Below are 1,153,433 nucleotides of genomic sequence, written 5' to 3'. Positions count from 1 at the left end.
GAGATATGAATATGTGTGTTGACCCCACTATCCCCACGTATAATAGATTCCAGCCCTTGAGTGGGCTTGACTGTAACGACTGACTGGTATCCCCTATGGTAGACCCAGGCATTGTGGATATGACCCTGGGCGAGGGGAGATGTAGTGCGGTCCCAGTGGCTTCAGATTCAGTGGAGGCCATAGTTACAAGTGGTCCCAGTGTTTATAACACTGATGTAACAGTCGATTGTGGAAATGTAAGATCGATCCTTGGGGCTTCAGAATCAGGGGAGGCCATTGGTATAAGTGGATCCAGGGTTAACTCTATGGATACACCAATCGCCAGTGGAATTGTAAGTCCGACCACTGGCGATGGGGATGGGGTAGTATCTTTTAAACCCACTGCATCAGTTAATTGGGACCGGTGTTCTATTGCCAGCTGGAATGTTGCTGGCCTTTCACAAAAGGATGCTTGTTTAGGATGGTTAGATTTTATTAATAAGTTTAAAATCATTTGTTTTCAGGAAACTTGGAGTATGGACCCCATTAATTATTCGGGTTATGTTTCTTACCAACTGCCGGCGGTGGCCTCCACCTCGGGCAGAGCTAAGGGTGGGCTTTTGATTCTGATTTCTGTGGATGCACCACTTATTGTTAAGAAATATGTACCCATTGGGGCCCATTCCCAGATCCTATGGCTTTACCAGGAGCTGCGTAGAAATATCCTTTTAATTAATTTTTATAATAATGTTTTTGACAATACTAGGCAGCAGGTAGTGTTTGCTTTAGAGTCTGCTCTGGCTGACATAGTAACGGGTAACAATATTGTGTTTGATTTCATATGGTTAGGGGATTTTAATATTGCTGTGTGCCCATTATCTGCACATAGGGTTTGTGGTTTTGTAAATTGTTGGGGGGAAGGCATCTCTCATTTTCCCCATAACCCATACGGAGATTCATTAAACAAAATCTTGATGACCTACGACATTGAATTGTTGGAGAATCTGAAAGGTGCCTCTGGGGAAACTGTCCCTACTTTTACGGGCCGAAATGCAAATACGGTGATTGATTTTATATGCATTTCAACAAGCCTCAACCCTTGGTGTACTGCCCCTTTGGTAGTTGATAATCTCACTAGTGATCACAACTGCCTAACCATGGAGGCCATTCTTTGGATGGCGACACAAGGCCCCTATCCTAACACTATAGCAAATATCAAACCTCACCGTCCAAATGGAACTAGAATTAGGTGGAAGGGAGATAAAGCTGATATTCTGTCCAACTCCATTATTTTATTATTTTATTTTTTTGAAACCTTTATTACAGAAGTCAAAAGAGTTACAAAAATGGGCCTACAACCTTCGGGCCGGCCGCTAGCAAACAATAAGAGCATAGAATACAAATGGGAAACACACGCTGCAGCGTGAGAGAGATCACAGGAGTTGGAAAGAAAAAACATTGGCGGCCACACCGTCCGGACCCCCCAGATGGCGGTTCCATTTTTATGTAAGAAATAACAAACAAATCCACAAGGCAGCAAGAAATCGAAGCAGCAGTATGCGCTCCCCTGGGGAGGACCCTACCGATACACAGGAAAAGCGGGGGAGGACAGGCCAGAGCGGAGACAAAGTGGACTCCGTACCCAGAACCAAGGAGACAAGGAGACTAGGGAGACGGGGCCAGTGCCAGTTCAGGCGTCAGCGGCGGGGTACAAATTCCGCCACGGTAGGAGTTCCAGGGGCCCCACACTTTCACCCATTTCCCAGGCTTACCTCTCGCGACATACTCCACTTTTTCCCGAAACATACACCAATCCATGTTGTCCTTCCATGCCGAGACCGTTGGCGACCTCTGGGAGCCCCACAGTTGCGCTATGTCACGCTTTGCCACCATATAGCCCAGAGTCACCCACCACGTCTGCAGCACTGAGTAATCAGTCGGCTCCCACACATTTAGCAGACACCTCCTCGCCTCAGGAAGCAGCGGCACATGTGTGACCGCCCGCAACACCGCATGCACACCACGCCAGAATCGCGCCACCTCCGGACATTCCCACAAAATATGGACGAAGGTCCCTAATGAACCACACCCACGCTTACACAACCCATCCACGGAATATCCCATACGCATCAGACCCGGCCCCGTAACATAGACCCTATGGAGTATTTTGAGCTGGACGAAGCGAAGGCGGGCCGGTATGGCCACCTCTTTCGGGGAGGCCACCGCAGACACCCAGTCCTCGTCATCCAGCTCCAATCCATCGGCGACCCACGCCTCACGAAGGCTGGTCAACAGTCCCGAGCGATCGTTGATGAGCTTTTTGTAAATCAAGGAAATCGTGCCATCCGGCACATGCCCATCTAGCACTCTATCTTCCAGAGGGGAGTACTCCGGGATGGAGGCAACATCCGGGAATACGGAGACCAGCGCGTGACGGACCTGTAGATATCGAAAGTACTCCCTGTCCTGCAACTGGAATTCCGTCTGCAGCACATCGAATGTTTTGAATCCCCCCCTCGTCCAGAGATCGCCCACCCTGCTGATGCCTATCATGTCCCACTTCTCAAAGCCCTTCGAGGTCCACAGGGAGCCCAGCCGCTCAGAGGCATACAGTGGCATCGCCCGGGTCAATCGATCCTTCCACTCCATCGCCAAGTTTGCCGCGTGCCACACCCGTACCATGACCCGCGTAGGGCCCGTCAGACGTGCGTCGAGCGATCGAGAATAAAGCGCCCGATTGTAGTCACCACCCGGCAGTAATAGTTTATCCATCTCAAAGGCCGGGTTTAGAGCGGGCCCGTAAAGGCCGTGGTTTATCGCGGCCAGCTGGGAGGCCCAGTAGTACCGTTTGATGTCTGGGAGGGCGACCCCCCCGTCATACCACGGGAGTGTCAGCTTCGCAAGGGCGATACGCGGTCTCCCATCCCAGAATAGTTGGCGCTGCAAACTCTCTACCTCGCGAAAGTAGCGCGCCGGGACAACATCCATCGTGTTCTGTAAAGCATATAGGAAACGTGGCAGCGACATCATCTTAAACAATGCCGCACGGCCAAGCGACGAGAGCGGCAAGCGCCTCCAAGGCGCCACGTCCTCCTTCAGGCGCTGGAGGGGGGGGAGCAAATTTTGTTTATATCGAGCCTCAGCATCCAGGGTAATAAAGATACCCAGGTACTTAAATCCCTGCGGAGCGACCTGGATAGGGCAGCCCCGCGGTAGGATAGGAGTCTCCCCGGAGAGGACATACACACAGGATTTAGCCCAGTTGATGACTAGACCAGAATTACGGCCAAAGGAATGCAAAACATCCACTAATACAATCAGCGATTTACGCGGGGAAGCAAGGTATAAAAGGATATCATCTGCGTAAAAAGATACGCGATCCTCATACTCAGGGGTCCAACGGAGACCACGAATGGAAGGCTCCCACCGCAGCCACTCCGCCAGGGGCTCCAAGGCAAGCGCGAAGAGGAGCGGCGACAGCGGGCGGCCCTGCCGCGTACCCCTGCCCAGCTCAAACGGAGCCGACACTCTACCGTTCACCACCACCTGCGCCAGAGGTCCGGAGTATAACAGTTTCACCCAGCCAATGAATCCCGGGCCAAAACCAAACTTCGCCAGCATCGCCCAAATATATGGCCACTCAAGCGTGTCGAACGCCATAGTGGCGTCCAGGGACGCCAAAATGGCTGGCTCTCGCATGAACGGGACCCGCGCGAGCACCCCGTGCAGACGCCGCAGATTAAGCGCGGTGTTGCGATGAGGGATAAAGCCGGACTGGTCCTGGTGAATCAGATCGCACACCACGCCAACCAGCCGATTAGCCAGCACCTTGGCGAGAATTTTGGGCTCCGCATTCAACAGAGAAATGGGCCTGTAGGATGTGACCCGATCCCGCGGCCTCCCCTCCTTATGAATAACCACGATAGTGGCCAGACGCTGGTCCAGCGGGAGGGAGCCCGCCGAACGGGCCGCGAGGAACATAGCGCGGAGATGTGGCGCCAGCGTATCCGGTCGCAGCTTGTACAATTCGATGGGAAGGCCATTAGGACCCATGGCCTTGCCGGAAGCGACCGAACGTATGGCGAGGGCAATCTCCTCAGATGTAGGGGCGGCATCCAACGACACTTTATCCTCTTCCGAAAGGGAAGGCAGCGCAATGTCCCTGAGCAGAGCATGGGAATCCTCATCCGAGCTGGAAGATACCGGGGAATACACCCCACGGAAATAGTCTGCGAAGCAATCAACAATTTCACCCGGATCAGTGACACACACACCATCCAATTTCTCAATCGACGGGACAACTCGACTCGCTCTCTCCTTTTTATCCAGCCACGCAAGCAATTTACCAGCCTTATCACCCACATCATACAGTCTCCCATGCTGCTCTCTACTGAGGCCCCTGGCTGCCTCCGTGACGAGGGCCTTATAATCCGCTTGCTTGAGTCGGAGAGCATGTAATTTGCCATCCGTCACCCCACATTCCAGATCACCCTCCAATTCAGTTATCTCAGTTTCAATACGGGTCACCTCCTCCCGCCCGCGCCTCCGGGAATGGGAAATGAGGGACAGGGCCTCCCCCCGGATTACCGTCTTAAACGCCTTCCACAGAGAGACCGCAGACGATACAGACCCCACATTATCTTCAAAATACCGCTCCAGAGATTTAACCAAATCTGCGCGAATTGTGGGGTCACGCAGATACCAGGGATTGACCGGGACCACCCTCCCCTCCCCCCTCGGGACAATGTCGAAGTGCAGCAGGAGCGGGGAGTGGTCCGAAATACCCCGCGCCAAATGTCGTACCTCCCCAACCCTCCCCGCCTGTGCCGCTGGCATCAGAACATAATCAAGCCTTGAAAGACTGCCATGAGCCCCGGAATGAAAGGTGTACTGTATCTGCGTAGGGTGTTTCAGCCGCCAACAATCCACCAGCCCCAATGTATCCAAGAGGCCGGACAGCCACGCTTGGGCACGGGGGAGAGCCCTAGGAGGGTGACGGTCCTCAGTACCGGAAACTACAGCGTTAAAATCCCCCCCAACCACTAGAATCCCCTCCGGAAGGCCAAGGAGGAGGCGTCCCAGATCAGCGAAAGTAGTTGTTTGCAACCCTGGCGGTACATAAACAGAAACTAAAACAATGACTCTACCCTCCAATCTACCCACCAGAGCCGTGTATCGTCCCCTGTCATCGTGGAACACCTCATCCATTTCAAACGGGAGCGAAGTTTTACCCATAATTCCCACGCCCCTCGAACCAGAGGTGAAGCCCGAGTGGGCTATAAGGCGATAGCCCCGTCTATTCATAGCACGAAAGGAGTTTCCAATGAGGTGCGTTTCCTGCAGAAATACTATATCGGGAGAGATACGTTTTAAAAACTGCAGGACCACACCCCGTTTTATCCTGTCCCCCAGTCCATTGACATTCCAGGACAAAAGACTCAGTCCCCTACCCCCCATCATAGCCGAAATCGAGCCATCTCCCCCCAGGGAGCACTGTAGAAGTAGCACAACAATACATCTGCCTTGTGGTACAAATAAACAATACCCAACCCCAACCCAACAGCCCCAACAAAACTCCCCCCTCCCTGCACCCCTGCATGAGCCCAAACAGCCCCCCCAACTTGCAGTGTGCCTGTCGCCCCTATGTAAATGGAACTACTAAGACCCCCTAGAGGAGGAGGGAGAACCCCCTCGAGACCCAGCACAACCTCCCATGGAGGGGAAACAAGGCACAATAGGCAAAAGACCCTAAGCATGGCCAAAAGTGGCATCATCCGGGGGTGAGCCACGGTGTCAATACCTCAGACCCGGTCCGGTGAGCGCTCACCTCCCGTCGCCCCCCCCCCATCCCGACCATGTCCCCCAGTCAAAGTGTCCAACCAGTCCCCGGCCATGTCAGGACGGTCAAAAAAGTGAGTGCGACCATCCGCCTCCACCCGCAGCCTGGCCGGGAAGAGCATGGCATATTTTAGGTTCATGTCCCGAAGCCGCCGCTTGACACCCAGGAAACTCAATCTCTGCTTCTGGACCGCCTGCGTGAAGTCAGGATAAAAGTTCACCTCCATGTTTTCCAGCTTAATCGGCCCTTGCAGTCTGGAAGCTTGCAGAATCGCATTCCTGTCCCGAAAGTTAAAAATACGGGCAATAAGAGGCCGCGGAGGGGCTCCGACCTTCGGCCTGCCTCCGGGAACTCTATGGGCCCTCTCCACCGCAAAGAATTTACTCAGCCCCTTAGGCTGGAGATGGGTAGAGATCAGGTCCTCCACAAAAAGATCCGCCGCCGACTCCTCCCGTCCCTCGGGCACTCCAATAATGGGGGCATGGTGATGGGTGGTGGTGGTTAGGGATGTGTGTGTGAGGGTGAAAGTGAGGGTGGGTTGGTGTTGGTTTTGCTGGCTGTATGTGTGTGTGATTTTGGGTGAGGTGCTGATGGTGTGTGAGTTGTGTGATGGGTGAGTTGTGAGTGTGTCTGTGGTTGCTGTGTAATGGTGTTTGCTGCTGGCTGTGTCTCCTGTTTGCAAGGGATCATGGCAGTGATTGTAGTCCTTTATATATTTGGAGTTCCGGGTGTGTCTTTGTCCCAGGTTTTTTTTTATTTGATATTTATTGGCTTTGTCATTGGTTGTTTGGTCCTTTTTTTGTCTTTTTTCCTTTGGGTTTTGTAGGCATGAAGGAGACGTTCATCTGACGGAAACGGACGCTGATGTTGTCTCGTGCGGGCTTCTCTGCCTGATTCACGCTGACTATCTTCTGTGTTTCATACGCGTCGGTCGCGGAATCTCCATTACTTGTGGGCCCGGTTTTCTGTGCGTGTCGGTCGTGCGTCTTGGTCTCCGCACGAGTCGTTCTGGGTTTCCACGCATTGCATCGTACTGCGTGGATCGGACATCGCGGGTATGGGTCGGTCGGGTTAATTATGGGTTTGTGTCGGTCGGTGAAAATCGCGTCGGTTTTCCGGCCGGTTCACTATTTTCCCTACGGCTTCGTCATACGGCTTGTATTCCGTACGTGTCGGTTGTAATTCACATGCATTGCATCGTACTGCATGGGTCGTACGGCGCTGGTCCGTGTCAGTCGGTATCCGGTCCGTGTCCGAGTCGGTACCATTTGCGACCGGTATCAGAATCGGCCCCTATGATGCAAGTTAATCTTCTTAAACATTACATCCAGAAATTATCTGCAACATAAATAAACTCCCCAAAAATGTAATATTTGATCACAAAACGAATTCTAACAAAATGTGCCCTTATTTATTTCTGTTACAGATACCTAATCTACTTCAGGTGGAATGGTACAAAAGATGAAGTAAGACAAAAGAATAACTTGTCAGAGAAAAACGTTGGGGTTAATTCACAGAAGCATTTATAAGTGAGGATAGTAGTCGGGGTGGGCTCTTGGATGTTGTGACTGGTGCCACGCAGGGGGTGCTGACTTTGGATAGGGGCACCATGTTTTCAAGTATATAATGATTTTTAAAGCACCTGCTGCTATGTTCCTTTCCTCCAGCAATTTTCAGGCAAAAATAAAAATGTTGAGATAACTACTGTCATAAATGTTCTTGCTGGAGGGAGATAGGAGTTTTGTCTATTGTAAGTTTTGACTCATCGTAAGGTAGCACATAGGGTTAATATGCCTGCTGCAAAGGATGTGGCTGATGCAGATCGCAAAGTGCATAGTATGTAAATAGGTCAGTGGTTACTGCTTTTGTCAGAGAGTTCCTTTGCTGCTTGCAGTTTATAAGGCACAATCCTAACATAGAACAGTGAGCTATTAATTGTCAAAGAGCTACATGCAAATTGCATAGCATAGATTACAATGTCATGATTTTTTCCTATCTTTCATTATCTGAATGTTGCAAAAAGGGGTCATTTGGGTTGAAATCATTTTGTATTATTAAAAAGAACCTCCAACCATGGTGTTACATTTTAAATTCTGAGTTTGTGCTTCTCCAGACCAAGCACTGTTAAACTATACTGTCTATCAGAATGGATGACATGTGACTCTTACAACTTCCAGTCCTCTGTCTTATGTAACATTTCATATACACTGATTTACACCCATATGACTGATTGTCTCTGTGTAATGTGTGTGTGATGTAAAGTGCTCTGACACCCTACACTGGTATGAGAAGTGCTATAAAACTATTAAATTGCATCTGAAAGAGAGAGATGTTATGGAGACTTGATGGACACTGTTAAAGGGTGCTAGTGAGGGAATTCATGGCAGAGGTGGTCATTGGGCAGTGGTAACACACATTTTTGCACTGAGCACCACCAGTGCTAAAGCCAGCCATTAAAGTAGTCATACCAAGTTACTCTCTTATATACTCTTACAAGCCATTGCGAATCAGCCCAAATTATCCAACTCCCAATTAGTAAATGTGTGAAGAGGACAGAGTCTGTTCTATTTGTTCTAATTGTATTTGGTTAATTCCTGAATAATTCCATTTTACTCCCGGTTTTGATGGTTTGGGGCCAATTCACTACTGTATGAATGCGCAAAAGAATTGTACAGGAATACTTTTTTACATACACCACAATGTTGTTGTCAATTGACCCACAATTAGATGGAACTTATTTACTATATTGTAAAATAAAACATGAATGTTTTTTTTGAAATGCAAAGAATATGTAACCATTCAAGTAATGAATATTTCTTGCATATTATTATTATTCTGTACTTTATTACTTCACAATCAAGGATTTTTTTTATTTTTTATATCTGGGCTACACATATTCCCAAGAAAATACTATAATGAAAGAGTGCACCTCAAGTTAACCAAGTAATATTTCAATGGATACTATGGAAGAGAAGCTACAGTTAATAACTCAATAGAATACAGAGGGAATCACAACCACCAACTACCAATAGCAGAAATGAAATTGAAAGGAACAGTTGGTGATTAAAAAGCAAATTTATCGACCCGTATTTCACCCACTAGCATTATATAATTAGCCTATGCTCTATCACGATCAGCTAGCTTGACAACTGCCTCCGAACTCAGATATCAGAACACTAAACATCAGCATAAACCAACGACAGCACTCTGACTGTATGACCAGAATGAAACCTTCCACCCCTAATAATAAACCATAAAAATAACCCCTCATACTATATATCACAAATAACAATGGAAAAAGCATGATCATTTTTATTATACAAAAACACACTCTAAAGTAATCACCAACACATTTAAATCATGTACCCCATCCCTAATTAAATATACACAATATAGGGGCAATATCTAAACAACCGCGTTCCACTAAACTATGACTTTCTGCTCAATAAAAAATCTTCCACATACAATGAGGTAATTAAAGTTATTAATAAGAAAGTACTCACCACAAAAAGGTTAATTGGCCTTGATTTTTAAATTGCAGTGGTTAATAGAAACCATAAAATGTTCTTACAGGGCCAAGAACATGGATGTGGTACCTCCATCTTAACCCAGATACATGGCAAAACATTCAAAACTCCCTTATAACCAAGGATTTCTCTACCAACAGCAAGTCTGAATATGAAGTAAAAAAAAAACAAATCACTCTTGCTTTTGACTTGCCTTTGCAGTCTAAGCATTGATTCCACCGCCCACAAAAATAATGGTGGAAAACCCTAACAAATCTTAATTTACTTTTTAGCTACCTAGGTGGGTCATATAGATCAGTCCGGCCACAGACAAACACGCAGGTTCCGTATACCATGGTGGAATATCTACAACATCACAAACAAAGACCTTCAACCGAATAATGCTATTGAAGGGTGACACAACTCCTTCTATGGGACTTTAAGGAAAGCTCACTACATCCTACCAATTCCTCATGATGCTACAAAAAGAGCAGAACTACCAATAACTTCAACAAAAACCAGTCCCAAGCAAAAACTCTGAAACCTAAAATCTCTAAAAAAAATTAAAAAAAATGTATTCCAGACTTTCTGAAAAAGTTCTCTTATTTGAGAATATTTAAGTAATTGACTGACTTGCATCAATAGTTTATGCCCTACTCTAAAAGAGACCAGTAAGGGGGGCGTGGCCTGACCAGTGACCGTAATGGCCGCTTGGAGCTGAAGCTCTGTGAGAACCCTGCACATCATCAATAAAAGGCAGACTTGAAACATCATTGCCTGAAGAAATCTGCAGACCAGGGCGCGGAATGGACACTGCGACCTGTGATCCCATTTATATGCCTCAAACAAGTGTCGGAAGCTGCCGAAAGCTAAGCGTGACCTGCCGTGGCTGCAGCCAGAATAGCGCCAGAGCTCCTATGAGATTCACGCTGGGCTGGTGACTGTGGTATCAGTGAAGCCCAGCCACGGTAAGACCACCACTTGCACTGCACGCTGGGAGGTTGAGAGGGAGGAGCAGCCTGTACCCATAACAGAAAGTGTGGCACATGAGCCCCTGCAAGCGCGATTCACCTGAAAGCCCGATAATGACGAGGTGAGCCAGTGGAATTGCTGTCTAACGGGCTGCTGCCTGTCTACCTGCACTCACAAGGGCCAGGAGGAAGGTAGTAGGCGCTGATTCTACGCGCCCCATCGCCTGATAATGAGCGAGCACACTGGGACACTCAGAGGGCATTCGGAGTGGAGGAGAGGGGGCAGGAGAGGCGGCCATACAACTGTGGGATAGAGCTGCGACACCGGACATGCAGTGTTGGTGAATGTGGAGATCCCACATTATAATGTGAGATGCATGCGGACCCCTCCTCCACTAGTTTGTACCCGCTGATCTGAATGAGACGTATGAAGGGAAACAACATTACAAGCAGCGGCTAATGCGGGGAAGACCTGAACACTTAGCAACATGCCCATACAGGACAGCCTAGCTGCACTCTTACACGGAGAGTAGACATTGCATCGAAGTGGCTACCTAACGAGAGTGCAAATTACACGCACATGACAATAATAAAGGCCCGAGCTGCGTGGTGGCACATGCCTAAAGGGAATGACACACAGTGATGCTAAACAACGAAAGTTGCCATTCAACGCACTTAAGAATCAAGAAATTGTGCAAACCAGCACCATGGCAGAGGGGCTATTTACTGGAACATTAGAGAAAAGTGGTACGCCAGATGCCAGCACGCTGGTGCTTGAGCTGAGATCTGGCTTTAAAGCTCCGAAAGCCGATTTGACGCCTTCGATAAAGGACTTGACGGATTGTGTGAGCGCGTAGATCAGCATGAACCTCGGCTAGACAGGGCAGAGGGTCGAATCTCAGAGCTCGAGGATGGTGCAGCCCAAACAGTCAAGAGAATGGAACGGCTGGAGAGGGTCATGAAAACGATTGCCACAAAAAATGAAGATTTAGAAGCGAGAAGCCAAAGAAACAATGTGCGAATAATGGGGGTGCGAGAATCCACTAATACAGGGAGAATGGACCAGTTTGTTGAGCAGCTACTGACGGACCTAATTGAAACTGAACATTTTACGTCTAAGTTTGTTGTGGAGCAGGCGCATAGAATGCTAGGACTACGACCAAACCCTGGATGCCCGCAAGATTACTAAACTTTGGAGACCAGGACACCATTTTGCGATTAGCCCATGAAACTGGTGGGCTATCATGGCAAGGATAACCGATATCCATATACCTGGACTTTACCATGGTTGTGCAGGAGGCTAGGCGCAAATTCACAGGAATGAAAGTGACACTACGAAACCTTGGACTGAGCTATGGAATGTTGTACCCAGCGTGACTCAAGGTTGATGTGAATGGCAAATCAAGGGTGTTTGATAACCCCATGGACATCCAGAACTTTTGCAGACAATACTCCGGAGGTAAGGCCGTGTCAGGAGGGGCATCCCTGGGTAGAGCAGCACCGGACAATCACTCAGGCGCAAGCGTGGACATCTTTACACCCAGCTGAGGCTAAGGCCCACACTGCTGGGTTTTTTGGGACACAACTGTTGATGTTAATTGATGACTGACCGCTCCCATGGTAAGCTGATTTAGGGCTGGTAATTAGTAAGTTACCTCTGGATGCGGCTAAGTAAGGCCTGATTTGAATAATATATTGATGTAGTGTTTGACGGCCCCCCTGTGATATCACAAAGGAAATTGAATTGAAGTTATCTGCCACGTAAGCTTTGCAAAAATGTAAAGTTGAATGATGGGATCATGGGGTGGGAACCTGGTAGACAGCTACTAGGTTTGGTTGGGGGAGGGGGATGGGCAAAGAAGGATTTAGATTGTCTGTAGTTATTGTTCAGGTTTGTTGGTCTACAATCACACTTACTGAAAAAGGCATGCAAATGCACCATTACCTAACTAAGCATAAATAATGGTACGCCGGGTAGCAATCCGTCGCTGCATACATATATACCCGTGTTGACGTGGAATGTGCGGGGACCTAATAACCAGAGAAAGTGTAGGCAGGTACTCCAATACATACGGCAACATAAGGTTGACATTGTATACCTACAGGAGACGTACTTACCACCTGATAACCCATCCAGATTTGCCACTGCTTGGAGACCACACAGATGTTTCTCAAACTCCCTGGGAGTATCCATTCTGATTAATAAAGTGTTACCATTCAAGCTCGTTTCCACAGTTGCTGATGTTGAATGCATGTCCTGTTGGTGTTAGGCTGCCTAGCAGTGCAGAATGTCCTTTTTGATAATGTGTACTCCTGAACATAGATGATCCTCCCTTTTACCAGCGATTACAGTCACAGAAAGACCTAGTGGACACAGACCATATATTTCTAGGAGGAGACCTCGATATCCTGCTAGACCCCATGCTTGACACACCACTGCAGCCCCTATCAACAAGCCCGATCACTCACGATGTTGAAGGATGTAAGATTGATGTGGATAATGTAATGGCTGACACTTGCTTCTGGGTGGGGTGGGGGAGGGCTTCATCTTGCTGATGCTGTGGGACAAGGGGGCCTGGTGGGAGTTGTAGTGCTGTCTGTCTGTACACATGCCCCCATTGTAATCTTGATAGCTACGTTTGGGGTGAATGGGAGTGGGTGAATGTTGGATATGTGAGACATGTTTTTGTGAGTGTGTGATGCAGATGGATGGGATTTGTCCTAGGTGGTGTAGCTTTGTAGTTGTGCAAGGCAGTACATATTGGTGTGGTGGTAGTGATTTGTTTGTACTTACCAGCCTCTACTCCCCCGGCTACTCCTGTGAGACTCTCTGGATGCAGTATGGCAAGCACCTTCTCCCATAGTGTGAATGGTTTTGGTGGAATGGGAGGGCCACCGCCAGTCCTCTGAGCCAGCTCACAGTTCTTGCTTCTCCTCTCTTTGACAACCCTCTTCAGATCATGCCACCGCTTCATGATCTCCTTTTTGGATCTTGGGTTGGTCTCTACTGCATTGATCCTTTGGACTATCCTTGGCCCCATTTGTGTCCTTGTGGCTAATGGTGTCTGTTGGACCAGGCTACCAAACTCTGACTATCTTATTTACCATGACTGTCAGCTCACTCTCTGTGAATGTGGGCATTTTCTGTGTTGCCATAGTATGTGGTGTGCAAAGTGGTTGTGGGTGCAGGGGTGTGAGTGGTGGGTGTGGTTGCGGTGCGAATGGTGTGTGCTGTGCAGGGGGTTAGTGGTGCAGGTGTGGTAGTGGTGAGGGTGCTGTGTGTGGTGTGGCTAGTGATGTTGTGTTCTTTGCCTCTCCTTTAAGCTGTGGTGTGTGTCCCTTCTCTCCTGGAGTATTGCAATGGATTGTGGTCAGGGAAGGGGCTAGTTTTATACTCAGCTATGTGGGTGTGTCCAAATGGGGTATTGCTGTCAGGTGCGGTGTGTGTGTTGTCCTGGTAAATATATTTTACTTTTTGTCATGTGGTTGTGTCATTGGGGTGTGTTTTGTGTGTTGGGGGGGCATGGCTAGTTTGCTGTGTGCACTTTTTAGTCTTATTGTGGGTTTTTGCTTTGTCCGCCATATCTTTCATGGATCGTCCGCAGCGGTGGCTGTGCTGCAGCTCTGCCGCTGGCTCTCCCATTCATCCCAGTGTGCAACCGTGGCGGTCGGAAACAGCGGTACGTACCACGGGACCGTCAGGGATATCCTAATTTCCCGTGCGGTGTCTCCGCTATGATTGCGGCGGGTTGGTGTTTTTCTGCCGCATATCTGACCGCCGTGGACGGATTTTGCCAATCACTGCCCGCTACGGGCGTTTTTTCTTTGCCCAGTTTGACCGCGGTCGGTGTTTTTTGGCAGATGATCCTAATTTGGCTGCCAGTTTTTCCACGGTGCCGGCGGGTGGTTGTTTTCCGCTCCCATGGCGGTCGGGTTGGTTGTCCAGCCACCATCATAATAGGCCCCTTAGCACTCAAACCTGCCACAGTCCATGAAAGTACCCGCGATTGAGAGCAACGGAGAACCACCTGGGATGAGACAGTGCCCAAAACAAGTGGGTAATTGCATTGATTACTGGTAGAATTACTTGCTAATACGCCCACCATTTTGCTCATATCATATTCTAACCATGACTGGGTATTTTTATTCCTGCAGACATCAGATTTCAGTCTGTAGTCCTTTCAGCCCGGATACACGTCTAATTTGTTGAAATTTCATTGCTGAATTCTGTGTCCTCAATGATGAAACTCAGAAGAATATAATAGGGATGTATGTTTCACAAGCATACCAGTTCTTTTAAAGAGTCATCCTCGGGTTTAATGAGTAGAATAAATATTGTACTGCAGAGTTTAATGAGCTAAGATATTTGGAATGTCGCTGGCTATTCATAGTTATGCCCCATAAAAGTCTGCAAGAATAAATGAAGCAATCTAAATTGATGTTTAAGTTTCCATGGACGCTCATTAGAAAAGTAAAAAATACATACAATGCAGCAATGCTGAAAAGTTAGAAATCCCCAAAGACAGATATAGAATACTATAAGCGATGGAAACCTAAAGGTAAGATTATTAAAATACAATGCTCAAGTTAAGAAAACCCCAATATGTCTTTTTTATGCCTTAGGAGGATGGTGACATAGTAATGACTCCATAGACACTAGCATCGCTCCAGAACAGTGTCTCATTGTATAAAGGACATAGGGCCTCATATATAGAGTTTGGTGGGCAAGATACTCTGTCAAAAATGTGGCGGAAATCCCATCCCCTGTATTAAAAGTGCTACAGGCTATAATGCACTTCTAATACAGTGGGCGGGATATCCTCCGTGTTTGTGGCCGGGTATCTCATCTGTCTACCTCTAAATAAGTTTCTTAATATTGTTAGTGATACTGTTAACATCTGCAATGTACCCAGATAATTGCATCCTTATGTTTGGTAGTCACTGTGCTGGTGGCATAATATGTGTGTACATTTGCATACTCCTATGTACTAGTTTATCAATCTGTTACACTATCTGCGTATGATATGAGCAACCGCATATTTTCTCTGGAACAGGAAAAACGTGCTAGAAATTGTGAAATTAAGGGCCCAATTAATATTTTGGGGATGCTTATGGACAGTCGAAAATTATGTCCCTTCTGCCTGCAGTTCAAGCTGTCCTCCCGCCTTACTTCTATGAACGTGGTTTGACGGATGAAACTCCGTGCATTCTCCTTTTTCGGCACATGCAGACTACTCCGTTGAGGTAGTACCTGGTGAAATGTGTCTGAGGGTGGTGTGTCAGCCACAACTCCGCCTACCCAATCAGGAAGTTGTTTAATGCCGGTGTAACCCTTGAGCTTGCAGTTTTCAACTATGAAAGGGGTGTACAGACACTACCTACCTTTCCAAACCCACTATTCACCATGAATGTACTGTTGGAAGGTGTTGCTTACTTTCTGCTCGCTGTGGATGACAAGGTACCAGGCTGCCGCCATAATCAGTGATATGTTTTTAAATCCGCCACATAGACTTTAGTCATTTTATTTTATCGATTCCCAATTCTAACGTTGTATCTCATTAATTTAGTACATCTACATTGCTATATTTGCCCACGCTCACATAAAGTAACGTGTCCAATACATGGTATTGTGTAATTGATAGTTTTAAATGTTACAATAAAATGTAGTTTTTACAAACTTACTGAATACGTTGTCATATAATAGTCACTATACAGTGTACATGTGTTGGGCGCTTTCATCATCATGACAGAACTCCACAAAATACATATGCAATGTATATGTCATCAGTGGGACCAGTGAAATTGGAAATATTTTTTCAACAACATGTAACTTTATTTCTCTTACATATATAAGTGTATGTCAAAGTTACCTTGTATTGCCTTTGACATTCTATATCATATATCAAAATGGTTCAAATGCAACGTAACTATCCGAAGAAATACTGTGTTAAAGTTAATAACTAACAAATCTCCATAACTTGAGACACATTTTTAATGACTGTAACACCTCTCAACCTTTGTTGGTGTTTATATAAATTGTTTTCTATTTACCTCTTTTTAATTGAATTTTGTTACTAAAGGATTAAGATCCAATATAACCCTTGGATAGCTCTCCAATTTAGCTATTTTGACTTGTTGGTCAGAGATTGAAAAAAAATCCAACTGGACTAATTTATTATGAGGGGCCGAATAAAAGGTAAATCCTGGATCCGCTGATCTACACTTGTACCAGCTATCGAGCAGACCCTGTTCTCTCACCAAACCCTGCAGGACTTTAAAGACTCTTACTTTCCTACCCTGACATCAGCATTTATATTAAAATTGCTATCTAAGTGAATATTAAAATGTCAACAAAGAATCAGGGTCCATGGCCAAAGGGCAAGTTCAATACATAGATAATTCAATACATCAGGATCCTCTAAATTAGAACCATAAATAGTGCAGATTGTAATAGAGTCGTTATTACCCGGAAATTTGTTTTCCACCATGGCCAATCGCCCCAGTTTATCTTCCTTAACTCTCTTGCACAGACCCAAACCATATCTTGCCAAGATAGTGACCCCCTTGCTATTGTCTCCTGCCGAGTGCATGCCAACACATTTAAACCTAAGTCCCTTAGCCACCATCGCTTGCTCCATGGTATGTGAGTCTCCTGAAGACAGACTACGTCAATCTGCATATAGCGAAGGCTCTTAGCCAGCATGTCCTTTTTATATAATTGAAGCCACAGATATTTAGTGAGCAAATGCAAATTTTACCCATCATCTTTATGTTGGCAATCAATAACAAATCTTTCCATCAAGTACATTAAATTACATTTAATCATAGAATTCATTTAAATCTTTCTTAAACATGTAGAAACATCATGACATATATTTTAAAAAAAGAAGCTTAACCTTTGCTGAACCCCCTACCCCTTTTTTTGCCCCTTCCCCTTGACCCATCCCCCCTGATACTGTCCCTCCTCCCCTCTCCCCTTGATCCCCACCACCCTTCACTAACAGCTAGACCTAACAGGTCCAGTGATGGAGAGGGAGCCCTCTCGTGTTCCCACCCGGCCAAAAAAAAAGAAAAAAACGACTATTGCCCATAATAACCAAGAAAGCAAAAAAGAGGAAACACCACAAATATATGGTAAGAATAAGAAAGATGAGAAAAAAAACCAAGAAAAAAACAGAAACACAGTTAATTCCCTTCCACCTACATAGAGTTTTACTCAAGGGATTGCAAAAATTCCTGTAGCTAGAATCTCCGATGAGAAAAAATGAAGGATTTCCCTGCAGATTACTTTAAGTTTTGCCAGATTCAATAAAAACACCTGAACTCTCTTGTTTGGAAACGGTTGAATCAGCTGGTGAAGTCACCAGCGGCATTCTACTGTTGAGTGGCAATAGTCAGGCCTCACAAAGAAAGTATGACCACTAAAAGATCGTTGTCGGTCCAGGCAGGCTAGATCATAAATTGCTTGGCGAAGAAGGAAGTTCCCTACGTAGATCAAGATAGCACAAGGTTTATTCCCTGTTGATGTTGAAGATTTCCTCTGCTTGAATGGGAACCTATGAGCACGCTGTATTTCTTGAGCCCATTCCCAATTCCCCAGCTCAGGGAGTGCCCCTTTCAAAAGATCAACAGTAATCTTTAAAACATTGCCCTCTCAACTCCCTCTGGAATGCCCAAGATCCTCAAGTCAATGCGTCTCATACAATTTTCAAATTCCTCCAGTTTCCAGCAAGTGTCCGATATTTGATCCTCCAGTGATACTGTTCTCTCTTTATGGGTTGAGGCTTCATTTCCCAGCACATTGACTCTGCTTCCTTCCTCATCCATTCTTCCCAGAAACTCGGAGCAAGTCTTTGAGATCTTCTGAATGGCCCCCTGCATCTTCCTACACGCTGTCTGGACCCTCCGACTTTCAATGTGCATTTCATCTCAATGGGCCATGATGCTTTGGTATATAGAGTCCAGAGAGGCGGGCTCAGCTTCACCTGTATAGCTTCCAGCTGTAGCAATGTTGCCTTCTAAGTCTGGGGAGACAGAGTAGTTCCATAGAAGACCCCGAGTTTTCTTTTCCTTTTTACTAACCCTGTCATGAGGATTCCTCCCCTTAACTGTGTCGACAGCGGCCAAGGTTTCGTCTTGCCCCCTGTTCGAATTACTGGAGTCCAATATCTGACCCTGGCTGTCTGAGTCAGACCAGTCCAAGATATCAGATAGGCAAACAAACTTATCAACTGCTTCTGCCTCCCCCCCTTGATTAGTAGCAATTTCCCCCTTTGTTCCATCCTGTTTAGCATTGAGATCAACTCATTGAAATATTTCATTTCCTGCCATTGAAGTCTCCTTGGCCGGTGCAACCAGGGTGCAAAGGTCCTGTACCTTTGAAAGAAAACTCTTGGGTGCTTTGATATTAACAGAGGTTCATCCTCTGATACTATGGTGTGGGATACTTTTAAGGCGGGGATCCGAGGTGAGACCTTGAGCTTCTTCATATCCTGACAGAAAGCTCAGCAGAAGGAAATTGGGAAATGGTTCGAGCAGTTAGAAATCGCGGAGCTTGATCTTATGGGGAAAGTAAGTAAGGGGCTTAATATCGAGGAGTCCCAACAGGGAATTTCAATTATTAAATCTAAAATACTTCAACATTTTGGCTCAGAGATGGCAGTTAAATATGTACATGGCTGAATTATAGGAGTTGGGGGAAAATACCGGGTGGGTCCTGGCAATATGCCTCCAATAACGAGAGTGTCAGGGAATGCGCAGCGGAGTACGGCGGTAGGCAGCCGCGTACTTCCGTGTGTGTGTGTTTTCGGACTTCTGACACGATTTCACACAGCGGAGTATGGCGGTATTCAAAGCCGCGTATTGCCGTGTGTGTTCTAGGAAGTACTTGTAAACTTTTGGACCCATCGGAATACGGTGGTGAAACTAACCACGTATTACCGTGTGGAAGCGGATTATCAAAGCTGAGTTTGCTGGCAATGTTGTAAGGCGGTGAGGAGTAACCGCTATTGACGAGAGTACTGCTATTGAACAGTTTCTCTTTCTTCCTTTTCCCTGGATGACTACAGTTTTCTTTATTGCTGAACATTCGAATCTAACACTCATTTGGGAAATACTTTGTTCTAGTTTGGAGAGGTGAAGCTAACCTCGAGGGCCTATGTCGTTTCTTGCGTCTTGGCAATGCACCAGAAAAGGGGAACCCTGTCACTGTTGGATGCACAATGGTATTGAAATACAATTGCTAGGATTATTCATGAAATGAGGTCCTGCGGAGATCAATAGCTCATAGAGAATGCAATCTTTGGGGTATGTATGAGTGAGCACATTGAATGTGGAGAATCGCATGAATGCGATGGCTGGATATAACACTTCTGATTATCTTCCTTTCCTTTAGCTCTATATCAGGCGTTCAGAAAAGATGTTATGATATACAATGGAAGTGTCATCAGCTGTAGCTAGATTCATGTATGCAGTAAGATACCCAGAGAGAAATTTCTGAGAGTAGATTGTTTGTTGGTATCAATTATTTGCATTTCTTGTTACAGGTTCTTTTCCCACGCTGTCCCTTCCCTTCTCCTTTCCCTCACCCGATCATTTGAGCACCCGGTGCATATCCTCTATCTGGGTGCTGGTAAGATCAGGAGGTGGACCTTCCTTTCTACTGCGACTGGATCCTGCGGAGCTGGGCCTGACAGAGAGGTGACAAACAGAATTGTTAAAAATAAAGATCATTAGACCAATTTAGACCAAATTCAGGAGTCCCAATAGAAGTATCGAATGTTTTTAAAAATCATTATGAGCAATTGTATACTGAGGGAGGGACCTCACCAGATGGGGGATCCATATCAGGCTTTTTGAAGGACCTAGAAACGATGGCGGTCTCATATGCAAAAAATGAAATCCTCTTGTCCCCGATTACTGGGGAAGGACTAGAAACAGCTCTAACCTCTTTAGCCCTTGGTAAGGCTACTGGCCCGATGGTATTCGCCTGGAGTTGTATAGGGTATTTTCAAAATCAATCCAGCAAGAGATGCTGCAAATTCTCCAACTGGCCCAAAGTGGTTATGTCTCCAGCTCATGTCAGAAGACAGCTATAGTTGTGTTTAAAAAAAAGGGGAAACCTGATTGGATGCCAGAATTGTTTTGACCCATATCACTTATAAATTGTGATAGTAAAATCTATTCTAAAATACTCGCAACTAGACTAGGCAAGGTCATCACCCCTCTGGTATCACTCCGTCAGCATGGCTTCAGCCCCAGCAGGGAAACAACAGATCATGTCCACCGGGTTATAGCACTCCTCGATTGGGCCCAGGCCATGGAATCACCGCTGGGGGTAATCCTGTTGGATGCCTAGAAAGCGTTTGACAGGGTCTCCTGGGGGTATCTGTGGCCTGTCCTGCAGTGGAAGGGATTTCATGGGGAATTTATTCAGGCGATCAGGGCATTATATTTCTCGCCAAACATGGTAATTCGCATTTCAGGGCAGGACTCAAAGGAGCTTAATATTAGTAGAGGCACAAGGCAGGGCTGCTCATGCTCTCCTCTGCTGTTCACCCTCTATATTGACCCTTTTTTAGGAAAACTAGAGCTGGACATTAACATCAAGGCGGTGAGGGTCAATGATATTGACTATAGAGCATTGGTGTATGCAGACAACATTGTGGTGTTAACTACAGATGTTGTCTTAGCAATCCCAGAGTTAAAGCTCTTAGCTAAACAGTTTGGAACCCTGTCAGGCTATAAGTTGAAAATTTAGAAAACACAAATTCTCTGCTCTGGAACAGTTCAAACTGCAGATCTCCCGATCGTCCAAGAGGCAATATACCCGGGGGTTAGGATTACAGCTGTTATAGACAACATCTCTGATATGAATATTATCCCAATAATGGAAAATGTGAGCCAAAAATTGGAAAGGCTAGATCATCTGCACCTCTCCTTATGTGGTCGAAGTAATGTTATCAAAATGAAGGTTCTCCCGAAGTTTTATTTACATTTTTAGGACAGTTCCTCTAGAACTCTCCTTGTCCTCCTTAGCAAGGATCGATAGGATCTGTCAGAGATCCTTATGGGGGTACTGTAAACCAAGAAGGGTGGCTAAATAGATGACCCTTTCAAAACAACGGGGGCTGGGCAATCCCCAATTTTTTTCTCTATTATTGGGCATCTATTCTACAACATATAGGTATCCTATTAGTCGGGCACAATGCCGAAATTCCAGAGGAGGCCAGACCAACAATATATGAAATAGGGTTGGGGACTGAACATAAGGGCTGTCTGGTCAGGATGCTTGAACCCAGTTATTATTAAAAAAAATAAAAAAAATATTGAAAGCAGCTTACAGGGTTTGGAGACAGGTACGGAGGAAATTGAAAGATTTCAAATCTGAATGCATATGCTCCACTTTTCGCTCCAGGTTTGCTTCCACCAATCTTTCAGGACCAAGTTACTATTAGATGGGGGAGAAAAGGAATTAGTTCCTTGGCTCATCTGTATAGGGAAGTTCAGCTCTTGCCATTTATGAATCTGCAGGAAAAGTTAGGGGTGGATAAAAGCGACTATTTTAAGTATCTACAGGTACGGAGCTTTCTTGGTCGTAGTGAGAATAGGATAAATGTGATATCAGAAAGGATTCCCTTGATGGAGTTAGTGAAGAGTAAGTCTAGGGTTGGGAACTCTAATTCAGACTTCCCCGGACGATATAGAAGCCCAGAATGTGAAATAGGAAAATGGCTTAGAAGGGAGGCAATCTATATTGAGGACTCACTGGAGTTGGCAAACCAGGTGATCTTAACTGGGGCTCTTAGAAGTCAAAATTTTATGTCCATTTTTGATCTGTATCACACGCCAGCAAAAGTTGCTAAATGGGCTGAAGGGAGAGGAGGGAAGTGCAATAGATGTGGTTTAGTTGCACATGTTTTATTCTTGCCCAAAAATGGACATATTCGTGCAGGACCTTGAGGCCTTTCTAACTAAGGTCTTAGCGTCTCCTGTACCAATCACCCCAACTCTTCTTATTCTGGGGCTATCAGATAGCACAGAGTTAAACAAAAGAACTAGGTCAGAGATAGGTTTTCTGTCCATTGCAATGGCTATTGCTCGCACATGCGTTACTTCTCAGTGGATAAGCCCTGACCCTCCTACTTTTTCCAAATGGCAGTCTAGAATGCTGACTATTTATAATGTAGAATCTTCAGTGCACAAGTTAAGAGGTCAACGCAAAAGGATGTTTGGGCAAAAAGTATGGGCCCCAATTAGAAGCTTGGTTAATTAGCTCCCCTTTTTTTTAACTAGAAGTTTGCAATTATCAACCTATTTATTGCACAGGCACTTTTCCTATACTATCAAATGTAGCCAAAAAGGTGAATTGAACTGCTATTCTCTGATATATCTGTGAATAAAATCTGTTTTGTATCTCTTTTATCTCCATGTATTTGATGTGTTATATATTATGTATCTAGAAAATGTCATGACGTATTAATCTGTCCTCTTTTGTTTTATTGCACATGAGAAATCCAATAAAAAAAATAATTTAATGTTGTAAATTATTTTGATTCACGTCTCTGAAGACTTAACCACATATAACCATTGGTAAATGGCATTTGCTTTCAGCTGTAAACCTCTTAAAAATATTTGGCTACAAATTGCTATCTAATGTATATATCCTATGTATTTGTAGTTTGCTATAAAAACTTTACAGCATGTACCCAAATCCTTAAAAGTCAATGCTTATTGTTGAACAACATTCTTTATTGTGGCACCCACTTACATAGCACATATAAATATGTAATATGTCTGCCATCCTTTTTGCATTTGTAAGAATGTATTTGTCATGTTCACAATAAAACAATTTCCATTGCTAAGGAAATAACTGATGTGGATGTATGATGGACCCACACAAGCCATTACCACACATGGGTTTACAATGCGGTCATTACAATAACCGGGACATTAGCATGAAATTTGTGTTGTTAAAGCATGTGTAGTAACAGCTTATATGTGGTAAAAACTTACCAGGTAAGTATAACCACAAATAAAAATAAAATAAAAAAAGGAAAACAAACACCGACGCAACCGAAGGAGGCGGGGAAGGCGGAAACTCAGAAAAACCAAAGCAAATTAACAAAAGAAGAGGCAATTGGAGAAAGAAATGAAGAATTATACCAAGACTATTATAAACTTGAGCACAATGGATCTCACTGAAGTGGAAAAACAGCTCCTCACGTTGGGCCTCACCTTTTGCCCTGAAAGCTCATTTGATTACAGCAACACCCGGATTGACGTCTTCAAATTCATTAGAAAATTAAAATTGATTACATTTTTCAGACTCAAACAAAGCAATGCCACCGCTATCGACACGGCACCTGATGGTCAAACAGTTGAGCAACCACTCACGGTGGCGGACATCCCGACATTGCGCATCTTGAGTGAACTAGAAGTGCCTTGTACACCGAGGCCTATTCAACAACTTCTACATGATGAGGGTATTGAAAGTTCATGCCGAATCCCTAGCCCTTTCAAGCCGCACTCCACCTTTACCCCAATGATGCCGGGGGTGCGATTGACATATACAGTGATGTCATCATTGATGAGCTCAAGGCGCTCCACCTCAAAACCAGGAGGCGTTCTACCGGAAAACGCATGCAGAGTCTCAAATACAATGAACTTATGAAAAAACTACAAAGCAATAATGAAGTCATCATCAACAAGGCGGATAAAGGAGGGAACATTATGCTGTGGCCACGCAATTTGTATCTGGAAGAAGCTAACAGACATCTGAGCGATAACCTTTGCTACAGGCTCTCTAACCACAATGAAATGGCTAGCGGTAATAAGGAACTCAGGAAACACCTCAACGAGTTCAGATCTCAGGGCCAGTTGAGCAAAGAAGAATGTGCATTCCTTAACATTGAGACTCCAGTCCTCCCTATCCTTTACTTTCTGCAGAAAGTGCACAAAAACGTGAACCCCATTCCTGGTCGACCCATCATCTCGGCCAGAAAAAGCATCTGCGAAAATATTTCCAAGTATGTGGATTTTTTTCTCAAAGATCTTGTATCCAGCCAGACAACCTACCTCAGAGACACCAGTTACTTCTTGCTCAAAGTAAAAGGCATTCCATGACACGAGGACTATTTGCGAATTTCCATGGACATTACATCGCTGTATACCAGCATACGTCACCATGATGGTCTAGCTGCATGCAAATACTTCTTGGGTAAAAGACCCATCAATTGTCACAAACACAACAAACTCATTTTGTTTCTAATTGACTGGTGTCTCACACATAATTTTTTCATGTTCATTAGGAAGGTATACCAGCAACTCAGGGGCGTGGCCATGGGAGCCTGCTTCTCGCCCAGCTACACATGTTTACATGTTGGCTGGTGGGAGGAGCGGGTTCTCATGGTCAAGCACCAGACAGCTTTCAATAACAACATTGTGTCTTGGCTGCGTTACATAGACGACGTCTTTTTGATTTGACGAGGTGATGTTAACAGTGCTAGAATTTTCATTAGTGAGATCAATGACAATGATCTTAACTTGGAATTCAATGCCAACATTAGTGCCACCTCTACCGAATTCTTGGACGACAATCTGTACATCGCCAAATGGCGTTTTGGATTCCAAGCTTCACCGTAAGCTTACCACAGGAAACTACCCACTGCACACCTTCAGCTTTCACCCGAGCCACCTCATAACCAGCATTCCCTATGGGGAGATGTTACGATTGGCCAGAATTTGCAGTACCCATGAAGATCTCCTTGAGTGCCAGGGTGAAACAGCCAAAAGATTCAAGGCACGCGGTTACTCAGCGGCTGTCATACGCAAAGCCATTGTCAGAGCCAATGCCATCCCTAGGGAGGAAATGTTAGTGGTCCCATCCACCCCTGAGGTCACCAGTGCGACCAACATACTAAGTGAGCCAAATAGCCTAGTGACCCCGAGATTGATTATAACGCACAACACTGAGGAAAGAGCTATCAGAGCAGTAATCAACAAGCATTGGGGTATCATTAAATCAGACCCCGCACTAGGACTTGTAGTAGCCCACAAACCTGAAATCACATACAGAAGAGATTTTTCTATGAGGGATGCACTAGTCAGAAACAGTCCGGAGATCGCCACATCACAGAATTGGCTAGCAGACAGAAAGGGTTTTGTTAAATGCCAGAGTTGCAGGGCATGCAGGTTTGGTAAGAACATCACGAAGGTAGGCTCAGCCTTTAGACACGTGCCACTTACCATCAGACATAGACTCACGTGCAGAACGGAATTTGCGGTGTACATGCTTGAATGTAACTGCAGGCTGCGTTACATCGGGAGCACTAAATTGCAAGTGCACCTGCGAATTCTCCAGCACCTCAGAGCGATAGTCAAAAATGACCCAGCCTACCCCGTAGCCAGGCATTTTAAGGAGATGCATAATAACAATCTAGAGCACCTCCGATATTCAGTCATTGATTGCGTCCCACCACTTAGACGGGGTGGCAACAGGGAGAAGCTTTTGAGGCAATTGGAGAATAGATATATTCTGCAATTTAACACCAAGGCGCCCGCTGGTCTCAACACTACTGAGGATCTGCACCATTTCCTGTAACATAGCATTGCATTCACACCCTTAGTGATAATACCATCGCATTGTAACTGTATATTAATGTTATCACTTGTATATATTTCACTGTTTATATCAGGCTCTACCTGTGCACTCTCAGTATTCATATAGAGTTGGGTTTCCTGTCATCAGGCTATGTGCAACCACGAAGAGAATACCCAGTATTCATACTGTCATTTTGGTTGTCTATAGTCGGTCTTTAAGCATAGGCACTACAGGCTTGTAACCAATGCTGTGGCAGGAATGGCAACACATGTATTTAGACAATGTTTGATTATGATTATGAATTAGAATGTCACTTTTTCACAATACGCTATGCTATACACCCATTGCTTCATTACAAGGGATACTTTGAACAAGCACTGGCAGACTCTAGAATATTTCCTGCGCTTTCACACATTTTTTATTAGTACATTCTATGCATTTTTATGTCACTCAAATGCTCTTGAGGAGGTACAAACACCACACTTATATATTTTGGCCTATATGCGCAATCACGCCTTCCTCAACATGCATATACACACCTATGTGCACATTTCACCCTCACTCACAGTTTCAACTTTTGTTGTATTAAGTGGCAGCTTTGTTTTGCATTTATGCCGTTATTTAGTTTGTTTGGATTTTTAATGTACCGGGGCTAGACACGCACATCTTATCACTAGCCTTTGTTCACATGCAGCGCTTTCACTTTGTGCTTCATGAGACGCGCCGAGAGCAGGGAGTTACGGACACACACACTGTTGTGCTAGGTCTCGCGTTTCTAGTTGTGAGCAATCGGTAACACTAACATGATTGCTTACGAGGGGCATGATTTCTGTCTTAATATGTACTTACACGATAGGTTGGCTGCATCTGGGGATGCCATATGCTCTTGTATCAGCTTCCACGATGCTTGTGTTGGAGGACTGAGGCAATCACCAGCTTCAGCAGATAGTTGACAGTTTTATAGTCTATTTACACTGGTACTACTAACTGTAGTAAAACATGATGTCACACATGTGCTTTACTGTGTCTTGTCCACAGTCACACGTTGCAAAACTACTCAGTCATTGCAATGAACATAGTAAAAACACTGCCACTCACACATATATATAAATACCACTCATTCACCAGTACAGCGCTATGTGATCAAGGCCGCATGTCTGGCGGCCTAAACGCGTCATTTGGACACTTGATGCTTGAATAAATCATCATTTAACTCTCAACTTTGCCTTTGGAGTCTGTTTCCTGGTGTTGCGCCTTTCTTTGGATGGTGGTACCCCTGGGATCCTGCTGTGGAATATATATACAATAAAACTTTGTACATTCTCCTGGTGTGCCGTTCCTCTGCTTTATCACCTTCGGTGGAAGGGCGATTGAAGCTATTCTTGGGACATGTTTCGGTTGCTGTAACAGCTGAATCGGCACCAACATCGTGGGACTGGTGAGCCGCTAAGCACAGCAGTTTTGGACATATATATATATATATATATATATATATATATATATATATATATATATATATATATATATATATATATATATATATATATATATATATATATATATATATTACCTACTGGCGGTCGCCAGTAGGTAGTTATAGTTCGGACCCCTTTTCCATAGGAAATCCGCAACATTCTATTTTGAATAACTTTGGCGCCGGTCGACGAATCCTCGCGAATTTCTCAAAATAGGTGGGGCGCTACGCTCCGCTCCTACCCTGAAAGTCTCGGGGGGATTCGTCAAGCGGGGGCTGAGATAAAAGGGGGGTCCCAAAACGCGTTTTTCCCATGCATTTTTCCATAGGACCTTTAGACAGGGCTACAGCCCGAACGGCTGAACAGAATTACTAGAAATTTGGCAGAGAGGTAGTCCTCAGGTCAAGGAAGTGCCTTTTGTAGGTTTGGTGTAAATCTGTTCAGTAGATTCTGAGAAAATAGCCTTTAAATCAATATATATATCTGAGCCAGCTTACGGTACGCTTACCGTAAGCTTACCGTACGCGTACGGTGGTGTGCGCGAGCGCGATTCTGATTGGCTTTTAGATCTTAGTAAACATTCGAAACAGCCGAAACCAGGAAGCGGCGGCCGCCATTTTCTCTCTCGCACTGAGAGCTAGGTTGTTAAATAAAACCAATAAACATATAAAGGGGCTGTTTAGACAGCTCCCATACACATAGCCATGTTGAGGGAGTCCCCAAAGACCCCCCAAGGCCAAAAATGCAATTTTTATTTTTTCGCTAATTTCGCCGATTACGCTTACCGTACGCGTACGGTAAAAAATGTAAAAAATAAAAACACTATCCACACTCTCCCCACCCCCTGTTGTTTTGGTGGCCGCAGGCCACCAAATGTGCAGGGCTTATTGGAGGTGTGAAAAACCACAATATTTTAAACAAAAATAATATAAGAAAAAATTAACAACACTCTCTCCACCCCGTGTGCAAATGGAGCCCGAAGGGCACCATTTGTGCATGGCTTATAAAAATTACGAAAAATTAAAATATTACCTTTCAAAACGAAGTGCATCATATGTCCTCCATGTGCGCACGGTGCGCGAAGCGCATCGTGCGTACATGGCGCATCTAGCGTAACGTGGGCACGCGGTGTGCGTAGTGCACCGCGTGCCCACCGTGCGTGCACGGCACTAACTGCGTAAAGTGGGTGCGCGGTGCGCGAAGCGCACCGCGTGCTTACTGTGCGCGCACGGTGCGCAAAGCGCACCGTGCGCGCACGGAACGAACTGCGTTAAGTGGGCGCGCACGCCACGAATGGCGTAAAGTAACTTAGCATTTAAAAAACCGTACAAATTCACTGAAAAAACCATAGGTTTCACACACGTTATAGTTAGGAATTAGCATTTAAAAAACCTTGCAAATTCACTGAAAAAACCATAGGTTTCACACATGTTATAGTTAGCGGAAATTTTACTGATAAAAAACCAGTGAAATTCCCCCGTTATAGTTAGTGTAGGCAACTATAACTCACGCGACCGCAATCTTCTGCTTTTTTTTCGCCGATTACGCTTACCGTACGCGTACGGTTAAAATTATTTTAAAAAAAACTTCCCCCACCCCGTGTGCAAATAGTGCCTCAAGGGTACCATTTGTGCATGGCATATGGTATCCAAGGAAACTAAAAATGAATACCTTTTACAACGAAGCACATAATATGTCCCCCATGTGCGCCGGGTGCGCGAAGCGCAACGTGCGTACATGGCCAATCCCGCGTAACGTGGGCACGCGGTGCGTGCAGCGCACCGCGTGACCACCGTGCGTGCACGGCACTAACTGCGTAAAATCGCCGATTGCGCTTACCGTACGCGTACGGTTACAATTATTAAAAAACTAAAAATTAACCACACTTACCCCACCCCGTGTGCAAATGGTGCCCGAAGGGCACCATTTGTGAATGGCATATATTTTTCAAGGAAACTAAAAATGAATACCTTTCACAACGAAGCACATAATATGTCCCCCATGTGCGCACGGTGCGAGAAGCGCATCGTGCGTACATGGCCCATCCCGCGTAACGTGGGCACGCGGTGCGCGCACGGAACGAACTGCGTTAACTGGGCGCGCACGCCACGAATGGCGTAAAGTAACTTAGCATTTAAAAAACCGTACAAATTCACTGAAAAAACCATAGGTTTCACACACGTTATAGTTAGGAATTAGCATTTAAAAAACCTTGCAAATTCACTGAAAAAACCATAGGTTTCACACAAGTTATAGTTAGCTGTACATTTCACTCGTAAAAAACCAATGAAATTCCCCCGTTATAGTTAGTGCAGGCAACTATAACTCATGCGACCGCAATCCTCTGCTGATGACATATGTGTCTTTATGAAAAAAAAATATTTGTAATATATGTATAGCTAAAATTTAATGGAAGAAGACATGGGCAAATAAGTGTCTAAATACAGTATTAGCATCAGCAGAGGATTGCGGTCGCGTGAGTTATAGTTGCCTGCACTAACTATAACGGGGGAATTTCATTGGTTTTTTACGAGTGTTGTATTCAATTTTAGATCCCTAGTATGAGTAGAGGAAGTGATTGTGCAATTAATCAGTCATGCATCAAAAAGAAATCATGGTATAGTACTCGATCCCAGTTTATTATATGCTGATGAGGATAAAGAAGATTTTTTTTTTGTATATATCTGTGTATTATTAAATACTAATGAGACTAACAAAGACAGTGAAATAAGTGGTATAGTACCAAGCGATCAATGTATTCAATAATTATATTACTGTTCATGGTCTCAAGATGATATAATTTTGAATGTTAATCAAATAATGGATTTATAACGCTAATAATAAATAATGGGAGTGATGTTGTAGAGACGACTGTTCAACTTGACCTTACTGAATCTCATGTGCTCTTAACCATAAATCAGTGGCTAATATTCTCGCATTATCAATCTGTCAGAATAAAGAAATACAACAATAGAGTCAAGATTTATAGCATATGACCTATATATATAATTTCCATCAACATATCAATTAGTGATTCACTGTATAACACATACATAATCCTCATATTGCAGTTATATAACAAATATTCCATCTACTCTTGTGAATATTCAAGAGGGAAAGATAAAGAAGAGAACTTGAACAACACACAGGTGAAATATGTGAATTAAAATGTATTATTCATATAGAATAATATAAACCAGAAACTCCTGAGTTGACATTATTCATGCCTGTTGGAAACATACTACCGGCAAGCAAGATCAGCCTTGACTCGAGGCAACTTAAAGCTTGGATTCGGTTTCCTCCTCTGGGATGTTTGGGGATAGTTGCTAGACCAATATATCTACCTTTGGTCCAATCGCCCTCATGTGCCTCATTGAAGTGTCTCGATGTGCTGTAGCTCAGGTCACAGTTAGTGATGGCCCGCCAGTGTTCAAGAATGTTTTTATTTTTTAACTGGAAACGTGGTTGACCCCACATACCATTTATCACACGGGCATACAATGGCATAGACTACAAATTCAGTGCCACAGGAGATGGATTTACTGATCTTCCATTTCTTTTTAGACCTACGCAGTGTGACTTCCCTTACATTCACACTATGGCTGCAGGCTATGCATTTACTGCATGCATGGAAGCCACTCCTCTGTTCTAGCCAGGATTTTTTATTGTCAGTCAGTAGATGACTATTTACTAGTCTGTCTTTGAGTGATAAGGTCTTCCTGTATGTTATAGCTGGTGACCGTCCTAGCTTCACTTCAAGAAGGGGATCTTGTGTGAGAATGTGCCATCTTTTTTTCATGATTTTCCTAAGCTCACCTGCCTGTGTGCTAAAATCAGTGATAAATTTGACTGGTGTGTCAGTATTGTCTCTTCTGTTAGATGATTTAGGAGGCGAGAAGAGAGCATCATTGTGGCTGATTGAATCTGCCTTTTTGGCACCTCTCTGTAGCATCTTGCTAGGGTATCCCCTATTCTTGAATCTAATCATCATGCTATGTTTATTTTTTTCATATAGTGCTTCTGAGCTGCAATTTCTTTTGGCTCTCAGAAACTCACTATATGGCACACTCCATCTGAAATTTGGGCGGGTGGCAACTAGCTGAATGGAGAATGGAATTGCCTGCCGTCTTTTTTCTGTACAGGTCTGTGGTCAATTTGCCCTCTTCTATTGTCAGCCTGATATCAAGAAAGTCAATACTCCGTTGACTGTATTGCATGGTAAATTTCAAATTCATGGTGTTGCAATTCAAATGATTCACAAATTCAAGGAGATCACATTCATTGCCTTCCCACACAAAGAATATGTCATCTATGAATCTGAGCCATAGTCCGATGTTCTTTGACCACGGCTCAGTATCTTCGCTCCAGAGTACCTGCTTCTCCCACAATATTGGCGTAGCTTGGGGCGAAGCAGGTACCCATGGAAGTACCTTGCAGTTGCTTATACCATCTCCCGTTGAACATGAATACATTTTCAGTAAGGCAGATCTCAATCATTTGTAAAAGCATACTCGTGTGTTTCAAGAATTCGATATTTCTGGCTTTTAAGAAATATTGGCATGCTTTCAGACCATCTGTGTGTTTAATGCTTGTATATAAACTTTCTACGTCTAGGCAGACCATCCAGTATTTGTTCTCCCAGTGTAGGTTTTGGATTTTTTGTAAGAAATCTTTAGTGTCTCTTAAATATGAGTTGAGATCTTTAACAAAAGGAAACAGAAAATGGTCAATATACTCAGATGTTTTCTCTAGTAAACTATTCTTTGAGGACACAATAGGATGACCAGGGGGATTAACAGAGTCCTTGTGTACCTTGGGCAGCAGATAAGAGGTGGGCGTGGTAGGAGTCTCATTTAATAGGTACTTTCGTTCAATACAAATTCAAAAGTTTCTGATCAAACTAGTCATTAAGGTAGCTATGATACCTATTCTGTAGGGTATCTAGATATGATTTATCTACCCTCTCATAGCATACAGGATTATTCAATTGTCTCAGGGCCTCTTGTATATATTTTTCCCTGTCCATCACCACGATATTTCCACCCATGTCTGATGACTTAATCACTATGGTGTTATCTTTCTGTAGGTTGAAAACTGCTTCCCAGTGTTCTTTACTCAAATTAGTTGGTCTGGGATTTGTATCGATAATTTTAAGCAAATCCTGGCTGACCGTCTCATGAAATAGGTCAATGTTGTCCTTAGGTGTCTGGGGTACATATTTAGATGGAGCTCTGAATTTGGTCAGACCTGGTGCACCTATTTCAATTCCTAATGTTTGTAAAGTGATGTCATTACTGCTAGGGTCTGATGGATTTTGGTGGTGGTGATGTTTTGGTCCTGTAAATCCTGCATGGTCATAAGAGCTGGAATGTCAGCTACAGTTCATGCTTGAACAGTATTTGTGTAAGATTCATGTGAATTAATACTGTTATTACCACGTAGTGCATGCAGTTTAAACAATTTTATTTTGCGTACAAACTGATAAAGATCGATTCTGGTTTGGGCATAATCTATATGGTTATCAGGACAAAAGGACAACCCCAATTTTAAGACCTATGCTTAAGTAACTGTTATTGGTCTAATTGAAAGATTCATTACCGTTAGTTGTTGAGCGGTATCTTCCATTATTTCTTCTTGTTGTCCTGGCTTCTTGTCCCCATACCAGTATTGCTGTTCCTTTGTTCTCCTGCACCGTCTTTTCTTGCTCTTGTGCTGGCGCCTCTTCCTCTTCCCCCCGGTTTTCCTCTGTAGGACTGTTCGTGGTTCCTCTGTATGAGGCGCATTTCCTCGGAAAAAGACGATAATTCCCCCTGGTTAGATGCACCACTGTCAATAGATTCTTGGTCAGAACTTAAATCTGCTGTTGAACCATCTGTACCTTTGTCAATTATTCCCAATGCTTTGTCTTTTGCCATATCTGCTCTCATTTTATTGAATTTTCTTGCGAAAGTTAATATTCGACGGGTTCTATAGTCTCTTTCATCACGTTGGAATTTTCTTTCTTTTCTTTCTATCACTCCTTTTTCAAATGATTTGATTCTTTCATCAACTGATTTAAGGACATTTTTAACCTCATTACGGTCTGGATTCTTTTCTAATTCATCCATCAGTATTTGAATTTGTTGTGTCAATTCTTTATGTTCCTCCCATGGATTTTTTATTAACATGTGTAACATATTTTTTGAGCAAGTGTTTGTGTCCAGTCTTTAAGCAGTTGTGGCTTTGGGTGATTTAGTGTGGGAATAATGAACATTCTCAAGCCTCTTGGGATTCTATTGACTTCTATGTAATTCTGTAGAGAGGTGGCCTCCCACCATCTACTTGTTTCCTTTTTGTGCAATCTCTCAAGCTGATTGCCCAATTGCTTAATCGTTGATGCCTCAGGTAGCACTGTCCCCTGCGTGCTGGTGTTGTCCCCAGTTTCAGCATTTTTTCTTTTGAAGATTAGATTAGCGGACGCTTCCCGCCCTTTTAACCATTCTGCTGCCATTCAAACTCCGCTGTAAATCCGGTCACATGGACCATAAGAGAACAATACAGAACTGCGCTTATGTGATTAAGTGCACTCACGGACTCTGGCATAACCTACTAGCCATTCGTAACTGATACTCTCGTACGAACGGGCAGATGACAACCGGGATGTCCTTTGAAGAACGAGCAGATATCCGGCAATTCAGGGAAGATCGCTTGATCTTTTACTCCTCTCACCTGTTCATTCGCTCGCTTTTTGTCGGCTCCCGGTGTTCAGACGTTGAAGTTCCGATCTGCTGCTCTTTGATGATGAATGCCTCTGGTTACGCCGGCGGGCGTGTTATCTCAGGTTCCAAAAGTCAGGTTGACGGTAACAAACACTGCCCTTCCTGGCGAGTCGGGGCTCGTTGAGCGGACGCCGCTGCTGAATATGCAAATAGAAATCCTGCATATATATATACATGAAATCCAGTGATTCATTATCTCACAAGAAAGGACTTGCACACCACGGTCAATGTAAGCTTGGCTTGGATAAAGTTCCAATGAAGTGAAGCGCGCACAAAGGTGACAACCAGATGGAGTTGCACAAAGGGGATTTATTTTCTCATAAACCCCGTGTTACGCGTTTCGGCCGTGGAATGGCCTTGATCACACACCGAGTGAGAGAAGCATGTCAGTTACATATACACGTATACATGGCAATAGACAAAGGACTTTACAGACGAATGACATGGTAACACAGTTATGGTGGCCATCTTATAACATATAATCATGAATTTGGCTCTGACGGCCATTTTAGCACTGTCAAATGCTCCCGGTTGCATGAACTCGTCATCATGGCAATAACAAACAACATTTCCCTAATGTAGGTGGCAATGCTATAATGTGACAAACGGGTACATGCACAGATATTCTCATGGCGTCATAGTGCCTGAAATTTTCTTAGGTAAGGCAATAGGTGCCAGCGTCCACAGTTGGGAAAATAATGAGATAAAGTTGCAACAGTGCGTGGCTGAATAGTAATGCCCTCTGGGAATGGACCTCATGTGTTGGTTATCCAACATTGCATGACGGCATAGTGCCTGGAAGGTCCCAGCACCGTCTAGGACCTGTGTAGTCTAACTAGACATATCTAATAAAGTGATATTTAGAAGTGAAGTGAACCTAAGTACTCCTAGGAGATCGGGCAGAAACTCCTGTCTATAAACAAAGTGCAAAATTGAAACAAAATAGTGAAATGAAGACATAGTAGGAGTTGCTTATTTGGACCAGTTTGGACGTCTGGTGGATGCACTCATGAAGAAAAGGGTAGGGAACCCCACAGTGAACAGGAACTATCCAACGGGTCCCTTCCTTTCCTCCTACAAAAGAGACAAATATAAACAGTGAGAGCTGGAAGGAGAAACACCTGTTACAAATATATGCTAACACATGACTTCTAACTGGTTGGAAAAGATAACACCTACTACATATTGAATGCACTGGAGTCATACATATCACTAAACAGTCACAGTCACAGTCAAGTACAAGGATCGCAGCAATTATTAAATATGTAAAAACTATGACCGAACTCTTTAGAAGTACCCTAATATCTATGTGTAGATACTGAACTTAGTTATCATGTAAAAGTATGGACATTTCTTCGTCCTTATTTAATCCACCCGGGTACCTGGTTCCTAGATTGATAATGTGCCTGGATTCTCGTTTTCTGAGAAGCAGAACTTTGTTGCCTCCTGTGCTATTCGAAGTGATCTGTTCAATAGCAAAGTATCTCAGTTTGGAACTGTCAGCGAAGTGGTGTGTTTCGAAGTGTCTAGCATTCGAGTAGTGTATGCCCTTGTTGGTGATGGCCCTCATGTGTTCCAATACTCACTTTTTGGCCATGTGTGTTACTGCCCACAAACCTTAAGTTACATGGGCATTCCAGTATGTACACAACAAAGGTGGAGCTACACGTGAGGAACTTATTAATGATGATACTTGTGCTGGTGGTAGGATTGTGTTATTCCTTTTTCATCTGGCCATTGCGGCAGGCCCGCAATGGCTGCATGGAAGATTCCCAGTAAGTTAATGCCCCTGCTAGGGTTGTTGGCAGTAATGTGACTGTGGACCATATACTTATATATAAAATCGATCTCTGCTTCCTATTTTGCATATTACCTACTGGCGGTCGCCAGTAGGGAGTTATAGTTACAACCTAGTTTCCATAGGAAAAGCATTTTTTGATTTGCTAATAGCTAAAAATTCTCCCCAAAAAAAGCCTATCCATGTCAGCTCCTATCCTGAAAGTTTGGGGGTGATTCGTCAAGCAGGGGCTGAGAAAAAAGGGGGGTCCCAAAACATGTTTTCCCCATGTTAATTTCCATAGAAAATTTTGCGACGAGCTACAGCCCGAACTGCTGAACGGAATTACCCCAAATTTGGCGGAAAGGTAGAGCTTGGTTCAGAAAGCGACCTTTTCTTTAAATGGTGTAAATCCATTCAGTAGTTTTTGAGAAATTCAAAGAATAAGAGTCAAATAATCAATTTCCCATAGGAAACTTTGTGCACGGCTAGAGCCGAAACTACTGAACGGAATTACCCCAAATTTGGCAAAAAGGTAGTGCTTGGACCAGAAAGCGACCTATTTTTCAAATGGTGTAAATCCATTCAGTAGTTGCTGAGAGATTAGAAAAAAAAAGTTTCGATATCTGGGCGGAGCCTAAGTCCCGTGCACGAGCTTCACTGTGATTGGCAGTCAACACTCCAAACCAGGAAGTGTTGGCAGCCATCTTGTGACTCGGTAGAAGCGAGTCACCAGAAAACAGAGAAACAAAGGTATAAAGCAAGAGAAGGGGGCAGGGTAGAAACACTCTGACCCGCTAGGCCTGCTCAGGGGGTCCCAGAAGGACCCTCAGGGCCAAAGAAAGCATTTAGAAAAAATATATATATATCTGCGCAATTCGCGCTGGGGTTTTAATGAGACCCTGGGGTGGGCTAGGTCCCGGGGGCATTTCGTAAAAAATAATAGCAGGGGCTCCCTGGGGCTGCGGGGGCCCGCTGGGGTCCCCGCAGACCCGGGGCGTCACTCATGTTCGGATGGGGGTTGGGCGGCCCCCCTCCTGGAGTCCTCCATGTGCTTATTTATAACTTTGGCGTCGTTTGACGAATCTTCACTAAATTTTCCAAAAAGTTTCTCTTTTTCAATCAGCTCCTATCTTGAAAGTTTAGGGGTGTATTGAGGACGTACAAGGTTGGTTGTTGATTGAAAGCAAGTTTATCGTAAGATATTTGCACCCACGACCGGAGCCATCCGGCTGCGAAGACATATTACAGGATGATTGGTCAAGGGGGGGCTGATAAAAAAGGGGGATCCAAAAAAGTGTTTTCTCAATGCTTTTTCCATAGGAAATTTTAGACAAGGCTACAGGGCAAACTGCTGAATGGAATTATGCCAAATTTGGCAGGAAGAAAGGTCTTGGTCCAGAAAGCGCACTTTTGTTGAAATGGTGAAAATCTGTTCAGTAGTTTTTGAGATATTAAAGGAAAAAAAGATATATATATCTGGACGGTGCCTAACTCCCGAGCACGAGCTTGCCTCTGATTGGCTGTTAACACTTCAAACCAAGAAGTATTCTTTGATTTGCTGCTAACACTTCAAACCAGGAAGTGTTAGCAGCCATCTTGTGCCTCGCAGCGAGTGAAAATATAAAAGAAAGGTCCCGGGGGCAATTTAATATACCGGAGCTCTGTCTGTGTGAGATACCCCTTTCACGCTGTGTCTACCTACATCAGCCAGCAGGTAACACACCCTTTTCCCCCATCAACAGCATACCTCCAACAACATTCTTGGGCCCGTAAGTCTCCCTCTGCGAACCACTTGTCGGCTCACAGCTCTTCGGGTGGAAGTTCTCGGGCCCGCAGTTGTATCTGTGAAGCCAAGACTGGAAATATATCCCAGGTCTCTCTCTGCGAGATACGCTCTTCACGGTCCCTCTCCCTACATCACTGTTGAAGCAGCTATCCCTTTGGAAGCAGATGGCCCACACCTTTCCCTATACCAGTCGGCCCGCAGGTGTTCCTCTGCGAGGTGGCCCGCAGCTCTCCCTCTGCGAACTGACGGGCCGCAGTTCTGCATCTATGAGCCTGCCAGTCGGCTCGCAGCTCTTCATCTACGAGCCAGCCCGCCGGCTTGTCAGTCTCTGAAAACAGATGCAATGGAGGCAATGATCATGCAGGTCGGACACTCAACACTGCTCCGACATCCCCAAGAAGAAGCTCCTTGTCCGCCAACCCCCCTCGCCCCCAAACCCACAAACAAATGTGACAGTCACGTTAGGGAATCTGTAACGTAAAAAATTGGGGAATGTTGTTTAATTATTAATAAGAAGATGCTTGTGAGGTTGGACAAATAAGAATCTTAGTCATGTATGGATTTACATTTAAAACATTTTATTAAACACTGGAGAAAATCTTGACAGCTCACCTTTGTGGCCACCGGTGTGTCTCCAACCATGTGACGGGACATAGTGCACCCTCAAGTTTAGTCATCTGAAAGATAGTATAGAATTAGTAATTGCAGAGTACATACAACTGCACACGCCTAATTCTCTGTTTCGCCAATGTGCACTCAGGCTGCTACAGCCCATCCACTCCCACTGCTCGGAGGTGTCTGTGCGCTCTTGTGCGCCCAGGCTGCTGCACACTATCCACTCCCACCGCCCAGAGGTGACTGCCCGCTGCTGTGGAAAGAAGCCTCTTTGCTCACCTTCCACCACCCACATGTGTGTAAGAGGGTCCACCATGTGCCGAAGCAACTTTCTCAGGCATTGTCAGGATGGCCACGCATCATCGCAGGTTCTACACGCGTTTAGCTGTGGTGGTGTTGGTGGGGGGACGTTGACTCATGAATCACAGCCTGTTAGATTAAAAGCAAGATAAGATTGTGCATCATGCATCCATCAAAGGAGAGAGAAGAGAGAGAGAGAGAGAGAAAGAGAGAGAGAGAGAGAGAGAGAGAGAGAGAAAGAAAGAAAGAGTGAGAGGAAGACAGAGAGAAAAAGAAAGAGTGAGAGGAAGACAGGGAGAAAGAGAGAAACAGTGGGAGTGAGAGGAAGAGAGAGAGAGAAAGAGTGAGAGTGAGGGAGAGAGAGAGAAAGAGTGAGAGAAAGGAAGACAGAGAAAGAGTGATATACAAGGAAGAGAGAAAGAGAGAAACAGTGCAATAGAGGAAGAGAGAGAGAAACAGTGTGAGAGAGAGGAAGAGAGAGAAAGAAAGAATGAGAGAGAGAGGAAGAGACAGAGAGAAAGTGTGAGAGAGAGAAAGGAAGAGATGGAGAGGGAGAGTGAGTGTTGACACTGGAGAAAATCCTCGCAGCTCACCTTTCTGCCACCGGTGTTTCTCCAACCACGTACTGGGACATAGTGCATGGTTGGTCCAGACGGGTCGCACTGGTAGCAATGTCTTGTGTCTAATGATTTCTGCCTTAATAAGGCCACGTGGCGTTGACTTGTGGTGCACTGAGTTAGTGGTACCTCTGGCGCTCAGCGTGTATGCAACCTGCAATGATGCGTGGTCCGGGCGAGCCGTACTGGGAGCAATGTGTCTTGCCTACTGGACTGCGTCATCTGCAATCGCGACTCCATCTGAATTGTGAGTCCTGCTGTCCGTAGTGTAGATCGAAGGCAGAGGTGTGTACAGACGTAACTCTGCGGTGCTGTGCCGCTCTGTTCGCAGGGGGCCTGTGTCGAGGAGGCCCACGGTCATGGCGGCAGCCACATGGCAGGGTGAGGGCCGCTGCTCTGGCAAACGCGTTGGCCTTCACACAAGTGAACCACGCCCAGAGCCCCGGCCTATTTATTCACACTTCTACACTGGAGTGGCGTACGTTGGACCAGCCCACTGCGCTTCCACTTACAGGGGATGACGACACAGGTACATGACCGAGATCTTCCCCACTGCCTGAGGTAACATGGTTGCGTCAACTGTCCACAACACTACAAGCACCAGCAGTATATGTACACATGGAGCGGTTTATGCTCTGCATAGTGAGGTCTGCCCAGCATATCACCGCTACACTTGGTATTGTGTGCATTATTATTGGTGGGTGACTTGCGTCCTTCACACATGTTTGGTTGCCACATCTCACAACATTCAGCTATTGTGAGGCTGAGGGGCCATGCCGTTTTTGGAAGGTTTGCTCTCCTGTTGTCCGCTGCCTCGGTGGTAGTAAGGGGGTTCGGTCCGGGGGGGAGGTCCTGAGGGTGGTGGCAGTGGGTTTTGCGGCCTTATTGTGTGTGCAAGGTGCATGATCAGTAGCTCTATGACATGAGTTGGTCTTCAGATGTGATTCTGGGCTGGTCTCCCTTTCACACTGTAGGTAGTCATCCTACTTTTCACCAGTAAAAGGCAGATGTTACATTCCTGCTGCTAACGCAGCTTATTGCCTGTTTTATTATGATTATTAGTGTTAGTTGTTGCTCTCATTTGTGGCTATTTTTTTTTTTTGCAGAAGCTATTGCTGGAAAACTGGTAATATTGGCTGTTTTCACCAGGTTGAGAATGGAATGATAAATTGAAATCACTGAAAAAAACATAGGTTTAATGAACATTATAATTAGAAATTAGCATTTAAAAAACCTTTGAAATTCACTAAAACATCCATAGGTTTCAGGGACGTTATAGTTACAAATTATCATTTTGAAAACCTTTGAAATTCACTGAAAAAAACATAGGTTTCAGGGACGTTATAGTTAGTTGCACATTTCACTCGTACAAAACCATGGAAATTTGCCCGTTATAGTTAGTTGAGCTAACTATAACTCACGCCCCCGCAATGTACTGCTGATGATGTCACATATTACATCATTCATGACATGGATAGTGACATCACTGATGACATCACTGATGATATCTTAAATGACATCACTAAGCACTCATTAATATGAAGTCCCTGCCCCAGTGGGCGTGGCTACTCCTGCAGCCTCATGGTCTTAGTAGTGCACCATTCAATATTCCTCATGTGAATAGGCGTATGTGCCGTACTTAAAGTAAATAAAACTATTTTCATCGTACAGAAGCCACCCACTGGGAAGTTTTATTTTATCGTCCATCCGGTACCTATACACTCATTTAATTACTGAGGCAATACTTTTGCACAAATATAATCTCCCCAGCAGTACATCCAATCTCTCACGCTTTAACAATGGAGTCATGCAATCACTCAGACACCAGTCATGCACTCATCTAATCAGCCAGGCACTACTGATGCACACATTGAATTATTCATGCACTACCCATGTGGTTATCTAAATACCAAGGCACAACCTGTTCACTGAAACAAAAACACATGGGCAGCAGCCATGTAGTTATCCAATCACTGAAACACTACTCATGTACTCTTCCAATCTGCTAGGTGCTACGGATCTACATAAACAATCACGTGTGCACTATCCATGAACTCTATAAATCACCTATATACTATCTATGCATGCCTGCAGTCATCCAGGCACTTGAGTTGCACTCATTTAATCATCCAACCACTATCTATGCCTAAATGCATGTATTGAATTATTGAGCCATTAGTCATGCTCGTATCTAATCATTTAGGCACTACTCGTGCACTCATCCAAATGCCCAGATAGTAGCAATATACTCATGCAAGCACGCAGGCAGAGACTATGCTGTTATGGAACGACCCATGGAGCTCTCATATGCTGCAATTATCCAGCCACTACCTGTATCCTCAGAGAATCACCTAGACACTACCTGTGCACCAATTCAATCATTCAGGGAGTATTAATGTATTCAACCACAAACCCATGTATTTACAAGTTTTAGTGAAGTATATATAGTCTTTTAGAACCATCTGGTGAATTACATATGCAAGCTGTGACACACTCTTTGCATGTACTTAGAAGAATTAGTGAGCTATATTCTTTGATAAAGATTAATGTGCAGATTGTTATATGTACCATTTCCCAAAATTTAAATCGGATACATTTAAATAGATAAGTACTGAGATACTAAATACACCAGTGACACAGTGGTAGAGAGGCACGCAAATAGCTCTTATGTTGTGTTTTCGGATTTACAGTGTTGAGACACTGTATGTACTTCTACACTTGAAGCCATAAAACCTTTGGTGCAGGGTCTTGTTATCAGTCAACTGGATTATGGGAATGCTCTGCTTTCTAAGCTTCAAATTCTCCAGAACACTGCCGCCACTCATTCTCAATCTTCTGTCCAGATAGCCTTTCGCGCCTAATCTTAAAACTCTCCATTGGCTTCCTATGCGGCTCGGAAGCTATTTCAAAATCCTGTGTCTTACACACAGGTTAATGTATGACACCGGCCCTAGATGTTTAGCTAAAAAACTTCAATGGTACACACCAGGCAGATCTTTAAGGTCTGGTACCAAATCGTACCTTGTTCAACCTCGCATTCGAACTTCTCGAAATGGCGGACAATCTTTTTCCTACTTGGCCCCTATGCTCTGGAATAAGCTACCACCACACCTCCCGTCCATAGTTGATCATCGACTCTTTCGTAGAGAACTGAAAACCTGGCTTTTCCCCCAGTAAGTCCGTTTTACTGCCCTTGTTGTTGCAGTCCTTTTTGCTATTGTTGTTGCCTAGCGCCATGAAACTTCCCTGGTGATATGTGGCGCTTAACAAGAACATTTGACACTGACATTGACATATCAACAGGCACCATGGTGCAAGGGTGCCTGGTTTGCCGGGATGATTGTTTTGGTGCAGGAAGGGACACCTTCCTGCACAAAAACAGTCACAAGAGGCATTCTCTTCTTTCTATGTGTGCTTCAGAATGCAGCACGCACAGAAAGAAGAAAAAAGGTGGAGAAATAAAAGTATTTCCCCTCATTGAGCCTTCCTACACCTCCCCTTGGGCCACATAGGATTCTGACGTATTCCCAAGTTTACAAACTGTTGTAAATTTGGGATTGCAGCCAAATTCATGGGTGTTGCATGGGAACACCCTCAGCAACACCCATGGCATGTTTCTTTCATGCAAAGTGCTGCATGAAAAGGGCACGTAGTTACAAGGCCATGAAAAGCCAGGCAGAGAGGCTTTACATGCCCTTGTAAATACGTAGCACCGCATTTTGCCACCGGTGTTAAAAATTTGACACAACAACGGCGCATTGGGCTTGTAAATATGCCCCATTGGCTTAATGTTCATTTTAAAATTTACAACAGAAAGGATAAACAGTTTTTTCACCATGTACAGGGTGCTAAAATTTCAAAAGGTAACTAATAAATAAAGTGTTGTGTTTCGCTTTGGGTTTGTTATATTGAAGTAAGTGCATGTAGTAATATAGCTAGGTTCATCTGTAGATTAAAATCTGCAACATCACATGAAAACTGTTTTTGTATTATGTGTAAGTCAGTAGTAAAGTAGTGGGTATGTTGGCTAGGGTAAAAATTAAAATGTACTTTTGTTTTACAGAACAATATCTACATAACTACACATAGGATGCCTACAAAAGCTTGGACGAAAAAGCAACAGAAGCAACTACAGTATCTCTGCTGAAAAAAGTTACAAAAGGGGCAAAATGAAGAAAACATGGTGAAAGACCTACTGGTAAGAGGGCAAAAGTCATTTCTTAAAAATATATGTGAACATTTGCAAAGATTACAAAATAAAGAAAATTAAATTATGATCATTAGAAACAATAGGAGTGGCCAAAGTGTACTTTGCACGAACAGAAAATATTGTATCAAAGATGAACACACCTTAACCAGGAGACAGAAGCAGTTTAAGGAAATCAGAGCCAGGATGTTTCGTTGTAGAGGGGTTGTAAATCTACTGAGAAATGTAAAGAATTATAGAAGAAGGAGAGATGCACTGAAACAGAAAGAACATGTTGAGAGAGTAGTTGATATGGTCTTTGCTTTGAAGAGGAAGCTTTTCATTTTGATTATAAATAGAATGAAGACTCTTGACAAAATGGTGTGCATGAGGAGAAAAAACCAGAAGAAAAGTGAATAGAGTAACTTTTGTACAGGTTTTAGTGGAGAATGGATGCATACTTCTAGTACAGAGCCTTTCTTTAATGAAGAAAGCTATCTCCAGGATAACTGATTAGTTCATGCTACTGATGAAAGAGGACGATGTTATGAAAACAAGAATGGCAGTCCTAGGGGATGTACAGCCCATTCCTTGGTCGGATCATGCAGCAATACATTTTAAAGTAAAAATAAACTCATCTACTAATGGCCGAAGGGATCGTCCTCTGTTATCTAAAGCTCGCCCCTGGAAACGCATACAGAGAGAAGAACTAATAACAATCTTGACAAATAGATCCCTCCCCATGGAAGATAGCAATGGTGGGGCAAATCATTTTGATTTATGGATCAGCCAGGCGGTAAACGAGTTGGCCCCCAAGGAAAGCAAGCAACCTAGGAGAAGACTATGGTATTCAGCAGAGATCAGGTTATTTAAAATTAAATGCCAGCGCCAGGAGCGGATCTGGAGATCAGACTATAGTACAAAGCATAGGAAGGAATACAATAGAAACTTGGAGGAATATAAAACGTTAATAAAACAGGCCAAATGGCGTATATTACCAAAAAAATCCAAGAGGCCATTAAATCCACTAAGGAACAATTTAAAACAGTATCAATTTTAACTAAGTGTCCACGTGACACAACGTTTGCCCCAGGTCAAAATTTTGTTGACAAACTGGCTCTGTTTTTTCAGCAAAAGGTCCAAGCAGTTTATAATGAACTCCAGAACCTGCCTGAAAACAGGGGAAAAGTCAGCAGGGAACTAATTGAGACCTCTCCAACTTTGAATTGCTTGTCCCAAATTTCTTTCCTTAATGAAAAACAGGTTACTAACCTGCTAATTCAAACTAAGTCAGGTTCACCCCTTGACCAATGTCCCCCCTGCATACTCCATCTGGCCCCTGAAGAGATGAGTGCTTTCCTGACTCCTCTCTTTAACGAGACTATGAGATCCGGAGTCTTTCCTCGGAGATGGAAAAAGGCCTGTATAAGACCTATTTTGAAGAAAGACTCACTGGACCCTCAGGATACTAAGCACTATCGCCCTATATCTTGTCTCCCTTTGCCATCTAAAATATTAGAGAAAGCCATGAATCAGGAGCTAAGGGAGTTTGTGGATTTTAATAATATCCTGGACTCCTATCAGCATGGCTTTAGATCACGACATTCTACTGAATCTGCTCTAATAATGACAACTGAGGAGATTCGTAGGGCCATGGATGAAGGTGGCAGAGCTGTCCTAATTCTGCTTGATTTAACGGCAGCTTTTGACACTGTAAATCATGTGGTCCTACTACAAAGGCTCAAAGCCTTGGGTATCAGGGATTCTGCTCTAACCTTGCTCAGGTCCTTCCTGGACTCCAGAGTACAACAAATCTACTGGGACGGAATACAGTCTGAAGAGTTCTTCCTCCCATGTGGAGTCCCTCAAGGATCAGCGTTATCCCCCACACTGTTTAATCTGTATGTGACCCCATTGGCAAAACTGATAAAAGATCAAGGTCTGAAACTGGTGTCATACGCTGAAGGGACACAGTTAGTGGTGTCACTTACACAGAGTGTCGAAGTCACAGCTGAACGATTCCGAAATTGCCTCACAAGTGTTATGAGCTGGATGAATACTAATTTTCTAAACCTCAACACAGAGAAAACTGAGGTGATAGAATTTGGTCAAAACACTCAATTTGGAATCATTTATGGTGGTCCCCAGAAGCTGGCATTTGTCCCGTCCCGGTACAAAAGGCTAAGAACCTAGGTTTCCTGATTGACAAGGATTTAACACTCACTTCTCAAGTCAATCAGGTTACCTCAGCCTGTTTCTTTACGATTAAGGTCCTCTGAAAAATACTGCCATTTATACCTTTTGCATTGAGGAAGACAGTAGTAGGAGCCTTGGTCTTATTGCGTGTCGATTACTGCAATGCACTGTATGTTGGAACTGGAGAAAGACAGCTCTCCAAACTTCAGTCATTGCAAAATGCTGCTGTAAGAGTGCTGCTTGATCTTCCCAAACACCACCGACGGCTAATGGCATAAGGCAACTACATTGGCTGCCTGTACGACGAAGGGTGCAGTTCAAGGCATTATGCCTAGTGCACAAAGCTGTAAATGGAGGAGGTGCAGCGGACATGAAACCTCTTTTTCCACGTTTTTTACCGTCCTGCACACTAAGATCTGGCAGTCTAGGTCTGGTCTGCCTTCCTAAGGTAAAGAGAGCCCGATGGGGAGGCATGGCTTTCTCATTTCAGGCGGCAAAGTTATGGAAATCCCTGCCTACAGAGCTACGCTTGCAAACAAATAAAATCTTGTTTAGAAAGGCATTAAAAACCTGGCTATTCACTAAATATTAGACTGGAAGCTGCCAATCCTAATCCTCACTCGGCGCCAAGATGCCGCGGCAATAGTCCGCTCAATAAATAATTCAGTCAGTCAGTCCTATAGCAAAAGAGATGATGGCAAGTAGAAATGTAGAAAAGGTTATTGCAGAAGAGGTACAAGGAAGGCATAGTCAGGCCCCTGTATACAAATGGAACTGTAGTAGTGTTTGTAGTATAAGACAGCAATCCATTGATATATTAAGAAAATTCCTACATATATTTCCAAGATAAAATTTAAAACACAAAATAAGTACTTTACAAGGTTTAGATCCTTGCAAGCTGAGAAAGCATACAAATTTGCAAGGACACTCACTAGCTTGTTTATCAAAGAAAGTCCGCCAAAGCCCCTTTCATCATTTTAGGATGTTTGTTGTACACCACACAACAATGCAAATTGAGTTAGGAGGCTGTCCTACAATGAATAGGGCACTTTTGCATGGTACTGTGGCAGAGGTAGAAAACGTTTGTGATGATGTGCAGTTTCGTTTGTTTTGTCCAGAACAAGACTGTATGGATATTGAAGCGTTGACAACAGCTGGAGTTGCGGAACAAGACACAGGTACTACAGTTGATTGTTTTGAAGAAGAGATTACAAAATTTAAAAAGTATGTTCCGAAAAACCAGAGTATATTTGTATATGTTGTAGATGCAGTCACTACAGGAAGCAAACGCATACTGTTGACATATTTAAACAGTGAAAAAGAGAATAATGATAACTGGTAAAAGTTTACTCTGTACTTATTTGTAGAAGAACGCTTTCACTTGTACACATGACAAGAAGGCCTGGGCGAAAATTCCGTTCCGCTCGCGGAAATTGCGATAATTTGACATTTTCGCGTTCCGCGGAGAGCGCGAAAATGTCACAATTTCGGAATTACCGGAATTTTTTTTCTTGCTCGCGCTGTAAAAAAATACATTCTCGCGTGCGCACGATCGCCTTACCTGAATCCCCGCGTTCGCCGACAAGTTTTCCCGATCCGGTCACGTTCTCCACGAGATGTTGGATTGTTGGTAGCCATTTGCGCTGTTTCGAGACAGTTTGCGCCCGCATTGACGTCATTCGTCACGCGATCACGTCATTTGTCGCGCGATCACATCTTTCTTCTCGAGATCATGCACCGCGAGACAAGTGAAAACAAGATGGCCGCGCCCATGAGCAACCACATGGGTAAGTTGGCGAGCCGCGATCACGCAGAAAATACCGCGAACGGGCGGGAAAAAACTTCCGCGTCTTCGCGATATTTCCGCGTGTTTGCAGAGATTTTTAACATTTTCGCGATAGTTTGCGAAAGTGAATTTCGCAAATTCCGCCCACCTCTAATGACAAGTTATATGTACGTAATGCTACAATAAATTAGAGGATAATAAAATGTCTGCTAGAGCTGTGCATAGCAAGTTGGAACTGGTTCCCATTCCAGAAGCACTTCAAGGTTTAAATTTTTATGAGTCCATTCTTATCCAAACAGGCAAGTTACCCCCAACATAGCTGCAGAAAGGTTTAAAAGGTAGAGTAGTGTATTTAGCATTAAATGTCAAGAAAAATATTGAAACTGTTGGGGTAGCTAGTGATTTAGAGGAAGGACTTGTAATTCTTGTAAATGGTGTGCCTACCAGGAACAAGAAGATATGGCAGGAGTTAGTAGATGTTACCAAAGTTAAAAAAGCAACTTTATATCTGGTAAAAAACAATGTTTACTATAGAAATGTGGAAATCATGCAAGATATCACCCAAATGGAGGATCAGACAATTCCATCAACAAGTCAGATTGAGGAGGTGGATCAGTCCAGAACAGAAGAAATGTATGAACAATACAGCATCCCCCCTTTGCATTCTAAAGAGGTTATTGGCGATGCCATTAAGCTGTTTAAAATGAAGGAGACAAAAGGAGCTCCATTAAGTATATAGGAAAAAAGTTTAGAAGCTTGGTGTTTCCCACATCTTTTTCCTACTTGAGTAGGTGGCAGGTATGACAAGCGGCCTGTGCAAATACCTGCAGCTGAGTATAGATGTAGCAGACTTTATTCAGAAGACCCTAGATTTCATCAGTGTATTCCAAATATATTTCACCTATTATTTGAGAGTTACTTGTCTGGCCTCTCAAATGCTGTGAATTATATTCTAAAAACAGGAGTTAATTTGCATATTTTCAGCAAGAGAACTTTTGGAGAAAGTTCAAGGAAAAATGAGCACTTGGAATACAAGTTATTAACCTAATGGTATGTCAACGTAGGACTAATGAATATTGGTATTGGCATCATGGTGAACTCAAGCACATGGTGAGGAGCCTTGGAGGGAGCACCTACTTGGTTCATGATGCTGAGTTGTGATGAGTATACATGGGATAACCTGCTAGAATTCTTGTAGGAGGCAAATTCATTAAAAAAAATATATTTTTTTTTATTAGGTTTTCAAGCTTTCATTTTTACATGGCACAAACAGAATAAGCATGTTTGTTGTACAATCAAGACAGTAATAAACAGAAGCAATAAACAACAGAAACAAAGAATGAAGAAATCACTTCCCATTTTGTGTTGGTTATCCACCACAGAATACTGTGTATTACTATACTACCTAGCATTGTTTCCCAAACCCCGCTAGTAAATTATTAACATAAACATGACATCCTTCAAAGAAAATAATTCAGCACAGATAAGCAGATACGGGCACCCTAGCCTCCTTACCACCTTATCATACAGCCTGCTCAAAATTTACTGTACCCAATCCGTGACAGGAGCCCAAATTTTACAGCCCAAGGCCCTTTTTCTTCTCCCTTTATTTTTATAGATTGAGATTCCTAAATTATATATAGCTAGTAATCTCGACCGCCAATTAATAAAGGTGGGTGGATCGGGGCTAATCCATTCATTGGTGATACATGAACGGACCAAGGCCATAGTGATAAACAATAAGCCAATCATAGACCTTGGCCTTGAATTACCCTCCCTATCAAATCCCACACCCAAAATTACCGATTCCCCGGTAATTTTTATCGGTGTCCCAAATAACATGCCCCAAAAATTCTTAATCTCTTGCAGAAAAATCCCTAATCTAGGGCAGGAGAAAAACATATGGACCGAGTCTGCAGCCTGTAGTCCACACCTATTACATTTATCCCCCTTCGATGCCCCCCATTTAGCAATCTTTCCTGGGGTGTAATATAAATCAATAAGAGACATCAGATGCTGACTCCTTAGTCTACCGGTCATTTAAATCTGGTTCGCCAAACCTAAAGATTCTTCTACATTTATACCGGCAATCCCCAGCGTATTCTCCCATTTAAGATTCCACTTATCAAGGTCATCCGGAAATGTTTCCAATATCTGTCGATATACCTGTCCTATTGAAGTTTTTTTCCTCACTATTTCAATCAGGGGAATTCTAACCAGCTGTAGCTCTGCTCTTGACCCGGGTCGACCTAGGAAACTTCGAATTTGAATATATTTAAAAAAGTCATGTGTTACTAGGCCGAACTTCTCCTGTAAATTTGAGAAGGACAAAAATTGCCCCCCATCAAATAGATCGCCCAAACAGCTAAGATCTTTCAAACGCCATCTAAATGTGACTTGGTCCCGAAAAATAGTAGGGAGCAGACGTGAAGCGTTAAAAGGGGTATACACAGTAAGATTTGGGATATTCAGCTTTCGCCTAATCGGCTTCCAAACTTGAAATGCAGCCTTGAGTATCTTAAACTAGTTTTTTTTAATAATAACTGGGCTTCAATATCCTAACCAAACAGCTATTGGCCTCATCCCCTAACCCCAAAACATAAATGGAAAGTATGTTGAAAACTGGGATTTCCGCCTTTGCCCCAACTAAAAGAGGGCCCATATGCTGTAGCATGGATGCCCAATAATACACCAAAAATGTGGGATACCCCATCCTCCCCAATCTTTCGGTAGAATCATTCTTTTAAATGCCCTTCGCGATCTGTAATAACTCCAAAGAAATCTAGAACAAATCCGGTCAAGCTTGGTAAAACAAGGGACAAAAAACTCAAGGGGAATTGTTCGAAACATATAAAGGAACTTAGGAATAACCAACATTTTTAAAACATTACAGCGCCCATGAAGAGAGAGATGTAGGTGATCTAATCTTTCCAGAATTTTATTAACTTTATCCATCACTGGTGTAATATTCAGATCTGGTATCTGGTCCACTACCGATGTAATTTTAATTCCCAAATATGTTGCTGAAGAAACTAACGGTAGATTTTCTGGAGCCTTTGTGCATGATTGAAGCATCTGAGTTTTATCTATATTTAATATATAACCAGAAAATCTACCAAACTGCTAGGCCAAAATCTTTATAGGGAATGCCGAGGTGATGTCACTAGTGAGAACTACAATATCATCAGCATACGTCAATGCTCTATATTCAGTATGGTGAGCTCTAACCGGTTTGATATTAGCACTCAAATTAAGTTTGTTAAGAAATAAATCAATATAAAGTGCAAAAAGCAAGGGGGAGCATGGGCACCCCTGCCTAGTGTTTCTGCTAAGAGTAAATGGGCTTGACTCCTGCCCAGAGATCCGTATGACCGCCACTGGATTGATATATAAAGCTTTTACTGCTTGTATAAATTCCAAGCTAAAGCCTTTCCAGTGCATAACATCCCACAAGAACCGCCAAGAGACCCTGTCGAACGCCTTTTCGCCGACCAACAGGATCACTTCCAGCAGAGACTCTGTAGCGTGAGCCCAGTCTAACAGTGCTATTACACATCTCACGGAGTCGGCTGTATCCCTTCCGGGAATGAACCCATGCTGATAATCAAAACTAAAGAAGTAATAATCTTCCCCAACCGACAAGCTGGAATTTTTGAAAAATGTTGCTGTTAGAATTAATCAAAGAAATAGGTCGGTATGAAGAAGGGTGCAGCTCTGGTTTATCTATTTTTTTAAAAACAATAATAGTAGTTTATCGCCAGGAATCCGGAACTGAACCCCGTTGAGCAGCTTGGAATAGTAACATAAGTTCTGGTCGCAGCACCTGCCGAAACGTCTTTAAAAATTCAAGGGGGATACCATCCAGCCCTACCACTTTCCCAGTAGCTAAAGGAGGCAAATTCAAATTTAAAAAACATTAATCTGAAAACACCAGGAGAACTGTGTTGACTAGACCCTGCAAATGTTTGCAGATATTTGTATCCCAGATTTCAAGCAATTATGTCTTTTATCTTGAACAAAGCAAGACCTCCTCTTGGTGAAGAGATTGATTACTTTTAGCGTAAAGAGTATGAAGCCAGAGGTGCTCACCATATTCACATGCTTTTATGGGTAAAAGATGCCCCAAAGTTTGGAACAGACAGTGATGAGGCTGTGTTGCCTTTTATTGAGCAATATGTAACTTGCTCCATCCCAAGGAGAGTAGTGACACCATATTAAGAGAACAAGTTCTATGATTCTGAAATCATAAATGCGGAAAATACAGTCTAATCGAAAATATGAAGCAAAAGGGAAATTTTATACAAGATGTAATTTCGGATTCCGACGACCTGTGATCTCACATGGAAGAGTCAACAGCTTTTTGTCTGTAGTCAGACATACACTTATAAAAAAATTATTGGAAAAAACATACAACCTAAGAAGAACAGAGGCCTACAAGTACATTAATGACTACAACCCTGTGATTCTGAGGTGTTGAATGCAAACATGGATGTAGAGTTTGTTGCACACAACTCAATTGTTGTTGCTTGGTACGTTGCTTCATATGTAACTGTTCTGCTTGGGTTTTCGGATCAGATAGAATCCGCTCAGCAGAGCCTCTCTAACCCAAACCAGAACGTTACCCCCTCCCTAGGGCCTATTCACACCTAAATAACCACATATATGTACCACCTAAGGACAGGGAATTCCTAATATATATACCAAGACCTACAAGTCACAGCCTCGCGGTCCCAAACGGACCCAGGACTTCCTGCCCAGACGGCAGCCACAGACTTCCTGCCCAGACGGCAGTCACAGCCTCGCGGTCCCAAATGGACCCAGGACTTCCTGCCCAGACGGCAGCCACAGCCTCGCGGTCCCAAATGGACCCAGGACTTCCTGCCCAGATGGCAGCCACAGCCTCGCGGTCCCAAACGGACCCAGGACTTCCTGCCCAGACGGCAGCCACAGCCTCGCGGTCCCAAACGGACCCAGGACTTCCTGCCCAGACGGCAGCCACAGCCTCGCGGTCCCAAACGGACCCAGGACTTCCTGCCCAGACGGCAGCCTTAGACAAGTCACAGCCTCGCGGTCCCAAACGGACCCAGGACTTCCTGCCCAGACGGCAGCCACAGACTTCCTGCCCAGACGGCAGTCACAGCCTCGCGGTCCCAAACGGACCCAGGACTTCCTGCCCAGACGGCAGCCTTAACACGAGTTCATCCTATACTTACCACGACATACAACAAGGGAATCAGTGTTACTATATATCAGATCACACAAAGACAGCTAGTTGAGCACAACTTGTTCCCCAGTTCGAAGGGCTCTTTTCTCCCTTATTCAGTTACCACCTACCTGATCAGGATTAACATCTGTCCATGTCAAGTCACAGCTGACTAGAAGAATAGGTTACCCTCTTACACAAGAACACGTAGCACATATTGCTTTACTACTTTATTTAGTTATTACATACACACTCACGGAACATAATACATATCACATAACCTGCAAAGAAAAGTGAAAGATTGAGTTGTACACTCTAATAGTAAGGGGTTGACATCACCTTGGTCGTATGTAGCCTGCACTCAATGGTCATCTAGGTTCCCTTCTCGTCTGCGCCTCGGCTTCGCCTGGAAGTCACACCTCCGCAATCACGGGTTTACTCCCGTCTCCCTCTCCGAGTCACTGGGACCTCTTCCTCATCGGCTACTCTCTTCTCTTTGGAATATCTATTTCTCGGTTTTTCTCCACCTCCAAGTTTGTCATCTGTCTTCCCTGGAATAAGTAGCAGCTTTACTACTAACGGCCAGGTGCCGCCCATGGACTAGAAGCAAGTGCCAGTATCTGCCTCAAACTTTTACTAATATAGACGTGCATTTCCTCATGGAAAATTCCAGCCCGTAACCTGCCGCCCACCAAATTCTTGTACCTCCCCGTGCCAAGGACACGTTCCCAGCCGGCCGGCCTGATGTAGTGTCTTCGGCATGAAGAAAAATACAATCCTTCGATAAGGGCCGGCCTGAACCGGTTCTCTCCAAGCGAATAACACCTCCTAACTAAAACACTGCCTATGACCTAGAAACATCCCGAGCTGCCAGAGCAGGAGGAAAGATGGAGTCTCTCCCGTTTAAGGCCTACCAGGCCTGAATTCAGCACGGCTCCATGAAATACCCTCACTACAGAACAGATTACCCCTAATGCTAACGAATCTATCCCCTAGGATGTATATGCAAACCCTGATCTATGGGGAAGAACACAGGATCATGTCGAAGTGCCTAATAAATAGGCTCTATACACTACTCTAACCCTTAGACTTGAATGGGAAGAGACTGAAGTCACCTAAATCACCCTTCAACACAATAAGACCGGAAAAATCGAGCAGTACATTTCACCCTTGACTTCAGTCTATTATACATTCATTAAATGGAGCTAACATCTGTGGAAGAATAATATGAAACAAAGCTAACTGATCTATGTCTAGTACCAAGTGTGCAGAATTGAAATAATGAAGGAATACACTGAATAAAGCAACAGATAGAAATCAAAACAACAACAGCAATCAAAATACCACCTAATATTTGGCGTAGCACGCGTATATCAGGTAACCAATTAAAGAGCCAGTCAAACCAGCCCTGGTCAATGTGTTTTCTAACTTCTTCTGTTAAGTCACGCAACTTGTCGATGTGAGCACGAATGGATTGTGTATGGTCAGACAAGTTAAAACAACAGAGACCTTCGAAGTCCGAGCAATCATGTCCATGTTTAAGCAAAAGATAATCAATAGCTGCTCTATTTTGCAAAATGGCCCTACGTTCACCCTGGGCGTCTAATAGCATGTCAGACAAAATTGTAGAAGTATGATTAATAGATTTCACCATCCAGCAGGCCATTTTCCCAATAGATTTGGCATTATAAACCGCCAAAGCAGGAACACCAATAATTGAAACAGCTAAGCTAAGGTATTCAGACTTGGAATATAAATGCAAAGATGGGTCACAATCCTCCTGTAACATTACAGTATCTCGAAGCACACGAGAGTTGGCATTCGGATGCGATGCGAACATCAACAAACTGAGTCTCGTAATGGCACAAGGGCCTCCGGAAATGTTTGCAGGGACAAATGGCCAGGAAGTATTACCACATGAGAAAAGCCATCCGGCAGGTAGTAACATCGTGCGATAGTGACTGGGGGTAACTACCAAACTATTACAAGTCATATTGTTCTGAACTGAAACACATGTGGTCGGTGTCCTTTGAAGGCACAAAGTCCGTTCATGAGCGGTAAATGAAGTGGCGCCTTTTAGTTTGAGGCGTAGACATTCAGAGATCGCACTAGGATTACACGTAAGAAAGAAGCACAAATCACCTTGTGTGATATTATAAGTAAGTATTTGGAACTGGATGGGGGGTTGCTCGTTCGGCAATTCAATACATAGGGGGCAATATACATGGGTAGCAAAATCACCCACGAGAATATTGGGACGGGCCTTCGAGACATTAAAAATATGAGTTAAAGTTTCCAATGAGGCGGGGACAGCAACCAGGCAGGTCGCCAGAATATCATGTACAGATCTCATCGGTGTCAAACAGAAGTGAGGGGCGTCAGTCACCCTCTTAGCAAGTGCGGTCCAAAAGTTCGATGATGAATCCCATGCGGCGAAGGAACGCAACACTCGGGTTCCCAGTTCATCCCGGGTTGATAGGATCCCTCCTTTCTCGTCGTACCAGTCCGAAAACAGTCCGGCTCCGACACATCCTGCAGCAACAATCCAAAGAATGATCTGAAAGAGAACCAAATACAGGCATTAATCATTCTCGTAAATAACATTTATCAGCCGGGACCGCTTCCCAGCTATCTTTCCCTGGTCTCATAACCAAAATGGTATTATCCTGACCGGTGGCAATGACCTCTGCTTGTTCAGGGGGATTCTTAGGCGACTGCACCCAAACTCTGGCCCCAGGATTATCCGTGGAGCCAAAACCTTTCTGGCCACGTACAGTTAGCAACGTTGGAGCAGTGCCTTTCATTAATACACCACTGAAAACAGGCATTATGAGTAATTGAGCCACTCGGTCAGTGCGATGTATCAGTAAGTCAACCTCACTGCTATTCAGCAGGAGCACCTTAATCTCTCCCTGATAATCACTGTCGATAATTCCTCCAAGCACCTGAATGCCTTTTACAGCCAGCCCCGATCTAGGGGCGATCAATCCGAAATTTCCAGGTGGTATCTGAACACCAACACCTGTCTCTATGATGACTCGATCTCTACTTTTTATAACAATGTCATCCATAGCATGCAAGTCTAAACCTGCCGACCCTGGGGTCGCTCTACATGGAGCCAAAGCTCCGGGAGTAATTTCCCAATACATCACAGTTTCTCTGATTTCATTAGGCATAGCCTCAGCATTCGGGGGAAACAAACGCATGAGTGGAGATTCAGCATTTAAAAAAGGACGATTATTCAAAATCAATAGTGCTTGGGGCAAAAAGTCTCGCCAATTTTTATACTTGTCATCCGTTAACTTACGCAGCTGGTCCTTTAGCAGGCCATTCAATCTCTCCACCAGGCCCGAGGCCTGTGGGTAGTAGGGGATATGGAATATCCATTCAATATTGTTTTCCGCACAGAACTCCTGTACCAATCTTCCACGAAAATGGGATGCATTATCAGATTGAATTTGGAATGGCACACCATAGTACATCATAATTAATTCTAATGTTTTAATGGTATTCAATTGGGTAGCTTGCTTACAGGGAAGGGCTACCAGCAGGCCACTGTATGTATCAATAATAGTGCAAACATATTGACAATTCCTACTCATGGGAAGTAGACCAATGTAATCGATCTGCCAAATTTGAGCGGGCAATTTGCCGCGATGTAAATGACCTTTAACAATTTGGGGCACCTTACGCCGTCTGATATGCTGACAAACGGGGCAGTGTAAAATAACATTTTTGATTAAATCTAAGGGAATATAAATTCCTCGATCAGCAGCCCACCTGCTAGTGGCCTTCTCTCCAAAATGTCCTGCCTTCTGGTGTGCCCATTTCGCCAATCCCGCAATATCAGAATCTTGCCTGTCCACCACTGCCTCAGCAATTTTAGACTTCTCATCTGCAATGTTATGAAAAAATTTGTCAAGAGAATCTATCGGGGTGTGAGCGTCCACATGGAAGATTGTAACAGTACTCTGTGGGAGCATCTCCCAAATTTCTTGCCATAACTCTTTTCCCCATAATTCTTTGGAATGTAACTTCCAATTATGGGAATGCCAAGTTGGCAACCAAACAGCCAGTCCATTGGCAGTAGACCAAGAATCAGTGAAAATATGACATGTACCAGGTAACTCTTGTTTCAAAACTTGGTAAACAGCGTAAAGCTCGGCAAATTGGCTGCTTTTACCTTCACCAGTTGTGCTCAACAATTTCTGTGTGATCGGATTATAGGACACCGCCTTCCAGTGCCGTGTCATCCCTATAAACCTCGCTGAACCATCAGTGAACCAAACATGGTTTCTTTCCGCTGCGGACAAATCATCAAAAGGCTTACCCCACTTGACAGGAGACTCCTGTGCTAAAGGTACGGAACATTCACTCTCAGTCTCAGTCGATGGCACTCGCGCCACCTGCTCATGTAAAGAAGCAACTCCTTTCGGGCCCACACGTGCCCTGTCTTGTATGTACCATTTCCATTTAATCACACTCGCCTCTTGAGCGTGTCCAATTCGGTGAGTTTTCGGCGAACTCAGAACCCACTGCATGATAGGAATTTCCGGACGCAGAACTATATCATGTTCCAAAGTCAATTGCTCGGTATCCACCAGAGCCCAATAACAAGCAAGTAACTGTTTCTCAAAGGGTGTGTAACGTTCACCAGCATCAGGTAACTTTTTGGTCCAAAAACCTAACGGTACTTTACTCCTGCCTTGTTTCTGCCACAAACTCCAATTTGCATAAAGGCCCTGTACAGACACATTCAAATCCACGTCACCATCACGTACAGGCCATAAATCCAGAGCATGTTGAATTGCCTCTTTTGCCAGACTAAACGCATCTTGCTGTGGTTTATCCCATTCAAATGCATTCTTTTTACGCGTGACCCGGTACAAGGGGGCCAATATTTGACTCAAATGAGGAATATGCTGGCGCCAAAAGCCAAACAGACCAATGAAGCTCTGGGCTTCTTTCCTATTTCTAGGAACTGCAAAATCAAGAATCTTCTGTTTAACCTGAGGGATCACTTCACGGTGCCATTCATGCCAATTAATACCCAAAAATTTTACAGCCTGGGACGGACCTTGCAATTTATCTGGGTTGATTTCCCAACCTTTCTCACGCAGGCACTCAATGACTCTATCTAATTGGGTCTGAACTTCCTCTTGTGTTTCGCCTTGGATCAAAACATCATCAATATAATGACATATCTGAATTTGGGGATGAACCGGTACCTCAGCCAAATGCTCTGCCACCAGCCGGTGACATATCGTAGGACTATGCACATAGCCCTGGGGAAGACTTCTAAACGTCATCTGACGCCCGTTCCACGTAAAACTGAATTGTTCCTGACACTCTGGGGCAATCGGAATTGAAAAGAAAGCATTAGCAATATCAATGGACGCGTACCATGTACCTGGATGCTTTTGGATTCTCTCAATAAGTGTAATAACATCCGGTACTGCAACAGTCAAAGAGGGTGTGTGCTTGTTCAATTCTCGATAATCAACGGTCATGCGCCAAGAGTTATCACTCTTACGCACCGGCCAAACAGGATTATTCCAAGCAGAAGTAACTGGGGTTATGACTCCTGCATCCACTAACTCCTGAATAGTGGTACTAATCTCCTCATGACCACCTGGAATACGATACTGCTTCTGACAAACCACTTTTGTCGCATGGGGAACTTGTATGGGGGGCATTCTTAAACGACCAACCCGTATAGGTCTGGACGATATATAATGCGTTGTTCCAAATTGGTAACATCCGTCATCTAGATGCAAAGTCATTCCTCTCAAAATATCAATCCCAATTATGAATTCTAGAAGTGGCACTACTAGTACAGAATACTCTTTTCTGGGAATTCTACCTATTCTCATTTCAAGCAAAGTTTGAACTGCAGGGGTTTCTTTTCCACCTAATCCGGTAATAGTAAAAGGCTGACCTGTAAACTTCTTTGATTTTCCATGAATAAGAGTGGCCTCCGCTCCTGTATCTACCAATGCTCGGGCCCTTTGGATATTACGATGTCTCCAATAAATATCAATATCTACATAGGGTCTATTATCTCTGTGAGCCCATCTGTGTATCGGAGCTTGACCTATTTCCTAGTCATTCTTACTGCATTCTGTGTACCAGGATAAATCAGGATAAAGACTCTCACGTTTCTTAGGTATCGGTACCTCCTGTTCATATCCATTCTGTTAGACCTGTCAGCCCTTTGGGTGGTCCCTCCTCATCATCATTTATTTCGTCCTACTTTTGCCTCAAACCCTGTTTGAATTTTTCCTTTTTGGGAACCACCAGACTTTTTAGTGTTGCTGCAGATTCAGGGAGCCATTTTACCTACCCCTGAAACTTCTGTCTGAGGGCCTGAAGCACAAAATGGTGGCCACCTGTGACATCACCAGCATCCACTGGAACCTACCAGCACCTTCCAGAACATTCCAGAACCCTGTGACAGTTGGAGGCGGTTTAGAATGTTGGGGAGTTAAGAGAGAGAGTTGGCAGTTGGAGCTGGCAGTTGGCACCTGACTGGTGAGGAGTGAGCAGCAAAAACGTGAAGGAGGAAGGAGTGAAGCAGCAGGGGTGGAAACTTGTGCCTGGAGTGGGGTCCATAAACCCACCCTTGATACTAGTCCCTACTGACGGAGCCCAGCCTAGAGCCCTGTGTGGGAAGAAGTCAGAAAAACCATCCTGAGGACCTGGACAGCAGGAACAGGCCTTAGAAACAAGAGAACAGCAAGATCCTGACCTGGAAGCTGGTTTCCCTGAAGTCCGACGTCGAGTAGCCTAAGACCTGGAGCCCGAGGTGGAGAAGCGGCGCTGACTGGAAAAGCAGACGTCGTACCCGGAGCCGCCAGAGGTCGAGAGAGGGCGCCGTCAGAGGTCGTGAGGAATACCAGAGGTCGAGGAGGAAGTCACCCGAGGTCGAGTGAGCGGCGTCATCGGAGAAGTGAAGTCCGCCCTCCGGAGTCGTCGGAGACCGAGGTGAAGGGTAACGGAGGTCGGGAGTGAGGATCGCACTCCGGAGTCGCCGGAACCTGTGAGAATCATGCCGGAGGTCGGGAGTGGAGGACGCACTCCGGAGTCGCCGGAAACCTGTGAGGAGCACCGGAGGTCGGGAGTGAGGATCGCACTCCGGATCTGCCGGAAGTCGACATCGAGGCAAGGCCGGCCGACGTCATCGAAGCCGAGGTCGCCATCGGACCGGAGCCGCCCGAAGTCGACATCGAGTAAGACTGCCCGACGCCATCGAATCGGAGGTCGAGATCGAACCGAGGCCGCTGACATCGAGACCGGAGCCGCCTGCCGGCGTCGTCAAAGAACTGACATTGTGCCGAGGCCGCCGACATCGAACCGGAACCGCCTCACGGCATCGATACGACTCCAGCGGCGTCGGAGCATCAGAAAAAGGGCAGTAAGTGGAGTAGAGGGCGCCTAAGGCCCTGTGGAGACCTGAGAGACTGCTCTAAGGGGCTAGGGAGGTGCTGGAACCAACCTGACTGTGCCAGGGGTGAACTGGGACTAATCTAGAGAAGTTGTGTGGAGAGAGAGAGCCAGGTCTCTGGTATTTTCCCCCTTTATCTACCTCAGTTTAGGCCTCAGCCTTGACCAAGCCAGGGAGTAGACACCCCCAAGCCTTCCACATCCCCACAAGCTGTGCCTGGGCCAAATCAGCCCTTAGGAATCAAAAGTGATCTGATTCCATGAGTGTCACTGTCAGCTTTTAAGTATTTATTAGGGGCACTGTATTTATTGTATTTAACCTATTTATTGTTTCACTGTATTTATTGGTCCACAGTATTTATTGATGCACAATATTTATTGGTTTACAATATTTATTGCCTCAGAATATTTAATTGCCTGTATGTATTGCACTTTTATTTATGCCTTCAGTATTTATGATCACCCCTATTTATTGAATCATTAAGCCAGTATTTATTTGACCTGCACTATCTAAAAAGTTTGTATATTGTGATTGTTATTTATTTTATCCAATCAGCAACTAAGAGAAAAAGAAGATAAAGAAAGATATTTTCATAATTTTTACGGTGTAGAGTCGTTTTTGGAACGGATGCACGCATGGTTATTGTTTGGGTATGTTGTATGCTTAGCACGGAGCCTGATTCCTGACCACTCGAGCCAAGCTACCACAGTGTGTCCGGAAGACCACCACCACCCTTTCAGAGTGGGAGTGTGGTTTTCCAACATAAATTGGTGTCCAGTGGTGGGATAGAGCTGTGCCTACGCATACTCAACAATAACTGTGGGTAGTCCATAGGCCTACACCGGGAGTTTTCTCAAGAGCGGCCTTCCTAATTGTGGGTTTTTGTTTTTTCCAAATTTACTCTGGTGGTGGGAGGAGGTATTATTAAAGGTACCCCCCTGCATAGTTACTGCACAAAAACCTGTCCTCTAACCTGAGTGGGCAAGATGGAGTTTGTACTAGAAAATCTAGAAACGTACACTGTGGCCCAACTCAGGGAGTTTTGCCAGCGGGAGGGGGTGTACTGTCCCCCAGGAGCAAAGAAGGGTGCACTCCAAACCAGCTTAAGGGCTTGGGGGGAGGCACGCCGAGAAAGCAAGGCTGAGGAGGAAGACAGGGATGGAGAGCCTGACCCCGAGGGGGCTGAGATGTACCAACCTGAGGTGGGGAACCTGTCAGCAGGGCCCAGAACCATTTCTAGGAAGGGCAGCAGTGCCTCTAGCGGTGGCTTGTCTGAAGTGGAGCTAACAGACCGGAGGGAGAAAAGACAGCTCACATGGGACTTAGCAAGGCTGGAGAAGGAGAAGGAGGAGCAGAGGATGGCCCATGAATTGCGACTGAAAGAAATAGATCTTCAGATCTTGAGAATCGGGGCACAACCTGTTCCTAATGGTGGCAGCCAAACCCAAGGGATCACCAGGGAACCTAAACCATACCTGCCAAAGGACATAGTAGCTAGCTATGGAGTGGGCGACGACATCGCCAAGTGGCTAGCGGCCTATGAGGTCTCGTTGAGGGCCCATGGGGTTCCAGAGAAGTACTGGGGAGGGGGATTGTACAAGTACATGCCTCCAGCTGGTAGGGATGCTTTATTGGCCCTCGAGGAGGATGAGCAGACCCACTACCCCACCATGAAACTGGCGCTCATCAGAAAGTTTGGACTAACACCTGAAAAGTACAGACAGAAGTTCAGGGGTAGTCACAAACTGGGCACGCAGAATTGGGTGGACTTCCTGGACTATGCAAAGAAGGCAATGGAAGGTTGGATTCAGGGCAGTGAAGTGAGGAACTACGAGGGGCTGTTTGACCTAGTACTGAAGGAACACCTGCTCGAGAAATGTTTCCCTGAACTGCGGCAACACCTGGTGGATAGCAAGCTGACCAGTCCCCGGAAGCTTGCTGAGGAGGCGGACATTTGGGCTAGTACCCGGGTGTCCACAAGGGGGACTGGAGGGGATACTCAAAAGGCCGGACAGGGCGCCCCCCAGAAGAAAGAGGGAGGGGAAAAGAAAAAGGAGTTCTCCAAAGGCCCCCAAAATAACTTCCAAGGGAAGGGAACAGGATTCACCCCTAAGGCTAACCCGCCCAGAAACCTTAATCCTGGCCAGAGTCAGCAGCCAAGGGTTGTCCATTGCTATGAGTGCGGTGGCGTTGGACACTATAAAGGAGATCCGAAGTGCTTGAAACGACCACCCCCTCCCATTGGAGGAAAGACCCCCGGAGTAGCTAGTGCAGTGCTCGGGGAGGAGATGCCCTTAGCTAAGGGAAGGGAGTGGGCGGGTGTCACTTTAGTGTCCCTGGGAGAACGGGAGATGGTTCCTAAGATCCAGGTGCCCGCAAATACCGCAAAGTATGGGCAGTGGGTCACCATCAACGGCCAAAGAGGGGAGGCTCTGAGAGACACAGGAGCCAGTATGACTATGGTGCGTAGCCAACTGGTGTCTCCAGAGCAGGTAATTCCCGATGTACTCCACCCAGCCGCGATGGCTGACGGCAGAACAGGCCACTATCCCGTGGCCGAGGTTCCCTTTGAATGGGGGGGGGTTGCAGGTTCACTTCGAGTTGCCGTAAGCCCTGCCGTGCCAGTCGATTGTCTGCTGGGGAATGACATGGAGCACAACGCTTGGAAGGAGGTGGAATACCGGACTCACACCGAGATGCTGGGTACACCTGACTGGGCCTGTGTTAGCACAAGGTCCACGACTACCCGAAGAGGGAGTTCATTTCGGCTGGAGCCTGGAACAAAGGCCCAGCCAGCTGCCAGTCAAGGGAAGAACCGAGGACAGGAGGATCCTGCCTCGGCGTCCCCACCCCGTAGGACGGATAGGCCACCGGAGGTGGTGGACCAGAAGTCTGCGGTGGGGGACGTTACCAACCTGGAGGACCTACCCATCCCGGCCGAGTGGCACGTGGAGGGAGGCCCGTCCAGGGAGGAATTCTGCCAGGGCCAGAGGGAGTGCCCTACCCTTGAGGGGCTGAGGCGACAGGCCGAAGCCCAGGCAGCAGGGAACGTTGAAGGGAACTACAGTGTTTACTGGGAGGATGGCCTCCTCTACAGTGAACCCAAGGCACCCCTACATGGATCGTCACAAGCCTTGGTAGTCCCTCAACGTTATCGAGCCTTCCTTCTGGAGTTGGCTCACGAGATACCATTGGCAGGACACCTGGGGCAAGACAAGACCTTCGCCCGTCTTGTCCCACACTTTTATTGGCCTCAGATGAAAGTGTCGTCCGATACCTACTGCCGGACATGTGTGTCTTGCCAAGCCAGTGGGAAAACAGGGGTGAAGCTGAAAGCTCCCCTGGAACCACTTCCTGTCGTTAGCACCCCCTTTGAAAGGGTGGGCATCGACATTGTGGGTCCGTTAGATCCACCGACTACAGCTGGTCACAGGTTTATCCTGGTTCTGGTGGATCATGCCACACGGTACCCAGAGGCAATACCTCTGAGGACCATAACAGCACCTGTTGTGGCTAGGGCCCTGATGGGAATCTTTACCCGAGTGGGTTTTCCCAAGGAAGTTGTGTCCGACAGGGGGACCAACTTCATGTCAGCGTACATGCGGGCCATGTGGAAGGAGTGTGGAGTGACATACCGGTTCACCACTCCTTACCACCCCCAGACAAATGGTCTGGTGGAGAGGTTTAACAAAACCTTGAAGGGCATGATCAGAAGTCTGCCTGAAAGCCTGCGGAGGAAATGGGACGTCCTCCTACCCTGTTTACTTTTTTCCTACAGGGAAGTGCCACAGAAGGGAGTGGGCTTCAGCCCCTTCGAGCTTCTGTATGGGCATCCTGTACGTGGACCTCTCAACCTGGTGAGAGACGGATGGGAAAGAACTCCCAGAAAGCTTCCCCAGGATGTGGTGAGCTACATGCTGGCCTTCCGGAGCCAAATGGCTAAGTTGTGGAAGCAAGCTTCTGACAACTTGGAAGCCAGCCAAGCAGTGATGAAGGCGTGGTATGACCACAATGCTCACCCGGTGGAGTTGGAGCCTGGCCAGAAGGTGTGGGTGATCGAACCCGGAGAGCTTAGTGCCCTCCAGGATCGCTGGTCAGGACCCTTTGAGGTGTTGGAGAAGAAGGGTAAGGCTACCTACTTGGTGGACCTGAAGACCCCTCGTCAGCCCCTGCGGGTGCTGCATGCCAACCGCCTCAAACCCCACCATGAGAGGCCCGAAGTCATCTTGATGATGGTGACTGACGGAGGAGAGGACGTGGAAAGCGAGCCTCTCCCTGATCTGTTTGCGTCTCAAGAGAAGGATGGGTCGGTGGAGGGAGTGATTCTCTCCCCATCTCTAACTCCTGAACAGCAGGAGGACTGTCGCCAGGTCCTGGGGCAGTACTCCTCGTTGTTCTCCCTTGTCCCGGGTAGGACTCACCTGTGCGTCCATGACGTGGACACAGGAGACAGCCCACCTGTGAAGTCCAAGATCTACCGGATGTCAGACAAGGTGAAGGCCAGCATTCACAGTGAAGTCACTAAGATGCTGGAGCTAGGAGTGATCGAACCTTCTAGCAGCCCCTGGTCCAGTCCGGTGGTGTTAGTACCAAAAGCTGCACCACCGGGTGCCCAACCAGAACTGAGGTTCTGTGTGGACTATCGGGGACTGAATTCAGTGACCAAAACTGATGCTCATCCGATCCCTAGGGCGGATGAATTGATTGACCGGCTGGGAGCTGCCCAATATCTAAGTACCTTTGACCTTACTTCAGGGTACTGGCAGATCTCTTTGACTGATGGAGCAAGGGAAAGGTCAGCCTTCTCCACGCCCAATGGCCACTACCAGTTCTGTGTGATGCCCTTTGGGCTCAAGAACGCACCTGCCACGTTTCAGCGCCTGGTAAACCAGATCCTCACCGGAATGGAGAGTTTCTCTGCTGCTTATCTGGATGACATAGCCGTCTTCAGTAACAGCTGGGAGGATCACTTGCGTCACCTGCAAGCTGTTCTCCAGGCCCTGAGACAAGCTGGATTGACGATCAAGGCCAGCAAGTGCCAGATCGGGCAGGGGTCGGTAGTGTACCTTGGACACTTGGTGGGTAGGGGAGCGGTGCAACCCCTCCAGGCGAAGATCGAGGCCATCATGGCCTGGGAACCCCCCAAGACACAGACTGAGGTCCGAGCATTTTTGGGCCTCACGGGATACTACCGCCGCTTCGTGAAGGGGTACGGTACCATCGTAGCCCCCCTCACGGAGCTCACGTCCAAGAAACAACCTCGACGGGTAGTCTGGACGGAGGCTTGTCAGCAAGCCTTTGAGAGATTGAAGAAAGCCATGTGCGAGGCCCCGGTCTTAAGGGCCCCAGACTTTTCCAAGGAGTTCATTGTCCAGACAGATGCATCAGAACATGGCATTGGGGCAGTGTTATCGCAACTCAACGAAGAGGGTCTGGATCAACCCGTGGTCTTCCTATCCCGGAGACTACTTCCCAGGGAACAGAAGTGGAGTGCAATAGAGCGTGAAGCCTTTGCAGTGGTATGGGCTCTGAAGAAGTTGCGGCCATACCTGTTTGGCTCGCACTTCCTAGTTCAGACCGACCACAGACCCCTTCGTTGGCTGATGCAAATGAAGGGGGAGAATCCCAAGTTGTTGAGGTGGTCTATTTCCCTACAGGGGATGGACTTTCAGGTGGAACATCGGCCTGGAGTGGACCACGCCAATGCAGACGGTCTCTCAAGGTATTTCCGCCTTAGTGATGAGAACTCCCAAGGGGTTGGGTAGCTCTCCCCACTTTCAGCTGGGGGGGACGCGTGTTAGACCTGTCAGCCCTTTGGGTGGTCCCTCCTCATCATTATTTATTTTGTCCCACTTTTGCCTCAAACCCTGTTTGAATTTTTCCTTTTTGGGAACCACCAGACTTTTTAGTGTTGCTGCAGATTCAGGGAGCCATTTTACCTACCCCTGAAACTTCTGTCTGAGGGCCTGAAGCACAAAATGGTGGCCACCTGTGACATCACCAGCATCCACTGGAACCTACCAGCACCTTCCAGAACATTCCAGAACCCTGTGACAGTTGGAGGCGGTTTAGAATGTTGGGGAGTTAAGAGAGAGAGTTGGCAGTTGGAGCTGGCAGTTGGCACCTGACTGGTGAGGAGTGAGCAGCAAAAACGTGAAGGAGGAAGGAGTGAAGCAGCAGGGGTGGAAACTTGTGCCTGGAGTGGGGTCCATAAACCCACCCTTGATACTAGTCCCTACTGACGGAGCCCAGCCTAGAGCCCTGTGTGGGAAGAAGTCAGAAAAACCATCCTGAGGACCTGGACAGCAGGAACAGGCCTTAGAAACAAGAGAACAGCAAGATCCTGACCTGGAAGCTGGTTTCCCTGAAGTCCGACGTCGAGTAGCCTAAGACCTGGAGCCCGAGGTGGAGAAGCGGCGCTGACTGGAAAAGCAGACGTCGTACCCGGAGCCGCCAGAGGTCGAGAGAGGGCGCCGTCAGAGGTCGTGAGGAATACCAGAGGTCGAGGAGGAAGTCACCCGAGGTCGAGTGAGCGGCGTCATCGGAGAAGTGAAGTCCGCCCTCCGGAGTCGTCGGAGACCGAGGTGAAGGGTAACGGAGGTCTGGAGTGAGGATCGCACTCCGGAGTCGCCGGAACCTGTGAGAATCGTGCCGGAGGTCGGGAGTGGAGGACGCACTCCGGAGTCGCCGGAAACCTGTGAGGAGCACCGGAGGTCGGGAGTGAGGATCGCACTCCGGAGCCGCCGGAAGTCGACATCGAGGCAAGGCCGGCCGACGTCATCGAAGCCGAGGTCGCCATCGGACCGGAGCCGCCCGAAGTCGACATCGAGTAAGACTGCCCGACGCCATCGAATCGGAGGTCGAGATCGAACCGAGGCCGCTGACATCGAGACCGGAGCCGCCTGCCGGCGTCGTCAAAGAACTGACATTGTGCCGAGGCCGCCGACATCGAACCGGAACCGCCTCACGGCATCGATACGACTCCAGCGGCGTCGGAGCATCAGAAAAAGGGCAGTAAGTGGAGTAGAGGGCGCCTAAGGCCCTGTGGAGACCTGAGAGACTGCTCTAAGGGGCTAGGGAGGTGCTGGAACCAACCTGACTGTGCCAGGGGTGAACTGGGACTAATCTAGAGAAGTTGTGTGGAGAGAGAGAGCCAGGTCTCTGGTATTTTCCCCCTTTATCTACCTCAGTTTAGGCCTCAGCCTTGACCAAGCCAGGGAGTAGGCACCCCCAAGCCTTCCACATCCCCACAAGCTGTGCCTGGGCCAAATCAGCCCTTAGGAATCAAAAGTGATCTGATTCCATGAGTGTCACTGTCAGCTTTTAAGTATTTATTAGGGGCACTGTATTTATTGTATTTAACCTATTTATTGTTTCACTGTATTTATTGGTCCACAGTATTTATTGATGCACAATATTTATTGGTTTACAATATTTATTGCCTCAGAATATTTAATTGCCTGTATGTATTGCACTTTTATTTATGCCTTCAGTATTTATGATCACCCCTATTTATTGAATCATTAAGCCAGTATTTATTTGACCTGCACTATCTAAAAAGTTTGTATATTGTGATTGTTATTTATTTTATCCAATCAGCAACTAAGAGAAAAAGAAGATAAAGAAAGATATTTTCATAATTTTTACGGTGTAGAGTCGTTTTTGGAACGGATGCACGCATGGTTATTGTTTGGGTATGTTGTATGCTTAGCACGGAGCCTGATTCCTGACCACTCGAGCCAAGCTACCACAGTGTGTCCGGAAGACCACCACCACCCTTTCAGAGTGGGAGTGTGGTTTTCCAACACATTCCCAGTACGGAACGGATTCGTATCTTCTGCATTGTACTGCGGGTTACGATCGACCAAACTGTGACGATCCTCTCTCCTCCTCACCTCAGGGGATTGATCCCTATCATCTCTACGTCTGCTGTAAACATAGTCAGTTCTCCCTCTTTCTCTTTCCCCCTCTCTCTCCCTGTCTCTCTCTCGACGGGGGGACACATCACGTGCAGAACGTCGATCATCACGACGAACAGAGCGCCCACGGCGGTCGTCATCACCGCTACCGTCAGAACCACCACGATCACACTCAGTGGTCCGAACACGCCGGGCACCCTCCTTTCGATCCAAGCCACGTTTGCGAAACAACTCCCACAAACGAGCGGTAGTCTCACCATCAATGTCCTCCCTCCGCACACCATCAGCCAGAAGACCAGAAAAAATATCACGTCTAGTAAGTTTATTTTCACCAGGAGTACGAGTGTCAGGCCGGGACTGACGTTCAGGTTTAAACCACTCACCCAACTCACCGAGTTGGCACACCGATTCCAAAACCGTAGATAATACGTTAGCAGTCTGATTAATCAATAAAGTCATCATGACCTGCTTATAGGCAACAGGGGAAGATCGAATGATACGGTTCCGCACAGAAGATGTCAATGAACCATCAAGCAACCTGTCAGCAGTACCCAGAAAAATTGCCGTTTTCATCACCTCCTCTTTGAGACGTTGAGCAGCATCACGCAAAGTATACCACGGCTTGTCATTCACAGGCCAGTCAGATTCAGTAGGATATTTTAGATTACAACCCTCAGTCGCCAATTGGAGTAAAGAAATCTGACCAACACCATTATAGTTACGAAAATGATCCTGCACAGTAGAATCCAAACTCAAGGAACAGAACTTTAAACAATCGCCAGTATCCAACATAATACCAGCAGCGCCCAGTTCATAAAGGCGCACCATCCATGTGAGCAAGGACTCACCAGCTCGCTGCCGAAATCGCTGCAAAATATCACTAATTTCCTGCTGAGTAAAGTCTTCTAAACAGTCCAAAGAAATACCCTGCGGAGCATTGGGAGACTGCTGCAACTTCCGACGGAAAACTGGATGCGCAGAAACCGCGGGACGAGCATCACAAGGAGCCTGATCAGTACTCGTAGAGGGACAATCAGTGTAAGAAGCATTGATCCCACTCGAAGAACGAGCGTAATCACGGGGTGCACCATCAAAGGTGCGAGAAGCAGACTCACAATCATGGCGGGAGCGAGAAGACTCGCGCTTGGCAGACTCCTCACCCGAGGAACAAGAATCAGTCGAGTTCCAGATATTACCATCCCATTCATCAGGATTCCAATCCAGCCCGGCTGTCGCCACGACCAGACGCACCTTTCGCGTCGAAACCCGACCGCGCCTGTTCTTGTATTTATAACGAGCAATTCGCACAGCCGCCCGTTCGGCAATAGTTTGGTAAGTCTCAAGTTTATCAGCAAGCAACTTATTTTGACACCGCAACAAAGTATGAGAATTCTGAATCTCAACAAAGTGCGCTTCCACATCTTTAAGAGATATCTGTAGCTTCAACAGTCTCTCATGCAGAATCCTGTATGCAGACAAAAGAATCCAACCTCTGCGCCCCAAAATGGGAATCTCCTCACCCTTCGATACGGGTGCCATCTGCAAACAAGCAATCACATCAGCCGGCTCTGCCAGCTCCAAAGAAGAATTCCAATTCTCACTCAAACCAGTAGAATCAGCCCACTCACGGGCCAAGGCTTCATAAGGCGTTGAATCCCATCCGGGAATATCAACGGGCAACTTAAAAGTAGATTTAGACCTTCTAGAAAACATCGTGAAAAAGGAAAAAGAAGAAAAGAAGAGAAAGAAAAGAAGGAAGAAAAATAAAACCTATCCACACAAATATACAAAAATAAAATGCAAACAAAACCACGCACGCGCCGAAAGCAAACACAAGACAACCACAACGCACACAGGTTTCGTAAACGGTTCGTGACGCCAAATGTTCTGCTTGGGTTTTCGGATCAGATAGAACCCGCTCAGCAGAGCCTCTCTAACCCAAACCAGAACGTTACCCCCTCCCTAGGGCCTATTCACACCTAAATAACCACATATATGTACCACCTAAGGACAGGGAATTCCTAATATATATACCAAGACCTACAAGTCACAGCCTCGCGGTCCCAAACGGACCCAGGACTTCCTGCCCAGACGGCAGCCACAGACTTCCTGCCCAGACGGCAGTCACAGCCTCGCGGTCCCAAATGGACCCTGGACTTCCTGCCCAGACGGCAGCCACAGCCTCGCGGTCCCAAATGGACCCAGGACTTCCTGCCCAGACGGCAGCCACAGCCTCGCGGTCCCAAACGGACCCAGGACTTCCTGCCCAGACGGCAGCCACAGCCTCGCGGTCCCAAACGGACCCAGGACTTCCTGCCCAGACGGCAGCCACAGCCTCGCGGTCCCAAACGGACCCAGGACTTCCTGCCCAGACGGCAGCCTTAGACAAGTCACAGCCTCGCGGTCCCAAACGGACCCAGGACTTCCTGCCCAGACGGCAGCCACAGACTTCCTGCCCAGACGGCAGTCACAGCCTCGCGGTCCCAAACGGACCCAGGACTTCCTGACCAGACGGCAGCCTTAACACGAGTTCATCCTATACTTACCACGACATACAACAAGGGAATCAGTGTTACTATATATCAGATCACACAAAGACAGCTAGTTGAGCACAACTTGTTCCCCAGTTCGAAGGGCTCCTTTCTCCCTTATTCAGTTACCACCTACCTGATCAGGATTAACATCTGTCCATGTCAAGTCACAGCTGACTAGAAGAATAGGTTACCCTCTTACACAAGAACACGTAGCACATATTGCTTTACTACTTTATTTAGTTATTACATACACACTCACGGAACATAATACATATCACATAACCTGCAAAGAAAAGTGAAAGATTGAGTTGTACACTCTAATAGTAAGGGGTTGACATCACCTTGGTCGTATGTAGCCTGCACTCAATGGTCATCTAGGTTCCCTTCTCGTCTGCGCCTCGGCTTCGCCTGGAAGTCACACCTCCGCAATCACGGGTTTACTCCCGTCTCCCTCTCCGAGTCACTGGGACCTCTTCCTCATCGGCTACTCTCTTCTCTTTGGAATATCTATTTCTCGGTTTTTCTCCACCTCCAAGTTTGTCATCTGTCTTCCCTGGAATAAGTAGCAGCTTTACTACTAACGGCCAGGTGCCGCCCATGGACTAGAAGCAAGTGCCAGTATCTGCCTCAAACTTTTACTAATATAGACGTGCATTTCCTCATGGAAAATTCCAGCCCGTAACCTGCCGCCCACCAAATTCTTGTACCTCCCCGTGCCAAGGACACGTTCCCAGCCGGCCGGCCTGATGTAGTGTCTTCGGCATGAAGAAAAATACAATCCTTCGATAAGGGCCGGCCTGAACCGGTTCTCTCCAAGCGAATAACACCTCCTAACTAAAACACTGCCTATGACCTAGAAACATCCCGAGCTGCCAGAGCAGGAGGAAAGATGGAGTCTCTCCCGTTTAAGGCCTACCAGGCCTGAATTCAGCACGGCTCCATGAAATACCCTCACTACAGAACAGATTACCCCTAATGCTAACGAATCTATCCCCTAGGATGTATATGCAAACCCTGATCTATGGGGAAGAACACAGGATCATGTCGAAGTGCCTAATAAATAGGCTCTATACACTACTCTAACCCTTAGACTTGAATGGGAAGAGACTGAAGTCACCTAAATCACCCTTCAACACAATAAGACCGGAAAAATCGAGCAGTACAGTAACAAAGTCAGAGAAAACTGAGATGAAGGAGATTTGGGAGGAGATTTCCAGAGAAAAGAGTCTTACAAAGAAATTGTACAGTTTCAGTTTAAAGAAGCTTTCTCACAGACAGATAAGTTCCTATGAATGTGTAGACCGGTTAAGCTCAGCTAGTTTATTTTCTAAATGTAGTTGAGTTCTATGGGTGAGTTTAGGGCTTGCTAATACTCATAACACAGTACTGAAGTATTTTCTTGAAATTCAATATCATGCAAAATTTGAGTCTCACAGTCCAGATGTTCTGAAGAGTAACATGCTAGATACGTACTATCCAAGAAGAAAAGGAGAAGTCCTCATTTGGAAAGGATGTATCTCTATCAAATACTTAAACATTATACTTTCAGAAGTAATGTTAGAGAAAACGTAGATGACGGTAAAAGTGCTGTGGCTGGATATGAAGGATGTTTGGGGAGACATGACAAAGGAAATGTTATCAACCATCGAAAGTTAAGTTGCCAAAATGCAGATAAAAAAAGGGTATTTCTATTTACCCTTGTTGCAGTTGTTTAAGCCATGGGGAACTGAAAGTGAGCTACTTGGAGATTTTGACTGTTATGAAGACTCATTCAACGCTGTGAAGTAGCATTGAGTGCTCTGTGTTTCTAGTGTATCTTCAAATGTTGAGAAAGGAGATCGAAGAAGAAGAAACAATTGCTGCTGAGATAGAGTTCTCAGAGTAGCAAAAGTTCAGCACCTGAAAGCCAATCATTAAAGATGAAGCTGCAATAGCTATGAATAAGGTGGATAATGAAATGCAGCAAGTAAGACAGGAAACGGGATCTAGTACTACTAATACAGCAATTGAATGCAGATCAGAAAGACATTTTTGGAGAGGTAAAAGGTAAAGTAGAATATGGATTTCCGAATGAGAAAAAAGTGGGCATGTTGTCCGGGAAACAACCTTTACAACGCAGTCATTACATCGCACTACATTTACATAGCAGTCATTACATCGCAACATCCTGCACATTGCATGTCATTACAACGCATTTCACTACAACGCATGTCATTACAACACATGTCACTACAACGCAGGCATTACATCGCAAGTCATTACAACGCATACCGTTACAACACATAGTACCCTTACACTATCCAACACTTACCCTACTGTTGCACTCACTGGAGTTAGAATTGTAATTTTTACCCCTACACTATCCAACACTTACCCTACTGTTGCACTCACTGGAGTTAGAATAGTAATTGTGACCCCTGCACTATTCAACACTTACCCTACTGTTACATTCACTGGAATTAGAATAGTGATTATTACCCCTATACTATTCAACACTTCTCTTAAATGCGATGTAATGGTATGCATTGTAATGGTATGCGCTGTAATGGTATAATGCGATGTAATGGAATGCATTGTAAAGGTAGTTTAAAAAAATGCGATGTAATGGCATGCGATGTAAAAGAATGCGTTGTAAAGGATGTTGCGATGTAAAAACTGCATTGTAAATGCATACGTTGTAAATGTATGCATTGTAACGTCATACATTCTGTTGTACATATAAACCAGTTCTATTGTACATCATTGGTCAAGCTGGAACTGAAAAAGCTTCTTGATTAAATTACTGACAAGTTACCTACAGAAAACAACAGATTACAATTTGTGATTTGTAGTCACAGCACCAACGGGCTTAGCTGCTCATAATGTTAAAAGATTTACCCTTCATCGATTAATAATGCTGCCTGTTGAACATGACACCAAATTACAATACAACTAATTAGCTGATGATGATTGTTTTGAAGTGGCAAGAGTATTTAAGAAATTAAAGCTACTAATTATTGATGAAGTCAACATGTTGTCTAACCTAATGCTAGCTTTTATACTTTTAAGAATGCGGCAAATATTAAAAACTGACTATGATGTACTTTTTGGAGGAAAACACTTACTAGTCTTTAGAGACTTGCTACAACTAACTTCCATAAAAGGACAACCTGTATTCAAGAAACTACTATATAATGAAACAAGGAATTCACTAGGAAGTATTGAAAATGTAAACAGTGGGGAAAACTTTCAATAAAAGAGTTAATCCAAAATATGCACAGAATATCAGATATGCATTATGTAGATGTACTAAAGGACATAAGAGTGGGAGTCCTCACAGAAGAGGAAAAGACAGTATTACAAACCTGTCTCATCAAATATTTGTTTCCAAGTTATGTTTTAGCTGAAGAAGTAAGGCATAATTTTGTTAAGGAAGAGAAGTCTATTGTGTGTTTGATGCCAACTCTTGAGGAGTGCAATAAATTCAATGAACAATTATTGCAACTAGAAAAAGAAGAGATCATCGAAATCATAGCAGATGATAAAATGGAACATCAAGGAGTTACAGTGGTACTAACAGAAAAAACTGCAATAAAAATTGGATAGTTTAGAAAAGTCTGTTTCAAAAACTGCATGAGTAGAAAAACAGATATATATCTGTAAGAATTGTTGTGTAATCTTACGTCGTAATCTAAAAAGGGCTAGTGAATGGCACAATGAGTAAATTTATGAAATGTATTAATTATCCAAACAGAAAAGATGTGGAATACTTAGCCATAAAATTTGATGATATTGCTGAAGTTAAGCAGGTTGGTAGATATGTTGCACGTTTCCTACTTGTGAAAGACTTACATGTCCAGCGAAAGCAGTTCCCAGTGTCTTTAGCGTATGCATATAACTATTCCCAAATCACATGGTTTAAGTGTAGATACAGGTCTTGTTAATATTGGTAGTAGTGTATTCAATTAGAACATTCGTTTATTTCTGATTGATTTTGATGAGAAGAAAGTAAGTGCTGATGGGAGCTGTGTAAGGGAGTATAATCGGTTCAGAGCTCAATATGCTCCTCATTCAGGCCAGTATCCTATGCTTCAAGAAGTAATACTGTGTCCAAAGTGAAAAATATCAAAGCAGTCTATCAGAGTTGAACAGAAAAATGAACAAAAAGACAAACATCAAGGAGGAAAGAAAAGAAAACTACAGCACAATGAGGAAATAGAAGGGTATCATTTTGATAATAAATCTGGAGTCAACTGTTCTGCTAATGTAGTGTTAAATGCAGTATACCATTTGCCTCATTTCACAAATTCTATTGACGAAAACGTAGATAACAGAATGTCTTCACAACTGTGTAGTTTACTTGAAGAATTAAGAAGTGACAGAAATATACATTATGCTACTGGAATAAGAAAACTCACCAATGACTGTACTAGATAAGTAGTGTTCTCTAAAAATCTTCAGCAAGATGCTCAAGAATTTCTAATGGTAATGCTAGGACTATTAGACAAAGAAGATGTGAATATCAATGAATTATTTGGTGTAACGTATACATGGTCCCATAACTGTGAAGATTGTGAATTTACATCTAGCACTAAAATCAATTCAGAACTATTCCTCTACTTGACATTACATGATTGTAAAGCTGTGCCCTTTGAAAATTTAACTACAAACGCCCATCAAGATATGGCCTGTCCAAATTGCAGATCAGAACTCAGGTCAACATTGTTTCTACAAAGGTGTGGCAAATATATCTTAGTCATTCTACTACAATGCAAAATGGATGGTACTAAATTAGGAACTGAAATTACAAACTTTAAAGCTACACAAATATCTTTCTCAAAAACAAATTTCATTACTATAGCAATCACATTTCATGAATGAGTCAATATAACCTCTGGACACTACACAATATATTTAAGATGTCAAACAGGATGGACAGAGTGCAATGACATAAAAGAGCCATTCAAATCAAGACTACCTAAAAAGTTACCAAACTCATATCTGCTATTACTAGAACCGAAGTTTTAAGGGCAAGTTAAGACAAGAAAATGTGGTATTGTGTTTATATATATATGGATTATGTGTTTCTGAGACATTATTCGGCCTATTGGTGGTATTGTCTACAGCAAGTTGTTAGAAATTAAAGTCTCTTTTTAACTGCAGAAAAAGAAATTAATAAAACATTTGAGGACTACATTCTGTTACTATATATAAAAAGGAAATGGAGGTACAATACTACCAGTAGCCTTAAATTGCATGTGAAAAGTCGCTTTACCACTAAATAAAAGTCACCTTTTGTTTCTGATGCAGCAACTTCTACTTAGTACTATGTGTTATGTTTTTTGTACATTGACTAAGAACATTTTAGACATCATTTGGCCTAACAGGGATGATGTTTACAAAAGGATATCCAAAAATGAAGACTGCTTCATAATTGTTGGACATTTTGTACCATATTAAAAATATCAGCAACAGTTTTAACATATAGTTGCTTTCATTAAGGTAGTAACCTATCAGCTAGGCAGTATTATAAAACTTGGAGTGAGTGCAATGAACAGTATGCCATAGTTGTAATGATGTACTGTGCACATGTGGTCTTTGTTTCAATCCATTGATTGCTTATTCCCACTGTTTAATAAAGAAGCTTCATACAAAGCACAATTGAAAGTGAAGAAGTGTGAAAGCTGGAAACAGTATGAAAGAGTAAAACATTTTCCTATGTTGATATAAAGTTTTGGTTCAAAATTATTGTATCTTGTTTGGTTGCCTAATGTTCAAAATTAAATTTTAATACATTTTTGTCTGGTTATATTTTTTCACAATGGTTGGTGATCAGGATATATTACGTGTGTCAAATCACTAATCTTGTGATGGATCAAGTCACTACTAAAATAGTCATCCCATTTCCCAGGTACTACAGTTCCACTCATCCAATAATCCAGTAATTACTGAGGCAGTAATCTAATCCCTCAGGTACTGCATTTGGGAATTCATCGAATCTCCCAGCCACTACTCAGGCACTCATCCAATCTACCAGGCAGTACGTAATGTGTTCACTCAGTCACTACTAATACAGTTATGAAATCACGAAGGCACTACACTTACAGTCTTTCTTTTATGCAGGCACTCCACTTACACTCATTCTTTTACCGAGGGAGTACACTTGAAGTCATCCAATCACCCAGACACTACTCATGCAGTCATTCATTCACTCAGGCCCTACCTATGCCTTCATCAGTTCACTCAGGCACTACCCATACACTCATACATTCACTCAGGCACTACCCATGCCCTTACCCAATGACCCAGATACTATCATGGCACTAATCAATTCACTCAGACACTCCTCATGTACTCATCAATCCACTCAGGTACTACCCATGCACTCATCATTCACTCAGAGATTACCCATGCACTCATCCATTTACTCAGGCACTACTTATGCACTCAACCAATCACCCAGCCACTACCCATACAGTTATGCATTCACTCAGGCACTACTCATGCTATGATCCATTCACTCTGGCACTACCCAGGTACTTATCCAATGACCCAGGCAGTACCCGTGCACTCATCCATTTACTGATGCACTACCCATGCACTCATAAATCACCCAGGCACTACTCATGCACAAATCAATTCACACAGACACTACCCATGTACTCATCCATTCACATAGGCACTAGCCATACACTCATCCATTCACTCAGACACTACTCATGAGCTCATCGAATCACCCAGCCACTGCCCATACAGGCATCCATTCACTCAGGCACTACTCATGCAGTGATCCATAAACTCAGGCATTACCCATGCGCTCAACCAATTACCCTGGCCCCTACCCATGCACTCATCCAATCACCCAGGCACTACCCATGCACTCATGCAATTAACCAGGCATTACTCATGCACCTATTCAATCACCCAGACATTACCCTTGCATGAATATATTCACTCAGGTGCTACCCAAGCACTCATCCCTTTACTCAGGCACTACTCATGCAGTGATCCATTCACTCATGCACTACCTATGCACTCATCCAATCACCCAGGCACAACCCATGCACTCATTCAATCACCCAGGCACAACCCATGCACTCATCCAATTGCCCAGGCACAACCCATGCACTCATTCAATCACCCAGGTACTACTCATGCACTCATGCAACTAACCAGGCACTACCCAAACACACATCTAATTACCCAGGCACTACCCATGCACTCAGGCACTACCCATGCACTCAGGCAATCACCAATGCACTACTCGTGCACTCAAACAATCACCTAGGCACTACCCATTCGGTCATGTATTTCACTCTGGTACTACCCTTGCACTCATCCATTCACTCAGGCACTACGCATGCAGTCAGGCAATCACCCAGACACTATGCATGCACTCATCCATCCAATCACCCAGGCACTATCCATGACCTCATGCAATCACCATTGCACTACTTGTGCACTCATAGAATCACCAAGGCACTACCTAATCACGCATCCAATCACTGAGGCATTACCCATGCACTCATGCAATCACTCAGGCACTACCCTTGCACTCATCCATTCACTCTGGCACCACCCATGCACTCATACAATCAACCAGGAACTACCCATGCACTCATCTAATCACCCAGACAGTACCCAAGCACTCATCTAATCACTCAGACATTTCCCATGCCCATCATCCAATCATACAGGCACTACCCTTGCACTCATGCAGTCAATCAGACACTACCAATATACTCATCCAGTCATCCCAGCACTATCCATGTTCTCATACATTCACCCAGGAACTACTCATGCACTCATCTATTCACCCAGGCACTACCCATGCACTCATTCAATCACTGAGGCACTACCCATGCACTCATTCTTTCACCCAGCATTATCCATGCACTCATCCATTCACTCAGGCACAACCCTTGCACTCATCCATTCACTCAGGCACTACCCATATACTCTTCCACTCACCCAGGCATTACCCATGCACACATTGAATCACCCAGTCAGTACCTTTCCACTCATCCTTTCACTAATGCACTCATCCATTCACTCAGGCACTAGGTTTGCACTCACCCAATCACCCAAGCACTATTTATGCACTCACCCGAGCAGTACCCATGCACTCATTCAATCACTCAGCCACTGCTTATGCACTCATAGATTCACTCAGGCAACACCACTGCACTCATTGTAACATCCATGCACCAGTTATGCACTCATTCAATCATCCATACACCCGTCAATACATACTTTATCTGTTTTTTAACTGTAAAAGGTGGTCTAACAGAAAGCTTTTTTTGTTTTGACCATGCCTTTTTAGGTATTGGGTCACATAGGGGCAGGAGGGAGAGTGCTGGTATTACTGAAGTGATGGGCAAAGATGGAACACTACTACTTGTGGATGGTCTGTGTTGGGGGCCTCTGAATCAGAAGAAGTTCTGGCCTTCTCGCTAGCCCATCACCCTCCATGCCGCTGGGTTCCTTGGTTTCAGTGTAACTAGCTTCCAACTCCAAGCGGATGTCCGGATCACCTCCATCTTCCCTGTCTCTTTCACCAGCTCCAGAGGATGCTTCTTAAAAACATAATAAACTGTAATATTTGAGGGACTACCTTACAGCCTCTGTTTTAGACCTTTTTTAATTAATTTTTCCTGGTCCATCAAGTCCTCTTATCTGCCTTTGAGGTCATCCGAGGGCAGACCTCCTCCACGTATGGAGCCCGCTGCTCTTTGCAGAGTTCTGAAATATACACACCCTGTTGCTTCTGGGGTCCTGTTGGATGCTGTAGGGGGTTTCAATAATTGGATTTCGAGAGCAGTGGAACATTTTTCCACACCTCTGGTCCACAAGAGAGCAAGAAACACCCCGTCCCAACCCTGGTTTTCCAACGAACTTAATGAACATAAAAAATCATGCAAAAAGCTTGAAAGTAGTTGGAGACAAGCTTATTTCCCGCTGGCCAAAATAGCACTTAGGAAGTGTCAGAACAGCTACTATGCCGCCATCAAGAACGCCAAAGGCCATTTTTCTGCGGAGCCCATTATGCAATCTAAAAATAACTCCAAGGAAATCTTTGCAATTGTCCAGAGTTTCCTGAAGCCATGTGCAGAACGTATGGACGCTCCCGCCTCTAATTCCTGGTGCGAGCAGTTATGTTTTTTTCATAGATACAATACAAACAATCCAGGATAGTTTTGGGCCTGCTCTCCATGTGCAGGCGGAATATCTGCTCCAGGCAGCCTCAGAGTTAAATCCAGCCCGCACTCTCCTGACAGTGTTTACTCCTATTCCTCTGCCAGACACTGTAGCCATTCTTAAATCTCTTAAATCAGGGTTCCCAGCCAATCCCTGCCTAGCCAGGCAGCTGGCAGCAGTGGCGGAGGTAGTCAATCCTGAAGTAAACAATATCATTAATCTGTCACTTCAAACCGCCACGGTTCCAACAGAATGGAAACAGGCAAAACTCCACCCCCTGCTAGAAATTCCTCATTAAACCCCGCCACTCTGGCAAGCTATCGACCGATCTCACTCCTCCTGGCTGTGGCAAAGGTGTGTCAGAAGGCAGCCTACAAACAGCTCTCTGCGTTTGTTGAGACGTCTGGCGCACTCCACCCAGCCCAGTCTGGCTTCAGGGCCTCATATAGTACTGAGACGGCACTGGTTGAGATGGCGGAGGCTATTAGGAAATGCCTTGACTCAGGCGGCAGAGCAGCCCTGGTTTTATTGGACCTCTCTGCCACGTTCGACACGGTACCACATCGCCAACTCCTAGCCTGCTTGTCCAATATCGGAATCTCTGGCCGGATGTGGGACTGGATCGAATCCTTCTTGGCAAATAGAACACAGCAAGTGTGGCTGCCGCCTTTTTCTTCCACATCGAGAAGCATGACCACGGGCGTCCCTCAGGGCTCAACCCTGAGCCCCCTCCTTTTTAACATCTATGTGATGTCGCTAATCTATCTGGCGGAAGGGCTGGGTTCTAAAATCATAGCATATGCTGATGATACCCAGCTTCTCTTCAAGGGAAGAAAAATGATTTATCCCCTGATTTAGCTAAAAACTGCCTGACTGAAATTTTTAAATGGTTAGCGCTGGCCCAACTCAAATGCAATGAGGATAAGTCTGAGGTACTCCTCTATGGGTCTTTCCCGCTGCATTTTAGTGATGACCTGTGGCCCGAGGGTTACCCCATGCCGAAGTCTATGGGAAGCCCAGTTAAAAACTTGGGGGTCTGGTTCAGTGAGGATTCCTACCGCAGATTCATAAACTGGCGGGAGTGTGCTTCAGCACACTGAACCTCCTCAAGAAATTTTTGCCACTACTGCCTAAAGTTGCAAAAGAAGTCGTGACCCGCACTCTCATTCTCTCGCGGTTAGACTATGCCAATTCCCTTTACATCGGTCTTCCTAGCTACCAGCTAAAAAAGCTACTGACCATCCAGAATGCGGCCGCTAGAATGCTACTGGGTATTCCGGGTAGGTCCAGCACTATGCAACTTCTCTGAGATTTGCACTGGCTTCCAGTTGACCTGCGTGTTCTGTTTAAGGCTCTTACCATTGCTCACAGTGCCCTTTACAAATCAGGGCCCATGTATCTCAGGAGATGCTTTAACTTCTATGTACCACCAAGACACCTTCGCTCCACGGGACAATGCCTTGTTGTTATTCCTCGTTACCGCCTCGTTAGAACGGGAGGTAGCTCCCTCTCTGTCAGGGCGGCTAAGTCCTGGAACAGCCTGCCCTTTGAGCTTAGGAATAACCATGACCTTAGGCTGTTTAAAAAGCAGTTAAAAACCTTGCTTTTTAATTAATCATCCAGCCGTGGCAAACGACACCCTGTCTCCTCCGAATTGACATTTGCGCCGGGACACTTCCGAGTATCCATGCGTGCTACAAATGGCGGATAACATAACATAACAAAGCCTTGTAGGATTGGCAAAGTGAAGTTTCTCAGATTTCACTGTGACAATTTTAGGGCACCACAGTATCAAAACCATATGCCTCATGGTAGGCGTAAGGGTGATGCAGTGCCATAGGGATAGGCTGGCCCCATGCATGGCTGGAGTTGCGTCATGCTTGCAACACAACTGCAGCAATGAATGACTTTAGCAGTGCCAGATACGTCCAGATTCAAGACGTATCTGTCATTGATTTGAACATGGAGCGCCGTACATTGAATATGGCGCAACAATGGTGTTGCAAGGAGGGCACTATGAAAATTGTAGCAATACTGTCTTGTCGCAGCGATGCAACAATTTTCATTGCTGGGGCCCAGGAATGCACCCTATCTTATTGATAGGGTCCATCCCTGTTCTTTTGTTGTGGTGCGGGGCAGCGCAGCAATGTTCCTTGCAGGCCTGTCCAGGAACGCAAACATCTAATGTGTAGACCTAAATGTTTGCACCAATTTCAAGACCTGCTGTTTTCCGGTCTTAAAAAACTGCCTCTAACTACACTTAGCATCAATTTTGTGGAGTTATCGACGATTGGGAATTTCATTGTAAATATCGCGAAGTGAGGTTAGCGGCAGTCTTTGAACGGCAACGCTCACCTGGCATCTCACTTTCGTTATGTCACTCTAACAGAAGTGGCGATCTAAAAAAATCTCGTTTAAGCTGGGAAAGTGCCGCTAACTGCTCTTAGCGGCACTTTGTAAATAAGGCAATAAAAAAAGCTGCTGTAACATCAAAAAACTGACGCTATGGCGGCATTAAGTACTTGTACATATGCCCCTGTGACACAAAAGGAAACAGACAGGCCTTTAATCGTGTATGCTCATATTAATAAACTAAAAAAAAGTGGGCGTGAGAAGAAAACAATGGAGAAACACAATGTACAAAACTGCTTTCTTGACAGTGTCATTAAAAGAAATCCTTGACCAAGAAAAATAGCATCATGCTCTAACGCCACTCATATAACGCCCACATGATAGGTGAAGAATCATGCAATGACTCACTGGTTCTAACTTTAGTAATGAAACCGCAAGTTAACTCAGATACAAGTAGAAACTAAACAATGTAAAAAGAAAGCAAGAATGTATTCCAGAGATCAGAATGGAACGTGCCTGCAAGCTGGCAAAAATTGAAAAAAATGCTTACCTCTCAAAAGATCGAGAAGACTTGCTCAGCCACCATGGAACAAACAGTCAGCTATGGCTTGACGAAACATAACTGATTCTCGAAAGTTATGGAGAATCTCTGGCTATAAAGAAATATAGACTTGCTCCATCAAAAACTATAAAAGCCACTAAATACTGAATGAGACCTGACTCAGCCCGAACATTTAGACCCCTTATGCCAAAGACGACCACATACTCCGGAGCATTTCCTGCTAGAATATCTGAAATACAAGATGCTCGAGACAGCTGTCCGTATAAAGCCACCACGTGATGACGGCGTCTTCCGTGTTAGAAGTTGAAATAGTACACTGCACACGTCATCCAGACCTATGACACTATGGCGGGCCATGATGGTGTTGGCAAACTAGTAGAAACTTACTGAAAGTCATGTCGCTTCCAAAGCACGTTCCATGTAAACTATAACCAAATGAATACATCTCTCCCAAATGAAAGATCCGTGATAAAAAACAAACAAATCAGACATGAAAGAACAACTATAGGGAAAGACCAAAGTGTTAGGACTGCAGGTAACTACATGCACCTCAACGGCACTCTGACGTGCTATGATGGAGTTGGCAAACAAGTTAAAACTTACTGAAAGTCATAACTCTTCTTGAGCACGTTAAATGTAAATTTTTAACAAATGAATACATCTCTCCCAAATTAAAGATCCTTCTTAAAAATGAACAAATCATGCACAAAAGAACAATCATAGGGAAAGACCCAAGTGCTAGTAGACTACAGGTGCATACATGCACCTCTATTGTTACTTGAATAAACATATGAACACATAAAAATCAAAACAAACAGCAGACATTCCAATGACAGGGATGATACAAAGTGTTAAAATAGAAACATAAAAATATATATCCATATGCAACATTTTACAGTGCTCTGAATGTGAAGTTTCCAAATGTGTACCACTTGTGTGTAAATAAAGCAATGCTTTCAATGGTATGTGAAATGTATCAATGTGACAAAGATTTGATTAGAGGAAACAACTAATGTCTATTTTGCCTTTTAAGCCTATGGGGTCACAGTGTCAAAATGTTTGATTTACCATGCTTCTCTCCTACAAAAGCATTTTTGAATTGTTGAGTTCTGGAATAATGGTAAGCATTTCTGTGATTAGAAAGCTTAACTAAGCTATAGTGTGCTTGCATTTTACCCAATGTAAAGCTAGATTGTAATTCACATTTTTTTTGCTAATGATGCTCTTGTGTTCTGTGATTCGAGTTTTTGTTTTCTAGTCCGTTTTTACAATATACATGAACCAACCTGGGCATTTGAGGCTGTATATCACGTTGCTAGAGATGCAATTAGCCGAATGGTTTAGGGTAACTACTCCTGTTCTGGGGTGCATGATGATGTTTTCTGTGACCACATTAATACAGTGAATTCAGCTATGGCACTTTTTTCAGGCATTCAGCTCTCTTTTTAGGGATGTTCTAGGTGACAACAACATTTCTTTGAGATTTTTAGATCTGGTGTAATTGTGTAACGGTTTGTGTGAAAACAATCAGTGAATATCTGGCTCATGCTGCAGTAATTCCTAATGTTTGTTGATAGTTTTCCTAATAGCAGTTGAACTCCTCGAGAACCTCGATACAAAAACTATTGTTCTAACCTGGAGTGGCACCTTTTGTGTGGTGTTTTTTCTGTTTTACTTTTTGAAGTGTTACACATATGTTGTACACATTGCCTCTTAAGTTAAGCATGACTGCTCTGTTCCAAGCTACCAGAGATAGATAGATAGCTATTTTTATTGTGCGGTTAACTAAAACCATTACAAAAAGATCATTTAAAAACAAAGAAAAAAAAAAAAGGAAAAAAAAAAGCTTATTACATCTTTAGTGCCCATCGTGAGATAAGGATGGCTGTGTGTTTAAAAACTGCATTCAAAGTTTAAGAGACCTAAAATCAGTTCCAGCGCTGGGGGAGTACAAAGCGTGCCGAGCTAATGCAGTTCTTGCGTATCCTGTACGCTTTTCAGGCTTGACCTGGTTGGTATTACACTGGTAGGGTTCAGATTGTGTTGTATCGGTCCGTAATGACAGTATTACGAGGGGGTGTTCTCCACACGTTATTATGTTCTATGCTAATTTGGTAGTCTCACAGCTCCATAGTGGTCCTTAATGACCAAATTTTGTTTTACCACTGAGGGGTCGGATGTAGAGCTGATTTCCTTTTGTGTATTTTCCTTTTATCTTCAGGATTATGCCTACTCCTTTCTTGGAGATTTGCAGGCTTAGGTATGTTGTAGGACCTGATTACAGTTTTTTTTGGTGTTCTTCCGTTTTGAATCTGATTTCTGCAATTTCCAGGAATTTTACAAGACGGCAACTCAGTTGGACATTGTCGCCCGAGAAGCATGCCAAGACAGCTTGCCTACAAGTTCTTATTCGTTGTTCATTAAAAATTGGCTTTAGAATTGTTCGGTGCTCTTGTAGCAGGACCTTGCAGTTGGTGATAAGATGTAAGATATTTTCTGCACCGTTGCCACAAAGGCGACACTTTGCTGGAAGGGCAGGGCGTAGCCATGGCGCTATGTGGTCTGCTGACGGCAGTAAACATAAACGAGATTTTAAAAACTTTTCTTTTATTCTTTTGGTGAAACAGGATTGCAGGTATTTTTGTGGTCTAAGGCTAGTGTATGTTTGTATGGTTAACCAGCCATGCGCTCGTTCCGCCAGTTGAATCTTGTCCTGCAAGAGTGATTCCTTTTTAACGATGTTATTTACCGCTTTTTTGAGGCCCGCCACTGGTCCTCGTAGATTCCATAGTTGGTGCAGCCCCAGTGATTCTAATGCGTCCTCCAAAAAAAGCCTTGCTGGACAATTTTCTCTGTTTTGCAATTCCTTCCATAGAAGAGTGTTTAGTGTGTTTTCTTCTCCCTTGAACATTTTGTACCAGATTTTTAGATATGCTCCTTTACGAGCCAGATCTTCCCTGGTAAGAACAAATTCAAGCCTAATTTGCGCTGGTGATGTATACCTTGGTAAGCTGAAGATCATACGCATTGCTTTAGTTACTGTTCCATCAAAAACCTCTGCATCCCTTCCTCTCATAGCTTCACTGCCGTAGGTGATAGATGGTATCAGTTTTGCCTGTATCACCTTTAGTAGAGGAGAGAGGGTTGGTTCAGTGATCTTATTTTTGAGGTTTCTTAGGGATACTGCTGTCATTAGACCTTTTTTTTTTATTTCTTCGCGCTAAGGTATAAAGCTTCCCTTGGCGTCTATGATGACCCCCAAGTATCTGTATTTGGTGGTAATATCCAATTTTTTTTAATCCATAAACCAGTTGTTTGTTATTTTCCTTGTTTGTTTAGTAATACACATAACTTTGTTTTTTTCGTAGTTAATTTTGAGTTTGTTTGTGATAGAATACTGAGATGTTATGTTTAATAGTCGCTGTAGGCCTATCGGAGTCTGACTAATTAGCACCAGATCATCCGCATAGAGTAAGTTTGACATCTGTGTCCCTCCCAATTTTGGCGCGTGAGAGTTGCTTTTGTTCAGCAAGTTTGATAATTCGGCCAAAAAGAGATTAAATAACATCGGTGCTAGGACACATCCTTGTTTTACTCCGATGCTCGTGGGAATTTTTTTAGACAGAAGGTCTCCTTCACCTAGTTTGACCTGTACCCAGGTGTTACTATGCATAAGGATTAGTTGGTTCAGTAGCAGTGAGGGGATTCTCATTTTCTTTAGTTTTTGCCAGAGGATGTTCCTGTTTACATGATCGAAAGCTGAACTATAATCGATGAAGCACAGAAATAGTGGTTGTTTTGTGATGAGTGCATGGTCAATCAGAAGTGATAAAGAAAGTATGTTTGTGGTCGTGCCCATACTTTTACAAAAGCCAGTTTGATTGAATGGAATTGCTTTTGTGTCGCCCACCCATGCTGTTAGTTCCTCGAGTAAAAGGCCTGCATAATATTTTGCCTCGTTATCGAGCAGGGCTATGAGGCGATAACTTCCTGGGTTGCTCCTATCTCCTTTTTTGAAAATTGGGGAGATTATTGCTCCCCTCCAAGACTCTGGAATTGTTGATGTCTGCAGGATTTTATCAAATATTTGCATAAGGACCTTAGCCCAATATTCAGGGTCTTCTTTGAAAACCATAGGGGGAATGCCGTTGGGACCTGGTGCACCTTCGCGTCTCCCTTTAGAGATTCTTTTACGGAGCTGTAAGTTGTTTATCACAATTCCTTCGTTTTGTGCAGAGGCGTCATTATGTAGTAGTGCCCATTCTTTTATGTCCTTTTTAGGGGTGTGTGGTCCTTTCCACCCTTCCTGGTCTTCATTTAGGTGTTTGCCAAGAAAGTTTGCCCAAGCTTCTTCTGTAGGGCAAGATTCAATCCCGTTGTTTTGCTCACCAATCCTGGTATTGATCTTTTGCCAGAATTGTACATTGTTATTTGTTTTGGCACCATAGAGGAGTTTTCCCCAAAAGGTTTTGTCTGCTTCTTTTCTTAGTCGCCAGATTAGTTTTCTGCGGATTTCTTTTTGCTGTTTTTAGCTCGTAAGTACCAAGTGGAGTGCCAATGCTGCACAAGGCTTTTGCCTGCTCTTATTTTAACTGTGAGTTGAATTAAACAATCACATAGTGGACTCCTTTTTCAGTCAGATTTAATCAAAGAGGTAACTCAATTACATCATATTTTTCTTTTTAGATTTTTAACAATTCATGATCTCTTCATAAAAAAACCACACCGTGTTTTGAACAATAATTTTGTGACACAATATATATACAAATTTATAAGATTTCGACACCTTCCTAAATACAATTTTAAACAAAACGGCATTCAACTCTTCAACATTCATACCCATACACACCCATTCATATTCTTCAATAAATATCCAAAACTAAGTGAGCACTGTGTCAACTGACACGTGAAGGCCATCCAGAAAGGTTTTTTTGAACTTTCGTTGCCTATACTCTTTCTTTTTTGAAAAAAAGTTTTTAAGATGATCGATTGGCCTTTGTTCGTAAGGTCTACGCGTTTCGGAACCCGTATCTTGCTGGGAACCTCATCAGGACCAATGTACTGAAATAAATGAACAGAAAATTGTTTTACCCAATGTCCTATCTCTTAAAAACTGGGGTGGTTGCGCTATATTTAAAATTCTCACCTGCAACTTCGATGCAATCAATGCCTCACAGGGGATGTGTTTGCCTCGAACTGTTGAGCCCGAATTTATTCTGTCAAACCAAATAATAAACAAGATGTAATCCAATCTGGCCTACCTTAGCATGATACAACTGATAAAACTCTCTCTACAAGTCAGAAGTCAGTCAGTCTGATAGTGTAGCGCTTACTTGAAGTGTGCGTCAAGGTGCCAAATCTCGGGGGTCTTTGTTCGTTTTTATCCGACTTTTCGGTGTGACTGGTAGTCTAGATGCCGGCCGTTTGTTTACAAAAATGGCTCCAAAGTTTGCCGGTTGTATTCGTCCCACTGTGTCAAAAAGAAAGTGGGACTCATAAGCATTAAGTCTTGGTAGTTGTTTGTATATGCAGCCGTGCAGGTGGTTCAGAATCTCACCTTAATGTGACGAATTTCCCGCGTCTCGTTGGGGTTCTATGACTTCGCTGCTCTGCTCGGTTTCCATTCCCGTAAAGGAGTGTTCTTTAATGATTGACGCGTTACGTAAAGTCGTAACGTCTGTCTGAGTGCCTCTGGGAAATGTAGTTCTTAAGAGTTAGTAGCCTCTTTTTATGAACAACAAAGCTTTATTTAGTTCAACACACGGGGACGCTGATTGTTTGTATGGATCGCTGTAGAATTCTTTATTGTAAATTGCCAAATCTCAATAAGATTCCACTTGTTGTGACAGGTCGATTATTGATTTTAGAGGAGATTGAAGTATTATATTTGCCAGGTGGAGGATCATGGCGCCTCTGGGCTGTGGCCAATCAGGTCCGAAGCTGTGGCAGGTTACCTCACAGTTCTTTGAGTTCCGTTTGTCATTACCTTCCTAAACTCTGATTTTATAAGTTGAAAATTTCGGAGAGTTCGTTTAGTCCGTCAACTGACGTGTTAAATTTAATAATCAACATTGCTTCACGTCTTAATAATTTTGAGTCCAGGTCCCCACCTCTTGCATCCTTTTCGACTTTGGAAATGATGGTCCATCTCAGCTCTCTTTCTGTGTGGTTTTTTGAGGCCCAATGATTAACGAGTGGTGCATTCACAATATGTTTGCGAATTCTTGATTTGTGTTGTTGGATCCTCTGTCTGATTTCTTGATTGGTCTTCCCAATGTACAACTTCATGCAGGGGCATAGTATTCCATATACCACGAATTTTGATTTGCAATTTGAAAACGTTTCATGTTTCCAGTTGATACCATTGTGTGAGAAAAAATCACCCTCGATGGTTGACTCGCAGCATGTGCAGGTGCCACATTTGTGGTGCCCTTGTATGGGAGGTAAGCTGAGGAAGCTTCTGATTGTAGCATTTTTGGTTTTTGGCATGGCTGCCCGTACAATTTGGTTGGCGATACTTTTGTCCTTTTTGAAGGCGAATAGAGGAGTCTCTTTTAGCAACGGGTCCAGCTGTCTGACTAAGTGCCAGTTTTGATTGATTGTTTTTTTCAGCCAGTTTGATGTTGGGCCGAATGTGGTCACGCAGACTATCCTGTTGATCGTTGCTGGTGTTTGCTTTTCTAGCAGTGTCTCACGCGGGGTCCACCACGCTCTTTTTATGGCTCTTTTTAGGAGTTTCTTAGGGTAACCTCGTAACAAAAGGTTATTCTTTAGGGCTTCTGAGTGGAAAAAGTATTCATCTTTGAAAGTGCAATTGCGACGGATGCGCAAAAATTGCCCATAGGGTAGATTTTCCTTGAGGCTTCGTGGATGATTACTAGAGAAATGTAGAGCCTTGTTCCTGTCGGTCTTTTTTTTGAAGAGTGTCGTGGCTAAATAGCCGTCCGTGACGTAGATTTCTACGTCTAGGAATGACATTTTGCATTTTGAATGGTTCATGCTGAATTTTATGTCCTCTGTGCGGTTATTGAGCCACAGAAAAAAGGAATGTAGTTGTTCTTCTTCCCCAGTCCAAATCATAAAGATGTCATCTATGTAACGGACCCAGCTTCCAATATACTCTGTAAAGGGATTGTTATGGTAAATAAAAGTTTCTTCATACTTAGACATGAATAAAACCGCTAATTCCGGGGCAAAGGGACAGCCCATGGCCACGCCTTTTATTTGGTAGAAGAACTCATCTTTGAAGCTGAAATAGTTGTTTTTCAGTGCAAATGTTGCTAGTTCCATTATGAATTGGGAAGGATCTTTCTCTGGTTTTGATCGTGTGTTGAGAAAGCTATCCAGTACTGCTAGGCCCTCATCCTGCGGTATCTCTGTGTATAAGGATACTACGTCTAGTGTCACTAGGAAATTGGTGCCTTCCACAAATGTCATCTGGTCCAATTTTTTAAGAAAGTCTGTGGTGTCTCGGAGGTAAGATTTAACTTCCTCCATAAATGGTTTTAGGAAATAATCCACAAACTTTGAGATTGGTTCTAGCAGTGATTCACAGCCCGATACAATTGGTCTGCCTGGGGGGCAAGATAAATCCTTGTGGACTTTAGGTAAAACGTAGAATACTGGAATGCGTGGGTGTTTGTTTTTCAAGAATTCATATTCACGTTTTCCTAGAAAACCTTGTTCAAAGCCTTTTTGGAGTATGTTGAAAAGTTTTCCTTGTAATTCAAAAGTTGGGTCATATGATATCTTTTTATAACAACGTTCGTTGTTAAGTTGTCTGTTCACCTCTGCCGTGTAGCGATCTGTACCCCATACCACAATTGAACCACCCTTGTCTGCTTGCTTTATTGTTATTGATGGATCATTTTTTAATTCAATTAGGGCATCTCTTTGAGTTTTGGTGATGTTTGCTTTTGTGTGTCGTTTCCTTTTTTGTTCGACATCTGTTATGGCAGATAATACGACTTTCTCAAACAAGATGACCTCTTTAGGAATCTTTCCTGGGGGAGGGCAGAATGTGGATTTTTTCTTTAAACCTGTCGTTTCGACGTTTGTGATCGTCGGGTTATCTTTAAAGAAGGTAGTCAGACGGATTTTTCTGCAGAATTCGATGAATTCAGTTTTAATTTGGATGAAGTTGGTGTCTCTAGAGGGGACAAAGGTCAAGCCTTTTTCCAGCACGCTCAATTCCGCATGTGTTAAGATTTTATCTGATAAATTGTAGATCAGTGATTTGTCTAATTTTTGTAGTTGTGTCTTCTCGTTGACATTTCCCATGGTTGGTTGCTGTATCGCATCCTGCCTCGTGGTTTTTGGCGGCCCCTTCCTAAAAAAGACGGTTGTTGTTGGAAATTTTGCTGGTAGAAAAATCTTTAAACTCCAAGATTTCTTTGTCCACTTTTTCCAGGAGCGTTTTTGGAAAAAGTGGACAAAGAAATCTTGGAGTTTAAAGATTTTTCTATCAATCAAAAGGGAGCAAAGTTCGAAAAAGACAGAAACTATTTTTCAATGGAGAAAACTTATCCCTATCTTCAATCAGATTTCTATTCGAGACCGGAATCACGCAGGTTCCTACCTGAATTTCAAGGGAGATCAAGGAATAATTTTATTACCTTTTCTGACACAACATCATCCAGTGGAAGTGAGGCAGAAACCCCGAATAACCGCCAAGAGTTTAACAGACGAGGAAACTACCAGCAAAATTTCCAACAACAACCGTCTTTTTTAGGAAGGGGCCGCCAAAAACCACGAGGCAGGATGCGATACAGCAACCAACCATGGGAAATGTCAACGAGAAGACACAACTACAAAAATTAGACAAATCACTGATCTACAATTTATCAGATAAAATCTTAACACATGCGGAATTGAGCGTGCTGGAAAAAGGCTTGACCTTTGTCCCCTCTAGAGACACCAACTTCATCCAAATTAAAACTGAATTCATCGAATTCTGCAGAAAAATCCGTCTGACTACCTTCTTTAAAGATAACCCGACGATCACAAACGTCGAAACGACAGGTTTAAAGAAAAAATCCACATTCTGCCCTCCCCCAGGAAAGATTCCTAAAGAGGTCATCTTGTTTGAGAAAGTCGTATTATCTGCCATAACAGATGTCGAACAAAAAAGGAAACGACACACAAAAGCAAACATCACCAAAACTCAAAGAGATGCCCTAATTGAATTAAAAAATGATCCATCAATAACAATAAAGCAAGCAGACAAGGGTGGTTCAATTGTGGTATGGGGTACAGATCGCTACACGGCAGAGGTGAACAGACAACTTAACAACGAACGTTGTTATAAAAAGATATCATATGACCCAACTTTTGAATTACAAGGAAAACTTTTCAACATACTCCAAAAAGGCTTTGAACAAGGTTTTCTAGGAAAACGTGAATATGAATTCTTGAAAAACAAACACCCACGCATTCCAGTATTCTACGTTTTACCTAAAGTCCACAAGGATTTATCTTGCCCCCCAGGCAGACCAATTGTATCGGGCTGTGAATCACTGCTAGAACCAATCTCAAAGTTTGTGGATTATTTCCTAAAACCATTTATGGAGGAAGTTAAATCTTACCTCCGAGACACCACAGACTTTCTTAAAAAATTGGACCAGATGACATTTGTGGAAGGCACCAATTTCCTAGTGACACTAGACGTAGTATCCTTATACACAGAGATACCGCAGGATGAGGGCCTAGCAGTACTGGATAGCTTTCTCAACACACGATCAAAACCAGAGAAAGATCCTTCCCAATTCATAATGGAACTAGCAACATTTGCACTGAAAAACAACTATTTCAGCTTCAAAGATGAGTTCTTCTACCAAATAAAAGGCGTGGCCATGGGCTGTCCCTTTGCCCCGGAATTAGCGGTTTTATTCATGTCTAAGTATGAAGAAACTTTTATTTACCATAACAATCCCTTTACAGAGTATATTGGAAGCTGGGTCCGTTACATAGATGACATCTTTATGATTTGGACTGGGGAAGAAGAACAACTACATTCCTTTTTTCTGTGGCTCAATAACCGCACAGAGGACATAAAATTCAGCATGAACCATTCAAAATGCAAAATGTCATTCCTAGACGTAGAAATCTACGTCACGGACGGCTATTTAGCCACGACACTCTTCAAAAAAAAGACCGACAGGAACAAGGCTCTACATTTCTCTAGTAATCATCCACGAAGCCTCAAGGAAAATCTACCCTATGGGCAATTTTTGCGCATCCGTCGCAATTGCACTTTCAAAGATGAATACTTTTTCCACTCAGAAGCCCTAAAGAATAACCTTTTGTTACGAGGTTACCCTAAGAAACTCCTAAAAAGAGCCATAAAAAGAGCGTGGTGGACCCCGCGTGAGACACTGCTAGAAAAGCAAACACCAGCAACGATCAACAGGATAGTCTGCGTGACCACATTCGGCCCAACATCAAACTGGCTGAAAAAAACAATCAATCAAAACTGGCACTTAGTCAGACAGCTGGACCCGTTGCTAAAAGAGACTCCTCTATTCGCCTTCAAAAAGGACAAAAGTATCGCCAACCAAATTGTACGGGCAGCCATGCCAAAAACCAAAAATGCTACAATCAGAAGCTTCCTCAGCTTACCTCCCATACAAGGGCACCACAAATGTGGCACCTGCACATGCTGCGAGTCAACCATCGAGGGTGATTTTTTCTCACACAATGGTATCAACTGGAAACATGAAACGTTTTCAAATTGCAAATCAAAATTCGTGGTATATGGAATACTATGCCCCTGCATGAAGTTGTACATTGGGAAGACCAATCAAGAAATCAGACAGAGGATCCAACAACACAAATCAAGAATTCGCAAACATATTGTGAATGCACCACTCGTTAATCATTGGGCCTCAAAAAACCACACAGAAAGAGAGCTGAGATGGACCATCATTTCCAAAGTCGAAAAGGATGCAAGAGGTGGGGACCTGGACTCAAAATTATTAAGACGTGAAGCAATGTTGATTATTAAATTTAACACGTCAGTTGACGGACTAAACGAACTCTCCGAAATTTTCAACTTATAAAATCAGAGTTTAGGAAGGTAATGACAAACGGAACTCAAAGAACTGTGAGGTAACCTGCCACAGCTTCGGACCTGATTGGCCACAGCCCAGAGGCGCCATGATCCTCCACCTGGCAAATATAATACTTCAATCTCCTCTAAAATCAATAATCGACCTGTCACAACAAGTGGAATCTTATTGAGATTTGGCAATTTACAATAAAGAATTCTACAGCGATCCATACAAACAATCAGCGTCCCCGTGTGTTGAACTAAATAAAGCTTTGTTGTTCATAAAAAGAGGCTACTAACTCTTAAGAACTACATTTCCCAGAGGCACTCAGACAGACGTTACGACTTTACGTAATGCGTCAATCATTAAAGAACACTCCTTTACGGGAATGGAAACCGAGCAGAGCAGCGAAGTCATAGAACCCCAACGAGACGCGGGAAATTCGTCACATTAAAGTGAGATTCTGAACCACCTGCACGGCTGCATATACAAACAACTACCAAGACTTAATGCTTATGAGTCCCACTTTCTTTTTGACACAGTGGGACGAATACAACCGGCAAACTTTGGAGCCATTTTTGTAAACAAACGGCCGGCATCTAGACTACCAGTCACACCGAGGAGTCGGATAAAAACGAACAAAGACCCCCGAGATTTGGCACCTTGACGCACACTTCAAGTAAGCGCTACACTATCAGACTGACTGACTTCTGACTTGTAGAGAGAGTTTTATCAGTTGTATCATGCTAAGGTAGGCCAGATTGGATTACATCTTGTTTATTATTTGGTTTGACAGAATAAATTCGGGCTCAACAGTTCGAGGCAAACACATCCCCTGTGAGGCATTGATTGCATCGAAGTTGCAGGTGAGAATTTTAAATATAGCGCAACCACCCCAGTTTTTAAGAGATAGGACATTGGGTAAAACAATTTTCTGTTCATTTATTTCAGTACATTGGTCCTGATGAGGTTCCCAGCAAGATACGGGTTCCGAAACGCGTAGACCTTACGAACAAAGGCCAATCGATCATCTTAAAAACTTTTTTTCAAAAAAGAAAGAGTATAGGCAACGAAAGTTCAAAAAAACCTTTCTGGATGGCCTTCACGTGTCAGTTGACACAGTGCTCACTTAGTTTTGGATATTTATTGAAGAATATGAATGGGTGTGTATGGGTATGAATGTTGAAGAGTTGAATGCCGTTTTGTTTAAAATTGTATTTAGGAAGGTGTCGAAATCTTATAAATTTGTATATATATTGTGTCACAAAATTATTGTTCAAAACACGGTGTGGTTTTTTTATGAAGAGATCATGAATTGTTAAAAATCTAAAAAGAAAAATATGATGTAATTGAGTTACCTCTTTGATTAAATCTGACTGAAAAAGGAGTCCACTATGTGATTGTTTAATTCAACTCACAGTTAAAATAAGAGCAGGCAAAAGCCTTGTGCAGCATTGGCACTCCACTTGGTACTTACTTATCGACTCGGCCTTGCTGCCATTAAGTCAAACCCAGAACTGTTCTTCCAGTTTTTAGCTCGTGGCATGCGGTGGGTACCGTCCTCACTTTACGTAGGAGGTGGTTAATCTTACGCTTTAGGGTTTTAACCTGGATGTTGTTACTAAAGTTATAATCGTTCTTATTTCTTGGTATATTAATCTTGCATTTTTTCCGAGCATTTTTATCTATTCCGGCTCTTCCGCATAATGTTTTCGTGAACCGGACCCACCTCTCAATTGGATCTATGCATGCTATTTGTGCCTCTTCAAATGCTTGTTTTGCTTGCATTTGGAGTTTTGAGGATTTATGGATTTACATTTTATCCTTCTGTCATTGAGGGTGTATTCTGAGCCAAATTTGTTGACGGCTGATGGTTTTAATTTCGCTGGGATCCCAATGGTGATTTTCTGGGGGAGGTGGTCACTATAATCCATCGTGCCGATTCGATAATCACTCACCATTTGGTACCTGTTCCGAGAGAGGAATGTGAAGTCTATTGTAAAACTGACCTTCGAATTATGAAATGTGGCCACTTGTGGGCGGTCTCCTGGAAATCTGCCATTGAGGGCACGTAAGCCCAGCTCTTCTAGTTTTTCCAATAGTCTTCCCGCTATTTTGGAGATGCTGCCGCCAGAGGCGTTGTCTTGTTCACATGGTTCCCATGCAAAGGTGTCCCCACATACTGTAGCCACTGCAGCTGGGTTATTAAGCATGTTTAAATTAAAGTCCCCACTGACGATAAGGTTGTTGGAGTTTTCAGTTTCCAGTAGTTTTGTTAATTCTTCCCTCAGTTGCTGTGCTCCCTTATTTTTCTCCTTAGGGTGTAAATAGAGATTTGTTAGGAGTATGTTTTCATTTTTTTGTTCACGGATTGTCAGAAGCAAAGTCAGTATTGCATTTGGGGGAGGTAAGTTGTATTCCAGAGGTACTGCTGCAAAGAAGGTCTTAAGCGAGCAGTATATTGCAAGGCCTCCCTTCTTGTGGCCGAACGGTGAGCTCTGTGTGGCGGGCAGGAAGTTTAAATTATATCCAGGAATGGTCGGGGGCGAATCTGTCCATGTTTCTTGTAATATAATAATATCGAATTTGTGCAAGTATGTTGTTAGTTCTGCATCCAGGAATTTGCCGCCTATGCCGTTAATGTTCCAGGAACACAGATTGAGGTTGTCGTGTTTGTTCCCCTCTATTGCATTATTGTGTCATTGGTTTTTAACGTTAAGGGAGTTGGAAAGCCAGCTCCAATTTTGCAAAGTTGGGCTGTTAGTAAAGATTTGTTTTTTTTTTGGGCTGGTCTTGATGGATTAAGTTCTCAGGGGATTTGCTCCAAGCTCCTCGAAGTACTGAGATCGTCAAGGGATATTCGTTAGTTTTGTTTTGTAAACTGTCAAGGATCAGGGGGTCCGGGTTGAATTTTACTTCTTCTTTTATCAATCTTTCGGGAAATTTGGAAGTTGCCCATATTATTTTTGTTGCTTCTACCCCTGGAGTTTCTAATGATTCTATGAACTCAACTGACTCCAAATCGCTGGAGCGGATGTCTTTTAAGCAATCAATGGTTTTAAGCAAACTGAGAATATTTCCCCTGTTTAGGGTGTCGGTTGTGCCCCTTGATTTGTACTCCGGGTAGAAGACTAGCATGGAGCTGCCTATTACCTCATCCGCTTCAAGTGGGTTATTATGCTGGAGGTTTGGTTCATCTCCTGAGCCGTCGATTTCTTCTTTTCCTCCAGCTTGTGTGAGAGTACTCATTTCTGTATTTCTCTTTTTTCTCGTTGTTGCTAATCCTGTGGGGCTAGGTGTTTTTATTGTGGTTCGGGTGCTTTGGGTACCCCGTTGGCAGTTTGTTTTCGTTGCTTTCTCTGTTGGGAGGGGTTTTCTTAAGGGGTCTCTTTCTGGAGGTTCTTTTCCTTCGTGTTTTTTTCCTCCATCCTAAATACCCCTTTCTTGGGGGTTGTGTCCCTCTTCCGATTCTTCTTCCAGTTTGATCTGGGTGGCTTGCAGTGCGGGAGGTGAAGTTTTCATGCTGTTGTTGCTCTTTCCCCAGGCTAGTGCGATTATATTCTTTTTTTGGTTTCTACCTTTTCTTTTCTGCTTCCTCCCATGTTTCCCAGATAGAGTGTCCTCCATAGCAGGTTCTCTTTGTGGGTTTTTTCCTGGCGGCAAAGATGTTAGGGTTAAGGGTGGTTGAACTCCCTGGTTTTGATGGCTTCTGCTCGGCGCTATGTTTTTCTCATCCGTGCATGGATCGGAATCATGGAGCAGTTTTTTGCTTTCATTTATTAGGTGCTGGGGTTCCAATAACGGAGGGATACGTACTTCTGCTCCCGTGTTTGCCAAAGTATCTGGACAGTTGTTTTTTACAACCAGCTTAATATCTGAGAGAAGATGATCCATAGCCGTTGGGAGTGTTGCCAGTTTGTCTACTATTGTTGCGCAGGAACAGTTGAGTTGTGAAAATTGGGTCTCGGTTTGAGCCCCATTTGACGAGGTTGTTTAGTTCAGCTAACTTGCCGTCGATGTTAGATACGAATATTGACAATGAGTTAAGGACAGAGAGTTGAAGGTCCATTTTGTCTGACTGGTATTGAATGGCATTTACAGATAGTTGCATTGTGTGTAAGAGTGAGGACCAAATGTCTTCTTTTGTTTCGGTTGATTCCCTTCTGGAGGTTCCCATATTAGAGAGACTGACCCCTCTTGACGGGTCCTCCGGCTTAGGGACCGAATATGAAACTACAAGCTCTTCCCATTCCTCAGGGGTGAGATATGAGGCTTCTGGGCCACTGTTCAATCTTGACTTTGCCGGTGTACTAATTGAGGGACGTGGACTCGAAGGGACTGAGTTGGTGTCTTTTTGTTTTCTTCGCGCTACTATTTCCTCAAGCCGGAGGACGTCTGTGTTAGGTGATTTCTCTCCCCATCCGTTGTCATCTTGGTTGGGTGAGAGGTTTGGGTACTTCGAGTCTACATTTTCTGTTTGTTTTCCGGTTATTCCTAGACTCTTCTGTCTCTTTACTTCTGGAGGCCCTAGCAAAGACTCCTCTGTCATTAATGTGTGTTGACGGGCGGCTGATTCTATTTGCGTTGGTGGAACTTCGCAGTGCAAGTGTTCACCATTAAACATGTTGCCCTTGTTCTTGCCTTTAATGTTGCCTTCACACTTTTGAGGGTGGTGCCAAGGTGGAGTTGTCATATTGCCCTCCGTTCTTTCATGTCTTTTTAGTACTCTATTTACTTTTTGGCCACACTCTGCGGTTCCACAGAGATCGGAGAATTCAGCGTCTGAGGAATCTTTGTCTGTATTTATATGATGTCCACTCAAGGGTTTCTTTGAGTTTTTTGTCGTTATACTCAGATTTTGAGTTTTTGTCACTTCATGGTCCACCGCTCTATTCTCCTCTTGGTGTTTGGGGTCTCCCCCTTGTGATTTGGTGTTCTGGCTTACAGGTGAGTTCTTCTGGCTGCAACCTTGTTCCTGGGCCAAACCCATGGCCTGCGTGTTTTGATTCCCAGAGCCTCTCCTTCCAGTGCCCTTACTCGAATCTTCTCTCCTAGCAACTTTACTTGTGAGAGTTGCGTCATCGCCTGATCCTTCCCATGGTGGTTGTAGCAGGGAAGCATCAGTACTTGCCCTGCTTGGTTGCAATGGAGTTGGTAAGTCGCTCATACTAGAGCTTTTAAAGCAGAGAATGGATCCGGGATCTTTAATAAATGAGAATTTCGTATAGATTTTAGGCTGAAGGCTGGATTTGGTCACAGAAAGTGTGCTTGTGGCTCCTTTTCTCTTGGAGTTTGGGGAGCTTATGGGGCTTGTAAACAGGGGTGATATCAGTGAGAATTTCCCATCTACTGCGTTCCTCCTCCCCTCTAATGTCCCATCTCCCTCGCCGCCAACCTTCATTAAGTCGCCGTTTTGATTTTTTTCCCTTTCCTTGTTCTCCTCAGGCGATCGGCGGGTGCCGTATAACTCCGTTTATTCCCGGATCTCATTGCACAGCTTTTGATCTCCTTCCTTCCGTTCCTTTCTTTCGCTTCTCACTTGGTGTCCTTCTGGAGTGCGCCTTTTTCGTTTTCCTTTTTCCTTTTTCCCTTTGTCTTTTCCTTATCTTTTCCTTCTTTTTTCCTTCTTTTCACCTTCCTCTCCTTCCTTTACTTTTAGGGGAGGGCAGTAGGTTTTTTGTTTTATGTTTTTATTTTGTTTTGATGGGTTTATTTTTGACGGAGATGAAAAATATGGAAAAACAGACGGAATAGGGGGTGGGGGATTTTCGGCAGCACCCCGGCATCCCGTCCCTGTTGCTTGAGCTCCCTAGTTTTCTCCTGGGTAAGTCCTCTCAGTAAGGAATTACAGTGAATTACAGTGAGCGTACAAATGAGGTCCATGCTCTCAGTGTTCCCAGCACCAGGTTTTTTTAGACGCCTTTATGAGACCTCCGTACAGTCCAGGGCAAGGCAGGTCCGAACCAGGGCAGACCGAGATCAAGTTCAAGACCGGGACAAGGATTTTCCTCCTGGTCTCATCCAATTCCCAGTTCCTAGCTCCTGTGTGCATGCGTTGCCTCTGGATGCTGGGGGCGGGCTGGGCGCTAGAGACTTTCCTCTGTTTTTAGCATGCTGACCCAACAGCTCAGGTGGACTGCTACCTGCTGCCGGCAGCCCTTGCCGGGCTCAGCTGATCGGACCTTCTCCTGAAGGCAGGCAAGGTGTTAATGCCCTAGGGCGACACTTCGGGGGGAGCTGCAGAGAGTCACGAACAGAGGGGTGTAAAACTGGCAGACAGGAGGCAGCAGGGAGGCCCGGTGGCCAGGACCGCAGTTGAACGTTGTGTTTAAAGGCAGTGACGCGGGTAAGAGCCGGGCACAGAGGGTAAAGCGCCGACCGGCAGGCTGGCTTTTTAGAAAGGCGAGCGAGGAAGGCAAGCGGAAAGCGTCGACCCCCTGCCTCCGTCCCGCCACCAAGATCTCACCTTACTCTCGCCTCGCCTCGCTCGTTGTTCCTAGCTCCGCTCCGTGTCTGGCTCCGTCTGGCCCCCGGGTCTGTCACGGCTGACGCTCCACGCAGCACCTCACAGCTGCACGAACTGCACGGACTGAACGGACTGATCGCACACAGTTAAGACAGTTGTCATGTAAGAGGTACCTCATAAATATATCTATTTGCATTACAGGCCACTAAAGAACATAATTTGTTTCCGTAACTGACAAATGCGCAAACATCGTCATCACCTCTTATATACCAGTTAGGGGCAGATGTTGTACAGCACCATGCTTGTGTAACACATTTATACCTATGTTGATCCAATGTTGTATTATACAAATTACAGGTTGTTTCTATAACTAACACATATCCTACAGACATAGTAGAGCTTATTTGAGTGACAATGTTTTAGAGTTGGCTATCTCTGCAGGGTCACCCCCAAACATTTCTCCTTCACCCTCCCTCGTGTCTAACCAGTGTTAAAGCACTTGTGCTCTCGCTTTCAAACATGTTAAAATTGGCTTACACACAATTTTTACATTTCATTTACATATAAGTCCCTGAAAAGGGTTGCAATTCATGCTCAGGGCCTTTAAATTAAATGCCACAAGTGGGCCTTCAGCACTTATTGCGACCCCCCACTTAAGTGGGACTTTAAAACATGTCTCAAGCCTGCCATTGCAACCTGTAGTCTAGTTTGAAGTTGACAATTCGAGTGGGAAAAAGAAACATTTTGCTAGGGCTAAGCCCCCTTCTTTAATACATCTAAGTAACCCCTAGGGTACGCCCTTAACAGCCCACAGGGCAGTGTGCATTGCATTTAAAAGCTTTGACTTGTATTTTTAAGTTTTACATGTCCTGGCAGTGGAAAAATCATAAAACTGTAATCTCTAATGTGAGGTCTACCTCTCCCATGGGATAACATTGGTTACATTATTACCTTCAATAAGTGAAAACATTTGATTGGGAGCCAGCATAAATCTCCCGTTTGAAAGCATATGAACTTTAATTTAAAATGCCCTACCTAGCTTTTCAGTATCATCACAACAGACAAGATACTTCTGTAGTGTGATTTCTTTACCACACTCTTCAAATTCCTTCCTGGGATTCCTCAGGCACCTCCTGTACCTGTACTCTTAGACAACATATAAACAAAAAACACTGACTCTAGGTTAACCCCTTCAGTGCCCGCCCCTTTCCCCGCCCTGTGCCGCGCTTTGTATTAGCGGGCGGGGTTCATGACGAGCTGGTCTCGTCATGGGCACAGCGCAACCGCGGCCCATGACGAGACCAGCTCGTCATGGGCACTGAAGGGGTTAAAATCATATAACGAGTATTCAGTAACTATTACCTAATTAATCAATATTGAACCATCGCTCTGCTACCAAGAAACTGATCTAGCGCAGACCCAATAATTTGGACGGGGACGAACATTCAATTATTCTATGTACTGTGGCCCATACACATACACCCAATGTCCCTGTTGCACTGGTGGTCAAGTTTGCGATTTCCTTATTAAATCATATAACCCTAATTCAATAGTTATGGATTTCCACAAATTCACATATAATCACCAAGGATCAATTCTTCATCTACTTAATCGATGGATCAATTAGTTGAATAATTGAAGGTAAATAGTCCTTTCAAATCGTTGACAGATGTAAATAACCACAAACTTTTTGTAAGTTATTAAAATGTATCTAACACAATGCATTTTTTCGGAAAAACACCTTATGATAGAGAATACAATCTAATAATCATCCAGCAAATACTCAATCTCAACAAATACATTTGTCACAAGGAGGGGATAGACGAAGAGCCATCATACAATATATAGGCATCAAATTAATTACTCATTTCAGAAAAATAGATTATGAGACAAAGCACAAAATAAATTTTCGAGTTATCTAAGATACCAGGAAAACCACCACCCTGGCCTTTGTAGGGGCAAGGGACCTCCGATCAGAGTGTCAGGGATCAAAGACTTAAGATCAGGATAAAGATAGGACTGGATCGACTAGGCCTCTCTGCAACCCGAAAATCAGCGGCACACCCTCACTCTCTCGCTCAAAGATCTCGCAGCAGTAACTCGACCCCACCCCTAAATCATCTATTCTTTATACCGTTTTCGTACATGTCCGTCCCACTAAAGTTGCTAATGCCTCCTATTCTAGCTACGGGATTGGCCAAAAATGAGGAGTGGATGGTCATTCGACATTAGATCATGCTTTCTTTAACTACCCCATTGTTCATTTTCGTTTCCCACCTATTCCATATACATCCCTACTCTCTCATGAGGAAAAAGTATCATGTTAAGGACAAAGTTTATACAGTTTATAAATTTGCAGACTTTCACACGGAAGCCCAGAAGTTGGCCGCTCGTCAAGTGCCGTGTCCTTCACCGCATCACAAACTGTCAGCTGGCTCAGCAAAGTTATCCACAGTATCATGTGGTTTGTGTGAGCTGCAAGTTTCACTCATCACAGTTTGGTCAAGTTAAAAACATGGCGACTTGTCCATTTACTAAAAGAACTGAAAGCAGCATTTATTAATAATGTGGTAATGAAACGTTCACTGTTAACCACCCTCCTTTATGCAGATCCAAGTTAGTAGTTATTCTAGCAAAGCATAAGTAAAAGCCACGTTAATTAACATTTCTTAAGCTTCACACAGCATGCCTTCTATTATACTATGCTCACAATATGCAGTGTAAGCTATTCTCGACACATTCTACTCACCATAGTATTACACCTTCAGTTATTCACGTTTGGTTAAGATTAATTTCATGCACTTTGCGAAGCGGTTTACCCTCATGTAATGTATAGGTGCACATTAGTATTCTATCTACTTAACATTAATATATGTTACGGGGGTACTCAACAAGAGGGGGTTTCTTTTTTGAATCCCTGCTTCATCAGGAGTAACCTGCCCACTTAAGAGGCAGATGGGACTGGAGTCTTGGATGAGTGAGACGCTAATAATTATAGTCCATAATGGAAATAGAAGGTGAATGGTTTCATTGAGTAGTTTAGAGGTAAGGGGATCGTTGAAGCGGTTGGAGTATTTCAGGGAGGTAAATAGTTTTAAAATGTTGTTTTCTTTGAAGGGTTTGAAGATAGACCAGGTGGTGTTGTTTTTAGGAATGAGGGGAGGGTTTCCTGAGTATTCTTCCTGATCAGGTGGGGTTGGGTGTATGGGGGATCACATGGTTGGAGTTTCATAGTGTTATGTTTATCAGTGGTGGAAGCATGGGTTTATTAGCAAAGAAGGAGGCAAAGGATTTGTAGTTCGGTAGTGTTTTGTTGTCTGAGGATGGGAGACTGCTATTGTGGTTCATCTGTTTTTAACAATTTCAAACACTTTTTTTGGTTGATTGATTGCTGTGTCGAGTTGATTTTGGAAGTATGCTGCTTTGCAGTTCCTTATGTGCGTTTGTAGGTGCACTTTCTTTGTCGTAGAAGTTTGAGGTTCGATATAAAGGGGGTATGTCTCCATGCTCTTTCTGCAATACTGAGGTATCGGCGTTTCTCATTAAGGTTGCTATTGATCCAGGTTTGAAATATTTTAGATGGGATCCTCTTTAGTTGTTTGGGGCGGGGGTGTCCAAGATTTTTTACATGGAGTTGATATAGTGCTTAGTAAGGTCATGAGCATCATACATACTCAAAACCGACAATGTGAATGGGTTAATGTTGCGGGTGTCTTGGACCCAATGTTAAGCTTTCACAAGTTGGCCCTTATGACTATAGTTGCCCTTTCTGAGATGAGGAAGGTGATGCAATGGTGGTCAGTCCAGTCACAAGCTAGGATGGATTTCATTTGTCTGGTGTTCTCTCTTGCGATGATTACATCTAAGGTGGCCTCTTTGTTATTGGTTGTGCTGTTGCATGCTTTGGCAAGGTTGAGGTCCTGAAGGAAGGATTTAAAACTGCTCATGAGACAGTCACTTGAATTGTTCCAATGCATGTTGAAATTCCAAGAAAAATCTGGTTGTTATGTTCTTCATTTTTATAGGAGATAATTGATGAACATGTGGTTGTCTCCGGGAGCATGATAAAAAGTATGAAGAGAGCACATTGAGTTGTTATTGGTAGCAATGTTGATCCTACGTCATTTGCACGAGGGTAGTGACAACAGAATGGGAAAAACAGATGACGGATTGTTGTTTTTGCAGGGCAGCAACAACATTGTTGCTGGTGGAGGAGAAGTGTTGGTTTGCAGGGCTGCAGTGGCGAGGATAAATGGGTATCTGCAAGTGGCGAGAGTTGGGAAGAGGGATAAGAGAGGTAGGAGAGATGGAGTTGTCAGATGATGACGAGTCAGGGGGAAGTTGCTGTGTGCAGGCAGGGGAGTGGCTGTGTCTAATTTGTTCTTGAGGCAGGAGAAGGGATTGATGAAGAGTTCCAGATTGTGATCTGTTGACAGAATGATCACAGTGTCGTTGTTGTAGATGAAGATGATGGCAGCTGCATTGTACAGTGTAGAGAGCGCTATAGTAAGTTTATGGCTATGTGGAAATTTCTTGGTGATGGTGGAGTGAGGAAGATAGGACTTTCCTCAATTGAGCACATCGGTTGGTAGAGAAGATAAGGTAATTCAGTAGGGTCCCCTTGTTTGAAGCAGAAGTAGGGGTCAGTGATGAGAATTTCTTTATTAAGGTTGAGGATTTTATGTTTGAGATTTCTCATGGTTTTTTTGGTTAAGTTAGGAGGATAATTTAAGTATGGGTCATTTCCTGCACAGGATAGTGGTGCATTCCGCTTCAAGGGAATCCATGTTGAGTAATGTACGCAGGGGAGAGGTGAGGAGAGCAGATGAGGCCTCTTCAAGATGCATGCCCTTTTGAGAGCACGCTACTGAATTGATAAGCAGGGAGCATACTTATCCTTATCTAATACCGAGACCTATTTGATGTGGCCTTGAAACCCCTCCAGTAGGTGTCACAAAGTAAGTAACAGAGTGATCGTGAAAGTGCTGGGATAGAGCAGCAAAGTGGATTGAAATAAGAAAGATACAATATAGGTGTAGAATACAATTACGGGTGAGACACTCCTCACGACAAGGCCAACAGCAAATGTTTGGGGTAAGCATCACAGAGGAGTGGGAGAGTCAAGCAGGTCCCAGTCTAAGAACGATCCAGACCCATGGACCCCATTGACATCGTGTGGCATGGTCTCGAAGGTGGGGCATCGGGCCGAGCACGTTTGAGTGGGAGGATGCAGAAGTCATGTGGTTGTCCACCTCTCTACAAATACAGGCAGGAGACCACACATCAGCAGTTACTGAGGCTGACTGATATCGTGTTAGAGAGCAGAGGCAAAAAACCATATGGCAAGAGGAGCAAAAGCTAGAAAAACTGCCTACAGCAATATTGTTGGCTCACTTGACTGTACGCATGTCACCTTCATCTTCATTGAAGTGAATGAGGGGCCATTATTAATCCTAGTTTACAGTTAGAGCTGGGCAGAGGAATAGACAGTCATTCATCAGCAGAAGCGTACACAGAGCTTATAAAGAGCAGTTGATGTCAAATCACAGCTGACATCTTTTCCTATTGATAGAAGAGAACATATTGCATGCAGTGAGGGTTTTCTTTTTAATTATTGACCAAAACACACTACAGAACTTCCTACCCTCTCACTGGCAAACAATTTACACCAAAGAAATAGGTTGATATCCATCTGCTGCTTCACAATCATTGATTGTCCCTTCTTTGCTCTTGAACTTGATAATCCTTCTCACTGGCTTTCCACGTTGGAATCCGCCTGGTATTTTCCTTCTCCACACATCTTTCATTCTCATCACTTGCCACTATTGACTCCTTGAGCCCCTGCCTCAGATTGATTACAATAACATCACTGCAGTAAAAAGTGGTGGTGCGGCGGCGGCACCATTTAGAACCTGGCAGGCTGGACTGAGAGGCAGTGATCAAGGATCAGGTATAGGGTGATCGGGCCCCCGCATCCAATCAAACCAAGATGGAGAGTTCTTTCCTCCACCAATGATTGGCCCAGAACATGTACGAATAAGGGAGGGAGGAGGCCAAAATTGCATCAATGGTCTAGCAGGAGATTGGGAGCAGAGCTGTAGTCGGCGGATGATCGGCACTTCGAGAAAATGGAGGGGTCCTATCTTAGAAAGCTGGTCAGCCCTGAACTCGAGTGAGCAGGGTGGCAGAATAAGAGGGGCGGTAGTGACGCAGCGGGAAAAGTGATATCAGTGCTGCATGGATTCAGCTGAGATTGGAGCCAGTTCGAATAGGGGTGACAAGTAGGATCCAGTGTTGGGTGAGGGATGGTCAGACTCCCTCAAGAAGAAAAGCTCCTGCTTCCAGAGCCCATTGGCTCCGGGACTCGGTCTAGCCGGAGGGTGCATAGAGTCACCAGTGACAATGTAGCCAACCCCACCAGACTGTTGGTCACAGAAATAGCAAAAGTGGGTGAGAACTGCGTGCTGTTACAGGGATCCGCGTTGGACCCTTACCTCAAGTGCTGCTTGAGTGGGAGTTAGTGTAATGAAGGAGACCAATCCCAGAGCACGGACACTAGGCTGCTCAGAAGATTGCAGAGAGGCAAGTGGAAATATTACTGCCATGGTAGGGCATTGAAGCCGGCTTCTGCAGGCATTTACACTGAAAAGTGATCCCAAGCCCGGCAGACTCTTCGAGGCTCAACCTTCCGGTGTCCATCTTGTTTCTTACCTATGATTGCATGCAAACAGTAACACCTATAGTTCTCTTATGACCTACAATCTTATCATTCTTCAAACTATGTAGGACTTTAAAAATAATCAAAATCAAAGATTAGCTGCCAATATGATATGGTAGAATTGTTTAAATTACATATATACACAGAACTATTTTAACTCACATACTTGGCCTTTGCTACAATAAATATCATTATCGGTGAGCAGTCTAAATATCGATAATTTAATTTCGACCTACCATAATATCGAGTCTAGAATATCGTAGGGACAGAATATCGATGTCAAGAATATCGATGGACAGAATATCGACCCTAAGGTAAGTAATATCGATTTTTGTTATATCGATGATAGTAATATCGAAGTTAGTAATATCGATATGAAATATATCGATGTTACTAATATCCATGTCACTAATATCGATATTTATAATATTGTTATGTATTTTATTATGTATTTAATATGTATGTGTTAATTATTTTTTGTTAAGTGTTCTACTGTTTTTAAAATATATGTATACAATTTATATATGTTAATAATGGTTTTTTTAGGTTAATTTTGCGTTTTAGTACCGTAGCGAGTTGTGGGTTTATAGGGGAATAGGGTGGGAAGTAATTTAATTATATGAATTTAATTATAAATTTTTGGGAATTATAAATTAATTTTAAATATTTTTTGCATTTAAATTCTGTAGCGGGTTGTGGGTTTATAGGGGATTAGGGTGGGAAGTAATTTAATAATATGAAATTAATTATACATTTTTAGGAATTATACATTTTTTTTAAATAATTTTTGCGTTTAAATTCTGTAGCGGGTTGTGGGTTTATAGGGGAAGAGGGTGGGAAGTAATTTAAATGTAATTAAGTAATATTTATATTTATTTATTGGTATTGATAATTATATTATTGTTAATTAAGTATTAATTGGTAATTAATTTTTATTAATTGGTAATTAGTTTTGAATAATTGATTAATTGTTAATTATATTATTGTTAATTAAGTATTAATTGGTAATTACGTTTTTATTAATTGGTAATTAGTTTTGAATAATTGATTAATTGATAATTATGTTAACTGTATTATTTTAATATTTGAGTGTTTCGTGCGTTTATAGGGGAATAGTGTTGGAAAAAATTGAAATCTAATTAAGTAATTATGAAATTTGTAGTTGGGTATTGATAATGAATTAATTGTAGATTAATTATTAATTGGTAAATATTTAAAATAATACTTTTTTGGTTATGAAAAATAATTTATTGTTGATTAATAATCAATTGGTAATTAAATATGTTTAAATATTATTTAGTGATATTTCTAATTAATATATTAATAAGATATTATTAATTGGTAATTAATGTATAATAATTATTATTTTGTGTTAAAAAAATATGTAATTGTTTAAGATTTTTTAATTGGTAATTAATGTTTGATAATTAATTTTTGGTATACAAAATTTAATTGTTCAATAATTTTTACATTGGTAATTAATATTCCTTAATTATTATTTATTGGTATTTATTAATAATTTTTTGCTAATGAATTATTTATTGGTAGTTATGTTTTTAATAAATATGTATTGGTATTTGTAAGTAATTCTGAGTTATTTAATAATTAAATTATTAATTATTTTAAATAATTATTTTATTTAAAAGTATGTTATTTTTAACTTCTAAGCTATCCAACACTTTCTCTACTGTTGCACTCTCTGGAGTTAGAATAGTAATTTTTACCCCTGCGCAATCCAACACTTTCCCTACTGTTGCACTCTCTGGAGTTGGAGTAGTAATTTGTACCCCTACGCTATCCAACACTTTCCCTACAGTTGCACTCTCTGGAGTTGGAATAGTAATTGTTACCCCTACGCTATCCAAAACTTTCCCTACTGTTGCACTCTCTGGAGTTGGAATAGTGATTGTTAGTCCTACGCTATCCAACACTTTCCCTACTGTTGCACTCTCTGGAGTTGGAGTACTAATTTTTACCCCTACGCTATCCAACACTTTCCCTACTGTTGCACTCTCTGGAGTTGGAATAGTAATTTGTACCCCTACGCTATCCAACACTTTTCCTACTGTTGCACTCTCTGGAGTTGGAATAGTAATTTTTAACCCTACGCTATTCAACACTTTCCCTACTGTTGCATTCTCTGGAGTTGGAATAGTAATTTTTATCCCTACGCTATCCAACACTTTCCCTACTGTTGCACTCTCTGGAGTTGGAATAGTAATTTTTACCCCTACGCTATCCAACACTTTCCCTACTGTTGCACTCTCTGGAGTTGGAATAGTGATTTTTACCCCTACGCTATCCAACACTTTCCATACTGTTGCACTCTCTGGAGTTAGAATAGTAATTGTTACCCCTACGCTATCCAACACTTTCTCTACTGTTGCACCCTCTGGAGTTGGAATAGTAATTTTTACCCCTACGCTATCCAACACTTTCCCTACTGTTGCACTCTGTGGAGTTGGAATAGTAATTTTTAGCCCTACGCTATCCAACACTTTCCCTACTGTTGCACTCTTTGGAGTTGGAATAGTAATAGTTACCCCTACGCTATCCAACACTTTCCCTACTGTTGCAGTCTCTGGAGTTGGAATATTAATTTTTACCCCTACGCTATCCAACACTTTCCCTACTGTTGCACTGTCTGGAGTGGGAATTTTAATTTTTACCTCTACGCTCTCCAACACTTTCCCTACTGTTGCACTCTCTGGAGCAGGAATAGTAATTTTTACACCTACGCTATCCAACACTTTCCCTACTGTTGAACTCTCTAGAGTTGGAATAGTGATTTTTACCCCTACGCTATCCAACACTTTCCCTACTGTTGCACTCTGTGGAGTTGGAATAGTAATTGTTACCCCTACGCTATCCAACAATTTCCCTACTGTTGCACTCTTTGGAGTTGGAATAGTAATTGTTACCCCTACGCTATCCAACACTTTCCCTACTGTTGCAGTCTCTGGAGTTGGAATATTAATTTTTACCCCTACGCTATCCAACACTTTCCCTACTGTTGCACTGTCTGGAGTGGGAATTTTAATTTTTACCCCTACGCTATCCAACACTTTCCCTACTGTTGCACTCTCTGGAGTTGGAATAGTAATTTTTACCCCTACGCTATCCAACACTTTCCCTACTGTTGCACTCTCTGGAGTTGGAGTACTAATTTTTACCCCTACGCTATCCAACACTTTCCCTACTGTTGCACTCTCTGGATTTGGAATAGTAATTTTTACCCCTATGCTATCCAACACTTTTCCTACTGTTGCACTCTCTGGACTTCGAATAGTAATTTTTAACCCTACGCTATCCAACACTTTCCCTACTGTTGCACTCTCTGGAGTTGGAATAGTAATTTTTACCCCTACGCTATCCAACACTTTTTCTACTGTTGCACTGTCTGGAGTGGGAATCTTAATTTTTACCCCTACGCTATACAACACTTTCCCTACTGTTGCACTCTTTGGAGTTGGAGTACTAATTTTTACCCATACGCTATCCAACACTTTCCCTACTGTTGCACTCTCTGGAGTTGGAATAGTAATTTGTACCCCTACGCTATCCAACACTTTTCCTACTGTTGCACTCTCTGGAGTTGGAATAGTAATTTTTAACCCTACGCTATCCAACACTTTCCCTACTGTTGCATTCTCTGGAGTTGGAATAGTAATTTTTATCCCTACGCTATCCAACACTTTTCCTACTGTTGCACTCTCTGGATTTGGAATAGTTATTTTTACCCCTTCGCTATCCAACACTTTCCTTACTGTTGCACTCCCTGGAGTCGGAATAGTAATTTATACCTCTACGTTATGCAACACTTTCCCTACTGTTAGTAATTTTTAGCCCTGCGCTATCCAAAAATTTCCTTTATGTTGTTTTTTTGGGAGCTGGAGTAGTAGTTTTATTGTCTCTGCTATTTAATATTTATTTTTATTATTTTAGCTAATGTAGTATATAATTAATTTTAACAATCTTTAAATTAAATGTAATTTTGTAAATGTGTTATACATAATAATTTAATATTTATTTATGTTATTGTTTTATGTGTGTAATGTGTTTGCAATTTTTAATATTTTTAAATAATTTATAATTTATTACAATAATTATAAAAACATTATTAAGTAAGTATATATATTATATATTATATGTATATGTTTAATTCATTTTTTATTAAATTATATTGATTAATTATTAATTTTTAACATTATTAAATATATTTAATTATGTTTATTTTATTTATAAGTATTATTATGTTTATTTAACATATTTATTGTTACAAAAAAAAACAATATTTTTAAAAACGAAATTTTTGACATCTATATATTTTTTTCGATATTTTTGCACTTACCATGTTGTAGATAGGATGTCGATATTCTTGACATCGATATTTGTGTTGCGATATTTTTGTAGGTCGATTTTCTGACCTTCGAAATTTTGTCAGAGATCCATCATTATCATGTGTAAAATGTAAAAAAACATGTGAATCTAATTGTGTACTTGTTGCTCAGGTGAGCCATCTAACTGGCTGTACTGGAACTGGACCTAATTTGTCAGAATTTCTAACTCCTCTGGAGTGAAATTTGGTGCCCTGTTTCCAGGATTCTCTGCTCATGGTAGCTTGCTGAGTTAGGGGAGTAGCAATGGTGGAGGAGGTCTGAACTGTACCAAGGTTAGGAGGCAACTGAAAAGCCGTTAGAGTATTTGTTAGATCGTGGTGATATTACACCTAACTGACTGTATGCCTAGATATGCCATTGGAATGTGTGTTATCCATCACACCATGTAAACCTGTGGTTGTGTATGTCATTGACATGGAAGACACACAATAAAAGTAAAATGTCCCATTTCTGTGATGGACGAGGCACGCAGGTGCTATTTCAGATACAACCACGTGTCGATACAACCATGGTAGCAATGTAGACCTAAAATGGAGGTGTATGTGTCTGAAATTGGTATTTTAAATGAAAAGTCATACCATTGAATCATTATATCATTATACCTTCAAATACAGGAGTGTAGTTACTGGCTATATTGTCCACAGGTTAAATGAACCTCTGTTGATGGATTTTAAAAAGAAAGCAAAAAAAAATTATAATAACACAATAAGATACATATGTTATGATGGTTCCTGGTGCATGTGTGATGCAATTTACCATTGGATCTATCATTATAGCATTCTGGGAGTTATATCGCTTTAGGTTTATTTCACTTTCTGAGATTGGAACCCTTTTGGACTACGACTGCTGGGGACCGTGAGTCCCACAATCCCTTGCTGGGCTACACCTGAGGACCATCAGTGCTACTTAAGGGAGAGCGAGTCTCTCTGCATTGGACGCGCACGTGCTGGGCTCTGGGGACTGTCAGCAACAGGAAGAGGCAGGGCAGGGCCACTCCCCCATGGCTCTGAGCACAGGACTAAGGCCCAAGCCAGGTAAGTTTATTGTTTACTTATCTTATCTTCCAGATTCTTTACTCCCCCTCAAAGTGGTTTAACTGGTGACCAAAACTAAACTGCTCTGACTCACTCTTACCCTTTCTCCGTTCCACCTAGAAACTCCTCTCCTATGTTTTACATCTTTTATTATCTATGGGGAAGCGTAAGACTACAGCAGCACCCCAGGAGTGTGCTATTATTTTTAAAGCAGGTTATTGTAGTCCTCTCAAAGAAAAAGAAGTTTGCAGAATGCCGCTTGTATTCCTCCACACCAGTTAAACCTCACCTGCCCCCCACTTTGACCATACTGGTCATACAAAATAGCGATACAAACAACAGACCTATCCCCTTAGAGGACAAACTAAGCCCTGAGCCATTAGAAGCTGCACTTCTCAGTACTTCCGCCTCTATAATGCCCTTGAGTAAGGCATCTAACTCACAAATGGGATCTAGGGCAATTCAGGATCAAACGGGAAAAAGGAAAAGGCTGGCAGCATGTACAAAATGCAAAAGGCCCCGTATCAGCACCCCATATAATGCCCCATAGAAGGAGCTGGTAGAAATGGGCGCCCATCTTGGGCACTGAACCTATTTAAGCCCTCCTAGAAGTTATCAAACTTGAATTAAATAATGTGACCCCCCCCCCCTTATATCCTATTGCACCAAACTGAAGCATCATCTAACCCTGTTTGCTTGGAGGCAAATCCTAGGGCACCTCCACCTGTAACTGAAAACTGCCAAGCCCTGAAACTGGTGCCCCCTAGACTCTCTCCACCAACTTCCCCGCACTCCTGCTCAAGAGTTACACATTAGATCCAGAAGGGTACAGGATCTCCAGAGAAGCCGGATACAGATGCACCTGCCAGAAATGGCCCATTAAAGGGTGGCTTTAAACCCTGTAGAACATGCAGATATATATCCACAAATTCCACCTGAATGAACCCCTTACGTCTTGGTATTAAATAAAATTCCAACTATCACTATGGCCCTAAAAAACAAAACTAATCACTGGCTTGAAAGCAAGGTGGGATGGATGCTAGATTTACCTCCTGAAATCTTGACGTTCAGGAGAACACCCTGGCTAGGTGCTGCAATAAAGAGTCAAACGGGGATTGTGTGATAGTTCATTTTAGGGGTGGGCGGTGAGCTCTGCTTCACCAGTGGAGTTAGTAGAATTTTGGCACTCTGCGCTCTGCTTGGAGTGTGGAGTTCAGCAAAACCTCTGCAACCACTGTGTAACGGACTTTACTGGTGCCCACCCACCCTCTCTCTGCCGCCAGGTGCTGTTCCATGTGCTCTATGAAAATGTGGCTTGCTACGCTCTCTTCGCAGTGTCTGAGGTAGAGGAGATCAGCATGCTGCTGCAGTGCTGCCTCAGGTATGCACCCCCTCCTCTCCCTCATTATTATTAATTTGGCCTGGAGCCCATGGTAGTGAATGCCAGGAACAATGGACCAACAGTTCTAGGCCCCGCTGTGTACAGTCTTGTGGATGGAAGCAGGATGCTAGTAAACATGGATGAAGTCATGCTGCTGTGCACAGTGCTTCAGAGTTTGAATAGAACGAAAGTGAGGCACACAGCCAACAGCTCCAGAATGCGTACAGCATGTATCCCAGCTTTGTGTGCTGAAAGAGCCCCAAACTAAATATGGAGGCGGTGTTAGGGAAAAACGGGGTGGTTGGCCAGGGTGCATTGCTTTAGATCCATACATACATTTTCAAAATATCCACAGAAAATGTAATTCATTGGTTGGAATTGAAATGTCTGTTTCCCCAAAAAATGCAATAAAAGTGACGGCATCAAGGACACGTCATGGTGCATCTTCTCGGGAATTGGTATGGAGCTTTGTGTCAGTGCATGGCCTTTCATTTCACAGTGTTCATCGAAGATATAAACATGGGACTAGCAGCAATTCCGGTGCAATGTTTTAAAAGAGGGAAGCACTGGGATGTGTTCACATGTTAAAATCTCCAAGCACTATAATATTTTCACAGCCACGGATATAGAAGTCTTCTGGCTTTCTGGGTTCATCAGGGGACAGTTGGGAAGGGTCATTTTTAGAAGGAGCAAGTAGGACATCTCTTCTCTAAGAAGGAAAGTATTCTTTTCCATTCTTACCATACCCTATTCTTTAAAAAAAAATTAAATCCCAAATCTAGTATTCTGGCAGGTGATTTCATGATGAGTCAGTGAGTTAGATGTTTGTTATACAAACACATGGGATCTGCAGAATCTGAATTTGAATCCAGGCAAGACCTGCTCCAATGAAAATCATTGCAAGATTGATATATTGCATTTTACTAAACTGGTAATAACAATACTTATTATTTACAGTGTCGTTGTTTGTACTGTGGCATTTCTCTGAAACCACAGAGTTATAACAGTGATGATTAAGAAACAAACAAGCAGCAAGCCAGGAGTCGAAAGAGGGAGGTCGAGATTACCTGAGCAGGGGCTTGGTGATGCCAAAGTAATTATCATTTATTTAAATAAATATGATAGTTCCATATGTCTGTCTAAGTTCAGACTGGCCATGTTTGAAGATTAAAGAAAATGTGTTTACCCGCTTCCTTCACTTCTTTGTACCTTTAATATTTGATAACATGAACTGTGGGAACCGCCACCTGTTAACACTATGTATTGCTGCAGTGTCTAGAAAATTATAAGTTTTCACAGAAAATTGCTCTTCGACATTTTTCCCTCATGAAACATAACTGAGCCCTGTTGCCACGAATGCAGGGAGCAAAGCTTGGGCTGGAGCTCCCCTTTGGAGTGATGTAATGCCCTGCCCTTCCCCCCAGATCTTTACCAGAGTTACAGACCCTGGCCTGGAGTCTCTAGTGCTCACTTCCGAGTCAGACCCAGTACTTTGCAAACAATTAAAGTGTCCCGTTCCTGTTCTGATAGTGACACAAACTTCCTCAAGTGCAGGGCTTCCTTTTCCTACAGCCCTCTACAGTGGGGGAGAGCATGTCTACAGGGGATCGGGAGACAGTCTCTCCTTCAGGTGAGTGGACCTTGACTGCATGTGACTCCTGTTATAACAGTAGCATGGAATCTCTTAGAGTGAATAGCCTTTATTGGGGTCAATTCCGATCCAGGTCAGACAGCTCTCCAAGAGCTGTCCGTAGCCTTACCTTGTACCCGGAGCCGGTCCGTCCGGGCAATGAAGTATGATGCGCATAACTGACACAAATCCGACCGACACGTAGGCTGTGATTCAAGCTTCATTCTCCATCCGAGCCGTACCTCTGAACGCCGAACCGAGTCGCCTGGAAGCAGTATCCACAGCAGTTTCCAGCCAGACAAGTACGATGCGCAAATCATGCGCGCCGGACGGGTCACCACGTACACCACGTCACAGCATCTGGAAAAGAAGAATATCAGGTACGATTCGTGCCAGAACACAATTCAAGGCTACGAGGCGGACCAGCTAGCAACGGGTACGAGACGGAGCAGCAAGCAGCATGTATGAGACGAACACATCATGAATCCCATTGTGCAGGTCATACCAGTACTGTACATCTATGACCGGATCAGGAACAGACGCGGACGGCGCAGACGGTAAGTCAGACACCCACCACACAAACAAACAACACGTATCCGCCAAATGTCACACACACCCAGGGGATCCATATCCTGTCCACCAGCTACAGGCCACCATAGGGGTTGCATGGCCAGCACCACTATCACCCCCACCCCCACCCATAGGGCTTATGTTGCCCATCACCACTGCCACCCCCACTCACAGGGCTTCTGTTGCCCCTCACTACTGCCACCCCCACCCATAGGGCTTATGTTGCCCATCACCACTACCACTCCCACTCATAGCCCTCATGTTGCCCATCACTGCTGCCACCCCCACCCATAGGGGACCTGTTGCCCATCACTACTGCCACCCCCACCCATAGAGGAACTGTTGTCCATCACTACTGCTACCCCCACTCTTAGGGCTTATGTTGCCCATCACTACTGCCACCCCCACTCATAGGGGACCTGTTGCCCATCACTACTGCCACCCCCACCCATAGGGCTTATGCTGCCCATCACTCCTGCCACCCCCACTCATAGGGCTTATGTTGTCCATCACTCCTGCCACCCTCACCCATAGGGTACCTGTTGCCCATCACTACTGCCACCCCCACCCATAGGGGACCTGTTGCCCATCACTACTGCCACCCCCACTCATAGGGCTTATGTTGCCCATCACTACTGCCACCACCACTCATAGGGGACCTGTTGCCCATCACTACTGCCACCCCCACCCATAGGGCTTATGTTGCCACTCACTCCTGCCACCCCCACTCATAGAGCTTATGTTGCCCGTCACTCTTGCCACCCCCACCCATAGGGGACCTGTTGCCCATCACTACTGCCACCCCCACCCATAGGGGACCTGTTGCCCATCACTACTGCCACCCCCACTCATAGGGCTTATGTTGCCCATCACTACTGCCACCACCACTCATAGGGGACCTGTTGCCCATCACTACTGTCACCCCCACTCATAGGGCTTATGTTGCCCATCACTCCTGCCACCCCCACCCATAGGGGACCTGTTGCCCATCACCACTGCCACCCCCACCCATAGAGCTTATGTTGCCAATCACTCCTGCCACCCCCACCCATAGGGGACCTGTTGCCCATCACTCCTGCCACCCACCCCCATAGGGGACCTATTGTCCATCACTACTGCCACCCCCACTCATAGAGCTTATGTTGCCCATCACCACTGCCATCCCCACCCATAGGGCTTGTGTTGTCCATCACTCCTGCCACCCCCACCCATAGGGGACCTGTTGCCCATCACTACTGCCACCCCCATTCATAGGGCTTATGTTGCCCAGCACTCCTGCCATCCCCACTCATAGGGAACCTGTTGCCCATCACTCCTGCCACCCCCACCCATAGGGGACCTGTTGCCCATCACTCCTGCCACCCCCACCCATAGGGGACCTGTTGCCCATCACTACTGCCACCCCCACTCATAGGGCTTATGTTGCCCATCACCCCTGCCACCCCCAGCCATAGTATGGGTGATGCGCCACACATCCATCACACACCAACGTTAGGGATGCCAGCAAAATACATCCCCCCTAACATCATGACAACAGTGTGTAGTCTGTGACAAATGCCCACAACAGTGATTATGACTTCGAACATACAATGTAACTACCATCACATGTGTGACAAAAAACTGAGTGTGGCCTACACAAGGCAAGCATCACTATAGCACTGTGTCAATGTAAAACTAACACCCCCTCACTGTGTAGAACAAAAGTTAAGTGTGTGGTTCCAATCTGCAGCAAATGTTGAGCATTGTGGTAATGGGGGCCAAAACCCCCCTCATTACAGTGACCAAAAGGTAAGTGTCATCATGATCAAAGCTGCAAATGCCAAACAGCATGTATGATTCCTGGTCCCAACACATGAAACACTTTTGGGGCAAAGTAGTGGTTGTGTCCCATACCCACAGAGATGTGGCGAGGCTAACAGTGCTGTGAAACCCTAACATACTCTCGGCCATGTGCAGACAAGCACCACCCATGGGGGCTGACAATGCATACAGTGGACAATGACACAAAAGCAGAAGTGACCATCACAAAGCATACACACATCTCGAAAATAGACACACAAATCAAAACATCCTGTGTAGACTGTAGGTGTCAGGTCACAAACTCCCATTCCATGCAAGCAATGGGACCTAACAACCAGGATGAATGTGCAGAATGATATGATATGACTCACAGGGACAGCAGAGTAAATCACAAAAACAACATCCAGACAATGGCTCACAACAGCAATACCAATGCATTGGTACAGATGCACAATCACAAACAGGCAACCTCACACTGCACATCTAACACAACATGTGCGTGTCTCGGTATCCCCAGGCAACTACACAACACATGAGGGGGGCTGAACCACAGTGAGACAGATGTGGACACAGTGCCATACAAAAGTAACCCATCAAAGGGTCTCCCTTAGTGGGCAATCGGTCATTGTGAGATGAGAGGGAGCACAACAGACATATGTGACACAAACTGGAATGAACAGCGACTAACACAGCAAGAGACTGACACACAACAGCGCTACCCCCAGGGACCAGACATTAGGGTGACACAAGCATGCATGATACGTCCACTGTGATGACAAAGGTAGATGTCGTACAAACTGTGAAACCCAGACATGTGTCCTGTGCCACAAACGTACATCACACCTACACAAACACATATCACTCAGCATGGCCTGTCATCCATGGACAAACGGGAGCTAGGGGCCCATCCATGCAAACATTTACATCAGTCCACCCTCAACACCACACACCCTGAACTGCACCAATGTGCATCTGTGAAGCCCACATGGACAGGTGACATTGCACATGCACCCATGACAAACACAGTAATGTTGGGAGTAACTAAGGTGCACAGACTCACACAAGGACAGTCTACAACCCTGGTGAATGACAGACATACTGCACAGTATGCGGTACATGGTCATGATGTCAAAGCTCCCGTAACCTTCGGAATATCTGCCACAGTCCCAGGACAATGCAGAAGCCAAGGAGAACCACAAGGCACACATGCTGACACCTGCCAACATTGCAGCCCTGAACCTGACAAGTGGGAGCAGTCCCACACACATACACATGTCTCAATCCCTGAAAGATACCACCTAGGGACAACTACATGATATTGCGAACAAAGAAGTGCCTTGGGGACCCCTGACTGTGTCCCATCTGCATCTGACCACATCATCACCGCTCAGAACTGACAAATCCCAATGATGAAACACCAATTAACAGTAGTGTGTCATGCACCCACACATTTGGTAGCCCATGGCAAAGATGTGGGATGAACACAGTACAACTCAGCAAGCATCAACAACAGGAACATATCAAGGAAACACTGCCTGTGTATGAAAAGGGATGTGGACACACACACACATGCTCACACAACACACACCATGGGCCCAGGCAGTGTCACGGAACAACACACTTAATTGAGGGGACTCAACTCCTGTGGAAGCTCAGCTGTACCAAACATAGTCCCAGCAGGTCTCAGTCATGTCAGCAGAACACTTGGTCAGTCAGCCATCAGTTACCACCCAATGAAGGCTCTGGTCACAACAGCCTGGGTACGGGAGTGTCCCTTAAGTCATCTGCACATACTCAATATATATGTCCAGCAAGTTGCACAGAGGACCCAGTTGCTCCTACACCAATGATGCCCACACCTACATGTCCAGTGGAGATGCACCCACAGTCAGGGAAATAGACAAATTGGACAATGGGAAGCACATCATATGTGCATGTGTGCAAGCCACAGATGTGACCATGCAAATGAAATGTTTACAGAGATGTTCACAAATTGTTAATCATGACACACCCAGTTAGCTGGCAAAGGATGACACGGATACCGACCAGAATAGGATACATATCTCATGGACCACATGGAGTACCTCACATCAACACCTCAGTATTCAACATTGGAAATCCAGCATTACAACTGCAAGTTCATGCCAAACATCATCAACATAATGTACAGCTAAATCAAATTCACAAGGATAAAGAGAAATGCTTTATTCAGCAATTTGTAAATGCAAAGTCCTTTCAAAACAAAGGCCAATGGCCAGTCCATATCCAAATGTCAGAAAGTTTACTTGAGTGACAACTGTCACACGTTGCTTGCCTGTACTGGTAAGGACAGGGGACATCCCCTCGGAGGGGCATACATGGGGGCAGGCCAGGCACCGCAGGGACAGGATCAGGGCTCAGCAGAAGGAGGCAGTGAAGGGGTGTTGGATGCAGGAGAGTCACTGGCAACTGCAGTGGAGCTGACTGAAGTAGTGGGTGCAGTCACAACTGTGGGGCACAAGTCAGATGGGGTGGGTGCTGGCACAACTGCAGTGGGCAGGTCAGATGGAGTGGACTGGGTCCCCACTGCAGTGCCCAAGTAAGACGGGGTGGTCGTGGACTTCACTGCAGTGCCCAACTCAATGGGAGCGGAATAGGGTTCAGGTGAGGTCGGCAGGACAGAGGGGGGACATGGTCCCCACATCAGTAGCACAAACTGTCTGACCGGGGGAGGTGGGGGTGGAAGAGCAAGAGGTGGGGGGAGGGCCTGAGCATTTTGGGGATGGGTGGGGGAACCTGGGGCAGGGTGTGGCGGGAGAACCTGTGGAGGGGTGGCCTGGGGGATGGAGGACGGAGACTTCATCGTGGAGCTGCGGGGCGGTGGTGGGGTCTTTTTCTTCCGGCTCCGGGTGGACTTGCGGGTGGGGGCCTCAGTCTGACTGCGCCTGGGGGAGGGTGTCCGGGTGTGAGGGGCACTCCCCTCTGTGTGTGGGGACTTCCTCTTCCCCTTGTAAGCTGGATCTGCTGGGTCGGTGAGGAAGAGGCCAAGGTCACAGAGGAAGAGCTTCTGGGGAGATGGGGTTGCAGGTGAGGCAAGGGAAGGGGGCTGGGAGGGAGAGGTATCGGAGGACTGCAGAGTGGTTGTGGATGCCTGTGTGCGTGTTTGCAAACCATCCCCTGTGAGTGTGGTATCAGTCCCCTGAGATTGCTTGTGTGCACTTCTAGCCCTTGGTTTGGGTGTTTGTGTGCTGCCCGTGTCTGTGGGTTTGGGTGAATGTGCTGAGGTGTGTGTGCTTGGGACAGGTAGGGTGCTAGGAATTGTGGATGGGGCAGGGGTAGGAGGGGTGAGGGACTGTTGGAGGAGGGACACTGCTGTTGTCAGGGAGGAGGCCATGGACTGATTGGTCCTCTGTAGGGCAGACATGCCCGATGAAATGCCCTCCATGAACGACACCAGTTGTGGCAACAGACTGGTGTGTGCATGAAGGACACTCAGCATTGATGTCTGCCCTACATGGATCTGTCGAAGCAAGTCCACAGACTCCACACTCAGGGCAGCAGAGGACACAGGGGCAGGGGGTGTGGTGCCTGGCACAAAGGAGACATGCTTCCGAACACGGGAGCCTCCACGGACCTCAGGGATGGAGCCAATGGGAGGGTGGTGATGGTGGTGGTGGTGGTGGTGGCGGTGGCGGGGACAACCTCACTAGCTGGGGTTTGGTGGCTGCTGACACCTGCATCCACAAGGGAGTCATCCTCCAAGCTGCAGTGGCCCTCAGCTGGGATGGATGGTGCTGAGGACTCCTCGGTGTGGCTCCACTCGGTCTCCGTGCCACTGGGTCCCTCCAACTCCTCGCCTTCTGTCCCAGTCAGTCTCTGTGGCTCCTCCTGGTCCGTGGAGCTGTCTCCTCCTGTGGCCGTGGATGTATCTGTATAGAATTAGGAAAAAAAGAACAACATCAGTCACCTGCACTGACCGCACACACCACAGTGAGTACAGCACATCACAGGGCAAGCCCTGACATCATTAGCTGAACACTGCTCAAAGTGCTCACACTGTTTAGAATAAGCCAATTGTCCGTCTCACCATCAACCATGGCACTCCTATCACTTCTGGACTTGCACACATATGTCTGTTGCATGTTGGATGCTAATACCCCAATGTGCAGACATGCACCACCTACACTTTTGTTGGACTTGCAAGTGGACATGTAGGAGTATGTCACTATACACACATCACATCTCTTGCCACTGACTCAGTACAGCTGTCAGGATGAAGGGATGACCAGAGTTTCATTTCACATGCTTGTGATGCATACCAGCAACACACAATATGATGTTCTCATGTCCTGATAGTCAATGCCAAAATGGGGAGCATGGAGCACATCTGAGCCCATTGCAGGATCACTCATAGCAAGTTAAATGCCATGGCACTGGCATGCCTGGAAAGTCAGTCATCACTGTCTCCTGTCACCGGGGCAGGGCATCCAGACAGCAACATTATGCACTGTGTCACAATCATAGGTCATGGGTAAAGCAAACTCTGCAGCTGACAAGTGCACTTGTCCATCCCCTGCAAACGACATATCCCGGACACAGATGACCCCACATCATACAAAACAGACATATGAGTCTCTGTGAACACAACTCCCTGTACATAAGCACATCACAGTCTGCTGTGCATGAAACACAGCTGCCTGAATTTCACAGTTGCATACACCATTGTGCACTGTCAAGTGATCACACACCTCTATGTCACACAGGTCTTGTCTCTTATAGTCACATCTCAGATGTCCTGCTGACCCTCAAACTCATGAACACCCCAGTTGTCCTGAAAAGGAAGCCACACCACAATGACACAGAGGCAGACACCTGAAGGCACATGTCACTAGGCACAACCTGCAAGTTGATACACAGGAGTGGGATTACAGAGTGTTTCTAAATGCCCTTGAGTAGTCATGACTGCCCAGGTCTACATGAAACAGTGTATAGCCCTGGACTGTAGTCAGGTGGCTAAGCAAGTGTGACACACTTGATATACATACTCCTGAGGCCCACAATTTGGAGTCCCCTGCTGCATGGGTGTGTTTGAAATATCCCAGGCACATGTGGTGAGTCAGCCCACCAATTGGAACACATATCAAGGGCACACACAGATCACATGTCAGATCTCAGGCATTGTGCAAACAATTGACCCACCCATGAAACACACAACAGAGTCACGGTAACAGATGCTGTCCGGAACCTGAAGCATAGCTGACTGCTGGGACACAGTGCCCTAGTGACAAGCCACAGACTGTAGGGGCCACATCTGTGGATCAGATGAGGAGGGTGCATCACACAATTGAGGGACATGAGTCCTGGACTACAAGACCTACGTAATGTGGAAGTGTGCCCAGGACACAAGACTGGAAATAGCATGTCAGACATAGTACACAGATTAGGCATGGACTTACCCCCTCCTTGCTGCTGTCTGGCCTTCAGCTGCCCATCCATGTCCGGGAAGACCACCGCCAGTATCCGGAGCATGTGGGGGGTCAGGGTCTGGTGTCTGCCCCTCCTGCAAGGAGGCGACAGCTTCAGCTGGACCCTTGCGGTCTCCTGGTCCAGCCATGAAGGTCCTGCCACCTCTTCTGGCAGTTGCGGATCCGGAGCTTGTAGACCCCCACTGATCGAACTGCCCGGGCGATGGTCAGTCAGATCTCCTGCTTCTGGTGGGCATCAACCTGTGAGGATGACAAAGTTAAAAGTCCATTAACACACATGCCCCATATTTTTTCTGCACACAGTTGGATATACATGTCGTCATCACACAGGGAAATGAGTTACACAGGTAGTGCACCCATGGAAATGGACAAATGCCTTGCATGTCTGACATGTTAACCTTGCCTGGGAAATTGAAGCTTGCACAAATGCACATTTGCTGCAGAACACCTGTTAATTACATGTACCTACACACTTTGATGGATGAAAGTACTCAGTGAGTACACTTGCCACTGGTTTACACACTGCTAGTACTGCTAGTCAGACAACATGCACAATTAGGAAGACAGAGGACTGCACACTCACTTACTCCCCTGGTTTCCCATACAGCTTGCTGTAATGTGGAAGGAGCCCGTCCAGCAGGGCCTGGTTCTCCTCCTCAGTGAAGGCTGGGGCCCTCTCCAGAGCACGTGCCATAGCAGTAGCCAGAGGATGCAGAGACAGCAGCAGTGGTATCAGAGATGTGGCCCAGTACCATGTAGTGCAGACAAGTGAGCTACCTGGGGGCCAGCAAGCCTTATATCTGTACTGCAGAGGCAGAATCTACGCCATGTGTCCCAAGTGATAGGTCCAACACGGTTGCATTCTATGAATCTGGTCAATCCATGGAATTGTACGACTCGTACACGTCTACCACATCGTTCAAATCTTCACCTTCATAAAACACTAGAAATTGCAACGTTGTAGGCATCCAACTGAATTTCCAGTGCACAACTCGTACAAGTTTTGAATCCGCATCCGTCTCATGACAGTCAAGAGCCAATGGGTGCGTACGGCTCGGTCAACTGACTGTACAACGCGCATTTTGAAAATACACACGCACCCGTCTCCATACGATTCAATAGCCAAGGTGTACGCACGGCTCGGTCCCTGCCTGCACGACGCGTACGCATGATAGTCACCCACATCGGTTCTCGTTGCAGTCAATGGCTAAGCGTACGCACGGCCCGGTCCCTGCCTGCACGATGCGTACGCATGATAGTCACCCGCATCGGTTCTCATTGCAGTCAATGGCTAAGCGTACGCACAGCTCGGTCCCTGCCTGCACGACACGTACGCATGATAGTACCCCCATCGGTTCTCATTGCAGTCAATGGCTTAGCGTACGCACGGCTCGGTCCTGAACTGCGTAATGTGTACGCATGATAGTCACCCGCGTCGGTTCTCATTGCAGTCAATGGCTAAGCGTATGCACGGCTCGGTCCGGAACTGTGCAATGCGTCTCTGTAGAAGTCGGCCACGTCGGTTGACATTGGTGTGAATTGTTGATGTTTTCCACACACAATTGCTTGCCAGGGACTCAGGTGCACACCTACCACACTACAGCATGTGCCACACTGTGTCCCATGGCATGTAAGGCTGCGTTACGTGTGTATTTTGGGGGGGCAACATTTTGTTTGTTGTGTGGCACTTTTGTGCAGCCACTCCCAGGCTGTGCACGTGTTCATGGGGAGAGAATCTTTTGTGTGTTGTGCACATTACCACTGTGATGTGCAACTGTACAGTTATGGGCATGAGTCATGGACACAGTTGCAGGTTGGATATGTTTAGGACATGTCACATACACCCTGAGTCCTGGGTGGGATGGTATGCACGTCACAGTGAGACCTATAGCCACAATTCTGATGTACACCCACAGGCTGTGTGCATCTTGTGTCTCAGATGTGGCTGATCAAATGTGCCCAATGGGAGACAGTCTCCACATCCACGTGGTTTTTGCATCAACATTGATGTTGTGTGTGTGTCTAAGAGACATCCATGTAGGGCCTGCAGAGACAACAGTGGCCACTACCTGTGGGACTCACGGTTGTTTTGTGGCGTGTACATGATACGCCATGTCATGCCAGTGTCCATGTGGCAATACAGGGACCCTAGGTATCTGCATGTCAAAGAGCTGTGATGCCTGGGAGACATCAGGCCTCACTTGTCACTGTGGTGTGTGGTTGTAACGTGACAGCAGTACATAGGTACTGTGACACAGCCCAATGATTGGCCATTGCACTACATGGAACTTATGTAGACATGTGGACTTGAGATGTGAGATGATGGGCATGTAGGTGACATATGTGTCCATACCCAACAGCACACACCTCAGTACATTGTGTATTGTCATGATGTATCATGTGATATTTTGCTTGGTCATAGCCACATGGGTGGATGGATCGACAATCTTCCTTTGTTCATCTCTGTACTGCAGGGCACCAGCTGTCCATAGACCGTTCCCAGACCTTGAAACCATGCAGGAACGTGACAGCATCCGACGGTACCGCTTCACCAGGCCACTGATTGAGGAGTTGGCGGAGCAGTTGGTGCCACACCTGCTCCCTGGCTGGACATACCATACAGCACTGACCCCAGAGGTGAAGGTGATGGCAGCCCTGCACTTCTTTCCTACTGGTACCTTCCAGTACACTGTGACTACTGCTGGTGGTATGTTGCAAACTATGTTCAGTCATGTGCTACGCGATGTCTTGGAGGGAATGTTGCATTTCCTTGACCTGTACATCAAGTTTCCTAGCCCAGGTCAACTCACTGACATAAAGGATGCTTTTTATACACTGGGGAGGATGCCGAACATCATCGTATCTATTGATGGGACACATGTGGCCCTGGTACCACCACGGGCACATGAGCAGGCATACCGGAACAGGAAACATTTCCATTCCATCAATGCTCTGGTGGTATGTCTTGCAGACATGTGTATCACACATGTGTGTGCACGTTTCCCCGGTTCTGCGCACGATGCCTACATCATGAGGAGTAGTCGCATTGCAACGCTGATGTCACAGATGCCAGACCAGCGTGCCTGGCTTGTCGGTGTGTACTGACTGTTTACCATTGTGTGTGTTTGGCAATGTTGTATTCCACCCTCTTTCCAAACTCTGCTAATTCTTCAATTGTTTGTATGTAGGTGACTCCGGATACCCCAACATGCCGTGGTTGCTGACACCCCTCAGGAACCCTGTGACACCAGTCAAGATGCGCTACAATGAGGCACATGGTCAGACCAGGAGGGTGATTGAGAAGACCTTTGGTCTCCTGAAAAGCCGCTTCCGCTGCCTGGACAAGACCGGAGGGGCCCTCTCATATGACCCTGCAAAGGTGTGCAAAATTATCCTTGTATGCTGCATGCTACACAACATGGCAGTGCGGAAGAAGTTACCTCTCATCCAGGATGACGATGACCTACCTCCGCCACCTGTGGAGGATCCAGGCCTGGGCCACGATGCCAGTGATGATGATGATGAGGGTGACGTATGCACACAGCTCATCAACAACTTCTTCACCTGAATGTGAGTTTACAGGGTTGTTATGTCAGTGTATTGAGTTAGCCTGAAATGTGTTGGGGCTGCTCTGTTGCTGTTTGAGTGTGTCTGTGTGCTGTGATGTGTCCTTTCAGGTGGTCTGTACTCCACAATAGTGTTGAACTGCTAACTTGTTTCTGTGTAGGTTTATTTTGACATTTCTTGGGCATGTGTATTGCATTTCTCTCCTGTTCTGCTGTGCTTTTGACTGTGTCTTGTGTCTGTCCTTCCCAGGGTACTTTGCCTGTTGTTTGGTCAACATTGGCTTACCTCACCTGTGGGCTTGTTACCACTGACTGTGGATAGGTGTGGTGTCTGTGCATTCCAATGTATTTCAGGTCAACATCATTGTGTGGGATGAGGTACATGGCCATGGTGAGTATGTGTTGTGGTGCCATAGTGGTGTGTCTCCCTCACATGTGTCACATCACGCATGCACTGTGTTGTTTAGCAGATCAACATCTCCATGACACATGACAAGTTGTAATCACAACAGAGGCAAGTATAGTGCACTGGTGAGTTTATTTACAAACATGTGTGAGGATAGTGCACAGGATGGTGGGTGTTGTACATTGGGTTTTGAATCCAAAGTTCACGGTAGTGTTGGAAGTGTTGGTAGCTGAAATGTCCAGAGTAAAGTCCACAGTCATCTCCATTGGTCCAACATGAACCCTCCATGTCATGTAGGCGAGTTGTGTTAGTTACGACAAGGTGAACAGTTTGCGCACAAAAAACATTGTCCAGAACAGGTTTAGAGGCCCTGGGGGATGTGCATGGACATCTGCGTCTCACTTGTCCTTCTTCGGATGACCCCTCTTCTTCGGGGGGGATTCTCAGGTGCAGGCGTCTGTGGTGCAGAGGACTCTCCGCCAGAGTCATCCTCCCTCCCTATGGCACTGGCAGATTGTGCGGCAACAGATGCTGTGGCCACACACGGAGGTGTGGACATGTTGGTGCTTATCTGGCAGAGGCATTGGAGTATGTCCCGATGCACCGCAGTAAGTGCATCCCGCTTTGCCTTCATGCGGGCATGATGGGCAGCCTGCTCCTGTTGAATGTCCTTGAGGATCCCCACTACCTGGCCGAATCCTCTGGTGCTATCCTGGTATGCATCTATGACGCGTGCCAGTTGGGGGTCATCATGCAGTCCAGACCCCTCTGCAAGGCGCGCCCTCTGCCTACTACCCCTCCCAGCATGCCTAACCACACGGGCAGGACCTGCGGTGGCACGCACAGGTGACACTGGGCCCCCTTGGGTGTTGTTGCTGGTGGTGTTGTCCATAGCTTCCTGGGGATCCTGTGTCCCTGTGCTGTTGGTATTCTGTGGCCTTGGTCTGTCCGTGTTGGCAGGGGTGCCCTGTCTGTTGCCAGATGCTGGAGGCGTGGGTACAGGGGGTGCAGATGTTGGTACTGCTGGTGCTGCATGATGACTCACACCGGAGGTGCCAGGTTGTTTGTCGTCATCCGAAGAGGACAGAGACGGATCAACACCAGAGAGCTGAGGGTCCACCAGAGCCTGGGACAGGGACTCCTCTTCATTTGCTGCTGTGTCCCCAGCACCACCTGTGTTTGGAAGAGACACACAATGTAAGTTATGTTTCTATAGGCATCAATGGTTCACATACATTACATTTTCTACTGTACGTCAGGATGTGTGCCTGTACACTGCTTTGTCCAAAGTTGTCACGGACAGAGATTGATATTGTTGTGGCACATTGCCCAGCCAAAATGAAACATTTCAATGTGCATGTCGAAGTGTGTGCATGCCCAGCTCATGTATAGATTTGTCTGTACATGACCATTACTACTCAAGGGCCATCATGTTGCTGACACAGGTGTGTCATCCTGTACACATTTGACCTTTAACAAGGACATATGTGCAATTCCACTGAGGATATGTTGTAAGATTGGGGCATGTGTGTTAGCAGATTTTGCTAGTCTTTGTGTGTCACATTGGTGTATTGGTACGACATGGTCACAGTCCGGTATGCCTGTGATCTCTTGGGAGAAAGTGTTTTTTTACAGTGTTCCTAGTTCCCATCTCATTTCATACAAGTGATGATGTCACCATCGTTAATGAGTCTGGTGCTGAGTTTTGTACGTGCATATGTGATTTGACTTGTCAATGTTCTCCATGGTGACATGGATTGGACAAGGAAGCACTTTGGTTTTTCAATGCTCATGACAGTGAGAGCCGGTGGTGTGTGTGTTGCGGTTTGGCTGCTGTGAGTAGCATGTCACCTCCAATGCAGTCCAGGTTAGACCTTTTGTCTACAGTGTCTATGTCAGTGAGTGGTGTGTTGTGTGAAGGATGCATATGTTGCAGCACGATGTAGGAGTGGAATGCACCGCAAAACAGCCTTGAGTGTGAATGAGACCATGCTACGGTGTCGGCTATATTGGTGTGCTCATTCCATTCACTGTCAGATGTCCCCTGTGAATGATGTATATTGTGCAATGTACTATATATGGCTCTCCACACTTGTCATCTGCAATACACACCTCCACAGCCAGGCCAGGGGGCACCCCTGGACACTGCATCCCCAGACAGTGACTTTGAACATACGGTTGCAATGGCTGTGTGTGCGACTGTGTTTGGGTTGGCCAGTGCATATGTGTGATTTTCAGCCACATCATTTATCAGGCCCATGTGTCAGACATCTTGGCCAGGCCTTATCTTTGTGAGGGACTGGTACCACATGTGCAATGTGTTTTAGCATGGAAGGTGTGTGTATGGCCAGCATCAGTGTTATTTGTTTTCAAGTCAGGACCTCCTTCTCCCCCAGGCCAGTTATCCCATCATGAAGCGTGCCACCATTGCAGTAGGTGCAGGTTAACTTTCAGGATGTCAGTCAGTGCAGTCCTGGTGTTTGTTGTTTCCCAGTTCCCAGCAGGGCCTTGTGCTCCCCACAACAGAGCCCAGTGTCAGACATCTTGTCAGTCCATTCCCGCTCCCTGTGAGGCGAACATGGTTCAGTGTGAGCTTGCTGGGCCATGTGGGTGGGTGGGGAATGTCTGTGACTGCAACTTCCATCATGCTTTTGGCTACACCCCCCTTCCCAGCATGCCCATACTTCCTTCCTTTTGACTATGCTTCTCTGTGAGAGGGTGTGACAGCAATGGCAAGATGGCTGACTGTGCAGTCCTGGTGTTTGTTGGTGCCCAGTTCCCAGCATGGCCTTGTGCTCCCCACAACAGAGCCCAGTGTCAGACATCTTGTCAGTCCATTCCCACTCCCTGTGAGGCGAACATGGTTCAGTGTGAGCTTGCTGGGCCATATGGGTGGGTGGGGAATATCTGTGACTTCAATTCCCATCATGCTTTTGGCTACACCCCCTCCCCAGCATGCCCACATTCCTTCCTTTTGACTCTGCTTTCCTGTGAGGGGGTGTGACAGCAATGGCAAGATGGCTGACTGTCCAGTCCTAGTGTTTGTTGGTGCCCAGTTCCCATCATGGCCTTGTGCTCCCCACAACAGAGCCCAGTGTCAGAAATCTGGTCAGTCCATTCTCACTCCCTGTGAGGCGAACATGGTTCAGTGTGAGCTTGCTGGGCCATGTGGGCAGGTGGGGAATGTCTGTGATTGCAACTCCCATCATGCTTTTGGCTACACCCCCCTTCCTATCATGCCCATACTTCCTTCCTTTTGACTCTGCTTCCCTGTGAGGGGGTGTGACAGCAATGGCAAGATGGCTGACTGTGCAGTCATGGTGTTTGTTGGGGCTTAGTTCCCAGCATGGCCTTGTGCTCCCCACAACAGAGCCCAGTGTCAGACATCTTGTCAGTCCATTCCCGCTCCCTGTGAGGCGAACATGGTTCAGTGTGAGCTTGCTGGCCCATGTGGGTGAGTGGGGAATGTCTGTGACTGCAACTCCCATCATGCGTTTGGCTACACCCCCCTCCCCAGCATGCTCATACTTCCTTCCTTTTGACTCTGCTTTCCTGTGAAGGGGTGTGACAGCAATGGCAAGATGGCTGACTGTGCAGTCCTGGTGTTTGTTGGTGCCCAGTTCCCAGCATAGCCTTGTGCTCCCAGAACAGAGCCCAGTGTCAGACATCTTGTCAGTCCATTCCCACTCCCTGTGAGGCAAACATGGTTCAGTGTGAGCTTGCTGGGCCATGTGGGTGGGTGGGGAATGTCTGTGACTGCAACTCCCATCATGCTTTTGGCTACCCCCCCTTCCCAGCATGCCCATACTTCCTTCCTTTTGACTCTGCTTCCCTGTGAGGGGGTATGACAGCAATGGCAAGATGGTTGACTGTCCAGTCCTAGTGTTTGTTGGTGCCCAGTTCCCAGCATGGCCTTGTGCTCCCCACAACAGAGCCCAGTATCACAAATCTTGTCAGTCCATTCTCACTCCCTGTGAGGCGAACATGGTTCAGTGTGAGCTTGCTGGGCCATGTAGGTGGGTGGGGAATGTCTGTGACTGCAACTCCCATCATGCTTTTGGCTTCACCCCCTTTCCCAGCATGCCCATACTTCCTTCCTTTTGACTCTGCTTCCCTGTGAGGGGGTGTAACAGCAATAGCAAGATGGCTGACTGTGCAGTCATGGTGTTTGTTGGTGCTTAGTTCCCAGCATGGCCTTGTGCTCCCCACAACAGAGCCCAATGTCAGACATCTTGTCAGTCCATTCCCACTCCCTGTGAGGCGAACATGGTTCAGTGTGAACTTGCTGGGCCATGTGGGTGGGTGGGGAATGTCTGTGACTGCAACTCCCATCATGCTTTTGGCTACACCCCCCTTCCCAGCATGCCCATACTTCCTTCCTTATGACTCTGCTTCCCTGTGAGGGAGTGTGACAGCAATGGCAAGATGGCTGACTGTGAAGTCCTAGTGTTTGTTTGGCTACAAGTCCAAAGAGAGCCCCTGTGCTTCACACAGCAGCATCCAGTGCGGTGTATCTTTGGGTGATATTTCACTACAGTGTGAGTCAATGCATTCTACCCGGTGAGTTGTGTGGAGTTTGTGTTGGGGGGTGTGTGTGTCTCCACATGCTGGTAAGTATGGTCAGAGCTGTCAGTCCTCCTTCCCACCCGGCCAGACATCCCACCATGAAATGTGCTTCCATAGGAGGGCGTGCAAGTTGTCTTTCAGGATGTCAGGCAGTGGTGTCCTGCTTCTGATTTGCGCACAACCCCTACCTGGGCCTTGTGCTCCCCACAGCAGGACCCAGTGTCAGCCATCTTGTCAGTCATTTTCCACTCCCTGTGACGTGGGCATGGTTCATTGAGGTCTTGATGGGCCAATTGGGAGGGGCAGCATTATCTGTGACTACAAACCCCATCATGCTTTTGGATACACTCACTTCACCTGCATACCTACTATTGCTTCCTGTCAGTCAGCTGCACTGTGAGGTAGTGTGTTTGTGGTGGCAAACTGTCTGACGGTGTTTATTTAGCTTTGTGCCACTGCCTTGCTCTATTTGTTGGTTGGTTTGTACATGTCATGACACAGTTACAAGTCACTATGAGATGGCAGGTATTGTGTTTGTCTGGCTGGCATATTGAGTATGTTGGTTGTGTACTCACCAGACTCTGGTGTGTCTGCTAGACCATGGACGCTCACTGATGGTAGGATGTCCTGCACCTTCTCCTCCCAGGACCTGAAGTATGCTGGTTTGGCAGGAGGGCCACCGCCAGTGCGCTGACTCAAGACGTGATCTTTCTCGATGAGTTTTTTTACCCTCCTGCGCACATCATACCACCTGTTCTGGATATCATCCTTTGTGCGCAACGTTGGTGCTTGTGCGTTCACCTTGTCCACAATCCTCACCCACATCTTTGTTTTCTGTGACATGGGGGTCCTTTGGACCAATGTACCAAACAAATGTGGCTCTACTCTGATGATCTCGTCTAACAGCACTTCTAACTCACTATCTGTGAACTTTGGATTCTTCTTTGGGGGCATGGTGATGGGTGGTGTTGGTGAGTGATGTGTGTGTGAGGGTGCAAGTGAGGGTGGGTGAGTGCTAGTTTTGCTAGGTGTATGTATGAGTGTTTTTGGTGAGGTGCTAATGGTGTGAAAGTTGTGTGATGGGTGAGTTGTGAGTGTGTCTGTGGTTGCTGTGTGATGGTGTTCTCTGCTGGCTGTTGTATTCAATTTGCAAAGGATCATGGTAGTCATTGGTGTCCTTTATATAAGTGCAGTTGTGGGTGTGTCTTTGTTCAGAGATTTGTTTTTGGATATTTATTGACTTTGTCATTACTTGTTTGGTCCTTTTTTTGTATTTTTTCCTTTGGGTTTTCTAGGCATGAAGGAGACGTTCTTCTGACCGAGACGGATGCTGATGTTGGTTTGTGCGGTCTTCTCAGGATCTTTCAAGCTGACTTTCTTCTGTGTTTCATACGCGTCGGTCGCGGTGATCTCTACTGCTTGAGGTCCCTGTTTTCTGTGCCTGCCGGTCATTCGGCTTGGGCTCCGTGCGAGTCCGTCTGGTTTTACACGCATTACATCGTACTGCGCGTATCGGACATCGCGGGTACATGTCGGTCGGGTTCATTCCTGGTGTGTGTCGGTCGGTGCGAATCGCGTCCATTTTTCAGGCAACTCACTGTTTTCCCTACGGCTCGGTCGTACGGCTTGTATTCTGTACATGTCGGTTGTAATTCACACGCGTTGCAACCTTAATAGGGAATCAAGTGGGAACCACAATAGACTACATCCTTCTGTAAACTGAGTTAACACCTCACCAAATTGATTGTGTGGTATCTCCTAGCTGTGTGAGTGATCACAACCCTTTCTCTATTAAATTGGAATATCTCATTAAAAAGCCAAATCCTAAGGGACCCAACAAAATTGAGTGCATCAGGAATACACTTTTAAAATTAAAATGCGAGAAGGTTAACCCTGCAGTATTTAACAAAACTATTATTGAAGATTATAGGGTGTCCATCATGACTAGTCTACCTAAAGATCTACAGCCTGCTGTGATCCAATCAGAATTTGTTAAAATGGACAGGTCTATTTCTATGAATCTCACACCCTCCATCTCTCCACGAGAGAAACCACCTTTCCGTTGGTTTAATGCAACATGTTCAGCTACTCCTAGGCACTTGTAGGTTGTACTGAAAAAGCACCCACGAGTAGCTTGTGAGGTTAAGAAGGCTAGGGAAAACTATAAACACGTCCTTAAAAAAGGAAATCAGAAATAAGAGATAATGGTTGGGACGATTTGAAATTGCCTGGTCGAATCGAGGGACAGTTCAAAATTCTGGGAAGTGGCTAACAGGCCTATTTGTAGGGAGCCGGATGCTCCTAGCATCGACTCCATAATCCTGATGGAAGAATGGGTATCACATTTCACTAAATTCTTCTTACCAGAATACTTGCCCATATCATCAGAGTGCGACTGTACCCTGGCTTTTGAGACCCTTTGTGATCTTCATAATCCTTTTCAAGTACATGAAGCAATTAGTGAATCCCATAAAAAGGCTCCAGGCTCTGATAGGGTCCCAGCAGACATATTTTAATCATATATTAATCTATGGGCCCCATTACTTACAAATGTGTTCGGATCAATAGTCAAAGGGTCCTTCCCTGAGTCCTGGAAGACTGCCACTCTAGTACATGTATTTAAAAAAGGGACCGCTCCCAGCCGACTTATTATCGGCTGATCTCCTTTATTGATTCCAGCAACAAGATTTTGGGTAGAGTCTTATTGTCCCACGTCGAAGAATGAACCCTAGCAAAGAATGTCCTTTCAGAAGTCCAATTTGGCTTCAGATGCAGTGTAGGGACAATTGATCAATGTCTAAATCTCTATTATAGCATAACACTAGTATAGCAAGGCAAAAAAGGTTTCAGTGCACTTGTCGTTTATCGACTTATCAAGTGCCTTTGACCTTGCAAACCACTCCAAGCTGTGGGAATTGATGGATAACATGGGAGTGGAGTCTGAACTGCTAATACTTATCAGATGACTCCATCAAGATAAGAGTAAGTTATGGCCCCCAGGGAGAGTGCTCTCCCTATATTAGTTCCTTAAGGGGTGTTAGTAGGCAGGGATGTATCCGGCCCGTCCTCTTTCCACTCTATATCAATTGGATTAGCAAATTCCTGGTGGAAAGAGGAAAGGACATGTCACGTATAGGAAATAAGTCCATTCTCATTTTATTATACATAGACGATGCAGTACTGATTGATTGTACTGCAAATAGCCTTCAGACCCTTTTAGACCTATCTCTTACATACATGAAGGATCTAGATCTTCAAGCAAACTACTCCAAAGCTTATATTTTGAGATGTGGATGCCCAAGCACTAATACAAGACTTTTTTTTTTCCAATCATCTTTTTATTAGAAAATAACAGATACTAGTATTGGCATTTACCTAGGATGACACTTTCCAAAAGCCAAATCATTACATAAAAGTGACACAGTTGCTCTTCAGACAGGGAAGTACGGTACTTGGCTCCTTGCATTCCCAGCACCTACCTGCTTAATCAGAAGCATAAAAGCATTTAAAACCCCATCTGAACCACTCTCCCCCGTACACTCACCCAACTAAAAAAAAGAGGGTCGGAGAAAAAAAGGATGTGAAAGAATAAGGAATAAACTGGATGGCAATACAGAGGTGCTATTGTGGAGTATTATGAGAAGGTGTTATTGTGAGAACTATTTATTGTTGGTAACACTTTGGATGTCAAGGGAGTGATTTAAAACTGGAAGAGATGCAGGGGTCTAGTAGTGGAAGTGCACACCATAAGTGGAAGACCTCGGGAGATATATGACACCAATGGACCCCATCTGTATCCAAAATGCTTATTATAATCATCTCTAAAGATGTCTGCCATTCTATCCATTATGAGCACCCTCTAGAGGCAGGCATGCCACTGAGCCATTGCGGGAACGTCTTCCTTCTTCCAAGCGGTTGCAATAGCCATTTTAGCCGCCCGAGACAGGTGCATCCACATAAATGTGCAGGGGGTGTATTCCAGGTTACCCCTGCTGCCCGCTACTGCAGCCTCACGGGGCCGCGATGTTGAAATCAAATGAAACTGCCCTCTGCCTCCTGCTCTACCTCGGGGTGTGACAGATTCAGCCAGAAGCTCCTTGCTCATTTGTTCCCAGGCACCCGTGTTCAAGTCGGGACTTCCTGCCGCCACCTCACGGACCCCGTGGCATTGAGTCATCGCTTCCCCGAGGCCACGGGCAAGGTCACTCTCACCCCGTCGGTGAGTGCAATCTCCGGTAAGTCACCTCCTCCTATGGTGCTCAATTCTGCTTCTGGGGTCCATTACAGGACTGGGATTGCTGGAACCGCCGCAGTGTGCCCAGGGGCCATCACCTAGCAGAGTCATGCACAGGAGTTGCCATCTTGGTTAGCGCCGGACTAGCCCTCCATCGTCTGCCATCCGCCATGCTTCCCTGCCATCAGGGGCTGAAAGCGCCCTCAGACCACAATCCAAGGCAAGCGGTCACCTCTGTTGTTTGCTTCAGTAGCTTCGTAAACAAGCATTTGCAATGCAATAGGTCTCGCATTTATAAGAGTTTGAGCTATTAGCATTGTAAAATTACAATGCCTTTTATTTATGTTTTGGTTTTAAAACAAGTAAAAGGCATTGTAATTTACAATGTCAGTAGCATAAACTCGCATAAAAGCTGTGTGTGTGGAGTGCAGCAGTGTGCGGCGTGCAGCAGTGTGCGGCGTGCAGCAGTATGCGGCGTGCAGCAGTGTGCGGCGTGCAGCAGTGTGTGGTGTGCAGCAGTGTGAGGCGTGCAGCAGTGTGAGGCGTGCAGCAGTGTATGGCGTGCAGCAGTGTGCGGCGTGCAGCAGTGTGCGGCGTGCAGCAGTGTGTGGCGTGCAGCAGTGTGTGGCGTGCAGCAGTGTGCGGCGTGCAGCAGTGTGTGGTGTGCAGCAGTGTTTCGTGTAGCAGTGTGAGGCATGCAGCACTGTATGGCATGCAGCGGCATGCAGCAGTGTGCGGCATGCAGCAGTGTGTGGCGTGCAGCAGTGTGCGGCGTGCAGCAGTATGCTGCATGCAGCAGTGTCGTGCAGCATGCAGCAGTGAGTAATGCAGCAGTGTGCAGCAGTGTGTGGCATGCAGCAGTGTGTGGTGTGCAGCAGTGTGTGGCGTGCAGCAGTGTGTGGCGTGCAGCAGTGTTTCGTGCAGCAGTGTGCGGTGTGCAGCAGTGTGCGGTGTGCAGCAGTGTGCGGCGTGCAGCAGTGTGCTGCATGCAGCAGTGTGCGGCGTGCAGCAGTGTGTGGAGTGCAGCAGTGTGTGGCGTGCAGCGGCATGCAGCAGTGTGTGGCATGCAGCAGTGTGTGGCGTGCAGCAGTGTGTGGCGTGTAGCAGTGTCAGGCGTGCAGCAGTGTGAGGCGTGCAGCAGTGTGCGGCGTGCAGCAGTGTGAGGCGTGCAGCAGTGTGTGGCGTGCAGCAGTGTGTGGCGTGCAGCCGTGTGTGGCGAGGTTTGTAAACAACAAGAAAAGCGGAAATCAAAGGAAGGGTGGGAGGGAACGAGCATGGGGTGTGAGTTATAACGAAAGTTAATTATTGTAAGAGGAGATGCAGGAAGAGAGGCCGAGCGCGCGCTGGCGAAAGCAGTCTACTGCTTTCAAGTCCGATGCCAGATGCCAGCTTCGCGCTTGAGTGCCTCACATGCACTGGCCATAAACCGCATTCCTAAAGTCTTGTGCCCCTTACTAAATCTCTCTGAATGCGTGAGGCGGCTCACGAGCAGGAAGTAGCTGGTGGCAAATGAAATGCGCGTGGTTGTGCGCGTAACCGCCACCCGATCCGCCTGGGAAGCCTTTGGGAGCATTTTCTGAAGCCGCTACAAAAGTCTCGCTGGGCGATCGCTTACGCGATAGCCAGGCGAGACATAAAAAGGCAACATGGAGGCAGAGCCGATGTGGATCATGTCCACCTGGGCATCTTTCCTGGCCATGCCTTCAAACTTTTTGCAGGAATACTGGGGCTATGTTTAGATTTGCTCATGATTTCAAAAATAAACACATCGCAGACATGTTGAGCCTGTATCACAGTGGGAGCCTATAGCTCAGACCTTTGGGGATATAACAACGTTGGCATCCTCCAATGAGCAGAAAATCAGTTTATGTGTATACTGTGTCAGTCCCTTGAGGCACGGCTACCTTAATTTGTCATGAAGAACTCGGAATGCTATATTTGGAAGACCAGAACGTGTTAGAACCTTTATTACTTTGGATCAGAATATGGGGTACACCCGAAGGTGGTCTATCCAGAACTTGCATCCCAACTTCCTGTCACTTGATGGGGCTGATCAAATCCCTTGGCTCTTATACTTGAAGGACTCGTTCAATAGCTTAGGACTCTTGGACCTATATGAAAATCAGGCCAGATTCTAAATCTCATATCCAAGAATATGAAATGGAACGCTGTATGAACAAGAACCTAGAACTGGCCCAGGGAAACGAAACAATTGTTAATTATGCCCAAGCATCAATAACTTTTGGTATGGAACCATATGTACAGTGGATAACAAACCGTGCATATAGCCATTGGCTCATCCTTTTTAGGCTACGCACAGTGCACTTTAAACTTGCTTTCCTTACGCCTGGGGTTTGGAAGCAGAAAATACCACTCTGCGGGTGTGACAAGAATTCAACACAAAGCGCTAGCCACCTTACCTTGTTTTCCACTCTCTACTCAGGTCCGAGCAACTCCTTCTTAACCCCGCTATTGCCGAAATCGAAACTGAGACACTACAAGAATGGGCTAATATTCCTGCAGTCATTAGGGTCCCAAGAAATATGTTATGTTATGCAATGTTAAATTTGATGATCAGATCAGCTTTTCATATTCGAAAAACGTGTGGGATTTCTGGATGCCTTTATGTGCACAATATGCCTAAAAAATGTTTCTTTTATAATTCCATCGCATGAACTCGGATGATAGTATTTTTAAATGGATGCTTGTATTTAACACATACGTAATTTTGATATTTGCTTTTGCTTCCCCTGTTTATAAAATGGAATTTAGTTTTTTAGCTCTTTTTGTGCTATAATATTCTCAGTCTACGTACCTGAGTATCTAAAAGTATACTCTGTTCTATTTGCACCGTATTTACTGTAGTATGCCTTTCTTGATCTTTGTGCTTTTGTGGCTTCCACCGAATAATGGTAATATGACTGACTGACTGATTTAATTATAAAATGTCACTACAGCTAACAGATTGTAATATATGACACATGTTATGGAAAATGACATCACACATGGAGTTCAACAACCTGGCATGTATGTATGTTGATGATAAAAATAATTGTTAAAAAATATGTGTAACAAATGTGTTGTATATATTTTAATTTGTTATATGTGAAACACATTTTCACTAAGTGAATTTATACAAAAATTATTACAAAGTTTAAAAGTTAAAAATGTATTTTTCCTTTATAGGTACATTCATTCCCCATACACCACACATGGGGCCAGCAAGAGGGAGAAAACACCAGCTCTGTGTCCATTTCCTGACCTGGCCACCATGCAGCAAAGGGATATCATACGGAAATGCAGACTAAGCCTGCAAACCATAATGGATTTGTCTAATCAAATGGAACCTCAACTACAGCCTCTAAATCAAAACCCAACAGCATTAACACCAATTGTGAAAATGATGGCTGTACTCTATTTTGCTTCAACTGGTTCTTTTCAATATACCATAGGAGACAGCAATTGGATGTCTCAAGCTACCTTCAGTGGTGTACTATAGCAATTTGTGTCAGTCATGATGACCTGGAGAAACAGTTTTATCCAATTCCCTATGAATGATGCAGATATCAACAATATAAAGGCTGAAATCTATTGTTTGTGTGGAATACCACTTGGTATTGGCTCCACTGATGGAACACACAATGCTTTGGTTCCACTATACAACCGAAAATAAGTGTACCACAACAGGAAAATCTTTCATTCCATCATTGTGCAAGTAGTTACTTCACTAGTGTGTGTGCTGGATTGCCGGGTCCCACCCATTATTCTTTTGTGCTGCGCAATAGAAGCAAATGGTTCAAGTTGCCAATATAAGTCCCTGGCTTGTTGGTAAGCAGTGTTACAAAAGTTGATAATGGAATGAAATCGTTTTCTGGATTCCTATTATTTTTTTAATCATGATTATTCTGCTTATCCTACCCAACTGTGGTTGTTACCACCCTTGAGGAGTCCAACAATGCCAGGTGGAGTCTACTTTAGTGAGGCACGTGGTAGAACTAGGAGTACTGTGGAGTGGTCTTTTTGGTTCCTGAAAGCAAGAGTTTCCTGCCTTGATAAATCTAGAGAATCCCTCCTTTACTCAGATAATGTGTGTCAAATCATAAAGTTATGTTGTATGATGCACAACATTGCCCGGCACAGGAACATCCCTTTCATTCCTCATGATGATTACAACAAGGAGGTCCATGGTGATGTTGCAGATTTGGCAAATTAAGATGACAGTGGTGATGAAGAACGGAATGATATATGCCCTGAATAGCTCTCACACACAGGAAGGTCCGCGGGGATTAGTAAAACCTAGCTCTGGATGGAGGAACAGAGAGGGTACCTGGACTTGACTGATGTTCTGCTTTCCCCCCTCCCGGTCATACACTGACCACAAGGTGCAGAAGCCATAGACAGTCCGTGAGGATTCGGTACTAGTGAAGTAACGAGCTGGACGGGGGAAAGAGGGCTCTTCCCCTGAAAGGCCCCGGTGGGGGGGGGGGGAGCGAAAAAGATAAAACTGGAAGGAGAACAAGGAGTATTAATCCTGGACACAATGGTTAGTCTTTGCCAAAAGTCCACAACCCGATAAGACCCAAAGACATCTTCATACACAGATACCTTAACATTAGGAAACAGAGAAACACTTGTTGGGGGATGGCTCTCATCAGGCGGAGCTGAGTCTAACCTGAAAAACACTGCAACCAAAACCCTCAACCAGGGACACCGAGACATGCTTGATGTAGGGCCCAGGGAAAAGCTCCTGAGACTCTGCCTCTTGTCCTGTAGCCTGCCTGCTGCCTCCCCCCACCCCAGTGGTTACTAAACTCAACTCAGTCAACATGGCAAAAGAAAGAGATCCAACCCACCCAAACTAGGAAAAATTAACAGATAAACGAAAATGCTACCTCCCCCAGTCAAACAGGAGGAAACATCTCAACCTATGGCTGACAGCACAGAACTCCTCCAGCCCATATGTGCATCTAGGGAAGCCCTGGAAGGGAGGATAGAAGCGGTGAGATCAGAAGTCACCCTTCTCCGCCAGGACCTCTGGAAGGTAACCCAAGTAGAACACAGAATATATAAAGTAGAGGGCACAACCCACAATCTCCACAAAGAAGTCCGGGACCTATGCGCTGTCCTGAAAGAAGTTTCACGGAGGATAGATGATGCCAAAAACTGCACTAGAAGGAATAATTTGTGCTTTGTGGGCTTTCTGGAGGAAGTGGAGGGCTCAAATATGAGGACATTCCTTAGAAAGTGGTCGGAAGACTCCCTCCCCAAGGCCCAATTCTAGTCATGCTTTTTAACAGAGGGAGCACAAAGAGCCCTCATGGCTAAACCACAGCCTGTGGTGCCCCCCCAGAATGGTGATCACATGTTTCTTGAATTATCAAGATTGGGATGTGATATTAAGAGAGGTACGACAAATGGGCAAGATCCGATATGAACATACCAAAATCATGATTTTCCCTGATTACTCTCATGATGTGCAAAAGCAGAGGAAGACATTTGACTCAATCAAACCAGAACTCTAGGCTCTTCACCTACAATACATGCTACTATTCCCTGCAAAACTCAAAGTCCTCTATGAAGGTAAAGCACACTTCTTTCAAACGCCTGAAGAAGCGAGGAAAGGACAGCTTACACAGTGCCTTTCAGGAGGCAGCGAGACCCAAAACCCAGAGAATGAGAAGGGGGCACCGTGGCAGAACCATGATCAACAAACACCCTGGGATGGCCTTTCCTGCCAGACAGTTAACCATGAGGTCCGGACACTCTTCAGACTCCGAAGGGGAACGAACCTGGATTACAAAACAGACCAAAATCTATAAATCACAGAGAGTCAACACTCTGGACCTTTCAGATCATGATCGTTCTACCGACTCAGAGAGATCACACTCTAATGAGGGAGGTAGCTGAGAGAGACATTCCAGCTAGACTTTCCTGAGATCCTGGAGCAGATGCTGCACAAGAAGAACAAAATAATTGAAACAACGGATTGGCCGAGCTCAGAGACGGAGAATGTGAAAATTCCTGCTGCCCCCCAGACAGACCTTCGGTTGAACTTGAAAGGGTGTTCCTATCTAATTTTTTGTTTCTTTTCCCACAGGCTTGGGATTCCTTGATCAATAAGCACTTTGGGTATTTGACTTAAGAGTGGGCGTTTAACTCTGGAGAGGGTGGGCTACAGACCTCTTAGGCCTTACCGGCGACACTGTTGTCACATTGACGAGTGGAGAATGACCTTGGGAGGCAAGAGAGGGCAGGAGTTGTTATTAAAAATCGGTAGTTGGTCTGGGGGGTGAGTTATCTGAAAATATGGAGTGATACAGTGAGATGGGTAGATACTGAGTTGGAGATGACCATATATGTCGGTCAGACTTCTATCACGTAACATAGATGAGCGGGACTGACACCCATGATGACCATGGATGCTCTATATTGATGTGGAATGTAAATGGATTAGGGGATAAGGTCAAGAGAGGGTTAATGGCCACATACCTGAGACAACTCCAGCCAGATGTGGTCCTACTACAAGAAACACACTTACAAGGCTCCCCATGTAAATATCTTTGTAGGGGGGCTTACAAAACATTGGTACATGCAGGTTTTATAACTGGATCCCAAGGAGTGGCTTTACCGATAAGGAAAACACCCCCCTTTTGTGGCTGTTACTTCTTGAATAGACCCTGGGGAACACAGGGGTCAAGTGGATGTGGGGATGGGAAAATGCAACCCTGATCAGTGTCTATGCCCTTCATAACTACAGAAAAACACTCCGGATAGAATAGCCGAAATAATGTTGGAGGCAGGTTCCTCCATGCTTATTATAGGTGGAGACTTCAATGATGTGCTTAGCTCAAGTCTTGATCGCTCTGGCTCTGTCCCAGCTCAACAGAGGGAAACAGCATTGGTAATGTTTGTGAACACCTTGGGTCTCTCAGACCTTTGTCACCACTGATATCTGGGGGGCAGAAAGTACCCCTACTTCACAGGTACTCACATGATATTCTCCAGGCCTGACTAAAATTTTGCCTCAGCGGGAGAAATAGGTGAGGTAGAAAGAGCAGAATAATTGGCTAGGGGGATGATAGACCATTCCCTACTCTGGCTGATACACACACACTCTTAAATTGAGGGTGGGTTGGAAACTTAATGCCTTGGAATTAAGGGATGAGACGATGGCACATGAACTTGAAGTAGACACTGAAATATACTCCTAACGAGAAGAAGGGTTTAGTGCCATTAGCGGTCCCGCTGTGGTAGGCCTACAAAACTGTGCTGTGAGATAGGGTGCAAAACACCATAGCATATAAAAAAAAGAGAAAGGTGAAGAAAATTGAATCACTGGGGAGAAAGTTATAAGGAACTCAAGGGACAATCCGGAGCGGAGAAAGCTCCTACCATTATGCGGCAGATAGCAATTGCCCAACAAGAATACCATTCCCTGGTTCACCACAAAGTGAATACTCAGATCCTAGCCATGCAACACCACTTATTTGATGCAGGAAGTGAAGAAAGGTGATTGCTGGCTTGGCTGGCCAGACAAGAGGCAGAGGCGTGTTGGATACACACCAACAGTGTGCAAATAATGAGTCCTACTCCAAACCTCAAAAGATAGCAATGAAATTGCACAATAGTAGGCATACTTCTAGAGGGTTCGCCCTTTGGATGACACACCCCAAATAGTAAACTACTTGGAGGGAATGACACCCCCACCCTGTAGATGGAAGATCATTGGGCCCGAGCGAAGGTCTCTTTCTGAGGTATTGGCGCCATCAACAAACAAAAAACTGGGAAAACCCCAGGCCCCAAGGAATCCCAGCAGAGTTTTTTAAGAGAAATGCAGGGATGCTAGGCCCCCATTTAATTAAAATATATACTGAGTCATAGGAAGAAGGGATCCTTCAGAAAGATCTCAGCAGCACCACACTGGTGGTGATTCATAAATTCGGGAAGCCTGCAACAGATAGTTGTCCTTACCAACAAATATCACTTTTGAATATCCTAGCAACAATACTAGCCACATGGTTACTACCAGTGATCACATCCCTAATCCACAAAGACCAATCAGGCTTTGTGCCTCAGAGGTCGACCAGATTTAACCTTTACAGGCTCTATAATTGGCTAGAAACAACACATTCCAAGGATGAGCCTCATATATTTTTGTCTCTCAATGCTGAAAAGGCACTCAATGCCGTCCACTTTCTCTTTTTAACACAAACCCTTAACAGGTTTTAGTTTGGACCCAAATGTTTGGCATGGGTAGAACTGCTGTGCTGTACAATAATACCGTAGCTAAGGTACGGGTAAATGTGGTGACACCAGGGGAATTCACAATAGAGAGGAGAACAAGACAGGATTGTCCCCTATCCCCCTTAATGTTTGCCCTCACTCTAGAGCTGCTGACATGTGTGGTTCAGACACATCCAAATGCCCCGGGCTTCCGTATTGTGGAAGATGAGATTGAGGATGAATGGATAACATTATACACAGATAATATCCTATCATATGTCACTCGCCCCAATGTAGCCATTCCGAGCAAATTCAGGACATTAGAGAATTATAGCCCACATGCCAGCTACAAGATAAACTGGGATAAGTCTAGCTTATACTCACTGGGGGGGGGGGGGGGGGTGACCTTGAGGCACAAGAGTTTCCTAGGCGTCTATGCATTGACTGGCAGGGTTTTCAATACCTGGGACCTTATGTGACCTCAGATAGGGAAATGGACCCCCACAGGAATATTCAGAGAGTACTGACAGACTTCCACACAAATGTGGAATGATGGAGTTCTTTTCCCCTAACATTACTTTCAGAGGGCTGCTATGTACAAAATGATAACTCTTCCCAAATTCCTCTACAATCTACAATCTCCAAAATACATATCATGCGATATCAGAAGAGGTATTCATTAAAAATAGGGGGTTCTGCGGATGCTACAGCATAATCAATATAATGAGGGAATAGAACCCCAGACATACGGGCATATAATTGGGCACCTCACTTAATAGCAATTGTCAACTGAGGATAAGCACCAAGGGCCCATCCCACCTATGTGCGAGAAAGATCAAAATTGCAGCCTGGCTTGTATTAACAGTGTATGGAGGGAAGGGCTCCAAAAAGTTGCTGCCAGAGGCTGAGAGGACCATAGAAGCCTGGAAAAGGGGGGGAGAGGTGTATTGGATGGGAGGCAAATGTTTCTGCGAGACCCCATGTAGGTATGAACATGCTTGAAGTTGAAAGGGTTCAGAAAATGGGATACCATCAGGCTCTCCAAGTTGGGGGATCTACTGGAGGAAGGAATCCTGACTACCTGTAGCCCCCTCTAGCAGCAATACAACTGAGTAAGACACAAGACTTTCAATGCATACGATTTAAGCACACTTAGGGGGCCGAGCATCTAGTCACAACAGACATCCCTGAATATGCATCCCTGGAAGCAAGACTGCTTCAGGGTGAGACAGAGGAAAAAGCGGTTTCCAGGACTTACAAAAAAATTAACAATCATATGTCTGAGTCCTTTACAATGCTGAGAGGTAGAAAGAACTGTGAGATGGGGGACTTGAATGACATATATTGGCAGGCAGCATTAATCCACCCAAAAGAAGTCACTATTAGGTCTGGGTTAAGATTGATTCCATTCAAAATACTACATAGGATATATTATGACAAGGCCCGTCTACATACATTTGGCCGGGCAGAGTCTCCACAGTGCTTACGATGCGGAAAGAAAGGAGGTCGTTCCTACATACCTTATGGGACTGTCCCTGGATACAACCATATTGGACCACTACATTAGAAGAGCTGACTGTGATACTGGGGGAAACCATCCTGATAGACCTGAAATATGTCCTGTTAGGTTTACCAATTGAGATAGATGTTCTGAGAGATAAACTCCTCTTCAGTAATCTGGGCCTTGTAGTGGTCAAAAGGGACATGCCCAAATACTGGGGAGTCACCGAATTGCCAACCTTCCAGGAGTGGAGAACAGGAATGAACCTTTACATGGGTGCTGAAAAGGTCACCTATAAGGCCAGGGGGTGCCCTAAAAATTCTACAAGATTTGGGATCATTGGTATGCATTTTGGAGACAATGAGACAGCATCACATTCAATGCTGTCCCAGTGACTCATGATAGATGACTATTCTGCATGCTGTGTTGTTTAATGAATACCTACTGTGTATAAATTGATAATGTGGTATATTATGATAGAATTTAAACAACTGTACCTTTGCTCCAATATATAAGTGATTTCTGTGTGCTCAGTGCTGTTGAGCACTATGTATTGTTTGCAATGAAACCAAAACCAATAAAAATATTTTTTTAAACCAATTATGTGTCTAAATTTGAGGATTCCTCAGTGGCTACAGCTTCTTGCCATGTCCTGCTGAAAGCCATGGGGCTCCAAAAACTAGACTTAGTGCCTTATTTAGAGTTTAGTGGGCAGGGTATTCTGTCACAAATGTGGTGGAGTACCCTGCCCGCTTGTGTCCTCCTACTTCATTTAGAGACCAGTAGACCATACATTTTCTGTCAACCTAGCCTTGTTTGGAAAACTTCCTTCAATGGCATGATGGAGATGAGGCCATGCACCAAATGTGAAAGGAATCACGATAGCAGAGGCTCCCGTTAACAAACTGAGATGACTGCTAGGCCGCTGATATCTTTAAATTTGATGAATAGTCTGTCAGAATGACAGAGGTAATGTCCTCCCCCATTCTGACAGATAGGGTACCATCTGTCAACCTCTCTATTAGGCCCTAAGTGGGAAAATAAAAACTTTGACCATTGTAACCTGCTTGGTCTAACCAACCACCATTCCAACACTTTCAGCCTGAAATCACTCCTTGGTTCTAAGTAGTCATGAACTGTAACCTCTGACTAGTGCTTTGTATTCTCCAGACTCTTTTTGCCTTGAAGACTTTATATTTACAGTTCCCCTTTCTAATTTTGATCATTGTTGTGTCTTAATGCTTATTCAATTTTTCTGGATTGGTTTGAGAATTTTAGTGTGCTGTTTTTTGGGCTGTAAAATTATTAGATACTAGAACAGTTTTCGTAAATTATGCTAACACTAATTATTATTTTTGTTAGACCTGGTATCTTTGTCTTGTTGATCCTCTGTAATTTTTGCTTCTGACCTTTTTTTGACTGTGCTGCATTTTGTTTTTGCTGGTTTTAGAACTCTGGACACTTTACCACTGCTGGCCAGTGCTAAAGTGCGAGTGCTTCCTGTATAATTTGTGATTGTGATTGGTTATTCATAATTGGCATATTGGATTTACTGGTAAAACCCTAGTAAAGTACACTGTGTGTGGCCAGATCCTGTAATTCAAATAGTACTAGTGGGCCTACAGCACTGATTGTGCCAACCACATGAATAGCCCTGCAACCATGTCTCAGACCTACCACTTCAGTGTCTGTGTGTGCAGTTTTAAACTGCCATGTCGACCTGGCAATTGCATGCACTTGTTAGGCCCTAACCTTACCTTTTACTACATGTAAAGCTCCCCTAAGATAGGCCCACGGTAGTGCCATGGGCAGGGTGAAGTGTACCTGAGAGGTAGGACATGTACTTGTGTGTTGCACATGTCCTGATAGTGAAATACTACCAATTTCATTTTTCACTATTGCAAGGACTATTTTTCCCATAGGTTATAATTGGAGCTGCCTTGTAACCTCTTACAAGTGTAACTTCCAATTGAGTTGAGATGGAGATTTGGAGTTTGGGGTCACTTAACTCACTATTAAAAAAGACATCTTTTAGTGAAGTTGGTTTTTAAATTGTGTGTTTTAAAATGCCACTTTTAGAAAGTGAGCATTTTCTTGCTTTACCATTCTGTGCCTCTGCCATGCCCGTGGAATCCACGTCTGGTTTGGACTGCCAGGTCGGCTGTTTGTGCATTCACTTTATACAGTCACACAAAGAGAGCTGAGGTGTGTCTTACATATCCAAATGAGCCATCACTAGGCTGATGAGCCTTCCTGAGCTAGCTTGGTGGGAGGAGTGGTCACTGATACCTGAATTGGGCTGGGCCTGTCCTCACACAAAGCTGTCTCTACCCCCTTGTAGTGTGTCTGTAGCCAGGTCACAGTAAAGCAGGACCTTGTGCACAACAAAGACTTCCCATTGAAGGTTGCCTACTTCAAAAGTAGAAACTGGTACAAGTACTGGAGCTGTGACAACATAACTTCAGAACACTTCTGGACTAAGAGGAGATTCTTCCAAAGAGAGGAGCTGTAGAAGCTGTAGGAGGGAAACTGCCACTCTGTTTGTTGCTGTGTTGGGCTGGCCTGCTGCTTGCTGCTTCTGTCTTGGGCAGTGAAATGACTGGACTTTGCTTTCTACATCCTGCTTTCCAAGTTTCTCCAAGTTCTTGAGTTGAGCTTGCCTCTTGTTCGAAGTCTCAGGGATATCAAAGACTTCATCCACATCTTGCTGCCAGCACTGGGGCTCATCTGCTGTGAGTCCTGCATTGCCAAGTGGTGTTACAACCAGTCCTGGGCCCTTGGAACTGAGTGGTTGTGCTGTAAGCTCCAGAAAAGTAAACCTGATGCCGTCCACAAGGTGGCTGTCTGCACTGAAGCCGTGGTCACAGCTCATGAGGAGCACGACACGCAGACTGCAATGACATCACAGCCTCTTGCCTCACTGATGATTTCACTTCTTGCTGTCATCATCACCACTGCCAGCTCTAAAGCTGACAGCACAGCTCGTGAAGAGCACAATGCATTGCCTGGATGACATTGCAGCCCCTTGTGTAATCGTCTCTGACTGGTCTCTGACACTGCTGTCTGCACCATGGCTGAGTGTGCTGCTCATGAAGAGCATGACTCAGTGCTCTATCTCACATTGCAACCCCGGGTCTGCCGACAACAGCACTCAACACCGATGCTGCGCTGCTGCCTGTACCAAAGCTGTGGTCACCGCTCGTGAAGAGCATGATACTTCGACCATGATGACATGGTAATATCGACCCCACCGACGCCAGCTCTCCTCACCTTAACATCGTGGAGCTCGATCCCCAGCGCGTGTAACGTCAAGGTCTCAATGACTTCTGTCTGACTTTTGGAACTGATGCATGCCGGCGACTCCTTATCTTCAGATTTCATCACAAGGTCCCTGAGGCCTCTTCACTTATAAAGGTACTATTTTGCAGGGCTGTCTGACACCGTATCAGTGAACTGTTGGATTTTTGTTGTTCATTATGCCGTGATAGCTCCAGTTGGCACTTTCGACTTCAAGGAACTGTATTTTTAAGTCTATTCTTGCAAAAATGTTATCTTTATCTGTATATGTTGCATTTGTATCGAATTTGTCTTGTTTTATTCAGATAAATATTGGCTGTTTTTTCTAAACTGGTGTGAAATCCTTTTTTAGTGATTTCACTATGTTACTGTATGTGTGTGTGTGTGTGTGTGTGTGTGTGTGTACAAATTCTTTACACATTGCCTCTGAGATAAGCCTGACTGCTTGTGCCAAACTGCCAAAGAGGTGTGCAGGTGTTATCTTGGGTGTGTAATCTCCTTACCATGGCCAGAATAAGGTTTCCTACTTGGACAGAGAGCAAACCACTGCCAACTGAGACCCCCATTTCTAACAATTTTTATTAAAGGATTGTTAGAAAGTGAATTATTAGTTGGGATGATTGTGAGACCTCACCAAGTAATAATGTCACTATTCGGTATCAGGTCTAGTTAGTTTTTTTTTTAAAATCCATTCTTATCTAAGGCCTGGGTAGCTGTGGCACAGAGCAGTAAGGCTTAAACTAACAAAAAAGACAAGTGTCAAGCATTTATCAGTATGAAAGCTGTCAATATGTAAAAAACACAACACAATAAAAATCCCACTCTAATTTATCAAAAATAGTAATATTTGTATAATTAAATAGATACCAAAATTGCAAAAATCTGATAAAGGGAACTGGGTTATGATTGTTGCAAAGTTTTCATAAATCATTGCGGTGACTTGAACATGAGGGTTGGGCGCCAAGTCATAATCTCTGCGATAGAGCTCAGGGTCAGATGCTGGCACAAGATTGGCCACGATCAAGATTCTACCTCCACACTTAGAAACTTTTCTGGTTATTTTTATTGACAAGAGGCTCATTGACCAGGTTCCCTACAGTTTGAGTCAGGTGTTGGGTTCAACATCAGAGGACAGGCAAAGTTTAGAGGTCCACTGAGAACCTTGGTTCTCAACAACTTTTGTGGCTACCTACGAATCGGCAAATAGCGGTAGTCTATGAGTCGGAGACTTTGTGCCCAAAATTTTGTATCTTTTGCTTTAGGCTCACAAGTTGCAGTTCTCTGGAAAGAAGTAGGGTACTCTAGTACCAGCCCAGGGCCCAGGACCTGGAGGCAGCTTTTGGGGGCAGGATTCCACTACAGGTGCAGTGTTTATTTAGCTTTTGTGTTCCTGAAGCTTAACAGGAGGCTAGCTAAATAGCCCTTGGAGTCCACTCATTGGCTCCTGGCACACGTGAAGTCTGGTTCAGTTCCTGAGGTCTCTTGCCATGGGTTCAACAGCAGGTGCAGTCTTTCTTGGTGCAGCCTTTCTTTCTGAGGTCCACAGGTTCACCAGCTGCAGTCCCCTTTCTGTTCTTTCTGAGTCCAGCAGTATTCTAAGCCTGGTAGCACAGGTGCCACTTGCATGCCAATTACCAGTTTGTGGCTGGGGAGGACTCCTTGACCAATGAAGGCAAAATTCCCTGAAGGCAAGCATACCCACTATTTTCTGTGGGATTGGCACTAAAGAATCTCACAGTGCGTCTCTCTACCCAAATCTAAAATGTTGGTAGCAGTCTTCCCAGGGTCAGAGCTATTGCCACACCACTAAGGTGGGCCCCTTATAATGAGCCACCCCTCCTCAATTAAAGGTTTAGGAATGGGTTTTTCCTCTGTAGAAGAAATGCCAGACTGTCTATCTGCACAAAGGAGCTGGCAAGCTATGATTTGACTTGTATCTGCCTAACAGAGGCAGTAGCCCCATAGAAGCGGGACCATCTGCGACCACAGCCCCCTGTTCATGCTGTCGGGAGGAGGCCACAATGACTCACTCCAGTAGATCTGTTGTTCCCTTTCCCTGTGAGCCATTCACACCTGTTAGCAGGTAGGCAGCAGGCTGTCTCAGGTGATACCTTCTGTAGTAAATCAGAAATGGCTACTAAAACTTTGAGGTAAGAGAGTTGCGACTTTCTAAAGTGACCTTTATATTAACAGTTACTTTCAATCTGACTTCAACAATAAGTCGGGTTTAATGTAACAATTAATTTGATATCTTGAAGTATCATATTTGGTGGTCCCAAATGAAATTTAGCATTTAGAGCTTGGACTGGTGAAACACCATGTTAGCCAGTGACATTACCAGTCGTGCTATGCTGAAATGACAAATGCGAGTTTTCACTGTCAGGATATGTAAAAGTTAAAAGAAACGTTCTTTTTAATATCTGAAACCCCACCTTATGGGCTGCTAAAGCCTTCCCCATGGTGACTTATAAATATTAAAAACTAAGGTTTACTTGGCAAAAGGGCTTATATTGCCATGTCAGGTTGGAAGTTTGAAAGCTACCGGACTAGGCTGCATTGGGAGACTAGGAGTCATGTTTTCACTTTGCCACTGCAGTGGTGGCAAAATAAGTGCTGCAGTCCACTAGTGACCTTTAACTTACTAACCCTGTGTACTTGTGGTATCATATACTACGTACTTATAGCTAAATTAAATATGCCAATCCGAGATTAGCCAATAGCACATACACTTTGAGGGGTCAGAGCACATGCCTGGTCAGTAGGGCCCTGTGCACTTCAGAGTAAAAAAACATTAGCATCAGTCCAAGGTTTTGAGGTGGGTGTGATCATCTAAAAAAGTCCTTTCCCTTTAAAAAATAGTAAACATTTAACAAAGGTACTTTGACATTCCTTTTAGTTTTTAGGAAATAAAGTTTCTGTTTGCTAGATGTTTATATGTAGTGTTCCAATTACTAGAGGTTGCTTTAGTCTCTCACTATGGCACCCACACATATTGCCAATGCCAAGCATGGGTATTAACAAATGTAATTTTGTCTGGCAAGACTTATTTTAGTGCATGCATTAATTAGTTTATGTATATGAGATTTGCGTAGATTGAACCTAGCCAAATGGCATCAGAGCACACTACAGGGTCAAAGTCAAAGAAAACGTAGCTCATGATTGTAGCTGTTGCTGTTTTCTGAGAGCAGAAATGGACTTTAACTGTGTTATGATATAACATTATCTAAATAGGTGCATCTTAAGCACTTTCCTAAATTGAAGCAGAGTTTGTGGAAATCCTGATTAATACAGATTTACTTTTCTAGATCATGGTACATAGATGCCATGTTTTTTCTTTTTTATACATTTTTACCTGCAGTCTGATGGTGTCCTGGATGTGGGTGTGCCAGGAGCCAACATAGATGGTTATCTCATTAGCCAGATATGCACGAGTACTGGTTTTGATGGCTTTGTAAATTATGCATCTGGTTTTGAAGATGGTGCTAGCCTGCAATGGGAGTTACATTTGCTTGGAATGATGTGGTCATATTACGTCTTGCCCTGGATGAGATTTGTGTGGCATGTTATATGTTCTTAAATACTGCTAGTTGAGTCTGGGAGGCTCAGGGGCAGAACATCACCACTGAGAAAGAAAAGTATAATATCTTGAACAGTATTCTGAAGTCGCTTTCTGAGAACAGTTTCATTTTCCTTAGAGATAGAACTGGTACTCGGAAATAATAGTTTTCTTGGTAATGTGATCCTTGAAAGTGAGGTTGTGTTCCAAGATACATCCAAGTGGCTTGTCGTTGAGTGAAGGTTAGGGCTTGAATCTCAAAGCCCATGACATTTAGCCAGGGTTGCACTAGTTGCTGCTTGTTGGTCATGGGAAATAACAGGAATGCTGTATTGATGGGTTTGAGCTTATCATAGGTGTTGGACATTCAGCTCTGGGCGAAGTGTAGGTAGTGTTTTAGGTAGAGTATGGCTGGAGAGAAGGAGGAGATTTCAAGAAAAGTTGTGTATCAACTGCATACTGGGGAATTGTTATCAGTTAGTGGAGTCCTAAGGGCCCCATGCAGTGGTTGAAGATGACACAGGGAAAGGTGGATCCCTGCAGGACTATGCAGCAAATTGGGATCTTGCGGGGTTTGAAGGTGCCTCTCTAGGCAAAGTATTGTTGGTTGGAAAGGTAGTAAGAGACCCCGTGAAAGACGTTGCCAGTAAATCTCAACCAAGACTTCAGAATGACAATGGGAATGGGATGGGCTTTGTCATTGATTTGTAATGTAGCCGTCTCTGTGCTACAGCATGATCTGCAGCCATATTGGCAGTCATGCAGGAGATTGTTGGCATTGATGTGTCCTAGAGGTAAGTGTGGTTTGTTTTTTCAATGATCTCACCAACGTTGGGCAGGTGAGTGATGCACTGAGTACCGGTGAGATCATTAATATTTAGTATGGGCTTCTGTTAGGCCTGGTGTCCTTGGCGTGGGTTTCCCCTGTATTTTTGCCTCTTCCTCCTGTGTTTTGCTGTGTGCTGGACTCATTTTTTGCTGGTCTAGATGCTTTGGGCACTTTGCCACTGCTGATCAGTGCCTAAGTGCAAGTGCTCCTTCTGTAAATTGTGACTATGGATTGGTGTTTCCATGATTGGCTTGTTTGACTTACTACTAAGTCCCTAGTACAGTGTACTATGTGTGCCCAGGGCCTGTAAGTCAAATGCTGCTGGTGGGCCTGCAGCACTGATTGTGCCAGCCACACATGCAGCCTTGCAAAAGGTTATCAGACCTGCCACTGCAGTGTCCGTGAAAGGTAGGTCATGTTTTGAGGTGTGTAACATGTCCTGATAGTGAACTACAGGGAATTTCAATTTTCACTATTGAAAGGCTATCTGTCCCACAGGATAGAATGGGAGTTTTTTTATAACATCTTATAAATATACCTTTCCGTTGGGACAAGATAGGTTGGTAAAGTTAAGAATGCCTCAACTTATAATATAAAGATGCATCTTTTAGTAAGTATGATTTTTACATTCTGTGTTTGAAAATACCACTTTTAGAAAGTGGGTATTTTAATGATTAGCCATGCTGTGTGTCTCTACTGGTTTGTGAATTGGTTGTCTGACTTTGGAGGGACAGGGCCTGGAGATGTGCATTCACTGTAGACAGCCACCAGGGGGGGGGGGGGTTGGATTGAGATGTTTACTGCCTTTCCTGTATGAATCAGGGCGGGGCTGAATAGACCTGGGCTGCATTTAGAGTAGGGGAAGGAGATTTCCTTTCACCTGAATGGGCCTGGTCTGCCTTACACAATGTTGTCTCCACCTCCTGCCGGGAAACTGCACCAGAGGGGACAGAACTGGTTTGGACTGAGAATGGAGCCTCTCCGACACCAGACAACAAAGAGAAATGGACTATAAATGTTGATGCCCAGACCCCAGAACTTTAGATTACTTCTGGAATTCAAGAGGAATCTCTGCCAAGGAGAAGAACTGGGAAAACTGAAGGAGAAATACTGCCCCTTTGCTATGTGCTGTCTGAGGTTGGCCTGCAGAAGCTGTTTCTGCCAAGGAGAGAATAAAGACTTTGCTATGTGTCCTGCTTGAAGAAGATCTCCAAGGGCTTGAAGTAGAGCTTGCCTCATGTTTTGAAGTCTCAGGGACACAAAGACTTCACCACCAGCTCTCCTGAACTTCCTTGCTAGAAGTTCTGACCTGCCAAGAGGTGCCTGTTGCTGAGTTGGTCCTCTGGAGGCTGTTCCTGCTTCTAGGAGCTAGAAAAAAGATGCAACTATGAGAATTCGCACCTGTTTCCGACGCATCGCTGAAGAAACCGACAGAGTGCCTGCCCGCAGCTGGAGAAATCGCTGCACCCCAAATCCCGTGCACCAATCTCTGAAGTCCGAGATCTCCGCACCGATTCCAACACAGGCCCTGCTGTTCAGCTGCAAGAAAAAACACATTGTGGGACCGTGGTTGGAGAGACCAATGCAGTGCTGTTGTCGCCACTGCCTCAACAAGAACTGCAGCATCCCGATTCTTACGCATCGCACCAGGGCACCAAGTCTACACAACTCCGGGCTGCAGTAAGAAATGGACGCATCACCTCCCCGCACAGTAAGAAACCGACATTTCACCTCCACCTCAGTAAGGAATCGACGAATCACCTCCCATGGGCATAAGGAACCACCATATCACCTTCCCTGCAGCTGTTTTGTTTGTGACTGTGACGCATCCAAGATACTTTGTGTTGAAAGTGTCGCATTTATAGTTTGCTACGGACAGAACTGTTTCTACCTTTTAAAAGTCATATTTTGATTACTGGATTGTGGATTTTTGTCATTTTGGTCTTGTTTGGTTTAGATAAAGATTGGTTATTTTTCTAAACTGGTGTGTTGTCCATTTGTAGTGTTTTCACTGTATTACTGTATGTGTACACAAATGATTTACACACTGCCTCTGAGATAAACCTGTCTGCTCGAGCCAAGCGAACAAGGGGGTGAGCAGCGGTTATTTTAGAAGTGTATCCTCCTTACCCTGACTAGGAATAAGGGTCCCTATTTGGGCAAAGGTGCAAACCATAGCCAGCTAGAGACCCCCATTTCTAACAACTTCTTTAAGAGTGGAAGGATCTGACCTGTCCCAAGAGCTTTGGGGAAGAGGTCATGAATCACATGGAATTGATAGTTTTGAATAGGGGTAACATATCATCATTACATCAAGTGGCTGTGAAGAGGTTGAGCATGTGGGTGAGATCTCCAAGAGATAAGGCTTTGAATGAACACCATTGCGGGATGCTACAAGAAGGGTGAGTCTAAGACGAGAAGCTTGGGTTTTTGGAGGCTCTTGAATCTTCCTTGTTTTTCACGTAAGTAGAGGTTGAGGCCAATGCACTTGTCTGTGGAGTATGGGATAGGAGGTTTAGAGAAACTTTCCTGTAGTGATTTGTTATCTTAACAAGTCTTATTTAGTTGTCAGCCTAATTGATGCTGTTGGTATAGGACTGTGCTTGGGCTGTGTGATGGGCTGAGTGACTTCCTCATTATAAGCTCATCAGTGATTTTGTTTTCCTTCCATTTTTTTCCCTGTCTGCAGGTAGAGTGTGTATTGTTGGGAAAGTCTTTGTGATAACATGGTACTGAAGGCTTCAGGTTGCAGAAGTTTGTGATAGCTGGAGTGTGCATGTTCATGTGTTTTTTAGTAAAGTGTTAAAGGTGTTTAGAAGGGTGGTGATATCAGAAATGGAGTTGCCAGGGCGAGAGATGAATTGGAGTTCTAAGTTGTTGATGGAGAAGTCTTTAAAATCTCTGAAAGATTGTTGTTCTCTTTCTGGTTGACCTCAGGGTGCTGGTTGGATGCTAAGTAAGGAGATGAGGATGGTGAGGTGGTTGGTACAGTCCAGGCATAAGGGGCATTTGCATTGGATGGTCGAGAAGATGATTTTGAATATGTGTTCTTTGAGTATGTTTAATACGTGGCATGTTGTACCATATTGTGTTTGTCGATGAGGATCATAAGGGTGTTTCTGTTTCTGTGTTTGTGTTGTCTGAGAAGGTGAAGTCCTCTTGGAGGGATATATTTGCCGAGTGGCTGAAGTTGTGAGGAGCTCATAGAATCTCTTTGCATGCACTATGACACTTTAGTTAAAATGAGTATTCTAAATCTTCATTTGGTTTATTAAAATTCACAGGTGTTCTGTTCTTTATAACTTTTGCCATGTATGATAATTATTATAAATGAATTGTAAGAGTAATTGTGATATTTTTGTTTTATCAAATACACATTTTTATATTTGTTGCTCTGAAGGCATTCCTCTGGTATTAGTGAAGGATGTTTACTGAATTAATCCCAGAAGCATTGTAATAAGAGCTATAAAAGATATTCATGAATTGATCAAGTTTGACCAATATCTAGAACAATTTCTTTTGGTGTACATATGATTGACTTTGTTGATTTGTCAAAGTTCTTCTCTTAGTTCACTTATGAACGAATTACTGCAGAGTAAGAGATAATTAACTTCCCTTTGAATACATGTGGTCCATCTGTTTTGATATTTATTTCTAGGTCAACACATCCGTTTCTTGCTATAGTTAATCAAAACTTTCTTATGTGTGTACTCTTTGAAGAATGTTTTTGATGTTTTTTTAAATGTTTTTGATGTAAGCTGAAGATGTTTTGGAATAGTTTAGAGTATCAATGTTTAATCCCTTACTCTCTGAACACAAACCTCAGAATATGTGTTACTTCTCACTAAAATTGTATTTGTAATGCTCTTTACTTCTCAATGCCATGTATTTTTCTTTATTTACAAAAAGATATTTCATCATTTAAAATGTTGGGTATTTTAACAGATTAAGTCTGGTTCTCATGCACTTTGTGGGGGCATTCACATGGTTGTCATTGCTTGTGGAAATTTCCTTAGTAGTAGTTGTGTATCCATGGGTTTATGTGGCAGGTAGCAGCTGTGTTTTACTGTGTTTGAAGAGTAGGATTCTGTGATGTTAGATGTGTGCTCTTGAATGACAGCTAGTGCAATATCTCAGAGCATTTCCTCAGGCTGACTTAGTCACATGTGCATTTAGGTGCAGAATAATTTTGAGGTTGTGGCATACAGTGACTATATGGCCAGCACTACACTTATCTGGCATGACTTGGTTGAGTTGTGCTCAAGCTATTGATGATGATGCCTCTGGCTTTTAGGTGTGCTGGAGTTTGTCCTATGTTGAGTGTGGAATGCCCGTAAGCATATTTCATGCTTAGAAGATGAGATGTTCTGATTAGGCCAAGACTTAGAATGCACAAGTGAGTTAGGTAAACATTCTAAAAAGGAAAGCTGAAGTGATTGTCAGATTATATGCATATGTGGAATGAGATCATATTTAGATGTGGCATCTTATGGGTGCAATTTGTGATAGTCTGTATACACGCCTGCACAAGGGTGGGTCCAGTGCATAAATGGTCGTGTCAGTTAGCACATTTCCACAGTATAGAAATCCATCCCAGAAAAAATACAGAGCATCAAAGAGTTGAGCTGTGGGTTTGAACGTTTTTGGAAGGGTTTCACCTTGTAGTCAAAGAGTATATCCTACCAATGGCTGGTAGCAGAAATGGAATTAGAAACCGAATGTATTGTGGTACAAGTCCATTTGCTATGTACTTTATTGGTATGATCATGTCCACATCAAAGTATCTATTTGTTGGTGGCATATTTGAGCCTGCCGGTCACTTCTTTCATCTTGCTGCTTCTCAGTGCATGCGTCTTATTTTGGTTCATTAGGTTCCTGGGCCATGTATGTGCCTTATCTAGGTTGAAGTTCTAGAACGGTAAAATCTTTGAAAGATATCCATATACCTTAATATAGGGAGATTTCTGATCTGGTGCCGGTGATCTACCTATGTCAAAATATAGGATAGGTTAAAAAGTTTATAACAGTTGGTAAAGGTTTTTAAAAATAGTGTAATGGTAAATAATAAAATACATTATTATCCTATCAATGTAAAACAAAATAAAAATGTTACAGTAATAATAACTTAATTTACATTTAAAATATAGTTATTTGAATATGCAAAATTAAATTAAAATTATGCTTCAAAAGTTTCAATAAAAAATCTCCCACATAAAGTAATTTAAAAATTGTTTATTCATTCTTAATAATTTTTAAAAGTGATGTATAGAATCAATTAACCATATTTAATTATAGTTGATTAAACCATAATGTTATATTTTAAATTAAAAAAATGTTATTAAAATATGCTAAAATAAAATTAAAAATATGTTTTAATTTCATATTTTTTAACATACAATTATAATTTTTTATATGTTCAACTATTTGAAATAATTTATTTTAATCTAGCATAATTTGCTATAGAGTTTATTTTTAAGACTCTGCCTCCATTAATTTCTATGGGAGGTTTTACAGTACATTTGAATGGCCATGTGTGGTGCTGGTCTTACAGTAGTAAATATTGAAGTGCAGTTTGTGGATAGGGGTCTTACTCTCTTGTGAGTAAGAAAACCTCCATCCATAAATTCATCTGTAACATTCCCTTAATGCCTCCTCACTACTCACTTGAACCCTACCTTTTAGTAGTAAGTATTCTCCATTTTTCAGCCGCTCCTCCCTGTTCCTCCCACATTTATTACTAAAATGTATACTTATGGAGAGAACACTGACTGTCTTATAGTAAGCCAATCAGCCCAGCACTCCAGGTATATGACGCCAAAGTGGTGAGCTCTGTGTCGTATGGAGCAGAGCTATGGGGCCTGGAATATGAAGAGGAGCTTAGCTCCTTAGACTCTGAATACCTAAGAGGTCTAGAAATGATACCACAGAGAACCCCCCTTCTTCCCCTCCTGCTAGATTTGGGCAGACATTCACTGACCGCCAAATTGAGGCTACGTCCCTTGTTATTCTGGCTCAAGATTAAGACAACCCCTGCATTATTGCCGTATGCAAATGCTATGGAGGATGTAAAGTGTAAGGACACATCCGGTTAAATAAGTTGGCTGAGAGGAATTAAAAAATTGCTTATAGCAATCGGGCTGGCCAAGGTATGGGAAGTTAATGACCCCACCTTGCTTCGCCGGAAATGTGACCTCAAGAATGCTTATTGGGGATGGGTGCTCCAAGAGGAACTGAGCAGGGGTCAGGGGAAGCTTACGCTAGACTTCCTGCCTCATAAACCCATTCCCCGGAATGATACGTCGATTTTATAGAACATCCGGGAGACAGGAAATTATACACCCAGTTTAGGCTTGGCACATTGCCCTTGTATGTTTTACTAGCAATTGGGTATGCAGGAACAAAGCCACCCTTAGCTGCCCAGGTTGTAATAACCATCACGAAACTCTACCCCACGTAAAGTTTGCATGCCCACGCTACACAACGTCAAGGAAAAAATTGGCTTATCCCGATCTGCAAGATATTAGGAACAAACAATTATCGGATCACATTGAGGATACTGAAGACAGATGCTAGGCCTCTATTTGCCTGCGCAGTGGCAAAATTCTTGGGTCAAATGTGGGTCATTAGAGGGCGGGCCCAAAGGTTGGCTAAATAAGTGATACTTTATAAAGCTTTAATAGTGCTAATATTCCCTTATAGATGGTGCCCCCTCGGGATAGTTAAGGTAGCACTTTGTACACTGGTAAATTGATGTTATCCTTTGGATCCTCCATAGTTTTCTTGTATTTGATGAATTTTAAATATGATCCATTTTCATTATTGTTTTGTCGTTCCTGATTTAATACTAGGGCTGCCTTTAAATAGTTTTCCTTGAGTGTTACTGGTTTTTAAAGAGCAGACATGGATAATTGCTGCCCTTTATTTTTAATAACGATTGTATTTAATTGTAAATATTTTATCCTTTGATTGTGAATTTTTTTTGCAGTGCCATTAACTTAGGGTTTTACTTATTTTTGCCGTGTTTTAAGGTTGATGTACATAATTTTATGGATTGTAAGATTGTCAAGAGCCACTTTACCAATGGCAGAATCCTCGCTACCACTGATGCACCTTTGCTTGTTTAGCTAGGCTTAGTCTAAGATCTGCATTCTACTGTACAATCTTAATAACATCATTGTACTGTATGTGAACTTTTATGACTCAAAGTCGAAATAAAGGATTTATGATGATGATGATGATGTATACTTATGTGTGCGGAGACTCCGCAGTCGGGTTGGAGATCTCCATAGACAAAAAGATAGAGGAGGTGGAACCTTCGCATGTAGGCTTACGAATAGCAAATTTATATTAAATTAGTAGTTCTATTGTACTACTATTAAATGTACTACAAAACGTAGTTGGTGAATAGGCCCAAAAATATTGAACATGTTATTACTTGTGTAATATCTGAGCAACTTTAAAAGCTCATTCATCTAAGTGATGGCTTATGCCCACTCCCCCATTAAAACTCACCTTTCTAGGTAAATTCCTTGAAATTACTTTTTACCTGTAGATTCAAGTAAACACATTCTGATCATGGAGGTTTCAATTAGTAGGTTGACAGACCAACCTCAGAACCTGTGATGACCTTCTCCACCACTTGCAGACCCTTGTTTTCAACAAGGTAGAGTACATACATTCAACGACCAGACTTAAAACCTGTAATGATCTTCTTGATAACTTGCAGACTATTGTTTTAAACAATATATTTAACAAAACATGATTGGCACATGCATACAGTTTGCTTCAAACAGCTGAATAACAACTGCTATTAAGCACTGGCCTCACTTGTGCGATTTTTGAAACAGGCGTTTTTATTTCTGCGCAAATATTTTTGTTAATGGAATCTCCATGAATACTGATGGTCATTTTGGCTTCGTCATGGTTACAAAAGGTTTACTAGATGACATTATCTCCAAAATCAGATGATAATGCAGATACTTTTAGGGCTGTAGCTCTGAGTAATGTAATGATTGGTAAATTTATTTTTGACGAATCTGAACCACACAAGTGCAACTGTCTAACGATCTCAAAAGAAATAGAAATCAACAGATCTATTTTAATGATTTTGCAAATTTATTTGAAAAATAATTTCGTTTAGATTTCCCGCAATCTTCTAATTCAAGATATGTTAAAAAATATATCCTTCACTAAAACTTGAAATAAGGCAACTGTTTACCATGCAAGAAAACTAGAGTCATTCAACTTGTACATTGTTGATTTACGTGCCCTGATCTTAATATATATTTAAATGAATCATGTCTGATCTCGTCTATTGCTCCCAGCAGATTCATTATTTCAGAATTAATATCTGCATTGCCGCTCATCATGTGAAGCATTTGAAAGCACTTTATCTGCGGATGACATTTGAGGGTACTTTTTCCCTTGTTATTCCCAGTTCAATCTTCCAATTATTTTTCTTGTCTTAAAAATAGCTGTGTTCATTAAAATGCACTCCTGTGGGGACACATAACAAACAATCAACTTGCTGGAAGTTAATGCATTATTTACAGAAAATGAACTAGTGTTTCTGACATGATAAGCCACAAGGTGCAATGCTGCTGTCTGACCAATATTTATAAATGAAAGCTCTGACTCACTCCACATGGTAAAGGTGATTCCTCCATTACACTCTTTCTGCTATTAAAAGGGACGGATAGGCGTTTGGGAACTGAACGGCGAGATAATTGCTAGTATTCAACATTATTAGCATTTTATTCATGAAACATGGCAAACTGCATGGTTCAAAAGGACAGTGACAGCAAAGGTAAAATTTAAGAAATTGAAAAGAGTACACATAACGGCCTCATTAAAGACTTGTAGTGAACCGAAAATTCTCATATTTCTGGAGGAAAAATTAAATATGGTGTAGAGTCCACTGGATAAATTTCCTCTGCCTTAAGAATAGCACTGTGGAGGAAATTTAAACACAGGATCTTGCTTCTTATTTAGATTTTCCTTTAATAATTGGAGAATTGTCAGTTTAAGCTCTAAATCAAACACACATTTCGGGGTAATTATAGAGCTCTAAAAAAAAAGACTGACAAAAAAAACCGTTGCAAAACACTTGCATGACAAACTGTGAAAATGAATATGGCATGAATTATGTTTTTCAATGATAGAGATGGGACAAATAGCTTTTGCAATGTTGGAAAAAGTTACCCGCCTGGACCATGTCTTACTCAGGAGAACTGACCTGTCCCGCCTACTTAAGGGAGTTTATTTTTTTGTTCAATGAGACAAATCATATCAAGTCAAGTTTTTTTGTTAAAATGAAAAACTAATAACCCGTTAGCAGTACTGGGGGTTGACATTTTGGATGTCAGTCTCAATTGGCAGGTAATACAATAATATCCCCGCATTTATTTACTTTGCATTTCTCTATAGCTTTAAAAACACAGTACGGGTGACATATTGCTTTACATGAGTGCTCATCGTTATGTGCCATCAAACTTAAAGTAACTGTACATCCACATATTTGCGACCTACCCTATGAATATTCTAATATTGTCTGAGTTAGAGAACACGGGCGTTAATTACAACCATTTTCATTCTGAATAGTACATTTATTTGCACATTATTACCATTCATATGCAACTCCATCAATGTCATGAAAAAAGTGAAAGTGTTGTCATATTTTAGAAAAGAGGCCAAGGCGGGAAAGCACTTTCCGTCTGAGTGGCAGGAGATCTGTAGCGGCAGTATTTTACTCCTCCCTGTGCTTCAAAATTAGTTGCAATCGCTCCTGGACTAAATATTTAGATTCATATCTTAACCCACCCGAGAATGCTGTGTGCAGATCTAATAAAAAAATATTTCATACCTTCATTCTGAAGCCCAGCCAAACACTGGATCCAACATCTGTTGACCTAACCAGAAATTATGGCTGCCTACTTCACTAACAATATCCAACAACCCTGAAATATCGCTTAGGAACATATGGGCATTCTATCCGATTTGTTATCTTTCTCCACTGACCTTGGGCTGCATCATGGACAGCTGAACTGGCTCAGTGCAGAGCCGAGTGCTTGTTTTCTTGTGTTTGCAATTTCTAAGGAGCAAGCAATTCACTCAGAATGTCTCTGCGTTAATGCATGCACTGAAGAAGCTGAGAAACAGATAGAAGCTATCACTTCTCATTGTTCTGGGCTAAGACAATGATCCAACACAGACTTCTAAAAGAGAGTCCCTTGTGATCCAAGATCTGAGACCAAACCCCTTCTTAAAGATCTTACATGGGAAGTAGAGAAGTCTTGTTTCTGAACAGTAACTAACACAATTTCTTCAATAAAAGTCAGCATGCACCCCAAGGATCCAGAAAAACACTGAACACCCCCCAGGCCATCCCATTAATTCCAGCTGTGGCTCTATTCTTTAACCCAGTTGGCAAATGTATTGCGTTATCATTGATGTCACATCATCCCGTTTACAAAATTATTGTCCAATTGGATTATTTATAATAATTTATACCCCTTGCGAAGAAATTATTGTATTCTTCGGACATACTAATTCTGTCAGATGACATTCATTTTTACATAATTCTGACATACAACTGCAATCTTATGATCAGGGATCGAAACTCATCTAATAGGCTAAACTATTTATTTATTTGACACATCAATTACAGATCAATTATTTGACACATCAGTTATAGGTCAATTTTAGATTTTTGTGGATTATTTATAGAAAGTTCTCACTCATGTTTAGCTGTGGTTAACGTCGTCCCTCACCCATCACAAGAGATGAGAAAGAGCGCGTGCCTTGCAGCAGAGAAGTAAAAGTCCTGTTAAGATGTCAACATGGTTTTAAGCACCACAAACTGATACTACAGGTGACGCACAGGTTAACTTTAAACCTTTATTTGCGGAAATATATGCTAGTAGGTTCATCGCACATATGGATTACCAAATCAAACGCCTTATTTGATTTAAGCATTACTTCATCACAACTACTATTCTCATATTAAAATGATTTTAAGTCGAAACATTTGTAATTAAGAAAAACAGATGTTAACCTCAATTAATTGCTAGCAAATAAATAAAAAATAATCCAACACACCATAATCCCAAATAAGAGAGGGAAAAGAAAATATCAGGAAATTAGCCCTTGTTCGTCTTAACAATAGATTTAACATCATTTTATGGTACAATATACTAGTGTAATGTTTGAAAATAAAGAAATATTGTGATGTTTTGCAGTAAAGGAATTACTAAACAGCAATTTTACTGTGAATCATAGTAGAGCAGTGACAGCTTCAAAAGGAATGGTGCCTCTGAATTTATGATTTTCAATACCAAATTATCATGAAGGTATGATTATATAAATAAGCATAGATTTAATATTTATAGCTCTTCATCCACATACCTTGACGATAAATAATATGCTCAACTTCACCGATTCTGGTGCCGGAGTTTTGAATGTGTCCTAATTATAGGGCCTGATTTAGAGGTCGGTAGATGGGTTACTCCATCACAAACATGACGGATATCAAATCCGCTGTATTAGAGGTGCCATTTGATATAAAAGAATTGTAATACGGTCAACGGAATATCCATCTCGCTTGTAACAACATAGCCCCGTCTGTCAAATCAAAATTAGGCCCTTAGTCCAGTGCATTTGAACATTGATGCATTGCAGGCTGTACCACTATGGTTCGGTGAAGTGCCAAGGTTCTCTTTCCAACTGTAAGAAATTGAGTTACTGGTTGAGGAGAGTGAAACCCTACTCAATCAGCAACCTCACTCTTGTCAGGGTGAGGCACAAACAAACCCCAAATAAACCTGGGCTCAACCCTCTTGTAGCTTGGAACAGAGCAGTTAGGCTTAACTTAGAGGCAATGTGTAGAGTATTGATGCAGTGTTTAAACAGTAAGAAAGTGAACACAACACAAGAAAAATCCAACATCAATTTAGAAAAATAGAGCAAAATGTGATACATAAATCAAGGTTATAATGACAGAAATCCAATCAGCAGAATATGAGATATGCAACTGTAAAGGTTTAAGTGAAAAGAGAGCCAAAAAGTCCAAAGCGTCCCACACGGTTATTGGGTCGTATGAGACCAGGAGAAAGTCACTCGTTCAGGCCAACTGAGATGGAACGCAGGTCAGGAAAAAGGACCAGGTGAATCCAGCTGGGAAGTTACCCTTTCAGTCCACTGCAAACAGCCCCGTTCATGCTGGAGCAGGCACGAGGAGCAGACAAGTGTTGCAGACAGTCGTCAATGTAGTGTGAAGAGCAGGCCTGGCATCTCTGATGGTCATGTCTGTAACATGAAGATCCTGCTGTCGTCACAAGTGGGTGGGCCAGAGAATTGCAGTGTCGGTCCCTGTGAGCAGTCGATGCTGTAGCATAAAGAGTCAGGTTGATGGAACTTCACGTTGGGGGTTGTACTATAGACAAAGTTTCTGTGTAGAAAAGCCCATTTGTGGTAGTGAAGAGAAAAAACTTAACATCAGCCTCTGTGAGGAAATATCAAGGTTCTAGGATCTGAGGGGCAACACTTGGGGGTCAAGAGCTTGCTCCAGCTGGATCTGGGTGCTCGTTCAGGTGGTTGTGAGCCTGTTATGTCCCTGTGGCTCTGCACATGAGGCCAGCAGACTAGCCCTTGTAGTCACTCTGGGAGTACTGGGTTCAGGTGCAGGCCCAATGACGCAGACTCAGGCATAGGAGCAGCAATGCAGCAAGGCAGCAGTCTAGCACGACAGTAATCCAGCAGGGTTCCAGTCCAACAGAGCGGCAGTTTGTTTAGCAGCATAGCAGTCCTTTTTCCTGGCAGAGTCTCCACACTTCCAGAAGTCTACTGAAGAGTTGGTGTCTGACCTCGAATATTTATACCAGGAGCCTCTTTTAAAATGGGAAAAGCTTCTAAAGGTTGCCCTTTTGAAGTGCACAGGTTGTCTTGCTCCCCTTTCCTGGCTCTAGACTAACAACAGGGGGTATGCAGCCCTTTGTGTCAAGGCAGGAGACAGATTATTCAAGTGTAAGTAGGGCTGTGTCCAGTTCCGCCCTCCCATCCTGCCAGTGATGTCCAATCTAGGCAGATCTAAGCCCTCTATTGTGTGTGGAATACACAAAGCCCAATTTTCAACTATAGCCACTCATGTGACCCAGTGACAGGCTGCAGGCATTGAATGGCTAAGGCAAGAAAATGCTAATGTTCTAAAAGTGGTATTTTCAAACTTGCAATTTACAGTCCGACTTTACCATTTCCAAAGACACCAAATATAAACTGACTACCTGCTCCCATTTACAGCTTAATAAATGCAATAAGGTTAATCTAATGTTATCCTATGGAAGAGGTAGGTCTTGCAGTGGTGAAAAATTAATGTATATTTTCCACTACCAGGACATGTCAAACTTAAAAGTACATGTCTGACTTTTCAAATACACTGAACTCTTCCCTCTTGGCTGTCCACTTGTACTGGTGACTTATACACGTTAGAAGGGAAGGCTTGGGCCTTGCCAGGTCAAATTGGCGGTTTAAAACTGCACACAGTTACTGCAATGGCAGACCTAAGACATGTTTAAAGGGCTACTTAATTGGATGACACAATCAGTGCTGGAGAACCATAAAGTAGCATTTACAGGTCCTGGGCACAGGCAGTGCCTATTTACTAGGGACTCACAAGTACATTAAATATACCAATTACAAATTAGGTATACACCAATTTTATCATTTTCTTATGGAGAGATCACAAGTATGTTAGCACTGGTTAGCAGTAGTAACATGCACAGAGTCCTAAAGCCATCAAAAACAAAGTTAGCAAAACAGCAGGTGGGAAGGCACAGTTAGGAGTAAAACCACACCAAGGATGCCATGTCTAACATCAGCATCACAAGAAATTGATGAAGATCTCATTTATCTGACCTTTAAGAATGAACAGTCTACCGTTACACCTGCTAAGTACTCTAGCTGGTACTGTGAATCTAATACTTTGCCATTACTTGATTTGACAACTTCAGCTGATTCATATATGGCTGCTTTTATTCAGTTAGGTTGGTTAATATTGGATAAATTGATAAGCGCAGTTACCCACACCATATTTCTCAACATCTAAATTTACCATTCTTTATTGTCCATAGTTCAGCATATGATTTTTTGGGTATCCCACACATTTGTAACCGATATCAGTGGTGCTGCTTTTTAGGTTTTACCACAGAAGGTTTGTTGAAGACCTATTTTGTACAATACAATACACATTCTTGATTATGATTTATGGCTTTATTGGCTTTCTCAATTCCCTGCTGCTTCATCAATTCTTTCCTCTCTAGCCCTGTGTTTGTCCTACACACCTGGAGCATTTTGTCTTTACATTTAATCTCATTTTATGGTTTATATCCTCCCAGAGCAGAATTCACTTTTTTTTTTAATTTTCCATTAGGCACTCCATGGAAGCATGTCTTCTTTCCTTGTTCTCTCCCATCTGCTTCTTCTCCAAACCATCTACGTCTCCCCACATTCCCTTCTTGGATGCCTCTTAGGAAATTGCCAGGGGTTAAAGATGTGACCCTTAGCTTAGATCACGCGACCCTTGAGTTTCTGTGACCTCTTGCATAGTACTTACATCAGCACAAACAACATCTTTGAGCAATGTTTAATTTGTTGAGAGGAAACAAACATGTATCTTGGCCGCAGAGCTGTATGCCTTAAATTCATACTTGAAATATTCAATGGTTAAGAAGAGATAGGAACTTTCGGGTTTGAAGATCACTAATTAGCTTAATTACATCATCACCAGACATAATACCTCATGTATTTTGGCCTGATTGTGAAATAACAGGAAATCATGCCACATTAAATGATATTCTAATTAGAAGACAAGCATTTGTGGATGGTGCCCCTGAAGGCCTAACGTGAAACGCAAGGAATGCCCTGAATACGTTTCTTTTGAGAAACCTTCGGCTCACATATCTCATCATATATGAAGTGTAATGCAGTGATGCCAGTTCCAGAAACAAACTTAGATAGATTAGTCTGTCAACACACTTCCTACAGGATTCTCTTACAAATTAATAGTTGAAGTGCATTTAGAAAATTCATGAAAGTAGGAAAGTATACAAAAGCAAGACTACATAGTCATCAAAGTGCTTCTTCCAGTAGAATCAACCAAGGGCCAAATATCAACTCCTGTATTTTGGTTTGAAAAGATGCTTGGTTCATTTAATTTTTCATTTTCAAAGAAAAAATAACATCTTCCAGGATCACTCCAGAGCCCACTAACTGTATGTGACCACCTCTCACAAAGTGCTGGGAGTGCCACTGTAATCTCCCTTCATGTGCATAAACTTCACTTTCTCATGTATCCTGTACAGACAGTATGTCTCCCCAGCATATACAGAACTGAACTCTGTCTATAAATCAGAATTTCCCTCCTGATCCCTGGAGAAGAGGATTTCCTATTGTCGGGTTTTGGGCTCCCAAGAGCTCTGCGTGTGTGTGTAGGCTAGACAAACAGACAGTGAGAACAGACTCTGGTATTTACTGAACAAACCATGCTCTCCAAGATCCAGGCCAGAGAAAGCACCAAAATCTATAAAAATAAGTCAAAATCAGGCTCAGTCCCCAGTAATGGAAGACATACTTTATTGAAAGGCATCTTGCCTCGTTCTGACTACTCCTCCACTCCTCAACAAAGGTAGGATGAACCTGATAAATCAGTAAGGGATAGGTATGAGAAAGTAGTTTATTAGTTGGGTGGATTGGTATCCAGCACAAGTATTAAAGTTACTACCTTGTTAGGTCTACTCATAAGTTTCAGTCATTTAAACCTGAGTGCAACCCCTGGTAGTTATGGTATAGAGCAGATGGGCTTAATGGAACAAAATGTGGAAATCACACACCAAATGTATTAAAATAGAGATAACATAATAAACAATATGACACCAAATTGACAAAAATCCAATTAGATGAACCAGATCTATGATGTTTTGGAAAAGTAATTGAAAGCAGCATTGAAAAGTTCAAAGTTCCAATGGTGGTCATTGATTGGGGTAGACTGGAAGCTAGGCACGATTTGAGGCAAATCGATATAGACCACAAGTCATATACCCCAAGCATACTGGCCCTGCTAAGGCCTGGAAGTAGAGAATTTTGAAAAGGTATCTGAAAAGGGAACTTTTTCTAAGGAAAAAATCTTCACCATGTAGTACAAACATGAAATTCAATCTGACTCTCTGAAACTGCAGGTTTTATACAGTTTGCAATCGGTTGTCTTGAAGCTCTAAAGCAAAAGGTTTTAAAAAGTTTCCCACACTTCTTTGTGTGCCCAAACAACCATAGTAGAACAATGACATGCCCCAGCAGGATCTTGGGTGGGATGCTTAGAAACTCTTAGGATGTCAGACAGAGGGCAGCAGCAAAGTCCAGGCTAGATTCAGTTGCCACTGGTCAGCTGGTATTCTTCACAAAAATGTCCTCATCAATTTGTTTCTGTTCCTTGAGCCATCCAGGGTACCAGCCTAATTTCACGTGTAAGGGGGACCAACCTCCTCAGGTCCTTCTCACAAGTGACAGATGCCAAGAACAAAAGGTTGAGTCTGACTGATAACTTTTCACAAGCCCAGTAGTGTTTTAATGAAGGATGGGTGAGGGTCCAGCTTTATAAAGGTCACCAGCCTGTGGATGGGGGACACATTAAGACACTCTCAGTTCCTCTCTGGCCAATGGAGCAGAGGTTCCCAGGCCCCTACCTGCCTAAATTTGCTGTAGTTTCTGTTTGCTTTACTTCAAACAGGCCAAAAATGCAATGTGTCAGGACATTTTCAAGATGAACAAAGTCTTTGGCCAGACTAAACTTGGGGTCTCTGAGCTTGGGGAGTGTGTGAGGAGTGTACTATGATTATCCTGGTGTCCTACATCAGCTACCACTAAACACCAGTTTGAAGTAGGCACTGCCCCTAAAACAAATCCAGAGACCAAAGTGTTATAAAGCTAAAGCAGAGTCCTTTCTTTAGCAATCAGACAGATAATATGCAAGAATCATCCTAGTATCCTGTTTGCTACCTTTGGAGGATGCAAAATCTTTACATGTGCTTCAGACATACCTTTCATGCAGGATTAAAAATAGTGGTTTCATTGTATTTCTAGCTGGTTCCTTACCTGAGTTAGCAGTGTTAGAAATTTAACTAGTGCACTGGTTTTGTACATAGGGCAGCTAGGCCTACAATATTGACAATAGTTTTCTAGGTCTTGTCACTGTAGTTACATACATTTTCTACATGCCCCATGTTTAAATATTCTACACCCTAGCTTGTAGTCTACAAGGCCTACATAGGTAAACTTAACTTTGTGATATATAAAAGGGAATAAAGCTCACCTCCAACAGAAGCCCTCCCACCCCAGGAGTTGCTCAATGCAGGTTGTAGCACAGCACCTCCACTGGCACGCCAAAAGCAAGCCTGCCTGTGACTATACGTGCTTGGACCGCCCCCATTGAAATTACACCATTGCAACGCTCTACACCCTTGACCGCGGATGCCCGAAGAAACATTACCACTGCACCGACCCATGCTCCATGTGAAGACCTTTCACCAGCACCCACTGCCACTTCACCTGCCACACAGCATACACACCAGTCCACTGACCAGCCCCACCCCAAACATACCACAGGCATAACCTAAACAAAAACACCAACTCGCACGTGCCCTTCTCAACACATGATCACTATGCAAACATTTTACAGAGATTTAGAACCTCATCTCTACCCTCACACCAACATCCTCTTCCTCACTGAGACCTGGCTCAACCCCACTTCTACACCTGATATAACCACTGCAATACCCAAAGGATACAAGATCACCCGCTGCAACCACACCAACAAGCTTAGCTATGGGATTACTATCATACACAAGGGATCCATCCAATGCACCACCACAAATGACAAAATCACCCCAGTCATGGAACACCTCAACTTACAACTTCAAACAGACAGCAAAACCACCTGCATGGGCACCCTTGCCTACTCTCTTGTAGGATGACGTCCAGCGTTCCGCAACTTCTTCGCCCCTCTTGCCAGAGACTCCAACAACATTTTCTTCAGTGACCTCAACTTCCATCTTGACAACCACAATGGCATCAACACTATCAACCTCCTTAACAGCATGAACAACATTGGACTCATCCAACTCATCCACGACCCCACACACTCCACAGGCAATGAGCTGGACCCCATCTTCACCTCCAGTAATACCTCATCTTCACCTTCAGTGATCACATCTGGTACAGAAACACCACGTAACTCACCTAGACCAATCACTCCATCATCTACTTAAACATCACCAGCTCACGGACCTTTGCCCTCAGTGTGCCCAATGCCTCCCTCTGCAGCTAGAACTCAATCTCATGGTTCAATGCCCTCAACATCACTCACCCTATCTCCTCCAATAACATAGACCAAAACATCAGAAACATCAACACTTGGATCACCGACTGCACCAACAGCGCCGCTCCCATTGGCAACAACACTCACAGAAGGTCCACCAAGCAGGCTAGCTGGTACACTGAAGTCCTCAGAACTGCTAAACGACACTGTAGACAACTGGAAAGGAGATGATCACCAGCAAGGACAAGACCAACGAGATCGCCTTCAAGACAGCCCTCAACCTCTACCACAGACAGTTGAGAGAATTGAAGAAACACACCTTGGCCTCACACATCGAATAAGGCTCCAATAACAGCAAAGAACTCTACAAAATTGTTAAAGAATTCTCCAACCCCTCAGCTGCAGCAAATAACATCGCTCGCTCACAGGAACTCTGCGACAAACTTGAAAACTTCTTCCACGACAACATTGCCAACATCTACAGAAACTTCTAACCTCATCCCAGGACTACTGACTTCTTCACGCAAAACAACAACCCTACTACCACCACAGGCATCCGACTAATCGGATGGAGCCGGCGTGGCCCACAGGACACTGCCTCCATCATTAACTTTGTCCACTCAGGGGCCGTAACTGACCCATGCACTCACCATATCTTCAACCTAGGTGGTCCAGAATCAGCCATGTATTCACCACCTTGTTTAACACCTCAATTGCCACCTCTACCTTCCACAAGGACTGGAAACATGCACAAGTCCACGCCCTAATAAAGAAATCATCGGCAAACCCCAGCGAACTCAACAACTACTGACCGATCTCCCTGCTCCTGTTCCTGGCCAATGTATTAGAAAAAGCCATCAACCAACAACTCTCCTCACATCTGGAATAGAACTTCCTACTAGACTCACCCCAATCTGAATTCTGCAGAAATCACTGCACCAATACAGCCCTCATGGAGGCTACCAATGACATCCGAGCCCTACTCAACCGAGGAGAGACTGTGGCTCTGATCCTCCTAGACCTCTTGGCAGCCTTCCATACCGACTCCCACCACACACTCATCTCAAGGCTGCACAACATAGGCATCCAAGGAGCCGCTATCAGATGGATCACCTCTCTCCTCAACAGAAGAAAGCAAAAAGCCCACCTTCTCCTCTTCACCTTGAAACCATGGAGTCCCCCAAGCATGCTCCCTCAGCCCCATGCTCTTCAACACTTATATGACACTTCTGGCCAGCATCGCCAAATCCACTGACTAAACCTCATATCCTACGCTAATGACACACAGCTCCTCCTTCTATTCCTCCTCTCTGAAGACACCACCAAGACCAACTTCCACAACTGCAGGACAGATGTCGCCAACTGGGTGAAGGAAAACTGCCGGAAGCTCAACACTGACAATACAAAGGTACTGATTTTCAGAACAAAAAAGCCCCCATGGGATGCATTGTGGTGGTCCTCAGAACTCGGACCTACTCCTACCCCCACTGACCATGCTAGGAACCTAGGCATCATTTTGGACATCAAGATAACAATGACAAATCAGGTCAACTCCATCCCCTCCTCCTTCTTCTTCACCCTCCACATGCTTCATAAGTTATTCTAATGGCTACCCCAAAGTTCGAGACGCACCATCACCCAGGTGCTCATCTCCAGCCGACTGGACTATAGCAACGCACAATAGGCAGGGATTGCAGCTCTCCTCCTCCAACGACTACAGACCATACAGAATGTCACAGGCAGACTTTTCCTTGATCTCCCTAGACAAACCCACATCACCCCCTGCCTCAGGGAACTCCACTGGATTCTTGTACAAAAAAGATGCAAGTTCAAGTTCCTAACCCATCCATACAAGGCCCTACACAACTGCGGACCCACCTACTTGAACTATCGCCTGAACTTCCATCAGCCCACTAGACACCTCTGCTCTGCATCCCTTTCTCTAACCCCCCACTCCATCCCATGTAGCAGATGCGGAGGTTGCTCCTCTTCTTACCTTGCAGTGAAGACATGGACCTCCCTATCTATCCAGAGTTTCAGAAGTCCCTGAAGCCTTGGCTAGTTGGCGATTTAACTGGACTGTCGTAGCGCTTGGATACCATCATGAAATGAAATGAAAAATTATATTTATATAGCGCGTAACTACCCGGGGGCCTCGCAGCGCTTCAACTGATTACCGTGGCGAGCTACAGGGTAAGTTAACACGTTTTTGCGAACAGATGGGTTTTCAAAGCTTTCCTGAATGCTAGCCGATTATTATTCTCTCTAAGGACTAAGGGAAGAGAATTCCAAAGTCTAGCGGCGGTGTGGGAAAAGGAACGGCCGCCCCAACGGGCTTTGTTGATTTTTGTTGTGGTTGCTAGTTGCAGTGAACCAGAGCGGAGGGCTCTAGACGGAACGTAGGGCACGACTAAGGGGAACAGGATGGCAGGGCCTGTTCGATGGAAAGATTTGTGCACAATGCACATAGCTTTGAACTGTGCTCTAGCAGTGACTGGGAGCCAATGCAGTTCCTTTAGAGCTTTCTTGGCTGACTGCCAACGGGGAATGTTAAACAGTAATCGTGCGGCACAGTTTTGCGTGACTTGGAGCTTGTTGATCACTGCTGCCGGGGCACCTAGGTAAAGAGCATTTCCATAGTCCAGGCGGGAGAGTATCAGGGCCTGAACCATGATTCTCCTCGCCTGGAAAGGAAGCAGAGGGAGGACTTTACAGAGCATTTTCATTAGCCCAACACACGTGGAGGCAGTTTTGGTAGCCTGGACCGAGAAGTCCAGCGTTTTATCGAGCCAAATTCCAAGGCTCTTTATCTGAGGTTTAGGGGGGGGAGAAGCGCCGAGACGTGTAGGCCAAATGGAGGCCAGAGTGGTCGGTGGAGAGTTGCACAATAGCATAATCTCTGTCTTCTCCCCGTCAAGTTTAAGACAGGAGAATTGCATCCACTGAGCGACGGCCTCTAGACACGGGCCCAAGGTGTTGGACGACCCCTCAGTGTGGTCCAGAGAGACCACCAGTTGGGTGTCGTCCGCGTAGGTGACAATACGCACACCGAAGGGCTGGACTATCTCTGCTAGAGGTCGCATATAGACGTTAAATCGTGTGGGGCTCAGGGACGAGCCCTGAGGAACCCCACAGCTAAGTGGTTGCTTAGGGGAGACTACCTCGCCCTCAAACACCTGGAAAAAACGCTCATCCAGGAAGGAGGTCAGCCATTCCAGGGCCGCGCCCGACACGCCCATACCATTCAAACGATGTAATAGTGTGGCATGGTTAACAGTGTCGAACGCGGCACTGAGGTCGAGTAGTATGATGGCTGCTTTTCCTCCCTGGTCCAGTACAGCTCTAGTTTCTTCCGTCACTGCTAGGAGAGCAGTTTCCGTTCCGTGATGAGGGCGGAAACCCGTCTGAGAGGCACAAAGCAGGTTATTCGATTCTAAATAATCTACTAAGATGTTATTGATGTGCCTCTCAAGCAGTTTGCTCATCCAGGGAAGTAGGGAGATAGGGCGAAAGTTGGCCAAGTTGTTCTGATCTAAGGTGGGCTTTTTCAGAAGGGCCCTAACCCTCGCACACTTCCAAGGAACCGGGACGGAGTTAGAGATGATGGAAGCATTAAGGACATTCAGGATGACTGGGCGGATGGCATCAATGACCTTGATGAGGGTCTGCGGAGGTGCTGGGTCGTTGGGAGAGCCCGAGGTGACTTTAGGGATCATTCTATCTAATGTGATGGAGTCTAGAAGAGGGAAATTGTCCAGCGAGCTGGGGACCGTTTTGGTGGTGAGCTCGATGTCACCACTACCAGTGGAGAAAGAGGAATAAATGACCTGGATCTTCTGAGCGAAGAAGGTGGCTAATTTGTTACAACGAGTTTGCGCGCCGTCAGGTGACAGACGCTCAGAGGGGGGGGGTGAATTAGAGATTTGGCTATTTTAAAGATTTCTTTAGGAGAATTTACAGCTAGGTTAATTTTGGATTCATAAAATTTGGCTTGTACAGATTTTATTTCATTTTTATAGAGCTTTATTGCGGCTACATACTCAGCTTTCTTCGGTTGTGAGTATTCTTGTCTCCAGGCTCTCTCTAGTTTGCGACAAGATTGTTTCATAGTTCTGAGGGCAGGGGAGTACCAGGGAGCGACTTTGGATCTGTTTATTGAGTGCAAGGATTCCTTCGGGAGGACTAGATCAAGGGTATTGGAAATCCAGTTGTCAAAGTTGACAGTGGCTGTGTTGGGGTTAGTCACCTTCGGAGGTGGATGTTCGGTGAGAGCCAGTTTCCACTTAGAGAGTGGGAGCGAGGCCCATTTTCTTCCCCAGTGCTTATTGTGGTTTTGTAAAGTGGGGAGGCTGCATGTGGACCATATAAAGGGTACTAAAAAGTGATCGGTCCAGGGTAGTGGTATAGGCGCTTCGACGGTTAGGCTATCTAGATTACTATAGATATGATCTAGGAGATGCCCCTTGACGTGCGTTGATTGAAAACCTATCTGGAGCAGGTCGATGGCCTGAAGGTTTGATCGAAGACTGTTGGCTGTTGAGTCAAGCGGATCATCTAGATGCAAATTCAGGTCACCCAGCAAGGTGAAATTTGCCGAAGTAAGCACTAAGTTAGCAACTGTATCCGTCATATTAGTGACGAAGTTGCTAAGAGTACCAGGTGGTCGATAGACTAACATACCGGAGAAAGTGGTGGAGGGGGAGAATTGGAGAGTGAAATGTAAGTTCTCACAGTCTGGCGTAGTAGAGGGAGTGACGCGGCATCTAAAGTTGTCTCTATAGATAATGGCCAACCCTCCGCCTCTGCCTGTCTTGCGGTCCAGTCGTTTGAGGGTATAGCCTTGGGGGGTTGCCCATACGGTTGCAGGATCGCTTTCTAGCTGAAGCCATGTCACGGCAATTGAGGAGGAACATCCTCCATTTATGCATTGGGGGATGTTTCCCTGTGTTTGGGGTAGATATATACCAATCACAGATTTTACAGCGGGCCTTCGAATTTATAGGGAGGACCGAGTGTAGGCATAGTGGTTTGGAGGTAGGTCGTAATGCGTGCAAGCAGGAAGCACTGTATGAAAGGCGGATTCCTACCATGGTGACGGCTGCGGCCAGGAGCTGAAAGCGTCTGGACGCGGACTGGTGTAGACTGGCTTCTCTTTGGCGCCTCTTCGGCGCATCTACGGCGCTACCGCTGCGCGTTACAATAAGTGTTTATATAGATTGGGCTCGAGTAAGACTGGAGCGTCAACCCACTAAGATGGCCGCCAAGTAATGGCACTACCAGGAAGTAAGAGCGTTCTGTTCTCCCTCCACAACAATCAGCCTAAATCGCTGCGGTGGACCGGGGAGTCAGTGCACAATTATCATTAGCAACAGCAGTATTTGAAAGCATAACAACGGTTTTCCTTTTTTTTAAAAACACATACAGCAATACACTAAACGATGCTGTCACCTAGAGCGCTAGCGCAGGAGTAATCAATTTCAATATTTTCATCCGTGCGCGTCGGCGCTGGGAGCCTAAATAGTCAGGGCTCGAGGAAGACTGGAGCGTCAACCCACTAAGATGGCTGCCAAATAATGGCACTACCAGGAAGTAAGAGCGTTCTGTTCTCCCTCCACAACAATCAGCCTAAATCGCTGCGGTGGACCGGGGAGTCAGTGCACAATTATCATTAGCAACAGCAGTATTTGAAAGCGTAAAAACGATTTTCCTTTTTTTTAAAAACACATACAGCAATACACAAAACGATGCTGTCACCTAGAGCGCTAGCGCAGGAGTAATCAATTTCAAGATTTTCACTCGTGCGCGTCGGCGCTGGGAGCCTAAATAGTCAGGGCTCGAGGAAGACTGGAGCGTCAACCCACTAAGATGGCCGCCAAGTATTGGCACTACCAGGAAGTAAGAGCGTTCTGTTCTCCCTCCACAACAATCAGCCTAAATCGCTGCGGTGGACCGGGGAGTCAGTGCACAATTATCATTAGCAACAGCAGTATTTGAAAGCATAAAAACGATTTTCCTTTTTTTTTAAAACACATACAGCAATACACAAAACGATGCTGTCACCTAGAGCGCTAGCGCAGGAGTAATCAATTTCAAGATTTTCATGAGTGGCAAGTAGGGCTCTGCAAATCTACTGATTGATTGAAGATTTTACCTGCTAGAATGTATGACTTTAACAGGTCACTCTGCAGGTTTATCCTGCAGTAGGCTACAATGGTAGGTCTGAAGCCATGTTTGCCTTGTCATGCTAGTGAATGGCACAATATATGCTGCAGTCAACTAGTAACTTTTATCTTTCAATGACATGATTGCGGTTTCTACAGCATATACTATGGGTTAATAGGACAGTTAAATATATATATACCAATGTACTATATACAAATATAGCCCATTCCTACATGTTTTAGAGGCAAGAGGACATACACTGGGCACTAGACAGCAGTACCCCAAAGAGCAAAGTCTAAAAACAGCAATAGAATTCAGTAAATAATTAGAGGGGCACTGAAAAAGGGCATGGTCTCACAGTAGGGCTGCCAGAAAAGTAGTAGCCTAATGCATAATTTGGAAGAGTTGGCAAATATGCTTTAAAGCACTTAATAATGCTACAGCAAAACACACTAAGGGTTAGCCAGATTTTTCTTATTTCTAATGCCACACTTTTATTCTGAGAGTGTTTTCAGTTTGCAAAAATCTGTGATATGATGGATCAAAAGTTCAAGCAGGAAAAAATGAACCTGACAAGCCGGCACCACAGAGAAGAGTTTCATTGTGTGTTTAGCACAAGATGAAATATGATTACCTCTGCCCAGTTTCTAAGCAGCTGCAAAACTTGATCACTGAGACCATGGAGATGTGTGTGCTTCAATATGAGGGAAGCTGACCGAGGCGTAGATGGTTGCAACGTTATTATCTGTGATTGTCTGTGTGTGCCAATGCCAGGAGCTAACCTGAGATGTAATATTGCCTGCTAAGCTCTTCCACCAATTTAAGAACAGTCGTTAAGTATGCCTTAGCTACAGCCTCACTGCAAATCTGAGCCAGTGACAGAAAAAGACAAACCGGAGTTCAAGCAGGGAAGTGAAAGAACTGTTTTGGCTTATTTTTAGAAACATTTAATTTAAATGTATGTTTTTGTGTACAATTTTTCAGTGGGACCAGAAGCACGAGGGGTATGTGTGATTGCAAATTCTCCAAAACAGTCAAATACAGATTTTCTATAACACAGCATAGTAACATGGATTTAGAAATAATGATCAAATTGCATTTGGAAGAGGCATGTTAGAAGCTTCCGTTCCAAATTGCAATTTCTAAACCTATGTACTAATAGTATGCAGCCATAATTCTGAATACAAATCATTGATCAGTTACCGACTCCCAAGTTACAGTGTCAACTGATTTGTAAAGGGGACGGAATTCCTTTGGACCCATTTCTCTTTGGTGATAGGGTTGGCAACCTCAGGGAAAGAAAGTAGAGGTTCAGGGGACCACTGCCTTATCTCACAGACGTTTTCCAAACAAAATATTTTTTTTCTTAATGGAGCCTTGGAATCTTTCCCAAACCTGGGCTGCTCATGAAAAGGATTTTCAATTTGAAATATGTGAGCATGCAACCCCGTCTTAAACGATCATGACAATGGCGAGCCAAAGGCTTGGACCAGGAGCGTTGGTACAGACTTTGGTGCTCCCCGCTTGGACCTGTAACCAATACATTTATGGTTTAAATTTCTTTATTGAATAACCAATACATTTAGAACAAGTTCAGTATTCAGGACTGAACATTCACCATAAGAATGACAGGCACAGGGTATAATTCTGAAGGTGTATATATGGAATGAATAGGCAAATTACATAAGACATACCATTGATGAGTTCGGCAATGGAAAAGGAAGCATGGGTGGCTCATTTTATGAAAATATTTGGGGCAGCATATGAAGTGGTGGTCTCCCCAAAAAGTGTTAGGCAGGTAGAACCTAAAGGTAGGTTGGTTTTCGAACGGGCAGAGGTAAGGCATGGGAAGGTCCGATGTAGTACAACAAAGGCCCCCAGCCTGAATGGGGTTCCCATAGATTTATTTTTAGAACACTTTTGACCAATATTTTTAATGTCATAGGGAAGACGGTCTTCAAGACACTTGGGAAAAAACAATAATAATACCCTTTTACAAAAAAATTGACAAGGCTTTGCCCAAAATTATAGGGCAATGCCTTTGATAGATGGCACAGCCAAACTGAAAGGGGCACCTTTTATTGAACAGGTTAGAGGATTTGGCCAGTGAGAGAATGCCCTGGTAGCTACACAGTATGGATTCAAAAAGGGACCATAAATCAATGCCTCAATTTGAGCCTGATAATTAATAAATATACGGTGGCCAAGAATGGCCAAATAAATATGCCCTTTATGGATCTCTCGGCTGCCTTCGATTGTGTCACCCATTCGAAATTATGGACAATTATGGAAGACAAGGGCATAGCTGAACCTAATATAGTATTCAAATGTCAGATGCATTCACAGGCCTCAACCCGATTTCGGTATGGAAAGGATGGGGAGTGTACGATGCCCTTTGAGATTCAGAGGGGCGTTAGGGAAGGATGCGACATAGACCCTTTTTTGTTTTCAATTTATATTAATGGGGTGGAGGCCGCTCTGTCTTGATCTACTAAAGATGTGCTTTATTTTAACTCAGTCCCCTTATCAATTTTTCTTCACGCTGATGACGCTGTGCTAACAGTGAGAACTGGTCAAGTGCTTCAGAAACTCATATAGGCTTACATGAGTACCATGAAAAGTTTAGATCTTCATTTAAATGTGGCGAAATCCTTTGTATTGGTTGCAGGGGACCATCCTAGAAATCTCCCCTTTTTCCATTTCGATACACAGAGGGGTATCTTCACAAGAACGTGTGCTAAACATCACCAAAAACTGTTAACGCAACTTTACACATCGCAGCCTATCACGGGAAAATAACCCTGTGTCAACATGGAATTCACAACATGGCAGCTCCATGCGATAGTTTGACGAAACCACGGCCAATGCCTGCGATACAAGGTAAAAACACAAACCCCAACATGAAAAAAACATGCGATGGGCCAAAGGGCGATGAGGAAATCAGCGATAAGCAGTGCCAGGCCTGCAACACACACCTGGCAGGTGGGAAAAATCACCATAAAGGTAGAAAAAACACCCAAACACAAACTGACCAACACCCAAGCACCATTGACGCAGCCGGAGCAGGCGCAGAGGACGAGCGCAACCCCACAAGCACCCCGAATGATCAACCCAGGACCTCGGGGACAGGGAAGGGCATGGACAAGAAGAAGAGGAAGACGAAGTTCAGTCCGCAGGCGAACAGGATCCTAGTCACGGAGGTGATTGAACACCATCAACAACTGTTCGTCACCTCCAACGTGTCATAGGGGCATCAAAACTGGAATATGGCGGGACATCGTGGACAAGGTGAATGCCGTCGGAGTGCACAAGAGGTCAATGGACGAGGTCAAGAGGCGATGGAATGACATCAAGCAAAAGACCAAGGAGAAGCTCTCAGCCAACCAGAAGGCAGCAATGCAGACTGGAGGTGGGGGCCCAGCGCCACAGATCATGCTGGATGACATGGAGGAGCTGGTGTCGACAGTCATCAGCGTGGATACTGTGGCCGGAGTTGGGGGAACGGACACTGCTCGACAGGACACAACACAACCGCAACAGGGTGAGTGACCACCTGGTACTGGGGGAACAGGTGGAGATGGTCATGAAGGCACACATGCACAATCAAGCAGAGCACAGTGCACACCCTCAATGATTTTGGGTCATCGCCCAGATCTATAGACTGTCACAATGCCATACTGTCTGAATGTCTACATACATGTGGACACATTGCAATACACCATCTCCCCTTAATATTGCAGGTCCACCGTCAACACCCCCTGCAGAGCAGTCCCAGCAACTCTTCACTGATGAAGAGGAGGACAACCCCAGCATCGACGCAGAAGCCCTCATTGACATCATTGAGATCATCCACGACTCACACCCAGGATCAGGGCTGCCCAGCTGCATCGAGGAGTCCACACCCACCACCCAAACCACCCAGAAGGAGGCACCCACGGCCCGGCAGTCTCCCAAAACCCCCAGGAACAACACATGGCCTTCCAATGCCGTGTGCTGGAGGGCCAGAGGGAGATGGCTGAGCAGGTGCGGGTGGGGTTCGACCTCATGGCTACCAAACTGGACACCATCCATGGGTGTCTAGGCCCGCTCCATGGTGTCCAACGAGCCCTGACTGACATTGCTGGAGTCATGACGCAGAGAGAAGAACACCTGTCCACTCAGAGGGGCTCCAGCGATACCAGCAGTGAGCTGGCACACATGCGGAGGCTCATGGAGGACCTGGTGCGGATGGAGGTGGAAAGAATGGCAGCCACCGCTGCACACCAGCGAAATGTAGCCGGTATCTACCATGCCCTTCAGATCCTCATCATGGCATTGGTGCCACAAGGTGTGGCGATGATGAATGCTGCTGCCCCCACATCATCCACATCTCTGCCCCCTGGTGAACCATTGCCTCACAGTGCAGCAGACTTATCCACTCCGGCACTTGATGTGTCGGTGGAACACAGTGCCTCAGCCGATACTTCAACACCCACAGGTGGGGCAGAGCACACATCCGGGGACGAGGACGTGGATGGGTTTGTGACCAGGAGGCACTAGCATTCATTTCCGCCACCTGGCCTGTTTCTGCTTGGTGCCGCACATTCCACTGACCCCCGATGCACTCACCTTGGACAGTAGCATGGACTGCCATATCCTGAGTGATGACCAATGACACAGCGACTAGACTGCAGACTGTACCCTTCCTCTTCCGCAGTACTTGTCATCCCCGGATGGACTCTGGCTTGCCCTCCACGGGCCCATATTGTGAAGTGTGCTTGGCATTGCCTTGTACCGCTCCAGCTGCAAATTGCACTGGATGTGCAATAAACATACAGTAACGCACTGCTGTGTTATGTCTTTCATTATTCATGTATGAATGTGTGGATGAATGTAGGGACAGTGATTTCCCTTGCGTCAATGATGCTCATCCTGTGGGATGCCAGTCAGAGGGTGCTGCATTGCATATTGTGTTCCGGGTGCCGTGGACACTACAACAGGGACACATGCATCAGTCACTTCCATGCTCGGACATGGACTGAACCACACCCAGAGCCCACGAGTCATTGTTGCAAGCCCTGCGCTGGTCCAGCGTACGGCAGGCCAAACCACTCTGCTTATGCTCTGAGGGGGGCCCTCATTGCTACGTGTTAGACCTGGCACCATTGGCGTAGGTCTCCCTTCCATTTTTGTTGTTTTTGTCTCCTTCATGGTTGCTGACTTTAGATATTCTGGGCGCTGTGCCACTGCCATTCAGTGACACAGCGCGAATGCTCTTTATTATAAAATAACTGATGAACTGTTGTAGTCCTAGTAGTACCAAGGAACATGTTAGGGAAGTCGAATTTGGTATGCTTCCGCTCCAAATATTAAAGTGCATCTGCTAGTAGTGATTGTCTTTATATTCTGCATGTGCAACTGCCACTTTTGGAAAGTAGGTATCTTTTTGTCTAAGTCTTTCTGTGTGTGTTCACTGGTATTTGTATTGGTCATCTGGTTTAGAGGGCCAGGGCAGGCTGGGGCTGACCTGGGTCGAACGGAGCAATCTGCTGTTGAAGTATGGGGAGGGGTGACCCCTTTGATCTGAGCAGGGTTGCTGGGTGTCTGATGGTGGGCCCCCTCTCCCTGAAAGGGAGGATGCAGCCTCGTAAATAAAGTGACCCAAGTCGACACCAAATTGGTTCTGGCCGGGTCGAGTGATTTGTGACTTTCTCAAAAACAAAGACTTTGGGGGTATAAAGATCTGAGCTGAAACCCCTTCGTGGTGTGTAACTTCGGGATGCAAAGACGAACCTCTGGCTGTGGAAACCAGAGGGAAAGGAATTTGAAACTTTCATCCATCCACTGAAGCAACTACCCAAGGGCCTGAATTGAGCTTGCCTCTTGCCGAAGTCTCAGGGACATTAGACTTCATTCATCAGCAACCCGGATTCCTATCATGAGATCCTACTCAAAGGTGAGGCCTCTGTCGAGAAATCCAAGGCCTCTGGATCTACTGCAGCTGAGGAGCTGTGCCGCTGAGTGCCCGCATTTGCCTTGTGTACGGAAACTATTGCTATCACCATTGTGGGCCGCTGCAGCTGAGAAGCTGTGCCGCTGAGTGCCCGCATTTGCCTTGTCTACGGAAACTATTGCTATCGCCATTGTGGGCCGCTGCAGCTGAGGAGCTGTGCCGCTGAGTGCCCGCATTTGCCTTATCTACGGAAACTATTGCTATCGCCATTATGGGCCATTGCAGCCGAGGAGCTGTGCCGCTGAGTGCCTACCTTGGCCTTGCTACGAAAAACCTTGTTGTCGCTATTGTGGGCCGCTGCTGCTGAGAAGCTGTGCCGCCGGGTGCCCGCATTTGCCCTACTACGAGAATCAGTACCACTGCCACTGTGGGCCGCTGCAGCCGAGGAGCTGTGTCACTGCAGGCGCGCATTGGCTTTGCTACGAGAGTCCTTACTATCACTGTTTTGGGCCGCCGCCATTGAGAAGCTGTGCCGCTGAGTGCACATCCCTACTTTGGCACAAGAATCATCGCTATCGTGGGCTACTGCAGCTGAAGAGCTATTCCACTGAGTGCCCACATTTGCCTTGCCTACGGTAGCTATTGCTATCGCCATTGTGGGCCGCTTTAGCCGAGGAGCTGTGTCGCTGAGTGCCTGCATATGCCTTGTCTACGGAAACTATTGTTATCGCCATTGTGGGCTGCTGCAGCTGAGGAGCTGTGCTGCTGAGTGCCCCCATTTTCCTTATCTACGGAAACTATTGCTATTGCTATTGTGGGCCGCTGCAGCTAAGGAGCTGTGCCGCTGAGTGCCCGCATTTGCGGTGTCTACGGAAACTATTGCTATCGCCATTGTGGGCCACTGCAGCCGAGGAGCTGTGCCACTGAGTGCCCGCATAGGCCTTGCTACGAGATCCATTGTTGACGTCATTGTGGGCCACCGCAGACGATGAGCTGTGCCGCTGAGTGCCTACCTTGGCCTTACTACGAAAAACCTTGTTGTCACTATTGTGGGCCGCTGCGAAGCTGTGCCGCTGGGTGCCCGCATTTGCCCTACTACGAGAATCAGTACCACTGCCACTGTGGGCCGCTGCAGCCGAGGAGCTGTGTCACTGCAGGCCCGCATTGGCTTTGCTGCGAGAGTCCTTACTATCACTGTTTTGGGCTGCCGCCATTGAGAAGTTGTGCTGCTGAGTGCCCATCCCTACTTTGCCACAAGAATCATCGCTATCGCTATCGTGGGCCGCTGCAGCTGAAGAGCTGCGCCAGTGACTGCCCACGCTAGCCCCACATAGGGAGCCTTGTCAACTCCCGCGTGCGCCGCTGGGTGCCGCTTTTACCCATCCCAGGATTATCATGAGTGCACGCTGTGGATCGCCACCACCCTGGAACTGTGGCCGCTGGGGGTCCGCCTGCCGTCCGGCACCTTCCCTGAGGAGCTGTGCCCCATGCCCCTTTACATCCTAAGCACCTTGTACATTGTGCCTCACCGGGTCGCAGAGATCCCGGCCCGAACTAAGTTCGTTCCACCCGCACGCACAAGTGCTTTCCTCGCTCTTGAGACGAATCTGTAATTACGTGCATTGTGGTTCTTTGAGCATTTCTCAGTTTCGTGTTTAATCTATATAAAGATAACTATTAACTGCTTGTGGTGTCTATTTTGTAGCGTCTTTCCTGCGTTTTTGTGTACGGTCCTAAATGCTTCACACACTGCCTCTGAGATAGGCCTGTCTGCTCGTGCTACGTTACCACAGGGTTGAGCAGGGGTTATCAAAGGGGGTAGCCCCCTTACTCTGACTTAGGAAGAAGGGTCGCTATTCGACATCGGTATCAGCCACTGTCGACTAGAGACCCCCATTTCTAACATTGGTGGCCAGCGGTGAGGATCAGGACTTGCATTTATGATCCACATACAATAACCAGTGTACGCTACTAGTGAGGGTAAACCACGTTCGGTTTGATTTTGGTTCTATTGCTGACTGTGATTGCCAGCCACGTATTTTTTGTTGTTGTTCTGTGCTGACTGTGATTGCCAGCCAGGTGATTTTGGTTCTATTGCTGACTGTGATTGCCAGCCAAGTATTTTTTGTTGTTCTGTGCTGACTGTGATTGCCAGCCAGGTGATTTTGGTTCTATTTCTGACTGTGATTGCCAGCCATGTATGTTTTGTTGTTCTGTGCTGACTGTGATTGCCAGCCAGGTGACTGGTTCTATCACTGACTGTGATTGCCAGCCAAGTGTTTCTTTTTCCTCGCTGTTCTTGTACGGACTGTGATTGTCAACCAGGTATTTTGTTTTGGTTCTGTTCTATTGTTGACTGTAGTTACCAGTCATGTCTACACTGGGTAAGCCAACCTCCAATGCTTCGGAGGATCTCCTCTTTGAGGAAGATAGGTTAGAAAGTCTTTTTGCAAGCGATTCATCGTCCCTGATGCGGGCCTCTCTAGGAAGGAGGAATATCAGAAGGCCCTTAAGGCCTGGATGGAACAGTGGAACCTTCTAATGACCAGCACCTAACCTAATATCACCCTCTCAATATTCTCCCTTTCAGTTTTAATAGGGATTTGCGTGCACACTGAATAGCACCCACTGCCACAGTGCCTATTCCCTCGGGAATCCAACAGTATAAAATCAAAGCACAGGTGCACCACAGGAGGAAATTACAGTTCACAATCATAAGATTATCTCCAACAACGCAGATTCTTCAAGGTTATTTTCTTTTATTCCATTTTCATAAGATGTAGAAAAGACAGACTTCGATTCTTGGAAGTCAACAGAACAGCCGACGCGTTTCGTCCTGATACAGGACTTCTTCAGGGCTTTGGAAGATCCAAAATCAATATTCACGTAAGTAATGATATCACTGCATAAAAACCAATTAAGGCCAAGCCCAAGGCATTCTTACCACCGGGTACCCGGCGTGCTGCCTGGCCTCTGCTCCTAGACGGTGTAATGCTGCAGCCGAGTCCCGCGTGTTCCTGCAGGAGAACTCTTTATAGAACTTTAGACATTGGCTTTCATACATTTCTACACAAGAGCATGGTTCTGAGCATATGCACCAAGAAGAGACAAGCAAGAAGAAACATTTTACTGCAGAATATATTCAAGAATTCTATCATAGTATTATTTATATTGAATTTAGTCACTCTCACAGTTTATTCAAACGTGTCAGTTGATACATTGTACGATAGCCTGGGACAGTTGGAATGTCCTTGGCTAGGTACAGCACTGGCAGACGTTTCTGGGAATGTTCTCCATTTATTGGTGTAAAGTTTGAAAATCATGGTAGTCGTCACTTGGTGTGTTAAGACTTCAATTCAAGATGGAGGCCAGTGTAAAGACCGCTCATATTAATGTAAGTTCAGTTTTTTTAATGTATTTAAAGTGAACAAAATGAAAAACAGCTCTAACAGCGGATTTCTAATCCTCACTTTCTCTTTATGACAGAACATCATTCATTAACTTTAGGTTCTTCAGCTTTGATTCTCCCAAGTCCTTCAGGGTGTTGAGAAATCACTTTGCATCCCTTCAACCTTTAAGTCTAGTCTCTTTCTTTTTGAAACTCTCATAGCTGACAACCTCTTACACCTACAGTCCATACCATTGCCTGATTACATTTTCTTGAAAAATGTTAATAAAATAAGAAGACATGCAATGCCAATTAGTATAACCAAAAGAGGAATTAGAAGCAAAACCTCTTCCAATAGATCCGAATACAGAACCTATTCCCTCCCATACTCCTGACTTTTCCAGCTCACTTAGGGCCATATGTAGGTAAATTTTATTTACCGATTCATAAATACCGTACCGATTCGGTATTTATGAATCGGTAAGTTATATGTAGGTAAACATTCGGTAATCATTACCGATTCGGTAATATTCGGTAATCATGAATCGGAATTTACCGATTCGGTAAATACCGAAGTGGTATTTACCGAATCGGTAAATACCGAATCGGTATTTACCGAATCGGAAATTCAAATACACATGACTTGATGAATCAGCCAATCCTGTGCAAACTAAACCCCACCCAACCAGGAAGTGGCCACACCCAGGCAGGTGCACACAATCAACAGACTCTGGAGAGGCTGGGAGTGCAGAGGAGAGGAACAGAGCAACTGCCTGATTCAGCACAGGAAACTGCAACAATGGCCAGCCAGGACACAGAGAGGGATGGAGGGGAGAGGAAGAGAAAGCTGAAATTCAGCCAAAAGGAACTGCAGGTACTGGTGGAGGAGGTGGTAAAGCAGCACCAGAAGCTTTTTGGGAAACAGTCACTGCAAGTGCCTGAATCAGAGAAACGTAAAATCTGGCTGGGAATCCAGGCGCAGGTGAATTCCATGGGAGTGACCCCCCGGGACATTGATGTCCTCAAGAAGCGGTGGTACGACATCCGTATCATCACAAAGAGGAAGATGGCAGAATTGAAAAAAGAGGCCAGCCAGACAGGAGGTGGACGCAACAGGGCACCAGCCCTGACAGAACTGGAGGAGCTTGTGGAGACCACAATTGAGCAAGAAAGCATCGTAGGGATAGAGGATGCTGACAGCTCCGGCAGAGCCACCACCAAACAAGGTAAGACGCTTGCACAGCAATGTGGCCCCCCCTACCCCTATCCCAACTCCCCAAATGGGCAATGAGAATCCCACTCCAGTACAGGTGTTAGTGCATACTAGCAATGCATCATGGGAGATGTAGTCCCTGAAACCCCAAACATGATACGAATAGCACAGAATAACAAGGCATGTTACACACAGTAGCGAGAAGCAGGCAGAGGACAATGAGATACTGTTTCAGAAATGTATTGTGATGCCAGCAATTCTATGCTTCAGGTACACTTAGCTCATGTTGCATTTCTGTCCACAGGCACTACTGCGCACAGAACTGCACATGAGAAGGGAGAGAGGGCACACCACAAGGACAGCGCGGAGAAGGCCACCACCAGTTCTGGCCAGGGAACGGCACCACAGGCAGCCTCACCACCACAGCCAGCATCGCCACTCCTGCTGGAGTCACCACCATCATCACCACCTGCATTGCACAGGTCGAGGAGGCGTGCTGTTGCCAGGTTGTATGTATCAGATCATCATCTGAAGACTCGAGGGGGGCGTAAACTTCCACTGTGCCCCTGGATGTTACCCATGCCAGTGTGCCCTCCGCCTCTGAGGGAGCAGACACAGGTGGCAGACGGCGCCGCAGGGCTCGGCTGCAAAGTCCACCTCCCCAAGGGAGGGCCATGGAGTCTCCTCAGGGCTTGAGGCCACCATGGTAAAAATTCAACGCATACAGGCAATGGCAATGATGTCCGTACAGCGCCAAATGCGTGGCCTCAATGACACATTTGTTAACATTGACAGGGGCATCAGCGCCATGGCAGAGGGAATGGTTGAGATGGCTGCGGGCATGCGGGACATGTCCCAGTCCGTCATGCTGCTGTGCTCGAAGTTTGATGAGGACAGGGCAGCACGGCGCCGGGTACATCAGAGGAAAGACCAGAACACAAGGGCAGTGAACCGGCTGGCAACTGCCACTTCGCTGCTCTGCAGGCGCTCGGTGGCAATGCAGGAGGGCCTTGCGCACTGCAGCACAGACGTGTCAAGGGGGATGGTGAGGGTCACCAGTGCACTCGAAGTGCTGCTCACCAGCCAGTCTGCCACAACTGGCGCTGTGGATGCTGGGGACAGCGAAGATACGACCAGCAGGAGCAGCATAACCCCCCCTGTCCCAGACACATGGAGGAGCAGCAGGCGGCAAGGTGCTGCCACTGGTCCCACAGCCAGTGAGGACGCTCACTCAATGCCATCCCGCACTGGAGCGCGTGGGCACAAACACTAATGCGTCACGAAATACCATGACACTATTGGGTGAAGTAACCCTTGACTCACAAATGTTTATTACACAATATTGATGGGACAGGTTTTCCTTTGTGTTGTGGCGTAGTGCCTCATGATTAAACTACGTTATGGCATCCAACTACTGGCTGTGTCCCCTTACTCACTCAGAAATAGTTGCATGTGATCTCTGCCCGTCTCACTCTCCCATCTGTTGCTGTTTCCACTCCTGCTGCGTTGGCCTCTGGCTGTGCAGAATCATCATCATTGTCCTCAAAATATGTCATTTCGACCTCTGTACCTCTCTTCGTGGCAAGGTTGTGCAGCATTGCACAAGTGGCAATGATCTTGCAGCAGATGATGGGTGTGTACTGGCGTGCACCTCCGCTTTTATGGAGGCAGCGGAACCTGCTTTTCAAAAGTCCAAACGTGCGCTCCACCACATTGCGTGTAGATTTGTGTGCCACATTATATCGTCTCTCACTCAGGGTTGATGGGTGTAGGTAGGGAGTGAGGATGAATGACCGCACGGCATATGCACTGTCACCTAGGTGAGTAAGAGGGAACCATCAGTCACATGCCTCAATACACTATAAGTTGCACTTAGTATTAGGGAACATCACTGTTACTTACCTAGCAGGTATCCTTCTCCAAATTCTCCGGCAAGCAGTCGTGTGTAGATCCCACTGTTCTGGAAGATGAAGGAGTCGTGGGTGCTCCCAGGAAACTTCGCTACGATATCAGAGATGATGTTCCCTGCATCGCAGATTACCTGCACATTGATGGAGTGGGTGGACTTTCTGTTCCTGTAGATGTGCTCAGTGGCTGCTGGTGGGCAGATTGGAATGTGTGTGCCATCAATACAGCCTATGACATGTGGGAACTGTGCCATGTGGTAAAAGTCTGTCTTGGTCTTCTGCAGTTCAGCCTGTGTGTTTGGGAAGCTGATATAGTGGTGCATTCTCTGCATCATGGCATCCAGGAACTTCCTGAAGAAACGGGACAGGCAACTCTGGGATACACCGCCCACCGCAGCTATCACCCCCTGGTAACTGCCAGATGCAAGTAGATGTAGGCTGCAGAGCACCTTCACATGTGGTGGTATGGCATGCGCCCTTCTTGTTGGCTGGTCCAGGAGTGGGTGCAGGTCCCTTATCAGGTCCATGATGGTTTGTGGGTGTAGCCTGTACCTTTCATGTATCTCAGCCTCAGTCTGTTGAAAGAGTGTGATGCGCTGTCTGTAAATGCGTTCCTCACGTCTCCAAATCCTCAGACCTGCTGCCTGTAGACGTAGGCGCCTTGCAATCACATACAGAGCGGCCATGGTGTCCACGCTGTTGCATTTTGGGATTGCTTATATGCACTGTTGATGCTTACCACCTGCTTTCAATCTGTGTTAATTACCGACTCTTAATTACCGAATTTCATGGATTTCTTAAATACCGAATTTACCTACATCTCTTTTCTCTTTTTACCACTTCATATTTACCGATTCGGAAAATATGTATTCGGTAAATATGAATCGGTAATTTTGAATTCGGTAATTATGAATCGGTATTTACCGATTCATATTTACCGAAAACTTCTTTTTGGCCTCCTACATCTCAATTGACTAAATACCGGTCGGTAACAGGATATTTACCGAATTTCAGCCGTTACCGACCGGTATTTAGCTACCTACATATGGCCCTTAGTTTGAGCATTATGTTTGTAATATTAGTAATGCAGCTGTGAAGCTTCTTATCTACAAGCGGTATATACGGAGAGCATTCCAGAGCATTAATTACTTTGCAAACTCAGTCCTCCTTTGCAACGAGCAAATCCAACGCAAAGCAATTTTGCATAATCACACATCTCATAGCAAGTAATTCTTTATTAATGCTCCTGCATTGTTAATAGCAAGCCGATCTACTAAAGTTGCTATCCTTCTAATCTTAACATTGTTTAAAGCAATTCCCATTGGAGGTATAAGTGCTTTAAAAATATCACAAAGGATCTGCATGAAACTGCGCTTACTTTGATTTATATAGTGCTCAAGAAGAAAATCTAGTTTGTTATTGTGATAGATTCTAGGGAAGACTAGGGCAGCGTAAACTCTCCCTACCCAGTTGCATGGTAACTGGAAATAAGCTGACATACCACATACATAATAAATGCTTTTAATATTTACTTCAAATTCAAAAGTTCTGCCTTTAAATAAATAATTATGCTCATATTGTCTCCATCCCCTTTTCTCAACAGTGTCATTTCCCTCTTGCTTCCGTATTATACATAGGGATCCCCTTTTAGCAATGCCAGCGCTTAATCTTGGGGGTAGGTATTTTAAAGCCTCCTTGCCCTTTTCAATAATGTGTTCTGCACCAATTTCCTATTTCCGTTTTCCTTCATTTATTCTTATCCATTCAATTAGCTTGTCTACAAATACTTTTTCATCTGTACTAATTCTACAGGTTAGATTTAGCCCTTGATGGAACTCGCAGAGTTTTGCTCCGCGGAATTCCGTGGGGATCCAAAAAAACAGTGCAAGATTCCACAGAACTCTGCAAACAGATGGAAGAATTTTAGTCCACCCGTGAACGCTGCTTTTTCAGGCCAGTAGTGCAATCACAACGCACAGCACCACGCTGTCCACATGGGCATGGCCATTTTGTTTTGCCTGCTTTTGTCTTTCCATGCTGGCTGCCTTTTGTTTTCTCTATCCTAATCCATCGAACCCCATCTTCTCTTTTCTATTCCTCCATCCCAACCTTTTTTTACTTTTTTATTCTCTCAATGTCCCGGTGTTTATTTTAGCGTTTATTTTATATTTTCACAACTTTTTTGTGCTTTAATCCTTTCCTGGCCTATCCTGTCCGTCCTCCTCTTGTTTTTTGCTCAAGTCCCATTCCTTCCTAAGTTATTTCCAGTTCCTTAGACCTAGTGCCGCTCTTATCTATTCTATGGCAGAAGCAGGCAACATGGGCACCACTGCATACCATGCAGGTGTCAAAGAGGGGGAGGGGTGTGGCGCCCCCTATCTTTGGTGAGGAGGAGGTGGCAGCACAAAGTTTTTGGGTGCAGTGCCACCTCTACCATATGCTAGCAGCTGGCAGCAAACTCTGCAAGGGTTATGCCCTATGTCATGCACTCACCTGGTCCCAACTGCAGAGACAACACTGGAGCCAATTCTGGGCCTCCTATCCCAGCCAAGAATAAGAAGTTCTATGAGCCAAAACTAGACTGTCCACACTTTCCTCCTGGGGGGAGGGGGGTTGAAATAGAGTAAGAAAAATAAGAAAAGAAAGACTGGCTGCACTGGATCTGCTCAGTGGCTGTGCAACACTGCATAACAGAAGTGGTCACTTCTGAGACCTTCTACATTTATAAGGCAGATGTGCACTGGACTAGAACCTCTGGCACTGCGATAACGCAATGCACTGGAAATAACAAAAGGAGACAGTTACCATCAGTACACTAACAAGTCTTTACATATAATGAACATGCATTAACTTTAGTAACAAAAACTTACGAGTTTCATCAGCAGCTCGGCATATGAGCTAAAATATCAAAATCATAGATTGCAGTATGCCACTCCTAAGAATCAACTTTAAAGACAGTTTAGAGTTACTTGCAATCCCCAGAAAACACTTGGAGCAATGGTTGGAGTACTTGCACTACTAGGGATATGCTCAGCGCAAAGGTTGGAGTTACTTGCACTTCTGGGAATAAAATCAGAACACATGGTGGGGTACAAGGTTGATGCATATATCAAAATTTGTAGGCAGAGGATGTGGCCTAGCGGCTAGGGCGGTCGACCTCAAATCTTGGGATCTGGGTTTGAGTCTCAGCAACGACGCTCAACATCCTGTAGGTCTGGCCAAATCACTTAATATCCCTTCGTCTAACAAAAATGAATGTGTCCTCATGTAACGCAACTGGTGCTCACGTAAAGCGCTCTTATACCTTCGGGTCAAGTTCGCACTATATAAAACTCTGGAAAAAAAAGCCTCTGCACTACTTTCTCTTGGCACTACTCGTCATCAGAGAACACAGAACCAAAGTCTTTAATCCTTGTGCGGTGACAGATCTAAGATCAAGGTTGTAGGATGGGTCCATTTACTACTGTAGTAGGTTTAGTGCACACCAACTGATAGCAAGTGCTTAGCCTAGTTCTCAAACTTGTCTGAAGTTTGAAGAAGATGTTGAAGCCTTGATTCAGAGAGTAGTGGAGCAGCTGTGCAAGAGGGAGGGAGGAGGAAGACGTTCAGGGAGCTGGTGCCACGGGAGCCACTGGTTTGGGCGGACTTGAAGGAGAATGGGTTCCAGCAGGATTCTTCAGGTGAGTGGGATGGGTGAAGCTTGTTCTGTCGGAAGCGAGGCCAAGACAAGATTCATGTGTCAGTGGGGATTATCACGTGGGGCATATGGCCCTTATGAAGGTTCTCAAAACTTGGGGAAAACACATGCTAGTACATTCCTGTGAGAGGTGTGCTCAGTACATGATGTACACTTATGTAAGTGGACACCTTACACTGATCCAGACAACCCTTATGCTGATTTTAGTAGTCTTAGACTTAGACTTAGAATGCTCTCTAAGTGGTAGCTGTGGAGAGCAGCCTTCAGGCTTAGTCCAGAAGGAGTGTAAAGCAGCTTGTTTTACGAGAACATAATCTTATGAGTGTAATGTAAGTAAAAAAACACACAGTGCATTTTAAAAATATATCTTTATTACACGACACTCACTAAAAAATACAGATATCTCTTAGATGGAGATATACACAGTGCACACAATACTTTGCAATAGAAATAGGTAAGTAGCACAGAATACACAGTGGTGCCAAGGGGGAGACCAAACCAAATACTAAAATAGTGGTATACGAACCACGCCTTGAGTCAAGACAATACTCAGAGGACATAGAAGTGCCAGGGACCCAAGGAACCACTCAAGGTGAGTATCTAGGAGCCCCACTGAGGTCGTGTGCAGTGTAGGAACTCAACCGCGTTCTCCATTCCAAACAACATGTAAGTTGTGGTTGCAATTTTAAAGAAAGAGGACGCTTCCAAGTGAACCCTGAAGAAACCACGTGGAATAGAAGAGGTTGGAGAGCCACCCACCCGTGGATACCCTTGGAACCAGGTTACCTGCACCAGGGAAGCAGGGTGTGTTAGGTTTGAAACACCCCATTCTCATTATATATTTGTTTCGTGCCATATTAGGTTAGCAGTGTGCGGCTAAATTAGATCTAATTTGTATTCACGTTATGCAACCCACTGAGTTATCCTTGTAATGCGCAAGCTTCAGTTAGCGAGTGTGACTCCATTTTGTATTTCACAATCCCCAACAGGCTGTGTCTGAACTAGGCCCGTTATTCATTTTGCTTGCCTCAGCTGAACACTGTATTTAGTTATTATTTTCTCTTCTGTTCAAGTTTGCCTTCTGACTTACTAATGAATAGGCCTTTCCGCCTACCTATCCATGTATGTAGCTCTGCTCCCACGTTAGGAGACGCTGAGACCCGGCACGGCAATCTTGAAACTGTGACAGTGTGTACCCATCTAGCAGGTGGTAGCCCATCCTTCTGTGCCTCCTTTGTTCACGCTCGGCCTAAGCCGGTAACTTTCCACTGGGGGTGTGGTTGGGGGTTCCTGGAGGAATGGATATTCATTGCAGACTGTTGGGGTGCCAGTCCCTCGGCAGACATCTTAAGGTGCAGGTCAGATTGGACTCCTCTGCAGAGTATTGCTAATAAATGCTTGTTTGTATTCTCTACTGTCTAACTGACTCTTTATTACTTGGGAAGGCATAGTAGGTGGTTTTCAGTAACCCGGGTGACTCTTTCGGGTCACTTCCTCCAGTTGCGCCCGAACAGGGACCCCGCAAGGTGACCCGACTCGCCTGTAATTGGGTTGTGAGGTCGGGGTTGTGTCCGGTCGGGCGGGTGGATTGGGGATCCCCACATGATAAGAGCCCGGTTCTCTTGGCGGCCCCGCCTGTCTGATTGGGTGACTCCTCGTCTAGTGGTCTTTGGCTGGGGTCCTGAGAAGGCGAAACCTTGGATTTGACCGTTTGGTCTGAAGAGTCGGCACTGGAGAATAACCTTGCACCAGGTGAGTGATTTGATTCTTGGAAAAATGGCACCATTCTTGAATGGCACGAGCCTACTGGCTGTGTCTTGGTACGGTCTTCGGAATGTCTTGGTTTGAACTTGGTGGGTTTGCGGACCCTTAAAAGACACAGAGTGTTTGCGAACAATCTGCCAGGCCAACTGGAAATTCGGCTTACTCTTGAAAAGGTCTGGGGCTTAAGCCTGTCTTCTTGAACTTGGTGCAGTCTCCGGACTGTAGGGTGCGGTCTTCAGACCATTTTGGTTTGGTTCTCGAGCATTTTTATTGGTTGGTGTTATATTTGTCCGTTGGGGACAGCGCATGTGTCTTATATTAAGATGCCTTGTCTGAGTAAAGTGGGGTGTTTTGGATGTCGATGTTGTTCTACTGAGGCTCGACTAGAAGAGAGCCAGCCTGCGCCTCCGGAGGGTACCCAAATTTTGATTTATACGTCAAGCATGGAATTGGCCCTATTATGTTTAGCACGTTGTGGAATAGATATATGAGGGACAAAGCTGATTTACAGTGGGCGCTCACTGGTACATTTGATGAACAAAAATTGAATTTCTTGCGGGACAAATTGTTCGCCAAAAAGAGCAGGCAGTCAATGTTTGATTCTTTAAGAGTATGGCAGAAGGAAGCAAAGCAACGGCGGATGACAGCAGAGAAGGAGGTCCGGAAGAGAAAGACGCAAACAATAACACAGAAGACAGGGAAAAGATAGAGAAAGGCATAGAATGTGCAGATAGGAAGTTTCCATTGCAGAATTATAAATTGTATGTTACTAGAGAGGTGGGTGATGTTTTTCTTGAGGAGTTATTAGATTCTCGATCCCCACCTCATTATGCCCCTGAGCGGATATGTACAACAGTTCCGACATCTCAGTCCCCAGCCGCTGGTGCCGCTATCCCTAGTATTTCTGCCTCTAGCCCAACTGCTTCGGCCCCGGCCCCGCCTGCTTCTTCTTTACTTACGCAAGTCACAGGGGCGGGAGCCGTTGGCTCTCCTATTCCGTCTACTGGCTCCATATCTGCTGCTATGCCCCCTTTTACTCCTACAACACAGTCTCCATTCACTATAGTACCTGTCTCTACATCTGCTCTTTCCCCCTTAAGTACGACACGTCAAACACTGTGCGTGGGATGCATGAAGCGAAATGGGCAGCAGCGCAAGACCGCATGGAGAAAGTGTTGGTACGCTCTGCTGTGGGTGATGAGGAAAAGCAAATGGTGGCAAATCAGGCGGCTCAGTGGGCTTTGAACTGAATCTGTAGTTTGGAAGATGTGTGGAGTGTGATGAAAGATTATGAGCCCTTCATACAGCAGCATGCTCTTAAGCATATGTCGGCTGGATACGCTGATAGGACTGTGGGAGCAGTGTTTTCAGGGCGTTGCACAGTAGATCATCTATGACATATGGGACAGGGTATATGCTACAGGTATGGCCCCCAATGAGGTTTTTAGTAATGTAACGATCTTGGTGGGTTATCAGGGCAGATTGCTCCAAAAGGTTCCGATGACAGTGACACAGTGTCCCAGTGTCCCATGAGGGAGGTCCATCCCATTTACCATCCTGAAATACCAGAACTGCGCGATGCAGTGAATACTGTAATTAGGCCACGAGTCGATGCTCAGTTTCAGGAACAGTGGATCTATACTCCTTGGAAGAGGAGTGAGGTAAAATCCCTTAAAGCTCTGATGCCGGACCCTCGAAAAAACTGCATACTAGAAAGAGTTGACAGAGGCGGCCTCCTCCACTATGATGACGTTGAGTTGTTCTTTGGCCTGTTGGTACCGGTAGACATATGGAGGCAAGTGCATACACAGGATCATGTAGTGGAATTGGGTGGAACATGGGATCAGATTAGGACGTGGGATAAGGAACTCAAGTCCGGCGAGAAGCCGAAGGCAGAGTTATTAGCCTTGCCGGGTCTCATTATCACTTATATGCATTCCCTTATGCCGCCGATACAAGTGGATTGGGAGAAGTTGACTGCATGTCGTCAGAAGAAGGATGAGAGTGTGTCTGATTTCTTTACTAGGTTTGAAGGGGTGTTTCTAGACTTTAGTGGTCAGGATCTGTCGTTGGAGGGTGGTGTCTGGTTGTTTGTCAGTAGGTTTGTTAATAACTTGCTTCTCGAACTTGCGGCTAGGTTGCAGGCTTCGAAAAGTACTTGGAGCACCTCCTACCCCTCAGTAATATTGAGTATGGTACAGTATTACGAGCATAGGAAGAATGAGGAGAAAGAGAAGGTGGAGAAAAAATCACAGGAGTTGAAGACAAGGGTGTTTATGCTGCAAGTAGCAAGGGGAAGTGGAAGAGGCAGAGGTTCGAGTCTGGCACAGCGGCTACCCCGGTCTAACGGGGTGGTGCTTTGGGTGCGCCTATTGGGCTCAAGCAATGTGTGTATTGTAAGCAGGAGGGACATTGGCGGAATGAGTGTCCGGAGTTATTGCAGAAAGGTGAGGCCCGAGAGGTCGGGTTTTAGAGGACATGGAAGAGGAGGAGGAGGCCGAGGGGAGATGCAGTCAAAGAATACATCGTATACTCGACAAACCGGGAACTATTTTGACGACCCCCGAGGAAGGCAGTTTTATCATGATGACTATGACATGGACGAAGTGACGGGGATGTCCCACAGCTAGGATAGCCAGGGACAGGGCAAGGGACCAGTTTCGGTGCCTGTAGATCCACACCGACCCTATGTCACTGTGAATCTACAAGGCATGGCTAAGACATTTTTAATTGACGTGGGTGCTTTGAATAGCTCCGTTTCTCGTTCACTGGTCCCAGGGTCAGCTCTGTCTGGCCAAAATAATGTGTCAGTAGGTTTTTCAGGCATGCCGGATGTTAGCCTCATTTCCAAACCTCTTGCTTTGACTATTGGCCCTTTTACAGTTGATTCGCCATTTTTGTCAACGTTAAATTGTGGGGAGAATTTGATGGGATTGGATTTGTTAAAAAGGTTACATGCGACAATTTTTTGTTCTTCAGATGGCGTGTACATGACTATTGGGCCACAGGTGGCCCGTGCAAAACAATGTTTCACAAAAGATGCCCACCTCCCCGCTGAGTTAAAAGATGTGCCACGCACATTGTGGGCTACAGGAGACACGGATGTGGGGTTACTCCAGATCGCACCGGTCTCTATCCAGATCAAAGACAATGCCGTATTGCCACGTATTCCCAGTACAAGATATCACTGGAAGGAGAAAAGACCTTATTTCAAATAATACATGATCTGATTAAGTATGGTGTGGTTGAGGAGACAGTGGCGAATGTGTACAACAGCCCCATTCTTCCTATTCTTAAAAAGACACCCTTGGATTTTTCGGATGCTCATCCTGATGTTAACGCTTCGTAATTGACCTTAGAGAGGTTAACAAAATAGTAGTTCCCCAGTATCCTGTAGTTCCAGACATTATCACGATCTTGACAATGATTCCACCATCAGCAAAATTATTTTCTGTGATCGATTTGAAGAATGCTTTCTTTAGCATTCCAGTCCATACAGATAGCAGATATCTGTTTGGATTTGCCATAGCCGGCAGGAGCTTTAGAATCTGTTGTTCTCCACAAGGCTATATCTATAGCCAAGCTTTAAAAACTAAATTGGATTCTTTGGAACTTCCCCTTGGTAATGTGCTGTTGCAGCACGTTGACAACTTCCTTGTGGCTTCTGATACTGAGGATGGTTGTAAAGATGCCACCGTTAAATTGCTGTTGCATTTAGCACACCATGGACACAAGGTGTCTCTTTCAAAATTTCAATATTGTCGACAGGAGGTCACCTATTTAGGTTGCCTACTGTCGAGGGAGGGTCACAGACTATCACCTGAACGCATAGCCACTATCACTAATATGCCTGCTCCTAAGACCCAAAGGGAAGATCGCACGTTTATCGGCATTACCTTGTATTGTCACCAATGGATCCCCAATTATTCCCTACTAACAAAACCCCTCCTTTACCTGACCACCAAAGAAGTGCATGAACCCTTGCCTTGGACATCTCCATGCCAGCACGGCTTTGAGCAATTAAAGGTTGCGTTTTGCTCTGCTCCTGTGATTGGTACTCCTGATTACCAGAAGCCTTTTGTGCTTTAAATATACGAGGCGGGTGGTTGCGCACTCTCTGTTCTAACACAGGGTTTCGGTGGTAAGCAGAGACCCTGCGATTATTTCTATGCTATTCTTGATAACGTCGCCAGAGCCCTCCCAAGCTGCCTAAGAGCTGCCGCGGCGGTGACAGTTTCTATCAGACAATCGGCAGTGCTCGTCCTTGATACTGATCTTACAGCAATGGTACCTCATGCTGTGGATACGCTTTTGAATAATACAAAGTAGTGCACGTTTGACTGGATATGAATTGACCTTGTTTCCTCCGCACATTACCATCAAATGATGTGCTACTCTTTACCCAGCCACTTTACTACCCCTCCTTTTGGAAGAAAAGGACTATGATGTCCATGATTGTTTTATTTCGGACTGAAGAAGAAACGAAGGGACGGGTAGACCTGACTGATGTTCCCTTACCTGACCCCCAAGGGGAACTCTATGTCGATGGCTCTTGTTTCAAACTACCAGATGGCACTACCACTGCAGCGTACGCATTCACAAAGTTACAAACTGTAGTTGAAACATCCCGTATCCTATACCAATCGGCCAAAGCTGCAGAGTTGGTAGCCCTTCTTCGGACTTGTGAGTTGAGTGAGGGACTGACTGTCAATGTCTATACAAACAGCCAGTATGCCTTTGGGGTGGCCAATAATTTTAGGCGCCTCTGGGCGGAGAGGGGGTTCTTCACCCCACATGGATTGTGAATACAGAATGGCCCCTTGATATATAGACTGTTGTCAGCATTTACACTTCCTGATAAGTTGGCAATAATCAAACGTAGCACCCCCAAAGCAATAACAGATTATGTTGGAAGGGGAAATGCGTTTGCAGATCAGACAGCTAAGGAGACAGCTAGATCGAAGATGACAAAGATGTTTGTGGCAGGTCCCGCTAGGTGGGTCCCAGACAATGGAATGCTTGAGGACACATTAGAGAATGTCAGGGAAATACAGGGTGAGGTGACTCTAGAAGAATTGGCGATATGGCAGGAGAGTACAGGGCGTCTGGATGGGGATGGGTGTTGGACTGAGCTGTCCGGAAAACAGAGATGGTTGCTGCCTAACTCCTATGTACTCCCTGTGGTTACTGTGGCCCACGGCCCAGCACACATTAGTGCCAGAGGAATAGGTAAGCTGCTGGCCCCAGTATGGCAGAACGATAATATCTCTAAGGTAGCCACGCATCTAGTGAAACACTGCATTATTTGTATGAGACATCATCCTGGGAAAGGCACTACTACACCCTCAGGTAACTTTACACCGCCTTCCTTCCCTTTTGATGTCCTCCAGATGGATTTCATCGAAATGGAAAGAGTGAACAATTTGAAGTACGTGCTGGTCGTGATTTGCACATTCAGTAAATGGATTGAAGCTTACCCAACTAAGGAGAACACAGCTGTGACGACGACAAAGACACTCCTAAAAGAGTTCTTCCCGCGCTTCAGATTGCCACATTTGATTTGGAGTGACAACGGAAGTCACTTTAATTCAAAGGTCATCAAATTAGTGTGTGAGGGTCTGCACATTAAACAGAAGTTCCATGTAGCTAACCTTCCCCAGTCAGCGGGTCTCATTGAGAAATACAACGGAACCCTCAAACTGAAGTTAGCAAAGATACAAGAAAGTACAGGTTTGTGGTGGCCAGATGCTCTACCTTTGGCTTTGTTATTTAATAGAGCGACAGCACATTCTAGAACAGGGTTGTCTCTGTACGAAGAGGTCTTCGGTCGCCCTGCCAATGTCTGGGGCATTCCAAGACCCAAGCGCTTCTCCGAGATAGAGTACCCTCTGCTTGTGGATTATCTGTATGAATTGACTAAAGATCTTCGTTCTATCCATCAACAGATTCAAGACACGATGCGGCCCATACCAGAGGGGCCCAGGCATCAGCTACAGCCCGGTGACTACGTACTTGTAAAAAACTTTCAGAGAAAGAGCTGCCTGGAGCCTCGTTGGAAAGGGCCACTGTTGGTCCTCCTTGCCACTCACACTGCGGTGAAGCTCAACAGCCGGAAGCACTGGGTGCATGGGACACACGTCAATAAGGTCCCACTCCAACTTCCCTATGACCAGTGGGTCCTCGACGGCATTGCTGACCAGGAGGGGGAGCGGGTGCCCCATTTCTCTCACTTCTCTGATGCCAGATTGAGGTGGGCGCAGACAGACAAAGAAAGTGACGCAGCCTTGCTTGTGGCGGTCCCCCCAGAGATAAGGGCCGCCCCAGATACTCCCACTTCTGATGCACAAGAATCTGAGTCTCAATGCCCTTGACCCTGAGTTTCACCCCCTTTTTGTTGACGAGACAGTGCCTGGAGCCACCAGGTATGATCTGCGCCCTCGGTGGTGGGACAGTGCATCAGAGAGACAGTCTAGGTGCTAGGGAAGGACTTGTGACCAAGTTGTAGGTACCAGCGATAGAGTAGGGAAAAGAGATTGGTGCACTGGCCTGGACACTGGACAGGATTAGTTGAGGGTGTCTTCCCAGGAGGTAGGGTGCCCTATCCCGAAAGAAAAGGATTTGTTTTTCACCAAGGGCTGAAATCGTGCAGTTCCCAAGAGGGAGTGCTTCATAGCACCGTTGTTGATGAACAATAGGAGTCTACCAATGAGGCTCTGAAGGACACTGGGTAACTTGTGCCCCTCTGGTTCTGTTGTAGTATTAGTGGCTCCAGGTCGTGATTTTTCCTCTGATAAATATAAGTTGCTCCTGAGATTTTATAAATGTATGCATTTGGTCATGCCGTTATGGAAGAAGAACAGCCCCTAGCGTCCCCACCACTAGGGCAAAGTAGTCCTGGTTGGTTTAGCTGGTCCACTACGAGTAAGATAGCAATAGTGATTTTCTTTCTCATACTCTTGATCACAATGTTCGGGGTCGTATGGTATTTAGAAGAACACCATCCAGCATACACTCTGATAGGGACTACTCTGGTTCCAACTGAGCATCTGTTTGGTACATTGGCTCCGCACAAGGAGAGACATAGACAGGCATACTTTGAGAATGCGTTTGTGCAAATGCTTTGTCAGGTACACAACATGACCAATGCCACAAATTGCTGGTTGTGTGGGTTACTCCTCTCTGTCGTACTCAAGAATGATTTACTGGTGTCTTTACCCTTTTCGTACCTAGGTAGTTGTGAGGCATGGTTCCAGCTGCTTTCTTTGGTGTATATTAATTATCATGCTGACGCTATGGATATGATGGAGTCTGATTATCAAGCAGCATTAGAGTATGTAGTGGTACACTAGGGTTATAATCCCGGAATAGGAGGAAATGAGGGTACTTTACGCCCAGATGCTTGCATGAACGTCTTCGAGAATAAAAGAAATGTCACATGGCTGCAAGATGAAATGCTGGACTTCCAGGGATTCATTTCACTGAATACTTTAAATGTTTCCATGCACGAAATGTCACTGAAAATGAAATTATGCCTGTACCTGTCATCCATACCGCAGCTAGTTTCTGTGTTGAAGGTTCTGGGAAAAATCCAGTGGGATTCAGCATCTGTAATGACACATATAAATTAAACAACACTAGTAGCCCACCTTTGCTCACACCCCCTAATGTATGCTTTTTTTGTGGAGCACATGCTTATACCTGGCTCCTTAGACGATGTTCTGGCCAGTGTTATCTCTCTTTTCTTTTACCTCCCGTTTACATTGCACCGTCTAACTATCACAGAGATCATAGACTGCAGCGAAGGAGTGCTCACTTGTCCCGAGTAAGGAGAGTTATCAACACAGCGCACATTGATCAGACTGATACTTCTTTACAGCAATTCGCGGATGTCATGAAGGGTATTCTGCCTTTCTGGGGACCTATGCATAACAGTCTTAGCCTTTGTCGCTTCACCAGATTTATGGAAGGGGTTATCAACACTACAGCAGGAATACTCACTAACATTACAGCTGTGCTCCAGGCTACCAGACTCGTTGCTCTTCAAAATCAGATGGTATTAGATGTTATCCTTGCAGACAGGGGTGGAGCTTGTTGTGTCATCTATAGGAGATGCTGGGTTTACATCCCTGACCACGCCCCTAATTTATATTCTGCTATCCAGAAGCTACATAGGCTTGCATCTGATATTCATCAAGACAATGGTTCATGGTCCTTGACAGGGTGGTTCTGGGGTCTGATATCATCCTGGGATTGGAAGATACTTCTTTCTCTAGTAGCTATAGCAGGTGTCATCTTTAAGTGCTGTCTCTGTGTCAACTGCCTCCCAGCATGCTGTACCTAATGTGAGAGCAAGCTCACCCCTACCCCTAAATTACCAGAATGAGATAATAAAGTCTCCACTATGATGATGCAGGACATACAAGATTGGATAACGCCAATAAAGCATTTTAGCTGCACTGCTAAAAGGAGGGTCTGCTAGGTTTGAAAAACCCCATTCTCATTATATACTTGTTTCGTGCCATAGTAGGTTAGCACTGTGCGGCTAAATTAGATCTCATTTGTATTCACGTTATGCAACCCACTGAGTTATATGACTTGGGAATGCATTGTAGGTGGTTTTCAGAAACCCTGGTGACTCTTTCAGGTCACTTCCTTCAGTTGCATAGGTGTGAATTGGCATCAGAAACCGTAGTTGAACTCAATGGGGGACTTCAGAAAGATGCCGCTGCAGGAGAAGGTGGAAGTGTCTGGTGGAACCCAAAGGTGGATTCAAGATGTGAAGAACCTGCAAGCAGAGGGGGCAGAGTCTATACCACTCAGGAGTGAGACCAGGCAGCACGGAAGACGAATGCCCACCGATATTGGGTGTTGCAGGAGAGCTGACTGTGACCTTGAAACTGCAGCTGTGTGGACCAGGCGACGTTGTGGAAGACCAGGAGCCGTACACGAGCTGTCCCATGTCGGATGTCGATAGTTGAGGGGTCTGCGTCCGGCGAGAGCACCACAAGCCTTGGCAACTGCAACCAATGTAGAAGTTGAAAAAGGTGCAATGCTGGGGCCAGCAAGGTCCAGGAGACTCACCATAAGTATGAGAGTCAGAGCAGACTCCGAGCAATCAGGGGAGCCCAAAGAATTCAAAGGTGACCCTTAACAGGACCCACATGTTGGAGGCACTGGAGTTGCAAGAGGACCTCAAGCGGCTTACAAAAGAAGAAAGGCCCACAGTGCAAGCAATGCGGTGTGGTTGAAGATTCTGATCACTGGAGATGCTTGAGGTTGGGGCTACTTTGAGCCCAAAGATCTTGATGGAAGGAAGCCAACAAGCCTTTGCAACAGCAAGTCAACACTGTGCACAGGGGTTCAATTCCTGCGGCTCCGACGAGGGATACTGGCCTCCAACTTAGTGAGAGGATAGGGCAGGGCTTGGGGGATGTGGAGAACCACCACCTGTGTTGCTGAGCCTTTTGTAGTTTGTGGGAGCCCAGGATCAGCAAACCAGTCAGCTTAGTTGCTGTGCCTGCAGATGCAGGGAATTGACTCATTTACTTCAAGGGAGATTCCTTCAGGTGTCTTGGATGCCCACAGGCCTTGGAAGGTTTCCTGTATAGAGCACAGGCACAGATGTTGCAGCAGACGAGCAGGGCGAAGAGATCAGGAGCAGCAGGAGTTTTCCTGGTTGCAGCCTTTATGCCCAGAGCGAAGTCCAGAGTGCCCAGACGGTCGAAGTTGAAGTGGTGTTTGAATTGAATAGTGTGCCATGACAAATCTAGGGACCCACCCTCAGGTAAGCCCTTAAGTACCCTAAGGAAAGGGTTGGGAGGATTCAGGGTTCCCTCCTAGGGGAGGGGATGGACAGTGGGAAGGATACTCCCATGTCCTTTGTCCAGTTTTGTACCAGAGCGGGAGCCAACGGCTCCCTGAGCTGGTTTTAACTGGACTATGCAAGGAGGGCACCAAATGTGCCCTTCAAGCAGACTGAGTAGTGCTGGCATGCGCTCCCAACCAGCCCCAATACACTAAACCCTGTCTGGGAAGTGATCACACCTCCCTGTGACTGGATATCTATTGTTCTGCCTTCCCCTGCTTGAGCTTGGCTCAGCAGCAGGAGGGCAGACTCGTATCTCTGGTCGGCAGCAGCCATGTTGTGCTGTTCGGGTCTAGAATACTGATACCGGGAGCACTGAGAGACTCATGGTGGGCCTTTACAGTAATTGGAATCATACCCCCACACCGTTTATGGTGTGGGGGTATGATTCCAACATGTTTGATACCAAACATGATAGGGTTTGTTACAGCCAGTTTCGAGATGATCATCACGTAATGATGCGGTGCCCCTCTATATGTGATATGGCTCTCTCACTTTTAACCCGGGAGAATAGACTCCGAAGGCTGTAGGGGTGTCCTGCTCATGCAGCAGTACCTCACACTTAGAACCGAGCACCCTACCTTCAGGATTGGAAATGCCTGCTGTAAGGGTGACTTATTGGTTTTAAGTGCAGTGACCCTAGATATACGGAAACCTATATGAATGAATTAACAATTTATATAGCACAAACATATACCCAAAGGCGTCAAGGTGCGAAAGCAGTCACAGCTCAAATTTCCAAGGTAAGAAGCCAGGTCTTCAAGGCCTTGCGAAAAGTAAGATGTGGCTCTAAGCCGGATACAATAAGTGGTGCTAGCACCAACTTACACAGACTGCAATGGTAGTCCTGTAGTTACAAATTGAGTGGTCCCTCATGGTTGGCATAATACATTCTTCAGTCCATGGGGAACCCCTGTTGTACCTATACCCTTGGTACCTTAGTACCATACACTAGAGACTGATAAGGGTACATCAGTGTCTAATCTGGGATGTACCTAAGTACTGACGTTAACAATTTTGGGGAGAAAGCAGAGACTGGGGTCCTGATTAGCAGGATCCAAGTCAGACTAGTCAGAAACAGCACAGCACCAGGCAAAAAGTGGGGGTAACCATAAAAGCAAATCCTATTTTCCTACAATTCTCTTTGACCTTACAGAATAGACAGGTGCAACTTGTTGATCTGAACCAAATAACAGGAAAGAAATATGCTGTTTTTGCTCAAACATGCATAATGGAAAAGAACATCAAGACCCCAGTAACAGCAAGAGCAAGGCTTGCCATTGGCCCACAGGATTCTAGGGGAAGCTTGCAAAGATTTAATGGAAAACCATACCAAGGCTCTAGGAAAAAAAGCAGTCAATCCATTGGTTCACTGGATGTGGGGAATGCCTGCAGGTATTCAAGCGCAATGGATTTACGAGTGCTAGGGAAGCATCAGTCATGAGGATGCTGGGGAAGCATCAGTCATGAGGGTGCCAGGGGAAAATTAGTTATGAGGGATTCTGAGGGCATCAGTTATGAGGGAGCAGGGGGAACATCAGTTGTGAGAGATGCTGCAGGCGCATCTGTCATGCAAGATCTTGGCATAGGCCTCATAGCCCCCATACTTCGACTGAAACTGATTTTATAATGACTACGAGCTTGGTATACTCTCGAGCTGGGACACTACAGGGAATCGTAAAAATGGTTACTTTTATGGTTTATGTCTGAAATAAAGTATTTTAAATGTGCAAAAAAGTCCTGAGGGAGCCGGGGGAACACCAGTCATGAGGGAACTGGGGGAACATCAGTTATGAGGGATGCTAGTGGCGCATCAGTCATGGGGTGCTGGGGAAACATCGGTCATGAGGGATGCTGGGTAAACATCAATCAAGGGGATGTTCGGGGAACATTAATCATGAGGGATGCTGGGGAAACATCAGTCATGAGGGTGTTGGTAGAATATAAGTCATGATTTCTTAGTGTGCAGGGGGTGCTATAGGGTAAAGCAACAAGGGCCTGTGCGCAAGTCCACTATGCAGAGGACACAAGACAGGTTTACGACAGAGAGGGAGCAGGAGGGGATTGGGACAGTTTTGCCCGCAAGGAGTGACCTACAGGTTGTGATTCATATGGGTGACGGGCATGGAAGGAGCAAACCACGTCAGGGGCATGAACATTGCTGGCTGGTTCCCAAAACTGTTCTTCTGGTTCAAACCCTTTCCAAGCAATTAAGTAAAACAAGCGTTTGTTCTTATGCTTAGAATTAAGGGATCTCCGTACCTTGAATTCCAAATGACCATCCAGTGTTATAGGGGAACAGGACAATTCTGGCCACAATAGGGCTTCAGTAGGGACACAGAAAACGCTGGATGAATAGGTAAATCTTCTGGCAACTGTAATTTCACTGCTACGAAATTAACGACTTCATAATTAGAAAAGGGACCCATATGTCTGGGTGGTTACTTATGTGCCTCTGTAATCACAGGTGTTTAGTGGACAGACAAACTTTTTCTTTCAAATTTGTGGTCTGGCTGTTATTGTCTATGTACATTAACATTTTTTACTGTATTCAAACTTGTCTGATGTAAGTGTGACAGCACCTGCTGTTGTGTATCAGCCATATGTTTTACAAAGTCTTGTGTGTCAGGTACATTTTCAGAGTGCATTAGAAACTTTTCGGGCTACATACGAGAATGCACATCAGTTAAACAATAAGAGAGGGAAATCGCAGTGGCTGCATGCTGTGAGTTATTGTAAACAAAGCCAGCGAAGGATTCCCAAACATTTAGAGTAGAGGTCAATAGCCATCGCAGCATCTGTTTCAAAACCTGGTGTACCCACTCCATCTGCCCAGCAGTTTGTGCCTGATAGTTAGCTCAGAGTCGAGCATCAATGTCTAATGATGTGCATAGGCGACACTAAAATTGTGAAATGGATTGCGGGTCCCTAACAGAAATGATGACTGAGGGGAGTCAGCGGAAACCACAAGATTTGTTGAATAAACAACATTGCGAGTGTCTTTGTGTAAAATCAGGACCTGTTTGTAGAATCCCCGATTTTGACTACTAGGGGCTGGTTTTCTAACTCTGATTGTGCCCTGGGCTCTGCTAACCATACCCAGGGCCTGTGCTTTGATTAAAAGTACAAGGTTAATAATAATGATAATTGGCAATGACAGACCCCTGAAAGCCCCTAGTATATAATAAGGCAAAGAGGATTCAAACTACCTATAAGTCTCTGGTATATAATAGGGCAGAAAGGTTTAGAGGCCCTGTAGATTTCCTGCACCAGAGTGTGCACTGCTCTGTTGCCTACTGTGATTATAAAAGCCACCCCTGCGTTGCAGGCCGCTTTTAAATTTTAGTTATTTGCAAATTCAACTTTGAAATTAAAGGTATGTCTGAACTCTCAAACTACCTTACTTTACATACATGCCACCCATAATGTCTCCCCTAGGTGCCCCAGGGGTAGGGTGCCTTATAAATATAAGCAGTGACATTATAAAGGATGTTTTATAAGCCCCGGGGAGGGAAAAACTGCCCAAACTGTTTTTCCACATTGTAGTGAAGGGCTCCATAGGCTAACATTGAGATATTTTATTTAAGTAAATATATTGACAAGAGGAACCTAAAAATATACTTCAATGTTTTTCATTTATAGTTAAGATAAATCCAATAACTCGTCACTGTTATATTTGTTATTAACTATTACAGATAAGAAGTTATTAAACTGTCTTTTCTGTGAGCCAAAATCCAGCTTTCCAGCTGCCCTTTCCTAATTGGCCAGACTTTTCCAGGCTGAGTCAGAGCTGCTTGATGAGGTGTTAAGTGTCTTGTCAGAGTAGAACATGCATTTCCTGTGGCTGGGGAAATTTAGCTGCAGAAGCTAATAGGCAGAAATAGGGTAGAGGGCCCAAACTGGTTTTCGATTGGAGAATGACATTTTGGGACCAGCACAGACTGACCCCCACATCTTGCACCAATCAAGCAATCAATCAAGCAATCAAGGAGACCGTTTGAATGAAGATCCAGAACTTTGGTGAAATTTGGGAACTTTTTGTCAAAAAGGTTCATAAGGTGAACAACCCGACATCAAGAGTAAAGATGGCCACCTTACCAACCACCACCATTCCCTGCACCACCATTATACTACGCCCCCCCACAATACCAACCACAACCATACCCTTATTGGGAAACAGGCCCACAGCAAGATCACACAGGATCATCGGTTCCTTTTTTAGGAAGAGGAAAAGTCATACAAAGAGGAAAAACCAAGAGAAGACAACAGGTGCAATGGGCACAACCCCTGGAACAAATGATGATGAACACGAGGAGTATGGGCCCACCGAACTATCCGACAACCAGCAACAAACCAGTCTAGTAGTAAATCTATCGGGAACTACCCTGTTAACAACACAACTGATGGTCCTAGAAAAAGGAAAGTACCTACACTGACTTTAGATAAGTTCTTGATCAGCTGTGAGCTGAATTAATTCATAAGGAAAATTAAGCTACAGGTGTTTTTTTAAAGCAAACAAACTATGGAAATTCAAAGAGGTGATACTGGCTTATATCCAAAATCTATATTTACACCGCCATCAATTTCACTAACAGTAGGACTATTAGCCTTTGAAAAGGCGGTTCTAAAAGAAGTAGGAGAGATGGATCCAAGAACCATAAAATCATTTCATAATACTACCAAGAAGGAACAAGAAGCCATCAAGGAATTGGCCAACAACGGGGACATCACAATAAAACCTGCTGATAAAGGCGGTGGCATCGTCCTACAAAGCACAGAAGCACACCAAAGTGAATGCCTGAGGCTCCTGTCAGACAAAAGAAATTATGAACGCATCAAAAAAGACCCCACAGAACAATTATGAATTGAGATTACCAGCATGATTGAAGAAGCATTAACACATGATTGTGTTACTACGAAAGAATGAGAATTCATGACCAATACCCAACCAGTCGTGCCCTATTTCTACACTATCCCAAAAATTCATAAGTCATTTGAAAACCCTCCAGGACATCCCATTGTATCTGGTATCAGATCCATCCTAGAGCCACTTTCAAAATTTGCAGATGCCTTTCTACGCCCCGATACAAAAAAAACAGTATATATTCAAAGGATACGAAAGCAATACTTTGTCTACTCAAGGATCTCAACTTTGACCCTGCACACAACGTCCTCATTGGCTTAGATGTAGAGATTGGGTTAAAGAGGAAGATTCCCTTTGGATAGGAAACAAATTCAACCGTTCACACTTCTATCACTGATCATCCACACAAATTCTGAAAACTCGCGAGTGAAGTACTTATAAATCAACTAATAAGTTTAGTAAAAATATTCCTCTGGTTTATTTAATAAAAACTTTTCACAAATCCATCTTTTACATACATTACACAAAATTACTTCATGACATTAAAAACAATTTAAAAACAATTTTGAAAAGGAGAAACTACAAAGACAGTACACTGTGTCTTTCCTGTGTTAATTAGGCTAAATCTGTAGTCAGCATAAAGCACGGGTCTAAATTTCCTGTCTATAGTTTGATGCTGACTCCTGCCTAATTTAACACCACTTGATCATTAGGCGTCGACGCGTTTCAGTGGCACATTCATATTAAAGCCACCTTCTTCAGGACATTAATTTGGTTCTCCTTATATGATTACACATAAAATCATAAATCTGTTAAATTTTAGACCTATAAATAAAACAATAAACAAATAAGTCCACACATAAACACTTTCAAATCTTATACATCAATTCAATAATACAACTAAATTATTTTCCTCACTTTGTGCATTCTATACTTAACTCTAAAACTACATTATTGCACATTTATATTCAATCCAATCTTTTAGTCATTGCTTATATATTAAACCATTTATAAGTGGTCAACCCTCAATGCCCAAAAATGGACCACAATTCACTCCAAGTACCCATACATACACATTCCGCTTTGTTTTACCAACTATCTTATAGAACACACTCACCGGTGCCAAACTGCACTCAGATGTTGTATTTTAAACTATTTGTAATAGTGGTTGAGGGTTTAAAGATGATCCTCGTGAATTCTAAAATAATAAAAGATATACATTACTTATATAAATCTTTTCCATTTTTAACCACATCAGGATTCTAGCTGACTGCAAATACCTTTCAAGTCTTTATGTTAGCGACTATTCTGCTGATTAGCCGACTTCAGTGGTCTTCCACATTTCTTTTATCTGAAAGATATATTTAACAGTTCCACTTACTGTGTGTTAACTGTTACCTATAGTTTAAACCACCTTCTATTTTATTTTGCGGGCCTATTCAAAAGCCCGTCTCACCTGAAAAATGATCCAAATCTTTATCCCAATCCAGCGGCGTATTATTATAGCTCCATCCACATCTTTTGTCTTTTATTTAAGAACTTTATTAACAGGTGATGATTTTTTTCATACTATTCAAACCGTCAGGTACCTTATTCGTGACTGCAAGAAATAAATAACTACGTGTTACCCATTACTTAAGGCACTCAGCAATATTGTCCGTATTTTGTTTAACCATTGTATTAGGACATTTTGTTCATTCTATACAACATACCAGTGCCACCTTTGAACGTGTTTCATAACACGGCAAACTATAACAAAAATTATATAAATATGATTACACTTTCCCCAGCCGGAATTAAACCCAGGCATTCCTAAATTTTCTCCATTCTCTATTATGTTTGTCCCAAGTACGGTGGGTTTCCAAAACATATTTTCTCATCCATACCTGCCCGATATCATTACTTCAATCTCCTCACGCTATACTGCACGTTGTCAATACTAACATTATAACCCGTTTCCAGCCCATGACTGCCGCGCTTGGCTTCACTGCACATTGTTAACACTACCCTTTTGCCGCGCACTCTACCGCACGTAGCAGAAATGTTACATTTCACTCCCTTTCTCACCTTTTTACTCCAACGGATAAAGCGTCCCCCTGGATCCCGTCTCAACCGCAGCTTGACCTCGTCTGTGCTTCTACTCTATTTAAGCTCTGAATCTCTCCATACGTCAAGCTCAGGTTACGTTGTTAACGTCCCTTCCTGCTATGACGTATTTGTTTGTTGAAGACGGACCAGGTTTTTTTGACAAAACTTTATTGATATGGGTTTACGTATTGCCCCTTACTTGCTCTCACTAATTCGTATATTATTATTATTAATTCGATACAGTGTTATTTACCGTTTTTGGTGTCATGAATCACTCTAATGTTTTCATTTATATTTCCTATGTATTATCTTCTTAGTTGTTAACATTATTATGTCAGTATATGACTAAAATTTTTTGTCATACTGCTTATCTTACTTAAGCGCTGGAGTCAGATGTCAACTCTTGTAATTGACACTCAAGGATATAAACCCTAGAGCTTCCTTTGTTCAATTTATTGATTTTATCAATACAATAATATCTTAGATATAGCCCATAGTAATTCGTATTATCATCCAGAAGATTGTATATTTTTATTTTTATTTTTAGGAGCCTAAATCTGTTACTCCGTCTTGGTTTTAATTTTTTAAAATATGTGACCTTATCTCGAGGTTCCTATTCCTATTTACGTATTTGAATCCTGACTATTGCCTTTACCCTATTCTGTCACCAAAAACTAGTTGTTCTCATGCAAGTACTCAAAACAGCTCCCTGAATAATTTCTATATCTAATTCAGGCTACAATACGCATCCAATCCTCCTTAGTGTTCAATCCTCTTTCTATTGTATCTAATGTTAAAATGTACCACTGTTCCCTATTCTTTCTCTTTTTTTCTGGGTTGCCACCTCTTCTACCCACAGTTATTTTTTCAGCTATAAACCATTCAAACTCAGAGTGTCCGTGCTTCAGGTCTCAATAGAGGTCAACAAGAGGGGCATTTTGTTTTCCGGTTTTTAGGGCCGATCTATGTTCTAACAGTCGGAGTCTAAGTTCTCGCCCTGTTTCCCCTACATAGGCCAAGCCGCAAGGGCAGCGTAAAATGTAAACCACATTGCTGCTCCTCCTGTTATTCAGACTTTTTGATTGAATCGTGTAGCCATTGTCAGTAAAGGTTTTTGCCACAATGCAGTTATTGCATATTGAACAACTACTGCATTTGTTGTTCCCTAAAGCTCTCTCCCCATTTAGGGTGGTTTGTTTCAGGGCACTTGGCTCTCTATATGTTTGGACTATATTTTTGCGTATGTTATCATTACGTTTGAACGCAAATAGAGGTTTTGGTAATTACATATCCTTGCCCTCATTCAAGATACTCCAACTCGAGTTGATGGCATTTTTCAACTTATTGGTTATGTTGGAGAATTGGCTTACAAATACTAACTTATTTTTAGTGGCTTCTTATCTTTTTTGTTTCTCACTATAGTCTGGATTCAGCACACTTTCCCTGTTAAAATAACGGGCACGTTTGAATAAGTGTTTAATAAGCTTTTTGGGATAGCCTCTCTCTGATAGTTTCTTTTTCAAGGCTTCTGAATGTTTGTAAAAATCATCAATATCTGAACAGTTTCTTCGCAACCTAAGAAACTGTCCAAATGGTATATTGTCTCTTTGGGGGTGATAACTCCTATAGTGAAGTAGTGTATTCCTAGCAGTAGGCTTTGTAAATAGCTCTACTGCAAGAGAACCCTTCACATTCTTGATTGTAATATCCCAAAAATTCACCGCGTAGTTGTTATACACTGCGGTGAATTTTAAATTCGGATCTCCTAAATTCAACCACTCCAAAAACTGTTTGAGGATAGATTCCTCCCCTTCCCAAATGAAAAAAATGTCATCAATGAAGCGACGCAACAACAAGATGTTCTCAAAAAAGGGCGCCGCTTCATTGAACACGTCTCTCCTCAAAATTCCCTACATACAGACATGCCAGGCTGGGAGCACAGGTTGCTCCCATGCTGGTCCCTTTACACTGCAGATAAAGACCTTCCAAAAACAGAAACATGTTGTTTTTTAACACTAGAGTGATGCAATCCATCACAAACTCTTTATTGGCCCCTCTTAGATCATCATCATTCAGTATTTCCCTGACGACTTTGATAGTATCTCCTTGGGGTATGTTCGTATATAATGCCTCTATGTCGAAGGTCACCAGTATATGGAACTGATCGTTAAACTTGACTCCCGCGATCATAGACATTATATGCGCCGAGTCCCGAACATATGATCTCTGTTTTTGAACTAGAGGCTTTAGAAAGGTGTAGGCATATTGGCTGAGAGGTTCCAAACTGGACCCTATACAGCTGACAATAGGCCTCATGGGTGGATTTGATACATCCTTGTGTATCTTCAGAAGGCCATATATTGCTGGAGGAATGGCACTCTGATTATTTTAAAAATTGTATTGACCCTCACATATCCAGCCTCTTTCTAATGCTTTACTAATGGTTGTTTTTACCTCATTCTCAAGTTTCTCTAGCTTTATATGTGGGACTCTTACATAATGTTCCTTTACTTCCAATAGAGTTAACATTCTTCAATTATAATCCTCAGTGTCTAGGACCACCAATCCTCCGCCCTTGTCTGCAGGTTTTATCGTCAGACTCAAGTCATTCTTTAATGTTGTCATTGCCTTTGTTTGATAATAGGACATATTATTCATGTCTGGACGTGCTTCTCTGATGATTTTTCTTACAATACTATCTACCAAATGCTCAAATATCTCTACGTTTTTACAAACGTGAGCGATCGCTGGGGTGAATGTTGATTTCTCTTTCAACCCTGACACGTTTTCTAGACCAGTGTATTCTTTCCCCTCAAAGAATCTTGTTAATGTAACCTTAGCTGTGGGTGCAAATATAAGTCCTTTCTCTAAAACTTCTATCTCTAATTTAGTCAATATCCGTGTGGACAAATTGATTATGGGGAATTTGTTACCTCACATCTCTTCTACCTCCAATTTTTCTTGTTCCTCGTATTGAGGTACTCCTGGGGTTGGGGTCGTTGATATTGACCTCTGCCCTGATTCTGATGTGGATTTTGATTTGTCCTTATCCCTCTCATTGGGCGCTGGTCTAAAAAATCATTATACATACCACTGTGGCATGATTCTGCTTGCTCACTATTGGGGTGGGTTTTGTCCTCACTACTTGACCCCGATGTATCTGAAAAGGTGACTCCTTTCCTCCCTCCCTGTGAGTATATGGGCCTTTGCTCATATATTCTCTCTGTTCTTTGTTGAAAATAATCTTTGGTGGTGTAAGAATAGACTATTTCCAAATTAAACGTATTGATATCTTTTTTTTCAATTTAATTGTTTTTTTGTTTATCAAATATTCTTTATACCCATCATAGATGTAGAGAGCCTATACACGAGCTTACCACACAAAGAAAAACTAGATATCCTAGAGGAAACCCTATATGGAGCAGAATGGCCCTACCAACAGCACAACATATAGTCCTTGATTGCTGCAAATTGGCTTTGACTGAGAATTTTTTTCGTTTTGAGGACATCCTGTTCCGACAATGACATGGACCAGAAATGGGAGTACCATTGCTCTAAGTGTGGTGGGATTGTACGTTTACCACTTAGAAGAACACAAGATTTTGTCAGACAACAACCCACAAAAATACTGGAATGGAAGAGGTACATTGACGATGTCCTTATGGTATGGAAAGGCGACGAATCTGAAGCAAACAAGTTCCTCCAATGGCTCAATCTACAGGACCCATTCCTAAAATTCACACACACTATGAGAAGATCAGAATTGGTGTTCCTAGATATCAACATCTATGCGGCATAAGGGATAAGGGACTCTTAAGACTACCACTCACTTTAAACCCATTGCCAAGAACTGCCTACTACTTTATGACAGTTTTCACCCTCGCCACCTGAACGAAAACCTCCCTTTTGGCCAATTTCTCCGACTCAGGAGAAATTGCTCAGAAATAAAGGATTATGAAATACAGGCAAAAGACCTATTCGAAAAACTTCGGAAGGGAAAATACCCTGCTAAGAACATCAATAAAGCAAAGAAAAGAGCAGCCAACAATCCCAGGGACGCTCTTCTGGAAACATATGAAAAAGAGGACAGAGAAAAAGTCAAAAAAACCATCTGTATAACAACATTTAACAAAGCATCGGACAAAGTCTCTAAGATAGTAAGAAAGCACTGGTGCATCCTCAACAGTGGGAAACTAAATATCCCACTACCCATGTTCTCACATAGAAGAGGCAAGAACCTCAGGGACATCTTAGTACACACTAGCCCAAAATCCCAACTCAAGAACAGCCAACAGGTAATCAGTATGTTACCCACAGGCCATCACCCATGTGGCAACTGCAGTGTGTACCACCTAACTGCTACCACGAAGAAGGAGACTTTCAACACAGGAACAACTTGGGTATTAAGAAAGTTCACCACATGCAACAGCTCAGGGGTGATATACATGATCACATGTAGCTGTAATCTACACTATGTAGGCATGACTACTAGAAAGGTCAGCACGAGAATATTTGAGCACAGTAGCAACATCAGGTGCCACAGGGCAAGCACGAGGATGACGGCGCACTTTAATGAAAAGAAACACACCCCAAGTGACATGCGATGGGTAGTGTTAGAACATATGACACACTGTGACAATTTAGAACAGAAGCTGCTGGAAAAAGAACAAAGATGGGTGTTCAAATTGCACAAAGATACGACAGGTCTGAATGATAATATCCCAAGGGGAAAGTTCACAAGATGAACTACACCTTGGTTACATTGGAGATACAGATATAATAATCCCAATACCACTCCGGGACTGTTTTATTTACATCACAGATGAGAAGACCGGACGGTACTCAAATCACCTCCAAGGAAAGGTCCCACGAACAGACCCCCACGTGAGACCCAAAATTGCTTTTGTAACTCCACTGGCATGATGCAATGGACCTTGCAATTACTGAACGACCGCATCCACAACCACACAAAAGCAACAGTCTAAATCTTACTGCCTCGCTATCAAACATAGGCTTTAGAGTGTTTTCTCCTCTCAGGTTGACACCACACTAACAACACCTCAATTGATAATCTTTTAACTAAATATTGGAGGTGGACCGATTCAGGTCTCTACTTCCAATATGGTGCTCGAACCTTGCCAATAATGAAATGGCCATTAACCTTGGTTCATAGTCTTTTTTTCATGTTTCCCTTTTTTGTCATAGTCTTTTTTCAGTTGCGGTAATCACCTCAAAAAATGCTGACAAAAAAATATTATTTACTCATCCCCCAGTTTTACAATGCAACTAATTTAATGTAAAAAAATTCCAACTCTGAAAATGATCCTCCCAAAATGGACAAAGTTCCGAAACTAGGCAGCCATTTTCTTACAAGCGCGGACTAGTCTTTACTCACATATGAGCATGACTGGGCTTTTCCTGCTAGTATTTAAACAACATCGGGCTGAAGACACGCTAATATGCGGTCCGCCCGGGTACAAGTAGGTGTCATTGACAGAGGATTGCTGAGCCAAGTAAGATCTTTTCTTCCCTAACAGGAACCCAGGATCCCTTATAAACGCTTGTTTTTTCCTCCAGGCCATGCTATGGGGAATAACTAACCAGTATTTTGCATCTATCCATGGCCCTTTCCTTTACTCAAATATTTTATATACCATCTTCTAGGGTTACTACAAGCCCCTCCACCCTGGCAGTCTATGAGGCACAGCGTTGCCAAAACAGAAGTATGTTCTTACAAATTGTGAACAGTATGTTTATGTGTTTGTTTTGTCTTGTAAGGTTTGCTCACAAGTGTTTCTTTCTTTTTACCAATGTTTTTAACAATTAACCATGCTTTCTCACAATAGAGTAGTACGATGTGTTCCAAGGTGTCACATTGGATACTACCACTAATTAAATATTTTTTTACTACTAAGGGCACCGACAGAAACTATAGACGAACGCATTGATTTAAGCACTGCATATGGTTTGGACCTGCCCACGTGAGAGGTGGGCAGGCAATATGTACCAATCTCTTTGTCACTTTATCTCCTTGAACAGATACTACGAATCTGATTTCAACCGTATGTATTTAACTTTGGTGCTTACACATTAGGTGTGCATCTGTTCTTTATTATATTATTTCTTTAGTATAGGATTGTTTTTCTCACGGAGTGGTACGCATGTGGCTGGTCCCCATGTGGTCCCGAAGAAGAGGTTTAGGAGACACCTCGAAACATGTCGACCAAATACTAGGGATAGTATACACATAACAGATACACTTCCTCCCTACTATTAACCCCTTTTTATCCATACCAACTAGGAGCATGAATAAATTAATCGCTCAATAGTTAAGTATTTTTAACATCACCACTCCCCCAAACACTGCACTACACATTTTTCACAAAAAGTGCTCCTACGTAGTTCCGCAAGTTGCAGCACGCATGGCCCCAATGATGAAACATGTCACCTAGGGGCAACCCTTGGTGAGTGAGGGGACTCAAGAAGAGAATTTTCTCTTCTTAGATTTGGGGGGTTGTTTCGCACATTTAGCGGAAGCCCTTCCCTTTGGTTAGGTCCTCTGATCTGTCATTTACAGATTTGTTAATAACTACCTTCAGAAGTGACCCAGTCTAGATTTCAGGTTTGTCTCGCTGAAAGCTCCGGAGTTCCAGACTTCCAGGATTTGACCGTCACCTTGCGGAAAAGCAACCTGATGATATTGCAAGATCGGCCTGTTGGAGGAGACCGCTCGAGGTTGAGAAGAAAATCCTCGACAAAAGTTTCAAACTCCCAAAGTGGCGCTACAGCTTTTTAAGCACTAGAAAGTGTTCTTTCTTAAAAAAATCATATCTCTGGTTCCCTACATTGATTTTTTAATTACTGTATGTTGGTCTTTTATCGTTTTGGTCTTGTTTGCACAGATAAATATTGGTTATTTTTCTAAAACTGGTGTGGTGTCCATTTGTAGTGTTTTTACTGTATTACTGTATGATATGTGCAAATGCTTTACACACTGCTTCTGAGATAAGCCTGACTACTTATGCCAAGCTACGGAGGGGATGAGCAGGGGTTATTACAGTAAAGTATCCCGCTTATCCTGACTAGAATGAAGGGTCTCAATTTGGACAAAGGTGCAAACCATTGTCAATTAGAGACCCCCATTTCTAACTGCTGCTTTGCGTAAAGCTGTCACCCTCTTCTTTCTTGTCACCTCCCACCGTGATTGAAGCTGATTCTCCTCTATCAACACCACCCCCACCTGCAGCAATTTCTTTAAGGTGCCCCTTCTACCGGATTGTGATGTTTTTTCATATGGGTCGTTTGGCCTCCAGTACCATAGTGTGAACCAGGCTTACCTCAATGAATACTCGAGTGGCAAATGGAGCATATTGTATTGTTACCCTCCTGCATTCCAATCGTAAAGACATCCCAAACTGGGGTGGAGACATCTTTTAGTGTGCCACTGGTGCCAATGCGAGTGCCCAAAGAACTGGAGGCAGGTGGGTGTGTCGACGATTATCTCTCTTTAGTGCGTACTTCAACTGAGGTAGTGGTGGATGCAGGTCTCAGCGGGGGCCTAACAAATATGGAGTCTGGCGGTGGTGGTGCCAGTGCCACATCCCTCGGAGCAGGTTGAAAGGAGGGGTAATGTCGGTTTCCTCTGAGCCAGCTTCCATGACTATGACTGACTTGTCCTCCACATTCCCTTCCATAATTGTAAGGCTTTCAGGAACTTTACTTTTCCATAGTCTCTCATGATGGATCTCAGACTCAGCCGTGTCCAATCTATGTCCATATAGTCAGAAGGGGAGCTTAGAGAAGATGGTGTAGTACTTTTCCTTTTTCTTGTGGAGATCAGGAAGCCAATGGATCAAGAAAAGGTACATCTTGCTCCGCAGGAAGCACAACCTCATGTTCTGCTCCTACTTCAGGAAGATCTTCTGTTGCTGGCTGTTGCTCCTGTTGCTCACTTTGCTCAGTTTACTGCAATGATTGGGTACTAGTTTGCAGCTAAGACAAATCCAATTCAGACTCACTGCTCGTCGCCATGACTGCAGTGGCGGCCTTGCTGAGAGACATGGCCTTTGTCTTAGGTTGGATTGGTGCCCTTGATGAGGGAGTGCTGTTCCCAGCTTGTTGCCCCAGAGGACGGTGCGGCAGGCACACATCTCCTGAAAAAGGTTTGGGGCAGCATGCCAGTGGTGAAAATCTGCTTCATCGTCTCCACCTCACTGGCCTCTTTCTTGGCAGCATCTTTCTTTGCGGCCATCTTCAAGCTCTGCCAGTTGGCAGTGGCACATAGCCACACACGCAGACGAGATCAAAGGACTCACGTGTTGTGGTCACTTTGTGCTGGCATTCTGTCTGGCAGAACTGTAGTTGATATCGCTGTGCACCTAAAAGCAAACAAGCAAGAAAACATTTGGTGGCATTTTTGCAGTTTGAATTATTTACAGTACAGACAATAAAATTTAGCGTGGTTATTAACAACAGCGTGAGTTTCCAGGGTTTGCAGGTATGTCTGGATTTGTGGAGCGCGGGAGTGAACCAGCTGGCTTTCTTGGAGTGTTGCTTGCCTAGTACCTTTTTGAGGGGTGCCAGACTGTCAGGGCAGTTGGAGATCTGTTGTTGAGACTATTGGCGTCTGTTGATGTCGGTGGTGTGGTAGTGCTGAGGAGAGCAATGAGTTGTTCTTTGGTGGCCTTGTTCCAGCTACAACAGGGGGTGAGGATGATGGTAAATGGTAGGAGTGGCGAAGGTGAAGTGCACGCAGTTGTGGTCGATCCAGAGGAGTTTGGTGGTGTGGCTGTAGCTGATGTTCCTGCTGGCAGAGAAGACTGGGGCGAGCGTGTATCTGGTTGTATGGGTCGGAGCAGTAACTAGCTGCTTGAGTCTGATGTTGCCGAGGTTCTCCAGAAGGGATGCGGTGTTCTGGTCAGTGGGGTTGTCCAGGTGGAAGTTGAGGTCACCGAGTAGGATGAAATTAGTGGATGAGAGAGCCTGGGGTGCGATGAGGTTTGCAATGGCATCAGTGAAGGGCGGGTGGGGGCCGGAATGCCTGCAGAAGAGGGTGCTGTGATGCAGGTGTTGGGGTTGGTCTAGATCTAGTAAAGTGGACAGGGGGAGGGTGTTCTTGTGGACGATGGCAATTCCTCCTTCTGGTTAGTTGCCATGGTCCTTGCGGATGATTTTGTAGCCTTCGGTGATGGCGATGGCAATGTTAGAACCAGAGCAGGGGTTGGTCCAAGTTTCCATGAAGAAGGCAATGTCGGGAGAGGTGGCGTCAAGGAAGTCTCAGATTTCTGTGGCATGTTCGTTGAGGCGGTTGGGTGTGCTGTTGGTCGGCTGGTCAGCGAGAGGAGCTGGCTTATTGGCATGGGTGAAGGCATGGCTGCAGTTCTGGCCAGAGAATAGCCCTTGGATGTCCTTGGGTGATGCAAGGTGGAAGGCAGTGTGGTGTCCTATGTTGAGCGTGAGGAGGGTGCTGATGTTGTGTAGGTGGAAGGTCTAAGAACCAGGGTCCAAGGCACTAGGTGCGGTCCAGGCACACACATGTGCAGACGGGCTTGCCTTTGGCACGCCAGTGGCACGGCCGCTCAACGGCTGCCATTAAGTAGTGTGCGGCGGCACTAGACAGCTGGGAGGTGGGAAATGCAGGAGTGGGAGAAGTCACTGGAGGGGGGCGGGCCTGCAGGGGATTGCAGGGGCAAGGGCGTCGAAGCAAGAGAGTGAAGAAGGTGCAAAAGGGACAGAAAAATGCAAAAAGGCAAAAGCAAAGAAAAAGCCAAAAGCTAAAAAAAGAGAGAGACAGAAGGCCAGCTCTGCAGTAGGGCAGAGACGCTCTGCCACTAGACCACCAGGGATGAGGTGCAGGCAGGAGCCTGAGGGTGGAAGAGAGCCTCAAACTCCTGATCAGACGGTCACCAGCACCAGCAGGGACAGCAGCTACTTGGCGGAGCTGGGCGAGGGAAGGGAGCAGTTCAGTATAAAGTTATTACATCTTAGGGTAACATGGGGTGCTTTCAAAGCTTTTATCTGAGGGATTCTGTGCAGTCAGGCACATTTAAAGTATAAGGCGGAAAGGGTGTAATTGGCCAGAATGAAGCAAGAAGTTGGGGTTCTTGGAGACCACCCTGCAGATGCAGAACATGGGGTTGGATTGGAAAAGGCATTAAAACTGTTGTAGGAGGTGCAGTTCAATTATAAAAACCAAGCTTAATACGAAGCACAGGAAATGGTGGCATACTGCATGCAAGAGATAGTTTGAGTATGGGGAGCAAGGTGGTATGTTACTGGCATGAAAGGCAAGGGTTGAGATATGTAGGAATACCATTAAGGCACGGGTTGTTCATCCCCAGGGCAATGTCTCAAATAAGGGTTAGGACATGTAGGGACACCTGGTTTCTTTATTTTCTACACTATACATGGAAGAGGTCTTCCTAGATCTGGACAGGCTTAGAGAGAGGTTGGGGGTCATTGACTTACCCAGGATTATGGAGAAGTGTAAAGAGTGTTTGGAGGCCCAGATTACTCAGGAGGAAATTAGGAAGCACATGTAAAATATTGAGAATGGAAAGGCGACTGGCTCTGATGCCATCCCCTCAGAGCTTTAATAAGTTTTTAAAGCAGGAGATTGTACCAGTGTGGGAGACACTATTTAATTCAGTATATCGGGTGAATGTGTAGATCCCTGATTCATGCAATGAAACTATGATCGCATTGATATTGGACCCTGCCAAAGGTTAGGGAGGCTTATTCTTATCAGCAAGTCTCCCTACTGAATGCGGATTGCAAGGTCTGTACGAGCATTTTGGGCAGGAGATTGGCCAAGCTAGCCCCCAATTTAATACAATCCAGATCAGAAGGGCTTTGTGCCAAAGTGGCAAATCCACAAGCTTACTCTGCAGCTGGTTGGATCTATAGATTTAGCCACAGCGCGGTCGATTCCCTTAGCAGTGGTCACAATAGATGCTATCAAGGTGTTAAACTGAGCTTGTTGTGCTTACTTGTGGGAGGTTCTGGTAGTATTGGGTTTCAGCCCCTGCTTTATTTTAATGCTTTTGAGGGTATATGAGAATTTGTTGGCCGCAATTTTGCTTACAGGATCATTGACCAGGAGTTTTGTTATTTATAGAGGCACTCTGCAGGGTCACCTATGGCTCCTCTTCTGTTTGATATTTACATTGAGCCGTTCACCCAGTTACTTAGAAGAGATGTTCACGTAATTCCTTTCTGCTACTCCCATTTTAGTAATAAAATCGCTCTATATGCGGACGACCTAGTCATCTACACATCAGATCCCTTTCAGACTACCCTTAGGGTAGAAAGGTTGGCATAGGAATTGGGGGCTTTATCAGGATATCTAGAAAACAAGTCTAAGTCAGAGGTGACGTGTTGGAATGTAGTAGTTGGGACAGGTGAGGCACGGATGGAGATTAAGTACCTGGGTATTGTTATTGTTAATCTCTTGGAGGTAATGCCACAGCACAATCTGGAGAGGGTGATGAAGAAGGTGGATTTATTACTCGCTAGATGGAAGAATTTTCCATTGGCAATTTATAGGCAGGTGAACTTGATTAAGATGTCAATTCTCCCCAAGCTTACAATATTTTTATTTGTATCCCTCTAACATTTCCAAGAGCAGTGTTTGACAAGTTTCAGGGGAAAATAAAAAGCTTTATGTGGGCCTTGTTTAGGGCAAGGCTAGAGTGAACAAATTTGAGGTGCAGGCTTGACAAGGGTGGGCGAGACATGCTAGACCTGAGTTTAAAAACTGTAGCATGCTTTTGGGTAAGCCAGATGGTTCAACCTGGGTGGTGTTCCTGCAGGGAGTCAGGATCCACGGGGTCCCTATATAAGTTTGGTACCCCGAAATTCTTTTTAAAAATTGCTAAAGATTTTAAAGGTGGTACTGAGGTTATGGTTTAGAGTCAGGAAGAATTTGAATATTAGCTATTATTCTAACTTTACTCTGATTTGGGATTTCCCTAGCACCCCAGAGTGCTTGAGGGATGGGTTGAGTCTCCCACTAAGGAGGGCTGGAATAGTCACCTTGGGGGAGCTGTTAGCAGAGCAGGGGATATTACCCTGGGAAGTTCTAAGTGCAAAGACTGGGGGATCCATATCAAGGTTCAAGTATCTGTAGTTGTCTTCCAGGCTCATGAGAGATGGGGGAGCTTGGGAAATTAAGTCAATACCACAGGATGTGAGACCTAAAAGTAAGGAGGTTGCCATTTGGTATTGGAAGTGCTTGGATGCTGTGGATAGGAAAATGAAGGTGCCATACTCAGCATGGGAAGGAATCATCCAGGAGACTGAATTGCAACTTACATGGCACAACTTGTTGAAGCTATTGTTCTCTGTGGTTAAACCAGCTAATCTCAAGTAAAATAATTATTTTACCATCAACAGATTATACTGGACCTCCCAAAAGATTGCAATGTTTCCACAGGAGCAGATGAAGAAGGTGCGTTTTGTTAACATCCAACGATGAACATGTTTTTTTCACTTGTTCTGGGATCAAGGGTTTTTGGGAGGACGTTGAAAACGTTGTAAAGGATATCATAGGAGTCAATATCATGTTAAGCCTTGTTATGGTTCCAATGGGGGTAGATATGGCCTCATGTAGTCTGCTGAGTAGACTGAGGAGAGGCCTTCTGTTCTATCTCATGCTTTTATCCAGGAGAGAGATCTGTAAGCTTGGTACTGATCCAACTCCCTCATGTGGAACAGATTGGCTCAAAGCAGTACACTGTATTTGCCGTATGGACACTGAGGGTAAGCCTGGTGGGAGGAGTAAGATATGGGTTGATTTTGCCAGGTGGAGGAGTATGTTGACTGCAGAATCAATAGAAAGAGTGGTCCTATGATTACACTGAGGCGTGCCTTGGGTGACAGGCCTGTTAGCTTGGTTGGTTCAGTGGGGGCCAATGCGAGTGCAGCAGGCTGAAGGCTGGATAGTAATCACTAAAAGGCCTGAGTTTGCAGATGCTATTGTCATATGAGGGAAAATAAAGCAAAGGCTGGAAAGTAAGAACACACATAACAATTTTCTACTAGCATACCTTTCACATTTTCAACCAACATCTGGAAAGCAACATTTTAACTATAAACACTCTCGTGCTGTGGAATGTGTGAAACCTTTTTTTGTGTACTGGGTTACTGATAATGAGCCTAATTGTAGTGTTCACTGGAGTATTGGGAATATCACCTCCTAGAAGCTAAACGTCTAACAGCCATCCAATCATAGAAACAGAAATGGCAATTGCGAAAGCTATAAGCAAGAATTTGCAATGTTGCAGTGCCATGTTAGCTCAAGTCATATCAAGGATATCTCAGATTGTGGCAGTTAGTGGTATAAGCTTGTTAATAATGAAAAAGTCGATGTTAATATGAAAAACGATACATTCACGTATGAGAAGGAAATTGCATCTTTATTAATAAATCCCCCCCGTTGTGAACTCCACATCAACCCCAACTCGAAAATACATAGTCAGGCAGGCTCTGAGACCTAGGCTCGAGGTCACTGATTGATAGGTCACAGGTGGGGTGACACATAGCCAGCAGATAAGCGCATGAACAGGAAGACCTAGATTAATCCCAGAGAAATAGTTTTATTCTTTTCTGCTGCCCATTTGATTTAGTAGCTTTTATCACTCTATTTGATGTTTTGCATGAAATTCTGCTTGATGTGCTGCGGCTTCCTGTAATGACATCCAATCCCAGGGATTGGATGTCATTACGGGAGCCCACAGCACGTCAAGCAGAACATAAAATGGATGAAACAGTGGCCGTAATTGAAATGAAGGTCATGTTGGGTAGGAAGCCTCAAGTAATTTCCCTGATGAAGTCCCTATAATGGATGAAGCATGTTGGCTGGGTCTGGCAAAGTAAAATGATGTTTTTGAATTGTATAAAGGATTTTAAAGATAACGTATGGCGTTGAATGATTTACCTTAAAGTAAATATAAGAGGTTTGGGATACAGAATTGGAAAAAAAAGTAATTACAGCTACTACATTGAAGGGCCAGCAGAAAAGAATAAGATCACATTGCTGCCCTTCTACTTATGCTTTTGTACAGGATTGAGTTCTGGGAGCAGTGAGAACTCTAGGAGTGGGCACATCATTTAGAGATAGAGTGGAGCTTTGGCCTGTGCACTCCAAGAATCACTACTGCCACCTTTCTGAAAATATAATCCCACAGATAGGCAGAGCAACACTATAATGGTACAGGTAGATTGTCCCCAATACATCACATATGGCTGGAGGAGTATGCACACTCCCAAAATACCATAAAGTCAGCTGCTACATGAATTAGAAACACCATAATGTCAGATGCCACATGAGTTAGGAACATATAGCCAATCAGCATACAACACACTGAGTGAACACGCGCTCCCCATGACCGACACTTGGACACGTTACCCACTGGCCACAATGTGTCCATGAAGGCCCATGCGTACTTTCCATTAGACAATTAATATATGACTCCAAAGACAGCAACTTACACTCCTTACCATACAGGGACCTCAGGAAACATTTTTATTGTCTACTAACTCTGTATTAAAAGAGGCCACAAGCTGTTTGTAAATTTAGACAATCCTTTGACCCCACATCTGTAACTGTTCTCCTCGCTGCTCTATTTAATTATGCAAACTATTCCTGTTTTGTTAAATGTCTCTTGTCTTTTTCTTTTCACAATATTTCATGTTCATGCAACAAGCTTTGTCCTAAAGTCACTACTCTATATCACAAAAACTACCAGGATTTAGTTTTCTGCATCGGATGGAAGCCTAAGACTCTAACATCCTTTGACCATTAGCCTAACTTTCTAATCGTCCCTTTCAAATGTTGTCAGCTATTGACATAGATGCTCTCTTTGCATAACTGCTATTGGTCTCAGGGAGGCTTGTCAATGTCAGTTAGGCAAACATTAGACTTGAAGTTGATTTTAGCAAGGTATGGCCATTCAGGGCCTGAATAAGATTGATTGATCTTTCTCTCTCTTTTGGGTCACTTGGAAGTAGTCAAGTAAGTGCTGTTATCTACAATGTCAGGTTAATCAGCTTGTTATGGTTTTTCTAACTCACTAACTTCCCTTATTTTCTTCAGTCTTTTCCTAGTTTTCAATAGCATCTTTTGAGTTGTCATACTCTTGGGCCAACCTTCCTCATCCTCCTTCCTTGAAGGTGCTTGAGATTTCTGCTTCTGATAAAACGGATTCTCTCTCAGAGGTGGAACTTCCTTGAACCGTGCTGTCCTCTGACTCCTGCAATCTTGGCTTTAGAAGGTTTGTTTAGGCTTTCCATGAGTTTTCACTATCTTGATGATGAATATGTATTCTCAATCCAGTGGTCGGTATTACAGCAGTTCCAGGAATGATAAAGCCTTCACCTGATTCCTGTTTTGAATGATGCTTTACTGGTGGAGACTGTGCCTTTAGACAAGTCCCTTCTTCTTTCAAACCCTCAAAAACTTCAAATGTAGGGTGACTTAAGGAGTTAGTGGATGTTGGCTCTGCTTCTATCACTTCTCTCCTTACCCTTTTGGTGTATGAGGCATGTATGCAGTTCAGCAGACCAGCACACTTGACAGCGGTGTCAGTGAATAGGATCACCTGATAAGGGTCTCTCCAGTGCTCCTCCAGACAGGACTTGCAAATGTGTTTCTTTATGTGAACCCATCATGTCTTGGGGATTCTTGAACAGCTGGAGTGGCAGCAGTAACCTGATGGGAGATAGAATGCACCACATCAGCAAGCCCTTGCAGGACTCAAGAACCCGGTCATCTGTGATATTTACAAGGGCAACTGCAGGAACAGATGGAATTTGCATGGCTCTTCCTATCAACACCTCATGAGGAGGCAAGCCTGCTCGGTTACATGGTACAAATGCTCATCAGCATCAAGGGATTAGTGTTGGGCACTATAAGAGACGTAGAGGCACAGGCCTTGGTCATCTTAACTTTGATTGCCCCATTCAAACTCTCTTCAGTGCCTGAAGGCTCAGGTCTATAACTACAATGGAATTTCTGATCAATTCCTAATGCAGTTCACACCAACTGCTTCACCTCATGTTTGATGTGAGTTCCTTGATCTGATTCAAGATGAATTAGCATCCAGAATCACATTACTAACTCCTTCAGTACTAGTTTAGCCACTGACAGGTGGGATATGCCTCAACCCATCATGAAAATAAACACACAATAACGAGGATATACTTCAATTGATTACACCAAGGCATCTCCACAAAATCAATCTGGAAATGGTTGAATAGACTTCCCAATGTGGCTTATAGTCACCACACCCCTATTGTCAACATTTTGTTTCTGACAGATAGCACAACCTTGATGCAGACTTTCTGCACTGATTGAAAATTAGGATTGTACCAGTGCAACTTTAATGTGGACAAATGTCACTGGCCTCTTTCACATATCTCATGTTTTCCCTCATAGACCTTTCTGCTTCAGGGGCATTATGTTGCAATTCTATCAGCTCATTGAAGGTATGTATAATAATCAGTAGCATACTGGAAATAGTCTCTCCCTCTGCTTTACATGGCTTACCCATGTGCAAGGTGCTGGACTAAAGAACACAATATCGGGCAATTTCATTTGCATAATGATTGCCTCTGGTGGCAAAATCACTGCCACTTTTGTGTGCAGTACACTTCACTACAGCGATTTCCTTCAGCAATTATAAAGCATTCAACGAATGGGAGAACAAACAGAGGCCATGAAAGCTCATTGTGACCACAACTGCCCAACGTTTTGCGTGACTCTGCACCCATGATGGAGGCCAGTTTAAATGGTAACTTCTGAACCTTCAGATGTGCAACAGGCTCTAGTAAAGGTAATCAATTCAGCTACTTGTGTGGACGTTAAACGACACAGGTAGGATGATTCCACCACCCCACTCATTATATATACAGCATAGGCAACTCCTAAAATACCAAGATGATCTCTCAGGCAAGATCCATCAACAAAGAGGATATGGTCAGGTTCAAGAGGAGGCACATCCAGTGTGTTTGTTTTTACATTTGTGCCCAATTCAGTAACAATATCACAGTCATGATCAACATCAACTTAATTTCCTTACTCTGGAGTTGGCAACAAAGAAGCTGGGTTTAGTTTGTTACATCTCCTGATGAAAAAAATTTTGTCTGTCAAAATGATTCTCTCATAGCTGGTTAAGCAGCTGTTTACAATCAATCAAGTGGATTTATGGAGCGCGGCTAATCACCTAAGAGGCAATCCAGGTGCTTGGAGATCATGATGCTTCAGGTGACTCAGTCGAACAGCCAGGTCTTGAGTGCGCTCTGGACTTCCAGTAGAGAAGTGGAGGTCCTTAGCTGCAGAGGAAGGTCATTCCAGGGTTTTGCCACGAGGTAGGAGAAGGAGAGTCCTCCGCTGTTGTTTAGGAGGATGTGGCGAATGTGGGCGATTGAGAGGGAGGTAGGACATAGTTGTCGGTTTAGGGGGTAGAAGTTCAGGCAATGGTTGATGTAGGCTAGTCCTTAATTGTGCAGTGCTTTGCAGGCATGAATCATCAGCTTGAGTTGGCATCTCTTCTGTATAGAAAGCCAATGGATTTTTCTGAGGTGAGGGGTGATGTGGGTCTGTCTGGGGAGGTTGAGGATGAGTCTGACAGTGGAGTTCTGTATGATCTTGAGTTTCTACAGAAGGTGTGCAGTGATCCCAGCAGAGAGTGCATTGCTCAAGTCAAATCGTCCCGAGTGACGGTATGGTTGGTGTTCAGGGGGAGCCATTTGAAGGCTTTTAATAGCATGCGAACTGTGGGAAAGAAGGCAGAGATGCCAGTCCAGGGTTATGTCGAGGTTTCTGGCATGGTCAGTCAGTTTGGATGATGGTCCTAGTTCTGAGGGCCACCATGAGTACTTCCAAGGGGTGGTATTTTTGCTGAAGATTAGCACTTCCATTTTGTTCGGGTTAAGCTTCAGGCAAATGTCCTTCACCCAGTTGTCGACACTCATCATTCACCTTTGGAAGTTGGTTCTTGTGCCAGTGAGTTCTTTTGAGAGCGAGAGGATGAGCTGGGTGTTGTCTGCGTAGAATATGATGTTTAGCCCATAGCATCTTATGATGTTGGCCAAGGGGGTCATGTTGGTGTTGAAGAGGGAGGGTTTGAGGGGTTTATCACCAGCTCAGGGGGAAACGCAGGGCTGCACTGTATTGTTGTATATACGGTGCAGGTGTGCGTTTCAGTAGTGGTGCAGTGCGGTGTTAGGCCAAGAAGGCTAATGCTGTGCTCCGTCACATCTTTGTAAATATCCCCCACGGTGTCAAAGACTGCTGAGAGGTCAAGGAGGATTAGAGCTGTTGTTTCTCCCCGGTCAAGGACGGCTCTGATGTCATTGGTGGCTGCAATCAAGGCACTCTCTGTGCTATGGTTGGTGTGGAGTCCAAATTTGGAGATGTCTAGGAGAAGGTTCTGCTCCACATATTTTGTGAGTTGTTGGCTTTTTCCAGGACTATGGTGGGGAAAGGGAGAAGAGAGATGGGGTCGTTTTTGAGTCTGCTCAGGTTGGCGGATTGTTTCTTGAGGACTGGTTTGATCCTGTATGTTTCCAGTCTTCGGGAAAAGTGGCCATGGCAAGTGAGGTGTTGAAGAGGGTGATGGGCTCGCTGCTAATCCTGTGGCTTTTCAAGTTGAAAATGTGATTTGGGCAGTGGTCTGTGGGGGCTCCTAAGTGAGCAGATTTTATGATGGTGGTGGTGTCCTGGGGGATGAGCTGGTCCCACAAGGTAAATTGGTGGTCCATGTTGATTTCAGTGAGTGCGTGAAGGTGAAGGGTTTGGGCTGGGTTTTAAAGTACCTATAGATGCTTATGATCTTGTCATAGAAAAAGTTGGTGAGCCTGTCACACAGTTCTTAGGATGGGGTGATGCTGTTGTCTGTGACTGCAGGGTTGGCGTACTCTCTAACGATGTTGAAGAGCACTTTGCTGTGGTTGGAACTGGACTTGTAGTCAGGTAGGGCTTTCCTCTTTGTCTCTCTCAGTAGCCAGTGGTAGAGGATGAGGCAGGTCTTGAAGGTGGTTCTGTCTGAGGTGTCCTTGCTTGTGCGCCATCTTCTTTCCAGTTGCTTGCAGTGGCATTTTGCTGTTCTCATTTCCTTGGTGTACCATCTTGCTTGCTTGGTGGATCTCCTGTGTCTGCTGTTCTTAATGGGAGCGATGATGTTGATGCAGTTGGTGATCCAGGAGTTGAAGTTTTTGACAGATTGGTCCAGGTTTGATGCAATGTTAGGGCATGGTGTGTTGAGGGTGTCAGTCCATTGGCTCTTTTATACTTTGCTCCAACTGTGGTGTGGTGCACAGGGTGGCTCAGTGGTAGAGGTGCGGGTACTGGAGATGTTGAAGTGTATGATACAGTGATTGGTGCAGGTGAGTTCGAGGACATGGCTGTACTTGACCCTGTTGCTAGAAGTAAAGATGGGGTTCAGTGTGTGTCCTCCATTGTGGGTGGGGTAGGTGACGAGTTGGGTGAGTTCGATGTTATTTATCCTGTCGAGCAGGCTGGCATTTTCGGTATTGTTGAGGTCATTGAGGTGGAAACTCAGATCTCCAGGGAAGATATAGTCTTTGGAGTCAATAGCGTTAGAGGTCCACGTGGTCCGTAGGTGAGGGTGACTCTCATGGTGTTTTCTGTCTGTTTGGAGTTGGAAGTTGAGGTGTTCCATGGTCTGGGTGTTGTTGTCAGTCTCAGTGGTGCAGTGGATGTTTTCTCTGTGGATTATGGCATGTATGAACCAGGTCTCAAGAGGAAGATGACGTGGGGCTGAGGGTGTGAGCCATGTTTCATTGAGGAAGACAATGTGTAGGTTGAGGATGGCTATGAGGTCCCAGATCTCTGTTTCTTGTTTGCAAAGTGAGCTTGGGTTGAGAAGGAGGCATGCAAGTTGTTGTGAAGTAGACACATTGTGTTGGTTAGTTCATGTGGTGGTCGGTGTTCTGATTATACAGGAGAAGGAGCATTTAATGCCGGAGAAATGCCATAGACTGTGGGGTGGTGCAGCAGCAATGTTTGGTGTGGTGTTGGTGGTCCATGGCTCAGAGTTCAACGGATGTTTAGCTGCGGGGTATAGGAGAACTAGGGTTTCTGGCACTGGGTACGGCCCAGGCATGGACGGGTGCAGATGGGATTCTCTTTGGTAGGCATTCGGCCCACCAGCAGTTTTCACAACTGTAGGTCTTGGGAGGAGGGAGGGGCACTGGGTGGCAGTGGGCAAGGTAAGCAGAAGGCAAAAAACAGGCGGCGGCAAAACAAGTGGGAGTAAAAGGAGGGAACAAAACAAGTTGAAGAAAAAAGAGGCAAAAAAATGAGGTACATGTAGACACAAAATGGAAAGGCAGAGAAAAATGGCACAAAAGCAAAGACCAGAGGAAGGAAAAATGAGGCACAAGCACGGCAAAAATTAGGCTGTTTAGGGACTGACAGCAGGAGTGCGAGCTGAACCTGGTAACTGCTCAATGGGGGGTTGCACTGCAGCCTCCATTAAGTAGGTCCTGTGGAGAGGTAGGGCAGCTGGGTGATGGTGAGTGGAGCTGGCGAGAGGCAGCAAATGGGCGGTGGCAAAACAAGTGGGAGAAAAATGAGGGAACAAAACAAGTGGGTGAAAAAGGAGGGAGAAAACAAGGCTAAGGCAGGCACACAAGGGAAAGGAACAAACACAAAGGAAAAAGGGCAAAGACCAGAAGAAGGAAAAATGAGGCACAAGAAGAGCAAGAATCCAGCTCAGGGGCCGACAGCGAGAGTGAGAGCTGGGATTGTCAAATGTTGCATGCAGGTACGGGTCATGAGAATCTTAATTGAGTGATGGACCATATCAATCAATGGATAACCCATCACTATCCCTTCAGTTTCCTCAATGCTAAGCCTTACTGCTGCAACCACTATGATATAACCAGGCAAAACTGCTGCCACCAGGTCAAAGGTTGCTGAGAAGTAAGCAATGGAGCACTTGGTATCCCCATGGATTTTTGTTAGTACAGCCAATGCACAACCATCTCATTTAAGGCAAAAGAGTATGAATTATTTGGTAGAATGTGGCATTCCAAGAGTGGGTTTCCTGCCAAATAAATAATTGAGCTCCTGGAAAACTTCCATACTTTTGGCATCTTTTGGCACCGGGTCATTGACATCAGTGTGCTTCAGCCTCAGTAAAATCTTTAAAACAAAGGAAAATTTTGGGATCCATGGTTGACAGAAACCAACTATGCCCAAGAACATTTGCACTTCTCTCTGTGTGGTTGAATATGATGTTTAGCCCATAGCATCTTATGATGTTGGCCAAGGGGGTCATGTTGGTGTTGAAGAGGGAGGGTTTGAGGGGTTTATCACCAGCTCAGGGGGAAACGCAGGGCTGCACTGTATTGTTGTATATACGGTGCAGGTGTGCGTTTCAGTAGTGGTGCAGTGCGGTGTTAGGCCAAGAAGGCTAATGCTGTGCTCCGTCACATCTTTGTAAATATCCCCCACGGTGTCAAAGACTGCTGAGAGGTCAAGGAGGATTAGAGCTGTTGTTTCTCCCCGGTCAAGGACGGCTCTGATGTCATTGGTGGCTGCAATCAAGGCACTCTCTGTGCTATGGTTGGTGTGGAGTCCAAATTTGGAGATGTCTAGGAGAAGGTTCTGCTCCACATATTTTGTGAGTTGTTGGCTTTTTCCAGGACTATGGTGGGGAAAGGGAGAAGAGAGATGGGGTCGTTTTTGAGTCTGCTCAGGTTGGCGGATTGTTTCTTGAGGACTGGTTTGATCCTGTATGTTTCCAGTCTTCGGGAAAAGTGGCCATGGCAAGTGAGGTGTTGAAGAGGGTGATGGGCTCGCTGCTAATCCTGTGGCTTTTCAAGTTGAAAATGTGATTTGGGCAGTGGTCTGTGGGGGCTCCTAAGTGAGCAGATTTTATGATGGTGGTGGTGTCCTGGGGGATGAGCTGGTCCCACAAGGTAAATTGGTGGTCCATGTTGATTTCAGTGAGTGCGTGAAGGTGAAGGGTTTGGGCTGGGTTTTAAAGTACCTATAGATGCTTATGATCTTGTCATAGAAAAAGTTGGTGAGCCTGTCACACAGTTCTTAGGATGGGGTGATGCTGTTGTCTGTGACTGCAGGGTTGGCGTACTCTCTAACGATGTTGAAGAGCACTTTGCTGTGGTTGGAACTGGACTTGTAGTCAGGTAGGGCTTTCCTCTTTGTCTCTCTCAGTAGCCAGTGGTAGAGGATGAGGCAGGTCTTGAAGGTGGTTCTGTCTGAGGTGTCCTTGCTTGTGCGCCATCTTCTTTCCAGTTGCTTGCAGTGGCATTTTGCTGTTCTCATTTCCTTGGTGTACCATCTTGCTTGCTTGGTGGATCTCCTGTGTCTGCTGTTCTTAATGGGAGCGATGATGTTGATGCAGTTGGTGATCCAGGAGTTGAAGTTTTTGACAGATTGGTCCAGGTTTGATGCAATGTTAGGGCATGGTGTGTTGAGGGTGTCAGTCCATTGGCTCTTTTATACTTTGCTCCAACTGTGGTGTGGTGCACAGGGTGGCTCAGTGGTAGAGGTGCGGGTACTGGAGATGTTGAAGTGTATGATACAGTGATTGGTGCAGGTGAGTTCGAGGACATGGCTGTACTTGACCCTGTTGCTAGAAGTAAAGATGGGGTTCAGTGTGTGTCCTCCATTGTGGGTGGGGTAGGTGACGAGTTGGGTGAGTTCGATGTTATTTATCCTGTCGAGCAGGCTGGCATTTTCGGTATTGTTGAGGTCATTTAGGTGGAAACTCAGATCTCCAGGGAAGATATAGTCTTTGGAGTCAATAGCGTTAGAGGTCCACGTGGTCCGTAGGTGAGGGTGACTCTCATGGTGTTTTCTGTCTGTTTGGAGTTGGAAGTTGAGGTGTTCCATGGTCTGGGTGTTGTTGTCAGTCTCAGTGGTGCAGTGGATGTTTTCTCTGTGGATTATGGCATGTATGAACCAGGTCTCAAGAGGAAGATGACGTGGGGCTGAGGGTGTGAGCCATGTTTCATTGAGGAAGACAATGTGTAGGTTGAGGATGGCTATGAGGTCCCAGATCTCTGTTTCTTGTTTGCAAAGTGAGCTTGGGTTGAGAAGGAGGCATGCAAGTTGTTGTGAAGTAGACACATTGTGTTGGTTAGTTCATGTGGTGGTCGGTGTTCTGATTATACAGGAGAAGGAGCATTTAATGCCGGAGAAATGCCATAGACTGTGGGGTGGTGCAGCAGCAATGTTTGGTGTGGTGTTGGTGGTCCATGGCTCAGAGTTCAACGGATGTTTAGCTGCGGGGTATAGGAGAACTAGGGTTTCTGGCACTGGGTACGGCCCAGGCATGGACGGGTGCAGATGGGATTCTCTTTGGTAGGCATTCGGCCCACCAGCAGTTTTCACAACTGTAGGTCTTGGGAGGAGGGAGGGGCACTGGGTGGCAGTGGGCAAGGTAAGCAGAAGGCAAAAAACAGGCAGCGGCAAAACAAGTGGGAGTAAAAGGAGGGAACAAAACAAGTTGAAGAAAAAAGAGGCAAAAAAATGAGGTACATGTAGACACAAAATGGAAAGGCAGAGAAAAATGGCACAAAAGCAAAGACCAGAGGAAGGAAAAATGAGGCACAAGCACGGCAAAAATTAGGCTGTTTAGGGACTGACAGCAGGAGTGCGAGCTGAACCTGGTAACTGCTCAATGGGGGGTTGCACTGCAGCCTCCATTAAGTAGGTCCTGTGGAGAGGTAGGGCAGCTGGGTGATGGTGAGTGGAGCTGGCGAGAGGCAGCAAATGGGCGGTGGCAAAACAAGTGGGAGAAAAATGAGGGAACAAAACAAGTGGGTGAAAAAGGAGGGAAAAAACAAGGCTAAGGCAGGCACACAAGGGAAAGGAACAAACACAAAGGAAAAAGGGCAAAGACCAGAAGAAGGAAAAATGAGGCACAAGAAGAGCAAGAATCCAGCTCAGGGGCCGACAGCGAGAGTGAGAGCTGGGATTGTCAAATGTTGCATGCAGGTACGGGTCATGAGAATCTTAATTGAGTGATGGACCATATCAATCAATGGATAACCCATCACTATCCCTTCAGTTTCCTCAATGCTAAGCCTTACTGCTGCAACCACTATGATATAACCAGGCAAAACTGCTGCCACCAGGTCAAAGGTTGCTGAGAAGTAAGCAATGGAGCACTTGGTATCCCCATGGATTTTTGTTAGTACAGCCAATGCACAACCATCTCATTTAAGGCAAAAGAGTATGAATTATTTGGTAGAATGTGGCATTCCAAGAGTGGGTTTCCTGCCAAATAAATTATTGAGCTCCTGGAAAACTTCCATACTTTTGGCATCTTTTGGCACCGGGTCATTGACATCAGTGTGCTTCAGCCTCAGTAAAATCTTTAAAACAAAGGAAAATTTTGGGATCCATGGTTGACAGAAACCAACTATGCCCAAGAACATTTGCACTTCTCTCTGTGTGGTTGAGAATTTAATTTTAAGAACAGTCTCAATGTGTTCATGGGACATTCACCTCACATTTTTCTCTATCTGATGTCCCAGATACATGACTTCCTTCTGACAGTATTGTAATTTCTCAGGAGAATCTTGATGCCCATTCTCAGCCAGGTGGTTGAACAGAGCAATCGTATCTTGTTTCTGAGATTCCTTAGTCATCGATGCAATGAAAAGATCGTCAATGTATTAAATCAAGGTCAAACTGCATGGCACCTGCAGATATTCTAGATACTTTTTGAGAATTTGATTGAAATAGGATGGGTTTCAGTATTTCTTTGTGGAGCATGGCACCACATGAGGGTCTTCTCTCAGAATATAAATGCAAAGAGAAACTGGCTCTTTGTGTAAGGGAACTGAGAAGACAGGTTGAAAAAACGTCAATGACTGTGAACCACTCGGCCTCCGGGGGAATTTGGAAGGAAATCACAGAACAATGTGGTTAATTTCCTGAAGATTTGGTATGATCCACCAATTTTTGTTGGCTTTCTATAAGGCCATAATTAGTGAGCTACTGGAATCCTGATAACTTCTTTTAGAATGCCATGTTCCATCATGCTCTTGATGATAGGGGTTATCCCTGCAATGGTCTCTGGGGTCATTTTATAAGGGCGGGTGTGAAGGAAAATGGCATTGGGTCAGAGGGTAATCATCAGGGGTTTCTAATGTTTGATTAATACAATTTCTCATTCCCGTGAAATCCCAGGTGTCCCCTCCAACTGTCTTGCTCAAATCAATTGTCTGTTCCTCCTTAGTAATGGCTGGATACAATCTGACAACATATTCCTTTGCTTTTCGCTTGAACTCTGTATTGGTTGCTTGGGTCTCAATCCCAACTCCATCTTGCGTACAGTAAATGACGCAGTTGAGTTGGGATGAAAGATCCCTTCCTAGCAAGTTTACAGGAATTGAATCAAACACTATGAACAGGTGCTGTTATTTGATGTCCCCTATTTTTACAGGCAGAGGGGTGTGCCATTTGGTTGTTGCACTGTTGATTGGTGATATAGTCAACTTAGACTTCTTTTCCAGAGAGAGGTAGGCCAGGGACCTCAACTGTTCTAATGGTCAACCAAGTAACTCCTGTGTCCATTGGAAATATATGGCATGTTGGTTAACCTCTCTATCCACATACAGTCCACTCTGATCCACTTCCAGGACTAACTCAAGTATACACTCATCCTCTCTCCTCAGGCACCATCGTTGATCTTGATCAAAATTTGCGAAGTCTCAAACATGACTGTGCCCTTTTTAGGCATGATTGGATTGAGGCGTACCCTTCTTTTTGGTTGAAAATATAGAATCTCTACCTGCATCTGCATGGGGCTAAAGGAATCCTGTGACAAGCCAGACTTTGAAATCTTCGGGGTTGACATAGAGGGTCTTTGTATTGGGGAAAGCTCTCTGTGTACTGCAAGATTCATGACTTAGACATCAATCATAACTTAGTCTGGGTTACAACAACACTCCCACTTGCAGTGTCCGGCCTTTTTGCAAATGTAGCAAGGGATAACCCCCTTTAGGGCACTTATTCTAGTTCTAGTGTTGCTACCTTGACATCTTCCTATCCCCAGGGCATTTCCTCCATATGTCATCAAAACTCCTTGAATTGTCATCCCACATCGGGGATCCACTTCAGTGCCATTAATAGGAACTTTAAATCCCTTTGGCCCTTCACTCTGTGCTAACTGGGTCTGGACTATCATATACTTCTCCTTCAGCCACTTTCACTTGGCTTCCAACATATCACTACAATATTTTGCATACCGCAGTATCTCATTAATTGGTTTAATCTGCCAACATAAGATACCTTGGATGATCTGCTTACTGATTTTGGGTCTAAGTCCCTGCACAAAAGAGGCAAGAAACCCTCCAATGTTATCTCTGAGTGGATGATGCATTCCACTAAGCTCCCAGGACACCTGCATTAACCTCTTGAAATAAGCGACTCTTTAGGCTCTTGCGAGCTTCAGAGAATCTTGGGCCAATTCATTTCTCTTTAGGAAACCTTTGTCTTTACATGTTTTATGACTTCATCACATTTGGTTTTGACTCTGGTAGAAGGTGTACTCATTCCATCCACTCTAGGCGGCTCCTGTGATGGCAAGTCAACTATCCTCTTACATTCTCCCCACAAGTCCTTTGGGACTGCTACCTCAAACAACACGTCCAAATCTTCCCACAAGACCTTTGAAATTATCACAAACTGTTCCCCCTGTGTACACCATTTATCAGGAGTTGCTCTAGGTTTTGTAAGAGAGATTGTGAAATGGAAAAGATCTGACTGTGACAATGGGACATGTATATACGCTCTTCCACTAATCGCTGGGCAGCTGTGCAAATGAGCACGGGCACCGAGGTGCCCCCGAGCCCTTCTCTGGGACTCTATCACAAAAAATGCCCCACATTGCAGCTGCCTGCGCTCACACAGGGCAGCTGAAGCAAACCACAAAACAAGCATTGGTACTGCGGGGGCATTAGGAGTCCACACTGGGACTCTCAAACTGACATGGCCCCAAGTCCCACTCTGGGACTTCTAAAAAGAAATGTCCCAAGAGAGTACTGGCACGACTCTGCAAGTTACGTTGAAGTCCCGTTCTGGGACTCAGAAAGAAACCCAAACTCACCGGCCTTCCTCCTCGCTGATTCACCGGGGGTGGGGGGGTGCTGCACGCAGCACACGGCGCAGCTCCGGTCTGCTCTCTCCCGCCTAGAGCCGTAGAGGGGCGCGCGCACACTGTCCCTGGGTGCCTGAGCTAATCAGGACCACGGGGCTTCCGGCTCGCATTTCCCAGATAATGCAGTCGTGTAGAAATGGAGCCCAGCACCGGTCCTGCAATCACCCAGCCTCCGCTCTCTACTTTGTGTGGCACGCGGGGCTTCTCCCTTCACTCCCGAGGAGCCCCGCCAGGAGATAGGTTCCGTCTGTTTTAGGCACCCATCCCAGCGTGGGGTGGGCTCCCGCCTGGGTCTTCCGGCCGGCGCTCAACTTCCAGCTCAACTTCTCCTTGGCTCCACCTCCAACCAGGCAAGCTGCCTGGTTTCCGGTTTCGTCGTTCCCGGGTCGTAGCGGTGAACCTTTTCCTCTGTAAACGCGGCAATGCGGGGTGAGTACCCGCTCTTAAAATAAAGATGATTGCGGTGTGGGATCCTGCCGTTCAACACCGCATGCGGGGTGGCACCCGCTACAATTAAACAAAAAGCAGAAGCGGGGTGGGCTACCGCTAATTAAATAAAGGCAATTGCTGGGTGGGTACCCGCTCGTAAAAGGTGCATAAAGCGGGGTGGGCAACCGCTGGAGAGCACAAACACGGGGTAGACTTCCACTCGATCAGCAGCGCAGGGGGGGATCCCTATGCTCGGGATTCCCTCGGCAGTCCCTTCTGCATCAGCATGTTGCCAATAAAATGCTCCTTTCAGCAAAAAGCACTCTTCAAACTAAGATGAAAGCGCGCACAGGCACTGAAGTCCAAAGTCCAGGGGAGGGCAAAGGCTGGGACCAGGCAGGCCAGCACACAACACATGGCCCTCCAGCAGGGAGGCAGTACCTCATGGCGGTTCCTCCTGGAGCCCAGTAGCAGCAGCAGGCCCCTCAAGTCAGGAACAGCACAACAGAGAACAATTTCATGGGGTCACAGCCCCTTCATTTACACTAGTGTTTCACTTTGTGTGTAGGCACAGGACTTGGGTATACCAGTCAGAACTGGTTTAGAGGGGATTTGGAGCACTTTGTTTTGCCCAGCTCCTCTCCCCTTTGTCAGGTGGGGGCTCAGTGATCAGACGCACCACAGGGGGCGGAGCCAGCATTGTGGAAGGAATGCACAGCCCTATTCAGGTCCCAGGTGCAACTCCTCCCTCCCATCTAGATGCAGATCTCTCTATTCACCACTGGGCTGACTCACCCTGTCTCCTGGAGCCACCCACACCAGGACATGGGGGAAGTAGATGCAACTGGTTTAGGGGCGCATTGAAGCACTTTGTTTTCCAAGCTCCTCTTCCCCCTTGTCAGGTGGGGACTCGTCATCAGGCACACCACAGGGGGGCGGAGCCAGCATTCACTAGGGCAGGCACCATCCTATTCAGAGTCAGGGGATTACCCCTCCCACTACTCTTAGCCCAGGTGTCCCATTTAGCCTGGTGCTGACTCACCCTGCCCCTCCTGGATCCACTCACACATCTCAGCCCCTATCACTCACAAACCAGACATGCAATTCACATCAGGCAGGCAGACACATAGCACACAGAAATGCCAACTTCTAAAAGTGACACTTCTCCACCAGTCACCATAAATCTGCGCACACCGTTGCGCAGCATTTATTCTCACAAACTCATACATACTAAACTCGGCCCTGCCCTCCTCTCATACCAGGAATTACCATGGACACACATATCCCCCATACATTCCTATGGGAGGGCAGGCCAATCTCACCACATGCACTCAGAGAGCGCACGCACTTTCCACTGGCCCACAGTGCTAAAGTGCACAGAGGCCTAAAACCACCAACACTACAAAGGGAAAAGGCTAAGAGACAGGCAAAAAGTTTAGGGGTGAACCTGCCAAAAAGGCCAAGTCCAACAATTCCCTTACATGATTCCTTACTCCTCTAAACTTAAACAATTTCAACTCCTTCTGACCCATCATTATCCTAACATTCTTCTGCAACTTCTTTCTCTGGGTTATGTAAATTCTGCACTTGTCTGCCACTTCTTCCATCCTCATATGTGCCTCATTCACCACTCTTGCTTCTTCCTTGCTCATGTATAGCAACTCACTGGGTTTATTGCTGTAAGCTTGGGGATTTCACCAGGAGATGAAACAGTAGTCTCTGTATAGCTTGGAGGTGCGCAAGCTTCAATGGAGGATTCTACAGCGGCTGGCACCAAATATGGGTTGGTCTTATACTGAGGAGCTTGTCTAAAAAAAAGGCATCCTCCTCCTTGCTTTGTTTCTGTCTCTCTTTTAGAATTTTCTTTTTCGCTTCACTCCTAATCAAGGGATAAGCACCAATGTCTCAATGACTTCATCCTCCACTTTTTCTGCCTTTACTCGCCCTGTACGCTTCTCCGTAAATGAGCCTTAACACAGATTTTTTATTTTAAAAAATTTATTTTCGCTAACCATTTGCTCCCAATGATTTAAGACTTCAAATTGTGTGGACCTAGGCTGAGGTTTTAAGTCATACATTCGTCTCCTCAAAATCTCTATTGCAGGGATATAGAAGGTCCCGCTCAGTGGGAATCACAATTCTCCATCAAAGGACGTGTATTTGTGCCATTAGCTAAGCCACATGCATGTTTATAACCCTTTCTTAGCTGCCATTTCTCAAACTGGTGTACCTTCTGAGGAAAACTTCTCTTGCTTATTCACATCTTTCTGCTTTTTTTAACAAGGAATTCCCCCTACTGGCAAGTTTTCAATCACTCTCCATTCCAATCCCCATGCTCTCTGTTTTACTGGGTTCCAATTCTGTTCACCAATACCAGCGCATCGCTGTAAAAAAGTTCCCCTATCATAGAGTGGCTACTTCATCCACTAGCCAATCCCTGCTCTACACACTGATGACGCAATGCGCAAATACTGTCACAGCTTCTACATATTTAGAATTCCTCTAGCCATGGTTTTGAAGAAACATTACAAACCCACTTCTTCATGGTGTTTTATTTGTAATCTCCTGACTGGAGGGGCATAGGGTACATTTTGCCAGAAGTACTTAAAAAAGTGTCTGCTTGATAGAAATAGTTTTTAACACACCAATATATGTGTAATGTATTAGATAACATTGCAATAATGCTTTTCTATTATTGATTATTACCCCACTTAAGGCCAAAGTCAAAACTTCTATTCACTTGATGGCTGCACTTTTCAACATGCACATCACCTGTTGTAGTGGTTGGTGACATTGAAAAATGGCGGGGCAATTGCAGCAAAGCAAATACTTTGACGTACTGACAAGCACTGTGAGAAAGCAGCGATGCATTTAGGGTCAATGCCAAAGCTCTAAATCCTGGCTCATATAGCCTGTGTTTATAATGGACCATGATTGGGATCTCTGGAGTTGAGACAGTACAAGTTTCACACAGTGTCTGTCAGGGGGTCAAATTCAAAAACATATTAAGTTAAAGTTTAAAATAAATATTTACCTTCTACTGGCTGCGAACTAGTCCCTTGGTGTTCTTCTGCAGTCCATGGCTTGAGGGTTCCTCGAGCTAACTCCACTAACCAATCCAGGTGCTGCTGTCATTCTGATGATAATATTAACTAGCCTGAGAGAAGCACCAGGATTGGTTGGAGCAGGCTGGCTCTGAGCTCATTGAGGCACCGGGGGTCTATGCCTGCTCTTTACCTGGTCGGCTAACACAGCTGGTTGGAGCGGTTTAAAGTGTACATGTCTGGCTGGCCATCACAAGACAGGTGGCCAAAACAACATGTGCACTTTAAACTGGAGTGGGCCCCACTCATTCAACCAGCACAAATGGCCCTCCCCCTCCCTCACACATGGCTTGGGTTGGGAGCAGTGAAAAATAAAATGTTGATAAAATCATTTCATTACAATTTCATTTTTCACATTTGCTGCACTTGCAGCAGAGAGGGCGATGCTTCTTCCCCTAAAAAAGGGGCCCCTGCTGACCATCTGCACTTCACTGTGTGTTGCATGGCTCCAAAGAGGACCATGGAAAAAGGGGCACTGCATGCTCTTTTATTTTCAGCATACCTTCTTTCTGCTGTTGACTTGCTCATGTTTCTGATCCAAAAATATATTTTTAAGCTTTCTAATAATGCATGAGGAATGTATCATCATTCTACTGAATGAATATCTTGGCTTGTGAAAGAAAAATGCTTGAAACATAGTGGCTGATTTATTGCAGTGCAGTGCAGCTGCTTCTTGCGACTGTCATTTTTTAAAGCCAGTCTGTTTCGATGGGAACATGAAAAAACATTTATTTACAGCAACTCGGGTACTGGTGGTGCGGCACTTGTCTGCATTTTTACCTGTAGAATATTGGAAAACATTCATTGCATGGGCTCTAGTTTCTCGTCCTCCAAGACTTTGATTCGCATCTGTTGTGTGAGTGCCATTTTCAAGACTCCTCACACCATTTTGCAAGGTAGGCTTTATTAGTTTTCAATTCGCATCTGGTTGGTAGGGAAAGTGTGGTGGAGGGATGTGGTATATTATTGTGCCATGAAGGATACCCACATGCACAGGTTATGTGTCACTCTTGGAGGTTCCTGGGTAGCACGGGTAGACTAAGAGGACCAGCCAGGATTGTCCACTATTGTTTACACTGTTCCATATCACGATGAACTTTTTATTCCTAAATTTTTGTTGCAAGTGGGTTCTCCATTTAAGGGTTTTCACTTTGGATCAACTGAGTTTTGGACCTTTATTGTGGATGAGTCTCTCTACCTGAGTCTTACTCATGATAACTGCATGACCATTTGAACGGTGCATGTTTGCTGCCAGTGTCCATCTTTTAAGATAATTCCACTGCGACGCAGCTAGGGTAATGGTCACTGGATGGGACTGGTCACAAGTGAACACATGGTCACAAGTATGTGCATTGGTTAATGCAGCATGTGAGAAACCTCAGTTGTGAGCAGACTGGTAGCTTCCTACAGAGTCTGTGGCAATTTTAGACTGCAATTTCAACCTGTCAAAAAATATTCAGTTTGAGAGACCTAAAATTTAGTTTTAAATAATATTGTCACCCCTATGTAGACCTTATTGCCCATAAAGGCAGTGTGCATGTTATTTCAATGTAGGGCATGCAGAAATTAATGTTGAACATGTCCTTACCGTGAAATATCCCCCAAACCAATTTTCACTGTACCAAAGCTGACTGCTGCTATTGGGAATCATTAGGCTACATTGTTACATTTATTACATTCTACATTTGGATTGATAGCAGCTAGAACATCACTTCCAACACTCTTTTGAATTGGGGAAACATCTGTTAACACACAGTCTAAATTATACAGTGCCTTTACAACGTGGGCGCTACAATGAATTCATCAAAACCACATTATCCTTTAGCATGGAAGTCGTTATGATGACTTGCTTTGGGGAACGCATTGTTGGAGAGGTGTTTGATTTTAATCCAACACCTTCCCTACTGTTACACAGACTGGTGTTGGAATAATAAATTATACTGTTCCAAAGTCCTGACTTCCCTAAGGCAAGTCATTGTTACGACTTGTGTGCTAAAGGAATGCATGGTAACGACACATTCAGCGTAGTGCCTGCATTGTAAAGGCATGTGTGGTAAAAGAATGTGTGGTTCGGTCATACACCCTTTAAATAGTCATTTAAAACTCCTCTTTAATGGTAAGGTTGGATTTTAAATTATTATTTTAGAAATGTCACTTTTAGAAATTTGCCCTTTTCCTGCCTAAAGTTTTTGGAGCCATTCTGGGAGTTCCCAGCTGCCTGGGCTGGGCATGGCTCTCCCATTGGGAAATGTGTATTGGAGCGAGACAGTGCACAAAAAGTCCTGGGTGTAGAGGGGACTGGGTCTTCCTGACAAGATGGCCCGGGGAGGAGCTGTTCTCTGCCCTGATTACACTTTGACACCAGTCTTTTGTGTTACATGCCAGGCTGGAGCCAATTCCAGGGAAGAGGCAAGAACTGACAGAACCAGTTTTACAGTTAGACAAAGGGGTGCTTCTCAGGCTAGAATGGACTGGGCATAAAACTGGCTTCCCCAGAACATGAAGGAACGCAAGACCCAGGACCTGGAAAGTCATAACAGTAGTACCATGGACATCTGGAAGGAAAATCCTCTTGATGGCCTGATGAACTGAGGACTCTGTCTACAGCTGACCCCGGTACTAGTAGGTCTCCCCTGGGCAGCGGCGGCCGGCAATGGTAAGCATGGTCAAGCTGGGTGGGGAGGGAGGACGGGAAGTCAACAGACGATAGAATAGGTAAAATAATTAAATAAATAATTCATATTCCTTCGTCTGTCGGCTTTCCCCCTGCCCCGCCCCTCGTGCTTACCTGGGCCGGCTGCCACTGCTCCTAGGCCAACAATACTGGCCTCTTAGATACACTAAATATGAGTTGGAGGAAGATTTGTACTCTACTGCTCCGAAGATGCCCTGCAACATGCCATGGAGCCCATGTGGTCTGTGGAGGGCACAGCAAAGAACATAGATGGACAGTGAAACCAGATCCACACAGAGTGTCCCCTTTTGAGGTTGGGAGGGCTGCTGAAAATGCTCCTTGTTGCTAAAGCTTGCCACCAGGAGTCAAATGAGCCCCAAATCAATGAAAGTGGTGCAACGGGGCTGAAGATATTCACCTCTACAAATCTTGACCTGGGACCCCTCCTACTCAAAAACGGAGCGCGTGATGCTCTGAAACCTGTGCTAAAAATACCGCCAAGGCAAGCCAGTGCAAGGGTGCCAGTAAAATATTAATTTCATTCTTTTTTTAGGGACATGACATGCATGGGGCCCCTCCCCAGACTCACACTTGGCCCGGGTTAACATCAACTTAAAGGGAGCCTCATACTCCATCCCCGAGACACAGAAAAAGGATGCTCCCCACCACTAAAGCACAGGAAAAGTCCTTCTGCATGGCGAGAGCAGGAAAGAAGATGTTGCCGGCTCCTGCTGAGCACTGAGCTGTGCGCAGGAAGCTGGCTCGGTTGCTGGGGCCTTGGGGTTTCCCCACAGCCCCACTATGAAATCTGCCTGTAGGTGGCCTAGGTGGGATGGGGCACCTGGTTAAAAAAAGAAAAACAAAAAGAAACCGCTGGGAAAGCCAGGCACACCAAACAAACTGTGGCCGAAGCAGTTCATAGAATATTCATTGCTCCATGGAGGGATTACCCCATATTGCAGTGCAGAGCTTAGTATGCCTCTGAGTTTGGCCTTGGAGTTTTCTTATAATGGGCAGGGGCACCACCAACACAGAAAAGATGTAAAACTTAACCCTCTGCCTATGTAAAACTTAACCCTCTGCCTCCCAGGTTTTAGCATGCCTGGCCTGGTAAGTCTTACTCTCATTTTTAAAGCACTCCCTAGGCTGCAACGTTTGTTCTACATCATGGGAGTGCAGAGATCTGTAGTCGTTGGTTTTATGGCTGTATTCTATGAGGCCTAAAGTAGTACAAGAAAGATCAGGCATCTGTTATGCTGATTTTCAATGCTTTATTGACAACATATTATTGACACTGATTTTTTATCAAAATTGCAATTCTTTATTGACTATAATGATGAAATGAAAAACATCACTGCTGATTTCAGTGGCAGAATGGTGATTTTTAACATGTGGTTATTGTTCTTTTAATGTGGTGACCCCTTGAAAATCCATTATCCTTGCCTTATATATTGATGTGGTGACCTTTGACAAAGCCAATGGACTTGCCTGAAGTTTTAAAGTGATGACGCCTTGACAAGGCTAATGGGCTTGTCTTATATAGCTATATGGTGACCCTCTGACAAAGACAATAGACCTGCTTTATTTTTAAATGACACCCTCTTTATAGTGAAATTCTATCTGAACTACGTGGGAGGTACTGTGATTTTGGGGGTCATGACCCAGTAGTGGTCAAATATGATTTCAAATGTCACCAAAGGTAATTCCATTTGTCAGATGTACACATTTATAAATTACTGCATAATATTTAGTAGTGTACCTGTAATAAATGTGCTTTTCTTTCCTCCCCAAAACAATTGACTGGACAATCATTTGTGTACACGTATTGCATGCCAGAGGGTGGTGATTACGAGCCCTCCCTCCCCCCGGGTTGACATTGGGCTATTCTGCTTCGCTCCTGTATTGGAGTCAAGTGCTAATCAGTCTTGACCCTGTGCCCCATGGGAACAGTTCAGCCCGAACTGCCAGGCCAGGTCCTCCCTGGACCGGAAACCAGCATCCTAGGACTGGTTTTGGAGTTTCAACCCTCTTCAGCCAGGATAGCTTGATTCCAGTGGCACAGTGAGCCCAGGGCCCACGTCTGGGCATACCTAGCGCACGTAGGGCGAGAATGCAAAAGACACACCATTGCTGGACGGAATGCAGAACAAATAAAAACATTCACTCCCAGTCAAGAGATCTGGGTTAAATCCATCATTCTTTTGCTCACTATGCCACCCCAGTTTAGACCTTGCTTGGCAGTTCGGGCTGGACTGTTCCCATGAGGCACTGGGTCAAGACTGATTTGCATATGGCTGGGTTCAAACTGAAATGGCATGGTGAGCAAAAAAATTATGGATTTAGGCACAGAGATCTGTACTGGGGTGAATGTATGACATTGTTCTGCATTCTGTCCATCAACTGTTGTTTTTGCATTTGTCACACTGAGTGGAACAGGTATGCCCAGACGTGGGTGATGTGCTCTCCATGCCACTGGAATCAAGCTATCCTGGCTGAAGAGGGGTGAAACCCCGAAACCGGTCCTAGGATGCTTGTTTCCAGTCCAGGGAGGACCTGGCTTGGCAGTTCGGGCTGGACTGTTCCCATGAGGCACAGGGTCAAGACTGATTTGCATATGGCTGGGTTCAAACTGGAATGGCATGGTGAGAACACAAATGATGGATTAAGGCCCAGATCTCTGTAGTGGGGTGAATGTATGACATTGTTCTGCATTCTGTCCATCAACTGTTGTTTTTGCATTTGTCACACCGAGTGGGACGGGTATGCCCATACAGGGGTCCCGTGCTCTCCATGCCACTGGAATCAAGCTATCCTGGCTGAAGAGGGGTGAAACCCCGCAACCAGTCCTAGGATGCTTGTTTCCAGTCCAGGGGGACCTGGCTTGACAGTTCGGGCTGGACTGTTCCCATGAGGCACAGGGTCAAGACTGATTTGCATATGGCTGGGTTCAAATTGGAATGGCATGGTGAGCAAATAAATTATGGATTTAGTCCCAGATCTCTGTACTGGGGTGAATATTATGACATTGTTCTGCATTCTGTCTGTCAATTGTTGTTTTTGCATTTGTCACCCCGAGTGGGACGGATATACCCACATGTGGGTCCCGTGCTCTACATGCCACTGCAATCAAGCTATCCTGGGTGAAGAGGGGTGAAACCCCAAAACCGGTCCTAGAATGCTTGTTTCCAGTCCAGGGAAGACCTGGCTTGGCAGTTTGGGCTGGACTGTTCCCATGAGGCACAGGGTCAAGACTGATTTGCATATGGCTGGGTTCAAACTGGAATGGCATGGTGAGCAAAAAAATTATGGATTTAGGCCCAGATCTCTGTACTGGGGTGAATGTATGACATTGTTCTGCATTCTGTCCATCAACTGTTGTTTTTGCATTTGTCACACCGAGTGGGAGGGGTATACCCAGACGTGGGTCCCGTGCTCCCCATTCCTCTGGAATCAAGCTATCCTGCTGAAGAGAGGTGAAACCCTAAAACTGGTCCTAGTATGCTTGCTTCCAGTCCAGGGTGGACCTGGCTTGGCAGTTCAGTCTGGACTGTTCCCATGAGGCACAGGGTCAAGACTGATTTGCATATGGCTGTGTTCAGACTGGAATGGCATGGTGAGCAAAAAATGATGGATTTAGGCCCAGATCTCTGTAGTGGGGTGAATGTATGACTCTGTTCTGCATTCTGTCCATCAACTGTTGTTTTTGGATTTGTCACACCGAGTGGGACGGGGATGACAAGAAGTGGGTCCCATGCTCTTCATGCCACTGGAATCAAGCTATCCTGGCTGAAGAGGGGTGAAACCCCGAAACTGGTCCTAGGATGCTTGTTTCCAGTCTAGGGAGGACCTGGCTTGGCAGTTCGGGCTGGACTGTTCCCATGAGGCACAGGGTCAAGACTGATTTGCATATGGCTGGATTCAAACTGGAATGGCATGGTGAGCAAAAAAATGATGGAGTTAGGCCTAGATCTCTATAATGGGGTGAATGTGTGACATTGTTCTGCATTCTGTCCATCAACTGTTGTTTTTGCATTTGTCAACCCGAGTGGGACGGGTATGCCCAGAAGTGGGTCCCGTGCTCTCCATGCCACTGGAATCAAGCTATCCTGGCTGAAGAGGGGTGAAACCCCAAAACCAGTCCTAGGATGCTTGTATCCAGTACAGGGGGGACCTGGCTTGTCAGTTCGGGCTGGACTGTTCCCATGAGGCACTGGGTCAAGACTGATTTGCATATGGCTGGGTTCAAACTGAAATGGCATGGTGAGCAAAAAAATTATGGATTTAGGTACAGAGATCTGTACTGGGGTGAATGTATGACATTGTTCTGCGTTCTGTCCATCAACTGTTGTTTTTGCATTTGTCACACTGAGTGGAACAGGTATGCCCAGACGTGGGTGATGTGCTCTCCATGCCACTGGAATCAAGCTATCCTGGCTGAAGAGGGGTGAAACCCCGAAACCGGTCCTAGGATGCTTGTTTCCAGTCCAGGGAGGACCTGGCTTGGCAGTTCGGGCTGGACTGTTCCCATGAGGCACAGGGTCAAGACTGATTTGCATATGGCTGGGTTCAAACTGGAATGGCATGGTGAGAACACAAATGATGGATTTAGGCCCAGATCTCTTTACTGGGGTGAATATTATGACATTGTTCTGCATTCTGTCTGTCAATTGTTGTTTTTGCATTTGTCACCCCGAGTGGGACGGATATACCCACATGTGGGTCCCGTGCTCTACATGCCACTGCAATCAAGCTATCCTGGGTGAAGAGGGGTGAAACCCCAAAACCGGTCCTAGAATGCTTGTTTCCAGTCCAGGGAAGACCTGGCTTGGCAGTTTGGGCTGGACTGTTCCCATGAGGCACAGGGTCAAGACTGATTTGCATATGGCTGGGTTCACACTGGAATGGCATGGTGAGCAAAAAAATGATGGATTTAGGCCCAGATCTCTGTACTGGGGTGAATGTATGACATTGTTCTGCATTCTGTCCATCAACTGTTGTTTTTGCATTTGTCACACCGAGTGGGAGGGGTATACCCAGACGTGGGTCCCGTGCTCCCCATTCCTCTGGAATCAAGCTATCCTGCTGAAGAGAGGTGAAACCCTAAAACTGGTCCTAGTATGCTTGCTTCCAGTCCAGGGTGGACCTGGCTTGGCAGTTCGGTCTGGACTGTTCCCATGAGGCACAGGGTCAAGACTGATTTGCATATGGCTGTGTTCAGACTGGAATGGCATGGTGAGCAAAAAATGATCGATTTAGGCCCAGATCTCTGTAGTGGGGTGAATGTATGACACTGTTCTGCATTCTGTCCATCAACTGCTGTTTTTGGATTTGTCACACCGAGTGGGACGGGGATGACAAGAAGTGGGTCCCATGCTCTTCATGCCACTGGAATCAAGCTATCCTGGCTGAAGAGGGGTGAAACCTCGAAACTGGTCCTAGGATGCTTGTTTCCAGTCTAGGGAGGACCTGGCTTGGCAGTTCGGGCTGGACTGTTCCCATGAGGCACAGGGTCAAGACTGATTTGCATATGGCTGGATTCAAACTGGAATGGCATGGTGAGCAAAAAAATGATGGAGTTAGGCCTAGATCTCTATAATGGGGTGAATGTGTGACATTGTTCTGCATTCTGTCCATCAACTGTTGTTTTTGCATTTGTCAACCCGAGTGGGACGGGTATGCCCAGAAGTGGGTCCCGTGCTCTCCATGCCACTGGAATCAAGCTATCCTGGCTGAAGAGGGGTGAAACCCCAAAACCAGTCCTAGGATGCTTGTATCCAGTACAGGGGGGACCTGGCTTGTCAGTTCAGGCTGGACTGTTCCCATGAGGCACAGGGTCAAGACTGATTTGCATATGGCTGGGTTCAAATTGGAATGGCATGGTGAGCAAATAAATTATGGATTTAGTCCCAGATCTCTGAACTGTGGTGAATTTATGACATTGTTCTGCATTCTGTCTGGCAACTGTTGTTTTTGCATTTATCACCCCGAGTGGGACGGATATGCCCAGACGTGGGTCCCATGCTCTACATGCCACTGCAATCAAGCTATCCTGGCTGAAGAGGGGTGAAACCCCAAAACCGGTCCTAGGATGCTTGTTTCCAGTCCAGGAAGGACCAGGCTTGGCAGTTCGGGCTGGACTGTTCCCATGAGGCACAGGGTCAAGACTGATTTGCATATGGCTGTTTTCAGACTGGAATGGCATGGTGAATAGAAAAAATATGGATTTAGGCCCAGATCTCTGTAGTGGGGTGAATTTATGACATTGTTCTGCATTCTCTCCATCAACTGTTGTTTTTGCATTTGTCACCCCGAGTGGGTCGGGTATGCCCAGACGTGGGTCCCATGCTCTCCATGCCACTGGAATCAAGCTGATCTGGCTGAAGAGGAGTGAAACCCCGAAACCGGTCCTAGGATGCTTGTTTCCAGTCCAGGGGGGACCTGGCTTGACAGTTCGGGCTGGACTGTTTCCATGAGGCACAGGGTCAAGACTGATTTGCATATGGCTGGTTTCAAATTGGAATGGCATGGTGAGCAAATAAATTATGCATTTAGTCCCAGATCTCTGTACTGGGGTGAATATTATGACATTGTTCTGCATTCTGTCTGTCAACTGTTGTTTTTGCATTTGTCACCCCGAGTGGGACGGATATGCCCACATGTGGGTCCCATGCTCTACATGCCACTGCAATCAAGCTATCCTGGCTGAAGAGGGGTGAAACCCCAAAATCGGTCCTAGAATGCTTGTTTCCAGTCCAGGGAAGACCTGGCTTGGCAGTTCGGGCTGGACTGTTCCCATGAGGTACAGGGTCAAGACTGATTTGCATATGGCTGGGTTCAAACTGGCATGGCATGGTGAGCAAAAAAATGATGGATTTAGGCCCAGATCTCTGTACTGGGGTGAATGTATGACATTGTTCTGTATTCTGTCCATCAACTGTTGTTTTTGCATTTGTCACACCGAGTGGGATGGGTATACCCAGACGTGGGTCCCGTGCTCCCCATTCCTCTGGAATCAAGCTATCCTGGCTGAAGAGAGGTGAAACCCCAAAACTGGTCCTAGTATGCTTGCTTCCAGTCCAGGGAGGACGTAGCTTGGCAGTTCGGTCTGGACTCTTCCCATGAGGCACAGGGTCAAGACTGATTTGCATATGGTGGTGTTGGTCCAGGTTTCAGTGAAGAATGCAATGTCTGGGTTGGTGCTGTCGAGGAGGTCCCAGATTTTAGTGGCGTATTTGTGAAGGGATCGGACGTTGACGAGGTTGCTTTGCAGGGTCTTTGGTGTGGTTGCGTTCTTGCGGGCGAGTTATGCTGGATCCGTGGTCTTGAAAGCAAAAGACACACAATTGATGGATGGAATGCAGAACAAATCAAAACATTCACCCCCAGTCAAGAGATCTGGGTTAAATCCATCATACTTTTGCTCACCATGCCACCCCAGTTTAGACCTGGCCATATGCAAATCAGTCTTGACCCTGTGCCTCATGGGAAAAGTCCAGCCCGAACTGCCAAGCCAGGTCCTCCCTGGACCGGAAACAAGCATCCTAGGACGGGTTTTGGGGTTTCACCCCTCTTCAGCCAGGATAGCTTGATTCCAGTGGCACAGTGAGCCCAGGACCCCCGTCTGGGCATACCTGGCGCACTTAGGGCGAGAAAGCAAAAGACACACAATGGATGGACGAAATGCAGAATAAATCAAAACATTCACCCCAGTCAAGAGATCTGGGTTAAATCCATAATTCCTTTGCTCACCATGCCACCGCAGTTTAGACCTGGCCATATGCAAATCAGTCTTGACCCTGTGCCTCATGGGAACAGTTCAGCCCGAACTGCCAGGCCAGGTCCTCCCTGGACCAGAAACCAGCATCCTAGGACCGGTTTTGGAGTTTCAACCCTCTTCAGCCAGGATAGCTTGATTCCAGTGGCACAGTGAGCCCAGGGCCCACGTCTGGGCATACCTAGCGCACGTAGGGCGAGAATGCAAAAGAAACACCATTGCTGGACGGAATGCATAACAAATAAAAACATTCACGCCCAGTCAAGAGATCTGGGTTAAATCCATCATTCTTTTGCTCACTATGCCACCCCAGTTCAGACCTTGCTTGGCAGTTCGGGCTGGACTGTTCCCATGAGGCACTGGGTCAAGACTGATTTGCATATGGCTGGGTTCAAACTGAAATGGCATGGTGAGCAAAAAAATTATGGATTTAGGCACAGAGATCTGTACTGGGGTGAATGTATGACATTGTTCTGCGTTCTGTCCATCAACTGTTGTTTTTGCATTTGTCACACTGAGTGGAACAGGTATGCCCAGACGTAGGTGATGTGCTCTCCATGCCACTGGAATTAAGCTATCCTGGCTGAAGAGGGGTGAAACCCCGAAACCGGTCCTAGGATGCTTGTTTCCAGTCCAGGGAGGACCTGGCTTGGCAGTTCGGGCTGGACTGTTCCCATGAGGCACAGGGTCAAGACTGATTTGCATATGGCTGGGTTCAAACTGGAATGGCATGGTGAGAACACAAATGATGGATTTAGGCCCAGATCTCTTTACTGGGGTGAATATTATGACATTGTTCTGCATTCTGTCTGTCAATTGTTGTTTTTGCATTTGTCACCCCGAGTGGGACGGATATACCCACATGTGGGTCCCGTGCTCTACATGCCACTGCAATCAAGCTATCCTGGGTGAAGAGGGGTGAAACCCCAAAACCGGTCCTAGAATGCTTGTTTCCAGTCCAGGGAAGACCTGGCTTGGCAGTTTGGGCTGGACTGTTCCCATGAGGCACAGGGTCAAGACTGATTTGCATATGGCTGGGTTCAAACTGGAATGGCATGGTGTGCAAAAAAATGATGGATTTAGGCCCAGATCTCTGTACTGGGGTGAATGTATGACATTGTTCTGCATTCTGTCCATCAACTGTTGTTTTTGCATTTGTCACACCGAGTGGGAGAAGTATACCCAGACGTGGGTCCCGTGCTCCCCATTCCTCTGGAATCAAGCTATCCTGCTGAAGAGAGGTGAAACCCTAAAACTGGTCCTAGTATGCTTGCTTCCAGTCCAGGGTGGACCTGGCTTGGCAGTTCGGTCTGGACTGTTCCCATGAGGCACAGGGTCAAGACTGATTTGCATATGGCTGTGTTCAGACTGGAATGGCATGGTGAGCAAAAAATTATGGATTTAGGCCCAGATCTCTGTAGTGGGGTGAATGTATGACTCTGTTCTGCATTCTGTCCATCAACTGTTGTTTTTGGATTTGTCACACCGAGTGGGACGGGGATGACAAGAAGTGGGTCCCATGCTCTTCATGCCACTGGAATCAAGCTATCCTGGCTGAAGAGGGGTGAAACCCCGAAACTGGTCCTAGGATGCTTGTTTCCAGTCTAGGGAGGACCTGGCTTGGCAGTTCGGGCTGGACTGTTCCCATGAGGCACAGGGTCAAGACTGATTTGCATATGGCTGGATTCAAACTGGAATGGCATGGTGAGCAAAAAATGATGGAGTTAGGCCTAGATCTCTATAATGGGGTGAATGTGTGACATTGTTCTGCATTCTGTCCATCAACTGTTGTTTTTGCATTTGTCAACCCGAGTGGGACGGGTATGCCCAGAAGTGGGTCCCGTGCTCTCCATGCCACTGGAATCAAGCTATCCTGGCTGAAGAGGGGTGAAACCCCAAAACCAGTCCTAGGATGCTTGTATCCAGTACAGGGGGGACCTGGCTTGTCAGTTCGGGCTGGACTGTTCCCATGAGGCACAGGGTCAAGACTGATTTGCATATGGCTGTGTTCAAATTGGAATGGCATGGTGAGTAAATAAATTATGGATTTAGTCCCAGATCTCTGAACTGTGGTGAATTTATGACATTGTTCTGCATTCTGTCTGTCAACTGTTGTTTTTGCATTTATCACCCCGAGTGGGACGGATATGCCCAGACGTGGGTCCCATGCTCTACATGCCACTGCAATCAAGCTATCCTGGCTGAAGAGGGGTGAAACCCCAAAACCGGTCCTAGGATGCTTGTTTCCAGTCCAGGAAGGACCAGGCTTGGCAGTTCGGGCTGGACTGTTCCCATGAGGCACAGGGTCAAGACTGATTTGCATATGGCTGTTTTCAGACTGGAATGGCATGGTGAATAGAAAAATTATGGATTTAGGCCCAGATCTCTGTAGTGGGGTGAATTTATGACATTGTTCTGCATTCTCTCAATCAACTGTTGTTTTTGCATTTGTCACCCCGAGTGGGTCGGGTATGCCCAGACGTGGGTCCCATGCACTCCATGCCACTGGAATCAAGCTAATCTGGCTGAAGAGGAGTGAAACCCCGAAACCGGTCCTAGGATGCTTGTATCCAGTACAGGGGGGACCTGGCTTGTCAGTTTGGGCTGGACTGTTCCCATGAGGCACAGGGTCAAGACTGATTTGCATATGGCTGGGTTCAAATTGGAATGGCATGGTGAGCAAATAAATTATGGATTTAGTCCCAGATCTCTGAACTGTGGTGAATTTATGACATTGTTCTGCATTCTGTCTGTCAACTGTTGTTTTTGCATTTATCACCCCGAGTGGGACGGATATGCCCAGACGTGGGTCCCATGCTCTACATGCCACTGCAATCAAGCTATCCTGGCTGAAGAGGGGTGAAACCCCAAAACCGGTCCTAGGATGCTTGTTTCCAGTCCAGAAAGGACCAGGCTTGGCAGTTCGGGCTGGACTGTTCCCATGAGGCACAGGGTCAAGACTGATTTGCATATGGCTGTTTTCAGACTGGAATGGCATGGTGAATAGAAAAATTATGGATTTAGGCCCAGATCTCTGTAGTGGGGTGAATTTATGACATTGTTCTGCATTCTGTCTGTCAACTGTTGTTTTTGCATTTGTCACCCCGAGTGGGTCTGATATGCCCAGACGTGGGTCCCATGCTCTCCATGCCACTGGAATCAAGCTAATCTGGCTGAAGAGGAGTGAAACCCCGAAGCCGGTCCTAGGATGCTTGTTTCCAGTCCAGGGGGGACCTGGCTTGACAGTTCGGGCTGGACTGTTCCCATGAGGCACAGGGTCAAGACTGATTTGCATATGGCTGGTTTCAAATTGGAATGGCATGGTGAGCAAATAAATTATGGATTTAGTCCCAGATCTCTGTACTGGGGTGAATATTATGACATTGTTCTGCATTCTGTCTGTCAACTGTTGTTTTTGCATTTGTCACCCCGAGTGGGACGGATATGCCCACATGTGGGTCCCATGCTCTACATGCCACTGCAATCAAGCTATCCTGGCTGAAGAGGGGTGAAACCCCAAAATCGGTCCTAGAATGCTTGTTTCCAGTCCAGGGAAGACCTGGCTTGGCAGTTCGGGCTGGACTGTTCCCATGAGGCACAGGGTCAAGACTGATTTGCATATGGCTGGGTTCAAACTGGCATGGCATGGTGAGCAAAAAAATGATGGATTTAGGCCCAGATCTCTGTACTGGGGTGAATGTATGACATTGTTCTGCATTCTGTCCATCAACTGTTGTTTTTGCATTTGTCACACCGAGTGTGATGGGTATACCCAGACTTGGGTCCCGTGCTCCCCATTCCTCTGGAACCAAGCTATCCTGGCTGAAGAGAGGTGAAACCCCAAAACTGGTCCTAGTATGCTTGCTTCCAGTCCAGGGAGGACGTAGCTTGGCAGTTCGGTCTGGACTGTTCCCATGAGGCACAGGGTCAAGACTGATTTGCATATGGTGGTGTTGGTCCAGTTTTCAGTGAAGAATGCAATGTCTGGGTTAGTGCTGTCGAGGAGGTCCCAGATTTTAGTGGCGTATTTGTGAAGGGATCGGACGTTGACGAGGTTGCTTTGCAGGGTCTTTGGTGTGGTTGCGTTCTTGCGGGCGAGTTATGCTGGATCCGTGGTCTTGAAAGCAAAAGACACACAATTGATGGATGGAATGCAGAACAAATCAAAACATTCACCCCCAGTCAAGAGATCTGGGTTAAATCCAACATACTTTTGCTCACCATGCCACCCCAGTTTAGACCTGGCCATATGCAAATCAGTCTTGACCCTGTGTCTCATGGGAAAAGTCCAGCCCGAACTGCCAAGCCAGGTCCTCCCTGGACCGGAAACAAGCATCCTAGGACGGGTTTTGGGGTTTCACCCCTCTTCAGCCAGGATAGCTTGATTCCAGTGGCACAGTGAGCCCAGGACCGACGTCTGGGCATACCTGGCGCACTTAGGGCGAGAAAGCAAAAGACACACAATGGATGGACGAAATGCAGAATAAATCAAAACATTCACCCCAGTCAAGAGATCTGGGTTAAATCCATAATTCCTTTGCTCACCATGCCACCGCAGTTTAGACCTGGCCATATGCAAATCAGTCTTGACCCTGTGCCTCATGGGAACAGTTCAGCCCGAACTGCCAGGCCAGGTCCTCCCTGGACCGGAAACCAGCATCCTAGGACCGGTTTTGGAGTTTCAACCCTCTTCAGCCAGGATAGCTTGATTCCAGTGGCACAGTGAGCCCAGGGCCCACGTCTGGGCATACCTAGCGCACGTAGGGCGAGAATGCAAAAGAAACACCATTGCTGGACGGAATGCATAACAAATAAAAACATTCACTCCCAGTCAAGAGATCTGGGTTAAATCCATCATTCTTTTGCTCACTATGCCACCCCAGTTTAGACCTTGCTTGGCAGTTCGGGCTGGACTGTTCCCATGAGGCACTGGGTCAAGACTGATTTGCATATGGCTGGGTTCAAACTGAAATGGCATGGTGAGCAAAAAAATTATGGATTTAGGTAGAGAGATCTGTACTGGGGTGAATGTATGACATTGTTCTGCGTTCTGTCCATCAACTGTTGTTTTTGCATTTGTCACACTGAGTGGAACAGGTATGCCCAGACGTGGGTGATGTGCTCTCCATGCCACTGGAATCAAGCTATCCTGGCTGAAGAGGGGTGAAACCCCGAAACCGGTCCTAGGATGCTTGTTTCCAGTCCAGGGAGGACCTGGCTTGGCAGTTCGGGCTGGACTGTTCCCATGAGGCACAGGGTCAAGACTGATTTGCATATGGCTGGGTTCAAACTGGAATGGCATGGTGAGAACACAAATGATGGATTTAGGCCCAGATCTCTTTACTGGGGTGAATATTATGACATTGTTCTGCATTCTGTCTGTCAATTGTTGTTTTTGCATTTGTCACCCCGAGTGGGACGGATATACCCACATGTGGGTCCCGTGCTCTACATGCCACTGCAATCAAGCTATCCTGGGTGAAGAGGGGTGAAACCCCAAAACCGGTCCTAGAATGCTTGTTTCCAGTCCAGGGAAGACCTGGCTTGGCAGTTTGGGCTGGACTGTTCCCATGAGGCACAGGGTCAAGACTGATTTGCATATGGCTGGGTTCAAGCTGGAATGGCATGGTGAGCAAAAAAATGATGGATTTAGGCCCAGATCTCTGTACTGGGGTGAATGTATGACATTGTTCTGCATTCTGTCCATATCAACTGTTGTTTTTGCATTTGTCACACCGAGTGGGAGGGGTATACCCAGACGTGGGTCCCGTGCTCCCCATTCCTCTGGAATCAAGCTATCCTGCTGAAGAGAGGTGAAACCCTAAAACTGGTCCTAGTATGCCTGCTTCCAGTCCAGGGTGGACCTGGCTTGGCAGTTCGGTCTGGACTGTTCCCATGAGGCACAGGGTCAAGACTGATTTGCATATGGCTGTGTTCAGACTGGAATGGCATGGTGAGCAAAAAATGATGGATTTAGGCCCAGATCTCTGTAGTGGGGTGAATGTATGACACTGTTCTGCATTCTGTCCATCAACTGTTGTTTTTGGATTTGTCACACCGAGTGGGACGGGGATGACAAGAAGTGGGTCCCATGCTCTTCATGCCACTGGAATCAAGCTATCCTGGCTGAAGAGGGGTGAAACCCCGAAACTGGTCCTAGGATGCTTGTTTCCAGTCTAGGGAGGACCTGGCTTGGCAGTTCGGGCTGGACTGTTCCCATGAGGCACAGGGTCAAGACTGATTTGCATATGGCTGGATTCAAACTGGAATGGCATGGTGAGCAAAAAAATGATGGAGTTAGGCCTAGATCTCTATAATGGGGTGAATGTGTGACATTGTTCTGCATTCTGTCCATCAACTGTTGTTTTTGCATTTGTCAACCCGAGTGGGACGGGTATGCCCAGAAGTGGGTCCCGTGCTTTCCATGCCACTGGAATCAAGCTATCCTGGCTGAAGAGGGGTGAAACCCCAAAACCAGTCCTAGGATGCTTGTATCCAGTACAGGGGGGACCTGGCTTGTCAGTTCGGGCTGGACTGTTCCCATGAGGCACAGGGTCAAGACTGATTTGCATATGGCTGGGTTCAAATTGGAATGGCATGGTGAGCAAATAAATTATGGATTTAGTCCCAGATCTCTGAACTGTGGTGAATTTATGACATTGTTCTGCATTCTGTCTGTCAACTGTTGTTTTTGCATTTATCACCCCGAGTGGGACGGATATGCCCAGACGTGGGTCCCATGCTCTACATGCCACTGCAATCAAGCTATCCTGGCTGAAGAGGGGTGAAACCCCAAAACCGGTCCTAGGATGCTTGTTTCCAGTCCAGAAAGGACCAGGCTTGGCAGTTCGGGCTGGACTGTTCCCATGAGGCACAGGGTCAAGACTGATTTGCATATGGCTGTTTTCAGACTGGAATGGCATGGTGAATAGAAAAATTATGGATTTAGGCCCAGATCTCTGTAGTGGGGTGAATTTATGACATTGTTCTGCATTCTGTCTGTCAACTGTTGTTTTTGCATTTGTCACCCCGAGTGGGTCTGATATGCCCAGACGTGGGTCCCATGCTCTCCATGCCACTGGAATCAAGCTAATCTGGCTGAAGAGGAGTGAAACCCCGAAGCCGGTCCTAGGATGCTTGTTTCCAGTCCAGGGGGGACCTGGCTTGACAGTTCGGGCTGGACTGTTCCCATGAGGCACAGGGTCAAGACTGATTTGCATATGGCTGGTTTCAAATTGGAATGGCATGGTGAGCAAATAAATTATGGATTTAGTCCCAGATCTCTGTACTGGGGTGAATATTATGACATTGTTCTGCATTCTGTCTGTCAACTGTTGTTTTTGCATTTGTCACCCCGAGTGGGACGGATATGCCCACATGTGGGTCCCATGCTCTACATGCCACTGCAATCAAGCTATCCTGGCTGAAGAGGGGTGAAACCCCAAAATCGGTCCTAGAATGCTTGTTTCCAGTCCAGGGAAGACCTGGCTTGGCAGTTCGGGCTGGACTGTTCCCATGAGGCACAGGGTCAAGACTGATTTGCATATGGCTGGGTTCAAACTGGCATGGCATGGTGAGCAAAAAAATGATGGATTTAGGCCCAGATCTCTGTACTGGGGTGAATGTATGACATTGTTCTGCATTCTGTCCATCAACTGTTGTTTTTGCATTTGTCACACCGAGTGTGATGGGTATACCCAGACTTGGGTCCCGTGCTCCCCATTCCTCTGGAACCAAGCTATCCTGGCTGAAGAGAGGTGAAACCCCAAAACTGGTCCTAGTATGCTTGCTTCCAGTCCAGGGAGGACGTAGCTTGGCAGTTCGGTCTGGACTGTTCCCATGAGGCACAGGGTCAAGACTGATTTGCATATGGTGGTGTTGGTCCAGTTTTCAGTGAAGAATGCAATGTCTGGGTTAGTGCTGTCGAGGAGGTCCCAGATTTTAGTGGCGTATTTGTGAAGGGATCGGACGTTGACGAGGTTGCTTTGCAGGGTCTTTGGTGTGGTTGCGTTCTTGCGGGCGAGTTATGCTGGATCCGTGGTCTTGAAAGCAAAAGACACACAATTGATGGATGGAATGCAGAACAAATCAAAACATTCACCCCCAGTCAAGAGATCTGGGTTAAATCCAACATACTTTTGCTCACCATGCCACCCCAGTTTAGACCTGGCCATATGCAAATCAGTCTTGACCCTGTGTCTCATGGGAAAAGTCCAGCCCGAACTGCCAAGCCAGGTCCTCCCTGGACCGGAAACAAGCATCCTAGGACGGGTTTTGGGGTTTCACCCCTCTTCAGCCAGGATAGCTTGATTCCAGTGGCACAGTGAGCCCAGGACCGACGTCTGGGCATACCTGGCGCACTTAGGGCGAGAAAGCAAAAGACACACAATGGATGGACGAAATGCAGAATAAATCAAAACATTCACCCCAGTCAAGAGATCTGGGTTAAATCCATAATTCCTTTGCTCACCATGCCACCGCAGTTTAGACCTGGCCATATGCAAATCAGTCTTGACCCTGTGCCTCATGGGAACAGTTCAGCCCGAACTGCCAGGCCAGGTCCTCCCTGGACCGGAAACCAGCATCCTAGGACCGGTTTTGGAGTTTCAACCCTCTTCAGCCAGGATAGCTTGATTCCAGTGGCACAGTGAGCCCAGGGCCCACGTCTGGGCATACCTAGCGCACGTAGGGCGAGAATGCAAAAGAAACACCATTGCTGGACGGAATGCATAACAAATAAAAACATTCACTCCCAGTCAAGAGATCTGGGTTAAATCCATCATTCTTTTGCTCACTATGCCACCCCAGTTTAGACCTTGCTTGGCAGTTCGGGCTGGACTGTTCCCATGAGGCACTGGGTCAAGACTGATTTGCATATGGCTGGGTTCAAACTGAAATGGCATGGTGAGCAAAAAAATTATGGATTTAGGTAGAGAGATCTGTACTGGGGTGAATGTATGACATTGTTCTGCGTTCTGTCCATCAACTGTTGTTTTTGCATTTGTCACACTGAGTGGAACAGGTATGCCCAGACGTGGGTGATGTGCTCTCCATGCCACTGGAATCAAGCTATCCTGGCTGAAGAGGGGTGAAACCCCGAAACCGGTCCTAGGATGCTTGTTTCCAGTCCAGGGAGGACCTGGCTTGGCAGTTCGGGCTGGACTGTTCCCATGAGGCACAGGGTCAAGACTGATTTGCATATGGCTGGGTTCAAACTGGAATGGCATGGTGAGAACACAAATGATGGATTTAGGCCCAGATCTCTTTACTGGGGTGAATATTATGACATTGTTCTGCATTCTGTCTGTCAATTGTTGTTTTTGCATTTGTCACCCCGAGTGGGACGGATATACCCACATGTGGGTCCCGTGCTCTACATGCCACTGCAATCAAGCTATCCTGGGTGAAGAGGGGTGAAACCCCAAAACCGGTCCTAGAATGCTTGTTTCCAGTCCAGGGAAGACCTGGCTTGGCAGTTTGGGCTGGACTGTTCCCATGAGGCACAGGGTCAAGACTGATTTGCATATGGCTGGGTTCAAGCTGGAATGGCATGGTGAGCAAAAAAATGATGGATTTAGGCCCAGATCTCTGTACTGGGGTGAATGTATGACATTGTTCTGCATTCTGTCCATATCAACTGTTGTTTTTGCATTTGTCACACCGAGTGGGAGGGGTATACCCAGACGTGGGTCCCGTGCTCCCCATTCCTCTGGAATCAAGCTATCCTGCTGAAGAGAGGTGAAACCCTAAAACTGGTCCTAGTATGCCTGCTTCCAGTCCAGGGTGGACCTGGCTTGGCAGTTCGGTCTGGACTGTTCCCATGAGGCACAGGGTCAAGACTGATTTGCATATGGCTGTGTTCAGACTGGAATGGCATGGTGAGCAAAAAATGATGGATTTAGGCCCAGATCTCTGTAGTGGGGTGAATGTATGACACTGTTCTGCATTCTGTCCATCAACTGTTGTTTTTGGATTTGTCACACCGAGTGGGACGGGGATGACAAGAAGTGGGTCCCATGCTCTTCATGCCACTGGAATCAAGCTATCCTGGCTGAAGAGGGGTGAAACCCCGAAACTGGTCCTAGGATGCTTGTTTCCAGTCTAGGGAGGACCTGGCTTGGCAGTTCGGGCTGGACTGTTCCCATGAGGCACAGGGTCAAGACTGATTTGCATATGGCTGGATTCAAACTGGAATGGCATGGTGAGCAAAAAAATGATGGAGTTAGGCCTAGATCTCTATAATGGGGTGAATGTGTGACATTGTTCTGCATTCTGTCCATCAACTGTTGTTTTTGCATTTGTCAACCCGAGTGGGACGGGTATGCCCAGAAGTGGGTCCCGTGCTTTCCATGCCACTGGAATCAAGCTATCCTGGCTGAAGAGGGGTGAAACCCCAAAACCAGTCCTAGGATGCTTGTATCCAGTACAGGGGGGACCTGGCTTGTCAGTTCGGGCTGGACTGTTCCCATGAGGCACAGGGTCAAGACTGATTTGCATATGGCTGGGTTCAAATTGGAATGGCATGGTGAGCAAATAAATTATGGATTTAGTCCCAGATCTCTGAACTGTGGTGAATTTATGACATTGTTCTGCATTCTGTCTGTCAACTGTTGTTTTTGCATTTATCACCCCGAGTGGGACGGATATGCCCAGACGTGGGTCCCATGCTCTACATGCCACTGCAATCAAGCTATCCTGGCTGAAGAGGGGTGAAACCCCAAAACCGGTCCTAGGATGCTTGTTTCCAGTCCAGGAAGGACCAGGCTTGGCAGTTCGGGCTGGACTGTTCCCATGAGGCACAGGGTCAAGACTGATTTGCATATGGCTGTTTTCAGACTGGAATGGCATGGTGAATAGAAAAAATATGGATTTAGGCCCAGATCTCTGTAGTGGGGTGAATTTATGACATTGTTCTGCATTCTCTCCATCAACTGTTGTTTTTGCATTTGTCACCCCGAGTGGGTCGGGTATGCCCAGACGTGGGTCCCATGCTCTCCATGCCACTGGAATCAAGCTAATCTGGCTGAAGAGGAGTGAAACCCCGAAACCGGTCCTAAGATGCTTGTTTCCAGTCCAGGGGGGACCTGGCTTGACAGTTCGGGCTGGACTGTTCCCATGAGGCACAGGGTCAAGACTGATTTGCATATGGCTGGTTTCAAATTGGAATGGCATGGTGAGCAAATAAATTATGGATTTAGTCCCAGATCTCTGTACTGGGGTGAATATTATGACATTGTTCTGCATTCTGTCTGTCAACTGTTGTTTTTGCATTTGTCACCCCGAGTGGGACGGATATGCCCACATGTGGGTCCCATGCTCTACATGCCACTGCAATCAAGCTATCCTGGCTGAAGAGGGGTGAAACTAACCCTGGGCGCGACACTACGCTTCGCCCACGTAGTGTACGTAGCGCTGCCTGCTTCGCAGTTTTCGAAGTAGGCGAAGCAGGCAGCGCCTACGCACACTACGTGGGCGAAGCGTAGCTGCCTGCCGCCCACCACCCGCCTCCCGCCCGCCGTACTTTTAAAAGAAAAAATTAATTTGTAATAAAGGAAATTAGGCACTTACCTGACGCGCGGCGTCTCCCGGGGCTCCCTCTTCCTGTTTTTCAATTTTCCTGACTAATGCGCATGCGCGGACGCCCGCGCATGCGCATTTCTCGCAAGAAATGCGCATGCGCGGGCGTCCGCGCATGCGCGTTTGTCAGGAAAATTGAAAAACAGGAAGAGGGAGCCCCGGGAGACGCCGCGCGTCAGGTAAGTGCGGCTTTAATTTGCTTTATTACAAATTAATTTAATCTTTTAAAAGTAGGGTGGGTGGGTGGTGGGTGGCGGGTGGCGCGTAGTGGGGCTACGCGAAGCGCGTAGTGTGCGTAGATTTGGGCACACTACGTGCTGCTTCACGTAGCCCCACTACGCCCACTATGCCCACCCTTAGGTGAAACCCCAAAATCGGTCCTAGAATGCTTGTTTCCAGTCCAGGGAAGACCTGGCTTGGCAGTTCGGGCTGGACTGTTCCCATGAGGCACAGGGTCAAGACTGATTTGCATATGGCTGGGTTCAAACTGGCATGGCATGGTGAGCAAAAAAATGATGGATTTAGGCCCAGATCTCTGTACTGGGGTGAATGTATGACATTGTTCTGCATTCTGTCCATCAACTGTTGTTTTTGCATTTGTCACACCGAGTGGGATGGGTATACCCAGACGTGGGTCCCATGCTCCCCATTCCTCTGGAATCAAGCTATCCTGGCTGAAGAGAGGTGAAACCCCAAAACTGGTCCTAGTATGCTTGCTTTCAGTCCAGGGAGGACGTAGCTTGGCAGTTCGGTCTGGACTGTTCCCATGAGGCACAGGGTCAAGACTGATTTGCATTTGGTGGTGTTGGTCCAGGTTTCAGTGAAGAATGCAATGTCTGGGTTGGTGCTGTCGAGGAGGTCCCAGATTTTAGTGGCGTATTTGTGAAGGGATCGGACGTTGACGAGGTTGCTTTGCAGGGTCTTTGGTGTGGTTGCGTTCTTGCGGGCGAGTTATGCTGGATCCGTGGTCTTGAAAGCAAAAGACACACAATTGATGGATGGAATGCAGAACAAATCAAAACATTCACCCCCAGTCAAGAGATCTGGGTTAAATCCATCATACTTTTGCTCACCATGCCACCCCAGTTTAGACCTGGCCATATGCAAATCAGTCTTGACCCTGTGCCTCATGGGAAAAGTCCAGCCCGAACTGCCAAGCCAGGTCCTCCCTGGACTGGAAACAAGCATCCTAGGACGGGTTTTGGGGTTTCACCCCTCTTCAGCCAGGATAGCTTGATTCCAGTGGCACAGTGAGCCCAGGACCCACGTCTGGGCATACCTGGCGCACTTAGGGCGAGAAAGCAAAAGACACACAATGGATGGACGATATGCAGAATAAATCAAAACATTCACCCCAGTCAAGAGATCTGGGTTAAATCCATAATTCCTTTGCTCACCATGCCACCGCAGTTTAGACCTGGCCATATGCAAATCAGTCTTGACCCTGTACCTCATGGGAACAGTTCAGCCCGAACTGCCAGGCCAGGTCCTCCCTGGACCGGAAACCAGCATCCTAGGACCGGTTTTGGAGTTTCAACCCTCTTCAGCCAGGATAGCTTGATTCCAGTGGCACAGTGAGCCCAGGGCCCACGTCTGGGCATACCTAGCGCACGTAGGGCGAGAATGCAAAAGAAACACCATTGCTGGACGGAATGCATAACAAAGAAAAACATTCACTCCCAGTCAAGAGATCTGGGTTAAATCCATCATTCTTTTGCTCACTATGCCACCCCAGTTTAGACCTTGCTTGGCAGTTCGGGCTGGACTGTTCCCATGAGGCACTGGGTCAAGACTGATTTGCATATGGCTGGGTTCAAACTGAAATGGCATGGTGAGCAAAAAAATTATGGATTTAGGCACAGAGATCTGTACTGGGGTGAATGTATGACATTGTTCTGCGTTCTGTCCATCAACTGTTGTTTTTGCATTTGTCACACTGAGTGGAACAGGTATGCCCAGACGTGGGTGATGTGCTCTCCATGCCACTAGAATCAAGCTATCCTGGCTGAAGAGGGGTGAAACCCCGAAACCGGTCCTAGGATGCTTGTTTCCAGTCCAGGGAGGACCTGGCTTGGCAGTTCGGGCTGGACTGTTCCCATGAGGCACAGGGTCAAGACTGATTTGCATATGGCTGGGTTCAAACTGGAATGGCATGGTGAGAACACAAATGATGGATTTAGGCCCAGATCTCTTTACTGGGGTGAATATTATGACATTGTTCTGCATTCTGTCTGTCAATTGTTGTTTTTGCATTTGTCACCCCGAGTGGGACGGATATACCCACATGTGGGTCCCGTGGTCTACATGCCACTGCAATCAAGCTATCCTGGGTGAAGAGGGGTGAAACCCCAAAACCGGTCCTAGAATGCTTGTTTCCAGTCCAGGGAAGACCTGGCTTGGCAGTTTGGGCTGGACTGTTCCCATGAGGCACATGGTCAAGACTGATTTGCATATGGCTGGGTTCAAACTGGAATGGCATGGTGTGCAAAAAAATGATGGATTTAGGCCCAGATCTCTGTACTGGGGTGAATGTATGACATTGTTCTGCATTCTGTCCATCAACTGTTGTTTTTGCATTTGTCACACCGAGTGGGAGAGGTATACCCAGACGTGGGTCCCGTGCTCCCCATTCCTCTGGAATCAAGCTATCCTGCTGAAGAGAGGTGAAACCCTAAAACTGGTCCTAGTATGCTTGCTTCCAGTCCAGGGTGGACCTGGCTTGGCAGTTCGGTCTGGACTGTTCCCATGAGGCACAGGGTCAAGACTGATTTGCATATGGCTGTGTTCAGACTGGAATGGCATGGTGAGCAAAAAATGATGGATTTAGGCCCAGATCTCTGTAGTGGGGTGAATGTATGACACTGTTCTGCATTCTGTCCATCAACTGTTGTTTTTGGATTTGTCACACCGAGTGGGACGGGGATGACAAGAAGTGGGTCCCATGCTCTTCATGCCACTGGACTCAAGCTATCCTGGCTGAAGAGGGGTGAAACCCCGAAACTGGTCCTAGGATGCTTGTTTCCAGTCTAGGGAAGACCTGGCTTGGCAGTTCGGGCTGGACTGTTCCCATGAGGCACAGGGTCAAGACTGATTTGCATATGGCTGGATTCAAACTGGAATGGCATGGTGAGCAAAAAAATGATGGAGTTAGGCCTAGATCTCTATAATGGGGTGAATGTGTGACATTGTTCTGCATTCTGTCCATCAACTGTTGTTTTTGCATTTGTCAACCCGAGTGGGACGGGTATGCCCAGAAGTGGGTCCCGTGCTCTCCATGCCACTGGAATCAAGCTATCCTGGCTGAAGAGGGGTGAAACCCCAAAACCAGTCCTAGGATGCTTGTATCCAGTACAGGGGGGACCTGGCTTGTCAGTTCGGGCTGGACTGTTCCCATGAGGCACAGGGTCAAGACTGATTTGCATATGGCTGGGTTCAAATTGGAATGGCATGGTGAGCAAATAAATTATGGATTTAGTCCCAGATCTCTGAACTGTGGTGAATTTATGACATTGTTCTGCATTCTGTCTGTCAACTGTTGTTTTTGCATTTATCACCCCGAGTGGGACGGATATGCCCAGACGTGGGTCCCATGCTCTACATGCCACTGCAATCAAGCTATCCTGGCTGAAGAGGGGTGAAACCCCAAAACCGGTCCTAGGATGCTTGTTTCCAGTCCAGGAAGGACCAGGCTTGGCAGTTCGGGCTGGACTGTTCCCATGAGGCACAGGGTCAAGACTGATTTGCATATGGCTGTTTTCAGACTGGAATGGCATGGTGAATAGAAAAATTATGGATTTAGGCCCAGATCTCTGTAGTGGGGTGAATTTATGACATTGTTCTGCATTCTCTCCATCAACTGTTGTTTTTGCATATGTCACCCCGAGTGGGTCGGGTATGCCCAGACGTGGGTCCCATGCTCTCCATGCCACTGGAATCAAGCTAATCTGGCTGAAGAGGAGTGAAACCCCGAAACCAGTCCTAGGATGCTTGTTTCCAGTCCAGGGGGGACCTGGCTTGACAGTTCGGGCTGGACTGTTCCGATGAGGCACAGGGTCAAGCCTGATTTGCATATGGCTGGTTTCAAATTGGAATGGCATGGTGAGCAAATACATTATGGATTTAGTCCCAGATCTCTGTACTGGGGTGAATATTATGACATTGTTCTGCATTCTGTCTGTCAACTGCTGTTTTTGCATTTGTCACCCCGAGTGGGACGGATATGCCCACATGTGGGTCCCATGCTCTACATGCCACTGCAATCAAGCTATCCTGGCTGAAGACGGGGTGAAACCCCAAAATCGGTCCTAGAATGCTTGTTTCCAGTCCAGGGAAGACCTGGCTTGGCAGTTCGGGCTGGACTGTTCCCATGAGGCACAGGGTCAAGACTGATTTGCATATGGCTGGGTTCAAACTGGAATGGCATGGTGAGCAAAAAAATGATGGATTTAGGCCCAGATCTCTGTACTGGGGTGAATGTATGACATTGTTCTGCATTCTGTCCATCAACTGTTGTTTTTGCATTTGTCACACCGAGTGGGATGGGTATACCCAGATGTGGGTCCCGTGCTCCCCATTCCTCTGGAATCAAGCTATCCTGGCTGAAGAGAGGTGAAACCCCAAAACTGGCCCTAGTATGCTTGCTTCCAGTCCAGGGAGGACGTAGCTTGGCAGTTCGGTCTGGACTGTTCCCATGAGGCACAGAGTCAAGACTGATTTGCATATGGTGGTGTTGGTCCAGGTTTCAGTGAAGAATGCAATGTCTGGGTTGGTGCTGTCGAGGAGGTCCCAGATTTTAGTGGCGTATTTGTGAAGGGATCGGACGTTGACGAGGTTGCTTTGCAGGGTCTTTGGTGTGGTTGCGTTCTTGCGGGCGAGTTATGCTGGATCCGTGGTCTTGAAAGCAAAAGACACACAATTGATGGATGGAATGCAGAACAAATCAAAACATTCACCCCCAGTCAAGAGATCTGGGTTAAATCCATCATACTTTTGCTCACCATGCCACCCCAGTTTAGACCTGGCCATATGCAAATCAGTCTTGACCCTGTGCCTCATGGGAAAAGTCCAGCCCGAACTGCCAAGCCAGGTCCTCCCTGGACCGGAAACAAGCATCCTAGGACGGGTTTTGGGGTTTCACCCTTCTTCAGCCAGGATAGCTTGATTCCAGTGGCACAGTGAGCCCAGGACCCACGTCTGGGCATACCTGGCGCACTTAGGGCGAGAAAGCAAAAGACACACAATGGATGGACGAAATGCAGAATAAATCAAAACATTCACCCCAGTCAAGAGATCTGGGTTAAATCCATAATTCCTTAACTCACCATGCCACCGCAGTTTAGACCTGGCCATATGCAAATCAGTCTTGACCCTGTGCCTCATGGGAACAGTTCAGCCCGAACTGCCAAGCCAGGTCCTCCCTGGACCGGAAACCAGCATCCTAGGACCGGTTTTGGAGTTTCAACCCTCTTCAGCCAGGATAGCTTGATTCCAGTGGCACAGTGAGCCCAGGGCCCACGTCTGGGCATACCTAGCGCACGTAGGGCGAGAATGCAAAAGACACACCATTGCTGGACGGAATGCAGAACAAATAAAAACATTCACTCCCAATCAAGAGATCTGGGTTAAATCCATCATTCTTTTGCTCACTATGCCACCCCAGTTTAGACCTTGCTTGGCAGTTCGGGCTGGACTGTTCCCATGAGGCACTGGGTCAAGACTGATTTGCATATGGCTGGGTTCAAACTGGAATGGCATGGTGAGCAAAAAAATGATGGATTTAGGCACAGAGATCTGTACTGGGGTGAATGTATGACATTGTTCTGCATTCTGTCCATCAACTGTTTTTTTTGCATTTGTCACACTGAGTGGAACAGGTATGCCCAGACGTGGGTGATGTGCTCTCCATGCCACTGGAATCAAGCTATCCTGGCTGAAGAGGGGTGAAACCCCGAAACCGGTCCTAGGATGCTTGTTTCCAGTCCAGGGAGGACCTGGCTTGGCAGTTCAGGCTGGACTGTTCCCATGAGGCACAGGGTCAAGACTGATTTCAAACTGGAATGGCATGGTGAGAACACAAATGATGGATTTAGGCCCAGATCTCTGTAGTGGGGTGAATGTATGACATTGTTCTGCATTCTGTCCATCAACTGTTGTTTTTGCATTTGTCACACCGAGTGGGACGGGTATGCCCATACATGGGTCCCGTGCTCTCCATGCCACTGGAATCAAGCTATTCTGGCTGAAGAGGGGTGAAACCCGGAAACCGGTCCCAGGATGCTTATTTCCAGTCCAGGGAGAACCTGGCTTGGCAGTTCGGGCCGGACTGTTCCCATGAGGCACAGGGTCAAGACTGATTCGCATATGGCTGGGTTCAAATTGGAATGGCATGGTGAGCAAATAAATTATGGATTTAGTCCCAGATCTCTTTACTGGGGTGAATATTATGACATTGTTCTGCATTCTGTCTGTCAATTGTTGTTTTTGCATTTGTCACCCCGAGTGGGACGGATATACCCACATGTGGGTCCCGTGCTCTACATGCCACTGCAATCAAGCTATCTTGGTTGAAGAGGGGTGAAACCCCAAAACCGTTCCTAGAATGCTTGTTTCCAGTCCAGGGAAGACCTGGCTTGGCAGTTTGGGCTGGACTGTTCCCATGAGGCACAGGGTCAAGACTGATTTGCATATGGCTGGGTTCAAACTGGAATGGCATGGTGAGCAAAAAAATGATGGATTTAGGCCCAGATCTCTGTACTGGGGTGAATGTATGACATTGTTCTGCATTCTGTCCATCAACTGTTGTTTTTGCATTTGTCACACCGAGTGGGAGGGGTATACCCAGACGTGGGTCCCGTGCTTCCCATTCCTCTGGAATCAAGCTATCCTGCTGAAGAGAGGTGAAACCCCAAAACTAGTCCTAGTATGCTTGCTTCCAGTCCAGGGTGGACCTGGCTTGGCAGTGCGGTCTGGACTGTTCCCATGAGGCACAGGGTCAAGACTGATTTGCATATGGCTGTGTTCAGACTGGAATGGCATGGTGAGCAGAAAATGATGGATTTAGGCCCAGATCTCTGTAGTGGGGTGAATGTATGACACTGTTCTGCATTCTGTCCATCAACTGTTGTTTTTGGATTTGTCACACCGAGTGGGACGGGGATGACAAGAAGTGGGTCCCATGCTCTTCATGCCACTGGAATCAAGCTATCCTGGCTAAAGAGGGGTGAAACCCCGAAACTGGTCCTAGGATGCTTGTTTCCAGTCTAGGGAGGACCTGGCTTGGCAGTTCGGGCTGGACTGTTCCCATGAGGCACAGGGTCAAGACTGATTTGCATATGGCTGGATTCAAACTGGAATGGCATGGTGAGCAAAAAAATGATGGAGTTAGGCCTAGATCTCTATAATGGGGTGAATGTGTGACATTGTTCTGCATTCTGTCCATCAACTGTTGTTTTTGCATTTGTCAACCCGAGTGGGACGGGTATGCCACTGCAATCAAGCTATCCTGGCTGAAGAGGGGTGAAACCCCAAAACCAGTCCTAGGATGCTTGTATCCAGTACAGGGGGGACCTGGCTTGACAGTTCGGGCTGGACTGTTCCCATGAGGCACAGGGTCAAGACTGATTTGCATATGGCTGGGTTCAAATTGGAATGGCATGGTGAGCAAATAAATTATGGATTTAGTCCCAGATCTCTGAACTGTGGTGAATTTATGACATTGTTCTGCATTCTGTCTGTCAACTGTTGTTTTTGCATTTATCACCCCGAGTGGGACGGATATGCCCAGACGTGGGTCCCATGCTCTACATGCCTCTGCAATCAAGCTATCCTGGCTGAAGAGCAGTGAAACCCCAAAACCGGTCCCAGGATGCTTGTTTCCAGTCCAGGAAGGACCAGGCTTGGCAGTTCGGGCTGGACTGTTCCCATGAGGCACAGGGTCAAGACTGATTTGCATATGGCTGTTTTCAGACTGGAATGGCATGGTGAATAGAAAAATTATGGATTTAGGCCCAGATCTCTGTAGTGGGGTGAATTTATGACATTGTTCTGCATTCTGTCCATCAACTGTTGTTTTTGCATTTGTCACCCCGAGTGGGTCAGGTATGCCCAGACGTGGGTCCCATGCTCTCCATGCCACTGGAATCAAGCTAATCTGGCTGAAGAGGAGTGAAACCCCGAAACCGGTCCTAGGATGCTTGTTTCCAGTCCAGGGGGGACCTGGCTTGACAGTTCGGGCTGGACTGTTCCCATGAGGCGCAGGGTCAAGACTGATTTGCATATGGCTGGTTTCAAATTGGAATGGCATGGTGAGCAAATAAATTATGGATTTAGTCCCAGATCTCTGTACTGGGGTGAATATTATGACATTGTTCTGCATTCTGTCTGTCAACTGTTGTTTTTGCATTTGTCACACCGAGTTGTACGGGTATGCCCAGAAGTGGGTCCCGTGCTCTCCATGCGACTGGAATCAAGCTATTCTGGCTGAAGGGGGGGAGAAACCACGAAACCGGACCTAGGATGCTTGTTTCCACTCGAGGGAGGACCTGGCTTGGCAGTTCGGGCTGAACTGTTCCCATGAGGCACACGGTCAAGACTGATTTGCATATGTCTGGGTTCAAACTGGAATGGCATGGTGATTAAAAAAATTATGGATTTAGGCCCAGATCTCTGTACTGGTGTAAATGTATGACATTGTTCTGCATTCTGTCCATCAACGGTTGTTTTTGCATTTGTCACCCCGAGTGGGACGTGTATTCCCAGAAGTGGGTCCCGTGCTCTTTATGCCACTGGAATCAAGCTATCCTGGCTGAAGAGGGGTGAAACCCCAAAACCGGTACTAGGATGCTTGTTTCCAGTCCAGGGAGGACCTGGCTCGGCAGTTCAAGCTGGACTGTTCCCCTGAGGCTCAGGGTGAAGAGTGATTTGCATATGGCTGGGTTCAAACTAGAATGGCATGGTGAGCAAAAACATGATGGATTTTGGCCCAGATCTCTGAAGTGGGGTGAATGTATCAAATTGTTCTGCATTCTGTCAATCAAATGTTGTTTTTGCATTTGTCACCCTGAGTGGGACGGGTATGCCCAGGCGTGGGTCCCGTGCTCTCCATGCCACTGGAATTAAGATATCCTGGCTGAAGAGGGGTGAAAGCCTGAAACTGGTCCAAGGATGCTTGTTTCCAGTGCAGGGAGGACCTAGCTTGGCAGTTTGGGCTGGACTGTTCCCATGAGGCACAGGGTCAAGACTGATTTGCATATTTCTAGGTTCAAACTGGAAAGGCCTGGTGAGCAAAAAAATGATGGATTTAGGCCCAGATCTCTGTACTGGGGTGAATGTATGACATTGTTCTGCTTTCTGTCCATCACCTGTTGTTTTTGCATTTGTCACACCGAGTTGGACGGGTATGCCCAGACGTGGGTCCCGTGCTCCCCATGCCACTGGAATCAAGCTATCCTGGCTGAAGAGGGGTGAAACCCCACAACCGGTCCTAGGATGCTTGTTTCCAGCCCAGGGAGGACCTGGCTTGGCAGTTCGGGCTGGACTGTTCCCATGAGGCACAGGGTCAAGACTGATTTGCATATGGTTGGGTTCAAAGTGGAATGGCATGGTGAGTAAAAAGATGATGGATTTAGGCCCAGATCTCAGTAGTGGCGTGAATTTATGACATTGTTCTGCATTCTGTCCTTCACCTGTTGTTTTTGCATTTGTCACACCGAGTTGGACGGGTATGCCCAGACGTGGGTCCCGTGCTCACCATGCCACTGCAATCAAACTATCCTGGCTGAAGAGATGTGAAACACCGAAACCGGTCCTAGGATGCTTGTTTCCAGTCCAGGGAGGAACTGGCTCTTCAGTTCGGGCTGTACGGTTCCCATGAGGCACAGGGTCAAGACTGATTTGCATATGGCTGTTCAATCTGGAATAACACGGTGAGCAAAATAATTATGGATTTAGGCCCAGATCTCTTTACTGGGGTGAATGTATGACATTGTTCTGCATTCTGTCCATCAACTGCTGTATTTGCATTTGTCACCCTGAGTGGGATGAGAAAACCCAGACGTGGGTCCCGTGCTTTCCATGCCACTGGAATCAAGCTACTCTGGCTGAAGAGGGGTGAAACCCCGAAACTGGTCCTAGGATGCTTGTTTCCGGTCCAGGGAGGAACTGGCTCTTCAGTTCGGGCTGGATGGTTCCCATGAGGCACAGGGTCAAGACTGATTTGCATATGGCTGTTCAATCTGGAATGGCACGGTGAGAAAAAAATAATTATGGATTTAGGCCCAGATCTCTGTACTGGGGTGAATGTATGACATTGTTCTGCATTCTGTCCATTAACTATTGTTTTTGCATTTGTCACCCTGAAAGGGATGGGTATGCCAAGACGTGGGTCCCATGCTTTCCATGCCAATGGAATCAAGCTATCCTGGCTGAAGAGGGGTGAAATGCCGAAATTGGTCCTGGGATGCTTGTTTACAGTTCAGGGAGGACGTGGCTTGGCAATTCAGGCTGGACTGTTCCCATGAGGCACAGGGTCAAGACTGATTTGCATATGGCTGGGTTCAAACTGGAATGGCATGGTGAGCAAAAAAATGATGGCTTTAGGCCCAGATCTTTTTACTGAGGTGAATGTGTGACATTGTCCTGCATTCTTTCCATCACCTGTTGTTTTTGCATTTGTCACACCGAGTTGTACGGGCATGCCCAGACGTAGGCCCCGTGTTCTCCATTCCACTGGAATCAAGCTATCCTGGCTGAAGAGGGGTGAAACCCCGAAATCGGTGCAAGGATGCTTGTTTCCAGTCCAGGGAGGACCTGGCTTGGCAGTTTGGGCTGGACTGTTCCCATGAGGCACAGGGTCGAGGCTTATTTGCATATAGCTGTGTTCAAAATATAATGGCATGGTGAGCAAAAAATTATGGATTTAGGCCCAGATCTCTGTACTGAGGTGAATGTGTGACATTGTTTTGCATTCTTTCCATTACCTGTTGTTTTTGCATTTGTCACACCGAGTTGTACGGGTATGCCCAGAAGTGGGTCCCGTGCTCTCCATGCGACTGGAATCAAGCTATTCTGGCTGAAGGGGGGGAGAAACCACGAAACCGGTCCTAGGATGCTTGTTTCATGTCGAGGGAGAACCTGGCTTGGCAGTTCGGGCTGAACTGTTCCCATGAGGCACACGGTCAAGACTGATTTGCATATGGCTGGGTTCAAACTGGAATGGCATGGTGAGCAAGAAAATGATGGAGTTAGGCCCAGATCTCTGTACGGGGGTGAATGTATGACATTGTTCTGCATTCTGTCCATCAACTGTTGTTTTTGCATTTGTCACCCTGAAAGGGATGGGTATGCCAAGACATGGGTCCCGTGCTTTCCATGCCATGCCAATGGAATCAAGCTATCCTGGCTGAAGAGGGGTGAAATGCCGAAATTGGTCCTGGGATGTTTACAGTTCAGGGAGGACGTGGCTTGGCAGTTCAGGCTGCACTGTTCCCATGAGGCACAGGGTCAAGACTGATTTGCATATGGCTGGGTTCAAACTGGAATGGCATGGTGAGCAAAAAAATGATGGATTTAGGCCCAGATCTTTGTACTGAGGTGAATGTGCGACATTGTCCTGCATTCTTTCCATCACCTGTTGTTTTTGCATTTGTCACACCGAGTTGTACGGGTATGCCCAGACCTGGGTCCCGTGCTCTCCATGCCACTGGAATCAACCTATCCTGGCTGAAGGGGAGAGAAACCCCGAAACCGGACCTAGGATGCTTGTTTCCACTCGAGGGAGGACCTGGCTTGGCAGTTCGGGCTGAACTGTTCCCATGAGGCACACGGTCAAGACTGATTTGCATATGTCTGGGTTCAAACTGGAATGGCATGGTGATTAAAAAAAATTATGGATTTAGGCCCAGATCTCTGTACTGGTGTAAATGTATGACATTGTTCTGCATTCTGTCCATCAACGGTTGTTTTTGCATTTGTCACCCCGAGTGGGACGTGTATTCCCAGAAGTGGGTCCCGTGCTCTTTATGCCACTGGAATCAAGCTATCCTGGCTGAAGAGGGGTGAAACCCCAAAACCGGTACTAGGATGCTTGTTTCCAGTCCAGGGAGGACCTGGCTCGGCAGTTCAAGCTGGACTGTTCCCCTGAGGCTCAGGGTGAAGAGTGATTTGCATATGGCTGGGTTCAAACTGGAATGGCATGGTGAGCAAAAACATGATGGATTTTGGCCCAGATCTCTGAAGTGGGGTGAATGTATCAAATTGTTCTGCATTCTGTCAATCAAATGTTGTTTTTGCATTTGTCACCCTGAGTGGGACGGGTATGCCCAGGCGTGGGTCCCGTGCTCTCCATGCCACTGGAATTAAGATATCCTGGCTGAAGAGGGGTGAAAGCCTGAAACTGGTCCAAGGATGCTTGTTTCCAGTGCAGGGAGGACCTAGCTTGGCAGTTTGGGCTGGACTGTTCCCATGAGGCACAGGGTCAAGACTGATTTGCATATTTCTAGGTTCAAACTGGAAAGGCCTGGTGAGCAAAAAAATGATGGATTTAGGCCCAGATCTCTGTACTGGGGTGAATGTATGACATTGTTCTGCTTTCTGTCCATCACCTGTTGTTTTTGCATTTGTCACACCGAGTTGGACGGGTATGCCCAGACGTGGGTCCCGTGCTCCCCATGCCACTGGAATCAAGCTATCCTGGCTGAAGAGGGGTGAAACCCCACAACCGGTCCTAGGATGCTTGTTTCCAGCCCAGGGAGGACCTGGCTTGGCAGTTCGGGCTGGACTGTTCCCATGAGGCACAGGGTCAAGACTGATTTGCATATGGTTGGGTTCAAAGTGGAATGGCATGGTGAGTAAAAAGATGATGGATTTAGGCCCAGATCTCAGTAGTGGCGTGAATTTATGACATTGTTCTGCATTCCGTCCATTAACTGTTGTTTTTGCATTTGCCACCCCGAGTGGGAGGGGTATGCCCAGATGTGGGTCCTGTGCTCTCCATGCCACTGGAATCAAGCTATCCTGGCTGAAGAGGGGAGAAACCCCGAAACCGGTCCTAGGATGCTTGTTTCCAGTCCAGGGAGGACCTGGCTTGGCAATTCTGGCTGGACTGTTTCCATTAGGCACACGGTCAAGGCTGATTTGCATATGGCTGGGTTCAAACTGGAATGGCATGGTGACCAAAATGATTATGGATTTAGGCCCAGATCTCTGTACGGGGGTGAATGTATGACATTGTTCTGCATTCTGTCCATCAACTGTTGTTTTTGCATTTGTCACCCCGAGTGGGACCGGTATGCCCAGACGTGGGTCCTGTGCTCTCCATGCCACTGGAATCAAGCTATCCTGGCTGAAGAGGGGTGAAACCCCGAAATCGGCGCAAGGGTGCTTGTTTCCAGTGCAGGGAGGACCTGGCTTGGCAGTTTGGGCTGGACTGTTCCTTGAGACACAGGGTCAAGACTGGTTTGCATATGGCTTGATTCAAACTGGAATGGCATGGTGAGCAAAACAATAATGGATTTAGGCCTAGATCTCTGTACTGGGGTGAATGTATGACATTGTTCTGCATTCTGTCCATCAACTGTTGTTTTTGCATTTGCCACCCCGAGTGGGACAATTATGCCCAGACGTTGGTCCCGTGCTCTCCATGCCACTGGAATCAAGATATCCTAGATGAGGAGAGGTGAAACCCCGAAATCGGTCCTAGGATGCTTGTTTCCAGTCCAGGGAGGACCTCGCTTGCCAGTTCGGGCTGGACTGTTCCCATGAGGCACATTGTCAAGACAGATTTGCATATGGCTGGGTTCAAACTGGAATTGCATGGTGAGCAAAAATATGATGGATTTAGGCCCAGATCTCTATACTGGTGTAAATGTATGACATTGTTCTGCATTCTGTCCATCAACTGTTGTTTTTGCATTTGTCACCCCGAGTGGGACGAGAATACCCAGAGGTGGGTCCCGTGCTCTTCATGCCACTGGAATCAAGCTATCCTGGCTGAAGAGGGGTGAAACCCCAAAACCGGTACTAGGATGCTTGTTTCCAGTCCAGAGAGGACCTGGCTTGGTAGTTCAGGCTGGACTGTTCCCATGAGGCACAGGGTCAAGACTGATTTGCATATGGCTGGATTCAAACTGGAATGGCATGGTGAGCAAATAAATGATGGATTTAGGCCTAGATCGCTGAACTGGGGTGAATGTATGACATTGTTCTGCATTATGTAAATAAACTGTTGTTTTTGCATTTGTCAACCCGAGTGGGACGTGTATGCCCAGAAGTAGGTCCCGTGCTCTCCATGCCACTGGAATCAAGCTATCCTGGCTGAAGAGGTGTGAAACCCCAAAACCGGTCCTATGATGCTTGTTTGCAGTCCAGGGAGGACCTGGCTCGTCAGTTCGGGCTGGACTGTTCCCCTGAGGCACAGGATTAAGAGTGATTTGCATATGGCTGGGTTCAAACTGGAATGGCATGGTGAGCAGAAAATGATGGATTTTGGCACAGATCTCTGAACTGGGGTGAATGTATCACATTGTTCTGCATACTGTCAATCAAATGTTGTTTTTGCATTTGTCACCCCGAGTGGGACGGGTATGCACAAACGTGGGTCCCGTGCTTTCCATGCCACTGGAATCAAGCTATCCTCGCTGAAGAGGGGTGAAACCCTGAAACCTTTCCTAGGATGCTTGTTTCCAGTCCAGGGAGGAACTGGCTCTTCAGTTCGGGCTGGACGGTTCCCATGAGGCACAGGGTCAAGACTGATTTGCATATGGCTGTTCAATCTGGAAAAACACGGTGAGCAAAATAATTATGGATTTAGGCCCAGATCGCTGAACTGGGGTGAATGTATGACATTGTTCTGCCTTCTGTCCATCACCTGTTGTTTTTGCATTTGTCACACCGAGTTGGACGAGTATGCCCAGACGTGAGTCCCATGCTCTCCATGCCACTGCAATCAAGCTATCCTGGCTGTAGAGGGGTGAAACCACGCAACCGGTCCTAGACTACTTGCTTCCAGGCTAGGGAGGACCTGGCTTGGCAGTTCGGGCATCCCTATTCCCATGAGGCACAGGGTCAAGACTGATTTGCATCTGGCTGGGATCAAACTGGAATGGCATGGTGAGCAAAAAAAATGATGGATTTAGGCCCAGATCTCTGTACGGGAATGAATATATGACATTGTTCTGCATTCTGTCCATCAACTGTTGTTTTTGCATTTGTCACCCCGACAGGGACGGATATGCCCAGACGTAGGCCCCGTGCTTTCCATGCCACTGGAATCAAACTATCCTGGCTGAAGAGATGTGAAACCCTGAAATCGGTGCAAGGATGCTTGTTTCCAGTCCAAGGTGGTCCTGGCTTGGCAGTTTGGGCTGGACTGTTCCCATGAGGTACAGAGTCGAGACTTATTTGCATATGGCTGTGTTCTAACTGGAATGGTATGGTGAGCTAAAATATTATGGATTTAGGCCCAGATCTCTGTACTGGGGTGAATGTATGACATTGTTCTGCATTCTGTCCTTCACCTGTTGTTTTGCATTTGTCGCACCGAGTTGGACGGGTATGCCCAGACGTGGGTCCCGTGCTCACCATGCCACTGCAATCAAACTATCCTGGCTGAAGAGATGTGAAACACCGAAACCGGTCCTAGGATGCTTGTTTCCAGTCCAGGGAGGAACTGGCTCTTCAGTTCGGGCTGTACGGTTCCCATGAGGCACAGGGTCAAGACTGATTTGCATATGGCTGTTCAATCTGGAATAACACGGTGAGCAAAATAATTATGGATTTAGGCCCAGATCTCTGTACTGGGGTGAATGTATGACATTGTTCTGCATTCTGTCCATCAACTGCTGTTTTTGCATTTGTCACCCTGAGTGGGATGAGAAAACCCAGACGTGGGTCCCGTGCTTTCCATGCCACTGGAATCAAGCTACTCTGGCTGAAGAGGGGTGAAACCCCGAAACTGGTCCTAGGATGCTTGTTTCCGGTCCAGGGAGGAACTGGCTCTTCAGTTCGGGCTGGATGGTTCCCATGAGGCACAGGGTCAAGACTGATTTGCATATGGCTGTTCAATCTGGAATGGCACGGTGAGAAAAAAATAATTATGGATTTAGGCCCAGATCTCTGTACTGGGGTGAATGTATGACATTGTTCTGCATTCTGTCCATTAACTATTGTTTTTGCATTTGTCACCCTGAAAGGGATGGGTATGCCAAGACGTGGGTCCCATGCTTTCCATGCCAATGGAATCAAGCTATCCTGGCTGAAGAGGGGTGAAATGCCGAAATTGGTCCTGGGATGCTTGTTTACAGTTCAGGGAGGACGTGGCTTGGCAATTCAGGCCGGACTGTTCCCATGAGGCACAGGGTCAAGACTGATTTGCATATGGCTGGGTTCAAACTGGAATGGCATGGTGAGCAAAAAAATGATGGCTTTAGGCCCAGATCTTTTTACTGAGGTGAATGTGTGACATTGTCCTGCATTCTTTCCATCACCTGTTGTTTTTGCATTTGTCACACCGAGTTGTACGGGCATGCCCAGACGTAGGCCCCGTGTTCTCCATTCCACTGGAATCAAGCTATCCTGGCTGAAGAGGGGTGAAACCCCGAAATCGGTGCAGGGATGCTTGTTTCCAGTCCAGGGAGGACCTGGCTTGGCAGTTTGGGCTGGACTGTTCCCATGAGGCACAGGGTCGAGGCTTATTTGCATATAGCTGTGTTCAAAATATAATGGCATGGTGAGCAAAAAATTATGGATTTAGGCCCAGATCTCTGTACTGGGGTGAATGTATGACATTGTTCTGCAATCTGTCCATCACCTGTTGTTTTTACATTTATCACACCGAGTTGGACGGGTATGCCCAGACGTGAGTCCCGTGCTCTCCATGCCACTGGAATAGAGCTATCCTGGCTGAAGAGGGGTAAAACCCCGAAACCTGTCCTAGGATGGTTGTTTCCAGTCCAGGGAGGACCTGGCCTGGCAGTTCGGATTGGACTGTTCCCATGAGCCACAGGGTCAAGACTGATATTCACATGGCTGGATTCAAACTGGAAAGGCATGGTGAGCAAAAAAATGATGGATTTAGGCCCAGATCTCTCTACTGGGATGAATGTATGACATTGTTCTGCATTCTGTCCATCAACAGTTGTTTTTGCATTTGTCACCCCGAGTGGGATGGGTATGCCCAGACGTGAGTCCCGTGCTCTCCATACCACTGAAATCAAGCTATCCTGGCTGAAGAGGGGTAAAACCCCGAAACCCATCCTAGGATGCTTGTTTCCAGTCGAGGGAGGACTTGACTTGGCAGTTCGGGCTGGACTGATCCCATGAGGCACTTGGTCAAGACTGATTTGCATATGGCTGGGTTCAAACTGGAATGGCATGGTGATCAAAAAACCTATGGATTTAGGCCCAGATCTCTCTACTGGGGTGAATGTATGACATTGTTCTGCATTCTGTCCATCGACTGTTGCTTTTGCATTTGTCACCCCGAGTGGGACCTGTATGCCCAGACATGGGTCCCGTGCTCTCCATGCCACTGGAATCAAGCTATCCTGGCTAAAGAGGGGTGAAACCCCAAAAGTGGTCCTAGGATGCTTGTTTCCAGTCCAGGGAGGACCTGGCTTGGCAGTTCGGGCTGGACTGTTCCCACAAGACTGATTTGCATATGGCTGGGTTCAAACTGGAATGGCATGGTGAGCAAAAAAATGATGGATTTAGACCCAGATCTCTGTACGGGGGTGAATATATGACATTGTTCTGCATTCTGTCCATCAACTGTTGTTTTTGCATTTGTCACCCTGAGTGGGACGGGTATGCCCAGACGTATGCCCCGTGTTCTCCGTGCCACTGGAATCAAGCTATCCTGGCTGAAGAGGGGTAAAACCCCGAAACCCGTCCTAGGATGCTTGTTTCCAGTCGAGGGAGGACCTGACTTGGCAGTTCGGGCTGGACTGATCCCATGAAGCATTTGGTCAAGACTGATTTGCATATGGCTGGGTTCAAACTGGAATGGCATGGTGATAAAATAAATGATGGATTTAGGCCCAGATCTCTCTACTGGGGTGAATGTATGACATTGTTCTGCATTCTGTCCATCAACTGTTGCTTTTGCATTTGTCACCCCGAGTGGGACGTCTATGCCCAGACATGGGTCCCGTGCTCTCCATGCCACTGGAATCAAGCTATCCTGGCTAAAGAGGGGTGAAACCCCAAAAGCGGTCCTAGGATGCTTGTTTCCAGTCCAGGGCGGACCTGGCTTGGCAGTTCAGGCTGGACTGTTCCCATGAGGCACAGGGTCAAGAGTGATTTGCATATGGCTGGGTTCAAACTGGAATGGCATGGTGAGCAAAAATATGATGGATTTTGGCCCAGATCTCTGAACTGTGGTGAATGTATGACATTGTTCTGCATTCTGTCAATCAAATGTTGTTTTTGCATTTGTCACCCCGAGTGGGACGGGTATGCACAGACGTGGGTCCCGTGCTCTCCATGCCACTGGAATCAAGCTATCCTCGCTGAAGAGGGGTGAAACCCCGAAACCTTTCCTAGGATGCTTGTTTCCAGTCCAGGGAGGAACTAGCTCTTCAGTTCGGGATGGACGGTTCCCATGAGGCACAGGGTCAAGACTTATTTGCATATGGCTGTGTTCTAACTGGAATGGTATGGTGAGCTAAAATATTATGGATTTCGGCCCAGATCTCTGTACTGGGGTGAATGTATGACATTGTTCTGCATTCTGTCCATCACCTGTTGGTTTTGCATTTGTCACACCGAGTTGGACGGGTATGCCCAGACGTGGGTCCCGTGCTCACCATGCCACTGCAATCAAGCTATCCTGGCTGAAGAGGGGTGAAATACCGAAACCGGTTCTAGGATGCTTGTTTCCAGTCCAGGGAGGAACTGGCTCTTCAGTTTGGGCTGGACGGTTCCCATGAGGCACAGGGTCAAGACTGATTTGCATATGGCTGTTCAATCTGGAATAACACGGTGAGCAAAATAATTATGGATTTAGGCCCAGATCTCTGTACTGGGGTGAATGTATGACATTGTTCTGCATTCTGTCCATCAACTGTTGTTTTTGCATTTGTCACCCTGAGTGGGATGAGTATGCCCAGACGTGGGTCCTGTGCTTTCCATGCCACTGGAATCAAGCTACCCTGGCTGAAGAGGGGTGAAACCCCGAAACTGGTCCTAGGATGCTTGTTTCCAGTCCAGGGAGGAACTGGCTCTTCAGTTCGGGCTGGATGGTTCCCATGAGGCACAGGGTCAAGACTGATTTGCATATGGCTGTTCGATCTGGAATGGCAAGGTGAGCAAAACAATTATGGATTTAGGCCCAGATCTCTGTACTGGGGTGAATGTATGACATTGTTCTGCATTCTGTTCATCAACTGTTGTTTTTGCATTTGTCACCGTGAGAGGGATGGGTATGCCAAGACGTGGGTCCCGTGCTTGCCATGCCAATGGAATCAAGCTATTCTGGCTGAAGAGGGGTGAAAAGCCGAAATTGGTCCTGGGATGCTTGTTTACAGTTCAGGGAGGACCTGGCTTGGCAGTTCAGGCTGGACTGTTCCCATGAGGCACAGGTTCAAGACTGATTTGCATATGGCTGGGTTCAAACTGGAATGGCATGGTGATCAAAAAAATGATGGATTTAGGCCCAGATCTCTGTACGGGGGTGAATATATGACATTGTTCTGCATTCTGTCCATCAACTGTTGTTTTTGCATTTGTCACCCTGAGTGGGATGGGTATGACCAGACGTAGGCCCCGTGTTCTCCATGCCACTGGAATTAAGCTATCCTGGCTGAAGAGGGGTGAAACCCCGAAATCGGTGCAAGAATGCTTGTTTCCAGTCCAGGGAGGACCTGGCTTGGCAGTTTGGGCTGGACTGTTCCCATGAGGCACAGGGTCGAGACTTATTTGCATATGGCTATGTTCAAACTAGAATGGCATGGTGAGCAAAACAATTATGGATTTAGGCCCAGATCTCTGTACTGGGGTGAATGTATGACATTGTTCTGCAATCTGTCCATCACCTGTTGTTTTTGCATTTATCACACCGAGTTGGACGGGTATGCCCAGACGTGGGTCCCGTGCTCTCCATGCCACTGGAATAGAGCTATCCTGGCTGAAGAGGTGTAAAACCCCGAAACCAGTCCAAGGATGCTTGTTTCCAGTCCAGGGAGGACCTGGCCTGGCAGTTCGGGCTGAACTGTTCCCATGAGGCACAGTGTCAAGACTGATATTCATATGGCTGGGTTCAAACTGGAAAGGCATGGTGAGCACAAAAATGATGCATTTAGCCCCAGATCTCTCTACTGGGATGGATGTATGACATTGTTCTGCATTCTGTCCATCAACAGTTGTTTTTTCATTTGTCACCCCGAGTGGGATGGGTATGCCCAGACGTGAGTGACGTGCTCTCCATGCCACTGGAATCAAGCTATCCTGGCTGAAGAGGCGTAAAACCCAGAAACCCGTCCTAGGATGCTTGTTTCCAGTCGAGGGAGGACGTGACTTGGCATTTCGGGCTGGACTGATCCCATAAGGCACTTGGTCAAGACTGATTTGCATATGGCTGGGTTCAAACTGGAATGGCATGGTGATCAAAAAAATGATGGATTTAGGCCCAGATCTCTCTACTGGGGTGAATGTATGACATTGTTCTGCATTCTGTCCATCAACTGTTGCTTTTGCATTTGTCACCCCGAGTGGGACGTGTATTCCCAGACATGGGTCCCGTGCTCTCCATGCCACTGGAATCAAGCTATGCTGGCTGAAGAGGGGTGAAACCCCGAAACCGGTTCTAGGATGCTTGTTTCCAGTCCAGGGATTACCTGGTTTGGCAGTTTGGGCTGGACTGTTGCCATGAGGCACAGGGTCGAGACTTATTTGCATATGGTTGTGTTCAAACTGAAATGGCATGGTGAGCAAAAAAATGATGGATTTAGGCCCAGATCTCTGTACTGGTGTGAATGTATGACATTGTTCTGCATTCTGTTCATCAACTGTTGTTTTTGCATTTGTCACCCCGAGTGGGACGGGTATGCCCAGACATGGGTTCCGTGCTTTCCATGCCACTGGAATCAAGCTATCCTGGCTGAAGAGGGATGAAACCCCAAAACGGGTCCTAGGATGCTTGTTTCCAGTCCAGGGAGGACCTGGCTTGGCATTTCGGGCTGGACTGTTCCCATTGTTCTGCATTCTGTCCATCAACTGTTGTTTTTGGATCCGTGGTCTTGGCGGTGCTGCACGAGTGGCAGAATCAATGAGAATTAAAGCCACCTAAACAACATTTTATGGAAGGAATGTCTTTTAGAGGATATGAAGTGTCATTTTGGCATGGAGTGGTTTGGCAGTGCCCATGCTTGTCTCATTACTTGGTGCTCATTCAGATCTATGGGCTGAAGCAAGTCATACACTAACCTTAAGGACTCCACAATGAACATGCATAGCTAAGTGTTGAAGCATATGGGTACACCTCAATAACTCCTTGATTAGTATACCAGGAGAACCAGGGCTAACATATATAGACTTACATTATCCCAGTAACACAATATACATATGTAGAACAGACTGCATATAATACGAAGTGCAGTGCAATGTGCTTCAAAGGTTAGCTTTATAAATTAGCTACTGTCATGTACAAACTGAAAGGCATGTTGCAGCAGATTTTGGGCCAAATTGTTTTCTCTAATCTCATCGTATGTTTTAATTCTTCTGACACTGACTTGATCCCCCCATGGATCTTGTATTGTGCCACTGAGGGCTTGTATAAAATAGATTTAGCATTCAGTTATCCAATGAGGATCAAGAATTAGATAACCGATTCCATACTATATAAATAAAGAATTGTCACTGCTAGTCCGAACCTTCTAAATACATTTAGCCAGACTAAAATCATGCAAACCAATGTTTCTGTTAAAGCGTTACAAATCAATAACATTAGTACCTGATGATTAGACATCTCTCTCTTCTGATCTTTCCTTGTCATTTATATACCAATTGGAATTTCACAATCAACTTATGAAAATAAATCATGACAAGGATAGACTATGGTTTAGTTAAAAGTTACATTTATCAAAGATATTCAAAAGGTAGTACAGCATTAATAAACATATAGGATCTAAAGAATGCTGGTCAATCTAATTAGTTGAGGGTTGGCATAAGGCGACAAGAAGCTCTGGAAAGTTTAGCAAGGACATGGGGTTTAACAGCTCTTGGGTAGTGTCCCATCGGGAAAGAGTCTATAAATGGCGCACACAGCATATGCGTCAGTCTGAAAGAAAGCACATAGAGTCCGCAAAGGTTCCCAAAAGCAATCTCTGGAATCAGGTCTGGTCTGGACTGGGAAAATCAGAGTGAACCAGTCAGTCAGTTCATCATCCATGCAATCTAATATTCGCTCCAGACTTCCTCAAATCAATGTATATATGTAATCCTCTATTTCCAGTGGTGAGACGTCCTTGACAACTTCATTGTGTCAGACCACTCACTCCATTGGCCAGTTCGTGTAGGATGATTGACGTAAAACATGAAGACAAATATTATAGAAAGAGGTGGTTTTGGTCACATAATTTGTCAGATCTTCCGGTCAATTAAAACTTCCAAACAATAATCCTTTAGCAGTAGGCACATGATTAAGTTCATTAGGACAGTTTCCCATAGTAAATGTTCCCAAATTAGCAACTTTTGTTGCAAAAGTCCTTTTAAGCAAATGAGAACTCTTCTAGTAAGACACCCTTTTGCTTCACATGAGTTTATGAAACTTTAGGCAGTGCATAATAGGGAAAAAGTGAGGCCTGTTACATTCGCTTTTAAAAGATGTGCAGAATGTTAAGCAATAAAAATATAGATTTCATGCATAAGAACAATTCTCTAAGATTCTCTCAATTTATAGGCACTCAGTATGTATTATTAGTTGTATTGTAAAGATCACATATAGCTATGACATATTACTGCATTTCAAAGTATCAACATGTAAAATTATTTCAAATCATAAAAAATTGATATAGTTTTAATTGATGTACATTAGTACATATATGAAGATCATAAACTGAAGGTTTCAAACAATTGCACTAAAGATGACTATGCAACACCACTTTGTTTCTTATCACTTTCGGTGCATATTTTCACATATGCAATGAAGAAATCCAGAAATAAACCCTTCAATATCACACTTAAAATTATCTAAATCATGTTAGATTTCATTCATTCTTCACACATATTATTATTTCAATGAGTAAGGTGAAGAGTATAATAACATGTGGGACCTTCGTTTCAGCACTCTTAGGCACATTAAAATAGCAAATTAAAACGTGTTTATAAACCTAAGAACCTATATTATTACATTAATATAATTCCATCTATTCTACCTTTTATCCAAATGTTTTCATGATGCAGTAACAAAGGGGCACATGCATTTAGCCTTTTCCTGTTCCCAAATGGGCGATTCGCAGAATCGACCCGTTTGCGAATGGAAAAAGGCCTTTTCCTATGCATGTAGGTTTTGGCATTGGCAATTTAGGGAATCACAACTATTTGCGATTACCTAAATTGCAAATGCATTTAGGGAATTGCCATTTGCGATTCCGTAATACTGATGCATATAGCTTTCCCTAAATGCGAACTGTGCATTTAGGAAACACTTATTACCATCAACTTTAAGTTGAGGTTAATATGTACAAGCTTTGAAAAATGCACAAAAAAGCATTTTTCAAAGTGCCTTGTAGTGCACTCATGCTCTTAGGGCATGTGTATGCTTTACATGTGCACACTTACCTTTTTTGTGGGGTGCTTCAGCGGGGAGCATAGGCCCCCGGGCACTCTTGGATTTGCATCTGCTATTTTGCTATTACCAATTTGGTAATCGCAATTAGCGAATGCAATACCATTCATTTCTATGGGCCTGCAGGCCTATAGGAATGAATGGAGTCACCTTACCTAATAGCGATTCGCAATTTCTGAATCGCTATTAGGTAATGTTAAGGAATCGCAAATTGTTTTGCGATTCCTACATGCATAGCATTTGCTAATTGGGAATCGCAAAATGCAGGCTTGATGTGTGTGATCTGTCGTGGTGTCAAAAAACAACAATGTGGAAAGTGGGAAATCCGATGTCTTGGGGAACTTTCCAACCTTTTCTGCAGAGGAAATTAGGTGGTGTGGAGGGCTGCAATTAGTGTGCCTGGTGACAGAACACTGCTCTGTTCTGATTTGAAAAAGATAAATGCTGGCTATAGGAACCTAGGTAAAATGTGTGCAGTCACAATTTCCAGCCCTAGTGGAAAGACTTATCCTTTTACTCTTCAGTACCACTGAGTTTGTGGAATGCAAACATATGTTATTACTAAAGTGGCATGAGCAATGAGGTTTGTGGAGAGTTTTCTATAATGGCCAAATATTTAGTGCCACAAAACCAAACTATTGTTATTTTCAGATTTTGATCTTTGTCTACTGTACACATATCCGTGATGACACTAAACATGATGTTGCTAGTGCACTCACACACACCAGTTTCCTAAGCAAGCACTCACATGTTGGCAGTGAAACACAATTAATTGTGCAATCTGTGGGAACTGAGTACTTCAATATTTTTTACCATAACACATTTTTACACATGATCAAAGCTATACCGAGGCAGAAAGAAGCTGTGACTGTGAATAAGGAGGTTCTTCATGAGCATCTCAAAGTTGTTTTAGGTAATAAGGCTGGGTTCTGCACTGGTGCTCATATCTCGAACAAAGATGATTGTGCCTGGGTATTTGATGGATGCGCTGAGTATATGACACTGATCTTGGGAATGCAGTTGTGTACTCATTGAATGTGATGAGTTGCCCTTTGACCCTTGCTTTAGCATATTTTTTATTTTTGCCATAATTTGCTTTGACTGTACGCCTTTAGAATACAAAGATATGACTTCCTTGGATGTCTCCATAGTCACCAGTATGAAATGTCGTGTGAGATCACTTCCTATGATGTAGTAAAGAGTCAAATCGAAGAGTGGGTGGTCACTTCTGCTAGCCCTGGTGTTTTTGGGAATGGGTTTTTTTGTCTTTTTATCTGCTAACCACGACCGCTCCTTACTTTCTGGTGCTCCACAGTCCTGCTCCATCCGCCTCCCAGTTTGTTTTTTAATGTTAATTAATTTATAGCTGACCGCTGCAAACTATATCAAGGAAACTCCTTTTTGTGCAACCCTCCAGTTTAGTATTTTCATCCTAAAATGGCCACTGGCCATGTTGGAATGGTGATGTGAAAAGCCAAGATGACTGCCGATCCTTCATGCCACACGTTTGTGCAAGCCTTTTGAGGCATACACACTTATGGTGACCATCTTGGATTTTTTTGACTGAAGAAACTTTCCAAGTTGACCACCATTAGCACGCAGGCATGCACACGCATCACAAAGCACTTGTGGACATTTTGGCTTTTTTACTTTACGATTCCAATATGTCTGTTAGTCATTTCAGGACAGTAAAGTAAAAATGTTTAAAAAAACAGAGTGCCTGGGAGAGCCAATACAAACAAGCATGAAAAAATCCGAAAGATAGGCGCTGGCCTTTTAGAGGCGAATCCTATTGGCTGCGCCAGTTTTTATCTCCCTCTGTGCCTAAATGTTTCCAACATTTTACTATTGACATCAGAGCTGTTGAGTACAATTGGGCTTTCAGAAATGCTCTGAAAGTTCGACTTTTCCCTTCAAGATTAGTGTAATTGGAGTATACTTGGAGCTAAAAATCCTTACATTCGGTGAGATTGTACTCAACAAGTGTGTCACATAGTTTAAATATTTGTTTTAAACAGAGGCTTATTAAAATTCATTCAAATGCTCATTTTGACAAGGATTTTTCTATAATCGTGCAGCACAGTTAAAACATCCACTTGTAGTAGCCCGTTTTAAATGTGTTCCTTCCTAAGTAAATACGTTGAATAAGAGAAGCGTTAATGAATGACTCCTCATCAATTCTTTATAACATTTTATTTTCAGGACATATGAATCTTTTCAATGTCTCCCAGGACCCTGAAGGCTTCCATACTGGATATCTGATCTCTGGTGCACACAGTGGCTCAGCAGATGTTGTTCAGACAAAAAGTATTTGTGCCTTTTGTCTCACTTGTTTACGTGCAGGTTTAGGGAAGAAATGCAGGTCAATAAACTTTGTGTTTTTTTATTTTTTTATTATACAGTCAATTAAAACCGTAACGTAAAAACTACATAGTAATACTTAATGATATTTCAAAGATTAAAAATTGTATACATATTTATAAAATCTGGCAATACGAAAAATGTCAATTCCAAAAGCAGCATTTCAAGTTGACGGCAATATATCCCAATTTGTGTTTTCATTTGAAAACGAGCCATTGAGTTTGTAGTAAATATTAACAGAACACAGAGAAGTTAACGAGACACGCATGTTCTTTTGTCTGCCCATGCTGGACCCCACGCTCTGCATTAATTAACACGCTACTCCTATTCTAGTAGTGACAACAGATTACTTTAATGTTATTCCTTCCCAGAGGCCGGAGCGGTTTTCAAATATTCTACCTCATGGTTTTTGGCAATTTAGTCCTGCACTATACACAAATTACAAATTTCTTGAAGTAAACTATCAATTGTGCAACTAGACATCTGCATGTCTCTCTGATCTATTGCCGTTTTTAAATGTTCACTTCTCATACAACATGAAAGCCTTATATTTAAACATATTTCTAGGTTACCCAAGACCACGGCCACAATAAATGTGTGCAGTTTTGCAGTAGTACGCCTAACAGAAATATCACAACACATTTTTGATATGTACAAAGTACCAATTTATAAATCTTATCAATACGTCATGAGAATACAACATAAGTCCAAACCAAGGTAGCACAACGGTCACCAAGCCAGTCCACAGCCAAATTCCAAGCTCACCCCAGTGACAGATTCTGTAGATAAAAACATGGACCCCAACAACCCTGCTCACAGAGGAACCCCAAACCAGGGTTGAGGAACGAAATTGTTCTATCTTTTGAATACACGTTTTTAAATTACAGTTAAAGGCTTTGTTTGTATTTTAAACAATTACCTTTCTGTTTCTTGTTTGTGTTAGATGATCTCAGACTTTAGGTCTTCTCTATCTCACATTTCCAGATTAAAATTTTCGAGAAATTATTCAGGTAATTCTTACTCACAAGTTACAGTTTTACTGCTGTGAGTTTTCTGTTTTCAATGTAGTCCGTGTATTGACAACTTATAGCTTCATATCCTCCCTATTTATCAGTTGACAAATTTCAACATGCACACGTTTCCACAGAAGTCTCCAATGTTACTGATATAAAAATATACAAGATGATATTATGTTACAGGTTCGAGTTTTGTGGTGAGTGATAAACGCTGCAGTCACAGAATCGTATAAATCCACTCACCCTACCCATTGTCCATTGTTTTATCAGAAATTTCTTCATGAAAAGTAAACAACAGCTGAACATTTTTAATTCCAATGTGTCCCGTTTGTTGTCAGTGAGGATAAAACTTCTAAAGCTAACTACCAAAATAAACATTTGAAACAGAAAGATAATGGCTAATGTGTAATATGGTTCCATATTTCCAAATCCGGGTTCTGGAGACCTTTACAAACCAGCTCCCTGAGGGCAATATTGGAAAATACTGCATCTTTTTATAATAGAGTTTACCTATCCGGTTCTATTGTATCATATTTAGCTACTCAGCTAAATGCCACGACCCCCCGTGGCTCCCTCTGTAATTTTAAGTGTTAAAGCTTGCTCCTTGAACATCACACTAACCTCAAGACTTCTAACCTGCTCTAGAGTCTTTCGCTCTGCACCCAGAATGACACTTATCACCCTCATTTACAATACCATGGTTAATAACCTCCTCAAATGATGTATGATTTATTTCTAACTCTGTCAATTGGGGAATGGATGTCTGATGGAGAGTGTATGGGAGAAAGGGAGAGAGGGGAGGCGATAGGTGGGAAGGTGAGGGGAATAGTTGCTGAATTAAGTGAGTGCTACATCACTGTCAAGCTACACAAATGCCGGATCAAGCTCTTTATAAAAACGGGTATATATTATTAAACAAAGCCATATCGTAGAAATCTATTTCAGCTTTTAGAAATAAACAGAATCTAAATTGGAATGACACCCTGTTACAAAGGTAACAACGCAACTGCAGTTCACAATGAATGTATTTGCCTTTATGTGTCCGTCTTAATGTTTAAAACTAATTATGTGCCACTGCCGTCCTTAATTTTGGATTTACAGACGCCTTAGCCTTGTCGAGTATTGCGCGGCTTATGAATATGCATGCTGCTTATGATTACATATGTCATTAGCTTTTGTTCTGGAGAGGAGCACGCTGAAAACTTTAAGCACACCACATACAATTCAGCCTTCTGTTTGCTCTCCTGCACTAATAGACTGCAGCAGAGAGGCAGAGTCGACTGGGCATGCTGTGGATACAACCCCGGCCAATAAATCTAGAATTCATTACAGCGCTCTTACGACCTGGGAATTCTCATTTGCTAGCCATTTTATGAAACTGCTTGCCAAATGGATTTTTTTTTCAAACGTGTTTGTGCGAGGATAACGTTCATATCCAGGGAAAAGTGGGCAACATTTCAGTATCGAGGGCTCCATCTGCGCCGTTTGATCAAATACAATGCTGGCAAGGGACGTGCGTGTGCGTCTTTTTTACACGAGTGCTAATCTGCTGCCTGCGCACTGCACTCCACGGAAGTCCTCGCCTCTCTGCCTTCCTTTAGCATGGTGAGAATGAAGGTTAATGTCTCCCGATGTTCGGCATTAGCCGGAACATTACTCATTCTACACTTGCACGCCGTGGAATATTAAAGGGCAGTTCTTCCGAACGCGCTCCGGCGGAGCCGTAAAAAGACGGATTCGGTTTGTGATTGTCCTATTGTAATCATCTCGGAAGCAGATCACCTGCCCGGGGGTGATGCTCATCTGAATGGCGAAGGTGGAGGTGCTGCCGCTGCGCGCGCGTGTGTGACGGAGGCGGGGCTGCAGCCGCGTGCCGGTCTGTGGACTGCTGCGGAAAGGAGCGGAGGCCGGTTTAATTCCTCACACTGGGAAACGAGGAAGGAAAGAGCATGGGAAGGAAGCGCGGGCAGCAGCAGTAGCAGCAGCGGCAGCGGGCGGGGCTTGTGGCTCTCTGCAGCTGATCATCATACGCACCATCACTTTCTCTCTCTCCATCCCCCATCAACAATCCAACTCACCCCTCGGAACAGCCCGCGAGCCCTGTGCAGCGCGCGGGGACGGCGTTCATGCAAGGACCTGGCCTCTTTTATTTCTATTATTTTTATTATAAAAGACCTCTCGGGAGGAAGACAATACCGAGCAGACAAGGCAGCTGATGCTCCGGCTGAGAGATTTTACCAGATGGGGGTCTGTCTGTAAGGATTTTTTTTCTCACAGCGGCACTGCAGAAGGGCAAGCAGTATTCCAGAGGTGGCTACGAAATCTGCAACCTGCTCGCCCGTTGACATATTATTCATCTAGAAAGAGGGGGAGAGGAAGGGATGCTGGCGAAGCATTGGCAGCGACCCTGCAGGCTGCCTCCCCTCGTTCTCTCGGGGAGGACCTTGGCGTGTTGATATAACAATGATGCGCTAGGTCTCGCCCAGAGCCCATGTGCTCTCTGAGTCCAGTCTTTGGCTAATGCTTGCAGCAACTGAGGAATTGTCAACTTGGCTCCCCGAAGCGGTGGAATACATGTAAACCTTCTGCTCAGGTGGTTTCTTTCGTTTTCATGTCACTGATTTTTTTATTTTTTTTATTTTTGACCATGCCTGCGAGAGATGACTTTTTGTAGAATTCTGCCACGGGGTGGGGGGTCAGGAAAGGGGTCATGACCTGTATCTGCCTGCTTGTGTGAAGAAGTGCTTCCTAGCTTCGTGGTCCAAGGAGCTACAGAAGCGACCATGCATCTGCTCTACTCGGCATGTGTGTTTCTGTTAATCAGATGAAGGCTCACAACACTTTATAATCCATTTTTGGAAATAAAGTCTGCAGGAAAGGAGCACAGGGGAGAAAATTCAGGTATTCTGAGGGCATATGACACAAGATTGATTTGCTCAGCTCATTCCTCTCTCCGATTTTCTTGGATTATGTCTGCACTCCGGAGAAAATTTGGAGACGATTACCAGGTAGTGACCACCTCGTCAAGCGGCTCTGGATTCAACCAGCAAGCCCCCAAGAAAAAAAGGCAAAGGTTTGTGGACAAGAATGGCCGGTGCAATGTCCAGCATGGGAATCTGGGCAGCGAAACTAGTCGCTATCTTTCGGACCTCTTCACTACCCTTGTGGACTTGAAATGGCGATGGAATCTATTCATATTTATCCTTACCTACACAGTGGCGTGGCTCTTCATGGCATCAATGTGGTGGGTAATAGCCTACATCAGGGGAGATCTGTACAAAGCCCATGATGAGAACTACACTCCCTGTGTGGCCAATGTCTACAACTTCCCATCAGCATTTTTGTTCTTTATTGAGACTGAGGCGACCATTGGCTATGGGTTCAGGTACATCACAGACAAGTGCCCCGAAGGGATCATCCTCTTCCTCTTCCAGTCCATACTAGGATCCATCGTGGATGCCTTTCTCATTGGCTGCATGTTCATCAAGATGTCTCAACCCAAGAAGAGAGCTGAGACCCTGATGTTCAGTGAACATGCCGTGATCTCTATGAGAGATGGCAAGTTGACCCTCATGTTCAGAGTGGGCAATCTTCGCAACAGCCATATGGTCTCTGCTCAGATCCGCTGTAAATTACTCAAAGTAAGTCGCAGACACCACACCAATTGTTTTCCCATCTAGTAATTGGATCCTTCTTCTTTGAATTGCTAAAATAACTGATTGCTCAGTTGTACATTTAGTCCTTTGCTTAGTTGTACATTTAGTCTTGAATGCTACGCAGTGGTCTATGGTTTCATGATACACAAATATGTCTTTTCATCTTCATATCACTCTTGTTTTTCTAGTGCACTGTCAGATATTTAGTGTGTGGCAATGTACTGTTGGTTTGCATTGTTTGCCAAGAAAAGTTTGTTGGTAAACTCTGTCTTTGTCATAACTGTGTAAATACTATTATTGTTTTTTGTGCATATTTTTTATATGTGAACAACCTTCAGCCCTATACTGGGTATTAGGTTTATGAAGACTGTTGGGAGAATGTTCAATCAATATCTTCAGTGCCCATGCAGAGTATTTCTTATGACACACATTGTATTGTGCCATTCTACTACCAATATTAGATTTCTTTTCAGTTCTTTTCTATGTGTTACTACTTTTTCACTTACCCCTTTCACCAGTTCTATTAGCCTGGAATCCACCATCTCTTACATGTCTCATTCCTCATGTCCTCAAACTCCACTCCATCTCTTTATCGATTTCCATCCCTCCACCATGTTTGTTCCATTCTCTGGGGTATGCATCTCATTCCTTGTGTGTCGCAGGCCTTTCTCTCTCTCCACTTTTTTTCACTCCTGCTAGGGGTATCAAACTGCCATGCATCACTATTTACAGCTCAAGCTACATTATTTTTTTTTCCACATCTGTATCACCCCCACTCTGATTCATATTGTCACAATATATCACTACGTTACTTTTGTAGTGATGACCGATATCTTTGTTGCTTCTTCGTGTGTTGTTCTTCACATTTCTTATTCTCTACGTGTTTCATTATCCATACATTTTATTTCACGTATGACTCAGTTCATATGTATCTACTGCTACCACATTGAGTACCACATCCCTTTTCAATTGTGTTTATGTTTGCATCTGACTCATTCGCCCATGCCTTCTTATTCCACCGTACCATTCTAACTGATCCCAGTTGCTCTAGTAACTTAATTTTCCTCAATCACATGTCAAGTTTCTGTCTCACTAGATCCTGTACTCTCAGCTTACCTGTAGTGTCAGCTTTCTGATACTTCAGGCATGTCTCCTATTTCTGACTTGTGTGCAACTGGTTCCTTTATACTCACAAATCAGATGTTTTTGATTTAATTTACCTCATGTTTATTTCTGGTGAGTGTTCTTTCTACTCCTGTTGTATCCTGCTACATTTTCACACCCTTTACATATTTCTCAAATATCACATTTACTCCTACGTTCATTAATCCTAAAAGAGATTTAAGCTGGCACAATGTCATATCTTCTCTGTCTCTCATCTGCCATCTACATCCTTTGCAGAAAATGTTAAAAACTAAGGGCCTGATTATGATGCCGGGTGGAGTTGCCTCTGCCCAACATCATCTTGGTCATGGGACCGACACCCGGTCAGCAGTCCTGGTCAGCCCATTAGGATGCATCTGAATACTGTTCAGTCGCATTCCTACATTTTGCAATGGGAGCGTGCATTCCGGCCGTAAACCGTCTGGAATGCATGCTTCCATTTTAAAATGGAAGGTGCATTTCATTCCTGCACCCCATGGCAGGCACCTCAAGTTTCCTGCAATGGGGTGTAGGGATCAACAGATCCAACCAGAGGCCGTGCACCCAAGGGGGCCCTGCTGGGGGGCCCCAAATCCGAGTTCTGACAGCCTTTCTCTGTCAGAAAGGCTGCAACAGAAAGGCTGCTGAAACCCGAAATTGTAATTCCAGAGGCGGAAAGAGCCACCAGGAAGCCAGCCGGAATGACAGGTCGGATTATTTTCTAACCACCTCCATCAAAATGAGAGTCCGGAGCCTTTTACGACCGAATCTTAATCGGCCTCCAAGTGTCCTGTGCCTAAATAAAGTCATGTAGGTTTTCCATTGCTTATCCTGATCCCAGTAGAAGAAACACCTTCTCTAAATGAGGAAGTAAAGTTTGTTCTCAGAGAGTGGATTTTCACCTCATAATTGGCCAATTGTACTGCACCTGTTTACCAAATCAGCTGACCTTCCTACATATTAAGAACATGACATATGAATAGTGCTGTGGAAACATAAATGTAATGTTAACATTTTTCCACCATAACTCTATTATTTGCTAAGCCTAACATTTTGCAATACAAACTGTAGGATCACAGTAAGTTACCTATGAAAAAGTATTACCAATAATTTTAAACCTGTTTGGAAATGATTCTTTGAGAGAGTTGAGATTCAATATTTCTAGGAATGAGAAATAACTAGTGTTCAAATGTGTTAGAGGTCTCTCTTTTCGTGGTTTTTTGTGGAGTTCCCTCAAATGCTGAGCAGCACACATGGGGAAAATAGAGATGTATTTCAGACCCTGGCTTTTGAGGCTCTATTCTCCTGAAATGTTTTGTTTGTTTCTCTCTTCATGGGGGATACTAAATGAGGTGCTGTACTGTACTATTGTACACTATCCCATGCTAGTTCATTCATTGCATTTTAAAGACTGAACGTCATTTTGAGAATGGGTATACTTCGAAACTATATATTTTTCTTTTTTAAACCTTCATTGTTTTCACGTAGTTTCAGTAAAAATTCATTTTTCTTTGACAATTACAGAAATTAGGTTGCAATAATCAAAAAGATTGAATAAGTTCAACATAGTATTCTTTTTTGTTGTTTTACAATATTAGTGTTTCTGATGTGCTGATGAGAATGTGCATTTTGGATGGATTCATTACACTTGCTCTCTGTTCTTCTGTAGAAAAAGTCCATGCTTTGGTAAATGTATAATTGTCATTTATTTGTACGTCTTAGCTTCAATCTCTATTTCAATGTCATGCGTTGATGTAACAGATAAAGATAGCAAATGGACAGTTCAATTGGCACAGAAAGAGTAGCAATATCATTCATTGTGAATTTATCTGACACCGCATCAAAACTAATGCATGATACTGTGGCATCTTCAGCCAGCGATCTCGTTTTCTCTAACCACACTTTGTTTGAAGGCCACTTCAGCCCATAAATACAATGGGAAAAGAGAAACTAAAGATCCTGGAATGCAAAATGCTATTGGATAAGGATGACTGACATGGTCACATGGGCACTTGCCAGCTACACTTTTTAGTTGTGATTGCATCTTGACCCCAAGAATTGATGCTGTTGGTCATCATTAAGTAGCGGATAGTTCGACACTTAGGCTCTCTTTCCGAAATGTCAGATGCGGCTCCACTCAGGAGCTGTGGGATACATCCCATTGCATATGCCCATATTCCAAACATCCCAAATACCCAGTTGCCTGTTTGTGTTGCTTCCTGACCCCACCTCCCCCCACTGTGACCAGTTGCTCTGCACCTTAGGCCTTCATTGTAGTATTAGGGTAAATATGAACAACATATAGTAACTGTGGTGGTAGATAAAGCAGTGCAAGGAATAGATTGCATGATAGAGCATCTCTGCTTTCTCTGTCCTTGTGTTTACGAGCAATGTTTAGGCCTGAGCGGCGTTTGTGGAGTTCTGCTTCGCGGAACTCTGTGAAGTGTGGAAAAACTCCACCATGCTCCATGGAGTTCCGCAAACTGAGTGTGGTAAGTCGTGTTGCTCGCATTTTTTTTTTTTTGCGATAGGAGTTAGTCGCATCCTGGAAAATCACTGCGAATGGCCAGAGAGCACTGTTTTTTTCTGCCACTCGAGTAGATATTCCACTTGAGCAGCAGCTTCCGCAATGGGAGTGGCACATTTCTCAATGAAAGCAGTCGTGACTTGCAGCGACCGCCCCTGTTGATAGATCCCGTCGGGAGGAGGTCTAGCTTACAGTTTTTCTTGTGCATGCTTGCCAACTTAACGTTGTGGAACTCTGCTCTCTATGCAGAGTGCAGAGTGGGCAAAAGTCTGCAAAGTCCGCCAGCGGAGCGGAATACTTCAAAGTCTGCAAAGTCCGCCAGCGGAGCGGAATACTTCTCCCATCCCTAGCTGTGTTTAAATCAGTTGTGCCTAATGAAGCAAAATATCAATGAATTACAACTCAAGGACAACACCCCTGCATAGTGCTTCAGCTCAGTACTTTTGTTACCATGTAGCGGTACCAGCAAAGCTTTCTACACCCATGTATAAACTATTGTCTACAGCGGATCTTAGTCCTTGTTTTGCTAATTAAGTTTATTTAGCCAATTAATGTGATTGCCCAAAAATTCTAGCTGGAGGAAATTAGAAGCCGTAGTCAGATTCCATCCCTTGGCAGATCCAGCACTGTGAGCTAACGTCTCAACGCTGGTAACACAGTCGGCTGAACATGATGCGCTATGCGCTCCCATGCCGGCCAGCACGGAAACAACACTCCACCATCTACAGCCTGGAGAGACAGCCTTTGTGTGAATATACTCACAACTAGATGAGACAGAGGAATTGTATATTCTAACGATCTAGGCGAGGTGATCGCACACTGCTTCACATATGGCAATTGCGTTCTCACGTTTTTTGTGATTATCATGGGCGAAACATCTGAAGATGTAAATACATCTGTGAGACCTTGGAGACTTGTCTACTTTCCAAAATAACCAACGAAACCAAATCTTCTCAAGTCGCAGGAGAGTCCCTGGAAATAGAAATGCACTGCAAAGATGATTAAATATGTACATGCGATCATTAAAATGCTCAGCTGCTTGGTGGACTTGTGTCAGGGGACACCTTCAAGCATTTCTGGGATTTCAGCAATCACTACTTTCAATGAAGGGCTTTTAAAGTCTATGGGGCATATTTATAATAACTGACGCATCCCTGCATATCAGCAGGGATGCACCAGTTATTTTGCGCCCCAGCTCCGCCATCATGGATGCGCCGCATTTATAATGCGGCGCACCATGGGGCAAAAACGGCACAGATGCGTCACGCATCTGTGCCTTAAAAGTGGCGCATTGCTGGAGTTGCGTTGCAAGTGCGACGCAGCTCCAGCAATGCTCTGGGGGGCCCAATCTTCACAATGCTGCGTCAATCCTTACGCCTGCTGCAAGCAGGCGCAGGGTTTTGACGCAGCATGGGCTCAAAAGTGACTGAGTGAAATCTTGTAGATTTCACTCAGCCACTTTTAGGAGGCGTTCCTGCGCCGGAACGCCCCCACCTGCCCTGGAACGCCTACATGTGGCGCAGGGCTTTACAACGTGACGCATCTCCCAGATGCGTCACGTTATAAATACCCTGCACCATGGCGCAGGATTTGCGCCGCTGCTGCGTCACAAAAGTGACGCAACGGCGGTGTAAATGAGGCGCAAGGGCTTCATAAATCTGCCCCTATGTTTCAAATCTTAAAAGGGGAACTAGAAGTCCCACGTTGCAACCTGCTGAAGGGAAATTAGCCCTAAGTGACTGAAGGCATCACACGTGCATGGACACTTGGCAGCGATGACAATTTCTACTTTTGAGAGTTATTTCTCTATCTAGGATAGTCCTCAAAAGTTGACGAGTGTTGAATAATTTTTTCTACGATAATTATTTCATAACACACAATTATAACACTGTAATATTAGAGAAAAAACATTTAGCGTGTTTTAATAAAACAAATACTAACTCATTAATTCCCAGCACAAATAATACAAACCTGATGCCTGGCAAAAACTGCTTGAAAGTTCCAACAGGCCTCAGAGCTATTTAGGAAAAAAAGAGCAACAGACAGTACCTTATGGTGAACTACACCATGCGGTGCGATAAGCTGGGCTTCATGGAAAGGAAATAAAATAGGCCACAGTTAACTAAAGACAGCACCATGCTGCACCAACATTATAGCAGTTAAAACAGGGGTGAACGTGACAGAGCACGAGGTAATTCTTATGAAAGCACACTGCTCAGAAGCCTAGAGCGACGCATAAATTATGCAAAAAAGAAAGGAGCACTCTGGGCTCTTCCCATTTTAGGCGACGAATATTCCAAGGAAAACATATGAATCCATCTCTGGCACTGCTTTTAGTGGCTAAATTGTCTGTATTCCGGCAGTATTGAAGCACTGGATCAACAAGACAAAATCCACGTTGAACCGGAAATGACATCATTATTTGATCTTCCAGATACATTAAGGAAGCATTTTGATCTGTTAACAATCTTCAGGCTGGTATGCCATGGAGTGAAGCAAGCTCTGAGTTGCTTTACTCTCATTAGTGCTCATCAAAGGAGTGTAGTTTAGTCACGACAATGGCAAGGCTATGTCTGTGACATCCATCAAGGGAGCGTGCACAGTGCACAGGCGGAATGCATGACATTCTGTGGCATTTCATGATATTAGAAAATGACTGTGACTGTCCATGCAAGCCACGAAGACTAAAGGGGCGGCTAATTAAGCAGCTCTCTGTAGCCTACCTGGATGGCTGCCGAGTGGCTTGCTGCGGTGGTGACACAGTCCTTAACTTTTAGCCAGCAGCACTTTGAATAATGGCTTGCTAAAGTCATAATTTAGTGGTAAAAATACTACAGGGTTCCTGAATGCAAAGTGGCTAAAAATCCAAAAGGCGTTACAAATGACATGTGGCCACTTGGCAGCTACTGATAACATTATGAGATCAGTTCACGAACACAACGTAAGAGAGGTCGATTCACAAAAGCATTTTAGTGCACACGTGGCAGTCCTGGAAGACAATCTTACATACTCTTACATGACATTATGAATCGACCCTGAAACATTCAACTCCCTATTAGCATACATGCAAGCAGAGACTTGTCCTATTTGTAATTAGTGCAGATGAATGTTCCCTGAATAGTCCCATGTAATTCCCATTTTAGATGATTTGGGAACAATTAGCATAGGCACGTAAGAGTAAATAAAAAAGTCCTACAAGAGTACTACTTTAGATACCACTAAATGCTTTTGTGAATCGGCCTCAGTATGTAATTATTTAAAAAGTTCCATATGATCAGAGGCATTCCACAAACAGTTTGACCTTGTCAACAGCAGACTTGATAACAGAAAATATATTGTAAAATACTTCATTGGTAGTTCTGGGTGAAGTAAGGCAGTGTGCATGGCACTGGGATATGGAACTGAAAGACATGTTTATGTGCAATTTTTTATTTCACTTAAGCATAAACCAACTCTACTCTTTTAGTGACATCATTGTTCGGATAGAATATTTAGCCAGCTTATATCTCCACCGAAGCCCTAATGCACCTATTATTATTTTGCATTACATATGATTTGTAATCATCACTTGATGGTATAAAGACTGAAGGCTAGCAATGCAATTAGTTTACGCATGGAATAAAATACAATCAGCTGAGTAAACCACTGCAGGAGTTCTAATGGAGACTAATGAATATCTCATTTTACAAAAAGTAACCCATTAGTGAGTGACTATAATGCAAGATTTGTGTTACCTTATAAATGATGCAGCAGCGAAGAAAATCACGTAAGTTTTTGAACATTTTAGGGCGTAATATTCTGTGTAGGGTACCTTTCAGAATATGGGTAGAATAAATGATTTCCCTTGTTGCATATCTTCATATTAGCTCCATGGAATGTGTGACCACTTTGGGTAACCCTGCATTTAGATAACTCTTATAAGGAATGCTGTTCTTAATTCTAAGAAGGGTCACTTAAATTATGTGGCAATGGAGGATCAAATAATACTACAGCGTTGACTAAATTATGTGGCAAGAGAAGGCAAACTATGTAACACAATGTGTGACCGTATTATTTTACTACGCTGCTATTTTGAACAAATATTAGTATTGTCTTGGCATAGGTTTCATCTCATTAGTACCCCTTTAACGAGTGAACACAGCAGTCTTTACCTGAAGTGTGACCAATTAACCTCGGAAAAAGGTTTGCTACTGTGTGGTACCATGTGATGCCTCTTTTTTAAAATAATTTTGATCTGCTTGATCTAGATGCAATTTTTTTGTTGAAATTTGATAACTTTGCAGCAGACCTTAGATAGCGTAGATAAGCGTGGTAATTAGATTGTGTAAACAAGTGTGTTTAATACATAATTACATTGCTGCAGGTCCATAATCGCATCATTTTAGTGGCCGTGTTTACAGGCCAATACTTAAAGGAGAACAAAATCTGCAAGCCCCGAAAGCGTGTTGCTGACTAAAAAGTTAGATATTTCTATAGGTGTCACACGTCACATGGTGTTCCATGGCTCCCTTGAAAATAGTCATGTGGATTGCCAGGTGAGTTAAACATTTGCCACTGAAACATGCATTGAATGGCAGGTCACCAGCTTGAATTCTGGAAATTATAGCTCAGAGTTTCTGAGGGCAATTCGTTTATAGCACTCTGAAATGGAAACATCATCTAATTAGGCGCTATGTTAAAAAGTGACTACTATTAATTCTTGTATATTTTTTCTCTTTTGATGTGCACTTGTCTAGTCCCGGCAGACGCCCGAGGGTGAGTTCCTCCCTCTCGATCAACTTGAACTGGATGTTGGGTTTAGCACCGGAGCAGACCAGCTTTTTCTCGTTTCCCCTCTCACAATCTGCCATGTGATTGACGCCAAAAGCCCCTTCTATGACCTCTCTCAGCGGTCCATGCAGACGGAACAGTTTGAGATTGTTGTTATCCTGGAGGGCATTGTGGAAACAACCGGTAAGCACACGTGTATTTGTAGTGTTACAACCAGCTTTTGTTTTATGTATAGGGCCTTTTTTCTCATTTGCCTATCGCACAGTTTCTTACTAAAAACAAAGTCTAAGACTGTATCAGATTAGCAGCTGTGTATTGACTTTCAGTTAAACATATTGATAACATTTGCAAACAATGTGTAATGCACATGTTCTGGTTTATCAAGAGATTAAATATTGTATTGAATAGCAGCATTTATAAAGCACTAGCTACCCCTACGTGGGGCGCTGACGCACTTGCCTACACGAGTTGCATGCTACACCATGTAGTGTGTTGTTGGAAGGACGTTGTTTTTGTTTGGTCCTATGTGAGAAGGCTTCCATGTCATGCATGATGCCCACTGAAGTCTGGTTATTGTGTTATGGCATGCAGTGTATAGCAGTGTGTTGGATGATGACGTGTAAGAGACATGCACAGTTTTATGGTTTTAGTTTGCTGCTAGCATTGAGAAGCTCTGCAGGTCCCTTTAAGGTATTTCATATGACAGTGTGCTTATCTCGTTACTGCACTGGTTTGACCAATCTGAGATTTGTTTGTATAGATGTGGTCCTGAGAAGAGCTGTCATTGGTGCAGGGAGAGATGTCGACAGATCTGTTAGGATGGACATTTTTTTTATTACCACCCCATATCGGAAAGTCTGAGATGTATAGAAGTGGTCAGCTTGTGTTAAAAGTTGGGACCTGGAAGGAGTGGACTATATTAAAGTTCTCTAAATTTGTCTAGTAATGTGACAGATCTCTGCAGTTATTCCATGCCCACTCATTTGGTGATGTTTGGCTGTATAATCCTGGTGACTGGCTACCCTCAATGCAGATGTCTTATGTGCATAAGTTACAATCTGTTGCTGACCGCTGCATATTATGGTTTTAGTATTATTGTGGGCCATAACTCATATATGGAAGTATATAATTCCACAGCAAACCATAGGTCAGCCATTTAGTTTTGTACTTACCTGCATAATGAATGCAGATTGCTGGTTGAGTTGTTTACAATTTGTGGGTTGCAAGCTGAGGATTGTGCATCAGGATGTGACTGTTTCCTAGGCTTTGTTGCTGGGTTGATGGTGGTGCAAATATCTAGGAAATAGTCACATTTTCACTTGCCTTTGGAAGTGTATATGGTCCTGCGTACTTTTAGTACTGGCTGGTAGTGAGTTCCAGAGCTTGGCAGTTTGTACTGAGAAGGCAATGCCTCCTATGGATAAGGTGGTAGGATGATAAATGGCGCTAGCCTGGAGGGCTGTGTTTTATTTGGTTTGTGTTGCTTGAATTTAACTTGTAGGTAATCTGCTTCCATTCAGAGTATTTCTAAGGTTTTTCACTTATCTGGATTTAAGAGCATGTCCTTCCACATATGAAGACCTGTGGTGCTGGCACACAGAGTGGTGCAGGCCATTGCAGTGATGGGGGGCAGCAGTGGCATCAGTGGCTCCGTTGGCACACTGTCAAAAAAACTCTGGTACTTATTGATTTATTATTGCAATTTACACAAATATTCTCTGCTTCTCTAAGTAAAATCATTGCTGGGTATTGAACAGTCATTATCACTTTCAATTCTTGGTAATGTACTTACAAAATCAGTTCAAAATCTTCAGCACGTCTGTCAAAGCACTGTTCAAACAGAAACTCCACAGTGAACGTGACATATTTTACACCTTGGGTTGAACAGAAGTGAGGGATTTTGGGGACTAGGCATCCCTGAGCTGAGGAGGCAGAATTCTGGCACCAAGCATTCTTTCCTTGTAAACCACACTTGTGGAATTCTGTGCCCCTGCTTATTCCATTGTTGTGTATGGCCCTCACTGGGTGAAACAAGCGTGAATACTGAGTTCCAAATCGGGTTATTCACCGCTATGGCATAGCAACAGTGGGAAACAAAGGCCTTTCCTAGTATTGCTACATCTTAAAGCATTGCAGGCTGTTTTTAGAGGGTTCTCAGAGAGCTTGTCAGTTCAGAGCTGGTGCTCTCCTCTGATGGGGAGCAGAGAGCACAACTTCAGGAGGGGAGTCTGGGGAGGGTGGAGAGCAGGAGGATAGGTTTTGTTTTTAGCATGTAGGGCAGAGAAGGGAGAATGTGTCAAATAAGGCTCCCCTCATTACTCATGTGCCCCAGTTCAACAGCTGAAACAAGGCGCAGATTATTTTGCGTATCATACAGAATACCAAACTATACATGGATAAAAAGTCAGCAACAGGGATTTTCCCCACCTTACGGTTCTGAGTGGCATGATAGACAGTTCCACGACTCTAAGAAACCCTCAGTGAAAAACGTCCCTGTGATTCACTGTTGCCCATCTATAATTCTATGTTTCACCTCACATTCTTTCTTTGGCTCACTTCTTCCTCGCCCACAAGCATTTAGTCTCTTCACTGTCTTCACCAACTGAGAAATTGTATTTTACGTTAAAACTTAATTTGCATTTTATTCTTTCTACGGATCACATTTTGGGAGTTTGGTATGTCATTCTTTCATGTTTATACTTTTTATTTTTACAGTGCTTTAATTATCTTCAGTTCAGCATTCAGGATATAACATTGCTGCAGAAATGCATCAAATCAAAAATCAAAAAATGTATAGTAGAGGCTTGGAGACATTGATAGATAACATTGCCCCAATGTAACTCCCGGATAAAGGCTCCAAGGACAAAGGCAAGGTATTCAGTAAAGGATTCAGGTGTCCCCAACTCAACATTGAGGTCCCTTTAGCAGTGACATTGTGTTTTATTTGTAATGTGCAGCAAGTGCTATTAGGCGCAGAGAAATTGAACAAGCAGAAATTACCATAGGCATACAGTAAACAAGCGTTGAGGTAACACAAGGGACAGTAATCACAGAATGGGAGCACAACAGAGGGTGCAAAATAAAGGAGATGACAGAGGCATATAAAGGACACGAGCACGGAGGGGGTATGAAAACCTTTTATTTAGACTTTGTGAACCACTACTAATAGAGCAAAACCGAAGTTTATGGAAGGTTCCACTCTGAAACAGGTCAAATAATTTTAATGTTTTTAAGGGGGGGGGGGTCATTTTCCTAATGATGTACAACAGAGTGCAGTCGCATTGCTTTACAACTGCACGTAGCTTTGCGTGCGAGCTTAGGAAACCCTGTTGTATGATAAACAAGTGTGTGCTTTGTGGTCAGGTATGTTTAGCCCAAAGAGCGAGAAATGCGTCAACGTTTCAGATCTCACAATTCTCTCCACACTATTGAATACTATAAGGCTTTTGCCTGGCTCCTCCAACAGGTTTACCCATATGTTACATCCTTATCATACACGTGAGTCTATTTCGTTTCGTTTGCACAAACCAAGACTACAACTCCCAGCATGCAGTTGCTTGCTAAATGCAGATCCAGAAACGGAGGCTTGACATTATTTTAAATGGACCCTTCTGGTTTTCCATGTTATAAGAGTTTCACGTGTTGTTTATTAAACTTCCATGATGATTACTGTTATTTGTCTGTTGCAATTTTGAAGGCATTCCTGAATTAAAGGACAAGTGAAGTGATGCTGTTTGGAGTAATTTGTACAAATTGAAGTGACTTCTCTGGCTGTGCATTCAGAATGATGCATTACTGGCAAAGATCTGACGGACGAACGTTGCCTTTGGTTGACTGGGTAAACTATCGTCAGCTCGTTTTTAGGCTGTCTTTGAAGGCGGCCTAGCCTGTTAAAGAAACATAGTGTAATGAAGATAGATACAATTTGCGGAATTTGTCTGTGAAGCAGGTTTGGACGGCCCTGCCGCGGCTAAGTGCAGTGGCATAGCAGACAAGTAACCCCCTCAAATGTGTAATACTTTCGCCAGCCCTGATTCTCAACCATGAGAATTGTGTTTTCAGAGACCCGAGGTTTGGCTTTTAAAATTGCAATCAGGGTCTCAAAAATCTCAACATGCAAAGTGCTAAAGAGGGAAGACCAGCTGAGGGATCTCATGCAATTCTTGGGTCAACTCGGCAGCTGTGCAATGCAGGAGTGAACCTATTTATGCATTTTAAAAAGCTTGCATCATGCTACCTATGCCGTAAAACCATAACAAATAAGTCTGAGGAAATTCACCTTTTGTAATTGACAGATAGGCCTCATTAAAATGCAGTCAGCGCAAGTACCAAAAACATATTTGCTGAAGAATTTCAGCTCTAGCAATTGTATTGATCTTTTATTTAAAGTGTTTTACCAAGAATAAAACGGATTTGTCTGGATTAACCTCAAAAGTAAGTGTATTGCATCACTCTGTGTGCACAGAGCGACTTCACAAAACTAGTAATGAACGTGGATGAAGGTAACAGGATGATTTCTTATTGTCTTATAGCGAGCATAGGATTGTACTTTGGAAGAACATCGAGGTAGGACTATTGGGACACACTGATATCGCAATATTGAGGAACAACATATTTAAAGGTAAAAGCATGTAGAGAACATATAGATTTACTATTCTTTACTCCATATCTGTGTCCCTTAAAGATATATCACCAGGGCACATATATGTGGAGTTAGGTATAGAAAATCAATACTTACACACTTTTCGATATTATTTCCTCTGCTATTGTGTCCAGAATATTTCCTGTCATTGAGATTCCTACCTCAATATTCCAGAAACATACCGGAGGATAGTATGAATGACGCAGGAGAATTTTTTTCAATAGAGCGTAAATGCTGTTATGACACCTTCCATGCCAAACATGGGCATGGCCCGAAAATGAAATTAGCCCCCACTTAAACCAACCTCTAATCACGTGAACCATGCAAAGTGAGCAAACCTGGCCCTCTGTAAAGGGATTCCTTTTATCATTTCATCCTCATTCCATCCATCTACTCATTCATCCATTCACCTTTCCATCTAACAATGCATTCATCCGTCCATTCGTTCACCTTTCCATCCACCCACTTGTCCTCATCCAATAACACTTTTCTACATCCATCCACTCATTAATTCATGAATACATAAATCCTGTCACTCATTCTTCCAACAATAGTTCAATGTATCCATCCAACCTTTCACACTTTCATTCTCATTTCTGTTCATTCTTCTTGCCACTTTTTCACTTGTTCATCCTTTCACTCTTCCCTTCCAACTTTTTACCCTTTAATCTATCAACCCTTTCACTCTTCCATCGATTCATTCTTTCACTCTGCACTACACCGCCTGACATTTTTCCTTCTTTCTTTTCACATTACCTTCCTGTCACCGTTCCCTTCTCCTACCTGTCGATTTTTCTCCTTTCTGTCTAACTATCATTTTTTCGTCTTAATTTTTCTTTCTTGTTCTTTCTCGTCAATATGCATCATTTCACTTACTTTGTTTCTGTCACTGTGCATGTTAGCCCAAGGCCTGCACCCCTCAGGCACGGCTTCCCATTAAAGCGTTATTTAAGAGCATTTTATCCACAGAACTTGAAACAGAAGAGGTCCATAAACAGTTAATTAGAGTTTAAATGGGGTCAAGTTCCCCAAATAATCAGGCCAGTGGCAGCCCCTCGCTTAAGCTGCTAGAGTGGAGGGCTTCCAACCCCACTGATGCCAAATCTGTTCTCAGTGGGAAAAAAACAAGAAAACAGCACAGTACTCTCCAAAATTCAAAACGAATGTAGTTTTTTCGCCTCTCTTATTTGCCAATTGAATCGCTAATATCTGAGTGGGGGAACTGGATGTTGCTGCACTTATGCATCCTTTTCGGAAAAGTTGTACGTATGCAGAGTGCCATCATACATTCAAATGTGCCCTGAAATGTTGTGGCTCTAGCGTTGGTAGAGCGAGTATCCTACAATTGTTCAATCCCTTTCTCCTGGAGGCAGAAGTGATATAAAAAAAAATGCAACTCATTAGACCATAGATCTAGGTTTCATCCAGTAAATGCTTTGCACCCGGTGCACAAACATCTTTCCCCACACCTGCTGTAGGACAAATGGAAGAACATGCCTAGGCCTGAATTCTGAATTAAAATTTGGTCAAAAATAAATGGATACACAGAAATTGTCTTGGTCCTAAAAATATTGCACCAAGAAATATTGTGCACCCCTTGAAGAAGCCCTGCGCTCTAGAAATCCCTGCTTTCATTTATTCAATTGAAAGTTCTGAAGGCGATGTTGGAATCGGATTTCAGTGCATCCTTCATTTATAGAGGGATGCACTAAAAAATATGTGCATGGCCCATCCCTCCTTATGTCTTTGGCAGTTGTAAGTGATGCAGGTCTACCTCAGACCTGCAGGGGAAGTGCACAATGCATGCTAGGGACAGCAATATCACTGTCTGTAATCTAGAGATTTACATTCCCATCTTTACATTATTGACTGAAGTGTACATTTAAGTACAGACCTATGTGGGCCCTTGAAAGTCTCTCCTTATCTGAAAGCTCCCTAGAGTGACATGGATAGGGAGCAGAAGCATGCTGGCATCAGCAGGCCTTGTCACCAAGACCACACAGCTCATGGGAGCCAGAGCATAACGGAGCGGCTCAGCGTTCCCGCTACTTTGCCATACATGCAGAACAGGCCCCTCACTATGCACGCCGCTACTGCGCTTGCATCCTGGCTCTACTGCTGCTCAAAGTTTCTGGTCATGAATGAGGATATGCGGGCTCTGAAAATTGGAGCCGCTCGTTTGCAATATATAAAATTCACCGTGTAAATGCTTGGCCTCATGACTGCTTAGTTTGGAAAAGAAGGAGTGCCGGGGCCCAGAGGCTCAGTAGCCCCAGGCCCGGGCTATTAAATGTCAGCACGTCCACAACCAAGAATGCGTCTTGTTTCTTCCCCAGGCCTCTTTGACTGTTTCTTGAAAGTACTCCAGGACTCTTTAATTCACTGCCAGCCACTCTCTACCCCTTTATCTCACTCTTGTGGATTCCTGCTTTCTTCGCGTTTTTTCTTTCTTTCTCTTTCCCCTTTGTGTATTTTTTTTTATCTCTTGAACTAGGAACTGTTTAAAAAGGAAAAATAAGTGTTGGTTTCCAAAAATGAGTGCAGTGGGCCCTAACTACAACCAGCAGATCAAATTAAGCACTGGACCTCAGCTTATTAAGGTCAAGTGGGGACATGTTTCATAAATGCATTTTATGCAAGTTGGACTCCATCCCAAACATTCACGTACAACTTATTTTGTTTAAATAGCACACAAAATTCATTCCAGGCATGTCATCTATTTTACATATCCTCATATTACTGTTTCTCCACAAAATGCCTTTTTGAAGGAAATAATAGTGATTACCACACCAGTAACTATATAGTTGCCTACATTGATTCCTACTTTGCATTTCAAACATATATTTGTTCCTTTAAGTCAAATCTTTCTCTTTTTTTTTCTCCCGAGTATATTGATTCTTCAAATAAAGAAACAACTTTATTCTCGTTGCTTCTTCAGCACAGAAAACACTGCTTTGTTTGGAAGCATTTTTGAATTTGTTAAGTCACACACATTTCAATTTAATTTTCAATGTAATTCTATACCCTGTTTTTTTTTATTTATTTAGTTTTACAATTTTAAATGTGCGGTAGCTTGTGTGAATTACATTGTTTTCTATTTTGTTTTATACACTGGTGTAAAGAGCTCCCCTTCTGCTCTCCAACCGAATCCCTTTCCATCCTTAAATATATGTATCGCTTCTTGCATCTGTTGCCCCTTCTTGAATTTATTGCTTTCTACATAAAAAATTACTATATATCATTTATGTTATTTCATTTGCTTGTCCATTTTCTAGTAAGTTGCAACTTGTTTCGTTCCATAATATAAATTGCATTGTTTTATTTGTGGATATGATTATTAGGTTAGTGGTACATGTATTTAAAATTATGTGTCTTGGTAAGACCTATTGCCTCGGAGAATAGTCAAAGTCTATGTGGTTAAAGTTTTATAATGTATATTGTGTGATGATAATGAAATAGTTTTTTGATGTTAAACTGTAAGATCTTTAATGTCTGCTAAATGTGCCTATTCCTGTGACCACTGCCGCACCATCAACTTTGTTTAGCCCATGGGTGTCTTATTAAGGACTTGCCATGATAATATTGTATATCTGCTTGTAGCACAACACAGATAAATAGAAATTGAAGAAATACTAAGACTACACGTGGCAGTTAGTTTACCTCGTTAATTTAGTCTCCAAGTCTGTCTTTTCTCCTAGAACTTGATAACAGTTCAATTATGAATTCAAAGTTACATTTGAATGAATATTAAAGAAAAACATGAAATACCAGACCCACCTAATTTTCCCAAATAACACAAGAAAGAGCTTTGTTTCACACCTTGGTATCTGACTCTAAATTAATTCGACATAGGAGGCACCAGGCCTCTAACTGCACTTTCAGCTGTGAAGAGCAGCCGCGGTCGGTAGTAGGAGTAACTGCAGGGGTTGCGTGCACTGCAGTACACTGCAGTGCACGCAACGAAATTTGTTTTATTAATTTATATGTTAACTTACCTGTAAACCTCCGTAATCCGTAGTTTACTACCCCCCCCCACCCTGCCCCTCCCCCTCCCCACGTCACCGCCCTGCAGTTACTCCTACTATAGACCGCGGCTGGTGAAGAGTTACACGTTGATCTAATATTTATAGCATCTTTGTTAAAATACTGTTAGCAGATGTTTGATCACTCTGTGAGCTGTATCTCTATAATGCGCAAAACCTAGAGACTAAAGAACTTTTGAAGCTTCTGGGTCAGCTTGGATTGCAGTCACAGAAAACAAATTTGCTCATTGCCCAAGCCGAATACCTCAATTGTGTCTGAATATCAGCCATAACTAACACTTGGTACTGCCCAAATGCGAACAAACCCTTAGAGGCAGCCATGAGGCAGCTACACTCATTTTAAAAAGTCCCCTACTTAATTTACTGTTGCAGAGAAAATTGAGCTGCAAAATGGTTTGTTGTGCACTATTTCATTAAAATAATTTTAGGGGGCAGAGCATAGGTTTCTCTCGAATCCTCCACGACAACGTGATGAAACTGACTCTTTTTTGTGTCATTAAAGTATTTTACAGGCCTGCTTGCAGCTTAGGTCTAGCCTTTTTGCCATCAGGGAAATTGCATCATTGGATGGAACAAATGCTATATTAATTTCCAGAAAAGTAATTGTTAGTTACTTAATAAGGGGGCATGATTCATACTTTAATAAGGAGACTTAAATCAGATTTTAATTTAATTCCCTTTGTTTTGCTTATTACAGCAAACAGTATGAACACAACTTCATGCCATCTATATGAAACACGTACTCGGGAAATACCTTATTAAATGTGGTGGAAGGAACAGTTTCAGACTGTGATCCACCACATGGTTAGAATGGGATCATCAAAGTCTTTTGCAAATAGCTTCTTGAGCTGGCTAAACATTGCATATTAACCATTATTCTTGGATGTACTCATATTTTAGGGGGTAAAAATGGAACAAATTTGGGTTCGGAGGTCCTAGGGCACACATCATGTACTGGCTCTCAAGAGCAACAAGTGAGTCTATAGGCACTGTTGTCTGAGGGCCCCATACTAAAGATATCCCAACTGGGAACTAACTACACCTTTTTAGCACTTGACTTGCAGGGTAGCAAGGCAGAGCCATCCAAGGTTTACTCAGGGGAGGTGCTGCTGGCTAGAAACTGCACTCAGCAACACAGCAAGCAATAATGGCTACCCAGTCAGTGTCTTTCCTTTTAAAAAACAAACATACTTATTACACACTCTATTAAACACTATGCGCAAATCACAATATATAGGCCGAATGGTGGGTGGAAATGACTATGTTATGTTAAATGCATTTATTTAGCGCCAGAATACCCGAGGGCACCTTGGCGCTATCTACAGAGTGTAAGAAATGAGGAATTAAGCTGTATTATATAGCTAGGTCTTGAGGGATTTCCTGAAGTTCAGAGGCTTTGTAAGAGAGTGGAAGATTTGAATTTAGGGCCCTCTGGTGACCCCCTCTTATGAGCATCACAACCAACAGCGGATATACACAAAATAAAAGTCCTACACACCAGATGTACTCTAACAGCCCAGCACTGAAGGCTCCTTTAGCAGAATGAACATCAGCAAGCCTTACCCCTTCAAACACATTGTTAACTTGCTTTGGTGGTAAGAACTCAAATCCATTTTAGAAGAAGCTAACAATGAGAGGGACTCTCTTGCTCGCAGAAGAGGTACAACAATAAGGAGGTCAAAAGTTAAAAAAGGACCTATGTAGGCATTAAGCTAGTCAGAACCCACTCTCTCACATTAAAGATTAAAAACATTTTGGGACAAGAACTAGGGTAGTGAGAGGATCCTCCAATTAGCATTAAATAGTGGGTCACACTTTATCAAATTGTTTATAGTCAAGGTGCATCTAGTTAGGGAACACATTTTACAAAGAGATTTTCGAAATGTGATTTTTTTTAATTGTTCTGTATATTTTGTAATATATTTATCACAGCATTGTACTTAAAATGATTTAGACACACGTCATTGAGAATACAATATTTAGAAGGAAATGCTATATGGTAAAAATATATTATCTGAATATATTTAACATGCATGACTGAGTTTGATATCTTGATTCTCCAATAAGGTAGACTGACAACATAAATGCTTAAGGATCCATACTCAGAATCTCTGACTGGGAGTAACAAGACGGTTGAAAAGATAACCTACGTACATTAGTAGGCAAATTGGGTGATGTGGAAAATGAAATGTAAGGAGGAATAGCTAAAAAAACGCAATTGCATTCTTTAAAAACGTTAAGTAAAAATACTGAAATAATAAATCGAAGAGATGAATAACAAAAATAAGTAGATTCATTTATTGAATGAGCTAAGTTGATGGTTACATTACCATCACTTGCAAAAAAAAGATATCTAGATTAGCATCAAGAAATTGTCCAGTACAAATATAATATTGATCAATGCACGGCAGAATTAGGGTGTACAAAAACTGTTAACCAAAGTTGATAGATAACCGAGAGAGAGTGAACATCAAAGAAGCAGAATGAAAAAATGCCACAAATTTTGGATTAGGATTTAAAGTGCATAAGGAGCACAGGATGCCTAGCAACACACAAAAGCTGAAACGATGTCTAATTACTAAAAGTGCAGATATGAGTAATTGCAACAAATTGATAAGTGAAGAAAAGAGAGTAGTTGAGATTCCGTCAAGACAATAAATCAATGGAACCAAAAATGTACTTGAGAGTGTGGTGAGTTGGAGAACGAGGCTGTAAAGGTGTCCGAAAAAAAGCATTTCAGTTCCTTGAAATATGTGTTGGGGAAGTCAACATGAAATCATTCCTTCAGAGAAAAGGGGGAAGACACGCACACAACTAATCAGTAGAAGACCACATTAAAATCCGGTTTATTATTATAGAAAAGTAAAATTATTTTGAACAATAACCATGGATTAATGGCCACAAATAACTATGTCTAACCTCGAGATAATACCATCAAATGGAAGGACTCAGACTTCAAACAAAACCCTGCTACCTCTACTTTTTATTGTAAATATGCCACACATGTTTAACACAGTGGATAAAAATGACTTGAGAATTATTTTTAGTTGCAGTTGATGAAGTAGCAGCATTTTTCATCTGAAAGGGTCTTCTCCAGAATAATCTCTTCAGAGACCCTCAAACATTTCAGAACTGCAGATTATATTCCGTTTTGTTATTTCCAATACTACTTTTTCAATATTGGAAATTGAGAATCAATGACCTTAATCGTAAAATGTTGAAAGCCAAAAGACATACAAGTGCTAATAATGGTGAAGATGTTAATCACGAGGATGTAATAAAGGGCCATCACATATCACTGTTACTCTTAGTCTAACAAATTGCATCACACTGGGGTTTCCACTGTGTCAATGCTCTTCTGTTTATACTTGATAGCACAGCATATGAAATACTTTCCCTTGAACATCTGGGAGTATTTTTGTTTTTTGGTTTTTTTATGTTCTGGAATTCAACTATCTGAAAAATACTCCTTGGCTTCAGCACCTAAACACATATTTTTTAAAATGTATTTATATGAGCGCTCTCTTGGTGTAGCATATTCCATCCAACTAATCCAAGTGTAACATGACCCAAAGTTAAGCTTCAATATATACGTGAGGGAGAGATGCTATATTTGGTGAATAAAATAAGGTTATACGTCTGCCCGAGCACTTATCCTGAAGGACTAATGGTACATGATCATTCATCAATTCAAATGTAAGTGGATTGGCATCAGAGGTTCTAAAAAATGGCTGCTGAACCTACAACTCGCTCTCTTAATTCTGGAGCGCTCCCTCACAACCTTTGCAATGGGAAGGGTATCAGGCTGAGCAGCCAGATGCGCTCTGTTCTGCTTTTCTGGATTCTATTCCTAGTTCTATTTGAAAGATTCCAAAAATTTCAGTTTGAACGTATCATGTTCTTTTATTTGGTACCAAATAGTTTAGTTTGGATCAATGATGGCCAATAAAATTAATAAATTAATAAAAAGTTTAACAACGTATAATTTAAATATTGGATGTTCGTTATATATATATATATAGATCGATAGATAGATATAGATATATATATATTTAGGTGACATTTGTTTGAGAAAGTTTTCATGCCTATGAGTCTACCTGTTAGGTAAAATAACATCCACAAATGTCAACATTTTGTCTTGTTTGGTAAAATCTGTTTTCAAAATGTAGTATCCTCCTTTACGAAACAAAGTCCACAGTTATTCTCAGTAGCAACTTTGGGGATGGTGGAGTGAGGAGGCAGGGGGTGAATAAAAAATAAAAATTAAACTGACCTCCTCGCAGCGTCCTACTTGCTGCGTCGCCGTGTCTCTCCTCCTCGCCCCTCTGACCGAAACACGCAACAGGAAGCACCCAGGCTCCCCTGAGCCAATGACAACACTGCAATGCAACGTTGTGATAGGTCTGAGCGCTGTGGTTTGGTGCTCATATGGGGAATGGGAGCCTGGGCATGTTCTCCACCCAGGCTGTAATGCAGCATGGGTGGAGAACATGCTAAATGTGCATGAAGGTTTGGCTGACTCGGGACGGATGGCCAAACATTCATGTGCCCTTAGGGAGGGAAAACCACTCCTCCCCTCCTCTGCTCTGTCAGCAGAGCAGCCCGCCCTTCATCGCAAAGCTGCAGTGCCCGCAACAGGAAAAAATAAAATGAAAATAACATCGAGTTATTATCATTTTATTTTTCCTTACACTGCTGAAAAGCAGTAGGTCGACACTCCACCGCCTTAGTGGAAGAGCCGTCACTGGTTATTCTAAAGAGAGAAAATTAGTAGTAAGCTTGCATTTATGAACCTTATGTCCAAGGCATTATTAGAGGAATTGAAAATTCATGAATAGGGAATTGATAGTTTTTCATGTATTTCACGTGGATGCACCAATATGGTGCAGATTTTCTCTAGGAGCCCTTGTCTGTTTCTTATGCTAGAGAACATCAATCTTTGGTATGATGCTGTTGCCATTGACGAAGAAGCACAGCAGGAAACTACAGAAAGCATGTGCACATTACATACATGCTTACATACATGCCACCTCTTTTACTCCTGAGAAGCAAATTAAGCCGGGGATGAATATATTCAGTTTATGGGTCGATTATCACAACTTCGGATTCCTCTGAAGAGCATTTGCAGATGTGATTTTTGCACATTCCTCTCTAAAGTATCTTTTTCTCCAAGAGATACTTGATGAAAAATACCTCAAGATCAGCGTCATGTATGGATTATGAATTCACCTTGCTTTTTCAATCTGTACAGCCTAAATCAGTAATGTAAGTGCATTACCTTGAAGTGCTAAATGAAGACCATCGAAATGGCCTGCCTGCTTCACGTCGGTGCAAACACCCACTCGTAAAGTCTGTCAAATATTGGCTGCTCGTTGCCATGGAAATGTCCTTTTTTGTATTGATCCTTATTTCTAGGTACCAGAAGTGTAAAAACTGTTTACAGAAGCCCTTCCTCCGAGGCAAGCTGTGGCGCTTGTGTAGCACCGAGAAAGAGTATGCATTGGTTTGTGTGTCATTAGCTATATTTATTACCAACATTGCATCCTAAATTGTGAAAGCATCTACATTTATCAACTTCAAATGATTTCCACCCCTATAATATTGTTTATCTGACCCATGTATACACCACTATTGTGGCATTATGGCCCTCTAACTGCACGAAGTGGTTATAAAGTGACCTGCAAGGAGGGTTGCAATAGTGTGTAGTTGCAGTGTGATCTATGTGGGAAGAGTGGGCTGCTGTGCATTTGGCCCTGACACATGATCTGATCATTTTGCATTGTTTGTGTTGCTGAAGCTATACACCCATCAATTTAACCGGTGTATGAGAGGGATTGGGTCTGCTTTGGGTAGCTTTATTTTAGCTGAATCTTCTTGTGTGGAAGAACTATTTTTACCAGAAATTACTAATGGAAAGGAAACATTATATATTTTAGCAACTAGTCACAACTATTCAGTAGAGGTGGATTTTTATACGCACGCATAACAAATCCAAAAAAGGAAAATCCCTCATACCTGATTTACATAGTTCTGATGCAAATGTGCATGCAATCCTTATTTAGTTACCACGGAAAGCAAGGAAAGCACATTGCGTTGATTAAAACAAATGCCTAGGCGGTAGAAGAGAAATCATGCTCATTTTTACCTCTGATGACATCACAGTGCTAAACCTATGTCCTTCATTTAACACATCAAATCAAAAAATTATTTGCAGTTAGCAAGGTGTGGAAATGACAGAAAATAAGGCGAGCTCTGAGGTCCCACTTTCTTTCTATCCTTCCCACTGCTCTCATGGCCCCTTGAGACTAGGCCTAGAAGGGAATAAAGGGCAAGATCATGGAAGCAGTTGTTCATAATGGCATTGTGCAAAAATGATGTTCCCATCCCCTGTAGAATGGGATGAATGTGATGAAGGGCCATGGGCATAATGGGGCCACCGTGAAGGGTTGGGGTCCGTGGGGGGGTTGAGGGGCCTCCCTACGCCGCAGGGGCTCCTGGGTCCTGTGTCGAGGCTCCTGGTTGCTCTCTCTTGTTTACAAATTGACATCCATGGAGGAGGGCCAGAGCTGCAGACCAAGTGCTACACAGCATGTTATAGTGTGTACTCCCAGCCTACCAGACATGCTCTTACAGCTTTACTTTTCACTGGAGACCAACACTAAGCTGGCACAGGGAAACAAACATGCTCTGGTATGAGGGAAACAAACATGCTCATCCCAGCAGGCCCTTGGGCCTCCATTTCATAACCAGGGAAACCAGGGAGCCGAAGATCTTTCCTACCACGGTTTTAGCGGTGGAAATCAACACTGTGTTCTCTGGGATTAATGCCTTTTATATTTGTGTGTTGGAACATGCTGGAGAACGGGATATATTTGCCACATATCTGTAACATGTTTGAATTGGTTGGTGGGCTCCAACAAGCTAGGTCTTATGTATGGGAAGAGGACGAGCACGCAGTGTGCTCCCCCTCAGTGCATTCAGTTCACTCCCTCTAAATGAGGAATACGCAGTGTTTTTTCTAACTCTATGCACAAGTGGGTTGAGAGAAATGTGCGCGAGCCTGGCTCTGTGTGTGTACATAGCTTTCATCTCTTTTCAAGTCTCTGACCCTCATGTAAATCACTGATGAGTTCATTAATTCAGCAAGAAGTTTGTCCGCTGGCTGAGCAAAACTCCAGTCTATTAATCTTTGATAATCCTCTGTAGAAAACGTCTTAAGAGTGTTTACCTTTGGTACCTCGCCCTCATGAGTGGTAATAGCACAACTAACTTAGCCTTATGTCTTCAACCATCTTTATCTTCAGTTTGCAAATTAGATCAAATATCTGCAAAGGTAACCAGTCGGGCATTCAAGATGATTTAGTGGCAGGAGACAATTTATAGTTTGAAAAAGGTAGAAAAAAAGATTCATAGGTAAGCAGGATGTGAACAGTTTTTTCGTTTCTTACGTTTTTAAGTGAAAATAACACCTTATGTAACATTTTGCATCCTAACTCTATTTCTCTGGTTTGTAGTTTTTCTGAGATAGTTCATGACATGTACAAGCACTCCCATTTATTTATAAAGCATTGCATCATAATAGTTGATGCTCCAATTAAAACCACAAGAGGCCAAAACGTATTGATTATTTTCACTGTTAGAAAGTGGCCCTCTCCTAATGGTCACATCAAACTTTTTGCCTTCCTCAACCTCTTTTTCTGACCTTCTTTTTGTTGGTTTGAGGACTATGTACACATTAACACTACTGCCCAGTGCTAAGGTGTATGTGTTCTCTCCTCTAAACATGGCATAATTTGTTTACACCTGTTTAACATATTTCATTTAAATGTAAGTGCCTTGTAAAGTGGTATACCATATACCCAGGGCCTGTAAATTAAATGGTACTGGTGGGCCTTCAGCACCGATTGAGCCACCCACACAAGTAGCCATTCAAACTTGTCTCGGGCATGCTACTGAAGTCCTGCGTGTGCAGTTTACTGACACTTCGACTTGGCTTTTAAAACTACTTGCCAAGTCAGAAACTTTCCTTTTATCAAACATACAACACCACTAAGGTAGGCCCTAGGTAGGCCTAAGGGCAGGGTGCTATGTAAATAAAAGGTAGGACATGGACTGGTATGTTTTGCATGTCCTGGTATTGACAAACAGCCTATTTTGTTTGTCCTTACTGTAAGGCCCACTTCTCTCATAGGTTAGCTTTGGAAATTCCTTATACACTTTTAAGCTGTAATTCCTGATCAGAGAAGAGTAGATTTTTCCTGTTTCACATGTTTGGAATGGTTACGACAAAAACTCCTTACTGGTGAACTTGAATTTAACATTACTGTTTTAGAAATGCCACTTTTAGAAGGTTGACATTTCTCCGTGCTTATAACTCTTTGTGCTTTGCAGCCTATCTCCAATACATGTCTGGGCTGGGTGACAGCTATACTTTGTGCATTTCCTCAGGACAGCCACACATCGTAAGGATAGGTATGTCTGAGTACCCATCTACATACACCTGGATTCTGATGGTCTTGACTGGGAAGGATGGAAGAGAGGGACTAACACTTCACTTGCATAGGTAGTGTCTTATCCTCACACAAAGATTACCCCCCACAGTTTGCCTGGCAGACAGGACTGGATTGAAAGGGATACCAGTGAACTCCAGAGAGCTGCATTGAAGTCACCCTTACATCAAAGGCACTTTTGGGAATAAGTACTAGGCATCTGGCTCTATCAAATCAGACACTACTGAACTTGTAACTGAAGTTCTGCCAAAAGAACTGCTGTGCTGCATAAAGGACTCAACTGGACTGCTGATCTGGAAGGCCTGCTTTTCCGTTTGTTGCCCTGCTGCCTGCTGCTCTCAGACTCTGCTGAAGGAGAGCTGGACTCTGCCTTTCTCTTCAAGTTATCTCCAAGGGCTTGTTGTTTTGCCTTCTGTTGCTTGAGACACGGGGATATCGAAGTCTCTACCCCTGCTCCTGTGCCTGGCTCATTGAAAGTTTTCCAGATACCTGCAACATGGCTTTTGACACATCTGTCTGCGTGCAGCAGAACCCGTGAATAGATCCAGTTTCTGGAGTAAAAGTTGCGCATCTCATCAGAACCAGAGCTTTGCCTTCAGAGATCAACTCATCGGACAGCATATCGCTTCCACTGCATCTTGGTGAGATCGCCACCTCCTCTCAACTGTGCGGTGCATTGCTCAATGCCTCTTGACTCCGGCACCCGTATTTTGAACTGATGCATCACCTTCATTGCATGGAGAAGATCGATACATCCTGCCCCTGCGACCCTCGACATCAACACATCTCGCTGTTTGTAACCACAAAAGTTACTTTGTTCACCTGTGCTTGCCTGGGTTCTGTAGCTGGCCGGTGCTTCATCATGGTTGGTCTGAACATTGACTTTGCCCCGTTCCAGCGTGACTTAAGTAACCTTTTTATTGCTACTTGCTTCTAAGCGCCTTACTGCATTTATTCTTTTAAATAATTCAATATCTCAACTTCCATACATTGGATTTTTGTCATTTTGGTCTTGTTTTGTTCAGAATATAATAATTGTTCTAAACCCGTATGGAGTTCTTTTGTGGTGTATTCATTGAATTGCTGTGTGTGTGTTGCACACATACTTTAAACATTTCCTCTTTAGAAAAGCCTAACTGCTCTGTGCCAAGCTACCATAGGGTGAGAACAGGCTATCTTTTAGTGTGTATCTAGCTTACTCTGACTAGAGCGGTGGTTCCTGACTGGCCTGAGTGAACACCTCAGCCAACCAGGGATCCCATTTCTAACATGTACACATAAATATTGCAAAGCTGTTAAAAAGTCAAAGACTGGTTGAATATTACATAAGTAAGGTGTACATTAATTGGCGAAATATAACAATCGCGGCCTTTTCCAGAAAGGTTTGCATGCTGGAAACTTGCAAAATGTGGTTTTCCTCAGTTAGAGATGCAGCAAATTCTCCATAAGGAAAATGTTTGCCATGTGGGAAAAAAATCTCACAGCAGTTAATGCAGATTTTGCATCAATTTAGGCAGGCTGTAAATACAGATGCAGCATTTAATACTGACTGAAGCGGAAAATCAAAGTACTGCGAGAAAACATACTTTTTTGGTTTCTCCGGGACTTTTCAGAGCATAAAAGCTGATGGAACATGGAAGTAAAAAACGGCAGGTAGTGCATAAGTATTTACTTGAATATGGGAATAATTCCCATTGTTTTTCCCCATTTCCTAGGAGTTAACTTATAGTTGGTCATTATTCATGTATCCTACATTTATATGTACTTACAGATGGAGGAATATCACAGCAGAAGTTCCACAGATGTTATATCCATGCCTTTACTGTTTATATTTATGATTAAAGAGAGAAATATATATTATAAATAACCACTGACAATGCAACTGACTCTTAAAAAGTAATGAGCATGAAGAACAAGTGATTTGTAAATGTCGCAACATTTTAAAATGGGGTATTCCTCAAAACTGCAAATGTAAGCCTTATTGAATTCATATCACATCACCTTTCAATCAGTAATGAAATAATGAGGTAATTGAACTGAATCATGTGATAAAAACAATGGAAAGGGCTTCTGCTGCAAGATATACGTGCTTTGATCACAACATTGTTTTGTACAATTTACATCCATGGATGGTAAATTGTTCCTTTCCCCTCTCCTCCCAAAACCTTGAGAACTAGCTGCACAACTATGTCCGAGGTACCTGAATAAAAGTTGGTTTGTGCTTATGGCAAACCATTCTCCCATTCTCCCTGTATCATCAGTGTGTGAGTTGGTGAAGAGTACAGTTGGATGTCTGTTTTTAAGGCACTGCACTGTCTAAGGTGCAGATGCTTAACGTGGAAGTTCTCTGTGTCATTGTGTGGCACGCAGATAGCACAACTCAAAGAGTGAGGAGTGGGTGCCTTTGTTTGATTCTGAGTTGTTTACAGTTCAAGCACTAACTCTGAGAATTTCAAAATGTATGTCCTCTTCCTTAAAAGAAACTGCTCTGTACACACACCCCTGTCCAGGAAATGGGTATGATTATGTTTTGTAGATTGCTAACGAGCTTCACCTTTAAAAATGGTTCATAAAAGCATGAAGATCTGAGTGCATAGTGAGCTTTTAGGGGTATATGCTGTGTACTTTTACATACAATGTTCCAGTGGTGTTAAGGCTGTTGATGTTGGCATTAGCAATGGTATCAATATGAAGAAAGTTATGTTATATACGAAGGGTCAGATGGACAATGATAGGATTTGCACAGACATTTTGCAAATCACACTGTATTTTACAAACCAACCTTGGTACTAATAGGTCAGTTCCCAAGTTATTGAATCTTTAATGGGTGGGCAGCGATTGACCTAACCTATTAATATTAATGTGGTAGGTCACATATTGCAACTCACTGCCATTTACTGATATAATAGGGTTGGTGGTTTTCTAGGGTCAGAAGATTGCCATGTCTGTGATTGCTTTGAAACAAAGCAACCATTTTTTAAAACACAGCCCATTTTCCTAAAAGGAAAATAGGTGTTCAAAAAATGAAAAGTTTCCCAAACCTTTTTTAGGAGTATGCAGTGGTCCCATGGATCACCCCCATACTGCTAAAATGTTTTTGTAAGCATTCACAAAGGGAAAGTGTCACTTGGGGAGTATTACACTACCTTTATGCAGCTGGTAAGGCATTAATGTTTTGCAACCAGAATGTATCACAAAACATTAATACATCTCATTGAAATTCAGTATTTGGAAGGGAAGCCCTAAACACACCTCTTCCAAACAGCCTTTCTGTATGTACCTGTAAATCCAAATTGTAATTCGGTAATGAGTTACCTAATGGCGATTTGGGATTAGTACATACCAAAAGCTATTTTCCAGTCGCAAAGGCTCAACGTTGTGCAGGAGATAGTTACCACTGGTGTCCTCTTGGAGTTGAACATAGACTTCTTTTTCAATGAACTCCTCTATGAAAAGTTGGCGAGTGATTTGCACGTAGTTGGCGAGGCCACCAGGGTCTATTGTAGGTTTCTGTAGGAGTCAGAGGATCTGGCCTGTCCTAAGAGCTGCTGGGAAGATGCCCTGAGTGAGCTTTGATAATGATTTACGGGGTTCATCATGATGACTCCCATTCCAAATCAACACAAATGATACTTGCACCCAATTTAAGACTGTAAGTCAGAATTTAACAACACTCAGACCCCCATTTTACACAATGCAAATCCCTCCAGGTATAAACTGGAAAAAATGTGCCAAAGACAAATTATTGAAATGGGAAATCAAGTTTGTTTCTACTAGCTAGTAGAACCAAATCTGCATACTGGTCAGCATCCCAAACTGAAAAATTGGTAAAACTACCTGGAATATTACTGTGACCGCAGTAATATAATTGCTGCCTGGTTAGTTGCACAGCCTGAAAATCAAACGCCCTTGGGATGAGTAGCTGATGAACCAAGTTTTACTTTTAGTTTTGAGATTGTTGTTAGATAATTTATAGGATTCGATTTGAGGCTAAACATGTTGAGTTCAATTAAACTCGTGCTGCACTAGAGCATCCTGCCCATTACATAATCCGCGACTGACGCAAAAATAAAAAAAATAAAAGCCTGTACGTTCGCAGTATGACACGCGGTGTCCTAAATAATAATTGTTCCAGTGCTTTGAGTAATTGGCATGATAACCTTCCAGCAATGGCCGTCCTTTCTGCTGTGCATCTGCTTTTTACTCCAGTGCGCACTCACGTAAGAGGACACGTCATTGATAATAAATAAGAGCGCAATCTCATGCGATCTGAAAATTCAATTCTCCGGTGTAAAAATATCGCTAAACTGTGAAGTATGCCTGCTGGAAATGAATAATTAGGGAACACAAGAGTTCATTCCATATTTGCAATAACCAATTTAAATATTGCTTGCCTGTGTAGCTCATTACGCCAAAACAAATGATTAACACAAGTTCCCATTTCATAACCACTCCAGGCAACACATCTATATTTCCGAATTATGTTCCATATTGAAGTGCAGACACTCAGGGCATTTATGAATTCATTCCGGCTGCTTCTTTTCCAGGTTTCAGACAGGGCGCCAACAGTGAAAAGACATCTTTTCATAGCACGTTAGTTGACAGTGTTAAATGTATGAGCACGTCATTCTTGCAATACCAGCTTTTTTAAGTGTAATCGCATTCTCGCATTAACAATGTTATTCCTCTATCAAAAACTACATTTTGTTCAGAGAGAGGTGTAATTCTGGGACATTCCTGAAGTGTTAAGGCAGCGAAACTGGGAGGTTTGCATAGGAATCGAGTGTTTTAGCACTGGAGTGTGTTTTTATTCTGAGCTGAGCAGCGCACTGACGTGACTCTCTTCTGAATTAATATGTTACGGGTGGATTGTAAGACATTTAATGCAGAGTTGAGCGTTTGATTTATTGTTCGAAGCTACAAACCTTATGCTAGAGTTCGGAGAGACAATCAATTCAGTACAATAGTGTCTTTTTCAGAGAAACAATTTTCTCTAGTGCAGCATCCAGCATGTCTGTCAATCATCGGTGCCACTAAACAATGCTTACCTTCACAAAGATGGCTTCCTCTACCATGCACATAACAATAGACTTAAGCAATACTTACCTTCACAAAGATGGCTTCCTCTACCATGCACAGAACAACAGACGTATTTGCTTATCCCCACAATGATATCCATCTGTATATGGTAAGGATGAGAGAACGGGCAAAGGAAGAAGCTGCAGTCTTCAAAATAAAATATGAACCTAGGTTTCCTTGATTACATAATAATACATGCAAGTTTGTGAAGACCTGGAGACCAGAGATCCTTTCACTATGCATATTTTCTGCTGATATTTCCCTGGTCTCTGTGAATTGCAATCCTAAATAAACCACAACACCTTAAAACAGAGCAATTCATTTCAAATGTTTCTTTCACTATGCAGAAACTATGCTAGCGTAATGGCAATTTTAGGGAAAAGGATTGGCTGTGTTTCATTGAGCTAAGTCCAGTTTATTCAAGGGATTGGCTTAAACGCACCCAGAGTGGGAACAGAAGGGGTTGCAGGAACGGTAGCAACTGGTGCATCCAAGGTTTGTTTTATCATTTGCATAAGTGCAAGGGACTTATAAAATGAAGCATCGTGGGATTTTTTTTAAATGCCCATAGCTCAGTCTCAGTTAAACGTCAGCCTGTAAGTTCGTCATGTGAAATGTGTAGTAGTTTTTTTTTTTAACAATTACCCTTTAAGTGGCATCATTTGCACACTTATTTCTGTTTCAATATCCCCCATCTTTGTGAATAAAGCTCTGGGGCAATCATCAGTGAATAAGATAAGCTTTTAAATCTCACTGGCTGAATGGCAGTGATAAGATTCCGCAATGCCCGTGAGCTTAAAACTGCACTGTGTGCAAAAATATGATCAATGGCACAAAAATCCACCCTAAGTCACCATGAATCTATATATTAATCAGAGCTATAGAAGGTTCCAGGATGTATTTAGTGGCTGGAGATGTCCTGTGTTACGGCCTTCTGTTAATTTATCTTTTGATTTTTTATTGACCTTACGAGCATAATTAGAAGTTCAGATCCAAAAGTGGTCTTGTGAGGGCTTTTCCCTTTAGACTCTTGAAGAATCTGTGTGACTAATTGCATACATTTGGGGTATAATGGCATAGACATACAAAGCTGAAGAATAATATGCTGAAGGTTCTTTATAATCCTAATACCTTATATGAATTTATTGATATCTGAGAGCTATCCATTATTAGTTACAGAACTGTAACTATGACTTCAGAGCAACACATAATTAATACTTTGGTAATAATTAGGAAAAAGCTCTTGGTTAGGTGTTCTCAGAATATTACTTCTACATATTTTTTTCCTGCAAGGGTTTCTTGTGTTTACCTACCTAGGTGCAATGTAGGCATGCTTCATAAATTAAGCTTGCCTACTTCAACTGTCACATATGATATTTACAAACATGTATGATGTAAATGTACACTCATATTTTTAAATTGGTGTCTTTTGAGGGTTTCTGCAATGCAACACCCCCTTTTTGACAGGGGAACACACTGCTGTTCTGCACATTGTGCGCAAACTTTCCCTTGTGCCAAATTATCACTGCACATACACACATATTTGGATCACCATATGCTAGCAGCCTGAGAACGCAGACACTGTTGAATCACGTATGAAGGCGTAACAAAACTTTTGCATATAATCTTTAGAAATAGGTAAACATAAACACTTGCACATTCTCATAAAAGTTCAGGGAACAGGGCCTTCCCTGAACTTTTCCCTCTGAAGCATTTATGAAAGCTTGCTGTTGAAGGTTGAAGATTGTCCATGCTGGTGAGAACAAATGAATATGCAGGAGCCGGCTGCTCTCGTGGATTCTGTTTCTTCATTTAAATGAATACATCTAACATGCACTGGGCAACCCCGCTCCAAAAGCTTGGCCATAGTATGTAAAACAAGAATTTTCACAATTTGCACTTTGTGCTGTATCCCATTTTATAGCGTTCTGATTGGAGAGATGATTTGTATACTATGCTACATCTGGTTTATTTCAGCGGTGGTCAGTTCTCTCCTACAGAGCCTAAAGAGCCATGGAAAATTGTTGCAACTGACCATGTAGATGAGTCCCCTATAAATACATTGAACACACTTTAATGTCCTTTCACAATCCTGCCATTTGACACTGCTTCCAAAATCATGGTCCCTCACTTAACACCTCTGGCCTATTCAATGGCATCGGCACCGACACATTGGTTAGTAATCTTACTCAAATTCGAGTGGATTTAGTTGTGGTCAAAGGGGATGGGACACAGATGGCAAAAGGGGATAGGATACGGTTGAGAGGTGTGGCTTATAGAGATTTTGGGGCTATTCATAAACTGCATTTTGTAATACATTTAATACTACAACAATAGTACTTCTAACATACCACAAAATACTGTTCACTAACTTACATGAAGGAGTGTAAACCGCTGCCTCTCCTACTTTTGTGTACAGAGTTCTCCACACATGTAGATATGCATTTTAGTGGTAAATGTGGGTGGGGCAGGGGAATGGCTGGCAAACTGGGAATGCTTACTACTAAAAGGGTGGGCTAAAGGGAGAATAAATAGGAGTTTAGGAAGGATAAACAAGGGAGTTAGAGAGGGGCATGCACCCACCCACAAAAGAGTGAGCCCATTGCTATTCACAACTGCACATCTAAAGTTACAAAAAGTCAAAAAAGACCAAAATAGTAGTACATGTACTCCTCTGTTCAGAGCTGTAGTAAGTGCGGCCACCACACATGGCCACCACTGCCACTAAAACACCCTCCAACTGAATATAATGGAGGCAAGGGCATAAAATAACATCCCTTTTTTATTGTCAAACAAATTAAATAACAATGAAACAGAGCTTCGAATTTATGATATAATATGGTAATAAAGTTTTTAAATTTAAAAATGTAACTTTTTTGTAGAAAAATAAGTTAATTGAAATTAATTCTCTACATAGGATTTAGGATTTTTCGTAAACAAAAAATGCATATATTTATGTGTATTTTTCTATTTAGCTCTCAAGAAATAAAAAAGTTGACTAATTTATTATATTAAATATTTAATTTAATATTATGTTACTAATGCTGTAGAATTTTTATTTTCTTCTATATGTAAAATACATATTTTAAATTATTTATATTTATGTAAAAATATTTTTCAATTCTTTTTAACTTTGCATTTTTTAAAACCTTTTCCTATGCTTTGCCACAGGGAGATAGCCTAAAACCCTTTGGAATACTGGATTTGTGAACGATGATGTTGAGTGCTCAAATGTTTGTACAAACACTTTGGGGCCATTGAGATGCGCAACCCTAGCGGTGCTGGGACTGGCCGCCAGACGTGCGGCAGTCCCGCACCACTCAGTATGTGACCGCCACCCTGGCGGTCACATTCAGCAATCGTGACATTGTGGTCGGTACTGCTGTAAGCAGCACTTACCGCATTGCCAAAATGGCATGTTGTGCATTGCCATGAACAACATGGAAGGCACCGCGCCGTGCCTGCCACTTTGTGCATGGCAATGTAGGCTGGTACCATATGTACCCCCCCAAGTGCAGCCCCCACCCCCCGGGGGCCCGCAATGGGCCCCCAAAGCAATTCATGCTTTTGAAAACACCGATCCTAATATGGATGGTGGTGCCTGGTAGGCACCGCCACCATATTAGTGCCCAAGTCCGCCCGGCCGGCAAAAGTAACGATTGTCAACTGGCAGAAAAGCAGCAGATGCACTTTGCATCCGCCGCGATACCCCCCGCCATGATAATATGGCGGGGGCAAATAAGGTTGTGATGGCAGGCGGATCGCCACCGCCATCAGAATCACCCCTTTGTGTTCAATAGAAGAATAGTGATTCCAGGTGTAACATGTGAGCACTGAGAAATTGATACATCCTTTTACTGTTGACATTCTCAAGCAGGTCCAGCCAAATAATATTAATACATGTTAAAATACCTACTAAAAGCGGCAGGTGAAATGACTGACACCTCCTACCTTTTCTTGTCCCTACAAGTGTGACTGGGCACACATTTATGAAAGTTTGTTAATCTTAAAACAATAAACACAAGTTCAACCTAGTCCTCTTCCTTGCAAAAGTGAACAAATATTGGGCCAATTTGAAGAAAATAGAAGACCCGCCCAGGTTATGCGTGCAAGGCACATTTTGTTTCAAGTTGTCATGTAATGAAGTTACATAGAGTCAGTTTCAGTTTCAAGTGTTGTTAGAATTAATTAATTAATAAATAATTGTAATTGTATTTATATAGCGCTTACTACCCCTGACGTGGCGTCAAATTGTTTTTTGTTGAGTAGCAGGCTACTACAGAACCCATGAAAGATCAGTGGTGAACTTCTATCGAGAAATATGAGTTAATTTGATCGGTGGACATGTTAGTTGGATTGAAAAGGATAATGTAGGGATAGAATAGTGAAGAGTCTAGAAAGTATATATTGGGAGATCAACATTTCAATATTGAAGCAATTGTAGATAAATAGTTATGACAACATTTACATATTGTGATCGATAAACGTTGATCTATAAGAATCTAATCAAATAAATTTACTAAAAGATTTGCTTAATAAAGCCCTTTAACTTGTTACACATTTTCTTTATTGACTTAAAATAGATTAGTGATTGTGATTTATATTAAATGTGATGTGCAGCTCCTGATCTTCTCTAAAACATAAGCAAAGGTCCATTAGACCTCAGAGAGACCCAGAAAGTGGGGAGTAGCCATGATGATGGTAAACCATAATACCTTTAAACCCAATCCCCACTCCAGCAGCACCATGCAAAGGCTCACGCCATTTAGGAGCTAGTATGCCAAGTGGCACCATGTGGATATGTCTACAAACTGGAACTTGCAAAGAGATTAGGTCTGCATTTTAGGATCTGAGGTGTGTCGGCAGTGCCAGATTTGGGGCAGTGTGTCCTTTCTGCGTTGATTGGTTTAAAAAGCAGTGACTCTTTGTTCAGCTAGGGATTAGTGATACTGATATTTTGGGCACTTATTCATTTACGTATGTCCCCTATTTGCTTATGTGGGGTAAATGATGAGCTATAAGAATTACCTTGACTGGCTGTTTAAGGGAGTTCATTGGGAAATGGTATTTGGTTGAACTGCTACATTCAAATTTTGGGATATCAGAATGAATCTTAAAAATTAGCAAGTCTTACTTTTGCCTCTTCCTTTATTAGTGTTTTGTCTGAACACTCTATGAAGCCACATCAACCAGAAAAAAATATGAACCATATCTAATTTACAATCTATTTAAATATAACATCTCAAACAACTGCTGGGAAATATACACCAAATTAGAATATTTAATAGAGTTCATAAAACAGCACGAATGTCTTTTACGTGGACCTTTCAGCATAAAAATATCAGAGGATAGTGGCCTACATGTCACATTAGGAATGGAGAATAAATAAACTAGCCTGCATGTCTACTCTTCTAAAATCCTTAATCCATCTGGTAGTAATGAAAAAAACATATAAGGGCTTGGAGCTAAATATTTTATCCTCAAACATGGCTCAAGAAGCATATAGAATACAAGATCTAGAGTCACTGGCAAAGTTAAATCGATCGGCCCGGAACAGTTTACTTCACTGGATGTTAACCTCTAGACAGAGGGACACAGACTTGTCAAAGTCAAAAAAGTATAATCACCTGGACTTCGTTTTTGACACTTTTGCCTTACAGAGTCAAGAATATCTTGAGTTAAACCTTCCAGGCTATGTTAAAATGAAATGTCTAAGATTCAGACTGTTTTATATCCCGAATTATGATTTTAAGGGCAGTGGAACCCAGCACTCAAAGGAAAAACTTCTTATCGACTGACACCCTTCTACACATTTTGTACATTTGCCCCAAAGGCCTGTATTTAAGGAATATATATATATATATATATATATATATATATATATATATATATATATATATATATATATATATATATATATATCTTTAATAAGGCAAAAATGAGGTCTACTGTGGAGGCTGTTAGACTACTGTTTTTGTGTCAGAGACAATAGTGCAATAATAAGGCTTATTCCATTCTTGGACCAAGCTTTTAAAGTACTAATTTTGAGGGTTAAGCAAACTCTTTTCAAACATTGTTTTTAAGTTTTTGCATCTAGAACCCTTTAGCTATCACCTGATATTTGCGCTGATTGTGATATTTTATATTTTTCATTGTATTCTTTTTAATAATAAAATAAATATCATCTATTACTACCACTACTACTCACCTCGGAAGAGAATAGATCGCATACTATGACAGAGACCAACAGTAAATATAGGAACAAGGAAGCCAGAAATAAAAAAAAAAGACTACTTAATTGTAACTGAAATAAAATAACATCTAAAATCATATCTAAAACTGTCAAACAAATGCAATATAAAAATAATGTGAGAATCAAAGTAAGCGGGTCTGCAGCTAAGAAGCAAAGTAAAAGGAGGACAAAGGACTTCAAAGATTATTTATGTATAGTGTTCATTGACTGGATATTTGTTTTGACAGGTTGCCTCCATTGCCTTATGTAGATTTTAAAATCATTGTTCAATTTGTGGTTCCTTTAGTGGATGGTTTTCATCAAAAGAAGTGTTTGTCATAATAGCAGCTTTGACTTCAATTAATAAAATCATGGTTAACTGTGAGAACAACTAGGGTATTTTCCACAAAAGAATAAAAAGAAAAATAATATGAACGCCCAATAATTGGGAGTGGGGTTAATGACACATTTTATATTTTTATGATCATTTTTTTATATGCCGCACGTTGTGTTTACTCATAAGGTCTGTACTGTTCCTGTGATCGATTTTGCTAAAGGAAGAGCACAGAATCATGGCGACAGCATGCAAATTTAAACAGAGAGACAGCAATGAAAGATAACAAATGCACATTTTCAGGGAAAGTTTCCTAGAGTTATGAACTTCTCCCATCCTGTCATCACATCTTTGGAGTAGTGTAGTTTAAAATGAGTGCTCTTTGTAGTGCTGTGGTATCTTTAGGTATCAGCAGTGGTTGCAGGTTTCCTAACCTTCGCTGCCAGGTGAGATGTGCTCTGATTCAGAGGCCTCTGGCCAGCGCATTGTTCCAAGTGCTGAAAATCCAGATGTTATGGTTTAGTGATAATGCACTCATCTTCAATGTTGCAAATGAGCAAGGAGAAACCATAGATATTACATTGGTATTCCCATTTTAACTGGTCTTGGGAAGGTGGACATGGAAATACAACTGTATCATTTATCATCTGTTCAAAACTAACCGGGGTAGCTAAAGAAATTCACTGTGACCACTTTCTACCTGTTTGAAAGAAACTATGCAGCTCATTGAAAATTTTGAAATTAATCTGAAACACTAGGAGGAAGATTGAGAGTTGTACAATTAGAGTATAACAACATGCGAAAGGTATAGATAAGTTACACTGATGTACTACATTACATTAATGTTGACGAGGATCTGAGGATTGTAGAGACTGTTGCAGTAGACTACGGTAGTGTTATGTTCTAGAGATTGCAATGTGTTACTAGTTAGTTGGTAAATGTTGGACTTGACCCTTTTTGGCAGGTTCACCCCTGAACTTTTTGCCTTGTCTGTAACCTGGTGTTGGAGATTTTAGGCCTCTGGGCACTTTAACACTGTGGTCCAGTGTAAAGTGTGTGCGCTCTCTGTGTACGTGTGGTGTGATTGGCCCGCCCTCCCCTAGGAATGCATTGGGGATAAGTGTGTCTGTGGTAGTTACTGGTATGAGAGGAGTGGCAGGGTAGAGTTTAGTATGTATGAACTCGTGAGAATAAATGCTGCGCAATGGTGTGCGCAGATTTATGATGACTGGTGGAGAAATACCACTTTTAGAAGTTGGCATTTCTGTGTGCTATGTGTTTGCCTGCCTGATGTGAATTGCATGTCTGGTTTGTGAGTGACAGGGGCTGAGATGTGTGAGTGGCTCCAGGAGGGGCAGGGTGAGTCAGCACTAGGCTAAATGGGACACCTGGGCTAAGAGTAGTGGGAGGGGTAATCCCCTGACTCTGAATAGGATGGTGCCTGCCCTAGTGAATGCTGGCTCCGCCCCCCTGTGGTGTGTCTGATGACGAGTCCCCACCTGACAAGGGGGAAGAGGAGCTTGGAAAACAAAGTGCTTCAATGCCCCCCTGAACCAGTTGCATCTGGTTCCCCCATGTCCTGCAATTTAGAAAGGGTGTATAAAAGGAGGGGCTGTGACCCCATGAAGGGTGGTCAGTTCCTGTTCTGGTGTGCTGTTTTTAGACTGCTATGGCGTGCTGCAGCTGAGGCCCAGGAGGAACCACCATGGGGGCTTACTTCCCTGCTGGAGGGCCCTGTGTGCTGGCCTCCCTGGTCCCAGCATTGCCCACTTAATCTTCCAGGACTTTGTGCTGCATTTTAAATTCCCCAAGAAAAGGAGCACGAGGGCTCCGCAGCGTCGAGCTGCCGTGGAGGAGGGAATCCCCGGCGTAGGGATTCCCGCGCGTTGCTGATGAGGCATGAGACCACCCTGCATTTAGATTTTCAATTGCCTTTTTTGTTTTGTTTGGAGAGCGGGTGCCCACTCCGCTCTCATGCTATCCTAAGACAGGTGCCTACCCCACTTTATGCCTATTTTCAAGGCGGGTGCCCAACCCGCATTGCGGGAGGCCACCCCGTGCTTTTATAATTGCTGGATGCCTTTAAAAACCAAGCGGGAGCCCACCCCGCATCGGCTGCCTCACGGGAGCCCAGCACACACTTTAAAATTCCTCTGCGACCTGGAAGCCAGGCGGCCCTGCCTGGTTGTGGGCGGGGCTAAAAGGCCAGCCAAATGTAGCGTGGCTGGAGTCCAGAGTTAGGTGCAGGACTTAAGCGGGGCTCCCATGACCTGGTAGGAGCCCCGTGAGTAGCAGAAGCTAGGCGGGAGCCCACCCCGCACTGGCGATGAGCAGAGAGGTGCGGCTGTTGTTGGCGGGGCTCTCGGAACAATGAGGAGAGCTCACATGTGCCGGTCAGCACGAGAGTGTGGGTCCAACAGGAGCCCACCCCGTCTTCGTGGTCCTGCCCCGAGAGCCTCCCGTAGAATTCCTGGGTCCCAGGAGGGGGCCCGGGTAAAGTCAGGAGAGTTCTGCCCAGAGCTGAGGAGCGGAGGCGGAGACCCAGCACATCCTGGTGAGTGTGGCTGAGGTGGGAGCAGATCTCTTGTGCTCCCAGTGAGCAGTGTTGGTGCTGGGGCCAGTGAGGGTTCAAAGTCCTGGAGTGGGACTTGGCATTTTGTATCCCTGTTCAGAGGGGTCCCCAGAAGAGCAGAGTTGGGACCCCCTGGGGCCCGAGGTGCCCACACTGATTTAGTTTTTGGGGGTCATTTGTTTTGAGTCCCAGTGGGGACCACCCCAGGCACAGTTAGTGCAGGTACCATTTACTTTACAGCTGCCCTGTCTGGCAGTGGGCAGCTGCAACGTGGGCACATTGTTCTCAGGGCCCCGGTGGGGTTCCAGTGGGCATGTTAGTGCCAGTGCCTATGGAACTCCTCAGTTGCGCCACCGCTGTCCGAATGCCGATCGGAACCAAATCGGACAGCCTGAACAGTTTCCTTGCATCGTAATCGGTTGGTCGGAAATGTATCTGATCCGGTCAGAAACATAGGTTCTGAATCGGATTCTCCAAATCCGAATTCCGTTTGAAGCCTTTCCGACCAACATCATAATTGGCTCCTTAGAATGTACTTAAGAAATTAGACTGATTAATGTAATAGTGAATGGAGCAACACAAATGTGTCTCAGGATAAAACCAACAAAAAAAACAGGGAGTAGCAAAATGAGTAAAATGCTGACTCTGTCTTATAAACAAGGGGCCTGAGTCACAGAGATAAACTTATACATTAGATCTAAACTTAGACCAAAAGACTAAGTTTACAACTGTGGGAACTCACAAAGGGCATTTGCTAATAATATCTTTATGTCCGCAGACATAAAGTTTAGACCATATATCTATGTTTACCTTTGTGAATCGAGCCCATAGTATTTCATATTGTAGTATGAATCATCCTTTGATTAATTTTATTTAATGTCTTGCAATGTACAAGATATGAACGAATGTGATATAGTTCAGACATAGTATGCACACGTTATGGTCTAGAGTAAACGATACATGTATTATATCTATACCTTCCAAAGCAGAAAAACAAAAATCTGTGAAACAGTTAGGATGGGCACATTTGTTATAATTCAATCATGTCTTGGCCAGTGCTAGGTTTGTTCACATATTGCTAAGTATATATGTGCTGTTTAAACTCCTGAACAAATCAGAGGATAGGACAGACAATAGAAAGTTTTGCATGAAGCAGAACAATAATAGAAGGCATTACAACACCAGCTGAAAGGAACGTAGAGGGAGTGGAGCTGCTTGGGCCCCTCTCCTTGTAGGCTGGCTGTGCAGGGGGCATGCACAATCCGGTCCTCCACTTCACCAGAGTTGGGACCCCTTGTAGTCTTGGAACACACCCCACCAGAGTAGAGGGACCTTGGTTCAGTTACATAGCTGCTCTGCTGTTGCGGCTGGCTCGCTTCTATTTTGGCAGCTATATTGATTCATTTGGACCCTGGATACAGGGGAATGGGACTGTGGGTGCATTATTTCTACCTGAGCACTGGTGCACAGTACCCACGTGTTCCCTACACCCATGTAAAGATCAGTGTAACAAGTATTACCTCAGAGTTGGCAGTTCTTATGATTTTTGCTGTTGGCAGTTCTTGCACTGTCTAGGCTCAAGGGTACTACCTAAGTAATGACATTAGAGGCACCATATTTATGATTCATGCTTTTACTGCATAACCTAATGCATTTCATGTCCTGATGTACGATTTATGTCTTTTGTGTCTGACATTTACTCAATCAAACAATCACTTATGTCTTTTGTGTCTGACATTTACTCAATCAAACAATCACTCAATCAGGGTTTGTATAGCATGGCTACTCACCCGTGAGGGTGTGGTCTCCAGATCTATCTGGCTGTGGACGTTCAGTCAAAGCGCCAGGTCTTCAGGTCTTTCCTGAATTTGGTCAACAATGTAGATTTCCTGAGGTAGAGGTACAAGGTAGGAGAAGGAGCTTCCTCCGGTTCTGGTCAAGTGGATCCTTGTGACAGAGGCTTGGGCGAGTTGGGTGGAGATGAGTTGTCTGGTGGGTGTGTGGAGAGCAAGGCGGTGGTTCAGATGTTCTGGTCCTGCATCATCTAGAGCCTTGGAGGTGTGTGAGAGGAGCTTGAATGGGATTCTCTTGTTGATTGGGAGTCAGTGAAATTGTCATAGGTGTTGAGTCATGTGGCTGCGCGGGGATGTCGAGGTACAGTCTGGGTACGATATTTTGGACGTTCTGTAGTTTCCTAAACTGTTTCTGGATGACGCTGGCATAGACTGCATTGCAGTATTCAAATCTGCTGGTGATGAGTGCGTGCATTTTTCTGGATTTTGTGGGGATCCATCTGAATGTCTTTCGAAGCCAGCAGAGCATGTGGAAGCAGGATGATGATTCTGAGTTGATTTGACAGTATATTGGGAGCCTGGATTCCAGTATGATGTCAAGATAACGTTAATTACTTCAGGATTGGCATAATATGCACGGAACGATGATTCATGTTGTTTGTGGTCAAGTAATATGTACAACATGTACAATATTTTAAGGAATCCTGTGTGGAGTCTTTTTTGTGGTATATTTATCGTGTTACTGGTCTGAGTGTGTTGCCAAACGCTGTACACATTGACTCTGGGGATAAACCTGACTGCTCTGTGCCAAGCTACCAAGGGGGTGAGCACAGGTTATCTTTGGTGTGAAGCTTACTTGCCCTGATTCTAGTGGTGGGTTCTGCCAGGCTTAAGTGCAAACCCTAGCCAACCAGAAACCCTATTTCTAACATATATACATTCCAGTCAAGATTTATTGAGAACCATATAACCACAATCTCATTGTGCCAAATCAATATATTTTTTATCAAGAGTGGCTAGTTTAGAGATTTGTTAGTCACAGTACTAATATTTCTGGATACAAGCAATTATTCTAGAGGATTGGTTCTCCTTTGTTCTGAGAAGATATGATTTCGAGCTGTGTTTATTTTATTGATTCTTCCATTACATAATGCACAAACGGACTTGATGCACAGCAATGTAGCATGTTAAATAGTTTCAACTCACAGATGTGTATGAGACAGAACTACCCATTGCCCCTGCTTCATTCTGTTATTGACTGAAATTGAAACAGTGGCAGCACTGATGGGACATGCATTTGATCAATTTTAAAACAGTATGAATGGAATTAGCCCGTTATTCCAATCAGGTGCTCGTTGGGTGGCAGTCAGGATAACAAAAAAATATTCCCAGAAATATTTATTTTAGGGAACCCCTCGGTATTATTTATGGCATGAAATTATTTTTTTTTAAAATCAGAGGCACTCTCCAAAGGACACAGACACAAGGGAGTTATCATATGTTCTCGTGATACCCTAGCAATTGTCTATTAGCTAACATGATGTCTCGAAGTTACTTTACTATAAAAGGTGCATGGTGTTATAATAATTGTTCAGAAGATTCACAAAATTCCCAGTGTTTTGCTAATTGTGAAGTAGTATTACCTCCTACGTGTCCAATTTTGCAGAGGACATCGCTATATTAGCCCCACCCACTGAATACCTCCCCCCATGCTATTAGAATTACTGGGTACTGTAAATACCTCACTTTTTGCTGCCACTTTGTAATCAGAACCAAAGTAGGGATAAGGTACCAGCATTATTTAAAAAACTGCAATCAAATCATTCTCAAAAGAAAAAGCTTCTCATGAATCGTTTGCTTGATTCCACTTTCAAAATTGGGTTCCTTTCATTATTTGGTATAGATTTGAATTGGTCATGATAATAAATGCATCAGATGACTGGCGGTCATTACATGAATTCCACTTCCTGTATTCTAAATAATCCTGTGGGGGTTCATGTAAATCAGCTTGGTATACCAGGGCAGGGTTGTATTTTTCTAACACTTCCAAGCATAACGTACAAATCTTGTAGTTTGAATGGATAACTTTAAGTGGCTTGCTCAATTAAGCAAATCCTATAATACTTAAATGCCCATTTATTGCACATCTTTAGAGCTAGAATCAAAGCTTTGCTGAAGTATTGGAAATCCTTACATAAAGGTGACTACATCTTTCAAAACTACAAGAGGCACGGTCCGTTTTTATTACTTCGAAATGATTTTCCTTTCATTGTTACATTAAATATAACCTTTCACTAACAGCATGCGTTAACACGTTTGATTTATGTTGCTTTGTTCACCAAGAGGCATGTTTCATTTTCCTATCAAACGTCTTCACCTTTGATTTTTTTATAGGTAGTGTTAAGAGGTTTTTGTCATTTCATTATGGAAATGTATTCAACAATATGCGCTGCAAAACTGTACTGGTTATATAAGGTAAAATGAGGTTGTCTATGTACAGCACTTCGGATATATATCATGTTAGAAAAACTTATAGAGCCAACGTGCACCCAAGAGTTTTTTGAGGCTGTGAGATCCAGGGGAGAGGGGATAGAGAGCTCAGGCTAATCAAAGTTTGCATAAACAGCCAGGCCGTCAATAGTTTCCGGAACCTCAGGACGTTAGGTCAAGACTGACTGAGGAAGGGAGAGAGTTCCAAAAAATGGGAGGCAGGACAGAGAAACTGATATCTGTTGCTTGAACCAAGGGACCCTCAAAAGGTTGACAAGAGAGGATCTGAGAGTTTGAGGAGGAACATAACCCTTAATTCTGCTTGCTACAAAGTTTGTAGGATATAGGTTGGTTCTCCAGTTTTTTAGTATAAATCTAACATTATTTGGTGAGAGATAGCATCAACATTGTTGAGGTGAGAACGCCTCAGTGGGCACCTGCAGCCTCTTTTGTCCAGTTGCTGAGGGATTCCTTTTGGCCAAAAATTGATTGCTTTTCAGTCTGCCACCACTACTCATGTGCTATTCTTTTATCAGTGCAAGAAGGTTTAAATACATGACCACTGTGTAGTTTTGTCCAAAGTCTTTTGTGATTTATGCAGTCAAAGGCTTCCAAATTGTCTCCGATTCTCACTTACAGAATACGTTACTTGATTTTCATAGGTCACTGAACTAAAACAATTAAGTGCTGTTATGGTGTCTTCCCCCACCACACCAGAAACATGTTATTTGAAAGGGTAAAAATGTCCCTACATTTATCCTTACTTTCAGCCATGAAATGATTCTATAATCGGTTGATTTTCTGATACTTTTTATGGATTAGAGGTAAGACACAGCCCTTTCAGGATTCTAGTATCATTAAAGGTTTCAATACTGTCTTGAAGAGAGGATATACATCTCATGACCAAATTGTAGGATTTATTTTTAAGAATGGATACCATTTTAATAAGGAGCACCTTATTTTTGTCACTGAGAAGGTAACAAGAAATGTAGTGGTTTAGCTGATTGCATCTTCTATTGTGGAAATTGAGTGTGACCTGAAATGCTAGTTTCCCTTACAGGTGTTCCGCTTTATTACAGACAGTGCTAAATATTTAGATCTAGAAATACATAAAAATAGCGAAAGCATCCAACTGTGTATTTTGTCTGCCTATGGGCACAGTTGCATAATCAGGTGGAAATGCAGAGCTAGGGAGGTATTGGCTTATGTGAGCAGTGCATTTTTTAATTTCCTCCTACCACATATGCCTCTTTCACTTAATTTAATTGGTAGAGGCATAATGGCAGTAGCTGAGGTCCTTAAAGGCAACTCATATTCAGTGTTGGTGTGATTGCAAATGTACTGTATTATTACATGTTCATGAGCCTTCATTAAACAATACTATTTTAAAGCCCTGAGGTGGTCACACTTCTTTATCTGATATTCATAGCAAATTGGCTTGCATTTTCACGTAACTGGCGTTTTTGTAAAGCTCTGGCTGGCCCTTTGGGTCTTTTGGGGCTCGTGACAGATAGTAGATGTTTATTAATAGTGCTCATGTTTTTCAAACCATGAATAATGAAAATCTGAGTGGATCCACCAAAATTGAAACCTCTGTCCATGAGGATCAAGATAAGTGCAATAGTTGCATCATTTGGCTACATGGGTAATTAATGCAAATGCATCATCTACCAAATATTTGTTTTTACTTTGCAGAAAGTATGTGGATTAATAGTGCATACCATAGTGAAATTCTGCAACCAACTTCACTCTTGCTCTAGAAAGTATTGACGCTTGCATTTAGGTTGCAACGCACCCACATTAATGGACACACACATGGAACAGTTAATGCTGCTATTTACAATATCTTGCAAAGGTAACTAGTATTGTATTCCTTTGGTGCTTTTTTCAACAAAGTGAAATCACCGAACAGTCAATCGTTTTAACTTATGCTATTATTACCCATTGAAATACTCATTTGAATTAGCACACTTTTTTGCAGTACAGTAAATTATGTAAATGATGGAAGCTGTAGTTTACACTTGATAGTTCTGACCCGTACCTTTATATCATTAGGGTATGAAATGTGATCTCTCATGTTACCTCAGAAGATAGCGAAGGCAGCATCAGCTCACCCAGGACACAGTGGCGACTGCTATGGAACGAGGTTGGTGGGGCGGGCAGGGGGAGGATAAAAAAATATAAAAGATCACTCACCAGATCACTGCCTCAGCTTCTCCTCCGACCTCTTCTCTTCCTGGCTCCCCTCAGCACACAGTCTCCCCGAAGCCATTTATGATGCATCTCTCACCAGCATGACAGCGGCATCATGATTGGTCTGAGTGACCTATTTGGCCACTCAGACAGTGCCTGGGGGCCTTGGGACTGTTCTCCACCCGGCTGTGCAACACACCCAGGAGGAGAAATATTAGGTGCGCATGACTGTTTGGCCGGCCCAAGGCGGCCGGCCATACTGTCATGCACACTTACGGTGCAAAAACCACTCATCCTCCCTGTGTCCCCAGCACCACCCCACCCTGGCACCGTAACCTGTACTAAAAATAAAATGATAATGACGTTGTGTTATTATCATTTTGTTTTTCCTTTTTTCACTGCTCTGAGAGCAGTGGGGAACCACTCCTCTGCCTTAGCAGAAAAGCTGCTGCTGCCAGGACACACTTTTCTCTTGCGAGTAGTAATAAACTGTTCAGAACATTTTGTGTCGCAGCCGTACTGTGCTTGTTCATTCTAGCATCTCAATCTTTTCTATTCTGGTAATTTTCAAGACAAGCTCCAATATGGGAAAAGGAGCTTAGTACTTACTATTTGAACAGATGATACCACTAATATTCAATAACAATCCACCGATCCTTCGCAAACTTTCCCTCTTTTCATCTCAAGCATTCGAGTGTGCGGAAAGGAGGGCCTTTAACTCACGTAAGGCATTTTTGTAAGTTCATTAATTTTCTCTGAAAATGTCCTGAGATTTGTTCTGATTGGGGGGCCTGTGTGGTCCACTGGGTCTTATGGACATACTCTTGCACTAAGCACCAGCATCCAGACAGTTACCATTGCACCAGTGCAGGGGAAAGTTTCTCCTGGTTTTGCAATGACCACTAGAAAAATAATATTCACATTGACCAACCCCTAATTGCAGGGCCAGACTGGGAACTGAAACCGGCCCTGGCAAACTGTTCGGTCGGCCCCCCAGGGGGAAAGGGGGAGTGCGGCCGAGCTGTTTGTTAGGGCTGGTCTCGGCCAATTTTGTTACAGGGGGCTGATATTGCCCACCCCGGTAACAAGAACAGCCCCCCAGAGGCCCAAAACCGACCCCCACAATGGTGGCCCACCAGGGAAAACGCCTGGTGCCTGCTACGCCAGTCCGGCCCTGCCTGATTGATTGACTAAAGAGTTCTAAAACAGACATTTTTCTCAAGACCTTCGTTATTTTTTTAAGCCGCGAGTACAAATTTAACATTTGTCATTAATAGTCAGAGCACAGCAGTACAAAATCGTACTGCATGGATTCATAATTTATTAAATCTGACTTGTGATAAAAAACCACAACCTCACATATAGTGCCATTTGTTCGAAAATTTGAATACTGCAAAGCAGAATTGAAAATTCGGTGTTATAGATGCTTGGACAGAGGTGGTCTAGGAAGCCCTTGAGCAGCTTGGCAGAATGTTTGGCTCACAGCCCTTCACTTTGAGTGCGCAATATTTACAAGGCCTTGCAAAGGGTCAGCCTTTAGGTACTTGGATAATGGAGGGGGAGATGGAGCACGGAAGGCGTCCTGCACAACTAGGCTTTAGAAACACAGTTTTATCTTTAGAGCAGCAATTTAGGTGGGATGTGAAGACCCACAGCGAGGCACCCTTTCACCTGCAGTTGGCGAGTCGATAAATGCACCCCGACCATGCAGTGACCCTAGCTGAGTTAATGATCAGTCCACTCCTATGGTGGGATGCTTGATTAATCCTATATGTAGCAGCTGGCTGGACCTATTTCATACAAGGATGAGCAAGGTGTTCCCAGGGTCGGTCTGTAGCATAGGGCAATCTGGCAGTGTCAGATGGGCCAGCCTGACAGGTCAGTGTTGAGGCCAGTTTGTAGGGGACGTGGCAGGGGACGTTTTTGTCATGTAGTGTGGTGGACTGGTTCTGTGGCTGCGTGTGGGCTGGTGTGGCAAACATCTTTAAATAATAAAAACTTGGCGTCAGAAGCAAGCAGCTCTGTGCAGACTGTGGCTGCAGTTCTTTCATTGCATGAAGCATGGATGGACCGATAGCACTTCGTGCAGGTAAGAGGACAGGAATTCGTCAATATTTTATCTTTTTGGTAGATAAGAAACATTATGAATTGTAATGCCTCATTTCGCTAATATTACCGCTCACTTTGTCCACAGAAAGCACACATTCCTTTGTTCCCCATGTAGGAGAGTAGGGTCTGCAATCCTATGATCACCCAGATTTTTTGCTTTTTGCTTCATTGGTTTACGACTTTCCCTGGCTGTGGGCCTGCCAATCAGACCCACAGCCTAGCTGTTCTCTCTCGAAATTAACACACATGTACATTAGGTGCATCCACTAATTGGAACTGGGCCGCCTTATCAGTCCCTGTATCAGCATACCACAGGTATCCAGGGCATCGGTGTACCCAGGGCCTACCAGGGGCTGCAGCATGTATTATGCCACCCCTGGATGGCCGCCCAAATCTGACACAACTGGCTGCACGACAGCTGGGGCAAGGTGGTGTAATCACCCGTTGCTGTAGGTGTAGTATTCATATACCTAACCCTAGAATGGACACATGGATTCCTATCAGTCACTCCTATGGCAGGCCTTATCAATCCTGAAGGCAGAGTGCGGGGAATCATGTGGGATGGTGCTCTGGCACGAGCTGAGCCCGTCGACGGCTTGCGGAACCAAGTCCTAATAGCCGTTCCATGGTGACGCGGGCCAACTACCTTAAAATGCATTATAATCCTCGCGGTTATTTGCTAACTCTGGCATCGCATCACCCACACATGTCGAGTAAGGTGTCATACGAATTGGAATACGAACCCCTCGCCAATTCTGGCGACGGGGTTAGCATTCCCCCCTTTTAGAGGGGCACGACATGGAAGTAACCTTGAACCCCGGTTAAAGTTGACTCAAGCCTCAGCATCACAAAATGGATGCTGCCACCAGACACAAGTCTGACCTCCTGCTGCTGGGAGACCTTCCAGCGAGGGGAGCTTGGACAAAGGGTTTCCTGTCGAGGGCGGTGTTAGCACCATCCCAGACAGGGTTTGTGTATCCCAGGTAGGCAGGGCTGAAAGGAAGGTGATTGCAAGTGGCACCCCGGTGCTCACTGTGCATAGCCCGGCTCAGACCAATTTCGGGGGCAACCCTGCCCCTGAGTTGGGGCGAAGCCGGACAAAGGATAGGGGTGTAACCACCCCCCTCCTGGCCCCACCCATAGGTAGGACCTAGTCACGGACCAGCCCCTTTTCCTAGAATAAAGGTAGGAGCGAGTCCCCTTCCCAAATTGGATAATTCTGAATCTTGAACTACTTTCCATGAAAGGAACTCTTGACTATTTCTGAAGACTCTCCCTTGTGGCTAAGGAGTAGCCACCCTGCACCAGCAGGCACCACCTAAGCGCTTGCGGTTTGCTGTACGTCTCTCCCACGGATCAAGACTGCCCAGCTCGACGAGACCCGGGTTCCCTGCCATCTCTGACCTCTACCTACATCGTCGGCCCAGCTGAGATTCGTAGATGTGACGAGACCTGCGGGACCGGCCATCTTCAGAACCTGCACGACGCTTATCTAGCACGCCCACCGAGGGACCCTCGAGTGAGTGCACCTAGGGTTTGAGAAGCCCTAACCCTGAGCGGCTCCAGCACCGAAGTCTGCCTCCCCAGCATCCACGAGATCTGTGTGGGGGCCCTTCTGCTCCTTGCTGCTCACCGCGTTGTCCGACCACTCGCCGACCGGCTTGTGGCCCTCTTCACGACGCACCACGACAGTCTTTCATCACTGGTCTGGTTGCTCCAGACTGGCTCTTGCTCCCCTTTAACAGAGGAGTACCTCGGACCCTCCTGGTCCACTCCAGACGGCAGCTTGACTCCACCGCGTGGGTTTGCCACTGCCAAGACCTGCTGCCCCACTCCTGGGCCCAGCATCATCGACAGCAGACACCTTCGTGGGACAGCTCGCCCTCCATCCTGGTCGCCGCCGCGCCTCCTGGTCCGAGGAACAGCCGAGTCCGACGTCATCCACTCACCAGGTCGAGGTGACTTCATCCGGTACCTTCCTGGTACCCACACGATCGCTGGCTAGCGGTTGAGAACTGAGTCCCCTCTGCTTTCAGGTTTCCTCCATCACCGATCCAGGCTTGGATCTCGCTGAACATCGACACTGGTCGCCTGCCAGCAACTTCTTCTTTCAGGCTCCTGAGACTACAACGAGGACTCCCGACATCTTGCTGAACCCCACGCAGCCGCAGCCTCTGGGCTAGGTAACTCGAGCATCTCGGTGCTCCATCGTAGGTTCACTCTACAAGTGTCCAGTTCCTTTTTCGTTAGTCCCACTGATCGGATTCCTCCGGAATCAGTAACTTTAAACTTTCTAACCTCTCCCATTCCACTTGCAGTGTAAATGGTTTCGTGCCCTTCGGGCATTTGTGTAAATTGTGCAACCAGAAGTATTTTCCTAAGAGTTTTGTATTGTGCTTAGCTCCCTGACTCATAAAGAGCCAGGGTAGTCTTGTTATAAATAAATATCCTTTATTTTCATAACAACTTGTGTGGTGTCCTTTCACTTGGCGTTCAAGGGGTATATGTGATGGTAAACAGCTGGCTTAACACGCCCTCTAGAGTTTAGCCTGAAGACTGCTCTTGTCCACGCTACTAGGATAGCTGGACTATAAGGTTGACTTACAACCAATCATCAATAAGGGTCGTTTGGAATGATACACAGTGATCACTAGAATAGTGAGCACTACATATCAGGCCAACTTCTCACATTGGTGAGCAGCGGTTGGGATTTGAGCTTGCTGTTGTTTTACCACACACGTATCCTAAGAACATCAAGTTGAAAGATCACATAAGTACCCAGGTACATATAACTTAACTTAGAATACTCTGAGTTCTACTGAACCAGCTGTTGTAGTGTAACAGGGCTTAGCACACCCTGACTACAACTCTTAGCAAGGGATCAGTAGGTAAACACATAGTGTAGGTAGGTGCATCACTTACACCTCACTAGAAAGCATGTCGGTCCATGGAGAGTCTGCAGAGACTCCCTTAGTGGTCATTGACCCTCCACAGGTCATGTCACGATATGCAGCTCTTAGCTTCACGGAGATGAGACAGCTGTGTGCCTCCAGGAAGCTAAACCAGGGTTCACACCCTACCATCACATTTCTGATAGGTCTCTTAGAGACTTACGATGCTAGGAGGTCCTCTAACACAGGCCCCCCTAATGCTGATGGGAACATGCCTCCCTTAGAGGGAACCCTTGGTGACCCTGACCTCGACCTCCATGGTGAGGAGGAAGAGGAAGAAGAGTTAGCAGGAGACGAGGCAGACGGAGGTCCCGTAGTAGTCAGTAGGCTCACAAGGACCAACTTAAGCAGGCATGAGAATGGAACTGGGGGAGCCCCGGGCCCACGCTCAAGCAGGCTTAACCTTGGGAACGGACGAGCTAGGTCTCTCTCGAGAGGCTCTAACAGATCTGTTCGAACACATGTTTCTCAGGCATATTCTCAGAGAGGAATGACGTCTCCTCAGAGAAGGGAGCACGAAGCCAAGATGAGGGAAGTCAATCTGAGGATCGAGCGGGAAGAACTTGCCCTCGCCAAAGAAAGACTTGCCTTGGCCCGAGAGCAGAAATTGAGTGGGTTAGATCCCACTGGTGGCAGCATTCTCATTAGAGAGAAAGACAGGGGTATAGATACTAGACACCTGAGTAAAATAGTGCCCCCCTTTAAACAAGGGGACGACATCCACAAGTGGATAACTGCTTTGGAGAGGGCTTGCACTGTCCAGTGCGTCCCCCCAAGTCAGTGGGCAGCTATACTGTGGCTCTCCTTTGAAGGTAAAGGACGAGACAAGCTCCTCACTACGAGAGCTGAGGATGCTAACAACTACCAAGTCCTGAAGAATACACTGATTGATGGGTTCGGCTTAACCACCGAGCAGTACCGGATGCTGTTCAGGGACACCCAGAAAATTCAGTCTCAGGATTGGACTGACTTTGTTGATTGTGCCACTAAGGCTTTAGAAGGTTGGTTGCTGGGTAGCAAGGTTACTGATTACACAGGATTGTACAATCTTATCATGAGAGAACAGATTTTAAACAACTGTCAGAACCAATTGTTGCATCAGCACCTTGTCGACTCGGAGCTGACCTCTCCCCAAGAATTGGGAAAGAAGGCAGACAGATGGGTCAGAACAAGGGTCAAGCAGAACCAGACTCAGAACCAGGGTGGTCAGAAGAAAGCAGACCAAAAGGGTAGTAACAAGAACGAACAAAATGACCAGAAGTCTTCGACAGGCCCCCAACAAACCAAAGAGGGTGGGGGTCAGGCTTCACAGCAGAAAAAGAAGACTCCAGAAGGCCAGTCAAAAAGGTGGTGCCAATACTGTAAAAGTAAGACTCACTGGTTTAGTGAGTGCACCAAGAAAGGAGGGCAAACTCCTGCCACTGCAGCCCCTAAGGCACCTGCACCCCCTAGTACAGTCAGCAGTGGTAGTGCGCCTCCCAAGGCATTAGTTGGGTTAACCTTGGGAACTGAGGGGAGTGACGACTTAGTTGGCACGCTCACTCAGGCCGTCCTTGTCTGTACAGGGGATATGGATATGTCCCCTGATGCCAGTCCCAATACTTTGGGCAAATACAGGCAGACGCCTTTGATCAATGGAAAAGTGGCTCAGGCCTACAGGGACACTTGTGCCAGTGTCACCATGGTGACGCCTAACTTTGTGGACCCTGGACAGATCATGCTAGGTACCGATTACCTAGTGATCAATGCCAGCAATGTCACTACCAATCACAGCATGGCAGTTGTTGATTTCTCCTGGGGAGGGGTAAGTGGCCCGAAGAAAGTTGTGGTTAGTTCAGACCTCCCCGTAGAATGTCTGTTGGGCAATGATTTGGAAACGTCACAATGGTCAGAAGTGGAGCAGAGGACTCACATGGAAATGTTAGGCTTGCCAGCACATGTCCTTGCTGTGACCAGGTCACAGGCCAAAAGATGCCCCACTGAACAGGTGCTGGATCCTGGAAGAACGGACCAGACACCATCCAGGAAAAGGAGCAGTAAGGGTAAGGCCTCGCCTTCCCCCTTGCCCCAGGTTGTGGATCAAGTCTCTGAGGAGGCTGACCTTAAAGAACTAAGGGAAACTGTGCCAAAAGAGCTTGAACCTGGTCAGGTTGAGTTTCTGGGCTCAGGGGGACCCTCTAGGGAAGACCTGGGAAAGGCACAGTTAGACTGCCCCTCACTTGAACCCCTCAGACAGCAGGCTGCTGCTGAGGCTGCAGGGAACGCCACAGGTACCCACAAAGTGTACTGGGACGATGGACTCCTGTACTCCGAGGCAAGAGACCCCAAGCCTGGCGCGACCAGGAGGCTGGTCGTCCCCTTGTCTCTGAGAGGTTTCCTTCTTACCTTGGCCCACGAGATTCCCCTTGCAGGTCACTTAGGCCAGAATAAGACTTGGGACAGAATTGTTCCACACTTTCACTGGCCCCACATGTCCGAAGATACGAAGGAGTTTTGTCGCTCCTGTGTCACTTGCCAAGCCAGTGGTAAGTCAGGTGGCACGACAAAGGCCCCCCTCATACCACTGCCGGTGGTGGGGGTACCCTTTGAACGGGTGGGGATCGACATTGTCGGACCAATGGAACCCCAGACAGCATCAGGGCACAAGTTTATACTGGTGGTGGTGGACCATGCCACCAGGTGTCCTGAAGCTATTCCCCTTAGGACCACTACAGCACCTGTTGTGGCACGAGCCCTAGTTGGAGTGTTCTCCAGAGTGGGCTTCCCTAAGGAGGTTGTCTCTGACAGAGGTGCAAACTTCATGTCGGGATATCTGACTGCTATGTGGAAGGAGTGTGGTGTCAACTACAAATTCACCACAGCCTATCACCCACAATGCAATGGGCTTGTTGAGAGTTTTAACAGGACCCTAAAAGGGATGATTCATGGACTACCTGAAAAGCTTCGGCGGAGATGGGATGTCCTGATACCCTGCCTCTTGTTCGCCTACAGAGAGGTCCCGCAGAAGGGGGTTGGCTACAGCCCTTTTGAACTTCTGTTCGGACATCCTGTAAGGGGACCCCTTTGTTTGGTAAAGGAAGGATGGGAGAGACCTCTCAAAAAGCCGGCATCAAACATTGTGGACTATGTGCCCGGTCTCCGCTCGCGGATGGCTGAGTACATGGAAAAGGCATCTAAAAACCTTGAGGCGAGCCAAGAATTACAAAAAGCTTGGCACGACCAAAAGGCTGTCCTGACTGTGTATCAGCCTGGACAGAAGGTGTGGGTGCTGGAGCCAGTGGCCCCAGCAGCACTCAAAGACAAATGGTCTGGGCCCCACACAATCATTGAGCAAAAGGGAGAGGTCACCTACTTGGTAGACCTGGGAACTCCCCGGAGCCCCCACCGAGTGCTCCATGTAAACAGGCTCAAGGCATATGTCGACAGGGAGGGCATGGGCTTGCTCATGGCCACAGATGAGGGACAGGAGGAGGAGAGTGACCCTCTCCCGGACCTGCTCTCTCAGAACCCTGATGATGGGTCAGTAGGTGGTGTTGTCTTTTGTGGCAGCCTCTCTGGACATCAACAACAGGATTGTAAACAGGTTCTTCAATCCTTTCGACATATGTTCTCTCTGACACCCAGTCAGACCAATTGGTGTACCCATGAGGTCGACACTGGGGACAGTCTGCCCGTAAAGAGTAAAATCTATCGACAGCCTGATCATGTCAGAGACTGCATCAAGACAGAGGTGCAGAAAATGTTGGAGGTGGGAGTCATTGAGCCCTCGGACAGCCCCTGGGCTTGTCCAGTAGTTCTCGTGCCAAAACCTCACACCCAGGGCGGTAAGAAAGAGATGAGGTTTTGCGTGGACTACAGAGGCCTCAATGCAGTCACTAAGACTGACGCCCACCCGATACCAAGAGCAGATGAACTTATAGACCGGTTGGCTTCGGCCAACTACTTAAGTACATTTGACCTGACAGCTGGGTATTGGCAAATCAGGTTAGCTGAGGAGGCCAAGCCCAAAACAGCATTTTCTACCCCGGGTGGGCATTATCAGTTCGTGGTAATGCCCTTTGGTTTGAAAAATGCACCTGCCACCTTCCAAAGGCTGGTGAATCGAGTTCTCACTGGGTTGGACGACTTCTGTGCGGCGTATCTGGACGATATCGCTGTCTTTAGCTCCACCTGGGAGGATCACCTGGTCCACCTGAGGAAAGTGTTAGAGGCCCTGCAAAAGGCAGGCCTCACTATCAAGGCCACTAAGTGCCAGATAGGGCAGACACAGGTTGTATACCTGGGCCACCTTGTAGGTGGAGGCCAGGTTCAGCCATTGGAGAGCAAAATACAGGCCATCCAGGACTGGGCTCCTCCAACCACCCAGACTCAGGTTCGAGCTTTCTTGAGCCTGACTGGTTATTACCGGAAATTTGTCAGAAATTATGGATCCATTGTGACCCCGCTAAACGATCTGACAAGTAAAAAGATGCCAAAAAAAGTTCAGTGGACAGCAAGCTGTCAAAAGGCATTCGATGACCTAAAGCAGGCCATGTGCACAGCGCCTATCCTAAAGAGTCCAGACTACTCCAAAACATTCATTGTCCAAACAGACGCTTCGGAGTTGGGTGTGGGAGCTGTTCTATCTCAGCTGAATTTTGATGGTCATGACCAGCCCATAGCTTTTATTAGCAGGAGGCTGACCCCCAGAGAGAAGAATTGGTCAGCTATTGAGAGGGAGGCCTTTGCTGTGGTTTGGGCCCTGAAGAAGTTGAGGCCATACTTGTTTGGCACTCACTTCAAGATTCAGACCGACCATAAGCCCCTCTTGTGGCTAAATCAAATGAAGGGTGAAAACCCCAAACTACTTAGGTGGTCCATTTCCCTACAGGGGATGGACTTCACAGTGGAGCATAGACCTGGCACTGATCATGGCAATGCAGATGGGCTCTCCAGGTATTTCCACTTAGAGCAAGAAGACTCACCTGGTCAAGGTTAGCTTATTGTCCCAAAGTTTGGGGGGGGGGTCATGTAGGAGAGTAGGGTCTGCAATCCTATGATCACCCAGATTTTTTGCTTTTTGCTTCATTGGTTTACGACTTTCCCTGGCTGTGGGCCTGCCAATCAGACCCACAGCCTAGCTGTTCTCTCTCGAAATTAACACACATGTACATTAGGTGCATCCACTAATTGGAACTGGGCCGCCTTATCAGTCCCTGTATCAGCAAACCACAGGTATCCAGGGCATCGGTGTACCCAGGGCCTACCAGGGGCTGCAGCATGTATTATGCCACCCCTGGATGGCCGCCCAAATCTGACACAACTGGCTGCACGACAGCTGGGGCAAGGTGGTGTAATCACCCGTTGCTGTAGGTGTAGTATTCCTATACCTAACCCTAGAATGGACACATGGATTCCTATCAGGCCTTATCAATCCTGAAGGCAGAGTGCGGGGAATCATGTGGGATGGTGCTCTGGCGCGAGCTGAGCCCGTCGACGGCTTGCGGAAGCAAGTCCTAATAGCCGTTCCATGGTGACGCGGGCCAACTACCTTAAAATGCATTATAATCCTCGCGGTTATTTGCTAACTCTGGCATCGCATTACCCACACATGTCGAGTAAGGTGTCATACGAATTGGAATACGAACCCCTCACCAATTCTGGCGACGGGGTTAGCATTCCCCCCTTTTAGAGGGGCACGACATGGAAGTAACCTTGAACCCCGGTTAAAGTTGACTCAAGCCTCAGCATCACAAAATGGATGCTGCTACCAGACACAAGTCTGACCTCCTGCTGCTGGGAGACCTTCCAGCGAGGGGAGCTTGGACAAAGGGTTTCCTGTCGAGGGCGGTGTTAGCACCATCCCAGACATGGTTTGTGTATCCCAGGTAGGCAGGGCTGAAAGGAAGGTGATTGCAAGTGGCACCCCGGTGCTCACTGTGCATAGCCCGCCTCAAACCAGTTTCGGGGGCAACCCTGCCCCTGAGCTGGGGCGAAGCCGGACAAAGGATAGGGGTGTAACCACCCCCCTCCTGGCCCCACCCATAGGTAGGACCTAGTCACGGACCAGCCCCTTTTCCTAGAATAAAGGTAGGAGCGAGTCCCCTTCCCAAATTGGATAATTCTGAATCTTGAACTACTTTCCATGAAAGGAACTCTTGACTATTTCTGAAGACTCTCCCTTGTGGCTAAGGAGTAGCCACCCTGCACCAGCAGGCACCACCTAAGCGCTTGCGGTTTGCTGTACGTCTCTCCCACGGATCAAGACTGCCCAGCTCGACGAGACCCGGGTTCCCTGCCATCTCTGACCTCTACCTACATCGTCAGCCCAGCTGAGATTCGTAGGTGTGACGAGACCTGCGGGACCGGCCATCTTCAGAACCTGCACGACGCTTATCTAGCACGCCCACCGAGGGACCCTCGAGTGAGTGCACCTAGGGTTTGAGAAGCCCTAACCCTGAGCGGCTCCAGCACCGAAGTCTGCCTCCACAACATCCACGAGATCTGCGTGGGGGCCCTTCTGCTCCTTGCTGCTCACCGCGTTGTCCGACCACTCGCTGACCGGCTTGTGGCCCTCTTCACGACGCACCATGACAGTCTTTCATCACTGGTCTGGTTGCTCCAGACTGGCTCTTGCTCCCCTTCAACAGAGGAGTACCTCGGACCCTCCTGGTCCACTCCAGACGCCAGCTTGACTCCACCGCGTGGGTTTGCCACTGCCAAGACCTGCTGCCCCACTCCTGGGCCCAGCATCATCGACAGCAGACACCTTCGTGGGACAGCTCGCCCTCCATCCTGGTCGCCGCCGCGCCTCCTGGTCCGAGGATTAGCCGAGTCCGACGTCATCCACTCACCTGGTCGAGGTGACTTCATCCAGTACCTTCCTGGTACCCACACGATCGCTGGCTAGCGGTTGAGAACTGAGTCCCCTCTGCTTTCAGGTTTCCTCCATCACCGATCCAGGCTTGGATCTCGCTGAACTTCGACACTGGTCGCCTCCCAGCAACTTCTTCTTTCAGGCTCCTGAGACTGCAACAAGGACTCCCGACATCTTGCTGAACCCCACGCGGCCGTAGCCTCTGGGCTAGGTAACTCGAGCATCTCGGTGCTCCATCGTAGGTTCACTCTACAAGTGTCCAGTTCCTTTTTCGTTTAGTCCCACTGATCGGATTCCTCCGGAATCAGTAACTTTAAACTTTCTAACCTCTCCCATTCCACTTGCAGTGTAAATGGTTTCGTGCCCTTCGGGCATTTGTGTAAATTGTGCAACCAGAAGTATTTTCCTAAGAGTTTTGTATTGTGCTTAGCTCCCTGACTCATAAAGAGCCAGGGTAGTCTTGTTATAAATAAATATCCTTTATTTTCATAACAACTTGTGTGGTGTCCTTTCACTTGGCGTTCAAGGGGTATATGTGATGGTAAACAGCTGGCTTAACACGCCCTCTAGAGTTTAGCCTGAAGACTGCTCTTGTCCACGCTACTAGGATAGCTGGTCTATAAGGTTGACTTACAACCGATCATCAATAAGGGTCGTTTGGAATGATACACAGTGATCACTAGAATAGTGAGCACTACATATCAGGCCAACTTCTCACACCCCACCCCTGAGAGACCATCCAGACAGCATGCTTAAAAAAAGTCCAGAGCTGCTCCATATATAAATGTGAGAAACTTTTTTTTAACTACCCAGTTCATAAATATGGGCCACTTTTAGTTTTGTGCCTGAGTCTCATTTTTGGTCCTGTCTTACTCTGGGTGTTGCCAAACAAGAAACAGTTGCACAGAGAGTTGCTGCAGTTGTTTCACATTTGTGCTGTAAGGATGAAGATGCTGTAGTGATCTGGTTTACACAAGCGACACCCGTCGGTCCTAAAAATTAATTGAATGATTAGTTCAGCAAGATGCCAAGTGGCTTATGATTGTAATTGCATTTTTAATTTGTAATGGAACATTTAAATACGATAAAGTAGTGCAGTTCGTTGTAGTTGCAAAATCCTAAAGTGTGCAAAGTAACAGAAATGCACTTTTTATCAATACAGTGTTCACCTTCACGTTATGACGCTTTTCTTTACAGTTACCATTTGTTTTATGAAATTTTTAATCTCGGAGCTCAATTAAAAAACGCGTGTACCTGTGATGAAACATATTTCTTTTAAAAAAATGGATACAGTTTCACATGCGATTGGGAAATTCTGCTTGAAAGGGTAGGGATTCTCACTTGAAGCTATTCTACTACACTTTTCTGCTAGAGGACGTCGAAGACAGAGTTGGGAAAAGGGGGGAGGAAAAGGAGATTCCATGTAAAAAGCTTTGTTAAATTCCACTAAGTCTGAAATTTATGGTGGTACAAAAAGTGGTAGGTGCTTTGCCACCGTGAATGCACTTCAAAATGTACCCCGACAATTGTTGAAAAATAACAACTGTGGAGGTACCTATACTCAGCATTATTTAATTTTTCATATCCATCTCATTTAATCCTAAAAATTAACCTAAATCTCAATGGTATATCTGAATAGCTCGATATAAATTGTTTTGCACTTCAGTACAATACAATAAAATGACTACTACAAAGCTGTAAGTAGATGATGCGCTACTTGTTGATTGAAATCCTTCTTTATGAGCATATGATCTTGATGTTTTCCCATTTGGTCAAATGCTTCATTGACTCAGGATGCAAAACCAGATTATTTCCCAGGTGCCCTGCATTAGTGGTAGTCTCACATCTGAATCTTCCACAGGCGCTATTGTCCTAAGCCATATGCATTTTCTAGGGACTCAATCAATTATGTCTATTCCGTCTAAAGTTAACTAAATAAAGGCTGAATCCTATGTTGGTTGAGTTTATTTTGAACCTTACATTTTCAGAAGTGGTGGAGAGTACAAGGCAGTGGTGGCTGGCAACTATAGCAATGAAGAGGCGGGTGCGTAAAATAAAAAGTTAAAAAAAATAATAATAAAGGAACAGTCCCTTACCTGCTTGCACAGACACGTACTCCTGGCCCCTGTCCTCTTCTTTTTCTGATGTCACATCCAGGGCCCCAGATAATCTACTTAACCAATCCTGGTGTTTCTCTCATGCTGTTAACCCGCATGAGAGAAATGGCAGAACTGAAAGGAGTGGCCACTCTAGGCGCTCTGAGGACACTGTAGGCTTCTGCAGGCTCTCAACCCAGCTGTCTAAGACAGCTGAGTTGAGAGTTGTGAGTTTTATAGTACGCATGTTAGACGGCCAGCTAAGGTGACATGCGCAGTATAAATAGGTGCACATGCAGCCCACCACTCTGGCCACTCAGCAGGCTTTCCCCATCCTAACACTCGATTCAGGACGAGTTGACGAGAAATAAAATGGTAATGAATTGACTTCATTAACATTTTATTTTTTATTCTTGGGGCATTGCTGAGGGCATTTTAGTGAGGCGACGCTCATTCTCTTAAATGGAGGAGCTGCCGCCTCGTACAAAGAGAGCTTTAGATCTGCTGAATTGCATGTTTTCTACAACTGATTTGCAATCTATGGCGAGCAGAGTGGTTGCCTGTAAGGACTTTATGTTTTAGTGTCTGGATGCACAATCTTGAGTGACTTAGTAGGAACTGGTGGTTGTATGGGATTTGACAAGAATGGACAGTCTCCATGATTATGTTGTAAGTTATATGAACATAGTCTGTCTGTTATACAGGATGAACCATGATGTACCTGTGAGAAACGAGCTACTGGTTGAGGGTGTGGAACCCTACTCTAGCAGCAACAGCATTCATAATCAGGGAGAGGCACAAGCAACCTGTGCATTAACCTGTGCTCAAACCTCTGATAGCTTGGCACATAGCAGTGAGGCTTAGCTTAGAGGCAATGTGTAAAGTATTTATGTATCAGTTCAATCAGTGATAAAGTAAAACCACACAACAAGAAAAATCCTACACCAATTTGGAAAAATAGAACAAAATATAATATATATATTAAGACCAAAACAAACAAAAGCCAATGAGTAGAACTGGAGATATGCAATTATAATGATTTAAGTGAAAATTGTGCAAAAAGACCGAAGCACCACTCTCAGCTATCTGGTCATGCAAGACCGGGAGAAAGTTGCAAGTGCAAGCTGACCGTAATGGAGCGTGGGTACGATACAGTGACCAGATTAGTCCCTCTGAAAAGTGCAAAGAGTTCTGTATTCTGTGGTAAGGGGCCGCAAAGAGCAGGGAGGTGTTGCGAACGGTAATCGATGTAGGACAAAGAGCAGGTCTGGCAAAGTGGATGGTTGTTGCGGAAGTGCAAATATCCTGTTGTTGTAATGAATGGTTAGGCCAAAGCTTCTCGGTGGCACTGCCTACAAAGAGTCGGGTTGAAGGAACTCCATGTTGGTGAGCAGTGTGAGCAACAAGGTTTTGGCACCAATGGGCCGTTTGCAGTCACAAAGAGCCCAACAATGTCAATTCAGCTTCACTGAGGCCACACCAAGGGTCCAGGACCGGAGGGGCACCACTTGGGAATCAGGCTCTTACTCCAGCTGGATCTGGGTGCTGGTTCAAGAGATTGGGAGTCTGTTATGTCCCTGGGGCTCTGAACAGGAGGACAGTAGAATAGTCTTTGGAGTCACACTGGGAGTCCTGAGTTCAGGTGCAGGTCCAATCCCTCTGACTCAGGCAGGAGGGCAGCATGGCAGCAACCGAGCAAGGCAGAGGTTCAGCAAGGCAATAGTTCAACAGAGCAGCAGTCCAGCAACGTGGCAGTCCATTAAGCAGCACAGCAGCCATTCTTCCTTACAGAGTCTCAACAGTTCAAGAAGTGTACTGAAGAGTTAGTTTCTAAAGTCCAATATTTATATATGGTGCCTCCTTTGAAGTGGGAGAAGATTCCAGAGGTTTCCCTTTGAAGGTCACATGTTTCCGGCCTCCCCTACCCTGGCTCCAGACTAACTACAGAGGGTATGAAGCCCTTTATGTGAAGGTAGTACACAGCCAATTCAAATGTTATTTTTTAAGCTGCACCCTTTCATCTTGCCAATAATGGCCTATAAAGCACTCCTATGGCCTCCATTGTGTATGGCTGTCTAAGTGGCCCATAAAGCCCAACTATCAGCCACACTCAGTCATGATACAGAGACAGGCCACAGGAACTAAATGGCTAAGGTAGGAAAAAGAAAACTTTATAAAAGTGGCATTTTCAAAATTATAATTTAAAATCCAACTTTACCATACAAGAGGATTTTTCATTACAATTTCAAAGACTCCAAACAAGCACTATGTATCGGTTCCCATGTGAAAGTTAAAGCATATTGAATGTAATAAGGCAACTCCAATTTTATCAGATTACAACATTAAGAGATTTTCACTACCAGGACATGGTAAACTTAAAAATACATGTCCAAAATATAAATACACAGCATCCTGCCCTCTGAGCTGTTCAGGGCCTTCCCTAGAGGTGACTTATATGCATTAAAATGGAAGGTTTGGGCCTGACAATAGGCTTATCTTGCTAGGATGAAAGAGCAATTTAAAACTGCTCACCCTCTTGCAATGTCGGGGGGAAGACATCGGAGTCCAGAGACTCTGCATACACGGTCAATAGGTGTGAGGCAAGGGGATGTTTGTAGGTCTTATAAAATATCCTGTGTGTCTGTCCCAACCAGGGGCCTTTGACCCGTCAAGGGAATCAATCACCTGTAGTATCTCATCACTCAAATTAGGTTCACTAAGAAATTGCCTCTGGCCATCTGTGGTCCAGACAAATGCAATTTCTGAGCGATACTCAGCCAATTCTGTGTCATCTCTAGGTGTGTGGGGTGTGTGTAAAATCAGTATGATATCGAAGGAGCTCCATGAGAATGCCACAGAGGAGCACTACATTAGGGTCAGTGCCTACAATAGCTGGAACTGGGTCCTTTTTCAGGTGGAGGGGAGCCTGTCATGTCCCTGTGGCTCTGAACAGGAGGCCAGAAGACTAACCCTTCATTCTAGGAGTCATGGGTTCTAGTGCATGTTCAATCCCACTGACTCAGGCTGGAAGGCAATAGGGCTGCAGTCCAGTGCAGAGTGGCTGTCATTTCAGCATCGCTATGGTCCTTCTTCCTGGCAGTCTCCACAGGTCCAAAAGTGTACTGAAGAGTTGGTGTCATAGGTCCAAAATGTATACGTGGTGCCTCCTTTGAAGGGGGAAAAGCTGATAGAGGTTACCTTTTGAAATGCACAGGTTTCCTGCTTCCCCTGCCCTGGCTCCAGACTAACTGTAGGGGGTATGAAGCTTTTTGTATGGAAGCAAGACACAGCCTATTCAAGTGTAAGAAGGACTATGCCCAGCTCCGCACTCTCTTCCTGCGAGTGATGGCCCATCCAGGCACATCTAAGGTCTCCATTGTGTGTGGATGTCTAGGATAAGTACACAAAGCCCAGCTGTAAGTTATAACCAGTCATTTAATCTAGTGACCTGCTGCATGCACAATATGGCGAAGGCAACTTTCTAAAAGAGGCATTTTCCACATTGTTATTTAAAATCCAACATTGCCATTGGAGAATACTTTTCATTACAATTCCAAAGACACCAACCATGAGCTATTTACGTTTCCCATTTGGAAGCTATAGCTTGTTAAATGTAATGGTAACTCCAGCGTTACCTTATGGGAGTGGTAGGCCTTGCAATAGTGACATTTAGGAGTTTTTCACTACCAGGGCATGCGAAATAAATGTAAAAGTACATGTCTAACCTTAAAATACACTACCCCCTGCTATCTGAGCTGTTCAGGGTCTACCCTTTGATGACTTGTATGCATTAAAAAAGGAAGCTTTGGGCTTGGAAAAAGGTTCATTTTGCCAGGTTAAAATGGCAGTTAAAACTACACACACAGGCTGCAGTGGCAGGGTTGAGACATGTTTAAGGGGTACTATAGTGGGTGGCACAATCAGTGCTGCAGGCCCACTAGTTGCATTTAATTTACTGGCCCTTGGCATAGATAGTGGCACTTTACTAAGGACTTGCAGATACATTAAATATACAAATTGGGTATAATCCAATTCTACCATGTTTTAAGGAGGGAGCATGTGCGCATTAGCACTAGCAACCCTAAAAGCCAACATAACCGTGTTCCAAAAACCGGCTGGGCGAAGGCAAAACATTTGGGAATGACCCTGCAGAAAGGGCCAAGTCCAAGAGTACTGTGATGCAACCTATAACTTTGTTTCTGCTTTAATTGCATGCCATATAAGTGTTTGGCTTTTTTACTTTATATAGTTTCAGTTCAGTATTAGAACATTTTGCACATTGTAATGGGGTGCCCGTCAACTAGTCGCAGTGATATAAGGCTGAGAGTCCAGCCTGTGGATAAACCATGTATCTATCAAGGAATGATTGAAAGTGACTGTAAACCCGTCATTGTTTGCCTCTCAGTCCTTCTACATTCCAAGCTAAGTTTTTGTCTCTATTTTGAACTCCCTGATGGCTAGATGGTACTGCACTGAACAGTAGGGCATTCTAATTAGCAGGGTTTTTACATATATTACTTTTAGACTATTTAGTCATGTAATCTCTTGAGCTACAACTTATTGGACCCCCAGCATGAAAACATGTCCTTCAGACACGCCCAATCTCCAGAGTTGTGCATGAGGTAGTAGCATACCAGTGTGCGTCTAATAGAGATACTCTATAGTTTTAGCCCCTGAGAGTGTCTACTGCCTCACCATGCCTAGGAAGGGCTTTCCCAATTGTGATATCAACAGCTAAATCGTCACCCCCTGCCCACTTCTAGTTCATTCAACAAGCCAAATGTGTGTCAAGATTGAACACTTTTCCTACTTGATAGTTACCCTCTATACTTTCTTACCACTTGCTGGCCCTGTATTGTCCTGTGGTTCATTTTGATATAGCAGAAGTGCCCCCTTTCCCCTCCATTTTCCCAAATACATTTCAGATGGGAGTAACATTGTGAGGAATTCTGCTCTCCAGTTCGCCTGCAGCTTTGGGTGGTTTGCAGAGAGAGCACTTCCCTGTGAAGTGCCAGGGAAGGGTTTTACCTGCACCACCCTCCACCTCAGCTATTTCAGAATATTTATCTTCTTTCTTTGTGCTCATTGGGGCATCCATCTTGGCATTAATTACATTCTAGTCTGAGCTGGTAGTTGGCATATGCTGACTCAAGAGACTTTATTTAGGGACAATCACTGTGGAACCCAAGGAAATCTTTTCATTGTACTAGGTAGTTACCCTTTGGACTTTCTCACCACACATAGCCTATGCAAAGCCATGCAGTATTGTGTAACAGGTGCCTGAAGATTTCTATCCATTCCCTATCCATTTCCTTGGCAGGAATGGCACAGCTGATGATTGGACAAATGTGTTTTTATCACGGAAAGTCATTGAAAACTTTTTCTTAAATAGGATTTGTTCTTTTAGTTCCCTAGGCACTCAATGTCCTGATGTTTCTCTAATCGACTCAATCTGTGTTCTTGCTGTCTGCGCCCACAACTGCCTGGCTAATATGAGGTCCACTTATTCTTTCATAGACCACTCATTATAATTTCAGTGTAGTCAATACCACTCTAGTAATCTTGAATACTGATAGCAAGTTGTCTTCAAGAAGTGCAAGATAAGTGAGATTAGTCTAATTTTGCTAAAAGCTCTTCAGTTAATGTATACTCTGGTAGTTGTGGCTGTTCTTTGCTACCTTCACTGATATTGTTATCAATATCCACCTTATCATGACCTTAAGAGAATGCAAGTGACTCCCTAATGAGATTTGTATTCCTATTTGTCTTAAGGTATTCTTGTATTTCTCATGTCATTTCAGTCTTATCTGCTATATCTTGAAACAATTCCATTTATAGTCTGTTTCCAATTTTATTGCTACCCACCCTGCAGCCAAAGTGGCCTTTATGTGCGTTTGATCAAGAGAAAGAATTCCTTGGTTTTGGCCTTGCCCACCCTGAGAAGCAGCCCATGTTTCATATAAATGTGCTCAATGCACAAACATCATGCGTGTACATATGAGTAGAAGGTGGAATTCCTTTTTTAGGGTGGAGTACCCTTTAAACGTTTAGTCATTGGGCCAGTGGCTGTCCATTCCAGTCCTCTACTACACATTTGTGGGTCCCAGACTGTGTTTATGTCAACACCAAGGATCACTTCCTGCACTCTTGGATCTATAAATTCCTATATAATTCCCTTGAAAAATTAGCTTTGTCCCACGTTGCTGTCATTGTCAGAATCATATGGGTACAATAACATTTATCGGCCTTCAGTGTCTCCTTTCATTTAAGGTTTCGTACCACCACATGGATTTTGCAAAAATATTGCTACCCTTGCAGATGCCCAGAATTTTTGTGGAAGTGCTTTGTGCCTCATTCAAAATTTGTGAGAAGCAGATATGTTTCCTGAAGAAAGGTTTTGTCTGGCCTTTGCAATCTTACAAAACTCCAGAAAGTATGCCTTTTGTTGCTTGAGTTAAGGACTGTCACATTAAGGGATATGAGTTTAAATGTGTGTGATAGTATTGTCTCTGTATGTCTGTGGCATTAAATGATCTTGTCTAGAGTGTACCTCTCATGCAGTAATTCCCAAATTCAGCCCCTTTACCCTGTTCACCCAAACTGAACCCACCCCCCTCAAAGTCCATTCAACAACCGTAACTCCCTACCCCTACCTCCTCCGAGTATATCACAGGTCTCATTGCCTGTTTCTCAATGTTTTAGTTCTGGACCCCCAATCGGTAAGAAAAAACCGACAAGCAGCACTGTTATGTGCACTATTGTATCCCATTTTAGTGTAGTCATAGTACATCTCTCTATGTTAGCGTCTAGGTCTAATCCGTGCCTTCCCTCAATGTTCTCTTGATCAAGGAATCCCCATGTTTCTCATTGTATCTTTTAGCTGGGCAATGATTGCTCTCTACTCTTTGTCTATATCTGTAGCTGCCGGTTTTAATTTGTCCCTCCTCCTAGTCATGGATTTCTGTTTGCTCCTCTAAGGTGGTGTGTGGTGGATTGATCAGATGAATGGGACTGGCACCATATTCCTCATCTCCCTTTTGCACTTAGAGGATTCTTTTAGCATCTGACAGAGGTTTTATTAAAATTTGCTGAGCCTGACAAAGTGAAGATTAGTCAACAAGGATAGCCAACATTATGTGAACAGAGAAGCACTTTCAGCGAGCAGAAACCTGCTTTCTTTATTAATGTGATGGCTGAGTGATCTAGGAATAACAGGATTGTATGGGCTTCAAAGACGATGTGTACCCTCTTCCTGACAGCTTCCATTATATGCTCCTTCAGTTGGAAAAAGTTCAGTCTTGTTCAGATATTGGCAGGTCTCATGTTTTTATGAGAGATCAGTGGTGTGATGGGTTCTGTCTAGAATGAGTTGTTCACCTTCTGGCTCCTCTAATATCTCTCTAACGATGCACTGCACAGAGTTCTCAAGATTGTTGTCTACTGCTCCCATCGTCAGCCCCTGAAATCACACATTATTTTACCTCAAGCAATTCTCCAGCTCTTCCTAGTGACCGTTTTGTTTTCACAAGCAAATGAGCCCCAGATTTGTGACATTTTGCATTGCTTCCCTATGATCCCTAGACATCATTAGCCAGACCATTAGTAAGTCTTGCTTTTATTCACTGCAGAAGGAAGCTAGGTCATCATGCAGACTCCAGAGGAGGTCAGTCATAAATTCCTTAGTGATTAATGTCTGTGCCCCTGGGCCCAACAGTTGGCGTCCTCATGTTTGAAGAGTCACCTGGCTTGCCCTCTTTTTGGGCTCTAGGTTTCTTGTTAATAGGTTTTTGAACAGGTTATTTTTTAAGTTGTTCTTTCCCCTCATTGGATAACATGCCTGTTCTGTTGATAAAAAGTAGCCAAAGGTATGGCAGATCTCGTTAATGTCCTTTCACCCAGGATTTTGCCATGTGTGTAACAGGGATGCTTCACAATGCTCGTTCAGGGTACAAATCCGGCCTAAACACCTGACTCACTTTAGGCAACAACTGTGCTTGCTTATTTGGGTACCACCTGTACTGCTCCGCTTACTTTACTTGCCAATGCCACACCTTCCCGAGCTTCTACATAGCATTTGGGAGGACCAGTCAAACTCCTATGATCACTCTGACACCCACCAAGGTTCTGCAGCATTTGCGTTAAAGGCACATAACAGCCACACCATTGATAGTATTGCATTCCTCACCTAGTAGTTGCCTGCTACATTTGATTCCCTCACAGGATGCATTTCACACTGTCCTCTTGTGGGAATCAAGGCAGGCATGGTTAGTCATCTTTGCCACACTGTCACCCTGAAAGAGATGTCACTCCTCCTGTCTTCTTGGCATACCAAGGTTTTATGCTTTCATTGGGTGTCAATCTAGTTGTCTTAATGGCTAACTCTCTGCTCAAGATACACCTCTGCCAGGAAGGGTTGCATCGGTTCTTTCAAGCTACTGTCTGTATTAGTGTGCTGATTGCACAGCAGTTCCAGGCACCCAAACACAGTCACTATGTTCTCAAAGTTCCATGGTGTGTGGACAACTCTATGCTTCAGATTAGGGCCAGTCACACAAGCCTTACGCTCAATGTGGTCTCCATCATGTTCATACGGTCTACTCTGCATAATACTGCAGTTGGTGTGTCTGTATCAGCTTCACCAGCAATGTGGTGCCGAACATTGTTGCACAAAAGTTGTCCCTTGTGACCTGACTTCCAAGATGGCCAAGATATTTGCTGCTGTTAGATTGTGACAATGAGGATTGCAAATATTTAGGCCTTCTGGGGAACATGTCCTTTTCCATCACAATGTTGGCTATATCTACTGGGACTTCTTTATAATCAGGTGCCTTTCTTTCTCTTTCAAATCTAAAAAGTATGGGCAACGTGGCTTGTGTGATATATGATCCTAAGGAGAGTTGGTTCTTTTGTTCCAGAGGAAAGGTTTTATCAGGTGGGGGAATTGTGTGTCTTTTCCCACCCAAGATTAGGGCAAGTCTTTTTAAATGGGCCTTCCTAATTAATCCAATTCCAAGCTTGCTGCAGCTCTACATTATGGACTTCAGATTAATAAATGTCTTAGGAAGTTTGATCATGTCTCCCAAGATAGTAGTAATGTTGCTTGGCATCCCAAAGTTAAAACGTGTCTTACATAACTGGTAACCTCTTTCCAACTAATGTGATGATTATTTATGATCCAGCTCTGCCTCAGTTAGAGTACACCTCAGTTTAAAGTATGGTTGCAGAGCTTTTGATATGCTGGGGTCTAAGCTTGGGAATGATCTCCCCTATACATAGGCTGAAACCCCCCGTTTTTGTACCTTTAAGTCTTGGATGAAATCTCATTTAATTTCCCTTACCTAATCCTCCCTCCTATGGTAATGACTGCTGCTGCTCTTATGTCTTTCTGCACTTATTTTGCTTATATTTACTTTCCTTGTATCTTTGTTCCTAGCACTGAAATGCTTAGGTGAATGGCAAACATGATACATAATAAATAATCATTTAAATGGGTTATATATTAAGATATTGAAGATGGTTTTGTGGTTTAAAAATATCTTTCACTGATTACAGTGATTTTCTTAAAAGGTGGAGGGGCAGATGTACTACAGTTTCTTGCTGTTGCAAATAGGAATTCGGCCTGTTTGCGACAGAAAAATTGGTCTGCCCCATGCACAAACCATATTTTGCGAGTAGGTAACCTAATAAAATGGTTTGTGACTCGCTTTTAGGAAGGGGCGTGCCAAGGGCATCCCTTCCTAATAGCGAGTCTAAAAGCAGGTATGATTGTTTTGCAGCCGCAATTTACCACCTACTTCAAGTAGGTGGTATGCCACTTGCAAACGGGAAGAGGTCCCCATGGGACACCTTCCCCTTTGTGAATGGGTGCGAAAATATTTTTTAATAGCAAGCAGGGGTCCCAGGGACCACTGCCTGCCCTTAAAAAAGGAAACTGAAAAGTTTCATTTTTCTTTTTTAAATGCATCCCGTTACCTTTAAGGAAAATGGGCTGCATTTAAAAAAAAAAAACGCTTCATTAAATAAGCAGTCACAGACATGGTGGCCACCATCCCTGAGAGTGCTAGCCATTCCAAATGGGGTCGCAAATTGCGCTTGCCTCATGAATATTAATGAGGCATGCAAATGCGACCCTATTGGGAATCATAAACCGTGTCTGAGGCACTGTTGTACATTCACTTTTGAGAGTCGTAATTCGACGCAATTTGCGACTCGCTAAAGTGAATGGTAGTACATCTGGCCCGGAATCTTCACACACATTGGGCTGGTTCACATGGGCATTTTCACCATTAAACATGTTAACATCTGCAAATGCTTTCATTTACTCCAGTCAGGAATTCGAGATACCTGACAGGAGTAAATGGGTTTACTGCTGTGAAGTTTTCCACAACAAGTGCAGATTAATCTGCAATAGTAATTCTCATGCAAGAGTGTAAAGTGGGAGACATATGGTGTGACTGACTTGTACATTTGTTAAAGCCCCAAAACATATATATTTGTTGACATTCACAAACTGAAATTAGACCACTTCTCATTCTGTAAATGGTTGGAGAGGTGTGCCCTTCAAGTTCTGGAGTAACTCCCCTCCTAGGATGTGAAGAAAATCGGATAGGCCCAAGGTTTGGTTGAAGTATTTGGTAAGGGCTTGAACCACAGGGAAAAAATTATCCCCTATATATAAATTATTTTTATTTTGGTCTTACAGCTACACTACCCACAGTGCAGAGTAGTACACTGTACAAATTCCCACAGGGGTAAAGGGCAGCCTTAATAATCTCCTATGACTGGTGCAATAGCATTCCTGTAAATCCACACCTGCATAGCTTTCCATTCATAATAGTACAACTATTTCATACATTTAAATTGTCAATTTATAAAAAGAGTAAAACTGTGTTCATGTAGAGTTGTAGAACTATGCTGTACTTTCAAACTTTTTTCTCTGAATTGGACACATTAATAACATTATTTTCATTTCAAATTAGCAGCAATGAGAAATTGAGTTTTTGGTTGACTAGGGTGTGAGCCCTGGTCAAGCAACAGCCACAATCCCTTACAGGGTCAGCCACAAAAGGTCACTACATTAACCTGTGCTTAATCCTGGATAGCTTGGCATAAAAAGCATCCAGGCTTAATTTACAGGCAATGTTTAAGGTACTTATGCAGCATACAAACAGTAATAAAGTGATAGCACAACACAAGAAAAATCCTAATCCAATCTCGGAAATTGAGTACATTCTAATAAACAATTCGACATAAAGACTACAAAAATCCAATCAGTTGAACCAGAGTTATGAATTTTGAAAGTTTTTAGTAATAACTAGCACCTAAATGTTCAAAGAGGAAACACAGGACATCTAGTCACTTGAGTCCAGATCAAAGTAAAAAATGATGGCCAACCGCGATGGAGCACAGTTCAGATACAACAAGTGGATTGGGCGCGATCAGAATTTACCTTCTAACTTTGAAATATTCTTGAAGAAAAGTGTCTGAGAAGGTAGAAATTCAGCAGGGCAAGGTTGCGGGAGTGTCCGAGGAGGGAGCTTTATCATTGGATGGCCTTGGAGGGCTGCTACTGAAGACCATTTCATGAGGTCGGATAAACCTTTGCCAATGGACTGTTGAAGTGGATTTGCTGCAGCAGAGAAGAACATAGGGGGAGAAGCCGCAATGTGAATCTGACCGGCAATGGCGGCTGCTGCTGCGAGAGCGCTTGCGCGTTTTTGCAGTAAAACTGTTGTTTTAAAAACGTTATATATTCTTCTTGTTTGTTTTGGTCATTTTGACCCTTTTTTAAATTGCCCCTTACCTGCACCATAAATCGTGCCCCTTCACCGCCGTTTTGGCGGGTCTGGTCTTGGGGTGGGTGCCTGGTTCGTTTTTGGCGGACATCTTGGAGTGGGGTGAGTGGATTGAGGCTTTTCCAGCTGACAGCGCTTGAATGCACATGTGACGCCTGGGAACACCTATTTAGGGCGAGTCCCTCCTGCTTTCAGCCCCTGACAAGGCGGCTGTGCTGCGAGAGCGCTTGCGCGTTTTTGCAGTAAAACTGCTGTTTTAAAAACGTTATATATTCTTCTTGTTTGTTTTGGTCATTTTGACCCTTTTTTAAATTGCCCCTTACCTGCACCATAAATCGTGCCCCTTCACCGCCGTTTTGGCGGGTCTGGTCTTGGGGTGGGTGCCTGGTTCGTTTTTGGCGGACATCTTGGAGTGGGGTGAGTGGATTGAGGCTTTTCCAGCTGACAGCGCTTGAATGCACATGTGACGCCTGGGAACACCTATTTAAGGCTCCTCCCCTAGCGCAGCGGGATCGCGCAGCGGGCGCGTCCTCGCGTGGCCGGAGTCGTGCCAGAGTCCTGCCCGTCTGCGTCCGTCCGCGCCCGGTTGCGCTGGCTTCGCGGCGATATTTACATCAGGTGCATCTCTAACCATGCTTATGTATACCAGGGAGAGTCTCCTGGCATTTAATACCTGTCTGCCTCCCTGCGCCGAAGTCCGCGGTGACCCTTTGTGTGGCCCCCATCGCTGTGCTTGTGGCGGCTGGCTACTCGAAGCCCCTTCCTGTTTGGGGTCTTGTATAGTGCAGCCTGCCATAAGCAGTAAGGTCTCTTCGCGACATCTCACCATCTGGAATTTAAACGTCAGATCGGCGGTCAAGCATTATCAGGATATTGCTGATCTTGTGGACAATGACCCCCCTGACATCTTTTGTCTGACAGAGACATGGCTGCAAGACACCGATTCTACGGTATTGAATCTGGCGTTCCCCGTTGAGTATTCCATCTACACGCTCAACCGCTCTTCGAGAGGGGGTGGCGTCGCTCTTGCTGTTAAATCGTGCTATTCTTGCGCCTGGAGTGTGCAGAACATCACGGGCTGCGAAAGCGCCCTGTTCAAGGTTGCGGTTACTCCGCATTTTACCTTGTCAGGATTGCTGATTTACCGTCCACCTGGTAGCTCAGTGGCATTTCGAGAGGCTCTCCCTGAGGCGGTTAGTTCACTAGCAGTAGGGTCTGCCAATTTTTCTATCATTGGTGATTTGAATCTCCATTTTGACACTTTGTGTCTTTCTTCTGTGGGAGGGATGGTGGCGGACCTTGAGGCCCTTCAATTGTTCCAGCTGGTCTCGGACCCCACTCATAGTGGTGGCCACACTCTGGACCCCTTTTTTTCTAACTTAGAAGGGGTTACAGTGGCCCCCCCCCTCCCCCTGACCTGGTCAGACCACTCACTCGTGACCATTCACTGTAGTCTTGATGAAGCCCCACTTAAGGTGCCACTGCGAGCCATGCCCAGACGGCGCTGGAGCAAATTAAAGGCGGAAGATCTCCACCGCCTTCTTACTGACGACCCGCTGGGTGCAGTGGAGAACGTGGAGTCTGGTTATGACCATTTCTGCGGATGGGTAACCAGGGCCCTCGACTCCCTTATCCCGATGGTTTCCAGTAAGTGTGGCTCCCGCGCCCCCAGTCCCTGGTATGATGGCAATCTGAGGGCTCTGAAAAGTGTCTGCAGACGTACAGAGAGAGACTGGAGGAAGAGGTATGACAGCAGCAAAAAAACCCTGTATATGGCTGCGGTCAAGTCTTATCACCGCGCGGTTTGTAGAACCCGGGCTGAATACTACGCTCTGGAGTTTCGCAATAGTGGGAATCCTGTTAAAACCATCTTTAAGGCCCTTAAAGACCTTGTGGCAAGGAAGCCGGCCGGTAACTCCATCAGCTCCAATACTCATTGTGAAGCGCTGGCGGCTTTCTTCCTGGAGAAGGTCCAGACCATATATAGGGCCTTCCCCTCCTCCACTGCACAAACCAGTATGGGGCCTCCCATCCGGTTGGATCAGGTGGTGCTAGACTCTCTCCCCTCTCTCTCTTTGGAGTCTTACACGGCCTTGGCTCTCCGAGTTAAGTCGGGGTCGCCGGACGACCCGCTCAAGCCACCTATGTTCAGAGACCAGGTTTTTGCTCGCCCGGTTTGCGACTTAATCAACACGTCGCTATCATCAGGCCAAGTGCCTTTGAAATGGAAGCATGCGGTAGTAATGCCCATTTTGAAAAAACCATCTCTCGACCCTACAAAATCGGAGAACTACCGCCCGATTTCACTTCTCCCGTGGCCAGCCAAACTCGCGGAGGCGCATGTCAACACCGCCCTCTCTGGTCATCTGTTGCGTGCCAACATTCTGGACGACACCCAGAATGGTTTTCGGGCTGGCCACAGTACGGAGACAGCACTGTTATCTATGGTCGAGCACCTTCGGGTAGTTCTGGATGCAGGTCAAACGGCGGCGCTTGTTTTGTTAGACCTAAGCGCCGCCTTTGACACGGTCTCCCATGACATTCTCCTGCAACGTCTTGAGGAGATAGGGGTGATCGGCACTGCACACCAGTGGTTCCGTTCGTTTCTCAGGGATCGTTCCTTCTGTGTGGCGTCCCCGCCCTACCAGTCCAAATGTCATCGTCTGTCTCTTGGGGTCCCACAGGGTTCCTCACTGAGCCCCACGTTGTTTAACATCTACGTGAGGCCGCTGGCTGAGGTTGTGAAGCTCTGTGGTATGACCATGGTGTCGTACGCAGATGACACCCAGCTAGCGGTCACGATCAGCGGGGACTCGGGGGTGGATGCCCCAAGATTCAGAGAAGGACTCAGGGCGGTGGCTGGTTGGATGACGTCCAACTGTCTCCAACTAAACGCCAAAAAAACGGAGGTGATGATCTTTGGGAAGCGGACGGACCTATGGGGAGATACTTGGTGGCCCTCTGAGTTGGGGCCGACCCCCACTCCGGTTGCGGAGATCAAAAACCTTGGTGTTTGGCTGGACCCTTCCCTCAACTTCGTTGGCCACACCAAAAGGACGGCGGCTTGCTGCTTCGGCATCCTGCGCAATCTGCGCCCTGCCCTTAAATACTTCGATGCCGCAACTCGTCAATTGGTGGTGCAAGCAACGGTTTTGGCACGGCTGGACTATGCCAGCTCCCTTTTTATAGGATTAAACCAGGCTGAGTTAACCCGACTTCAAAGAGTGCAGAACGCTGCGGCCAGAGCGATCATAGGTCTTCCTAGGTTTTGCTCGGCCGGTCAATCTTTGCGAGCCTTGCATTGGTTACCCGTTAGGCAGCGGATCCACTTTAAAGTTTTGTGCCTTTCCTTCAAAATTCTGAAGGGCCTATCACTTCCCTTACTGCACCAACTCTTGCGCCCTTACATCCCGGGCCGCACTCTGCGCTCGCTAGACCAAGAATTAGCGGTAGCCCCTCGGTTCAAACTCAGTCGGGTGGGGGGTCGCTCTTTTAAGGTGCGGGCAGCCGCACTCTGGAACGCTCTCCCTTTGAAACTCCGGACCGTTGGTGACCTGCTCTCCTTCCGCAAGGCCGCTAAAACTCATTTATTTTCTGAGCTTTGTTAAATCCTGCACTCCCCAATTTCTTAATAATTATTTCTGTTCCCCAGTTGTGTTGTGTTCGCCACCTTGTCGGTGCGCCGGGACGCTCCTTCGCTGGAGCAGCCGTGCGCAATACAAATAGCACTAACATAACATAACATAACATAACAATGCATCTTGGATGCACAGAAAAGCAGGTTGGTCCTGGTCTTCTCCTGGTTCTCAGAGTACATTTTGGCCAAATTTTATCTAAATCCTCAGTCTGGAAATTGCCCATCTGTGCAACTTTAGCAAAACAAACAAGGTTCCAGGGCTGGTAGGACACATCCTGGGGGGTTCAGGGCTCACTCAGGCAGGGTCCAGGTGCGGGTTCAAGATGGTGGGAACCTTTTATGTCCCAGTGGCTCTGAACAGGAGGCACACAAACTAACCCTTAAAGTCACTTCTGGTACAACTGGGCAAAGGTAAGGATGCAGGGCTGGCCTCTGAGGGTTCAAGGCAGGCCCCAGTCAGAAAAGTAGTCCTTCCAGGCATAGCAGCCACCTGACAGAGTGCCCAGCAGGTCACAGCAGCAGGCAATGTTTTGAGAGTTATTCCGCAGGTCCAGTAGTGAACTGAAGAATGTGTCTGAATACCCTTGTGCCCTTCTCCTGGAAGGTGGGAGAAGCTTCTGCAAGGGTTCTTTGAAGTGCATGGGATTTCCTGACTCCCCTGCCAGGCTCCAAACTGGCTGCAGTGACAAAACAGTGTCATTAAGCTCTTTGTGTGGAGACAGGATACAGCCTGTTCAGGCGCAAGTGGTGCTGTACTCAGCCCCACTCCCCATCCTCCCAGTGATGACTTATTGAGGAACACGTAATCCCTCCATTTTGTTACTGTCTGGGAGGACAAAGGGCTAAGGTCAGAAAAATTACAACTTTCTAAAAGTAGCATTTTCCAAATTATAACAAAAAAATCCCACTTTACCATTAAGGACGGTTTATCATTACAATTTCATAGGTACCAAACGTTATGTAACCACCAGCTCCCATTAGTAAATTACAGCCTCTTAGGTGCAATAAGGAATCTCCAATGTTATCCTTCAAGGGGTAGGCTTCAAAGTAGTGAACATCGAATTTGGGAGTCTTTCACTACCCGGTCATTTAAAACTTAAATGTACATGTCTAACCTTTTAATTCCATAGCACCCTGTCCTATGGGCTACCTAGGGCCTACCATAGGGGTGACTTCTATGTAATAGAATGGGAATTTAAGGCTTGGCAAGGGGGGTTAAATGGTAAGTCGACATGGCAGTGCAACTCTCGATTCAGGTTGCAATGGCAGGCCTGAGATATACTTTAGGGTGCTACTTTTAAATTACAGATCTTTGCTATATGGTATACCACTCTACAAGGGACTTATAGGTAAATTAAATATGGCAATTGGGTATATGCCAATCAAACATTGTTTAGGGGAGTGAGCACAAGGACTTTAGTACTGGTTGCCAGTGGCAAACTGCATAGAGTCCTAAGGCCAACAAAAACTAATTTCAGCTAAAATGGGAGGCAAATAGACCAAACCTTTGGAGGAAGACCACCCTAAGGCTGACAGGTCTAACATCAGGTATGGCACAGAGCAGGCAGGCTAAACCTAAAGAAAATGTTTAAAGCATTTAGAAGTACCAAAGCAGTTTCTTTTCTTTAGCTCAGAATCCTCCAGCGTGGCAAGGCTTTCAGCTGACTCCGCCGAGGGCTCCACAAGGCCAGATACCTTCTCCATGAGTTGCAGCTGAAATGGATTTACTGCTGCTGAGAAGCTTGGGACATTTCTAAGTTCCAGGTTTTCAGAGGTATTGAGAGAAATACAGTTAGACACAGCCAAGAGTCCCTGGACTGCAGTAACATCACTTGGGAGTCTAGACTCACTCCAACAGATGTCACCAACAGGGCCCAGGCCAGGTCCTTTTCACAATGGTCAGCAGGGCACTTCAGGAAAAAGGCTTATTGCCGCTTGTTGTGACCCTGGAGCTTACACAGGAGGTCACTCAACTGACCCTTGGAGTCCACTTCTTAGTACTAGGTCACAGTAGGATATGGCCAACCCCTTAAGGTCTCCTCACAGGTCTCAAGCAGCAGGTGCAAGCCTTTCTCTTTTCTTCCACAGGGCCAGAGTGTTCTGAAGAAGGTATTTGGAGGTACTACATTTATATCTGGTACTACCTTTTGAGTGGGAGTGACTCCTGGCACTTTCCTAACCTATACTGTAAAGGTTCCCAGGGGAAAACTTCCCACTTTTGCAGCAGCTGCTCTGTACCCTATTGCAAACAATGCCACGGTGCTCCTCACCCACTACATTCAAAATAGGGAAAACATTTTTCCTTTGTGCAGATCCTGTGTGCCCTCTCAGAAGTGTTGTCATGGTAATGAACAGTTTCTCCTCTGTGGCCACTACAAAACGAGCTTTGGGGGCAGCTTTCCCCCCACTGGGTTTGGTGACTGTCTGATTGTGAGAACAACAGAAGGAGCCTGTTCATGTGCAATCTGACATCTACTTGTAACAGGGGAGCCCCCTTTAAAGTAAACCAAGTTCCTAGGCACAGCTCAACTGGTCTTCCTGCCAGAAAAACAAAAACATCTCCTAACACCCAGGCCATTGTCTCCTTTCTGGGAGTAGTTTTCACATCTAATCGGGGCTATTCACCAGCTGGGTAACAGTTGGAGGGGTAATTCAACAGATTACAGATTAGCCTTGAGGAGCAGGGAAAGGTTATTTTCTAAAAGTCTCTTTCCTTAATATTTATCTAAAACCTGACCTCCCCATTAAGTATAAAAAAGTAATTTAATGATATTTCCTGCTAGTCCTAAATCTGACATTTAAGAATTACTATTTAATTTTGGTTCCCAGTGTTTCACTTTAGGACAGCTGGCCTTCCTGCAATGAAAATAGCTTTTGGTGCTAGTCACTGAATGGACATGTAACTTTACATTTCTACATGTCCTATTTTTAGCTACCATGCACCCTGATTTGAGGGCTACACCGTCTACATAGGGATGACAGTAACATTTAAAATTGTGGTCATTTTCACATGTCAGGCAGCTGTTTTAAGACTGCAACAGCCGGGCTACACTGATAGGCCTGCATACATATTTGTTATGTCACAGTAGTAGATGGCACACTATTGCTGAGGTCTTTAGTGATATTTAACTTTACATGCTATGGGACACTATGTACTATAGACTTATAGGAACATTCAATAAGCCAAATAGGAGGAAGTCTATTTTGACATGTTTTACGGGTCAGACCACATGCACTAGGCCTGGTTAGCAGCGTCACAGTTCAAAGAGTAAAAAAATAAGTCCCATCATTCCACAAAAAATGGTGATGACCATGCAAAAATCATGCCTTTTAAAACAATGTTACAATTAGAAAATGGAAAATACATTAAAGTTTTTTCTCTAAGTATTTTTTTAAATCCTCCACTTATTTCAACCTTTTTAGCAAAAAATGTTTACCTACAAATCATGTTTTAAAAATTATCAATTATATATGGTTGTTTGACAACCAATGCCATCTCTTTCAAGAAGACTCACATTTTGTGCAGACATTGCATGATGGAAAAATGCTTTGGATTTCCAAAATTCACCCGCATTTCAAATTGTGTAATGCAATACTGTAAGAACATTTTGCTTTCATGGACTACATTGGCAATCTCTTACTCGTTACATTATTACTTTATAAAGGTAAATACACATTTCACTATCTGAACATGGTGTTGCCATACTTTTCCTACACTCTAAATCCAAAAGAAACCTAAACCACAGACCTTAATCATGAAAAGTCATGAATAATTACCTATCAAGAAATCACCATTCCATCTATGTGGGCAGGCATATTGTGACTCTGGTGAAGCATCCAAATATACACTTGGGGCATGATTCACAAAGGGCTTCTGCACTCTTGGCAGAAGTCAGGCAGGCTTGAGGGGGGCCCGCACATGTATCGGGACCTCCGTATTGTATTTCCCTAATGCAGAGGTCCTGCCATGTGTGAGGGATCCAATGCCACGAATGCGGGGCCTGTGCCACAAGGGTACAATCCCTTTGTGAACCCTGGACACAATGTTTATTCATTCTGGCTTGGATGGAAGTGGCTTACCTTTAATATGCCCAAATGTTTGTCCAAGAGAATACCTAATAAGAACTCTTATCTTCCAATTCCCTTGCACAAGATCAAGCACACTGTTTCTGTCTTTCTTTCTATGTCCGTCACTGTCATATGCGGTCTGACTGTGATTTTAGTGTTTAAGGTCTTGTTGTTCGTTTTTATCATATGAATTTAATATTATCATGGGCTTGTCTATGATTACATAATCATTTTGTTCTGAGTTGATGCTAAGGCCCAATCCCATTAACATAACTCCTTTCAGTGTTGGTGTTCCTTCGCAAAATTCAGCTACTTTTACAAGTGTTAATCTCTATAGTGCCTTTATAATGGCTTTCTCTAGGTCTGGTTGTGTCTTCTTTGTTGTTGCCATAGGCAACTATTTAATGATTCAGGGATGCCTGGGGAGCACATTTGTCTATGTACCATGATGCTCAGTAACTTCTTCAAATTTGCATTCTCTTTCTGTGTATGCCATTCCAACTTGAGGCACTCCTCTGAGTTGATAAACTCTCCTGAAGCTCCCTCTGGACTTTGATAGATGTAAATGAAATTCTTTAACTAGAAATTAGTTTTTCTTTCAGTATGTAATTTTGCTGTGTTTTAGGGGAATTTAGGGCCATAGGTACAGATTTTTAGAAATAGTGAGTACCTAATTGCGATTTTCTGTGAATCACAATTTGGAAATCGCTATTCCAAAATATGTGAAACATATTCACTTTAATTTAGCAATTCCTAGTGGGTCACAAATCAACCTACCTCATGACTATTTGTGAGGTAGGTCGCAGTATGCAACCCATCAGGAAGTACAACCATAACTAGTATGTTCGCCTGCTGGGGTCAGCAGACCACCATGCCTGTGATTGTTTTTTAATAAAGCAATCTTTTTTTTTAAATGCAAACCATTTTCCTTAAAAGAAAACAGTCTGTGTTTAAGTAGAAAAAAATGAAATGTTTAAGTTTTATTATTTTAAGACAGGCAGTTGTCCATGGGACCACTGCCTGCTCTTATAAAATATTTGTATCCTCATTCACAAAGGGGAAGGGAGCCTTTGGGGACCCCCTCAATTTGGGAATAGTTAAGTTCTCCTCTGAGGTGTCGGTAAAAAATGAATGTTTTGTGATTGATGTTTGGTTGCAAAACCTTCATACATACCACCGTGAATCGGAATTAGGAAGGGATGCAATAAACACACCCCTTCCAAATATCAATTCTCAAACCCAAACTGCGATTCTGTGACTGTTTACCAAATCTCAATTTGGCTTCTGTATATTTTAAAAACCTTTCCTAAGTTGCAAGCATCCTAATTGAGTGACTCGGGACATTTGCAACCATAAAAACGCTTTTGTGCATATTCCTCCTAGTTCCTGTTCAACGGGGGTTCCCTTAATTTAGCCCCTTTTAAGACAGCTTAACTCGGAGGCTGGGTCCTTCTTTGATCCCAAACATAAAGTTCTCTTTCAATTGTGAACAAGAGATAATTTTGATCTTGTTTGCTACTGATTTTACCTCTCACGGAGAGATGTTGCTTCATTCACTGGATGTCAAAGGTTGGTTTTAAGTGACTTGTATAAAGTAGTAGAATTCACAAAATCGTTAATCTTGTTTGTGATTTTCAGGAAAGGACCGACCTCACTTAATTTGACTGAGTCAATGGATCAGGATTGTTATTTCTGCAGATATTTTCTGTACATGTCTGTGCCTTCAATAATACAATGAGTTCTGCATAGGAGTAAGTTTTAATCATGTTTGGAGGCAGAGTAAATGTTTTGTCATGGTGGATCAATGTATTTCAGCTGTAAGATTTACATCCACTATTTTAATTCTATAGTGCAGAATGCACTGCGAAGGACACAAGAACAGGGTACTAGCTTAAGGATACATTCAGCATTACTGCTTGAGTAATGTCTGTCTTATTTCTTTCTGCGTGAACTCCAGAGGTGTCACTTTAAGTAAGGTGCTATGAACCTTACTGAGAGATTGGCAGTCAGAATACTCCATCACACAGCCCCATAAAAACAAGTGTTACTTGTGAGCCCTTTCCCAATTGGAAACTCCCTGAGAGATGCTTTTGTGGTTAACAATACACTCACCCTTGCAACATCTGAACTAATTCGCCAGGATGTCATGTAGGCTGAATTTAAGCCAGTTTAGGTTTCCTAGACATGACACTAGCATCTTGAGTCACATCATGATGGGCTCTGCAGTGAGTAAAGTCAATTCTTTTAACCCAGTATTTCACTGTGTTTAAGGCTCTTTTTTTACTTCTGAGAGAGCTCACAGACAGTGAACAAGGTTTACCTCTTTCTCGTTCCGAACTTTGCACTCTAAATAAATGCACAAAGTCAAAGAATGTGGTAAATGTATTCATAAAACAGATTCTGTGCTCAGCGCTGAGCCAGCTGAGTTCATCATTGTTAGTGACAGGATTCCTGATTGGCTGTGGTATACACCCCGGCCAGGCAGGAACCACCACTATAGTCAGGGTAAGCTAGAAACACACTAAAAGATAACCTGTGCTCACCCTCTGATAGCATGGCACGGAGCAGTTTGGCTTTTCGAAAGAGACAATGTGCAATTTAATTGTGCAACACACGCACAGTAACACAATGACTACACCCCAAAAAGAACTCCACACTGGTTTAGGAACAGAGAGAGAATTTATTTGAGCACAATGAGACCAAAATGTTGAGATATGATTTTTTTAAGATTAAATACAAAGACAGTGCTTAGAAGTCACTAGCTGTCAAAAGGTTACTTGAGGTCATGAGGGACCGGTGCTAATACAAACTTCAGGAGGGCTGGCCGGCTACAGGACCCATGCAGGGCACAATGAGAATGTACTTTGGATAGAGCAAAGCATCGACGCTGAGAACACAATGCTTCATTCTTTTCCACGCATTCAGGCTCTTGCATCATTGTCGAACTTTGATGAGGTGAAGGCAATGCGTCTTCATTGAGTTACGCATTGGTAAAGGCAATGCATCATCATTGAGCAGTGCAGAGCATTGTCATTGGGCCGTGCAGGCTGTAGAACTGCTGTCATCCAACAACCTCTGCATCAGCATTGAATGCCGAAGCTTTCGTTCCATTTGGCGCAGTGGTGACAATGCATAAGCTTTGTATCAGCTGCAGAATCCAAATCTGAGGTCCAGAACTAGGAAGGGGCACCTCAACGACTGTCTAACTCTCAGAAGGCAGAATCCACTAACACCAGCAGAATTGCAGGAAGTCTTCCGTGTCCCTGAGACTTTAAAAAACAGGAGGCAAGGCGGAAGAATGCCTTTCAACCCCGTACTGCCTGCTAGGCTATTTATGGGGGCTAAATCAGTGCTTTGTGTGTGGATAGAACACTACCTAATGAAGTGTAAGTGTCAGACCCTCCCAATCCTCCCAGCCCAGGAAGACCAATAAGAATGCAGATGAGTGCTCAGAATGCAGATGAGCATCACCTTCCTATGTTTGTAGATGTCTAGAGGGAATGCACAAAGGGAAGCTGTCACCCACCCCAGACATGTATTGGTAACAGGCTGTCAAAAATAGAGCAGTTAGTGCAGAGAAAAGTCCCCTTTCTAAAAGTGGCATTTCTAAAACACCAATGTTAAATCCAACTTCGCCAGTAAGGAGGATTTATCATTACCATTCCAAAGATATGAAACATGAAAAAGCTACTGCTCTCTGATCAGGAATTACAGCTTAAACGTGTATTAAGGAATTCCCCATGCTGGCCTATGCGAGGGGTAGTCCTCACAGTAGTGAAAAACAAAATAGGCTGTTTGTCACTATGTGGACATGCAAAACATAAAAGTATATGCCCTACCTTTTGCTTACATAGCACCCTTTCCTTAGGGTTACCTAGAGCTTGCCTTAGGGGTGACATATATGTAATAAAAGGGGAGTTTAAGGCTTGAAAAGTAGTTTTAAATGCCAAGTCAAAATGGCAGTAAAGTGGCAGGCCCGAGGCAGGTTTGAAAGGTTATTTATGTGGGTGGCAAATTAATGCTGCAGGCCCCCGAATGGCATTTGAAGTACAGTTCATGGGTATATAGGAGACCACTTAACAAGGGACTTACAAGTAAGTCAAATATGCAAATCAGATATACACCAATGGCATCATGTTTAGGGCAGAAGAACGTGCACTTTAGCAGTGGTTAGCAGTGAGAAGTACTGAAATTCCTCAGGCCAACAAAAAGAATTAACAAAAAGTACAGGCAAAAGGCAAAAAGTCTAGGGGAAGACCACCCTAAGGATGACAGGTTTAACACTTATCATATGCCCTGTAGTATTATATGTGTGTTAATTTCTTCAACAATAAATACAGCCCAAGTATAATGTACATTTCAAAATTGTAAAATAATATGTGCTGTATATAATGCATTAACAATACAATGTAAGTCTGATTCAATTTGAAATGTATGTAACCTTACTATCAGTATGAGATGCCATGCTTTCAGAATGCTTTCATTGAACAATGTACCCTATTAAAACCTAGACTCCTTCCACATGATTAAGTTTACAATAGCAAAACCACAATTAGTAAACCCAAATTAGTGTTCTCTGTCTTTAGCCACTTAAGTGACAACATAAATACAATAATAATGGCTGCTGGAAACCCTTTATTTGTAGACATACCATTCTCTGGTTAGGAACAAAATGTATAATCTTGAAATAAATTGCCATCTGTCGCAATAAGATTGCCTGCATTTGAGTCATATACCAACAGCATTTCCAATCACTATAAACACCTTCAACAACTGAATTCCTAAAATACATCTTTATGCTTCTGCAGAATAAAATGAGGTTTCTTAAATTATATTTAAAATTTGAATGATTGATCCCAACATTGTTAAATCCTGCAAATTTTTAGCATTTCTCGTGCCATGGAAAATGTCTTTCAGCCAAAAGTTCCAGAATAGGGGTTTATTACGATTGCCCGCCTGCCACCGCAACGGCAAAAGGGACCGCCCGCCATATGTGTGGCGGTCCCTTGATGCAGATTAGGATGCGCCCGCCACACATGTGGGCGCATCCAGCATTTTTTACATTGCGGCGGGTGGTGCTTTCAGCAGCACCCGCCGCAATGTAAAAAAGGCATGTTGTGCATTTGCATGCACAATGTGGCAGGCACCGTGCGGTGCCTGCCACGTTGTGCATGCAAATGCAGGGGGTACCATAGGTACCCCCATGTGCTCCCCCCAACACTCTGGGGGACCGCAACGGGCCCCCACATGCAGACACCGCATGCGGCACATCCCCGCCTGCATTATAATATGGATGGCAATGTCTTGCAGACACCGCCACCATACTATACCCCTTTTCTGCCTGGTCGACTAGTCGACGGGCAGAAAACCAGCGGACGGTTTTTCCGTCTGCTGGGGTCCCCCCCCCATTGTAATATGGCGGGGGGAAATGGTAGGCGGGCAAGGAGAAATGGCGGGTGGATCACCACCACCATATGGGCGGTGGCAATCCACCCGCTATAGTAACCCCTTAGTTTCGATTTTTAATGATTCTCTTGATTGTGGATGCCTGCATAGATTGTCTAAGAACAAAAACTTGTTATTCTTAGATTTTTCGAATTTCTTGAGGAGTTCCTCTCATTGCTTGGTTTATACTTTCGATTTGGCTGCTTCAAGAACTTCCTCTGGGTATCCTCTCAGTTTGTATCGGATTATCTGTTCCTTGATTAGAGTCTCACATTTTGTGGGGTCAAACGTTATCCGTTTAATTCTGATGAATTGTGAAACTGGAAGGTGATTTTTCAATGAAATGGGGTGAGCACTTGAATAATGGAGTGCATTATTGACATCAGTTGGCTTCCTATATACTGTAGTGGTAAGTCCAGTCTCAGTTTTTCTGATTTCAATATCCAAGAATTGGATACATGCTGGTTGGATGTTAAATGTGAATTGAATCCTCGGGTTCTGTAGGTTCAAATTACGTATACAGGTTTCCAGAGTCTCCTGATCACCCTTCCAAATGACGAGAATATCGTCTATATACCGCCTGTATGCGATAATGTTTGTTTCCCAATCTTGATTGTGTAGGATAGAAGTGTCCTCACATAATGCAAGGTATTCGCATACAAAGTTGCTCCTGGGAACCCCATAGATGTACCTGTTTTTTGTAAGAAAAATTTGTCTTGCCAGGTGAAGTAACTGTGGTATATGGAAAAATGCAGTAATTCCAAAAGAAAAACACATGTTTCCTGGTCAATGGAGGAGTTCAGTAACCTCCATTCTACAGCCTCCAAACCTTCATTATGGGGGATGGAAGTGTAGAGGGAGACTACATCTATTGTGCAGAGTAAAGATTGGTCTAAAACATGATGTCCAAGTGCTTGTAATTTCAACAAACAGTCCGTGGTATCTTTAACGTAAGTGCCCCAACTTTGCACAAGAGGTTGTAAATGCTAGTCAATGAATGGTCCAATGGGTTCATGTAAGGAACCACAGCCGGCTACAATCGGACGAAACAGTGGATTGGTAGCGTTTTTGTGAATCTTCGGTAACATATATATATGTGAAATTTTTGGTGTCAAATTCTGTAGAAATTTCCTGGTGTTAGAGTTGATTACCCCTAGATTCTCTGCTTTGATTAGGATGTGACCGAGTAGTGTGATCAGTTCTTTAGTGGGGTCTGTGTCCAATTTGATGTATGTTTGTGCATCATTCACATGTTGAGTAACACTTTGTTCATAGAATTCGCGGTCCATAGCGACAAGCGCTCCACCTTTGTCTGCTGGTTGGTATATAATGTTAGTATCTTGTCTCAACGCATTGAGGATACGACGTTCTTTTTTGGTGAGATTGATATGTTTTGGTGTGGTATATCTGATCTTCTCAAAATCCTTATTACTAAGGTCTCGAAGTTGTCCAAACTCTTGTGGGATGTTGGTGCCATGAATTTGCTTTTAGGACGAAAGATCTCTGGTTGATCGGTAGAATGTGGATATTCAGGGACGTTATGAAAAAAACACTTCAATATTAAATGTCGCATGAATTTAAAAAGTGCAATCTCAGTCTCTAGAGTATTGGAAGAACAAGTAAAAACAAATGAAGATCATTTGTTCAGAACGCGTAATACTTCAGTATTGAAAGTTTTTTGGGAGATGTTAATGACTAAGTTTGTTTCTTGGAATTCCTCTGTGGTCTGCCGCTTTCTGCGTTTTTTTTTAATTTGTCCCCTCCGGTATGTTTTCTTCTGTGACGATTATTTTGTCCGGTGGTAGGTTGGATGTTGTGCCTGAGGCTAAAAAAGATTGTGTGTTGGTTGAGGTGGTGGCAACTTCCTCACTTGTAGTGATGGGTGGAGGTGGTCTTTGTAAAGATAAATCCTGTTCTGTAGCTACGTTTTCCTCTGAAGATGTATGTCCAGGTCTTCTCGTGTAGTTTCTCTGAGCGTATGCTTCAGCCCAAGTATAGACTTCATCTAACTTATAATTGATAGTATCTCGTCGGAACTTCCTTATTTTACGTTCATGTATCTCTTTCACATGGTTATCCAATATCATGTTGAGCTCTTCCAATATTTTTTGCCAGTCTTCCTGTTCCATTCTTTCCGAGATTTCATCTTTTAGTTTTGTCATTTCATGGGTGAGCTCATTTAAAATGGTTGATAATTCTTCAATTATAAGTAAAATAAGGTCTAATGAAGATTTATTAAATATCGCGTACCACTGTGACATAAAAGTCTTATTGAACTTGAAGAGCATGGGTTTTAGGGCAATCTGTAAGCCCCTCGGTATGCGTTTAACCTTGTGATATTCAATTAGTGTGGTGGCGTGAAGACGTTGATTCACCTCCTTTTTCATTGTGTATTCCAGTTCTTTAAGTAATTGTGTTGTAGTGCCAGCGGAAGATCCAAAGGTGCGTGCTTCATCAATTAAAGAGTATATCGACTCAGCTTCCTCAATGGAATATGCTTTGGTTTCAGCTTGATTGATAATGATGTCTGCTATGTCTTTAAAGGTAGCCATTATCAAACTTAGTGTAGGGTGCTGGATGACAAAATAGGGCAGAGTTTATAATAAATGGTAAGAGGGTGGTCCTGCACTCCTAGCTTTAAGAGAAATTACTAAAAGAAGTTTTCATACAAGGTCAACTATTCTTTGTGAGTGTTGGCATGCTCTCTCACTACAGGGGTAAAGCCCTAACCCCTGTGTACACTAACTATATGTTTCACGGCCTAGATTCCCAGGTCTGTGAGACGCACAGCCTAAGTCATATGTAGGCATCCACAATGATACAAGCATTGTGTGGGTAATCAAAGAAGTTTGAAAAATACACATTTAATTCAAGTAAATGCTTTTCAAAAGGCAATGATATCTAATAAATCTTAGATACAGTGCATGAGATACAACCAGCGAAGGTCTCACTGTGATTCTCACAGTAAGCTGAATCCGTCTTCAAATTAGATAATCAAGAAAACATCCGAAGCATAATATTCAAATAATGACATTAATATCATGTTCACTTAAAAATTTTAATAATGCAAAACCCCAATGCATTTCGGGTTCAAAACCCTTCTTCAGGGGTATATCCAAATTGTAGAGTTGCGTCAATGACGTTCTTCCGTGTGGAACTACCACAGAGAATAACAAGCAAAACGCATATATAGTATACACAATGGATAAGTAGAATGTACAATCAACAAGTTTTTTGATAGGATTTGCACGTCACCAGTATCTTTCAAAAAATGAATGCACAAGAGAATGTGCGAAAGTGAACCTCAGATGAGTTGCCCCTAGACTGAAGGAAAGAACCGTGTGTCTAAGCGTAAAGGAGAACACTGTATACCAGATCTAAATAAACATGCAGTTGTGAGACTAACAAGCGGATTAGGTGTGTGGAGGTGTAAGCCCCGAAAGTAAAAAAAAGGTAATCAAAATGATCAAAACGGACTCTACAAGTGGAGAATCCTGATATTTAAACTGACAGATTGGGCGAGTAGAAGCTCACCTGTCTGAGTGAAATGAAGTGACAAGGAGAAAAGGTCTCAATTAGTGTCACCGCACTCCGTGAAAAAACGTTTGGTCAAATCGGAGGCTTCAGAGTAAAAGAAAGTTGAATCTGTGGGTGTCCAGTGGAACGGAACTAACAGTAGGTGAATAAAGAGAAGTGTGTCTTACCAATTGGCAAAGAAACAGGACTCGGAGCCAAAAGGATGGAAAAGAAAATGACGAGAGACTCCTCAGCAGTATACAAGACAAACTAAATAAATGCCAATTTAGCAACATATATTGAAAGAAGGCTCTTACCACGTATGAGACAACTTCAACTTCTAAGGCAGATGCGTCGACTTATCAAGCGGATGTCTTATCCTAAAGTGAGGAACGCCGCGTTTAACCCGGATGGGGCTTCTGCGGCGTCAGGTATTTCAAAGGGGGCCAGGCATGACTTAAAACTACAAAGAAAACGAAAAGGAATAAAAAAAACTTGAATAAATGGCTTACTGAAAGGGAGACAATATAGACCGTAAGCTCAGGGCCTTCCGGGCCGGTATTGCAGCTCTTACCGCGTATAGCCGAAACAGCGCGACGAGGATGCCGAGTAGTTCCGCAATGGGAGATCATTGAGCAGGAACCAGACTTGCGTGATATTTTTATAGACAAACACTTATTTGCTCACAGTCGATCCAAAAACTTAAGAAAACTTTTGAAATCCAAACCCATGGTCTCTAATACCATCTACAAAGGCATGCAAAAATGTTGGAATTGTGGCCAATGCAGTAATATCATCATTGGTAACATTTTCACTCATCCTCCGATGGGCAAAAAATCAGATTGCAACACACTTCTGATTGTAATACTGAAGGAGTCATTTATGCTATTCAGTGATCATGCGGATTAGTATACGTAGGGCGAACCTCACGTAAAATAAAGACTCGCATCATTGAACATAAAAGTACCATTCGTAACAAAAACTTAAATTCCTGTTTAGCTGCACATTGGGTTAATCACTCGCATACTATTCCTCAAATCAGATTTACCATTTTAGAAAAAATTCAACAAGTCTCAGGAATAGATTTCAACACCTCTTTAGCTCGCAGAGAAACCTTTTGGATTACATACCATCATACGTACCATCATGCCAGGGGGTTTAAATGATCACCATCAATTACTTTGTTTCCTATAAACAATTTTTATCGTGAACCTGTTATATTGCCTTATTCGTCTCATAATAATTCATGTTTCTTTTGTTATCCTTGTACAGGATTTGCAATGAATGCCACCTTGGCCACCAATTTTAAGACAACACTGAGTGTGTTAGGTCTTTTTCTTACACGTCTTTTCATCATACTTCACACTCATTAAATATAGAGTACTCAATCTTATTCACAGTGATGCTTGCTGTTCTTTTTCTGCAAGTAATTCACTCTGTGACCAATAGAGTTTCGTACTTCATTTTTCTTTTTGGCACATGAGCGTTAAAAAGACAAGCTACCCCTTTAAATTCCAAACACCTTATAACCACACGCACACACGTCATGTTTTTGAAAAGCATTTACTTGAGTTAAATGTGTATTTTTCAAACTTCTTTGATTACCCACACAATCCTTGTATCATTGTGGAAGCTTACATAGGACTTAGGCTGTGCGTCTCACAGACCTGGGAATCTAGGCCTTGAAACATATAATTAGTGTACACAGGGGTTAGGGCTTTACCTCTTTAGTGAGAGAGCACGCCAACACTCACAAAGAATAGTTGACCTTCTATGAAATCTTCTTTTAGTAATTTCTCTTAAAGCTAGGAGTGCAGGACCACACTCTTACCATTTAAAATAAACTTTTTGCCAGACCCAAACTTTTCTTTTCAGTATATATATATATTCCCTAGGGTAGGCCCTGGAAGGCCCAGAGGTCAGGGTGCAATGCATTTAAAATGCAGGGCATATACTTTTAAGTCTCACATGTCTTGGTATTGAAAAACTCTAAAATTCATTTTTCACTACTGCTTGGCCTATCACTCCCGTAGGATAACATTGGAGGTGCCTTATTACATTTCATAAGTATAATTTCCAAATGGGAAGAGATAACCAGTTCATGTTTGGTGTCCGGAAACACAATGTAAAATCCTATCTTATGGTGAAGTTGGATTTTAAATTGCAATCCTTAAAAAGCCATTTTTAGAAAGTTGCCATTTACTTGCCTTATGCATTTAGTGTGTGTAGCCTGTCTCCGGTCACATGATTGGGTGTAGCTGACAGTTGGGCTTTGTGTATTCCTCTTAGACAGCCACGCACAATAGGGAGATTAGGTGTGCCTGGATGGGCAATCAATGGCAGGATGGGAGGGAGGAGTTGGGCGCAGCCCCACTTATATCAGAATAGACTGTGTCCTGCCTGCACCTCAATACAAAGCGCTGCATACCCCCTGTAGTTAGTCTAGAGACATGGCAGGGAAAGTCGGTTGTCTGGGGGCTTCAAAGGGAAGCCTCTAGAAGCTTCTCCCCTACTTCAAAGGCACAACTGGGTATACATACTGGACCTCAGACACCAACTCTTTAGTACACTTATGGACCTGTGGATTGTCTGCCAGGAAGAAGTACTGCTGTGCTGCTGAAGGACTGCCTCTCTGCTGGACTGCACTCTGCTTTACTGTTCTGTCCTGCTGCCCTCTTAACTGGGTAAGAATGACTGGACCTGCGTCTCTAGAACCCATATCCGAAAGTGACTCCAAGGTTTAGTTAGCTGGCCTCCGGATCTGAAGTCTCAGGGAAATAGCAGTCTTTCAATATCCTTGCATCTGCACTGAGACTCTGCCATCTGTGAGTCTACCCTGTCAAGTAATACCACCCCAGTCCTGGACCCTTGGAAGTGTGCTTTAGGTGCTTTGCCAGCCTCTGTGGTTCCAGCAGAACTGATGCACCTACTCAGCTGCACGGTGCAACCCTCAGCAGAACAGTTGCATCTCCTCCACTGCGTGTATTGGACCAACTGCAAATACTCACATCACAGCAGCATCCAGCATCGCCTGCAGAATACTCAGCGCAGGCACTCACATCTCTCATTGATGGCAGCCTTGACGACTACGCCGGCTTCAGCATCACAGCCTTGCAGCTCCTTAGACCCAGAGATTTGCCCCGACTGCGCAACGCATCCCCAACACCGAACTTCAAATCGCAAGCACTCAGCGGGATGCTCTTCGTCGATGCAACTTTATCTCACACCGCAGCCTTGTGCACATCTCAGAACTGACGCATTGCAATGGCTGCGTGACCCGTCTTCGATGCAGATCCACTCAATGCTCCTCAACCCACGATTTAAGGTACTCTATTCAGCAGGCCTAACTGTGTCCTGATAACGGGCTCGTGCTCCATCACAGTTGGTTTGATGTGTGACTTTGTCCTGATTCCGTATGGCCAGATAACCATAGTTGGTACTTTACGCCTTTTGGTGCTATTTTCTCTAAAAAAGGTTTAAATTCAGTATCTCCAGTTTTACTGATTGGATTTTTGTTGTTTTGGTCTTGTTTCATTTATTAAACACTAGTCTATTTTTCTAACTCTATTGTGGTCTCCTTTTGCAGTGTGTTTTTTTTCTGTGTTACTGTTTGAAGTGTTGTACACATTCCTCACACATTGCCATTAAATTAAGCATGACTGCTCTGTGCCAAGCTACCAGGGGGTTGAGCACCGGTTGATTTGGTGTTTGCTTGTTTCCTACCCTTACAAGGATTTTGGTTGCTGCTTGGTCAGGTCTCACACTCCAGTCAACAAGTAATGGCAATTACAACTTCATCAGTAAGGAGGATTTATCATTGCCATTCCAAAGATATGAAACATGAAAAAACCATTCCTCTCTGATCAGGAATTACAGCTTAAAAGTGTATTAAGGAATTCCCAATGCGGCCTATGAGAGGGGTAGTCCTCACAGTAGTCCCTGGGAATATGGTATACCACTTTGCAAGGGACTTACCAGTACCTCAAATATGCCAATCAGGGGTACTTCAATATCATCATGTTTAGGGGAGAGGCAAATGCACATTAGCACTGGGTTAGCAGTGATAAAGTGATCAGAGTCCTAAGATCAACAAATAAAGTCAGCAAAACGTGAAGGCAAAAGGTCTAGGGGATGACCACCCTAAGGATGACGGGTCTAACACTCATAATTTGGCCTGTGATTATATATTTGAATTATTTTCTTCACCAATAATTGAAGTCCAAGTTTAACGTACATTTCAAAATTGTAAAATAATATATATTGTATATAATGTTTTAGACTGATGTCATTTGAGATTTAAGTAACTTTACTTTCAGTCCGAGATGCCATGCTTTTGGAATACTTTCATTGAGCAATGCACCCTATTAGAACCTAGACTCCTTCCACGTGATTACGTTTGCAATAGCAAAACCATGATTAGTAAACCCAAATTAATGTTCTCGGTCTTTAGCCACTTAAGTGACAAAATAAATACTATACTAATAGCTGCTGGAAACACTTTATTTGTAGACATACCATTCTCTGGTTAAGAACAAAATGTGTAATCTAGAAATAATATGCCATCTGTCGAAATAGGATTGCCTGCATTTGAGTCATGTAGCAACAGCATTCCCAATCACTATAAACACCTTCAAGAACTGAATTTTGAAAAGGCATCTTCAAATTTCTGCATGATAAAATGAGGTTTCTGCAAATGTATTTAAAATTGGAATGATTTATCATAATAATTTTTATATCCTGCAATTTATTTACAGTTCTTGTATCATGGAAAAATATCTTTCAGTAAAAAGTTCCATCTTAGTTTTATTATCATCCTTTATCAACATTTGCATGTGTGTATTTTGTAAATGAACCTATCACACAGTTCTATTTAAAAATGTTAAGAATAGTATAGTTGATGAAATGGTGAAATAGACAGAAAACAGTGACGTGCATATGGTTGACAAAATGTATGGCATTACCTCTGAAATGTCACTGACCATAATGCACAGACTTGAGCCTTGGACACTTTCCTATCCACATTTTCTACTACCCAACAGGGGTAGCACAGTTGATCCTGTAGGAGGAGATTTAGTATCAGTATTCTAAGAGTATAGTTCAATACAGTGCTATTTTTTTTTTATACCGCTATAAGTTTAAGCATAAAAGGTAGAGGAAGGGTTGTCAGTTTTTAGGTCTGCCTACTTTTATTTATCAATTTTGTATTATCGAAGCACAATAATATCACATTCAGAATACTGACTGCTAAATGTTTGTCAAAATAAGTGTACATAGCTAAGTAAAGATTTATTCTTCTCAACAGCAATTCTATACACCTTGATGATATGCATATATCTTCAAGGTACACAGATGTGAAGTTAACAATGGTAAATCTATACTAATTATACTTACCAACCTTGACGATATGTTGGCAGTCAATGATGTGGACACAATATCATTACAGATCAGTAATAAAAACTCAATGCTTTGGCGCGCAGCTGCTATTCTTCTGCCATAGTTGCCTTGTGAAATCGTAACGAAAGGATGAGCGTCACAACAGAGGAACTGGACTCCTGTACAGGCAACCCTGGGGTGGTCATTCTACCTCCAATATCTACATTTTTTGATAAATCTACGTATTTAAATATTTTGTTCCGTACATATCTGCTGAATATATTTTATCAAATATGTATATTTCTGACTATTGGCCTTTAAAAACAATATTCCAATCATGAGTCTTTGACATCTTTTTATAAGTACACAAGTGAATTCTGAAGCATACCTGCTTTAACAGGCTTCAGATACTAAATCCGTGCATTTTACTAAAGAGATGTTGCATAAAAGTTATATCAGCTTTCCATCAAACAAATTAAGTTTGACATTACAATACTTTTTTTACATAATCAATAATGATTTACAACAAATCAAAATTATAGTAAACCATGGTCAAAGATACAAAAGATATGGAAGTGGAAAACAATACACATCCAAGCCCATTATTCACTCACAATACATGAAGCTAGCAGAGATGTATTGGTGGTGGGGTCCAGGTTGCTGTGAACATGGCTAATAGCAAACTTTAGTTTCATAAAGAGAGTCTTGATCATTATTGCTTCAATTACGTCTAGGTATCTAAAAAATAATCCAGCTCTATTTTACTTTATAATTTTGTAATGTGAACAACTTTCCAAATGAAACCTTGTATATATTAAATCTTGAGATTTCCACACATCACTCTGGCCAATGCTCTTTAGAGATACCCGTACTTGTTTGAACTAAGATAGCTGGAGTTGTTTATTATATTACACTTAATCCAACTTTTCCATGAGAAGGGATTACTTTTTCAACATACCTTCAAATTTGCGAATCTGCAAAAATTGCATGCTAAGTATATGATTAGTAAAATTTTGTCATATTCTCAGAAACGGATTCCATTTTCTTTAACTGTTATTCAACTTTTTACCAGATTCTTGGATTTTAGGCCAAATATAATATTATCCCATATGGGTGTGCCTCTTGTGATTATATGGTGCTATATGGGACATGGGATGGTTCAAATTTCTACTGGTTAATGGAATGACTCCAGGAGAAACATTACAGGTGCAATGAATAGAACACAATTTTATTTCATTGCGTAAACACATCTCTACCCCAAAGTAAGATTTCTTCTCACTAAGTAGGAATACCTGGGTTTCAAAAAGTGTGTGAAAAACACTCTCATCAGAGTGGTCTCAGCTGTGCAATTTTGCCGCTCAGCAGAGTTGTCTTAAGCCAGGTAGCACCTCATAGGGAAATCACAGAACGTGTTTCATTAAAGGGTTGTTTTGTGATAGATTGATATTTCCAAAAAATGAAGGAACAGAAACTGAAAAAGGAACAGGAGAGTAATGTTTATATTTTGAGCCACATGCAAACTGAAACCCATGACAACCAACTGTAAGAGTTACATGCAAATTCTCTCCATAGCACAAAGCATAGACAAGCTAAAATGGAGAATCATATTTTTTCAGTGCTTCCCTCTGACACTTGTTGCCTCCTGGCACTATCTTTAACTTGCTTAAAAGTAGGTTATCACAAATTGGCCAGAATTTAGTACAATTAAATGCTGAATCACAGAGGCAGCATTCAGAGTAAATATAGGGTGACACAAACTCCCAGAAATTCATGTGTTCCTTATGTTCTGGTAAATGTGATGTCTTACTTCAGACTCATAGGTAAATATTCATTAACAAATCACACAGCGCAACCCAGAAAGTCACCTTGCTGCTCCGAGTAATAGGTAGAGGGCAGAAATGTGCTGTAACATTGTACAGCACATTCCTGTCTCTTTCCTGCACTGGCGCACAGTGTGCTGCCTAGCTCCAACACAGGAACCCTATTGCCATGGTGCAAGGGTGTCTGCATTAGGCTGGATTATTTTTGTGCAGGAAGAGACCGCATATACATGCCGCTTTCCTCACCGAAGTGGGTTCCTGGATCCCGGTGGAGGCGGCAGCCCTGTGGTGATCCGACTGCCACTCTCAGAATATGGCAGGCTGACCCAAAGGGGTGGCAGTGGTGGGACCACCAGGGCAAGTACGATGGTCTTGGGACCACCATAATTATAAAAAGCACCATAGTCCTTGATCTAAACCAGGTTACAGACAAATTACATCCTCATGAGTGGAATTACATTCTTCATAGTCAGGAACTTAATGGAAGAGGTTTCTGGTCCATCCACTGCATAAACCTCTAACATGGTCTTTTAGGACGGATAGGCAAAGGGAACATCATCACCATTCCTGAGAAGGGGGTTTGTGGTTCGTGCCTACTTCAGGTGAGGTAAAGGACTTAACAATTCAAAACGTTACCCTGGAGTGGTTTCCCGCATTTAAGATTTTGGCCTCAAACTAGTCTTTTTTTGCTAATTTTATTTCTTTATAGTACTTCCCTAGCTCTGCTTTATATTCTGCTTTTGCTTCTTGGCAGTAGGCCACCCTCCATTGCCTCTCTTTACGTTTGCATTCGAGGGATTGAGTATACCAAGGACTGGACACCTTGGTGCGGTGTTGCTGAGTCCGTCTTTCGGGTGTTAAGGCAGACTTGATCCAACTATCTATCTGGCTGATATCCTCATCAATATTCCGGTAAGAGAGGGATTACCCTCTTCAAAGTCTACTACAGAGAGCTTCTGGTTGAATCTTATGAAAGGCTCTTATCGTACAGGATAAGTTGCCTTTATTAACAGAGGTGTTTCTGAGTTTTGCCCATCTGAACCTGAGCATGTAATGGTCAGACCAAACCAAAGGGAAAGGAGAATTGACTGCAAAAGGTACGGAGGTGAAGATTTGGTCTAACGTATGACCAGCAATATGTGTGGGGGCAAACATTGATTGAGTAAGGTCCATTGCCACCAAGTTCTCAAGAAACATTGAACTTTCCTTGGCAAATTCACATTCCATGTGTAAGTTAAAGTCTCCCAGCATGATGCAATGTGCATATCTGAGAGTTAGAGGAGTCAGAACCTCACATAGAGAGGATATGAAACCTCCGGTTGGACCAGGAGGTCTATAGATAAAAGCCCCTGATATAGACTGCTAGGGTGAAAGGGGGAGTGGCCTAAAATCTCTGCACCTTCTAACTCCTTTAGGGAGAGAGGGGTCAGAGTGTAGCACTCCATATAAATAATTGCAAGTTCTCCTCCTCTGCCCTTATATCAAACTTTCGTTAAAATGTTAAATCCTCTAGGGATTGCTGGCCAAAGGAATCTGTGAGCCAAAGTCAGGTCATTCAGTACTGGAAGTAGGAGTACAGGCATATGTCCAGTTCTGAATGACCTGACTTTTTCAAGACTATCACCGCCTGGGCCCATTGTTTCTGCCACCAGGTCTTGTTCCAGGATTCACTCTGGTCCTTTTAGGGCTGTCCAAACAACCCCCTCCCCGACCCCGCTCCATCCTGATGAAGACCCGTTTTTGACTACCGAAAGGAGCATATACTGGGTTGAAATGTCGACGACCACACTAGGCTCAGATTGACCAAGGCTCTGCACAAACAAAGAATAATCATCAGTCTACAGAGCCATTGCATTTCCCTGTATTATCTGGCCCATTACCCACATGTATATACATTTCACCACCATGTATATATTGCACACCATTGAACACTGATGTCACTTGGCCACCACTTACTTACAATATTTCACTTGTTTTGACAGCCGTAATTATATGTGAAAAATATATGAATGATACGTTCTTGATAAAGATTACACAGGAGACAGCAATTTGAGTCATGTGCCTTATTGTTTGTGAAAATGTTTTCTGCATCTAGGCGTTTGAGATACGATTGTTATAATAAAATTGACATATGCGATACTTAATACGCTGATCGAAGTAATTGGTAACCTGGCAGAACCACTTTTTGTTTATTACGATATACCCAGGTTCTGAGGGACACAGGGTCACCCCATTTTTCTAAAAATGTGCCTAGTACTCTGGCATAAATTTCCCCCATGAGATCCTCTAGCTGCCCTAAGTGCAATGTCAATGGGGCCGATTTGCACACCTGACATGGATGTGCAGTGACATCGAGACCTTATGGCTCGTCATATTCTTCTTGCTTTCCATAATGTTTGCAAATTATGTTGCACCTGACCCACTGCTGGCCTTGCTGGGTTATGTTAGTATATACCTAGGAGTGTCTCCTGGTTCAAAGCTATTGCATTGCTAAAAGCTAAGCATGAGATCGCCCTTCATTGGGAATGCAAACATTTGCACAATGGCACAGCCTGGTTAAAGAGCCTGATATACTGCGATTCTACCTGTGAGCTATATGCCAGGGTGCAGCCCCCGACTTCCAGGCAAAAGACATTGGGCAACCATTGCAAGACTACCTTCTGTCATTGGAGACCACTGCTCTGGGTTAACAACATTCAATGCTGTTCTATATGTGTGTCATCAGCCTCACAGCACCGTGTCCAGGTGCACTCGACACAGACTCCACCAGATTGCGCTGAGTTCTTTGCCACTTATCCATCCCACCCCCATACTGTGATTCAACTCTGTTATTGTATTGTATCCACTGGTGGCATCTACAATGTACTGAAACAATGTACACACCGTAATGTTCCCCATATCTATGGGCTGTTTGTTTGTTTTGTTTTGTAATATTACAAAATAATAAATAAAGTACCAAAAAATACTATATGCGGTCATGAGCAGAAGGGAAAATTAGAATAATAGTTGAACAGGCCAATGGATGGAGAAGGCTGACGCAAAGCTTCTTCATGTACTATATATGTCTGAATTTTTAAGTTTATGATTTCTTGATCACTTTTGCAGTTGAAACGGCTAAAGCTGTTCCTAAACCAGACCTGAAAAGCTGGACATCAGAGATGCTAGTCTTATGAGCTGAGAAAAACGACCATCCCTCTCCACCTCTCCACAGCCCCGAGATCCTTCCCCCCACCCCAATAAATGATTCACGAACCGGATATGCCCCTTTCTGGGAAAGCAAGCCTTGGGTGATGATGACTATGATGTTGGTCATTGGGGGATGAGCCATACTACTGAAAATGTGCATTCTTCATTTTGAATTCGGAATTCACACATATTTCAAAATATGAATGAAATAGATATACATTAAATATGTTTTCACTGCTTACCTTTTGTCTTTGGGGCTATTTAGCACTGTACCAAATTAGTATTAAATAAGTATCTTAAACTCTGAGTGCTGGAAGCAGAATTGCACAGTATGTTTACATGATTTGAAAACAGAGCTTAAAGATCAGTCTTTTCGATACTGTCCGCAAAAACAATGTGTCTTAGGTGAATGTTAAAACAGAAATATACGTATTTAAATAATTACATACATAGAAATCCTGGTGGTCAAAAACATTCCTCACTGAAGAAGTGCAACTGAAAGAATTATTGTCTTCTCTGCGCATTTGCTGCTTCCCTCGGAAGAGATGTTTTAATAACTTCAACGGTAGTCAGCAAAAAAGTTGTTGTAGAGATCTGGGAGCATTTCCTCAAGCTTTGCGCTCTTGCTTTTCTGACAATTCGTTGTATCGCTAGCGAGAAAACAAGCAGTAGTCACTTTTTTCACAGCAAGTGGGAAAAATTCAATGGGCCCAGAACAAGAACAATAAGGTCTGCATTATGTACATGGTTTATTGTCCTTGTTTATTCTACAGCACATATTTAACTTGGTGTGTCAGGCGCAAATAGGGACAGTGAGGCCTGTTACAGATAGTTAACTTCCTTCCGGCAGGTGCAAATTTGAGGCTGCCCAGGCGGCAGTGCATTAACCCCTTCCCCGCTCATGACGGAACCACTCCGTCATGAGCCACGGTTGCGCTGTGCTCATGACGGAGTGGTTCCGTCATGCTGTGGCCGTTGGCGGCCACTCCGCCCACGCGGCGCTAATTCCCCGCCTGTGCGGGCGATTAGCGCAGTGGGCGGAGACGTGACGGAACCACTCCGTCATGAGCACAGCTCAACCGCGGCTCGTGACAGAGTGGTTCCGTCACGAGCACAGAGCCACCGCGCTGCCCCCAAACCCCCCCCAGCGCCGCGGCGGAATTCCTGCCGCGGCGAAGAGGTTAATGAAAGGCCGGGCAGCAGGAGTAACTACACACAGCCTGCACTTCAAAGTAATATGGACAGTTGTAAAAAGATAAATATGGGTGCAGTCAACTGGTCGGTATGTCGTGGAGAAGACAAGCTTAAGCCCAAAAAATAAGTGAAGCATTTAGCTCTAACAAAACATGACACAAACGCATTTAACCACAACCAATTTCTAAAAATGGAGAACATATTGTTAAGCAAAATGACACAAAAATAACGGAAATTCGATAAGAGAAATTAGATATGAATTTTGCTAATTTTTTTGGCAAAAGCACCAAGAAAAAGTAAATTGCCAATCAGAAATAACTATTTACTGGGTCTAGCAGGAATTTAGGCTCACCACAATTAATCAGTGATCAGATACACCAAGCAGTGCATCCCAGAAAGGAATTTCCCTTCATAATAATGGCCTGATGTAGAGTTTGATGGATGGGATACTCTCAGACGTGGTGTACATCCCATCTGACATATTACAAGTGCCTTAAGAGATAATGCACATGTATTATTACGAATATAGCATGCTACAATGCATGCTTTTACATCGTGTTCCATAACAACGCGGTCGTTACGACGACTGCGTTGTTACAACGCGATACCTTTACAACGCAAGTCATTAGATCGACTTGCACTAGATGGCGCTCCAATATTAGGAATAGTATAATTTACTATTCCAACTCCACCCTGTGCAACAGTAGGGAAGATGTTGGAATAGTGAATCATACTATTCCTTAGGTTTGAGCGCCATCTACAGCAAGTCAATCTAATGACTTGCGTTGTAATGGCATCGCGTTGTAACAACACGGTCATTGTAACAACCGCATTGTTATGGAACGCGATCTAACAATCTTGTTGTAAAGGTTGTTTCCCATTATTACTGACAGCATCTTTGACATGTCTCTGATGGAGTATCACATCTTCCAAACTTTAAATAAGGACCCTTGCCTTTCTTATAGAAGTCAAAATGCTTCTGCCAAGCAAGCTTGAAGGCTGTATCTGGCAAAATCCTCTTTAAGATGGAATAGCTGCTGGATGCGGCCCTACAGAAGCCAAATCTTCTGGTCAGTCGGATACTTTTTGCGCCTTCGGTCGGTCAAGATATCTGCCTCTGATATTAGCCTCTTTTCTGTAGCTCAGAATCCTCCAGCTTTTCACGCCTGAAGCTGTATTCAACAAAGGCCTCTTGAGATAGGATACATTAGCTGCATACCCACTGAAGCTTCAGAGGTCTTGGAAGTCCTAAAAGTTTCAAATTTTCTGCTTCCCTGGGGCAGCTCTTCTTGGCCCCTACTAAGGTTCTATGGACTGCAGGGACAACACATAAGAGACAGGACTCACTCCAGCAAATGCCATGAACAGAGTACGATGCAGGTCCAACTGATCAGCTAGTCCCTACAAGAAAAGGCCTCTTGTAGATTATTGCTTCAGCCCAATAACCCTTTGGAGTCCACATCTCATCCTCGGAAAAAGTGGAAGCGGGTCCAGTATTTTGGGTCTCCACACAGTTCACAGTCCGCACATCCAGTTTTCGTCTTTTCATTCACTGGTTCAGGTGTGTTCTGAGAAACAGGGATCGAGGTGCAATGTGTGAACAATTCACTACCCAGTGAGTTGGGGTGGGTGGATGTTTTAGCCACTCCCTAACCATGAGAAAAAGGTTTCCAAGGGCAAACCTTTCAACTTTTGCAGCACATGCCTTTTCCTTACTTTCTAGCAGTGTGCTATTTTAGTGAAATTGAATATGGCAGAACTCTTGTGCCCCTGGAGAAGGCTGTTGGACCAGCTAGGGATGAGTCTAGGGTAGTAAGCAGTCCCATCCCCAACCATACCAGACTGCTTTTTGGACAAGCTTAGACTCCCACTGTGCTAGTGACTAGATGGCACAGTTGGACCTGGGGTCAAGGAACTCCTCATTGCCAAGTCTCAATTGCCAAGTTTCAATATACAGTTAACTATAAATGGGCAGGCCTCACCCTGGTCCCTTTCAATTGAATTAAAAACAGTGGTTGAATGATTTCTGTAGCGTATCCCAATCCGAAGTTTGCAAAAATAGTATTTTAATTACATTACAATAACATTCAATGTTTCACAAAAAAGCCAATTGCTTGTTTTGTTGTTATGATGATAATGATAATTAGTATTATGATGACTATTATTATATTTATTATTATTATTATTTTTGACCAAAGCCAAATCACCCATCACCAAGGTCGCAAGAAGACGTATTTTAATTGCAGCACACTGCGTCATTGAACACTGCCAGGAACAAACGCAGAGTAAATTCTTACTCAATAGAAAAGTCATTAACATCTTGCAAAAAGAAAATTATCCACAACTTTGTTATAATAAAGGCCACGTGAGAAATACAGGTCAGAGGGTCCATGGCAGCCAGAAGTTACTGACTCCCAATTGTAACAATTTAGGTCTATAGTTTCTGATGTCCGAAGGCTCCCATATTGCAGACCCCCAAACTTGAACTCAAGTACTACTTTTATCACTTGTCTCTTACGATTGAGCATTCACAGGCTTATTTAGGGAATTTATGTGTAGTAGCGACTCTGAACTAAACAACTCAAGATATAATATTCAATAAATCAATGTCCAGTCAGTGCTTTTTCTTTAAAAATGATAAGCACATGCATACACCCAAAAGTAAATGCTACACAGAAAATTACAAATGTTTAGAAGATGGCTGGTGGAAAAAGCAATGAACACATTCTAACGGGTCATGCACAATATAAGGGGTGCATACTAATAAAAGGTGCAGACTAACCTTCAATGCCTATAACATATTTAAAGGTTTGCATCACACCAGACCCGAATTCCTTAAACTAATTTACATACAATGACATATATTTTGAATTTTACTGTGAAAGAAGCCATACTATAAGCTGTGACATACTGTTGTTACAGAAAACAACACAAAACTGTGAATATGTCAATAAAACATATTTCTATGACTAAAGTAGGTTGCCTAGCAACTGCCAAGAACACAGGATGTCTGTTCACTCCAGGGTCACGCTGAAAGGTCAACACGGGCAGCATTTTAAACATTGCTAAAGCTCTGCCAAGATCATGAATCCTTTGGCCAGTGAGACATATGGTGACACACTTATAAATATAGAGCTGGCCTCCTGTGTGAGGCCTATTTTATTCATAGCTGCCCCATAAACAAAATCATATTGTTGGTAGTGCTGCCTTCCCCTCAGGGATCTGTAGAAAATAAATATGCACATTTATAGACCCATATTGAGGGTTGTAAAATGTTTCCTTTGCTCTAGGCTTTTCCTTTGAGTTGACTGCACTGTTCCTGCGTTCTTCTACATTTATTGTATTTTCAATTTGCTACTGATACACCCACAAACACTGTAATGTGTAGATAAAATGGGGTTGAAATGATAAGTTGTAAAGAAGTGTTCTGGCTTGGTGTGGTGTCTTTACATGTCCATTACCATCTGGCAGGGTTATCAAAACAGACTTATTAGTGAGATACAGGACCCGAGGACCAATTAGTTATGCACTCTTCTTTGCAAATTAGAGAAACGCACACTTATCCACACACACACACGCGCACACACAGACATCCACATTGATACACATGGACTACCACCAAGTTCAGCACAAACTGTGAAAGTGAATATTCACTTTGTCATCTAGATCAAGCAACCTTTTCCTGAGTTGTATATTCCTTTTATTGGTAAATTGGGAAATATTTTGAAATGTACACATCTACATCTTTGTAACCCCTACACATGGCAGTCATGGGTAATGACCTCCAAACCAAATTATTCAGCTTCACAAGTGTTATCTCTTAATCACTATTCTCTGTGTAACTCCCCAATAATAACGTGGGGTATTTTCTATATTTCTAAAGTTATGATCGACCCTCCTTGGCATTCAAGGCCACAGAGATAAGAGCTCATATGTTTAACTAAATGCACTAAGCCCCTGCAAAGGCTACACATAAAACATCAGCTAGTCCAGATTAAAATGATTCTTCACTGAGCCTGTTTGAGAATTTGACAGGCAAGGCAAGATACTCCACCACAAACAAGATGGATGTCCTGGCCAACAAATTACAAGTCCCTAGGATGTAATGCACTTGGAATACAGCGGACTGGATAACTTTCATATTTGTGACAGACTACCCCATTGGCTAAACTCTAAATCAGGCACTAAATCATCAAACTATTTACAATTTCATATAAATCTGGACATCTTGCCTGATTACCTGAAAATACCAACACAATGCTAATTAATCTCAAATCTGAAATTCTTCTGCACAATAAATATCAACGATGGATTTCAGATTGGTGATTTTCTTTGAGGAAGAGTATAATACATTAGGCAGTCATTATATTCTAGATGTTTTTTTTAATCACACAGTTGTGTAGTCACTAGGGAAATTGTGTGGGATGAATTTATGGTTTTTACACATGCAATAGCAATACAATATTGAGAAAGGAAAAATAAGGTGGAAGTTGAGAATTAAAGAAGTCGAGAAGCAGAGTTTCAATGTTGGATAAACATTAACTTTGAGAGGCACCTTTTCATCAGCTACAGCAAAAAATGCATTACTTGAAAAGATTACCTTAAAGAAGAAAATAGAAATTGTTTAAACAATAAGATGATTAGATGACCATAAATAAGTACCTAGAGTGTTATCGTGATAGTTAGAGACAGATAAAAATGATTATCATATAGGTATAGATCTTAAATTGTCTTTATAGAATCAGGTATCTAATTGTTCTTGGCTTTTATAAACTTAAATAAAGAGATGGCAAGCATGGATTCATTTTCTGATGTTATAAAGAGAACTAACTTGTTAGTATTTGATCATGAGTTAATAAGAGAAATTCATTGAGAGAAAGACAACTTAGATGCAAATACACAAATTCCCTTTACCACAACCCCTGAAGAAAGATGATTTTTGAACGCATTTTATACGTTTTTCAAAGCTCAATTGATATTTAATGCAACATGCAATGGAATCATGTAAAGTCTCTCTGACCAGGCCTCTTTTCAGGGTACTTTTTTTCCTAAACTAAAAAATATGTTAAGCATGGATTGTATAGGTCTAATATTCTTTTGATGTGATCTTGCAGTATCTTAAAGTCCTACATCTTTGACTATATATTCTGACTTCGACTGATCGGGAACATTTGATAGGGCTAATCCTTTTAAGATTACTCTTATCTATTAACCTGTAGTAGATCCATTCTGGGACTCAGATGGTCTTCGATGCTGACAAGCCTTTTAACCTTATAAATTGGATTTTTGAATCATTATCATATAAACTAGGGAGACTTAATACCAAAGGTAATATGCATCTATATAATTATTCATAAGTATATTTACTGCTACACCTAGTATATCTACACATTTTTCTATTCACCTCTTCTGAGTGTAGATTTTGCCTATTTTACACCCACTCAATCAGGGAGTGGAGCCTTGTCCATAATTTATAATTATAAGGTTGCTACTGGTAACACCCATGTGGAGAGATGTCCATATGGGAAGTAGAGAAAAATTATGAAAGTTTATTATTCTGAATAATATATAAACAAATGTTAATGTATATTGCCAATATAAATTAATTCTAAAAGATTGTTTACTAATCTGGAACTAATAATATAAAATGTACTAGCCCATTAACTCATCAAACTGCATGTATATTAAATAATCAATTAATGTAAATATATAAGTTACATTTTTAATCAATGTTTTAAAATTATCACACCCTCAATGAAAAAAAAAATATTTACATAAAATATAGTACATTTGGGAACATTTATAGGTTAAAGTAATTTAAAGTATCTTAATAGTTTTAATAAAAGCACCATTTACTTTTTAGAATTAATTTTATTATTGAATCCTCAAAAATACTATAATTAATACTAAAGATCGTATATCATTTTTAAACACATACAAATATTTCATTGAAATGTCAAAATAATGAAATTTTTATTAATTTGACATTTGCATTAGTTCTCATGGTGTTTTATTTTAGTTCCCTGACTCCTTTTTTCTATGGGAGTTGCAGTACTGGAGTACATTTATACATGTTTTGACATCGTTATGGTTGTAGTAACTTTAGAAGTGTAGTTTGTAAATAGCAAAGGAATTACTCTTTTGGGGTGTATATTTAATAATAATGTCCCTTCCTTCAGTCTTCCATAAGTATTCCTAAACCTCTCCAATTTAGTAGAAAGTATTTTCCATTTTCCACATAGTCAATCTTATTACTTCCAAATTTACATCAAAATTGTATACGTATCTGTATGGAGATCTCTGACACCTTGGTTGAGATCTCTGCGCAAAAAAGGAAGTTAAGGTGGCAATCTCTGCCTGCAGGTTTGGGAATAGCATTTTGTACTGCATCAGTAATACTACTATACTACTCCTTTACATCCTACAAAATTAAGTTTCTGAGTAGGCCCATAGGGATTGTTCCCACACTATATGAGACATCGACTATAGTGTGGGAGGATCATTAGTTTTGGGATATTTTAAAGCAAAATTATACATTGGGATTTAAAATAAATAAATAAACAAGTTAAGAGGGCAGTACCATAATTTGGAATTGTAAAAATGTAAACTCATTGGCAGGAAGCGCTGTGACAGCGGTTCCTGTCAATGACTGGAGATGTCTGTTGGGCTGGCAGATATCTTTGAATTCAGAGTACGTGAACTCAATTAGGCTGACTCAGTATTTTATCCGTCACCATGTAGGAGTAAATACCATACTCCAAAGTCTACAACAGGCCATAAAATACTTGAATAATATTCTATCCCTTATACTGCACAAAACAAAATGGTTTAACCCAGCATTTAGCTTATTATTTTCAGTTATAAATTCCATGTTTTGAAACCCCTTTTAACGCTAATTGCCCCAGTTAACTACCACAAAATAAACATTTAATAAAAAATGCATAACAGTAACATAAGTAATATGGATCCTATATTGCATCTCTGTGATTTAGGGACATCTATGTATACTATCTAACACATAATTCACTACTTCAGACAGACTGAATGCACATCAATATCGGAAATTATTGCACCCCTTCGTGGTGAAACATCTATGCACCATTCAGGCAGATTATATCAAATAAATGTGCACTTCAAGATCAAAGCTGAACAAAATATTTGAGATTTGACATCTGGTAACTTTTACATGGTCAGCCATTCCACAATTAATCAGAAATATGCCATCCATATGTGTGATACTGTAGATAAAGATTTAGCTGGGAGGTTGGAAACATAGTCTTCTTGTGGAGTGGTGGTTCATTTAGGACATTGTGAATGTTTGAAAATTATTTTAATGGTTCTAGGTGGGAACTTTCTATAAATGTCCACCAAAGTTTTGAAATAGAAGGGGTGATCTATTTTAGTGGGTTGCCTAACAGTGTGTGCTCAGCATGCACTCAATGGATAGCAGTCTTGCCGATCTTCAGAATAGTGAAGCATACTTTCGTACTTATAGTTATCATGCCTTACGTTTGATATGAAGATGAGCATATAAAGAATTACAAAAGACATGGTTAAATTTGTACATGCCATTATCTTGAGAGCTCCTACGCTGCTTTATAGCTCTAACTGATGTTTCAATACATAGTAGCCACTGAAATGAAAAATTATCAACTGTGAGACAACTGTCAGTATTGTAGCTCTTTTCATTGTCAATCTGAAACAGAACTAAAACAAGAATACTAGGAAACCTGTAAGAACTGAATTAAAATGTATATTAAAATGTATGAAGATTTCTTCATAGCACAGCTGGAATAGCCATTAGTGTAAAAATAGTTTCAGCACTTTAAGTCATTCTCTGCTGGATGGAATGTCATGTAGCCTCTAATCCTATTAAATAAACAGCATGAATTTGGATTAAGGCATTTACAAAATAGAAAGATTAATTATACAATAGAAACATAATCTGTAAACTGGCTACTGAGATGCATTCTTTAAGAAAATACTGTTTCTACTGATCCATTACATATTACAAAAATGGCATTGTACTGGTCCAGGCAGCCAACAAAGATCTGGAACTGTTTCATGACTACTTTGGCAAGCTTAAAGATCACGTTAACTCTATCCACCAGAAATTCCTCACCGAAAATACTAATACCCTTACACCACGAAGTGCATTGGACACTAATGAAAATATGATTGACAATGAGAGCCAGCGGACTAAATCTTTGCTTGGCAACACTGAAACTAGTGACAACAGGTTACTGCACAGTGAGTTAGTATCACTACTCCAAAGTAATAGCCCCCATACTTTAACCAGAATGCACAAGATTCAGTGCTAAGATTTGCAGGTTAGCCTCCAATCGGTCTTTGGTCATACAAAGCAGTTAGCAATAACCCCATAGTTGCAAACCAATTAAAATCTAGCCCATCGTCCATCAGTGCTAAGACGTGCAGGTTAGACTCCAATCGGTCTTTGGACATACCCAAAGCAGATAGCAAGAACCACATAGTTGCATACCAGTTAAAATCTAGCCCATCTACCATCTCTCACACACCTCGGGCGAATACATCTAATACTTTGCAAAGTGAGGGTCTCTCGGATGCAGCTTCCTGCAGTCAGAACTTCATTAGATTAGTTCACTATACTAGTTCCGATCTATCCTTACAGTTGAAGGAAAAATCATCAGACGAACCTGTAATCAGCCACAATCACGCTGAACTAGATACATCTAACATACAGTTCTTCATGACTGCAGACATGCTGCAACTCGCACTTCTGTCCCCTCCCTCAAGAATTGAGCTAGAATCACTCAATGCCCAGGCTGATAGGATAGCTATAGACATGCAAAACGCCCTCAGAAACATGAAGAATATTTTACTCCTCTCAGAAAGCTATCTATCCAAAACCATCAAGATTCAAAAATCATTACACTCATTATACAACACAATTGATAAGATTAACGCGACCCCATTGCCTCTGTCAAACAGGATTCTTTGTCCTCTCAAAATTCTCAGTTATTTGATGGACTCAGAAACACAATCCGTACTGCAATCATACAAGTTGTCATCCAGTACCACCCGAAGAGAAATGAACAACAAATTAGAACAGTTCCGATCAATGTAAACAGAATAACCCAGGTGAATCCTAGAAAGCTAACTGCCAAAAACCTGAAAGAAATAACATTAATCCATGTAGGGCAAGACTCTATTCTAAATACCCCTCCGAAACCGCTCTTGTGCTTACTACTGAATTGCTGATCAGCAATGAAGCATGCGGTGGACATTGCTGACTTAATCCTGAACCAAGATATTGACGTAGCTATTCTAACGGAAACATGGCTCAATAATGCATCGTTCCAGTGCTTAGACCCATTGGTTCCACCAAACTACAATATTGTGAGACTAGACAGGCTAAAAACACCGGGTGGAGGTGTGGTCTGTATCCATAGATCAAACATCTCCATTTCTAAAGCTCACTCCAACCCTCCTGAGTCCTGTGAATACCTTTGGCTCTTTCTACGTCTCTCAAATAATCAACATGTTAAACTACACACGTTCTACCACCCTCCAGGTAAAAGTGCAATATTCATTGACCAACTAATTATTACAGCAAATTCTGATCCACACTCCATTGAAATCTTTTTAGGGCACTTCAATATACATTGGAATGACCTCAGAGATAATCAGGTCAATATTTTTAAAAACTTCCTAGCAGACCATTCACTGGTACAGGCTTGAGGTCTTCCAACTTACTCTAAAGGATCTACATTAGATTGGATCATCTCCTAAGAAAACAAGGTAGATTCAATTGCTATTGTGCCTTGCGACTGGTCGGATCACCACATCATCACCTTCAAAATTACATCCATCAAGAAAAGAGCCACACAATCAGTCAAGCCTAAGCAATGGGTTAGAGATACTAAACGCCTGAACATGGAGACGCTAACAGCAAGTTGAGAGAATGAACTTCAACCTCCTCCGGAATTGGTGGACGTCAGCGAGCTTAGGGATCATTACAACCATACGATGTCTAAAATAATCAATAACATAGCCCCTTTAAAACTCAAAAGAATTCAAGTTAAAGATAAAAACTCATGGTTCAACGGCTCCCTGAAGGAAGAAAGACAGAAACTCAGACTCACAGAAAGGAAATGGAGACAGCACCCATCATCACCACATCTAAATATGCGAAGAAAGATCAGGTAAGCCTACAATAAAAGCGAACTTCAGTAAAAAATAGACTATTTTAGAAATTAGCTTGATAATGCTAAGAACAGACCAAGAAAACTCTTCGATCTTCTAAAGGATCAATCAAAAAAATTGGCCAAATCCTCTCATCTAACAGCTCAATCGGTTCTGAACTGTGAAGACTTTTCAACATTTTTACTTCCAAAGCTAGCTCCCTAGAGAGAGAACTCAAAGTTACTGCTGATAAACTTGTGACTCAAAAGAGTACTCAAGCAAAGCAGCTAGCCCAGCCTGTACAATCAGTGCCCCAAAATAATGCCCATTGGTCAACTTTCAAACTTTATGATCAGAAAGACATTGCTAAAACCGTATTGTCCTTAAAACCAAACAACCATTACAATGATCCTCTTCCCGCAAAATGTTGGCCTACGGTCAACCACATGGTCATCCTTAGTTGGATTAACATAATTAATGCCTCGCTTTCCCAAGGTTCCTTTCCTGACTGCCTAAAAACAGGCAAGGTCATCCCTCTACTGAAAAAACCTACAGAGAATTCTTCGGACCCAAACAATTTTAAGCCGGTAACTAACATTCCCTTACTGGCCAAGGTTTTGAAAAAATGCGCTCAACAACAACTGAACCTTCACATCACTGAATATAAGCTACTAAATGACTGCCAGTCAGCGTTTAGACCAGATCACAGCACAGGAAACAGAAAGTATGCACATAGTTGATGACACTCTGCTTGCCCTAGACCGTAACAAAACCTGTCTACTAGTCCTCCTCGACCTATCTTCAGCATTTGACACCGTAAATCATGGCAAATTGTTAGACCGATTGGAGAATAGGATGTGTTTCTCTGGGACAGTCCTAAAACGGTTTCATTCCTTCTTAGAGAACAGATCGCAAAGATTCTTGGTGAACCATAATCTATCCCTTCCATCCCGAGTCATATTGGAGTTCTTCAAGGTTCAACTCTATCCCCGTCCCTATTCATTCTGTACATTGAGCCACTCACTGAAGTACTACAGCAGGCTAACATCTCCTTCCACATATATGCAGACGACACTCCGCTGTATATGAAGATCACATCGCTTGAAGAGATCAACATAATGAACCAAGCATTACAACAGACCGTTCACTGGCTTTCTAGCAATCATCTTAAACTAAACTCACAGAAAACTGAATTCCTACTGATCTCCACCCCTAAATCCTCCACGTTGATTAAGGAATGGACCAAATTGATCACAGCGCTAAACGGTAATCCGATTCTAGTGGATTCTAAAAAGTCACTTGGAATCATGCTGGATAAGGATTTAAACAAGCAAGCGGACATCAACACTATGGCAAAAAATGCCTGATTCCATCAGAGCTATCTCAGAAAATTAAAACCATTCATCAGCACTGCTGACCTGAAAATGGCAGTCCAAGCTTTGGTTATCTCAAGGATTGAGTATGGATACAAAACTCTAGCAGGGCTTCCTAAGGTTTCAACAGCTCCACTAAAAGCATGCCTCAATGCGGCAGTGAGAACCGTAACGGGTAATAGAAAATTTGACCACATCACTCCACATCTGAAATCGCTCAAATGGCTACAGTATGAGGCAAGAATTCAGCTAAAGATGGCGTGTATTACGCACAAAGCTCTACACTACAAAAAACACCACTTTACCTTGCCCAGAAAATTACGATTTCCAGAGGCCTTAGATCTTTAAAGGGGGCCGCAGATCTCTTACTGAAACCAGCAATATTCCGTAAGAAGAGAACTTATGATAGCGCATTCTTGGGAGCAGCACCACCGACTTTTAGAGGAATCACCTCTGTCTCGTGTTTCAAAAAAGAGGCGAAATCCTTTCTCATGAGTAAATTCCTCACTTAACTAACTACGGTCCTCTCTACAATGACTCCGGAGATAGCTCAAATCAGTGGGCTTTCATCAAGTCTCACCTATGGAACATAATCATCCCTGTTTGGATAACCAAGTCCATTCTCAAGATTCCGGGGCAATGGCTAATGAAGGTACCTCTATCAAGCCATATGGTTATTGGTCTGGTTTTGTAACTGTGTATCCAGTTCTGATTCCACATTTTTCTTTAGGAATGATTTTACACTTTAAATACAATTATCTCATGCCGTACTACTATAACCTCAGTGGTCGCCTAGTAAAACTTGATATGTTTATTATTTGTAAAGTTGTAAATTGTGAACAAAACTGATTGCTGTTGAATTGTAAAGCGCTCTGACACCCAGGATTTGGTCATGTTTGCGCTATAGCAAAAACTAAATAAATAAAAATTCAAACAACGGTTGAGAATAAACGCAGGTAATTACAAAATGGTGAACAATCTTATGTGGGTTCCCAACAATGTAAACACGTTCCAAGAAGGTATGGCAAAATAGAAAATATGGTTTACAGTAAAGTAGTAGAGTGGTCCAGTTGCAAATAACTACTATCTGTTGCATATAGAAAAGAATTGATCTAAGTAAACATGTGAATTGGTGAATATGGAACTCTTGGAATCAGACTTTATACATTCACATAAGTGTTCTACAAATGTGAATGACAGAAGGGTCATTAAACTTCTCAGTGAAATATACATCTTTATTTATTTTGCTACAATATCAGGTTGTTTAAGTCTTTCCTCACCTTTGCCATGCAGTGGCCTACACCCATTCCTCCGTTCACCCCATCTGCCCACATTTTTCATATGTGGGCGTTTTATTTTCTTCTTGATTATTTTCATGTTCTCTAATAAACTTTTTGTCATAAGCAATTGTATTTCATCTATTACTATTCAAGTATCACCAAGAAGATAGAGTGTTGGGGGAGCAAACTAATATCCCAGATTTTTGTTGGGCCTTTTAACAAATGTTTTTTGAAGTAAAGTTGTACTTCTGCAATACTATTTTACATACGCCTACATGCCGTTGTGAATTGGCCTCAAAACATCTAAAATAGGAAAAAAACTTGAATATTCACAATACGTTTATATACAATTAGTGCACATAAAAAGGTCTGAGCGCTCTTTGTACTTTTACTACAAGGGAGATTGATATATCTGGACCAATTCGCATAGGTATGTTAAAGTAAAAGGGCAGTCCTGTGATAGTAGATCTCTTACCTGTAGATGATTTTAATAATCTGCCTCAAGGTTGGAAAAAATTGCCAATCTCCTCTAAAATAAAGTGCTGTTGAAACAAAGCATACAGAAAAGAAATATAACTGAAGTTTATATGGACCTATCTTACACACTGAATAACAATTAATAAGTTATTTCTCCATTTATTAATATGACATGTTTTAATAAATCATCACTTTCTCCAGCAATGTTTACAGTTATAGTAGTTTTAAACAATACAACATTGACACCAAAACTATCAGTGGATAAGCATAAACCAAAATAAAATTTCCTTTAAAAATACAGACATGACCACTTATTTGACCAGGGGCCAGGACGGTTTTGCATTTATTTGTTCTCCTTCTACAATTCCATGATGAGCTACTTACTGATAAAACTGAATACTAAACAGCAGAATTAACAGTGCTTCAGTAATGTTGTCTCTAAGAACCTAGACACATCCATTTTCTGCATTCAGCAATCACATCGTGCCAACAGAACATCACAGTGAGAATTTTCAGCTACTGTATCAGGTAATGGAGTGAGGCTTGGAAACTTTTTGACTTTTACCTTGTTAGACGAGGTGGGTATTAAATGCTCAGTGACTGCACTCTTTCATGACGAGGCAACAAAGAAATCAATAGTGGCTGAGTTCAAAGTTCCACATCACAAATGGAAAAAAATTGAGAAAATGTTAGTGTGGTCATAGTTGTGATCTTGGACTGCAGTATTGAGAGAAAACCTGCAGTGAAAAGAACAAAGAAAGAGTCACACAAGTCATGAATAGCTGTTGTTATACATAATGTATTACAAATTGAATTGCCTGATTTTTATTTTCCTTCAATCCTCATCACCATAATCTCAACTTTTTTCTATCATAGAAAGTGATAAAATGCCACACGGAGAAAATATTAATCCTACACACCTTTACGTTTAGATTGGTTGCTTTGCAAGTGGAAGCAAAAAGAAATATTAAAATAACTGGTATCTGAAGGTAACATGGGCAATTTGGACAGGCTAAAGTGTATGGCAAGTAGAATGTTCCTTTTAATATGTTCAAAGAAAGCATGTTTTTCATAAGGGTGTCTGAAATTGAACGGAGGAACAATAAGGAATAATTAACAGAATGTGAGCAGTATCATTGGGATATAGGTATTTGAATTGAGAAAATCCAAGAAAATGTGAAAATCAGATACCAGAGCTTCACGAAAGTTAGTAGAATGGCTGCAATCAAAATTTTGCCTCCAAACCATGTGCACAATATGTAGTGAAAGAATATGGAAAGTAGTAGATACTCAAAGCAAAGACAAATACCAATAGACACAATAATACAAGAAAGTACAATATAGTGAGCAACAACTGAACAACATTTATGTTTTGCTAAAACAATCTCTATTAAAAAAAGATGATATATTTCTGGATGTTTGTTCATCTTAGGTAGCTTGTTTTCTCTCTCAGTGTATATACATACTATTAACAATCATATTTTAGTCTAGCTATTGCTACTCTCATATGGATAAATACATGTTACATCATCAATTTATATTATGAAGGAAACTAAGGTACACAACAATACTGTTTTAAATCTGTGTGCTCTATAAATCAAAATGTATTTTCTATAAAGAGTTGAGGAAAACTTCAACTGAAAATAGGTTTAGGGAAGTCTTTGTAAAGCACAGCATTTAATGCCATGTATTTTTTTTTATCTCACTGTTGTGTTTTCTGGACCTGACCTTTTTCACAGTACCAGTTTTCTTTCATAAATGTGCATTCAAGAAGAAGCCAGCGGTTTTATATCTGTTGATACACATGAATCAGTCTGCCTAGATACTGGACATCCCAAGTCAATGCCCGCTACCATAACTGGTGACATGTCTAACAGCCATATAGACAACACCCTGAGGGTATCTGCCAACCACAATATGACAGTGCATCAGCAGTTCTCTCCTAGACCTTTACTGAATTCAACGGGAAGCTGTACAATAGATCTTCCACCGGCATCAACTCCCGATTTAGTTGTCTTGGCCAATGTCCCAGTTCTCCAGACGCACATAAGAGAATCTTGGGACGCTTTGAGAAATAAAGCCCTTTTTTGCCTATGCACAAAAAGAGGTTTAACAGAGGCTTTATTTGCGGAGTTTAAGATGGTTAGAAGGGTTAGCTGGATTGGCGGAGACCAAAAAACGCTGTCTGGTGACTGTGTAGTATTGACATTCAGATGTCCACAACTAATACACAAGATCCTTTCCAGAGCTGGTAACCAACATATAACGGCTACAGGCATTAACATCTTGCCTCTGGGGTATTTCTATCAGCCACATCATGTAATCCAATCAAGAATACAGAGTAAGGGTCCCCAGGCTACCTCCCTTAACTCTTCATAATATTCCAGTATCTAGTCGATTGGACATCTTGCCTACTCTAGAAGATATAGATTGACACAATGCCCTCGAAAAATGCGGTGTCCAAACTAGTAAACATAATGCACACATAACTCCTGTAAGCTAACTACCATGGGGGAACACCTTAACCTTTATTCTCTGGCTAATATCCCTGTCCAGATCCAGGACATATCGACAAATATAGATCAACACCACATAATTGGGTACAATAATATTGATACTACACTTAGTGGAGATGGTAATGATAGGTCATCTACTTGCAAAATATTGTTATGGAATGTGGCGGGATTATGATCTAAAGCCAGCGATCCCCTATGGTTAAGTTTGGTAGAAGATTTTAACATTTTGTACCTGCAAGAAACTTGGCTGGAGTCACCCCTGTATGTTAATGGATATAAAACATTCCATTCACCAGCATTACCATCATCATATGCGTGGAAAAAGGGAAGACTATGCACATATGTGTCTAACAGAGTCAATGCCAAAAATATTGTACTTATGACTTCAGATATTTACTACCAGTTGGTCTTGATATTTGTGGATAAAAAGCACTGTATTGGCTTGTTAAACCTCTATAATATTATCCCAAAAGAACAGGTCATGGGAGCTTTGAAGAGATTAGAGAATGACCTGCTTAACACCCAGAATGATACGGAGAAGGATATGTATATTATTCGGGGTTGGGATTTCTTATTCTACTCTGTGCCCTTGTGTTAAACAGGGTACCTGCAGTTTATACTATGAAAAAGGTGTTGACCCAATCCATTTTCCACATTCTACTTATGGGGACCACTTAAATGCAATTATGTTTTTATTTGACCTTGGTTTTGCTAATGAATTGTGACATCCTATTGTTCCATCAAGTTCTACTTTTAATGACAGAGGGTCTGGCTCCATTATCATTTTTTTTATAATCTCAAACCGACATTCAAGTAGGCTGATTTAATTTGTGACACATATTGTTGCAATGAGTGATCATTTCCCCATAAGTATCACTTTCCAACTTCCAATCAATGCGTTAAATAAAAAGGGTTTTTCAGAGCATCACGTGCAAGATATTGTGCTCAGTAGGAATAACGGTTACTCACTGCAATAGGCTAAAGTGGAGCCAACTGAGTTTACAAAATCATTGTTAGTTAAATGTAAATTGGATATCTCGGCTTGCCTGGATGAATCTGCTTCCCATGTAGAGGTCTTGAATTATTTTGGTTCAATCTCTTTGGAGATTAAGAGGAGTTTGTTTGTGGAAATAAATAAACACAATCCAAAGAAGCAGGGATGGTTCGATTCAAAATGCACCCAAATGCATATAGCACTGAAAAGGGCCCTGCACAAATCCGAGAGGAATCAGTCAGAAATTATTTTGGCTAGAAGGGAATATAGACGCGCGTTAAAACCCCGAAAGGACACGCTGAGAGCAGAAACCTGGAAGGCTTTGCATGAAGCCTCCCAGCTAAAGGATAATACAAGCTTTTTGAAGGTTGTTAACGCACCTTTCCTAGCCCCTAGAGACTCACCATCAATTGAGTTAACCATTACAGAGGATCAGTGGGTGGATCACTTTACCATCTTACATAACGACAATGAACATGTAATATCACAGGCTGCATTGAGCCCCCTCCCAGAGCCAGAACCATTAAGTCTCTTCCATTTTAACTTAGATCAAGTGATTTGTGCTATAAATGCTAGTGCGGGAGGTAAGGCCCCTGGCCCAGATGGTGTGTCCATCGATTTGTATAAATCTAACCTCTCCCTTTGGGGCCCCCTATTAATGTTGGTGCTGAGAGCATGTTGCCACCATGGCTTCATTCCATCCTGGTTTGAATCTGTTTTGGTAACAACTTTTAAGAAGGGTGACAGGAATCTCCCTACATGCTGTCGACCAATTTCTTCATTAGATTCCCTCCTGAAAGTGACGGGATGTATTTTATTAAATAGACTGCAGACATGGATAGAAGATGTTGGCGCTATTACAGAGATACAATATTACTTCGGGCAAGGCCTTGGCACTATAGAGCAGGGTCTAAACCTAAATCTATTCCCGGGTAAATACACACGAGCTAAGAAGGGGAAATTATTTATGGCATTCGTGGACCTCAGTTTTGCGTTTGATTGTGTTAGGCACGAGAAACTGTGGATTATACTCAAGAAAATGGAGTAGAAACCCCACTTTTAAATTTTATGAGGCATCTGTATTGTGTTGCTTGCGCAAGGGTCCGTTATGTAACTCAAGGAGAATGTATTGCTAAATTCCCAATAAGAAAGCGGGTTAGACAAGGATGTGTTCTTGTCCCCTTTCTTTTTACTCTGTATATTAACGGCTTATACCAATTTTTAATTAGTCAATGTCAGGATCTTCCAATCATCGATAAACGCCCAATCCTGGCGTTATTGTACGCAGATGACGCGGTCTTAATGGCAGTTACTCAAATTTGGCTCCAAAGAGTTGTGACCAGCCTTGACACATATATGCAAAATCTAGGTTGCAAGTGAACATCTCAAAAACATTCATAATGAAATGTGGACCAAATAGTACTAAATGCCGTAATATTTTTATTAATAATGCCAAGGTTGAGTGTACTAATAGATTTCCATACTTTGGCATTCTTTTTGATTATCGAGGGATGTGGACTCATGCAGTTCAAGCTAGAAAAATGCTATTTTCCGAAGCTACCGCTGCTCTCACCCACTTTGCTAGAAAACTAGGCAGAAGGCCGGTCATGGAATTAATACAAATTTACAAGGCTAAGGGGCATATGTATGAAAAATCAGTTTTGCGAGTCCTTAATAACGATTTTTAGCGAATCGTTATTAAGGGCTCGCAAAAGGCAATGTATGTAGGATTCGCAATGTTCATTGCGATTCCTACGTATTCCTTGATTGTGAATCGCAAATTGCAATTTGCAATTGAGGAATACCTTCCCATTCATTCCTATGGGCCGAGAGGCCCATAGGAATGAATGGGAAGACATTCGCAATTTGCGAGTACCCATTAGGCACTTGCAAATTGCGAATGCATTTTCAAGGATGTCAAAAGGACACCCTGTTGCACCCCTGAAATAAGCATGTATGCATATGCGGCGCACATACATGCCTTAAGGGCATGTATGTGTGCCACATGGCACTTTGAAAAATGCAAAAGAGTGCATTTTTCAAAGAAATCACAAATTACCACCAACTTGAAGTTGATGGTACTTTGTGGTTTCTAAAGGCAGAATCGCACAACTTTGGTGCTTCCAGAATTGCATTTAACGAATCGCAATTTGCGATTCTTCAAATGCATTTGCAGAATAGGGAATCGCAAATTTTGCAATTCCCTATTGTTCAAGGTCCTTTTAGGATGATACATCCCAAAAGGCTTTCTCCCATTCGCAAATGGGCCAATTCTGAGAATCGGCCCGTTTGCAAACAGGAAAAAGGCTTCATACATATGCCCCTAAGTATATTACCACTGCCATGTACGACACAGCCGTTTGGGGTTATGTTGACTCTCAGCCTTTACAGCTGGTTGGGAATGCCTTTGTCAGATACTTGCTGGCAGTCCTCAACAGTACGGCTACCTATATCTGCCAGACAGAGCTTGTGTTATCTTATATCTCTGATTTAATTAACATTGAACCAATTTTATTCTGACATAAAATTTGGGCTACAACATACACAAGCTTTAACTGGGATATCATGACTGACTGCCTAAAGCTCGATAGGACCTCATGTATTGCTTGGTTAAATTACATCAGAAGATTTATGGCAGACATTGGTCACCCTGAATATTTCACTGACCCGGGTAGCATCACATTAATATCGAGAAAAACACTAAAGGCTATGTGCTTAACTCATCTGGAGTCAATTAGACTCTCAAATGAAATTGTTAAGCCCTCTGTCATGGAAAACCAACTGTTAAAGTCATGCTATGGTATCCAACCATATCTTGTGTATGTAAGCGGGAGCTATGACAGGATGCAGCTAACTCGTTTTTGTCTGGGTATTTCCCATAGACTTACTAGTTTCCCTGTCATGAATGACTGGTCAAAAACCCTTGAACTATGCCCATGTGATGACATGCCCCAGCAGTCTATATTGCACACTCTTTTATTTTGTCAATTTTATGCAGTTGCCAAAAAAGATGGATTGTACCTATTTTAAAGATTCTGGCCCTGAAATAATGTCGCCCAGCTTTTATTACATTGCAACTTTTAGATCATTAAATATTTACTAGCTCACTAGCAACCTATTTGAAATGTGTGATTAAATATAAAAAAACGCTATGGAACATGAACATGGCTTTTAATGTATGACTTCTTATATTATAATCCTTATATTGTGACATTTTTACCTGTGTTTTGTAAGGTATTTGTAAAATATGATCAAACTCAGAAAATAGTGTTAGCTATGAACTTTGTATTGTTGATCCTACACTCCTTTTAATTATGTAATATCAATTAGATTGTATTTTTAGAATCATATGTGATAAAACTGTGCTTTTATGAGTTAAATGTTAAATCAAATAAACCTTATATGATTGATTAATTGACATCCCAAGTCCTGAAACTTTGCAAAATTATTGTACTTGTTCATATTTCATTTATCACAATTAATGTGTACTGACCTAGTATGATTTACACGATCTCGTGCCAAAGAGGCCAATCTATTTCGTTGTCTGTTAGCCCTCTCCATGTGCATGTGTCCTTCCCTCATGTATTCCTTGCCTAGTACCCGTTAACTATATTTCTACATAAGTCTGGATTTACAGGTCTGATCATTTCTCTTTGTTACTGTATAATAGATGTTTCATCCTGCAAAACCTACTCTAGAATTATGGGAACTGATTATATTTTTCTTTGTGGGTGTTTTTTATATTAGTTATTTCCTGCTTTCAGTTGTAAGGCCACACCTCTCTAGATATGAGGAAAGCAAATCATCAGGAAAAACAATTTTCGAATAAACATTTTCTTACATTGTTCTTAAAGTCATTATGGGCAGCAACATTGAGTAAATCTGTTTATTCGGCTTATCAAACCTAGAAAAGGAAAGCCTTGCATCAATTTACATCTGTAATAGGCCAATATATTCAGCCGATGAGGCAGGTGCCTTAAGGCCATTGGGCTGATTAAGGAGATGCAAAACTAGACAGTGCCCAGGGTGCTAAAGGAGCGTGATACCCAAGAGGACCAACTGACCAAGACGAGAATGTTGTCCCCCTGATGGGCCTGATTAATACTCCACAAGGAGGGCCAAGGCCCCAAGGATAAGGTCAGCATTTGACCAGGCCCCTGGGATAAGGTCAGCATTTGGCGTGCAAATGTGGCAACCCTCATCATCAATTTTATGTTGTTCACAGGGCCCTCATGCTCCCAGGCATTGATGCTAAAATTAAAGATAATTGAGCACCTCCACACCCTAGCCAACAGGATCCTGGTGGATGACCTGAGCTTCAGGGGTGAAACCAGATAACTTCCACTCCTCAGCACCAATTTATTGGGGGGTAGAAAGCATCCCATACAGGCCCCTAAGGCAGAACAAGTGTCTGGCAGGGTGCAGGGCCAGCTTGCTTGCCATGTGTGTTTGGTCTGTTGGGAGAGCAATGAAAGAGAGGACGTTTCAAAAAATAAAAGTGATGGAAAAATTATTTTTCCTTTTCTTACGAGTTTGCTTATTATAAAACATTACTGTGGGCAAAAGGAGTGCCTCAGTATCCTTTAGAGTGTGGATACATTTTTTACTTGGTGCCCTAAGAAGGGTGGGGGCCGTCAATGTTTTGGAACGTTACGGTGGACTCAAAGGAATGCAGGAGCCCACAGAGTATTGTCATTCAAAGTTTCAGAAATGTCATTCTAAGCCTCCGGTTCATCTACATGATGACCACAGGATTGTTTTTTTCACACTTTCATGCACTGTTGGAGCTGGGTCTTATATCCTGATAGGAATAGGGTCCAGGAGCCTTTGTGTTTAATTTAATTTATTTGAATTGTTTGAAATATATATTTTAGAAAAACATTGTATACTTACATATATTATTTAAAAATACGCTGTCATATTGTATTAAACATTAAATGCTCATTAATGCCTTAATTCAATAATAGAAACTATACTTAAATAATGTATTATAAGGTAAAACATACTAAACAGAAGAAATGGGGAAAGGAGCATATTTATCGGAAAACATATTACACGTAGCAAATCGGTGGAGGGCCTTCCCCCATCCTAATGAGCCCCTTAGTTACCATCGAGAGATAGCAAAGAATGGGTTTCATATTTCTCAACTGGGGAGTAAATGGCTGAAAGTGATGCACTAAGTTTTCTGGGTAGTAAATTACAAGCTTTGTTTTGCTAATTTATGGGTTTGTAGGGGAACAGAGTGGGAAGAGGGATAAAATAAAGGATAATTGACTTTGCCTACGGTGCTGCAGTCAGCAGCACCGCCCGCAATATTAAATACCCTGGATGCAACATAATTGCAGTGGTGGAATTGCCGCATGACTGGCGGGCAGTCGCAAAAACCGCAACAATGGCGGGTGGACTCAGTTCCACCCACCATCGTAATGAGCCCCTAAATGAGCCCCTTAATGGACATTGAAAGACTATAACTATATGAGATGTATTCTTTCTTTTCAAGTATAATATATTTCCCATAATAACCCAGGATGTACAATCTCACACTGCACCAGATCTTCACCAGATTTTACTCCCCAACTTGTCATAGATATATTTACATTGCAGCCATGGCTTTGATATGTTAGCAGTTTAAGAGGATTAACCTCTTCTCTCTAGTGCTCATGAGGGTGGCCTATAGACAATGCATGTCCTGGTGGCAATCTAGGATGCAAACAACAGGATAACTTGAGCTTGTTCTCAAATTAAACCTGTTTATGATCAATTCTTTGGAGGGGTCGTCAAGATTTCACTTGGTTTATTTAGCTTGACAGAGTACTTTCACTAGGCCTAACCTGCCTTAGATTGCTCTTAATTAACCCTGGGCGTAGTTTGCGTAGTAGTGCTACGCGTAGCTACGCGAACTGCACTTCGCACTACGCACGCTATGCGTAGCTACGCGAACTGCGTAGTGCGGTAGGGAAATGCTGTTCACACTGATTGCACAGTGCCGGATGCTTGTCCGTACTGTGCAATCATTGCAAACGGCATCTTGCACAGTGCAAGCGGTCGTTTTCTGCCGATCGAGTAGATTTGTACTCGAGCAGCAGCTTTCTCAACGCGGACTGGTAGTTTCTCATCGCGAGAGGGAATGAGCATATGCGACCACTCGCAATGAGAAACCTGACCTCCCCGCGTTGAGAATCTCGCCGGGAGGTTTATTTTCCACGCTTGCGATCGGCAAATTGATATTGCTGATCGCGAAAGAGGAAAAAGTCTCACCGGGATGTTGATTTTGCTTGCTCGCGGTCGCCAACTTGACGTTGAGGGCCGCGAGCAAGCAAAAAATGCCCGCTATGCGTATTTGCACTGTGCTACGTGCAATTCGCGTAGTGCGTAGTAGCGCAAACTACGCACGCTCCGCGAGCGTAGCGTAGTACTACGCCCAGGTTCCTCTTAATATGTGCACTGCTTGGTTTTATTTTATATCGGTGGTCTTAGTATTGCATCTTATATGTCTTCTGTATTTATGCGGGTTCCTTCAATGTGTTTAAAGATTTGTAGATGACTGTGCTAATATATTGTGCTACATAGAGTTAATATGTGCAAAACACTGCATTTTAATAAATTGGGGTATTGGTAAAGGCTTTTAATAACTTTCAGTAAAGTAGGTCAGAATTGAAGATACTACATGGAATTTCTGCTGTATATGATTAAAGTCCATTGTGAGCCATATGAACTAGAGCCCAGCCATCCTGCATTACTGAAGAGCTGTTTATAAGTATCTCAGGTTTTCGAGAGGGACTGGGGACAGTGGAGCAGGCATTAAACCTTTCATTATTGATAGGTAAATATGTATGGGCGAAAAAGGGGAGGCTGCATTTAGCTTACGTCGATCTTTCGGTGGCCTTCGACTGCGTTTCCCATAGCAAACTTTGGAAACTCCTTCTGGCTATGGGGGTTGACCCCCCCTTGGTGAGTTTTATTCAGAGTCTCTATATAGGGGCTTCAGCAAAAGTACGGTACGGTCTGGGGGGGGAAGTTACAACATCATTCCCAGTAGTTAAGGGTGTCAGACAGGGATGCGTACTGGCACCCTTTCTTTTCAATCTATATACGAATGGTTTGGAGGCTGCAATGTTAGTAGGAAGCCAGGACCTGCCCATGATCGATCGTCGTCCAATACCCGCGTTGCTATACGCGGATGACGCGGTGATCATGGCCAGGACCCCACGTCAACTCCAACTTCTTCTTGATAGATATTGTGAGTTCATGGCAAGCCTAGATCTAAAAGTAAACATAAAGAAAACGTTTGTCATGCACCTGGGGAAACGCCTCAAACATTCCGGCGGTATCCAGATAAATAATACCATCCTGGAGACCGCAACTTCGTACCCCTATTTAGGTATTCTGATAGACAATACCTCTAGTTGGGGTCCGGCCCTTCTGGCCAGAAAGATGGGGTTCCTTAGAACTACAACAGCCTTGGTCACATTTGCGCAAAAACTAGGCCAGCGTCCCTCACGGGAGTTGATTCAGATCTATAGGGCTAAGTGCCGTTCAGTGGCAATGTATGGGGCTAGGGTTTGGGGTTATGGCAACACGGAAATTATCCAAAAGCTAGAAAATGGCTTTTTGCGGTACCTTTTGGCCGCTCCCAAAAGCTCGCCAACTTACGGTTGCCATATGGAGTTGGGGGAGGATTATATTTCTGATCTCATTGCTATCCAACCAATTCTCTTATGGCATCGACTCTGGGAAACTATAGAATGTAAAATGACTCGTCTGCTTATTTCTGACTATCTTACTTTGGAAAATTGGAAAAACATCCCATGGTTGCTATATGTCCATAACTTTTTGAGAGATGTAAACCTGGAATCTTTTTTTACGTTCCCTGAGACCTTAATTGAAGTATCACGCAAAAAACTGAAAAACGCGTGTTTATCTCATTTACGTGAGCTTCGTTTAACAACTGAGATCTTAAAGCCCACAAACCTCCATCTTGCTTCGGTACAAGTCTCATTTGGGATCCAGCCGTATTTACTATCCAGTGTTAATTCCTATGAAAAATATCTTCTAACACAATTCCGGTTTAATACTTTCCATCGCTTGATAACTTTCCCGAAGACCAAAGGTTGGTCTAGTAACCTAAGTCCTTGTCCTTGTAATGGGCAATCAGAACAATCGCCACTGCACGTAGTCTTTTTCTGTAGTTATTACGAATTCCCTCGCAAGAAGTGGATTATTCCATTAGTAAAACTCATAGGATTACACCAGTGTCGCCCGGCCCTTCTTGCCTTACAATGTTTGGACACTGAGTATAGCATTTTCCCAATAGCCCGCTTTTTAAAAGCTTGTGTTAAATACCGTGCAAATTATGATTTATAAAAACGACAGATCGTGATTGGGATCCAAATTGAAAGTAATAATGTGTTATATATTTGGTGTTTCTATCATTCACATACAAGAACTTTTTCTCGATCTATATTAATTGTTTTTAAAGTTTTTAAAACATTTTGTTTTTAACCTTTGTATACTTTTATGGACACAAAATTTGTATCCGAATAAAGTTTTAATTGATTGATTGATTGAAGTATCTCAGTACTCACTAACTCAGGCTTTATATTTACCCAACAAATTATTCAAACAATATCATAATGTACCTATTTTAATCAAAAACTAATTGTGATGGGCACTCTGTAAATGTACAAATGGTGCTCGAGAAACTCAGCAGTAGGTTTCACTTAAATGAGGTTACTTGGTTTTAAATTTTCTAATTTTCCCTACAGTGATGTTTCAACTCTATATGTCTGTGTCAAACGTTCTGGAATTGAATTTATTTATTTATTCATTTTAACAGTGATTTTACCAACTTGTGGTAGAAAATGTCTTTACAATTGGAAGGGATCCATATCAAACAAGAAATCCTCTGTTCATATGCACCATACATTGATATAAATCACATGTGAACATTTTGATATTCACCCACTTTGAAGGGAGTAATAAATTAGGGTATGTTGTATAGTCAATTACAGCAGTGAAAGCATTCTCAAACATCATCTATTTGCAGCAAGATGGCTCTGAAAGGGGAACATTAATTTGATTTCTAGGAAGGGCAGGTAAGTTGAACCCCTTCCACTATAGAAAGAGATATGTGAAAGCCATCCATTTCTATTCTGAACAACAGAAACATAAACATACATGCTTTTGCTTGGCATTGCTGAGGGCATACTGAAGTGATGGTGCCATTTTAGAACAAGAGATCCTAGAAAAATTACAGTTCTTTGGTCCTGTTGGAACCCTTTTGAAAGTTTATGGTCCAATGGAGAATATGTGCTTCCAGTTGGTTTAGCTCGGCTGTTCTGTGAATTATCTAGGCTGAGGTCGGACATATTATTTTTCTGTATGTCAGTTGCATTCTGTGCTAAAAGGGGGCAGGGGAATAAATGTAGTATTGGTGGGATGTTTACATATCTGATTCCTACACAGCAGACTGTAGGATTTCTTTTGTACTGGGAGACCTTAATCTAAGATTGGGGGTGTATTCAATTCACAGTTAGGCTATGAAAAATTAGTAAACATGTGAGCAGACAATTCAGTGAGCCATATTGTTCAAAGATTGCGTTTGTATGTACTCACAAATTACACTGAACAACCTCACCTAGCTTACATTGAAAGTTAGCTAGAAATAATGTACCAAAGTAAAGCTTAATGATAATGAAAATTCATTTTGATGTAGTCAATGTAATGTCATTTGTTAGATAAACTTACTGAATGGCAATTCATATTTACAAGCTTTCAACTGGTGTTTGTGGAATGCAAGTCGACAAAAGTCTGATCAAATCAATCATAATCAAGCATAGAGTATTAGTGCAGTTACCAAGACTGTAGCTTAATAAAGATGTGACTAAGTTTTATTTTTTACTCCATAAAGTCGGTGGTCAAAGTAGGGGTGATGGGAGTAGCATGATGCGCCCATACTTTTTTTTTTTTAATTTTGTAAAAACAGTTCTCCTACGATTTATGAAAAGACAACCGGGGACAGTTGATTCAGATAGGTTAAATGCTTCCTATGAAGTCTCCTGAAGGCTGCTATGCTGGGAAGCTGAGGGAGCGGCATACAGCGAAATAAGCCTTTTTGCCAGACTGCCTGCTTGCCTGAAAGAAAAGCAAATGTGCACAACTGGTTAATCTGCAGATGTAAGGGGTGCTTGGAAGCCACTATTGGCTTTAATTGAGGGAATCACCTGAAGCTTCCTCATGACACACATTTTTTATTTTGCATAGGTACTATAAGGGAGCTACCAACTAAACTGTGAAGTGTGTTCTTTTATGAGACAGTCATTCAAAACAATTGCACTAGGTATAGTCTGGGTATTTCTCAAATCTATATTTTAGAAGCTCATTTTTATCCTAAACCTTTTCGAATATTTTGTAGCAGCCTATCTTATACTGTGTGCAATGCAAGTTTAAAATAAGGGTTTACATGTTCGCAGTGCTTTCTGTCACAGACTGGGGCTTTGTAGCACTCAACGTACACCAGTCACTATTCTCCACTGCACCAACCAGGATTCAATTCTGTGGCTCTCTGGTGCAGTGCATTAACCAATAGAGGTCTCATACTGTACAATAGTGCATTTTCCTACTAATTAACATAACTTGCATTTAATTTTCGTTCAAACTGTGCGTTATTTTAAATGTAGTTACCTGAAGGTGAAAGATAAAAATACTCTGTTTTTCAGCTACGCTTTGAGCATAGGTGTGAAGCATCACAGTTCCCATACAATTTAAATGAATTTCGACCACTGCATACATTGTTCTAAATGAGCACATAAAAACTTTGATCCAGGTAAATCCAATGCTGTCCGATCTGTAGAAGATGCTGAGAAAATGTTTCAGGATTTGGCTATTATTAATTTGATTGGATGCAATGGGTTTTCAGCTTGTTTTCAAAGGTAAAATATTTCTTTTTTCACTATTTTAAAGCCTGCAGCTTGCACATATTCTTTTGGGGGATATCTTGTTGCTAGAGCACACTTCCAAAAGTTAGTTAACTAACCCATTTGCATTTTCCGTGGGACTCTGTCACAGCTCAAATTAATGAGCTACCTCTCTCTGTCACATTTCTCTGTTGGATTACATATGGATTCTTAACACAAATATTTCAATCTCAGAGTTGGTAAACCAGTTGTTTGCACTTTGAACTTGCAACATTCTGACTGACAGGTATCTGTTAGATGTAGAAATAAGCATAATATATTATAGTTATTTTAGACTTATTGCCATACACTTGGCAATCTGATTTTCAGGAGACAGAAACAAATGGACATAAGGCAAGTCAAGTAATCTTCTGTCCATATCTGTGATCAATAGTTAAATCTACTACAACTAAAACTTTTATTTGAGAATTCAAATGTCAACACGATAAGGATTGGTAATTTAAATACATTATTTTGCAAAAATATACAATTATCTAAGTTTACTTTAGACTACTTCTTTTAGAATGATTTGAAGTTAACTCCCTTGCTCTCCATTGCCCATCCAATGAGAGAGCAGGGCTTAGGTTTTTCAATTTCTTTCAATAAGGCAATATAAAGTTTCCAATCATATAAAATGGATTTTAAAAATGTTCGTCCATGCAGTCCCAACTCTGAAAAGCGGCAGACAACATAATTTCTAAGAGCCTATTCAATATTGTAATCCGATTGACATATTTCTTTGTGCTTGAAAATTGTTATGAAATGTACATTGGAACCGAGTTACATTTATGCTTTCAGAGAAAGGGCCTATACTGCTGCTGGGAATTGACATTCTGGGTTTGCCGACGGTCTCTCTCAGCCCAGGAGGCAGAGACCAAGTACAAATGTGTGCATTTGTGACATCTTTGACGTTTAACACATGAGTTAAATGCCTTTTGTCACTGTCTCCACTCCGAATTTTTAAGAGGTATTCACTTATCAAGAGATCGCCTTGGATAGCATAAGAATTTCCCATATTTGAGACTGCAGCCACTGTGATTTCAGATAATGTACAGCAGTACAATATTCTTTTACACTGGTGAAGATCTGTCAAGAACTTGCATATTTTTATGTTAACCAATGGCAGTGTTTCAAGTCATTATAGTGGAATCCTGGTTGTACAGATGTCCCGTAGTACGTAATTATATGTTTTAAATTTGGCCCTATTAGAAGGCAGCAAAATATAGGGTCATGGAAAGCATGTTCATGTATCATGTTGTATATATGTGACAGTATTTATGGGGAGGCTAAGCAAATTCGCAAAATTATAAATGGCATTCTAAATATTTGATCTGAATTTTCTGAGCATCATGGTTTAATCATGGAATTTTAATATTGTTCTTTTCATTTAATATTATTTGTTTTCGAAAGGAGCGATAACTCATCTTTTCCCTCATTTCTACTTCTGAACTGGATCTGTTCCTGGCTATATTTGTTCTCCCTTTACACCTCTCCTCAAAGCTCTTGATCACTATTTTGCCTCTCATACTGGCCTTTTTTTAACACAAATTCTACCTTGCCCGTCCTCAATCAGCTCCTGTATCTCCTTTCTTATTCTGTCTATAAACCCTTCAAAGATCTAGATCCAATAATTGTCTGCCTTCTTTTGTGTTCCTTCTTACCTCTTATCTCGTCTTCCCCTCCTAAAGCCACAAGCAAAATAGTAGTTACTCAATTTCTTCTGCTATTCTTACTTTCTGAAATAAAACTTCTCTAACTTCCTCTGCAATGGAAACTTTTATCCAAACTTTGATCTTATGACATCTTGAATCGAGTTACTAAGCTGCCCCTTAAATACATGTTTAATTCAGCAACACCTCTTTTTCACTCATTGATTATTTTTGTTTGTATAGTCTATAACGTTGTCTTGATTTGCCTTAACATGTTTCTTTCCTCTCTTATCCAGCTTTACATAAATCCATGTTTCTTCTGTGTGCCTCCTAAATTCGATCAGTCCTTTTTCCTCCTTGCACCTCTTCTTTCTGTAGGTAATTATCTTTGCTCTTATCAACCATCCTACCTTCCTCATCTCCTCTGTCCCTCTTTCAGACTTCCCTTAAAGTCTGTTTCCTCAATGAGCATTTCTCAGTAGCTTTATTCCCGCGCCAACAACTGGACATTATTTTTCTTCATTTTATTATTGTGTACCGTTTTGTAAAATTTTTCATTCAATGTCTACCTTCTGTGCAGAGCTCAGGCGTAAGTGCTATAAAATAAATAACAAGACACATATAAACTATTCTTTCAAAAACCTTTAGAGACCAGAAGGTCTAAAGAGTGCCTCAACTTACTTGTTATCATTAGTTGGACATCGGCCGAATGGATTTTTACTCATTCTCATCAACAAACATGTCAAGAAAAGAAATGAGAATGCCGTTTTGTGTTGACAACCTGCAGCCCAAGTCCTGCCCATAGCATGCTGGGACATGTTTTGTGGACAATGGTGGAATCTTGATAGAATAGAATGTGGTAAAGTTCTTGTATCGAACTTGCACAGTTATGAGAATATGTGTTTGTTGCACCCTCTACATACCTTCACTTAAATTGTGCATGGAGTAAATGGTAATATGCTTTATTTACATTGTGCATATTTTCCACATTAAATGTTCATAAATATTGCTGTTAGTGCCTCAGTGCTGAATTTGTGCGTTGAATATTTATTTTTAAATAAATCATCGCAGGTGCAAGAGACCCACCTTCCCTCACGTTTGGTCAATATCCCCTTCGGATAACTACGAAGTACACATTATATTTGTGTTTCACCTTCCTCGTGTATTGATTGCAGACATCCTTTTAACAGAGGGTTTATTTGCCAGTTTGCATATTTCACCCACTGCCTGTCTCCCCCTCCCCTCCTTGAAAGGATTCGCTCCAGAACACATTTTTCATTTGAAATAGATTAAAACTGTGGCACATGTTCTAGTAATTGTTGAATCTACTGCCAAAATGCTGTCACTTTTACATCCAAAGAATTTTTGTTGCAATTTGGTACATTATAGAACAATACCGAGGTGCATAAACATTTAATAACATTATTTTATTAAATCAGGCTCAGAACCTTTTTTTTTTAATAGTATTTACCTAGGCTATGCTTGTTCTTTGTCCACACAAGGTCAAAAGTGATTGACCTTGTAGCAATAGAGGATGATCGTCATTGCGGCATTTTTTTCTTTTCATTGAATATTGTCTGAAATTGTCAAATGCGGAATAGCGCTGCTCCTACCTGTGGGTCACGATGTACTCTGTGAGATTTTGCAACAATAATGAGAGGAAGGAAACCGTTTCAGCTTACAAAGTTTAGCCTCGCAGCCTTTGCATCAACACTTCTGATACCATCGCATTCGCTTGCCTTTTTTAAAGTCTGAGTATAAATCTGATCTAGCAGCTTTTGGAAGGTTTGTGCCTGCTGCTTTTTGTTTTTTGTTATTGATTTTTTTTTTTAAACGAATTCTTTGGCTTTGAAATTTCCCCACTTTTAACATTTCTTTCTCCGTCTTCATTTTCGCACTTTTTTCTAGTGCATCAGAATCAAACATCGCAGTACAGTGCACTTCAACCAGGGGCATATTTCTAATAGATGCATTTTTCGATAAATAGTTGAGTACAAGTGCTTTCAGTTAGGTATGGTGAGGTGTCTGTCAGATTTCACCTGGGATTTTTGCATGCGTTCACTTATAGACATATACACACACTAATCTCTGTTTTGAACGTCCTAAAAATGTTGATTATTTTACAAAATATTGTGTTTCTTTCACTTTGCACTCATACCAGTCCGCATTCCTCTCCTTTTCCGCTGTCCCTCAAGCTCCTCTCATGAACACTTCTTGTCATGTAATATTTTTTAACATTATATGACAGATTGATTGTATGGAAATTTGAAGTTCTCACCTCCCTAATCTTACTGACTGAGCTGCGCCCCTGGCTTCAATGTACACAGGAAATCAAATTATTGTTTTAATTCTCCATGATTTGAATACCTTCCTCAGTGTTTCGGGGACTATGCTGTTGATAATATGCATGAAGGTATGTGGATTGAAAACCCCGACTCCTTCGTTTATGTACAGGAACCTACTTTGCTCCTAGTAAGTCAGGGTTGTTATGCTTCAGTAAGTTTCAATATGGCTTTAAGGTTCGACTCATCCATATTTCATCGTCTGAATCTTATTATTAATGGAACAAAGTGCATGGAACACAGTCGTGAAATACCCAAACCTTCCACAATTCACTGTAAAATACACAGGGCATAATGTTTATTCATATCGCATCCGTTTCTGGAACTGGAACCATATTGTTAAATAAAAACCAGTTTATATATTTTATTGCTCACAATTGGGCTTTGACTTAAGCCACTAAAGCTGTCTGTAGGCGAGACCTAAAAACAAACTGAATGACCCAAATTGGCAAGTAAAGGTTCTCTGCCACAGGCGTACAATTTGAGTATGATTTTGGCAATCAAGTAATGGACAGGCGTTTGAAGAGATAATTTACTCCACGCTCAAGATGTTTTTCAACAGTAACAACAGGCAAAACAATCACGTTTTGATCTCCATCTTGCTTGTGTGTTTTAGATCAGCCTGTACCATGCTGCGCTACGTTCAAAGGGAAATCAAACAGCGAGGGAGTCCTCTACACTTTTATCCAGTAATGTCATTTGAAATTCAGGCAATTGACTGGCCATGTTTTAGCATTAAAGGGCTGGTAGAGTTTAATTGCTGTATATGTTTATTTTGAACATTCAACTGCTTTTGAGGTTTTCAGATGCATTTGAGGCACATATTTATTGTATACTTTGGACACCATGGATCTCACGCATGTTGTTCCAAAAAATCTGTAAATGTGTGTTTGTATGAATTTATAGAAATATGTGGTATAACACTGCCGCAATCCTAGCCAAAAGTCATTTCAACAAGGTAAAGTGTTATAAGAAAAGGATAAAGTCAATGAGTAATTGGAGGCGTAGCTGGTTTCCGACAGTAGAAGGGGGCTGTAGCTTTGTTTTTAAAGTCTCTTTCAGATGAATTACGTCTCAGTAGTTTTTTTTAACCCAACAAGAGACATTCCAGAACCTTATTGCTGATGATGTAAGCTTAGGTAAGAGGGCAAGCCTCTTACCTTTCACTGAAATGACCCTTTTAGGAAGTGTGCCGTCACTGTACTCTAGCCACAATTGGTAACAAAACCATCCATTAGCTGACAAAGTTGCCAAATAATACATAATTATACCTTTTGTAATAAGTAATAGCTGTCACAAGTATCTTAGATATTTTAAAACAGATATGCATGATCAGATACTAAACAATGGCTATTCATTTTCACAATATAAGAGAACATCAAACAGGGTGCATTAATTAGGCACTCAGCTCGTCTTCCCACATATTGTACTGTACGCTGTGATAGCCTTTGTTGAATATGCAAAACTGCTAAAGGTTTATCCATTTCCTCTAACATGTTAGATAATTGTGATAGCTGTTCTAGTTTGCACTAGGTAAGACTATCTCAAAGTTCATTGTGGCAAGCACGAGCTGCACAACGCCTCAGCACATACCATCAACCATGGTATGCAACCTGGATATCATGTCTGTAATATCAGTGTGCTAAAATATGATAGCCTAAATATGGAGGACCAAAATATTGACAAGGTAAGTATATTTAGAAATGTATGTACTTAATGCCACTCAGATGTACCTTAATAGCATATACCTTCAATATGTATATATATATATATATATATATATTCACTTAAAAAACCATAGGTTTCACACATGTTATAGTTAGGTGGACATTTCACTCGTAAAAAACCAATGAAATTCCCCCGTTATAGTTAGTTGAGATAACTATAACTCGCGCGCCCGCAATTCTCTGCTCATGACGTCACATATTACATCACTCATGACATGATCAGTGGCATCACTCATGACATCATCCTTGTGATAGAGTGGCGGTCGCGCGAGTTATAGTTATCTCAACTAACTATAACGGGGGAATTTCATTGGTTTTTTACGAGTAAAATGTCCACCTAACTATAACATGTGTGAAACCTATGGTTTTTTAAGTGAATTTGCAAGGTTTTTTAAATGCTAAATCCTAACTATAACGTGTGTGAAACCTATGGTTTTTTCAGTGAATTTGTACGTTTTTTTAAATGCTAAGTTATGTATTTATTATTTTATTTTTTATTTATTTATTTTACAATATTTTTTTTTTTTTTTTAATGGTTTTTCACCATGTGCGCACGTTGCGCGCACCGTGTGTGCACCCCGCGATTTAAAAAAAAAAATTACAAATGTTTTTTTCTGCCTTCGGGGTCTTTCAGGGACCCCCTGACAAAGGCTAGGGGGTCAGGAACTCTCTACCCTGCCCCCTTTTCACGTTCGCCACCTTCCTTTTTCACTCTCGCACTCAAAACAAACAAAATGGCAGCCGACACTTCCTGATTTCGACCGATTTGAACGTTGACTGACATGTAACCACCAATCAGAATTACGCTCGCGCATGTTAGGGTGCGTGCACGGTGCGCGCACGGTGCGCGCACGGTGCGTGGCTATAGATATTCATGTGCTTTTAACTGCAATTTTCTCAGGAACTACGGAACAGATTTACTCCATATATGCAAAAGGCACTTCCCTGACCTGAGGACTACCTCTTTGCCAAATTTCAAGTAATTCTGTTCAGCCGTTCGGGCTGTACCTTCGACTAAAGGTCCTATGGGAAAATGCATGGGGAAAACGCGTTTTGGGACCCCCCTTTTTTCTCGGCCCCCGCTTAACGAATCCCCCCGAGACTTTCAGGGTAGGAGTTGAGCGGAGTGCCCCATTAGTTTAGAAAATTTCGCGAAGATTCGTCAACCGGTGCCAAAGTTATTCAAAATTGAATGTTCAGATTTCCTATGGAAACACGGTCCTAACTATAACTATCTACTGGCAACCGCCAGTAGATTATATATATATATATATATATATATATATATATTATTTTTTTTTTCTTTCTCCACAGTGGTACAATAAGGCCACAAAAAGATGCACTCAGTGCTCCCAAAAAATAAAAATAAATATATATATATATATATATATATCTTTTTTTTTTCCCCGAAAAAACCAAAGGTTATACAGATGTTATAGTTAGGCTCAGATTTCACTCGTACAAAACCAGTGAAATGCAGCAGTTATAGTTACCTGAGCTAACTATAACTTACGCCCCTGCAATGCACTGCTTATGACCTCATATGTTATATCACTCATGACATGGTCAGTGACACCACTTATATCACTGATGACATCACTGATTGCATAATCTACAGAACCACTCACCCACCCACACACACCTCATACAACCTCTCCTACAACCACTCCCACACAATTCCTCACATACCCATTCACACACCCATACCAGTATTCATATAACCAATTACTCATCCATAAAACCACTCATGAATCCACTCACTCACAGAGCCACTCACACACACACACACACACACACACTAACTCACCTATACAGCCTCTCATGCATTAAATATTCCCGAGACATAGCAGGAGTGGTCCCTGGGGATGCCAGTGCCCAGGACCATGGTTCCATGAGGAGCCCGCAAGGCCACCATCCTTCTGTATTGACAGGCTGGCCCCGGGAAGTGGTGGTCATTGGAGATGTACGTGGCCCAGGAGGGGGGCAGCCCCCACCCAGTTTTATTTATTTAATAGGCCATAGTCCCCCAGAGCTGCCATTTAATACTAATTAATCGCCCCAGGAAGGTGGTGGTCACTAGGGCTTCATTGAAGCCAAGGAGAGGGGGTCCACATGGCCCTCTCCTTTGATAAAACTCAAGCTGCACAGAGGTGGTGGTCCCCAGGGCTTCAACTGAGCCTAGGAGGGCAGTGAAATGAAATGACATTTATATATAGCACATGGCTATCCGGGAGCATCCCAGGGCTGGAGCTGTAACTAGAGCAGACAAGTACCTAGGGGAAAAGCCAGTTTTTAACTGTTTCTGCAACACGAGATGATTAGATTCCCTATGCATATGCAAAGGTAGGGAATTCCAGAGTCTGGCGGCATTATATGAAAAAAGCCGGACACCACTTCTGGCCTTCTTAATCCTAGGGACCACCACCAGGTGGAGATCGTCAGTACGGAGCTGTCTGTTTGCCCAATAAGGTTGAATCAAGTCCCTGTTGATCGGTGGACCGCTCCCTCTCAGAGACTTATGGGTGATGCAGAGGGCCTTAAAGTTGATTCTCTCCTGTGCTGGGAGCCAATGGAGAAAAGACAGCGCAGGACTTGCTGAGCAACGGTTGGGATTCCCATAAGCAGCCCTGCCGCAGAGTTTTGTACAATCTGTAGTTCCGCGACTACTGAGAACGGGGCACCTAAATAAAGGGCATTTCCAAAATCTATTCTGGATAGAATGAGTGCCTGAATCAACAGCTTTTTGGCTTTAAAGGGAAGCAAAGGGAGCACTTTGCGGAAAATTCTGAGCAGGCCATAGCAGGAAGCAACAGCCTTCCTGGCATGAACTTTAAAGCTTAGGTACTGATCTAGCCAAACGCCCAGACTTTTTAGCTTGGTTTTAGGGGCCGGGACCGGGACCATGCAGTCTGGCCACATTGTGCTTGCTCTAAAACTTAGAGGGTTGCCAAGGACCATGAGCTCGGTTTTGTCACCATTTAATTTTAGATGTGACAGACTCATCCATTTTGCTACTTCCTCGAGACAGGAGTGGAGGTCATTAGACATCTGGTCAGCGTGGTTTAGGGCTAAGACCAGTTGGGTGTCATCAGCATATGTTTCTATATGGATTCCGAAGTGGGAGACAATATCCGCCAACTGAGCCATATAGACATTAAAAAGACTGGGGCTTAATGATGAGCCCTGAGGGACACCACACTGTAGAGGGATAGGTTTTGAAGTGGTTTCCCTTCAAATATCTGGAAGAATCTTTCTTCTAGAAAAGATTGCATCTATAATAAGGATGAGCCAGTCACCCCTACACTCCTAAGACGGTGGACCAGAATTCAATGGTTCACCGTGTCGAAGGATGCGCTCAAATCGAGAAGAATTATGGCTGATGAGCCTCCTGAGTCAAGAATCTTTCTGGAGTCTACCACCACCCCTGGCAAGGCAGTTTCGGTGCCCTGACGTGGGCAAAAGCCGGTTTGGGAGGGATGGAGAAGATCATGAGATTCAAAAAATAAGGAGAGCGTGAGATTAACATATTTTTCGCCAATCTTGCTGATTCCAGGAAGGAGCGAGATGGGGCGATAATTGCCCAGCTTGGTCCAGGTTGGGCTTTTTCAGTAACGCTTTCACCATTGCCCTTTTCCACTTGGGCGAACCGTATCCATGGAAAGTGAGGCATTGATCAGGTCAATGATAGTGGGGGCGACTATCTCCTCTACCAGTTTCATGATATTAATAGGAGCTGGGCCTATTGGTGACCCACTTCTGATCGAGGTCAGGATGGCTTGAAATGATTCGTAGGTCATTTGTGGGAAGGCCTCCACGGAATGTTCACTTTTTTGCTGGCCAGCATCATTCAGCTTGGTTATCATGTCACTATCCTTTGAGGGAATGCACTGAAGAATATTTTGGCCTTTAGTAGAGAAATACTCAGCGTGTTTATTACAGTGGTGACCAGAAGTGTCCGGTATAGCTGGAGGGGCGGGGACTTTGAGCAATTTTTTCACAATATGAAAGGTTTCTCTAGGAGAGTTGGCGGCTAACGAGATCTTTTCCTCATATCAGGAGGCCTGGGCTCTTTTTAATTTCTGCCTCATACGTTCTAATTGCCGCCCTATACTCCAATTTCTTATTGGGAGAAATCTCTCCTCCAGACTCTTTCTGTGCACCTCCCTTCCCTTTTTAAAAGATAAAGCCCCAGGAGATGTTGTCCCCTGGGCTCTAAGAGTCTTAGAAGGGGGGGGGGGCATTCAGCCCTCTCCCTTTTTAAAAACAAATGCCCTGGTCTACCTGGGGGCTCATTACAAAACAAGGGCAGCAGACTGCACTTTTTTTTTTTTTTGACCATTTTTTTATTGTGCAGAAAGAAGGTTACAAGCACGGGCCTACAACCACCAGGGCCGGCCGCTAGTAGGTAAAAGATCAAACAGTGCAATCACAATGACTGGCCCACCGGGGCTCCGCACCCTACAGAAGAGCAGACTGCACATAAAGGAAATCGGGATACACCCTTTTAACATAAATAACAACTTAAAACAAAAGCGAGGCAAGAAAACATAAGATGGGCGTCGGTCCACAGCAGGGGCACTTCCATATCCGACCACCCGATGGCAGTCAAGAAGAAGGGAAACAAAGAGGTAGGGGGGGGGAGAAACGGGAATACCAAATCTATACTCAGATGTTCCAAATAAGTAAGGAACCATCAAGGATCAGGGGGACAAGGCTACATCAGACGTTTCCACCAGGGGGGGAGCACAAATACTTCCACGATACACATTCCACTGCCCCCAAATTCTGTTCCAAGCCCCGGGTTTACCACGAGCCACATACACAGTCTTTTCCCTGAACATGCACCAGTCCATGTTCTCCTTCCAGACAGACACGGTGGGGGGCCGCTGCGAACCCCAAAGCTGCGCTATGTCCCTCTTTGCTATCATGTTCCCCAGGGCCGCCCACCGAGTCTGGGCCGCGTTATAGTCATTGGGCTCCCACACATTCAGAACACAACGACGCACCTCCGGCAACAGCATGACCCCGGTGACTCGCCTCATAACCTCATGCACCTGACGCCAGTATTCCACCACCTCGCGGCACTCCCACAGGATGTGGAGAAAGGTGGCACTGTGCCCACAGCCACGCCTGCAGAGCCCGTCCTCAGAAAACCCCATCGAGACCAATCGGGGACCCGTCACGTAAACGCGATGGAGGATCTTAAGCTGGACCAAACGGAGACGGGCCGGGATGGCAACCTCCTTAGGAGATGACAGCGCGGACTGCCAGTCCTCATCGTCCAACTCAACCCCATCCCCCGTCCATGCCTCCCGAAGACGCACCAAGAGGTCAGCCCGATTATTTATCAATTTTTTATAGATCAAAGAGATAGTACTATCGGGAACGTGACCGTCGAGTATGCGGTCCTCGAGGGGCGAAGAAACAGGGACCGTGGACCCTTCCCCAAAAACCGAGAGCAGGGCATGCCGAACCTGGGCGTAGCGAAAAAACTCCCTCTCACTAAGCTCATACTCGCTCCGGAGCGCCGCGAAGGTCTTGACCGCGCCTTTAACCCACAGATCCCCCACTCTGCTAATGCCGATCGTGTCCCAGTGCTCAAAGCCTTTCGTCGTCCAAAGGCTCCCCAGGCGGTCTGAGGCAAACAAGGGAGTAGCACACGTTAAACGCTCACTCCAGCCCATCGCTACATTCGCCGCCTTCCACACCCGTACCGCAATCTTGGTAGGGCCCGTGAGGGTCCTACCAGCAGATCGGGAGTAAAGCGCTCTGTTATAATTACCGCCGGGAAGCAGGAATTTATCCATCTCATACGCCGGGTTCAGACCAGGAGCATACGTGGCATGGTTAATTGCCGACAGTTGGGAGGCCCAATAGTACCGTCTAATGTCAGGAAGCGCGATGCCCCCGTCGTACCAGGGGAGAGTAAGCTTTGCCAGAGCGATACGCGCCCGCCCGTCCCAGACCAGTCTCCTCTGCAGACTCTCCACCTCCCGAACGTAGGCCACCGGAATGACATCAAAGGAGTTCTGAAGTGCGTAAAGAAATCTGGGAAGGGACATCATTTTAAACAGGGCCGCGCGACCAAGCGGAGACAGGGGCAACCTACACCAACGAGCCGTATCCACCCTCAAACGTCGGAGTGGAGACAGGAGGTTCTGCTCATAGCGGACCGCCGGGTCCAACGAAACATATACCCCCAGGTACTTAAAGCCGGATGAGGACGTTTGGATAGGAAGTAGAGGCGGCAAAATGGGAGGGCCACCAGAGATAGGGTACACGCAAGATTTGGACCACTTAATTATCAAACCCGAGTTTTTCCCAAAGGAGGTGAGGACATCAAAGAGAACATTAAGCGACTGTCGCGGCGAGGTGAGGTACAGAAGAATATCATCCGCGTACAGCGAGACCCGATCCTCGAAGCCCGGGGCCCACCGGATCCCTCTGATAGAGGGCTCCCAGCGGAGCCAGGCGGCGAGCGGTTCCAAGGCAAGAGCAAAAAGCAGAGGGGACAACGGGCACCCCTGCCTAGTGCCCCTCCCGAGAGCAAAAGGCCGGGAAGCCCGCCCATTGACAACCACCTGAGCCATTGGTCCGGCATAAAGAAGCTTCACCCAGCTAAGAAATCCCTCCCCAAAGCCAAACTTCTCCAAGACCGCCCAGAGGAATGGCCACTCGATGGTATCAAAGGCCATGGTGGCGTCCAGGGAAACCAATACGGCTGGTTCAGAAAAGTATTTCGCCCTAGCTAGGACGCCGTGCAGACGCCGCAGATTAAGAGCGGTATTACGGTGGGGGATGAAGCCGCATTGATCCGGATGAATCAGATCACAGATAACGCTGAGCAAGCGGTTGGCGAGGACTTTAGCCAGGATTTTGGGTTCTGCGTTTAAGAGGGAGATAGGCCTATATGAAGCACAGCGGTCACGTGGTTTACCCTCCTTAGGAATCACGACTATAGTCGCCAGATGCTGGTCGGCGGGAAGGGAACCCCTCTCGTTCGACTCCTGAAACATACGACGGAGGAAGGGCGCGATTTTATCCGGGCGTAGTTTGTATAGCTCGATCGGCAGGCCATTGGGGCCCATGGCTTTGCCCGAGCGAAGGGAGCCAATCGCGGTAGCAATCTCATCGACGGCCAAGGGGGCATCCAACCGATCACGGTCCTCGACGGATAAGCCGGGCAGGACAATATCCCGTAGTAGAAGACGAGAGTCGTCTTCATCTCTGTCAGACACCGTGGAATACACCGTCCGGAGGTGGTCAGCAAAGCACTCCACAATCTCGCCAGGCTCAGTCACACACACTCCATCCGCACACCCGGAGCTCTGGGACCACACGATTCACTCTCTCCTTCCTATCCAGCCAAGCAATCAATTTACCAGCCTTGTCTCCAGCATCATACAACCTACCCTGCTGCTCCCTATACATGGTCCGGGCAGCGTCAGTGACAAGGGACTTATACTCGAACTGCTTCAGGCTGAGGGCATGTAGCCCATCCGGAGTGACACCCGTCTCCAAGGCCGCCTCCAACCCCAAGATGTCGGTCTCCAGCTTCACCACCGCCTCCATCTTAACCTTCTTAGCCGCCACAATCTGGGATAGGGCCTGCCCACGGAGTACTGCCTTAAAAGCTTCCCACAGGGACACTGCGGACATCACCGACCCATCATTCTCAAGGAAGTATTGGTCAATCGACTTGACCAGACTATAGCGGATCGTGGGGTTCCGCAGGTACCAAGGGTTAATAGGAGCGATCCGCCCAGCAGACCGCGTCCCAGTGTCAAAAAGCAACCACAGTGGGGAATGATCAGAAATACCCCGGGCCAGATGCTTAACCTCTCGAATCCGGGCAGTCTGGGCCGCGGGCATAAGAAAGTAATCCAATCTGGAGAGACTCCCATGCGCCCCAGAGTGAAAAGTGTACTGACACTGTGTAGGATGCATTAACCTCCAGCAATCGACCAGACCGAAGGTCTCCAAGAATCCGCCAAGCCACGCCTGCGCAGCAGGGAGGGCCCTGGGCGGGTGGCGATCCCGGTCGCCCGAGACCACCGAATTGAAATCCCCACCCATAAGCAGAAGATTGTCAGGAAGCTCAAGCAGCATTCGACCCAAGTCTGAAAAGGTGGAGTTCTGGAGGCCCGGGGGAACATAGACAGAGACCAAGGAAAGGGACTGCCCCTCCCACCGCCCAGTCAAAGCCACATAGCGCCCTCTATCGTCCGGGACTACCCTGGTGATCTCCAGCGGAAGTGAAGAGCGCAGGAGAATGCCAACCCCTCTAGAGCCAGTGGTGAAACCAGAATGGGCAACGAGTCGGTACCCCCCCCTGTTCATGGCATGACAAACATTACCCACCAGATGCGTCTCCTGTAAAAACACCACATCAGGAGACATACGTCGCAAATACTGCAGCACTACACCCCATTTGATACGGTCCCCCAATCCATTGACGTTCCATGACATCAACCTCAACCCGTCCCCCCCCATCCCCTCCAATCGATCAAGGGTCCCCCAGCGGATAGCGCAACGCCCAAGACTGGAACAGAACAAAGACCTCGCATTAAAAACAAAACACACAAATCAAAACCCCCCAACCCCCCCAACTGCCAACTCCCCCCACCCTGCACCCCTGCGACCCAAAAAACCACCCCAACTTGCAGTGTGCCTGTCGCCCCATAAACCCCATTCTACGGAAAGACCCCGGAGGAGGAGAGGGACCCGTCCCCAACCGCCCCCCACATAGATCATAATGAAACAAAATGCAAAAGAGAAGTTGAACCCAGCCGAACAGTACAAAATGGCAAAGTCAAGGACCAAAGTCACTCCGAGGGAGACCCGCCACCCTCGGTACCAGCAGAGGGCCCAGGCCGGGCCCCGCGGCCCGGCAGCGAGTCAAGCCAGTCACTCACAGTTGCGGGAGAGTCAAAAAAGGTTGTCCGATCTTCGTGCTCCACTCGGAGCCTAGCAGGAAAAAGCATGGAGTACTTGAGACCCAGGTCACGGAGGCGACGCTTTACCCCCTGGAAGCCCATCCTTTGTTTCTGGACAAGTTGGGTGAAGTCCGGGAAAAAGTTAATAGACGCATTCTCATGGCGGACCGGGCCATGGGCCCGCGAGGCCTGCAAAATCACATCTCGGTCTCTGTAGTAGAAAAGTTTGGCAACAACGGGCCTCGGGGGGGCCCCCGGCTGCGGCCGACCGCCCGGAACTCGTTGGGCCCGCTCCACGGCAAAGAACTTACTCAGGCCGGCGGGGGCAAGATGCTTGAGGATGAGCTCCTCCACCAAGAGATCCACCGGGTGGTTGTCGGAGGTCTCCGGGACGCCTATGACGCGGATGTTATTGCGGCGGGCCCGTCCCTCAAAGTCCTCCAGCCGCCGGGCCATCAGATCGTTGGCCGACTTGAGGTCGCCGAGAGTGGCCCGCTGGTCCGACACATCCGCAACCAGGGTGGACGTCCGCACATCAAGCGATTGAACCCTCTCGTTGGTCTTGGAGAGATCCGCCCGAATCAGTGCGACATCAATAGCCACCGTGTCGATTTTACGGGCCAAGGCCTCGTATTGCGTAGCAATAGTCTCCTTGATGCCGTTAATGACGCCCATAATGTCCTGCAGGGACGGATCCGAGGGCATGGACGGGCCACCACCAGCTTCATCCGAGGGGGCTCCAGCCGCTCCAGGGGACCCTCTTCCTTGAGTATAGCGGTCCATGTTGTTCGTCTGGACCGGACCCCCGCGGAGGGATGTCTTAGTCTTACGCCCCTCGGGGCCCCCCCTGCCACCCATGAGAACCACGCTCACCAACGGGGACCACCGGCCCAGCGTCAAGGGGGCACCGGCCACTCAGTCAGAAGCCGCACCAGATACCGTGATGCGGCCGGGCGAGGAAACCAAAGTCAACGGGCACACTGGCGGCAAGCGGAGACAAGGGCATCCAGCAGAGATAAACACCCAGCCGCTCCAATCAGTTACGATCTCCAGCCCCTCAGGGATCCAAAAGTGAAACCGAAAGTAATGGAGCGGCCACTGGCACAGATCCGCTGCCGCTGTTGTTCAATTACACCCCGGCTCCACAGGTCACCCTCGCACCGGGCACAGCCATCGATTGGGCCTCAAAAGTTCCAACCACCGTAGATCAGGATTCCCAGGTCCGATTCGGTTTCTGAAAGAAGGTCAACGTTCAGCCAGAATTCGCCTTCCAGATTCCGTCAGCCAAGTCAGGATAATGTCAGGATAAATTCCGAGGAGCAGCGAGGGTCCGGGGAGCCCTGTGCTCACGCGACCATCTTGGATGCGCGCTAGGCTCCTCCCCCTGCACTTGTTTTTTTTCTCCAATTTTTCCATGAATCCATAGATCTACCCATGATTTTGCAGCAAAAATTCAAAAAAATGTTTTAAACCCCAGCGGGGTCCCTCTGGGACCCAACCACCACACCTAAGGGGTCAGGATATTCCTACCCTGCCTCCTTTTTTTTGTACTTTTAAGTTTTTTTTTGGTACTCAGCTGAAGCTCCCAAGATGGCTGCCAACACTTCCTGGTTGAACTGTTGTAAGCTAATCAGATTACAGCACGGGAACTGTCAGATCCGTGGCGGATCTGCACCACTAGGTATACAAATTTGGATTTCGGTTAATATCTCTAAAACTACCAAATGGAACTACACCAAACTACCAAATCGAATTATGCCAAACTATCAAAAGGCACTACTCTGGACCAACATCTAGCTTTCTGCCAAATTTAGTGTGATTCAGTCCAGCGGTTTGGGCTGTAGTTGTGTCTAAAGTCCCCTTTTTCTCAGCTCCCGTCAAAGGTATTAGCGAAACAAAAAATTCTGTATATATATAATTTTATTTTACTTACATCCTCAATATTTTGGTGGCCGTTATTTAGGCTACAATCTCCTACCCAATAGTCTGACTTACAGCCCTCACCGCCAACACATGCAGTGCTATGAAGGACAGGAATTTGAAGCTATCGGGCTCAGTAAACTGAGTTGTTACATTGGTTTATAGCAATATCTGATATTTATAGCACTTAGAAATGGCAGATATGAGGTTTGAAGTGCTATATATAAATGAGTGTAATTAAGTGCTGAGCACAGCTGCCCGCCCGTACCATCCATATATAACTATATTTTGCACTCATGTGTGACATCTAATGTTTCATTAGGTCCTAACAACTATGCTTGAATGGACTGGAAAAAGCTTACTTGGGCAGACCCCCCATCTTCCATCCATGTGGATGATGCAGCACAATTCAGAGGTACGACCTTGCAGGCTTGTCTTTTTCAGTGCAATTTTCCAATTTTATGTCAGGAGGTTTGTTTTGAAACCAATCTGTCTTTACAATTGCCAAGTATCTGGTTTGCACCTGAAGGAATGAAGAGGTGTTCATATTTGTGCTAATATCCCTTTGTTAATTCTTGTGTGTTTATGGTGGGGTGATAGATGCACCATGTGCCCTCCTGGCACTGGACAACTACCAGTAAACACTATAGTTGCTAGTGGTCATTGTATCTTAAAAACAAGGTAGTCTGTCTCCAATGGTGAAGACCCATTCAACTTAAAGGATGGCAGCCCTCACCACCCGAGGTTGGAATGCTTCATCATAGGACCCTTCCTGTCGTCATCACATCTAACTGTGGAGGTGGTGTGGGCGATAACCCACCACAGAAGGGGGATCTTGATTTGTTCATCAATCAGGAGGCAGTGCGCCAAAAGAGTAGGTGTCCCTGTGTGAACAAAAAATGAATTTGAGTGCAGAGGTAAAGATAGTGTTAACACAACGTCCTGGTTGACCTGTAGCATTATATTCTTGTTCTCAGTGGGTAAAGTTTTAAAAAAATAGGTATAATTCAAACCAAATCATGTGGTCAACATTTTTCAGCCTGAGCAAGACCCTCAACTTTGGTGTTGAGGGAGTCATCAGGACCAAAATTCCCTATGCCAATATTAAGAAATAAAGCTAAAAGCATACAACCAGTGGGAGCTGAATGTATGCTGATTTCACTGACAGCTGAACCTGCTTTAGTCAGGCAATAAGAAACTCAAAGTGGCATATAGTTTATATGACAAAACATTGACTCTGGTGGACACAAAAACATCACCCTCTGTCATGGGGTCTGCGTTACTAACACAATGATTGTGACAGTTGGACACTGAATACATACATAGTACATGCCAAAATGCTATAATACAAAAAAGGAAAAAGTGGGGAATTATCCACTTCCTGTTGGGTCTATGCCTCACTTCAGCTCCAATGGACCAGGCATGAAAAAGACTAGGTAATGAAGCCAATGGAAGTGAACAGAGAATATGTTAAACAAAGAGCCACATTGGTAGCTTGAGTTGCCAAAGTCAGGCACACAAATATTTTATGTCAAATACACATAAATAGTGCAGTCTGCGACATTTTAACTAGAAAAAACAACTTTGTAAGCAAGGGTAAGCCGTGTCTCGTCCACTGGGTGGTATGTCACAAAGGAAACTCAGAGATTGGGTCTGGCTTTCTCAAAGGTAGTTGAAGAATAACAAAAAAGAGGACTCTGGTTGTCTAGTCACCTTGGGGTTAAAAAGACGTATACCCACTTCCATTGCTGCCAGGTCATCAGACCTTGTAGAGACGAGAAGTCACTGTACACTGGCTGGTGCTGTCTTAAGAAAACAGATGTTCACAGAGATGTATACATGAGTTGTGCATCAATCCTACATTTCTGAACTCTTCTCTCTCTCCCTTCATATAAAAACTGCCATGCCAATATTCAGAAAGGTCAGCACTGGTGGCTGATTTTTGTCAGTAAAGGCTTCCAGACTGAGAGAAGCACCTCAAACATATCAACAACCACATGCCTTAAAAACGACTTGCTTCTTTTGAATATATAAGCACCCTCGGTACCAAGTACATTCAGACCAATGTTCTAGAGGAAGGATATTAAGCATGACCCCAGTAACACAACTCTCAGAGTATTGTGTGTAAATAAATTAAAATGGTAAGAAAGTGGATTATTTTCTGCACTGGGGGACTGCCCACCTCATGAAATCATATGTCTCCTTGTCAGGGTGAACCATAAAAGTTACTAAATTAACCTGAGCTCAACCACCTGGTTGCTATGGTGCAGAGCAATGTTTAAAGTATTTTTGCAGTATCAAAACACTAAGCAATACAAAATCCCAACTGAATTAGAAGAATAGAGCATCATTTAATGAAGGAAATAACATCAAAATGACAAAAAATCAATTAGGAGATATGATTTTTTAAAGAATTAAGTATTAATAACTCCAAAAGACCTAAATACCAATAATAGTCTTTGGAAGTAGTAGACTGGGACATAGGCTCGATTTGAGATTGACTGACATTCCCAGATACTTCATGAAGATTGGTCCAGTTGAAAGTCTTGAAGTCAAAAATGTTCCGAAAGTTTTTAAGTGTCACTTCGAAAGAGACATTGGGCCATATGTATGAAAATGCCCATTTGCGATTCTCAAATAGCGATTTTTTGCGAATCGCTATTTGAGAATCGCAAAACCCTATGTATGTAGGATTTGCAATAAATTTTGCGAATCGTACATATTCCATAATTTCGAATCGCAGATTGCGATTCGCAATTAAGGAATACCTCCCCATTCCAGAGGCCCATAGGGATGAATGGGAAGACATTCTCAATTTGCGATTCCCACTTAGAGAATCGCAAATTGCGAATGCAATTTCAAGGGTGCCAGGGTGTCAAAAGGACACCCTGTTGCACCCCTGAAATGAGCATTTATTTAATTTATTTATTTATTTATTTATTTAAGAAGCTTATAAAGCGCACGGCTACTCCCAAAGGGGGTGTCCCGGCGCTGCAGACTGCATACTATGAGAGAGAGGCAATTAAGGGGAGGAGAACAGCCAGGTTTTCAGTTTGTTACGGAAAATAGATTCTGAAGGAAGAAATCTCAGATCAAGTGGCAGGCTGTTCCAGAGTTTGGCCGTCATAACGGTAAAGGCTCTACCGCCCATTCTGGAGCGGCGGAATCGAGGAACGATAAGAAGTCTTAGGTTGTTCGACCGCAAGGATCTGGCCGATTGGGAAAGCACCAATCTCTTTCTCAAGTAACCTGGGCCTAGCCCATTGAGGGCCCGAAAAGCAAGCGTCAGCATCTTAAACTGAATGCGGCGGGCAATGGGAAGCCAGTGTAACTTCCTACGGTAGGACGCAACCGACTGGCGATAGGGGATGTTGCCTATCAGTCTCGCCGCCGCATTCTGAATGATCTGAAGACGTTCAATTTGGTACAAGGGGGCACCGGCATAGAGACTGTTAGCATAATCCAAATGTGACGTAATCAGGGCATGGATGACAGTTCTACGGGCATCTAGAGGAAGATAAGGGAAGATCTTCCTAATCATACGCAGTTTCCCGAAGCAAGCTGCCGTAACCTTATTAATTTGAGCTTTACAAGAAAGAGCGTTGTCAAATTGAAAGCCCAGGTTATGCGCAGTTTGGACAGGGATAGGAGGAGGATTAAGCACACTCGGCCACCACAAAGTGGTAGAGGGGAAGGTTTTCTGATTAAAAAATAAGACCTCCGTCTTATCAGTATTGAGTCTGAGATGATTAGAAGTCATCCAGGAGCATATATTGCCAAGACAGTCACGAAAGCTGGTGAAACTGGAGTCAGAGTGATCTCTAAAGGAAAACATAAGCTGAGTATCATCAGCATAAGAGATCACTCTGATCCCCCAGGATTCCACGACCTCAGCCAACGGGGCAAGATACACGTTAAAAAATAGAGGGCTAAGCGCTGAGCCCTGAGGCACTCCGCATAGGAGGGGTTTACCCTCTGATTTGAACGGTTTAAGAAAAACCCTCTGAGTACGTTGAGTTAGAAAGGAGGCGATCCAAGATAGAGCGGAACCACCCAATCCAATCTGCCTCAGCCGATCCAATAAAATATCGTGGGACAGCGTGTCAAACGCAGCGGATAGGTCGAGGAGAACCAACATGGCCTCCTCGCCCCTATCCACACACTCCCGAATTGTCTCGGAGACCTCTAGCAAAGCAGTCTCCGTGCTAAAACCAGTTCTAAATCCTGACTGTGAGTCATGAAGCAGGGAATTGGTTTCTAAATACTCTGCCAACTGTAGTTGCACAGCCTTTTCCAGGACTTTCGCCGGTTTAGGAAGCAGAGAGATGGGGCGATAATTGCAGAATTGCGTCGGGTCCGCATCCACTTTCTTCAGGATTGGGACTAGCATAGCCTCCTTCCAAATAGATGGGAACTGGCCCGTACACAATGAAGTGTTCCAAATAGAGAGTAGGGGTCTGACTAACAAGGGAGCCAGGTTGCCCATGACTCTAGCAGGGACCGGGTCTAGAGGGGAGCCAGACTTGCACTGGGTGAGCAGACTAAGTGCGGCCTCAGTAGTAAGCTCTTTAAAAGCCATTAGTGATGAACTGTTAGAATCACTGGAGGAGGAGATATGGGAGGGCAGTACCGTAGGAAAGGAAGACGTAATGTTGTCAATTTTGTCATGAAAGAAAGCCGACAAACCATTACATAAAGCCTGACTAGAGGAGCTCTGAGGCACCATAGCAGGGGGTTTAACGAAGTCCTTGACAATCTTAAAAATAGTTTTAGAAAGATTATCTGCATTCTTAATTTGTAGAGCAAAGAACTCTCTCATCGTAGATTTTTTTAGTTTAGAAAAGTTTCTTAAGGCAGACTTGTAGATAGCTTTAGCCTCTAAATCATAGGTTAGTCGCCATTTACGTTCTAATTTTTTGAGGCGACTCCTTTCCTCACGTAGGGCAAGGGAGAACCATGGAGCAGAAGGTCGAGATCTAGCCGAAGTAATAAGCTGAATAGGTGCTATGGCATCGATGGCAAGCAATAGAGCAGAATTGAACTGCGCCACGTTAGCATCAACATCTTTAGACAAAGGGTCTGGTAGATATGAGAAAAAGGGATCTAAGGCAGTACGAGTGACTTTATGCCATTTTCTCCCATACTCCCTACCAAGCGCCACCAAACCAGGTGCAGAAGGAAGAGTGAGATCAAAAGGAAGAAAGTAATGGTCAGACCAGGTGAGGGGGAGGGAAGGATGAGTAGTAATTCCAGGATGGTTAGAAAAGATTAAGTCAAGGGTATGGCCTGCAACGTGCGTCGGGCCCTGTACTAATAGGGTCAAGTTTAAGCCCTGTAGTGTGTCTAATAGCTGAGTGGCCTGGGAACAGGTAGGATTGTCAACATGAAGGTTGAAGTCCCCAAGCACTGTAAAATGCGGATGTTTAAGGGAAAGATCCGCTATCTGATGTATCAATGGCTTGAGGGAGAGGGCTGAGGCGTTGGGGGGGTTATACACTAAAATACCAGCCAAAATCACAGCAGCCGAGTCTGAAATGGTAAAGTACATGGCTTCAATCAGTCCGATATTAGTAAGTTTACTAATAGTCAGGTGGAGATGAGATTTCAATATAATAGCAAGACCACCTCCAGTTTTTCCACCCTCTCGATTAATGCCCATTGAAAGATAGCCAGGGGGAATAGCTAAGTGAATATCAGGATTGGAAGAGTCTTTTAACCAGGACTCAGTGAGAAATAGGATATCCCAAGCATGTGTATCAAGCGAAGTCCATATCTCACTAGCATGACGAGGAAGAGAACGGCAGTTGACCAAGCCAGCCTTCAATGTCGGGGAGTGAGAAGGACGCTTGATTGAGTTGGGAAGAGGGAGGGCACTTTTACGCAAAGGGGAGAATACCTGATCACAATGAGGACATGAAAAAGGACGCCCCTCCAGCTTGTCAGGAGCACAACGGTCGGACGGAGTACACATACCTGCTCTTATCTGAAGGAGCTGCTCTCTGGACCAGCAGGAAGGGTTCACGTCAGAGCGACAGGCAGGGGAGCTGGGCCTAGGCACGGACCAGGCGCGGACGGCCGCAGACGGACTTGCCTTAGGCGCACCTTCGGCGCGCCATCGGCGCGCCCGCTGCGCGGACGTGAAATCCCTCTATTTTTATACATAAGGAGGAGGGTGGGAGGCGTCCAAGATCTGGACCGCTACCCTGCCTTCCCCTAAGATGGCGGCGGCTGTCCTCTACGTGCCGGCGACAGCACCAGAGATCGGCTACACCGGTGGGCGAAATAGAGTGGGAACCCTTGGGGACTCTGATACGGGAACAAGGAACGAGGTAAAATTTAAAATAGCACAATTTCAAATATATACAGACTCTAAAAACAATTACAATTCATGCAAGCAATCTGTAGCGTGTAGCAATCAGCAGCGAGTAGTAAGAAAAAAGAGCGCCCCCGGCTTCCGCCTCAGGGGAAAGTAAGCATCAGTCTGAAGATGGTAAGGAAATCAGCCCTTAAGTAACGCGGGAGGGCGGGAGGCGTCCAAGATCTGGACCGCTACCCTGCCTTCCCCTAAGATGGCGGCGGCTGTCCTCTACGTGCCGGCGACAGCACCAGAGATCGGCTACACCGGTGGGCGAAATAGAGTGGGAACCCTTGGGGACTCTGATACGGGAACAAGGAACGAGGTAAAATTTAAAATAGCACAATTTCAAATATATACAGACTCTAAAAACAATTACAATTCATGCAAGCAATCTGTAGCGTGTAGCAATCAGCAGCGAGCATGGGTACAGATGCGGTGCACATACATGCCCTAAGGGCATGTATGTGAGTCACATGGCACTTTGAAAAATGCATAAAAGTGAATTTTTCAAAGAAATCGCAAATTACCACCAACTTGAAGTTGGTGTTAATTTGCGATTCCTTAAATTGCACTTTTTCTGTGCTTTTTATATTGCATTTAAGGAATCGCAATTTGCGATTCCTTAAATGCACTTGCAAAATAAGGAATCACAAAATTTCCTACTCCTTATTTTGCGAGGGGTGGTTTGTGTCATACATATAACACTGCTGTTTTGCGATCGCAAAATTGCCTTCATACATATGGCCCTTTGTCACTTTTTTTAGAGACACTTTTTAAGATTTCTTCTAAGTCACAGCGCAGAATGGGACTTTGTTACTTTTTTTGCGGAGAAAAATCCTCCCTACGTGGGATGCCACTGTAATTGTAGCAGCCTCCTTGGAACCAAAGGCCATATACCTGAAGCAGGTTGGCCTCACTGGTGCTCTGGACATTAAGTATTTTTTCCCTGAAGTGCGGAGACATTGAGTAGGATGAAGCTGAAATTCAATACAACACTGTGGAAATGTTGATCACATTTATTTTCAGACTAGTCCCATGGAAGCTCTGGATTGCTGTAGAACAGGTTTTCAAACGTTTCCAAATTTCCTTCTGGTGCCTACACAACCACACTTCAATGGCCCCAGGCCCATACGGGAAGGCACTTAAGGTCTCTTTGGGTGTCAGGCAGAGGCAGACAGCAAAGTCCATGTCCAGTTGCCAATGATCAGCTGGGCACCTCAGGAAAAAGGCATCTTGCAGCTTGTTGTGTCAATGTAGCCTCACAGGAGGTCAGCCATCTGACCCTTGGAGTTACATTTTTTTCTTGCGTACAGGAGTAGCTGGTGCAGTCCTTCTGGGACCCTTCAGATCACAGGGAGCTGGTCGAGCTCCCCACTGATCTTCTACAATCCAGTATGCGTTATAAGGAGGGTGCCTTGTAGTGCCACCCTTATGGCTATTGGGTGAGTGGGGCACCCCCTTAACCATGGATGAACGTTCCCAGAGCAACCCTACCCACTTTTTCAATGGTTTCTGTTTTCCTTACTGCAAATAACCACACAGTGCCCCGAACTGTCAAAATTCAAGACGGAAAACCCTTTCTTCCTTGTGCAAAACCTGTGTGCCCAGAGGTGTGGCCAGGGAAATTAGCAGTCCTTTCCCCTGTGTCCACTCTAAACTAGTTCGAGGGGTGGCTGCACTTCCACTGGGTTGGATGACAAAGGCTGCTTCCTACAGTTCTCCCCTTACATTTAATTGACAAATGGCAGATACCCTTTCAGGTTCCTGAAGTTCATGGGTACACCCTAAATGGTTTCCCTGCAAGGCGAAGAAATACACCTCCCACACGCAGGCCAGTGTCTCTGCTCTGAGAGCAGTTTTTACTCCTCTTTCAAACCTAAAGTACAAGTTGGGCAATTGCTGGAGAGTTAATCGAAAGGTACAAGTACGTTTTTAAAAGTTGCATTTACAATATATTTAACTTTATAATCGCACTGGATTGCAATTAATTATTTAAATACATCTTAGAATGGAGTCTGCAGGTGGTACAGATCAAAGGTTAAAGATTAAAGTGTACAATCTATACTTTAAATTTTGCTATGTGCAAGTTACAACTTGAACAGGGAATTTGTCGTTTTGGGCCTAGTTAGTGAGGGAACATGCTATTTGCAATGTTGCACATGTTCTGCTCTTAAATATTATGCACCCTACATTGACAGCAGCAGTGTGCGCAAAAGGGTGGCATATTTAATATATTAAAAAATCAGGTTTCCTACTTGTCAAAAGGGTGATTTCGACAGGTTTGTGCAGCAGGATTCAAGCTGCGGCTTCCAGGATACACAGTGTAGGCCTGAAACCATATTTTCACTGTAGTGGATGACACAATAGGTGCTGCAGAGCAGACTGAAACACCTTTTGTGCCATCCACTACAGTGGTTTTATTTAACTTCCATGCTATATTTCGACACCATATACTATGGACGTACAGTAAAGTTGATTGTGCTATTCAGAATAAGCCAGTTTTGGCAAGCTTAAAGGGAGAGCACAGGCACTTTTCTCCAGTTTAGCAGGGGTATAGAGCACAGAGTTTTAATGGCAGCAAAGCGGGACAAATATTGAAGTGAAACTGATGAAAACATGGCCATTTCCTAAAATACCTGTACGACTGATGTCAAAAGCACAACCCAGCTACATAGATCTCAAAAAGCCATTTCTGTCATGCCACATCACTCATAACAGATCTTCAGGAAAACTAAAAACAGTAGTGCAAACCGCTGTTTTCACCAGAAATAATAATATTTCCTTTGCCGTGAATGTTCACAGTGAAGGGACCGGTGCAATGTAACACCTTTCAAGAACCCATCCAACTGAAGAGTGCCATCACTTCCTCAGTAACGAGATTAGAATTTATCTAGGCCAATCAATCAATCAATCAATCATAGCATTTATAAAGCACGCTACATACCCCTGAGGGTCTCAAGGTGCTAGGGGGCGGGGGGAAGCTGCTATTGTTCAAAGAGCCAGGTCTAGAGAAGTCTCCTGAAGTTTAGAAGGTCTCCGGTCTGCCACAGGCGGATGGGGAGGGTGTTCCATGTCTTGGCGGTGAGGTGGGAGAATGATCTGCTGCCGGCGGTAACTCTTCGGATGTGGGGGACAGTGGCGAGGGCTCGGTTTGCGGAACGGAGCTGGCGGGTGGGGGTGTAGAGGCTGAGTCGGCTGTTGAGGTACGTTGGTCCGGTGTTGTGGAGTGCCTTGTGTGAGTGGGTGAGGAGTTTGAAGGTTATCCTCTTGTTGATGGGGAGCCAGTGCAGGTCTCTCAAGTGGGGTGTGATGTGGCTGCGGCGAGGGATGTCGAGGATCAGGCGTGCGGAGGCATTCTGGATGCGTTAGAGCCATTTCAGGAGTTTGGCTGGGGCTCCTGCGTAGAGTGCATTTCCGTAGTCTAGTCTACTGCTGACAAGGGCCTTGGTGACCGTCCTTCTTGTTTCGGTGGGGATCCACTTGAAGATCCTGCGAAGCATGCGGAGGGTGTTGAAGCAGGAGGAGGAGACTGCGTTGACCTGCGTTGCCAACACGAGTCCCTTGTAATCCACTGAGCCCTGAATGTTATAACCCCTCCATCTACCCTGCAGACTGGGAATAGATAGGTCACCTCTCAATATTAAATAAATAAAGACTTGAACATAAAAAATAATGATTTTTTTCATGTTATATTGGATTGAGGAGGAATTCAGTTAAGATTTTCTTTTAAGATCAAGGAAAGAATATAGTATTATACCATTAGTTTTGAATTATCCAATGACTATAACTGATCGACCATCAGAATTATTGAAGGGATGCTAGTTGACATTTTCAATGAGGGACCTAAAATGCTCTGCAGGATAGCAATGAAAAGGAAATTCAGCTGGCAGAGTCGTATCCATATTCATAGTTTCCTGCTGAGATTGAAGGCTATCTGGTTCCTTTCAAATTTAAATGAGGGCAGAGGTTCTAACCCTATTTTTGGTACTTGAGCAATGAACATTCTCATTCAAAGCAAGTCATCTTATTACCACCTACCGGAAGATGTACATTAGTGTAACATGAAATCAAGCCAAAATCCCAGTGATGTTCTTAGATCTATCTCAATTTCATTTTTACCCCTTCCCAGTCATGTTCTGCATAATGTAACACAATCCAAAGATGACTCCACGCATCATAGTGTTCTATGAACATCTATGAACACGATATTATGTTTGAGGTGCTCTTTCTAATAGTAATTTGTCTTTATATAAAGCTCTTCATGCTACACGTCTGATATTTCTAATCACTGTTGGGAGCAGATGTGGTTATTTCACAATTTATGGTACTGCCACTCATCTACCAATTTCATAAGAATGGGATACTCAATCTGCCTTGCCAAAATGAACTTGTCACCTACAGGACACTACTTTAGTAAGCAGCAGCAATCAGCTCACAGAGCCATCCTGTTGGCTACAATAAATAATCTTTTCAAAACGGTTACTACTCCTTATAATTACGGTTGCCTTTTTTAAAAATGAAAGAATGGTCAATTAAATATAACACATGCAAACACACAATATGAGTGTCAAGTACATGTTGCTGGAATTTGAATAATTAAAAACAGAAAATGTTGTATAAGGCTGAGATTACTGAATACATAGGAGCTAGCAGCACGGCGTTAAAATGAACATAAGGGAGATATTATTCACCATTTGCAATGGACAACACATCACAAATACACTGATTGTTTGCGTGTCATTACTTTGATTTAAATGCGAGTGCATTAAGCGCAGTATGCAATTTATGTCAATTTTACACATTAATTGAAAAGGTGGGTGTGCTGATGTCTCTCAGAAGGGTTTTTGAAGATTTGTTGCTTTAATGTTCTCATGAATCGGTGATGTTTTACTTTGCCCATTGCAAATATAATGAAAGAATAAAGATTTAATGCATAATTAAACAGTACTCTCCCAGCAATTGTAAATGAGTGATGAGGTGAGCTTTGTAAAATGTCCAATGTCTGTCTGCCTTTCAATTTGTGATTCTAAAGAAAGATACATACACTTAAGGTGCAGGAACTTGCAGATCATTCTATCCCTTAACCCTGCATTTTTAGCTGATTCTAGCAGAATTAATCGGTGTTAAACAGTTTTAATAAAAATGTAAGGACATTATTTCATTGTAGTTCAGAGGTGAAATGTCAGTGTCACTACTAAATTCTAGCATAAAAACCCTACTGGAATGTACATGACATTCCACATAATTGATGAAAGATCTGTGCATTTGAAGCAAACGCTGTCTGTCTGCACCCTGCATTGTATGTAGCAAGAACTGTCATGAACATTTTATTTTGCGAAAACAAATACACCAGTGTATCATGTTTCACGTATGTCCCCTACAGCGAGAAGATATGTGCTTAGTTTGTGCAGGTAACTGCAGTGGTGGGCACTGGCACTTATTTCTGGTGGATGGCGTCTATTTTTTATTAGAAAACTTTGATCAAGAGCAAGAGAAAGGCAGAAAAAGAAAAAAAGTTAAGAGAAAGGTAGGAAACATCTACAAAGGGAGAAAATGTGTTGAGAAAGCACCTGCAAGAGGGAGATAAAGAGACCGGAAGGTTATGGTGTGCAAAAAAGAGACATGGGGTGGAATCAAAATTAGGCAGCTTTGGTATTCATCATCCTCATCAAACTTTATTTCGGTCGTACGACCATAAAAGTATGATGTACAGTACAACTCATAACACATGGGATGCATAGCGAGGCTATGAAGGTGCAATGTGCAATTTGGTTCATACGTAAAAGATTAAGAATAGATTAAAAGATAAGTTTCATAGCAGGCCCAACAAGCCAAATAGGACTAAAGTCAAGTTTGTAGTTCACTTGTTGGGCGCCCCTCTATCTAGTACAATCAGAACAGTAATAACTAAAACCTCCTTGGAGCCATAATCTTCCAGCGGGGTGCTCTATGTTGGCATTGTTTATTTGGTATGCCACCAATGCACATCTTGAAATCATCCACATGGTGTGCTATACTGCTGATGCTTTAGATAGTTTAAAAAAAATAAGAAACAATATTTTCCTCAACCTGCCTGCAGCAGTTTCCTCCCTATGCCCCGAATATGACTAAACTGAACAGGCTAACACTGGTTTTGGGTCCGATCTAAGTATTCGCAAGGCTCCGGCATAATGGTGCGCTCCAAACTGCTTGCATACAGGCTTGAGCGACTTAGCTATTGGAAGTGAATAGGCTGGACAAGCAAATAAGACATGCACTGATGTTCCTGAGTAGTCGTGCAAATGGAACAATACCGAGATGACACTGGGGTATTGTGCAAGGAGCTAGTGAAGACCTTGAGGGGAAGCGTGTCGAACCTGAACTGCATATATAATCTTCTATCATTAGGTACTTGAATTAGTTCCAAATAATGTTCCAGGGACCCAACATATTTAAAATCTGTGCATTGGTGTTGACGGCTGAGACTGAGCTACCCAACCACAATACTGCACTTTAATAAGATCTTAGGTAGGTAGTGATAGAGGGCCTCTATTTTCCCAGTGGCCCTCTAACCCTATGTTGGCTAATAGGTGTTTTACATTCCTTAGCTACCCTATCTTATTCTGTTTATCTAGGGTGACAACTTCTTAGAGGACCTTGGCATAAGAGCCTAACTCAGGGGTGAACCTAATTCTATGCCAAAACACCAGTGGTCTTAGCTTAGCATTGTCAGCAATTGATTTCCTGCCCAAGTCTAACCTTATTGGATAGAGGGACGTGCTCTGAGGTAACTGGACTATACTCCTCAGAAATTTGTACTCAACTCTGGAGAGATCAACCGTCCTTTCGAAGCCCCACAATTCTGCCCCATATAGAGCTGAACTCACTTCTTTAGATTCATATATCTTTAGTGGAGCTGCCCTTGGTTTGCTTTAGGAAGTACGATGCTCTTTAATCAGAGCCCCTGCTATTTGCGAGAGCTTCAAAGCTGATTTGGCCACATGGGGTTTCCAGGACACATCTCGGCCAGGAGTTTAAAGGTGCTAACTCTCTCAATCAAGGTGTCTCTCAGAGTTGGTCTAGCCTTGTAGGATTTGTGGGGGTTGATCGTCAAAAAGTTCATTTTGGAATAATTTATCTCTAGATCACGTGAGCTACAGAAATCATTAAATTGGTTAAGCAATAGCTGGAGCCCCCCTGGAGTTTTGGACCCTAGCATGGTGTCATCCACACACAGGAGCTTCAACATCCTTTCACTCCCCAGCATCGGGCATCAGCTGACTTTGGTATTCAGCAACATCAGCATTCACCAACTCCAGCATTAGGTTTTAAAACACAACTGGGGGCTTTGTGGACTTATTTTTAAGCACCAGGGACCATAACTAAACTAAGATTGTTGTGAGCCCTTGATGCAGAATTAGAAGTGGTGACTCATTCATTATAGCACTGCCCTTCCTCTATGAGGCACCAAACCCACACTCTGCCAACATGTTCATTGCATTATGCTTTTTGCACTTTTGTTAGCCCGGCTTTCTTTATTAACTTAGTTTGCTGACTATCCCTCCCCCACTCATGGTCTTTGCCATTAAGTCTTGTAAGAAGAGATTTGGTCCTGTCACACAGCACACTATATTTAGTTATGACTGACAAGGTTGCCAGTGCCATAAATTAAAGTGCACTTGATAAAATGACTGATTCTCTGGTTTGCTATTCCTGTCATGTGCAATTTAAGGTCTCTCAACTGCACTGTGTCTGAGAGTCAGAGACGGAGATCACAGCCACCTGATCTCAGATAGAGCCCTTGGGTTTTGTGACCCAGCCAATCTCAATGCCCTATTTGGCCCATTGTTGTAAAGAATTATCTGAGTGGCTTTGAGATTGGCTCAGAGGACTTGTTTTCGTGAAAATCAACCTCTGCCGATCTGAATATGTGCTGTAAATGGCAGGCAGCGTGAAGGTGAAAGCATCCATAGATTGACCAATCACAATGTGGTGAACATAAGAAGATGATGGATGGAGCGCTGAAACTTTTCAGACACTCGTACCCAGTAACAGATCTGGGTTGAATCCATCATCGTTCTTTAGCTCACTTAGGCACCCTAGTCAGACCCAGCCATATACAAATCAGTCTTGTCCCTCATGGGGACAGTCCACATCTGGGCATACCCTGCCAATTTAGGGTGAACAAAGCAAACACAAGGAGATGATGGAGGGAGCGCTGAAACTTTTCAGACACTCACCCCCAGTCACAGATCTGGAATGAATCCTTCATCGTTCTTTAGCTCACTTCGCCACCCCAGTTCAGACCCAGACAAATCAGTCTTGACCGTGTTCATCATGGGAACAGTCCAGCCCAAACTGCCAACCCAGATCTTTCCTAGACCAGAAACAAGCATCCTGAGACTGGTTTCGGGGTAACACCCACAAAGTGATTTTCTGTGTTTTCGTGGCTCTACACTCGGCTTTAAGGCAGCTCCCTTACTTTTCATTTGCATGCAAGTCATTATGCACGAGTTTCCGAAATACCTTTGAAACTGAAACTGATGCGTAACTGTCAATGTTCTGACCTCATGAATAAATGTGCAGCTTCACCTTTCCTTGACTAGAAATAAAGTCATCATCCAATATGAAAAATAAGCTTGAAAATGCTAAATTAATATATTAAATGGAAAAAATACTTGCTGCTTGACTGTGTTACTTTTTTGCTCAAAGTGGCACTTAATTATTAGAAACATACACATTACAAGGAATACCAAGGAATTTGGAGTACAAAAACATTTGCATCCTGCAAGTCACATAGGCCCAGATTATGAGTCTGGTGGTTCACGGACTTCCAGACTCGCAGGAGCGCCGCAGAGGCAGTCTCTCGATCGCCCTAATATGAGTCGGGCAGCGGTACCATCACAGCCCTGCCACAGCCACCAGGGAACTGCTAGTCCCTGGTGGTCAGGAGGCTGCATTATGCTTGGCCGGACCGCAGTGGTCCCCCAAGCATATTACGAGTTTCCTGTCCATCAGTGGTGTCATAAACATCATGGCGGATAGGAAACACAGGGGGCCCTGCAGGGCCCCCTGTGTTTCCATTGCATGAGGATGCACACATGGGTGCGCAACATATGCTCCCATGTGTGCATGCACTCCAGTTCCTGCATGGCATTGGACTTTTCACGCCATGCCTTGCAGGAACTGTTTTTGGCATTCCCATTGCCATTCTAACTTTTATATGCACCGCTGTGGAAACGTCAAAAATCAGCCTGCCAAACAAGAGGTAACTCCTAAACTGGCGGGCTGGGTGACCACGACTTTGGCTGGGCGGCGTGCGGTCCGACTCAGCGCTGAAACACCAAAGTCGTAATCAGGCACTTAATGGGTGTAGAGGGGAGCTGCGAAAATGACAGAGTGCTGTGAAAGAGTTAGGTGAAAATTTGGAGGAGAGTATGTAGAGGTAAAGATGAGCTGAGACTCTATAGCAGAGAGGTTACCTATTTAAATTTCATGCAAGATAGAGAGGTTATGTGCGCCATTTCACTGATTGGAGGGTGCATGTGTTTCTATTTCCCAGAATAGAGGGGTTGCAATGTGCTTTTGGGCTCCCTGGGATGGAGCAGCTACGTTACAGGAGCCAATTTCAAATAATGATGTGTTATGGTGCCTATTTTACAAATAGGATTACATGAGCCCTTGTCCCAGGATAGGGAGGTGGGATGGGGAGTTGGATGTACGTGTTCCTTACACCAAGATGTGGCATTTATTGGTTTGGATTCTTGCCAGACAAAACAGTGGTCTCATAACTTTGTTTCAAAATGTATTTTTAATTTTCATGAGTAATAAGGCTTTTATATCATGATGGATATATTTCGTAAGTTTTCCAGTTTGTTCAATATTCAGTTTTGAAATGGAATAAAGAAACACTGACCTCCTCAACACTGTCTGCACAAGAGCAGCATGTATTTTGACAAAACTATGCATATATAAACATATACAGTTTTGTTTGCAAGACGTACACTAAATATGGGAGTGCAGCAAGCAGTACTTTTGACACCTCGTGTGCATTGGAACCTGGGCCGGGTAGGCAAAGCCAGACCCGATGGAGGCCCTGCCCCCGATTGCATGCCGGCTAGGTTGGCGGGGGCCAGGACTGGCCCCCCTCAAGCAAGTCGAGCTCCACCAATCAGGGGGCGAGCTAGTTAGGGCAGGAGGGGGATAAAAGGGGGCCAGCAGCCCGAGTAAGGACATACACCCTCCCCTGGCAAGAAGGAAGGAAAAGAATACGGCCCCTGTGACGGACGACGGATGGAAGACGAAGATGGCCGGGTTGGTTTCACGCCCTTTTACCTTCTTTGTCTGTTGTACAAGGCGTGGGTAGCTTCCGCAGACTCAAGCAGCGGATTGTTGATCCGGTGCGGGACAGGCCGGTCTTTCAGGTAGATGGAAGGCTCTCACAGTGTCCTTGGGATGCCTCACGGCAATGGGCACCGAGGGAGCCAAGGGGCGGCGTGCCCCCATAGAAAGAGTAGATGTGATGCTCCCGCAGGACCCATGGGATGCCTCACGGCAGGGGTACCGAGGGAGAAGATGGCAAGGACTCAGCCTCAGGAAAGGTAGAGTAGATGCTCAAGTAAGGTCCTTGGGATGCCACACGGCAGGGACCCCTAGGAGAAGGGAGGGCCCACGAAAGGGTTACAGGGCGAGCGGGACGGCACTTGCAACCCAGGCAGGTCCAGACAGACACCCTACAAATCGGTAGCAAGCTGAGGCCTAGACCCGTGAATCAGAAGCCTAGAAAAAGGGGCCCCTCCCCTCCCAGGTTATTGAGGAGGCTGGGTCCAAAAATGCAGGAGAAAAAGCTTAAGGAGCAATAGAAGTAAATAGATAACATGGACAATAAATGTGTATATGACCATGATTGATTGAAATGTATAAAGATATGTTTGATGAATAAACTGCGACATTTTCAGGCACCCAAGAGAGTTGTCAGTGGTGATTTAAGGTAAAAGCGTGTAGTTGGTTGGTGGAAACGGGCAAGGGGAGCGGGGCGGGACGACTCACCGCCTGGAAGGGGTTAGAACCCGGGCTGGGTAGGCAAAGCCGGACCCGATGGAGGCCAGGATAAAACGCCGTTTGGAGGTGGGAGGCCCTCCCCCTGCCCCCATTTGCATGCCGGCTAGGCTGGCGGGGTCCAGGATTGGCCACCCTCAAGCAAGGCGAGCCCCCCCAATCAGGGGGTGAGCTAGTTAGGGCAAGGGGGAATAAAAGGGGGCCAGCAGCCTGAGTCAGCACATAAACCCCCCTCACAAGAAAGAAGGAGATGAATCCCACCCACACCTAAGGAATGGGCATAGCAGCCGCAAGGGTAGAGGGGAAGCGGAACAAACACAACAAAATTAGTAAAAAGAGAAAGCCTACTAGAAGATAGATGGAAGGCTCTCACGGTGTCCTTGGGATGCCTCACGGTAGGGGCACTGAGGGAGCCAAGGGGCAGCGTGCCGCCATAGAAAGAGTAGATGTGATTTACCCGCAGGACCCTTAGGATGCCTCATGGCAGGGGTACCGAGGGAGAAGATGGCAAGGACTCAGCCTCAGGAAAGGTAGAGTAGATGCTCAAGTAAGGTCCTCGGAATGCCACATGGTAGGGACCCCTGGCAGAAGGGAGGGCCCACGAAAGGATTACAGGGCGAGCCGGATGGCACATGCAGCCCTGGCAGGTCCAGATGGTCACCCTCCAAATCAGTAGCAAGCTGAGGCCTAGACCCGTGAATCGGAAGCCCAGAAAAAGGGGCCCATCCCCTCCCAGGTTATTGAGGAGGCTGGGCCCTAAAATGCAAGAGAAAAAGCTTAAGGAGCAATAGAAGTAAATAGATGACATGGACAATAAATGTGTATTTGACCATGAATGACTGAAATGTATAAAGTTATGTTTGATGAATAAACTGTGACCATTTTAGGCACCCAAGAGAGTTGTCAGTGGTGATTTAAGGTAAAAGCACGCAGTTGGTTGGTGGAAACGGGCAAGGGGAGCTGGGCAGGACGACTCGCTGCCTGGAATAGTTTAGATGCCTGCAACAGGTGTAGAGCATAATGTGATATCAGCTGCACTGTCTGACATGTTTTTCATCTTATTCTTGGAGGGTGACTCACTACGACAGAGGGGTGCCTTTCCCTGGATGGGGTACTTGTCCCTATGCCCCTAGTTGAAGCACTTAATTGCATCCACTTCCTAGGATAGCGAGGTTCACACACACACCCATTTTAGAAGGATGGAGATGGCACCTGTGCCCATTATCAATGATAGAGGGGTACACGTGTTCATTTCCAGTAATGTGGCCTCTTGTGTTTCATGGATGGAGGAGTCATGTGTGTTGATTACACAGGATGTAGAGTCATGTGTTTCCATCCGCCTGGATGGAAGCCTGTTGCACAAGATAAATCTGTTTATAATTTTCAGGAGGAATGGTGGTGGTGATACATTATAGCATTATAGGCACGGAACAGTACCTCAATCACTCTATAAAGGGGCCATTTCTATTACCTATAACGTTGGTGTTACGTGATCCCATTTCATCTGAGGTGTGGTAACTTAACAGGATGGACGGGGGAATCTCCATGTTTCCTCAAGTGTCTTAAGTGCTGTGGTCTCTCTGTCGCGGTAGGGGGGAGGTGTGGCTGATGGGAGCATGAAAACCTATGGTGAAGGAGGGAGAGGGGGTATACAAAAGGAAAAAGAGGCTAGCGCAGTTGGAGCTGAATGAGGACAAGAAGAAATGTGTTAGACAAGGGAGGAGAACTCCAGCTCAATGAGGGAAGAGAACAAAAAGCCAATGTAAGGAATGGAGAGAAGAAGAGTAAAAGGCATTCCAGCAACAATAGGAGGGAAAGAAGAGCTATAATAAATGTGGGGAGCTTCTGTGAAGGGAGAAGTTTGGAGCTGTGATGAATGAGGGAGAAGGGAGCTGAGGTAAAAGGAGGGAAAGAAGAGAAGGGGAGCAGTGGGGTTACAAAACATGAGTGGGTCCCCTTGCAAGATATGATGAAGGGACCCCTCACACGCACATCAGTAGGGGCTGAGGGGGCCCTCTCCAGTATGGGTAAGACTGCAGGAGAGAAAGAAGATACCTGACGATAGGAAAAAGTACTGGCTCCACAGCTAGGAGAGACAGAGGTTGAGAACAGTTGTGGGGAAAAAGAAAGATGGAAGCTGAGTGATGGTTGTAAATAAATCTTTTTGCGAAGGAAGGCATGTGAAGGTGGAATGAAAGAGGAATGATTCTCCAGATGCTGAGCTGGAGCTTAGGGAGGGAAAGAAGATCCATGACTTAAGGAAGGACTGGGGAGTGAAGCGAATTGGAACAATAGAGTTGAGCTCTCACCGTCAGTCTCAGGTTGAGTTCTTGCAGCCCGTTCCCCAGTCTGAGCAGTATAAATTAAAACAGGTCTGATAATCCTATGGGTACTTGCTGTGTGCAGAGATCTCAAGATTCACAAGTCAATGCGTGAGCAGCTCATCCAGTCCAGTTTTTGCTTTCCAATCTGGGAGTGGCAGCCTTCATAAAATGGAATAAACAGTACTACAAGCTTCAGACTACAAATAAGAACCATATCCCCATGAGCAATCCACTCATCCTCTGACTGGACACTGGCATCCGAGTCACTCAGGGCTGCTAGTATTTCAGCCACTCAAAGTTGGTAGAGGGCGGCACTGAACAGCATTCCCACCTGCCTCAGGTTGGTTGTTTTTTGCAGTCTCTCTTATAGATGCACACAGTCTGGGATTCTATGCAATTGTAACAAAACCCTCGAAACACTCAGCCACAACACCTGGGAATCCAGTCACCCTAGTGAGCCCAAGTTAAAAGAACAGGGTCATAATGTGGGGGAACCTAGGCAGTACAATGCCCTGTTTTCAACTACCTTTCACATGTACACCAGTGGTGACGGTACTTAAACAAGAAGCAGTATTCCTGCAAGTGCACGTTAAAAACAACATTTACCAGATAATTGAACTTAGATTCTGTGCTACATTTGTTTTTTTGGAGTTTTATATAGCGCAAAACTTGACCTGAAGGTATTAGAGGGCTTTTGCATGAGCACCAGTTACGTTATATAAGAACACATTACTTTTTGTTAGGCACGGGGAGATTAAGTGATTTGTCTAGAATCACAGGATGTTGAGTGTCGCTGCCAAGACTTGAACCCAGTCCCCCAATTTTGAGGTCCACCACACTAGCCGTTAGGCCACATCCTCTTCTCTCATTAAATAAGACAATAACATGGTGCGATGGGGAGAGTCCATCAGTAAGAATGAGGACACGCAACGGCCTTGAATTTAGTTGCTTTATTTCAAGTCAGATCCATAGAAACCTCATCCTCTAGAAGCTGCAACTGACTCAACTTTAAACATTAACATTCCTAACAAGAGACCATTCTATAATGGAACAAAAGACCATGGTAACAAGATGGAACTTGGTTTACTAAAGAGTACCACACATGGCTTTTCTTCCTTCCTTGCAAGTGGCCACAAACCTCTTAATTTTAAAAGAAGCTTGTTCAGGAGATGTGAAGGACTGTGCTGCATAGCAGGTTTCTGTGTCTCTTTAAGCATTTGAATGTATATGCCATCATCTAAAGCAGCAACTTAAACCGTAACAAGTGAAAGGATCTTAGTATATATATAAATATATATATCACTGAAACACGTTATAGTTAGGATTTAGCATTTAAAAAACCTTGCAAATTCAGTGAAAAAAACATAGGTTTCACACACGTTATAGTTAGCGGATATTTCACTCATAAAAAACCATTGAAATTCCCCCGTTATAGTTAGTTAAGCTAACTATAACTCGCGCACCCGCAATCCACTGCTGATGACGTAACATATTACATCACTCATGACATGGTCAGTGACATCACTCATGACATCAACTTTTTTTTTTTTTTTTCTTTAAAACTTTTTTTTTGTTTTTTTACCGTACGTGTACGGTAAGCGTATTTTTTTTTTTTTTTTTAAAAACACTAAAAATCAATTACCACATCTCAAGATCCTTGAGGAATTAATAACTAAATACTAAAAATCTGTTTGAGATAAAGTGGAAGAAAGGGACCATCTAATTTCTGACTTACCTGACCCACCCAACAATTTAATTTTTAATTAAAATGTAATTGAAATTACTTAAAAAAATGGTTGGTTTTTTTCGAAAATTTTCTTTCACAATCTGAAAAAAAAGAAAAAAGTATTAATATTTAATAAATCATTATATAACACAGTACACGTATTTACATATATTCCCCCAAAAATGTTTTGCCTTTTTTTTGCTGTTTTCAGAATATATTGCATTTCACTATAAATTGTGAAAGCAATTGCATTCATCACTTAACAGCGGGCAAAAAAAAAATAACAATCTCAAAGATTGTTTTAAAAAAGCCCAGAATCTCTTTTTACTTAAACATAACTTTATAGAAATGCATAATATTCTATAAAAATATCATCTAATAACAATAATTATTTCTTTAAAATACCGTCTGACAATTTTGTTTCAGAAGCATAATCACAAAAATATTATATCTCAAATAACTCCACAATACATCTGGTTCCATTTCCTTTAGGCCAAATAGTAATTTTAAAATTCTTTTTTGATTAAATTTCCAATGGTAATCCAATAAAATTCCAAAATTTAAATTGTACAGATCTTACCGATTCTCTATAATATTTTGGTTTCCGAAAGATTAATTAATAATTAAATTAGTCCACAATACAATTGTTTACCTTTCCTTATGGCCAAATAGTAATTTTAAAAATCTTTTTTGAATAAATTTCCAATGGTAATCCAATAACATTCCAAAATTTAAATTGTGCAGATGTTACCGATTTTCTCTAAATTTTTGGTTTTCGAAAGTTTCATTAAAAATTAAAAAAGTCCACATTACAATTGGTTACCTTTCCATTAGGCCAAATGATAATTTGAAAAATCTTTTTTTTTGAAAATTCCAATGGTAATCCAATAAAATGGTAAAATTGTTTTGTACAGATCTTGCCAAGTCTCTCTAAAATTTTGGTTTCAGGAAGATTAGATAGGAATTTGCTAAATCAAAAGGCAAACGTTGCTTGAAAATCAATTGGGAATCATTACACAGTGTCCAGCCTTTTTCACATTTAAGATAAACTGTGTAAAGTCCAGAAGTAACAGTAGGTCCTTCATGGAAAATTATTGCAACTGTTACAAAAGTTTTTCCTGAAATTGATAATTGTTGTCCTGTAAACTTCTTTATTAAAGTATCTAATTTTGAACCATCAGCTTTACATCGTTGCATCTTTAAAATTACATACTGTCCGAATTCCTTTAAAATTAACGTTGAAAACATTTCAGATTTACACTCACCGCATTCCATGCTATGATTAGCATCTTTAATTAATTTAGCAAAAGTGACTGTTTTACTGTCTGGCAATGTTAAATAAATAAACCTTTCAGAATCAACATTAGTGCCACATGTATTGTAACAGTTTTCACAACTATGTTCCCATTTATAAGAGACACCAAACATATTTTCAATGGGAACCCCTTCTTCTTCCAGTACCTGAAGAAAAGCATCACTGAGCCACTCGTAACTCGGAGGAGAAACGCTGCCATCCATTACCTGCCTGCCTACCTGCTATCAGCAAGCGGAGCCCTGCAGTCGTGGTCGCACCCGCCGCCGTGCCTTTACACCGCGCGGTCGCGGAGCGGTGCGGACCACATTTCCCAGCTTGCCCTGCGACTCCGCCCATCGCCCGATTCCCGCGCCGGAGGAGCTGAAAAGAGGGCAGCTCCCACTGGGGAGCGGGGAAGCATCACTGAGCCACTCGTAACTCGGAGGAGAAACGCTGCCATCCATTACCTGCCTGCCTACCTGCTATCAGCAAGCGGAGCCCTGCAGTCGTGGTCGCACCCGCCGCCGTGCCTTTACACCGCGCGGTCGCGGAGCGGTGCGGACCACATTTCCCAGCTTGCCCTGCGACTCCGCCCATCGCCCGATTCCCGCGCCGGAGGAGCTGAAAAGAGGGCAGCTTCCTCCGCCCCGCGGACGCGCGCGGGCGGCGCAGGGCTGAGCCCGGGCAGAGGGCGGGCCGTCTGTGGCCGTCCGGGGCTGGTCGAGGCTGGGCTGGGGCCCCCCCCTAAGCTGTGAGTGCGGGTAAGTGGTTACTTACTGTAAAATGATTGAACACGCAACCCCGCCGCCCAGCTCCGATACCATCGCTCCTATACGTGGAAATCTCGTTACACTTACCACCTCATTTGAGCATATGTTGGAGGATGCTGTAAACAGAGTTAATAAGGAAATCGAGATCACTGAGAGGAGGCTCTCTATGGGCTATATACCCCCATACCAACAACAGCAAGAGGGCTCTAGCGAAAACGAAACTGAGACCGTGACTGTGATGCCTGTACCATTAATCCCTACTGTAATTATTAATAAGCCAGCACACTCTGGGACTACCAGCGAGGGCCACATAATGACTGATGCTGTAATCACCATTTCTGACTCCCAACAAAGTCCTAGACCCACTAGTGATAACAATTCCATCGCAACATCAGCAAAAACCGTGGGAGAGAAAAGGAAGAGGGGCCCTGGTAAAACCACCAAAAGCAAGAGGAAACAGCCCCCTTGCAACAAACTTCAACCGACGCCCATGAGTATGTGGTCACGAAGCTCGGATGATCCTGGTAGGGCTCCTACTGATTCCATCGTGCACCCAGCAATAAGCACCCCTGATCCTACAACTTTGACAGCGGGCCGTACCTCTACCCTTACACAAACCGAGCCCGTGCCAAGGAACTCCCCACTTGTAAACCCGAATGGGAATCTAATTGACACCATTGTGGACTCCACCTTTAACCGATTGAAGGACCTAATGGTAAACCAGTTCAATGTTATTTTTAAAAGACTAGACAGACTGGAAAGCATTATAAAAAATGAGGAAACCAAGAGAAAAGGGTCCATGACCATTGATCTAACCAGAGGCGAAAAGCATCTAAAGGATCTCGACGCTCTCCATAACAGACTGTTAGAAGGCTTGAGCAATAGTGCTCCGCCTGGTCCAACTAGTATGTGTAACGAATGTACTGGGAGGGTTAATCCTAATCTACCATCGATTAATCCTACACACAAGGCACACACTCTGAACAACCCACCCGGTATCCTGCCCCCCCCCCATATTGTACCAACCGTTAAAGTCACATCCGGACCTGTAAATCTAGTCCCTAACACAACCAACAGACCTTTAGCCGCCCAACAGGCACATAAATGTACGGAAGTTATCCTTCAGTTGCCTCCAGAAGCCTGTCCCTATGTAACAATATTAGCTGGTGTACCCCCGCTTAGACCTAACCAGACCGAGTCGTGGGATGAGCTTAAAAACAAATGCCTGGACTGGATATGTAAATACAAGGGTGTCGGATGGGAGATCGCCAATGACATCCTAATGGTTCGTAGGGTGGCCTGGGTGGGACCTTCTACCAAACACATCATGGGAGACTGTATAGTTATATCCTTAAGGTCTCCTTCATTGGCCAAATGGCTGTTGAACGCCCCATGTGATTCATCCACCAGACCCACTAATATTATCCTTGTACCGTTGGGTTTCTTTTACAGACCCCGAGCAACACCATATAATAACACCAATCTGGCACCTCAGTTATTTAATAGGTTTAGCACTTTATCTGACTTGGATAACCAGGATTGACCAATACATAACCCTATTATTACAGAAACATCAGTATTGAGCCCCAGGCGTGACAACCCTGATATAGCCGAACACAGTCCCACTGATAATCCGTTGGGATCACGGACGGTCGAACCTGCATTAGTCACTTTCTTTACGACCACTGTTCCCAAACCTTATGACCAAAACTTGAATATACTCAGTTGGAACATTGCAGGCCTGAAAGCGAAGTTGAATACAAATGATTGGGTCAATATGGTCAATCGATTCGATATCCTGATGTTCCAAGAAACCTGGTGCACTAGTAACCTATTACTTGAGGGCTTTTCATGCTACAACAAACTTGCATCTATCCCTAACTCTGGTAGGCCAAGCGGGGGTTTATCGATATGGATAAAAATCACTGAAGGTAATAGCATCAAACTTATAGATACTAACAATGATAATGTCCAGGCCTTGATTTACACGCATGGGATTACGGTCTGTCTAATTAATTTTTATAACAACGATTTTACATCTGTGCCCAACAAAAACTTTATCGGGTTATTTGAATTCATCGATACCCTGACGCAGGATGGAAAATATGGTAAATTAGATGGCATTTGTCTGGGGGGTGACTTCAATGCCCATCTGTATAACAGTACGCACACATCCGCTACAACTAGTACTGGGAAAACTCCTTGCAGCAGAGGCAATGAATTGTATAACTATCTATCTACTTATGATTTAGTCGATGTAATGGTAAAAGTCGGCCTCGACCCAGTTAACCCCCCACTGCCGACTTACAGAGGACGTGGCTGCTCATCCACCATTGACTATATCTTTATTTCAGCTTCACTCGAAAATTTTTTAGTTAAGGCCGAAGTTTTAGGTACTAGCTATAGCGACCATAATCCAATTTTCACCACTATTAGATTTTTTAATAAATCCAGAAAACGTAAAGAGATAGGGGCCAAAGACCTGACACTATCCACTGACAAGTTGAAAGTCATGTGGAGAGGGATAGACAATAATGCATTACTGGCCCGTATTATAAAATCCCACCGCCCATCTATAGAGACATGTTTGTCTAGTACTTGCCCCGGTGCAGACATCATTAAGGCCTTTACTACGTTGTGTGCTGGTATAAAATCAGAAATCTCGAAGCCAGTGACGACCCAGAGCATGAGCCCCAGATGGTTCGACGACACTTGCTCTAGTGCAAATAGGTCGTTACGTGACGCCCTAAAAACCGAACCCAGGGACGTGGCATTAGTTAAGCTCCTGAGAGCGCGTTATAAGTCCGCAATTAAAATCCGCGCAGAGATGGTGTTAAAGGAACGGTGGGATTCCCTCGCCCGCGCTGCAGCTCTCAAAGACGTAACGGGGTTCTGGAGAGAGGTGAAAGCATTTAGATCCTCAGGTTCAAACATCACCCCCATAGGCTGCAATATAACTAGCAACGTATGGGAAGAGCACTTCTCAAAAATTTATTTGGCCAATGAAATAAGCTCTGATTATCTCCCCTTACCTCCACACGCATCTATATTACTGTCTGAAGTTGAAGATGCCATACACGAAAGCGCAGGGAATAAAGCACCCGGCCCAGACGGGCTGTCTATCGACCTCATTAAATCTCAACCAGATCTCTGGTCCCCTCTTTTATGCAATGTTTTTAATAATTTGATAAACTCTCCCATCCCAGAAACATGGACCACAAGCATAATAGTACCCATTTTTAAGAAAGGGGACAGATCCAACCCTTGCTGCTATCGCCCTATATCCCTGATCGACAACACCCTGAAGATCTTGGGGCGAGTCGTTTTTAATAAAATCCGGAATTGGGCTGAAGAAGAACAAATTTTAAACTGTTGCCAGCTGGGCTTTAGGAGCCACGTTGGCACGGTTGAACAGTGTCTAAATCTAAATCTCATACTGGGGAAATATACAGTAGCAAAAAAAGTACCCTTATATTTGGGTTTCATGGACCTAACTTCAGCGTTCGATTTTGTCAATCGTTCACGCCTATGGGAGATCCTTTTAAACTATGGATTGGACAATGCACTTGTACACTTTCTAGCATATCTGCATAGAGACTTGAAAGCACGGGTGAGGATTAATAACGACGGCGAGGTTTCTAGGGATATTTTAATTGGCAGAGGGGTCAGACAAGGGTGTGTCCTGGCCCCTCTGCTTTTTATTCTTTATATTAACGAATTGAACAACTCTCTGATCAAATTATCTAGCGATGTACCTAAAATTAATGGCGAATTGTACCCTGCACTTTTATATGCAGACGATGCGGTCCTTATGGGCCGCACACCTAAAGTTTTACGTATTTTAATCTCTGGCTTTGTATCTTTTATGGGAGATCTGGGACTATGCACCAATTTTAACAAATCATTCATAATGTCTTGTGGACCTAAAAAATACTGTATAAAGAATATAAGGATCGGAACAGATCTTTTAAAAAGCACGAGCACTTTTCCCTACCTTGGTTTAGTCTTTTCTGACACAGGCTCATGGAAATCGCATGTAGCCAGAGGTAGAAATAAATTAGGTTTGGCAATCAACTCTATAATGAGTCTGGGACAACCAAAAAAGGCCGATGTTGTGACCCCTCTACTGCAGATCTACAGAACCCAATGCCTGCCTACTGCGACTTATGGCTCTGAAGTATGGGGGTTCACGGACTGCAGCGGGATACAATTAGAAGAAAATAGATTCTGCAGGAGGTTACTTGGGGCACAAATCTCATCACCCACCTTTTTGTGTCATAAAGAATTGAATCTACATTATGTAGAAGACTTTATCAAATCTCGCCCCGCCTTATTTTGGCTGAAGATATGGCGCAATCCTGCAGCCATTTTAACACAACGAATTATAATGGACTGCCTGAGTTGCGATAGGGGCAAACATATACCCTGGCTCAACGCCGTTCACAAAAGCCTGTCTAGTATACACCTAGAACATAGCTTTTCCCTTCCCCTTGCTGCCGAAAACATAATTTTAAAATCAGCAAGGGATGCACTATATGCCCTATATCGCACTGATAGAGCAAAGGCAGAGTTTAGCAAACCTTCTATCATTAGATACATGTCCATCCCGAGTACAGTCGACACTAACTATTCAAAACCACAGGAATACTTAAGGAAAATTATAGGGAGATGGAACAGGCGTTTGCTCTTTCGCCTTAGGGACAACAGTGTAAAATATCTCCTATGTTTCCCTATCGGCTTCAACAAAAATCTGGAGGACACAGTCTGCCCATGTGGCATTGGCTGCAAACAAACCTTACAACATTTTTTGTTTTTCTGCGGATTTTATGTAAGGTATACTAAGCATTACCTCATCCCCCACTTTAAAGCTCATGGGACGACTAATTATATCTCTGCATATGAAGAAATACTACAATTGGGCAGTGATGATATGATTTTTCGTGTTAGCTCCTTTTTATCAGCAGCTATTAAATCTAGAGCTTCTATGCTTTCCTGATGATAAATGTTATTAACAATCAAAAGGTACTGACTATGGCTAACCAAGATATATTTATTTTGTTTAAAAAAGTCATTGTAATTATCTATCTGTACTATAACTATGTCTACATGCCTGCTATTTTGCACAGTAATGATGAGGTTTTCTCTACAACTTATTTTAGATACATTATCGCCTATTTTTAAATTCAATAAGACTATAGTATACAGGGTCTACAATGATAAAATTCTTATCCTATCGTTGGATGTTTACAATTTGCTTATTTGCACAGAGTTTAAAAATTTACATCTTGCGTCTTTGCACAGCCTGATTGATGGACAATGTATATACTACTGGCTAAACCCATTTCTCCCCTTTTAAAAAATCGCTTTTTTATCTTTTTCGCTATGTATTTGCTTCATGACATCTATTTTTATTCTTTATGTTTTATTTTTCTCGAGTGAAGAATGTTTGTCATATGTTTACAATGATGTTGTACTTTTATGGATCTTTATTGAATCCGAATAAAGTTAAACTGAACTGAACTGAACTGAACATCAAGAATTCCTGTGCGTCTTGCTGTACATTTTGAGAAAACTGTGTTCGTCCTGAACATACATCTAAAAGTTTTCTAATTTCAGTAGCACTTTCTATTTGAGTTTTATCATTACTCGGCTTTTGAAAAAGGAGACTCAACTCAGAACAGAATCTTTTTCTCTGATTTACTATTATCTGCTCTTGCAAACTTTCCAGATAAAATGCAACATTCAGCACTACATTAGCGTAGCAGTTGACACCAGAGCTATTTTCAAAATGACATCCTACAACCTCTTCTTCATTTTCCTTTTTCTTTTTGCTTGCAATTACATCACTCCTCTTTTTTTTCCTCCTCTCTACATCCTCATTACAGATATTCTCAATTCTCCTTTTACGAGAAACTACACGTTTCTCTAACACAGGATACTGACCTAAATGAGGAGCATAGGTTCTTCTTAATCTATTATACTCCTTTACACAATTTGTATCAGCACTAACTTTTGAGTCATCAAAGTCTATCATGAATAAACCAGATAATGTTTTCACTCGTGACAAAGCTACATAAGCCATACCTTCTTTGAACACAGTTGAACCAATGTTTACAAATGCACAATCTACAGTCAATCCTTGAGACTTGTGAATAGTTACAGCATATGCTAGAGAAAACGGAAACTGTTTCCTTTGTACATATAAGTCTTTCACAAGCATAAAACGAACTGTACAACGACAAATGTCTATAACTTCTTCTATCTGATCAAATTTTATTTTTAAACATTCAATTCCATCTTTTTTCTGATAATTAATAAAACCCACAACTCTTCCCGTAGCTCCATTAACTAAACCTTTTTCAACATCCAAATTTCTCCTTAAAAACACTCTACAGTTCATGCAAGCATATAGATTTTTTTCTAATCCAGCAGTTTTGGAAATGTTCTTCTCTAGTGAATCCAATTTATTTTTCAGTTTGCCTGTTAATGTGATAGTAATTCTTCCATCTTGAATTTTGTCCACTGCTTCCATTTTCCTGATATCTTACTTTTCCAATTTCAAAAGCTCCTCATTGAATATTGAGCATTCACGTAGAGTTGGCATTAAGCAGATGACACTTTTCTTTTCTGCAATGTTCTTGTATATCTTCTCTGCAACTATTTCTTCCTTTGGAAATAAATTATGTAGCAACCGACTCTTTAATGCTTTTGTGCCAGCTTCAGTCAGTAGTCCAATTCTGATATCTTTCAGAATACTTCCATATTCTTCATCGTTTGCTTGCCTCATATTAGTAGTAAGTTCCTTGTACTCAAAGAAGGACCAAATATTTGCATTACCAATGCTTCCCAATGACTTCTTTGTGTCTTCATGTGTCACAGTATTAAACACTGGTTGTCCTTTAACTGGAGTAAGCTGTAGAAGATCCCCAAAAACTATGACATGTTTTCAACCAAATAACACGTCATAGTCTGTCCTTAGAATTTGCTGCATTCTTAAATGCACAAAGGCAAGCATTAAGTTTGATACCATGCTCACCTCATCAATAATGAGAACTTGCATCTTCTTCAATACTCTTGAAACTTCCAAGCATGCTTCTCCAGTTAGCTTGTGGTATTGTATTTTGTTCTCATGCTCCACTGGTAACATTAGCAAACGATGTAAGGTGATTCCTTTTATGTTATATGCTGCTAACCCAGTTGGAGCAGTAACCACACAACACAAAGTTGAATCCGTTTTTTGCTGTAGGTAGCTTCTGATGACTTTTATTAAGAAACTTTTTCCAGTTCCAGCTTGTCCGCTTACATACATCCTGATTGGATGAAATGATGTGCATGAGCACTCTTTTTTTTCATGTAGTAATCCGTGATCAATTTTGTTTCTGATCTCTTCATAAATTTGTTGCTGCTCTTCATTCAGTTGTCTTTCCAAATTTGGTAAGTCTATAAATTCTTCTTGAGCTTGATTCATAGCCGTTTCCACTTCATTCATGGCTATAGCAGCTTCATTTTCAACGATTGGTTGTCCTAGGGGATCTTGACTGAGTGTTCCTGAACTTTGGCTGTCTTGAGAACTGTCTCTAGCTACTTCAGCTGCAATTGTAGTTTCCTGTTCAATTTCTTCATTTAACATTTGCACATAAGTTGTGAATGTACTGCATTTTATGCTGTCTTTGCAAGCATTAAATGAATCTTCATAGCTTTGAAATTCTCCCAGTAGTTCATCCTCTGTACGCCATGGTTTAAACAGCTGTAAAAGAGCCAAGTAGTAAAATTCCTTTTTGTCAGTAGTGTCGCAACTCAGCTTCCTGTGATTTATCAAACTTCCTTTTGTTTGCTTCACCAAAAATCCTTCCTCACCAATGACTTTATATTTTCCATTGTTGATGTCTTCTGCGGCTTTCCGTGAATAAATGTAGTTCTGCAGCACTTCATAGAGACACATGTTCTCCAGATGATGACTTCTCTTGGGATAATATGTGTCCAACATGTTTGATTTCAAAATATCTGTACTTTCTGGGTCATTCTCGGCCAAATATTCAATTTCTCCAACAGATTTCAGTACCCGATTTCTCATTGCTGCAAGGCCTAAACTTGCCCAAATTATTCTTCTTGATTTCGAGTAGAGACTTGCAGAAGATAACCTATCTGAACATTCGTAGGATCCAATTTCTCGATGCGATAACATCTTTAAACTGAAACTGTACAGCTTCTTACTGACAGTCTTCTCGTGAGAAATCTCTTCCCACATTTCTTTCAATTCAGTTTTTTCTGATTTAGTAATGTAAGACGTTACATATCGAGCAAAAGCAATGGAATTGTCAGCTACATACTGTATATCCATGTTAGCATTCCACATGGATAAAATGACTGGGTTGTAGTCATTTATATTTTTTGATTCTTCTTTTCTTTTAAGGTTGTAGGTATTCTTAGGTGATTTTCTTGTAATAGTATGTCTCACAGATGACATAAAACTGTTTACTCTTCCATTTGAAAGAACAGGTCTAGGAAATCCAAATCGACATTTAGTGTAGTATTTATCTTTGCTCTTGTATTTCCGTCGACAGTATTTTCCACACCGATGACTTTGGAAACGTAAAACTTGCTCCTTTAACTTTTTCTCTTCTGTGCTTTTTGGTATAGCACATGTTGCATATTCTTCAATGAAAGATAACACTGCTTCATCAGTATCTGTTCCAAACTTTGGGGCATCCTTGATCCACAACAGCATATGAATATGAGGAGCACCTCTTGCCTGGTACTCTTTTCTCCAAAAGAAATCCACTACTTCTCCATGAGGTGGATTTTTTTTTATTACAGATGAAGGACATCATAGCCTCAAATCTATGATTGAAATATCTGCAAACATTAACCGGATCCAATGAGCACAGTTCTCCTGCTGTCTTGTATTCGATGTTTTTAATGTTTGAATTTGCCTCTCGTAGAAAATCCAGTAAATCATCCCAAGCGTACTCAGCACAGCTTAGGGTAAGGAACCATGTTGGTGTTCCTAAATTCCGTAACATGCATTTTAATTCACCATGGCGTAGGTACCAATATTCATTTGTCCCACGCTGACAAGCCATCAGATTGATCAGTTGTGTTTCCAAATGATCATCTCGGTGCTGCACTTTCTCCATAAAATCCTTAGCAGACACATTTTGTAAATGTACTCCACTTTTTAAAATGTGATTTACTGCATATGATAATGCAGACAAGTCGCTTTCAAATAAAAGATGTAACAAATAAGGAATACTTTGTCGAAATCTGGGATCTTCTGCATATAGTCTTGTAGTTCGATACTCAGAAGCTGGAACCTGTTCTGGACGTTCATCGTGTCGTCCTCCTTTTCCTGTAGGAAACAGCTGGGGAAAACATCGAGCTTCCAAGCTCTCCTCCCATACACTCACGGGAGTTCCTTTTGCTTTCTTCATCTGAAACAGATCAATATTGTCTCCCATAACTTCTTTTGAATGAAGAGGATGTATGCTAAAATGTTCATAAATTTCTTCTTCCTTTGACTTGTCCACTTTTTCAATTTGTCCAGTTGGTGTTTCTGTGTCTTCTTGTAAATCTTCCTCTTCTTCTTCTATATAAATTGATTCATACCATTTGTTATTCCTTTTCAAATACACATTTGCTCTTTGTACTTTCCGTACATCCACCAGCTCCTGCCAAATTTTCTTGTTCTTTGTAGGTACACCATTAACCAGAATGACTAATGGTTCAGTTTCCAAAGTATCTGCATCAATAGTTTCCATATTTTTTTTCAAATCCAAGGGCAAATACACCACTCTTCCTTTTAAACCTCTCAGTAAATCTGAAGGAGGTAATTTACCAGTTTTGGGCTCCATACGTACTATGGTCTGGAACGGATGAACACATTGAATAAGTATAGACTCATATGTATTTAATTCAGAAAGTTCGGCAGGAATAACATCCAATTCTAAATTATTATGTACAGCTCTGGTCGGTATTCTATTTTCCTCTAACTTGTTGTAACAGTATTTACAAATACGCTGATCTTCACCCAATTCAAAACAATTTTCAAGAAATATATATGTGGCAAAATCCTTCCACTTATAATTATCTTCATTTTCACTTTTTCTGTAGAGATCAACATTCCTAGTTTGTTTTCTATAATGAGTTCTGCGGCAACAAATACAAGTAATATTTGGTCTTTCATTAGAGATTATTGCAAATTTTGTTATGTGATCATTAAATGTTTTACTTACAGAGGGTTCTACATTCTCTTCCACTTCTTCCTCATTTACTGTGTCCTTTTCTGCACTCTCTTGTTCAGGACCAAAGTAACAAAACTGAATTTCATCAGTAACCTTCTCTACATCTGATACCGATCCACGGAACAGAGCCCTATTCAATTCATCTAACTTTATTGCTGGACTTTTAGCAAAATACAACCGTCTCACAAACTTTCTCATTTCAGTATGATGACCAGCCAGCATCCTAAAATGATGAAAAACACTTTTACACACTTTTCTAGATAGACAAGCCAGAGAATGACCCTGCAAACCAGTATTCTCTCTCACTCTGCATGGATCTAGACTTTGAAGCACCTTAATCTTCTGTTTTACACTTTTTTTACTATATTCTCTTAGAAACTCACGAAATTTATCAATAGATTCCTGACGCACAGTGCAAATACTACTACAATTCCAAGTGTACACTGGGGCTTTAGGACGTCTCCCCATAGCCTCATCCGCCATCACTTGTACCTCATCTCTTGGAACCATTTTCTCCTTCTCCATTATACAACCATTTTTCACTTCATAAGCACGATCTCTGGTGTCAACTGCATGCAGCAAACTATTACTTTGAAAATAACTCTCTTCATTAAAAAAAGGTTCACTACTTGAACTATGCATCCATTCTCCTAAAAACACTTTACAAAAGTTTGTTCTTTTCACTACTCTTTTCCTTTTGCTTTGTGATTTCATTACATTAACCATTTTATCTAATGTACGCATCCTATTCAAAATTAAAATGAATAGTTTCCTTTTTAATTCTAATGCCTTAGCTGCAATGGCTTCAATTTCTTTTTTTCTCTTATAAAATTTTGCCTTTTGCTTATATTTCTTCACATCCTTTATCAAATTGGACATAACTCTTCTCTGAAACATTTTTCTACGAATCTCTTTAAACGCTGTTTTTCTGTTTAAGTTAATCTTTATTGTTTCTGAAGGTATATTTGCATTAACTAAATGCTCAATTTTTTCCTGTTCTTTTCTATTTAAAACATTCTTTCCAGTACAGAAATTTTGTACATTTTTCCTTTTTTTGAAGATGTTCTTTAAAAAATCTTTTGTCTGCTTACCAGAAAACTTTCTCTTTTTCCCAACATGAGCATCTCCAACTAACTTAGGTCCTCCAGTTGTCTTCAAATATAGTTTTTGGGTGGTTTTTCCTTAGTCTGGATTTTGTAGGCATCTTCAATTTTGTTCACTGCTCTTCAGCAATACCTGAAAAAAACTAAAAAAAAATTCCTTTATTTTATTTAAATATATTACTACATTTTTTATGATCTTTTCAAATCTTAAAGTACCCCTTTCCTACAAGTGAAAATCACAATAACACCTTCACAAATTAAATATCTAAAAACAATTCCTGTGTGCACACAAAGTCATGTTTTCATATTAGTCAGAAAACGAAATTTATTTGCTAATTTGAAAGCACACTTACTACTCTTTTTTTTGGCAAGTGATAAGTACTTTTACAGCCTGACACATTTTGAATCCACTTTTCAGATTCTTAAAAAAGCACATGTCCAAATAGCTTTTTGAGACCAGCAACATGTGTAACCTGGGTGACTGACTACACTCCAGCAAGGGCAACCTGCCTTAGTGATGCTGAATGTATTTGCATTACTGACTGCAACCTCAAACCCCACTCGGTTGTGAATACTGTGCATGATTCCACAGGATAAGCAGCAGGCTGTGTGCTAAGAGTCTGCTTCTGCAGAAAAAAATAGCTCCCCCTTTCCATCTAATGCAAATGTAAAATTACCAGAGCAATACGCAATAAATCTCTGTCTGTAATTCCTCTTTGCACACAGAGTCATGTTTTCATATTAGTCAGAAAACGAAATTTCTTTGCCAATTTGAAAGCACACTTACTACTCATTTTTTTTGCAAGTGATAAGTACTTTTACAGTCTGACACATTTTGAATCCACTTTTCAGATTCTTAAAAAAGCACATGTCCAAACAGCTTTTTCAGACCAGAAACATGTGTAACCTGGGTGACTGACTACACTCCAGCAAGGGCAACCAGCCTTAGTGATGCTGAATGTATTTGCATTACTGACTGCAACCTCAAACCCCACTCGGTTGTGAATACTGTGCAAGATTCCACAGGATAAGCAGCTGGGTGTGTGCTAAGAGTCTGCTTCTGCAGAAAAATAGCTCCCCCTTTCCTACTAATGCAACTGTAAAATTACCAGAGTAATATGCAATAAATCTCTGTCTATAATTCCTCTTTGCACACAGAGTCATGTTTTCATATTAGTCAGAAAACGAAATTTCTTTGCCAATTTGAAAGCACACTTACTACTCTTTTTTTTGGCAAGTGATAAGTACTTTTACAGTCTGACACATTTTGAATCCACTATTCAGATTCTTAAAAAAGCACATGTTCAAACAGCTTTTTCAGACCAGCAACATGTGTAACCTGGGTGACTGACTATACTCCAGCAAGGGCAACCAGCCTTAGTGATGCTGAATGTATTTGCATTACTGACTGCAACCTCAAACCCCACTCGGTTGTGAATACTGTGCATGATTCCACAGGATAAGCAGCTGGCTGTGTGCTAAGAGTCTGCTTCTGCAGAAAAAAATAGCTCCCCCTTTCCTACTAATGCAACTGTAAAATTACCAGAGCAATACGCAATAAATCTCTGCCTGTAATTCCTCTTTGCACACAGAGTCATGTTTTCATATTAGTCAGAAAACGAAATTTATTTGCTAATTTGAAAGCACACTTACTACTCTTTTTTTTTGGCAAGTGATAAGTACTTTTACAGTCTGACACATTTTGAATCCACTTTTCAGATTCTTAAAAAAGCACATGTCCAAATAGCTTTTTGAGACCAGCAACATGTGTAACCTGGGTGACTGACTACACTCCAGCAAGGGCAACCAGCCTTAGTGATGCTGAATGTATTTGCATTACTGACTGGAACCTCAAACGCTAAAAATATTCCTCATTTATACCAGTACACCTTAATTTATGGTGAAAACATAGTCCATATTATTTTACATGTTCCTCACATTTAAATTTCTCCCAAAACACAAAATGATAAACACAACTTCAACAAAAGGAATTCCAATTCTATTATTCATTTCTTAATTTACCATATACATCCCCTCTCAAACTCTTAACTCACCTTTAAAATTAGTTAGTTGTGAAAAAAATGTGGCACTCAAACAGCAGATTATCAGAGCCAGGATCTCTGTTCTGTACACCTCTCTCCTCTCAGCAGAACCAGATAATGGCAATGTTTCCCTCTCTTTTTCCACACATATACATGTTAGTTTCAAATCTCAGTGCTTCCCCCTTTTTTTCAAATGTAATCACACATTTCTATTGGTTGAAAACCAACCCTTTTCCAAAAGTACCCTTCCCCCAACTTGACTTCAGCCTAGTACCCTTCCCCCAACTTGACTTCTGCCTGCTACCATAGCAACTGCTCTTGAATCACTGCTGTGTAGAGTTAGGTCAGAAGTTCACCACACAATGTTTCATTTCCAAAGAGCAGGAGTGCTTGACTTTTCAAACCTAACAGCAAATCCATAGTACTGTTCTTTGGTAACACATTTTTTTATACCAATACAAAACATGCTTCTATTAATTTACACATACAGCCTAGTTTTTATTCTAGAATGGTATGAAACAGCCAATCAGTTCTTTTTTTTATGAAACAAATATGTATGCCTCCATTTCCAAACTGTCTTTCTTTTCATATTGCCATTCTACTGAATTACACCTCCTGAGTGCATCCAGTTCTCCTTTGAAGATGTTCACAGTGTGGATTGTAGGGCACAGCTATGTCTTCTGGAGTGAAAAGTATGCAGAGAAAACAGGTATGGTGAGAGACCTTGCTTTGCCAAATGTAGACATTAAATGGATTGGTCAGAGAGGGTTAAAGTGGCACCAATTGATGCCATTGGTGAAATCCTTCATGCAAATCCAACACCCTGACCTCATAATAGTGCACTGTGGTGGCAATGACCTAGGCACTTTGACTGGGGTAGGTCTGGAAATGCTTATGAAGGAGACCTTTGCACAACTGTTTTCACTTTTCCCTAAAACTGCCTTTGTGTATTCTAACATATGCCAAAGGCAAAAATGGAACTGGTCCAATCATTTTTGTCCGCAGATTGACAAAGCAAGAAAGCACGTCAACAAATCTGTTTCTGCTTTCCTCCGAGACTATGGAATGGGTTCCATTTACCACAACAACTTGCGTTACGACATGCAAGACATTTATAGAGGAGATGGTGTACACTTCAATGATGAAGGGAACAGAGTCTTCCTCTTGAACCTTAGACTCTGCGTCGGTACTTACTTGTAGGTACCACCAAAAAAATCACTTCATAAACACAACGGCTCTTTTTAGAGCCCCCTAATATCTAAACACTTAAATCTGAATTTTATTTCTTTTTTTATTTTTTTTTTCTACCGTACGCGTACGGTAAGCTTACCGTAAGCTTATCGTACGCGTACCCCGCGATTTTTTTTTTAAATTAATAAATGTTTTTTTTGTACTTTTCTGTCCTTCTTTGACCCCCTTTCAAATGTTAGGGGGTCTGTAACTCTCTTCCTTGCCCCCTTTTCAAGTTATCACCCTTTTTTTTCTGAGTGAAACACACAAAATGGCGGCCGCCGCTTCCTGGTTTCGACCGATTCGAATGTTTACTAAGATCTAACAGCCAATCAGAATCGCGCTCGCGCACGTCACCGTACGCGTACGGTAAGCTTACCGTAAGCGCACGGTAAGCGCACCGTAAGCTGGCTCAGATATATATATTGATTTAAATGCTATTTTCTCAGGAACTACTGAACAGATTTACACCAGACCTACAAAAGGCACTTCCTTGACCTGAGGACTACCTCTCTGCCAAATTTCAAGTAACTCTGTTCAGCCGTTCGGGCTGTAGCTGTGTCTAAAGGTCCTATGGAAAAATGCATGAGAAAAACGCGTTTTGGGACCCCCCTTTTTTCTCAGCCCCCGCTTGACGAATCCCCCCGAGACTTTCAGGGTAGGAGCGGAGCGTAGCGCCCCACCTATTTTGAAAATTTCGCGAGGATTCGTCGACCGGCGCCAAAGTTATTCCAAATAGAATGTTGCGGATTTCCTATGGAAACAGGGTCCTAACTATAACTACCTACTGGCGACCGCCAGTAGGTAATATATACATATATATATATATATATATATTACCTACTGGCGGTCGCCAGTAGGTAGTTATAGTTAGGACCACGTTTCCATAGGAAAACCTCAACATTCTATTTTGAATAACTTTGGCGCCGGTCGACGAATCCTCGCGAATTTCTCAAAATAGGTGGGGCGCTACGCTCCGCTCCTACCCTGAAAGTCTCGGGGGGATCCGTCAAGCGGGGGCTGAGATAAAAGGGGGGTCCCAAAACGTGTTTTTCCCATGCATTTTTCCATAGGACCTTTAGAACGAGCTACAGCCCGAACGGCTGAACAGAATTACTGAAAATTTGGCAGAGAGGTAGTCCCTAGGTCAAGGAAGTGCCTTTTGTAGGTTTGGTGTAAATCTGTTCAGTAGATTCTGAGAAAATAGCCTTTAAATCAATATATATATCTGAGCCCGCTTACGGTACGTTTACCGTACGCTTACGGTAAGCGTACGGTGGCGTGCGCGAGCGCGATTCTGATTGGCTCTTAGATCTTAGTAAACATTCGAATCGGCCGAAACCAGGAAGCGGCGGCCGCCATTTTGTGTATTTCACTCTGAAAAAAAAAGAGTGAAAACAAGGAAAGGGGGCAATGAGGAGAGTTACAGACCCCCTAACATTTGTAAGGGGGTCAAAGAAGGACAGAAAAGTACAAAGAAAACATTTATTGATTTTAAAAAAAATCACGGGGTACGCGTACGGTAAGCTTACGGTAAGCGTACGGTAGGAAAAAAAAAAATAAAATGAAAATCAGATTTAAGTGTTTAGATATTAGGGGGCTCTAAAAAGAGCCGTTGTGTTTATGAAATGATTTTTTAGTGGTACCTACAAGTAAGTACCGATGCAGAGTCTAAGGTTCAAGAGGAAGACTCTGTTCCCTTCATCATTGAAGTGCACACCATCTCCTCTATAAATGTCTTGCATGTCATAACGCAAGTTGTTGTGGTAAATGGCACCCATACCATAGTCACGGAGGAAAGCAGAAACAGATTTGTTGACGTGCTTTCTTGCTTTGTCATCGCACTGCGTGCCCACCGTGCGTGCACGGCACTAACTGCGTAAAGTGCGCACGGAACGAACTGCGTTAAGTGGGCGCGCACGCCACGAATGGCGTAAAGTAACTTAGCATTTAAAAAACCGTACAAATTCACTGAAAAAACCATAGGTTTCACACACGTTATAGTTAGGAATTAGCATTTAAAAAACCTTGCAAATTCACTGAAAAAACCATAGGTTTCACACATGTTATAGTTAGCGGAAATTTTACTGATAAAAAACCAATGAAATTCCCCCGTTATAGTTAGTGCAGGCAACTATAACTCACGCGACCGCAATCTTCTGCTGATGACATATGTGTCTTTATGAAAAAAAAATATTTGTAATATATGTATAGCTAAAAATGTATGGAAGAAGACATGGGCAAATAAGTGTCTAAATACAGTATTAGCATCAGCAGAGGATTGCGGTCGCGTGAGTTATAGTTGCCTGCACTAACTATAACGGGGGAATTTCATTGGTTTTTTATCAGTAAAATTTCCGCTAACTATAACATGTGTGAAACCTATGGTTTTTTCAGTGAATGTTATATATATACATGTTATATATACATATATTTTATATGAACCTGTTTGAAAACAAAGCTTGTTTTGACCTTATTATGGAATGTATGTGTCTGACTGCTATCAAATTCTTCCACCTGTCATTATTTATCAGCTCATGCAGTGAAGAGGCAGATACCCATGTGTTCAGTAAGAAAAAGAGCACAGTACAATTTAGACAAATTATATACTTATGTGCCAGGTTTAACAGTTAGAAATATTTGCAAAAACATGGAGAAACGCTATCAAAGATTTTAAAGCTTAAGAAGTGCCCTTCAGAATTGCCTTTTAAACTTATCTCTTTTCAACCAAATTCTACCTCAAAATGTGCTGTAAAAGACATGATTTTGCTCTCTTTTTTTTACCTTACTCAAAGGGTAATCTCCAGAGACCTCTTTTGAACTGCCGGACTTGCACATTTTGATCTCTCGATTCTGGGAACATGTTTATGCCGTACCACTTTGAATTTTCCGAGCCGCCACTGAGAATCGGTTGTGTATGGGAAAGGAGAAAAAAAATAACCCTTACCCGTTTTGTTTCTAGAGGGTTAAAAATATATTTTGAGCTCATATTTTTTCCTGACTATATGTTTTGATTTCTCTGACTAAAAAAAAATCACTATTCAAATTTTGCACCATCGCTGAAACTATTCATGTCAATGTACTGGCAACAAACGCATGCATATGTGTATTGAATGTTAACTTTCATACCATCGTAACATTATTTGAAATCTAATTACCCTATCCATGACGTATGTACTTATATGAAAAATATCGAGAGCTGCTCCTTGGCGTCTTCGTTCCGAGCACTGCTCAATCCAGGGTGGTCGTTGTGCATTCAGTAAGTACTGATAAAGTCAATTGTTGTATTGTATTAACAAGGTTCTCAAATATCAAATCATTTTAAGTTTCAGATCTCGTATCACGCTAATAGTGCTCCTATGTGAAGCCACTCAGGCAGGGCCAGCTTTTGGCACAGGCGAGCTGGGCCTAGGCCAAGGTCTCCGATCGTCAGGGGAGCGCACGGAGCTGTGTGCGTGAAAGTTAAGCAAACAGCAGCTCCCCTCTCACCTGACTCCAGCGATTTAGTTTTAAAGTGTTTTAATCCTTAATTAGCCTGTTAACACCCTTCCATTCCTCCTTTCTCCCTGTGTCCCCTGCTCACAAGCACCAACAACCCCCTCATGAGGTGAAGAAGCCAAGCTGTGGGTGATTGGATGAGCTGGGGGAGGTGTGGAGATGTTTGTGTTCAGAAGCCAGTCACTGCTCACCCAGGGACTCCCCAATGGTCACAAAATGAGCTATGTTAGCTCATTTTGGTTCCTAGCTGCAGCAGGGGCAACAAATTTATTTCTGCCCTGTGGACTATGCTATCAAATAAAGTGGCTTATTTACAAGCCCCTTGCGCCGCCGGTACGTCACTATTTCCCCTATTTAATAAGCCCCAAAGTCTGGCTCTGCTGACTCAGAGCTTGCAGGTCTATCTGTGCAATTTGCGCCAGGTCTTACCAGGAACAACGTGTGCAGACAAGAAACCCTTGGGGTACACAATTAGTGAACCGTTTCTGATCTTAGTTTGGGCGCAAACTCCCTTTAGCGCCTGTATCGTGATTTGTGTGGGACTTTTTAAGAGTCCCTGAAATGAATATGGGTCTCTATGCTACAGGGGGCAGACGTCAGTCCGAAAGCCATATTATTTACACAAGGAATGTCAGTTAGTGGTACCATGGTAAAAATTAATTTGTCATGGGCCGTTGTACCACATTTATTATGAATGTGTTCATCAGTACTCAATTGCAAAGACTGTATCCGAGTGTTTGTGTTTACAACAGTGTACCCAGATATAGCATGCACTGACAGTCTTTGTTACATAATATTTAAATTATGCATTTACTGTAAAACAAGCACTTCCTAAATAAACACACATTAAACAATGGATATATGAAACCGCATTGCAGGAAACATGGATTGAGGAATATCTCGCTGATATAGACGTCATGCCGATTCGCGTTTGGCATTCACTGAAAAACTATGTAATACGAAAAAAGGTTGGGGGTACGCAATGCTTGCTACTATCGGAACAGGTTTTGTCTTCATTTATATGCCAACATTGTTTCACTTAATATTATGTTAAGTGTTCGCGTTTTCACAGAATTGACAGCTCCAGCATTATGGTTTGGTATTTTTTCAATATTGTGTAAAGTTGTTTTCGGGAATATACCAACACCACAGTCGCTGTTTGGCTCTACGTGGAGAGTTCCATTATTCATGAATTCTGCTTCAATAATGGAATTAATAATTTAAAGAGGAGGAAGGAGGTCTGCTGGAACACCAGCACTTTGCGAAATTCATGACGTCTAAAATGTGGCGTTGACTTTATTTCAGTATGAGCGTTTCTCAGACCGTAAGAACTTGGACCACATTTGTCAGCTCTACTTATATAAATGATTTCTTAAGGCAGTTGTGGTGTGGTATAGTGTGTTGATGTATTTTATTGATTTCCACAAACCGCACTACATTTCATACCTTTCATCTACTCACTCACCTGCCATTGTTCCTCAAGGCGGCATCCACGTACCTTACTTACTCTCTAAATCCACAGCAGAAATGGTGTAAGCACGAAAAGACCAAAATGGCCTGCAACACAGCTTTAGTTAGAAATGCAATAATCCAAAACATCTGTTTTATTATATCTTGATAAAACCTGTCAGGAGCTGTGTCTATGCAATGTGTCTTAGCAAACATAAAATAAACTGCATGTGGTATCAACACCAGAGCATAAAGTCATGTCTTCATTTAAAACCTAGGCCCTGATTTATGAAGGGTTTGCGTTACTTTTTTTAATGCAAACCCAGCGCATTTTCATTTTTGATATTTACAAAGCAACGCAAATTGCTATTTGCATTGCTTTGTAAAAAAAAAGTAGGTTTACCCAGTTCTTTGTGCTGCCTTGCATTACTTTGCATCAGGGAGGCGTTCAATGGGTGATTCACTGCGTCCAAAGACTTGTAAACAAGGATTTGCTCCAAAATCCTACGCCTCTCTGAGGCTGGCATGATGAGGAGAAATATCTTTATTTATCCTCATTATTGTGTTTTTTTTCATTCCATAGCACGCATACAAAGAGCAAATAGCATCAAAGGACAGAGTCTGTGAAGGACAACTATCCTAATCACAATGCAGACATCCTTGCACTATGGTGTAAAGGTGCCTTCATTGGCACTAGGCAGCATAAAGTGTGCCAGTGGATGGATATAGCAGAACTGCACCATTTCTTTGAAGATATGATGCATTTCTGCTCTCTACAGGTGATGAAATGCAGCCCAGCAACTTTGCTTGCTGCGCTGCACAAACTGCTAGTAAATTTTGCCCCCAATAATTTCAGAACATTTTCATATTGGGATGTGAAAGTATCTTCTAAATGGTATCTTCAAGTGCTCTTGTTAGGAGTGGTCTGGGTTACAACGGGGGCAAGTAACAGTAGTTGATGCAGCCAACTTCTTCTAGTGAAAGTCATTAATCGCAGTAATACAGTAATTCTTAGTGGACCCTCTGGGTACACTCATAATAGGCCAGATTTTGCCCACCATTAGAATTACTAGTACCCACAGGATCAGGCAGTCTCGGAGTGGGGAAATACCACCTATTTTTCAGTCTGTTTGTAATGAGGACCCTAATGTTTCTTTCATTAATTTTATTGAGAGTATTGTAGTATCTGGTGAAATGATCTTTCTTTGCATACGCATCACCTAGTAGATACATCCTATTTTTCAATTCATGAATGTAGAGAGATGTTGAATCCAAACTCCTGAAAGAGGTCATAATAGAGGTAATCTAGGGCACCAACATCCCGTGCCTAAATATCATTCTTTTGTGTGCTCATGATTTTAAGAATTCTCCCCAATTATCTTTTTCAGTCATGAAATCCTAGGCACAAATATTCATTTTCCTTGTCCATTTGAAAAATTCCAAATTTGTAAATTGTCCTCAGTTAGAAAAAAACAGAAATAGTAAATGTTGCATTATATATTCTAATCAGACAACATTCAAAATACACAATTACAAAACATACACTTTTCATGTATAAAATAGCGACCTACACAACCACACTAATTGTCAAAATTGGAGACTTATTTCTGTATTCAGAAAGGATCTTTAACATTATTAAAAGAAAGATTGTATTAAACATTCTGTTGGTACTGAATGTCTCCTCCATTCCAGATCAACCACTCAACCTCATAATCTCAAATATGCACGTTTGACAGTCTTAGCAGTTATGCAATCCTCTAAGTATTTGCAAATGGTCTGATCTTTTACACATTTGACTGAGGGTCACTTGATGATATTTAAATAATTCTAAATCTTCACACAGTGCACATCAGTTGTCAACAATCTTGTTTTTGCCACAGCTTCCTCTTGACTTCAGTGTTCATCATGGCATTTGTTGTTTGGCGAGAGAAATAAACAGGTTCAACGATATGGGAAATAAATCACACAATCTCAGTTCAATGGAAATATCCTATCATGGAGCTTTCATAAATTATAACTGGTCCAAACTTTTTGGAACAATTTGCAACTATAAACAATGCCCTCTCCAACAGGCAAATCATGAAGGCTGCATGAAACAAATCTGCTGTCACACTAAATCTGTCAATCAAGTGATCAAGCAGAGGTTTGTAAAGTGCGGCTACTCACCTGTGAGGGTCTCAAGGCACTAAGGGGAGGGGGGGGCTGCAGATCCGTCTGGGCACTGGGGTTCAGTCGAAGAGCCAGGCCTTGAGATCCTTCCTGAATTGGATCAGCGATGGGGATTGCCTGAGGTGGAGAGGTAGGGTGTTCCAGGTCTTGGCGGCGAGATACGAGAAGGATCTTCCTCCAGTCCTAGACTTGTGGATCCGTGGGACGGTATCCAGGGCCACTTGAGTGGAGGTGTCTGGTGGGTACGTAGAATAAGAGGTGGTGGTTCAGATATGCTGGTCCTGCGTTGTGGAGTGCTTTGTAGGTGTGTTTGTGTGAGAAGCTTGAAAGTTGTTCTTTTGTTGACTGGGAGCCATAGGAGTTCTTGAAGGTGTTCAGTGATGTGGCTAAATCTGTGAAAGCTTAAGCTTGTATCAAATTCTGTACACTAAATGATGCTGTCATCAATTAGACACCCAGCAATCTAATTTTTTTGCATTTCTTCATAGCTTGAGCCTGGCCCCAAGGCGGTAGAGCGCTTCGTAACAGGGCCAGTTTACATTCTCACAGGGAGAACATGTGATTTGCCCAAATTCACAAAATGTTGAGCTACAAACCCAGTTCTCCTTGTTATCCATATACTAGCTGAACAACTTCTTATTCACTTCAGTATTTTGTCATCTATAAGCAAACAATTCAGTTGAGATAAATCTTCTATTATTACAATTACTTTCTCTGTTTATTGATTTGTTTTGGATTTTGTTTGTTAGTTTCTATGGGGCATATTGTACAAAATATAAGAAGGACAGGCAGTGTTGTCTTTTACTGTGTGGTATGTCTCTAGGACTCACAATAACATAAAGCACTCCCTCTCCACTTGGGCGGGAGAATAACAGAGGCCCTTGGCCCATCCTAGTGTTACAGATGCAGAGGAGAGCTGGCATTTGAAAAAAAACATGTGGTGATAACAACAGTAGGGAGTGTGTTGTGGAGTTGGTAGATACTTCTCATACTTTTTTATGTTATAAATTTGGGGCTGCCATGGCACAATGTTAAGACCAGCCTATGGCTAGTAATGTAGTGTGCACTGTGCTGAATGTGATGGGAAAAGCATGGGCTGTACACAATACGCTCATGGTGAAATGAACTAATTTGTGTGGTGCTCTATGATGTGGTAAATGGTTCTCTTTTGGAATTATATTGACCAGGAAATGAAGTGTTTAGCACCATATTTCTAACACAGATTTACTTTTGTTAGAATTAAAACACATGTTACATAGATGAAGAACACCAGTATATGAGAGCAGAAAAACAATAAGCACAATTGTGTAAACTCAATATATTACACTACATAATTCTTGTGACAGCAGTTTATGAGTAAAACACAGGCTATTAGTATTGAAAGATGAATTACATTTCCTTCCAGGCCAACCCATTTCAGTTTTTGGAGGTCACTTATCAGCTAGTCATCAATTGTGTAACTTCTACTTGCTCCTAAGAAACCATTAGCCTGATGTACAGAGCTATTTTACAGTCAAAGCCCTGCTGTGGGCAAAACTACAGGTTTTGCAACCGCATAATGTTGATTTGCTATGTTTTGGGTCGGAATGATGTCTATCAAACCATTGATAAGATGATGATTCCCCAGTGCTTGTTGGTAACGGATTTGCAAATGGGATAATGTCTTTGTTGGACAGCTTCCTATTTGGGAATTGTGTTGGGTGACCTAAGAGGGAGGAGTCAGTGGTCTAGTTGACCACTGCCTTCTCACCCAGGTTTTTCCCAAATTATAATATTTCCTTCATTTAACATGGCCTGCTTTAAACAACAGATTTTCCCATTTGGGAATGTAAACTCAGTGATGGGGCCCAGCTGTTCATTGCAGGCTACTATACCTGTATTTGGGGGTCAATCACAGGGTCTCATCATTATTAATCTGCCTACTTAATATTCATTAGGCAGCTTGTTCCGCAACCCCATTTGAATGGAGATTTTGTGATGCAACCGATTAGTACCTCGCTTGCATTGCAGAATTAAAGACTGGTTGCAAACCTGATGCCGTTCAATGTTTTCTATGACAGCGTTGCATTTTTTAGTGGCTTTGTACAGTTAGTCCAGGACATAGTCAGAACAACAAGGTCCAAGAGAATATAAGGGGACACTATGAGGAAAATGTCCCGGTCTATTGCTACGTAATATCATCTTGTGCACTTATCGAATTTAACTGGAAAAAGTGGACAGGTCATCATCACACAAAATGTTATTTGCAGATGTTCAGCTGCCGTCCGTGCAGGTAACAGCGGTGGGGTGGTGGGGCCAGGTAAGGGGGGATTTCGAAGGATGGTGCAGAGGGAAAATTAAATAAATAATTCATTTTTCCTCGGCATCATCCTTCGAAATGCCCCTTGCCTGTCCCCACCGCCCCACCGCTGTTACCTGCATGGACCGCGGCTACAGATGTTGCAGTATGGGCGGGGATTTGAGCAAATATTTTTTTAGCTTGATGTCTTTTTCTTCCATTTTTTGCAAATTTTATCCTGCCACACCTGCCCTTTATATTTGGTTTTATGGAAGAGGCAGTGTAAGACAATATGTAATAATGAGGTACAAGAGAATATGGTGCCATACTGTTGTCCAGAAATGAATTTACTCTTTCCTTTTTTCTCTTTTATGCTACCCTTGCACTTTTAGCATTATCTTTCATTGCCACATTTGCACTATATATCCGGTTTTATGGAAGAGGTAATGCAAGATTGGATGGAATACAATGCAAACAAGATAATACGGGCGATACTGCTCCCCTGAAAGAGGGTATTGTTTTAAATGTCTGTGAATCTTTTTAATCTTTTGTTTTGTGATGTGTAGATTTATGGTTTTAATTAACCAAATTAAACCTGTCATTGTCAAACTGGTCGCAAAAAGTCGGTGTGCAATTTGCAAACAGTTAATGTGGCCTCTCATTTCTTACATCAGCCCTGAGGTGTTTACTTCAGCATCACTAAAAGATATGAACAAGTTCCCTTGTGGCCATAATAACTTCAAAGTTTCAGCACCAAAGTTATTTCATTATGCCTCTGGATTGTGGTCATTTATATATTTTTTCTGTACTTTAGGCATGACTATTAAGGGCGCCTCTAGGTATTATTGTCGAGTACTTACTTTCAATCTGCATCTTAGACCCAGCTGTTTGTTCTCATGCTTTTTGCCGTTCATTGTTCCTGGGTGGCATTACTGCACATTCTGTAACTACAATGCTGTTTGTGAAAAGTGGTAAAATATGCTATTTTCAGAAATGTAAACCAGTTACTTATTTAGTGTGATGTTCGAAATCCTTGTTTTGTCTTTTGCACACAACAGTCTTTGGCGGGCTAGAATATTTTTGCCATACACTCTCCCTTTTTCTCATACAAGGAAATAGTAGTTATAATAAGCAGCTGCAGCCTGTGCAGGTAAAAGCGGTGGGGGCGGTGTAGACGGGTGGGGCGGGGGAATTTAGACAGACGACAAGGGAAGATTCATTATTTATTTAATGTTCCCTCATGGTCGTCTGTCGAATCCACCCAAAACCAGCTGCACCGGCCCATCGCTTTTACCTGCACCAGCCGCTCCTGATAATAAGGGTATGCGTTGTTTATTTCATCAAACCACCCTTTCCATTGTTTATTTTATTGTATTCCAGGATTTTTCTTTGTATTGTGTTTTATAGCATGAGCATATACTCATTGTCTACATGTATAAGTTATAAGGTGTCTGTCTGTTTTTCTTAGTGGAATCTTTGTACCTCTGTGCATATCAGTGTGACTTTTATCTGCCCACGGTTTATGCAGTACCAACTTCATCTCCTCCGTGCACTTCCTGCTTCCCTCTGCACTGTAACATATTATGAGTAATAGAATTGGTCAGTTTGCTCTACACCAGGAATGCCCTTTAAGAAAAAGTCCTGCGATGTCTTTTATTTCTCTATGAGACGGGAAGTGCAGCACTGGGCCGCTGCAATTACGTCTCCCATCTCATGAGGAGATAAGAAGTGACATGGACGGTGAGCCATTAAAAGGCCTTGTTTCAGAGCAACAGTACAGGATGTGTAGCCGACTTGAATCCCAGCCCATACCTTGACCTCATTAAATCTTTCAGCTCCCGGCTAAAACAGTCATTTTTCTAAGAGCCAGGGATTAATGCCTTTGCGCTGAATTTAAATTAGGCTGATTGCCCATTTACTTTTGAGGGCACAGAATGACCTCTTTGCTTATGTACCTATATAGTGCCAAATGCTAGAGTTGTGTGGGTTTCAAGAGTTGAAGCATACAAGATGTTGTACTAAGAGAGAAAAGAGGAGGCTGAGTACCGGGATGGAGAAGGGAGGAGGCGACAATGAAGCTATCTTCAAGAGGCATTTTAACTGTACATGTTCTATTTTAATATCAAAAAGGGCTACTCAACCCAGTTTCGACACCCTAGCTCTAGCACAACATTTTAAACAACGAAGGAGAGGAGAGTGGCTTGCTCTATGAATATGTCCACATGGCAAATCACAAGGCAAAGACCTCTTTCTTTTTACCATGAAATTTTGTAATTGTTTTCCACAAAACTTTGGTAAATTTCCTAAAAATGATCAAAATGTGGTTTCGCATTATTTTCTCTGACATTTTCATGCCAAACATTTGAGCAACGTTGACGGATGCAAAACATCATGAATTTTGACAAATTTTGTGTAATAAAACATTTATGAAATTCATAGATTTCGCGAGCGTAATTTAAATGTTGCACGTATTTAATGACAAGCTTGCTGCTTGGATGAGACAACATGAAAAGGCCCCTCCAAGTCAGGTTCTGAAAGAAGCATATCTGCTATGTGCCATGTTGTAATCACTACTATTGTTTCTTCCCTCTGCTTAATCAGCTTGGAGTTTCATTAAGGACAGTAATGACTTCTGTGGCCTGTTTATTGTGTGAAATATTCGTCGTTTGTGTTGTATCATTCCTAAGACACGATGGAGTGTGCCCTTTATACTTCTTAACGAGAACTGGGCTCCTAAAAATAAAATCTGAAACGTAACCTGTAACGTTACGACTACATTTTAAACATATTTGTGGTTTATTTAGCTCTAGGCTTAATGCTCTCAAGGTGTAACAGCTTTCAAGAGGTACTCCTATGTGTTAATGGTAACTAAAGCATAAATATTATTAGCAGTTTTACTTTTATGCATGAGTAAATACAATGCTTTTGCACTTTACATTTGTATTTATTTCTCGAAGGGTAAAATTGTTTTTCCTGTGTAGAAAGCCGTTCCCATAGTCTCTTGTCAATTTTAAGTGTCCCTTCTTGGTTCCGAACTTGAATAGGGATTTTCTCCTGCCTTGAGAGGCGTTACATTCCAACTGTATCCAGAGTGTGGAATGTGCCTGACAAATGATTGTGACTGTTGACAGACTTGCGAGATCGCAGGTGTTAAACTACTTAGATTGGTATCTCCACCCTGAAACACCCTCTGCCAGCCCTAGAACAGTGTGTTCAATTGTAAAATCATACCACACAGGTGTAACGTTGTGTAACAATACATTCCTGTAGATATGCAAATTCGTCTTTTCTGAACACTAAACAAGAATTTACATTTGTAATTCAAACCATTTTTGCATCTAATTTTAATTTACATGTGCACATTTTTTAGATTTGGGGTTAAAACACTAGAAGTTAGTTTGAAAGTAGCAGGGCCAATTGAAGATTCTTAGTCGAAGCAAAACACTATGCCAGGCTCTCTCTGCTCTTGACTTCATTGTCTGTAGATCAGCAGATTTATGTTCACTATATGTGTCCGGCAATATGTTGCTTAAACTTCCAAGACATATAACAGCTGCGTAAGTACAGCTTTCGCTTTTATATAGATGAATAGAATGAACATGTGGGGATGCCTTTTTTACAGCACTTTCATGTACATCTGTTCACATGTCCCAGCGGTAAGTGACATTGTGTCTAGAGAGATGCTGTGAAAACACAAGGCCTGTCTGCACTCCAAGCCAGTAAATGTTTTAGAAATAGAACAGAAAGAAAGCCTGGATCAGTATAAAAAACACACAACACAAGACAGACATTTGTTATTGTATATTATGTTAATATATTATTTTGATATTATCACATGGTTTGGTGTGCTATATATTTTTTTGTCCGATGTTGGGTTTTGCAGTGCTATGCGGGGTTATGTAGTGCTTAATTTGAACCGGTGGTTGCTGGTGGAGTCCACCAGCACTCATTTGTGGGGTCTGACACATGTATTTCCTCATCGGACATTTTGAGAGCAAAAGAGAGGGACAACGCACAAAGGAGAAAGAAGGTAAAAGACGGAAAAACAATAACAAATGGAGAAAGCAGGAGCTAGCAAAAGTGAAATAAAGGTACAGGGATTGTCTGCTAGTCAATTAAATAGGCATGAGGTGGATTCCAGATACGCAGCCTTGGTATTTGGTGCACCAGTGCTAGCCGCAGGCTTCTGAGCGGAACTTTGGGCACAACACTTATTATTCTACAGATTAAGCATATGGGTTATGTTTTGTTTTCATAGGTTGTGCTGTGTTATACTGTTTCACGTTGTGCTATGTTACTTGACCATATTCAGTAGGCCTGTAAGTACTGACACTACGAAAGTGAGTTTGAACATCAGTGGCATTCAAACTGGATGACAGAGCTTTGTATAAATCCTCCTCTCTCCTTGGATGTCAATATTTTTTGGTCTTTTATTTTTGACTTGATGGATAATGAAGGAATGTTGAAGAACAGATGGGAAACTCAAAGGTGTGCTTATATCATAATAATAAAAAAAATGATGGACTGAGTGTTGAAACCTTTCAAACACTTATTTTGCTTGCCACATCACCCCAGTTGGAACCAGCCATATGCAAATCAGTCTTGATCCTGCTCCCCATGGGATCAGTCCAGCCCGAACTGCCAAGCCTAGTCCTCCCTGGGCCAGAAACATACATCCTGGGAACAGTTTCGGGGCATCACCCCTCATCAGCCAGGCTAGCTTGAATCCAGTGGCACAGCAAACAAGGGACACACATATGGACATTCCCTTGCTGGGGGCGAGTATTTAAAAAGCCCAAAACTCTGTCCATCATTTTATTTTGTGATGTTGCTATGTGTGGCCTATGTGGCTAAGGGTATGCCCAGATGAAGCTCCCTTGCTCACTGCACCACTGGATTCAAGCTAGCCTGGCTGATGAGGGGTGATTGGTAAGTGGTTAGGAGGCTTTGGGTCAGTGGTGATTCATTTCCTAAGAATATAATTGCTTTGGCCAAAAAGAGTGAACAATCAAAAAGATGTGCTAAGGTGGATACAAATAGTTCGACCACCATATCTGAACTTAAAGAGAAAGAAGCGGTCTGTGAAGTCTGTAGTGTGCACAGTAACTAAGTTAATGAAGGTGATAGCACAAAACAGAAACATAAGTAGCCACTAGCCACCCAGGGATAGGAATTTAGATTGTTTTAGGTGTGGTAGTATGGACCACCTTGCAAGAGATAAGAAGTGTCCTGCACTTAAGGCTAAATGTCAACATTGGACATTATGCTACAGTATTTAGGAAGAAAAATAAAAAAATCAGAGTCAAATGATGACTAAGGAAATGATGTAGAAGGTGTGTTGTGTGTGGAATGTCCTGTACTAAACCTGGACATGATAGCTAAGAATAAACCTACTAGTAATATGACCATAGGGGGGGCTATTGTTCTGATCCTGGCTTACCTTGAACAATCATTATTAGGGAAATGTGGGAGGAAACATTCACTGAGGTATTAGGTGAGCACCTAAGATACACAGATATTCATACAGTCACGTTTACGGATGAGAAGATTCTGATGTTGGTGTACTGTATGTTATATTTTGAATTGAAGGGCAGGAAAGCAATGAGTAAATTATATATTGCGAAGGTGGGACCTTCTGTTTGAGGATTGATAGACCAAAATGCATTGAACATAGTATTGAATCCTAACAGTGTGGCTCAAGTACTTTTGTTGGAAGAATCTGAGCAGGCTCTTATGGTGAAACGCAAAAGAGATTTCCCTGAAGTATATTCTGGCCAGGTTGAAAGACTGAAGAACTTTGTGAACAAAATAGTGTTGAAGGAAGGGGTGAAACCTGTTTGTCATAATGTCAGGAACATCCCACTAAGAATCAGGGATGACATGGCTAAAGCTTTGGCAATTCTAGTAATGAAACTGATAATTGAACACATAGAGTGTGCAGAGTTGTTTGCAACATTGGTTGTTGCCAGGAAGGCGAATGGAAAGTTAAGATTATGCATAGATCTTAGAGAATTAAATAAGAACATTATAGTGGACACATTTCCTTTACCAAAGATTTCTGAATTACTGGTGAAAACTAAGGAAGCCGTGTGGTATTTCATGATTAACTTAGCTTTAACCTACCACCAGGTGACTCTACACGCTGAGAGCAGGAAATTGACTGCTTTCATCACACCTATGGGATGTTTCTGCTTTGTTGAAATGCCATTTGGACTGGCATCAGTCTCTGTGGTCTTTCAAAGATTAATGCACAAACTCTTGAGGGGTTTCCCTGCAGTAGTTTATTTCCAGGATGATGTTTTGGTCATGGGGGAAAGTAAAGAAGATAACTATTGTAATTTATATAGGGTGTTGGAAAAACTAAAAGAATATGGGAGAAATCTATAAACGCAAGTTCTGTAGACATTCTGTAACATACTTGGGACATGAGATCAGTGACAAGGGGCTCTCCCCTAAAAGGAAGATTATAGAGGTAATCAGAGGTGTCATTGTCCCCACATGCAAGGATGATGTAAGATAATTTATAAGTCTTTCAGAATTGTATGAAAAATTTGTTAACAAAGTTTACGGATAAAACATACAATATTTGACAGTTGATGAAAGCTTGGCAGAATATTTAATGGAATGACATATTGGAAACACAATTTGAAATAATCAATGATATCTCAGCTGCAATTCATTTGCGAGCTTTCGATTCCAAGGCTTGCACAATTTTGACTACTGATCATAGTGGGAAAGGATTGGGTGCTGTATTGTACCAAGCTTCAAGTGCTGGAGTAGATAGTATGGTATCCTTTGCTTCCCGCACACTGACATTACCAGAAGAGAAGTACTTTGTCATTGAATGGAAAATGCTAGCATGTGTGTAAATTTAGGCAGTTCCTATGGGGCATGGAATTCACATTACACACTGATCACAAGCCATTCCTAAACATTTTAACTTCTGATCAATCAGCTAAGTCCACACCTTATGTATCCAGAATGTCTCTTTGATTGCTGGACTATGTATACGAGGTAGAATATTTACCAGTCAAGAGAAATAAAGTGGCAGCCTATAATATATCACCGGCACAAGGAGAGGCAGTGGGAACCAGTGAGAGGGGTTGCTGTAGTTTAGCCAGTGTGGACTGTGAAACTGAAGCCATTTTTGAGTGTGAATGGAAAGTTGGGTGCAAAGAAAACATAGTTTTGGGCAAAGTATTTAAGTATGTGTTACAAGGGTGGCTAGATAAAGGAAAAGGCTCTGAGGAAGGTAAAACATTTTGGGAACTGAAGGAGGAATTATTTATTTCTGATTCAGGGTTCCTTTTCAGGGGTGGCATAGTGGTTCCCCAGGGCAATCTCCATAAAAGGATTCTGGGGCTGATTCGTAAAGGGCATTTAGGAATTCTTAAGTCCAAACAGAGAGTTAAGGGTTCCTATTAGTGGCCCAGGATTCATTTTGGCATAGAGAAGTTTGTTAGGAATTGCAAACATTGTGCGAATGCTGATTAGACTCGTGAAGTATTGAGACCGCTTTTTTGGCCTTAATGAGACACCTTCAAACCCTTGAGAAGCTTTGGCTATTGATATTTTGGGTCCAATCTTGGATATAAATGGGATTTCCAAAATATTATAGTGTTACTTGACATGTATTCTAAATTGCCTGAATTGGAAATATGTGAACGTGTGGATACAGCATGTATAGTCACATTCTTGGTGAAAAGTCTCCCTAGAGAAGGAAGTCACAGGTCATTTTTGAGTGATAATGGTCCACAAACTTTGGCTAAAAGATTTACTAAGTTTCTTTCAAAGGAATGGCATTAAGGAGAAAAAGACACTAGTGTATCACCCTGTCAGTAATGGTGCTGTTGATAGACTCAACAGGGCTATCATTGGTTGTATTCAGGCTGCCATTAATGCAGGGAAAAACTGGCAATTGGACCTGGGCAAATTAGTGTGAGCATATCGTATAACTATTACTGTAATGGGTATAGCCTCTTTAAGATTTTGAAGGGAAGGGATCTGTTTACTAAAGACATTGCAGTGCGGATGTCTAGTGGAAGTCAGAGTAATGTAAATGTAAATGTGCTTGTACTTATATAGCGCACAGCTACCCCGGTTCGGGGTTTCCCGGCGCTGTACTCATTCCGCTAGGGAACCCATCCTGGCTTTTTCCCTGTGAAATGTCCACTCCTGGGCATCCCCAGGGTGAAGCCAGGCATCCCAGTGCTGTTGGGGCCGTTGTGGAGATTAAGCAAGCTATTGCCCAGAGTTGCAGCGTGGGACCCATGATTAGAATAGGCACTGAGGCGAGAATATCCGGTCCGTGGAATTTATAGCCCGAGACCCTGCCGCGACGGGAATCAAACCCTGGTCCGGGACCAGTGCTCTGCATTGAGGTCTGCCGCTCTAACCATTGAGCCACACTTCTCCACTGGTGGTGGTCAAAGAAAATGTAGAAAATGCACACCAGACTTACCCAAAGCATTATGACAAGAAGCATATTGTGAAGGATGTCACTCTGAAAGAGGGTGATTCCTGTGGGTCAAGCTGGATAAAAGTGTTTAAGACAGGGGAAAGTCATTTTTCTGAACCATTACAAGTGTGCTAGATGTATGTGTGTTCAGCCAAGCTTAGCAACTGTAATGTTTATCATGGAGTTGTGGAGGTGTGAGAGCTCTTGGAGCATTGCTGTGGGAGGAAGAAGATAATGGTGTGCCCACTAATAGCACTGTTCAAGTTCAGCAATGTCATTCTACAGTTAACCTTCCTACTCCGCAGAATGCCGGAATTAAATTCCCTCCTGGTGATCTGAGTGAGTCATCTAGCAATGGAAGGAATGGAGACATACGTCTTCTCAGATATTAGGCTCTCATGTCAAAGGTGTGAAGGTGATGAGTTCAGGCAGAACTATATCACTGTTCACTAAATGAAAAGATTTTGTGGTTGGGTGAAAGTTCTAATATGTATGCTTCATTCCTTTGTGTTAAGTATGCATTTTTTCCAGGTGTTCTAGGCAAATATAATTTCACAGTCAAGTTTTTAACTGTCAATACAGCCTATATACTTTACATTGTGGGTTAAGTTGCATCATTTACAGCATATATACTGTAAAGTGTGGGTATATTACAGTTTTGAGTTAAGTTGCATCATTTACAGTGTTAAGTCTCAAAACTGTAATTACAAGTACATATACGTAATGGTGTGAATTTCATACAGTGATTATTTCCCAAGCAATTATTCCACTGTTCCTATTATCACTTGCGATGATTAAATATTGTATAGTTTTGTTTTATTTTTAAAAGAGGAAGATGTGTGGTGTTGCTAAGGCAGGCTGTCATGGTGATGATCTATGTCGATTCTGTTTTGGAATGGAAAGGGGATGGTTAGAGATACAGTTGGTGCAGATGTTGGTTGGGAAGAACATACAAGCCTGCTCCCCCTCTTTGATAACTAAACTACCACTTATTTAACTACTATCAGTGTGCACTCATTACTCCACCCATCTATGTAGCCCAGTAATGCTGTCCAATGCCTTTTAGCATCCAAAAAAAGCAATTATAGGGTGTTCACAGAGACAAAACACAAGTTGATCACTAACTGATCATTAATACAATTTAACTTGTATCCTCTGTAGTCCCATGGTTGAGTAGAAAACCATGTTGTTAGAGGTATTTCGTTTTAGAAAATGATTAGCAATTATTTGAACATGGTTTAAAATATAATTTGTTAATGACCTTGGCCTGGACAAGGAGCAGATATATTAATTTTTATTCATTTAAGTTATGGAAATACATTAGAAGATCAACAAATGGTATTCAAGGTCTTAAGTTGAAATGCCTTTAATTATATTATTAACTCTGTTGAGTCATCAACAAAATATCATTGTATTGCGGACATCCCTAACATATGCTCTCCCTCACCATTTATAATTTTATAAATCATATTTTTTCCAGTTATCTGAAAGGCCACATATTTTACAAAGTTGGCACTGAATCCGTTTACTCTAGGACTTTTTTTTTATCCATTTTAGAGTTGGCACGAGCAACCTGAAGTTTTTCAAAGTAAGTCCTGCAGGGAAAATTCCAGTTTAGTTTATTTAATATGACAAATATTAAATAATTTATTTAATATGACAAATACCTGTGCTTCAAAATCATTTGACTATTAGCAATATTGTGTGTAGTAATTTATGCTTCTGAAACAAATTGAAGCTGATCTCAATCTTCCACTGCATTAGTTGTACTCATGTTAGTCGTAGAATGAAAGTAAATCAACTCAATAAATTGGCCAGAAAAGACTGATTGTATCACAAGACTACAATTGAGCATCCATCTGTCCCACAGCTAAATAAACAGCCCATGTTGTTCTAATCTATGAGCGCAGCTTATAATTTGTAAGATTTGAAAAATTGTTATGATACTAAATTCAGAAGCCATATAAAACATATAAGTGATGATGTATGCGGATGACTGCAAAATGAAAACATCCCATCTCAAGCCCTTTTTAAAATAAAAAATATATAACTTTATCAAAAAGGCCAAACCCACTATTGAAAACCAATTGTCACCTTGAAGAAATGAATAATGTAGAATTGGTTGACTGCAGGATGCAACATAATGATAAAATCTTCACGTAAATAATATGTTGCAGGCTAAAGAGATAATTACATATGCACTGGGAACGTGTAGAAACTGTATTAGAGCCTCACAGTTGATGTTGACTCAAGTTTCTACATTGCCCTTCAAATTTGATATTTGGAATCCAAGTTATGTTACTTTATAATCAATCAATCAATACATGCGTGTGTGTGTATGTTTGTGTGAGTGCATTTGTGTATGTGTGTGTATGCGTGTGTGTGCATGTGTGTGGGTGTGGGTATGTGTGTGCGCGTTTGTGTACAAAACGTTATAAAAATAATTTCAATATTAGGCCATTTTAGAGAAATGAGTGTGAAGCCATCCAGATAAGAGTTGACGATACTGATAAGCTATCTTTAATTCCAATCTACCTGATGTTTTAAGTTCTGTCTATCTTTACTTTAGGTAGAATTTTAATTCCCTAAATATATTTATTTTTATTTCATTGAAGTATAATTGCTAGTAGCAGAAGCTATCTTAGTTACCAAAGTTGGTCAATTATGAGCACAACACAAATCAATTCAGATAGATTAATCTTAAATGGTGTACTATCTTCATGATATATGTCTACCTTATCTGTAACTCCATTTCAGTCTCACACTGTTAATTGTTTTCACAAATCACACTTTTTCTGCAAATCGTACCAACTACAAGATAAACAAAAACATTCTTTTGTCTGTTCCATCATTCTTTGTGAAGCATGGTATCACTTCTTTTTCACTGGTTCATTTGAAGTGTGAGCCGAAAATTTGATGGATGAAAAATAAAAACCATCACCAACAATTATTTCAGTTTTAAATGGCACTGGTTGTCAAAAAGATTGCTATGTCAATACTGGTCGCTAAAAAAGTATAACTTTTTTTGCTCATGCAAAACGGGACTGAGTTAGACTCTGTCACAACTCTGACCAATATTACGTCTACCAAAATATAAATCCCATAGAATTTAATGAGATTTATATTTTGGAGGACAGGCTATCCGTCACCGTTGTGAGGGAGTAACCCGTCCACCGAGATCTAAATCAAGCCGTTAGTCAGAATAGAGTATCCATAGATATTGTTATTTTGTAGCAAATGTAATTTGTCTATCTTGAGGGTATTCAGTTGAAAGAAAAAGTGGCGGGCCTGCTTACGACTGCTTAGGACTGCAATGCTATCTTGACTCAATCGAAGCAAAGAAATGTAGACTATTAACTCATTTAACTCTGAAGTTACCATTTCAGGCGGAACACCTGAGGTATAACTTCACTATCACTTCTTTTAACATCCCTAGAACAGTATGAATGGTGGTGAGTAGTGAGTAGTGACTGTCAGAATTTGGGTTGTTGTTTGAGAACCAAATTAAAGTTAGATTAGGTTTACAAAACTGGTTAGGCTAGCTACAAAACAGTTATAAGAGACACTGTGTCCCACTCCTGGTAGTTGTTGCCTAAATACCAGGCAATTCCCCATAGAAATTCATTTCACGTTCAAGCAGCACCAAATAACATTAAAATTCTCCAGTAGAGCAAGGCAGGATGCTAAAGCTGGTGAGGGCCCCTCATAGTTACATACATCATCATCATCAAGTCCCTACAAATCTCCAGCAGGCACAAAGCAGGATTTTAGAACCACAAAGGCTGCATCAACTCTCGGGTAGATTTGACACTTTGCCATGGTCCAAGATTTTAGCTTTGTCTTAGTGATGTTTTTTGTTCTTGAAATCCTTCACTGGGGCAAGGTTGGAACCTGTAGATGAGCAGAACTCTCCAAGACAGAATACCTTAACCAACTGAAGCTCCTTTCCTTGTGGAAAAAAGCTTTGAGCTAGACAAACCTATATATCTTACCCTGTGAGAGTACGCTATTGCATTGGAAGTCTAAGCACATTTTCTGGTCCTCTGGAGGATTATGAAACACTGAGGGCCTGATTTAGATTTTGGTGGATGGGTTATTCAATCACAAACGTAATGGATATCCCATCCACAGTATTAACAGTACCATATATTCAATGGCACTCGTAATACAGCGGACGGGATATGCATTGTGTGTGTGATGGAGTAACCCATCTGCCGAATTCTAAATCAAGAACTCAGTCCCAAAAGTCTTGTACCACTGAAACAAGTTACTCCTGATCATTCCAACAGTCCCCAAGTCCTCAGGGCGTGCTTCAGGCACCTGTCTCTTTCTAGTTTTTCAGAGTGCAGTTCACAGAGGTCAGATCTGCATTTTAGGGTTCAGAGTCCCCTTATGTCTTTAAAGTAAAAGAAAAAGCAACAGAACACCAAACACTTGATTCTTGGAGAGCAATTCAAGTCCCTAAGTGTGAGAGGAGGCAGGAATCATTGAGTCTTATTTTGTCTAGCATTCAAGCAGAGTCTTCATCTTTCCAGGTATTTTAACCAGATCCAAGAGTGTTCAGAGGAGGTGGTGTTGAGGTGCCAGTCTTAGCATGTGTACTGGTAAGTTACTGGAGAACTTCTTACACCAAATCCTAACAATTATGTCACAAATTCCGAATCTCATTTTGAAGGACTTCTTTTCTCAGTTCACTGCATGCATGCCTTCTCAGAATCTCTCCTCTAGGGTGACCATAGTCTTCTTACAGCTATGGGAAGATTTCTGCTCCTACTAGCCAATCTCCTGTGGAGACAAGGTCTCCCCAAAAGAGACTGGATTTGGAATGGATTTTCATCTTGCGAAGAGCACAGACTTTGGTGGCAGTGAGAATGAATGGTTTGACTCCTAAAATTTCATTTTGGGTCTCCACTTTAAAGTGAAGAGTTTTGAAAGTTGGCCTTTGTTTAGCCAACTGTGTTTCTCTCTTTTTCACATGCCTAATCATTGTTAAATGGCCATTGTTAATACAACTCTAGCCTCCTGCTTCTGTAGGCAGCCCTGTTTTCCTCAAGGACTAAAGTCATTAATAATTGGACAGGATTGTGGTTTCAGTCTCTGAAAAAAGGAAAGCCCACTCCGCAAACAAATTCGAAACCAGTTTGCTCACAAGCAGCAAAAAGTACTGTTTTATAAATTTAATTTTCCACTAAAGTTACCGAACATATACTTTCACCATTGAAACAGATTTTTAATAACAAGTTAAAATAATTTTGTTGGTTGTGCTATCATTTACCCAGATGAAGACTCAATGTAGAGACCTTCATCACTAACTAGGCTTGTTCATGGAAACAAGCCTGGTTAGACATTGGACACAGTGAAAACAACTTTTTGTAACTGTTCACCGTGGGGACATCCTTTTCTTAATATCTAGCTTAGACCACTTTTATATAATAAGTACCTAGCCCTTGGGGTTTACAAAGCACCATTTGTATGCGACATAGCTACTATGTAAATATTAGGTATCCTATAGTGCTAGAGCTTTTTCTTGCACAGTGACACTCCTGTGCTTTTAAACTGTAGTCCAATCAAAGCACAACAGTACTTTTTGGAGCCTTACACTTAAGTCTTTGTTGAAGTGACCACACACTGCAGCTCACATATGACACTTAACTTCCATTCAACTACCATAGCATTACTCAAATTTTAAATAGGCTAATTGCGCAAGCCTATTTTCTTTCAAGAAAACACACGCTGTAACAATGCTAGGCAGTGTTATGGCAAATACTCCTAAAGGCAACTAAATAAAACAGGAAAAAATTAGAGAAACAGTTCAAATACTATATCTTTTCTTACAGTGTTCATATGATTGTTAGTGTTATCTCACTCTAATCAATGCAAAAGTGAGTAAAAATGTGTCCTCGCTCATAAGTACTGACTATACAACTGCTAAGTGAAGAAGGCCCAAATAAAGGTGTATATACCCAATCTGGTACGTTGTTTTGCCCCTGACATTCTGGAACTGGAATTTTAAGGTACTTTGCAAAGTGTGAATTGACAGTCAATATTTTGTAAAAGCAGTATAATAATGTTTTCCTTCGAGGTAAATTCTCACAATTCAGTTTTCCATTTTCACCTATACCGCCACATTTTATTACAGAAGAGATTTTGATTTTGACAAAGTCACAGATGAGTAGCATTCTCATGCACCAACTCCCTCTGGGCAGCAAGTTAGAGACTGCCTTTATGGGAGATCTATATCATCTGCATCCGTGTAGCTACCACAATGAATTGAATCCAGTCACACAATAGTTGCCCTGCTCATGATACAAAAGAAATGGCTATCAGTACAAGCTTTCCTTTGAACTTCCAACACATCTTATATCTATTTTTGATCTCTCTCTTCTGGCCCCTGCCTTAGAAATAGTCGTGAGACACGTTTTATATATTTTTTAATCCTGGGAACATGTAGAAACTGTCTCCAAAAATATTAGAGCTTCACATTTGATGTTGACTCACGTGTCTATATGCCTTTCAAGTGTAGAATGTGGAATCCATGTTCCGTTACTTCAACATGAATTTATTTTACTTAGGAGTAGATCTTGAATTACATTATGCTTGGATAAATAAATAAATACCTTCATCATAATGAAAATGTTATATCAAAATAAGACAAAATATACTACCACATGCCACTGATGGGCATGCATTATCAATTGAATGGATAAATGCATACCTTTGCCTTGTCTACTCTATTCATATTATTAAGGAGTCTATGGAAACTCTCCATTTTAGAGTCTACCACTGCTGAAATAAGGCTTTCTTTTTCAGACACTGATACATCTCAACTACCTTATTTTCAGCAGATCTTGAAAGTGAAAATTCAACCTAACAAGCCCATGATATCTGTCAGAAGAAGTCAAAGAATAAGAATAAACAATAATGGAGCAGTGGTAGTTCAGGAAGGAATAATGCAGAGAGGGTCACAGGAAGTGGTGTGAGATGGCCAGACTAAGTTACAGTTTAGATTTCTCCTAGCTCATCACTTGAAATAATTAGCTCAAAATTTTAAAAGCAAAATCATGAAAAACATGGCATAACTACAACTGCCTAAAGTATACAGAAAGTGATGGAAGAATGCTTGAATAATCTCAGCCTCTGGTAATTACTCGAGCCTCATCTCAGCACATCATTAATATGCACACCATGCCATCTCAGTTTGAACCCCACTATATGCAAATCAGTCTTGATCTTTCTCCACTGAGAACAGTCCAGCCCGAATTGCCAAGCTAAGGCCTCTCTGAACCGGAACCCGGGACTGGGTTTGACCTTGTTGTGGGCTTATCAGCAAGTTATAGCTTGATTCCAGTTACACAGTGTGCAACAAAAGCATAGGATCTATGATTGTAGTTACAACTGTGGAACTACATAGATATAAATGTAATAACATTTTAATTTATTTTCTGATCCTACCCAGTCACTTTGACTTTTGTTCATCACCTATAAAAACTTTGCAGTGTAGGGGGCAATACTTCCTGTAGCCAACAAATTTACCCTCTTCATGGTGCAAAAGATCAAACACACGCATGCACATATATAAACACAAGCATACACACACCATCTCTCTCTTTATGTCATAGTCAAATGACCACTAATCAGTAGATCCAAATATTGCTTCAGGAGAGAAGTGGAAACCACCCATCTCCTTCCCCAACAACAGGGATGAACAATCCCAAGACAACCAGTAAAGGAGGATTATGAGACAAGGTGCAATAGAGATGTTGTACAAATCCTGATGTCTATTAAGGATTTGGTACAACACTACTTAGAAGGTGAGTTCCAGTACTGAGTACTTTGAAGACAGCACTGGAAATGGTCCAAGAATTCCAAGGATGTGAGTGTATTTTTTGAAGAGTTCCAAGGATGCACCACAAGTAGAAAGCTGCTGAAAACAAGCAGTTACTGGCAAAATCATTTGTAAAATACGCTGCAAACCTCTGTCCCACCCCATCACAGAATCGCTGGATAAAACATACATCTAGGTAAAGGCTCAACCTTACTTATGCAATGCCTTGACAACACAGGTCCGGGGGAAAATACTCTACATTAGATTTACCATGCTATGTATCACAGATTTTAATCCAGCTTGGGTACGCATGAGGGAAAACATTTCATGCAGGTTATGCTCCTATTTGAAAGAATCTTGGCTCCACCTCCTGTGCAGTTGCCCCAAACTAAATGACGATCAGTGGTGCCTATGTCGCCTGATATTCATCGCAATGGGAGTCAGGACTTGCAGGGAGGCTTTGGATTTGTGTTTCTTTGAATCCACAGCAAGCAATTTAGCCAGAATGGAGAAGTTTATGCACCAAAACAGGATTGCCATTAAAGAGGCGTTACAATCTGAAGCTACTCCCCTGATAGGCTAACAATCAAATATTTTACTAGCACGTTGCACTTTATTCCCTGAACGGGGGCAGCAGGGTGGGTCTTCGAAATGTTTCAAGGGGGAGTCCCCCCAGGGTGTTGATCTTATTTTATCTATTAGCAGTTCAATTAACTTTGAGTACCAGCACAGGCGAGCCAGGGGTTTATAGCTGATTCAAGAACAAAGATGTTAGGGGGCGTGAGCGTGAGGATGGGGGTAAAGGAGGAACCGTTTTGAAATGTGTTTTTTAGTGTGTTGTTTTATAGACCAGTCAATAAATATCTATCTAATTATCTAACTGCTGAGAAGTAGAATTTGGCATCCAGCTAAAGATTGAGAAAGATTGAAAGACAACCAGGAACACTGGTGGAGAGCAGAACCAAGCAGAGGAACACAGGTGACTAGCACAGCCCAAGGAAAGGGTTCCTCTCAACTGAGTGGAGAGTCAAGTGCCTGGCCATGCCCTCAGTGTGGCTTTTACTGATCTCAGGGGATCCTGCATTAGATTATTGAATACTACAGTAGCTAATTGAATCCCAGCATCCTCAATTCTGGTAATGGATATTTGAATCCCACCGTACCCTGCCATTCAGATGGAACATACTGTCAGGTTTTTGGGGTGCTCTCTTGGAAACAGGATGGTTGTGCTGGCCAGCAGATCACAATAGGGCAGCATACATGAAGCAACCACAATCCCAGGCTGAAGGAATCCTGTCTATCCAGGATGGATAACATCCTGAGTAGCAATGCCCTGAGCACAGGATGGAAGCAGCACCAATAATGCCCAGGACCACAGGTGGATGTGAGTGGGAGTGAGCACCTTCCGCAAACTATGAAAATCTCTCTCCCGCTTTCTATTTCTTTATTTTTGTCTGTCTCTCTTTCCCTCTACCCCTCTTTCTCTTTCACTATCACCCTTAATCCACCAAAATCTACCTCAAAACAATCGCTAGAATATGTAATCATAGTTCTTGTGGATCATTCAAGTTTTCAGTTGACTAAAGGTTGGAAACAACTCTACAAAAATGAATTAACTTGTGTAATAATTGTCTCCTATGGGTTTGCTTCCATTGTTTTACCAGATACTTTGAGGCCTAATTATGAAAAAGTCACACAGTGCAGCACAGCAAGGGAAGGGACACAAATGTGCTGTATTTAAGGCAATATTCCTCCCTTTTCCCCTGTGCGGTCGCCCTTTTGGCAGCCAAGCACCAATGCAGTCACCATGGATTTCATGCAGGAATGTTTTTGTGCAAGAAGAGGCACCTTACTGCGCAAAACAATCCTGAGAGGTATATTCATCTTTGTATATGTGCTGCAGAATGTCAGCACACATAGAAAGAGAAAGTAACTAGGAGAGATATAAATATTTCTCCTCGTTATGCCTCTCCTGGAAAGGCTTATCTTTTTGGGGCATTCCCAAGTCTATCAGTACTGGTAAATCTAGGAATGCATCAAATACAATGGGAGTTGCATGGGAACACCCACACAGCACCCATGGAGCACCTTCCCAGGGCAGAGTAAGACAACGCAGAAGCTACTTGCTATTGCGACATCCTGACAGGCACAACTCCAAAGTAAGGCATCAACCGCAAGTTGTGCAGGGTCGGGCACGGAGTCACACAGACCCCCAAACAACAGTACCTTGGAAACAAAGTCTATGGATGATGCACTGCGTTATGGAGATAAGGCGTCAGTGCCAATGTCAAGGCCGGTTCCCTAGTGGCCACGAAAGAGGTGAGGTGTCGTGTCTGTGAGGAGGTGACGTGTTTTAGTTCAGGACAGATTAAGTCAGCGGCGTCAGCGGTGATGCGTCAGTTCCGGTGAGGCGGTGTGAAGTCGAAGAGTTTGGGAAGTCACCCTCGTTGGTTATCGGCTCTGTTATAATGTGATGCAGGCACTGTTGGTGATGGTGTCAGTGCGAGTCATAAGCTGTACCCCTGGCTTCGGTGCAGGTCGCTGCATCACTGGTGGCATTTCTGATGGTGTCAAAGTTGTTTTTTTCTTGCTTTCTCTAAGTTTCAACCAGCTCCCAACAGCAGGAATAACTTCCAGCAGCCAAGAACTGGAACAGGAAGTCTCCTGGCAGGTCATATCTACCAGTAATGGAGTTCAAGGGAGCTGGTGGTGAAGTCTTTGTATCCCTGAAACTTCAGAACAGGAGGCCAGCACACACAAGCCCTGGGAGATTCTTCTTCAAGCAGGTTCACAGCAAAGTTCCAGTCTTTGTCCTTACCTTGGCAGAAGCAGCCACTGCAGGCCAACCCAGCAAAGCACATGCAGCAAAGGGGCAGTACTCCTACTTACAGCTTTCCAGTTCTTATCCTTGGCAAAGGTTCCTCTTGAGTCCAAAGGCATCTAATCTCTTGGGTTTAAAATCCAATACTAAGACCCCTTTTGTCTTTTTTATCTTTGTTGCAAGGGTTTCTGTGCCCAGTCCAAACCAGTTCTGTCCTCTCTGGTGCAACTTGACTACAGGAGGTGGATACTGCATTGTGCAAAGGAGACACAGCCTATTCAGGTGCAAGTGAAACTCCTCCCACCATTCTAAATGCAGCCATGGTCTATTCAGATCAGCTATGAATCACCCAGGAAAGGCAGGACCCTCCCCAACTCCCCTTGTGGCTGTCTACAGTGAATGCACATCCCCAGGCTCTATCTCTCCAAAACAAGACAGTCAATACACAAAATAGTAGAGGCACATAGAATGGTTAAATAAGAAAATGCCTAGTTTGTAAAAATGGCATTTTCAAACACACAATTTAAAAACCATCTCCCTAAAAAGATGTGTTATTAAATTCTGAGTTCAGAGAGCCTAAACTCCACTTCTCTATCCCAATAGAAAGTTATACTATATATAAGATGTTACAACATTACTCCCATGTTAGACTATGGGACAGATAGCCCTCCAATAATGAAAAACATTTGGAAGTATTTCACTATCAGGACATGTAACACACACTAGTACATGTCCTACCGTTCACATACACTGCAGCCTGCCCATGGGGTACCTTGGGCCTACCTGAGGGGTGCCTTACATGTAAGAGAAAAGAAGGTTAGGGCCTGGCAAGTGGGTGCACTTGCCAGGGCGACATGGCAGTTTAAAACTGCACACAGACACTACAGTGGCAGTTCTGAGATACCTTTGCAGGGCTACCTATTTGGGTGGCACAATCCGTGCTGCAGACCCTCTAGTAGCATTTGTTTGACAGGCCCTGGCACCCTCAGTGCACTTTACTAGGGACTCATCCGTAAATCAAATATGCCAATCATGGATAACCAATCACCACAGCAATTTATACAGGGAGCACTTGCGCTTTGACACTGATTAGCAGTGGCAGAGTGCCCAAAGTATCTACGCCAGCAAAAATGAGATCTAGCATACCATCAAAAATACAGGAGGTAGAGGCAAACAGTCAGAGGATACCACGCCAAGATGCCAAGTCTAACATTTGTCAATTGTTACAGCTGCATCCTACTTTTAGATTTTACCTAAAGGCTGCTGAAAGTTGTGGAAAAGGCATTTAAAAATATTTGGAAAAGACCAATGAGTTCTCAGTAAATGAATATTGCCCTGACCTCACCTTCGTCATACCCCGCAAATACCAACTTATGTAGCTTAAAAAACATAGCTCCGAGTGCGTAGTGTAAACATGGGTGAATAAATTAAGCACTGGTACATTCAAAGCGTTGATACCAGATTTAAGTTTTGTGAATCTAGCATAAAAAACACCTAACAAGTTTACAGATTTGTTCAAATGAAAATCAAACTTACACCTAGAAAAAAACCTTCGCAAATTATGCCCAAAGTCTGCTTAATAAACAAAGGTACATAATTGCTGAAGGTTTGCATAAGCGGGTTACAACACAATACAACACATAGAGGCAATTTACCATAGATTATAAAAGCCTGCAAGCACTGTGAAAAAGTGTTTTGGTCCGCACAAGTACTCACACAGGCAACCATATAAGCATTAGTAAATACACCACAAAATATTTGCTTAAAATGGTTTTGTTTTAGGCAAGTGGGTATGGCACTGCTAAGTTTCACATTTTAGATGTTAAAATGCTGTAAGGTAAACTGTTTAACTCAACTGAAAATTAGCAATTTTATATCCAGTGGAATCCCAATACAATTAAGACCACACCCATGATTTAATACATTACTTCACAAATAGCATGAAAGATTTTATTAATGACATAAAAATAATCTTGCCATTAACAACATGAATGACACTTCTATGGATACATTACAATCTCTTTGTGCATGTGTTGAAATTTAAATAAGTGATTGAAGTCCTTTTATTTATTGTTGTACATATTAAAAGGGCTTACGAATTGCGTTTGCTGTGTGAAGTTTGGTTTGTATGGAAGGTGTGTGAACTATGATTTCCAGAGCTAACAATTACTAAGGAAATTCAGTTTTTTAAATTTTATTTCAGAACTATGAATGATCTTCAACTGTGCTTTTTAAGTGAATTTCAGAGGTTTTTGAAACATAGATTAAGGCGTTATAATCAAAGAGAGACAACATGTCTTACTCGCTGTGTTTTTTTAAATGGAACGTTAGAAGTGTTTTACTGGTAGTTGTGTGCATATATGTTGTCTGTGTGCTAGTTGTAGTGGTAAATGATAATGCCTCTGTATCATGTTCCAGCCTTAACTCATTCTGCATGCCCGCAGCTATATGCAGCGGGGCTAAATGCACGCCTTATACAAATCCACAATGTGATTTACCACTTCTTGACAAATCAACAAAATGCTTTTTTAAGACTTCTTTATTCTTACCCCTACCTTGTGAGCTATTAATGAAACCTGGGGTCTATACACTTAGCTTAACTTAGTGTATCAACAAACAACTAAACATGTACATTTCTGATGAATTTTGAACTCTATTTGCAAAGAAGATTTATACATAAACTTAAGTTTATGTTAGAATGTTCCTTTGTTACGCCTGACATGAATTCTGACAGAATGTTTTGGCAGGCATAAGGACATTAATGTCTGCATCGATTGCTGCCACATCTGTGCACTTGTCTGCATTCTTAAATCCCCCTCAAGGGGTGAGAAAATTAGCATACGAAGGTGTGATTAAGCTTGGAAGTTTGTGAACTCATTCACAAGCTCATCTCATTCCCTCCTTTCCACCCTGGACAGGTTTTTTACACAGCCAAGATTTGGAAAACATTCCATGTTGAGTTTGAACAACAAGATGTACATTTGTACAGGGAATCATATTTTCCTTGTTTTGAGTTAATTTAAATGGAGATTTTCACACAGTGAGAAGAGGATTCCTCTGGAAATGTCACAACCATTCTAGGAATATAAGTGGAATCCTGATCCTGGTGCAGATTTTTATACACATTCATGGGAATTTTTGTGAATTTGAGGAAGCAGACAATATACACTTCTATGTATGAATAAATAAGAGTGTATATTTACTACGTTCATCATGGGTACGGTCCTCAGTGAGAATTTGTAGATGTGCACAGAAATTATTAAGCAAACACAAGGAGATAACAGACGGAGCGCTGAAACTTTTCAGGCACTCACCCCCGGTCACAAGTCTGGGTTGAATTCATCATCGTTTTTTTCTCTTTTCGCCACCACAGTTCAGATCCAGCTATATACATATCAGTCTTGACCCTGTGCCTCATGGGAACAGTCCAGCCTGAACTGCCAGAAATTATAAGCAAAGCACCACTTAATAGATCTTTATAAATCTCAATAAATTGGATACAAGTTAAACATGTCAAGTGTCTGCTAGCTGTCATTCAGATCTATTAAATCAAAGATTTCTTGGTCCACGCTTAACTTTGCCTCCTTAGTAGATCTCACTCAAAAAATACATTTTTTTACTGAGATTAACCTGCTAGCATTCGCAAAATTTCAGAAAGCTTCATCAAAACAGTTTTTCAGTTATCTGCATAGCATCAGTTTTTGAATCATCCCGCTTTAACTGTGCCCTCATCCTTGACGAATTTGAATATATCTGGAAATATAAAGGATAAGCTAAAACAGAAAAGTGTCCACATTGTGGTGTGCAGATATGTGGAACTGCTCTCCTAATATTAACAAACAATGATTTTTTGTGTACTTTCTTTTATTCCACACTGTTTTTTTTTGATCTTCGTGAAATCTACCTTTCCCACAATGGAATTCACTTTCCAAAAGCCTACCAAATTTCTAGATTATTCATTGAAGAGCACCAAAGCTATTAGCATATAAAAATGTTTTGCCCCTTTCTAAGCTGATGGATCTACATCAACCATGACTGCAACCTGACTGAATGGACAACCCTCACCAGAGAAAATACAGTAGCAATCATGCAGACCATCCACTCAGGAGCTGCAACAGACCCATGCCTGCACTACATCAACAGTACGGGAACATCACCAATCAGCACCACCCTGACCCTCATCATCAACACCTCAGTCGCGTCTGTAAGTTTCCCAGATTAAAGGGATCTTGCAGAAATCAATGCCCTCCTCAAGGAGCCCTCAGATGACCCGAGTCAACTGAGCAAGTATCGACCCATCTCCCGGCTTCCCTATCCAGCCAAAGTGCAATCACATTGTAACGACCATCAACGAACAACTCACAACCCACCCCAAACTTCACCATCTTCTGGACAGCAATCAATCAGGATTCAAGACAGCACTCATTGCGGCCACCAATGACATTTGAATCATCCTGGAACAAGGAGAAACAGTGGCCCTCATCCTGCACAACCTCTATGCAGCCTTCAAAACTGTCTCCCATAACACCCTCTTCAGAAGAATCCATGAGATTGACATACTAGGATCAGCTATCAAATGGATCAGTTCCTTTGTTACAGGAAGAACCCAAAGAGTCAGTCTGCCACCCTTCACATCAAAGACCCAGAAATGTATATGCAAACATAACACACAACTTAAATTCCTACCCCAATGCAAACAGAGACTTGCACAGGGGTTGGAAAACTCTGGCCCACTCATAATCATGCTCTAAATATGCTAAATATTTGCAACATTTTATATGAATTTGTCACTGGGTGCCAGATGTGATAGCAAATGAACACTTTTTTTGACCCTCTATTTAATCGTGTAGGATCTGCAGTGAAAGTATGCTAAACCTTCTTCGAGTCAGCATAATATTCTGTGTATTTGTGAAACTACAATAAAGGTATACACAAATCAACAGAATCCTTTCCATTGTCGATAGATAGATAGATAGATAGATAGATAGATAGATAGATAGATAGATAGATAGATAGATAGATAGATAGATAGATGGATGGATGGATGGATGGATGGATGGATGGATGGATAGATAGATAGATGGATAGATGGATGGATAGAACAACAGTGATGTGGAGAAAAAGGGCTGCACTGAAGATAGCAAATAGGAACAAATCGATTGGAGGGAGGGCAGTAAGCCGTTCTTCATTCTTCTTTTACAAACTCAATATAGCATGTTGACTTTTCACACTTTGAGTCCAAAAGACTAGACATTCTGCTACAATACACTAATGTACACAGGTTCAACTTTTCAGAGTGGAATTCTGGCCCATATTTCCGAATTCTCAGAACGGAGTAATTGGTTTCAGTATGCAGAAGCCCTTACTGGGACGAGGATATGGTCGCATACTCAGAAATGCATTGTAATCCTATGCTATTTAGTATCTTGCCTTCAAAATAAGCTTCTGATTAAGATGCAGAATGAAATTGTTGTAATGGTTCCCAGAAGCAGCATAATTGCATCCACCCCTTCTGCTGCTGTGGGTAGGCAGAAAACGCCTGGACCAAAGTGAGAGCCCCATGGTCAGTCGTATGACACTTTTGTATGTTTTTCAACAACACTATTATTTGCCTGGTTTTGGCCATGACCAGAAGAGAAAAATAATTCACTTTTTTCATAGATTTGTGTGAAATCTCGTGGTCACAATTTTGTATGCTTACAGGTCCTCTCATTCACCCTGCCTTTCGATATTAATACAATTAGTTCTACTGAGTTATGAATGTATTAGGAAATTGAAGCCATTTACTTTGCATTATATAAATGTTGATTGTTGTTTTTTTTTATAATCAGGGCACTGGAAATAAGGATGCCCGGACATATATAAGACAGAGTGGGATACAACAGCGACTTCAAGCCCATCCAATACGGAGTGGAAAGTGTGGAAGGAGAAAGCATTAGACAGGGCACCGAAAAGCAGCTAATGAGAACATAAATAGAAGAATTAGGTTATGTATAGGAAGCTGTGAGGTACAGGGAGTGCGGGAAGGAGCAGATGGTTGGGAGAGAGATCAGGGAACTCTAAAATAGGAAAAGGTAGACTCAGAGCGAGAAAGATAGAGAGAGATGGTGCGAAAACTCTCAGGGGAAAAAGAGGGAAAGCATAAGAGAAGGCTTGGGAATTCCTTCCTCAAAGAAAGCTGCGAGCATAGAGATGCTTGCATGGACACTTCAGTTGGCTACCTTATATGTGGGAAAAAGGTTTATAGGGGTTGTCTTGGGGTCGAGGCATAATACCTTTTTTATTACTAATGGGAGTTTCCCAGCAACGCTATTGGCGACATTGGTACATCATACATTTTAACAGAATAATCTATTGTTTTCTACAAATATTATAGTATCATTAGACAACCTCTCAATCATCTTGAAACATCCCATTTGGGGTCATTTTCGATGCCTCATGCTAGAACGGGGCTTTATCTCTACATTTTTGTCAACAATCTAGACTTTAATATTTTTATATTCCTTTTTGTGGCTTCCTACCTCCTCCGTGAAATACACAGACGTGGATAGTCCAGACCTTTCAGAAAGACTAGAAAATCCTCTTTTTCAAAGTCTATTTTAATAGTTAATTTGTGACCTGACGTTCACCTACCATCTTTACAGGTAGCATAGCTGAATATTTCTTGATGGTATATGCATGCTCTACATGGAGCGCCAACAAAGCTATGTTACATTATATGAATATTGCTAATAGTTTCTGTTAATATATCCATAAAAATATGTATTTGCACTGCAATAATATTGCGTTTTCGTGCAGTGTATTTATGATTTTTTCTTAAAAATATCTGGAAGAATATAAGCATAAAAAACTTCGAAAGGACAATAATAGCACGGATGGCAAGGAAAAGCTCCATTAGGAGAAAGAACAGAGTAAAAAATCTCTCAGGATTTAATTCCAATTCACGTGGGCTAAATTTGGAACGGGGAGCAAATATGACTTGGCAGCAATGGGATAAAGTGGCAACTTAGACACAGAATAAAAAGTGTGGTTGGAAGAGACAGATATCTGATTGAAATGTGGCACCTATAGATATCTAGCGTTTGAAGAACAGATACTCCCCAGAGAGGTTTAGGAGGGATTGGATGGGATATTAGAAAATAAAGCAGTGTAGCGATTTCAACAATTTATTAAATTGCAGCAGATGCATGTTAATATTTCAATATTTTGAAGAGGAGGTACGTAAACAGGTAGCTGCCAAAACAGAAATATATTGGTTTCACGGATGAGGGCATTAAAAAGTAACTGCTTGGTTTTAGTTAGGATGCCAATTAACACAAAAATACATCACGACAGCACAAAACAGTAAACTTATAAAACTTCACCTCATATTTGAATGACTAGGCTTTGAGCGTCTTTAACATGTGTCTGGGAGATTAATCAAGCCAATTTGAATCCCAAATCTCAGAATGTTTTTAACAGAGCGCTCCAGATGCTGTGAAAGGGAATTCATAATGATCATCATTTTTCTCCTGTGGCTTCCTGTCACCATTCTGCATTAGGAATGAGCGCCGGATATTGTCAGGAACATTGTCACTGCAACAGTGATTGAAGTTTGATTGAGATAAAAGCTTAATTGCCCAAAGTGCAATTGAAGGATGTAATTGAAAGGTATCACTCAAGCAAACTTCTCCCTGCAAAAGCCTTGCAAAAATGCTTTGAACAAGTGAAGGTTCATGCATTTGCAGTGGTATAATGGGTCCATGCACCGGCCCTTGCAATCCCTTCTGAGATTCAGATAGTGATGATGCCAAACAGTACCTGGCAGACCCCTTCATCCCTTTGCTATGTCCACTTTTAACTGCAGGATAGTTGCTTGCTATGGTAAACCTGCCTTACAGGAAGGTAGGAAAATGCTATTGTTACCAGACAATGAGGTTGACAAATTCAAATACTGTATTCTTTTTTTTAACCCCTTCGCCGCGGCACAAATTTTGCCGCGGCGCTGGGGGGGTTTGGGGCAGCGCGGCGCCGCCATGCTCGTGACGGAACCACTCCGTCATGAGCCACGGGTGCGCTGTGCTCATGACGGAGTGGTTCCGTCACGACTCCGCCCACTCGCGCTAGGCGCACAGGCGGGGAATCAGCGCCGAGTGGGCGGAGCGGCCGCCAACGGCCGCAGCATGACGGAACCACTCCGTCATGAGCACACGGCGCCCGTGGCTCATGACGGAGTGGTTCCGTCATGAGCAGGGAAGGGGTTAAGTTGCCCACTCATCATTTAACTTGGGGAAGATGAATGCTTTCTTGTTATGGTGTGCTTTAAGAGTGTGTGAAATGGGCCCCTTTGGTTCTACCAGGAAACTCACCACATCATACCAGAGTCGTTATAGGATGTTTCTTAGTGATGCTGAAGCACCAGTAGGAAAACATTCTGGAATCTATTTGGAGCCGAATCCCTCAGCAGGAAGGACCTAGAATCATCACAAAACATACTGCATTCTGAAAGAGTGCATCACATTGACCATTGCTGTAATGGCAAACCTATCCGGTTTCTCCAAAAGTAGGGAGCTGAAACCACAAAACTCACCGAAAGAGGGGTGGGGCCCTACTTTCTAAATCACTTTTGTGAATACTTAATTTTTTATAAAGATTTTTTTTAAAAGAAACATTCTGACTGGAAAAGAAGATGCAACTGTTATATTGTTATTGTGTATGTTCAGTGTTAGTTGCGGTACTTTCAAAGCCATGCTATTTCATCATTGAGAATTTCAAGTGTTGAAATATCGCGCACTCCCGTTTAATCTCTGAGTGTGTTGAATTTTAACAAGTAGTGGCGTGCTGCTAGAGGAGCGACCCCTAAACCAAGGTCGAAGAAATAACAAGAGTTGCACTATCCCATCCAGGGTGGTGTCCCTCTATGCGCACAGCGTTGTGGGGTAACAAAGTTACCAATTTTCGTTCTGGTTAAACCAAAGTTCATTTATTCATGATTAGAAATTAGAAATTCATTGTTCCGTGTAACAAATTATCACATGTTGTGTCAACAAAGGTGCTGGTGGATATCCTCTATGCATTTCGGGTAAAACCCTTCATCAGGAGGAATCCTGTAAACAAAAACAGGAGATAATGTTGCATGTCCCCTCATAGGATTTAACTTCCACTTACACATTAAAGCGTTAACATAGTTAAATAAGTGAAAACATGTACCATCCAAGATATCAAGCTTCAAAAAGTGCACGAAAGCATATCAAGAAACGCTGTTAAGGAGAACTACAAAGGCGTATTAGAAATTGCACCCAAGCTATCCGGTGTCTTTTTTGAAAATTTCCGGCGTGTGAATCGTGCTGTAAAATAGATACGGTGATAGCGGCGTGTTAAATAGATACGTGAATGTTATATGAAGTATGCGTGCCGAGATCAAGTGAGATAGTCCAACACGTGTACAAAGTAAAGCATGCAGTGTTAGCAACATAAGCCATAAGATAGAACCACGCACCAAAGTCGATTGAGATCGTGACAGTTACCTCAGTTCACCCGTTCGAATGAGCATATCCAAACTGCTCTGATCCGAAAAAACGTTAGTAAACGTGTAGCCATGTTAAGTATGCGGATAGTGAACAAAGAAAGAAGACTCTAATAGTGGCGGCCATCTTAGAATAGGAAACATGTAAATTGTCAGAACATGACAAAAAGCAATAAACAATGACTCGACAAGAAACCGAGTTAGTACAATGTAACCAAGGCAAAATACATAAAAGTTGAAATAATAAGTTGTGGTCACCAATGTAAGATAAAAGCTAAAAAACGGTGTTGGAAAAAATTAAATAAAGTTGTAAAGAATCAAATCAAAAAGAAAAAGAAACATGGATGGAAAATACATGTAAGCAGAAAGGTTGAAGATGGGTAAAGAAACAGTGGAGAAAAAAAAAAAAAAAAAATAACATTTTAAACATGAAAGATGTATATGAGCTTTTGGGCATTCTTGTGGGCAACAATTCAAAGTCAAATAAAGCAACTCAGTTCGAGACGATCATTCAGTCCAAGGGGTACCATGGAGTTCATTTTGTAAATCCAAAAGGTCTCTCTTTGAATCAGAAATTTTCTGTTGTCACAACCTTCCCTTAGCGGAACTGTTTCACACACTAGGAAACGTAATTGACTGACGTTGTGTTTGTGTTCATTAAAGTGCACTGCTACTGTCGAATTGAGATTGTTGTTGCGGATGTTGCTTTTGTGTTCGTTTAATCGGGTTTTCATTTTCCTTTCGGTTTTGCCAATATAAGGCAAGCCGCATGGGCACTTCAACATGTAAACAACATTTTTGGAATCACAAGTTGCAGAAACGAAAAGTTTTATGTTGTGACCTTTAGTTGGATGTTGTATGTTCGTGCCTGTAATGATGTTATTACAATTCCCACAATTGTGGCAAGGTATAGTACCCTTGTATTCAGAAAATGGCTGTGAGGAGCTTGTTGATTTTAATACCTCCATGAAATTTCTACTCCTTTCGTAGGCAAACAGTGGTTGCTGCGAAAAGATCTGATTGAAGTCAGATTCCATTTGTAGTAAAGGCCAATGTCTAAGAATGGATTTCCTGATGTTAAAACTTTCTGTTGAGAATTTTGTAACCATAACCATTCTCGTAGCTGTATCTGAGGCTGTTGGTTGTTTTTCCAACAACGTTCCCCTTTGTTTATTGGACGATTTATCAATGGCTGTTGTCAATATTTGTGATGGATAACCTCGCTTTACAAAGCGTCGTTCCATTTCCAAGGTTTGTTGGGTTAGTTGTTGGGGTTCAGAGATGATTCTCTTTATCCTGAGAAATTGGGAAAATGGTAGATGTCGTTTTAGAGAAGGTTGATGAAAACTCGAGTAGTGTAACAGATTGTTTCTGTCTGTGTCTTTCCTGAAGAGTGTAGTTTGAATGTGATGATCCACGATGTAAATGTGAACATCTAGGAAATTTATGTCTGTTTCACTGATGGTAGAAGTGAACTTGAGTCTATCGTTGATGGTGTTAAGATTCGTAATCGCTTCAGTCAGTATGGTTTTCGAACCTCTCCAAATTAAGAAAATGTCATCAATGTAGCGAACAAACAGTAACAGATGATTCTCCCATGGTGTGGTGTGCAAAATGTGATCCAACTCAAACTTGTGCATGAACAGGTTAGCGTAGCAAGGTGCTGCACAATTTCCCATGGATGTTCCATTCAATTGAAGAAAAAATTGGTTGTTGTGAGAGAAATAGCTGTGATAAAGTGTAAAGTGTAGAAGCTCCATTAGAAAAACCTGTAAATCATGAGAAATTTGTGATTGTAGAAGAAAATGTTCCGTGGCTTCTAACCCCATGTTATGGGGAATTGAGGTGTAGAGGGAAGTAACATCTATCGTGCAGAGGTACATATCCGTGTCCCACGGGATGTTGAACTTGAGAAGAATGTTCAGAAAGTCTGTTGTGTCTTTAACATAGGTAGACATAGACTGCACGAGAGGTTGAAGATGTCTGTCCAGGTACTTGCCAACTGGTTCGTGAAGTGAGCCTCTAGTTGAAACGATGGGCCGCATAGGGGGATCCAGTAGATTTTTGTGGATCTTTGGTAACATCCGTAGGGATGGACTTCTAGGAAATTTAGAGATTAGAAATTTCTTTTCTGTCTCACCAATGGTGCCCGATAGGACTGCTTTATCCACAAGATTCTGTAAAACTTGTAAGATGGTAGTTGTAGGATTGTAATCAAGTTTTGAGTAGGTGTTAGAGTCTAACACATGTTCATCCAGTTTTCGAGTGTAGTGTATGGTATCCATGGCAACCAGTGCCCCTCCTTTGTCAGCATCAAGGAAGATTATGTTGGGATTGTCAGCTAGTTGCTTGAGCAGAGATTTATCCTTCGATGTAAAGTTTGCATGTTTGGGTTTGCGATGTTTAAAAACAGACTGAAGATCTTGCTTCACCAAAGTCTCAAAGGTATCAAGAATTTTGTGGCTCACCGGGGCTACATAGGTACTCTTGGATGTAAGACCTTTCAGTGTATTTTCTGTTTTAGTTAAAGGCTCAGTGAGAACATTATCGAAAAAGTGTCTAAGTCTGAGTTTCCGCATGAACTTAAATAGACTTACATTTGCTTCCATGGGGTTACTAGAATATGTTGGTACAAATGAAGACCCCTTTTGTAACAATCGTAATTGGAATTTGTTAAGAACTGTTGAGGAAATGTTGATGACCAAGTTGTCACTATCATTTACCGCTGGCTCCTTGTCGTTCTTTTGTCCAAAGGTGGAATTACTTTTTTTGCCCCTCCTGGATCTCCGAGGTCTTTTTGGCCTGTCCCTAAAAAAGGGACCGCGGAAGGTAAGGAAGTAGACGTTGAAGTCGTTGGAATCTCAGTGTCTGGAATAGTTTGCGATTGTGGTTGATCCTTTTGTGGGAAACTCCTCGGTTTACGACGAGTGGTGTCGGAATCACTGGTAGCTGGAGATGTGTCAGTATCAGATGTTCTAAAGGGTGGTTTAAATTGTCTTCTCCTAGCATATACCTCCGCCCAGTTATAAACTTCTCCGAGTTTATAATCGATCGTGTCCCGTCGAAACTTTCTGAGTTTTCTCTCATTGACTTCTTGCTTGTGCTTCTCTAGTTGATCATTGATATCCTTGAGAGTCTGAGATAAATCGTCTGAAGACATTTTAGTGGCCAATTCGTTTTTAAGTTGGGTGATCTCTGTATTTAAATCTTCCAGAATGTTGGATAACTCTTCGATGATCAGCAATATGAGATCCAAGGAACACTTGTTCAGGATACCGTACCATCTATCTACAAATTTCGGGTCGTTTTTACACAGGGATGGTTTGAGAGAGATCCGTAGGCCTCTCGGAATGCGTTGCGCTCGGTGGTATTGAATCATTGTACTCGCATGTAAACGTTGGTTGATTTCACGTTTTGTCAGATAAAGGAGTTGCTTAATATTGCTTTGTATGGTGCCTGTGCCAGAGGGGGTAGCTTCAATGTCTCCTATTAAAGAGTAGATCCTCTGTATTTCTTCATCGCCGAACGCGAATGTTTCGGCGCGTTTGTCTGTGAGGTTGTCGAGTCATTGTTTATTGCTTTTTGTCATGTTCTGACAATTTACATGTTTCCTATTCTAAGATGGCCGCCACTATTAGAGTCTTCTTTCTTTGTTCACTATCCGCATACTTAACATGGCTACACGTTTACTAACGTTTTTTCGGATCAGAGCAGTTTGGATATGCTCATTCGAACGGGTGAACTGAGGTAACTGTCACGATCTCAATCGACTTTGGTGCGTGGTTCTATCTTATGGCTTATGTTGCTAACACTGCATGCTTTACTTTGTACACGTGTTGGACTATCTCACTTGATCTCGGCACGCATACTTCATATAACATTCACGTATCTATTTAACACGCCGCTATCACCGTATCTATTTTACAGCACGATTCACACGCCGGAAATTTTCAAAAAAGACACCGGATAGCTTGGGTGCAATTTCTAATACGCCTTTGTAGTTCTCCTTAACAGCGTTTCTTGATATGCTTTCGTGCACTTTTTGAAGCTTGATATCTTGGATGGTACATGTTTTCACTTATTTAACTATGTTAACGCTTTAATGTGTAAGTGGAAGTTAAATCCTATGAGGGGACATGCAACATTATCTCCTGTTTTTGTTTACAGGATTCCTCCTGATGAAGGGTTTTACCCGAAATGCATAGAGGATATCCACCAGCACCTTTGTTGACACAACATGTGATAATTTGTTACACGGAACAATGAATTTCTAATTTCTAATCATGAATAAATGAACTTTGGTTTAACCAGAACGAAAATTGGTAACTTTGTTACCCCACAACGCTGTGCGCATAGAGGGACACCACCCTGGATGGGATAGTGCAACTCTTGTTATTTCTTCGACCTTGGTTTAGGGGTCGCTCCTCTAGCAGCACGCCACTACTTGTTAAAATTCAACACACTCAGAGATTAAACGGGAGTGCGCGATATTTCAACACTTGTCTTTCTGCATCGCTCAACCACTATCGCAGCACCCATGGCCTATCAAGATATCACCAACCTCACAGACAAACGCGCCGAAACATTCGCGTTCGGCGATGAAGAAATACAGAGGATCTACTCTTTAATAGGAGACATTGAAGCTACCCCCTCTGGCACAGGCACCATACAAAGCAATATTAAGCAACTCCTTTATCTGACAAAACGTGAAATCAACCAACGTTTACATGCGAGTACAATGATTCAATACCACCGAGCGCAACGCATTCCGAGAGGCCTACGGATCTCTCTCAAACCATCCCTGTGTAAAAACGACCCGAAATTTGTAGATAGATGGTACGGTATCCTGAACAAGTGTTCCTTGGATCTCATATTGCTGATCATCGAAGAGTTATCCAACATTCTGGAAGATTTAAATACAGAGATCACCCAACTTAAAAACGAATTGGCCACTAAAATGTCTTCAGACGATTTATCTCAGACTCTCAAGGATATCAATGATCAACTAGAGAAGCACAAGCAAGAAGTCAATGAGAGAAAACTCAGAAAGTTTCGACGGGACACGATCGATTATAAACTCGGAGAAGTTTATAACTGGGCGGAGGTATATGCTAGGAGAAGACAATTTAAACCACCCTTTAGAACATCTGATACTGACACATCTCCAGCTACCAGTGATTCCGACACCACTCGTCGTAAACCGAGGAGTTTCCCACAAAAGGATCAACCAACAATCGCAAACTATTCCAGACACTGAGATTCCAACGACTTCAACGTCTACTTCCTTACCTTCCGCGGTCCCTTTTTTAGGGACAGGCCAAAAAGACCTCGGAGATCCAGGAGGGGCAAAAAAAGTAATTCCACCTTTGGACAAAAGAACGACAAGGAGCCAGCGGTAAATGATAGTGACAACTTGGTCATCAACATTTCCTCAACGGTTCTTAACAAATTCCAATTACGATTGTTACAAAAGGGGTCTTCATTTGTACCAACATATTCTAGTAACCCCATGGAAGCAGATGTAAGTCTATTTAAGTTCATGCGGAAACTCAGACTTAGACACTTTTTCGATAATGTTCTCACTGAGCCTTTAACTAAAACAGAAAATACACTGAAAGGTCTTACATCCAAGAGTACCTATGTAGCCCCGGTGAGCCACAAAATTCTTGATACCTTTGAGACTTTGGTGAAGCAAGATCTTCAGTCTGTTTTTAAACATCGCAAACCCAAACATGCAAACTTTACATCGAAGGATAAATCTCTGCTCAAGCAACTAGCTGACAATCCCAACATAATCTTCCTTGATGCTGACAAAGGAGGGGCACTGGTTGCCATGGATACCATACACTACACTCGAAAACTGGATGAACATGTGTTAGACTCTAACACCTACTCAAAACTTGATTACAATCCTACAACTACCATCTTACAAGTTTTACAGAATCTTGTGGATAAAGCAGTCCTATCGGGCACCATTGGTGAGACAGAAAAGAAATTTCTAATCTCTAAATTTCCTAGAAGTCCATCCCTACGGATGTTACCAAAGATCCACAAAAATCTACTGGATCCCCCTATGCGGCCCATCGTTTCAACTAGAGGCTCACTTCACGAACCAGTTGGCAAGTACCTGGACAGACATCTTCAACCTCTCGTGCAGTCTATGTCTACCTATGTTAAAGACACAACAGACTTTCTGAACATTCTTCTCAAGTTCAACATCCCGTGGGACACGGATATGTACCTCTGCACGATAGATGTTACTTTCCTCTACACCTCAATTCCCCATAACATGGGGTTAGAAGCCACGGAACATTTTCTTCTACAATCACAAATTTCTCATGATTTACAGGTTTTTCTAATGGAGCTTCTACACTTTACACTTTATCACAGCTATTTCTCTCACAACAACCAATTTTTTCTTCAATTGAATGGAACATCCATGGGAAATTGTGCAGCACCTTGCTACGCTAACCTGTTCATGCACAAGTTTGAGTTGGATCACATTTTGCACACCACACCATGGGAGAATCATCTGTTACTGTTTGTTCGCTACATTGATGACATTTTCTTAATTTGGAGAGGTTCGAAAACCATACTGACTGAAGCGATTACGAATCTTAACACCATCAACGATAGACTCAAGTTCACTTCTACCATCAGTGAAACAGACATAAATTTCCTAGATGTTCACATTTACATCGTGGATCATCACATTCAAACTACACTCTTCAGGAAAGACACAGACAGAAACAATCTGTTACACTACTCGAGTTTTCATCAACCTTCTCTAAAACGACATCTACCATTTTCCCAATTTCTCAGGATAAAGAGAATCATCTCTGAACCCCAACAACTAACCCAACAAACCTTGGAAATGGAACGACGCTTTGTAAAGCGAGGTTATCCATCACAAATATTGACAACAGCCATTGATAAATCGTCCAATAAACAAAGGGGAACGTTGTTGGAAAAACAACCAACAGCCTCAGATACAGCTACGAGAATGGTTATGGTTACAAAATTCTCAACAGAAAGTTTTAACATCAGGAAATCCATTCTTAGACATTGGCCTTTACTACAAATGGAATCTGACTTCAATCAGATCTTTTCGCAGCAACCACTGTTTGCCTACGAAAGGAGTAGAAATTTCATGGAGGTATTAAAATCAACAAGCTCCTCACAGCCATTTTCTGAATACAAGGGTACTATACCTTGCCACAATTGTGGGAATTGTAATAACATCATTACAGGCACGAACATACAACATCCAACTAAAGGTCACAACATAAAACTTTTCGTTTCTGCAACTTGTGATTCCAAAAATGTTGTTTACATGTTGAAGTGCCCATGCGGCTTGCCTTATATTGGCAAAACCGAAAGGAAAATGAAAACCCGATTAAACGAACACAAAAGCAACATCCGCAACAACAATCTCAATTCGACAGTAGCAGTGCACTTTAATGAACACAAACACAACGTCAGTCAATTACGTTTCCTAGTGTGTGAAACAGTTCCGCTAAGGGAAGGTTGTGACAACAGAAAATTTCTGATTCAAAGAGAGACCTTTTGGATTTACAAAATGAACTCCATGGTACCCCTTGGACTGAATGATTGTCTCGAACTGAGTTGCTTTATTTGACTTTGAATTGTTGCCCACAAGAATGCCCAAAAGCTCATATACATCTTTCATGTTTAAAATGTTATTTTTTTTTTTTTTTTTTTTTTTTTTTCTCCACTGTTTCTTTACCCATCTTCAACCTTTCTGCTTACATGTATTTTCCATCCATGTTTCTTTTTCTTTTTGATTTGATTCTTTACAACTTTATTTAATTTTTTCCAACACCGTTTTTTAGCTTTTATCTTACATTGGTGACCACAACTTATTATTTCAACTTTTATGTATTTTGCCTTGGTTACATTGTACTAACTCGGTTTCTTGTCGAGTCATTGTTTATTGCTTTTTGTCATGTTCTGACAATTTACATGTTTCCTATTCTAAGATGGCCGCCACTATTAGAGTCTTCTTTCTTTGTTCACTATCCGCATACTTAACATGGCTACACGTTTACTAACGTTTTTTCGGATCAGAGCAGTTTGGATATGCTCATTCGAACGGGTGAACTGAGGTAACTGTCACGATCTCAATCGACTTTGGTGCGTGGTTCTATCTTATGGCTTATGTTGCTAACACTGCATGCTTTACTTTGTACACGTGTTGGACTATCTCACTTGATCTCGGCACGCATACTTCATATAACATTCACGTATCTATTTAACACGCCGCTATCACCGTATCTATTTTACAGCACGATTCACACGCCGGAAATTTTCAAAAAAGACACCGGATAGCTTGGGTGCAATTTCTAATACGCCTTTGTAGTTCTCCTTAACAGCGTTTCTTGATATGCTTTCGTGCACTTTTTGAAGCTTGATATCTTGGATGGTACATGTTTTCACTTATTTAACTATGTTAACGCTTTAATGTGTAAGTGGAAGTTAAATCCTATGAGGGGACATGCAACATTATCTCCTGTTTTTGTTTACAGGATTCCTCCTGATGAAGGGTTTTACCCGAAATGCATAGAGGATATCCACCAGCACCTTTGTTGACACAACATGTGATAATTTGTTACACGGAACAATGAATTTCTAATTTCTAATCATGAATAAATGAACTTTGGTTTAACCAGAACGAAAATTGGTAACTTTGTTACCCCACAACGCTGTGCGCATAGAGGGACACCACCCTGGATGGGATAGTGCAACTCTTATCATTGAGAATTTGGAATCTGAATGTGGATATGAAAACTGGTAAATTTGGTTGGAGGAAGACATTATCATGGCTGGTACCATTTTTGTTTCACTTATGTTGAGATACAATTTTTGGAAGCCATATGTTCCTATGTTTAACTCATGATGAGTAAACCACAGTGGGTACTGATTGTTAGGAAGACTCAGAGGACTGCTTATGAAGCTACTTTCGTGGATCTCCATCTTTCATTTCATTTCCAGCACTAGGGCAACTAGCACACTCAAACATACACTAAAAACTAAATACATTGAGCTGCTTTCTGTCACATTGAATTGACTAGTCAAGGACAGCACTTGCCAGTGGTGCCATCATATGCCATCCACTTTGTACAGTGGCAAGTAATTCAGAGTGATTTCACAAACTCTTATGGTTATGTCTTACCTCAGAATCTGTTTTGTCCATGCATGAGCTACCTGATGCATTGCATACATGCTGAACACAGGCAATCATGAGATATCTAACCACAAGCTCCTGCTTATGCTCATCACATGGCCTGCTACATCAAAATCATTTGAAATGTGCAAGCGTAGTTTGGCTCATGGGCAGGGCTGCAGAGCACATCAAGACTAAAGCTGCCTGTGCCACAAGAATCCATGCTGTGCTGCTGCAGAGTATAGCACGTCATCAGTGATTAAAGCCTAGTTCCTTTTGGTGGTGCCTAAGTTGCTAGAAAGTAATCTAGGACTGCAAAGGCCATTCTACAAATGGCATAAAAGCAGGAAGAAGACCCATGCTGATTTGAAGACACAGAACATTCAGTGCCGAATACCTTTACTGCGGAGCAGCATAGACAGCTTTCCAATATTTGTTTTTCAAGCTTATATAAACCTATAATAGTGAGGGACATTGGGCAAAGATGTAAAGAGGTATAAAATGCTTCTGGGAGCAGCTGGGGGAGGTATATTTGTAGTTAAAAGAAAATTGGCAATGTTGAAATATAACTTGTGGTTCCAAGGCAGGAGAAGTTAAAAAATCCTACTTGTTCCCAGGAGAGAAAATGACAGGAATTACGATGAAGCTGATGCAGAAAGAGAATCTGAACATGGATTTGAGGGGGCAATGAGAGCATTGGTGGAGCATTTTAGAACAAAACATATGATGGAAAGACATATTTTTCCAGGTTGCCATTACCTAGTGAATCAGTGAAACATTAGGTGGCTGTATTACACAACCTGGCAGTACTGTGCAAGTTCAGGGAACTTCATCTCCCATAACCATAGAAATCTATTGATTTATAGGACTAATATCCTAAAAAACAAGAATGTTTATTAAGTTGAAAGAACCCTTGCTTGAAAAAATTGCTGATATTTATAATTATAAGGGGAGTAAATCCACGTGCCTAAAGAACACAATACTAAGGATAGTATTATGTAGAAAAATAAATGGAGCAAAACCAAAGAAGAGATATTGCTACAAACAACAGAAAATCAAGTAGTGGAGGAAAGCAAGAAAAGTGTGTAAAATTGAACGATTGTGCTTTTTTAAATGGTATGTAGACATGAGTTTGGGAAGAATGAAGAACTATAAATATGGTACAAGTTGAAAAAGAATTTAAATATGACGACCATGAGGGGGTATTTGTTTGATATTGCCATCTTTAATATGTGGTAACCATGTGCACCCTCTAGCTCCCTTATGTGTCTCCTAAAAAGATAATAACATGTAGATATGGGTGGATTCCTGTTCAGTTTGTAAACCTTTAAGACATGAATGTATGTGTGCCAGATTTGAGTGCTGGAGTTGTTGGAAACTGCTGGTTATGAGGTATTTTAATGCAGAGAGTAAATGGGCACATGACAGGGTGTATGTAGTAAAGTGAAAACTCTTCTGGGTTTTATGGTTGTAACATAGTTCAAGCATTATACTGCATCCAGATCAGTACCCATTCGTGACAGAACCAGATATCAGTATATGGAATAAGAATTTCTTAAAGTGAGGATTTAGGACGTCGAAGGGTTCACTCGCGGTAGTGCTAAGAGAAGGGGTGGGGCATATGTTATGTTATGTTAAGAATTTTATAAAGCGCAACAGCTGCCCCAGCTAAGAGGCGTCCCAGCGCTAAGCAGCAAGAGAATAGCACGCACAGAAGCGCTGGAGGCCTACAAGGGAGGAAACAAAAATGTTTTAATGGCTTTCCTAAAGTGAAGATAGTTAGTAAGCCCACAAATGTGGGCCGGCAAAGAGTTCCACAGAATGGCAGCTCTATTACGAAAAGAGCGCCCGAAGGCGCAGACTCTTCTCACCTGGGGGATCACTACCAGACTTTGTCCCATGGATCGAAGTGATCGTGTAGGAGTGTAAGGTAAAAGATCAGACAGAATTTGTGGGGATGCCAGTTTCAAAATCTTATAGGCTGTACACAGTGCCTTAAACTCAGTTCTCCTAGCCACAGACAGCCAGTGAAGGCGACGGATGGCACTGGTCACTGTGCAAGTTGTGCGCAGGCCCAAAAGAGATCTTGCGGCCGCGTTCTGGTCTCTCTGTAACCTCTGTATTTCAGATTTATTAGCTCCCAGATACAACGAGCAAGTATAATCGAGCCTAGACAAGATCAGGGCCTGAATAGTGATCTGCCTAGTCGTAGCATCGAAGAAAGCCAGGATGGGTTGGAGCCCGCGCAACAAACCGAAACATGTTCCCGCCACCTTTTTTGGCTGAATCTGAAAATTGAGTGAGGTGTCCATCCAGACCCCCAGGTTCTTCACTACAGGCTTAGGGACGGGAGCCTTACCTAAGCTCTTGGGCCACCACAGCTCGCTCCAACAATCATGGTTCCCTCCCACCAACAACACTTCTGACTTGTTGGTATTCAGTTGGAGACAGTTGGCGGTCATCCACTCGGCAACAGCCGAGAGGTCGCCCTGAAATTTCCTGGCGTCCTGCTCGGGGTCACTCGAGAGAGCCACCACCAACTGAGAGACCATGGTCAGCCCTCTGCTCCTGGCTACACCCGCCATATAATGCACAAAGTAGGGAATATTCTGATAGCCTTCATAGATTCTTTCAGGGACTAGTTGAAGAGCAAGGTAATTAAGCCAACCGAATCATCAGGTGGGTTACGTCTTGTGGTTCTGGCTTGCCATCAGAATGGAAAAGTAAGAAATTGTGCTGACTGGAGAGAGATTTTAACAAGTGTATATGGGTTAATAGCTTCCGCTTCACAACATTAATGAGATGTTGGCAACTATAGGGAATATTAAGGAATTTTTATATAATTGGATCTGTGATATGCTTATCAACAGATTATGTTACATACTGAGTTGAGATATATCACATCATTTAGTTCACCATTAGAAGCTTATTGTTCTATAAGAATGCCATTTAGATTAGCACTCATGCCTGCAGCCTTTCTTTCAAGTTGACATTTTGGTCTGGGAATGTAGTGTGTAGGAACATAATGATGTGTTGAGGAAATAGTTTGTGTGCTAAGGAGAGCTGGTCTTGGATATGAAAAATGCTAATTTGTTGTGGATGAGATAGAATATTTAGGACATGGACTGTCAGGAGGCAGAATTAAGCAAAGGCTAAATTTGGCTGAGGCAATTTGGAAGGTTCTGAGTTGGAAATAAAAGTCTAGTATTTGTAAAGCGCAAACAATTACCCGAGGGTGTCAAGGCGCTGGGGGAGGTCGTCAAGATTAAGCGAGCGATTGCTTGGTGCAGGGCTGATCTGCCGCCGGCGCCAGGGATCAAAACCTGAGCCCCCGGGTTCCAGAGTTAGTCACCATGGCCGCTCCGCCATGATGGAGTATTTCCTCAAAATATATGGATCATTTCTCAGAGAGAACATATTGCATGAGATCTTTGATGAAGAAAGCGGTGGCCTTGATTGATTGAACAAAGACAAACATGCACGGTCATATAAAGATTGATTGATTGATTGAGGTACTTATAGAGCGCAACTATCACCCTACGGGCATCTTGGTGCTTGCATTGGGAACCCGTCCTGGTTTTTCCCTGTAAGATAACCCGTACTGGGTATCCCCAAGGTGAAAGCCAGGCATCCCGCCGCGGGGGGCCGTTGTGGAGATTAAGCAGGCTTGTTGCCCAGAGCTGCATAGTGTGAACTCATGCTTAGAGTGGGCACCGAAGCGAGAATTATCGAGTCCGTGGACAATTGGGTTCTGGACCCTGCCGCGTCGGGAATCGAACCCAGGTCCCGGGCCTGATCTCTGCTTCAGAGTATGCCTCCTCTAACCAGTGAGCTACACTTCTCTTGGTGCTGTACAATCAAAACCATATGATCCTGAGCATAGAATGATCATCATCACTATTTCTGGTGCATATTGATGAGATCATATTATGATGCAAGCTACTGGAGGACAATAAAGAGTTATCACATTTGCTTCAAAGAACCATTTGGGTACTGATTCAAGTTACTGTGTTATCGAGAATGGGGGACATAGCATGTTGATAGGGAGTCCAATATTCTGAGACATATAGACGGCAACAGTTAAGCTGTAGAAGATAATGAATGGGCAATGGCAAGTATGGGTTTGTTGTATGTGGGTGCAATTTCATAACAAGTATGTGAAACATATGTATATGAACATTTCATGTTGAATATACTGAACAAACAAATTTCCAAAGGGGTGACAAAGACAGATGGATAACAGAGATATTCAGGAGAATTTTAATTTGGTGTGGTCTGAGTTGAATGAGGATGTGGTGTGGTACAAAGTGCTGACAGGCTGGTGGTGCCTTTATCTCTCAAGAGAACGTAAATTAATTTGCTACACCAAGGAGTGTAAAATGCGGGAAACATTGGTTACATCGCGGTGTTTACAACGCAATACCTTTACAACGCGGGTATTACAATGCAAGTCATTACAATGATTTGCGCTGGATGGCGCTCTAACCTAAGGAATAGTATTACTTACTATTCCAACACATTCCCTACCTTACGTAGATTGGAGTTGGAATAGTAAATCATACTATTCCTAAGTCCAGCGCCCTCCAGCGCAAGTCGTCTAACGACTTGCGTTGTAATGCCTGCGTTGTAAAGGTATCGCGGTGTAAACACCGCGATGTAACGTAGTATATTTGTAGAATGCCTGTTCTGAAACAGAAAATCAAAGTGGATTTTTAGGTTTCTGCGGATGTGCATGGAAATTGAAAGACATGCCACAGTGTTTATTAGCTGTGTCTGGAGTGACAAATCGTATGTAGAGAAAGAAATATCCACCATCTTGATGGAATTGTCAGACTAAGCATAGCAAAAGATTGAAGTGTATATTTTCAATCCATTTCATGGTCCTGCTGTTGTGTTTTTCCAGAAGCATTAGGGTCAAACCCAGTAAATTTCGGAATTTCCAAAAGGAAACTTCGACCTTATGGAGAAATGTACCCCTGCCAGATGCCTCACCCCTTCTCTTTGAGTTATGCTAATGTGGATAGGAGTATTAGTGGTCCAATAGAACCTGTCAGTTGACCCGTTATCTGTGAGTAATACTAGGGAGTCCCACCTAGAACCCTAATGCCAGTACACACACACACACACACACACACACACACACACACTCGCACATTCACACACACATTCATCTTGATATCTTTCATTATGTACATTCTATTATTCTTTACTATACACTATTCTCCTATATGTGACATGAGTAAGAATGATTTTAAAGACTATGACCAACTCATCAAGTAAAATATACCTAAGGAAAAACATTAAATGAGAGGCAAACATATATAATCACAGCCCCCTCGTCAATTAGTCTAATATCAACCTTTCATATTGCAAGCTGCTTTTTGTATCAGTTTTATTTCATGCCAAATTAAGTAATGCCACCACACATACATTTCATGACCAAATACATAAAGTCAGAACTCTGTATTTCAGCATCTCTCAAGTAACTGGCTGATGTGTCTAAATCCTAGCTAATCTCTAGTATATTTTAAAACTTTCTCATATATGGTCGACTATGGAGCAAGGGCTTAGCTTGCTCTCTTCTCCTGTTTTGCTACAGTGGACAGTTCTTCTATTTAGATTAGAGGAAGCAAAGAGATGCCTAGTGCTATGACTTTTTGTCTCCTTCTTTCAAGAAAGAACTGGCAAAAGCTTGTCTCCTTTTTGCCTAAGTTTTCTACCATCTTTATTAAAAGCTTCAGATATTGAAAAATCTTTTCTACAGCCAGTTAAGATGTGCCATTTGGCAAGTCCATGTTTTGGCAGTCTACAGAAACTGTATAGTGATTGTTAGAAGCAAGCAGACCTGTTTTCTCGGTCTGTTATCGCATAGTCAAGGAATTCAACACACAAAGAGTGACTGTTGGACCTAGCAATCTCTGTAGTGTTTTGCCTTAACACCTCCTTTATTTTGCTGAATTAATTTTGTTTGGCTCTCGGACCCTGTGCACTTTAACACTGCTAACTAGTGCTAAAGAGCTTGTGCTCTCTCATTTAAACATAGTAAAATTGGCTTACATCTGATTGCATATTTAATTTACTTATAAGTCAATTGTAAATTGGTTTACCATATACCCAGGGCCTGTAAATTAAATGCTAGTGGGCCTTCAACATTAATTTTGCACCCACTTAAGTAGACCCTTAAACATGCCCTGGACCTGCCATTGTAGTTTAAATGCAGTTTTAAACTCGTAAATACGACTTGACTATATAGCCCCCTTGTCAAATCTTAAACTCCTGTTTTATTCCTTATATGTCACACCTAAGGTATGACTATGTAGCCCATAGGGCAGGGTGCATTGTAACTGAAAGGATGGACATGTACGTTTAAATGTTTCATCTACAATTCTTCTTTCACTACTGTGAGGCCTACTTTGAACCCATCACCGAGTAAGCATACATAGAATGACTAGGTTCACATGATGCAAACAGTGCATACCTACATGAAAAAGATGGGGCTTGGAGCCAATCTTGTTCTTATCAGCCTCTCCCACCCACCCCAAATTCACAAAGGATTCAGAAGCCAACTGCTATGTCCTGGAGAGGGTGTTGCAATAATCCTAATGGACTTCAATGGGTACATTTTACTCACAAGCTGGAAACCTCCTCTGTGTGGTGATTTCCAGCTTACATTTCAACTCACTGTCTTATAGCACCCATTGCCCATGTAATGAAAGCTGATATTGTGTGACACACAGTGGCAGAATGTGAGCTGATAGGAATGCCACACTGAGAAAATGTAAAATGAGTTAAAATTTGACATTTTGTAGATAATCAGATGTCAGGATGCAACATTTTGCGTGTTGATTTTTCATAAACAGCTGTGAGTATGAATACAATGACTACCAAAATATATGTTCTAATATTATGTATATTTTCATTTACTTTACGTTGTAAGGTAGAATAATTCAGAAATCCTTTCTTTTCTCTCACTGTTTTTGGTTCTTAAGTACCTTGTGATGTGAGTCTGAAGTATTTTTGTTATAATTAGTGTGTCTCAGGATAGCCTACTGTTCATTTATGCTTTGCAGAAAGATGTGATAAGATGCCTGTCAAGCCTGCTGATTTCTATCCTATCCAGGCACTTAAGTAGCCTAAAGCATTGCTTGCCATCACAAGCAATAAGCAGAGCTTGGGGTTGCAGGCCCACATAAGGAATTAAAAAATTATGAGGTCTTTCCACTTGTGAATGGGACTTGGGTTGTCTTCCTCTGGGGTTATTGCCCTCCTGTCCCACCCCCTAAACTGGCCATCATTACAGTCCAATTAATAGAGCATTTTAAAATATGTGACTTTGGTAAAGGAAAGGATATATCTGTGAAACAACAGTCAACACTAAAAAAGAAAATGGAATTATTTCTTTGCAGATGAGGCCCCTCTTTTAGGGCAGATGAGCAACTTCCTCCAGGGGAGTGGTGCTCTGCCCACCAGTTTACACTGCGCATGTCACTTTGGCTGGCCGTCTTGCGATGGCCAGCTTGACATGTGCAGTGTAAACCTCTCCACGCAGCTGTCTTAGATAACTGGGTGTAGAGCAAGCCCAGTGAGTGTGGAGTCAGTCTGCTCCAGTCAATTCTGGTGCTTCTCTCATGGTGCCTGTGCAGCATGAGAGCAGCATCATGAATGGAAGAAGGGAGTTGGCTGAGGCTCTTGGAGCCTGTGCTGGTGAAGCTACTGATGACAAGACGGACGAGCACCGAGAGCAGAGGCAGAAGGTAAGTGGATCTTTTATTTATTTATTTGTATTTATTTTTACTTCCTGACAGACACTGTGGAAAACTCGAAGTGACTTCAGCCTCAACTCCAGAGCTCTCAATTGTGGGCCATTATAAACATTGTTTAAAAAGGACCACAATTGAGAGCTTTGGCGTTAAGCCTAAGGGCACTGCTGGGTTTATTCAACGCCTGTCAGTGCCTCAAATGTTCGCCCCACCAGCTGAATTGGTCGGCTGCCACCACTGATCCTTTGTCGGTTATTGGCCACAAATAAACATACAGTACAGCCTCACCAGATGCATCGAGACAAACACACCTGTACTAAGTATAAGGGGACAGCTTTCAAGGAAACACTATATGCTTAAGCTGTTTACATACAATCAGACAAGAACACATTTGTTGGGAACCAAGAGAAGAGTGCTATGCACCATCGCAGAGTGAAGTAGACAGAGTGGAAAGCCATACTTGGATGGAGCAAAACATAATTTGCCAAGCATGTCATAGTTGCCAAATTCAAAAGGCATTGGCAAAAGCAATTGGTTTGCCTTTTCTTTCTTTTCATTTCGTTCAAAAATTGGGATTATAAAGGCAGTGCAGGACTAAAGGAAGAACACAATGAGGAATAAAGGAGGAATGAGAGTGAGGTGTGGCAGAAAGCAACAAGAACTAATACACAGATGAAAAAGAGGGATGGGATGGGGAAAGAGGAAGGGGTTGGACATGCACTTATATTGAGTGCCTAAAGTGAAACATTATAGTTATATACAAATGAAATAATAGTGCCTAGATGTTAGCGGAATATGGATGCAACTCATCTAATTGGAAACCGGTGAGACCTAAGTACTTTGAACTGGGACAAACACAAGAACAGGGAGGAAAGCCATTGAATCTGGAGCAGACACCTGAGATAGACAACAAAGCCGCCCAATCATGAGCAAGAGGCTAACCCAAACCCCCTCAAGGTATGTTGGAAACAGTAAGTCTAGCCAACAGATAGTCAAAGTCACAGGCTGTGGACAATAAAGGCTGGCTGACATCAGCGGGTTGGGCTATGTGTGTTGGGGGTTGAATGCCCATGGCATGTTCAACACAGGGCCTGGGCAAAGACCAGGTCCTCTATCCTACCCCCACTGTACAATGCCAATTGACTTACACAACGGGTCTGGTGCAGAGTGGGGAAGTCTGGCAGTGGTGAGCGAGGGACAGGGGACCCCCCAGCAAAATGATTTTTTGTTTTTTTGCCACAATCCCGCAAGGGTCCTGCAAGACTCCACAGGATCGCCGAAAGAAAAAAATAAAATGCCAGTTGCCATTGTTTGTTATTATTATTAGGTCCTTGGGGTGATTTAAAAAAAAAATGTTTGGAGATAGGGTGCTTGAGTGTGACCACCCTCCCCAAGCCACCCTTGGGCACCTGAAACCTCATTTTCAGGGATGGATTAAAAAAGGGGGGATGGGCATGCAGACTCCCCTCCTGGTGCCTTAATGAGGCTCAAAATACGTTTTTGGGGAAGGGGTCATGTGGCTCAGACAGGAACAAAGACAAAGTGCTGGTTCGTGTCAGCACCCGGTATGGTGCTGGCTGAGGAGTCATCTGGGACCGTAGTGGCCTTGGGGCTCCCCACACATCCCCCAACATCCCCAGCAGTGTGCGAGCCCATCGGGCACCCAACAACCAGCAAAAGTGCCCAACTCTTGCAAGAGAACCTGTCTGGGGCTACTGGGGCCCTAGGGTTCCCTCCATGGCCCCATACTGAAAAAAGAGTTGTGGGTATCCCTAGTGGCCACCCAGCTAAAATAGTATGCCAGCTCTCACCTTCACACACGATGTGTGCCATCTGGGGAGGTGCTTGGGGTGCCTAGGGCCCTGACCCCAGCAGCTCCCCACAAAAAAAGGATGTCTCAATGAGTGGGAACCAGGAAACCCCCAAAAATACTTTAAAAAGGAAAAAGTGAATAATAAATTAACATCAGGAGTCACACATTTATTATGCATTGCTTCTTGAAGGTGCCCCCCCCCCCCAAATGTCCTGCAAGTACTATTTAATTTTTTTAGCTTGGTGGTGTTCCTACAAAGAGCAGGGCCAGCACCAAGAATTTTATAATCTTGCGGGAGGATGCAGGGAGGGTAACCGCCTCGAGGTGAACTTACCATATTTTTTTAAAGCACCTCTAGCTGAAACTCTATGCTGTTCATCTGGAGTGCAAGACCCTCTTGTGGTTGTTTTTATGATTGCAATTTGTGACCTGAGAAATGTTAAGAAAGATGTTGGCTTTATAATAAATTGAAATTTCTCTCATTTAACATTTTTCAGCCCACAAAATGCAATAATGAAAACTATGCTGAAAGAAAGACTCATAGACATTTCGTTAATTAAACCTTTATCAAATATGTTTATTAAATCACTACTATTAAACATAGCATTGTGTGAATTGCTTAAATATATAGATTTGATTAAAAATATTGTTGACATTTGTAGAAAGATTGTCATATTTCTGGCAGTCTGTACATCTGCAATAATACTATGAATATAGCTAAAAGTGTATATGTATGTACGTATAATATATATATATATATATATATATGTTTGTGTTTCTTTATTTGTTTATAAATACATTCATTGAAATATGTGGAAATTCCCAGGATCAATTAGCTTTATTTTGTGTGGCAGGGAAATGAATGATAGATGCACTTGGTTGGAACTATTTCAATTTAAGCACATTAGCATAAGGATTTAGATAATATTTGTCAAGTATCTACAGTGTTTAAACTATAAACACTTATGTCTTTAATTACCAATCTGAGGAGAAAGGGTAACATACTTTTATGGGCATGCAAATCGACTGAAGTAGCCTTTCTTCCCTCATGGGAGTCCTCACAGTGTGTATACTGAATCACATTGACGGATGGTGTAATACAATGTCCCCAGCATGTTACTGTTGTAGTTTTATGTGGATTAGAGCATCAGTCATATATATGGCATTTTCTTCAATTGTTCACCTTTCATTGTGATTAAGTCAGCTAATAATATTTTTTCTCAATCAATATATCTAAATCAGATGCTATAATGTGAGTGACTCACAGAATGCCACATACAGTGGGCCGGTTGGTTGCAAATAAATTGTAGTAGCTGAATTTCAGATAACTTGAGGACTTGTCTATAATAAGAAAAGAAGGGGCATATTTACAAGCCCCCATTGCCACCAGAACTTCACTTTTTTTGATGTTGTGGTGGCGATACGGTCTTTGCCTTATTTACAAGGAAGCGTTAAGCCTCTTAAAGTGGCTTAATGCTGCCTTGTAAATAAGGCACCCTTTCACGATATACTTAGCGTGAAAGGCGTGGGCAATGGGTGTTGCGGTGGGCGTTCTGCTGCAACACCCATTGATTTTGACACTGCCCCATATTTACAAGACTGGCATAAATATGGGGCACTGCCAAAATTAAGACCAGGAAAAACCTGGTGTTCACAGGACGCAATGAGGAGAAATACTTTATTTCTCCTCGATTTTGCTGTTTTTATGAGTGCTGCATTGTGCAACACACTCAAAAATAGCAAAACGCCATGCATGATTGTTTATGAACAGGAAGGTGCACCTTTCTGCACATAACCAATCATTTTAAAAATGAAAAGTTGCAACTTTTATGTGTGCTGCACAAAACAACACACATAGAAGTTACAAATCAACATTTAAGATTGTTTATGTGCAGGAAGGGAAACCCTCCTGCACATAAACAATCATTCCCCACAACGCAGGCACCCTTGCACTATGGTGCAAGAGTGCCTGGGTTGGTGCTAGGCAGCTGAAATTAGCGTCAGCGCAGAGGGAAATGCAGAGCTGCACCGTATTGTTGTAAATACAGTGCAGCCCTGTGTTTCGGAAAAGGCGGAGTGAGACGTTAAGCCAAGAAGGCTAACGCCACGCTCTGTCACTTCTTTGTAAATATGCCTCCAATCTTCACAAAACTCTGGCTATAATGTGCTAACACTTGCAAACATATGCATGCACAAATGCTGTTGAACACGAGGGATACCTGTTCTCGAAGAACTTAGAAAAGAGAGGCAACCCTATGATATAAAAAACTGCAGAGCTTGTCATCAAGTAATAGTCCACAGGACAATAAATGCCAGCATATGATAACCACGAAATTGTTGTAAGACATATTGGAGTCTGGCATGAACTAGAAACTTACATATTCTACTCTGTCACACAAAACAAAAAATCTATGGGGCACATCAACAACAGCCGGCGATAATTATCTCTAAGCGCACTTAGCGCTAGGATAATTATCGCCGGCTAGCGTGAATTTTTATCGCTGAGATAGCGTGCTATTAGCAACGCTTATCTCAATAGCGATAAAAATCCTCACGCTAACAGGCTAACGTGAGATTATCGCTGGAAACCCAGCGATAATCTCACGTTACCTTGTTGATAGGGACAGGCAAACTTAGCCATGATATCCTCCTTCCATAGGATATCATGGCTAAGTCTGAAAAATACCAGACGTAAAAAAGCAGCGTTAACCGCGGTTAGCGCTGCTTTTTTTGTCTCTAACAGGGTTAGCGAGATTCTTGAAAATAGGAGAAATGTCGCTTAGCGACATTTCTCCTATTATTTTACTCTGGAACGCCCCCTTTGCATCTCATTAGAGATGCAAGGGGAAGCGTAGAGTAAAAGGGTGCTAACATGCAAATTTGCATGTTAGCACCCTGTTGTTGATAGGGCGCTAGTTTCATCTCTCCTCTTTTGGCTTTTAAAGCCAAAAAAACAGAGATAAAGCCCTTGTTGATATGCCCCTATATTTGTAGTTGGGAAATCAGAGAATTCTAGATTTGCGAAAAGTTAACCTGTACTGCACTACCATACGATTCTTTTACAAATGTATGTTTCCACAAGAGGTTACTATCTGTCTATTTTGAGCCAGACAGAATTCCTTTCTGTGCCAGAGTCCAACACCTAAGCCCATTACCAGAGATCCCACCGGCGTCCCCATTTAAAGCCACATCTCCCTGAATATTAGACGACAAAAGAATTATGAACAGAACCGACTCGTTTAAAAATCTCCTTTTATTGAAAGTGTAATGATGGAAAGAGAAATGTACTGCTCTTCTGACAGTGGCAGTTCAAAGACAGATTCTCAATACTTTGATTTGCATATTAGATTTTTCTAGTTTAATGAGTAGTACTTACTTTGTATAAACCTTTCGAATGTGAATCTCGATGCACTTCCTCTATGATCTGGAAAAGCAGGTGAAAAAGGCGACCTTAAATGCTAGATTTAACCGTCACTGGTGCTGTATTGTGTATGCTGAACATCAAAGGTTTTATCTGATTGAAGTCTCTGAGAGTTCACAAAAAAAGAACACAAGTGTTGGCAAAGCCAATAGATCTCACTGGTGCAACCTAATGACATTGCCAATGTGTTTTTTGTTCTCCTACATGGACACTGTAGATGCGCATGGGGTTGAAGCATTTATCTTTAAATGTTTTTTCTTCTATTTTGAGAATTCCGATTCAAAGACGGCAACTGTGGATGTACATGCATCTGTTGTGACCATCTTTGAATGTACTTAGTTTTAATTTAGGTTTCAATAATCTTTATTACATTTTCATAATACACAGCATAAGATGGGCACACCTGCTGTGAATATGAAGAAAATATTCTCCCACCCTCCCCCCGCGACAAACTGTAGTGAAGCAATTGTTGCATAAAAGCTGATCCAGAACACATCATTTCCTCCATCTTGAACCTATGCGGGCCCCCTACTAGCTTATATTGTCATTCTCCAATAGACTCAGTGCTAGAGGTCTGTTAGGGCAGGTCAAGACTCTGTTATCTTTGTTCAGGTTTCTCAGGACAGGATCCTGCATTCTGTGAAACTTATGGGTGTCTCCTTTTCAGATTAAATGCTATTGTATCATGGGCAAGTAATTGACTGAGCTTCTAGATCCACATTTCCAAAGTTGGTGCCAGTGTGCTTCCCCAAAGTCCCAGGATAGTGTGTTTAGTGCCAAGAAGTAGGCGAAAGATTCTTTTTCCCCTGATTAAGTGTAATGGATGTGTGTGTTCAATCCGGATGTATGGAATGATTGGCACTCGGTTTAATTTCATCTCTCAATGCTCAATCCAGGAAATGCCATTTAGAATGTTTCCCCAGTAGTCTTTAAGTTTGGAATATACCCATAGTGTATGTTTGTACCCGAATTGCCACATTGTCTCCAACAGGACCTGTGGTGTCTTTTATCTATTGTCTGCAGTGGATAGAGGGTATAGTCCCAACTATATAGGATTTTAGCACTTCCGGCATATTTAACCAAAAGACTGCAGCTGATGCAAAATCAGGCCGCCAGACTGATTTTCATCAGTCAAGATGGCAACATGCTTCCCCTCTAATGAGGAAGCTACACTGGCTCCCCGTAATACAAAGCTGCGCTTTCAAAATCAGATGTTTCAATCATCAAATCTCTGCATGGCTCCTGTCCGAAATTTGTTTCCAACCTTATTCAGAGATATAGTCATGCTCACAATTTATGCTCAACCCACCTGAACCTCCTGGTTACACCGACCTACAAACTGAAGAGACTAGGCGGTTGTCGATTTGCGGTTTTAGCCCCTTATTTTTGCAACGCCCTTCCCCTTAACATCAGAACCTGTACAGACTTCCAGATCTTCAGGAGACTTCTTAAAACCTACCTGTTCATACAGGCATATGAATAAAGTACCAGGCTCCAGGCTACTCCTATATTTAGCTCAAAGTAACCGACTGGCGAATGCGCGCTCTACAAATAATTTTCACATAACACATTTAACATAACTTCTCACCCTTATGCATAGTGTGGAAAGTTGTTTGCCAGTGTGTAATTCATGTCCCTGAGTTTACACTCTAATGTAATATTAAGATCGTTTTATTGCCTTTGATAAGCAAAGCTTAACTGGGGGTGGAGGGTCAAGTGTTGCACATGGCATAGATTCTAGAGACTAAGTGCTGTGTTGTTGAAGGGGTTTGTAGGACTTTTTCAAAAACTGTAAATGACAGCGTGTCTCCTTCTCTTTCGCGGATCTTCATGACTCAATGTCCGATTTGTAGGTTATAACATCCTTTTGTCACTCGAGAATTTGATATCTTATTTTGATGAAGGTGAGACTCTCTCTATTATGGTAAAAGTCACGAAGTAGGAACCATCCCTCTGCTTTTTGTATCTGGGAGAGTGTTCCATTGAGCCCAGGGGGAAATCCTGTGTTTCCTATGATGGGGCCATGGACGATGGATATCTAGTAAAACCTTTTTGAGGGACCATGGGGGAGACATATACATTCTGGCACTGTTGGCTCTTTGGAACCCAAAGTACCACCCTTAATGGATGAGCTGTTAAGTTTTGGTCAATGAAGCACTATATCTTGTCTTTTTCCCCCAAAGCCACTCAATTACATAGCATGATTCATAGTAATACCATGGAGCAGGCAGACCCAGGTTTCCCTATTTAGGTTTGTGCAGTCACAACTTTTTCTCACCCCATAAAAAGCCATTACAAACTTCCCGTACATGTAAGATTTCACCTTTTTATTGGGTGAGCAGTAGGGCCTGACAGATATATTGTATCATCGGGAGGGCAACATTTTGAATTAAGCTATAATAACTAGCTGTAAAGTCATAATTTCTCTATAAATCTATGGATAATCAGTCATCTTCAGTAGGATCTTAAAAATATTCTTGACACATTTATACTAACTGGGAATTAGAAAAGTTTGCAGTTAATTCAGCCCTTTAGTGTCCATCAAAATGGGGTCTCAGGATGTAAGTTTGCAGCCAATTTCAACCTCCCACTTGTATCAGACCCTGAGATTCATCAAGGTTAATTAAAAGGCCTGCGAATGTGTGGCATTCAGGTAACAAAGAGATCATTCCCCACAGAAACGTTCTGGGTCTGGTGAGTGATCACAGTATATCAACAGCAAAGGATGACACCCTAATGTATCTTACCAAAAAACTGAGCTACTGGATTTGCTACTGCTCTTTTATCTTTTCTAGGAGTGATTGCAAATAGATTGAAAACAGCACAAGTGAGAGGGGACATCCCTTCTTATGCCACTCTCTGTCTCCACCGGAGGGGGAATTTTACTATTCAGCTGTAGTGTAACACAAAGTGATGAATATAGTACACCTATGCAGCCTCTGAATAGGTCCTCAATGCCCTCATCATGCCCCACTCTACCCTGATGAATACTTTTTCCATATCCAGAGACAGTAGAACTGCTTCTTTGTGGTGTTTACTCACCAGTATAATAGGTGGAGAGCTTTTTGGTCTTGCCTCTGGTGGATCTGGCCAGACTTAATCCAGTCTCATCAGCATGTATTAGAAGTGGCACACAACCTCCAGATGCTTTGTATCAATGTTCAACAGGGAGATGGGCAATACAATGAGAATGAAGAGGGGTATTTGTTCGGCTTAATGATTAGGGTGATCATTGCATCGGCCATGGACTGGGTCAGCTCCTGGGACTGATCAAGACAATTAAAGGCCTTTATGAAGAGAGGGGTAATCTGAGGTGTGAATGGTTTGGAAATTGCTGCTATGTAGCCATTGGAACTGGGTGGTTTGCCAGTCCTCTGGTTTTTAAATACTGTGAGGTCTTCCATGACCGAAATGTGTTCATCTAAATAGTCTGCCTCCAATAGAGGGATAGTGAGCAAAGTCACTGATCATAAATATGAGGTTATTGCTGCTGAGTCATATAGCCTCTTATAATCAGCATGTAATGTGTAGAGTTTCCCTTTGTATGTTGTTTTGTTCTTTCCCCCAATGTTCCTAATTTCCTCTCAGAGTTTGTTCACCAGCTGGCTGCCTACTTTGTTTCCTCCCTTGTGGCAGCAGACTCTAACTCCAGCAAGGATGTTGTTGGCTTTGTCGTATTCTACAGTACATCGATGGCCACTTATCGAGGTCAGTTGTCTTCCTGTTTTCTTGGAAGGGCTTGTTTTGTGTTTCTGTTTCAAAGGTATTAATTTTCACTAAAGGTGAACCAATATGGCCTCTCTCATGCTGTTGCAATTTGTCTTGTGTGAGATGAATCATGCAATTTCTCCTGTTTTATGTTTGGGGTGTAAATATTTGTGATGGTGATTGGTAGTTTCTCCCATTTACCCACTGTGATCAGCCATTGGCCTTATTATTCTGCCTTGACTGCTCTCTCCACAATTTTATACTTATTGCTCATTAATATGGTAACTTTAGCTATCTTTGTGAATGGGGTTGCATGATATTGTGTGGAAAAATCCATAGAGCATAGTATATGTCGGTCTTTTTTGCACATATGGGTATTTTATAGGAGGCATAAATCTGCTACTGGCCTCAGAGTCCCCTGAGAACACATAAACTCTTTTTTGGGCTATTCAAGTCTCTAAAATTATATGTTATCTTCAGTCGATGGATTCTACTGCTAACAGGCTCTGACATATGGAGTACTGCCATTTGGGGTAGGTGGGAAACATCACTGGGCCCATGCTTGACCTGATGTTTGTGGGTTTGGGACTTTCTCATTCCCACCCTCCCTTGATTAACATGGGAAATGAAGAAAGCGTAAATTACTGTCTGTGGGTTGAATAAGGGCAAACTTGTGAAGAGAGGTCTGGAAGGCATAAGATCTCATAGTTCACATCTCCACCTCATCTCATCCCAAGTCCATAAACAGACCAAGAATGAAAATTGGGTGTAACTGTGCTATTTTTCGAATGCTGTCATACATTGCTGGAGATGGTCGCAGTCATCGCATAGGTCATGGTGACTCATTTTTAGATCCTTAACTCTGTTCCCCTTTTCGACCATGTCCTTTTGCAAGCCGTGCAGGTTAACGTATAGTTCTGTTTAGAACATTTGGATGTCTTCCTTGATCTCCCTGTATGCTTGTAGTAGAAAGTCTTTAGTGATGTCTTGTTTGAAGTGTGCCTCTTGTTCTTCCCCTCCTGGGTCTGCCCCCAAACCGCCTCTTTTATTTATGTCTGACACTCTTGTTTTGGGCTGGTGTAGGAAGTCTTTAATAGGCTGTTCTTTCTTCATCTTTCTACCTCTTGTATCTGTGGTTCTCTGACATGCATTTCATTTGGGTGCTGGTCTGAGCTCTGTCGCCTTCCTGAGTGTTACATGTGGGAAGACAGCCAATACCCTCCTGGAGAGCTTGTACGGCAGAAGAAGACCAATACATTGTTAACGCAGGTCTGGTTGGGGATCTTTGAGGTGTGTTTTGGTAGGACAGGAAATCCCCACTGTCCGTTACCACTCCACACATGCCTAGTTATAGATTAAACAAAAGGTGGTGTTGCCATGGTTGCCTCAGCCTGCAGATGTAGTTATTATAGGTCTTCTGGGTGTTCTTCTGTTGCACTTCCTCTTGGGACCCTTAGCATACTGGGCAGCAATGATCAGAAGCTGTAAGGGCCCTTCTCTCAGAGTTCAATATGCTTCTCGGCATGTAGGCAGCTTCTCTTTTTCTGACGTGACATGTTTGGCTCAATGGTGCATATATCTGGTTGCTGCATCCTGAAGGTGTGGATTGGCCTGCCTGGAACCCTCTGTGAGTGTTTGAAGTGGTCTCCCCATAGGTTCAACCTCAAGTTCTCTGCTTATCATGTTGCTGGACACTGGAAATTTATGGATCCTTGAGCACAGTCTACCCGACCCCTCTATGTTCGATGGGGTACCTAGTTGGGCCAAAGCTGCTTTGTTTGCAGGTTGTCGGTCCCCCCTCAGTGATTTTGTCCAGTTTTTGTATCTGCAGGAGCTATCTTTGAATGTATCTAATTTTGTTTTAAAACCCACATTGAAAGATGGCCACCATGAATGTGTGTGCCTCCTTGGCAGGTAACTTTGAGTCATCTAGGGTGGGCCCACTATCCAGTGACATGCTATGACCTCTTTACCTACAAGGGAGCTCTAGTTAAAGTAAAAAGTGTGTGGGATCTGTATGAGGTAAACTTTAGAAATGCCAAGATGGTCCTCAAATCAGTATTTATTCACCGGTCCATCTGACAAGGTTAAAAACTGGGGAAGACAGGCTAGTTGGAGTTACTATTATTTAAGCAGGATCAACGAGTTTCTGCCACGTACCCCAATCCAGTGACTTTCATCAGGATCAGTATGTCCCTATTAATAGCCTTTTGGGAAAGGGTGGCTGGTTATTTATTTAATCATTCATACTGTAATACACAGTACACTACCTCAATAATCTTTTATTGGAAGACTGTCCACCTGAGGAAAAGAAGCACACTTAGTCAGAGCAGGGGACTAGTCGTATGGTCTAAAACATGGTTCTGATATGACCTATGTAAGCAGAAAAAACTGAAAGGGACTGTGTATAACGTTAAACCAGAAGCTGGTGTGCGTGTCAGTGTCTTCTATGCTGATACAAACAAGGTGAAAACACTGAAAATGCAAGCAATATGTGAGAGGTTCATGGCATACTACAGGCACACACCCTTATGAATAGTTACATTGAATGCCTACTTATTTAGTGGACATCTGGTGCCCTGTAGGGATCTCCGGAGGGTAGAGTGCCCAGTTGTTTCACACTGTAAGAGGAATTGGTATTGTAAATAGTTTGCCATAGTTGGTATTGTCGGTACTACACTGCCGCTACCTCGGATGTACTCATGTCATCATCCTTACTGATTTGGGCATCAGGAAGGCATTGCTAAAGATGACCTCTTATAGATCCCACACCCTCTTTCTTAAAAATTTGATCCCTTGTAAGTAAAGAGGTCGCAGCATGCCTCGACCCTCAGAGGGTTTGGAAGAACTAAATGATGAAGCATAACATTCAGTGAGTGAGAGTTCCATTACGAAAAAGTTATTTTCCCTACTTTCAGTGGGACCACCCTGGATGACTCAAGATTGATTTTTTGTTGATTGTAACACTGTATATGTTGAAGGTGAGCCCCAACCTCTATTTCCCTCTTTTGATTTTTACCTCCTTGGCAGTCACCTTTGAATTAGATTTCTTAAAAATGTAAGTAAATACATTCAAAGGTGTTTACAGCACGTATGCACACCGATGCATAAGCACAGGCAGCCATCTTGCAATGGTAAAAAAAGACTATCTTGAGTGAGACTGAAGTCCTTGCTTTATCAGTCTGCAACACCTTAGCTAGTCAATAGTAGTTGTTTGGCAATGCCAGTTAACAATAATTAGTGTCACATCAATTTCAGAGTACCACAGAATTATAACCAGAGCAGACATCATGAATTTCTCCTTTTGATGAAAGCCAAATGGAGCATTGGAAAAAACTTAGCAATGCTTTTGTTCAAGACCAATCACACAGAGAGTGCAACTTTTGCACATATATGACCATAGTCTATTTTGCTAGTCCAATGATTTGAGCTTCCTTTTTTAAGCTAAATAAATTTGCCAATCCAAATTTATGGTAATTTCCAAACAATGATAGATGGAATGCTCAAATGAATCTCAACCACTGGTAATTGCTTGGACTGCAACCCAATCTAGTTTTAGTTTGCACACCGTGACACTTCAGTTTGAACCCAGCACAAGTGAACCGGTCTTGATCCTTCTCCAATAGGAATTGTCCAGCCTAAAGTGCCAAGCCAGGTCCTTACTGAACCGGAACAGAAGTAATCCAAGACCAGTTTTCTCCTTATTAGGGCTCATTAGTGGGGTACAGCTTGGTGCCAATGGCATTGTGTTCAAGGGGCCCATGTCTGTGCATACCTGTCCCACTTATGTAATATCACTGAAGTATACACAAAAATGAAGGATGGAATTCTTAAATTATTCTTAGTCACTGGTAAATACTTGGGCCACCTCCCAGTCAATTGTTAATTCAACACCTTGCCACCTCAGTTGGATTGAGCCATATGCAAATCAGTCTTGACCCTGCTCCAATGGGAGCATTCCAGCTCAAACTGCCATTCCAGATCCTCCCTTAACGAGAACATGAACAACCCAACACCAGCTTCACCCTTATTAGGGCTCTTCAGTCCAGTATAGATTGGGTCCAGAAGCACAGGATGCACGGTACCCACTACTGGTCATACCCACTTAAGTCATTAAACTGAAGAATTAAAACAATTATGCATGGCATGCATGAATTAATTTCAGCCACTGGTAATCACTCTGGCTGCATCCTAGTCTATCATTTTGCACTCCATCAACTTCAGTTTGGACCCAGTCATTTGCAAATCAGTATTGGCCCTGCTCCAATAGGAACAGTCCAAATTGAACTGCAAGGCCTGGTTCTCCCTGTCGAAAATATCCCATTTTTGCAGGGTTACCCCAAACCTTTTGCCTTCCTCCTCCTATTTTTCTGACCTTGTTTTCATTGGCTTTAGGACCCTGGGCACTTTGCTACTGCTAACCAGTGCTAAAGTGCATGTGATCTCTCCTCTAAATATGGTATAATTGATTTGCACCTGTTTGGCATATTTGATTTTTTTGTAAGTCGCTTCTAAAGTGGTATACCATATACCCATGGCCTGTAAATTTGTACATTACCTGTATGATTCTAGTTGGCCTGCAGCATAGATTATGCCACCCACAGACGTAGCCTTTCTAACCTGTCTCAGGCCTGCCACTGCAGGGCCTGTGTGTAAAGTTTACTGCAACTTTGACTTGGCATTTAAAACTATTTGCCAAGCCTTAAACTCCCCTTTTAATAAATGTAAGCCATCCCTAAGGTAGGGCCTAGGTACCCTATGGGCAGGATGCTGTATAGGTAAAAGGTAGGACTTGTACTTTTATGTTTTGAATGTACTGGTAGTGACAAACAGCCCATTTGGTTTTTCACTACTGTGAGGCCTTCCCCTCTCTTAAGCTAACATTGGAAATTCCCTTATATACTATTATGGTGCAGATTCCGATCCGGGTCAGAAAGCACTCCGACCAAGCCGGATCCGGAGTGTTTTCCGACCGAGCTGCCGGACTCGGATCAGTCAGACTCCCATAGAAGTCAATGGGAGCCAGTCTTACGACGCGTACATGAGCTCCCATTGACTGAATGGGTACGTCTCGTGCAAGGGCGCCCCCTACCGTGGGTACGCTCGGTGCCATCCGCACCGTACATGCCTGTGTTGGGGGGACCCTTGGGTCTTCCCCTGTGTCTGAGTCGTAGGGCTGCGGGTGACAGGGAGTCCAACGTGGACCCCCAAAGGCAACCACTCGGACGTTTTGCGAGCCGGACACTATGGCTCGCACAGGCTGTCCGACGCATGCATCGTACTGGCTCGGCCGTAAATCGCATCCATTGCACGCCACGGTCAGCTTACGACCGAGACGTATGGAGCGGTTCGGACCCGGAAACGACATGGTCGGTGAATTTCACGTAGCTCGCATCGTACTTGCTCGCTCGTACAGCTGTACGAGTCGGGCAGAAAACACGTGTACCGCTCGTAGTTTTTCTGGCCGAATCGCGTTCGGTGTCCTTCCGACCCGGATCAGAATCGGCCCCTAAGTGGTGATTCCTGATCAGAGGGGAGTAGCTTTTTCATCTTTGATATGTTTAGAATGGTAATCATAAATCCTTGTTACTGATGGACTTGGATTTCAAATTACGATTTTAGAAATGGCACTTTGAGAAAGTGGGCATTTCTCTGTGCCTATAACTCCGTCTGCGTGACAGCCTGTCTTTAATGCACATCTGGGCTGGGAGGCAGCTACACTTTGTGCATTCCCTCAAGGCAGCCACAACACAGGAAGGGCTGAGTGTGACAGGGAATACATCTGCATTCACATACATTCTGATAGCCTTTCTGGGCAGGATAGAAAGAGGTAGCTCACACTTAAATTTGAATAGTTTGTGTCCTTCCCTCACGCAAATGGCTGATTTACCCTCTACTGTTAGTCTGTGGCCAGGGCTGGGTTGAAGGATATCCTTGTGCACATTCAGAAAGTTGCTTTAGAGCCACCCCCTACATCATAAGTACTTTTGGGTATAAGTAATGGGGGTCTGACATCATCTAATCAGACACTTCTGGATCTTGAACTGGACCTCTGTGAGAAGAACTGCCGGGCCCCTTAGGGGACTCAATTGGACTGCTTTTCTTGAAGGACTGCAATCTTGTTGCTCTGCTGCCTGCTTCGCTCTCACTCTGCTGAAGAAGAGCTGAACTCTGCCTTCCATCCAATGTGATCTTCAAGGGCTTGTTGGACTGCCTCCTGTTTTCTGAAGTCTCAGGAACACAAATGACTTCCTGCAATTCGGCTGTTGTTGCTGCACTCTGATGTCTGTGACTCCTGCCCTTGCCTGAGGTGCCCTCTCCAGTTCTGGGCCTCAGAAGTCAGTGCCAGAAGTATTTTGCTTCGAAATTCAGACAGTGGCGTCTTTGCGCCGTTCGGAGCCAACACTTTGCCCTTCGATGCAGGAGTCGATTGATGACATCACCTCAAAAGACTGCGCAGCTCTAAATTGATGAACAGTGCAGGTCAACATTGAGGCAGCACTTGCATCCCAAAGGGGTTTGACTCCGAAGCACCCATCGATCGCGCAATTCGACGCTGACGCTCGCTTATATCGTCGGATCGACTACGACGTTACACCTCCTCGACTCCTTCAGTATTTTTCTCCATCCAAGGTACTTTGTTAGCAGGACCTGTCTGTGTCCTGTCGCCGGCCTGCACCTCCAATCACGGTTGGCCTGAATATTGGATTTGCACTGATCCCTCAAGACCTCATGTAACCTTTTAGTACTACGCGCTTCTAAGTGCTTTAAAGAATTTTTTTTTTTTAATTCAATAGCTTGACTTCTACTTATTGGATTTTTATAGTTTTGGTCTTATTTTGTTTATAATATAATGTTCTATTTTTATAAACCTTTTTGGAGTCTTCTTGTAGTGTATTCATTATGCTACTGCATATGTTTGTGTGTGTTTTGCACAAAAGCTTTACACATTGCCTTTTTAGATAAGCGTGACTGTTCTGTGCCAAGCTACCAGAGGGTTAGTACAGGTTATCTATTAGTGTGTATCTGTCTTACCCTGACTAGAGTGGTGGTTCCTTCTTGTGCAGAGTGCATACTCCGACAACCTGAAACCCCATTGCACTTTATTATCCAAAAAATGATAAATTCAATCATTCTAGCCATGACTTTTCTGTATAATTCAGGATTATGATGATGGCAGTCAATGATATGACTGTGAGTGTATTGTATGTTGTAGAGGTGCTGACACTGTAATGATTATATATATATCATCTGCCACTGGAAGTAAATATGTGCCTTTTGTCTGAATATCAAACAGCTTTTGATTTGTTTGAAGAGGTTGTCAGCTGAAAAGATAATGTGATTCATGGTTCTCCTCAGTTAAAATTGTACCTAGAGGAAACTACTTTGTCAATTATCTCTGCAAAATGTAATGAACAAAATCTATGAAGATTCTTTCCCGAAGATGAATTATCATAAGCCATTATTAGTAGGCCTTGGCGGAGCTCACAGAGTTTCACTCTGCGGAATTCCGCAGAGTTGCTGGAAAAACTCCGCCAAATTCTGAGGAGTTCCATGTGCGGGCAAGGAATTGCTCGGCCACCACTACGAAGTAGGCCTAATACCATTATACACTTACTAAGTTTGTATGCATTCAAATTTAGGAAGATCCTCGACTAACACATTCCCTTTCATTATTCATTTGCCTATGGGAATCAATTTATGGCCACGATCACTCATTTTGGTCAAGAAGCTTTGAACTCATGTCTCTCATTGATGGCTGCAGCTTCACTAGAAGACAAATTGCTTCAATCCTTGTGCTCGTTCACTTTGGCTGTGGTCACTTAAAGACCATCAGCCGAAGTACAACCCTTTTATGTTTGAAACCCATCCAGTGAGGGCATCAGTCCCATAGGTGCTTGCATGCAGAGCCCACTTCATGTGCTTGAAGTCTTATTGTCCGATTCATAGGCGTTGCAGTATACGGGCACATCTGGCAGTGCTAAAAGGCTGGATACTTAAAGCCCATCAGAAAAAAATGTGTTGATTTGCATGAAAGTTCTACTCCCAGCTATCTCACTAGACCACACCACTCTGTGATCCAGTGCAAAATACACTACCTGCCCAAGTTTCTGTGCTGTCTTGAAAGAGCCTACAATAGAGCTTAAGGGCTTTCAAGCTCTATGTTAAGAACTCCTCCTCAAAATACCCTACAACATTATGACACAGGTAGGACAAACCAAAGTCTAAATTCGTTGTATATTTTAAAGAGTTTGGGCTGGACGTGCATAGTCCAAGACAAGCAAATGTTGACTTAATCCATCGGCACACAACTCATGCATCACCCAGCGTACTGCACACGTCATGCATAGACAACTCCGACTCACCTGGGCTTCATCCAGTACTACAAGCACCATCTCCATGAGCATTTCACAGCACACTGCCTCCGACACCTTTAGTTTGTTGAAACACCCAAAACTATTTGCCACAAATGCATCACCACGCATTGCCTATAGTGCCTTTTGTTTCTTTAGAGACCCAATGAGAAGTGATGTAGCTTTCATAGCGCTGTAAGCCCGGCCAGAAACATTATCATAATGTGATCTACAGTAGAGCCTTATGCCCCTGCCTGAATACTACCATCATACTGTCTGCCACCTGATGGTCAACAAAAGTATTGGGGGTTTAACTATGCAGCTCAATGGAGTGAAGCACAGTGAGCAGAAATGAACAGGATGGTAGTCTGGGTTGAGACGACAGGCAGGGTTTCCACTCCAGCATGAGATGCGTGCAGTGCATCGTATTGAGGAAGCACAGACTGCGGGTGTCTGGGGCAGAGGGCTGCTTGCTGCAGGAGGGCAAGCGGTCCCGTGGCCATAAACTGCCACAGAAGTCTAGCAGTAGCTGCCCTGCCATCGCGAGCAGAGGTGAGGGTGTGAGGTTTACTTTGGAACCAGTGACTGAGGTCACAGAGTGGTAGGACGGAGGCAACAGTACTTCTGCTTGTGCCCCTTGCTGCAGTGGAATAGCAAGAGGGGGTGGGGGGCAGTCCGCCCCAGGCAGCATAAGTTTTGGTGATGCGGCATGCTCCCCTTCCCTCACTCTTACCTGCAGCCATCAGGTGACAAATGCAGGAAATGGCAGCACATCTCTCCCCTCTACCCCTGCTCCTCAATTCAGCCGCCACAGGCGGTAAATGCAAAGGGCTGCAATGGGTGGCACAAGGCCTAGCTATGCCACTGCCTCACTGCTTCTCTGGTCGCTCCAACTGCAGAGCCTTTCCCAGTCTAAGGGCAGGAGCTGTGAGGTGCAGGAGTCATGTGGTGGAATGTGTGGGGCCAGGCAGAGTGCAACTTTGGGCCCCCAGTGTCTGTCAAGGCTTGTATTGCAGTTGCCTATGCTGCTGTGAGTGGATGTTGTGGATTCTGCTGCATGCACCCCTCAAACGCTCTACCGCCCCCTACAAGCTGCAATCTCATGACATTACCCTTCCCTGAAAGGTTCAATCACGGAAGCTTTAGGTTGCATTCACCCAGTTTCTGCAGCTGCAAAAAGGCTAGGCGCCCCTGGAGTGAAGTTAAAACACTAGCTTCACGCATGATGGACAGAGTTGGGTCTGTTGTCAATCATGCAAAATGACAAAGGCTCGTTGTTAGTTTCCCCAGAACCGTGAGAAAGGGGTGGCCATCAGTAAAACTCCGCTACGCTGTGGAGGTGGAGTTTTTGCTGAACTGCGCCCTCCGCACAGCCCACCCTTAAATATTAGATGACCCTCATGAGTCACGCACAAACCTATGAAGAGAATTTTATCATGGGGCAGTACCATAAGCTGCTATTAATTTGACCCCTTGGGTCAGACACAATTCCTTGAAGAGTCTTTCCTAAAAGCGCAGTACCAGAAACTGTTATTAGATATCTCTCTTGAGCTGGACAAGAGTCCTCACCACACTGTACTATCATAGCCTGTTAACGGAGGCCTTGTAGGTATTGCCAGTTTAAACAAAGACCACTGCCCCTCAACCTGAGGATACCATAGAATTATGAACAGAGCCGACCCCCTTGGATATCCATTTTTGACGTCAGTGGAAAAACACTTGATTGTCGAGCACATCAGGTCATAAAGAGGGCAGAGCTTCAACAAACATTCTTTTTAGCTAGACTAGTGCTTTTTATTTCTTTTTATGTGCTGTATTACATGTCCATGATGGGTAACAATGGCCATTGTTATCATCACACATTTGATTTCACATTTGATTTCACCTCCTGTATATTTCCTCCTTAATCACTGCCAGACATCAACAGCTCTTCTTGTTAATGGACCTGTGAGTACAGCACTCCTCCTCCAACCTGGCTCATTAGCCTGCAAGAGCAGGAGGGGCCAATGGGAGAATCATGCTCCTAGGTCCCGTCTTCTTCACTTACATGTCAGACCACCTACCAGGGTCAGTGAAGGGTCACTGCAGAGCCTCCCGGGCTCCAATTTGATGTCCCTCTCCCCACCCGCCACCCAGTGCTACTCAGCTGCCTCCCTATTGTCAGTGTTAGATGGGAAGGGTAGAGTGAGATGCACAGAGTGTCACACCGCTCCAGGCACACCACAGTATTGCCATACAATGGCATTCCTGGTAGGTGACCCAGCAGCGGTCTGTGCAGGTAACAGCGGTGGGGCGGTGAAGCAGAGTAAGGGGAGATTTTGAGGGAAGATGCAGAGGGAAAAGTAACTAATTATTTGATTTTCCCTTGGCATCATCCCTCGAAATCACCCCTTACTCCGCCCCACCGCTGTTGCCTGCACGGACCGCGGCTGATATGACCTCTCCTCCCAGCTGCATGCCTCCTCCTCTCAGCATTTCTGTCTGCTGTGCTCTTGCTGCTCCCTCTCCTGGCTTCTTGCTCCAGCAAGGTTTTGCCTTTAGCATCCTCTCTCTGCCCCTCCTGGTCCCTTCCACTTCCCTTTCACCACCCCCTCGGCTTTGATCTTTATTTTGCCCTCATATTTTGTGATCTTTCTTTCGCCAAGTTTTTTTTCATACCCAAGATTTTTTTCATACCCGAAACCTGGATCTCTGGAGGTGCTTATATTCTATTGAAGAGAACACTTTTTCTGTAAGTTAATGCTAATTTAATCTTAAATAGTGTTTATTTAAGTCGCATACTTGACTTTTTTCGAGATCCAGGGGAAGGACAATAGTCTGCATTTCATCACATTTGCTATTTGGTTGCTTGTATGTGAATGTAATGAGTAAATGTGACCATGACATTTGGTTGAGATAGATAAACCAAAAATGGCCGCACGATTCGACTAACACAGCATATGTTTCACCCAATAACAAGACATCACTATCTCTGTGAATTATTGTTGCCCCGGCTCTTACGCATTTTATGATGCATTTTATTTAAAAATATATTTTCTTCTGTATTGTGGAGCCATATTTTAATAATAATTCTTTTAAAATGTTCTGATTATGCAAATACAAATGCAAATAAATAAAGGCAACTAATGCAACACAATATAATTTTTGAAAGATATCATGAGAACTATGGACTTCGCCTATTAGTCTCTTCGATGTTCTCGTTTGAGCGAGAGCTTGTAGATGCAGAATGTAAGTGGAACGATTACCCACACAGTGCCTAAACAAGCCCAAACACTCCACATGCAATTAACAGTGTTAATGAGTCAAAGTGTGTCAACAGATCTTTAAAACTTGAACGAAGCAATGGTTGTAAAGATATTCCTAGAACGTATTTCTTAGAAGTAGAGCAGCAATTCTCACCTTGCCCGCAATCAAGTCAAATGCGATGTCTCGATGCTCAATTGCATTTCTAATATACAAACCTAATTAATAAAACAATAATATGTTATTGGGTGAATTATATTTTGCTCTTCATGCCTTTTAAAATATTTTTCGGCTTTCATCTTTAAAAAGAAAGTCATTCACATACTCATGAGGAAATACCGTAATTAACAGTTTGCAAAAAATCTGAAAACAATAGTAATTGGTTAACTGCATTAAACGTTTGTGAAAATTTGCTTCACGTGAAATACATGAGTATTAATTTTACTTTCACTCATGTCTTCATATTTCTTTTGAAATAAATCCATTGTTTAGTAGATCGACTTGTGATAGAACTTAGCTTGCAGGTATCGATGTGCCGTGAACTAGGATAGCTGTTAAAGAGAGCTGACTAAAGCTGTCCTTTACGTATTTTAGAAAGTCAGAGTGCTAGCGAGAGAGATAGAGAGGAGTGAAAAAGGTAATAGAGAGTGGTGCAACTGGGATACACTAAAAGCAGATTACATTTGCACCTTTACCTAGTTCAGCTATTGCTCTAATGTGAGGGCTAGCTCCTCTTGGAAAAATAGCTGAATAATACAAATGTTATTATAGAGTAAAAAGAGATAGATTGTTTATGCTAAAAGATACCAACTTGGGTACCATTTACTATATTTCTCTATTTTCCCTATTAGCATGACTGCAACTTTGATATTGCTTGCTTGTCTAACAAAACCTTATATGGCAACAATAGCAAATATTTGATATTGTATACTATAAATTCTTTGCAATAATTATCAAAAAGCCCTTTAACTCGAGGAAAATTTGCCCAAGTCTTAAAAAAATCCATGGAGAAAAAATAAACAAGAAAAAACACAATATTCCAGTTTAAGAAATGGCTGCCAATGAAAAGACTGGTATTACAAACAATGTACATTAAGCATTGATTTAAAAAACAAAAACAAAAAAAAACATGAATGGAAACAAAGGAAATAGAGAAAAACTTTCAGCCACTGCACAAAAAGGTAGAGGTAGGAATTTCTTTCTCTATTTAATGCTGTGAATGCAGAGGGGAGAGCTTTAGACAGCAACAAGGGAAAGCAGCAAGGAAAGTGCAAATAAATATGAACGACAAGCAGGGACTGGAAAAACAGGAGAGGAAACAGGGTATTGAACACACCAGCAAAGTGTAAATTCATCTAGGGTGAATCCAGGGCCATTGGGAGAGACCTGGTTGAAATAGAGGGACAAAGGTAAAGAAAAGGATGAACAATCGAGGGGCAGTGGACTGCAAAATGTTTAGGGACCACAGGGCAATACCTGAAATAGGACTGGCAAGCAAAATGTAGCTGTCCAACTTATTCTCATAAAAACGCTATTGAGGAAAAAGCATCCATACCACTGTTTCATAATGATAGCATGTTAGCAGTCTGAGTGATCTATTAAAGCATCAATTTCATGTGACTAATAAACCATATCCAGTAATTATTAATATTTCTTTTTAAACACTCTTCAATGAGTACATTATACATTCAGAGTTAAAAAGGAGCAAGCGTTTATACTAGAAAGTACAGTGATGGAAACCTATTAATCAGGGCCATTAGAATGATGTGATTCTGCTCATGGATTTACATAATTAATTATCAATTACATAACTTACATAATTATTAATAATAAAAAATTAATTAATAATTCACTATAATTAAATTACTTCCAACTCTAAACCCCTCTGAACCCCACAACATCTTCCTCAACACTTAACATAATTAAATACATTATTCACACAATTACCGTAATTAATGACCAATTAATTAGTTAATACTACAAAATAAATGTTAATAATGAATTATTCACTTCCCACCCTGAAGCCCTATAAACCCCACAACCTGCTACAGCACTAAAAATAATATTAAACTATTGAATTAAATTTAAAAACAACTAAAAGTGCAAACAACTTATAACGTACAAGGTTCAACAGGATTGTCAGGGCAAGATTCGTTTCATGTATTCTTTCTGGAAAAAATTCCTTTCGCACACTGGTTTTGGTGTAAGGTGATTATGATGGTACTGTCACTCTATCCGTGAGAGTGAGTGAAGGGACAGCCAACACGTGTTTCACCCCTTTACACGGCCATCCGGCCTGGGGCTTCCTCAGGATGGTTTATAAGCTTTAAGTACAATTTTGGTCGTCCTGGTCAATGAGGACCTAAGGATTCTCTAAATGTCAGGCAGAATGCCGCTCCGGGTCGTTGTAGTCAGTCGTAATCGATTGACACCTTACACGAAAACCAGTGCGTGATTGGAATTTCTTCCAGAAAGAATACATGAAATGAATCTTGCCCTGACAATCCTGTTGAACCTTGCTTATATTAGGGGGTCCGGGGTTTCCCCCTGTCAAGGGCAAGCATCTAAGAAGAGAATCTTTGCTCATTTTACAGCCAGTAAGGGATCAGGACCGTTTACCCCTCATCTCTGAAACTTATAACGTACACAATTAAAATATATACTAAAACACATAAAAAATATTTTAAAATGATATTATAAACAACTATATTTTGGTAAATTATATTAACAACATAGATATGTTTAACACTGATATTATGAACATAGATATTTTTAACATCAATATTACTTACCTTAAAATCTATATTCTTGTCAACAAAAGGTTTACTAACAATATTTTTTCATTACAATATTTTTAACTCAATATTTTTACCTCTCGATATTTCTTTTTGATATTTTGTCTGAATAACATAGTATATATAAGAAAGTACTAAGGTAGCAGCATCAGTTGGATAAATGAACTCAATACTAATAGCATATTTGGCCAATTGCATTGCTTTTATTGTACCTATAGCTGTGATGTCAAAGCCCCTCTTTCAAAGTGATGATGTCATGCCCATTCTTAGTCTCCACACTTTGGACATATGACATAATCCAAAGGAAATGCGGATCTGATTTTCTGCACTCCACCTAATAAGCTTCTCAATGTGACAGCGTACTTTGATTATGACAGCTCTAAACCACACTGCTGATTTAACTAATAGACTTTATTTATGAACATCCTGAATGTTCTAATTGTGATCGGGTACCACTGTGAAGGCTACTTTTTAAAGAACAGATTCAATACGCTCTCAGTTGTGCAGACAGGAACTGTTTCTTAGCAGAGCAGAACATTTCTTGACTAACAATCCCACATTTTGAACAACATATCTACAATGTGTTTTCTTTTTGGTCTATTTGAAAAAAGGAATCGCATGCAAACTGTACATGTTCTATAAAGATATCTAACTGGAAAGAAGCATACCATGACAAATAAATCCCTCTCAGTGGATTGGTGATTTTTTTGTTGTTGTTTTGTTAAAAGGAAGAGACTTTGGGTTCATGGTTTGTTTTTTCAACAAAAAACATCAATCGCCTTACTGGTCTATAATAAGGGTAATGCAGTCCCCATGAACGCAAACCTACATATGCGTGTATGTGAACATATATATTTAGTGCTTGAATGGTATTCATTTGTAATAATTACAATGTGCCTAAATGTGGCAATATTCATTGGTCATGGGCTGAGGTTATCTTTTTATTTACATTTCAAGTACAGAATGTTTTAAATTGAATTGTATTGCTCTAATACATCATATCTCAAATTTAACAATCAACCTGAGCTGCATGAATGGATGAGAAAACTAGTGAGATCAGATTCTGTGCCAAGCATATTTGACAAGTTTCCTGATAATGTAAGTTCACAGGTTCAGCACATCTTCATGAAATGTTGCAAACAGATCAGAAAATGCTCAATCAGTAGCATGCATCTGCCGTCTGGGTCAATCACAGAGAAAGACGAAGGGCGGTTGCCTGAAAGAGCAATTGAATGATTTGGCTGGGGTTGTGTGATTCAAGAATACAGCTTTTCCTGTACATTTAAGCATCCTTAGGCAGTAAGATCTTTATTTGTGACAGATAATATAGAATTTAAGCTAGGCATGTTGAACTTCAATCTGGTTTATTGGAGTTTGAGTCCAGAAGGCAAGACCATTACTTAGGACATTTTCTGTATGAGACAGTAAAAAATGAAAGAGGTTGTGCCTTCAAGACACTGGCATGTTTCATGGCAAGGCTCAATAAGTACCTATAGAGCAGGTCCAGTGTTCTGTGTCATATGTATGATAGCTTGAATGAGGCATGTCTTGAACGAATAAGTATGTCACTATAAACCTCTACCTGAGTAATTTGAGAGATTTTGAGTTTAAAACTGACTTGCTATTGCGTTGTAAAGATTAGCTGCTATTTGCTTGACTCAGAAAAAAAGGACATTTTCTCTAAGAGTACAATCTAGGTGAATGTAATCAGGACGAGGCATGCGGTTGGAACCATAAGAAATAAAGAAATACTTTCATAGGGCCTGATTAGGATGGCGGGCGGATGGGGACCCCCAACATGGTGTCGGGGGTCCCACAGGTCAAATTACAGTGCGATCACCACTGTGACACTCACATTGTACATGTTTTCCATTGTGGCGGGTGCTGCTGGCAGCAGCACCCACTGCAATGGAAAAATTCAGGTTTACATTTCCCTGCACTATGTGGCAGGCACCATGCGGTGCCTGCCACATAGTGCAGGGAAATGTAGTGCAAAACCAAAGTGCCCGGGAGAAATGGGGGCCCGCTACGGGGCCCCAAAGTCCATCCCGCCAGCCTTACCATGGCAGATGTACTGCTGTGGAAAGGCTGGCCGGGATGGACCAATATAATATGACCAGTGGTGCCTGATAGGTATAGTCGCCATTCTGGGCAATGAGGCTGCTCCAACAGGTGGTCGGAAAAGGATGGCTTGTCGGAACTGCGGTGGTCGGTCTTTCCGACCGCCACCTTTCCGCCCCCAATAGTAATCTGGCTGGTCGAAAACGGCAGTACGGTGGCGGTGAACCCGCCATTGGCAGCCTGTGGCGGGTTCACCGCCATCGTACTCAGCCGCATAGTTCAGATGGGAACATTTGTGCACTCATTTCAGGAGCTGCTTGCCCTGGGGATGCCATATTTTGATCACCATATACAACCAACTGAAAGCTTAACCACAAATATCTTCTTTCTGAGTGATAGGGTTTAACAAGCCCACGTATCCAAATCTGACTCTGACATGCCAAAACCTATTACTATATCCAAAAACTGTTACTGGTGACTACTAATTACTTAGAACATCAGTATATACCAACAAGTCATTACACTACACACCACATAAATGTATTAATGCTTCACTATCCGTAGTAATTGGAACAGTCCAGCCCGAACTGCATGGCCAGGTCCTCCCTGGACTGGATCCAAGCATCCTAGGACCGATTTCGGGGTTTCACCCCTCATCAGCCCACTCAGAGTGACAAATGCAAATAAAACAATTAATGGCCTTAATGCACAACAATGTCATACATTCACCCCAGTACAGAGATCTGGGCCTAAATCCATTGTCTTTTTGATCCCCATGCCATTCCAGTTTGAACCTAGCCCTATGCAAATCAGTCATGACCCTGTGCCCAATTGGAACAGTCCAGACCGAACTGCCAGGCTAGGTCCTCCCTGGACTGGAACCAAGCATCCTGGGACCGGTTTCTGGGTTTCACCCCTCATCAGCCAAGATAGCTTGACTCCAGTGGCATGGAGAGCATAGGACCCACATCTGGGCATACCCGTTCCACTCAGGGTAACAAATGCAAAAAGAAAAATTGATGGACAGAACAAATAAATATACATGAATCAATTTCAGAAGACTGGATTATAATAAGTACATAATAATAATGCTTCTCTTTGATGACTTCTTGGGTGTTATTTGAGTTTTAAATAATTGTGCTGTTTTAAAAGCTATGCATGTGTTTTTGTACCTGAATGAAAAGAAGCCAGACCCAAGCTTAAACATGCAGGATAAATATAGTCTAATTTTAAAACAAACCTCTAGTTTGGAACTGAGGCAGCCCTATGTGATGTTTTCAATGTATTTAAAATGCCCATGTCGTGACTGTGCAGCAGAGCGGCTACAGATCTTGGAAGTAAATCTCAGAGTAATGCACTAACATATATTTTTACTTTGCTTTCGGTATCCTCCGTGTAATCTCTTTATTGCCTCGGGCAACTTTACTATATTTATTGCTTTTGTGCATCAGAAAAACGTTGTTCTTGAGCGGGAGTATATATTATGAATGCAATTCTACCTTTTTATGGGACATGGCAGTGCGAGGTGTCTGGCCTGAATGGCCCTTGAAAGATCATTTTAACAGGTATTGATTACTTTTGAAGAAAGAGAGATACGTTCCTGCTGCACTGTGGATGAAACAGATAATGCAAATGATGTACCGACGAAGTGAGTGAGTCAAAAAAGACATCTGCAGCAAAATCAATCTCCCAGGTTTCTTTCAGTACTTATTTGATTTATAGGTTTTTTTAAGGACCGACCAGGATTTCACAATGGTGTTACAACAGTATGCAGCTAAAATAGTAAGATGTGTCACCACTGGAAAGGCACTTGCCCATTGCTAGCTGTATCTTTGTGGTTTTACTTTATCTATGAAGGAACTGTCTGAAAAGGTATATAAACTTCATAAAGAAGATGGAGTCCTTTGGAACTTTCGAATTGATGAGTTGAAAGTTTAATACTATAGATGTTGCCCAGAGAACCATTGGTAAAAATGCTGTTTTGTGCTTTTTGAGGGTTTTCAGCCATACATTGTATTTTGATTAGTAGGAAACAAAGCTGCCAGAAATGCTGAGCTTTGCTAAATGCTCGGAATACTACAATAAATAGCCTTCAAGAAAGGCAGACATTCGAGAATGTGGTACCGGTGTCAATGTGAAGTTGAGTTAAAGTAGCTAGGCTGGAGAAATGTGATCCAATCGATAGACTTCTGTGATTGATTATGATAGGATACCCATATAGCACGGGCTGCGCGAGGGGTGCGTGCTCACTTCCATGCTATTTCAGTGTTTATCAATGATGTGGCTAGCAGACTACTGGACTGCAGGAATAACTCTCCCGTTATGAATGGCACGAAAGTCCCAATCCTGCTCTTTGCAGATGCCTCTTTACTCATTTCCACAACACCTATGGGCCTGCAAATCTTAGTGGATAAGTTTTGAGTTTTCTGCAGGGAAAGGAGTTTGGAGCTTAACATTACCAAAACAAAATATATGATGTCTGGGAAATCAAATGGGAAATTACACGAGGTTAGGATTGTATGTGAACCCCTTGAGAGGTTGAAAAATTTGACTACCTTGGGATAAGATTAATCGACTTGCTAAAAGTCTATATGTTAGATTTAGGTATGGGGACCTGCTCCTAAGGTTTCCCAATAATCAGGTTGCTGAGTGATCACTGAGCTGTGCCCTGCCTGTGCCAGAGTACAAGAGACAGAAGAACACACACTTTTTTATGCATTAAATACCAACTGACCTGCAGGCGGTGGACACTGCTGATCTGTTTAGACCTTGGTGCCAGGCAATATCAGGTTGCCTACAGAATTCTAAAAACAAACACATCCGGGCCAGTAGTTTTTGCTTTTAGTCGCTTATTATTCTCATTCTGGATTAATCGACAGAAGCTTTTATCCTAGGCTGCATTGACTGTGAATAGCAAAATGAATTCTTGTGTTTTTGAAATGTTGGCTACTGGAACAAATGAACTATGTATTGTATATAAGATTACATTTCTACATTTTTAACCAGCGTTGTTTTTAATTGTAAGGCTATTATCTGGAAGCTCATCTGTTTTAATGCTTTTATCCTGTTTTGTAATATATATTTCAAGAACCCTATTTTCTTGTTCTAGACTGCAAAGGAGGGATCTTTTGTATACGTTGATGGTTGAAAGCAAGACAACCGAATAAAGTTATTTATTTATGATTGATTATGCGAACATTTATATATGATATATTAAGATTTGTTTTAGAGAGGAAAAAATGTTTTAGAAATGGCAAATACAGATTTATTTTTATTTTACATTATTTATATATTTAGCAGTGATAACAGAATGATTGTACATAGGGAGTGCATGGTGGTTGAAATAGTTTATTGATATCACAGATTCATTTGTTTTCCATCTGATCGGGGCTGTCTCTGTGTGGCTAGCCTACGGATAGGTACCCAGCAACATTTGGGTGGGATGTCAAAATCTAAGTTGTCATTCAGTTTGCAGTTTAGCAATATAGCAATGAACATGTTAATTCATATCTGCGTCCTTTGTGGGCTCCTGCCTCTACTGCTAACAAGCAACACTTTAACTGCTGTCCTATTAGTGGTCCTCTCCAGATTTCTTTTTTTAAGTGTGATGGCATTGATGAAGGCCTTTCAAGCACAATAGTGGAACTGACTGGTTTCAACAAACATATTTGTAGTACAGTATCCTTTTGCTATCCAATTACCGTAGAACGATATTAATATGCATTTTTAAATTAGATTGCATAATTTGACTTTTGAATTTCAGCAGATGAGGTTGCAATGCTGTTTTGATGTGTTCAAGAGAATGTGTGCCTTCAATGTGAGCCAGTGAAGCGTTTCAGTGTAGGGGTATTGGAAGGCAGAAGCTCAGAACTTGTAAGTAGCACAAAGTAACTTTTGTGTGATTAAAGGTTTGAGATTGGTAGATATGACAATCGGTGGTTGGCGTGCTGAACAATAGTGTGCCACAGATTTTTGGGGCTGGACCATTTACTGCATTGAATACTCTTGTTAGCAATTTGTAAATGGGTCTGTTTTGGGGTATTTAGTTCTGTACTTCTGTAGTTTATCAAATTTGCTATAAATTTGCTGACAATATCATTGAAGGATGAGGACATTTTTTGACTAATTTTTTCTAATGGTTTATGCTGAGATTGCAATTAGGCTTAGGTGTAATTCACAAGTGTTCAGAATTTTAATGTAACCAAAATTTTGCTAAATGTTTCATAAATTTGCATCACATGAATCTGTAAAAGTATATGCACACCATGGCCTTTTGGCATGGGCGAGCTGGGCCCAGGACCAGGGCACCAATTATTACATGAGCTCAAAGAGCCCTCTATCCTGGCTCCAGTGATCCTGCTTAAAGCGCTTCTAGGCACTTGTAACCTGCTGCAGATGCTGTTTTTCCACCTTGTCAGCACCTTCAATTTCCCTACCACTGCTTGACACGGATTGAAGATTATGCAGCCTTGTTAATCAGTTCACTAAAATGTAATTGACGAACAAGAGCTGCAGGCACCAAGAGCTACACTTGGCTGGCATGCAATATCTCCCCATACTACACCCAGTTGAATCACTGGTGAGAAATACCCTGATTTCCAAAATTTGTGGAACCATAAAATTGCACAGATGGCAGACAATATATAACTGTGCACTTCTCAAGAGATTCTCTACAGGAATCTATTTAGGATCGGTATAATCATGGATACCAAAAAAGCCCCAGTTGTTTCTGACCATAGGAGACGAGGAGCCTTACCCAGCATAAGATACAAGTAGATTAGAAACCTTGATTATCCCATATTGTTTCCCCATAGGATATGGTGTATATCATGTGGTCCTGACGAAGGTGGTTGATAAGAACTGTTTCTACCAAAACATGTCTTGACTGTATGTTTGGAAAATCACAGTCCACAACACAACAACAACAAAAAATTGGAGATTTTTCCTGAATCCAATCCAAGGGGTTTGTGATATAAGGCTGGGGAAAAATGAGTTGTTGAAGTGAGAATGTGCTTGTGTGGTGTCTGAAGAGGTGAATTAATTGAGATATAGGGGACTGTTAAAAAATGATACTGATGTAAAAATTGTGTATATCAATTTATGACACTATGGGCCTAATTACAATGCGGTTCAGACCGCAACAATTTGCTTGTCAGTTGAGGTCCGAACCTCATCTACTGCTGCGGTCCAACTGACGCATTGCGATGAGTGCGGTCGGAGGCAGCAGTCAGAGAGACCGACCGGCCCTTTCCAACAGGCGGTCGGAAGCTCACCATAAGTCCGTAAGGACAGCATTCCCGACATTGGGATTACGATGTCTGTTTCAGACAGCCTTTCCATGTCGGCCTTTTCAACATGAAAAGGATGTCGGAAAGCAACATTGGGGACCCTAACAGGGGCCCTTCCCACTGGCCCTCCGCATCTGGGGGCACCTATTTTCACAATGGGAGCTTGTGCTGTGTACGGTTTCCACCCGCCGCACAATCTCCCATTGAGAAATGGGAGTTGCGGTCGGATCATAATTTGACGTGTGGAGCCGCCGACCTATGGTCAGGCGGTTTCTGCACCGAAATGGTGTCGGTCGGAGGCAACTCCGACCGACATTGTAATCAGGCACCCAATGTGTTTTTGTGTTGTATATATGTCATTTTAAAAATATTTTGAAACTTTTTCATTGAGAAATCTATATTTGTATGGATTGTACAACTAGAAAAAATGCTGAGAAAGGTGGTATAAATACCAGTAAGATAAAAATGATGATTAAAATGAAATAAAACATATAAATTAAATTTTATATTGCTATCTTTGTAATAGCTGGTCTTCGAGACATTGTACACTTTGAGCAATTTTTGAAGCAATACAGGTCAGTGGGAATTTTTGTGTCACAATGCTTAAATTAAGTAGAGCCCGCTGCGGGCTTCTGAGCACAGCTCTGAGCTCTGACACTAAATCTTTTGGAAAGTAAGCACTGGGTATATGTAAAGCCAAACTTATACAGGGATGCCTGCATCTGTATAATGACATTTATATCATCTTCACATTGGCATAATTAGAATAGATACTATTAATTTGGAAAATGTGTAAAATAAATCCTGCTTTTAGGGGAATAATTGTTTATGTAGAAGTAAGTCATCAGACCCTTCATGTATTAAACAGAACGTGTTCAGCCTTATTTCAAAGTAAAGTTCAAATCTACTTCTTTGGGTTTAGATTCTTTTATGGATGCAAATGTATTCATTTCCAGAATTCACGAACGTTTTACAGGTCGTAGTTAAAATCTTGAAAATGTATGAATTATTTTGTCACATGCTACAACATACACTTATGCATTCTAGCATGCCAAAACCCTCACCCATTGTAAAAGGACTTGCTGACATTTGGTCCCTTCTGTCTTCCACAAGTTGTTCTCTTCCACCCCAACAATGGTGAAAAACAATTTACTCCTACCCCTGCCAGAAATTGCTCTCTGATCATTTTTCAGGCAAGGATTCGGAAACAAGTATGTGGGTGTGCACAGATTTCCATGATGTTCCTACTCTTCAGTTGGCACTCTATATTTGCCTACTTCTTTTTTCTGTGGCTCCACAACAGCATTGCATAACTGTGTGTTGGTTCAAACCTTGGCATAGAGATGCACAATAGGAAAATCCTCAGCACATGATAAAGGTAAAACTAAGAACCCATTATCTTTTAGGAAAAGTGATAGGCTTTCCGTGGGCATTGCAAAGGGAAAATAATTGAATGTTCCCTGTGCATTGTGGTAAGGTAGAATGGTATTTGTAAAGTGTATTTATATAGCGCTCACTACCCCTGATGAGACACTGATGTACTTTGCGACAAGTAGCACCTTACTCCGGAACCCAAGATTAGAGCTTGTTAGTAGATTAGTGATATGTGCTTCCTTTTTTACCTTATATATTAGTTGTGGTAAATTTGTAAAGTTTGTGCTCTTGAGTTCTCGTGCATTTAGCAGTGTTTTAAGTGGAGATAGAATAATGGGAATCGATTAGAAAATGGAAGTTATGAGTTTTTATTGAGAGTAAAGAACATATGCACATGTTAGTTGGTGTGAATTGAATAAAAAGGAAGTGGAAGTTTGATAAGGAGGTTTGGGAGTTCTGAGTAGTCAGAAGGGTTTTTCGAGAGTTCGAGGGATGAAGGATGGGACAAAGGATGAATGGATGTTTTTAATAAATCAACATATACATATTTAGAGACATACTAACACATCAAAATCTGTGGTATATATGTATTCACACACGTAAATACGCATAACACTTAGTAAAGTTTCAATACCAGGCAATAGTCCCTCTATTATAGTCATATGCACAAAGAAACAGCAATATATACATGGTCTCATAAATAAAAAGTATCTTGTGGCTAAGTGTAAAACTTTTTCCTCCCCCTGTATTAAGGTATCTGCTTATAAATTAAAGAATAGCTCCACGTACAGGGACACATGTATAACAACAACCTCATATCCATACCGAGACATCCATATTTTGTCATGTCGAAATAGATTCAGTCTCTGCATGTACATTTACATATTATAAACATATATATATATAGATATAGATATAGATATATATGTATATACACACATGTGCACAGACACACACATATATATAATTTAGACATACATGTACTGAAAGGTTTAATGCATACAGTCAAGATGGCAGCCTAGTGCAGAGCTCCAACGACCATACAACATGAGCTACGGTCGCCGAGCTCTGCCCATGCTAAGATCCTGGTCATAAATAGCAGGGATCAGCAGCTCAAGCCTGATGAAGAGCCTGGTAAAAGGGAAATAAAGGAATTTCTTCAGCCTGTCTTGTTTTCCTAGCAACTCTAAGCCCAATCCAATCTCAGCCACTGAGAAAATAAGGTCACTATTTGGCATAGCAAGGACTCATCAGTCCACTCTCTACCTGAGTCACTCCTGACAACACCCCTTTTCTCTGTGGCACTCCTGCTTAATCTGCTCAAAGTTCTCACATTTGCTGCCTCCCTGAAGTCACCCAGCCTTCTCTTGACTGCCCCCTGCCCAATAATGTTCAATCCTCCTTTGCTTCTACACTCTTCAGCCATGGGGCACTCCTGCTTGCTTTCTCTCCCTCACCCTAGATCTCCGATCTACAACCCCCACTCTCCAAGAATGCCAATCAGGAATGACAGCCCCATCTGTTGGGGGGTAGGGTGGTATTCAAGCTCAAGTAGTTCTAACTGTTGGATCCACAGAGAGTCATAAGCATTAAACATTGTTAATGCTGAGTGTGTCTCTATCTTTGGGTGTGCACTTCTGCATGCATGTTTGTGTCTGTGAGAATCTTTGTGCATGCATGAAAAGTGTATGAAAAGTGTAATTGAGTGTTATACCCACACTCTTCTCTGGTAAAGTGCTATCCCTGGACAATAGGGGTGATGCTTAGAAACTTGTTGGCACCCATAGCACTATAATCATTGCACACCCTTCATAAATATGGGCAACCACATAAAGGTGGTAATTCATGACAACCTATGGGCATTTGTGGTTTGGTAGCCGTCCCTGTCATAGTGGTTATAGGTCCAGGCTTACTGTTGGCATCCATAGTATAACTGTGTCTATCACTGGGATAATACTGGTCCCAACAGAATGATGGTCATTCTGAACATAGTGTGAATATCCAAGACATAGTGGTCCACACCCATGGCATAATGAAGGATGTAATGGAAATGTATATATGTATTTTTTACGTTAGTAAACATGCTAGTGCAATTATCGCTCCAAAACCAGATACATCCTGAGACAGATCCATCTTTGTCAATGCACAGGGGTTCATGGTTAGGCAAGGGGAAACCATTTACATTTGTAAATACTTGTTGGAATTGGTGCAGTTTGCAATTTAATTTTGTCCTATATATGAGTCAGCAATCACTGTGTGGGCACTAATAGGTGCTTCCCCTCATGTGTTTTATCTTTCCTTAACCACTATCAGTTTGCACTTTCGGGTGTGATGTTTTGCTTTTTCTGTATGTTTTATATAACTTGCTAAGATATGAATGCACCTGTAAAATTATAGTTGAACAAATCATCATTGGCGGTTGCCAATTTTTCATTGTCAAAACTGAATTATGTAAATCACTTGCTACGTTTGTTATAAATGTTTTTCATTAAATTCAATCCTGCAGCAAAACCAAGCTTGTGCTTCCTCTTCTCATTGTTTACTAAAAAGTAATTGTTAGGGTTTTGAATATTTTGACAGCTAATATTAAGACAGGCACGCCTCAATTATATTCCCAAAATGTTGCACACCCCACTTTATAAAAAAGACATTAGGTGTTGTAATTCAGGCTGTTCAAAATATTGTGTCTCCAAACTTGAATTGATAAGGTGCTAAAGACATGATGGGCAAAGATAGTCAAATGGGCTTTGTTATTCCAGTATTTTGTTGATGAACCGGTTTCTAAAGCTGGCCCATTTCTTATAGTCGGGAAAATAGCATGAAAAAAGCTTTTATCATTTGCAAAACGTGTGTGCGCGCGCGTGCCTGGAGCACTTGTGCTTACCGGCATTGTGAGTCTATTCCTGCAAGTTCAGTACTCGCAACATAAGCTATGAAAATGATGTAAGTGATAAAAAAAAATGGAAGCCCGTGTTCCTTAGCAACCCCTAACTATATATAACAACACTAATGTGTCCATTGTTTCGGAGAAACAAAAAAAAGTATTCCTCCCGCCGGAATCAGTTGCAGAATGTCTAGCAGCGCTGCAAACGCGATTGTATAAAGCTGCTTCTTTCATCTGCCTGTCTGTAATTATTTCTAAAGCAAGAATACTGTTATAATATTGTGCCTGTACTCTTGAGATATGCTTCCTGCTGGAACTAAAGCCTTCTGCTGCCGCAGGAATAATTGATAGAAAGGAATGACGAAGCAGGGCAGCAATATGCCTGCTTCAAACGGAGCGAATTATCTCACCACCCTTATTAGTTTATTCACAAGTGTAAATGCCCCTCGTATTCTCGGTGCATGTTGTATTTGTCCAGAAATGCATTTTCTCTAGTGTGTACATGACTTAGTGAGCGTTTTTGCCATTCAGGCCATTGTGACATATCATTTTATGTTTTTGTATTTTTCTGTATTTCTAAAACATCAGTACGTGTCTCACCTTATGCTCCTATTTTAACCCCTCTGCATTATTACCTTAAAGTACATGAGTACATGTTTGAATCTCCAATGCATCATATTAGCCAGACCCAATGATAATGCATGTACTGTTTTATTTGTGAATACGTGTTGGGGCCCACAATTCTGATGAGAAGACCAGGGGTGCAGAATACCAAGGCTCTTTAGTCGTGATTCCACCGAATGCATCTTTCCACTGCCACCATACACTCCCTGCCCCCTTTATCTCGCTCCTGCAGTTTTTTTGAATTCCCTGCTTTCTTCTTTTGTCACTATTTTTCCATCTTTAATTTCCTCTTACATTTCCCCTTTCTGCCAGTGGGCTCCACCTGCAACCACCACCCACCTCAAATAAACACTGAGGGGCATATTTACAATGAACTGGTGGAGCACGGTGTAGTGGCAAAATTGCTAACGCCATGCTCCATCAGTTCAAAAACACAAGGATGAGCGGTATTGTCAAGAATGTGTTGCACCCCTGCGGTTTCCCTAGCGCTGGCGCTTAATCTAGCTGCCTAGCACCAACGCATGCAACCTTGCACCATAGTGCAAGGGTGTCTGCGTTGCAGGGAATGACTGTTGATGTGCAGGAAGGTCTTCCTTCCTGCACATAAACAACCACTAATGGCGATTTGTAACTTCTACATGTGCTGCTTTTGCAGCACACGTAGAAGTTGCAATTCGTCATTATGTAATGATTCTTTTAGTGCATGACTTGAAACCTTCCTGCACATGAACAATCACTAGTGGCAATTTGCTTAGAAAAGGCAAAAATTAGGAGAAATCAATAATTTCTCCACGTTCCCTCAGGTTAAGACCAGGTTTTTCCTTGTCTTATATTAGGCACTGCCCCATATTTATGCCACCCTTGTAAATAAATTGAGTCCAAGCCCCAGAGCATCCGGAATTGGGCACTCAGTCAGCCCACTTTATCCATTTGCTCTCTAGCATGGTGAATGATGCCATTTTAACTGAACCTTTGTGTATAGCTGCTTAAAAAGAAGTAAGTGTACTTCAGTGTATGGGGGATGAACCAATTGTTTAGTTTGCAAATGTTAATTCATTTTTCCTTTATCGTCTTATAAACGTTTTTAGTCAGCCATGAATGTTTAAACCATGTGTTCATATTACACTAATGCAAAATTAATAGTAACTTCTCTATGCATAAATAAAAATGTAATTATCCTATGTTGTGCGTTAAACCTAAAAATGGTTTCGAAATATGTTTTAAGTACATCTGATTGATGGCTGGGAAGCACTTGTACTCTTCTATTAAAATTATAAACAATGGGTAATCGTTTTTAAAGTTAAATGTTATTATTGCCAACATATGGCCATCACATTTGAGCAGCGGTGTGTTTTCTTTATTTTCTTATTTTTATTTATGTGGCATGTGCTTGCAATAAAAAGGCATTTATTAAAAAATCTAACCACTGCACCAGATTGCCAAATCCAGACAAATTGACTTTGCCACCTCTTGTTCTGTTTTACTCATGCAATTTAAATGGTTTAATCCACATTGTAGTGGTGGACATCAAGTAAATAGAATGAGAAAATTCAAGAGTCACAAAAAGCTGGAAAACCTGGGAGAAAGCCACAAATGTTACTCACATTTATCAATGTTTATTAAATGCAAAGCTTCAGAGTCTGCCGGAATACTTAGTTCACGGTACTGCCTACTACACCAGGGATGGAGAGTGAACACTTTTTGCTATGGCAATCCATCAAATGTAACTGTTGTTTTTGCATTTCTTTATGCTTACAGTGTTTTTGTTCAAATGGACATGAATCAGCTTTCTTGCTACTATTTAGCACCATTAGTAAAAGAAAATACATAATTATTGTATAATAATGGTAATATTACTTTATTAGCGCCCTCTCTTCTTTGTTAGACCGCATGTCATTTATAAAATGACATCTAGACTGCAAAATCTTGATTTCCGATAAATCAATATGTCACTTATATTATGATGTGATGATAACATGCACTTGGCATGAAGAGTATGGGCCTAGTCACAAAGGCATTTTGTAATAAGTAAAGTTCCACTTTTTTATGTATTCTTCTTCGCCTTTGTGAACTGTCCCCAAAATATATCTGAAATAAAAATAAAATGGGAATGTTCAAGAATATTGATATACAATTAGTACAAATAAAAAAAACTGTTTATGCTTCTCACTTTTCGCAATAAGCAGTTGAATATTTCGAAGGCCGATTCGCAAAGCCGTACGTAAAAAAGTACTCTTGCAGTATTACTTCCCATACACATATATGCTTTTATAAATCATTTAATAAATGATGATGTGGGTAGTACATGGTGGGCAGACAGAATCCATATGTGTCCTCTAAGCTGTTAAATGAAATCTGTACCACAAAGTCACTCTTTCATTCAAAACGTACTTACTCCATGCAGAGGAGTGACACAGATTCTCTAAGACATGGCCTTGAATACAGTTTTATGAAACTGTAGAGGAAGGAGCCATTATCTTGTCCGGGTAGCAGACTGCAAAAGGTATCCTCATGGGGTAGGCTGTGTTTATGAGATCATTTTCTTGCGTATAAAACTCCTTTATTTTGGCATGATGGCTCGGTGATCTGAGAGCTCAATCTTGTAGCACGCAATGAGCAGCAGATTATGAGTGTGAATTATGACAAAGCTGAATTAAACATCATCATTCCAGGGTTGGAAAAATGAGTACACTTTATTGTGCAGTAGTAACATCTGGTATTTACAGTTTTTATAAAAAACAGAACATTGTTATGAAGTGCTATGTATCAAACAAGTTGCAATCATTACATTTGAATATTTTTATTTTTGCAGCCAGGGAGTGGACTAAATATTTGTGCATTCGCAGTTGCTGAATGTTAAATATGAGTGCTTTTACTTTGGATAGCTCAATTCTCAGAGTGAAAGTATCAATGATCTAAGTGCACCTTTCTGTTTGCTTTTCCAGAAAGTACCTTATGAAGCTTGCAATAATACAAATTAATGTGTGTTGTATGCCAATACATTATACAAAAGGAACTTTCATTTAAAATGTCTATTTTGAATTTGAAGTAAACACACAACTAATCGCCACTCATTTGGCATTTAATTTTGTATGGGTTTGTTTTATCTCAGTAACAAACATCTTTGTATAATATCAATGCATAATAATAAGTAATGCACTATTCATATCATACTTCATTACATTTTAACACATTCTGGAATATAACAAATGCATGGATTTTTAGTGTATGGTCCATCAGTTTTAAGGAATGATGGCATATTTTCAGTGTGGGTTTCTGAAGATTTGAGGAAAAATGTCTGTGTGTAAGAGTCATACAATAATTGAAATAATGTTAGCATTTTCCTCTAATAAATAATAAGTCTGATCACGTGTGCTCTGTTTTGAATGAGCCAGAGATCATCTTCCATTAAAAAGTGCACATGGCAAAGAGACTGTCTGAAACATGCTATGGTCGCTATGGTTGAGTAAGGTCTATATTGTGGTAACAAAACAGCATTGGAATGTAACAAAAAAGATTATCATGAATAGCAATGAGTTATTTACTGTTGCATGTTTAATGTATGTTAGAGATGCATGTCCTTCATTGCAAACTATTTGCAAAACTCACAATGGCAAGACTATGCAACAGATTACATCAGAGTGAACAGAATTGATTTCTCCAATAGGAGCTACCTCTGGCTGAAATATTGACTAAGACATATTCTGCAAATGACTACATCAAGTTAAAATGGTTGCGTAAAAATTCAACTCTGTAAGTTCATACTGTGAAAAATGATGTGCCTTGATTTGAAAAGCAATTTTGGGCCAGACATGTTCAATGTTATATTATATTTCACTGAGCAGGATGTCCCTGTTTCTAATGGTAAAAGCAAAACATTTTATCAGCAGTGAAACAACTTGATCATTATTTCCCATTTTTTGCATACTTTTACAAGTGCATTTAAAAATACGTGTTTGGTAAAGTATTTAATGAAAACTGTATTCATGAAGTTCATGTGAGCCAAAAAGTATGGTAAAGCAAAAGCGCATATGGATAAGTCAACATGTCACTCCATACACTTTGACATACAAAAGTCAGATAACATTACTCACAAACTCTGTCCTACCACCTAAGATGCAATGTGCAAAGCAACTTTAGAAAAATATTGCTGAGATTTAACCTCAAGATTAAGGTCACCCCATTGCTCATTCTCTTTTTTTGTTATCATACTAAGATATTGGGAGGGTTCAAATGAAGATTTAAAATCACCCTCTGTAATTACTTTTGCATTCTGCTGGTACTGAAAAATCAAATCATCTAATAAAGATATACTCTGTGATTTACTATTCATGGGCATAGACCTAGCATATATGTTTAGTTGCACCAGACTAAAACCCATTGGGAATTTAAGCATTAACCCCATTAAATCAGATGAATCAACATTCAACAATTCATGGATACACATAAACCCAATCTCTAACACAATAGCACAGAGGAGAATGTGGAGCTAGTAATTTTTTGGGTTTGATGTTTCAAGGTGCTTGCACCATTCATAGAGAACTTGCTGTATCTATGTACACTGTATGGGGCTTTGGTTCAGCTTTGATTTTTGTCTCTGCTACCTTCAATCATTAGAGTGAGATATTGTCAGTCAAGTCTTAGACCAGCCCATATCCACATTTTTGACTCTACTTCTTTCTACTTTCTCTTTGGGTGTCAACGTCAGCCTCCTAGGTATATCTGAGGGACAATTTTACATTTCAAAAGTACGCTATGTGATCCCAGATAAAATTCTTTATTTCATTTATGCATTACACACACACAAAAGAATCCTTTTATTTTTCATTGCAGCAGGCATTTTATTTATCACTTCTGTCAGCCCTTGAGAGTAAAATCTATTAACTTTATTGATGCGTGTTTGTTCAGCTGAAAGATATTGTATTTTTAAATTAACCAAAGAATTTGTGTCCTCCTCAAAAGTATTACTTTATGCACTTTTGTGTTTTCCAACTTTTTTGTACAAGCGACTGTTAAAGAAATAAATAGATGGTAGTACTTCAGAAGCATTTGTATGTTGTTGACAATTTCCATTACTGGACTGATGTGTTTACCTATTTGATTAATTGATATTTTACCTGTTGTTGAACACTGTGCAGTTAAAGCTGCTGATGCTTCAACAATTGTTCAATTTTGATATAATGCACTTATGTTTAATATATAAAATGCTCATCAGCGGTTACAATAAATGTATGTGTCTACATGCAACATCCCTTTGTTTCAAGTAACACATTTTTTTGTACTCTAGTTGATATCCTCTCTGTGATATAAACATATTGAAATTAACATATCACTGTTAAAAAACATTTGCAACACAGAGATTACCGATCATGGCAGTACTTGCAAAATATGTATTTCTCACTCATGGAAAGCCACCTAACCTCAAGGAAGAGAGAAACACAAACAGCACATAATGAAGATCATTCATTTGGTGAACAATGAAAATGAAATGAAAATAAAAAGGATGAAGCACAGCTAATACCCTGAGATGTGTAGGCGCTAGCTTCTGAGGTGCAACATGAGATGTGTAAGGAATTATAAACAGAAGTTACTGGTTGAATAACCAGGTTTTTAGACTTTTCATAAAGTCAAGCAAATTTGATTTATTCTTAATCATTGGGGGAAGGAATTCCACAGCCTTGCTGTGCTTGGGATGAAGCTTTTCCCATCCCATCTAACTCTTTTAGATTTGAGGATGACAAAGTTACTGCTAGTGAAGGAGTGAAGAGATCTTGAAGGGACATAGGGTTGAGGCAACCAGCTTGTGGACCAAAATGAGGGGTTACTACCAAAAAGTAGAACCTCTGTTTTTAATGAGTTTGACTTTAGACAATTGTCCCTCATCCAACTGCCTATGTAGAGTACACAATCATGGAACTTGGCTGCAGTTGTTTCTGGATTGCCCACTATGGACAAGACGATTCTAGTGTCATCCACAAATATAACCAGGGAAAATCCTAAGATCTCATCAGGCCAGCTAGCGGGATAACATACAAATTGAAGAGGGTGTGGCTCAATGAGGACCCCTGTGGTACCCCACATGGCAAAGAGAAAGACGGAGAGAGAAAGTCTTCCAGGGCCACTGATTGTACTAGGTTCGTCAGAAAGGAAGTTAGAAGGGCAAGTGCTCTGTCTTTGATGCTGAATGAGGCGAGATGGCCAACAATAAGATTGCGGTTGACCGTGTCAAAAGGGCCAAAAGATCCAATAAGATCAGATATTCCCTGTTTTCCAAAGTCTGCCGGAGTTCTTTTGTAGCTGTTAATAAAGCAAGCTCCATGCTATGATGAACATGGAACTCAAACTGAGAAGGGTCTAGTATTTGGTTTTCATTAATGAAGGTCATCAGTTCTAAGTTGATGGCCTTCTCGACTACTTTAACTGTGAAGGGTAAACAGGATAGTTGCCTGTAGTTATTTGGGTCACTTGCATCTAAATTGGAGGTTTTCAGAAGTGGAATGATTGAAGCCTTTTTCGACTCCTTTGGAAAGTATCCAGAACAGAATATTTCATGATACATAGGGGTGAGGTGTGCAGCTATAACCTCTGGTATTATATTCAAAATTATAGGAGGACAGTGATCTCATGGGGATCCAGATTTAACTTGTATTAGAAAATGCTATGTATGATCTGCAGTTAAAGAAGAGAAGATAGACCTCAGGAAATTTGGAGTTTTTTAACCACTGTAAACAATTCCTTTGGAGAATTTGTTGTAGCTTCTATTTTAGCTGTAAATTAATTAGTTATTTTTAGCTTGAATCATCTTCTTATAAAGTTGTATGGAAGCCTTGTATATTTATTTGTTCTCAGTCTCCATTTCCTTTATAGTCTACGACATTTCTCCATTCCTTGTAGAAGGAAAGACATACTATATCAAGGATAGAAAATTACATTAGGGATGTAGAAACAAATGTCTTGCTGCCATCTCTGGCCAATATCTGGCTAATGGTGATCATGTGGGCATGTCAAAAATATAGAACTGATTCACAAATTGATTTTCAAGCCTGGTTCATCTTATTTAACATTTTCATCATACCACTGCTATACACTAGGACCGCATTCTAATTATACATCTGTTCACCCCTTGGAAAAAGAGGCGTGGTCACAGTCATCTGAAAACATAGTGATTTATGCAATGGCAAACGACGATTTGTAATTACTTCAGTTGACGTAACTGTAAAACCTGTATGTATCCTCTGTGCATGTATTGTATAAACTACTGTATGGCACTATACAACAGTTTGGGTTTGCTTTCGACTTAATCCAAGTGGAGGTATCTAGTAAGAATATGTTAAATACAAAAACACTGCATAGAGACATGACATCAGTTGAAGTGCATGTGCACTCAATAGGTAGCTTTTAACACAAAATAAAATAACTTAATATAACATCACATAGCATAACATAACAAAACACATCATAACATAACATTTACATATGAAAGCACAGAATGCATTACAAGAAGCCCATTACCAGCAACACATATTTATTCATTTCCTTTATTTTGCGTATACCAAGTAAGCTGGTGAAAAATCTGCTCAACCACTTGCAAATGTTATATAAAGTATCAAGGACAGCTTTTTGGACATTCAGATATAGGTTTCTATATTCTCTGTCGGAAAGCAGCATGAAAGCCTGCAGTTTAAAAGAAAATATTGATGAAAACATATAGGCACTCAAAATTGAACTGGAGATTATTGGAATTTAAAAAATCTTACTGGTGTTCCAAACCATGACCTCAGTGTCCTTAATATTGTAAAATGACTGAAACGGAACTCTTATAATGTTTCTGGACTACGGGGCTGATTCACTAATGTAAACTTGCACTTTTGTGTACGTTTACCATTGTTTGCCAATCACAAAGGAATTTTACTAGTACTATAAAAATGTAGGGCAGTCATATTTTTTTATGTGTGGACTGTTGTAAAGATAGTACTAATAAAATACCTTTGTAAATAGCAAACATTCATACACTTACACAAAAGTGTAAGTTGTGAATCAGTTCCACCGTGTGACTTCCTAGTAGTCACAGGTAAGGAAGGATTATTACGCTGTCGACTAACAATTTTACTTTGTATATTTTAATATGTTATGCTATGTTATGTTGATTTATATAGCGCACTAAACACCTTAGAGGGTATCCAGGTGCTTGTGCAAGGTGTGTAGGTGTGTGGTCCCAAGATGCTTTTATGAAGAGCCAGGTCGTCAGCTTCTTATGGAACTCAATAGGTGAGGTGGAGGCTCTGATGTGTTGAGAGAGGCCTTTCAATGTCTTGGGTGGGATGTAGGTTAATGAGCAACCTCCAGTTTTGCTTTTGCAGATGTGGGGCGTATGTGCAAGTGAGAGTGATGCAGAGCATTGGTGTCTGATGGGTTGGTGAAAGTGTATTTTGCTGGTCAGGTATTCTGGTCTAGTGTTGTGTCGAGCTTTGTATGTGTGCGTGAGAAGTCTGAATTGAGTGCGCTTGTGAATAGGGAGTCAGTGAAGCTTCCTGAGGTGCATTGTGATGTGACTGCAACATGGGAGGTGAAGTATGAGTCTTGCTGATGCATTCTGGATGGTCTTAATTCTGTGTAGGAGTTGTTTGGAGATACTAGTACAGAGAGTATTCTCGTAGTCCAGCCTGCTGGTGATGAGTGCTTGTGTGATGGTCCTTCTGGTGTTCTGAGGCAACTATTTGAAGATCTTTCACAGCATATGAAGCATGTGGAAGCAGGCGGTGCACAGTGCCTGACTTAATTCATCATGTTGAGCTTGTCACCTAGGATGATGCCTAGATTTCTTGTGTGGTCTGTGGATATTGGTCCTAGCTCTGACAGCCACCAGGTGGAATCCCAAGGGAAATTCTTGTTGCCAAATACCATTCCTTCCATCTTTTCAGATTTGAGCTTCAGGCAGTTGATTCACATTCAGTCTGCTGCCATGCTCATGCAGTTGGTGAAGTTGGTTCTGGTAGTGTTTGTCTTGTCCATCAGGGAGAGGATGAGTTGGGTGTCATCAGCTTAGAAGATGACTGTGTTGTCTTGTGATCGGATGACGTTGGTGAGCGGTGTCATTTATATGTTGAAAAGTGTGGAACTGAGGGACGATCCCTATGGGACGCCGTATATCAGTTTCTTGGTCTCTGATGGGAAGTGTGGCAGCCTGACTCATTGGGTTCTTCCTGTGAGAAAGGAACAGTTCTATTTGAGAGCAGGTGCTTGTTTGCCAATCTCGTGGAAGCTTCTGATGAGGGTGTTGTGGGAGACAGTGTTGAAGGCCACGGGTAGGTAGGCAAGATGAGGGCCGCTGTTTATCCTTGGTCCAGGATGTTTTGAATGTCATCATTGATCACAATGAGATGAGTGCTGTTTCAGTGCAGTGTTTTTTTCTGAATCCTGATTGTGTGTTGTCTAGAAAATGGTGAAGTTCGAGATGGGTTGTGCGTTGCTTGTTAATGGCATTCTCAATAACCTTGGCTAAACAGGGGAGCAGGGAGATGGGTCAGATGTTGCTCAGTTGATTCTAGTCAGCTGTGGGCTTCTTGACACGGGCCTTGATTTATGCAAGTTTCCATTCATCTGAGATAGTGGCAGACATGATGGATGTGTTGATGATGGAGGTCTGGGTGGTGCTGATTGGTGATGTTCTCAGGTTGTAGGTGTGGGAGGCATTGGTCCATTGGGACCCCTGAGTGAATGGTCCGCATGAGTGCCACTGTGTTGTTTCTGGTGAGGGTTGTCCATTTGGTCAGGTGGCTGTCTTGGTTGGTAGTGGGAAGGTTAGTGATGATTTTTCTGGAGCTGGGTTGGGGTGCGAAGTTGCTGTAGATGTGTTGTAAATGTGAAGTTAGATAGGTTGTCTTAGAGTTGTTGGGAGGCAGCAGTGTTGTTGACAGTGGCTGAGGGCAAGGTGAAATCCTTGATGATCAAGAAGATCTCCTATCAGCTGTTGGAGCTTGCTTCAATGCAGTCCACTAGTGCTTTTTCTCTTGGTGTCCATATTGTGGTGATAGCATCTGAGTGCAGCCTTGCAGATAGTTCTCTCAGGAGTCTTGTGGCTTGGTCTTTATTTCCTTACTAGCTGTTTTGTTTGGTGTCTGGAAGGACTTCTGAGTACCAGCTGGCCAGTTTGTTTGATCATCTATGCTTGTTGGGTTTGATGAGTGTGAGGAGTCTGCGCTGATCTTGATCCAGTTGTTGATGTCCTTGTCGAGGTTGTCTGTGAGGCTTGGTTGACCAGTGCTGAGTGCGCTAAGCCAGTCTGCTTCTGTGATTTTGTTCCAGCTGTGGCTTGAAAGGCTAAATCTGGTAGGGTTGTTGACTTTTCTGTGATGAGTTGGGTGAGTCCAATGTTGCTCAAGCTTTCAATAAGTGCTGTGGAGACGGGGTCATTTCTTCCTCCAGGTGAAATTTGAGGTAACAAAGAAGAGTGTAGGCTCTGGAATTGATAGTGAGTGGAGCGATAAAGTCAGTGATGAGGTTGGTAAATATGGCTTGGGGTCCGGGTGGTCGGTAGGCGAGGGCTCAGTTCAGGGTGAATTTTTCAGAGATTTGTAACTAAAAGTGCAGGTGCTCTGTGAATGTGGTGGCATTCTCTGTAGATGTTGTACATTTGATGGGTTCCTTGCAGATCATAGCGAGTACTCCTCCTGGCTTGTGAAGGTGGTTCCATCGAACTATCTTGTAGCCCGCTGGGATTTCTGTAGCGATGTCAGTAGCTGATGAGGGGTCAAGTCTTTACATATCAACAAGGCCCAATTTGAAGCCTTCTATTGTTTGATTTCTTCTGGTATTTTCAACTATGAATTCAAAGAAAAAGTGAAACATGTGGCATCTTTCTTACATGCCTCCGTAATCTGCATTTGGAAAGTTAGGGATTTACAGTTTGGGTGCAGAATATCGAGAACTAAGTATTGCAATACTTAATATATTGGCCACAACATCAAGGCCAAAATGATCTGCAGGTATGTATGTATAGATTTCCTATACTTGACTCCAAAGGACTTAATTTTCGATATTCTGGTTTTTACTATTCTACCTCCTCTAGACTACAATCGGGAGTTACTAACTCTAAGAGCAGAATTCGTGGATTTATAATTATTGCGTAACTTGCATAATACATTTTGGAATCCCAAAATATTTATAACCTGTAGGTGATAGACCCATCTAACTAAGTTGAATGACATATCTGCATCTACAAGTATTACCAGTAATGGAATAACATTGATAGAAGTGTACTATTTGCACAATAAAACATCCAATACTTTACAGGATTAATAATGGGCAGTGCTCCTTTGCACATGTAATATGTTTGAAGCAATGGAGACCCTGCTCCAAGAAGCCACTCTAAGGTGTTCTAACACTGATATACAAAGAAGTGTCTGCTATGGTGGTACGAGCACAGCCTCCACTCCTTTACAAAAATTCAGTAAGTCAGTTTATATTTACTTAAGAAAACCCATCACAATATTGTGCACTTCATGTCCTTGTATTTAGAGTACCTTGACTAAATTGACACAGATTATAGTTGCATCAGGAATATATATGGGAATTGTTTTCTACAAAATAGGTTCTGAGCCAACCAACCTATATAATTTCAAACCAAATTTATTTGAAAAGAAAAAAAAAGAAACAGATCGAAGTCTCACGTTTGATCTAAAGCCTTCCCGAAGCATACAGTTACAGAGTCAAACTGTGATTTATTAGGCAATCAGGAATGCATTTAGAAAATATATATTCAAAATGCCAATTTGATTAGATATATTACATCAAGCATAGCATTTTTAAAATCAAATGCTTTACTAATTGAGCTAATCACTAACAGTATGAGCTAAAGAAAAATAAACATTTGCTCTCTGAGATGTCCCAAAACAGAACTAAAGCTCAGGGTTCTATTCAGAAGTTTATATGCAGAGATCTCTGTACATGTAGATCTTCACCAACACCTGTCAGATATTGTCTTATGAGTGGATTCACTATTTCTTCAGGGAGATTGCTATCTATATTTAGACTAATGACTATAAATCTCTATCCTCTCAAATGAGAGCGTGAAGACTCCCACTACAGAAAGTATGATGGTTAAGTTACTATCAGTATCTTCCCATCTGTTTGTGGAGACTGCCACCACTAGGGTTAACATCTCTGTTTGGAAGTGAGAGGAGGAATGAATTAATATAATTAAATTAAAATATATATATTTCACAATTTAAAGCATTGGGGAACATTAAAAATAAAAATATTTTCCTTACTCATCCTTACTCCTCTTTACGTAGGATTATCAAACTAGAAGATCAAAACATGCAAGCTCTAAAACTTTACATATTATTTACTGATATTTGAAACAAATCCTTCATATTTATACAATTTATATTATTTTTTATAATTTGCATTAATTACCATTTTGATCCCCTCAACCATATCGGGTTTATTGAATTGTTTTATAAACTTGGGAATAAATTAAATTAAGATGAAATGTAATTGAATGGTTACAAAGTTAAATATTGTAAATTATCATGAGCAATTATTATATTCAAACATTCAAACATATTCTGACATATTTTAAAATAAATGAAATGAAATATAATTTATGTTAATATATGTTATTGTTTTGCAGCATGTTGCAGTACCAGTGGTTGGCCAAGTGGGGTTCTTAACTTATTCTGAGGCGTGGCTGGAGCACACTTAATCATGTGTTGTTGCGCTACTAATGCAGTCAACATACGCGTGTAGTTATGAAATTGTCTTACTAATATTTGGCTGTGTTTTTATATTGGCAGGACCTTCCCTAAACCCTCCTTTCATTTCCCAGAACTCCACCCATCAGTAATTAGTGCCATTTTCCGACCAATTTCACTTGTTCCTCCCACATGCTTTACTAAAACTAATACATTCATGTGTGATGATCACTGCACCCATGTTGGAGATCTCAGCACAGAAAAGAAGACAAAATAGGGGAGGCATATATGGAGCTCTCCTTCCAGAGGTTTGTTAAATGTATTTGCAAGTTCATAATTTAATACTACTTTACATATTCCAAAAAGGGATTAACAAATGGTTTCTTAAAGTGACATTTGCTGAGGTCATTGTTACTGTTCCCACCCTAAATCTGGAAACATGTATATTGCCCCCTTGTTTTGTCTAGATATAATGTAGAGCCCTCCTTAACTCCACTATTCATCACCCTGGCTGTGCCACAACATCCTATTAATTTATTTAGAGGTATTTTTATTTCACAAACATAACAATAAGCCTAGTAGCAACCATTAGATTAAACAAATAATTGTCCATTATTGCTTGATTTGTTATGATTTGCAATTTGAAACATCACACCTCTTAGAGACCTAAGGAGCTGTAGTTTGCTCTGAATAAACATACAAACTTCCTGTGCAAAGCCCTAAAATGTGATTACCCTTAATGGGACATTAAAAACAAAGCACCCCATGGCTACTCAATCACTTCCAGTCCTTCCTCTGAGAATTAGCAATTTCTTATACGTGCCAAGCATGTTTTATCTTCCATCTATATAAAGATGTACCTCCTTTCTTGAGCTATAGTAGTACTACTTTACGTACTCCAAAATGTAATTGAAAGCCCTCCAGCATGTGATGTCTGCATCTACCTCTCCTATTTTTTCTGTGTACTATTCTCAGCCCCAGCGGCATAGATTGACAAACGTTTAGGTAAGGGTAGTGGTTGAAAAACTGCAAATAACTACTATGGAATGAGTGGGGTTAATGGAAAAACAAGGAGGGGTTTATGAGGGGCACGCCAATGCAAAAAGCACACTCACATGAAAAAAATCTAATGGTGTGCAACATTAGTGTTTCTTTCTATCACCCAATTACACAAAAGTTTGGCAAAAGTACATTAAACTATGTGTAGTTATGTGAAATGCACCTCTGTCATTTCTCGCTATATTTCAGTGCGAAATGCATCCTCTCATCTTTGGTTCAAATCACAAATATTGTCTAACTTCTTTCATTTAACAGCTAAATAATGTCATACCGGATTGCTCTTGCATCAGTGTTAAACATTAGTGAAATGTTGCTGAAAAACATTTCCTTTTAAGTGATGTTTTCACAATTAGATTTGCAAATTAAGTGGCTAAAATAAAATGCAGGTGGTCTGTTACCAAAAACGTGTGAAAAATAATAAGGCCATATTTTACAGCCACTTTTGTGACAATCTGATTTTTTTCCTAAATCATTGACATTTTATCTAACATTAGCTAGTTATTGCCACGCATGTTGGGAAGAGAAACGCTAGAAAAGGGGTAGATGTTTCAGAATGTTGTGCGATGCCAATATTTGCATTTTAAACGGATGACACGTTTGCTAGTATCTGCCAATGGGTTAATAACATAACAAATCATTGTCTCGTCCAAATATTCAGAGTTCATAATTCAATAATTATGTACCTTATTTACACTATACATGAAAATATACAAACCATAACAATTTGCATCTGAGTTATTGTGATTCTCTGATTACCATACCATGCACTCTAAATGAGCGGCTAATGTGAAAAAATATAAACTTTGATTTATGTTGCTACGAGACAGTAATGACTACAGCAATACGAATTGCAGCAAAATTGTTCCCATGCAGTATTGAATATAAAGAGCACAACGGGTAAATTACAGCAGGTAAGTTATTATATAGAGGAAGCATGTGAAAATAAATTTAGGAAGACCACAAAATGCACAGAATTTCAGTGCCTTTAGAAAACAAATCCAATCTTCTTGTCTGCCAGTCGAGGTTCAAATTCAAATAGCAGTGAAGATCTATATAAACTAAGGGCCATATTATCAAGAACGGCAATACAATTATCGCCAGTTTAGCGGCAGAAAACTGCCGCTAAAGCCGGTTTAGCGGCAGAAAACTGCCATTAAGCGGCAATAAGGCCCCTTTTCGCCGCTTTAGCGGCAGTTTTCTGCCGCTGAACCGGCGATAATGTTATCGCCGTTCTTGATAATCTGGCCCTCAGTTCCCGATTTAGATCTTGGCGGATGAGTTACTCCGTCGCAACACTGCGGAATATCCTGCCTGCCAAAATATAAATCCATGGGATATAATGGGATTTATATTTTGACGGATGGGATATCCATCACGGTTGTGATGGAGTAGCCCGTCCGCCAAGATCCAAATCACGCCCCAAGTTTCTATTTTTGTTGCAAAGCACATTGCTTCATTTTCTAGCCTCTCTAAATGGGATAGACAATAATCAGAAAAAAGATTAGTTGATGTACAGCAGATCCACAACTGTTTTTTAAAATAAGATTGGTATCCTAACAAATGCAGAATTGAAATAATAAAAATGCATTTAAATGGCCAATGTGCATTTTGTGTGAATCATTTTGTTTATTTTGAGAGTAATCACTCCTGCCTCTGAAACACTGACCCAGAGGCAGAGGCTTATTATATGTCAACTATTATATTTCAAAGAACTGGTATAGTCTTAAATCAGTTTGTAACATGCACTTGCCTTTTGACATTCTTAAAAATTGAAACCTTCTGTAGTAGGTTGTTTTCGTATTATTATGTTATTTTCGACTGATTAAAAAAATAAACTTTTTATTTGATGATTGAATCTCGTATAAAAGTACAGTATGTACTGGCCCCATAGCAACAAATCTGCCAGCAATGGTTAATTTATTCATTTAGCTCGGCTTAGTGTGGGAGTTCGCACACCACTGTGAAAAATACATCACAGCTCCAAAGATCATTTTGATTTCCACTGCAAGTGGATAAATCGTTTCAGTGAATTGAATATTATCCCAGTGACCTTTTTTGTATCAAAGGAGGAAACAAGTTTAAATGATTATAAACTGGAAGTTGCCAAAATAATTTTCTTAAATTCTGTGAATGTATTTGCGACCACCTTTTGAATGGCTATGCTTCATGCTTAAATTACACTTATAATTGTTTTTACTATAAATCACTAATCTTCCAGCTGTGTTGTGAGACCCCTTTGTGCTGGTGAATAGATGTCAGGGTGGTGGCAAGTTTGTGTACCCGGCTTGACATACAGGCATGCTTCTCTGCCCTGAGTGCCCAAGTGCATGTTTATCTGATATCCTGACTTTTACTTTAGCCCTGGCATCTTGCTAATCTAAGTGTCTGTTAAGAGGTCTAGGCATATTTTTAACTGGGAGGTACTGGACCTATCGTGAACTGGATGGGTGCAACCAAGTGTGTCTTCATTGTAGTCAGTGGACTAATGTCCCTTCAAGGAAGGGACCTTCTGGAGCAATCTGCCTTGGTAACCCACCAGTATCGTTATATTGCTATATACCTCATTGGGAGCCCTACCTGTAGCATAAACTCTGTCCCATATGTCATAGATGATTTGCGGTGCAACACCCTGAAAACACTGTTCCCACACTCCTATCAGCATAGCCGACATATGCTTAAGAGCATGCTGCTGTATGAATGGCTCATAATCTTTTCTTACACTCCACACATTCTCCACACTATAGATCGGTTTCCGAGCCCACTGAGCCGCCTGATTCACCACCATTTGCTTTTCCTCATCACCCACAGCAGAACGCACTAACACTTTCTCCATGCGGTCTCGCGCTGCTGCCCAATTCGCTTCATGTATCCCACGCGCAGGCATTTCGACATTCGACAGAGTTTGGGGTGTCACACTCACAGGGGAAAGAGCAGATGCAGAGACAACTACCATCATGTAGGGAGACAGGTTTGTAGGGGTGAAAGGGGGAGTAGCAGTCGATATGGAACCAAGGGACAGAGTGGGAAAGCTATCAGCACCCACCCCTGTGACTGGCGTGAGTGGAGGAGAAGTGAGTGGGGCCGGGGCTGAGGCGGTAGCACTAGAAATAGAAACACTTGAGAGGGCGGCACTAGGGGCCGAGGACTGAGATGTTGGGACTGTCAGGTATATCCGTTCAGGGGCATAAGGTGGAGGAGGGCGAGAATCCAATAGTTCTTCACCAAAATCATCACCTTCCTCTCTAATAACATAAAATGTATCTGTCTGTAATCAAAACTTTCTATCTGCACATTCTATGCCCTTTTCTATCTTTTCTCTTTCATAGGCTACTGCTTTCTGCGTTATAGTTTGCGTCTGTCTCTTCTGAGCCTCTTTCTCCGCTCTCATATGCCGTTGCCTTGCTTCCTTTTGCCATACTATTAAAGAATCAAACATCGACTGCCTGTTCCTTTTAGCGAACAATTTGTCCTGCAAGAAATTCAATTTTTGTACATCAAATGAGCCAGTAAGAGGCCCTTATAACTCTGGATTGTCCCTCGTATATTTATTCCACAATGTGCTAAACATAATAGGGCTAATACCATGCTTGAAGTATACATCGGAATTTGGTGAACCCTCCGGAGGCGCAGGCTGGCTCTCTTCCAGTCGAGCATCAGTGGAACAACATTGACATCCAAAACATCCTAGCTTACTTAAACAAGGTATCTTAATATAAGAAACATGCACTGTACCCAACGAACAAGTATAACACCAACAACAGTAATGAAAGAAAAGATAAATAATAAAATTGTTCAAGAACCAAACCAAAACGATCCGGAGACCACTCCCTACAGTCCAGAGACTGTACTGAGTCCAAGAAGACAGGCTCTAGCCCCACACCTTTTCAAGCATTGACCAAATTACCAGTTGGTTTGGCAGATTATTCGCGAACAGCCCCATACCCTTTCAAGTACGGGCCAAATTTCTGGTTGGTCTGGTTGGCTGTTCACAAACACTCTGTGTCTTTTAGAGGGTCCACAAACCCACCAAGTTAAAACCAAGACGGGCCAGAGACCGCACCAAGACACAGCCCGTAGGCCCGTGCAGTTCAAGAATGGCGCCATTTTTCCAGGAATCAAATCACTCACCTGGTGCACACAGGTCGAGTCAAGTTATTCTCCACTGCCGACTCTTCAGACCAAACTGTCAACTTCAAGGTTTCGCCTTCTCAGGACCCCAGCCGGTGACCACTAGACGAGGAGACACCCGATCAGCCGGGCGGGCAGCTGCGAGAACTGAGCTCGGTCGTGTGGGGTACCCCAATCCGCCCAACCGACCAGACGCAACCCCGACCCTGCAACCCGTTTGCGGGTGAGTCGGGTCACCTTGCGAGGTTCCTGTTTGGGCGCTTGCTGAAGGAAGTGGCCCTCAGGGGCCACCCGGTTTACTTACAACCACCTTCTATGCCTTCCAAAGAATAAAGAGTCGGTCAGACAGTAGAAAATACAAACATACATTTATTAGCAATGCTCTGCAGAGGAGTCCAATCTGACCTGCACACTAAGATGTCTGCCGAGGGACTGACCCCCCAACAGTCTACAGTGAGTAATCATTCCTCCCAAGAAGCCTCCAACCCCACCCACAATGTAAAACTACCAGCTTGGGCCAAACATGAACAAAGATGCACAGTAAGATGAGCTACCACCTGCCAGATAGGTACATGTTATCTGCGATTCAAGGCTGCGGCGCTGGGTCTCCTAACATGGGAGCAGAAACTACACACTCAGATAGGTATGTGAGGGCAGAATGGCCTATTCATTTGTGAGTCAGGAAGCAGCCTTGAACAAGAGAGAAAATAATAATAAACTACAATGTTCTGCTAAGGCAAGCAATACTGAATAATGAGGCCTAGTTCAGGCACAGCCTAAGCACTCCAATAGGGATTACGAAATACAAAATGGAGTCACACTCGCTAACTGAAGCTTTGCACTTTATGGGGATAACTCAGTGGGTTGCATAACGTGAATACAAATGGCGTATATTTAGCCACACACTGCTAATCTAACACAGCATGAAACAACTGCGTTGCAGGGATGGGATTTTCAAACCTAAGATCCTTACTGGATATAGCAAATAAAGTGTTGGTGACAGCACAGGGTGATTTACAGTAGAGATCTGTAATATGAGCAGGACTTTTTATGTGCATCACTCTTAGTAGGCCTGGCTTTCCATTGCATAAAGTTCCACTAATATGTGTATGCCCATTACTTAGCACTAACATCCCATGCGTGTATATATGTAGTGTGTGCAACACTTGTATGGGGAGCAGTTGCGTGAATGAGTCAGCCTGAGTAGTGAAGTCTGGTGGAATCCATTTTGAATGACAGTGGTCTAGCATAGCATAGGATGGATGTTCAGGTCTGTGCTTCCATACAGTCAATGTGTATTACCTGCATTCCTTTAGCCGGAGAGAGGCAAAACAGACACAGAAGTAAGAAGGATGGAGACAGGGCTAATGCTGGGAGGTGGGACTGCTGTCTCTGTTGTCAGAGGAGAGAAATTTGCTAGGTAATGCCTGCAATTTGATCAGTCCCTGAAATCTCCTTCAGTTGGGTTGATGACAGTCCGATGCAGAAACTTCACACCTCTTTGTTCCTCTGTTGTTGATATTACAGATTGGAGACATCCCTAGCTACCTGCTGTGAGAGCATCGCTCTACAAAAAGACAGTGTCTGATGAGAAAGCAGTCAGAGGAGGACATTTGAAGAATCAGCCCAACCAGTTCTACAGTTTGAGACAGGTGTCCACATCCACGTCCAGAAGTTGTAGATAAAAATGGGACACAAACCACCCAACTTTGTATTAGTTTCAAGTCCTTTATAACCATGAATCGGAGTGTTCTGCAGAGTAATCAAAAGGACTCCTGTTGAACCAGTGATAGTTTCAACCATAGGTGAGAGGACATCACCTGAAGTCTGCACTCTTCACATGTAGCTGTGGAAGTGCTCTGAAACACCTAAAAGCCTTTCCCATCTGCTAAGAAAGGGACAAAAGGAAGTCTAGCTCTGCTGGAGGGGAGACTTTACAAATGTAGAGATGCTCAGTGTGTTCCCAGTATCTGTGGGACATCTATAGACACCTGACAGAATGAGAGAGAGTTAGGTAGGACCCTTGTGTCTTTGACCTAGTGGGGACTGCAACTTCATAACAGCCATGGACCTAGACAGGGACTGCAACTGTGTGATTCTCAGAAGTCCTAATAAGGGCCACACATCCTGTGACTTTCAGCTTGCCACAGCTCTTTCAAACACATATGGGAGGACTGCAAATGCAATTAGAGACAAATGACAATTCAAAATATTCATATTTGACTCAAGGGCTGAAAGCTGGGGGGCAGCTAGGAGGGGGTAGAAGTGGGAGTGGTGAAGGTGTACAGAAGAATCATACTAAAAAACACTGACTTCTATGATCATTGGGCTTCTCTAAAAAATATTATAGAAGCCCAATAATCATAGAAGTCAGAGTTTTTATTATGATTCTTCTGTGTGATTTAGGTACTTTCTTCCTTGAAAAGACGAGCACTGGTTTGGACATGGACATTGCTGTGTCTTTTGGCTGATTTAGTGGTGAGCTCGAGCACCTCCCACTACTTTCCTGAGAAGCCTGTGGCTGCTTTCTCTTGCTACCTTGGGAGGCAAGTGCAGAAAGCATATTTGGAATAGTTTCCAGAGTCATAGTACTGATTGTTCCTGGTGATCAGTAGTAAAGAAGCTTAACTCCTACGCTTGAGGCACAGTTAACCCTCCCTGCTACATACCCTCCTTAACATAGTATGACTGGTGGCCCATAACGTCTTTTGTCAGTCATGTCCTGGCTTCATGTAGGTGTTAAAGTGGGACCTCCAAACAACCCCTGATGTTGAACTGCTTTGTTTCTTATAAATAATTACACTAAATTATTACTTTTAAAGAGACAGGTCAGCCAATGACATGTTGATAATCATGTATTATTCTGTGCTTTTTAAAAGTGATTAATGAATAGTATTATAATATTATAATATTTGAGCTGTTAAATGTGTTTCAGAACTGCCATGTGCCCCATGTCCTGTACAGCACTTCTGCCAGTCATAGTATTATGTCGGAAGTAGGACGCTGGATGGCTAGTAATTGCCTCAGGCTGAACTCAGACAAAACCAAGGTCATGCTGTTTGGAAACAACCCTAATTTCTGGACGCCTGCCTGGTGCCCGCAGTCTTTAGGGGTTCTCTCCACTCCGGTCGAGAAGGTTAAAAACCTAGGAATTTTGCTGGATGTAACACTCTCAATGGCCGCCCAGGTTAAGGCGGTGGCCTCCAAAACGGGGTTCATGCTAAAAATGCTGAAAGAAGTCTTGTTTCTGCTACCACTCGACTGCCGCAAAACGGTGTTTACGGCCCTGGTTTTATCCAGATTAGATTATTGCAACAGCCTGTACTTAAACCTACAGCAAAATCTGTTGCACAAATTGCAGATGCTTCAAAACGCTGCGGCGAGACTCCTGACAGGCACCCCCAAATTTGCTCCGATCTCTAACGTTATTCAAGATCTGCACTGGCTTCCAGTTAAGAATAGGGTCCAGTTCAAAGCGCTTTGCTTGGTTTTTAAAGCTTTACACGATGAGGGCCCGGATTTTCTAAAAAAACTATTTTAATGGTATTCCCCACCGCGCCTGCTACGTTCATCTGAAGCTAAACTGATCACTGTCCCCTTGATAAAAAAGGCTCGATGGGGCGGCGCAGTTGTTCCTTTGGCGCCGCCATGTTGTGGAACAAGTTACCTCTACACCTAAGAAACAGCAAGAATCTGCTATGCTTCAGAAAGGCGTTGAAGACCTGGCTTTTTGTGAATTATTTTTTTTTGGCCCGGCACTTTCTTGGGAGAAGTAGTTTGCGCCAGGACGCCAAATTTGCTAATCGCGCGCTGTATAAATCGCTTTAACATGTCCAAGAGTATTTTAAATTTTATTAGTTTTAGTTTTGCTTATAACATTACAAGGAAGAGCAACAAAATTCTATAATCTCAAGTACTTTTAGTTAAAATAATAATGATGGTTTGTCGTGGGGATGTTTACAGGCTATTTGCCAAATTGTAGCCAACTAGAAAGCAAACATGAGCATCAACTGTTGTCAGTATTTAATTCAAGTCTTCTAAAGTCCTTGAAACATGTTTACTCCCTTGCTTCCAATGTGATTTCAATTTCAAATATGTGGTTTATTGTACGACAAAAGCAAGACAAAACTTGGCTTTCGAAAAATTCAATATTTCAATATTTCCCTATCCCCCTGAATCTCACTTGAAATGTCTAGCTGATTTATTATGTTTTGCATTGCACATATTTAGTGCGATAGACTTACAAGCTCTGTTGCACATCATGTTGAATATATTTTAGAGGATGTATCCTCAAGCCCTACTAAAATTATTTACCGTGCTAGCAGTATTAACATTTTATAGAACAATTGTGAGAAAATATGTTTGTCAATTTGAAGGTCTGGATAAAATTATTTTGTATAAGTGTGGGCATAGCAAACATGCAAAGGCCACTGATCTACATGGTAAGAAACATATATTTGTGTGTATACATACATACATATATATATCATGTGATCAAGCCCATTTGTTGGGCGAAACGAGTCATCTGCATTGCCGATCAGTATAAGCAAATAAAGAAGCAAATTCATGCACTTAACTGGTGTCCGTGTCCCGCTTTCAGCCAGCTGCTTTTGGGAATTAGGTGAACTGCATATATATAATGTCTAGTTTAAGTTTTTTTCTTTGGGCTCTTACTATAAAGTCAACTTTATTAGGATTCCTTAGGAAACTGTTAAGCATGAATTGCTTATGATTTAAGGCTGCTGTGTGATGGGCCTGTGTATTGGTGATTAATTGATAAAGGTGTCCTTAATTCTAAACATCTATTGGAATCCTTCATCTGCTGAAATTTGTTAAGGGATGAAGAGTCGGTGCAAGGTGTGCTTATCCCAAGTGTTTGGTTTATTATATTTGTATTTCACTTGTACTGTTTATAAAGCACAAACATGACCAGGGTATTACAGTGCTGTACAAAAAGAGAGCAGAAGGGGGTGTATTACAGTGAAGTCACCCATCTCTCATGATACACTTTACAAAGAAGTCAAAGAGGACATTAGAAAACAGCAGGAAACAAGATGAAATAGGTGAATAACATTTAGAAGGAGTTCTCTAATGATAAATGTTTTTCTAGCAGCAAGGCTTTCACATCTTTCTTGAAAAGCCTGAATGAGGAAATTGCTCTCGGCGAGGGTGGGAGGGAGTTCCATATTTTTGAGCAGACCCGGCAAAAGTGCTGCCAGGTGTTTTCCTTTTTATTTGAATCTAACTGACTCTAGTATGAGGGATATAGCACCTCTGAAACCCTACTGTCTTCTGATAGCTGTATCCTATTCACCATGTATTTAGGATGAGAATTTCTGTAGAGATTTGTGTGTTATGCATGCAACCTTCAGTTGGAGCCTAGCTTCAACTGAGAGCCATCTGAGGGCTCTGAGTGATGAGGAAATGTATCTGTTAAAAGTCTTGCTGCTGCATTTATTGTCACTTTCATTTGGGCTAGGCTGACTTTAGGTAGACTTATGAGTGTGGCATTCCCATAGTCTAGTCTTGAGAGCACTAGAGATTGAACTGCCGTTTTGAGGTCTCCTAGTGGTATGAATGTTTTTAGCTTTCTTAGACGGTAGGTTAGTGCTTCTAGTTACAATTTGTATGTGAGCTTGCATGTTTAGAATTGAGCCAAGTGTGATGCCTAGTGATTCTAAAGAGCCACAGATGGTTGGGGTGCAATTTGGTGATTTGAGGTTATAGGACCATCGTGGAGATTGATGGGTTCTAAGGGGTGGAGAGAACAGAAATAATTCAGTTTTCAGGAGATTTCATTTTAGGTTGGGTGTCATCCAGTCTCTGGATATCCACCTGAGCGGAGAGTTTGCTGCAGAGCTACGTATCGTCAGCATACATGTGGTATGAGATTTTTTGATTGCTTCAGGATTTCAGCAAGTGGTTCCATGTAGAGGTTGAAGAGTGCAGGTGAAATTGGAGATCCTTGCGGAACGCCCCTGTATGTGTCTGCTACATCAGATAGAATGTTGCTAGTTTTGACTCTTTGCTGACGGTTCTGCAGGAATGAGGTGAACCAGTTGATGACTGTTCCTGATAGACCCATTCTGAATTCAAGAGTTTCTCAGTGTCGATTGTGGCTGTACATGTCAAATGCCGCTGATAAATCGAGAAGTATTAGGAGGCAGGATTTGTTTTGGTTTAGTGATATTTGTATATCATCTAGACAGTTTAGAGTGGCACTCATAGTAATGAGCCCGAAAGCTGATTGGTGTTTCTGTCACAGGTCAACATCCTGGATGTGTTCACACGGCTGCTTGTGGGTGCATTTCTCTACCAATTTAGCTTGGAAGAGTGGATTGGATGCAGGTCAAAAGTTGTTTAAGCCTTTCTGGTCAGTGCTCATTTTTTTAATGGGGAGATACTTGGCCTATCTTCAGGCATTCTGGGAGGATCCTATAGGAGGGATTCACTTATAATGTTTGTCCATAGGGGAGTGATGGATTGGTGGAGTGAATGGGACAGTTGAAATGTGTAGTGGGTTTCATTGACTGAATGGCTTACTGTATTTTTTCCACAAACAAAGATCTGAAACTGTTCCAGGAAGCTCTGTTTTTTTGGGAGGGACAGTTGGAGTGTGTTGGCCAGTATTCATGGTGTGTGCTTTGATAGCGGGCTGATCGATTCCCTGGTTAGGCCCTAGCTTGGCTGGGAATAGAGTTACTTATCATTGTGATTTTATGTTTAAAGAAAGTTGGGAAGGCGTTGCAGTAGTCTGTTGAGTTGTTTGAAATTGTGGGTTCTGCAAGTTTTTCTGATTGTTGTTTTATTATGTAAAAGAGTTTTCTGGCCCTGGTCTTTGCTGTTTCTAGTTGAGATCAGATTGCTGTTGTTTTGGCTTGCCAGATAGCCTTTTTGTATGAGAGTCTGCATATTCTCAGCTGTTTGAGTTGGGTAGTGTTTGAGTCCTTCCTCCATAATAATTCCAGATGTCTTTGTTATCTTCTTTCATTGTTTACATTTTGGTTGAACCACAGTACTGAAGTTTTTTTCTTTTGCATTTTTAGATGTAAAGGAGATACCGTCTGAGCTATGTTGGTCATATTGCTATTGTAGTGATGTGTCAGTTCTTGAAACAATGTTTTGTCAGTCTGAGGTGCCAAGACGTTTTGGCACAGACCCACCAGTTCAGTTCTGTATACGTGGCTGTAATCCCCAATCCAAGTTTCTTCTCTTCACTTGATTTTAGTTCCTTGTGCAGATATTTAGAAAATAATTTAATGGTAGTGTGACCAGTCTATCGGGGAGATACCTAGCATATTTACTGATCCTGGTGTTGCGATAATGAGGTCAAGTGTATCACCTTTGTTGTGACATTGATTGTGATTGTTTCCATAAGTTGTTCCAGGAAGACTGTGTTGACACCAGGTAGCTGGTACAAAATAGGTGTTTTTGCTAGCAGTTTCTTTTCCAGTTTAATTTCAACTCCCATGAGTCCAAATGACAATGTATCTTTAAGTGAGAGTAGGTTTAAGGTTAGAGAGTTACTGTAAATTACAACAAGACCTCCGGGGGGAATGAGAAGGTCCAGGATGGGAGCTGCCAATGGGTTGAGCCAGGTTTCCATTAGGAAGAGACTGTCCAGCTCATGCATTAAGATCACAGCAGCAATATCAGTTGCATGTTTTTAAGCTGATCTGTAATTGTGCAGCATGCATTTTATGTTTGTCACTGTTTTGTGAGTTACTGTGTAGTGGACATTGTATTCATTGCAATTGGAATCAGGTTGGAATGCATGACGTTAAAATGCATACATTTAAAATGCATTCCTTTACAACACAGTTTTTACATCGCAACATCCTTTACAACGCATTCTTTTACATTGCATGCCATTGATTCGCATTTTCAGAAACTACCTTTACAACGTATTCCATTACATTGCATTATATCTTTACAACGCATACTATTACATTGCATTTAAGGTAGTGTTGGATAGTATAGGGGTAATAATTACTATTCTAACTCCAGTGAGTGCAACAGTAGGGTAAGTGTTGGATAGTCTAGGGCTAAAAATTACTATTCTAACTCCAGTGAGTGCAACAGTAGGGTAAGTGTTGGATAGAGTATGGGTACTATGCGTTGTAATGGTATGCATTGTAATGACTAGCGATGTAATGTCTGCGTTGTAGTGACATGCGTGTAATGACATGCGTTGTAGTGACATGCGATGTAATGGCTGCATTGTAATGATATGTAAAAGATGTTGCAATGTAATGACTTCTATGTACAGGTAGTGCGATGTAATGACTGCGTTGTAAAGGTTGTTTCCCAACAGGTTGTTATGATTGACTTGTAGAGGGTTGTATCTTTGTTTTTGAGGTTAGATATCATGGCGATCGGAATGTTGGGTGTTGTGTCAAGGGAGGTTTTTTTGCTCCCTGATTGTATATTAGCAGAGTGTTTGGCTTTTCTTCTGAGAGGTGATTGTTTGTTTTTGTTGGCATGTGAAGCTTGTTGTTTAAGGGAGTTGTGAGTCTGCTGTTACTGCTAGCTAGGGAGTCAGTGCACTTGGTTGTGGGCATGTACATCTTCTCTAGGGTGAGTAGAAGTGTGATGACTCTCTACTTGACCCATTCTATATGGGAAACAGCATTTACAATGCATGCTTTAGATGTCATTACAACACGGTCGTTACAGCGCAAACCATTACATAGCAAGTCATACAACAAATTGCTGTAGGGGGCGCGCTGGACGTAGGAATAGTATAATTTACTATTCCTACTCCAGTTTGTGCAATAGCAGGGAAGGTGTTGGATTGTAAATATCAGTGAGTTAATTCGTGAAGGGAATAGAGTAGGAGCATTTGCATTATTGTGGCCCAAGGTTTGTCTTTATTTGTGAGGCCAAAAAAAGAGAAAAGTTCCTCGCTATTAGACGAAAGGCTCCGAGCTTTGCTGTTAGCAACAGACCACAACAAGATCAGTGGTGCCACATCTCTAGAGTCATCATACTCCCTGAATGATTTTTGGATTTTATCTACAGATGGTCAGAGTGGAATAAGCTCTTGTTGAAGAATGAATATTAGGGGTGCTGATTCGATATTTGGGAAAGAGCTATTTATTTATCTATTTATATTAAAGGAGTTTTATATAGTGCTGGCAAGACCTGAGGTTATCAGAGTGCATTACAACATAGTCAAAGACAGCATCAGTCAACAAATAGTTCAAGTAAATAGCTGTGTTGAGAATAGAACCAAGGTTTGATCTTGAGAAAAAAAGAAAACCTACATACATAGATCGGAGTGGAGATTCCCATTATGTACTAAGTGTTACTAATCCTCTTATGTTTAGCTGTTTTCTTACGTCTGTCTCCCCGGTATGGGTCTCGGTCAGGGTTCGCGCTGGGACGCCCCGTTGCTGGGGCAGCCATGCGCGTTATAAATCGGTCTAATAATAATAATTACTGCCCAGAGGATTAAGGTGCTGATTTGAGAAGGTATACTTTGCCTCTTAAAGCTCATGACAGAGGGGTTATTCCTGAGATATACTGGGAGGGAGTTCCAGATTTTGGAGTATTTCCAGAGAAAGAGTGAGCCAGGGCTTTTTGTTTACATTTTTGGGGGATGTTGCTTCTTAGATTTCTCGTCTGGCCTGCCTTTGTAAGCAAGGTTGGCAGCAAGGTTTGCTGGTTTATTGGTATGAAGGAGTTTGAGTGTGAGTCAATCAGTTTTGAAGCAGCAACAAGCTTCAATCAGGCCCACCTTAGATCTTTCAGGGAGGGGGAGATGTACATGTGTCTTTTGACTCCGGTGACGATCTTTGCTGCTGCATTTAGTGCGATTCTCAGGGGGGAGGGCTACGTGGGACTTTCGGCGCCTGTGAGGTTGGTGTTTCCATAGTCTAGTCTGGACAGAACCAGAGCTTACTTTGAAGTTTTGAGTTCATTCAGAGGGAGGAAGGGCTTCATTTTGTTCAGGAGTTGTAGGTTGTAGAAGGCACTCTTTGCTGTATACTTTATGTGTGAGCTCATGTTCATGCTTGGGTTCAGTGCATTCCTCAGTGATTTGGCAGAGTCTATTGTAAACGTCTTTTAAACAGGTAGGGTGGTTATCTATTTGGTTATATCAATATGGGTTCCAAAAATAGACCATTATATAGATTGGATGTGTCAGCGCTAGGCTGAATAGGCCGATCTGCCTTTTGAGTTGTGGGAAAAGTAGCACCTGACCCTGAATAGGACTGTGCCTGCCTTCCACAATGCTGGCTCCACCCACCTTTGGGGACTGTTGTGCCCTTGTTAAGTGCCCCGTGAACTGGTTTGGACTAGGTCCAGTGCCCTGTGCCAGGGCAGAACAAAGCCACTATGGGATATAAATATTGGGGTTGTGACCCCATGTAAGTGTGCTGTGTGCTTACTTGGAACTTGTGGCTGAAGGACTGTTGGGCGTCAGGAGGACTGCCACCAAGGACTTTCACTCTGCTGCAGGGCCCTGTAAGCTGGCCAACCTGGGCCCAGCCCTGCCCTGTGCCCTGTGAGAAGGGAAAGGATTTGCTGAATGGGAAGCCAGGCTGCTGTTGCCTGGTTGTGGGCGGGGCTTCCTACCAGGAGGAAATCAAGCCTCACAGCCTCTCCTTAGCTGGGGGCCACCAAAGGTTAGCCACAGAAGAGCAGAGGGAGGGTTGTCTCTCAAGCCGGAGGAGTGGGATCAGTCCTCCCCCTATGGCAGGCATGGAGGTTGTTGCTGTCAGAAGTGACGGGAAGTCAGGAAAAGCCAGCCTGACTGAGGGCTTAGCTTCCCTCCAGGAGAAGAAGCCAGGCAGGAGTGGTGCCTGGTTGTGGGCAGAGTCCCATGAAGCAGACGCGCTCCATAGAGGCCGGCCCACCCCGTTTCCCCACCGAGAGACATTTGGCTGCCAGAGAGAGCTGCCAGAGGCTTGGGGTGAATCCAGAACCTCACAGGCCCTGCAAGAACGTGCCACGGAGACTGGAGATGCCCCGGTGAGTGGGGCCTGTGAGGCGCTCTGTTTTTTCCTAATTATCATCACAGCTACGCTGCCAGATTGCGGGCAGCTGCAACGTTGGGGACATTCTTTTGAGGAGACAAGGGTGAGTTGCACCCCACCCCCTTTGCATTGTGGGCATTGTTTCTGCTGCATCAGCAGCTAGGGGGCCAGTTTGAAGGCCTCTAAGGGCAGGGGCATTACCCATTCTGAGCCAGGGCAGAGGTGGGAGAGCAATTGGTCGGCTTTCCTCCCCCCTCGGCACCTGAGACCGGGAGAGATCTACCACGTGTGTTTTGACATGGAGGGGGGTGATTTGGGCCTCCTGCGCTCCCTAGATATCGGGGACAATTTTGCTCTAAGGTGGCATTGTGGGGCGAGCCCAGGAAGGGGCACCCACTTGGGAACACTGATTTGGAGACAGTGACATGGAGGCAGGTGATTTGGGCCTCCTACGAAGTCAATGCATAATGTGCTGATGCTGTTGGGGTAATGTGCGCACCCTAATGGCAGTTATGTTTACTCCTGAGATGTGCTCTTGAGAGGCGTACTGTGACCCATGTTTACTATGGTGCGCTAAGGCGGTATATGTGTAATACACTCTGCTATGAAAGGCTGATGATTAGGATGTATGCCTAAGGTGTTTTTGCTAAGTGCACTATTGCCAGTAGTTACTGGTTGTCTCCACTAAATGTGAGTTGTGATATGATGTCAGTGGCCCGATTAGCCGTGTAGTGTATATAATCCCTGTAAGGTCATACTAAGTGCCAGGTGGCACAGTATATATATGTGATTACGTTCTAATGTGAAAGTCTATTTTTAGAATAACCTTGTGTGAAGTTTCTTTTGTGGTGTGCCTAGTGTGTCGCTGCTGTGGGAGTGTGTTGCGCAACACATTGCCCCTGGGATAAACCTGACTGCTCTGCCAAGCTACCAAGGGGGTGAGCAGGGGTTATCTTCAATGTGTAACTCCCTTGCCCTGTCTAGAGTGGTGGTTTCTGCCTGGCTTAGGCACATGCCCTAGCCAACCAGAAATCCCCTTTCTAACAACTTCACTCTTGAAGAGTGTTCTCCACCATGAGGACTTTGCTTCTTAGTTAGTCGTTGCGGTTGCCGTGGGATTCCCAACTCCTATTCCACAATCCTGTTCATTATTTTCAAACTTTTCAAAGTTAAGCTTTAGTAAGGGTCATCATAGGGATTTACATTAATATTGTGATCCCTGGCCTAGGAGCTTTTAGAGGAGCTCCTGCCCATTGGCCATTATCAGTTAAGTGAACTTCATTGTGTCTGTGTTGATAAGGAGATCATGGGTGTAAGGATCTGGAGTATTAACCATGGAGAAATCAAGGAATTAGGTCCTACAAAGATCAATAAACTAATTCCTACAATTTAAATAACAGGTTTAAAAGAAATTTGCTACGCTTATCATTGGTAGAATTGGATCAAGTAAATGTCTTCTCTCTTAGGAAAATTGTGAGAAAATATATAGGCACTTGTGTGCTGTAAGTTCTCTGGTGGATAGGAAAATGTTACCTGCAAGGGCTTCATGATGACAGATTTGAGGAAGATAGAGTCAAACTGATATTTAAAATTTTGGGGACAAAATTACCAAGCAACACCAATTGGATTTCTGTATCCACAGAGGTTAATTCACTGCTAGGATAACATTTCCCCTTTTTCGTACCTTTACAAATATTCGTTTTTTCTGGAGCTCAAAATCCACCAACAGGGCAAAAGAGGGCTTGGTGGACAAGGTGCCCACCATGCTGCAGCCTGCATATTTTAAATTGCTCAGGAAGAAATGCCATAGAGAAGCTCAACTGGCTGCACATGAATAAAAGAGTTATCTTTAGGGCCTTGTTGCCCATCTACAGGGCCACCAATATAAAGGGGCCTACCTACCTCCATAGGAGATTTATTGAATATATTCTTAGTAGAGATCTAAGGTCCTCTAAGGGACTTGCTTCCATTCTCAGAATGTGGCTGGCCAGAAGGATAAGTCTTTGGTGCCAAATTTGTGAAAAGGTCTGCCTAAAGAGATAAGGGACACCAAATCAGAAGTTCAATTAAAAGAAAGATCTGAAGACCTTTCATTTAGAGATGTTTAGGCAAGGGGTAGTGTTTAGCCTGCTGTCAGCTCTGGGATGCTTCCTTTGAAACAGCTGTTCCCCCTTTACAAGTAGCATTCCATTCAATCATTCATTCATATATTATATGTCGTGAAGGATAAATGTTATGATCCCATGAAACATGTAAGAGAAATTATTCCATTACATTCAAAAAGGCTATTTTTACCTATTGTAAGTCTGAGTTCTTGAACACATGAAATATTATGAAAGTCATCCATTGGAAAGGTTACGCTTGTATCTTATTTGCATTATGGGGTATATGAATGGTTGGAGTGAGCTCTAGTATTTTTCCAACCTGGCAGAACCACAGAATTTATTGCTGGTAGGATTCATATGAAAATAGAAATCTGTCAAATTGCTGGGCAAAAATTATTGACGGATCCAGTTGCAGGTCAGATTTGGACTAATTTGTTATCATCTGAGAATGTACATTACAATCTCAACTGCACCAATCATGAATCTGAATAATCTGTAATTCTCAACTTTCTCAGCTGCTCAATTCATTGTATAAAACAGTGGCCATCCTATTACTTGCTCAATCCTCAATCCTTGTGGCTTTATGACATCAAGGCTAACTCCCCTAGTACCACCTAATATGAGCAAGAAACTCATTGTGACATGTGTGGCCTTAAAACCTAAAAGTAGAACCATGTTTGCTCAATGACGCCTCCATTAAATTTACAGCATGTTGATGCCCTTTGATGCCCTTTAACATGAGACCGGTGGAGAAGGGGGGTTTATAATTGTAATAATTATTTCTGTGGTTGAAAGAACAACATAACAAGACAAACATCAAATAGTCAGAGCTCTCTCTGGGCACTTTAAAATGTTAACACTATAGCTCCACTTTTGGGAAACCATTTATAACTGTTTTCAGCACTGAAACCTCAGGAAGTGGGTGAGCCTGATCCCTTTTTCTTCTTGCCTAACAACTGCCATTTATTGATTTTACATAATAGAAACATTCTAGCACACGCAAGACATAAATATTTAACTTTTACAACAGTTACACTTTAATTCAGGGAACATTCTAGCTAAATTAATCAGTACTGTGAACTAGGTTTTAGGATACAGTTTCTGCTAATGTGATTGCGGTAGTGAACTGCCAATTGTGACATGAATCCTTGTTGATGGTATGAGTAATATATAAGAACTCCTAAAATGCAGGCTTTGGAAAGAGGTAGGGTTCTAATTGAAGATGAAGACCTTAAAACATGATTATTTATTCGAATGGTAGCAGGTGATAAGTACTGGTACTCACTTTTCAGACTTTGACCTATAGAAAGACAAAATGGAGAAATAATGTGGAAGTTGAAAGGCAGGAAAGCCATGGCAAAAGGTAATTACCAGGGACAAAAAATAATCTGAAAGTTGAAGGGTAAAGAAACAGAATGTGTGTAAGGTAATAGAAGAAGAAATCAAGATTAGGTAACCCTTTTATTCAGTCATCCTAACATTTGGAAATTATCGCGGAAGGCTCCTAAGAAACAACTCTGGACCCCGGCACTCATTTTCTTACAAGCTGAGCACTGACATTAAGGATATGAAGCCTCCAAAATATTTACTATAGCTTAACATTAACACCAATGAACTGAATTGGTGTTATCATATAATCTTCCTGCGAAACAGTAGAACAAGTGAGAAAATCATACCAAACTGGATAATTTGTGGGGGTGACTACCAACCTCAAAGAATATTCGCAATCCCTGTCAGGGTGAACCCTCAAAGTCACTACCACCTGGGAGCCATACCACAGAGCAGACGGGTTTAACATAGGGCAATATGTAAAGAACAGTAACAAAACAGTCATAAAGTTGAAATGCAAACAATTTTAGCTGGTCACAATGGAGCACTGATTAGACACAGCACTTCAGGTTCTTCTTGGTCAAAGATTTGACCTTCTAACTTTAGTGCTTTGAGTTCCAATCCACTACAAGAGCACACTTCAAAAGCTCCCAGGACCTCAGGGGAGACTAATAGTGACTCACAGGGTGTCAGGAAAAGGTCTGACAACAGAGTCCCATCCTTGTCCAGTTGACACTCATCAGCTGGGCACTTCCTGGAAAGGCCCCTTATAGATTGTTGTATCCTTGCAGTTTAAATAGGAGATCAGCTTTTGACCCTTGGAGTCCACTTCTTTGTCCTGGGTCCAAGAGAAAGCAATTCCAGTCTTTCAGAGCTCTTCTCAGCTCACAGAAAGCACGTTCAGTCATCTTCGTATCTGTGTCACAACCACAAAAACTCTTAAGTGAGTGCCTCGAGATGCATATTTATTCCTGGCATGAGTTAATGGATGGGAAAAACTCCTTGAAATGCCCTAACCAATGGGGTAAAGGTTTTTGGGGTCAACAATACCCGCTTTTGGCATTTTCGAGGTTACAAAAGTCTTCAGCCACACTAAATGTGGGCTTTGAGGGTTGGGAGAGTGTAGAGATTTTACTATGATAATCCTAGAGTCCCCACACATCTTGTTTTTATTGCAGGTTCACAAATACAAAATGTGCACATTCCTTCACAGTCATGTCATAGAACATTTTTATCTTAAGTTATAATCTTCACAAAGCAAATACAAAGTGCAAATGTATTCCCAATCATGTCATAGACTATTTCATTATAATCTTCACAAAAGATAATACAAAATAAATATTCATTTGCAATCATATCATCAGCACTTCCTTCTTACATTATAACCTGTACAGAAGAAATACATGTCAAACCCTTAGAAACCCTAAGGGATTTCGCCAAATAGACTGAAAGAAGACTGAAAGATACAGATTCACCAGTAGAAAGGATAAAAAAGGACTGGAGCCTTCTATACTGGGATCCACAGATAATCTTTCACAATATGTGCAAATAGCTGCCTCATGTACAACCAGTTTAACAAGGAAACCCCATGTCTTATCGAATTTGTTAAGCACTGCGACCTGTTTTGCTTAAATTTCCTGTAATAACGGACATTGCAATCAGGATAACGATAAACCTGGCCCTCCTTCCTTGCCCACTTTGAGGGTAAACTTAAATGTCTTGAGTCTCCTATAAATAAAGTTAATGCATATGATGGGTTTACTTCGGGTAGGAGACTGTAGATAGCTGCTAACCCACTTTCCCAATAGACCCTCAGTACTTAGCATGTCCAAATCATATACAGAGAGACACACCCTCACCTCACATGTTGGACAGGTAGACGGAATGTCAGAGTTTCTTGTATTTAGAAACATCGATGTATAGTATACCTGCAACTGTGCAAATAGTTGAATACACTTCAAATTGGCCTCTCATAAGGCAGTAGTGTCAAATTGACTAACATCCTCCCAATCCTGGTGACTAATCTAGAGCAGCAGTTTCCTTTTGCCACTTCCTGAATATGGAATTGGGTAAGGGAATTTCAGATGCAAGTTTAGAGTCCTCACACATCTAACATTAAAATCTAGTTTGGGCCAGTCATTGTACACTCAGTAGAACAAACCCGGGTTTTCCAGCAACCAGGCAGTAGATAGGCAAGAACTGTTTTAGTATCCTTTTTCTCTTACTTTCAAGTGCACACCATTGTTATAAGTAAACCCCAGCAGACCTGTTAGGCAGGATTTTGACATTCCAGCAGGATTTGACACTGTAATGTCAAAAAGAGGACCACTGCGATCGGAAGCTTCTTCCCTGGTGGGACAAAGGAAGAGCCCTGCACTGGTACCCACTAGCACTTGGCTGTGGCAAGTGAAGCCTCTCTGAAGTTACTCCTTTTCCTGGGCATAACCCCACTGGTCATCTTATCAAAGGAACATCAGCGACTCCCCACATCCAGCAATTTGTTCTCTGCTCTCTAAGCAATTTTCAGACATCTATAAAGGCTAATTACTGGCTGGCAGAAGTGGTAGAGCATATGCAAATGTTTTCTACACTAACTTCGGGGTTTGAAAAAGTAACTTTATAAAAGTTACTTTTCCTTAATATGTATTATTAATTTAACTTCACAATTGAATAGGCTTAAAAATAGTTGTTGAATTACATTTTTAATCCAATCCAAGTATTAGGATTTTTAGTCTGTACTTTGCTTTTCTATATAGGAACTCTAGGCCTGCCACATTGAAAATAGCTTTTAGCTACTAATCAGTGTAAGAACTTGTAACATTAGTGTTCTACATGTTTTACCTGTAAATACCATTCACCCTGCCTTGAAAGCGACAAGGCCAACATAGGGGTTGACCTTTCAAAAGGGTTTATTTTGATAGGTTAAATTGTAGTTTTTACAATGTTCCTGTCAGACTACACTGGTAATCTGAAGCCATATTTGTACTGCCATTGCATTGGGTGGTGCAAGAGGAGCTTTAGTCTTCTAGTTGCATTTAAATTCCAGGCCCTACATGCACTTTGTCCCAGATACTAGTGACTTATAGCAGCATTAAATATGCAAATCAGTTGTACACTAATTTCAACTTGTTGAAATGGGTAGTCAGGCCCTTTACGACAGGTTAACAGGGGTAACGTGCACAGAGTTCTACTGCCAAGGAAACACTTAAGGGAAACATTGGTGGTATACCACACAAATGATTGATAATTGCTACAGGAAATCTCTACCAGAATATCTCATCTAGTGTGATTTAGTAAAATTTTAAGTGGGAAATCTGTTTTGAACAAAGCTTTTTACTGAGGATTGATTATCCATTTCTGCAAAGTAGATTAACGAGAATGGTGCACTTATCAAGTTCAATATTTGCAAAACAAAAAAAACTACAGTTCATGTCACATTGGCTACCGCCTTAGGAAATGCATTTTCGTAGCCATGCACCTAGCCATAGAGAATGCCTGCGAAGAAGACTGGGGGATATCTACAATTAACATTCCAATTGCATCTGAATTGATCACTTAACTCCAGGCACAATAAATGTGCATGACATTAATTGATTTGATGCCAGGCACATATTTGATTTTATTCCAAATGTTTTCAGTGCTGACATGAAAACTGGAGTGAGATACGTGACAATCATGATATGATCATGAATTGTGATATGTAACTTTGCATATCTCACATTTTTAGAACAAAAACATGGAAATAACTTTCAACAAATGTACAATAATCTCCACTGTATCAAGGAGAACCACGCCACGGATTTACATCTAGTTATGCTGTAGTTTAATTTCAAGGGGGTAGTACAATGTGCTCTTGGGAAAAGCAATAGAATTAGAACTGACATTGTCCCTTATCCGATTATCACTGATAAACAGAGGCTCATTTTCAGCACCTAGCAGTGAGTTTCAATTGCTCTACAAAAGTTGGAAATCAAATTATCAGAGATCTAATCGATTGTTCCAACAAAGACCATTTAATTTGTTTTGTCCTAAAAGTGATACTAATACAGCCATTCGAAAAACTGGATAAAACAATGCATAACGAATTCTGGGATTTAAATTTAAATAATTGAAAATAGAAGTTTATTCGATGGGAAACCTTTTGAATAACTTTGAGCAGAGGTGTAGTGTGTAAAAGTTAACCTTCCACCACAGTTTATGAACAAAAAAGTGCATTTAATGTTTTTCGTGAATACCAAATCTATACAAATTAATTTTATTTTATATAAAATGCTCCCAATTTAAAACGCTTCATTGTACAGTTGGGTAATGTGGCCAAACACTTTTGAACTAATTGCTTACCTTCTAGGTAAGAAGGCTCGTTTACAAAACTCTATGTGTATGCAGACTCTGGTTTTCAAAAATGTAGTCATTGGAAGCAAAACTCTAGATTTTCAGCTTCCAATACATCTTAGTTATGCAACATGGTAATTAAAGCAATAATTGCACATCTCAGCAGAAATAAACGGGTAATTGAGACTTAGCAAGGATGCATTCATGCACTCAATAAAAAGACATCACTCAAGGGAATTAAATAACAACACATGTTGCTCACAGAGTAACCCGTTGAATACTGATTAATAATTCATCTGTGCAGCAAAAGTATGCATTCAAATCTATATTCTAAAAGAGGCTGTTAATTGAAATGCAATGAGTGTCTCATTACTCATGAGTACACATCAATGTGAGAACCTCATTTATGCCGAATGGGAAAATGACTGACATAACATCTTATGAAATATGCTTTTGGAAAATTGTGCGTGCCACATCCTCAACATTAATTAAACTTTGAAAGAATCGACCAGTGAATTGGAAATAACAAATATTAACACAAAGCTTTCCCGAATTAGCATATTGAAGCAGGCATTAAACATGGTCATTGTATAATTGAGAAAAAGGCTGTTCACACTCTGTCAAGTTAAAGTAGTAAAGAGAGTTCTAAGGTTTTTCATTACAAGCATTTACTTTTATGTAGTTTTTCTGTTCACAAATATTTTCTTTGCCCAAATAACACCCCTTCATCATTTTATATCATTTTTATCTCCATTAAACTTTACTTAAAGTGTAATCTGAGTTTCTCCTTTTCTTTGCGGTATTTTACTAGCTTCTGTCAAAAAAGGTATAGGCATTTTCCTATACTTAAATTATGTTTTTTTATATGCCCATAAAAGGGTTATATTTCTAATATTATTAATAAATAAGAGAATAGATGCATCTATACTTTTTTTCAAGTGTATCATGACGTTTTTCTTATTTTGATTATTTATAGATATACATGTGTGTGTATATATATGTATGTGTATATATAAACTAGTGCATTATTAATCAATGCTTTTGAAACAGGCAAATGTACTAACCTATTTTGCGCTTATAAACCCTACTACGCACGAAATCACAGGGTTTACTGCACCATAATGACTTTGAGTAGTTTCTAAACTTTTGCAATTTAGAGAAGCTATTTCGAATTACAAAAGGGGTTTTGCAACTCATCCCAAATCAAACTTAGGTAGAAGTGTGACTGGGCCGTCACCTCCTAATTGCAAATTGCAATGAGATGTATCTAGGGTATGTAACCACAAGTGAGATCACAAGCCATTAATATGTTACTGGCTCCTCAAAGGTGGTTTTATCAGATTTACAAAGGAGAAGTAGTCCCTATTGGATTGTTATGACTTTGGGATTTCTGTGTTAAGGCCTTGGGTGGAGCAGGCAGTGGGCCATGAGACTACTTCCTGCTCCACTTAAGTAATCTATTGAACCACTGTCTTCTACCCCTGATATCTTCCGAAATTGAACCATTTTTAAAGCAGCATCAGTTCCTTTACGGAACCTAAGCTGCTTAAAAATAAATCTCATTTGGAAATGCAAATGAAATGGGATAGTGGCCCACTCTTTCTTGCAGGCCACAATCCCTATGTCTGTAGCAAATCACATGGGTTATAAACAGTGACCTGCCTAATTGATACATTTTAGGCTGGTCATACTGATGCCCCATAAACTCTCTGAACAGTCTAGCATACAAATGGGGGGTTCGCATTCATGAATGGTCAGTGTACTCTCACAGTCCCCTAAATACGCAGAAGACCCCTTAGGTCATTTATGGTTTGTATAACCACAGATCCTAACCCTTTAAACCACAGTATCAGTATGGTTACCTATAACAAACATGGAATACAATTTTAAAAAGTCAGGCCTACTTGATTTATTACAGGGTGTTCACCATTTGTCGAACTGCAGAAAATATACATTTCACTATTGAACAGATGCTTTGACTTTCATATTAAAACGTTCTAGACTTCTAGACTTTAGCCTACTTTCACTAGCAAAAATACAAAGCAATAAGCAATTCACTGATAGGCTTACTTCTACTATTTTTCAAGTGTGTTAACAACCACTGGAGACCCAGAAACTCAATGGGTCATGCATTGCTAAGACACATTAAAAATCTTATGGGGTTACTACCTATGTGGTCTGGGAGACATAGGATGGTAGTAACCAAATGAAACTGTAGTGGTCTCTTCTGGGAGCCTGTACTGCTCCTCACAGCCGAGCACAACCAGTACAACGTTGAGGTGTTCCCCTGCTTCTCTTGCCCTCCACAAAATTTCATTGCCCTTTGCAAGGCCTGATCTGGGCTCCTTCAGCCCATGACAGTCTTTGGTGATATTCTAATAGTGCTCTTGCCCTTCTGGGCAGGTCACGCACATGGGCTCTCTCCTCCACCTTCCAGCACATCACAGGTTGTCAGTGCTGGCAGCAAGCTATGATATTATTTAGGTATACTTCATCCACATTTTGCACTTCAGCAAGAACTAAAGACAAAGTTATTTTTGGATTCCCAATTGAATTATAAGACCTCAAGAGGTCACATAAATGCATTTTGCATCTTTCCTACCACAAATAACAGCCTTCCTCAAAGAATGGCTCTGGCAGTTACAACTTTAAGAAATGTAGTTTCAATCATTTATATTGGTTTTTTAATATACAACAGTAAGGCAGGAATACCCACAAGTGAAACAGAACTGATCCTCAACATGAAAATCCCCCACCCAATGCCACCACCAAGTGGGATTAGCAAGATCATAGTGCGCACCATCCCCATACAATCAGATGTTGTTGCCAGATCGCCACCTATGATCAAACAGTAGGCCTAGTACTCTAAGGCAACCAGGGCATATGATGTCCCTATTGCCCTGACTGAGGAACTCTAAGTTGGGGTCCCACATTGTGGTGAATGTGTCAGAGACATCATTTTTATCATAGACTACTTTTTCATTGAGTAAGAGCTGCTAGATTCTCTGCATCCACATGGAGGAATTCAAAATAATGTCTCTCCCCCAGAGGCCCTGGATTGTTTGCTTTGTGGCCAAGAGGGGGTGGGATGTCATCTTCCTTGTAGAAGAATGAAGAGGGTAGGAGTGTTTCTGGGAGAGTCTCAAGGGGATGGAGGCAGGTTCTTCAACAAGTGAAGTGACATGTAGTGCCATCTATACAAGATAATAAATAATGCTTCTCTACCCTGGACATGTCTCACAGAATTAGTTGTGTGTGTGTATATTCGATTGTTTGCCATCCAGTACAATACCCAGGTCTTCCTCCCACCTAATCTTGAATACAGGGTGCATCCAAGGGGTATGGAGCAACAAGGTGGAGTAGATTTCAATGTGTTGTGGGGAGGTTCTACGGGAATTTCTCAAAATATGTGAGGGTTCTTGTGGCTGCTGCTTTTAGAGCCGGGTGAAGAACCCAATGCCAAATTAGCCAGTAAGGAAATCTCTCTTGTTCTGGGATGTAGTGTGTGAGTTTAATATCCTCAAAGGATATCATAAGGATGATATCCTTATGAAACATGTTGTGGAGCGTGTAACAGCCACTCTCAATGCATATTCGAAATTGTGATCAATCTAAACTCGGGGTGAAGTCTCTGTTCCCATATATCAGGGTAAGCAGTGATGTATAATCTGTAATCCCCTTGTATAGTCCCAGGCCACCAGGGTAACTCTTGTAACGGGGGACAGGTAATGACTGCAACAGCGTTGTGATCGAAGGAGCCAGCAAACATCATCTAGAGGAAAGGCAGTCATATTATGATCTATAAAATTTCCCACTGGAGTCACTCCAACACATATCTCACCTTTGTCGTCAGGTAGGGGAGGTACATATTGTTGACCCGAGCCCTACCTAGAGTGGAGGACAGGTGTTTGAATGGTACCTGAGTCTCAGGCATCTGTTGGCCCAGATAAATGTTTGCAAATGGCAGTCAGCTGGTTCAATTTCATCTTTTGTAAGGGTAGGGGGAGTGCCTGAAACAAATATAGAGTCTTAGGGAGGGCAGTCATTTAAAAAAAGGCAATTCTCCTAGCCCAGGAAAGGGCATGAAGATGCCAGGAAGCCATAAGGGCTTTGAGGGAATGGGCAAGGTGCTGGGAATTCGTCTGAGCACAGGTGTGCAGATTTGGAGGCAAAGTCATGCCCAAGTACCGCAGTGAGTCAGGAATCCACAAGAAGGGGGTCTCCAGTTCCAGCCTTCAGAGGAAAGCCTTCCCTCCCAAGACCACCAGTCCCACCAACTTCCTCAGGTTAATTTTGAAGCCTGCCAGGGCACTGTACTCCTCCAGTACTGGCAGAAGGTTCAATAGGGGGCGTTCTAGGTCAGTCAAAGTGAGTAGCAAATCATCAAAAAAGGCTGACACCTTAAATTTGTCTTGATGGAGGGGGACAAATCTGATCCCCCCATGGTCCCAAATGCTCTGAGGAAGTCACTCAAGATATAGGGCAAAATACACAGGGGCCTTCAGGGGACTCTCCAAGGGGGGACAGACTCAGTACCCTCCTAGCTACTTCTAGTGATGTGATGGATCTAGCTTTGCCTTCCCACTGGAGGGGCTTGAAGGACTTGTGTTTCACCAGGGTGAGCTGAGTCAAAATCTAGAAGAGCAAAGCACCATTGAAAAATATGCTGCCCCGATAATCATGTTAGCTATAGTGGCATCCTTGTCCTCCAAGAAGTGAACTCTTTTGGGAATATCTGGTGGCGCCTCCCACCTGTCAGCCAAACGTGACCCTGTGTGTTTTATTGCGGTAGATACATGGGTGATCCAGGTTCTCCAAGAAAGTTGTGAAGAGGTCATAAACATATGAAGGGAGATCTTTCGGGAGGACCTTCAACAGTGTCCCCCTGACACAGACATTACTCCGGCGAGATCTATTTTCTAGGTCTTTACACTTGTCCTGAAGAAGTGCGTTTTGCTGTTCTAAATCTAGCATCCATTGCTGAAGTTTGTCACAGTCATCCACCTGCACATGGAGACCTCTCTCGACCTCCTCAATCCTGGCGCCAGGTCTGACACCTCCCTGCTCACTTTCTGTAGGTTGCCACGCACGACTGCGTTAATAGTAGGGATTTCATCCTTGAGATCCCGAAAAGCTGCAAGCAGGAAGTCCCTGGTCACACCTTGATCCACTGTGCCCAGGTCATGGTCCACTGGCTTCATTAGGGTGTTTAGGGTCCTGTACAGAGTAGCATGCATCAGCCCAGTGGAGTAAAGTTTGAATGGAATTATCCTTCTTCTCCCTAGCTCCTGTCATGATTCAGCCTGGGGGTGGCAGTCCGCAAGTTGTGTCCGTGACCATGAGGTGCCCAACATTGTATCTTCTGGGCAGCAGCAGAGTTTCAAACTTGGCAAGTAGTTTTACATGCCAAGTCAAAGTGTCCGTAAACTGCATACACAGGCACTACAGTGGCAGGTCTGAGACAGGTTTGAAGAGATACATCTGTGGGTGGCACAATGAGTGCTGCAGGCCCATTAGTAGTATTTGAAGTACAGGCGCTAGGTATATGATATACCACTTTACGAGGGACTTACAAGTAAATCAATATGCTAAACAGGTATAAACCAATTATACCATGTTAAGAGGAGAGAGCACATGCACTTTAGCATTAGTCAGCAGTGGCAAAGTGCTTAGAGTCCTAAAACCAACAAAAAGAAGCCCAGAAAAACAGGAGGAGGAAGTCAAAAAGTTTGGGATAAGCCTTCAGAGAGAGCCATTTTCGACACCAACATAAAACTCAAATGTTAACACTTGATCATAGAAACATCAATATGGATAAATCTGTGAGGAAAGATGGTCTATGTGTCACAGTACATAAGAGACACAGAGTACATTGAAGCTTACTTGGTAACAATCCTCTCTTCAGCCATACCAGGTTCTCATGAACTGTGCAGTGATTTAGCCTGAATCTAGGAGGGGTGCAGCATGGAGGAGGCAATGCCCTTTAGGCCAGTCGGATATTCTGATTGAATGTGAACCAGTGACCTAAGGCATCTACTGGCTACTAGGTTAGCCAGTTGCTTATTGAGAGGCATATGGTGAGCTGTGGAGTGAGGTTATTCAAAATTCAGGTGTGGGCTTTCAAGATGACAATGTATTTTAGGAAGTCATTCAGTTACCCTTATTGGGGACATAGACTAAATCAAAATATATAATTATAAGTATTATTATTGTTATTATTATTATTATTAGTAGTAGTAGTACTAGTGTTGTTGTTGTTAATATTATTAATATTTTATTATTGCTATTATGATTTGCAGCTGCTACTAAGCTACTGGGCATTCAGATGCAAAGGGCAAGATGTGACATCATTGTAGATGAAAGCAAATGGATTAAACGGAGGATGAAAACAGAAAGGTTTTCATTTTATTTGGAGGCGATAGTGGTTTTTGATGGCTCATTGGGCCAGAGGAAAGTGGTCAAATCTTTGGTCATCAAAAATGAGAAAAAGAGAGAGATTGTGAGGTAACAAGATAAGAGGAAATATCAAAGGAGAGGAGGGTCTTAGAATATGAGAAATAGGGTGATGCCTGAAACGTCTACAAATTAAAAGTATCATTATTGTAGTGATAATGGCACCTGAAGCACAAGGCTTGGAAAGTAAAGCTATTGGCTACAAGTAGCCAATGCAGGATTGGCAGTGAGTGGTGATACAAGATTTCTAAATCAAGCTGAGATTAAATCTGGCAGCTGCGTTTCAGATAAGCTAAAGGAGGGAGCAAGGCATACATGACATGCCCAAGAGCAGTGAATTCCAAAAGTGCCCTCTTGATTATATGGGGGACTACACTACCATCTTCCTGAAGGGAGCAAGAAGCTGAGGAAGAATATTTTTCTCAGAGTTTTTTTTTTACAAAAAATAAACATGAGGAAGTTCACTTAGGTAATTGTTCATGTAATTTTAGCCAAGATTCAAAAACTACTCGAAGACTGCATGCTCTGATGGGTAGAATAGAAGGGGTAACAAGAGAAAACATTATTGTGTAGACCTGAAATTCGATTTTGTATGAATTCAAATAAGGAGAGTCAGCATTTTTCCATATTGCAATAAAACATAATCAGTATTAAAAAAACAACTTGATTATGTGGTACATCCTACTAACTGGCCAAATGGATGATTAGAAATGGAGATCACTCTGAGGCAAACAGTCTACTCTAATCGCGAGCATCACCGCTCACTCAGAAATCCCAGACCTGAATTATAGCAATGTGATGATAAACTTATCACAAGCAACCAACAAGTACAGATTGACGAATGCTTGAGGGCCACCATCTTCCTGAATTAAACTTAGATCATTGTGAACAGAGACCTACTCCAAAACCGTCTCATGGGATCATGCAAATTTCTAACTGAGAAGCATCAAGGAGGCTGTCTTCTTTGAGAAACATGCCCAGATCACATTTAACCACAATTTCTGTAAAATTTGGCAAAAAGAACAAAGGGGTATGGATTAAAAATTTGGCTAAAGTGGGTAATTTGTAACTACTGGTTAACTGTTTTTTTCCGCTTACAGGTGTAAACTGTAGAGACTTATCGGAAAGTTGAGTAAGCAAAGGATCCGAACAGTGTTTAAGACAGATGTGATGAAACCTTTTGTGCCGAGGTCCCCTGAGCAAAATGGTTTTGATTTGGGCCCCTCTACAAAAGCTTAGGGTCTAGAAGAGGGAACGCATGAGAGGCAGGAGGGAGCAAAAAAAAATTCTTAAAATACTCCCCTGCGCCATGGCAAAGTGGCTACCAAAAGCTTTCCCAGGTACACGCATAATAAGCTCATCTACTTGCTTTTTTCTTCTTTGCATTCTGAGACTCATAATCCTGATGTGCCAGTGTAATAACCGGAACCACAAATTCCAGAATGCAAAGAAAAAAAATTGGAGTGTCCCACACTCTGCACCTCGATTTCCTCGATTTCCTCCCTTGGGTTCAGACAGCTACTTGATCACCTTAAAAGCATTCTTTCTAAGGTGCATACTCCCAGCTTCTCAGGTACCTGCAGCCAAGTCAATTTTTGGGGCTTCTGGGATTCCTAGTCCTGATTTATCAATGTAATAAGCAGGACTTGAAGTTCCAGAATCCAAAGAGTTTAAAAAAATAGATTTTCAGGGCTTTATGTGGAAATAAATAGCCATACACCTCATCCCCATCCCTGGACCATAGCACAGCAGCTTCCAGAAGTCTGCCTCCTCAGGGATTTTAAAGAAAAAAACATTAGCCTTCACATTGATTTCCTGGCCTGGGCTTTGGGCCTTAGGCCCCAAGTGAGCCCTCAAGTACCCAGGCACCTACTTGAGCAGTTTATTCGGTACAGGTATGTTTTTCTTTCTATTCTGGGCCTCGTAGTCCTGACTTAGTTTTGTAATAAACAGGACTAAACATATCTGAATTCAGAACATAAACATGGACTGGATGAGTTACTCACAAATGGACCTGGGAAAATGAGGGGAGCTCCAGCAGTCTGCCCGGTCTCAGCTTCCGGGGAAAAAACATGATCCCTGAATCTCACCTCTCTCCTGTGAGCCATACCAGAAAGGCCTATAGCATAAATGCCTCAATGCAGCTATCTGACCTCCAGGGGCGGCTCTTCCGTTGGAGCAGAAGTGTGTCACCGACTTAACCTCCCCCTCCCAAAGCCCCAGAGATGAAAAATAAAATGGTAACCAATTGACATTTTGTTTTTCATGACCCATCCAGAAAAGAGCATGAGGACGGGAGCGGGGCAGTTGCTGAGTGACAGCAGCAGGGAGGAGGGTGGGCTGGCTGTGCACTGTTTATTGTATGCTTGTCTTTTTGGCCACCCTTCTTGTGATGGGCAGCCACACATGCGCACTTTAAACATCTTTAACCCAGCTGTCTTAAAACAGCTGAGTTAGAGCAAGCCAAAACCTCCAGAGTGGTGTGGAGCTCTGAGTGAGGCCGCTCCAAACAATCCTAGGGCTGCTCTCCTGCTGGTGAGCGCAGCACTAGGATTGCCCAAGGGAGTTGCTTGTTCCGGTTCCTGCCAAAGAAGAGTTCCGAACCTGAGGACGTCACATTTGTCTAAGGTACGTTTAATATTTAATATATATTTGGGTGCAGTTTTTTAAATATATTATTTGCACGTGCGCCCGCCCTCCCCATCCCCGTAGATGCCAGCCGCCACTGCTGACCTCTCTGGTGCTTTAAGTAAAGAAATCAGCCCTGCATCTCATTTTGTTTTGCAGTTGTATGTAGCACAAACTAGATCCGAAGGTACTGACAACTTTACATGAGCACCAGTTATATAACTCAAGATCACATTCAAATTTGGGCACAGGAAGATTAAATCATTTGCACCAAATCATAGGCTGTTGAGTCGACACCTCTGGTTCTCCAATCCCAAAGTCGGCAGCTTTAGGGGTAGCGTCACATCCTGCTCAGGGGCCCGCCTGAGAGTCAGGGCACACTGGCTGACTCTGTATATGACATCCAGCCTCTCTGACTGGTGGCTCCTCTCCAGCACCTTTACCCAATCCTCTTCCGTGTCTTTTTAAACAAAGAGAGCGTATAAATCTGCAGAAGAACATGATTTTGGTGAGACTGTCATCTTCCGAGATGGGAACGCATCGGGTCAGAAAATATTTAGAAATTAAAAAGTTTGTGTGTGATAGATTGCAGGAATCAGGTTCAAAAGACCTGGAATTTATCGGGAACCATTTCAATTTTCACTCTGAGACTACTCATAACTATATTTATTTTTTTATAGTGCGAACTTGACTCGAAGGTATCTGAGCGCTTTACATAGCACCATTTGCATTACATGAGGACACATTCATTATTGTTAGGCACGGGGAGATGAAGTGATTTGACCAGAATCACAGAATGTTCAGTGTCATTGCTGAGACTCGAACCCGGTTTGTTTAAATGTATTTCCAAAAGAAATGATGCACCACAGAAGACTGCTCTTCAAATATCTAGTAGATGACACTGAAAGTCAACTCAAATTCTGCAGATAATCAAAAACGTAGACGTACATGACGAGCATCACTCAGTTGTAGGTCCGGGCTGTTGAAATGCTAAAACCATTTATTCCAGTATTCCACACGGAATGGTTTATTATGTCACTATCTTTTATGAGTCAGTCGTGGTCTATTCTTTAGGGCCGAGTCATCATGTTTGTCAGTGCTAACTCATCAAAATAGCTTTTCAACATGTAAAGTATATTCTTCACAAAGTACAATTCATTATACTGAAATATGCTTAAAGTAATGTCATTGGAGCCCACTGGAAACACTGTGAGGTGCAGTTTATTTTACTCCATCATTGTTGGCGGGCTACTGTTGCTCTACCATCAGCCACTGTGAATAGCGGTTATCATCATATGGAATTCGTCCACACACAATGTTCTCAGATTGGAGATGAGTGTAGTGTGTGAAACCAGGGACAGACAAACAGGTTCAAAAAGTTATTTAGCCCTGGTGTACTGTGATGTCGCTACTCAAAATTTAACAGTGGTTATAGGTTTAGAAGCAGTGCAAAAACAAAAAATGTGCCAATGTTAAAAACAACTACTGAGTCAGTCCCACAATTTTATTCATGACTGACCGAGTGATGTAGTTAAAAACAGTGCAAGGAGCAGTTCGAAAAAATAACTGCTATTGTCCAACAGGTGGTCGACATGTTTCAGCCATAGTGATTGGGTGTCAATCTGGCTTTCGTCAGGACCGATATAATATGCTACTGCTAGATTAATCCATACAGTGAAAAAGGAAAAAGGAAAAGATACAACCTACTTGCGTGGTGGTATTATTTTGGTACACTCCCGACTATGCATGGAGTGGATTACGAATCCTAAAAACAAAAAGGATTGTCAGTTTTCAGAAATTTACTGGGAAAACAACAGTGAGAATCAACAGCGTGGTACACAGGCTTTTGCTCAAACTCAATCTGTGAATGCTATTTGCAAAGTTCAGGCTCTCATGGTCAGTTAAACTAACTGTGGTTTAAAAGACATACAAAACAACTTCATAGTCACAGTGGGAAACACCAATTTAAGTAAGTAATCGGTGTTCCTGCTTACCCCTCGGTGTAGGGGGTCACGCCTCACCCCACCTGGCATCCGCTCAAGTGAACGAGGCCCCGCTCTGTATTAAAACAAACGGTTGCTGTAATTTTTATACCTAGCACAAGTTGCTGGTTTAAAAATAGAATTTTTTTTTATCTCAATATTTATGTCCAAACAATAGGAACATGGCTAACAACAGAACTGGCTGGTAAAAGACTGCAGTTGTCTGAACTGTAACGATAAACAATTAAACTCAGTGGCGACGGCGTTTATGTTAACATCTAGGCATGTCGAAGTGCCGGTGGATGTGTCTCGAGAGAAACCTGAGACAGTTTGTCATAAACGGGTCAGCATGCTGAGACATTGTTAGAGTATCATGTTTAAGATATTTGCTTTGATAGCTAAGCATACGGGTATAGAACAAGTTTAGAAAGAGAGAAAGACGACGCGTCTATAGAGCGCTTACCTTTCCGTCGGTACCTCCGGCTGAACTGAGCTGGACGGGGAGGCACCGATGTGTGTGTATGGCGCTCGTAAATAGTAGCGCGTCTTGATGACGTACGCGTCAGTGTCTGCAAAGGCTCCTGGTCTTTGGAGTTTGCGTGTCTGTTATAGGTGTTTCATTAGTCTCTACTCGGATGTGTAATTCATCCGTGGTGATAAAGAAGTGCAAGCGCTATCTGCTGTGTCGTTTGTAGCTAAGAAACTGCAAACCAAGTGGTAATCTCTAAACATACATAATCACATCTCTTTACCGATGTTCTTAAAGAGAGGTGAATAGCTTAATTGCCACAGATAAACAGAGTGATTGTATTGGCAGATCATTATGGCCAAAAGTCGTTGTACTTAGTATGGCACCTGTGAATGAGATAAATATTCTCTTCAGGTGTTTGTAGAATGTACGTGTTCCCCTAGGGGAAAAAAAACTGAATCGGGTACATTAAATATTATATTCACAAGTTCAACCTCATCCTCAGTGAAAAAAAGGGGGACTCCCGGATATTAAAGGCTAGTCCACGGTATATATGTTTATCTGTGGCAATTAAGCTATTCACCTCTCTTTAAGAACATCGGTAAAGAGATGTGATTATGTATGTTTAGAGATTACCACTTGGTTTGCAGTTTCTTAGCTACAAACGACACAGCAGATAGCGCTTGCACTTCTTTATCACCACGGATGAATTACACATCCGAGTAGAGACTAATGAAACACCTATAACAGACACGCAAACTCCAAAGACCAGGAGCCTTTGCAGACACTGACGCGTACGTCATCAAGACGCGCTACTATTTACGAGCGCCATACACACACATCGGTGCCTCCCCGTCCAGCTCAGTTCAGCCGGAGGTACCGACGGAAAGGTAAGCGCTCTATAGACGCGTCGTCTTTCTCTCTTTTTAAACTTGTTCTATACCCGTATGCTTAGAGTATCATGTTTAAGATATTTGCTTTGATAGCTAACAATGTCTCAGCATGCTGACCCGTTTATGACAAACTGTCTCAGGTTTCTCTCGAGACACATCCACCGGCACTTCGACATGCCTAGATGTTAACATAAACGCCATCGCCACTGAGTTTAATTGTTTATCGTTACAGTTCAGACAACTGCAGTCTTTTACCAGCCAGTTCTGTTGTTAGCCATGTTCCTATTGTTTGGACATAAATATTGAGATAAAAAAAAATTCTATTTTTAAACCAGCAACTTGTGCTAGGTATAAAAATTACAGCAACCGTTTGTTTTAATACAGAGCGGGGCCTCGTTCACTTGAGCGGATGCCAGGTGGGGTGAGGCGTGACCCCCTACACCGAGGGGTAAGCAGGAACACCGATTACTTACTTAAATTGGTGTTTCCCACTGTGACTATGAAGTTGTTTTGTATGTCTTTTAAACCACAGTTAGTTTAACTGACCATGAGAGCCTGAACTTTGCAAATAGCATTCACAGATTGAGTTTGAGCAAAAGCCTGTGTACCACGCTGTTGATTCTCACTGTTGTTTTCCCAGTAAATTTCTGAAAACTGACAATCCTTTTTGTTTTTAGGATTCGTAATCCACTCCATGCATAGTCGGGAGTGTACCAAAATAATACCACCACGCAAGTAGGTTGTATCTTTTCCTTTTTCCTTTTTCACTGTATGGATTAATCTAGCAGTAGCATATTATATCGGTCCTGACGAAAGCCAGATTGACACCCAATCACTATGGCTGAAACATGTCGACCACCTGTTGGACAATAGCAGTTATTTTTTCGAACTGCTCCTTGCACTGTTTTTAACTACATCACTCGGTCAGTCATGAATAAAATTGTGGGACTGACTCAGTAGTTGTTTTTAACATTGGCACATTTTTTGTTTTTGCACTGCTTCTAAACCTATAACCACTGTTAAATTTTGAGTAGCGACATCACAGTACACCAGGGCTAAATAACTTTTTGAACCTGTTTGTCTGTCCCTGGTTTCACACACTACACTCATCTCCAATCTGAGAACATTGTGTGTGGACGAATTCCATATGATGATAACCGCTATTCACAGTGGCTGATGGGATTCAACACTGAAGATATCACTCACATGTGCTTTCTCTCTTACAACACGTCTGTACAGTAATAGGCGCTGATTGATTGACCAAGGTTACTTCTGTTTGTTATATTATGTAAGATTTGGGGATTAGTAACCTGAGGGTCATTAAACATAATTCCCTTCAGCCCTCCCTTCACATTTAATTGTTACCAGTACTGTTGCTCTACGACAGAAAGAACAACTGGTCCAGGCACGCGGATTATTAAATTCAAACCTCCTAAGGAGGTACATTTTGAGTTAAGCAGACACCATTGTTATGCTCCTAAATATACCAGGGGGCAGATTTATGTTTGACTTGCGCCTCATTTACGCCACCGTTGCGTCACTTTTGTGACGCAGCAGCGGCGCAAATCCTGCACCATGGTGCGGGGTATTTACAACGTGACGCATCTGGGAGATGCGTCACGTTGTAAAGCCCTGCGCCACATGTAGGCGTTCCAGGGCAGGTGGGGGCGTTCCGGCGCAGGAACGCCTCCTAAAAGTGGCTGAGTGAAATCACTCAGTCACTTTTGAGCCCATGCTGCGTCAAAACCCTGCGCCTACTTGAAGCAGGCGTAAGGATTGACGCAGCATTGTGAAGATAGGGCCCCCCAGAGCATTGCTGGAGCTGCGTCGCGCTTGCAACGCAACTCCAGCAATGCGCCACTTTTACGGCACAGATGCGTGACGCATCTGTGCCGTTTTTACCCCATGGTGCGCCGCATTATAAATGCGGCGCATCCATGGTGGCGGAGCTGGGGCGCAAAATAACTGGCGCATCCCTGCTGATATGCAGGGATGCGTCAGTTATTATAAATATGCCCCCAGGTGACTTTAAATATGCAGAGCAGAGGTCCACTTTTAAAATACCTTACTAAATTACATAAAATATTTCTATAACTATATAAACGAAATGACATCATAAAATGATACTGCACACCGAAGGTCGTATTTTATAAGTTTCCTGGGGGTACAGTGACCCTCAGAATTGAAGAAGGGGCTGGAGATGCTCCTGCAGATGGGGGGGACGCAGGAAAGAGGCAGAACACCTTTGCCCATGTGCCATAATACTGACAGACCTCTGGGGGAAGGTCCTGGTGCACCCACAGAGAGTGCCTCTAGTGTAATCCGGTGCCACGTGCTGCTGTCCATGATACAGCCCTTGATTCAAAGATTCGAAGAGACACAGAGCTCATCTTTAGTGCTGATCACATTTATTGATTTTACCATAAGACATCCCTTCCTTGTTTTGGAAAATTGAACTCAATATGTAGGAACGTTTTTGTTACCATATAACAAAGTTATTCCATAGTCTGCATAAAATAATATATAACGTATAGTCTAAGAGTCCATAACAACTAATGGAGCTCATCCAATGTGCTGTTGTCCCTGTGTGGCTCAATCCGACGGATTGAGGTTTGGGTACAATGCCAGGCACTTGGCCTACTGCATTAATCACAAAAGTAGCCATCACAACCTGCAGCTTGACACATCTCTATATGACGTCCACGTAACACTCTCTGGCAAAACATTTAAATGCAAGCAGTTTCACCAGGGAGTTGGAATTGAAAGCCTCCAAAAGACCCTTTAAGATTGGTGTGACTGATTGGAAAGCAGAGGATCCCTCCTAATGTTTTTGGGAAGCACATTTCCAGGGAAGGGCCTTAAACAATAATTAATAGTATTGCCTGAGTCATTTCTACCCAGACCAATGTAATGTTATGAAACAGTATACATCTGTACGGAACTGTGTAGTGCAAGAAGGTGACCTAATTGTTCTCTTCCCTGTCTTGCACCTCGCCCTGTGCCAAAGTGTACATTTTCTTGACTGGCACAACGAAGAGAGACCAGGAAATGTGCTGGGCATGAACCTGCACTTGGGCAGGTTCATGCCCAAGTGCATTAGGGACTGCTTTAATTCGCCTTTCCCTGGCTTTGCTTACCGAGTGCACTTGTTTAACATGATCAGTTTGTGCATGTGCCAGTCACGTTGAAAACATGCAGCTTTTTAAAAGGCAGCTATATTACATAATCCGGGCCAGTGCAAAATGTGATTATTTTTCAAAGAATGCAGTGGGAGGTAGCAGACAGAAAAATATTGTCGTCTAACATACCCATGGATTTCAAAGACGGACGGCTATGAGATACGTCAATTAACTTGGTATTGCAGACACATTAATTAACAATACAGCCATGCAAATGAATATTATACCAACTCAATAACAAAACCAGTGGCCACGTCTTTCTAGTTTACACAGATGTAGTAGCTGTACTAGAGGTCTGACATCTCTCTAAATATATTTCATTAATAGGTGCAAGTTAAGTGTGGAACAATCTACCACATTTGTCCATTGGAGAATTTGTGCAGTGTTTTCATCCCATTTCTAAATTGCAAGGGATCCTCAAGAATCCATCCATGGACCGTATCATGACCCTTTTGTTAGTGTTGTGCAGAAGCAGAATAAATAGATCAATTACTTCTGGGCAAGGTGTGCCAGGTTTTCAAAGAGATCGTGCAACACAACTCTGCAAGTGAAGATGTCGCGTAAATGGAAAAGAGCAGAACTGCACCATATGTACTAATAAGTGTCGCAGTTCTGCCCTCTTCCTGAGTAGGCACACTTTTGGCAGCCTTACACCAATGCACCAATGACGCAAACTCTCCGTAAATCTTTAACTTGCTACATCCAGTGCTTTAAATGGGCCGGTACTCACCGGTACTGAGTACCGGCACTTCCGATTTTTTCTGCACTCAGTACCGGCACTTCTCTGTAGCCAGGGAGAGTACCGGTACCCTGATCCACAGCACGCCTGGCGCAGGTTAGGTTTCTCCTCCAGGGCAGATTCCGCTCTGCCTTGGAGGAGCATGTAATTATGTGTAATGGGTTCATCTGTTTTAGTGCCATAAACGCATTTCTCGTGTGTTTTGACATGTGATGCATCTGCTACAGAAGTCATTAGGTACGATCATATATTGCTCTTCGCCCCGCCCACTTGCCACGCCTCTATTCTAATGAGTACCTGCACTTATTTTTTCCCATTTAAAGCAAAGGCTACATCTAGGAGTCAGGGCATGGACTGCGAAAAAAAGGTCAAAGCACAAATCATAATTTCCTCTCTGTATTTCCCAGACGTTCTGTCTGCAGTTGACACAGCAACTTGCAGATTTTCCAAATTGATGTATGCACTGTGGAAGCGCAATTTTGAAAAAAAAGCAAAAACATAGACTCGTTCTGCGCCTGCGCAGAGCTAACGCGATCATAATACTGCCCCAGAAGAATGACTAAAGTAGGGTGATTCCAGTTGGATGTGATCATTAAACTTTTCTCTGTTGGGCCACAGGAACAACAACGATGGACCACATTTAGATCGATCACAAGTGGAAATAATGAGTTTCATTTTTTTAGAAGCAGCAAATGCTGTGTGAGTCAGAAAAAACACATCTCGGCTAGAACAATATAGCTAAGGAGACACTGAGATCTTAATTAGGTTATAAAAATGATTGGGCTGGCCCAGCTCTGACACATAGGTCAAAGTATGTGATCAAAAAGCAAAGAATCAGTCTATTAATTTACTGGTATCAATGTCACTCCAAAGAAGAATTCCAAGAAATAAAAATTCTGAGGGGATAAGTATATATTTAATGACCGTAAGTTTTTACTTTTAATAATAAAACTGATAAGAAGAGCTCCAGATGAGTACGAATATTATGCAGAGGTTCTTAATTTGAATGTAGGTAACTGATTTGTCCCAGTATAACATTTTGAATAAACAAACAGCTAGCGATATACAGGAAGTAGCTAGCAGGCAGTGCAGTTACAATATAAAAACACGTTGCTGCACCATAAAGTCAGTGATATTAAGAATATTGCTTTCAAGGCATAAATGTATTTAGTCAGAGAAATGTCACACACACTCAGTGGGTTGCTTTTTACCAGAATTTATTTAGAAGGTACTGCATTGTAAGGTAAAATCTAAACATGCATTATCATGTTTCTGTCAAAGGAATGTCTGTAAGTATTCTACAAGTAACATTTACCACATTTGAGTAGTAATCACAAAAGGCCAAGTAAGCTCCCATAAAAATTCAAAAGGGTCAAGAAGGAATCAAAGAAAATCCAAGCTGAAGGAACAGCAATACTAAAAAACAAAGAAATCTTTAGTTAGATTAAAACTGCCCCATATTTTCTTCTGCTGACGTTTTCTAACTGTTATATAGAGACATTTTTGTCAAGGACATTTTAGCATATTATGCCAAGAGGTATGCATTCTATGAAACCTTACACCTCTGACTCATTTGAACTCCTGGCACAATGAAAATCTAGTGTAGTTTGCATAGACTTTCCAGTAAATACAGCAATAAAAGTACTTAGCTTTAGAAGAAGCATGAGAACCTTCCAAAACCCTCTTGGGTGAGTCACTCATCTCCTACATTTTCAAAATATATGAAATATGAATCATTTGTGCCTATTTTTAATAGCAGTCTTACTTAATACCAAGGATACCAATGAGTTGTCACCGGAATCAAATTAGTAAAATCTGTTGTGAAATGTGTTCAATGTTCCCACTTTTAAGAATTTGAAGAGTCCATGGTATGTGTTTTTTAAACAAGAGCTAGTAAAGATAGGCACCAAGATGTGTGCATGCTTTGTAAGAGCCTATCCATGTTCAGTAGAAAAGCTCCCTACAGTAGACATAAATATGTACTGTGTATTTCAAGAAAGAACACAGCACATATTATGTGGCCTTTGAACCCAAGTAAAGGATACAGATACTGAATGAAATGGTTATAAACCTACACCTAGTGTAAAAGTGATAAAAAAACAACAGAATGTGTGTATTTGTAAATCACATTATCACCTGTGAAGGTTTCTGGGCAATTATGTAATAAAAGTCTTTGTCATATGTGTTTTCCAACCAAGATAACGGCAAAGCATTGGGATTGAAACACAGCTGTTGCACAAATTAATCCTTTGGTCTGTTGGCAATATTAAGATGATGTATCCATGTAAATGTTATGTAAGTGATTTGAAGAAACGTAAAATTGGGAGGTGTACTGTAATCATTGATTGGAGCTATCTACCTCATTTGGCTACAGAGATGATTAACCCCATTTTGGAAACACCATGTATTTCCCAGGATATTAAAAAGCCAAATCTTCAGTAAGGAACATGACATCTCTAACATAGTGTGTTTGTAGTAAAATGCACTTCAAATGGGCATCTACTATGCATAGTTGAAGTTGAGAAGGTGAGAATGAAGTGGTGGAAGTCTGTGGGCCCTATGCAATAAATGGTGATAAGGGTGAGCACGTACGTTATGCTTTCCCCTGTCACAGCTGTCCACAATGCTAATGGAGTTCATTTGCATAGAGGAACTACCCCCACCTCCACTGACTCCCGAATGTAATCACTAAGCCATCACGCACCGGCAGTGTGATAGGAGTTTAATAGTGCTTCAGCAGACTGCTTTTTGGACTATAGGCAACCCAATCACAGGTAATCATTTTGCTGCTTCTGTGCTGAGATTACAATGTCATCAGAGCAAAATCTTCATTTATTTGTCTTCTTTATCTCATTTTAGGTCAGTGTTAGACTGGGTATCCTTGGAATGGTTCCTCTCAACATTTTGCCTTCAACCCACCTGTTTGCCAACTTAGTTTTTTCTGCCTTTAGGACTCTGTGCACTTTACCTCTGCTAACCAGTGCTGACATGCTTGTGCTCTCTCTTCTAAAGCATAGTAGAACAGGCTTATACTCAAAGTTGCATATTTATTTTACTTGTAAGTCCCTGGTAAAGTAAATCTACCTGTGCCCAGTGCCTGTAAATTAAATGCTGCCTGTAGCTCTAACTGTGCCTCCCACCTAAGTAGCACTTTAAACATGTCTTCGGTCTGTCATTGCAGACTGTCTGTGCAGTCTTAAACTGCCACTTTGGCCTGGAAAAATAAAGCTCTTTCCAGGCCCAACCTTTCCTTGTTAATGCATATTGCCTTACTACTAGAGGAGGTAGCAGGCAGCCCAGAAAAGAGGATGCAGTGTATTTAAAATGTTGGACATGTACTTTTAAGTTTTAAAAGTCCTGGTAGTAAAAATCTCTTGAATTTGTTTTTCACTACTGCAAGGCCTACCTCTCCCATGGTATAACATTGGAGTTACCTTATTGCAGTTAATAAGCTGTAATTTCCAAATAGGCACAAGTAACCAGTTCATGTTTGGTATCTTTTAAATTGTAATGAAAAATGCTGGCTTATGGTTAAGTCATAATTTAAATTACAGTTCCAAAAATGCCACTTAAGGAAAGTTCAAAACGCAATGGGGCATGAAACAATAAGGTCTAGCTGGCTGGCCTCCCAACTCGAGCCTCAGAAATATAAGACTCCAACAACCTGAACCCCAGCACATGGGCTCTGACAGCTGTGAGTCTACACTACTAAGTGTTTTAAGGTGGTACACTCTGTAGGTCATGCTTTCTTCAGTGAAAGAATAGAGAGCAGTTGTATTTTTATCTACAGAGGCTGTTTTATTTACAGAAGTGTTAATAAAAATAAATACGCTTGGTTTGCTGTTGCACCATTTTCTTGCTGTACTTTCACTTCAAGATAAGACCCTTCTATATTGAGTCACAGAAATCAAGATCCCTTATTTTTCCTGTTTTCTTTTAATAGTCTGGTTAACATTCCTTTAATTTCCCAATGATTAAAAAAAAAAACCACAGAAATAATTGATGTTTGTTCTGGTGTTGAATTTAGAATTTTGTTTAAAGTACCCGAAGAATTTGTTTGGCGGTTTCAATCTCCACATGCAATGAAGCATAGTTTTCTGGTGATAAAAACTGAAACCTTGGCAGGGGCTGCTTACATAATGTTGAACATTTTAATTTGTGGGGTGTTCTCTTACAACATACAAACATTGAACAAAGCAAAAAATATTGGTCGTTTTTCCTCATGGCCTTTATTATTAATGAAACCAAAAGCAGGACCAGCAAACAATTTTCTATACTTTAATGATTTGATCTCTAGGCTTCATAAGAAATTAGGATATTTTCTTGAGTTGCTCAAGAACATATTGTTCTGTTTTAGGAAAAAGGATTTTCCTGCATGGTTTGCACATGTGCTTTCATCTTCTTTTAGGACCTTGGCCTTGATTTCCATTTCATTAACATACACCAGACTACTGTTTGTGAAATCTCCAGGGCATTAGAAAGATCTAAGGCCATGGTGTAATGCTTTCAATTCTGAAACTGTGTTTGAAACACAGTCACTTTGAGAAGGTGGCCTGATATATGCTGTCCACTAGTTCTAGTGGGCACCTTGTATCAGTCCAAACAACCCCTTATGGTGATAGGTTAAAGGCAACCTTATGTGAAAACTATCCTAGTGGTATCTATGGAGAGCAGCCTTCAGGCTAAGTCTTGAAGGAATGTAAAGCAGCTTGTTTTACCAGTCTATAATCTCTTGAATGATCAAATGAAAAGACAGCCACACCAGGTATATATTCAAAATATATGTATTTAAGATAACACACACCCCTCTAGTCTCTTTAAGAGACTGGAGTTCGAAGTACTTTAGTTACAAGTGTTTAAGCATCAGTAAAAGCACAAATACACGTTTGGGCCCTAGGGGCGTAACAAACCATATACTAAACAAGTGATATAAGAATCACGACTGAAATAGGCAGTAGGCCTACTGCCTCTAGAATCGCTGGGACCGCAAGGAACCACCCAAGGTAGTGACACAGGGGACCCACAGGAACTGTATGCAGTGTGGAAACACAACCGCGGGTTCCTATTATCTTCTATCGGGAATGTCGTGGTTGGAATTTTAAAGATTAGGGACACTTCTAATTGAGCTAGGACCAAACCCTTTTGGACTTGGGCAATTCTAGGGTTAGCACCCACGAGAGCACTGGAGTACTCGAGTTACCTCACCCAGGGAAGCCGGGTGCATAGGTGTCTTTTGGTGTCGGGTCGGGTCATCGATTCCAATGGAAGCCTGCAAAGAACTGCTGCTGCCTTGAAGAGGAGAAGTGTCTGGAAAGATCCAAGCCTGGATCTAGGATGTAAGGCACCTGAAAGCAGAGGGGACAGAGTCTGGGTCACTTGCCAGTGACCTAGGGCAGGATGGTTCAATGCCCACAGATGTCGGGTGCTTCAGGTGAGTTGATGGGTGTCTTGACTCTTCAGCCACGAGGTCCAGGAGGCATCGACGAAGTCCAAGAGACGGATTCGAGCTGTACCACGAAGTCTGTCGAGTGCTGCGGTTTCAGCGACCAGAAAGAACCCAACATGCCTTGGCAACGGCAAGTCTCAGGAAATCAGAGAAAGGACTGCGGTGCAAACCAGCAAGGCCTGATAGACTCAACCAGCAAGGGTAAGTAAGCGCAAGTCTGGAGCAACCAGAAAAGCCCAAGCAGAAGTGGATTTGCTTTCGTGGGGACCTGCTAGCCAATGAGCTAGTGATCGTGAAGGAGCCTCGAGCGGTTGCACTTGGAGCTAGCCCACGGGTCACTCGTCGAGTGGAAGTTAACAATCTTCGGTGCAGGAGGTGCTCAAGGCTGGGGCTACTTGGAGCCTAAAGCACAACTTCAAGGATGACCAGGAAGGGGTTGTTGCTGCAAAAGTTCACAGTGTCCAGGGGTCACAATTCCACATAATCCATGATAGCCACGGACCTCAGCTTTGCTGTGGACTCAGGGTAGCCTCAGGGAAGTCTGGAAATCCACCTCTGGTGATGCAAAGACTTCGGTGTCCGGCGGGGGCTTCAGCAATGCAGTCCGGTCAGTTACTTCTTTGGTGCTTGCCAAGCAGGGGAGTCACTCCTTGACCCCAAGGGAGATTTCTTCCATCTTCTAGTCGTGATAGAAAGTCGAAGGTCAAGGATATATGTTTCAGAGGTTCGTCCAGGATAATCTAAAGTCCTAGTGACTGGATTCCTATACTTATACTAAGTTTAGGGGATGGACTAACTCTAAGGCCCCACCTATGGGTGGGCCTGGGGTGGGGGTGGCTACACCCCTTCCCCTTTGTCCAGTTTCGCGCCAGAGCAGGGGCTGAGTGCCCCTGCAACCGGCTTGAACTGGGCTATGCACAGGGACACCTTGTGTGCCCCAGGCAGTGTCTCAAAAGCATTCACTGAATGCACCCACCCTGCCCCAATACACATCTGCCTGTCTGACAGGAAACCTATTGTCCATGCCTCCCCTGTCGGAGTTTCGGTCAGCAGCAGGAGGCCAGACCCGTGTCTGAGGCAGTGGCATCCATTTTGTGATGCCAGGGCTTTGGAAAGTTTTAACCGGGTTAAGCCAGTGTGAACATGTCTCTCCCTCTAGAAGGGTGGAATGCTACCCCCGCCGCCGGAACTGGCGGGGGGGGGGTAGTATTCCAAAGCGTTTGACACCAAACACGACATGTTTTGATGCAGCCATCCCAAAGTTAGCATTTACCGCGAGGTTATAATGCACTTAAGAGTGTATGGTATGGCTCATGCCTGGGCACCCTCTCACATAAAACCAAGCACTCTGCCTTCAGGATTGTCAAGGCCTGCCATAGGAGTGGCTTATAGGTTTATATGTGTCTGTATAAGGTAGTGATATAGGTAGCCTATACAACAGTAAGGGGTGCAAGCACACCCTTACCCAGGTTGCAGTAGCAGACCTGTGGTGTCATTTTGGAGTGCTTCCCAGGGGTGGTATAATACATGCTGCAGCCCCTGGTAGGCCTCTGAAGTACCTATGTCCTAGGTACATAGTATACCATATACTAGGGGCTTATAAGGCACTCCAGAATCCAATTAGATATGTACCTAATGTACATGACAACCTATTTTAGAGAGGAAGCAGCTAGGCTGCTGTCCTGATAAGCAGGGCCACAGCCAGACTAAGGTCGAAAAACAGTGAAACACCAGCAAAAAGTAGGGGTACCCATGTGAAGCAGATCCTACTCTCCTACAGTCACCTCTGTTATAAGAGCTACTTTTGAACAATTAAAATCACGAGCTACTAATATTATTAGGGCTGTTATAGTGTCCACATCAGACAAGATTGCCTTTGTGGCCACCATATGCAAGTTTACGAGCAGTGATCACCTCAGTTCTTCAGACTAGGTTGCCAGCAGTAATGTGACACAGACTTGGTCACTGGGAATGCCCCTACATGGGTAATACATAACTACCATAGCTGTAATGCCCCTAGCACCACAGTAAGAATATGAGTAAAAAGGCTTTCCACTCAAATAGCATTTTAGACACAGTTTGGCAGTGCTCCTGAGTTGTTAGAATACACACATTTTTGTTTGGAATGCACCCTTTTAAAAGTTGGTATGCATTTATTAGTTCAACCAAGCAAACATTTTTAATTTAGTAGGCTGGGTTGTACACTGGGAAGCTGCTTATATGTAGCAGGGGAACAACCAGTATCTCAGGAGCTACTCGTTGGAACAGCCTGTTCTAAATGTTGAATGTACATAAGATGCTTTGTGAGTGCATGACATTAAAAAAAATCCCTTTGTCCCCGAGTCATACACCACTAGTTTGCAACCTCAAAGAAAGCCCTTTGTTTGCAGTGTTCCCATGGCTCCTTTTGTTATTTTCTGCTTCGCTCCTGGTGTACGGTGTTTTTTTGTGCATTGATAACGACATCTGCTTTATGAACTGGAGTCGACTACACAGAAGCGGCAAGTGGTGTGACCTTGGTGGTTTGCGAATACATCACTGTCAAGTACTTTTATGGTTGGTTTCTAACATAAACATGGGTGATGGACTGATGTTGTGTGTGGTTTTACACTGTACAAGGATTGTCTTTTAACAGCGAGCGCCCTAATTGTAGCTGACGTGTTTAATGACCTTCACAGAGCAATGCAGGGTCGAAGGAAAAGTAAATGAATCTCTGTGGGTTGTTTGTAATGCAAACCCCAGATTGTGACCTTGGTGCCATACAGTGAAGAAGTGCAGCAGGAGATCCAGGGGGGTCTCTTTTCCCTAGAGCACCAGCAGCAGCTGCAAATATGGCAGCAATCAAGCAGGCAAATAAAGAGGCAACGTGGCGAGTCGCACGATATTAATGCTGGCTAAATGTAGGTCTGCCGTTAAACTCGCTCTTGTGTCACAGATGACGAAACCAGAAACCATGCTGGGATTCAAAATGTGCCTCAGTTCCCGATATTGCAAAGGTCCGCCAGTGTTCCGAAAATAAATGGATGGAAACGGTTTGCCATGAAATAAATGCGAGACCTCAGTACTCCCATGACACCTTAGGCAAGATTACACGCTGAGGGGAAATGTTTGACCTTTTTTGTGCACTACGTTTAAATCGTGTGCAATATTTGCATAGGCGAAGAAGTGCGGGCATGTTTTGTCCACCAATAACTTGTGTGCAGATGCTATTTAAAAGTGGTGTCGGAGTCTTTTAATTGGGAAACAGGGTTACCTTCGGTACGTAAATCTAATTTTCATGCGGAAGACTTTTACCTGTTGTTTGTCTTTATTACAACAGGTATGCATTTGCCAGAGTGTGACTGTTTTACGAATTAGACAGTACCCCAGTCTAAAATTAGGTGTAAATACCAACTACAAAGAATTTTCAGATACTAAAATGTCTAAGCATTGCCATATTTTACATACTATTGTAAAGCAGTGAAAATGTGTAGAAAATTCAATTATATGCCAGTCACAAAAATTACGCACAGCATGTCCCCAGGCCCTTTCTTTATAGTTTGCAGAAAGCATCCTGTTATACGACTTTCTAAAATATCAATATATTGTTTTTCAAATTAGAAACCTCTGCTCAATTCATATTTTGCGTTGCTATACAGGAAAAGGAATGACCCTATGTGATTACAGCCTAAAATGCAACGATTTTGAGGTTTTGGCGAGGGGTGTGCAAAATGTACATACTTTCATTTTCGGTAATTTTTCGAAATTCTACAAGAATTACACAAAATGAGGTGAAATTAGTCAAAAAGCTAAACCATTATTAATTGCTATATTTCAGCACGAAATGGACACGAGGACACATTTTGTAGTAAAAACACAAAGAGCAAAAAACACAATTGCGGTGAACAACAGCCGCTCACATTCTGGTCATGCAGCTTGTTAACTTTTAGCCAACACAGTGCAAAATTAAGCGTCAAGGCATAGAGGCATAACATCGCAAATTTCAACTAAAAGGTATAACATATATTCACAAAATTACATGAGATTACATCAGCATAGCGAAATTGTCACTAGTTTTGTCTTCATAAGCTGAAAAAAAAATTCTGCTATGATGGTGCACTGAGGAATGCAAGAAGAACAATGAATGGACAGAATGCAGGACAACGTCATACATTCACCCCAGTACAGAGATCTGGGCATAAATCCATCGTTTTTTTGCTCACCATGCCATTTCAGTTTGAACCCAGACATCGGCAAATCAGTCTTGACCCTGTGTCTCGTGGGAACAGTCCAGCCCGAACTGCCAAGCAAGGTCCTCCATGGACTGGAACCAAGCATCCTAGGACCGGTTTCGGGGTTTCACCCCTCTTCAGCCAGGATAGCTTGATCCCAGTGGCATGGAGAGCACGGGACCCACGTCTGGGCATACCCGTCCCACTCGAGGTGACAAATGCAAAAACAACAGTTGATGGACATAATGCAGAACAATGTCATACATTCACCCCAGTACAGAGATCTGGGCCTAAATCCATCGTTTTTTTGCTCACCATGCCATTCCAGTTTGAACCCAGCCATATGCAAATCAGCCTTGACCCTGTGCCTCATGGGAACAGTCCAGCCTGAACTGCCAGGCCAGGTCCTCCCTGGACTGGAAACAAGCATCCTAGGACCGGTGTGCCTGGTGCACTGAGGAAGCTATTGAAATTCACAGTCTATTTTATCAGACACCAATAATTTGGAGAAGTCAAAGATGAAAAGAAGGATGGAACGCTCTCTCACATTACATACAAACAAACTTATACTTGCTGACTTTGGATGCTGCATTATCTCAAATGAGTCCTAAAAATTCTATTATAGACTTCTGCAAGTTATATTGCATACCAGCTACTATCCTATCTTCCTACTGTAAAGCTAATAATAGTGATTATCTAATTATATTCACAAAAGTCAAATATCTACCCCTTTTACACTTCGAGGAAAGTTCTGATGTTTTGGAATTCAAAAAGAATATCAAGATGGATACGTATGCATTCATCTAAATCCATAAATGCCCAATCATAATGCATTTCAACATGCCCCAGACGCAGCAAACTGACAAACTGTATTTCGGGTATTTTTCTCTGTCGTTGCCCCAAAGGATATTTTTTCCTGTGTTGACACTCCTTTTACGACCACTTCAATTCCAGTGTTTTAATTTTCTTTTCTTCCGTGACAATGCATTTCCTGCTGCAATTGCCAGGAGAAAAGTTATCTACATTTTAAGGCAGTGAAAATATAACTAAATGTCCATAAACCTCGTCTATTTCATGTTTCCTATTTTGTGGACTGGGACTGTAAATAGGCCTTTGTAAGTTGTTTATCTACTAAAAATTGGACCGAAGTGAACAATAATTTTTGGTAATTGGGCCACAAGTAGGTGAAAAATAGAAATATTTTCTAAATGACAAGTAACACACAGGAACACTTGTTCACCATCTCACTGCCAAAATAGCTGTTAAAACAAAATTCTGACTTTATTTTGGGGAGAAAATACATATGACTGTATTTTATAAGGGGCTTGCTATGATTCTCTAGAGTAATGAGGCAGAAAGAGGAATGTAAAAATTGTGTAGGGTATCATCTTGAAGGTTTAGAATGTTTGCACTTACCTGGCTTACAAACGTCTGGTGGTTGTCGCAGATTGATCACCTGGACTTTGGTAGGAGTGATCACAGTAGGGGTTTGTACGACTCCAGGGTACTCAAGCGATTACCAGAACTCACAGGATGATGATATTCCAGCATGGCAGTTATTAATGTGGGTTGTTCTCAAGGTAATCCCCATATGGTGGGGTACAGAGTGTAAGGAACCCTGAACTCATGGGATATTAAATTTCCTTCTTGCGATGAGGACAGGGAAAAGGTGGTGGCACGGCTGTATAATAATTATAATGTGTGACCAAACATTACCTGATGGATGTAAAGATAAGCTGGTCCAAGAATATAGCCAGAGACCTAGAAAATATGATAGAACAATAATACTCCCCAAAAGTTCAAGAGATACCATATTTAGGTTATTCCATGTACAGAAATGTGTTATTTGTACACAGATGCGGACGAGCCAGCGTACCAAGCAGATAGAGCTGTCATGCCGGAAAGAAATTGTAAGCTCCTCCTTTATTCCCGAAAATCCAGACCGGAGTGGCCGGAGCACACCAAGGTGGTGATACAGTGTTGGAGGAAGGCCAATAAGCCACTGGGTTGGGCGGGTACGCTGATGGGTAGAACTCCACTGTGGATGGGGCACCCCCTACGTGAAGTAGCAGGCCTTACCGGTTTTAAGGGGTGGAAATTAATATGTATTGAGTACCAGGGGGATGTCTGGAAAGGCGACTCTCCCCTCACCTTTGACGTCCTTAAGCGGGAATATAACCTAAACCAGACTCAGAGCTATCACTCTCTGAGGCTGGTGCACGTGTTGCGCACCCACATTCATAGTGGCACTTCAGTTCCAGAATACTCCCCATTGGAGGATAGAGTGCTACTAGATCCAATTGTTGAGAAACCAGCATCTACGATCTACCGCAAACTGATAAATAATGTACCAGACCCCCTGACGACACTACGAGACACATGGGTTAAAGATTGCGCAGTACTGGCGCGAGGTCCCAGATACTATGACCAGGGTAATGGAAGTGACAGTCCCTCTGGATGCAAAATGGCTACTATTAATGATTACTAGTGTCTCTGACTGGTCCAGGTATGAGGAACTTTGGTTGGCTCTTGCGGCAGGGATAGTGAAGCGGAACATTGCCAGAAAGTGGGGGGGGGGGGGGCGCCTTTACCGCCGACCCTAGAGGAGTGGAGACAAGACCTCGATTGGTGCCAGCATGCTGAAGAAACGGTCTACAAAAGCGGGGGGGGTGCCCTAAGAAATGGGGAAATATATAGGTGCCCTGGCGAAAATACAGAGGGATGAACTTGTGAAGTTGACTCGCAAAGGGGGTTTTCCATGCCACTTATCCTTATGTGCATTTATTATTCTTGTGCTATTGTGTCAGCCTAATCGTGTAACCTTGACTGTGCATCTTGTACTTGCAATACTCGAGCTATTTTAATAAAAAGAATTTAAAAAAAAGACAAATGCTTAGATTCTTATAAACCTCCTTGAAATAGTAGCCATATTTTCAGAAATACCTGCCTATAAACGAAAGCTTGTTTCTAGTTTTGTAACCATAACATCCTTCTCCAGTACTAACTATGTTTCACATTACCTATGCAACTAATAAGCTTTAGCACAATACCTCAACTTACCTTAATTTCTTTTTTTCCAGAAGTTAAGTGTGACATGTATTTAGGCTTTATAATTCTCATTGTTTGGTAACTGTGCCTCTAGTCGAAATCTAGAATTGTGTGAAATTTCTATTCTTTAAACTGTTTTAGCCCTCTTTAATTTATTTCGTTGTATAATTGTTTTATGTTGTACTTATGAAAATGAATGAAGCTGTTCAACTAAAAAAGCAGATTTTCTGGCTGGCAAAAGTCCTGTACTGAGTACAGGTGGGGTGGTAAGACTGCAGAAGGCATCTGATAAAAGTGCATTTTTGTGCCCAATCCTTTGTTCTTGTTAATAAACAGAGTGGTTGGCTAGTTAAAAAAAAAGTGTTATTATTTTGAGAGGTTTTGAGTCTTAACTGAGTGATAAGTAACAGAAATCCTTTGAAGTCAAACACACAGTTCCGATGATGTACAACTGGGCTCAACCCATGGTAGCTATGGCACGGAGAAACATACTTCTAGTAAGAATAATCTTTTAGTAATAATGGCACCAAAATGACAAACATCATTAAGGGGAACTGGAATATACAGTTTTAAAGTTTTTAGGCAAAATCACGAAGGAAATCCCTTTTTGTGATTGACTGAGACCTAAGCACAGTTCATATGCACCAAGCAGGTCATCCTAGTCAAAGTGTTTACCTTCTAATTTAGTTTTTTTTAATGGAAGACCAAATCCTCCAGCAGAGCAAGGTTGATGGCTGTATCCACCTAAGCCTTCTTAAACCCAGTTAGCGCTTAACGAGGTCCCACTGAAACCACTAATGTTTGAGGGAAAATCTCTAAGCAGGAGATATTCAAATTTTTGAACACACAAGACCATTTGTCTTGCAGATTCTCTTTGCACCTTTGCATTCCCTAGATTTACATTTTTGGAAATATTTTTTTTTAATGGAGCTCCAAATTTCCAGTGGGGCAAGCATGAAGCTGTATCCAAGGAAGTCACATTGAAATCGGGCAACTCTGCCAAATAGTTCCTCTGAAGCTCTGGAGGTCTTGTAAATCCAAAATGTGTCCAAGTCCCAACTTTTCAGAATTTCTGGGATAGTTCCTCCTAGCCATGTTTAAGGCTGATAGGGCCTTAGGGACAGCACTAAGGGGAAAGGGGACTGAACACATTCCAGCCAAGGCAACCAGTTGGGTTCAGTCCAGTCCTAGCTGCTACTTGTCAGCTGGGAACTTTAGAAAAGAGGCCTCTTTCAGTTTGTTGTGTCCCTGTAGCTACACAGGACGCTAGCCAAATAACCCTTGGAGTCCATTTCTTAGTTCAGTGTTCATGTGGAAGCAGATCCATCCCCTTAGGTCTTGTCATAGGTTTTAGACAGCAGGTCCAGTCCTTTTCAGTTTTTACACAGGTCCAGAAAGTGTTTTCTTCGTAGACTCAGTGTAGGAAATTAGGTTACTGGTTGAAGGGGTTGGAACCGTACTCAAGCAGCAACCAAAATTCCTGGCAGCGTCAAGTCATAAGCAAACTTTGAATGAACCTGTGCTTAACCCTCTGGCGGCTTCGTACAAAGCAGTTAGGTTTAAACTGAGAGGCAATGTGTAAAGTATTTAAGCAGCACTTCAAACGGTAACAAATTGAAAGCATAAGAACAATCTCACGCCAATGTATAGAAGTAGAGTAAAATGGAATGAAATATTTAAGACCAAAATGGCAAACATCCAATCAGTAGAACCGTAGATATGCCATTTTAAAGATGTAAGTAAAGATAGTGCCTTAAAGCACAAAGAGCCAACTGTGGCGATCTGGTCTCGCCAGACCGGGACAGAATCACAAGTTCAGGCTGCCTGAGATGGAGTGTGGGCAGTATACAAGGATGAAGTTTGGCCCACTGAAAATAGTACCTTAAATCCCGGTTGGATGCATTATAAGATCCATGTTGAGGATACATTGGCAGCAGTGGTTCTGATGAAGATGGGGTCTGCAATGCAAGATCCTGCATTGTCGTTGAGGATGCATTGACGAGGGGCTTGCGATGCAAAGTACTGTGTTGAGGATGTGTCACACAGCGACAGTTCAGACAAGCTGCAGTGCGATTTCCTGCATTGTCCTTGAGGATGCTGTTTTTGGGGGCTTGCGATGTGGGGTCATTCATGGGGATGCATTGTACATTGCCGGTTCAGATGCGTAGATGCATTACGCTTCATTGGTTCTGTCCAAAAGACCACAGCTGGACTCTCCGAGCACTTTCAGGCCCACTTCCAAGGGGTCCAGGACTGGGTTGATACCATTTGAGGGCAAGACTCACAGTAGACAGAGTCCATGTGCTGAGTTCAAAGTGTTTGGAGCCTTTTTTGTCCATACGGCTCTGATCAGGAGGCCAGCCAAAGAGTCCTTGGTGTCACTCTGGTAGTCCTTGGTTCAAGATTCAGGTCCAGTCTCTTTCACTCAGGCAGCAAGGCGACAGTGCAGCAGAGTAACAGGGCAACAGAGTAGTAGTCATCATTGCAGAAGATCAGTCCTTCTGAGTCTTCCACATGTGTACTCAAGAGTTGGGTCTGAGTGTCCAATATTTATACTTGGTGCCAGCTTTCAAGTAGGGGAAGGTTCCGAAGGTTTCCACCCTCCACGGTGTTTGGAATGTCCTGCCTCCCTGCCCTGGCCACAGCTTGTTTGAGGGTACAAAAGACTAGTGTCAAACCGTTAGTGAGGGTGCTAAGGCAGAAGCTTTCTGATATGCAAGCTCCTTTCCCTATCAAGTCAGAGATGGCCCATCCTGCCAGTGCCTATTCCTCCTTTGTCTCACTGTCTGGGAGAAATACACAAAGACCAACTGCCAGCTACACCTAGCCATGTGATCCAGGATACAGACTGCAAGCATCAAATGGTAGAGACAAGAAAATGCCAACTTTCAAAAAGAGGCATTTTCAGAATTGTGACTTAAAATCTGAGTGTACTATTAAAGAGGGTTTTAAATAACAATTATTTCGGTACCAAACTCAATATTCCTAATTGTTCCCAATTGAAAGTTGTCCATATTTAAATTTAATAAGGTAAACAAATGTTATCATGTGGGAGAGTTAGGTCTTGCAGTAGTGAAAAACAGATTAAAGAGTTTTTCACCACCAGGGCTTGTAAAACTTAAAAGAACATGTCCAACTTTTTAAATACACTGCACCATGCTTATGGACTGTTCGAGGCCTACCCTAGGAGTGACTTGCATGTATTGAAAATACAGGTTTATGCCTTGCAAAAGGTAGATTTTGCCAGGTCGAAATAACATTTTAGCACTACACACAAAGGCTGGACTTAAAGGGCTAATTAATTGGGTGGCACACTAAGTTCTGCAGGCTCACTTGTACCATTCAAGTTACTTACCCTGGTCACATGTAATACCACTTTGTTGAGGACTTATAACTGCATTAAATGTGCCAATTGGGTGTTAGCCAATGTTACTATGTTTCAGGGAATGAGCACACAAACCTTAGCACTTGTTAGCACTGGTAAAGTGCTCAGAGTCCTTAGGTCAATAACAAAACGAGTTCAGCAAAAATGGAGGAGTAAGGTAAAAGGTTTGGGGAAGACCTCACTAAGGCTGACAGGTCTAACACTCTACTACAGCCCTCAATGGCAATAGACTTTGAGCGTAGTAACATTAGTAACATTCCAAAATTCCATTTGTACATATTCTACTTTTAAATACCATGCACCCTGCCTTGTACATGAGAAAGCCTACTTATAAGTTACTTACTTAATGATAAAAAGTATGATTTCTCTCCTGCGAATGATACATTTTGATAGGTCTGCCTGTATGAGTCAGGCTACACATGTAGACAAAATGCCATATTTACTTGTCAGCTTAGTTTATATTACAATAGATGCCGCAGTCTACCAGTGACATTTCATTTCTATGCTACTAGTGTATTTTCTTACATTTCATACTGTAGCCGTAATTGAAAGTTACATATGTCACTTACAAAAAATGGTGGTGACCATGCAAAAAGAGCCAATTTCTCACCCACCAGTTTAACTGTGTAGGCAGAACATACCTTTTTCTAAAAAGGGTGAACAAAATATACTCTCTGCCAGCAGCAGTTTTCCCTGTATGCCGGGACCGAGAAGCTGATTTCTATCAAATACTATGGTGTTTCATGGTTATTTCACAGACTTGGGAGGAGGTTGCAAGAATCCTCACAGATGTGAAAGAATAAAGTTGAAACCTGCCTTCAAGTCCTCATGACACATGCTCAAAAAAGAGATCACTTGTAACCTTGTAGATCTTGGTCTCCTGCTAGCCAAAAGGAGAATAGCAATGAGTAGGAATTCACAAGAGGGGAAGCTGAGGCACTTTTGTGGAGCCCATAAAGCAGCTTGGATGCCAAGTTTTGGATGACTTGCAACATTCTCATCAACACTTTGTCAATTCCTAAATACAGGACATTGCCATAGTCTAATCTAGAAAGGATGAGGGCCTTAACAATTATCCTTTTGGCTGGAAATGGAAGAACCCAAAGGGTTTTAGCAGCCATCTCAACATGACAAACCGGTAGTGGCCACTTTCATGGTTTGGAAAACAGGGGACCCCTACAGGAAGCAGTAGAACTTGCTAGCAGTAAGGAAATTCCATGAAGGGTAAAGTAGAAGCTACAAGCAATTAAAACAATTATTTTAGGTGATGTGGTGCAGGCTATACATACAACAACATAAATCTCAATGAAAGTGCACTACCTAGATTATATATACAAACAATCCAAAAAGGTCCCGTCTCTTTTTTATATAAATCTTTTATTATTTATTTTTGTTTAGATTGATTTTTTTTTTGTATCTCAATTTGAAAATGTCATTCGATAACTGAGTTTAAATGAAAAAAAACATTTATCATGCAGTGCCACAAAATAGATCTTGAGGAGAATATTTTTGAGTTTAATGGCCAACTACATAAGCAACTGAAGGGTGTAAGCATGGGAGCTTAATGCGCCCCTACCATAGCAAACCTTAGCAAACATCTATATGGCCTAATTCGAATATGCACACATCTATAATGAAGTGGCACCATTTTTCGAATCCATCTGGAAATAGTCCCACTTCATAGACGATATCTTCTTTATCTGAACAGATACAGAAGAGATGCTACATGAATTCTTATCCTAGATAAACCTATGCGATACGAACATATTCATAGTAACATCCAGATAGAGTTCCTGGACATTTACATTAAACATGTTTCAGGCAAACTAGCTGTCAATTTATTTATCAAACCTACGGCACGTATTACGTTGCTGCATTACGATAGCTTTCACCCCACATCCCAGAAAAATAGTATCCCATTCTGGCAATTCCTGCAACTGCGCAAGAATTGCACTAACATTCGAGACTTTGATTCTAAAGTGCTAACCATGAAAGAAAAGTTTGTAACACGAGGGTACCTGCATAAACTGGTCAGGGATTCATACAAGAGGGCTAGGTTTTATGACCGTCAACATCTACTGATGAATAACAATAAAACAAATAAAGCTGAATTAGTGATCATCACACGTCACTCTATGCTAAATGCCCAAATTAGACAGATCATTTTGTCTAACTGGCACATTTTGAACATAAATAGGAAAAAGCTAGACAAACTTCCTAAACCACTGTATGCTTACAGAAAAAACAAGAATCTAAAAGACCTGGTTGTAAGATCACGCATTCCCCCTAAACAACTGCCAATACAGCAAAGTATTGTAGGGCCAACACCAATTACAGGTAACTTTAGGTGTGGTACATGTCCACTAGCCCTAGAAACGGATACTTTTGAAATAAATGGAAATAAGATCAAAGCCAATGGCATGTCTAACTGCAAGACAAAGGATAGATTTTATATCTTTTAATTTGCCCGTGCAGGTTGGGGTATGTGGGCAAACAGCGCACACCCTCAATATACGCCTTACTGAACATCGCTCAGCGATCCGTACAAAAGAACTAGCAGCCCTCATAGTGGAACACTATGTAACTATGAACCACGCAAAATGGTTCATAATTGAAAAGATTTCTTCGAAACAAGGTTACAGCAATGAATCGATAAGAAAGAAACGGGAGGTCTACTGGGTTTTTACTTTAGATACTGTCAATAGAGGCCTGAATCTGGAATTAAGGTGGGAACAAGTTATATTGTTCACCACTAAAATATCGATAACCAACTAACCCGTAGTCCGCACCACTTATAGCTGAGACCTCAGTATACCCATATACAATTACATCATCCAGCATTACATAAGGATGCATGTCTCTCTACAATGCTGTACAGCAACCATCGTTCCATAAGCATTACTCGTTCAATACCATTAATATACGGATAGTCAGCACCCTATATTAACATTGGCGTACTGCTGGACACTGATGCATGCAAATTTAGCACTCCATTCTAATGTGGCGCTCATTGGGTGCGCCCTTTCTTCATATCTATCATCAAGCCACGCCCATAGATATCCGTATGTTGAATGTTATGCTATCTACTTGATGCAAGAGGAACCTTTATAATAAGGCAATGGCGGAATTAACAACTTTCCTTACATTTCCGCAACGGCCGGTGGAAGGAGACATGTACTCCTCTCATCAGTAAATACGAGGCTTTATTAAGCGTTAAGTATAGAACTATAAAGAATATTAACATAAGAATTCTGTATAGCAATCATCGTTCCTAAAGCATTATTCTCTTTTTTCATAACCATTCATATACGGATAATTAACACCTCATATCTATATGGGTGTATTGCTAAACACTCAAGCATCAGAATTTAACATTCCATTTTAACATGGCGCTCATTTGATTTGTCCTCTATCTATTTATCATCAAGCCTACACCCAAAGCCGTCCGTAAGCTGAAATTTACACCATTTACTTCACACAAGCCTATATAAATGAACCCACTGAGAACTGGAAGCTAACTTTGGAGATCTATTATAGGGAGGGAGACCTTCCTGCACATAAACAATCTTCCCCTCAAAGCAGACACCCTTGCACTATTGTGCAAGGGTGTCTGCATTGGAGCTAGGCTGCTAATTTTGGTGCCAGCGCAGGGGGAAATGCAGGGCTGCACCATATTGTTGTGGATATGGTGCAGCCCTGCGTTTCAGAAGTGGCGGAGCACTGTGTTAAGCCAGGAAGGCTAACGCCGCACTCCATCAATTCCCAGTAAATATGTCCTTAAATTCTGTATCTACAATAGTGATATCCAAACTGACAAAGAAGAGTATTAATGCGATGCAAAACAAATTTACTTTGCTGTATATGTCTGCCTAGTAGGTGTTGCGATTAAGTCACAGTTCACTTCTGTGAACCCTCTCTCGTACAGACCTATAGCTGTATTCCCTATAGCTCCTTTCACCATTTGACTGAGAACACACTCTCTTGAATCATCGTGCAAACTGGCTTCACTCACTTTGAAATATTTCTGATTGTGCCAAGACTTACTTTCCATTTTCAAATAAATATAGCTACATGTGTAGCTCAATATTAGAACATTACCATTTATCCATTGATTTTTCAATATTTAACTACCGTCAGTGTTGAGATAGCTATGATGCTGGCAGAAAAGGAATTGGTATGGGCTATCTTCACTTCTTTTCCAGTGCTGAATATATGACATTTGGTAGTAAAATATACATGCAAAATGTATTTTACTGCAGTTTGCACATTTAAATTTCTTGATCCTCTCCTGAATAATGTCATCTAGTCATCTTATTGCTCCCATACTCCAACTCCTCCCTTCTCTGTATATCATTTCATTCTTTATTGCAGTTCACCAAGATTCTGGAGAACCTCTTTGCATTTTGAAGTATACTTAAAATCTCCTCTTAAATTCATGCATTTGTCTCACTTGCCTATTTTGAAACAATCTATTTTCAATTGCGGAAGTTCAGGAGTGTTTCTATGTTTTAAATTCGCCATAAGATTATTTTTTGTCAATGTGAAAGGTTATGCAAAGTGAGATATATTTATAAAAAGACTGTCTTCTAGGATAAAACGCCGTTCCACGTATTTTGCTCCACACGTTTCTTTCTATTACACACAAATCCCTGACTTTTCCCAGCGTGCACCGAAGAGATAAGTTGATGTGACTTACCGAGACAGTTAATGTTAAAGGCTCCCATGTTATTTTTAGCCTCCTGTTTTTCAGATTGATGACAAGCCTTACATCGTGTGATGGTCTGTGGATCATTTAATGAGCACACTCTGCTTTAAACATGCTCTTTAACCTCGGATACTGATTATTCACTCCTTCCAATTACATGGTTCAAAGATTTTCAGGCAGCTGGAAATCCAGCTATGCCCCAGGAAACAATATTTTCCTTTAGAAATGTCATCAATTTCAACGTGTTAAATGTGTAATGATAACAGACATCAAACAAAATGTATTCTGTGTGGATGCACTCATAAATATTTTCAGGTACAGAATAGCTATGCATTATTCTATATACTGTGGATTGACTTACAATTTACTGGCACATTGAAACAACAAGCAACATATATTGCACTAAATGTTAGCACATAAATAGTTCGATTCTCTGACCCCAGCTTGAAATTGTTGGAAATATATGAGTCTGTATATTTCTACAAACCTGTGAAGAAAATGTTCACCTTTTTGGTGATTTAAAGGGATTCCCAGGGGTAGTCTTTGAAACCTAACATGCGATCTTGTGGTGATTCACCACAGTAACATCGTTTTACTGGAGGTACTAACCCCTGATCAGAAAATTGATCACACTGAATATTCCCTATGATGAGAGTCCACAACCCCATGTACTCAGGCATTCATCTTTCTCTTCCAGATGAATGAAATAACAACCTTTGCAGTTCTCAAGATTAATTTAAAAATCTCTGCAGAGTATCTTATTAGATGCACACTCACTCAATAAATATTGTGCAATTTATATAGAAGTCTACCACTGCCTTATGTTTTTAACGCTTTCTGGGCTACCTCTGTTGGTATCACTTTGCACTTGGTGTCACCCTCTTTGCACTTAGCACTTTGAGTTATTTAGCAATGTCTGCTTATTGGACTTCTCTCGAATGAACTTTGTGTTTAAGGCTTATTGTCTTTGTTTCTTTATTGCTTTTTGCTCATTTATTGTAAGTATGGTTAATTGAGCATGCCACAGAAACCTCCAACAGAATCGTTTGAAAGATACCTCATTGGAACAATGTTTTCAGATATAATAGGTGTCCCTAGTTCACAAGCGGGTATATAAGACAGCTCCTGTAGTTTAATTATACTATTTCTGAAATGAAACATATCTCCAGGTGCAAAATCAATATTTAGTTTTGCAGCAAAAGGTGGACAATCATTATGAGCAGAAGACACTTCTCTCAGCCTACATTGCACATGCTAATGTTGCTTGATTGAGTCTGGTGTATTCTGTAATGAACCACTGCCTCACAATCCATTCTCAGGTAGGTATTTTAGGAAAATGACTCTTTTTTCATGATCACACACATGACTGATGATACTGTTTCCGTTGACTCTGTGCACTTGAACTCTGCTAACCAGGCCCCAGTGAATGTGCTATGACCTTTTACACATGACAAAATTGGCTATCCTCCCATTTGGAATATTTAACTTTGTATATGGCACCAAGTGTACTCTAGGCCTGTAAGGTAATTTTCCCTAGTAGACTGCAGCACCCATTGTGCCACCTACTACAGTAACATTGCAAAAAATGACTGCAGGCCTAGCATTGTTGCTTGACATCCTGATAAACCTGGGACTTAGAACCTTTTAGCTCCAAAGACCTCTGGAGGGTCCGGACAAACCAGCTAAGTCAATCTAACAAAGAGATTAATTGTCGCTGGGCCAAAGATTCAGGTTGCTCCCACTTGGAGCTGTGTTAGGCAGCAGCACATCTGTCTCAGCATACCATCACCAAGAAGGTATTTGGCCGTTTGAAGCCCTGTTTGGCTATAGCTTTCAGGGGCCTTCATTGGGCATGAATTTTGAATTCCTCCCACTTAGAGCTTTCTAGGTAAAATTCAACGGCCTCACTGGATCCCTGTCCTATGGCTATTTGGCCTTGGGGAGCACTTCTTTACCACAGCCTGCTGCCTTGTTCCGCTAAGGAATAATGACTTCCATGTCAGAGAATAAGTCAAAAGTTAAAACTTAATACAGGGAACAACTTGGTTTCTGTACCTGACCCACGTTCCATCTCAGTTGGCTTTAAATTGCGACTAGGTTCCGGTCAAACACTAGCAGATGAGCATGGTTGAAGGTTAACCTGTTTTGTTTTTATTTAAAGCTTTAAAAATTCATATCTTCAGTTCGACTTATTAGATTTTTATTTTGTTGATGTCAGTTGTTCATTAAAATATTCTCTATTTTTGGAGTGGCGTTTTTTACTGTTTTGACTTTTAAACTGTTTTGGTACTTCTAAATGATTTACTCATGTTCATAAGTTAAGTCTGCTCTGTACCATAGCTACCAGGGTTTGATCTCAGGTTTAAGTTACTGAAACTTTTATTGGACCTAACAAGAGCAGTGGCATTATTACTTAAGGTGGATCACAATCCACCACAACTAATAATCCACTTCCTTACAGTTATCATCATCAAATGCTAATTTTGCACTTGGCTACCACAGTGAAAACTATTAAAGAACCAAAGGAATTAGGGAGTATTCTAGGATGCATTGCAGCAATTCCCCATAGTATATACCTTCTATAAGATGCCTTTCAGATACAGGTTATTGGTATTTTCTATCACTATTTACATGTCTTGTCATATCTTGTAAACACGAAGAGCTGTCCACAAAGACACATCTTTGCTATGCTGGTATTCAGCAGAAATATCAGGAAATGATGATGCTATTCCTATTATATTATCAGTAAGAAGAAGCAGAGAATCATAGAGTATGGAGATATGATGTTGTGCTTCAGACAGTAGATGGGTTGAACATAATTTTGCTAGATTTAATGTTCAAAAATTGCATCCTGTGCCTTGATTGAAGCAATGGGCAGAGACTTATAAAACTAAACCTGATATATTAATTAGAAAAATTGGAATTGGGTTTTCTATTAAACAAAGAGAGACTGCATGAATTATTTTTGGTGAAACATAGACACACTTCTATTGTCTAACCTCCTTTTAAATCACTGGCTGCGCCGTTGGACATTATATGACCTATTTTGGACAAATCAGGGTAGGACCTCAACTTGGGGCCCAATGTAAAAAGCCATTGTTGCAGTCACAAATCCTGTGGCTCACAAATCTGCAGGCTTTGTGAATGCAAAAAGGCATGTGACAATGTCCTAAATTGTCCTTGTGAGTTAAAAAGGACTTAACAAGTTCTAATAGACACATTCTGACTCCTTACAGTTTCTGGGGGTGAGAAAGAGGCATCTAGCCTTACTTGAGAATCGTAATAGCATGGATCAATGTTTTGTGACCACAAATTAGGTGATAGGAATTTGCTGACTGAAAACTGTCCATGATGATCTGAAGTGGGTTCTGCAGAAATCAGCTAGAAAACTAAATTGACACCGAGAGCCATTTTATGAGAAAATGTCTCAGTGCAGCAAATCACTAGAAAAGGGCAGAATTGTGTTATATTTAGGGCAATATGGCGCATTCCTGTCCTTTCCCCTGCAGTGATGCACAATGGGCTGCTTCGAACGAACCCAGGCACCCTTGCTCCATGGTGCCTCCTTTGCATGCAGGACTTTCTTTGTGCAGGAAGGGGCATCTTCCTGCACAAAATTAATTCTGAGGGGCGTTTTCCTTTTTCTATGTGTGTTACAGAATGCAGCACACATTTCTCCTCGTTACACCTCTCCTGGAGAGGCATATCTTTTTGGCACATTCCCAGGTTTAACTGTTCTTGTAAATCTGGCAATGCGTCAAAATCCATAGATGTTGCATGGGAACACCCATGTAACACCCATGGAAATGCCTTCCTGTGATAAAGTAATGCCACACAGCAATGGGTGCTGCATTACATTACTCAAGATTTATGAAGCCACTCAGGGCCATGTTGCTCTTCCAAGAGCGATGCAGAGGGGCTCCTACATATGCCCCCACGTGTATTGGATGATGAACAGCTTTGTCTCTGTGAAACACAGTGAAGCCACCAGCCGTGAGTTGGAGAAACCAGCAACACAAGGAAACTGATGCATGGTCTCACTATTCACAGGATGCCATATATATATGGTACATGGCAACTGCTGTCCCCATTAGGATGACATTTTTAACATTCTGTGACTTTTAATGCAGGGATGGATGTCTTTTTCCTTTCCCAGTCCCCAGACCCGCACTTGCAGGTATTGAAGAGATTTACTAAATTAATCACTGCCTTACTGACAATAATAATGCTAAGTTAATATACGCCAAATGGCATTTTTGCACTGTGACAGATTGACAAAGAAGTATATCAGCAGCAGAGTGAAAATAATCATGGGTCACATCCCAGTTGCTGTGCAAAAGTACATCTCTGCTGCATAGTTTAACTCATCAGACCTCAAATCCCTCTTAGTGCAAAAAGATAGTAAAATAGCTCCTTGAACCGATGTTTCCTCTGTGTGAAGTGATCTCTTGAATTCTGGCATATATATCCCTGCCTATTTCTAGGAAGACATCAATTCAAAAGTCAAGCAGCATAAGATAGGATTGGCTAGTATTGTTGGTTTTTTTCTTACTCTGCCGGCTCTGTAATTCTTCAAGATATTGCATTTTTGGTGGAGTCCTTTGTTGACCATATTGTGATGGAGAACAACCAAATGCAAATGAAATCCACTGGTGAAGATTTGACGTCAGTGGTGTATCACAATAGGCAAAAATGCAGCCTATGGAGCCTTTGTCCATCTCTTTGCACCCATATGTAAGGTTTGACACTTTAAACTGGTATAAAATGTCAGTGTTTTAGAATATTAAACTCCCATTCATAACAAAATGTGGACTTTTAATAATGCACCATAAAGAAGACTGATGGGGCATGTGGTGTTGGCCTCATCCGAAAGAATATGAAAAAGGAGTTGAGTAGCTGAGCTGCCTATTTTTGAGCCTGAAGTTCTGGGTTCTAACCAGTCTTTGGCACGTGACTTTAATTGTGTGATTCTGAGAAAATCATTGAATTGACCTGCACCAAAAGTAGTGCGACATATGTACATGCAATTGTAAATGTGTAATTCCAATATATGAAATCGCACCCGTGTATTGTCTCCTAACAGGGACTGGGCTCATAGTTATTTTTTTAATTTTGTGATAAACGAAAGTGGGTTGTGGCACGAATCTGAGAAATTTCACAGATCCACTTCTGCAAACCACGCATTAAAAACAGGAGAGACGCAGCCAACACACTTTCCAAAGATCACAGACTGCCTCATTTTGTTGGCCAGTGAGATCCACATGGACCACATAAAATTGCCCAGATTCAACAGTCTGTCTGGGTGGTTTGCATAGTGAATTTTGGTTTTATTTATAGCCATCATTCCTTCTCAGGTGCAATAAAAAAAAGACAAATGTCACCTCTTTTCATGATCTGTAAACTTTTCCTCCAAACCCTACTCTTAACGCCACCAATTATTGTGTGGTGTTCCCCTTCTGTCCAAAATGGACGCTAGGATGCATTCTGCACAATGAAAATAGCCCTAAATGCAGCAGAACATACACAGCTGAAAGAGCAGCTGCTCATGCTTGCTAAATGTGCTATTGTGGTAGGATTTCTTTGCCCCAAATCACTCTTAATTTCGTGAGTGGAAATAATTATATTATTATAAAAAATTCCATGTCAAAGGGTAAAGCGGAATTACAGAAATTACTCCGAGTACTCTGATGTAATTAAAACTATTCCTATGCTTAATAAGTATCTCGTCTTTTTAATACTGGTCGAGTTGTGATTCAAGATTGTTGGAATAAATACAATTAAACAAATGTGACATTGTTTCCGATGGTTTGCAATGGCCCATGGCAGATGCAAGATACAGATGTGCTTTCTTCATCTTCCTGTGTTATCTAGCATGATGTGTGTTTGGATTAAAAACAGCATGAAAGCTTCACATTTCTTGTAAGAACTTGGCTCTGCTAGTGCTCTAGTTCCTACTAAACTTGTAAGGTAAAACAAGGCCAATATGACTGTTTGCCACCATTCTTAGTGAATTGCACAAACATTCTTTGACAGTGTCCCATTGATACTGCAAACAGCTTCACAAAGAGTAATAGAGGCTGGCATATTTGCTATAAACCACTGATAATACTTTAAAAAAATGAAAAAGAGCATGATAGTTGTGCATTGGTCACCACAATCACCAATAGTTGTTTATCAAAACGATAGTATTGAATATTGAGATATAGCACAATATGGTAGCTTTATCTGCTACTTGCAAGTAGGACCAATGGACATAACAGAACATTATTTAACATTGTGTTGCTTTACAATAAGAATGCAATAATGTTTTTAGCGTATTTCATTACATTGGTCGACTATATGCATTTAACAAATCACATTTTATAATTCTAGGCTGTTCCAATGTAAAAGGCCAAATTTATTTTAAATGTGATATAAAAATTTGCATTCTGAGATGAATATAAATGTAACATAATTTGTGATAGATATGCTTTTTTCATTTATATTTTTGTCGTGATTTGTAACCAATACACAGGGAAGTATTAAACTTTACACAATTTGCTGCTAGCATGCTATCAGCATTGTTATAATAGGACAAGCTTCGTAGATTTAAAATACGTATCATTTAAAATGAACACTGAACAATTTAAGTCTAATTGGGTTGATTGCATTTCTTAAAGTCATTAGCAGAACAATTTTGATCCCTGTCTTGGAGTTTTGCCTGCTCGTTCCTATTAATGATACATTCTGGTCATTTAAGCACTTACACAAACTACAAATCACATATTTGAGCTGCGTTTAAAACACTTGGATGCCTTGAATATCTTAGGCAATTATCGTCCTTTGATTTTGATGAATCATTGGGAAAATAGTATTCAAAAATCTCATCTAGACTTGATAATGCTCCTTAGCCAATCAAATACAGTTTATTTCTTTTGGTAGATGAATATCTTGTTATATTTGTGTATGAAAGTGCACATGCCAGAAATTCCTGAGACTATATTTCACTGGAAAAAATAGAAAAACAGGTGACAAGACATAGGTTTGCCTACTTTTGCATTCATCAAACACACATTCACATTTGTTCAGTGGGATTTCAGGTTGCTTCTACAGTTAAGATAATGCACATAGGATAGTCTGTCTATGTGCATTAATACATTTATTTCGTCATTAACAAAAGTAAGAATAATGCCAGTGCTACCATACAATTTGTAGTATTGTAATCCTACTGACAGTGAATTTGCATGTGTTTTTCATTGTCCCTGAAATACCATTGTCCATTTTATATAAAGTAAGCACTAAAAGGGCTAATTTAAGAGTTCCGGTAGGATCACAAATTATATTAAGGTGGGTCTGGTAGCTTAGTAGGCTAATGTGCCCACTGAAGGGACCTGTGTTCGACCTCGTGGTCACAGGTTCAAATCCCGGCAGTTTCCACTCAGCCTTTCATCTTTCTGAGGTCGATAAAATGAGTACCCTTGAGTTAGGTAACAATGAACATCTGTTATTCGGTGGCAAGATACCCTTCTGGGTGAATGTGCACTTTACAAATACATATGTTATTTGACCGGTGCTTTTGATGGCCTTGGTGACATTGACGGCACCTCCATTAGGGCAGAGGAGCATCGCCCCCTGCTGCCAGTGCTGCCGCAAAGGAGAAAAATAAAATATATTTATTACCATTTTATTTTTTGCTTTCCCCACCCGAGCCCTGTTCGGGGGAGGGGCCAACGCTGCTGACTGGCAGCAGAGGATTAGTGCTCACTCCACCTGTTTACACTGCGCAGGTCAAATTGGCTGCTGTCTTGTGACGGCCAGACTACCTTGTGCAGTGTAACCCTCTCTACCTAACTGTGCACAACAGCTAGGTGGGGAGCAGACACAGGTCCCCATTGCCTCGAGGAGCATAGAGGCAGCCTGCTCCAGCCGATTCTGGTGATGCTTTCATGCTGCTCATCTGCAGCATGAAAGCAGCGTCAGGATTTGAGTGAAGAATTCCACTGCTGCAGTCAGAGTGCAGAGGCACTCAATGACAGGAGGAGGCAAGCCAACGGAAGTAAGTGCATTTTCATGTTAATTTATTTTCAGCCTCGACTTTAACTTAAGAACTGTCAGTCGTGGTTTGTTATAAACACTGTTTAAAACCATCCATGACTGACAGCCACATGTGGCTGGCACCCTAAATATTTGGGAGGTTGCCTTACCAAATGTTTAGGGTACCAGCCGCCACTGCTTGGTAATAAGTAAGACAGTGTGTAGTGCACACACAGCAGATTTCTGGAGCTAAAGAAGAATATTTGTGCACATTAATTTTGTTGTGTTTTGTTGAGGTAGTGATGTGTTGGTGCTGTTGTGCGTTTGTACAGTACTGTTGCAATGTGATATTTTTCATTCTGCTGTGGCTGTTGTGATGCGTGCATGTTTTGATCTGTTGCAGTGTGCATGTCATGTCTAATTGTACCATTACGTTCCTTTGTGAATGTTACTGTTTTATGTTTGAAGTGAAACCAACAAATACTGCTACATTTCCAGCAAAACACAGCACAAGTCTTTCAAGTTCCAATGACAGGCAACCTTTTACTGCTCTCTAAGTGGCTCAAATAGTGCTTCACCAGGTCTTCAATTATTTAAGAAATGAGTCAGATCAAATCTGTGGCAGATACCTGTCTCAAATTAGCACTTCTAGTGCTCACTTTATAGGATTCGGCCCATTGTCTCTACCCGAAATTTGGGGTAACTGGGGTGTTAAATAGACTAAGAGCTTGAGCAGTAGTTTATCAGTTTTTGAGTGTTAGGTGGTTGATTCTACCTGGAATGTTAGAGGAATGTGCTGGAGTGACAATGTAACAGCATTTGTTAATATTTCCTAAAGAAATTACAGAGCTCAACAGAACACAGTCCAATAAAATAGACTAAAGCAAAATAACACAACAAAAATGTAACTGCACATCAAAACAATCAAAACAAAGCAGAACACAACTAAAGCAAAACAATGCAGTGAATCAGCTTAAAACACAACAGCACAAAAAACAGCATCACATTACTGCCTCAACAAAATCTAACACAACAAACATGCCCAAATATTCTTGTGGCACATTGCCACCTCCAGAAATCTGCCTTTATAGCACAATGGTAAAAGTTGTTTGCCCGATGCACTGCCTTGTTTAAAACTTGTCAGGCTCTGAATGACAGTACATACCACCTAACAATTGAACCAGCAGCCGCTATTGGATACCACGGCCAACTGAGACAAGTTGGCTGAAAAGGGAGTTAAGACGGGAACACTGGGGAATATATTCTGTGGCTGGTGCAATCCCTTACTAGATATTCTAACCACCAAAATACAATGAATATATTCTCACCTGCATAGTCCGATTTGCACAGAGGAACAGCAGAAAATATAATTGGTCTCAACTCAGCCAGCGTGCGTTTGGAAGAAGAGGAGTAGTCAGTTGAAGAGTGATCTGCAATACCAATGGGAAACAGTTAGTACAAACCAACTATACACACACCTTTTGACACCTATCTCTTTTCACATCAGAGAAGGCATGTCAAGATTTACACTCACTTTTATAGAGAGATCATTCCCAGGATGTTCTGCTCAAAGTCTCGACCGTGACCACCTCATCCTCTCGCTTCTCCTTCCACTACCACTGGCAAGGGGAAACCACTTTTATGGTCCACTAGCCAAAGTGCTTGAGACCACAGAACCTCAGCTTCTATAAAGTTGGTAACAAAGGTTGACAACCTTCTGACCCCAACCATGCTGCATTAACTGGAAAGGGTGAAGGATCTTGAGACCACTAAGAGCATATAACAGTGGCAGACAAAATGATTTTATGATCGGGTTCTAAGTATACTGCTTTACGCAGACACATCTTAGTCAACTACTCAAGTGCCCCCTTATACTAACCTCTGAATTCTCTATCAGTGGGTGTTTTTTTCTACACTTGCGATACAGTTGTGCGATTAGATAATCAAAACACCGAGGCATCATGCAGGTTTCTCTCCCCACATGTTTTTGTCCAATGCAAGTGCAACAGAGCTAAATATTGCCTCTTTTGTGTTGAATTACAGAATAAGCTATGAAAAAACAAGTACCAATTACAGTAGAATAGTGGCCATCCTGCACAAATTGCTCTCGGGTATGCTGAGCAGGCACACACTGGGTAAGTGTGAATATGCACAACACAGCAGAAGGCACAAACTAACAGAGAGCCGATACCTCTTGCCATTCTATAAGGAAGGTGCTGAGATTCTCAGTGAGTGTGAATTTACCTGAATCCATCCAAAATGGACCCTCTGGTTCCTGACGTGCAAACACGAGATCCCTTAATTAAACCAGTCTGGACAGCTGCAGGCCTCTTGTGCATGAGATAACTAAAGGCATGGTTTTGGGAGTTTTACAGGGAACCATATGGAAGTATAATTGATAACTGCACCCCCAGTGGGCACCCACAGATTTGCAATGAGTCCTCCCTCGCATATTACAAGATCAACTGCAAGGAGAAGAAACATTTACTCCAGGCATAGATACCACACATTCAGTCCTCCTTTGAGGGTTAATCAACCGAGTGCATTTTCCATAAAGAGAACATATACAAAGTCAAAAGAAATTCCCTTATCGCATTACTCAGTGGAGCCTTTTAATCAACCCTCGAATAAAAAAAACGACAGAGTAAGGTATACTATTCTTGGATTCAATTGTAGGCCTTCAAGGTTAGATACCACTGTTTACAGGGCATTGCAGAACTCACTAGTTATTTACAATATTTATTTACCATAACTGACCGCCAGGTTACACCGGGATTACCACACAAGCGCACCAATCCCGAGTTCCCTAAACTTGAAATACACATCTTTGAGCTACACGTTACACCTAATAATGTGCAGAAGTCACATTAACCCTCTATTCTATTTTATGGTGATTCGTCCTTATGCCTTTGGAGTTTTATTCGTACTTTACTTAGGGTCTCCCCGCTTTGTATTGCATTTGTGTAAGCAATTGTACGCGTATTTCATATCTGTCTTGATTTTGTTTTTAACGTGCTTAATGTCCACTAACTGTTATTTTTGTAAACGCGTTTTCATGTCGATAATGCAAGCGCTTTGGCTCGCTCAGGGCATGTTGTCACTTTATAAAACCTCAAAAAGGAAATAAAAATAGTTGTTGACAGAACGGAAATAAAGTTGTGAATTTTTTCTGTAGAGCAGTTATGTCGCTGTATAAGGCAAGCGCTGTGCAGGGCTGCTGACAGTATTAGCCAGCTTCAGGGTATATAAGTTTCCGGTCACTGCAGAATGAAAGGCTGAGTTGGCCCTGCCAGGGTGACATGTTACGTCGCTGGATCTCTTATTTTTTGTGGTTTTATAGAGTGCTGTGTGTATGGACGGCTGTGAGTAGCAGCCCTCTGTTTGCTTCAGAGCGCTGTGGATTTCGTGGAAAAATCAGGTTTCTGCACGGTTGGAAAAATTTAGAATTTAATTGTGTGAGCTGACAACTTTGTGCGAGGTGCAGGGACTTTTCTTTAGTTCTTTGTTCGCAGTATTTCCTCAAAGTTTTTAGTGAACGGAATGTGCTACCAGGAAACGTTTGCGACTTGATCTTCTTTGCAATGTTTGGAATTTGAACTGTGGAGGTAAAGTGGCTGTTATAGTCTCCATACAGCTGCCGCGGAGTTGACATCTAATCTGCCATCTGATTGGCTCGCCTCTCACCATTGGGCATTTAGCACTGCTGATTGAAATAGAAGTGCTGAGCAGCACACACAGAAGACAGCCATCCTGCCTACACATAATAACAAAGCAATCGCTCCCCGCGGCAGGTGAAAGATCCCCAGGAAAGAAGATTTAAAACAAAAGTACATCTGCAGGTTACATTACAAACGCCCTGATCACCTAGAAATGCAGTTATTATTGCTGGCGGAAACACTCGGGATTCTGATTTGCATGCATGTTTCTATTTCATCTGTTTGAACAAAGTGACAGGCAGAAATATGGTAAATGTTAATTTTGTTAAAGCAGTGCCCATATTAAAATGTGTTTAGCTGTCGGGGAGAATGTGGCCAAGCCTCAAGAATTTATATTTTACATTGTGTCTATATTTTTCGTGCCGAACACAAACATGTTTCTGTGTCAGGCTCTTTTTAGTTTCCATTTTTTGTTTGTATTGAAATGGGTCTTCTGTGCACGACTGTTATTAGTACTCGTCCTAAACACAGGGCTAAAATCGAACATGTTTTACCACATTTTAGCCTTCCTGTTTCTCACTCTTTAATCTGCTTGTATCAGTACTTTGGCACGCCTTTCTCTTTACCTGTCACTCAATCTCTTTAACTATTTTTGATCTCTTCATTTCTCTAGGGCCCTCTTTTCATTTCACACTCTTTCTCTCTTTCTCCTCCTCTTTACCGTTTGTACTCTATATCTTCCTCTCTCATCTCTTTCACCCTGTCTCTTTAAGCATCTCTAGCATTCTGTCTCCGTCATTTACAAGCCTCCATCAGTAGCGAAAGTTCCACTGTGCCACACACATTTGCTCATTTTCACCACTATGTTAGAAACAGCAGTTCACTTGTTGGCTTTGTGTAATACTATTTGCACTAGAATTGTCTTTAAATTGAGCCTTCTCTGTCTTTCATGAATATTTGACCTTTAATATTCTGTAAATTTCATTTGATGATTAAAACAGTAGGAAGAGCGATTGAAGTCTAGTGTGGGCCAGTTTCTACTGTGTAATGTATTTTCAATGTGCGAGAGGACCACATAGGTTATAGAGGATGATTTGTAAATAACCAAATTTTAACCTCTTCTGTGCCCATGACGAGATAGTCTCGACATGGAGCACGGTTGCGCTATGCCCATGACGAGACTATCTCGTCATGAACCCCACCCACTAATACAACGCCTGGCACAGGAGGGGGAAAGGGCGTGGCACTGAAGGGGTTAAGAATATTTGCAAAAAAAGGGGGGGTCCAAGGGAAAATATTTAAAGACCACCAGGTTACTAATCCCTTAATACCAACTATGAAACAACAATATCGCAACCTAGGGTCTAAGTAATGACGAGTACAAAAAGAAATTCAATTAAATACTCAAAAAAAGAGAAGAAGAAGCAAGTAAACATCATCATTATATTGAATAAATCCCATCAGCCACGAAAATAGCGACCATCATCATTTGGGATTCTTTGAACCGTGCAGAACCCTTCAGCTTGTCAGGGCTGCATCATGCATTAGCAACTATACCTTCCAAATTTTATTCGAGATACAGTGCTACTCAAATTTTGTTATTATGCCCTGAATCCTTGATGTCGCTGTCTATTATCTATGTGGTGGTAATGGGAGCAGTGCAAGTGTATAGTGAGTGTAAATATTAAAATCATCTAAATGTAACATTCTTCGTTGGACTGACTGATAGAGTTATACCCTCCCTGGAGAAGGATGATGTAAGAATAAATGTCAAATGTTTTTTATTCATCTCATGGAATTATATGATTCACCATCCAGTTAGTGACGGGACATTGTACTTCTGTCCAATACTCTAGTAAAAGTGTTTGTAACTAATATGCTAAGCCAGCATTTTGAGTCAGGTTGATGACATGTAGGCCTGGATAGATACCCTGCCTGGCAAAGGTGCATGTGTAGTTAGAGAGTTTAATCAGTTCTGCTGCTTTGGCATGACATTGTTGGTTTCACCACTAGCTCGAATGTCACCATGGTTTGTCATTTTGGATAGATAAGTACATTGTAAAAATCTAATTCTTATGAACCTTGAATGAGCTACAGGTGTCTCTCCACTTACACATGTACGAAATTAATGGCAGTTTAAGCTCTAGTCTTCATGCGGGGCACTTGATGTGACAATGGTGTGCCTGCTCATTTCATGTCACAAGAAAAGGACATTGTGATATTTATAGCATCTTCAGTCAGGGTTGGAGATATTTCCAGATAATGTATGCAAAATATATAGATTACAATAAACATTGACACTGACCATCCCAATACTTTGGGTCTATCTATCTGCTGTTTACTCTCATTATACTTTGGCATATGAACACTATTACACATTAATAACATGGATTGATTTCTTGACTTTTCCTGAGGCTGGATACTTTTTGTTTCAGAAAGCAGGGAAAGAAGCAAAAACATTTTTTGTAGGCAATACGTTCCACCGAAAGTATGCCTTTTTCCTGCTCTCTTCATGTTTCTATTGAATTATGTCATTAAGTCGTTTTTTTCCATAACTACCTAATGACATAGAAATGGCATTTAATCTATACAAGAACTCATTGTCCACTGCCACCAGGTTTCAGTCACACCTGAAAGAATCCTGCACGTAGGATAACACTAATTATGTCAAGCAGCACCTGTCTAAAAAGGAAATTACATTTTCTTGGAGTCTAATCGGACCTTTGAACATCAGGGGACCTATTATGTAAAGGGCGCACTTTCCCTGTTTGTGTGCAGCGCACTTTAAAACAGGTGCGCCGGGTGCAAACAGGTAAAGTGTACCCTATTACATGGAATATGCTGTCCCCAGGGCAGCCCCGAACTCGCGCTGCACTGGAGGCAGAAGTTTCCTGTGAAAAATGGAGCGGCTGATTTGAAGCCGTTCTGTGTTTTCACGGTGCAGATGGCAACCCGCCTGCATTTTTAAGGGGAATTTTCTGGGGGGACCATAGGATCCCTTTTCCTCCCTCTAGAAGGCTGCCAATAGGGGACGCTCTGACAGCGCACCACCTATTAGAAGACACACTGTCAGTGCGCCTCCTGAGAGCTTCTTGGCCTCTGTGCCCACATTTGTAATACGGGGTGGGCGCAGAGGCAAAAGGATTTCCTCTTTTGCATAGGGTACGCAGCCATGAAAATTAGGAAATAACCCTCTGAAGATAGCACTGGTGCTTTATGTGCACCAATGCTATTGGTATTACAGAAGGGGTCGCACAAGCGTCTGCGGCCCCTTCTGTAATACCAAGGTGCCCCGGGTGTGTGCAAATGCCCGTTACTCCCGCTGGGCACTTATGTAGTACCGCCCCATTCATTGTTCCACATCCGGACCTTATGAACACCATATGGATAGGATTGAGAAGAATTAAAACCACGATCTATGTAGGTATCAGACTACCCCCCCCCCCCTTTTTCGGGCACAATAAGATTTAGTATCTGGCACTCAATATTGATTTCTTGTTCTTATTCTCTTTCAGAAGCTTTTTCTAATTGGACTGAGGTATTTATTGATACCATTCTTACTAGCCAATAACGATCTGGGTCACTTAGGGTGCTCACGTGCGCATTGCATATGTATGACACTTCTTGAATCAACACCTATGCATGACAGGCTCTTTAGCAATTAAATTCACACCACTTTGATATGTTACACAGTCCTTTTAGCTGCTGCACTCACCCCCGCTCTCAAACCCCTTTTTTTCCCTTCTGTTCCATCACATATCTTGATTTTGATCTCAGTCCAATCTTAATTCACGATCATCCCTTGTCACATGTGGTCACATTTCTTTCTTCTCTTTTTATATTCTCCATCTCTACTCAGGGCTATTTAGTCCCATTTGATAATCCTTATTTATTTTCTTATATTCTCTTTCTATGCATGTTGGCCTCTCAGACGTTATGCCTTTTGACTCGTGTTCTCCAGATTTTGTAAGGGGATACATTGAAGCGTTTGTACATTGCAGCCTTGAAAAAGTCACGGGATATTACCCTTGTGCGACGAAACACGTGTCGGCTGCCACTGTCTCAAGAGATCTTTCAGCCTGGAGACACACAGGAAATAAAGAACAAGAAACCTTACTTATGTCCAAGATACTCTGTGCCTATTTCTTTACTTTGATTTCTGATCTAAAAAGTTATTGTTCTGACGAGTGCTGGGGATTTGCTAAAAGTTTTGAATTTATTTGCTGGCCCTGGTCACAAAGATTTTGAGGAGGTTAGTGGTTCTCCCCACCCTGCGAGCACCGTCACCCAGATATTACTACCCTGAATAATTAATTAGGGGTATTCTTCTTATTGGCGCCCACAAACCTACAAATATACCACTGTAGCTAGTCCTTACTCATTTTCATACTATTGCTCCTGAGCACATGCTCTTTGCGCAATGCTTTTCCAAAAAGTAGTGTAGTGCTTAGGTTCTTCATTCAATACACAACATCATTTTGGGAATATGAGATGGTCAGCTTGTGGATGTCACATGAGACTTCATTAACTCGACAGCGTTCTGTATAGTTTCCTTGATAGAAAGAATCATTGGTTGGCTGCCATAATTTATTGTTCTGACGAGTGCTGGGGATTTGCTAATAGTATGAAAATGAGTATTGGCAATCACCCACACAGTGATGAAAACATGGCCCATCCTTTATCATTCATTATAAATGTGTCAAATATAGAGGAAAAAGTGTGTAGTTGTCTAAACATTTCTAATGAAGAATTGAGGGGTACTTTATTTCCAGTGAAAAATCAGCCCTATAATTGCAAACTGTCTCAAAATATCATCATTGTCTTTGGATGAACTCGTTTTGTATGGAAGATAAATGCCTCTAAAGACAGAAGCTGTATCGTGCTGTCATTCACCAAAGTGACATCTGCTGAAAGACATGAAAGCAAGGAATTTAAAAATAATTGTTCTAATTTGGTGAATGATGGGAAGTTATGTTAATGTTACTGGGGTCAGTCGAAAATATCTAGCTTATAATGATCTAACAACAAACCATATACATTTGAGCTTCCAAAATCAGAAACCAGAGGTCAAGCAACATATTTTTCAAAAACCTAAGTAGTTTTTTCATAGTAGACATGATGGGAACATTGCATTCTCCCATTTTCTGGAATTCAGAGGGTGCAAATCTCTGTGCGTGTTGTCGGGTGAAAATACGAAGAATGTTGACTTTGACTATACCCTTCCCCGCTTAAAAACTTAACTTGACTCGAGAGACAGAAAGAGGCTGCTGCTATGTGAGGAAATATACCGTACCTCCCAAATGCACTTTACTTTATAAATTTGAGATGCGATTGAATGAGATCTAAAATAAATTCAGTAGCATCTATTTGTTTTCTGAGATGAAACCTCAAAGCACGTATCAAAATTATTTCCACCCGTTTCTCATTGGTTAACATTCGCAGCTGCCACGCAGGGTATTATATTTATATTGGCCTAGATTTATTAAAATTCTCTGCCAGGTTTGCATTAATTTTTTGGTGTAGCCCTAATCCAAAATCTTTTTGAGAATTTACAAAGCCATGCAAAGTCCAAACTCTGAATTGCATAGCTTTGCGTGGTTTTCATAAAAAATTAAGGCAAGGCAGACATGGTGCTGCCTTACCTTCCCTTGCATCAGGTGGACTTTACATGGATGAAGTATGGGTATTCCCGTGCATCCACTCATGTATTCTGATGCAAATGCACCTTTTCAAAGATCTGTGTTTTAAAAATTAAGGCGCCTAACGTTCATACATATAACTCAGAATTTCTGAGAATTAAAGTATAAACTTTAGACAGAAAGGAGAGTGCCAATCTCTGCTCACTGTTTCAAACTTGTGCTGTCTGACTTGCATTCAAAGTTTCGGAGATATTGAGAGGTATACATACTAACTTTAGACACCTCAAAATTAAAAAAATCAGGCTCCTGGCTCTGTGCTCGGCCAGTGCAACTCTTCATGAAATGGCCCCAGGATTTTACATTTATTTTCAAGTCCACCTTCATAAACATAGCAAATTAAGAGTTTTTGTAGTATCCTGAGTCCCATTTGTTTTAGCACAATCTATTCAAGGAATCAGAGGTCTTGAAAAACAAGCATGAAACTGTTTAACTTCCAGCATAGCCACTGCGGTTTAGAATTCATTCCTTTTGTGAATAAAAAAGAGGTATAAATGATAACAAATTGGAATTTGCAAGAACATAACTCATCCTATGCACAGATAACATATTCCACACTTAGGGCCTTATTACAAATATAGGTGCTATTTATTGCACCTGATAAATAATGATACCACAGCGCTTGGTATTTATCTGATGTGATAAATAGCACCTATTTTCAGTTTCTGGGGAATAGCATTGAGATTTTGGTGTTTAAAGCACCAACATACTCATGATATGGTAAATACCATATGCTTTTCCACTGTTACATTGTGGCAGGTTTGACCTGCTGAAATGTAATGAAGGTTGAGGTATTTAATGCTTCTGATAATTATCGGATGGGGTGAATACCACTCAACTCGTAATTTCAACCCCTGTGCAAACAGAGGTTTATGTAGGGGTCAGATATTAACAACCTACTCATAATCAGGCCCCTAGACTATGTGTTCTTTGGAAAAGTATTGTTCTTGAAGTTATTGTTAACTAGACTTGTATGTGTTTCTTTCTAAATTCCATATGTTCTGCATTTCACTGCAATAGTTTTGATCGTTTTCATAATTTCATCCTGCCATTAAGAAAAAAACCTCAGTGAGAGTGCTGTACCTGGTGAGTTAAATCAATTCGGTGGGGAGCAAGAGACAGAGTACGTAAGTTCAATGAATTTGTTTAAATAAATACCTGTCATCTTTTGACCTACATGACCCTTTACGTACTCTGTCTCTTGTTCCCCACTGAATTGATTTCACTTCTTAAAAAACAGTGCCCCTTTTAGGGTCACCTTTTTTCTTTAGGACCTTTTGGGCCATACTTGAACCATTGTTCTTAACTATTCCTTATCACCTCAGGTTCACATATCGGGGTACCCTTGTCTCCTAAAACCCTGCACCTGGTGAGTGAGCAAAAAATAATGAGAGCAAAAAACAGCCAATGAGAAATTAAAAAAATCGCCTACACATCACATTGAAAACATATCTACCTTTCTCTCAATCTTAACACAGATGCTGATCACATACCAACTTCTACTCAGCACGTTCACTTTTAACCCTCAACCACATCCCTATTGGAAAAAAAGAGTTGCTCATAATTTGCAGATCAACTAGCCTTTAGTCCATGTTCCAATTGAACACCCATTCCATAGATTCTGCAGTGCTTTTACCCATGTGAATGATGTCATGTTATGTGGACATGGTTTTTTCGTTATTGACAATACGGATGCAGGTATTGGACTAGGGGAACAGTTATCCCTATATTGAATTAACAATTAACATGATGGAACACTATTACGTTAAGAGAAAAAATAAATGAACAAGACAATGGATCAATTTTAAAACAAATTAATATTCAGCACTACATAAAAACAAGCTGTGATGAAGTTCGAGAAAACTTGAACGAAACGCGTTGGCTGGATGCTTTTACCTTTGGATATTGGATTTGAATAAAACATGACATTTTTATGGACCTTAAGACTTGCTATATCAATTTGTTTAAGAGTGCACCATTACATCCACTTCTTGTCAAGGTTTCGTCTGCTCAGCAGTAATACCACACAGCGGCTGGTACTGGTAGAGGAGTGCATCATGTTGTACTATTTGAACTATATGTGAGGTGCAGGACAGGAATGCACAGTATTTCATAAACGCAGTGCATTTCTGCCCTTTCACATTGGCATAGGGCAGCGCAGCAAGAAGACTTGGGACGCTGCCCTACGCCAGTTTCTCATAAATGGGGCCCATGGTCTTCAGTGATCCCTCTGATGCGCCAATCCTGACCCTATCAAACAGAGGTATTCAAATATGCCACATATATAGGTAGAAAGGCAAAGAGGAGATGCCAATGACTCTTTGTTTATCTATGGACCATGTCATCAGCACTCCCCAATCCCTATCAATGCACCGACCTGCCCCTTCAATGATCCTGCTCTATGTCTCTATCAATGCACTACTGCCCTTTTCGAGTTCTTGCCATTTTTAAGTCAGGAGTAGAGAGACACATGATCCCACACAGATCTTGCCATAACTCAGATGGTTTCCTTCATTTACATCATCAGATCATGGATGTAATAGGGGTAGAGTACCATGAATTTAAAAAGGCATTCGAAGAATAAAGGATGTATTGTAGTACTTCAACACATAAAACGATCATGCATGTCGCATCCCCACTGATAATACCGAGATAAGCAGATGCCAGTATACTAAAACCTCCCATTTTCTTTCCTTATTTTCCTGGTCCCTTCCTATTTCTGAAAACGTGACCTGGATCAGCAGCTGCTTGATTGGCTGGTTTCTCCGGCTAATTGTTTCCACTACGCGCTCAAATGCAGCCGAACATTTACAGGCTTTCAAGTGTTTCTGGAATTGTAAAATATTGAAAAGTGCACTGGAAAACCATCACTCCGCCGGAGCGGCGAGCGCGAGAAAGATTTATTTTATTCTCAAGCCAGACACCTCATTAAGCATATTTTCCACTTGAATGTGACCTTATTAACATAGGGATACGTCCCTGGCAGAGCAAACAGACACTCGAACAGAGAAAGTAAAGGTTACTTGATAGAAACTTCAGGGATCAAACCTTGTTAATGAGTAAGTGAAGGCTCCACGTCTGAAAATGATGAATTTGAACAATTGCATGGACCACAGAAAAGAATAAAATGTGTCATAAGACATTTTATCTCCTACATTGCATCTTTCTCACTCATAAGAGATGGATTGCTTTTATTTACTAACCGCAGCAGGAAACAACAAGGCTTCGGCGAGCCTTTTCAATCATTATTTTAGTTATGCTAACGATTATTCTCCTAGGAATGCCTTTTGACACTAAAATCTATAAGTTGCTAGAATATGGAATCCACCCCTACCATGTAAAATTGTGTGCAATTCATATTTAAAGAAACCTTATCAAAATAGGCACTCTAGTGCACCGAGATTCTTCTTGTCATTTTAAAATTAGATTACCCACCACATCAGAGAGATTCCGACATAAAACTAGTTCATAAGATGCTATGGTTGCTATGATACTGTAAGTAGTTATCTTTTTTTGAATAACCATGGCAACTAGACTATAAACCCAATAATTTACTTGGCTGTGTAAGCCCTGCTTCACTTGCACTGCTCTGCAGTAACTTATGCAAGCGTTTGTTTAGTAAGAGAGCATGGACATTTATAAATCCGTATTATAGTATGCCTATAGCACAGACTTGAAAGGCAATTTGTTTCGTAGGTAAGTGCATTTAATTCATCATCACGCATTTTTCTTCAACCTTATTTTATAAATTGGAGTAATCAGTTGTGCTGCATCGCTGTTTCAGTTCATATGTAAACCTAAGCTCGATGGGAAATTAGAGCATGGTTTAAAATTAATACTGTGCCACACGTACACAATTACCATCTTTGAGGAGCAGCAACATATTTGTGTACATAGTGTTCATAAGAGAATTTGCAACAGTAGTCAAATAATTCATGGACTATAGTGCCCGATGTGCTAACCCAAGGCCCTAACACCGTTTTTTATTGACCAATTAGTTTGTGATCAGAGCTTTATATTGAGACAACTAATGCATTAATCAACATCAACTGCATTGCAAAGTGAGCATTCGTAAGATGTCGCAGTACCTCCTGTTTCATTAAAGGTTATGGTGCAGGTAGCATTTTGCGGCCCTGTGCAAATGAATGGGGAAGCGGAGATAGAAGCATGCATGGAATTGCAGACCTACATCCCTAAGTTCTCATTCCTTACACGTGAACACATCTTTTAACAACCGGTGTCCCTTGAAGGGACGGGACTAGTTTACAAAATCTTCACATTGACAGAATGACATCAGATGGAGTAGACAGTGGTCCATTGACATCCTCCAGGCTATTATCCGTCATTCAAAAATTGGAAGATCTCCCAGAGGTGCAGCTTTCACTTTGGAAATTGCTAACCACCCTAAGCAGATGTTGGAAACGTTTCAAAGGTTTGCAACCATAATAGTGTTTTGAAAGCCAGTAGTGCATTGCAACTCACAGACAGGAGAGGAAGGCAACTTTCAGTCCCCCTTCCGCATGGACGTTATTTAGGGGTTGCAGCAGTGACCCATTGCGGCCCCTGGCACTGCATTTGGAACCCTTGGTCTCAGGAACACAGGGGCATGTCGTCCTAATGGACACTGGTTGGGGATCCAATCACCTTGTTTTCTGTCAATTTTTTGTTACACTAATAGTGAATAGTAATACATTTTTCACTATTAGTGTAATATAAAATAGAGTGCAATTATCTGTATTATGACCCTTCTTTGCAGCAGAGGCAAGTAAAGCATGCTTTTAAATGTATGTTGTGTGCATGCATGCAGGTGAGAGTGTGTTTCTCTGAGAGAGTATATGTATGTGCGACTGTGTGTGTATGCATAAGCATGTGTGTGTGAGTGAACGTAAAGTTCAAATGGTGTGGTATGTCACTTCTGCTAGCCCTGGCTTTTTTGTAAATTGACATTCATGCCATTTGGGTTGCCAGGCACCATTTAGTGAAATTGAAAGACATTTCTAAAACGCACAATGCCTTTTGTAAATACAGATTTTCTGAATCCCAGTCATTGTGACTGGAAAAATCACTTTATACATTGGACCCTGTAGGAAATTGGGTGAAACCCTACTCAGGCATTAACAACAATTCTGTCAGGGTGAAGTCACAATCAAACCCAATATTAACCTGGGCTTAACCCTGGTAGCTTGAAACGAGAATCAGGCTTAACTCAGAGGCAATTTGTAAGGTATTTATCCAGAACTTCACAGTAATAAAGTGAAAACATAATACAAGAAAAATTCCACACCAATTAAAAAAAAGAGTAGATTTTAATAAAATATTTGAAGCCAAGAAAACAAGAATCAATTCAGTAGTACCGGAGATAAGGAATTTAAAAGATTTAAGACAAGAGAGTGCCTAAAAGCGCAAAGTGCCCAATGTAGTTATCTGGTCACGCTAGAGCGGGATAAAGTTACAAGTTCAATCCGACCACGATGGAGCACAGGCCAGTTACAGGGATCAAGTCAAGCTCACTGAACAAAATACCTTAAATTGTGGTTGCTGAGTGTTGCGAGATCCCACATCGAGGATGTGTCACGCAGCAGTGATTCCGAGGAAGCTGCAGGTTTGCATTGCAGAGTCCCGTGTCACTGCCAAGGATGCTGTTGATGAGGGGCTTACCATGCAAAGTTCTCTGTCAAGGATGCGTCTGCAGCAGCGGTTCTGACACAGCTGGTGGACTGCGATGGGAAGTCCTGCATTATCATTGAGGATGCTTTTGATGAGGAACTTGTGGTGGGAAGGTCTGCATCTAGGATGAATTGAGGAGTGGCAGTTCCGAGGAAGCTGCAGGCTGAGATGTGAGGTCCTGCTTTGGGAATGTGTAGTGCAGCAGTGGTTCCAATGAGACTGTAAGGAAATGCATTGAGATGCATCAGTTTTACTCTCTGGAACACAGATGTGCTGGCAGAGCACCATCAGACCCATATGCAAGAGTCCATGACAGGGATGGCACCACTTGGAGGACAAGACTCACAGCAATAGAGTCCTGGTGCTCGGTTCAAGGTAGTTGGAGCCTTTTCTGTCCTTGAGGCTCGGATTAGGAGGCCAGACAACCAGGCCTTGGATTCCCTCTGGTAATCTTGGGTTCACGATGAAGGTCCAGTTCGTTTCACTCAGGAAGCACAGCAGCAACTTGTCAGGGCAGCCATGTAGTAGTCCATCTTGCAGCAGAGCAGCAGTCTGAGTCTTTCACAGGTCCAGAGGTGTACTGAAGAGTTTGGTCAGAGGGTGCAATATTTACACCTGATGCCAGCTATGAAGTAGGAAAATGTTCTGGAGGTTTCCACCCTTAAAGTTGTTTGGAATTTTCTGTCTCCCTTCCATGGCCCTAACTTGTCTGGGGACACAAATTACTGGTGTCAAACTCTTTGTGAATGGACTCAAGCAGAGCCTTTGTGATGTACAAGTGTGGTAGGTGACAGCTTCTCCTCCTCATCGAGTTAGAGATGGCCTATCCTGCTAACACCTATTCCCCCTTTGCCTCACTGTCTGGTAGCAATACACAAAGACCAAGTGACTGCTCCATCTAGCCATGTGAGCCTGGATACAGGCTGCAGGCACCAAAAAGTTGGGCAAGAATATGCCAACTATCTAAAAGTGACTTTTTCAGAATTGTGACTTAAAATACGCCTTTATTCTTAAAGAAGGTTTTCAATTACAATTCTTTAGACACCAAACTCTAAATTCCTATTCCTATCACTCATTAAATGTAATAAGGCAACAACATGTTATTCTATGGGAGAGGTAGGCCTTGCAGTAGTGAAAATCGAATTTGAGAGTTTTTCACTATCACAACATGTAAACAACATGTAAACCCTGAAAGTACGTCAAACATTTTGAATACACTGCACCCTGTCCTATGAGCTGGTTATGGATTTTAATGTATTAAAAAGAAAGAGTTAGGCCTAGCAAAAGGTTTATTTTGCCAGGTTGAAATGGCAGTTAAAAACTACACACACAGGCTGCAATAACAGGCCTGAGTCATGTTTAAAAGGCTACAGAAGTGGGTGGCACAATGAGTGCTGCAGGCCCACTAGTAGCATCTGATTTACAGCCCTTGGCATAAGTGGTACTACTTTACTAGGGATTTATAAGTATATTAAATATGCCAAATTGGATGTCAGCCAATTCTACAATGTTTAAGGGAGAGAGCACAAGCACTTTGGCTTTTTCTAAATCTTTTCAATATCCAGTGTCTGGAATTTATACTGCTTAATTCCACTGACAAGTGGCATATGTTTCGGGAACATGGCATCACATATTGAGAAGAGTTTTGTTCTAAAATTGCCTATTATTAGTTAATTAAATATATATGCACAGTCAAGACTTTTATGTACATAAGTACGTTAAAGGAAATACTATGATAACATGGTCAAATACTGTATACTGCGCTTCCATAATATGAAAGTTGCATATGTTATGCAACAAAATGTTCACTAAAGAGCATAGGAGGAGAAAACTGTTCACCAGTACATGTCATGAATCAAAGATGAAGGGGGCATATCTTTACTCTCTACTAGTGTCTACTCATTGCCAGCACAGCCTGAATATATCTTAGTGCTTGTTCTAACACGGTTCAATTCCTTGCATTTGCTATTGTAGTTTATTGTGATCCATAAGAAATGTAAGCTGCTTTATTTCTGATTAACATTGCTTTCATTCTAAGTAAGCATTTACTGAGCCAGTCAATATGTACAGCAGCATGTGGTGTGGATCATGGAGCACAACAGGACAAAATACATAAACACACATCTACTAAAGCTATGCAAAGAAACGCAATGTGGGGAAAGCCAAGTGGAGAATACTATTAACTGGCCAGTGCATAAGATGTTTGCATTTTGTTAGAAATGGTGTTTCTAGTTGGCCAGCGTAGACACGGGTAAGTCAGATACACACCCAGGATAACCTGTTCCCACCCTCTAGTAGCTTGGTCCAGAGCAGAGCAGTCAGGCTTATCTGCAGAGGCAATGTGTGAAGCATTTGTGCAGCACACAGTAACACAATGAATACACCACAGAAGAGACTCCACAGAGGATTATATAAAAATAGATTCTATACTGTAACCACATTGGGACCAAAACAATAAAAATTACAAGGTATGCTTCTCAACATCTCTACCCAATAAAAGACCATACTCGTACCTCTGAAGAAAGCCAGACTAAAATTACGTCATATATATATATATATATATATATATATATATATATATATATATATATGTGTGTATATATATATATATCTATATATATATATATATACACCACATGCCTGTCTCTGGAATTAAGAATCACTCAACACACACTGGTTCTGGCAGTTTACGGGATGCTCAACACCCACTGATCCTTGTAAACTTGGACCACTCGGAAGCACAATTGATGGACGGAATGCATGCCACTGGAATCAAGCTATCCTGGCTGAAGAGGAGTGAAACCTCGAAAACGGTCCTAGGATGCTTGTTTCCAGTCCAGGGAGGACCTGGCTTGGCAGGTCGGGCTGGACTGTTCCCATGAGGCACAGGGTCAAGACTGATTTGCATATGGCTGGGTTCAAACTGGAATGGCATAATGGCATGGGGAGCAAAGAAACAATGGATTTAGGGCCAGATCTCTGTACTGGGGTGAATGTATGACATAGTTCTGCATTCTGTCCATCAACTGTTGTTTTTTGCATTTGTCACCCTTGCTGAAGGGCCATGCTGGAGGGTTTCCTTTGGAGCTACTGTGACATGGCTTCTGTCATCACGGAAACCAGATGGGGGCGCAACCACAGAACTTCCCTCAAAGCTGCAGCAAGCATGGTAAGCAAAGCCACATGCCTGTCTCTGGAATTAAGAATCACTCAACACACACTGGTTCTGGCAGTTTACGGGATGCTCAACACCCACTGATCCTTGTAAACTTGGACCACTCGGAAGCACTCAACACGCATTGAATATGGAATGTGAAGCAAGAAAGAAATGATCATGGCTCCTTAATCAGGAAGCTGCTGCAGGACTCATCAGAGACTGTGTCCCAAGGCTGAGGTGCTTAAGTACAATCTTTGGTGGCCCTGAGATTGCAAAACAGGGGGCAAGCCAACAGGCCCTTGGAGAAAACTTGGGGGACAAATAGGAAGCAGCTAGCAGCAGGCCAGCATAGATAAGTCAGGTTGCAAAGTGGAAGTCCCAACGGCAGCCCAGCAGGTTGCAGGCCAACACAGCAAAAATTCATCATATTTGAAAAGTTTATTTTTCTCCCTGCAAATATGGCTTTGGACTGCTGTGCATTGATTTGCACCAATTGTGTGTTTTGGGAATTTTACTGGGACAGATCAGCGCAAACCCGCATAGGTTTTCATTAAACCTTAACTCTTGTAATAAAACCAGATTGAACTTTGCATCAAAGATTACTACCTGCTTAATTCAGGTGCAATGGGTCATGTATTCATTTCTCTAAAATCCTGACACATGCCACGCTGTATGCATGCTTTAGTACATAGCACATATTCAAAGCATAGAAAACTTTTGAGTTATCTACGTATAGGAATTTGTACTGAAAGGGTATTCCTCCAATAGAGATCCTAAGCTACACAGACCACATTCATCTCTTCAGCATGGCACAAGGCTGTGCGTCACATAAGGCAGCCTTGTTTGAGCATCAGCATCGGGGATGACAGCAAAAACTGACCAATCATAGTACATGTGACTCTGTGTTATTGTTTTGCTGTTGCACAAAACAGCACTGTAAATTTGGATACTGAAGTGTGTTACTTGGAAAATGAGAAAACCTGGACCATAATGATGTAGCAGGAAATCTCTTTCTCTCACGAATGGCTTACTTTTTTCGGTGTGGGTAACAATCAAAGGCACCAAATATGGTTAGTGTCCGCCCTGTGTTCCTGTTGCACTCCAATGACTTGCTTGGCTGATTTACAGTCACACAGCAGGATTAGCTATCTCAGACCTAAGGTGTAGTCGTAGGTGGGATGGAGGCCTTACAGTGGTGCTTTTAGATGTCATACCTGGGACACACAAGCGACCACACAAGAGCTCCAATACTTAATAAAGAATGGGAAATTGCCAAGTGTATAAACACAAACCTTTTTTGCATAAGCATTAATTAAAATAAACAGCATTAGATAAAGATAAGAATTCATTGGAGGACTCAAAGCTGCGAAAGAGTCCATTGAAGCAGCAGGGAAATCAACCAAGAAACCCAAGCTTGAGGTAAAGTTGAATGAACTAGTATCTCATTTAGGATTCTCAAAGGCTTTCTAAGACATAGATAACAATGTGGTGACGTGATAGAATCTGGAACACGTTTATGGAATTGTATTGTTCTTAAGAGGCGAGGGCTCAATGAATAACTTCTGACATTTATCATCTTGATCCAATCTTCTTTACCACTTCCTCGTTGTCTTCTCAATCTTTCGTTCATCTTTTCAGCTACATAATTGTTTTTCCTGTAGACTGTGTTTCTCTTCTGGTATGCTTTGGATACTTTCCTTGATATGTCACTCTGGATGCTGTCATATTTTATGGTGTGACATCTAAGATATCTCATCGGATATATTGTGCCCAATTTTACATTTGTCTACACTCGAGTGGGCATCCTGCTTTACCATTTTGTACGGGTAAAACGTTCCCAATTAAAATAATGAAAGAGGCATAGCTATGTATTGCTTGTGACCTTACAAATGCATGTTAGGTGAAGTCACCAATTGCAAAGGTCAAGCAGAGGATATGATTGATCATAACAAGAATGCCCCTTCTACTGCAAGTCAGATAACTTTTGTTTTGCTGAAATAAGCAAGTTTGGCATCAATTAACTAGAACTATAGCAGTCTCATTGTTTTGTGAGGAGATGAATGAGGTCATATTTGACATATCTGATGGTGTGAGTCATTCATGTTTTCTGTAAATGTATAAATTTGTGAAATTAAGCCGTAAGCAGTGTATGTCTGTGTCTGTGTTTGTCGGTGTTAGTGTGTTTCGTTGTGTTTTTCTGTGCGACTGCATGTCCGTATCTTTATTTCTTTTTTTTTTAAGTGTGAGGGACAGATTTCTCAGTAGTTCCTGCAGCAGGACAACTTTCTGTGCGGAGTGAAGGGAGAGGGCAGGAATGCACCACCATATTTCGCAATTCATGGTACATTCTTGCTCTCTGCCTGCGCAGGTGCAGAATTCAAAATATCGACAAAAAAAATGGGGAGCAGAAATATTGGGTTTTATATATGTGATGCTCAAATATTCTGGGCAAAATTATTGTTGACAACAATATCAATTTCAAGGTAAGTAATATCGACATTAAAAAATTACTATGTGTTTCTATAATTTGCCAAAACATCGTTCTTAATGTTTTTGTTATTTCTTATCTCTATTTTAGTATATATTTTAATTGTATATGTTATAAATAATTATTGCTAATGATTTTTAATATAGTTTGTATGTTTTTAGTTGTTTTTAAATTCAATTCAACAGTTTATTTGCATTTTTAGGGCCATGCTGGGTTGTGGGGTTTATGGGGGTACAGGGTGTTAAGTAAATCAATCAAAATTAATTAATTATTATTTATTTATATTAATTATTTAATACTTAAGTATGTGAATTGAGCACATTTTTTTATTACATTCATTTTAGGTGCAGGTTGAGCGTTTGCAGTGGTATAGGGTGGAAAGGAATTTAATATTAATTTTTTACTAATTAATTTGTAATTATAATAATTTTTTCAATTGATAAATATTTATGTAATTATTTAAATTTTGTAATAATATTTATGGTGTATGCTGTGGTTTTTGTGGGGGTAAAGCGTTTAAAGGGAATTAATTATAATAATTAATGAATGTTAATTATTACAAATTATTTAATTGTTAATTCATTATGGAAATTGTGTAATTAAGAAACTGTTTAATTTCTGAGGTGCAGGTTGTTTTGTTTGTAGGGGTAAAGGGTGGGAACTTAATTAAATAGAATTAATTTATTATTAGTCAATAGTTACTGATTGCTTAATTGATAATTAATTATGTAAATTATGCAGTTACATTTTTTGTAAACTATATATTAGGTGCATGTTGTTTGGTTTGTAGGGATAAAGGGTGGGAAGTTAACTATACTTATTTTATTATTAGTTTATTTCTATTAATTGTTTAATTGATCAATCATTGTGTAAACTATTTTGTAATTATTATAATTTTATTATATATTTTAGGTGTGTGATGTTTACTATGTAAAGGTATAGGGTTAGAAGTTATATAAGTAATAATAAAAGTAATTGTTTTATTTCTTGTTTAAAAATGTGTTATTTATTATGTAATTGTGGTATGCTTTTTAATTGTAAATAACATATTTGTTGGTTGTTATAATTGTGAACATATGTTGTGGTATTTTAATTATATTATTATTATTGTTTTAATTTAAAGTGTTTATTAAATGTAATACATTTTTTTCATTGTATATATATGTATTAGATTTAAATATTTGTGTTTGTTATTTAATGTAGTTGTTAAAATATTTTCTCTGTGTGAAGTGGACTACTCTCTCTCTACTGTTGCAAAGACTGGAGTGGTAATAGTACATTTTAACCCTCCACTATCCAGTACTTTCTCTATTGTTGCAAAGACTGGAGTAGGAATAGTACATTTTACCCCCCCTGAGTCCAATCCTTTCTCTACTGTTCCAGAGACTGGAGTGGGAATAGTAAATTTTATCTCTGGAATCCAACGGTTTTCCTACTGCTGCACTGACTGGAGTAGGAATACTAAATGTTACCCCTGCGCAATCCAACACTTTCCCTACTGTTGCAGTGACTGGAGTGGGAATAGTAAATTGTACCCATCCTGAGTTCAATGCTTTCCCTACTGTTGCACACAATGGAATAGGAATAGTAAATGTTCCCCCTCCTGAGTCCGACTATTTCCATACTGGGAATACAATACAATTTCGTGATGACAATTATTTTGAAAGTCACATGCATATTTGGGAAGGCACTAAATGAAGTGTGTCACGCGATTTGTAAAATTGAGATAATAGCTTTATTGAATGTACATATTATTGGTAAAATTTATGTTGCAACGGCATGCTGACAAAATCGCAAAGTCAATGCAAGGTGGTAGTGTACAATAGATGTTGAACATGTATATTTGTATAATATCAAACAAACAAACAGCGTTTTTATTATGCGCATCTGTTTAAATTGAGTTGTATCACATTGTAAGATGGCCGCCACAGTTGAACTCATTAGACATTGAAATGCATATGATAGTCCTCTTTCTATTTTGATGTATCACCTTGTATAATAGTGCACCATGGGATTCATACACATGACCGTGATGAAGGAGAAATCCGAAACGCGTCTTTAAATGCCATTTAATTGAATATTTTGCAGCACTTTGAGAGTCTGGATATCTTTCCCTACAAGGAAGGAGTAAGGAGTTTATCTTGAGATATATATATATATATATATATATATATATCAATCAATCAATCAATCAATCATAGGCATTTTTATAGCGCACTGCTCACCCGGAGGGTCTCAAGGCGCTGGGGGGGGGGGGAACGCTACTGCTCGAACAGCCAGGTCTTGAGTTGCTTCCTGAAGGCGAGATGGTCTTGCGTTGTCCGGAGGTGGATGGGGAGGGAGTTCCATGTCTTGGCTGCCAGGTAGGAGAAGGATCTTCTTCCGGCTGTGGCTCTGTGGATGCGGGGGACGGTGGCGAGAGCGAGGCTGGCGGAGCGGAGCTGGCGGGTGGGCTTGTGGAAGGTCAGGCGGCTGTTGAGGAACTTGGGGCCCAGGTCGTGGAGGGCCTTGTGTGCGTGGGTGAGGAGTCGGAACGTGATTCTTTTGTTGACGGGGAGCCAGTGCAGGTCTCTCAGGTGTCCGGAGATGTGGCTGTGTCAGGGGATGTCCAGGATGAGTCGTGCTGAGGCGTTCTGGATCCGATGGAGTTTCTTCTTGAGTTTGGCGGCGGTGCCGGCGTAGATGGCGTTCCCGTAGTCCAGCCGACTGGTGACGAGGGCCTGGGTGACCGTCTTCCTGGTCTCGGTGGGGATCCACCGGAAGATCTTTCAAAGCATGCGCAGGGTGTTGAAGCATGAAGACGAGACGGCGTTGACTTGTCTGGTCATCGAGAGGGAGGAGTCCAGGATGAAGCCTAGGTTGCGTGCGTGGTCCGTTGGCTTGGGGGTGGCTCCCTGGGCGGGGGGCAACCAGGAGTTGTCCCAGGCGGAGGGTGATGATCCCAGGATGAGGACCTCCGTCTTGTCTGAGTTCAGTTTCAGGTGGCTGTTCTTCATCCATTCGGCGACGTCTTTCATCCCTTCGTGTAGGCTGGCTCTGGCGGCGTCCGGGTCGCTGGTGAGGGAGAGGATCAGCTGGGTGTCGTCGGCGTAGGTGATGATCTTGAGGTTGTGTTGATGTGCAATGGTTGCGAGGGGGCTCATGTAGACGTTGAAGAGGGTGGGGCTGAGCGATGACCCTTGTGGAACGCCGCAGATGACTTCGGTGGCCGCTGACCGGAACGGGGGGAGGCGGACTCTCTGGGTTCTTGCGGCGAGGCATGTGGTGATCTACTCCAGGGCCTTCTCCTGGATGCCGGTGTTGTTCAGGCGCTGTACCAGGGTGCGGTGGCAGACAGTGTTGAACGCTGCGGAGAGGTCCAGGAGGATGAGGGCCGCAGTTTCCCCGTTGTCCATTAGGGATCTGATGTCGTCTGTGGCTGCGATGAGGGCGGTCTCCGTGCTGTGGTTGGCTCGGAAGCCGGATTGCGAGTGGTCGAGGGATCCGTTGATCTCGAGGAAGGCGGCTAGCTGTCTGTTGACGGTCTTCTCGATGATTTTGGCAGGAAACGGGAGGAGCGAGATGGGGCGGTAGTTCTTGAGGTCGGAGGGGTCTGCAGTTGGTTTCTTCAGCAGGGCACTGATCTTGGCGTGTTTCCAGCACTCCGGGAAGGTGGCGGTGTTGAAGGAGGTGTTGATGATGTCGCGGAGGTGGGGTGCGATGATGTGGTCGGCCGTGTTGAAGATGTTTTGTGGGCAGGGGTCCGTAGGGGATCTGGAGTGGATGGTGTTCATTGTGCGTGTTGTGTCTTCGGTGCTGAATGGGGTCCAGGTGCGGAGGGTGGCGGTGGGGGGCATCGGTTCGGTGGTGGGGTTCGTGGTTGGTGGGCTGAAGCTGTTGTGAATGTTGGCGATCTTGTCGTGGAAGAAGGCTGCGAGGGAGTCGCAGAGGTCTTGCGAGGGAGTGATGTCATTGTTTCCAGCGTCAGGGTTGGAGAGCTCTTTGACGATGCTGAAGAGTTCCTTGCTGTTGTGGGTGTTGTTGTCCAGTCGTTCCTTGAAGGCTGTCTTCTTTGTGGCGCGGATCAGTTGGTGGTGTTTGCGGGTGGCGTGTTTGAGGGCCGTCATGTTGTCTGTGGTCTGGTTGGTGCGCTAGGTGTTCTCCAGGGAGCGGCAGTTCTTCTTGGAGGTGATGAGCTCGTCGGTGAACCAGGAGGCTTTCTTGCTGCCGCGTCTGCTGGGGGGGTTCTTCTTCAGTGGTGCGAGGGCGTCTGCGCAGTTGGTGATCCACTGTGTGAGGTTGTTGGCGGCTTCGTTGGGGTCCGTTGAGCTGGTGGGGGGGTTCTGGCTGAGGAAGGTGGTGAGCTGGTCGCCGGTGATCTTGTTCCAGCTCCTGCGGGGGGCTTGTTGAGGGTGGTGGTGGGTCGTCGTTTTACTGAAGCTGAAGTGGACGCAGCTGTGGTCAGTCCACTGGAGATTGGTGGAGTGGCTGAAGGTGACGTATTTGCTGGATGAGAAGACTGGGTCAAGCGCGTGGCCGGCGTAGTGGGTGGGGGTGGTTACCAGTTGCTTGAGTCCGAGGTTGGCCAGGTTGTCCAGCAGAGCAGTGGTGTTGCGGTCCTTGTTGTCCTCCAGGTGGAAGTTGAGGTCCCCCAGGAGGATGTAGTCGGTGGAATTGATGGCGTGCGGGCTGACGAAGTCTGTGATGTCTTCGCTGAACTGTGTGCGTGGTCCCAGTGGTCTGTAGACGAGGGTGCCTCTGAGCGTGGTCTTGGGGTCGGTGTGTATCTGGAAGTGGAGGTGTTCGGCGGAGGTGAAGGTGTCATCGGAGTTGGTCGTGATGCGGATGGTGTTCTTGTGGATGATGGCGATGCCTCCTCCTGTCTGGTTGACGCGGTCCTCCCTGGTGATTTTGTAGCCTTCCGGGACGGCGATGGCGACGTCGGGCGCTGAGGAGGCGTTCATCCAGGTTTCCGTCAGGAAGGCGATGTCTGGTGCTGTCGAGTCGAGGAGGTTCCAGAGTTCGACGGCATGCCTGTGAACGGAGCGGGTGTTGAGCAGGATGCACATCAGGTGTTTGTTGCTGGGGCTCGGTTTAGCAGGTGCGGTGTTGGGTCGGAGGCCGGTGAAGTGGCAGGTCAGGCAGGTGAAGGGTCCGTGGGTGCGTCTCGGGGTGGCTCGGAAGCAGGCGGTGTTTCGGCCGGCGTTGAGTGCGTGGAGGGTTTTGGCATCGTAGATGTGCAGGGCGCGGACGGGCGCAGACAGGCTTACCTTTGGCGCACCTTCGGCGCTCAATCGGCGCTCCCGCTGCGCGCGTCCGCTGCACGGTCGCTCTGGGGGCGTCATAAGTAAGGAGCCGGGAGGGAGGAGCAGCTGGGTGGTGGGAGCGGGGCGGCGAATGGAATCACAGGGGGGCGGGGCCGCAGGGAGGCAGCGGCTGGAAATTCCAAGAAGCAGCGGGCAGTGGGAAATTCCCAGGAGCAGCGGGAAATTCCCAGGAGCAGCGGGCAGCGAGCGAAGGAATCTGCAGGGAGGAGGCGGCAAAGGCAGGCAGGAGCGGCAGCAGTGAGTGGGGCGACCAAGCCCTGTGGAGGGCTGAGCGGTCACACTCTGTGGTCCCCTACGGTCCCCTTAAGTAAGGAGCCGGGAAGGAGGAGCAGCTGGGTGGCGGGAGCGGGGCATATATATATGCTTATATTTTATTAAAATTTCTTAATTTATTGTAAACGTTAAAAAAATAACACACAGATATATATATATATATATCTGTGTTTTTTTTAAAGTTTACAATAAGTTAGGAAATTGTAACATAAAATATAAGTATGTTAATAGTTTTGAAGTTTAAAATAATAAATGTTTAAATATATGCATGTATGTATGAGTTGTTTTTTAATAAGTATAACATTTTTATATGATTTTTAATATGTTAAGTATATTTAATTTCCATTTATTATTGTTTAATGCTAATATATTTTGGGGCCGACTCCGATCCGGGGCGGAAAGCACTCTGACCGAGTCGGATCCGGAGTGTTTTCCGATCGAGCCGGACCCCTACAGTCCGACCGAGCGAGTAAGATGCGCACTTATGCTGTCGGACTCGGTTCGGTCGGACACCCATAGAAGTCAATGGGAGCCAGTTGTACGACGCGTACATGCGCTCCCATTGGCTGAATGGGTACGTCTCGAACAAGTGCGCCCCCTACAGTGGGTATGCGTCGGTGCCATCCGCACTGTACATGCCTGTGTTGGGGAGACACATAGGTCTCCCCCTGTGTGCGAGTCGTACGGCTGCAGGTGTCTGGGGGTCCGACGCGGACCCCCAAAGTCCGACTCCGGGAACTTTTGCAAGCTCGCACAGGCTGTCCGACGCGTGCATAGTACTGGCTCGTCGTGAATCGCATCCATTGCACGCCACGGTTAGCTTACGACCGAGACGTACGGAGCGGTTCGGACCCGGAAATGACTTGGTCGGTGAATTTCATGAAGCTCGCATCGTACTGGCTCGCTTGTACAGCTGTACGAGTCAGCCGGAAAACATGCGTACGGCGTGTAATTTTTCCGGCCGGGTCGCGTTCGGTGCCCTTCCGACCCGGATCGGAATTGGCCCCTTAATGTTTAACTATGTTTAACTATGTTTATATTAAAAACTATTTTTGTTTTTAATATTAGTGTATAACAATGTTTTGTTTCAATATTTTTTTTAATTACATTATAAGTATAAGATAACAATATTTTTGTGCTAGATATTTTTGACACAATATTCATGCCCCACGATATTTGTGGTTTCAATATTTTATCAGGGAACCCACTAGCGCACAATCTGCTTCCTAGTGCCAACAGAGGCACCATTGGGTCGTGATGCAAGAGTGCCTGCTTTGCAGGCAGAATTGTTTTTGTTCAGAAAGTGACACCTTTGTGCACAGAAACAATCTTGTGATGCGTTTTACTCTTTCTAAGTGTGCTGCAGAACAGATTTAGCAAGTAATGCAGTGCTATGCAAGGTGACCTTGCATTGGTTGGTAAATCTGACTGAAGGACTGTGTTGCCCTTGTGACACCCTGAGTGATGCAAGGGCAACACAAGCCCTTAATAAATCTGGTCCTTAGTATATTGGAGAGGAACTAGGAAGCAGGCACAAAGGAACAGAACAAATGGACTCCAATTTTACTTGGCAACTGATCCGAACTACCTAAGTGTGCTGGTACTGAGAGTGTAGGAATCCTGGACAAGGAAAAGAAAATCCACTATCTGTAATCATTAAAACATGTGCACACATGGCAGAACAGGGCTTTATGCATTTTCTAGAGATTATTTTTTTTTGCCCTTAGTTTCGACTGGGTTCAGGGCAGTGCACTGCAGCTCCTATTGGCTCAGGGCAAGATGTAGCCCTCTGATGAAAATATGCATTTGTTTCTTTAGGTTGAGCACTCAGCTGCACACTTTATTCCTGCAGTTTAATGTGTTTTAAATAAAACATTAGTTTAAAATGAAACACATAGCAACACTTCCATTCATACTGGCGGGCATGCCGACAAGAGTGCTGGCATTTTAAGTGCTCGGTGCTGTCATCTGGCTTGCTGTGCAGGTCAAATCCTGGCATGTTGAAATTGGTCTTTCATCCTTTGGAGGTCTAAAAAATGCTGAACATTCATTTTTTGTTTGACTCCCTCAGCCACCGCACCCTTTTGAAGGTGAGCATTGTGCTTGTTCTGCGATCAGACCTACACGTCTCTGTGTTTCTCCCCTAAAGTCATTTTTCCTGGAACTCAGTTTGTGGCCCAGGTAAAGAGTAGTCCTTCTTTCCATTAATTGAAAGAAGGGAAACATTCCCAGTAACTTTACATCTTTGTGCTAAAAGACCTCAAGAAATTTTCAGAACTATTAGTTAATCTGCAATACCAACCATGGGCCATGTCGGAGGGCCTGGGATGAAGGGGGGCCCGCTACTGGCCCCCAATATCTCTTTCTGCCTGCCTTTTCATGCCATGAACAGGCAGGTGGAAAGGGACATTGTAATCCCTGCGGCGGTGCCTGGCAGGCACAGCCACTATTGTAGGGAATGCAAGTTCGTCCGATGGACACACGGGCTCCTTCAACCCATCGGATCTGTGGTGGCCGGTCTCTCCGACCACCTGCCAACCGCCCAACACCCTAAAGTGGCAGGTAGGGGATCAGCATACGAAGGCGATGTTACTGCCACTGACCGGCTGTCGGTGGCAGTCCCATTGTCATTGTAATCAAGCCCTTACTCTTTAAAATGCGCTCTGAATAAGCTATTTTGGTTCATTGATAGATTTGTTGTTACTTTCACTAAGTTATAGTAATAATAATAATAACAACAATAATAATAATGATGATGATAATAACAACAGCTGTTAATTTTAATTATCATCATAATTATCGTCATCATGATCTGTCTCTTAAGCCAGGGAGGTGCCAGGAAAAGAATACATTAGATGGTCTGCAATAGCTCTATATTTCCATATAGCCACAGATGTCTATAAAAATACACACTTTCTAATCACAATTAATTTGCTGTGAAACCTTGATGAATTGTATCTTCATGGAGGGAAGACAAAGTTTGGGCTACCTGAAGTAGCACTCCTCAAACCTCTTTAATTGTGAAATAAAAGCACTATTTAAAATTTGAAGTTTTGATTTAAATGTAACAATTCAGAGCATGCCTCGCTACGTAATAATTTTTAAACAGTGACTAGGGAGTAATTATACCACTACTTGCTAGTTTTTGCAGAAATAAGAATTCAATCAATAAATCAATCATTCAGGGTTTGGAAAGCGCACTACTCACCCGTGAGGGTCTCAAGGCACTGGTGAAGGGTGTGTGAAGCTCCGTTGGGGTAATTCGAAGATCCAGGTCTTGAGGTCCTTCCTTAATTAGTGCAGTGTCAGGCTACGTCGGAAGTGAAGGGAGAGTTTGTTCTAGGTCTTGGCTGCAAGGTAGGAGAAGAATTGACCACCTGTTCTGGTCCTGTGAAAATGTGGGACGGTGCCTACAGCAAGGTCGGCTGAGCGAAGGTTTCTCTTGGTGGCTTCTAAGGAGATTCTGTTGTTGAGGTATTGGGGTCCGGTGTTGTGAAGGGATTTATAGGCGTGAGCAGCTTAAAGGTTATTCTTCTTTGGACAGGGAGCTAATAGAGGAACAGAAAAGCCACTGATTTTAGGGAGTTTAAAAAGATTGCAAAAACACATAAAATGTTACAGAGAATGCAGAGACTGACTGTTGGACCTGTTCCTTTCTGCAGGGTCACCCCCAAACATCTTGGCTTTTACCCTCTTTTTGCTGAATTTGATTTTGTAGGCCTTAGGACTCTATGCACTTTAACTGCTAACTAGTGATAAAATGCTTATGATCTCTTCTTTAAACATGGTAGAATTGGTTTACACTTGTTTGGCATTTTTAATGTGCTAGAAGAGTGGTATACCATATACTTGAAGCCTGTACATTAAATGCCTGTAGTGGGCCTGCACTTCTTGTACAACACACTTAAGATGCCCCTTAAAACATGTGCCAGGCCTGCCATTGCAGCCTGAATGTGGTTTTGAACTGCCATGTCAACTTGCCAATAAAATCCTCTTAACAAGCCCTAAACTCCCCTTTTATTACATAAAGGTCACTGTAAGGCGGGCCACAGGTACCTCATAGGGCAGGGTGTCTTGCAGTTGGAAGGTTGGGCATGTACTTTTTAGTTTTACATGTTCTGGCAGTGAAAAACTCAGAAATTCGTTTTTAACTACTGTGAGGCCTAACAATCACATTTAAAATACATTTAATAAGCTGGGAATGGGAGCAGGTAGCCATGTCATGTTTGGTGTTTTCGGGATTGTAATGAAAAGCCCATTTTAATAGTAAAGTTGGGTTTTTGAGTACATCTTTGAAAAATGCTGCTTTTAGAAAGTTGGCATGTACCTGCCCTTAGCTCTTTTGTGTGTGTAGCCTGCCTTGGGTCACATAAATGGGTGTAACTCACAGACTTTGTGAATTTCTGATGTGGTGCAATTGAAGATCCTAACTTACTGGATATGCCACTGGTCCATGCCAGAGCTAATTGATTCCAGGGATTCTCTAAGGGAATTGTTCCTTGGCTCAAGTTTGTGTCAAGTTGACACACAATTAGGTCTAACGAAACTATCGGATGACCGAGTAAGCACCCGTAAGGCTGAGGCTGTTATTTTAAAAACCCATTTCTGGACATACATTTGTGATCAATATGTTAAGAATGGGAAAAACGGGCATCTAACCAATCAGTTTCTGAGTACAAGGTCAATCCACATTTTGAACTGTTTATAGATATTATTGCACCTCCATTAGCCAAGAACCTGTATGTTTGCTTCAGATTGGGTGATCTACCTCTGAAAGTACTCATGAACAGATAGAGCAAAGCCAGACTTGTGAGTCATATCCAGCTTATAGATCGGCCCCTGAGTCAGAGGAACAACCTATCATGGTATTTGCCTCAAGTGAATACACCCCAGTGTGTTTGAACCTGGGGTTACCCGTTATTTAATTGCTTAGAGAATCTTGAAAACTTACACTTCAGGCCCAATTGTAATTTTTGTGAGCTGTTTCTGCTAAATGTTTGGTACCAGCGGAACAAGCTGCTGTTATAGTTACTGTGTCAACAGTGTGTGCTGATAAAAAAGAACTATCTTAGCACTTGTCCAATGACTGGTTTTACTCCAGTACAAATATGTCTTTGTGGTCTTCTTAAGTTCGTGCACTTTATGAATTTGTATTACCATATTCAATCATCTATGCAAAGAAAGTATTATGTGCACTTTTATGATTCTTCACTTTATCTAGTTTTAAGTTGGTACTTTTCTTGGTTTGCATGACTAACTGGACATATTTGTGCTGTTTTAATAATATGCTGATACATTTTATAGTACTTTTACCTCTTGTAATTGAGCTGCACATGTGGTGAGGCAATGGCTGCCATCACCCAGATATTGAAGAGAATCATATAGCCGTTTGGATGAGTAGTCCTTTGTGTACCTTTTGGACTTTGCCTTTTTGCGATCTTTTAGCACATGGTCCTTTACAAAGTGATTGGTGTGGTATAAATTACTTGCCCATTTTTTTATGTGTAATGTACATATATAATGTGTTTTTTGCTAATGTGGCTATGAAGTATTATTGATATTGTATGCTTTTATGGTTACAATAACGGAATAAATTATAATTGACTGACTGACTGACCTATCACCTATACATTGTCACTGCATCCAGCTTGGGGACAGGGCAGGTTAGTCAGAGAATTCCCTACACTTTAAAGCCACTGTCTAGAAGCTTCTCCCGCTTTCCAAAAGGAGGGCATGATGGTATAAAAATAGAACCTCTGATACCAAATATTCTGTTCACTCCTGGACCTTCAGTAGCACTCTCAGAGGCCTGCCTGCTAATATGACCTGCCATGCAGTCTGCAAGACTGCTCTGCTGTACCTGGAAGGACTACATTGCTGTCTAGAGCCTACTTTGAAGCCTCAGAGGCCAGCCCAGCTGTTGACCCCTGAATCTTCACCTGAACACAGGACTACCAGAGTGACTCCAGGAGCTAGTTTGCTGGCCTCTTGTTAAGAGCCACAGGTGCACACAAGGCTCCCACCATTTTGAACCAGTACCTGGATTCAGCCTGAGTGATAGCAGAACCTCCAAGTGGTGACCCACAAGTCCTGGACCCTTGGTTGTGGTGTTGAAGGTGCCCAGATGGCCAAATCCCAAAACTTAGGACTTAGAACATTTTTGGGCAAAACTGCTTGGAGAACCAGGAAAAGTGCGCAACCATCCTGCTCACCTATACACCTGAGGTGCTTCACTGGTCAGATTGACTTAGCATCTTCTCCCACTTTATTCTTCTCAGAAGCAGCAAATCCTGTTCTGCAGTCCTTCACCAAAAGGGTATCCGGCCTTGTGGAATTGTCTTCGCCTACAGCCCTCTGCCTTTTCCCGCAGGATATTAGTGACTTCCAAAACATTAAAATCTGTACTGTGATATCAACTCAAGGCTCCCCGACGATGACGCTTCGTCCTAGGACACTGCAGCCTTGCCCCATTAAAATGTACTTTCTCCTCTCATTTCTCTCAAATTTTCTTTTAAGGTAATCATTGACCCTGGCCTAATCCACTTCTTGTATCTGAACTATGCGCCATCACAATGGACCATATTTTTCGAATTCGATTAGATTTTTCTTGACTTGTTACTTTATTACTGTTAATGTGGTTCATAAATAGTTTACACATTGTTTCTAAATTAGGCCTGACTGCTTTTTGTTACAAGCTAACCAGGGTTAGGCACAGGTTAATTTAGTGACTTTATGGGGTTCACCCTGCAAGGGATTGTGGTTGTTGCTTAACCAGGGATCACACCAACAATCCATTTTCTCACACTGGCAATCACATTTGGGATAAATGCACAGCGTCAGAAGAAAAAACATTTTTTGAGTAAATAGAATTGTCATACATAATACAAACATAAAATCTAAAAAAATGCTCTTAAATAAATTCAGAGCAAGATTTAGATGCTATGTCATACTAGGGCTGGACATCGTGAGCATGTGATCTAACCATAGTTTTGACTAGCCCACATTCTTCTCTGCAGAAGGCGTTCTATGCAAAAAAAAATTCCCAACATTTTTTTGACATGAAGTTTGCCACCCATCCAGATATTCACTTGATTGTCAAATATATCTGGACGAACAATCGTTGTGCAAACATTTCTGATGTATTTCAACCAAGGGAAGTTGTTATTCTTTTAGGGTCATTCCATACTGAAAACAACTTAAGTGGTCATAATATGATACAATTTTTCAAAACTCCCCATTTTTTCACATTGGGCCAGTCCATCTAGTTAAAAGCTTTATGATTATACATACATGCCCTATAGACCCGATTTCTGAAGCCCAAAATATCTTTATTATACAGGTCTCCCACCTGAATTGCCTCTGCTTCAGTAGAAATCAATGGGGGAAATACATTTTGATTATTTTTTTTAAAGTCTCCCATTTTCCTCTAAAATGTTGGCATGCATACTTAGATGTGAACCCACTTTACTGAAACGCTTCATGTTGGTCCTCATGGTAAAGACCCCCCATTCCGCAATTTAGGTGCCGATTCCGATCCTGGAAAAACCGGGTACGAACCGTCGGTCGGAGCGTTTTCTCCGTCCGACTCGTACCCGGGAAAAAAACCCTACAAACTTGCAAGTACGATTCGTACGGAAACACCATTTCCGTACGAGTCAGACAAAACACCGACCGACAGTAAAATACATACGAATGTGATCCGGGACACCGCGGACGTGACGTCCGAACGGAGTTAGGCATGTGTTTACGTACCAGCAAGTACGATTCGTACCGACAGCAGTCTGGACGGCAATATTTTTACGGCACCCAAAAAGTGCTGGAAAAGGTAAGTACGCCGCGATGCGAGCGGTATAGGGGGCCCGGTACACGCCGCCCCCCCAGCCCCCGTATGTACGCGCCGTCCCCCCCACCCCCATGTATGTACGAGACGTACCCCCACCCGTGAATGTACACCTGTGTATGTACACCTGTGAATGTACACCCGTGTATGTACGAGACGTACCCCCACCCATGAATGTACACCCGTGTATGTACACCCGTGTATGTATGAGACGTACCCCCACCCGTGTATGTACACCCGTGTATGTACACCCGTGTATGTACGAGACGTACCCCCACCCGTGTATGTACACCCGTGAATGTACACCCGTGTATGTACGAGACGTACCCCCACCTGTGAATGTACACCCGTGTATGTACACCCGTGTATGTACACCCGTGTATGTACGAGACGGACCCCCACCTGTGTATGTGCGGTGCGGACCACCAGCGCTACGCGCTGGGGGTCCGCACCGTACATACACGGGTGGGGGTACGTCTCGTACATACATGGGTGTACATTCACAGGTGTACATACACGGGTGTACATTCACGGGTGGGGGTACGTCTCGTACATACACGGGTGTACATACACGGGTGTACATTCACGGGTGGGGGTACGTCTCGTACATACACGTGTGTACATACACGGGTGTACATACATGGGTGGGGGAACGGCGCGTACATACGGGGGCTGGGGGGGACGGCGCGTATGCGGGCACATGTCTCCATGGTTGCTATAGAAGTTCACTCCGTATGGTGTTTTTTCCATACAGTTGTACAATCGGACGCACGGGACGGATCGTACTTGCGCGCTCGGACTTCAGTTTTACGATTCGTACGGAAAATTGTCCGGGGACGTGTTGGACACTTTTCCCGACCCGAGGACGTGTCGGGGAATTTTCCCAATGCGATTCGTATGTATTTTTTCCCATACGAATCGTACTTGCCAGTTTGTACGGTACTTGTACGATTCGTACGGAAAAAAATCCGGATACGATTCGTACGGGGAAAATTTCTCCAGGATCGGAATCGGCACCATAATGTCCCAATCTTTCTGCTTTGTTAACTAGGCAAGTTATGTCTTTTGAAGTACTAATAATAAGGGCTTCTAGTTTCCAAAACATTTTTTGTTGTCTGCTAGAAGTTCTCCTCCTTTCACTATTCTAAAATTGTAATGTTCCCATTCTAAAAATCACGGCTAGCATGTAATCTTCGTCGGTTACCTTTGTTTAGCCTCCTTTAACATAGCAGTGTTTTGTCATCAACAGTCCATGTTTCCTTATTTCTTTCACCTACATATTCTACATTCGCCGTTTTTTTAACACCGTTATTGTGATTTTCACACACCAGAACCTGTTCTTTTATACCGTTAGGCTTGCAGTATTTTATGTTAAGTACTCCTTTGTACCTTTCAATATGGCGCTTTCCACCAATGTAATAGACCAGTTCCCGGTTCATTATCTCATGACCTTGTAAAAATAAATAGAGGACTTTTTTTACTACACTAAATATGGTGCCCACATAGATGCGGTGTCTTGATGTTTTGCTCAACTTCTGTGCTCGGAAGCATATGACTCTCCCTTTTCTTTTAAGATTATGGTGCATGCTTTTCATCACTTGCACAGTCTGCTAGAACAGATGTTCTTGCCTTTTTTGCTTTGTTGCAGCATCTGCCTTTGTTATGGATATTGTTCCGGATTACATTTCACTTCCATTTGATTATGTTGCACACCTCACTTTAAGGCCTCTACAGTGTACTTTACAAAAAACAATGCTTTATCCCAATACCACACTAACCTGTACCATTTTGTAATGCCTGAGATGCCTATTAGACCACAATGTAGAATGGTGTCCATTTCAGTAATACGAGTGAAATCGGTGTTTGCTTATGCTGTTTGATATATAAAGATGATTCCTGTTTTGCTTTCTTGACTTTTGTTGCCTTGCGCACAATATGTTGTTTTGATCACTATAATGATTAAGTTGATGTTCATAAAAGAGTTACAGTTTTTTTTGTAGAGTCCAGTGTCGGATTACTGTCCCTGATTAAGGATCACAGCATGTCCAAAATGCATTGGGTTTGAGATATAGGAATACACAAGCACATGCTACGTTTTATAACTCTGAAGCTTAGGCGTAGCAGAAACTGGGTATATTTCTTTATCATTACTTGTAAACCCATAATAAATGCTCTACATATTTCAATAAAAACCTAGAGGTCCATTAGCATGTCGGGCGGATCGCCACCGCCCGCATGGCGGTGGCGATCTGCCCGAAATTCTTTCCCTCCCGCATGCCAATTTCCCCGCCATATTACTATGGCGGGGGGACCCCGGCGGATCGAAAGACCGTCCGCCGGTTTTACGCCCAATTGACTACCGGGCGGAAAAGCTGGTAACATGGTGGCGGTGTCTGGTAGACACCGCCATCCATATTAATATGCAGGTGGGGACATGCCTTTCTGTGGCGGCAACGCCGCCACGGAAAGGCATTCAGACTTTGACATTGGGGGCCCGTAGCGGGCCCCCAGGGATTCTAGGGGTGGGGGGTGCACATGGTGGGTACCTATGGTACCCCCTGCATTTCAATGTACAACATGGCAGGCACTGCACGGTGCCTGTCACGTTGTGTATTGAAAGGCACAACTTGCTTTTGTGGCAATGCGGCGGGCAGTGCTGAAAGCACCGCCCGCTGCAATGTCATGAATGCAGGATGCGCCCGCCAGTGTGGCAGGTGCATCCTAATTGTAGTTGCAGGACCGCCGCATGCATTGCGGGCGGTCCTGTTTCCCGGGGGTATGTCCGCCTGCCATATTAATGACCCCCTTGATGTCTAAAGTGCTAGTTTACTGGATTAAATATCATATCTACGGATAAAAATTGGAAGACAAACAGTTGAACGGTGGACATTATTGCCAGCCCAGGTTCCTCCAAGGAAGGACCTCACTCACATGAAAGAGGGATTATGTAATGTAGTGTTTGTTGTCTCAGTCACAGGATACACTCCCACAGCACACCACAAATACAACTACCAGCATAACTAGTGGATTATAGTTGGAAGTACAACTATCAAGGTTCATACTCACATGGGATGATCTCATGCATGTATATAAAGCATCAAAAGCAATGTCCTATTAGGGTTCATAATGATATCGGAGAGGAAACAATAAGAAACCTTTGACTAATGGGATCATATATTTCAGGAATGCTGTTGTGCAATCAACATGAAATACAGGATACTCTCTTTTAGGAAAAAGGAACAAAGCCTGGGTTCCAAATGAACCTATGTAGTGACAGTATGACGGCTCTGTTGATGCTGTAAACACGCTTTATTGCATATGCTTTGACCGGAACCATAGAGCTTCATAGGATGATCCATGATGTACACTTCCTCATTATGTACCCCCCTTGAAGCGTCTCAACAAAAGTGGTCCAAGAAAAAAAATGTGGGAAAGCTAAAGTTTTTAATGGGGCCATGATAAACCAATACCATTAATGAGAATGTAAACTTCCTAACATCGATACATAAATTGTTTTTTGACAGTGACATTTTTTGTAATGTTGTATATTATTATTATTATTATTATTATTTATTTTTATAAAGCGCGTAGTCACCCGGAAGTATCCCAGCGCTGAGGAACCTTAGAGACATGACTGAGGACTGAGTTACGGGCAGGGCATAAGGTCTAAGGGAAAAGATGTGTCTTTAATCGTTTCCTAAAACGGAGGTGCATAGGATAGTATAGCAATATTATAATTCTAGTACTGGGTGGATTGACTGTTTCTACTTATAACAATGAGGCTCTGAGTTGACAGTGGGTGAATAACATAATTTCATGATACTCATATGCAAGCATTCAAGCTGACATGATGACAATATGTCTGCCAAGAGTCAAACTGCTATTCCACGCATCAATAGCTTCAAACACAGCCATAGATTCAATTTTTTTTCTACAAACTCTGTTAATATTTTCTGACCAATCGAGGCCCTGCTGAACTAAACACATTAGGAGAAGACACTGTGTGAATCAAAGCATATGATTTGTTTTGAAAGGGCTTTTGAAAACGTCACCCAAGGGTATTTTCCTTCAGTCACTGAACTGTATCTAACTGACTGAGTTAAAAAAGGCAAGACCTTGTTGGAAAAAAAGGATACTGTAGCATTCCCAAGCCTGGCACCCTTTATTTGAACTTGAGTTATGTAATGCTGGCCTAACTATGGAGGTAGATAGATAGTTATGCGGTGATTAAGTGTGCAAAAGATCAACAAGCCCAGTACAAGCCTAGTATGTCAGCACATTTCACACGTATTGTTGCCTCTAGAGCTGCTACATTATTCTGGCTTTCTTTTGGACGAGCAGGCTTTCTCACCCTCTTCAGCATGTGTGGGTGAATTTAGTTTTTCATTCTTCAGTAATCGGATAGCAGTCCCAATGCACATTGGACATTTAAAAGGATCTATATCCACCTAAACTGAAAAGAAACACAGCAAATTGCACTGGAAATGAGACACCACATGCAGTTCTTGTGTCTCGTAGCAAATCACTGGGGGAAAAACAAGAGTTTAATAACAGTGATGCGATGGTGGAGAGTTCTGGGAGACGTGAGTTCATGGCCAGTTTTGTCTGGCTATTTTCTGGCTGGGAACTAAGTCAGATTTTGACCAGCAAGTGGAAAAGGGAGGATTTAGCCAATTACAATTTTCACTAGAATTGTTAAGCCAGCAAGTATGCCGTTCCGCTAATGTACAGGGTATATTAGGAATATAGTTGCATGTCTCTTGCTCTTTGAACATTGCTGACCATTGGCCTGATTTAGAGTTTGCTGGACAGGATCCTCTGTCACCAAAATGATGGATAACCTGTCATAACACTAGTGCTCTAAAGTAACTATAATTCGTGCCCTCGCCAGGCACAGTTTTGTCATCAGTGATGTCATTTCAAATATTATAGGAAAATAAGAGGGACCTCTTAAATCCAAAGGAATGGGGTATTATGCAATTTTGTCACAAAACAGGGTATCCTTTGGACATATTATAGCAAATAGAAACCGTAAAATGTATCATCCACATTCAATCCCAGTCATACTCGTTCGGTTAGGCATCATACATGCACAGGAAGTATGACCATATATCCCAGATAGATAATCTAGACAACTTAATTTATGAAAAAGTACAGATCTATTTATTGATTAAGAACTCATGGGGTACATCATTTAAAAAAGGGGTAAATATAATTCATAGCACTGTGAATCATTTTAAAATTAACATCAATTCAAATATCACAGATGTTACTTACAAATTTATTTACAAAAATTACATTAAAAGGAGACAAAAACAATCTGTCATTTGAATGGTACACATCCGTGATCAACAGTTTCTCAGGCTGAAACCCAGTATTTGTCTATTTGCTAGATACTCATAGGCTTTCTCTTCTGTGTGAGAAAGCCAGGACGATACCAGGAGGCGACCTGAAGCTATAGAAACCCTAATTATAAAAGGGAATCTGGAATTCGATATCAAGGAGGCAGAATTTGTATTTGCAATTACGACTCCTAATGAGAAGAACTGCAAATATCAACCAGGCAAGATAATAACCTGATACACATAATGAAAAGGGGGAGAAGGAAAAAACCCTACCTCATCCTCCTCAAAAATAATATGAAAACACAAACAAAGGTAGAGCAAACAACAGTTGTCCTATATATGTTTGCAAAAATGTAGTAGATTAGGAGAGCACACTTACTTTGTAAAAACTGCCTTCGCCCACAACAAGTTGTGGCATTCTTCATCATAGGGCTGCTACTAACGCCTCTGCGCAAACCAACGCTAGAGGTGGAGCAATAGGGAGGGGTAAACAATACAACAGTGATAAACAAAGAAGGAAGTGACAGGATCCTATAGAAGTGCAGATAGATCGTGAATTTAAAACTGGCTATGGGATATCTCTATAATATTTTTAGTCCTAGATTCCCTAGTCAGAGTTAAAAAAGTATAAAAGATATACCTAACGGATAGTGGAAATAGTTTGTTTTTACCATTTTGTTTTTTTATCTTTTAGTTCCAATTGGAAGAGTAAAGTTACAAACTACTCCAGACTTACAGGTGGAGTATAGCCCATCAAAGTGGGCCTTGAAGGGGTTTTTGGAAAAGTAGCATAGGGATCTAACTTGTCTTGATGAATGCCGGATAATAAGTTTTAAACCGGCAGAAACATGTTGACCACTAAACACAACGGAGGAGTGGTGAGCACCTAATTTACTAACACCACCACTATCCGTTAGGTATATCATTTATACCTTTTTAACTCTGACTAGGGAATCTAGGAATAAAAATATTATAGAGATATCCCATAGTCAGTTTTAAATTCACAATCTATCTGCACTTCTTTGGGATCCTGTCTTTTCCTTCTTTCTTTATCACTGTTGTATTGTTTACCCCTCCCTATTGCTCCTCCTCTAGCGTTGGTTTGCGCAGAGACGTTAGTAGCAGCCCTATGATGAAGCATGCCACAACTTGTTGTGGGTGAGGGCAGTTTTTACAAAGTAAGTGTGCTCTCTTAATCTACTAAATTTTTGCAAACATATATAGGACGACTGTTGTTTGCTCTACCTCTTTGTTTGTGTTTTCAAGATAATAACCTGCCCCTGGTTCTAGTCAAATATCACCTATATATTATACATCTATGAAGGGTGTCACGAAGATATATTTGAGACCACCCTCCTAAAAATCGAGTAGGAAGAAGGAGGTAACGGCCCCATACACTCATAAATTATATGTTTCAAAACTAGAATGGCCTTCCTTTTCAAATTTGAGGTGTTTTAACAGATCCAGTGCAAATCTATTCACAGTGAGAGTTACTATTGTTGTCTTGATAAAGATGGCTTTATAATATATCCATCGAAACGCGTCGACGCTCCTTTTGAAAACAACACAATCTGTGAAGGGGCTCAAGCCTATGAGTACCTAGCAAATAGACAAATAATGGGTTTCAGCCTGAGAAACTGTTGATCACGGATGTATGCCACTCAAATTACAGATTGTTTTTGTCTACTACTTGTACTCTCCTTTTAATGTAATTGTTGTTCATAATTTTGTAAGTAACATCTGTGATATCACAGTCCTATGAATTATATTTACCCTTTTTTTAAATGATGTACCCCATGAGTTCTTAATCAATAAATAGATTTGTACTTTTTCATGAATTAAGTTGTCTAGATTATCTATCTGGGATATATGGTCATGCTTCCTGCGCATGTATGGTGCCTAACCGAACGAGAATGACTGGGATTGAATATGGATGATACTTTTTACGGTTTCTATTTGCTATAATATTGTCCAAAGGATACCCTTTTTTGTGACACAACATCATTTTAAATATTGCAGTGATGTTATCATTGATGTCATGCAATAGGTCATAAGTGATGTGATATGCTGAGTAATTAGTAGTGCATGGCGAGGGTGCAAGTTATAGTTACTTTATGGTGCGAGTTACCATTATTTGAGATAATAATAATTAGTGATTTTATTTTATTGCAAAGTAAGATATCGATACCATACCTAATTATAACGTCGCTTTAACCTTCGTTTAGTGATTTTGTCCCGTTATTTTAAATCTAAAATAACATCGCTATGCGTGGCGTGGGGTTGGATACTCAACCCTTGCCACACAAGGCCTCTGGCAAATGCACAGCATGGGTCTGGACACAGAGCCAGGCCTTCACCCAAGCCCCACAGGTGCCTTAACCCATGCTGTAAAGCCCTAAGGGTGTCGCACTGGGTTCACAATGGAACCGCAGGTCCATGAAACCTTAACATTTTTTACAAAATGTTCACTCCAGGGGGCATCATTCTTGGATCTTCCACAAGGCCCAGGGGGTTAGGGTACCCCTATCCTACCTCCTTATGTCTTCTTTTGTTTTAGGACACAGAACTGAGGGCCAGATGTACAACGCTGGCATTATTTGACTCACAAATTGCGTTGCTTTGCAACTCGCAATTTGTGACTTTCAAAATGCAATGTACAACAGTGTCGGAGACACTGTTAGCGATTCCCAATAGGGTTGCAAATTGCATGCCTCATCAATATTCATGAGGCAAGCGCAATTTGCGACCCCATTGGGAATGGTGAGCACTCCCAGGGATGGTGGCCTGATGGGGTCAGCAGACCACCATGTCTGGGATTTAGTTTTTTTTTTTTAAATGCAGCCCGTATTACTTAAATGAAAACAAGATGCATTTAAAAATGAAAAATTAAACTTTTCAGTTAAATTGTTTATGGGAGGCAGTGGTCCCTGGGACCACTGCCTGCTCTTAAAAAATATTTTCTCGCACACTCACAAAGGGGAAGGGAACCCCTTCTCATTTGCAATTGTTTTGCGACCTACTTGAAGGAGGTGGTAAACTGCGAGGGTTTTGCAGCCACAAATGTGGTTGTAAAACAATAGTACAAGGCAATGAGTCTCACTATCAGGAAGGTACGCCCCTTCCTAATAGAGAGAGTCGCAAATGCTATTTTGTGAGTCAGTGACTCGCAATATAGCGCTTGTACATGCCATTACCCTTTTTTGCTGTCGCAAATGGGCTGAGCTCCCGTTTTGCAAGCACAAAAGAGGGTCGAACATCTGCCCCTGAGTCCTTTCAAGTCTTAATAGTGGCTGCAACTTTGTCTTCAGGCAAATCATTATGTATGGTTGTGACTGCCAATCTGTCGCGGATCTACTGCAGATACTCCGCGGTGTGAAATGTCTATAGATTTTGAGCCATCATTTCTCAAAAATTGTTGAACAGATTTACACCAAATCATTAAAAAACACACTTTTTGGACCAAGGTACAGCTTTCTGCCAAATTTGGTGTAATTCCGTTCAGCAGTTTTTGCTTTGTCGCTGTCCAATAAAATGAATGAGGAAAGTGTGTATTGGGACTCACTCTTTTTCTTAGCCCTGCCTGAGGGATCACACGAAGCCCAGGAAGGGGCTGAGGTGGCTGAGACTTTAAAAAAAAGGTTTGATGAAGATTTATCAAACTGCACCAAAGTTATGAGGAAACAAGTAAATGCTTTTCCTAAGGAAACACAACCCTCACTATAACTAACCAATGGCAATTGCAACTGGGTAATTGTTTGACTTGACCATTTCTTCAGGGTCATCCCCACACATGTTGTCTTCACTCTTCCTATTTTAGTCAAATTTGTTTTTGTTGGCCTTAGGTGTCTGTGCACTTTACCATAGCTAACAAGTGCTAAAGTGCTTGTGCTCTCTCATTAAAACATGGTAAAACTGGCTGTATCCATAGTTGCAGTACCTGTGCCCAGGGCCTGTAAATTAATTGTAACTAGTGGGCTTGCAGCACTGATTGTGCCACTTATATAAGTAGAATGTTAAACATGTTTCAAGTCTGACATTGCAGCCTGTCTGTGGAGTTTTAAACTTGTAATTTTGAGGTAGCAAAATAAACTTTTGCTACGCCCCAACCTTTCTTTTTAACACAGATAAGTCACCCCTATGGTAGGCTGTAGACAGCCCAGAGGGCAGAGTGCAATGTGTATAAAAAGTTAGACATGTACTTTTAAGTTTCACATATCCGTTTTTCATGACTGCAAGGCCTAACTCTCCCATAGTATAACATTGGAGATACCGTCTTACATTTAATAAGTTGTCATTTTCAATGTGAAATCCTAACATAGTGAAGTCAGATTATAAATGACAAAAATCAATGACAATTTTTAAAATGCTACTTTTAGAAAGCTGGCATTTTCCTGCCTTAGCCACTGGTTCCTGCAGCCTGTATGTGGGTCACATGGCTTGGTGCAGTTGACAGTTACGCTTTGTGTATTCCTCTTTCAAAGCCATACCCAGTAGGGAGCTTAGGTGTGCCTAGATGATTCATCACTGGCAGGATGGTATTGTGGAGCTGGGCACAACCCCACTTACACTTGAATAGGCTCTGTCCTTCCTGCACAAAAAGGGCTGCATACCCCCTGTAGGTAGTCTTGGGGCAGGAAAGCATGGCACCTGTGCACTGCAGGGGTGTGCCTCTAGAAGCTTCTCTCCACTACAAAGGCACATCTGGGTATAAATATTAAACATAAGACACCAGCTCTTCAGTACACTTCTGAACCTGTGGATATTCTGCCAAAAAGAAGGACTGCTGTGCTGCTGAAAGGATTGCCACTCTCACTCTATTGATCTGCTGCTCTGAAAGACGGCTGCCCTGCTGTGATTACCTGCTACATGCTGCCCTCTTGCCCAGGTGAGAAGGACTGGGCCTGAATCTGTTGAACCCAGAACCACTAGTGTGACTCTAAATATTAGTTGGCTGGCCTCCTGATTTGAGCTTCTCGGACAGCAGGCTCCAACAACCTCAACCCCAGCATCTGGACTCTGCCAACTGTGAGTCTACTCTTCCAGGTGGTGCCACCCCAGTCTGGGACCCTTGAATGTGGCTCTAAAGTGCTCTGCCAGCCTCTGTGGATACAGCAGAACTGACACATCTCCTCTGCTGCGAGACGCAACCTCGAGCAGAACTGATGCATAGCCCCTGCTGCATGGATCAGTGCCACTGCAAAGACTTGCATGGAACCATGGTTGTGTGATGCATCTTCAGCGTTGCCCCTCACAACCCCTGTCAACGACTCCAGACTCTGCATCGCAGCCTCACAGCTCCTCTGAACCTACACATCATCGGACTGTGCATCCTCAATGCAGGACTTGGCACGGATCCTCGCAACGCTCTGCAAACCAGGATTTAAGGCATTTTATTCAGCTGGCCTAACTAGGTCCCTGTATCCGTCCTGCACCCCATTGCAGTCAGCTTGAACTTGTGACTTTGTGCTGGTCCAGCATGACCAGATATCCATAATTGGCGCTTTGTGCTTTTTGGTGCTATTTTCACTGAAATCTTTAAATGGATAACTCTGCTTCTACTGATTGGATTTTTGGTGTTTTGGTCTTGTTTTATTTATTAAAACTTACTCCATTTTCCTAACTTGGTGTAGGATCCTTGGTTTTTTTTTAGATATTTTATTGAGAAAAATAGTCAGCCAAGTAACAAATCAAAACGAACATTTAAAGTCAAATAATTAGCCGAGGATACCATTACTTTAGAAACAAAGTCAAAGAAAGATTTGATGGAGTCAGCAAAAATAATAATTATCATAAGACTCATTTACACAATCAGTTGATAATAAATACAGTCTGTCTGGTATAAAACAACTGTCTGTCTGGTACAAAACAACATTCTCCCAGTTACAGATTATCTAAGGTACTCCCTTGATATTATATTTTAACTAACATAATCATGATCGTGAACATTCTAATATAAAGTGCATGTGAGTCTAGCAGCAAAAAATATCTCAAATCACTTCGAGTAATGTTTTCCGAACTTTTCCAAAATAGAACCATGAAAAATCAAGCATTTCTTAAAGTGCATTGTGCAATATAAAATTAGGAAAGATTGGGAAAGACATTTTTCCAAATACCCCTAAATTTCACAATTGCTCCTACACGTTTGGCATAGGCCTCCCGAATCTACAGATCCGAACCATTTTATTGAACCAATGCTCGGTACTAGATTGTTTATTGGTTCTCCAGTTTTGGAGAACCAGTGACCTGGCTACAGCAATGGAAATCAATATAAAATACTGCTGTTTTTTTGTTAAACCTTTTACCTCGACTGAGGAACCGAATAGCACCAGGGTGACAGATGGCTCAATTACTACATATAAATCTGAGAAATCTCAGAAAAAAACCCTTTCCAGAATTTTCGTAAGTTATTAAAGTAATAATAAGTATGTACCCATCCGCCCTCGCCCTGTTTGCTACATCTAAAACATCGATTAGGGCATGTTTGAAACATGTTGAATAATCTCTGGGGTGTATAGTACAACCATCTTGACAAAAAATTCATTCTCTTGAAATTTGCACCTCTGAGTGCTTTGTTTGGTAACTCGCTGAGCTGTTGCCATTCTTTAACATTAAACCTGCTGCCTGTTTCAGAATAGATTTTATGAAGCTCTTTTGTAATCATCTCATCAGAGTGGACCTTTTGATAAAGTAGGCGATACCAACAGCCGACCCCCAGCATTCTGTTTGCCATTTGTTTAACAATTTGGCGTGCAGTTTCGCCCAGCATTGAATAGTTAGTTTTAAGAAAATTGACTAGCTGTAAAAACCTCAAAGAGAGAGCAGTGGTCATTGTAGTGATTCGCATTTGAACCATATCTCAGGAGATTAATGTTTCGTGATTATAAAAATCCTCTAGAGAATATCAGACCCCCTACTTCAGAATCCTGTAAGAGGTATATGCATGAAATGCCGGAATATCTCGTGATTTGAAAAATAACTGAGTTCTTTCGGCTAGAATCAGTATTACCTTATATCTGGATTTCTTAGGGAGTTTCGCCAACCGTAGAAATGTAGGGAGTCTTATAGCACTCTCCTTCAACGTTTTATTTATCAGAAAGTTGTCATACACAGACTTTTCCTGACCCATTTGAGAAGGTAAGTTAGCTAATGAAGCCTGATAATATGTTGAAAAATGTGGAAGTGCCAATCCACCTGATGTAGCATCTAGTTGTAGTGTGGCCATTATAACCCGATCTAGCTCCTTAAAATAATAATTTGGAATTTTCATAGGGAGATTAATAAAAAGAAACAAGAACAATGGGAGCACTGACATTTTAACCATCGATATCCTCCCTATTAAAGATAATTGCAGCAGGGACCATTTGTCTAATAATTTTTTAACTTTCGTGAACGTACTAATATAGTTCAAGGAACATAATTGCCCAAAGTCACTTGTAATGTATATCCCCAAGTATCTAACTGGATGCGGTGACTTTAGCTGAATGGATGATGGAATGTCCAAGGGAATCACATTAAAAGTTAGAATTTCAGTTTTCGCTTGATTAACCTTGTATCCACCCAGCTGTGTGAACCTCTGAATTTCATCTAGAGCATTCTGTATATTGGTTGCGCCTGCTTTTAAATATAAAATAATGTCATCCGCATAAAGCTTAATTTTTGCCATACCCTTAATTGGAGGCAGAATCATCAAGCTTTCCCAAACTCTGGTGGCAAGAGTCTCAATAAACAATTAAAAGAGAAGAGGCGATTATGGGCACCCCTGACGTGTGCCACGTTTAATATTAATTTTACCGGCTTCTAAACCATTAATAATGATTTTAGCTTCTGCATGGCTATATATTTGTTTTAGCATTTCTACAAATTGTATTGGAAAACCAAACTTTTCCAAATCAAAGAATAAGTCCCTCCAATCTACCAAATCAAACACCTTTTCGGCATCCATCATCATAATTACCGCATTAGCTTTATTAATAGAAAATAATCAATAGCTTGAGCTAAATAATATGTATTAGATGCCATCAAACGTCCTGGGATAAAACCATTTTGGTCACTATGAACCAATTGTTCTGCACAGGGAGCTATCCTTCTCGCCCAGGTTTTCATAAGCAGTTTATAATCTGTATTTAACAGACTAATAGGACGGTAAGAACTGGGATTGGTAGGCTCTTTATCTTTTTTGAGAAATACGACTAACACCGATTCCTGAAAACTTTTGGGAATATCTATACATTCTTTAATTTGATTGAAAAGTTCTACTAAAAAGGGTAATAATTCTTCTTGGAATGCCTTATATATTTCCACAGGAAGCACGTCCACTCCTCTGGCCTTAGCGTTAGGCATTCTTTTTAATACAGATTGAATTTCTACAATACCTATCTGACCATTTAATGTTTCTGAAGCTGTTGTGACAGTAGTGGTAGCTCTAATGCTTCAAAATAATTCGGTAATTCTTCCTGATTTATAACTTGCGTTTCTCCATAAATTTGGTTAAAATATGCTAAAACAATCCTCAGCAATTACTGATTTATCATCTTCTAATATACCGGTTGTTGAGTTTTTAATTTGGGCACTTATTTTGGAAGCTTTTTGACATTTCGTGGACCAAGCCAAAAACCAATCTGCTGGCTTTCCTCGTATATTATTTGTTGATAGGCCTTGCTCCCTGCTATTTCCTTAAGTAGAAAAAAATCCTTTGAATTCTCCTCAACTCTCACTAATTCTTGCAGTTGTTCTTTTCTTATGGGTTCTGGAATATCCGTTAAAGTTACCTTTAATCTGGCCTCTTCAACGGCAATCTTTTGTTTCCTTTGGTTACCTAACCTTGCCTTATAAGATATAATTCGGTCTCTGAGAGTAGTTTAAATGCCTCCCAAACCATAAACAAAGGGGCGGTATCTAAATTAAGCTGAAAAAACTCCTTAATAAACCCTCTGGTATCTGTCATCCAAGTAATATCTTGTAGTAAAGATTTATCGAATTGCCATCTAGCCCTCTTTTTTTATGGATATATCTAACCTTAATGTAAATGAAACTAAAGAATGATCTGAAAAAGAGTTAGCCAGTATCTCTGCCGGACCATTGGCAACTGATTTATCTACTAAAAAATAATCAAGCCGGGAAGCTGATCTGTATCTTGCCGAATAACAAGTATATTGTAAAAGACTAGGATGTCCCGGTCTCCAGGGGTCTGTTAATGAGAAATCTTTTATAAGTGGGATCCTTTTTGTGTGGTGCTTTTCACTCTATTACTGTTTCAAGTGTTGAGCAAATACTTGAAACATACCTCTAAGTTAAGCCTGAGTGCTGTGTGCCAAACTACTGGAGGGTGGAGCTCAGGTACATTTTGGATTGGTTTGTGCCTCACCCTGACAAAGATTGTGGTTGTTGCTTGACCAGGGCTCACACCAAAGTAGACCAACAACCCAATTTCTTAAGTAATATATATAAATATGTATATATACGTGTGTGTGTGTATATATATGTGTATTGCTAAGCCTGAGCTCAACCCCCGGTAGCTGTGGCACAGAACAGGCTTAATTTATACAAAATATGTAAAGGAGTCAGAATGATCAAAACAGTTAGAACGTCAGAAACACAACACAATAAAAATCCCACTACAATTTAAATAGTGTAAAGTCTAATAAACAAAATGTCCTCAAAATGACAAAAAAGAAAACTGGAGAATACGATTTTCTCTAAAGACATGAGTGAATATTTCACCAAAAAGTGCACAGCACTAATGGTAATTAATGATGATCATGGTAGACTGGAACCTAGGTGCAATTTTAGGTCATCCGCAATGGGGCGTGGGGTGGATCAAGTAGATTGGCCCCTCTAGGTCCTAAAAGTAGGGGATTTCAAAAACGTTTTTGTGTTACATTCTCAAGGAAATATGCATTTTTTCTGAGGAAAAACTTGTCTCAACATGAGACAAGCCTGAAATTCAATCTGATGCCATGGAACTGCCAGTTAGATAGTTTCAGTGACCGGTCCCCTTAAAGCCCTAGAGCTCTGCAACTGGAGTTTCTAAAAAGTTCCCAAACTTCTTTTGGTGACCAAAGTATCACAGGAGTACACTTCCAAGTCCCCCAGGACCTTAGCAGAGCACATAGAGACTCCCAGGTTGTCAGGCAGAGGAATAACGGCAAAGTCCAGCCCAGGTCTACTTGCCGTTGATCAGATGAGCATCTTCACAGAAATTTCCCTTCAGCTTTATTATGTAATTGCAACCACCTAGAAATTCAGATTCATGATCCATGGAGATCTTTCTTTTCTTAGATATCAACTGTGAAAGGGTTCAACCTCATCTAGTCCTTCTCCCAGATCACGGATGAGAAATGCAACAGGTTCTATCACCCTAAAATACCTTCACAAGTCCAGCAGTGTTCTGATGAAGATGCCTTGGGAAGGCACATATGTGCTTGCCACCAGCTAGTGGGTTGGGGTGACTCCTGGGCAATCTCTAACCAGTGGAGGTCACCCAGGGGATCAGCCTGAAGATCTTTGAAGATCTTTCTGTCCTTGCATTTCAAGTGGAAAGTAGGTCCAATCTTCTGCAGTCCTACTCACAGGTCACAGATGCAAAGAGCAGCAGGTTCAATCCACCTAGTATCCTTTTGCATTCCCAGCAGTGTTATAAAGAAGGCTGGGTAAGGATTTAATCTTGTAGGGTTCACCAGCCTGTGGGTTGCGGGCACCCTAAGACAGCTAATTCCTTCTCTGACCAATGGAGTAAAAGTTCCCAGGCACTGACCTACCTATTTTAAGTAGTTCCTGTTTGCTGCACTGTAAACGTGCCCGCAATGCCATGTTTTAGGACATTTTCAAGATTGCAAAAGTCTTCAGCCATGCTGAACTTGGCTGCTAAGGGTGTGTGTGGGGAGTGTACAATGTCAATCCTAATGTTCTCTAACATTTAACACTAAAATCAAGTTTGAAGCAGACACTGCCCTCACAAAAAAAACAGTGGCAGATGTCTGGTAGGGTGAAAACAGAGTCTTGTAGCAATCATGCAGGTGATACACAAGAATTGTCCTAGCATTCTGTTTACATGTGCTTCAGACAAACCTGTAATGCAGGATTTGACACTGGTGTGTCGATAGGAGGAGCACAGATACCATCCTGCATATTATATTGAGCTCTGTGGTGTCATCTATGCTCATTGTCAATTGCATGCTCCTGGAGGGAATTTCACACCTCATTCAATGCTGAGCTCAGTGTGGGAATAGCTGGAGAACTAATACAAAATTGCCTCTTGAAATCTCAGGCAGGTAAAGGTTAACTTTCCACAAAGGACCTTTTTCTTAATATTCATCAACAATCTAACTTTACCATTTAATTGGATTTTTAATAACTCTTGCAAACTAGTGGTTTAGTTACTTTATTCAGCTGTTCCATTTTCGAAGTTAGCAATATTAGTATTTTATTTTGTGCTCCACTTTTCTAGATAGGATAGGCTTATCTTTAATTGGTCATATTGGGGGTTTAAACTGCAGCAGTCAGGCTACAATGGCAGGCCTGAAGCCTTATTTTCCGTGTCACACTAGTGGATGGCTAGTCCACAGATGACCTTTAACTTTCCATGCATTTGGGTCATTTCTACACTATTTACTATGGCCTGGTAGGAGAGTTAAATATTCCAGTCCGGGATTAGCCCATTACTACATATTTTTGGGGTCAGCGCTCATACACATTGCACTGAACAGCAGCGTCCTAGTGTGTAGAGTCTAAAAACCAGCAAAGCAATTCAGACAAAATGCTTTAGGTTTTACGGCTTTGAGTGTCACACTTTTTACATCAGTACAGCATATTAGTGATCTAGATGTTCATTACACTAAGAGAAACTGCAGTTGCTTACTAAGGAGTTAATTGGCATACTCCTGCTGGGGTTGGAAGTACATTTTTCGCTCTGCATATAAGAATCTTTTATTGAAAAGGGTGAGGAAGATATTTAAGAACTCATAGAAAATATTTCCTCATTTCAGCTTTCTAGAGCACTAACCGTGAATTCTATGACAAAAAGGGCCCCCTCATTTTGTTAATCTCTAAAGGAAATGTTTTAGGTTTTATAGCTTTGATTCCATCAAGACAACTCAGGTATGCCACACTTTTATCACAAATACAAAATGTTAGTGCTGTAGTTTAATAAAATATTATAGGATGCTTTTTTAACTCTGACTAGAATGTTTCACTGACATGGATGAGAAAGATAGTTAAGAGCTCATAAACAACGTGCCCCCTTATTTTACCTTTCTAGAGCACTGAACATAATTTATATGACAAAGGGACCCCTCATATTGTTCATCTCTAAAATAAATGCTCTACATTTACAGCTTTGATTCCATGAAGATGACTTCAGAAATTTCACAATTATTTCATGAATACAAAATGTTAGCACTCTAGTTGTCCATTAGAACACTGTGGGAAGATACAGTAGAACACTAAGGTATCAACTGACAGGCTGCTGTTGAAAGTACATTTTACGCAAAATATCAGACATTATTCCCACATGGCTTAAGAACATAGTGTTAACCTATTGGAAATGAGAGAAAACAGTTGTCTCCTAAAATTAATTTGGTACCACCAACAAATGATTTAAATAGTGAGTACAATGTGTTGGTTCCCTTCATTTGTGCTCCTTTTTGTCACTGTTAAAACATGCTATCACAGCATGCATTACAATGAGGACCATGTCTCTTAGTCTTCTCATGGTTGCTACAGTATGTTTTTCATGTTGTGAGCAGCCGATCAAGGTAGGAGGGGTATTGAGAGACCCCCACATACCTGCAGGGGTCAGGGTTCATGCACCCTTTTTTTAAAATAATTAATTTTCAGGCAGCTAGGATCATGTCCTTGAGTCCAGTAATGACTGTCACAACATATTTATTTAAATGTGGCCAGCCAATCATTCAGTCATGATTGACTAGTCCCCTATATGGTGGCCAATCAGGGCATATATGGACTTCAAAAGTCTAGATATACCTATTATTCTCATCCCTTCATGCCCAACATGTGCCCCTCTTTAAACTCTAATTTCACAAGAAGTAACATTTTGGAACAAAGTTCTTATTTCTAACTTTTTCTGTAGTTGGGACAGATGATTCCTATGGGAATTATCATGAGAAATCAATGTTTTGGATATTTCCTTTTTCTTGGCCTTTTCCTGATGGATCAATGCAAATCTTTCCAGGAAGGACATGACATGGATGAAAAGCTGTTGTTTTGGTAGTTTCATGAAGATTCATCAAATGACAACAAAGTTATTAGTGAAATAAAAAACAGATTTTCCTTTAGAAACTCTGACCTGTTTTTAAGACTTTAAAAAGTAACTTATCCAAAATGAGAAAAAGAAAAAAACACTACGAACAGTCATAAACAAATATGATCCTAGATATACATATTATTCTTAGTCATGTGTTAAAAAAATGAGTTAATTGTATTCATTAACAAGCTATATCTTAATAATTAGATTTGTTTTCCTATCACTTCATGTACATTGGAGGGTAGCCTATCAATTAAAAAGTATTTAAGGTCTTCACGTTTACCCTCACTATAGGTGTAAATGACTGGAGACAGAGCAGGTTTCATCATTGTTCTTAAGCACTCTCAGAGATTGTAAAATCCACGTATTGATTTATGGACTGGGAAGGTGGTACTCTTTTTACAGTATTTAGAGCAAAGCCATTATACAGCATCAACTACATGAGCACTTAAAAAAATCCTATTTCTTAATGGAATCTCAAATTAATCTTTAATTGTAGCAGCAAAAACCGTCTTTCTCTTTCAGCCTGGTATAATTTTTTCACTGGTCTGTCTTTCATAGATCTCTCACTTTCCTAAAAGTTACAAATGGCCTATTAGTTAGGTATTTACCAATATACCATCAGATTTTAATATCTTCCAGTGCTGTGTCAAAAGTGTTTGTATTTGATTGAGCTCTGTACAGAATGTAGTGAGTGTCTGTAGAGCTTTTATGTTTCTATTGAGGCCAAAACAACAAATTCTCCCTTTCTGAAGCTTTACTTTAGTAAAAGCCTTTAACTTTACTCTCTTGCTGCAAGTTATTGATCACACAATATTGAGAAATTCAATATTCTGAATACAGTATTTTTTTAGGATGACTTATAAAGCTCAATTTTATGGCAGAGCACCTACTTGGGTTGTCAAAATGGAAATTTGCACTCTCATTGAGCAGTCAATTTTACTTGCTGCAAGCACCCACATTCTGTCTCAATTTGCACCCAATTTAGAATTTGTTTTGGGTACAAACTTGAGTGTGTGTCTGATCTGGAAGTTGCTTATTTAATGTGATTACTTTTCTCAGGGCTAAATACAATGGACAATTGCAAATATTTCCCCCATCAGAGGTGTCTTCCCATGCTCACTTAGTCAGTTATCACTGACCTAAAATACCCACAACCCACCCAATGGAGCAAGTTTGTTCTCATGCAAAAGGACACCATAATGTTTATGTGTGTGTAAATCCGTGGGTACGAGTAAATTAATATTTTATGTTTAGCAAACCTTAGTGTACACTTGTTAATGGCTGTATTCAAAATGGCTGTATTCAAATACCTTTGTGAATCAGGGCCTAAGTGCAAAAAAACAATTTTAGAGATATCATTTCTCATAGTTTTTGTTTTAACCATGAAATCACCATGTGCATATCAGTAGAACCAAGTTCTAAAATGGCAAAAATAAAAAAGGTGACCAAACTAATTTGGAATGTTGATGCTCTAGTCCTGGATTGTCTTTCAAATGGGACAAGAGCAATCTGAAAAAAATCACGGCTAATGCTAATACCTTAATACATGCATAAACTGCTCAAAACATGTCATAGAATTTGACCTTCCTTTTATGAGATTATATCGTAGGTTTCAATCTTCACTTGGTGCTGACTGTGGAATACTTTCAAGCAAAAATCCAGGTGCTATTTTGCATCTTCACCTGCGAGCCTTTTGCAAGGTATGCAAATTGAAAATTTGCTCCGACTTTTCTAGGTTGACTTAATTGCATTTGCGCAAATTTATACTGACATCTGGATCAAATTGCCAGTGTAAAACGTTGATTCCTCACTGTCAAAACAAAATGTGTTTTACCATAGTCATGTGGTGTAAATTTGGTTCAATATCTAGTGCAATACATGCAACCTGGTTCATGGTTTGTAAAGTGAGGATTAGAACAATCTGCAAAATGTTTCTTAAAATATTAATGTGCAAAATAAGGTGCATGGACTAAAGTTCTCAGAACTGCTGTGTCGATTTAGGAAGGGGTTCCATCACTTTTGGAAAATCTAAAGCTGCTAATCTGAAACGTTTGGAAGCATAAATAGGAGAACCGATGATGGTCCGACGCACTCACAATTTTGTATGCTAGGTCTCGCTGTCATCCCCAGTGCCGGCTTTAGGGCAGTGCGACTGGTGCGGTCGCACTGGGCGCTGACCTGTGGAGGGGGGCGCTGTGACCTCGTGTTGCGCTGTGTTAGCAATGTCATATGATGGGAGAAATAAGGGGCACTTTTGCAGGTGGTAGATAGAGAATCCGAAGAGGTGGTCATGGGATGTGGGGGCTCCAAAAGTGATTGTCGCACAGGGCGCCATCAGCGCTAAAGCCGGCCCTTGTCATCCCTTTACTCTTATTTTAGTGGAGGTGTGCATTAGGGCTTCTGGTAGAATGAAATAATAGGTATCCACTCACTAAATATATTTATTTTGTAATCAACTACTGTATCATAAATGCTGTTTAATACAGAGCAGACCTTTCCACCTGTCAGCGTGGTCCCAGAACAATGCTAAGGACATGATTGGGCAGGCAGAAGTTCGACCGATCTTCCCCTTAAAACAATTACATCTGTGTTCAACACTACAACCGCCTGATAAGCTCCATATATATCCCGTGTTATAATTCGACAGGGGAATGCGTCTTACTTTCATAATTTCTGATATTCTATATGAAACAGATTCGCAGTAAAGCACTTTATCCTCCACAGTGAGAAGGAAGTAGTTCCACTTCAAATTTTAATATCTACTGAGATGTTAGTGGTGGATTAGGGAGCCATTGATTTCAGTGGATGCCGCTATAGAAAATAAAGAGCCGAGCTTTGCAGGGTTTATTGCCGACAATGTTATCACTGAAAGCCCGTTATCGCTGGGGCTTTGCCGAGCCTGTTCATTTAGATGGAAAAAAACATAAGAGTTTAATTCGTGAGGTAAACTAAGCACTTCTTGACCAATGAGCTTTAGGTAAACGCTAATTTACGCAATATGTAAATTATGAAATGTATACAAACCTTAAGTATTTTTTAAGGAAAAGTGTTTCATTGTACTTTCCAAAAATCTGTCACAGATTTAATGAAATATAGGACTTCTCTCTTAACCAAACACGTGAAGACACAAAAAACGAGGAAAATTCTGTTTTACTTTTTTCCTTGACGGTAAGTAACACTTGTATGGCTAATGAACGACTAAGAGCTCTTGTTCATATATTTTACTACAGCAAATTAAGGTACGAAAAAATCTGGCGCGCGCATTTAATAATCATTTCTCATTGTCCCTTTGTCAGCTCCAACCGTGTGTTTAATCGTTTCCTTGTGTGAGCCACTGTATTTATCTCAGCCTTGCTTTCTGCTTTGCTGTGTTAGTGCCCTGATACACCAGGGGATTACCATAGCATTCTTTATCACATGATTCAATTTAAATCCCTGCCAGCAGAGGAGTGCTGCATCACGGTGATTTGTGCGGCGTATGTTCCACGTTGCATAGGAGGGGAATTACCGTCTGGCTGAATGCGGCCACTTGAGCTAGTCTTATGTAGATGAGGTTGCTAACTCAATAAAGCTCGCGCAGAGCTTGCATCAGCATTAGCCTAATTAGATGTTCATGATATTTGAAACGTCTGCCCTGAAGCAGACATTTATTACAACGGATTTAACGTCCTAAAAAAACACAAACCTGTAGGTTGGCAAACCTGTAGGTAGGGTCATGTGTGTCCTCTTGACTAGTTTGTAGGGTACCACATCAGCCTAGTAGTGTCCAAGATCTGCACAACAGTTGATCAAGGAACCTTACGGTTTGCCAATCCACAGCAGTGTGATGACTTATGGCTTCTACTGTACGGGTGTTCTAACCTGCGCAATATTTTTATTGAAGTTTTGTGAAGTTTCCTTAACATTTTAAAATAGTATGCAAATATACTCTGTTAGCCTGAAATGAAGTTTGTGGATATATCGTGTGACTTATTATTGCACATTAAAATGTCGTACAAGGTCCTGGGACGAGAGTGACGCAAACATAATTTTTTTATAGTGAGGCATTTTATGCTTCACCCAGTCACCTAAGGAGGAAAAGTACGCAAAATGACGTAATGCAACAATGTCAAGAAATGTTCACTTATTATGCAATTTATGAATGTTACAAATGTCATCAGAGTAATGAGCATTTTTCTGAGGCATACTTACGAGTCATGTGACATTGTTCAGATGACTCACTCTCAATTAAGCACTGAAGACAGTACTGCACAGCTTCAAGCCGGACAGACATCCTAACCACTTATTAAGATGTTTCCTGTGGCTAAGGTAACAAATAGACAGATAACTATTCTGTAACATCGAGCTCCATAAAAATATGTATTTATCGTCTATCCCACTTTAGGATGTAGTTTCTGGTAGCAGATAGCAGTTGTGTTGCATAACCTAAATGAACTATGCATATTTTGAATCTAGCTACAGTGTTTATTTAGAAAGCTATGTGATGTTAAGTTTACCGAGAGTAAACAGATTTAGTCATTTTGCCATTCTTGATTGGGTCGAAATACAAATAGCACATCTATTGTCTAAGGGCCTTATTATGACTTTGGCAGTCCTCAAGCGGTGCAGCCACCGCACCGTTCCCTGAAGGACCGCCAAGGCCGTGGTGCACCCCCGCTGGATTACAATTGTTATCCATGGTGGGTGGGTGGTGCAGTGGTGGCTGACGGCTTTGGTTTGTTAGGTTCATGGAAGAGCCTAACATGCAGACCACCATGGTGAGAGTGATGTTTGCACGTTCCTACACAGTGTGGCATGCATGCCACTCTGTGCAGGAAATGGGGTGCAAATCCAGGGGGGCACAACAGGTGCCCCCTGCATGCAACCCCAGGCCCAAGAGCAGCAGAAGCCTCTGTTGGGGCCCCCCTTGTTGCCTCTTCACCAACCTTTTCATGGCGGGCTCACTGCCATGAAAGGGGCGGTGGAAAGCCGACTTATAATATGCTTGTCTGTGCCAAAGCAGCTACGCTAGCATATTGCAGATCCCTGACAACTGCGCGACTATAGTGAATTCTGGATTCCTAGCGGATGCAGTGGTCTAGTGGCAGTCCATCTTCCACACTCGTATTAATGTGGGCTGGCCTGCAGTGAGGCAGTGGTCAGACAGTGAATATGGCGGGTACTCGTTATAAGCCACTAAGACTAGTCTTATGCTTTGCTACGAAGGTCAAAGGTCTTTTTCACAAAGGGCAGTATATGGTTGACATGGACGTCATTTATGGGTCACTAGAGGTTGCAGCTGCAACCCCTGCCTTGCCCCTTGAATCCCATGGCAGTTCCTTGGCAACCCCTGTCCTCAGAGGTGGCAAAAAAGTTCCAGGAAGACCGGGGAAGAGAGTACAATTAGCTGAAATATTACCCTCTCATCTCAAGTGAGCTGAGGTAAGTAAAACATTTTTTTTAAATGTATGTTATGTGCATGCTTGCAAGTTAGTGTGTTTACATGAGAGAGTGTGTATGTGGGTGTTGGTGTGTGAGTGTGTGTGTATGTGTAAGCATGTGTGTGTGTGTGTGTGTATGTGAAAGGGAAGATCAAATGGCATGCAATGTGTCTTCCGCTACCTCTGGCAGTTTGGTAAATTGACATCCATGATGATAGGAAACCTTGTTGGGCTTGCCTAGAACAGACACAAAGTTGCAACTATTGGTCCAAACCTCTAGCAGACTGCTGCAGAGAATTTCCCAGATTTCAAGCCCCAGAATCTAAAAAGGTTGACCTTGTCTTGGGTTAGTGGAATTCCTCTTCCTGAGGTATCTTGGGAACAGGGGTTAGATTTCCAAACATTGCCTTCTGAGGTTTGGGTAATCTTAATCTAAATTTAACAAGGTTTTGTTAGCATCACACAGCTGAGAAAATCACAGGGGAAAGTGTGAGTACTGGCTTGAGATAGAATCATTGGATATCAGCTAAGTACTGTGAGCAAGTAAGCTTTTTCGGCCAAGCCAGGGCAAACTTTTCTTCCAAAACTACATGGAAAATCAAAGAGGTATTTCATGAATCTTCCTGGCTGGGAACAGAGGGAGTCTTGCAAATTCCAAGGTATATATCTTCCCGAGACTTGTTACAAGGACACACAGTTCCTTTTTCCCACTAACCCAAAGGGTGAAAGGGTGCAGTATCCTGCAAAACAAGATCACCTATTTATGTCCGGAAGGGTCACTGTGTCCTAATAAAAACAACTGGGGTCTTTTGCCACTGGTGCCCCAGGTGGGCTTGTACTGCAGAGCCCTTATATGTTAACCAAGTGTCCCTTTTTGTAATTGTAGTTGTAATAGTGAATTATATTTATGTAGCACTTACTACCCCTGATGAGTCATGTATGTGCTTTACAGAGAGTAGCAAGAAACTGTGGTACCCAAGGTTAGAATCTACTAGTTAGTAATTTAGTAAAAAGTGTCTTATTTTGCATTAGTTGTGTTAGGTTTGTGCTCTTGAATTTTTGTTTTTTATTGCTTCACAATTCTTTATTGAGAAATCAGAACAAAACAATGTAAAATAGGGATGGAACGGGGAACATGAGATGCCACTCGTCAGACAATAATACAGCACTAAGAAAGACAGTACATAATGAAACAAAAGATTGGGTATATGACAAGCTGAGATGCCACGAAAGAAGGACCCTTAAAGTGTGAGGAAGGGCAATATATAGGAGGACACGTAGGTCCAAACCTGCATACAAAATAATCCAAGATATGGGAGGGGACCAAAAAGGAAATGAATACATGATAAAAGAGGACGAAGGGAAAGGCAAAAACAAGTTGTGAATCCATACTCGCATCCAGATGTCCGAGGGGGGGACAGGGGACAGGGAAAAGAGGAGGAGGAGCAGTGGGAGTGAAGGGAAAGACAGAGGGAGGAAGGAATAGGACAAGGAGAAGGGAGGAAGCGTGATGTGGAGAAGACAAAAACAAGAGTGAAAAAAAGAGAATAATATAGACATGCATCAGCAAGCGTCATGAGCAGGTAGGCTTGCAAGGGCGAAGTCAATGTGGTGTAATTTAATTTAGGATCCAGCCAACTTGTTAGGTGTGGGTGCACACACAGCTAAGGGCTAGCAGGCAGCATCCTCGAGGAAGGTGTAATGGCTGGATTTTCTGTTTAGATGGGATCAGCCCCCAGGGGCCCCTGTGACCCAGCCAAAACGTACTCACCTTCCCTTCTTAGATCGTATTTACAATGGGTAGATATAAAGATGAATATACAGGTCGCACCTAAGAATGGGGAATGACAATATACATATATGGATTTTCTACAATATCTTATTCACATCAGTTGGCCTCGCGGTCGCCCTGACCCAGACCGTTCTACCCTAGGGCAGATCTGACACGCAATCCGGCGTGTCTACACACGGGCCTGCAGAACCCAATGCTCCCTTTTCCAAATCGTTCGCGATCCTGCGAAACTTACACGGCGGTATCCCTCCCGCCGCTCTCATTTACACACGGGCTGCAATCCGGCAGCCCTACACGCTGGTAATCCTCCCCAGCGCTCTCATTAACGCCGCATATCAACGACGACCACATTCCTATGAAACATTATTAGGATGATATCTTAGCAATCTACTTAGGATAAAACTAAAATAATAACTTTGGATATGGATTCAGATTATATAGTGTACTCCGTGCTTACGACATCAAAGGTCCACTCACTCCCTCTTTATTTGATAACTATTCGTCTGATCGGGATTTCTCATCCGTTCGTCTAAACAGTGCTCAACTAGGAGCATCATTTACCAAGATTGAACACAAGAACCAGGTACACGATAATTCTATATGAATTAGGGCATTTATTAACCATAAACATAAATCACATTACTATGCAGCATTACATTTGCACAAGAAATAAAAGAGAAAGATTAGGGTGCACGCACTATAAGAATCGGTCGGACTTCACCTGGTTAATGGGAAATCGGGACTCGGCAGTCATCTAGGCTCCTGTCTCGTCTCTGGGTCCTGGCTCGCCTTGCAGTCACCCTCAGCCGTCACAAGTACACGTCTGCACTGATAGGCTCAAACTCGTCTGCTCTCCCTCAGGACCTCGGAACCTTGCTGTTAATTAGCTACCGTCTCTCTCTCTCTCTGGGTTAGTGCGCTCCGCGCCACTTCTCGTTCAGTCTATCTTCAGAGAGTTTCGGTCTTAAATCTTTCTCCGACTTCAAAGATGGCGACTTGTCCACCATGAAAATGAATAATGGCAGAGATGCTAACGGCTAGATGCCGCCTACGGACTGACTGACTGAAAGACTAACACCTTTGCTAATATCAAAAGCCCGTTCCTTCATGGAAATTCACGGCCAGTAACCTGCCGCCCACCAAATTCTTGTACCTCCCCGTACCAAGGACACTTTCCCAGCTGGCCAGCCTGAAGTTGTGTCTTCGGAGTGGAGAAAAATACATTCCTTCGATAAGGGTCAGCCTGAACCGGTTCTCTCCAAGCGAACAACAGCTTAAAACTAAAACATCACTTTTAACCTAGAAAGCCTTCTCGAGCTACCAGGCAGAAAGCAAAATGGAGTCTGTCTCGCTTAAGGCCTACGGAGCCCATAATATGCATAGCTCCATGAGAAACAGATCGGCATGTTAGCAAATGAGTAAATCATGACTAATACTTATATATCTAACCCCTCACTTAAATTCATAAGCCTTACTCTAAGAGAAATGGCACGAAAATGCCCTTATATCTGTAAGACAAGGTCCCTGTTTATCGGCCTAATCCCTATGCTATGGGGGTGATAGGCTGGAGTCACTCTCCATCATTCTCCTTCTCCAGAGAGCTGGCAAAAAGACAGCCATAACATTACACCCCTTGACTCCAGTCTATTAACCAATAACTAAATGGAGCTAACGTCAGTAGATGAATAATATGAAACAAAACTAACTGATCTACGACTCTTCGTAAGTTTAAAAAATTGTAGCAGGGAAGGGACACACTGGATAAAGCAGCAAATCGCTATAAGGATGCAGACAATAATAATAACCCCTCCCAAAATTTGTCGTAAAAAATGCATGTCAGGGAGCCAGTTAAAAAGCCAGTCAAAGAAACCCTGATCTATGTGTTCTCTAATTTCTGCAGTCAAGTCGTGGAGTTTATTAATATGGGACTGGATATCTTTAGAATGGTCAGACAAATTAAAACAGCATAGACCTTCAAATTCAGAGCATTCATGCCCGTATTTTAACAGCAAATAATCGATGGCCGCACGATTTTGCAAAATAGCTCTACGTTCACCTTGGGAATCTAACAATAAATCTGACAAAACAGTAGAAGTTTGGTTGATCGACTTGACCATCCAGCAGGCCATCTTGCCTATTGTTTTAGCATTATAAACGGCTAATGCAGGAACACCAATAATAGAAAAAGCTAAACCAAGATATTCTGATCTGGAAAAAAGATGAACAGAGGAATCACAGTCTTCATGTAAGGACATTGAGTCACGAACAATACGGGAATGTGAAGGAGGATGTGAAGAAAACATTAGCAAACTTAATCTAGTGATGGCACACGGGCCACCAGAAATATTCGCAGGAATATAGGGCCAAGATGAATTCCCGCATGAAAAGAGCCATCCAGCTGGTAACAACATTGAACGATAATGGCTAGTGGCTACAACTAAACTTTTGCAAGTCATATTGTTCTTCACCGAAAAACATGAATTAGGAAGTCTTTTTGTACAAAGCAAACGTTGATGAAATGAAAAAGTAGTAGCGGCTTGGAGTTTCAACCGCAGACATTCAGAGATGGCCTTAGGATTGCAGGTCATCATAAAGCAAAGGTCACCAGGGGTAATATTAAAAGTAGTAATTCTGGAATTAATAAGGACATCCTGGTCTGGAAGAAGAGTACATGAGGGACAAAATTCATGGGCCAAGAAGTCGCCCAAAATGACATTAGGTCGGGCATAGGACACATTAAATACATGATGAAGGGTTTCAGTAGATGCAGGGACAGCAACCAAACAGGTCGATAAGATGTCAGTAACCGATTTCATGGGGGTAAGGCAAAAATGCGGAGAGTTCGTCACTCGCTTCGCGAGTGTGATCCAAAAATTGGAGGACTTCTGCCACGCGGATCGCGTGGCTCTGGTTATCCCATCACTCGGCGTCGGTAGATGCTCTCCTCTCCCGGCGTAGCAAGCCAAAAGGAGTCCAACGACGACACATCCTGCAGCAGCAGTCCAAAGAATGATCTAAAAGAATACAAACACAGGCCTTAATCATTCTCGTAAATAACATTTGTCAGCTGGGACAGCTTCCCAGCCATCTTTCCCTGGCTTCATCACCAGAACGGTGTTGTCATGACCGGTCGCAATAATATCAGCCTGTTCAGGAGGATTTTTAGGCGATTGCACCCATATTTTAGCTCCAGGAAGATCAGACGATCCGAAGCCTTTTTGTCCACGCACAGTTAGCAACGTTGGGGCAGAGCCTTTTTTGATCTCACCACTGAAGACAGGCATAATCAATAGCTGAGCAACACGGTCAGACTTTTTGATAAACAAATCCATCTCACTGCTATTAAGCAAGAGAACCTTAATCTCTCCCTGATAATCACTGTCGATCACACCACCAAGGACTTGAACACCTTTCAGGGCCAGGCCAGATCTAGGGGCAATTAATCCAAAACTACCGGCAGGTATAGAGACACCTATGCCAGTTTCAACAATTATTCGATCTTTTCCTGGGAAGTGTACATCATTTAAAGCATGCAGGTCGAGGCCTGCGGAACCTGAGGTTGCTCTACATGGAGCCAAAGCACCGGGGGTAATTTCCCAATATGTGACAGTGGTAGCAACAGAATTAGGTTTCGCATCAACATGTGGAGGAAACAAACGCATCAAAGGAGATTCAGCATGCAACAAAGGACGGTTATTCAGAATTAATAAAGCTTGAAGTAGGACATCTCTCCACTGGCTGTAACGGTCATCAGTCAACTTGCGCAACTGTTCTTTCAACAAGCCATTCATTCTCTCAATCAGTCCTGAAGCTTGTGGATAATATGGAATGTGAAATACCCAGTCGATATTGTTTTCCATACAGAATTCCTGCACCAATCGACCACGAAAGTGGGATGCATTGTCTGATTGAATTTGGAATGGGACACCATAATATAGAATAATCAGCTCCAGGGTTTTAATCGTATTCACTTGGGTAGCATTCTTGCAAGGAAAAGCGACCAAAAGGCCACTATAAGTATCAACTACTGTACAAATGTATTGACAATTTCTGCTCATGGGGAGCGGACCAATATAATCAATCTGCCAAATTTGGGCGGGCAATTTACCTCGATATAAGTGACCTCGAACAATTTGAGGCACCTCCTTCTTTCTAGAGTGTTGGCAAATGGGACAATGTAGAATGGCATCTTTAATTAAAGAAAAGGGAATATGAATTCCTCTATCAACAGCCCACCTGTTAGTGGCTTTCTCTCCAAAATGTCCTGCCTTCTGATGGGCCCATTTCGCCAATCCCGCCAAATCAGAATCTTGCATGTCAACCACTGCCTCAGAAATTTTAGACTGTTCATCTGCAATGTTATGGAAAAATTTGTCAAGGGAATCGATTGGAGTATGAGCATCCACGTGAAAGATTGTTACAGTACTGTGCGGAAGCAGTTCCCAAATTTCTTGCCACAATTCTTTACCCCATAATTCCTTGGAGTGCAATTCCCAATTGTGCGAGTGCCATGTAGGCAACCACACCGCTAGTCCATTTGCAGTGGACCAAGAATCAGTGAAAATATGACATGTACCTGGTAACTCCTGTTTCAAAACTTGGTAAACCGCATAGAGTTCAGCATATTGACTACTCTTACCGTCTCCAGTTGTGCTCAATAATTTCTGTGTAATCGGATTGTAGGACACTGCTTTCCAATGTCTCTTGTCACCAATGAATTTCGCAGAACCATCCGTAAACCACACATGTTTTCTATCCTCCACGGACAGATCATCAAATGATTTACCCCACTTCACGGGAGACTCCTGCACTACGGGAACCGAACACTCACTTTCAGCCTCATTGGAGGGCGCCTGCGCCACTCGCTCATGTAAAACCGCCACACCTTTCGGACCCACACGTGCCCTGTCCTGAATGTACCATTTCCATTTAATCACACTAGCCTCCTGAGCATGTCCAATTCGATGGGACTTCGGTGAACTCAAAACCCATTGCATGATGGGAATTTCAGGCCTCAAAATCACAGCATGGCCTAAAGTCAATTGCTCGGTATCCACCAGAGCCCAGTAACAAGCAAGCAACTGTTTTTCAAAAGGTGAGTAACGCTCACCAGCCTCTGGCAATTTTTTGGTCCAAAAACCTAATGGCACTTTTTGTCTGCCCTGCTTTTGCCATAAACTCCAATTGGCATACAGACCTTCCACGGACACATTCAAATCAACATCACCGTCACTCACAGGCCACAAATCCAAAGCATACTGAATAGCTTCTTTAGCCAAATTAAAAGCAGTCTGTTGAGGTTCACCCCACTCAAACGCATTCTTTTTACGAGTGACTCGGTACAGTGGAGCCAAGATTTGACTCAAATGGGGAATATGTTGGCGCCAGAATCCAAACAACCCAATGAAGGACTGCGCCTCTTTCCTATTTCTGGGAACAGCAAAATCAAGGATTTTACGTTTAACTTGTGGGATCACCTCTCTGTGACCCTCATGCCAATTGATTCCTAAAAATTTTACAGCTTGAGATGGAGTTTGTAATTTGTCAGGATTTATTTCCCAACCCTTTGCTCGCAAACAGTCAATAATCTGATCCAAATGAGACTGTACCTGGTCTTGCGTATCACCTTGAATCAAAATGTCGTCAATATAATGACAAATCTGAACTTGTGTATTCGTGGGCACTTCAGACAAATGTTCCGCCACCAGCCGGTGACAGATCGTAGGACTATGTACATAGCCCTGAGGAAGACTCCGGAACGTCATTTGACGTCCATTCCATGTAAAACTGAATTGTTCCTGGCATTCGGGGGCAATTGGAATCGAAAAGAATGCATTAGCAATATCGATAGAAGCATACCATGTACCTGGATGCTTTTGAATTCTCTCAATCAATGTAACAATGTCAGGCACTGCCACAGTCAATTTAGGAGTATGTTTGTTCAATTCTCGATAATCAACAGTCATGCGCCAAGAGTTGTCACTTTTGCGCACGGGCCAAACAGGATTATTCCAAGCAGATGTGACCGGAGTAATGACTCCTGCGTCAACCAAATCCTGAATCGTAGCTGTAATTTCTTCATGACCACCTGGGATGCGATATTGTTTTTGAGAAATCACTTTCGTCGCTAAAGGGATCTTAATAGGTGGCATGCGTAAACGGCCAACCCGTACGGGTCTGGTCGAAATGTACTGTCTAGTACCAAACTGATAGTAACCATCATCCAAATGCAAAGTCATACCTTTCAAAATGTCAATTCCAATAATATATTCCAAAAGTGGCACAACCAACACAGAGTATTCTCTACGAGGAATCCTACCAATTGTAATCTCAAGTGCAGTTTGAACTGCGGGTGTTTCTTTGCCACCCAGGCCGGTAATTGTGAAAGACTGTCCATGAAATTTCCTTGACTTACCATGAATTAAAGTGGCCTCCGCCCCAGTATCAACTAACGCTCGGGCCCTTTGGATATTACGATGTTTCCAAAAAATCTCAATATCTACATATGGTCTGTAATCTCTGTGGGCCCACCTGCGTACCGGAGCTTGACCTATTTCCTAGTCATTTTTCCCGCGTTCCGTCAACCAAGACAGATCAGGGTAGATGTTTTCAGTTTTCTTCGGTATCAGGATTTGTCGTTCATATCCGTCTCCAGTACGAAACGGATTAGTATCATGTTCAAAAAGTTGTAAATTACGGTCAGAGAGTCTATTACGATCCTCCCTCCTTCGTATATCAGGGGAATAACTCCTTGCATCTCTATGTCTGCTAGAACCACGATCATCTCTTCCCCTTTCACGATCATCCTCTCTCCCCCTCCCATCACTACGACGGGGGGAACCACCACGTTCTTGGCGCCGGTCATCACGGCGATCAGAATCCACACGTCGTCTCTCATCACCACTGTCATCCGAACCACGATCATAATCATTCTTTCGCACACGACGGGCACCTTCCTTCCGATCCAAACCACGCTTACGAAACATATCCCATAGGATATTATTAGGTTCACCATCGATCTCTTCCCTTTTGACACCATCAGCAATGAGAGCAAGAAACATGTCACGTCTAGAGAACTTATAGTCCCCTCCAGTACGACCCTCAGGTCGGGATTGTCTTTCAGGTTTAAACCATTCACCCAGCTCACCAAGCTGACGAACAGACTCAAGCACAGCAGACAAAGGATTGCCAGTTTGATTAATCAACAATGTCATCATGACCTGCTTGTAAGCAACAGGAGAAGTACGTATAATGCGGTTACGCACGGAAGATGTTAACAAACCATCCAATAACCTGTCAGCAGTACTAAGGAAGATACAAGTTTTCATGACTTCTTCCTTTAAACGTTGCGACGCATCGCGCAGAGTATACCACGGCTTTTCGTCAGAGGGCCAATCAGACTCTGTTGGATATTTATGATTACAGCCATCAGACGCAAGCTGGAGCAAAGAAGTTTGGACATTACCATTAAAATTCCGAAAATGGTCCTGAATAGTAGAATCAGAACTCAAAGAGCAAAATCGTAAGCAATCAACAGCATCGAGCAGAATACCGGAAGCGCCAAGCTCATAAAGACGCACCATCCAGGTAAGCAAGGCCTCACCAGGCCGTTGTTTAAATCGTTGCAGGATGTCACTAATCTCCTGCTGAGTAAAATCTTCAATACAGTCAAGAGGGATACCACCCGGATTACCAGGGGCTTGTTGTAATTTCCGTCGAAAGATCGGATGAGCAGAAACTGCGGGAAGAGCTTCCGAGGAAGCCCGCATCTTAGATTTAACAGAACAATCAGGGCAAGCTACGTCATCCGCACGGGAAGAACGAGCACGGTCAGAATCGGGAGTCAAATCAATGCATGAAGCAGATTTACAATCACGTCCGGAGCGAGAAGACTCGCGCTTGTCACCCTCCTCTGCCGAGGAGTCAGAAGTATGAGAATCCCAGATATTACCGTCCCACTCATCGGGGTTCCAATCCATTCCAGCTTTCGCTACAAGCATACGCACTTTGCGGGACGACACACGCCCACGACGATGTTTGTATTTATATCGTGCAATACGGACCGCAGCTCTTTCGGCAATGGTCTGATATGTTTCAAGTTTGTCGGCAAGCAGTTTATTTTGACAACGTAAAAGAGTATGCGCATTTTGCAACTCAACACACCGTCCTTCCGTATCTTTAAATTGTTTCTGTAGTTGAACAAACTTCTCATGCAAAATTCTGTATGCATTAAGAATAATCCATCCTCTGCGTCCTAAAATAGGAAGCTCATCGCCTTTCACTATTGGCGCTTTCTGTAGGCATGAAATCACATCGGCAGGCTCCGCCTGCTCCAAGCATGAAGACCAATTTTCACTCAAACCAGTAGAATCAGCCCACTCACGGGCTAAAGCCTCATAAGGCGTAGACTCCCAGCCGGGAATCTGAATCGGTAATTTGAAAACCGACGGAGATTTTTTCGGAAACATATTAACACGCAAAAAATTATATACACAATTATAAACAAAATTTTATACGTACAAGCCGAGCGCAAACCAACGAGATCAAAACAAAACAATGCACACAGGCTTCGTAAACAGTTCGTGACGCCAGATGTAATGGCTGGATTTTCTGTTTAGATGGGATCAGCCCCCAGGGGCCCCTGTGACCCAGCCAAAACGTACTCACCTTCCCTTCTTAGATCGTATTTACAATGGGTAGATATAAAGATGAATATACAGGTCGCACCTAAGAATGGGGAATGACAATATACATATATGGATTTTCTACAATATCTTATTCACATCAGTTGGCCTCGCGGTCGCCCTGACCCAGACCGTTCTACCCTAGGGCAGATCTGACACGCAATCCGGCGTGTCTACACACGGGCCTGCAGAACCCAATGCTCCCTTTTCCAAATCGTTCGCGATCCTGCGAAACTTACACGGCGGTATCCCTCCCGCCGCTCTCATTTACACACGGGCTGCAATCCGGCAGCCCTACACGCTGGTAATCCTCCCCAGCGCTCTCATTAACGCCGCATATCAACGACGACCACATTCCTATGAAACATTATTAGGATGATATCTTAGCAATCTACTTAGGATAAAACTAAAATAATAACTTTGGATATGGATTCAGATTATATAGTGTACTCCGTGCTTACGACATCAAAGGTCCACTCACTCCCTCTTTATTTGATAACTATTCGTCTGATCGGGATTTCTCATCCGTTCGTCTAAACAGTGCTCAACTAGGAGCATCATTTACCAAGATTGAACACAAGAACCAGGTACACGATAATTCTATATGAATTAGGGCATTTATTAACCATAAACATAAATCACATTACTATGCAGCATTACATTTGCACAAGAAATAAAAGAGAAAGATTAGGGTGCACGCACTATAAGAATCGGTCGGACTTCACCTGGTTAATGGGAAATCGGGACTCGGCAGTCATCTAGGCTCCTGTCTCGTCTCTGGGTCCTGGCTCGCCTTGCAGTCACCCTCAGCCGTCACAAGTACACGTCTGCACTGATAGGCTCAAACTCGTCTGCTCTCCCTCAGGACCTCGGAACCTTGCTGTTAATTAGCTACCGTCTCTCTCTCTCTCTGGGTTAGTGCGCTCCGCGCCACTTCTCGTTCAGTCTATCTTCAGAGAGTTTCGGTCTTAAATCTTTCTCCGACTTCAAAGATGGCGACTTGTCCACCATGAAAATGAATAATGGCAGAGATGCTAACGGCTAGATGCCGCCTACGGACTGACTGACTGAAAGACTAACACCTTTGCTAATATCAAAAGCCCGTTCCTTCATGGAAATTCACGGCCAGTAACCTGCCGCCCACCAAATTCTTGTACCTCCCCGTACCAAGGACACTTTCCCAGCTGGCCAGCCTGAAGTTGTGTCTTCGGAGTGGAGAAAAATACATTCCTTCGATAAGGGTCAGCCTGAACCGGTTCTCTCCAAGCGAACAACAGCTTAAAACTAAAACATCACTTTTAACCTAGAAAGCCTTCTCGAGCTACCAGGCAGAAAGCAAAATGGAGTCTGTCTCGCTTAAGGCCTACGGAGCCCATAATATGCATAGCTCCATGAGAAACAGATCGGCATGTTAGCAAATGAGTAAATCATGACTAATACTTATATATCTAACCCCTCACTTAAATTCATAAGCCTTACTCTAAGAGAAATGGCACGAAAATGCCCTTATATCTGTAAGACAAGGTCCCTGTTTATCGGCCTAATCCCTATGCTATGGGGGTGATAGGCTGGAGTCACTCTCCATCATTCTCCTTCTCCAGAGAGCTGGCAAAAAGACAGCCATAACAGAAGGGCGCCCTGGTGTGAAGATGACTCGCTCGTAGGAGACTGTCTGATACATCATCGAGAACCATTCATCATGGGAAGGAGCTGTGGGGGAATGGCAGCTGAGGGGAATGCAAATCTTAGCTCTGGCAAGTGCTGTATGCAAGAGATGGCCTTGTAGGCGAGAGAGGTTTGTAGAGTCTGTGAGGTTGTGTGGAAGGATCAAGTGGCAAGAGAGATGGGTCATAACTGGTAGGGTCTCACTCAGTGTAGTGCCAACCGCCACCCAGAAAGGTTGTATCGAGGGGTAGTCACAGAGGACGTGCAACAGGTCACAGCAGTCATGGGGGCAGTGCCAGCAGCTTGTGTGGGGTAACAGGCTCACTGCTCACAGCTTTACAGTCATGCAGTGAGTTAAAAAGACAAAACTTCAATTGTGCCTCTTGTGCCCCTTGGTCAAGTGCTTCAAGGAGTATTGACCAAACCTTTAGTTCGTAACCCATCTGGAGTCTGCTTTGCCATGTGATGCCGAGGCTATTGAGAAGGGGTAGGGAAGAAAGATGATGCTTAAGAGGCTATAGAAGCAGGACATCACACTGCAGAAGTGACCCCACATTCTAAGAAAGGAGACTACAGGAGAGGGTTTGAGGACATAGGGTCGCACACCTAGGCCACGGTTGAGGCAATGGCATAGCTGTATTTACCGCCAAAACTGGCAGGGTGAAAGGCCAAATTCTTCAAGGAGCATCACAAAGGATTTGAGGGCACCCTGGTCAATGATCTGATGGAGACTGCTGGTGCCCGCTGAGCACCACGCCTCCCAATCCAACATCTTGTCACCTATGCATAGGCTAGAGTTGCCCCACACTGATCAGTGGTGCTGTAGAAGGGGTCCGTCCCAAACAGGCAGTGGGTCCGTGGCCATGATTTTGCCTTGGTTTGCAGCATTTGATTGGGGGGTCCCTGGATAGGTATGCCACCCTAGAGTGGGTGCAACCATTGTGGGCAACCCAGCAGTGTATGCTCCACTAGCACCCTTTGCAGCAGATCCAGAGTCCAGTAAGCGAGCTGTGATAAGTGGAGAGCTAAGGCATAGTGCTCATTGAAAGCAGAACAAAGGCCCCCACATGATCGGTGAGCCAGGAGTTTGGTACTAGCCAAATGGGGGCAAGAGGCCCCCCAGAAGAAAGACTGGCTACTCCGATCAGCGAAGCATATTAATGATATTAATGAGAGAGGGATCAATAAGGGCAGCATACCTAGGATGTAGTTGTATTGTGGTAGCGTCACCATTCCCACTGCCTGTATCCTCTCTTATAATGAGATTCTGAATTGGGTCTACTTCTCAAAGTCCAGCTTCATACATGCCAGCAGGGCATCGAGGTTGCCTGCCACTATGCACTCCAAGCCTCTGTTTATATAGATCCCCAGATACTTGAGGTAAAAGGATTTCAGTTGGAAGGGATAGGCTGACATCGCCACACTGGTGGTCACCTGCAACATGGACAGAGCCTCACTTTTGTCCCAGTTAATACGGTAACCCGAGATAACTGCAAATCCAGAAAGGATGTGTAGGAGGGCCAGAAGGGAATGAGGGAGATCATATAGGGTAACCAAGACATCATCTGTGTAAAGATAGACGGTAAAGATAGACGGTGGATGTCCCACCAGAGGTGGGGATGCCGGTGAGGTGCAGAGCCTGGCAAAAAGAGACTGTGAGGGGTTCCATGGCAAGAAGGAACAGCAGGGCCAAAAGCGGGGAGCCCTGCCGAGTCCCCCTCCATAATGGAAATGGGCCTGAGAGAAACTCTTCACAATAATCTTAGGCAGTAGGTGAGTCATAAAGACAATGGACTTATAAATCCATTCCCCAGGCCAAACCGCCAGAGGGTCACAAAAAGGTTCCTCCACTCGATTCTGTCAAACGCCTTTTCAGCAGCGAGGTAGCGGGTGAGGGCCTCATCTTTTAGGTCCTAGGCTAACCACAGGGCATGGGCAAAAATGTGGAGGTGATTCCTGGATGAGCGGATGGGAACGAACCCCACCTGCAGCGAAAATTAACTTCCTAGGCAATAATTATACATAGGACATTACTAGGTTTATGTGTCTAGTTAAAGTTATTAATTTTAACAACAAAGCAATTAAGAAAATACAAGAGTTTATTTTTTACATATTAAATTTCACACAATTAAAAACCAGCATTTTCTATATAGCACTTGATTCCTTTTTCAATTGTTACAATATTCTCATTTAAAAACACATTAAAAAAAAAGCAATCCTGTGGCAAAATACTTAAGCTTCGACGCGTGTTTCGGCGTAAAGTACGCCTTCGTCAGGAAAAAGCCACAATTCCTAGAATTAATAAAAAAGACATACTAAACAATAATTTACATATTAATTGCTCAACTTTAAAAAAAAAGAAATTGAAACATACTTTGTGTTACATCATTTAACTGACACAAAAGAAAAAGAACACATTGATTAATTCAGTACACCTTCATTAAATATTCTTGTTAAAAATAGATTCCAAACATGGGGGCATATCAACCACAACCGGCGATAATTATCTCTAAGCGCACTTAGCGCTAGGATAATTATCGCCGGCTAGCGTGAATTTTTATCGCTGAGATAGCGTGCTATTAGCAACGCTTATCTCAATAGCGATAAAAATCCTCACGCTAACGTGAGATTATCGCTGGAAACCCAGCGATAATCTCACGTTACCTTGTTGATAGGGACAGGCAAACTTAGCCATGATATCCTCCTTCCATAGGATATCATGGCTAAGTCTGAAAAATACCAGACGTAAAAAAGCAGCGTTAACCGCGGTTAGCGCTGCTTTTTTTGTCTCTAACAGGGTTAGCGACATTCTTGATAATAGGAGAAATGTCACTTAGCGACATTTCTCCTATTATTTTACTCTGGAACGCCCCCTTTGCATCTCATTAGAGATGCAAGGGGAAGCGTAGAGTAAAAGGGTGCTAACATGCAAATTTGCATGTTAGCACCCTGTTGTTGATAGGGCGCTAGTTTTATCTCTCCTTTTTTGGCTTTTAAAGCCAAAAAAGCAGAGATAAAGCCCTTGTTGATATGCCCCCATGGTTTGTAGATTGCACATGGAAAGAGAATATAGGGTAGGAGGCTATATAATCTAGATAAAGCAGAATTTGTAGCCATGAAAAATATGACACAAAATAAGTCACCAACAATAAAATGTTGTGACAAAGGAGGAGGCATCGTAGTCTTAAATACAAAAGACTACGAACAAAAGATGCTAGTCATGTTAGAAAATCAATCATTTTACTCTAGTATCAAATCTAATCCAACATCCAGAATACAGAAAAGAATATCCACTTTAACAAAATTTGCATTAAATGAAGGAGACATTACAGTGAAAGAATATGACTATTTGAATTACTCCAAAGGTAAAACTGCGTGTATTTATGGTGCCCCCAAAATACACAAAAGTATAGAAAATTCCCCTTATAGACCAATAGTCTCTACCATCGGTACAGTAACCAAACCACTGTTCAAATTTGTTGATAATCAAATAAGACCTTATATTTCACAAATTACATCATATGTACAAGATACTAGGGACATGATAAATAAAATAGAACATCTGACATTTAATCCTAATTGGTGATGTATTAGTGACTCTAGACATAGTCACTATATAGTATCATTCCCCAACAGGAAGCCATAGAAGCCACAGAATGGTTTATAGACAAATTCAAAATTCCATGTCCCAAACCATTCCTAGTGGAATGCTTACAAATAATTTTAACTGAGAACATTTTTGAATTTGGTGACCATCTCTATCGCCAAGTGAAAGGCGTTAGTATGGGAGCGTTGGTGGCACCTTCCATAGCTAACATATACTTGGTGCATTGGGAAACTAGATTTATTCACAATGAAGCCGCTCCTTTCTTTGAATCTGTCTCCCACTGGTCCAGATACATTGATGACATCTTCTTTATCTGGACCGGTGGGGAGGACACATTGTCAGAATTTTTACAATGGCTGAATCTCACAGATTCAAATCTTAGGTTCACTGCTCATAGCAATACTACAGAAGTCGATTTTCTAGACATTGTCATCAGAAACAAATCAGGAAATCTAGAAGTTGACTTATATGTAAAACCGACTGCTAGGAACACCTTATTACATTTTAAAAGTTTTCACTCTAGGATTCAAATTCAAAGTATCCCGTTTTCTCAGCTCTTAAGAGTCAGAAGAAACTGTACCAACTTATCTGATTTTGTTAAAATTAATTACTTTAACTAGACACATAAACCTAGTAATGTCCTATGTATAATTATTGCTAAGGAAGTTAATTTTTGCTGTGTATTACCCTGTCCTAGGAATTCTATTTCTACTATATCAGGGGGTCCTTGCTACCTACAAAAAACGAATCCCCCCTGCACATGGTGGATCAGGGATGGGATAGCCTCGCAGAGACGAGCTGTGAGGACACCAGCAAGAATCTTGATGTCCCCATTAATTAGGGAAATGGGTCTATAGCTCCCACAGAGTAGGGGGTCTTTCCCAAGCTCAGTAAGGACCGCTATTACTGCCCTATTTGAGATGGACCTAAGGGAGCCTATTTGGTTGGCCTCCTGGAATGCTTCATAAAGGGAGTCCACCGCATTCTCTCCTGCCCACTTTTAGAACTCTGCAGGAAAGCCATCTTCCCTGGGCGCCATGTGGTAAAGAAGCCTGGAGATGGCCTGCGCTATCTCTGTTTTGCTGATTTCCCCCTCAAGCAGGTTTCTACCGGACTCATTGAGACTTGAGAGGGGCACACTATCAGAGAATGCCTTTAAGCGGGCAGGTTCGGCTGTCACCTCTAGGGTGTATATGACCCAATAGAAATCTGCAAATTCATTAACAATGTCATGTGGGCGGGTGAGTATACTACTGCCCATGGATTTAATAGACAACCCTTCATCCATTGAAGTGCATATTCAGCCTTAGCGGTGAACAGGGCCTTGAGGTCCATGAGGGTTTTCTCAAATCGGCGACGTAGAGAGGACAAATGATTTGCAGTGTAGAGGCATGTGAGGTACACAGTCTTGCCCTCCAGGACGCTCTGCTGGGACTCTCCGGGCATTAGCAAGGGCTGCTTCTCACATAGGCTGGCCATAGATAGTAGCTTTAGCAGCTGCCCATAATCCTCGGTAGGAAGAGACAAACCCCCTGTTATGTTCTAAGTAAGTAGAAACTTGAGATCGGAGCTGGGATTTACTTTGGGAAGTATGGTAGCGTGATATGTCCAGATGTCACGGTTTACGTCCGGGGGAGGCAAGACCCAAGACTAGGGATATTAGGATTATAGAATGGTTGTAGAGCACGGCCTCTCAAATCTGGGAGTCCCGGGAAAGTGCAACCTTTGATTGGTGTTGCTCGAATATGAATTTACCTAGAAAAAACAAGAGGCATTTGCCAAAACTGGAACAGTTGGTTTAATTAAACGCAGCTACCTGGAGAACAGGTAACAGAATAGGTGTCTGAAGACGGTTTCAAAGTGCATTGGTTTTGATCATCATTTTATTTATTTCACAGAGTGTAATAAAACATCTTTTACATTCTTTTTAGAACAGGAATCTGGGCCTTGTCATGGGGTCATAAATCTATCCATTTGATAAGAGGCGCAGGTAGGCTTTGACTTTGTGCTGACACAATGCAGGGCCAGTGGGTAGGTGTGCAGACGACTGATATGGGGAGCTCATGATCACTGCGTGTAGTGTGCACGGTGTTCTGATTGGCTGTAAGTTCCTAACTTAGTGTGGCATCTGACATTTTAGTGATTTTGGGAAACCGTGACTCTTCGGCCAAATGGGTTTTATTGGGGCCTGTCTCTTGAGACTATTGTGATGTCACTGTCTATCTTTGAGATCGATCTGGGTTTTTCCTGTTCACACATTTTTTAAGGGTTACTGTTCACCCCACCTGTGATCTGTCAGTCAGTTGCTTTGAGCCTAGGCCATAGGGCCTGCCAGACCATGTACTTGTGACTCGGCTTGAGGGGAAGGTCGCATTTGGTGATTTCAACAATAGTGATGGGAGTTTGTTATCATATTTTCATATTTAATGACGTGCATTGATGTAGTATTTTCCAATATTAACATGGGGAAGCCAGGAAGTGATCCAGCCTGGTATCAGGAACCGGTGATAAGAAAGTATATACCTGGTCCTCTTGGTGCAAGAGGTGCAAGAGATCCACAAGGCCATAGTCAGAAACTACATCCTCTATAAGGGCCCGGTCCATGTTATTACCTACATCCAGAGGGCCAGTGCAGAAGAGCACAGCATCCTGCACCACTTTCCAGTCCCATCCAATGAGATGGTGGGGTGCTCCAATTTCCACTAGGAGATGGTTGAGCTGGAGAAAGAAGTGGCACTTGACACCTGTAGGTGTGTACACTGAGTCAACACAAAGCATCTGCTCGCCAAATATGTGTTTAGCAAAGACATACAGCCGTCAGTATCCATCCATGCCTTAAGAGTAGTCCGAGGCCGGCTGCCAGTGCTGTCAGACAACTTCTGTGGAACACCCACTCCACCCAGTCTAAAATCTATTTTTCAGACTCCAGATGGGAGCGATGGGTTTTCCTGTAGTAGGGCCACATCCACGCACTTGCGCTGCAGATAGGTCATCATCTTCTTCTGTTTTATGAAATGTGTGAGGCCATTAACATTCCAGGAGACAGCTCACAAGGGTTAGTGGGGGGGAAGAGGTATTGACACCCATCATGGCAGGGGAGGGCGGTGGCAGGGATATGTGGGTGCGCCAAGAAGGAGACACAAGAGCAAAGTGAAATATTAGAGGACAAAAAGAGAAAATAAATGAACAAGGAAAGAAAAGAAAGTAAAAGAAAAGAAAAGTAGAAAAGAAAAGAAAGGGAATGAAGTGAAGAGACCTCTTGGACGTTGGGAGAGGGGTAGGTAACCTGAAACAAGAAATAGTGAAAAGAAGAAAATTAAGAAGCTTCTTTATTCCAGGTCTGTGAGTTTGTTCTGAAGGTCCAATAATTGGTCTCACTAGTGAGGTGTGATATTTTGGAGGCAATGCCTTCCAGTAGACAACCAACCACAGTGACCTCCAGCAAAATGCGGTCCTTTGTGGTATCTGGCTGCGGATGGGAGGGCCGCAGCAGGTGGGGCGGTAGATTTTGCCAGAGAAGCATCCATTGATCAATGTGGGAGACTGCATCTGAGAAAAGCAGCTGATGGGAGGATTTTCTGGTGGGCATCGCCAAGTCATGAAACAGAGAGGAGAAAAAGTTAGGACACTCAGAAGGACTTCTCGAAATGTGATTGGCATGTGGTCAGTCCCCTGTGATGGTGTTCAGAAAGGAGAAGGCATCCGAAGGAGAATCAATGCCTGGAGGCTGATGCGTCCAGGTGGTGTCACTCAGGTGAGATGGCGCGCTCCAGATCTGTCCACATCCGTTTTGATGGGAATGGGTCAGCCCTCCAATTGGCAGCACCCTGACGACCAAGGCAAAACAAGTGAGAGAAGCAGAGCATCGAAGAAGAACCTGGGCCCAGAAGGTTCCATAGTGGGCCCCTTTTGATGATGCAGTCGGGGCAGACTATTCAGAGTCCTCCTAGCCCCTGAGAGACCAATGTGGCCGGTGTGGTTGTTGTGGGCCCATGGGTATCAACTCAGTCACTCTGTGGGCTTGCAGTCCAATGAAGAAGGGCAGATGCCAGAAGGGTAACCTCGAGAAGACTACGGATGGAGTAGATCAGCTGTACACAACCGGGTGGAGGAGGACAAGTGGGGTGAAGTGTGGCGTAGTATGGCAGCATGGCCCAAGTGGAAGCAGTGATACAGGTCCATGGGCATCCTGTATGTAGCGAGCTCATGGCCTGTGAGGAAGAGGCCCAACAATGAAGGTTCAGTCCTAAGTGAAGTGGTGGGGGAGTGCGCTGCGTAGTGATGCAGACTCCCACAGCAGGTGTTGTTAAGGTCCCATGTATCAGTCCAATCACGGTGACGATGGGCACTCACAGGGCACAGAGGGATAAAGGGTATTGTGGGTCCCCAGATACAGCTGAGGAGCCCGACTGCTGCACACTCACCAGTTGATGCTCTTCCAGCAGCACCTGAAAGTTCCCGCCAGCCGCAGTGAAGTTGCATGGCCTGCCTCAAGGACGCAGCGTTGAGCTTTTCGGTAGACCAGGCCTACCCATGTGGGCATGAAGTGGGTGGTCAGCGTGAGGTTACACACGATGTAGAAGGAATCTCCAGACCCCTCAGTGGCACCACAGACGAGGACCTAGCAGTGGTGTGTTGCAGTTATGGGCATGCTGCTAGAGGCAGACAACGTCCCGTGTGCACGGTGGAGGTGCACGGCACACCTGAAATCAAGGTCATTGTTTGGTGGCAGGCTGCAGGCTCTCCTGTGTGGACCGAGGTGAAAAAGCCAGGTCTTTAGTACCACAGTGGTGATAGTTAGACCCCCCAGTAGGAACACAGGAGCTGGAAGGTGATGGGAGCTGGTACTTATGAAACACACATGGCTGTCAGAGTCCACAGCGTGCTGAGCTCTTCAAGTGAGCAGCCATCATCATCGTCCGTGACCTGACCATGCCCCCGCTCTTGAAATTCTTGTGTGTTTAGTATCGTTTAGAGTAGAGATAGGATAATGGGAAAGAATTTGAAAGCGGAAACAGTAAAGAAGTGAAAGTTTGAGAAGGATGTTTGTGGGTTCATAGTAAACAGAAAGGTTTGGGATGAGTCAGAGAGAAAGAGCAGGGTTGGGATTAAAGTTGATAGTAGGATTTTTTAATAGTAAAAAACTGAACGCCAGATGCCTGTTGTGTGGATCGTTACCAGCACATTGCTCATGTTGCATTGATTGGCCTCAAGGCATCTCCTTTAAATGCATCCTCAACGACGATGTTGAATCGCATCATCGCAGCTCTTTACATATCAGATTCCATGCATCATTGCTGCTATCGATACCGACGCAGCCAGGATCAAGGTACTTTTGGTTAGTGGGCCTCACTGAGTTCCTGTGTCTGGCCTGTGTTACATCACAGTGAGATGCAACTTTTGACTTTGTCCGGGTCCGATGTGACCAGACATCCCATGTTAGAACATATTGCTTCTAAGTGCTATTTTACAGTTTATTTTTTTTTAAAGTTCATATCTCAAGTTCTACTTATTGGATTTTTGTGGTTTTGGTCTTGTTTTATGTATTAAATTAAGTTCTATTAATCTAACCTGGGATGGAATATTTTAGTATTTTTTTTTTACTGTTTGAAATGTTACTCAAATATATTACACATTGCCTCTAAGTTAAGCTTGACTGCTCTGTACCAAGCTACCAGAGGGTGAGCACAGGTTCATCTAGAGTTTGCCTGCTTCTTAACTTGATTAGGGTTATCGGTGCTGCTTGACCAGGCTCATAGTTCTCTAAAACCACTCTCATTTACTACTAAGTTGTCCACATATTGCAGTAATTCACCCTTGTCCCTCCCTATTTACTACAAAAAAGTATACCACCATACTCTGAGATCTCAGGACAGAAAAGATAAGCGAGGCAGAGGATTTTGGCTGTAAGGCCGTGACCAGTATTTTGTATTAAGAGAGTGTTACTACTGAAGTTCTACTTTGTCCAACAAAATGCAGTTTGTGGAAATGCCCATATGAATCTAAATTCTGATGTAAGGTTCTTATTTTCTTTGCTGCAAAGCAAGAGAAACTAAGTGAGCGCAATGCCTATAATATAACACCCCATTCCTGCCAGAAAATTAAGACATATCATAAATTTAATTGGATACTGCATCTACAACCCCCACTTTCACTTTTTTACCATTATATTTGATTTTGTTTAAGAAGGCGCTGAGTTCTATTTTTTGTTGCAAATCCATTTTTGAAAAACATTAGAACATATACACGGTAATGTTGCTTTCGGAAAGACCTGAGCAGGCATTTGCAGCTTAGAGCTTCTTGCACGTCAACATCAATTTATTTAATCAGATCACATCAGTGAAAAAAATGATGTATCAGCAGCCTGGCTGCAATGAAAAACGTATAACAATTTCCTGAAAAAAACAAATTGGAGTCTATGCGCTGAGTGCAGAAAGATGGAAAGCAAACACTTTTGATAACATGCTGTAGACAAATATACCAGGACTCCTTCCCAACTACAACAGCAAGCAAGCACAAAGATTTAAAGAAGACAAGTCCTTCACCAAAAAACACCATCAAAACAAAGTATATGATTTAGACCATAAATATAAAATACCTCCAGAGCTCTGTTATGTTCACCTTGGACACGGCATTCATCCACGTGGGTACTGATTATCAATTGGGCAATGCAGGGGATTAGAATTACCTAGGACAGAATTAGCCGGTAAGTTACTACTACCATGCAGTGTTCACTGATAAAAATAAAACCTGCATGCATATCCGCATTCCATGTGATACAATGGGCCAATTCCATTCACCACCTCCTATGAGCAGGGTATAAATGGGAGTGGGGAAATTGCTGCTAGTAGGGGGTGATGGGGGGGAGCTGGAAGGGTGTCAGGTACATGGAATGCTAATATCCGGCAGGAAGCAGCCTTCCATTCTCCGCATTGCGCCGTAGGAGGTATCGAACAGGTGCCAGCTCTACTTGTGCCTGCAGCCCCTTTCAAATCAGGACTCCTTTACCAGCTTAATTTTCTAGCTGGTGAAATCAGTAAATCTGGAAACACTAGACCTCAAGCTGAGCTTTATCACACCAAGGATACCACTCAACTCCAACTCATCATTGGCCCCAAATGAGGAAAGTGAAAACCTTCCTCGCCCAAAGAAGACAAGCTCAATAAAGTGATTATGTTATGTTAATTGAGTTTCTTGAGTCCTTATTGAACCAAGGTCTCTTGGTGCTAATCAGAAGGATAGCAACAAAAACAGCGTGTTCATTAAACAAAAAGGTTTGAAGTATCTTTCTAAATTCGAGGTATGAAATGGTTATTTCCCAATTTCACAAGGAGGGCATTCCAAGCCTTTTGAGAGGAAAAGGTTTTGACTTCCATGGGATTTTCTTTATATGATGGATTTGTACGAGAGCTATTTTGACGAATTGCAGAGATCTAGCAGTTATATAATCAGTGGCGGCTGCACAGGTAATGCTGTGGGGCGGCGAGGCGGGATGGGGCTGGGGAGTCTGGTAGTGGAGTGTGACATACGACGGGAAAGTGGAGAGTAAAGAAATAAATCAATAAAATAACGTACTTTGCGCACACAGCACCGTCGACTCGGCGATGCTTAGAGAGCAAACTAAGTGCTTTTATTTATTTATTTATTTTCTCTCCACTTTCCCATAGTATGTTACACTCCACTACCCTCCCACCGAGCCCCGCCCCTGCCTCACCGCCCCACAGCGTTACCTGTGCGAGCCACCACTGTACATAAGGCTGAATATGGGAGGGCAAAAGCTATGAAGAAGATGAATATATTGCTTGATGAACCAAGTGCAGTGCCTTAAATTGGATAGTCGACTGAGTTTCTGGTACAGTGCAGACCAGAAAAGGCTAATTTTGCAGCCTGATTCTGCATGTACTGGAGATGTTGGATAGATGGAAATGATGTAGTCTAATCTGGTTCCAATCAGCACTGGGACTTCATGCATCTTCCGTCCAGGGATAGCATATGCATGATCGTAAATACCTTCCAAAGATGTAAGGTTCTGATATAAATTGAATAGAAAATTCTATCACAAAAGCGTTAGGACATCTAACCATGTTGTATGGATGGGCACATCACTATTAATTCTGGCCTAATAGTCGGAGCCAAAATGAGTCAAAGTACTACCGTATTGGTAGGGGAAACTGCATGATAAACATAGGCCTTTCTCAACATTTATCAAGCAAAGATTTCAACTGTGCACCAAATTTTAAAAGGTGCGTCTTAATCAAATCCATGTTACAGCAAACAAATGATGGACGGAATGCTGACAATGCAAACATTCTTCCCCAGTCAAAAGATCTGGGTTAAATCCATTGTTCTTTTGCCTACTACGCCACCCCAGTTTGGACCCAGCCATATGCAAAGCAGTCTTGACCCTGTGCCTCATGGGAACAGTCCAGACCGTTCAAGACAGATCTGCATATGGCTGGGTTCAAACTGGAATGGCATTGTGAGCAAAAAAACAATAGATTTAGGCCCAGATCTCTGTACTGGGGTGATTGTCTGACATTGTTCTGCATTCTGTCCATCAACTGTTGTTTTTGCATCAATCAAATCCATCGTCGTACAATAATATAGCACCTACTTGCTTGTGATCTGCATGTGCAACATAGCAGAGTAGCCATGTATCCCAGCACACTAATGCATTTTGTGCCCAGCTGTCTAAACAAAATATAACTTCTTGTTATACCTGTCAGCTTTAGGGTAGTCTTCTCCCAAACTTTCAACACTATGCGCCACATGAATGCCTATGCAGGAGCACCCTCCCTCAGGCAGAAGGGTATGACAATCATACAATGCCCCAGTTTCCACACATAACAGTGGGACCATTTCAGATGCTTCATACTAGACAAATTCTACTTCTCCTTAATATTTAAAAAAATCACTAGACGTCTAGCCCTGATGAAGTCTGCTGCAACATTGTCAGCAATAGATGAAACACATGTTGGCGAGGGTAAAGTGGGCTAATGGATGTCTAATAAAGAACATATGTTGAAACCAAGACCTCAACTTTGAAATTTTGAGTGCTCAGAGAAACCCATTTCAAGCGTGAGCAGATGTCCCAATTTGACGTTATATGTTTTCCAGCACAAGAAGGTGTTTATTTTTCAAAAATTCACATCTCCGGTTCCCTACATTGGGCTTAAGTAGTTGTGGTGTCTATTTGTTCATAAAAATATAATCTATTCATATAAATTGGTGTTGAATTTTAATTGTGTGTTGTCTTTTTTTAATGCAGTGGTGTTTTTAAATGCGTTAACACCTGTACCCTAAGTTATGCCTGCCTGCTCTTTTTTATTGTGTTTGTGGCCTTAATACTAGTGGTAAGTCACTACAAATTTCAATTCCCATCCCCTACAAAAATAGATTTATATTCTCACTTTTAACATCTCCCAATTAAGTCCAACCTGATTCTAACCATTATCATATCGGTTACAAATACAGAGGATTTGCACCCTTTACATATACACAGTGCCTTAATTATTCATAAAAGGTTAAGTGCATGGGCCCAAGGATTTTATTTGGAGCCGAGTGCTGGCATTGCAGAATACATAGACTGTCAATTTATGATTCTACCTCATGTACGTTTTCTGCAACATAAAACTTCCTTCTCCTTTAACTAACAACATGCAGGTTCTTGTAATCAGTTATTTTTCTATATCTTTTTTTTTGAAATTCACTTCTGTGATCTATACTCCTTTTCTGCCTTTCTTGCTCTTGCTCTGGGTCAAAATCTACTAATGGAAATAAGTGCTGGTCTCCAATAATGAATGCTGGTGTCCACTACTTGCAATCACTAGTGGAAATAAAGCTGTGCCTATTTAGATTGGCTGTAAGTGAGGTACTGGACACGTCAGAACCAAAGATCATTCTCTAGTTAGCATATTGTAGGGCTTTTGCTCTGGACCTGGACTGTTAAATCTTTGGACCCCCCTCCCTGAGGCAATTTTTAAGCAGGAGGTTACTGAAGTTAAGGTCTCAATCCATTAGCAAATCACCATGAAGAAACAGCAAATGCTCCACCATTCAAGAAAGACCTCTGCCTATATTTCAGTTAAAAGCACTGTAGGAAAATTATCTTATAATAATTCGATGATTGTCTCCATTTGATAATTGAATGCTAAATCTAAGCTGAGACTCTATTATTGGAGGAATACTCTAGTCCAAGGAAAGGGTGGGCACATGCATATATCTTAACTCAAGCTCTCAAACTCATTTTGTCCATTGTATGCCTCAATAAAGAATGACAGTTCTGCAAAAAGACTGAAAATCTTAGTGTTAAATATCGAGCAGCATGCTACATATGATATGCATAGGTTCAACATACTCAAAGATTGTAATTCTTACAATTATAAACTCGTTTAAATGATCTTGTATCATACTTAATAGTACTTGAATTATTTACAGCTTTCGTGTTTCCTAAATATGCTTTTCCACATTTGGGATGGGAAATTTTAAGATGAGTTATTATATTATACTTTAAGTTTTGATGATGTAAATGTTAAATTGGTTTTAAGTCTATGTAAAACAATGTTCGTCAGTGAGTGCACTGATATAATTTATGTCAAATGCATGATTAATTAGTTTTCTGATTATTGCTGATCAATTTGTTATTTGTCATGAAGTCTGAGAAACAGTTTCTGAGTGGAAGGCAAATCAATACCGCTGCACAGTAAAAACAAAGTTAAATACCTTCAAATGAGCATCTCTACAACATTCTGAGTTCAGATAATTATCCAAACACATGGCTTAAAAACCGATAAAAGGAAGAATCAAAAAGAGAGCACGGAGCAATAAACTCTGGAGAATCTGCAGGAGACCTTTAGATTGTATGTTCTTCATATTGTGAGCACGTAAAGTCTGCAAAGTCAGAATAGAGAGAATGAATCACTTATTGTTTGTTAATTATAGGCTCGAATCAACAAAACTGTCTTAAAGGGTTGTTTATGTTATTAGGCAGTTCTGGCAGATTTTCCCTGATAATTACTTTATGATAGTGACTAAGATACTCTGTCAAAATATGCAGTACTATCCATATCTAAGAGGAAATGATTAGGGAAAGTGAAGCCTTTCCTTAGAAGACGTTAAAGATGCAGTCAAGGCACTTCTATTCGTATTGCCAGGAAATGATTTCCGGTCGGTCAGATTCAATAAGATCCATTCAAGGGCATAGCTGACAACCCTACAGCCCCCGCAGTGTGGAGCGACACTCTTCCGTATATAAAGGAGGCACCCCTAAGCTTGGCAGCTCGAAGGTATAAGTATTGTGAGGAACCCCCTCACCATTTCTTGCAGGGGTCCTCCTAAGATTTTCTTGCACCACTGGCTCCACTGAGCAAAATCTTACAAGCAACTGCTTGCTTTGCACGTTGCATGAATTTAATGTATTAGTCAAATTATTTATCATTTCTTGCTTTGAATGTAAGCATAATTCGTATGGGATTTGTAAAAACTAATCTCAATTTCAAATGTTCATATGCAGGTTGGTAAAATGCAAACCAATTTGCACATCTCACTTCAGAAAGCAATTTCTAAGGTGCATAAATGGCCCTTTGTGCATACAATTTATGTGGAGATGCAATTACAGGCTTAATCTATGGCAACGGGTAGGGCCAGTAATCACTTTCTAGCATGTACAATCTTGAGTCCCAAAGTAATGTACATATATAGATGCATTTACACCCTCTAAAACTGCGCCAAGCAAAAAAAGTCCCAAACATAAAAAACAGGGGCAGTGTATTTTTAAGTCACTCTCGGTCATCCTACGCACATACTCACAAACACTAATGCACTGCGGGTTAATGTACATGATTTTTTTCTTCTAAAGAAGTTAGTATAAAACTAGTGGTATTTAAGACGATATGGTCCTTAGATCCTGTCCATTAGATGCATTCCGAAACACACATTTGACTGAGATTTGGGTTTTGCTAATGTCTCCAGTCCCCATCCCTCACCTCTCCTACATTGCTAAATGCCCCTTTTTATGTATGAAATGTTAGGGTGTTTTCATGTTGTGCACCTAGCACAGCGGAGTGCCAGCATTTACTGCCTTATTGACATTACAGCAAGTCTTGAATGTGATGAGTTGGTGCACAGTGATACCTTCTGGATTTCTCTGAGGGTCTGAGTGACATTGAAGAGTCATACTGTTACATGGAGGATGCTCATTCATGAATTAATGGATTCAGATGTATTATATTGAATCCAGCCACAGAGCATTACTCTATGGAGCTAGGAACTGAAGACAGACTGGATGGTAGCATTAAAGCCAGCTTAGTTAGAAAAGCCTTCACTTAAGTTTAGATAAGAATTCCACCACACATAGAAGGGAAAGTGTAATATATGTTTACCAATATCTTAGTGATCATCATGACATAATCAGTAGAGAAAACCTGTTGGAAGTCCCTAACAAAACAAATAATACCTTGAGGCAGTTTTGTTGATTTGAGACTTTGATAAACAAACTACAAGTGGTTAATTTGCTTTGTTCAGACTTTACGGACTTTCCTCTTCATGTGCTCTTCAAGTAAAGAACATATAATCTGAAGGTCCACAGCAGATGCTCCCCAGTGTACTGCCTGCCTGCTCTCTATCTGAAACTTATTTTCAACTGTTTTCAGAACTAATCAATTTTAGGATAATTATCTGAACTCAGGATGGTGTAATGGTATTTCTTTGAAGGTACTTAACTTTGTTTATACTGTGCAGTGGTATTGATTCACCTTCCTCTCAGTTTCTCAGACTTCATTAGAAATTACAGATTGGTCTGCCACCATCAGAAACTGTTGTTGAAAAAAGCTATTTGCTTTTCAATTCAAGCCTCATACAAAGATTACCAGTGTGCAAGGTCCTTTGGAGTAGTATACACCTAATATTACTTTTATTTCCTCTAATCTGAAACTCTCTCTCTTTCCAGCTCAGACACCTTCACCACCACTCACTATCAAAATGTTGCAGTTTTTAATATACTGTGAACAACGTGTCCACAGTACTGCTAACATGACTTTATACCTTAATCAGTTTGCGTCTCATTTCTCAATTCTTCATATTTCACCAAATGTCTTGGGACATGTGAAAATTCTTATTTCACAAAAAACTATGAAATTTCATGAACATTTCTCAACATTACTCTGTTTGCATTCCTTCACATTTTGTATGTGACTTTTTCATTTGTAACCTTTTTATGTGAAGGCATAGTTTTTGTATAGAATTGTACAAAATACCAGCATTACAATGGTCCTGACAGAAAATGCCATAATGGAAAATTCTGAGAAACTTCATGAATATCGCATAGAGGAAATTTCAGAATGTTGAGAATTTCACCAGTGAAATTTTAATTTTGCTGAGGGATACCGTCTTCTTTATGAACTCACTCTGATTGTAAAGTGTTTACCACTTGATGCTGCGTACACAACCTCTGGTAAATGATTGACAAATTCTGCAATAAATGCAAATACAAATGTCATGGCTACTCTTTATTTTGTTTGTACCCTATTCTTAGATTGCATTGCATGACAACATTGTGGCTTACCATCTTCTGCTCTTAATAGCTGAATTCTCATTGCTTTTAAACATTTGTTGCATGTTGATTAGATTTATTTTTTTGTGGGCATGAGTGCCATTTCTTTTAATGCCTTCTTTGCTAATTCTTTATAATCATCCTAGATCATAGTATTTGTCACAGATCATGCCTAACACAATTTGTAAGCACCCTAGATTACAAGTTATCTATTGAAATTTCTATTGAAAATGAAACGTTTGCTAAGCTTCTGCAGTTCAGATTGTAAACACTGTTCATGAATTAGTAAATGATCTAGCGTTGATCACATACATTTTCGCTACTTCGTAATGTTTTTAGGCATACAGGAAAAATCGTGTAGGACTCTTTATTTTTGCCTTGTGGTAAAATAAATCAGAGTAGTTATTATTCTCAAATATAAACATGTTATATTTTAAATACTGTATTCTGCCTTGTCTATGCTTTTCTCGTTGAGCTCCAATTTGTTGAAGGTTTAGGATTATCTGCCAGCAGCTTCTACCCATTTTCCTCGGGACCCTAAAGTAATATTAAATAGGCAAATCGTAAAATGTGCTTTTTGCAGTGCTTAGCAACAGTACGTTGGTATTTAGTGCTAGATTTTAATAACTTGGTAATAATAAAAATGTAAATATTAATAAAAACAATACTACTACTAATAATAATAATAATACAAAACAATAATACTAATGATAGTAATAATACATATTATTAGTATTATTATTATTATTAGTAGTAGTAGTAGTATTGTTGTTATTCAAGTTCGTAGTGGTGGAATTAATAGTAATTTCAGCACCCATCATTTTTTTCCTTCTAACGATGATGATGATGATTATTATTATTATTATGATTATTATTATTATTATAGTTGTTATGCAAGTTTGTAGTAGTAGAAGTAATAGTCATTTTAGAGTCTATCATTTTTTTTCTCCCACGGTGATGATGATGATTATTATTATTATTAAAATTATAGTAATTAGAAGAATACTTGTATTATTATCAATATGTCTATTGTATTATTACCATATGTAGAAGTACTACTGGACCTAGTAGTTCTTTTAGTAGTATTATTATTTGCAATAGATTTAGTTCTAGTGGTGTTAGTATAATTATTGTTAATAGTAGTAGTTTGAAACCGGGGGAGGCTCACGGCAGTTGTCCGATAGTCATGCCGTTTGGTGGTAAGGTGACAGCAGTGCTCAAAAGTGTCCATATACGTTTCCATGAAACAAAGGCATCTTATCAAAGCCATATACATCCATCCATAAAGGTAGAACAGTAGCTAGTTGAATGTGCCTTTATGCTGAAAAGAAAGGGGATGTTCAATGTCCTTCAATAACGTGATGTTTCCAATTATGATCCCCCTTTAAAATGGACAGTAGCTTATGATCATATTCAGAAGTATCAATAGTAGAAATGTAGCAACATACTTTGCTTTTGAGAAAGGATTTAGGTAAAATAGTGTTGGTGTACTACTCGAAAAAAACGGGTGTGCCTATACAGTTCTAATCAATTATTAAAAGAAGATCTTTCAAGTAGTAACACTTTTACACCCTCAAAATGCTTGTCTATTGAACCTATTTATCAGGATTATCTAACATGTCTGCTAGATAAACACTCTTAGTAGTTTTTCATGGTCTGATTTCTATTGTTTGTGATATTAGTTCTTTGTGAGGGTTGCACATTTCTTTTGTTCTGTTTTCCTAATAATCCATTTGTACATGATATCACTTCTGCTTAACACTACTGGTCAAAGTCAGCTTGAGTTCTATCAGAAAACCCATGTCAATGGCTCATCAGTCAGTACTTGTTTGCTCCTTGGATATCTTTCTTAGGTCTCGCCTTAGACACCACATGCCCTGTTTTGAGACATTTTGGTACCTTATAGTGGGCTTAGAGCCCACCCATTATTTACCATTGATTGTCTTCATTGTTACTCTCTTTTGCCGATTTCTAGTTCCTTAGTGCATGTGGGCTTCACTCCCTCTTCTTGAGTTTGTTCCTCCACTGGAGCATGGACCCATTAGATGTGTCTCCCTACTGCTCTGCTTCCTGGACACCTCAACCTCATCCCACTTCCCCCTTTGCTGCTTTTGCAGCCATATGCCTCTCCAACTACCTCTGTGTTGTACTCTTCTGTTCCATTTCTTTACCCACATTCCTACTTTCTACATTTTCTCCCCTCCTGTGTTCCTTCCCCATGTGCTCCTTGTTGCTTCACCCCCATGTTCCTCCTACCGCTCGTCTTCCCAGTTTTGAGAAAAAATGTGCACTAAGCACTTATACATGCAAAAGTAAATGGGAAATAAATATTATTGATCCAAAATGTTAGTATCTGTTTGAAATTGTCCATTCATGCACTGTGGGTGGGCATGCTCTGGATTCTGCATGGTCCATAGTCTGTCATGGGTTTGACCGGCAGCTGCACACATGCTGTGATTGGGCATAAAATGTGATTGCACATAAACTTGTTTTAAGTTTGAGACGGGGCGTGGCAGGGGATGGATATTAGCAGAAGTTGGACATAAGTATTGCTGGGCCTGAGATGGATGGAAATATGAATGGGCTCTGATTGGGCATGGGTTGGCCATGAGCTCAGCTAGCCCTGATTGCAATCACTCACATAAATGAGGACTTAAAGGCATAAATATTCTCAGTGTTAAATGTTTATGTTGTAATGCAATCAGGATGCAAATTCCCAAGGAGTCCTAAACAAGTGCTTTCACCATGGGTTCTTCATATGAATCTGTGACTGCCCCTGAAATCTATCCCAGGTCTCAGTTCAGCCTCATACATTGGATCAAGCAGATTGCCTGGTTAATGATTTAGTGCCTTGCTAAGTATCTGTGCATGCCTGCACTACACTTACCAAGGGCAGTGGGGTTCATTACTGTAGGATGTCTGTTTTGGTTCAAAGTGTTTGTTTCGTTTAAGCTCTTGTGTCTGTTTAATCATATCAATATAGTAGGACATGTGAGCACGTGTCTCATTTGCCTAATTTGCAACTTGAATTCTAATCCCATCTTTAGCCCTTGGCTGAAAACCTGTGATTCAGAGCAATCCGCTTCTCTTTGTCAAGTTCTTTAAGTTTGAATATTTGTAATATAAAAATAAAATCTGCATATTGTTATGTTTAGGTAACATTTCCCCACTGCCATTAAAATATTTGTTTATATCCAACCAGCAGTTTTCTGCTATTTCCTAAGGTTCTCACTGAAGTGCAAAACTTTAAACATAGGGCCAGATTTATAATCTAGATGATCGTCCGTTTCACCACCAGGGCGACTGATGGAGGTACCATCCACCAGATCTAGAAATGACAGTCAAGCAGGCCGTCATTTCCTAAAGCATTGGCAGGACCCACAGTCATGTCAGTTCCTGTCAGTGCTTTTTGCAGTTTGGTTCAGGGCTCCATCAACATGATAGAGACCTGCACTAAACTGTTTTCTTTTTATATTTTTAAAAATAAAATCCTGAAGCAGGGTTTTCCTATGTAAAATATAAAATAAAATATTACCCTCACCTTGAGAGTTCTCTCCCATGGTGAGTGGAGCATTTTTCCCTGGCTGTGGCGAGCAGTGAAAAATGACCACTAATTCCGCCCATCCAAATTAGGTGGATGGAATTAGAGGTCTGCCTCCAATGGCCCTTACTGCTCAGGGCTTTAGGAAAGGTTTAATCACAGCAGAGACAGAGTAGTCTCCACCGTGAAAAAACCAATGGTCCACCTGCTTACAAATTTGGCAGGTGGACCATTATGTTGACTGTAAGCTTACTCCATTGCAAATTGAGTTTCAAAGACTTAGGTAATAATTGCATTGGTAACATGCAGAGTTAAGAAACAACAAACTTGTGATAAGAAGCACTGTATAAAACAAGTTATTGTAAAAATGAGTTGGGTTATATGCTGCATAATACTGCAGTTTATTCTGTTTCTGAGCACCAAAATTAGTGCTCCTTTTGCCTGTTAAAACAGTACTGCATTTATCGTCCTTGGAAGTATAAAAAGCACAATTGATCTTTTTATTGTTTCAGCTAGTAAGCTATGGATCTCTTCAATTGTCAGTGACTAAAGATAACAAAGAGGCAGAATAGGAGCCAATGGGCAGTCTCAGCACAAACAAAATGATGCGTCAAGCAAACAAGGAAAAGCTTGTGGTTCATTAGCAGCATTGGTGTGTCTTTATAGCTCACGCCAAGTATATGTGGAGCACTAGAGTTTCTTCACTTTGTTTTGTTTCCATAATAAAGATGGAGCATGCAGACTCTGCTGAATGGCATGTTTCATTATGGTTTGCAGCTGGGCAGAAATGACGAAAATTCAGTTTTTGATGTATATTCTGCTCTGTGGGTACGGGGTGCTGATTCGACCTCCCTTGTAGACTTATTTAACACATTTGAAAAGTGGAGCATATATGTTTGCTTTATTCCGTGTTGTTGTGTAGTTCCTATAAAACCTATACAGGATCTGCGTGTTTGGACAACATACACTGTAGGATTGGCGTCAGACTGAATCTAGACACCCCCACCGGGTATGTTGGCCTGTGTACCACCTAGTTCACAGTGCCATCAGAAAACCCTTTTACCAAGGAGAGAATCATTCTTGGCAACTATCGTATATGACAACCCTGATCCCCCAGGACCTTGGAAACTGTATACTACTTTTCACTCAGACACTTGTGCTCACTTAGTCTCAGAGAGATACACAGAGTAAACAGCAGGGCCGTTTTCAATAAGTATTTATTGAACAGTCACTATTCCAGTGTAACATAGGTGTGCTGAAACAATCATCAGACGGTAACAGATATAGATGATTAGAAGCACTAGGAAAGTACACGGATGGTAGAGTTCTACAATTTTGCTATAACCATGAATACAGGTAAGTACATAAAATACATGATAATAAAATGCGTATTCCTACAATGCAATCCTAACTAGATGTACCTAAATGTACCTAGCATGTGTGTAGGCGTTAGGCCAAGAATCCCACTAGGATATAATCAACCCTCATTACCTGATGTGAGAAACTGTGGGACACCTTCCTGGTTTTGGGTTGGACACCACGCAAGGGATGTCAGACCACTGTGAGCTGGAGTATCTGCATACAGGGGCTTCAGCGCCTCGTGTCAGCATGTTGGCATGTAAGTCCTGTTCTCCTCTCTCTAGCTCAGCAAGATGTGATGTTTATATACCCAAAGGTATCCCCAGGGGCTCTACCATGCTTTGCCACTGTTGAACTTAAGATGACGTCGGGAATGAACCTTGTACATAGTTATTATGCAGGAGATGGTAGTACTGCTGAGTCTTCAAGAATCCAAGGACCATCGTGTATAATGTATGAGGCTATTTTTTCAGGGAAAAACCCACGTTCTGTAAGCAGTACCGTAACTAGTTAAATGTTCAGTCCTTGCAGCGTTATGTATGTAGTGTAGGGATGAATATAGGTGAAAGGTTGGGGTGTTTCCCGAGCCTATATTGGGCTACCTATATGGAATATAACACCCACTACTCAACCGACTGGACGACATAATCTAATTCTAGCGTACCACCTGTCTAGGTACTGAAACGCACACATATGTAGTAAAAACCATAGTTCTGCTAAAAAAGTTTAAAACATCTAAAAAGTGCTAAACAGAAAAATTGTCATAGCTCTAATATGTCCGTATATCTGTTAGAACAACTACAAGCATCGGAAATCCATACAGGTCATAAAAAGTGTAAACTTTTTGGGGAGTTTCAATTTTTGTTCTTTGTTTTTAAAAAAAAACGATTTTTTCTTCTCCAACACACAATGAGCCAAATGTTTATGTGTCCTGACTGGTAGACGCAACATTACTGTTGCCTACCTCCGCAGACGACGAATCCCAGAATACCTCGCACATTAGGTCGATGGAGCACAGATGATCTTCTGCACTGCCAGCAGCTGATGCTGGGGCAGCCTGTGCACCATATAAGGCCTGGGTGTCAGTGGAGGTGCCGGTGTCCACTCCAACAGGAGCCAAAACTTCCTGCGGTGGCTTTAGTAATGCTGCCAACAACATTGGGATGCGCTGGGGACACTGCAGAACATGGGCCGTTATCGGGTCCAGTAGAGAATCAAACTCGGCAAGATCACATGATGGAGGTCAAATTGATAGGGTTTCTCAGTGCACTCTGTAATCAAAAGTTTTTAAATTTAAATCTCACAATTTTATTGTGTGCTACTCCATCCACTGCACTGTGTCTTGCAGTGCCTTATGTGAACTACTAAATGTTGCGTCAGGTGAACCAGTCCCCGGTGGATTTGTGCACGTTCACTCAGAAACTTCAAAAGTTTCTAACCCAAAGTTCAAACGAAAATGTTTGTTCCACTAACACAATCTGTGGATTTCTTCATTGATTAAATCATCAATTTATTATGCAGTCTTCTTTATCTGTAGAACACATTCAATGCTTTATCACAAATTTGGATCAGCCAGTTTTGCATTTCGGGTCTATGTGGACCCTTCTTCTGGGGTCTAGAAAAATGATATAAAACAAGAACCAAATCAGCCCATCATCTTATTAACCATATTACATGAAGATTCATCAGATATAATGCAATCAAAAAGAAACTAGTGCATGGGTGATTAACAAATGAATACTTATACAATATATTCAACAATGCTTGCAAAATATATTCAAATGAGTACTCTTAGACTGATAACTATCCGAGTATACTCCTCACACAGTTAGACTGGCGTGGCTCTCAAGATCATGTGTGCAACCAAACGCTATGAACAAAAGTTCTATGAAATATGACTAACATACGCCAAACTTTCTGTTTGCTTCATAGCGTTTCAAAGCCCAGTATGTATGCCATGACTTTATTAGTGCGAAAAATTAAACTGTTTTATTCTGATGTACTGTGATGCTCTGCTTGCTAAACCCGACAATTTAACCGCTAATGTGCAAACGTACTTGTTAAATCATAGATAGTGAGATCTGCATCCGTGTTCCTCAAGCGCCGCGCGCTGTTACTTCCTGGTATACGTCAAACATGATGACGACTAACTAAATGCCTCTGCGAGAGTCCACATTTAAAGGAGAACTAACACGTGTACCTGAAGGTTTCGTGAAGATACATAAACGTAATCTGATTGGACCGGCAGGGAGGTCCAGATATGTGTGAAACTCTTAATAAAGTTATACATACAAGGAAGTCCGGGTATCAGCCGCGCACAAGTGAATTAAACATATATACATTGATCGTGTATGCACTCAGTGAGTAGGGTGAAAAGAAATAGTTCAAATGTCATAAAGTTTATGTGAGCACACAGTCTCACCAGAATGGAACTTTGACTTGAGACAGTCAGGTGAAATGGACCTTGGGTGGCGTATCGTAAGATTGACACTTAACCCCATTATTTATGGCAATGCATAAAAGCTCATCTCTAACTGTGTAAGAGAAAGGAGTGCTCAAAGTGTTATGCATCATTACATGATAATGTAAAAAGACATAGTACAAAATGAATCAAATATTAATTAAAGAAACCATGAAAGTTCAATACGATCATTCATCCCGTTAGGATGTATAGAGTTCAATTTTTTTATCCAGTAAAACTCAGATCTGAGTAATTGTTTGGGTGGATCGATGGCTGGTCGAATCTTTAAGACTTCTAAGATAGTGAATCTTAATTGCGAAAAATATTTTGTCTTGCTGCCAGCCAATGCATGGCTACAGTAGATTTGACATTCTTTACTCAAATATTGCTTTTATGCTCAGTGAGAGAAGAAATTGCTTTTGGCTCATGAGTTGAGCATGAGGGAACTGAACATTAAGGCCAAACAAATGGAGTCCAGTTCAAATGGTGGCAGCGTACAGCCAGTGCAAAGGGGCATGGTTTACATAACCAAGGACCTATTGCAGAATTACCAGAGGGGTGATGATATTTATGCATGATTTACGAAGTATGAGATAGCATCAAGGATGAATGAGGTTCCTGACAAGCATTGGGGGCTGGGCCTGTGGAGACACTTTGAGGCATCTGGGAGGGACACAGGGACACCCTACCACCATTAGAGCAGGCAGGTACCCTGACCTATCCCCACATGAAGGAGGATTTATGCCTCAGGTATGGGCTCACCCCAGAGCAGTACATAGAGAAGTTCAGGAACTTCAACAAGCTTGATTCAAGTTGGTTGAATGTGTGAACAGAAATACCCATGTCTAACAACAGGTAAGTCTTTTTACAAAAAATGTAGAAGTCTTTGATGTGTTGTTTACGAGAAATTGGGGCTGGCATTGTTTCAGGTTCACTTGGATCCAAAGAAAAGGTATCAAAGTCGATGAACTAGCCAGATGCAGTTCGATCTATTTTCAGTAGCTCAGCAGGTTTAGTTGAACTTGTAGATGGTGCTTGTTGAGGCATATTTATGTGGACATCAGTGTTAGGTCAAATTGAAATGTGTGTTTCATTTTGATTTAGATTTTCTGTATCAAGAGGAACAAGTTCCCTGGCATTGTTGCATAGTCCATCATTCTGTATGGGAGACTCTTCAAACGTTATGAGCCTCTCCGTCTGGACTTCCTGTATGGTAGCGAGAGGGGGGCATCGGCTACCCAGAAGCCCACTAGGCCTACTATTCAGTATCGGCCACATAGTGTGGTTTTATCAGATCACTGGAGACAAATCTTTTCTCCTTTTTACCGGCAAGAGGAGGCAAAAGTACAGTTATCGTTCCTTCAACTGCCAGGACAGGTACAGGCTTTCTGTATGATGGCCCAAATTCTTTTTTGTCCTCTTTCCTTTTTCCTGTCCAGATCCCCGACTTTTATAATCCAGACAGGTCTTGCCGTGACTGAATTGACTTCCCCAATGGCAAACATTTTCACTTGGACATTGCTCTGTAATGCCCGTGATTCATTCAGTTCCTGTAAAACAGCCGATTGTTTATTGATGTCAAAAGGTTTTTCATCCGTCACTGTGCCTTCACAATCTAGGTCAGGTACCCACATTCTTTTCCCAAATTCGACCTCATAAGGATTGATCCCCCTAGAGAACATCTTAGCATGTTGTTTAAGGCCCTCTGAACCCCATATAGATGATTGACCCAACTACCACTCGCGCCTAATACTCTAGCCGTTAATTCCCACTTGTTCCTCTCCATGACCGAATTTCCCTCTTGATGGTACAGTGAGGAGTACCGCAAATCTGCACCAAAACCTCCAATGGCCTCCTTGTAAGCCCTAGAACTGAACACGGAGTCACAGTCAGAATATAATATGCCAACTTCGTATGGCCCTATAAAGACTCGCAAATCTTTGATAACAGTTTGAGCGTCAGCCAAGCGATGAGAGCATACCCATAGGAATCTCAAGCAGGAATCCACAGCAACCATTATGTACTTGTAGGCCCCATCAGATTGTAAAGGGGCCGCAGTGGTCCAAATAGACACACGCGAGGCGTCTGTCTTATATTAACAATGGTGTCTGCACTAGATGAGTTATGGTGGATCCCTTCATCTGTTGACAGACGTCGCACTTCAAGACATAATCTTTTGTCTGCTTTGTGAACCTTGGTCACCAATAGCGTTGTTTCAATAAAGAAACAGTCGCCATAACCCTTGCATGTGCAGAACTCAAACCCTAGTGTGCAGCTAATATTAAGCCAAATCTGCGATCCATGTTTGGTATTACTCTATCCCCCACTCCAGGAATCTGAGCAATTGGAACGTTGTATGCATCTAACTTCTAGGAGTACTTGAGTGGAAACCGTTTGGAAGTGCTTTGTTGTCTTTGCGTGAAGCAATGACAGCTATCATTATCTGTCCATCTATTCTCATTTATGAACAAGTGATTGCAGCTACGGACGCAGTTTGTACTGCCCCCTTCGGGGCTTCCTCAGCCAATGAATTCCCTTCAACGTGGACGCCATCACGTTGATGACTCAACATGTGTATCGCATGAGCTCTTGGTAGTTCGTTTTTCAACTCAGCTATCTGTTCCAATAGCATTTTGTGCTTAATTGTGCCACCTTTTGAGTCTTTAAACCCATTTTGTCCCCAATAATGTAGCTATTCATTGTATGACTGGACACAGTAAAAATAATTTCACACTATTAGTGTGGGGAATCCTCGATCCGTAATTATCAGTGCCAGTAAAATAGCTTTTAGTTCTGCTAACTGAGCCGTGCAGTCTGCTAGAGACTGAGTCTTTGTACAGCTTGGAAGGAATTCCCATCTTGCATACGACCTTTTACAATCGCACACATGATGCTGTATTGTTGTTTACTTCCTATGGCCGGTTGTGCAGATCCGTCAGTGTAAATTATGTATTCATATTGTTCTAAAGGCATTATTTCATTCGGAAGAGGATATTCTTGTTCATATTGCAGAAATGCTCGTGTTTTCAGATTTGGAACATATCTGTATTCTACCTCTGATGCAGTGAGAGAATTAGCCCATTGTATCCATCTTGGATTTAACGCCTTATCGTTAGGATTGCTTGCCTTTGTAGCAGCCTCTAAGGCGGGTACTGGAGTCACGACAATTATTTGTTTTCTCTGAGCCAGTGCTCTTTCTCTCACCACAGCAGTCTGTACTGCTGTCAGGATTTTTTCTGAGGCTGCGAAACGCATCTCAGCATTTGTGTACAAGTGTGATTTGTAAGCAATGGGTACTGTTTCGACTTCATTATATGTGTGGTATGTGTACCCAGATTGACCCGCAACTATTAGGTTGCAGACATTTACGCGTGTCTGTAAGTGTTATGACGCTATCATGCTAGCCTGGAGTGCACAAAGTGCATCTGTATGTTCTTGTGTCCATTGCCGAACTGAAAAGTCAGGTCCTATGAGGTCATAGAAAGGTTTAACCCTTTCTGCGTAATCCAATATGTATGTTCTCCCAAAATTCAGGAATCCCAGTATGGACTGTACATTTTTCAATGATTTTGGAGGTTGGAGCAGCGCACGCTTTCCTAAAAAGTTGGCTGCCAAGCTTTTCCCTTCACTTGAAAGCTCATATGCCAAAAATAGGACGCTGAGTTGAGCTATGTTTAATTTTTTTAAGTTAAATTTGTAACCCTCTGAGGCAAATTCCAAAATTATGGTTCTCACCGTCGTCAAGAGTTCCTCCAGATCATTATCCATCAGATAAATATAATCTACATAGAACAATTCTTCCAGATTCCGAAGTAACTCAGTAACCCTGGTGGAAATCCCTGGGCTAGTCAACAAAATTGATGCAGAGACCCTAGCGCTGAGTATGCCGTCAAGTATCTGCTCCCAGGTGCTACATTCTGGCAAAAAATCAATTTGAGATATCTAGTGCTGTTTGAGATATCTAGTGTTGTTCCACACAATGTTATTCATTAATGCGGCACTGTGTGTGTTTTGCACTGCAAATGTTTTTGTGCATGAATTTAGATGTCTGTAACCCAAAACTAGACGATATGTATTGTCAGGTTTCATTACGGGAAACAAAGTATTATTAATTGAAGAGGTGCAAGTTTCAGTTACCCCCTGGTATTCAAGTTGATCTAAAATCTCCCTGACCTGTTTTTTAGCTTCTTGCTATATGGGATACTGTCTCTGTAGAGTTGGAGTAGATTTTAGTGGTATCACGTAGTGGGTTGACTCTTCATCCCATCCAACATGGTTTCGATATGGTGCTGGGGCAAGGGCTACTGCCCACTCCCGTGCATATGTTTGTTTTAAATATTGGGGAACGAGGTTGGAAAAATATGGCATAATTAAAGTTTCTCCTTTGGGACAATCCATAACAATAGCAGGCAACCAATCTTTTTCAGCTAATAAAATGTAATTACCAAAAGTTCGGTTCTCCCAAAAGAGACCTTTAATTTTTCTGGGTTTGTCCCCCTCCATCCGGTGTGTTATCTCATGTAACCTATGTGGGATGCTTACCCTAGAATCAGGCGTTTCCACTGTGATATGTTCACTCGACTCCGCTGTCACCAGAAATTCCATCAGGTTCTGGGAAGCTATTGTTACTTCTGCTGCGCTGTCAAGCATTGTCAGAGCCCATTCCCCGTTCAGTAGTTGAGTCCTCAGAATTCTGGGCATGTCTGATCTTGAGACTTGCTACTTTCTTCTTTTTGAATTGAGGTTTAGGTTTATATTTTTCTTCTTTCTTAGGTGCGTAGTCCCCAGCGCGTTGCGTGTCTCTGGACTTTGTATGCTCCTCCTGTCTGTATTCTGACCGTCCTGCTCTCTCTGAGTTTTTCGATGAGCCTTGAAAAGAAGGAGAGGAACATGTATCAGTGTCCTGATACCTGTCAGGTTTTCAAATGTCCATATTCCTAAGGTTATACATCCTTTCTGAGGGCTCATGTTGAGGAGATCTACCTCTGGATTGAGATCTATTTTCTTTATTCTTTTGTTGTTTGTTGTTGTCCCACTCCTTCTTTGAAGAAGCAGGTGCTTGCTTAAAGGTATCTTTTTCATGATTTCCCATTAGTTGAGGTTTCACTGGTCTAGCTCCCAAACTATCTCTATCTAATTCTCCATAAGCAGTTTTAATTATTTTAGGTAATTCTGTCTCCTGTTGTATCGGAGTGAAATCTCTCAAGCGTTGGCGTATTGCCACTGATGCCACTTCCCCTTGTAATGGGTAGGGCGCCTTTGAACCAGTATAAATGTTCCTGGTAAGTAAGTGGAATCTCAATATCCTCGTACGGACAATATTTGATCGGTATTTCATCTTCTGTGTAGTAATGAAATGTCTTTTTTAATGCATTCACCTGTAGGAATGTAATCCATGAATAGAATGCCTCTGTTCTAAATGATTTGTGTGCCTCAACCACGAATGTTACCTGCCCACCCCTATATGTTAAACTGTATGCGGCTAGTTTTAGGGTGATGGCAGTTCTAACATTTTCTGAAATGTGTATTGCATCTGCTGCATCTTCTTCTCCTGAGAGATTTAATTGAACCACAGGATCTTCCTGTACAGTCAGTGTTTTTAGTAAGAAGAGTCATTCAAGGGAACTTTGATAAGGATTTAAGAACAATAGAAACAATGTGTCTTTCAAGCTTGATTAACCAACAGCCAATACCTAGGATTTTGCCTACTTTGCTGTGGCAGATTCTGTACCCTCCCAGTCCAGATGTCTTTAGGGAAATGTGAGAATAGCATGACTGAACTACTCAGATTTGACTGTTAAATAAGTGCCCAACCAATGTTGGTGGCGCCATGTTGTGTAGTTCCTGCAAAACCTATACAGGTACTGCGCATTTGGACAACATACACTGCAGGATTGGTGTCAGACTGATTCTGGACACCCCCACTGGGTATGTTGGCTTGTGTACCAGCTAGCTCACAGAGCCACTAGAAACCCCTCTTACCAAGGAGAGAATAGTTCTTGGCAACTATTAAACATGACAACCCTGATTCCTCAGGGCCGTTTTCACTCAGTCACTCTTGCTCACTTACAGGCACATGCATCAAGCTAGGATTTTGTGAGTCCTTAATTGCGAATATTAAGGATTCGCAATTAAGGACTGGCAAAATCCTATGCATATAGGAATCGCTATAATAATAGAGATTCCTACACATTCCTTATTTGTGACTCGCAAATTGCGAGTTGCAAATAAGGAATAGCATCCCATTCATTCCTATGGGCCTACAGGCCCAAAGGAATGAATGGGAAATTGCAAACGCAATTTGCGAGTACCAATAGCTCCTCGCAAATTGCACATGCAATTTCAGGGTGCAAAGGTGTACAAGGGACACCCTTTTGCACCCCTGAAATTGATCTTCGCACATATGTTGCGCACACACATGCCCTAAGGGCATGTGTGTGCACAACATGAAACTTTGAATAATGCCCATAAGTGCATTTTTCAAAGGTTTTGCAAATTACCATGAAGTTCAACTTCATGGTAATTTGTGCCCCCTGTTAGCGAAATCGCTATTTTTTTTACTTTAATGCATTGCCTTTAAGGAATCTCAATTTGCGATTCCTTAAATGCAATCGAAATTTAAGTAATTGTTATTTAGAGATTACTTAAATTGCGATTTATGCATTTGGGATGATGCATCCCAAATGCAAAAATACCGGTCGCAAAGGGGCAGATTCTGAGAATCAGCCCGTTTGCGACCGGTTTTTCTTTTAATGCATGTGCCTGTTAGTCTCAGAGAGATACACAGAATAAACAGTAGCGACATTTTCAATAAGTATTTATTGAACAGTCATTATTCTAATGTAAAATAGGCGTGCTGAAACAATCATTAGACATAACAGTTATAGATGATTAGAAGCACTAGGAAAGTAAAAGGATGGTAGAGTTCTACCATTTTGCTATAACCATGAATATAGGTAATTACATAAAATACATGATAATAAAATGCGTACTCCTACGATGCAATCCTAACTAGATGTACATAATTGTACCTAGCATGTGTGTAGGTGTTAAGTCAAGAATCCCTCTAGGATAGAGTCAACCCTCATTACCTGGGCCCCCATGCTGGTTTCGTGTTGGACACCCAGCAAGGGTTGTCAGACCACTGCAAGCTGGAGAGAGCAAAGGGGAGGAAAGCATAGTGAAGGTAATAGGTGGGGATCATGAGCTGCAGGCCCCTTCTTCTTCACCCCTCTCCAGGTTTAGTGAAGGGAGGACTAAGGCAATTTTGGGTTTGTCATGCTTATCTGTTGGAAGGTGCACCAGAGTGGTTTACTATTCAGAGAAGAAATTCTAACTGTATTACTTTCTGCTATATCTTTGGGTAAGTAGCGTACAATAAAGAGATGTCAAGAATTTGTGTGGTAATAAGCTTTACAAGAGTGCCAAGGAAGATTCTTGTTCTGAAGTCAAGGATTATATAGCATTACATGTTTTTGAAAGCATTTTCTGGACAAATGATTTTTATGACTTACAATCTCATCCAAAGCACCCTAAATTAGACTGTGTTTGGTATCAGATGCCTTGAAAGCAAATATGAACCAAGATCTAAATCAATTACTCATGACATTGATAGATACAATAAAGTTAAAGGATTGGCATCAGGCCTTTCTCTATCTAGTTTAAGAATCTTTTCTAGATGTTAATCTTTTTATTTAGTTAGGTAGTTATTAGTAGTTTTGTTTAGAGCATAGTGGACCAAAAAAGGATAACAGTAAACGTTACAGAGGTGCATACATAGTGGCTAATTGACAAAGAGTAATCTATGTGTAGTTTTCTTTGCATACATAGATTTCCACTTATTCCTAGATGTCGCTCAACCAGCTGGAATTCACCATTTACCTGTAGTAATAGGATTTACGGGTCTCTACCCCTCACATGAGGGCATGTAGTACAAATTAGGAGATATTGCAAACATAAAGTTACTGTGCTAGCTTTGCAGTTAGATATTTCAGACATATCTGTTGGGGAGTGGGTGCCACCCCAGAAGTGAAGATTTCCTCCAACAGGGAAGAGGTCTTGGTCTCGGGGGGTGGAAACATCTCTAAACGGAAGGGATTAATAACACTATACACATTAACTAAATTTCACACTGTTATCTTTCTCCTCTTCCCCTTTGACTGCCTCAATAACAGGATGCCACACAACACATACAGATTTCAAAATACAACCAGCCCCACTTAAGAGAAAGATGAACTTCATAGAGGAAAAGACAGACCTTTTTATCTTAGTAGTTGATCGTTGGACAGAACTAAATGATCTGCCTCTATACAACCTGAGTGGAGTGAAGATGGCACCCAAATAGCAGGAGTTGAGAGACTATGTAAATACATTTTTGACGGAGGCACAAACCCTGGAAGACCAGGATGAGAGAGACAGGATGAGAAAAGTTGGGTGAAAGAGAAGTTCTCCAGGATGCAAGTGGCAAATTCACTTCCTGCAGTTGGACATACATCCAGTCTCTGTTTCACCCTCCTTGATGAGCGTGTCCTCCCCACTATGCACCCTCACCTGCTATATGACCTGTTTGTTCTCGAAGCCCCAACATAAGTACAGGTAATAACACAATGTCCGTCTCTGCAACTAGTTCTTATATTATGTCTTATGCCACTCTGACCTCAATGTTCCTTCACAGCTGGGCAGATATCACACACATCCTCAGCATACACAGCTTATATAGCCCCCATGTAGAGAGGGTAATCTATTTTCTCAACACCGTTTACCTTTATGACATACAGTCTCCAAATCTAGTGTTTTGTTAACAGTAGATTGAAGAGGAGTACTTCTGACTGTGGCAGGGTGATAAATTGGTGTATTAGGCTGTAAATGTACCTCAGTACCTGTCACAAGCATGTTGATGAGCTTTCCTTTGAAAAGTCACCAATGTCTGCATTGATCCTCTTTAAAGATACGAAGGCAAGGTAGTAGGGTGCAGTTATTGTTTTGACTTTTTCTGATTTGATCCTCTTGAAAGGTACAAAGGCCAGGTAGTAGGGTGCAATTATTGTTTAGACATGTACAGGCATGGGCTGTAAGTGAATTTATGTCCTCCTTCCACTCTATAGCCATGTAAAAGAACACATCAGGTTAGAACTTAGAAGCTGTATCTAGCAAAGGCTGCTTCCCTGGATATTCCAAGAATATTGATCCTCTGACTATAAATTCCCTCCGTCTTCCATAAATAAAAGTCCTCAAAAGGGGGAGGGGGGCAATACTGCAAAAAATATTCACCGATATAATGATTTTTTTTCTTTATCTTGCAATTTTACGTGAGTGGGCTTTTTGCAATATGCTGTTATGAATTTCACCTGTTGGCGGGTGTGGAGGAGTCCTGGCAATCCACAAACTCCAACTAATTTATGTTGCGTGTTTTCGAAGCCTTCTTGCAATATGTATTATATACTTTGCATCCAAAATTAATGTTGTTTTATTTAATTTGTTTAATAAATAAAAATATACAATTTCATAACAATATTTTTTAGACATTAATTTTCAATTATTTTCTCATTTTTTGGATGTGGTGTTAGTGTTATTTCAATGTCTTTTGATTTCTATGGGAGTGCACTGCAATATCATTGCTGGCCATGTGTGGTGCTTGACTTACTCAAATCTGGATACGTCCCGCACACCTGTTTCTTCAAAGTTCAACAAGTTTGGTTATTTCGGGGTGCTATCCTGGCAAGTGCTATGTCCTAGAGCACTGTAGGAATACGTCAGATTGCTGATATTCGCATATCAGTCCCAGGATGTAAACCACCACTTGTGAGATGAAAAACATCGTAAGCCAAAATTTTTTTTTCTCCATTCTAAACCGTTTTAATCAATTTCCTTGTAAAGTTTATTGTCCATTTAGATGAATAGGTGAAACATGATTCTTCCGATATTCAAATGCATGTATAATGCCTCGGCCTTTAGTACAGCATGTCGGATTCGCACATTTCATTATAACATTTAACCCAATGCATTTCAGCCTTTCGGCCTTTGTCAGGGGTAACTCTGGAGTAAAGAAAAAATATATATCGTATCATGAACAGTTTCACAAAATCTAAAAAACAATTAATCATAAATTAAATTAAAAAACACTCTCCAACGCTTAATCCCCCGTTTCCCGTGCACAATTAATTCCACTGTTTGCTCAAAACCCATAACTTTAAAAGGAAACAACCACATTGAACTCAAAATCCTCATATATTATTAAACCCCTATGTGACTCAGCGAGGTGCGCTACATTGTATCTAGTTCATACCTTCAATGTTTCTACAATCGAATTCAAAGACGTTCGTCTGTATCCGCCCTTGCGGGTTGAAAAAAGTTCTTAAACGGCTACAAACCGACAGAAGTTTATACCCCCACTATCACGCCTTCCATTATCACATGTGTATCCATCAACATAAAGAAAATACTTAAAGACAAGAACCTCCCGCTATTTCCTCTGTGTGTGTATCCATCAACACTTAAGAACTAAAATCACCCATTATTACCTCTGTGTGTTTAAACTGATATATTTGAACAGACATAGAAAAAATACAAAAGTTCACCATGACGATTATTTTCTTCAGTGTATAGGTATTGGTGAACATGGTAATCCAAATCATTCACGGGTGCTGGGTCGGTTAGGACATCGTATGCAAAATAATTCAAATCTAGATACGTACCGCACACCTGTTTCTTCAAAGTTCAACAAGTCTGGTTATTTTGGGGTGCTATCCTGGCAAGTGCTATGTCCTAGAGCACAGTAGGAATACGTCAGATTGCTGATATTCGCATATCAGTCCCAGGATTCAAACCACCACTTGTGAGATGAAAAACATCGTAAGCCAATAATTTTTTTTCTCCATTCTAAACCGTTTTAATCAATTTCCTTGTAAAGTTTATTGTCCATTTAGATGAATAGGTGAAACATGATTCTTCCGATATTCAAATGCATGTATAATGCCTCGGCCTTTAGTACACCATGTCGGATTCGCACATTTCATTATAACATTTAACCAAATGCATTTCGGCCTTTCGGCCTTCGTCAGGGGTAACTCTGGAGTAAAGAAAAAATATATATCATATCATGAACAGTTTCACAAAATCTAAAAAACAATTAATCATAAATGAAATTAAAAAACACTCTCCAATGCTTATTCCCCCGTTTCCCGTGAACAATTCATTCCACTGTTTGCTCAAAACTTGACTTACTCCACATCTTGGCTGGAGTACATTTTATCCAGTTTTGTCAGTGTTACTATTGCAGAACATTTTGCTGTAACTTTTTTGAATAGAAATTGTTATTCCTCTTTAAAAACCTTCATAAAATTATTTTAACTCCACTCTTTCAGTAGTAGATATTGACCATTTTCTAACTACTGCCATTGCCCCTCACACATGGAATACAAAAACATACAACTCTGTGTGCAGAGATTTCCACAAGTAAGAGATAGGGCTGGAGTAGGGCATCAGACAATGATTTCTGAATAACATCTATGAGTATATCAAGAAGTTCTACTAGAGTACTACCCCCCATATTTAAAAAAAGCTTTTGTGAATAGGCCTCAGTGTTTCCACTGAACAAGGTGAGTAGAAAAATAAATATGTTGTGTACATTGTAACAATGCGTAAAAGACTCTTACTCTGACTTGGTACGTATATGTACCAAGTAAGGTTAATAGTCCCAGAGACAGCAGACAACATCAGTCATCAGGCAGATTAATAGTTTAGGATATCAATGGACAAATCAATGAACTAGAGCATGGAAGTCTACAGTATCTTTGCAATAAAAGACTTTCAACTACTCTTTCAATGCTTAATATTGCGATTTACTCTCATCATGGGAAGGATAGGTTTCCGTATATTGAGTGTGTTCCCTTTTCAAGTATTTTTTTTTCTTAACAATGGAAGACTAGAGGAAGAGGTTATGGGAAATCTGAATTGAATGGACTCCTCCCACTATGGTCAGGTTTTCTGTGCCTGGTGACATTTGGAATATAAAATGTTAAACTTTATGTATGCTTACTAAAATATGTTCCTGGCTTCAAAGTAGAGCCAATTGAAAGAGACCAGGATGAGAGTGATGTTAAACCTTCTGGGTCCAGACAGTTTTTCAGCTAAGTATATGCTGATTGTAAGATGGGGAAACGGAGCTTCTGAGTGCCTATCATTACTCATTAGTGCATGTTCTTTGTCAATCCTAGAGTGCACAGGGAATTACATCACTGATTTAAAGGTCTTCATCAAGGATGAAATATTTGAACCCCCTGAGAAGCCTGATCAGGTATTGAATGCCTTTGACTAGGGGATTTGCATGAATGTGAAGGTTTAGATTTTGTTGAGAGTGCCGCCTACTGGTTTGTGGTTAGCCAGCAAATAGTTTATATTTTGAGATTGTTGAGCCAGGTATGACAGGAATAGAAAGTTGTAAGTGGGAGAGCATCTGCAACTACATTTTGCTTCCTTCTTCATTCCAGGCACTGCAGTAAACTATATTTATTTATGATCACAATAATGTTAAGAGCATGAACTCAAACGGTGTTAGAATAAGAGGCACCTCTTAAATATGACATCTTTCTTCATTCGAGTTTTTTAAAGTCTAATTATAGCTTAACAACATTTCTCAAATAAGAGGTGCTACTTGCTTCAAGAGGAGCATGTTGCTCATGATCGCTCCTGTTCTCATTAGGCTTGACTCGGAAAATCAATGTTTTTATTAGATGTCTCTTTTGCACAGATGCAAGAAATAAAAGGACATTATGCCTTAGTCTTATTCTCTAAAGTGACTGGATTTCTGCAGATCACTCCGCACAAAAATCTCAGTATTAGGGCATGTCCTTCAGAAGGGTTTCCAAGAGGTTGCAACCATGACTTGGAAGTGGCTTAATAATTTGGAAACCCTTACCAGCCTAATAAACACACCCTGGTTGTATCTTCCATAATACTGACATTGTACAGTTAACAATAACAAAAGATCCATAGTGAAACATATGTGGAAGTGATTATTCCTATAGGATATGTCATATCATAATAGCTTTGTATAGTTATAATATGTTGTATAAATTATAGAAAATGAAAATAAACATATTAATTATTTATTATTCTCATGTCAGAGGAAGTAAAATAAACTTGTAAGGCACTGAGCCTCTGACAAGGAATTTCACTCATACTGATTTGTTGGTAAACTGTGATCAATTACTTTGCTAAATATATTGATATTTCTTTATTTTCCAAAACAAAAGAAGATAAACAATTAGTTTATGATGTGTAGAAGTTTACAATTGACATTGATCAGGCACATGTATTTGGAATTACTGTAATGCTTCTAGTTTTGTTATATAAGTTTGTCAATTCTTTAAGTACTGTCATCTAATTTTCTAAATAAATTATTATCACATGTATTTGTTCCTCTGCAATTACATTTCACAAAATGTTTTCAAATACATCAACTGTACATATTCTTGTTCCATGAATATATAAATTACTAATGAATCTATACATTTGGTTTTATTAATACACAGGTGTTACTTGATTGATGACGTGCACAAATGACATATATATATATATATTTCACAAATTAATTAATCTGTTCTTGATATGTATATATATGTGTGTGTGCGTATATATATATATATATATATTTATATATATATATATTACCTACTGGCGGTCGCCAGTAGGTAGTTATAGTTAGGACCCTGTTTCCATAGGAAAACCGCAACATTCTATTTTGAATAACTTTGACGCCGGTCGACGAATCCTCGCGAAATTATCAAAATAGGTGGGGCTCTGCGCTCCGCTCCTACCCTGAAAGTCTCGGGGGGATTCGTCAAGCGGGGGCTGAGATAAAAGGGGGGTCCCAAAACGCGTTTTTCCCATGCATTTTTCCATAGGACCTTTAGACACAGCTACAGCCCGAACGGCTGAACAGAGTTCCTTGAAATTTGGCAGAGAGGTAGTCTACAGGTCAAGGAAGTGCCTTTTGTAGGTTTGGTGTAAATCTGTTCAGTAGATTCTGAGAAAATAGCCTTTAAATCAATATATATATCTGAGCCAGCTTATGGTGCGCTTACGGTGCGCTTACCGTACGCGTACGGTGACGTGCGCGAGCGCGATTCTGATTGGCTGTTTGATCTAAGTAAACATTCGAATCGGTCGAAACCAGGAAGCGGCGGCCGCCATTTTCTCTCTCGCACTCTGAGGGGGGCAGCATAAACAAAGTCAAAAAACATCTAAAGGGGTAGTATATTTAGTTCTTAACCACCCAGCATCGATATAGGTGTCCCCCAAGGCCAAAAAAACTATTTTAATTTTTTTTAAAAAATCGCCGATTACGCTTACCGTACGCATACGGTTAAAATTATTAAAAAAAAAAAAATTATCCACACTTTCCCCACCCCGTGTGCAAATGGTGCCCGAAGGGCACCATTTGTGCATGGCATAAAATATTCAAGGAAACTAAAAATGAATACCTTTTACAACGAAGCACATAATATGTCCCCATGTGCGCAGGGTGCGTGAAGCGCAACATGCGTACATGGCCCATCCCGCGTAACGTGGGCACGCGGTGCGTGCAGCGCACGGCGTGACCACCGTGCGTGCACGGCACTAACTGCGTAAAATCGCCGATTACGCTTACCGTACGCGTACGGTTAAAATTATTAAAAAAAAAAAATTATCCACACTTTCCCCACCCCGGATTTGTGCATGGCATATATATAACAAGGAAACTAAAAATGAATACCTTTCACAACGAAGCACATAATATGTCCCCCCATGTGCGCACGGTGCGCGAAGCGCATCGTGCGTACATGGCCCATCCCGCGTAACGTGGGCACGCGGTGCGCGCAGCGCACCGCGTGACCACCGTGCGTGCACGGCACTAACTGCGTAAAGTGGGCGCGCGGTGCGCGAAGCACACCGCGTGGTCACTGTGCGCGCACGGTGCGCGAAGCGCACCGTGCGCGCACGGAACGAACTGCGTTAACTGGGCGCGCACGCCACGAATGGCGTAAAGTAACTTAGCATTTAAAAAAACGTACAAATTCACTGAAAAAACCATAGGTTTCACACACGTTATAGTTAGGAATTAGCATTTAAAAAACCTTGCAAATTCACTGAAAAAACCATAGGTTTCACACAAGTTATAGTTAGCTGTACATTTCACTCATAAAAAACCAATGAAATTCCCCCGTTATAGTTAGTGCAGGCAACTATAACTCACGCGACCGCAATCCTCTGCTGATGACATATGTGTCTTTATGAAAAAAAAAATATTTATAATATATGTATAGCTAAAATTTAATGGAAGAAGACATGGGCAAATAAGTGTCTAAATACAGTATTAGCATCAGCAGAGGATTGCGGTCGCGTGAGTTATAGTTGCCTGCACTAACTATAACGGGGGAATTTCATTGGTTTTTTATGAGTGAAATGTACAGCTAACTATAACTTGTGTGAAACCTATGGTTTTTTCAGTGAATATATATATATATATCTTTCCTTAGGCTTTACTTTTCAAGCGCGCTCTCAGGACAAAACACAACGCAAAATAGCAGGCTGTCCATTGTTTAATTCACAAAGCGTTTCACCTCTAACAAGGCTTGATCACGTGAATAGCAGACATAGAAGACAGCACAGCATAAATGGGGTTTCCATGATGCATACTAATGACGCATAAGGCATGGTTAATGCGGCGGACATATTGGAATAGTACACAATTTAGATATCATAATTGAAGAACTTTGCTAATCATCTTAATATACTTTGAATACGATCGTCAATACAATAATTTGTAAAACCAGTAAAACCAGTATACCTCTACTCTGAATATACATTTAAATGACGAAATTGCTTAGAGAAATAATGAGCATTACACATGACGATCTGTAGCGCCTAAATATAGAGAATCATACTAAAATAAAATTCATCACAGCAGTACAACCCGTGATAACACATGTCTTCGCTTGCCCCATGCGAACTATCATTACTTATCGAGTGATATTAAGACTCAACTCCCGCCTACAATGATGCTAATAGTTAACGATATTGGCAAATGCCGGGTCACGCATCATGCGTGAGTGCCGGGAACTCGTCTTTTTGTCAATAAAGTTATTTTTTCATCACAAAGTTCTACAGCATCCTATTGCATATCAATGGATAAAAACAGATCATTTTAGATAATTTCAGTCATATAGATTGTATGCTGTGTTACCCAATTCTACACTACATCATTCCCCCAACACGAGAATAACAGAGTGATGAAAAAATTACTTTATTGGCATAAGTAATGATAGTTCGCATGAGGCATGATGTGTTATCACGGGTTGTACTGCTGTGATGAATTTTATTTTAGTATTTATATATATATATATATATATATATATATATATTACCTACCTATAGGTAGTTATAGTTAGAACCAAGTTTCCATAGGAAAAGCATTTTTTGATTTGCTAATAACTTTGGCGTTGTTTGACGAATCTTTGTGAAATTCTCCAAAAAAAAGTCTATCCAGGTCCGCTCCAATCCTGAAAGTTTGGGGGTGATTCGTCAAGCGGGGGCTGAGAAGAAAGGGGGTCCCAAAACACGTTTTTCCTATGTTAATTTCCATAGGAAATATTGCAACGAGCTACAGCCCGAACTCCTGAACGGAATTACCCCAGATTTGGCAGAAAGGTGGAGCTTGGTTCAGATAGCGACCTTTTTTTAAATGGTGTAAATGCGTTCAGTAGTTTTTGAGAAATTAAAAATATAAGAGTCAAGAAATCAATTTCCCATAGGAAAATTTGTGCAAGGCTACAGCTGAAACTGCAGTCCGTGATTGCACGGGGACGCTGGATCACGGTATCACATCGTCACGGCCTGGTTTGTAATTGCTCCGGAGGTCGAGGCGTTGGGGACCCGAGGTGGCCATTTGCATCTTTATTACTGGGACTCTCGTGGCTCAAATTAGCCGTCTCCCTCTTTTTGTTAAGGCTTAATAGGGTGCATTGAAGCACTACTCCACATTTTGGACTGCAGTTGCAATGCATGCTGGGAGGCTGAGTCCGTTCAGCATTGGACAACAGCTGCAGACAATAAAGGCGGGGCCTGGAATACTCCAATCATTTGGAATACCGCATGACATTTTAAAGAGGGAGCGAGCGTAACCCAAGGCAGGAAAGGCATCTGAGGAAGGCATGACCAAACGCCGAAATGCATTATGCCTAAAATCTGGGATAAATAAATGATTACCTGGTACCCCCGCTGTGTCCTTTGGTCTTTTCGTCAGGAAGGACTCTTCTTTCATACAAATTCCACGAGCTGAGCCTTAGCGCGTGCAAAACAGAGGACCCGTCTCGCAAGTGGCCGACAACAAGTAAAGGCAATGTGGCAGGATACACCAAAGGATTGGTAGTTGGAAGACCCACCTTGGGAGCATGACTGACAAGGACCGCTGCAATTTGCAGTCCGTGATTGCACGGGGACGCTGGATCACGGTATCACATCGTCACGGCCTGGTTTGTAATTGCTCCGGAGGTCGAGGCGTTGGGGACCCGAGGTGGCCATTTGCATCTTTATTACTGGGACTCTCGTGGCTCAAATTAGCCGTCTCCCTCTTTTTGTTAAGGCTTAATAGGGTGCATTGAAGCACTACTCCACATTTTGGACTGCAGTTGCAATGCATGCTGGGAGGCTGAGTCCGTTCAGCATTGGACAACAGCTGCAGACAATAAAGGCGGGGCCTGGAATACTCCAATCATTTGGAATACCGCATGACATTTTAAAGAGGGAGCGAGCGTAACCCAAGGCAGGAAAGGCATCTGAGGAAGGCATGACCAAACGCCGAAATGCATTATGCCTAAAATCTGGGATAAATAAATGATTACCTGGTACCCCCGCTGTGTCCTTTGGTCTTTTCGTCAGGAAGGACTCTTCTTTCATACAAATTCCACGAGCTGAGCCTTAGCGCGTGCAAAACAGAGGACCCGTCTCGCAAGTGGCCGACAACAAGTAAAGGCAATGTGGCAGGATACACCAAAGGATTGGTAGTTGGAAGACCCACCTTGGGAGCATGACTGACAAGGACCGCTGCAATTTGCAGTCCGTGATTGCACGGGGACGCTGGATCACGGTATCACATCGTCACGGCCTGGTTTGTAATTGCTCCGGAGGTCGAGGCGTTGGGGACCCGAGGTGGCCATTTGCATCTTTATTACTGGGACTCTCGTGGCTCAAATTAGCCGTCTCCCTCTTTTTGTTAAGGCTTAATAGGGTGCATTGAAGCACTACTCCACATTTTGGACTGCAGTTGCAATGCATGCTGGGAGGCTGAGTCCGTTCAGCATTGGACAACAGCTGCAGACAATAAAGGCGGGGCCTGGAATACTCCAATCATTTGGAATACCGCATGACATTTTAAAGAGGGAGCGAGCGTAACCCAAGGCAGGAAAGGCATCTGAGGAAGGCATGACCAAACGCCGAAATGCATTATGCCTAAAATCTGGGATAAATAAATGATTACCTGGTACCCCCGCTGTGTCCTTTGGTCTTTTCGTCAGGAAGGACTCTTCTTTCATACAAATTCCACGAGCTGAGCCTTAGCGCGTGCAAAACAGAGGACCCGTCTCGCAAGTGGCCGACAACAAGTAAAGGCAATGTGGCAGGATACACCAAAGGATTGGTAGTTGGAAGACCCACCTTGGGAGCATGACTGACAAGGACCGCTGCAATTTGCAGTCCGTGATTGCACGGGGACGCTGGATCACGGTATCACATCGTCACGGCCTGGTTTGTAATTGCTCCGGAGGTCGAGGCGTTGGGGACCCGAGGTGGCCATTTGCATCTTTATTACTGGGACTCTCGTGGCTCAAATTAGCCGTCTCCCTCTTTTTGTTAAGGCTTAATAGGGTGCATTGAAGCACTACTCCACATTTTGGACTGCAGTTGCAATGCATGCTGGGAGGCTGAGTCCGTTCAGCATTGGACAACAGCTGCAGACAATAAAGGCGGGGCCTGGAATACTCCAATCATTTGGAATACCGCATGACATTTTAAAGAGGGAGCGAGCGTAACCCAAGGCAGGAAAGGCATCTGAGGAAGGCATGACCAAACGCCGAAATGCATTATGCCTAAAATCTGGGATAAATAAATGATTACCTGGTACCCCCGCTGTGTCCTTTGGTCTTTTCGTCAGGAAGGACTCTTCTTTCATACAAATTCCACGAGCTGAGCCTTAGCGCGTGCAAAACAGAGGACCCGTCTCGCAAGTGGCCGACAACAAGTAAAGGCAATGTGGCAGGATACACCAAAGGATTGGTAGTTGGAAGACCCACCTTGGGAGCATGACTGACAAGGACCGCTGCAATTTGCAGTCCGTGATTGCACGGGGACGCTGGATCACGGTATCACATCGTCACGGCCTGGTTTGTAATTGCTCCGGAGGTCGAGGCGTTGGGGACCCGAGGTGGCCATTTGCATCTTTATTACTGGGACTCTCGTGGCTCAAATTAGCCGTCTCCCTCTTTTTGTTAAGGCTTAATAGGGTGCATTGAAGCACTACTCCACATTTTGGACTGCAGTTGCAATGCATGCTGGGAGGCTGAGTCCGTTCAGCATTGGACAACAGCTGCAGACAATAAAGGCGGGGCCTGGAATACTCCAATCATTTGGAATACCGCATGACATTTTAAAGAGGGAGCGAGCGTAACCCAAGGCAGGAAAGGCATCTGAGGAAGGCATGACCAAACGCCGAAATGCATTATGCCTAAAATCTGGGATAAATAAATGATTACCTGGTACCCCCGCTGTGTCCTTTGGTCTTTTCGTCAGGAAGGACTCTTCTTTCATATATATATATATATATATATTACCTACCTATAGGTAGTTATAGTTAGAACCAAGTTTCCATAGGAAAAGCATTTTTTGATTTGCTAATAACTTTGGCGTTGTTTGACGAATCTTTGTGAAATTCTCCAAAAAAAAGTCTATCCAGGTCCGCTCCAATCCTGAAAGTTTGGGGGTGATTCGTCAAGCGGGGGCTGAGAAGAAAGGGGGTCCCAAAACACGTTTTTCCTATGTTAATTTCCATAGGAAATATTGCAACGAGCTACAGCCCGAACTCCTGAACGGAATTACCCCAGATTTGGCAGAAAGGTGGAGCTTGGTTCAGATAGCGACCTTTTTTTAAATGGTGTAAATGCGTTCAGTAGTTTTTGAGAAATTAAAAATATAAGAGTCAAGAAATCAATTTCCCATAGGAAAATTTGTGCAAGGCTACAGCTGAAACTACTGAACGCAATTACCCCATATTTGGCACAAAAGTAGTGCGTGGGTCAGAAAGCAACCTTTTTTTTAAATGGTGTAAATCCATTCAGTAGTTGCAGAGAAATTAGAAAAATAAAAGCTTCGATATCTGGGCGAAGCCTAAGTGCCATGCACGAGCTTCACTGTGATTGGCTGCCAACACTCCAAACCAGGAAGTGTTGTCTGCCATCTTGTGACTTGGTAGAATTGAGTCTCCAGAAAACAGAGAAACAAAGATATAAAACAAGAGAAGGGGGCAATGTCGAAACACCCTGACCCCCTAGGTGTGCTGAGGGGGTCCCAAAAGGACCCCCAGGGCCCAAAATGGCATTTTTAATAAAAAAAAATGTTGGCGCAATTGGCACTGGGGTCGCGGGTTCCCGCTTTTTATTTTAATGAGGTCCCTGGGTGGGTAGGTCCCAGGGGCATTTGTTAAAAAAAAATAGCAGGGCTTGCTGGGGCTGCGGGGGCCTGCTGTGGTCCCCGCAGCTCCGGGGCTTCAGTCATGTTGGGAGGGGTGTTGTGCAGCCCACCTCTTGGAGCTCTGCATGTGCTTATAACTTTGGCATCGTCTGATGAAGGTTTATGAAATTATCCAAAACGTTTCTCTTTTTTGATCATCTCCTATATTGAAAGTTTGGGGGTTATTGGTCTAGGGGGGGTTGAGAAAAAAGGGGGTCGCAAAACATGTTTTCTCCATGCAATTTCCGTATGAAACTTTAGAGAACACTACAGGTGAAACTGCTGAAGATAATTACGCCAAATTTAGCAGGGAGAAAGGTGATGGTCCAGAAAGCTAGCTTTTGCTTAAATAGTGTAAATCCGTTCAGTAGTTTTTTGGAAATATCAAATTTTACAGATATTGACATTTGCGAATTCTGACATCTGATTGGCTGAGGAGTTACAAGCACAAGCTTGTGGCTGATTGGCTGTGAACTGTTGAAACTAGGAAGTGTTGGCAGCCATTTTGTGATTCAGTCCGTCAGCTTGCATCTGTCTGTGTAGAAGCCATCGGGTTCGTAGTTTTACCTCTGCGAGGCAACACTGGTATATGTGCGTGTGTGAGATACCCTTTTCATGCTGACTCTACCTACATCAGCAGGTTGTGGCTATGCCTTTACAAGCCAGTGCGTTGGCTTGGAGCTCTGTGAGTCAGTCTGTCGGCACGATCCGCTACACTACCGAAACACCATTGCACTACCCTAAATCCTAAAACACTATTTTCAGCACGAACCTTCAAACACTACACAAACACACTGCACTACTCTAAATCCTAAAACACTACCCACAGCACAATCCACTACAGTACACAAACACCACTGTAGTACTCTAAACCATAAAACAGTACCACTCCGTCGGCTCGCAGCTGTGCGTCTGCGAGCCATCAGGTCCGCAGCTGTACATGTGCGAGCCAGTCTGTTAGGTCATAGGTGTGTCTCTGCTAGTAGGGCAGTTCGCCCGTTGCTGTCCCTTTGCGAGTTAGACCCGAGCTCTCCCTCTACGAGCCAGCACGCTGCTTTGGGTTTGCGAGCAGACGGCCCGTAGCTCTCCTTGTGTGAGGCGAGCCCACAGGCCTCAGGTCTCCCTGTTGTAGCCAGATCGCAGCTGTCAGTCTGCGAACTGATAATGGGATTATAAAGCGGCTCTAAAAAAACCCCTTGTGTTAATTAGTTGGAGCTACATATAAGTGCGGATGCACAGCTTCAGGTTATTCAGAAAAACTCGATTTCCCTGATCTGTGAAGTGTACTCCATCACTTCTGTAGATATGAGCCATATCAAAAGGTATGTTGTTGTTGTAGATGGATCCCATTCTATGGTCTCTGAGGTATGCAGACACAGCTTTGTTAACGTTATTCCTAGATTTTTCAATCTGAGGACAAAATTGGTTTGACCATTTCCACTTCTGTCTTTGGCATATATTGGAATATACAAAGACAGTTTGAGGGAAAAGCAACATCAGTTGTCTAAAGGTGTCCTTTCTGAGCATTTCCAAACCTATGCCGGTTAATGTGCCTTGGTCATTTCCACCATAGTGCACAATCATGAGGTTAGGGTGTTGGATATGCAAATAGGTTTTAACCAAAGGCAACAATTGGTGCCACTTCAATCCTCTCTGTGCAAACCATTTAATGTCCACATTTTGTAAACCTAGGTCTAAGTCAATACGTCTCTGTTCTGCATACCTCTTGCACGAGAAAACATAGCTATGTCCTACGATCCACACTAGCGTTTTGAAGGTGTGTCTGGGAGGTATGGATAGATGTCTGTAGCTCATGCAGTCCGTTCGTAGAATAAGAGATATGTTTAAAGATGGGGAACTACTTTTTTCCCCATACAAAATGATAACTGATTTTGAGATGAAAAGCATTGTTTTTTAAAAGTAGGATGCACATTCATCTTGTGAAAGAGCATCTTTGTGATTGGTTAAGAAAAAGCAGTTTAAACATTGAGTACATATCGTAGGATAAAATTTGCTCAACTCAACCACACCTGCTACTTGCATTTGGAAGGCACTGTTCGAACTTAAAACAATTGTGAACTTTTAGCCTGCACGTGCCGTTAAATGTTCGAGAAAATGTTGCAAAAAAATATCGTTAGGTTTAAAAAAATTGATGAACTTTTAACCTGTTGTAGAATGTTCTAGAAAGTGTGTTGATAGAATACGTTGCACTTCTGACTTCAATGTGTCCTTGAATATTAAAAAACTATTTATATGGAAAATTCAAAAATAACCAATAGTGAGAAGTTTTGCAATCTAAAAGAATCAAGGAACTATTCTAATTTGTTCTTTGCATGTATTTATGTGTGGAGCAACAAAATTACAGACACTACAGCACCAGGAAGAGGAACAAGCAGGGAGTGGGGAGATGAGGGAAGATGGGCACAATGGCACACATGCACAATTAAGTACAGCACAACTACAGACAAATCATGGCCAAAATGAAACACACCAACAAGGAGCACAAGTCACACAACCCGCCAACACCACACCACTGAACAAGCACATAAGTGAAAACCACAGTGCCTGAATAGGAGAAGGGTGAATAAAACCTCATATGAAGGGACATCTCACACACAATGCAGCACACACACGTAGGAAGCAGAGCACACCAACATCCAACACAATGTTGTCCAAACACAAACATTCGCACAATCGAACACAGGACACAAATGCACTCACCTGTGATGGATAAACGTCCAAAAGCATCCGTAGGAAACAGGCACATGAGAACGCATAAGTACAAACCCACAGTCCAGATGGGGTAGCAATTCACGTATTGGCAGGTAGCCAGAGAGTCCATGACACACACATTGGCATGCAAATGAAGAAACAGCACATTTGGAGACAAGTGGAAATGTGGAAACTTTATAAAAAAAAGTGCGTGTCAGTACCACCAAGAGTAGTGCCACGATATGCAGACAAATGCAGCAGCATGCCTGAATAAAGAAATGTAGGAAAACGTCCATGTTCACCTCGGGGTAGTCCATCACCAACACACATCAGTGTCACGCAGCGTTGGTTGTCCGCGTCTCGGACATGAGTCGACGCCAATGCAGCCATGTCGACTGTCGTCTTGGGACATGTGACCAGATGCACAACGTGCAATGATGCGGTGGGACACGTGCAATGTGGCACATTGAGTCGTGGTTGCAGGTACCTTGTCACTCGTCCATGAACGTGAATGCAGCGGCATAAGCCACTATCTCTAATGAGTGATGGTTGGTCACAATATTTGACATGTCTCGACGTAATCCATCAGCTGACCGGAACAGATGTGCTGACTCCAACCACTGTACCCAATGTGCACCAAAGCAGAATCGGGGTGTGGGTCAATTTGCTTACTGCATATTACGACACGTGCAATCTCCCAGGTCCAGTTCACAACATGCATGCCAAACATCCATGCATGCCATAAACGGGCATCAGCAGGACGCTCATGGTTGTGGGCCAACAGGGGGCGCACACATCCGTCATAATCCATGTCAGCTACTCACACGTTGGAGAGGCACATGTCCATGCACCACTCGGATAGGCACGTGCGACATTGCAACACAGGTTGAACACAGGTGATGTCTGCAATGCGGAAGCTCAGCCGGTAAGTGACCCGCACCACTGCCAAAGGCAGTGCACCCGGGACATGCAGCAGACGTGCAAGGTATAGGTGGACATGAATGGAGTCAACCATGTGTTCGGGATGCCCTGCCATTGCATCAGTGGCTCTGCTTGTAGCTGCACTGGCTTGCCGTGTGCCAGTCTTGTGGATAAAATGGCACAGCTTGGTGCAATGAGCTGGGTCTGTGTGCAATGGGTACAGGGCAGGGGTGTGGTGGGAGTACGTATGAAGGCCATTTCATACATGCTAAGAATGACGAAGGACTTTTGAGTGTGGGATGTGTACTCGTTCTCAAATTGGGCAGTGCATAGTGTGGGAGACAGATGCAAATATTATCGTATCTGTCAGGGGGGGCTGGCTACTTGCATGTTCCTTCTCGGAACAGAAGATGTGCTAGCACAAGATAGCTCAGCCAAAGAACCTTTCATCCCTACAGTAACTTCTCCAGCTGCATTCATACAGGATGTGTACAGAGGCCGGTTGTGGGTGTTGTGGGAAGTCTGCGACCCTGGTCATCATGGAGGAGATGCCCAGCACATGGCACATGGGCGGGTTCACTGTGTGTTACATTGCCAAACAGCTGCTCCTCCCTCCCATGAGCCCCCACACTTTTGTGCTCTGTGCTGTTTTATCCCATGCACTCCTACGGCACACCATTGTAATGCCTATTCGTGTATGTCCTGCGGCATTCCAACCACACCATGACACTGCCCTTTGGAGGTGGTGCATGCCACTTTACAACATCGACTGCTGCGGCCCTTGTGGCAGCCACACCAGAACACAGAGACACACTTACCACACTTCCTGCACACTGACATGTCCGAGACACCCCGTTCCCCTTGCCGGATAGGCACACCCCTGCGCCTACCTGTGTACGCCAGACCAGCACATGCCGCTTGTGCATGCAGGAGGATGCGTGCGTAGCTACGTGTTCAGGCTCACTGCCAACACTGAGGTGACATGGTAACATCTGCTGAAGACAGCACAGTGTGATGTTGCAGGGCCCTTTCCCATCATGCTAACACAATGACCACATGGAAACACTTGCTCAAATGTGGGTTCGGGGTGCATTGGGGGTCCTGGGGTTGTTGCGATGAGTGTTGTGGCCTTCATGGGTATCCATGTATCATGCTCATTGACACTGGTGGGTGTTCCGGTGTGGCTCTTGGCTCTGTTCCCTTTCATGCTGCAGGTAGTCGTCACCAGCAGAAAGCAGGTGTAAAATCCCTGGTGCTAACGCGGTTTATCGCCGGAATTTGTTTCGCATTGCAGTTTTTGCCTTTCGTTGTGAAAGTTGTGATGTGGTTTATTCGTGTACAGAAAAATAAACGAACTGGGCAGTGTATCCCGTCAAGATCCAGCACCTGACCCACTATTCCCAATCAATATAAATACAAGGAGATTTTTTCATTGATTTTGTGTGTACACTGTAAATGCACCCACTACCACAGTGCAATTCAATACAGGATTTTAGTATTTAGAATAAATCGCAAAGGTGCACCTTGTGTATTTTTGCACAGGAATGCCTACTCTGCATCTCATTGTCAGCACTTTAATGCAACTAAAGTTGAGATAAATCTAACACACTATTCAGAAGCTGGTGCAAACTGCAGATATCACCAGTATTCCAGCGATAACTGCCCCAAAATTTAACACCATGGTGGATACCACCAAATAACAGTAATAAGAACAAGAAAGAGTCACACAGCTCTTAAGTAACAACCAAAAACTTTATTGAAATTTAACAAACTCAACACAAAACAACAAGGCGGAAGACTCCTGTTGGGTCCATCAATGTCGAAGACACAGCCTGGAAAATAAAGCACAAAATAAGGACGTGTGTAATGTGCATATCAAAGGAGTGAGACACAGAGAAAGAGACAGGGAAAAAAAGCCAGAGAGCAAAAGAGAGGGAAGGAAAGGAAGGGAGTGAGAAAGGGAGAAGGGAGAGAGAGTGAGAGATAGAAGGAAAGGAAGGAAGAGAGTGAGAGAGAGAGTGAAGAGAGGGAAGTGAGAGAGAGAGAGAGAGAGACACCGCCACCCCTGCCCATCCATGACAATATAATTGCCTGCTGCCACTGGAGTATCTACGAGTGGACACTCTACGTGCCGGTGAAAGCTCCAGGGCCCGGTCCCGCCACCATGGCTTGGTGCATATTATGTGGACCCACTCCGCGGCCCAGCAGATCCCACACATGTCGGTGAGTCCTGCGTCATCAATGGCGGAGACAACATCAGCTTCTGGTGCCACTAACCCTGTGCAACGCAAGTCAGCGCAACGTGGTGGTAGGCCGCTGACGGCCATACAACTTAGGGTGCGACTAACCCTGTGCAACTCAATTCCGCACTACGTGGTGGTAGGCCACTGACAGCCACATCAGCTTCGAGTGGCAATAACCCTGTGCAACTCAAGTCCGCGCCACGTGGTGGTAGGCCCATGACAGCCATACAGCTCAGGGTGCGACTAACCATCTGCACAACTTTTCATGGGCTCTTTATGATTCAGGCCTGTGGAGCGTCCGCCATCCAGTCACCACCGGCAATAAAGGATGTGACGTTGTCAATCCATTATATTTGCGTGGTCACATGGCCTGTGATGCATGTGCTGGATGGGTGTGGTGTGTGTGCAAACCTGCCATCAGGGAGTGGCCGTGACATGTTGACAACTAGACCAGTGACCTGCACACCAACAGCGAGTACGTCTGCGGCAGATAGCTATGTGGGGCCAACGTCAGAACGTAATCGGAATGGCATGGCATGGCATACGAAGGAACACGGCAGAGATAGCTGCAATGACTCTGGGGCTCTGGGCATGGTTCAGTACATGTCCGGACAAGCAAGTGACTAATGTGTGTTTCCCCATTGTAGTGTTTACAGCACCAGAAACAGAATAGGCTATGTAGCATACTGTGACTGGCATCCCATTAGATGAGCATCATTGAGGTAAGGTGAATCACTGTCTCTACATTCTTCCACATATTCATACATAAATTAGGTAAGACATAACACAGCAGTGCGTCACTGGATGTTTATTACACATCCAGTGGAGTTTAGCAGCTGAAGCGGTAGAGGGACAGGACAAGCACACTTCACAATATGGGCTCGTGGAGGGCGAACTAGAGTCCATCCGGGGATGACAGGTACTGCGGAACTGGAAGGGTACTTTTCCCAGTGAGGTTGCCTTGTCATTGGTCATTGAAGAGGGTATGGCAGGCCATGTTACGGACCAAGGTGAGTGCATCAGAGTGTAATGTGGGACAATGGAAGGTTGTGGGGCCATGTGTGGCACCAAGGATAAACAGGCCAGGTGGCAGAAATGAATGGTAGTGCCTTCTTCTGATCTCAAACCCATCCACGTCCTCATCCTCGTATGTATGCACTGCCCCACCTGTGGGTTTTTCTGTACCAGCTGTGGGACTGTGTGCCACTGACATGAGTGGACAAAGGTGGATTGTTTTCCGCACTGTGTGCCACTGACACATCAGTGGACGGTGATGGACTGTCTTCTGCACTGTGTATCACTGATACTTCAGGGGGTGTAGTGGATACGCCTGAGGCACTGTGAGGCACTAACACACCAGGGTGCAGAGATGTGAAGGGTGTGGGGGCAGCAGCATTCATCTGCGCCATGCCTTGTGGCAGCAATGCCATGATGAGGATCTGAAGGGCATGGTAGATCCCAGCTACATTTCATGTTCAGCAGTGGGTGCCATCCTTTACACCTCCATCCACAGTATGTCCTCCATGAGCCTCTGCATGTGTGGCAGGTCACGGCATTTAAAAAAACTTTGAAATTCACTGAAAAAACTATAGGTTTCAGTCACGTTTTAGTTAGAAAATAGCATTTAAAAAACCTTAGAAATTCACTGAAAAAACCATAGGTTTCAAACACGTTATAGTTAGAAATTAGCATTTAAAAAACCTTAGAAATTCACTGAAAACCCCGTAGGTTTCAGACATGTTATAGTTGGTTGGACATTTCACTCATACAAAACCATAGAAATTCCCTTGATATAGTTAGTTCAGCTAACTATAACTCGCGCACCCGCAATGCACTGCTGATGACATCACATATTACATCATTCATGACATGGTCAGTGACATCACTGTGTCACATGTGTCTAAAACCTATGTTTTTTTCAGTGATTATATATATATGCATATCAGGAACAGAATTATTAATTTGTGAAGTTAGTACCCATGCCAACTCGATAAACCCAAGCAGGATCTGTCGAAAAAAACTTCTGAGAGAATCTTTGTTCAACTCCTGTAGCTAAAGCACAAGCAGCAGGCAACCTCCAGAAGAGTGCTTTCAAAGTTGAAGAAGAACCACAGTTTTAAAGTTAAGAACTCAACACAATAACATTTTTAAACAGATTTAGAAAAATAATGAGATATATAATTAGCAAACGATCATTAAAATAGGTTAAAGGAAACATGAATAGGGCATGAATATTGATTAAATACATTTACCACCTTGCCCCGGTTCAAGGTTTACCTTTGAACATAGTAACTTTTTTGGGAGTTGTAATTCACTTGTAGGGCAAGCCTAGAGGCCCTAGCAGGGCAGGGATCAATAAAGCTGAATACCTTTGCCCTGAGGTCCAGCGGAACCAGTTTTCTGTATTAGCATGTGTAAAAATTCCATAATAGTGAAGTAATTTTTTTTGCTGAATAATTTAATAAACCTTGTACATAATTTGGGCCTCTCCTGCTGCATAATTCAAGTGGGTGTGAGTATTCCTGTTGTCAAAGACCCGTCATTCTTTGTAGGACTTGAATGTGGCTCAGGTCTATACCTCAGCTTCAAGGCATTTAACAACCAGTAAAGCCCTCTGCAGTGGGATGTAGTGCTATGGTAAATTTCTGAGTAATGACAATAACAGATCAGGAGGCACTCTCTCACTCTCTTTCTCCTAGCCTTTCTCTGTCTCTATCCCACTCTCTCTCACTCTGCTCTTTTCTCCAATACTTGAATGGCCTATATGTTCCAGGGAAAAACTGCAGATGTTTATCATCCCAGATGGAAATGAAAAAACACATTAAAGATGCCGTGGAGATTTTCATGTAGATTCATCCAACAAGCGATTTTCAAATTGACTCAAGCATAACTACTTTGTTTCTTTACAAGTCCTTTATTACTAACAAACAGATATATGGAGTCTTGTTAATGTGCGTGGTGTTCTCAAGCAATCTCGGAAAAGATGTTATCCATCTGTAAGAGTTATTTGGACTGCTCCTTCCTATATTTATTTGTTTAATTGCAGCTAAACAATTTCTTTGTTTCATATAGAATCTGGTCTCAGTAGAAATGGACTTCTGAAGATTTTCTTGTGAAATATTTCAATACGTCATGCAGCAATAGCAATAGAACTGAATCTTTGATTCATCAGTTATTCCCGCTCAGGGCTCCAGATATCCCATTGTACAGCATGGCTAGGCTTTCCTGTTTTCAGTTTCTATTTTTGGGAAATTCTGGTGGTGTTTTTTCAGTGTTTTCCAGTGATTTCAATACCTCAAAAAAAACAATGCTTTACAGTGGTTACTCATTTTCACGCCATAAAAAACAACTGAAACAGTGTTTTACCAGTGTTTATGGAACGCTTTGCTTTTATTATTCCTTTTTTCCATTTTTCTTCAGAAATTGTATACTGCTGTACATTTCAGAAGCTTAATACAGTCATGAAATACTTTCCATTGTCCTTTGATTCTGCAGCTAGATTTAACAAGCATTTGCAATGCAATAGGTCTCACATTTATGCGTGTTTAAGCTATTCACATTGTAAATGACAAAACCTTTTATTTATGTTTTAAAAACGAAAACAAAAATAAAAGGCATTGTTATTTGCAATGTCAATAGCTCAAACTCGTGTAAATGCGAGACCGATTGCATTTCAGAATGCTTGTTTTAAATGAAAGAGTGAATTGGTCTTTCAACAAGTTGGAAGTTACAGACTGAGTTCCATAGTCGCTACCCCTCTCCTGCTCAGAGAGTGTTGTATTGCGTTGTATCATCGATATAGCGCCCTCACACGTGTTGTGTGCACGAAGCGCTGTTTGCACTTCATTTGGTGTCTTTCAAAGGAATGGCTGACTAAGCATATATTGCATTTTCTGCGTTGTTTACGCGTGGGTACCATTGGCTGCCTGTGCCATAGGAGCCAATATCTAAATATGGTGCCCCCCCAGCTCACATATAGCTCCGGGTCAAGTTCCCACTATATAATACTGCCGTGGCTGCTGAAGTGAATGGAGCGTGAGGTCTATTGCGACTGCGAGGTGTCTGAAATACAAGTGTACTTCAATTAAAGCCCTGTGCTGTACAACGCTTAGAAATGGCAGAAGTGCAGTATTACTTGCCTCATAAAACAAGCTACCATTTGTATTGCTATTAAAATGAATTGATACTTGGAAGAGAGGTTCACCTTACTTACACCCTCTGAAGAAGAGACAGTTCGGCTCATGAGCCCAGTGTGCGTAGGCGCTAGCCCTCCAAAGAGATCCCACCCCGGGAATGGATGTGCTGTTTGTATGAAACTTGACTGTGTTGGAGGGTTTGCAAACATTGATTCTGCAGCATAGCCCTGGCTGCTGAGCTACCGGGCTATACTTTGTTTGGGAACTCACAGGGACCGTTATAGCAATTCGGCACTGAAGTCAAGATATGTAAACACGAGTCACATGTACTAGCCTGGTTTTGAAATTGCATGGTATAACACTGAGCAAAATAATACTCTTTGTGAATGCAAAACCCTAAAAGGCAATGTATTAGGTGACACGGAGGTGCAGGATTTTACGTATGACAATGCTGCCTAGTTAAGTCTCCCCAAAAAGTACTTGAGTTGACTTCATATGATCTGGACCACAGTGGCGAGGCCATGAAAATACCCCATTATGATAGGGCTTTATTGCCTTCTTTAGGTGCCATCCATTCGATTTGAGTCTCTGCATTGTTAACAGACCGCACCCATAATACCTGCCTTGAAATCATTATGAAGACATGAATTAACTATATTTCCAAATGCTCCCTATGTTCCAAAACTCTTGGATGCCAAGTAGTCCCCTCTTTCTGGCATCACAAAACTCTTGATTGGTCTTTTAGGTTGCAGGCCCCACTCCCCTGATTGCTGTATCCAGGTTCTTCTATCTTCAAGTGTTAGTGAGTGTGAAAAATGTGACTTTCCAATCAATAACAGGCATTGCGCCTATTATCCCAATGTGGGCCTCTGAGGTTCTCACCCACCCAGATAGAAAACTACACAGTGTAGTGTAGGGTGTGTGATTGGAAGAGTTTTGGTTTTGCTTTAAGATTACATGGGAAGTGTTCTCAAGTTGTGTGTGATGACCACTGAGATGCAATTATAGTGTTATGGGACACAATGCCTGGTGGTGTGATGGGCTAGGGCAGTGATACTCATAGTACGGCCCGGGGGCCTTTTGCAGCCCTCTTGACCTTTACATACTGCCCCCGGTGAACAGCAACATGAGCTGCTGTTCAGTTGCAGAGCACTAATATTTAGTATTTTTTTTAAATAAACAGGCAAGCATTTATTAACCTGCAAATAAATGCTAGACCTCCTTGAGCAATCCCAGACCCACCCAGACCCGCTACCGTCATCCTGCTGGCACCAGTGCGGCCCTCAGTCACACTACAGACCATACTTTGTGGCCCCTGGGCAAATGTTTGTGAGTACCCATGGGCTAGGGTATGAGAGAGATAGATGCACAAATTATAACTCCAATGAGGACTAATTTCACACTGGCAGCTACACAGCAAAAGGCAAGTCATAGCGGTAGCTGGATGTTTTGTGCATGTACACCAAAGAAAGGTGGGGGTAATCAAAGAAGACTCTAATCCAAATGGCAATGTTGGCCAGGCAGAAGCTCTGTCCAATGAGTCACATATTGCAATAGGGCGGAGATGGGAAGGGATGACACAAATTGTAGTCATGCACCATTTTTTTATGACAAGGACAGTCCCTACCTCTGATCAAATATTGCCCATGAATGAGAAAGAAAGAGCAAACAAGGCACAGATTCTGCCAAAACCTGCTAGGGCAAAGCAAGCCAAAACTTTGAGTTGGTGTTCCCAACCCAAGCTCCGCTCAGGCTCTCAAATGTGATCAAGCCCAGTCTGGGGAGCCCTATTCGGGTCAAGGCTCACACCATGACCAGACTAGCACCCGCCACATGCCAGGGTGAGAGACATTGCACTTGGTAGGATGCTGTCCTGACAGTGCAAGAGTGAATTAGACTGATTTATGTTACTTTTTCCACCCCTCCATGTAACCCCAAAACTCTTCCTAAATCCCAGCGACCCTTGCTAATTTTTCTAGTTTACATAAGGAAGAATCCACCATACATTGTCTGCATCTACAATGTTTCGTTAAAGGGCAATGAGATGTCACTGAGATTATGGTATTTGATTAAAAAACATATCAATTCTCAAAAATGTTTAGGAACTGCAATATCTACTTTGTGAATCTTTAAGCGGCAGAAGGAAAAGGTGGCAGTGAAGGGGTGCACCCACTCGCTACGAGGTAGGAGCAAGAGCAGAAATAAAGAAGAGTCTGTTCCAGCTGAGAGGTATAGAAGAAATTAAGTAGTGTCTGCTAAGCGAGGTAATAATCCTGAAGTAGCCTCTGGTCAGGCTCAGCTGTTAAGTACATAGTAAGCAGGGTCTGTTCAGGGTCAGCAACATAGGAGGAAGAAATGTGTCCAAATGGCTTTTGTCAATTTATCAGATGAATTCGATTTGTCAGGTGCATGGTGTTTGGGTTTTGTTAACATTGACTATACTATGGTTTTCTGATGTCATTCTTCTGAACATCACATGTGAAGAGCCAGCTCTTTATAGCTTTCCTGAATCTGTACAGTGCAGTATGCAAAAATAATTATCGTGAGGTTCTAATAAGATGTTCTTAGACCAGATGCACCAACTGATTAGCCTTTGATATATTTTCCTCAAGAATCTAAAGTTATTATCAGTGTTCATTAATATGCATGGAAAGGAAACAACTGTATCAACAGTGCTCTGAGGTTCAAGGCCGCTTTCCCACATTTAAAAAAAGTTGTACTCAAATTTTCAAACTGTACAGCTGCTCATTCAAAACAGTTGTTTTCTGCATATTCTGTTTACATGTTTCTAACTCCTGTGTATCAATCATTATTTCCTAAAATACTACATCTTAGATCACTGGAGAGATACTTTACAAGCTCACTACATCACATATTTGGTAAATATAAGTGCATAGTCACCTGAGTGTAGCACCCCCCCCCCCCCCCCCCAAACTGCCACCAGAAATCACATTATCCTAAAGGGTGTTCCTATGTGCTAGTCAAATACAGGAGTCATCTCTCTACCTGAGGCCGCTCCCCAATACTTTCTACTCATGTCTCCTCATCGCTCATTCAGATCGCAGCTTTAGGTCCACTAGGTGAAATTTTCTTGCAATTAGTACATTCTGTTTTCAGACTCTTACCAGTGTCTACGATGGGCTGTCACCATTATTCACATTTTCTTTGAAAACAGCCACTAATTCACATCAGGTTTCTGCAATGGGCTTTTTACATTAACCACATCTTTCCTCCGGAAGTAGGGCTCAGCCCTCTGCTCCTCTCCAAAATACCACTTCCCGCCTCCATTTCTCTAGCAAGGGGACACAGCCGCTTTCCACTTCATAGTTAAGGCTAATAGTAGGACAATCTCCACAAACTTAGTGACTGATTTTTTTTGGGGGGGTAGTGGGTGTATCCCCCGCAGGCGGTCCTCCATTCCCAGTTTTTCCTACAGCGTGGCCCACTCTGTCTATCACTGTACAGAATTAATTTTCTATCACAGGCAAGCACCACATCATGTGCTGAAAATTTGCTGTCTCATTTCCACACCTAGGGCAAGTAGAAGAGGCCTCTGGATATATGCAACTATTCTTGCAGGGGGTAAGGTAACCTCAACATATCGAAAACGAGCATTACAACATGCTTTCTATGGTTACTCTAAGGCTCTTCACCAATCTTTGACATTGAAGACCCGACCCACCATGAGTTCCCATCTGTTCCTGAGCCCTTGCAGGGAGACTCTTGTGTGTTCTAGCATAGGGTTATAAAGCCAGAATCCACTTTCCGGTGCCGCCCAATAGTGTATAACGTCTGCATCAATTCATGTGTAGCGGGCTGAATGGTGTCTACGTCCAATTGTTGCCGGAAAGCATGTACCATTCTATTATACTGAAGAAATTGATCTCTCGGGATGTCCCGTTTATCTACTAATGTTTTACAAATCAATGATGGTACTATAACATAACAGGTAGCGACAACTCCTGGTGCATACCAATGATTTAAATCTCAGAGGGTTAGGTACCCCAATGTAGTCTGGAATCTCTTCAAGGGACTCAATGGTACAGAAGCCTGAACCAGCTTTGTGTAAGCCACACTCTGCCTCAGTTCTATGAAGACGGGGAATCGTGCACATTTAAAAAACAAGCAAGAAACTTGAGCACGCCACCTCTTTCCCCATCGCCCACTCCTTTATTAATAACAACAAAGCCTCGTTAAGTAAATGCTCTTTTTAAAGACCTTTGAAGTACTTGGGTGCGGCTGCAGTTAGACAGACGGCAGACCACAACAGCTCCTCCCCCCCCCCCATGTGGGGCCATTCACACCTCGGCTCCCCATGTGCAGAAGCAGTGTTTTTCCCTGTCACCTCCGCGCCAGGCCACCACAGGCAGGGCAATGGTTTGTAATGCTGTGGCTCCAACAAGTGGCCAAGTGGCGCAACAACTATGAAAATCAGTGACACTCGGTTTAAACCGGGTCAGCTGATTTTCATCCGGTAGGGTACTGTAGGGCACAGTCAGTTTTATCCGATTTCCACAGCTTAAGCATGGCCTATCTAGCCCTGCTTAGAATCAGTTTTAACAAGGATGTACATATAAGTGAGTGATTTAAAAGCAATAAAAATATTCCAACTTTATTTTCAAAATAATAGCACTCAAATGAACATGGTCGCAGTTATTTCCTCACTTCCTCCTCATGTTCCTCTTAAAGTGAGCATTTCTGAATAGCTATATATTTTGATGATAATGTCAGTTTCATGGAACATTGTTGTGCTCATAAAAATAGTAGCTGGATCATGCACTAATATTTCTAAAACAAACAATCGAAACATTACCAGCTCTTTAATTTCTCAATGCTGTAAAATGTGATTTTTCAAATGTTAAATGTGTAATTAATGTATTAGCCTTAATCTCACAATGATCCCTTGTCTTTTGTTTTAGGGATGACCTGCCAAGCCAGAACGTCATACACTGAAGATGAAGTCCTGTGGGGTCACCGATTCTTTCCCGTGATATCCTTGGAGGAGGGGTTCTTTAAAGTGGACTACTCTCAATTCCATGCAACGTTTGAAGTTCCTACGACACCGCACAGTGTAAAAGAGCAGGAGGAAATGCTTCTAATGTCCTCCCCGTTAATTGCACCAGCCGTTAACAACAGCAAAGAAAGAAATAACTCAGTGGACTGCCTCAACAGTTTAGATGATATCAGCACAAAAATGCCTCCAAAAATGCAAAAAATCACTGGAAGGGAAGACTTCCCCAAAAAACTTCTACGAATGAGCTCCACAACTTCAGAAAAAGCATACAGTATGGGTGATTTGCCGATGAAGCTTCAAAGGATAAGTTCAGTTCCTGGCAACTCAGAGGAAAAACTAGTTATGAAAACAGGAAAGATGCATTCTGATCCCATGAGCCAATCAGTAGCTGACCTGCCACCAAAACTCCAGAAAATGGCAGGAGGAGGGTCTAGAATGGATGGTAATCTCCCTGCAAAATTAAGGAAAATGAACTCAGACAGATTTACATAACACTGGCAGACTTGTAGGTTCTTATTTGATTTTGAAATCACTAGTAACCTAATAGCATATGACAAAACATGGTCAACACAAATTTGCATTGAAGGTTATCGGCACAAAGTTTCCTATCACTACAAGCAATTTGAACAGACAGTGTTTCATCACGATTTTGATGATTATAGAAATGGCTCTGAAATAAGACCTAGGATATTTTTATGGTCTGATTATAGGCATATTGACATAAATTGGCATGTAGAAAAAATCAAGCATGCAATAATAGTGTGCAGATTTTGCATATAGTTTTTTGGCATGATTCTTACTATATTTCTAATGTATATTCTTAACAAACATAAGGGGTGTCACTCTTAACCCACCTTTCCTATGTAATTACTATGTACACAGAATGATGGGAAATTATATTCCAAGTCTTATATTAACCTACATTATATTTTTCTGATGTAGAAAGATTGTGATGTTTTGTTTAAATAAGTAGTTTTGGTGCATGTTTTCTTTCAAAACAAAAGTTAACAATAGGAAATAAACTAATTATATCAACAATTGGGAAAGGACGTTCCCCGGGTGTTTTCAAGAACTATCTTTCTTTCCAGACACAGCTGTCTCCTCTGTTCCTCCCATCCTCTCCCTAATGTTACCATGCTGTTGTATTTGTCTACGTAGTGCATTTTCTGTTTTTCTTTACATAGGTATGATGGCACTCGTTTCTATGCAAAACATTTTCTACTACAAGACTAAAATGTTCTTTTTTTAAGACTTAACCGAAATGTGTATTTATAATGTGCTTTAAAGGATCTATGATGTGTGCAATGGGAATTATGTTAGAAACAAAGTGTACCCCACAAAGACATGACAATCTAAATGGTTCATACCTACATACATTGAAGAGGCTATGTACTTTGTAGAAAGGCATCACATTAACCTCCAAATCAAGGGCATATCACGTTATGTCCAGCCATTCAGTATTTTGAAATTAAAGTAAACATGTACCAAATTTTTACTCTCTTTAATTAGTCCTCCTTGTTTGGCAATGGCAATGATGTTTCACAGTATTTGTATGGCTGTGACCTGTTAATTAAACCCTTTCCATCAATGAACTATAAAACAAGTTACTGCACCATGCCTCGTTCATAAAACTCTGCCAGTAAGTTATAATAATTAATGGCATTTATGTTTCTGTTCACCATTCCTTCAAATATTGAATCACCAACTCAATAATTTCCTTTCAGATATTTTTTTTTCTTTCATCACATCAATGGTAATGATGACTTTGCATTTTTTCTTCGTCAACACAAAAATGGATGAAATGTTTCACTTAATTTCAATCATTGATAATTACTCTGGGTTGCATTCAAGTCCATTGCTGTTGAGCTTTTCACTGCCATTATAGTTGATATCCATCCACAAGCACATCATTCTTAGTCCTGCCCCAACAATACATGATCTAGGTTAAGCTGCCAGCCCATGTCCCCATTGAAAGGGAACACAATAAACCCAAGACCATTAATCGTTATGGCATCACTCCTGACCTACCAGGACTAAATTATAGTGCAACATTGTTACAATCTATTAAAATAAATGCACTAGCCTGTTTAGGATTATACAACTCATTTGAAAATCTAACAAAGTCTCTTTTACATGTATCAATCCAAATAGGTTTTATGAATTTAGAAGATGTTTTCATTATCCTTAACAGTTGGACTCTCCAAAATCAAAAGGCAAATAGTCAAGTACAACCCCAAGACTAAGGCCTCAGCCATATACACACATTAATAGAGGCTAATGCTTATGGAATCTAGCAGACAAAGGATGCTAGTGCAACAGATATTTGCATTTCTAAATGTAATGTATTTTGGCTGTTTTGCCATTTCAGTTGTCAATGCAAATGTTTTTGTCTGTTCTCATTTTATAAGGTTACATTATTTACCAAAGTAATGTAAGTGATTTTGTCAAGTCCCCTATTTGTCGGTCATGTATTACCCAACTATGGCACTAAAATGAAATATATGCAAATTACATAAATTCAAAAGACTCCATGTTACCACAAATAGAAATACAATGGTGCAGATGCCCATATGCAAATAAAGCATCAAGATGCACATGATTATGTTTAGTATTGCCATGCAAATATACAAATATCTACATAAACTCACACAGGCACACGCACAAACATATTTGTGTAGTTACTCCATAAATCCACAAGGCCACTTTTTTTTTAATGAATATAGCATTCGACACTCCTCTTGGAACTGTGCAATCATTTGACTAATTAGCACTATGCTCTACTTAGCCATTGTCATCCCTATAGGTTTGATACTTGTATTGATTGATTGGAGGGAGAAACTTATATTTGATGCTGTAAACCTATGGAGAATTTTGAAAATGTGAGAGCATACAAAGTATAGAACAAATCTACCCTGTATTTAGACACACACACCAACACACAAACACACACAATCATTGACATTTTAACCCACACATGTATTTTACCAGTTGGTATGTATGCATATAGACCCACCCAAACACAAATGAAATCATGAGTATGCTTCTGTTGTCGATGTTCCAAGGAAACATAAGCTTGTTCCAACAATACTCCTTTTTATATAACTCAATTGCTTACACGCATCTGCTTTTGTCATTCTGCTAAATGCATTTCAGCTTTTGAATTTGTAAAATGGAATTGAGACCCATCTAGAATAAAGTGAAAATACCCCCTTGCACATATTTTATTTTATAGCCCATGTTTGTGATACATATTTTCCAGAAATGTAAAAACAAACCCCCAGTTAAGCTGAGAGGGATGTTTAAATTATTTAAAAATAAAGAAGAAAATGATGCAGAGGTGTACCAAGTAAATCACAACTAATCACAACAGCACTCTCCTCAGCAAAATCTTTAAGCATTTTTCGTTGAACACAACTATTTAAGAGTAGATGGGCACTGAGTGAGGTCAGTGTACCACCTGTAGACAGTGAATCTGAATGCTGATGGAGTAAACAATGTTGATAAAGCAAATACAGTTAGCTCCTATTAAATTCAACAATAACATACATTTTTTACTTTATATGCATTATTTTATCATTTTATATGCATTACTGATTGCATTATAAGTATATCAAAGTAGCAATTTTAGAATTACCATCAAGTTTAAAGTAAATACAAGAAAAGGATAATTTCAGTCTCGAGAAAATTGATGGAGCACAGGTCTCTTAAAATATCTTCCTAATTCTACCTGTATTTTCAAGTGCAGTCACTACCCACACAATTAGGTAAACCAGTGCAAAAATAGAATCACAACTCAGGGTACCAGTGACAGAATGATTCTGAGCGAATATACCTCATTACACACTTCGTATATAAACCAAAAAGGAACTGTGTTGCCTAATATTCACCTGATGTCTCAATCAAAAATGACCATAAATGTGTATTGAACCTAATTTACAATCAAAGAAATTATGATGTGACTCACATTTATTTGCTTCCAGGCAAAGAGGGTTATTACAATGAGTCTGTTTTCCTGAATACTTTCCCGAATACATTTCTTTCGACATTAGAAGATGTTGCTGGGCATTATTCATGTGTTACTTTAAAATGCAGTCTATGGCTACATTTGCTAATATTCATTGTTGTCATGATTAACCATGGGTTTATGGGCTGTAGGGGTCAAGTGTGCCTCAAATACATTACACTTTTTCCAATTTCCTATGTATTCTGCAGTACTCCAAGTTAATGTGTCATATCTATTTTATGTATAGTACAGATTCTTCATTTTAATTAGTTGCCCTTGCATCCTTTAAATATTTAGTGATTATGTATCTGAAAATATACCTATAACTTGAATGCATGCTGAATCTGCAAGGTAGAACCAAACTAAAATCACACTCAGCCAGGTGTTTTCCCCTGAACAACAATAGTTGAGTTTTGATGCAAAATGAACCCAATAGGTAAGGTTAGTATAGGTATGCTGCACATTGATTGATTGCAAAATGTCAGATAAAGCTTACAAGAGAAAACTGAAACGCATTTGTGTTGCTTTTATTCAAAGTTAAACTGGTAGTGTATTTTTATGGGGTTGCTTGTAACATCGCTGGCTCGCAGAGAAGGCTTTGCTACTTCAATTGTAACTGATGAAAATGTTATCTAACTTTATACCTTCAGTGTACTCACCTGTCTAATGCTGACTTTAGCTAACATGGTATAAGCAAATTAGAGTCAATAACATATACGGATCCACTAATATGTAGCCTATATATGAGGCTATATAGAGTAATTTTATTGAGCAGAAATTCATAGGTTTTTTATCAAAAAAAGAGAGTGGATCACTTGAACCTGTTATCCAGGGTTTGGTGGTTATTCGGCCGTTCCTTAAAAAACCCTCATTCACGTTTTTAGGTGGATTGTATGGTGGTATATCTTGGTTCTCCGCCTCGATAACGTGACTGCATCATCATCGGGTTTAGTATTGTGCTACCTCCACCTGGAGGAAAACCACTGGATATTTCAGTAGTGATCAGAGATCAAAATTGGACAGAGTGCTCATGTGTCGTGAATTAGTGAAAGTTAAAAAGGATGTTTTTCTCATGCTACCTAGACTTTAATCTTTATTGTTGTCTGGTGCATGGAAAAAGAATAAAAATGGGGGAGATTGTACAGAAAGGGCAGTTAATGTGTCCGCTGTACAGTCAGTCCAATGGGTGGGTCGACATGTTTCAGCTCTTTATGTGCCCAACAGGGTCAGGTGAGCTTTCATCAGGACCAGGGGGTGTTGTCTTAAAGAGGGATATTGTCCACTTTAAAAGTGAGGAGTTCGGAATATTCTTCACTGATCTCCTAGTGAAAGGTTAATACCTTAAAAGCTCCGATTTAGGGCTTCCTAGGAAGAATGGCAGCGTAGTCGGGCAGGATTTCCGCTCTGCACGACTTGTGCTGACGCTGTCTTCCTGCTTCCTGCTCATCAAGCAGGAAGACAGCGTCAGCACAAGTCGTGCAGAGCAGAAATCCCGCCCGACCACGCTGCCATTCTTCCTAGGAATCCCTAAATAGGAGCTTTTTAGGTATTAACCTTTCACTAGGAGATCAGTGAAGAATATTCCGAACTCCTCACTTTTAAAGTGGACAATATCCCTCTTTAAGACAACACCCCCTGGTCCTGATGAAAGCTCACCTGACCCTGTTGGGCACATAAAGAGCTGAAACATGTCGACCCACCCATTGGACTGACTGTACAGCGGACACATTAACTGCCCTTTCTGTACAATCTCCCCCATTTTTATTCTTTTTCCATGCACCAGACAACAATAAAGATTAAAGTCTAGGTAGCATGAGAAAAACATCCTTTTTAACTTTCACTAATTCACGACACATGAGCACTCTGTCCAATTTTGATCTCTGATCCCTACTGAAATATCCAGTGGTTTTCCTCCAGGTGGAGGTAGCACAATACTAAACCCGATGATGATGCAGTCACGTTATCGAGGCGGAGAACCAAGATATACCGCCATACAATCCACCTAAAAACGTGAATGAGGGTTTTTTAAGGAACGGCCGAATAACCACCAAACCCTGGATAACAGGTTCAAGTGATCCACTCTCTTTTTTTGATAAAAAACTATTAATTGGAAGGTGACTGGATCACGTATCCTTCTTACTCCCTACCAACTGATTAGCTACAGAAATTCATAGGTAAATCACTAATGTGAGAGGATAAACATTAAACATGATATTCTTGGATCAAACTCATTGGTTGCAGTTTTTAGGATATACCACACAATTTTGAAGTAATGGCATTAGTTTGTATGACCTCTTCTTGCTGAAATTGAATTACCTTAGCAGTAATAATCTGTTGGTATATTATTTTTCACTGTAAATCTGCAAGTTCGACTTGAGTTGAGAGTAAAGGTTAACTTCGAATGAGAAGCCAAAACTTATCAGAGTAACTGAATGTACTGAGTGTCCATTACTAGAATGAATAACTATTGTTTAAATAAGTTAGCCGTAAAAGCAATGACACATTTTGATTGAAGAGATCCGTTGTTGGAAAGAATGTTTTTCAAGCACTAATCAGAGAAACAACCACAGATTAAATGATATTTTCGATCAAATCATCCAGTAGAAAGTAGAGCATGCTTCACAGTTGCATTTCATGCTGTTCAGTTGTTCATATTTGGGCTGAACGTTGTGGCTCCTAAATGCAATATAAATGTAGTGCTGAAAGCTGCAGGTGGACTCAATCTATAAGCAAGCTGGTCACTGTATGCTACTCTCATTTCTCCAGTTTCTATGCTAACAATGAGACAAGGGAGAAAGTAACATTTCATGACCATGAATTATTGCTTACTTAGACAATGTATGAGCAGGAAAGGTAGAGAAAATTGCCCTAAGTTTAGTAACTTTTGGATTGTATCACAAATATGTAATCCTCAATGTGTTCAAACAAATTACAACTGGACTATGAGCCTAAATTGTGTTTCAAAGGATTGGAATGCAAAAATACCATAACCTGCTGAGCTACTTTATTGAATGTCAGTACCAAGGAACTTAGAGTGGAAGCATTATTCTGTTGTACAGAGCACACCACAAACTAAATCGCAAGCTGACCATTTTTTATTGAAAACAATATCTAAATCAATTTGATCTTTTTCTGGAGACTAAGGGTTCGATTCACAAAGGCATCTTTTAGCACATGACTTAGTACTACTGGAGGACTACATGACATACTCATAAATGCCTTTGGGAATCAGTCGTAAATGTCCATATGCTTATCACTATAACTGAAATGAGAGCATTTCCTTTTACATTTGTAGTAACTGCTGATTACCCACCAATATATTCTCCATTAATATCAATACACATTTTAAATAAGTATAATTAATATTTATAAACTTACAAAAGTTGATATTGGTTTCTGAATGTGATAGTGCTTTAACAATAGCAACCAATGGCACTGAGTTCACATATTGTAAGGTTGAGCTTTGTTGTGGGTTCTATGTTTTAGTTATAGTGGTAATTGTCTCTGGGCTAGACTTGATGACCAATAATAATCTTTTATACTGGAAGTGAATAATCACATGTACACAGTTAAGAATTTAAACACTCTGAACTGTGTTTAATTGTTGTGTAGTGAAATTAAATTTTAATTATCTTAATTTGCTCTACATCCACATTTTCAGCTTGTTTGAATCCACTTAGCAGACCTCATAATTATAGCCTTCTGTCAGTGACATAATACAGTCTGAAAAAAGAGACTTTTTTATTTCATACTCATATATTTTGCATTAATCCGGTGCTGGGGGTTATGTGATGAGGCATACCATTGGCTGGACAGTACAACCCTTTATGTATGGATAGGATGATTTTGTTCTCTGAATGATAAAATTCAGTACACTGCAGAGGTGTTTGCCCACCACGAGGCAACATTTGCATGGGTGCCAACCAAAACCATACCAGCCTCCTCCCTTTGTAATGCTGGGTGGCATGGCTCAGATATACTGATGGGTCTAACTGAAACTCGTCAACTTGTTTTGAAGACCCCTAGAGAGCCATTCACATACTTTGACGTTGAAACCTTCTTTTACTTTTTGGCTTAGTTCAACACTATCTTCTTGTTACTTAATGAACTGATTTTCCCTGATATCACCCTTTTGGAGTTGGATTCATCTCAGTCCATTATTAGGGTTAAAACAGGAACATTCAATTTCCATTAGTTTGGACAGCACTCACTCTGTAGTTGAGGGTCACAATATGCACAACCATATAGTTAGTAGTTTCCAATTTTATCTCTCTTTAGAGAAAATAAAATTGGATCAAGCCTCCAAATGTGTGCAATCTTTGCTTTTTGGAACCTGTAATTCAGATCATCCATAATTTTAGAATACTTAAATACCTTTACTTGACATTCATCAGGGAATTCAGTTTTGTTGCTTGGAAAGTCACTTGTTTCTTTTTTAAATTTCTTAAAGGATTTTGGCATTTTTAAACATTTATATTGGTTAGGAGTTGAATGTTACCTGTAGTGCATAGGTGTGAGGGTGCTTATTATTATAACCACGTTAAAACAACGTAGAATTACATTGAGTTCTTGATTAGTGACTGAATTGATAAAGTCGGTGTGGAAATTAGGTTAGGAATTATTTCTCTGTACTAGGTGAATCAAGAAGAAGAGTTTGCTAATTCCTTAGGCCTCGTGAAACACACATGATTGCTTCACTTGGTATTATATTTTTCCCAATAAGCTCCTAAGTAAACTGGCTGAAACCCTTGCTGGTTTTATTATTTTTTGAATAAGTGTTGTTTTCCTTTTTATTTCATTTTATTTCAGACTTGAAAGACCCCCAAGCACAGCATAATAACACAGGTCATGAGTTTACATTTTTTCCACTTCAGCATTATTCATGTAGTGTGCCTCCAGGTAGGATTATACAGACATTAGAAAAAGCCAAACGTGATATAAATCTAGTACTGGCTAAGGGTAGGATAATCTTCAAATCTTTCTGTATATATTTGGCAGTCCACTTAACCTATGGCAGTCTTGCCTTCCTGATATGTGTGAATTGTGTGGCTTAGTTTATCCTTACTTTTATAAAAGTCAATATTTTTTAAAGAGCTTGTGCAGAATTAGGATAGGGATGTGAAGCATTTTTAGTTGTTGAAAATACATCCAGAATTATAGTCCACTATAAGACCTAGACCATTTCTGGGTGAATAAATCCACATTCTTGGTTTCAACCTTAAATCCTTAAAGCAATGTGGGCTAGAAGACAAAACAGTATTGAATATTGGGTGTGACTCATCACTCCCAGTTTTTCATTTGACACAGAGAAAAATCTATAATTTGATGATTCTCAAAGATTTCAAATCTGAAAATAGAGTAGAGATCTAGAATAACAATAAATAAGAGAAAATAACCCTGCACGCATAATCTGTTGGTGAAAAGTAGAATCCGTTTTCAAACTAAAATACAGAGTGCACTTAGAAGACACATACTTGGAGTAGAGAAGAGGTCAAGGAGCGCCACATTGTCCCATACACTTGAAACACTAAAAAGCCTCAACCACATATCCCAGAAAGTGAATATTACCTTCAATTTAACAATAGCAGCCATGTATCCCCTGGTAGTAGCAATGAGTAATGTAATCAATCAGCTTTCATGAGTACCAACAAGTACTTTCACACTGCTGCCCTGAAATATCACACCCAGAAAGGAACAAAGGCCCTTCCTCCCTGCAGATTAGGTTACTAAGAAAACAACAGTACTCAATCAGATTTTTAGCGCAATCAAATTATGTATAGAATATTCCTATGTAGGTTTGAAAATACATGTATAGGTACATCAGGGAAAGACTACAAACATTACTAAATTAACTTTGGCAGGGTTATTGCTTTGTTACATTTATCCAACAAAGTAAAGAGCAATTGAAGATGTTTCAATTTTTTCAAATTGTACCTGAATTTCTTTCCGAAACTTATTCTGGCTGGCACTAGAAATTGCAGCATATTTCCTCCTCAGATTTACCGCCAGGGTTCTCCACTTTTCATGCAATCAATTGATTATTTGGTGTACGATCGCGCACCAGGACAGCTTGCAAATTTTCCCAATTTAATTGCAGTCTGAATACTTGTCTAAATTTGTCCACCTCCAATTTGATAGCTTTTATACCCTGACTGTAGTCCAAATTAAACATTGGTATGTTGTCAGCTAAAACAACAAGCTTAACCTGTGGAGGCTGACTTACCAGTTGAGCAGCTGTACTCAAACAACTGGGTGTGAATTAAGCTAGGGGATGGCTTGTGTATCTCAAAGCAGATCCCCACAAACTCATGGCTGAAGCAAGGTTGTATACTCACCGCGTTGCTTTTCTGTCTATACATCTCTGATCCGTCGGAGGAAGAAGATAAAGTCAACTTCCACCCACTCAAACTGGTAGGTCAATGCATGGCACACCTGCTTTACGCGGTCAACTTTGTACTGTTAAGCCAAACTAAAATTGGCTTTCATCATCAACTCCCCACCCTATGTTTCTATAGTGTCAGGAACAGCCTTGAAATAAACTGCATGAAAACGATGACGGTCATCTTCAGGAAGAAAACAGCAGGTTGTGGCTAACCCTGGGCGTAGTTCGCGTAGTAGCACTACGCGTAGCAACGTGAAGGGCACTTCAAACTACGTGAGGTACACGTAGCACTACGCAAACTGCGTAGTGTGCTGTTCGTGATGATTGCACAGTGCCGGATGCTTGTCCGCACTGTGCAATCCTTGAAAACGGCATCTTGCATAGTGCGTGCTGTCATTTTCTGTCGCTTGAGTAAATTTTTACTGGAGAGGCAGCTTTCTCAATGCGGACTGGTAGTTTCTCATCGCGAGCAGTCGCGAGCATATGCGACCACTCGCAATGAGTAACCTGACCTCCCCGCGTTGAGAATCTCGCCGGGAGGTTTATTTTCCATGCTCTCGATCGGCAACTTGATGTTGCTGATCGCGAACGAGGAAAAAGTCTCTCCGGGACGTCATTTTGCTCGCTCGCGGTCACCAACTTTACGTTGAGGACCGCGAGCGAGCAAAAAATGACAACTACGCTATGCTACGCGATTTTGCACTGTGCTACGTGCAATTCGCGTAGCGGGAAGTAGCACAAACTATGCAAACTTCGCGAGCGTAGCATAGTTGTCCGCCCAGGGTTAGTTGTGGCAGGTGGCACCTCAGTGGAGAAGGGCTCCAGCACAGTACTGAATTCTAATATCTGGGCATTTGCCTGGATAGTCTGGGCATGTTTAAATCTCATCTGATTTCCCTCACAACCCTTGGCTAGAAACTTCATGGACCGAGCCTAGACCCCTTACTTCAGGCATTGAAACCAAAGGTCACACCTACATCATCTTATGGGAGCAAAATCAACATGGGGATGAAGGCCATTCTGCTGGATAATTCCATCATGCAAACCTAAAAAAGCCACTCTACTTCTGCCATAGAGAGCATCACCAGCAGAAGTAAGGCGCAAACTTAACATAATAAAGCTGTCCTGGGCCAGAAGCAGCTCATTCTTAAATTTTTGTCATACGCTCAGACTTGCCATGCAAGACCCTGTGAATGGCTTAATCTGTCGGGACTAAGAGAGCTCAGAATCCTCCTATAAAGAACTATCTCCAAGACAAACTAAACAAACTTTCGTTCACCGAGGCATGGGGAAAAACCTCTCACAGTGGACATTTAAAAAGCTCACAGTAGTCACCAGAAAAAAGCTGTCAAGGCTAAAAGACATAGTAGAATTGAGCAAGTGCTCTCACACCTGGGCTGTAATCAACTCCTATATCCCCTGGAAACAGCAGAAATTCATCACGTGCACCTATCTGCTGTGGCTAAAAGCCAAGTTAATAGCACTTCGACTGGGGGAGTGGAACATGCGGGGTCACCTCCCGGCATAGTGGAACACTGCAGCTCATGGAGCAATGTGTTGTCTCTGCAGCTTGAGAAAGGAAACTATCATTCTCATACTGTGCATCTGTCCATCCTCACAACAGCTAAGAAAAGTTCTACTGCACAGTTTATTTCATTTTTACATTGCTGTTTTGAACCTATGCCAATTAGATGCATGCTTGTTAATGTTGTACTTAACTCTACATTGAAGGTCACCTTTTGTTTAATGGATGTCACCACACACAATCAAATAATGAATCTAGGTCTCGATATTCAAAAAGTACATGATTAGCGAAAGAGGGCATCCTTGAAGTATGTTGTTGGCCAGACAGGAGACCATTGTGAGAGATCACTACATTAGGTGTCTTATGTAAAAGCTGCACCCATTCAATAAATGTCAATTGAAATGCAATTTTAGTTTGGTGGTCCATAGAAATTCCCAGTCCAAATGATCAAAGGTCTCCTCATATTAAAATATATTTTGGCAAATGTAGGCGTAATCTTAGTACCCAGTCCATTAAAACCATTCAAGTGTGACGTGCTGTGTCATCTATCTACTAAAATAAATATTAATTTGGTAATAGGATCCATGCAATAGTTTGGTGATAGAGCAGGTCAACAAAGATGATGTATTTTTAACAGGAGAAAAACAACCAGTTTCAAAATGTTCCATTCGGCAGGAATATCTCCACTTTCATGGCTTTCTAGATAATATATGTGCTAGCTCAGCCATTTATGTAATTCCAACAGAAATGCATTGATTCAGGATGATATCCTACAGGGTCGGAAGTGAATAGTCTCAATGAGCCTATTAACAATAGAGGAGCATCTTATCCTCTTTAGGAGTATGTTCTAATTTGTTTAAAACTGTAAAAAGTGGAGGTTTTATTAGTCAATTGTTCAGCTGCTGGTATTTGGTAGAGTACAGATGAACATTGTGCTCTATTAAGAGACTCATATCCCCAGAACAGGACACCAGCTATCCTCTTGATGCCTGCACAGATTGGTGTTTTGAGATGCACCAACTGTGGAACTGACATTAAAACCATTGCAAAATGTGTTGCCACTTTCGCTATTTCAAACTGGAATTAAGCAGTTTTAGAAAAGATAAAGGATACTTTTACTGCCTTGATTTAAGCTCGGATATCAAACCATCTCAGGATCACTTTATCCTGAAAATGATTTCTCTAACACGTATTATGCAAATATTGTTCTCTTCCATATCAGTCGTCTCGCAGCTGATGACACCAAACCCAATGCAGCAGCCTCAAATGAAGCATTTAATGGTATCCCAAACCAAAGCTGCAACGTGCAGCCCTTGCTGTGGATGATGCATGCTTCAATTTCTTGAGGCATTTAGCTTTTGAACTGACTTTTTTTTTAACAACTGTCTGGATTATAAATATGAGCAAAGGTGGAGTCTAGTCAGAATACTATGTTTCAGTTAGGAGGAGGTTTGGATTTAGGGTGTATGAAATTAAAAAAAATTAGCATCATCATGATCTTATTCTAGCTGCACAGTTTTGATAGTGTCTTAAGTATTTATGTATTATAATCACCCATGTCTGATCATCTATTGGAGTGGCAAGCCTCAAAATTACTAAACACCACAGATATTTCAAACAAGAAGAAGCAAAATTACCCCCAGACAATATAGAAAATATGTTCTGCAAAGAGGGGACTGTCACTTCTAAATTACAAATGCTGTAATGGAGTTGATTCTGCTGACCATGCAGTCATACAGCAAGGATTACCCTTTGATTCATCCATGGGTTTGGACTTACAACTTTTTTCTCCTTAAAGGATTATTTGTGTCTTTTGTCACTTGGGAGTGGGTTAGCAACAGGTCTTTTTCATTTAATATAATTGCGACTTATCACCAGTACCCAGCTCTTTCTAATTTATCTCGTCCTTAGGCTACAGTGTAACAGTCAAGTCCAAGCAAACCAGCGACTACCATCAAAGAGGTGTTAGGTGGTTGTGGAAGCTTTTTAGTACAACAAGTGTATGTAAATCCCATTTTTGTGTCACAGATTGGATTGTGGCTCTCTTCTACCATATACCATGTATTGTGATGCAAATGGTTTCTTTTATCCATAATCAAAATATGTTTTGAATCTTTTGTAAAATGGTTTAATGCCCTTGGGCTACATTCCCAATATAGAAAATTCCAAAAATAAATACACCTGTTAGAAATAGTATTGTCAAGGGTAATAGGGATCACCAGTATTTGCATTTGGCTAAGCTTTCAGTTGTGCATGAGTTGGAGCTTATACATATAGCATAGTCCTATCACAGGTACAACCACCCTACTCCTTACTCTCCCTGGGTATTTTCTTTTTGGAATTTCTGAAGTGGCTGTGCTCGGTTAATGCTCATCTCTAATCCCTCTCCTTTTAGTGGTCTGCACGTTGTTATATTCTTTCTAGGTCCCTGGTGGACTAGACTTTGATTTTATTGGCAATGAATGTGCTTGAAGAGTCATTTGAATACTTCTGACACATACTCAATCGGCTATTAGTGTAAAAAAATGCACTTCATTTACTCATTCTCTGTGTTGAAAAGATGGTGACATAGAGTAAGTATATGTCTAACCATTAATGCAGTCTGCACAGCATTACAATTCAGGAACAACTGAAAAGAAGAAATGAAGAGTAAGTCTTGATTCATATTAGGTTAATTGTTACACACTGCCAATTCGAGGATGAAAGGAGAAGACTTGCAGCAAATGGTTCTAGCACTCCTGGAATTTGGCCTCGTCAGATACATTTCTTTCCATTGAATATCTATTTAGTATTTTAAGTGTTTTACTCTGGGTTTTCTATGCCCTCAGTATTGCACTGCATAAATAAAAATGCATGAGAACATTAACTCTAACAACACAGACTCTAACAAAATGAAAAAGTGAAAGGTGTGAAAAGCATGCCATTGAGTCATAAAATCATCTCAGCAGAATTCACATTTACAGGTAAAAGCAACACTTTTGACATATTTAAATTATTTGCACAATATCAACAGTTGTGTGTGAGGTGCAGGTAAAAATGTCTGAAGCAACTGTGACTAACTTAGCCTTTCATCCTTCCAATGTTAATTAGTTACATACCATTAAATTGGTTATGGCAGCAGTCATTTTTACAGTGCTATAAATCAGAAAAACCATGATAAACACTATATAAACCACAGTGTTAATATAATCATTGTCTCTTTCACTATGATCAATTCAATATGTCGGGTTAATACCTGATCCTTTTCTGTTTAATGAAAGGCTCTAACTTCTATGTTGTAGTGTCATAAAGAGCTGTGGTATCATTTATGCTGTAGAGTTATTGGAACAAATGACATAATACTTATAAAATATAGGATCCATTTTTGTGTTCTCTGGTCACTTGCATTTAGAGAGACTACAAAATACACAAAGGTCTTTTGCATGGGAGTGTTTACCTGGGCACTAACTCATGATCAGTTTTAAAGAAATTCACATTTTGCAATTTTTTTTATTTAAATAGTTTTTGAAATTCACATACACCTTTATACCTGTTTAATTATGTTTGTCCTTTCATACTAAATTCTTTTAACACAAGTTAAACAGTTGGAAGACCAAAGGCTCATATTTTGATTTGTTTAATATATGCTTTGCTCAAACAAAAAACATTTTTTGTCCTTGTTCTTGTTATGTGTGCTTTTCCTGAAATATTTAAAGTTTATTCTGCTTCACTTTCGCAAACATCTTTAATTTATTTGCATTCTGAATTTCTAAGAATTCTTTTGTTAAAATATTTGAAGGGTACATGTGTACTTGTACAATTTCATTATCAAGATCTGTCCTACTCAAAGCATGTTATAATGATAAATAGATGATATTGAGTTCTGATTTCAGGTTAATTATTTGTTAAGGAGCTCCCTCTATTATGTACACAAAGTCCCTTTTAATATTGTGTACAGTCAACAAAGGTTAACAACACACTTCAGCAGTTTTCCCATCAAAGCCTTGATACTTGAGGAAAAAGAACTGACATGACAGATTTTATTTTAATCATAGTGCTGTCTAAGAATATTACACCTTATGTATTGCAGGTTCAATCGAGTTCAGTATAGGAATTGAAACAATAATGTAACAGTGGGTAAAGCAAACAAACAAACAGGTATAGCCCCATGAATTTTGTTCATTTTAAGATCATTTATGTTTTCATTGATGGAGTAACATGAAATTAATAATTTAGAGTTTGACAGATGGATACTTCATCACACACATAACTGATTTTCTGTTCTTACTACACATTCCATAGGCTATAATTCTCTTATAATACTGCAGACAGCATATGCATCACATTTGTGGAGGTGTAACTTGTAAAACAGGCTATAAGTCTATATTAGATTATCTCTGCTAATGTTAGCTAATAACAGGATAGCAAGCTGAGGTCATGGAGCTATAAAATGTGGGAAACTGATTTTAACACTTTGTGCATGTAATTTCTATTGGATAAGCGTAAATGAGTATAGGACAGTTAATTTAGTCACTACAAATGTAATTTCATTCTTATAGTGTATTTAGATAACCAACAATTAAAATGAATTTTGGATAAAGTACAGGGCTATGCATTTCTTCATTATTTGTTTTAATTTTGAAGATGGTTAATAGGAGCTGTCTGCCTCGTGGTTTTTGATCGCAAACAGCCCTTTTGGTTTCTCATAGCTGTCCAATGACATGTGACAACTCTCTTAGAATTGCTGATTCAGTTCTCTATATTTTATGTTCAATTATAAGCCAAGGTACATTTGCAGAAAATAGAGCAAGAGTGCAGTTGGGACACAACAATCAGGCTACAAACTGTGGCTGAGTTGAATGAGGAGAATAATAAAAATGAAATGGCATGTAATTGGATTTCAATTAAAAAAGCTAAGCTCAAAGATATAGACTCAATCTTAGCCATAAAAAGATTGCTGAACCCTGATGAAACTTAGGCTCATTCACAAACATTAGATGCAACTCAACATTTTGACTTACAGTAGTTTTCTATTTAGGAATTACTTTTACAAAAGTGCAAAGGTTTCACTGCCTCATTGTACATTGTTACACACATTTGATTCATTATTGTGGTACTTTTGACACCAGTAATATGAACTGAAAACTATACTTCTTGAAAAGCCAAAGAATTTCTCTGACTTTGTGAATGTCCTCCGCAATGGCAATGTATTCTTGAATCCCTAAAAACATTGCCATGATTTGCACCTGCGTCAGGCATGCACTATATTTATCACTAACCTGCATGAACTTTGGGAACAAGTGATGGATGACTGACATTTGTCTGTTGCAAATATGGTACAAAACTATCTAAGGGTCACTCCGATACTAAGCACAATAATAAACTATTCATTTATTTGTCCTGCGTAATAACAAGGGATACAAATAATGAACACACTTTACTTATTCAATCAATAGATATAAAAATACATGACCTTTTCTGAGAGTGAAACATTCATTTCATATCACTCAAAGGACAGGAAAATCAACAACAGTTTATTTTTTCATATGAAGCACAATAATATTTCTGGAGATTTGGGCTATTTATTGTAGATTTCATCAGATTTAGTTGTATTGTTCACTACTGATTTCTGTTCAGTATGCAACAGAAAGTGCACTGTGTCATGTACTCATCATATCCTCTTTTAAAACAGAAAACACCCTCACCAAACCGTTGAAAGGGACTATGGAAGAGAGCCATGTAATGTTTGCTAAGCTTTTACTGCATTAAGGCTGTATAGCTGAACATTAAATACATTCTTAAAGACTTGCAACAATTCCAAGGAAATCCAAATTGGTGCAAATGGACAATATGACATATTTTTGTTTGTTGTAAATAGTTTTTACATACATTAATATGCAGACTTATTGTAATTGCAACAACAGATTTTTCAAGAAAACTTAATGCATAGTAAGACAACATAACTTAAATATACACGTTTTCATGGCTAATCCAATGACAAGTATAATTATAAATATATGAGTAGAATGATAAATTTCAAGGCCAGATATTTTGCAATGCTTTTTTGTTAATGTTTACTTTTGTTTTTTGTGAATGTTGCAAGCAAATTTGACTTTTAGATAAGTACTGAACAAATTAATTCAATTTTAAATGAACAACCAACCAGTGTTGATTTTTTAAATTGTTTCTACATGTCTTGTTCTGCTCAGCAAATGTATCTCTACATAAAATATTACAATTTGACTACACAGCAGGCCTGTGTCCTATGCTACTGAATTGTTGCTTGAATAATATTGTAAATTGTAAATATTAAATCAAGAACTGAATTGCATTTTCTGGCATGCAAACAATTATTGTATAAATGTACAATTTATTTGAATTATACAAAACATTACAACTATTGTACTTACTAATACTGCAAGTTCAGTTTTACCTAAAGATATATTAAACTTTCAAAGTTTGTTGGGTTTAAACTTGGTGTTATTTTCATTTTTTATTGTGTGACTTGATATTAAGGTGGTGTGGTACAAACCAATTCCACTCTGCTGTGAATTTATTTAATAAATGCCACCAAACTATATCCCTTTACTTTTATCTCGGCTCCATGTAATTTTTTTTACATCAAGATGTTCACTATATGTTTATGCATAAGCAATATATACACAGTCCGACTAAAAATGTTAAAAAAGAAAATATAAGATCAAAAAATTACTTTGTTTAGAAAAACAACAGTACATGCTGAAATACTGCAGTTGCATGGATGTTAGAGTTGAGCTTCAGAGCTCAGAAACACTTAAATTCAACTATAATTGTTAGCTTTACTACTATACTTTCTTGAATGCACTGCTAGTTACCTCATATGACATCACAGCTAAAATCACAAATTACATTATCAGTAAATTCATTGATGTTGCACTTCATATGAATGTATATGAAGGTGAAATATACAGTTTCATTCATTGACAGTATATCATCTTATTTCTTTAAAACATTTTGTTATTATTTTCAGACATGAGAAACAGAATTTATAACATAGAGTAAGTATTCTATAACTTGCACATAACTGTATCAAACTCAAAGCATCAATATGCATGAAATAGTTACAATACCAATCAACACATCGCATCTGTCTTCTTGGCCTCCCTATTTAGATCATATCTCCTCCTCACCTCCAGACTTCCGTTAGCATTCTGCATGTAGGATTATTCACACACAGTCTATTGGATTTATGGTGCCGTATCACATGTATAGCTGGGGTAAAATGTCTATGGGGCTACCTATATATGCCCCCTCCTGTATTTCCAGCACTTCTTAACTATCAGTAAGTCCCCCATCCATTGTGAAAGTGCCTAAACTGTATTCCCCTTCCTGTCTCCCCACTCAGTGGTCCACAGCTGTTGGGCACTTTTTATCTTTCAGCCAGCTCTATACCCACCTGCAGGAGTTTCATCATCAGCAAACAGTAGTTGATGGTAAATCCTTTTACTGTATGGCTAGAGTGTTACCCAAAATATACTGACTACAGATCGATTAAAAAAATGAAAGCTCACCAAACATTGTTGTATGTTTCTAGTTGATCCTGCATGTTGTGTGTTTTTGCAATTGTCCATTCTAGGTGCATGGGGCTTTTTGTGTCATGTCAGTGCCTAAGCATGCACATTTTCTCTGTTATGAGTGCTGTTTGCATTCATCTCATCCAAGAAGTGGCCATGTCCACATCTGACAGATCATATAAAATAGCCAGCTTTGTGAACTCCACAAGTGGACATAGACTAGTGTTGTATAGTGTTTGCAAAATATCAACCCAGTATCTGCTGAGTTACTAGCAGGACCTGTATGCTATATTGGCTACATTCTGACTGAGCCATCAAAAGACATTAAACTGGCTCTTTTACATTTATAAGGAGTCTATTACCATTCATTGATCACCTTAAAGAATGTATATTTCATTCTAGTCTTCCTTAATGCTCAGTCAGGGTTGGACATAAGGGCAGATCTGCCTTTGCTTGTGTATTGTAAGCCTAACCTCACTTGACAATGTGTCTAGGTCTCTTTGGGAGTGCTGTTAGAAAGTAAAGAATTTGTGATAGATTTCACCCATGTGACCAACTACTTCCGACTCAGTGAGTGCTGGGTTAAAGTGGGGCTAAGCACAGCCATTGAACAGTGCTACAATTGGGCACAGCACCAGAATTGTGATTTTGGCTATCTGCCCCCCACTCCTTATTCTCCCATTAAACCATACCAATACCAGGCCTCCATCATGTAATGCAACACCCACCACTGGGATTTTATTGGAATCCCTCCAGGCCGACCACATTGCCTTCATCAAGGGTAGGAGGTCGATGTTTCTCAGTATATAAAATGCCATGTCTAGGAGGCGCTCTTACTAACATTTGTTCTATTGAGGCCCACACCAGCTGCCCTGTATTAACCACTAAGAAATATACCAGTTGCAATTGATGGTACATAAGATAGTATAAATATGTGTTTCCCGATGTAAGTCCCCTATCCCTTGTGTCAGCCTCTAACTTTGAGGGTTTGTGGTGAGGTTTTCTCCCTGCACTTCTAAACTTTTTTATTTTTTTTGTTTTTGTGCGTGGAGGAGGTGTTTGCATACATGAATGAACACCATGCCTAAGACGTAGTTAAATTGTGGGTCTGTGACCATCTTCATCACTTGGACCTGCCCCAAAAGCAAGAGTTGTAGGGAGGCCCCTCAAAGAAAAAAAGTTTCAATGTAGGTTAGCAGCGGTGTCAGGTAGTCTGTGACCATGTTATCAATTTTCCTATTAACAATAATACACAGGAATTTCAATTCAGAAGTTTTCCAGGTAAATCCAAAGCCATCACCTGTGAAACCACGCAGTCACCTAGTGATGGGAATAGCCTCACTGTTTCGCCAATTGATTCTGTATCCTTTAAAGGCAGAGAAGGCATCAATTAAGGAACTGAGGGAAGAGATTGATCTGCCAGGGTCATAATTCATTAGAGGGACATCACATGCGTAACCTCCCTAGTGGTTGATTTTGCTTTTTAAATCTGGGCGGTGAGCTCAGCTCCGTACACAGAGTTTGCAGAGTTTTCTGCACTCCGCATTGCGCAATAATACACAGGAATTTCAATTCAGAAGTTTTCCAGGTAAATCCAAAGCCATCACCTGTGAAACCACGCAGTCACCTAGTGATGGGAATAGCCTCACTGTTTCGCCAATTGATTCTGTATCCTTTAAAGGCAGAGAAGGCATCAATTAAGGAACTGAGGGAAGAGATTGATCTGCCAGGGTCATAATTCATTAGAGGGACATCACATGCGTAACCTCCCTAGTGGTTGATTTTGCTTTTTAAATCTGGGCGGTGAGCTCAGCTCCGTACACAGAGTTTGCAGAGTTTTCTGCACTCCGCATTGCGCGGAGCTCGTGGAGTTCTAAAAAACTCCGCTCCCCGTAGCGGAGTGGAGTTTTTTCCCTTACTTGCATTCGTCAACGTCAAGTTTGTGAGCGAGGAAAATCCACCTCCTGGCAAGGTTTTTCCTTATTCGCGATTGTCAAAATCAAGTTAGCGAGCGTGAGCGTGGAAAATCAACCTCCTGGCGACATTTCTCAATGTGGGCGGTCAGATTTCTCATTGTGAGTGGTCGCATATGCTCGCAACCACTCGCATTGAGAAACTGCCGATTTGCATTGATAAAGCTGCCGCTCGAGTAAAAATCTACTCGAGGGGTAGAATGGAAGCAGCAGAACTCTGCGAACTACACCCAGGCTTAGTTTTTCTATGATATCTTGTTGTGGGATGACAGCTACCAGAGGCTTCATTGTCAAGAGGAACAAGAGCAAGGACAATGGACATCTGTAGGGTTTTCCTCTGCAGATGGGAAAGACTTGTGACAGATATTCTTCACAAATGATTGTGTGATGGGGTTAAAGAACATCCACCACAATTAAGCCATCAATTCTGCGTCAAATCCTACCCTCTCCATTGTGCACAACAGCTACCCCCACTCAACTTGGTCGAATACCTTTTTGTGTTATAGAGAAAGTAGGATCTTGTCATCAGTATCATCAAGTAACTGCACAATATATTTGCAAATGTGGGCGTGGCTATGTTGTGCTGCGGAATGGCTGCCTTCTTAAGGAGCACCACAGACCAGGCTCAATTATCCTTAACTATCACAGCTCAAATACGGAATCTACGGCTGCCAATTACTGCAATCAGCTGCTGATCTCGATCACGCTGCCTGCGCAAAATTTGAAAGTCGGAGACTGCACCTAAGCCAAGATATCCGACTCAACTCACTGTGGCCTAGCAGAGCAGGCATCATGGCCGCCACGCAATAACTGAAGGCGGAATCATACTAGCAAGCTCCCTAAGCCCTAGGCGACACTGAATGTGCCGGCCGATGCCTCCAGAGAATTTGGAGTTGGGCAAATTGGAGGGGATCCAGAGACCGGCACCTAAATAAATCCTGCATCTGCTAATGAGGCGAGAGACACTCCGACATCACGGGAGGAGACGCCGATGTACCTTTGGGCTGAGCTCCGTACCTGACGATGGAGAGCTGATCAGGTCACTGGTCGTTGGAGCACATTGAGCCATCGCTGATTCAGAACGCCTCAGACGAGCCGGCCGAAGGAATAGAAGACACGACAACATCATGGGTTGCGGTGAGTGTGGGACGGGGCTCTAAGGGTATGCGGGGCTGCGTGCGCCCCCACTAAACAGGCCCAAACCTCAATCGGCTTCTAGCGCCATGAGGTCTGCGCTGGGGTGGGCAGCATGATCAGGCCCGCGCCGAGGGGTCCTCGGGCCACGGTGACCTATTGCCAGGATTGTGCGCAGAGTTGGGGGCCCGGTGGGTGGGAGAATTGTGTAGTTCTCTGTCTTCCCCTTCATGCCTCCTGCACCTGAGTGTTAGGTGCGGGGTCCTGCTTTGGGAGTGTGAGTCTCTCTCATTCTGGGCCTACTCAGGCGCCAGCGGGTGCATAAGTACTGGGTTCCATGCATCAACTGCAGGTTTGGCTGGCCCTCCCCCCACTGAGATAAGCAGGGTACCCTCGCAGGTGCCACATCCCTGAGACTTTTCTTCATGCACAAATAACACAAGGTGAACAAAACAAATACAGCAGATTTAGTCACTCATAAGCACAGGTGAACACCGAAGCAGTGCAGACACCCTGCATTGTTCCAACGCTGTCCATAACTTCCATTGCCTCCAATTGCATATACAACGCCTGATCCAATGGGGAAGGCTGACCCCAAACAGGCAAAGCTGCCCTTTGAAAGCAAACGCCAAACCAGAACAAATGACGTGGGCCCTGAGCTGGACACTGCGCAAGGGTCCAAAGAGTACATGGAGCAACAGGAAGAAGCCCTGAGCACTATCTTGCTAGACGTGCGCTCCAGTATCAAAACACTAGATAACAAGATAGATGCTCTCGCTTCCAGTCTAGATATAGTCAAAAAACATGTAGACGCTCACGAGGGCCGGATTCATACTCTAGACAACAGGTTGTCGGATACCCAGGACTCCCATGCTGAATCCAAAATGCAAATCCTCAACATGGAAAAAGTGTTGGCTGTGATAAAAGCCGAAAATGAGGATTTGGAGGCAGGCGCAATAACCTACGCATTATTGGGCTGCCAGAATCCACTGCAATCCCGAAGATGGAAACATACATAGAAAACCTACTGCGGGACCCATCTGGGCCAGTTCTCTCGCAGGTTATGATCGCTGGGGTGGCGCATTGCTCATTGTGCCCTAGACCCCCACCTGGTGCCCTGCCACATCCAATAATCATACGTCTTTTTAATTATAGGAACAGAGATGCAATTCTCAGAGCAGCTAGGGACAAAAGCCCCATTACTCATCAAGGAAACTTTCTTTTCTTCTCTACTACACGCCTACTGTCCAGGCGGCACACAGGGAGTCCACACCAGCAAAACGCATCCTGCAATATTTCACGGACATTAAATCAGCCCTTAAGTTCGCCAAACACGTATGTGCAAGGAAGTCGCCAATCCATTCCTCACAACAATCTTCATCTTAATAGAACTTAAGTGACAATGATTGATTTGCCTCTTAAGTGAAACTACACCTAACTACCCAAGTTGAATTATAACTGTGTTATTGCAATAATGCTGTATGTTGTTTTGGCTACAGTAGTATATGGCCCACTACTCATGGTACTGTGAGAATGTTTGCTCTTCTTTTGGTAGATTACATAATACACATCTAAGCCTGGTCACCCTTATGGCAGGTTATAGCCGAAGTCCCAAACCCCACAGGGAGATCTCCCATGTGCCTTTGTTCTGTTTTAAGGGTGTTTCTAGGGTGGGGAGTTGGCACAAGCCATAACCTGTTTGGTAGGTCGATGTGGGTAGCGGGGGGAGCGGGGGAACATAGTATATTCAAACGCATGGCTTTTAATTCGGCAGCATATGTACGAAATGAATAACATTTTTTTTTCTCACAGCTCAGTTTAATTTTTATCCTTCACATGTTGTGCAAAAAGAGTCTATGGTTTATTCTATAATCTGTGGTGTCCAATGTGTGATCTTCCTACTCATACACGTCTCACACATCTTGCATACTGAGAAATGACTAAGACTAAATTCCTCACATGGAACGTGCGTGGGCTTAATGATTTTAGGAAAGCTCGGTTGATACATACATATTTAAGTAGACACCGCATAGATGTGTGCTTGTTCCAAGAAACCCATCTGAAATACGATTCTGACCCTAAACTAAAGAATAGATTTTGGGGTGGGATCCATTCGGCCCCCTACTCCAGCTATGCCAGGGGGATTTAAATATTGCTCAAACGTGGTCTGGGCTGGTCAACCACACATATACAGAAAGACCCTGACGGGCGATATCTTATTTAAACCAGTACCCTCATGACAACTAAGATCACCTTATTGGCAATCCACTGCACAAATGTGAATGACGCACATCTCTTCCTCAAGGTATGGGCTAAAACAATGGAGTTAGGAGGAGACATGATAATTTGGGGCAGGGACTTTAACGTAACTCTTAACAATGATTGTGACAGACTGAGTGCTGCTCGAAACCCACATCCCAAGGCAGCCCTATACCTCAATAACCTTATTCTTGAGTATGGTCTCATAGATATCTGGCGTAGCAGGAACCCAACCACGAGGGAGGGAACATGTATCACTTAGCAACATAATGCTTGGTCTAGGATAGACTATTGGTTAGTTACAAGCGATGTGGCGTCATGGACCATAGACACCTTACACCTGGCTTGCATGTTATCCAACCACGCCCCAGTGTTGCTGCACTGGAAGATACCTCAAACATTACCCAGCACATTCAGCTGGTGCCTACCACCACACGCGATCCTGGATACAGTATTTAGAGAAGAGATCAGAACTGACATTACATAATATTTCTCCACTAATGAAGGATCGGTGGACTCGACGTTGTGGGAAGCGTTCAAGGTTGTGATCCGAGGGGCCTGCATATCCAAGCAAGCGGGAGTGCTGAGTTTTATTCGGTCTACTATAGTACAGCTTGAGCAAGAAATCAAATCTGCGGAGCAACTGTTTTTCCAGACTCGGGGACCCAGACACTTGCCAGTCTTACGAGGGAAAACTTCAGAATTTGAAGATGAGGCTGATAGGGAGAGCTGGTTCTTGGGGAAGCATACACGAGCATTCAGATTTGGGGAGGGAGACAGGCCTGGCAAAACCCTTGCTAATGCACTCAGACAGCACACATCTCCCACCTTTATAGTCTAGATATTAGACGAGGTTGGATCCCCCATTAGAGGGCAAGAGGCTACGCACGAATATCTTACTCAATATTATTCTTCATTATATATAGCAACTCAAACTACACCCCATCCCGAACTTGGTGAATATCTAGAATCATTAGGACTACTCTGGTTAAGTGACGCACACAGAGAGTACCTGGACGAACCTTTTACAATAGCAGACATCACACAAGTTATTGGCAGTCTACCTGGCGAAAAGGCACCTGGGCTAGATGTTCTGACCACCACATTTTATGAAATTTATGCGGAGGAGCTGGCACCCTGATTGTTGGATGTCTATCAGGAGTCACTGGAGGTAGGAATCCTCCCCCCGACTATGAGGGAAGCAGTAATCATTTCCCTACTGAAACCTGATAAGGCATCTAATCTATGTGACTCATATAGACCCCTGTCACTGATCAATGTGGATGCTAAGATCCTAGCCTAACTAATTGCCAACAGGCTACAGCCACTATTACCACTCATTGCTAGGCCAGACCAATCAGGATTCATTCCACGTAGGTCAACGGCCCACAATTTGCACACATTTTTCGCCACGGTACACCGGCTTGACCGCCAACTTCCTGCCATTGCAGTGTTTGTAGGCGCAACCAAGGCGTTTGACTCCATGGAATGGCCTTTCGTATTTATGATATTACCTAGATCAGGATTCAGTCCTGATTTTATTAAACTAATAGCCCTGCTCCATACTAAGCCCACAGCCTGAGTCAGAGCAAACAATCTAATATCAAAACAATTCTGTATAACTTGTGGCACCTGGCAAAATTGCCCACTCTCGCCGCTGCTCTTCGCAGTGGCAATGGAGCCCTTAGCGGCCAGAATTCGCCAGCACCACACCGCTCGTGGACTGGGTTTCACAGACAGAGGCCTAATAATCTCAATGTATGCAGACGATATAACGTTATATATTCGTAAACCAGATGAGAACCTTAACCCCGTGCTGAGAGAAGTCCTGCACTTTGAGGGAATGTCTGGCATACAGATCAACTGGTCTAAATCCTCTATTTTACCTCTGACTTTGGCCCCACCGGGAGCCAACTTGGAGTTCCCACTTAAATGAGCAGATGGTGCTGTAAAATACCTGGGGGTGTGGCTCAGTAGGGATATACAGGACATATGGCGAATTAACTTTGGCAGGCTGTTGGACTTGGAGGGGAGTAAATAAAAAATCTGGCCTGCTCTACCTTTGTCCCTAGCTGGCAGAATTGCTATCACCAAGATGATAGTACTTCCTAAATTTTTAGACCTATTCGTCAATATACCCATACCTTTATAACTAAGGCATTTTTTAACTCCCTACGCTCTTTGGTGATTGCATTGGTTTGGGTCAGCAAACAACCCCGCGTTAGCTGTGAACTGCTAACACGCCTGCTCTCTGGGGGAGGAATGGGTGCGCCTGACTTAGAACTTTACGCATTATGTGCACAAGCCCAATTCCTTTATTTCTGGATCCATCCCACCCCGCTCCAGCCACATGTGGCAATTGAAGCAGATGTGGCTGACCCCACCCCTCTGCATGTGGCTGTACATCAGCCATATCATAGATCGGCCCATGAAATAAATACTGTAGAAACCTTGCGTTGGGCCTGGGAAGGTTTAAGAAAGCGTGTCGGGACTCCTTTGCTCTATCAATCAATCAAACATTAGTAAAGCACGCTACATACCCGTGAGGGTCTCAAGGCGCTGGGGGGAGAGGGGGGTGCTGCTGCTGCTACTGATCGAAGAGCCAGGTCTTGAGGAGTTGTCTGGAGGCTAGCAGGTCCTGGGTCTGATGTAGGTTCGTAGGGAGGGTGTTCCAGGTCTTGGCGGCGAGGTAGGAGAAGGATCTACCGCCGGCGTTGGTTTTCCGGATGCGTGGAACTGTGGCGAGGGCGAGGTCGGCAGAGCGGAGGTTGCGGGTGGGGATGTAGAAGCTGAGTCGGTCGTTGAGATATGCTGGTCCGGTGTTGTGAAGGGCGCATCATCCACATTTCCCCTTTCTTAATGACAGGGGCTCCATGACACGGGCACATAGCATGGGCATTTCCACATTGGGAGACCTGTACCCACAGGACGCTTTTTTAGAGCAGCCACAACAACGGGAAGACACTCAAATACAAATGCTGAACGTATTCCTTTTTTTTCAACTCCGAGACACTTGCAAGACGATTCACTCGACATTCCCAGACCCCCCAGATATAATGAAACTGCTAGAGCACCTATTAACTACACCTTCACCTCGTAGATTAATTACTAGATTATATAACCCAACACAAATATATACCCCATGGGTGGCCCCTAGGGCACTAACACAATGGAGGACTGAACTTGAAGAACTACCCCTAGATGAGCAATGGTCATTTTGTTGCTCACAGCTGAGATCTTTATCCCCGAACTATAAGCTGAGACTTATCCATTTCAAATTCATACATAGGGTATATCGCACCCCCATGAAGTTGTACAAACTGGGGTTATGCCCGGATTCACGTTGCTGGAAATGCAAACGGGAGGCCGCAGCCTTTCTGCACATTGCATGGAGTTACCTGCCCATTGCTGAATTTTGGAAAGAGGTATATGATGCTATACAATCTGTCACAGGATTGTTACTGGAAAGCACCCCACTGGTTGCACTGCTAGGATATATTGAGTACATCACACTTGCAAAACGTTGTTTGGTGGCCATGACGTTACTACTTGCAATTATGATTTTGGCAACCAATGGGGTAACCCAGTATCCCTCAGAACCTGGGCAAACTTATGTCAAAAATACAATGGTTCTGTCGGGTAAAACCATGCCTTACTAAACACACAGCAAAAGTCTAAGTGAGTCAAAAGGTGACACAAAGAACAAAAACCAAATTTTCTAATATTTTAGTTTTTATATAAATTCATTCATTTATACGTTTATCCCCAAAGGTTATTTGAGAAGGCCATCACAATACAAAATCATAAAAAATAGTGACAAAGTGAATATTGGTGCTCAGTGAACAAAGTGCAAAACATATACAGTGTAATTTAAAAGGTCTAAATTATTATTGGCCAGCGAACAAAGATTTCTAGTAGTCTTGCGAACTATGACAATTCAGTGTTTACGCAGACTCTAATTACTGGTCCGAGGAACAATGTCGACGTTTCAACCCTGTTTATTGCACTACTAGCAAGTTGGTGCGGGTCTTCATCGGGATGAAAGCAACGTGATGATGGCCTGTGAAAAGTGAATTAACTAGAATCAGATGTGTCACGGGAAGACTAACACTTACGGTTAATTAAGGTGGTATCACACTCACCTATAATATAAGGCGGGGTTTTCAATCCTTCCGCAGTTAATTATTACGATCACAAGATTGAATATATCTAAAAACGAGTAGAACAGAATTATGACTAGTACTCGTTGTAATCACGAAGAATCACAATATTCACATTTAGATGGCTCTAGTGGCAATTACAGCTCACCTTGGTATTGGCCGTCGTGATTGTTACTAAGTCACAAGGATGTCATTACGTCTGGTCTTTCTCAGGAAAAAGAATGATCCAGAGCGATCCAATCTGTAAATGATTGAATTCAAATTAAGGATATAAATGTTGTAATTAATCGTATCTATATCCTATTATTCTTTATTCATATGTGCCAAATTTAAAATAGTGTCCGTGAATGAAGTGGCCAAAATGCTCACCTCATTAAACTCGGTTGAGGCGATATAACGTCACTCAAACTGATGTTATTCTCGATCTGTTAAATACACAAAATTCCAATTAAATACCGGCTATTTCGGCGTATTAAGGGTAACGCAGAGCAGAGTTCCACATCATAAAATTACCTTGCTCCAAATATCACGAAGAATGGCAGGCGAAAGTCCTAGCTCGTCAGCGTCTATAGAGAGACGCGTTCTAAATGAACTAGCATATATACCCAGTGCGCATGTGTCTACGCGTCAATTACGCGTTGCCAAGCAACGACGTCCAAAAGCGTCTTACATGGTAATCGTTGCCTGGCGCCGAAAAATGCCATATGGTCCGCCGAACGCGAAAGGCAAAATGTAACTATAAGTATTTCAATCACTCAACTCTAAGCCTGACTTGTGCGCATTCCAATAATAAGCAGAGACGTGTGACTTAGCATACAATGTCAGTTTATGATATCGAAACTCATTGTTAACTAAAGCGAGAGAGTCTCATTAAAAACTTCCGTTAATCTAATGTGAGTTCCTGTGTACTTAGATATAGTATACCAAACAAGATGATTGTGTATGCATCACTCTTAATTTAGACATTATATCGTGTCGTTCCTGCAATAGAAACCAGCATACATTTACACATACATTTAAGACAATCTCATCAAATCCGAATGTTGAACCATAATTCAATATTAATAGTTCCACAGTTAAAATACATTCGATATTTCAATGTTTTTAAACAACCTTGACATTGTATAAAGTCCCAAACTTTTTGGCCTCATCTAAATCTATTGCATTTGATATCATAATACAACCAGCACATATTTTCTCTTCAGTTTCGATAGACTCAACTCAAGCAAGACATTTAGGGCCATATGTAGGTAACATACTATTTACTGATTCATAAATACTGAATTTTACCGATTCGGAATTTATGAATCGGTAAATAGTATGTAGGTAAATAATCGGTAATTATTACCGATTCGTTAAATATCGGTATTTATGAATCGGTATTTACCGAATCGGTAATAATGCATCCCTTCCCATTCATTCCTATGGGCCTGGAGGCCCATAGGAATGAATGGGAAGCCAGTTACTATTACCGATTCGGTAAATACCGAATCGGTAATAGGGGAGGCATTATCATGGGTGGCAGGGTGTCACATTGACACCCTGTTGCACCCCTGATTCGTGCATGTGTGCACATGTCTGCCACATGGCACTTTACAACTAGCACAAAAATGCTTTTTGAAAGGTATTCGTCATTTACCATCAACTTGTAGTTGGTGGTAAATAACGAATCCAGACACCAATAATGCACTCACTTGAGTGCCCCCTACATAGCATTTCTGGATTCGGTATTTACCGAATCGGTATTTTACCGATTTCTTTAATTTCTGAATCGGTAAATACTGAATCCAGAAATCAGCCACCTACATCTCAAGTGCCTCAATACCGGTCGGTAACAGGATATTTACAGAATTTCGGCCGTTACCAACCGGTATTTGGCTACCTACATGAGGCCCACAGTGCATCATTCTGTAAAGCCAAATTCGTACAATCCTGCAGTTGAAGACCGCTTCACATTGTTAGACATGTAATGTATTTGTTAACATCGCTTTACACTCACAACACATTTCATAACTTTCAGCTCATACATTTTAGAAAGCATCATTCTATCTATCGGATAAGACACAATAGATAACATAAAAACGAGAATTCATACAGTTCTAAACAAGTCACATGTCCTTACATTGTCTGAAGATGCAAAGACAGATGGGTGCATTTACAGTTGTCCCATTTGTCTTGTTGTCTCCTCCATCTCATTTAACCTATGCTGTATCGAGTCAAGCAGATGTATCCATCTGCATTCTTTAAAATTCATACTCCTTGTAACTGAACCTCCTCTTGCGCTAGGAATGATCCTCTCTAGCACCCACCATGTAAGGTTATTTGGGGCATGCTGGTGTGTCATATAGTGTTCAACTAAAGGTGCCCCTTGTACCTTACATCTTATCCTGCTCATGTGTTGCAGGATCCTCACTTTGGCTTTCTGGGTGGTTTGGCCAACGTATATAGACCCACAGGGACATCGGATGGCATATATAACATTGGTACTATTACAATTGGTAAAGTGTGGAAGAGTATATGTTTTATCAGCATGTTCAAATGAAGTGCCCACATGACATAGGTCACAAGCCTTGCACTGTCCACATTTATGATGTCCAGTTATTGGAGGAAGACCAAAATGACTTCTAAGGTCAATTGATTACTACTTGCAAGGCATAGACTAGCCTTACACTTGGGCGTCCCTAAAGCACCCCAGGTTGCTGCGTGGGTACGTGACATTGCCTACTGTCAGGAACAGTTGGCACTATTCTGGGAACTGATGCCAACGGCGTCTCGACCAAGGGACATATGGGGTCATTTCAATACCTGGCACGATGGATGAGATATGGTCCTCCCTGATGACTCAAATCAAGTACCAGGTGTTTCCCTGTAAGGGTTGCCACATTTACTGCCTCAACACTTGCCTAGTTGTACAAATATCAATTACATATATACGCCCGCCTAATTCGTAACACATGGTAGGGCTAATCATGGCCAATCTCCCCTACCCTCTCATGTTGGAGCCACAACTCCCTGGACTTGTCTAGCCCACAACAATTTTAGCTATGTTCCAGTCACCATAACTGTGTAAACTGTGCTGATGTATTAAATGGATTTTTCTTTCATTCTTTCTTTAACAGAACAAGATACACTGGAGCAACATATTTGTTTTTTATTTAAAACAAATGTTTCACAAAATCTGTAATGCTGTGAATTTGAGCAATGCTGTGTAATGACACTGTACAAAAGTGCCTATAACATGTATATGTCTGAACAAAATTTCAATAAAATAATAAATATATATATATATATATATCTGTAAATGTCCACATGTGGTTTCTGGATGAGCAGCCCAGCAGGGATCCTACCTGTGAATAATGGATTAGACCCAGAAAGACTTTCTGAAGCCAGGTCCCAATGTCTTTGTCAGTACTTTCAAGTAAAATTGACTAGTGGCTGGTGCATTCGATGGGGTCCTTTTTGGCTTTAAGGATCAGTCTGATGATCTCTATTTGTACTGAACAGGCAAACCACTGCAGTCTTCCACCTACTTAAATACCCTACGTAGTATGGGTACTACTATCCGCCTGTTCAGTAGGTATAATTAAATGGGACATCATCTCTCAGAGCCTTATTGCATGGTATGTTGGCTATGGCGTCTACAATCTCAATGAGCTATTTCCCCCTTAGTAATTGTCTACCAGCGTCCGAAAGGGTGGGAATGCGAAGGCCCTCCAGTACTTGTAATTCTCTCTCAGAACTATCTGGGGCCTCAGCACTGTAGAAGACACTCACAAAATGTGCAAATTCGTTAGATATGCCTGCACTGAGTTTATGAAGTTCCGATATGTTGAACTCCACAAAGTGACCAAAAAACTCTGCCCCGCTACACGGAGTTTCTCAAGCGTCAGAGTGTATTTGGTCATGCCATTCATTTCGATTTTCAGCGCTGGGTATTTGTCCTGCACTGTAAAACCAGTGTGAATGGCAGCATGCACAGCACAAGAGTGCTGCTTTTTTTCTTGCCGCTCTAGTAGATTTTCCACCTGAGTTGCAACTTTCTCAACACGAAATGAAGGTTTCTCAGTGCGAGCGGTCGCGACCTTCTGAGACCACCCATGTTGAACAATCTGACCGCCCACATTGAGAAATCTCACTGGGAGTTGGATTTTCCTTGCTCACACTCACCAACACTCCAGGCATAATTGGGTGTGTGACCAAATTTGTGTCTCTAAAATGATTGCATGATGTACCTCATGTTAGTGGGGCTGTGCTGTTAGTATTCCACCTGCCTTCTTCCCTTGTTCCTAATCCTGTTACTTCAGGAACAATAGAGCATGTTTCACCTTAGTTGTACAAAGTGTGCTCAGGTCAAGCTTAGCTCTTTCAATTTGCCACAAGAGCTGGGTAGTAGAGCGATCCATTTAGAGCTTCATCAGCTTCTGGATCTCTCTCTCTCTAGTTGCTTATGTCTGTCCACACATTCTAGGTTATGGAGAACCATATATTAGTACCTGCCTTGCCCACAGGACCTGAGTGCACACCAGGGATGCCTCATTCCCTACTAAGCACTGGCATAAATTAACAGTCATTTTTTGTTTATTTGTCTGCAGCTTATAGTGAGACATGTTTAGTTGCCAGAGCTTGAACACCAGGACCATGAATCACAGTTCTAGCTCCACGACTATCGGAATATGGTTTGTTAAACTCCTTTCAAGTATCCCGCAATTCCTCAGTGCAGCTAAAGTGGGATGTTTCAAAAGGAAATCAGTTCATCCAGGACTAGGAGCCATGTACGCTTGACACAAAAGTAAATTCCCTATCCCTGGGACAAGTCAGGCGCCATGGGTTAGTCAGACCAAAGTATTTCATTATGTCAGAAAGAATTGCATTGACTCTAGCATTTGGTTAATCAAAACCACCTGTCCTGTCTATATAGGGATCCAGGGAAAGGTTCCAGTCCCCACCCACCAACACCCTTGTGCACTCAAATTCCGTGAAAAGTGGTGAAAGATAGGAGAGTTTGACCTGTCCTTGTTGGGTGCATATATGGAGTCCAGTACTACTACTGTTGCTAATTTTAGCAAAGACGTACTGCCCCCATCATCCACCCATGTTTTATTTGTTATGCACTGACTTGAGTGTTTTCTTGAGGAGTATGACAATGCCTTGCTTCTTAGGAGATTGCAAAAGTCCCTGTGGCCCAGTGGGGGTGTCTCTTCCACCAGTGTAATTCATGATAATGACACTTCCAACCTATACCCTTTTCGGTTTGTCTGATTCTGCACACAAGAGATGAGTCTTCTACTAAGGCTGTTAGGCATGACATCCTTGGCATAGTAATCAACCAAACATTTAAATTTCACCCACCCTGTTTGCTGAATTTCTGTTTGTTGGCTTTAGCTCTTAACCATGGCAAATTAGAATTAAAGTGTATTTGCTTGCTTCTAAGAACATGGTCAAATTGGACCACACCTGATTGGTGCATATTATTTACTTGTAGGTACCTAGTAAATGGTAGTATATGTACCCAGGGCCTGTAACTTAAATGCTACTAGTGGGCCTGCAGCACTCATTGTGCCTACCATTCCAGTAGTCCTTTAAACATGTATCATGCTTGCTCCTGCAGCCTGTAATACAATTTTAAAATGGCCATTTTTACTTTTGCCAGGCATAAATCTTTTGATTTAATACACATAAGTCACCCTTAAGGTAGTCCCTAAAGGCACACCAGGCAGGGTACATTGCGTTTAAAAAGTAAAACTTCTGCATTTAAGTTTTACATGCCCAAGCAGTGAAAAACCCATTTTACAATGTTATAAGGTCTATCTCTCACTGACCTCCACTGAGTTACCTGATTGCATTTATTAAATGATAACTTTAGATTGGGAGCAGGTAGAAATATACTTTTTACGCACAAATTAATTTTAATTTAAAATCCTCTTTATTAGCAAAGTCAGATTTTAAGTCACAATTCTGAGAATGCCACGTTTAGAAAGTTAACACAAAGAGATGATGGACGGAGCACTGAAGTGTTTCATACACTCACCCCCAGTCACAGATCTGGGTTGAATCCATCATAATTCTTTAGCTAACTTCGCTTCCTCAGTTCAGACCCAACAATATGCAAATCAGTCTTGACCCTGTGCCTCATTTCTTGGTCCCTAGTAGATATCTAGAAGTCAGTGCCCTTCCAATTAAGGCAAATCGACAGGTCTGTGCGGTTCTAACCAAACGTCTAATAGCCCGGGATTATGTGCTGCCCTCTTCCCATCCCTCCCCTCAACATACACATGTTTGCTCCTAGCCCCACATACCAGGCATAGCTAGATCTTACCCATTGGTCTTCTGGTCAGATTTCTGCTCTGATGATCTCCCCCATATGTCTTGTTTCCAACACTATTTAGGTCTTTAAGGGAGAGTTAGGACTTGTCCCTGTTCCAGTAGATGTCTGAAAAGAGGCCCACCTGCCTATACATTTTTTAAACTGTCTCCAGTTGTCTCCTTTCTGATGTAGGGTCATCAGGGACGTCTGCTCAATTCAAACAACCATCAATTGAAGATCTGGTAGTGTTAGTCGGTACCTCAAAGGGACTGAATATGTCCACGTCCTTAGAGTGGAATATAACCGGTAACTGTTCCAACTCATTCAGGTCCACAAACTCCCTATGGATGCAATTGATAGTGAGCAGACTCATGGCAGGTTCTAAGAGGCCATATCGAATGCCCAATTTCCGGAGTTGTGGTCTAGGAACTGAGAAAGTTTCCTTTATAGTATGGTATCATTGGAGAAGTCGTCTCCTATGTAACTTTTGAGTCTTTGTAGGGGAAGGGTCCATTGTGCCTGTTTGCCACTGAGATAAGCTGCTGGGCCGGTTGATGTCATGGAAGGCATGCAATTATAGGCCGACGAGTCACTCGGTTTCTGTCCCATAGTGATAACATGCAATGGATTCTTTCAAAATCCTGTGGAGTCAATAAAACAAAGCATGTTATTTCAGACAGGAATGTGGACAGCCTCAGCACCCCCTGGCCCTCCCATGAAGCTGACTTCTGTATTCACCAACTTTTTCCTCAATAGCCACTGTTCTTGGCCCTTGTCCAGTCCTCTTTCCAGTGTTGCCATGTGATCCTCTAGGGTCCTCAGACGTGCCAGTTGTGTTGGAAAGGTCCGTAGGTCTGCACACAAGGATTTAAGGTTACCTGCTGTTCATTTGGTGTCCTCACAGAATAAATCCATTGTGGTCCTTATGAAGGTCAATTCTCTCAGTAGGGTAATTAAACTATTGTTTGCTATATTATTCCATTGGAAAGTCGACTTTCCACTTACATCTTCTGAAAACAGGACCTTTTTGTCACTTTACCTTTATTTTTGGACTTTCGTTCTCCGGGACGATTTATGACGTCAACAGTGAGGTAGTTTGTCTTCTTTCCAGTTTGTCAGAGGGATGCAGCAGGTCCCAGTGTAGTCTGCTCTCATGCATGTCTACTTAAGGTCAGCTATGGCCCAAGCCTTATATTGCATTGCATTAGGCAGAGGACACCTGAAAAAAAATTCAGGTGGGGTGTTTGTCACCTAATCAGGATAAGTAGGCAGCTCCGCTGAAGGAACTACTGGGCTGGTCACCCCACTCTGTTCCATACTGTTGGCTTGTTATTGCCGTGATCCATTCTCCAACTGCAACCCTGGGTGAACTTCTGCAGATACTATGAATCAATCTTGTCTGCAGCCTCCATGACCGACGAACCTTATTGATGCCCAGATCCATTTTATGCCCAGGCATGTGTCATCCAGGCAGAGCTTCCATGGCCACTGCACATTTGCTCCTGGCTTCAATCAGTCAATCAATTAATGGTCATTTATAGAGCCCATGGCTACCTCAGCAGAGTTGTCCAGGTGCTGATAAACCAGACTAGAGAGATTGAGCGGCTCAAGATACTACTCCACTTGCCTAGAGAGCCAGGTTTTTAAATCCTTTCTAAACTCATGATTTGTTTCTAACATGCATAGGTGGTTGGTCAGGGCATCCTAAAGTTTGGCCATCCTGACTGTGAAGGACCTGCCCCCGAGTCGCATTTTAGCAAAGCGAGGGACATTGAGGAGACACTGCTGTTTAGATCTCAAGGTGCGCTTCTGGCAATATAAGCTAAGCCTCTACCTGAGGTAGCCTGGGTCCTTGCCATGGATGGCTCGAAAAGCGAGGGTGAGTGGCTTAAACTCAAGCCTCCTGGCCAAGGGAAGCCAGTGAAGCTTTCATAGGTGGGGAGAAATGTGCTGGTGTAAAGGGACCCTATGGATTAGCCTTGCCACCGGATTCTGCTCTGTCTGTAACCTGTGGGTCAGGTAACCTGCAACCCCAGGTAGAGACAGTTGGCATAGTCTAGCTGGGAGGTTACTAATGCATGCACCATGATCCTGCAGCTCTCTTCAGGCAGGAAATGTAAAATGTTCCTGATGGATCCCATATTCCCGAAACAGGCTGCGAAAATTCGCCAGACTTGTGCCATGATGGCAAGGTCCTGCTCTCACCTAACACCAAGAGTTTTAACCGAGTCCTTGGGAGTGGGTTGGATGCCCAACTCCTTTGGCCACCAAAGGCTTCACGGAGGGGAGATGCTTTAATGAAAAACAAGACCTCCGTCTTATCTGCATGAAGCTTAAAGCAATTTTTATTCATCCAGCCAGCAATGTCCTTCAGGCATTCCTTAAAGTTATCAAAGGCTGTGATGGATTGTTCTTTAAATGAGAACACCAACTGATTGTCATCCACATATGAAACTACCTTAACTCCCCACTTGGAAATGAGAGCCCCAGCCTTAAGGCAGAACCCTGGAGCACTCTGCATACAAGTTGTTTGACTGGTGATGAGAATGGGCAGAGGAAAACTTGTTGCCCGCGGCCTTTAAGATAAGACCTCTCGTCAGGCCCCAACATGAAGTAATTTAGGCTCTCATGTGAGGTAGAAGTGCAGTAGGCAATCATGTAGTCAAGTCCATAGGGAGAGTGGAGAGGGTGAGGCTGGCAGGCGAAGTATGGAAAAGGAGGGAACCCTTTGTACTGTTGTTCTTTTGCACGGTTACAGTGCACCATCTAGGCCTCTCATGTGTCGGTGCGGCAACACTCTAGCCCTCAATTCAGACATGCTATATGAACATCTACACGTACCGTGCGACCATGATTATGCACGGTTCCTCCGCTCAGGCATGCTATGTGGAACACTACAGGTCTCTCTGTGGGCTCTCTTTCGTTTGCTGTCCAGGCATCTGAGGCCTAGGTCAGCATACTACCCAGGAATGCAGGGTTTTGAAATCCAGTGTCAGGGTTGAAAAAGAGCCTTAAAGGGCGCTGGCCATCTTGGTAACCAGCCAAACTGCCCCCAGCAGATACTCTTATGAGAACACAACTGTTTCTCCACTGATAGATAACACATGTCATAACAGATGTTTTATATAGTCAAACGGCTGAAGTTCAACTGACATTGAACTGATATCATCCCCAACATTCCAGGAGAAACAAGGGGTAGCGGTTCACTGATCATCGATAGATGTCCTCACAATTATGTTTTGCACTAAAAGGCCTGCAGTTGCAATGGCAGCTAACCAATCAACAAAAATAGCATAGAGGATGGCAGCACTGATTAGTTATCAGTGTCATAAAATGCAGCCTACCATTGCATTTTTCAATGTATGCTAGAAAAAAATCAGACTTTTTGCGTGGCCTTTTAAATGTTAATGGAATGGCTCCATTTCACTGCTATGTAGCAAATAGGATGGCATGTTTTGACTACTAGTAGATCTGGAGAACAGTAGACTCTCCACTTCCCATTTCCATGTGACCACTGTGGAAAACATATATTTGCTCTTAGTGAAGCTGCAAATATTAATGTCTATCAACTCTCTCTGTCTCTGCAACTGCAATAACAACAGTATTGTAGTGACAATATTGTGTCACTGTCAGTGAAATTGCAATCTACAATATATGTTTGCTAAGAAGTGTCTGTAAGGACATGTGTTTGTTGCAGGTAGAGGTGCAAACATAGTTGCTGATGGTTTCTTTAGACAGGTTTCTGCCATCTGTCTTTGTAGTTGTAGCATGTTTTCTGAAGTAAAGTGTGTGAGGAAAAAGGTTGGCTGTCAATAGCAGTGAAGTCTTTAATTCCAACTGCATAATTGAGCATGGGATACATGGCCAAACACTGTGCAGAGCAATAAAAGCTAATACATTTAAATGGGGGTGTTACAAAGCATTTGCTATGGTAATAATGTTGGTGCTTTATTCCAGAGATCTGCATGAAATTTGACAGACCCTTATCATGTTCTGTTTACTCTTGATTTATTGAGTTTCATACAAATCTATCAAGCAGGGGCAGAGTTAAATAGTGGGTTTTACTTTTAGTCCAAGATTGCTATAATTCCCTTACGGGTTTTGTTCTGTAATGGATAACAAAGACTCCTGTAGGAATTCAGTTAGGAACTAGTGCTTTTTTTTTTTTTTTTTGTAGTTTTATAGAGTGAGAACTTGACCCGAAAGTATTGGAGTGCTTTACATGAGCACCTGTTACATTACAGAAGGTCACATATATTTTTTTTAGGCTCGAGGAGATTACGGGCCTTATTTATTGGTATTTTGCCTAGGGCACCAAAGCAAGTCATCTTGCTCTGCTGCCCTATGTCAAAGGGAAGGAGCAGCAATGCACTGTATTCATGCAATATGGCACATTCCTGTCCATTCTCCTTTCACTGGCACCATTTTCGCTGCCTAGCGCACTCATCCTTACAACATGATGCAAGGGTGCTTGTGTACTCTGCAGGTTTGGTTTTGTGCAGAACGTGGCACTTTCCTCCTCAGAAAGAGGAGTTTCCACTTTCTTTTTTTTTTTATATCCTCATCTCACCAAAAAGCATTAACAGAGGAGGCCGTCATTCTGTTCTATGCACCCTGGGGCCACTGTTTTCGCTTAGGTCTGACCAGACCAGCCCCATTGATGTAGGCTTGGTGTAATCATGGGACAGAGAGGGGAGAGGGGGAGGGAGGGGAGGGGGGACACCAGGTACAAGTTATATCAATCTCGAGTTCAGGCCCCAGGACAGTAGGGGTTGCCAGATGTTCATCTCACTTTCCCTGCCTCCTCCCTGATCCAAATGAGCCATAGCGAATGCAGCCTTGTGTCAGTCCTCACCCCTAGGAGGGCCCGGATCTTTCCACTTCATGCATATCTCACGTCGGGCTAATAGTACCAGGTTTAACAGCAATCCCCTCTGTAACTGCGATAAGTTATTCCCAGGTATTCCATCTCCTCCAAAGATTACCAAAGAGATATTCATCCTGATGTTAAAGTTAAAAATGTCACAGAGGGCATCTCCCACTTCTCTCCAATATCTTCTAAGGACAGGGCACTTAAAAAAGATGTGTATATCATTGGCACTCGGGGCGTTGCATCTTGGACACTTGGGGGAGGATGAGGGGGCAAACCTGGCAATTTTAGCAGGTGTATAATAGAGTCTATTTACCACATAGAAGTGATTCTTTTTTAAGCTGGCCGGTTTAACATATTTATACAGAAGTTTCAAAGAGGGTTCATAAAGGTCTACTGCAATCAAATCAAGGGAAGACTGGTCCCAAACTGCATGTTGCGGAGGCAGTTCTTTAACATCAGCATCCATAAGTTTTCCATACCAGAGGGAAACTTCTTTCTTTTTGCGATTGGAAGCCTGCAGGAGATGCTCTGTTTCCCAGTCACCACTTATATCCCCTTTTTCCGTGTTAAACCAAGAGGTCAGCTGCAAGTATTTAAACATGGAGAAATCACTTCCAACCCTGGCCCTCAATACCTCCCAAGGATGAACCCCCTCCTCTGAAATCAGATCTGACCAAATTGTGATACCTGCACTTTTTATAGGAACTGCAAGGCTATCCTTCAGGCAGATCGGAGTTCCCGGTGAATCCCAGATAGGGGAAAAATCAGAGTAATACCCAATCCCCGATCTGTGTCTCACCTTGACCCATATATCCAAGGCAGCCCTAAGTACTTTCAGGCGCACTCGCTTGAAGAACGTTGGCGCCCCGAACTTATACAAAAAGCTCTCCTCCCCACAGCCACCCTCTGTCATGACCATTTCACCGAAACATCTGCCCCAAGATGACTCCCCCGGCTTTACAAGTAGCATCCTAATATTTCTGAACTGGAAAGCTATGAAGTACCACCTAATGTCAGGGAGGGCCAACCCCCCCCAACAAGCATGCGTCTTAGCTTTTTCCAGGACAATCTGGCTCCCTTATAGGCCCAGATGAAGCTTCCGATCTTACTTTGAATTTTATCAATACCCTTGATGGGAAAGACCAGAGGAATTGTATTAAAGAGGGGCAAAATGACCATCTTCACCAGGTTGACCCTACCATATATTGTCAGTGGGATATTTCTCCACCTGGCAAATATACGGTCTATCTCATTACTAGTCCTAGTAAGATTGATCTGTGGAATTTTGTCCAGATTTCTAACAATGGTAACACCTAGATATGTTAATTCTTCACTTGCCTGTCCCTCCCAACCATCAATGTTCCAACACATTACCTCTGTTTTAGAAGTATTAACAAGATAGCCTGATAATGTGACGAATTCAACTAGCAGTGCTTCAACTCTTGGTATCGTCCCCTCTGGATTATTTGTGTATAACAGCAGATCATCGACGTAAAGGGCCAGCTTGCTACTATATTGTAGTGATTTAAAGGGGGTAATTGAGTCATCTAGTCTTATGGCTTGCGCCAATGGCTCAATATAAATATCAATCAGCAGGGGTGAGATGGGACAACCCTGTCTTGTTCCTCTTTGGATATTAAAGCTCGCTGTCACCAAGCCATTCAACAAGATCTTTGCCGAGGCCCCCTGATGACAATTTATCATGGTCTGAACAAAGATTGGTCCAAAACCCATCTGCCTAAGAACTTCCCACAGGTACGTCCAGCAAACTCTGTCAATAGCCTTGGCCGCGTCTAAAGCGACTACGGCCAAGGGGTCCAACCTAGCCACCGCCGAGTCTATATTGCCGATTGGCTGTTGTGTCTGCTCCTCAATGTACCTTCCAGGTACAAACACCTTTTGATCGACATTAATTAGGCTAGGAGCAAACTTAGCCAGTCTCCCTGCCAGAATGCCCATAAAGATTTTATAATCAATATTCAGCAGGGATATTGGTCGATACGAATCTGCCTTTAGGGTGCCCGCAGCCTTATTGTTCTTACATGTATTAATTTGTACTTTAATCTCTTCCTCAGTAATTGGAGCATCTAAAATCTTACTGCTATCTACTGTTAACCTAGACAGAGATTTACTTTTCAACCAGGCATGTAGGCGCTCAGGACTAGGGACCACTTTCTTCTTATAGAGCTCAGAGAATAGGGAAAGAAGACAGGCCTGCATGTCCTCTATATTACTTGACTTCTTCCCATCCTTATTTATAATTAATTCATTGATACAATTTTGTGAACGTTCAACTCTAGCTTTCCAAGCCAATAGTGCTCCTGCCTTTTCGCTGTACTCAAAATTCTGCATGTTTTTACTCATCCATTGGGCTCTGCACTTTTGATCCAGCCTTCCCCTATACTCCTGCCGAGCACTCTCGAGGTCCCTCAAAACTTGTGCCAACCTACCTGATTGATCAGATCTCTCTCCTGCTCTAACTGTCGGATTTTCCCCTCGATATTCTGCATTTCCCGTGCTTCCACCCTATTCCTAAAACAAATACGGCTATACAACATGCCCCTCTAGTAGGCATTAAAGGCATCCCACACGAAATTTAATGAGGTCGAACCAATATTCGTAGAAAAATAATCCAACGTGGCTGCTTTAATGTCCCTCTCTATCGCGGGGTCAGCCAACATCGATCTTTTCAACGTCCACCTATGTTGTAAATTATGACTTTGGGGGAAACATAGCTGCCGCAAGCTAAACGGCCGCGGCCGCAGCTCTGCTCGGGCCGCTAATGATTTTTTAGATTTTTGAAGGTGTGCACTGATATGGGTCTCGGAACCCAACTTCATTGAAAATCGTCTACCTTCCCCCCCTCGCCCCCCCTCCCTTACTCCCCTGCCTCGAGGGCTTCTTTTCTCTCACCCGTGTCAGCAGCTCAGCTAGAGCGGCGTGCGCGGCGTACGGAGGGATCTGTATGACCCAGGATCCCAGGGGCACTCCGGCGACGCCGTATCAATTCCCACAGTGGGAGGAAGCATCTCGTGAGTGGAGACGAGGCGGTGCTGCCTGTAACCGGATCCGGGTTGCAGGCGGCAGAGTCAGCACAGCCAGCACTGGAATCTACACAAGTGCCTGGGCTGGAGGTAGTAAACCTGAAGCAAATCAAGAGACTGCCAACCAGGTAGGCGGTATAAATGCCAATTGATTCAGCAGGGTGGCAGTGGTCACCTGGAGAGGAGGGAAGGGTGAGTTGGATGAGGTTGGTAATCCCAAAGAGTGTGTCAGTGTCCATGTGCTTGGGAAACTTGAAATTTCTCGTATGTTTAAACAAAGCAAGGAAGAAGCAGGCTTGATTTATCTTTTGTGTATGGAGACAAGTGGGACACAGATTGTAGCCACTGTGCCCCCCATACGTCCTATAGCCTCCCCAGTAGTTAATAGATACACTCTGCGGGCTAGAGCCGCCCACTCTACCTCTAATACCGCTATTACCCACTCTATCCTCCCCCTCAGAATCTCCCCCCGATCTCAGAAGTTAGAACTTCAACTAGACCTTATAACCATAAAGGGGGGAATGTAGATACCAGTGCTGTCGCAGAAGGAAGTAGAGGCAGAGGTGGGGGTAAGAGGGTACTCGCCTCCAAGGTAAAGATAAATCCCTCGCTGAAGACATTCTATAAGGTGATGTCTTCTTCAACTACTAGGAACCCCAAAAAGGGAGGGTCTCAATCGGGCACCCTGGGCACCTCCGGGGGTGATACCAGCAGTTTGTGTGAAGAAGTTCAGGTGGGTCTTATTCAGAATAAGGTACCTGACACGCCTGTTATGCCAAACATCACACAGAATGACACGAAGTCAACAAATGCCCTGAAAGTGCAAAAGTCATGAGGGCGCCTCATTTATGATTCATCCTGCAGTAGCGCTAACAAATAGTTTTCTCCTCTGGCACCTCAAGATGAACAAGAAGAGCAACAAAGGACCACAGAAGAGTCTGTTGAGATGGGAGCCAGGTATAGATCATTGGCAGATATACTATTGGCTCTCGAAGATGAAATGGCCAGTAGATTCTCGGAGATGGCAAGTAGATTTACTGTATCAGAGGCCAATCAGGCTGCGATACAATCATCCTGTGTGGACTTAGCCCAAAAACTAGAGGATGTCTCTCTGAGAATTGAAGCATTAGAGTCTGAGGTACCTAAAATCAAAGAGGCTCTTAATAGCACCATGGCAGACATGACAAAGTTAGTAGCCAAGAATAAAGAGATGAGAGACGACATTGAGCGCATGGAGAATCACTCGAGGAAAAATAACCTGAGGCTTATTAATATTCCAGAAGCACTGGAAAGAACAGACATGAAGGGGTTTGTAATGTCTTTATTGAAAGAGACAGTTTTGAAGAACTCCCCCAACGTTGACCTTGTGAAGGAGATACAGCGTGTACACCGTGATCCATTCAAGAGGAACTTGGCTAAGCAGAAGCCCAGGAAGATTCTGGTCAATTTTTTGACATATACTGTGAAAGAAGAAATTTTGTCTCTGGCTCTCAGAGAGGGAACATTAACTTCTAAGGCTTCCCAAACCCCCTTCTCCTTTTTAATAAGATCGGACATATCCCACATCACGGCAACAAGGCAGTGGGAATTGGGGAGGATATTGGAAGAACTGAATAGTCTGGGGGCTAAGGCTCAATTGAGATTCCCTGCGGCACTGCGAGTAATGTGGAACAACCACATGTACCAATATTGTACAGTGGAAGAGGTGGATGCCCTTATTGTTAAGATCAAGAATGGGGTAGGAGTATAAGGAGGGGCGGTTTAGGGAGGGATTCATATCAGCGAGAGTATAGTTTTGATTTTTAAGTAAACTTTACTCATTTTGGTTTTTTTGTAAGTGTCTGAGCGGGCTGAGGCCAAACAGGCTTTGCCCATTAGTAGGGAGGGTTTCCCGTGAGGGGTTCACTGGGTGGATGGGGGGAGGGAGGGGGGAGCACGGGGTGGGGAGCAGTGGGTTAAATATGAAAAAAATATATATCCTCATTCTCTTGTTAATACTAGACCATTATCCCCGGGAAGTGGAACCAAATGGCAGGCACAAGTAAGATGATTAGTGAGGTAAAATGTATCTCATGTAATGTCAATGGTCTAAGGTGCCCTCGTAGACAAAGATTGGTATTAAAATATTGGGAGCTTTCTCCTGCCCAGATTTGCCTTATTCAGGAGACTCATCTAAGCTATGTAGAATCCTGTAGTATATTCGCAAAGTGCCCTTGGGTGAAATATTTCTGTCCTTCTGAACAGACAATTCATAGTAAGGGAGTGGCAATATTGATAAAACGGGGGGCAGGGTGTACTATAAAATCAGCCCAGTCTGACAATTCTAGGAGGTGGATAGTGGCCGTGTTGGATTTTGGAGGGCAAGAGGTGACTTGCGCCTCGTTTTATGGTCCTAATATAGACGATCCGACCTATATTTGTAGATTACAATCTAATTTAATGGAAGTTGTCACCTCATTAATAATCGGAGGAGACTTTCATGTTCTCTTTGACCCTCAGAAAGATAGGTCTGATCAGAGGTATTACACAGGGGCTCTACGAGTCAGCAGAGCCATGAAAAACATGCTGTGTGACCTGGGATCAGTTGATGCCTGGAGGGCAAAAAGGGGTGACATACACAGATTCACATTTTATAGCCAGAAACATGGCCATTCCTCAAGAATAGACTATGTCTTAATTGATAGGCCCAGTATAGATAACTTGCTGGATATGTCAGTCATGTCTAGTCACCTATCAGATCATGCCCCTGTGCTGTTCTCCTACTCTCGGAGTTTCCACTTTCTATGTGTGCTACAGAATACAGTACACATAGAAACAGGAAATAACGAGGAGAAATAAAGAACTTTCTGATCATTATGCCTCACCTTGGGAGGCATAAGGATTTGGCATTTCCCCAGGTTTACATGATCTTGTAAATCTGGGGCAGCATCAAAACCTATGAGTGTTGCATGGGAAAACCCACTGCAACACCCATGGAAGTCTCCCAAGTGCAGAGTAAGGCAACACAGAAATTTGCTCTGCCTTACCTTACTCCATATCTATGAGGCCATCCAAAGCCACACACAATGGATTTTCACGGACGCATAAACATGATCCCAAGTTGGCAGCTCTGGCTGTAATGTCAGATCTTCTCCTCTTTTTAACCACCTCTTTATGTATAAAAACTTTGATTGGTTTGCATGATACTAAAAATATCACCAATAGGGTAAACATGGTAAGTGTTATGCAGATCTGTAAAACTGCACTAAAGTTACTAGCAAATAAAGGATTTTTTATCCAATTTCTCCCCCACTCAGGAACCTAAGTTTCTATCTAATTTGTTAGCAGTCTGCCAAATTTCACGTAGATTTGTTACTGAGTGCCAAGGTTATTAGCATATAAATATGTTATTGCGCTCCCTTTCAAATTTGCCTTGCACTTTATTCAGCATGAGAGTTGCCATATCTACAGAAGAATAAATATGGTAAATAACTGCCAAATGTCATGTTGATTCATTAAGTGATGTCATAGTTATTAGCAAATGAACACGTAGACCCTCTTTTAAAAGTGACCCCATTTGATGAATCAGCAAAAATATAAAGGAGTAATATATACATTTAATTTAATTTTGCCGTGAATTCGCAGATGGACCAGCGGAAAAATAAAAAAGGCTTGAGGGCTACTACACATCTTTTTTATGAAGCCTCTGGGAGAGCCAAATCCCAGGGGTAGTTGTAATTAAATATGTGGGGGTACACACTCCACCACTGTGCCCCAGGTACCGCCACCTACCTGGGGCAAACATTAAAATGAATAGTGCAGGTGTGCCTGCACAGTCTCCCCGCAGACGCCGGGATCGCCACCTTCCCTGGGCTATGTGCAAAATTAGTGCAGAGGAGGCCCGTATTGCCCCTCCAGCAGCCTTGTCACTGCCACCTCCCTGGGGCATTCCTTACAATTTATGCAGGGGTTGGCCTGGGCATCCTCCAAGCCCTGGGGACTGCCATCTTCTCCAGGGAAAATGTAATAATGTAATAATATGTAAAACTAGGCCCCCCCCTCATCCCTAGGTATTGATACCTCCCCAGGGATTCACATAATTTTAACTCTGGTGGCTTTACCCCCCACAGCCATGGGACCGCCTTCTTCCTAGGGCTAAATAGGAAATAAATGTTTGGGAATGACTCCCGCTGCCCGGGGACCACCGCCTCGATGGGGCTAAGGTAAAATAAAAATGAATGGGCCTATGACGCACCACTGCAGTCCCAGGGACTGCCACCCCTCTGGACTAAAGTTAAACAAATGGGGGGGCATGGGGCACTCCCACAGCCCTGAGGATGCTGTGTCCTACAATGGAGGGGGGAGAGCGGCCGCTTCCTGGAGTCTTAGATGGCCCTAGGGAACACCACCACCAAGGGCTGGCTCCTGCTTTGTCCTGGGGTGCCCACCCCAGGATATAGCTGTTTGCTATGGGTTGGTGGAAGAAATACCACTTCTGCCAAGCCATAGCAAACTGTGCTTTACTTTGAGCAAGCAAGATCATTTTCCTATTGCTTGCTCAAAGCCGAGCACAATTGCTTAGACACAGAGGGACCTGCGTGTTAGCAGCTCCCTCTGTGTCATAGCAAAGCCAGCTCCAGCAGAACCAGGGAGCCGACAGGGACCACGGGGGCCTTGAGGCTCCCACGGGGGCCTTGAGGCTCCCCATGGTCTATAACGGAGTGGGTGCCCTGGGTGGGACCAGAGTACCCACAAGTTAGGCCGGGCCCCAGGGGATTAAGACCCCAGGTTAGAAATTGCCCAGCAGGAGGTCTGTTTGGCCTTCCTCCCTTTTAGTTAAAAGGCCTCAGGGGATGGGGTCCCTGGGGCTGAAATCAGCCTAGTGGGGGGACACCATGGCTTCCCTTCCATATTCCAAATAGGCCTGGCCCCGATAATGGGGTTCCAGGCCACAATTGGCCCATGAAAGTGGTGCCATGTGCCCCCCTCCCAGAATAAATAAAAATGTAAGAAATAAAAAAAGAGCATCAGGTCACCAGAGGGTCCGCCTCCTTTCTTCACCACTCTGCAAACAAGCCTCCTTGCGCACTTGTTGTTGAGAGATGAAGTCTCCTTGTCTACAGAGGGTCATTGGGGGCCAACTACCTCTCCTGTTATCTCCAGTAAGTCCCACACTCCGGGATTGCTGAGATGTCTTGGGAGGTCAACCCCCTTTCTCCAGCGCTCTGCAAACACACCTCCTGGTGCTCAGATGGTTGGGGGATGAAGTCCTCTTGGCTGCTGAGGCTCCCTGGGAGCCAACTACCCCTTCTGTTACGTCCAATAAGTCCCAAAGAGCAGGATTGCTGAGAAGCTGTCCGAGGCCATGCCACTTTTCTCCACCACTCTGCAAACGGGCATCCTGGCACACTGCTGTTTTGAGGATGACGTCTCCTTGGATGCTGAGGATCTTTGTTGGTCAATAACCCCTTCTCTTACCTCCAGTAAGTCCCAGACAGCTGGATTACTGAGAGCTGGTCAGAGACTCTGCCCCCTTTCTCCACCACTCTGCAAACTTGACTACTGTTTAAAAAAAACAATAGAAATTTTCTGAAAAAGGTTACAGGGACATTATAGTTAGGCTCAGATTTCACTCACAAAAAACTGTGACATTCAGCAGTTATGAGCTAAATATAACTCGCACTCCCGCAATGCACTGTTTATGACCTCGCGTATTACATCACTCATGACATGGTCAGTGACATCACTGATGGCATCACTGATGACATCTCAAATGACATAACTGATGACATCACTAATTATGTCATCAACAGCATCGCTGAGGCACCCACTCACACACCATAGAATCTCATATACCCACTCCCACTCCTGCACAACCATTCACAAACCCACGCTAGTACTTACACTCCCAGTCACTGATTCATAGATCTATACACACATCCACTCACTGACCCATACAGTGACTCATACACCCACTCACTCAATAATATATCCACTGATATATCCACTCATAAACCTATACAGCCACTCAGACAGTCACCCATAGAACTTTTCACTCACCTAGTCAGTCACCCATACAGTCAATCACACGGCCACATACTCACCCATACAGATACACATACACCCACTTACTAACTCACACAGATACGAACATGTACTCACTCACCTATATAGTTACTGAAAGAGGCACACACTCACCGATAAAGCCACTCACATTCACTCACTTACCCATACAGTCACTCATATAACCAATCACTCACCTATACTAACTTTCTCATACCCAGTTACTAGCCCATTTACCGGTGGCATGTCAACTCACTAAACCAAGCAGCTATACACACACTCATTCACCCATACAGACCCTCACACATGTACTCACTAACCCATACAGCACTGACTCACCCACTCACTCATCCATACAGGCAGTCCCAAAATCCCTTATCCTCCCAAACACACACTGAGACACATATAGAGTCACTCAGACAATCAAACATTCCCCCAAACAGGAACTCACACACTAACTCACACACCCATACAGCCACTTAGACACCATCTGACAGAGAGATACAGACATTCACACAACCAGTCATTCACACATACATTCACTGAGACACCTAATCACTCACGTATACAGTCAGTCACACATCCATTGAATAATCCATATAAGCACTCATACACCCACTGATTCACCAATACATATTGATACATATGTTTAAGATTCATGAACTCTTAAAAACACTCACATTCACTGGATGATGTTATAAGTGATGTCGAATTTAATCAATAGATCTATATTTGGTCAACATATACCATAAAAGCACACAAAATGTATACATCATATACAAATGAGCAAATTGCATAATTACAATACGAAGAAAAGGAGAAATGTATACATGTATAAAAACAATCTTAAAACTGTTTACCGGAGACAGGCGAAAAACATTATAAAATATGCATATAAAGTGCAGGTGGCTTAGTGCAATATCTAAAACAGATTCAGCAGATTTCAGACTTTTAAGATGATATACCACAGTTAAGTAATTACAAGAATTGCCCTATGTATTAAAATTGGTGGAAAATCTCTCTAGTCCTTAAATGTCTTTTACGTCAATCTGAGGGCACCTGAGAAAAAACTTGCAACACTGAACCAGATAACAGGGGAGGATAACATTTGTAAAAACAACAATACAAGCCTGATGTCTTTGTGAGATGTCATAAGTGATGTCACTGAACATGTCACGAGTGATCATGTAATATGTTAGGGCATAAGCAGTGCATTGTGGAGGTGCGAGTTATAGTTAGCTCAGCTAATGCAATCAATCAGGGGCTTGTTAAGTGCAGCTACTCACCCTTAAGGGTCTCAAGGCAGGGGGTGCTGCTGGTCCCTCTGGGTTTAGAATCATTTGAAGAGCCAGGTCTTGAGGTCCTTCTTAAGTTGGGTCAGCGACATGGATTGCCTGAGGTGGAGGGGCAGCGTTTTCCAGGTCTTGGCAGTTTGGTAGGAGAATGACCTACCGGTTTTGGTCTTGTGGATCCTGGGGATGGAGGCTAAGGTGAGTTGGACAGAACTGAGTTGACTGGCAGGTATGTGGAATGTGATGTAGTGGTTCAAGTGTGTTGGTCCTTCCTCCTGGACAGCTTTGTAGGCATGTATGCGGAGCTTGAAGGTGATTCTCTTGTTGAGTGTGAGCTAGTGGAGTTGTGGGAGCTGTTGCATGATGTGGCTGAGGCAGGAATGCCGAGGACCAGTCTGGATACAGCATATTGAAAGATGGAGTGAGCCCCCTTCTTCCTGACAGCACGAACACCTCTTGCAGCCGTGCCCCGCGGCACTTATTGTACAATGAACATGATTACCAGTGCTGCATTGCTCATGTTTTAATCTCAGACTCTTCCTCACTTCTGGATCTATAGGACACCACCTCTCGGGTGTCTTATGCCCCGACCATTACCGAATGGAGTGAGTTACTTCCTGTAGCTCGGTGAGTCTTCTCTTGCTAGTCTGCACTCCCTACATTGGGATTACTGTAGAATGATTGATCACGTTGTTTGCAACGTTTCTCTCTTTTGTTGTTGCTTTTAAGTCCGGTCTCACGACTATTTTTATTGGAAGGAAATTTGAAACTCACTTAACTGTTAAGTGTGTCTTTTTAACTAGGGATCACACTACAATCCAAGATTGATAACGTAATGGACACCAGAGATGAGGGTTTGAGGGGACACAGAGTTCGGTTTGCTAGACTAATTTATCTAGTGACTGTATCCTGTCTCTTTATGTCATTCTCCATGTATAGGTTTCACTAGGATTGACGGGACTCCGTGCTCGCATCCAAAGAGTGTGGCAGGTAGGAGCATTCTCGCCCACCACCCTCACGTGTAGATAGTACTGAATATAATAGGTCCTGAAGAAATGCGATGGATTAGTATTGACCGCTATGCATGAAACATGTCGATCACTTCACATGAGATGAGCTGAGCTCCACTGAATCATAGAGCCAGAGAGCAGCCACTCAATTTGTTTTTAAGAAGGTGGATTACCAATCTAATAAAGAGTTTATGTGGACTATCCAACCTTTTTTAACATCACTCACTTGCACCACATCTACACTGTTTTTAGGGCTCTCACACCTATGCACCAAATGGCAGGAACTAAAGATCTCCGCTAAAGAGCGCCTTTTAGGGTGCCCGTCAGGCATTGCAGTGCCGGCCTGATGAGGAGCAAGTCTATATGATGAAGCATGACACCTAGCTTGCTGGGTGTGTGAGGACTCTAGTTCCAACAAGGAGGACCCCCCTCCTCTAGCCCTCTTTCTCTTTGTCCACCCCGTGGGAACAGCATAACTTTCTTGTTGAGTTCTCCATAAGACCTGCCAGACTTCGACACCAGGTAAGGGCAATCGCCAAAGCCTCAATGTATACCGCTGCAACTCACAGGCTCCGGCCCGACACGGCCCACCTCCACTGTCAGGATGCAGTAACTCCACAGCCCCAGTGCCTCCCACTACAGGTCTCAGACGCAGGCTCAGTGAGGCCTCCAGGCCTCGGGACCATCTGCGCTTCCAGGCATCAGCCACCATGGTGTTGCAAGGATTATGCAATGTAAAGTGCTGCATCACTGTTTTTCCCCAGTGATGTGCCACTTTCAATAAATGAGGCCCTGATTCTGCATTTCCTCTTCCCCTGGGACTCTGGCTGGTCATCATGGCTGTTGGGGTTTTGGGGGGATTGCGGACCTGTGCTGAACTTGGTCCTGGTTGCTTCATTCTGTTTTAAAAAAAATGTTTTTCCTCAGTGGTGTATTTGTCAGCCCTTTTTGCCTCTTGAGGCTGAAAAGTGATGATGTGCTTACGAGCGTGAATTTTTTTGCCGCTAACTGCCAGGCCTTCACTTTTTTCATGCTCGCGTCAAGATTTTTATCACTATGCTGCTAGGGTTAGTGGCGATTTTCACCACCGCTAGCTGAGCCTAACACCATGTAACGACGTATTGTAAATACGTCGCAAACATGGCGATGGATTTCGGCGAAAGGAAGCGGTAAAAAGATTGCCGCTGAGCAACGTCAAAACTCCTTAGCGGCAGTTCTTGTAAATGTACCCGAAAGTGTGCCAAAGCACTTTTCATCATTTCAGGATGTTTGCCGTACACCACCCAACAATTCGAACTTTAGTTAGGAGGCTGTACTATGTGAAAATTCTTGCTTTATGTTTAGGAGGAATGAATAAAGCACTTTTGCATGGTACTGTGGCAGACCTAGATAAGGTTCGCTTCTTGAGTCGTGAGCAGGATTCTAGGGAAACTGAAGAATTGTTAAGAGGAGGAGATGCAGAATGTGACACACCCATTACAGTTGATAGTTTTATAGAAGAGATAACAAAATTTAACACATATAGTCTAAAAAACCAGCTTATGTTTGTATATATTGTCGATGTACTTACTAGAAGATTTAAACACAGTCTGTTAACTTACATTTAGAAAGTGAAAAAGTTAATAATGATAACTGGCAAAAGTTAGCAGTTTATTTATTTGTATGGGAATACCTATTTTGTAAGATAATAAAATGCCTGCTAATGTAGCAAAACTATGATGGGCCAAAAATAAAACAAAATTAACATTTAGCTCTCCATCACTCACTACAACTCCACAATTCATGAAGTATGATGCCATCTGTGGAGCCAAATCTTGAAGCAGAGATTGGACCTCTGAATGGCCTCTCTGCCTTGGTGTTGTTGTAGCTGCTATTGAAGTTGAGGGTCCTTCAGCCTTGTGTTGCCTTCTTGCTGCTTTTACACTATTGCTATGGTATGTTTTTAGATGGTAAAGTTTGAAATTTGTATTTGTACCCCATGACAATGTCTTGTGAGATATTGTGCATTACACAAATCTGCTCACAATGAACTCCTCTTAAAAAAGAATGTTCTAGATACATCAATGGCTGTGTTCTTCTTATTGTTTTAGTTGAAAAATGTATTTTCCAATGATATTCCTTTATTTCTCGGTGACATGATTATCTGTTTGGTCTTTTCATTTTTTTTTGTTTTGTGGTTTTGTAAAGTTTAAAAAATGTTAACTTTTTTATATTAACAGAATGGCAACTTAGACAGGAGGAATTCGAAAAATGTGCATTCATACAAAAAACTTTAAATGGGGAAACAAATAGCATGTATGTTTTTTTGCAGTATTGCAAATTGCTGTAACACACTGCCCACCAGCACTTATAACAACACTACAGTCCGTGCTATACTTGCCCATTCTTCAAAACTCTGGAGCCATGTCTGTTGTAGTAGTCTGTACCTCTGAAGGGACTTTCTGGCTGGGCATTGTTGCTGCTGCTACTGATGTAGAAGGTCCTTCAGCTTCCCTCTGCTTGATTGCCAGTTGGAGATGTTTCCTATGATAGGTTTTAAGATAATATAACATGGACTTCGTCCCACATGAGTATTTTTTGTGTGTCCCTCTAGAGTGGGTCTTGTCACAGATTGTGCATTGCACTAGTTTTGCAGCAGTTTTTTATTCCCCAGATGAGATTTTAAAAAGATCCCAAGCCAAACTTGCCCTTCTAGGAAGGCCCCCTCATCTTCAATATCTTCTGTGTCAACCTCCTCCAATTCCTGTTCCTGCTGTTCTTGTAGCTGATCCCCATCTGCTTGCTGTGTTACCATTTTTGGTACACAAAAAGTCCCCAAAAATTCTCCAGCCAAAATCTACCAGCTGCTCACAAAAAGTTTTGGAAACAAAGATTCAGGAAGGTGGAGTGGGTGTATACTTCCTATTCATGTTAATGAAAAGTATATTGTACAATGATATTCCTTACTTTCCAGGTCATGTGATGTTCGCAGATTGTGCATTGCACTAGTTTTGAAGCAGTTTTTAATTCCCCATGAGTTTGGGTAATTATGGGTAGTTTGATGGGTGTTTGGTAGTAATGTTCTATTTGTGAGTTCAGAAGTTGAAAGTTATGTTTTGAAACTGTTGTTTTTTAAAAATGTGTTGTTAAAGTATGGTTAAACCAATATGTTACTAAACAGCTAGACTCAAACTTTGTGTAAAATATATCTATATATCAGTTTTAAACTTTGTCATTTGTATTTGTGACTGCTGATGTCATTGAGATATCTGGTATTTCTGTGATAAAGCAAAATGCTTTTTTGATTTAGTTATTTCGACAAATGAATGGAAAGGGGGAAGTTAAATGAGTATCTTACTCAATGTCTACACTGAAACCTTATGTAAATTATGTCTATATATGTGTTTTACAGTTTGTCAAAAACACGTGTATTGCAGTGTGTTCTTAGCAATTGCACTCATAGAATCATACAGGCACTACTTAAGCAATCATACAATCACCAATGCACTACTCATGCACTTACATAATTACCCAGACATTACACACTCGATAAATATTAACTTTATTTCAGTTTGATGAACGATAAAAGTGCACAGTGCCATGATATTCTTTGAATACATAAAAAACATAATCAATCCGATCACATTTCATGCAAAAGTACATATATTAATCGATTTCCAACATAGTACATCAATTTATAAAATGCAGCCCTATAAAGTACAGTTAGACCCCAAGGAGACAAAAACCTCAAAGCTAGAATCCTTCTATGTGGGCTCCTAAGGGTCTGTCATGTGACCCAAGTTATCTATATTATTTCCAAATGAGGTCGACTCAGCTACACACTCAATAACAGACCTATACAGCCGCTCACACACCTAGTCAGCTGAGCTAACTATAACTCGCGACACCGCACTGCACTTCTTATGGCCTCACATATTACATCATTCATGACATCACTGATGACATCTCAAATGACATCACTAATGACATCATCCAGTGACTGTGAGTGTTTAAAAAAAGATTATGAGTGTTTAATATATATATGCCAAAGTGTATTGATGAATCAGTGGGTGTATGAGTGCAGGTATCGATGAATCAGTAGGTGCATGACTGACTGTGTAAGTGAGTGATTTGATTTGGTGTCACAGTGAATGGATGGATCACTGACTAGGTTGTCTGAATGTCTGTATCTGTCTGCCAGTTTGTGTCGAAGTGGCTGTATGGGTTGGTGAGTGGCTACATGTGAGGGTGTTTGGGTGAATTATTGGTTGTCTGAGTACCTGTATGGGTGTATGAGTGTGGATGGGTGAGAGGGTGTGTGACTGTCTGCATGGATGAGTCAATGGGTTTATGGGTTAGTGAGGGTATAAGAGAAGGGCTGTATAAGTGACTAAGTGTCCATGGCTGTGATGGTGAGTAAATGGATGTGTCAGTGGTATATGGGCGAAGGCAGTATAGGTGAGTGTTGGAGAATATCAGTGACTGTAGTTTATCTGCCATCTTATCAGAAGATTGATGAGGTGTTTTAGAAAAGGTTTTATAAGTGGAGAATTCGGCTCAGCAGGGAAGTTACATATGCGGATCATAGGAATAGCAATATGTTGTTACATTCAGCTCTGAATGTTTCTAGTATTAAGGTTCACCATCTCAAATGTATTAATGACTGGTATTACACTTCACACTGTGTTTATACTATGAAGCTCCGGCTGGATAGTCATTGCTTTCACTGTGAACACACTGGGCGAACTCTGTTCATGTATTTGCATCTTGTCCAGTATTAAATCTCCTTTGGGAGTTTTTCTTTGGTAAATTAGGAGTGGATCATTGCTGATCCAAAGCTGATCATGCTGGTACATACACAAGTTGTACCGGTCTGTCTATTTGGGTTATATTTTTACGCTATTACGTTACCTAGACTGGTGATGGCAACATTTTGCTTTCCAGCGGGCCCCTGATCCATAGATTTGGTGGCAGGAATTCTTGAATGTAAGTCGACTGAAAAATGTGCTAATTGAGAATGACCATTCGAGGAAACAATTAGGCCGGATTTGGGATCCAGTTTGGGGGTGGCTGGTGGAGTTGGCTGCTCCTCAGCACCATCCTGCACAGTCCATTTTGTTTTAGTGTTTGAACAGTCATCTCCTTCACTCATTGATTTATCATTTATTTATGATTTATTGTCTTTTTTCTTGGCTTGCTTATTTTACCAAGGTTGGACTTGGAATTGTTGTTTTTACTTTGATTGCCCCCTATGTCACCCGCTTTTTTTTCTTCTTTTATTTCACTTGTATTCTTATACTACACACATGTTCTAAAAAAAAATGAAAACATTTTCTATTATTATACTACCAGGTACAGTACTATAAAGATTTTTTTGGGGGGGAGAAACAGTACCTACAACTTTAGTTGAAGGAAGAAAACTTAACAATTTAGTATTACCAAAGGTATTTTTGGTTTCAATTAAAGATTGCTATAATTTCCTTTTGCTTGTCAAATCTTATAGTCTAGTTAGACAATGTTATATATACATGTTATATGTACTCCGTTGCAAAAGATAAAACAAGTGCTGTTTTGTAGACTACTTTTTAGGGATATTACCTCCAGGAAACCAAATGAGGTCCTTAGAACTTTGGTTGAAGAAACAGAGGTATGAATTTTACAGGTTGCACAGCAGTTTAGGTTTGAATTTACATTGCACTCCGTCTATCCACAATTTAAATAGACAGTGTAGTGTCCAGATGTTATATTAAGTCCTTCATGAAAGATGATAGCCACTGTTGTGTAAGTTCTTCCAAAAATTGATATTTGTCTTGCTTTGAAGTCCATAATTTCTGTTTCCAATTTAGATCCATCTGCTCTACATCGTTGCAGCATTAATATAGGTTATTTTCCACTTCTTTATATTTGCAACGTATACATAACCTCTGCTCTACAATTTGGTGCAGTTCATATTTTGGTTTGCTGTTTTAATTATTCCTTCAAATGACACTGTTTTGTAATCTGGTAAAGTTAAGTACAGGAATTGTTCAGCATTTATTTCAGTGGTAGATGTAAATGAGCATTGTCCCATTTGTAACTTAGTCCGAATAAGTCATCAATATTAACTTTTTTGTGTTCTAAAACTGTAAGCATAACCATTATAAATTCTTGTGCGTCTTGTTGAATGTTGAGATTACATATTACTGATCCACTACATATCTCCAAAAGATCTAGAATGCCTGAAACTGAATGTTTGGTCATTGTGTAAATATTGGAGTAAATGTTACAGTGTAGAACATAATCTTTTTTACGTTTTTATTCCATTGCAGTTTCCCCTTCATTCATGGCTATTGCTGCTTCATTTTGAATAATTGGTTGTCCAAGTCGATATTGACTTATTGGACCCACACTTTGGCTACTTTGCAAACTTTCTCTAGCTATTTCAGCAGTGATGGTGTCTTCTTGTTCAATCTCATCGTTTACCATTTTAAAGTAGATAGGAAAGACTGAATACTGTCTTTAATAGCATTGAAAGAATCTTCATAGCATTCATAGTCTTCAGGTAATTCTGTTTCAGCTTGCTAAGGCTTGAAGAGTTATAGAATTGCTAAATTGAAAAATTCTCTCTTGTCCGGAGTTTCGCAACTGAGTTTTCTATGGTTAAAAGGATTTCCTTCTGCTTGTTTGACCAACATCCATCATATCCAAATACTTCGTACTTTTCTTCTTCTATGTTTTCTTTTACATTTCTTTTATATCTGTAATACTGAAGTACTTTATAGAGGCGCATGTTTTCCGGATGTGGACTCCTTCTTAGATAGTACATATCCAACATATTTGTTTTGACAATATCAGTGCTTTCTGGCTCAAATCTGCTAAGTATTGGATTTCTGGGAAAGACTTCAAAACTCTGTTCCATGATCTGGCTAGGCCTAGGCATATCCAAATGATTCCTCTTGACTTTGAGAACAAACTGGCTGAACTTAACTGATCAGAGCACATATAGGATCCTATCTATCTATGGGAAAGTATATTCAAGCTGAAGCTGTACAATTTCTTGCTGAGACTCCTATTTGCAGAAATCTCCTCCCACATCTCTTTCATCTCTGACTTCTCTGATTTTGTATTATATGATGTTACATAGCAAGCAGCAGCAATTGAATTGTCTGCAATAAACTGAAAATCCATGATCACATTCCACATTTTCAGTATGACCGAATTATAGTCATAAATAAACTTTTTGTGCCTAGAGTCCTTAAGAAGATCTTTCCATTCATTCCCTAGGACTTTTAAAAGACAGTAATGGTGACACGTATTATCTCAAAGATTGACTATTGTAATGCCCTGCACCTGGGCACTCATAAGCATCTAGTGAAAAAACTTCGATCTCTACAGAATGCAGCTGCTAGAATGCTTCTAAAAATTCCCAAGTTTACTTCCATCTCCCAATCATTGTATAGTTTGCACTGTCTCCCAGTCAGGAAGAGGCTCATTTTTAAGGCACTATGGGCCAGCTTTACGATGGTTTTTGCATGCACAAACGGGTTTGTGAACCCGTTTGCGCACGCAAAAACCAATAGGGTATGTACCATTCCAAAATAGCGAGTCGCAATTTATTTGCGACTCGCTATTTAGGGAATTGCGGGTCGCTATTAGGAAGGGGCTTTCCCTTCCTAATACCGAGCACAATCCCATGTACAAATGTTTTGCAACCACAATTGCGGTCGTAAAACACTCGCATATTACAACCCTCTTCAAATGGATGGTAATGGGGCGCAAAAGGAAATGGGTCCCCAGGGGACCCCTTCCCCTTTGCAAATGCAGTGGAAAATATTTTTTAAGGGCAGGCAATGGTCCCAGGGACCACTACCTGCCCTTAAAAAATGAAACAAAAACATTTAATTTCTTTCTTTTTTAAATGCATCCCATTTTCCTTTAAGCAAAACGGGCTGCATTTAAAAAAAAAACAATTTATTTAAAAGCAGTCCCGGACATGGTGGTCTGCTGAGCCCAGCAGGCCACCATACCTAGGACGGCATGCCATTCCCAATGGGTATCGCAAATTGCGAGAGGCTCATTAATATTCATGAGCCTCTCAATTTGCGACCACATTGGGAATCGCTAACAGTGTGAAATACAGTGTTGTACATAGAAAATAGCTTGCAAATTGCGAGTCGCAACAAACTCGCGATTTGCGAGGAGCTATTTTCTTGGTCGTACATCAGGCCCTATGCCTGCTCCATACACTCCTTCATCTGATGGGTCCAGCATACTTTCAGAAATTGTTCTCTTGGTACACTCCCAGTAGGCGCCTAAGATCCAGCTAAGCTAAAATGGTTACCGTCCCCAGAATTAATAAAGCAAGATGGGGTGGAAGGACATTTTCCTTCTGTGCTGGGAAACTCTGGAAATCATTGCCACTAACTCTACGTTCCCAACCCATTCTGCTGCAGTTTAGGCAGCAGTTGAAGACATGAATATTTGCTGAATCATTTGGTCAACTTTAGTGCCCCGCTCCCGCTATACTGTACTATCTGATGTGCTAACCACCAGCACTAAGACACTGCCTGGTAATCACACACTTTATAAAACAAATGTACATCATTCTGAAGCTTCTGTTCAACTCAGGTTGCACATGTTTTTGGGTGATTTCCGAGTTACTCTATGTCTTACTGCTCACAAGAAGCTGTTTCCTCTTCCTTTTGAAATGACAGGTTGTGGGAATCCAAAACAAAATCCTGTATGAAATTTACCTTTGCATCTGTATTTTTGACAGCAGTATTTTTCACATCTATGACTTTGAAACTGTAAAACTTGTCTCAAGGTGTTTTCACCACCATCTTTTTGGATGGTACATGTAACATACTGTTCAATGAAAGGATGAAAGAGAACACAGCCTCATCACTATCTGCCCCAAATTTGGTGCATCCTTTATCCGTAATAGCATGTGTATAAGTGGAGCACCTCTGGCTTGGTACTATTTTCGTTAAAAGAAATAAATTACTTCTCCAAGAAGAGGATTCCTTTTTGTTGCAGATGAACGACCTAGCTTCAAATCTGTGGTTAAAATACCTGCAAACGTTGGTGGGATCCAAGGAACAATGTTAGCCAGCTGTCAGAAACCAAGTAGGTGCTTCTATATTTCTCAACATACATTTGAGTTCACCATGACACCAATACTTGTTGGTGCCACATTGACATGCCATCACATTTATTAAGGCATATTACAAGTTTTCATCCCTTCGATAAACTTTGCCAATGAATTCCTATGAAGAGATATTTTGTAGATGAAGTCCTGTCTTTAGTATGTGGCTAACAGCATATGAAAGTACAGATAAGTCACTCTGAAACAGGAGATGAAATATATAGGGAATATACAGCAGAAACCTTGGATCTTCTGATTATAATCTTGTTGACCGGTATTCAGATGCTGGTCTCTTTACAGGACAGTCATCAAAGTGTCCATGTTCTCCAGTAGGGAGCAGTTGTGGAAAAGAGCGAGCTTCTAAACTTTTCTCCCATACACTCATGGGAGCTCCTTTTGCTTGCTTCATTTGAAATAATTTAATAGCATCGCCAATTACTTCTTTAGAATGTGAAGGATGGATGCTGTAGTGTTTGAAAATGGCTTCGGTTCTCGATCGATCCACTCTTTCAATCTGTCCACTTGATGGTAAACACTGGAGAAAACAGCATTAAATCAGCAATACCAAAAATGAAAACAAACAACACACATCCTCCAAAGGCATCAGATATATTACCCTACCTATACAGTGTTTGCAGAAAAAACTTGAAATACGCCAAAAAACTACATTTGGTAATTTAATCTATGGATCTCTCTGTGTGCATGTAACTGGCTGTATAGATTACATACTGGTTGTACTAGTAGGATTGGGGTTTATAATTGTGTGTGCAACTGACTCTATCACTGCTGGATACATAACTTTATCTATGGTCATACGACTGAATGTGCAAGTGCCTCTGTCCGTGTTTGACTGGCTGGCAATCGCGTCCATGCAGGTAACAGTGGTGGGGTTACGGGGCCACGTGGGGGGGATTTTGAGGGATGATGCAGAGGGAAAATTAAATAAATTATAAATGTTCCCTTCGGCATCGTCCACTCGAAATCCCCCCGCAAGCGGCCCCACCACCCCACTGCTGTTACCTGCATGGACCGGGGCTGCTGGTTGGGTGAGTTTCTCTGTACTTTTGCGAACATGTATGTAAGTTGCAGTATGGCAGGGATACTGGATGTTTAGCTGGGCACATGAGTGTGAAAGTGCGCATGTGAGTCACTCAAATGTCAAACCTAATGTCTTACCTTTTAAAGTCATAACGCCCTATCGTCTGGCCTATGTTTACCCTACATTAAGGGTGAGTTATATCTACTAGATGGAAAGTTTAGGCTTTGCTAAGCAGTTGTCAATTCTAACTCAACCTGGCATTAATACTGCACATATAGTCTCTGCAGCAGCAGGCCCAATGCATGTTTAAAGACAGCTACTTGTCTAGAATGCTGACTATGATTGTCAGTACCTCTGTACAAATCTAAGTAAGAGAATCTGTCCCTTCCTGGGTGTGTTACTGCATGTGTATGCAGCTATAAAGCTAAATAACAACATAATATAGACGACTATTCAACCTGCCTCACGCTGCACCGTCATCCAAAATGTGGCTGGAATTCGGCTTTTATAAATGATCACAAATGCTGAAAGCCCTGTTCTTGGTATACTTTGCAAAGATCAAGGATGTCTCTTCAGGATCCCTCAGAGAAATGATAGGATAAGGAATTTAAGATAAAGAAACTCCAATGGGAGCCCTACCTGAGAAACGCAATTGAATCCCTTGGAGCCCAGAACCTCTTCGAACAAAATCTGACCCCACAGCTAAAGGTTTTCACGAAAGTCCCATGCTGACTTAAGTGCGACTTTGTATTAAGAACACAGGAAAGTATTATACCCATACAGTCACATGAAACTGACCTTCAAAAAAGTACTCATGAGGCTGAGATGCTATCTAATTCCCTTAAAAGGTCATACATTTGGGTATCTAACTGAATCCTCAGATCACAGCGCCGATTGTGTAACTACAAAAAGGAATCACTGATGCATGTGATTTGTGTTGCCCCGCCTTAAAAAGATTAAGGTGCTACTGGCTGAAACCGATATTACACCCCCGTGGACATAACACAATGCAGCACTGCCATTACTGCATGTCTGAGTGGACCCAACTCGCAGCTATTGGCTTGATGTAGGAAATTCTTTAGAGATGTGCTTAAGGAACTAAACTGGAGCTCTGTGGGCTGCTAAAAGTGGAAATTTTCCTGACCTTCCATCACTTTTAAGCCGTGCCATTCATGTCAGTCCTATGAAGCATCACTGGGTGTGGCTCGCAGTGGCAGGGTCAGTGTAGACTTAGTCTATTCAGGTCAATTCACAGCAGACCCTTTTGCACTTCAAAAGAATCATACTATTAGAGCACGCAAAAAACAACTTGCCTCATGTCGTCACATTTGTACTTTCACATTCTTTAACTGAGTGCAGTCTGACTTTAGCTACTGGTTGCTCCTTATTAGAGTTCGTCAAAATCATTATGTCAGGTGGCATCGCACCATACACCATATCAAACTCAATTTAATCGCTGTCTCCACTTGACTCGCCGGTCTCTTAAGTATAAAAGAATTGTGTTGCCTAAATAGAAATCATCAGAGCTTCCAAAGCTAAATAAACCGGTCTTGCACATTTTGATCACAGCCCTCACTTTATTCAATGATCTTCCCAGTACAAAAGATCCTTGTTGATCAAATAGGAATCATCTGGACTTGCAAAGCTAAATAAAATCGTCATGCACATGGCACCAGCTAGCTCTCACAATTTGCCTGGCCCCCCTCATGTTGTCGCATTTGCGCTTTATCATAATTAAACTAAGTGCAGTCTGAACTTTAGCTACTGGTTGCTCCTCAATGGAACTTGCCTAAATCATCATGTCACACAACATTGCATTATGCACTGTATTAAACTCAATTAGATTGCTGTCTCCACTTGACTGACTGGTCTCTTCAGTATAAAAGAATCTTGTTGGCCAAACAGGAATCATCTGAATTTGTGAAGCTAAATAAACCCATCTTACACATGCTGGTTGCTGCCTGCACTTTACTCATTGGCCACTTCAGTACAAATGATCCTTGTTGACCAAATACAAATTATCTGGGCTTGCGCAGCTTCATAAAATTGCCTTGCACATGGTAACAATAGGCCTTTCACAATTTGTCATGTTTAAGACCAAGAACTTCTATCTACAGTAAATACATTCAGAGTTACGATTTTTAAGAGTACAGAAAATATACACTTTTGTATAAAATTGTGCACCATAGAAGTCAAAGTGGAAAATCAGAAAAATGCATATAAACACAGGCAATGTTTTCAAGAAGTTCACCTTCTCGTTTTAGGTTGATAGCAGGACCTGGTCAAAAGTTTCAGCAGCGGAAGATCGGAAGTGTCCCGGATTCAGCCGGGAGCAGTGTGCTGAGGGTGATGGTAGCTGGTGAGCTATGACAAAGGTGGGCACCTGGAAAGACACTGCACAGGAGGCAAGTCCGGTGGTTCCCATTGGAGTGAAGAGGTTGCAAGGCTCTCAGGACCATGAGAGCACAGCTGGGCCATCGTTCACAGGGCTGGTCGGGCCGGGTGCAGGACTATTAGGTCAACCGGGTGCTGTGTGTTGCGAAGTCCTCGCAGTCAGGAGTAGGCATCTTGAAGAGGAGATTTAGGGACAGCTGGGTCCCTCACAATGTAGATCTCAGGGGTCTCAATGTACCTGGATGGATGCTTACTTCTGGGGTAGTTGGAGTCCATCATGTTTGTTTAAGTTGGTCCAATAGCCTGGGTGTTGGTAATGTGTGGCTCCGGTAGGTCCTGGTGTCTCCAAACTTGGTGGGGAGACAGATCTGACCCTCCGGAGCTGATGTACCTCTTTGGTGTGGGTGCTGCATCATACTCATCAGGGAGCAGCATGGCAAAAAAATGGGTTTAGTGGAATCGGTGCCTGCGGTGTGCAGGGGCATGATACCTTAACTCCAATTGAGGTTCTTGGCACTTCTCAAAGACTGGAGTAGCTTTGGGGCTCTTGGAGTCTTCAAAGGATCAGGACGAGATGAGACTAGACAACAATGATTGTCGAGTCATAGAACCAGCAGGCAGGTTTGGGCCAATTTTCTCTGCACCAGGGCTCAGTTCTCGGGCAGCTGCTATTCTTTGTCCATGTCTTCTTTTTGTCCATCAAATCTAGGTCCAAGGTCCAGGGAGGCCATCTAAATAAAAACTTTTGGGGCGTTACAGGGGGAGACAGGTAGCCGCCAATGGGCTACCTACCTTTAGGGTGCCTAAACCCTCTAAGTGACCACTTCCTGTGTGAAGGGGCACTACCCTGGCCCTGGTAGGTTGTTTTCTCACCATCCCAAGATGGTGGATTCTCAAGAGAGGGGTTCACGTCACCTGCCACACATTAAGGCTGATGCTGGCTGAATGTGAATACTCCTCATCTAACTAGCTTTCCCACCTGTCCTCCCATCAAATGTGGAGCAGGACAGGGGGGGGTTGGCATCCCTCACTATTTGGGGAAGCCTGGTTGGCACTTTAAAGGTGGCACCGCCTTTGAAGTATCCCGCTCTTGAAGACCATTCTGGACTGGAGGAGGTATAAAGCACCTCTGCCCAGAGCTGGCTTTGTTGGGGCCTCTGAGAGTGCAGGCTCTCATCCCATGAGGTTAGATACATGTCTGGTGATGGCAGGCTGACTATGACTAGTCAGGGACCACACCAGTGCTTGGTAGGTTTTTGGATGACCCTCTAAAGGGTCTCCTGTGTGCATTTATCAATAAATCCAGCAATGGCGTCAGTGAGGATTTATTAGACAAGATGTTTAATACCAAACTTTTTAGGGTATATTGAAACCATCATGGGGTTAGGAAACTCGTAAGCCCATGTACTGTCTATGGCTTCTCTATGCACTTACAATATCTAATAATAGTTCAGATATTGCAGGGTCATATTTTCTCAGGCAGATATGTCCACAGGTGTATAGTATACCCTTCCTTAGGGCTGTAAGGCCTGCGGTAGGGGTGACTCATGCATTGTATGAGGGCTTGACACACAGGGCTATGTGCCATGTTGACTCTTAGGCTTTCTCTGCACCAAGGCACGAAGCCTGCAATGGCAATTTGCATAGTCTTGTGGAGGAGTCCTTGGGGTGGCTCAATGTGTGCTGCACCCCCAGTGGAACCTCTTCAATACCAATTCCCTAGGTACCAGTGGTACCATTTACTAGCGACGTACAGGGGTGGCTGAAGGTGTGCCAATCATGGTACAGTTTTAGGAAGAGATCTGGCTCTGGGAACCTGGTTAGCAGGGACCCAGTGCACTTACACTTCGAAATCCCTTCAGGCATGAAGCAAATGTTGGGGGCTAACCATGTCAGAAGAGGCGTTTCCCAACATAACCCCCAGCCCCCAATGAAAAAGGATGAAAGTAACCTTTCCCTAGGGAGTCTTCACTGTCTAAGTGGAAGAACCTGGAAAGGCCATCTGATTTCTTTCTTTCCACCATGGGAATGAAGCTTGGCAACTAAAGCAGCTTGGGTGGCCCAGGGGCTCTCTGTGGGTTCAAAGAAACCAATTCCACCATCTTACTTAGTTCTGCTTAGTGCAGCCTCAATGCTCTCCTTGAGACTGCCCGTATATTTTATTTTTGACAGGTAGGCTGCCACCAGAGTCCATATCAAATGCAAGCAAGTTAGACCACTGGTCAGGGAGATGAGCTCAGCAAACTATGTAGAACTTGCATGCAATCAGGGTGCTGTTGGTCAGTGAGGGTGTCTGACAAGACCACTTATTCAACTAATCTATCTTTAGAGTTGTGAGAGAGGAGGTAAGGGAGAGGTTCACTCTCTGCTTAATGACCCTCTTCTGTGACCATGAGCATGGTCATGTCAGCCCTGTCATTATAGGGTTTCAGGCAGTTTATCACTCTTTGGAGATTTCAACAGGTGCCAAGGTCAATCAAATAGGTGACCTCCCCTTTTCTTTCAAACATAGGGTAGGGCCCAGTCCCTTTGTACGGAGGGCCCTAGGTGCCACATGCTCCAAAACCCACACCTTCTGCCCTGGTTGGAACTCCACCATGGCAGCCTTTTTGATCATACCAGAGCTTTTGGAGCTCTTGGCTGGCCTCAAGGGTTTATTGGCTGTTTTCATGTACTCAGCCATCCTGAAACGTGAGCATAATCCACAATATCCTGCTTAAGTTATTTGAGAGGTCTTTCTCATCCTTCCTTGGTCCTCTTACAGGGTGTCCAAACAGAAGCTTAAAAGGGTAAAACCCTACTCCTTCTGTGGCACCTCTCTGTAATCAAAAAGCAGGCATGGTAGTAAAACATCCCATCTCCACAGATCATACCTTTAGGGGTCTTCTTAAACCTTTCAAAAAGCCTGCTTATGTGCAGATGGTATGGGGCAGTGGACCTATAGGTCACTCCACACTCAGTCCACATGTGTTTTAATTATGTAGACATAAGGTTTCACCTCTGTCTCAAACTACCTCCTTAATAAACCCTACCCTGGTGAAGATATGAAGGAGGGCCGTTGCCACTGCAGGGGCAGTGGCGGTACTTAGGGAAATTGCCTTAGGATACCTGGTGGCATGATCCACTACCACCAGGCTAAATCACTTTCCTGATGCTGTTTGAAGGTCAAGGGGACCAAAAATGTAAATTGCAACCCTCTCAAAGGGTACCCCAACCACTGGAAGTGGAATTAAGGGGGCTTTTTGGTGACTACCAGTCTTGCCAATAGCTTGACAGGTGACACAGGAGTTACAAAAATCATTCACCTTCTGAGACATTCCTGGCCAGTAGAAGTGGTTCACAAACCTATTCCATGTTTTGGCTTGGAGAAAAAACCTAGCTGGAGGAATGTCATGGGCTAATGTTAGGAGAAATCATCTAAACTGGTGAGGCACTACCACTCTCCTAGTGGCACCAGGTTTAGGGACTCTGGCATCATTGTAAAGGAGTCCTATCTCCCAATAGGTCCTGTCAGAACCACTGACACTTCCCTTTTCCTGATCATCAGCTTGTTTCCTCAGGCTTTCAAGAGTGGGACTGGTTCTCTGCCCCTGGCACAGATTTCCCCCCCAGAGGGTACCCCTGGGCCCAAAAGCTCTGCTTTGTAAGGCCCAAACCCCAGGGGTTCAATTCCCTCTGGGGCTGGCAAGTCTTCTCCCTGCGGAAAGGGGACTTGATCTGGTGTCTAAATAGAAGCTGGTTTCCTAGACACCTTGCCACTTCTCTTGTACGGTTGGTCCATCATTTCAGGCTCTAACACTTCCTTTTCACCCTGGGTTCTACACTGTGGTCTAGTTTTCATACACACCAATTCAGGTATTACCAGCATTGCTGCATGGGTTTTCTTTTCTACGTCAGCCCATACTAAGTACTTCAAATCATTACCAAGCAGACACTGTACAGGGATAGCAGAAGATACCACTACCCTTTTGAGGCCCAAAATCCCTCCCCAATCTAAGTACACCAATGCCATTGGATGCACCTTAGCCTGATTGTCAGCATTGAGTACTGTATAGGTCTCTCAAAGCAGATATTGATTGGAGAACACCTGTTGCTCAGTCACCATGGTGATACTGGCACCAGTGCCTCTCATGGCTTCCACCATAATCCCATTGATATTTGGTTCTTTTCTGTATCTCTCCAGGTACTGGGCCAGACAGAAAGAGTAGCTACATCCATCCCTCCCTTTGAGACTAAAGTTGCCTCAGTAAGCACCTTTACATGGTCACAGCTCACCCGTGGTCCCATCTAGAGACTCACTACTGCATTTACTGCAGGTGTGCTAGTGGCATTCTTTTTGGTTTTATAGCTAGGTTTCCCAGTCCGGTGTTCAAGGCCCTTACAGTTATGACACCAAGCCTTCTTGTGATCCCATTTCTTACCCATTGGGCTACGAAATGTTCCTGGGCTCACACTCCTGTGCAGGTTTTTGGGGACCCGAAGACTCATTTCTGTTTATATCATTTTGTTCACCATCTTTCCCGTGTGGTACCTTTTTTGGCCTCTTGGTCAGCCCCACCAATGGTAGTTTTGGTCACCCTTGTTTCGACCCAGTGGTCTGCCTTCATCCCCAACTGTAGAGGAAAAGATGGACCTAGGTCTACCAGGTGCTGATGTAACTTCTCATTATAACAATTACTCAGCAGATGTTCTTTCATAATTAAATTGTAAAGCCCTTCATAGTTATGCACATTTTTTGTCAGTTAACCAACCACCCAGTGTTTTCACTGAAAAGTTAACAATTTCCACCTAGGTCTGACTCTGGGTTTTGGAGTCTTCTGTATTCTTCAGTGGTGAGTCTCACACCCTCAATCAGGGTACAATTAATCAGATCATATAAATCAGCACCTTTCTCATTCAATGTCAGGATATCCTGAGAATGGTTCCCACAAGAGAGAAGCCCATTTTTTTCTGGCTGCATTCCTAGCTAGGCAGGCTTTTTCAAAAGCCGTGAACCATTGGGGAATGTCAACACCATTTGAGTATTTAGACAAAATCCCTTTAGGGAGTTTTGAGTCAAAGGAATCTTCTCTCTCTCTATTTACAAAAGTGCTGCCACCAGGTATAGGTCCTATGACTCTCTCCTTTCATTGTATTTCTATGTCCAGGAGTTGAGCTTCTAAGTGCAATCTCCTAGCCAACCTTTCCAACATGAGTTCCTCCTCTGAGGACTCTTCATCTGTTTCTGAGTGGTGAGACTCAGCGACCCCCTCAGAAGGATTTTCATCAGTAGTCTCATCTTCAGATTGAGCTACTAGATCTGGATGGTCTCTCTCAAATTCTGCTATAAGCCTTCTAGGCATTGCTTTGTTAGCAAGAGAGCCAGTCTTAATACCATTACCTTTACAGCGTGCCCTGCACCTGGCATAGGACAGATCCATGTAAGGCAACAGGTCGACCTCCTGAACCTGGTTATAAGGTATCACTCATTATTTTTACTATAATTGGGATCTTTTTATAAAGTTAAAATAAAAAACCTTAACACCTTGCTTTTCCTAACTAAAGTAAGATTTCTAAAATTCGAACAAGTGGATACAGGTACTTAACCAAGGCCCTAACAGTTAATTTTAAAATGTAGACAAATAGACCAATCGAAAAATATAACTGGCTGAAGGCAATTTTTGGATTTATTTGTGTGGTCTTTTATTGACAGAGTGGTATCATCAAACGCAAAGTCATAGACCCCACCACTGTTCCAAATGTGTAGAAAGCTGGCTCTCTATACACTGTACTATAATGGAGTATACTGTGCAGAGAGTCCAGTGAGTCCCTTATTGGTTTAGAGAGGCAAAAGTAGATAATACTAATCCTCTATTTGTGGTAGAGTGGTTGAGTTAGGCTTATCAGAGGGTAGTGCTAAGCATTTGGTATAATCACAGAGGCAATAAATAATACACACTCTCAAGAATAAATCCAAGACCAATTTCCAAAAATAAGAATAATTTTTATATAAGGTTTCAAACCAAGAACTTCGTACTACAGTAAGTACTTTAAAAGTTATATTTTTTTTATAGTTTGCAAAATAGATCACTTTTGTGCACAATTATGCACCACTTAAGTCAATAAGGAAACACAAAATGCACATCAAATCATACAGTTGACTATCAAGGGTCACCTCGAGGATTTTGGAAATTAGGACAGTCAGGTCCAATGTTCCGACAGGATCTTTTCAGGAGCGTCTCGGATTCAGCCGGGAGCAGGGTGCTGAGGTTGTTGGTAGCTGATGCGCTACAGGTGAGGGGGCCTCTTGAAAACACACTGCACAAGGAGACTTACAGGTAAGTTCGCAGGGGCCCACTAGAGGGAGCAGGATTCCAGGCTCTCAAGACCACAATATCACAGCTGAATCATCGTTACCGGGGCTGGTAGGGCCGGGTGCAGAGCAGAAAGTTCAGTCGCTCAGCATGCGTCAAGATGTCCTTGCGGTCTGGAGCAGGCAACTTGGAGAGGTGATTTTGGGACAGTTGGGACCTCTGCAATGCGGGTCTCAGGGCCCTTGACTTCCCTTGATAGGTGCTTGCTTCCTGGGCTGTTGAAGTCTGTAGGAGACTCGTTGTCTTGGTGCAGTTTCTATAAGGTCTGGTACACCAAGTATTGGTGCTGCAAAGCTTCGTTAGGTCCTGGTGTCCGTATCCTTGGTGGAGGGACAGATCTGAACCTTCAGAGTTGGTGTACCACCTTTGGTCCAGATGCTGCATTAGAATTTCTGGGGAGTAGCAAGTCAGTAAACCAAAGTCTGTGGTTCAATGCCTGCTGGTACTGGGGTGTCAAGCCTCTACTCCTAGGGAGTTTCTCTGATGACTTCACAAATGCTGCAAGGGTTCTGGGGTTCTTGGAGTCCTCCCAGTAGCAGGACATAATAGCACAACCACAATTTTTGAGTCCTTGAGACAGCAGGCAATGTTTGGCATCCAGTTCTCGGGCAGAAGCTTTCTTTGTCCGTATCTTCTTCTTGCCCATTGAATCTAAGGTTCAAGGTCCAGGGATGCCACCTAAATACTACATTTTGGAACATTAAAGGGGGAGACAGGTAGTAGACAAGGGGCTACTAACCTTTAGGGTGTCTACAACCTATAAGTGACAACTTCCTGTGGGATGGGGGACTCCTAGCCCTCATAGGTTATTTTCACACCATATCAAGTAGTGTCTACATTGTCTGCCACACCTTAGCGGCGGTGCTGTCTGAATGTGGATCTAACTAATTTTCCTGCCTGTTCTCCTTCCAAATGTGGAGCAGGATGGTGGGTTGGCTTCCCCCACTATCTGCGGAAGCCTGGGTTGCCTGGGTTGCACTTCAAAGGTGGCACCACCGTTGCAGCTTCTCACTATGGGAGACCATTCTGTTCTGGGTGAGGTATAAAGCAACTCTGCCCAGATCAGGGTTTGATTCAGGCTTCTGAGGCCTATAAGTTCATAAACATGTCTGGTGGTGTCAGGATGGGTATGACTGGTCATAGTCCACAACAGTGCTTGTTAGGTTTTGAGGGGACCCTATACAGGGTCTCCTGTGTGCACTTATAAATATATTCAACAATGGCATCAGTGAGGATTTATTCAGATAAAATGTTTGGTACCAAACATCTTAGGGTACAGTGAAGCCATAATGTGGCTAGGAAACACGTAATGGCAAGTATCTAGCCCATTTACTTCCTTTGGCTTTCCTGTGCACTTACAATATCTAAGAATGGCTCTGATATTGCAGGGTCATATCTGCTCATGCAGATATGTCTAAACATGGGGTATAGTGAACCCTGGGTTTAGGTTGTAAAGCCTGCTGTATGGGTGGCTTACCAATACTTCATGCCGTATATGTGGTCATGGCACACTGGGATGTGTACCACATGGACTCTTTGGTTTTTCCTGCACCAAGACATGCAGCCTGCAATGTCGTTGGGATGGCACAATTTGTGCTGCAGCATCAGTGGACCCTCTTCAGTACCCATGCCCTATGTACCAGGTGTACCATTTACTATGGACTTACAGGGGTGATTGAATTTGTGCCAATCATGGTCCAGTTTTGGGAAAGAGAACTGGAAGTGGGAACCTGATTAGCAGGGACCCAATGCACTTACAGTTCGAAATCACATCAGGCATCAAGCAAAAATTGTGGGCTAACCATGTCAGAAGAGACACTTTCCTACACATATGTAAAAATAGTATGACTAATTACTAGTACAGAAAGAATAGTAATTTAACTTATGCCGTAGCTTTATATATATCTTTAAGTCTCAGAAACATTTACGAAACACCTACGCTCAATGGATGATGTAATCAGAGATGCCATCAGTGATGTCATTTAAGATGTCAATGGTGATTTCATCAGTGATGTCACTGACCATGGCATGAGTGATATGCGAGGTCATAAGCAGTGCATTGCGGGGACATAAGTTATTGTTAGCTCAGGTAACTATAACTGCTGAATTATGGTGGTTTTGTACCAGTGAAATTTGAGCATAACTACAACATTCCTGTAACCTTTGTTTTTTTCCTTGAATTTATAAGCAATTTTTTATTCTTTTTCCTACCTATAACATCCCTATAACTTTAGTTTTTTCAGTGAACATATATATATATATAAAACCTACTGGCAGTTGCCATTAGGTAGTTATAGATAACCCTTTCGATGCGTCGGACGCGTGGGAGCCGTCCGAAGCATCAGTGCTCCTGTGCGTCGGATGGTACCTGCGCGTCCAACGCCATGGCACTGGAATTCCTCTGGTGCGGGCACCAGAGGGATTCCCTTTACCCCCCAGGAGCCTCAAGAGCTAAAGAGCTTCCCCAGCTCCTGAGCCCCCTCTGGATTTCCGGAAATGACGATTAGCGCGCACGTCGCGCTGACGTCATTTCAGTGTAACCGAATCTGAAATGAGCCAAGAGGCTCATTTCAGTTTCCCTTTCTACGTGCTCAGGGGACTGGGCACGTAGAAAGTCAGGAGAGGTATTGTTGGAAAGGGTGTAGTGTAGTTCCTATAATCCTGATAGGCTCTGCGCATTGGAATAATATACACTATAGTTTTGACGTAGGACTGAGGTCAATATGTCTCTATCGAGTACATTAAACGTAATTACATGTGTGCGCCAGCTAACTCAGAGGTCACTAGAAACTTCTCGAATAAACATTAAGCAATTCGTTTCTGACAACCGCATGAACATGACAACTTTGTTTCCCTTAGAATCGGAACAATCTCAGAATCGTGGAAACAATAGATAATAGTTTCACTCAGTCAATCATACATGCTTCGTTTCTACAGAGTTACACAGAAATAGATAGACGGGCGTTTCAATAAAAAGGATTTATTGAACAGTCTTATTTCTCGTGCAAGAGAAATGAACTGCTATAATCGTAAGACAGAATGCAAAGTATAATACGTACAGCGTTAGCAGTAAGATAAAATAATACTGCAATAGCATGGTTTATAGCTATGACAGATATTCATGAAAATACATACATAAATAACACAGGATAAAATGTTAATACTCATCTGATGCTTCTAATTAGTTCTAACCCAGTGTACCTAACCTAAGTGTAGTACGAGGTGAGAAGTAGGTGCTGTTTGTCTATAGTCTAGTTTTTGGCTATAGTTGCCAAGATTTGCCCAAATTTGCCAAAAGTCCCTCCAGGTTCTAGTCCGCTCCATACCATAGAATGAGTGAGGTTGGAATCTCTTTCCGAGTCTCGATCTTTAACACCCCGCAAGGGGAGTCAGAAACACTGGAGATGGATTCTCTGTGAGGAGGATGACAGCTTCTCATCAGTGTGTCAGGCAGGGACTTCACTTCCTTCCGAACTTGCCGTGGCGAGCCACGTCGTGCAAGTAGGCTGCCGAACCGTGGTTTACCATGGCAAGTGAAGGTATATTTATACCTTGAAGGTGTTTAGGAATGCCAGTATTGACGTATAAGTCGGGCAGAAGAAGGTCATGAATGAACCCCTAAGGAATATATATGTTCATGCATAATAAATGAGTTCTTGGAGAAATCAATATCCAAGCAAGGGGAAGTCCTAAAGGCTTAAGAGTCTGGTTTTCCAAGAACTTGTTGTGACGTAGATGAACGGCTGTAGGTGGCCATGCCTGTATTTGGTTAGCATGGATAATGTCTAAATAAGGGTAGGATTTCTATGCCTAAATATGGGCAATGCGAATTGTGCCTATATAAGGACATAATTTGGGAAACCTATATACGGTATCTAAATCGACACACAACAAGGGGAGAATCTCCCCTTTCCAATGGTACCCCTTCCCGGTGGATCCCTGCTTGGGGATCGCCCCAGGAGGGCGAATCCCAAGCAGGAACCCCCCCACTAGGCACCAGGGAGGGGGGGAGTGGCCCCTTGGGCAAGGGCCTTTGCTCCGTCGTATGAAAATGGGAATTTTTTGTCTTTCTGCCCCCCTGGGGGGCAGATGGGGCAGTAGCCCTTAATCTGCCCCCTGAGGGCAGAAAGCCCACTGGATACCAGGGATTTTTGTTTACATTTTAATTAGGGGTGGGAGCTGCCCAATATGGACATGCCAATGCCCCCATCACCCTGGCCACAAAATAACAGTCTTTCTGCCCCCCCTGGGGGGAAGATGAGGGCAGAAGCACCCAATCTGCCCTCCAGGGGGACAGAAAGCCCACTAGATACCAGGAATTTAAAAAAATATATATAATTAGGGGTTGGGGCTGCCCAATATGGGCATGCCAATGTCCCTACCCCCCACAGCAAAGGTACAGTATTTCTGCCCCCCCTGGGAAGCCCACTAGACACCAGTTTTTTTCCCCCAATGAATTTAGGGGTGGGGTTGCCCAATAAGGGCATGCCAATGCCCCCCCACAAAATTCCAGTCTTTCTGCCACCCTGGGAGCACATGGGGGCAGTAGCCCTCAATCTGCCCCATCGGGGGGACAGAAAGCACCCTAGATGCCTGGGATTCTTTTTTTTATAGGCCTGGGATGGGGGCTGCCCGGAATGGGCATGCAAATGCCCCCACCCAACCCCCAAAGAAAACAAAAGACTTTCTGCCCCCAGGAGGCAGATGGGGGCAATAGCCCCTGATCTGCCCCCCGGGGGCAGAAAGCCCACTAAGCACCAGGGATTTTTTTTTTAAATATAGGTAGGGGTGGGGGCTGCCATGAATGGGCATGTCAATGCCACCCTAAATAAAAAATGCTACAGTCTTTCTGCACCCCCCTGGGAGGCAGATGGGGCAATAGCACCTATAAAGTTCGGGGTGGGGGCTGCCAAGAATGGACATGCCAATGCCCCCACCCTCCCCAAAAAAGATGCCACACGTCTTTTTGCCCCTCCCAAGAGGCAGAAGGGGGCAGTAGCCCCTGGTCTGCCCCCGGGGGGGCAAAAAGCCCACTATGCCCCATCAAATGTGCTGGCTTTTTTATACGCAGGGGTGGGGACTGACCAAAATGGTCATCCCAATGCCCCATCTCCCCAAAAGAATAGCCACAGTCTTTCTGTTCACCCTCGGGGGTATATCAGGGCAATAGCCCATGATTTCCCTCCTCCTCAGGGCGGCAGAATACCCACAAGGCACTGACTTTTTTTTGGGAATGTGCCTACCTGTGAATTTTGGGTCCTAGCACAGCCGGCACCTAGGGAAACATAGCAAACCTATATATTTTTGAAACCTAGACACTGAGGGAAATTCAGGATGGGGGTGACCTGTGTGGCTCTCACTAGGTTCTGTTACCCAGAATCCCTTGCAAACCTAAAACTTTGTAAAAAAACACACATTTTCCTTACATTTCTGTGGTGGAAAGTTCTGGAATCTGCGTGGATCCTCAAAATTCCACCAACTCCGCGTTTCCCAAAGTCTTCCAAGAAAAATAGTACCTTACTTGTGTGGGTAGGCCTAGTGCCTGCGCCAGGAAACAGGCCAAAATGCAACATGAACATGCCACATTTTCACAGTGAAAACGGATGCTCTTTTGACAAAATGCCTAGCTGAAGATTTTGAACCCTAGCTCTGCCGGCAGCTAGGGAAACCTAGCAAACCTATACATTTTTGAAAACTAGACACCCAGAGGAATCCAGGATGGGGTGACTTGTCTGGCTCTCACCAGGTTCCGTTACCCAGAATGCCATGCAAACCTCAAATTTAGCTGAAAACATCACTTTTTTCTCAAATTTCTGTATGAGAAAGTTCTGGAATCTACGTGGATCCACAAATTTCCTACCACCCAGCATTCCCCGAGGTCTCCTAATACAAATGATACCTCACTCGCGTGGGTGGGTCAAGTACCCGCAACAGGCAAGGGCCCAAAACGTATTGAGGAGACATCAAAATTACCTTTCACAAAACAACCTGGTATTATTTTTACAATGTACTGGTGGCTGTTGAATGTCTGCTTTTGTTTTCTGTTCTCGCAACGTATCAGCAAACATTGCAACGTTGTTGTGAAGATCCCCAAAAACTAAACAAAAAGGATCTTTTGAAGGCTAATTACAATATTTTGCATACTAGGGTGGGTCTGTCAAGAGACTTTGTGTTGATTGTGTGTATATGACAGCTACACATAAGACTGGATGCAGAGTTCCAGGTTAGAAACACTCTGTTGCCTTCGTCTGTAAAGTGCACTTTATCATTTCTATAAATTCCATTCATGTTAAAACGCAGATTGTTGTTATAGATACAGCAGATGGGATGATCTCTGAGGAATGCGGTAACAGTTTTTCTAATGTGTTTACTGGCTTTGTTAATCTGTGTTCAGAGGTCATTTGATTGCATCCATTTCTGTCTTTGGCATATATTAGAGTACACCAAGACAGTGTGAGGGAAAGGTGATATCAGTTCTGCAAAGGTTTCTTTCATTAGGATTCCCAGCCCTACACCAGTCAATGAGCCTAGGTCATTGCCACCTCAGTGCACAGTCATGAGATGAGGAGCTTGGGAAACCACAGTGGATTTAACCAAAGCCAGCAACTGATGAAACATTGAACCATCTCTGGCTAAACCAAGTTATCTTCGCATTTGGCAAACCCAAGTCGGTGTCAATACCTCTTTTTTGCAGCCTCTTTAGCCCAATACATATAGCTGGGGCCCACTATCCATACTCTAAGCATTTTGAAGTGAAGGAGCAATAGCGGTCAGAGGAAGGATGGAGCTGAATGTGGTAGTTTTCCAAATGAAAAGCAGTCAAAATGGAGGTGTTTTAAAGAAAAAAAAGGTATATATTTTATTGGACGTTGTCAGCATGAAAGTGAATAAAATTAGGTAGTGTGTTGGATGCCTTAGCAAAAAGTCCTATTATTGGCTTTTGTTTACAAAAAGAAATGTAATACAGACATGGATATGCTTTGGAATCTGTGGAGTAAAGTACACCTGCTGTATCTTATTTGGAAGTAGCATGTTGCTTCTTGAATGTGCTGTGCACTTGTGACCTACTAGATCCACTGGGATGCTAGGTTACACTGAGCTAAGGGTGTATTGCGGGTAAGGGTGTTAAAGAGACAGAATTTGTTTTTAAAGTTGAAGAGTTATGACACAATTTAAGTAGAGGCAAACTTTAATGTCCAACTCATGACTAGGTAATCAACTGTAGTGTAGTATTTAAATAAAAAAAAACGAAAGCTAAATATTGGTTTACACTCCCATTTTCTTTTCATGATTACTCCGTGACCATCATAAAATCATCGCAAACATGCAGAAACAAACCTCGTTTTGAGAGAGACGGTAGGGGTTAACAGATTCTAACCTTTCATAAATGCAGATAGAATAGTCTAAAATGAAAGACATGATTTCATTTTCTGCCTTCCTCATGATCATAGAGTGGAAAGTTGAAGAGATCGACATGTTATGGTTGCTTTGTATGATCTACAAACTCAATTCACTGGTATGAATGTAACTTTTTAATTATTTAAAAAATGTACATTAGAAATGAAGATGTATATGGGAGTTTGAGTAAAGGAGTATCACACTGATGTGAAAAACAAATACCAGATGAACTGTATTTGGCAAAGGGTATGTGTTTAAGATATTAGTACTATTGAAAGTTACCATGAGTAATGCCAATACCTTTAAAAATTACTATGTTTTAAATCTCTAAGACTCATGTGCAGAACAAACAGATCAATGTTATTTGCATTTTGGTAACTGAGGTACTTTTAGTCACGTTATTGAATAGAAGTAGTGTAGTCATGAATAAAACATAAGAAAATGTGCTGTGCCTGTATATAAATTATAAAGTTGTAATACTTGTTAGGTGTATATTAGAAAGTATTTGTCAATGGGTTTTTAAACTTATATGACCGGTTTTCATATGTTTCGATGGTGAGATATGGCTTTTCTAGTTGCAGATAGTTATAAGTACAATGAGACTGTTGAGTTCATTTAAAAATGCAGACAACTATACAGTTTTAGAAAGATGGCCTTAAGGTGAATATCTAATGTGAAATCACACATATGTTTAAATGGTGATCTATGTTCTTCAAGACTGTTGAAAATTTCATGTATAGAGTGTGGGTGGTGCATTTTTTTCAACATGCTTTGTTTAACATTGGGAAAGGTTAATGGTGCAGAATGTCTTTGGAGAATTTGTGTGCTGGCTTCACATGGCATGTAGTTTTTCTTTGAGTAATGCTGAATGTGTGTTTTAAAGGCACAAGCATTATTTGTGAAATTATGTAGGTTGCCATAAAGAAAAGGTTTTGTGCTTTCAAAAAAGTGAGAATTGTTGCTTTCAGTTTTAAAAATTTACTGATCCATGTGCATGCTGAGTAACAGAGCAATGTATAATCTTAGAGAGGCATGTATGCAATTATATATCAAGTGTAATATCTCAACTTATTCAATCACCGAAGTACTACACATACACTCTTCTGATCACACAGGCACTAATTATACACTCAAATAACTACTCAGGCAACATCCATGCGTTCATCCAATTTTCCAGATTGTAGCAATATAGTTATGTGAATACACTAGCACTATCTATGCAGATATGGAACCACTGATGTAATTCCTACATACTCAGGGAATCATGCAGGCACTACCTTTATTCTAGGAGAATCACCTAGGCACTATCTCTGCACCTATCCAATTATCCATTTAGTATTTTTGTACTCAACCAAAAAAACATGTTTTTACAACTTTTAGGGCCATATGTAGGTAGCTAAATACCGGTCGGTAACGGCCGAAACTCGGTAATTTACCCGTTACCGACCGGTATTTAGCCCTTTCTAATGTAGGAGGCAGGTTTTAAGGATTCGGTAATTTACCGATTCCTTATTTTAAGGAACCGGTAAAATACCGAATCCTTAAAAGCTATGTAGGAGGCACTCAAATGAGTGCATTTTTGCATTCAGGATTCGTTATTTACCACCAACTACAAGTTGGTGGTAAATACCGAATACCTTTAAAAAAGCAATAATTTGCTTTTTTCAAGGTGCCATGTGGCAGACATACATGCCCTTAGGGCATGTATGTGCGCCACATGTGAACACATGCACGATTCAGGGGTGCAACAGGGTGTCAATGTGACACCCTGCCACCCTTGATTATGCTCCCCCTATTACCGATTCGGTATTTACCGAATCGATAATAGTGAATGGCTTCCCATTTATTCCTATGGGCCTCCAGGCCCATAGGAATGAATGGGAAGGTGATTCCTTATTACCGAATCGGTATTACCGATTCGGTAATAACGAATATTACCGATTCATGTGTAGATTTTTATACACAGTGTTTCTCAAAATTTAAATCCGACGCAACTAAGTTAAAAAGTATTGAAACACTAAATCTACCAGTTACACAGTGGTAGAGATGCACAGAAATAGCTCATATGTTGTGTTTTCGGATTTACAGTATTGAGACACTGTATGTACTTTTTCACTTTGGTTGATGTTTCATTAAAAGAATTAGTACAAAAGGCATGAAGTGGTCTATTAGCATGTGTAAGTGAGAACTGGGATATGGTGCAGCTGTGTTGTAGGAGAGGGAGCTATAATATTCAATGGTAAGTGATAAATAAAGTTTTGCATTTTTGGTTGGGATTGGTACATTGAAGTAAGTGCTTGTAGCTATGTAGGTAGGTTGATTTGTAGGTTTAAAACTGTAACATAACATAAAAAATGTTTTTCTATTATTCATACATAATGCCTACAAAAGCTTGGAGGAAAAAGGAACAGAATTAACTACAGTATTTATGCAAAACTGAGACACAAAAGTGGCAAAATGGAGAAAAAGTGGTGAAAGAAAAAAGAGCTACTTGTAAGACAATAAAACCATTACTTAAAAATATATGTGGACATTTCTAATGATTACAAAAAAATGAAAATAAAATTCAAACTATTAGAAAGAATAACAGTGGGCAAAATCTATATAACAAAAACAGGAAAGTATGTAACAAAGATAGACACACCTTAACCAGAGAAATATGAAGAAGTATAGAGGAAGGAGCGAGGCACTGAAACAGAAAGACCAAAGTAGTTGATAAGGCCTTTGCTTTGAAGAAGAAGCTTTTCATTTTGATTATGATATAATGAAGGCTCTTAAAAAATTTGTGTTGTGCATTAAGAAAAGCACCAGAAAAAAAAAGTTTCATGAATGGAATTAACTTTTGTACGGTTTTTGTGGTGAATGCATATAGTTCTAATACAGAGTCTTTTTTATTGAAGAAAGCTATCTTCAGGATAATAGATCAGTTTACTCTATTGGTAATGAAAGAGGTGATGGTATCTACAAATGTAGATAGGGGCCTCCACATACAATCCGAGAATAGAGATCCGGTTGGTCCTTTTTACTACCGTTTTGTAAACAACATCTCTCATGGTAGTAAACATTGTAAGTGTAAAGAGAATTAGTTAGTGTTGATTTTGCATATACCCTGTCCCTTCTCTCTGAATCGGGTAACTCCCTTATGTTTTGAAAATCTACAAATGTAGAAACAACTTATTGGAGAGCAGGTACAAGGAAGGCTGAGTCAGACACCTGAACAGAAATGGAATTGTAGTAGTGTTTGCAGTGTCTGACAGCAATCCGTTGATATATTAGGAAAATTTCTACGTAGCTTTCCAAGGTGAAGTTTAAAACACATAATAAGTACTTTACAAGGTTTAGATTAGAAAGCATACAAAATTGCAGGGGCACTCACTAGCTTGTTTATCAAAAAGAATGTGCCAAAGTACCTTTCATCATTTCAGGATGTTAGTTGTACACCACTCAACAATGTAAACTTTAGTTAGGATGCTGTCCTATGTTAAAACTCCTGCTTTATGTTTAGGAGAAATGAATAGAAGGGAAACAGCGTATACATGGGCTGCGCTACAACGCATGTGATTACAATGCAGTTGTTACACCGCGTTGTGACAACACAAGCTATTACATTGCAAGTTGTTTCTACAACTTGCTGTAGGGGGTTTGCTAAATTAAGGAATAGTATAATTTACAATTCCAACACTCTCCCTACTGTTGCACACACTGGAGTTGGAATAGTAAATTATACTATTTCTAATTCCAGTGCACCCCCTAGAGCAAGTCATAGAACTGACTTGCGATGTAATGGTTTGCATTGTAACAACGCGGTCGTTGTAACGACCGTGTTGTAATTGCATGCGTTGTAGCGCATGCGATGTAACATTGCATATTCTGAATAGAGCTTTTTTGCATGGTATTGTGGCAAATGTAGAAAAGGTTTGTGATGATATGCAGTTTCGTTTCTTTGGTCCTCAGCAGGATTCTATGGAAAAGAAGAGTTGTTAAGAGAAGGAGTTGTAGAACAGGACGTAGATATTACAGCTGATAGTTTTGCAGAAGAGATTACAAAATGTAACACAGTGTGGTCTAAAAAAACGAGAATATTTTTGGATATGTTGTCTTCTGTTTAAAAAGTAAATAGTGATAACTAGCAAAAGTTAGCTGTGTAAATATTTGTAGAGACATGCTTTGGCTTGTCCCTATGGCAAGTTATATGTAAGTATTGTTACAACAAAGTAGAAGATTATAAAATGAACAACACATATAAATATTAGATATCCATTTTGTAAGACAATAACATGCCTGCTAATGTAGGAAATCTATGAAGGGCCAAACAAATAAAATAAATCAACATTTATGATTCTTTGCAGCATTGCAAAGGGCTCTTATGGACTGCTCTCCAGCACTCACTACAACTCCACAATCCATGCAGTATGATGCCATCCGGGACAACTTTGGAGCCAAATTTGGAATTTGAGATTGGACCTCTGAAGGGACTCTCTGCCCCAGTGTTGTTGTGGCTTGTATTGAATTTCAGGGTCCTTCAGCTTTGTGTTGTCTTCTTGCTGCTTTGACACTATTGCTATGGTATGTTTTTAGATGGTAAAACATGGACATAGTCCAGAAAAATATTTTTATTAGTTTCCCTTGACAATGTCTTGTGACACATTGTGCATTGCGCAAATCTGCTCAATATGATCTCTTTAAGAATGTTCAAGATAGGTAGATAAATGGGCGTGCTCTTATTGCTTTAGTTGAAAAGTGCATTATCCAATGATATTCCTTTATTTCCCGGTGACATGATTTTCTTTTTTGTTTTAAAATATTTTTTTTTTTGGTTTCGCAATGTTGTAAATATGTTTTGTTGTTTTTATGGTTGGAGACGTTTTCTATGTTCGGTTTTAAAATGATAGAACATGGATGTCATCCCACATGAATAATTTTTGTTTATCCCTCAAGAGTGGGTGTTTTCACAGAGTGTGCATTGCACTTCTTTTGGAGCAGTTTTTCATTACTGTTAAGTTTGGGTAAGAATGAGTAGTTTGATGAGTGTTTTGTAGTTATGTTCTGTTCGCGAGTTCAGGTGTTGAAAGTTATTTTTTCAAATTGTTGTAGTTGTTAAATGGGTTGTTAAAATAAAGTTAAACAATTATGGGGCACTGCATCAAACTTAATTTTTGCAATTACCAAATAGCGATTTTTAAGAAATCGCTATTTGGTAATTGCAAAATGCAATGCATCAAAACAGGGTGCAAATAGCGATTCTCTAATTGCGATTCCTTAAAATTCACAATCCCAACTAAGAAATCGCTATTTGCCATTATGACTTCATTCTTTCCTTCAAGGCCCAAAGTTGGAAATGGTCATGCATAGCCTAAATTGTGATTACCTAATTGGTAATCGCAAATTAGGTAATGCAAAGGCATGGGTGCACGGAGAGAAATCCCTAACAAAAAATGTTGCTAATATAAGTCACACACATGCCCTGGAGGCATGTGTGTGCCACATGACACTTTGAAAAATTCAGTTTAGTGCATTTTTCAAAGTATACAGATGGTTAACATCAACTTCAAATTGATGTTAATTAGCGTTTCCTAAATACACAGTTCGCATTTAAGAAAGGCTTCTTGCATGTGCATTAGGGAATCGCAAGTTATTGTGATCACCTAAATTGTGAATCCAAAAACGTCCATGCATAGCACAAGGCCATTTTGCAATCGCAAAGTGCTGATTATTGTGAATCGCTCTGTTTGCGATCGCAAAGTTGCTTAATGCGTGTGCCCCTAGATTACAAAACATCTAAACTCAAAATTTGTATAAAATATGTTTATATATCTGTTTTACATTTGTATTTGTGACTACTGATGTCATTGCAACCTCCAGTGAAGAAGAAATGTACATTTTTGATGCAGATATTTTGACAAATAAATACAAAGGGGAAAGTTAAATTAGTATCTTACTAACTAGCAACACTGAAACTTTATGTAAAATATGTCTATATATGTGTTTTACACTGGTCAAAAACATCCGATATTCGCAGTATGTCCTTGGCAATTCCCCTCATAGAATCACACAGGCACTACCCGAGCAATCATAAAGGACGTCCTCTCAACACCTCTCTGCAAGCATGCCTCCTGGCACACTACTTTTTATGGATAAAGTTCCCTTGGCTATTGAGAGTCTTTGGGGGGCCAACTACCCCTCCTGTTATCTCCAGCAAGTCCCACACAGTGAATTTCCTAAGAGGTTTCTTGGATGCTAAGGAACCTTGGGGACCAAGAAGCCCTCCTGGTACTTTCTGTAAGTCTTACACAGTGGGATTCCTGAGAGCTGGTTAGTGCACCTCTCCCTTCCCCACCATTCTACAAACACCATTGCTACTTAAAAAATCATTGAAATTCACTGAAAAAACCAAAGGTTACAGAGACGTTATAGTTAGGAATTAGAATTAGCATTAGCATCTGATTAGTATTCAGCTAAATCAAGTGTCCGGATCAGGGTAAAGTTTTGTTCATTAAAAGCAGTTTGACTTCTTTTTTTGAAGGAAGTGCTTCCAGGGTTCATTCTGATTTCTGCGGGAAGGGTATTCCAGATCCTATGTGCTAGCCTGGATAAAGTACGGTTGTAAGTTTTCTTTTTCTGAAATTTTTGAGATTTCAGTATCAAGGTGCTGGTGCTTCTCGACATTCTACCACTGCTTGGTAATTCCAGTTTATCTCCTAGATACCTTGGCATGTTCAAGTGCAAGGCTTTGTATGTCATGCAAGCAATTTTTAGCTGTGTTCTTTCCTCATAAGGGAGCCATTTTAGTACCTTTAGATCAGGGGTGATGTGGTTGTTCTTTTTGGAGCTGGTGACAAGTCTTGCAGTTTTGAGGAAATCTCTTAGTGGAGTGAGTCAGGATTTCGGTAAACTACAAAAGGTTGTATTCTCATAGCTGCACGGCTGATTTGAGGTCATCGGTGGGGAGGAAGGGTTTTAGTTTTCTAAGAATGTTCATATGATAGTTTGCACCTTTGGTGGCTGTGCTGAGGTGTTCCTGCATGGCAAGATTCTTTTCAAGTTTTATTCCCAGATATCTTGTGCAATCTATGATGTGTGGTGTGCAGTTATAGGCAGTTGGGTGTTTCATCAAATCTTCATTGTCGCTGTGTCCTTGTAGTGGGGAAATTAGGAAGAATTTGGTTTTGAGCCTGTTAAGTTTGAGGTAGGTTTCTGGTCCACTCTGGTTGACAAATGCAAAAACAACAGTTCATGGACAGAATGCAGAACAATGTCATACATTCACCCCAGTACAGAGATCTGGTCCTAAATCCATTGTTTTTTTTGCTCACCATGCCATTCCAGTTTGAACCCAGCCATATGCAATTCAGTCTTGACCCTGTGCCTCATGGGAACAGTCCAGCCCGAACTGCCAAGCCAGGCCGTCCCTGGACTGGAAACAAGCATCTTACGACTGGTTTCGGGGTTTCACCACTCTTCAGCCAGGATAGATTGATTCCAGTTGCATGGAGATCATGGGACCCACGTTTGGGTCTTTTCCAAACTGGGTTGGCATAGTGGGCAAAAGAACAATGGATTTAACATAGATCTTTTGACTGGGGGAGAATGTTTGCATTGTCAGCATTCTGTCCATAATTTGTTTGCTGTAACACTTTTCGCCCTAGGTGGGATGGTTATGCCCAGACGTGGATCCCTTGCTCACTGTGCCACTGGATTCAAGCTAGCCTGGCTGATGAAGGGTGACATACCCTGAAACCAGTCCCTGCATGCTTGTTTCCGGTCCCGGGAGGACCGGGCCTGGTAGTTTGGTCTGGACTGTTCCCTTGGGGCACAGGGTCAAGACTGATTTGCATATGGCTGGGTCCAAACTGGGGTGGCACAGTGGTCAAAAGAACAATGGATTTAACCCAGATCTTTTGACTGGGGGAGAATGTTTGCATTGTCAGCATTCCATCCATCATTTGTTTGCTGTAACACTTTTCGCCCTAAGTGGGATGGGTATGCCCAGACGTGGGTCCCTTGCTCACTGTGCCACTGGATTCAAGCTAGCCTGGCTGAAGAAGGGTGACATACCCTGAAACCGGTCCCAGGATGCTTGTTTCCGGTCCAGGGAGAACATGGCCTGGCAGTTCGGTCTGGACAGTTCCCATGGGGCACAGGGTCAAGACTGATTTGCATATGGCTGAGTCTAAACTGGGGTGGCGTTGTGGTCAAAAGAACGATGGATTTAACCCAGATCTTTTGACTGGGGGAGAATGTTTGCATTGTCAGCATTCCGTCCATCATTTGTTTGCTGTAACACTTTTTGCCCTAAGTGGGATGGGTATGCCCAGATGTGGGTCCCTTGCTCACTGTGCCACTGGATTCAAGCTAGCCTAGCTGAAGAAGGGTGACTTACCCTGAAACCGGTCCCAGGATGCTTGTTTCCGGTCCAGGGATGACCTGGCCTGGCATTTTGGTCTGGATTGTTCCCATGGGGCACAGGTTCAAGACTGATTTGCATATGTCTGGGTCCAAACTGGGGTGGCGTAGTGGGCAAAAGAACAATGGATTTAACCCAGATCCTTTGACTGGGGGAGAATGTTTGCATTGTCAGCATTCTGTCCATCATTTGTTTACTGTAACACGAGTGTTGTCAAATTGTCAGGGTTAAAGTCACAAGTGTTTCTTTTCCACTGTTTGGGTTTCTTAAATTGGGGTTTATGTGTCTTTGTTGGTTCGGGGATGAGGAAGGTGATGCAGTGGTGGTCTGTGCGGTCACACGGGATGATCGATTCAAGTTTGATGGAGTTAGTCCCAGCAATGACAAGATCCAGTGTTGCACCCAGGTTGTGTGTCAGGATGTCACAGATTTGGACCAGGTTGAGGTCAGTTAGTAAGGTTTTTAGGCTTATAACTGCGGGGTCATTGTGGTCATTCCAATGAAGGGTGAAGTCTCCTAGGAAGATTTGGGAGGAGTGTTTCCCCACGCTGGAAGGGATGATTTCCATGGTTTGTTCAATCAATGCAGGGTTGTCGGTAGGCTTGGCGTTCAACTCCGCTCTGTTCGCAGAGTTTGTCGAGTTTTCTGCACTCCGCACTCCACGTAGCTCGGGGAGTGCAAGAAAACCCAGCTTTGCGTAGTGCAGCCAAAGCCCTGCTTGCGCTCGCGAACGGTAAGTTTGCAAGGGCGAGCTGCCGCTCAGGTAGAATTTCTACCCGAGCAGCAGACAGACCAGCGCAAACAGCAGTGCACACTCCACCCCACCACGTTTGGAACTTCACTGAGTTTTTTTATAACTTCGCGAAGTTTCGTGTAGCAAAACTCCGCGAACTTCGCCAAGGCTTAGTTGTCGCCTGGAGGGTATTAGATCAAGTGTAATATATATAGAGGACTGTTGTTGCTCACTATGTTTAAGCATAGGTATTCGCACATGAAAAGGTCGATGGTTTGTGACTGATTTACCATAAGGTGAATGCAGTGTATACAGGCTATGCCAATCCTGTTCTTTTTGGTCTGTCTGCTCTCATAATGCTTAAGCCTGGAAGGACTAAAATGTCAAGGATTGGTTCAGAGTCGTTCTTAAGTCATGTTCCTGTTAGGAGGACTAGGACTAGAGAAGGCATATGAATGAGGTCTGCTATGCCCGCTGCGTATTTCATGGCTGATCTGCAATTTAGGTGCATGCACTTCAGGTGAGATTTGGTGTTCGTTGAGGTTATCTCTGTGATGAGTACTGGTCTGAAGTTGGCCTTGTTTACCTGTCTAGGGTTTGGTCTCTGTTCTCAGGGTGAGTTTGGAGCTATTGTTAGGATGGGATTCAGGCTATGTGGAAGGTCATTGTGTGCAGACTTGTACTTGAGGAGAAGAGATTGGATGTCATTGTCTGATAGCGAGTCCTTGGTCCTGGCTGGTCTTGAGGAAGAGTTGTGGTAGGGTATTAATCACCATCTTGTGGCTGGAGGGTAGTAGACCTGTTGTAAGTGTTTATTTGTAGGTGTGAATGGTATATGTTAATATTAGAGTGGATAAGCCTACTACTCATAGGTATCTTTGAGGGCCACCTGTTGTGGCCAGCTCATTTGTGATTCTCTTTAGATTCTATAGGTCAGATTTGAGTTACAGTAGTTCCTGTGTAATTTCCCCAGTCTGGACTCAATCTAGGAGTGGAAACATGAGGCTGGGGCATAGAGTACGGAGGTATGTGGTTTATTTGAGTTTTGTTGTTGTTCAGGTTTTTGTTGGTAAGAGTAGGAGGAAGAGAGATATGTGTGGTGGGGTTTTTGGGCTTGTAATCTGGGCTCAAATGTGGGAAAGTTGTGGTGGATGTACTTTTGTCATTGTGTCCCTCTATGGTTGTACTAGGAGATGAGAGAGGGTATGAATTAGTTTGGTGAGTCAGGGTTGCCTCTACATCATCCAGAAGAGTGGCCGAGAAAATATTGTGTACTCTGATTGGTGTGGTGGTGGGTAAGGGGGTGGGCTGTCTGTAGCTATGAGAAAACAAAACGTGGGGCTCCTGCTGGTCTAGTGAAGATCTGGGGTGGTCTAGAGAGTGGCCTGTCTTATTATTAGGTACCTCCTGTTTGATGACAGGGAAGAATTCATTGAATAAGTCAAGGTTGTAGTCAGGTGACTGCATGAGTATAATCCCATTGTTAAAAATGGAGATGGTTAATTTTGCTTGAGGACAGGTGAGGAGGCTACTGAGAGGCTTAGGCTGAGTGAGGTATTCCTGGATGTAGCGATAGATAGCATTGAGTAGAAGGTTTTTCTCCATTGGGCTCTTTTTTGTACGTAAAATATACGATTCTTAGTTATGGCTCCTTTATATGTGCAGAAGAAGTATGGGTCAGATATTAGTGATGAATAAACACTGCCATCGACGAACCTTGCCTTAGTCGTGTTCATGTTATAGAGGTCCGGATGGATACATCGTGAACATTAGAAGCTAGGAAAATTTGCAATATAAGTTTCTGTGTGGACGAAACATATAAAGTATTAAAAAATTAGAAACAAAACAGTTTGATATCAAGGATGAGATTGTTGAACACAAAGTTATAAGGCAAGCCAACTCGGCACAACGGGGTTGTGCAACAGGTTGGGGTGCAAACACGCCCCTTTTCTATATGCTATCTTCAAGTGGGTGTCATGGGCTGGCACCGCACCTGTTTGCACGCCAAATGAGGAATTAATCCGAATATAATAGACAGCAAAAGTGTGCATCCCATTCCAGATGATGTTATAATTTTGCATTGAGGACAGGTGAGGGAGCTACTGAGAGTCTTAGGCTGAGTGAGGTATTCCTGGATGTAGCGATAGATAGCATTGAGTAGAAGGTTTTTCTCCATTGCGCTCTTTTTTGTACGTATAATATACGATCCTTAGTTATGGCTCCTTTATATGTGCAGAAGTATGGGTCAGATATTAGTGTTTCTAGGTGCAATTTGAAAAGCCGATGTTTGAGGGCTTTGGAGGCCTTTTTTGATAGATTTGGTGGGCCATTTGATTTTATGGGCATTGCGGCTGTCTGATTCTAAGATGTTGTCGAGTGAGAAGTATGACCCGGGGTCCATGTCTGGTGGGAGCTATCTTGAGCCTCAAAGGGTTGCAATGTTCATAGTAGGCAAAGGCAAGTGTGAATCTAATGATTTCTGCTGAACCAATAGGTAGGTGGGTATTCGTAAAGTGAATGCATGTATCAGTGACAGCTCATCCTAAGCTATAATTCAGGTGGGAGTCCTCAGTTGTGATGCTTACAATGTGATAGATGTGGGTAGCTTGTCGGAAAAATGGCAAACTGGGGGCAGACTAAGCCTAACCTTTAGAAAGTGGTTATTCCACTCAGTTGGGGTCAGGGATCTGCTTACTTACAGTTTTGTTGCAGATATTGCATTCGGGGTGCGATCAGTCAGTATTATTCCAAGATGGCTGATACTTTAGATCAGGACGTTTCTGCTTTGGTGTTGTACCCTCAGTCCTATTTCCCTTTTTGCCTGACTAAGTCCTTCTTCTTTTGGTGTGAGTCGGGACAGGCCAGTCCTCTTTCACTTTTGCTTGAAGGGAGGGCCTCCATCTTAGATGAGGAAGTAAAGAGATTTAGTAAAGAGGGGTCCCAAAATAGTTGTTTGGAAAAGAACAGAGTCTGGACAAATGAAATACAAAAATAAAAATAATAATAGGAACTGCGCGCTGAGTTGATGTCTGATCAGTCCCCACCACCGGATGTGGATAATGGAAATCTCAGTGGTGGGACCCATACACGCTCCTCTTCAGCACCTGCAGCGAGGAGAACTGTGTATCCCAACTGTGCTTCAAAAACTCAACCAGGATTGTCCTGTCTGACCACCTTATCGCCCTCCACACCCCCAAGCCACTGGAGACTGCAGGATGCCAGCCGCAGGGAAAGGGATGGCATATGAGACGGTGCGAGGCAGAAGACCGCAAGCTGGGCTCCTGTGAGTGGGTGACTGCCCCATCCACCGGAGATGTTCCGTTTAAGCTCACTGCCACCATCCAAGACTCACCTATGCTACTGAGGCTCGCTGTGTTGGACTATGAACCGGTGAACAGCTAGCCGGCTTAGTGCCACACCACATGGCTGCAGGCACTGGGAGTCTGCAACCCCGCGGCTTGGTCATAACAAATCCCACAGGCCAATGGAACCCTCTTGGGCTAGGTGCTTTGTGGGGTAGATGGGCATGACAAAGACAAAGCCTATGAGTAGCTGGTGGGGAGGGACAGCTCGTCTGGGTCATGCAGAGTCATCAGGAGGCCTGGCTAGACTGTGCACTATCCCCACGGTTTGATGTGACAAAAAGCAAGCCAATGAGTAGCTGCCGGATATGGGGCGCGGAGTCGTCGGGGGCTCGGCTGCACTGTGCCCATGGTTCAGGCAGACAACGCAGAAGGTGAGGGCATGAACGAGGACGGCACAGCCAGTGGGTAGCAGGAAGGCCAGAGGACTATTCACCTCTAGTGGTCGGCTCGTCGTCAGGATGGAGGATGGAGAGAGACAGCCTCGACTCTCAATGCCAGCAGGTGAGCAGAGAGTCCAGCAGAAATAGTTTTGATATTTAACTCCTATTTTTGTTGTTATTTGGGAAGGTGGATGGCAGAGTATAGTCAGAATATTTAAGGATGAATGATACTGACCCTGGGAGCTCTCTTTAGTTGCTCTTGTCTGGGCAGCCATCTTAAACCAGCATTCATAGGTCTACAAACACATCCACTCATACACCAACTCGCTCACTAATATGGCAATACACCAGGAGACGTTCCGTATAAGCTCCAACTCGCTCTCTAATACAGCCACTGATATTTCCACTCATATATAACCACAGCCACTCACACACAGTCAGTCACTCCTAGAGCTACTGACACACCTAGTCATTCACCTATAGAGTCAATCACAAAGCCATTTACTCACCTATGCAGTAATATACACACACCCATTCATTTATTCATACAGAGACTAACACATACTCACTCCCCTTTACAGTCACTGACACAAGCACACACTCACCCATGCGCCCACTCTCGCAATCACTTAGTCACACATACTCTCACTCACTCATATACTCCAACACTCACCTATACTGCCTTTCACATATGCAGTTACTCACCCATATACCACTGACACATCCATTCACTCACCACACAACCGTACACAAACTCATTCACCCATCCACCCCTTACACACACACTCATGTACCCATAGAGCCACTTACTCATGCACTCACTCATCCATACAGGCAGTTACACCCACCCTCACCCACCCACACAGGCATTGAGAAACTCATAAATGTACTCAGACAACTAATCATTTACCCATACAGAAACTCACATACCCACTCACACACCAATACAACCACCTAGACACCAACTGACAGATACAGACATTCACACAAGTCACTCACCCATAACTTCACTGAGACACCTAATCACTCACTTATACAGTCAGTCATGCACCCACTGAATCATCCATACAGGCACTTATACACACACTGATTCACCAATACACTTTGGTATATATATTTAGCACACAAAAACATTTGTAAAAACACGCACAGTCACTTGATGATGGCATCAGTGATGTCATCAGCGATGCCACTGATCATGGCATGAGTGATGTAATATGTGAGGACATAAGCTGTGCATTGCAGGGGCATGAGTTATAGTTATCTCAGCTAATTATAACTGCTGAATTTATCTGGTTGTGTATGTGTGAAATGACAGCATAACTATAATGTCCCTGTAATATTTGTTTTTTTCAGTGACTATATGGGAGACATCGTTTACAACGGATGCGATACAACGCATTCCATTACAATGCGGTTGTCACAACGACCGCGTTGTTACATCGCAAACCATTAAAACGCAAGTTGTTACAATGACTTGCTGTAGGGATCGTCACAACGACTTGCAGTAGGGGGCAGAAGGTGTTGGATTTAAAATCCAACATCTTCCCTACTGTTGCACAGACTGGAGTTGGAATAGTACATTATACTATTCCAACATCCAGTGCCCCCTACAGCAAGTCGTTTTAATGACTTGCGTTGTAATGGTATGTGATGTAACAATGCGGTTGTTGTAGCGACAGCGTTGTAATCGAATGCGTTGTATAGCATTTGTTGTAACGTTGCATATTCGAATATATATGTATGTGAAAACACATACCAACATGCATACAGGCACACTCTCACACATTGTACATATTCAATGTACAATTAAAGAAAAACTCTTAAAGGTTTGCATGAATACATAGAGTAACCTTCATAAAGACACAAATGCACACTGACCTTCAGATATACATGTACATAAGCACAAAAAGAGCCCAAGGACCATAAATGGACACACAGATCACACCTACACACACTTAGGCACACACCCGCCCACAGACTTATTGAAAACGCTTTCCATTCAAGCAACACATTTGACAAATAAAGACAGGACATATGTGGGCATGCATACAATTGCAAACTACATGAGTACATGCATGTAATAACACGCAGATGAAGGGGTAATAAATGACTGTGGGTTACAGAGTGTGAGTAGATAAGCAGATAATTATGTGATTGAATTATGGATGTGGATAAATGGACTCTTAGACTGATATTTTAGGAGTACATACGATGGAAGCATGATGGCTCAAAAAGTGGCTTGGTGAAGGTGTGAGCAGGATGAGAGGGTAGGTTCCCAGGCCATAAAGAGTTTAATATAAAGGTAGACAATAGCAAATTAATTCAACCATCCTGCATCTCTAATGCATTCACTCTCCCAAGCACTTATCTATGCATTCATCAATCCTTACACGCATTCACTCATCCATTCAACTAATTCTACACTCATTCATTGATCAATTGATTATTTCTTATATTTACCCACTCAACCACTCACACATCTACACAACCAAATTCAAAACTTACCCTCTATGAAGACGTACTTTGAAAACAACTGATTGGCATTATCAAAGCAAGATTCTTGTACAAAAGGATATTACTTAGTGACTACTGGTGAAGAAATGGGCGGCCTTTTATGTATTTCCAGCAATATGTAGCATTCTTCTATTGTCTGTCATAATATAACTATCTACATCATCTGCAGGCAAATGTATTTGATAAACCCTATGTTAACTGTATTAAGCCTGCACAAGGTGCATCTTTTCAGATTGTGCATAATCTACATGATCCTTACACTACACAGAATAGCATAATATACTACGTGTTTGGAGCATACTGATGAAATCAAATTTTATTCTGAATCACCCACTTTTCATTGGGCACACTTTTCCATTTCACTTCACATAAGAGTTCTGAAAAACATCATGTTCCTTTCCACAATTTTTAATTGGGACTGAAACTGAATAAATTGCCCTTTTGAATACATTTAATAGTTACATAAATGTATTACACTCTGCATTGAACATGCTTCACAGTGCATAACAAATGCATTTCAAAGATGACCTAAAACTGATTAAATTTTCAGTTGGAGCCTATATTTTTTCAAACAGCTTTTGTTATGCATTGGGTAGTATAAGTCAAAGTCTATCTTCACCGACAGAATGGATTAACAGTTGCGGCTTTCACAAAACAGCTTACCGCATGGAATGTACCTATATAAAAAGTAGCTATTTTAGGTGCTCGCTATACATCTGTAAATTTGAGGCAGTTCTCAGAGGTTGTGAATTGTGAAGGCAGGTGCAAAATGTCATTTTGAGAATGTCGAATATTTCAGATCATTTTTATTTTATACATCATAATTAAGAATTGCAGGTAAAATGTACTGACATGTTTAAACCTTTCAATGTTTATGCCTTAGCATAATGTAATTAATAAAAACACCTTCATTTCTGAACATATGCAAAAATATTTGCAGAAAGGAATTTTGGCAGTTGAAATGTGGGATAAGGATGCCACTTTACATGAGACAGTAAATGAAATTGCTTTGGAATGTGGGTCTCATCTCAAAGGAGCATTTCCTCATTTCCTTTATTTTAGTAAAGGAGAAAATATCTCATTGTAGCTGATTGTGAGTCAGGCGTTGTGGTGTGTTGAAGAGGTATACCACTTTACCAAATTAAGATTTCATTGAGTGTATTTCTGTTTCTGCACACAAATTCCTATTTCTGAATGATAGTATAGCTGTTCAAATGAAAACTCGTTTACTTTGTGATAGAACGTTGAAAGTTGGTACAGACATTTGTCTTTGTAATAGTAACCATATAAGAGCAAGACACCAATTAGATCCTGCCTATGGCATCATACAGTCTTATTGAAATTCAAGATGGCAAACAAATATCAAATAATAATTTTAAGTCTTCCAATTTGCACCAAATTTGGCACAAAAGTTCACGTGTACACATTAGTGCATGTCATGTGCCTGCCCATGTTAGATCTAGACTGTGACATCATAATTATAAAACCAAAATTGCTACCAATATGGATGCCAGGAAAAAGTAACACACACTGCAGCAAAAGTAAACTATAATTTGCATAATTTGTATCCTTATAGCACAAACTATGAACATGTGGATAATGTTTCCATTGTAATTAAACAATACAAGACTATATTAAACCCTATTAACATTAATTTCTATAATACGAAACAATGATGATTCAAGTTTGTACACTGTCTTAGGGGCTCATTACGATGGTGGAGGGAAGTGAATCCGCAGTGGTGGTGGAAAACGTCTCCTGATGCGGTGATTGCGACCGCAATATTACAATGGGCTAACATAGGCCATTTTCTGACTGCCGCAGTGTTTCAGGAGCCACACGTTTTTTTGTTAAACAAGGGTGGCGGACGAAGCCTATAGAGCAAGAACTGCGTGCGGAATTCATTAGTAAGGCCAGCGACAATGCTCAGAACATAAATATATTTTTTATTACATAAACTCAGTATCAGTATGTAAAGTGCAAAACATTAAGGGCAACAGCCAGTCCAAACTCAAGTCCGCACATGTGTGCTTTGAAATTCCACACAGATGATTGAAACACAGTCCACAGCCATGGGAATATCACCAGGATAGGGCCAGGAAATGGGTAGCTCAAGCACCACTCAGGGAGGAATGGGGTGGGAAGGGGACTCTGCTTCAAATTTATGGAGAACTGGAACTGGGTGGGGGGTGACTGTCTAGGTTAGTCGGAGTACTGGACCTAGGAGGGGGAGAACTGGTTGAGGAAGAGGGATCCCTGGATGTGGGAGCCTGAGGGCTGGCTGGACCTAGTGGAGTCGTCGCACGGGGAGGTGGTGAAATACAGTGGGGAGGCTCAGTGGCTGATGTTGCATGTAGAGGGCTAGGCCTCACTTGCTTGGGGATACGATAGCCTCCAAGTGCCTTGGGCCATGGGATAGGGGATAGGTGAGGTGGTGTTAGAATTGGGGATCTCTGGTTGGCACAGGTAGGTACTTGTGACAAGCAGGGACCCTCTTCTCTAGTCAGGGTAAGGGGTTGCACTCCTAAAATAACCCCTGCTCACCCTCTAGGTAGCTTGGCGCGAGCAGACAAGGCTTTTCTCAGCGCATTATAGGTTAAGCATTTGTGACCACATACAGAAACCCAGTGACAACACCACAAATGGACACCACACTAGATTTAGATCAAAAATAGTGATCTTTTATATAAAGGCTTAGCACAAGACCAAATAACGACAAAAATAACATACACAGTTCAAGAATATGATTGTAGAAAGAGTTCTCAGGTTAGCGACAAAATCATTCACCTTAGCGTCCATTTTAACCCACAGTACCTTACGATGCGATAAAAAGTTCCTAGCGGCACTTCAGCGTTGAAAATCAAGGTGTAGCTTATTCGGTAGAAATTTACTCGCTAAGACACAATGCGACAATTTCACCAGCGGTTATCTTGGTTGAGTCTGCGATGATTTTCGCAGCGATAAAATTACTCACGCTAACGAGCAGTGCGATGATCTTGGCTTGTTCTGCGACAATTTCACACAGCAGCGGCAGGTTCTGCGACGAAGTTCGCAGCGATAGAATTCTTCCCGCTAACAGGCAGAGCGTGGATCTTGGCTGGTAGCGATCAAATTGCGGTGCGATGATTTTCCCAGGGCTGATCGGGCTCAGCGGCAGCAGGCTCTGCGACGATGTCCTCAGCGATAAAATTCTGCACGCTAACGAGCGGTGCGACTGAAATTTTCTCGCTAAGCCGGCTGTGCGTGAAAAAGTGGAGATCTTTGATTTCTTTCTTCTTTGCCAGCTTCCCAACAGCAGGAACAGCTCCCAGAGGCCCCAAAACTGGTCCCAGCACTCTAGGAGGGGCAGAACTCACACAGCAGAGTTCAGGGGGAAGCTGGGGGTGAAGTCCTTTTGTTCCTGGGACTTCTTAACAGGAGGCCAGCTCTTCTCAGGCCCTTGGAGATCTTTTAAAGCACAAGTTGAAATAAAGTCTTTGTAGTCTTTCTCCTCTCCTTCAGCAGCAAGGCAACCACTGCAGGCCAATCCCCCAGGTCAGGGACAGTACCCCTCCTTACAGCTTTCCCAGTTCTTTCTCCTCAGGCAGAGGTTCTTCTTGTCAAGCAGGATCTAATTTCTTGGGAGCAGGGTCCCAATACTTATACCCCTTTGTTCCTCTGGGGTAGAGGGGCCTTTGCCCAGTCCAAACCAGTTCCTGAGCACTTTGTTGACATGACTCTGACTTTCTATTCAGGGTGCAGGGCAGAGACATCAGCCGCTCCACAGGAGGTGGAGCCAGCATTGTGGAGGCAGAGCACAGCCCTATTCAGAGTCCAGGTGTACTCCTCCCACCCATCTGGATGTCAATCTCTCTATTCACCACCAGGCTACCTAGCCCTGCCCCTCTGGAATTCCCCAGCCCTGTCACTCACACAAACCAGACAGGCAGATACACATCATAGCAGAGGCGGGCTGAAATGGTTAGGCAAGCAAATACCAACTTTCTAAAAGTGGCATTTGCAAACACAGAATATTAAAATAAACTTTACTAAAAGATGTATTTTATTATTCTGAGTTCAGGCATACTAAACTCGAATTTCTACCATGTTCCCTGGGTCTGTTAGGATCATAGAATGTAACAATTTTAAAAGCCCATTCTGGCCTATGGAGAACAGGTAGCCTTACAATAGTGAAAAACAAAAATGGCTGTAATTCACTATTAGGACATGCCACACACATCAGGGCTTGTCCTACCTTATGCTTACAATGCACCCTGCCCTTGGGCCTACCATAAGGGTGACTAATATGAAGTTAAGGGAAGGTTTAGGGACTGGCAAGTGGGTGCACTTGCCCAGTCAGCATGACAGTACCAGACTGCATGCAGGTTCTGCAATGGCAGACCTTAGACACATTTTACTAGGCCGCTTCTGTGGGTGGCACAACCAGTACTGCAAGCCCACCAGCAGCATTTGTATTTACAAGCCCTGGGAACTCCTGGTGCACTTTACTGGGGTCTGACAGTAAACTAAATAAGCCAATCATGGAATCCAACCAACATATACATTTTAAATAGGGAGGACTCGCAAACGTGGAAGGGAGACTCACGCCAAGGTGCCAGGTCTAACACGTGGCCACAACATCTTGCTTCATCCCAGAAAGTGGAGTAGGTGCATGTGGATCCTTCCAGGAAAAACCTTCCGATCTGGTTGTAGGCTTTGGGGGGTGGGCTTTTACCCTGCCTCCCCTGTTTTTGAGCTACTGCTCCCTCACTGCTTCTCTGTCCATGCTTCCTAGGGGGTGGGTGGGTTGGAGTGGAAGTCTTGGGCACAACAGCCCTCTGAACTGGGGGGCAATTGTGGCAGGCAACAGGCCCACGGCAGCCAGGGGAACTTCGTGTGCTGATTCAGGATCAGCTCTGGATCTTGAAGGGCTCTTTGAGGGTGAGGAATGTGAGGTCTGCAATGCGTATGCATGTTTTTGGTGTTTCAGCTTCTCTGTGTCCTGTAATGTGCTTGTGGTGGGGCTGGCATATGTGTTCCTTGTGTGCCTTGGGGATGATGTCTCCTGTCTTTGCCTGTTGGACTGCTGTTGTCATGTGCAGCATGGGGATGACTTTGTGCCTCAGTGCTCTGGTGTGTGTGTTCTCTGGTCAGGTGGGGTCACTGGCAGGGTAGAAGTGGAAGGGACAGGAGCCAGACTGTGAGCCAGTGACTACAGAATGGCTACCGTCAGTAAATTTGATACTTGTGTAGCGCACTACTCACCCGCAAGGGTCTCAAGGCGCTTGTACGAATACCGCTGTGGAACCCATCCTGGCTATCCCTGTGAGGCGTCCACTCCTGGGCACCCCCAAGGTGGAGGCCAGGCATCCTTAGCGTTGTGGGGGCCGTTGTGGAGATTAAGCAAGCTATTGCCCAGAGTTGCAGAGTGGGACTCCATGATTGGAATAGGCACCGAGGCAAGAATTATCAGGTCCGTGGAATTTTTTTGAGCCCAAGCCCCGCCGAGGCGGGGAATTGAACCCTGGTCCCGGGCTAGACCTCTGCATCAGGGTCTGCCGCTCTAATCATTGAGCCACACTTCTCCTCAGTGTGGAGGTCAAAGACTGGACAGTCCTGTGCAGGCCACCAACGTCAGAATGAATGCCCTCCAGGAACGCACCAACCTGTGATAACTTGTTGCCATGATCCTGGAGGGCATTCAGGAGCAAAGTCTGCCCCACAGACACCTGCCGCAAGATGTCTATGGCCTCCACACTGAGGGCAGCAGGGGACACAGGGGCTGGGGCAGCCGTGCCTGTGGGGAAAGATACCCTACCCTTCTTAGGGCAGCGGACACGGGTACCAGTTGGGGGAGCATCAGGGAGGGTGGACACAGGACGGGATATGGCGGACAATGAAGCAGAGGTCAATTCTCCTCTGCCCGACAACACTGAGGAGTCACCGCTGGAGTGTGAGGAAGTGGAGGTAGGCATTTCTGGAGCAGACTCCTCCAGGGCACTCCTGTCCCCCTTCAATGTGCTGGTCCCCTCAGTGTCGCTGTACTCCCGGGGAGCAGTAATGTTGTGTGGTTCCTATATATACCTAATACAGAATTTGCGTGTTCAGACAACATAAACTGTGGGCTTGGTGGCAGACTGATTCTGAGCACCCCCACTGAAAATGTTAGCCTGTTTGCATTAACTAGCTCACAGTGCCACTAGTATCTCCACTTATCGGGGAGAGAATAGTTTCTGGCAACCTTAGAACATGACAACACTGATCCCTCAGGTTCATGTAAACAATGTACTACTTTTCGCTCAGTCACTCATGCTTACTTATTCAGTCTCTGAGAGTTACACAGAAGAAACAGTTGAGCGTCGAACAATAAGAATTTATTGCACAGCTGTTCTTCTAGTGTAAAATAGAGGTGCTGCAACAACCGTGAGACAGTAGCATATATATATATGATTAGCAGTAGAGTGAATATAAAAGGATAGTACAGTTCTACCATTTTGAAATAATCATAACTGCGTACATGAATATAAAATGCATGATAAAAGAAAGCGTGTACTCCTACGATGCCTATTTAGATGTACCTAAGTGTACCAAGCATGTAAGTAGGTGTGAAGCCAAAAATCCCTCTAGGATTTAGTCTAACCCCATTACCTGAAGTGAGAGAATGCGGGAACCCATCCTGGTCTCGAGTTGGACACCCCGCGAGGGATGTGTTAGACCACTGTCAGCTGGAGCGTCTGCATGCAGGAGCCTCAGCGTCTCTGGTCAGTGTGTCGGCCTTGAAGCCTCAGTTCCCTCTAACTAACACTAGCAATATGTGCTGTATTTATGCAGAAAGTATCTAGGGTTCCTTTGCCCCTTGTTTCTTGTGTTAGCCATTGTTAGATTTGAGGATGATGTATGGGATGAACCTTGTACGTAGATATTATGAAGGTGGTGTGGCCCCAGCCTGGTTTTCAAGAACCCTTATGAATATTCATTCATACTCTGTGAGTCTATTGATGAAGTTATAGGACACTATTGTTCAGGGAGAAACCCTCCTTCCACGCCCAGGACTAGAACTAGGTAAAGGTTCAACCCTAAAAGGTTTGTTACTGTGTAGTGTAAGGGAGGTAATGTAGGTGAAGGTGTGTGATATTTCCTGGGTCAATATTAGGGTACCTATATGAAAGCTAACACCCACTCCTCTTCCGAATAGTCAACAATGATAACATGCCATCAAACTTCTCTCTTTACTAGGTAGTAGGGCATGCTCAGTGAGCTTTATAAAAACATTGTCTTAAAATATTGTTTAAAAACAGTCTCAGAACTGATTTTTTTTTTTAAAGCATTTTGGGAAATTGTTACTTAAGCCAAAGTCCTAGAGGAGTTTGTTTATATAGGTCTAACCACTACAAGCATCAGGAGGCCATGCTTTTTCAGCGAAAGTGACAATTTAAAGGAAATGTTCCAAATTTATTTGAGTTTTGGTGAAAAAGAAAAACTTAATTATTTCTCAGCACACGATGAGCCAATTATATATTGTGTCCTGGCTGGGAGGCGCAACATCGTCGTTGCTTGCCGCTGCAGGGGGACGGTCCTTGTAACATCTCGTAGAGTAAGTCAATGGAGCACAGATGATATTCAAAGCTGCCAATAGCTGGTCTAGAGGCAGCCGGTGCTGGCATTGAAACCTGAGTGCTATTGGAAGAGCTGATACTTAACCCAGTTGTAAAAGGCACCTGCGGATTCTCGAGGAATGCAGCCATCAATATGGGAATTCGCTGGGGACATTGCCGAGCATGGACCCTCAGGAGTTCCAGCCTGGTATTCAAGTCTGCAGGGGTGTCCAATGCAAGTGTCAGACAGAGATCCAACATGCATTCTTCACCACAAAACAGGCATCGAAGAACAGGTAAGAGGCAGTCCATCCAGACTGGTCTTAACAATAGGAACCAAGAGGTGCGCAGTTCCCGTAGGCGAAGTGTGCCCAGATGTTGTACCATACGCTCACAGTACTTGCACTCCAGGAGTGCTTTTGCCATCTCGTTGGTGATTGGGCAGTCCATTGCGTAGTAGAAAAATGACAATCAGGATACCTGCTATTGAGACCTGCTATTGGAAGACCTCCAAAAACACTTCCCAATACGAAGTGTATGAAATTTGGAATAACTCTGAGGATTGTCTGAAAGGTGCTTAGAAAACCTGATCCGATGGTCTTAAGTAGGTGTACAATACCACTCATATCAGACATATTAAAGATACGACACACCATTTCTGCAAATGAAAGGGGCAGTTTGTACGTATAAGTGCCTGTATCTCAGTCGAAGTCCTTGCGATTTGAAGATCGAAGGTCTCTCAAGCAGAGGTTAAGGTGACGGTTTGCTGTAAAAGCATGGCTCGCAGTCTGCTCAAAGTATCAAACTGTATAAAGGAAACATTCAACAAAGGCCATAATGGCGCCTCACTGACTGTATTCATTGGGGGAAACAATAATTGCATACAGCAAGTAACCCTGGAGTTCACAGTGACCAGATAGGCACTGTCTGGAACCATCCCACAGCAACATTGATCGTTCAGCATCAAGTAACTCCCATTTGAGAGAAGCTGGAATACCGGAGTAATCACAGCCGCTGGAGTCCCTTCCCTGTGGCAGGACAAGTTTGCTACAGAACCATTACAAGCACCATGCAGGGAAATATCCTGACACATGAGAGAACCGCTTAAAGCATTCTTGCAGTTTGTACCACTTAGAAACACTTCTCGATCCCCACTTGAAATCTGTATAGTAACTCCCAAGATTCCTTAATGTAATCCTTACCCATTTTTTCATATCTGCCTGCCTGCTTTTGCTCAAGGCAATACTGAAATTGAAAAGTATTGACCGGTAGAGTTATGTGGCCATGGATTAGCCATTCGGTTGATGGTGATTCCGCTACCGTAAATGGTAATCTATCCAGTTTTTCAATACGCAGCATTGTATATTTTGCTCCCCTTTGTGCAATTTGTACCTGTTTATCTGTTAGATTGTATTCAGAAAACAGAGACGTACTGTTGATAAAAACGCCAAGGCACATAGCCTGGGCGCAACGATTGCAGCATCCAGCTTAATAACATATTAGAACGTAACTGAGATTGCCCGTGTTGTAACATCGTCATATCTTGTTCCAGTATGTCTATCACAGAAGATACAATGTTGCCTAAGGAATATATTCGGGAGGTCAAAGTTGTTAACCCATTGTCCACCACTGCTAGAGATTTCTCTTAGTTAATACGGTCTTTATCCCGTATTCTCTCTGCGGCCTCTTGTTGGGATATTTTCCAGATTTCATTATATGCAGCATAAATGCCAGCATATGTGAAGCGTTTCTGATGGGGTTTCTTGGGACCTAATAAAAAATCCTCAAAATCCCTTTTTTTTGTGAGAGTAACGCTAAGTGTTTCACTTCTGTGAGTGTTGAGGTCTCTAGCCAATCAAGGCACAACTTCCCAACACTGAAGGATGTCACTACCACAGGATGTTCTCTTTGTACATAGCGTGGGTCTGGCCTATGGATACTGAACCCTTCGGTGGTACCCCAGAATCTTGTCTGACATCTGTTTGTGACTAAGGGCCAAACCAACCATTCTTTCCAATTAGGGTCTGATCTATTGTACTGTAAAATGTCATCTACTGTTGCCCCTTCCTGTGTAGTTGAATTTTGACACCCCTCCATCTGTGTTGGTGTTGGAAGCCGAGGTGTGTTCAGGTCCTTGTTCTTGGCTAGTCCAAGACATGATGTCTGTTGCACAGTGTCATTTAGAAAAATCATCTGCTGTGGAATGAGGCATGCTCTAAATAGCATTTCTGTTCCCTGGACTTGCCAGTCCCTAGAACCTCAGTCTGATTTTAAGTATATTGCATCCTTCCATAGGTCAAATCCTTGGTAAGACAATTGGGCAATAAAGGAAGCAGAGTATATCTGTTTGGTGTTTGTCAACATAATTTTCAGTGCCGATGTCGGCGTAACTTTATAATAAAATGACGTCGGGTCAGTGGTGTTAAACCCTGAAAAGTAAGAAAATTCCTGTGCAAATGTTTGCGAACTACTTTTTGGCAGTGTAGGGCAATGTTCCCACTGTTGGTACTCAAAAACATTTCTAGGTGATTTTGATTTGTGTAAGAAATGATGGCCATAATGTTGATAACAGTACAAAGTGTCATTGTCTGAAGTACCTTCTAACTTTACAGTGTTATAAATTGTAAATTGATACTTGTATAGCGCATTACTCACCCGCAAGGGTCTCAAGGCGCTTGTACGAATACCGCTGTGGAACCCATCCTGGCTTTCCCTGTGAGGCATCCACTCCTGGGCACCCCCAAGGTGGAGGCCAGGCATCCTTAGTGTTGTGGGGGCCGTTGTGGAGATTAAGCAAGCTATTGCCCAGAGTTGCAGAGTGGGACTCCATGATTGGAATAGGCACCAAGGCGAGAATTATCAGGTCCGTGGAATTTTTGAGCCCTAGACCCGCCGAGGCGGGGAATTGAACCCTGGTCCCAGGCTGGACCTCTGCATCAGGGTCTGCCACTCTAATCATTGAGCCACACTTCTCCACAGTGTTCGGAAATGCTGCAGTTTTTTCTAAATCAGGCAACATGTTATTAACAATTTCAGAGTCCCAATCATCAGAAAATGTACTGGGGGTAATGATATCACTCAATGAAATTTTAAATACATGAGAAATTTGTAAAAGTTCAGTAGGACCGAATATCTCTAAATTAACCTTGTCTCAAACTATACAGTCTGGTATAGGAACTGTTGTAATGTTCACTTATGACAAGTCTCTTTGTTCACGATGTGAGGACTGAGGTGGCTTCAGAATTAAATTAATTTTTTGGGGTGCGGAGCTTTGTTGAAGGTATCATCCATTAATAAGCATGCTAAAAGTTATAACTAAGCCTAGCCAGAAAAGAAAGAATAGTATCCCAGTAATTACTCAGAGTTCTAACCAAGGCGATACCAGGTAAGTCTTTTTGAGAAAGTTCAGAAGGTTCTTGACTTGTTGCTTGCATGTTTGTTGGGCTGGCGTCATTTCTGGTTCACTTGGATCCAAAGAAAAAATATCAAAGTTAATGAAGCAGGCAGAAGCAGTTCGATTAATTGTAGGAATTGCATCGGGATTTGTTGAAATCGTAGTTTGCTCTTGTCAAAGCATGTTGACGTAGACATACGTATTTGGTCTAATTGCAACTTCTTTGTTATTTTGAGTTTCATTTTGAAGTTGAACTTCGGGTTCAAGGGGAACGAGTTCCATAGCATTGTTGCATAGTCCTTCATTCCGTACAGGAGGCTCCCCACACATGATGAGTCTTCTTGGATTGTAGCGAGAGGAGGGCGTCTGCTACAGTGGAGACCACAAGGCCTACCGTTCAGTATCGGCCACATAGTGTGGTTTGATTAAGTCTCTTGAGACAAATCTTTTCTTCTTTTTTCTGGCAAGAGGCGGCAAAAGCACAGTTATTGCTCCTTGGGGAATCGTTGGAGGAACTGCAGGCTTCTGGAGCGGGATAGCGGGACAGCGGACTCCCACCCCCAGCAGCCCACGCGGCGTGAACGCCGCAGATGCCCTTTCCAGCGCCGAGGCGCGCACTTGAGGGCCTTTGCACTCCCCCAGCGCGGGCCGCGCGTGGGCGTGCCAGGGCCGCGCCCGGGCTATGCCCGGGCCAAGGGCGGTCCCATCTGCGCCCGTCCGAGACTGGAAGATGCTGGGCTGGGCCATTTCCCTATCGACCGGTCCTGGTTCAATAAGCTGCTCCTATCTGCGTTCAAAAGGACATAAGGTACTGTGCAATTGTTTCCTTTTAATCCAATTAAGGATCAGACTATTGGAAGAAGAGACTGGTATCCAAGTGGAGTGCTGTTATTGTGGACCTATTTGATTTTAAGCTTTTATTCTGAACTGGTGGCTTATTTTCTTGCACTCTCTTTTTTTTTACTTTTAAGGTGCTGATTGTTCATTGACGTAATAAATGGGGAAAAGAAAATGACCCTGTAATAAGCAAGATAGGCAGGGCCCTAACCCTAAGCAAATAAAAATGTCTCTGCTAAATTATTTGACAGGTGCAGTAGGCGCAATAGACAAACAGATTTTAACTGTAGAAGAGTCACTAAACATAGAAGTGAAGGGGGTTCATGCTAACAAACAAGGAATACCTAATTACAAGATAATCTCTCGAAATGGGCTAGACGAGACATCCCCCCATGAAATTCAGCGCACCAGCCTGAATAGAAATGGTTGTATTCAAGTAATTAACGATGATATCGAAGATATTTTAGGCAGTGACCAGAACAGTGATATCGTATCAGAACCTAAAAGGCACGCTAACTTAAAACTCCCTGTAGTAAAAGATTATCCTCAGGTAATAGTTCACAAAAGCCCCCCCAAAAAAGTGCCTAAAAAAGTCCTGGGGAAAATAAGAAATTGCCATAAACAGAAAAATAAAGATAATCCTGCTCCTTCAAAAACTGAAAGTATAACTGTAAATCCCGTTGATGCTAGTAAATTGGAAAATATGCTTAATGAACTAACAAGTCATTTTAAAGCATATACTGATAGTCTAGGAGCTAGATTAATACAGATTGAAAAAACACTGGAAACCATCCTGAACAACCAGACTTCTATTACTCTAAATAGGAACCCGCGTGGCCAGGGAAACTTTATTGCCCCAGACACGCTAACTAGCCCTCAAGTCATTCCTAATAAGCTGGCTATTAAATCAGGATCCAGGGAGGGGACCCAAAGGAATCCTGTAATAGAAAAACATGACAGTGATATTAGTAATGGAGCTAAGATACAACCCCCGGGGAAAAGTATAGTGGCCACACAACAGGGAGGCAGGCTCATACATGACACTCAACCAAGATCAACTACTGCTTCCTCAAAACACCTACACAATCAAAAAGCGAGATATAATCTTAACTTACCCCCGGCTGCAGCCCCGCTTACTGTTGTTCTGTCAAATGTCCCAGCCCTTAAGCTAGGAGAATACGAAACATGGTCCTCGTTAAAAAATAAGGTCATACACTTCCTGGGAAAAAAATTAGGTCTCTCGGCGGAATTGTTCAGGTCTTTTAAAATGGTAAAACGTGTACCATGGATAGGAACAAGTAAAAAACCTTTTGTGGTGATTGTGTAGTTCTATCTCTTGGTTCATCGTCCCTGGTTAGGGAAGTATTGAATAGAGCAGAGGATATGTTATTTACTGAATTAGGTATAAATATCCTTCACTTGGGCTTCTTCTATCGCCCAAGCTGGCTCAACATGCAATCTGATATGCCATGTAGTACACAAGAATTTACCAGAATGAACTATAACCTGGAAACACGAAACAGATTTGAATCTTTATATCCATTAGACGCGAACGATTGACTTAATGCCAAAACCAAACAGGAGGCGGGTACTGGGAAATTAAACATCTTTAATGACCAGGAAGGGAGCAGGCATGAAAGTAATATCACCCCGAGCCCAGAAAGGACCGAGTATTGGGAAATCAAAGGTTTAGAGGGTAGAGGGGGGACTGGCATGATTGATTATTTAAACTCAAGCTTGCCTAGTACTCCAACCCATGATGAGCGCACGGGTATGGAACTAGACGTCCAGCCTGACACTAGCATAGGAGTAACTAATATGACCGAATTAAATAACCAGAAAATTATTCGAGTATTATTTTGGAATGTTGCCAGCCTGAGGAACAAAATACACAATCCAGCCTGGTATAATTTTATTAAAAAATTTGGTATCCTGTGCCTCCAGGAAAAAAGGTTGATGGAGATGTTACACTTAGAAGGGTACAAGAAGTTTTTTAAATCGGCCATCCATTCGAATCATGGCAGACACAAGGGAGGCCTTAGTATATATATTTCAAATTTAGTGAATACACAAAAAATAATAACGCTGAAATGCACACATTTCTATCAGCTTGTTCAGATTAATCTGGCTACAAATTGCACTTTAATTGTGGTGAATTTCTATAATAACATCGAGAAGGACCTCTTGGGGGAGACCCTAAGTCAATTAAGTAATGAATTTGGCAATTTGAGTACCCCGAAGGATAAAGACACGATCATAATCTGGGGGGGTGACTTTAATGTTACTCTGTGTTCCAAACAGGGGCTAGGCTCTTGTGGCCTAACAATTTCAGAGGACGACCACTTAGCTCACTTTGAACATACAGAGCGGGGCGACAAGTTTAATGAACTATTATTTTCTCATGATTTTGGATTTGCAAATAATCTGTGCTCTCCTGGTATCGATTTTAATTATACCTTTGTAGGTAGGGGTTGTCAATCCCTAATAGATTTTATCATTGTGCCAAACCGCTATTCAAATTGGGTAGGACATTTTAAAACTCATGGTAACGTCTTGAGTGACCATCTTCCACTAAGCATTGATTTAATTTTACCAAATATAGTAGCCCAGCGTACAGACAACAAATTGGCCTGGATCCAGGGCCTTCGCCTTTCTAGCCAAAATGGTTATAAACTGAGATGGGACAAATGTGATATGATGAAACTGAACAAGCAAATTATCACTAAGGCCAATAACCCGATTTTGACGTGCCTGCAGGAAGAGTCCTCTAATGAATTAATATTGAACGCCTTTTTACAGATTACCTCTATTGTTCAAGAATCCCTAAAAGTTGGAAATTGTATCAGGCGCGATGCCATAAATGGATGGTTCGACAAAAAATGTACAAAGGCATATTCTAGCCTAAAAGAGGCCCTACACAAGCCAAAAAGAGACCATGATGAGATTAGGCAATGTAGAACATCTTACAAATTAGCGAGAAAAAAACGAAAGAATGTATTGAAACACGAGGCATGGATGAACTTATATGAAGCGTCAATTGGTAAAGATTGTTCCAGGTTTTGGCGGGCAGTGAATGCGCCATTTTTTTAATCCAATGATGTTGCGTCCATCTCAATTGCAATAGATGAAAAGGCTTGGATGGACCATTTCTCTAAGGTATATAGCATACAGAGATTTGATGTAACTCCCACCGATCTTTTAACTCCACAGGCGGTAACTTCTAACTCCTTCACTCCTATAGATTTAGAAATTTCACTCGAAGAGGTAATTGAGGCCATTAATTCAAGTAAGGGGGGTAAGGCCCCCAGACCCGACGGCCTTCCTATTGACCTTTTTAAAACCACCCCCTTACTTTGGTCACCCTTGTTAACCCAGGTACTACAAGCAAGCTGCCTCAATGGTTTCTTGAAAACATAGGCCGAGTCTGTCATCGTCCCAATTTTCAAGAAAGGAGACAGAGAAAACCCGGCTTCTTACCGTCCGATTTCTTTACTCGATTCACTAATGAAAGTCATGGGATGAGTTGTTTTGAATAAATTGCAAACCTGGGCTGATGACAGCAATATAATTAGTGATGTGCAATACGGTTTTAGACAAGGGTTAGGGACAGTTGAACAATCCCTGAATTTAAGTATTTTAATCGGGAAGTACACGCAGGCAAAGGCCGGGAAACTCCACCTGGCCTTTGTGGACCTAACAGCCGCCTTTGACTGCGTGATCCATAATAAATTGTGGAGCATTCTTACTAATTTAAATGTCGACCCGGTTTTGATCCAGTTTTTATCACAATTATATTCGGGGGCAACAGCTAAGGTGCGCTATGGTATGAACGGGGAATATACTGCACCGATCACAGTGGACAGGGGGTTGCGACAGGGGTGTGTTCTAGCGCCGCATCTTTTTAATCTTTATACCAACGCCCTGGAACAGGAGCTTGAAGAAGCGGCGCAGGATCCCCCATATGCTAATAAGCGGCCGATAGTTGCCCTCCTGTACGCTGATGACGCGGTTTTAATGGCCCGTACACAATTTGGTCTGCAGAAAGCACTTTTAACTTACGCATGTTTTATGAATAAAGTAGGCCTAAAACTAAATGAAAAAAAAACCTTTATGATGAGTTGTGGGAAAAGGAGAGTTAAAAGCAATAGCCTCCCCTTGGGGGATAAAAGAGTAGAATGCACAGACTCCTTTTCCTATTTGGGCGTCTTATTCACTAATACAGGATCATGGGGCCCAGCGGTGAAAAGTAGGAGTTTGCTATTCATGAAGGCGACTGCTGCCCTCGTTAACTTCACAAAGAAAATGGGAAAAAGACCCCCCGATATATTAATCAAAATGTATCAGGCCAAATGCTTAAGCATAGCAATATTTGGGGCGGGGATATGGGGCTTTTATGATATGTCCTCAATTCAACGTGTAGAAAATGCTTTTTTAAGATATATTTTAACCGTACCAGCAAGCTCCCCGGTCTTTAGTTGCCATAGCGAATTAGGTATTCCCTATGTCTCTGACATCATAAAAATGCAACCTATTTTGCTCTGGCATCGTGTATGGACTTCCGATAGTATGTCCTTGAATAAAGAAATAATTAAGGACTCACTGAAACTGGACCATGTAAATAAGATCGCATGGTTACAATATGTAAGAAGTTTTTTGAGTGATATCGGCCATCCGGAGTTTTATTCCACCCCTGAGAAAATGAATTCCATTTCTAGAAAGGATCTTAAAATAAGATGTTCTGCTCACCTGGACCTACTCAGATTTTTAAAAGAGTCTAATAAGCAAATGGTGGTTCAACATCAAATGACTTTATCTTTTTATGGCATGCAACTGTATCTCGTATGCTGCATGGGGGGCTACGATAGATACCTTTTAACCCGCTTCAGGTTTAACAATTTTCATTGACTGGTCAGCTATCCTGAAACAAATGACTGGACTAGAGAGCTACCTGAATGCCCTTGTGACAATGTATCTACACAATAACTCTCCATGTGATCTTGTTCTGTAAACTTTACGGAAAAGAAAGAACAAGATGGATCCTTCCCTTTTTAAAACGGATTGGCCTGAGACAATGTAGACCAGCGTTTTTACGTCTACAATTCCTAGATAACATGCTCTTAATAAGTATTATGTCTGGTTTCCTGAAAAATATTATGAGAATTAGAAAAAGTCTAACTGCTTAAAATCTGTTTGTGATTGCTGCTATAACACTTATATAATTTGATTTACTTGAATGCACTTTTTTGCACAGTGAGATAGATTAACGTTTTTATATAACTCTTTTTTAACATATTTTAACTGTTTTTATTGTATGTCTGTGCTTTTATGATTTTAAAATGTCTAAAATCGAATAAAGCCAATATTGAATTAAATTGAATATTGCTCCTTGAAGTGCTAGGACAGGGACAGGCTTTCTGTATGATGGTCTCAATTCTTTTTTGTCTGCTATTTTCTCTCTGACCAGATCCCCGACTTTTGGGATCCAGACAGTTCTTGCCGTGACTGCCTTGACTTCCCCAGTGGCGGTCTGTTTCTGGTGGATGGTACTTTGTTGTGTCCTGGATTCATTTAGATCCTGTAAAATAGCCAAACAATCATAGATGTCAAATGGTTTCTCATCCGCCACTGTGCCTTCGCAATCAAGATCAGGTATCCACATTCTCGTCCCAAATAGGCCCTCATATGGAGTGACACCCCCTAGAGAACTTCTTGGCTGGTTATTGAGAGCTCGTTGTACCCCATATGTGTGATTGACCCAACTACCGCCCTTGCCTAATACCCAACTGTTAAAGAGTACTTTAAGTCCCGGTTTTTCCTTACCACAACCGAATTTCCCTCAGGATGGTTCGGAAAGGAGTACCGCAATGGTACGCCCATACTTTTCATGGCCTCTTTGTAAGCCTGAGAGCTAAATGCCGGGCCTCAGTCAGAATTTTGTATTTATTTATAAAGCTTTATATAGAGCGGACTAGACCCGATGAGGGTATCAGAGCGCTTTACATAAGTTACAGCAAAAGAAAAGTTGACCGCTAGTCACATATAAATCAGTATCTAAGATGAGATCATGTATGTTGTAAGTTCTCGTTGAAGGTCAGGATTGTGTTAGTCATTCTCGTTTAGAGATCATCACGTATCTTGGTAGATGAGCAGCTTCTGGTTGGTATAAACTTGCCTCAGGGGTGGGATTAGGAGAGAGTTTTATTCATTAGAAGTAGTTTGACATCTTTTTTGAAGGAGGTGGTGGAGGGTTCATTCTGATTGTTTGGGGCAGGGCGTTCCATATCCTCAGTGCTAGGCCAGAGAAAGTGCGTGTGTAGGTTTTCTTTTTCTTACATTTTTTTGGTTTCAATAGCAGGGTGTTGGTGCTTCTCAGAGTTCTGCTATTGCCTGATAATTCGACTTATTGGCCAGATACTTTGGTGTATTGAGGTGAGGGCTTTGTGCATCATGCATGCAATTTTTAGCTGTGCTCTTGCCTCATAAAGGAGCCAATTCAGTTTCTTTAGATCTGGGGTGATGTGGTTGTTCTTTCTGAATCCAGTGACGAGTCTTGCAGCTGCGATGAGTGAGGCTCTTGAAGGAGCCAGACTGCATCTCGGCAGTCCACATAAGGTTGTATCCCATAGTCTTTTCTGGGTAGTACTAATGACTGAACGGCTATTTATAGGTTGTTGTCGTTGAGGAAAGGTTTTAGTTTTCTGACAATGCTCATATGAAAGTTGGCTCTCTGGTGGCTGTGCTGATGTGTTCCCTCATGTTGAGATTCTTGTCTAGTATTATTCCCAGTGATCTTGTGGAATCGATAATGTAAGGTTTGCATTTGAGGGCTGTTAGGTGTTTCATCCAATTTACTATGTCACCTTGTCCTTGTGGTGGGGAGATTAGGACACAGTCAGTTTTGTGAGCATTGAGTTTGAGGTGTTTTTTTGTTAGCCAGATGTGGGTTGTGTTGAGTAGGCGGATGTCATCCGGCGTTGATATTTTTAGGTATAGTTTGGTATCATCCACTTACATGATGTAGTGGATATTGGAGAGTTTCAGAATTTCGGTTAAGGGTTCCATGAATAGATTGAAGAGGGTAGGAGATAAGCCGGAACCTTTGAGGGACTCCCAGGGTGACCGGTGTGTTCAAGGATAGCGATTGGTTAATCTTGATTCTTTGAGTTCGGTTGTCTAAGAAGGAGGCAAACCACTTCAGGACAGCTCCTGATAAACCCATTCTGTGTTCAAGTAGGTCTAGGAGATTGATATGTTTGACCGTATCGAAGGCTGATGATAGGTCTAGGAGGATTAAGAGGCAGGATTCATTTTGATCTAGTATTCTGAGTGCGTCATTCATGGTGTAGGTCATGACCATTTCCGTGCTGTGATTCTGCCTGAAGCCTGATTGGAACTGGTCAATAAGGTGGAATAGGGCTATATGGTTGCATAGCTGGGAGTGGACACACTTCTCCAGTAGTTTATCTAGTGTAGGAATAGTGGATAGTGGACGGTAGTCATCTGGAATTGTGTGGTCAGCTGTGGGTTTTTTAAGAATAGGGGTTACCTGTCCTTCTTTTAAGCATCTTGGAAGGGTTCCTTGCGATAGAGATGCATTCACTATCTTTGTCCAGATGGGTATAAGAGCAGTTTTGATCTTGCTGAAGATGGTGGCTGGAAGCGGATCGCAGAAGTGGTTTGCCGGTTTGAGTGTTGTTGTTAACTTGAGGATGTAATTTTCGTTAACGATATTAAAAGTGTTCCAGGTTGCATTGTTTTTTAGGGTAAGATCATGCTGGATAGGTATTTGTGCCGATTGTGGCCCGATGGGATTGGGTGGAGGCGACAATAAGAGTTGTTCATTTGCTGTAAGGAGCTCTTTTTCTATCATTTTGGATTTTTCTAAGAAGTTGGCGGCAAAAGTGTTGCAGTTGGGTTGCGGGTTGGGGCCTACATAGGAGTCGGTGTGATGTTGAGCGGATTGAAGTTTAATAATTTTGAATCGTTTTCTTGGTCGATTTCGAGAATTGTTTAGTTGATCTTTGAAGAAATTAGCTTTGGAGATTCTGATGTGTTTGTTGTAATTCCTCCTCCTTGATCTTAGTTGTTTAAGGTGCTCTAGGGACGGTGCAGCTCTCCAGGTCCTTTCGGGCAGTCCTAGGTTGCAGCATTGATTATTTAGGCTCCCATTGTACCAAGGTTTGGAGTCTTTAGAGGAGGGCCTTTTAAGTTGAAGGGGCGCCACTGTGTGGAGAATGTTAGTCATCGAGTTGTTGTAGTGGGTTGTGAGTTCATGTACATCTGTGAGGTCCGCTGGTGGCAATAGAAAATTGTTGGTGAGGGATGTTAGGTCATTGCAGTTAATGTCACGAGTATTTCTTTCCAAATGTTTGGGTTTCTTAAGTTGGAGTTTATGTGTCTTCGTTGGTTCAGTGATTAGGAAGGAGATGCTGCGGTGATCCGTCCAGTCACAAGAGATGATCGATTTAAGTATGATGGAGTTTAGCCTTGCAATGACCAGATCCAGTTTTGCACCCAGTATGTGAGTTGGGCTATCGCAGAATTGGACAAGTTTGAGGTCAGTTAGGAAGGTTTTTAGGCTGTTAACTGTGGGGTCATTATGGTCATTCCAGTGAAGATTGAAGTCACTGAGGATGATTTGGAGGCAGTGTTGCCCCATGTTGGAAGAGATGATTTCCATGATTTGTTTGGTGAATGCAAGATTGTTGCCCGGAGGGTGGTAGACCAAGTGTAATCTACATAGGGGACTGTTGTTGCTCGCAATGTTTATGCCTAGGTACTCGCATGTGTCAAGGCCGATAGATTGTGATTGAGTTACCACTAGGTTGATGCTGTATATGCAGGCTATGCCTCCTCCGTTCTTTCCGGTTTATCAGCTCTTACGATGTCATAGCAAGGGGGGATTAGGATGTCCAGTATTGGTGCAGAATCGTTCTTTAACCAAGTTTCCGTTAGAAGGAGAAGGTCAAGGTCATGGGCAAGGATAAGGTCTGCAATGTCAACTGCTTATTTCCAGGCCGATCTACAATTTAGGAGTGTGCATTTCAGGTGGGGTTTGGTGTTCGATGTGGTTTTCTCTGTGATGGGTACTCGTTTGAGGTTGGACTTGTTTATCTCTCTGGTATTTGGTATCGGTTCTCTGTGTGGATTTGAAATAATTGTTGAGATGGGATTGAGGCTATGTGACAAGTCAAGGTGTGTATTCTTGTATATATGGAGAATGTCTTGGATGTCATTGTCAGATAGGGAGTTCTTGGTCTTGGTCCTGGGCGGTCTGAAGGGTGCTTTGTGTAAAGGAGCGGATCGCCAACTAGTGCGCTGGGATGTTCGGGAGTTGATTGATTTTAATGGATGGTCCATATGGTGTAAGCATTTGTCATGAAGGATCAGACTATTACTTGCAGGTGTATCTGATGGCGTCATGTTATGGGTTAGTTGAGTAGTGATGCTTGTTAGCTTCTGTATTTAAAATTTTAGTTGTTGTAGTACCTGTGTAATTTCCCCCAGTGTAGGCTCAATCACAGCATAGTTACCGGATGGTGGGGTTTGGGGTATGGTGTACTGAAGAGTGTGTTTTCCATGAGTCTCGTTGAGGTGACGGCCAAGAGGGGAGGAGGGTGGAATGGATGGGGATTTGGGTTTGGATTTGGGTTTAAATTCAAGCTTTTCTTGAGTGGCTGATGTCGTGGATACGTTATTGTCCATGTGTTTCTCAAGATCGTATTGGAAATGTGAGGACTGCATCTGTTGAGGGGGTAGCATGGGTGGATGTCTCCGAATTGTCTGGTGTATGGTTGCAATGGCATTGTGTGGTCTGGTAGGTGTGGTGGAGAGAGGTGGGGAGGGGGGAGGGCAGTCTGTGGTGGCTGTGCTGTAGGCAGATAAAATATGGGGCTGGGCAAGAGAAAATTTGGAGTGGTCAGACAAGGGGGCTGTCTTATTTTTAGTTGCCCCCTGTTTGATGGAGGTGCAGAATTTGTTGAAGAGGTCTAGGTTGTGGTCAGAAGCCTGTATGAGAATGATCCCATTGTTGAAGATGGAGATGGTTAATTTTGCATTGAGTGCAGTTGAAGGGGCTACCGAAAGCCTTGGGCTGTGCACTGTTTTCCTAGATGTAGGTATAGCGAGGATCGCGCAGAGGGTTTTTCTCCATTGGGTTCTTTTTGTGTGTAGAATATGAGATCATTAGTTATGACCCATTTAGATGTGCAGAAGTATTGGTCGCATATGTGTTTCTGGGTGGTGTGTGACAAGTCTATGTTTGAGGGCTTTGGTAGCTTTTTTGCTAGATTAGGTGGGTAGTTGATTTTATGGGCATTGCAGCCATCAGAATTTAGGATGTTGTCGAGTGAGCAGTTTGATGCGAGGTCCATGATTGATAGGAGCTCTCACAATTCTCAATGGCAGTTGCGGGGAGGGTATGTTTGTGATATGAGAGATTAGGTAGATTAGTCATAGTCGTGACATAGCTGGAATGGTTTACTTTTGGCTTTGAGACTTGACATAGCTGGAGTGGTTTTCTTTTGGCATCTTTCTTGTAATTTTGTTGTTGGTGTGAATGGGAGCAGTCAGTCCCATTCCAAGATGGACGATTCTTTGGCTTAGTAAGCTTCTGCTTATGTACTAGAAGTTCTATTACACTTTTTAGTTTCCAGCTTGGGACCTTCTTCTTCTCTGGGGAGTAGGTCCTCTTTCTATTTTTAGTTTGCATCGAGGGCTTAACTATAGGTTGTGGGAGCCCAAATGGGTTTAAAAAAAATGTGATATGCCAACTGCGTATGTCCCTTTAAAGACTCGCAAATCTTTGATAACAGTTCGTGCATTAGCTGAGCGCTGAGGCCATACCCATAGGAATCTTGAGCATGAATCCACTGCAACCATGATATACTTGTAAGCTCCATCGAATTTTAAGGGGCCGCAGTGGTCTAGACACACACAAGAGAGAGGTTTGTCTTATTTTAGTAACTGTGTCTGTGCCAGGCGTGTTATGGTGGAGCCTTTCATCTGTTGACAGATGTCACATTTCAAGATGTAGCCTTTAGTTTGCTTTGTTAGACGTACCCACCAATAGCGCTGTTTCAAAAATGAAATAGTCGCTGTAACACCTGTATGTGCAGAGCCCAAACCCTTGTGTGCTGCAATAATTAACCCTTGTCTGCGATCCATATTTGGTACTACTCTATCCCCCACTCCAGGAATCTAAGCATATGGAATGTTGTTTGCATCTAACTTGTAGGAGTACTTGAGTCGAAATGTCTTTGGTACTGCTGAACTGCCTTTGTGCAAAGCAATGACAGCAACTATAATCTCACCGTCTATCCTTGTTTTCGAACGAGTGATTTCAGCTATGGAAGCCGTGAGCAAAGCCCCCTTTGCAGTTTCATCAGCCAATGAATTCCCTTCAACGTTCACGCCATCACGTTGATGACTCAGTGTATGAATCATGTGAGCCCGTGGTAGTTTGTGTTTCAACTCAACTACCTGTTCCCATAGGAGTTTTTGCTTAATTGTGCCACCTTTTGCATCTTTGAACCCGTTTTGTTCCCAATGATGTAAATATTCAGTGTATGATTGCATACAGTTAAAAGAATCACACACTATCAGTGTGGGGAATTCATGATCCGTATTCACCAGTGCTAGTATCTGTGCGTTTAACTCTGCCATCTAAGCTGGGCAGTCTCCTAGAGACTGCGTTTTGATGCAACTTGGATGGAACTTACCATCCCGCATCGACCTTTAACTATAGCACATGCTGCGCTGTATTGTTGCTTACTCCCTATTGCCGGTTGAGCAGACCCGTCAGTGTAAATAATATATTCATACTGATTTAGAGGCAAGATTTCATTAGGTAGAGGATATTCTTGTTCGTATTGCAGAAATGCCTGTGTTTTTAGACTTGTATCAAATCTGTATTCAACATCCATTGCAGAAAGAGAATTAGCCCATTTTATCCATCTCAGATGTAAGGCTTTTCCATTTGGAATGCTAGCCTTTGTAACATCTTCTTAAGCTGGTACTGGTGTTACAACAATTATGCATTTTCCCTGAGCCAGTGCTCTTTCTCTTGCTACAACGGTCTGAACTGCTATCAGGATTTTTTCTGTTGAAGTGAAACGCATTTCTGCGTTTGTGCTCAGGTGTGATTTGTAAGCGATTGGTATTGTTTCGCCTTCATTGAAGGTTAAGTGAGTGTATCCGTATTGACCCGCTATTACACGGATCACTAATTTGCATACGTCTACTCGCGTCTGTAAGTGTTTTGAAGCTATCATGTTTTCTTGTAGTGAACATAGGATGTTTGTGTGTTCCTGTGTCCATTGTCTAACTGAAAAGTCAGGCTTTATTAAGTTGTAGAAAGGTTTTACTCTTTCTGCATAATCCAAAATGTATGTTCTGCCGAAATTTAGGAATCCCAGTATTGATTGTAGATTTTTCAATGATCTTGGAGGCTGGAGCAGCGCACACTTTTCTAAAAAGTTAGCTGCCAGACGTTTCCCTTCACTTGAAAGCACATACCCTAAACATGACATTGAGGTGGGCGATTTTTGATTTTTTTAAATTACATTTATAGTCCTCAGAGGCGAATCCCATAATTATTTGTAATTTTTGTAATTTGTGGGGGTATTTGTAGAGCGCAGCGGTCGCTCCGGAAGGAGCATCTTGGCGCTGATTTCCAGGTAGAAGATCAAGTAACTTCCTAAAGGTAGAAAGGTTAGATGGCTGCCATGGTGTAGTCGTCGGGAAGATTAAAAATCCAAGTTTTTAGTGCTTTCCTGAAGTGTTTTTCTTGGGTTAAGGACCTCAGGAATTTGGGCATGCTGTTCCAAGCTTTAGTGGCAAGATCATTTAAGGTTTTGCCACCTTTGGTTTTCAAAGAGAACCTAGTAGGAAGAATTAGATTGTCCTTAGAGGAATGCAGGGATCTGCTAGGGTTGTAGTGAGGGAAACGCTTGATAAGATATTTTGGGCCGGAGTGATTAAATGCCCGAAATGCTACAATAAGAATCTTGAAAAATATTCTTTTGTGCAGTGGGAGCCAATGTAAAGATTTTAAAGCAGCGGATATTGAAGATTTTCTGGGTAACTTCAGAACTAATCTGGCTGCAGAGTGAAGTACGCTTTGGAGTTTTTTAAGTGTAGCTTTCTTGGCGCCAGCCAGAAGACCGTTGCAGTAGTCCAAGCGAGCAAGAACTAGGGCCACTGCGACGGTTTTTCTAGAGTCTATTGGTAAAAAGTCAAAAAACTTTTTTAGAGATTTGATGATTCCGAAACAACGGGAGGCCACAGTCCTCACATGTTGGTCGAAAGACAGATCAGTATCAAACAGGACTCCAAGGTTCCTTGCAGTTGTTACAGTCTGGGGGGGAACAGCTGTGTCTTCAGGCCACCATAGGCTAGGACAAAAATTGACATTTTTTCCCATAGGGAGGATCTCGGTCTTGCTGGAATTACATTTTAGATGGTTTAGATCCATCCAATGAAAAACAGCTTTCAGACAGCATTTGAGGTTCTGCTCCGCCTCAGTCGAGTGTTCCTCTAGGGGCACAATGAGTTACGGTGCTCACCCTGGTCAAGTGCTTTCTTTAAGTCATCGTCCATCAGATAAATATCATCCACATAGGACAATGCTTTCTCATCAAAAGTTTGGAGTAACTCAGGTTACTCTAGCTGAAAATACCCCCGGGGTATTTTTATACCCCTGGGGGAGGTGACAAAATTGCTGTGACACCAACGCTAAGAATGAGGTCAAATACCTGCTTTCAGGTGCTATATTTTGGCAGAAAAATCCATTTGAGATATTGAGTGTAGTTTTGTATTTTTTCCGCACAATGTTATTCATCAATGTGGCACTCTCTGCGTTTTGGACAGCGAATGTCCTTGTGCATGTGTTTGAATATCTGTAACCTAAAACTAGACAATGTGAGTTGTCCGGTTTTGATACTAGAAACAAAGGGTTGCTCATTGATGAGGTGCATCTTTCAATCACCCCTTGGTATTCAAGTTGATCTAAGATCTCCCTGACCTGTTTTTTAGCTTTTTGCTTTATTGGATACTGTCCCTGTGCATTTGGTGAAACTTTTAACAGGATCACGTGGTGGGTTGAATCCTAATCCCATCCGGCATGATTTTTGTACAGTGCTGGAGCTAGGGCAACTGCCCACTCCCGTATGTATGTGTGTTTAAGATGAATGGGAACGAGGTCGGAGAAGGCTGGAAAAATTACTGTTTCTCCCCTAGTGCACTCCATAACGAATTCTGGTGGCCAATCTTGTTCAGCTAATAGGATGTCATAACCAGATGACAGATTTTTCCAAAATAGACCTTTAACTTTCCTGGGCTTGTCTCCCTCCATTTGGAGTGTTATTTCATATAACTTATGTGAGACGCTCGTCGCTTACTCTCGTGTCTAGTGTTTCCACCGTGATGTAATAATTCAAGTCTGCTGTCACCAGAAATTCCATCAGGTTCTGGCGAGCTATTGTTACTTCTTCCGCACTGTCTAGCATCGTCTGAGCCCATTTCCCATTCAGAAGTTGTGTCCTCAGAATTCTGGACATGTCTGATCTTCAGGCCTGCAACATTCTTCTTTTTAAACTTAGGTTTTGATTTTGGCTTTTCTTCTCTTTTGGAAGTGTAGTCTTGAGCGTGCTGTTTGTCTCTGGACTTTGTACACTCTTCTTTGTGTTCTCACTGTCCTTCTCTCTTAGAGTTTTTCGTCAAGCCCTGAAAGGAACAAGCGGAATGTGTATAAGTATCCTGATACCTCTCAGGTTTCCTAATGTTATCCCTATTCCTGAGATTGTGCCTCTTTCCAGAGGGCTGCTGTGGAGGAGATCTATCTCGGGATTCAGATATGTTTCCCTTAAAGTTTTGTTGCTTTTTATTATCCCACTTCTTTTTTGAAGAAGCAGGTGTCTGCTTGGAAATGTCTTTTTCAGGACTTCCTATCAGTTGCGGTTTTAAAGCTTTTTCACCCAAACAGTCTCTGCCTAATTCTATATATGCAGTTTCAATTATTTTGGGAAGTTCGTGTTGCTGATCTAACGGAACTGAACTCCCTTAGGCGTTGGCAGATTACCACCAAAGCTGCTTCCCATTTAATATTAGCTAGTATTATGGCTGATACCTGGTCATAGTTATTTAGTAACTTCATCCCTAAGTTCAGGGCAAGCTCTGCTCCGTACTTGTTCTGTATTTGTCTTAATACATCCGGTATCACCGCGAATGAAGGAATACCATGAGTCCTGGGATAAATTGCAGCAAAGGCTGTACCCCAAGTGGTGCAGTCTTCTACTTGTGGTGTTATCCCCATGGGCAAGCAGATTGTTAGCATTCTCTGTTTTTCATAAGGGGTAGTATTCGGGGATACTGCCTTGAGCTGAATTATTTTCTGAGTTACCCAAAATGGCATTTGTTCATGTTTCGTGGGTATTTTGCCCATTACCGCATGTAACGTTTGTGGTGTTTTTTTAGTTGCTGTACCCTGAGATTGAGTTCCATTTGTTGCAACTGTTGCAGTTTGTACTGTCAAAGTCCTCATGACAAACATGGGCAAGTTTCTGTAGATTTTAATTCAATTTTTGTGTTGTATGAGTAAGTCTCCTTGTGGCATTGTTTCAATGTCAGGATATGGTGTGTAGGCTGCTAATATCGGCCATGCTGCCCCCTTTCCTCCGAGCGGGCCTAATCTTACTCTGTTTCTTATGTGGGGTAGGGTGCCCTTAAACCAGTATAAGTGTTCCTGGTACCTCTATGTCCTATAACGGACCATATTCCACTGGTGCATCTCATTCTGTATAGTAGTGAAATGTCTGTGTTCTTGCATCTGTAATGTAACTAACCCTGGGCGTAGTTCGCGAAGTAGCGCTACGCGTAGCTACGCAAAGTGCACTTCGCACTACGTGAGCTACGCGTAGCACTTCGTGAACTGCGTAGTACCTTGTTCACACTGTGCATGATGCCGTTTTCAATGATTGCACAGTGCGGACAAGCATCCGACACTGTGCAATAATTGAAAACGGCATCTTGCAGAGTGCGAGCTGTAGTTTTCTGCCGCTCGAGTAGATTTTTACTCGAGCGGCAGCTTTCTTAACGCGGACTGGTAGTTTCTCATCGCGAGCGGTCGCGATTGCGAACGAGGAAAAAGTCTCGCTGGGATGTCATTTCGCTTGCTCGTGGTCGCCAACTTGACGTTGAGGACAGCGAGCAAGCAAAAAATTACTGCTGCACTACGCTACACGTGTTTGCACTGTGCTACGTGCAATTCGCTTAGTGCGAAGTAGCGCAAACTTCGCAAACTACGCGAGCATAGCGTAGTGCTTTGCCCAGGCTTAAATGTAACCCACAGATAGAATACCTCTGTTTTGTTTGATTTGTGTGCCTCAATCACGAAAGCTACTAAGCCACCCCTAGCTGATAAACCATTTTCTAATAGTTTCAGGGTGATTATATGTCTGAATTTAGGTGCAATTTGAATTGCAGTTGCATCTTCTTCTCCGGCTGAGAGGTTCAGTTCTACTACTGTGTTACTTTCACCCTCAGTCATTTTTATAAAGAAGTTGTTTGTTCAAGGGAACTAAGATAAGGTTTTATTTGCATACTTTTAGGAACACAGCGTCCTTCAAGCTTCATTAACCAACAGCTAATAAATAGGATGTTTTGTCTATTTAGCTGTGGTGGAGTTGTGCCCACCCACTCCAGACGTCGCTGGGGTTTTGTGAGTAGGAGTCTCTGAGAATTAGCACGACTGAACTACTCAGATTCTACTGTTAAATAAGTACCCAACCAGCGTTGGTGGCGCCATGTCGTGTAGTTCCTATATATACCCTATACAGAATCTGCGCGTTTGGATAACATAAACTGTGGGTTTGGTGGCAAACTGATTCTGAGCACGCCCACCGAAAATGTTAGCCTGTTGGCATTACCTAGTTCACGGTGCCACTAGTATCTCCTCTTATCGGGGAGAGAATAGTTTCTAGCAACCTTAGAACATGATATCCCTGATCCCTCAGGATCGTGAAAACAATGTACTACTTTTCGCTCAGTCACTCGTACTTACTTATTCTGTCTCAGAGAGGTACACAGAAGAAACAGCTGGGCGTGTTACAATAAGAATGCATTGCCCAGTTGCTTTTCTAGTGTAAAATAGAGGTGCTGAAACAAACGTTAGACAGTAGCATATATATATGATTAGCAGTACAGTGACTATAAAAGGATAGTACAGTGCTACCATTTTGCAATAATCATAAATGCATACATGAATATAAAATGCATGATAAAAGAAAGTACGTACTCCTACGATGCCTATCTAGATGTACCTAAGTGTACCTAGCATGTGAGTAGGTGTGAAGCCAAGAATCCCTCTAGGATTTAGTCTAACCCTATTACATGAAGTGAGAGAATGAGGGACCCCATCCTTATCTCGAGTTGGACACCCCGCAAGGGATGTGTTAGACCACTGTCAGCTGGAGCGTCTGCATGCAGGAGCCTCAGCATCTCTGGTCACTGTGTCGGCCTAGAAGTCTTGGTTCCCTCTAACTAACACTAGCAATATGTGCTGCATTTATGCAGAAAGTATTTAGGGTTCCTTTGTCCCTTGTTTCTTGTGTTAGCTATTGTTGGATTTGAGGATGACGTATGGGATGAACCTTGTACGTAGATATTCTGCAGGTGGTGTAGCCCCAGCCTGGTTTCTAAGAACCCTTATGAATATTCATTCATTCTGTGTGAGTCTATTGATGAAATTATACACTATTGTTCAGGGAGAAACCCTCCTTCTATGCCCAGGAATAGAACTAGGTAAAGGTTCAACCCTAAAAGGTGTGTTACTGTGTAGTGTAAGGGAGGTAATGTAGGTGAAGGTGTATGATATTACCCGGGCCTATATTAGGGAAACATAACAGTAGCTTCACCAACGGTTTCGGGCTCCTCTCATTCTCTGGCCTCGGTAGATTCTGTAGGAGACAGAGACACTGTTCAGTGAAGCGGCTGGATCACAAACATGTCAGGCAATGCTAACCGAAATGCTTGAATTCAGGGCACACATTTGACTCTCCATATACTGTCTGAATAAGTCAAAATATTTATATGATCACCTGATGCATATTAGCATGATTATTGGACAGTCATGCTCCATGTTGTGTTCATACTGCCAAATGGCTAGGCATGTGTTGGCATCTCAACATCACATCCTATTGTCTGTAGGCACATCTACATGCCGTCAGCTAAGAGAGCCACACATCTGAATTCACTGTGTGTGTCACACTGGAAGTTTGAGGTGATAGAACCCCACACATAGTAAGTTAAAGGAAACTATTGTTAAGTCATGTGGCATCCTTACATCCACTAATGTATGTCCTGCAACACAACTACTGTTGAACATTGGTTAGCAATCTGTAGATGTTTCAATTACATGGAAATGCATAACATCAATTTTGAAAATCACCCTGACATGATGCTCACCGATTTTCACTTCCAGTTGATGCCTCAGAGACTGACACTGATGCTGATGTTACCTGGCCACATGACAATCCAGACGTTGTACAGGCAAAGAATCTCTGAACTCACCACTGAGTCAACTGAGAGGCAATGACATCACACTAGAGACAACTCATAGGTCACTGCCTTGCTCTGGGCTGGGATTTGTGCAGTCTTTCAAGCGCAACATCACACTTTGTACTATACCCACCTCCAACTTGCTGCTGCTGGGCCCTCAGGCGTCCATCCAGCTCTGGCTGTGTTACTGCCAGGATGTGAGTCAATAGTGGGGTCATGCTCCGGCGTGCCAACCGACCAGTCTGAGAAACCAGGAGCAGCGTCATTTCGGCAACATTTTTGCTAAGGCGGCAGATGTCACCCCACCTCTTGTGGCAGTGGTTGTGTTGAAGGTTAGAGACCCCTGGGGCCCACACCTTCCGGGTGACGGCCCTCCACTGATGGACCTTGAGCTGTAGGTATGGGAGACAAGAGGAGACATTTGTAACACTTTGTAGTGGTGCATTGTGTGTCAGTCCACAGTGCATACACATGAGCGAGTCTACACATAAAGACACCAAAAAAAGGATGGCATGTCCACTGTACATGTATCAAATGCGAGAGGTTATTTCACACTAATCTAGACAGTGAAAGGCCCTACATTTGTGTATACTGGGCTCATCTCCATAGTATCCCTGTAGAATGAGCACACCCAATAATCACTAACCTCTGCCCAATCGACACCATCTCACTAATGTACCTATGTACACAAAATGAACTCATGGTGGACATGGCACAGGGAATGTGTGTCCTAAAAGAGATTTCATGAAGTCATCATTGTAACTGTACTACTGATAAACCACATTCTGGCAAAATCGTCATTGCATGCACTCATGGCTCAGGGGGAACAAGGCTCAACACCATGCACTTGAACTTGTTTGGCTACACAGACTCAACACGCATACATCATCATTTCTGAGATTCACATGTGTGATGTTTTGCACCTATGGAGCTGCAACATTGACCAGTGTGCCATCTTCCCCACATACTCAAGTGTATCAAGTAGTACTTCATGTTTAGGAAATGCAGACGACAAAATCAGAAAGCACCAATATTGACTTGCTGTTTGAGGCACAGGGCACTGTACAGTAACATGTTGTGAGCCTTCAGAGCATCCTAAGTAAGTTTAGCATTCACTTACCAGTACCTCTGGAGCACCATAGACCTTGTCCACCAGGACCTCCAGCTCCTCTGTGGTGAACAGACTGGCCCTCAGGTTCTCAGTACGAGCCATGACTGGTTCCAGAGATTAGGTACAGCAGCAGTTCGTGGTGAGAAATGGCAGGCAGCTGTGTCTCTAGGCAAGTGACAGGTGTGGACAGTTCACAGGCATATATATAGGTCCCTAGGCTCGTTCATGTGTTGCTCTGCTGATACCATTGTCCAGACTGGTTCGCATCATTCAATTGGGGCCAATGACAGAGCACGCCTACCGCGAGTTTCACAAATGTAAGCAACTTGTGGTTCCCATTCGCTGTAGGCTATTACTCATTGGCGGTGACGCGCCTCAGAGGTCAGGAAGCTGCAACCACAATCCTGAATCATTCAATTGGGGCCGATGCCGGGCCGCGCAGGGGCGGGGCACGCCTACTACAAGTCTAAAAAATGTAATCTTCTGGCGGTTCCCATTGGTTGATGGCTATTACTCATTGTCGGTGATACACCGCAGATGTCAGGAAGCTGCGACCGCAATCCTACATCATTCAATTGGGACCAATGCCGGGCCACGCAGTGGCGGAGCACGCCTACCGCGTGTTTCAAAAATGTAACCCGCAGGCGGTTCCCATTGGCTGATGGCTATTACTCATTGGCAGTGATGCACTGAGGAGGTCAAGAAGCTGCGACCACAATCCTGCATCATTCAATTGGGGGCAATGCGTGTCACCGCTGTGGATGTCAGCTCTTTTCCTCACTCATCCGAATACATTTGCTAAAAGTGATTTTTGCACCCTGTTAAGGTATAATAAAGTGTGACCTTTGACTTAAGTCTTCACACACATGACATGTCCAAGAAAAGGAGAGTGAAAGAACATTCTTTGTCATGTCTTGTGGCCACTATGGAATTAAATGAGTTAAGGAGTCAAAAAGGTCAAAGGCCTCTCACCCTGTACTAATGTTATGTATTGAAATATTCAACCTGTGAACACTGTTTGAATATCCCTTGCTATTTGACTGTTGAATTCTCGGCCACGGGTTGTCTTATGAATGGCCAGTGATGTTGGCTGACATTTAGATGTGTTCATTGTACGCAAATCAGACATACTAGTAAGCTCTAGCACTATCAACACACGGTCTGCTGTGGCATGCAGTGTGCCTAGCTGCCATAGCCTGCATATGTTTTCACTCACGTCTGAGGAGTGCACATGTGTTACAAACAAACATCGCTCTGGCTGACATCATCGGTCCTTTTCAGCCATGTGTGCATGTATACACAATCCATATGTATTTGTGTATCATTTTGGTAAACATGGCAATGTCTGTCACGCAAAATCCTCACAAAGTCACATGGGACTGACCCCATAATGTTCATATTCGCCTGTCTACTGTGCTGCATATTCATGTATTGTTGTCCAGCTGACACCCACCGGCCTCATTTTGTAATATTGTTGTGTATTGTGTGAATGAAGCATGAGGTCGTGCAGTGACAGCATATACATGCAATTCAGCATTGATGCTCATAACCACATGTGCTGTGCCACCTACCCACAGGGCTGTTCACACTTTGATGTAGTAGTGTACCATATTTCATACACATCAACTTATTTTGATGTTGTAGTAGTTAGTATGTCGAGTGAGTGAAGGAAATCAAGGTCTGTATGCATGTCATTTGTGCATGTCACATGTTCAAGAGTCCTGTTAATGTTGTGATTGTGTGATTCTTTGGTTAAGCTGTTTCACACATCTCATCTCCTACTCATACTTTACATGTGTCCCCTGCCAGAGTACATAGGAGGAGACCACCTATCTATTGCCCTGTCCAGGACCTGGCGATGATGGAGGACATTGATATCATAAAGAAATTCCGCCTGGATCGCCTTACACTGCGAGAGCTATGTGCTCAGTTGGAGCCCCATTTGAAGCCCAACAGAACTTATCTGGCTGCATTGTCTGCTACAGTAAAAGTGATGGCTGCACTGCATTACTTTTCCACTGGGTCTTTCCAGTACACTGTGGCCAGTGCCGGTGGGATGTCACAGCCTATGTTCAGCATGGTGTTGCATGATGTCCTGTCTGCATTGATGACCTACAAGGACAGCTATATACACTTTCCAAGGAGAAATTAATTGACAGCTGTGAAGGGCGATTTTTATGATCTTGGACACATCCCAAATGTTGTGGAATCCATTGATGGTACCCACATTGGCCTAATTCCACCACAGGCATGTGAACACATCTATCGTAACCGCAAACATTACCACTCCATGAATGTGCAAGTGGTATGCCAAGCAGATCAGATCATATCACATGTGTGTGCAAAGTATCCAGGTTCGGCATATGACTCATACATTCTGCGAAACAGCAGCATACTACAATTGACAACAAATCTTCACCCAGAGCGTGCCTGGCTTGTTGGTGAGTGGGATGTGTCAATGAGTGTGATGTATGTGTGACATACTGCTCTCCTAACATATTTCTATTACATTGTTTGTCTGTGTGTCTCACAAGTAGGTGACTCAGGGCATCCCAATATTCTGTGGTTGCTAACCCCACTGAGGAATACAACTACGTCCGGGGAAGTCCACTTCAATGATGCCCATGGGAGGACATGTCGTATGGTGGAGCACACTTTTGGACTTCTAAAGTCTAGATTCAGGTGTCTGGACAAGAGTGGTGGTGCACTTCTCTACTCACCCCAGAAGGTGTGTCAGATAATAGTCGCCTGTTGCATGCTACAAAACCTGGCCATGTGCGAAGAGATCCCTCTGATTAAGGAAGATGATGACCAGCAGCAGCCCCCTGCTGCAAACCCACACATACCCAGTGACGATGATAGTGGTGAGAAAGAAGGTCTTGACCTGCGTTAACAGCTCCTCGCCAACTACATCCATTGAGTGTAAGTTTGCATTGAGAAACTATGACTGTGTCTGTGCAACTTGCTGTTGTCTCCCCACCTTGGCAGATTGTTGCAGGGATTCTGCCCACAGACAGAACTATGTGGAGGATTATAGGACTTGGGCAGGCAGGGACTGAGTCATCCTACCACGTGAGCACCCATAAGCCCAGGACCGAATCGCTATAGTGCCTCACTAGCTCTCCTACTCACTGACAGTGAAACAAGCGCTTATACACCCAGAACACAACACTCTCAGATCTCTCAGGAATTGCGGTGACAAGACACACCCTGTTGCCCTCACTCTTATCCTTGTCCACAATCAGATCAGTTGAAGACAAGAAACATTTTCAAATGTTTATTTCAACTAACGTGTCTTAACATGCAGTTTATGTGCCACAACAAGCAGAATAATGCATAATACAAAAACAGTCAGCATAGACACATGTCCATATGTCATGAAGGGAGATGGCATATTAATAAGCCTTCAGGAGGAAGACCTACAAGCCTATCCCCCTCCCCTTGCTAGAAGAAGTCTTATTATTTATCCCAAGATCTCTAGGCTTTGTCAGCAGACCCCATTCTCAGCTTATAGATGGTGAAATGTATATCACATGTGCTGTGTCGATCTTCTCTCTGGAAGGATCCCTCTCCCAGTGTGGGGCACCTATCCCACTTCCCCATTAAGTCAAAAAGGCACCCGTAGTCTCTAGCAGCTGCGAGAGTTTGTTGAGTCTGGGTACTAGGGCCTGCCCAGAACAGAATAACAAGGGACATTGTTTTACGACCTGGGACATGATATTCAGACTGTACTCCCGGACTGCCCAGAGAACAAACTCTGGGGACAGTTCTCTCATGAAAGACATGAACGAAGCTACTTGCAAAATAGCAAAGACATGTATTAATGTGTGCTAAAGCTGCGTAATGGATGTCGTGCTCATACTAGACGACAATGTCCACAACAGCCACATAACAGCATCCCCATGCTCAGGTCTGTGGTACCAAGCGAAACATACCGCAAAGGTAAGCAAAGTCAAAGTGAATGCAGGCAGGGCCAAATTTTGATAAAATGAAAGGACATTTCTGAAGAAGGAGAGATAAGCTTAAACTATATTGAATTAGTTCCAAACAGTTGTGGATGCTGGTAAGTAGTTACGAATCCAACAAAGCACTTGCAGCTTCGAACGCAAGCAATTCCAAAAGACGATCAGAATCAGCTTCAGCAAAAAAGACCTCCATCCAATCCAGTAGTATGAAGGAACAGATGTGCTCCTCGCACCCCGTGGATGAAAGGAGCATTTCAGGACAACCTGGAAAAGGTTTGATGTAGGCATGGCACAGGAGACATTGCGCAAATGCACAGGCACAGCTGGCAGCCCGTCTGCCACGTTGAAAGGCATCCCATAAACGGCTATCACTAGAACAGTCCTGGTCATGGGCCAACAAAGGACTCACCCATAGGTCATAATCCAGGTCAGCAAGAGATGCAGACATCCATGGGCCATTGAAAGGGGCATTAGTGACAGTAGAACACAGGGTGCAAGCAGGTGAAATAGGCATAGCGGAAGGTTAGCCTATAACTGATGCGAAGCACAGCTAATGGCAAACATCCCAAAATGAGCTGCATTCATTCACGTTACATTTGCAACTGACCGGGGTGGGCCTGGACCACAGGATGGGCAGTCATTGCATGAGAGCAGTAGGAGAACCAGCAATCTGCAGAACAGCTGAAGGAGTAATGGTAAACCGCCAATTGCACTGGGAATATTGAATGAATGACACCCGGTAGTACTTCAAAAATAGTCTGAAATGAAGTAACAAGGCCATAGCCCACAAGTTTAAAAAACATGTGCAAGGCTTCAGTATCAGACGCTTTTAATATTTGGTAAATGAATTCCCCAAATTGAAGTGGGAGAGTCCTGTTTAGCAGTGACTGAATCTCACTAGATGTTCGAGCCACCTGCAATTCGAGGGTCTCACGGGCTGAGGTGAGAGCGACTTCTTGTTGAAACAAAAGCGCTTAGAACCTGCTAAACTCATTGAAGTCTGTTTTCATAGTGGGAATGTGAGGCCACAACTAACTATCTACAATCCCATATGGGGGAGTAAAAAGAACATTGCTACAGCAAGTAACAGGTCGTGAAACTGTTACTATATACGGGACGCCTGCCCGTAAACCGCAGCGGTTGTGGTTATTCCGGATAAGATAATTTCTGGGAAAAAGGAGATTTAGCGTGGGAATGTTGGCTGGGACTGTTGTTCCTTTTTAAAAACATGCAACAATCTCACATGATACATTACAACCCCTGTGTAACTGTACTTGACTTAGTGGAGGCGACAATGTATCAACGGCCATTTAACAGGATGTGTTTGGATGCTGGCACACTGCTAAGGGTTATATTGTGCAGCGCTGTGCGAGTTTTACAACTTACATCATGTTCCTGTTGATGATTGTTGGTGGATGAGAGGACACTGCTTCACCCCCCAGCACAGTTCACCCCTCAGCATCCTGGTAAATGTAGTTCAGTTTACATGCTTACTTGAAATGTAGCTGAAATATTTCACCAAAGTTGTGCAGGGAGAGGTACAGAGACCTGAGAGGATTTTGGCAGGGGACTGACCTTCTGCATGCTCAGAGGTGTCTGGGGATTCACTGTGTTGTGACTCACCCCTCCCTGTGGCCGATGCGGAGATGTTGTGACTAGCATCCGGCTGGCCACAGGGGTTGTGGGCAGCTATTTGAGCTGCATGCATGTCCCTCAGAACACCCACAAGCTGGCCAATGTAATCAGCAATTTGACCCAAGCTTGTGTCCATGGACCTCTGCAGCAGGTGAAGTTCACGCATTTCTTCAAGGACCTGGCCCATCTGTCCTTGGTTCTGCAGGTATGCACCAAGGACAGTTTCCACGGTGGCCAGGGCCTCAGTCTAATTGTCCTCCTGTGACTGTACCCCAGTTTGCCTCCCACCTGCCATGCAGACACCGACCTGTGGTCTGTTGCCTGTTGCTGCCGCCGCACAATGTCCCCAGGGTCCCCAGTCTGCCTGGTGGTATTGTCAACCACTGCCACAGGGGCAGTGTTAGAGGCAGCGCTGGTGATGGTGGTGGTGGCTACCACACTAGTTGTTGTTGCAGGGGTCAGCATTGTTGTTGCAGTTGTTGTAGGAGTTGTGGTGGTGGGGGGGACAGTGAGGTCCTGGGACTGAGCTTGCCTGGGCACGCCAGAGAGGCCGGGTCTGTCTTCCTCATCTGAAAAAAACAGGGAATCTGCATCCGCAAGTTCACCTTCCTGAGGGGACACTGGCTTGGCTCATTCATGTCACGGTCACCTGCTGTTGCTAGCGAGTCACCTGTTGAACAGAGGTTAGATTGTCAGCATCTTCAGTACACAGCACAACTTTGATGATCATGTTTTGCACATATCATGTGAAATGACCTGACTTTTGACATTGGCATTACTGGCATTCAAAACAGTTTGTCAGCAGTCAAACATGATTTAGAGGTACATACATTGCTCGTTAGCGATGTGACATGGCGTAAACAACATTTCATATGTACAGATATTGTATTTCCAAGGACATGTCCTCTGGTACCAACTTGTTGCTCATCCACTTCAGTTTATGCTAGGATATTTGTGACTTATATATGAGTATCTGTCTACTATGCTGAAAATTAATGATTTCTGTAGTGCTTTTTGTGCTTACCTCCTGTTGTTTGTGATGTTTGACTGAGTCTCCATGCATGTGTTGTGTTAATGTGAACCTGTATGATTTGGGGCAATGGGACTTGCACATTGGATTTTGGCTATTGGGTTCTTGGGTTTTTGCAGTTACATCTGACTTTATCAATGACACTGTTATTCATGTGTCCTCTCAATGGGATTAGCTGTGTGTGCACTGGTTACAACATATGGAGCTTTACAGAGTTTGCTGACAAGGGCGGGATGTGTGGTTATGCAGCTCCATGCTGCTTGGTAGGGAGGCCAGGGTGCATGGGTTGACTACCTACCTGTTAAGTGAAGCAGAGGAGGGTGATGGCTGCCACATGGCTATGGTGTGATGAGGGTGTGCCATGCTGTTTGGGGGGAATACAGAGTGCCTTGTGGGAGTTGTTGTCTTGCTGTCAGGTCTCAACAGCCCCCTCCCCCGTAAGATGGCTATCTACCTGTTTGAAGGCACTGTCGAGGGTGATGGCTGCCACATGACTCTGGTGTGAGGAGAGTGTTCCATGCTGTTTGGGAGTGAGTACAGAGTGCCTTGTGGGAGTTATGGTCTTGCTGTCAGGTCTCAACAGCCCCCTCCCCGGTAAGATGGTTACCTAACTGTTTGGAGGCACTTTCTACTTTGATGGCTGCCACATGGCTCTGGGGTGGGGAGGGTGCTCTATTCTGTTTGGGAGGGAGTACAGAGTGCCTTGTGGGAGTTGTTGTCTTGCTGTCAGGTCTCAACGTTAACGACCCCCTCTCCAGTAAGATGGATACCTAACTGTTAGGAGGCACTGTCAACGGTGATGGCTGCCACATGGTTCTGGGGTGGGAAGGGTGCTCCATGCTTTTTGGGAAGGAGGCCAGGGTTCATGAGCTGACTACCTTCTGCATGCTCAGAGGTGTCTGGGGATTCACTGTGTTGTGACTCACCCCTCCCTGTGGCCGATGCGGAGATGTTGTGACTAGCATCCGGCTGGCCACAGGGGTTGTGGGCAGCTATTTGAGCTGCATGCATGTCCCTCAGAACACCCACAAGCTGGCCAATGTACTCAGCAATTTGACCCAAACTTGTGTCCATGGACCTCTGCAGCAGGCGAAGTTCACGCATTTCTTCAAGGACCTGGCCCATCTGTCCTTGGTTCTGCAGGTATGCACCAAGTACAGTTTCCACGGTGGCCAGGGCATCAGTCTCATTGTCCTCCTGTGACTGTACCCCAGTTTTCCTCCCACCTGCCATGCAGACACCGACCTGTGGCGTTGCCTGTTGCTGCCGCCACACAATGTCCCCAGGGTCCCCAGTCTGCCTGGTGGTATTGTCAACAACTGCCACAGGGGCAGTGTTAGAGGCAGCGCTGGTGATGGTGGTGGTGGCTACCACACTAGTTGTTGTTACAGGGGTCAGCATTGTTGTTGCAGTTGTTGTGGGAGTTGTGGTGCTGGGGGGGGGGACAGTGAGGTCCTGGGACTGAGCTTGCCTGGGCACGCCGGAGAGGCCGGGTCTGTCTTCCTCATCTGAAAAAAACATGGAATCTGCATCCGCAAGTTCACCTTCCTGAGGGGAGACTGGCTTGGCTCATTCATGTCACGGTCACATGCTGTTGCTAGCGAGTCGCCTGTTGAACAGAGGTTAGATTGTCAGCATCTTCAGTACACAGCACAACTTTGATGATCATGTTTTGCACATATCATGTGAAATGACCAGACTTTTGACATTGGCATTACTGGCATTCAAAACAGTTTGTCAGCAGTCAAACATGATTTAGAGGTGCATACATTGCTCGTTAGCGATGTGACATGGCGTAAACAACATTTCATATGTACAGATATTGTATTTCCAAGGACATGTCCTCTGGTACCAACTTGTTGCTCATCCACTTCAGTTTATGCTAGGATATTTGTGACTTATATATGGGTATCTGTCTACTATGCTGAAAATTAATGATTTCCGTAGTGCTTTTTGTGCTTACCTCCTGTTGTTTGTGATGTTTGACTGAGTCTCCATGCATGTGTTGTGTTAATGTGAACCTGTTTGATTTGGGGCAATGGGACTTGCACATTGGATTTTGGCCATTGGGTTCTTGGGTTTTGCAGTTACATCTGACTTTATCAATGACACTGTTATTCATGTGTCCTCTCAATGGGATTAGCTGTGTGTGCACTGGCTACAAAATATGGAGCTTTACAGAGTTGGCTGACAAGGGCGGGATGTGTGGTCATGCAGCTCCATGCTGCTTGGTAGGGAGGCCAGGGTGCATGGGTTGACTACCTACCTGTTAAGTGAAGCAGAGGAGGGTGATGGCTTCCACATGGCTATGGTGTGATGAGGGTGTGCCATGCTGTTTGGGGGGAATACAGAGTGCCTTGTGGGAGTTGTTGTCTTGCTGTCAGGTCTCAACAGCCCCCTCCCCCGTAAGATGGCTATCTACCTGTTTGGAGGCACTGTCTACTGTGATGGCTGCCACATGGCTCTGGGGTGGGGAGGGTGCTCTATTCTGTTTGGGAGGGAGTACAGAGTGCCTTGTGGGAGTTATGGTCTTGCTGTCAGGTCTCAACAGCCCCCTCCCCGGTAAGATGGCTACCTACCTGTTTGGAGGCACTGTCTACTGTGATGGCTGCCACATGGCTCTGGGGTGGGGAGGGTGCTCTATTCTGTTTGGGAGGGAGTACAGAGTGCCTTGTGGGTGTTGTTGTCTTGCTGTCAGGTCTCAACGTCAACGACCCCCTCCCCAGTAAGATGGATACCTAACTGTTAGGAGGCACTGTCAACGGTGATGGCTGCCACATGGCTCTGGGGTGGGAAGGGTGCTCCATGCTTTTTGGGAAGGAGGCCAGGGTTCATGAGCTGACTACCTACCTGTGAGGTGAAGCAGAGGAAGAAAATGCTGGCCTTGTGAGACGTTCACATTGAAAGCTTGCATTCTACATGAGTTTGATTTGGTCTGGCAATTGAGGCTCACTTGTTGTGCACAACAGTACATTACAGTGGGATGTGATCATTTTGTTTGTAATTACCAGCCTCCACTCCCCACTTGATTCCTGTGAGACTCTTTGGATGCAGTTTAGCTAGCACCTTCTCCTCCCATTCATTGAAGGTTAGTTTTGGAATGGGAAGGCTGCCACCAGTTCTTTGGGCCGCCCTGTGGTTCCTCTGGGCCCGAAGCTTGACCCCGGCCTTGAGGTCAGTCCACTGCCTTTTGATGTCACGCTGTGTGTGTAGGGTGGTCCCTACTACATTGACTTTGTTGTAGATCCTTGCCCACATCTGATTTTTGCAGCGCACAAGTTGGGTCTGTTGGACCAGGTTATCATACAAATGTGGTTCTACCCTAATTATCTGGTCTACCATCACTTTCAACACTGTATCTGAGAATGTGGGCATATTTTGAGTGGACATGGTGCATATGAATGAAAGGTGCAGGGTGCAAGGTGGTGATGATGATGTGTGGGACTACCAAAAAAGTAAGATCAGGCGTGCTCCAAGGGGTTTTCCCACAGAGTCCGCTACCAGACTCTGCATTCACAGCGATTATCCTTTTTTATTTACAGATCGGTTACATGGATGAACCCACACCCCGAGCCCCGATTTTCCCGCATATTTGCCCCATACATTGTAAGTACAAATTTACTTCTGTGCATTCTTTGAGAACTGTTTTTATCACTGTCTCGATAGTTTTTAGCCACTATTGGTCTGGGTGCATTTATTCACTGCATGCACTCTTGGCCACAAGTGCACAGCGCGCCTAGGACCGCCTCCCTCAGTATTAGTGGCCCAGTCCTACAACCTCCGGGTTCGAATTTGTTTATCCCGCAGACTGCACAGGGTGCTCTTCACTATTGTATATGGCCTCCTTTTCACCAACAGGAGCCACACAGCGCCACAATGTCAGTCTAAGATCAGCGCCCAGAGTTCCCTACTCTATGTGCGCACACCGTGTTTTTTCTCTTGCTGTCTATCATGTTTCTTGACGCAGCATGCATAGTACCACCTGCATGCAGCCACACACATGGGCTACAATCACTGTGGTAGTCAAGGAGACACCTGACTACAACACACCTTTTGCCACTAAAATATCATTTTATTGTTGCGAAAAATTATATGTTCTGTTATGTCTCTTCTTTTCCCTACAGATATTTTCAAGTGTCAGTAAGTATGCAGTAGGCCTGGGCCAAAATTCCGTTCCGTTCGCGGAAAATGCGATATTTTGGCATTTTCGCGTTCCGCGGAAAGCGCGAAAATGTCAAACTTTTCCCATTTCGCAGCTTAGCGATAATTTGTTTCTTGCTCGCGCTGTAAAATAATACATTATAGCGTGCGCGCGATCGCCTTACCTAAATCCCCGCTTTCGCCGACAAGTTTTACCGACCCGGTCGCGTTCTCCACGAGATGTTGGATTGTTGGTAGCCATTTTGCGCTGTCTCGCGACAGTTCGCGGCCGCATTAACGTCATTTGTCGTGCGATCACGTCATTTGTCGCGCGATCACGTCTTTCTTCTCCCGATCATGCACCGCGAGAGTATGAGAAGATTGAGATCTCTAACACGTCATTCTACATCGCGAGCGAGAGGGTGAGGACGCGGGCACGTCTAATTGAACGCGAACAGGAGAAAGAGACCCCGAACACGTCAGATCCAACGCGACAGGGACAAAGAGAACGCAAACATGTCATTTTCGACACGCCGGCGGAAGTAATGTGAAGCTCGAGAACTCGAATATGTAAAATTTTCAATTTGGAGAGGAATATCAGCTCTAGCAGCATGAAACCTTCTGAAAATGCTGATTTTGGATGAAAACAACTCCTTACATTGATATTTGGCTGTCCTTTTTTGTGCAAGGAGTCCTTTTTTTAAAAGGTGGAGAGAGGGAGGAAGTGACACAGAATCTCCAACTTCCTGTTCCTGTCCAGCAGGCTCCTCTCAGTGCTTTGTCCATCTCCTGCTCATTCTGCCTTTGGATTTGGAGCTGGAAAGATCACTCTTTTTGTCTGCTGCATCATTGCAATTGGATTTGAGGATTTTTGGAATAGGATATTTTACAAGTTAATTGTTGTTGTGTCTGTTTGATTGTGGGCATTGCAGTTGTTGTAACTACAATTTATTTTAGATAATTAATTATCATCATTCCTTTTTTTATTTTTTTATTTTGTGGGTAGTAGTAGTAGGCCCGAGCTAGCCATGGGCATGGCCTCATGGGTGTGTGCATGATGAAGCAACTGTTCCTTTTGTTTGGTTTTTTAATGTATTTCATTTTACAAGCTGTGTGGTCTGTTGAATTTAGACATCATTTAGGGCATGGATGGCATTGGATTGAGTTGGGAAAGTTTGTTTTTTGGGGGTGGCCTTTGTGATGTTGTTGGGCCTGGCCATGTGGCTGGTGGCCATTTTGAAGCCTAGGCCTGCAAGCTTGCCTGGCCTTGTCTGCCAACAGGCCTGCTTTTTCATCCACTAGGATCAGAGCAGGTAGCCACAGCTTTATTAATCAAGTGTTTTCTGTGTGATCTGTTGAATTTAGACATCATTTAGGGCATGGATGGCATTGGATTGAGTTGGGGAAGTGTGTTTTTTGGGGGTGGCCTTTGTGATGTTGTTGGGTCTGGCCTTGTGGCTGGTGGCCATTTTGAAGCCTAGGCCTGCAAGCTTGCCTGACCTTGTCTGCCAACAGGCCTGCTTTTTCATCCACTAGGATCAGAGCAGGTAGCCACAGCTTTATTAATCAAGTGTTTTCTGTGTGATCTGTTGAATTTAGACATCATTTAGGGCATGGATGGCATTGGATTGAGTTGGGGAAGTGTGTTTTTTGGGGGTGGCCTTTGTGATGTTGTTGGGCCTGGCCATGTGGCTGGTGGCCATTTTGAAGCCTAGGCCTGCAAGCTTGCCTGGCCTTGTCGACCAACAGGCCTGCTTTTTCATCCACCAGGATCTGAGCAGGTAGCCACAGCTTTATTAATCAAGTGTTTTCTGTGTGGTCTGTTGAATTTAGACATCATTTAGGGCATGGATGGCATTGGATTGAGTTGGGGAAGTGTGTTTTTTGGGGGTGGCCTTTGTGATGTTGTTGGGCCTGGCCATGTGGCTGGTGGCCATTTCGAAGCCTAGGCCTGCAAGCTTGCCTGGCCTTGTCTGCCAACAGGCCTGCTTTTTCATTCATCCACTAGGATCAGAGCAGGTAGCCACAGCTTTATTAATCAAGTGTTTTCTGTGTGATCTGTTGAATTTAGACATCATTTAGGGCATGGATGGCATTGGATTGAGTTGGGGAATTGTGTTTTTTGGGGGTGGCCTTTGTGATGTTGTTGGGCCTGGCCATGTGGCTGGTGGCCATTTTGAAGCCTAGGCCTGCACGCTTGCCTGGCCTTGTCTGCCCACAGGCCTGCTTTTTCATCCACTAGGATCAGAGCAGGTAGCCACAGCTTTATTAATCAAGTGTTTTCTGTGTGATCTGTTGAATTTAGACATCATTTAGGGCATGGATGGCATTGGATTGAGTTGGGGAAGTGTGTTTTTTCGGGGTGGCATTTGTGATGTTGTTGGTCCTGGCCATGTGGCTGGTGGCCATTTTGAAGCCTAGGCCTGCAAGCTTGCCTGGCCTTGTCTGCCAACAGGCATGCTTTTCCATCCACCAGGATCAGAGCAGGTAACCACAGCTTTATTAATCAAGTGTTTTCTGTGTGATCTGTTGAATTTAGACATCATTTAGGGCATGGATGGCATTGGATTGAGTTGGGGAAGTGTGTTTTTTGGGGTGGCCTTTGTGATGTTGTTGGGCCTGGCCATGTGGCTGGTGGCCATTTTGAAGCCTAGGCCTGCAAGCTTGCCTGTCCTTGTCTGCCAACAGGCCTGCTTTTTCATCCACCAGGATCACAGCAGGTAGCCACAGCTTTATTAATCAAGTGTTTTCTGGGTGATCTGTTGAATTTAGACATCATTTAGGGCATGGATGGCATTGGATTGAGTTGGGGAAGTGTGTTTTTTGGGGTGGCCTTTCTGATGTTGGTTGTCTTAAAGACATGCTTTTGTTGTATGTGTCTGGTGTGTTGGTGTGCAATGCATGCACCCTGCAGACCTTTTTGGGGCCTGTGAATGTTCGTATTTCCATTTTGTTGCATTAAAAAGGCAGAGCAGTGTGCTTTAGCATGCATCCTTTACCTTGCTTTTATAGGCCTTTTGTCAGCTCCTGGTGTTTCCCAGGCCCCCGGCTTGTTTGTGATTTGTGAGTGTCCATGTGGGTGGTGGCCTTTTTTGGTGTTTGGACTGTGAGTTATTAGTGTCCTGCTTTTGCCATAGGCCGCCATGGTTTTCCTATTGGCTATTTGGCTTACAGCTTCAATCCATCCACCCCCTTTGCCAGCAGCATCTCCATGGATGCTGAGATGCTCAAATAATTTAATGGTCCACCCCACTTTCATTACATTTTTATTTTGGTGGTTATTATTAACTTTCCTATCCTTCCTGAGAGTGTAGTGTGTGGCTGTACACAGTAGTATAACATAGCTCTAGTTAAAAAAAAAAGTCATAAATGGCTAGACTATCTTTTGTTTGCACTAGTACAGTACTAAGTTACTGAACCACAACAACAAATGCAACATTTCACTGATGTTCTTCTCCTGTCTTATTTGCTTTTAGGTTCACAAAAGACAGAGTAGGAGGTGTCATCAGCATCACCCGGCTACCCGTTGTACTGCCAGCCAGACAGAAGTCCTGCTGCGCATCACGTCCACGTGAGACCAGAACTTGTTGTGCATCTGCATCCTGCCTCACATCTGAAGAAGATGGCCCCAAAGAAAGGTACCAGGTCCAGTACCAAGAAAGTTGCCGGTGAGAAGAAGGAACAGAAAAAGGAAGTGCCATTAACCACAACTGGTGGTGTGCCGGCCAATGTTTTTTTTGGCACCAAAGCGTTGTCCGGGAACCAAGCTGGGAGCAGCACAGCGCTCCAACCCCACCAACCTAGGCCCAAGGGCTTTAGTGTCGCAGAGGTAGCCAGTCTACTAACGAGCAGCGATGTTGAAGAAATGTCATTACCGCAAAGTAGTACACAATCAAGTTCAACGCAGGCGCAAACTCAGCAGATCAGTGTCAAGCCGCCGCAACAAGAACAGCAGCAGCCGCCGCAACCAGATCAGCAGCAGCCGCCGCAACAAGAACAGCAGCAGCCGCCACAATAAGAACAGCAGCAGCCATCGCAACAAGAGCACAGCAGCCGCCGCAACAAGAACAGCAGCAGCCGCCGCAACAAGAACAGCAGCAGCCGCCGCAACAGCCCACCATAGTAGTTGTTGCTCCTGACGTAGGGGCATTTCAGGAAATCGAGCTTCCTGCAGACAAAGTGGAGCAAAGTCAAACCACTGTTTCAGAAGATCTATTGTCTTCCAGACCACCAGCAAGGAAAAGGAGGCTTAGTCCATCATCTTCTTCTTCAAGCCCCGCTTCTGATGATCGTGATGACACTTGGGTCCCACCAGCTCGGTCTGAGAGTGATATACGCCACAAGACAATGCTTCTGAAAAGGAAGGTCCCAGAAAAACTTAGAGTTATGGAGGTAGATGTAGAAGAGGGGGGTGATGATGTTGATGAAGACGAGCCAGTCATCACGCACATTACTCCTGCCCCAAAGGGATTGGAGACCGACATTCTCACCCTATCCAGAAAGGCTGCTACTGAGCGGGATGTAGCACGGATCTCACCAACACAGGTTACACCACCACTTCCTCCAGCTGCCATATTTTCCAAGGCCCGGCAGGGACCTACATCCAGCTCAACCATCTCAGTATGAAGTGGTAGTAAAAGTCACAGTGTAGGTGGACAGGGTCACATATTTTCAAGCACCCCCTCAAGTTCATCTGGTGTTGAAAGTGGCACATCCAGCAGTGCCAGAAAGTTCTCCTCCCCAGTTTGGGACTTCTTTTCTGTTAGCGCCAAGGCGGAGAACGTTGCTATATGCTCAATTTGTCGGCAAGGTGTTCGGCGTGGTAAGCTTGGTACAAACTATGGTACCGGAGGACAAGCAAGTCATCTAAAAATACACCACACTATCGTGTGGGAGGATCACCTACTTAAGTTAAAAGAAAGTAGAAAAACTAAACCCATTGAAGTTGGTCAGGATTCAGAATCAGGGAGCGATATTATTGTGGTGGCAGGTGAAGAACAGGGAGGCATTTCTAGCCCTGTCTCCAGTAGTGCAGTCACTGCAGTGGTAACGCCCACATCCTCCTCAGTAACATCTGAGTGGCACCGCAGTAAGAGCCATACTCAGAGTGTGGGTGAGACACCAAGGCGACCGGCGAGTACCTCAATGAGACAATCTGTGTCGTTGAGCCTTAGTGGGTTAATGAAAACAGCACCACTAAGGAAAGTAAGCCAGCCTACCATTGAGAGCATGTTTAGGTTGGAGGGGCAGTTCCAAAGCAACCACCCAACGGCACGATTGTACAATGCGAAGCTGGCTAAAATGTTAGCGCTGGACCTTCTTCCTTTTTCATTTGTGGAAGGGGTGGGTTTCCTTGAATTTGTGTCTGCCATCTGCCCGAAATGGAAAGTTCTCAGCCGGTCCTATTTCGCAAGAATTGCTGTTCCGGCACTACATCATGATGTGCTGGAATTGGTTGCTCAAGGTTTGCAGCAGAGTGCTGAGCACAATATCCACCTGACAACAGACATGTGGAGCAGTTGCCAAGCCACAGATTACATGTGCATCACTGCACACTGGATCTCTTTTGTGGGGGTTAGAGATAAACTATCTGCACGAGGTGTTGTTGACACAGCTGCGATTTTTGAAGGTACTCGGAAACATGCAACTGTAGCCATGTTCGCCATGGAGAAATCTCATACGGCTGAAAACATTTTAGAAGAGTTTCGCACCAAGGTTTTGGAATGGCTGCTGCCCAGAGGGCTTGGTATTGGTTTTGTTGCCACAGACAATGGCAGTAATGTACTTAAGGCCATGGAACTTGGTTCCTATTTCAGGGTTCCGTGTTTGGCACACTGCATAAACATTATAGTGCAAGACTTTCTGAAAAAAGAACCCATAGTCAGCAATTTACTGGCCATCTGCCGAAGAATATGCACTCATTTCAGCCATTCTTTTAAAGCTCGGAAGCAGCTGAGGATCATCCAACGTGAATTTAGGATGCCAGTCAAGGCACTCATCCAGGAGGTGGCAACACGTTGGAACTCAACGTATTACATGCTTGATCGTCTGTACGAACAGCAGAGGTCCCTCCATGAATATGTCTGGTACAGAAGCAGTGATGCTAGTGTTAAAGGCATGACCCTTCAGAGGGAGCAATGGACCCTAATTAAATGCCTGACTGAGATGCTGTCTCCTTTTGAGGTCTTCACACGTGAAGTCAGCAAGTAGGACTGTACAATGGGCCAAGCTATCCCATTGTTGCAAATGCTAGAGCATGAGCTGAATAATGTGTCTGAATCCTACAAAGGTGTAGAGGACAGAAGGCAAGCCCATGACTTGGTGGAGAGCTTATCCAGGCGCTTAACTGAAAATGTAAGGATACAAAATAAAATTTTGTCACAAGAACATTACATTTGTGCCACAATTCTGGATCCACGTGCAAAATTAGGACTAGTGAAGACATTCCTTGCTTTTTCCGACAATGATGTTGCCCGCTACAAAAGTTGTATAGCTGAAGCAGCCATTAAGTTTGAAAACGAAGGGCTGCTAATTAAAAGCCCGCCACATCAACCCACAACAAGTACTGATACTGAAGCAGGCCATGCAGAATCAAGTGCAACTTCGTCGGCTGAGGGCAGTGCAGTTGGCTCACAATCACAACACTCACCATCACTATCGACTACAGAAACAATAACTGGATCATTAGGCCGAGTACAATCATTATCATTACAGGATTGGTATGTAAAGATGGGCTATTGTAAGCACAGTGCTGATGCACAGAAAAAAACAGCACAAAAGCTTACCAGCAGCAACCCTGAACATTGAGCGGATGGTCCAGGCCTATCTGGACGACCCAACAGAGGTGTACGTTGATCAAAACCCATTGCAGTATTGGTATAGGAAAAGATCTGAATGGCCACAGCTCAGCAGGCTGGCGATAAGCTATCTGGCTTGCCCTGTCGCAAGTGTCTCTTCCGAACATGTTTTCAGTGCTGCTGGTTCTATTGTAACATTGAGAAGGACCAGTCTATCTCCAAAAAACGTGGAGAGGTTAACAATGATCAAAATGAATCAGCACTTCATACCACCGAATTACACAATACATGAATCAACAGAGGAAGATGAGGACAGCGGCTCAGGTGACGGAAGTATTGTGTCAGATGATTACCTACTACTGGAAGAACCCCCAGAGTTTGGGGACGAACTATACTTCCCTGACAATTAGGCTCGCACTTACTGTCTTCCTCCATTTTTTCCCCCTTTGTTTATGTGTCTGTCGTTCCGGTTATAAACTTGTGAATCACAACAAATCCATTATCACCGTCTTCTACTCTTCTAATTCAATATACAAGTTTCAGGTGTCTGCCATTTGACAGTACAGTCCTCCGAATCCAGCTCCTCCGCTCGATCATACTGAATCTCCTGCTCAATTCCATTTCCCTCATGAATGATGATTGGATGATGGTAACAACAAATTCAAACTTTCCTCGTCCTTCCAAAACAAGTGGACCATGAATCAGATGACTACTATAGCTATCCTCCTTTCAGAGCCGAGAGAGACTGGCCATTAACTGAAAATAAGATGGAACAGGTAATGATTGATGCCATGCATTGGCCGCAGAGTCGCAGACTGAATAATGTAGATTTTGTTGTGTTTGTTGCGCATGAATTTATGTAATTGTGCACTGCCACTAATCAACTTTCTACAGAACACACTAATTTTCCCCTTCTTGCAAATAAGAAATTTGTACTTCTCCTGCATCATGGTGATACATTGCTTTTAATTCAATACAGGAAGGGGACTCACTCAATCTGCGCAATGCGTATGACTGTGACACAACAGCACCGTCCATGATGATGATGGCGAAATGGACAGCACGTTAACTTAAGATGAGAAGGAACAGGTAATGATTGATGCCATGCATTGGCCGCAGAGTCGCAGACTGAATGATGTAGATTTTGTTGTGTTTGTTGCGCATGAATTTATGTAATTGTGCACTGCCACTAATCAACTTTCTACAGAACACACTAATTTTCCCCTTCTTGCAAATAATAAATTTGTACTTCTCCGGCATCTTGGTGATACATTGCTTTTAATTCAATAGAGGAAGGGGACTCCCTCAATCTGTGCAATGCGTATGACTGTGACACAACAGCACCGTCCATGATGATGATGGCGAAATAGACAGCCCGTTAACTTAAGATGAGAAGGAACAGGTAATGATTGATGCCATGCATTGGCCGCAGAGTCGCAGACTGAATGATGTAGATTTTGTTGTGTTTGTTGCGCATGAATTTATGTAATTGTGCACTGCCACTAATCAACTTTACAGAACACACTAAACTTAACTCAAGGTGAATTCAATTTTCCCCTTTTTGCAAATAAGAAATGTGTACTTCTCCTGCATCTTGGTGATACATTGCTTTTAACCCCTTCGCTGTGGCGGGAATTCCGCCGCAGCGCTGGGGGGGGTTGGGGGGCAGCGCGGTGGCGCTGTGCTCATGACGGAGACACTCCGTCATGAGCCACGGTTGAGCTGTGCTCATGACGGAGTGGTTCCGTCATGACTCCGCCCACTGCGCTAATCGCCCGCACAGGCGAGGAATCAGCGCAGCGTGGGCGGAGCGGCGGCCAACAGCCGCAGCATGACGGAACCACTCCGTCATGAGCACACGGCACCCGTGGCTCATGACGGAGTGGTTCCGTCATGAGCGGGGAAGGGGTTAATTCAATACAGGAAGGGGACTCACTCAATCTGCGCAATGCAAATGACTGTGACACAACAGCACCATCCATCATGATGATGACGAAAGAGATGGCCCGTTAACTTAAGATGAGAAGGAACAGGTAATGAATGATGACAATTAATGGCATGCATTGGACACCTGACTCTGAGCTATTGGTCTTTGTATTTGCGTTGTTTGTTTGTTGTGCACAAAGTGATGTCAAAGTGTACTAGTAGTAATCTATCTTTCTGTACACAATAAAGAATGACTCAAGTCAGTAATATTTATATTTCTACTCTTGTTGTGTCATAAAAATTTTACTTATACTGCAGGCCGATCTTCACAGTCAGTCAGTAAAAGTATCAGAGATGATGATGAAGTCAGGAGGATGTTTCAGGAGTGGCATAAAACGGAAAAGCCTAAAGGTAAACACGTCAACAACAACCACAGCAGACCCAAATGTCTGTGTAGAAGTTGAATAGAGTGTAGCGGTGGGATGACTGCATTGCATTGATTTTACTAACTTAAACTGTAAAATGCTATGTTTGGAATGGATAATGTGCTTTGCGTTTGTCCAACTCTTTGAGAGAAAAAAAAAGGACTCTAAAGTGTTAACGTAGGATGTGCTAATACTAAGCACTGTGGGCCTGCTCTCTCCTGTTACTGTTGAAGGTCAATGCTGGAAACAGACTAGAGTAGAGATGATGCATACATGCCACCTTGGAAAGTGTTCTTGTTGCACTACACCATCACTTGTGCATTTGTTTTAACTTTCTTTCTCAATATCCCCTTTGGTTTTCCATCTACAATTACAGGCCGGGCCTTGCCCTAAACTTTGTAAAACATTACAATGCATATTAATTACCTTACCAATCCATCACCTTTTTTTTTCCAGCCGGGCAGTGGCGAGGCGACACACCCAAGATTGATGGACGAGAGGAGCAAGAGGAATGCCGAGATGCAAATCCAGTCCACATTTTTGACCGGGATAAGACAGTAACAGTATCCACTTTTATCTTCTTTTAAATAATTTGATTAATATCTTGTATACAATCTTTACAACAGTGTGTTTTTGGAGGTGTTATCATCATTAGGTTTGCTCTGTGTTTACGTTTCTTCCCTACCAATATTTAAAATTTCTATTTCCTATGTGTTAAAGTATTAAGGCCGGAACAACAAAACAAGAACTAGAAGTGTATGTAATCCGGGTCTCTCATCATCATGCATGCATTGCCTTTTTCTCCCTTAACATATGGATATGGTAGTCTTCAATGATTGTCGTTTGTTTGTCTATGTATGCATACTGTTTTTCTATGTCAAAACTTTCCCAAAAACCCCTCTTCCCATCCATTCAACAAACCCTAACCCTCTTCCCCCGGGCTGTGTGACTTATTGTCGAGGTGTAACTAAATTAAATGTACACCAATACTTAATCACACACTTGCTGGGGCGGATGTGGTGAAAGCAACACTACTTCAATTTCAAGGCAGAGCGATGATCTTCTTCTGCTTGGCCACCCATGAGTAGGATATTTCAGAGGTTATTTTATTTAACAAAGGAACATATACCTCAGCATGAATTGCCGGCATTGATTGGATTTGTTTGTTGTCATTCCTCATATACAGCACTAACTGTTAGACTGTAGGCATAGTCAAGTGACTCGACACAACTATAGTTTGTAACTCTGTCTAGTAGGCTATCCTCCTAACCACCATTCAGTTTTTTTGTCAAATATTTGAGCATATTATTGTTGCTCGGTAAGTTCTGTACTGTACTTCATTCAACTACTCCTCTAACAGTCTCTCAAAGGCGATTGACTGTCTCCTTTTCTTTTTTGGGAAATGCTGCCGCCCTGCCAGTGTCTACTACTACTACTATACTACCACCACCACCACCACCACCCCAATCATGGCATGTATGAAAAAGGAAAGCATCTTCACCATCCAGCCAGTGCTGTGACACTGTTGGACATAAACATCAAGCACTGGTAAGAGACAAGTTTGGGGGAGGCAGAATTAATAATGGATATGTCAATGATTTCGTTTTCACACACCAGTACAAAGAATGCATAGACTAGAGGACAGACTGAAAGTACTAGAAGGACCAGTCAATGAGTGAGGTGTGTCTCTCATCTATCTGTTTGTGTCTTATACAGTCAGCCAATTATTGAAATCAAACACAGGCTATGGGCGGCCATGCACCAGCAAGGAAACAGTGTGATGTTAAACAGTTACCCCACCTACAAAACATTAACAACATTGCATGTAACATAGAAAAATATATTTAATTTACCCTAACAAAAATAAACTAAACCCACAAAAGCCGACCCACCCCCCTCCCTAACCCCAACCACTGTCCATAGTAGAAAAAAGTCTGTAACGCCCAAACGAGTTAAGAACAAGAATTAAAAAAGGGGCAGAACAGGATGACAGGGACTAACTGGTGGGTCGGGACTCGAGGAGGACACGCATCTGGCGCATCTCGCCCTCTAAACGGGCGACGCGGCATCTAAGGGTGCGGCAGTTGCAGCCACAGTGGGGGGGGCACCGGAGATGGCACGGTGGTGGCGGGCAGCCGCCAGACGGTGGCGCCGTACCGCTGGAGGGTGGTGGCTGGATTGCCTCCAGCTTCCGGCGCCGTGCCTTGGCGGCCAACTCCCTTCGATTTAGTTTAGGAGTAGCTGGCGCATCCTGTTTTTTTTACATTCTGGTTGGCGGTGCCGAAAGCAATGCTAAAAATACATGTTGTGCTGCTTTTCCAAGCACAACATGACGGGACCCGCACGGAGCCTGCCACGTTTTGCTTGGAAAGGCGGGGGGGTACCATAGCAAAGGTAGGTACCCTCCATGGGGCACCCAAGCATACCCTGCAATGTCTGCATGCCTTTCCGTGGCGGACGGCAATGCCGCCACGCAAAGGCAGTCCAAAATGCAGATTATATGGCTGTCGGTGTGTTCAGAGAGACACCACCTGCATATTGAACCCTTTTCCGCCTGGTCAACATGTGTGGGGTCTGAATAATTTCTACAGGGATGGCGGAGATTTGCCCCTGCGGTGTCGCCAGTGAATTCCAGCCGGCCCGGCGGGGGCATTACGCCCACCATCCTAATGGGGCCCTAAGTCACAACTGTACAGTATACATATACATACAGTACACCCTTGCAGTGAGTGTGCTAACAAGTTCAACAATAGTTAAGGATTATGAATCTAACTTACCACCGCCTGCCACTGGTTCTGCCACTCCCCCTACCGCTCCATCGTCGGTATCGGCAGCAACTGCCGCATCCTCTCCCTCCGCGTCGCCTTGTTCGCTGGCCCCGGCACTAGTGGTCGGTAGTGCGCCTAGAAAACATTACACATTTATTAGGCGTCATATCCACCTCCCCCTATTGATCAGTTGCAAGGTTGAAAAATGAGTTAATACTAACATACATCACTAGTACAAATCAGGTAGTAGTAGAGTAGACACGAATAGTTATACATGATCATTGTAGCCTTTGCTTAGTTAGCCCTAGCCATGCTACCATTTTACCTTTGTGGCTTTTATTTTTGCAAATGTGACGTTACCTTTACCTTGCAGCTTCTTAAGACACCTTTGAGCCCACATGACCTGCCTCACACTGCTACTGTCTAGTCTACGCGCTGCGTACAAGCGGTCCACAAACATTAACAAGCCACTTATTTTAGGAAGTACTGGTGTACTACTGTTACTGTTAGTCCATATTGCTTATCCATAGATGCTACACTTTTTGGCACGGCTGAGAAATGCTTGCAAGTTGCAATATACTAACGCACACCATTTCTTTTTTCGCATTACAGACGCAAGATTCCCTTCTACGAACCAGAGCTTCTGAATGATGCAACAACTACCAGTACTAGGTTCTTCTAAGGTGAGGGGTCCCTTCACTCACATCTTCTTTCATAAATTTATATAAACTAAATTGCTATGGGATGGTGGTGCTGCCTTCCACCACTGTTCAGTTATCATGATTTAATTCCCAACTGTATAAGTGTAACAATGTATATTGTTTTAATGTTATTGATTTTCCGGTTGGTGCTGCTAAGAAAACAGTGTACAGACCTTCTCAAATTGAAATAAACATTTTGAACTTACATAGACTTGGTGGTATTTGGTGTGTACTAACTTACACGAGTGAGCAAATTAAAGTAAGGGTGTGCATGTGAATTGCTTCCACGACTGAGAGGTTGGGTGTGTTATGTTCTGGGTTGTCTACTTGTTGGGTATCTTGGGGGGAGGGTTCCGAGACCTAATAGTTATGACAAGACAGTACTATAGTCAAGCAGTGGAATTGTGGTGGGTGCGGAATTTTTGATTGAGGTGTGCAAGGAAGGTCCAACCTACCATCACCAACATCCTATTTTCTGGTGCAAATGTATGTGCAAAATCCCTACAACAGTAGTATGTCCTATAGGGTATCATATCAAAATAGTAATAAATCTGGTAGGGCTGTTGTTGCTGAGAATTTTCAAAGCCTCAAGATCAATAAGAGTAAAAGTAGTACAAGACGACGACCCAACGGATTGGACTCAATGGCTCGAGCTACTGGTGAATATGAGTTTTATATTACAACCTCTTTATTACTTATTATTTCTCTAACTATTTTCCTGCTTCTATATTTTTGGTTTTTTTCTACTTTTTTTTGTTTTTTAGCTGCTTTTTCTCTTTCTATTGCCTGCTATTTATTTCCTTTACTCCATTATTTATTTTACCTTTTCTTTCCCGCCCCGTCCCCAGAACCATGTCCAAGGGTAGGGCTGTTCGCCGGCGCAGCCAGAGCCGCACGGCGCCCACAAGGGGTGCAGGCACGGGCCTTATTTGGGGAGGAGGAGTTGGCTGCACTAATTTTCTTTGTGCAGCGCCACCTCCCCTCAACTCGACCGCGAACGGGCGCGAACATGCATTGCGCGACCCGGAACAGGAAGTAAGCATCGCGAGAGGGCTAGACAAGTGAAAACAAGATGGCCGCGCCCTTGAGCAACCGCATGGGTAAGTTGGCGACCCGCGATCACGCAAAAAATACCGCGAACAGGCGGGAAAAAAACTTCCGCGTCTTCGAGATATTTCCGGCGTGTTTGCGGAGATTTTTAGCATTTTCGCGATAATTTGCAAAAGTTAATTTAGCAAATTCTGCCCACCCCTAGTATGCAGACACTTCTAACCACACACCTCAGCGCGTGTGTAGGTATTACAAAAGGTTTCACGTGGCACTATTCACCTTTGCCACTCACTTTTCACCCACTTGGTCCTGAAGAAAGCCCTTTTCACCTTTTTTTAAGGGCTGAAACATGTAGACCGCCACACATAAAGCAACTTACAGTAAATAAATCCAGATTAGTTGCACCACACATACTGTTTTTTAACCATATTCTGAGCCGCCATTATTAAAGTTATAGGCAAGGATCCTCAGAGATATTTTTAACTGCCATGGGTTGGGACCCCAATGATGAAGCATGACACCAACCAGGTTGGTGTGTGAGGGGTCTTTTAAGAACACCTAATGGGTCCTTGTTCTTACTTCTCACAGTGATTTAATTGCATACACATAGGGGCTGATGCCGATCTGGGTCAGAAAGCACTCCGACCGAGTCGGATCCGGAGTGTTTTCTGACCGAGCCGGACCCCTACAATCCGACCGCGCGAGTACGAGGCGCACGTATGCTGTCGGACTCAGTTCGGTCAGACTCCCTCAGAAGTCAATGGGAGCCAGTTGTACGACACATACATGCGCTCCCATTGACTGAAGGGGTACATCTCGAACAAGTGCACCCCCTACAGTGGGTACGCGTTGGTGCCATCCGCACTGTACATGCCTGTGTTGGGAAGACCCATAGGTCTCCCCCTGTGTCCGAGTCATAGGGCTGCGGGTGTCAGGGGGTCCGATACGGACCCTCAAAGTCCAACTCCGGGAGCTTTTGCGAGCCGGACACTCCGGCTCGCACAGGCTGTCCGACGAGTGCATCGTACTGGCTCAGTCGTGAATCACATCCATTGCACGCCACGGTTAGCTTCCGACCGAGACGTACGGAGCGGTTTGGACCCAGAAATGACTCGGTCGGTAAATTTCACGTAGCTCACATCGTCCTTGCTACAGCTGTACGAGACGGCCGGAAAACACGCAAACGGCTCGTAGTTTTTCCGGCCAGATCGCGTTCGGTGCCCTTCCGACCCGGATCGGAACCGGCCCAAAGTGGGTCCGTTTACATTGTTTAAGTCTTTTATTGATTTGGGGAAGGGACGTACCCCTGTACTTTCTCCCTAGCTCTCCCTTTGATTTTGTACAGTCGTTTTGCAGCACACAGCTGCGAGAGTAAACGTACCTTTTGTTGAAAAAAACTACCCTTTTTCGAACACAACCCTGTTCCTCGAAAAACTGACATTCTAAAAAACTGCACAGAATCTAGTTACAACATGGCTGAGAATCAGGGCTTGGGTTTTACACTGGATGATGTCAACAACATCCTAGCTAACCCACCCCTCATGGCAGATTTCAATGTGGCAACATCAATAGCCCAAACAGCTGATTGGGAATCCCTGACCAAGAAAAAAAGCATTCGCATCAGAACTATTCTCCACTTTCAAAAAAAGATTGGATGAGACCAACAAAGAGATAAACGAGTATAAGGAAAATCTAACACAAAGCAAAATTAGCAAATTCCAAAAGCACCTCAAAAAATGTTCTTATCTGAAGACATACCCCTATGCAGACACTGATTATAAAACACCCAAAAGGAGTGACACATCAGGCGGATCCTCAGATGATGATTAATCTGGGAGTAGCACTTCCAGTTCAAGTAGCTACAAGAAAAGGCAACAAGAGGCAGGAACATTGCCTGGCAACAACCATGGACACCAGGGCCACCTTGTCCAAATACCCACTACCCGGTCCAATACCCGCTGATGCACCCACAATATGGATATGGCTGGAACATGCCCTTTGGGCCCCCACCCCCACCACCACCCCATTACCTGAACCGAAACCAACAGTTCATTTTTTTAGGAGGCGGTCCACAAAACAGGGGGAGAAGACGACGAGGAAACCATGTCCATTGGGGAGACAACCAGCAAGAGGGAGCACTGACGAGGAGCAAGGCCAAAGACCCACAACCGGGCCCCAGCATGAGATGAGCCTGATGACTAATCTCTCATCCCATACCTTAACATCAACAGAATTGACAGTTCTAGAGAAGGGACTCGGCTTCGTACCCACAGCCCGACTAGACAAGTTCCAACTACATTGCAAGCTAGCTGCCTTCTTCCAGAAACTCAGGCTGAAGGCTTTCTTTGAACACTCACCTCCCCCAACCAGTGCTGATCAAGAAGGGGACACACAATTCAGAGCCCAATCTACATTCATGCCCCCTCCCAATGCCATCCCACCCGAGGTGGCTCTCTATGAACAAGCCGTCTCCAAGGACATTGAAGCACTGAGCGAGGACCACACTTTCCAGAACACCAGCACAGCAGAACGTGCTGCCATTCAATCCCTGAGATCCAACCAATCAATCATTATCAAACCCGCCGACAAAGGCGGAGGGACAGTCATCTTGAACAGAGAAGACTACAGACTAGAATGTGAAAGACTCGTTAGCGACACTAAAAACTATGAAAAGCTAAATCACGACCCAAGCAAAAACCTGAGAGCACGCATCCATTCCCTAGTTGAGGAAGCTGAAACAACGGGACAAATCACACCCAATGAAGCCAAGTTCCTCACCTCCACTATGGGTAAAATACCATATTTCTCTGTACTACCAAAGACTCACAAAAACAAACTACCCCCTCCGGGTCACCCCATTGTATCAGGCATAGGTTCTTTATTAGAACCATTGTCCCGGTATTGTGACTTTTTTCGCCAACCTATGGTCCAATCCACCAACACCTATCTCCAAGACACAAAAGATCTCCTGAGACTACTCAACAACTTGGCCTACGATCCAGGGACCTCCTTTTTAGTGAGCCTCGAAGTAGAAAGCATCTACACCAGCCTCCCACAAGATGACACACTGGGCGTCCTGGAGACAGTTTTGGAACAAACTGACTGGAAGTACCACACATCCAGGAGATTCATCTGGGAATGCGCCAAACTCGTGCTGAAAGACAACTATTTCGAATTCGAGGGACAACTCTACCTCCAGAAACACAGTACATCTATGGGGAGCGTTTTCGCCCCCAGCGTAGCAGGCCTGTATGTTCACGATTTTGAGTCAAAATACATTTTTTCCAACAACGTATCACAGATCCTGGAAATTAAGTTCTATAAACGATATGTAGACGATATCCTACTGATCTGGGAAGGAGACACCGTGTCACTCAACAGCTTCTGCCAATGGCTCAATACCTGCGACCAAAACCTCAAGTTCGCACACGTGTCTGACCACCATAAAACCACCTTCCTAGACCTAGACATCTGGGCTGAAGATGGTCATCTAAAAAGCAAAGCACACTACAAACCTACTGCACGGAATTCGCTCCTACATTTCTCCAGCTTCCACCCTAGGCCCCTCCGGGAAAATCTCCCCTACGGCCAATTTTTACAGCTGCGTAGAAATTGTAGTAGCATGACAGACTTCAAGAACCAAGCGAAACACTTAAGTATTAAACTTCAAGACATGGGGTACCCCAAACACATCACTAACAAAGCAAAAAACGGGCCAGGAACCAGGATCGTGAGGCTCTCATTGAAAAACACCCACGAGAACCCCAACCTACTCCTCTGACCTCTGTCACGACCTACAATACAGTCTCCACCAAAATCTCAAACATTGTCAGAAAACATTGGAAAATCTTAAAGACTGTCAACCTCAATTGGGACCCCCCTTCCATCAAAGACGCACTGGTATCCACAAGGCCGGTCCCACAACACAGACCTGACAACACTGTCCTCAACGCTTGGGGGCTCCCAAGAGTAACTGGCCATTTTGCATGTGGCTATTGCAGTGTCTGTCACCTGACTGAAACCACTAAAAAACTCCATCTGGAACCTGGAAAAACGTGGAAACTACGACAACACACCAACTGCAAAAAGGCGCACGCCATATACCGCATTTTATGCCCATGCAGAATCTGCGAGCATCGGAGCACAATAAGATGCAAAAAGAATATGACCAAAATGACCAATCATTTTTTGGAGGCAGGGCATACCACCAATGACATGCGTTGGGTCATCATAGAAACCCTGGACCCCAAAATGCCTAACATCCAACAGCAGCTATTCCTAAAATAACAGAGATGAATATATCGCTTATCCAGTCACAAAACAGGATTGAATGACAATATACCTTGGAACAGCCTTAGCAGAGCCTAATGCAGCGCCTACACCAGTTACCTGATCTATAGTGTACCTCTGTGTTGCTATGAACTGTACACTGTTGGACCCTTTGGCTGAACAAACTAACTTTAACTTTATTTACTTATGTTATATATTTTTTTGCACCTTCTGCTGTATTATGACAGCCCCTTGTGGTCGTGCGCAAACACACAACAGGCAGGCAGGGTCACAATAACCTTCTTCCCATACTCTCTTGTTGTACCATTAGGTGCTCCACCAACTGGAGTTCTGCAGCCCCTTGTGGTTGTGCGCAAACACACAACAGGCAGGCAGGGACACAATACCTTTTTTCCCCTACTCTCCAGTTGTACCAAAGGGTGCTCCACTAACTCGAGGTTTGCACCCCCTGCTGTACTTTGACAGCCGCAATCACAAAAACAGGCAGGCAGCGATGTATTTCCTTTTCTAGCATACCATCCATGAACGGTATTGATACAGTCACTCAGTACCTCTAGTCCCCGTGAGTTCCCACTAGTCTGACATAGTTCAAGTGAGGCGGGAACATGTGTACTTTTCTCTTTAATCGCCGTAAGCACCTTTGATATCTCAGAGATCGGTACCCTTTAAGAGTGTCTGTACAGTAGGCGCATTAACTATAAACACCTCCCTAAGATGGCCGCCATTGTGACCCAGCGCTAGCGTCACCATGACATAACCATACTACGCATGCTTGCGCATGCACGTACTACCCTCTGCTTTGTCATTGCCAGACCCGGACATGTATTTTCACACACACCGGGTATTATAGACTTGCAATATAAGCTGCTTGCCCTCGGCACTCCCAGCACCAGTAAGATCAGGCGTGCTCCGAGGGGTTTTCCAACAGAGTCCGCTATCGGACTCTGCATTCACAGCGATTATCCTTTTTTATTTACAGATCGGTTACATGGATGAACCCGAGCCCCGAGCCCCGATTTTCCCGCATATTTGCCCCATACATTGTAAGTACAAATTTACTTCCGTGCATGCTTTGAGAACTGTTTTTATCACTGTCTCGATAGTTTTTTAGCCACTATTGGTCTAGGTGCATTTATTCACTGTATGTACTCTTGGCCACAAGCGCACAGCGCGTCTAGGACCGCCTGCCTCAGTATTAGTGGCCCAGTCCTACAAACTCCAGGTTCAAATTTGCTTATCCCGCAGACTGCACAGGGTGCTTTTCACTATTGTATATGGCCTCCTTTTCACCAACAGGAGCCACACAGCGCCACAATGTAATTCTAAGATCAGCGCCCAGAGTTCCCTACTGTATGTGCGCACACCGTGTATTTGCCCTTGCTGTCTATCATGTTTCTTGACGCAGCATGCATAGTACCACCTGCATGCAGCCACACGCATGGGCTACAATCACTGTGGTAGTCATGGAGACACCTGACTACAACACACCTTTTGCCACTAAGATTGCATTTTATTGTTGCGAAAAATTATATGTTCAGTTATGTCTCTTCTTTTCCCTACAGTTATTTTCAAGTGTCAGTAAGTACGCAGACACTTCTAACCACACACCTTAGCACGTGTGTAGGTATTACAAAAGGTTTCACGTGGCACTATTCACTTTTGCCACTCACTTTTCACCCACTTGGTCCTGAAGAAAGCCCTTTTCACCTTTTTTTAAGGGCTGAAACTGTAGACCACACATAAAGCAACTTACGGTAAATAAATCCAGATTAGTTGCACAACACATACTGTTTTTTAACCGTATCCTGAGCCGCCATTATTAAAGTTATAGGCAAGGATCCTCAGAGATATTTTTAACTGTAAATATTTCACCTCACATCACATCTATGCACAACACCAGCTCCACTGTAATCAGGCGTTGTAGCACAACCGGGAGGCACACGGCCCCCGGTTGGGACCCCAATGATGAGGCATGACACCAACCAGATTGGTGTGTGAGGGGTCCTTTAAGAACACCTAATGGGTTCATGTTCTTACTACTCACAGTGATTTAATTGCATACACATAGTGGGTCTATCCACATTGTTTAAGTCTTGATGTGTGAGGTGTGTCAGGTTTGTGGATGAGAAGTGGTGGTGTGTGTAGCTGGGTGGGTGTGATGTTGTGCTGTGTGACAAAATGGTGTCCTGTCTCTCTATCTCTCTCTGTCTGAGCACCTGCTTTGCAAAGGATGCTGGTCCAGGAAGGGGTTGGTTTTATTCTGTGGTATGTGGGTGTGTCCACATGAGTGATGTCCACCAGGTCCATCCTCCATGCCGACCATGGCTTTCATTTCCGAAATACATTTGTGGTGTATCATTGGGGCATGTCTGATGTGATTGAGGGCTGCGGAGAGTACAGGCACACTTTGAACATTGTAGTGAAGTTTGTTCCGAATGCCATTCATTTTGTCTGAGCGCGACCGCGGTGGTCGGAACAGCAATGATCAATCCGCCAGCTCCGGTATCTCATCTTAATTAGCCATACGGTCATTCAGCGGCAGATGTGGCCTTTTCAGTCCATTGAACAGCTTCCCCTTCTGCCGAGGTTGGATTTGCAGCTTTTCCGACGGTTACGGACGGTCTTTTGTGTATTTCTTCCGCCGCGGTTGGACTTTACATGCATTGCATCTTAATCTGACTGGTGGCAATGCCGCGGTACATGCAGGCGGTTTCTTACCGAGACCACGGTGGACGGAAGGGTTTTCATCCAGCCATCGTAATTGGCCCCTTAATCTTGATAACAGTTTCCACTTCAAAAGCAAAGGCTATTGCACAGATGGCTTGCCTTTGAGCATTTGCATTGATTTCTGCGCAACGTTTTGCATCCCCAATAAATGCATTCTTTGCATACCTTAGACACCACCACAAGACCACAATCTATTTATACTAGTCCTCGTTCTGTGTGTTTTGTCAGATTTATTGCTGTTCCATGGAACACATTTTTAGCTGTCATGGAACTAGGGCTGTGATCAATATTTCCATTGGTGAATACTTTCAACTTCAGTTTTGGTGGACACAACTTGTTCACTCTGATACAGTGTGCAAATGCTATTTCCTAAGTCAGCAGATATTTGCAAAACCTTATCATATGAAATACAATTACCTTGTTTATGGAATTTGTCTATGAATTCTCGATTTCTCTTTTGAATGTGGATAGAAAGAGCAATGTATATGGACAGAGGAGTTTCTTTTTTGCTGTTATGTCTAGGAACTGAATAAGAGCCTGTACTTGAATTCTTCACACTGTTAAACATCAATAATTCAGAAATAGACAATGCTATATTGATAGTGGCTGTTTCACAGGAATACTGATCCCTTATGTTGTATCCATCAAGTATAATTTTAACAAGGGCTAGAAGTGATTCCGGAATTGGTGGGTTTCTACAATCATCCCCAAATGTTCCATTTAAGCTTTCAGATTTCTACATCATGCCCCTTCTTACAATGTTTGCTTTGTGAGGAAAATTTATGGTGTCAGAATCTGACTTGTCACAGGCAAATGCTAATGTGGATACTACTTCATATTCAAAAGCTAACAGGACATCTCTTTCTTCATTGTATGCCTTCAAACATCTTGGTGCCGATTACGATCCTGTAAAAACCGGGTACGAACCGTCGGACGGAGCATATTCTCCGTCCGACGCGTACCCGGTCGTAACAAGATACAAACATGGAAGTACGATTCGCACGGAAATACTATTTCCGTACGAATCGTACAAAACACCGACCGACGAAAATATACATACAAATGTGATCCGGGAAAGCGCCGACGTGACGTCGGGACGCACGCAGCCTGCCATTCACGAACCAGGAAGTACGATTTGCACCGACGTCATCCTGCACGGAGAATATTTTCCAGCAGCCAAAAACTGCCGGGAAATCAGGACGACGCGAACAAGGAGTACCTGCACGCGACGGACAGACATGGACCCGAACCTACGTGTCATCCCGGCCCTCATAGCAGTCGACCTCCTCTACAGGTTACGACGCAGACGCCGCAGAAGGTCAGAACAACAAAGGGAGGGGGGAAAGGGGGGGGGCAGGAGAAGGGGCAGGCCACAAAACCCCCACCAAAGTCCCAGAGCACACTTGCCCTGGACATACCTGACCCCCAGGCCCTGGTCACTACGAGGGGGTGGGGGCGTGTCCAGCAAAGCCAGCGTCCGCCACAACGGAAGTGGTTGACGACGCGAACCGGTAACATAACAATACAGGTACGTCCCGTACCCACGCCTTAAGAGCGTGGGTACGAGTCGTACCACGCCCACACCTACGTCACCCCAACAATGGAGGGACGGCTGTACCCACGTGGCAAAGGCCTGGGTACGGCCCGCACAAGCATTCCACAGCGTGGGTACGGATATGTGCGGACCGTACCCCCACCCCTGTATGCATGGAGCGTACCCCCACCCCAACCATGTATGTACGACCCATACCCTCACCCGCGTATGCATGGAGCGTACCCCCCATGCCAACAGTGTATGTACGGACCGTACCCCCACCCCGTATGCATGGAGCATACCCCAACCGTGTATGTACGACCCGTACCCTCACCCGCGTATGTATGGAGCGTACCCCCACCCCAACCGTGTATGTATGACCCGTACCCTCACCCGCGTATGCATGGAGCGTACCACCCATGCCAACAGTGTACGTACGGACCCTACCCCCACCCCGTATGCATGGAGCGTACCCCCCATGCCAACAGTGTACGTACAGACCGTACCCCCACCCCGTATGCATGGAGCGTACCCCCACCCCAACCGTGTATGTACGACCCGTACCCTCACCCGCGTATGCATGGAGCGAACCCACACCCATGTATGTTCTAAGCGTACATATCCTGAAATAGGAGGGTTGGGTGCAGAGTCCTCCCAGCAGTGCCCAGACACACGAGGGGTGGGTGTAGAGTCCTCCCAGCAGTGCCCAGACACAGGAGGGGTGGGTGCAGAGTCCTCCCAGCTGTGCCCAGACACCGGAGGGGTGGGTGCCTAACACTCCCAGCAGTGCCCAGACGCAGGAGGGGTGTGTTCCTAACACTCACAGCAGTGCCCAGACACAGGAGGGGTGGGTGCAGAGTCCTCCCAGCAGTGCCCAGACACAGGAGGGGTGGGTGTAGAGTCCTCCCAGCAGTGCCAAGACGCAGGAGGGGTGTGTGCCTAACACTCACAGCAGTGCCCAAACACAGGAGGGGTGGGTGCAGAGTCCTCCCAGCAGTGCCCAGACACAGGAGGGGTGGGTGTAGAGTCCTCCCAGCAGTGCCCAGACACAGGAGGGGTGGGTGCAGAGTCCTCCCAGCAGTGCCCAGACACAGGATGGGTGGGTGCAGAGTCCTCCCAGCAGTGCCCAGACGCAGGAGGGGTGTGTGCCTAACACTCACAGCAGTGCCCAGACACAGGAGGGGTGGGTGCAGAGTCCTCCCAGCAGTGCCCAGGCACAGGAGGGGTGGGTGTAGAGTCCTCCCAGCAGTGTCCAGACACAGGAGGGGTGGGTGCAAAGTCCTCCCAGCAGTGCCCAGACACAGGAGGGGTTGGTGCCTAACACTCACAGTAGTGCCCAGACACAGGAGGGGTGGGTGCAGAGTCCTCCCAGCAGTGCCCAGACACAGGAGGGGTGGGTGTAGAGTCCTCCCAGCAGTGCCCAGACACAGGAGGGGTGTGTGCAGAGTCCTCCCAGCAGTGCCCATACACAGGAGGGGTGGGTGTAGAGTCCTCCCAGCAGTGCCCAGACACAGGAGGGGTGGGTGCAGAGTCCTCCCAGCAGTGCCCAGACGCAGGAGGGGTGGGTGCAGAGTCCTCCCAGCAGTGCCCAGACACAGGAGGGGTGGGTGTAGAGTCCTCCCAGCAGTGCCCAGACACAGGAGGGGTGTGTGCAGAGTCCTCCCAGCAGTGCCCAGACACAGGAGGGGTGGGTGTAGAGTCCTCCCAGCAGTGCCCAGACACAGGAGGGGTGGGTGCAGAGTCCTCCCAGCAGTGCCCAGACGCAGGAGGGGTGGGTGTAGAGTCCTCCCAGCAGTGCCCAGACACAGGAGGGGTGGGTGCAGAGTCCTCCCAGCAGTGCCCATGGAACGCAAAGGGTGGAGTACCCACAGATACAATGCCCACAAATGTCAGTCAGGTGCACAAAGACCCTGCAGCACATGTACCACATGTGTGCGAGGCTGGGAGTACACACATGCATAGCGCCTAAAAGAGAACATGTCCACATGAAGTCATGTCAACAGTCTACATACACAAGTACAGTGACCACCAAGGATGCCAGGAATGATGCAGGTGGAGACATCACTCAGCATGCATGTGCAAAGTTGAAGGAGTCCGTCACACACCCAGCTGATGTAGACACAGCTCAGCACCACATATTGGAAACACCCTGCAGGGAAGATGTCAGGTTACACAGAGGGAGGAACACACCTTGGGACGATGTCACCATGCAGTAACTGCTTACATGAACAAAGTTATGTAGCCAACAGCTTGTGGATGGCACACAGATACCAGGATCCACCCTATGACCAGCACAAGACTACAATTCCCACACACCCAACACATTATCACCACCCACAATAATGGAGCAGGTCCACCAACAGCAATACCAGACAGACAGTAGTGTACTAAGGAAAAAGAAATTGCTTTATTCAGCATCCAAAAATCTGTTTGTCCCTTGAAAGTTCAAAATGTACAATGCCCATAGGGCAATCCAAAGTTCAAATCCAGGTGGGGGACACAGTGGGACGCGTGTCCCCTAGCTTGCCTGCACAGTCAGACTCCTTCGTCTTCCAGAGGGGGGGGGCATCATGTGGGGGGGAAGGACCAGGCACCGCAGGGACATGAGGGCGAAGGGTAGGCGTCGTGGGTGCAGGGACGGAGGACTCCACCACAGGGGGTGGGGCAGCGCCAAAGGCGGAGGCCAGGATGGCGCTGCACACCTTAGCAAGGTCCTCCAGCGACTCCCCTGCACCCGAAGGAACCACAGGCCCCAAGGAGGGGGGGGTCAGAGGGATGGGTCGCAGCGCCACTGGGGGAGGGTGTGGACAGGGGGGGGACTCAACCACCCTGACCGGGGACTCCCTTGACCGCTTGCGGGGTGGTGTTACTGTGGGGCTCAGGGACAGAGCGGCCATGAAGGAGTCTTTGCTGGATATGTGGCCAGGAGAGCTGAGGGGAGGGGATTTGGAGGGAGTGGATTTGGTGGAATGCGGACTCCCACTCTGGCTGCGTGTCTTACGTTTGCCCCCCGACCCAGTGGGTGTGCCTACTTCACCCTGTGTGTGCGTGCCAGGAGGTGTGCGTTTGACCTTCCCTGCTGGTGTGGTGCCTGTGTCTGTTGTGGTGGGTGCATGCTGACGTCTGGGTGTACGTGGGACAGGCATGGGAGTGGGAAGTGTGGATGGGTCAGGGGTAGGGGGTTGGACGAAGCGCTGCAGGAGACCCACTGCTGCAGTCAGTGTCAAGTCAATGGACCTCAGCAAGTTGCGTTGGTCAGCCTGCGATGAGAAAATGCCCTCCAAGTATGCCTCCATGTTGTTCAGCACTTGGCTGTGGCCATGGAGGACATTAAGCATCGCAGCCTGACCAACCTGCAACTGCCGCTGGATGTCCACAGACTCGGCATTGGCAGCAGCAGTGGAGACAGGGGCAGGGGGTGCGGTGCCTGGCAGGAAGGAGACATGTGGTGACCGGGCACGCTGGGAAGGGACACGAGCAAGTGGGAGGCGGCTGATGGCAATGGAGGGGGCGGGGAGAGATGTTGTGCCACTGTCAGCTGCTGGTGCAGCCTCCGCCCACTCGGAGAGCTCATCCTCGGACCCGTCAGCTTCATATTCTGTGGCCTCACTCTCCTCCGCCTCAGTTCCACTTGATGTGCCAGCCAAGATGTCACCGCTGGCACTGGTGCTCGGTCCCTCCGCTCCGTCTGTGTTGATGTCTCCCTCCGTGTCCCCTGACGATGCTGTGGGCAAGGTGAATAGACAGCAATTAATCATACACCTGTCACATGAGTCCAATCAACATAGGTTACAGTGCATAGCCTGAAAAGAAAGATGAGTAACATCTACAAAACAAGGTACATATGTAGGGCACACAGTTGGTTGACCCACCATGCCACTGAAAAACTATGGAGAGCATGACACAATAGCAAATGACATGAAATGGATTTTGACAGAGGGGCCAGGCTCTGGGGACAATCCAGCACTGCATCTGCACCACACAGCGTTGCCGAAAATAGGGATGAGCAGGGACCATATCCATGAACTTGAGGCACATGCTGCATAGGTAATACTGAAAACATGCCCACCATGACTGGCTCACTGCACCTTGAGTGTATGTCCAGACAAACATCACACACTGGCCAGACCTAGCAAGGAGATATCAGGTTTTGACATGTAGGTTTTACCCGCACCAACCACCCCCTACATGATGCTACAGGCATTGTTCACGTGGATAAAGTGCCAGCCTAGATAACCTTGTGAAGGAGTGACTACACACAGACCAGGGAACACATTGCAAGGAGGGGAAGGGAGGCAAGAGAGCACCGCTATACTGTGGGTAACCGGATCTGCACAGCACCTTTAAACCCTGGCAGTGTATCCATGCAACTGTGCACTTACAAATGCTGGTGACACACAACAAACACACATGTACCTACCCCCTTCCTGCTGCTGCTTCTCCTGTAAGCGCCTGTCCAAGTCTGGAAAGACCACCGCCAGCACACGCTTGTGGATGTGGGTCAGACGGCGGCGCACGCAGTTCTTATGGTTCTCAGGTGAGTCCCCCAGCAGGACCCGTGCGATCCTCCGTGTCCAGCACCGGATATCCTGCCAGCGTTTTCTCACCTGGGCCAGGCGCCGCTTGCGACCCTCCGTCCTCCTCACGGCACTGACGGCGTTCATCCAGATCTGCTTCTTGGCAGAGGCGCCTACCTGTGAGGATGAACAAGTGACACTACATCAATACACCTGGCACATGTCACAGAGACACATATTAGAACAAATTTGCTGTTTACAACAAGGCATAGTATGCATCCAACGCATTGCACCTTTGTCATAGGGACATGATCCTCTGGGGAAGGGCAAAAGCAGTACGTGCCATTGAAAGTACACAGGTGGAATGAGGGCAACGACACAATCAATGATCCAGGCTCACACTGTGCATCACAAGCTACACCAGGATTATGTGCAGCACCTCTAAGCAGTCACATGCCACAGGCCACTGACGCTACCTCAGCAGAGTACATAGACACACACAGGCACAGGACATTCACCTGCCATTGCCAAATGCAGCGACAAGCCTCACTCTGCACATGTGCCACTAGACGGGGGGGCTCACAGGTGTGGGGCTGGCTCTGCACGTCAGACACACAGCACTGCTCCCTGCTCACATCAGATGGGCAGGGTATCTCCATCCCTCATGCAGCCCGGGTGCTACACTCCACATATGCACCCACCCACATGACAGGGGACTTACACACACACCGATGTCCAGGGTACGAACACATCATGTGGACACTCTCAGCACAGGTACACAGAACTAACACACATCTGTGGGTACAGTCACCTGTCACACTGGGCTGACCACATAATCACATGAGGACTGTAGAGGCTACATCCCCAGGAGGATAAGACAGGCAGAATGTGGCATGCACCATGCAGTGATTGTCACAGTAAACACAATGCAAGTGAGGACGGCAGACATGCACCACAGCATGCTCTGGCTGGGAGACACCAGGCATTCCCCCCCCTGGGACCCCCCCTACAGTACATTGCATGTGTGTCACACCTGGACACAATGCCAGGAGTCACAGTCACAAAAAAGGGACACAGTCTGTGCCAGTAGACTCTGCACTCACCTGATACCCTGGTCGCCCATACAGCAGGGGGTACTGTGGGAGGATCACATCCAGCAATGCCAGGTTCTCCTCCAGGGTGAAAGGCTGTGCCCTCTCCACAGACCTTGACATGGTTCCAGGGAATCAGGAGCAGCAGCTGGGTCATAGAATCCAAAGATGTGCAGGCAAGTGCTCCCTCATGGGACCTGGCTGCCTTATATCTGCCTTGCTGGCCTGTTTCATGCACAGGAGTACAGAGTGATTGGTCACTCACATTTGCATCCTATGTTTCCTCCAATCCCTTCAAACCTAGCACAGTCAGTGTGTTTTTATTGCTTTTTTTTCTTGAGCATGATGTCAACTCCAGAACCACATTGCAACAAAGTGGATTCATTCAAACTGACTTCTGGTGTGCACCTGCAGCAAAAACATCATACTTTAAACTTGGTCTCCATGACAACCAGCATGCATGTAGGCCTTTATACTTGTCCCTCATGTGTCCCCTATGTAATTTGAAGTTTCACACACAGGTACGGTGCGTTCCGGGGCCCTAGGGCACCCCAAATGCATAGCAACGGGCCGTACAGGCGTGTGTACGGTCCGTATCACTATGGGTCTGCTCGCGTATGCATACCCATAGTGATAGTGAGCGTACAGGCATGTGTATGGTCCGTATCACTATGGGTGTGCTCGCGTATGCGTACCCATAGTGATAGTGAGCATACAGGGGTGTGTACGGTTGGTATCACTATGGGTACGCATACGCGAGCACACCCATAGTTATACGGACCGTACACACGCCTGTACGCTCACTATCACTATGGGTGTGCTCGCGTATGCGTACCCATAGTGATACGGACCGTACAGGCGTGTGTACGGTCCGTATCACTATGGGTGTGCTCGCGTATGCATACCCATAGTGATAGTGAGCGTACAGGCATGTGTATGGTCCGTATCACTATGGGTGTGCTCGCGTATGCGTACCCATAGTGATAGTGAGCATACAGGGGTGTGTACGGTTGGTATCACTATGGGTACGCATATGCGAGCACACCCATAGTTATACGGACCGTACACACGCCTGTACGCTCACTATCACTATGGGTGTGCTCGCGTATGCGTACCCATAGTGATACGGACCGTACACGCGTGTGTACGCTCACTATCACTATGGGTACGCATACGCGAGCACACCCATAGTGATACGGACCATACACACGCCTGTACGCTCACTATCACTATGGGTACGCATAAGCGAGCACACCCATAGTGATACAGACCGTACACTCGCCTGTACGCTCACTATCACTATGGGTGTGCTCACGTATGCGTACCTATAGTGATACGGACCGTACACGCGTGCGTACGCTCACTATCACTATGGGTACGCATACGGCAGCACTCCCATAGTGATAGGGAACGTACACAGGCCCTCTGAGCGAATGTACGGTGCCTTTCACACATCACAGTGGTGACAGGCAGCACACAGGAAGGAATAGAGCTGACATACTTGTCCATGGATGGACATCAAAGCATTGTCTGGGCAGTACTACATGTGTGGGGCACAGGTGTGAAAGGCTGTGATGTGGCACATTACTCCTGAGTCGAGAAGGCTATAGATGTATGATGAGATGTGTACAGATGTTATGTGTGACGGTGCAATATGTGCCAGGCATGCCCTTAACTCCTTTGACATGTGTGCATGTCATACTGCACACTTGGGATGAGCGTCACTGGCATGGCACAGTCAACAACACACGCAAGTGTCCCCTGATGCCCGCTACAGGGGTTACCACACCAGACATGTGACTACCCACGGTGCACGATGTGTCTATGTCATGTATGTGTGGTGTGTTCCCATTAGCTTGATGTTTGTGTTCCCTCAAAGGCATCAGCTGTTGCAGCAACCAACATGTGTCTGTGTGTAGATGGACATGGCACACTGTTACGCACACCAGGCCACATGTGGTATCGGATGTGAGGTGCGTATGTATGCATGGGACACGGAGTGGCGTAACAAGGACATGTCTGCATCCTCTCAATGTATGTGTGGTGAGTCATTACATGTACACCTTATTGGCAAGGTGTGTGGGCTGTCCTAGTGTAATGTCATGTGACCTGTGGCTCTAGTGTTCCGCTACCTGTCTCTGAAATCGACATCCTACTTCTGCTGATGTGTTGATGTATGTCACTCCTGTGTTGCGTCTGGCTGTTCACTTACACTGGGACACAGCTAATCCCATGCCATGGCATGTGGAGGTTCACAATCTCCGTGTGTAGCTGGGTCTTGGTAGGAGTGTCACCTGGCAGCCATACGTGTCCAGGGCATGTGGCACATACCTGACTCCGTATGTAGCATATGTGTATTGACAGATTAACATGTGCTCAGTACAAAAAAAATGTTGTTGTAGTGCACTCACTCTTCCTTGTCACTTCCAAATTCCTGCAGAGCGCCGCCTCTTCCCCGACCAATTCCGGACTTGGCTGACATGCGGGAGAATGACTGTATACGCTGCTACCGCTTCCCCCAACCGTTGATTGAGGAGCTGACGGCAAGGCTGGCACCACACCTGCAACCGCTGCACAGGTATCCTACGGCACTGACACCCAAGTTGGAGGTAATGGCAGCCCTACATTTTCTTGCCACGGGTACCTTTCAATATACCATAGCTCATGTTGGTGGCATGTCCCAGAGCATGTTCAGCCGTGTGCTGCATGATTTCTTAGAGGCCATGTTGCTTCACCTGGATGAGTTCATCCATTTCCCAACTCCTGAACTGTTGACTGGGGTCAAGCGTGGATTCTATGCCCTGGGAGGGATGCCCCATGTCATTGGGTCCATAGATGGGACACATGTGGCTTTGGTACCACCACAGGCACAGGATGTAGCGTACAGGAATCGCAAGCACTACCACTCCATCAATGCCCTTGTGGTGTGTCTGTCCAACATGGTGATTTCACAAGTCTGTGCTCGTTTTCCAGGATCAGCACACGATGCCTACATCATGAGGTGTAGCAGGGCACCTGAAGTGATGACGCAGCTGCGCAACGAACGAGCATGTGTTGTTGGTGGGTACACTCTGTCTGTCCTGTATTTTGCGTAGACTTCCAGCACGACCGCTTCTCCTGTCCTACTTATGTCCATGTGGTTTCCATGTAGGGGACGCTGGCTATCCCAACATGCCATGGCTGATCACACCTCTCCGCAACCCCAGCACGCCAGCCCAGCTCCGCTACAACACCGCCCATGGCCGGACAAGGCGAGTGATAGAGAGGACATTTGGCCTCCTGAAGAGCCGATTCAGATGCCTCCACAAGACCGGCGGCGCCCTCCCATATGCCCCGGCGAAGGTCTGCAAAATCTTCATGGTCTGCTGCATGCTGCACAACATGGCAGTTGAGAAAGCTGTGCCACTCATCCTGGATCAAGATGATCAGGACCATCCACCCGTGGAGGACGAAGGGCTTGGCAATGGGGCTAGTGATGTGGAGGATGTGGTTCCACAAGAGGACATTCGGAGTCGGCTCATACGCGACTTCTTTGCTTAGTGGTGAGTACCAGTGTCTGAGTGTGCACGCATTGGTCCCCGTGTGGCATGTGTTGCGATGTGTGTGTCCATCTGCATGTATGCCACGTGAGTCAGAGGTGTGTGTGGATGTGTCACTCGAGTGATGGTGCCAGTGATGAGTGTATTTCCCCAGTCATAATTGTGACCTAGCATGTTGTCATCCTTACATGTGTCGAGTACATGCACCTGCAAGTGGCTGTGCTTTTTGTGGCTGACTTCTTGTGTGTCTCTCATCCACAGGTACTTGCGCATGCCGTCTGCTGGTTGCATTGTTGGGGCACTGCTATTCCTCATGGACACGTCATCGTGTGCTGACTCAGCGTTACACGCACGGACAAGTTTGGAAGTCTCCTTAGGGTAAGGGATGCATCAGGGGTGTATTGGGTGTGGCAGGTGTTTACGATGTGTGCACACTGCCCCTGTCGATGTTTGGTTCCTCTGCAGACATGTCGCATCACCATGGGACACATGACATGGAGCTGGGTACACCTGAATAGATGGTCAGACTTGTTGACAGTCATCTGTGATGGGATAGTGGATTGAGATGATGGCATCAATGTGTGTAACACTGCCCTCGGACACATACGGTTTGCATTGGCTTGACATGGTGTGGTACTTCCACATCAGAGGATCAATGGTGTATGGCAGGCTCTCCGTGAGCAGCAGGGGGTGTTTAGCTGTTAGCCGACACTTGTGTGCCAGTTCCATGGCTTTCACGCATTTGTGCTGCAGAAGGGGGGTTCCAGTGTTGGACCCACATGTTACTCCACATGACCTGTGTATGTGTACTCCGACTTGCCTCTGCATTCCCGAATACATGAATAATAAAGGTGTCCCTATGCCTCCAAGGTGCCTCTTCTCAGTCAATGCTGGTGTGTTGCCACGGTGCATACGGCATGTCTGGCATGGTTTTCCCTGATAGTGGCTATGTGTCTATGTGTCGAGTAGCAAGATGCAAGCTGTTTGTGTGGGATTTGACTGTGTATTGTGCATGATGTCCATGACTGTGTGGGTATTGTGACATGTGCCATCCCCATGCATCCAGCATTGGCCAGGCCACCATTCTCTGCATCCACCTGACTCAAGCTTGCAGGACATGGTTCTGCCACCTGTCCACACATACTTGGGTGCCCCCCAGGACACTCCACATGATCCCTGACCTCTGCGCATGGCTGTCGCTGTACTCAATATGTCTGTCGGCAAGGTTGTGCGGCCACCCCCTCAGCTGGTTGGGCCCATCACGGGTGTGTATGGTGCTCCATGTCTGTGTTGCCTAATACATTGTGACCCATGTGTGTCCTGTGCCAGACTCAGGCCCCAGAGTGTGGATGGTTGAAGTCATATGAGAACTCAGGCATGGTTAGACTTTACAAGACACATGTAAGGTAATAATGCAAAATGTAGGCATCATCTCTTTATCGTGTAACTTTTTATTTTTGTTGGGGTACGTGGGGGGGGGTATGACATGAGGGGCTTTCCGGGTGTGTGGAATCCAAAGTTCACTAGGGGAGTTGGTGTCCTTGCCATTGGAAATCCTCAGAGTCCATGCCACAGTCTTTGTCAACATTGGTCAGACAGTGACCAGCAAGTCCATGTGGCAGAGGATGTCTTTTGCTGATGTGCTGCTGTTGGTCCAGTGGGCCAGGTGCCAGGCCAGGTGTCCTGGGAGATGGTGCTGTTGCACCGACCCTCACCGTCTTTTCTGTGGACGACCCACCCTCCTGCGGGAACCCTCAAAAGCAGGCCCTGACGATGTTTGGGATGCTCCGTTGGATGTCTCCTCCTCCTCCTGATCCCTCCCTGTGGGTGGTGATCTTCTACGCCTGGTGGCACAGGGAGGGTTGCCCATTTTGTCGGCTATCCGACGGAGTGTACGGTGAATTCCCGTGAACACCGTCACGAGCTCAGCCTGTCTGTCCTCCATCCGCCCTTGGTGTCGCAGTAGACAGGCATGTTGCTCCGCATGTTGCTGGGCCTGCTGGGTCTTGATCTTCTCGAGGATGGACACAACCTGGGCCATGCCCGTGGTGTCCTGCCGGTATGTCTCCAGGATGTTTCTGACATGGGAATATACCGGTTCCGCAGCCAACTGGTCAGGCTCGCGCCTCTGCCGTCCTCCACTCCCACCACCCCTGCCCACTTGCACCTGGCCTGCCCTTGTGGGCACATCGGGTCTCCGGGACCCCTGAGGGGTGGCATTAGCGTTGTCGCCTGCCTCCTCCTGGGTGCCCGGTACACCGTGTCCCTCCTGGCCAGCCTGGCTGCATTGTGGTGGTGGGGCAGGGATCCTGGGTGTCTCCTGGGATGTGGCAGGAGTGGGGGTGGTGGTTGGCCCAGTTGTACCTGACGCAGGTGCTGCAGGTGGTTGGACACCAGAGGGGCCAGGTTGGTCGGGGTCGTCCACAGAGTGGTGAGAGTCGTCGCTGCCGGTGGGTCCGTCATCCCGCAGAGCCGGGTCCTGTGAGTCTTCCCCCCCAGTGTTGGGGGGTGATCCACGACGTTGACCTGTGTGTGAGAGAGACAATGTTATTTTTGTTCCATGCAACATCCATGTTTCATTCGTTTCTAAGTTGGCACATTTCCTCTGGGAATTTGGATATGTCTTGCATTCCACTCACAGTGCTCTTGTGCATGGGTATGTCCCTTGGCCACAGCTTTTGAGACTTTACCTATGTGTGGCACAGTCTTACTTGCTGCGTCAATTGTGACTGCAGTCAGCAGTGGAGTGAGCAGGTGTGGGGAGCCATGCATTGGCGCCTTCCGTGTTGCACTGTACGTGGGCACATGGAGTTGTTCCACACACTTATATGATGCAGGTAGCTGGCGTTGTGCTCGTGCACAGGTTGGGACATGGCCCAGTGTTTTGCCATGGAGAAGAGAGGGGGATTCAGGCACTGGCCACCCTTGTCTACATGCACGCAGTCCACCTGCTGACGAGCAGACATTCCCACACCCCCCAAGGCTGAATTGGTCTCCCTGTGTGTCCCTTTCTCACTCCCTCTCTGTCCCCCTCTCCCTCCCTCCCTGTGTCAGCCTCCTCCCTCTGTCCGTCTCCCTGTGTCTCCCTCCCTCTCTCTCCCCCTCTCCCTCCCTCTGTGTGTCACCCTCTGTCACCTCAGCCCAGCTTCCTAGGCACACACTTTTTGCAGATCTTTGAATGGCCCTTGGCTTGTTGATGTGAGTTTGTTTCTGATCTCCAGGCACCCATTGGGTGTAGTGTCTGTGTCTGTGCTGCTGCTGTGGTGGTGTGTGCTGCCACTCTTTCACAGTGTTGGCTGTTCATTAGCTGCTGTCATGTGCAAAAACGTGCCTTCACCCCATGTCTTAATGCAAGGCGTCCGCCATTTGCTGGCAAGTGTTTCCTGTGTGGGGACACACTGTTTGTCTGGCTGTGACTTAGGCCATATGGGCAGAGGGCATTGTTGTCTGCTTCTGAGTTGCACTATGTGATTTTTGGGGCACACACTCCCGCCATCCGGCTTACCGTGTCTTGTGTTGGTGTTTTCTGTGGCCTGTGACTTGGCATTGTCCAGCTGGGTGCATGGGGCATGGTGGCGCTAGTGGCATGTGCGTGTTCATGGAGTGTGGTTGAGTCATGCGATAGCTTGGGGTGGTTGCGTGCCTGATTGTGAGTTTGGTTGTGGATGACGTTCCCCCATGTGAGGTGAGTTGTTTGTGTACTCACCCGGGTCTCGGAGTCCTTCTAATCCGTCCACTGACACCACTGGCAGTATGGCCATCACCCTCTCCTCCCAGGGATGGTATTGTACGGGTCTGCGGGGCGGCCCTCCTCCAGTGATGTTGGCCTGGTTGTGGTCGTCGGTCATTTTGGCTCGGACCCTCCTCCGCAGATCGTACCACCTGGCTTGGCATTCATGCCTGGTCCTTCTAGTGGACGCAACAGCATTCACAGCATCGACAATCCTCTGCCACATGGCTGTTTTTTCGGAAATGCTGGTCTGTCTGACCAATGTTCCAAAGAGGTATGGCTCGACTCTGAGGATTTTGTCGACAAGGACCTCCAACTCTCGGCTAGTGAACTTTGGATTCTTGTTAGTGGGCATGGTGAGGGGTGTGGGTGTGGATGGTTGTGGGGGTGTGGGTGTGGATGGTTGTGGGTGTGTGGGTGTGGTTGTGCAGGTGTGTGTGTGAATGTGATGAGGGGGTGTTTGTGTAGGTGGGTGTGTGAAGGTGTGCAAGTGTAAGGTGTAGTAAAGGTTCAAGTATGGTGCTGTAGGTTGTCTGTGGGGTCTGGCAGCAGTGAGTCTGTTGCAAAGGCTCATGGTTTGTGTCTGTGGGCCCTTTTTATTGGTCCATTGATGGGTGTGGCTGTGTTTGAACTTTGGGTGGGTGTGTTATAAGGAGTGGTTGTGTTTTGGGCCTCTGTTTGGGATTTTGGCAGTTGCAGGTCAGTGAATGTGTTGTATTTGTGCTTGTTGGACATGTTTTGTGGCTTTGTGCCATTCGAATAGTGTATTCTTGTGTTGTTTTGCTTTGTCCTGGTTGTGTACGTGCGTTTTTAGCGTGTGTACGGTGTGTACTTCGGCAATTTTGTTGTACAGTGCTGTCCTTGTGTCTGTCTTGGTACGACTCGTACATGCGCGATGTTGGGTGAAGGTGCTGGTGTTGGGGTGGGGGTACGCTCCATACATACGCGGGTGAGGGTACGGGCCGTACATACACGGTTGGGGTGGGGGTACGCTCCATACGTACGTGGGTGAGGGTACGGGTCGTACATACACGGTTGGGGTGGGGGTCCGCTCCATACATACGCGGGTGAGGGTACGGGTCGAACATACACGGTTGGGGTGGGGGTACGCTCCATACATACGCGGGTGAGGGTACGGGTTGTACATACACGGTTGGGGTGGGGGTACGGTCCGTACATACACGGTTGGGGTGGGGGTACGCTCCATACATACGCGGGTGAGGGTACGGGCCGTACTTACACGGTTGGGGTGGGAGTACGCTCCATACGTACGTGGGTGAGGGTACGGGTCGTACATACACGGTTGGGGTGGGGGTACGCTCCATACATACGCCGGTGAGGGTACGGGTTGTACATACACGGTTGGGGTGGGGGTACGCTCCATACATATGCGGGTGAGGGTACGGGCCGTACATACACGGTTGGGGTGGGGGTATGCTCCATACATACGCGGGTGAGGGTACGGGTCATACATACACGGTTGGGGTGGGGGTACGGTCCGTACATACACGGTTGGGGTGGGGGTACGCTCCATACATACGCGGGTGAGAGTACGGGCCGTACATACACGGTTGGGGTGGGGGTACACTCCATACGTACGTGGGTGAGGGTACGGGTCGTACATACACAGTTGGGGTGGGGGTATGCTCCATACGTGCGCGGGTGAGGGTACAGGTCGTACATACATGGTTGGGGTGGGGGTACGCTCCATGCATACGCGGGTGAGGGTACGGGTCGTACATCACGGTTGGGGTGGGGGTACGCTCCATGCACACGCGGGTGAGGGTACAGGTCATACATACACTGTTGGGGTGGGGGTACGCTCCATACGTACGCGGGTGAGGGTACGGGTCGTACATACACGGTTGGCGTGGGGGTACGCTCCATGCATATGCGGGTGAGGGTACGGGTCGTACATACACGGTTGGGGTGGGGGTACGCTCCATACATACGTTGGTGGGGGTACGGGCCGTACGTACGGGGGTGTACATGCACGGGTGGGGGTACGTCTCGTACATACACGGGTGTATATACACGGGTGTACATACACGGGTGTACATTCACGGGTGGGGGTACGTCTCGTACATACACGGGTGTACATACACGGGTGGGGATTCGACTCATACATAGGAGGGCAGGGGGGAGTGTTGGGCGCGTATGCGGGCACATGTCTCCATGGTTGCTATGGGAGTTCGGTGCGGACGGTGTTTTTTCCATCCGGTTGTAACATCGGACGCACGGGATGGATCGTACTTGCGCGGTCGGACTTCACTTTTCACATTTGTACGGTAATTCGTACGAGGAAGTGTCGGACACATTTTCCGACCCGAGGACGTGTGGGGAATAATTCCCAATGCGATTCGTATGGACTTTTTCCCATGCGAATCGTACTTGGCAGTTTGTACGGCACTTGTACGATTCGTACGGTAAAAAGACCGGATACGAGTCGTACGGGGAATTATTTTCCAGGATCGTAATCGGCACCCTTGCATTTCTGTGAATTCTCTTTTAGTCTTGTCGAATTAACCTTACCTGCAGTGGAATTGAGTCACTTTCCTCTGCTTGTGTAAAGGTGTACTAAGTCACAGAGTTACAAAATGGTTTTAACTTATCCCATTTTCAAATCTTTCAGATAAGATAAAAGCATGGCTATAGCCATTCCTTCTACTGAGGTCTCACTACGTGATTTGTTTTATACTTTCATACACTGTGTGATCTGTTATGGAACCAAACTAAACATTTATGATGGTATTCAGCATCCTGTGAATGCATATCACCCTTAGCCAATTTTCCAATAAGTGCTGCATTTTGAACGGTATGCAGACAAAATATCGAGTCAGTAACACTGACTGACACATTTGTCATGTTTGAAATATAGTGACACAAAAATATAGTGAGCAAGAATATGTTGATCAAGAATATCGATTTTAAGTAAGTAATATTGATTTTTAAAATATAGTAGTCATTAATATCATTTGCAGAAATATTGGGCCTCATTAAGATGTCGGTCGGAAAGCATTCCGACCGACTCATTGTCGGAATCGTTTCTGACCTACTCGGGGTGGGGAGTCTGACTGACCAATTACGATGGTTTTAAACACCGTTCGGTCGGACCTCTATTGACTTCAATGGGAGCCTGTGTTCTGACAGAGAACACAGGCTCCCATTGAAGAAAGTGGTGGTTGCGGAAAACCTTGCACCCTGTGGTAGTCACCACCATGGTGCCTGTCACACTGTGCATGGTTGCAAAGGGGGGTCACGAGGGTATCCCAATGGGCTCCAACCAGAGGCCTACAGTTGAAGGGAGGTTTACTATGGGCCCCCAAAGTCACTTTCTTACAGCCGTTCCATGTCGGACAAACCAAGGTGCCAATTCCGATCCGGTAAAAACCCGGTACGAACCGTCGGACGGAGCCTTTTCTCCGTCTGACTCGTACCCGGTGCGAAATCCATCCGAAAATGCAAGTACGATTCCTACGGAAACACCATTTCCGTACGAATCGAACAAAACACCGACCGAACAGAATCGAAACACAATTCCGATCATGAATAGCGCCGACCTGACGTCGGTACGCATCCAGCCTACGTTTCACGAACCAGGAAGTACGATTCGAACCGACGTCATCCCGCACGGAAAATATTTACCAGCTGCCAAAAACTGCCGGGAAATCAGGACGACACACGCAAGGAGCAGCTGGACGCGACGAACAGACATGGACCCGAACCTACGTGCCATCCCTGCCCTCCTAGCAGTCCACCTGGCGTACAGGAACCGACGCAGACGCCGCAGAAGGTCAGCACAACAACCAGGGGCAAAGGGGGGGGGGGCAGGGGCAGGACACACAACACCAACACATGGTACCAAATCACACATGGCCTGGACATACCTGACCATCAGGGCCTGGTCACTTCCAGGGGGTGGGGGCGAGGCCAGCAACGCAAGCGTCCGCCACAACGGAAGTGGATGGTCACGCAAACCGGTACGTACCCTACCCAGGCCGCAAGAGTGTGGGTACGGAACGTACCACGCGTCCCCCTACGTCACTCCATTAATGGCGGTACGGCCCGTACCCACGTCAGAAAGGCCTTGGTACGGCTCGTACCAGCATTGCTGGGGTCATGTAGGGGTACGCGTGGTACGACCCGTAGCCACGTCCCCAAGGCCTGTGTACGGTGCGGACCCCACGGCACCGCAACAATGGGGGGACGCACCGTACCCACCCACCAAAGGCATGGGTATGGGCCGTACCCAGGCACGCAGAGCGTGGGTAGGGGTATGTACGGACCGTACCCCCACCCGTGGAAGTACGGCCCGTACCCCCACCCGTGTATGTATGCCCCGATCCCCCACCCCAGCAGTGTATGTACGCCCGACCCCCCACCCGTGTATGTACGCACCGAACCCCCACCCCAGCAGTGTATGTACGCCCCGACCCCCCACCCGTGTATGTACGCACCGAACCACCACCCGTGTATGTACGCCCCGAACCCCCACCCCAGCAGTGTATGTACGCCCCGACCCCCCACCCGTGTATGTACGCACCGAACCCCCACCCCAGCAGTGTATGTACGCCCCGACCCCCCACCCGTGTATGTACGCACCGAACCACCACCCGTGTATGTACGCCCCGAACCCCCACCCCAGCAGTGTATGTACGCCCCGACCCCCCACCCGTGTATGTACGCACCGAACCCCCACCCCAGCAGTGTATGTACGCCCCGAACCCCCACCCGTGTATGTACGCACCGAACCACCACCCGTGTATGTACGCCCCGAACCCCCACCCCAGCAGTGTATGTACGCCCCGACCCCCCACCCGTGTATGTACGCACCGAACCACCACCCGTGTATGTACGCCCAGAACCCCCACCCCAGCAGTGTATGTACGCCCCGACCCCCCACCCGTGTATGTCCGCACCGAACCCCCACCCCAGCAGTGTATGTACGCCCCGAACCCCCACCCGTGTATGTACGCCCCGACCCCCCACCCATGTATGTACGCACCGAACCCCCACCCCAGCAGTGTATGTACGCCCCGACCCCCCACCCGTGTATGTACGCACCGAACCACCACCCGTGTATGTACGCCCCGAACCCCCACCCCAGCAGTGTATGTACGCCCCGACCCCCCACCCGTGTATGTATGCACCGAACCCCCACCCCAGCAGTGTATGTACGCCCCGACCCCCCACCCGTGTATGTACGCACCGAACCACCACCCGTGTATGTTCACCCCGAACCCCCACCCCAGCAGTGTATGTACGCTCCGACCCCCCACCCGTGTATGTACGCACCGAACCCCCACCCCAGCAGTGTATGTACGCCCCAAACCCCCACCCGTGTATGTACGCACCGAACCACCACCCGTGTATGTACGCCCCGAACCCCCACCCCAGCAGTGTATGTACGCCCCGACCCCCCACCCGTGTATGTACGCACCGAACCCCCACCCCAGCAGTGTATGTACGCCCCGAACCCCCACCCGTGTATGTACGCACCGAACCCCCACCCCACCCGTGTATGTACGCACCTAACCTGCAATAAGAATGGTGTGTGCCTAACACCCCCAGCAGTGCCCAGACATAGGAGGGGTGGGTGCAGAGTCCTCCCAGCAGTGCCCAGACACAGGAGGGGTGGGTCCAGAGTCCTCCCAGCAGTGCCCAGAGACAGGAGGGGTGGGTGCCTAACACTCCCAGCAGTGCCCAGAGACAGGAGGGGTGGGTGCCTAACACTCCCAGCAGTGCCCTGAGACAGGAGGGGTGGGTGCAGAGTCCTCCCAGCAGTGGCCAGAGACAGGAGGGGTGGGTGCAGAGTCCTCCCAGCAGTGCCCAGAGACAGGAGGGGTGGGTGCAGAATCCTCCCAGCAGTGCCCAGAGACAGAAGGGGTGGGTGCCTAACACTCCCAGCAGTGCCCAGAGACAGGAGGGGTGGGTGCCTAACACTCCCAGCAGTGCCCTGAGACAGGAGGGGTGGGTGCAGAGTCCTCCCAGCAGTGCCCAGACATAGGACAATATACCCCATCAACAAGTTCAGTGACCAACAAGGGTGATACCCCAGATGCAGGTGGAGCCATCGCTGAGCCAGCATGGCTATATTGAAAGGCAACCCTCACACATCCAGGAAATGTAGACACAGCACAGCACAGCATTTGGGAGACACCCTGCAGGGAAAATGGCCTGCTCCACAGAGGATGGAACACACCTTGGGACAATGTCACCATACAGTGAGAGCAAACATGACCAAATACCATTGGCAGAGACCTTTGTGATGGCACGCAGATGGCAGGGTACACCCCATGAGCAGCACACTCCAACATTTCACAGACCCCTAACACATTATCACCACCCCAACTCAGGGAGCACCAGCACCAACAGCAAGTCCAGGAAAGCATCAGTGTGCAAAACCAAAAGAAAATGCTTTATTCAGCAGGAAAATATCTCTGAGAAAATGTCCACTATGTACAAGGGCCATGGGCCAGGCCAGCAGCAAAGTCCGGGGGGGTACACATCGGGACGTGTGTCCCCTAGCTTGCCTGCACAGTTCACATGTCCATTTCATCCACAGAAGAGGGGGCATCAGGGGGGAGGGTGGAAACAGGCACCGCAGGGACAGGAGGGGCAAGGGTAGGTGTTGTGGGTGCAGGGAGGGATGATTCTGCCACAGGGGGGGTGCCAGCGCCAAAGGTGGAGGACAGAATGGCGCTGCACACGTCGGCAAGTTCCCCCAGCGACTCCCCCACACCCAATCGAACCACAGGCCCCAAGGAGGGGGGGGGCAGAGGGATGGGTCGCAGCGCCACTGGGGGAGGGTGTGGACAGGGTGGGGGACTCAACTCCCCTGGCCGGGTCCCGCCTCCACCGCTTGCGGGGTGGTGTCATCCTGGGGCTGGGGGGCACACTTGCAGTGGATGATGCTGTCACCGACTGTTGGCCAGGAGAGCTAAGGGGAGTGGATTTGGAGGGAGTGGGTTGTGTGGACTGCGGACTCCCACTGTGGCTGCGTGTTGTACGTTTCCCCCCGACCCAGTGGGTGTGCCTTCCTCACCCTGTGTGTGCGTGACAGGAGGTGTGCGCTTCGACTTCCCTGGTGGTGTGGTGCCTGTGTCTGTTGGGGTGCGTGCACGCTGACGTCTGGATGTGCGTGGGACAGGCACGGGAGTGGGAATTGTGGATGGTGCAGGGGTAGGGGGGGTAGGCAGCGCTGCAGGAGATCCAGTGCTGCAATCAGTGTGGAGTCTATGGACCTCAGCAACTGCCGTTGGTCAGACTGCGCAGCCGACATGCCCTCCATGTATGCCTCCATCTGGGTCAGCACCTGGGTGTGGGCATGGAGGACATTTAGCATCGCAGTCTGACCAACCTGCAACTGCCTCAGGATGTCCACAGACTCCGCACTCACCGCAGCAGTGGTGACAGGGGCAGGGGGTGCGGTGCCTGGCAGGAAGGAGACATGTGGGGACCGAGCACGGAGGGAAGGGCCACGAGCACGTGGGAGGCCGTTGATGGAAACGGAGGTGGCGGGGGGATGTGGAGGGCTGCCTTCAGCTGGGTGGGCAGACTCCGCCACCTCTGGGAGCTCAGCCTCGGACCCGTCTGCGTCATAGTCTGTGTTGGCAGTCAACAGGTCCTCTGCCTCACTCCCCTCGGCCTCCGTGCCACTCCATGTGCCAGACAGGACAGCACTGCTGGCACTGGTGCTCAATCCCTCCTCCCGGTCCGTGCTAGTGTCTCCTTCCGTGTCCCCCGGCGATGCTGTGGGCAAGGTGAAGAGACAGGAGATAATCAGACACCTGTACACATATGTCACATGAGTCAAATATACATAGGTCACATTGCATAGCCTGAAAAGCAACAGGAGTTACACCTACAAAACTATGTACACATGTAGGCCATGGAACACACAGTTTGTCGACCCACCATGCCACTGAGAAACAATGGAGAGCATGACACAACAGCAAATCACTTCACTTCAAATTTTACAGAGGAGCCAGCCTCTGGGAACAAATGTGCACAGCATCTGCACCACACTGCGTCGTCAAAAAGGGATGAGCAGGAATCATATCCATTTACTCTTGGCACATGCTGCAAAGGCAATACATGAAACCATGCCAAACATGACTGGGTCACTGCACCTTGAGCGTATGTCCAGTCAAACATCACACACAGGCCAAACCCAGCAAGGAGGATGGAGCTTTTGACATGTAGGCCTTGTACGCAAAAACCACCCACACCTGAGACAATCTCATTGAGACGGAGAAAGTATGTACACCTCTTACTCTGGGATGAAAACACATGGCCTCCACTAATTCATGACTGTACACACACTGCCCCTGGTGCGCCTGTCCACACATCATTGACAAGCAAACATCATCAGATTGTCTTAACAACACACACAGGTAATGCCCACTGTGAGTATGCATAAGCAAAATGGGTCCCCCTGTACAGTGGACACATGTAGCAACCTGTAGGTCATAACAGTTGAGCCCAGGGTACAATGCCACCCTACCCAACCCCTGGCGAAGACACAGTGAATGTCCATATTGTTGGATGACGCACATGATACCTAGGAAGAGGTGCCCCAGGGCACAGTAGTGCCCACACTCCTCCATGGTCCAGGATGGACATGACTGCAAATTAAGCAACCGTCCCTGCACTTAGCAGGCCTCCCACTCAGGCACATCATGTCAGAGGGCACACAATTGGACATGCATGCTGGAAGGCTGTACACTTTGGAGACACACCCCTATGTCGTGATTCACAAACATTGCCAAGTGACATGGACCCCACAATGACTGAAATTGGCCATGGCACACGCAAGGTCCCCAGACCTGTGACACATCACCCCCACACATGATGCTGCTAGCATTGGGCACCAGCATTAACTGCCTGCCTAAATAACCTTGTGCAAGAGTGGCTACACACAGACCAGGGAACACATGGCAAGGAGGGGAAGGGAGGGAGTGAGAACAGCACCGGGCTACTTTGGGGACAAGTTGACGCACTGCACAATCAAACCCTGGCAGTGTATCCATGCAACTGCGCACTTACATTGGCTGGGGACACACAACTGACACACATGTACCTACCCCCTTCCTGCTGCTGCTTCTCCTGTAGGCGCCTGTCCATATCGGGGAAGACCACCGCCAGCACACGCTTCTGGATGTGGGTCAGACGACGGCGCCCGCGGTTCTTACGGCTCTCAGGTGAGTCTCCCAGCAGGAGCCGTGCAATCCTCCTCGTCCAGCACCGGATGTCCTGCCAGCGTTTCCTCACCTGAGACAGGCTCCGCCTCCGACCCTCTGTACCCCTCACGGCACTGACGGCTTCCCTCCAGATCTCCCCCTTGGTAATGGCGCCTACCTGTGAGGATGCAAAAGTGAGAATACATTAATCCACATGAGCAAAGACACAGAGACACACATATAGAACAATCCTCTTTATGAACAGGCCATGGTATGCATGCAACAAATTGCACCTTTGTCATAGGGACATAATCCACTGTGGAAGGCCAAATGCACTACGTGCCATTGAAAGTACACGGGTGGCATGAGGGGTACCACACACTCACTGACCAGGGATCACACTGTGCCTCACAGGCTACACCAGGATTATGTACAGCACCTCACAGCAGTCACCTGCCCCAGCACACTGATGCTACCTCAGCAGAGTACACAGACACACACAGGTACAGGACAATCACATGGCATTGCCAACTGCGGGTACACACCTCACTCTGCCCATGTGCCAGTAGACGGGGGGTGTCACAGGTGTGGGGCTGGCTCAGCACGGCATGCACACAGCACTGCTCCCTGCTCACATCGGATGGCCAGGCTATATCCATCCCTCATGCTGCTTGTGTGCAACACTCCCCATATGCACTCACCCACATGACAGGGGACTTACACACACACCAATGTGCAGGGGACGAACACGGCCTTTGGACACTCACAGCACAGGTACACTGAACAAACACACATCCATGGGTACTGACACCTGTCACACTGGGGGGAACACAGGATCACATCAGGACTGTGGAAACAACATCCCCAGGAGGAGTATGCAGGCAGAATGTGGCATGCACCATGCATTCATTGTCACAGTAGGCACTATGCAAGTGAGGAGTGCACACAGGAAACACAGCATGCTCTGCATGGGTGACATGAGGCCTTCCACACCCTGGGACCCACTCTAAACAACAGTGCATGTCTGTCACACATGGACACAATGCCAGAAGTCACTGTCACACAAAAGGGGCACAGTCTAAGCTAGTGGAGTCTGCACTCACCTGAACCCCTGGTCGACCATACAGGCTCTGGAACTGTGGGAGGATCACATCTATCAGGGCAAGGTTCTCCTCCTGGGTGAATGGCTGTGACCTCTCCACAGTCCTGGACATGGTGCCAGAGGAATCACTATCAGCAGCAGTGGTCATGGATGAATGGATGTGCAGGCAAGTGCTCTCTCATGGGACCTGGCTGCCTTATATATGCCTGGCTGGCCTGTTCATGTACAGGAGTACAGATTGATTGGTCAGTCACATTTGCATCCTACGTTTCATCCAATCCCTTCAAACCTACCCCAGTGTGTGGCTTTGCATGGTTTCAGTTTTGATGATGATGTCAAGTCAACATCCACTTTGCAACAATGTAGATTCTTTCAAACTGACTTCTGCTGGGCACCTGGTGCTCAAATTCAAAAATCTAACTCAATCTCCATGGCAACCATCATGCATTTAGGCCCTTATACTTGTCCCTCATGTGTCCCCTATGTGTTTTCATACATTTACACACAGGTACGGTGCGTTCCACGCCCTAGGGCACCCCACAAGCAGTGATACGGACCGTACACGCGCTTGTACGGTCCGGATCACAATATGGGCGCTGGCGTATGCGTACGCCACAGTAGTACGGACTGTACACGCGCTTGTACGGTCCGGATCACAATATGGGCGCTGGCGTATGCGTACGCCACAGTAGTACGGACTGTACACGCGCTTGTACGGTCCGGATCACAATATGGGCGCTGGCGTATGCGTACGCCACAGTAGTACGGACTGTACACGCGCTTGTACGGTCCGGATCACAATATGGGCGCTGGCCTATGCGTACGCCACAGTAGTACGGACCGTACAAGCGCGTGTACAGTCCGTACTACTGTGGCGTACGCATACGCCAGCGCCCATATTGTGATCCGGACCGTACAAGCGCATGTACAGTCCGTACTACTGTGGCGTACGCATACGCCAGCGCCCATATTGTGATCCGGACCGTACAAGCGCGTGTACAGTCCATACTACTGTGGCGTACGCATACGCCAGCGCCCATATTGGCCCAGGGACCCTATACACGCACTCAGAGCGTATGTACGGTGCGTTTCACACCTGTCAGTGGTGACAGGCGGCACACAGACAGGAATGGAGCGGTCAGATTTTGCCAAGGGTGGACACCAATGCATTGTCTGTGCAATACCACATGTGTGTGACACAGGTGTGTCAGGATGTGATGTGGCACTTTACCCCTGAGGTGTGGGCAAAGCATATGTACGATGAGCTGTGTACACATGTCGTGTGTGATGGTGCGCATTGTACCACACATCCCCTGCACTCCTTTGACATGTGTGCATGTCGTACACACTAGTGGAGCCATGAGTCACTTGCATGTCCCAGTCACGGACACCCGCACCTGTCCCCTGATGCCAGGTACACGGAATATTACACATGACATGTGTATGGCTGCGTTGCACGCTGCAACCATGTCATGTGTGTGGCATGTGTTTCCATGATTTTGCTGTAGGTGTGTGGTCCAATGTTGCTGCTGCCAACATGTGTCTGTGTGTAGATGGCCATGGCACACTGTTCCGCACACCAGCCCACATATGTGATCTGCCATGAGGTGTGTATGTATGCAACTACACGGAGTATCAAAACAAGTACATATCCACATGCTCTCTATGTATGTTCTGTCTCGACATGTACTCCTCCAAGGCAATGTGTGTGGCCTGTCCTTTTCCTATGACATGTGACCAGTGCATATCGCATCCACCAACCTGTCTGTACCATACGCATACTACTTCTGCACATGTGTGGATGTCTGTGAATCCTGTGATGCGTGTGCATGTTCACTTACACTGGCCCACAGCTAGTCTCATGCCATGTCATCGTGAGCTTGCCCCACTCCGTTAGTGGCTGTCCCTTGGTAGGAGTGTCACCTGACTGGCGTACGTGTCCAGGAAATGTGGCACAGACCTGACTCAGAATGTGGCATTTGTGTATTGGCTGTGTAACATGTGCTCAGTGCATTCACAATGTCGTTGTACAGTGCTCACTCTTCGGTGTTCCTTCCATTTCACTGCAGGGCTCCGCCTCTCCCTCGACGTATGCCAGACATGGCTGCCCTGCATGAACGGGACTGTATACGCCGCTACAGATTCAGCCAACGGTTGATTGATGAGTTGACTGGCCGGCTGGAAGCACAACTCCTCCCGCGCCACAGGTATCCCAGTGCACTGACACCCAAGTTGAAGGTGATGGCAGCCCTACATTTCCTTGCCACGGGTACGTTCCAACATACCATTGCTGACGTCGGGGGCATGTCCCAGACGATGTTCAGCCGTGTTCTGCATGATTTCTTAGAGGCCATGTTGGTTCACCTGGATGAGTACATTAAATTCCCAATTCGTGAGCAGTTGACAGATGTCAAGCGTGAGTTCTATGCCCTGGGAGGGATGCCCCATGTCATTGGGTCCATAGATGGGACACATGTTGCGTTGGTACCACCACAGGCACAGGAGGTGGTGTATAGGAATCGCAAACATTATCACTCCATTAATGCCCTTGTGGTGTGTCTGTCCAACATGGTGATTTCACATTTCTGTGTTCGCTTTCCAGGATCAGCACACGATGCCTTCATCATGAGGCGTAGCAGGCTGCCTGAAATGATGCAGCAGCTGCGGAACGAGCGAGCATGTATTGTTGGTGGGTAGACTCTGGCAGTTCAGTGTTTGGCATCATCTTCCAATCTCACTGCCTGTGCTGACACACTTCTGTCCATGATGTTTCCTTGTAGGGGACGCTGGCTATCCCAACATGCCATGGCTGATGACGCCTGTCCGCAACCCCAGCACGGCTGCCGAGCACCGCTACAACAACGCCCATGGGCGGACCAGGAGAGTCATTGAGAGGACGTTTGGACTTCTGAAGAGCCGATTCCGGTGCCTCCACAAGACTGGCGGAGCACTCCCATATGCCCCGGTGAAGGTGTGCAAGATCATCATCGTCTGCTGCATGCTGCACAACATGGCAGTGGAGGAAGCTGTTCCACTCATACTGGATCAAGATGACCAGGACCATCCACCCGTGGAGGATGAAGGCCTTGGTGACGGGGCAAGTGATGTGGAGGAGGAGGAGGCTGTGGAGGACATGCGGAGTCGTCTCATACGCAACTTCTTTGCTTAGTGGTGAGTTCCAGTGTCTGAGTGTGCACGCATTGGGCCGTGTGTGGCATGTGTTGCATTGTGTGTGTCCATCTGCATGTCTGCCAAGTGAGTCAGTGGTGTGTATTGAAGTGTCACTCGAGTGATGGCGCAATGGAAGGATGTTGTCAGAGAGTCATCATTGTCACCTGTCATGTTGACAACATGATACGTGTTGAGTACATGCTTGCGGATGTGCTCCTTTGGGCTGACTCCTTGTGTGTCTCTCTTCCACAGGTCCATGGGCATGCTGTCTGCTGGTGGCATTGTTGTGCTCCTGCTACTCCTCATGAACACAGCAACATGTGCTGATTCTGCGTCACATGCACGGGCAAGTTTGGAAATCTCCTTAGGGTAAGGGATGCCTCACGGCGTTTTGGGTGTGTAAATTGTTTGTAGTCTGTGTGCACTTCTCCGGTTCATGTGTGGTCAATTTGCATACATGTGGATCCTACATGGGGAACATGACATGGGGCAGGCTTCACCTGGAGCCATGGTCAGACTTGGTGACTGTCATGTGTCAGGGGATTGGGGATTGTGATGAGGCCATCAATGTGTGTAACACTGGCCTCGGAAACATACAGGTTGCACCGGGTTGACATGGTGTGTGATTGCCCCATCAGGGCCTCAATGGTGTATAGCAGCCTCTCCATGGCAGCAGGGGGTGTTTAGCTGTTATCCGTCACTTGTGTGCCAGTTCAATGGAATACCAGCATCTGTGTTGCAATGGGGGGTGCCAGTGTTGCTCCCACATGTTCATCCACATGACCTGTGTATGTGTTGACAGAGTATCATTGTCATTCCAACACACATGACTAATAAATTTGTCCCTCTGTCTCCAAGGTGCCTCTCCCCTGTCAATGGTGGCCTGTTGCCACTGTGCGTGCGGCATGTCTGGCATAGTTTTCAGAGGTGGTGCATATGTGTCTATGTGTAGAGTGACAAGATGCTAGCGGTTTGTCAGGGAGTGGAAACTGTCTTATGCACAAGATGCACAGTTCCATCCACCTCAAGGCAAGAGAGACCATCCCCCAGGGCAACTACAACATCCGTGTCGAATCCTACCCTGCAGTCTACGGACATGTGCCTTACGACTCCCATGATACTTGTCCATATCCGGAGTGCATCTGCACAGCTCTGCTACTGCATCGGGCAACCAGGCCACATCAACGTCCAAACGGGATGGGGGGAATGATTCACAGCCAGCTGCAGGATGACCTTCTCGATCCACGCCCACACTCATGATGCAGCACACAACCCCAACACAACCATGTGGCACTGTGATCCAAAACTGCATTCTGGCATCTCCATGCATCCAACCTTGGCCTAGCCACCATTCTCAACATCCGCCTGACGCAAGCATGCAGGACATGGTAGGGACACATGTCTAGACATACCTGGGAGCGGCAAGCCAGGTCACTCCACATGATCCCTGACCTCTGCGCATGACTGTTGCTCCCCTGAATGTGTCTGTAGCCACAGTTGTGCGGGAACCACTCAGCTGGTTGGGCCCAGCACAGGTGAGTATGGTACTCCATGTCTGTATCAGATGATACGTTGGGACCCATGTGTGTCCTGGGCAAGACTGAGACCCCACGGTTTGGATGGTTGGAGTTAATTCTGAGATCAGGCATGCTTTGACTTTACGACACACACATGTATTGTAATAGTGCAGAATCACGGCATCATCTTGTAAGTGTGATTAATTTATTTGTGGTGGGGTACGGGTTTGTGGGGATGACAAGAGGTGCACAGCGGGAGTGTAGAATCCAAAGTTCACTGGGGGAGTTGGTATCCTTGCCGTAGCAAAATGTCAGAGTCCATGCCACAGTCTTCGTCAACATAGGTCAGACAGTGACCTGCAAGTCCATGTGGCAGAGGATGTCATGTGCTGCTATTGGGCCAGAGGGCCAGGTGCCAGGCCAGGTGACCTGGGAGATGGTGATGTTCTGCTGACTCTCACAGTCTTTTTCGTGGACGACCCACCTTCCTGCGGGGACCCTCGGAAGCAGGCCGTGACGATGTCTGTGACGCTCCGTCGGATGAATCCTCCTCCTCCTGATCCCTCCCTGTGTCTGGTAATGGCCTTCGCCTGGTGCCACAGGGAGGGTTGCCCATGTTGTCGGCAATCCGACGGAGTACACCGGTCATTTGGGTTTGCACCGCCACGAGCTCAGCCTGTCTATCCTCCATCCTTCCTTGGTGTTGCAGTTGACAGGCATGTTGCTGGGCCTGCAGGGTCTTCATCTCCTGGAGGGTCCCCTTGATGTCATTGAGGGTGGATGCAATCTGGTCCATGCCCCTGGTGTCACGCCGGTCTGTATCCAGGATGTTGCTGACCTGGGACACTACCGGGTCCTGAGCTCCCTGGTCAGGTTCGCGCCTCCGCCGTCCTCCACTCCCGCCACCCCTGCCCACGTGCACCTGGCCTGCCGTTGTGGGCGCATCGGGTCTCCGGGACCCCTGAGGGATGGCATCTGCGTTGCCGCCTGCCTCCTCCTGGGTGCCCGGAGGACCGTGTCCCTCCTGGGCAGACTGGCTGGGTGGTCGTGTGCGGGCAGGGCTCCTGGACGTCTCCTGGGATGTGGCAGGAATGGGGGTGGTGGTTGGCACAGTTGTACCTGACGCAGGTGCTGCAGGTGGTTGGACACCAGAGGGGCCAGGTTGGTCTGGGTCATCCACGGAGTGGTGAGAGTCGTCGCTGGCGGTGGGGTCCTCATCCCGCAGAGCCTGGTCCTGTGAGACTTCCCCCCCAGTGTTGGGGGGTGATCGTCGATGTTGACCTGTGTGTGAGAGAGACAATGTTAACAGTGTTACATGTGGCATCCATGTTTCATGCATTTCTGATTTGGCACTCTTCCTCTGGGTAGTTGGATCTGTCTTGCATTCCTCTCAAAGTGCACTTGTGCATGGGTATGTCCCTTGGCCACAGCTGTCAGGGCTTTACGCATGTGTGACACAATCTTAGTTGATGCATCTATTTGGGTACACAGTCAGCAGTGTGGTGTGTGGGCGTAGCGAGCCATGCAGAGGCGCCTTACGTGTTGCACTGTACGTGGCCAAATGGTGTTTTGCCAAGGCATTTTGATGTTGCAGGTAGGTGACTGAAGCATTTGTGACAGGGTTCTTACCGACACAGTGGGTGGGTATACTGGGTGTGTGGTTAGGTCTGTGCCTGCAGCACGGATGGACTCGTGCACAGATTGACACATGGACCGGTCTTCATCTACGGTAGGGGGGGTTGAGGCACTGCCAGACCTTGTCTGCATGCACACAGTCCACCGGCTGACGAGTGGACATGGCCACACCACCCAAGGGTGATTTGGTCTCCCTGTGTCTCCCTTCCTCCCTCATTCTGTCACCCTCCTCCCTCTGTCGGTCTCCCTCTGTCACCCTACTCCCTCCCTCTGTCTGTCTCCCTGTGTCCCCCTCTGTCTCCTTCCCTCTCATTCCCCCTCTCCCTCCCTCTATTTGTCACCCTCTGTCACCTCAGGCCAGCTTCCTGGGCACACACAGTTAGCCGGTCTTTGAATGGCCATTGGCTTGTTCATGTGAGTTAGTTCCTGTTCTCCGGGCACCCATTGGGCAGTGTGTCTGAGTGTAGGCTGCTGCTGTGGCGGTGTGTGCTGAGACTCTATCAGAGCGATGCATCTTCATTGTCTGCTGTTATGTGCAAATTGTGCCTTCAGACTCATGTCATCCTGCATGGCAGCCACCATTTGCAGGCAAGACAGTACTGTGTGGGTACACACAGTTTGTATGGCTGTGCCCTGGGCCATATGGGCTGAGGGCATTGTTGTGTGCTTGTGAGTTGCTCAATGTTAGTTTTGATGCCCCCACTCCCAGCATCGGCCACATCCTTTGTTGTGTTGGTGTTTTGTGTGGCCTGTGACTTGGCATGGCCCTGATTGATGCATGGGGCATGGAGGCGCTAGTGGCATGTGTGTGTTTGTGGAGTGTTGTTGTGTCCGGTGGTGGCTTGAGGGGGGTGGCATGCATGATTGATTGTGTATGGCATCCCCCCCATGTGAGGTGAGTTGTTTGTGTACTCACCAGGGTCTGGGAGTCCTGGTAGTCCGTGTAGTCCCTCCACCGCCAGCGTGGACATCACCTTCTCCTCCCAGGGATGGTATTGTACCGGTCTGGGGGGGGGCCCTCCTCCAGTGATGTTCCCCTGGTTGTGATTGTCAGTCATCTTCCTCTTGACCGTCCTCCGCAGATCGTACCACCTGGATTGGCACTCGTGTCTGGTCCTTCTGGTGGTCCCAACAGCATTCACAGAATCGACAATCCTCTGCCACATGGCCGTTTTTTCGGATATGCTGGTCTGTCTGACCAATGTCCCAAAGAGCTGTGGCTCGACTCTGAGGATTTCGTCGACAAGGATCTCCAGCTCCTCCTTTGTGAACTTTGGATTCTTGGTGGTGGACATGGCGTGGGGTGTGGGTGTGGATGGTTGTGGGGGTGTGGGTGTGGATGGTTGTGGGTATGTGGGTGTGGTAGTGGAGGTGTGTGTGTGAATGTGATGAGGGGGTGTTTGTGTAGGTGGTTGTGTGAAGGTATGCAAGTGTGAGGTTCAAGTATGGTGGTGTGGGTCGTCTCTGGGCTCTGGCAGCAGTGGGTATGTTGCAAAGGCTCATGGTTTGTGTGTGTGGTCCATTTTTATTGGTCCATTTGTGGGTGTGGCTGTGTTTGAAATTTGTGTGGGTGTGTTATGAGGAGTGATTGAGTTTTGGGCCTCTGTTTGGCAGTTTGGCAGTTGCAGGTCAGTGTATGTGATGTTTGTGGGTTGTTGGGCATGTTTGGTGGTGTGGGGAAACTCTAATTGACTCTCCTTGTGTAAATATGGTTTGTCCTGGTTCAGTACGTGTGTTTTTGGCGTCAGTACGGTCCGTACATGCACTGGTGGGGGTACGGTCCGTACATTCCCTGGTGGGGTGTGGGTACGGCCGTACTTCCACGGGTGGTGGTTCGTTGCGTACATACACGGCTGGGGGTTAGGTGCGTACATACACGGGTGGGGTGGGGGTTCGGTGCGTACATACACGGGTGGTGGTTCGGTGCGTACATACACGGGTGGGGGTTCGGGGCATACATACACTGCTGGGGTGGGGGTTCGGGGCGTACATACACTGCTGGGGTGGGGGTTCGGTGCGTACATACACTGCTGGGGTGGGGGTACGGGCCGTACTTCCACGGGTGTGGGTACGGGCCGTACTTCCACGGGTGTGGGTACGGTCCGTACATACACGGGTGGGGGTTCGGTGCGTACATACACGGCTGGGGGGGTTCGGTGCGTACATACACGGGTGGGGGTTCGGTGCATACATACACGGGTGGGGGTTCGGGGCGTACATACACTGCTGGGGTGGGGGTTCGGGGCGTACATACACTGCTGGGGTGGGGGTACGGGCCGTACTTCCACGGGTGTGGGTACGGGCCGTACTTCCACGGGTGTGGGTACGGTCCGTACATACACGGGTGGGGGTTCGGTGCGTACATACACGGCTGGGGGGGGTTCGGTGCGTACATACACGGGTGGTGGTTCGGTGCGTACATACACGGGTGGGGGTTCGGGGCGTACATACACTGCTGGGGTGGGGGTTCGGGGCGGACATACACTGCTGGGGTGGGGGTACGGGCCGTACTTCCACGGGTGTGGGTACGGTCCGTACATACACGGGTGGGGGTTCGGTGCGTACATACATGGCTGGGGGGGTTCGGTGCGTACATACACGGGTGGTGGTTCGGTGCGTACATACACGGGTGGGGGTTCGGGGCGTACATACACGGGTGGGGGTTCGGGGCGTACATACACTGCTGGGGTGGGGGTTCGGTGCGTACATACACGGGTGGGGGTTCGGGGCGTACATACACTGCTGGGGTGGGGGTTCGGTGCGTACATACACGGGTGGGGGTTCGGGGCATACATACACTGCTGGGGTGGGGGTTCGGTGCGTACATACACTGGTGGGGGTTCGGGGCGTACATACACTGCTGGGGTGGGGGTTCGGGGCGCACATACACTGCTGGGGTGGGGGTACGGGCCGTACTTCCACGGGTGTGGGTACGGTCCGTACATACACGGGTGGGGGTTCGGGGCGTACATACACGGGTGGTGGTTCGGGGCGTACATGCACTGCTGGGGTGGGGGTTCGGTGCGTACATACGCGGGCGGGGGGGTGGTGGGGTGTTCGGCGCGTATGCGGGCACATGTCTCCATGGTTGCTATGGGAGTTCGGTTCGGAAGGTGTTTTTTGCGTACGGTTGTGAAATGGGGAGGACGGGAGGGATCGTACTTGCGCTGTCGGACTTTATTTTTACGCACGGTGGGTTTTTCGACCGGGGACGTGTCGGTGACTTTTCCCGACCCGAGGACGTGTGGGGAAATCTTCCCAATGCGATTCGTATGGACTTTTTTCCGTTCGAATCGTACTTGGCAGTCTGTACGCTACTTTGACGATTCGGACGGAAAAAAATCCGGATACGAGTCGGACGGGGAATTTTTTTACCGGATCGGAATTGGCACCCAAGTCGGAAAGGCTGTCCAAATCCGACATCATAATACATCAGTCGGAAACGTAGTCAATATAGCTGTACGATTTGTCTCTGACTAACTTGGAGTCTCCAAACACCAGCTAGAACGGAGTTGGACTGACCGAACGGTTACCTACCTTTGTAATCGGTCGGTCGGAAACATAAGTTTTGACTCAGATTGTCAAAATCCGAATACCGTTGGGGCTTTTCCGACCAACATCGAAATGAGGCTGTTTAAAATATAGATTTTTTTTAATTAGTGTTTTTTACTATATTTCTTAAATGTATGTCATGTCATTTTTTTGTATAAGTATTGTTTATGTTTTTTAATATATGTGTTACATTTTTAGTAGTTATTACATTTAATTTAATTACATTTTGTGTTTTGTTACTTCCATAGTGGGTTCTGGGTTTATACGGGAATAGGGTGGGAAGTAATTTAATTATAATAAATTAATGCTTATTTTTTATTTATTATTTTTATTTAATTGATATTTATTAGTGCTAATTGTGCTTTTAATTTTTTTGGGGTACGTTTTATGCGTGGGTTGTGGGGTTTATAGGGGTAAAAGGTGGGGAAAATGTATTTTTAATTAATTAACAATTAGTTGCTAAATAATATTAAATTATTAATTGATAATTAACTATGGTAATTTAATAAAAGAAATTAGGTGCAGGTTGTGGGGTTTATAGAGGAAAGGGTGGGAAGTCATTTATTTTAAAATTATTTATTAATTTTGTGTTATTTAATAATAATTGGTTAGTTAATAATTCAATATAATAATTGTGTAATTTTTATAGGTGCACTTGCTGGGTTTATATGGGTAAAGGTTGGAAGTAATTTATTTTTAATTAATTATTAATTAGTTGTTCATTAATATTAATTAATCAATTGATAATAAATTATGGTCATTGTGTAATTTCTCTTAGGGGAAGTTTGTGAGTTTAATAGGGGTAAAGGGTGGGAAGTAGTTTATTTTTAACTAATTAATAATTTGTTTTTAATAATTAATATTAAATAACTAATTGATAATTATTTACAATAATTGTGTACGTTTTTTAAGTGAAGGCTTTGGGGTTAATAGGGGTAAAGAGTGGGAACTAATGTATTTTAATTATTAATTGGTAATTAATATTAATTAATTAATTGATAATTAATGATGTTAATTGTTTAATTACTTTTTGGGGATGTGGGTTTTGGGTTTATAGGGGTAAAGTGTGGGGAGAAAATTTATTTAACTTAGTTTATAATTTGTTGTTAAATACTATTAGTTGTTTAATTGCAAATTAATTTTAATTGTCTAATAAAATATGTTTTTACTTTAGTTTTGTTTGAGGGTTGTGGGGATTATATGGCTAAAGAGTGGCAAGGTAATTAATTTTGATGAATTATATATTTTTTTTAATTAATAAGATTTGTTTAATTGATAATTATGTTAATTGTGCAAACAATTGTTTTTTATATTTTAGATGTGGGTTGTGTGTTTTGTAGGTGTATGGGTTGGGAAGTAAATCATTTTTAAACAATTATTTTTTTTAAATGTATAATAATTATTAATGTATTAATTAATTGTGTTGTGTTATGGGGGTATATTGTGGGAAGCACATTAATTAAAATGAATTAATAATGAATATTTAAACAATGAAAATTAATATTTTGATGAATATTTATATTAATAGTGCAAATAACTTTTTAGGTGTAGGTTGTGAGTTTTGTGGTGTTATAGGGTGGGAAGTATCTAAATTAAATTTATATGATAATGTTTTTGTTAATAAATAATTTCTAAATAAAAACATTTATTTGTATGAAAATAAATTTTGTAATTTATTTATAATCATATTTGTAGGTAATTGTGATATATGTTTAACATTATAGTTTGTTTTAATTTTTACATTTTTTTGATATTAAAAATATTGATATTTAATTATTCAACATATTTATATATTTTTTTATTTACTTTGTTTTTAAAATATTTTTCTTTTGGCAAAGCTATTTTGTTTGTTTTTAATGTTGAACTGACTGGAGTTGGAATAGTAAATTTCACCCCTCTGCTATCCAGCACTTTCCCCACTGTTGCGTTTATTGGAGTGGGAGTAGTAAATTTTACCTCTCCACATTCCAACACATTCCCTGCTGTTGTACTGACGGGAGTGGGGATTTTATCCCTCCACTATCCAACATTTTTTCTTCTGTTGCCTTCACTGGAATGGAAATAGTAAATTAGACCACCCCGCAATCCAACACTTTCCCTATTGTTGTACTGACTGTAATTGGAATAGTAAATGTTATCCCTCCGCTACCCAACCATTTCCCTACTTTTATACTCATTAAAGCGAGAATAGTAAATTGTACCCCTCTGCAATCCAACACTTTCTCTGCTGTTGTACTTACTGGAGTGGGAATAGTAACCTTTATCTCTCTGCCACCCAACACTTTCCCTACTGTTAAACTATGGGGCCGATTCAGATTCCGGCCGCAAAACGAACCGACCAACACGGATCCGGGCTGAACACCGACCGACACGGACCAGCGCCGTACGACCTGTGCAGTACGATGCAACGCATGTGAATTACAACCGACACGTACGGAATACAAGCCGTACGGAAAATAGTGATCCGGCTGGAAAACCGACACGAATATTACCAACCGACACTAACCCAGAATGAAGCCGACCGACCCGTACCCGCGATGTACGATTTGCGCAGTACGATGCAATGCGTGCAAAACCAGACCGACTCGCACGGAGAACAAGCCGCACGACCGACACGCACAGACAACCCGGCACACAAGCAATAGAGACCGCCGCGGACGACACGTACCAAACACAGAAGACAGGCAGTGTGAACGAGGTGGAGAAGCCCGCACGAGACAACAGCAGCATCCGTTTCCGTCACATGAACATCTCCTTCATGCCTACAAAACACAAAGGAAAAAAGACAAAGAAAGGACCAAAGAAGCAATGACAAAGCCTATAAATACCAACAAAAAAACATGGGACAAAGACACACCCACCACTCCAACTATATAAAGGACTACAATCACTACCATCATCCCTTGCAAACAGGAGACACAGCCAGCAGCAAACACCAGTACACAGCAACCACAGACACACTCACAACTCACCCATCACACAACTCACACACCATAAGCACCTCATACAAAAGCACACACACATACACCCAGCAAAACCAACACCAACCCACCATCACTTGCACCCTCACACACACATCCCTCACCACCACCACCCATCACCATGCCTCAATGGAAGAATCCAAAGTTCACAGATAGTGAGTTAGAAGTGCTGGTAGATGAGATCATCAGAGTAGAGCCACATTTGTTTGGTGCATTGGTCCAAAGGACCCCCATCTCACAGAAAACCAAGATGTGGGCGAGGATTGTGGACAAGGTGAACGCCCAAGCACCAGCAAGGCGCACAAAGGACGACATCCAGAACAGGTGGTATGACGTGCGCAGGAGGGTCAAGAAACTCATTGAAAAAGATCACTCCCTGAGTCAGTGCACCAGCGGTGGCCCTCCTGCCAAACCAGTCTACTTCAGGACCTGGGAGGAGAAGGTGCAGAACATCCTACCACCAGAGAGCGTCCATGGCCTAACAGACATTCCAGAGCCTGGTGAGTACATAAACAACATACCCAAGATTGTATGGCAAGGGGGCAGTGAAACCATGCACCGCAAGCAAAGCTACACTAACCAATAGATAATCAGCCCAAGATGTGTATGCCAGTCACACAAACACAATACCTGCCATCTCATAGTGACTGGTAACTGTGTCATGACATGCACCAACCGATAAACAAATAGAGCAAGCCAGTGGCACTAATCCAAATACACCCTGCCAGACAGTTTGACACCACAAACACATTACCTCACAATGCAGCTGACTGTCAGGAAGGAATAGTAGGGATGCAGGTGAAGTGAGTGTAGCCAAAGCATAATGGGGCCTGTAGTCACAGATAATGCTCCCCCTCCTGATTGGCCCATCAAGACCTCTCAGAAATATGCCCACATCACAGGGAGTGGAAAATGACTGACAAGATGGCTGACACTGGGTCCTGCTGTGGGGAGCACAAGGCCCTACTAGGGCTTGTGTGCAAATCAGAAGCTGGACACCACTGACTGACATCCTGAAAGACAACTTGCATGCCCTACAATGGAAGCACGTTTCATGATAGGAAGGAGGACTGACAGCCCTGACCAGACTTATCATCATGGGGAGACAACCCCCTCAACACAAACTCCACACAACTCACCGGGTACAATGCATTGACACACACCTCATTGAAATATCAGCAAAAGATAGCCCATACTGGGTGCTGCTGTGTGAAGCCCAGGGGCTCACTTTGGGACTTGTAGCCAAACAAACATCAGGATTTCACAGTCAGCCATCTTGCCATTGCTGTCACACACCCTCACAGCAAAGCAGAGTCAAGAGGGAGGAAGTATGAGCATGCTGGGAAGGGGGGTGTAGCCAAGAGTATGATGGACTCGCAGTCACAGACAACCTACACCCACCCACATGGCACAGAAGATCGAAATGAACCATACTCGCCTCACAGGGAGTGGGAAGGGACTGACAAGATGTCTGACACTGGGCTCTGTTGTGGGGAGCACAAGGCCATGCTGGGAAATGGCCGACAACAAACATCAGGACTTCACAGTCAGCCATCTTGCCATTGCTGTCACACCCCCTCACAGGGAAGCAGAGTCAAGAGGGAGGAAGTATGGGCATGCTGGGAAGGGGGGTGTAGCCAATCGTATGATGGGACTGGCAGTCACAGACAACCTACACCCACCCACATGGCCAAGAAAGATCAAACTGAACCATACTCGCCTCACAGGGAGTTGGCAGGGACTGACAAGATGTCTGACACTGGGCTCTGTTGTGGGGAGCACAAGGCCATGCTGGGAAATTGCCAACAACAAACATCAGGACTTCACAGTCAGCCATCTTGCCATTGCTGTCACACCCCCTCACAGGGAAGCAGAGTCAAGAGGGAGGAAGTATGGGCATGCTGGGAAGGGGGGTGTAGCCAAGCGTATGATGGGACTGGCAGTCACAGACAACCTACACCCACCCACATGGCCAAGAAAGATCAAACTGAACCATACTCGCCTCACAGGGAGTGGGCAGGGACTGACAAGATGTCTGACACTGGGCTCTGTTGTGGGGAGCACAAGGCCATGCTGGGAAATTGCCAACAACAAACATCAGGACTTCACAGTCAGCCATCTTGCCATTGCTGTCACATCCCCACACAGGGAAGCAGAGTCAAGAGGGAGGAAGTATGGGCATGCTGGGAAGGGGGGTGTAGCCCAGAGTATGATGGGACTCGCAGTCACTGACAACCTACACCCACCCACATGGCCCAGAAAGATCAAACTGAACCATACTTGCCTCACAGGGAGTGGGAAGGGACTGACAAGATGTCTGACACTAGGCTCTGTTGTGGGGAGCACAAGGCCATGCTGGGAAATGGCCAACAACAATATCAAACTCTGTCCGTGACAAGCTGGGAAAAAGCAGTGTAAAGGCAGGCATCTGTTTGAAAAGTAGAAAATGTCATGTTTGTGAACCAACGATGCATGTAGAAACATAAATCACATAGTTTGTCTCTTCCAAACACAGGTGGTGCTGGGCACCCAGCACCAAATGATGAGGATACCCAGTCCCAGACTCTAGTGGACACTGATCTCTGTGTCCTCTTCGGATGACGACGACCAACCTGGCCCCTTCGGTGTGAGCCATCATGCAGCACCAGCAGCATCAACATCTGTCCCCCCTGTACCCACGCCTCCAGCATCTGGGCACCGACAGGGCACCCCCGCCAACACGGACAGACCAAGGACAATCAACACCCACAGCACAGGGACACACGACCCCCCAGAAGCTACAGCCAACACCAACAACAACACCACCCAAGGGGTCCCAGTGTCACCTGTGTGTCCCGCCGCTGGTCCTTCCCGTGTGGAGAGGGGTGCTGGGAGGGGTGGGAGGCACAGGGCATGCCTTGCAGAGGGGTCTGGACTGTATGATGACCCCCACCTGGCATGCATCTTAGATAGCACCGGAGGATTTGGCCAGGTAGTGGGGATCCTCAAGGACATGCAACATGAGCAGGTGGCCCACCATGCCCGCATGGGGGCCAAGTGGGATTACATCACTGCGGTGCATCGGGATATACTACAATGCCTCCGCCAGGTCAACACCAACCTGTCCACACCCCCCTGTGTGCCTACAACATCTGTCGCAACACCATCTGCCAGCGCCACAGGGAGGGAGGAGGACTCTGGCGGAGAGTCCCCTACACCGCAAAGGCCTGCACATGAGGATCCCCCCCCGGAAGAAGAGGGGTCGTCCGAAGAAGGACATGCGAGAGGCAGATGTCCCAGCACATCCCCCAGGGCATCTAAACCTGTTCTGGACAATGTTCTTCTGTGCGCAACCCGTTCACCTTGTCCAATCGCACACAACTCGCCCACATGACATGGAGGGTTCATGTTGGGCCAATGTATCAGATGACTGTGTACTTTACTCTGGACATTTCATCTACCAGCACTTTCAACTCCAATGTGAACTTGGGATTCCCAAAGCACTGTACAGCAACCACCGTCCTGTGCACTTCCGTCACACATGTTTGTAAATAAACTCACCAGTACACAATACTTGCCTCTGTTGTGATTCCAACTTGTCATGTTCAGGGAGATGTCGATCTGCTACACAACACAGTGCATGCCAAATACTGCAACAATGTGACCAATGTATGGTGAGTCATGGGGATGTGACACATGTGAGGGAGACACACCACTATTGCAACACAAAACATACTCACCATGGCCATGTTACTCATCCCACACAATGATGTTGACCTGAAACACATTGGCATGCACAGACACAACACCAAGCCCAGTCAGTGGGAACAAGTCCACAGGTGAGGTAAGCAGATGTCACTCAGATGTGGGAAGACAGACAATGCACATAACAAAGCATAGCACAGGTTCATTACACATCAGCAACACGTTTATTCCATGCTTGTTGCACGGTAATTCTACGTAACAGTGGACACACGCTCCCAATGTGTTGGAGAATGGAAGTCCAGGGATGTGTGGTACATCAGTTGATGGGAATTGTCGACTCCACATTGGTGTTGGCTTCTGGGTGTTGGGGGTCAGTGTTGACCACACAACAGGCAAAGTACCCTGGGAAGGACAGACAAGATACAGTCAAAAGCACAGAAGAACAGGAGAGAAATGCAATACTCATGCACACAACATGTTGCAGGTCACCTACACAAACACTAGTTAGCAGTACTACCCTATTGTGGAGTACGCACCACCGGAATGGACACATCACAGCATGCATCCAGTCAAGTGACACACAGACACACTCAGACAGCAACGCATTCCAGGCTACCTCCATACATTCACATAACAACCCTGGAAACTCACATTCAGGTGAAGAGGTTGTTGATGAGCTGGGAGCGGACGTCACCATCATCTTCATCATCACTGGCATCTTGGCCCAGGCCGGGATCCTCCACAGGTGCCGGACGTTTGTTGTCGTCATCGTCATCCTGGATGAGAGGCACCTCCTTCCGCACCGCCATGTTGTGTAGCATGCAGCAGACAAGGATTATTTTGCACACCTTTGCAGGCTCATATGGGAGGGCCCCTCTGGTCTTGTCCAGGCAGTGAAAGCAGCTTTTCAGGAGGCCGAATGTCTGCTCAATCACCATCCTGCTCCGACCATGTGCCTCATTGTTGTGCAGATCGGCTGGTGTCACAGGGTTCCTGAGGGGTGTCAGCAACCACGGCATGTTGGGGTATCCGGAGTCACCTACACACACAAAAACTTAACAAGTAGCTGAGTTTTGTCGGAGTGCGGAATACAACACACAATGAGAAACAGTCAGTACACACCAACAAGCCAGGCATGCTGAGCTGGCATCTGTAACATCAGCATTGCAATGCGACTACTCCTCATAATGTAGGCATCGTGCTCAGAACCAGGGATCCGTGCATACACATGTGTGATCGACATGTCAGCAAGACAGACCACCAGAGCATTGATCGAATGGTAGTGCTTCCTGTTCCGGTATGCCTGCTCATGTGCCTGTGGTGGTATCAGGGCAACATGTGTCCCATCAATAGATCCGATGACGTTCGGCATCCTCCCCAGTGTGTAAAAGGCATCCTTTATTTCAGGGAGTTCAGCTGGGCTCGGGAACTTGATATACAGGTCAAGGAATTGCAACATCTCCTCCAAGACATTGTGTAGCACCCGACTAAACATCGTTTGCGACATCCCACCGGCAGTAGCCAGAGTGTACTGGAAGGGACCAGTAGCAAAGAAGTGCAGGGCTGCCATCACCTTCACTTCTGGGGTCAGTGCTGTAGGGTATGTCCGGCCAGGTAGCAGATGTGGCGCCAACTGCTCTGCCAACTCCGCAATCAGTTGCCTGGTGAAGCGGTACCGTCTGATGCAGTCGCGTTCCTGCATGGTTGCAAGGTCTGGGAACGGACAATGGACAGCTGGTGCCCTGCAGTACAGAGAAGCACACAGGAAGATTGTCAGTTCATCCACCCATGTGGCCATGACCATGATCACTATCACGTGCTAGTTCATGACATAACGCAATGTACTGAGGTGTGTGCTGTTGGTCATGGACACATATGTCACCTACAAGACCACCACCTCACACCTCAATTCCACATGTCCACATGAGTCCCATGTAGTGCAATGGCCAATCATCTGGCTGTGTCACCCAACCTATGTGCTGCTGCAACGTTCCAAAAACACTACACAGTGACAATTGAGGCCTCATGTCTCCCAGGCATCACAGATCTTTGCAATGCAGAAACACAGGCTCCCTGTATTGCCACATCAATACAGCAATGGACATGGCGTAGCACGTACACACCACAAGGCAAGCGTAGGTCCCACAGATAGTGGCCACTGTTGTTCCTGCTGGCCCTATATGTACGTCTCTTAGACACACCCCATCAAGGTTGATGCATATACCACATGGATGTGGAGACTGTCACCCATTGGGAATATTTGATCAGACACATCTGAGACACAACATGCACACAGACTGTGGGTGCACATCAGTATTGTGGCTACAGGTCTCACTGTGACGTACATGCCATCACCCCCAGGACTCAGGGTGTATGTGACCTGTCCTAAACATATCCAACCTGACACTATGGCGTGACTCATGCCCATTACTATCCAATTGCACATCACAGTGGTAATGTGCACAAACACACAAAGGATTCTGCCCCTTTGTACACGTGCACAGCCTGGGAGTGGCTGCACAAAGTGCCAGCCAAAAACCAGATGTGGCCCCCCCAAACACCCAGGGAATGCAGCCTTACATGCCATGGGACACTGTGTGGCCAATGCTATAGTATGGTAGGTGTGCACAGGTGTCCCTGGCCAGTATATGTGTGTTGCATCCGTATTATAGTCACACTAATGAGGTCCGACGCGGGTGACACTGCGTACGCATTGCACGGGTCATGTCCGAGCCGTGCGACCGCTTTGTCATTGAATGCAATAAGGTCCGACATGGGTGACAATGCGTACGCATTGCATGGGTCATGTCCGAGCCGTGCGTACGCTTTGTCATTGAATGCAATGAGGTCCGACGTGGGACACCGCGTACGCATTGCACAGGTCATATCTGAGCCGTGCATACGCTTTGTCATTGAATGCAATGAGGTCCGACGCGGGTGACAATGCGTACGCATTGCACGGGTCATGTCCGAGCCGTGCGTATGCTTTGTCATTGAATGCAATGAGGTCCGACGCGGGTGACTATCATGCATACGAGTCGGACAGGCATGGTCCGAGACAGGCGTACGCCTTGGCCATTGAATCGTATGGAGACGGGTACATGTGTTATATTCTAAATACGCGTTGTACAGTCAGTTGAACGAGCCGGGTGCACCCATTGGCTCAGGACTGTCATGGAGACGGATGCGGATTCAAAACTTGTACGAGTTGTGCACTGGAAATTCAGTTGGATGCCTACAACAATGTTGCAATTTCAAGTGTTCCATGAAGGTGAAGATTTGAACGATGCGGAAGGCGTGTACGAGTCGTACTTTTAAATGGATCGGCCAGAGTCATAGAATGCAACCGTGTTGGACCTGTCACTTGGGACACCTGGCACAGAGTCTATCTCTGCAGCACAGATATAAGGCTGGCTGGCCCACAGGGAGCTCACTTGCCTGCACTACATACTACTGGACCATATCCCTGCTACCACTGCTGCTGTCTCTGTATCCTCTGGCTCCTGTTATGGCACGTACTCTGGAGAGGGCCCCAGTCTTCACTGAGGAGGAGAACCAGGCCCTGCTGGACGGGCTCCTTCCAGAGTACAGAAAGCATTATGGGAAACCAGGGGAGCAGGTGAGTGTGCAGTCCACTGACTTCCTAATTATGCATGTTGTCTGACTAGCAGTACTAGCAGTGTGTACACCAGTGGCAAGCATTCTCACTGACTACTTTCATCCCCCAAAGTGTCTAGGTACATGTAATGAATAGTTTCCCTGCTGCTAAAGTGCATTATTGTAAGCTTAAACTATCCAGGCATTGTTAACATGTCAGACATGCAGGTGATTTTTCCTTCCCCATGGTTGCACTACCTGTGTAATTTATTTCCCTTTGTAATGATGACATGTATATCCAAATGTGTGCTGCACAAATCTGGGGCATGTGTGTTAATGTACTTTTCACTTTGTCCTCCTCACAGGTTGATGCACACCAGAAGCAGGAGATCTGGCTGACCATCGCCCGGGATGTTCGTTCCGTGGGGGTCTACAAGCGCTGGATCCGCAACTGCCAGAAGAGGTGGCAGGACCTTCGGGGCTGGACCCGGAGGATAGCTAGAGTCCAGCTGAAGCTGTCACCTCCACGCAGGAGGGGTGGACACCGACCCTGACTCCCCACATGCTCCGTATCCTGGCGGAGGTCTTCCCGGACCTGGATAGGCAGCTGAAGGCCAGACAGCAGCAGGAAGGCGGTGAGTCCATGTCTGATCTGTGAACTATGTCTGACATACAAATAGCAGTCTTTTGTCCTGGTCACACTTCCACATTACGTAGGTCTTGTAGTCCAAAGCTCAGGTCCCTCAATTGTGTGATGCACCTTCCTCATCTGTTCCACAGGTGTGGTCCCTCCAGTCTGTTGCTTGTGTCACTAGGGCACTGTGTCCCTGCAGTCAGCTATGCTTCAGGTACCGGTCAGCATCAGTTCCCGTGCATCTGTTGTGTGTTTCATGGGTGGGGCAATTGTTTACACAATGCCTGAGATCTGACATGTGATCTGTGTGTGCCCTTGAGATGTGTACCAATTGCTGGTCTGACTCGCCACATGTGGCTGGGGTATTCCGAACAAACCCATGCAGCAGCGGACTCCAATTTTTGGGCCTCAGGAGCATGTATATCAAGTATGTCACACTTGCTTACCACCTGACTACTGTCCATGGCCAAACACTGTTTCACGTAGTCCTGGCCAGTCATGCCCCCTCAAGGGCATTTAGAAACACTCTGTAATCTCACTCCTGTGTATCAATTGCAGGTTGTGCTTAGTGACATGTGCCCTCAGGTGTGTGCCTCTGTGTCATTAGGTTGTGGCTTGTTGTTGTCCATGACTCAGAGGGTCAGCATGACATCAGCGATGTGACTGTGAGAGACAAGACCTGTGCGACATATAGGTGTGTGATCATCTGACAGAGCACAATGGTTTATGCAACTGTGTCCTTCATGAAGCTGGGTTACATGCACTGTGATGTGTTAATGTACAGGGATTTGTGTTTGCTGAGACTCATATGTATGATTTGCATGAAGTGGGGTCTTCTGGGTCCTGGATATGTTGTTTGCATGGGATGGGCAAGTGCGCCAGTCATCTGCAGAGTTAGCTTTACCCCTGAGCTAGGATTGTGAGTCAGTGCATATTGTTGTTGTCTGGATGCCCTGCCCCTGTGACAGGAGACAGTGTTGACTGACTTTCAGGGCATCCCAGTGCCATGGCATTTAACTTGCTATGAGTGATCCTGCATTGTGTTCAAGTGTCCACCATGCACCCCATTGTGGCATTGCCCATCAGGACATGAGTACTTCATAGTGTGTGCTGCTGGCATGCATCCCAAGCATGAGAAATGAGTCTCTGCCCATCCCTTCATCCGGACACCTGTACTGAGTCAGTAGCAAGAGATGTGCTGTGTGTATAGTGACATACTCCTACATGTTCACTTGCATGTACAACTAATGTGTGGGTGGTGCATGTTGGCACATTGGGGTGTTGGCATCCAACATGCAACGGACATATGTGTGAAAGTCAAGGAGGGATATGTGTGCCATGGTTGATGTTGAGAATGACAGTTGTCTTATCCTAAACAGTGTTGGCATTTTGAGCTGTGTTCAGCTGATGATGCCAGGGCTTTCCCTGTGAAGTGATGTACTCACTGTGGTGTGTGCAGTCGGTGCAGGTGACTGATGTTTTTCTCTTACTTCCTATTCCTATCCAGATACATCCACGGCCACAGGAGGAGACAGCTCCACGGACCAGGAGGAGCCACAGAACCTTACAGGGACAGAATGAGAGGAGTCGGGTGGACCCAGTGGCACGAAGGGCAAGTGGAGCCACACAGACGAGTCGTCAGCACCATCCCCACAGCTGAGGGTCACAGCAGCTCTGAGGATGACTCCCTTGTGGAGGCGGGTGTCAGCAGCCACCAAACCTCAGCTAGTGAGGCTGTCCCTGCCCCCAGCACCGCCACCGCCACCACGACCACCCCCCTCCCATTGACTCCCATCCCAGAGGTCCCTGTGGACTCCCGTGTTTGTGAGCATGTCTCCTTTGTGCCAGGCACCACACCCCCTGCCCCTGTGTCCCCTGCTGCCCTGAGTGAGGAGTCTGTGGACTTACTTCGACAGATCCATGTAGGACAGACGTCGATGCTGAAGGTCCTCCATGCACAGACAGGTCTGTTGACACAACTGGTGTCATTCATGGAGGGCATTTCCTTGGGCCTGTCTGCCCTACAGAGGACCAATCAGTCTGTGGCCTCCTCCCTGACGGCAGCAGTGTCCCTCCTCCAACAGTCCCGCACCCCTCCTACCCCTGCACCACCCACGATTCCTAGCACCCTACCTGTTCCAATCACAGAAACCCCCAAACCAAGGTCTAGACGTGCACACAATCAAGTGCAGGGGACTGATTCCACACTCACAGGGGCTGGTTTGCAGACACACACACAGTCATCCACAACCACTCCACAGTCCTCCAAGACCTCTCCCTCCCAGCCCCCTTTCCTTGCCTCACATGCAACCCCATCTCCCCAGAAGCTCTTCCTCTGTGACCTTGGCCTCTTCCCCACTGACCCTGCAGATCCTGATTACAAGGGGAAGAGGAAGTCCCCACACACAGAAGGAGTGCCCCTCACACCTGCACACCCTCCCCCAGGTGCAGTCAGACAGAGACCCCACCCGCAAGTCCCCACGGCACCAGAAGAGCAAGACCCCCCCGCCACCACGCAGCTCCAAGGCAAAGTCTCCGTCCTCCATCCCCCAGGCCAGCACTCCAGAGGTTCCCCTGCCACTCCCTGCCCCGGGTTCCCCCACCCACATATATACCATACCTACCCAAAATGCTAAGGCCATCCCCCCCTAGCACTTGCTCCTCCACACCTGGTCAGACAGTTAGTGCCACTGATGTAGGGACCGTGTCCCCCCCCTGCCCTGCCGACCTCACCTGTCCCCAATTCCGCTCCCATGGATGTAGGCACTGCTTTGGAGCCTTTGACCACCCCATCTGACTTGGGCACTGCAGTGGTGAGCCAATCCACTCCATCTGACCTGCCCACTGGAGTTGTGCCAGCACCCCCACCATCTGACTTGTGCCCCACAGGTGTGACAGCACCCACCACTTCAGTCAGCTCCACTGCAGTTGCAAGTGTCTCGCCTGCATCCCCCACCTCTTCACTGCCTCCTTCTGCTGCGCCCTGATCCTGTCCCTGCGGTGCCTGGCCTGCCCCCATGTATGCCCCTCTGAGGGGATGACCCCGGTCCTTAGCAGTGTAGGCAAGCAAGGTGTGACAGTTGTCACTCTAGTTCACTCCTTGGCATTTGGACATGGACTGGCCATTGGCCTTTTGTTTGCACAGACGTTTAACTTTTAAAATGCTGAATAAAGCTTTTTTCTTTCTCCCTGGGAACTAGATTTCACTGTACATTATGTTGATGATGTTTAACATGCCCTTGCACCTGTGATGCTTTGTTTACAATGTTGAATTTTGATGTGTTGCTGTAAGGTACTCCCTGTGGTCCATGAGATATGTATCCTATTCTGGTGGGTTTCCATGTCATCCTTTGCAGCTACCTGGGTGTGTCAGGATCAACTATTTGTGGACATCTCTCTTTGAGCATTTCATTTACATGGTCACATCTGTGACTTGCACCCCTGCACATATGATGTGCTTCACATTGTCCAATTTGTCACTTCCACACACTTTGTGCTCATCAACACTGGACCTACAGGGGTGGGCATCATTGTAATAGGAGCAACTGGGTCCTCTGTGCAACTTGCTAGACATATGTTTTGGGTATGTGCAGATGACTGAGGGGAGACTCACGTACCTAGGCAGTTGTGACCAGAGCTTCATTGTGTGGTAACTGATGGCTGACTGACCAAGTGTTCTGCAGACATGAGTGGGACTTGCCGTGAATATGTTTGGCACAGCTGGGATCCCACAGGAGTTGGGTCCCCTCAAGTAAGTGTGTTGTCCAGTGACATGGCCTGGGCCCATGGTGTGTGTTGTATGAGCATGTGTGGGTGTGTCCACATCCCTGTTCATACACAGGCAATGTTCCCTTGATATGTTCCTGTTGTTGATGCTTGCTGAGTGGTACTGGGTTCATCCCACTACTTTTCCAATGGGCTACCAGATGTGTGGGTGCATGACACACTATTGTTAATTGGTGTATCATCATTGGGATTTGTCAATTCTGAGTGGTGATGATGTTGTCAGACACAGATGGGCCACAGTCAGGGTTCCTCAAGGCACCTGTTTATTTGCTAAATCATGTAGTTGTCCCTAGGTGGTAGTTTTCAGTGATTGAGACATTTGTATGTGTGTGTGACTGATCCCACTTGTCGGGTTCATGGTTGCGATGCTCGCAGGTGTCAGCATGTGTGCCTTGTGGTTCTCCTTGGCATCTGCATTGTCCTGGGACTGTGGCAGGGATTCTGAAGGTTACGTGAGCTTTGAGGTTATGGCCATGTACCGCATACTGTGCAGTATGTCTGTCATTCCCCAGGGTTGTGAACTGTCCTTTTGTGATGTGTCTTTGCACCTTAGTTCCTCCCAACATTCCTGTGTTTGTCATGGGTGTATGTGCAATGTCGCCTGTCAATGTGAGCTTCCCAGATACACATTGTTGCAGTTCAGGGTGTGTGGTGTTGAGGGTGGACTGATGTCAATGTTTGCATGGGTGGTCCCCTAGCTTCCGTTTGTCCATGGATGAGGGGCCATGCTGAGTGATTTGTGTTTGTGTATGTGTGATGTACGTTTGTGGCACAGGACACATGTCTGGGTTTCCCAGTTTGTACAACATCTGCCTTTGTCATCACAGTGGAGGTGTGATGCATGCTTGTGTCACCCCAATGTCTGTTCCCTGGGGGTAGTGCTGTTGTGTGTCAGTCTCTTGCTGTGTTAGTTGGTGTTCATTCCAGCTTGTGTCACATGTGTCTGTTGTGCTCCCTCTCATCTCCCAATGCCTGATTGCCCACTGAGGGTGTTCCAATGATGGTTTACTTTTGTATGGCACTGTGTCCACATCTGTGTCACTGTGGTTCAGCCCCCCTCATTTGTTGTGTAGTTGCCTGGGGATACTGTGACACACACACACGCACAGATGTGCAGTGTGAGTTTGCCTGTTTGTGTTTGTGCATCAGCACCAGTTCATTGGTATTGCTGTTGTGGGCCTTTGTCTGGATGGTGTTTCTGTGATGTTCCCTGCTGTCCCTGTGGGTCATATCACATCATTGTGCACATTCATCCTGGTTGTTAGGTGCCATTGCTGGCATGGAATGGGAGTTGGTGAGCTGTCACCTACAGTCTACCGATGTTGTTTTTATTGGTGTGTCTATTTTCGAGATGTGTGCATGCTTGGTGATGGTCACTTCTGCTGTTGTGTCATTGTAGGCTGTATGCATTGTCATCCCCCATGTGTGGTGCTTGTCTGCACATGGCCGAGAGTGTGTTATGTTTTCACAGCACTGTTAGCCTCACCACATCTCTGTGTGTATAGGACACAACCAATAGTTTGCCCCAGAAGTGTTTGAAGTGTTGGGAGCAGGGATCATACATGCTGTCTGTTATTTGCAGCTTTGACCATGATGACACTCACATTTTTGGTCAGTGTGATGAGCTGGGTTTAGTCCCTATCACCACAATGCTCAACATCTGCTGCATTTTGGAAACCCCCACTTAACTTCTGTTCTACACAGTGAGGGGGTGTTCTTTTTACATTGACACAGTGCTACGGAGATGCTTGCCTTGTGTATGTCACACTCATGTGTTGGTCACACATGTGCTGTTACTTACATTGTATGCTCATTGCCATAATCACTGTTGTGGGCATTTGTCACAGATTACACACTGCTGACATGATGTTAGGGGAGATGTATTTTGCAGACATACCTGATGTTGGAGTATGCTGGATGTGTTGCGCATCACCCATCCTATGAGTGGGGGTGGCAGGGGTGATGGGCAACATCAGCCCTATGGGTGGGGGTGGCTGTAGTGATGGGCAACATAAGCCCTATGGCTGGGGGTGGCAGTAGTGATGGGCAACATAAGCCCTATGGGTGGGGGTGGCAGGGGTGATGGGCAACAGGTCCCCTATGAGTGGGGGTGGCAGGGGTGATGGGCAACATAGTCCCTATGGGTGGGGGTAGCTGTAGTGATGGCCAACATAAGCCCCATGGCTGGGTGTGGCAGTAGTGATGGGCAACATAAGCCCTATGGGTGGGGGTGGCAGGGGTGATGGGCACCATAGTCCCTATGGGTGGGGGTGTCAGGAGTGATGGGCAACATCAGCCCTATGTGTGGGGGTGGCAGGGGTGATGGGCAACATCAGCCATATCGGTGGGGGTGGCAGGGGTGATGGGCAACAGGTCCCCTGTGAGTGGGGGTAGCAGGGGTTATGGGCAACATCAGCCATATGGGTGGGGGTGGCAGGGGTGATGGGCAACATAAGCTCTATGTGTGGGGGTGGCAGGGGTGATGGGCAACATGAGCCCTATGGATGGGGGTGTTAGTGGTGCTGGCCATGCAACCCCTATGGTGGGCTGTTGTTAGTGGCCAGGATGTGGATCCCCTGTGTGTGTGTGCCATTTCGAGGGTATGTTTCGTTTGTTTATGTGGTAGGTGTCTGATGGGCTGTGATTCAAGCTCTATTCTCCGTCCGAGCCGTAACTCCTAACGCTGAACCGAGTCGCCCGGAAGCAGTATCCATAGCAGTTTCCGGCCTGACAAGTAGGATGCGTACTTCCTACGCGCCGGACGGGTCGCCAAGTTCGGCACGTCACAGCATCCGGAAAATAAGCACATCAGCTACGATTCGCACCACAACTCAATCCATGGCTACGAGATGGACCAGCTTGCAGCGGGCACGAGGCGGAGCAACAAGCAGCGTGTACGACACAAACACATCATGAATCCCATCGCGCAGGTCACACCAGTACTCTACATCTATGCAGGCGGTAAGTCAGACACCTACCACACAAACAAACGACACATATCTGCAAAATGGTACACACACACAGGGGATCCACATCCTGGCCACTAACAACAGGCCACCATAGGGTTTGTAAGGCCAGCACCACTACCACCCCCACCCATAGGGCTTATGTTCCCCAGCACCCCTGCCACCCCCAGCCATAGGGGACCTGGTGCCCATCACTACTGCCATCCCCAACCATAGGGGACCTGTTGCCCATCACTTCTGCCACCCCAGCCATAGGTGACCTGTTGCCCATCACCCCTGCCACCCCCACTCATAGGGCTTATGTTGCCCATCACCCCTGCCACCCCCAGCCATAGGGGACCTGTTGCCCCTCACCCCTGCCACCCCCACTCAAAGGGGACCTGGTGCCCATCACTACTGCCACCCCCAACCATAGGGGACCTGTTGCCCATCACTACTGCCACCCCAGCCATAGGTGACCTGTTGCCCATCACTCCTGCCACCTTCACTCACAGGCTTATGTTTGCTCATCACCCCTGCCACCCCCAGCCATAGGGCATATGTTGACCATCACTATTATTATTATTAACACTTATAGAGCGCGTGGCTACTTCCAACGGAAGTGTCCCGGCACTAGCATCCTATCTAAGGGAGGAGAGACCAGGAAGGATCACTGTATTTATGGCAGACCAAAAAGAAAGGTTTTAAGAGCCTTCCTAAAAGGCATTTCCGCCTCTATATTTCTCGGATCATTAGGCATAATATTCCATAATGTAGATGTTTTAACAGAGAATGCACGGCCGCCCGTCCTTGCCTTCCTAAAACGAGGGGTGACCAAAAGGTTCCAACTGTTAGATCTGAGTGTTCTCACTTGACGGTATTTCTGGAGACTCCGCTGCAGATCATGAGGACCTACCCCTCTTATTGCTCTGTGAGCCAATACAAGAGCTTTAAACTGAACTCTTCTCCTCACCGGAAGCCAGTGTAGGCTGCGTAAATGGGGGGTAATGTGATATCGCAGTGGCACATTTCTAATCAGCCTGGCTGCTGCATTTTGAATACGCTGTAGTCTCCTCATCAGATACTCTGGGAGACCAATATTTAGCATAGTCAAGTTGGGAGGTAATTAGGGCATAAACCACTGACTTCCTGCAATCCATCGGCATTAAGTGAAGAAATCTACGCAAAGCCTTAAGTTTCCAAAAGTACTGGGAGGAGACATGTGTAATTTGTGCCTTACCTGTGAGTTGCGAATCAAACCTGAAACCCAAATTCCTCACCGAGGGCACAGGTAGCGGGGGCGGATTTAGCTCAGCTGGCCACCATAGCTCCATACGTGGAGGAATTGGTTGATTAAAAAATAAGACCTCCGTCTTATCAGTGTTCAACTTTAGGCAGCTATCTGTCATCCATGATTAAATATTTAAAAGACACTGTCTAAAATTAGCGAAGGCTGTCTCGCTTTGATCTTTAAAAGAGAACACAAGTTGAGTGTCATCTGCATACGAGACAACCTTCACTCCCCATTGTTCTACAATTGCCGCAAGGTGAGTCAAATAGACATTAAAAAGTGTAGGGCTTAAATCAGACCCCTGTGAGACTCCATAAGGCATAGGACTAGAACTGGAGACATAGGGGTGCAGAAATACTTGTTGCGATCTTCCTTCAAGAAATGAGTGAAACCATCGCAAAACAGTCCCTGTTACTCCTAAATGATAAAATCTATTCAGGAGGATCCTATGGGAAACCGTGTCAAAGGCTGCGGACAAATCCAGCAGCACCAACATTGCACAGCTTCCTTGGTCTAAGGTTTCACGAATTGATTCTGCCACCTCCAGAAGGGCTGTCTCTGTACTATATCCTGTCCTAAACCCAGACTGAGAATCATGAAGATGGTCATTTGATTCTAAGAAGTCCGAAAGTTGTCTCTGAACTTCTTTTTCTAAGATTTTAGCAGGAGCCGGCAGGAGAGAGATAGGCCTAAATTTTTTTGGCTCTGCTGGATTGGCATCCACTTTCTTAAAGATAGGCCGAACAAAGGCCTTTTTCCAACTAGATGGAAAGATCCCCGTCTCCAAAGAGGTATTCCAGATTGAATTCAGGATACCATTAAGCCTAGGTGCTAATAGCTTAAATAATCTGGCAGGCCAGGAGTCAAGAGGAGAGCCTGATTTAACTTTCATTAGTTCCTTCAGTGACATCTCCATCTCAAAAGGACAAAAAGCTGACCATTTATCTGATGTGTCAGGAGTTGCAACATCTGACGTTCCTGATACAGGAAAGGCAAAGTAAATGGTAGAAATTTTATTTTTTTTAAAAACAGCTAGTTCCTCACAGAGAGCCACCGATGGGGGAATCGTGCTCTTCAAGGCCTGAGGTTTCATAAAGCCTTCTACTATCTTGAAAATCTCTCTAGGGGAGTTGTCAGAGTCCATAATCTGTTTTGCCACGTATTCCCTAATAGTCCTGCGCTTCCCGGTGTAGAATTTCCTCTGTGCTGCCTTATATTCACACTTAGCTGAGGGTTCATAATTTCTTCTCCAAACACGCTCAAGCCTCTTACACAAACTTTTCTCCCTACGTAGCTCCATGTTAAACCAGGGCGCCGAAGGTTTACTCCTGGACAATTTGACCGATCAAATCGGGGCGAATTTGTCAAGGGCTGAATTGATCCAAGCATTTAAAAGAGGAGCATTGAGATTGGGATCGCTGGAGAGTTCGGGGGGGTGTTATATAATTCACCACCCATAGATTCAGGAATAACCTTCCTCCAGTTCCTCCTCTTCTCTGTGATAGACCTTCTATGGCTGTCACAGACCCTCCAGGTCAGCCGGAATGTGACCAACATATGGTCCGACCAGGTCATAAGTAGGGGCTCCTCCACCTGAATAGCAGGGTCATTAGTAAAGAGGAGATCTAAAATATGGCCAGCTGCATGAGTTGGATATGATACCTTTTGAGTCAAATTTAGACTTTTAAGGGTATCTTCTAATAGAATAGCTGACGGGCAGTTCACCTTGTCCATATTGACATTAAAATCACCAAGAACGGTGAAATTAGAGTACCTCAAAGAGAGGTTTGCAATACTATCAAACAATTTTGGCCACGGTATTAGGGGGTCTATAGACCAAGAGTCCTGCAATAGAGGAGTTCATGGAAAATTTAATATGAAAAGACATGGCCTCTATGGGCCCAATGTCTTCGATTTTCCTATAAGAAATTTCCCAACCACTACTGCCACCCCCACCCATAGGGGACCTGTTACCCATCACCCCTGCCTACCACACATATAGGGGACCTGGTGCCCATCACTACTGCCACCCCCAGCCATAGGTGAGCTGTTGCCCATCACCCCTGCCACCCCCACTCATAGGGGACCTGGTGCCCATCACTACTGCCACCCCCAGCCATAGGTGACCTGTTGCCCATCACCCCTGCCACCCCCAGCCATAGGGGACCTGTTGCCCATCACTACTGCCACCCCCACTCATAGGGCTTATGTTGCCCCTAACCCCTGCCACCCCCACACATAGGGCTGATGTTGCCCATCACTACTGCCACCCCCACTCATATGGGACCTGTTGCCCATCATCCCTGCCACACCCAGCCATAGGAGACCTGTTGCCCATCACTACTGCCACCCCCACCCATAGGGGACCTGTTGCCCAGCAGCCCTGCCACCACAACTCATATGGGACCTGTTGCCCATCACCCCTGCCACCCCCACTCATAGGGGACGTGTTGCCCATCACTACTGCCACCCCCAGCCATAGGTGACCTGGTGTCCATCACCCCTGCCACCCCCACTCATAGGGCTTATGTTGCCCATCACCCCTGCCACCCCCAGCCATAGGGCATATGTTTCCCATCATTACTGCCACCTCCACCCATAGGGGACCTGGTGCCCATCACTACTGCCACCCACACTCATAGGGGACCTGGTGCCCATCACTACTGCCACCCCCAGCCATAGGTGACCTGTTGCCCATCACCCATGCCACCCCCAGCCATGGGGATCTGTTGCCCATCACTACTACTACCCCAAATATTAGGTGTTATGTTGCCTATCACCCCTGCCACCCCCAGCTATAGAGCATATGTTGCCCATCACTACTGCCACCCCCACCCATAGGGGACCTGTTGCCCATCACCGCTGCCACCCCCAGACATAGGGGACCTGTTGCCCATCACTACTGCCACCCCCACTCATAGGGCTTATGTTGCCCATCACCCCTGCCACCCCCAGCCATACGGCATATGTTGCCCATCACTACTGCCACCCCCACCAATAGGGGACCTGTTGCCCAGCACCCCTGCCACCCCCACTCATAGGGGACCTGTTGCCCATCACTACTGCCACCCCCAGCCATATGTGACCTGTTGCCCATCCCCCTGTCACCCCCACTCATAGGGCTTATGTTGCCTATCACCCCTGCCACCCCTAGACATAGGGCATATGTTGCTCATCATTACTGCCACCCCCACCCATAGGGGACCTGGTGCCCATCACTCCTGCCACCCCCAGCCATAGGGGACCTGTTGCCCATCACTACTACTACTCCAAATAATAGGGCTTATGTTGCCCATCACCTCTGCCACCCCCAGCTATAGAGCATATGTTGCCCATTACTACTGCCACCCCCACCCATAGGGGACCTGTTGCCCATCACTGCTGCCACCCCCACCCATAGGGGACCTGTTGCCCATCACCCCTGCCACCCCCAGCCATAGGGGACCTGTTGCCCATCACTACTGCCACCCCCACTCATAGGGCTTATGTTGCCCCTAACCCCTGCCACCCCCACACATAGGGCTGATGTTGCCCATCACTACTGCCACCCCCACTCATATGGGACCTGTTGCCCATCACCCCTGCCACACCCAGCCATAGGAGACCTGTTGCCCATCACTACTGCCACCCCCACCCATAGGGGACCTGTTGCCCAGCAGCCCTGCCACCACAACTCATATGGGACCTGTTGCCCATCACCCCTGCCACCCCCACTCATAGGGGACCTGTTGCCCATCACTACTGCCACCCCCAGCCATAGGTGACCTGGTGTCCATCACCCCTGCCACCCCCACTCATAGGGCTTATGTTGCCCATCACCCCTGCCACCCCCAGCCATAGGGCATATGTTTCCCATCATTACTGCCACCTCCACCCATAGGGGACCTGGTGCCCATCACTACTGCCACCCACACTCATAGGGGACCTGGTGCCCATCACTACTGCCACCCCCAGCCATAGGTGACCTGTTGCCCATCACCCATGCCACCCCCAGCCATGGGGACCTGTTGCCCATCACTACTACTACCCCAAATATTAGGTGTTATGTTGCCTATCACCCCTGCCACCCCCAGCTATAGAGCATATGTTGCCCATCACTACTGCCACCCCCACCCATAGGGGACCTGTTGCCCATCACCGCTGCCACCCCCAGACATAGGGGACCTGTTGCCCATCACTACTGCCACCCCCACTCATAGGGCTTATGTTGCCCATCACCCCTGCCACCCCCAGCCATACGGCATATGTTGCCCATCACTACTGCCACCCCCACCAATAGGGGACCTGTTGCCCAGCACCCCTGCCACCCCCACTCATAGGGGACCTGTTGCCCATCACTACTGCCACCCCCAGCCATATGTGACCTGTTGCCCATCCCCCTGTCAACCCCACTCATAGGGCTTATATTGCCTATCACCCCTGCCACCCCTAGCCATAGGGCATATGTTGCTCATCATTACTGCCACCCCCACCCATAGGGGACCTGGTGCCCATCACTCCTGCCACCCCCAGCCATAGGGGACCTGTTGCCCATCACTACTACTACTCCAAATAATAGGGCTTATGTTGCCCATCACCTCTGCCACCCCCAGCTATAGAGCATATGTTGCCCATTACTACTGCCACCCCCACCCATAGGGGACCTGTTGCCCATCACCGCTGCCACCCCCAGACATAGGGGACCTGTTGCCCATCACTACTGCCACCCCCACTCATAGGGCTTATGTTGCCCATCACCCCTGCCACCCCCAGCCATACGGCATATGTTGCCCATCACTACTGTCACCCCCACCCATAGGGGACCTGTTGCCCAGCACCCCTGCCACCCCCACTCATAGGGGACCTGTTTCCCATCACTACTGCCACCCCCAGCCATAGGTGACCTGTTGCCCATCACTAATGCCACCCCCACTCATAGGGCTTATGCTGCCCATCACCCCTGCCACCCCCAGCCATACGGCATATGTTGCCCATCACTACTGCCACCCCCACCCATAGGGGACCTGTTGCCCATCACTACTGCCACCCCCACTCATAGGGCTTATGTTGCCCATCACCCCTGCCACCCCCAGCCATAGGGCATATGTTGCCCATCACTACTGCCACCCCCACCCATAGGGGACCTGGTGCCCATCACTCCTGCCACCCCCAGCCATAGGGGGCCTGTTGCCCATCACCCCTGCCAAACCACTCATAGGGCTTATGTTGCCCATCACCCCTGCTACCCCCACTCATAGGGCTTATGTTGCCCATCACCCCTGACACCCCCAGCCATAGGGGACCTGTTGCCTGTCACTCCTGCCACCTCCAGCCATAGGGGACCTGTTGCCCATCACTACTACTACTCCAAATAATAGGGCTTATGTTGCCCATCACCCCTGCCACCCCCAGCTATAGAGCATATGTTGCCCATCACTACTGCCACCCCCACCCATAGGGGACCTGTTGCCCATCACCGCTGCCACCCCCAGACATAGGGGACCTGTTGCCCATCACTACTGCCACCCCCACTCATAGGGCTTATGTTGCCCATCACCCCTGCCACCCCCATCCATACGGCATGTGTTGCCCATCACTACTGCCACCCCCACCCATAGGGGACCTGTTGCCCAGCACCCCTGCCACCCCCACCCATAGGGGACCTGTTGCCCATCACTACTGCCACCCCCAGCCATAGGTGACCTGTTGCCCATCACTAATGGTACCCCCACTCATAGGGCTTATGTTGCCCATCACCCCTGCCACCCCCAGCCATACGGCATATGTTGCCCATCACTACTGCCACCCCCACCCATAGGGGACCTGGTGCCCATCACTCTTGCCACCCCCAGCCATAGGGGGCCTGTTGCCCATCACCCCTGCCACCCTCACTCATAGGGCTTATGTTGCCCATCACCCCTGCCACCCCCAGCCATAGGGGACCTGTTGCCTGTCACTACTGCCACCCCTACCCATAGGGGACCTGCTGCCCATCACCCCTGCCACCCCCACTCATATGGGACCTGTTGCCCATCACTACTGCCACCCCCAGTCATAGGGGACCTGTTGCCCATCACTACTACTACCCCAAATAATAGGGCTTATGTTGCCCATCACCCCTGCCACCCCCAGCTATAGAGCATATGTTGCCCATCACTACGGCCACCCTCACCCTTAGGGGACCTTTTTCCCATCACCGCTGCCACCCCCAGACATAGAGGACCTGTTGCCCATCACTAATGCCACCCCCTCTCATAGGGCTTATGTTGCCCATCACCCCTGCCACCCCCAGCCATATACCATATGTTGCCCATCACTACTGCCACCCCCACCCATAGGGGACCTGGTGCCCATCACTCCTGCCACCCCAACCCATAGGGGACCTGTTGCCCATCACTACTGCCACCCCCACTCATAGGGCTTATGTTGCCCATCACCCCTGCCACCCCCAGCCATAGGGCATATGTTGCCCATCACTACTGCCACCTCCAGCCATAGGGGACCTGGTGCCCATCACCCCTGCCACCCCCACTCATAGGGGACCTGGTGCCCATCACTACTGCCACCCCCAGCCATAGGTGACCTGTTGCCCATCACCCCTGTCACCCCACTCATAGGGCTTATGTTGCCTATCACCCCTGCCTCCCCAGCCATAGGGCATATGTTGCCCATCACTACTGCCACCCCCACCCATAGGGGACCTGGTGCCCATCACTCCTGCCACCCCCAGCCATAGGGGACCTGTTGCCCATCACCCCTGCCACCCCCACTCATAGGGTTTATGTTGCCTATCACCCCTGCCACCCCCAGCCATAGGGGACCTGTTGCCTATCACTACTGCCACCCCTACCCATAGGGGACCTGTTGCCCATCACCCCTGCCACCCCCACTCATATCACTACTGCCACCCCCACCCATAGGGGACCTGGTGCCCATCACTCCTGCCACCCCCAGCCATAGGGGACCTGTTGCCCATCACCCCTGCCACCCCCACTCATAGGGTTTATGTTGCCTATCACCCCTGCCACCCCCAGCCATAGGGGACCTGTTGCCTATCACTACTGCCACCCCTACCCATAGGGGACCTGTTGCCCATCACCCCTGCCACCCCCACTCATATCACTACTGCCACCCCCAGCCATAGGTGACCTGTTGCCCATCACTACTGCCACCCCCACTCATAGGGCTTATGTTGCCCATCACCTCTGCAACCCCCAGCCATAGGGCATATGTTGCCGATCACTACAGCCACCCCCACCCATAGGGGACCTGCTGCCCATAACCCCTGCCACCCCCACTCATAGGGGACCTGGTGGCCATCTCTACTGCCACCCCCAGCCATAGGGCTTCTGTTGCCCATCACCCCTGCCACCCCCAGCCATAGGGCATATGTTGCCCATCACTACTGACACCCCAACCCATAGGGGACCTGTTGCCCATCACCCCTGCCACCCCCACTCATAGGGGACCTGTTGCCCATCACCCCTGCCACCCCCACTCACAGGGGACCTGTTGCTCATCACCCCTGCCAGCCCCAGCCATAGGTGACCTGTTGCCCATCGCTACTGCCACCTCCACTCATAGAATTGGTAATTCGCCACACATCCATCATACTCCAATATTAGGTATGTCAGCAAAATACATCCCCCTTAACATCATGACAACAGTGTGTAGTCTGTGACAAATGCCCACAGCAGTGATTATGGCTATGAGCATACAATGTAAGTAACAGCACATGTGTGACCAACTAGTGAGTGTGCCCTACACAAGGCAAGCATCACCATAGCACTGTGTCAATGTAAAAAGAACACCCCCTCACTGTGTAGAACAAAAGTTAAGTGTGGGTGTTAGACCTGTCAGCCCTAGGGTGGTCTTTCTCTGAGTTTTTGCTCTTGCCTCATTTTTTCCACCCTCTTTTTCATTGGCCTTAGGTCTCCGAGCGCCTTCCCATTGTTAATCAATGCTAAGGTGCAGGTGCTCTCTTCTCCCAACATGGCTGCCACAGGCCCCTGCTACTGCGGAGTGGTCTTTTTAGTAGCACCCTAGTTGCCAGGAGCTGGCTGGGACCCTACAACATTGTTGCAACACCAGCCCACCTTTTACTTCCATAGCTAGAGTAGGCAAGCTCCTGGAACCTGCTGGAACCATCTAGAATAAGGGTGGGGTCTGCTTTTGCCGCCTTAGTGAGTCGTCACCTGACCTGGGGATACTTAAGGAAAGGAGGGAAACTTTTCAGTCAGTTGGGGCGACGCAGACCTGGGGGAACCTACGCAGGAGATTTAGGTGGTAGGGCCTAGTCAGGGACCTATACCACTGGAAGTGACAGGGCTTAGGTGCTGCCTTCTAAGTTGCGTGAGGAACACTGAATTAGCCCAGTGGGAGGGGACCCCAGGGACGACCTACCGAGACTGACTAAAAACTCTCTTCAGTCACCAACTCAACCTACCCCCCCCTCAAGAAACTAGCCACTAAGGGCGCAGGAACCAACAAGCGCCGAAGAAGATCGTCCAACCTTACCACAGAACTGCTGGGGGATCGACCAGGTACCAGCGCTGTGCCATCCCCTGCGCTCCCTGACTTTGCCGGGGTCCCCCCTATCCTGCCCTGCTGGGGAAGCCTTAAAAATCTCTCACCGTTGCGGCCCTGTGCCTTGAAGATCGCCCCGCCATCCCCGGGGCCCAAGAAGAAGACCGGGGCCCCGCCGCTGCTGTCGCAGCCTGACCAACGCAGCCCTCAGGAAGGAGAGGGCCGCCGGAATTCGGCGAAGGCCTCACTAGGCCTCGAATCCGGCACCTGGCATCACGTGACGGGGGCGGACTGCTCAACGGCGCCCCCGCCGCCTTCTGAGAGGGTAGAGGCCGTGCCCCTGCAGGCCGCGCTGCCATCAGCGGCCGTGGGCGCGCCTCTGCCACAGTCCTCTTTTCTGGTCTCCGGGCCCCCGGAGCCCTCAGAGGGCCCGGGGCCAACCCCTCACGGAGCGGGGCTCCCAGGCCGACCGGGAGACCCGCTGGGGTCCCCACGAACCCTCGCTGTTTGGACGGCCCCGCAGGGCCCCTCACCAAGCTTCCTCCCCTCGGCCCGGACTCCAGCTGGGCGGGGCTCCAAGGAGCGCGAGCCCCCGCCCAGCCGGAGACCGCTGCAAGGGCCCCGCGAGGGGCCGAAGATTAAGGTAACCCTCTGGGGAGGAGGGCGGAAGGCCAAGGAGAGGCCCTGGACTCGCCCCTCCCCCGGGGGAGGGAGAAAACCGGCCTGTGGCCGAGTCAACGCTTGCCCCGCGAGGGGCTGAGTGAATGCATAGCGAGAGGAGTGTTTTGGGGACATAAGGAGAGACTACTCACAGCACCAGACAGAAGGCCTCATTTCGATTTAATTGTGGAGCACCTGTCTCGCAGGCCCTGGTTAATGCCCTAAGGAGAGGCCATGGTTCAGGCCCTGCTGGATGCTTTAATTGAATGCCAAGTTTAAAGCCCTGAGGAAATACCAGGCTCAATGCCTTAATGAAATGCTGAGTGCAATGCTCTGCTTAAAGGCTATGGGCAGCGCTTGGATTATTTGCCATGTTTAGCGCTTTGATTGCGTGCCATGTCTAGCGCTTTGATTTTGCCATGTCTAGCGCTTTGATTTTGCCATGTTTAGCGCTTTGATTAATTACCGGGTGTAGCGCTTTGAATGTGGCCATGTTCAGCGCTTTGATTACCAGCCATGTGTAGCGCTTTGATTACATGCCATATTTAGGCCTCTAAGGAACTGCTATATTGAGCGCTTCAGTGAGATACTTTAATAAGATGCCCGGTCTAGTGTTTTAATGAAATGTTCTAATGAACCGGCCTAACGAAATGCTTTGAGAACCTGACTTTGATCTAGATAAAGCTAATTGGTTTTTACTCTACCTCACTGGTGTGGTGTCAGTCATTGCGTGCGTTTCCTGTCTCAGTGGATGTGTGTGCTGTATGGTCACTTTACACTTAAGCCTTGGATGCCTACCTGCTCGCGCCAAGCTACCCCCCTAGGGCCTGGCGACCCCAGGTCCTACAGTGGGCTTCCAAACTGCAGCAGATGTTGAGCATTGTGGTGATGGGGTCTAAACCCCCCCTCATCACAGTGACAAAAAGGTAAGTGTCATCATGGTCAAAGCTGCAAATAACAAACAGCATGTATGATCCCTGCTCCCAACACATTAAACACTTCTGGGGCGAAGTAGTGGTTGTGTCCCATACCCACAGAGATGTGGTGAGGCTAACAGTGCTGTGAAAACATAACACACTCTCGGCCATGTGCAGACAGGCACCACACTTGAGGGCTGACAATGCATACAGTGTACAATGACAGAAGAGCAGAGGTGACCATCACAAAGCATGCACACATCCCGAAAATAGACACAATAATCAAAACAACCTGTGTAGACTGTAGGTGTTAGCTCACCAACTCCCATTCCATGCCAGCAATGGCACCTAACAACCAGGATGAATGTGCACAATGATGTGATATGACTCACTGGGACAGCAGGGAAAATCACAGAAACAGCATCCAGACAATGGCCCACGACAGCAATATCAATGCACTGATGGAGAAGCACAATCAAAAACAGGCAACCTCACACTGCACATCTGACACAACATGTGTGTGTGTCTGTGTGTATGTGTGTCTCAGTATCCCCAGGCAACTACACAACACATGAGGGGGGTTGAACCACAGTGACACAGATGTGGACACAGTGCCATACAAAAGTAAACCATCATTGGGACACCCTTAGTGGGCAATCAGGCATTGTGAGATGAGAGGGAGCACAACAGACACATGTGACACAAGCTGGAATGAACACCAACGAGCACAGGAAGAGATTGACACACAACAGCACTACCCCCAGTGACCAGACATTGGGGTGACACAAGCATGCATGACACCTCCACTGTGATGACAAAGGCAGATGTCGTACAAACTGGGAAACCCAGTAATGTGTCCTGTTCCACAAACGTACATCACACATACACATACACAAACACAAATCACTCAGCATGGCCCCTCATCCATGGACAAACGGGAGCTAGGGGACCATCCATGCAAACATTTACATCAGTCCACCCTCAACACCACACACCCTGAACTGCAACAATGTGCATCTGTGAATCCCACATGGACAGGTGACATTGCACATGCACCCATGGTGGGCATCAACCTGTTAGGATGACAAGTACATTCACACAAATGTCCCAGATTTGTGCTGCACACATTTGGATATTCATGTCATAATCACAAAGGGAAATGAGTTACACAGGTAGTGCAACCATGGGGAAGAACAAATCACCTTCATGTCTGACATGTTACCAATGCCTGGATAGTTTAAGCTTGCACTAATGCACTTTAGCAGCAGGACACCTGTTCATTACATGTACCTACACACTTTGGGGGATGAAAGTAGTCAGTGAGACTGCTTGCCACTGGTGTACACACTGCTAGTACTGCTAGTCAGACAACATGCATAATTAGGAAGGCAGTGGACTGCACACTCACCTGTTCCCCTGGTTTCCCATAGAGCTTGCTGTACTGTGGAAGGAGCCCGTCCATCAGGGCCTGGTTCTCATCCTCAGTGAAGGCCGGGGCCCTCTCCAGAGTACATGTCATAGCAGGAGTCAGAGGATGCAGCCAGAGGACAGCAGCAGTGGTAGCAGGGATGTGGTCCAGTAGCATGTAGTGCAGGCAAGTGAGCTCCCTGGGGTCCAGCCTTTCTTATATCTGTGGCAGAGCAGTTGGCGCCACATCTGCTACCTGGCCAGACATACCCTACAGCACTGACCCCCGAGGTGAAGGTGATGGCAGCCCTGCACTTCTTTGCTACTGGTACCTTCCAGTACACTGTGGCTATTGCTAGTGGTATGTTGCAAACGATGGTTAGTCGGGTGCTACGCAATGTCTTGGAGGGGATGTTGCATTTCCTAGACCTGTACATCAAGTTCCCTAGCCCAGCTGAACTCCCTGAAATAAAGGATGCCTTTTATACACTGGGGAGTATGCCGAACGTCATCGGATCTATTGATGGGACACATGTGGCCCTGATACCACCACAGGCATATGAGCAGGCATACCGGAACAGGAAGCACTACCACTCCATCAATGCTCTGGTGGTATGTCTTGCTGACATGTCTATCACACATGTGTGTGTACGGTTCCCTGGTTCGGCGCATGATGCCTACATAATGAGGTGTAGTCGCATTGCAACGCTGATGTCACAGATGCCAGCTCAGCATGCCTGGCTTGTTGGTGTGTACTGACTGTTTCTCATTGGTTGTGTTTGTCAATGTTGTATTCCGCACTCCTATTAAACTCAGCTACTTGTTCATTTTTGTGTGTGTAGGTGACTCCGGATACCCCAACATGCCGTGGTTGCTGACACCCCTCAGGAACCCTGTGACACCAGCCGAGATGTGCTACAATGAGGCACATGGTCGGAGCAGAAGGGTGATTGAGCGGATATTTGGCCTCCTGAAAAGCCGCTTTCGCTGCCTGGACAAGACCGGAGGGGCCCTCCCATATGAACCTGCAAAGGTGTGCAAAATAATCCTTGTATGCTGCATGCTACACAACATGGCATTGCGGAAGGTGGGGCCTCTCATCCAGGATGACGATGATGATGACCAACCTCCGGCACCTGTGGAGGTACCCGGCCTGGGCCAAGATGCCAGTGATGATGAGTAAGCCTGGACAAAGCACTACGCTATGCACGCGTAGTTTGCGCTACTTCACACTACGCGAATTGCACGTAGCACAGTGCAAACACGCGTAGCGTAGCGTTGCATAGTGCAGCGGTCATTTTTTGCTTGCTCACAGTCCTCAACGTCAAGTTGGCGACCGCGAGAAAGCAAAATGACATCCCGGTGAGACTTTTTCCTCGTTCGCGATCAGCAACATCAAGTTGGCGATCGCGAGCGTGGAAAATAAACCTCCCGGCGAGATTCTCAAAGCGGGGAGGTCAGGTTTCTCATTGCGAGTGGTCGCGTATGCTCGCGACCGCTGGTGATGAGAAACTACCAGTCCGCGTTGAGAAATCTGCCGCTCGAGTAAAAATCTACTTGAGCGGCAGAAAACTACAGCTCGCACTGTGCAAGATGCCGTTTTCAATGATTGCACAGTGCCGGGTGCTTGACCGCACTCTGCAATCATTGAAAACGGCATCTTGCACAGTGTAAACAGGGTACTTTGCAGTTAGCGAAGTGCTACGCGTAGCTCGCATAGTGCGAAGTGCACTTTGCATAGCTACGCGTAGCGCTACTTTGCAAACTACGCCCAGGGTTAATGATGAGGATGAGGGTGACGTTCGCGCACAGCTCATCAACAACTTCTTCACCTGAATGTGAGTTTCCAGGGTTGTTATGTCAATGTATGGAGGTAGCCTGGAATGTGTTGTGGCTGCTCTGTTGCTGTCTGAGTGTGTCTTTGTGCCACTCGACTGGATGCGTGCAGTGATGTGTCCATTCAGGTGGTGTGTACTCCACAATAGGGTAGTACTGCTAAACTGGTTTTGTGAAGGTTTCTTGCGACATGTTTTGTGCATGTGTATTGCATTTCTCTCCTGTTCTGATGTGCTTTTGACTGTGTCATGTGTCTGTCCTTCCCAGGGTACTTTGCCTGTTGTTTGGTCAACACTGACCCCCAACACCCAGAATCCAACAAAAGTGTGGAAGTGGTCAATTCCCATCAACTGATGTACCACACATCCCTGGACTTCAATTCTCCAACACTTTGTGAGCGTGTGTCCACTGTTACGTAGAATTACCGTGCAACTATTGTGGAATAAACATGTTGCTGATGTGTAAAGAACCTGTGCTACGCTTTGTTATGTCTGTCTTCCCACATCTGACTGACATCTGCTTACCTCACCTGTGGACTTGTTACCACTGACTGGGGTTGGTGTTGTATCTGTGCATGCCAATGTGTTTCAGGTCAACATCATTGTGTGGGATGAGTAACATGGTCATGGTGAGTATGTGTTGTGGTACGTTGGTCACATTGTTGCAGTATTTGGCATGCACTGTGTTGTGTAGCAGATCGACATCTCCATGACACATGACAAGTTGGAATCACAACAGAGGCAAGTATGGTGTACTGGTGAGTTTATTTTCAAACATGTGTGAGGAAAGTGCACCGGATGGTGGGTGCTGTACATTGGTCTTGGAATCCAAAGTTCACATTAGAGTTGGATGTGCTGGTAGATGAAATATACAGAGTAAAGTCCACAGTCATCTGCTACATTGGCCCAACATGAACCCTCCATTTCATGTGGGCGAGTTGAGGGTGATTGGACAGGGTGAACGTGTTGCGCACAAAGAACATTGTCCAGAACAGGTTTAGCGGCCCTGGGGGATGTGCTGGGACATCTGCCTCTCACATGTCCTTCTTCGGACGACCCCTCTTCTTCCTGGGGGGGGATCCTCAGGTGCAGTCCTCTGCGGCGCAGGGGACTCTCTGCCAGAGTCCTCCTCCCTCCCTGTAGCGCTGGCAGATGGAGTTGCAACAGATGTTGTGGCCACACAGGGAGGTGTGGACAAGTTTGTGTTGATCTGGCGGAGGCATTGGAGTATGTCCTAATGCACCGCAGTAAGGGCATCCCACTTGGCCTCCACGGGCATGGTGGGCAGCCTGCTCCTATTGCATGTCCTTGAGGATCACCACTACCTGGCCAAATCCTCTGGTGCTATCCTGGTACGCATCTATGATGCGTGCCAGGTGGGAGTCATCATGCAGTCCAGACACCTCTGCAAGGTGCGCCCTCTGCCTCCCACCCCTCCCAGCACCGCTATCCACATGGGCAGGACCAGGGACGGGACGCACAGGTGACACTGGGACCCCTTGGGTGGTGTTTGCTGTAGCTTCCGGGGGGGTCTGTGTCCCTGTGCTGTGGGTGTTCAGTGGCCTTGGTCTGTCCGTGTTGCCGGGGGTGCCCTGTCGGTTTCCACGTGCTGGAGGCGTGGGTACAGGGGGTGCATCTGTTGATGCTGCTGGTGCTGCATGATGACTCACACTGGAGGGGCCAGGTTGGTCGTCGTCATACGAAGAGGACAGAGACAGAGTCAAACCAGAGAGCTCAGTGTCCGCCAGAGTCTGGGACTGGGAATCCTCTTCATTTGGTGCTGGGTGCCCAGCACCACCTGTCTTTGGAAGAGGCACACAATGTGAGTTATGTTTCTACATGCATCGATGGTTCACAAACATGACATTTTCTACTTTACGAACAGATGCCTGCCTGTACACTGTTTTTTCCCAGCTTGTCACGGACAGAGTTTGATATTGTTGTTGCCCATATCCAAGCATGGCCTTGTGCTCCCCACAACAGAGCCCAGTGTCAGATATCCTGTCAGTCCCTTCCCACTCCCTGTGGGGCGAGTATGGTTCAGTTAGAACTTGCTGGACCATGCGGGTGGGTGTAGATTGTCTGTAACTGCAACTCCCATCATGCTCCTGGCTACACCCTCCTTCCCAGCATGTCCATACTTCCTTCCTCTTGACTCTGCTTCCCTGTGAGGGGGTGTGACAGCAAAGGCAAGATGGCTGACTGTGTAGTCCTGGTGTTTGTTGGTGCCCAGTTCTCAGCATGGCCTTGTGCTCCCCACAACAGAGCCCAGTGTCAGACATCTTGTCAGTTCCTTCCCACTCCCTGTGAGGCGAGCATGGTTCAGTGTATGCTTACTGATATTTCACAGAGGTGTGGCTCAATGCATGCTACCCGGTGAGTTGTGTGGAGTTTGTCTTGAGGGGTGTGTGTATCTCCACATGCTGGTAAGTATGGTCAGAGCTGTCAGTCATCCTTCCCACCCGGCCAGACATGCCACCATGAAACGTGCTTCCATTGGAGGGCATGCAAGGTTGTCTTTCAGGATGTCAGTCAGTGGTGTCCTGCTTCTGATTTACGCACATGCCCTAGCAGGGCCTTGTGCTCCCCACAGCAGGACCCAGTGTCAGCCATCTTGTCAGTCATTTTCTACTCCCTGTGATGTGGGCATGTTTCAGAGAGGTCTGGATGGGCCAATTTTGAGGGGGAGCATTATCTGTGACTACAAACCCCATCATGCTTCTGGCTACACTCACTTCACCTACTTCCCCACAATTCCTTCCTGTCAGTCAGCTGCACTGTGAGGTAGTGTGTTTGCGGTGGCAAACTGTCTGGCAGTGTCTATTTAGCTTTGTGGCACTGCCTTGCTCTATTTGTTTGTAGGTTGGTGCATGTTATGACACAGTTCCAAGTCACTATGAGATGGCAGGTATTGTGTTTGTCTGACTGGCACACACATCCTGGTATGATTATCTATTGGTTAGTGTAGCTTTGCTTGCGGTGTATGGTTTCACTGTCCCCTTGCCACACAATCTTGGGTATGTTGTTTGTGTACTCACCAGGCTCCGGTATTTCTGTTAGCCCATGGACGCTCTCTGGTGTTAGGATGTCCCGCACTTTCTCCTCCCAGGTCCTGAAGTAGACTGGTTTGGCAGGAGGGCCACCGCCGTTGCGATGAGTTTCTTGACCCTCCTGCGCACGTCATACCACCTGTTCTGGAAATAGTCCTTTGTGCGCCTTGTTGGTGCTTGAGCGTTCAACTTGTCCACAACCCTCGCCCACATCTTGGTTGTCTGTGACATGGGGGTCCTTTGGACCAATGTACCAAACAAATGTGGCTCTACTCTGATGATCTCGTCTACCAGCACTTCTAACTCACTATCTGTGAACTTTGGATTCTTCTTTGGGGGCATGGTGATGGGTGGTGGTGGTGAGGGATGTGTGTGTGAGGGTGCAAGCGAGGGTGGGTTGGTGTTGGTTTTGCTGGCTGTATGTGTGTGTGATGTTGGATGAGGTGCTGATGGTGTGTGGGTTGTGTGATGGGTGAGTTGCGAGTGTGTCTGTGGTTGCTGTGTAATGGTGTTGGCTGCTGGCAGTGTCTCCTGTTTGCAAGGGATGATGGTAGTGATTGTAGTCCTTTATATAGTTGGAGTTGTGGGTGTGTCTCTGTCCCAGTTTTTTTTATTTTATATTTATTGGCTTTGTCATTGCCTGTTTGGTCCTTTTTTTCTTTTTTTCTTTTGGGTTTTGTAGGCATGAAGGAGACGTTCATCTGACGGAAACGGACGCTGATGTTGGCTCGTGCAGGCTTCTCAGCCTCATTCACGCTGCCTATCTTCTATGTGTCAGTCGAGAAGTTCTCTATTGCTTGTGGGCCCGGTTGTCTGTGCGTGTCGGTCGTGCGGCTTGGTCTGGTTTTACATGCATTGCATCGTACTCCACGGATCGGACATCGTGGGTACAGGTCGGTCGGGTTCATTCCGGGTTCATGTCGGTGAAAATCGCATCAGTTTTCCGGCCAGATCACTATTTTCCCTACGGCTCGGTTGTACGGCTTGTATTCCGTACATGTTGGTTGTAATTCACACACGTTGCATCGTACTGCACAGGTCGTACGGCGCTGTTGCGTGTCGGTCTGTATCCGGTCCGGGTCCGTGTCGGTCGGTTCGTTTTGCGGCCGGAATCGGAATCGGCCCCATAGTCACACTTGTTAAAACGCAATTTATGTCACACTGCATTTTAGCCCTTAAACTCTGCTCAATACTAGAAACATCATTAAGCCATTCTAGTACAATATTCATAGGTACTTATTTCAATTGTTAAAATGTATTCAAGTTATGGTCTACAACACTGTATCCAAACCTATAATGTTTGCGTGTGTCAATTTGCTGGGCTAATAAGTCTTTTTGAAGTGCTTTCCTGACAAAAAACATAGTGGGATCAAATTGTTACAACAACATCATTGTGCTGGACAACTTGACCACTGGATGTGGTTGTTGCAATAAGGTATTGTTTCGACATATGACTCATTTTACGGCATTGCAGAAGACATGTTGAAGCTGAAAAAAAAGAAAGCTACATGGATAATGTTTAATATATATTAATGGATGTTGATAAATGTCAATAAGTATGAATATTTACATCAAATTTATTACAGATTTCAATTTTAAAGTTTTCTACATAATTTTAATGGCTGTTTTGGTTTCATAATTATGATGTCACTGTCTAGATCCAACGTGGGCATGTGCATGATATGGGCTGACATGTGCACATGAAAGTTTCTGTTAAATTTCATGCAAATCGGAAGATTGAAAATAATTTTTTGATATGCGTCGGCCAACTTCGATTTTGATTAGACTGTATAACGTCATAGGCAAGAGCCACTTGGGGTCTTGCTCCTATATGATTACTATTACAAAAATAAATGTTTGTACCAACTTTTAGTTTTCTATCTCAAGGTGAATAGTTTTCTTTAGAAAGCCGTTTTATGAGAAATTTCTGTGCAGATTCAGGCCTGCAATCTAGACAAAACATGCGGGAAATAATTGGGCCCAAAAACTTGAAATTTCACAGTGCAAGGGCAGGAATTTTGACTTGACATCTTAATTTCAGCCAAAGTATTCCGTTGCACCTTGCACCGTTTATTTACATAACACATTTTATCAAACAAATTCCAACTATAAGCTTTTCTGTATTCCAAAAGGTGATTAGTGCTGTGATAAAACATTTTATCCACTCTACTTAAGGTTTATTAGGACACTGAGTGGGTGGATCTTTGTAAAGCAAGGACACCTTAGCAATTTGAGCTGAAATACAGGCCTACATTTTGGGCCAGGGGAGCATCACTTTTGTGGCACAACCTGTTGCAAAACCCATTTTTGGCATTTACTAAGCCAAGCAAAGTCAATTTGAGTGATGTTGTGTGGTTTAGTAAATACAAAGTAATGCACTGCCTTGCTTTGCGTCAGGTAGGCATTACATGCATTACATGTGTTAGAGATGTAAGATGCTGCACATTGTGTCACCAGATAATAAAGCGCCTGCTGTTTCAGATACCCTGGTGTACGTTATTTCAATAAGTGCCTTAAATGCAATGCTTGTAAACATGGAGTTAATAAGAAGGAGGTACATCTGCCCCTAATGAACAAACCTTGGAAAATTCCACGCTTTTTAATTTGTAAAAGCGATTACGTAGTGTACGTGCTTCAATGCACTTATCCAATGATATATGTGGGCAGCACAATCCACATGGCCCATATTAGTGCTTGCAATGTTCAACACTCCGTCCATCATTTCCTTTGGTTTTTGCTTTGTTCGCCATAAGTTGGCAGGGTATGCTCAGACGTGAGTCCCTTGCTCACTTTGCCACTGGATTCAAGCAAGCCTGGCTGAAGACGGCTGAAATGCCAGAAACCGGTCCTAGGAAGCTTGTTTCCGGTCCAGGGAAGACATGGCTTGGCAGTTCGGGCTGGACTGTTCCCATGAGGCACAGGGTCAGACTGATTTGCATATGGCCATGTCTGAACTGGGGTGGCAGAGTGGGCTAAAGAACGGTGGTGGATTAAACCCAGATCAGTTGACTGGGGGTGAGTGCTTGCAATGTTCAACACTCCGTCCATCATTTCCTTTGGTTTTTGCTTTGTTCGCCATAAGTTGGCAGGGTATGCTCAGACGTGAGTCCCTTGCTCACTTTGCCACTGGATTCAAGCAAGCCTGGCTGAAGACGGCTGAAATGCCAGAAACCGGTCCTAGGAAGTTTGTTTCCGGTCCAGGGAAGACATGGCTTGGCAGTTCGGGCTGGACTGTTCCCATGAGGCACAGGGTCAGACTGATTTGCATATGGCCATGTCTGAACTGGGGTGGCAGAGTGGGCTAAAGAACGGTGGTGAATTAAACCCAGATCAGTTGACTGGGGGTGAGTGCTTGCAATGTTCAACACTCCGTCCATCATTTCCTTTGGTTTTTGCTTTGTTCGCCATAAGTTGGCAGGGTATGCTCAGACGTGAGTCCCTTGCTCACTTTGCCACTGGATTCAAGCAAGCCTGGCTGAAGACGGCTGAAATGCCAGAAACCGGTCCTAGGAAGCTTGTTTCCGGTCCAGGGAAGACATGGCTTGGCAGTTCGGGCTGGACTGTTCCCATGAGGCACAGGGTCAGACTGATTTGCATATGGCCATGTCTGAACTGGGGTGGCAGAGTGGGCTAAAGAACGGTGGTGGATTAAACCCAGATCAGTTGACTGGGGGTGAGTGCTTGCAATGTTCAACACTCCGTCCATCATTTCCTTTGGTTTTTGCTTTGTTCGCCATAAGTTGGCAGGGTATGCTCAGACGTGAGTCCCTTGCTCACTTTGCCACTGGATTCAAGCAAGCCTGGCTGAAGACGGCTGAAATGCCAGAAACCGGTCCTAGGAAGCTTGTTTCCGGTCCAGGGAAGACATGGCTTGGCAGTTCGGGCTGGACTGTTCCCATGAGGCACAGGGTCAGACTGATTTGCATATGGCCATGTCTGAACTGGGGTGGCAGAGTGGGCTAAAGAACGGTGGTGGATTAAACCCAGATCAGTTGACTGGGGGTGAGTGCTTGCAAAGTTCAACACTCCGTCCATCATTTCCTTTGGTTTTTGCTTTGTTCGCCATAAGTTGGCAGGGTATGCTCAGACGTGAGTCCCTTGCTCACTTTGCCACTGGATTCAAGCAAGCCTGGCTGAAGACGGCTGAAATGCCAGAAACCGGTCCTAGGAAGCTTGTTTCCGGTCCAGGGAAGACATGGCTTGGCAGTTCGGGCTGGACTGTTCCCATGAGGCACAGGGTCAGACTGATTTGCATATGGCCATGTCTGAACTGGGGTGGCAGAGTGGGCTAAAGAACGGTGGTGGATTAAACCCAGATCAGTTGACTGGGGGTGAGTGCTTGCAATGTTCAACACTCCATCCATCATTTCCTTTGGTTTTTGCCATATTAGAATTCTTCAGCACCTTAGAGAAGTGGAAAAAAAATACCAGTCATATCCAGTGGCCCGACACATCAATGATGTCCATGCAGGCAAGATTGAGGAACTGATATTTATTGTAGTTGATTCCGTTCCCGAGAAATGGTGAAGTGGGAATCCTGAAGGAAAGTTGAGGCAGTTGGAGTCCCGATATATATTAATGTTTGATTGCAATTTTCATGAAGATCTGCATGTCCATCTAGAATGAAGTATAAAAATGTACAGCCAATCGATCTACCTCCAGATAAAATGCAACACTAAAATACATTAAGATAGTTTTATCCGTACTCCATTTTGATGCTTTTACCTTTTTTATGTTATGGATAGATATTTATTACATGAACTATTTGACTTTAAGATCTTGCCCCATAGTGTTAACATTTTTATAGAGTACAAGTTTTATAGAGTGTGTTAGGGAATTTGGCGTGGAAAACTTTAACTGTTTCTATACAAGCACCTTTATTTAATGCTGCTATCCCAATACTGTTTTTTCCAAAAACTGCATCTATATTTTATCTATTATTTGCACTGAAGCACATGCACTTTACTACAGTTGAGATTTCCCACTTGGTACTTACCTAGTAAGGATAATGCTGCTAGTTCAAGAACATATCCCAGTAATGCATTTACACTTTATACAAGCAATATTGACTGATGCACTAGCACTTTCTGTGGTAACTTTGCAATTAGAAGAAAGCATAGATTGATGTTTGTGTACAGGGATTACATATACAATCCCATGGTTGGAGAAACAGGTTGAGATATGAAACGGTAAATACTTGCCAGTAGGCGATAATGGAATATGGAAAAAACTTTCACAGACAATGGAATCCGTCATCAGTGCTCCAACACTGATGTCATACAGCACTTGCACCTTATACGCTGAACGCGTGTTAGCAGCACTTGCACTTTACTGTCATAGTGCATAAGGTTTATTCTGTGACTCTTGTATGAGTCACCCCTTATACACTGATTTTGGATTAGCTCCAGATCTAGATTATAATGCTCCATTTGATTAAAATTACGCTGTGGGATGAAGGCCTGCATTGATACATACGTCAGCTGATACACACGATATTGACTTAAATACAACAACACGCACTCCTGTTTTGAGTTGATGTATAACTAAGTTCAATCCAACATATATGGGTCCAATGCTAGGGAGATTTAACAAATTGATACCTCTCTGCTGGTTATAAAAGTGGAGTTAAATCAAAATTGGGAATGAAAAACAGCGAAAACAATTGTGGTAAAAAATTGCAAAAAAATGTATAAAAGTATAAAAATGCAAAAGTTACATTTACTTGACCTCAAAATGTGAATTCTGAAAATGAACTTTTTCGTATTGTGAAGTATGTTGTTAATGGGTTTAAAAACAAAAATGGTATCAAGGCTCTGTGTGTGATCAAGGCAGGGGACCCTGCCGAAACGTGTCATAGCCCAGAATTAATTAATTAAAACATTACCGGAAAGCTTGAATCTGCAATGTTGGTGCCCGGCAAGGAGATTTGGTGAGCTGAAACTGGTCGTGGATATATATAGTAGAAGGCTAGTGGAAGCCAAAACGCGTAGATCGTCCTGTTTTGCTCATTTTGCACTGTGGTGTGAAAAATAAATTATATTTAAACTCATTACCCTTGCTGTGGTGCTATGACTTTCGCTGTGCAAAGAATCCTAGACGGAACGCGAAGGAACTCCAGGCATATATACTATTGAAAAAGGCAGCAGCCGAAATGCGTCTTGTCGTGTTCGAAAAAATCCCAATAAAATCTGGGATAAAAATGTTCTCGTGAGTGGTGGTATTTTTGCCCCGAGCCTGAATTGTTGCATGGTGTCCGTCACCACGCTATAGAGCACCCGGCCGTGAGTGAATGTGAGAAAAGACGGAAACTGGAGCGTTAATAATTTGTCTACGGATACCAGCGCTATGACTAGCGCAACCACCAGCGATGTGGATTCCGACAACCCAAGCTCAGGCAATGAAGCGGGGGATTTCGGGCTTTTAACTTTGGCAGAGGAATTGGAGTATGTTCGCATGCAACGCAAACAGACTCTACGCCCACGACAGCAGCAAGCACAACCCGCCAAAAGCGGAATGTCAGAAGGCGGCAAAGAAGGAAGTGCAAGAGGGCGAAATCAACAGCGACAGCAATGGAGGCAATACAGAAAGTAAGTGACAATACTATTATCAATCTCACGGATGTGGAATTGAGCACGGCGGAACAACAATTGCTTTCATTAGGCCTTTCTTTTTGCCCAGAGAGTAATTTTAACTATGTGCATACGAGAGTTGATGTGTTCAAGTTCATTAGGAAGATCAAATTAAAAAAGTATTTTACCATTAAAAACAAACTTAGCGATGAGGCTAATATTGAGGCTGAATTGGATATGCACACAAGAAGTATGTCGATGTCTGACAGTAACACTAAAGGACTGGTGGTATCTGATATGCATGCGATTAACATCTTAAATGCACTTGGCAGGAGTCAGGAAACTGAAATTGCTACACAAGAGGTAGCTGAGCGTGAAGGGATCAATATTTCCGCACCATGCAAAAGTCCCTTCAAACCAATTTCAACTTTCATGCAGATGATGCCACGTGATGCAGTAGACGTATTTCATGACTGCATAATGGATGAACTAAAAAAGTTACAGCATCAGACCCAATTCCGGGGCGACCCATAGTGTCGGCAATCAATGGCATGTTTGAGAATACCTCGAAATACATTGACTTTTTTCTTCAAGAGTTGGTAGTGAAGTTGCCTAGTTACATAAGAGACACTATGGATTTCCTACTTAAGCTCAATAACCTCACTCTACCTTTGGATGTTGTTCTAATGACTATGGACATCACAGCGTTATATACTAGCATAGCCCATAATGATGGTTTGAATGCTGTAGAATATTTTTTGGGTGAAAGAAAAATAGAATTTTACAAACACAATATCATGCTGGTGAATATGATCCGTATTTGTTTAAATAACAACATGTTCCAATGTAACAATGAGACATTTCAACAACTGAGAGGCGTGGCTATGGGGGCATGCTTCTCTCCGAGCTATGCATGTTTACATGTAGGCTGGTGGGAGAAGCATGTCCTCATGACCCGTCATGTGGAACAATGATCCACCAATATTATATCATGGTGGCGGTATATAGACGACATATTTGTCGTTTGGAAGGGTACTGAACAAGAGGCACTCAGTTTTGTTAATGATATTAATGACAATGATTTGAACTTGGAATTTTTAGTGGAAGTGAGCACCAGTACTGTAAACTTCCTTGATGTAACAGTCAACTTGAAAGACGGAAAGTTGGAGACGAGTCTATTCCGCAAAAGTACATCAGGGAATACGGTGTTACATGCAGAAAGTTTCCACCCAAAACATACCATAAAAAGTATACCATATGGGGAATTTTTGCGCATCCATAGAGCATGTAGTACCATAGCAGCGCGCGACAAACATCAGTTGGATGCCAAAAATAGGCTGCTAGAGCGTGGCTATGAGGAAAAAAGTTTGCTTAACGCAATGATGAAAGCAAATCTTAGAAATAGAAATGACCTATTGGTGTCTAAAAATACAACAAATAAGGAAACTCTAGCTGTCACCAGTAACATCCCTGGGAATGATCCTGTTGAAAGTGAAATGAGACTTATTACTACTTACAGTAGACAGGCTAAAAAAATTAAGAACATTATCTGTAAGGAGTGGCCCATTGTGCTGACTGATCCTACCCTAAAGGCAGTGCTTCCCAACAATCCCACTGTCACATACAGGCGAGCATTTTCTATGAGGGACGAACTGGTATCCAGTAGTCCGGAAATATCAGCCAGTGGTGCCTGGCTGGCCCCAGCTAAAGGATTTTTTAAATGCTCCTCCTGTAGAGCGTGTAAATTTGGAACCAATACTCACCATTATACCACACCGTTCAGTGACAGTCCTAGATATCTTAAAGGACATTACACATGCCGAACTGATTATGTGGTATATGTATTGCAATGCACATGCGAACTCAAGTATGTTGGGAGCACAAAACTGCAAGCTTTTAATAGAATCCTGCAGCATCTACGAGCCATAGTTAACTCCGATCCTACGTACCCGGTAGCTAGGCATTTTAAAGCTTGCCATAACAACAATCTGAGCTGCTTGAGCTATTTCATCATAGACTCAGTACCAAAACTTAAGAGAGGAGGTAACCGGGAAAAAGTTTTGAGGCAATTGGAATGCAAATACATATTGGAGTTAGATACACGTATTCCAGGAGGTTTAAATAATGGTGAGGATCTACACCACTTTTTATGAAAGCATATGGTTGCCACATGACATAGAAGGTCATTACGAGATTCAGCTGTATATGTAAATTAGATGTTGTTTCCGCCATACACACACACTCAGATATGCACATACATGAGATGCTGTCATCATATCTCATGAAGAGTAAGAATATGCGACTTTCATATATTGAAACATTCTTTCCTTTTGTTTACTGCATTGCGGATAATTGTATATAGATTAGGGTAATTAAGTATATTAGCTTCCTCTGCGATAATATATATTTATAAAATTTAGTTTTTGTAGTTTGTCTTTTTTATAACATTACGTTATTTATGTGCGTTATCCAGTGCGATTTTTTAGACATTAAGTGGCTGAGCATATTTTCTAACATCTATCCAGATAAGGTGTAAGTGTAATTTCAGATTTGTGTTTTACGATAAGTAATAGGTCTCAATTTAATGTTTTGCAATTTTTGCACATCATTTTGTAGATTTGTACATTTCGCTGTATTTGCACAGGTATAAATTGCTAAATTTGCACATGATTTCTGCAGATTTGCACATTTTGCTGTATTTGCACAGATAATATTGTCTTGCTAAATTTGCACATAATTTGCGCTATTTTGCACATCTTATACCTGGACTGAAGCATACTGTTGAATGTATACAATTCATATCACAATGCATTTCCTGGATATATATGTTGATGGGATTGGTCCCTGTGCTTTTACAAAGATGTCAACTATAGCCGGGTGATAGTATTTTGTTTATGTCTATATGCAAGTGGATGCACGGCACTTTTTAAAAAGTCACGTTCAGTCCATGCTAACCATGTGATCAAGACCGCTGTGTCGGTTGAAACGCGTCAGAACCGAGATATGTGCGTGGAGGAATAAACCGAGCACTTTATTTTGCACCAGCATATTTGTGTCCGTGTCTTTTGATAGTACCGGCTGGTTCTACGAAAGGAGGATTCGATATATGTATATATATATACATTTATATATATATTCACTTAAAAAACCATAGGTTTCACACATGTTATAGTTAGCTGTACATTTCACTCGTAAAAAACCAATGAAATTCCACGTTATAGTTAGATCAGGTAACTATAACTTGCGCGCCCACAATAAACTGCTGATGACGTCACATATTACATCACTCATGACATGGTCAGTGACATCACTCATGACATCAATGATGACATCTGAAATTACACATTGTGGATTGCGGTCGCAAGTTATAGTTACCTGATCTAACTATAACGTGGAATTTCATTGGTTTTTTACGAGTGAAATGTACAGCTAACTATAACATGTGTGAAACCTATGGTTTTTTTAAGTGAATTTGCAAGGTTTTGTAAATGATAATCCCTAACTATAACGTGTGTGAAACCTATGGTTTTTTCAGTGAATTTGTACGGTTTTTTAAATGCTAAGTTATGTATTTATTTTTTATTTTTTTTTCTGGTTTTTCACTGTGCGCACACGGAGCGCGCTTACAGATATATATATTGATTTAAATGCTATTTTCTCAGGACCTACTGAACAGATTTACACCAGACCTACAAAAGGCACATCCTTGACCTGAGGACTACCTCTCTGCCAAATTTCAAGTAATTCTGTTCAGCCGTTCGGGCTGTAGCTCGGACTAAAGGTCCTATGGGAAAATGCATGGGGAAAACGAGTTTGGGACCCCCCTTTTTTCTCAGCCCCCGCTTGACGAATCCCCCCGAGACTTTCAGGGTAGGAGCGGAGCGTAGCGCCCCATTAGTTTTGAAAATTTCACGAAGATAAGTCAACCAGCGCCAAAGTTATTCAAAATAGAATTTTCAGATTTCCTATGGGAACTCGGTCCTAACTATAACTATCTACTGGCGACCGCTAGTAGATAATAGATGGCGGCAGAAGCAAAAATAAATAACTGAATCCACGAAATAAGTTCTTGTTTTGAGAAAAAACAACAGAAGGAGTATCGTGATATATATATATATATATATATATATATATATTCACTGAAAAAACCATAGGTTTCAGGGGTGTTATAATTAGCTGGACTTTTCACTCGTACAAAACCATAGAAATTCCCCCGTTCGAAATTTCGCGAGGATTCGTCGACCGGCGCCAAAGTTATTCCAAATAGAATGTTGCGGATTTCCTATGGAAACACGGTCCTAACTATAACTATCTACTGGCGACCGCCAGTAGATAATATATATATATATATATATATATATATATATATATATATATATATTACCTACTGGCGGTCGCCAGTAGGTAGTTATAGTTAGGACCACGTTTCCATAGGAAAACCTCAACATTCTATTTTGAATAACTTTGGCGCCGGTCGACGAATCCTCGCGAATTTTTCAAAATAGGTGGGGCGCTACGCTCCGCTCCTACCCTGAAAGTCTCGGGGGGATTCGTCAAGCGGGGGCTGAGATAAAAGGGGGGTCCCAAAACGCGTTTTTCCCATGCATTTTTCCATAGGACCTTTAGACAGGGCTACAGCCCGAACGGCTGAACAGAATTACTAGAAATTTGGCAGAGAGGTAGCCATAAGGTCAAGGAAGTGCCTTTTGCAGGTCTGGTGTAAATCTGTTCAGTATTTCCTGAGAAAATAGCATTTAAAAGCATATATATATGTGGGCGGAGCCTAACCACACATCTCATCCTGAGATCTGATTGGCTGTCAGCACTTCATCCAAGAAGTGTTGGCAGCCATCTTGGGACAAATATACATGATAGCACCTCATTAAAAAGCATTGCAGTTAATAGAATGTTTTAAGACTTTAGTTACATTATAAATCATTTGTTGATGGTACCATACTCATTTTAGGAATTGTGGTATGTTCTAAGGTGATTTCACCATGTGAAAAAGCCTTCTGCTGGGATATCATGATTGAGAGAAAAATATTTTCTCATGCTTTTACCACAGAGGTTTGGAAGGTGATCTATAAGCTAAACTGAGAGCTTATTTTCTGTAAATTCACATTATCTTTCTCAGTCATGTGAGAATGAAGTTTGACATTCTCAGTAAAACATGTACATCCAACAAGGGCAGAGACTGTCAGTTGATTCCTTTGTGTTCTACTGCAGCTTCCCAGAGTGTTCCAAAGAACTACTAGAGCGCTAACCGTCCTACTTATGATAAACATATGGCACACCTGAAGCCATCTTGCTTGGATTAAAGTGGTAACTCTTAAAACATTTAATTTAAAAAGGAACAAAATGAGGGGGTTCATTTTTCCATAAAAAGTATGATTAGTGCTGCAGAAAGAAAAATTAGGGCACATTTTGAGTGACTTCTCAAATCCTCTTCTATTTCATTAACAAAATTCTGACATGCAGACTGAAACATGCACTTTCAATACCAGCAGCAGTTTTCCCTGGTGAGCAGTAGCTTTACTACAGTGATCTAATGAGCAAAAAGAGTGCTAACATTCTGATTTTATGGCAAATGTGTGACACATCTGAATGCCTTCTTGATGGAATCAAAGTAAAAAACTGAAAGTATTTCCTACTGAGGAGACTGCAGTAAATGAGGAAATTAGGAAACTTCATAACAAATAAGTCTCCCAAGATGGCCACCAGAGACAAAAGAGCCCAAATGTAGCCCAAATATCACCCAGATGTAGCCCAAATATAGCCCAATGACAGAATGTCCAAGACTGTTCTTAAAAACAACTAGAGCGCTTACTGTCTTCATTATGACAAAAGTATGGCACACCTGAAGCCATCTTGATTGGAATAAACCGGTAACACTTAAAACATTTAATTTAAAAAGGAACACAATGAGGGGGTTCATTTTGCCATAGAAATTATGATTAATGCTGAAGAAAGAAAATTAGGGCACATTTTGAGTGACTTCTCAAATCCTCTTCTATTTCATTAAAAAATTCTGACATGCAGACTGAAACATGCACTTTTAATACCAGGAGCAGACTTCCATGGTGAACAGTAGTTTTACTACAGTGATCTAATGAGCAACTAGAGTGCTAACATTCAGAATTTATGGCAAATGTGTGACATATCTGAATACCTTCATGATGGAATCAAAGTAAAAAACTGAAAGCATTTCCTACTGAGGAGACTGCAGTACATGAGGAAATTAGGAAACTTCATAACAAATAAATCTCCCAAGATGGCCACCGGAGACAAAAGAGCCCAAATGTAGCCCAAAATCACCCAGATATAGCCCAAATATAGCCCAATGACAGAAGTGTGCAAAACACTTATTATTTTGTGTTTTTGCAGTGTTATATAGTGCAGACTTGTCAGGTATTGGAGTGCTTTACATGAGCATTGGTTACATCACACAAGAACAAATTCATTTTGGTTGTAGACATGGGAAAACTAAGTGATTTGACCAGAATCACAGAATGTCGAGCTGAAGCAGAAACTTCAACCTGGTTCCCCAGTTGCAAAGTCTGCAGTTCTGGAAGTAACACCACATCCTCTCCCCTAAGTGCAACATTTAATCAAGTGATCAACTGGATAAAAAAACATAAAGAAAACAAATAATTTAAAAGTGCTTTGTCGCTATTTGAAAACGCAGAAAATATGTCCTTATTTTAGTCTTTTAGAGCACTAACCAAAATGTTATTGCCAATAAGACCCTCTCATATATGTAATTTCTAAAGGAAATGCTCTAGGTATTACAGTTTTGATAACATCAAGATGATGTCAGGCGTTCCACACTTTTGTAATAAATATAGAATGTTAGCAATCTAGTTGTTCATTAGGATACTGTTGAGAGGCAGAGGCCAGGGGCACGGACTCTGAAAATTGAAGGCAGGTAGGAGGGTGCAAAGGCAACAATTTAACCACACTGAGCAGGCAGGAAGGGCCGTGGAAGCACAACAGACTATGGAGGGCAGTGGAAAGGGGGGCAGGGGCAACAAACCAACAATACAGGACTTGCAAGAGAGGCTGTTGGAGGGAAGATCTATTACGGGTCAAGGAAGCTAGGGGCGGTCCCCAGAGCCCCGGGAGCCACCACAGAACTGAGCAGGAGAGTGAGTCAGGGACAAAAGGGGCACCTTAATTTGAGCAGGAGTGCCTAGGAACGCTTGCTCCAAAAATGAAGAAAACAGACATATGAGACATGGAATTGGAGGCAGAATACAATGGCAGTTTAATGAGAAGATGCAACTTCAAAGAAACCGCAGAATAGAGACATAAAGTACAAAATACAGAATCCAGATAATCATACAGCTGTCATGATATTCTCTGTATCTCAATTAATGTACTGACAGAGAGAGAGAGAAAACACATCTATAAATGCATCATGAAAAACAAGTTACAACAAGGAAAATGTTACCTAAGAACACTCACGTTTACTCTTAGAGCAAGCATTCCTGCAATTACAATACAAAATCTTTTAAATGCAAAAGTAAAGAGAACAATGGTTAAACATAACATGACATTTCATATAGGTAAAATAGAATAAGATACTTCAAGCAAAGCAGAGCAAGACATTTTAAGCAAAGGAAGACAAGAGCTCCCAGCTCTTGGGGAAAACCTGCACAGCCTGTTAACCTACATACAGACGGCGAGGTAGTCCGTCGATATCTGTGGGTGCTCCCTTTTTATATCATTTTGTGGGCTCCTTTGCACGCTACACCTACCTACGTATGCTACCCAAAAGCTTCGTCTGCAGATTTTACCAGACATTTCGTCATTTACCCACTTAATGCTGACAATGGACTGGGTGAAAAGGTCAGTCTCTCAGGCCAATCGCTTATCATAAGTTCCATAGAGCAAGCAGAAAATAATGGGTATTGTACGGGAATTCAATATATTCATGTATAAAATCTCCTCAGTTCTCCTAACTTGACGCTCTGCGGTTGCCACTTCCTTAAAAGCGGGAAACCTGCCCAGGAAGCAAGTACCAGTCCAGGATGCAGCCTACTGTATGTCGACAGCTTCAGGGGGATGTTGAACTTTGATACCGAGCACGGAGCACTCGGGTAGGGTGGGGGCTACTAGTTTGGAGCAGAAGGCCTCGCAGACCTGCCTTCAGACTGCTATACACTAAAATTGCAGAGCTATGGTCAATTTAACAAAGAGGCCTACATATTGAACAGAAGGGCCTACACAGGGGTTTTATGCTGGCTGAGTGGTAAGGATGTCTCAGGATAATTATATAGCAACACAGGACCCGCTGGTCAATTTAATACGGCCTACAAATGCGGCTGGCAGGGCAAGGACAAGGGTCTCATACTTCAGGTGTGGACAGAACGGGCCAGGGGCCCCCTGTGATACAAAATCTACCCTCCTTCAAGGCTGTGGCAATGTAATAGACCATTGTGGGCAGAAGGAAGAGGCAATGGTAGTACAACCATACATGCCAACAGACCCGATTCAGCCAGGAAACGTCCAATGTTTTTAAGCTCAAATTGGCTTTATTTGATCTGTCTCCTGTCTACAATATCCACTTTTTCAATGTAACTCAAAGGGGAAAATCAATACCCGAGTTTTTTTCAAAATCTCCCTCTTACCAAGTTCAAAATGTTCGCAAGTATGGTACAATGGATCATGGAAGGAAATGGGATAGGGACATGGACTTGGATAACAGGGGACAGGAGGGACATGGAGAGGTGCACCAAACTGACCCTGCAGGGCAGGCATCAGGGTTTGCAGCAGCACAATACACCACACAGGGCATGCAGGACGGGAGTGCCGCACAACAATCCATAGAAAGCAAGAGGGAGGGGACAGGACCATGCACATGGACAACAGGGAACAGAGGGGCAAGAGGCAATGGTAGCTAGCTGACCATAATGGACAGACAGGAGATAAAGCTGCAGCATAACAGACCATAAAGGGCAGGAGGGACGGATCAGGGGCATTACAATGGAACAGACAAGCCAGGAGGGAGGGAGTAGGGGTCCCCACATGTAAACAGAGGGCTGGGGGCAAGGGGGCAGGGCAGGAGCAGCAAGATAGCCATGGAAGTCAGGCAGGATGGGCACTAGAAGCAAGACACACCATGAAGAGCAACAGTGAGACTGTGATGGCATACACACAGACCATGGAGGGAAGGTGGGAGGGGGTCAGGGGCAGCTAACTGACCACACAGGGAAGGTGGGATGGGCCATGGCAGCACAGAAGACCATGCATGGCAAGTGGGAGGGTTAGTGGCAGCACAATGGCTATGATGGGCAAGAAGGAGGGTGCAGGGGCATGCACAAAGGACGATGGAGGATAGAAGGGAGGGTCAGGACCTGTGCACAGACAAGAAAGTTCAGGGGAAGGGGCCTCACAACAGACCACACGGGGCAGGCAGGAGGAGCAGTTGCAGCACAACAGACCAGGGAGGGCAGAAGAATGTGGCAGTACAATGGACCATGTAGGACAGGAGCAAGAGGATAGGGGCATGGCATGTGGAAAGGCAGGGTGGAGGTGGCATGGACAGGTTACAGTCATCTGACAATGCTAGGCAGGTGGGAGGGGAGTGGCAGCTCAACAGAACACTCAGAGTAGATAGGAGTGGCAGGTCCATGGGACATGGTGGGCAAAAAGGATGGAGCAGGGGCATGCACAAAGTCATCGGAGGGCAGGGGGAAGGAGAATAGGGGCAGCAAGCTAAGCACAGAGTTTAAGCAGGAGGTCAATGATGGGGCATAGAATTGGGCAATGGAGGGCAGGAGGAGTGGACTGGTACATCATACTAAATTGAGGGCAGTGGCAGCACATCAGACCATGCATGGCAGGAGGGAGGAGGCTAGTCCATGGATTCACACAACAGAGGATAGGGAGGAGGGGGATGGGGCAGCAAGCTAACTGTTCAGAGAAGGCGGGTATTAGGAACTTTATTGTTTTTAAAACATTGTGTCTGTGCGAACTACTTAAAATATGAACAAGTATGCAGCATAATCTCACTTTTATTCAGGAAGAAGAGGACGTTTGTGACTGTGACTCCGGGCTCACTTGGCAGAAACACCCCCTGACCCTCCACCCCCTATCGCAAAATATAATGCCCGTGAAAAGGGTAGGTAAACACAGTGTTATATAGAACATAGTCCTGAGAGCACGATTGAAAATGAAAACTAGATATAGTGTATGGTATAAACTATGCACCAAAAAGTGTGATATAAGATGAACCAGGCGTGAAATATAATATGCAATACATTGTGCGCAATGACAGATTCATTGGAGAGCGCGAGATAGCGCAGGCACTAGCGCGTGCTATGCGACATGCGCCTTGGAGTGTAATATGCACAGGGCAGTGTTGTGTAACCTAACTAGTCTCTAAAGTTGTAATATAAAATATGTGCTGGGGAGTGTAACGTTGCATATGCACTGTGACAAAGATATGGATCCCAGATTGTAATATGTATGGCATAGCACTGTGCGTTATAACATAGGCATCGAGGAAGGCACGTTAGATGGGGCAATATAACCCGTGCGAAGACAAGTGTGGCATGAGATATTCACGGGGTGGTGTTACAGTGCACATGGGCTAGAGAGTGTCATAGCATATGCACTAGCTAGTGGAATACAACACAGAGGTGTGTGGCACTCGGCAGGCAATGGTGGGTGTAACACAGCATTGGGCTCTGTCAGGAGCGCGCTGTGACTCTCAAGTGATGTTCGTCCCCTTTCCAGAGAGTAAAATAAAAAGTATTACACATCCGGCAGTGGATGTGTGTTTTATTAACCGTGAGGGGGGTTTCTTGCATAGTTTGTCGAATTTTTGTCGAATCCCCTTTGAATGGCTTGGTGTGCATGTGTATTAAATGTGCCCGTCAATAGCTACCCATGTTTGTATAAATAAACGACGAGGGTGTCTACCGGGATTAGGCACGGTAGGGCATCAGACATGTCAGAGCTTCACTAGTGGTGTAAATACATTCCACGTGGATTCATTGCATGCATAGTCGCCTTTTAATGAATATCACGCAAATTGTCATGGTGATAGGTACGTACAGTTTGTCCAGCATGTCCTAGGTGTGTCTATAAATATATATTTTTTAAAAATAATAAAAAACAGTGGCCGGCCCTGGGGATTGGGGTCAAAAAAATATAATTAGGAGACAGGCCCTGGGGGATGGGGTCATCAGGGCCAATAAATTAGAATAAGAAGGGGAACCACACAGCCCCCCTTCTTAAAAAATTAAAATAAATAAAAGACTGGCATCGTGCCGGAGGCCATGCCCCCTCCGTGCAGCACTCTGCAAACGCGCCCCCAACAGGCATCTCCAGTATGCGCCAGGGAGCTGCGCTGCAGATAGGTGTTCTGAGGCCAAGCCCCTTTTTACACCTCTCTGCAACGCAGCTCTGTGGCGCTTACTGGAGGTACCTAGTGGTCTAGTGTGACCCTAGGGACCCTTAGGATTCAAGGGGACTTAATCTCTCAACTTAGAACAGCCACAGGGCGCGTTCACACAGTGGTGAAGGGAGGGGACGGGGCCTGAGGTGACGTGTGCAAACACGCACTATGGCACGTTTTAAATTGGGGATATAATTTCCCTTCAATACTGAGGGCCCCTGGGGGCTAACTAGCCCACCAAGTGCTTCCAGTAAGCGCCACTGAGCTGCATTGCAGAGAGGTGGTCCAGGCCGTGCCACTTTTTACACCTCTCTGCAACGCAGCTCTGTGGCACTTACTGGAGGTACCTAGTGGGCTAGTTGGACCCTAGGGACCCTCAGGATTCAAATGAACTTAATCTCCCAACTAAAAACGGACACAGGGCGTGTTTAGACAGTGGTGAAGGGAAGGGACGGGCCTGAGTTAACGTGTGCAAAAACGCCCTGTGGCCTGTTTTAAGAGGTAGTTTTAATCCCCATGCCCTATTATATACTAGGGGCTTACAGAGGAGGTCAGGCTAATCACAGGGGGACCCCAATGCATAATGTTCCCTATGTAGGTGTTTTCACTGTATTCTAAGTGTCTTTTAACATAGCACTGGCTCTAGGACTGGTTAGTCAGACTCAGTTACCACCAGTATCCGTCTGAAAAAGTTGAGGGTACAGGATGATTTTGCAACAAGGCTTCTTTCTGCTCTTCTTTTTGTTCTTTCTGCACGTTATCCTTCTTCCTGCACTTATCTTCGTATTTGAGGACTTCTGTTGCTTCTTTCTGCACTTCTTTTGTTTCTTTCTGTGCATTTTTTCTTCTTTCTTCACATGTCCTATCTCTGTAGGCATAGTTAGAAATTAGCATTTAAAAAACCTTTGAAATTCACAGAAAAAACCATTGGTTTGAGGCACGTTATAGTTAGGAATTAGCATTTAAAAAACCTCAGAAATTCACTGAAAAAACCATAGGTTTCAGGGGTGTTATAGTTAGCTGGACTTTTCACTTGTACAAAACCATTGAAATTCCCCCGTTATAGTTAGTTCAGCTAACTATAACTCGCGCGCCCGCAATGCACTGCTGATGACGTCACATATTACATCACTCATGACATGGTCAGTGACATCACTCATGACATCACTGATGACATCTCAAATGACATCACTGATGACATCACTGATGACATCATCCTTGTGATAGAGTGGCAGACCTCCTCTCACCCTAATATAACCTTTGATACACACATTCAAAAATAGAGACTAAAATTTTCAAAACAATGGACATACCAATACCAGTTACAACAACCTCTTCAGTAATTCTAAGATCCACATACACATACACTCATTCACCAACAGTCCTATACAGTGACTCATACATGTACTCACTCATCATATGTACTCATACACCTATACATCCTGTTACACAATGCCACTCATCCATAGAGTTACTCACACACATAGTCACTCATGCTAATAAAGAATCAAACATACATTTACTTGCATATACAGTTATACACACACCACCACACTTACTTCTACGGAAACTTACACATACTTAGTCTTTTAAACAATCACTTATAGAAACACATACTTATTCATACAGGAACTCTTTCAATCTCTCACTCTCACATATACTCACATATATACACCAATAGTCACATATACTAGTTTGAAACATACGTAGTTACTCATAAAGACACTATTGAGACAGTCATTCACTCACTAACACACCCATGCACACACTCATCCACCCATACAGTCCTGCACACATGCTGTCTTCAACACATACAAACAGTGAGTCACTCATTCATGCACCTATGCACTACGTAATACCCCCCACCGAACCATGCAGACACTCAGACTGATACTCAAAAAACCAACTAATAACCTATATAGACACCCATGTAGCTACTCACCAACCCATGCAGCCACTTATACACAAAGTGAGAGACTGATACAGATATTTACATATTTAAACATTACTCACTAAGCTATGTATTCACTATGATACACTTAATCAGTCAGTTACACAATCAATTTTTCAAACACAAATCATCCATTTAGACACTTATATACCCATTTATTCTTCCATCGACCTTGAGATACACATATATAAAACATATTTAATTTTCAGAAAAACACACATTCACTGGATGATGTCATCAGTGATGTCATCAGTGATGTCATTTGAGATGTCATCAGTGATGTCATGAGTGATGTCACTGACCATGTCATGAGTGATGTAATATGTGACGTCATCAGCAGTGCATTGCGGGCGCGCGAGTTATAGTTAGCTGAACTAACTATAACGGGGGAATTTCAATGGTTTTGTACAAGTGAAAAGTCCAGCTAACTATAACACCCCTGAAACCTATGGTTTTTTCAGTGAATTTCTGAGGTTTTTTAAATGCTAATTCCTAACTATAACGTGCCTCAAACCAATGGTTTTTTCTGTGAATATAGATATAGATATATATATATCTCGCCAAAAAAGAGGATTCCTCCTGGGATCGTGCCTGTGGTCAGGTGGTGCGCAGAGCCGGCGGAACCAGAGCTGGACAGTGATATCCAAAACAAAGTTCAATACAGCGCACACTCAAACGATCCTGTGCTTGTGAAAAATTACTTTATTCCTCAGTTGCAACGTGTTTCGGCAGAAACTGACTTGATCACACGCTGAGCAAATGAATGAACGTGCATTACATAGACAAGTGACATGAACTATTTCGTTTTTCTGCTGACTTTCCCAACTGCCGGCCCGTGAAAAAGAAGCGGTAGCTTTGAAACGCATAGGGCCTCATAAACTTTGGAACTGAATGCCGTTTATGCTAAATAAAGGACTCTCTTGAAAAGGATGGGGTCCGGCTTGTTATTGAGTGTGTCTTCAAGCATAGGACAAACTCTGTTTAACGACAAATACCGGCCAGTCCAGGTCAGGAAGATTGCACCGCCATGGAAAAGGAATCATGGGCTGCAGCGAGATACCGAAATCACGCAAAGCGGAATAACAGGTTTAGAGCGTAATTGGTAAACGGATTCATTTCTGAAAATCCACTGAAGGGTAAAGTGATTTGCAATGATTGCGGTGGGATTAGCAGAACCCACTGGAGGGATTCATTGAACGGGATAGGACCACAAATCCCAGGATGCTTTTGACCAACGCACCGAAGCAAGCCCACCAGGGGGCGAGCAATCCAACTATTTATTGAGGGGTTTTGAACTATCTTGTTTTTCTGCTGACTTTCCCAACTGCCGGCCCGTGAAAAAGAAGCGGGAGCTTTGAAACGCGTAGGGCCTCATAAACTTTGGAATTGAATGCCGTTTATGCTAAATAAAGGACTCTCTTGAAAAGGATGGGGTCCGGCTTGTTATTGAGTGCGTCTTTAAGCATAGGACAAACTCTGTTTAACGACAAACACCGGCCAGTCCAGGTCGGGAAGATTGCACCGCCATTGAAAAGGAATCATGGGCTGCAGCGAGATACCGAAATCACGCAAAACGGAATAACAGCTTTAGAGCGTAATTGGTAAACGGATTCATTTCTGAAAATCCACTGAAGGGTAAAGTGATTTGCAATGATTGCGCTGGGGTTAGCAGAACCCACTGGAGGGATTGATTGAACGGGATAGGACCACAAATCCCAGGATGCTTTTGACCAATGCACCGAAGCAAGCCCACCAGGGGGCGAGCAATCCAACTATTTATTGAGGGGTTTTGAACTATCTCGTTTTTCTGCTGACTTTCCCAACTGCTGGCCCGTGAAAAAGAAGCGGGAGCTTTGAAACGCGTAGGGCCTCATAAACTTTGGAACTGAATGCCGTTTATGCTAAATAAAGGACTCTCTTGAAAAGGATGGGGTCCGGCTTGTTATTGAGTGCGTCTTCAAGCATAGGACAAACTCTGTTTAACGACAAATACCGGCCAGTCCAGGTCGGGAAGATTGCACCGCCATTGAAAAGGAATCATGGGCTGCAGCGAGATACCGAAATCACTCAAAGCGGAATAACAGGTTTAGAGCGTAATTGGTAAACGGATTCATTTCCGAAAACCCACTGAAGGGTAAAGTGATTTGCAATGATTGCGCTGGGGTTAGCAGAACCCACTGGAGGGATTCATTGAACGGGATAGGACCACAAATCCCTGGATGCTTTTGACCAACGCACCGAAGCAAGCCCACCAGGGGGCGAGCAATCCAACTATTTATTGAGGGGTTTTGAACTATCTCGTTTTTCTGCTGACTTTCCCAACTGCTGGCCCGTGAAAAAGAAGCGGGAGCTTTGAAACGCGTAGGGCCTCATAAACTTTGGAACTGAATGCCGTTTATGCTAAATAAAGGACTCTCTTGAAAAGGATGGGGTCCGGCTTGTTATTGAGTGCGTCTTCAAGCATAGGACAAACTCTGTTAAACGATATACATAGATATATATATATATCACCAAAAAAGAGGATTCCTCCTGGGATCGTGCCTGTGGTCAGGTGGTGCGCAGAGCCGGCGGAACCACAGCTGGACAGTGATATCCAAAACAAAGTTCAATACAGCGCACACTCAAACGATCCTGTGCTTGTGCAAAATTACTATATTCCTCAGTTGGAACGTGTTTCGGCAGAAACTGCCTTGATCACATGCTGAGCAAATGAATGAACGTGCATTACATAGACAAGTGACATGAAAAAGGGACTGTTGCTCACAAATGTTTGGAATGGGCGTGTTACAATGGCGGCCATATTCAAATGTGTAATTGATACATGATAGCATGCTTCAAGTAAAAGAACACTTTTGCAAACGCTGTTATGGCACTTCTTGTTTGGTCATGGGTTTAAACAAATATTGCCGGAAATAGTCATAGTGCTGTTGCACAAATGGGGTGCAAAAGGTGTTAAAAGCAAGATTATTTTTATTTTAATTGTGCAATTGCAGTGGCGGCCATCTTGTAATGTGCAATACCGTATGAAATGCATATTTCTGGTGAGGAAACACTCAAAACCTACAGAAGGTTTTGTGGTCATTGATTATAACAAACATTGTCGGAAAACATAAATATGTAAATGGCCACATGAAGATGGTCAAGACAATGAAATGCGGAGCCATGCTTGTGTGAAAACAATATGAATAGTGTGACAGTGTATAAATCAAGCAGTTCAAGTTCCTTGCTGTTACGTACTAACATGACGGTAAGAACCTAAGTAGGTACAGCATGGCATGGTGGGAGTAGGTGTTTGCGGGAACAGCCATGTTATAGTTTAAAATTGGCCGAGTGGCAAAGAGAACAAATACCAAACACAATTTCATTCGCCAAGTGGCGGATTAATGAGCAGTCAAAACTGGCCAGCATATAAACCACATGATTATAACAGACATTGTCAGAGAACATAAATATGTAAATGGCCACGTGATAGTGGTCAAGACAATGAAATGCGGAGCAATACTTGTGTAAAAACAATATAAAGAGAGTCACAGTGTGTAAATCAAGCAGTTCAAGTTCCTTGCCATTATGTACTAACATGACGATGAGGACCTGAGTAGGTACAGCATGGCATGGTGGGAATAGGTGTTTGCGAGAACAACCATGTGATGGTTTCCAAATGGCGAAGAGAACAAATGCAAAACATAAATTTGCCAAGTGGCAGATTAAAGAGCAGTCTAAACTAATCAACATATAAACCACATGTGATAGACAACTCAGAGTTCGTAAAAGGTGTAATAAAGTGAATAAAATGTTCCTTATCTTATCTAAAAGTGCAAACCCGTGCCCAGGGAAGAAAAGGGTAGGGAACCCGTAAAGTGTCCATCATGTGCAGTGGGACCCTTACTTTCCTCCTGTGAAAAAGACAACAAGGAAACAATGAACCGAGGGTTTGTGACTACACCTATTGTGAATAAAAATAGTTAATACATTCAATGATAAAAAACAATTGTCTACTGTTCTAGTGAGGAAACAGAGATTAAAAACAGGGAGCGACATAACTGCATGCATAGGGACTTCTCAATCATCATGCAAATGAGTTGCTAACTCCTCATCCAGATTGTGACCTTCAGGGAATCTGGTTTCTAACTCAAGGATCCAATTGGATTCTTTCTTGCGCAGTGCTAATTCCCTGCTCCCGCCTCTGTGTCCCATATTGATCTGCTCAATGGCGTAGAAGAGAAGGAGGGAGTTGTTGGATTGATGGTGGTCCTAGAAATGACAGGTGTCACTCATATTGCCTTCAAACCTGAGATTAATGTCATATCTATTGAGAAATTAAACAAAATCATTTGCTTGTTCCTGACTGCCTTGCAAAATGATAAAAAGATCGTCAATATAACGTAACCACAATATAATGTGGTGGTTATATTGTTTGTAGGCTTTGGACATCTGCTGCTCCCACCACCCCAAAATAGGTTAGCATAACTATCTCTGCGTGGATAGCACTGTGCTAATCCTATGCTTAAAGACTTTGATAGAAAAGCAGACATTTGAGGTGAGCAGATCTAGAGTGCCGCTGGTGTTGAGAGTGCTCTATACAGGAGCTGCTTTCCACCTAAGCTTGAGAACTACCCAGAGATCTCTGCTTCTTTTTTTGCATAATTTATTCGTCACACTATGCCTAAAAGAGATTTATATATATATATATATATATATATATATATATATATCAACCCAAGTTGCCCTCAAGCTTTAAGGACGCCACTCCACGAGAAACAGATTTTCAAAACCAATTTATTCATGAGATCGGCTCCGGCTTTTCGATGATTTTCATCCCGACGCGTTTCAAAGCTCACGCTTCTTCTTCAAAGGGAAACACCATCTGTCAGCCACGGAAGCGCGCAGCACACCTTCCATCCTTATTTGCATTTCATTCCTTGATTAATCCCTCCAGTGGGCCTCGCCCTCCCAGGTGAGTAATTCCCAATGCATTGTGGGAATGGAAGTCCTTGTGCTGAACCAATTCTCCCCCTTCAGTGGGGTCCGTTTTGCTGGCAGTTCAATATTTCGAAGTGTTATTAATTATATTGTTTTAGCCCTCAGGTGGGCCTCGAGAAGTCAGGCCGGTCCCCAGTGTCAAAGTTTCTCGTGCTGCAAACAGGTTAGGCATAGTTCCCACCTTACAGACCAATATTCCTTTTATGGCGGTGCAATCCTTCACGGCGGGGCTGCCGTGTTCATAAATCAACCCAAGTTGCCCTCAAGCTTAAGGACGCCACTCCACGAGAAACAGATTTTCAAAACCAATTTATTCATGAGATCGGCTCCGGCTTTTCGATGATTTTCATCCCGACGCGTTTCAAAGCTCACGCTTCTTCTTCAAAGGGAAATACCATCTGTAAGCCACGGAAGCGCGCAGCACACCTTCCATCCTTATTTGCATTTCATTCCTTGATTAATCCCTCCAGTGGACCTCTCCCTCCCAGGTGAGTAATTCCCAATGTATTGTGGGAATGGAAGTCTTTGTGCTGAACCAATTCTCCCCCTTCAGTGGGGTCCGTTTTGCTGGCAGTTCAATATTTCGAAGTGTTATTAATTATATTGTTTTAGCCCTCAGGTGGGCCTCGAGAAGTCAGGCCGGTCCGCAGTGTCAAAGTTTCTCATGCTGCAAACAGGTTAGGCATAGTTCCCACCTTACAGACCCATATTCCTTTTATGGCGGTGCAATCCTTCACGGCGGGGCTGCCATGTTCATAAATCAACCCAAGTTGCCCTCAAGCTTAAGGACGCCACTCCACGAGAAACAGATTTTCAAAACCAATTTATTCATGAGATCGGCTCCGGCTTTTCGATGATTTTCATCCCGATGCGTTTCAAAGCTCACGCTTCTTCTTCAAAGGGAAACACCATCTGTCAGCCACGGAAGCGCGCAGCACACCTTCCATCCTTATTTGCATTTCATTCCTTGATTAATCCCTCCAGTGGGCCTTGCCCTCCCAGGTGAGTAATTCCCAATGCATTGTGGGAATGTAAGTCTTTGTGCTGAACCAATTCTCCCCCTTCAGTGGGGTCCGTTTTGCTGGCAGTTCAATATTTCAAAGTGTTATTAATTATGGAGGGATTAATCAAGGAATGAAATGCAAATAAGGATGGAAGGTGTGCTGCGCGCTTCCGTGGCTGACAGATGGTGTTTCCCTTTGAAGATATATATATATTCACTGAAAAAACCATAGGTTTCAGACATGTTATAGTTAGCGGAAATTTTACTGATAAAAAACCAATGAAATTCCTCCGTTATAGTTAGTGCAGGCAACTATAACTCACGCGACCGCAATCCTCTGCTGATGCTAATACTGTATTTAGACACTTATTTGCCCATGTCTTCTTCCATACATTTTTAGCTATACATATATTACAAATATTTTTTTTTCATAAAGACACATATGTCATCAGCAGAAGATTGCGGTCGCGTGAGTTATAGTTGCCTGCCCTAACTATAACGGAGGAATTTCATTGGTTTTTTATCAGTAAAATTTCCGCTAACTATAACATGTCTGAAACCTATGGTTTTTTCAGTGAATTTGCAAGGTTTTTTAAATGCTAATTCCTAACTATAACGTGTGTGAAACCTATGGTTTTTTCAGTGAATTTGTACGGTTTTTTTAATGCTAAGTTACTTTACGCCATTCGTGGCGTGTACGCCCACTTAACGCAGTTCGTTCCGTGCACGCACGGTGCGCTTCGCGCACCGCGCGCCCACTTTACGCAGTTAGTGCCGTACGTGCCCACGTTACGCACCGTGCGCACATGGAGGACATATTATGCGCTTCCTTGTGATAGGTAATCTGTTAAATTTAATTTGTAAGTGATGACAATAATATGCCATGCACAGAGAGTGTTTTTTTTTTTTATTAAAATTGTTAGCGTAAGCGCACCGTACGCGTACGGTAAGCGTAATCGGCGAAATTTTCAAAAAATAAAAATTTACCGTTTTTGGCCTTGGGGGATCTTTGAGGACTCAACTAACATGGCTATGTGCATGGGCGCTGTCTAAACAGCCCCTTTATATGTTTTTTGCCTTTGTTTACAGCCCCCCCTCAGAGTGCGAGAGAGAAAATGGCGGCCGCCGCTTCCTGGTTTCGACCGATTCGAATGTTTACTTAGATGTAACAGCCAATCAGAATCACGCTCACGCACGCCACCGTACGCGTACGGTAAGCTTACGGTAAGCGTACCGTAAGCTGGCTCAGATATATATATTGATTTAAAGGCTATTTTCTCAGAATCTACTGAACAGATTTACACCAAACCTACAAAAGGCACTTCCTTGACCTGAGGACTACCTCTCTGCCAAATTTCTAGTAATTCTGTTCAGCCGTTCGGGCTGTAGCCCTGTCTAAAGGTCCTATGGAAAAATGCATGGGAAAAATGCGTTTTGGGACCCTCTTTTATCTCAGCCCCCGCTTGACGAATCCCCCCGAGACTTTCAGGGTAGGAGCGGAGCGTAGCGCCCCACCTATTTTGAGAAATTCGCGAGGATTCGTCGACCGGCGCCAAAGTTATTCAAAATAGAATGTTGCGGATTTCCTATGGAAACAGGGTCCTAACTATAACTACCTACTGGCGACCGCCAGTAGGTAATATATATATATATATATATATATATATAAATATATATATATATATATATATATATATTCACTGAAAAAACCATAGGTTTCAGGGGGATTATAGTTAGTTGGACATTTCACTCATACAAAACCATTGAAATTCCCCTGTTATAGTTAGTTCAGCTAACTATAACTCGCACGCCCGCAATGCACTGCTGATGACGTCACATATTACATCACTCATGACATGGTCAGTGACATCACTGATGACATCACTGATGACATCTCAAATGACATCACTGATGACATCATCCTTGTGATAGAATGACAGACCTCCTCACACCCTAATATAACATTTGATACACACTCTCAAAAATAGAAACTAACATTTGCAAAACAATGGACATACCAATACCACTTTTTCAGTGAATTTCTAAGGTTTTTTAAATGCTAATTTCTAACTATAACGTGCCTGAAACCTATGGTTTTTTCAGTGAATTTCAAAGGTTTTTTAAATGCTAATTTGTATCTATAATGTGTCTGAAACCTATGGTTTTTTCAGTGAATGTCTAAGGTTTTTTAAATGCTAGTTTCTACCAATGTCTACAGAGGTACGACATGTGAAGAAAGAAGAAAAAACACACAGAAAGAAGCAAAAGAAATTCAGATAGAAGTAACAGAAGTCCTCAAAGACGAAGCAAAGTGCAGGAAGAAGGAAGACGTGCAGAAAGAACAAACAGAGGAGCAGAAAGAGGCCTTTTTGCAAAATCATCCTGTACCCTCAACTTTTACAGATGGGCACTGGTGGTAACTGACTCTGACTAACCAGTCCTAGAAGCAGTGCTATGCTAAAAGACACTTAGAATACAGGTAAAACACCTACATACACCAGGGATCACTATGCGTCAGGGTACCCCTGTGATTACCATGGCCTCCTCTGTAAACCCCTAGTACATAATAGGGCAGGGGGATTAAAACTACCTCTTAAAACGCGCCACATGGCGCGTTTGCACACTGGTGAAGGGATGGGGGGGCCTGAGGTGGCATGTGTGCAAACACACCCTGTGGCCATGTTAAAATTGGGTGATAAAGTCCCCTTGAATCCTGAGTGTCCCTTGGGTCCAACTAGCCCACCACGTATCTCTAGGTAGCGCCACAGAGCTGTGTTGCAGAGAGGTGTAAAAAGGGGCACAGCCTGGACCACCTCTCTGCAACGCAGCGCAGTAGCGCTTACTGGAAGCACCTGGTGGACTAATTATTGGCCCTCAAGGGCCCTAAGGATTGAAGGAGAATTATTTCCCCAACTTAAAACGCGCACAGGGCGTGTTTGAACACGTCACCTCAAGCTCCATCCCCTCACTTCTCCACTGTCTAAACGCGCCCTGTGGCCATTTTAATTTGGGAGATTAAGTCCCCTTGAATCCTGAGGGTCCCTAGGATCCAAGTAGCCCACTAGGTACCTCCAGTAAGCGCCACAGAGCTGCGTTGCAGAGAGGTGTAAAAAGGGGCACGGCCTGGACCACCTCTCTGCAACGCAGCACAGTGGTGCTTATGGGAAGCACCTGGTGGGCTAGTTAGCCCCCAGGGGCCCTCAGGATTGAAGGGGAATTATTTCCCCAACTTAAAACGCACCACAGGGCGTGTTTGCACACGTCACCTCAGGCCCCGTCCCCTCCCTTCACCACTGTATAAACACGCACTGTGGACGTTTTAAGTTGGGAGATTAAGTCCCCTGAATACCGAGTGTCCCTAGAGTCAAAGTAGCCCACCAGGTACCTCCAGTAAGCGCCACAGAGCTGCGATGCAGAGAGGTGTAAAAAGGAGCGTGGCCTCTGCACACCTGTGTGCAGCGCAGCTCCCTGACGCATACTGTAGTTACCTGGTGGGCTAGATGGCCCTCAGGGACCATCAGTATTGAAGGGGAATTAATTCCCCAACTTCCAACTCGCCACGAGGCGCCTTAGCACGATGGTGAAGGAAGGGGGCGGGGCCTGAGGTCACATGTCTGCAAACACGCCCTGTGGCACATTTTAAGTGGGGGGGTTAATTCCTCTTCAATCCTGAGGGTCCCTTGGGGCAAACTAGCCCACCAGGTACCCCCAATAAGTGCCAGAGAGCTGCGTTGCAGAGAGGTGTTCAGAGGCCACCCCATTTTTTACAAGACTCTGCAACGCAGCTCCGTGGCACTTACTGAAGGTACATGGTGGACTACTTGGCCCCCAGGGACCCTCAGGATTGAAGAGGAATTAATTCCCCAACTTAAAACACACCACAGGGCGTGTTTGCGCACATATCACCTCAAGCCCTGCCCCCTACCTTCACCACCGTGTAAACGTGCCCCGTGGTGCGTTTTAAGTTGGGGGATTAACTCCCCTTGAATTCTGAGGGTCCCTGGGGTGCAACTAGCCCACCTGGTACCTCCATTAAGTGCCACAGAGCTGCATTGCAGAGAGATGTAAAAAGGGGCGTGGTCTCATAACACCTCTCTGCAACGCAGCCCCCTGGCGCAAACTGGAGGTTGCTAGTGGGCTAGTTGGCCCCCGGGGAACCCCAGTGTTCAAGGGGAATTAGTTCCCCATCTGAAAACGCATCAGGGGGCGCGTTTGTAGAGTGCTGCTTGGAGGGGGTGGGGCCTCGTCGCTATGCCGGTCTTTTTTTAACTTTTTTTTTAAGAAGGGGGCTGTGTGACCCCTCTTCTTTTCCTAATGTTTTGGCCCTGGGGACCCCATCCCCCAGGGCCTGACCCCTTTTTAATTTTTTCTTCAAAAGAAATTTGGAATGGGGCTGCGTGGCCCCCCTCCCAAGGCCATAATTGGCCCCTGGGACCTCATCCCCCGGGCCCAGCCTTTCCTTTATTTTATTTTTGAAAATAAATTATAATTGGGGAGGTGGGCCACGTGGCCCCCCTCCCGGGCCACCAATAGCCGCAGGACCCCATCCCCCGGGCTGGCCCTCTCTGTTGGGGAATCTCCCCATGGTCCCACCGGCTCCGCGCCTCCTGCGGGAGCCCGCATTGCTTTTCCACATGGGGAGCTGCTAAGATGCAGCTCCCAATGTGGAAAAGCAATCAGCTTTGATGATTTTTGGAAGAGAGAGCAGGTTTTTGATTTCTGGAAGAGAGAGCAGGTTTCCTACTCTCGCTTCCAAAAACCAGAAGAGTTTGCTATGGCAGGGTGGGAGCCATGAGGCTCCTGCCCTGCCATAGCAAACCCCGGAACACTGCAGGAGCCGGCCCTGGGGTTGATGGGGCTATAGGAGGGGGGCCGCACGGTCCCCCTCCCAACATTCCTAATTGCCCAGGGAGTTGGCAGTCCCCGGGGCATGTGGGGGGAGAGCCCCCACACAGGTTTTTTTTTTAAATGCAACACAAGCCCCGGGGGTGACCCCCCGCAAATAAATTCTTAAAGCCCCAGGGGGTGGCGGTCCCTGGGGCTTGGGGGTGGCTGTGAGCCCCCCGCACATATTTTAGAAAAGCCCCAGGGGTAGCGGTCCCCAGGGCTGGGGGGCCCCTCTATGCCCCCATTCCAATTAACATATTGCTCCCAGGACTTGGCCCACCCGGGGGCTAAATAGCAACAAAGTGCTGGAGCCTGCGCTTCATTGTTTTTTTTCGCGGCCGGATCCGCGGATCCGTCGCGCATTTTGCCGATTTTTTTTTTTATTGTTTTTTGGGCCGTGGGGGTCCTTGTGGGAACCCCTGAGCAGGCGTGGGGGTCAGGGTGTTTCTACCCTTCCCCTCTTTTGCATTTTGCGCATTTGTTTCACTGATTTCTTGAGGCACAAGATGGCTGTCAACATTTCCTGGTTTGGAGTGTTGACAGCCAATTAGCAAAAAGCTTGTGATCGGGAGGGTGCGCGGATCCTGCGCGGCCATAGATATCGAAACTTTTTTCATTTTGAATTTCTCAGGAACTACTGAACAGATTTACACCATTTAACAAAAAGGGTTCTATCTGGTTCAAGATCTACCTTTTTGCCAAATTTGGTGTAATTCCGTTCAGCAGTTCGGGCTGTAGCAGTGTCTAAAGTTTCCTATGGGAAACTGCATGGGGAAAACACATTTTGGGACCCCCTTTTTTCTCGGCCCCCGCTTAACGAATCAACCCGAAACTTTCAAGATAGGAGCGGACCGGAGCAGGCCACAAGTTTTGAAAATTTCGCAAAGATTTGTCCATCGGCGCCAAAGTTATTGGGAGTAGAATGTTGCGAATTTCCTGTGGAAAATAGGTCCTAACTATAACTACCTACAGGCGAGTAGGTAATATATATATTTACATACTAATATATATTTGCGTGTATATATATATATATATATTATCTACTGGCGGTCGCCAGTAGATAGTTATAGTTAGGACCGTGTTTCCATAGGAAATCTGCAACATTCTATTTGGAATAACTTTGGCGCTGGTTGACGAATCCTCGCGAAAGTTTCAAAATAGGTGGGGCTCTCCGCTCCGCTCCTACCCTGCAAGTCTCGGGGGGATTCCTCAAGCGGGGGCTGAGAAAAAAGGGGGGTCCCAAAACGCATTTTCCCCATGCAATTTTCCATAGGGACCTTTAGTCCAAGGTACAGCCCGAACGGCTGAACAGAATTACTTGAAATTTGGCAAAGAGGTAGTCCTCAGGTCAGGCATGTGCCTTTTGCATATATGGTGTCAATCTGTTCAGTAGTTCCTGAGAAAATCAAAAGTAAAATCATATACATATCTGGGCGGAGCCTAACCACACATCTCATCGTGAGATCTGATTGGCTGTCAGTACTTCATCCAAGAAGTGTTGGCAGCCATCTTGGGACCAATATACATGATAGCACCTCATTAAAAAGCATTGCAGTTAATAGAAGTTTTTAAGACTTTAGTTACATTATAAATCATTTGTTGATGGTACCATACTCATTTTTAGGAATTGTGGTGTGTTCTAAGGTGATTTTACCATGTGAAAAAGCCTTCTGCTGTGATATCACGAACCATGGTTGAGAGAAAACTATTTTCTCATACTTTTCCCACAGAGGCAGGGGTGGGGGAATCATATCGCCAGACGCCCGAACCATGTTGTTTATATTGACGGGCAAGAAGATTTATTGTCTATTTATGTCCGAGTGACATGTAGACATTAATCACGTTTTAATCACGTTAAAACAACAGGCTGTGGGCACTCTGGGGCTCACAGCCAATCCGAAGCTTGCAGAGAGCCTTTGGCGGCATCTGATTGGCTAGCAGCCCATGACTGGGCTCTAGCCAGTGATTGGCTGGGGGAGTGAAACTTCACTCAGCCTCTGCAAGCAGTAGTCCGTGGCCGCCACGAGGCTTGCAATAAGCATTCAGGTAAAATAAGCAGTTTTGCCCGCTTGAATTGTGTGATATTGTGACGGAGGTGCTGCGATTTTCTTTTATTTATATTTTTAGCAACCGTGCGTGGGTAGATTAATTAGTACAAAAGCATAGGCCTGGCCCGCCTCGGCGCCTCAGATGAGGACGTCAAAAAAGCGTATCGCAAGCAGGCGCGCTGCGCTACCACCGCTTCATGGGGGAAACACCCATTACAACGAATTCAGATTCACGCGCTGCCATCGCAACGTGAGTTTAACATCGCGGGTCCGGAGCCTTCATACCGCAGATTTAAACAGATCTGCAGATTAATGCTTTCAAAAGAGACATCCGTTGGTGACTTGCAATTTATAACTTAAAGTCCTAATGTAGAATAGTGAACTATTAACTTTCAGCCCAGAACTGCGTAAACACACTGACAAATATACATTACAAAATTGATTAATGTTGCACAGAGGGCAAATTTGGTGAAAAAACGATTCTTATTATTAAAGGAAGCTCCCAACTTTGCTGTTTCTTTTTCGACTCTGCGTTTGTGCTTCTCCACACCAAGCACTCTTAAACTACTGCCTACCAGTATGGGTGACATGTGACTCCTACACTTTCACTCCTTTGGCTTACGGGCAAAAAAACATTGTCTCTTTCGAAGCACCTGCTGCAGCGTTTCTTTCCGCCGGCAATTACCAGGCCTCACAGAAATGTGTAGGAAACTTGCGTGATGAATTACCATCCTGGAAAGAGATCCGTGTTTTGTATAGTTGAGGTTGTGACCTCGGTGAAGTTAGTGCAGAGGGTTAATATGCCTGCTGCAAAGAACATGTACGAAGTCGATTACAGAGTGCATAGGATGGAAACAGATCTGCAGATTAATGCTTTCAAAAGAGAAATCCTTTGGTGACTTGCAATTTATAACTTAAAGTCCTAATATAGAATAGTGAGCTATTAACTTTCAGCCCAGAACTGCATAAACACACCGACAAATATACATTACAAAATTGATTAATGTTGCAAAGAGGGTACATTTGGCGAAAAGATCCGTGTTTTGTATAGTTGAGGTTGTGACCTCGGTGAAGTTAGTGCAGAGGGTTAATATGCCTGCTGCAAAGAACATGTACGAAGTCGATTACAGAGTGCATAGGATGGGAACAGATCTGCAGATTAATGCTTTCAAAAGAGACATCCGTTGGTGACTTGCAATTTATAACTTAAAGTCCTAATATAGAATAGTGAGCTATTAACTTTCAGCCCATAACTGCGTAAACACACCGACAAATATACATTACACAATTGATTAATGTTGCAAAGAGTGTACATTTGGTGAAAAAACAATTCTTATTATTAAAGGAAGCTCCCAACTTTGCTGTTTCTTTTTCGATACAACTTACCGATTCGCTAGGAACGTAGGGCTCACGTCTGGCCAGCTGCAAAAGTGAGGGGGAAATGGCAGGAGGCACGCTGGCTGACACCTTTTATATCCCACCCATACGTTTTTACAAGGGTGACGGTAAATTAGTACATTACGTATGGTTTGAAATGTACGTATTTTGTGGGAATAAATATACAGCCAAGGGTGACGGTAAATTAGTACATTACGTATGGTTTGAAATGTACGTATTTTGTGGGAATAAATACACAGCCAACAAAAATGGAAAAAAAGGGGAATAGAAATAAAAGAATTGCCGTCAGGGTTAAGGGGAGGGGTGCAGGGGGGCAGGGACGCGATAATATCGCTTGACAAGTTTTCCTTTAGCAGTATTATTGCACAGCATTCAATGGTTTACTGATTTTAATAAAGCAAAAATATATTAATGTTTTTCTGTAATTTCACATTATCTTTCTCAGTCATGTAAGAATGAAGTCTGACATTCTCAGTAAAACATGTACATCCAACAAGGGCAGAGACTGTCAGTTGATTCCTTTGTGTTCTACTGCAGCTTCCCAGAGTGCTCTAAAGAACAACTAGAGCGCTAACAGTCTTACTTATGACAAAAGTATGGCACACCTGAAGCCATCTTGATTGGAATAAAGTGGTAACACTTAAAACATTTAATTTACAAAGGAACAAAATGAGGGGGTTCATTTTGCCATATAAATTATGATTAGTGCTGCAGAAAGAAAAACTAGGGCACATTTTGACTTCTGAAATCCTCTTTTATTTCATAAAAACATTCTGACATGCAGACTGAAACATGCACTTTGAATACCAGCAGCAGACTTGCCTGGTGAGCAGTAGCTTTACTACAGTGATCTAATGAGCAACTAGAGTGCTAACATTCAGAATTTATGGAAAATGTGTGACAGATCTGAATGCCTTCTTGATGGAATCAAAGTAAAAAACTGAAATTATTTCCTACTGAGGAGACTGCAGTAAATAAGGAAATTAGGAAACTTCATAACAAATAAATCTCCCAAGATGGCCACCAAAGACAAAAGAGCCCAAATGTAGCCCAAATATCACCCAGATGTAGCCCAAATGTAGCCCAATGACAGAAGTGTGCAAAACACTTATTTTTTGTGTGTTTGCAGTTTTATATAGTGCAGACTTGTCAGGTATTGGAGTGCTTTACATGAACATTGGTTACATCACACAAGATCAAATTCATTTTGGTTGTAGACATGGGGAGATTAAGTGATTTAACCAGAATCACAGAATGTTGAGCTGAAGCAGAAACTCCAACCTGGTTTCCCAGTTGCAGCTCTGGAAGTAACACCACATCCTCTCCCCTAGGTGCAACATTTAATCAAGTGGTCAACTGGATAAAAAACAAAAATATTACAAGTAATTTAAAAGTTCTTTGTCACTATTTGAAAACTCAGAAAATATGTCCTCATTTTAGTTTTTTAGAGCACTAACCATAATTTTGATGCAAATAAGACCCTCTCATATATGTAATTTCTAAAGGAAATGCTCTAGGCATTACAGTTTTGATTACATCAAGATGACTTGAGGCATTCCACACTTTTGTAATAAATATAGAATGTTAGCAATCTAGTTGTTCATTGGGATACTGTTGAGAGGCAGAGGCCAGGGGCACGGACTCTGAAAATTGAAGGCAGGTAGGAGAGTGCAGAGGCAACAATTTGACCACACTAGGCAGGCAGGAAGGGCAGTGGCAGCACAACAGTCTATGGAGGGCAGTGGAAAGGGGGGTAGGGGCAACAAACCAACAATACAGGACTGGCAAGAGAGGCTGTGGCAATATAATAGACCATTGTGGGCAGAAGGAAGAGGCAGTGGTCATACAACCATACATGCCAACAGACCCGTTTCAGCCTGGAAACGTCCAATGTTTTTAAGCTCAAATGGGCTTTACTTGATCTGTTTCCTGTCTACAATCTTCTCTTTTTCAATGTCACTCAAAGGGGAAAATCAATACCCCAGTTTTATTTCAAAATCTCCCTCTTACCAAGTTCAAAATGTTCGCAAGTATGGTACATTGGATCATGGTAGGCAGGAGGAATTGGGGTAGGGACATGGACTCGGATAACAGAGGACAGGAGGGACATTGAGAGGTGCACCAAACTGACCCTACAGGGCAGGTATCAGGGTTTGCAGCAGCACAATACACCACACAGGGCATGCGGGACGGGAGTGCAGCACAACAATCCATAGAAAGCAATAGGGAGGGGACAGGACCATGCACATGGACAACAGACAACAGAGGGGAAAGGGGCAATGGTAGCTAGCTGACCATAATGGACAGACAGGAGAGAAAGCTGCAGCATAACAGACCATAAAGGGCAGGAGGGACGGATCAGGGGCATTACAATGGAACCGACAAGCCAGGAGGGAGGGAATAGGGGTCTGCACATGGAAACAGAGGGCTGGGGAAAGGGGGCAGGGCAGGAGTAGCAAGATGACCATGGAGGTCAGGCAGGATGGGCAGTAGAAACAAGACACACCATGGAGAGCAACAGTGAGACTATGATGGCATACACACAGACCATGGAGGGAAGGTGGGAGGGGGTCAGGAGCAGCTAGCTGACCACACAGGGAAGGTGGGAGGAGCCATGGCAGCACAGAAGACCATGCATGGCAAGCGGGAGGGTAAGTGGCAGCACAATGGCTATGATGGGCAAGAAGGAGGGTGCAGGGGCATGCACAAAGGACCATGGAGGATAGAAGGGAGGGTCAGGACCTGGGCACAGACAAGAGAGTTCAGGGGAAGGGGCCTCACAACAGACCGTGCGGGGCAGGCAGGAGGAGCAGTTGCAGCACAACAGACCAGGGAGGGCAGAAGGGTGTGGCAGTAAAATGGACCATGGAGGACAGGAGGAAGGGGATAGGGGCATGGCATGTGGACAGACAGGGTGGAGGTGGCAGGGACAGGTTACAGTCATCTGACAATGCTAGGCAGGTGGTAGGGGAGTGGCAGCTCAACAGAACACTCAGAGTAGATAGGAGTGGCAGGTCCATGGAACATGGTGGTCAAAAAGGATGGAGCAGGGGCATGCACAAAGACATCGGAGGGCAGGGGGAAGGAGAATAGGGGCAGCAAGCAAAGCACAGAGGCTAAGCAGGAGGTCAATGATGGGCCATAGAATTGGGCAATGGAGGGCAGGATGAGTGGACTGGTACATCATGCTAAATGCAGGGCAGTGGCAGCACATCAGACCATGCATGGCAGGAGGGAGGAGGCTAGTCCATGGATTCAGACAACAGAGGATAGGGAGGAGGTGGATGGGGCAGCAAGCTAACTGTTCATAGAAGGTGGGTATTAGGAACTTTATTGTTTTTAAAATGTGTGTCTGTGCGAACTACTTAAAATATGAACAAGTATTCAGCATAATGTCACTTTTATTCAGGAAGAAAAGGACTTTTGGGACTGTGACTCCGGGCTCACTTGGCAGAAACATCCCCTGACCCTCCACCCCCCATCGCAAAATGTAATGCCCGTGAAAAGGGTAGGTGGACGCAGTGTTATATAGAACATAGTCCTGATAGCACGATTGCAAATGAAAACTAGATATAGTATATGGTATAAACTATGCACCAAAAAGTGTGATATAAGATGAACCGGGGCGTGAAATATAATATGCAATACATTGTGCGCAATGACAGATTCATTGGAGAGCGCGAGATAGCACAGGCACTAGCGCTTGCTATGTGATATGCGCCTTGGAGTGTAATATGCACAGGGCAGTGTTGTGTAACCTAAGTAGTCTCTAAAGTTGTAATATAAAATATGTGCTGGGTAGTGGAACATTGCATATGCACTGTGACAAAGATATGGATCCCAGATTGAAATATGTATGGCATAGCGCTGTGCTTTATAACATAGGCATCGAGGAAGGCACGTTAGATGGGGCAATATAACCCGTGCGAAGGCAAGTGTGGCATGACATATTCACGGGGTGGTGTTACAGTGCACATGGGCTAGAGAGTGTCATAGCATACGCACTAGCTGGTGGAATACAACACAGAGGTGTGTGGCACTCGGCGGGCACTGGTGGGTGTAACACAGCATTGGGCTCAGCCAGGAGCACGCTGTGACTCTCAAGTGAGGTTTGTCTCCTTTCCAGAGAGTAAAATAAAAAGTATTACACATCCGGTGGTGGATGTGTGTTTTATTAACCGTGAGGGGGTTTCTTGCATAGTTTTGTCGAATTTTTGTCGAATCCCCTTTGAATGGCTTGGTGTGCATGTGTATTAAATGTGCCCGTCAATAGCTACCCATGTTTGTATAAATAAACGACAAGGGTGTCTACTTGGAGAGTACCCACCAGCGGTGGCGCCGGGATTAGGCACGGTAGGGTGTCAGACAAGTCAGAGCTTCACTAGCGGTGTGAATACATTCTACGTGGATTCATTGTATGCATCGTCGCCTTTTAATGAATATCACGCAAATCGTCATGGTGATAGGTACATACGGTTTGTCCAGCATGTCCAAGGTGTTTCTATAAATATAAATTTAAAAAAAAAATAAAAACACAAAGGCCGGCCCCGGGGGATGGGGTCCCCGGGGCCATAAGTGGCCTGAGGAGGGGGGCAACACAGCCCCCCTCCTAAAGAATAATTTTTTTTTAAAAAGGCCATGACCTGGGGGTTGGGGTCCCCGGGGCCGATTAAGGCCTTGGGAGGGCCAAATTAATTTTTTTCAACAAAAAAAATTAGGGTGCAGACCCTGGGGGATGGGGTCCTCAGGGCTAATAAATTAGAAAAAGAAAGGGGGCCACACAGCCCTCCTTCTTAAAAATAAATAAATAAAAGACCGGCATCGCGCCGGAGGCCACGCCCCCTCCTTGCAGCACTCTGCAAACGCGCCCCCTGGCCAGTTGTAAGTTGAGGAATTAATTCCCCTTCAATACTGAGGGCCCCTGAGGGCCAACTAGCCCAACAGGTATCTCCAGTATGCGCCAAGGTGCTGCGTTGCAGACAGGTGTTCTGAGGCCACGCCCCTTTTTACACCTCCATGCAACGCAGCTCTGTGGCACTTACTGGAGGTACCTAGTGGGCTAGTTTGACCCTAGGGACCCTTAGGATTCTAGGGGACTTAATCTCTCAACTCAGAACGCCCACAGGCCCTGTGGCGCGTTTTTAAGTTGGGGAAATAATTCCCTTTCAATCCTGAGGGACCCTGGGGTCCAACTAGCCCACCAGGTGCTTCCAGTAAGCACCACTGCTCTGCGTTGCAGAGAGGTGGTGCAGGCGTGCCACTTTTTACACCTCTCTGCAACGCAGCTCTGTGGCGCTTACTGGAGCTCCCTAGTGGTCTAGTTGGACCCTAGGGATCCTCAGGATTCAAGGGGACTTAATCTCCCAACTTAAAACGGCTACAGGGCGTGTTTACACAGTGGGGAAGGGAGGGGACGGGGCATGAGGTGACGTGTTCAAACACGCCCTGTGGTGCGTTTTAAGAGGTGGTTTTAATCCCCTGCCCTATTATATACTAGGGGGTTACAGAGGAAGTCATGCTAATCACAGGGGGACCCCAACACATAGTGTGCCCTAGTGTATGTAGGTGTTTTCACTGTATTCTGAGTGTCTTTTAACATAGCACTGGCTCTAGGACTGGCTAGTCAGACTCAGCTACCACCAGTATCCATCTGGAAAAGTTGAGGGTACAGGATGATTTTGCAACAAGGCTTGTTTCTGCTCTTCTGTTTGTTCTTTCTGCACGTTATACTTCTTCCTGCACTTTTCTTCGTCTTTGAGGACTTCTGTTGCTTCTTTCTGTATTTCTTTTTTTTCTTTTTGTGCGTTTTTCGTTCTTTCTTCACATGTCCTATCTCTGTAGGCATAGCTAGAAATTAGCATTTAAAAAACCTTTGAAATTCACTGAAAAAAACATAGGTTTCAGGCACATTATAGCTAGGAATTAGCATTTAAAAAACCTTAGAAATTCACTGAAAAAACCATAGGTTTCAGGGGCGTTATAGTTGGACTTTTCACTCGTACAAAGCCTTAGAAATTCCCCCGTTATAGTTAGTTCAGCTAACTATAACTTGCGCGCCCGCAATGCACTGCTGATGACGTCACATATTACATCACTCATGACATGGTCAGTGACATCACTCATGACATCACTGATGACATCATCCTTGTGATAGAGTGGCAGACCTCCTCTCCCCCTAATATAACCTTTGATACACACATTCAAAAATAGAAATTAACATTTTCAAAACAATGGACATACCAATACCAGTTACAACAACCTATTCAGTAATTGTAAGATTCACATCCACATCCACTCATTCACCAACAGTCCTATACAGTCACTCATACATGTACTCACTCATCATATGTACTCATACACCTATACATCCTGTTACACAATGCCACTCATCCATAAAGTTACTCAAACACATAGTCACTCATGCTAATAAAGAATCAAACATCCGCTTACCTGCATATACAGTTACACCACCACACTTACTTCTACAGAAACTTACACATACTTAGTCTTTTTAACAATCACTTATAGAAACACATACTTATTCATACAGGAACTCTTTCAATCTCTCACTCTCACATATACTCACTTATATACACCAATAGTCACATATACTAGTTTAAAACATATGTAGTTACTCATAGAGACACTATTGAGACAGTCATTCACTCACTAACACACCCATGAACACACTCATCCACCCATACAGTCCTGCACACATGCTGTCTTCAACACATACAAACAGTGAGTCACTCATTCATGTACCTATGCACTACGTAATACCCCCCACCGAACCATACAGACATCAGACACTTATACTGATACTCAAAAAACCAACTAATAACCTATATAGACACTCATGTAGCTACTCACCAACCCATGCAGCCACTTATACACAAAGTGAGAGACTGATACAGATATTTACATATTTAAACATTACTCACTAAGCCATGTATTCACTAAGATACACTTAATCAGTCAGTTATACAATCAATTTTTCAAAAACAAATTATCCATTTAGACACTTATATACCCATTTATTCTTCCATCGACCTTGAGATATACATATATAAAACAATGTAATTTTCAGAAAAACACACATTCACTGGATGATGTCATCAGTGATGTCATCAGTGATGTCATTTGAGATGTCATCAGTGAAGTCATGAGTGATGTCACTGACCATGTCATGAGTAATGTAATATGTGACGTCATCAGCAGTGCATTGCGGGCGCGCGAGTTATAGTTAGCTGAACTAACTATAACGGGGGAATTTCTATGGTTTTGTACGAGTAAAAAGTCCAGTTAACTATAACGCCCCTGAAACCTATGGTTTTTTCAGTGAATATATATATATACATATCACGATACTCCTTCTGTTGTTTTTTCTCAAAACAAGAACTTATTTCGTGCATTCAGTTATTTATTTTTGCTTCTGCCGCAATCTATTATCTACTGGCGGTCGCCAGTAGATAGTTATAGTTAGGACCGAGTTCCCATAGGAAATCTGAAAATTCTATTTTGAATAACTTTGGCGCCGGTTGACGTATCTTCGTGAAATTTTCAAAACTAATGGGGCGCTCTGCTCAGCTCCTACCCTGAAAGTCTCGGGCCGATTCGTCAAGCGGGGGCTGAGAAAAAAGGGGGGTCCCAAAAATGCATTTTCCCCATGCATTTTCCCATAGGACCTTTAGTCAAAGGTACAGCCCGAAGTGCTGAACGGAATTACACCAAATTTGGCAACGAGGTAGTCCTCAGTTCAGACTCATGCCTTTTGCTTAAATGGTGTAAATCCGTTCAGTAGTTCCTGAGAAAATCAAAAGTAAAATCACATATATATCTGGGCAAAGCCTAACCCCACATCTCATCGTGAGATCTGATTGGCTGTCAGCACTTCATCCAAGAAGTGTTGGCAGCCATCTTGGGACCAATATACATGATAGCACCTCATTAAAAAGCATTGCAGTTAATAGAAGCTTTTAAGACTTTAGTTACATTATAAATTATTTGTTGATGGTACCATACTCATTTTAGGAATTGTGGTGTGTTCTAAGGTGATTTTACCATGTGAAAAAGCCTTCTGCTGTGATATCATGAATCATGTTTGAGAGAAAACTATTTTCTCATGCTTTTCCCACAGAGGTTTGTAAGGTGATCTATAAGCTAAACTGAGAGCATATTTTCTGTAAATTCACATTATCTTTCTCAGTCATGTGAGAATGAAGTCTGACATTCTCAGTAAAACATGTACATCCAGCAAGGGCAGAGACTGTCATTTCATTCCTTTGTGCTCTACTGCAGCAAAAAGTTGAGGGTACAGGATGATTTTGCAACAAGGCTTCTTTCTGCTCTTCTGTTTGTTCTTTCTGCACGTTATCCTTCTTCCTGCACTTTTCTTCGTCTTTGAGGACTTCTGTTGCTTCTTTCTGCATTTCTTTTTTTTCTTTCTGTGCGTTTTTTCTTCTTTCTTCACATGGCCTATCTCTGTAGGCATAGTTAGAAATTAGCATTTAAAAAACCTTTGAAATTCACTGAACAAAACATAGGTTTCAGGTTCGTTATAGTTAGGAATTAGCATTTAAAAAACCTTAGAAATTCACTGAAAAAACCATAGGTTTCAGGGGCGTTATAGTTAGCTGGACTTTTCACTCGTACAAAACCATTGAAATTCCTCCGTTATAGTTAGTTCAGCTAACTGTAACTCGCGCGCCCGCAATGCACTGCTGATGACGTCACATATTACATCACTCATGACATGGTCAGTGACATCACTCATGACATCACTGATGACATCTCAAATTGCATCATTGATGACATCATCCTTGTGATAGCGTGGCAGACCTCCTCTCCCCCTAATATAACCTTTGATACACACATTCAAAAATAGAAACTAATAGTTTCAAAACAATGGACATACCAATATCAGTTACAACAACCTATTCAGTAATTCTAAGATCCACATACACATCCACTCATTCACCAACAGTCCTATACAGTCACTCATACATGTACTCACTCATCATATGTACTCATACACCTATACATCCTGTTACACAACGCCACTCATCCATAGAGTTACTCACACACATAGTCACTCATGCTAATAAAGAATCAAACATCCATTTACTTGCATATACAGTTATACACACACCACCACACTTACTTCTACAGAAACTTACACATACTTAGTCTTTTAAACAATCACTTATAGAAACACATACTTATTCATACAGGAACTCTTTCAATCTCTCACTCATACATATACTCACTTATATACACCAATAGTCACATATACTAGTTTAAAACATATGTAGTTACTCATAAAGACACTATTGAGACAGTCATTCACTCACTAACACACCCATGCACACACTCATCCACCCATACAGTCTTCAACACATACAAACAGTGAGTCACTCATTCATGCACCTATGCACTACGTAATACCCCCCACCGAACCATACAGACACTCAGACACTCATACTGATACTCAAAAAACCAACTAATAACCTACATAGACACTCATGTAGCTACTCACCAACCCATGAAGCCACTTATACACAAAGTGAGAGACTGATACAGATATTTACATATTTGAACATTACTCACTAAGCCATGTATTCCCTAAGATACACTTAATCAGTCAGTTATACAATCAATTTTTCAAGAACAAATCATCCATTTAGACACTTATATACCCATTTATTCTTCCATCGACCTTGAGATATACATATATAAAACATATGTAATTTTCAGAAAAACACACATTCACTGGATGATGTCATCAGTGATGTCATTTGAGATGTCATCAGTGATGTCATTTGAGATGTCATGAGTGATATCATGAGTGATGTCACTGACCATGTCATGAGTGATGTAATATGTGACGTCATCAGCAGTGCATTGCAGGCGCGCGAGTTATAGTTAGCTGAACTAACTATAACGGGGGAATTTCAATGGTATTGTACGAGTGAAAAGTCCAGCTAACTGTAACCTATGGTTTTTTCAGTGAATATATATATATATATATATATATATATATATATACATATATACACATATATATATATATATATATATATATATATATATATATATATATATATATATATATATATATATATATATTTTTTTATTTTTTTTAAACAGATCCGGGTCAATATGTGATGGGCAAATGCCCAATTGCAACTCCCCATATGGTTGTGCTAGATGTAGGATTACAGCAATACAGAAGCCACAGTGTCTCTATCAAGAGGCCTTTCTATAGTTCATACACAACAAAAACAAAAAAGTGTCACCACAACAAAACATCCCATAATAATGAAACATTACAAAAACTCTTATGAAAAAGTACTTATGATTGTCTCTTGTCTTGATGAAAAGTGCAAAGGTAATCCTGGTGAAGAAAAGGGTAGGGTATTCGTGAAGTGTCGACCAAAAATGCAAACGATGGGTCCCTTTCTTTCCTCCTGTGAAATACAACAAGACAAAGGGCCAGATTAAAATTACGTTAAAAAATTGACTTCTTAAGTTTACTACAGAAATACTGTAAAATTAATCATATCTTAACACAGTTAGAACGAGAAAAAACTCCTAATCTTCATGTAGATGACTGGCTAGTTCCTCATCGAGGTTATGCCCTCCCGGGAATCTAGTTTCTAATTCTATGATCCATTTGGATTCTTTTTTCCTTAGGGATAATTCCCTATTCCCACCCCTCTTGCCTATGTTGACCTGATCGATGGCAAAAAATCTAAGAAGAAAGTTATTGGATTGATGCTTCTCCTGAAAATGGCGGGCTATGGGGTAATGCAGATCTATGTTGGTAATGGCCTGCAGATGTTCCTGAACACGTTTTTAAACCATGCAGGTTGTGCTACCAACATACCTCAATTTACTTGGGCATTCCAAGACATATATCGTGAAGCTGGTACTGCATGTCAGGAATTGCCCTATAGTTCTGTTTCGTCTTGACCCTGGGACCTCAAAGTCCTTAACCATGTGGCTGAATTTGCACGCCCTGCAGTGACCACACGGATAAAAGCCTTTGAGATTACGGGCGTTTCTGTTAGGAATTTCTGAAATATCGCCTTTTACCAAGATGTCCCTCAAACTTCTACCCCTACGATATGTTACAAGGTTCTGTCGCCTATACTGGAACCTATCACGTTATCTGATTTAAGGATTTTCCAGTTGTCGGCAAGTATTTTTTTAACTTTTACAGAGTCATGGTTGAATGTAGTAATCACCCTAGCTACAACTTCATCAGTTGTTTGTTGTTTGACTTCCAGGGTACTAGATCTAGTGGTTTCTTTAATTTTATTCAGAGCCCTAGTAAGAGCCCATTCTGGATATCCACGTTCCCTGAATCTAATAAGCATTTTCTCTTGTTCACGATTATACATGTCATCAGTGCTACAGTTTCTTCTTGCCCTCAATAATTCCCCAAAAGGAATACTCCACTTCTGAGCTTCTGGATGAGCACTGAGGGCATGAAGGAGACTGTTCCCTGCATTTTCTTTTCTATGGAGACTAGTGACTAGTCTATCCTCCTGTACTGTGACCAGAGTGTCAAGAAATTCAAGCTTTTCTTTACTCATATTGGAAGTGAGTACAATGTTGTATGGAATGGAATTAAGCTTCAGAATAAAGTTCCTTGCTTCGAGTTCAGTACCACTCCAAACAATGAAAAGATCATCGATACCTAATCCAGACCTTCACTAAGTTAAAGTCTGGTTTAAGATTTTCATCATTCCGAATCTCCTCCTCCCATTTGCCCAGGAACAGATTTGCAAAGCTTGGTGCAAAGCATGAACCCATAGCGGTACCATGCACTTGCCTGTAGAGGCCTCCATCAAACATGAAGATATTGTTGGTGAGACATATCCTCAACATCCCTACAAGCATGTGCGTGTGCTCAAGGTAACCTATATCCCTCTCTTTCAAAAAATGAAAACAGGCCTCGATACCCTGGTCATGATCAACAGTGGTGTATAATGAACTTACGTCCAGGGTAATCAATATAGAATCATTAACCCATTTCACCCTCTCTATTTTGTTAAGGAAATCCTTGGTGTCTTTAGTATAGGAAGGTAGGAGTGTCACATATTCTCTCAAAAAGTGATCAATATATTAAGATATATTCTCATTCACACTCCCTATTGATGACACAATGGGTCTACCCGGCGGTTTTGTTGAATCCTTGTGTAGCTTTGGCAAAAGGTACAATATAGGTAATTTAGGATAGTCTTTTTTAAGAAAACAATATTCTGGCCACGTAATCAGACCTGCCTCCTGCCAGAGAGCTAGTCTTTCCCATGTACCAGTTATGCTCAAATTGTACTCTGTAGTGTTGCTACTACCATAGAAATTCACATCGCTCAATTGTTTTCATACTTCTTCGATGTATAATTGTCTCCCCCAGAATACAATATTGCCACCTTTATCAGATGGCCTAATGACAACATTCTTGTCTTCAGCAAGAGAGGTAATGAAATCCCTTTGTTTTGTGGATAAATTAAACCTCACACTGTTACCCATCACTGTTTTATACTTATGTTTGTTAAGTTCTTTGGTGACCACCTTGTGAAAGGTATCTATCGAGTCATGAGGAAGAACCGGACAAAAAATCGATTTAGGTTTGAAAGGAGTACATGCTGCTCTATCAGTACTAAGGCCCTGTGAGTGCATACCCTCCTCCTCTTCTGCTAATACATTGCTCAAGCTGTACACAGTTTGCAATACATTAGCATCTCCCACAGTTAGTTCAGGAAAAATTCTTTCTTCACCAGATGTTACTGTCATATTTTCTGTGGGTCTGTTATTAAATAAAGAGTGCCATTTCTCCAGTTTCAACTTGCGGATGAATTTGAAAATGTCTACCCTAGTATTAGTGTAATTAAACAATTCCGTAGGACAAAAGGTCAATCCTAGACATAAGGTAATTTTTTCAGTTTCAGTTAGTGAGCTTGATGAGAGGTTAATAATAGTTCGATTTACCATTGTACTATTCATATTTATTCGGCTCTTCTGTAGCCCCCACGCCTGGTTCCCATTGGCTCTTTGTTTAAGTCTCCTTTGTTTCCATTTGAGACGTCTTTTCTTAAAGCGCCCCTGCCTCTTGCTCTCCTTCTCCCCCGACCTTGTCCTTGAGTTCTTTGTGATGTTTGTGGTGTTGATTGTGCCTGTTCTCTTTGTCGTCGTGTTCTCAACACCCAGAACTCGTCTAAAAAAGTCGCAGGTTTGGTTGTAATTTGCACATCAGAGGCCATGCTGGCTGTTTGTATGGAGCCTTCGGTATCAGAATCGCTTATTAATACATTTTCTTGTGTGTCTGCTAGGACAACAGAATCAATGATACCTTTTTCTCAGGTATTCTCTTGACTGTATAAATGGTCATACTTAGGGCTATAAGTTAAAATCTGGCCACTCTCATAGTCACCACAGTCTCTATGTAATTTCCTTTGTTTACGGAATTTGATGTCATCCTCATATTTTTTCAGTCTTCCCTTAAGTTCATCCTTAAATTTTTTGATATTATCTTGTTCTGTAATTTTGTTGAAGTCTTCCTCCATTTCTTTCAGTTCCTTTATGATTGCCTCTTGGTCTTCCCATGCGTATTTCACCAGTATGCTCAGCATGTTCTTTGAGCTGGCTGCTGAATTTGCAGCCCATTCATCAAGCATCTGTGGATTGGGTGATTCGTGTGATGGGGTGATGTAAATCCTTAAACCCCGTGGTATCATAAGGGAGATCGCCTCCCACCATTTAGAGGTTTCTTGTTTTTTTAATTTCTCATACCGTCTCAGTTTGATATTCAACATGCTCCCTTCAGGTTTATCTGCCACTGGCTTTGCACTCGTACCCTTTCCTGGTGCTCGAGCGAATAGTGTCTGCGCCTCCTTCCGCCTTTCATCCTCAACATCCATGTCAATTCTGCTGTGTTAAGAAAAAAGTTTTGTGTAGTGCACCAAAGTTCTACACGTCATGGTGAAAAGGAAATGTGCGGTATTAGACCACCGCTCCTTTAAATCCCTGTGTTGCCAAATGTCTTCCCTGCCTCTTGTAGGCAGTTCCTGGTGCCAAATGTATATCAAAAGTTCTGTGGGTAATTTACAGATTTACGGATGCTGGTGCGAACACTCCCGCGACCATAAAATAATTATCTAGTCTCTAAATCTGTTTTACCGCCACTGGCTCATACTCCAGAAGGTTAAATCTGATGCCCCGGTGCTACCGCCAAACAGGAAGTCCGCCCGGCCACAAGTGTACGAACGCCTCCCTCCCAAGTCAGCGTCGCCAGGAAAACAGGCTCACCTTCATATTGTACAGCTTCAGCGTTCCCGACACTCTCCATTCATCGATAAGTTCTTTCTTCTTTGATGCGGCCGCCATATGATCCCTCCAATGTATAATAAACATATCCGGGTCCTTCCGGGATCAGTCCCGTTGCCAGGTGGTGCATCCGCCGGCAGAAACCCAAGCCGGTATATAAATAATCCAAAAGTTACTCGAAGTAAAGATGCACACTCAGAAGTCCATTGCCAACCACAGGGTTTTATTCCTGTAAACCGCTACACGTTTCGACACCAAAAGTGTCTTGATCACACGATTCTTACAGTGTTACATGACGTGCATATATCAACAAAAGACATAGAAAAGGCACTCAATTTGAAAAAGCCTACATCCGACCTTGTTTTTGGCATCCATCTTGGAATGGTCACCAATACTGATACAACACAAACTGACATAGTTAAATACATTATCTCATAGTTGCGAGATCTTGATGTAAATGAAAACCGACTAGACAGAATTAATAAATGAATGTCGGCAGCATATCCTATATCCAGTGAAGACATAGTAATTGGATTAATGTAATTAGACTGTAGACATGCTGGAAAATCTGCCAGAGCCGTGGGGAATAACTTATAGCATGAGTTTAAACCAGTTAAACAATATCACTGCCAAGAACGACTTAAAAACTGAACGTATACATTTCCATGCATAGCACCTCACAAAATAGAGGAATAGTTGCCGAGGGCTAGAGTAGACGCGAATTAGTGTCTGAATTGAAAGTTTGTCAATATGTGATGGGCAAATGCCCAATTGCAACTCTAGATATATATATATTCACTGAAAAAACCATAGGTTTCATGCACGTTATAGTTAGGAATTGGCATTTAAAAAATCTTTGAAATTCACTGAAAAATCATAGGTTTTATGCACGTTATAGTTAGGAATTGGCATTTAACAAACCTTAGAAATTCACCCAAAAAAACATAGGTTTCAGGGGCGTTATAGTTAGCTGGACATTTCCCTCGTACAAAACCCTAGAAATTCCCCCATTATAGTTAGTTCAGCTAACTATAACTCGCGCCCCCACAATGCACTGCTGATGACGTCACATATTACATCACTCATGACATGGTCAGTGACATCACTGATGACATCACTGATGACATCTCAAATGACATCACTGATGACATCACTGATGACGTCATCCAGTGAGTCTGTGTTTCTGTAAAGTTTAAATATGTTTAATATATATAGGGAAAGGCCTATGGAAGAATGAGTGGGTGTATAAGTATGTGAATGGATGATTTTATAGGTGCGTGACTGACTCTATAAGAGAGTCATCTTAAGAATTTGCTGCATTCTTAAATGCACAAAGGCAAGCATCAAGTTTGAGACCATGCTCACCTCATCAATAATTAGAAGTTTCATTTTCTTCACGACTCTTGAAGCTTCACAACAAGCTTCTCCAGATAGCTTGTGGTATTCCAATTTGTTCTCATGCTCTACTGGTAGCATTAGTAAACGATGTAAAGTAATTCCTTTAATGTTATGTGCTGCCAACCCAGTTGGAGCAGTGACAACACAAGACAAATGCGACTCAGTTGTTTTCTGCAGATAACTTGTAATTACTTTAATTAAGAAACGTTTTCCTGTTCCAGCTTGACCACTCACATAGGTTGAAATGATGTACATGAGCACCCTTTCTTTTCATGAAGTAATCCATGGTCAATGTGCTCTTTCACTTGTTGATATATTTGTTTCTGTTCAACATTTAGTTGTTCTTCCAAGTTTCCTAACTGTATTACATCTTCTTGAGCTTGATACATTGCTGTTTCCACCTTATTACTGGCAGTCGCTGCTTCATTTTCAACAATTGGTTGTCAAAGGGGATCTTCTTGACTCAGTGCAGCAGAACTTTGACTGTCTTGAGAACTGTCTCTAGCAATCTCAGCTGCAATTGTAGCTTCTTGATCAATTTCATCATTCAACATTTTCACATAATTTGCAAAAGCACTGCATTGTATGCTATCTTTACAAGCATTAAATGAATCTTCATAGCTCTGAAAATCTCCAAGTAATTCCAATTCTGAACGCCACGGTTTGAACATTTGCAAAAGGGCTGAATAGTAAAATTCCCTTTTGTCAGCAGTGTTGCAACTCAGTTTCCTGTGATTAATTATATTTCATTTCCTTTGTTTCACCAGACATCCTTCGGAACCAATCACTGCATATTTTCCATCATTGATGTTCTCTGTAGTATTCCGTTTAAAAGTGTAGTTTTGCAGCACTTCATAGAGACACATGTTCTCAAGGTGATGACTTCTGTTTGGGTAATATGTGTCCAACATATTCGTTTTCAAAATATATGTACTGTCTGGTTCTTTTTCTGCTAAATATTCAATTTATTTAACTGATTTCAGTACCCAATTTCGTATTCCTGCAAGACCTAGACTCAACCAAATGATTCTTCTACTTTTGGAATATAGACTTGCAGATGATAACCGATCTGAACATTCATATGCTCCAATTTCACAATGCAATAACATCTTCAAACTGAAACTGTATAATTTCTTACTTAGAGTCTTCTCCTGAGAAATCTCTTCCCACATTTCTTTCAATTCAGTCTTTTCTGATTTAGTAATGTATGACGTTACATATCGAGCAACAGCAATGGAATTGTCCGTAACATACTGAATATCCATGTTAGCGTTCCACATGGATACAATAATTGGATTGTAGTCATTTATGTATTTCGATTCTTCGCTTTTTCTTAAGTTGTAGGTGACTTTCTTGGGATGGTATGTTGCATAGCTGACATAAAACTGTTCACTCTTCCTTTGGATAATACAGGACGTGGAAATCCAAAATGACATTTGGTATAGAACTTATCCTTTGACTTGTACTTTCGTCTACAGTATTTTCCACACCTATGGCTTTGGAATCGTAAGACTTGTTGTTTTAAGTTGTTATCTTCTCTGCTATTGGGTACAGCACATGTGGCATCATCTTCAATGAAAGACAAAACAGTTTCATCTGAATCTGTTCCAGATTTGTGGGCATCCTTGATCCATAACAACATGTGTATATGAGGAGCACCTCTTGCTTGATACTCCTTTCTCCAAAATAAATCCACAACTTCTCCAAGAGGAGGATTCTTTTTATTGCAGACGAAAGACATCATAGCTTCAAATCTATGATTGAAATATCTGCATATATTAACAGGATCCAAGGAGCACAATTCTCCAGGTGTCTTGTATTCAATATTTTTTATATTGGAATTTGCCTCTCAAAGAAATTCAAGTAAATCGTCCCAAGCATACTCAGCACAGCTTAGTGTAACAAACCATGTAGGAGTTCCCAAGTTCCGTAGCATATATTTCAGTTCTCCATGACGACGGTACCAATATTCATTAGTCCCACGCTGACATGCCATCAGATTAATCAACTGAGATTCTAAATGATAATCTCTCTGATGCACTTTATCCATAAAATCCTTTGCAGTTACATTTTGCAGATGCATTCCAGATTTTAAAATGTGATTTACTGCATATGAAAGTCCAGACAAGTCACTTTTAAACAGAAGATGAAACATATAAGGGATACATTGTCAAAATCTTGGATCTTCTGCATATAATCTTGTTGTCCGATATTCAGATGCAGGAATCTGCACAGGAAGTTCATCATATCGTCCACCTTTTCCTGTTGGAAACAACTGCGGGAAACAACGAGCTTCCAAACTCTTTTCCCATACACTCATGGGACTTCCTGTTGCTTTTTTCATTTGAAACAACTCAATCGTATTCATCATCACCTCTTTGGAATGAAGTGGATGTACACTGTAACGTTCATAGATTTCTTCACATCTGGACATGTCCACTTTTTCAATTTGTCCACTTAATGTTTCAGTATCTTCTGCTAAATATATTTCTTCTTCTCCTACAAACACATTTCTATAGTAATCATTATTTTTTAACAGATACAATGATACCTTTTGCACTTTTCTAACATCCACTAACTCTAGCCTGTTTTTCTTATTCTTAGTAGGAACACCATTAACTAGAATGACTAGTGGCTCATTTTCTGCATGGTCTACACCGATAGTTTCAATATTTTTCCTTAAATCTAACATTAAATACACAACTCTTCCTTTCAATCCTCTTTGCAACTCTGATGGAGGTAATTTACCTGTTTTAGGCTCCATACGAACAATAGCCTGAAATGGGTCAACACTTTGAATGAGATTAGACTCATACATATTTAAATCTAATCTATCAGCTCTGGAGGAATAGCAACCAACTCTAGATTATTATGAACAGCTCTAGCAGGCCTTTTATTCTCATCTAATTTGTTATAACAATATTTGCAAATACGCTGCTCAGATCCCAAATCAAAACAATCCTCTACCAACAAATAAGTTGCAAATTCCATCCACTTATCATTATCCTATATTTCACTTTTTAAATACAGATTGACACCACTAGTCTGATTTTTATAGTGACTTCACTGACAACAAATACAAGCAACATTTGGTCTTTCACCTAAAATTACCTTAAACGTTGTTATTTCATCATCAAATTTTTTTGTAATTACGGGTTCTCCATTGTCTTCAACATTTTGTTCTACTAATGTGTCAGTTTCTGCACTCTCTTGCTGAGGACAAAAGTAACAAAACTCAATATCATGACAAACCTTCTTCACATCTGATACTGACTCACGCAAAAGAACACTGTTCAACTCATTTAACTTTAGTGCTGGACTTTTTGCATAATACAATCTTCTCACTAACTTCCGCATTTGAGTATGATGTACTGCCAGCCTCCTGAAATGGTGAAAAACACTTTGACAAACTTTCCTAGAAAGACAAGCCGGAGAATGACCTTGCAAACCAGTATGTTTTCTCACTCTGCAAGGGTCTAGTCCTTGCAACACCTTAATCTTTTGTTTAACACTTGTTTTACTATATCCTCGTAAAAAACTACAAAATGTATCAATAGATTCCTGTCGTACACTACAAATACTACTGCAATCCCAAGTGTACACATGGTGTTTAGGACGTCTCCCTAGAACTTCATCAGCTATCATTTCTTCTGCATTTCTTTCAACCACTTTCTCTTTCTCAATTGGACAACCATCTCTAACCTCATAACCTCTACCACTGGTGTCAACTGCATACAATAATTTTTTGCTCTGTAAATAACTCTCTTCATTAAAGAAAGGCTCTGAACTGGAACTGTGTTTCCATTCTCCCTAAAAAAATCACATTTTGTTTCCTATTAATTACTCTTTTCCTCCTACATTTGGCCTTCATTAAATGGATTGGTTTATCTAGTGATCGAATTCTGTTTAATACTAATATGAAAAGTTTCCTTCTACTTCAAAAGCCTTTTCAACAATGTTTTCAAAATGCTTCTTTTTATAAAAATAGAGCTCTCTGTTTATATTTCTTCACATCTTTCAGCAAATTATGTACTACTCTCTTGTAAAATATTTTTTTGCGTAATTCCTTATACTGATTTTGCCTTCTTTCACCATACTTTGTCTCCTTTGACTGACCATTTGCTTTTTTGCTTTTCCTCTTATTTTGAATTTTTTTTCTAGTTGAAGCATTCTCAGTGGTTTCAGCATTCTGTACATTCTGTTTGGTCCTACAAACATTTTCAATAAATTGCTTTGTGATCTTACCAGAAGATTTTCTCATTTTAGCCACATTATCTTGTTTATTCAATACTTGTGGTTGATGTTTCTTCAAGTAATTCTCCTGTCTCTGTTCTTTTCTTTTTCTTTTTTTATTGGCATGATTTCTCTATTTTAACGTTGAAAAACAGTATCTGTAAGAAAGAATCACAAATAAATGTATATTAATAACTTTCAAGTTTATACTATTCTATTACTGTAGAAACACATTTTATATCAAAACTGACTAAGAAACTATAGCCCTGAAGCACAAGTGTGACAATGGTTAAAACACTACATGCATAGTGCATACTACTTTGAAGCTGTTCATGCCCTAAAGCCTGCCTCACTAAAACACTACATGCTAACTGACTGAATGATTACAGTACTATAAGGAGACACACTGGGTGAGTGACAGGGTGTTTGCTAGAAGTGTGTGAATACTGACATGGATATTGATGGTGTGAAAGACAAGTGTGTATTTGATTAGAGACCTACATGCATAGTGGATACATGTTTGAATCCATCCATATGTTAAGGCCTGTCTCAGTCCAATAGTACTTAGATACTGACTGAATGTTTTGAGTATTGCAAGGAGAGTGCCAGGATGAATTAATTTATAAGTATTTGTATTTTGGTGCAGTAAATACATTAGTACATGGTGCTGAATAATTCACTGGAGAAGTATAAGGGGAGTGACAGGGTGTTTACGGGACCTGAATGAATACTGTCTGGGATATTGAAGGTGTGAAAGACAAGTTTGTAGGTGGCTACAGACCTACATGCATAGTGGATAGACGTTTGAAACAGTCCATAGCGTAACACTTGGATCACTGCAAAACTACCTGAGTACTGACTGAATCATTAGAGCACTACAAACAGAGTGACTGGGTGAATCTTTTTAAGATTTTGGGTTTTGGTGCAGTGAATAGATTAGTATTTAGTGCTAAATGAGTCTGTGGAGGTGTGCAATTGAAGTGACAGAGTGTTTATTGGAGTTTATAGATACTGACTGGGAAATTGAAGGTCTGAAAACCAATTGTGTTGGTACTTAGAGACCTCCTGCATAGTGGAAACACGTTTGAATCAATCCATGTGCTAAGGACTGCCTCACTCCATTAGTACTTAGGTACTGACTGAATGATTAGACTATTGCAAGAAGCATGCCTGGTTGAATTTATAAGTGTTTCAGTTTTGGCGCAGTGAATGCATTACTACATGGTGCTGAATAAGTCACTGGAAGAGTGCAAGGGGAGTGACAGGGTGTTTGCTGGAAGTACATGGATACTGACTGGGGAATACAAGCTGTTAAAGACAAGTCTATAGTATGTTAGAAGACTGCATGCATACTGCATAGACATTTGAAGCAGTCTATGTGGTAATGCATGGTTCACTACATGAGTACCTGGAATCTGACTGAATCATTAGACTACTGCTAGGAGAGTGCCTGGGTAAAACTTTTAAGTTTTTCAGTTTTGGCGCAGTGAAGAGATTAGTACATGGAACTGGATCAGTCACTGGATGAGTGCAAGATGAGTGACAGGATGTTTATTGAAGTATATAGATACTGACTAGTTAATTAAAGAAGTCAAAGACAAGTGTGTAGGTGACTAGAGGCCTGTATGCATACTGGATAGACGTTTAAACAGTCCATGAGCTAAAACCTCAGACACTGCATGATTACTTCGGTACTGACTGAATCATTACACTACTGCAAGGAGAGTGCCTAGGTTAATCTTTTTAAGTTTTTGTGTTTTGGTGCAGTGAATAGATTATTACATAGTGCCAGATGAGTCAGTAGAGGTGTGGAAGTGGACTGAAAGAGTGTTTACTGGAGTTTCTAGATACTGACTAGTTAATTGAAAAAGCAAAAGACAAGTGTGTAGGTGACTAGAGGCCTGCATGCATACTGGACAGACATTTGAAGCAGTCCATGGCCTAAGGCATGGGTCACTGCATGAGTACCTGGAAACTGACTGAATCATTAGACTACTGCTAGGAGAGTGCCTGGGTAAAACTTTTAAGTTTTTCAGTTTTGGCGCAGTGAAGAGATTAGTACATGGTACTGGATCAGTTACTAGATGAGTGCAAGATGAGTGACAGGATGTTTATTGAAGTATATAGATACTAACTACTTAATTAAAGAAGTCAAAGACAAGTGTGTAGGTGACTAGAGGCCTGCATGCATACTGGACAGACATTTGAAGCAGTCCATGGCCTAAGGCATGGGTCACTGCATGAGTACCTGGGTACTGACTGAATCATTAGAGTACTGCAAGGAGAGTGCCTGGAAAATCTGTTAAGTGTTTGGGTTTTGGCGCAGTGAATAGATTAGTACATGCTGCTGAATGAGTCACTGGAGGTGTGCAAGGAGAGTGACAGGGTGTTTATTGGAGTATATAGATACTGACTAGGCAAATGAAGGTGTGAAAGATAATTCTGTAGGTGGTTAGAGGCCTGCATGCATAATGGATAGTCATTTGAAGTAGTCCATGTGCTAAAACCGGGTTCACTACATAAGTACCAGGGTACTGACTGAATCATTAGAGAAGTACAAGGAGAGTGCCTCAGCGAATTTATAAGTGTATGGCTTTTGGCGCAGTAAATGGATTAGTACATGGTACTCAATGGGTCACTGGAGAAGTGTAAGGGGAGTAACAGGGTGTTTGCGGAAATTGTATAAATACTGACTGGGATTTTGAAGGTGTAAAAGACAAGTGTGTAGGTGGTTAGAGGCCTGCATGCACAGTGGATAGGGGTTTGTAGTAGTCTATGTACTAAGGCCTGCCTCACTCCATTAGTACTTGGATATTAACTGAATGTTTACAGTATTGCAAGGACAGTTCCTGGGTGAATACATAAGCAATGACTGCCTTCTAATTCTACAAAAACTTGAGAACAGGAAAGGTTTTTAAGCAGTTATGCGTATGCAAAGATGTCAAGTACTCAAATGCTTCTCTCACAGTGGTTCCCAAATGCACACAGACTCACAGTGTGATTCTAGCCAAGCAACACTATCCTAGGAGTTTACCAAAACGCATTCACTAGTCTGGAAGGGGTAAGGGTACTGCACACAATCTACATATCTCAGGACTGCACTTTAGTGTCAAAGCCTGACTCATTTTATCAATGAATAAGCAAAGACTGGCTTGTAATGCTAGTAAAACTTGACAACATAATAGGTTTTAAAACAGTTATCTGTCAGCAAATACATGATGTTACCAAATGCTTCTCTCACAATGGATACCCAAATGCACACAGACACACAGTGTGATTCTAGACAAGCAACATTATCCTTAGGAGTTCATCAAAACTCATTCTCTACTGTGGAAGAGGTAAGGAGACTGCACACAATCTACATATTTAAGTACTGCACGTTAGTGTCAAAGCCTAACTCATTTTATCAATGCATAAGCAAAGACTGGCTTTTAATGCTACTAAAACTTGACAACATGACATTTTTTAAAACGGTTATCTGTAAGCAAATACACGATGTTACCAAATGCTTCTCTCACAAGACTTACCCAAATGCACACAGACTCACAGTGTGATTTTAGACAAGCAACATTATCCTAGGAGTTTACCAAAACTCATTCACTAGTCTGGAAGGGGTAAGGGTACTGCAGTGCACACAATCTACATATTTAAGTACTGCACTTTAGTGTCAAAGCCTGACTCATTGTTATCAAAGCATAAGCAAAGACTGGCTTCTAATGCTACTAAAACTTGACAACATGACAGGTTTTAAAATAGTTAACTGTCAGCAAATACATGATGTTACCAAATGCTTCTCTCACAGTAGTTCCCAAATGCACACAGACTCACTGTGTGATTCTAGACATGCAACACTATCACTAGGAGTTTACCAAAACTCATTCACTACTGTGGAAGGGGTAAGGAGACTGCACACAATCTATATATTTCAGTACTGCACTTTAGTGTCAAACTCTGACTCATTTTATCAATGAATAGGAAAAGACTGGCTTCTAATGCTACTAAAACTTGACAACATGACCGGTTTTGAAACAGTTATCTGTCAGCAAATACATGATGTTACCAAATGCTTCTCTCACAGTGGTTCCCAAATGTACACAGACTCACAGTGTGATTCTAGACAAGCAACACTATCACTAGGAGTTTACCAAAACTCATTCACTACTGTGGAAGAGGTAAGGGGACTGCACACAATCTACATATTTAAGTACTGCACTTTAGTGTCAAAGCCTAACTCATTTTATCAATGCATAAGCAAAGACTGGCTTTTAATGCTACTAAAACTTGACAACATGACAGGTTTTAAAACAGTTATCTGTCAGCAAATACACGATGTTACCAAATGCTTCTCTCACAAATCTTACCCAAATGCACACAGACTCACAGTGTGATTTTAGACAAGCAACACTATCCTAGGAGTTTACCAAAACTCATTCCCTAGTCTGGAAGGGGTAAGGGTACTGCAGACAATCTACATATTTAAGTAATGCACTTTAGTGTCAAAGCCTGACTCATTTTATCAATGCATAAGCAAAGACTGGCTTCTAATGCTACTAAAACATGACAACATGACAGGTTTTAAAACAGTTATCTGTCAGCAAATACATGATGTTACCAAATGCTTCTCTCACAGTGGTTCCCAAATGCACACAGACTCACAGTGTGATTCTAGACAAGCAACACTATCACTAGGAGTTTACCAAAACTCATTCACTACTGTGGAAGGGGTTAGGGGACTGCACACAATCTACATATTTAAGTACTGCACTTTAGTGTCAAAGCCTGACTCATTTTATCAATGCATAAGCAAAGACTGGCTTCTAATGCTACTAAAACTTGACAACATGACAGGTTTTAAAACAGTTATCTGTCAGCAAATACATGATGTTACCAAATGCTTCTCTTACAGTTGTTCCCAAATGCACACAGACTCACAGTGTGATTCTAGACAAGCAACACTATCACTAGGAGTTTACCAAAACTCATTCACTACTGTGGAAGGGGTAAGGGGACTGCACACAATCTACATATTTAAGTACTACACTTTAGTGTCAAAGCCTGACTCATTTTATCAATGCACAAGAAAAGACTGGCTTTTAATGCTAGTAAAACTTGACAACATGACAGGTTTTAAAACAATTATCTGCAAGCAAATACATATTTTTACCAAATGCTTCTCTCACAATGCTTACCCAAATACACACAGACTCACAGTGTGATTGTAGACAGACAACTATCCCTTGTACAAAATACATTTACTAGTCTACAAGATCCAAGGTGACTGCACACATTGCAGAAAATCTACTACTACAGACTAGTACCAAAATGTTTTTCTCAAAATGATTCCGAAATGCACACAGACTCACTGTGTGATTCTAGACAAACAACACTATCCCTTGCACTATACCAAAACACATTTCTTAATCTACGAATACTACATTCTAGTGTAGAAACATGACTCATTTTGCAAATTCATAAACAATGACTGATTTCTAATTGTACCAAAATATAAAAACAGCACAGTTATCTGTCTGCAAACACATGAAAAACACAAATGCCTATCACAGAATGATTTCTATATGCACACACACTGTCAATAAGATTGTCGACAAAAAAAAGTGCTCCCTGCACTTTAGCAGGAGAAATACATTAGTCTGATTAAAATCAAAATAGACCACATACATCCCCACACAATTAAATAACTCACCTTTCAAGTTGTTTTGTAGATTAAGAAGTATATCAGTCACATGCCAGATTTTCTTATACAGAATCTCTGCACTGTGCACCTGTCAGCAAAACCAAAGAATGGCAAAGTTTCCCTCTCATTTTCCACACATATACATGTAAACATCAAATCACATTCCTTCCCACATAAATTCAAAAGCTAACACACATTTCTATTGGTTAAACATTTCGGGGCAGATTTATGTTGCCTGGCGCATCCCTGCAAATCAGCAAGGATGCGCCAGGAATGATGCGTCACGCAAGTTTACCCTTGCGCCACACATGATGCGCCGCATTTATAATGCGGCGCATCATGGCGCAGGAATAAACAGATGCGTGATGCATCCAATGGCGTAAGGTTGGCGCAGTGCTTCAGTAGCGTCGCAAGCGCGACGCAACTCCAGCACTGTTCCAACCAACCCTATCCCTAACATGGTGCGTCAAGCCTTACGCCTGCTTCAAGCAGGCGCAGGGTTTTGGCGCATCAGCGTTGGGAAAGTGACTCAGTCACATCTTATAGATTTGACTGAGTCACTTTTCAGGGGCGTTCCTGCGACGGAACGCCCCCCCCTATGTCGACACGCCCACGTGAAACCTGACGCAGGTTTTACGTGGCGCAGGGCTTTACATCGTGACGCATCTCCATAGATGCGTCACGATGTAAATATGGCGCAACGTGGCGCAGGGTTTACACCGCCGCTGCGTCACAAAAGTGACGCAACGGCGGCGTAAAAGTGGCGCATCTCCGACATAGATCTGCCCCTCAAACCCTTTCCAAATGACATAAATTTGAACCCTACCCCCAATCTGCCTTCTGCCTGTTACCATAGAAACAGGCCATGGAACACTGAACTGAGCACACAGGTCACAAGTTCAGCACACAATGTTGCTAATCAAAACAGCAAGTTTGCTTGACTTTTCAACATATCAGCTTATCATATAAAATGTTCCTTTCAGTTTTTGTTAACCAATAAGAATCATGCGTTTAAAAAACAGAAACATGCACCATACCTTTCAGTGTAGAAGGTTGTCAAACAACCAATGATTCTTGTCTTTTTTCAAAACTGCATCTTAGCCACCATTTTAGAAAAATCTTACTTTTCAAACTGCCATTTCATTTACAGAAACCATCTGAGTGCATCCAGACCTCCCTTCAAGCTGCTTAGAGTGTGGATTGTGGGACACAGCTATATTTTCTAGAGTCAAAGGTATGCAGAAAACAAAGGCATTCACAAAGACCTAGGTTTGCCAATTATAGACATTACATGGATTGGACAGAGAGGGTTAAAGTGGCACCAATTGATGCCATTGGTAAAATCCTTTATGCATATCCAACACCCTGACCTCATATTAGTGCACTGTGGTGGCAATGACCTAGGCACTTTGACTGGGGTGGGTCTGGAAATGCTTCTGAAGGACATCTTTGCAGAATTGATTTCACTTTTTCCCAAAACTGCCTTTGTGTATTCTAACATATGCCAAAGGCAGAAATGGAACTGGTCCAATCATTTTTGTCCACAAATTGAGAAAGCTAGAAAACATGTGAATAAATCTGTTTCTGCTTTTCTCCGAGACTATAGAATGGGGTCCATTTACAATAACAATCTGCGCTTCCATATGCAAGAGATGTATAGGAGAGGTGGAGTACACTTTAATGATAAAGGAAACAGAGTCTTCCTCAACAACTTTAGACTCTGTATAGGTACTTACTTATAGGTAACAAAAACTCTCAATGAACACAACGGCTCTTTTAAGAGCCACTCAAGAACAAAACACTTAAGATTGATGTTTATCTCCCAAAAATGTCAGTTTTTTTTTCTTGGATCCGCGCACACAACGCGTTAGGAACCGCGCACCCAACGCGAGAGAAATTGTGCACCCAACGCGTTAAGATGCGCGACTCCTAATTTTACTGTAATTTTTTTTTCATATCCCGGAGGACCCCATCCCCCGGGGCTTATAAAAAAACATTGGAGACCGTGGGGGGAGCCCCAATGCCCCCACGGTCCCAGCCGGCTCCCCGCGTCCTTCGGGAGCCGGCATTGATTTTCCACATGGGAAGCTGCTGACATGCAGCTCCCGTGTGGAAAAGCAATATCGTATGGATTTTGAAAGAGAGAGCAGGTTTCCCTGCTCTCTCTTTTAAAATCCTAACGAAGTTTGCTATGGGAGGGCGGGAGACTCCCGCCCTCTCATAGCAAACAACAGTGTCCTGGGGGTGGGCACCCCAGGACACTGTAGGAGCCGGCCCTGGGGGGTGGCGGTCCCCAGGGCCCTTGAGGGCTCCAGGAGGGGGCCACGCAGCCCCCCTCCCCCATTCATTTATAAAGATTTTGCCCCCGGATTTGGCTAATTATTAACAAAGCGCGGAAGCCCGCGCTTCGTTTTTTTTTTTTTCGGGCGGATCTGCGCACCCTGCGCGCATTGCGCCATTTAAAAAAAAACCCTAAGCAACACTAGAGGGTCAGAGTATTTCTACCCTGCCCCCTTTACATCTTTCAGACACTTATTTCCCTTACTTAATCAGCCTTGCTTCTACCGAGGCACAAAATGGCTGCCAACAGTTCCTGGTTTGGAATGTAGACAGACACTTGACAGCCAATTAGCATTCAGCGTGTGATCGGGAGGGTGCACACTCGGTTCACAGAGGGTGCGCTTAGGGTGCGCATAGGGTGCGCGGATCCTCCGAGGCCATAGATATATCTATTTTTAACTCTAATTTTCTCAGCAACTACTGAACGGATCTACACCATTTATGCAAAAGGCACGAGTCTGAACTGAGGACTACCTCTTTGCCAAATTCGGTGTAATTCCGTTCAGCAGTTCGGGCTGTAGCTGAGTCAACAGGTCCTATGGGAAATTGCATAGGGAAAACGTGTTTTGGGTCCCCCTTTTTTTCTCAGCCCCCTCTTGACGAATCACCAAAAAACTTTCAGGATAGGAGCGGACCGGAGCTGGCCAAAAGTTTGGAAGATTTCGCAAAGATTCGTCAACCAGCGCCAGACTTATTGGGAATAGAATGTTGCGGATTTCCTATGGAAAATAGGGCCTAACTATAACTACCTACTGGCGACCGCCAGTAGGTAATATATATATATATATATATATAATTAACTAAAAAAACATAGGTTTCAGGCATGTGATAGTTAGGAATTAGCATTTAAAAAACCTTAGAAATTCACTGAAAAAACCATAGGTTTCAGGGGCGTTATAGTTAGCTGGACTTTTCACTCGTACAAAACCATTGAAATTTCCCCGTTATAGTTAGTTCAGCTAACTATAACTCGCGCGCCCGCAATGCACTGCTGATGACGTCACATATTACATCACTCATGACATGGTCAGTGACATCACTGATGACATCACTGATGACATCTCAAATGACATCACTGATAACATCACTGATGACATCTTCCAGTGAATGTGTGTTTTTCTGAAAATTAAATATGTTTTATATATGTAAATCTCAAGGTAGACGGAAGTATAAATGGGTATATAAGTGTCTAAATGGATGATTTGTTTTTGAAAAGTTGATTGTATAACTGACTGATTAAGTGTATCTTAGTGAATACATGGCTTAGTGAGTAATGTTTAACTATGTGAATATCTGTATCAGTCTGTCACTTTATGTATAAGTGGATGCATGGGTTGGTGAGTAGCTACATGAGTGTCTATATAGGTTATTCGTTGGTTTTTTGAGAATCAGTATGAGTGTCTGAGTGTCTGTATGGGTGGGTGGGGGTTATTACATAGTGCATAGGTGCATGAATGAGTGACTCACTGTTTGTATGTGTTGAAGACAGCATGTGTGCAGGACTGTGTGGGTGGATGAGTGTGTGCATGGGTGTGTTAGTGAGTGAATGACTGTCTAAATAGTGTCTTTATGGGTAACTACATATGTTTTAAACTAGTATATGTGACTATTGGTGTATATAAGTGAGTATATGTGAGAGTGAGGGATTGGAAGAGTTTCTGTATGAATAAGTATGTGTTTCTATAAGTGATTGTTTAAAAGACTAAGTATGTGTAAGTTTCTGTAGAAGTAAGTGTGGTGGTGTGTGTACAACTGTATATGCAAGTAAATGGATGTTTGATTCTTTACTAGCATGAGTGACTATGTGTGTGAGTAACTCTATGGATGAGTGGCGTTGTGTAACAGGATGTATAGGTGTATGAGTACATATGATGAGTGAGTACATGTATGAGTGACTGTATAGGACTTTTGGTGAATGAGTGGATGTGTATGTGGATCTTAGAATTACTGAATAGGTTGTTGTAACTGGTATTGGTATGTCCATTGTTTTGAAAATGTTAGTTTCTATTTTTGAATGTGTGTATCAAAGGTTAAATTAGGGTGAGAGGAGGTCTGCCACTCTATCACAAGGATGATGTCATTTGAGATGTCATCACTGATATCATGAGTGATGTCACTTACCATGTCATGAGTGATGTAATATGTGATGTCATCAGCAGTGCATTGCGGGCGCGCGAGTTATAGTTAGCTGAACTAACTATAACGAGGAAATTTCAATGGTTTTGTACGTGTGAAAAGTCTACCTAGCTATAACGCCCCTGAAACCTATGGTTTTTTCAGTGAATTTCTAAGGTTTTTTCAACGCTAATTCCTAACTATAACATGCCTGAAACCTATGGTTTTTTCAGTTAATTTCAGAGGTTTTTTAAATGCTAATTTGTAACTATGCCTACAGAGAGAGGACATGTGAAGAAAGAAGAAAAAACGCACAGAAAGAAAAAAAAGAAATGCAGAAAGAAGCAACAGAAGTCCTCAAAGACAAAGAAAAGGGCAGGAAGAAGGATAACGTGCAGAAAGAACAAACAGACGAGCAGAGAGAAGCCTTGTTGCAAAATCATCCTGTACCCTCAACTTTTTCAGACGTATACTGGTGGTAACTGAGTCTGACTAACCAGTCCTAGAGCCAGTGCTATGTTAAAAGACACTCAGAATACAGTGAAAACACCTACATACACTAGGGAACACTATGCGTTGGGGTCCCCCTGTGATTAGCATGACCTCCTCTGTAAGCCCCTAGTATATAATAGGGCAGGGGGATTAAAACTACCTCTTACAACGCGCCAAAAGGAATGTTTGCACACGTCACCTCAGGCCCCATCCCCTCCCTTCCCCACTGTGTAAACACGCCCTGTGGCTGTTTTAAGTTGGGAGATTAAGTCCCCTTGAATCCTGAGGATCCCTAGTGTCCAACTAGACCACTAGGTACCTCCAGTAAGCGCCACAGAGCTGCGTTGCAGAGAGATGTGAAAAGGGGCACGGCTTAGACCACCTCTCTGCAACGCAGCGCAGTGGTGCTTACTGGAAGCACCTGGTGGGCTAGTTGGCCCCCAGGGTCCCTCAGGATTGAAGGGGAATTATTTCCCCAACTTAAAACGCGCAACAGGGCGTGTTTACACACGTTAACTCAGGCCCCGTCCCTGCCCTTCACCACTGTGTACACACACTCTGTGGCCGTTTTTAGTTGGGAGATTAAGTTCATTTGAATCCTGAGGGTCCCTAGGATCCAACTAGCCCACTAGGAACCTCCAGTAAGCGCCACAGAGCTGCGTTGCAGAGAGGTGTAAAAAGTGGCACGGCCTGGACCACCTTTCTGCAACGCAGCTCAGTGGCGCTTACTGGAAGCACCTGGTGGGCTAGTTAGCCCCCAGGGGCACTCAGGATTGAAGGGGAATTATTTTGCCACCTTAAAAACGTGCCATAGGGCTTGTTTGCACACGTCACCTCAGGCCCCGTCCCCTACATTCCCCACTGTGTAAACACGCCCTGTGGCCGTTTTAAGTTTGGAGATTAAGTTCCCTTGAATCCTGAGGGTCCCTAGGGGCAAAATAGCCCACTAGGTACATCCAGTAAGCGCCATTGCAGAGCGGTGTAAAAAGGGGCACGGCCTCAGAACACCTGTCTGTAACACAGCTCTCTGGCGCATACTGGAGATACCTGTTGGGCTAGTTGGCCCTCAGGGACCCTCATTATTGAAGGGGAATTAATTCCCCAACTTACAACTGGGACGCGTTTGCAGAGTGCTGCAAGGAGGGGGCATGGACTCTGGCGCGATGCCGGTCTTTTATTTTTTTAAGAAGGAGGGCTGTGTGGCCCCCCTTCTTTTTCTAATTTATTGGCCCTGGGGACCCCATCCCCCAGGCCCTGCCCCCTAATTTTTATTTTTGAAAAAAAAAAATTGGAAGGGGGCCGCGTGGCCCCCCTTCCAAGGCCTTAATTGGCCCCGGCGACCCCAACCCAAGGGGCATGGCCTTTTTTTTTTATTCTTTTGGAGGGGGGCTGCGTTGTCCCCCTCCTCAGCAACTTATGGCCCCAGGGACCCCATCCCCCGGGGCCGCCTTTGTTTTTTATTATTTGAAAAAATATATATATTTATAGAAACACCTAGGACATGCTGGACAAACCGTATGTACCTATCACCATGACGATTTGCGTGATATTCATTAAAAGGCGACGATGCATACAATGAATCCACGTAGAATGTATTCACACTGCTAGTGAAGCTCTGACATGTCTGACATCCTACCGTGCCTAATCCCGGCGCCCCCGCTGGTGGGTACTCTCTAAGTAGACACCCTTGTCGTTCATTTATACAAACATGGGTAGCTATTGACGGGCACATTTAATACACACGCACACCAAGCCATTCATATGGGAATCGACAAAAATTCGACCAAAACTATGCAAGAAACCCCCCTCACGGTTAATAAAACACACATCCACCGCCGGATGTGTAATACTTTTTATTTTACTCTCTGGAAAGGAGACAAACCTCACTTGAGAGTCACAGCGCACTCCTGGCTGAGCCCAATGCTGTGTTACACCCACCAGTGCCTGCCGAGTGCCACACACCTCTCTGTTGTATTCCACCAGCTAGTGCGTATGCTATGACACTATCTAGCCCATGTGCACTGTAATACCACCCCGTGAATATGTCATGCCACACTTGCCTTCACACTGGTTATATTGCCCCATCTAACGTGCCTTCCTCGATGCCTATGTTATAACGCACAGCGCTATGCCATACATATTACAATCTGGGATCCATATCTTTGTCACAGTGCATATGCAATGTTGCACTCCCCAGCACATATTTTATATTACAACTTTAGAGACTAGTTAGTTTACACAACACTGCCCTGTGCATATTACACTCCAAGGTGCATATCGCATAGCACGCGCTAGTGCCTGTGCTATCTCGCGCTCTCCAATGAATCTGTCATTGCGCACAATGTATTGCATATTATATTTCACGCCCGGTTCATCTTATATCACACTTTTTGGTGCATAGTTTATACCATACACTATATCTAGTTTTAATTTTCAATCGTGCTCTCAGAACTATGTTCTATATAAGACTGCGTTCACCTACCATTTTCACGGTCATTACATTTTGTGATGGGGGTGGAGGGTCAGGGGGTGTTTCTGCCAAGTGAGCCCGGAGTCACAGTGACAAACGTCCTTTTCTTTCTAGATAAAAGTGAGATTATGCTGCATACTTATTCATATTATAAGTAGTTCGCACAGACACACATTTTAAAAACAATAAAGTTCCTAATACCCACCTTCTCTCAACAGTTAGCTTGCTGCACTATCCACCTCCTCCCTATCCTCTGTTGTCTCAATCCATGGACTAGCCTCCTCCCTCCTGCCATGCATGGTCTGATGTGCTGCCACTGCCCTCCATTTAGCATTATGCACTAGTCCACTCCTCCTGCCCTCCATTGCCCAATTCTATGACCCATCATTGACCTCCTGCTTAGCCTCTGTGCTTAGCTTGCTGCCCCTATTTTCCTTCCCCCTGCCCTCCGATGTCTTTGTGCATGCCCCTGCTCCATCCTTTTTGCCCACCATGTTCCATGGACCTGACACTCCTATCTACTCTGAGTGTTCTGTTGAGCTGCCACTCCTTTCCCACCTGCCTAGCATTGTCAGATGACTGTAACCTGTCCCTGCCACCTCCACCCTGCCTGTCCACATGCCATGCCCCTATCCCCTTAATCCTGTCCTCCATGGTCCATTTTTCTGCCACACCCTTCTGCCCTCCCTGGTCTGTTGTGCTGCAACTGCTCCTCCTGCCTGCCCCGTGCGGTCTGTTGTGAGGCCCCTTCCCCTGAACTCTCTTGTCTGTGCCCAGGTCCTGATCCTCCCTTCTATCCTCCATGGTCCTTTGTGCATGCCCCTGCACCCTCCGTCTTGCCCATCATAGCCATTGTGCTGCCACTAACCCCTCCGCTTGCCATGCATGATCTTCTGTGCTGCCACTGCCCCTCCCACCTTTCCTGTGTGGTCAGCTAGCTGCCCCATAGCCCCTCCCACCTTCCCTCCATGGTCTGTGTGTATGCCATCATAGTCTCACTGTTGCTCTCCATGGTGTGTCTTGTTTCTAGTGACCATCCTGCCTGACCTCCATGGTCATCTTGCTGCTCCTGCCCTTCCCCCTTGCCCCCAGCCCTCTGTTTCCATGTGCAGACCCCTATTCCCTCCCTCCTGGCTTGTCTGTTCCATTGTAATGCCACTGATCCGTCCCTCCTGCCCTTTATGGCCTGTTATGCTGCAGCTTTCTCTCCTGTCTGTCCGTTATGGTCAGCTAGCTACCATTGCCTCCTTCCTCTCTGTTCTCTGTTGTCCATGTGCATGGTCCTGTCCCCTCCCTATTGCTTTCTATGGATTGTTGTGCTGCACTCCCGTCCCGCATGCCCTGTGTGGTGTATTGTGCGGCTGCAAACCCTGATGCCTGCCCTGCAGGGTCAGTTTGGTGCACCTCTCCATGTCCCTCCTGTCCTCTGTTATCCAATTCCATGTCCCTACCCCATTTCCTTCCATGATCCAATGTACCATACGTGCGAACATTTTGAACTTAGTAAGAGGGAGATTTTGAAAAAAAACTGGGGTATTGATTTTCCCCTTTGAGTTACATTGAAAAAGAGGAGATTGTAGACAAGAGACAGATCAAATAAAGCTCATTTGAGCTTAAAAACATTGGACCTTTCCTGCCTGAATGGGGTCTGTTGGCATGTATGGTTGTACTACCACTGCCTCTTCCTTCTGCCCACAATGGTCTATTATATTGCCACAGCCTCTCTTGCCAGTCCTGTATTGTAGGTTTGTTGCCCCTGCCCCCCTTTCCACTGCCCTCCATAGTCTGTTGTGCTCTCACTGCCCTTCCTGCCTGCCCAGTGTGGTCAAATTGTTGCCTCTGCACCCTCCTACCTGCCTTCAATTTTCAGAGTCCGTGCCCCTGGCCTCTGCCTCTCAACAGTATCCTAATGAACAACTAGATTGCTAACATTCTATATTTATTACAAAAGTGTGGAACGCCTGACGTCATCTTGATGTAATCAAAACTGTAATACCTAGAGCATTTCCTTTAGAAATTACATATATGAGAGGGTCTTATTTGCATCATAATTATGGTTAGTGCTCTAAAAAACTAAAATGAGGACATATTTGTGGAGTTTTCAAATAGCGACAAAGCACTTTTAAATTATTTGTTATCTTTATGTTTTTTTATCCAGTTGACCACTTCATTAAATGTTGCACTTAGGGGAGAGGATGTGGTGTTACTTCTAGAGCTGCAGACTTTGCAACTGGGGAACCAGGTTGGAGTTTCTGCTTCAGCTCAACATTCTGTGATTCTGGTCAAATCATCTAATCTCCCCATGTCTACAACCAAAATGAATTTGATCTTGTGTGATGTAACCAATGCTCATGTAAAGCACTCCAATACCTGACAAGTCTGCACTATACAAAACTGCAAAAAAACTAAAAATAAGTGGGAGATATTTGGGCTGCATTTGGGCTCTTTTGTCTCTGGTGGCCATCTCGGGAGATTTATTTGTTATGAAGTTTCCTAATTTCCTCATTTATTGCAGTCTACTCAGCAGGAAATGCTTTCAGTTTTTTACTTTGATTCCATCAAGAAGGTATTCAGATATGTCACACATTTGCCATAAATTCTGAATGTTAGCACTCTAGTTGCTCATTAGATCACTGTAGTAAAGCTACTGCTCACCACGGAAGTCTGCTGCTGGTATTAAAAGTGCATGTTTCAGTCTGCATGTCAGAATTTGTTAATGAAATAGAAGAGGATTTGAGAAGTCACTCAAAATGTGCACAAATTTTTCTTTCTTCAGCACTAATCATAATTTCTATGGCAAAATGAACCCCCTCATTGTGTTCCTTTTTAAATTAAATGTTTTACGTGTTACCAGTTTATGCCAATCAACGATGAGATGTGTGGTTAGGCTCCGCCCAGATATATATGTGATTTTGATCTTCTCAGGAACTACTGAACGGATTTACACCATTTATGCAAAAGGCACGCGTTTTGGGACCCCCCTTTTTTCTCGCCCCCCGCTTGACAGATCACCGCAAAACTTTCAGGGTGGGAGCGGAGCGGAGTTGGCCAAAAGTTTGGAAAATTTCGCGAGGATTCATTAATCGGCACCAGACTTATTGGGAATAGAATGTTGCGGATTTCCTATGGAAAGTAGGTCCTAACTATAACTATCTACTGGTGACCGCCAGTAGATAATATATAATATATATATCCAAACACAATCTGGTGCTTTCTCTCGCTTCCAATTAATCCACAAGTCTCCTCTGCCATATAGTAGAATATAGTTTTATTCAGGAATATTTTAACACAAACAAACTTTTCCCAACACGTTTTGGAGATTGGCGTCTCTTTGATCAAAGGTTGGGGCGAGCACACAGAGTTAACCAATTCATATTTCCCTTCGCTTCGTGTAGGGAACAATAAAAATGGAAAGTGGACTATACGAAGCAGAATAATCGCTCTCAAATTGATGTTAACATGGGTGCCATTGTTAAGAAAAGGCATTAATAGCGGCTTTGACTTAAGCATTCTGTAAATTCCTCAAATCTGTTTCGCAGTGGCTATATTTCACCATCTTATTTGATAATTGAACAGAATTCCTGCACCCGCAACCTGACATATTTAAGTGATACAAGAACAGCCAATGTATCATGATGGTAACAGTAAAACATTATGTAATACATTTTGTGTACCACAATATCCAAAATTATATGACATTCAATACAGCAAGCAAAATGCAAAATATACTGCACAGAATAGCAAGCCTATGTGGACGGGTCATATAATTTTTTGTCACAGTGTATGGCTCTATTGCTTCATATACAATGATGCCTAAGTGGGCATTTTCAAACAAAAATTAAAACAAGTATGGAATTTAAAAAAGAAAAACAAGAGAGCTCAGACGGGCATTATTATATATTCATCCTGGGAAATCTTGTATTCAAACAAATATTCTCATATTACCACATCTTCTATGATTTCAATCAGAAATATATATTAGCAGTCTTTTGCACTTATTGACTGTGTGGTTCTACATAGTTCTAACATAATAGTTTGTAATGATAAGATAGTTTGCTGTCTGTGGAAAAACGAATCCACAACTAAAATGTAATGTACAAGGGGTTGACCACTCACTAGGTAATTTATTTAGAGGAGGGCTGGCCTCTGCAAATAGGTCTGTTCAGAGTAAAATGTTATGTAGAAGAGGCTCCGGAAAATATTAATACTTGATGTTTATTGTATTGAAAAGTTATCCCCACAATGAGCTATGGTCAGAGGAAAAGTGCCATGTGGAAGAGACATTGTTAATTAACAGGTAATGGGTGTGGTGGGGTGTTAGTATTTGTATGGTAGCCTCTGTTCAGGGTGTAACATATAGGTAAAAAAAACGTTGTCAAATAATAGGGGATATATGTGGTTGTGGACTGACCTTTCAGTGAAGAGGTCTTTCAGATGTAAAGCTGTTTGTTGAGGAGGCTTGATTAAGGTGTAGTTTGTGTTTGTTCTGGGGTACTGGTCTCTCTATGAAGATCTCAGTCCAGTGTGAAAGGTGTGTGTTAAAGAGCCTTTCAAAACTAGAATGGGGTTTTCTGTTGTGGAAGAATGTCCTCATTTTGTACAGTAGAACACACATTATATTTTAGTAAGCTGAGCCACTTCTATACACAATCTCTCTCTAAAATAAGCTCAGTAGGAAAAGGCCAGCCCCCTGCTAGACACATTAGGTATTATTAGGTCTTGCCTCTTCTACAAACAACTTTCTCCCTGAACAAAGCTCAGTCTGAGTTGTTCAGTCACCTAGCACACATATCATGCACTGGTAGGCCATGCCACTTCTACATACAGTTGTCTATACAGAAAATGCTCTGCATCAACATATAAGTCCCTCATTAGAGACTTCAAGTATAGGCAGATTTCCTTCTACATACAATTTTCTCTCTGAACACAGTTCAGCCTGAAGACTCCAGTTCTCCACCACACATGTTATGCATTGGTAGGCCAAGCCTATTTTACATGGACCTATCCCCATAAACAAAGCTCTGCAGGAGGTGGCTTGTACTCCCACAACATACAACACCTATTAGAAGGACAAGTCTCTTTTATGTACAGCTGTTCTTTACCCAAAGTTGAGAATTATGATGCCAGTCCCCACCACATATGCCACCTTTTAGTGTGCCGAAGCTCTTCTACATGGGTCTGTCTCCCTAAATAAACCTTTGTAACAAGTGGCTAGTCCCCCATCACACACACCTCAACTTATGACACTCTGAGCTTCTTCTTTATACATTTGTCCCCCCAAAACAAAGTTCTGCATCAAGACACCAGTCCCACAGTACACATATAACCTATTACTAGGCTGAGAATATTATGCAAGCTACTATTTCCCTGAACAAATTATGGCCTGGAAACTCCTGTCTACTATCACAATGGTATGTATGGGTACACCAAGCCTTTTGTCCCCCTAAACAACGTTGAGCAATCACAGGACAGTCCCTCACTAGAAACAACACTTGTTAGTAGGATGAGCCCATTATACATACAACTTTCTCCAGGAACACAGTTCTGCCTGAAGACTTCAGTTCATCACCACACATAGCATGTATTTGTGGCTGAAGCATGTATTTGTCTTCTGAAACAATGCTGAGGAGGAAGAGGCCAGTCCTACACCTTAAACACCATGTTTTAGTAGGCTGAGCCTTAATAGACACATTAACTATTATTCTTCTACATACAATTTTCCCCTTAATCAAAGCTCAGCATCAAGAGGCCAGTCCCCCCCATAATAAATACCACCTTTTAGACGGTTGAGCCACTTGTACATAGAGCAGTCTACTTAAACAAATCTCATGAGCAAGAGGCCAGTCCCACACCACACACCACCTTTTAGTAGGCCAAGCTTCTTTTAGAAAGTTGCTCCCTGCCTAAAGGTCAGCCTGAAGACTTCAGTCTCTTATGATACATGACATGTACTGGTAGGCCAATCCTCCTCTAATACAGCTGTATCCCTAAACAAACCTCTGCATGAAGAGGCTAGCCTTACTAGACATATCACCTATTACAAGGATAAGCACATTTAGATATAATTTTCTCCCTGAACAAAGCTCAGCCTGAAGACCCCAGTACCCCACCATGCATATCATGTACTGTTCAGGAAAGCTTTTTTTACACTGAGCTGTCTCACTAAACGATGCTATGCAGCAATTGGTTGGCCCCCCACCGCACACACCACCTTGTAGAAGGCCGAGCCTCTTCTGGATATAGTAGAACCTCTTAACAAAGTTTTGCATCAAGAGGCCAGTCACCGACTAGATACATCACCAATTACTACATAAAGCCTTTTTTTACATATATCTTAAGTCTCCTGTTCCATGCCTTACATATCATGTACTGGTAGTCAGAGTCTCTTCTACATCCAGCTGTACCACTAAACAAAGGTCTACATTAGGAGGCAAGCCCCTCACTACACACATCACGTGTTCCTAGACCAAGGCCCTTTTACACGAATTTCCTCCCTGATCAAAGCTCAACCTGAAGACTCCAGGCCCACTACACACCTAACAAGTGCTGGTGAGGCAAGCCTCTTCTACATGGAACAGCCTCCTTAAGCAAAGCTCTGCATCAAGAGGCCAGCCCTCCATCATATACAGACATCACCTTTTAGTAGGCCGAGTCTTTTCTACATATAGTTGTCCTCCTAAACAAAGCTCTGCATCAGGGGATCAGTTCTTCACCTTATACACAACATTTTAGTACACTTAGCCTCTTTTGTATCAAGCTGTCTCCCAAAACAAAGCTGACTATGAAGAGGTCAGTCCTGTACATTAAACATCACCTTCTAGTAGGATATAATCTTCTACATACAGCTGTGCCTCTAAACAAAGCTCAGTTTGAAAAGCCCAGTCCTCAACTAGACAAATTAACTATTAGTAGGCTGAGTCACTTTTACATACAGCTGTCCCTTGAGCAAAACTTAGTATAAAGAAGACAATCCCCCACCATATACAACCCCTTTTAGTAGGCTGAGCCTCTACTACATAGAGATGTCTTCTCAAACACAACTCAGTATCAAGAGGTCAGTCCCACACCACTTATGCCAACATTTGGTAGTCCAAGACTTTTCTACATAGAATTTTTCCCATAAACAAATGTCTGCATCAAGAGGCCAGTTCCTGATCACACACATATCACTTGTTAGTAGGCTGAGCCTCTTCTACATACACTTTTCAGACTAAACAAAGCTCTGCATCAAATTACCAGTCCCCCTGCTAGACACATCACCTATTGCTAGGACAAGCCCCCTTTACATTCAAATTCCTCCCTGCACAAAGGTCAGCATGTAGAATACTGTCCCCCCTTATACATACTGTGTACTGTTCGGCCATGCCTCTTCTATACAGAGTTGTACTCCTAAACAAATATCCCCATCAAGAGGTCAGACCACCATTACACACATCAACTAATACTAGGCAAACTATTTTCTCCCTGAACAAAGCTCAGCCAGAGCACTCCATTCCCCAGCTATCACGTGCTGCTAGAGCAAAGATTATTCTACATGGAGCAGTCTTGTTAAATAAAGCTTGGTGGCAAGTAGCCAGTCTCCGACCATGCACATGGAAGTAAAGTCCATAAGGCTTTTTCCATCTTGAGGAGGCCAAGACTCCATTTTCTCTATTTGTGCACAATCATCGATATATCTGCCTTTGACGCTGATGTCACCTGTCCTTACCTTTCCAATAACCTGTGAAAGTGTCAAGTCACTCAAACAATGATATCTATAAGAACAACTGATGTGACATCAGTCAGGGACAAGTGCCTTGTTATCTCTATATCAAGGTCAGACAAGAACAATATCTAAACAGATTGAGCTGAATTATCATGTTTTTACCTTATTTGTTTATAAAAATGCATCTAAGAGTAGCATCTTGAAGCACATAGGTTATGTCAAACATTCCTAAGGTTATGTCACAAATTCCTTTCTTAGGTAAGAAAAAGGATAAAAGGCCCGACAATTCACCACTTGTTATGAGAAGTCCTTTGCCCCTGATATTTATGTGAGAAACTGTCAGAATATTTTTCGACTGCGTGATGCTGCTGCATCTTATTCAATGCTGAAAGCAGATACCAAGGCAAGTCAAGGAGGAGAGGAGCTGATGCAAGGAATGTTTTCCTTTCACAGGGAACAATGGGCCCGATTCACAGAAGTAGTCTGAGATGAAAGTCTAACTATTTGACTTTCGGTATTTACAAAGGGCATTTACGAGTACTAAAGTTAGACTTTTGGTCTAAGTTTAGACCAAAAGTCTAACTCAGACCAAAAGTCTAACTTTACTACTACTAAAGTTAGACATTTGGTCTAAGTTAAAAGTTAAACTTTTGGTCTAAGTTAGACTTTTGGTCTAAACTTAGACCACAAGTCTAACTTTAGTAGTCGTAAAGTTAGACTGTTGTTCCAAGTTTGACTTTTGGTCTAAACTTAGACCAAAAGTCTAACTTTAGTAGTAGTAAAGTAAAACTTTTGGTCTAAGTTGGACTTTTGGTCTAAACTTAGACCAAAAGTCTAACTTTACTACTCATAAATGCCCTTTGTGAATACCGAAAGTTGTAAAGTTAGACTCTTGTCTCAGATTACTTCTGTGAATCGGGCCCACTCCCTTCCCAAATTCTATTAAGCACTGAGTTTTGCTGAAAACAGGTATGTGGGTTTTTGATTCTCCCTAATAAACTCTAGATGCAAGTTATGCTCCTCCATACTTTTCTAGTGTAGTGCATAGAGGTAGGTGTTAGAGTGTTAGGTTGCTAGAAAACATTTAACTATCGTAGAAATGTTCAATTTTTTCTCGTTGATTGCAGCAGGCATTTGTGCTGTTTTAATAATAATTGGTGTGGTTCTTTCAAATGTACTAAGCATCAGGATAAGATTGTTGAAAGTAATGCTTTTTGTTAAAATGTCTTTTTCTTAATGCAGTTTGTGTGTGATATCGTAAAGAATAGAAATTGGCTTTTGAAATTATCATTGCATCCCTTGATCCCTGTTTAGGGACTGTTAGTAACCCAAAAGCATTTGTTGCCACTTCACAATAATTGTATTGTGTGTAGTCCTGTAGGACTATAATAACCTATCTTTCACATTAAATAGTTGGTGCATTGAACTAAGTTCAAGTGTTTCACCAGTGGTTGTAAAAACAAACCTTGCAGAGCTAAGCCAGAGTCATAATTTGCTCAACATTGGCACCAAAATGCGGAACATTGTTTTTTGTGAAAACCTTGAGTAGTTTATTTTAATATGCATACACAAGTGAACCATCATTAAATCATTACGCAGACTTTCATAGTAATTATGGTTACCTCCTGATGGGATTAAGAGAGCACCTATTGCCTTAGGTTTGACAAGCTTTACTTTTAAAAGGGTATTCATCATCTGTAAGTTTTCTAATTATTTGAATCTGATTTACTTCGGTCCATTTGTTTTTATGGCAGCCCCTATTTTGTTAAGTGCAAAATACCGGAAGCAGTTTCTCAGCATCCCAAGCTTCGGGGCAGTTACTTTTGTGGTAGATGCTCATGCGGCACATGCCTTTGAGATGTTTTACTTATAGGGGGACTTTGAGGCTATAGACGCTACCTCAAGGTAGTTTTAGGCTTATAAAGCTGTAGCACAACCTGCACTCTATATGCCTTGTGATTTACCAGTAGCACAAAAACTGGTTTGCTGGTCAGTTACCACATATGCTCAGGAATGTCTGTTTGGGACCCCTGAGCAATAAAAGGGCTATGTGGCCAGTACTAACTGGTTACACATTCTTTCCAAGTCCTAATACATTAGCACTCTCTGATATTGTAAGGATTTTCAATTAAACAGCAGTCTTCTACAGGAGACTTGTGTTAATATCGGTGAATGCAATGGCAATGTATGCCATATTATGCGCACACATAACAATGTCAATACCAGTAAATATAATGACGATGTACGCTATGACAAATGTATGCATAATACTGAGAATGTTGGAAAACGCAATATCAATGACCGCCATATTGTATGTACACATAATACACAAACTCATATCATTGCTGTTGAATTCACCTGAGATGACCTCCCCATCAACCTCCCCATCAACCCCATGTCATAGATAGGCGGTCAGACAGGCCCTGCGACCCAAACCTAAGCCTGCCGATTGACCGGTCTTAGGTTGGGATACACTTAGCCTGAAGACAAACAGAACAAGAAAACTCACATAGATCCCACAGATAGGCAGCGACACCACAAAAGGTCAGAGGAGATTTACCCCAATAAAATGTGTTTTGTCAAAGGGGCATGCGTTCCCAAAATACCACAAAGTCAGATGCCATATGTAGTTAGGAACACTCAGCCAATCAGAACACAGCATGCACACTACACACATTGATCACGTGCTCCCCATACTAAACATCCAGACACACACACTGGCCCACATTGGGTCTCTATAATGTCGAAAGCCACCTCTGCCCCCTAATCAGATGGTTGAATTTATGGTTCATGACTAGGCCCAGATTTATGTGCTCTACAAAAATGTATAATCAGTTTGGTATACTTCAAGAACTGTATCTAATGCAAACCAAAACCTCTGCACATTAAGACAGTCTTCATACTAAGCCCGGGTGGTGAACTTCACTCCATTCGTAAAGTTTGCGTAGTTTTCCACACTTCGCAGAGCATGCAGAGTTTTTTTCATCGTTCACGCTCCCCAATGTCAAGTTGGCCAGCACGTGTGCGGAAAATCCGCCTCCCGACGAGGTTTTTCCTTGATTGCACTCCCCAACATCAAGTTGGCAAGTGTGAGCGAGAAAAATCCACTTCCCGGCGAGATCAATCAACGCGGGTGGTCGAATTTCTCAATGCAGGCTCATGCTGAGAAACCTTCTGTTCGCATTGAGAAAGTTGTCGCTCGTGTAGAAAATCTACTTGAGCGGCAGAAAAGAAGCAGCGCCCTCTTGTGCTGCGCATGGTGCCATTCGCGTTGATTCTTCAGCACATGACAAACACTCGGAGCTGAAAATCAATGCGAACAAGCATGACCAAGCGCACTCTGCTGCTTGCGGAACTCCGTGTAGCGCGGCAGAGTTTTTTGGTCACTTTGCGGAGCTCTGCTCAGGCTTACTTCAGACACACATCTGTTGCTGCTCTCCCAGCTGCTGTGTTTAAATAAAGCACCTTGTTTCTGTTTTGCCAAAAGCCTCTTTTCATTTTTTCCAATTAAATTCATATCTAAGCAACATTTGTGCAGTTTGTAATGCGTGCCATTACCTCTACACCAGTTCTTATGGCTGGACCAGCAGATCATGGACAGGTACACCCCAATTATTTGCAGACTATAATTGCTATCATGGGAAAGATGCCCATGAAGAAAGATGTGATTGCCTACTGGATTTGCAGAAGAACCAATCAGTTGAAACGGGCTATATGCACACCACACTCAATATAGAATACTAACGAGATAATATGTAGGAAATTGGGTAATTAGTTGTGTGCCCTGGCCAAGTAATACAGTGTCACTTGACGCACTCAGAGTAGTGAGGCAGACCAAGGCCCACTCAGGGAAGGTGGTTGATTAGTAATCACCATTCAATGGCATGCAATAATAACGCTCAATAGATGATTGTTCAGTCAGTACTCTTTCTTTTGGAAAAGGAGTAGCATATTTATTCCACACACACTACTAAATATTATGCAATAATTTACAAATATGTACAATGCCAGATGACAAATACCATTGGTGACATTGTGTAACCACCTTTGACCCCTTAAAGGGTCCGGAACACACAGACATATCAAGTGAGTCTGTTGGTATTGTTCAAGTTTCAAGAGCAACAATCCATATGTTAAAATCATAATCTCTCACATAAATGCAATCATTAAACCAATAATGCTGTGTAAATGCACTAATAATAAAACATCTATACTATGAGCAGTAATCACTGTCATTATTGTGTAAACACCATTAAATCATTTATAATAACCACTTAACTGCTGGGCCTTGAAACCCCACTTCCCCCCGTCCTGTGCCCCAGTGCTGAGCCCTTTTATGGCGATTTGAGGTAGTTTGTGCCTAGGGCTCCATAACCTTTTCTACATAAGGTATCCATGAGAATCTTCCGTCCTGTTTTTACCAGCATCTTGTGGGGTCAAAAGGTACCCAGGGTTTGTGTATTTCCCTGGAGGTGACTGAGAAATTAACCAAAATATAGTAAAATGTTGGTTTATCTGGATAAAATGTCGAAAAAGTGAAACAGAAGAAAACTTTTATTCCTGCAAATTACATCAACAAAGGGCTTGCAGTGCTAAAATCGCCATCTTCCCAGCTTTTAGGAACATGGAGACTTGAATTAACAACCACCGGGCTTATTTACAATCCCCATTGCGTCACCCTTCTGTCACTTTTCGCATGTTAAAAATTATGCAAAAATGACGCAAGGGACTTGTAAATCTGTCCCCACAATTTTAATACTGTTTTGTCATTTTACTGGGAGATAGCCCGTTTTTCCTATTATTTTGTGCTTTCAACCTCCTTCTAGCTTGTAGTAGAAACAAGTGTGAAACCCACGGTGGATCCCAGAAAGCTATACATTTCTGACATTTCTGACAAAAATCTGAATTTATCAAGGGGTAATTTGTGTAGACTCTCCAAGGTTTTCCTATAAAACGTAATAGTCGAAATAAAAGATCTTGACATTGAATTGAAAAAAACCCCAGCCATTTGTGTCTAGATTTTCATCTGTAACTTCTTATTACTATGGCAGATTTTCAAAAGCAGTATACCGTTACGTCTACTGGACCCTTCTTGTTGCGAGTATACTCAGAGTCAACAGCTAAGATGCACCTTAAAATGGTTTTTCATTATGTACCGACTATACAGCAATTCATATGGTAAATTATAAAAAATGGAAAAAGGGTATGAAGGAAAACTCAGTATTTCTGAAATGTATACTAGGTACTAAGTTTGGGAACAGCAGTTTTTTTTATACATCTCTCAGTTCTTGGGCACCCTTACTGGCATGTGTTTCAGAGGACAGTTTGTAAAATGTCTTTTGTGTTACACAATTGCTTACATTTGAAAAGGCACAAACTTAGAGATATTCAGTTGGTAATAACAAATGTTCTACTATTCTGTTTTTCCATGCATCTTCTGATAAAAATGGTACCCCATTTGTGTGGCTGGACCTTGGGCCTTGTTGCAGGGATTCCGCTAATGCGCAGAACTATGCGCAGGAACCCAGGCCCTCAGGGAATTGCGGTGTACCAAAAACTCACCTCAGAACCCAGAACCCCTATCCGGCCAGCATCAGTGTCCCATTCGTTATCCGAGGTTTAGCTCGGCGGTCCCAATGTATAGACAACCCAGAACAAGCGACTTAGTATATTTCTCAGGAATGGTGGGAATCAGAAACACCTTTTCGTAATTATTCTCGTACCAGTCCACAACAGAATAAACAGAGACATGGGAAAAGTTTAAAGAGTTTATTTTATAAACCTCGTGTCCTAATATGCAGCAGTTTGGCTAACATTAGCAGACAAACGGTTAAAATCAAAACCATCAGCATAGTTACAATACCATGGAAAATGAAAGGAGCAATCATACTAAAATGACAGTGGTTCTATGCCACCTTCCTTTCTCTAACACACTAATAGTATTATTAGACTAATAAACGGTCTCTAGGCTTGATTGGGGAACCCCATACCGTATAGATCAGCTCAGAGAGTTCACATCACAGGATCAGCTATGCTCTGCTCCTAGGAACGCTCTTCTTCCGAATGTGTTGAAAAACATGCAACACTGCAATATTAAAAGCATTCGACTTTCAGGTATTTGCAGCTGCATGCGTGTTATGGCTAAACTAGTGGGCCGATCAACCTGAACTCAACAACATGCACCGTCTAGCGATCCAGACTGTTTCTGTTACACTGTGTACAGACCAAGGTCGCTATTCACTGTTCAAGATGTTAACAACAGACAGTTCTCATGTGAAGCAAAGTCGAGTAAGCATTTCTCAATTCTAATAACATGTGACTACAGTGTCGTGTTCAAAAGCAGCAAAAGCGGCAAGATGGCTTTCTAACATTTAACGCGGTTATGCTAACTTAGCGTTGGACATAGGTAGATAACGATCATCACTACACCCCCCCCATGATCGGACCACTAACCACTAGGGGCGCATGGACAGAGCGCAGAGTTCAAGTTTGACAGAACGGAACCAAGGGCATGAACTATAAGTCCATATAAGGAAAGTGAAAAAGTTCGAAAGAAAAAATCAATGGAAAAAGTTAAAACGCAGAGAAAAAAATAAAACCATGTAGTAGACCAAAAATCGATGACGGACTGAAGACTGAAAGAAAGTTCAAAAGTCAATCCATTAATGTATAGGCACAATAAGTTGCAACTGCTTCCAAGAGGAAATCATTGGAACGTTCCGCAAAATTATCTGCCATCCAGTTCAGGACGGGGAAAGAACAAACATGTTCCTCAACCATCGGAGCCTCCAGCACCTGGCGAGGACAACCGGGGTGCACCTCAAGATAACTGTTCGTTAAGAAGTCAATCGCTGCATCTCCGATGTCCCAATTACCAAGAACTCCATGCGCTGCAGCACAGGCCATAATCCCGACACCAGAACAGTCCGACTCGTGGGCCACTAAGGGGCTCATAAGCCGATCATAATCCGGATCAGGAGACACCGGGTTTGACAGACACAAATCCAGAGCCCATTGGAACGGACAATCTAGGCAGTGAAAGACAGGCTGCACACAAGTAAAGTAGGCAAACCGGAAAGACAATCCATAGGCCACGCTCAGAGTCGCCAGCGGTAAGGCGCCATAGAATTCAATCATCTGGATACGAAGATGGTTCAGCCGGGACATGTTGTTGTGCCACGCAAGGCACAGAACAATAAGAATATTCCAGCTACGAGGGCCAGAAGTAAAGGCAGACCTACGAAGACACTGGAAAAAATAGAATGAAAAAAGGCCGGGATCACTCCAAAAATAGTTTGAAAAGAGGTCACGAGGCCAGAGCCCACGAGTTTTCAAAAAATGAGCTATGCCACTTGTAGAAGAGGCATTAAAGATAGTCTGTATCAAGGTCCCAAAATGAAGTGGGAGATCAGTATTTAAAAGCGCTTGCACCTCAGTGCGGGTGTTAGCTACGTGAAGAACAAATGTTTCCTGGGATGAAGTCAATGCGACTTCTTTCTGAGACAAAAGAGCCCTTATTCTGCTCATCTTGTTGAACTCTGCTTTCAAGGTCGGAATCGAAGGCCAAATGGAGACATCCAGCCGGCCATGCGGGGGTGGGAAAAGGACGTTATTACAGCAAACTACCCTCTGTGACACAGTCACGATGTAGGGAATACCCACTAACATCCCACAGCAAGCTTCATTATTTAACAGCAAATAACTACCGTTAGCAAGCAGCGTAAAAGATGGAGTAATAACTGGCACTGGAATCCCTTTCAGGACGCAAGCTAAATTAGGGGCATGGACATTACAAGCACCATGCAATTGAATGTGCCTACACACAACAGAGTGATCCGGTGCGGAAGTGCACTCTTCACCTTTCAAGTAAACCTCCTTGTCGTCCCTCACACATCGGTACGTAAAAGGGAGCAACCAGACTTCATGTAAGAAGGCAGTACCTAACTGTTCGTACCTGCCTAAAGCATAATGTTTCATGCACGAACTAAACTTAAACAAGGGAAACGGTAAAGTGATCAACCCATGTACTAGCCACACGGCCGAATTCAGTTCGGCAACAGAGAAAGGCAAAGGTTCTAACTTTTCAATGTGCAGCAATGAATATGCAGCATCTTTCATGGACATGAATTGCTGTTTCACAGTCAAATTAAAGGGAAGGAATAAGGATGAAGTATTCATGTAATCCCAAGGGACTTTCCCTGCCTTCAACGTTTGCAATGTCCATGCAAACTGCATAATAGATCGCAATTGGTTTTGACCATGATACAAAACAGACAAATCATCCTGCACAATGTCTACCACAGATGAAACAATATTATCTAAAGAATAGATTCTGGAAGACAGGGTGTTAATGCTATTATCTATAACAGCCAGCACTTTTTCCATATTGGCTTGATCTATAGCACGTAATCTGGAAGCAGCCTCAATTTGCGACAACTTCCAAACTTCGTTATAAACAGCATACACCCATCGCTTTGGTCTGCCGACTGCAGGACCATTAACAAAATCATTCAAATCTATTTTGTCATTTAATCGCGCTAAATGTAGTTTAACAGACGCTAAAGTGGAATGTTGCAACCAAGACTGGCATAACTTCCCTACTGAGTAGGTAGTTACAGTGTGAGAGGATTCGAAACGGGGGTCCACACGAACCTGTGTATACCCCTGCTTCAAATCCAGAAACCTATGTTGACAGGAGTCCGAACTCCTTTGCCACACCAACCACCCCTTCGGATTCAACGTAGAAATATTGAAGGATGCTTTGGAAACCTGTGTCTGCAACATATCAAGGGATAGATCCGTATGATTACCCCAATTGGGATAAGCACCCAGATCTGGCATTGAGGGAGAATTTAATTTTTTAGAGGTAGCCAATCCAAAACAGGTCGTCTGAAAAATGGAGGAATTTAAAAATAACATATGATTCGGGATGAGACAGGCACGATGCAAAGCCTCTGTTCCCTGTACTTGCCATCGTTTGGAACCCCAAACCGATTTAAGATCGACAGTAGCTTTCCACAGATCATACCCGCCAATTGCCAACTCGTCCATAAAGGACTTGGAATACAATAATTTGGTGTGTGTCAGTCTAATTTTAGAAGCAGCATCAGGCGCAACCTTAAAATAAAAGGACGCTGGATGAGCTACACCAAAATCAGAAAAATAAGTGAATTTTTACACCAACGTGGCAGAGCTGCCCATCCTAGGGCCATTGTGTAAAATTTACAAAATTCCTAAACGTATTTGCCTTGTGCAGGAAATATGTGCCAAAATGTTGATAACAAAATTGTTCATCATAATTAGCAGTATCTAAATACAAATCCTCAGCATCAAACGCAGCATAATATTTCAAATCAGAAAACAGCGCTTCTATGGCTTGAACATCCCAATCATCTGTGTGAATGTTCTGTTTAACTACATCACCCATAGAAACACGAAATACATTTGGCACATTAATCACTTCAGTGGGGCCATGAATTTGAAATTTAACAGCATCCCAAGCGATCCCATCACGTACAGGCCAGGCAGTAATGTTCACAAAAGTCTGGTCCCTCTTCATTATGTGTGATGAGGAGTGGGGGGCCAAAGTTCCATTAATTAGTCGAATTATAGAACGTTCATTCAGGTAGTGTCCATTGATAAGTCTAAAAAATACTACCACAAAGCCAATGGACATAAACAAAAAAACACATATGAGCACCAGCCAAATGTAAGTCCAAGGGGGTATCAAAAAATGTCTCTTGAACCAAGCCACAAAAATCGAAACCTTGGACGGGGCAATGGAAGTCACTGAACGTGAATCAAAAGAGCCTTGTGAGAGGGCAACTGTGGTGGATTGTAAAACAGGCAAGGTAACATCCGCAGGATAAGCATACTCAACTTCTTCAAGCACGCCACTCGGTGTTTGTGGCAACAAGGGACCAGTAACAGCATGCATCTCGAGTCATACTAAGAAGAATCAGCCACTCGTTGTAGTTTGACATTGTCAATCGAAATGTACCTGTTATCCTTTCGACCAGGAAGAGGAGGTAAAATGACAGTTCTTATACCCTGCACTCCAAGCACTGGAACCGGTGCACGATAAGAGGGGCCGAACTCCTTCTTGTTCTCCACCTTCTCACGGACCAGATCACCAACTCGAGGTAGCCAGCCGACTACCGGAATCTGAACCTCAGCTTCAGATGAGGAGGGTACGTGTTCCTTCGCTAGACTGTTTATGGCTTCTTGTAGAGTCTGCAATACAGCACAGTGTTCATCTACGTCAAAGGGTGCGGCTGACGCCGCCATGTCTAGACCATCAAGGTCCGGAACAAACATTCGAACACCAAAGAGCATCATGTATGGGGTCCGCCCACCCAGAGACCTTCTAGGGAGATTATTAAGTGCACGTTGCACATCATACAAGTGGGCAAGCCAGTTCCGACCAGTACCCAAAACTCTGGCTGTCAAAGATTGCTTTAAGTCACGGTTCATTCGCTCCACTACACTATTGCCCTCAGGCCGGTATGGAGACGAAAATTTTACTTGGACCCCCAAATTTCTCATGGCCTCTTTGTACGCCTTAGAGGCGAACGCCGGGCCCTGATCAGAATGAAAGGTACCACATGCAAAACTTCCAACAAAGACACGCAAATCCTTAATGACAGTGCGAGAATCAGCACTCCTTTGTGGCCATACCCACAGAAAACGTGTGCACGAATCCACTGCAACCAAGATGTATTTGAAAGCAGTATCAGAGGTAAAAGGACCACAGTGATCTAAATAAACACAACCCAATGGTTTACTAGATATGTACAACTGAGTTTGTGGTGGGCGTGCCGCAGAAGAAGGTTTAATCTGCTGGCAAATGTCACAATTAAGAACATAAGCCCTGGCCTGTTTATACAAACCGCACCACCAGTAACGTTGTTGTAGCAAAGATACAGTAGCCGCAACGCCGGCATGCGCGGACGCCATGCCCTCGTGGGCTGCTAATATCAAAGAAGGTCTGCAGTCCGCGTTGGGAATCAATCTGTCACCAACGTCATTAATCCTCACTAATGGGACTTTATCAGGACTTAAGCGCTAATGGTAACGAGCAGGGAAACCTTTCGGTGGCTTTGTGCCCTGCTCTGTTGCAGCAATAGCTGCCAAGATGTCATCATCGATCTTACTTTTGGATCTTGTAACTGCTGCTACTAAGTCTGTTGCCACTGCTGTTTTAGCTGCCTCGTCAGCTAAGCTGTTGCCGACAGCATGGACACCAACTCGTTGGTGACCAAGAGTGTGAATTACATTCACGAGGGGCAGACGTTCTTTAAGATCTGCCACTCGAACCCAAAGCAACTTATGCTTAATAGTGCTACCTTTGGAATCATGGTAGTCATTCTGAGACCAAAAATGTAGATTGTCGTTGTAAGATTGAACACAATAAAAGGAGTCACTCACAATAAGAGTAGTGATTCTGGGATCAGCAAACTCCAGTGCAAGCACCAGAGCACGAAGCTCCGCCAACTGAGCGGTACAATCACCCAATGACTGCGTGTGCACGACATCGGACAGGAATTCACCATTTACGAAAGTACCAACTACAATTGCGCAAGCCGCTGAATAGGCGTGCTTTGATCCAGTTGTGGGTTGCGCAGACCCGTCAGTGTATATGACACAATGGTAATCCTCGAGCGGGCGCAAGGACAGAGGAGCCGGATGAACGAATTCCTACTGCAAAAACTCCTGAGTCTGAAGTGCCGCGTCAAATATAAAAGTGACATCCGGCGAGGTCAAGGAAGTGGCCCATTGTATCCACCTCGGATGCAAAGCTTTAGAATTCGGTACACTTGCTTTCGTCACCGCCTCTAGGGCAGGATAGGGTGTAACCACCAACATGCGTTTCCCTTGCGACAGCGCTCGTTCTTTCAGAATCGCCATCTGCACTGCTGTCAGAACTTTCTCGACAGCGGAAAAACGTAGTTCAGCTGAAGTGTACAAGTGAGATTTGTAAGCAATGGGGACGGTGTCGCCCTCATTGAACGTTAAGTATGTGAAACCAACTGCGCCGGGCACTATTCTTATGACCAGGTTAGTGTGGTTATCACGTGTCAGTAAGTACTTAGAAGCAAGAAGATCAGCTTGCAATAGCTGCAATATAGCTGAATGCTCAGGCAGCCAACATGATTTGGAAAAAGTAGGTTGTACCAAGGCGTAAAGCGGCTTGATACGCTGGGCATAATCAGGGATATAAGTTCGACCGAAATTCAGAAAACCCAGCAGGGATTGTAATTTCTTCAGTGAAGTAGGAGCACGGAGGCATGCGCACTTTTCTAGAAAGTGCGGAGCCAATCCTCGACCTTCATTGTTGAGTTTGTACCCCAAGAACAACACTGTATACTCTGCAATGTGCGACTTCGCAAAATTGAATTTGTAACCGAAGTCTGCAAACAAAACAATAATGCGATCAACGCGCCGCAGATGCGGGTCTAACTCGTCATCCGTGAGATAAATGTCATCCACGTACGAGTACGCATCCGGGTCTATACCCTCCAAGAGGGAGACCACGCGAGCGGCAAAGACTCCCGGGCTGTTCTTGTAGCCCATCGGTAATCTTTTGAATTGTTTTTGTTTGCCACCAGAGGTGAAAGCCATCCACTCACTGCTAAGAGAGGACAGGTTATGGCTGTAAAAGCCATTGGAAATGTCAAGTGTGGTTTTAAACCTTTTTCTCACGAGACTATCGACGAGAGCCGAACTGTGGGTGTTCTGTACTGCACAGGTCCGACAATGAGAATTAAGGTGCCGGTAATCCAAAACTAGGAGGTACGACCCGTCAGGCTTCGTCACAGTAAACAAGGGATTATTCATAGGTGACACACATGTTTCGATTACTCCCTGATATTCCAATTGTTCAAGGATAGATGCTACGTGAGATCTAGCTTCACGACGCATGGGGTATTGGGCCTGTGGCTGGGGCGTAGTCTGCAACGGAATCTCATGGCCGGGGGAAAATTTATCCCAGCCCACCTGAGTCCGATATAACGCAGGTGCTTGCACCTGAGCCCATTCCCCGGCATACTTATCAGCTAGGACCTTAGGCACAGTGTGCGCAAAGGACGGGAGGATTACCTCCTCCCCTCTAGGGGCAGCCAAAACGAAAGCCGGGGGCCAATCTGCCTCCGCCAACAAAATATCATAGGTAGTGGTCAGATTATCCCAAAAAAAACCTTGAATTGTATATTGTATGTCACCTTCAATGTGAAGAACTATATTATATAGTCTATCAGGGGGAGACGCACGAGTGTCAGCAGTTTCAATATTCACAAATATATCAGTTGCTGTCGCCACCAGATATGGACGCAGTGCTTGTCGCACTACTGTAACTTCCGCCGCGCTGTCCAGCAGCGTTAGCGCCCATGTTAGGTTCTGAAGCTGCGTCCGTACCATCTGAGGCATACCTCGCTGTCAGAGCAGCAACTTTCTTCTTCTGAAACGGGGGTCTTTGACATGCAGAGTCTTCTTGCTTGCCTTTGCCGTCAGTCTGTTGGGATTGCTCACGTGCTTGCGGTACACCCCGACTTTTCCCAGCGCCTCCGCCACCGGATTGTGAAGCCGATGTTTCCTGTGAAGAACGAGGAGAGCGTTGTTCAGAAACCTGAAATCTATCAGGTGACTTAATAGTAGCACGATCGTGCAAATCATAAGTGCGTTCACTACTTGACTGAACAGGAGAGGCAGGACGGGACCCCTGTTTCTGTTGCTGTTTTTCCTGTTTTTTCGCCCTCCAACTTTGTTTAGGAAAGCTAGGGCGCTCGTCCTTACCAGACGAATTTACCTCTGTCTGCTGAGAATCAGGATTTTTCACAGTTGGCTTAACCCCTAAAGCGCTACGACCAACCTGTTTATAGGCCATCGCAATAATCTTTGCGAATTCCCTCGGCTTGTCGTCTTCGTCCACTGCGTCTAATTTATTAAGCACCTGGAACTGCATAGCATCTCCTTTGAGGTTGCCCAATATCATGGTAGCAACCACATCAAAGACCCCGACAAGCCGCATACCTAATTCAATAGCAGCCTCCGCACCATGATTCTCCTGAACACGTTTTATAACGGAGGGCAGTACCGACAGAGACGGAGTGCCATAGCACTTCGAGTATGTCGCTGCAAAGACCTTACCCCAGTTTTCACAATCTGCCATATCCGGGACTAAGTCTTTAGACAAAGCAATGGTAAGGATCCTGTGTTTCTCCACAGGAGATGTTCGCGGATAAACCGCTTCTATTTGATCACATTTCTCAGCAAGCCAATAAGGGAAATCATCCCTATTCTGGGGTCGCTTGCCTACCACCGAATTGACCATAACAGGACTAATAACCACCACGTGGTGGTCCGTCGGTTGTCCCGCAACAGCAGTAGCGACCACCTGCACGTTGTGTGACACGTACTGCACTAGAGCCCTATGTACTGTAATCAGGGCAGTGTGCAGAACGCGCAACTCAGCCACCGCTACCTGCAGGTAACGGGATGAGGCGTAAATCCGGCCAACACCGGCCACGTGGCCCCTGGGATTGACAAAGGGACCATTCTCGCCGGTGTCACCACATGGGGAAGGGCGCCATTAAACCAAATGTTATGCTGCCAGGCAGAAATAGGAATTTCTTGAGTCCTATATGGCGTATAGTTGGCTGGTAACGCCATGTGAGTATAACTGTGGTACATATCATCGTCATCACTTATTGCCGGCAAAGTAACCCAAGAGTAGAACAACTCAAACGGAAACAACGCATCGGCACTCACTACAAAAATCACAGCCATACCATCATCTGGCACCCCATAATTCGCCAAATGACGTTTCAGGGGTGCCCGGCTATGAGCCGGAATATCGACCGCCATTAGGACACTAACAGTAAATCTACAATATATCAGTAGCACTAGGGTTCAGATTAAATAACCTTTTTAATGATCAAGCTTGAATGAACCTATTTAGTCAAAACACAGGTAGGTTAAACCGTCACTCCCGTTATCTGGAAACCAGAGTGAGGGTGTTGTGGACTAATACAAGCACCACTAAGGCGTCTCAAATCAATAGACCAAACGTTAGGTGCGCCATGTTGCAGGGATTCCGCTTATGTGCAGAATTATGCGCAGGAACCCAGGCCCTCAGTGAATTGCGGTGTACCAAAAACTCACCTCAGAACCCAGAACCCCTATCCGGCCAGCATCAGTGTCCCATTCGTTATCCGAGGTTTAGCTCGGCGGTCCCAATGTATAGACAACCCAGAACAAGCGACTTAGTATATTTCTCAGGAATGGTGGGAATCAGAAACACCTTTTCGTAATTATTCTCGTACCAGTCCACAACAGAATAAACAGAGACACGGGAAAGGTTTAAAGAGTTTATTTTATAAACCTCGGGGCAGATTTATGTTGCACTTGCGGCACTTTTGCGCCGCTGTTGCGTCACTTTTGTGACGCAGCAGCGGCGCAAATCCTGCGCCATGGTGTGGGGCATTTACAAACGTGACGCATCTCCCAGATGCGTCACGTTGTAAAGCCCTGCGCCACATGTAGGCGTTCCAGGGCAGGTGGGGGCGTTCCGGCGCAGGAACGCCTCCTAAAAGTGGCTGAGTGAAATCTACAAGATTTCACTCAGTCACTTTTAGGCCCATGCTGCGTCAAAACCCTGCGCCTGCTTGAAGCAGGCGTAAGGATTGACGCAGCATTGTACAGATAGGGCCCCCCAGATCATTGCTGGAGCTGCGTCGCGCTTGCGACGCAACTCCAGCAATGCGCCACTTTTCGGCACAGATGCGTCACGCATCTGTGCCGTTTTTGCCCCATGGTGCGCCGCATTATAAATGCGGCGCATCCATGGTGGCGCAGCTGTGGCGCATAATAACTGGCGCATCCCTGCTGATATGCAGGGATGCGCCAGTCGTCATAAATCTGCCCCCTCGTGTCCTAATATGCAGCAGTTTGGCTAACATTAGCAGACAAACGATTAAAATCAAAACCATCAGCATAGTTACAATACCATAGAAAATGAAAGGAGCAATCATACTAAAATGACAGTGGCTCTCGGCCACCTTCCTTTCTATAACACACTAATAGTATTATTAGACTAATAAAAGGTCTCTAGGCTTGATTGGGGAACCCCATACCGTATAGATCAGCTCAGAGAGTTCACATCACAGGATCAGGTATGCTCTGCTCCTAGGAACGCTCTTCTTCCGAATGTGTTGAAAAACATGCAACACTGCAATATTAAAAGCATTCGACTTTCAGGTATTTGCAGCTGCGTGCGTGTTATGGCTAAACTAGTGGGCCGATCAACCTGAACTCAACAACATGCACCGTCTAGCGATCCAGACTGTTTCTGTTACACTGTGTACAGACCAAGGTCGCTATTCACTGTTCAAGATGTTAACAACAGACAGTTCTCATGTGAAGCAAAGTCGAGTAAGCATTTCTCAATTCTAATAACATGTGACTACAGTGTCGTGTTCAAAAGCAGCAAAAGCGGCAAGATGGCTTTCTAACATTTAACGCGGTTATGCTAACTTAGCGTTGTACATAGGTAGATAACGATCATCACTACAGCCTGTGACACAAAATACCCCAAAATATGACCTAGGAGACATCATATTTCACCCAGAGAATGCATTTTTTTTTACAAGGTGGCTATCGGTGGTGTTTAGACTTCAGCTCAGCCAGCACCTAGGGAAACCTACCAAACCAGCAAATTTTTTAAAATTAGACATCAGGGTGGGGTGACTTGCAAGGCTCTCATCAGTTTCTTTAATCCAGAATACCCTGTAGACGAAGTGCCCGCAATACGAAAGAGCACCAAATGCAATGTAGACACAAAACATTTTGCCACTGAAAAACAATTATTTTTGCAATGTGGATAGGAGAGGATTTTGGCTCACAGCTAAGCCGGCACCTAGGTAAGCCTTCCAAATCAGCACATTTCCGAAAACTAGACATCCAGGTAATCCAGGGTGATATGACCTGAGTGGCTCTCACTAGGTTTTTCTTCCACGGAATCCCCTACAAAGCTCAAACTTTGCCTAAAATACAAATGTTCTTGCGGTTCTGTGAGAAAAAGTAATGGAATCTGCAGGCATCCACAAATTTCCAACCACTCAGTGTTCCCCCAAGTGTCCAGAGAAAACCAGTTCCTCACTTGTGTGGGTGAGTTAAGTTTCCTGTAACAGGGAACGGCCCAAAACCTATTGTGGAGACATCAAAATTATCTATCACAACAAACCGGTTTTGCAAGGGAGACACCTGCGTTTTTGTTCCCAGTCTTGGTGGCCATCTAGGGAAACCTACCAAACTCAGACATTTCTGTAAACTAGAAATCTGGGGAGTCCAAGGAGGTGTGGCTTGCAAGGACCTCTCAATGTTTTCTTACCCAGAATCCTCAGCAAATATAAAATCTAGCTAAAAGATCATATTTTCAGCACATTTCTGTGTGGGAAAGTTGTGGGATCACTGGGTCAGCACAAATTTCCTACCACCTAGCATTCCTCCAGGTCTCCCGATAAATGTGCTACCTCACTTGTGTGGGTGGGCCCACAGCAGGAAAGGGCCAAAGCAAATTGTGTAGATATCAAACTTATCTATCAGAAAACAACCTGGTTTTTCAAGGGTGGCACCTGCGTGCACTTAAACCATCCTCACAAGTGAGGTAGAATTTTTATTGGGACACCCGGGGAAACTCAGGGAGGTAGGAAACCTGTGGCTCCATGCAAATTCCATGGATTTTTGTCACTGAAAAGTGATGAAAATATGTATTTCTTAACAAAGTTTGACAATTGCAATGGCTTCTACGTAATATTACCTGGTGAGATCCATGCAAGTCATGCACTCCTCAACTCCCCTGGTTGTCTAGGTTTAAAAAATGTGGATGTTTGCCTACGTGCCAGATGAGCTCGGACTCCAAGTCCACAGCTACCCAAAAAAATACAAGAATAAAACAAGTAGTTCTTACTAAGGGTCATTTAACAGTCACAGATATAAATCTGGCAATAATTTGTTCATAGTACTCTACCACTTACACTGGTTGGTTTTAGCACCTCCTGAAATACTGGCTTCAAAGCACAAATGCTTATCAAAATATCTGAATATTGAAACCAACACTTCTGAAGGTGAGTCATAAAGCCACTTCAAGGCACCAACAACTTTATGGTCCATTCACATGCCATTCATGTACCGCACACAAGACTTTCATACTGCCAGCCTCAGGCACAGTCCAACAGATCAGTGCACTCTCTCAACATAGCACTGCCATGCAAGTGCTCATCACATTCATAAGCCCCAGGATGGAATCAGTTTCACTGCATTTTACAACATGTCAAAAAACCGTCTCCTTCTGTTGGAAAATTACCAAATGCCTGCCTAGTGAACCTTTACTAATGGCTCTCATGAAAGCCTCATGAGACTCAGGAAGACATGTCTTGCATGCGTCTTTAGTGCACTTGCTGTGGTACATCCAACTCCTTCCAGTTTGTGGATGCAAGTTGGGGGTGTCGGAGTATGCCTCTGAGGTGTCATTCCTCAAAGTGAGTGAGCATATCTACCTTTGAAACTAAGGCAAACATGCTGGAGAATACTGCCATAGTCACCTAAAGAAAATGCCATAATTATGAAGAACAGTCGTTTTTGACATACAGGGTAATCTGTGAGAATGTGGCATATGTCTAATCGACCATTATATGCAACGCTGTAACTGTAATGCACCTACCATACAGCAAAGTAAACGTCTACTAAGTTCTGATGGAGGACAAACATGGCAAGCAGGTCAAACCTTTTACCGATCCGTGTGGTGTTAGGTGCTGAGGTCTCTAGAATGCTATGATTTTTTTGTAAGATGGTATCCTATTGCTGATGCAAGAGCAGTTAGGGATGATGCATGGAGTAACCTAGTCAAAGAGTCAACTGTTCAGCTTCTTGTGGAATGCACTAATTTTAGAGATGGCACATATTGCATGTCAACCTGATATTACCCGTTTTTAAATTACAGAAATTGAACGCCTTCCAGGGAGGACAATTTACTTTGTTCCCGTAGCTGAAAACTAAGACTTCAGCTACAACTTTAAAATCATGACTCTACGAGATGAATCATCATCATGAATGGGTAGATTAAACTGCACGGGGAGGCAGTGCGCCACTCCCCGCCGGCGGATCTGATCCAACAAGAACAACAAGATGCTTTACGCAGAGTGGCGGAAATCAGCAACTCCCCGGCGCCGTCGCTCCACCCGGGCGCCAGCCCAGTAGCGTCTTCTACAGATGACGAGGCAATATATGGGTTGCCGGATACGCAGAGCTCTGGGGGACCCCCGGAGGTCACACCCCAGACTGTGGATCTCTTTGGTTGATGGCGGCTGGCCCTGACTGCTGCCCCCTACATAATGAGAACCCGCCAGGGCTCCTGCCTGACTGCCCCGCTTGGCCCTGGGGCTGTCCTGGACCTGACAACGCTCACACTGCCGCTGCCCTGGGGAACCGAAATGCGGCGCTGGCCACTGTAAGTACTTTACCTACTTGTTTGTCTGCGGCTCATGCACCTCCGCTGCGGACGCGGGGGAGCACTCTGCCGCGACCCGCTGCCGGCCCGCAGCAATTTGACCTGCCTAGGAGGAGGGGGCTCACACCCCCCCCTGATACTCTTTTACATCCCAGACTGATACCTGAACGTATAGCTGCCGCGGCATGACATGGGAGGCGCTGGGCGTCCGCTGGCCAGTGGGGGCTTGCGTGCAGCACCCGGGAGGGGCACTGGGCACGCCCGTAACTGCATTGTTTTGTTTCCTGTTTGAACGCAACCACAAGCACCCCCTTAGACTGTATAGTTCGCGAGCTCACTTGAGTGTTTGGACGGCGACCTGTTGTGTGGCCGACCTTTTGGTATTTGGACTTTGTTGCCATGTTAAGGCTTTTTGTATTCCCCCTGTTCCCTACCCCAATACCCTGTTGGAGATCATGGTACTGCGAATATGACACCTATGACAGTTGCACGGCTGGGACGGGCTGCAGGAGCTGGGGGGTCTCTGACCGGGGGACCGCACCTTGGGAGGAGGGATGGCACGCAGGCACGAGTAGCTGACATGACTGATATACACATATGCACCTGGAACGTCAGGGGAATGCACACGCCAACCAGACGCTATCAAATCTACTCTTACCTAAAGCGCCATCGCATCAACATAGCACTACTCCAAGAGACCCATTTGAACGGTGCCGAGGTGCAAGCACTGCGCCGACGATGGCGGGGGCAGCTTTACGCTACGGAGTACTCCTCCTATGCGCGTGGCACACTGATATGGATCCGCCCTGGGACCCCCTGGGTAACTACGGAGGTGGCGGTAGATGGGGAGGGCAGATATGCGGCTGCGCAGGGCAGATTAGATGGCCAGCCTCTCACGCTAGTGTCCCTCTATTCCCCCAATGTAGATCAGGGCGGCTTTCTGGCGCGAATCTCACAGGTCATGGCACCATGGCACGCAACCTCGTGGATAATAGGGGGCGATTACAATTGCACACTAGATACAGCGCTGGACCGCTCCTTCCCACCCCCCGCTAATGCCTCTACGCGGGGAGCCACAAAAGCGTTGCTGGAGTGGGCTGCGCAGTGGGACCTACATGATGTCTGGCGGCAACGCAACCCGGGGGCGCGGACGTACTCTTATTACTCCGGCGCTCACGACTTGCACGTCCGCCTGGACAGGTTCATGGCTTCCGCTGCCCTCCTACCCCACGTGACGGACACACAATACATGGGCCGCACGCACTCGGACCACAACCCACACTTCATGTCATTGGCCTGGGCGCACCCGCACCCTCCTGTCCCCACTTGGCGCTTGCAGCCTGCGCTGCTACTAGACGCGGCTTTCCGAGATAACCTGCTCACATGCATTGCGCAGTACTTCGAGGACAACGCTGGCACGGCGTCAACTCCACAGACGGAATGGGACGCCTTTAAGGTGGTACTCAGGGGACATTGCCTACGCGCACAGGGACACATAAGGCTCCAATTGGAGAGGGACCTGACCAGATTGGAGTTGGACATACTGCCACGGGAGGAGGGGGCTGTGGCTGGCGACGGGGGTCCGCTACATGAGGCCCGCGCAGAGCACACACGTCTCCTAGAGCGGCTCCGGAACATAAACTATGCCGCGCACTCGGCGAGGACGCATCACCTGGGCGACAGACCTGGCAAACTTTTAGCGTGGCTCATCTCCCAGGAGACCCGCTCGACGCCAGTGGCGGCTGTACAGACGGAAGGGGGGGACATAGTGTACACGCAAACCGGTATTCACGAAGCCTTCACGACTCATTATGCAGGGCTGTATCGCTCCCGCTTGGCGGCTCCTCCTATGGCTATTGCTGCCTACCTCTCCCCCCTGCCAATGCCGCACCTGACTATTGCGCAACAGGACGAACTAGGTGCCCCCCTGGAACCTGATGAGCTCCGGGAAGCCATCTTTAACCTGTCAAATGGTAAAACGCCGGGTCCGGATGGACTGCCGGCCGAGATGTACAAGGCCGGTTCGGATATTCTCATTCCGGAGCTGCTGAAGATGTACACCGCAGCAGCGGAGACTGCCGCCCTGCCCCCCACATTAAATGAAGCCACGCTGGTCTCTATTCTCAAACCGGGCAAAGATGGCACACGGGTGGGCTCTTATCGCCCATTGGCACTCCTGAACACAGATTATAAAATCTTGGCTTCTACCTTGGCTAGACGACTGGCCCCCCATGTGCCCACCTTAGTACACCGTGACCAGAACGGCTTCGTCCCCACGCGCCACACTTCCTTTAACATACGCCGCTTCTTCCGGGTGCAGGAGTACGCTACACGGCAGTGGCCGCGAGCGGGATGCCTCATATTGGATCTAGAGAAGGCTTTCGATTCTGTGGAGTGGCCGTACCTGCGGGCGGTTACAGAGAAATATCGACTGGGGGGGGGATACCAGACTATGATTGGCCTGCTCTACGGCAGACCGACGGTCCGGGTTCGCACGGGTCGCCTCATCTCGGACACCATCCGGGTCTGCAGGGGCACCCGCCAGGGCTGCCCGTTGTCGCCACTGCTGTTCTCACTGGCCATGGAGCCATTGGCCACGACCCTCAGAGCACACGGGCTGGAGTGGGGAATCCCGCTGGCGGATGGAATACACGCTGTGTCACTGTATGCAGACGATTTGCTACTGTACGTCAGGGACATAACCGCCATCCCTGCCTCCCTCGCTGGCGATTTCCGCACTTTTGAAGAGATATCGGGCCTCAGGGTTAACTGGGCCAAGTCGGGGGCGTACCCCTTTAACCCTGATGTACAGGAATGTGACATCCGGCTGGGGGGAGACAGACTACAGTGGCATCCCACCACTTTCCGATACCTCGGGATCAAAATCTACCGCACACCGGCGGATGTCTTGGAAGGGAACATTTGCCGAGCGATCGCTTCTATCCGAGCGCAAATTAGCTTTTGGAATACCCTACCCCTGAACGTGCCCAGCCGTGTGGCGCTAGCCAAAATGATTGTGCTACCTCGCCTCCTCTACTACTTCGCGAACATGCCTCTGTATGTGCCCGTCAGGCTCTTTCGAGACCTAGAGGCACTGCTCCGTTCGCTCATCTGGAACAAGGGACGGCCACGAGTGGCGCTGACTAAATTATATATGCCCACAGACTCGGGGGGTCTGGCGGTTCCTAATCTGGAGCTGTACTACCTCGCAGCGCAGATGCAATGGGTGGCGGGATGGCTGAGCGGCAAACACCTCGAAGACACGGCCACACATACGGCTACATGGACACAAACGCGCGTTAATGCGCTGTTCCATCCGATAACCCGCGCACCCTGCCCCTCCCAGATCCACCTGGCAGTGGCGCGCAGATGCTTTCTGAGGAGCCTTCGTCTCACGCGCGCTACGAAACCTTATGCCCCTAGCATACCACTTTTGGGCATGCCCAGCCCGACGGGGCAGCTCACGGAGACTCGCTTAGCTGGCTGGGACCAAGCGGGGGTGGACACGCTGAGCGATCTATATGCTGATGGCGCACTGCTCACGTTCGCCAACCTGTCTGAAGACTCGACCCTCCCGGCGGGGCAGTTCCTCCTACATGCTTCCATTCTGCGCACACTCACGGCTTCCTGGGGTGACATGACAGATGAGCCTCCGACACACACCTTTATGCAATACCTACACGTTATGGGCCATGGCGCGCACATCGTGCACTGGCTGGCGCAGGCGCTACAGACGCTCTCGCAGCCATCCACAATAGCATTAAGGGAGCGCTGGGCGGCGGACAGGGGAAGAGACTGGACGGACAAGGAATGGGTGATGATACTGGCCGGCCCAACAAACATCCCACGCAACCCCCGCTTTAAGCTTATACAGTACTACATTCTGCAGCGCGCATACCTCACCCCTGATAAAATTAACAGATATTTCGCGAGGACAGACGCAACCTGCCCGCGCTGCTCCTTGCCGGGAGCGGACCTTTTACACATGCTATGGCACTGCCCGGAGATACAGGCCTACTGGGGCGCGGTGCTGTCACTGCTCGCGCACGGTGCAGATGGGCGGCTCCCGCACACATGGGAAACTTGCATTCTAGGACTCTACAGGCGCACAAAAGACAATAAGGTGCAGGCACGCTTTTGGGACATGGGTCTTATCACGGCCAAACGCATGATTACCAAGCACTGGAAAGCAGCAGTTTCCCCGCAAGTACGCCACTGGAAAGCCTCCTTTGTTAATTGGGCGCAAGCGGAGAGCGCGGTGCTCCTTCGCGAGGAAACGGCAGGGCTCCGGAAGTTCCCCATCGCACACCTCTGGGACACTCTCCTTGGGACATTCCAGGGGGCTTGCCGGGATAGGGGGATAACCTGAATCCCTGAGATATGTTGCCCTGAAGGCCCTCTGTCTCTTTTGTTCCCCTCTCCTGACTTGCGACCCCCCACGCACATCGCGCGGTCCTGCCGAGCCCAACCTGACAGCCAATGACCCTCCTGCTCTGCCGCAGACCGATCTCCACCCCCCCTCCCTCTTCACTCCCCCTCAGCCCTGTTTGAGTTTATGACCTTAACCCTAGCACATACTCTTGCTATGCATACACGGGATAGATAAGGACTATGATGCTGCATACCAGGCTCGCCAACTCTATGCGCTGCCATATGTGTAGCTGTGAGCTATACTGGGTTATCCTTGCCGCGCTGCGGCCCGCACTCTGAGCGCGTTGCTGGCGTTTGTCCACCCGGAGGCCTCTACATTCTGGGGACATGGTGACGTCCGCTGGGTCACTGACTTGGGGCCTGGGTGGCAGCCGGCATAGCTGTGGAGTGGGCTAGATCACAGCGCCATCCTCTACCGTTGATAGCCTGCACCTGAGACACCTCTAAAACTAAAAAGCACATACATAACATTCCGCGCCTGCTCCCTTCACAACGCACACACCCCCCCTTCCGCGCGCATGTCATCCTGAATAATGCCGCCGGACCTCCGGGTTGCCGGCTAAATGGCTGTGTTCTTATCTCTGGAAATGTACACTTTATTTGACTGCTTTGCCATATGGACGGGGAATGTGCGTTGTAAGATGGCATAAATGTGCACAATAAAGGTTTTCAAAAAAAAAAAAAAAAAAAAATGAATGGGTAGATTAATCTTCCCCTCCCCTATTCCCTTTAGGCACCTGCTAGCCTCAATTGGAAGAGGTTACCCTGAGGGATTTCATACTTCAATTTGGGTGAGTAACTCACCTTGATGGTGTTGCCAATTGGCAAATTGACACTGTAGTTCTGGAACACACGCCCTGATAGAATCTTTTTATTTTTAGGCTGTCTACTACCCCCTAGCCTTCAAGAAGACCCGCCATGACATCTATGAATTAGGCTGTTGTCAGAGTCGAAACGTCAGCGTTACACGTTGGCTCAGCTACACCAAGTCTCATGGTTTAGAATAATAAGCACTTTTTGCCTTCTACCGGAGACATTGATTTATTTTGTTCTGACCCTTTTTTCCCTCAATTGGAAATCCAGTTTGATGGTTTGTAACTAATTTATACCCACACCTGTATATAATGCGTTCACATCACCACAGTCACTGAGCACTTACTTCACTGTACTATATGTCACTGTTTGTTTTGACAGCCTTAGAAACTAAAATAAACATTCTGATTGTATCTTCAGTAAAATGAGTAACTGATATTTATGAAGTGAAGTTTCGTTTGAATTCTTGGTTTGGTTTGTGTTCCTTTGGCATCAAAATTGAATGATACTATCTAAATTGCCTATGTTTATTTGAAGAAATCATTCTTATACCCTACGGAAACGCTGTAGTTCTGGCTGTTAAATACCCAGGTTCTGAGGGACACAGGGTCTCCCCATTGTATTTGTGAGTTACTGGTAGCCAGGCAACATTATTTTGTGATTCTGAGATTTTTTGTTTTATAGTCAGTTCTCCCCTGCTCATAAAATAAGCTGAAATGGCTGTAAAATAAAAGCTCAGTATCAGAAAACAAAGAAAACAATGCTGAACGGGTACATTTGTTGACAATCTTCTGATTGTGGGCTTTCTTTATATAGCCATCTAAGCGTATACTGTCATCAAGGCAGGTCTGCTCATAAGTGAAAGCTGATGTTGAGTGGAGTGTGGAAGTGCGTAGAAAAAGTCTGGGAACTGTGAACAGAGGCATAACAGGGTTGGCTTGGATTAGTGAGTGCGAGGATGTCCATTTCAGGTTTCTTATTTGCAGTCTGGTACCAACAATAATTTTTAATTTATTATAAATTCAGGACTTCAGGCAAGAGAGTGCAAAGAAATGTCCTATTGGTGGTGAACTCCTTATACATGGAAATGGTAAACCTGAGAGTTTTGGGGCAGTCAGTTTGCTTTCTGTCAATCTCTCTGGCATCATTTTACTGCTGGGTATGTTGCTGGTACTACATGCTACAATGTTAATGCTTGAATGTAGTTGAATGTACTGCTGAAGATAATACTTTTTGCCGCTAGGGCTGTTTCGCTGCCTGGGTCAATACATTTTACGATGAAGTGTCACTCGAGGTGTCACATAAATTATTAAAAAGACACACAATGCAAATACGAAAATGGTACTAGTTTGCAGGCTGAAAACTAGGCAGCCCTGTAATATATGGAGATGCATTGTTTTGGTGGAAAATCTCAGTTTCATTGCTACAGACTTCAGATGTCTGTGTATAAATGCAGGGTCACTGACTTAAATCCTGGGTGTTGCACTGGGGCAAAGTGATGTACATTTATAATTTTTATTTTTTAAAGTTTTAAATAGCCCAAACATGACCCTAGTGGGTATCAGAGCGCTTTACATGCGAGCCTCGGAAAACATAGGTAGATAATTTTTGGGATAAAAGTAATGATATATAGAAATAACATAAAGTACAAAATGACATAATAGAGGCCGGCATTGGAGCCGTACAAGTGTCAAGTAGCTAATTAACCAGCTGTACACGATAGGAGACAAAAAGAGAAAAGCTTCTAGCTCAGCGCCGTGCTCATCGGTAGCGCTTTCACTTTCCTTTTGAAGGCAAGTGTTGAAGGAATCAGTCTTGTTTCCGCTGGAACAGAGTTCCAGATTCTCGGGGCAAAACCTGAGAATGTACGATTGTAGGTTTTCATTTTTTTTAATTTCTTTGGTTTGAGCAGCAAGGTACTGGAGTTCCTTGAGGAATGGGAGCCACCGACAGTTCGAGCTTATTTGCCAGGTACAGAGGAGTGTTGAAATGCAGTGCTCTATGGGTCATACATGCACGTTTTAATTAACTCCTTGCCTCAAACTGAAGCCATTTAAGAGATTTCCGGTCCAAAGAAATATGGTTGGTTTTCTTGGAGCCAGTGATGAGCCTAGCTGCCGCATTCAGAGATGCTTTAAGGGGGGCTAATCTGTGTTTCGGTATCCCGCAGAGCATAGCACTGCTGTATTCCAGCCATGAGATGACTAACACTTGCACCGCAGATTTGAAGTCATCTTGGGGAAGGTAGGGTTTGAGTTTCCTTAGGATGCTCAGTTGGAGGTTCGTACTTTGGTGGAGCGCTGATGTGAGCCTGCATGTTTAGGTTCTTATCCAGCACTATTTCCAGCGATTTTGTAGAGTCTGTGAAGTACTCAAAACAAATCCCAAGGGCCACACTTACCAGTGGCCCGCAATATCTTTCCAAATAATAGTCATTTGGCAACGGAGAAGGTTTAGACGTTTTATTGGCCAAAGCAAAAACTCTATATAGAGGAGCCTCATCGATCCTCACCCATCAGGTGCGCTGAGGAAGACTGCTGGCTCCTTGACAAAGCCACACTTATATACATAACAGATTCAGCATACAAAGCCTTACAAGTGGAAAAATACCAGTTAGTTCATGGGCTCCTGAAATGAGTTCATACAGTGTTCAGTTTCAGTCTCACTCAAAGAGTTGCTATCTATACAGAGGAGGTCGGCAGGGTGACTCCCTTTTCGTCCCAGGGCCTAAAGGAATTTGCTTGATACTCCCTACAGCAGATGTGACCTTGGGCCTCGGCCGTAAATACAACTAACCTGTCTCTGGGCTGGTACGAACTAAATCATGAAGATGGTAGGCAAAGGAAACCACGTGATCTGAAACATGGTCTATCACAAACCAAGATGGCTACAGTCTGGTTTTCGGCCCTTTTGTCGTGTAGGAGAAATGAAAATAAATAACGCTTCCTCTAGATCATATCAATATGTGTTTGTGTGGTTAGAATACCGTCATAGATACATTGTGCTAACTTTACATGGTTTGAATAAACAGAACAAATGATTTTTATCCTTCAGACTGGCCCTTTTAGCACAATGTAGCTAACATATCAACTTAATCTTCAAAGATACCTTCATCTATCTGCATCATGTCGTATATTTCTTTCTGTACTAACTGGGTGCCTATCTTTACTGGGTTTGGTTTAGATTCGGGAAGGACAAGGAGAAGACGATTAGTGCAATAAGAACAGCAGGCAGGTCCACATTGTATGCAGACACAACAGGTGAAAAGGAAGCCCGTTATACCTAAAAGCATCATGAACATTTTCCATCCCCAAGTGGTAAGGAGGCCCCAGAACCAGCTAGAAATGGACCAGGTACCGGTATCTGTATGAATTTCAGATGCTAATCGGTGCAGTTTTTGAATGGCGGAGTCAGGTATATATACGCAGCAAGAGCTGCCAATCACTCTGCATGCTCCTCCACGATCAGCTAAGATAACATCTAAAACCATACGATTTTGAAGCGTTACAAGTCTGGTCGCTTGAAGCTCAACAGTTATGTTAGTCAGTATTCCTGCAGTGATATTCACTACTCCCTCTACTACTCTAGATAATCTTCTGATTTCTTTACTGGTCAAAATGGGTCCCCATATGGGCAGGACTCCTTTCATTATGTCCACAAAGTGTTGTGCAGGGGTATCGGTCTGATCAGTAGCATCCTCAGTAGTAGCTCTCTTTTCTAAACCCCGCCGGTTCAGTGAATGGGTCTTATGATAGTCAGAAGGGGCTATATAGACTGGTGGGTATAAGAAAGACAAATAGCATCTACCTGACCATCCTCTAGGGAGCCATGTATATGCATTTTCCCCACATACAAAATACACATTCGGAGGAGTAAGCATTGGTGGGCTGCTGAATGTTCGTAATCTGTACGTATAATTGCATTTACTAAAACCAACTGATAGATGACCAGTACCATGTATACAAAAGGAAGATGACGCATTCAATACAGGGACCGGGATGACCTTATCATCTGATACATTTCGTTCCTGAAAATGTTTAAAATACTCAGTGAAATTGAAAGACATAAAATCCAATACTTCATCCCTTAACCAAGTGTCATTTGCATATTCAGTATACTCATTCATGCAAGCAGTTGGGTCTAGAGTACCATCTGTACCATCTTCATTTGGAGTGAATCCCTGATGTACTTCTATATATGCTAGAATCATTTCATAATCTTTTTCTGTAAATCTGTGCTCATCAACAGTATAGTGCGTATATATAATTGACAATAACTTAAACCAGGCTTCACAACTGCCTAGATATGACAAGGGCATTGAAATAAAAAGGTCATGCTTGTGCATAACCGAGGGGAGGAGGCCACAGACCCAGCAATTTGTAGCTTTAGTCGAACTATGGGTCTGGTGCAACATTTCAATAAAGGCATTCTTTGCATATGTCTGACGATGTCTCTCATTATGCAGGGCAAAAGTATGGAAACAATGCTCTTCAGGAACAGGAGTAGAAGCTATAAGGGTGTGCACAGGGTGACGAAATTCTAAATAAATGAACACACCTAAACATGTCACTAGTGATACAGCTATTATAGTTATGAATACTATCTTGATATGCAAACTCCAAGTGGAAAACATAGGCATATACGGGTGCAAAGGACGTGGCGCTATAGGTCGCTCCTCTTCGGGAACAAAGCGATCAAAAGGATACATCCTTACTAAAAGTTCGAATATAATCTAAGGGGAATAAGTCTACTTGCAGTCCAACCTGCCAGAGGGTGCTTCTTTCCTGTGTCCATTTCAGAGCCTCACAGGCAGACTCCTATCGTTCATAAAAATAAAATAAAAAGGAAAAAATACAAAAACTTCTCGCGTTGGAGTTGTACTTGACACAACTCTTACTGAAAGACTCCACCTGGGCCCCACTAACCAATAAATGTCTCTATTTTCTTTCTGAACAGAGCTTTAGTGAAAGTTGCGAGCTCTCAACTAGTTCAGTCCAGTGTTCTCTGATTATACCAGGATTTACTCAAGTCTTTCTTCTCTTTCTCTAGACTGAACCTGGTATCTTTGCTTTTTGTCGGGGCCGCAGGTTATAGCGAACATGACCAGGTGTTCTGGGATCAGAAAAAAGAATGGGCACGGTAGGATCAAACAAAATACTGGATGTGTGATCTTTCTGATCGGATGCAGCATTACCGGGAGCAGAGCTGATAGTTGAGCCAGCTGCTGTAGGCGTTTCTGAACTCACAGCACCTCCCTCTCGCCCGTTCACTTCTCCTCGGGCTTCAGAGAAAGGTAAATCTTCAATGAGCTGCTCGCCGTCATGCACTAGCCCTTCACTCTGATCCTGCTGGTCATCCGGCAATGGGAGAGGAACTCTTTTTAGGTGTGACACGTGGATCCAGTGCCGCTTCCCTTCAACCTTAACAGCCGTTCTTGTAGAAAGGAGTATCTGATGGGGTTTGGTCCATCGTGGGTCCAAACTCGATTTTTGCTGGTAGTTCCGGATCAAAACCCACTGTCCAGGTTCAAGACGATGTCCAGGACCCTCCGGCAGGGGCTGCAATACTGCTGATATCTGTTGGTGAATGGAACGAAGATCTTTAGTTAATGCGTAAAGATAATCTGTTAACATAGGGTATTCAATGTCTCTAAAGGATTTCAGTCTCGGTACACCCCAGATATTAGCAGGCCTACCAAATATCACCTCATACGGTGATATTCCAGAACGAGAGTGAGGAGTGGTTCTCACGGACAACAAAGCTAGGGGTAAGAGATCAGGCCATTTCAACCCTGTAGTGTCTTGCAATTTAGCCAATTTCAACTTTAGAATCCCATTATACTTTTCTACCAACCCCGCTGATTGAGGGTGGCGGGCAGCGGGCAATTTTTGCTTAATAGATAAGCCTTTACAAATGTGCTCAAAAAGGTTGGCATTAAAATGCTTTCCGTTGTCACTCCAAATTACGCGTGGCAAACCATACCGATGAAAAAATTCCTTTACTAAAGCTTTGGCTGTGGCTAGAGCGGTATTCTCCTTGGTGGGGTATGCCTCCACCCATTTACTAAATGCACACACCACTACTAGGACATATTTGAGATTGTTGACCCGTTCTAACTGAATGAAGTCCATCTGTAACACCTCAAAAGGCAAGGTAGGAGGTGCAAAATTACCTTTCAGAACAGGGACACTACCTCCTGGGTTATGCTGTAAACAGATCACACAGTTCTGAACCAAATGTGTTGCAGTCTTATTGATATTGGTATTATACCACACAGGATCTAGTACTGCACAAATACCTTTTACACCTATGTGTGCAGGACCATGTGCCATGGATACTATGACATTCACAAATGCATTTGGCAGTAACCATCTGCATTTTTCTGACAGGTCAATCCAACATCCATTTTCGTCTAGTTTCCCTATCTGTTCTTGCCAATGTACTAGTTCTTCAGGGGTCGCTTCTTGTTGTATTTCTCTAACACTGTCCATGGTGCTATTAAATATTTCTGTTTCTACCATTCCTCTCGATGAACTGGTTACAAACATAGAGGTGGTGTTAGACTGGGCAGTTTCCTTAGCAATTCTGTCAGCAAATGAATTTCCTTTGCCTACAGCATCGATCACAGCTTTATGGGCACTACATTTAACAACAGCAATTTCTTTTGGCAAAGTCAGAGCAGTCAATAATCTCAGAACCAGTGGGCCATTCCTTATCTTCTGACCATGCAAAGTAAAGAAACCTCTCTCTGCCCATAGCCTGCCAAAGTTCTGTGCTACACCGAAAGCATACTGGCTATCGGTGCAGACATTTACTCTCAAACCTTCACTCAATTCACAAGCTCGAAGCAATGCTACTAATTCGGCCGCCTGGGCAGATTGATAAGGTACTTTAGCTGCTTCAACTACAGTCTGGAGAGTGGTGATCGCATAGGCGGATGTGGTAGTGCCATTAGGCAACTTAAAACATGAGCCATCGACATATAACTCCCCTTGTGGTTCAGATAAGGGAGAGTCTGTCAGGTCTATCCGTCCCTTAGTTTCTTCCTCTGTCCGAAATATACAGTCGTGTATATCCTGATTTTGTTCTTCCGAAGGGAGGGGTAGTAACGTGGCAGGATTCAGAGTGGTACATCTTTTGATAGTGACGTGGGGTGCAAACAGGGTCAATTCATACCCTGTAAGACGTGCACTAGTTAAGTGCTGAGTCTTGGTCCTGTTTAATAATACATCCACAGCGTGAGGCACCATCACGGTGTGGTCAGTATTCAGGACGAGCCCTTCTGATTGTCGAATTGCCACCGCAACAGCAGCCGTGGCCCTTAGACAACTGGGAAGTGCTCTAGCGACGTTGTCCAACACCGCTGAAAAATATGCACAAGGTTTTTGCTTACCACCAAATCCTTGTGTTAACACAGAAAGCGAGCAACCGTCCACCTCATGCATGTAGAGTGAAAAAGGCTTCCGGTAGTCAGGAGTGCCAAGCACAGGAGCAGAACAAAGAGCAGATTTCAGAGAGACAAAAGCGTCTTGACATTCAACAGTCCATGGTAAAGGTTCATGCACATCCTTAGTCGTCAAATATAGAAGAGGTTTAGTCAGAAGTGAAAAGTTAGGAATCCACTGGCGACAATAAGAGGTTATGCCAAGAAAAGCGCGGACATCACGTTGCGTGCAAGGAACAGGCATGTTAGATATAGTTGTTATACGATCAGGAGTTAGTCATCTACCCTCCTTCGACAGGAGATGACCTAAATAAGTCACCTCCGGTCGACAATATTGAAATTTGGACAAGGATACCTTATTACCATGTTGTGCCAAATGCTGCAACAATTTAACTGTAGCATCCCAGCAACCCTGTTCAGTATCTGAAGCCACCAATAGATCATCCACGTACTGTAGCAATACATTACCAGCGGGCAGAATTAGAGTATCCAATAGGGCTTTGATCGCTTGACTATAAATACTAGGGCTTTCTGTATAGCCCTGGGGAGCGCGACAAAATTTGAAGCTGCCACCAGCTAATGAGAATCCAAAAAGATATCGGCTATTAGGATGAATGGGAATACTGAAGAACGCATTCTTTAAATCAATCACAGAGAAACATTTAGCTGTGGGGGGCATCATAGTTAGTATGGTGGTGATATCAGGCACCACGGGATACTGAGGCACCACAATCTTGCTAATTTCTCGCAAATCAATCACAAAACGATATGTTTCTTCATAATCAGGATTTTGATCTATGGGAGCCCTTTTAAGAATAGGAAGAATGGGACTATTACACATATTGGAGGCTGTCTCCTCCACCACCCCAGTGCGGATCAGATCCTGAATAATGGACAACAAGGCTCGTTCACCCGCAGGGGCAATTTTATAATTTTATATTGCGGTATTTTTGGTAAACAAGCATTTAGCTTCAAGGTAGTTGAAATTGGGGGTATCCTCAACAAACCCACATCAGTGTCTCCGGTAGCCCAAAGTGTTTTTGGAATCTTCGCAAATTCGGGGGTAAGGTATCTGTTTTGGAGAAGTACTGCACCGAAGGGGCTTGAATAGTCAAATAGACACCATCTGGGGAACAATATATACGAGCATTTAACCTTTTCAATAAGTCTATGCCTAATAGATTCTCACCACATTGCGAGGTTAAAAGGAATGGCGAATCAATAGAAATATGACCAGGATCAAAATAGTTTTGGCTATTCCCACCTTGTCCAGACTCTTCCTGCCTTGTATGTCCACCACGATTACCACAACCGCGTCCTCATCCTTGGCCTCGCATAGTGCTGTGTTGCGCATACAACAATGGGCACTGGGAACGCCAATGGCCTTCCTGTTTACAGAAGGCGCATTGGTTTATTCCCAAATCAGTTCTTCCTCCACCCTGTACTTGGCCCGCCCCTCGTGAAGCAAAAGTTGGTGCTCCCCAACCCCTCCCACGGCCTCTCTCAATTTGCTGTAACAGGACCCGCATTTTCAAATCTTTTGCTTTCTTTTCCGTTTTATCCTTGCATTCATTCTCTCGGTGCTCATAGTATTGAGCCATGCTTAATATAATCGAAGGAGTAGACGTTGTCCAAGTACTTTCTGCTGCCTGGAGTCGGGCAGAAATTTCGGGCAGCAAATTAGTTACAAACCTATTGACAAACAAGCGTATACCACCCTCCTTGGATAAATCTTGGCCGCTGAAGTCAATAAAAACACCTTCAAATCTAGTAAAAAAAATCTGACACACTCTCATCTTTCTTTTGCTTGCATGCTGTCAATTTATCCCAATCAACTTTTCTAGGAGGGATTAACGAATGCATGTAGGTAATTATTTTGTCAGGTAACGTTAATATTTCAGCCCTGGGCTTATCTCCTGGTTTGCGATCTCTATCCCAATCTCTCAGTTGATCCCATGTTCCCCCAAATTCAGTCACATGATCTTGGTCATGTACCTGACGCCATATATCCACTGGTACTAATAGAGCAAAGAATAATTCTATATCGGCCAATGTCATCACTGCCGATGAGGCGGCTTCAGTAAGTTCCTTATAATATGCTGTAGGATTTTTCCTGGGATCAGGCAAATGAGCCTTTAATGACAGCACTTCACTGCGTTTCCACGGGGTGGACACCCACTGTTCCTGAAAACGAGCATCTACCCGCGAGGGGGTAACCACCCCCGTTGCATCTACTATTTCAGTAATTTCTGGATGATAAATAGGGTGTACTTCACGCATTGGGAAATGTGTGGAACCCGCGGGAACAGCAGTTTCAAGTCGAGTTCTATAACTAACCATTGTTCTAATATTTCTGTACACCTCCTCCGGACTTAACTGAAATTTATGTGCTTGGTCATGAATATCATACAATCTTGCTGGAGCCCTCCCCCCTTCATGAACCTGTTCCCATAATTCTATGAGGCGTCCAGCCATGTGGTCTAACGCATGCTGTTGCATCACGGGCTCATAGTCTTTCACAGTGCTCCATATGACGGACAAAGTATAAATAGGCTGTCGCATCCATTGTGATGCTTGCTGTGCAATAGTTTCCCTTTCCTCTGATCCTAAGGCTGACTGGGTAAACAGCTTTTTTCCATCAAGGAAACCGGGCGGATGTACCGGAGTGGAAACAGCTGGTAAAGGAGTCGCACTCGCTGAGGAAGAGGTCAACACATGAGGAGAATGGGTTGACCCGGGTGACAGCTGAAGAGTTTCAGCTGCCGCAGATGACAACAAATTGGGCAATAAAGTCATAATCTCTGAGACAGACGAGGACAACCGGGACAAATTGGTTTGAGGCACAAGGAGGGGAGGGGCTGGAGGCGCTGACACAGTAGGAGCTACTATTGACAGAGCTGAAACTTGCGCAGGAGCGGCTGGCCCCGCAACGGCTGATACCGGGGCAACTGGTGCTGCCGAATATAACCGTTGCGGAACATATGGGAGTGGTGGACGCATGTCCAACAGGTCTCCTATTTCATCTTCAGCGTCAGGCCGAGCCACATAACTTTTATCGACCTGCAATCTAAACTCACGATTTACACATTCAATCCCTTCTTCCGTTCGGGCTCTGTCGTAGGCAACAGCCTTCTGGGTAATGGTTTGCCCTGCTTTGACTCTAGCTAGTTTCTCTTCTCTCATTCGCCTTCGCTTCGATTCCTTCTGCCAGGTGTTTAACGCTTCAAACATAGATTGCCTACTGCGTCTAGAAAACAACTGATCCTGTAAGAAGGCAATTTACTTTTCATCAAAAGAACCCGTTTTAGGCCATTGCAATTCTTCATTACCTCTGGTATACTTATGCCACAGAGTATTAAACAATAAAGGAGCTATTCCATGTTTTATGTACATATAATGGCTAGGACGGCCTTCCGGAGGGGCAGGCTGGCTTTCGGCCAGACGAGAGCCACTAGTCCGACAACAACAACCAAAACAATTTAATTTACTGAAGCACAGCATGTTAGTTAGCAGAAAAACACCAATAACGTACAAACAAATTCTCGTATCACATATAACACATACTGATTTTTCTATATAACATTTTCTGCAGTTCAACTTCAACCTATTTAATCAAACTTGATGCATCCAAACAAACGAACCGAGCCCGTCGACTCCCGTTCGTGGAGAATTATTCAAAATACCGGACCGACAGAATCACAACGAGCAGTCTTCCAAAAAGACTGACAAGAGGCAGTCAGACAGGTGCGACCACGGACTGGACTACATACCATCCTATGACCTCCTTGGTTCACCACTGAGACTGTTCTGATGTGGTGCGAGCATCACTTCAGGTATGTCTCATGGCTACCCAATTACAGCCACAGGCTTTTCTGAATACAATCCGGCCGTGTGTTACACACAGGTAACAACTAGGCATCTGATCAGTGTCTCTAAATCACAAAAGATCCGTGGAGTCTCTACAGTCAGTCCCTACCGGACCAGCCTGCAAGACCTCCGTAATTCTCCTAGGGTACTCATGACCCCCAAATCAAAATGCAGTTAACTGTTCCAAATGCACCGCTCAAAGTGTGCGTCAAAACAAACAATTTACTCACCGGGTGAACCCAGGTACAGATGTTCGTTCTCCGCTGCCAACTTCTTGGGACCAACGCGGTCAGCTCCTGGGTTAAGCCCGTAGGACCCCGGTGAAGGGCTACTAGCAGCAGAGGAAACACTGATCGGGAGTGTGGAGTGGAAGTGCCAAAAAGTCAGGGAGAAGGAAAAAATAAAATCTCTCTTCTCTACCCGCCCAACCAGGACGCCCTCAATCCTACCACCCGAATACGGGGGTGGTAAAGACCCTTTCACGGGGTCCCACCAGAGTCGCCAACTGAAGTACTCAAAACAAATCCCAAGGGCCACACTTACCGGTGGCCTGCAATATTTTTCCAAATAATAGTCAGTTGGCAACGGAGAAGGTTTAGACGTTTTATTGGCCAAAGCAAAAACTCTATATAGAGGAGCCTCATCGATCCTCACCCATCAGGTGCGCCGAGGAAGACTGCTGGCTCCTTGACAAAGCCACACTTATATACATAACAGATTCAGCATACAAAGCCTTACAAGTGGAAAAATACCAGTTAGTCCAGGGCTCCTGAAATGAGGTCATACAGTGTTCAGTTTCAGTCTCACACAAAGAGTTGCTATCTATACAGAGGAGGTCGGCAGGGTGACTCCCTTCCCGTCCCAGGGCCTAAAGGAATTTGCTTGATACTCCCTACAGCAGATGTGACCTTGGGCCTCGGCCGTAAATACAACTAACCTGTCTCTGGGCTGGTACGAACTAAATCATGAAGATGGTAGGCAAAGGAAACCACGTGATCTGAAACGTGGTCTATCACAAACCAAGATGGCTACAGTCTGGTTTTCGGCCCTTTTGTCGTGTAGGAGAAATGAAAAGAAATAACTCTTCCTCTAGATCATATCAATATGTGTTTGTGTGGTTAGAAAACCGTCATAGATACATTGTGCTAACTTTACATGGTGTGAATAAACAGAACAAATGATTTTTATCCTTCATCTGTGATGTGTGGTATGCAGTTGAGAGTGGAGAGGTTTTTCAAATATTTCTCCACAATGGGGGTTTGTTTGGTCGGTGAGATGAGGAGAATTCCGTTTCACAGGCGTTTTGTTTGAGGTGGTTGGAGGTTAAGCAATTTTGGGTTTTGTGCAGGGTTCCGTTGAGTATCTTGACATCTTCAGGGCAAGAGATTTTCATGTACAATTGGGTGTCATTTGCATACATGTGATATTGGATGTTAGATGCTTTGAGGATTGAAGTAAGAGGTTCAATGAATAGGTTGAAAGGCATGTGGGAGAGCGAGGACCCTTGGGGCACCCCTAGAGTGCAGGGACTGGAGTTGGAAAGAGTTTGACTGGATTTGACTCTCTGCGTTCTGTTATTGAGAAAAGAGGCAAACCATTTTAGTACAGTGCCTGAGAGCCCTATCCGACATTCCAGAAGAGGTTACGAGAGGTACCAGACCTGATATGATTTTAACAGCCTACACTAGCAACCCTACACTCTTCCTACTCCCTGCTGACGAGAGGCAACAACCTCGAAACACGTGTCCAGGGATGGCTAACGCTACTCTGACTTGCACGCACCACTGAGCATAGGCGTACCCGCCGACGCTGACTACAGGGACCACAGTTCATTGGGGTAACACGTTGGTAGGTAAGCAGTGTGCGACCATTTTGTTTAGTTATTTAGTGGCTCCCTGAGCCCCGAGAGCCGACGGGCTCTAGGTTACGCACCTGCGTTGTTACGAGAGGTACCAGACCTGATATGATTTTAACAGCCTACACTAGCAACTCTACACTCTTCCTACTCCCTGCTGACGAGAGGCAACAACCTCGAAACACGTGTCCAGGGATGGCTAACGCTACTCTGACTTGCACGCACCACTGAGCATAGGCGTACCCGCCGACGCTGACTACAGGGACCACAGTTCATTGGGGTAACACGTTGGTAGGTAAGCAGTGTGCGACCATTTTGTTTAGTTATTTAGTGGCTCCCTGAGCCCCGAGAGCCGACGGGCTCTAGGTTACGCACCTGCGTTGTTACGAGAGGTACCAGACCTGATATGATTTTAACAGCCTACACTAGCAACCCTACACTCTTCCTACTCCCTGCTGACGAGAGGCAACAACCTCGAAACACGTGTCCAGGGATGGCTAACGCTACTCTGACTTGCACGCACCACTGAGCATAGGCGTACCCGCCGACGCTGACTACAGGGACCACAGTTCATTGGGGTAACACGTTGGTAGGTAAGCAGTGTGCGACCATTTTGTTTAGTTATTTAGTGGCTCCCTGAGCCCCGAGAGCCGAAGGGCTCTAGGTTACGCACCTGCGTTGTTACGAGAGGTACCAGACCTGATATGATTTTAACAGCCTACACTAGCAACCCTACACTCTTCCTACTCCCTGCTGATGAGAGGCAACAACCTCGAAACACGTGTCCAGGGATTGCTAACGCTACTCTGACTTGCACGCACCACTGAGCATAGGCGTACCCGCCGACGCTGACTACAGGGACCACAGTTCATTGGGGGTAACACGTTGGTAGGTAAGCAGTGTGCGACCATTTTGTTTAGTTATTTAGTGGCTCCCTGAGCCCCGAGAGCCGACGGGCTCTAGGTTACGCACCTGCGTTGTTACGAGAGGTACCAGACCTGATATGATTTTAACAGCCTACACTAGCAACCCTACACTCTTCCTACTCCCTGCTGACGAGAGGCAACAACCTCGAAACACGTGTCCAGGGATGGCTAACGCTACTCTGACTTGCACGCACCACTGAGCATAGGCGTACCCGCCGACGCTGACTACAGGGACCACAGTTCATTGGGGTAACATGTTGGTAGGTAAGCAGTGTGCGACTATTTTGTTTAGTTATTTAGTGGCTCCCTGAGCCCCGAGAGCCGACGGGCTCTAGGTTACGCACCTGCGTTGTTACGAGAGGTACCAGACCTGATATGATTTTAACAGCCTACACTAGCAACCCTACACTCTTCCTACTCCCTGCTGACGAGAGGCAACAACCTCGAAACACGTGTCCAGGGATGGCTAACGCTACTCTGACTTGCACGCACCACTGAGCATAGGCGTACCCGCCGACGCTGACTACAGGGACCACAGTTCATTGGGGTAACACGTTGGTAGGTAAGCAGTGTGCGACCATTTTGTTTAGTTATTTAGTGGCTCCCTGAGCCCCGAGAGCCGACGGGCTCTAGGTTACGCACCTGCGTTGTTACGAGAGGTACCAGACCTGATATGATTTTAACAGCCTACACTAGCAACCCTACACTCTTCCTACTCCCTGCTGACGAGAGGCAACAACCTCGAAACACGTGTCCAGGGATGGCTAAAGCTACTCTGACTTGCACGCACCACTGAGCATAGGCGTACCCGCCGACGCTGACTACAGGGACCACAGTTCATTGGGGTAACACGTTGGTAGGTAAGCAGTGTGCGACCATTTTGTTTAGTTATTTAGTGGCTCCCTGAGCCCCGAGAGCCGACGGGCTCTAGGTTACGCACCTGCGTTGTTACGAGAGGTACCAGACCTGATATGATTTTAACAGCCTACACTAGCAACCCTACACTCTTCCTACTCCCTGCTGACGAGAGGCAACAACCTCGAAACACGTGTCCAGGGATGGCTAACGCTACTCTGACTTGCACGCACCACTGAGCATAGGCGTACCCGCCGACGCTGACTACAGGGACCACAGTTCATTGGGGTAACACGTTGGTAGGTAAGCAGTGTGCGACCATTTTGTTTAGTTATTTAGTGGCTCCCTGAGCCCCGAGAGCCGACGGGCTCTAGGTTACGCACCTGCGTTGTTACGAGAGGTACCAGACCTGATATGATTTTAACAGCCTACACTAGCAACCCTACACTCTTCCTACTCCCTGCTGACGAGAGGCAACAACCTCGAAACACGTGTCCAGGGATGGCTAACGCTACTCTGACTTGCACGCACCACTGAGCATAGGCGTACTCGCCGACGCTGACTACAGGGACCACAGTTTATTGGGGTAACACGTTGGTAGGTAAGCAGTGTGCGACCATTTTATTTAGTTATTTAGTGGCTCCCTGAGCCCCGAGAGCCGACGGGCTCTAGGTTACGCACCTGCGTTGTTACGAGAGGTACCAGACCTGATATGATTTTAACAGCCTACACTAGCAACCCTACACTCTTCCTACTCCCTGCTGACGAGAGGCAACAACCTCGAAACACGTGTCCAGGGATGGCTAACGCTACTCTGACTTGCACGCACCACTGAGCATAGGCGTACCCACCGACGCTGACTACAGGGACCACAGTTCATTGGGGTAACACGTTGGTAGGTAAGCAGTGTGCGACCATTTTGTTTAGTTATTTAGTGGCTCCCTGAGCCCCGAGAGCCGACGGGCTCTAGGTTACGCACCTGCGTTGTTACGAGAGGTACCAGACCTGATATGATTTTAACAGCCTACACTAGCAACCCTACACTCTTCCTACTCCCTGCTGACGAGAGGCAACTACCTCGAAACACGTGTCCAGGGATGGCTAACGCTACTCTGACTTGCACGCACCACTGAGCATAGGCGTACCCGCCGACGCTGACTACAGGGACCACAGTTCATTGGGGTAACACGTTGGTAGGTAAGCAGTGTGCGACCATTTTGTTTAGTTATTTAGTGGCTCCCTGAGCCCCGAGAGCCGACGGGCTCTAGGTTACGCACCTGCGTTGTTACGAGAGGTACCAGACCTGATATGATTTTAACAGCCTACACTAGCAGCCCTACACTCTTCCTACTCCCTGCTGACGAGAGGCAACAACCTCGAAACACGTGTCCAGGGATGGCTAACGCTACTCTGACTTGCACGCACCACTGAGCATAGGCGTACCCGCCGACGCTGACTACAGGGACCACAGTTCATTGGGGTAACACGTTGGTAGGTAAGCAGTGTGCGACCATTTTGTTTAGTTATTTAGTGGCTCCCTGAGCCCCGAGAGCCGACGGGCTCTAGGTTACGCACCTGCGTTGTTACGAGAGGTACCAGACCTGATATGATTTTAACAGCCTACACTAGCAACCCTACACTCTTCCTACTCCCTGCTGACGAGAGGCAACAACCTCGAAACACGTGTCCAGGGATGGCTAACGCTACTCTGACTTGCATGCACCACTGAGCATAGGCGTACCCGCCGACGCTGACTACAGGGACCACAGTTCATTGGGGTAACACGTTGGTAGGTAAGCAGTGTGCGACCATTTTGTTTAGTACATTCCAGAAGGCTCAGTAGATTGTCATGTTTGACAGTGTCAAATGCAGATAAGCGGTTGAGTAGTATTAGTAGGCCAGGTTCGTTCTGGTCAAGCATAGTCAGAACATTGTCAACTAGATGACTGATGGCAGGAGAGAGTGCTAGATCGATCAGAGCAGATCTTAGATCAGATTCAATCTTGCTCACCTTTTCAAGGAAGAAGTCAGCAAAGTCATCGCAGTTTGGCTGAGGGCAGAAGATGAGAGGTGATTGGATAGGAGTGTTAATGAATTGAAGTTTAATCAGCTCAAACAGCCTTTTGGGATGATTTTTGGCTTTGTCAAGTTGGATTTTGAAGACGCTTGCTTTCACCGATCTGATGAGTTTGTTGTACCTACTCCTTTTCAGTCTTAAAATCTTAAGGAGACCAATAGATGGAGTCGATCTCCAAGAGAGTTCTGTTAGTCTCAGGTTGTGTCTGTCTGCGTTTAGGCTGTTATTAAACCATGGTTTTGAGACTTTGTTGGACTTTCTTTTTAGTTGTAGGGGGCAATTGCATTCTGGGCTGTCAACATGGAGTTGTTGTAATGTTCAGTGAGTTTGTGAACGTCGGACATGCAAGCAGGCAGTGGGAGGGACAGATTCCAATGAGATATGAGCTCTTTTACGTTTGTGTTTTGTAGCATTCTTTTCCAATGTTTTTGTTTTACTGGCTGTAATCTTTTGTAGTTCCATCTTTCTAGGATACTGAAGGTGATATAGAGATGATCAGACCAGTCACAAGGGACAAAACGATTCAAGCTGAATGGAGTTGGGATTGGAGATGATTAGATTGAGCGTTGAGCCAAAGTTGTGCTTTGGACTGTCACAGAATTGAGTCAGGTTGACGTCAGTTAGGAAGTTTTTGAGACTGTTTACCGCCTGATCATTTGGGTCATTCCAGTGAAGAGTGATGTATCCAAGGAAGATCTGGGGGCAGTAGAAACCCTGATTGGACGAGATGGTTTCCATAGTTTGTTCGATTAGAGGAAGGTTGTTTCCAGGAGGGTGGTAAAAGAGGTGCAGGTTGTCTATGTTTGCTGATGATGTCTATGTACAGATATTCACAGGATGGGAGAGTTTCAGAAGGGGACTGCTTTGCTGAGAGACTGTTGTGGTAAATACAGGCTATGCCTCCTTCCGTTCTCTTAATTCGATCGAGTCTGATAATGTTCTTGCTCAGCGGGACTAGCATGTCAAGAATAGGACCTGAGGAGTCGCTAAGCCAAGTTTCAGTGAGGATTAGGAGGTCTAGTTCCTGATCTAGGATGAGATCAGCAAGGTCCGTGTCATGCATCACAGCTGGTCTACAGTTAAACAACATGCATTTCAGGTGTGATTTGTGGTCAGTGAGAGAAGACCGTGAAATGGGGCTTGCATAGGTTAGCAATGTTTAAGGCATTAGTGTTGACTCTGGGAGCTCTATGCGGGTTAGATGGAATAGTTTGTATAGTCTCCACTATGCTATGCTTGCGATTAGTAGCTCCAGGAGAGTTTAGAGGTGAAGTTTGCAAGGTTCCACAAGAGACTTGGATGACAGATAGAGAGGAGTTGTATGCTTGGAGGAGGGAGAGAATGTCAGGTTCCGCTAGATGATTGTTGGATCTGATGGGTCTAGAAGGAGCGTTAGGGTAGGGAGTGGTACTCCAGTTCTGAATGGGTGCTTTTGGGCAAAGGTTACTCAATAACATAGTGGAAGGAGTTGGTAGTTTAGGGTATTGGTTGTTTATTTGTAGGAGCTCCTGCAAGGTCTTGTTGGAAGATAGATCAAGGGCCAGCTCAGAGGTAATGTTTATGAGTTTTTGTATGTCAGTTTTGAGTTTTAGAAGCTCCCGGTTTATTTCCTTGAGCCTAGAGGTGGGACCCGATTGGGGATCATAGCTCTTGGGGAGGGGAGGAGGCAGGTTGTTTATTAGGGTGGAGGTAGGCGTGTCCCAAGAAAGGGGACGTTGAGGAGGGGGACCGCCCCATGAAGAGGATTTCTGGTGCTGTTGGTCAAAAGGGAACATCAAGGTGGAGCCAGAATTAGAGTGAGGAAGGAGCTTGTGTGGAAGGGGAGAAAAGTTCAAGAGTTGGGGATTCGAAAGGAAGTGACGTCTCTTGGTTTTGATGCGGTTGGGGAGAACTGACTTCCGGGGGGAGAGTCAGCTGTGGAGAAATGGAATTATCTAGGAGACTGCCAGGAGGAAGGGGAATAGATGGAAGTGTTGGTGAGGTCATTTGAGCTAAGCCTATCGTTTGCTGCAGCATTCAGAGAGTAGAAGCCGTCAGGTCTGGGAAGTCGGGAGATTGTGGGTAAGTCTATGCAGCCAAGATGTGCAGGAACTAAGGCCATATGAGTGTTGTTCAAGGTAGGAGGGGAAGTCAACAGGTCATTGTGGCTCATTAATGAGAGATCTTGGAGGTCCTAAGGAATAGTTAGGGGACTAACGTCCCTAGAGTAATTAAGAGTGTCACTTTGGTCAATAGATTTTTTCATGAAGGAGAAACTGTCATTGAAAATACCCAGATTCCAAGCGGACGCTTGAATGAGGATAGTTCCATTGTTGTAAATGGATATGGTGGCATTTGCTCTGAATGTGGGTGATGGCACAGCCAAGAGCCTTTGGCCGGGAGGGAATTTCCTAGCCAAGGCGATCATGAGTAACGATTGGAACGCCTTTCTCCACTGGGATCTTCTTTAAGTATAAAAGATCAGATCACTAGTAATAGCCCCTTTTTTTGGCAAAAATAAGGGTCAGATATAAGGGTTTCTGTATCAGCTTTGAGCAGTCTATGTTTGAGAGATTTAACCGCATTTTTGGACAAGTTGGGTGGATAATTAATTATACAACTATTCATACCTAGCTTCTCTAGTCTGGAGTCCAGTCTGCTCTGAGCGCGAGAGGGCATGATTTAGAGAGAAGGCAGAGGGACCACAGTGGTGAAGATTCGCATCATGCCATAGGATCTCATCTCGTGACAGTCAGCACTGAATATTCAGTTTATAAATCTTTTACACATAGCATAACATAGGCTACAATATTTAAAAAAAATTATAGGTTACATGTAGTTCTGCAATCTGCAAAACGATTTGAAAAAATGCATTTTCTAATAATCTTTGAAAAGAAGCGTTTCTTTTCTGTCCATGTAATTCCACGCCCAGTCTTGGTGGGTTGCTGCATCATTGATGGGGCCCTTGGGCACACCCCACACTGTACTTTCTGGCCCTGAGAAAATGATTCTGAGTATACATGATATAAAGCAATCAGAAAAACACAGGGCTGGGTGAGATTGACACTTGGGATAGTAAATACAACCCCCTGCCTTTTTCTACAGTTAGAGCAGACTTTACAACTGCATGGTCAAGTCTTTTTAGCTGTTTCAGGAATGCAGTTAACAAAATGTCACTCCTGCAGCTTTGCCATGTCCTCCAGAGCATATGAAGTTGAGGATGCTGCTTCTGTAGCAGTAAGACTTTCAGTGACGGACAACAGAAAGTCAAGGAAAGACAAGAGTCTTCCTGTGATTGTCTGACGATAAACAACATATACATTTTATGGTGCCATCTCGATCAGGTGGGTAAACAGTTTCTTATGCAAGTGTGAGTTTTATGACTCACATTGTAAGGCTGAAGAACCTGGTCATTCTTATCCACTCAACCCATGTTCTTGTTGTAATCAAGTATACAGGTGGGCTTGTGAACTTCGACCATCCGACCCCAAACCATGACCGGGGAAGTACTCTCATGAATTGCAGTGAGTACTCACACATTACACCAATCCAAAAACATGACTGCGAACAGTTGGTTGGAACACAATTGCAGTGCTCTGGGATTCCTGTAGCTTCTTATTAACAGACTGTTGTGCAAAAGCTTTGCAGCAAGAATGAAATGTGCCTCAGGCCACAGTGCCAGCTCATACAGGTCACTGAACAGCTGTATTCCAATATAAAAATTGTTCACACAAAGGTTATAACCTCAAAGCTCCCAGACAACCTTTGGTCCTTCCCTGTATACACTATGAAGCTGTACAAATAGCCAGTAGAGCTCTCAAATAGCATGTACAGCTTGATGCCTTAGCAAGCTCTTTCGTTCGCAAAGTACTGCCTGAACAGCAACCACATTTTTGTACACGATTAAGGACTCATCAATAGCTATATTCTTTCCAGGAGAATAGTTCTATGGAAACCTGGCAGACTAAAGTTTCACAACAGGCAAAATTTTGAACAACTTGTCATGGTCTGGATGGTCCTGGGGCAATACAGCAGAATTATCTTTGAAATGCAGCACAGGCTACAATAGTCAAATACAATTTCTGCTCATGTACACTGCAAAGCTAGGGATTACACAAACCATGCAAGTAGAACAGTAGGTCTGCTAGGTTGGTTTCTGCACTAACCGCATTTTGAGTGTAAGGCCCAAAAATATCTTCAACTTCTCAACTAAAGTAGGATTCCTTCTGTGTGCCCTAGAATGAAGCACAAGAGTACCTTATTACTCCCTCAGAAATTGTTTGCCACACAAATTTGTTTGCTGATACATTTGCTAAAGTAAATCAACATCCAAAAAGAGATGGTTGTTGTCAATTGGCAAAAGATTGGCCATATCGGCTTTATATCCAGCATTGCCAGTGAGGGGTGTAATTTGTGGCTGAACTAAATTGGGGGACTGCCAAGAGAGTACTCCGTCTGTGCTTGCCGCTACATATGCCTGCTCTCTGGATTGGTCTAACCTGCTATGGTCATCCCCCTGCACAGGCTGCGCTCGCGAAGGGACAGCACGACTGCCATCATCATGTCCCTCATAACTGATAGAAGATGAGCAGTTGGGTGGGACTTCACTGACTGGAAACTCACTTCCAGATTCTGCTCCATTTTCCTCTCCCTCAGATGCTGTCCTTGTATCTACTGTGTCAGTCTCTGATCCTGCATCAGTGCTATGCTCCATAACCTGAGTTAGGGCTTGGGCAACAGTCATCCAATGAGACACCATCTCTGCTACTGGCTAAAACTGTCCTTCTAAAACATTATCCTTTGTAGAAGGCAGATTTGTTGTTCTAAAACAGTCTGTGGGTGTGTGCTTGAGAGGTGTTTGCAACAATAAATAAAGGTGAAGTCATCTTACCTTTTCTTCTTTCCTAAGTCTGCAGGTACTTCAAATTCTATTTCCTAACCTATGATTCTTTTATTGAATTTTAAAGATTTTTAAATTATATTTTCTATCTAAAATGGCTCTACAAGATTATTTTATGAGCTTGCATTAATTACCTTTTTTTCTTGACTTTTTTTATTTTCACAATGATGTTGTGATACCCATGGACACGTCGCAAACACAGAAAATATAAGCAGACATTCAATGACCACCAACATATCTAAAAACATTATGTAAATATTACATTCTGGACATTGCCCTACACATATTACTATATATATACTTTTTTAAACTCATATTTTCATACTAAGTTACTTTAAAAACCATCTTTCAGACCTATTTTCCGTTTTTCCATTATTCAGGACGTTGCGATGTTGCCATTAACCTCAATGGTCGCGCCTTTTCCATAAAGTAAAAACACACATATGCACACATATTAAAGTATTTTACACACTAGGGGTTTATTAGTGTGCATTTCAAACTCATGTTCTTTTGCTGTATTTCTAGAACAGCCATCTCTAAAACCTATTTTCCATTTCCGTGGTGAGGCCAGAGATTGCACTGATTGACGCGAACCCCATGGTTACATTGCGAAAGAGGAATGCATAATCAGAAATTCAATAGCCACCACCATATTAAAAAATTATAACTCTATAATGAATTCTAACCACCACAGCAGATAACTCACTATATAAATACATCTATAAAAACATTTCAAAATCTCAATATCTCTATAACAATGTGTATTAATGATTCACTAATATATTTTTTATATTTCCACCAATATTCGCAAAGACATCGGTAGTACATAGGGGGCCACGCTGGCGGTTGTGTCATTGTCGCGCATATCGCGAGTAATTAAAAAATCTATTTTTGACACATAACTTGTATAACTTTACACCCCCATTCTTCAAACATGTGGTCAGAGTACCTCTTTTCTTGTTGTGTAGTTCCTATTAATTCATAGGATCTGCGCATTGTTTGAGCAACATAAACTAAGGGCTTTGAGTCTAGACTTGTTCCGGACACCCTGCACGATATGTTGGCCTATGGACCAGCTAGCTCACAGTGCCACTGCAAGCCCTCCTAACTTACCAAGGAGTGAAAAGTTTCTGGCAGCCACTGAACATCACAAGCCTGATTCCGCAGAAATCATGGAAACAGTACAGAACCTTTCACTCAGTCACTCGTGCTCACTTGTTCTCGGAGAAATATGCAGAGAATACAGAGTGGGACATTTTCAATAATATTTATTGAACCAACGTTAAACTTGCATAAAGTATGTGTGCTGCAATTATTAGGATACACAAGCAAATAAAGCAGCTTACAAGCACCACAGAGTAAACAGTAGACACATTTCTACCATGTGTGCTGAATCAATGGATATTTGCAGGTATATATGCAAAATGTTAATCTACTGTACTCTTGCGACGCAAACCCTGCTCTAGGTGTACCTAGAGTGTGTGTAGGTGTAGAGCCAAAATCCCCCCTAGGGATGATCAAACCCCATTAACTGATGGGAGGGAGTGAAGGGCCCTGTCTTGGCCTCGAGTTGGACACCCCTGATGGAATGCCAGATTGGTGCGTGGTTGTTGGACCTGGCCCTTTTTACAGGGTCATCCCTGGACTTTTTGCCTTCCTCCTGTATTTTTTCTGACCTGTTGTTGACTGTTTTATGACTCTGGGCACTTTACCACTGCTGATCAGTGCTAAAGTGCACATGCTCTCCCTATTGTAAATTGATGTATGGATTAGTGATTCCATGATTGACTGGTTTGGTTTACCTGCCAGACCCTAGTACAGTGCACCAGGAGTGCCAAGGGATGGTAATACAAATGCTGCTGGTGGGCTTGCAGCACTGGTTGTGCCACCCACAGAAGCAGCCTGTAAAAGTGTGTCTAAGGCCTGCCATTGCAGAGCCTGTGTGCAGTCAGGTACTGTTATGCTGACTGGGCAAGTACACCCGCTTGCCAGTCCCTAAACCTTCCCTTTTCTTCATATCAGACACCCCTTTGGTAGGCCCAAGGGCAGGGTGCATTGTAAGTATAAGATATGACATGCCCTGATGTGTGTGGCATGTCCTAATAGTGAATTACAGCCATTTTCATTTTCACTATTGCAAGGCTACCTGTTCCCCGTAGGCCAGAATGGGCAGTTTGATTATTACATCCTATATTTCTAACCGCTGTAGCTGTCTCATTGCACCGCATCACAGGAAGCATCTCGCAACGAAGAAGAAGCATGTCACTGTCGCAGTCGCTGTCATCGCATCACGGAACAAGGGTGTCGCCGCTGTAGCTGTCGCATTGCATCACAGAAACGCCTCGCATCCACAGAGAAGCGTGCCTCCGTCGGATCCACTGTTGTTGCATCACTGAACAAGGGTGTTGCCGCTGCAGCTGTCGCATCGAGCGGAAGCGTCTTGCATTGTCGGCGAAGAGTGTTGCCGCCAAAGCTGCTGTCGTCGAATCACGGAACAAGGGTGTCGCCGCTGCAGCTGACACATCGTGTCGAGACTTCTCGCAACATCGGAGAAGTGTGCCACATCAAGAAGAAGATGACATCTTTATTTCTTTGCACCAAAATTTCATCGCATCACGTAGTTGCTCGCCGCATCGCCCCGGAAGCGCAATAAGGAATCAATGCATCACCATCTTTGCAACACTTTCGTTGCCCTGCATGTCACATCTAAAGGTACATTGACTCAATGTGTCGCATTTTAAGATCTAAAAAGAACTAAGCCAAATTTTTGTCGTTTGTGGTCTTGTGTTAAAACTATATAAAGAATACTTATTTTTGATATAAAACGTGTGTGGTGTCCATCTGTAGTGTTGTCACTTGATTACTGTATGTGTTCACAAATGCTTCACACACTGCCTCTGAGATAAGTCTGTCTGCTCGTGCCAAGCTATCAAGGGGGTGAGCAGGTGTTATTTTAGGAGTGTACCCCCTTACCCTGACTAGAGGCAAGGGTCCCTATTTGTAACAAGTGCCTACCTGTGCCAACTAGAGACCCCCACATCTAACAGTGGCGATTTCTCAACAGGCAGGGACCCTCGGTGTCAGCAGAAGTGCCTCCTCTACCAATCTATCGGGATGCCTATTATTTATAATAAAAAGCAGCCTTTGTGATATTCGCGTTAGATTAGTGATGTTGTGGATATGTGGATAGTTCTGTTGCCCTGTGGATGAAAATAGGACAGCTTTGTACCTCGTGCAGAGAGAGGCCTAGTACATGATGTTCAGGGCATTGTGACAATATTGTGCGAAGCTGGATGTATAAACAAAGCAGTTTCAGCTAAACGAATCCAACTTTGTCATGCATGCAAATTTGTGCAAAAGGTAATAGCTGAAACGTTATTTCCCAGGACAATGTAAGGAATAAACTGCCTTGCTACATGGGTCTAACTCAGGAACATAACACCCACTCCACATCCTAAGGGTCAATATATATAAGCTATCTAAAAAGCCAGTATAAAGATGGAATAAAATGGTAAAAAGTACTCTTAACATGGTCCAAAACCAAGCTTTCCCTTTAAAATATTCTAAAAAGCCTTAAATTCATTAAACTGTTTAAAATCCCAAGCACTCCAAAAGCCATGGTGCCTAGAAAAGAAAAAAACAATGTTTTGGTTGAATTTAGCCAATAAAACAAGCTGAATTGTTCCCACATGGAAAAGGCTAATTATTTCATGTGTTTCAGGTGGCAGACACAACACTGGTGTTGTCCGTAACCACAGATGATGATGCCAGAGACGCACCTTGAAGCAGATTAATGGAGCAAAGGTGATTCCATCCAATTCCCACAGCAGCCACTGATGGATGACTGTATCCTGTATGCCTATTCTGGAGCCGTTGTCCGAGATACTAGGAGCTGAAGCGTCCTAGGGTGGCTCAAGAAATGCATTCATCAGCAACGGAAGGCACTGAGGACAAGAATACCCATGGACTGTTAACGGGTCCAGCAGTACATAAGTGTCCAAGGGCGCAACCAGTTGTTATCCTAGGCATATGTCTAAAATGCATTCCTTGCCGCAAAGCAGGTAGTAGAATACAGGTTGTATGCAGTTAAGCTAAACAGGCCTAAAAGACAAGAACCAGTGCTCATCCAATTCTCAAAGTCAAAGTATGCCAAACGTGTAATCCATGTGCCCACGGCATCATAGCACAACCAGTGCTGTCTCTATTCTGAATCGAACTAGGATGTCCATTGTGGATCAGAAAAAATTAAATCAGGATTCCCGCCAAAAGTAGCAGGACAAGCGGGAGCCCTCCAAAAACACTTCCCAGCATGGAGTGTAGGAATGATGGAATAACTCCAAAGACTGTCTGAAAGGTGCTAACCAGTACAGAGCGAATACATTTAAAAAAAATTTAGTATTCCTCTAGTATCAGAAATGTTAAAGATATGATGGACTAGCTCCCCAAAATGCAGCGGGAAGTTAATGCGGAGTAGTGTCTATCTCCCACAAGGACCTTGTAACCTGGAGATCAAATATCTCTCTGGCTGCAGTTAAGGCCACATTCTGTTGAAAAAGCATTGTGTTCAGTCTGCTAAGGGAACCAAAGCATATGTTGGAAACATTATCAAAGGGCAAGGTGATGCCTCTCTAATTTTACGGGTCGTTGGAAACAGTACTTGTGTACAACAAGTGACTAAGGAATTAACTGTCACCAGATAAGCAAGTGAAGGTTCCATTCCACAGCAACCTTGATCATTCAGCACCAAGTAGCTCCCATTCGAGAGCAATTTGAAAACTGGACATATCACAGTAGCCAACAATGAAATGACAAGATTGCAACAGAAGCATTACTTGCCCCATTAAAAGAAATGTCCTTGCACACTAAGGTACCTCTTAGGGCAACCTCACAGTCTGCACCACTAAGAAAAAGGTATGTGCCCCCTTTCCTGCACTTAAACCTGAAAGACAATTCCCAATGCTCGTGCACATAACCTTCCCCTAGTGATTTGTATCTTCCTACCTGTTGGTATTGGAGACAATATTGGAACTGGAAAGTCATTACCAGTAGGGTGATATAACCATGGATAATCCAGTCTGTGGATGGTGTCTCTGCCACGGTAAAAAGTAACTGGTCTAATTTCAATGAGTAACATGGTGTATTTTGCATCTCTGCGTGATCTGTCTTTCTGTTAGATCGTATTCAGAAAACAGATTGGTAGTGTTCATGTAACACCATGGCACATGGCCAGAATGTAGTGTTTGCAGCGTCTAGCTCAGCATTACAATGGAACATAATTGTGACTGCCCAGGTTGTAAAATAGACATGTCCTGCTGTATTTTGTGAATTGCAGAAGACACAATGTTGCCCAGTAAATAAATTCTGGATCATAAAGTGGTCACACCATTGTCAACCACAAACAAAGCCTTTTCCATATTTACCCTGTTGATCTAGCGCAGTCTCTCTGCAGCTTCCAGATAAGAAATCTTCCATAACTCATTTGATATTCCATACAGAAGCGCTTTTGACCTGGGTTTCTGGGACCTAGTAAAAAATCCTTGAGATCAGACAGAAGGGACAAGTGTTGTTTCACCCGGGAAATTGTTGAGTTCTTTAGCCAAACTAGTCAAAAGTTCCCAACATTTTATGATGTCACCACCCCGGCGTTTTCTGTTTGTACATAGCGTAGGTCAGGTCTGTTGATCTTAAATCGATCCATGTTACCCCGGAACCTAGACTGACTTTGTCTTTGTCTAGAGGCCAAACCAACCAACCCTGGTGATCGAGGTCTGATGTATTGTATGCTTCATTGTATCCTCACTATACTTTGTGTATTATTACACATGTTTAAAGCATGCAAATGAGGGAATACGAGGTGTATTCAAATCTTTTGTCCTAGCTAAACTAAGGCAGGAATTTTGTTGCACTGTTTTATTCAGAAAAATCATTTGATATTGAAGGAAGCATCCTCTAAAGAACGCCTCTTTTCCCTGAACCTGCCAATCTTTTATTCCCCAGACCGATTTTGTGTCTATTGTGTCTTTCCAAAAGTTGAAACCCTGTATAGGCAGTTGGGAAATAAAGGAAGCAGAGTAAATCAGCTTGGTGTTTGTGAGCATATTCTTATTTGCAGGTGTGGATGCAAGCCTATTGTAATAAGAGGCTGGGTCTGATGTGTCAAGACCAGAAAAATATGCAAACTTCTGTGTAAATGTTTTTGAACTACCTTTCTGTGGTTTAGGGTGTAGTTGTAAACAGCACATAGGATACTAGCTTTGTGTAAAAAGTGGTGACCATAATGTTGATAATAGAATATGTCTCCATAATTACTGGTGCCATCATACAATTCATCATTAGAAAAAGTTGCCGTTTGACCTAGATCTGAAAGCAAATTATGCACAGTTTCAACGTCCCAATCATCAGGTAATGTACTAAAGGTGATGAGATTATTTAAAGAAAACTTAAACAAATATTGAATTTGTAAAAGTTCAGCTGGACCATACACATCATACAATTACCTGTCCCATACTATTCTATCCGGAACTGGAACCGCTGTAATGTTCACCAGGGACAGGCCCCTTAGAACACGGTGTGATGATGCATGTGGCTTTAGAAACAAAAACGAAAACCTCTCCCTAATCATAAATTAATACATAGGTCGTACATCGTAGATGAGAAACATCAACATTGTCCCACACAACTATTTATAAATTATTTATTGTATCAAAAACAGTCTTGTTATATGTATATATATATGTAGGCAGGCAGCCAGGGAGTCCGTGACACACACATTGGCATACAAATGAAGACACAACACATTTGGATAAAGTGAAAATGTGGAAACTTTATTAAAAAAAAGTGTCTGTCGGTATGGCCAAGAGTAGTGCCACGATATGCAGACAAATGCAGCAGCATGCCTGAATAAGGAAAGTAGGAAAACGTCCATGTTCACCTCGGGGTAGTCCATCACCAACACACATCAGTGTCAAGCAGCGTTGGTTGTCCGTGCATCAACATGAGTCGACGCCAATGCAGCCATGTCCACTGTCGTCTTGGGACATGTGACCAGATGCACAATGCGCAATGATGCGGAGGGACACGTGCAATGTGGCACATTGAGTCGTGGTGGCAGGTAGCTTGTTACTCGTCCATGAACGCGAGTGCAGCTGCGTAACCCACTATCTCAAAAGAGTGATGGTTGGCTACAATATTTGACATGTCGTCGACATAATCCATCAGCTGACCGGGACAGATGTGCTGACTTCAACCACTGTACCCAATGTGCACCAAAGCAGAATCGGGAAGTGGGTCAATTTGCTCACTGCATACTACGACACGTGCAATCTCCCAGGCCCAGTTCCCTACATGCATACCAATCATCCATGCATGCCATAAACGGGCATCACCATAACACTCGGGGTCGTGGGCCAACAGGGAACGCACACACCCATCGTAATCCATGTCAGCTACCCACACGTTGGGGAGGCACACGTTCATGCACCACTCGGATAGGCACGTGCGACATTGTAATACAGGTTGAACGCAGGTGACGTCCGCAATGCAGAAGCTCAGCTGGTAAGTGATCCTCAGCACTGCCAAAGGCAGTGCACCCAGGACATGCAGCAGATGTGCAAGGTATAGATGGACGTGAATGGAGTCGACCATGTGTTTGGGATGCCCTGCCATTGCGCCAGTGGCTCTGCTTGTAGCTGCACTGGCTTGCCGTTTGCCAGTCTTGTGGATGAAATGGCACAGCTTGGTACAGTGAGCCGGGTCTGTGTGCAATGGGTGCAGGGCAGGGGTGTGGTGGGAGTACGTGTGAAGGCCATTTCACACACGCTAACTACAACAAAGGACTTTTGAGTGTGGGATGTGTACTCGTTCTCAAATCGGACAGTGCGTAGTGTGGGAGACGGATGCAAATATTATCGTTTCTGTCAGGGGGGGCTGGCCACTTGCAAGTTCCTTCTCGGAGCAGCAGATGTGTTAGCGCACGATAGCTCAGACAAAGAACCTTTCATACCTACAGTAACTTCTCCAGCTGCATTCATACAGGATTTGTGCAAAGGCCGGTCGTAGGTGTTGTAGGATGTCTGCGAACCTGGTCATCATGGATGAGATGCCCAGGTTTACTGTGTGTTACGTTGCCAAACAGCTGCTCTTCCCTCCCATGAGCCCCCACACTTTTGTGCGCTGCACAGTTGTATCCCGTGCACTCCTACAGCACACCATTGTAATGCCTATTCACTTATATCCTGCGGCATTCCAATCACACCGTGACACTGCCCTTTAGAGGTGGTGCATGCCACTTTGCAACATCTACTGCTGCGGCCCTTGTGGTGGCCACACCAGAACACAGAGACACACTTACCGCACTTCTTGCACACGGACATGTCCGAGACAACACGTTCCCCTTGCTGGATAGGCACACCCCTGCGCTGACCTGTGTACGCCGGACCAGCACACGCCACTTGTGCATGCAGGAGGATGCGTGCATAGCTACATGTCCAGGCTCACTGCCAACGCTGAGGTGACATGGTAACGTCCGCTGAAGACAGCACACTGTGATGTTGCAGGGCCCGTGCCCATCATACTAACACAATGACCACACAGACACACTTGCTCAGATGCGGGTTCGGGGGGCTTTGGCGGTCCTGGGGTTGTTGCGCTGAGTGTTGTGGCCCTCATGGGTATCCGTGTATCATGCTCATTGACTCTATGGCACCTGTGGGTGTTCCTGTGTAGCTTTTGGCTGTGTTCCCTTTCATGCTGCAGTCAGTTGTCCTGCTTAACACCAGCAGAAAGCATGAGTAAAATCCGTGGTGCTAATGCGGCTTATCGCCGGAATTTGTTTCGCATCACAGTTTTTGCCTTTCATTGTGAAAGTTGTGAGGTGGTTTTTTCGTGTACAGAAAAATAAACAAACTGGGCAGTGTATCCCGTCAAGATCCAGCACCTGACCCACTATTTATTCCCAATCAATATAAATACAATGAGATTTCTTCATTGATTTTGTGGGTACACTGTAAATGCACCTACTACCACAGTTCAATTCAATACAGGATTTTAGTATTTAATAATTTAATAAATCGCAAAGGTGCACCTCGTGTGTTTTTGCACGGGAACGCCTACTCTGCATCTCATTATCAGCACTTTAATGCAACTAAAGTTGAGATAAATCTAACACACTGTTCAGAAGCTGGTGCAAACTGCAGACATCACCAGTATTCCCGCGATAACTGCCCCAAAATTTAACACCATGGTGGACACCACCAAATAACAGTAATAAGAACGACAAAGAGTCACACAGCACTTAAGTAACAACCAAAAACTTTATAGAATTTTTTTTTCAAACTTAATTTTTCCGTTTACGTACATATAGAGGATAAACTAAATTTAACAAACTGAACACAAAACAACAAGGCAGAAGACTCCTGTCAGGTCCATCAATGTCGACGACACAGCCTGGAAAATAAAGCACAAAATAAGGACGTGTGTAATGCGCATATCAAAGGAGTGAGACACAGAGAAAGAGAGAAGGAAAAAAAAGCCAGAGTGAAAAAGAGAGGGAAGAAAAGAAAGGGAGTGAGAAAAGGAGAAGGGAGAGAGAGTGAGAGAGATAGAAGGAAAGGAAGGAAGAGAGTGAGAGAGAGAGGGAAGAGAGAGAGAGAGACTGCCGCCCCTGCGCATCAATGACCAAATAATCACCTGCTGCCACCGGAGTGTCTACCAGTGGGCACTCCACGTGCATGTGAAAGCTCCAGGGCCTGGTCCCACCACCATGGCTTGGTGCACATAATGTGGACCCGCTACGCAGCCCAGCAGATCCCACACATGTCGCTGAGTCCTGAGTCATCAATGGCGGAGACAACATCAGCTTTTGGTGCCGCTAACCCTGTGCAAAGCAAGTCAGCGCCAGTGGTGGTAGACCGCTGACGGCCATACAAATTAGGGTGCGACTAACCCTGTGCAAGTCAAGTCCGCGCCACGTGGTAGTAGGCCCCTGACGGCCATACAGCTCAGGGTGTGACTGAGACCCACGGAGCGTCCGCCATCCATTCACCACGGGCAATAAAGGATGTGACGTTGTCGATCCATTATATTTGCGTAGCCACATGGCCTGTTACGCATGTACTGGATGGGTGTGGTGTGTGTGCAAACCTGCCCTCAGGGAGTGGCCGTGACATGTTGACAACTAGACCACTGACCTGCACACCAACAGCGAGTACGCCTGCGACAGATAGCTATGTGGGGGGTGTGAAAACGTGTTTTCTCAATGGATTTTCCATAGGAAACTTTAGACAAGGCTACAGGTCAAACTTCTGAACAGAATTATGCCAAATTTGGTAGGGAGAAAGGTCTTGGTCCAGAAAGCGTGCTTTCTTGCATCGAGTGAAAATATAAAAGCTTTGTCTGTGCAAGATAACCCTTTCACGCTCCCTCTGCCCAACATCACCACTTCGCAGCTATGCCGTTAGAAGCCAGTCCATCGGCTCGCAGCTCTCTACCTTTGCGAGCTAGTACGCTGCTGTGCCTGTACCTCGAGCGGACGGGCCGCAGTTGTCCGTCTGCGAGCATGGGTGCGAACTGTTCATAAGTCACACTAAATAAGCATTGAAAAGCAATTTTGTGATTCAGTCCCTCAGCTGGCATCTGTCCGAGGCATTTCTGAAAACATACCGGAGTTCTTTCTGTGAGAGATACCCCTTTCACGCTGCCTCTCCCCACATCAGCAGGTAATGCACCCTCTTACCACATTATCAACATACCCCCAACAACCTTCTTGGGCCCGGAATTGTCCCTGTGCGGTTGCACAAACAAGAATCTTAGTCATGTATAGATTTACATTCATTCAAAAAGTCTTTATTTATGATTATTCATCTTAAAAGACATACTATACAAATCAATTTAAAAAGCAGCAATCAAGTTAATACATCATAATTAAAATGTGGTGACACAATTCATAAAATGTAAAATGGTCATAAAATCAGCTTTATAAGTAAAAATGGAGGGAAGCAAGATCGGCTACAATCCTCCGCTCCTTTCCCTGATTGCCCAAGACCAACTAAGAAATTTGGCTACTCCAACAATAATTAAGTCTTTGTCACCAATTTTTAACAACCTTTTGGCAGACAGGGCAGAGGCTGTGCCCAGTGAGCGACACAGGGGTTTAAGCCATGTGTTCCTAGGTAATTGATAAGCTGGGCAGACATAGAGGAGATGGCTTATGTTTTCAGAATGCTCAGGGCAGAACGGACACCTGTCTCCCAGGCCTGTTTTCCATTTTCTGGTAAAATCCCTTAAAGGGAGCGTTTCCACCCTGAACTGGTGAAACAGCCTACGATCTCTGGGCTTTGTGATCAGGTCCCAATAAGCTTCAAGAGAGGGTTCGTCTTTAAAATCCAAAAAGGCTCTGGTCAAAGGGGAGTCCAATAGTATGTTGATCCTTCTTGATTTGACCAAACTCCAGAAAGCCACTCTTAAGTCCGATTTTGATGGGATTACAGTAGATGACGGGGAAAACCAGAGGTCTCTCATGCCCATATCTATAAGGAGGTTTTTGATGGTTTTTAGCCATGAAATCTTATTGGAATAGTCCAACCCCCTTACTTCGAGTAGGGCCTTAGAGAATTGGACTAATTCCTGATTCGACCACAGCCTTCTCCAGAAATATAACATTTTTAACTTGACGACTTCCTCAATTGGGTTGCAACCAAGATCAAACAATAAGGGAATTCGTGGGGTCGATTGTGGGAGTCCTACTAGCGATCTAAAGAATTTGTTCTGGGCCAGTATTAGGTCTGACAAGTTGCAATTCCCCCAGATTTCTGCACCGTATAGAACGGCTGGGGCGATTTTCGTTGAATACAACTTGATTACTGGGGCTATAGGTTTGGTGATGGATAGCCTGTGTTCTCTTAATAAAGCTCCCGCCAACTGTGAATGTTTTAAAGCCAGAAGCTTCATCTGGGGGGCCCAGCTCATTTTCTCACCAATGGTTATGCCCAGATAAGTGAAGACCTTGGCCTGTTCTAGTGGCTTCCCCCCCATAGACACTTTTGCTGCAACATCACCTGCCCCATGAAGGACCATAAATTTAGTTTTGTCCACATTAATCTCTAACTCATGTTCGCTGCAAAAAGCCTCAAATCGATGTAACGCCCGTTGTAGTCCCTGACGGGTTTTAGATAATATCAGGGTGTCATCAGCGAACATGAGTAGAGGGACCCTTTGTCCATCTAGTTTAGGTGCGTCAGTGGGATGGTCCTCAAAGTAGTGTACTACACCGTTAATAAATAACGAAAACAGTGTGGGTGCCAGGACGCACCCCTGCCGGACTCCCTTCTCGACCTTAAATCTATTAGTGACTTCGCCAGGGTTCCCCCACCGAACCTGAGCATAGTTAGAGCTGTGGAGCTTAACCACGAAGTCGACTAACTCCCTGGGCATCCCTAACCTAAGTAGGACTTCCCATAGTTTGAATCTTGGGACGAGGTCAAATGCGGATTTTAGGTCCACAAAAGCTGCAAAGATAAGACCCTTGCCCAACAAGACCTCCTTCCAGTAAATTAAAACAAATTTAAAAACCTGATCCAGTGTCCCCATGCGTGCACGAAACCCTACTTGGAGGATAGATAAAATCTTATTATCGTCAATCCAGCTGTGTATTCTACCTAGAATGACACGGGCGATAATTTTTTGCAGTGCATCAATGAGGCTTATTGGCCTGTAATTCCCTGGGGCAGCACGATCTCCTTTTTTATAGATCGGTATTATTTCTGCGCCCGACCAGGATTCGGGGAAAGAAGTTCCCCCGGCCAGGGAATTCATTAAGTTGGTGATGTAGGGGACCCAAAGATCCCTGTCTAAACAGGTCTGCTGGAATGCAGTCAGGACCAGGGGCCTTGCCGCTAGGTATATTTTTTAAAACCGCTTCAATCTCCTTTGTGCTAAATCTTAATGGAACCTCTATTTTAGTTTGTAAAATTGCTGGACAAGGAGTTCGAACTGGGCCCTGTTGGTATTGTGCCTTGAAGTGGGCAACCCAACTGTCAGGTTCCACATTATTGTTTGGGGCTTGAGTCCTTCGGCCATCTCCCCGCCTTATTAGGTCCCAAAAATGGGACATATTCCTGCCTTTACAGGCTTCCAGCAGGTCCTTCCAACGTCCCTCATCCCACTCTTTTTTAGCGTGTTTTATGGTGGATTTGTAATTGATCCGTGCCTGCTTAATCAAAACATAAGACCTAGATTTAATAGCAGACAAGAGGGCTTTGTGGGTGGACCTACAGTGAGCGTTATACCATGTGATGGGCTCATGTTTCTTTTTACTCCCCATGGGTTTTATGTTAATGAAATATGTCTTAAGCCTATTTATGAGGTCCGAGTGGATTTTTGGTAGTTTATCGTTAAGGGACTCTTGTGTGTTGCAGGTGTTTATTTCGCCCAATGCACTTGATATCAGGGCCCTTATACCTAGCACCTTGGTCTCGTCCAGTGCCACCTTGTCCCATTTAACTCGTCTGAAGTCGTTGCCAATTATTAATGGGGCACCACTTTTTATTGGATTACCACTGGTCTGTTGTGCAAATCCCTGGATATCCACTGTCAAAATCAGTGGATTGTGATCACTTTCTGGCCTAGTTTGAATAACCATGTCAGACACGATATACCAGATTTCCAGGTTGACTAGAATGTAGTCGATTCTGCTTTTCGTTCGACCGTTGTTAAAGGTCGGTGCACCCTGGGCATCAGATTTTGTTCTTCCATTTACTGCCCTAAGACCCCTTTCCAGACACATTCCTTTAAGCTGGAGCGCTGCCTCGGTCCATTTGTTTATTGGTTTGGAGGTTAGCAAGGGGATGCCCCAAAGGGCATCCTCCTCCTCACTCAGCTTACCATCATCGCCATCCAGGGGTTCAAAACATGTATTAAAATCCCCCAGGATGATCAAGTTATTTTTAATGGAGCCTTCCGCTAAAAGGGATTCCAATACTGTAATGGTCTGGGAGCTCTTTCCACCCGCTTGTCCCCTGGCATAAACATTGACTAGGGATAGTGCTGGCCCATTCTGGAATTTTAAATTAATAGCCAGGATGTCCGGGTTATCTATTGGAATTACTTCAATAGAGACCCCAGGAATTTGTCTAACCCAAAACGTCAAGCCCCCTACCGGTCTTCCCCTAGGCCCCTTTCTCGCGGGACTTGAAAAATTCAAGTATCCAACGTTATGTATATTCTCTACAGCCCATGTTTCCTGAAAGGCCCATATATCCACATCATTAACTAAGGTTGCCCAGTCATCTATGTCGACCTTGGATTCCAGGCCAGCGATGTTCCAAGAGGCAATGGCCATGGAATCGTTTGTGGCTGGGTTGGTCGAGTTCCCTGCATCATATGGATGCACAACAGGGAGTCTATCGGGACTTGGTTGTATTATGTGAAATGCCCTGGATTGGGCAACGGGCTTTGGCTGTGGAGGTTGGTTGCTTATCGGGGCCTCTGGGGTAGTGATGAATGCACCTTCCCTGTATGCTCTTAGGCCCCCTGTTCTTTGTCAATCTATGTCTCCAAGAGAAGACAATGCTTCAAAGCGATTTTTAGATACAAATCGTTGCTCGGGGCCTGATGTAGCTTTCCCAAGGAGATCATTTATTTGGTGTCTTACTGTGTCCTGTTTATAGAAATACCCCAATGGCAATACCCGGATTGATGACCAATCGCATGATGGATGTCCAGTGGATTCAAGGATATCATAGACCAAATCCGGTGACCTAAAGCTTAGAACCACACAGTCCCCAGTAAAAGATTTTTCTGAGTGACCTACCCAATCTATCCTTCTAACCATTTTAAAGTCCCTATGTAGTCTGTTGCCTAAGTTTGTCATTTTGTTTAAATGATGCAGGGCTTTGTTCTTGAGGGACGACCAATGCTCTTGTGTATTATGTGGTAATACGGGCACGTTTGCCAAGATAATAGTATATGGGGTTGCTTGGGGTGGCAGGTGGAGAGAGGGGCACCTGGGATAATCGCCTGTCTTATTGTTGGTAGCCTGACCACGAGTCTTCACAAGAGTCGAGGTTCCGTTGTTCGTTGGAACTACCATGGTGGGTATAGGTGGCTGTGGTTTTGCCCTGACTGCCCCCTCTTGTGCTCCCACATACCCCATTCGGTCTTGGGAAGGATTGCCCCTAGTCTGGTTGTCTCGATTTACCTTGGCAGGTGACATGGATAAAGGCGCCTCTGCTACTGCCTCTGTACAAGATTGAAGCGTAGCCGCTGCCGCTGTGCAAGCGCAGGCCTCCTCTATTTTATTTAACCTTAGGATTACCATATCAAGGCGTTTGCATATTGGCTCAAGAATGGAGGCTAGCTTTCCTTCTAGGAGCGAGATAAGATCCCTCGATGATAATAAGGGGTTTACCACTACAGGGTCGCTAGCTGTGACTTCGTTGGAGGAAGTATTTGGGTCGCCTAAGGCAGGAGTGTTGGCTGGGTCGTTATTAGCGGATGTGGCAGAGGCTTTTGATTTGGATCTAGTAATTTTGGGTGTGTGGCAGCCCTTCTTAGCCTTTGTGTGTTGGTCCTTAACAATTTTCCCTGCGACTTTCGTTCCCTTAGTCTTCGCCCTTACGGATCTGCTCTGGTTGCTCTGAGTAGTAGAAGCGGGGGGAGATACAGGAGCAGTTGGAGCATCACTATTAACTGTAGTCAGGGACTGGTCAAGGGAGTCATTTGAATGCCTTAGCGGGCTGGGAGCATAAAGTGGGGTGTTAGAAGTGGGCCCCCCACCCAATAGCCTGGGATCCAGTGATAATCTTCTCTCAGTGGCCTCGATTTCGTGTATCAACACTGATTCTGCACGTACTAGGAAAGCATCTAGAGTACCTACTACCTTGTCTCCAGCTTTCCATTTCGGCATGTTAGCGTTGGTGGAATTGTTGGCTTGAGGCTCAGCAAGACTCAATAACGTGCCCCCGAGGTGCCAGGCCAAAATATGCGGGCAGGGCTACCAGAGATTAACGGGGGATGGCCCAGCCCAGCCTCCGTCGGCCACAGACGGCCCGCCCTTTGCCCGGGCTTAGCCCGGCGCCGACCCGCGCGCGGTCCCGCGACGCGGGGGGCGGGATCGATTAAGTAGCGCCTCCGGGCGCGCAAAGTATGTTAATTCCGCTTCCGCTTCCGGGTTGCAAGGGGACCTGGGTATTGAAGTCCCGTCCCGCCGAGCACTCTCCCCACACAGCGGTCGCGGTGTCGGGCGACAGCGGGGGAGAGACGTGGTAGCCGGAGGAAGGACAATAGGCTCCAGGGATCGGCAGGACACACAAGTAGGTGGCAGGGATCTGGCGGCACGATGACCACTGACTGGAAACAGCCCCCGCTCTGCCGGGGGTGGGATCGATTAAGTAGCGCCTCCGGGCGCGCAAAGTATGTTAATTCCGCTTCCGCTTCCGGGTTGCAAGGGGACCTGGGTATTGAAGTCCCGTCCCGCCGAGCACTCTCCCCACACAGCGGTCGCGGTGTCGGGCGACAGCGGGGGAGAGACGTGGTAGCCGGAGGAAGGACAATAGGCTCCAGGGATCGGCAGGACACACAAGTAGGTGGCAGGGATCTGGCGGCACGATGACCACTGACTGGAAACATTATATTTAAACAAAACAACAACAAATAAAACTGAAAGGAGTCTGGTGTTGTGGTCGCTGCCACGAAGTTGGGGTCACTGCCATTCAGGACTCAGGACACAGTTCCACATGTGGGATCAGCTTGTATTGAACAGGGTTAGTGGCACCACGTGGCACGCCTTGTGTTGTACAGGGTTACTGGCACCACGTGTCGCGGGTCTTACATATGGAAATATGCCTCACTGATCGAAGGGAGTCTGGTGCTGTCGTCGCTGCCACAGACTTGAGGTCACTGCAATTCAGGACTCAGGACACAGTTCCACATGTGGGATCGGCTTGTGTTGAACAGGGTTAGTGGCACCACGTGTCGCCGGCTTGTGTTGAACAGAGTTAGTGGCACCGCGTGTCACGGCTTGTGTTGAACAGGGTTAGTGGCACCACGTGTCCAAAACTGGAATTGCGAGCTCTGCTGCCCGCAGTGTAGACTGCTAATGAATGTTCGTTTGCACTTAAAGATGAATTTGGTGATTGTACTAAAGCTATAACTGATATAAAAAAAGTTCTTGATGAAAGGATACTTAAATGATAGTATGTAGGTTTTAGGCCTGTGATAGTTACTTGCCTACTGGACTCTGTAATTAATGAATCAAGACTTAATTTTAATTGTGAGCCCTGATGACCGCAGTGTAGGCCAGAGGTAGCGGTGAGCTAGGGCTCACAGCCACGTGCATAGTTTGATAGCCCCACCGGCCTGCGTAGTTCATGTTCAGTGGCACCACTTGTCGCCGTCTTTCCATATGCAAATACGCCTCACTAATCGAAGGGAGTCTGGTGCCGTGGTCACTGCCACGAAGTTGGGGTCACTGCCATTCAGAAGTCAGGACACAGTTCCACATGAGGGATCGGCTTATGTTGAACAGGGTTAGTGGCACCACGTGTCGCTGGCCTTGCATATGGAAATATGCCTCACTGATCAAAGGGAGTCTGGTGCTGTGGTCGCTGCCACGGACTTGGGGTCACTGCCATTCAGGACTCAGGACACAGTTCCACAGGTGATATCGGCTTGTGTTGAACAGGGTTAGTGGCACCATGTGTCGCCGGCTTGTGTTGAACAAGATAGTGGCACCACGTATTGCGGCTTGTGTTGAAAAGGGTTAGTGGCACCACATGTTGCCGGCTTGTGTTGAACAGGGTCAGTGGCACCACGTGTTGCCGGTCTTCCACAGTGTAGGCCGGAGGCAGCGGTCGGCAAAGGCCCACAGCTACGTGATGTTGACTTGAGCTGCACAGATTGGGAGCATAAGTCTTCTTAACTGATTATACTCTCTTACACAATTTGCATCGCCACTAATCTTGAATTGTTAGTCCTGCTAACCACATTGTAGGCCGGAGGCAGTGATCATCAAGGGTCCACAGCCACATGGCGTTGACTTGAGCTGCACAGAGTTAGTGGTACTTGAAGCGCATAGTGTGTGCGCAGTCAGCGATGATGCATGGTCCGGGCTGGCCGCACTGGTAGCAATGTCTGTTGCCTACTGGACTGCGTCATCTGCAATCGGGAGTCGCTCTGAATTGTGAGCCCTACTCACCGCAGTGGAGGCAGGAGGCAGCGGTGAGGAAGGGCCCACAGGCATGTGTTGTTGACTTGAGCAATGTCTGTTGCCTACTGGACTGCGTCATCTGCAATCTCGACTCCATCGGAATTTTGAGCCCTTCTGACCGCAGTGTAGGCCGGAGGCAGCGGTCAGGAAGGGGCCCACAGCCATGTGTTGTTGACTTGAGCAATGTCTCTTGCCTACCGGACTGCGTCATCTGCAATCTCGACTCCATCTGAATTGTGAGCCCTACTGACCGCAGTGTAGGCCGGAGGCAGCGGTCAGGAAGGGCCCACAGCCACGTGTTGTTGACTTGAGCACTGTCTCTTGCCTACTGGACTGCGTCATCTGCAATCGCGACTCGATTTGAATTGTGAGCCTTGCTGTCCGCAGTGTATATCGAAGGCAGTAGTTTGTACAGACATAACTCCACGGTGCTGTGCCGCTGGGGGCCTGTGTGGCGGAAGCCAGTGATCGGCTGAGGAGGCTGGCTTTGGCCTTCCCACAAGTGAACCACGCCCAGAGCTCTGGCCTATTTATTCACTCTCCTACGCTGAAGTGGCGTACGTCAGACCAGCCCACTCAGGTTACGCTTATGCTTTCAGGGGGGACGACACAGCTACATGACTGAGATCTTCCCTAGTGTTTGACGTAACATGGTTGGGTCCACTGTCCACAACACTACAAACACCAGTAGTATTTGTGCACATGGAGAGGTGTGTGATCTGCATACTGACATGTGTCCAGCACATCACCGCTACACTTTGCATTGTGTGCATTGTTATTCATGGGTGAATTGCTTCCTTCACATATAGTTTGTTCACACCTGTCCCAATATTCAGCTATTGTGTGGCTGAGGAGCCATGCCATTTTTGGAAAGTTCGCTGTCTTGTTCTGCACTGCCTCGGTGGTGGGGGGTCCTGGGGGTGGTGGTTGGAAGTTGTGGTGTTCTTGGGTGTGGGAGCTGCTTGATCTATAGGTCTATGACATGTGTTGGTCTTCAGATGTGGCTCTGGGCTGGGCTCCCTTTCATACTGTATGTAGCTGTTTAATATTTAAAAAACAAGAAGACATTATATAGTTTTAATAAAAAATAAAACAAGCATTGGCATAGCCAACAGGTCTCGCTTTTGGGACCTTATAAGTATTTAGTTATGCATCACAATATCCTTGGTGCAACAACATCAACTGTTGCATGGCTAAACACTTATAAGGTCCCAAAGGTGAGACCTATTGCCTATTCCAATGCTTGTTTTTCTTTTTGTTTGCTGATCCGAGTTGAAATGGCAAATAAAAAGAAAAAAATCATCAGTCAGAGTGTTTTTTAAAGCGTGGGTGAGTGTACCAGCATGGACCGCGGTTGGGAGGGAAACAGGGCATTGGTGGCTCTTTTCTCCTTGTTCTTGGACTAGCACCAGAGCAAGAACAGTGCTCAGTTTATTCTCCTGCCTCCTTTCCTCGGCTGCCTGCATACAAAGGCACTCATTCAGGGATCAGTGAGCGATTTTTTGTGATATATTTAAAAAACCTGATCGATGAGTAAGTACTGTTATATTTCCTCTTCAGTTTGACACAAAGGGGGTTATGGTTATGCCTGCCATTTTTATCCCAGTGGTTTGTTTAAATAAAGAGGAAATTTGTTTCTGTTTCTGTTATGCGTTTTCCTATACTGGATGCAAACTCATTGAGGAAACAGGCAATGGCCCTATGCTAAGCAACAGGGGTCCATGGCCATTGATTTTAGATTGCGAGTGGCCGTCCCGTGGAACTGAGCTCTGCTTTATTTGACACAGTCCTACTTTATTACTCGTGTGGTGTTTAATTTTACCTGTTGCATTAACTTAGACTAACCCTCAAAAGTCTTAAAAAATACCTCTGAAGTGAAATTTAGCATGAACAATCCTTTCCACTCAGCAGGAAGGATGAGGAAGTTTGGCCCTATGATTAGTCCGTGGTGCCCAATTTACTGACCCCAACTTGGATGGGGATCACACTTGTAACGAGCAGATCTCAACAGAAGTCAGTGGGAAATGTTTGGTGCTGAGCTTTTTTATTGACAGTCTGAAAAAGTTGTTAGAACATGTGTATGTGTATATTTTGGAAGAAATTATAAATCCAAAATAATTTTGAACATTTGCATATAGGGCCTGAAGTCCTGTTTAATACCTTTGGTATGCTTGGCATTTCATCCGACATGCAACTTGTGCTTTGGAGTGTTGTGTCTTTACAATGTACATGGTTTTGTATGAGTGAAATGTCCAACTAACTATAACATCCCTGAAACCTACGTTTTTTTCAGCGAATATATATATATATATATATATATATATATATATATATATATATATATATCTATATATATTATCTACTGGCGGCCGCCAGTAGATAGTTATAGTTAGGACCGTGTTTCCATAGGAAATCTGAAAATTCTATTTTGAATAACTTTGGTACCGGTTGACGAATCCTTGCGAATTTGTCAAAATAGGTGGGGCGCTCCGCTCCGCTCCTACCCTGAAAGTCTCGGGGTGATTAGTCAAGCGGGGGCCGAGAAAAAAGGGGGGTCCCAAAACGCGTTTTCCCCATGCATTTTTCCATAGGGACCTTTAGTCCAAGGTACAGCCCGAACGGCTGAACAGAATTACTTGAAATTTGGCAGAGAGGTAGTCCTCAGGTCAGGGATGTGCCTTTTGAATATCTGGAGTCAATATGTTCAGTAGTTCCAGAGAAAATTCCAGTTAAAAGTACATATATATCTATATATATATATAAACCATAGGTTTCAGGTACATTATAATTAGAAATTAGCATTTAAAAAAACGTAGATATTCACTGAAAATGGACATTTCACTCTTACAAAACCCTAGAAATTCCACCGTTATAGTTAGTTCAGCTAACTATAACTTGTGTACCTGCAATGCACTGCTCATGACATCACAAATTACATCATTCATGACATGGTCAGTGACATCACTGATGACATCACTGAAGACATCTCAAAAGACATCACTGATTACATCATCCAGTGACTGTGTGCTTCTGTAAAGTTTAAATATGTTTTATATATATTCCAAGGTATATTGAAGAATGAGTGGGTGTACAAGTGTCTGGATGGAGGACTTAGTAGGTGCATGACTGACTGTATAAGTGAGTGATTAAATGTGTCTTACTGAATGCATGGGTTAGTGACTAAACGTTGTGAATGTCTGTATCAGTCTGTCTGTTGTTGTGCAAGCTGCTGCAAGGGTTGGTCAGTAGCTACATGAGTGTCTATATAGGTTATTGATTGGTTGAGTATTTTTTGGAGAGATTGAGTGTGTCTGTGGGTGGGTGGTAGGTGTATGACTGTGCATAGATGTGTGAGTGGTTGATTCACTTGGTGTATGGGTTCAAGAGTGCATATGGAAACAGCTGTATTGGTGCATGAGTGTGTGTATGGGTGTGTTGGTGAGTGAATGGATGTCTCAGTGGTACATGTCCAAGTACCTACATATGAAAAAGGCTGTGTATGTGAGAGTTGAAGTATATAAAGGTCAGTGATTGTGAGACTGGCTGTAAGGATGAGTGTGTTCTTGTATCACTGATTATGTAAGAGAGTAAGTATGCATTAGTATCTGTATGAATAAGCGAGGTGGTGTGTGTATAATTGTACAGGTGTGTAAATGGGAGTGTGCTTGATTCTTAGCATGACTGACTAGGTGTGTGAGTAACTGCATGGATGAGTGGCTATGTGTGAGTGTCTGTATAGGTGTATGAGTGCATATGATAGTGTTGTATTGATGTGTGACTGCATGTATGAGTGATTGTATGGATGAATGAATGGATGTGTGTGTAGACCAAGGAATCAGTGAGTGTATATGTAGTAACTGGTATTGGTGTGTCAATGATTTAGAAAATGGTAGTCTGTATTTTCCCATGGGTCCATCAAAGGTTATATTAGAGTGTGAGGAGGTACATCAGATTTTCACATGGATGATGTAATCAGTGATGTCATTTGAGATGTCATCAGTGATGTCATCAGTGATGTCACTGACCATGTCATAAATGATGGAATATGTGACGTCACGAGCAGTGCATTGTCAGTGTGCGAGTCATAGTTATAGTTAGATGAACTAACTATAACGGTGGAATTTCTATGGTTTTGTAAGAGTGAAATGTCCAGCTAACTATAGCATCCCTGAAACCTATGGTTTTTTCAGTGAATTTCCAAGGTTTTTCAAATGCTAATTTCAAACTATAACGTCACTCAAATCTATGGTTTTTTCAGTGAATTTCAATGTTTTTTTAAATGCTAAATTCTAACTATGACATCCCTATTAAGTCCCCTTGAATCCCGAAGGTCCCTGGTGGCCAAGTAGCCCACCAGGTACATCCAGTAAGCACCACAGACCTGCGTTTTCAGAGACGTGTTCTGAGGCCACACCCCTTTTTACACAACGCTGCAAACACAGCTTCTGGTGCACTGCTGCTCAGAGCATGAAGTCCACTTGCGATTTGAGGTCCTCAGTACACAAGAGGACCTCATCGCCACACCAGCAGTGAACCATAAGCCGCATTTGCAGAGTGGTGTAAAAAGGGGTGTGGCCTCGGAGCACCTCTCTGCAACGCAGCCCTTTGGCGTTTACAAGAGTTACCTGGTGGGCTAGTTGGCCCCCAGGGACCCTCAGGATTGAAGGGGAATTAATCCCCCAACTTAAAACGTGCCACAGGGTGTGTTTGCACTGTGGTGCAGGGAGGTGGGCGGGGCCTGAAGTGACAAGTGTCCAAACGCACCCTATGGCGCGTTTTAAGTTGGGTGATTACGTCTCCTTGAATCTGAGGGTCCCTGAGGGCCAACTAGCCCACCGGCTACCTCCAGTAAGCGCCACAGAGATACCTTGCAGAGTGGTGTAAAAAGGGGGCGTGGCCTAGGACCACCACTCTGCAACACAGCTCCCTGGAGCTTACTGGAGGTACCTGGTGGGCTAGTTGGCCCCTAAGGACTGTACCTCCAATAAGTGCCAGAGAGCTGCCTTGCAGAGAGGTGTAAAAAGGGGTGTGGCCTCGGACCATCTCTCTGCAAGGCAGCCCTGTGGCACATACTGGAGGTACTTGGTGGGCTAGTTGGCCCCCAAGGACCTCCAGTATTGAAAGGGAATTAATTCCCCAACTTAAAAATTGCCACAGGGCGCATTTGCAGAGTGTTGCTGGGAGGGGGCAGGGCCTCCGGCACGATGTCGGTCTTTTTGAAAAAACATTTGTTTTAAAAGGGTGGCTGTGTGGCCTCCCTTCTTTTTCCTTTTTTGGGGCCCTGGGGACCCCAACCCTCAGGGCCTGACCACTTTAAAAAAAAAAAATTGAAACGAGAAGTGGAAAGCATGGACCCCCCTCCCGTGGCCTATTCTGGCCCTGGGACCACATCCCCGGGGCATGGCCACATATATTTATTTTTATAAGGAGGGGGGCTGTGTTGCTCCCTTCCCAGGCCCCTCCTGGCCCCGGGGACCCCTTACCCTGGGGCCTAGCCTGTCTGTTGGGAACCGTGGGGGGAGCCCCAATTCTCCCCGCCTCCTGCGGGAGCCGGCATTGCTTTTCCACACGGGGAGCTGCTGACGCCCTGCCATAGCAAACAGCAGTGTCCCAGCGGTGGGCACCCCTGGACAATGCAGGAGGCATCCCTGGGGGGTGGCGGTCTCCTGGGCCACAAAGGGCTCCAGGAGGGGGGCCCCCTCCCAACTAGTACACAGCCCCGGGAACGTGGTGGTACCTGGGGTTCGGGGGTCTGTAATGGATCCCCGAATTTATATGATTAGTGCCCCGGGGAGGTGGTGGTCCCTGGGATGTGTGGGGGGC

At 43.8% G+C, this 1,153,433-nt stretch overlaps 1 protein-coding gene across 1 annotated transcript; it reads left to right on the top strand.

Annotated features, from left to right (window-relative positions):
- The first annotated feature begins 293,985 nt into the window (after positions 1-293,985).
- KCNJ3 (potassium inwardly rectifying channel subfamily J member 3) lies at positions 293,986-786,009 on the top strand. The gene is made up of 3 exons (XM_085645526.1): positions 293,986-296,036; positions 304,458-304,674; positions 781,638-786,009. The coding sequence occupies exons 1-3, from the start codon at positions 295,365-295,367 to the stop codon at positions 782,222-782,224; spliced, it is 1,476 nt and encodes a 491-aa protein (XP_085501652.1). The 5' UTR covers positions 293,986-295,364; the 3' UTR covers positions 782,225-786,009.
- Positions 786,010-1,153,433: the final 367,424 nt, after the last annotated feature.

This window comes from Triturus cristatus, chromosome 3_1 (assembly GCF_964204655.1).
Source record: "Triturus cristatus chromosome 3_1, aTriCri1.1, whole genome shotgun sequence".
Taxonomy (NCBI): domain Eukaryota; kingdom Metazoa; phylum Chordata; class Amphibia; order Caudata; family Salamandridae; genus Triturus; species Triturus cristatus.
Note: the sequence above shows the minus strand (reverse complement) of the source record. Positions and strands in the feature narration are given on the sequence as shown.

What these genes read in the sequence shown, in the direction of transcription:
- KCNJ3 (XM_085645526.1), top strand. Translation starts at nt 295,365, where the DNA reads ATGTCTGCACTCCGGAGAAAATTTGGAGACGATTACCAGGTAGTGACC. An exon ending in TCCGCTGTAAATTACTCAAA is followed by an intron (nt 296,037 to 304,457) that starts GTAAGTCGCAGA and finishes GCACTTGTCTAG; the next exon opens with TCCCGGCAGACGCCCGAGGG. An exon ending in GGGCATTGTGGAAACAACCG is followed by an intron (nt 304,675 to 781,637) that starts GTAAGCACACGT and finishes CTTTTGTTTTAG; the next exon opens with GGATGACCTGCCAAGCCAGA.